This window comes from Ranitomeya imitator, chromosome 1 (assembly GCF_032444005.1).
Source record: "Ranitomeya imitator isolate aRanImi1 chromosome 1, aRanImi1.pri, whole genome shotgun sequence".
Lineage (NCBI taxonomy): Eukaryota > Metazoa > Chordata > Amphibia > Anura > Dendrobatidae > Ranitomeya > Ranitomeya imitator.
In genome coordinates this window covers 589407234-590560666 of record NC_091282.1, presented here as the reverse complement: position 1 = coordinate 590560666, position 1153433 = coordinate 589407234, and the positions used below count along the sequence as shown (strand labels likewise).

At 48.2% G+C, this 1153433-nt stretch overlaps 2 protein-coding genes across 4 annotated transcripts; one reads left to right on the top strand and one right to left on the bottom strand.

The window, feature by feature from the left end:
- Nucleotides 1-479937: 479937 nt before the first annotated feature.
- ZBTB7A (zinc finger and BTB domain containing 7A) lies at nucleotides 479938-1095024 on the bottom strand. Of its 3 annotated transcripts, none has more exons than XM_069767900.1 (3): nucleotides 1094933-1095024; nucleotides 1046362-1047488; nucleotides 479938-480340 (listed from the first exon to the last, which is right to left on the bottom strand). In XM_069767900.1, the coding sequence occupies exons 2-3, from the start codon at nucleotides 1047474-1047476 to the stop codon at nucleotides 479992-479994; spliced, it is 1464 nt and encodes a 487-aa protein (XP_069624001.1). In that variant the 5' UTR covers nucleotides 1047477-1047488; nucleotides 1094933-1095024; the 3' UTR covers nucleotides 479938-479991. The 3 variants fall into 3 exon arrangements, with proteins under 3 accessions (XP_069624001.1, XP_069623998.1, XP_069624004.1); XM_069767897.1 differs by lacking the exon at nucleotides 1094933-1095024 and adding an exon at nucleotides 1094387-1094646; XM_069767903.1 differs by lacking the exons at nucleotides 479938-480340; nucleotides 1094933-1095024 and adding exons at nucleotides 762801-763474; nucleotides 1094387-1094646.
- A 35-nt stretch (nucleotides 1095025-1095059) lies between these two features.
- On the top strand, nucleotides 1095060-1110142 carry LOC138680550 (uncharacterized). Its single transcript, XM_069767908.1, has 8 exons — nucleotides 1095060-1096342; nucleotides 1101115-1101173; nucleotides 1101245-1101319; nucleotides 1108284-1108358; nucleotides 1108490-1108576; nucleotides 1108646-1108856; nucleotides 1108944-1109100; nucleotides 1109216-1110142. The coding sequence occupies exons 3-8, from the start codon at nucleotides 1101275-1101277 to the stop codon at nucleotides 1109484-1109486; spliced, it is 846 nt and encodes a 281-aa protein (XP_069624009.1). The 5' UTR covers nucleotides 1095060-1096342; nucleotides 1101115-1101173; nucleotides 1101245-1101274; the 3' UTR covers nucleotides 1109487-1110142.
- Nucleotides 1110143-1153433: the final 43291 nt, after the last annotated feature.

Sequence of the window (1153433 nt, the reverse complement as noted above, 5' to 3'; positions counted from 1 at the left end):
ATTGTCCTCCACTGAGCACAACAATGCAGACCGTGTACCCATGTAACTTTTTTTAAACCAGCGTCGAGCCAACTTTGTGGTTTAAGGCCTACTTGTAGTGTCTGGCTGCGCCACTCAATACAGCTGTTCTCTTTACAAAAAATTACTTACAATTATCTGGTTTTCAGCCTATCGGAATTTTAAAACTGCAGTGGGCCTACTAGTTGGGTTGGGGCATTCTATCTGTGTCTGCTGCTCCTTGCTGTTCTCCTACAGTGAACAAAGCTGTGCCGCCGGTTTACTACTGTTGCCAATTTTTAACTGCATTTAGAGTACTTACTGATTTGGGCCTACTCTCTGTGTCAGCCTCTCATTTCAGTTGTCCTCCACTGAACAAAACAATGCCCCCTGGTTAGTCCTGTTACCAATTTTGAACTGCATTTAGCCCACTTTATTCTTTGGGCCCATATCTGTTTCCCCCTCATCCTGCCCATTGCCCAGCCAGTGATAGATGAGTCTGCTGGTACATTGACCCATAACACAACATTCCCCGTGCACGCTACACTGCAAGATTGTGACCCTGCTAAAAGTCAGGTCCCCCTTCCCGCATACCATACCACCTTACACGGGGACAAAGAGGAAGGTGCAGATGAAGGTGCAGGTTCCTTCATCAGGTGGGGGGAGGAATACTCGTTGGCGACGTCACTGGCACAGGGCCCCTCATAGTACGCAAAAGTGTTGCTGCCGGTGGGAGGCGCCCCCGCCGTGCAAACACACCGCTGTACTTTGAGGGGCCCTGTGCCAGTGCCAATGCCAACTAGTGGGCCCCCCCTGCTTGCTCAGGATCACAGCACTTGCAAAGTTGAAATACTTACCTCTCCCTGCTCCACTGCCGTGACGTGGTCCAGATTTACTGGGCCCACTAATTACTTGAACCAGCCCTACCCCCCACAACTTTAGCCAAATGACCCCCAATTTCCAATGCCTTACTATTATTATAAGCTAAGTTAAGATTGACAAGCTTCAGTAACAAGAATGGATGTTTTTGCCATTAAAATGGGCTCTGTACATGTTTTCCTGGCCTCCACTCACTGCCGACTATGCTCCCCCATTGACTTGCATTGGGTTTCGTGTTTCGGTCGACCCCCGACTTTTCACGATAATCGGCCGATTCCAGTCGACTCGACTTTTGAGATAGTCGGGTTTCGCGAAACCCGACTCGACTCTAAAAAAGTCAAGGTCGCTCAACTCTACCTCAAACAATTTAAAATCAGACAGCACATTACTTGTGTCATTTACTATGCCACATATGCCTGTCCTCGGATTTATATTGGCCTCACCTCTAGGGAACTTAGAGTTAGGGTACGCAAACACGTTCGGGACATTTTCACGGCCAGGACAGTGGTCGACTCCTCTGAGTTGAAGAGAATCCCGCGCCTCTTTAGGACATACCACAATTGTGACGCGGGGTCTCTTCGTGTCAGGGGAATCGAGAGTCTGCACCTGCGGGTTACGGTTGGCCACTACAAGATATTGTTGGTGCAACGAGAGGCGCACTGGATAGTGCGCCTTGATACCATGGTACCTAAAGGACTAAATGAAGCACTAAGTTTTGCCTCATTTTTATAACTTACATTAGTAGACCCTTTTCTGAGATTATAAACTTGTTCTATTGGTCTCCATCATCTTGCCCTCCTATGATCATATTTGAATCCACGTATTGTTTTTGTTTTTTTATGATATTGATTTTAGCTATGTATTTTTTGTTCATTTTCACAGCTTTTATTCATCCCCAGGCATGGGATAGATTGTATCTATTGTATTCATCTACATGTGCCCGTTATCATATCATGTGCCCGGTGATCGAACTTACCATTGGTGATCCTGAATTTAATCTTGACATGAATTGGAATATTCCAGCATATGGATCTCCTGTTACATTATATGCCGTTGTCATGATACTTATTGTGAACTAACAGCTGCTTGTGGATCACCATTAAGTTTTACTCTTTCCTATATATTGTGCCATTTGTTGTTATTACGCTGATATTGGGTTGGCTCATGTGGGACTTACTTTCAGATCCATGCGGCAGTGCGTGAGCGCGCTGTTGGTCCAGCGGCTCCTCCCCTGTCGCGGCGTCTTTACAGCCCTCCGTGCAAGTGTGTTTGTTTTTCCCACGCATGCGCGGTTGTGCCTGACGCCAGCGGCCGGTGTAGGACCTGCGGACCTCAATGCGCATGCGCCACATAAGCTGACATGGTTGGACGGTTCACAACATGTGAACGGCACTGATTGTAACCACCAATGAGATATAAAGGTCCTTGTCTGGTTTAAGTGTTATCCCTTTGAGAAAGCTATGAACTAAGAAGTGAAACGTGCGTTGGGCTCTGCTGCATTCATCTTTTTGGTGCCAATTACGCATTTCAAACAATAACATGTTCTTTCTCAAAGCTGCTCCATGTATGTGACAGCATAGTTAAATACTGACTGCACCGAATCATAATGAATTTACCTATCACATGACACATGCATTCATTCGTGCAATATAAAAACATGATAACAAAGAAAAAATAAAGAAAAAATGTGAAAACTGACACACAGATACACAAGAAGATACATAAATAATATACAGAAGTTGTATCTGAATAGTGGAACATAATTTCTTTACGAGCATTCAAGCCCGCAGGATAGCAAGTATTCAAGCAGAACATCCAATAGGCTTCACGCGTCATTAAGCGTCTTTTGAAGTCTCCTCCTCTGGCTGACAGCGTAAGTTTCTCAATGCCGATGACCCGTAAGAATGCCATACTCCTCTGATGACAGGTAACAAAGTGCTTAGATGCATGAGACATAGAACGATTACTATTAGTGGAGACAAGAATATCAGTAATATGCTCAGACATGCGGATTACAAGTAGTGAATCCTATATAGCGCAAATTGCATTTTATGCATGTGATCATATACACCACATTTTTACTATTACAGTTAATCAGCTGTTGTATCTTAAATTCTTGTCTATTGGCACTATCGTGAAAAGAATGTGCGATAATAGAATGGGCACAAGTTCTGCATCTAGAAGCACCGCAGCGGTAAATGTTTTAAATATTTCTAGTTGTAATCTTATAGTGGAGCAATTACAAGTTCTCTCCTTGGGACTTAAATATGCACCGTATCAATGTTTTGACTTATTTCACACATTATTGGACATAAACAGATTTATTCGTAATCTCGCTGTCAAAAGACATTTTTTTGAGCAAGAATCGGTAACAACTGAAGTGGGTTCTACTTCTCAGAATGAATATTATGATCTTACATTTAATGAACAATGTGCACTAAAAAGTGTAAATGATCTAAATATGCGTAGTGTATCTATTCATAAAGATGTAAATCAAGCAAAACATTTAAGCACAAAAAATCCATTGTTCTACCCTATCCAATCGAGAGTCGATTGAATGGATAGATTTCAAGCCGTTATTGAACGTGAATTGAGATCTCTAGATATATCTGTTCAACAAAAAACACGTAAAGGAAATCTGAATTTCAAACAGCGAAAAGCGCTTCAAGAAATTAGAAATATGGAAGAAATAACTATAAAAAAAGCGGATAAGGGTGGCTTAATTGTGGTTATGGACACATCTACATATAAAGATCAAATAAATTGCTTGTTAAATGATAGAGCCACATACAAAAAACTGCCTTCAGATCCTACAGTTTCCTTTAACCCCTTCCCGACCCATGACGCCACGTAGGCGTCATGAAAGTCGGTGCCATTCCGACCCATGACGCCTATGCGGCGTCATGGAAAGATCGCGTCCCTGCAGATCGGGTGAAAGGGTTAACTCCCATTTCACCCGATCTGCAGGGACAGGGGGAGTGGTAGTTTAGCCCAGGGGGGGTGGCTTCACCCCCTCGTGGCTACGATCGCTCTGATTGGCTGTTGAAAGTGAAACTGCCAATCAGAGCGATTTGTAATATTTCACCTATTATAACGGGTGAAATATTACAATCCAGCCATGGCCGATGCTGAAATATCATCGGCCATGGCTGGAAATACTAGTGTGCCCCCACCCCACCCCACCGATCGCCCCCCCAGCCCTCCGATCTGGCCGGTACACTGCTCCGGCTCCCCTCCGTCCAGTGCTCCGCTCCCCCCCGTGCTCTTGTCCGCTCCCCCATGCTCCAATCACCCCCCCGTGCTCCAATCACCCCCCTTGCTCTCCGATCCACCCCCCCGGTGCTCCGTTCCACCCCCCCGTGCTCCATTCCAGCCCCCCCGTGCTCCGTTCCACGCCCCCCGTGCTCCGTTCCACCCCTCCCGCACTCCGATTCCCCCCCCGTGCTCCGACTCCCCCCGTGGTCCCCCCCCCCACCCCATCATAGTTACCGATCCAGCCGGGGTCCCGTCCGTCTTCTCCCTGGGCGCCGCCATCTTCCAAAATGGCGGGCGCATGCGCAGTGCGCCCGCCGAATCTGCCGGCCGGCAGATTCGTTCCAAAGTGCATTTTGATCACTGAGATAGATTATATCTCAGTGATCAAAATAAAAAAAATAATAATTGACCCCCCCCCTTTGTCACCCCCATAGGTAGGGACAATAAAAAAATAAAGAAAATTTTTTTTTCCACTAATGTTAGAATAGGGTTAGGGTTAGGGCTAGGGTTAGGGGTAGGGTTAGGGCTAGGGGTAGGGGTAGGGGTAGGGTTAGGGGTAGGGTTAGGGTTAGGGTTAGGGCTAGGGGTAGGGTTAGGGTTAGGGCTAGGGTTAGGGTTTCGGTATGTGCACACGTATTCTGGTCCTCTGCGGATTTTTCCGCTGCGGATTTGATAAATCCGCAGTGCTAAACCGCTGCGGATTTATGGCGGATTTACCGCGGTTTTTCTGCGCATTTCACTGCGGTTTTACAACTGCGATTTTCTATTTGAGCAGTTGTAAAACCGCTGCGGAATCCGCACAAAGAAGTGACATGCTGCGGAATGTAAACCGCTGCGTTTCCGTGCAGTTTTTCCGCAGCATGGGCACAGCGATTTTTGTTTCCCGTAGGTTTACATTGAACTGTAAACTCATGGGAAGCTGCTGCGGATCCGCAGCGTTTTCCGCAGCGTGTGCACATACCTTTAGAATTAGGCTATGTGCACACGGTGCGGATTTGGCTGCGGATCCGCAGCAGTGTTCAATCAGGTTTACAGTACCATGTAAACATATGAAAAACCAAATCCGCTGTGCCCATGGTGCGGAAAATACCGCGTGGAAACGCTGCGTTGTATTTTCCGCAGCATGTCAATTCTTTGTGCGGATTCTGCAGCGTTTTACACCTGTTCCTCAATAGGAATCCGCAGGTGAAATCCGCACAAAAAACACTGGAAATCCGCGGAAAATCCGCAGGTAAAACGCAGTGCCTTTTACCCGCGGATTTTTCAAAAATGGTGCGAAAATATCTCACACGAATCCGCAACGTGGGCACATAGCCTTAGGGTTAGGGTTGGAATTAGGGTTGTGGTTATGGTTAGGGGTGTGTTGGGGTTAGGGTTGTGGTTAGGGGTGTGTTGCGGTTAGGGTTGTGTTTAGGGTTATGGCTACAGTTGGGATTAGCGCTAGGGGTGTGTTGGGGTTAGTGTTGGAGGTAGAATTGAGGGGTTACCACTGTTTAGGCACATCAGGGGTCTCCAAACGCAACATGGCGCCACCATTGATTCCAGCCAATCTCGTATTCAAAAAGTCAAATGGTGCTCCCTCACTTCCGAGCCCTGACGTGTGCCCAAACAGTGGTTTACCCCCACATATGGGGTACCAGCATACTCAGGACAAACTGCGCAACAATTACTGGGGTCCAATTTCTCCTGTTACCCTTGTGAATCAAAAAAAAATGCTTGCTAAAACATAATTTTTGAGGAAAGAAAAATGATTTTTTATTTTCACGGCTCTGCGTTGTAAACGTCTGTGAAGCACTTGGGGGTTCAAAGTGCTCACCACATATCTAGATAAGTTCCTTGGGGGGTCTAATTTCTAAAATGGGGTCACTTGTGGGGGTTTCTACTGTTTAGGCACACCAGGGGCTCTGCAAACGCAACGTGACACCCGCAGACCATTCCATCAAAGTCTGCATTTCAAAAGTCACTACTTCCCTTCTGAGCCCCGACGTGTGCCCAAACATTGGTTTACCCCCACTCATGGGGTATCAGCGTACTCAGGAGAAACTGGACAACAACTTTTGGGGTCCAATTTCTCCTGTAACCCTTGGGAAAATAAAAAATTCTGGGCTAAATAATTATTTTTGAGGAAAGAAAACGTATTTATTATTTTCACGGCTCTGCATTATAAACTTCTATGAAGCACTTGGGGGTTCAAAGTGCTCACCACACATCTAGATAAGTTCCTTTCGGGGTCTTGTTTCCAAAATGGGGTCACTTGTGGGGGGTTTCTACTGTTTAGGCACATCAGGGGCTCTGCAAACGCAACGTGACGCCCGCAGAGCATTCCATCAAAGTCTGCATTTCAAAACGTCACTACTTCAATTCCAAGCCCCGGCATGTGCCCAAACAGTAGTTTACCCCCACATATGGGGTATCACCGTACTCAGGAGAAACTGGACAACAAATATTGGGGTCAAATTTCTCCTGTTACCCTTGGGAAAATTAAAAAATTCTGGGCTAAATAATTATTTTTGAGGAAAGAAAACGTATTTATTATTTTCACGGCTCTGCATTATAAACTTCTATGAAGCGCTTGGGGGTTCAAAGTGCTCACCACACATCTAGATAAGTTCCTTTCGGGGTCTAGTTTCCAAAATGCGGTCACTTGTGGGGGGTTTCTACTGTTAAGCCACATCAGGGGCTCTGCAAACGCAACGTGACGCCCGCAGAGCATTCCATCAAAGTCTGCATTTCAAAACATCACTACTTCACTTCCGAGCCTCGGCGTGTGCCCAAACAGTGGTTTACCCCCACATATGGGGTATCAGCGTACTCAGAAGAAACTGGACAACAACTTTTGCAGTCCAATTTCTTCTGTAACCCTTGGGAAAATAAAAAATTCTGGGCTAAATAATTATTTTTGAGGAAAGAAAACATATTTATTATTTTCACGGCTCTGCATTATAAACTTCTATGAAGCACTTGGGGGTTCAAAGTGCTCACCACACATCTAGATAAGTTCCTTTGGGGGTCTAGTTTCCAAAATGGGGTCACTTGTGGGGGGTTTCTACTGTTAAGCCACATCAGGGGCTCTGCAAACGCAACGTGACGCCCACAGAGCATTCCATCAAAGTCTGCATTTCAAAACGTCACTACTTCACTTCCGAGCCCCGGCATGTGCCCAAACAGTGATTTACCCCCACATATGGGGTATCATCGTACTCAGGAGAAACTGGACAACAACTTTTGGGGTCAAATTTCTCCTGTTACCCTTGGGAAAATAAAAAATTGCAGGCTAAAAGATCATTTTTGAGAAAATAATTTTTTTTTTTTCATGGCTCTGCGTTATAAACTTCTGTGAAGCACTTGGGGGTTCAAAGTCCTCACCACACATCTAGATTAGTTCCTTTGGGGGTCTAGTTTCCAAAATGGTGTCATTTCTGGGGGATCTCCAATGTTTAGGCACACAGGGGCTCTCCAAACGTGACATGGTGTCCGCTAATGATTGGAGCTAATTTTCCATTTAAAAAGCCAAATGGCATGCAATACCTTCCGAGCCCTGCCGTGCGCCCAAACAGTGGTTTACCCCCACATATGGGGTATCTGCGTACTCAGGACAAACAGGACAACAATATTTGGGGTCCAATTTCTCCTATTATCCTTGGCAAAATAGGAAATTCCAGGCTAAAAAATCATTTTTGAGGAAAGAAAAATTATTTTTTATTTTCATGGCTCTGCGTTATAAACTTCTGTGAAGCACCTGGGGGTTTAAAGTTCTCAATATGCATCTAGATAAGTTCCTTGGGGGGTCTAGTTTCCAAAATGGGGTCACTTGTGGGGGAGCTCCAATGTTTAGGCACACAGGGGCTCTCCAAACGCGACATGGTGTCCGCTAACAATTGGAGCTAATTTTCCATTCAAAAAGTCAAATGGCGCGCCTTCCCTTCCGAGCCCTGCCGAGTGCCCAAACAGTGGTTTACCCCCACATATGAGGTATCGACGTACTCGGGAGAAATTGCCCAACAAATTTTATGATCCATTTTACCCTACTGCCCATGTGAAAATGAAAAAATTGAGGCGAAAAGAATTTTTTTGTGAAAAAAAAGTACTTTTTCATTTTTACAGATCAATTTGTGAAGCACCTGAGGGTTTAAAGTGCTCACTAGGCATCTAAATAAGTTCTCAAGGGCATCTAAATAAGTTTGGGGGGTCTAGTTTCCAAAATGGGGTCACTTGTGGGGGAGCGCCAATGTTTAGGCACACAGGAGCTCTCCAAACGCGACATGGTGTCCGCTAACGATGGAAATAATTTTTCATTCAAAAAGTCAAATGGCGCTCCTTCCCTTCCGAGCCTTACCATGTGCCCAAACAGTGGTTTACCCCCACATGTGAGGTATTGGTGTACTCAGGAGAAATTGCCCAACACATTTTAGGATCCATTTTATCCTGTTGCCCATGTGAAAATGAAAAAATTGAGGCTAAAAGAATTTTTTTGTGAAAAAAAAGTACTTTTTCATTTTTACGGATTAATTTGTGAAGCACCTGGGGGTTCAAAGTGCTCACTATGCATCTAGATAAGTTCCTTGGGGCGTCTAGTTTCCAAAATGGGGTCACTTGTGGGGGAGCTCCAATTTTTAGGCACACGGGGGCTCTCCAAACGTGACATGGTGTCCGCTAAAGAGTGGAGCCAATTTTTGATTCAAAAAGTCAAATGGCGCTCCTTCCCTTCCAAGCCCTGCCGTGCGCCCAAACAGTGGTTTACCCCCACATATGAGGTATCAGCGTACTCAGGACAAATTGGACAACAACTTTCGTGGTTAAGTTTCTCCTTTTACCATTGGGAAAATAAAAAAATTGTTGCTAAAAGATAATTTTTGTGACTAAAAAGTTAAATGTTCATTTTTTCCTTCCATGTTGCTTCTGCTGCTGTGAAGCACCTGAAGGGTTAATAAACTTCTTGAATGTGGTTTTGAGTACCTTGAGGGGTGCAGTTTTTAGAATGGTGTCACTTTTGGGTATTTTCAGCCATATAGACCCCTCAAACTGACTTCAAATGTGAGGTGGTCCCTAAAAAAAATGGTTTTGTAAATTTCGTTGTAAAAATGACAAATCGCTGGTCAAATTTTAACCCTTATAACTTCCTAACAAAAAAAAATTTTGTTTCCAAAATTGTGCTGATGTAAAGTAAACATGTGGGAAATGTTATTTATTAACTATTTTGTGTCACATATCTCTCTGGTTTAACAGAATAAAAATTCAAAATGTGAAAATTGCGAAATTTTCGCCAAATTTCCGTTTTTATCACAAATAAACGCAGAATTTATTGACCTAAATTTACCACTAACATGAAGCCCAATATGTCACGAAAAAACAATCTCAGAACCGCTAGGATCCGTTGAAGCGTTCCTGAGTTATTACCTCATAAAGGGACACTGGTCAGAATTGCAAAAAACGGCAAGGTCTTTAAGGTCAAAATAGGCTGGGTCATGAAGGGGTTAAAAATGAATTATTCCATTTGGTGGATGATGGTGTAGCATTGGGTATATTAACTAAAACGCAGATGGAATATCTGAAAATTAACCATCCTGTTATACCTACAATGTATGGTTTACCTAAAGTCCACAAAGAGATTTCACCTCCTCTGATGCGCCCTATTATATCTGGGATGGGTTCCCTTATGGAACATCTAAGTCAATGGGTAGACTCTTTGTTGCAGCCTTTAGTCATGAGAGTCCCAGGATTTCTTAGAGACTCTAAAGATGTATTGCATCAATTATCTAATACTATATGGAGGGATAATTTTCATTGGATAGGCTGTGATGTCATTTCTCTTTATACATGTATACCACAGAAGGTCATTATTCAAGCGCTGGAATTTCATCTGCACAATTATACTAGTGATCTGTGTAATTTTATTATGCAAGCTATATATTTTTTAATAGATTACAAGTGACTAGCACACTCCAAGAAATTGTGATGCAAAATAAAGGGGTTTATTACATACAAAGTCACAAACGTTTCGGTCAACTCTTGACCTTCATCAGTGTGCTAAGTACACCTGTATGCTTGAATGAGCCCCAATGAGGAGTACTATATATTGCATCAATTAGATAATTCTGGTGAGATTGAGCCAGATAGGGTTGCAGATAATGGTCCAGTAAATAGATAGGCAAAAAAGGAACCTTGCGGCTGTAAACCTAGACCGCCAATCAGCGCACAGGGGGAATGGGTCTCCGCGGAGACCCATTCCCCCTGTGCGCTGATTGGCGGTCTAGGTTTACAGCCGCAAGGTTCCTTTTTTGCCTATCTATTTACCGGACCATTATCTGCAACCCTGTTGTGAATTCTGTGGCAGAGCTCCCTCCTGTGGTCACAAGTGGTACTTCGGCTGATTCTCTCTGTGAGCTTCTGTTGGTGGAGGGAAGTGGTACTGCGGCTTCTGAGTTTCCTCCCTCAGGTGATCTGGTGAGGTCCTTAGGTGCTTCTCTACTTAACTCCACCTAATGCTTTGATCCTGGCTTCCTGTCAATGTTCCAGTGTTGGACTTGCTTTTCCCTGGATCATTCCTGTGGCCTGCTGCTCTGCATAGCTAAGTTCTTCTTTGCTATTTGTTTGCTATTTTTTCTGTCCAGCTTGTCTAATTTGTTGCTGGAAGCTCTGGGACGCAAAGGGTGTACCTCCGTGCCGTTAGTTCGGTACGGAGGGTCTTTTTGCCCCCTTTGCGTGGTTTTCTTTAGGGTTTTGTGTAGACCGCAAAGTTACCTTTTCTATCCTCTATCTGTTAAGAAAGTCGGGCCTCACTTTGCTGAATCTATTTCATCTCTACGTTTGTCTGTTCATCTTAACTCACAGTCATTATATGTGGGGGGCTGCCTTTTCCTTTGGGGTATTTCTCTGAGGCAAGGTAGGCTTATTTTCTATCTTCAGGCTAGTTAGTTTCTCAGGCTGTGCCGAGTTGCATAGGCAGAGTTAGGCACAATCCACGGCTGCCTCTAGTGTTGTTTGGAGAGGATTAGGGATTGCGGTCTGCAGAGTTCCCACGTCTCAGAGCTCGTTCTATGATTTTGGGTTATTGTCAGTTCACTGTATGTGCTCTGACCGCTATGTCCATTGTAGTACTGAATTGCCTTTCATAACACAACCCTATCTGGCTCAATCTCACCAGAATTATCTAATTGATGCAATATATAGTACTCCTTATTGGGGCTCATTCAAGCATACAGGTGTACTTAGCACACTGATGAAGGTCAAGAGTTGACCGAAACGTTTGTGACTTTGTATGTAATAAACCCCTTTATTTTGCATCACAATTTCTTGGAGTGTGCTAGTCACTTGTAATCTATACATCAAGGTTTGGGCACCTATTGACTGTGCACCTCCCTCCTCGGCTGTGCTTTGCATCTTCTATACCAATATATTTTTTAATGACTCACAACTATTTTTCTTTTGATCAACAGTTTTTTCTCCAATGCAAGGGAGTTTCCATAGGAGGTAAACACTCACCCTCCGTGGCCAATTTGGTGTTGTCCTATTGGGAGGAATTGATTCTGTATTCTGATGATAATCCGTTTTTGCTGGACATATTCTGGTATGGCAGATAGATCGACGATATGCTCCTTATTTGGAGTGGCGATGTGTCTGCAATACCAGTACTTTTGAGTTAATTTAACTCTAATTAATTCAATCTTCATTTCACATGTAGCACTGATTTTCATGTGATTTCTTTTTTGGACTTGACTCTGCGCGGTACTGTGGGTGATGTGATTACCACTTCCACATATTGTAAACCACTATCAGATAACAGCATTTTACACGCTTCCAGCAGTCTTCTGAGACACACCATCAAATCAATACCAGTAGGTGAATGAACTAGGATCACCAGAAACTGTAACGATGCTACTATTCTTTGGCAGGAAATTGATTCATGTTGTGAGAGATTGGGAAAGAGGGGTTATTCTAATTGGTCCCTTGATAGAGCAAAGAATATTGTTAAACAGAAAAAACGGTGTGATATGTTGATGCCAAGAGACAAAAACAATAATGGTAGTGAGAAAATAATTTGTTCTGTGAAATACAGTTCTCAATAGTATAAAGTCTCTTATTTAAAAAAATATTCCTATTTTATACGAAGATGAGATTTTATCTACTATTATATCTTCAGGATGTTAAGTGGTGGCAAAGAACGCCACGACCTTATCTGACAATCTTTCCCAAAGTTTTTTCAATTCTGGCAACACTTCTCGTACCTGGTTGCATCACACTGGTTTTTACCGCTGCGGTGCTTCTAGATGCAGAACTTGTGCTTTTTCTATTATCCCACATTCTTTTCACGATAGTGCCAATAGACAAGAATTTAAGATACAACAGCTGATTAACTGTAATAGTAAAAAATTAGTGTATATAATAATAATAATCTTTATTTTTATATAGCGCTAACATATTCCGCAGCGCTTACAGTTTGCACACATTATCATCGCTGTCCCAGATGGGGCTCACAATCTAAATTCCCTATCAGTATGTCTTTGGAATGTGGGAGGAAACCGGAGTGCCCGGAGGAAACCCACGCAAACACGGAGAGAACATACAAACTCTTTGCAGATGTTGTCCAAGGTGGGATTAGAACCCAGGACTCCAGCGCTGCAAGGCTGCTGTGCTAACCACTGCGCCACCGTGCTGCCCTGATCACATGCATAAAATGCAATTTGAGCTATATAGAATGCACTACTTGTATGCTTAAAATCTGCATTTCTGAGCATATTACTGATATTCTTACTAATAGTAATCGTTCTATGTCTCATGCATCTAAGCACTTTGTTACCTGTCATCAGAGGAGTACAGCATTCTTACGGGTCATCGGCATTGAGAAACTTACGCTATCAGCCAGAGGAGGAGACTTCAAAAGACGCTAAATGACGCGTGAAGCCTATTGGATGTTCTGCTTGAATACTTGCTATCCTGCGGGCTTGAATGCTCGTAAAGAAATTATGTTCCACTATTAAGATACAACTTCTGTATATTTTTTATGCATCTTCTTGTTTATCTGTGTGTCAGTTTTCACATTTTTTCTTTATATTTTCTTTATCATGTTTTTATTTTTCACGAATGAATTCATGTGTCATGGGATAGGTAAATTCATTACGATTGGGTGCAGTCAGTATTTAACTATGCTGTCATGTATATGGAGCAGCTTTGAGAAAGAACATGTTATTGTTCGAAACGCATAGCATGCTGCTGCTCACTTTTCTGTGACCCATGTCATTGGACTTTGTATTTTACTTTCAATAAATTTGGATATTTTTGGAAGCTGGATTTTTCCTTCTGTTTGCCCTATTGTTCCACGTGATGACTACACAGCATCCGGGCTTCCCCACAACACATGCCTAGCAGGTGAGCTGGTTTTTACCATTTTTTTTATGTATATGACCACAGATGCCACATGCCCCATAATGAGAGTCATGTATTTTACTCTTAATAAATTTGGATATTTTTGGAAGCTGGATTTTTCCTTCTGTTTGTCATATACATCACCTTGTTTTTGTCTTACCTTATGTGCTATATTTTTGCTATTTTGATACGTTGATAATAAAATATTCTATTTTAACCTAATTACTCAATTTCTTCTCCAATTTTCTATAGTACTAACAGTATTAGTCACTGACATATAAAAATCTAACTGTTCTGCAATGGTTTACTTTATGTAAACCATGTCTCCTATCCTGTCGGCTTCTGCAATGATCTTGCAGAAGCCGACAAATGAATTATCGGCTATTCTGCTATGTAGCTCTGACACCTGTCTGTGTGATTTTACTCTCTGCCAGCTTTTCAAAGGACACCGGTGCGTAAAAATTTGACAGCACTCGCATGGTGCGAGTGCTGTGCAATTTTTTTTCTCGCACCCATTCACTTACATTGATTAGTCTCATTCGAGAATCACAGCAATACGCAGCATGCTGCGATTTTTTTTCTCAGTCCGATTTTGGCTGAGAAAAAACTCGCAATTGAGATGTCACATATTGAATAACATTGGTTTTGAGTGCAATCCGATTTTTTTTATCGGATAGCACTCATCCGTTTTTCTCGCAAGTGAGTATGAGCCCCAACTATCCCACTTATTAAGCTGATATCATTACCTTTAGATAAGTGTTTGTTTTCACAAGAGCTGTGTAAGAGCATTCAGACAGCTCAAAACTACAGTCTTAAAGAGAGTCTGTCAGCACAAAATGACTCTTCAAACCAAGCACAGGCATTGGGTATCCTTCTTCTACCCTTCTGCCAAATAGTTCAGTGCACTTTCCTACCAACCTTGTTTTCATTTACCTCTAGCTTTCCATGTATCCTGTAAAGTCAAAGTTATCAATGAAGGATGAGAAGGGTGGAGATAGATTAAAAACAAGTTATATTTTAATGTACTTCGCCCTTCCCTATTAACACGGTAACCCAAAAATAAATTACAGATATTCTTAAACTTGAAATCCTATAATATTATTGTAACGGTGTCTAGCAATCTGGGGTACCTCTTTCAGTACCACCTCGTGTTTCCGGAGGTCCACTCTGCTTTGGCTGGAGTCTGAATGAAGGACGCTGGCTGGAATTCCTTGGTTACATGGGTGCATATAAAAGATCACTGCTTCTCCACGTATTTCCAGTCTGACAACACTTTACTCACAGGACACAGAATATATCACACAGATACAGAGGGCAGGCCAATAGAAAAGCGGCAGGCCAGACATACATTACAATAGCAGCAGGTGTCCGGAGCCTACCGATATTTACTGTGGGAATACAAAGGTGGAGAGAGGGGGGGGCAGACAAAATGGGAATATCTTGTCCCCTCTGCCCAGGGGCGCAGCCCATGGGCTGATGCATTAGGGACATGCATCTCACATGGAACCTATTATCTAATATATAAAGCTGAATGTGTGTATGTGTGTGTATGTGTGTATGTATGTCCGGGATTGGCATCTGCACCGTCGCAGCAACAGCCACAAAATTTTGCACAGTCACACGTCTGGACCCCGAGAGCGTCATAGGCTATGTTGTGAGGCGAAATTTTAACCCCGCGCGTTCCAATTCACCAAACAATTTTGCCCCTATTTACATAATGGGAAAAAAGTGAAAGGAAAAGTGTTGGAGGCGTTGAAGCTACAGCCACAAAATTTTCCACAGTCACACGTCTGGACCCCGAGAGCGTCATAAGCTATGTTGTGAGGCAAAATTTTAACCCCGCGCGTTCCAATTCACCAAACAATTTTGCCCCTATCTACATAATGGGGAAAAAAGTGAAAGGAAAAGTGTTGTAGGCGTCGAAGCTACAGCCACAAAATTTTGCACAGTCACATGTCTGGACCCCGAGAGCGTCATAGGCTATGTTGTGAGGCGAAATTTTAACCCCGCGCGTTCCAATTCACCAAACAATTTTGCCCCTATCTACATAATGGGGAAAAAAGTGAAAGGAAAAGTGTTGGAGGCGTCAAAACTACAGCCACCAAATCTTGCACAGTCACACGTCTGGAACCTGAGAGCGTCATAGGCTATGTTGTGAGGTGAAATTTTAACCCCGCGCTTTCCAATTCAAACTATTTTGCCCCTATCTACATAATGGGGAAAAAGTGAAAGGAAAAGTGTTGGAGGCGTCGCAGCTACAGCCACAAAATTTTGCACAGTCACATGTCTGGACCCTGAGAGCGTCATAGGCTATGTTGTGAGGTGAAATTTTAACCCCGTGCTTTCCAATTCACCAAACAATTTTGCCCCTATCTACATAATGGGAAAAAATGAAAGGAAAAGTGTAGGAGGCAAATTGACAGCTGCCAGATGTGAACAAGGGGGACGTAAAGAGTGAGAGCGATGGCGCCAAAGAGTATATACCGTACAGTTGCTAAGGTGGGGCCCCGACATGGGATGCTCACCACACACGGGGATATGAACACACACACAAAATGCGCCACACACTACCACGTGCTTGAACAGATATCACCCTCAGCACACATTTCACCACACATTCTCCAACCTCGCCACATAAAAGTCGAAACACAAAAGTCGCCGCTCAAAACTCGCCATGCGCAGAACTCGCCACAAGTGCAAAACTCACCTCATGGAAAACTCGCCACACGCAAAACTTGCACACGCGGAAAAATTGCCACATGCACAAAAGTTGCAACACATGCAAAATTTGCCTCACACAAAACTTGCACATACTCAAAAGGCACCACACAAAACTCGCCACGCGCAAAACTCGCCATGCGCAAAACTTGCTGCACACAAGTTGCTACACTAACCTGTCACATGCAACTCGACACACAAAAAGTTGCTACACGCATGTTGCCACACAAAACTCATCTCACAAAAGTCGCTACATGCATGTCGCCACACGCAACTCAACACACACGACTTGACAAACGAAACTCGCCCTAAAACACACACAAGTCTGGTATTATCCTTCAAAAATAAAAATCTGATTAATAAGCAGACAAACTACAACAAATGTACCATATAGGAAATACGGCAGCTGTCAGTCACATGACCTGTCTATTATGTGTATGTGTGAGCTAATATATACTGCCAGGGGGAGGGCTTCCTGTTGGCTGGGGATTTATCAGGCTGCCAATTTAGCTTACAAATACTGAGGTAAAAATACTGAGCAAATAACGTGTGAACGAGGTCTAATACAGGAGGAGATGACACACAGGTACAGTGGGGCAAAAAAGTATTTAGTCAGTCAGCAATAGTGCAAGTGCCACCACTTAAAAAGATGAGAGGCGTCTGTAATTTACATCATAGGTAGACCTCAACTATGGGAGACAAACTGAGAAAAAAAAATCCAGAAAATCACATTGTCTGTTTTTTTAACATTTTATTTGCATATTATGGTGGAAAATAAGTATTTGGTCAGAAACAAAATTTCATCTCAATACTTTGTAATATATCCTTTGTTGGCAATGACAGAGGTCAAACGTTTTCTGTAAGTCTTCACAAGGTTGCCACATACTGTTGTTGGTATGTTGGCCCATTCCTCCATGCAGATCTCCTCTAGAGCAGTGATGTTTTTGGCTTTTCGCTTGGCAACACGGACTTTCAACTCCCTCCAAAGGTTTTCTATAGGGTTGAGATCTGGAGACTGACTAGGCCACTCCAGGACCTTGAAATGCTTCTTACGAAGCCACTCCTTCGTTGCCCTGGCGGTGTGCTTTGGATCATTGTCATGTTGAAAGACCCAGCCACGTTTCATCTTCAATGCCCTTGCTGATGGAAGGAGGTTTGCACTCAAAATCTCACGATACACGGCCCCATTCATTCTTTCATGTACCCGGATCAGTCGTCCTGGCCCCTTTGCAGAGAAACAGCCCCAAAGCATGATGTTTCCACCACCATGCTTTACAGTAGGTATGGTGTTTGATGGATGCAACTCAGTATTCTTTTTCCTTCAAACACGACAAGTTGTGTTTCTACCAAACAGTTCCAGTTTGGTTTCATCAGACCATAGGACATTCTCCCAAAACTCCTCTGGATCATCCAAATGCTCTCTAGCAAACTTCAGATGGGCCCGGACATGTACTGGCTTAAGCAGTGGGACACGTCTGGCACTGCAGGATCTGAGTTCATGGTGGCGTAGTGTGTTACTTATGGTAGGCCTTGTTACATTGGTCCCAGCTCTCTGCAGTTCATTCACTAGGTGGTTCTGGGATTTTTGCTCACCGTTCTTGTGATCATTCTGACCCCACGGGGTGGGATTTTACGTGGAGCCCCAGATCGAGGGAGATTATCAGTGGTCTTGTATGTCTTCCATTTTCTAATTATTGCTCCCACTGTTGATTTCTTCACTCCAAGCTGGTTGGCTATTGCAGATTCAGTCTTCCCAGCCTGGTGCAGGGCTACAATTTTGTTTCTGGTGTCCTTTGACAGCTCTTTGGTCTTCACGATAGTGGAGTTTGGAGTCAGACTGTTTGAGGGTGTGCACAGGTGTCTTTTTATACTGATGACAAGTTTAAACAGGTGCCATTACTACAGGTAATGAGTGGAGATAAGAGGAGACTCTTAAAGAAGAAGTTACAGTTCTATGAGAGCCAGAAATCTTGATTGTTTGTTTCTGACCAAATACTTATTTTCCAATATAATATGCAAATAAAATGATAAAAAAACAGACAATGTGATTTTCTGGATTTTTTTTTCTCAGTTTGTCTCCCATAGTTGAGGTCTACCCATGATGTAAATTACAGACGCCTCTCATCTTTTTAAGTGGTGGAACTTGCACTATTGCTGACTGACTAAATACTTTTTTGCCCCACTGTATATACTATATACAGGGGAGATTACACACAGATATATACTATATACAGGAGAGATGACACACACAGGTATATACTATATACAGGAGAGATGACACACAGGTATATACTATATAGAGGAGGAGATGACATACAGGTACATATATATATACAGGAGGAGATGACATACAGGTATATACTATATCAGTGTTCCCCAACTCCAGTCCTCAAGGCCCACCAACAGATCATGTTTTCAGGTTTTCCTTTGTTTTGCACAGGTAATGCAATTATCACCTGGGTAATACTAAGGATATCCTGAAAACATGACCTGTTGGTGGGCCTTGAGGACTGGAGTTGGGGACCCCTGTACTATATACAGGAGGAGATGACATACAGGTATATGCTATATACAGTATATACTATATACAGGAGATGACATACAGATGTATACTATATATAAGGGAGATGACAAACATGTATATACTAAGGTGATGAGGTGAAAATGAGAGGTGTGAGGTGAAAATGAAAAGGTGTGAGTGCAAAATGAGAGGAGTGAGGAAAAATAGTGGAGTGATCAGAAAATGACAGATGTGAGGTTGAAATGACAAGTGTTAGGGGGGAATGAGAGGAGTGAGGGAGAAAATGAGAGATGTGAGGGGGAAAATGAAAGATGTGATTGGGAAAATGAGAGGCGTGATGGGAAAATAAGAGAAGTGAGGTGCTATAACTAACCACAGAAATTTACTATGCCCAGGCAACGCCGGGCTCTTCAGCTAGTACATACATATAACTGCACAACATATTCTGGGTGTTGAGTGGTTCCGTAACATGGCTCCCTTTTTCAGCGACGCGATCGGCATACACAGTCTGATCCTTAACGGATCGGTTTGGGGATGACCGAAGTTTATGGGGTTGGTACAAGTTCCGTTTGTTGACTTAGTCTATCGGCGTTACCGTTTTGTTTGCCGGGTCTGTCGTGGATGGTGAAGTCCAGAGGTTGTAGGGCTAAACTCCACCGAAGCAATCTGGTGTTGTCTCCGGAGACCCGATTAAGCCAGACAAGGGGATTATGGTCCATTAGGATGGAAAACTGTCATCCATACAAATATGGTTGCAACTTTTTGAGTGCCCATACTATGCCAGGCACTCCTCGATGGCCACATAGCTTACGTCACGGGGCAGTAGTTTTTGACTCAGGTAAGCTACCGGGTGTTCTTGGCCGTCCGGCACGACTTGGCTCAGTACTGCCCCCAATCCAAACATAGAAGCGTCTGTGTGAACAAGGAAATTTTTAGTTGGATCGGGTGCAGCCAATACAGGGGTATTGGTGAGGGCGTCCTTTAGTTGGCGGAATGCTTCCTCACACTCTGGTGTCCAGGTTACCTGGCGGGGTTGGTTCTTACGGGTCAGATCAGTGAGGGGCTTGGCTACGCTGCTGTAATTGGGAACGAATTTCCTGTAATAACTCGCTTTCCCTAGAAACGCCATGACCTGGGTTTTAGTGCGTGGGATGGGCTATTTGGCTATGGCCTCAATCTTGGCTGGTTCTGGTCGCTGTTTCCCACTTCCCACCCAATGTCCTAAATACTGAACCTCTGCTTTGCCAACGTGACACTTGTTTGAGTTCAGGGTGAACCGGTCTGGTGGATCCTGTCCAATACTGTCTCTAGGTGATTTGGATGCTCTTCCCATGTCTCACTGTAGATGGCGATGTCATCCAGGTAGGCACAAGCATAGTCCTGGAGACAATCCAGAAGCCGGTCAGCCAGCCTTTGGAATGTCGCCGGGGCATTCTTCATCCCGAATGGCATAACTCGAAACTGGAATAAGCCGAACGGGGTGACAAATGCCGACTTGGGAATACCGTCAGGACTAAGGGGAATCTGCCTTTAGCCTTTGCATAGATCGATGATGGTCAAATACTTTGCCCCCGCCAGCCGGTCTAACAACTCATCCACACGCGGCATGGGATATGCATCCGTCACTGTTTTCTCATTGAGCTTACGATAGTCTACACAAAACTGTGTAGTCCCATCCTTCTTGGGCACTAACACTACGGTGGATGCCCAGGGACAATATGACTCTTCAAACACAACATCTCTTGTATCTCTTGTCGCATCCCCTCTTGTACAGACTCAAGGACACGGAAGGGGTTTTATCGCAGGGGGGTCTGATCCTGGGTCTCAACCTTGTGTTGTGCCAGGTGAGTGTACCCTGGTCTCCCCGAAAACATCCTCTGTCGCTGCCTCAACAACTCCTCCGCCTGCTAACTCTCGCGGGGCCTACGTCTTCACCCAAGTGTACCTGGTCCCATGTTTTAGAGTCCTTCCTTTCCCCTAAGTCATCCGGCAAGGGAAGTCCGGCTAAATCCTCTGCTTCAGGTGCACAGATGGCCACTACCTCTTCAGGGCGCTCCCGGTAGGGCTTCAGCATATTCACTTGGAACATGCGGAAAACCCTGGGGTCTGTTATGGACCTGGTGGTTAGGAGCACCCGGCACGACCTGATAGTTAAACTCACACAGGACAAGCTCTGGGATGTGGGAGCTCTGCTGACTGCAAGCCCTAATCCTATCACAACAACTAGAAATAGCCGTGGAGCGTTCCTGACACTCCCTAGACGCCTCTTCACAGCCTAAGAACTAGCTAGCCCTAGAGATAGAAAATATAGCCTACCTTGCCTCAGAAAAATTCCCCAAAGGAAAAGGCAGCCCCACACATATATTGACTGTGAGTAAAGATGAAAGTCACAAACGCAGAAATGAAACAGGTATCAGCAAAGGGAGGCCAGACTTACTAAACAGACAGAGGATAGGAAAGGTATCTTTGCGGTCAGCACAAAAACTACAAAAGACCACGCAGAGAGTGCAAAAAGACCTCCGCACCGACTCACGGTGCGGAGGTGCCACTCTGCATCCCAGAGCTTCCAGCTAGCAAGACAAAATCATGAAAGCCAACTGGACAAGGAAACAATAAACAAATAATAACTATCAGGAACTTAGCTTCTGCTGGAGAAGACAGGTCACCAGAAAGATCCAAGAGCGAACTGAAGCAATGCAGGAACATTGACAGCTGGCATGGAGTAACGATCTGAGTGGAGTTAAATAGAGCAGCCAACCAAAGGATAAACCACGTCACCTGTGTAAGGAACCTCAGAAGCAGCAGCTTCACTCACAGCCACCAGTGGGAGTCCATGGACAGAACTCGCCGAAGTACCATTCATGACCACAGGAGGGAGTTCGACAACAGAATTCACAACAGGGGTCGTCACAATCGGTGACATTATAGGTTGTGTCGGCTATTTTCCCTACCACCTGGTAGGGCCCCTGCCATGCAGCTTCGAACTTGTTCTGCTTAGTGGGCTGTAACACCAGGACCTTCTGTCCTATTTCCAAGGTGCGCTCTCTGGCCCTCCGATAGTGCCATACGCGCTGGCGATGCTGGGTCGCCTGCATGCTCTCACGTACAGCCTGGGTCAGCTCCTGTAGGCGGTCCCGGAATTCCAACACATAGGGTACAATAGGTACCCCTTCTATGAGGCCTTCCTTTTCCCAGTGTTCTAGCACTAAGTCTAGGGGTCCCCTTACCCGTCTACCGTATACCAGCTCGAACGGGGAGAACCCCGTGGATTCTTGGGGCACCTCCCGATAGGCAAATAGGAGGTGTGGCAAGAATTTCTCCCAGTCCCTGTAGGTCCTGGTAAAAGTCCCAATGAGCTGTTTTAATTTCCCGTTAAAGCGTTCACGCAACCCATGGGTTTGCGGGTGGTACGGGGCGCTTCTAATGGATTTTAACCCACACAGCTTCCACAGTTGGTTGGTCACCTCTGCTGTAAACTGGGTACCCTGGTCCGAGATAATCTCCCGGGGAAATCTAACCCATGAAAACCTGGAGCAGGGCGGCCGCCACCGTCTCTCCTAGTATGCTAGGTAACGCAACCGCCTCTGGATACCGTGTGGCATAATCTACCACTGTCAATATATACCTTTTCCCTTATGGACTGGGTTTGGCTAACGGCCCTATCAGATCAACCGCTACTCGGCTAAATGGTTCCTCCACAATGGGGATGGGGCCTAATGTGGCTTTGCATCGATCCCCCCTCTTGCCATTGCGCTGGCAACTGTCACAGGTCTGGCAGTACTGACGAACATCATAGGTTACCCCTGGCCAAAAGAAGTTTTGTCTCAGACGATGCCTGGTGCGACTGACGCCGAAGTGCCCGGCCAAGGGTATGTCATGAGAGATTCGCCGTAACTTCTGCCTATACTTCTTGGGAACAACCAGCTGTCGTTTTATAGTGGGGCTCGTCCCTGTGTGATGATGCTCTGTGATGCAGTAGAGGAGTCCCTGCTTCCATACAAACTGTTCCCCTTCCAGTACCCCTCTCCCCTCCTGTGCCTTCCCACGATATCCCTCTAATGAAGGATCCTCAAGTAACTCCCTCTTAAATTCATCTGGAGTGGCCCAAGAAATGTGTCTGGCTATGGGAATATGTGTAGGGCTGGGATGTCTTACCTGGGCCTCCTCTGAGTGTGATTCCGCCTCCGCAGCTCGAGCTTGTCTCCGGGTGGTCACAGGATATGTCTCAGCCAGAGGGGCAACCGAGAATGCAGACAACATGGGCCCCAAGTCATTTCCCAGCAAGACGTCTGCAGGCAAGTCCTCCATCAAGCCGACCTCAACAAGGCCATCCCCGACTCCCCAGTTCAGGTGAATCTTGGCAGTGGGCAGTCGATGTATGGCTCCCCCTGCTACACAGATTGCCACTGTCTGGTCCGTCTTCTCTTGGTCCCGGACGAGATGAGGCTTCACAAGGGTCAAAGTTGCCCCGGAATCTCTGGGACATTGTCTTTGCAGGTGGCCCAGCTGACGGCAGGTGTGGCATCGCGCCCCATGGGGACTGTGGTAGGCCGGGTTTCTAGCTGGTCCCCCTGCAATCTTCGGTGGTTTAGGGCCATCCAGGTCCATGGGCGGGCCCCTAGTGACCATCTTTGATCCGGACAACTGCAGCCTCCTGGCATCATGATGTTCATCGGCCAGACGAGGGCTTCCTCAAGAGTCGTTGGCCGCCTGTCCCGAAGCCATCCCTGTGTCTTGGGGGTTAGTCCATTAAAGAATTGTTCTAACAAGAAGAGCTGGAGGACGTCCTCCTTAGTGGTTGCTTGGCTCCCTTGTACCCACAGTAGCAGTGACCGCCATAATTTACAGGCCCATTCAGCGTGGGTATCGGTTACGCATTTTATAAGTCCGCGGAACTTTTGGCGGTATGCCTCTGGTGTCAGAGCATACCGGGCCAAGATCACTTCTTTGATCCGCTCATAGTCCATACAGTCCTCATCAGGTACCGTGCGATAGGCGTCCACTGCCCGGCCTGTCAGCTTGCTGGCCAGAATCTGAACCCGTTCCTCTGCTGCTCAAAGTCCTGCAGAAAGCCATCAATGTTTTCCTCTGCCTCGCCCAACTGTCGGAAGGCATTATACTGGATCTTTTTGTGGCTTACTGTTGAAGGTACCTGGTCGAAGGCCAGAGCTCCCCCTACTCGCTGACTCTCCTCTCTCCGCTCTGCCATCTCCATCTTGGCCAGCTCCACTTTGGTCTGCTCTGCCATCTCCATCTTGGCTAGCTCTATCCTGGTCCACTCGGCCATCTTTTCCTTCAGATCAGTACGCACATCAGCCAGGCCACCATCAGGGCATTACAGCCCTTACTGGCGTGTGGGGCCGGGTGAGCAGAGAGGGGCCCCTCACTTCTGCTCACCTGGTACTAAGCCGGCGTGCTGGAATGCCGGGTATCAGCGCGGTTGCGCGCACTTATTCTCTGCTCCTTCCCTCTCTGCATAATGAGGACTGGAGCAGAGCGCTGGCAGTGCATGCGGCCGTGCAGAGAGTTGCCGGCTGCAGTGTAGCAGGGGCACACGGTCACACACACTGTGACACTAGTACTCTCCCCCGCACCTGCAGTCTGCAGCAGAAGCATCAGATCCCTCCCTTCTAGCAGCGTCACAGCTCTCACACTGTGAAGAGCCATGGAGGGGCGGGGCTAAATGTCAGGGGTGGAGCCAGAGACAAGCAGGGGGAAGAGGCAGACGGAAATATAAAAATCAGAGCGGGAGAGAGAAAAGATGTAAGAAGACAGAAAACACAACAGAGAGGCAAGACACAGGTGAGAAGTTTATATATATACAGTATCTACTATATAATTGTCTAAGGGTCACTTCCGTCTGTCTGTCCTTCTGTCTGTCCTTCTGTCTGTCACGGATATTCATTGGTCGCGGCTTGTCTGTCATGGAATCCAAGGCCCTGCGCGCCTGCTCGAGAAGGACCTGCCATAACGTTACGGTCATGTGATCGAACTACAAGTGGCCCTCGGAAGGTGGAAGTTGTTTTTTTTTAACCTGTGACATACGTGGATGGGCAATATACTGCATAGCTGCGCAATACTGCGTGGCTCTGTGCTGTATACTACGTCGCTGTGCAATATACTACGTGGCTCTGTGCTGTATACTACCTGACTGGGCAATATATTATAGCTGGGCAATATACTACGTGGCTGGGCAATATACTACGTGGCTCTGTGCTGTATACTACGTGGCTCTGTGCTGTATACTACGTCGCTGGGCAATATACTACGTGGCTCTTTGCTGTATACTACGTGACTGGGCAATATACTACGTAGCTGGGCAATATACTACATGACTGAGCAATATATTACGTGGCTGGGCAATATACTATGTGGCTGGGTAATATACTATGTGGCTCTGTGCTGTATACTGCATCACTGGGCAATATACTACGTGGCTGGGCAATATACTACGTGGCTGGGCAGTATACTACGTCGCTGTGCAATATACTACGTGGCACTGTGCTGTATACTACGTCACTGGGCAATATACTACGTCACTGGGCAATATACTATGTAACTAGGCAATATACTACATGACTTGGCAATATACTATGTGGCTGGGCAATATACTACGTGACTGGGCAATATACTACGTGGCTGGGCAATATACTACGTGGCTGGGCAATATACTACGTGACTGGGCAATATACTACTTGGCTGGGCAATATACTACATGTCAATAAATAGAAAACATGATTCGGGCATAAAAGCCCTAGCCAGCTCACCACTTCCAGCCGAAGGTGCACGGGACCTTGTCCGAACCCAATGTGTAGACTGAATGAAGAAAAAAACAACTGTGATAAAGATCTTATCAGATCGAAACGCGTTGCTGGACTATTGGCACACTAGTGCACCTTCACTGAATGAGGATTTAGCCGCTGTTTGCAATTTTAAATATGTCTTCAAATAAAGAATTCGTTTAAGGAGCTGGGACAACACCTTTTTTTTCTTCATTCAATATACTACGTGGCTGGGCAATATGCTACGTGACTGGGCAATATACTACGTGACTGGGCATGGCACCAGGAGATGGAACAGGATCCTTGATGCAAACAACTGGCTAAGACGATGGTGCAGACAACAAGGATTCGGATTCCTGGACCACGGTGTGAATTACTTGTATGATGGACTCCTCGCCAGAGACGGACTACACCTCAACAAACCTGGGAAACACACATTCGCCAGAAGACTCGCTACACTCATCAGGAGGGCGTTAAACTAGAAGAAGAGGGGACGGGAAGAAAAACATTAGACTTGAACAAAGAAGACCCAGGAAAACATACTCAGAAGGGAGGTAAGAACATTTCTAAAACAATCCACTGCGAGGAGATTGGAACAAAACAAAATCCTCTAAACTTCATGCTCGCAAATGCCAGAAGCCTGACAAACAAGATGGAAGAACTAGAAGCAGAAATATCTACAGGTAACTTTGACATAGTGGGAATAACCGAGACATGGTTAGATGAAAGCTATGACTGGGCAGTTAACTTACAGGGTTACAGTCTGTTTAGAAAGGATCGTAAAAATCGGAGAGGAGGAGGGGTTTGTCTCTATGTAAAGTCTTGTCTAAAGTCCACTTTAAGGGAGGATATTAGCGAAGGGAATGAGGATGTCGAGTCCATATGGGTCGAAATTCATGGAGGGAAAAATGGTAACAAAATTCTCATTGGGGTCTGTTACAAACCCCCAAATATAACAGAAACCATGGAAAGTCTACTTCTAAAGCAGATAGATGAAGCTGCAACCCATAATGAGGTCCTGGTTATGGGGGACTTTAACTACCCGGATATTAACTGGGAAACAGAATCCTGTGAAACCCATAAAGGCAACAGGTTTCTGCTAATAACCAAGAAAAATTATCTTTCACAATTGGTGCAGAATCCAACCAGAGGAGCAGTACTTTTAGACCTAATACTATCTAATAGACCTGACAGAATAACGAATCTGCAGGTGGTCGGGCATCTAGGAAATAGCGACCACAATATTGTACAGTTTCACCTGTCTTTCACTAGGGGGACTTGTCAGGGGGTCACAAAAACACTGAACTTTAGGAAGGCAAAGTTTGACCAGCTTAGAGATGCCCTAAATCTGGTAGACTGGGACAATATCCTCAGAAATAAGAATACAGATAATAAATGGGAAATGTTTAAGAACATCCTAAATAGGCAGTGTAAGCAGTTTATACCTTGTGGGAATAAAAGGACTAGAAATAGGAAAAACCCAATGTGGCTAAACAAAGAAGTAAGACAGGCACTTAACAGTAAAAAGAAAGCATTTGCACTACTAAAGCAGGATGGCACCATTGAAGCTCTAAAAAACTATAGAGAGAAAAATACTTTATCTAAAAAACTAATTAAAGCTGCCAAAAAGTAAACAGAGAAGCACATTGCTAAGGAGAGTAAAACTAATCCCAAACTGTTCTTCAACTATATCAATAGTAAAAGAATAAAAACTGAAAATGTAGGCCCCTTAAAAAATAGTGAGGAAAGAATGGTTGTAGATGACGAGGAAAAAGCTAACATATTAAACACCTTCTTCTCCACGGTATTCACGGTGGAAAATGAAATGCTAGGTAAAATCCCAAGAAACAATGAAAACCCTATATTAAGGGTCACCAATCTAACCCAAGAAGAGGTGCGAAACCGGCTAAATAAGATTAAAATAGATAAATCTCCGGGTCCGGATGGCATACACCCACGAGTACTAAGAGAACTAAGTAATATAATAGATAAACCATTATTTCTTATTTTTAGGGACTCTATAGCGACGGGGTCTGTTCCGCAGGACTGGCGCATAGCAAATGTGGTGCCAATATTAAAAAAGGGCTCTAAAAGTGAACCTGGAAATTATAGGCCAGTAAGTCTAACCTCTATTGTTGGTAAAATATTTGAAGGGTTTCTGAGGGATGTTATTCTGGATTATCTCAATGAAAATAACTGTTTAACTCCATATCAGCATGGGTTTATGAGAAATCGCTCCTGTCAAACCAATCTAATCAGTTTTTATGAAGAGGTAAGCTATAGGCTGCACCACGGTGAGTCATTGGACGTGGTATATCTCGATTTTTCCAAAGCGTTTGATACCGTGCCGCACAAGAGGTTGGTACACAAAATGAGAATGCTTGGTCTGGGGGAAAATGTGTGTAAATGGGTTAGTAACTGGCTTAGTGATAGAAAGCAGAGGGTGGTTATAAATGGTATAGTCTCTAACTGGGTCGCTGTGACCAGTGGGGTACCGCAGGGGTCAGTATTGGGACCTGTTCTCTTCAACATATTCATTAATGATCTGGTAGAAGGTTTACACAGTAAAATATCGATATTTGCAGATGATACAAAACTATGTAAAGCAGTTAATACAAGAGAAGATAGTATTCTGCTACAGATGGATCTGGATAAGTTGGAAACTTGGGCTGAAAGGTGGCAGATGAGGTTTAACAATGATAAATGTAAGGTTATACACATGGGAAGAAGGAATCAATATCACCATTACACACTGAATGGGAAACCACTGGGTAAATCTGACAGGGAGAAGGATTTGGGGATCCTAGTTAATGATCAACTTACCTGGAGCAGCCAGTGCCAGGCAGCAGCTGCCAAGGCAAACAGGATCATGGGGTGCATTAAAAGAGGTCTGGATACACATGATGAGAGCATTATACTGCCTCTGTACAAATCACTAGTTAGACCGCACATGGAGTACTGTGTCCAGTTTTGGGCACCGGTGCTCAGGAAGGATATAATGGAACTAGAGAGAGTACAAAGGAGGGCAACAAAATTAATAAAGGGGATGGGAGAACTACAATACCCAGATAGATTAGCGAAATTAGGATTATTTAGTCTAGAAAAAAGACGACTGAGGGGCGATCTAATAACCATGTATAAATATATAAGGGGACAATACAAATATCTCGCTGAGGATCTGTTTATACCAAGGAAGGTGACAGGCACAAGGGGGCATTCTTTGCGTCTGGAGGAGAGAAGGTTTTTCCACCAACATAGAAGAGGATTCTTTACTGTTAGGGCAGTGAGAATCTGGAATTGCTTGCCTGAGGAGGTGGTGATGGCGAACTCAGTCGAGGGGTTCAAGAGAGGCCTGGATGCAGAACAATATTGTATCATACAATTATTAGGTTCTGTAGAAGAACGTAGATCTGGGGATTTATTATGATGGAATTCTATAGGCTGAACTGGATGGACAAATGTCTTTTTTCGGCCTTACTAACTATGTTACTATGTTACTATGTTATTACGTGGCTGGGCAATATACTACGTGGCTGGGCAATATACTAAGTGGCTGGGCAAAATACTACGTGGCTGGGCAATATACTATGTGGACATGCATATTCTAGAATGCCCGATGCGTTAGAATCGGGCCACCATCTAGTCTATATATATAATTATATATAAATCAGGAGGACAAATGGAAGTTCATAAAAAAGTATAAACATAATTTTATTGACACAAAAATATCACATATAGACACGCACAGCCATCACATAATGACAGTGCAAACAAAGACACATAAAAGTGTAAGACACCAGAAATAGGTCTACTGCAGGCTAATAGTATGTATATCACCACATAAAGATAATATGGGAAGGGTACAGGCAAGAGAAAGTCCCCACAAACAAATCCCAATAATGGAAGGTCATAGAGTGCAACATAAGTATGATGTATGAATAACCGAGGGATCACACCCACAATACATGCCTGAAATCAGACATAATAGAGAGGGTGGAGGGGAAAAGGACTCACCGTACTGCAGATAGACAACTAATACACGCCCCTTGAGAAAGCGAGGCGAAACGCACGTCGGGGCGTGTATTAGCGGTCTATCTGCAGTACGGTGAGTCCTTTTCCCCTCCACCCTCTCTATTATGTCTGATTTCAGGCATGTATTGTGGGTGTGATCCCTCGGTTATTCATACATCATACTTATGTTGCACTCTATGACCTTCCATTATTGGGATTTGTTTGTGGGGACTTTCTCTTGCCTGTACCCTTCCCATATTATCTTTATGTGGTGATATACATACTATTAGCCTGCAGTAGACCTATTTCTGGTGTCTTACACTTTTATGTGTCTTTGTTTGCACTGTCATTATGTGATGGCTGTGCGTGTCTATATGTGATATTTTTGTGTCAATAAAATTATGTTTATACTTTTTTATGAACTTCCATTTGTCCTCCTGATTTATATTGATTGCTGTATGTAGGTAATTGTGATGGTTGTGACTAATGTCAGTCACTAAAATGAAGCTGGAAATTTTGATACTCTCTATATATAATTGCCTAAGGGTTTTTCCGTCTGTCTGTCTGTCTGTCTGTCTGTCCTGGAAATCCCGCGTTTCTGATTGGTCGAGGCGGCCAGGCCTCGACCAATCAGCGACGGGCACAGCATCGACGTAGAAATCCCGCGCCTCTGATTGGTCGAGGCCGCGACGATGATGTCATAAAGGACGTAGACATCCCGACAGGCCTCGACCAATCAGCGACGGGCACAGCAACGATGATGTCATAATGGTTGCCATGGCGACGATGTCATAAAGGTTGCCTCGACCAATCAGCGACGGGCACAGTCTGCCGCGAATTCTGGAATCATCATTGTCCATATATTACGGGGACATGCATATTCTAGAATACCCGATGCGTTAGGATCAGGCCACAATCTAGTCTATATATATAACTGCCTAAGGGTTTTTCCATCTGTCTGTCTATCTGTCTGTCTGTCTTTCTGTCTGTCTGTCTGTCCTGGAAATCCCGCGTCTCTGATTGGTCGAGGCCGCCAGGCCTCGACCAATCAGCGACCGACACAGCGACGATGATGTCATAAAGGATGTAGAAATCCCACGTTTCTGATTCTGCAACGGGTACAGTATCGACATAGATGTCATAATGGTTGCCATGGTGACGATGATGTCATAAAGGTTGCCTCGACCAATCAGCGACGGGCACAGTCTGCCGCGAATTCTGGAATCATCATTGTCCATATACTACGGGGACATGTATATTCTAGAATACCCGATGCGTTAGAATCGGGCCACCATCTAGTATATATATATATATAAATATATATATATACTAGATGGTGGCCCGATTCTAACGCATCGGGTATTCTAGAATATGCATGCATGGAGGAGGTGACATTATGGCATCTACGTCGATACTGTGCCCGTCGCTGAATCAGAAACGTGGGATTTCTACGTTCTTTATGACATCATCGTCGCTGTGCCCGTTGCTGATTGGTTGAGGCCTGGCGGCCTCGACCAATCAGAGACGCGGGATGTCTACGTCGATGCTGTGCCCGTCGCTGATTGGTCGAGGCCTGGCGGCCTCGACCAATCAGAGACGCGGGATTTCCAGGACAGACAGACAGCCAGACAGAAAGACAGACAGAAGGAAAAACCCTTAGACAATCTATAATATAACGCTGGGAGCGTCACTCTGTCCGAAGCCTTTATAGACTGCGCAAGCGCAAGCGCCGGCGCAGTCTGGCCCCCACAGAGTGACGCTCCCAGGAGATCGCGGGGTGCGTAAGCACTGAACGCATACCGCGATCTCCACCGGAGAGTCAGGGACCGCCAGGAGGGTAAGTATATTCACCTTTCCCCATTCCAGCGCTGCGTGCGGCTCCGTCTCACGGGTCCTCCGCTGTGACAGTTCAGAGGGCGCGATGAAGTGCTTAATGCACGCCGGCGCCGCCCTCTGACTTACCAGTCACAGGCAGAGGAGCCGGAGTGTGCCTTCAAGAAAATGGCGCCGGAAAGAGCGGACTGCGCAGGCGCCGATTCCTGCTGCTGGAATCGGCGCCTGCGCAGTCCGCGCTTTCCGGCGCCATTTTCTTGAAGACACACTGCCGGCACCATTTTCTTGAAGACACACCTGTGTGTCTTCAAGAAAATGGCGCCGGCAGTGTGTCTTCAAGAAAATGGCGCCGGAAAGCGCGGACTGCGCAGGCGCCGATTCCGGCAGCAGGACCAAGAAAATGGCGGCGGAAAGGAATCAGGTGGCGTAAATAACAGATTGCTGTAGCATGATGTGTCACAGCTTCATGCCACAGCAATTTGTTACTTACGCCATTCCTTTCCGCCCATTTTCTTCGTCCTCCTGCTGCTGGAATCGGCACCTGCGCAGTCCGCGCTTTCCGGCGCCATTTTCTTGAAGACACACCTGCAGTCGCTGGGGCTCTCACGGGTTCAGTGACACTGCTTGTACAAATAGTAGGCAGTTGCCCGAACTGGCAAGAAGTGGTGCTGCAATCTGGTTTCCTAGCTCGCAATTTTCAAATTAATGTGCATCTGAGGAGGCACATTCAGTTGCAATATATTGCGGTACAGAAAGCCACCGGATATCTGCACAGCAATAGTTACCAGCTGCCAGCCAATCACAGGCAAGCAGCTGACATCGGCGCACATGTCGCTGGAGTATAACGTCACTGTCATGCGTTGGCGCATCCGCACCTCAAATAAATAAGGGAGATGGCACCGCTGGGCTATGGCCATTTAAGGAGAATTTTTTTTACTTTCTTTTTGTACTGAAAGCCACAGGATGGGAGCTCATATGGGGGCAGGACGGGAGCTCATATGGGGGCAGAATGGGAGCTCATATGGAGGCAGGATGAGATCTCATATGCGGCAGATTGGGAGCTCATATGGGGCAGAATGGGAACTCATATGGGAGCTGGATGGTAGCTCACAGGGGCCAGGATGGGGCGCAGCCTATGGGCTGATGCATTAGGGACATGCATCTCACATGGAACCTATTATACATACATATAACTGCACAACATATTCTGGATACTGAGTGGTTCCGTAACATGTAACAATTATGTAATACAGTTGTGCTTAAAAGTTTACATACCCCTTCAGAATGTTTGCTTTATTGGCTTTTTTTCAGAGAATATGAATGATAATAACATCAAAACTTTTTCTCTACTCATGGTTAGTGGTGAAGCCATTTATTGTCAAACTACTGTGGTTTATTAGTAGTGATGGGCGAGCACTAAAATGCTCAGGTGCTCGTTGCTCTGGTCGAGAAAATTGGAATACTCGGGTACTCAGCCAGAACAACGAGACCCGAGTATTTTTACCGTGATCCCCCGGGGGTCCTTTTAAGGTCTAAAAACGTCTGAAAATGATGGAAACACTGCTCAAATGGCACAGGAACCTCATGGGGATTGCCCCTGGAAGCATTCATGACTCCTAGTTCACAGCTTTAATCATCTTTTTTCCGAGATTCATGCCATTTCTCCCGGTGCCCCAAAAAACACATTAAAATGAAACCAAGACGGGTTTTGCTTGGAAATATGTCAAGGTACATCCTTTGCAGGTTAATGACTTGCCTGTAAGGCCAAATATTTAACCCCAGACCGAAAATTTCCTCTCCCACTTAGGCTTAGTTTAGACGCAGCGTTTTTGAAGCGTTTTTCAACTTTAACATTGCTTTCAATGACTACAAATGCATTCACTGGGAAATGTAATTGCAACATTTAACAACCATAGCTCACCATGTGGTGTGTGACACATAAGCAGACCCATCTTGTTTCATTTACGAAGGAGGGACTCTTAAAATCACAGAGCCTATTTTTACTGGTGCATCAGGCAGCATTAATCTTCTTAAAGGGTCATTATGAAACAATGGGTCTCCTAAGGTGTTGTAGCCTATGCTGTGAGTGGATGGGCTGCCAAGAATTACACCACAATACCCCTGTCATAAGATGTCCAGGGGGGACTCCTGAAAAGTGTTGCATTGAATTCAAGGCCTGCCCTGCTACCAATTCATATGCACCCCAATAAGCCTATGAACCGCACAGTGGATGGGCCCATGAAAATCCACTTCACAATATGCATTTTGTACTCCCGTATTCCTTTGTTTTACACATTGGCGGCAAGGCCAGCCCTGCTGCATAGTCATATGCACCCCATTAGGCCTCGGAACCCACATACTGGATGGGCCCATGAATATCGACTTCGCAATATGCATTTTGTACTCCGTACTCATTTGTTTTACACATGGGCAGCAAAGACAGCCTTGCTGCATAGTCATATGCACCCCATTAGGCCTTGGAACCCACATACTGGATGGACCCATGAAAATCCACTTCACAATATGCATTTTGTACTCCGTACTCCTTTGTTTTACACATTGGCGGCAAGGCCAGCCCTGCTGCATAGTCATATGCACCCCATTAGGCCTCGGAACCCACATACTGGATGGGCCCACGAAAATCCACTCATATTTTCTAATGATATGATGGTTCCCTCTTTGCGCAATTATTTACAGGAGAATTTGGCAATTTTATTTGCCATGTTGTTAACACTAAGGTTCAGATACGGCTTTAAAAAAGGCTAATACTTGCAATACAATGCAATTTTATTGCTAAAAACAACATTCAAGGAATAGTATGATTGAATAGTGTGAGTGCGTACACTTTTGGATATGTCAGCCTACACAGGTTAATAAGTACTTATAAGGATTAAATAAATATAGTGATTATACGTATATCTGAAGATTCACTACATACAGTATACTTAGATCATCACCAAGAGGCTTTTAAACATCATTCGTCTAGAATATCAGAGAAGCAACACAAAGACAGAGAACCCCTGAGAGATTACCTACACTGCATGGGCATCCCCAATTATTCAGGTATCAGCACACTGTACATGTACAGGTACCCCAGTTTTACCATCTGTCTTAGTCATGTTTCTCTGGTCTTATATAGTAATTTACACTATGTAGTAACTCTAGTTTCACCCAGACCTTCAAGTGGCCACTTTTAAAGGTTGGATTAAACTGAGATATCATGGAGTCATTAGACGAGGGGACATAAACCCCTAGAAAATAAAGCCACAAGGATTTAGATCAAACCACCACCGGCATAGTTTCAGTAAACCTTAATGTTTTACAATGACAAACAGCAAACATATAGAGGCTTAGAACTGTTTTTTTAAGTGAATAAACAAACAGTTCTCAAGATTGTGTCACTATGAGCATTGTCTGTCACATCTGTATATTTTTAACAGGAAATGCAGCTATGTAATTGTCTGAATGCATTCGGTGGTATGGTATGAAGTCTTTGCCAACAAGGATGTGGTTTCATCAATGGGAGGTACCTTTTTTAAAAATAGACTTTTGCCATCGCAGGCCCCATGCCCAAACTTCACCGGCCTATATCAGTACAGAACACGTTTACCCTGATGATCTAGTGGCAGGTAAGGAGAAGACATTGCAGGAGACAGAGTTAAGGGAGAGCGCAGCCACACTTCCACTTCCTTCCATGTTTACATGACCCCAGGGCACCTGCCTTCACCTCCTATACAGAACCGCTCAGGTAAAATAATATTTATCCTATATCTTTCATGATTGTTTTATGAATTATTTTGGTAGTATGTATATTGGGATTTCCACCACCAGTTTATAAGTAGCTGTAAATAAAATAGCACTAGCTGGTTTATTACAGGGATACCCTCTATTATATATACTGCACTTAAAAGAAACCTTTTTCTTATTTGCTACCATGTATTCCATGTGAGAGATATCAGTTTTTATATGCCTGTTTCCTTTACATAGCCATATCCTGGCAGTCACACTTGTACTTTTGTAGGTTCTTTACATTCTGTATTGGAGGGGGGTTCTCTCTATATGCCACAGATATATTATACTGACTATTGTTGGCTGGCTTCTCTCTCCCGTTACCATTTGGAGGTCCCATTTTCATGTCTTTTTTATATTTTCGGTCCCACCCTGTTTTTAACATTTGTATTAATAAACATTGATCTTAAACTTTCAAATATTGTTCAGTTCACTTCTTATCCTCTCTTTGGTGTACCCCGCAGAGGATTATGGTTTCTATAGGAGACAGAGTTAAGTAGTAGGCCCAATGTAGTGGTCTGGGTCTCTGACACTTGTAATGCAGTGCATGAGCTGCCAAACAATTCCCCAATGGGAGGTAACTTTTTAAAAATCTACTAGTGTCATCCCAGGACCAAACTTCACCGGCCTATATCAGTGCAGAACACATTCTCCCTTGTGATCTAGTGGCAATGAACATCATGATGCCAGGAGGCTGCAGTTGTCCGGATCAAAGATGGTCACTAGGGGCCCGCCCATGGACCTGGAGGGCCCCAAACCACCGAAGATTGTAGGGGGACGAGCCAGAAACCCGGCCTACCACAGTCCCCCTGGGGCGCGATGCTACACCTGCCGTCAGCTGGGCCACCTGCAAAGACAATGTCCCAACCGGACTCAGCATACCCAGTGGCCAAAGGTAGGAATAGCTACCTTCAGCCGGGCTGCTGTACACTGCTACCAAGGCGAAGCTGACCCGGCATTTTGGGCTACGACTAACCAAAGGGTGGAAGAGATGGAGGAAGTGCTGCATGAAGTAGACATCGTGCAGGCAGCCTGGGCAGATAATCGACAACAGCATTGACAGGCCATGTGGGTTAATGGGAAATGTATGCAGGGACTAAGAGATTCCGGGGCAACTTTGACCTTTGTGAAGCCTCATCTTGTCCAGGACCAAGAGAAGACGGACCGGACAGTGGCAGTCCGTGTAGCAGGGGGAGCCATACATCGACTGCCCACTGCCAGGATTCACCTGAACTGGGGAGTCGGGGATGGCCTTGTTGAGGTCGACTTGATGGAGGATTTGCCTGCAGACGTCTTGCTGGGAAATGACTTGGGGCCCATGTTGTCTGCATTCTCGGTTGCCCCTTTGCCCATATACTGTGACCACCCGGAGACAAGCTCGAGCTGCGGAGGCGGAATCACACTCAGAGGAGGCCCAGGTAAGACATCCCAGCCCTACATGTATTCCCATAGCTAGACACATTTCTTTGGCCACCCCAGATGAATTTAAGAGGGAGTTACTTGAGGATCCTTCATTAGAGGGATAACGTGGGAAGGCACAGGAGGGGATAGGGGTACTGGAAGGGGAACAGTTTGTATGGAAGCGGGGACTCCTCTACCGGATCACAGAGCAGCACCACACAGGGACGAGCCCCAATATAAAACGACAGCTGGTAGTTCCCAAGAAGTATAGGCAGGAGTTACTGCGAATTTCTCATAACATAGCCTTGGCCGGGCACTTCGGCGTCAGTCGCACCAGGCATCGTCTGACACAAAACTTCTTTTGGCCAGGGGTAACCTATGATGTTCGTCAGTACTGCCAGACCTGTGACAGTTGCCAGCGCATTGGCAAGAGGGGGGATCGATGCAAGGCCAAATTACGCCCCTCCCCATTATGGAGGAACCATTTGGCCGAGTAGAGGTCGATCTGATAGGGTCGTTAGCCAAACCCAGTCCGTCAGGAAAAAGGTATATATTGACAGTGCTAGATTATGCCACACGGTATCCAGAGACGGTTGCGTTACCTAACATACTGGCAGAGACGGTGGCGGCTGCCCTGCTGCAGGTTTTCTCACGGGTTGGATTTCCCAGGGAGATTATCTCGGACCAGGGTACCCAGTTTACAGCAGAAGTGACCAACCAACTGTGGAAGCTGTGCGGCGTAAAGTCCATTAGAAGCGCCCTGTACCACCCACAAACCAATGGGTTGTGTGAACGCTTTAACGGGACATTTAAACAGCTCATTGGGACTTTTACCAGGACCTACAGGGACTGGGAGAAATTCTTGTCACAATTCCTGTTTGCCTATCGGGAGGTGCCCCAAGAATCCACGGGGTTCTCCCCGTTCGAGCTGGTATACGGGAGACGGGTAAGGGGACCCCTAGACTTAGTGCTAGAACACTGGGAAGGGGAGGGCCTCATAGAAGGGGATCCTATTGTACCCTATATGCTGGAATTCTGGGACCGCCTACAGGAGCTGACCCAGGCTGTACATGAGAACATGCAGGCGACCCAGTGGCACCAGCGCGTATGGTACAATCGGAGGGCCAGACAGTGCTCCTTGGAAATAGGACAGAAAGTCCTGGTGTTAGAGCCCACTAAGTAGAACAAGTTTCAAGCTGCATGGCAGGGGCCCTACCAGGTAGTGGGGAAAATAGCCGACACAACCTATAATGTCGCCGATTGTGACGACCCCAGGGTTATGCGCATGTTCCACGTGAATATGCCGAAGCCCTACCTGGAGCGCCCTGAAGAGGTAGTGGCCATCTGTGCACCTGAAGCAAAGGATTTAGCCGGACTTCCCTTGCCGGATGTCTTAGGGGAAAGGACTCAGTCTAAAACATGGGATCAGGTACAATTGGGTGAAGACCTAGGCCCCCGGGAGAGACAGCAGGCAGAGTTGTTGAGGCAGTGACAGAGGATGTTTTCGGGGAGACCAGGGTACACTTGCCTGGCACAACACAAGGTTGAGACCCAGGATCAGACCCCCCTGCGACAAAACCCCTTCTGCATCCCTGAGTCTGTATGAGAGGGAATGCGACAAGAGATACAAGAGATGTTGCGTTTAGGGGTCATTGAAGAGTCAGATAGTCCCTGGGCATCCACCGTAGTGTTAGTGCCCAAGAAGGATGGGACTACACGGTTTTGTGTAGACTATCGTAAGCTCAATAAGAAAACAGTGACGGATGTATATCCCATGCCGCGTGTGGATGAGTTGTTAGATCGGCTGGCATGGGCAAAGTATTTGACCACCATCAATCTCTGCAAAGGCTACTGGCAGATTCCCCTTAGTCCTGACGCAATTCCCAAGTCGGCATTTGTCACCCCGGTTGGCTTATTCCAGTTTCGAGTTATGCCATTCGGGATGAAGAATGCCCCGGCAACCTTCCAAAGGCTGGCTGACTGGCATCTGGATGGTCTCCAGGACTATGCTTCTGCTTACCTGGACGACATTGTCATCTACAGTGCGACATGGGAAGAACATCTAAATCACTTAGAGACAGTATTGGACAGGATCCACCAAGCAGGAATCACCCTGAACCCAAACAAGTGTCACGTGGGCAAAGCAGAGGTTCAGTATTTAGGGCATTGGGTGGGAAGTGGGGAACAGCGACCAAAACCAGCCAAGATTGAGGCCATAGCCAAATGGCCCATCCCACGCACTAAAACCCAGGTCATGGCGTTTTTAGGGACAGCGAGGTATTACAGGAAATTCGTTAACCAACCCTGCCAGGTAACCTGGACCCCAGAGTGTGAGGAAGCCTTCCGCCAACTAAAGGACGCCCTCACCAATACCCCTGTATTGGCCACACCCAATCCAACTAAACGTTTCGTTGTTCACACAGACGCTTCTATGTTTGGATTGGGGGCAGTACTGAGCCAAGTCAGGCCAGACAGCCAAGAACACCTGGTAGCTTACCTGAGTCGGAAACTACTGCCCGTGAAGTAAGCTATGCGGCCATTGAGAAGGAGTGCCTGGCGGTAGTATTGGCACTCAAAAAGTTGCAACCATATTTGTATGGACGACAGTGTTCCCTCCTAACGGACCATAATCCCCTAGTCTGGCTTAATCGAGTCTCCGGAGACAACGCCAGATTGCTGCGGTGGAGTTTAGCCCTACAACCTCTGGACTTCACCATCCACTACAGACCCGGCGAACAAAACGGTAGAGCCGATGGACTAAGTCGACAAACGGAACTTGTACCAACCCCATAAACTTCGGTCATCCCCAAACCGATCTGTTAAGGATCAGACTGTGTATGCCGATCGCATCGCTGAAAAGGGGAGCCGTGTTACGTGTTGCGGAACCACTCAGCATCCAGAATATGTTGTGCAGTTATATGTATGTATAATAGGTTCCATGTGAGATGCATGTCCCTAATGCATCAGCCCACAGGCTGCGCCCCTGGGCAGAGGGGACACGATATTCCCCTTTTGTCCGCCCCACCTTTGTAATTCCCACAGTAAATATCGGCAGGCTCCGGCCACCTGCGGCTATTGTAGTGTATGTCTGGCCTGCCGCTTTTCTATTGGCCTGCCCTCTGTATCTGTGTTATATATTCTGTGTCCTGTGGTTAAAGTGTTGTCAGACTGGAAATACGTGGAGAAGCAGTTATCTTATATATGCGCCCATGTAATCAAGGAATTCCAGCCAGCGTCCTTCATTCAGACTCCAGCCAACGCAGAGCGGACCTCCGAAAACACGGGGTGGTACTGAAAGAGGTACCCCAGATTGGTAGACCCCGTTACAAATGAGTTCTTTATAATTAAATAATTCAGCAGCTACTCTTCACACAGGGAGAATGGGGGAAGAATATGTAAACAACACAAAAAAAGATAACAGCAACAGGGTAATAGCAGAGGGTCAAATAGCAAGATAACTTATCAGTCTCTAGCTCCTGGATGGTGGAGGCTGGAAAATCCCACAATGGTTCTGTAGGTGGACGAGAGGTCCCTGATCCGGTCCTGGAGATAAGTGAAGCACTGTCTCTGCACGGCGGTGAAGTATTCGGTTCTTCCTGCACGTGATCTCCTGATCTTGGAACAGGGAGCTGCCGCGAGCAGGTTTGCAGCACCACTGGTGAAGTGCACAGTCCCGGAGAGCAGGCCGCAATCACACTCCTGTACTCAGCATGTACCGTTGGATCGGTACATCTGTGGTTGTCAGAGGCACAGTCCGGTAAGTACTCTCGGGGTCAGAGGGTGAAATGTAAATGTCCCTTTCAGGAACAAGGTCTTTCTGAGTGGGGAACGTAGTGGGATCACGCAGCCCTGTCAATTGAAGTTGGTCAGCAGAGAGGGAGTTAACCTTCTCTTGTCGCACACGCTGGGTACCCGCCAAAAGCCCTGATATCCTGCATTCAGTCCCTTTTATACCCGAACCGACCCTATCAGTCAGGTGCAAATGTCTGCTCCAATCAGGAAGTCTTTCCCTCGGCAACATTGGTGACAGCCCCAACAGTTCCGGCCCAGACACACAAGAGGGACCACTAGCCTGGTCCATCTTCCTACACCTGGCTAGGGGTCAGAGGCAACAGACTTTAATCTCGACTCTGAATAAAAAAGATGGGGGTGTGACCTCTAATCCTAAGGAGATAAACAAGATCGTGGGGGAATTCTACAGGGACCTTTATGGGGTAACACCGAGAGTTGGAGGGGGGTACAAGGAATGGTTAATGAGGGCTAAAATTCCTAGCTTTACTGATCAAGAGCTAGAATTTCTCAATGGCAAGATTGCAGTGGATGAGGTTAAATTAGCTATCAAAGGCCTCAGCAATGGAAAACCTCCGTGGCCAGATGGATTTGGGGGCAAACTTTATAAAGTCAAGAAAGATCAGATCTCACTGGCGCTAACAGACATGTTTAAAGTCTGGATGGGGGGAGGTGAAATTCCCAGTCATGCTAATATGGTGTATCTAAAACTACTGGGGACCCTTCCAGCTATCAACCAATTTCACTCATTAACCAGGATTGGAAGTTGATTTCCAAAATTTTGGTACATCGACTGGCAGTGGTTCCGCCCGAACAATTACGCAATATTAGAAAAGTTATGTTGATTATGGATGCGGTAAAATTTCAAAAGGAGAACCAAGAAGGACACCCGGTGTTCATTACATTGAATGCTGAGAAAGCATTTGATAATGTGAGTTGGTCATGGCTGGAAATAGTTCTAGATGGGAAGGGTATGAACGGCGGAATGCGTAGATATATCCAGACACTTTATGCGAACCCACAGGCATGAGTATACACACCTGGATTTCTGTCAGATGTATTTCCATTAAGAAAGGGCACACGTCAGGGCTGCCCATTGTTGCCTTTGCTTTTTAATATGGCCATTGAACCTCTGTTGAGTGGCCTTAACAGTGGAGAAAGGGAATGGAATGCTGCGATCTGCTTTGTTTGCTGATGACATAGTGTTATTTATGTTTGACCCATGCAAAGATCTAGCACGGACATTGAAGCTCATAGAGAAGATTGGAAAGTTTTCTGGCTTTAAACTTAACAAAAACAAATGTGAGCTGTTAATTTCGCGATAGCAAAATCCTCAGTCAATAATTTGGGCGTTTACTTGGGTTGCACAGCGGATTCGTTTTTTGCCTTGAATTATCATCCGCTGTTTTTGAAAATAGAAGCGAAATTGAGAAGTTGGCGAGGTCTGCCATTGTCGCTTTTGGCCAGAGGACACCTGATTAAAATGATGAGTTTTCAGAGATTGTTGTACCCTCTTCAAACGATTCCCCTGTTGCTTAAACGAGGAGATATATTGAGGTTGAACGGAGCGTTTACAAAGTTTCTTTGGGAAGGGAAAATGCCTAGGAAAGGTTTGAGCACTCTTTTGTCCTCTGTGGGGAGGGGAGGGATTGGGATTCCCAATATTAGGGGATATAATTTGGCTTGTTTGGCTAGACATGTGGTTGATTGGTTACGTGGAACGAGTCGTCATCCGGATGTAGACTTGGAGAATGAATTTTGTAAGCCTTGAGTACTACACTCCACCTTGTCCTGTCTTGGATCGACAGTGCGAAACTTGATATGTAGGGATACAATGGTATCCTGGAAGGCGTTATGGAAAAAATTGTGATTACCGTGGAAGGTATCCAAATATCTCAATCCCTGGACCCATGCAAACTTTCATTTAGGTAGGGAGAACAGATTATTTAAAGAATGGCGAGATAAGGGTGTACTGAGAATGAAAGATTTGATGCATGTTGATGAAAGGAGATGGATGACTGAAGTGGATGTGGCTGAGAAGTTTGCCCTTAGCAAAGGGAATGCAATATTCACAAATACATCACTTGGTTTTGCGTGATCTGCGGGATGTCTCTAAAGAATTGCTCAAAAACAAATTTGATACCCTGATGGAGTGTGATCTCCCCAGTTTGAATATATCAAGAATATATGGAGAAATGGTTAACTCCGACAGGGAAACAGACTTGTGCAAAAGCGTGGATAAAGCAGTTAGGAGACATAGACATTATGGACAAGATTATTCAGGGGTGGGGCATACTAAGAAAGAATATTACCAACGAAAATTGGGGTGACACCCAGTTCAGAATTATTCATAGGGCCATATATGATTTTAATATTCCAATGCAATCAGAGAGTTCAGGTGCTATTCAGAAATGTCCAAAATGCGGGCTAGAACGCATGGATATGTACCACGACTTGTGGGGGTGTAAAGTGATACAAAACTTCTGGATATCAGTTCGAGACTTTAGCAAAGGGATGTGGGGGGGGGGGGGAAGACTGGGATCTTAATCCGATTCTTTGGATTTTCCATTATGACTTGGAAGGGGAAAGTGGGAGGGAGAGGAAGTCGGTACTACATGATTTAGCAACTTTAGCAAAGAAGTGCATCCTGAGTAGTGATGAGCGAATAGCTTTGTGCTTGGGACTCCCCAAGCAGGCTCGGGTGATCTCCAAGAATTTTGTAGTGCTCAGACATTTAGTTTTGGTCTCAGCTGCATGATTTACGGCTGCTGGACAGCCTGAATACATGTGGGAATTCCCTAACAAACAGGCAGTCCTCACATGAATACTCGGAGATCACCCGAGCATGCTCTGGGAGACCCGAGCACAATGCTATTCGCTCATCACTAGTGTTGAGTGATACCTTCCGATATCCAGAAGTATCGGTATCGGATTGTATCGGCCGATATTCAAAATATATCGGATATCGCCGATACCGATACCTGATACCAATGCAAGTCAATGGGACAAAAATATCGAAATTAAAATAAATCTTTTCTTTCTTTGTAGGATAATTCAACATGAAGGAAAACAACTAAGAATAATGTAGGATGTATTGGGAGAGGTGGAGGAGACATTAAAGGCATAGAGGTTTAGGGCAATCAAATTGAATAACAGGAATTTTTTTTTTTAAGACGTTCAGAGTTACAAAGATATTGACTATGTTAAGATTTTTTTATATTTTGTCAGATATTTATGTTTCACTAATTCCATGCTCTTCACCTTCTTTTTTTACTTCTCCCACACTTTCTTCTTCATCATCCTCAGCAGCAGCATCTTTTTCATCAACTTCTCCTTCACCTTATTCATCTTTTTCTTCACCTTCTTCCTATTAATTTTTTTTTTACATTCTTCATATTTTTTTTAATCAACTATTATTCTTCTTCATATTCAACTTCTTCATCTTCTTCATATTCTTCTTCTTCATCATATTCTTATTTGTGGCCTTCCTGTAGTTGTTATCTATAAAAGTTTGAAGATTACACCTTCCGTTCTGCCTTTCACAAAAGATTTTTACATCAGGATTTGTCCGCGTTCAGTTTGGCCTGCAGCAGCAGTTTTTTTCCAGGGGCACCACAAGGAGGAACGGACTCACCCCCATAAACTGCTTAGTCTTCTTCTGCTTATAATTTTGATAATATCTTTTGCTCTGATTTTTAGTCTTATGCTTAATGTTCTTCTGCTTTTTGTTCTGCAGCTTCTTGTTCTTCTGCTTCTCAGTCTCCAGGGTCGTCGTCTCCAGGGTCGTCGTCTTCTTCGGGGTGGTCTTCAGGGTCGTCGTCTCCTGGGTCGTCGTCTCCTGGGTCGTCGTTTCCTGGGTTGTCGTCTCAGGGGTCGTCATCTTTGGGGTCATCGTCTTCGGGGTGGTGTTTAGGGTCGTCATCTTTAGGGTCTTGAACTTGGAAATGTAGCAGAAGGTACAAGAAGGCTGAGGAACTGCCGAGAACCAGCTGACGGTACTGGAATCCAGATGGCTAACCGAGGGAACAAGAGCCAATGGAACTACCGAGGACCAGCTGACGGTACTGGAACCCGGTTACTAAATAGGAGGTACCCGTGCCAGAAAGCACAACCAGGGATCACCAGACGTTGGTCGAACTCGGATACCCAGAAGGAGGCACCTAAGCCAAAGGCTCTGCCTGGAACCAGCTGATGGTACTGGAACCAGGATGGGGAGCAGAAGGTACAAGAGCAAAAGACACTGTCGAGAACCAGCTGATGGTACTGGAACCCGGATGGGTAGCCGAAGGTACAAGAGCCAATGGAACTACCGAGGACCAGCTGACGTTACTGGAACCCTGTTACTAAGCAGGAGGTACCCGTGTCAGAAAGCACTACCAAGGAACACCAGACGTTGGTGGAACTTAGATACCCAGAAGGAGGCACCTAAGCCAAAGGCTCTGCCTGGAACCAGCTGACGGTACTGGAACCAGGATGGGGAGCAGAAGGTACAAGAGCAAAAGACACTGCCGAGAAACAGCTGACGGTACTGGAACCTGGATGGGTAGCCGAAGGTACAAGAGCCAATGTAACTACCGAGGACCAGCTGATGGTACTGGAACCTGGTTACTAAGCAGGTGGTACCCGTGCCAGAAAGCACTACCAAGGACCACCAGACGTTGGTGGAACTCGGATACCCAGAAGGAGGCACCTAAGCCAAAGGCTTTGCCTGGAACCAGCTGACGGTACTGGAACTAGAGGGACCTATTCAAGCTTGTCTTCCTAAGAACCAGCTAATGGTGCTGGAACTCAGATAGGCAGCAGAAAGTCCGCATGAAAAAAAAATTGCAAGGCCGCGAGCCAGCCAGAGTTACCGAAAACCCACAGTCCTACAGGGGGAGCTTGTCCTATTGGCACTACGGAACCAGCCTTGATTGCCAGTTCCCGCAGCCCACATAGGAAGCACCTAAAGTGCAGGCACCAAAGAGTCGGCTAACCCGACCGCAACACAACAGGACAACGTATTGGAGGCAAAGTGACCTTGACACTACCCGGAAACAGCTGGCGTGCTGGAACCGGGCTGGACAGGATATCGGAAGGTATCGCTCAATACTAGTGATGAGCGAATAGCATTGTGCTCGGGTCTCCGAGAGCATGCTCGGATGATCTCTGAGTATACATGTGAAGACTGCCTGTTTTTTTGAATCTGTCCCGGAACCAGCATTGTTTTGTTATCCCTTGGGCATGCGCAGTTAGCGCTGCCCGTCTTCTGACATCATTTGGTGTCAGGCTGGCTGCACCTGTGCGGCCACCCTGCCCGAGATCCCGCCCCGCAGTGTCTTCTGATTTATTCATACTGCAGAGCTGGGATTCATGGGCATGCGCATTGCATATCTTCGCCTCTCACTCATCTCCTTCCGCCTTCTTCAGACTGTGCCGCGTCAGCTGATCCATAATCGCATGCCACGGCCGTGACTCGACACAGTCTGAAGAAGGCGGAAGGAGATGAGTGAGAGGCGAAGATATGCACTGTGCATGCTCATGAATCCCAGTCCCGCAGTGTGAATAAATCAGAAGACACTGTGAGGCGGGATCTCGGGCAACGTGGCCGCACAGGCGCAGTCAACCTGACACCAAATGATGTCAGAAGACGGGCAGCGCTAACTGCGCATGCCCAAGGTTTAACAAAACAGCTCAGGCTCCGGGGCAGATTCAAACAACGCTGAGGAGGCGGTGCCCAGCGCCAAGGGGGTATGAAGGACAGCTGTGCTGCATCTCATTATTAAGGAAGGTCCCACCTCCAGGACGGTTTCACGGTATGAGGGGACACATTTTATAAGTGTTAAGTTCAGCGTGTGCAAAGAGCATAACTAAAATAGCCACCTTTTAATTGTGCAGCATTACTGCTGCACAAGGTGACTCTTTCGGTTACAAACGCCTGGGGGGGACAGGTTCCCTTTCATTTCTGTAGTAGTGTGAGTGTGGAGGTAGCAGGAGCAATTGCCGGATACACAGCAGGGGATCAGCTGACTTTACTGAAACCCAATAACACGGCAGCAATTGTTGACTGTGCAGACGGCACTTCCGAGCAGCAACTGGTGGTGTTGGAGCCCAGGGATTACAGTTCAGGTGGTAGAAACATGAACACAACAGGAGACCTAGATACTGTTGCCAACCAATTATTTAATCTGGAAGAGGAGTGGCAAATTCATGCGAGACCTAGGCCTTGATCATTTTCAGAAAAGTAAGCCGGCCAACATTATCGGAGGGTCTGTTAGTACACCACCTGCGGCACTAAAGACACGTTCCGATAAAACACTAGCAGCAGGGCAAGCCAGCACCTCCAATGCATACTGGCTAAGCTCTGGCCATGTATCCAGCTTAGAGACCCAAAACTTGAAGGGGGAAGAGCCGTCTGGGAGTACACTGAGAGTGCAAGATATGTAGTCTGTCACCATCTGACGGAAACGTGGCCTTCTGCTGACTGGAGCCGTCTGTGATGGTGTAGACTTTTGTGGCGGGCACAAAAAGTTTGCCACAGTTGGGCCATACTGGTCTTGCTTCTGCTCCCTTTTTGTGCAGAGCTTCCACCACTGCCTCGACGCACTGAGCTGCTTTGTTAAGCTCTAGCAGCACTTCTCTCTATTGGACTGGAGAAGATGATGGATTGCACCAGTGTGTCTTGGTACTCCCGCATTTTACGCTCCCAGTTCAACGTTGTTCTGAGGCTTTTTAAGTTGTCCTGTAGCATGGATCTAGGAGGGTGTAAACCCAATAATCAGCTGTGTGGAGAATGTGGGCAATGCGGAGGTCATTTCTCAGGCACTGCAGCATGCTCTACATACTGACTACTGGAGCATTGTGTAACTCCCTCCTATGGACAGATGTCTTCCTCCTCCATTGACTCCTCCTCATCCTCCTCACAAAGTGTCCCCTGCCTAGGCAGGCCTTTGTGAGGAACCACGTCGCGCAGACTGTCCAGAAGCAGATGGCATTTCTGACTCCTCATCCTCCACCTCTTCCACCACCTCATCCCTTAGCGCTTGCAGTGTTTTTTCAAGCAGGCAGATAAGGGGGACAGTCATGCTGACTAGTGCATCATCTGCACTCGCCATCCGCGTGGAATCATCAAAGGCACGCAAAACCTGACAGATGTCATTCATAGTGGCCCACTCAGTGGTTGTCAAGTCTGAACGGCGCGCAGTGCGACTTCTTTGCTCCTGATATAAACTAAAAAAGAGAAAAAGTTGGACCTAACAAATGGGAGTACACTACAGAGCAAATATAAACAAAACACAGCTTTATTTGACAAGTATGCAAAAGACAGAATACACATTAAAAACATTTAAAACAGGGGAATAAAACATAACCCCATATTAACACAGGCCCAGAATAAGGCCAAAAACCGACACCTACCCAGACAAAGTACAATGCACATGCCTATAAGCTAACCATAACCTAAATACCAGCGTGATAATACAACATATGTACCCAGAAAAGTCCCATCTAATGAAGGCAAACAAAGGGACAAGAGGATATCCTGGGACAAAGACGCATGACCTACCAGGCTAATCTGCCATGATGGCCACATATGCAATGGTGAAGTCAGCACATCAAAGCAGCCGTGCCAGCGGTGAACACAACACACAAGAAACAAGATATAGAACCTGCATGTAGTCCAATACCCACCACAAATGCACTGACCGCCTAGAATAGATGAGCCCTGTAGAGGATGTACAAAGGACCCAATAATACCAGTCCAAGGCAGGACAAAAGGGCATGTGGACCTTGAGAGGGAGAAGGTGCGGGCAACAGGCACCCAACGCGTATCGCCACGCACTGGTGGCTTCGTCAGGGGTGATGTCTGCAGTCCCTGCCCTTTGCTTAAATATCATGTTATCAGCGACTTACTGAGGAGCAGCTGTGTGGCTGCTAAGAGCGCCGCATAGAGAGTGCATAACGGCGATTCTGCAAGCCGGGCCCGGCGTGTGTGCACTGCGCATGCGCCGGCGTCCTAGAGCGGAAGTGTATAATCCGCTCCTGATCACCATGGCAGCACGCGCACTGCGCTTACGCGCGCTATCTAGGGAAATAAGGCGAGCACCGAAGACATTGGAGAACGGAATTATCGGCGATTACCAAAACAAAGGCGCCCATTAAGAAATAATGACTTAAGGGGGAATATGCACCCTACGGACATAGATCGCCAGAAAAAGGCCAGGTGCAATCCTGGACGCCAGGGCAGCACACACACCATACTTGTGACAAAGGGAATAAAGCGAGCACCGATAAATAGAGGGAACAGTAAACCTAAGGCGCATATAAAGGCAGATAATGAGAGGTGATAGCTATAGAGGGCATATACACACTGTGGACAAAGGTTACCAGATAGAAATAGAAACCTGAAGAGCCTAACAAGCCCAATTGAATATGATAAATCCCCCAATGGGCATAAAAAGGACGGTGTCCCCTGGGCCAACCTACTAACTATACTCAATAAAAAAATTATATATATAAGGAAAAAATAAGAAAAAGTAAGAAAAAAATTTATATGAAAAAATATAAATGAAAAAATAATAAAAAAATAATAAATGGAGAAAAAATATATAAACATAAATATACAAATGAATATAAATGCTCTGAAGGCCTAATGAAAACACCCAGTATGTGCAAAATAAATATGCAAAATACGAAATAAACAATAAAGAGGACGGTAGAAAAGAAGAAAAATCTGAAAAAAAAAACCCAACAGTAAGCCAGGGCTCGCCAAAGTTCGCCAAAAGGAGAAATAACATAGCCAATACTTATACATCTTATTGTTTGTAAAAGCCAGTGAATAATAGATCTTCATTAATGCCCATGGGGATGACACAATTCAAATCGAAGATCCACTTCGATTCCCGCTTCAAAAGTTCAAGGGTAACATTTCCTCCCCGAATGTTCATATGTACTGCTTCAAGTCCTAGAACCTTCGTGCCAGCCCATTGTGCATCATGTTCGGCCAAGAAGTGCGCAGCCACAGATGTGAGGGTTTTCCCCTTTAGTTTATCCCTTTTTGCCGTGGTAATGGTGGAAAAGTGTTGCTGGATGCGTCTTCTTAGCTCCTGTGTGATGAACAATCCCAAACACCTAGATTACAGACTCACCAGAGACCAACACCACACAAGGAGTTATATTGCAATTATTACACAATTTAAAATTAACAATCAATATTTCATAAAAACACAAAAACACCATTTAGTCCATACCACAGGGCAGTATAAGAATGTTAAAATAATAGCATACCCAATATAATTTCACAAGGTCCCCACTAAAATAAATACATAGAAAAATCTATACTTCATAATTCCCTTAAAAAAATGTGACAAAATCTATAAAAAATATATACCAATGCTAATACAACTTGCATCAAAAAATGATAGTGAAAAAAGTATAAATAAATAGTCAGGGGGACCTGACGAAGGAAGTGTCCGAAACGCGCGTCGGGGTGCGTTACCACAGGGCACAAGCGACCCAAGGTATTTACCGCTAATAAGGTTATGATTCAGGTCCCCTTAGTGCACTCCTTGCACACTTGGTATCTTGGTGCATATCGGCAATCGTAGGTGCACTTGTGCCTCTTTATATTTGGTACTGCACTGGTGCATTCTCTGATTTTATATATAGCACTTAGCACTTACTTACTCCGTTCCTGGATTCATGTGTTGGCACATACTAGTATCCCCTTAAGTATTTGTTGCACTTAGCACTTTCATTTGCGTAGGATTGATTGTCCTATTGTTTAGCACTCAGCATTTTTTCAGCAACAGTTGCACTAATAAGCACCTGTAGGAACATTGGGTAGCTGCTTATATGGTTTTGGCACAAAGCACCTTATATATAGGTACTATTTATTTATACTTTTTTCACTATAATTTTTTGATGCAAGTTGTATTAGCATTGGTATATATTTTTTATAGATTTTGTCACATTTTTTTAAGGGAATTATGAAGTATAGATTTTTCTATGTATTTATTTTAGTGGGGACCTCGTGAAATTATATTGGGTATGCTATTATTTTAACATTCTTATATTGCCCTGTGGTATGGACTAAATGGTGTTTTTGTGTTTTTATGAAATATTGATTGTTAATTTTAAATTGTGTAATAAAGGCAGATATAATTGCAATATAACTCCTTGTGTGGTGTTGGTCTCTGGTGAGTCTGTAATCTAGGTGTTTGGGATTGTTCATTCCACGTGGTGATGGTAATCACAAAACTGCACAGAATACCTGGGACTGGTATATAAGCTGTATGGGATAAAATTAGATATATATAATATATATACAGTCACCATTTGGCATCTCTGTGTATTAATTCTTAGCTCCTGTGTGGTTTGGCCCACATAAATTTTTGGGCAAGGGCATACCAACACATAGACCAAATTCCGGGACCTGCAATTGAAATAGGCCTTGATGGGAGTCTGTGGAAACAAAGAGGGCACCATGATTCTTTTGTCACCGCTAGTATAGGGACAAATGCTGCAATTTCCACAAGGGGATTGCCCAACAATCTGCCACTTCTATGGAGTTTTGTAACCGGGCGCTGGAAGTGACTATGACTCAAGCAGTCCCTAAAGCTCCTAGCCCTCCGGGCTACTAAATTGGGTCGCGGGGCAATGTGGGGAAGCAATTTGGATTCACTTTGTAAAATACCCCAGTATTTTGATAAAATGCCCTGTAGATCTTGCCACTGGTTGTTGAACATAGTGATTATTCCCAACGGTTTATCATTAGTCTTAACTCTATTTTGTAAAAGGTCCCCTCTGTCAATATTGTTGGCAGCAGAGAAGGCGCGGGAGATAACCTGTTTGGGGTATCCCCTCTCCCGGAAACGTACAGTGAGATCGCGAGAGTGTGTGGTAAAATCCTGAAACTCACTACAGTTCCTCCTAACTCTATAAAATTGACCCTTAGGGATACCTGTTTTGAGATGCAGCGGGTGGAAGCTGTCAAAATGCAGCAGGCTGTTAGTAGCCGTAGGTTTTCGATACAAGGTCGTGAGAATTTTCCGTCCCTTCACCTGCAATCTCAAGTCCAAGAACTCTATATCCGTCTGGGAATACTGTGAGGTAAGGCGTATGTTCCAGGGATTGTTGTCTAATGTATCCACAAAATACTTACATTGTTCCAGGGGTGCCTGTCCAGATAAAAACAACATCATCAATAAATCAAAACCATTTGATGACATGATTAGAGAAGTGTTCCAGACAGAACACCCATGTGACCTCCCACCAACCCAAAAAAAGGTTGGCGTAAGAGGGGGCACAACGAGCCCCCATAGCAGTGCCCCTCACCTGCCTGTAAAATACGCGGTCAAAGATTATTATTATTATTATTATTATTTATTGTTATAACGCCATTTATTCCATGGCGCTTTACATGTGAGGTGGGGTATACATAATAAAAACAAGTACAATAATCTTAAACAATACAAGTCATAACTGGTACAGGAGGAGTGAGGACCCTGCAACAATCTACAAGGGATGGGTGAGGATACAGTAGGCGAGGATAGAGCTGGTCATGCAGCGGTTTGGTCGATCGGTGGTTGATAAAATAGTTCTGATTCAGAACAAATGACAATAGATCCAGGATGAACGAGTCATGTCCTCTGTCACCTGTAGAATTGGAATCCAAGAAGAAAGATACAGCACGTGTGCCCAAATTGTGTCCAATGCAAGTGTAAAGAGACTCCACGTCGAGGGTGACAAGCCACACCCCCGACGGAATCTCCTGATCTTGAAGTTGCAGGATGAGAGATGTAGAGTCCTTGACATAAGACTTGAGAGACACAACTAGAGGCTGAAGAAAAAAATCAATGTAAACACACGGTCGTTCAAGTAACCCCCTATCCCAGAGACTATAGGCCTACCCGGGGGTGCCCGTAGGGATTTGTGCACCTTCGGGAGCATATAAAAGGTGGGGGTCCTGGGATGGTGATTAGCTAGGAAGTCTCGTTTGCACTTGTTGATGATGTTACGTGTCAGTTTGCCCTGGAAGACAGATGTAGGATCTGAGGGCAGCACTTGATAGCACTCCACATTCCCCAGTTGGCGCATGGCTTCTTGTGTGTACAGGTCAACCGGCCAAATCACCAAGTTGCCTCCCTTATCCGCTTCATGTATTACAAAATCCCTGTTGGAACCCAATTTAGCCAGAATAGCCTGATCTTTCTGGCTGATATTTCTCCCCCTATTGGGGTCAAGCTTAAGATTATGTACCTCTCTGCAGACAGCGTTAAAGAAGCTCTGTACCGCCGGGCATAGCGTCAACGGGGGAGTAGCGTGTGATGGAAGTCTTCCGGTAAATTTTCTTCTGGGCTGGCACTCGTCACCCTCATCCAATAAATCCAAGAGATCCCTCAGGACTAATCTGTCAGCCAAAGGCAGCTCATCTAGAGTGGAAGGACGATGATAAAGCAATTTAAAAGTAAGCTGCCGGCAGAACAGATAGACATCTTTAATAAATGTAAATTTGTCAATCCCACTTGTAGGGCAAAAAGAGAGGCCTTTCTCTAGTAAGGTAGTCTCACGTTCTGACAGAATTGATAATCTGCAACTTACCAGCAGTTGGTAGTGGCTCTGATGTCAACGCCTCCTGTTCTGTTGCGTCTCCCGTTGATAACGGGGTGACCACACTTTGCGATTCCGAGTGCGCCTTTTCAGGGCTGTATCTCCTCCTGCGACCCCTCCTCCTACGCCTTTGGTGTTGCTCAGCTCGGAAGATAAAAAAACATCGCTGGAAGGTATATCGGATGAGGTGGCCGCATTGTTCTCAGCCTGAATCAGCCCATTTCCAGGCCTCCTGTTGCCTTTGTGTGTCCACTTAAAGGCTTGACCATTTTTAAAATCCATTTGATCTCTCCTGAATTTTTGTCTCTTTTTACTAGTGATTTCTTTTTCAAAGGCATCAAGAGTGGCCTTGAGCTGCCCCTGGAATGGTTCCACCAATGAATTGTGGTCAAAGCTATTTAATTTACCCTCACAAATCTGGAGTTTATCCTTCAGGGACCTCAAGACCCCCTGATCATGGTCAATCAACATGTCCAAAATGATAAAGAGCATTTGGACAGACCAGACTCCCAAGTTTTCTTAAATCCATCGTCCGCCTCCCAGGCTGGAAATATTTGTACCCTGAGACCCTTAGGGACAATGCCTACTCGCCTATACTCCTCTAGGGTCTTTAAATTCCACCAAGTTTTAGCATATGTTTTTTGCAAATTAGTGAGTTCCCTAGTCACCTGCTGAAAGCCATCGGTCACAGACCCGCTATCAAATGTGCCCCCCACTGTCCAAATGCTCGTTTATCATTTTGGACATGTTGATTGACCATGATCAGGGGGTCTTGAGGTCCCTGAAGGATAAACTCCAGATTTGTGAGGGTAAATTAAATAGCTTTGACCACAATTCATTGGTGGAACCCTCTCAGGGTCCACATGCCCTTTTGTCCTGCCTTGGACTGGTATTATTGGGTCCTTTGTACATCCTCTACAGGGCTCATCTATTCTAGGCGGTCAGTGCATTTGTGGTGGGTATTGGACTACATGCAGGTTCTATATCTTGTGTCTTGTGTGTTGAGTCCACCGCCGGCACGGCTGCTTTGATGTGCTGACTTCACCATTGCATATGTGGCCATCATGGCAGATTAGCCTGGTAGGTCATGCGTCTTTGTCCCAGGATATCCTCTTGTCCCTTTGTTTGCCTTCATTAGATGGGACTTTTCTGGGTACATATGTTGTGTTATCACGCTGGTATTTAGGTTATGGTTAGCTTATAGGCATGTGCATTGTACTTTGGCTGGGTAGGTGTGGGTTTTTGGCCTTATTCTGGGCCTGTGTTAATATGGGATTATGTTTTATTCCCCTGTTTTAAATGTTTTTAATGTGTATTCTGTCTTTTGCATACTTGTCAAATAAAGCTGTGTTTTGTTTATATTTGCTCTGTGGTGTACTCCCATTTGTTAGGGCCTACTTTTTCTCTTTTTTTTCGTTTATACTTGGTATCTGTTTAGGCCTAGGTTTGAGTCCCACTGACCATGGTGCCCCCATTTTCTTTTTGTTTGGTTCTTTGCTCCTGATGCAGCTGGTACTCCATTACTGCTGGCTGCTGCTCACACAACCACTCCAACATATGTAATATTGAATTCCACCTGGTGGGTAGGTCACATATGATGTGATGTTTCGGAAGGCGGAATTGGCGCTGCAGAGTTGCAATGTGCGATCTTGCCATGCTGGAACCAGATTATGGCCATTGTCACACACTACCATGCCTGGCTGGAGATTCGCTGGCACAAACCGCACGTTGTTCTCCAGCTTGATGGCATTCCAGAGCTCCTGCGCTGTGTGGCTTCGATTCACCAAAGAAATTAATTTCAATACGGCCTGTTGACATTTGGCCATGGCTGTGCTCATATCGGTTGTAACAGATAAGCATTCACGGGTCCATGTGGAGGTGGACTGTGACGGCTCCTGCAGCGATGATTCAGAGGAACTGGAGTATGAGGAGGAGTCAATGTGTACAGACTGGATTCCTGCAATCCTTGGAGTTGGCAGAACACGTACAGCACCACTCGCAAGATCTGTACCCGGCTCCACAAGATTTACCCAATGGGCAGTGAGGAGAGGTATCGTCCCTGTCCATGGTGACTGGTCAACGCATCAGTGGTGAGGTGGACCTTACTACTGATGGCGTTTAGTAGCGCATGTTTAATGTTTCCCTCCAAATGATTTTGCAGGGCAGGGACTGCTTGCCTGCTGAAATAAAAGCGGCTGGGCACGTTGTATTGTGGGACTGCCAATGCCATCAAGTTACGGAAGGTGTCAGTTTCCACCAGCCTGAATGACAGCATTTCAAGGGACAGTAGTTTTGCAATGCCAGCATTCAGAGCCTGTGCTCGTGGGTGGTTTGCCGAGAATGGCCACCTTTTCTCCTATGCCTGTGTTACCGATGGCTGTAAACTGGGCTGGGAGTGTGAGGATGACTGGGAACGTGGTGCTGTGGGTGGAATTACACTGGGTCTCTGGACAACAGTGTCAGAGGTTCTTCCATGGCGATCCTGTGAGGAAGTCGAACCAGCTGTGTGTGAGCTGGAAGAAGAGGCTCCAACACAAGCTGAAGAGGTGGTAGGTGCTGCTGTAGGTTGGCCTAGGTCTTCAGTGTGTTTTTGTAACTCCACCACGTGCTTGGTCTGCACATGTTTCCACCTATTTGTGGTATTGAGGTTGCTGTCACTTTTACCTCTATTGATTTTCTGATAACACAGCTTGCATTTGACAAATGTTGTCTGCAACTGTGTCAAAAAAGGACCAGGCACTGCAAGTCTTGGGAGCACCCGTATTGGCTTTTGGAAGAGGCATGTTCCTAATGGGTGCTGAAGTGGAGGCTACAGGCAACGCAGTCTTCACCCTCCCTGTCCTTCTTTGGGCCGTTCGGGGAATCTCTTCCTCAGGGCTTATCCCACCACCTTCATGTACCTCACGCCATGATGGGTCAAGGACCTCATCATCTACACTACCCTCTTCCAACAACTGCTTCTCCTGGGTAGTCTCGGCAGCACAGTACGCACCAGAAAGTGGCACCTGAGTCTCATAATCAGATGTGTACTGAGGTGTGCTGACTGGAGGCACTGGCCCACCCGCCTCTTCGGATTCAGAGAGACAAAATTGTTGGGCATCACTGCATACTGCCTCTTCTTCCATTTCTCGAATGCTGCTTGACTGGCCCCCTCTTTCTAAGCCAAGAGATTCAGAGAACAGAAGTAGAGATGGCTCCTGTCCTTGGCTCTCTGACTGCCTGGGCAATTTGGCAGGTGGTGAAGAGACAGATGGGTGCTCTTCAGTGCTCTGTGCCTGAGAGGATGTGGCACTAATTGAAGTCAATGCGTTAGCTGCCATCCATACGACAATGGTTTCAATTTGTTTGTCCCGCAGCAGCGGGGTACGGCGAGCACCTCCAAAGCTGCGCATGAAGGCCTGTTCCCTGCTAAAACTGGGGGATGATGAGTCACTGGTGCCCGCAGCAGGCACAGAATCCCCACGTCCTATCCCTGATCCACCTCCACGCCCATGCCCACGTGCCTTACTCACTGTTTTCTTCATCTTGGTAGACTGATAAAGATAGGCAGAAAAGTAATAAGGGCTTAGTGTGCTTATTCCTTAACAGCTGCTAACAGGTATAAGAAACACTAATTTTATAAAGTGTGGACTAGACTTTAATATGAGCTAATGTGGCCTACACAACTGTAAAGTGGAGTGTTTGGTGAACTTTATTAACTTTTTGTTTTTTTCACAGAACAGACTACACAGTGAGCTGCACTCACACAGAGACAGTGCAGACAGCCGTGAACGGCGCTGCAAGGCCAAAAAAAGCTCCTCTATGTACATCTATATAGTGTTTTTCCACAATCTAGGAGGATACGGATGGAAACCCACTAATAGGATAAATTTAAAAAAATGTGCAGAAGGCAGCACTAATTGAAAAAAGGACAATGGAATAGTATGAGGCAGTGACACACCCTGAGCTGACTATAACCGGCTGTGGCGGCAGAACAGACTACGGAGTGAGCTGCTCTCACACAGAGACCGTGCAGACAGCTGTGAACGGCGCTGCAAGGCCAAAAAGAGCTCCTCTATGTAATCCTATATAGTGTTTTTCCACAATCTAGCAGGATATGGATGGAAACCCACTAATAGGATAAATTTGAAAAAATGTGCAGCAGGCTAAAAGGACAATGGATTCAGCAGTATGAGGGAGTGACGCACCCTGAGCTGACTACAACCGGCTGTGGCGGCAGACAGACTACAGAGTGAGCTGCACTCAGGCTTGTTTCATATTTGCATTAGAATCCGCAGCGTTTAATCCGCATCCACAAGTACAGGAAAAAACGCATATAAACCCGTACAATCGCGGCGTTTTTTAGACGCATGCTTCAACGCATTTGAACACAGCGTTTGCACGCTTTTCTATGCGTTTTTTTCCTGCGTTTGCGTTTTTGGTGCACATGGTGACAAATTTTACAGGAGAAAAATATAGATGACCAGACACCGCCAATGTGACTACAGAGGGCGTGTATTATGGGATATCTTTATATAGACCCTTGAACAGCTGAAATCTTCAGATTTTGCTCCTGTATCCTGTGTCATGATGGATCTTTGCATGTAGAGCTTTTGTTTCAACCTGGATTTAAGCATCAAGCTGTTGCTTGCCTGTGCGTTTGCTTGGAAGCAAGACAGAAATCGCGAAAGATGGAAAAGGAGACATCGTAGGCATTTTTGGAGACACCCCATTATTGAACTATGTGAGAGACGTTGAGCCTATCACACGCTGTATGGCGAGCTTAATTCCAACCCGGACAAATTCCCGGAATATAAAAGGATGTCGCCAGACTCGTACTGGGATTTGCTTGCTCATGTCCAAGGAGCCATACGGAGACAGGACACCCAGCTCCGTAGAGCGATTCTACCAGAGGAGCGTCTGCTGGTTACATTAAGGTACGTAACAAATCTAAACCAAAAGCAGTGCTAATTTTCTGTTCTGACATGTATTTTTTTGGTATTTTCCTTTATGTGTTTAGCATAACAACACCATAAATAGAATTGATTGTAATTTTTTTTTTATTTTTATTTTCTTCCAGATTTCTGGCGACCAGAGAGAGTTTATCATCCCTCCACTTCCAATACCGGCTTGGAATATCCACCCTGTCCGGAATAGTTGCAGACACCTGCCGGGCTTTGTGGAATGTACTTCAGGATGAGTTTATACCTCTACCCACCTTGGACATGTGGATTGGAATTGCGGAAAAATTCTGGAGTGTGTGTGATTTCCCCATCTGTTTAGGAGCGGTGGATGGAAAGCACATCCGCATTATCAAACCAGCCAGAACAGGATCGGAGTACTTAAATTATAAAAAAATATTTTTCTGTTGTGCTCATGGCAATAGCCAATGCGGACTGTCGCTTCATTGCCGTGCGAGGATTTTTAATTACAGACTGACCAGGGCCAGAAGAACAGTAGAGTGTACCTTTGGTATTCTAGTCTCAAAATGCATTCTTGCATCAGCCATTAATCTAAAAATGGAAACAGTCGACGAGGCGGTCAAAGCCTTTGTGGTTCCGCACAATTACATAATGGCTAAGGAGTGGCCCAACATTGAACTGGATGAATCAGTTACACACCCACTGCCTGATTACCAGCATCACCCACTGCGGTCAACAGCTGAAGTTGGCCACATGCGGGACCAATTTGCTGCCTTTTTTGATTCGGATATTGGATGTGTGTCATGGCAGGACAATGTTGTGTAAATGTCCTGTTGTGATTATATCTGTACCAGTTATTTTCTTAACTGTTACTAATATTTCTCATTAATAAACTTTATTTTTTGGTGTCTTGACTGTGTCTCCTATGTATTTCCTCTACAAACCAAGGCTGTCCTCACACTAGCAATATTTGGTCTGTATTTAAGATCAGTATTTGTAATCGAAAACCAGGAGTGGATGATAAAGGCTGAGGTGCTAGATATGTTAATATTATAATTTTCCACTAATTGTTCCATTCCTTGTTTTGGCTTACAAATACTGATATAAAATACTGACCACATACTGCTAGTGTGACATCAACCATGTTGTTTTAGTGGTAAGGTTTTTGACGTCATTGCGTCCTGATTCTGTTCTGCAGTATTCATTGGACACAGACTGAAGAGATAATGGCTGTCATACAAAACAGATCTATACTCATCAAGTCAGGTGTCAGAAATAATAAATTCATGATGCACATATAACAGCCTCATGAATTCACTATTTCTGACACATGTCCAGGTAAGCATAGCTATGATGTGTATGACCGCCATTGTCCCTTCACTTTGTGTGAAATAGATTATGTACACAGAAGAGAAAATGGAGGTTATACAAGGCAGTTCTCTACTCACCAGGTCAGGTGTCCTAACTAGAGTTGAGCGACCTTGACCTTTTTAGAGTCGAGCCGGGTTTCGCGAAACCCGACTATCTCAAAAGTCGGGTCGAGTGAAATCGGCCGATTATGACGTAAAGTCGGGATCGACCGAAACACGAAACCCAATGCAAGTCAATGGGGCAGCATAGACGGCAGTGAGTGGGGGCCAGGAAAACACCTAGAGTGCCCATTTTAATGTCAAAACCATCCATTCTTCTTAATGAAGCTTGTCAAGCGTAATTTACCTTATAATAATTGGAAGGCATTTGAAATTGGGGGTCATTTGGCTAAAGTTGTGGTGGGTAGGGCTGGTTCAAGTAATTAGTGGGCCCAGGAAATCTGGACCATGTCACGGCAGTGGAGCAGGGAGAGGTAAGTATTTCAACTTTGCAAGTGCTGTGAACCTGAGCAAGCAAGGGGGGCCCACTCGTTGGCATTGGCACTGGCACAGGGCCCCTCAAAGTACAGCGGTGTGTTTGCACGGCGGGGGCGCCTCCCACCGGCAGCAACACTTTTGCGTACTATGAGAGGCCCTGTGCCAGTGATGTCGCCAACTAGTATTCCTCCCCCCACCTGATGAAGGAACCTGCACTTTCATCTGCACCTTCCTCTTTGTCCCCGTGTAAGGTGGTATGGTATGCGGGAAGAGCAACCTGACTTTCAGCAGGGTCACAATGTTGTTGTGTAGCGTGCACGGGGAATGTTGCGTTATGGGTCAATGTACCAGCAGACTCATCTATCACTGGCTGGGCAATGGGCAGGATGAGGAGGAAACACAGATATAGGCCCAAATAATAAAGTGGGCTAAATGCAGTTCAAAATTGGTAACACAGGAATAACCAGGGGGCATTGCAGTGGAGGACAACTGGAATGAGAGGCTGAGACAGAGAGTAGGCCCAAATCAGTAAGTAGTCGAAATGCAGTTCAAAATTGGCAACCGTAGTAAACAGGCGGCACAGCTTTGTTCAGTGGAGGAGAACAGCAAGGAGTGGCAGACACCGATAGTAGGCCCCAACCCAACTAGTAGGCCAAATGCAGTCTAACATTAACAACTACTTAACGAGCGCCTGAAAACGGAATTTCAGGACAGGAAACCAGGAGAACAGCAAGGAGCGGCAGACACTGTTAGTAGGCCCCAAACCAACTAGTACGCCAAATGCAGTTGTTCCATTTAACCACAATTTAACGAGAGCCTGAAGATAGAAGCTCAGGAAAGGCAACCTGGAGAACACCTTGGAGTGGAACACACCATCTCTCTCCACCCCATACCCATTTTGTAGGTCTAATGCTGTGTAGTTTTCTACAACTACTAAACGAGAGTCGGAAGACCGAAGCAATGGCAAGGCAACCTGGGGAACACCTTGGAGTGTAACACATCATCTCTCTCCACCCGATACCCATTTTGTAGGCCTAATGCAGTGTAGTTTTCTACAACTACTAAACGAGAGTCGGAAGATCGAAGCAATGGCGAGGAAACCTGGAGAACACCTTGGAGTGTAACACACCATCTCTCTCCACCCCATACCCATTTTGTAGGCCTAATGCTGTGTAGTTTTCTACAACTACTAAACGAGAGTCGGAAGACCGAAGCAATGGCAAGGCAACCTGGGGAACACCTTGGAGTGTAACACACCATCTCTCTCCACCCGATACCCATTTTGTAGGCCTAATGCAGTGTAGTTTTCTACAACTACTAAACGAGAGTCGGAAGACCGAAGCAATGGCAAGGCAACCTGGGGAACACCTTGGAGTGTAACACACCATCTCTCTCCACCCGATACCCATTTTGTAGGCCTAATGCAGTGTAGTTTTCTACAACTACTAAACGAGAGTCGGAAGATCGAAGCAATGGCGAGGAAACCTGGAGAACACCTTGGAGTGTAACACACCATCTCTCTCCACCCCATACCCATTTTGTAGGCCTAATGCTGTGTAGTTTTCTACAACTACTAAACGAGAGTCGGAAGACCGAAGCAATGGCAAGGCAACCTGGGGAACACCTTGGAGTGTAACACACCATCTCTCTCCACCCGATACCCATTTTGTAGGCCTAATGCAGTGTAGTTTTCTACAACTACTAAACGAGAGTCGGAAGATCGAAGCAATGGCGAGGAAACCTGGAGAACACCTTGGAGTGTAACACACCATCTCTCTCCACCCGATACCCATTTTGTAGGCCTAATGCAGTGTAGTTTTCTACAACTACTAAACGAGAGTCGGAAGATCGAAGCAATGGCGAGGAAACCTGGAGAACACCTTGGAGTGTAACACACCATCTCTCTCCACCCCATACCAATTTTGTAGGCCTAATGCTGTGTAGTTTTCTACAACTACTAAACGAGAGTCAGAAGACCGAAGCAATGGCAAGGCAACCTGGGGAACACCTTGGAGTGTAACACACCATCTCTCTCCACCTGATACCCATTTTGTAGGCCTAATGCAGTGTAGTTTTCTACAACTACTAAACGAGAGTCGGAAGACCGAAGCAATGGCAAGGCAACCTGGGGAACACCTTGGAGTGTAACACACCATCTCTCTCCACCCGATACCCATTTTGTAGGCCTAATGCAGTGTAGTTTTCTACAACTACTAAACGAGAGTCGGAAGATCGAAGCAATGGCGAGGAAACCTGGAGAACACCTTGGAGTGTAACACACCATCTCTCTCCACCCGATACCCATTTTGTAGGCCTAATGCAGTGTAGTTTTCTACAACTACTAAATGAGAGTCGGAAGATCGAAGCAATGGCGAGGAAACCTGGAGAACACCTTGGAGTGTAACACACCATCTCTCTCCACCCCATACCCATTTTGTAGGCCTAATGCTGTGTAGTTTTCTACAACTACTAAACGAGAGTCGGAAGACCGAAGCAATGGCAAGGCAACCTGGGGAACACCTTGGAGTGTAACACACCATCTCTCTCCACCCGATACCCATTTTGTAGGCCTAATGCAGTGTAGTTTTCTACAACTACTAAACGAGAGTCGGAAGACCGAAGCAATGGCAAGGCAACCTGGGGAACACCTTGGAGTGTAACACACCATCTCTCTCCACCCGATACCCATTTTGTAGGCCTAATGCAGTGTAGTTTTCTACAACTACTAAACGAGAGTCGGAAGACCGAAGCAATGGCAAGGCAACCTGGGGAAGACCTTGGAGTGTAACACACCATCTCTCTCCACCCGATACCCATTTTGTAGGCCTAATGCAGTGTAGTTTTCTACAACTACTAAACGAGAGTCGGAAGATCGACGCAATAGCGAGGAAACCTGGAGAACACCTTGGAGTGTAACACACCATCTCTCTCCACCCCATACCCATTTTGTAGGCCTAATGCAGCCTACTTTCCGACAACTACTAAACGAGAGCATGAAGATCGAAGCTCAGGAAAGGCAACCTGGGGAACACCTTGGAGTGTAACACACCCTCTCTCTACACCACGGAAGGGCTGATTCTTAGGAAGGAAGGCTGTCGGAAAGAAGCAGGGCGCGTCCGAGGGTGATTATATTCTTATTAGGTATATACTCACCCTCGGACGCGCCCTGCTTCTTTATTTGTAATGAATGTTTATTTGCAATGTGGTTTTGACTTACTCTATTTTTTTGGTAAATAATGATTTTATTATTTTCATTGTTTTGCATCTTCTTGGCAATAATATAAAGAAGACGCGACAGGACAACACTCGGTGGATGCCATATCTGTGTTTTAAATTGAAAAAAACTTTCAGTTAACTACTTGCAGGAGAAAGTTATTGTAGCTGGTGGCCATTTATAGTACTGTACCAGATTTTTGTTGTATGTGTTTGTTTTTAATGTTAAAATGTCTGCATTTGATATCTCTCCAGTATTTTCTTTTTTATAAGCAAAATACTTATTTTTATATTTTCTGATGTTGGTTCAAGGGGTACACGGGCAGCAGTAGACAGGTCAGTGGAGGCCTAGTGGAAGGAGGGACCGCAGACAGGCTTCGAAGCCCTAACATAATAAATTGGCCTGGCTGTAGGCAATTTACAATTGGTTCCAGGGGAACACGGGCGGCAGTAGACAGGTCAGTGGAGGCCTAGTGGAAGGAGGGACCGCAGACAGGCTTCGAAGCCCTAACATAATAAATTGGGCTGGCTGTAGGCAATTTAAAATTGGTTCCAGGGGAACCCGGGCAGCAGTAGACAGGTCAGTGGAGGCCTAGTGGAAGGAGGGACCGCAGACAGGCTTCGAAGCCCTAACATAATAAATTGGGCTGGCTGTAGGCAATTTAAAATTGGTTCCAGGGGAACCCGGGCAGCAGTAGACAGGTCAGTGGAGGCCTAGTGGAAGGAGGGACCGCAGACAGGCTTCGAAGCCCTAACATAATAAATTGGCCTGGCTGTAGGCAATTTACAATTGGTTCCAGGGGAACACGGGCGGCAGTAGACAGGTCAGTGGAGGCCTAGTGGAAGGAGGGACCGCAGACAGGCTTCGAAGCCCTAACATAATAAATTGGGCTGGCTGTAGGCAATTTAAAATTGGTTCCAGGGGAACCCGGGCAGCAGTAGACAGGTCAGTGGAGGCCTAGTGGAAGGAGTGACCGCAGACAGGCTTCGAAGGCCTAACATAAGAAAAATGTCAATACAATGGTATTGACAGTGCCAGGCATTGAAGGATGTCAGCGCATAGACTAAATATTGGTGGAGCTGTGAGAGAAAATTTTGCAAGTGGTAGAGCACTGTTTGACCTGGGGGGGGGACTGTCTTGTGGCCGGCGGTACAGGCCCAGGGCCCCTCATATTACAACGGTGTGTCTGACGTTGGGTGCGCACCACCACCGCCAGACACTTTATTGTACTATGAGGGACCTAGTGGCAGTGCCGTCGACCAAAAGCGGGCACACCCACCTCTTCAGACAAACAGTACTCTCACGGGTGCTGGCGCCAAGTGGCGATACCACGGCCCCGTGTGGGGACTTTGGCCATTTAGCGAGGTGTTAACATGTCGGATGCTGGACAATCAGGTGCTGCAAATTACGAGATTGGAAAAGTCGTTCAGAATAGTCCACAGGCAAGACCTTTACATAGGAAAGCTAGGTGTCAGCCGGGCAAGGTGGGGCAAAAGATTTCGAAATCCAGTTGTGGTTCATTTTAATGAAGGTTAGATCATCTACATTTTGGGTAGCCAGACGAGTCCTTTTTTCTGTTAGTATTGAACCTGCAGCACTGAATACTCTTTCTGATAGGACACTAGCTGCCGGGCAAGCAAGCTCCTGCAATGCATATTCTGCCAATTCTGGCCAGGTGTCTAATTTTGATGCCCAGTAATCAAATGGGAATGACGGTTGAGGGAGAACGTCGATAAGGGATGAAAAATAGTTAGTAACCATACTGGACAAATGTTGTCTCCTGTCACTTTGAATTGATGCTGCAGTACCTGTCCTGTCTGCGGTCATAGCAAAATCACTCCACAACCTGGTCAGAAAACCCCTCTGGCCAACGACACTTCTGATTTCTGCCCCTCTAACACCTCTGGTCTGCTGTCCCCTGCAGCTCGTGTTAGAACGATCACGGGCGCTGTGTGCAGGGAATGCCAGAAGCAAACGGTCAACAAGAGTTGATTGTTTGGTTGCTAATATTAGTTCCAAGTTCTCATGTGGCATTATATTTTGCAATTTGCCTTTATAGCGAGGATCAAGGAGGCAGGCCAACCAGTAATCGTCATCGTTCATCATTTTTGTTATGCGTGTGTCCCTTTTGAGGATACGTAAGGCATAATCCGCCATGTGGGCCAAAGTTCCAGTTCTCAAATCTGTGGTTGTGCTTGGTTGAGGGGCAGTTTCAGGCAAATCCACGTCACTTGTGTCCCTCCAAAAACCAGAACCCGGCCTTGCCGCGCCAACAATTTCCACTGGCCCCGGAAAAGCTTCCTCATTAAAAATATAATCATCCCCATCATCCTCCTCGTCCTCCTCCTCCTCTTCGCCCGCTACCTCGTCCTGTACACTGCCCTGGCCAGACAATGGCTGACTGTCATCAAGGCTTTCCTCTTCCTCAGCTGCAGACGCCTGATCCTTTATGTGCGTCAAACTTTGCATCAGCAGACGCATTAGGGGGATGCTCATGCTTATTATGGCGTTGTCTACACTAACCAGCCGTGTGCATTCCTCAAAACACTGAAGGACTTGATACATGTCTTGAATCTTCGACCACTGCACACCTGACAACTCCATGTCTGCCATCCTACTGCCTGCCCGTGTATGTGTATCCTCCCACAAAAACATAACAGCCCGCCTCTGTTCACACAGTCTCTGAAGCATGTGCAGTGTTGAGTTCCACCTTGTTGCAACGTCTATGATTAGGCGATGCTGGGGAAGGTTCAAAGAACGCTGATAGGTCTGCATACGGCTGGAGTGTACGGGCGAACGGCGGATATGTGAGCAAAGTCCACGCACTTTGAGGAGCAGGTCGGATAACCCCGGATAACTTTTCAGGAAGCACTGCACCACCAGGTTTAAGGTGTGAGCCAGGCAAGGAATGTGTTTCAGTTGGGAAATGGAGATGGCAGCCATGAAATTCCTTCCGTTATCACTCACTACCTTGCCTGCCTCAAGATCTACAGTGCCCAGCCACGACTGCGTTTCTTTCTGCAAGAACTCGGACAGAACTTCAGCGGTGTGTCTGTTGTCGCCCAAACACTTCATAGCCAATACAGCCTGCTGACGTTTGCCAGTAGCTGCCCCATAATGGGAGACCTGGTGTGCAACAGTGGCAGCTGCGGATGGAGTGGTTGTGCGATTGCGGTCTGTGGACGAGGTCTCGCTTCTGCAGGAGGACGAGGAGGAGGAGAAGGGGGTGCGAATGGCTACAGCCAACTGTTTCCTAGACCGTGGGCTAGGCAGAACTGTCCCAAACTTGCTGTCCCCTGTGGACCCTGCATCCACCACATTTACCCAGTGTGCCGTGATGGACACGTAACGTCCCTGGCCATGCCTACTGGTCCATGCATCTGTTGTCAGGTGCACTTTTGTGCTCACAGATTGCCTGAGTGCATGGACAATGCGCTCTTTAACATGCTGGTGGAGGGCTGGGATGGCTTTTCTGGAAAAAAAGTGTCGACTGGGTAGCTCGTAGCGTGGTACAGCGTAGTCCATCAGGGCTTTGAAAGCTTCGCTTTCAACTAACCGGTAGGGCATCATCTCTAACGAGATTAGTCTAGCTATGTGGGCGTTCAAACCCTGTGTACGCGGATGCGAGGCTAAGTACTTCCTTTTTCTAACCATAGTCTCATGTAGGGTGAGCTGGACTGGAGAGCTGGAGATCGTGGAACTAGCGGGGGTGCCGGTGGACATGGCAGACTGAGAGACGGTGGGAGATGGTATTGTTGCCGCCGGTGCCCTAGATGCAGTGTTTCCTACTACGAAACTGGTGATTCCCTGACCCTGACTTCTTTGGCCTGGCAAAGAAACCTGCACAGATACTGCAGGTGGTGCAGAAAATGGTGGCCCTACACTGCCGGAAGGGATGTTGCGTTGATGACTAGCTTCATTGGCCGAGGGTGCTACAACCTTAAGGGACGTTTGGTAGTTAGTCCAAGCTTGCAAATGCATGGTGGTTAAATGTCTATGCATGCAACTTGTATTGAGACTTTTCAGATTCTGCCCTCTGCTTAAGGTAGTTGAACATTTTTGACAGATGACTTTGCGCTGATCAATTGGATGTTGTTTAAAAAAATGCCAGACTGCACTCTTTCTAGCATCGGATACCTTTTCAGGCATTGCAGACTGAGCTTTAACCGGATGGCCAGGCTGTCCTCCAACAGGTTTTGACTTTGCCACGCGTTTTGGGCAAGATACGGGCCCGGCAGATGGAACCTGTTGCGATGTTGATGCCTGCTGCGGCCCCTCCTCCTCCGCTTCAGAACTGCTGCCGCCTGCACCCTGTTCCCCCAATGGCTGCCAATCGGGGTCAAGAACTGGGTCATCTATTACCTCTTCTTGTAGCTCGTGTGCAACTTCGTCTGTGTCACCTTGTCGGTCGGTGGTATAGCGTTCGTGATGGGGCAACATAGTCTCATCAGGGTCTGATTCTTGATCAGCACCCTGCGAGGGCAATGTTGTGGTCTGAGTCAAAGGACCAGCATAGTAGTCTGGCTGTGGCTGTGCATCAGTGCACTCCATGTCAGATTCAACTTGTAATGGGCATGGACTGTTAACTGCTTCACTTTCTAAGCCAGGGACGGTATGTGTAAAGAGCTCCATGGAGTAACCCGTTGTGTCGCCTGCTGCATTCTTCTCTGTTGTTGTTTTTGCTGAAGAGGACAAGGAAGCGACTTGTCCCTGACCGTGAACATCCACTAACGACGCGCTGCTTTTACTTTTACCAGTTTCACGAGAGGAGGCAAAAGAGCTAGAGGCTGAGTCAGCAAGATAAGCCAAAACTTGCTCTTGCTGCTCCGGCTTTAAAAGCGGTTTTCCTACTCCCAGAAAAGGGAGCGTTCGAGGCCTTGTGTAGCCAGACGACGAGCCTGGCTCCACAGCTCCAGACTTAGGTGCAATATTTTTTTTCCCACGACCACCTGATGCTCCACCACTACCACTACCCTCATTACCAGCTGACAATGAACGCCCCCGGCCACGACCTCTTCCACCAGACTTCCTCATTGTTTTAAAAACGTTACCAAACTAACGGTATTTGTTGCTGTCACACAACTTACACGGTGAGCTATAACTTCAGTATGATTTAGCTACCCCTTTACAGGTGGGTGAGACCACAACGAAAATCAGGCACAATGTTACACACTCTGTTGGTGGCAACAAATGAGAGAGATGCCACACACGCAGGACTGTCACTGAAGCGCAAATGTAAATATTAATCTCCCACTGATTTGTGTTGTTTTTTTTAAAAAGGAGACTTTAGAAAAAAAAAAAAATGATTTTTTAAGGAAGAATTTATAAACCAAATAAAATGAAATGATTTTTTCAGGGAGAATTTAGAAAACAAATAAAACATAAAATAGCCTTTCTAGGGCCCAGTGAGTGAGAGAGGATGCACACAGGAGTCAGGAGTGGCACACAAACCCAGAGGCCAATATTTATCTCCCACTGATTGATTTAGTGATTTTTTCAGGTAGATTTTGGAACCCAAATCAAGCAAAAAAATTAATAGGCTTTCTATGGCCCACAATTGGAGAGAGAGAGATGGCACACCCAGGAGTCAAGACTGGCACACAAGCAGAAAGGGCAATATTAATCTCCCACTGATTTGTTTTTTTTTTTTTTTTTTTTCAGGGAGACTTTAGAAAAAAAAAATACAAAAAAAATGATTTTTTTCAGGAATAATTTAGAAACCAAATAAAATAAAATGATTTTTTCAGGGAGAATTTAGAAAACAAATAAAACAAAAAATAGGCTTTCTAGGGCCCACTGAGTGAGAGAGGACGCACACAGGAGTCAGGAGTGGCACACAAGCCCAGAGGCCAATATTTATCTCCCACTGATTGATTTAGTGTTTTTTTCAGGTAGATTTTGGAACCCAAATCAAGCAAAAAAATTAATAGGCTTTCTATGGCCCACAATTGGAGAGAGAGAGATGGCACACCCAGGAGTCAAGACTGGCACACAAGCAGAAAGGGCAATATTAATCTCCCACTGATTTGTTTTTTTTTGTTTTTTCAGGGAGACTTTAGAAAAAAAAATACAAAAAAAATGATTTTTTTCAGGAATAATTTAGAAACCAAATAAAATAAAATGATTTTTTCAGGGAGAATTTAGAAAACAAATAAAACAAAAAATAGGCTTTCTAGGGCCCACTGAGTGAGAGAGGACACACACAGGAGTCAGGAGTGGCACACAAGCCCAGAGGCCAATATTTATCTCCCACTGATTGATTTATTGATTTTTTCAGGTAGAATTTAGAACCCAAATCAACCAAAAAAATAAATAGGCTTTCTATGGCCCACTATTTGTGAGAGAGATGGCACGCTCAGGACTGGCACACAAGCCCAGAGGCCAATATTAATCTCCCACTTTTTTTTTTTTTTCCAGGGAAAATTTATAAACCCAATAAAAAAAATAATAAATAGGCTTTCTATGGCCCACTATCTGAGAGAGAGAGAGATGGCACGCTTAGGACTGGCACACAAGCCCAAAGGCCAATATTAATCTCCCACTGATTGATTTATTGATTTTTTCAGGTAGAATTTAGAACCCAAATCAACCAAAAAAATAAATAGGCTTTCTATGGCCCACTATTTGTGAGAGAGATGGCACGCTCAGGACTGGCACACAAGCCCAGAGGCCAATATTAATCTCCCACTTTTTTTTTTTTTCCAGGGAAAATTTATAAACCCAATAAAAAAAATAATAAATAGGCTTTCTATGGCCCACTATCTGAGAGAGAGAGATGGCACGCTTAGGACTGGCACACAAGCCCAAAGGCCAATATTAATCTCCCACTGATTGATTTATTGATTTTTTCAGGTAGATTTTGGAACCCAAATCAAGCAAAAAAATAAATAGGCTTTCTATGGCCCACTGAGAGATGGCACACACAGGAGTAAGGAGTGGCACACAAGCCCTGAGGCCAATATTTTTCTCCCACTGATTGATGTAGTGATTTTTTCAGGTAGATTTTAGAACCCAAATCAAGCAAAAAAATAAATAGGCTTTCTATGGCCCACTGAGTGAGAGATGACACAGACAGGGATGGCACTCTAGCAGAAGTGCCAATCTTAATCTCCCACAAAAAAAAAAAAAAAAAAAGGAACTGTCCTTCAATTACTATCTCCCTGCAGTAATCTCAGCCAGGTATGGCAGGCAGCAATAAGGAGTGGACTGATGCACAAATTAAATAAAAAGTGTGGACAAACAAACAAGATAGCTGTGCAGAAAGGAAGGAACAAGAGGATTTGTGCTTTGAAAAAAGCAGTTGGTTTGCACAGCGGCGTACACACAGCAATGCAGCTATCAGGGAGCCTTCTAGGGCAGCCCAATGAGCTACAGCGCTGAGGGGAAAAAAAAAAAAAAAATGTAGCTTCCACTGTCCCTGCACACCGAAGGTGGTGTTGGGCAGTGGAAATCGCTACAGCACAAGCGGTTTGGTGGTTAATGGACCCTGCCTAACGCTATCCCTGCTTCTGACGAAGCGGCAGCAACCTCTCCCTAGGCTCAGATCAGCAGCAGTAACATGGCGGTCGGCGGGAACGCCCCTTTATAGCCCCTGTGACGCCGCGGACAGCAAGCCAATCACTGCAATGCCCTTCTCTAAGATGGTGGGGACCAGGACCTATGTCATCACGCTGCCCACACTCTGCGTTTACCTTCATTGGCTGAGAAATGGCGCTTTTCGCGTCATTGAAACGCGACTTTGGCGTGAAAGTCACGTACCGCATGGCCGACCCCGCACAGGGGTCGGATCGGGTTTCATGAAACCCGACTTTGTCAAAAGTCGGCGACTTTTGAAAATGTTCGACCCGTTTCGCTCAATCCTAGTCCTAACTAATGAGTTTTTGGACACTTGACCTGTTGAGTATAGTTCTGCATTGTATTGCCGCCATTTTATCTTCAGTCTGCAACACTAGTCACATACTAAGCAGAAAGAAGAGATTATGGAGATAATACTAGTATTAATTTTGTGGCCCACCTCATATCTGTATACTAAAGACACACAAAGCTGCAGTATTTTACTTGCTTACTACTGGAGCTATGTTGTGGCCACAAAATTAAGTGTTCGGCGCACGGTGTGTGTTGACGGCGGCGAAATACACAATTAAACCACACATAATTTGGGGCAAAAAACAATATTATTTATTTTGTCATACACAAACTTTTTATTTAACTGTGCCTGCTTGGGGTAGAGTGATGGAAATGGGGGGTGTGAAGCTGTGAGGCCTGGCTAAGTGTGGACGACTCTGGGGTGGCAGGAGAAGGGGCAATGAAACTTGTGGGGTCTGGTAGTTCGGGGATAGGGCTTGACACATGAGAGGCCTGAGACGCACTGGAAGGGTGAGACAAACCTGACATTACAGACACACTGGGAGGTGAGGGGGGAGGAATACTAATAGTCCGCTCTTTTTTATTTTTTCTCCCTTTCTGGGATCGCAGGGTTCTGGGAAGCCTCCTTGGGCTAATATGTCGTGGCATGGTCGTGGTTGATGACCTGTCAGGGTCCGGCTGCACTGTGCAAGAGTCCATAGTGCTCGTAGAGCGTGCAGCCATGCCAGAGTCCATAGTGATCGTAGAGAATGCAGCCATGCAAGAGTCTATAGTGCTCGTAGAGCGTGCAGCCATGCCAGAGCCCATAGTGCTCGTAGAGCGTGCAGCCATGCCAGAGTCCATAGTGCTCATAGAGTGTGCAGCCATGCCAGAGATGGACTCGTAGAGCGAAACACCATGCCAGAGTCCATAGCGCTTGTAGAACGGAAGGCCATGCCAGGGTCCTGCTGCATCGTGGTGGTGGCGGTACGGAAGGCCATGCCAGGGTCCTGCTGCATCGTGGTGGTGGCGGTATGGAAGGCCATGCCAGGGTTGTGCTGCATCGTGGTGTCAGTAGAGGAGGTCCAAGCAGGAGCAGCGGTTGTCATGGTGGTGGCGGTGGGCTGTCCTACAGCACTCGGCATGGTGGTGGTGCTGTACTGGTGTCCGGCAGTGCTAGGAATAGGGGTGGCCATGCAGTGGTATGCACAGAGTTCAGCATAGAGGTTAATCATGACAGTGAAGGCACAGGTGGATATGCCACCACTGTCTGCTGAAAATACCGACTCTGCTGCATTGCCTGCACGTAAGCAGCATTGCAGGCCTGCATGACACTAAGCTGGAGATCAGGAGTAAGGTGTTCTGACATGCCCTGCTCAATTTGGTTAAAAAAATGATGTGCTGGCCTCTGGAGGTCGGCTTTTACTTGGTCAAGGCTTTTGGTGACCTCCAGGATACATGTATTCATGTGGCTAAGGATAATATCCATTCGGTCACCCAAAGCCTTGAGTCCTTCGTGAAAAACCAAGCTCAAATGCAAAAACTCGGGCATGAAGGACCTGTCCGGTGCCCTCTGCCGCTGCCGGGAGGAGCCCCCCCAAAAAAGGGAAAAAAGGCAGAGGACTGGGAAAGGGGAACACCTGATGGACCAGCTTCTTGGTCTCCAGGAAGTGTGGCAGGCCCACTTGCTGCAGCGCTGTAGGATGGCTGGTACGGGTCCATGGCTGTCTGATGAAGGACCGCTCCAGAACCTGGCCAACAGTGCTGCTCCATGTGCTGTGAAAAAAGGAAAAAAAATTAATACCAAAAAGTAACCAGACGCCAAATCCTGTGGAATAGAAACATACATATTATTGCAATACAACACAACCAAATGCACAGGAGAAATAATTACGTTCTTTGGGCAAGGACCGGTCTTAAAAATGCCAGAATGCGATGGTATTTGTACTTTCGGATCCTTGCTCCTAAACCACTGGGAACACGGCTCTATTGACGCAGGTCCTTGTTGAAGCGGTCCTTCATCGAACGCCAACGTGTTTTGACTTTCTGCACTGTTGAAAAAACAAAAAATTATACTTACACAATGTACTTTTGGCCGTGCTCACACAGCTGTGTGTGATGAGAGAAACTCCAGAGAGTTTCTCTCATCACACAGAGTTGTGTGAGCATGGCCAAGGTCTCTGCTGCTTCACTGCATTGCAATACTTAGGCTACGTTCACATTTACGCCATGGGGCACAGCGTCGTCGATGCATACCATGCGTCCCTATCTTTAACATGGGGGTGCATGGACATGCGCCGGTATGCGTTGTATTGCGTTTTACGACGCATGCGTCATATTGTTGCACAGACAGCTACTTGTAGCATTTTCCCTACGCCGAAATTCCTGCTATGTGCGATCCTATGACAACGTATGCGTCGCAAAATGCTGCGTTGTGTATTTGTGTTGTTGGTTACGTTGCGTCGCGTTGCCGACGCTGCGCCCCACGACACAAATGTGAACGTAGCCTTACAAAATGCATTTCGGACCCGAGTAGGGGCATTGTCCCAGCAATCCCACATCGCTTTGGCCACCTCATTCCATAGGCGCCGGATCGTCATATTGTCCGAGTGCTGTGGAACCCAGGTGTCCCACAACGGGACTCTCTCCTGGACCAGGGAGATGAGGAGGTTATTTTCTATGAGGTCTTCATCCCGTTCTGGAACCTAAAAATTAAATAAAGACATTAATGTTGGATACATTAACCTAAGGAAAAGAAAGAAAACAGAGGATGAGAAATGGCATGAGTAAGGAAAGTCAAGCTACAAAAGGAGTCCAGAAGGGCGGTGTCATTGCGGGGGGGCGGCACCTGAGCAAGGTGTTTTTTTTTTGTTTTGTTTTTTATAACTCCCGGGTCAAAAACGCGACTGACGGCCCCGCCCCCAGCCTCCGAGTCCCCCCCACCTCCGAGTCCCCCCACCTCCAAGTCTCCGAGTCCCCCCGCCTCCGAGTCCCACCCACCCTCCTTGAAGACGATACTCACCTGCTCCAGCGATGCCTGGTCTCAGCGCCTGTAGCGCGTCCTGAGTGAGCGGTCATGTCGTACCGCTAATTAAGGTCATGAATATGCGCATATTCATTACCTTAATTAGCGGTACCACATGACCGCTCACTCAGGAAGAAGGCGCTGCGGCGGGACAGAGCCAGAGCCGGAGGGATGTCGGCGCGGCGTGTGGGACAGGCAGCTGACAGGTGAGTATGAGGGATGAGGGGCGGGGGGAGGATGGTAAGCCACCCGCACCATGCAAGATGGCCCGGGAGAAGGAGCGGGGGAGGGGGTGGAGAGATGAGCCATGCAGAGGGAGGGAGGGAGGGGGGGGGAATCATGAGCCATCAGCCACGCTAAGGGAGGGAGGGGGGGAATTATGAGCCATCAGCCACGCATAGGGAGGGAGGGGGGGAATTATGAGCCATGAGCCATTAGCCACGCATAGGGAGGGAGGGGGGGGGAATTATGAGCCATCAGCCACGCATAGGGAGGGAAGGGGGGGGAATTATGAGCCATCAGCCACGCATAGGGAGGGAGGGGGGGAATTATGAGCCATCAGCCACGCATAGGGTGGGAGGGGGGGGAATTATGAGCCATGGGCCATCAGCCACGCATAGGGAGGGAGGGGGGGGAATTATGAGCCATCAGCCATGCATAGGGAGGGAGGGGGGGAATTATGAGCCATCAGCCACGCATAGGGAGGGAGGGGGGAATTATGAGCCATCAGCCACGCAAAGGGAGGGAGGCAGGGGGGGGAATTATGAGCCATCAGCCACGCATAGGGAGGGAGGGGGGAATTATGAGCCATCAGCCACGCATAGGGAGGGGGGAATTATGAGCCATCAGCCACGCATAGGGAGGGAGGGGAGGGGAATTATGAGCCATCAGCCATGCATAGGGAGGGAGGGGGGGGGAATTATGAGCCATCAGAACGCATAGGGAGGGAGGGGGGGATTATGAGCCATCAGCCATGCATAGGGAGGGAGGGAGGGGGGAGGAATTATGAGCAATCAGCCACGCGGAGGGAGGGCGAGGGAATTATGAGCCATCAGCCACGCATAGGGAGGGAGGGGGGGGGAGTTATGAGCCATCAGCCACGCATAGGGAGGGAGGGGGGGAATTATGAGCCATCAGCCACGCATAGGGAGGGAGGGGGGGGGAATTATGAGCCATCAGCCACGCATAGGGAGGGGGGGGGATTATGAGCCATCAGCCATGCATAGGGAGGGAGGGGGGGAATTATGAGCCATCAGCCACACTTAGGGAGGGAGGGGGGGAATTATGAGCCATCAGCCACGCATAGGGAGGGAGGGGGGGAATTATGAGCCATCAGCCACGCATAGGGAGGGAGGGGGGGGGGAATTATGAGCCATCAGAACGCATAGGGAGGGGGGGAATTATGAGCCATCAGCCATGCATAGGGTAGGGGGGGAATTATGAGCCATCAGCCACGCAGAGGGAGGGGGGGGGAATTATGAGCCATCAGCCACGCATAGGGAGGGAGAGGGGGAATTATGAGCCATCAGCCATGCATAGGGTGGGAGGGGGGGGAATTATGAGCCATCAGCCATGCATACAGGGGGGGGATTATGAGCCATCAGCCATGCATACAGGGGGGGGATTATGAGCCATCAGCCATGCATACAGGGGGGGGGAATTATGAGCCATCAGCCATGCATACAGGGGGGGGGGAATTATGAGCCATGCATACAGGAGGAGGGGGGGGATATGAGCCATGGCCATTATACAATATGGAGCATCATGTGGGGCCATTATAAAGTATGGAGCATCATGTATGGCCATTATACAGTATGGAGCATCATGTGCGGTCATTATACAATATGGAGCATCATGTGGGGCCATTATACAGTATGGAGCATCATGCGCGGTCATTATACAATATGGAGCATCATGTGGGGCCATTATACAGTATGGAGCATCATGTATGGCCATTATACAGTATGGAGCATCATGTGCGGTCATTATGCAGTATTGAGAATCATGTGAGGTCATTATACAGTATTGAGCATCATGTGAGGTCATTATACAGTATTGAGCATCATGTGGGGCCATTATAAAGTATGGAGCATCATGTGCGGCCATTATACAGTATTGAGCATCATGTGTGGTCATTATACAGTATGGAGCATCATGTGCGGCCATTATACAGTATTGAGCATCATGTGAGGTCATTATACAGTATTGAGCATCATGTGGTGCCATTATACAGTATTGAGCATCATGTGTGGCCATTATACAGTATGGAGCATCATGTAGGGCCATTATACAGTATGTGGAGCACTGTGTGGCCATTATACAGTATGGAGCACTGCGTGGCCATATTTTTTTGGTTTTAATTATTGTATATGAAACAGTGAGATCAGCAGTGCTGAATGGGTGTGGTTGGGACTTGGATATGGGTGTGATTAGCTGTGAATGGGTGTGGTCAGAGGCGTGGCCTAAAATGTGCCGCGGTGCACTACGTGCGCCGCAACCTTTACACCTTTTTCCCTTCTTCAAAAGTTGGGAGGTATGGTACCGCATTTCCCAGATCACAGCAAGTACCGCAAATCACATAGGGAATGAATGAAACCAAACACGGTGTTGCCGTAAGTGATCCGTTAAGTGGCAGATGCAGAAAAAAACTGCCCGATCTGCTGCAAAAGGCGACTTTCACAACAGCGATTCTTGCCAAAGTCTATGCCGATAGTGTCATACTCACCAATGGGGGAGGCAGCTCTAAAAGTGCCTAGGGCAGCAGAAACTCGAAATACGGCCCTGCATCTGCGTCAGTCCTGTTAGAGGCATATCTGTCAGCCACTGTGTGCCACTGAAACTGTGTACTGTAATACAGTGGGCCTGATTTTCCCAGCACTCTCACACACCTATAAAGGGAGATTTAAATTCACAACAATTTTTCGTCCACCTTGTAACTGGTTTTACAATACCAAATAACGTTTGTAAGTTTGGTTACATATTTCCAAGAATGAGGAAGTCTGGTGGAAGAGGTCGTGGCCGTGGGCAGTCATTGCCAGCTGGTAATGATGGTAGTGATGGTGGAGCATCAAGCGGTCGTGGGAAAAGCAATATAGCACCTAAGTCTCGACTTGTTCAGCCACCGTCATCATCTGGCAACACAAGGCCTAGAACGCACCCTTTTATGGGAGTAGGAAAACCACTTTTAAAGCCGGAGCAGCAGGAACAAGTTTTGGCTTTCCTTGCTGACTCTGCCTCTAGCTCTTTTGCCTCCTCTTCGGAAACTGCAAAATGTAAAAGCAGTGTGTCCACAGTGGATGTTCCCGGTCAGGGACAAGTCGCTTCCTTGCGTTCTTCACCCAGAACAACAGAGAAGGATGCGTCAGGCGACACAACGGGTTACTCCATGGAGCTCTTTACACATACCGTTCCTGGGTTAGAAAGGGAAATTGTTAACAGGTCATGCCCATTACAAGATGAATCGGACATGGAGTGCACAGATGCACAGCCACAGCCAGATTCTTATGCTGTTCCTTTGACTCAGATCACAACATTGCCCTCAAAGTGTACTGATCCAGAATCTGACCCAGATGAGACTATGGAGCCCCGTCACGAACGCTATAGCACCGGCTTACACGGTGACACAGAGGAAGGTGCACAGGACATAGAAGAGGTGGTCATAGATGACCCAGTTGTTGACCCCGATTGGCAGCCATTGGGGAAACAGGGTGCAGCTGGCAGTAGCTCTGAAGAAGAGGAGGAGGAGCCGCAGCAGGCATCAACATCGCAACAGGTTCCATCTGGCAGGCCCGTATCTGGCCAAAAACGTGTGGCAAGGCCAAAGCAGTCAGGGAATCACCAGGTTCTTGGTAGGAAACACTGTATGTAGGGCAACAGCAAGAATACCATCACCAACCCTTTCTCAGTCTGTCATGTCCACCGGCACCCCCGCTAGTACCACCATATGCAGCTCTCCAGTCCAGCTCACCCTACAAGAGACTCTCGTTAGGAAAAGGAAGTACTCATCCTCTCATCCGCTTACACAGGGTTTGAACTCCCACATTGCTAGACTAATCTCGTTAGAGATGATGCCCTACCGGTTAGTTGAAAGCGATGCTTTCAAAGCCCTGATGGACTATGCTGTACCACGCTACGAGCTACCCAGTCGACACTTCTTTTCGAGAAAAGCCATCCCAGCCCTCCACCAGCATGTAAAAGACCGCATTGTCCATGCACTCAGGCAATTTGTGAGTAGAAAGGTGCACCTGACAACAGATGCATGGACCAGTAGGCATGGCCAGGGGCGTTACATGTCCATCACTGCACACTGGGTTAATGTGGTGGATGCCGGGTCCACAGGGGACAGCAATATTGGGACAGTTCTGCCTAGCCCATGGTCTAGGAAACAGTTGGCTGTAGGCGTTGGCCCCCCTCCTCCTCATCCTCCAGCAGAAGCGAGAGCTCGTCCACAGACAGCAGTCGCATGACCACTCCATTCGCAGCTGCCACTGTTGCACACGAGGTGTCCCATTATGGAACAGCTAGTGGCAAGCGTCAGCAGGCTGTATTGGCAATGAAGTGTTTGGGCAACAACAGACACACCGCGGAAGTTCTGTCCGAGTTCTTGCAGCAAGAAACTGTTAGGTCTCGAGTTCCCGCTTCTGCACAGGGGGAATCTCGAGCCATCTCCACTGCGGTCTCCCATTCTCATCCAGCCGCAGTGGAGTCTGCTCAGCAAGGACGTCGGTCCCAGCGTCTTGCTCAGTCTCACTCTGTACTGAGAGTTACTGCTGCTTCTTCAGCTTCTGCCATTAAAGCCAGTGCCATCGGGGACAGGGAGTTGCTAGCCATGAAGTTGGCTTTCTCGGAGTGGAGACATCTCTTGGAGGGAGCACGTTTTCCCTTCCAAGTCTTCACAGACCATAAATATTTGGTGTACCTGCAGACAGCCCAGCGGTTGAATTCTCGCCAGGCCAGATGGTCCTTATTCTTCTCCCGATTTCATTTCACCCTCCATTTTCTTTCTGGGGAGAAGAACATTCGGGCCGACGCTCTCTCTCGCTCCGTTGTGTCATCTGCGGAGGAGGAGCAGGAGCCTCGGCTTATTGTCCCCACCGAGAGCTTGAGAACTGTGGCCCCGGTTTCGCTAGAGTCTGTGCCCCCAGGCAAGACTTTTGTTCCATTCCTTTTGCGACCGGAGGTTCTCTCTTGGGCACACTCGTCCAGGGTGGGTGGACATTTTGGTACCAAAAGGACATCTGAGTTACTGGCGAGGACATACTGGTGGCCGCATATGGCTCGTGATGTCGCAGAGTATGTTCGGGCGTGTGTCTCTTGCGCCAAGAACCAGACTCCTCGGCAACGGCCAGCGGGTTTGCTTTATCCTCTGCCGGTGGCGGACAGGCCCTGGGAGATGGTCGGGATGGACTTTGTGGTGGGTCTACCCAAGTCTCGTAACTGCACCATTATCTGGGCGATCACTGACCATTTTTCCAAAATGGTGCACTTGGTGCCTCTTTCACGGCTACCTTCTGCACGGGCGTTGGCTGTCTTGTTCGTCAAGCATATCTTTCGCCTACACGGTATGCCAGACAAAATTGTTAGTGACCGGGGTCCCCAGTTTGTGTCTCGATTCTGGAGAGAGCTTTGTCGTCTACTCAGTATTGAGTTAAATCTCTCTTCGGCATATCATCCCGAGACAAATGGGTTGGTAGAGAGGGCCAACCAGACCTTGGTCACATATTTACGACATTTTGTTTCTGCCAGGCAGGATGACTGGGCATCCTTGCTACCGTGGGCAGAGTTTGCACTTAATGCCGTAGCTGACTCCACCGGTCAGACTCCATTCCTCCTAAATTACGGCCAGCATCCGCGTGTTCCTGTGCCCATGCCTGTGTCTTCTGCTGACTCCAGGGTGGCAGACTGGGCTGTGGAGGCACGGGACATTTGGGACCGCATGCAGGATGCCATTCGGGCCTCCAAGGAGAGAATGAGGTCCTCCGCCGATGTTCATCGGCGCCCCGCTCCGACCTTTGCTCCTGGCGACTTGGTGTAGCTCTCCGCCCGTAACATCAGGCTGCGAGTTGAGCCCACTAAGTTTGCTCCTCACTACTTGGGTCCCTTCAAGGTTCTCGAACGGGTTAATCCTGTGGTCTACCGTTTGGCTCTTCCTCCACGCTTGGGTATCACCGACACCTTTCATGTGTCCCTCTTGAAACCCGTATTCATGTCCCGGTTTTCCGAGTCATCTGCCGGGACATCGGGTTCGTCTACGGACGATTACACGGTGAACGCTATTTTGGGGTGCAAGGTGGTACGCGGCAAAAAGTTCTATCTGGTGGATTGGAAGGGTTATGACCCGGAGGACAGGTCATGGGAGCCTGCTGAAAACATTCGGGCCCCACAGCTCATTGCTGCCTTCGAGCGTAGCGAGGCCCAAGGAGGGGGGGGGGGGCATGTTAGGTCTCGAGTTCCCGCTTCTGCACAGGGGGAATCTCGAGCCATCTCCGCTGCGGTCTCCCATTCTCATCCAGCCGCAGTGGAGTCTGCTCAGCAAGGACGTCGGTCCCAGCGTCTTGCTCAGTCTCACTCTGTACTGAGAGTTACTGCTGCTTCTTCAGCTTCTGCCATTAAAGCCAGTGCTGGTCAGCAGCGAGCGGACTTCTCTGGGACTAAGTCCTTGTCTGCACAGACTGAGCATGCCCAGGGCAAGATCTCCCGTTGGAGATCGAGGGTCATGTGCTCAGGCTCTGCAGCACATTCCATTGGTCCTCTTGGCAGGTCTTGGAAGGGCAAAGTTTCTGTGGCCACTTCCTGTGCTGCAACTATATAAACTGCGCATGACCGCACGGCCATGCGCTAGTGTACAATTGTTAATGTGTGTATGTTGTGAGTGCAAGTCGTCCTTGGATACCCCTACCCTATTGAATGTCTGTTCGCGGAAGGAGTATGGTTGCTTTTTAGCGCCCGACTTAGCCTACAGCACTAATCACACATTACAGCGTCCAGTTGCTGTGACCGCCAGTACGGCGCCGTGCACTTCCTCTGTGCTTTCCTTACCCAAGCCTGGGTGGTTAGTGGCGTTCGTCAGTGCGGCACCGCATGCACTCTTGTGCCTTAAAATTGTTATTGAGTTTCCTTACACACCCAGTTGCGGTGTTGTGCCAGCAAGGGTCTAATCGGACTTCAATCCTAGTTGGGGTTGAGTTCGCTGACTACTTGCTCGCGCTCTATGTGCAGTACCGCGGTCCTGTGACGCAACAGGATCGCTTCTTTCACGCTGGGTGAAGTTTAACCCACGTGTGTATACTTATGAGTACCGCCATATAGTCCGTCATTACTTGGCAGCAGGTTCCATCTCTGCACGGTGGACCCCGGGCTGCGAACGCACCATACTCTATCTGTCTTATTATTTGGTGCGTTCCGCTAGCCCTAACATTACACTAGCGCCAGAGTCTGGCTAGTAATGACGGACAAACAGCAATCCTTGCGGTATATCCAGCAGCTGGAGGGTAGGTTGGCGGCTCTTGAGAGCGCAACCTCAGCTGTGGATGTTACCGCAGTTGCTGTACAGGCTGCTAGCGTGGCTGCAGCAACCCTGTCCTTTGCCACCCCTGCTCCGACATTTTCTCGCCTCCCGCTGCCAGAAAAATTTTCTGGTGATAGCAAATTTTGTAGGGGATTTGTGAGTCAGTGCTCTATTCACCTCGAGCTCCTGGCTGCACGTTTTCCCACAGAGCGGGCTAAGGTGGAATTTTTTGTGTCTCTCTTGTCGGACAGGGCGTTGGAATGGGCTACGCCGCTGTGGGAGCGTGGCAATCATGTGGTGCAGAGTGCTCCGCTGTTTCTGAGCACTCTGAAACAGGTCTTTTTAGGACCTCAAGTCACCCATGATACTGCGCTCCAACTGCTAGCATTAACTCAGGGTGAGTCCTTGGTCAGTCATTTTGCCGTCCAATTCTGCACTTTAGCTTCTGAGCTGGATTGGTCGGATAAAGCTCTTATCCCCATATTTTGGAGGGGCCTGGCTGACCACGTTAAGGACGCTCTGGCCACTAGGGAGATTCCTGCCACACTGGAGGAGTTAATAACTGTCTCCACTCGAATTGACCTCCGTTTTAACGAGCGGAGGTTAGAGCGAGCCCAGTGTAGGCAGAGGTTTCGGCTGGCTCCTACCTTCGCCAAACCTCTGGAATCTCCAGTTCTGGTTCCTGAGTCACATGAGGCCAGGGAAGTGTCACAAGCGGGATCTAAGTCCCGGACCGCAGGTGCACTCAAGGTCTGTCATGTATGCCAGCAGTCGGGACATCTAGCCATCAGATGTTCTCAGCGGTCGAGGAAACGTCAGCGTCTAGTGGTAGTAGGTGGAGGTGCACTAGACACGGCGATGTTTGCCTCTAAATTGTCCTTTAAGGGGACAATTACTATAGGCTCATTCTCCCACTCAGTAGAGCTCTGCGTGGATTCTGGGGCGGAGGGCAATTTTATGTCTTCTGCCTTCGCCCAACGTCACGCAATACCCCTGGTTATGCTAGCTCAACCAGTAACGGTACGAGTGGTGAATGGGTCGACACTGCCCTCACAGATAACACACCAGACCATCCCGTTTACTCTGTCCATGTCGCCATCTCATCAGGAGATTATATCTCTGCTCGTCATTCCTGAGGGAATTGATGAGGTCCTGTTGGGAATACCTTGGCTACGGTACCACTCTCCTCATATCGAGTGGTCCTCTGGTAGAATCCTGGGATGGAGCGAATCTTGTGGGGGTAGGTGTCAGAGGGAGTGCGTTCAGGTTGCTACTACTGAGGTACCCGCAGATCTTTCCCCAAGCAGTATTGGTCTTATGCAGACGTGTTCTCCAAAAAGGCGGCGGAGATCCTTCCGCCCCATCGCCCCTATGACTGTCCTATTGATCTCTTGCCTGGTGCTGAGCCTCCCCGGGGTCGAGTCTATCCGCTATCTCTCCCGGAGACGGAGGCAATGTCACAGTACATCCAGGAAAATCTGGCAAGAGGATTCATTAGGAAGTCAGTGTCACCTGCTGGGGCAGGGTTCTTCTTCGTGCAGAAGAAGAATGGGGAACTATGTCCATGCATAGACTACAGGGGTCTTAATGCCATCACCGTTAAAAATAAGTATCCTTTGCCCTTGATATCTGAGCTCTTCGTTAGGCTTCGGGGAGCAAGGGTATTTACTAAACTAGATCTGCGGGGTGCTTACAACCTGATTCACATCCATGAGGGGGACGAATGGAAGACGGCTTTTAACACCAGGGATGGGCACTATGAATATCTGGTGATGCCCTTCGGGCTCTGTAATGCCCTGGCCATTTTCCAAGACTTTGTGAACGATATCTTCCGGGATATGCTTTCCACCTCGGTCGTAGTCTATCTGGATGATATTCTCATCTACTCTCCAGATATTGACTCCCACCGGAGAGATGTTTGCAAAGTCTTCGACCTCCTATGGGCAAACTCCCTCTATGCCAAGTTGGAGAAGTGTATGTTTGAGCAGGAGTCCTTGCCTTTCCTAGGCTACATCATCTCTGCCCAGGGATTGGCTATGGATCCTGATAAACTACAGGCTGTGATGGACTGGCAGGAACCCCATTCTCTTAAAGCGGTGCAGCGCTTTATGGGGTTCATTAATTATTATCGCCAGTTCATTCCGCACTTCTCAACTTTGGTAGCTCCCTTGGTTGCCCTCACCAAGAAGGGGGCGAATCCCAAATTGTGGTCTGAGGAGGTCTCCAAGGCCTTTAACTCTATAAAGTCACACTTTGCTAGCGCTCCCATCCTACATCGCCCCGATGTTGATAAGCCATTTATCATGGAGGTGGATGCCTCTTCTGTTGGTGCTGGAGCAGTCCTCTTCCAAAAGGATGCTCAAGGTCGGAAGCATCCTTGCTTCTTTTTCTCCAAGACCTTTTCACCAGCAGAGAGGAATTATTCCATCGGGGACAGGGAGTTGCTAGCCATGAAGTTGGCTTTCTCGGAGTGGAGACATCTCTTGGAGGGAGCACGTTTTCCCTTCCAAGTCTTCACAGACCATAAAAATTTGGTGTACCTGCAGACAGCCCAGCGATTGAATTCTCGCCAGGCCAGATGGTCCTTATTCTTCTCCCGATTTCATTTCACCCTCCATTTTCTTTCTGGGGAGAAGAACATTCGGGCCGACGCTCTCTCTCGCTCCGTTGTGTCATCTGCGGAGGAGGAGGAGGAGCCTCGGCTTATTGTCCCCACCGAGAGCTTGAGAACTGTGGCCCCGGTTTCGCTAGAGTCTGTGCCCCCGGGCAAGACTTTTGTTCCATTCTTTTTGCGACCGGAGGTTCTCTCTTGGGCACACTCGTCCAGGGTGGGTGGACATTTTGGTACCAAAAGGACATCTGAGTTACTGGCGAGGACATACTGGTGGCCGCATATGGCTCGTGATGTCGCAGAGTATGTTCGGGCGTGTGTCTCTTGCGCCAAGAACAAGACTCCTCGGCATCGGCCAGCGGGTTTGCATTATCCTCTGCCGGTGGCGGACAGGCCCTGGGAGATGGTCGGGATGGACTTTGTGGTGGGCCTACCCAAGTCTCGTAACTGCACCATTATCTGGGCGATCACTGACCATTTTTCCAAAATGGTGCACTTGGTGCCTCTTTCACGGCTACCTTCTGCACGGGCGTTGGCTGTCTTGTTCGTCAAGCATATCTTTCGCCTACACGGTATGCCAGACAAAATTGTTAGTGACCGGGGTCCCCAGTTTGTGTCTCGATTCTGGAGAGAGCTTTGTCGTCTACTCAGTATTGAGTTAAATCTCTCTTCGGCATATCATCCCGAGACGAATGGGTTGGTAGAGAGGGCCAACCAGACCTTGGTCACATATTTACGACATTTTGTTTCTGCCAGGCAGGATGACTGGGCATCCTTGCTACCGTGGGCAGAGTTTGCACTTAACAATGCCGTAGCCGACTCCACCGGTCAGACTCCATTCCTCCTAAATTACGGCCAGCATCCGCGTGTTCCTGTGCCCATGCCTGTGTCTTCTGCTGACTCCAGGGTGGCAGACTGGGCTGTGGAGGCACGGGACATTTGGGACCGCACGCAGGATGCCATTCGGGCCTCCAAGGAGAGAATGAGGTCCTCCGCCAATGTTCATCGGCGCCCCGCTCCGACCTTTGCTCCTGGCGACTTGGTGTGGCTCTCCGCCCGTAACATCAGGCTGCGAGTTGAGTCCACTAAGTTTGCTCCTCGCTACTTGGGTCCCTTCAAGGTTCTCGAACGGGTTAATCCTGTGGTCTACCGTTTGGCTCTTCCTCCACGCTTGGGTATCACCGACACCTTTCATGTGTCCCTCTTGAAACCCGTATACATGTCCTGGTTTTCCGAGTCATCTGCCGGGACAACGGGTTCGTCTACGGATGATTACGAGGTGAACGCTATTTTGGGGTGCAAGGTGGTACGCGGCAAAAAGTTCTATCTGGTGGATTGGAAGGGTTATGGCCCGGAGGACAGGTCATGGGAGCCTGCTGAAAACATTCGGGCCCCACAGCTCATTGCTGCCTTCGAGCGTAGCGAGGCCCAAGGAGGGGGGGGCCCTAGGAGGGGGGGTAATGTTAGGTCTCGAGTTCCCACTTCTGCACAGGGGGAATCTCGAGCCATCTCCGCTGCGGTCTCCCATTCTCATCCAGCCGCAGTGGAGTCTGCTCAGCAAGGACGTCGGTCCCAGCGTCTTGCTCAGTCTCACTCTGTACTGAGAGTTACTGCTGCTTCTTCAGCTTCTGCCATTAAAGCCAGTGCTGGTCAGCAGCGAGCGGACTTCTCTGGGACTAAGTCCTTGTCTGCACACACTGAGCATGCCCAGGGCAAGATCTCCCGTTGGAGATCGAGGGTCATGTGCTCAGGCTCTGCAGCACATTCCATTGGTCCTCTTGGCAGGTCTTGGAAGGGCAAAGTTTCTGTGGCCACTTCCTGTACTGCAACTATATAAACTGCGCATGACCGCACGGCCATGCGCTAGTGTACAATTGTTAATGTGTGTATGTTGTGAGTGCAAGTCGTCCTTGGATACCCCTACCCTATTGAATGTCTGTTCGCGGAAGGAGTATGGTTGCTTTTTAGCGCCCGACTTAGCCTACAGCACTAATCACACATTACAGCGTCCAGTTGCTGTGACCGCCAGTACGGCGCCGTGCACTTCCTCTGTGCTTTCCTTACCCAAGCCTGGGTGGTTAGTGGCGTTCGTCAGTGCGGCACCGCATGCACTCTTGTGCCTTAAAATTGTTATTGAGTTTCCTTACACACCCAGTTGCGGTGTTGTGCCAGCAAGGGTCTAATCGGACTTCAATCCTAGTTGGGGTTGAGTTCGCTGACTACTTGCTCGCGCTCTATGTGCGGTACCGCGGTCCTGTGACGCAACAGGATCGCTTCTTTCACGCTGGGTGAAGTTTAACCCACGTGTGTATACTTATGAGTACCGCCATATAGTCCGTCATTACTTGGCAGCAGGTTCCATCTCTGCACGGTGGACCCCGGGCTGCGAATGCACCATACTCTATCTGTCTTATTATTTGGTGTGTTCCGCTAGCCCTAACAGAAACTCAGTCATGGCTGGGCAGTGTACATCTTGAGGCAGGCAAGGTAGTGAGTGATAACGGAAGGAATTTTATGGCTGCCATAGCCCTTTTACAACTGAAACACATTCCTTGCCTAGCTCACACCTTAAACCTGGTGGTGCAGTGCTTCCTGAAAAGTTATCCGGGGTTATCCGACCTGCTCCTGAAGGTGCGCAGACTTTGCTTGCACATCCTCCATTCGCCCGTACACTCCAGCCGTATGCAGAACCATCAGCGATCTTTGAACCTTCTCCAGCATCGCCTAATCATCGACGTTGCAACAAGGTGGAACTCCACACTGCACATGCTTCAGAGACTGTGCGAACAGAGGCGTGCTGTTATGTATTTGTGGGAGGATACACATACACGGGCAGGCAGTTGGATGGCAGACATGGAGTTGTCAGGTGTGCAGTGGTCGAAGCTACAAGACCTCTGTCAAGTCCTTCAGTGTTTTGAAGAATGCACACGGCTGGTTAGTGTAGACAACGCCATAATAAGCATGAGCATCCCCCTAATGCGTCTGCTGATGCAAAGTTTGACGCACCTAAAGGAGCAGGCGTCTGCAGCCGAGGACGAGGGAAGCCATGATGACAGTTAGCCATTGTCTGGTCAGGGAAGTCTACTGGACGAGGTGGCGGGTGAAGAGCAGGAGGATGATGGGGATGAGTATTTTTTGGCTGAGGAAGCTTCTCAGGGAGCAATAGAAAGTGGTGGCGTTGCAAGGCCAGGTTCAGGTTTTTTGAGGGAGGCAAGTGACATTGATTTGCCCGAAAGTGCTCCTCAACCCAGCACAAGCAGTGAATTGACAATTGGAACATTGGCCCACATGGCGGATTATGCCTTGCGTATCCTAAAAAGGGACCCCCGCATTATAAAAATGATGACCGATGACGATTACTGGTTGGCCTGCCTCCTAGATCCACGCTATAAGGGGAAACTGCAAAACATCATGCCACATGAGAACCTTTAACAAATATTGGCAACCAAACAAGTAACTCTTGTTGACCTTTTGATTCAGGCATTCCCAGCACACAGCGCCGGTGATGGTTCTCACACGAGCTGCAGGGGGCAACAGGGTTGACCAGGTTGTGGAGTGATTTTGCAATGACTGCAGACAGGACAGGTACTGCAGCATCAATTCAAAGTGACAGGAGACAACATTTGTCCAGTATGGTTACTAACTATTTTTCCTCCCTATCGATGTTCTCCTTCACCCGTCATTCCCATTTGATTACTGGGCATCCAAAATAGACACCTGGCCTGAATTGTCCGAATATGCATTGCAGGAGCTCGCTTGCCCAGCAGCTAGTGTGCTATCAGAAAGAGTATTCAGTGCTGCTGGTTCAATACTGACCGAAAAAAGGACTCGTCTGGCTACCCAAAATGTAGATGATCTAACCTTCATTAAAATGAACCACTCATGGATTTCTAATTATTTTGCCCCACCTTTCCCAGCTTACACCTAGCTTTCCTTTAAAATGGTCTTGCTTTTGGAATGGTCTTACTGAGTGTTCCAATTTCTCCATTTGCAGCTGCTGTATGTCCAGCATACGACATGTTTACACCTCCCTAAATGGGCTGACTTCCCCCACAGGGCAGTGGTCTCGCCACTTCGCGAAAGCACCCGTGAGAGTGCCTTTTTTTCTGAAGAGGTGGGTGTGCCCACTTTTGGTCGAAGGCACTGGCACCAGGTCCCTCATAGTACAATGAAGTGTCTCTGGCGGTGGTGTCGCGCACCCAACGTCAGACACACCGTTGTAACATGAGGGGCCTTGGGCCAGTACCGCTGGGCACGAGAGAGTGCCCCCACCCCCCAGCTCAAACTGTGCTCTACCACTTGCAAAATTATCTGTCACTGCTTCACCGCTGTTTAGTCTATGCGGTGAAATCCTTCAATGCCTGGCACTGACAATACCAATTTGTTGACATGTATGATGCTACTTAAAATATTCAGACGCCCTGTCCTACATTTAGACCAGTAAATACTTTGCGTCAAATAACAATGTCTGAAAGTCAGCAGAGGAGCCTACCCCTGTACCTAAGTATGCCACCCTTTTTTTTTGTTTTGTTTTTTTGCGAGACATTAACATCTATGTATTGTTTTGGAGTACTAACTGTGTCAGACACTCCTTCCAATAGTCCTCCACTGACCACACCAATGCTGCCTGTGTACCCCTGGATCCTATTTAAAAGTGCATAGAGCCACCTTTTTATGTTAGGCCTACTAAGTCTGTCTGCGGTCCCTCCTTCCAACAGTCCTCCTCTGACCACACCAATGCTGCCTGTGTACCCCTGGATCCTATTTAAAAGTGCATAGAGCCACCTTTTTTATGTTAGGCCTACTAAGTCTGTCTGCGGTCCCTCCTTCCAATTGTCCTCCACTGACCACACCAATGCTGACCGTGTACCCATGTAACCATTTTTAAACCTGCATCGAGCCAACTTTGTGGTGTAAGGCCTACTAGCAGTGTCTGGCTGCGCCACTCAATACAGATGTCCTTTTTAAAAAAAGGACCTGCAATTATCAGGTTTTCAGCCTATCAGAATTTTAAAACTGCAGTGGGGCTACTTGCTTGGTTGGGGCCTACTAACAGTGTCTGCCGCTCCTTGCTGTTCTCCTGGTTTCCAGTCCTGAACTTCCATTTTCAGGTTCTCGTTAAGTAGTTGTTAATATTACACTGCATTTGGCCTACTAGTTGGGTTGGGGCCTACGAACGGTGTCTGCCGCACCTTGCTGTTCTCCTCCACTGAACAAAGCAGTGCCACCTGTTTACTACTGTTACCAATTTTGAACTGCATTTAGACTACTTACTGATTTGGGCCTACTCACTGTGTCAGCCTCTCATTACAGTTGTCCTCCACTGAACAAAACAATGCCGCCTGTTTAGTCCTGTTAACAATTTTTAACTGCTTTTAGCCTACTTTTGTATTTGGGACTATATCTGTGTTTCCTCCTCATCCTGCCCATTGCCCAGCCAGTGCTAGATGACTCTGCTGGTACATTGACCCAGACCACTACATTCCCCTCGCACTCTACACAGCCTGAATCTGACCCTGCTGAAAGTCAGGTTCCCCTTCCCGCATACTATACCACCTTACACGGGGACAAAGAGGAAGGTGCAGATGAAAGTGCAGGTTCCTTCATCAGGTGGGGGGGGCATACTCGTTGGCGACGTCACTGGCACAGAGCCCCTCATAGTACGCAAAAGTGTCGCTGCCGGTGGGAGGCGCCCCCGCCGTGCAAACACACCGCCGTACTTTGAGGGGCCCTGTGCCAGTGCCAATGCGAACGAGTGGGCCCCCCTGCTTGCTCAGGATCACAGCACATGCAAAGTTGAAATACTTACCTCTCCTTGCTCCACTGCCGTGACGTGGTCCACGTTTCCTGGGCCCACTAAATACTTGAACCACCATACCCCCCACAACTTTAGCCAAATGACCCCCAATTTCCAATGCCTAACTATTATTATAAGGTAAATTAAGATTGACAAGCTTCAGTACCAAGAATGGATGTTTTTGCCATTAAAATGGGCGCTGTAGGTGTTTTTCTGGCCTCCACTCACTGCCGACTATGCTTCCCCATTGACTTGCATTGGGTTTCATGTTTCGGTCGATCCCCGACCCCAACTTTTCCCGATAATCGGCCGATTTCACTCGACTCGACTTTTGAGATAGTCGGGTTTCGCAAAACCCGACTCGACCCTAAAAAAGTTAAAGTCGCTCAACCCTAGTAATTACTATTGGGTATGAAAATTAAGCAAAATCAATAAAAATGATTTGTTAAAAAAAGGCCAAGAAAGCAAAAATTCTGTCAGGGTATGTAAACTTTTGAGCACAATTGTAAATTGTGTAGGTGAGCACATTCTGCATAAAGAGGTACTAGAAAGTTTATATGTTTATATGTTGGAATATTGCCTGTATGAGAACAAGAAATAAAATGGTCATTAATACATTATTGTTTGCATGTAAATGACAAGAAAAAAGTTACATATATTTGCCAATTCACTACTTTTTATTCACATTTATATTACATTATAGTATTATTTATTTCTGACTGTCTTTTTATCAGTTGTTTAGAAAATATGCCAATATGTCACCTAGTCCTCCTCCATCTTCCACCTGCATTGACTTATCACATCTCAAACCTTAAACTTATGTCCTAATTTCTTGCTAATTACTCATGAGGCTGTTAACAAGATCTTCAGCTTTAAGCCTGTAATTGCTCTTTAGTCGGATTTAGTTCAGACTGTTTTAGTGTTAATCTGAAGGCTTAATCGGTCGGAATTTGCTGAGCTTCAAAAAATAGTCTTAAGACAGGCTCCTCATCCCATGGAAAATCAGTGTCAAAGATGCATATGGCTTTTCATACAATGAGTCTTGCTTTTAGAAATGTGCTGTTCTAATATCGTTCTAGTATGATGGCTAAGAATTAACAGGAATGACTCTTGTGAAGGTTAGGACTAGTAATGATCGAGTACGAAAATGCTCAAGTGCTCTGTACTCAAATTGAGTAGGTCGGACTCTCATGCAGGCTCGATTGAAGTAATGAGTATAATGGAAGTCAATGGCAAACGCAAGCCTTTTTCAGCACACCCTAACAGGAGGGCGCGGGGCAGGAAATCGATTAAATAGATGGAAATGGTACTCAAATAGAATGGGAACAGCATGTGGAAGACATCTGGATGCATCTCTGACTCCCAGGTTGCGGCTGAGAACAATGTGGTCAGAGTATTATGCCACTTTTGCGGACTGGCAATAAAACATACCAAACTGAAGATAAAATGGATTTCACAAGAAAAAATGTTAGGAAACATTCTTTCCTTCATAATAACTTATATATAAGGCAAAGTAAAGAAGTGGAAAAAAAAACTGCCTCCTCCATCCCTTAGGCTATGTTCACAGGTAGCGTTTTTACACATTCTCGTTGCTTTCAATGGTGACAAATGCTGCAAAAACACTGAAATAATTGATTTGCTGCTTCTTTTAAAAAATCCACAGTTTTCTGAGGGGCGTGTCCTGGCCATGATGGAGGAAGGCTGCTAATCCCTGAGCTCCTGCTTCCCCGGCCGAATAAAGCCCTGCAACAGCCCAGAAACTGACTTTACCGGAGCCTATGCCTGCTAAACGGAAGTCTGCATGCCCCACCACCCCTTCTGGACCCCCTGTGGAGTTCCCTGGGAGTATATCTCGCTTTTTAAGAAGCTCTGGGAAGGGGCCTTGGAGCTGCACTGATCCTAAGATGGCTGATCCCTCCCCCAAGCCCTGCACACATGAGGCAAAAAAAAAACAGAGAGAGAAGGAGACACCACAGGCCTGCATGGAGGTTTCCAGAGTTTCTCACCAGACTGTTTACTCAGGAGAGGCCCCCCTGCAGGGGGTCTCAGATGAAGGTACTGGAGGGGAGAGTGAGGATAGTGGGGGCTCAGATCATGAGACTGTACAAACAGAGGGAGAAGCTGTGAAGTCCTGGACACAGAGAGCTGAGCTCTACCCCTCCCAAACTGAGTGGCCTGTGCTGCAGGAGATTCAGCTGCCTCCTAGCCTGTCACCTCGGCCACTTACACCTACAGAGGGGATGCTTCAACAACTCTCTATTCAGAAACCGGGCTGTGGAGCAGGTTATCTCCCCCCTCTACTAAACCACCCCACAGAAGCCACAGGGGGTGAGCGACGAGTGGAGCTGACCACCAGTGGAGGCCCCAGTGGTTCCCCTATTCTACCAAATATGCGGCCACAAGATAGCCCTGACCCAGACTTGTGGGAAGCATTTAAGGCCCGTATTAGCAACGTTCCAACTAAAGAGGAACTTGAGGGCTTTATCTCCAGGGTGGAGAACTCCTTTAACCCCTTTACCCCCAAGGGTGGTTTGCACGTTAATGACCAGGCCAATTTTTACAATTCTGACCACTGTCCCTTTATGAGGTTATAACTCCGAAACGCTTCAACGGATCCTGGTGATTCTGACATTGTTTTCTCGTGACATATTGTACTTCATGATAGTGGTAAAATTTCTTTGATAGTACCTGCGTTTATTTGTGAAAAAAACAGAAATTTGGCGAAAATTTTGAAAATTTCGCAATTTTCAAACTTTGAATTTTTATGCAATTAAATCACAGAGATATGTCACACAAAATACTTAAAAAGTAACATTTCCCACATGTCTCCTTTACATCAGCATAATTTTGGAACCAATTTTTTTTTTTGTTAGGGAGTTATAAGGGTTAAAAGTTGACCAGCAATTTCTCATTTTTACAACACCATTTTTTTTTAGGGACCACGTCTCATTTGAAGTCATTTTGAGGGGTCTATATGATAGAAAATGCCCAAGTGTGACACCATTCTAAAAACTGCACCCCTCAAGGTGCTCAAAACCACATTCAAGAAGTTTATTAACCCTTCAGATGTTTAATAGGAATTTTTGGAATGTTTAAATAAAAATGAACATTTAACTTTTTTACACAAAAAATTTACTTCAGCTCCAATTTGTTTTATTTTACCAAGGGTAACAGGAGAAATTAGACCCAAAAAGTTGTTGTCCAATTTGTCCTGAGTACGCTGATACCCCATATGTGGCAGTAAACCACTGTTTGGGCGCATGGGAGAGCTCGGAAGGGAAGGAGCGCAGTTTGACTTTTCAATGCAAAATTGACAGAAATTGAGATGGGACGCCATGTTGCGTTTGGAGAGCCACTGATGTGCCTAAACATTGAAACCCCCCACAAGTGACACCATTTTGGAAAGTAGACCCCCTAAGGAACTTATCTAGAGGTGTGGTGAGCACTTTGACCCACCAAGTGCTTCACAGAAGTTTATAATGCAGAACCGTAAAAATAAAAAATCATATTTTTTCACAAAAATTATATTTTTGCCCCCAATTTTTTATTTTTCCAAGGGTAAGAGAAGAAATTGGACCTCAAAAGTTGTTGTCCAATTTGTCCCGAGTATGCTGATACCCCATATGTGGCAGTAAACCACTGTTTGGGCGCATGGGAGAGCTCGGAAGGGAAGGAGCGCCGTTTGACTTTTCAATGCAAAATTGACAGGAATTGAGATGGGACGCCATGTTGCGTTTGGAGAGCCACTGATGTGCCTAAACATTGAAACCCCCCACAAGTGACACCATTTTGGAAAGTAGACCCCCTAAGGAACTTTTCTGGATGTGTGGTGAGCACTTTGACCCACCAAGGGCTTCACAGAAGTTTATAATGCAGAGCCATAAAAATAAAACAAAATTTTTTTCCCACAAAAATTATTTTTTAGCCCCCAGTTTTGTATTTTCCCTAGGGTAACAGGAGAAATTGGACCCCAAAAGTTGTTGTCCAATTTGTCCTGAGTACGCTGATACCCCATATGTGGGGGGGAACCACCGTTTGGGCGCATGGGAGGGTTCGGAAGGGAAGGAGCGCCATTTGGAATGCAGACTTAGATGGAATGGTCTGCAGGCGTCACATTGCGTTTGCAGAGCCCCTAATGTACCTAAACAGTAGAAACCCCCCACAAGTGACACCATTTTGGAAAGTAGACCCCCTAAGGAACTCATCTTGATGTGTTGTGAGAGCTTTGAACCCCCAAGTATTTCACTACAGTTTATAACGCAGAGCCATGCAAATAAAAAATATTTTTTTTTCCACAAAAATTATATTTTAGCCCCCAGTTTTGTATTTTTCCAAGGTTAGCAGGAGAAATTGGACCCTAAATGTTGTTGTCCAATTTGTCCTGAGTACGCTGATACCCGATATGTGGGGGGGAACCACCGTTTGGGCGCATGGGAGGGCTCGGAAGGGAAGGAGCATCATTTGGAATGCAGACTTAGATGGATTGGTCTGCAGGCGTCACATTGCGTTTGCAGAGCCCCTAATGTACCTAAACAGTAGAAACCCCCCACAAGTGACCCCATATTGGAAACTAGACCCCTAAATGAACTTATCTAGATGTGTTGTGAGAACTTTGAACCCCCAAGTGTTTCACTACAGTTTATAACGCAGAGCCGTGAAAATAAAAAATCTTTTTGTTTTCCCACAAAAATTATTTTTTAGCCCCCAGTTTTGTATTTTCCCAAGGGTAACAGGAGAAATTGGTCCACAAAAGTTGTTGTCCAATTTGTCCTGAGTACGCTGATACCCCATATGTTGGGGTAAACCCCTGTTTGGGCACACAGGAGAGCTCGGAAGGGAAGGAGCACTGTTTTACTTTTTCAACGCAGAATTGGCTGGAATTGAGATCGGACGCCATGTCGTGTTTGGAGAGCCCCTGATGTGCCGAAACAGTGGAAACCCCCCAATTATAACTGAAACCCTAATCTAAACACACCCCTAACCCTAATTCCAACGGTAACCCTAACCACACCTCTAACCCTGACACACCCCTAACCCTAATCCCAACCCTATTCCCAACTGTAAATGTAATCTAAACCCTAACCCTAACTTTAGCCCCAACCCTAACTGTAGCCCCAACCCTAACCCTAACCCTAGCCCTAACCCTAGCCCTAACCCTAGCCCTAACCCTAACCCTAACCCTAGCCCTAACCCTAGCCCTAGCCCTAGCCCTAACCCTAACCCTAGCCCTAACCCTAGCCCTAGCCCTAACCCTAGCCCTAGCCATAACCCTAGCCCTAACCCTAGCCCTAGCCCTAACCCTAGCCCTAACCCTAGCCCTAACCCTAGCCCTAGCCCTAACCCTAGCCCTAACCCTAGCCCTAATGGGAAAATGGAAATAAATACATTTTTTTTTATTTTTCCCTAACTAAGGGGGTGATGAAGGGGGGTTTGATTTACTTTTATAGCGAGTTTTTTAGCGGATTTTTATGATTGGCAGCCGTCACACACTGAAAGACCCTTTTTATTGCAAAAAATATTTTTTGCAATACCACATTTTGAGAGCTATAATTTTTCCATATTTTGGTCCACAGAGTCATGTGAGGTCTTGTTTTTTGCGGGACGAGTTGACGTTTTTATTGAAAATATTTTTGGGCACGTGACATTTTTTTATCGCTTTTTATTCCGATTTTTGTGAGGAAGAATGACCAAAAGCCAGCTATTCATGAATTTCTATTGGGGGAGGCGTTTATACCGTTCCGCGTTTGGTAAAATTGATAAATCAGTTTTATTCTTCGGGTCAGTACGATTACAGCGATACCTCATTTATATCATTTTTTTATGGTTTGGTGCTTTTATACGATAAAAACTATTTTACAGAAAAAATAATTATTTTTGCATCGCTTTATTCTCAGGACTATAACTTTTTTATTTTTTTGCTGATGATGCTGTATGGCGGCTCTTTTTTTGCGGGACAATATGACGCTTTCAGCGGTACCATGGTTATTTATATCTGTCCTTTTGATCGCGTGTTATTCCACTTTTTGTTCGGTGGTATGATAACAAAGCGTTGTTTTTTGCCTCGTTTTTTTTTTTTTTTTCTTACGGTGTTTACTGAAGGGGTTAACTAGTGGGACAGTTTTATAGGTCGGGTCGTTACGGACGCGGCGATACTAAATATGTGTACTTTTATTGTTTTTTTTTTTTTATTTAGATGAAGAAATGTATTTATGGGAATAATATATATTTTTTTTTTTTCATTATTTTGGAATATTTTTTTTAATTTTTTTTACACATTTGGAAAATTTTTTTTTAACTTTTTTACTTTGTCCCAGGGGGGGACATCACAGATCAGTGATCTGACAGTTTGCACAGCACTCTGTCAGATCACTGATCTGACATGCAGCGCTGCAGCCTTCACAGTGCCTGCTCTGAGCAGGCTCTGTGAAGCCACCTCCCTCCCTGCAGGACCCGGATCCGCGGCCATCTTGGATCCGGGGCTCGAGTAGGGAGGGAGGTGAGGAGACCCTCGCAGCAACGCGATCACATCGCGTTGCTGCGGGGGGCTCAGGGAAGCCCGCAGGGAGCCCCCTCCCTGCGCGGTGCTTCCCTGCACCGCTGACACATCGCGATCATCTTTGATCGCGGTGTGCCAGGGGTTAATGTGCCGGGGGCGGTCCGTGACTGCTCCTGGCACATAGTGCCGGATGTCAGCTGCGATAAGCAGCTGACACCCGGCCGCGATCTGCCGCGCTCCCCCCGTGAGCGCGGCCGATCGGCTATGACGTACTATCCCGTCCAGGGTCAGATAAGCCCAGGGCACCTCGACGGGATAGTACGTCTAAGGTCACAGAGGGGTTAAAGCTGAAACAATGGCCCTGAGAGGGGATGTCTCAGCTCTGACGGGCAGAGTCACACTTACTGACACTACTGTGGAAAATCTCTCCAGCAAGATCCTAGCCCTTGAGGATAAACTGTCAGCCCAGATGTCCACCTTTGAGAGCTTTCTAGACCATATGGAGGACTTGGAGAATCGGGAGAGAAGGCAAAATCTGAGAGCGAGGGGTCTACCGGAATCAGTCCAAGCCAGTGACCTAACTGCGACTCTTCAAGCTTTGTTCAATTCCGTTAGGAATACTGCCCCAGAGTTGGGTATTGAATTTGACAGAGCTCATAGGTCGCTGGGACCTCCCCCTGAGGATGGAGGTCTGCCTAGAGACGTGATTTGTCGTTTTCATAGGTACCAAGTGAAGGAAGAAATCCTCAACTGTTCCAGAAAGACCCAGGAGATCCGATTCCAAGATTACCAATTACAGTTCCTTTCGGATCTGTCACGGAGAACCCTCCAAAAGAGGAGAGCTCTGCGACCTCTACTTAACCTCCTTTGCCAGAGCTAGATCCCCTATTCTTGGGGATATCCGTTCCGCCTTCAGGTTCGGCGGGGAACCCAGATGGTTTCCTTATCTCACCCCAGGGAGCATCGTTCATTTCTCTTCTGAACCTCGAGGATCCGGGCCTAAAATTCCCTGACTGGCCTTATCTCGTTGGTCAGGATATGGGCCCTATGCCACAGCGCCGAAAGAGGGCGCGTCGCAACCGTGGAAGAGGCCGCACTAGATCTCGTGGTAGAGGACAGAACTGTAATGATGTATCGAAGACGGCTGATATGCAAGCGTCCAGTATATTTTTGGTTCAGTCGGTTGTGGACCCTTAGGTCTAGCTTTAGGCAGTAATGGCCGTGTTGATATATGCTTTGCTCTTTTCCCTTGATCATTTTCCCTTCCCTTTCCACTATTCCATTCTCTTCCTTCCCCCTTCATATTCTTCCCCCTCCCTCTCCTCTCCTTTGATTACCCCTTCCCCCCCCCCCTTTTTCTTCTCCCTTTCCCTCCCCCTCTGGTGGTTCGGTTGTACTGGGTAATTTTGTGTATTTTCTTTGTCTCAGGGAAGTTCGCCGGGGAACATAGTGTGTTATACAGATATATTGTTTATCGAATCCGTCGGTATACGATTTATTTTGTTATATATTGTTTTGACTTTCTTCCTTTCTTCAGTGGAAAGGACACGACCCGTTAAGGGGTTATACGGTTGGTCCAAACCGTGATATTCGTGAAATGACTATACCCCATATCTTAAGTAAGAGTTTTTAATTTTCAGCTCCCCCAGGGGTACAATTTACTGCTACATTCCTTTTTTCTTCTATATTTGCCTACTCTTTTTCTTTTCTTTTTCTTTTAATTTGCTGCATCTTGTTTTCTGCTCTCATCTCTCAGGTGGCAGGATAACCCCTTTTTGGGGCCTAACGGTTGGGTACTCGACGTTCTATTGAAAAATGGGTTCCTTAAAATTTGGTTCCCTAAATGTACGGGGATTCAATACTCCCCAAAAACGAAGTCATGTACTTTCAGATATGCACAATCTATGGGTTCAGATACTTTTTCTTCAAGAAACTCATTTTAGAACTGACCGGATACCAGTTGTCGGGGGTAGACTTTATGATAGGTGGTCCCATAGTTCCAACCCCGATTCGAGGACAAAAGGTGTCTCAATAGCCTTTTGTAAGAATTTAAATATCACATTGATAGACACGGTCATAGATGAAGGGGGACGCTATATTTTTATGAAAGTTAAAGTTGCTGAACGGATCCTGACCCTAGTTAACTGGTATCTCCCGAACCGGGAACAGCCTAAGGTCTGCAAGTCTCTATTGTTGAAACTGTCTTCATTTGCGGAGGGCCAGGTTGTGATAGGTGGAGATTTTAACTTTGTCTTTGATCCCAAACTAGATACCTCCTCTGGTCGGGGGGCGGTCCCATCGAGAAAGGTGAGAGCCCTACAAAAATTCTTACTTAAACTACATCTGATAGATGTCTGGAGAATCCTCAATCCTAGAGGTAAGGATTATACTTTCTATTCTACTCCACATAACTCCTACAGCAGAATTGACCTTTTTCTGGTCAGCAGGGGAGTCTTATCTTGGAGGCCTGATGCCAAAATTGGTAATATGGTTCAGTCGGATCATTGCCCTATTTTTCTATCCATGGAGATACCCGGGCTGGCTATGAAAAAATTCTCATGGAAATTGAATGGCAACCTTTTACGAGACACCACCTGTTTGAGTGATTTGAAATCTGAAATTGCAGCGTTTGCCTATACTCATGCGACAGATCCCACACCTCAGGCAATTAAATGGGAAGCATTGAAGTGCGTCATGAGAGGCACCTTAATCAAACATGGGGCTAGAATCAAAAAACTCCAGACTGAGGAAATAGACGCTTTGCTGTCACAAATTCAGACCCTGGAAAGCAGGCATAAGAATTCGAGGTCCTCTGAGACTTTGGTCGAGCTTACTACAAAAAGGCTTGAACTTAAAGGCCTGCTGGATAGACGGTTTATGGGTGACAAGGAAAGAACTAAAGGGTTTTTCTACAAAAGAGCTAATGTTTGTGGGCGCCCTCTAGCACGACTGCTTCATCCCAGATCGGGTCCCACCCTTATCTCATCACTCAAAAATGATAAGGGCCAACTGGTCCAAAGTAATGAGGAGATCCTAGAGGTCTTTCAAAAGTTCTATAAATCCCTATACAACATTAGGGGCAGGTTCGCTGATTTGGATCCCACCACGTTGAAAAATAAAATTAAATCTTATATGAATAGGATCAAGGTCCCGTCCCTTCTTGAGGCGGATTTGGCGGTCCTGGAAAAGGACGTAACCCCTGAGGAGCTGGCAGAAGCTGTTAAATCCACGTCCACCTCTAAATGTCCTGGGCCGGATGGGTTCACTCCCTTATTCTATAAATCCCTTCTATCTGACTTGCTTCCCCAAATGGTCCTCACCTTTAATGCGATTTCTGAGGAGAATAGTTTTACCCCCCAGTCCCTAGAGGCTCATATTTCTGTTCTGCCAAAGCCTAATAAAGATCCACTGCTGGCTGGGAGTTATAGGCCTATCTCCCTGATCAACGTCGATGTAAAATTATTTGCTAAGGTATTGGCTGACAGATTGTCGGGACTTCTCCCATCTATTATCGACCGTGATCAGGTGGGCTTTATAAAGGGCCGGGAGGCGCGGGACAGCATTATCAGGTCTCTTCTCCTTATTGAGAGGTCCAAGATGCAAAAGTCCCCTCTTTGTCTTCTGTCGATTGACGTGGAAAAGGCCTTTGATAGAGTCCATTGGGATTTTTTACGGGAGACCCTGACCCATATTGGCTTACAATCCAATTTCCTGGGGAAAATTATGTCATTATATTCAAAACCCTCAGCTCGTGTTAGAGTCAATGGATCTTTGTCCGATCGTTTTTATATCCAGAACGGTACTAGACAAGGCTGCCCGTTGTCGCCCCTTTTATATGTTTTAGTTATTGAGCATTTGGCTAAGGTTATCCGAGTTAATGACAGTATCTCAGGGATTCAGGTTGGAAACTCTAACCATAAAACGGCCCTATTTGCCGACGACATCCTCCTCTTCGTCTCTAACCCAGTCGTCTCTTTTCCAGTGCTTATGAAGGAGTTCGAATCCTTCGGGGATTTAAGTAACTTCAAGATTAATTACTCCAAAACTGAGGTCCTAAACATTTCTCTATCTTCTTCCGTGGTGGCTTCCTTGAAGGGGACCTTCCCCTTCAGATGGCAACAGGATCAGATTTCATATCTCGGGGTGAACCTCACCTCGGATCCTCTTCAATTATTTTCTTTGAACCATCAGGTCATTTTGAACAGGGTGGGATCCCTTCTGGAGTCTTACGGCCCATTGAGGCTGTCGTGGCTCGGTAGGATTCAGGTGGTTAAGATGGATATCCTGCCGAGATTTCTTTATATCTTTCAGGCGATTCCCATTTGGCCACATAAATCGTTTTTTATTAAAATACAGTCCTTGATTTCCCGTTTTATCTGGAAGGGGAAAACACCGAGCGTGAGTTACAAGGTTTTATCTAGGCCACGCCAGTTTGGTGGGGTTGGTCTACCCAACCTCCGAAACTATTAGAGGGCGACCATATTAGTTCGCCTCTTGGACTGGAAATATAAAATTAAATTAAAAAAATGGGTAGAGTTGGAACAAGAATGGTCCGATTTGCCTCTTTATTATCTTCAGTGGATCCCAAAGCAATATGCTCTTCAACGGGGGAGATTTTCCTTCCTAACCTCAGAGGCTATGAGGGCATGGCACTGCAGTGGTGTGAAGGGGTCCGCTCCTGCTGGGGCCAGCCTTCTTAGGCTACGTTCACATTAGCGTCATGCGACGCTGCGTCGCCGACGCAACGCACGACGGATCGGAAACGCACGCAAAAACGCACCTTTTTTGACGCAAGCGTCGTACGGATGCGTCGTAAAACGCAGCGTTTTTTGTGCGTTTTTGTTGCGTTTTTACAAAAAACGCAGCGTTTTACGATGCATGCGTTGTCAAACAATGATTATATCTTTACACACAATTTAGTGTCTAGACACTAGATAACACCACCAATGAATAGAAGAGGGTGGGTCTAGTGTCTAGACAATAGATAATGCCACCAATGGGTAGATGAGGGTGGGTATTAATGTAATAGTGGTATATATACCCCGACATAGATTATTTCCAACCATACAGCATCAAGATGGATCGTCCCATGGAGAGTATCTACCTCAATTTTGAGCTGGAATTAGCCCTTGCTATTGCTTATGCTATTGCCTGTCATGAACAGAGGAAAAGAGACAAACTACGGAGAAGGAGTCGTCGGCGTTTTTGGCTACACCCTATAGTGGAAGTCCGAGAGAGTCGTGGAGCCTACCATTGTCTGTTTGGTGAATTAAATGAGAACCAGGAGAAATACTTTGAATACACCAGGATGTCACAAAACAGCTTCCGATATCTGCTGCGTCTGGTGGAAGGAAGCATTTCCAGGCAGGACACGCAGCTCCGTAAATCGATTTCCCCCGAGGAACGTCTGCTGGTGACTCTACGGTACGTAATGCAATGTGAAGGATTTATATGTTCTTGCCATTTTTTAAAGTAACGTGTTTTGCTATTATGGGGTGGGGGATTGTAATTAAGAATGAAAAATTTTTTCAAATCAATTTAATTAATTACATTTATTTATTTTTCTTCTTGTCAGTTTCCTTGCTACCGGAGAGACATTGAGATCACTGCATTTCCAGTTTCGGATTGGAGTCTCCACACTGTCTGGTATTATTGCCGACACATGCCGCGCATTGTGGGACAACCTCCGGGAGGAATTTTTACCCATCCCTACAAGAGAAATATGGCAGGCCAACGCCCAAAAATTCGAACAAGTGTGTTCTTTCCCTAACTGTATTGGAGCCGTGGATGGGAAGCACATTAGGATTACCAAGCCTTCAAGAAGTGGATCTCTTTTTTTTAATTATAAAAAATACTTTTCCACCGTGCTCATGGCAACTGCAGGTTTCTCGCTGTGGACATTGGAGCGTTTGGCCGTGCAAATGATTCACGGACATTTAAGGAGTCAGACATTGGCCGAAGATTATACGAGAACAATTTTAATTTCCCCCAGCCACGACCTCTTCCCAACACCGAAGGCCCGGCCCTGCCATTTGTTGTGGTTGGGGATGAGGCTTTTCAAATGAGTGGCAACCTACTTAAACCGTACTCCAGTCGGGGGTTGGACCGCACCAAAAGTATTTTTAATTATAGACTGTCCAGGGCCAGAAGAACTGTGGAGTGCGCCTTTGGCATCCTGGTCTCGAAGTGGCGTATCTTAGGATCCGCTATAAATTTGAAAATTGAGACAGTGGATGAGGTGGTGAAGGCGTGTGTGGTTCTCCACAATTTTATTATTGATAAAGAGAGAGTCAACGTGGAACTCGATGAACCCATACAAAATCCATTGCCTGATTATCAAGATCATCCTCTGCGGACAACTGTGGAGATTGCTCATATGAGGGACCAATTTGCTGCATACTTTGTTTCAGATGTTGGCCGTGTTTCATGGCAAGATCAAATGGTTTAATTCTTCTTGTTATTATGATGTCATGTAAACACTGTGGAGTCCATGTCATTTAACCATCCTATGTAAGGTTATTGTTATAATGTCCCCTGATTGTCTAATGCGTTGTGTTTTGAAATAAAGTTCTTGTGCCTTTCCGTTTTCAAAAAACAAATCTCCCATACGTTTTTCCATAGTAATAGAATTGTAAAATCCAATTTTATTGAAAGTAATGTGTGTCCCACAAAATTTGTGTGTTCCATAGTTTTGACGTATAACATGATCGGCTCCCACCTTGTCAACCATTTTTAATCCTGCAGACTATTTGCATATGGAACCTGGCTTGACAAGGAGGGAGACGATCATGTTTGCAAAACTCTACAGAGTTAACACTATTGTACTCAGGATGCTAGAAATCGTCCAGAGTCAAATAGTGGCGACACTGTGAACATTGCTACCACCTCACCTGACCAATATTCTTAAGGTACATTAATAAAACTATTATCCAACGAGACCGACCAGTGATACGACCGGACCGTGATCGTTGTTTATTTGTCGCGTGGTTGCTGGAGAGCTGTCACACAGACAGCTCTCCAGCGACCAAAAAAGAGCAAGTCCCCGTGTTATGGCCGCACTCACGATGTTTACCATTGTAAATGTAATTTTAAAAAATACAAAAAACCCTTACATTCCGGTGTGTGACACGTCCATCGCCGTCAGCTTTCCGTACTGTGCCAGCCCTAAAGCACAGCACAGCGTTTATTATTAAGTCAACGGTGTGCTCTGCCTTACGGGCGGGAATCACAGTGTCAGTCAGTGCGGAAAGATGACGGCGAGGGACGTGGTTGACACCTTTTTATATTTGTGGGGTATTGTTCACTTTTTATTTGAGTGTTTAAAACACTGCGCTAGTAACCCAATATTCCCTTGTTTAAAACAAAGACATCGCTGGATCGGTGTCTAACTCGCCGATCCAACAATGACAGCGTGTGACCAGTTACCCCAAAAAATTCCAAATCATTCGCTGACACCAAAAATCTCACAGAAGGGGCCTAATCGTTTTACGATTTCAGAAAAGATAACGTTGGTTACACACAAAAACCAACTTTATCGATAATGAAATCGTTGTGTGATGGTACATTTTAAACTTGACATATTGAGCAATGCTGTTTGTGTTTGTAACATCTGATAGTACAATGAGCGACAGCCCTATAAAAAAATGAAAAAAAAAAATTGATAAAATATTGTCAGACATTGCACATCAGGTGTTACAAAGACAAGATTTGTGTATACGGTGCAAGGTGTGATTTGGTGCAAACTTTATTTGAGACAATAAAAACTAATTTTTTTTAAAAAAAATAACAATTTTATTTAGGGACACAAAAAAAAAAAAAAAAGGGAAATGTTAGGGGGTATCAACATCAGCGATTAAAGGGGATTGATATCCCCCACTTTTTGGGGGTGTTGAGGAGACCGAGGAGGAGGACGAGGGGGAGGAAGCAGCATAGTCTATGACACTAGACGGGATGCCGACATCAATCCAGCCAGTTGATGGTGGCGAGACTGCCAAAGCAGGAGGTGAGGGAGGAGGAGGGACGACCAGTGTCCTTGGCTGGCTACTCCGGCTCCGGGTAGACCCAGGCTGTGTAGGTGTACTCCTTGTAGACCCAGGCTGGGTACTGGGTGTACTCCGTGTAGACCCAGCCTGGGTACTTGGTGTGCTCCGGGTCGACCCAGGCTGTGTTCTGGTGGTAGCAGCCATAGCCAAGGTCGTAGTGCTTGTCGTCGTCGTCGTCTTCTTCTTCTTTTTTTTCCTCCTCTCTCCCTCTGGGTGTGGGTCGGCTTCCCGTCTGTGTGCCCTTGAAGGCCTGGCATGCTCTGAACTTTGGGGCTCTGTTCTGTGGTGGCGGTGGCGGTGGCCCTCGGCACGCGGAGCTCTGTGGTGGTGCTCTGCAGCAGGAGTCGGAGTCATGGCAGCCAGCGATGGTACTGCGGGCACATTTGTCGCTGACTGCATGACCCGAGCCTGCTGCAGAGCAGTGACATATGTATTGTTGCAGCCCTGCATGACCGAAATCTGGAGTTCCGGCGTAAGATGTTCAACCATGCCCTTGTGAATGGCACTAAAAAAATGTTTGGCCGGCCTCGAGAGATCCGTTTCGATGTTTTCAAGACGCTGTTCGATATTGGACATTTTATCGCACAGCGCCTTGAAACCATTCTGAAATACGGTGCTCAAATGTAAAAATTCGGGCATGACCGCCCTGTCCGAGGCCCGCTGACGCTGTCGGGAAGACCCGAAGGAAGGAGCAACAGAGGCCTCGGCCAGGGGAACATCTGATGGACCGGCTGCCGGTTCGCCAGATTGTGGTGGTGCAGACCTGCTCTCGCTGTGGGATGGCTGCGACAGTTCAGATGGCGCTTCACAAAGGACCGCTCCAGAGGGTCGGACAGCCTCGCGGGTGCTGCTGTGTGTTCTGTGAAAACATAAGGAAACCATTAGTATACTAAATATCACATTTCACATGCGTCATTAATTAACTTTACAGCCAGGTATCCATTGCCGCCATTAATTTTAACCTATTTTTAATATTGACACTGCATATGCACCATCAATATTAAAAAAAAATGCATTTATTTAATTACAAATAGTCACCCATGGTTGCGGTTTGTAACGCCAGACAATTATGCTTACGTTGGAACTGCCATGACGTCACGGTCATGTGACCGAGACGTCATCACAGGTCCTGCGAGCTGAGCAACCATGGGAACATAACCTGCCTTGCAGTTGAAGGTATGCCGTGTCTATTATATTTTAATTTTTTGTGTATAAAAAAACTGGGATACACCTGGATGGGCACTATACTACTCCACTATGAAATATTGCCTGGGCATGGCCAATCTACTATCTTTCTGTTTTCTGTATACTTATGATTTCAGGGAAATTACTAGTAAGTCAAGCTCTCCATTGTAGTAATCCCAGAAGGGAGCCGCTGTGTCAAGTGTGAGAAGACCAGAAATGAATAAAAAATTCGAGGTCAACGAGGCGTGAAAAGTAAAAACTAAATACTTTATTCACTTCAATCAGAAGCAGAGGATGAAACATCTGCACAATACAATAAAAACACTATCTACGCGTTTCAGGTCGGATGTTCCCTGTCACCTGAAACGCGTAGATAGTGTCTATTGTATTGTGCTGATGTTTCATCCTCTGCTTATTATTGAAGAGGATAAAAGTATGTATTTTTTACTTTTCACGCCTCGGTGAGCTTGCCTTTTTTTCTTCATTTCTATACTTTGTACTTGCCAAAATAACTGGCTGGGCAATAAGCTACGTGGCTGGAATATAGTAGGTGAATATGCATGTTGTAAAAACTAGGTGTGTGCATAGGTACTATACTTACTCTCTGCTTTCAAGGACCGGTCGCAAGAACTGCAATATACGGTTGTACTTGTACACCGAGGTCCTTGAAGCTGCAGCACCACTACGGGTCTGTCCCTCCTTTTTCAGGCCCCTCCTGAAGCGGTCCTTCATGGAGCGCCATCTGGTCCTCAATTGTTTAACTGTGTATAAATTAAAAAAATAAAAAATGTTTTAGAGAATATATTGAAAACGATTACGCAACCGTGTGCAATACCAATAGAAGACATCACAGACGGTTGTGTAATCCTGGCATGATGGGTCACAGCAGCATTTTGGAAATACTTACGGAAACTAGCTTTGGCCTTGGGGGAAGCGCTGTCGAAGCCATCCCACAGCGATTGTGCCACCTCTAACCACAGACGCCGCAATATGCCCTGGTCCGCGTGCCGGGGGTCACGGCTGTCCCACAACGGGCCCCGTGCTTCTATGGATGCCACCATCATGTCGATATCCAGTGGTTCATCCAGGGCCCGTTGTGAAACCTAGAATAAATGGAAAATATTAATGTTTGCAAGATACAAAAAAAAAAGTTGTCCCTACCTCCTCCACCGCCACCTACCACAAACACCACCACCCCCTCCCACCACCCCCCATACCCGCAAAAACAAAAAAATTACAAAAAAAAAATGAATAGGTTTGAAATAAAAACTTACTCTCCGTCCTGCAACCACAGCTTGGCCCCATGGTCTCTGCTCCTGCTCCCTCTGTTCCTCCTGGTTCTCCTCCTCACTTGAAGAAGCCTGCAAAATAGTTTACCAAAAAGTTGAGTGACCCATCTACAAATGACAGCGAATATAGTAAGCAATAGTAGATCATGTACTCACCGGACTCGTCAGCGGTGGGGTGTTGCTGGAATCGCTGGCCATAATGCAATTCTGATTCTGAAAAAAAGAACAAAATAACATTGATCCTATGCTCCTATGCACAATCCAGCAATATAAGAAAAAAAAAAACATTTTCATTTCAACCACAAAGAACATTGCACTCCAACTGAACTAACGCTGAGCAAACAACACTGCCACATTGATTTAAAGAAACAATGGCAGAGACAACCCAATGCCAAAGTAAACAAAAGCCTAAAGATAAGAAAACTAATCTACAACAGACCCTATGTAGTAATCCCAAAAGAGTTTTTTTTTAAAAAGTACAGTATGCACGGAGCAACCCAAAAAACACAATAGATTTTTGAAAGGTAAAAATTAACAACCCCCAAAAATTAAGGGCAGAAACATTAATAACACACCATACTTTACAATAAATCCAACAGGGACGGATACAATATAAAAGGCCATACAACGCCATACATCACAACCAGAAACATACAACAATGTCTTTACACAACCACAGTGCTGAACATAATACACAACTTGCAATATAAATTATTACATTTAATAACAGGGCGCAGAATCATTCTATACTACCATACTTTACAATAAAACCGACAGGGCCGGAGACTATTAAACGCCATCATATAACGCAAGAAAACATCACAACTGAATACAAAAAACACCACCAAACCAATAAATGGAAAAGAAAAATCTATCCTGGAAAGAACAATAATCAAGGCCGCAGACAATGAAACGCCATCCTATACAACGCCATACATCACAACCAGACTAAAAATACAACAATATCTATAAAAAACCACAGTGCAGAATATAATACACAACTTGCAAAAACAATTTTAAAAAACATGTAGAAAATGCACAGAATCATTCTATACTTACATCTCTGGACAGCAGATGAAAAGACAATCTTGTAGTGTGTCTAGTAGTGTCTAGTCTCATGTGTAGCCTGCAGCAGAAGTGACAAACAATCCAAACATTTTCTTTATATATGGGGGATGTTTTTATCACTGTTTGCACTGTCTAGACACTGTCTAGACACTTTTTTGTTTAATTTTATCTAACGACGCATACGTCGCACAACGCACGCACGACGCACACACGCGACGCAAGTGCGTTGTCAATAGGTTTCAATGGGAAATTGTAACGCATTGACAACGCACGAGCGACGCAAGTGCGACGCGTGCGTTTTTTGGACGCTACAAAAATGCAACATGTAGCGTCTCCGACGCCACCCAGGTAAAGTGAAATGACGCATGCGTCGTGCGTTTTACCGAAAACGCACGACAACGCAACGCATGCGTCCCCAATGATAAAGATAGGGGCGCATGACGACGCTAATGTGAACGTAGCCTAACGGAAAAGCCCTCAGATAAAAGAAAGTATCTGTTATTTGTTTTGTTGTCTCTTGCTTGTCTTTGTCTGTTTTGTATGTTGTTTGTTTAAGTGCTGTTAACAATTGTTTTTGTTTCATTATGAAGTACGATGATTTTCCATCATTTGTTTTGTCTGTATCTATAATAAGGGTTCCTGCCTGTCTGTTTGTAACGATGTCAATGTTTGTTGATACTGTAAATATTGTAATAGAAGTGGCTTGATTCTGCTCTGCTATACTGGTACTATGTATGTGTTATTACTTTTATTCTGCTTTTGGTTGGTTAATTATATTAGTTGAGTTTATTGGTGCCTTGTCAGTTGTTAATTGATAAGTATTACTGATAGAGCTGTGCTGAACTGTTCTGATTATACTGTGCTTCTGATATATTGCTGAATCTATATTGTGGGGTACGGAGCATGATGTATGGAGACTAAATGATGTGTGCTCAGTATATAAATAGCCTTCTCATTAAAAGCAGTGAGTAAGATAAAACTCTCCGCTTAGTTGCTACTTGAAAAAACTTACAGGATGGTCCCGGGTGGGAGTTTGTAGTGAGGTGGGAAAGAGCACCTGAAGACAATCTATGTGAACATAAATGCTCATTTTTGTATACAACCCCGTACTCAGATAGGAAATGAATTAGAGGATATAGTGAACCAAGTAAGAGATTCCACAAATAGATGTAATTTATGTTTTTGTCCATTGGCACTAGAGCATTTTGATAAAATGTGAGGAGCGAGAAAGTACAGAAGTACTGTGTGTATGGATGTGATTGAAAAATCAGACAAATGCTTCCCATGAGTGCACCACATGCTGTATAAAACCTGTCTATATTCAGTTCACCAGTTTAGGCGCAGAGAATACTCTTGTCATATAGTAACTCATCCTCAAGGATATTTGATCAGAAGCTGGGTAGATATATTGGACTCTAGATGGTATATGCCAACATGGAAAGATAATGTCACGGACGAATATTATCTTATTGAACCCGGAGTGGTTTCAGGAATAGACCTTGTATATTCAGAGTCTAGTGAGGACTCAGATCCAGATGTATGAGGAGTATACAGCGCTTGTGGTTGGAACTGCATTGTTCATAGTGATCTACTTTTTCAGGATAGTGTGCATCAGCATCAGGACAGAACAGAGGACTGCGGATCAGCTTATTGCTTTGGAAGCAGGATTGCTGGCTATCATAGTAGACCAGTGGGATCCAGCTTATACATAATAGGGCTGAAGATAGGGGTCGCTACCTTTGACAGCTGTTATGGGTGATAGATTAACCAGGTCAGGACAGATTACGGATCCGAGATATAAGATAAAGGACCTGGTGGGAAATAAAGCAGATAAGGATACCGCTAATAATCCTAGAAAAGGCAGGAATGCCAAGGAATGGATGTTTGGATGCTGAGAGATGGAAGCATTTAAGTAAGAAGCATGCCACATGGATTGATAAATATGACTATGGGATGCAATTTTCAATATGGATCAGAACCTCTGAATGTTATGGTCCGTTTTAAATACTGAGAATGAGGAACGTGATGAAGTTACAATGTGAGCAAATATGAGAGGCGATATTCAGCATTCCCCTGCAGGCACAGGCAGTCCCCCCTCTTACCAAGTCAGTGTCTTCGCAGCTCCCTCTGCCCCTATGACAGAGGGGATGAGATCAGCCCCCTTCCAGCAGCAGCCTAGTAAAGAGTGAGACTGCATGTTAAAAAAAAGGAAGGTTGATTCCAGCGTCAGTCGTTTCCTCTCCTCCTATGCATTCAACTACAAATCAATACCAGGGGCTACCAAAGGGATCCACGGATAGTTTCCCCACCCAAGTAAACAGTCCCTGACAGCAGCAGGAAGCCCTTACCTAAGGAAGTGAGGACAGGTTTCACTTACAGACTACCCCTACACCTCCTCCGGGTGGCAAAAAAGCAGAGTAGACAGCGAATGGAGGTGTGTAGGAGATGACCAGTCCAGTGAAGAGTTGGTGGGGCTACAGAAAGTAGTCCCCCACACCCCAGTGCATGCAGGCAATCAACAGGATAGGCAGAGGGATAAAAGAGCCATGGGATCCACTACCTGGATCTGTAATAAATGTAACAAGCCACAAGATAAAGGAAAAACCCAATATGACTTATGTGCTATGACTGAGAGGGGTGAAACTGTAATAGCCCTCTCTGTAATAACACAGACCACAAGCAAACCACAGGAGATTGGGGAGGAAAACGCAAAGATAGATACCACTGATTTGTATAAACCATGGAGCCGATCTGAGCAACTTGCCATGGCGAATAGATTCCCAGACCTGTATAAAAATCCCCTTGGGTTTTATAAAGCCATGAAGGGTACAGCTGATAGCTATGATGCTGCGTGGAATGATTTGGAACCATTATGCTGCATCTCTGATGGGGTGCCGCTAGCTGAGAAAATAAAAGCAGTTCAGGTGAATGCCATAAATACCATAATACAGGAGATACCAGCAGACAAGAAAACTAGGGATTCGGGACAGCAATTTCTAGCCAGGTTACTTGTGGTTGCCAAAAAACAGACAGAAGACTTAGCTTCAGGATTACCAGAAGTATTTTAGGGTTCAGAGGAGCCTATTGACAGATTTTGTGCTAGATGTACAGCAGTGTTCACAGATCATGATTATGACCTGAAGAATCTAGGGAAGCTAGGTTTCTTAGAAATATGTTCCTGACAGGATTAAGAGAAGAGTGAGGCCAGAATGTATCTATGCTACACTGAATCAGTCCCTTCCCATGTTTAGGAGAATAAAGGACCAGATTAACAGTAGAAAAGAAAAAGAAGCAGCAAAAGCCAACTCCTGTTATGGTGAATATAACTCCGGATGTATTTAATAATGCTGAGAAAACTGCGGTGCAGGGGACAGGTATATATCACATGGGAACAGATGGAGAGGAAGAAAAGGAAAGATGGGATTGTTCACAAAAATAGTGGTCCCCCACAGGATGGCTATCACTTTCACACAATTAAAATGCCTTATTGATACATGGGCGAGTCGTACTGATATAAGAAAATGGATATGCCACAACGATTCATGAAAGGGAAAACAGTCCGGGGTGTAGGGACAGATGGGGCAGTCCATCCCTTGCATGAACAGAACCCAAGAATGTGTGAATAGTATGGACCACAGACTTGTGTGCTCAATTGCTAGTCTCAGATAAATGTCCTAAGCTTAATAGGTGCTGATATCCTGAGTGCAATGAATGCAGTTATTAATTGTTTGGAAGAAAAGTATTACTGTTACAGGCACATTGTCTGGAGCAACCCTCTCCACTATGATGTTGCTAATTTAGCTAGATGATGAAAAACTGCAAATTGACAAAGATGAGGACATTCAGCAAATGATCGAGCAAACAGCTGCAGTATGGGTAAAGGATAAGAGAGATGTTGGTTTGTTAAGGATAACACAAGTATCCATCAAATTGAAGCCAGGTACTGTACCAGTATGTATTAGACAATATCCCCTGAGAAGAGAGACACCAGGTATGTCTAATCAAAATAGACTATTTGTTAATATTTTTGTACCATGAAGGATGTAAGGTTTCTAGAGATGAACATTAAAAAAGGAAAAAGTTGTTTGTTGTTTTCTTAGGTAGCTGCATTTCACCTCAGCTGAAACACATAACACCAGAAAGGGTAAAAGGCCATAAGCTAAGCAATTGTGCCTACTTCCATAAGTACACTGAGAACATTACTAGGGCTGATCAGCTACTCTGCATCACAAATCATGCACCCTCTATTTGATGTGTTGTTAATGTGATACAAGGGTCAGCCATACCAACTGACCACAGAAACAAAAGGGGGGTTCACAGACTTGAAGGAAGCCGTTCTCTCAGTCCCAGCACTAGGAATCCCAAGTTATGACCTCCCTTTCCCTTTCTACTGTCATAAATTCGGGGGGACATGTTATGGGTGTACTGTTAAATACTTGCCAATATGCAAGAGACACCAATCTCTAATGTAAATCTAGAGCTTTATGTAAATGGATCACGTTTTTTTTTCAAAGATATAGCACCTCATAGAGGTTGTGCAATAGTTGATCAACATGAGGTGGTAAAAAGTAAAGCTATACGTTCTAGGATGTCTGCTCGGGAAGCTGAATTGAAAGCACTCGCTGAAGCATGTATAATGGCAGAGCATTTACTGATAGTGCCACGCATTCGGCATTTTCCATGATTGTGGTCCCATGTGGAAGAGCAGAAAGTTTATTGGTTCTTCTGGTAAACCCTTTAAAAATGTAGACTTGGTGGCACAACTACAAGTTGCTATAGTCAAGGTGTAAGCTCACACTAAAGAACGCACTAGAGAAGCTGAAGGTAACAACCAAACTGACATTACAGCAAAAGCTGCTGCCTTGCTTCCTCTCCCTGCAGAGATATACACGATGCAGATGTCCAGAGCCTGCAACTACTCCAGAGCCTGCAAGGTTGGGCCTCTGCACTGGAAAAGAAGGTTGGCAAAGGCACTCATGTGCAAAGGAAGAAGATGGACTGAGGAGAGCGGACAGTAAGTACTGCCTTCCTACGGCACTGTTCCCCATGATGTACGCTCTCTCTCATGGACTGGCGCATCAGTCCAAAGACGCAATGGTAAGTCAGGTAAAAGCTAATTGGGTGACCCCAGAATTCCATTGTGCTTCTGCTATATTCGTATAGGGATGTGTAGTCTGTGTATGCCTGAATGTGGAAAAAAAGTGCACCGCCTGACCATTGTACCTGCTCTAGCTACCTCAAATTAATTTCATACAGCTTCTAAAGGTAGGCATCTATGAATATGTGTTGGTATGTATCGACTAGGTGATATTTTTGATAGTATAACTGATTATTTATTTGATGCTCTAGATCAGTGGTCCCCAACTCCAGGCCTCGAGGGCCGCCAACAGTGCAGGTTTTCAGGATTTCCTTAGTATTGCACAGGGGTTGGAGTCCAACCCCTGTGCAATACTAAGGAAATCCTGAAAACCTGCACTGTTGGCGGCCCTCGAGGCCTGGAGTTGGGGACCACTGCTCTAAATGTTAAATCAGCCTACATGAAACAGCTTATAGTTATTATTAATCATCATTCTATAGTACATAATTATCTCACAGCCTCTCAAGGAGGCTTCTGTCAGGTGGTAGGACCTGCCTGTTGCCGCTATATAGATCCTTCCGGACTAACGAGAGTTACTCCTGATATAGAATAACTTGAAATGATAAAGGGAAGGGGTGCGAAAAGCGAATTCACTGGATGATTTACCCTTCCCTGAATGGCTCTTACGGTTAAACCCCGTGAACCTGTTCAAAGGAATAGATGGATGGATATCGAATGTAATTCACGTCCTAATTCAAGCAGCTTTAATGAAACTAATAATTGCAGTGATGATAAAGTTATTTGTTATGCTTTTAAAGAAAATTCTCAGTTCTAATTGTAAATGTTTTACAGGTAACCGATACATATATGCTAGCCACCTTAGGGAGAGACCCAAGTTAGGCTAAATGTAGCGGGACGAAAGAGACCGAAAAGCCCTCTACTTAAAGGAAATACATAGTGAATGCTTTCCTGAAACGGAAAGTACTTGCAAGCAGCATAATACAAAGAATAGCAGGTTTACCCAGAATCCTTTGCAGTAGGCGGAGAGAAAGAGAGGATTTGCATAGCTCCGCCTACTGCAAAGGATTCTGGGTAAACCTGCTATTCTTTGTATTATGCTGCTTGCAAGTACTTTCCGTTTCAGGAAAGCATCCACTATGTATTACAGGTAAACGTAAAGCTAAAATCAATACTGACTTTGAAATAAAGCAAACCAAAGTGATGACTACCTCAGTAACTGCACTCCAACCTGAATGCATATTCTGAAACAAGCAAACTTCAGTAGACTTGGGGATTGTATTTCAGAAGACCAAAGGTCTGATAAAAGACAAAGAGCCCATAGAGAACTTACAAAGACTCATTGACAATATGGACTCTATGAATTATACTAACAGATAAAAATTATATTCTATTTTCTAACACATATTTTAATGTATTAATATAAATGTCTATATTTCTATGTCATAAAAATGTATCTATATCATCCCCTTATAATAATCCCTCGATAGAAATAGGGTTAGAAGGAACAGAAGGTCTGACCCACAAGTATGATTTGAATGGATACACAGCATGTCGGTATCCCATGATATACACTGGGTAAGCCATGTATTTTGTGAAGTAGGGTTATCTTGCAGACCTGAGTAACAGAAAGGGATCAGCTAGGGCAAGGTAGATCAGATGATAAAAAGAGGGGAATTGTTAAAGAAATGGATAATCTTCACTTTTACATAAAAGAAAAATCACAGAATTACAGTAAAGCAAGTATTGTGCAAGATGTTATAATCTGTCTCTCCTTGTGGACAATTTCCTGGACATTCCACATAGTAGTGGTCAGAATTTCTCAAAATCGCCGATTCTACGTCTGTTTTTGTCTTTATCCACCCAAAATCCAGAATGTTTAGCCAAAATCTCATAAAACGCAGACATGTGCAAAGCATCCCCCCCCCATTCTTCTCATGTAATCTATCTTGGATACCAGGATGTGTATGACAACTCATTGTATAATATATCTCCTTGCCAATTTATTATGTAACTCTATATTTCCTTCTGATCTTGGGGCTTTAAAAAGCCCAGCCCTAAAAATAAAGACCAGAGACTATTTGGACAGACAACGAGCGTGTGTCTCTCTGATTATTGCTTCATTGCGTAGGTACCTAAAAGACAAAACACCTGAGTAGGTTGGAAATCCCTTCTCTAAGGATGGTTTCACATGTCAGTGGCTCCGATACATGAGGTGACAGTTTCCTCACGTACCGGAGCCACTGACACACGTAGACACATTAAAATCAATGCATCTTTTCAGATGTCATTGATTTTTTGCGGACCGTGTCTCCGTGTGCCAAACACGGAGACATGTCAGTGTTCGTGGGAGCGCACGGATTGACCCATTGACTTTAATGGGTCCGTGTAAAACACGTACCGCACACGGACGTTGTCCGTGTGCAGTCCGTGTGCCGTGCAGGAGACAGCGCTCTAGTAAGCGCTGTCCCCCCCACATGGTGCTGAAGCCGCGATTCATATCTTCTGTGCAACAGCGTTTGCTGTAAAGAAGATATGAATAATCCATTTTTTGTGTTTTTTTTGTTTAAAATAAAGCTCCATGTCCCCCCCCCCCCCCGCTATTCTGAAAATACTCACCTGGCTCCCTCGTTGGCTGTCCCTGCTACCTGTCCTGGCATTATCTCCTGTATGCAGTCACGTGGGGCCGCCGATTACAGTCATGAATATGCGGCTCCACCTCCCATAGGGGTGGAGCCGCATATTCATTACTGTAAATGAGCGGCCCCATGTGACCGCATACAGGAGATGATGCGGCCAGGACAGGAAGTAGTGACAGCCAATGAGGGAGCTGGGTGAGTATTTTCAGGACAGCAGGGGGGGGGGGCGCACAGGGGGTGGGGACATGGAGCTTTATTTTAAACACGAAAAAACACTAAAAAAATGGATTATTCATATCTTCTTTACAGCAAACGCTGCTGCACAGAAGATATGAATCGTGGCTTCAGAACGATGCAGGGGGACAGCGCTAAACTTTAACACTGTCTCCTGCACGGTGCGTGTGGTACCCAGTGGGCACACGGGCGGCACACGTGTGCCACACTGATGTACCACAGAAACGCACCGGCACACGGACACAGATAATTCCGGTAGCGATTTTTCCGGTACCGGAATTATCTGGACGTGTGAGACTGGCCTAACAGAGGTTCAGAAGGTAGGAGGGTGCATTTGGATTTAAGAGCGCAGAATTTGGTGAATTTCTTTTGGCAGGTGAGGAGCCATTTCGCTTTTTCAGAGCCTTTGTACTACCAGTAATATGGAAGCCCCCTATATTTCCGTTAACAGATGACAGACCTGAGTGGGAATTTGCTTTTTCATGGATTGGCTTTTATTGGGAACATATTAAATAACATTTTGGATCACAGTTATCTGCGCTCTACGTTGATGACTTACTTTGGGGTTTCCATCGAAATCTATGAGTGACATGATTCAGATGAAACTCCCAAGGGATCTATTCACTACAATGAGGCAGCAGAGTTACTCTGGACACCGTCTGGCCTCTGTTCAGTGGTGTTCTTCTTTTCATAAGTGCACAAAACTGTGGCTGACTGCACTTTTATGCAATCCTAAAAAGATGGACATTGCCGGATAACTGGTGAGATGGCATCCACAGTGCCTCCATCTGCTTAATTATAGGGAATGTTCCGCCAGAGGTTCCATCTGAATCACGTATTTCTGAGATTTACACGGAAACCCTGATGCAAGGGCTCAGCGCAGAGCGCCGGATAAATGTGTACCGAGCCTTACTGCGAACTTTGTGAGGCAGAATTAAAAAATCAACAGCAGGTGAAGAACTTATTTAATTTATTTAGTTTAATTTATTTTTTATACCGTTCCTCGTGCGGTATAAGTGATTAGGCAACTTTATTCTTCAGGTCAGTGCGACTACAGCGATACCAGATGTAACGGGGTCTACCAATCTGGGGTACCTCTTTCAGTACCACCCATTGTTTCCGGAGGTCCACTCTGCTTTGGCTGGAGTCTGAATGAAGGATGCTGGCTGGAATTGCTTGGTTACATGGGCGCATATAAAAGATCACTGTTTCTCCATGTATTTCCAGTCTGACAACACTGTACTCACAGGACAGGCCAATAGAAAAGCGGCAGGCCAGACATACATTACAACAGCCGAAGGTGGCCGGAGCCTGACGATATTTTCTGTAGGAATTACAAAGGTGGGGGGGCGGACAAAAGTGGTTCCGCAACACGTAACATGGCTCCCCTTTTCAGCGACGCGATCGGCATACACAGTCTGATCCTTAACGGATCGGTTTGGGGATGACCGACGTTAATGGGGTTGGTACAAGTTCCGTTTGTTGACTTAGTCCATCGGCATTACCATTTTGTTTGCCGGTTCTGTAGTGGATGGTGAAGTCCAGAGGTTGTAGGGCTAAACTCCACCACAGCAATCTGGCGTTGTCTCCAGAGATCGGATTAAGCCAGACTAGGGGATTATGGTCCGCTAGGAGGGAAAAATGTTGTCCATACAAATATGGTTGCAACTTTTTGAGTGTCCATACTACCGCCAAGCTTTCCTTCTCGATGGCCGCATAGCTTACTTCACGGGGTTGTAGTTTCCGACTCAGGTAAGCTACCGGGTGTTCTTGGCCATCCGGCCTGACTTGGCTCAGTACTGCCCCCAATCCAAACATAGAAGCGTCTGTGTGAACAAGGAAACGTTTAGTTGGATTGGGTGCGGCCAATACAGGGGTATTGGTGAGGGCGTCCTTTAGTTGGCGGAAGGCTTCCTCACACTCTGGGGTCCAGGTTACCTGGCGAGGTGTTGTGAATTCAGCTTTTGGGCTCCCTCCGGTGGTTGTAGAGGGTAATGCAGTTGTGACTGGACTGCAGGATTGGACAGGTGTATCTACTAATTGCAAAACTGACTGGGGTATATAGTCTTGCTGGACTCTTTAGTCCCTGCCAGTTGTCCATTGTTTTTGAAGGATTCACTTCCCTGCTGGTCTCTTCAGTTTGCTGTGCTTTTCTACAAAGATAAGTCCTGGCTTTGTTTTTGCTGTCCACTGCTGTGGACCTTAAAGTTTTGTGCATATTCTTGTTTTTGTCTTGTTCAGCTTTGTCTGTGAAGGATTTTTTTGCAGCTAAGCTTTGTCTCTGGAGATGCAGATATACCCCCCATGTCTTTAGTCAGATGTGGGGATTTGTATTTTCTGTGGTGGATATTTACTAGTGTTTTATACTGACCGCATAGTACTCTGTTCTATTCTTTCTTTTTAGCTAGTATGGCCTCCTATGCTAAAATCTGATTTCATTTCTGCGTATGTTATTTCCCTCTCCTCTCACCGTCAATATTTGTGGGGGGCTATCTATCCTTTGGGGTTTTTCTCTGAGGCAAGATAGGTTTCTTGTTTCTGTCTTTAGGGGAAGTTAGATCTTAGGTTGTGTCGAGGGGTCTAGGGAGTGTCAGGTACCCCCCACGGCTACTTTTAGTTGTGCTGCTAGGTTCAGGGTTTGCAGTCAGTACAGGGACCACCTTCTCCAGAGTCCGTCTCATGCTGCTCCTAGGCCACCAGATCATAACAGTACAACTGGCCAACAATGAGTTAATTGCATCTCAGAAGAAGGGAGAGAAGCTTTTGAGCCATTTTTTTTTTCCTTAGCCTGTTCCTCCCTCTTTACCTCTGGGTGGCTGCGGAGCCTGGTAATAACATGAGTGTTCAGGAGTTAGTTTCTCGTGTGGATCAGCTTGCTGCTAGGGTACAGGGTATTTCAGAATATATTGTTCAGACTCCTGCCTTAGAACCTAAGATTCCTACTCCTGATTTATTCTTTGGTGACAGATCCAAATGTTTGAGTTTCAAAAGTAACTGTAGACTGTTTTTTTCATTAAGACCCCGGTCTTCTGGTGATCCTTTTCAGCAGGTTAAAATCATCATATCTCTGCTGTGTGGTGACCCACAGGATTGGGCATTTTCCCTGGAAACTGGCAATCCTGCTTTGCTTAATGTTGATTCGTTCTTTCAGGCACTGGGGTTGTTGTATGATGAGCCTAATTCTGTGGATCAGGCTGAGAAAATCTTGTTGGCCCTGTGTCAGGGTCAAGAAGTGGCAGAATCGTATTGCCAGAAATTTAGAAAATGGTCTGTACTGACTAAATGGAATGAGGATGCCTTGGCGGCAATTTTCAGAAAGGGTCTTTCTGAATCCGTTAAAAATGTTATGGTGGGGTTCCCCACGCCTACTGGTCTGAGTGATTCTGTGTGTCTGCCTTTCAGGAGCTTAAACGCCGATTTACTTCTGCCCCTGTGTTGCGTCAGCCAGATATTTCTCTTCCATTTCAGGTTGAGATTGACGTGTCTGAGATTGGGGCAGAGGCCGTTTTGTCTCAGAGGAATTCTGATGGTTCCTTGATGAAACCATGTGCCTTCTTTTCTCGGAAGTTTTCGCCTGCGGAACGCAATTATGATGTCAGCAATCGGGAGTTGTTGGCTATGAAGTGGGCATTTGAGGAGTGGCAACATTGGCTTGAGGGGGCCAAGCACCGTATTGTGGTCCTGACCGATCATAAGAATCTGATTTACCTCGAGTCTGCCAACGGCTGAATCCTAGACAGGCTCGATGGTCCCTGTTTTTCTCCCGTTTTGATTTTGTGGTCTCGTACATTCCTGGTACTAAGAATGTTAAGGCGGATGCCCTCTCTAGGAGTTTTTTTCCTGATTCCCCTGGGGTTCTTGAGCTGGTCGGCATTTTGAAGGAAGAGGTGATTCTTTCTGCCATCTCCCCTGATTTACGACGAGTTCTTCAGGAGTTTCAGGCTGATAAACCTGACCGCTGTCCTGTGGGGAAACTGTTTGATCCTGATAGATGGACTTGTAAAGTGATTTCTGAGGTTCATTGTTCTGTGTTGGCTGGCCATCCTGGGATTTTTGGTACCAGAGATTTGGTTGGTAGATCCTTTTGGTGGCCTTCTTTGTCGTGGGATGTGCGTTCTTTTGTGTAGTCCTGTGGGATTTGTGCGCGGGCTAAGCCTTGCTGTTCCCGCGCTAGTGGGTTGCTTTTGCCTTTACCGGTCCCCGAGAGGCCCTGGACACATATTTCTATGGATTTTATTTCCGATCTTCCGGTTTCCCAAAGAATGTCGGTTATCTGGGTTGTCTGTGACCGATTTTCTAAGATGGTTCATTTGGTGCCTTTGCCTAAATTACCTTCTTCTTCTGATTTGGTTCCGTTGTTTTTTCAGTATGTGGTACGTTTGCATGGTATTCCGGAGAATATTGTGTCCGACAGAGGTTCCCAGTTTGTCTCTAGGTTTTGGCGGGCCTTTTGTGCCAAGCTGGGCATTGATTTGTCTTTTTCTTCTGCATTTCATCCTCAGACAAATGGCCAGACTGAGCGAACTAATCAGACCTTGGAGACCTATTTGAGATGCTTTGTGTCTGCTGATCAGGATGATTGGGTGCCTTTTTTGCCATTGGCCGAGTTTGCCCTTAATAATCGGGCTAGTTCGGCTACTTTGGTTTCGCCTTTTTTTTGTAATTTTGTTTTTCATCGTTTTTCTTCTGGGCAGGTTGAGCCTTCTGACCTTCCTGGTGTGGATTCTGTGGTCGACAGGTTGCAGCAGATTTGGGCTCATGTGGTAGACAATTTGGTGTTGTCTCAGGAGGAGGCTCAACGCTTTGCTAACCGTCGTCGGTGTGTTGGTTCCCGGCTTTGGGTTGGGGATCTGGTTTGGTTATCTTCCCGTCATGTTCCTATGAACGTTTCTTCACCTAAGTTTAAGCCTCGATTTATTGATCCTTATAGGATTTCTGAGATTATTAATCCGGTGTCCTTTCGCCTGGCGCTTCCGGCCTCTTTTGCTATTCATAATGTCTTTCATAGATATTTGTTGCGGAAATATGTGGAGCCCGTTGTTCCCTCTGTTGATCCTCCGGCCCCTGTGTTGGTCGATGGGGAGTTGGAATATGTGGTTGAGAAGATTTTGGATTCTTGTTTTTCGAGGCGGAAGCTTCAGTACCTTGTCAAATGGAAGGGTTATGGCCAGGAGGATAATTCTTGGGTTTCTGCCTCTGGTGTCCATGCCACTGATTTGGTTCGTACCTTTCATCGGGCTCATCCTGATCGGCCTGGGGGCTCTGGTGAGGGTTCGGTGACCCCTCCTCAAGGGGGGGGTACTGTTGTGAATTCAGCTTAGTGTATCTACTAATTGCAAAACTGACTGGGATATATAGTCTTGCTGGACTCTTTAGTCCCTGCCAGTTGTCCATTGTTTTTGAAGGATTCACTTCCCTGCTGGTCTCTTCAGTTTGCTGTGCTTTTCTACAAAGATAAGTCCTGGCTTTGTTTTTGCTGTCCACTGCTGTGGACCTTAAAGTTTTGTGCATATTCTTGTTTTTGTCTTGTTCAGCTTTGTCTGTGAAGGATTTTTTTGCAGCTAAGCTTTGTCTCTGGAGATGCAGATATACCCCCCATGTCTTTAGTCAGATGTGGGGATTTGTATTTTCTGTGGTGGATATTTACTAGTGTTTTATACTGACCGCATAGTACTCTGTTCTATTCTTTCTTTTTAGCTAGTATGGCCTCCTATGCTAAAATCTGATTTCATTTCTGCGTATGTTATTTCCCTCTCCTCTCAACGTCAAAATTTGTGGGGGGCTATCTATCCTTTGGGGATTTTCTCTGAGGCAAGATAGGTTTCTTGTTTCTGTCTTTAGGGGAAGTTAGATCTTAGGCTGTGTCGAGGGGTCTAGGGAGTGTCAGGTACCCCACACGGCTACTTTTAGTTGTGCTGCTAGGTTCAGGGTTTGCGGTCAGTACAGGGACCACCTTCTCCAGAGTCCGTCTCATGCTGCTCCTAGGCCACCAGATCATAACAGCGGGGTTAGTTCTTACAGGTCAGATCAGTGAGGGGCTTGGCTACGCTGCTGTAATTGGGAACGAATTTCCTGTAATACCCTGCTGTCTCTAGAAACGCCATGACCTGGGTTTTAGTGCGTGGGGTGGGCCATTTGGCCATGGCCTCAATCTTGGCTGGTTCTGGTCGCTGTTTCCTACTTCCCACCCAATGCCCTAAATACTGAAGCTCTGCTTTGCCCACGTGACACTTGTTTGGGTTCAGGGTGATTCCGGCCTGGTGGATCCTGTCCAATACTGTCTCTAGGTGATTTAGATGCCATTCCCATGTCGCACTGTAGATGGCGATGTCGTCCAGGTAGGCACAAGCATAGTCCTGGAGATCATAAAGAAGCCGGTCAGCCAGCTTTTGGAAGGTCGCCGGGGCATTCTTCATCCCGAATGGCATAACTCGAAACTGGAATAAGCCGAACAAGGTGACAAATGCTGACTTGGGAATAGCATCAGGACTAAGGGGAATCTGCCAGTAGCCTTTGCATAGATCGATGGTGGTCAAATACTTTGCCCCCGCCAGCCGGTCTAACAACTCATCCACACGCGGCATGGGATATGCATCCGTCACTGTTTTTTCACTGAGCTTACGATAGTCTACACAAAACCGTGTAGTCCTATCCTTCTTGGGCACTAACACTACGGGGATGCCCAGGGACTATCTGACTCTTCAATGACCCCTAAACGCAACATCTCTTGTATCTCTTTTCGCATCCCCTCTCGTACAGAGATGCGGAAGGGGTTTTGTCGCAGGGGGGTCTGATCCTGCGTCTCAACCTTGTGTTGTGCCAGGCGAGGGTACCCTGGTCTCCCCGAAAACATCCTCTGTCGCTGCCTCAACAACTCCTCCGCCTGCTGTCTCTCCCGTGGGCCTAGGTCTTCACCCAAGTGTACCTGGTCCCATGTTTTGGACTAAATCCTTTCCCCTAAGACATCCGGCAAGGGAAGTCTGGCTAAATCCTCTGCTTCAGGTGCACAGATGGCCACTACCTCTTCAGGGCGCTCCCGGTAGGGCTTCAGCATATTCTCGTGGAACATGCGGATTACCCTGGGGTCGTCACAATCGGCGACATTATAGGTTGTGTCGGCTATTTTCCCCACTACCTGGTAGGGCCCCTGCCATGCAGCTTGGAACTTGTTCTGCCCAGTGGGCTCTAACACCAGGACCTTCTGTCCTATTTCCAAGGTGCGCTCTCTGGCCATCCAATCGTACCATACGCGCAAGCGCCACTGGGTCACCTGCCTGTTCTCACGATCAGCCTGGGTCAGCTCCTGTAGACGGTCCCGGAATTCCAGCACATAGGGTACAACAGGTACCCTTTCTATGAGGCCCTCAACTTCCCAGTGTTCTAGCACTAAGTCTAGGGGTCCCCTTACCCGTCTCCTATATACCAGCTCGAACGGGGAGAACCCTGTGGATTCTTGGGGCACCTCCCGATAGGCAAACAGGAGGTGTGGCAAGAATTTCTCCCAGTCCCTGTAGGTCCTGGTAAAAGTCCCAATGAGCTGTTTTAACGTCCCGTTAAAGCGTTCACACAACCCATTGGTTTGCGGCTTGTATGGGGCGCTTCTAATGGACTTTATGCCGCACAGCTTCCACAGTTGGTTGGTCACTTCTGCTGTAAACTGGGTACCCTGGTCTGAGATAATCTCCCAGGGAAATCCAACCCGTGAGAAAACCTGGAGCAGGGCGGCTGCCACCGTCTCTGCCAGTATGTTAGGTAATGCAACCGCCTCTGGATACAGTGTGGCATAATCTACCACTGTCAATATATACCTTTTCCCTGATGGACTGGGTTTGGCTAACGGCCTTGTCAGATCGACTGCTACTCGGCTAAATGGTTCCTCCACAATGGGGAGGGGGCGTAATTTGGCCTTACATCGATCCCCCCTCTTGCCAATGCGCTGGCAACTGTCACAGGTCTGGCAGTACTGATGAACATCATAGGTTACCCTAGAAGTTTTGTATCAGACGATGCCTGGTGTGACTGACGCCGAAGTGCCCGGCCAAGGGTATGTCATGAGAGATTGGCAGTAACTCCTGCCTATACTTCTAGGGAACTACCAGATGTTGTTTTATAGTGGGGTTCGTTCCTGTGTGGTGCTGCTCTGTGATCTGGTAGAGGAGTCCCTGCTTCCATACAAACTGTTCTCCTTCCAGTACCCCTCTCCCCTCCTGTGCCTTCCCACGATATCCCTCCAATCAAGGATCCTCAAGTAACTCCCACTTAAATTCATCTGGGGTGGCCCAAGAAATGTGTCTGGCTATGGGAATACGTGTAGGGTTGGGATGTCTTACCTGGGCCTCATCTGAGTGTGCTCGAGCTTGTCTCTGGGTGGTCACAGGATATGTCTCAGCCAGAGGGGCAACCGAGAATGCAGACAACATGGGCCCCAAGTCATTTCCCAGCAAGACGTCTGCAGGCATATCCTCCATCAAGCCGACCTCAACAAGGCCATCCCCGACTCCCCAGTTCAGGTGAATCCTGGCAGTGGGCAATCGATGTATAGCTCCCCCGGCTACACAGACTGCCACTGTCCTGTCTGTCTTCTCTTGGTCCCGGACCAGATGAGGCTTCACAAGGGTCAAAGGTGCCCCAGAATCTCTTAGTCCCTGCATACGTTTCCCATTAACCCACACGACCTGTCGATGCTGTTGTCGATTATCTGCCCGGGCTGCTTGCACGGGGTCTACTTCATGCAGCACTTCCTCCATCTCTTCCACCCCTTGGTTAGTCGCAGCCCCCAATGCTGGGTCAGCTTCGGCTTGGTAGCAATGTACAGCAGCCCAGCTGAAGGTAGCTGTTCCCGCCTGTGGCCACTGGGTATGCTGAGTCCTGTTGGGACATTGTCTTTGCAGGTGGCCCAGCTGACGGCAGGTGTGGAATCGTGCCCCAGGGGGACTGTGGTAGGCTGGGTTTCTAGCTGGTCCCCCTACAATCTTTGGTGGTTTATGGCCCTCCAGATCCATAGGCGGGCCCCTAGTGACCATCTTTGATCCGGACAACTGAGGCCTCCTGGCATCATGATGTTCATTGGCCAGACGAGCGGCTTCCTCAAGAGTCATTGGCCGTCTGTCCCGAAGCCATTCCTGTGTCTCGGGGGTTAGTCCATTAAAGAATCGTTCTAACAAGAAGAGCTGGAGGACGTCCTCCTTAGTGGTTGCTTGGCTCCCTTGTACCCACTGTAGCAGTGGCCGCCGTAAGGTACCGTGCGATAGGCGTCCGCTGCCCAGCCTGTCAGCTTGCTGGCCAGAATCTGAACCCGTTCCTCCGGCTTCACTTGATGAAGAGCACACTGCCGCTCAAAGTCCTGCAGAAAGCCATCAATGTCTTCCTCTGCCTCACCCAACTGTCGGAAGGCATTATACTGGATCTTTTTGTGGCTTACTGTTGAAGGTACCTGGTTGAAGGCCAGAGCTCCCCCTGCTCGCTGACTCTCCTCTCTCCGCACTGCCTTCTCCATCTTGGCCAGCTCCACTCTGGTCCGCTCTGCCATCTCCATCTTGGCTAGCTTATCCTGGTCCGCTTGGCCATCTTTTCCTTCAGATCAGTACACACATCAGCCATCACCTCTCGTATGATCTCTACTGCAGGGTTTGGGCCATAGAACGCCAGTCTGTTCTTTACCTCCCTCTGGAATTAAGTCTCCTCCACGTTCACATTGGGGGGCGCTGCACTGTCGTGTTCCATGATGGCTGCTATGAACTCCGCTTTTGTTTTGTTGCTGGCGATCAACCCTCGGGCTTCCACCAGATCTTTTAATGTAGTCCTCTTTAACTTCTGGTAGTTGTTTTCCATTCATTTCTTTCCTCCTGTAGAAGGGGTATCATATCCCGCTGTCTGCCACCAGTGTAACGGGGCCTACCAATCTGGGGTACCTCTTTCAGTACCACCCCGTGTTTCCGGAGGTCCACTCTGCTTTGGCTGGAATCTGAATGAAGGACGCTGGCTGGAATTGCTTGGTTACATGGGCACATATAAAAGATCACTGCTTCTCCACGTATTTGCAGTCTGACAACATTTTACTCACAGGACACGCAGGCCAATAGAAAAGCGGCAGGCCAGACATACATTACAATAGCCGAAGGTGGCCGGAGCCTGACGATATTTACTGTGGGAATTACAAAGATGGGGGGGGGGGGGGCGGACAAAAGGGGAATATTGTGTCCCCTCTGCCAAGGGGTGCAGCCTGTGGGATGATGCATTAGGGACATGCGTCTCACATGGAACCTATTATGCATACATATAACTGCACAACATATTCTGGGTGCTGAGTGGTTCCGTAACACGTAACACCAGATTTATATCGGGTTTTAATGTTTGGCAGCTGTCACACACTAGAAGACGCTTGTTACTGCAAAAAATAGTTTTTGAGAGCTATAATTTTTCCATATTTTGGCCGACAGAGTTATGTGATGGCTTATTTTTTGTGGGATGAGTTGATGTTTTTATTGGTACCATTTTCAGGCACATGACTTTTTTTTTTATCACTTTCTATTCCAATTTTTGGGCAGCAGAATGAACAAAAACCAGCAATTCATTATTTTTTGGGGGGGGTTATGCCATGCCATATGTGGTAAAATTGATAAGGCAGCTTTATTATTTGGGTCAGTACAATTACAGCGGTACCCCACTGTTGGATGTGATTTCCCATCCTGTATCCTGTCCTGAATATTTCCTATACAATCAATAACTCAAGTTTGGGAAAATGACAAAGATATTTAATGACAAGTAAAATAAGATAGTAGTAAGACAATTCAAATAATAAAATAACGATAAAACCTTTTCTTCAATGTCCTATAATTAGAGAAAATACCAATACAAATATCTACAAGTATACTTAGCAATGATTCTTCATGGCAATAATCAGAGAGAGAGATGGCCTTGATTCTTCCTCCATTTATACCAATATTTCACGTCCACACCCACATACAAGCCATGACTTCACCCTTGCTTCTGGTATCTTCTGTGGCAAATTTCCAATCATCTTCTGGTAATGTGAACATTGTTATTGGCTGCAGTAATCATCACCTACCTGCAGATGGCATCCTCGTACTTGGGAAGAAAGTTCTTGTGTAGGACAGTTCAACCCCATTTGGGATGGCTCCAAGATGTCCATTCAAAGAACAATGGTTTGTCACCCAAACTCCACAGGCATTGTATACCCATATACATATCCATAGGCCGAAGACAGGATGTCTATGTCAGGACCACTGGCTTAGGGAACCGTCACACTAAAGGCCCCTTCACATTAAGCGACGCTGCAGCGATACCGACAACGATCCGGATCGCTGCAGCGTCGCTGTTTGGTCGCTGGAGAGCTGTCACACAGACCGCTCTCCAGCGACGAACGATGCCGGTAACCAGGGTAAACATCGGGTAACTAAGCGCAGGGCCGCGCTTAGTAACCCGATGTTTACCCTGGTTACCATCCTAAAAGTAAAAAAAAAACCAACAGTACATACTTACCTACAGCCGTCTGTCCTCCAGCGCTGTGCTCTGCACTCCTCCTGTACTGTCTGTGAGCGTCGGTCAGCCGGAAAGCAGAGCGGTGACGTCACCGCTCTGCTTTCCGGCAACTTTGCTCACACAGCCAGTACTGGAGGAGAGCAGAGCACAGCGCTGGAGGACAGACGGCTGTAGGTAAGTATGTACTCTTTGTTTTTTTTTACTTTTAGGATAGTAACCAGGGTAAACATCGGGTTACTAAGCGCGGCCCTGCGCTTAGTTACCCGATGTTTACCCTGGTTACCAGTGAAGACATCGCTGGATCGGTGTCACACACGCCGATCCAGCGATGTCAGCAGGAGTCCAGCGACCAAATAAAGTTCTGGACTTTATTCAGCGACCAACGATCTCCCAGCAGGGGCCTGATCATTGGTCGCTGTCACACATAACGATTTTATTAACGATATCGTTGCTACGTCACAAAAAGCAACGATATCGTTAACAATATCGTTATGTGTGAAGGTACCTTAAGCGACGCTGCAGCGATACCGACAACGATGTCGATCGCTGCAGCGTCGCTGTGTGGTCGCTGGAGAGCTGTCACACAGACAGCTCTCCAGCGACCAACGATCCCGAAGTCCCCTGGTAACCAGGGTAAACATCGGGTCACTAAGCGCAGGGCCGCGCTTAGTAACCCGATGTTTACCCTGGTTACCAGCGTAAACGTAAAAAAAAAAACACTACATACTTACATTCCGGTGTCTGTCCTCCGGCGCTCTGCTTTCCTGCACTGTGAGCGCCGGCCAGCCGGAAAGCAAAGCGGGGACGTCACCGCTGTGCTTTCTGGCTGGCCGGCGCTCACAGCCAGTGCAGAGAAGCACAGCGCCGGGGGACAGACACCAGAATGTAAGTATGTAGTGTTTTTTTTTTTTACGTTTACGCTGGTAACCAGGATAAACATCGGGTTACTAAGTGCAGCCCTGCGCTTAATAACCCGATGTTTACCCTGGTTACCAGTGAAGACATCGCTGAATCGGCGTCACACACACTGATTCAGCGATGTCTGCGGGAGGTCCAGCGACGAAATAAAGTTCTGGACTTTTTTCGCCGACCAACGATGGCACAGCAGGATCCTGATCGCTGCTGCGTGTCAAACTGAACGATATCGCTAGCCAGGACGCTGCAACGTCACGGATCGCTAGCGATATCGTTCAGTGTGACGGTACCTTTATAATGGAAACCCACAGCAGTTGTGTACATATGTAAATGATAGGTCTCAAACAGGATAGAGGCTATTCATTCAAGATTTCCACAGTGTATACCTGTATCTTCTATTAAGGTACTGTCACACATAACAATATCGTTAACGATATCGTTGCTTTTTGTGACGTAGCAACGATATCGTTAAGGAAATCGTTATGTGTGACAGCGACCAACAATCAGGCCCCTGCTGGGAGATCGTTGGTCGCTGAGGAAAGTCCAGAACTTTATTTCGTTGCTGGATCTCCCGCTGACATCGCTGGATCGGCGTGTGTGACGCCGATCCAGCGATGTCTTCACTGGTAACCAGGGTAAATATCGGGTTACTAAGCCCAGGGCCGCGCTTAGTAACCCGATGTTTACCCTGGTTACCAGCGTAAACGTAAAAAAACAAACACTACATACTTACATTCCGTGTCTGTCCCCCGGCGCTGTGCTTCTCTGCACTGGCTGTGAGCGCCAGCCAGCCGGAAAGCACAGCGGTGACATCACCGCTCTGCTTTCCGGCTGACCGGCGCTGACAGTGCAGAGGAAAGCAGAGCGCCGGAGGACAGACACGGAAGGTAAGTATGTAGTGTTTGTTTTTTTTACGTTTACGCTGGTAACCAGGGTAAACATCGGGTTACTAAGCGCGGCCCTGCGCTTAGTAACCCGATGTTTACCCTGGTTACCTGGGGACTTCGGGATCGTTGGTCGCTGGAGAGCTGTCTGTGTGACAGCTCTCCAGCGACCAAACAGTGACGCTGCAGCGATCGACATCATTGTCGGTATCGCTGCAGCGTCGCTTAGTGTGACGGTACCCTTAGGCTTTAGGTCCAATATTCTTTTCTTATGTAGATGCACTTTTGCCTTATTACTAAAACAAAGAACATCACACAAAAGAACACAGGCCTGACCGTATAATAGGTTTACAGCCTTGTATCTGGTTTATCTCATCAACAGAGTCCCAGACATATTCAGCACTCATAAATTCAATATATTTCTATAGAACGCACATTGTCCATGTTGTCTTCCAACACCCACTTATATCTTTTTTAATGTTTTGGTGCTTTTACACAATAAAAACTATTTTACAGACAAAATAATTATTTTTGCATCCCTTTATTCTAAAAAATATAACTTTTTTACTTTTTCACTGATGGAGCTGTATTGTGGCTTGTTTTTTGCTGGATGAGATGTCATTTTCAGCGGTGCCATGTGTTAGGGGTCGAGTTCCCGCCTTTGCACAGGGGGAGTCTCGGGCCATCTCTGCTGCGGTCTCCCAATTTTCTCCTGCCGCAGTGGAGCCCGCTCAGCAGAGACGTCGGTCCCAGCGTCTCACTCAGTCTGACTCTGTGCAAAGGGTTACTGCTGCTTTTCCAGCTTCTGCCATTGAAGTCAGTGTTGGGCAGTGGCGAGCAGACGCTTTTGGGACTAAGTCCTGCTTTATCCCTTCTGAGCATGCCCAGGGTAAAATCTCTCAATGGAGATCGAGGGTCACATGCTTAGATACTGCAACAAGACCCATTGGTTCTCCAGGAAGGTCCTGAAGTTCCTCAGGCTCTGTGGCAGCCTCTCATTGGTCCTTCTAGGAAGGTTCTGTACTTGCTGCAGCTATATAAGGTTCGCATGGCCGCACGGCCATGCGCTAGTATCAAATCTAAGTTATGTGCTTTGCGCCAGTGTGGTTATGTGAGAATGTATTCAGGGACCCGGCTGAAATAAGCCCCTAGAATACCGGCACCTCCGGTGAAGAGATTGTATGAGTGTGTTCAGGGACCCGGCTGAAATAAGCCCCTAGAATACCGGCTCCTCCGGTGAGGAGATTGCATGTTGCATAACCACTGACTGCTATCAGCACAGCAGTAAGCTTGTGCTCCTGTGAGGCTAACAGGGCGCAGTGCTTTCCTTTGACGCCTACTCTGGGAAGTAACAGAGCTAGTCTATGCCGCCAAACAGTGCCACCATTCAATAGCAGCAGGTTCCTCCTGCACGGTGGACCCCGGGCTGCGAACGCACCAATTATATTAAATGTTTCTATTTACTCTGTGCGTTCCGCTAGCCCTAACACCATGTTTATTTATTTTCTTCTTTTTGATTGTGTTTTATTTCACTTTTTGCTGGGTGATATGATGATAAAGCATTGTCTTTTTGCCTTATTTTTTATTTTTTTATGGTGTTCATTAGAGTTGAGCGTCTTTAACTTTTTTAGGATCGAGTCGGGTTTCGCGAAACCCGACTTTCTCAAAAGTCAGGTCGGGTGAAATCGGCCGATTATTTCGAAAAGTCGGTGGCTGACCGAAACACGAAACCCAATGCAAGTCAATGGGGAATCAAAGTCGGCAGTGAGTGGAGGACAAAAAAAGACTTACAGTGCCAATTTTAATGCCAAAAACATCAAATTGTATTACTGAAGCTTGTCAATCTTAATTTACTTTATAATAATAGTTAGGCATTGAAAACAGTGGTTCATTTGGCTAAAGTTGTGGGGGGTAGGGCTGGCTCAAGATTTTCGTGGGTCCAGGAAACGCGGAATACGTCACGGCGGTGGAGCAGGGAGAGGTAAGTATTTCAACTTTGCAAGTGCTGCAATCCTGAGCAAGCGGGGGGGTCACACTCGGCACTTGGCACAGGGCAACTCATAGTATGGCGGTGTGTTTGACGGCGGGCGGTGCCTCCCACTGCCAGAGACACTTTTGCATACTATGAGGGGGCCCTGTGTCAGAGCCAACGAGTATGCCCCCCCACCTGATGAAGGAACCTGCACTTTCATCTGCACCTTCCTCTTTGTCCCCGTGTAAGGTGATATAGTATACGGGAAAGGGAACCTGACTTTCAGCAGGGTCAGATTCTGGCTGTGTAGAGTGCAAGGGGAACGTAGTGGTCTGGGTCAATGTACCAGCAGATTCATCTAGCAGTGGCTGGGCACAGATATAGGCCCAAAATGAAAAAGTAGGCTATAAGCAGTTCAAAATTGGTAACAGGACTAAACAGGCGGCATTGCTTTGTTCAGTGGAAAACAATTGTAACGAGTGGCGCAGGCACAGTTAGTAGGCCCAAAATAAAAAAGTAGGCTAAATGCAGTTCAAAATTGGTAACAGGAGAACACAGGCGGCATAGCTTTGTTCAGTGGAGGACAACTGTAATGAGAGGCTGACACAGTTACTAGGCCCAAATAAGTAAGTAGGCTAAATGCAGTTCAAAATTGGTAACAGGAGTACACAGGCGGCATAGCTTTGGTCAGCGGAGGACAACTGTAATGAGAGGATGACACAGTTACTAGGCCCAAATAAGTAAGTAGGCTAAATGCAGTTCAAAATTGGTAACAGGAGTACACAGGCGGCATAGCTTTGGTCAGTGGAGGACAACTGTAATAAGTGGCTCAGATGGACTTAGTAGGCCTAAAATAAAAAAGTAGGCTAAATGCAGTTCAAAATTGGTAACAGAAGTACACAGGCGGCATTGCTTTGTTCAGCGGAGGACAACTGTACGGAGAGGCTGACACAGTTACTAGGCCCAAATAAGTAAGTAGGCTAAATGCAGTTCAAAATTGGTAACAGGAGTACACAGGCGGCATATAGCTTTGGTCAGCGGAGGACAACTGTAATGAGAGGCTGACACAGTTACCAGGCCCAAATAAGTAAGTAGGCTAAATGCAGTTCAAAATTGGTAACAGGAGTACACAGGCGGCATAGCTTTGGTCAGCGGAGGACAACTGTAATGAGAGGCTGACACAGTTACTAGGCCCAAATAGGTAAGTAGGCTAAATGCAGTTCAAAATTGGTAACAGGAGTACACAGGCGGCATTGCTTTGGTCAGCGGAGGACAACTGTACTGAGAGGCTAACACAGTTACTAGGCCCAAATAAGTAAGTAGGCTAAATGCAGTTGTGACGGGGTTACCGCGACAGAGAGGTTCCAGAGAACCACAGCGCTCTGGGCCTCGTTCACGCACAGTGAACAGAAGCTCTTCACCTATATTCTGACCTGGCTGCTTTGTGCCAGCAGTGCAGGAGTTAAACTTATTGCTGAGTTGCTGAGAGCTGGGTCTCTCTCAGTTGAAGTGGATTTTGTAATCTGATCCTCTATATAGACCCAGTCCTGACTTCAGCTATTGTCAGTGATCCAGTTCTACTGCCTGGCTTGGAGGTTGAAGGAGCGTAGTGTTGGTGTTGGAGGTTTATTTACAGAGATTGGTGTCAGCGGTTTTGGTTGCATGTTTAACCTGTTTTCCTTCCTAGTTTATTCCTTCTCTTCCCTTCTCTGTGTTTCCTCTGTGGTTGTGTGAGCACTTGGTGAGTTTGAGACTTTTAGTTACCTTTTCTGTATACCCTGTTATTTTTTGTATTATTACACTGGTGCAGTCCACCTCCTTTGGGGGTTGAGGGGGCCACTGATAGGGCCTGCACAGGAGACAGGGATACGCTGGCGGCTCGGGCCTCCTAACCATCATAGGTACCCCCGAGATAAGGGAAAGCCAGGGCCCCATTAAAGTGGTAGGGACAGGTGCGGGTCCCAGAACGCCGTCCTGCCCCTTTAACGCCGCTTACGGCGTGACAGCAGTTAAAAATTGGTAACAGGAGTACACAGGTGGCATAGCTTTGGTCAGCGGAGGACAACTGTAATGAGAGGCTGACACAGTTACTAGGCCCAAATAAGTAGACTAAATGCAGTTCAAAATTGGTAACAGGAGTACACAGGTGGCATAGCTTTGGTCAGCGGAGGACAACTGTAATGAGAGGCTGACACAGTTACTAGGCCCAAATAAGTAAGTTGGCTAAATGCAGTTCAAAATTGGTAACAGGAGTACACAGGCGGCATAGCTTTGTTCAGTGGAGGACAACTGTAATGAAAGGCTGACACAGTTACTAGGCTCAAATAAGTAAGTAGGCTAAATGCAGTTCAAAATTGGTAACAGGAGTACACAGGCGGCATAGCTTTGGTCAGCGGAGGACAACTGTAATGAGAGGCTGACACAGTTACTAGGCCCAAATAATTAAGTAGGCTAAATGCAGTTCAAAATTGGTAACAGGAGTACACAGGCGGCATAGCTTTGGTCAGTGGAGGACTACTGTAATAAGTGGCTCAGACAGACTTAGTAGGCCTAAAATAAAGAAGTAGGCTAAATGCAGTTCAAAATTGGTAACCGGAGTACATTGCTTTATTCAGTGGAGGACAACTGTAATAAGTGGCTGAAACAGTTAGTAGGCCAAAATAATAAAGTGGGCTAAATGTTTGCCAAAAAATTGTTCATAAATAAACTGGTGGCATAGCTAGGTACAGGGGTGGGTTCCTCTGCTGAGTAGCAGACAGTGGTAGTTTCACGAAAAGTATTATCTGGTCTAAATGGAGGCCAGGGCCTCTGTATATTTTTACTATCATTTATCATTTCAACAAATTTGTATTGGCAGTGCCATTGAAGGACTTAACAGCACTGACTACCAGGTACGGACTGGGGCTGAAATTCAGCCCTGGCATTTGCAATCACACAGGCCCATGTTGTCCCGTTTCCAAGCAACAGATGGGGATGTATTAACAGTGTCGTGGATGGAGGAAAGCAAGATTTACTACAAGACCAATATTTCTAATGATACCCGTGGCCTGCTGGGGTAAGTGATGGAGTCAGCGACTTTGTGCTCCATCACAACTGTTAACAGTATGGGAGTCTTGAGAAAACTGATTCTGCTAACAACGCAGCAGACAAGGCAGCCCATGACCAGACAGGCCCTTCTGGCATTTGCCAGAATTGCCCAATGGCCAGTCCGGCCCTGCTGACTACACAGTGGTGGAGCAGGGAGAGGTAAGTTTTGTAAGTGGTAGAGCACTGTTCGAGCTGGGGGGGAACACTCTCTCATGGGTGGCAGTGCTGGCACAGGGCCCCTCATATTACGACGGTGTGTCTGACGTTGGTTGTGCACCACCTCCATCAGAGACACTTCATTGTACTATGAGGGACCCTGTGCCAGTGCTGTCGCCCAAGAGTGGGCACACCCACCTGTCCAGGCAAACGGCACTCGCACGGGTGCTTGCGCCAAGTGGTGACGACGACCCTGTGGGGGAGTCAGCCCATTTAGAGAGGTATAAAAATGGCCTATGGTGGACATTCAGCAGCTGCAAATGGACGAATTGGAGCAGTCAGTAAGAGGAGGCCAAAAGCAAGATATTTTTCAGGCAAGCTGTGTCAGCAGGGGAAGGTGGGGCAAAATAATTTGAAATCCATGGTTGGTTCATTTTAATGAAGGTTAGATCATCAACATTTCTGGTAGCCAGACGTGTCCTTTTTTCAGTCGGTATTGAACCAGCAGCACTGAAGAATCTTTCTAAGAGCACACTAGCAGCTGGGCAAGCGAGCTCCTGTAATGCATATTCTGCCAATTCAGGCCAGGTGTCTATTTTAGATGCCCTGTAATCAAAAGGGAATGACCTGTGAGGGAGAACATCGATAAAGGGAGGAAAAATAGTTTGAAACCATACTGGACAAATGCTGTCTCCTGTCACTTTGAATCGATGCAGCAGTACCTGTCGTGTCTGCGGTCATTGCAAAATCACTCCACAACCTTGTCATAAAACCCCTCTGTCCAACGCCACTTCGGATTTGTGCACCTCTAAGACCTCTGTCATGTTGCCCCCTACAGCTAGTGTGAGAACCATCACCGCCGCTGTGTGCTGGGAATGCCAAGGTTCTCATGTGGCATGATATTTTGTAATTTTCCTTTATATCGTGGATCCAGGAGGCAGGCCACCCAGTAATCGTCATCGGTCATCATTTTGTTAATGCTGGGGTCCCTTTTCAGGATACGCAAGGCATAATCCGCCATGTGGGCCAATGTTCCAGGAGTCAATTCACTGCTTGTGCTGGGTTGAGGAGCACTTTCTTGCAAATCAACATCACTTGTGGCCTGCAAAAACCCTGTACCTGACCTTGCAACACCACCAGTTTCTATTGCCCCCTGAGAAGCATCCTCCCATAAATAGTCATCCCCATCATCCTCCTCCTCCTCTTCTTCATCCGCCACCTCGACCAGGAGAGTTCCCTGAGCAGACAATGGCTGACTGTCATCAAGACTTCCCTCCTCCTCGGCTGCAGACGCCTGCTCCTTAATGTGCGTCAAACTTTGCATCAGCAGACGCATTTAATGGGATGCTCATGCTTATGATGGCTTCATCTGCACTTACCAGCCATGTGCATTCCTCAACACACTGAAGGACTTGACAGAGGTCTTGTAGCTTCTACCACTGCACACCAGACAACTCCATGTCTGCCATCCAACTGCCTGCCCGTGTATGTGTATCCTCCCACAAATAAATTACAGCACACCTCTGTTCACACAGCCTCTGAAGCATGTGCAGTGTTGAGTTCCACCTTGTTGCAACGTCGATTATTAGGTGGTGCTGGGGAAGATTCAGTGATCGCTGATGGTTCAGCATATGGCTGGAGTGTACGAGCGACCGGCAGATGTGCGAGCAAAGTCTTCACACCTTCAGGAGCAGGGCTGGTAACTCCGGATAATTTTTCTGGAAGCACTGCACCACCAGGTTCAAGGTGTGAGCCAGGCAAGGTATGTGTTTCAGTTCTGAAAGGGCTATGGCAGCCATAAAATTCCTTCCGTTATCACTGACTTCCTTGCCTGCCTCAAGATGTACACTGCCAAGCCATGATTGAGTTTCTTGCTGCAAGTACTCGGCCAGTACTTCCGCGGTGTGTCTGTTGTCACCCAAACACTTCATTTGTAGCACAGCCTGCTGACGCTTACCACTAGCTGTTCCATAATGGGACACCTCGTGTGCAACACTGGCAGCTGCAGATGGAGTGGTCGTGCGACTTCGCTCTGTGGACGAGCTTTCGCTTCTGGAGGAGGAGGAGGAGGGGTGGCGAACTGTTTCCTAGACCGTGGGCTAGGCAGAACTGTCCCACTATGGCTGTCCCCTGTGGACCCTGCATCCACCACATTAACCCAGTGTGCCGTGATGGACACGTAACGTCCCTGGCCATACCTACTGGTCCATGCATCTGTTGTGAGGTGCACCTTTCTACTGATTGATTGCCTCAGTGCATGGACAATGCGGTCTTTGACATGCTGGTGGAGGGCTGGGATGGCTTTTCTCACAAAGAAGTGTCGACTGGGTAGGTCATAGCATGGTAATGCGTAGGCCGTCAGGGCTTTGAAAGCTTCACTTTCAACCAACCGGTAGGGTATCATCTCTAACGAAATTAGTCTAGCAATGTGGGCGTTCAAACCCTGTGTACCTGGATGACAGAATGAGTACTTTCTTTTCCTAATGAGAGTCTCTTGTAGGATGAGCTGGACTGGAGAGCTGCATATGGTGGAACTAGCGGGGTGGTGGTGGACATGGCAGATTGAGAGAGGGTTGGCGATGGTATTCTTTTTGTAAATTCTTTATTTGTGAATAAACACAGGTACAAAAAACCAAAACACATAGTTTGATAAGTGCACCGGCAAACAGCATTTATATTACAGAAACCACGTGTGTTGTAGTATAAGAAACGAATAAGCATATTATAGAAGGGGAGGGGAAAACAGAGTGGTAGGTTGAGGATAGGGATATTGTACGATGGGGAGGGGAACGAGAAGACAAGGGGGGGAGGGTCAATGGGAAGGGTAAGGGAAATTCAACTAGTATAACACGAAATGGTACAATAGGTCTAGCATTAGCAAAAAAACAAGTGAATTGTATGAAAATACAACAAGCTACAACCAAGAACCTTATGGGCATACTAAGCAATACAAAGTGAGTTAAGTACTCCCACCTGCTCGCATCTCCTTCCAGGGTGCCCAAACCCTCATATATAGATCATGACTGTTCATTTCCCAACTAGATAATTCTTCGAGTCTCGAGATTTGGTCCCCCTTAGACAGCCATTCAGATATGGTTGGGGGGAAACATCTTTCCAGTGTAATGTGATTAAGTGTTTAGCGGCACTTAGTAGTAGAGGTAGAAGTCTATGTTTCTTGGGTCTGTAATTAGTAGATGGGCGGGAGAGTAGAACTTCAGAAGCCATCAAATTAGTCTTAATCAGTTTTAATTTTTTTAGAAACTCGTTAATCTCCCCCCAAAACTTTAACAATTTTGCACACTCCCAGAAAACATGAGTGTGGTGGCCCAGAGCACTATGACATCGCCAGCAGGAGCTATCGTCTAACAGGCCTAACTGAGTCAGTCTAGCAGGAGTTAAGTGCCACCTAGTCAAAATCTTGTAGGAGTTTTCTTGTAATAGTATGCAACGAGAGAATCCCCGTGCATTAGCTAGAATGTTAGAGGTTTGCGTCTCTGTAAAAATAACCCCCATCTCTATTTCCCAGGAGAGTAGAAATGCAGGTTTGGAATGGGTGTTGGTGGAGTTGAGTTGTAAGTAAACCCGAGAGACACTTTTCATTTCGGGATGTGGGATTTTGAACATTATGTCGAGCCATGACCATACAGAACCCTGGGGAAACTTCTTTTTGAAGTTAAGGAGCGTGCGTTTAATGTGTAGTGCTTGGAGGAAGTTTTTAGGTTGCGTTAGAGATTCAGGAGGCCAGATACCTCCGTGAAGGATTCTGTCTTTATAGAAGTTCCTTAAAGGCTCTCTGGGAAGTGAGGACCACAATCTATATGGGTCTCTATAACTCGGATCTAATAAAAACGGTATAGAGCATATTGGAGCAAACGATGAGTCACCTCATCTAATCTGAGATCGTTGGGAGGCTTAGCTAGTGACCATAGGTAGGGTATTCCGGTTGTCCCCAACAATGCTAAATCCACACTATCACAGCTGCCCTTCTCATAGCTATCTACTATCTTTAACCATCTGGAAATGTGTACTGCTCGGAAATACAGGGCCGGATCAGGGACTCTCAGACCACCCTCAACTGCAGAGCGGGAGAGAAATCTGTATGAAATTCTAGCTGGTTTCTGTTTCCAAATAAATTTGGATATCAAAGATTTTAGGTTTTTAAAAAAGGTTTGTGGAGCATTAATCGGAACCATGTTTAATGTGTATAGAATAACTGGCATAACATAAGTCTTAAAGATGTTGATGCGTCCCAACCAGGACAAAGTGGGCAAATTGTATGTTTTCAGCAGACCTTGCACCTTTTTGAATAAAGTGGGATAATTAGCTTGAAAGAAATGGCTAGGATCTCTCGTAATATATATACCTAAATGTTTTATTGAGTGCGTCGACCAAGAGAAGGGGCACTGAGAATATAATGTGGAGAGTCGCGAGTGGGGAAGGGAAATGTTTAAAGCAATCGATTTTGTGGTATTAATTTTAAAGTTAGATAAATGTCCGTATACCTGAAAAATGTCTAGGATTGCCGGGAAGGCCCGGGAAGGGTTAGTAATCAGAAAGAGCAAGTCATCAGCAAAGGCTAAAGTTTTCAACTCCAAAGGGCCAATCCTCAAGCCCTCGACTATTGTTTCCTGGCGTATTTTTTGGATTAGTGTTTCTATAACCAAAATAAATAGAGATGGGGACAACGGGCACCCCTGTCTCGTACCATTTTGAATATTGAAGCTATCTGACAGGGTGCCGTTAACCCGTACCTTAGCCGTGGGTTGCGAGTAGAGGGAGAGAACTGCGCCAACAAATTGTGTAGGGAAGCCAAACTTAAACAAAGCTTGTTCCATAAAGCACCAGCTCACCCTGTCAAACGCCTTCTCGGCATCTGTTGACAGGAGGACTAGTGGGATCCCTTTATTCTTTGCGAATGTAATGGACTGGATAATTTTAGCAGAATTATCTTTACCTTCCCTTCCCCTCACGAATCCCACTTGATCTGAATGGATCAATTTAGGTAAATAGGAGCTCAATCTAGTAGCTAAGATTTTTGCCCAAAGCTTGATGTCGGAGTTGAGAAGGGAAATGGGTCTATAGTTTGAACAGGTTGTAGGATCTTTACCTTCCTTAGGGATTACAGAAATAAAGGCCTCTAAGGATTGCCTAGGTAAGGGTTGACCCTCTAGGAGTGAATTAAACAAGGATACTAGATGTGTTAGAAGTTGCTTAATGAATTTTTTGTAATAACCAATGGGCAGTCCATCAGGGCCTGGGGCCCTCCCATTGGGAATTAACGTTAAAGTGTCCTGTATCTCGTTTGGGGAAATAGGTGCTAATAATCTCTGCTGACCTTCCTCGGCGATTTTAGGTAGCTTAAGGGGTGCGAGAAAATTGTTTATTTTGGTGAGAATTTCAGGTGGGTCCCCCAAATGTGGCGATGTGGGTAAATTATAAAGATTCTCGTAGAAAGGTCGAAACTCTTCTGCGATGTCGGAAGTCCTATATTTATGCAACTTATCAGATGATACTATGTGATTTATAAACCTCCGTTCACTGCGTTTTTTAAGTAATGAAGTCATTAATTTACTGCCTCTATTACCATGTAGATAACATTTATGTTGGCTCCTCATGTAGATTTTAGCAGACTGTATGTTAAGAAGGTTTTTTAAAGTACTTCTCAAGTCAAATAACTCGTTTTGTGTTACCTTGCTTTGGGATTTTTTATGAATCCTCTCAAGGGTATTAATTTGATGTAAAATAGATACTATATGTTTCGATCTTTCTTTTTTGACGAAGGCACCCAGGGCTATAAATTCGCCCCTCATAACGGCTTTATGTGTTTCCCATATGATGGCCGTTGAGGGACCTGAATTGGAATTCTCCTGGAAAAAGCAGTTAAGCGTGTCCACTAGTTTAGATGTCTGAATATCCGAATCTAACAAAGTCTCATTTAGGGACCAAGTCATTGTCCGTCTGGGCAGGGAGTCAATGCTCATTTCTAGAAAGATGGGGACACGGTCTGATAAGGTTATGTTGTCACTAGAGGTCGATTTAATAAATTGAAGGCTAGACATCTGGGTCAGAAGGTAATCAATTTTGTGGTAGGTGTTGTGGGGGGGGGGTGAGTAAAAGGTGTAGTCCCTATCTGCGGGGTGTAAAGTCCTCTAAGTATCAATTAGGTTTAATGATTGTAGGGAGAGGTGCAGTTTTCTGAGGACTTTCTGGGACAGATGGGTCTTCTGTTATGATCCGGTGACCTTGGAGCAGCATGAAAACTTTCACTGGAGTAAGTGGTAACTATACTGACCGCAAATCCTGATCTTAACACCGAAACTAGAAGTAGCCGTATGATGTACCTAACAACCTAGACACCTCGTCACAGCCGTAGGACTAAATACCCCTATAGATGGAAATAGGAAGACTATCTTGCCTCAGAGCAGGACCCCAAAGGATAGGCAGCCCCCCTCATATTGGCTGTGAGTAGGAGAGGAAAGACACACACAGGCAGAAAAACAGGATTTAGCACAAGAGGCCACTCTAGCTAAAATAGGAAAGGATAGGACAGAGTTCTGTGCGGTCAGTATTAAAACCCTTCCAAAAATATCCACAGCAGATTATACAAAAAACTAAAGACGTGGAACGTATATCTGCAACTCCAGAGACTAATACACTCAGAGCAGGAATACAATCAAAAAACAAGCACACAGCTTGTGTGCCATAGAAAAAGGTACAGACACTTATCTTTGCTGAATTGGCAGCTAAGCAGGAGAAGCCAGACAGAGATCCAACACTTCCCAAGAAACATAGACAACTGGCAAGGACTAATGAGTCCTGCAAACCTACAGTTAGGGCCAGAAATATTTGGACAGTGACACAATTTTCGCGAGTTGGGCTCTGCATGCCACCACATTGGATTTGATATGAAACCTCTACAACAGAATTCAAGTGCAGATTGTAACGTTTAATTTGAAGGGTTGAACAAAAATATCTGATAGAAAATGTAGGAATTGTACACATTTCTTTACAAACACTCCACATTTTAGGAGGTAAAAAGTAATTGGACAAATAAACATAACCCAAACAAAATATTTTTATTTTCAATATTTTGTTGCAAATCCTTTGGAGGCAATCACTGCCTTCAGTCTGGAACCCATGGACATCACCAAACGCTGGGTTTCCTCCTTCTTAATGCTTTGCCAGGCCTTTACAGCCGCAGCCTTCAGGTCTTGCTTGTTTGTGGGTCTTTCCGTCTTAAGTCTGGATTTGAGCAAGTGAAATGCATGCTCAATTGGGTTTAGATCTGGAGATTGACTTGGCCATTGCAGAATGTTCCACTTTTTGGCACTCATGAACTCCTGGGTAGCTTTGGCTGTATGCTTGGGGTCATTGTCCATCTGTACTATGAAGCGCCGTCCAATCAACTTTGCAGCATTTGGCTGAATCTGGGCTGAAAGTATATCCCGGTACACTTCAGAATTCATCCGGCTACTCTTGTCTGCTCTTATGTCATCAATAAACACAAGTGACCCAGTGCCATTGAAAGCCATGCATGCCCATGCCATCACGTTGCCTCCACCATGTTTTACAGAGGATGTGGTGTGCCTTGGATCATGTGCCGTTCCCTTTCTTCTCCAAACTTTTTTCTTCCCATCATTCTGGTACAGGTTGATCTTTGTCTCATCTGTCCATAGAATACTTTTCCAGAACTGAGCTGGCTTCTTGAGGTGTTTTTCTGCAAATTTAACTCTGGCCTGTCTATTTTTGGTATTGATGAATGGTTTGCATCTAGATGTGAACCCTTTGTATTTACTGTCATGGAGTCTTCTCTTTACTGTTGACTTAGAGACAGATACACCTACTTCACTGAGAGTGTTCTGGACTTCAGTTGATGTTGTGAACGGGTTCTTCTTCACCAAATTAAGTATGCGGCGATCATCCACCACTGTTGTCATCCGTGGACGCCCAGGCCTTTTTGAGTTCCCAAGCTCACCAGTCAATTCCTTTTTTCTCAGAATGTACCCAACTGTTGATTTTGCTACTCCAAGCATGTCTGCTATCTCTCTGATGGATTTTTTCTTTTTTTTCAGCCTCAGGATGTTCTGCTTCACCTCAATTGAGAGTTCCTTTGACCGCATGTTGTCTGCTCACAGCAACAGCTTCCAAATGCAAAACCACACACCTGGAATCCACCCCTGACCTTTTAACTACTTCATTGATTACAGGTTAATGAGGGAGACGCCTTCAGAGTTAATTGCAGCCCTTAGAGTCCATTGTCCAATTACTTTTGGTCCCTTGAAAAAGAGGACGCTATGCATTACAGAGCTATGATTCCTAAACCCTTTCTCCGATTTGGATGTGGAAACTATCATATTGCAGCTGGGAGTGTGCACTTTCAGCCCATATTATATATATAATTGTATTTCTGAACATGTTTTTGTAAACAGCTAAAATAACAAAACTTGTGTCACTGTCCAAATATTTCTGGCCCTAACTGTAAATACCCCAGTCAGAACTGCAATCAGCAGATACACCTGTCCAGGACTGCCGCCCAGGGACAACTGCATTACCACCTACAGCCACCGGAGGGAAGCCAAAAGCAGAATTCACAACAGTCTTCCCTGATGAAGTGTCTAAGAGTGGGTTAAGAGGGAGGTTGAAGTCGCCTCCCACCACCGTTACTCCTTCAACAATTTCAGAGTTTGTAAAGTTTTACATAGCCAGCCTACCTGATCACGGTTTGGGGCGTAGAGGTTGCAGAAAGTTACTTTGGTATTAGCAATAAGACCTGTGAGAATAATGAATCTACCTTCGGAATCTGACAGAGAGTCTTTTAGTGTAAAGGGTACGTTTTTGCTTATGATTATACTGACTCCTCTGGAAGAGGAAGTACCTGTGCTGTTAAACCAGTGAGGGAAGTAGGATCTGGACAAGTCTGGGACTCTGTTATGTTTAAAATATGTTTCTTGTAGGAAGGCGATGCTTGTCTTTTTAGAATGTAGAAATCTCAGGATTTGACTTCTCTTGTTAGGGGATCGTATGCCTTTAACATTGTATGAGGCCAAAACTATGTTGGCCGAGGAATTATACTTAGCCATAGCTGGATGGATGATGAAGCTCAGTAGACTCTTGATATAGGCGATACCTGTACCAAATCAGATAAAACAAGGGAACATACATAAACTTGGGGGAAGAAAGGGGAATACGTATATACAAACTGCCCATCTGCCGCAGAGGTAGGGGCCAGGGAGTCCTCCCATAGCAGATAGGGTGGGTGCAATCTCATGCACGAGCAGCGATCTGCCAATAAAAAGAATAATGCACTAACATCCAAAAACATTATAGAACTAATACAAAAGATAGCCACAACGGTAGAAGACAAAAGATGATGGTATTCTTGATGTTGGCCTACATACAGTGTTTCCTACCAAGAACCTTGTGATTCCCTGACTGCTTTGGCCTTGCGACGATACCTCCACATTTGCTGCTGGTGTTGTCCTAACCGGTGGGCTTACAGTGAGGGAAGCAATGCAGCGTTGCTGACTACCTTCATTCTGAGCACCAACTGTACGGGACGTTTGGTAGTTAGTCTCATTTGGTGCTTCATTCTGAGCACAAACTGTACGGGACGTTTGGTAGTTAGTCCAGGCTTCCAAGTGCATGCTGGTCAAATGTCTAAGCATGCACGTTGTATTTAAACTTTGGACATTCTTCCCTCTGCTAAAGGTTTTTGAGCATTTCTTACAGATAACTTTGCACTGATCATTCAGATCTTGGTTAAAAAATTTCCACACTGCACTCTTCCTACTATGGAATACCTTTTCAGGCATTGCACACTGCTACTTTAACCGGATGGCCACGCTGTCCTAAAACTGTTTTTGGTTTTGACAAACGTTTTTGGCCAGATACGGGCCTGCCAGATCAGAAGAGGCTGTCTTTTATGCTCATCTCTTCTCCCCACTTCCCCATTAGTCTAGGGCTACTGTGGCTGCAGACTCAGAACCCTACAATTAGCTGGGAGACCAAGGAGCTGCACTTTCCAGAGAAACAGATGGGCCCAGAAGTTTCAGCTTGTTCGGTTCCTAAGAGACCCACGTCAGTCTCTGAACTACCAGCCATATACCAGGAGTATGCGGATGTATGTGATAAGAAGAATGCGGATCAGCTTCCCCCTCACCGTCCGTACGACTGTCAAATTGAATTATTGCCCGGAGCAGGAATACCCTTTGGTAAGATCTATCCTCTGGCAGGGCCCGAACTTAAGGCTTTGAAAGACTATATTGACGAAAATCTAGCCAAGGGCTTCATACGCCACTCTTCATCTCCTGCAGCTGCACCCATCTTCTTTGAAAAAAGATGGATCTCTTAGACCCTGCATAGATTATCGGGAACTCAATAAGGTCACAATTAGAAACCGTTATCCATTGCCATTGATCTCTGAGTTATTGGAGAGAGTACGGCATGCCAAGATTTTTTTTAAACTGGAGCTCCGTGGGGCTTATAATTTGGTCTGTATTAGACCTGGGGATGAATGGAAGACTGCATTCAGGTCATGCTACGGACACTTTGAATATCTAGTTATGCCGTTCGGTCTGTGTAACGCCCCAGCCACTTTCCAACACTTGGTGAATGACATTTTCAGGGATCTCTTAGATACATTTGTGGTGATTTATCTGGATGATATTTTATTTTTTTCTAACTCCACAGAGGAACATCATGGACATGTGAGAATGGTCTTAGAACGTCTACGACAGAACCATCCTTACATTAAACTGGAGAAGTGTGAATTCCATCGGACCGAAATTCAATTTCTGGGGTATGTAATGTCTACACAGGGAATAAGTATGGATGAAAGCAAGACGCAAGCCATCAAGAATTGGCCAGTTCCCAGGAATGTGAAGGAAGTGCAGCGCTTCATTGGGTTTGCCAATTTTTCTGAGGTAGTGACACCTATCCCCAACTTACCCGGAAACAGTCTAGCTTCACTTGGACTCCTCAAGCCCAAGGAGCCTTTTCCAGTCTGAAGTAGGGTTGAGCGAAACGGATCGGACATTTTCATAAATCGCCGACATTTGGCAAAGTCGGGTTTCGTGAAACCTGACCCGATCCTACTGTGGGATCGGTCATGAGGTCAGCGATCTGCACGCCAAAGTCGCGTTTCGTATGACGCTTTAAGCACCATTTCTCAGGCAATGAAGGCGGACGCAGAGTGTGGGCAGCGTGATGACATAGGTCTCGGTCCTCACCATCTTAGAGAAGGGCATGGCAGTGATTGGCTTGCTTTCTGCGGCGTCACAGGGGCTATAAAGGGGCGTGCACGCCGACCGCCATCTTACTTCTGCCGATCTGAGCATAGGGAGAGGTTGCTGCAGCTTCGTCAGAAGCAGGGATATAGTTAGGCAGGGAATATTAACCCCCAAACCACTTGTGCTATAGCGATTTCCACTGTCGAACACCACCTTTTCTTTGCAGGGACAGTGGAGTTTTTTTTTTTGGTGCATCAGCTCTGTAGCTTTGGCTGCCTTATAAGGCTCCCTGATAGCTGCATTGCTGTGTGTACGCCGCTGTGCAAACCAACTGCTTTTTTCAAAGCAAAAATCCGGTTGCTTCTTTCTGCACAGTTCTCTTGTTCCTTTGTCCACACTCTTTTTGTGTGCAGCAGTCCTTTTTATTGCTGCCATAATTGTCCTTTGATCATTGTAGGAAGATTGAAATTCTACTACAGCCCTTGTATTTTTTGATATATCTTGCAGCCATGTTCTCCCTTGTACATTGTGCGTTGTCATACACTGGGCCTGTTTTTTCCTGCAGTCTCCCACAAAAAAAGGGAGCTTTAAATTGCCACTAAGTGGATTAACGTGAGTTCTGTTTGGAGTATATCTGCCACCCACGTTCTGCTTTGTACAGTGTGTGTAGTTTAACACAGAAGGTCCTGTTGTTACCTGCAGTCTCCCACAAAAACAAAAAAAAGGGTGCTTTAAATTGCCACTAAGTGGATTAACATGAGTTCTGTTTGGCGTATATCTGCCTCCCATGTTCTGCTTTTTACAGTGTGTAGTTTAACACAGAGGGCCTGTTGTTACCTGCAGTCTCCCACAAAAACAAAAAAGGGTGCTTTAAATTGCCACTAAGTGGATTAACGTGAGTTCTGTTTGGCGTATATCTGCCACCCACGTTCTGTTTTTTACAGTGTGTGTAGTTTAACACAGAGGGCCTGTTGCTACCTGCAGTCTACCACAAAAAAAAGGGAGCTTTAAATTGCCACTAAGTGGATTAACGTGAGTTCTGTTTGGTGTATATCTGCCACCCATGTTCTGCTTTGTACAGTGTGTGTAGTTTAACACAGAGGGCCTGTTGTTACCTGCAGTCTCCCACAAAAAAAGAGAGCTTTAAATTGCCACTAAGTGGATTAACGTGAGTTCTGTTTGGCGTATATCTGCCACCCACGTTCTGCTTTGTACAGTGTGTGTAGTTTAACACAGAGGGCCTGTTGTTACCTGCAGTCTCCCAAAAAAACAAAAAAAAGGTGCTTTAAATATTACCACTAAGTGGATTAACGTGAGTTCTGTTTGGCGTATATCTGCCACCCACGTTCTGCTTTTTACAGTGTGTGTAGTTTAACACAGAGGGCCTGTTGTTACCTGCAGTCTCCCACAAAAACAAAAAAAGGTGCTTTAAATTGCCACTAAGTGGATTAACGTGAGTTCTGTTTGGCGTATAATAATAATAATAATAATAATTTTTATTTATATAGCGCCAACATATTCCGCAGCGCTTTACAAATTATAGAGGGGACTTGTACAGACAATAGACATTACAGCATAACAGAAATCACAGTTCAAAATAGATACCAAGAGGAGTTAGGGCCCTGCTCGCAAGCTTACAAACTATGAGGAAAAGGGGAGACACGAGAGGTGGATGGTAACAATTGCTTTAGTTATTCGGACCAGCCATAGTGTAAGGCTCGGGTGTTCATGTAAAGCTGCATGAACCAGTTAACTGCCTAAGTATGTAGCAGTACAGACACAGAGGGCTATTAACTGCATAAAGTGAATGAGAACATGATGCGAGGAACCTGATTGTTTTTTTTTTTTTTTTTTAAATAGGCCACACAGGGATCGTTAGGTTAATGCATTGAGGCGGTAGGCCAGTCTGAACAAATGAGTTTTTAGGGTACGCTTAAAACTGTGGGGATTGGGGATTAATCGTATTAACCTAGGTAGTGCATTCCAAAGAATCGTATATCTGCCACCCACGTTCTGCTTTTTACAGTGTGTGTAGTTTAACACAGAGGGACTGTTGTTACCTGCAGTCTCCCACACAAACAAAAAAAGGGTGCTTTAAATTGCCACTAAGTGGAATAACGTGAGTTCTGTTTGGCGTATATCTGGGACCCACGTTCTGCTTTTTACAGTGTGTGTAGTTTAACACAGAGGGCCTGTTGTTACCTGCAGTCTACCACAAAAAAAGGGAGCTTTAAATTGCCACTAAGTGGATTAACGTGACTTCTGTTTGGCGTATATCTAGGACCCACGTTCTGCTTTTTACAGTGTGTGTAGTTTAACACAGAGGGCCTGTTGTTACCTGCAGTCTACCACAAAAAAGGGAGCTTTAAATTGCCACTAAGTGGATTAACGTGACTTCTGTTTGGCGTATATCTGCCACCCATGTTCTGCTTTTTACAGTGTGTGTAGTTTATCACAGAGGGCCTGTTGTTACCTGCAGTCTCCCACAAAAAGAAAAAAAAGGGTGCTGTAAATTGCCACTAAGTGGATTAACGTGAGTTCTGTTTGGCGTAAATCTGCCACCCACGTTCTGCTTTTTACAGTGTGTGTAGTTTAACACAGAGGACCTGTTTTTACCTACAGTCTACCAGAAAAACAAAAAAAAGGGAGCTTTAAATTGCCACTAAGTGGAATAACATGAGATCTGTTTGTCGTATATCTGCCACCCACATTCTGCTTTTAACAGTGTGTGTAGTTTAACACAGAGGACCTGTTGTTACCTACAGTCTACCACAAAAACAAAAAAAAGGAGCTTTAAATTGCCACTAAGTGGAATAACATGAGATCTGTTTGTCGTATATCTGCCACCCACATTCTGCTTTTAACAGTGTGTGTAGTTTAACACGGAGGGCCTGTTGTTACCTGCAGTCTACCACAAAATAAGGGAGCTTTAAACTGCCTCTCAGTGGATTAACGTGAGTTCTGTTTGGCGTATATCTGCCACCCACGTTCTGCTTTGTACAGTGTGTGTAGTTTAACACAGAGGGCCTGTTGTTACCTGCGGTCTCCCACAAAAACAAAAAAAGGGAGCTTTAAATTGCCACTTAGTGGATCTACGTGAATTCTGTTAGGCGTATATCTGTTAGCCACGCTCTGCCTTGTACATTGTGTTGTGTAATACACAGGGCCTGTTTGTTCCTGCTGTCTTCCCGCCAAAAAAAGGAAGATATAAATTCTCCAATAGTTAATATACACCTTCTACCTTGTTTAACAGTAGCATATAACGGTTGTTATTTTGGTAAATTTCAGCAAAAATGAGGAAGTCTGGTGGAAGAGGCCGTGGGCGGTCATTGCCAACTGGTAATGATGGTGGGGGTGGTAGTCGAGCATCTGGTGGTATTGGGAAAAGCAAGATAGCACCAAAAGCTAGAGGTGTAGAGGCAGCGTCATCGTCTGGCTACACAAGGCCTTGAAGGCTCCCTTATCTGGGAGTAGGAAAACGGCTTTTAAAGCCGGAGCAGCAGGAACAAGTTTTGGCTTTCCTTGCTGACTCAGCCTCCAGCTCTTTCACCTCCTCTTCAGAAGCTTCGAAATCTAAAACCAGCAAGTCGTCAGTGGATGCTCCATGTCCGGAAAAAGTTGCTTCCCTGTATCCTTCACCCAAAACAAAAGTGAAGGATGCGGCAGGCAACACTACACTTTACTCCATGGAGCTCCTTACGCATACCGTGCCTGGGTTAGAGAGGGAAATAGTAAAAAGCCCATTACAGGAAGAATCGGACATGGAGTGCACAGAAGCACAGCCACAGCTTGATTATTATGCTGTTCCATTGACTCAGATCACAACTTTGCCCTCGCAGTGTACTGAGCACAAATCTGACCCTGATGGGACTATGGTGCTCAGTCCCGAACACTATAGCACCTTACACGGTGACACAGAGGACAGTGCTCATGACATTGAAGAGGAGGTGATAGATGACCCAGTTGTTGACCCTGATTGGCAGCCATTGGGGAAGAGGGTGCCGCAGCCTGTAGCTCAGAAGCGGAGGAGGATGATCTGCAGCAGCCATCTACATCGCAAAAGTTGTCATCTGGCAGGCCCGCATCAGGCCCAAAACGTGTGTCAAAAACCACAACAGGTGTAGTACAGCGTTGCAATCCGGTGGCAGTAGCACGGCGTGCAAAGCCTGAAAAGTTATTCCATAGTAGGACGAGTGCAGTGTGGGAATTTTTTAACCAAGATCCGAATGATCAGTGCAAAGTTATATGTAAGAAATGCTCCAAGACCTTTAGCAGAGGGCAAAATGTTCTAAATTTAAATACAATGTGCATGCATAGACATCTAACCAGCAGGCACTTGGAAGCATGGACTAACTACCAAACGTCCCGTACCGTTGGTGCACCTGCTCCTATTGAAGCTAGTCAGCAACGCAACATTGCTTCCCTAACTGGAAGCCAACCGGTTATGACACCACCAGTAGCAAATGTGGAGGTATTGTCGCAAGGCCAAAACAGTCAGAGAATCGCAAGGTTCTTGGATGGAAACACTGTCGGTAGGCCCACATCAAGAATACCATCGCCAAGCCTCTCTAAATCTGCCATGTCCACCACCACCCCCGCAATTTCCACCATATTCAGTTCTCCAGTCCAGCTCAGCCTACAAGAGACTCTCGATAGGAAAAGAAAGTACTCTTCCTCTCATCCGCGTAACCCAGGGTTTGAACGGCTACATAGCTTGACTAATCTCGTTAGAGATGATGTCCTACCGTTTGGTTGAAAGCGAAGCTTTCAAAGCCCTGATGGCCTACGCAGTACCAGGCTATGACTTACCCAGTCGACACTTCTTTGCGAGAAAAGCCATCCCAGCACTACACCAACATGTCAAAGAACGCATTGTCCATGCACGCACTCAGGCAATCGGTCAGTAGAAAGGCGCACCTCATAACTGATGCATGGACCAGTAGGCATGGCAAGGGACGTTACGCGTCCATTACCGCACACTGGGTTAATGTGGTGGATGCAGGGTCCACAGGGGACAACAATACTGGCACAGTTCTGCCTAGCCCATGGTCTAGGAAACAGTTGGCTGTAGGCGTTTGCTCCTCCTCCTCCTCCAGAAGCGAAAGATCGTCCACAGAGCGCAGTTGCATGACCACTCCATCCGCAGCTGTCAGTGTTGCAACCGTGGTGTCCCATTATGGAACAGCTAGTGGGAAGCGGCAACAGGCTGTGTTGCAAATGAAGTGTTTGGGCGACAACAGACACACCGCGGAAGTGCTGGCCGAGTACTTGCAGCAAGAAACTGAGTCATGGCTGGGCAGTGTACATCTTGAGGCAGGCAAGGTAGTCAGTGATAACGGAAGGAATTTTATGGCTGCCATAGCTCTTTCAGTACTGAAACATATACCTTGCCTGGCTCACACATTGAACCTGGTGGTGCAGTGCTTCCTCAAGAATTACCCAGATTTACCAGCCCTGCTCCTGAAGGTGCGCAGACTTTGCTCCCACATCCGCCGGTCGCCCGTACACTCCAGCCGTATGCTTAACCATCAGCGATCGCTGAATCTTCCCCAGCACTGTCTAATAATGGACGTGGCAACAAGGTGGAACTCCACACTGCACATGCTTCAGAGGCTGTGCGAACAGAGGCGTGCTGTCATGTATTTGTGGGAGGATACACATACACGGGCAGGCAGTTGGATGGCAGACATGGAGTTGTCTGGTGTCCAGTGGTCGAAGCTCCAAGACTAGGGTTGAGCGACTTTTACTTTTATAGGATCGGGTCGGGTTTCACGAAACCCGACTTTCTCAAAAGTCGGGTCGAGTGAAATCGGCCGTTCCTATAGAAAAGTCGGGGTTGTGGTTGGCCGAAACACGAAACCCAATGCAGTGCATTGGGTTTCTAATGGTTCCCAGGGTCTGAAGGAGAGGAAACTCTCCTTCAGGCCCTGGGATCCATATTTAAGTGTAAAATAAAGAATTAAAATAAAAAATATTGCTATACTCACCCTCTGACGCGCCCTGGTACTAACCGGCAGCCTTCCTTCCTTTGAATCAGCGCGTGAAAGACCTTAGATGACATCGCGGCTTGTGATTGGTCGCGCGACCGCCCATGTGACCGCTCACGCGACCAATCACAAGCCACGACGTCACCGAAGGTCCTTCAAGTGCTGATTCAAAGGAAGGAAGGCTGCCGGTTAGTACCAGGGCGCGTCAGAGGGTGAGTATAGCAATATTTTTTATTTTTATTCTTTATTTTACACCTAAATATGGATTCCGATACTGATTTCCGATATTGCAAACATATCGGAACTCCTTATCGGAATTCCGATACCAGATTCAGAAGATCGCCGACCTCATGGCCGACCCCACACAGGGGTCGGGTGGGGTTTCATGAAACCCGACTTTGCCAAAAGTCGGCGACTTCTGAAAATGGCCGACCCGTTTCGCTCAACCCTATCCAAGACCTCTGTCAAGTCCTTCAGTGTTTTGAGGAATGCACACGGGTGGTCACTGCGGACGACGCCATCATAAGCATGAGCATCCCACTAATGCGTCTGCTGATGCAAAGTTTGACGCACATCAAGGAGCAGGCGTCTGCGGCCGAGGAGGAGGGAAGCCTTGATGACAGTCAGCCATTGTCTGCTCAGGGAACTTTCCTGGACGAGGTGGCGGGCGAAGAGGAGGAGGAGGATGATGGGGCAAAATATTCATGAGAGGAGGATGCTTCACATGGGGAAATAGAAACTGGTGGCATTGCAAGGTCATGTACAGGGTTTTTGCGGGCCACAAGTGATGTAGATTTTCAAGAAAGTGCTCCTCAACCCAGCACAAGCAGTGAATTGACACCTGTAACTTTGGCCCACATGGCAGAGTATGCCTTGCATATCCTAAAACGGGACCCCCGCATTATCAAAATGATGACCGATGACGATTACTGGTTAGCATGCCTCCTGGATCCACAATACAAAGGCAAATTACAAAGTATCATGCCACATGAGAACCTTGAGCAAATATTGGCTACCAAACAAGCAACACTTGTAGATCGTTTGGTTCTAGCATTCCCAGCACACAGCGGCGCTGATGGTTCTCACACGAGCTGTAGGGGGCAACATGGCAGAGGTGTTAGAGGTGCACAAAGCCGAAGTGGCGTTGGACAGAGGGGATTTATGACCAGGTTGTGGAGTGATTTCGCAATGACCGCAGACACGACAGGTACTGTTGCATCGATGCAAAGTGACAGGAGATAGTATTTGTCCAGGATGGTAACCAACTATTTTTCTGTCATTATCGATGTTCTCCCTCACAGGTCATTCCCCTTTGATTACTGGGCATCTAAACTAGACACCTGGCACAAATTGGCAGAATATGCATTGCAGGAGCTCGCTTGCCCAGCTGCTAGTGTGCTCTCAGAAAGAGTCTTCAGTGCTTCACTGCTGGTTCGATACTGACCAAAAAAAGGACACGTCTGGCTCCCCGAAATGTTGATGATCTAACCTTCATTAAAATGAACCAATCATGGATTTCAAATTATTTTGCCGCACCTTCACCTGCAGACACGTAGCTTGCCTGAAAAATTGCTTGTATTTGGCCTCCTCTTACTGACTGCTTCAATTCTGCCATTTGCAGGTGCTGAATGTCCACCATAGGCCATTTTTATACCTCCCTAAATGGGCTGACTCCCCAACAGGTCCGTGGTCACAAATTGGCGCAAGCACCCGTGCGAGTGCCATTTGGCTGGACAGGTGTGTGTTCCCGCTCTTGGGCGACGGCACTGGGACAGGGTGCCACATAGTACAATGAAGTGTCTCTGACGCTGGTGGTGCACAACCAACGTCAGACACACCGTCGTAATATGAGGGGCTCTGTGCCAGTACCGCTGCCCACGAGAGAGTGTTTACCCTCAGCTCGAACTGTGCTCTACCACTTGCAAAACTTACCTGCCCCACCACTGTGTAGTCTGTGCTGTTAAATCCTTAAATGGCACTGCCATTACAAGTTTGTTGCAATGATAGATGATAGTTAAATTATACAGGGGCCCTGGCCTCCATTTAGACCCCTTAACCGCATTTAGCCTACTTTTTTTATTTTAGGCCTCTGTCTGTCTGTCTGTCTGTCTGTCCGTGCCACACATTACAAACCTTCCCCGCTGAAACAAGCTAGGCCGCCGGGTTAGTCCCGGTAGCAGTTTAGAACCACATTTTGCCACCTTTTTTTATTTTACGCCTCTGTCTGCCTGTCTGTCCGTGCCACACATTACAACTGTCCTCCGCTTTTACAAAGCTATGCCGCCTGTGTACTAGTCAAACACATTTTGAACTGACATTAGCCTTTTTTTTATATTTTAGGCCTCTATCTGCCTGTCTGACCGTGCCACACATTACAACTGTCCTCCGCTTTACGAAGCTATGCCGCCTGTGTAGTACTCAAACAAATTTTGAACTGACATTAGCCTACTTTTTTTTTTTAGGCCTCTGTCTACCTGTCTGTCCATGCCACACATTACAACTGTCCTCCGCTTTACAAAGCTATGCCGCCTGTGTACTAGTCAAACACATTTTGAAGTGACACTAGCCTACTTTTCTTATTTTAGGCCTCGGTCTGCCTGTCTGACCGTGCCACACATTACAACTGTCCTCCGCTTTACGAAGCTATGCCGCCTGTGAAGTACTCAAACAAATTTTGAACTGACATTAGCCTATTTTTTTTATTTTAATCCTCTGTCTGCCTGTCTGTCCGTGCCACATATTACAACTGTCCTCCGCTTTACAAAGCTATGCCGCCTTTGTACTAGTCAAACACATTTTGAACTGACATTAGCCTACTTTTTTATTTTAGGCATCTGTCTGCCTGTCTGTCCGTGCCACATATTACAACTGTCCTCCGCTTTACAAAGCTATGCCGCCTGTGTACTAGTCAAACACATTTTGAACTGACATTAGCCTACTTTTTTATTTTAGGCCTCTGTCTGCCTGTCTGACCGTGCCACACATTACAACTGTCCTCCGCTTTACGAAGCTATGCCGCCTGTGTACTAGTCAAACACATTTTGAACTGACATTAGCCTACTTTTTTATTTTAGGCCTCTGTCTGCCTGTCTGTCCGTGCCATATAATATAACTGTCCTCCACTTTACAAAGCTATGCCGCCTGTGTACTAGTCAAACACATTTTGAACTGACATTAGCCTACTTTTTTTTATTTTAGGCCTCTGTCTGCCTGTCTGTCCGTGCCACACATTACAACTGTCCTCCGCTTTACGAAGCTATGCCGCCTGTGTAGTACTCAAACAAATTTTGAAGTGACATTAGTCTACTTTTTTATTCTACGCCTCGGTCTGCCTGTCTGTCCGTGCCACACATTACAACTGTCCTCCGCTTCATAAAGCTATGCCGCCTGTGTACTTGTCAAACACATTTTGAACTGACATTAGCCTACTTTTTTTATTTTAGGCCTCTGTCTGCCTGTCTGACCGTGCCACACATTACAACTGTCCTCCGCTTTACGAAGCTATGCCGCCTGTGTACTAGTCAAACACATTTTGAACTGACATTAGCCTACTTTTTTTATTTTAGGCCTCTGTCTGCCTGTCTGTCCGTGCCACATAATACAACTGTCCTCCGCTTTACAAAGCTATGCCGCCTGTGTACTAGTCAAACACATTTTGAACTGACATTAGCCTACTCTTTTTTATTTTAGGCCTCTGTCTCCCTGTCTGACCATGCCACACATTACAACTGTCCTCCGCTTTACAAAGCTATGCCGCCTGTGTACTGGTCAAACACATTTTGAACTGACATTAGCCTACTTTTTTTATTTTAGGCCTCTGTCTGCCTGTCTGTCCGTGCCACATATTACAACTGTCCTCCGCTTTACAAAGCTATGCCGCCTGTGTACTAGTCAAACACATTTTGAACTGACCTTAGCCTACTTTTTTTTATTTTAGGCCTCTGTCTGCCTGTCTGTCCGTGCCACACATTACAACTGTCCTCCGCTTTACAAAGCTATGCCGCCTGTGTACTGGTCAAACACATTTTGAACTGACATTAGACTACTTTTTTTTATTTTAGGCCTCTGTCTGCCTGTCTGTCCGTGCCACATATTACAACTGTCCTCCGCTTTACAAAGCTATGCCGCCTATGTACTAGTCAAACACATTTAGAACTGACATTAGCCTACTTTTTTTTATTTTAGGCCTCTGTCTGCCTGTCTGACCGTGCCACACACTACAACTGTCCTCCGCTTTACGAAGCTATGCCGCCTGTGTAGTACTCAAACAAATTTTGAAGTGACATTAGCCTACTGTTTTATTTTAGGCCTCGGTCTGCCTGTCTGTCCGTGCCACACATTACAACTGTCCTCCGCTTCACAAAGCTATGCCGCCAGTGTACTTGTCAAACACATTTTGAACTGACATTAGCCTACTTTTTATATTTTAGGCCTCTGTCTGCCTGTCTGTCCGTGCCACATAATACAACTGTCCTCCGCTTTACAAAGCTATGCCACCTGTGTACTAGTCAAACACATTTTGAACTGATATTAGCCTACTTTTTTTTATTTTAGGCCTCTGTCTGCCTGTCTGACCATGCCACACATTACAACTGTCCTCCGCTTTACAAAGCCATGCCGCCTGTGTAGTAATCAAACAAATTTTGAACTGACATTAGCCTACTTTTTTTTATTTTAGGCCTCTTTCTGCCTGTCTGTCCGTGCCACACATTACAACTGTCCTCCGCTTTACAAAGCTATGCCGCCTGTGTACTGGTCAAACACATTTTGAACTGACATTAGCCTACTTTTTTTATTTTAGGCCTCTGTCTGCCTGTCTGTCCGTGCCACATATTACAACTGTCCTCCGCTTTACAAAGCTATGCCGCCTGTGTACTAGTCAAACACATTTTGAACTGACCTTAGCCTACTTTTCTTTATTTTAGGCCTCTGTCTGCCTGTCTGTCCGTGCCACACATTACAACTGTCCTCCGCTTTACAAAGCTATGCCGCCTGTGTACTGGTCAAACACATTTTGAACTGACATTAGACTACTTTTTTTATTTTAGGCCTCTGTCTGCCTGTCTGTCCGTGCCACATATTACAACTGTCCTCCGCTTTACAAAGCTATGCCGCCTGTATACTAGTCAAACACATTTAGAACTGACATTAGCCTACTTTTTTTTATTTTAGGCCTCTGTCTGCCTGTCTGACCGTGCCACACATTACAACTGTCCTCCGCTTTACAAAGCTATGCCACCTGTGTACTAGTCAAACACATTTTGAACTGACATTAGCCTACTTTTTTTTATTTTAGGCCTCTGTCTGCCTGTCTGACCGTGCCACACATTACAACTATCCTCCGCTCTACAAAGCTATGCCGCCTGTGTAGTACTCAAACAAATTTTGAAGTGACATTAGCCTACTGTTTTATTTTATTCCTCGGTCTGCCTGTCTGTCCGTGCCACACATTACAACTGTCCTCCGCTTCACAAAGCTATGCCGCCTGTGTACTTGTCAAACACATTTTGAACTGACATTAGCCTACTTTTTTTATTTTAGGCCTCTGTCTGCCTGTCTGACCGTGCCACACATTACAACTCTCCTCCGCTTTACGAAGCTATGCCGCCTGTGTACTAGTCAAACACATTTTGAACTGACATTAACCTACTTTTTTTATTTTAGGCCTCTGTCTGCCTGTCTGTCCGTGCCACATAATACAACTGTCCTCCGCTTTACAAAGCTAAGCCGCCTGTGTACTAGTCAAACACATTTTGAACTGACATTAGCCTACTCTTTTTTATTTTAGGCCTCTGTCTGCCTGTCTGACCATGCCACACATTACAACTGTCCTCCGCTTTACAAATCTATGCCGACTGTGTAGTACTCAAACAAATTTTGAACTGACATTAGCCTACTTTTTTTATTTTAGGCCTCTTTCTGCCTGTCTGTCCGTGCCACACATTACAACTGTCCTCCGCTTTACAAAGCTATGCCGCCTGTGTACTGGTCAAACACATTTTGAACTGACATTAGCCTACTTTTTTTATTTTAGGCCTCTGTCTGCCTGTCTGTCCGTGCCACATATTACAACTGTCCTCCGCTTTACAAAGCTATGCCGCCTGTGTACTAGTCAAACACATTTTGAACTGACCTTAGCCTACTTTTTTTTATTTTAGGCCTCTGTCTGCCTGTCTGTCCGTGCCACACATTACAACTGTCCTCCGCTTTACAAAGCTATGCCGCCTGTGTACTGGTCAAACACATTTTGAACTGTAACAATGATCTGTCTGTTACTCCTCATTGCTGGTGACATATCCCCAAATCCCAGCCCTCCCCAATTCATTCCCACACTCGTTTCTAACCCCCTGCCACGATCCTCCGCACGTTTTCCCAACCACGACAACCTCATACCCATTCATCCAGCCCCCACTCCCCAGCTCCCCCTACTTGGAGCACTATGGAACGCACGCTCCATCTGCAACAAACTGACATTTATCCATGACCTCTTCATCACCAACAAACTCTCCTTCCTCGGCCTCACTGAAACCTGGCTCACCCCCTCTGACTCGGCCTCTCCAGCTGCGCTCTCCTATGGCGGATTCCACCTCTCTCACACCCCTCGCCCCAGCAACAAACGCGGTGGAGGAGTTGGCTTGCTCCTGTCCGACACCTGCTCCTTTACTCCAATCCCGCTACCACCCTCCGCTACTCTTCCCTCGTTTGAGGTGCACTCTGTCCGCATCTATTCCCCCTCCAACCTCCAGCTGGCTGTCATCTACCGCCCCCCAGAACTAGCCATCTCCACCTTTCTCAACCACTTCACCACCTGGCTACTTCATTTCCTCTCTGTTGACATCCCCACTATCATCATGGGTGATTTCAATGTCCCCATTGACACTTTCACCTCAGCTACCTCTAAACTTTTATCACTGACTGCCTCCTTTGGCCTCACTCAATGGTCCTCTGAGGCCACTCACAAAGATGGCCACACGCTGGACCTCATCTTCACCCGCCTCTGCTCCCTTACTAACCTCACTAACACACCCCAACCCCTGTCTGACCACAACCTACTGACATTCTCGTCCCTCTCCTCTCCTAGTGTGCAACCCCCACTCCACAAACTCACTCACCCTCGCAGAAATCTCAAACATCTCAACTTACAATCACTCTCTGAGTCCCTTCTCCCTCTCACAGACATAGCCTCCCTTCATGACACAGATGCTGCTGCCACTTTTTATAACACCACAATAACAACAACACTCGATTCGGCCGCCCCACTCATGCATAGTAAAACTCGTACAATTAACAGGCAGCCCTGGCTGACCAGCCTGACCAAAGAATTGAGACGGGCTTCCAGGATTGCTGAGCGGAGATGGAAGCGATCCCACTCTGCCGACCACTTCACTGCATACAAGCAGTCCCTCGCCAGCTTCAAGTCTGCGCTCACTGCCGCAAAACAAACTTACTTCTCATCCCTCATATCCTCCCTGTCCCACAACCCTAAACAGCTTTTCAACACTTTCAATTCTCTACTCCGTCCCCCCGCACCTCCTCCCTCCCCCCTCATTTCTGCTGATGACTTCGCCTCTTTCTTTAAACAGAAGATCGATACGATCAGAGAAAGCTTTGGCCCACAGCGCCCACTGCCCCTCTTAGCTGCTCAACCCTGCTCCTCCAAAACCAGCTTCTCCACCATGACAGAAGATCAGCTCTCCACCCTCCTGTCAAGATCACACCTCACCACCTGCACGCTTGACCCGCTCCCATCCCACCTCATCCCTAACCTTTCCACGGTCTTCATCCCAACCCTAACACACCTCTTCAACCTCTCACTCACAACAGGTGTCTTTCCCTCATCCTTCAAGCATGCCAAGATCACACCCATCCTCAAAAAGCCCTCCCTCGACCCATCCTCTGTGTCTAGCTATCGCCCAATATCTCTTCTCCCTTATGCCTCCAAATTGCTGGAGCAACACGTCCATCTTGAACTGTCCTCCCACTTCTCCTCCTGCTCCCTCTTTGATCGGTTACAATCAGGCTTCCGTTCCCATCACTCAACTGAAACTGCCCTAACTAAAGTCACCAATGACCTACTAACTGCCAGGAGCAAGCGACACTACTCTGTCCTCCTTCTCCTGGACTTGTCTTCTGCCTTTGACACTGTAGACCACTCCCTTTTGCTACAAATCCTCTCATCCCTTGGCATCACAGACTTGGCCCTTTCCTGGATCTCGTCATATCTGACAGACCGAACATTCAGTGTCTCCCTCCCCCACACCACCTCCTCACTTCGCCCCTTGTCAGTCGGTGTTCCTCAAGGCTCTGTTCTAGGACCCCTACTCTTCTCCATCTACACTTTCGGCCTGGGACAGCTCATAGAATCCCACGGTATGCAGTACCATCTCTACGCTGACGACACGCAGATCTACCTCTCCGGACCTGACCTCTCCTCCTTGCTTACCAAAATCCCGCACTGTCTGTCTGCCATTTCAGCCTTCTTTTCTGCTCGCTTTCTACAACTGAACATGGACAAAACAGAATTCATCATCTTTCCCCCATCTCACTCTACCCCTCCACCAGACCTATCCATCAATGTCAATGGCTGCTCACTATCCCCAGTCCCACACGCCCGGTGCCTCGGGGTGATCCTCGACTCTGCCCTCTCTTTCAAGCCACATATCCAAGCCCTTGCCTCCTCCTGTCGTCTCAAACTCAAAAATATTTCCTGGATCCGTGCTTTCCTTGACCGCAACACTGCAAAAACGCTAGTGCATGCCCTTATCATCTCCCGCCTCGACTACTGCAACCTCCTACTCTCTGGACTCCCCTCTAGCACTCTGGCACCACTCCAATCCATCCTACACTCTGCTGCCCGACTAATCCACCTGTCCCCCCGCTATTCCCCAGCCTCTCCCCTGTGTCAAGCCCTTCACTGGCTTCCTATCGCCCAGAGACTCCAGTTCAAAACCCTCACACTGACATACAAAGCCATCCACAACCTGTCTCCTCCATACATCTGTGACATGGTCTCCCGGTACCTACCTACACGCGACCTCCGATCCTCCCAAGACCTCCTTCTCTACTCCCCTCTCATCTCTTCTTCCCATAACCGCATCCAAGACTTCTCCCGTGCTTCCCCCATACTCTGGAACTCTCTACCCCAACACATCAGACTTGCGCCTACCATAGAAACCTTCAAAAAGAACCTGAAGACTCATCTCTTCCGACAAGCCTACAGCCTGCAGTGATCCTCAACCTACTGAACAGCCGCACAGCCAGCTCTTCCCTCTCCTAGTGTATCCTCACCCACCCCCTGCAGACTGTGAGCCCTCGCGGGCAGGGTCCTCCCTCCTTATGTACTCGTGTGCCTTGTTATCTGCTCATGTTTAATGTATTTGTCTATATTTGCCCCGTATTCACATGTAAAGCGCCATGGAATAAATGGCGCTATAAAAATGTATAATAATAAATAATAATAATAACTGACATTAGACTACTTTTTTTTATTTTAGGCCTCTGTCTGCCTGTCTGTCCGTGCCACATATTACAACTGTCCTCCGCTTTACAAAGCTATGCCGCCTGTGTACTGGTCAAACACATTTTGAACTGACATTAGACTACTTTTTTTTATTTTAGGCCTCTGTCTGCCTGTCTGTCCGTGCCACATATTACAACTGTCCTCTGCTTTACAAAGCTATGCCGCCTATGTACTAGTCAAACACATTTAGAACTGACATTAGCCTACTTTTTTTTATTTTAGGCCTCTTTCTGCCTGTCTGACCGTGCCACACACTACAACTGTCCTCCGCTTTACGAAGCTATGCCGCCTGTGTAGTACTCAAACAAATTTTGAAGTGACATTAGCCTACTGTTTTATTTTAGGCCTCGGTCTGCCTGTCTGTCCGTGCCACACATTACAACTGTCCTCCGCTTCACAAAGCTATGCCGCCAGTGCACTTGTCAAACACATTTTGAACTGACATTAGCCTACTTTTTATATTTTAGGCCTCTGTCTGCCTGTCTGTCCGTGCCACATAATACAACTGTCCTCCGCTTTACAAAGCTATGCCACCTGTGTAGTACTCAAACAAATTTTGAACTGACATTAGCCTACTTTTTTTATTTTAGGTCTCTTTCTGCCTGTCTGTCCGTGCCACACATTACAACTGTCCTCCGCTTTACAAAGCTATGCCGCCTGTGTACTGGTCAAACCCATTTTGAACTGACATTAGCCTACTTTTTTTATTTTAGGCCTCTGTCTGCCTGTCTGTCCGTGCCACATATTACAACTGTCCTCCGCTTTACAAAGCTATGCCGCCTGTGTACTAGTCAAACACATTTTGAACTGACCTTAGCCTACTTTTTTTTATTTTAGGCCTCTGTCTGCCTGTCTGTACGTGCCACACATTACAACTGTTCTCCGCTTTACAAAGCTATGCCGCCTGTGTACTGGTCAAACACATTTTGAACTGACATTAGACTACTTTTTTTATTTTAGGCCTCTGTCTGCCTGTCTGTCCGTGCCACATATTACAACTGTCCTCCGCTTTACAAAGCTATGCCGCCTGTGTACTAGTCAAACACATTTAGAACTGACATTAGACTACTTTTTTTTATTTTAGGCCTCGGTCTGCCTGTCTGACCGTGCCACACATTACAACTGTCCTCCGCTTTACGAAGCTATGCCGCCTGCGTAGTACTCAAACAAATTTTGAAGTGACATTACCCTATAGGTTTTATTTTAGGCCTCGGTCTGCCTGTCTGTCCGTGCCACATATTACAACTGTCCTCCGCTTCACAAAGCTATGCCGCCTGTGTACTTGTCAAACACATTTTGAACTGACATTAAACTCCTTTTTTTATTTTAGGCCTCTGTCTGCCTGTCTGACCGTGCCACACATTACAACTGTCCTCCGCTTTACGAAGCTATGCCACCTGTGTACTAGTCAAACACATTTTGAACTGACATTAGCCTACTTTTTTTATTTTAGGCCTCTGTCTGCCTGTCTGTCTGTGCCACATAATACAACTGTCCTCCGCTTTACAAAACTATGCCGTCTGTGTACTAGTCAAACACATTTTGAACTGACATTAGCCTACTTTTTATTTTAGGCCTCTGTCTGCCTGTCTGACCATGCCACACATTACAACTGTCCTCCGCTTTACAAAGCTATGCCGCCTGTGTAGCACTCAAACAAATTTTGAAATGACATTAGCCTACTTTTTTATTTTAGGCCTCGGTCTGCCTGTCTGTCCGTGCCACACATTACAACTGTCCTCCGCTTCACAAAGCTATGCCGCCTGTGTACTTGTCAAACACATTTTGAACTGACATTAGCCTACTTTTTTTATTTTAGGCCTCTGTCTGCCTGTCTGACCATGCCACACATTACAACTGTCCTCCGCTTTACGAAGCTATGCCGCCTGTGTACTAGTCAAACACATTTTGAACTGACATTAACCTACTTTTTTTATTTTAGGCCTCTGTCTGCCTGTCTGTCCGTGCCACATAATACAACTGTCCTACGCTTTACAAAGCTATGCCGCCTGTGTACTAGTCAAACACATTTTGAACTGACATTAGCCTACTTTTTTTATTTTAGGCCTCTGTCTGCCTGTCTGACCATGCCACACATTACAACTGTCATCCGCTTTACAAATCTATGCCGCCTGTGTAGTACTCAAACAAATTTTGAACTGACATTAGCCTACTTTTTTTATTTTAGGCCTCTTTCTGCCTGTCTGTCCGTGCCAAACATTGCAACTGTCCTCTGCTTTACAAAGCTATGCCGCCTGTGTACTGGTCAAACACATTTTGAACTGACATTAGCCTACTTTTTTATTTTAGGCCTCTGTCTGCCTGTCTGTCCGTGCCACATATTACAACTGTCCTCCGCTTTACAAAGCTATGCCGCCTGTGTACTAGTCAAACACATTTTGAACTGACCTTAGCCTACTTTTTTTTATTTTAGGCCTCTGTCTGCCTGTCTGTCCGTGCCACACATTACAACTGTCCTCCGCTTTACAAAGCTATGCCGCCTGTGTACTGGTCAAACACAATTTGAACTGACATTAGACTACTTTTTTTATTTTAGGCCTCTGTCTGCCTGTCTGTCCGTGCCACATATTACAACTGTCCTCCGCTTTACAAAGCTATGCCACCTGTGTACTAGTCAAACACATTTTGAACTGACATTAGCCTACTTTTTTTCATTTTAGGCCTCTGTCTCCTTGTCTGACCGTGCCACACATTACAACTATCCTCCGCTCTACAAAGCTATGCCGCCTGTGTAGTACTCAAACAAATTTTGAAGTGACATTAGCCTACTGTTTTATTTTATTCCTCGGTCTGCCTGTCTGTCCGTGCCACACATTACAACTGTCCTCCGCTTCACAAAGCTATGCCGCCTGTGTACTGGTCAAACACATTCTGAACTGACATTAGACTGCATTTTTATTTTAGGCCTCTGTCTGCCTGTCTGTCCGTGCCACATATTACAACTGTCCTCCGCTTTACAAAGCTATGCCGCCTGTGTACTAGTCAAACACATTTAGAACTGATATTAGCCTACTTTTTTTTATTTTAGGCCTCTGTCTGCCTGTCTGACCATGCCACACATTACAACTGTCCTCCGCTTTACAAAGCTATGCCGCCTGTGTAGTACTCAAACAAATTTTTAACTGACATTAGCCTACTTTTTTTTTAGGCCTCTGTATGCCTGTCTGACCGTGCCACACATTACAACTGTCCTCCGCTTTACAAAGCTATGCCGCCTGTGTAGTACTCAAACACATTTTGAACTGACATTAGCCTACTTTTTTTATTTTAGGCCTCTTTCTGCCTGTCTGTCCGTGCCACACATTACAACTGTCCTCTGCTTTACAAAGCTATGCCACCTGTGTACTGGTCAAACACATTTTGAACTGACATTAGCCTACTTTTTTTTATTTTAGGCCTCTTTCTGCCTGTCTGTCTGTGCCACATATTACAACTGTCCTCTGCTTTGCGAAGCTATGCCGCCTGTGTACTAGTCAAACACATTTTGAACTGACATTAGCCTACTTTTTTTATTTTAGGCCTCTGTCTGCCTGTCTGTCCGTGCCACATAATACAACTGTCCTCCGCTTTACAAAGCTATGCCGCCTGTGTACTAGTCAAACACATTTTGAACTGACATTAGCCTACTTTTTATTTTAGGCCTCTGTCTGCCTGTCTGACCATGCCACACATTACAACTGTCCTCCGCTTTACAAATCTATGCCGCCTGTGTAGTACTCAAACAAATTTTGAACTGACATTAGCCTACTTTTTTTATTTTAGGCCTCTTTCTGCCTGTCTGTCCGTGCCACACATTACAACTGTCCTCCGCTTTACAAAGCTATGCCGCCTGTGTACTGGTCAAACACATTTTGAACTGACATTAGCCTACTTTTTTTATTTTAGGCCTCTGTCTGCCTGTCTGTCCGTGCCACATATTACAACTGTCCTCCGCTTTACAAAGCTATGCCGCCTGTGTACTAGTCAAACACATTTTGAACTGACCTTAGCCTACTTTTTTTTATTTTAGGCCTCTGTCTGCCTGTCTCTCCGTGCCACACATTACAACTGTCCTCCGCTTTACAAAGCTATGCCGCCTGTGTACTGGTCAAACACATTTTGAACTGACATTAGACTACTTTTTTTATTTTAGGCCTCTGTCTGCCTGTCTGTCCGTGCCACATATTACAACTGTCTTCCGCTTTACAAAGCTATGCCGCCTGTGTACTAGTCAAACACATTTAGAACTGAGATTAGCCTACTTTTTTTTATTTTAGGCCTCTGTCTGCCTGTCTGCCCGTGCCACACATTACAACTGTCCTCCGCTTTACAAAGCTATGCCGCCTGTGTAGTACTCAAATAAATTTTGAAGTGACATAAGCCTACTCTTTTATTTTAGGCCTCGGTCTGCCTGTCTGTCCATTCCACACCATTACAACTGTCCTCTGCTTCACAAAGCTATGCCGCCTGTGTACTTGTCAAACACATTTTGAACTGACATTAGCCTACTTTTTTTATTTTAGGCCTCTGTCTGCCTGTCTGTCCGTGCCACACATTACAACTGTCCTCCGCTTTACAAAGCTATGCCGCCTGTGTACTAGTCAAACACATTTTGAACTGACATTAGCCTACTTTTTTTATTTTAGGCCTCTGTCTGCCTGTCTGACCATGCCATACATTACAACTGTCCTCCGCTTTACAAAGCTATGCCGCCTGTGTACTAGTCAAACACATTTTGAACTGACCTTAGCCTACTTTTTTTTATTTTAGGCCTCTGTCTGCCTGTCTCTCCGTGCCACACATTACAACTGTCCTCCGCTTTACAAAGCTATGCCGCCTGTGTACTGGTCAAACACATTTTGAACTGACATTAGACTACTTTTTTTATTTTAGGCCTCTGTCTGCCTGTCTGTCCGTGCCACATATTACAACTGTCTTCCGCTTTACAAAGCTATGCCGCCTGTGTACTAGTGAAACACATTTAGAACTGACATTAGCCTACTTTTTTTTATTTTAGGCCTCTGTCTGCCTGTCTGACCGTGCCACACATTACAACTGTCCTCCGCTTTACAAAGCTATGCCACCTGTGTAGTACTCAAATAAATTTTGAAGTGACATAAGCCTACTCTTCTATTTTAGGCCTCGGTCTGCCTGTCTGTCCATTCCACACCATTACAACTGTCCTCCGCTTCACAAAGCTATGCCACCTGTGTACTTGTCAAACACATTTTGAACTGACATTAGCCTACTTTTTTTATTTTAGGCCTCTTTCTGCCTGTCTGTCTGTGCCACATATTACAACTGTCCTCTGCTTTGCGAAGCTATGCCGCCTGTGTACTAGTCAAACACATTTTGAACTGACATTAGCCTACTTTTTTTATTTTAGGCCTCTGTCTGCCTGTCTGTCCGTGCCACATAATACAACTGTCCTCCGCTTTACAAAGCTATGCCGCCTGTGTACTAGTCAAACACATTTTGAACTGACATTAGCCTACTTTTTATTTTAGGCCTCTGTCTGCCTGTCTGACCATGCCACACATTACAACTGTCCTCCGCTTTACAAATCTATGCCGCCTGTGTAGTACTCAAACAAATTTTGAACTGACATTAGCCTACTTTTTTTATTTTAGGCCTCTTTCTGCCTGTCTGTCCGTGCCACACATTACAACTGTCCTCCGCTTTACAAAGCTATGCCGCCTGTGTACTGGTCAAACACATTTTGAACTGACATTAGCCTACTTTTTTTATTTTAGGCCTCTGTCTGCCTGTCTGTCCGTGCCACATATTACAACTGTCCTCCGCTTTACAAAGCTATGCCGCCTGTGTACTAGTCAAACACATTTTGAACTGACCTTAGCCTACTTTTTTTTATTTTAGGCCTCTGTCTGCCTGTCTCTCCGTGCCACACATTACAACTGTCCTCCGCTTTACAAAGCTATGCCGCCTGTGTACTGGTCAAACACATTTTGAACTGACATTAGACTACTTTTTTTATTTTAGGCCTCTTTCTGCCTGTCTGTCTGTGCCACATATTACAACTGTCCTCTGCTTTGCGAAGCTATGCCGCCTGTGTACTAGTCAAACACATTTTGAACTGACATTAGCCTACTTTTTTTATTTTAGGCCTCTGTCTGCCTGTCTGTCCGTGCCACATAATACAACTGTCCTCCGCTTTACAAAGCTATGCCGCCTGTGTACTAGTCAAACACATTTTGAACTGACATTAGCCTACTTTTTATTTTAGGCCTCTGTCTGCCTGTCTGACCATGCCACACATTACAACTGTCCTCCGCTTTACAAATCTATGCCGCCTGTGTAGTACTCAAACAAATTTTGAACTGACATTAGCCTACTTTTTTTATTTTAGGCCTCTTTCTGCCTGTCTGTCCGTGCCACACATTACAACTGTCCTCCGCTTTACAAAGCTATGCCGCCTGTGTACTGGTCAAACACATTTTGAACTGACATTAGCCTACTTTTTTTATTTTAGGCCTCTGTCTGCCTGTCTGTCCGTGCCACATATTACAACTGTCCTCCGCTTTACAAAGCTATGCCGCCTGTGTACTAGTCAAACACATTTTGAACTGACCTTAGCCTACTTTTTTTTATTTTAGGCCTCTGTCTGCCTGTCTCTCCGTGCCACACATTACAACTGTCCTCCGCTTTACAAAGCTATGCCGCCTGTGTACTGGTCAAACACATTTTGAACTGACATTAGACTACTTTTTTTATTTTAGGCCTCTGTCTGCCTGTCTGTCCGTGCCACATATTACAACTGTCTTCCGCTTTACAAAGCTATGCCGCCTGTGTACTAGTTAAACACATTTAGAACTGACATTAGCCTACTTTTTTTTATTTTAGGCCTCTGTCTGCCTGTCTGACCGTGCCACACATTACAACTGTCCTCCGCTTTACAAAGCTATGCCGCCTGTGTAGTACTCAAATAAATTTTGAAGTGACATAAGCCTACTCTTTTATTTTAGGCCTCGGTCTGCCTGTCTGTCCATTCCACACCATTACAACTGTCCTCTGCTTCACAAAGCTATGCCGCCTGTGTACTTGTCAAACACATTTTGAACTGACATTAGCCTACTTTTTTTATTTTAGGCCTCTGTCTGCCTGTCTGTCCGTGCCACACATTACAACTGTCCTCCGCTTTACAAAGCTATGCCGCCTGTGTACTAGTCAAACACATTTTGAACTGACATTAGCCTACTTTTTATATTTTAGGCCTCTGTCTGCCTGTCTGACCATGCCATACATTACAACTGTCCTCCGCTTTACAAAGCTATGCCGCCTGTGTACTAGTCAAACACATTTTGAACTGACCTTAGCCTACTTTTTTTTATTTTAGGCCTCTGTCTGCCTGTCTCTCCGTGCCACACATTACAACTGTCCTCCGCTTTACAAAGCTATGCCGCCTGTGTACTGGTCAAACACATTTTGAACTGACATTAGACTACTTTTTTTTATTTTAGGCCTCTGTCTGCCTGTCTGTCCGTGCCACATATTACAACTGTCTTCCGCTTTACAAAGCTATGCCGCCTGTGTACTAGTCAAACACATTTAGAACTGACATTAGCCTACTTTTTTTTATTTTAGGCCTCTGTCTGCCTGTCTGACCGTGCCACACATTACAACTGTCCTCCGCTTTACAAAGCTATGCCACCTGTGTAGTACTCAAATAAATTTTGAAGTGACATAAGCCTACTCTTTTATTTTAGGCCTCGGTCTGCCTGTCTGTCCATTCCACACCATTACAACTGTCCTCCGCTTCACAAAGCTATGCCGCCTGTGTACTTGTCAAACACATTTTGAACTGACATTAGCCTACTTTTTTTATTTTAGGCCTCTGTCTGCCTGTCTGTCCGTGCCACACATTACAACTGTCCTCCGCTTTACAAAGCTATGCCGCCTGTGTACTAGTCAAACACATTTTGAACTGACATTAGCCTACTTTTTTTATTTTAGGCCTCTGTCTGCCTGTCTGACCATGCCATACATTACAACTGTCCTCCGCTTTACAAAGCTATGCCGCCTGTGTACAAGTCAAACACATTTTGAACTGACATTAGCCAACTTTTTTTATTTTAGGCCTCTGTCTGCCTGTCTGACCGTGCCACACATTACAACTGTCCTCCGCTTTACGAAGCTATGCCGCCTGTGTAGTACTCAAACAAATTTTGAAGTGACATTAGCCTACTGTTTTATTTTAGGCCTCGGTCTGCCTGTCTGTCCGTGCCACACATTACAACTGTCCTCCGCTTCACAAAGCTATGCCGCCTGTGTACTAGTCAAACACATTTTGAACTGACATTAGCCTACTTTTTATTTTAGGCCTCTGTCTGCCTGTCTGACCATGCCACACATTACAACTGTCCTCCGCTTTACAAATCTATGCCGCCTGTGTAGTACTCAAACAAATTTTGAACTGACATTAGCCTACTTTTTTTATTTTAGGCCTCTTTCTGCCTGTCTGTCTGTGCCACACATTACAACTGTCCTCCGCTTTACAAAGCTATGCCGCCTGTGTACTGGTCAAACACATTTTGAACTGACATTAGCCTACTTTTTTTATTTTAGGCCTCTGTCTGCCTGTCTGTCCGTGCCACATATTACAACTGTCCTCCGCTTTACAAAGCTATGCCGCCTGTGTACTAGTCAAACACATTTTGAACTGACCTTAGCCTACTGTTTTTTATTTTAGGCCTCTGTCTGCCTGTCTCTCCGTGCCACACATTACAACTGTCCTCCGCTTTACAAAGCTATGCCGCCTGTGTACTGGTCAAACACATTTTGAACTGACATTAGACTACTTTTTTTATTTTAGGCCTCTGTCTGCCTGTCTGTCCGTGCCACATATTACAACTGTCTTCCGCTTTACAAAGCTATGCCGCCTGTGTACTAGTCAAACACATTTAGAACTGAGATTAGCCTACTTTTTTTTATTTTAGGCCTCTGTCTGCCTGTCTGACCGTGCCACACATTACAACTGTCCTCCGCTTTACAAAGCTATGCCGCCTGTGTAGTACTCAAATAAATTTTGAAGTGACATAAGCCTACTCTTTTATTTTAGGCCTCGGTCTGCCTGTCTGTCCTTTCCACACCATTACAACTGTCCTCTGCTTCACAAAGCTATGCCGCCTGTGTACTTGTCAAACACATTTTGAACTGACATTAGCCTACTTTTTTTATTTTAGGCCTCTGTCTGCCTGTCTGTCCGTGCCACACATTACAACTGTCCTCCGCTTTACAAAGCTATGCCGCCTGTGTACTAGTCAAACACATTTTGAACTGACATTAGCCTACTTTTTTATTTTAGGCCTCTGTCTGCCTGTCTGACCATGCCATACATTACAACTGTCCTCCGCTTTACAAAGCTATGCCGCCTGTGTACTAGTCAAACACATTTTGAACTGACCTTAGCCTACTTTTTTTTATTTTAGGCCTCTGTCTGCCTGTCTCTCCGTGCCACACATTACAACTGTCCTCCGCTTTACAAAGCTATGCCGCCTGTGTACTGGTCAAACACATTTTGAACTGACATTAGACTACTTTTTTTATTTTAGGCCTCTGTCTGCCTGTCTGTCCGTGCCACATATTACAACTGTCTTCCGCTTTACAAAGCTATGCCGCCTGTGTACTAGTCAAACACATTTAGAACTGACATTAGCCTACTTTTTTTTATTTTAGGCCTCTGTCTGCCTGTCTGACCGTGCCACACATTACAACTGTCCTCCGCTTTACAAAGCTATGCCACCTGTGTAGTACTCAAATAAATTTTGAAGTGACATAAGCCTACTCTTTTATTTTAGGCCTCGGTCTGCCTGTCTGTCCATTCCACACTATTACAACTGTCCTCCGCTTCACAAAGCTATGCCGCCTGTGTACTTGTCAAACACATTTTGAACTGACATTAGCCTACTTTTTTTATTTTAGGCCTCTTTCTGCCTGTCTGTCTGTGCCACATATTACAACTGTCCTCTGCTTTGCGAAGCTATGCCGCCTGTGTACTAGTCAAACACATTTTGAACTGACATTAGCCTACTTTTTTTATTTTAGGCCTCTGTCTGCCTGTCTGTCCGTGCCACATAATACAACTGTCCTCCGCTTTACAAAGCTATGCCGCCTGTGTACTAGTCAAACACATTTTGAACTGACATTAGCCTACTTTTTATTTTAGGCCTCTGTCTGCCTGTCTGACCATGCCACACATTACAACTGTCCTCCGCTTTACAAATCTATGCCGCCTGTGTAGTACTCAAACAAATTTTGAACTGACATTAGCCTACTTTTTTTATTTTAGGCCTCTTTCTGCCTGTCTGTCCGTGCCACACATTACAACTGTCCTCCGCTTTACAAAGCTATGCCGCCTGTGTACTGGTCAAACACATTTTGAACTGACATTAGCCTACTTTTTTTATTTTAGGCCTCTGTCTGCCTGTCTGTCCGTGCCACATATTACAACTGTCCTCCGCTTTACAAAGCTATGCCGCCTGTGTACTAGTCAAACACATTTTGAACTGACCTTAGCCTACTTTTTTTTATTTTAGGCCTCTGTCTGCCTGTCTCTCCGTGCCACACATTACAACTGTCCTCCGCTTTACAAAGCTATGCCGCCTGTGTACTGGTCAAACACATTTTGAACTGACATTAGACTACTTTTTTTATTTTAGGCCTCTGTCTGCCTGTCTGTCCGTGCCACATATTACAACTGTCTTCCGCTTTACAAAGCTATGCCGCCTGTGTACTAGTCAAACACATTTAGAACTGACATTAGCCTACTTTTTTTTATTTTAGGCCTCTGTCTGCCTGTCTGACCGTGCCACACATTACAACTGTCCTCCGCTTTACAAAGCTATGCCGCCTGTGTAGTACTCAAATAAATTTTGAAGTGACATAAGCCTACTCTTTTATTTTAGGCCTCGGTCTGCCTGTCTGTCCATTCCACACCATTACAACTGTCCTCTGCTTCACAAAGCTATGCCGCCTGTGTACTTGTCAAACACATTTTGAACTGACATTAGCCTACTTTTTTTATTTTAGGCCTCTGTCTGCCTGTCTGTCCGTGCCACACATTACAACTGTCCTCCGCTTTACAAAGCTATGCCGCCTGTGTACTAGTCAAACACATTTTGAACTGACATTAGCCTACTTTTTTTATTTTAGGCCTCTGTCTGCCTGTCTGACCATGCCATACATTACAACTGTCCTCCGCTTTACAAAGCTATGCCGCCTGTGTACTAGTCAAACACATTTTGAACTGACCTTAGCCTACTTTTTTTTATTTTAGGCCTCTGTCTGCCTGTCTCTCCGTGCCACACATTACAACTGTCCTCCGCTTTACAAAGCTATGCCGCCTGTGTACTGGTCAAACACATTTTGAACTGACATTAGACTACTTTTTTTATTTTAGGCCTCTGTCTGCCTGTCTGTCCGTGCCACATATTACAACTGTCTTCCGCTTTACAAAGCTATGCCGCCTGTGTACTAGTCAAACACATTTAGAACTGACATTAGCCTACTTTTTTTTATTTTAGGCCTCTGTCTGCCTGTCTGACCGTGCCACACATTACAACTGTCCTCCGCTTTACGAAGCTATGCCGCCTGTGTAGTACTCAAACAAATTTTCAAGTGACATTAGCCTACTCTTTTATTTTAGGCCTCGGTCTGCCTGTCTGTCCGTGCCACACATTACAACTGTCCTCCGCTTCACAAAGCTATGCCGCCTGTGTACTTGTCAAACACATTTTGAACTCACATTAGACTACTTTTTTTATTTTAGGCCTCTGTCTGCCTGTCTGTCCGTGCCACATTATACAACTGTCCTCCGCTTTACAAAGCTATGCCGCCTGTGTACTAGTCAAACACATTTTGAACTGACATTAGCCTACTTTTTTTATTTTAGGCCTCTGTCTGCCTGTCTGACCATGCCATACATTACAACTGTCCTCTGCTTTACAAAGCTATGCTGCCTGTGTACTAGTCAAACACATTTAGAACTGACATTAGCCTACTTTTTTTATTTTAGGCCTCTGTCTGCCTGTCTGACCGTGCCACACATTACAACTGTCCTCCGCTTTACAAAGCTATGCCGCCTGTGTAGTACTCAAACAAATTTTGAAGTGACATTAGCCTACTGTTTTATTTTAGGCCTCTGTCTGCCTGTCTGACAGTGCCACACATTACAACTGTCCTCCGCTTTACAAAGCTATGCTGCCTGTGTAGTACTCAAACAAATTTTTAATTGACATTAGCCTACTTTTTTTATTTTAGGCCTCTGTCTGCCTGTCTGTCCGTGCCACACATTACAACTGTCCTCCGCTTTATAAAGCTATGCCGCCTGTGTACTAGTCAAACACATTTTGAACTGACGTTAGCCTACTTTTTTTTATTTTATGCCTCTGTCTGTCTGTCTGACTGTGCCACATATTACAACTGTCCTCTGCTTTACAAAGCTATGCCGCCTGTGTACTAGTCAAACACATTTAGATCTGACAGTAGCCTACTTTTTTTTATGTTAGGCCTCTGTCTGCCTGTCTGACCGTGCCACGCGTAATGAGTAATAACTGTCCTCCGATTTACAAAGCTATGCCACCTGTGTACTGGTCAAACACATTTTGAACTGACATTAGCCTTCTTTTTTTATTTTAGGCCTCTGTCTGCCTGTCTGTCCGTGCCACATATTACAACTGTCCTCCGCTTTACAAAGCTATGCCGCCTGTGTACTAGTCAAACACATTTAGAACTGACATTAGCCTACTTTTTTTATTTTAGGCCTCTGTATGCCTGTCTGACCGTGCCACACATTACAACTGTCCTCCGCTTTACAAAGCTATGCCGCCTGTGTAGTACTCAAACAAATTTTTAATTGACATTAGCCTACTTTTTTTATTTTAGGCCTCTGTCTGCCTGTCTGTCCGTGCCACACATTACAACTGTCCTCCGCTTTACAAAGCTATGCCGCCTGTGTACTAGTCAAACACATTTTGAACTGACGTTAGTCTACTTTTTTTTATTTTATGCCTCTGTCTGCCTGTCTGACCGTGCCACACATTACAACTGTCCTCCGCTTTACAAAGCTATGCCGCCTGTGTACTCCACTTGCCTATTTTGAACTGCATTTTGCCTACTTACTTATTAAGGCCTACTAACTGTGTCTGTCTCCCATTACTGTTGTCCTCCATTGAACAAAGCTGAGCCTCAATTTTCATCCGGTGTCAGATATTTAACTGCATTTGGCCTACTTCTTTGGTTAAGCCTACAAATGGTGTGAGCCGCAGCTTGGTGTTCTCCACAGAATAAAGGTGATCTTAAATTTACAGGCTTTCAGCCTATATCAAATATTACACTGCATTTGGCCTACTTGTTTGGTTGGGCCTACTAGCGGTGTCTGCGGCTGCTTGGTGTTCTCCTCCACTTTACAAAGCTGAGCTTCAATCTTCAGGCTTTCGGCCTACATCACATATTACACTGAATTTGGGCTACTGGTTTGGTTGGGCGTACTAACGGTGTCTACCTCTGCTTGTTGTTCTCCTCCACTGAACAAAGCTGTGCCGCCTGTTTACTCCTTTTACCAATTTTGAACCTAATTTGGCCCACTTTATTACTTGGGCCTACTAACTGTTTCTGCTACTCATTACAGTTTTTCACCACTGAGCAAAGCTATGCCGCCTGTTTAGTCCTGTTACCAATTTTGAACTGCATTTAACCTACTTTATTCTTTGGGATTATATCTGTGTTTCCTCCTCCTGCCCATTGGCCAGCCAGTGCTACATGAGTCTGCTGGTACATTGACCCAGACCACTACTATCCCCTTGCACTCTACACAGCCAGAATCTGACCCTGCTGAAAGTCAGGTTCCCCTTCCCGCATACTATACCACCTTAGGCTTATTTCACATTTGCGTTTAAAAACGCAGCGTTTTAAACGCAAACCCATTAGGGGAAAAATGCGTTTAAATGCTGCGTATTTTAGATGCATACGTTTTTGCATGTTTTAAAACAAACGTGGTGTTTTGACGCATTTACATGCGTTTTTTCCTGCGTTTGCGTTTTTGAAACGCATGATGAGAAGTGTGTGACAGCTGCCAATCATCAAAATCAACTAGAAAACCCACTATAAACAGAAATAGCTAGGGTTAGGGTTAGGATCCCTAGTAACCCTAGGGAACCTAACCCTAACCCTAGGGATCCTAACCCTAACCCTAACCCTAGGGATCCTAACCCTAGCCCTAACCCTAACCCTAGGGATCCTAACCCTAACCCTAGGGATCCTAACCCTAGGAATCCTAACCCTAACCCTAATCCTAGGGATCCTAACCCTAACCCTAGGGATCCTAACCCTAACCCTAGGGATCCTAACCCTAACCATAACCCTAATCCTAGGGATCCTAACCCTAACCCTAGGGATCCTAACCCTAACCTTAGGGTTAGGGTTAGGATCCCTTAGGGATAGGGTTAGGGTTGGGGGGTGGCTTATCAGTGTGTATTCTTGTGTGTTTCTATTAAAACGCATGCAAACGCATGTGCTTAAAAACGCATGTGTTTACATAGACATCAATACGTTTTTTTGCCGCAAAGAAACGCATGCTTTTTTTTGCGGTAAAAAAACTCCGCTAGAAATTACTACATGTTGCATTTCTGCAACAAAACGCATGCATAGAAATTACGCATGCGTCGTCAAAATGTGTCAAAACGCATGCAAAAAAAGCATGCGTTTTTAATGTTAAGTATAGGGAAAAAAACGCATGCTTTTTTTGCGCTAAAACGCAGTGGCAAAAATGCAAATGTGAAACCAGCCTTACACGGGGACAAAGAGGAAGGTGCAGATGAAAGTGCAGGTTCCTTCATCAGGTGGGGGGGCATACTCGTTGGCGATGTCACTGGCACAGGGCCCCTCATAGTACGCAAAAGTGTCTGCCGGTGAGAGGTGCCCCCGCCGTCAAACACACTGCCATACTCTGAGGGGCCCTGTGCCAGTGCCAATGCGAACGAGTGGGCCCCCCCTGCTTGCTCGGGATCACAGCACTTGCAAAGTATCAATAATTACCTCTCCCTGCTCCACTGACGTGACGTAGTCTGCGTTTCCTGGGCCTACTAAAATCTTGAGCCAGCCCTACCCCCCACAACTTTAGCCAAATGACCCCCTGTTTTCAATGCCTAACTATTATTATAAAGTAAATTAAGATTGACAAGCTTAAGAAATAAGAATCGATGTTTTTGGCATAAAAATGGGCACTGTAGGTGTTTTCCTGTCCTCCACTCACTGCCGACTTTGATTCCCCATTGACTTGCATTGGGTTTCAGGTTTCGTTCGATCCACGACTTCGCAATAATCGGCCGATTTCACTCGACCCGACTTTTGAGAAAGTCGGGTTTCGCGAAACCCGAAACGATCCTAAAAAAGTAAAAGTCGCTCAACTCTAGTCTGAAGGATAAATTTACAACAGCACCTATCCTAGTGCATCCCAACCCTGAACTTGCCTTTATAATAGAGGTGGATGCCTCAGACTGTGCCATCGGAGCTATACTCTCCCAGAGAACAGGTGAGAAGAATGTCTTGTGCTTTCTTTTCTCAGCGGTTATCTGCGGCTGAGAGGAATTATGATGTAGGCAATAGAGAATTGCTAGCTATTATTGCCGCATTCAAGGAATGGAGACACCTTCTTCAGGGAGCTGCACAGCAAATAGTCGTCCTAACTGACCACCGCAACCTTGAATTTATAAGATCGGCTAAGTGCCAGACTCCTCGCCAGGCCCGTTGGAATCTTTTCTTAAGCCAATTTGATTTTGTAATCTCTTAGGCTACGTTCAGATTAGCGTTGCGCGCCGCTGCGTCGGCGACGCAACGCACGACGCACGAAAAAATGCGTGCAAAAACACTGTGTTTTGCGACGCGTGCGTAGTTTTTTGACGAAAATTGGACGCAAGAAAAATGCAACTTGTTGCGTTTTCTTGCGTCCGACGCTAGCGTCAAAAACGACGCACGTGTCGGAAAACGCAACAAGAAAAACGCATGCGTCCCCCATGTTAAACATAGGGGCGCATGACGCGTGCGTCGCCGCTGCGTTTCCCGACGCAGCGTTGGGAAACGCTAATCTGAACGTAGCCTTATAGACCAGGATTGCGCAATGGAAAGGCTGATGCACTCTCTAGGATCCATTCAATGGAGACCCGTCCATCTACTCCTCCTAAAGGTACCTTCACACTGAGCAACTTTTGAACAAGAACGATAGCGATCCGTGACGTTGCAGCGTCCTGGATAGCGATCTCATTGTGTTTGACACGCAGCAGCAATCAGGATCCTGCTGTGACATCGCTGGTCGGAGCTAGAAGGCCAGAACTTTATATCGTCGCTGGATCACCTGCTGTCATCGCTGGATCGGCGTGTGTGACGCCGATCCAGCGATGTGTTCACTTGTAACCAGGGTAAACATCGGGTTACTAAGCGCAGGGCGGCGCTTAGTAACCCGATATTTACCCTGGTTACCATTGTAAAAGTAAAAAAAAACAAACAGTACATACTCACATTCCGGTGTCTGTCACGTCCCCCGCCGTCAGCTTCCCGCACTGACTGTGAGCGCCGGCCATAAAGCACAGCGGTGACGTCACCGCTGTGCTGTGCTTTACGACCGGCAGTCAGTGCAGGAAGCTGACGGCGTGGACGTGACAGACACCGGAATGTCAGCATGTAGTCTTTTTTTTTTTACATTTACAATGGTAACCAGGGTAAACATCGGGTTACTAAGCGCGGCCCTGCGCTTAGTAACCCACATCGGGTTACCCTGGTTAGCCGGGGACTGCGGCATCGTTGGTCGCTGGAGAGCTGTCTGTGTGACAGCTCTCCAGCGACCACACAACGACTTACCAACGATCACGGCCAGGTCGTATCGCTGGTTGTGATCGTTGGAAAGTTGCTCTGTGTGAACGTACCTTAAGACTATTCTTCCTGATTCTAGATTCCTGGGAGTGATTCATAATCAAGACGTACTTAAGGACATCAAGAAAGCATACCATTTGGATTCTTTGCTGGCACAACCTACTAGAGACGTAAGCCTTGTTTATAAGAATGGTGTGTGGTTTAAGGGGCAATGCCTGTATATACCTGAAACGGTCAGATTGAGAGTATTGCAACTCATCCACGATTCTAAGATAGCTGGGCATAGAGGAGTTCTAAAGACACAAGAATTTCTTTCACGTTTCTTTTGGTGGCCCACTTACAGAAAGGACGTTCTAAATGATGTCACTTCATGTGAAGTTTGTGCGAGATGCAAGACACCATGTTCCTTTCCAGCGGGTCTATTGCAACCCCTATCCAGACCCGTGAGAGCGCGAAACGGCCGTCATCTCCACCTTGCTCACAGGAGCTCCTTGTTCACTCTCCCGGCCATGATGTTTTTATTAGCATTCAATAAAGTCAAGTCAAGCTTCAGATCGGTGAGTGCCCTCCTTCCTTTCTTATGCAATGCAACCGCTACCCACCCCTTCCCGTCCATGGGGATCCATTTCCATGGATTTCATTGTGGAGTTGCCAACCTCTCAACGGAAGAACGCCATTTTAGTGGTAGTGGATCGGTTAACAAAGGCGGCTCATTTTATTCCCTGTGTCGGCTTACCCACTGCTAAACAGACATCAGATTTAATGATTCAAAATGTGTTTTGCTTGCATGGAGTACCGGATGAGGTCATTTCTGATCGAGGGGTGCAATTCACTTCAAGGTTTTGGAAGAATTTTTGTGCTGCATTGGACATTAAAGTAAACCTTTCTTCTGCTTTTCATCCCCAGACTAACGGACAAACAGAACGGACTAATCAGACCCTGGAGCAGTATCTCTGCTGCTTTGTCTGCCACCTACAGGATGATTGGGTGGATTTACTTCCACCACTTTCCCATAGATACGCCCTTGCCAGCTGTGGCTAAAAGAATCACGTCTTTACAACAGAATATTGATCTTTTAAAGGAAAATCTGAAATTGGCTCAGGAAATGTATAAGAGAAAAAACATACCAAACAAGGTACACACAAGCGGCTGATACATACATGTATATTCATACTAACATGATAGAATAGTAAAAACAGCCTCTATATGGAAAATGTGTAGGACACACTAATGCTAACAAGCAAAACCACAGAACAAATAGCGTACAAGTCCTTCCTCAGGGGGCGCCCCCTGAGGAAGGACTTTTACCGAAACGCGCGTTGGGGTGGGTTGGAGCTGGTGTGGTCCCCTGTACTCTTGTGGTATGTACACTTCTACCATCTTTATTTGCATCTGCCTACGGGTATCATTGATTGTTATGACATAGAACTGTATGATTTTTTCTTCATACCCTGTGACAGTGTTGAACAATAATTTATGTGTGCCTGCCACAACATCCCATATGTTTTTGGGGTGTGTGTGATATTGTCATCTGGGGACCAGTATCCACCTCCTAGGTATCATGAGGTTTTGTTTACGTCCCCTACCTTGCTGTCTCTGTCCATTGTTTTATCGTTTTTTCTAATAAAGATATATATTTTCTATGATATTTTGGACTTGTACACTATTTGTTCTGTGGTTTTGCTTGTAAGGTATAAGAGAGCAGCAGATAAATTTCGTAAACCTGCACCAACTTTCAAGGTATGAGACTCTGTCTGGCTATCAACTAAAAATCTTAAATTGAGAATCCCATCATCCAAATTCGGACATAAGTACATTGGGCCCTAACAAGATCAGTAAGATTGTAAGTGCCGTTGCTTGTCGCCTTCAACTGCCCAGAACTATGAGAATTCACCCTGTCTTTCACGTTTCTCTGCTAAAGGCCGCAGTACCTAATAATTTTCCTGGACGTTCTTCTCCCTATCCTGATTGATGGTCAGGAGGAATTTGTGGTGGAGATGATTCTGGATTCCAGGTTGTATAGGAATCAGCTACAATACCTGATTAAATGGCAGGGCTACCCAGTTGAGGACAACTCATGGGAACCGGTTAATAACATTAATGCTCCTCGCTTACTCCGCCAGTACCATCAGAGGTACCCAGACAAACCTGATCTGACGTCATCCAGAGGCTGTCCCTAAGGGGGGAGTAATGTAAGGTTCTCAGTCTCTTTGCTATATCTGCTGTGATTTTCTGTTTTTGTAACCTAACTTTTCCGTCGGCCATTTAGCTTTATCCTGCTGCAGCTACTTTGCCCTGAGTCAGCATGGAGTTCCTAGCTTCTATGTTTCCGCCCTGTTCTCTGCCTCTTGCCTTTTTAAGCAGCCTCAGCTGTTCAATCAGTGCTTCTGAATCATGTCTGCTGTCAGCCTGTGTCCTGCTCAGGGAAGTCTTGGACTTAGTAATCCAGCCATCTCATACTGTGGATCTCTGGGACACTTGTGGACACTGGAACTCTGCTGCATGCTAAACAACATTTACCAGGGAAGTAACAGAGAGACTCTGAACCTGCTTTGTGCTTAATACTGAACTTAAGGTTTACTCTGGTCTGCTGTGTCGCCCGCCGTGTCTCCTGCCTCTGTGCCTGCAATTATGTAAAACCTGTTTTTCTGTGGCATACAGTTAGGGCCAGAAATATTTGGACAGTGACACAAGTTTTGTTATTTTAGCTGTTTACAAAAACATGTTCAGAAATACAATTATATATATAATATGGGCTGAAAGTGCACACTCCCAGCTGCAATATGATAGTTTCCACATCCAAATCGGAGAAAGGGTTTAGGAATCATAGCTCTGTAATGCATAGCGTCCTCTTTTTCAAGGGACCAAAAGTAATTGGACAATGGACTCTAAGGGCTGCAATTAACTCTGAAGGCGTCTCCCTCGTTAACCTGTAATCAATGAAGTAGTTAAAAGGTCAGGGGTGGATTCCAGGTGTGTGGTTTTGCATTTGGAAGCTGTTGCTGTGAGCAGACAACATGCGGTCAAAGGAACTCTCAATTGAGGTGAAGCAGAACATCCTGAGGCTGAAAAAAAAGAAAAAATCCATCAGAGAGATAGCAGACATGCTTGGAGTAGCAAAATCAACAGTTGGGTACATTCTGAGAAAAAAGGAATTGACTGGTGAGCTTGGGAACTCAAAAAGGCCTGGGCATCCACGGATGACAACAGTGGTGGATGATCGCCGCATACTTAATTTAGTGAAGAAGAACCCGTTCACAACATCAACTGAAGTCCAGAACACTCTCAGTGAAGTAGGTGTATCTGTCTCTAAGTCAACAGTAAAGAGAAGACTACATGACAGTAAATACAAAGGGTTCACATCTAGATGCAAACCATTCATCAATACCAAAAATAGACAGGCCAGAGTTAAATTTGCAGAAAAACACCTCAAGAAGCCAGCTCAGTTCTGGAAAAGTATTCTATGGACAGATGAGACAAAGATCAACCTGTACCAGAATGATGGGAAGAAAAAAGTTTGGAGAAGAAAGGGAACGGCACATGATCCAAGGCACACCACATCCTCTGTAAAACATGGTGGAGGTAACGTGATGGCATGGGCATGCATGGCTTTCAATGGCACTGGGTCACTTGTGTTTATTGATGACATAAGAGCAGACAAGAGTAGCCGGATGAATTCTGAAGTGTACCAGGATATACTTTCAGCCCAGATTCAGCCAAATGCTGCAAAGTTGATTGGACGGCGCTTCATAGTACAGATGGACAATGACCCCAAGCATACAGCCAAAGCTACCCAGGAGTTCATGAGTGCCAAAAAGTGGAACATTCTGCAATGGCCAAGTCAATCTCCAGATCTAAACCCAATTGAGCATGCATTTCACTTGCTCAAATCCAGACTTAAGACGGAAAGACCCACAAACAAGCAAGACCTGAAGGCTGCGGCTGTAAAGGCCTGGCAAAGCATTAAGAAGGAGGAAACCCAGCGTTTGGTGATGTCCATGGGTTCCAGACTTAAGGCAGTGATTGCCTCCAAAGGATTTGCAACAAAATATTGAAAATAAAAATATTTTGTTTGGGTTATGTTTATTTGTCCAATTACTTTTGACCTCCTGAAATGTGGAGTGTTTGTAAAGAAATGTGTACAATTCCTACATTTTCTATCAGATATTTTTGTTCAACCCTTCAAATTAAACGTTACAATCTGCACTTGAATTCTGTTGTAGAGGTTTCATTTCAAATCCAATGTGGTGGCATGCAGAGCCCAACTCGCGAAAATTGTGTCACTGTCCAAATATTTCTGGCCCTAACTGTACTTGTATGAAGTAATACATGCAAGTCCTAACTAAACCTGTGTCTCCTGTATCTTCCTCGCACCTAAGCACAAGACTCTAAATAGACTGTGTACAAAACATTACATCTGATTTATTCAAACTGCGGGGCTGGGATTCATGGGCATGCGCAGTGCATATCTTTGCCTGTTATTCATCTCCTTCTGCCTTTTTCAGACTGTGCGGCCTCACGGCCGTGGCATGTGATTAGGGATCAGCTGACGCCACACAGTATGAAGAAAGCGGAAGGAGATGAGAGAGAGGCGAACAGATGCACTGCGCAAGGCCATGAATTCCAGCTCTGCAGTGTGAATAAATCAGAAGACACTGCGGGGCGGGATCTCGGGCAGGGCGGCCGCACAGGCACAGTCAGCCTGACAGCAAATTATGTCAGAAGATGGGCAGCGCTAACTGCGCATGGCCAAGGGATAACATAACAGCGCAGACTCCGGGACAGATTCAAACAACGCTCAGGAGGCGGCGCATGGCGGCGAGGGGGTATGATTGACGGCTGTGCCGCAACCGATTTGGAAGGAAAGTCCGGCCTCCTTGACTTTCATGGTATGAGGGGCCATATTTTAGAAGTCTTAACTTCACCGTGTGCAAGGAGCATAATTAAAAGAGCCATGTTTTCCTTGTGCAGCGTTAGTGCTGCACAAGTTGGCTCTTTCAGTTGCAAATGCCTGAGGGGTTAAAGGTTCCCTTTCAACTTGCTCCAATTAGGCCTCAGCCTTCACACTCTGTTTCTCTTGTAATCCCTGGGCTCCAACACCGCCAGTTGCTACTCAGAAGTGTCTTTGGCACATGTACTCCCTCCTGCCCAGCCAGGTTCCAGCACGTCAGTTGTTTCCGGGTAGTGTCAAGGTCACTTTGCCTCCAATGCGTTGTCCTGTCGTGTTGCGGTTGGGTTAGCCGACTCTATGGTGCCTGCAGTTTAGGTGCTTCCTATGTGGGCTGCGGGAAGTGGCAATCAAGGCTGGCTCAGTAGTGCCAATAGGACAAGCTCCCCCTGTAGGACTGTGGGCTTTCTGTAACTAAGGCCGGCTCGCGGCCTAGCAATTTTTTCTTTTCCTGTGGACCTTCTGCTGCCTATCTGAGTTCCAGCACCATTAGCTGGTTCTTTGGAAGACAATCTTGAATAGGTCCCCCTGGTTCCAGTACCATCAGCTGGTTCCGGGCAGAGCTTTTGGCTTATGTGCCTCTTTCTGGGTATCCGAGTTCCACCAACGTCAGGCAGTCCTTGGTAGTGCTTTCTGGCACGGGTACCTCCTGCTTAGTAACCAGGTTCCAGTACCGTCAGCTGGTCCTCGGTAGTTCCATTGGCTCTTCTACCTTCTGGTAGCCATCTGGGTTCCAGTACCATCAGCTGGTTCTTGGCAGTGTCTTTGGCTCTTGTACCTTCTGCTCCCCATCCTGGTTCCAGTACCGTCAGCTGTTCCGGGCAGAGCCTTTGGCTTAGGTGCCTCCTTCTGGGTATCCGAGTTCCACCAACGTCAGGCGCTGCTTGGTAGTGCTTTCTGGCACGGGTACCTCCTGATTAGTAACCAGGTTCCAGTACCGTCAGCTGGTCCTCGGTTATTCCATTGGCTCTTGTACCTTCAGCAATGCATCCGGGTTCCAGTACAGTCAGCTGGTTCTCGGCAGTGTCTTTGGCACGGGTACTCCCTCCTGCCCAGCCTGGTTCCAGCACGCCAGCTGTTTCCGGATAGTGTTAAGATCACTTTGCCTCCAATGCGTTGTCCTGTCGTGTTGCGGTCGAGTTAGCTGACTCTATATTGCCTGCAGTTTAGGTGCTTCCTATGTGGGCTGCGGGAAGTGGCAATCTAGGCTGGTTCAGTAGTGCCAATAGGACAAGCTACCCCTGTAGGACTGTGGGTTTTCGGTAACTACGGCCGGCTCGCGGCCTAGCAATTTTTTCTTTTCCTGTGGACCTTCTGCTGCCTATCTGAGTTCCAGCACCATTAGCTGGTTCTTTGGAAGACAATATTGAATAGGTCCCTATCCTGGTTCCAGTACCGTCAGCTGGTTCTGGGCAGAGCCTTTGGCTTAGGTGCCTCCTTCTGGGTATCTGAGTTCCACCAATGTCAGGCGGTCTTTGGTAGTGCTTTCTGGCACAGGTACCCCCTGCTTAGTAACCGGGTTCCAGTACCATCAGCTGGTCCTCGGTTGTTCCATTGGCTCTTCTACCTTCGGATAGCCATCCGGGTTACAGTACCGTCAGCTGGTTTTCAGCAGTGTCTTTGTCTCTTGTACCTTCTGCTCCCCATCCTGATGCCAGTACCGTCAGCTGGTTCCGGGCAAAGCCTTTGGCTTAGGTGCCTCCTTCTGGGTACCCGAGTTCCACCAACGTCAGGCGATCCTTGGTAGTGCTTTCTGGCACGCGTACCTCCTGCTTAGTAACCGGGTTTCAGTACCGTCAGCTGGTCCTCAGTAGTTCCATTGGCTCTTGTACCTTTGGGTAACCATCCGGGTTCCAGTACCGTCAGCTGGTTCTCGGCAGTTCCTTAGCCTTCTTGTACCTTCTGCTACATTTCCAAGTTCAAGACCCTAAAGATGAGGACCCTGAAGACCGAGAAGCAGAACAAGAAGCTGCAGACCAAAAAGCAGAAGAACATTAAGCATAAAACTAAAAATCAGAGCAAAAGATATTATCTAAATTATAAGCAGAAGAAGACTAAGCAGTGTATGGGGGTGAGTCCGTTCCTCCTCGTGGTGCCCCTGCAAAAAACCTGCTGCTGCAGGCCAAACTGAACACGGACAAATCCTGTTGTAAATCTTTTGTGACAGGCAGAACGGAAGGTGTAATCTTCAAACTTTTATAGATAACAACTACAGGAATGCCTGTCACAAATAAGAATATGATGAAGAAGACGAATATGAAGAAGATGAAGAAGTAGAATATGAAGAAGAATAATAGTTGAATAAAAAGAATATGAAGACTGTAAAAAAAAGAATAATAGGGAGAAGGTGAAGAAGAAGGTGAATAAGGTGAAGGAGAAGTTGATGAAAAAGATGCTGCTGCTGAGGATGATTAAGAAGAAAGTGTGGGAGAAGTAAAAAAGAAGATGAAGAGCATGGAACTAGTGAAACATACTGTATTTTCTAGCGTATAAGACTACTTTTTAACCCCTGAAAATCTTCTCAAGAGTCGGGGGTCGTCTTATACGCCAGGTGTCGTCTTATAGGGCAGATGCGGAGTAATCTGCGGTCGCCGCATATTGTGGGGGAAGCGGTCCCAATGACGAGGTGAGGGGGCGCCTTCCCGGGAAGGTGTAAGTGAAGCAGAGGGAGAGAAGGAGATAATAGGATACAAGGGCGAGCCAGATGAGTGAAAGAGGAGTGTTTTTCTAGGCACAGCATCGCGCGCTCTATTTTTGCATACCCCTGGCATCCCAGGCGCTGACAGTTTGCTTCACTTACACCTTCCTGGTGAGGCGCTCCCTCACCTCGTCATCGGGACCACTCCCCCCCACTATATACGTCGAACGCAGATTGCTTTGCACCCACCCTATAAGACTACACCCGGCATATAAGACAACCCCCGACTTTTGAGAAGATTTTATATTTTAACTGGAAAAGTTGGGGGTCATCTTATACGCCCAGTTGTCTTAAACGCCGGAAAATACGGGTAAATATCTGAGAAAATATGAAAAATCTTAACATAGTCAATATCTTTGTAACTCCGATATTTTTGTCCCATTGACTTGCATTGATATCGGGTATTGGTATCGGCGATATCCGATATTTTTTGCATATCAGCCGATCCAATCCAATACCGATATTTCGGAAGGTATCGCTCAACACTAATCATGGCACCATCATGAGGGATACTGATCTATGATTTCATAGGAAACAACCTAGAGGTTTTCGGCTCCAGTTGGAAAGACACAGATCTGATCCAGTGACCATCTCTGAACCATGGATCTGTTTGGAGAAAGCCATGTTTGGGACCCGCTGGTCGCCTGGTTCCATGAAGATGGTCAGATAAGCCAAGTGTTGACTCTCGTGTCAACTGGCTTTTGACCTTGTACGGACTCTATGGACTGTTCTGTCATATTCCTACGCTTGTTGATATCTCTTCTCTGTGTGTGTATCACAGGTGGAATAGCGACCCTGGGAGCTCTGATATAACATCTACCATTATCCCGGCAAGACAACGGAAGAGTGACCCTGCCATGTGCACTATTTTGGGGTAATTGCTGAGATTGTTTTGTTTGCTATTGTGTGTTGTTGTTCAATAAAGTATTACCACACTTTTTACCTTAGCCCTGTGTTGTCTGTGTAGTGTATTGCCCACCAGGAAATAGAGCGGGCGTTCAGTGGTATGAGCCCTGGTCCATGCAGTCTTGCTAAAGACAGCCGGGCCAGCGGACGAGAGCACCCACTGACCCCGTTTCTCCACAAATGCTCCATAGAGACATTTGCCCCATACAATGCTGCACAAATGCTGATTATGGCCCCATAAGATGCTCCATAGACACATTTGCCCTGTATAATGCTCCATAAATGCTGATTATGGCCCCATAAGATGCTCCATAGACTATTATGCCCCATATGCTGTAGCTGCAATTAAAAAAAAAATATCACATACTCAGCCCCCCGGCACTTGCTATAGTCACCTTTCCGCATTCCACCGTTGGGTGCCATTGTGTCTTCCGCGTCCTTTGCACTGAAGTTCAGGCAGAGGGCAGCTCGCACACTAATGTCATCGTGCCCTCTGACCTGAGTGTCACTGCAGAGGACGTGGAAGACAGCGGCGCCGGCGGTGGAACGCGGACAGGTGAATATAGCGCAATGCCCTTGTTAAACTCACCTGCTCCTGGCGCGGTCCCTGCACGTCCCTGCTTCTCTAGGCGCCGGCAGCTTCTTCCTGTGAGTGGTCACATGGTACCGCTCATTACAGTAATGAATATGGACCCGACTCCACTCCCATAGGGGTGGAGCCGCATATTAATTACTGTAATGAGCGGTACCATGTGACTGCTTAATACAGGAAGAAGCTGCCGGCACCCGGAGAACCAGGGACGTGCAGGGACCGTGCCAGGAACAGGTATGATTAGACAGCTGCCACTCCCCCTCCCCTGCCAACCCCTGGGAATGATCGAGTATAAGCCAAGAGGGGCAATTTCAGCCTAAAAAAATGGGCTGAAATTCTTGGCTTATACTCGAGTATATACGGTAATTCTTTACAACAGGGCTTAGCCAAGCAAACAGCTATGCTTGACTTAGCTTAGTAAATTAGCATTTCTTCCATTTGGAACAGATTTCTCAGGTGAGCTTCTACCTTGCAAGGCAAGTCTCTTTCATAATTGGCTTTCAGAGATGACATGCGTCTTTTTGGTACATCTTATAAGAGGACATACTACTCTCCTGGGAGCAGAAAATCCCACGAGGTGGAAGGAAGGAATCCTTCCGCCTCAGAATGCTCTGCCCCAAGATATTAGGACCATCCACAATTTGCATAGTTTTAGGCGCTCCCTCAAAACACAATTGATCAGAGCGGCCAGTCATATTCCCTAATCAAAGTCATTTTATGTTTGTGTATGTGCGTAGCCCATTCACTATTTCCATCTATCCCTCACACCCTCAAAATAGCTGGACCATCATTGTAAATACCTGTAATTTACATACATGCTGTATAAATATATATATATATATATATATATATATATATATATTTATTTATATATACATATATATATATATATTTATATATACAATATATATATACTGTGAGGCAGTGACCGGTGTCATATGCGAGGGTCGCTATGTGTCCCCCAGGATGTGCTTGGAAGCATATTAGATCCGTTGGAGTGCCCTGTGCTCACAGCAGGTTGCCTGTGAGACACAGGGAAGAATAAAAGTAAGTGTGAACTGGGTCAAGTTATTTGTCCCAGAATTTATTCAGGAAAACCTGGTATGGGCTTTTATTTTGAAACGGACTGCAGGATGGTAGTGGGGCCGGTCCATTTCCTCCAGCCCAGATCTTATAGTGGCCCATGGCCATAGAATCTGGAGGATAGAAAAAAAAAACCCCAGCAAGAGAGTTTGGGTGTGTCAGTCTGGTCTGGGAGTCAGACCTAGGAGGAGGCTTGTGCAGAGCTCCTTCTGTGTGGAGAAACATGGGCCAGGCAGAGCCTGAAAAGCCAGACACCCCAGCGTACACGGGGGTGTAATACGCTCACGGCAGCGGACTATGGACTGTTGTTATTTTTTCCCGGCTGCATACCGAAGGACTTGTTTGCTTTCTTTTCCGGTTTGTGAGTATGCTGTGTAATAAACAAGACTTTGTTTGAACTTTATATGGGTCACTGCCTATTCACTGCACAGCAAGGACATCGCTACATCACATTTGGTGGAGAATGCGGGCAGTGTGAATTAAGGCATACCCCAACGCCATTTGCATGTCTGTTATTAAGCCTGCTACATTGCAACTCAGGCCTACAGACAAAATGGAGGAGATCCTGAGGCAGCTAGTCCTCACACAGCAACAAACTAATAATCTGTTGCTGCAGCAAATTACAGCCCTGCGAGAGGCACCTCCAGCACCGACCCCGGAACGTCGCGATGCCCGTGACAAGGTCCGCTCTGCTTTGAGGAAATTGAGTCCAGAAGATGACGTGGAAGCTTTCCTCACCGTCTATGAGCGCACGGCAGAACGGGAGAATCTGCCAGCAGCACAGTGGGCTGAAGCTGTGGCTCCGTTCTTGAGGGGTGATGCGCTAAAGGCCTACTTTGACCTCAGCCGGGAGGATGCCCAGGACTATTCCAAGTTAAAAGGTGAGATCCTTGCCCGACTGGGGGTTAATACTTATGTGAGAGCTCAACGGGTGTTTTCTTGGACTTTTGTGGAAGCCCAGCCTGCCCGGTCTCAGATTTTTGACTTATTGCAGCTTGTGAAATGGTGGCTCCAACCTGAGACTTTATCCACAAGTCAGATAGTGGAGAGGGTGGTGGTCGACCGACTGGTGAGGGCTCTGCCAGCGGCCATTCAGCGTTGGGTGGGTCAAGGGGACCCGGGTACCCTAGACCAGGTTGTAGGCCTGATAGAGCGATATAAGGCCACCCAGGACTTCATACGGGACACTGCTCCGCTTCGGCTGTCACGTAAGGCTCCGCCAGCTCAGGAGTCTGAGAAAAGTCCACGGCCCTCCACTGGGACAAGACCGGACCGAGTCCGTGCTGAGGGGTTGTCTCGGAAAGAGAGTGACCACAGACCTGTGTCCCCTAAACTGGCTCCAAGATTACCTCGTGCCACAGTCGTTACGTGTTGGCGGTGCCAAGAACCTGGACATGTGGTTGCTAATTGTCCCCTAACAACAGAACCCATGGACTGCGGGTATACCCGCCGCGTGTCTATGTATGCCCAGCCAGTCTGCATTGCCACTACAGACCCTGCCGGTACCGAACCTCAGCTGTGCAGAGTGCTCGTTAATGGGTACCAGACGGATGCTCTCTTGGACTCGGGGAGCTTGGTGACCCTGGTACACGGGTCCTTGGTTGCTGGGGACAGTCCTATTGGACGGAAAATGGGGGTAGTGTGCATACATGGGGACCTCCGAGAGTACCCGACTGCGGAGGTCACGTTCTCCACCCCATGTGGAGAGATAAAACATGTGGTGGGAGTGGTAAAAACTCTTCCGTATGGGACTGTGATGGGTAGAGACTTACCCTTGTTCTGGTCCCTCTGGGAGACCAGAGTTAACCCTCTCAGGGTAAAAAGCATTCCGGGTGCAGAACCCGAAGATCCCGAGTCAGGGATACCTGCCGTAGGGGTCGCCACGATAGGGACAGTGTGTAATCCCGATAGGTTTCCCCTAGAGGTATTGGCAGGGGAAGTGGAAGAGAATCCACCAATTCATGAGCTGGAGGTGTCACCTGGTAAGTTTGGGACTGCCCAGCTCCAGGATCCCACTCTGACCCGGGCAAGGGAAAGAGTAATCGAGGTAAATGGGGTGGCACAACAACCTGGTGCAGAAAAGGAGTTTCCCTGGATGGCGGTCATCCAGGAGTTACTGTTCAGGGTTGATAACATCCGGGATGAGGTGGTAGAACAACTGGTAGTGCCCCAACCCTATCGTCGGGCGGTGCTCGACATGGCTCACACTCACATGTTGGGGGGGCACTTGGGGGCCAAAAAGACGTTAGAGCGCATATTACAGAGGTTCTTTTGGCTTGGCGTCTACGCTGAGGTTACAAAGTACTGTGACATATGTCCTGAGTGTCAACTAACCTCACCCACCACGAACTACCGGAGTCCGTTAGTACCTCTGCCCATCATAGAAGTACCCTTTGAGCGGATAGCGATGGATCTGGTGGGACCAATAGTAAAATCCGCCCGGGGCCATCAGCACATATTAGTAGTCGTAGACTACGCCACCCGGTATCCAGAGGCGATACCGCTTCGGCACACTTCGGCTAAACTAATAGCCCGTGAACTGTTTGCCATGTTTTGTCGTCTTGGGCTTCCCAAGGAGATCCTTACAGATCAGGGAACCCCTTTTATGTCTAAAGTGACTAGGGAGCTATGTAAATTGCTCCAAATTAAACAGTTGCGTACGTCAGTGTACCATCCACAAACCGATGGGTTGGTCGAGAGGTTTAATAAGACCCTCAAGGCCATGCTCAAAAGGTGGTCGCCAAGGATGGGAAGGATTGGGATATGTTATTGCCATATTTAATGTTCGCCATACGCGAGGTACCGCAGGCGTCCACGGGGTTCTCCCCATTTGAGCTATTGTATGGCAGGCACCCGAGGGGGCTGCTGGATGTAGCCAAAGAGACATGGGAACAGGAGCCCACTCCACATAAGAGTGTTATCGAGTATGTGGCAAGTATGCAGGATCGGATTGCAGTCGTGCAACCCATCGTAAAGGAGCATCTGTTGGATGCCCAGGCCGCTCAGAGCCGTACCTATAATAAAAGGGACACGGTCAGGTCCTTTAAAGAAGGAGACCGGGTGTTGGTACTAGTGCCCACCCCAGAGAGTAAACTCATGGCCAAGTGGCAAGGGCCGTATGAGATACGGGGAAAGGTGGGGGAAGTGAATTACAAAGTGTACCAACCCGGGAAAAGAAAACCCGAGCAGTTGTACCATGTAAACCTGCTAAAGGCCTGGAAGGACCGAGAATGTTTGGTCACAGATGCAACTACGGTCATACAATCGGAAGTCCCTCTGGCCCTGGCCAAAGACACAGCCAGGTGTGAGGTAAAAGTCAATGATGCCCTCACAAAACAGCAGCGGCGGGAGGCTCGAGCTTTGGTACAGCAGAATATGGATGTATTCTCAGAGCTGCCGGGGCGAACCTCAGTGATTCAGCATGACATTGTCACTGAGCCCCGGGTAAAGGTGCGGATGAAACCGTACCGAGTGCCAGAAGCCCGAAGGCAAGCCATCGCGGCCGAGGTAAAGCAAATGCTTCAGTTGGGAGTCATTGAGGAGTTCCGAAGTGAGTGGGCTAGCCCCATTGTACTAATACCAAAACCTGATGGGTCATTACGCTTCTGTAATGACTTTAGGAAGTTAAATGAAGTATCAAAATTTGACCTGTATCCCATGCCACGGGTGGACGAGCTAATTGAGAGACTGGGGAAGGCCCAGTACTTCACCACACTGGATCTCACGAAAGGTTACTGGCAGGTTCCCTTAACAGAGTCAGCGAAGGAAAAGACCGCTTTTACAACCCCAGAGGGTCTCTTTCAATACGTTGTCTTACCTTTTGGGTTACATGGAGCTCCGGCCACATTCCAGAGGCTGATGGACATTGTGTTAGCGCCACATAGAGACTATGCGTCAGCCTATTTGGATGACATAGTCATCTTTATTACCGACTGGGATACCCATCTGTCCCAGGTACAAGCAGTGCTAGAGTCTCTTAGAGCCGCAGGGTTAACAGCAAACCCAAAGAAATGTGCGATAGGTCTCACGGAAGCCCGGTACTTGGGATACGTGATCGGCCGGGGGGTTATCAAACCTCAAGTGAACAAAATTGAGGCCATTCAAAACTGGCCCAAGCCCTTAAGTTCCAAACAAGTGAGGGCATTCCTTGGCATCATTGGGTATTACCGTCGGTTTATACCCAATTTTGCTGGTAAATCGGCTTCCCTAACGGACCTGTTAAAAGGGAAGAAAACGGTGATGGTCAAGTGGAATCCTAAAGCAGAGGAAGCGTTCCAGTCTCTGAAGTCGGCGTTGTGTGGACAGCCGGTTCTCATCAGCCCCGACTTCAAGAAAACCTTTATTGTGCAAACCGATGCCTCAGAGGTAGGTTTAGGAGCGGTGCTGTCGCAAGAGGTGAACGGGGATGAGCATCCAGTCACCTATTTAAGCAGGAAACTGACCCCGGCAGAGAAAAATTATAGCGTAGTGGAGAAGGAGTGCTTGGCGATCAAATGGGCCTTGGAGTCCCTACGCTACTATTTGCTCGGGCGTCAGTTTCGGTTGGTAACAGACCATCCACCCCTTGTCTGGATGAGAAATGCAAAGGAAAGGAATGCCCGAGTCACCAGATGGTTCTTGTCCCTACAAAATTTCAGCTTCTCTGTGGAACATCGGGCTGGGAAATCACAGGGAAATGCAGATGCCCTGTCACGGGCACCATGTATGCTGACAAATCTGAACAGAGGGGGGGGTATGTGAGGCAGTGACCGGTGTCATATGCGAGGGTCGCTATGTGTCCCCCAGGATGTGCTTGGAAGCATATTAGATCCGCTGGAGTGCCCTGTGCTCACAGCAGGTTGCCTGTGAGACACAGGGAAGAATAAAAGTAAGTGTGAACTGGGTCAAGTTATTTGTCCCAGAATTTATTCAGGAAAACCTGGTATGGGCTTTTATTTTGAAACGGACTGCAGGATGGTAGTGGGGCCGGTCCGTTTCCTCCAGCCCAGATCTTATAGTGGCCCATGGCCATAGAATCTGGAGGATAGAAAAAAAAAACCCCAGCAAGAGAGTTTGGGTGTGTCAGTCTGGTCTGGGAGTCAGACCTAGGAGGAGGCTTGTGCAGAGCTCCTTCCGTGTGGAGAAACACGGGCCAGGCAGAGCCTGAAAAGCCAGACACCCCAGCGTACACGGGGGTGTAATACGCTCACGGCAGCGGACTATGGACTGTTGTTATTTTTTCCCGGCTGCATACCGAAGGACTTGTTTGCTTTCTTTTCCGGTTTGTGAGTATGCTGTGTAATAAACAAGACTTTGTTTGAACTTTATATGGGTCACTGCCTATTCACTGCACAGCAAGGACATCGCTACATCACAATACATACAGTATATATATATATATAAATATATATATATATATATATATATACACACACACCATATATATATATATATATATATATATATATATATATATATACACCATATATATATAAATATATATATATACACACCATATATCTATCTATATATATATATATATATATATATATATATATATATGTATATATATACAGTTATATGAAAAAGTTTGGGCAGCCCCAATAATTTTAAGCTTAATGTTTTATAAAAATAGGTTTTTTTGCAGCAGCTATTTCAGTTTCATATATCTAATAACTGTTGGACACAGTAATGTTTCTGCCTTGAAATGAGGTTTATTGTACTAACAGAGAATGTGCAATCTGCACTCAAACAAAATTTGACAGGTGATTAAGTATGAGCACCTTTATCATTTTCTTGTTTTAAATACTCCTACCTACTTTTTACTAACTTACTAAAGCACTTTTTTTGGTTTTCTAACCTCATTGAGCTTTGAAATTCATAGCCAGGTGTATGCGATCATGAGAAAAGCTACTTAAAGTGGCCACTTGCAAGTTGTTCTCCTGTTTGAATCTCCTCTGAAGAGTGGCATCATGGGCTCCTCAAAACAATTGTCTAATGATCTGAAAACAAAGATTGTTCAACATAGTTGTTCAGGGGAAGGATACAAAAAGCTGTTTCAGAGATTTAACCTGTCAATTTCCACTGTGAGGAACATAGTAAGGAAATGGAAGAACACAGGTACAGTTCTTGTTAAGGCCAGAAGTGGCAGGCCAAGAAAAACATCAGAAAGGCAGAGAAGAAGAATGGTGAGAACAGTCAAGGACAATCCTCAGACCACCTCCAGAGAACTGCAGCATCAACTTGCTGCAGATGGTGTCACTGTGCATCGGTCAACTATACAACGCACTTTGCACAAGGAGAAGCTGTATGGGAGAGTGATGCGAAATAAGCCATTTCTGCAAGCACGCCACAAACAGAGTCAGCTGAGGTATGCAAAAGCACATTTGGAGAAGCCAATTTCTTTTTGGAAGAAGGTCCTGTGGACTGATGAAACCAAGATTGAGTTGTTTGGTCATACAAAAAGGCGTTATGCATGGCGGCCAAAAAACACAGCATTCCAAGAAAAACACTTGCTACCCACAGTAAAATTTGGTGGAGGTTCCATCTTGCTTTGGGGCTGTGTGGCCAATGCCGGCACCGGGAATCTTGTGAAAGTTGAGGGACGCATGGATTCCTCTCAGTATCAGCAGCTTCTTGACAATAATGTTCATGAATCAGTGGCAAAGTTGAAGTTACGCAGGGGATAGATCTTTCAGCAAGACAATGATCCAAAACACCGCTCCAAATCCACTCAGGCATTCATGCAGAGGAACAATTACACTGTTCTGGAATGGCCATCCCAATCCCCTGAATATCGTTGAACATCTGTGGGATCATTTGAAGAGGGCTGCCCATGCTCGGCGAACATCAAACTGAACTGGAATTGTTTTGTAAAGAGGAATGGTCAAAAATACCTTCATCCAGGATCCAGGAACTCATTAAAAGCTACAGGAAGCGACTAGAGGCTGTTATTTTTGCAAAAGGAGGATCTACTAAATATTAATGTCACTTTTCTGGTGGGGTGCCCATACTTATGCACCTGTCAAATTTTGTTTGAATGCAGATTGCACATTTTCTGTTAGTACAATAAACCTCATTTCAAGGCAGAAACATTACTGTGTTCAACAGTTATTAGATATATGATACTGAAATAGCTGTTGCAAAAAAAACAATTTTTATGAAACATTAAGCTTAAGATTAATAGGGCTGCCCAAACTTTTTCATATAACTGTATATATATATTCATATATACATATATATCTAATATATAATTGCCTAGAATACTACTTCCTGCAATTTGTGCCAACTTCCTGTCCGGAGCTAATGTCCGGAGCTAATGTCCGGAGCTAATGTCCGGAGATAAGTGACGTCAACAGTGTCCAGTGTCTGATTGGTTGCCGCCTGCTGCGAGCGACCAATCAGAAACGTGCCGTACTGTGACACACTCCGCCCGCCATTTTGGTGTGATTTTTGAATTTTTACCTCACAGCAAGTTTCTACTGCGTGGAGGCGGGCCCAGTGACGTTGCTCTTCAAGCTCCTGCCGAATTTCGTCAAAAAAATGATAATACCATTTACCAAAACTATATATATTTAGTTGTGAAGTGGTTCAGTGACATTTTCACACCAATTTTGAACCAGGGATTCAAGCTTGAGGAGGCTAATTTGCATATTCCAGGTGCCTTCTGGGAAAGGCGAAGAGTCTCCCTAAGCTAGAAGATCGTTGGGTACAGCCGGGACCAGCTGCTTGGAAAGAATCACCAAACCAGGGATTCAAGCTTGAATTTTTGCCTGTAGGACATTAATGCAAGAGAGCTTGGCTGAGTAGATTACACAAGAAGGAAAACACACAGCAAGTCAGCAGGATCTAGGAGCAACATGGCAGATGTGACAACCTACAAGGTGAGCTGCAGCATGTGCTACATGTTCACAGATCGACCAGAAGAAGAATTAAATTTCACCTGTCAGAAGTGTAGACTAGTGGCCCTTTTAGAAGAAAAGGTGCGGCGTCTGGAAGAAAGAATAGCAACTTTGAAACTCATCAAAGAGAATGAAGACTTTCTAGACAGAACAGAAGCATCTCTACTGGTCACAGAAGGTGAAAAAAGTGTCAGAGAACCTCCAAAAGCAGATGAGTGGAAGCATGTGACCAAAAGAAGCAAGAAGACCATGGAGAAATCACCAACCACACAACTGAAGAACCGATATCAAATCTTTGTAGAGGATGAAGATGGCACATCTAAGGATGAAGCAATACCAGCAAGCAAAAAAGAAAAGGGCACACAGCAACAAGTGACAGCAAAAAGTACAGCCAAGAAGCAACGAAGAGTGGTGGTGGTGGGAGACTCACTACTGAGAGGCACAGAAGCAGCCATCTGCAGACCGGACATAACTGCAAGAGAAGTATGCTGCCTTCCAGGTGCGATGATCAAGGATGTGACCGATAGGATACCAAAGCTCTTCAGCTCCAAAGACGTCCACCCATTTCTTCTGATACATGTTGGCACCAATGACACGGCAAGGAAGGACCTACCGACAATCTGCAAAGACTTTGAAGAGTTGGGGAAGAAAGTAAAGGAACTGGATGCACAGGTAGTTTTTTCTTCTATCCTTCCAGTAGACGGGCATGGCACCAGGAGATGGAACAGGATCCTTGATGCAAACAACTGGCTAAGACGATGGTGCAGACAACAAGGATTCGGATTCCTGGACCACGGTGTGAATTACTTGTACGATGGACTCCTCGCCAGAGACGGACTACACCTCAACAAACCTGGGAAACACACATTCGCCAGAAAACTCGCTACACTCATCAGGAGGGCGTTAAACTAGAAGAAAAACATTAGACTTGAACAAAGAAGATCCAGGAAAACATACTCAGAAGGGAGGTAAGAACATTTCTAAAACAATCCACAGCGAGGAGATTGGAACAAAACAAAATCCTCTAAACTGCATGCTCGCAAACGCCAGAAGCCTGACAAACAAGATGGAAGAACTAGAAGCAGAAATATCTACAGGTAACTTTGACATAGTGGGAATAACCGAGACATGGTTAGATGAAAGCTATGACTGGGCAGTTAACTTACAGGGTTACAGTCTGTTTAGAAAGGATCGTAAAAATCGGAGAGGAGGAGGGGTTTGTCTCTATGTAAAGTCTTGTCTAAAGTCCACTTTAAGGGAGGATATTAGCGAAGGAAATGAGGATGTCGAGTCCATATGGGTCGAAATTCATGGAGGGAAAAATGGTAACAAAATTCTCATTGGGGTCTGTTACAAACCCCCAAATATAACAGAAACCATGGAAAGTCTACTTCTAAAGCAGATAGATGAAGCTGCAAACCATAATGAGGTCCTGGTTATGGGGGACTTTAACTACCCGGATATTAACTGGGAAACAGAAACCTGTGAAACCCATAAAGGCAACAGGTTTCTGCTAATAACCAAGAAAAATTATCTTTCACAATTGGTGCAGAATCCAACCAGAGGAGCAGCACTTTTAGACCTAATACTATCTAATAGACCTGACAGAATAACAAATCTGCAGGTGGTCGGGCATCTAGGAAATAGCGACCACAATATTGTACAGTTTCACCTGTCTTTCACTAGGGGGACTTGTCAGGGAGTCACAAAAACACTGAACTTTAGGAAGGCAAAGTTTGACCAGCTTAGAGATGCCCTTAATCTGGTAGACTGGGACAATATCCTCAGAAATAAGAATACAGATAATAAATGGGAAATGTTTAAGAACATCCTAAATAGGCAGTGTAAGCGGTTTATACCTTGTGGGAATAAAAGGACTAGAAATAGGAAAAACCCAATGTGGCTAAACAAAGAAGTAAGACAGGCAATTAACAGTAAAAAGAAAGCATTTGCACTACTAAAGCAGGATGGCACCATTGAAGCTCTAAAAAACTATAGGGAGAAAAATACTTTATCTAAAAAACTAATTAAAGCTGCCAAAAAGGAAACAGAGAAGCACATTGCTAAGGAGAGTAAAACTAATCCCAAACTGTTCTTCAACTATATCAATAGTAAAAGAATAAAAACTGAAAATGTAGGCCCCTTAAAAAATAGTGAGGAAAGAATGGTTGTAGATGACGAGGAAAAAGCTAACATATTAAACACCTTCTTCTCCACGGTATTCACGGTGGAAAATGAAATGCTAGGTGAAATCCCAAGAAACAATGAAAACCCTATATTAAGAGTCACCAATCTAACCCAAGAAGAGGTGCAAAACCGGCTAAATAAGATTAAAATAGATAAATCTCCGGGTCCGGATGGCATACACCCACGAGTACTAAGAGAACTAAGTAATGTAATAGATAAACCATTATTTCTTATTTTTAGGGACTCTATAGCGACAGGGTCTGTTCCGCAGGATTGGCGCATAGCAAATGTGGTGCCAATATTCAAAAAGGGCTCTAAAAGTGAACCTGGAAATTATAGGCCAGTAAGTCTAACCTCTATTGTTGGTAAAATATTTGAAGGGTTTCTGAGGGATGTTATTCTGGATTATCTCAATGAGAATAACTGTTTAACTCCATATCAGCATGGGTTTATGAGAAATCGCTCCTGTCAAACCAATCTAATCAGTTTTTATGAAGAGGTAAGCTATAGGCTGGACCACGGTGAGTCATTGGACGTGGTATATCTCGATTTTTCCAAAGCGTTTGATACCGTGCCGCACAAGAGGTTGGTACACAAAATGAGAATGCTTGGTCTGGGGGAAATTGTGTGTAAATGAGTTAGTAAATGGCTTAGTGATAGAAAGCAGAGGGTGGTTATAAATGGTATAGTCTCTAACTGGGTCGCTGTGACCAGTGGGGTACCGCAGGGGTCAGTATTGGGACCTGTTCTCTTCAACATATTCATTAATGATCTGGTAGAAGGTTTACACAGTAAAATATCGATATTTGCAGATGATACAAAACTATGTAAAGCAGTTAATACAAGAGAAGATAGTATTCTGCTACAGATGGATCTGGATAAGTTGGAAACTTGGGCTGAAAGGTGGCAGATGAGGTTTAACAATGATAAATGTAAGGTTATACACATGGGAAGAAGGAATCAATGTCACCATTACACACTGAATGGGAAACCACTGGGTAAATCTGACAGGGAGAAGGACTTGGGGATCCTAGTTAATGATAAACTTACCTGGAGCAGCCAGTGCCAGGCAGCAGCTGCCAAGGCAAACAGGATCATGGGGTGCATTAAAAGAGGTCTGGATACACATGATGAGAGCATTATACTGCCTCTGTACAAATCCCTAGTTAGACCGCACATGGAGTACTGTGTCCAGTTTTGGGCACCGGTGCTCAGGAAGGATATAATGGAACTAGAGAGAGTACAAAGGAGGGCAACAAAATTAATAAAGGGGATGGGAGAACTACAATACCCAGATAGATTAGCGAAATTAGGATTATTTAGTCTAGAAAAAAGACGACTGAGGGGCGATCTAATAACCATGTATAAGTATATAAGGGGACAATACAAATATCTCGCTGAGGATCTGTTTATACCAAGGAAGGTGACGGGCACAAGGGGGCATTCTTTGCGTCTGGAGGAGAGAAGGTTTTTCCACCAACATAGAAGAGGATTCTTTACTGTTAGGGCAGTGAGAATCTGGAATTGCTTGCCTGAGGAGGTGGTGATGGCGAACTCAGTCGAGGGGTTCAAGAGAGGCCTGGATGTCTTCCTGGAGCAGAACAATATTGTATCATACAATTATGTTCTGTAGAAGGACGAAGATCTGGGGATTTATTATGATGGAATATAGGCTGAACTGGATGGACAAATGTCTTTTTTCGGCCTTACTAACTATGTTACTATGTTACTATGTTTTCTCCATATACTGCCTATTATTTTTGTTCTTTCTTACTATTATTTATTAATTGTATTATTCTTACATTTGAATAAATAAAGTATATATGGATTCTAGACTCCCGATTCTTTAGAATCGGGCTGCCATCTAGTACATATATATTTATATATCTATATACATATATACTGTATATACATATATATATATACATATACAGTATATACACATATATATATATACATATACAGTGGGGCAAAAAAGTATTTAGTCAGTCAGCAATAGTGCAAGTTCCACCACTTAAAAAGATGAGAGGCGTCTGTAATTTACATCATAGGTAGACCTCAACTATGGGAGACAAACTGAGAAAAAAAAATCCAGAAAATCACATTGTCTGTTTTTTTAACATTTTATTTGCATATTATGGTGGAAAATAAGTATTTGGTCAGAACCAAAATTTCATCTCAATACTTTGTAATATATCCTTTGTTGGCAATGACAGAGGTCAAACGTTTTCTGTAAGTCTTCACAAGGTTGGCACACACTGTTGTTGGTATGTTGGCCCATTCCTCCATGCAGATCTCCTCTAGAGCAGTGATGTTTTTGGCTTTTCGCTTGGCAACACGGACTTTCAACTCCCTCCAAAGGTTTTCTATAGGGTTGAGATCTGGAGACTGGCTAGGCCACTCCAGGACCTTGAAATGCTTCTTACGAAGCCACTCCTTTGTTGCCCTGGCGGTGTGCTTTGGATCATTGTCATGTTGAAAGACCCAGCCACGTTTCATCTTCAATGCCCTTGCTGATGGAAGGAGGTTTGCACTCAAAATCTCACGATACATGGCCCCATTCATTCTTTCATGTACCCGGATCAGTCGTCCTGGCCCCTTTGCAGAGAAACAGCCCCAAAGCATGATATTTCCACCACCATGCTTTACAGTAGGTATGGTGTTTGATGGATGCAACTCAGTATTCTTTTTCCTCCAAACACGACAAGTTGTGTTTCTACCAAACAGTTCCAGTTTGGTTTCATCAGACCATAGGACATTCTCCCAAAACTCCTCTGGATCATCCAAATGCTCTCTAGCAAACTTCAGACGGGCCCGGACATGTACTGGCTTAAGCAGTGGGACACGTCTGGCACTGCAGGATCTGAGTCCATGGTGGCGTAGTGTGTTACTTATGGTAGGCCTTGTTACATTGGTCCCAGCTCTCTGCAGTTCATTCACTAGGTCCCCCCGCGTGGTTCTGGGATTTTTGCTCACCGTTCTTGTGATCATTCTGACCCCACGGGGTGGGATTTTGCGTGGAGCCCCAGATCGAGGGAGATTATCAGTGGTCTTGTATGTCTTCCATTTTCTAATTATTGCTCCCACTGTTGATTTCTTCACTCCAAGCTGGTTGGCTATTGCAGATTCAGTCTTCCCAGCCTGGTGCAGGGCTACAATTTTGTTTCTGGTGTCCTTTGACAGCTCTTTGGTCTTCACCATAGTGGAGTTTGGAGTCAGACTGTTTGAGGGTGTGCACAGGTGTCTTTTTATACTGATAACAAGTTAAAACAGGTGCCATTACTACAGGTAATGAGTGGAGGAAAGAGGAGACTCTTAAAGAAGAAGTTACAGGTCTGTGAGAGCCAGAAATCTTGATTGTTTGTTTCTGACCAAATACTTATTTTCCACCATAATATGCAAAAAAAATGATAAAAAAACAGACAATGTGATTTTCTGGATTTTTTTTTCTCAGTTTGTCTCCCATAGTTGAGGTCTACCTATGATGTAAATTACAGACACCTCTCATCTTTTTAAGTGGTGGAACTTGCATTATTGCTGACTGACTAAATACTTTTTTTCCCCACTGTATATATATATACACATATATATATATCGTATATACTCGAGTATAAGCCGACCCCCCCCAATTTTGCCACAAAAAACTGGGAAAACTTAATGACTCGAGTATAAGCCTAGGGTGGGAAATGCAGCATCTACCAGTAAATGTCAAAAGTAAAAATAGATACCAATAAAAGTAAAATTAATTGAGACATCAGTAGGTTAAGTGTTTTTTAATATCCATATTGAATCAGGAGCCCCATATAATGCTCCATAAGGTTCATTATGGCTTCAGAAGATGCTCCATATTAAAATATGCCTCATATAATCCTGCATAAAGGTTAATAATGGCCCCATAAGATGCTCCATAGACATATGTGCCAAATATAATGCTGCGCAAATGCTGATTATGGCCCCATAAGATGCTCCATAAAGATATTTGCCCCATATAGTGCTGCACAAACATTATGGCCTCATACAGTGCTGCACAAATATTATGGCCTCATACAGTGCTGCACAAACGTTATGGCCCCTTATAGTGCTGCACAAACGTTATGGTCCCTTATAGTGCTGCACAAACATGGCCCCATACAGTGCTGCACAAACGTTATGGCCCCTTATAGTGCTGCAGAAACGTTATGGCCCCTTATAGTGCTGCACAAACATTATGGCCCCATATAGTGCTGTGCAAACATTATTGCCCCATATAGTGCTGCACAAACATTATGGCCCCATATAGTGCTGCACAAACGTTATGGCCCCTTATAGTGCTGCACAAACATTATGTCCCCATATAGTGCTGCACAAACATTATGGCCCCATATAATGCTGCACAAATGTTATGGCCCCATAGATGCTCCATACAGACACCTGACCCATTTGCTGTGATAAAAAAAATCACATACTCACCTCTGCGTCGCTCAGGCCCCGGCGCTTTCAATATTCACGTGCTGATCGTTCCAGCGTACCTCCATCTTCAGCACTGATGTTCAGGCTGAAGGCGCGCACTAAATACGTCACCGCGCCCTCTGACCTGAGCGCCACTACTGAAGATGGAGTGGCGCCAAAACGAGGAGCAGATGAGTATCACGCAGCGCAGCACACCCCATCCCCGTTATACTTACCTGCTCCTGGCGCTGTGCAGTCCCTGCTTCCCGGCACCGCAGCTTCTTCCTGTAGTGAGCGGTCACCGTTACTGCTCATTACAGTAATGAATATGCAGCTCCACCTCTACGGGTTACTGCTCCACCTCTATATTTTTCAGCCATGTAGTATATTGCCCAGTCACGTAGTATATTGTCAAGCCACGTAGTATATTGCCCAGCCACGTAGTATATTGCCCAGCCACGTACTATACTGCCCAGTCATGTACTATATTGCCCAACTACATAGTATATTGCTCAGCGACATAGTATATTGCCCTGCCACGTAGTATATTTATTGCCCAGTCACGTAGTATATTGCCCAGCCACGTAGTATATTGCTTAGTCATGTAGTATAGTGCCCAGTCACGTAGTATATTTCCCAGTCACGTAGTATATTGCCCAGCCACGTAATATATTGCCCAACCACGTAGTATACTGCCCAGCTACATAGTATATTGCCCAGTCACGTAGTATATTGCCCAGTCACGTAGTATATTGCCCAGCTACGTAGTTTATTGCCCAGTCACGTAGTTTATTGCCCAGTCACATAGTATTACGTGGCTCCTAGAACTTCCTTTTTTGCATTATTACCTCCTATACATAATTTGCAAAATGTGGGAACTGCCCTAAAAGTGACTTCTCCTCCAGGGACCAAGTGAGGGACCACACCCTGTGCATCCCTGCACACCGCCCTGTGAGCATCCCGTGCAGACTACACGCGGTACCGCATGCGATTATACCTAGCCCCCCTCCTGCTCATCACTAACCACAGGCAGTGAGTGCACAGAGGCCGCAGCGCAGCACTCACCCCCGGGGCCGGATAGTAGCCTCCTCCTGGAAATGCCATAGTTGCAGGCTGGAGAGAGAGATGAGGACTGGGTGCACTGCAGCTTCCAGTCCCAGGGTTGGTATGAGCGCAGGACCTGGGATGACGTCGCAGTCACATGACCGTGACGTCATGGAAGGACCTTTTGCATAGCATCCTTGCCACCGGAGCCTGCCGCTTGCACTGCCGAGGACAGGGTGCATGTCGGAGGGTGAGAATAACCTTTTTTTATTATTATTATTATTATTTGTAGCATTAGATCTTTTTACTATTAATGCTGCATACGTGGTAACGGAGTGAGTTACCCGTGACATAACGTGGTCTGTTACCACTGGCATTAACCCTGTTTGAGCAGTGACAGGAGGGGAGTATGGAGCGGGCACTGACTGCAGGGAGTATGGAGCAGGCACCGGGCACTGACTGCAGGGGAGTAGGGAGGGACTAATCAGACTGTGGCCATCGCTGATTGGTCGCGGCAGCCATGACAGGCAGCTAGTGAGACTAATCAGCGACTTGGATTTCCTTGACAGACAGAGGCCGTGACCAATGAATATCCGTGACAGAAAGAAAGACAGACAGACGGAAGTGACCCTTAGACAATTATATAGTAGATATAAATATATATATGTATATATACACATATATATATATATATATATATATATACACACTGTACATATATATATATACATATATACCATATATACTCGAGTATAAGCGGAGATTTTCATCCCATTTTTGGGGGCTGAAAGTCCCCCTCTCGGCTTATACTCGAGTCATACCCTGGGGTCGGCAGGGGAGGTGGAGCTGGGGCTGTCTAGTTTTACTTACCTACTCCCGGCGGCGCGGTCCCTGCTTCTTCCAGCGCTGCAGATTCTTCCTGTACTGAGTGGTCACATGGTACCGCTCATTAAAGTCATGAATATGCGGCTCCACCTCCCATAGAGGTAACTGTGACCGCTCAATACAGGAAGAAGATGCAGCGCCGGGAGAAGCAGGGACCGCACTGGGAGTAGGTAAGTTTACGGGGAGGGGAGCGCAGCGCTACGCGATATTTACCTGCTCCTCGCTCCGGTGCGGCTCCTCTGGCAGTGACGCTCAGGTCAGAGGGCACGGTGACGTAGTCAGTGCGCGCCCTCTGCTGAGCGTCAGTGCTGGAGATGGAGCCGCACAAGGAGCAGGTAAATATTGAAAGCGCCAGCGTCCTGAGCGAAGAGAGGTGAGTATGTTATATTTTTTTTATTGCAGTAGCATCAGCAGCAGCATTATATATGGCACAGCTTTATATGGAGCATCCATGGGGCAATAATCAACAGTGCAGAGCATTATATATGGCGCAACTTTATATGGAGCATCTATGGGGCCATAATGAACGGTGCAGAGCATTCTATATGGCACAGCTTTATATGGAGCATCCATGGGGCCATAATGAACGGTATGGAGCATTATATATGTGGCACAGCTTTATGTGGAGCATCTATGGGGCCATAATGAACGGTGCAGAGCATTATATATGGCACAGCTTTCTATGGAGCATCTATGGGGCCATAATGAACGATGCAGAGCATTATATGTGGCACAGCTTTATATGGAGCATCTATGGGGCCATAATGAACGGTGCAGAACATTCTATATGGCACAGCTTTATATGGAGCATCTATGGGGCCATAATGAACGGTGCAGAGCATTATATGTGGCACAGCTTTCTTTGGAGCATCTATGGGGCCATAATGAACGGTGCAAAGCATTATATGTGGCACAGCATCTATGGGGCAATAATGAACGGTATGGAGCATCTATTTTTATTTTTGAAATTCACCGGTAGCTGCTGCATTTCCTACCCTAGGCTTATACTCGAGTCAATAAGTTTTCCCAGTTTTTTGTGGCAAAATTAGGGGGGTCGGCTTATACTTGGGTCGGCTTATACTCGAGTATATATGGTACATACATATATATATATATATATATTTATATATATATATATATATTGTAGGGATTTCACTCACTCAGGTGCGACGGCTGACACTCAGGAGGCACGTTCCTTTAAAAGTTCACAGGGTTTATTACTTCATAAACCACATGGCAAAATAACAGCAAACAAATAGCCTTTAGCTCAGGAAAAGAAAACAAAGTGTCCAGTCCAACAGGCTCAGTCCTGGAGCCTGTACACACTCAGGAGGGTTTCACCTCCACACATCTCTGCTGTGTTAAGCATTAGCCTGTCTTATATAGAGCTAACCACACCCAGTAACCCATCACATGATTAGCCATGTGGTCTGACATCACCACAGGTCCTGAAATGCATATATATACATGGTTATATACAACAAAGAAATACTCCGGGCTACATTACAGCAACAAGGCACTTATGTGGCACATACTGTACCTCCCGTCGATTACACACCCTTTAGCCATGCTACAATATATATATGAAAACTACTTAAAAATGATGTTCCACATTATTAAGCAGGACATAGTTTTCAAGTAACATGGGAAAGAAAAAAGATCCCTACTCCCTAAAAGCATCAAATAGTGCAATGCCTTGGTCAAGGGATGAAAACATTAGATATTTCCCTAAAACTTAAGTGTTATCATTGTACTGTTAAGAGATTTGTGGCTGAATCTGAGCACAGACGTGTTCGTGCTGATAAAGGCATAACGAGGAAGGTTTCTGCCAGACAAATTCATGGGATTAAGAGAGCAGCTGCCAAAATACCATTACAAAGCAGCAAACAGTTATTTGAAGCTGCTGGTGCCTCTGGAGTCACTCGAACCTCAAGATGTAGGATCCTTCAAAGGCTTGCTGTGGTGCATAAACCTAATATTCAGCCACCCTTAAACTGTGCTCACAAGCAGAAATGGTTAAAGTGGGCCCAGACATACATGAACACTAATTTCCAAATAGTCTTGTTTACTGATGAGTGTCAAGCAACCCTGGATGGTCCAGATGGATGGAGTAGTGGATGGTTGGTGGATTGCCACCATGTCCCAACAAGGCTGCGACGTCAGCAAGGAGGTGGAGGAGTCACATTTTGGACCAGAATCACGGGGAAACAGCTGGTAGGACGCTTTAAAGGGCCTCTGTCACTCCCTCCAGCTGTTATAAACTAAAAGAGCCACCTTGTGCAGCAGTAATGCTGCATTCTAACAAGGTGGCTCTTTTAGTTTTTGGTGCATTTATTCCCAAAATAAAGCGTTTTATAACTTCTCCAAAATACCTGTCTTTAGACAGGGAGGCAGGTCTTAACCCCCCTGCTTGAAACACCACACTACCGTCACTCAAATCTTCAGAGGCGCCGGGCGCTGCCCCCTACGCGCTATTTTCCCATGAAATCCGGCACCTGCGCTGTGTAGTACTGGCTGGTGCAGGCGCAGTGTGCAAGACTAGATGTGACGTCAGACGGCCAGAGCTCACTGCACCTGTACCAGCCAGTACTAAACAGCGCAGGCGCAGGATTTCATGGGAAAACAGCGCGGAGGGGGCGGCGCCCGGCGCCCCTGAAGATTTGAGTGACGGCAGTGTAGCGTTTTAAGCAGGGGGGTTAATACCTGCCTCCCTGTCTAAAGACAGGTATTTTGGAGAATTTATAAAACGCTTTATTTTGGGAATAAATGCACCAAAAACTAAAAGAGCCACCTTGTTAGAATGCAGCATTACTGCTGCACAAGGTGGCTCTTTTAGTTTATAACAGCTGGAGGGGGTGACAGTGGCCCTTTAAGGTTCCTGAAGGTGTGAAAATGACTTCTGCAAAGTATTTAGAGTTTCTGACTGACAACTTTCTTCTATGGTCTAAAAAGCAGAAACATGCCTTAAGGAGCAAAATCATATTCATGCATGACAATGCACCATCTCATGCTGCAAAGAATACCTCTGAGTCATTGGCTGCTATGGGCATAAAAGGAGATAAACTCATGTTGTGGCCACCATCTTCACCTGACCTCAACAGTACAGAGAACCTTTGGAGTATCATCAAGCAAAAGATCTATGAGGGTGGGAGGCAGTTCACATCAAAACAGCGGCTCTTGGAGGCTATTCTGACTTCATGCAAAGAAATACAAGCAGAAACTCTCCAAAAACTCATAAGTTCAATGGATGCAAGAATTGTGAAGGTGATGTCAAAGAAGGGGTCCTATGTTAACATGTAACTTGGCCTGTTAGGAGTTAAATAGCTGTTTTGTTCAGTGAATGTGACCTCCTAATGCTGCAAATTCCACAAATGAGCATTTTCAGTTCTTTAAAACATATCAAATGTATAGAAATTATACTGTGTCTAATAATTTGGAACAGTGCAATTTGAGTTTTTATTTATTTTGGAGATTATACTGTTATTATTGGGAGGTTTCTTCAATAAAATTTGATATATAATCTAATGGGTGATGACTTTTATTAGACTAACTGTCATTTGCACCGACCATTTAGGAGAATCCGAGAAAAATATCATTTGCATAATGTTACGGAAGAATATGTTGTGCAGTTATATGTATGTATAATAGGTTCCATGTGAGATGCATGTCCCTAATGCATCAGCCCACAGGCTGCGCCCCTGGGCAGAGAGGGCAAGATATTCCCCTTTTGACCTTCCCCACCTTTGTAATTCCCACAGTAAATATCGGCAGGCTCCGGCCACCTGCGGTTATGGTAATGTACAGTATGTCTGGCCTGCCGCTTTTCGATTGGCCCACCCTCTGTATCTGTGTGATATATATTCTGTGTCCTGTGAGTAAAGTGTTGTCATACTGGAAATATGTGGAGACACAGTGATCTTTTATATGCGCTCATGTAATCAAGGAATTCCAGCCAGCGTCCTTCATTCCGACTCCAGCCAAAACAGAGTGGACCTCCTGAAACACGGGGTGGTACTGAAAGAGGTACCCCAGCTTGGTAGACCCTGTTACACTGGTGGCAGCAGTGGGATATGATACCCCTTCTACAGGAGGAAAGGAATGAATGGAAAACAACTACCAGAAGTTAAAGAGGACTACATTAACCCCTTAACCCCTTTCCGACCTTTGACGCCACGTAGGCGTCATGAAAGTCGGTGCCAATCCGACCCATGATCCCTATGTGGCGTCATGGAAAGATCGCGTCCCTGCAGATCGCGTGAAAGGGTTAACTCCAATTTCACCCGATCTGCAGGGACAGGGGGAGTGGTAGTTTAGCCCAGGGGGGTGGCTTCACCCCCCCGTGACTACGATCGCTCTGATTGGCTGTTGAAAGTGAAACTGCCAATCAGAGAAATTTGTAATATTTCACCTAAAAAACTGGTGAAATATTACAATCCAGCCATGGCCGATGCTGCAATATCATCGGCCATGGCTGGAAACACTGATGTGCCCCCCGACCCCACCGATCGCCCCCCCATTCCACCGATCTGTGGTCTGCTCCCCTCCATCCTGTGCTCCGCTCCCCCGTCCTCCTGCCCGCTCACCCCGTGCTCCTATGCCACCCCCCGTGCTCCGACGCCTCCCCGTGCCCCGATCTCCCCCCTAATACTTACCGAGGCTCCCTGTGTCCGTCCGTCTTCTTCATGGGCGCCGCCATCTTCCAAAATGGCGGGTGCATACGCAGTGCGCCCGCCGAATCTGCCAGCCGGCAGATTCTTTCCATGTACATTTTGATCACTGTGATAAAACCTATCACAGTGATCAAAATAAAAAAAAAGTAAATGAACCCCCCCCTTATCACCCCCATAGGTAGGGACAATAATAAAATAAAAAAAATATACATTTTTTTCCCACTACAGTTAGAACTAGGGTTAGGGTTAGGGTATACTCTGGTCCTCTGCGGATTTTTCTGCAGCGGTTTTTATAAATCCGCAGTGCAAAACCGCTGCAGATTTATCGCGGATTTACCGTGGTTTTTCTGCGGATTTCACTGCGGTTTTCTATTGGAGCAGTTGTAAAACCGCTGCGGAATCCGCAGAAAGAAGTGAAATGTGCAGAATGTAAACCGCTGCGTTTCCACACAGTTTTTTCCGCAGCATGTGCGCAACGTTTTTTGTAAACTCATGGGAAACTGCTGCGGACCCGCAGCGGCGGAAACACTGTGGATCCGCAGCGTTTTCTGCATCGTGTGCACATACCCTTAGAATTAGGCTATGTGCACACGGTGCGGATTTGGCTGCGGATCCGCAGCGGATTGGCCGCTGCAGATTCGTAGCAGTTTTCCATCAGCTTTACAGTTCCATGTAAACCTATGGAAAACCTAATCCGCTGTGCCCATGGTGCAGAAAATACCGCACGGGAACGCTGTGTTGTATTTTCCGCAGCATGTCAATTCTTTGTGCGGACTCCACAGCGTTTTACACCTGTTCCTCAATAGGAATCCGCAGGTAAAATCTGCACAAAAAACACTGGAAATCCAAGGTAAATCCGCAGTGCCTTTTACCTGCGGATTTTTCAAAAATGGTGCGGAAAAATCTCACACGAATCTGCAACGTGGGCACATAGCCTTAGGGTTGGAATTAGAGTTAGGGTTGGAATTTGGGCTAGGGTTGGAAATAGGGTTAAGATTAGGCTTGTGGTTGGGGTTATGGTTAGGGGTGTGTTGGGGTTAGGGTTTGGATTAGGGTTAGGGGTGTGTTGGGGTTAGGGTTGTGATTAGGGTTATGGCTAGAGTTGAGATTAGGGTTAGGGGTGTGTTGGGGTTAGGGTTGTGATTAGGGTTATGGCTACAGTTGGGATAAGGGTTAGGGGTGTGTTGGGGTTAGTGTTGGAGTTAGAATTGAGGGGTTTCCACTGTCTAGGCCCATCAGGGATCCCCAAACGCAACATGGCGCCAACATTGATTCCAGCCAATCTTGCGTTCAAAAAGTCAAATGGTGCTCCCTCCCTTCCAAGCCCCGACGTGCACCAAAACAGTGGTTTACCCTCACATATGGGGTAACAATTTCTCCTGTTACCCTTGTGAAAATAAAAAATTGCTTGCTAAAACATCATTTTTGAGGAAAGAAAAATGATTTTTTTATTTTCACGGCTCTGCGTTGTAAACTTCTGTGAAGCACTTGGGGGTTCAAAGTGCTCACCACATATCTAGATAAGTTCCTTGGGGGGTCTAGTTTCCATATTGGGGTCACTTGTGGGGGGGTTCTACTGTTTAGGCACATCAGGGGCTCTGCAAATGCAACATGACGCCCGCAGACCATTCCATCAAAGTCTGCATTTCAAAACGTCACTACTTCCCTTTCCGAGCCCGACGTGTGCCCAAACAGTGGTTTACCCCCACATATGGGGTACCAGCATACTCAGTGCAAACTGGGCAACAACTATTGGGGTCTAATTTCTCCTGATACCCTTGTGAAAATAAAAAATTGTTTGCTAAAACATCATTATGAGGAAAGAAAAATGATTTTTTTATTTTCACGGCTCTGCGTTTTAAACTTCTGTGAAGCACTTGGGCGTTCAAAGTGCTCACCACATATCTAGATAAGTTCCTTGGGGGTCTAGTTTTCAAAATGGGGTCACTTGTGGGGGGTTTCTACTGTTTAGGCACATCAGTGGCTCTGCAAACGTAACATAATGCCCGCTGACCATTCCATCAAAGTCTGCATTGCAAATTGTCACTACCCTTCTGAGCCCCGACGTGTGCCCAAACAGTGGTTCCCCCCCACATATAGGGTATCAGCGTACTCAGGACAAACTGGACAACAACTTTTGGGGTCCATTTTCTCCTGTTACTCTTGTGAAAATAATAATTTGCGGGCTAAAAAATAATTTTTGAGAAAAGAAAAATGATTTTTTATTTTCACGGCTCTGCGTTATAAACCTGTGTGAAGCACTTGGGGGTTTAAAGTGGTCACCGCACATCCAGGTTAGTTCCATGGGAGGTCTAGTTTCCAAAATGGGGTCACATGTGGGGGAGCTTAAATGTTTAGGCACACAGGGGCGACATGGTGTCCGCTAACGATTGGAGCTAATTTTTCATTCAAAAAGTCAAATGGCGCTCCTTCCCTTCCGAGCCCTGCCGTGTGCCCAAACAGTGGTTTACCCCCACATGTGAGGTATCAGTGTTCTCAGGAGAAATTGCCCAATAAATTTTAGGATCCATCTTATTCTGTTGCCAATGTGGAAATGAACATATTCAGGCTAAAATAATTTTTTTGTGAAAAAAAAGTACTTTTTCATTTTTACGGATCAATTTGTGAAGCACCTGGGGGTTCAAAGTGCTCACAATGCATCTAGATAAGTTCCTTGGGGGTCTAGTTTCCAAAATGGGGTCACAAATGTGGGAGCTCCAATGTTTAGGCACACAGGGGCTCTCCAAACGCGACATGGTGTCCGCTAACAATTGGAGCTAATTTTTCATTCAAAAGTCAAATGGCGCTCCTTCCCTTCCGAGCCTTGCCGTGTGCACAAACAGTGGTTTGTGATCACATATGAGGTATCGGTGTACTCAGGAGAAATTGACCAACACATTTTAGGATCCATTTTATCCTGTTGCCCATGTGGAAATGAACAAATTGAGGCTAAATAAATTATTTGTGAAAAAAAAGTACTTTTTCATTTTTACGGATCAATTTGTGAAGCACCTGGGGGTTCAAAGTGCTCACTATGCCTCTAGATACGTTCCTTGGGGGGTCTAGTTTCCAAAATGGGGTCACTTGTGGGGGAGCTCCAATGTTTAGGCACACAGGGGCTCTCCAAACGCGACATGGAGTCCGCTAAAGTTTGGAGCCAATTTTTCATTGAAAAAGTCAAATGGCGCTCCTTCCCTTCTGAGCCGTGTCATGCGCCCAAACAGTAGTTCCCCCCACATATGGGGTATCGGCGTACTTCGGACAAATTGTACAATATCTTTTGGGGTCCAGTTTCTCTTTTTACCCTTGAGAAAATAAAAAAAATTGTTGCTAAAAGATCATTTTTGTGACTAAAAAGTTAAATGTTCATTTTTTCCTTCCATGTTGCTTCTGCTGCTGTGAAGCACCTGAAGGGTTAATAAACTTCATGAATGTGGTTTTGAGCACCTTGAGGGGTGCAGTTTTTAGAATGGTGTCACTTTTGGGTATTTTCAGCCATATAGACCCCTCAAACTGACTTCAAATGTGAGGTGGTCCTTAAAAAAAATGGTTTTGTAAATTTTGTTGTAAAAATGAGAAATCGCTGGTCAAATTTTAACCCTTATAACTTCCTAGCAAAAAAAAATGTTGTTTCCAAAATTGCGCTGATGTAAAGTAGACATGTGGGTAAAGTTATTTATTAACTATTTTGTGACACATAACTCTCTCGTTTAACAGAATAAAAATTCAAAATTCAAAAATTGCGAAATTTTCAAAATTTTAACCAAATTTCCATTTTTTTCACAAATAAACGCAAAAATTATCGACCTAAATTTACCACGAACATGAAGCCCAATATGTCACGAAAAAACATTCTCAGAACCGCTAGAATTCGTTGAAGCGTTCCTGAGTTATTACCTCACAAAGGGACACTGGTCAGAATTGCAAAAAACGGCCAGGTCATTAAGGTCAAAATAGGCTGGGTCATGAAGGGGTTAATGACAGCCAATACGCCTTTTAACTGATCATACATATAAGAGATTAGCCTCCCCATACAGGTAACAATCCAGCATCTGTCGGTTGTGCACTATAGCTGACAACTTTCTGCATCAGCCACGATCGGTGTTTGCGCCGTCCAAATCTGTTTAACCCCTTAGATGCTGCTGTAAATAGTGACTACATCATTATATATGGTTAACAGAGTGTGGAGGCTTCCTCTTTATCCAAATTGGTGCCCTCAGATCATGATTGTGTGGTCCTGATGTTTGCCATGGCAATTCATGACCAAATAGCGGCCTTAGAGTCTGACGGCTGTAGTAATCTGTTCAGAAGTTAGAGGCATTTAGGTGGTAAAAATACAGATTATCATTTCTGTCATACCACTTTGCATTAATTCCTGTAAAGCACCTGAAGGGTTAATAAACTACCTGACAGCAGTTTTTGATATGTCAGGGGGTGCTGTTTTTAAAATGGTATCACGTTTGGGGGTTTCCCAATATATGAGACACCTAAAGTCACTTCAAACATCGATAAGTCCCTAAAAAAAATGAATTTAGTAAGTTTCCTTGAATGAAATGAAAAATGTTATTTATTAATGTTTTGCTGTGGTATGACTATCTGGATTAAATGGATAATCATTCAAATTTTGAAAATTGCAAATTTTTTAACATTTTCTAAAATTTTGGATATTTTTTATAAATAAACACAAAGCATATTGACCTAAATTTACCATTATCATAAAGTATAATATGTCACGAAAAAACAGTCTCAAAATCACTGGGATTTGTTGAAGCGTTGCAGAGTTATTACCACATAAAGTGACACTGGTCAGATTTCAAAAATTTGGCTCCATCATTAAGGGGTTAAAAGATCTGGTGGAAGCTCGAGGGTAGGGTTGAGCGAAACGGATCGGGCAATTTCCAAAATCGCCGACTTCAAAGTCAGGTTTCATGAAACCCGACCCGATCCCACTGTGGGATCGGCTATGAGGTCAGCGATCTGCGCACCCAAGTCGCGTTTCGTATGATGCTTTAAGCGCCATTTCTCAGCCAATGACGGAGGACGCACAGTGTCGGCAGCGTGATGACATAGGTCTCGGTCCCCACCATCTTAGAGAAGTGCATTACAGTGATTGGCTTGCTTTCTGAGCAAAGGGAGAGGTTGCTGCAGCTTCATCAGAAGAAGGGATATAGTTAGGGAGGGAAGATTAACCCCGAAACTGCTTGTGCTGTAGTGATTTCCACTGTCCAACACCACCTTTTCTTTGCAGGGACAGTGGAGTTTTTTTGGGGGGCGCATCAGCTCTGCAGCTTATTAGGCTGCCTTATAACGCTCCCTGATAGCTGCATTGCTGTTCGTACGCCGCTGTGCAAACCAACTGCTTTTTTAAAAGCAAAAATCCTGTTGCTCCTTTCTGCACAGTTCTCTTGTTTCTTTGTCCACACTCTTTTGTGTGCAGCAGTCCTTTTTATTGCTGCCATACTTGTCCTTTGATCATTGAAATTGATATTGTGTAGTGTAATACACAGGGCCTGTTTTTTTGCTGCATTCTCCCCCCCAAAAAAGGGAGATTTAATTTGCCCACAAGTTTCTATACGTCAGTTCTGTTTGTCGTATATCTGCCAGCCACGTTGTGCCACTTACATTGTGTAGTGTAATACACAGGGCCTGTTTTTCTGCTGCATTCTCCCCCCCAAAAAAGAGAGTTTTAAATTGCCAAAAAGTTTCTATACGTCAGTTCTGTTTGTCGTATATCTGCCAGCCACGTTCTGACACTTACATTGTGTAGTGTAATACACAGGGCCTGTTTTTTTGCTGCATTTTCCCCCCAAAAAAGGGAGTTTTAAATTGACAAAAAGTTTCTATACGTCAGTTCTGTTGGTCGTATATCTGCCAGCCACGTTCTGCCACTGACATTGTGTAGTGTAATACACTGGGCCTGTTTTTTGCTACATTCTCCCCCCAAAAAAAGGGAAATTTAAATTGCCCACAAGTTTCTATACGTCAGTTCTGTTTGTCGTATATCTGCCAGCCACATTGTGCCACTTACATTGTGTAGTGTAATAGACAGGGCCTGTTTTTTTGCTGCATTCTCCCCCCCAAAAAAGGGAGTTTTAAATTGCCAAAAAGTTTCTATACGTCAGTTCTCTTTGTTGTATATCTGCCAGCCACGTTGTGCCACTTACATTGTGTAGTGTAATACACAGGGCCTGTTTTTTTTGCTGCATTCTCCCCCCCAAAAAAGGGAGATTTAAATTGCCAAATAGTTTCCATACGTCAGTTCTGTTTGTCGTATATCTGCCAGCGACGTTGTGCCACTTACATTGTGTAGTGTAATACACAGGGCCTGTTTTTTGCTGCATTCTCCCCCCCCCCCAAAAGGGAGTTTTAAATTGCCAAAAATTTCTATACGTCAGTTCTGTTGGTCGTATATCTGCCAGCCACGTTCTGACACTTACATTGTGTAGTGTAATACACTGGGCCTGTTTTTTGCTACATTCTCCCCCCAAAAAAAGGGAAATTTAAATTGCCCACAAGTTTCTATACGTCAGTTCTGTTTGTCGTATATCTGCCAGCCACATTGTGCCACTTACATTGTGTAGTGTAATAGACAGGGCCTGTTTTTTTGCTGCATTCTCCCCCCCAAAAAAGGGAGTTTTAAATTGCCAAAAAGTTTCTATACGTCAGTTCTCTTTGTTGTATATCTGTCAGCCACGTTGTGCCACTTACATTGTGTAGTGTAATACACAGGGCCTGTTTTTTTTGCTGCATTCTCCCCCCCAAAAAAGGGAGATTTAAATTGCCAAATAGTTTCCATACGTCAGTTCTGTTTGTCGTATATCTGCCAGCGACGTTGTGCCACTTACATTGTGTAGTGTAATACACAGGGCCTGTTTTTTGCTGCATTCTCCCCCCCCCCCCAAAAGGGAGTTTTAAATTGCCAAAAATTTCTATACGTCAGTTCTGTTGGTCGTATATCTGCCAGCCACGTTCTGACACTTACATTGTGTAGTGTAATACACAGGGCCTGTTTTTTGCAGCATTCTCCCCCCCAAAAAAGGGAGATTTAAATTGCCCACAAGTTTCTATACATCAGTTCTGTTTGTCGTATATCTGCCAGCCACGTTCTGCCACTGACATTGTGTAGTGTACACAGGGCCTGTTTTTTGCAGCATTCTCCCCCCCAAAAAAGGGAGATTTAAATTGTCCACAAGTTTCTATACATCAGTTCTGTTTGTCGTATATCTGCCAGCCACGTTCTGCCACTGACATTGTGTAGTGTAATACACAGGGCCTGTTTTTTTGCGGCATTCTCACCCCCAAAAAAGGGAGTTTTAAATTGACAATAAGTTTCTATACATCAGTTCTGTTGGTCATATATGTGTCAGCCACGTTCTGCCACTTACATTGTGTAGTGTAATACACAGGGCCTGTTTTTCTGCTGCATTCTCCCCCCCCAAAAAAGGGAGTTTTAAATTGCCAAAAAGTTTTTATACGTCAGTTCTGTTTGTCGTATATCTGCCAGCCACGTTCTGACACTTAGATTGTGTAGTGTAATACAAAGGGCCTGTTTTTTTGCTGCATTTTCCCCCCAAAAAAGGGAGTTTTAAATTGCCAAAAAGTTTCTATACGTCAGTTCTGTTTGTCGTATATCTGCCAGCCACGTTGTGCCACTTACATTGTGTAGTGTAATACACATGGCCTGTTTTTTGCTGCATTCTCCCCCCCCCAAAAAAAAAAGGGAGTTTTAAATTGCCAAAAAGTTTCTATACGTCAGTTCTGTTTGTCGTATATATCTGCCAGCCACGTTCTGCCACTGACATTGTGTAGTGTAATACACAGGGCCTGATTTTTGCTACATTCTCCCCCCCCCCAAAAAAAGGGAGTTTTAAATTGCCAAAAAGTTTCTATACGTCAGTTCCGTTTGTCTTGTATCTGGCAGCCACGTTCAGCCACTGACATTGTGTAGTGTAATACTCTGGGCCTGTTTTTTGCTACATTCTCCCCCCCAAAAAAGGGAGTTTTAAATTGCCAAAAAGTTTCTATACGTCAGTTCTGTTTGTCGTATATCTGCCAGCCACGTTCTGCCACTGACATTGTGTAGTGTAATACACCGGGCCTGTTTTTTGCTACATTCTCCCCCCCCCCCCAAAAAAAAGGAGTTTTAACATTTTCTAAAATTTTGGATATTTTTTATAAATAAACACAAAGCATATTGACCTAAATTTACCATTATCATAAAGTATAATATGTCACGAAAAAACAGTCTCAAAATCACTGGGATTTGTTGAAGCGTTGCAGAGTTATTACCACATAAAGTGACACTGGTCAGATTTCAAAAATTTGGCTCCATCATTAAGGGGTTAAAAGATCTGGTGGAAGCTCGAGGGTAGGGTTGAGCGAAACGGATCGGGCAATTTCCAAAATCGCCGACTTCAAAGTCAGGTTTCATGAAACCCGACCCGATCCCACTGTGGGATCGGCTATGAGGTCAGCGATCTGCGCACCCAAGTCGCGTTTCGTATGATGCTTTAAGCGCCATTTCTCAGCCAATGACGGAGGACGCACAGTGTCGGCAGCGTGATGACATAGGTCTCGGTCCCCACCATCTTAGAGAAGTGCATTACAGTGATTGGCTTGCTTTCTGAGCAAAGGGAGAGGTTGCTGCAGCTTCATCAGAAGAAGGGATATAGTTAGGGAGGGAAGATTAACCCCGAAACTGCTTGTGCTGTAGTGATTTCCACTGTCCAACACCACCTTTTCTTTGCAGGGACAGTGGAGTTTTTTTGGGGGGCGCATCAGCTCTGCAGCTTATTAGGCTGCCTTATAACGCTCCCTGATAGCTGCATTGCTGTTCGTACGCCGCTGTGCAAACCAACTGCTTTTTTAAAAGCAAAAATCCTGTTGCTCCTTTCTGCACAGTTCTCTTGTTTCTTTGTCCACACTCTTTTGTGTGCAGCAGTCCTTTTTATTGCTGCCATACTTGTCCTTTGATCATTGAAATTGATATTGTGTAGTGTAATACACAGGGCCTGTTTTTTTGCTGCATTCTCCCCCCCAAAAAAGGGAGATTTAATTTGCCCACAAGTTTCTATACGTCAGTTCTGTTTGTCGTATATCTGCCAGCCACGTTGTGCCACTTACATTGTGTAGTGTAATACACAGGGCCTGTTTTTCTGCTGCATTCTCCCCCCCAAAAAAGAGAGTTTTAAATTGGCAAAAAGTTTCTATACGTCAGTTCTGTTTGTCGTATATCTGCCAGCCACGTTCTGACACTTACATTGTGTAGTGTAATACACAGGGCCTGTTTTTTTGCTGCATTTTCCCCCCAAAAAAGGGAGTTTTAAATTGACAAAAAGTTTCTATACGTCAGTTCTGTTGGTCGTATATCTGCCAGCCACGTTCTGCCACTGACATTGTGTAGTGTAATACACTGGGCCTGTTTTTTGCTACATTCTCCCCCCAAAAAAAGGGAAATTTAAATTGCCCACAAGTTTCTATACGTCAGTTCTGTTTGTCGTATATCTGCCAGCCACATTGTGCCACTTACATTGTGTAGTGTAATAGACAGGGCCTGTTTTTTTGCTGCATTCTCCCCCCCAAAAAAGGGAGTTTTAAATTGCCAAAAAGTTTCTATACGTCATTTCTCTTTGTTGTATATCTGTCAGCCACGTTGTGCCACTTACATTGTGTAGTGTAATACACAGGGCCTGTTTTTTTTGCTGCATTCTCCCCCCCAAAAAAGGGAGATTTAAATTGCCAAATAGTTTCCATACGTCAGTTCTGTTTGTCGTATATCTGCCAGCGACGTTGTGCCACTTACATTGTGTAGTGTAATACACAGGGCCTGTTTTTTGCTGCATTCTCCCCCCCCCCCCCCAAAAGGGAGTTTTAAATTGCCAAAAATTTCTATACGTCAGTTCTGTTGGTCGTATATCTGCCAGCCACGTTCTGACACTTACATTGTGTAGTGTAATACACAGGGCCTGTTTTTTGCAGCATTCTCCCCCCCAAAAAAGGGAGATTTAAATTGCCCACAAGTTTCTATACATCAGTTCTGTTTGTCGTATATCTGCCAGCCACGTTCTGCCACTGACATTGTGTAGTGTACACAGGGCCTGTTTTTTGCAGCATTCTCCCCCCCAAAAAAGGGAGATTTAAATTGTCCACAAGTTTCTATACATCAGTTCTGTTTGTCGTATATCTGCCAGCCACGTTCTGCCACTGACATTGTGTAGTGTAATACACAGGGCCTGTTTTTTTGCGGCATTCTCACCCCCAAAAAAGGGAGTTTTAAATTGACAATAAGTTTCTATACATCAGTTCTGTTGGTCATATATGTGTCAGCCACGTTCTGCCACTTACATTGTGTAGTGTAATACACAGGGCCTGTTTTTCTGCTGCATTCTCCCCCCCCCAAAAAAGGGAGTTTTAAATTGCCAAAAAGTTTTTATACGTCAGTTCTGTTTGTCGTATATCTGCCAGCCACGTTCTGACACTTACATTGTGTAGTGTAATACAAAGGGCCTGTTTTTTTGCTGCATTTTCCCCCCAAAAAAGGGAGTTTTAAATTGCCAAAAAGTTTCTATACGTCAGTTCTGTTTGTCGTATATCTGCCAGCCACGTTGTGCCACTTACATTGTGTAGTGTAATACACATGGCCTGTTTTTTGCTGCATTCTCCCCCCCCCAAAAAAAAGGGAGTTTTAAATTGCCAAAAAGTTTCTATACGTCAGTTCTGTTTGTCGTATATATCTGCCAGCCACGTTCTGCCACTGACATTGTGTAGTGTAATACACAGGGCCTGATTTTTGCTACATTCTCCCCCCCCCAAAAAAAGGGAGTTTTAAATTGCCAAAAAGTTTCTATACGTCAGTTCCGTTTGTCTTGTATCTGGCAGCCACGTTCAGCCACTGACATTGTGTAGTGTAATACTCTGGGCCTGTTTTTTGCTACATTCTCCCCCCCAAAAAAGGGAGTTTTAAATTGCCAAAAAGTTTCTATACGTCAGTTCTGTTTGTCGTATATCTGCCAAGCACGTTCTGCCACTGACATTGTGTAGTGTAATACACCGGGCCTGTTTTTTGCTACATTCTCCCCCCCCCCCAAAAAAGGAGTTTTAAATTGCCAAAAAGTTTCTATACGCCAGTTCTGTTGGTCGTATATCTGCCAGCCACGTTGTGCTCACAGCATGTGTATTGTTGCTTGAAAAGATGTACCGCTACAGAGAGACCAGCCCCCTAGTGTGCGTAGCAGCTGGAACGCCCATAGCAACGGCCACTACTACGCGCATGACCGGACATAAAGATGCAGATATATAGCGCTGATCGTTACTAAGTGACGGACAAGACTACAGGACATACCGGCCATAGTAACCATAAGGCAACCAATTCTAAAGCACACAATATTATATTAAATAGCATATCAGCTATGCTCTAGCAATTAGCGGCAGCAAATACTTCTTAGCCGCATGACCTTATATGGGTAGCCTGCCATCTTGATAGCAAAGCGCAGCCCATAGAGTGCCCTTCTTTATTTATTAGTCACTTATGGCACTAAAGTATATTGATAAGGACTAGACTTATCTCTGGCGATACCATTAATTCCTATATATATAATCGTGAGAGAAAGTTGATGCTCCCATAACAGTGGATAAATACTAATATTCATGGTAAATACCGTGTACCCTGTACTAAACAGAGTAGAAAGCAGGTGGCAAGACAAGTATGCAAATACACTAGTTCAGGTAGCCTACCATGAAGGAGCAGTGGCACATTAGAGGTGCTTAGATACATTTTTTTAGTCAGCCATTATAATAGGTGAAAACACGAAAGGGATACATAGCATAACAAGTAAATCATAAAAAGCATGTAAATGACTGGTTTTCATTCAATCCTAGTGGTGCTATACAGTTTATGCGATGAATCCATGCACATTCTTTCTGTAGTAGCAACCTATCAAAATCACCTCCTCTTGGATTGGGTGTGTAGACCTCCATGACACTGAATGTAATATCCTGTAGATTACCCTGATGTATCTCATTCATATGTTTGGCGATAGGTGTATCGCGTCCATGTTTAATATCGCCCACGTGCTCACCGACTCTCCTCCTAAATTCCCTCTTTGTTTTACCAACATAGTCCTTGGGGCACTGACAGGTAGCGACATAAATGACGCCCTTGGTTTTACAATTTGAAAAGTCACGAAGATAGTATTTCTTTCCAGTAGATGAGCTAGTAATAAACTTGCATGATTTCATGTATCTACAATTAACACAATTGCCGCATTTAAAGAACCCACAGATTTTTCTGTCAAGCCATGTGCCCTCAATCACAGGTCTCTTAAAGTGACTATGTACTAAGTTATCTTTTAGAGATAGGCCCTTTCTGTATGTTATTTGGGGCTTAGGTCCAATCATGTGAGTCAACTCCGGGTCAGCGGATAGAACATCCCAGTGTCTTTCAAGGATTTTAGTCACTCTTGTATGTTGGCAGTCATAGGTACCGATAATTCTGATAGTTTCCAGGTCAGTAGTCTGTTTTTTGGTCTGAGTTTGTAACAGAGCATTCCTATCCTGTACGAGGGCATGATTAAAGGCTGCCTCCACAACCCCTCTAGGGTACCCCTTTTCTCTAAAATGATTTTTCATATCCCCTGATTGGCCAATAAATGTATTGGTGTCCGAGCAATTCCTCCTCAGTCTTAAAAATTGACCCTTCGGAATACCACGTTTGAGAGCATGCGGATGATGGCTCTCCCATCTAAGTAGGCTATTACTGCTCGTGGGCTTCCGAAAGATCTGTGTTTTCAATGATCCATCAGTGTTCATCTGGATAGTAACATCCAAAAATGCCAGCGTTACTGGATTGATTTCACAGGTGAATTTCAGACCAATGGTGTTATCATTGAGTTGTTGAATGAATTCACCAAAGGCTTCCTGTGTCCCCTGCCATATAACGAAGACATCGTCTATAAATCTGTACCAGACCCCCACATGTTGATGCCACCACCTCACTTCGTCAGGAAAAACAATAGTTTCCTCCCACCAGCCCAGGAACAAATTCGCATACGATGGGGCACAGGGGCTCCCCATCGCTGTGCCCCTGAGCTGGTGGAAGTACTTCCTGTCAAACAAAAAATAATTTCTAGTGAGTGTGAAACGCAGGAGATCCAGCACAAAACGATTATGTGACGTACACTGAACTGCTCTCATCCTTAGAAAATGGCTCACTGCTGATATGCCCAGGTCATGTGGGATGTTACTATAGAGAGCCTCCACATCTATCGAGGCCAGGAAAGAGCCCTCGGCTACATGTATACCTTCCAGTTTAAGCAGTAAATCTGAGGTGTCTCTAATGTAGGACGGGAGGGCTAGTACAAATGGTCTCAGGATTTCATCTATGTACACACCAAGTTTTGTGTTAAGGAATCGGAACCAGATACTATTGGCCGTCCTTTTATTGGATTTAGCCCTTTATGTACCTTAGGTATTGTGTAAAAGGTGGCCGTAAGAGGATGAGCTGGTAGCAGGAATTCAAATTCGTTCTTAGAAATCAGATTGTTCACTTTAGCTGTTGTCAGCAGGTTCTCTAGTTCATTCTTAAATGTGAGAGATGGATCTTTAGGTATTATTTCATAAGTATCGGTATCTCTTAGTATAGTGTAACACATATGTACATAGTCCTCCACTGTCATAATCACTAAGTTACCTCCTTTATCGGAGGGCTTAATGATTAGATCATTGTTTTTCATAAGCCTAGACAGAGATTCCTGTTCACCTAGTGTCAAATTTGATCCATATGGCCCCGTGGGAATTTTACGTAAATCCCTCTCTACCAGTTTTAAAAAAATGTCAATACTGGTTACATCCCCTTGTGGTGGCATTTTCTTACTTTTATTTTTAAGTTTGGTGTAGGGTCCCAGGCCATTTTCCTGATTATTTTCTTCCAATAGGCCCCTCAAGGCCATATAGCCCTCTATGTCCTCATTTCCCAGACCTAATCTTTCACATTCAAGTCGATTATTGACTGCAAAGAATTTTTTCCATTTCAGTTTTCTGCAAAAAAGATTAATATCTTTCAGCCAACTGAAGCAATCATATTTATTTGTGGGTACAAAGTTAAGCCCCTTAAGGAGGAGACTGTAATCCTCTCTGGATAGGACATAGTTGGAGAGATTTATTATCTGACCCCTATTCAAACCTTGGGTCGTAGATAGTATCCTGTCCGGGCATTCCTCTCTAAAAAAGAAACCGATGAGGATGCCAACAATGAGGACGGATTGTTTCCATCTGGAGGGCCTCTCCTTTGTTGTTGTGATTGACCTCCCCTTTGGTGACCTCTGGAGTGATATTTTCCTCTGCCTCTCCATCCCTGTCTAAATCGTCTGTTTACCCTCGGGGTGAAATTACCTTGAGGGCGTTCTGTATCAGACGTCTCAATATCAGATGACGAGATGTCAGAGACACTATTACAGCTAAAATTGTATGCCTGATTATCACTGAACGCCTTCAGGTCTCTCTGGAACTGCAATTGCTTCCTGTCTTTCAAAAAAGATTGGTATTTCTCGACTGAAGTCTGTAAAAGGCCCTCCCTTCTGTTAAAATCCGGGTCAGCCTTATGTTTCAAGACACCCTCTATTGATTTATTTAACTGTTTGGAGGAGAGCTCGAATAATTTCTTTTCCTCCTCAAGGAGCAGACACATAAATCTAATTGATGACTCAATAGATTCCTTTAGCCACTTAGTCAATAGTTCAGGGGAAGCGGTTCTAGGAGAGGGATTCAAATTTATTCTCAGGCCTCTGGGTATCACTCTATTTTTTATATAATTTTCCAGGGCTTTTATCTCCCACCAGGATTTTATGTGTTCCTTATAATCACCATATAGGTCTCCAAATAGGGATTTAAGTGATCGTGTTAGAGAAAAGGGGTACCCTAGAGGGGTTGTGGAGGTAGCCTTTAATCATGCCCTCGTACAGGATAGGAATGCTCTGTTACAAACTCAGACCAAAAAACAGACTACTGACCTGGAAACTATCAGAATTATCGGTACCTATGACTGCCAACATACAAGAGTGACTAAAATCCTTGAAAGACACTGGGATGTTCTATCCGCTGACCCGGAGTTGACTCACATGATTGGACCTAAGCCCCAAATAACATACAGAAAGGGCCTATCTCTAAAAGATAACTTAGTACATAGTCACTTTAAGAGACCTGTGATTGAGGGCACATGGCTTGACAGAAAAATCTGTGGGTTCTTTAAATGCGGCAATTGTGTTAATTGTAGATACATGAAATCATGCAAGTTTACTATCTTCGTGACTTTTCAAATTGTAAAACCAAGGGCGTCATTTATGTCGCTACCTGTCAGTGCCCCAAGGACTATGTTGGTAAAACAAAGAGGGAATTTAGGAGGAGAGTCGGTGAGCACGTGGGCGATATTAAACATGGACGCGATACACCTATCGCCAAACATATGAATGAGATACATCAGGGTAATCTACAGGATATTACATTCAGTGTCATGGAGGTCTACACACCCAATCCAAGAGGAGGTGATTTTGATAGGTTGCTACTACAGAAAGAATGTGCATGGATTCATTACATAAACTGTATAGCACCACTAGGATTGAATGAAAACCAGTCATTTACATGCTTTTTATGATTTACTTGTTATGCTATGTATCCCTTTCGTGTTTTCACCTATTATAATGGCTGACTAAAAAAAAAATGTATCTAAGCACCTCTAATGTGCCACTGCTCCTTCATGGTAGGCTACCTGAACTAGTGTATTTGCATACTTGTCTTGCCACCTGCTTTCTACTCTGTTTAGTACAGGGTACACGGTATTTACCATGAATATTAGTATTTATCCACTGTTATGGGAGCATCAACTTTCTCTCACGATTATATATATAGGAATTAATGGTATCGCCAGAGATAAGTCTAGTCCTTATCAATATACTTTAGTGCCATAAGTGACTAATAAATAAAGAAGGGCACTCTATGGGCTGCGCTTTGCTATCAAGATGGCAGGCTACCCATATAAGGTCATGCGGCTAAGAAGTATTTGCTGCCGCTAATTGCTAGAGCATAGCTGATATGCTATTTAATATAATATTGTGTGCTTTAGAATTGGTTGCCTTATGGTTACTATGGCCGGTATGTCCTGTAGTCTTGTCCGTCACTTAGTAACGATCAGCGCTATATATCTGCATCTTTATGTCCGGTCATGCGCGTAGTAGTGGCCGTTGCTATGGGCGTTCCAGCTGCTACGCACACTAGGGGGCTGGTCTCTCTGTAGCGGCACATCTTTTCAAGCAACAATACACATGCTGTGAGCCGCATGCGCAGTTAAGCCTCTGGGTAGCGCTGACCACTTCCGGTCATGCGCATCTCTATAGGCGCGGAAATATGCGCTCCAGCTGGTACGCACGCCGGAGACAATGCGGCCAGAGCGGCGCACTAGAGGCAAAGGCATGTATGCCGAACGGACACACGGCACAGGTGATATGGGCCACAAAAACATGGCGGCTAGCACATCCATTCTCTATACCCTGTTATCTGCCCTGGCGTCACTATAGTCTGATATAGGAGACAATCCAGAGACAGGGGGAGTTATGTCTCTAGCGACTATTAGTATCTAGTATCTACCATACTTCAGTACCTATATAAGTGAGAGCTATTGGGTTATTCCATGATACATCCATACATCAAAGCCTCCTGATGATCCGTGAAGGTGAAACGCGTAGAGGCGCAAAATGACATCTTCAGAACGATGAGTATTGCTCGTAGCTCACTGCTCCTTTAGCATTGTTACCCATATACACTGAGATGCATGTAAAGAAGCTGCGGAGACACCATCACGTGTTTCTCGACGCAAGCAGTGAATAGCCAGGCCTTTCCCCGGGAAGGAACAACCACGGGAAGGGCAGCATCCTATGAAGGAAAGCCACCTATGCTAAGCATGGTATCCATCCACAGACAGCTGTTTCAGGGTTTTTGCCCCTCATCAGTGTGGCGTAGGAATCTGGCTATTAGGAGCAGTGCCTAGTAAAAAGGCTATAAAGGCACAGATGATTGGCCTCGGGGAGACCAAAACATCCAACACTGCGGAGACACCATCACGTGTTTCTCAACGCAGTGATTCCAGAACACTGCCCCCATCCCTTATGGGAAATATGCAGATGCATGTAAAGAAGCTGCGGAGACACCATCACGTGTTTCTCGACGCAAGCAGTGAATAGCCAGGCCTTTCCCCGGGAAGGAACAACCACGGGAAGCGCAGCATCCTATGAAGGAAAGCCACCTATGCCAAGCATGGTATCCATCCACAGACAGCTGTTTCAGGGTTTTTGCCCCTCATCAGTGTGGAGTAGGAATCTGGCTATTAGGAGCAGTGCCTAGTAAAAAGGCTATAAAGGCACAGATGATTGGCCTCGGGGAGACCAAAACATCCAACACTGCAGAGACACCATCACGTGTTTCTCAACGCAGTGATTCCAGAACACTGCCCCCATCCCTTATGGGAAATATGCAGATGCATGTAAAGAAGCTGCGGAGACACCATCACGTGTTTCTCGACGCAAGCAGTGAATAGCCAGGCCTTTCCCCGGGAAGGAACAACCACGGGAAGGGCAGCATCCTATGAAGGAAAGCCACCTATGCCAAGCATGGTATCCATCCACAGACAGCTGTTTCAGGGTTTTTGCCCCTCATCAGTGTGGAGTAGGAATCTGGCTATTAGGAGCAGTGCCTAGTAAAAAGGCTATAAAGGCACAGATGATTGGCCTCGGGGAGACCAAAACATCCAACACTGTGGAGACACCATCACGTGTTTCTCAACGCAGTGATTCCAGAACACTGCCCCCATCCCTTATGGGAAATATGCAGATGCATGTAAAGAAGCTGCGGAGACACCATCACGTGTTTCTCGACGCAAGCAGTGAATAGCCAGGCCTTTCCCCGGGAAGGAACAACCACGGGAAGGGCAGCATCCTATGAAGGAAAGCCACCTATGCCAAGCATGGTATCCCTCCACAGACAGCTGTTTCTTTTTTTTTTTTTTTTCCCTCAGATGGGAAAATCCACGGTCCAGAAATCCAAGACCAAAGAAAAATCCCAAACAGCTGCGTCAAATCCAAAACACAAAAGCTGTTCCCATCATCATCGGAAAATTTCAGTTTACTACAACATCAGAAAAAACAAGTCAAGACATATTTACAAGGTATCTCCACTTCTTCACCTTCCAAATCCCTTCGGCATCCACCTCCCCCCTTCTTCTTTTATCCCATAGAAAACACACATACATCTTCCCCAAAATCACTTTTAGACTATTCTTTACTACAATTTCCTTTCTCTTAAAAACATACACATTCCTCACATCCCATAATACTTCCTTTATACATGCAACTATTAACCACAACACTCTCTCCTTCACTCCATCACACATTCCCAAGCCAAACATGAACAACTCGAATGATAACAAGCTCACACCACACAATTCTTTACACAACGGTCCCATTCTTCCAATCACCTCCCTAGCATAATGACAATTCCAAAACACATGTATTACACTTTCCCTTCCACCACACCCACCTCTCGGACACATATCATTTCTCCCCAACCCACGATTCTTCTGAAATTCCCTAACTGGTAACACTCCATGCAAAGACTGCCACACAATCTCACTCTGCCTATTCGTCATACCGTCTAACCGCACTTTCTTCCATACTTTTTCTATATCATTCCCTCTTACCATGTTTATTCCACACTCTGTCTCTCTACATTCAATCATCCTATATACAGCCTTCTTATTACTCAACAACCTAACATCCACATCACATAACTCATACTTCACCAAAAATTTATAAACCCACACATACCATCTAGGCACGTCAAAAGCAACCGGATACCTCAGATCCCTCTCTCGCCACTTCAAACGAAATAAATACGCCCCAAACAAAAACCTACACAGACAAGAAAACTTGCCATCCATCCTAATCACCCTCAACACAAAAACCACAATATTTACACCAAAAAACACCTCAAGGTTTGGAAAACCCAACCCACCTTTTTCTAAACGTTTCACCAAAACCTCCCTCCTAGCCCGCTCCATTCTAGAATTCCACAAAAACACAAACAGAATCCTATTTAACCCCCTCATACACATATACCCCGGCGGAAAGACCACTGCAATATATAAGAAAATAGGCAAAATCACACTTTTAATAACTAAGATTTTTCCAAAAAACGAAAGACTTCTCATCTTCCAAAAACATAACTTCCGCTCAACCTTTCCTTTCGCATCATCCCAACTTTCTTTCCCATCCAAACTCTCTGAAAATTTCACCCCCAAAACCTTAATAGACCCAGTCACCTCATTCACTCCTACATCCTTACTTAAAACCCCTCCCCCAAAAACCTTACACTCACTCTTCTCCCAATTCACCTTAAATGCTGACGCACCACAAAAAATAGACGCTAATAACTTCACCCGCCTCACAGAATACTCTGAATCACACAACACACACACGTCATCCATATAAGCACTAACCTTCCATTCCCTCCCTCCACCTCCTGGCACTTGTACTCCTCTAATCACTTTATCTTTCCTCAACATACAAAGCAACGGTTCAATCGCACAAATAAAAACCACAGGAGACAAAGGACAACCTTGTCGCACACCTGAAAAAGCATTCACTCTTCTACCCACAGAACCATTCATCAAAACACAACTATAAATGTCTTTATATAAGCTCCTCACCCTCCAAACAAAATCAGGCGGAAACCCCATTCTCAATAATACCCGGAACAAAAAACTATGTGATAACCGATCATACGCCTTTTCAAAGTCCAAACTCAAAACAAATACACTCTTCTTCCGACTCATACAGTCCCACAAACAATCTCTCAACATACACACACACTCATGTATACGTCTCCCAGGCACTGCACAACACTGTTCATCCCCAATCACACTCTCTATCACATCACGCATCCTATTCGCCATTACTTTCGCATAGATCTTATAATCGCAATTCAACAACGTTATCGGTCTCCAATTTTTTAAACTCTTCAAATCTCCTTTTTTAGGTATTAACACAACCATCCCTGCACGCATACTCTCAGCCACCTCCATACTAGACCACATATACTTACACATATCCACAAAATCCTTACCAATCACATGCCACATCACCCTATAAAGCTCTATAGGAAGTCCATCCTCTCCTGGAGTCTTATTTAACGCCATGCTATTCATTACCTTCCATACCTCATCACCTGTCACCTCACCCATCACTCTCTCTCTCTCCATCTCACTCAATTTATTTTCTAATACACTTAGTACATCCTCCTCCAACGCCTCATCCCTCCACTTCACTGCATACAGCTCCTCATAAAACTTAGCCACATGTTCACACATATCCTCCCCACTTACCTCTCTTCCATCCTCTGCATTCAAAACACCCATACTATGCTTTTTCCCAAAAACCTTTTTAAAGAAAAACCTCGAACACCTTTCATCTTGCTCCATTCTATCAATTTTTGCCCTAAAAATAATGCTCTTCCCTTTCTCTTCCAAAAACTCTTTAATTTCTTTTTTAACCTTTTTTATCCCCTCCTCCACCTCCATTCCTCCTTCCCTCAATTTATACAATAAACATAAACGGGCATTCAACTTAACAAACTTTTCCCTCTTAATTGCCGCAAATTCATACCCCACACTTTTAAAAAACTTTTTTGTCTGCCTCTTAACCCAATCCCACCACTCACAAACATTCCCAAAACTTTCCTTACTTTTACACCACTGTTCATACTTTCTCACATACTCCTTCCTCACAGCTTCATTTTCCAACAATTTCACATTTAATTTCCACAAACCCTTTCCAAACACACCACTAACATTAATATCTAACTCGCACAACACACAAACATGGTCCGAAAAAACGACCCTATCCTGCTTATATCCAACAGGAATAATATTTTTAGAAATAAAACAATAATCCAACCTGGACTGTGCTCTTCCACTATCAGAAAAAAAGGTATCTAACAAAGGGTTAACCTTACACACGCTGCATATCACTCAAATCAAAGTCAGTAACTAACTCCAGCAAAACTTTTCCAGACACATCCACATTCACTCCCCCCACATCACAATTCATATCACCCACAATCACCACAGGCACTCTTCCTGGAACAAAAAGCTTCACTTTTTCAAATAATAACTTACGCTCATTTTTTTCTACTGGCGCATAAATATTGATAACACAAAACTTAGCATTTTTATATTCAAAATTTGCTAAGATACACCTCCCCACCTCCACCACCAAATAATTATTCAAAACAACCTCCTGCCCCTTAACTAAAATACCCACACCATCATTTCTATTATTTGCACTACCAGACCACACAGACGCACCATAAGACCACTCATCCCCTTTCACACCATCCACAATCCCACATTCTTGCAAACAAAAAATAGATGCACTCTGCATAGCTAAAAAATCCAAAATTGCTGCTCTCCTCCTCGCTTTCTTAAAAACTCTCACATTTTGAGAAACTATAGAAAAACCCATACTATAAAAACAAAAAAACAATGCAAAAATTACCACAAAACTACACACATTACACAAAAAACCATTGACAAAGGTCAAGACTCACAGAAAGGAGAGAAAAAAAAAAACAGATCCACTGAGCTTTCATTTTACCCAGTATCACCATTGTCCTCCTCTGCCATTTGGACTGAACAGCAAGTCTCTGAACCACTAACCCCTTCGTGCTCACTCCATTTTTTTTTAGCTGGCCCAATTTTCCTCTTAGGCATACTACTGCATGCCTCATCACTTTCCCCATCCTCCTCCCTCTGACACTTATTCGCACCCCTGTCCTGATCTGAAGAAAGCCCTCTAATATTCTGAGGATCTGAGGGGTGCACAGGGCTCTCAGCTTCAGAAATACGCACGTCTTCCTCCGTTGCATCCATTGCTTCCTCAAGAGAAAACATTTCAGGCACAGTAGAGTCATCATCTTCTTCCTCATCTTCTTCCTGATCTTCTTCCTTCTTCTTAAACCCCTTCTCTACTTTTTTGCCACCAACCAAAACTCCTTATCTTCCTTCTGTGCATCACTCATAGTACCACGGGGTGCTAGCACAATGTCATCTGGAGTCACAGAGCGTCTTTCCCTCTCCCTCTCCCTCCTTTCCTCTCTCTCCATTCTTTCAGTTTCCTTCCTGATAGTCGCCAACCTCCTCCTTCTCTCCTCCTCCTCTCTCCATTCACTCTCTGAGCGTCTAGGCGCCCTCCACGGACAATCCTTATACATGTGGTCACTACTACCACACACGTCACAGGTCTTAGCCATCGGTCAATCACCAGCCATATGCCCCTCCTTCTTGCAGTTTCGGCAACACTGCCCCTTCTGGCAGTCTGCCTGGACATGTCCAAAAGAGAAACATCTCCTGCAAAACAGAGGCTGCCCAGGGTACGTGAGGAAACCCCTATGCCCTGCCACAGAGAAGTTCGCCGGAGGGTGTCTGAACCCACCCACACTGCCAGGATCTCTTCTGAACCTTACACGATATTTGTATCGACAATTGAAGATTCCTAAACAGTTCACTTGCTTCTCTCCCTTTGAAACAAAGTCACAATACTGTGAGAAGAAGCTCTCCAACAATGCAGGTTCAGTAAAGGGGTTATAGACAGTGATAGTCACCTGCCTTTCCTGAAGACCAAACAGTGGTTCACATTTGACTCCCTTCAAACAGGGATCTCCGGCATGATTCCGGAACCACTCATAGACATTCAGGCAATAATGCTCCGACATAAAAGTAACATCGTAGTTACCTTGATTAGGGAACTCATTGATGCTATAGATGTTCTCCCGCTTTCCTCCAGCCTTTTCCTCAATAAGGTCACGTACAATAAAGACCACGCTGTTCCTTGCCCGGATAGATGGCTCCAACGTCACTCGGATGGTGTTCTTCACATAACTCATCTTCAAAGCTGTCGGTACAAACGACCACAGAAAAAAACAGAATTCTCTGCAAAAGGGTCTGGATTGCTCCAGAAAACCTCACTCCAGACAGCTGTTTCGGGGTATTTGCCCCTCATCAGTGTGGAGTAGGAATCTGGCTATTAGGAGAAGTGCCTAGTAAAAAGGGGAAAGGCCTGGCTATTCACTGCTTGCGTCGAGAAACACGTGATGGTGTCTCCGCAGCTTCTTTACATGCATCTGCATATTTCCCATAAGGGATGGGGGCAGTGTTCTGGAATCACTGCGTTGAGAAACACGTGATGGTGTCTCCGCAGTGTTGGATGTTTTGGTCTCCCCGAGGCCAATCATCTGTGCCTTTATAGCCTTTTTACTAGGCACTGCTCCTAATAGCCAGATTCCTACTCCACACTGATGAGGGGCAAAAACCCTGAAACAGCTGTCTGTGGATGGATACCATGCTTGGCATAGGTGGCTTTCCTTCATAGGATGCTGCCCTTCCTGTGGTTGTTCCTTCCCGGGGAAAGGCCTGGCTATTCACTGCTTGCGTCGAGAAACACGTGATGGTGTCTCCGCAGCTTCTTTACATGCATCTGCATATTTCCCATAAGGGATGGGGGCAGTGTTCTGGAATCACTGCGTTGAGAAACACGTGATGGTGTCTCCGCAGTGTTGGATGTTTTGGTCTCCCCGAGGCCAATCATCTGTGCCTTTATAGCCTTTTTACTAGGCACTGCTCCTAATAGCCAGATTCCTACTCCACACTGATGAGGGGCAAAAACCCTGAAACAGCTGTCTGTGGATGGATACCATGCTTGGCATAGGTGGCTTTCCTTCATAGGATGCTGCCCTTCCCGTGGTTGTTCCTTCCCGGGGAAAGGCCTGGCTATTCACTGCTTGCGTCGAGAAACACGTGATGGTGTCTCCGCAGCTTCTTTACATGCATCTGCATATTTCCCATAAGGGATGGGGGCAGTGTTCTGGAATCACTGCGTTGAGAAACACGTGATGGTGTCTCCGCAGTGTTGGATGTTTTGGTCTCCCCGAGGCCAATCATCTGTGCCTTTATAGCCTTTTTACTAGGCACTGCTCCTAATAGCCAGATTCCTACTCCACACTGATGAGGGGCAAAAACCCTGAAACAGCTGTCTGTGGATGGATACCATGCTTGGCATAGGTGGCTTTCCTTCATAGGATGCTGCCCTTCCCGTGGTTGTTCCTTCCCGGGGAAAGGCCTGGCTATTCACTGCTTGCGTCGAGAAACACGTGATGGTGTCTCCGCAGCTTCTTTACATGCATCTGCATATTTCCCATAAGGGATGGGGGCAGTGTTCTGGAATCACTGCGTTGAGAAACACGTGATGGTGTCTCCGCAGTGTTGGATGTTTTGGTCTCCCCGAGGCCAATCATCTGTGCCTTTATAGCCTTTTTACTAGGCACTGCTCCTAATAGTCAGATTCCTACTCCACACTGATGAGGGGCAAAAACCCTGAAACAGCTGTCTGTGGATGGATACCATGCTTGGCATAGGTGGCTTTCCTTCATAGGATGCTGCCCTTCCCGTGGTTGTTCCTTCCCGGGGAAAGGCCTGCCTATTCACTGCTTGCGTCGAGAAACACGTGATGGTGTCTCCGCAGCTTCTTTACATGCATCTGCATATTTCCCATAAGGGATGGGGGCAGTGTTCTGGAATCACTGCGTTGAGAAACACGTGATGGTGTCTCCGCAGTGTTGGATGTTTTGGTCTCCCCGAGGCCAATCATCTGTGCCTTTATAGCCTTTTTACTAGGCACTGCTCCTAATAGCCAGATTCCTACTCCACACTGATGAGGGGCAAAAACCCTGAAACAGCTGTCTGTGGATGGATACCATGCTTGGCATAGGTGGCTTTCCTTCATAAGATGCTGCCCTTCCCGTGGTTGTTCCTTCCCGGGGAAAGGCCTGGCTATTCACTGCTTGCGTCGAGAAACACGTGATGGTGTCTCCGCAGCTTCTTTACATGCATCTGCATATTTCCCATAAGGGATGGGGGCAGTGTTCTGGAATCACTGCGTTGAGAAACACGTGATGGTGTCTCCGCAGTGTTGGATGTTTTGGTCTCCCCGAGGCCAATCATCTGTGCCTTTATAGCCTTTTTACTAGGCACTGCTCCTAATAGCCAGATTCCTACTCCACACTGATGAGGGGCAAAAACCCTGAAACAGCTGTCTGTGGATGGATACCATGCTTGGCATAGGTGGCTTTCCTTCATAGGATGCTGCCCTTCCCGTGGTTGTTCCTTCCCGGGGAAAGGCCTGGCTATTCACTGCTTGCGTCGAGAAACACGTGATGGTGTCTCCGCAGCTTCTTTACATGCATCTGCATATTTCCCATAAGGGATGGGGGCAGTGTTCTGGAATCACTGCGTTGAGAAACACGTGATGGTGTCTCCGCAGTGTTGGATGTTTTGGTCTCCCCGAGGCCAATCATCTGTGCCTTTATAGCCTTTTTACTAGGCACTGCTCCTAATAGCCAGATTCCTACTCCACACTGATGAGGGGCAAAAACCCTGAAACAGCTGTCTGTGGATGGATACCATGCTTGGCATAGGTGGCTTTCCTTCATAGGATGCTGCCCTTCCCGTGGTTGTTCCTTCCCGGGGAAAGGCCTGGCTATTCACTGCTTGCGTCGAGAAACACGTGATGGTGTCTCCGCAGCTTCTTTACATGCATCTGCATATTTCCCATAAGGGATGGGGGCAGTGTTCTGGAATCACTGCGTTGAGAAACACGTGATGGTGTCTCCGCAGTGTTGGATGTTTTGGTCTCCCCAAGGCCAATCATCTGTGCCTTTATAGCTTTTTACTAGGCACTGCTCCTAATAGCCAGATTCCTACTCCACACTGATGAGGGGCAAAAACCCTGAAACAGCTGTCTGTGGATGGATACCATGCTTGGCATAGGTGGCTTTCCTTCATAGGATGCTGCCCTTCCCGTGGTTGTTCCTTCCCGGGGAAAGGCCTGGCTATTCACTGCTTGCGTCGAGAAACACGTGATGGTGTCTCCGCAGCTTCTTTACATGCATCTGCATATTTCCCATAAGGGATGGGGGCAGTGTTCTGGAATCACTGCGTTGAGAAACACGTGATGGTGTCTCCGCAGTGTTGGATGTTTTGGTCTCCCCGAGGCCAATCATCTGTGCCTTTATAGCCTTTTTACTAGGCACTGCTCCTAATAGTCAGATTCCTACTCCACACTGATGAGGGGCAAAAACCCTGAAACAGCTGTCTGTGGATGGATACCATGCTTGGCATAGGTGGCTTTCCTTCATAGGATGCTGCCCTTCCCGTGGTTGTTCCTTCCCGGGGAAAGGCCTGGCTATTCACTGCTTGCGTCGAGAAACACGTGATGGTGTCTCCGCAGCTTCTTTACATGCATCTGCATATTTCCCATAAGGGATGGGGGCAGTGTTCTGGAATCACTGCGTTGAGAAACACGTGATGGTGTCTCCGCAGTGTTGGATGTTTTGGTCTCCCCGAGGCCAATCATCTGTGCCTTTATAGCCTTTTTACTAGGCACTGCTCCTAATAGCCAGATTCCTACTCCACACTGATGAGGGGCAAAAACCCTGAAACAGCTGTCTGTGGATGGATACCATGCTTGGCATAGGTGGCTTTCCTTCATAGGATGCTGCCCTTCCCGTGGTTGTTCCTTCCCGGGGAAAGGCCTGGCTATTCACTGCTTGCGTCGAGAAACACGTGATGGTGTCTCCACAGCTTCTTTACATGCATCTGCATATTTCCCATAAGGGATGGGGGCAGTGTTCTGGAATCACTGCGTTGAGAAACACGTGATGGTGTCTCCGCAGTGTTGGATGTTTTGGTCTCCCCGAGGCCAATCATCTGTGCCTTTATAGCCTTTTTACTAGGCACTGCTCCTAATAGCCAGATTCCTACTCCACACTGATGAGGGGCAAAAACCCTGAAACAGCTGTCTGTGGATGGATACCATGCTTGGCATAGGTGGCTTTCCTTCATAGGATGCTGCCCTTCCCGTGGTTGTTCCTTCCCGGGGAAAGGCCTGGCTATTCACTGCTTGCGTCGAGAAACACGTGATGGTGTCTCCGCAGCTTCTTTACATGCATCTGCATATTTCCCATAAGGGATGGGGGCAGTGTTCTGGAATCACTGCGTTGAGAAACACGTGATGGTGTCTCCGCAGTGTTGGATGTTTTGGTCTCCCCGAGGCCAATCATCTGTGCCTTTATAGCCTTTTTACTAGGCACTGCTCCTAATAGCCAGATTCCTACTCCACACTGATGAGGGGCAAAAACCCTGAAACAGCTGTCTGTGGATGGATACCATGCTTGGCATAGGTGGCTTTCCTTCATAGGATGCTGCCCTTCCCGTGGTTGTTCCTTCCCGGGGAAAGGCCTGGCTATTCACTGCTTGCGTCGAGAAACACGTGATGGTGTCTCCGCAGCTTCTTTACATGCATCTGCATATTTCCCATAAGGGATGGGGGCAGTGTTCTGGAATCACTGCGTTGAGAAACACGTGATGGTGTCTCCGCAGTGTTGGATGTTTTGGTCTCCCCGAGGCCAATCATCTGTGCCTTTATAGCCTTTTTACTAGGCACTGCTCCTAATAGTCAGATTCCTATTCCACACTGATGAGGGGCAAAAACCCTGAAACAGCTGTCTGTGGATGGATACCATGCTTGGCATAGGTGGCTTTCCTTCATAGGATGCTGCCCTTCCCGTGGTTGTTCCTTCCCGGGGAAAGGCCTGGCTATTCACTGCTTGCGTCGAGAAACACGTGATGGTGTCTCCGCAGCTTCTTTACATGCATCTGCATATTTCCCATAAGGGATGGGGGCAGTGTTCTGGAATCACTGCGTTGAGAAACACGTGATGGTGTCTCCGCAGTGTTGGATGTTTTGGTCTCCCCGAGGCCAATCATCTGTGCCTTTATAGCCTTTTTACTAGGCACTGCTCCTAATAGCCAGATTCCTACTCCACACTGATGAGGGGCAAAAACCCTGAAACAGCTGTCTGTGGATGGATACCATGCTTGGCATAGGTGGATTTCCTTCATAAGATGCTGCCCTTCCCGTGGTTGTTCCTTCCCGGGGAAAGGCCTGGCTATTCACTGCTTGCGTCGAGAAACACGTGATGGTGTCTCCGCAGCTTCTTTACATGCATCTGCATATTTCCCATAAGGGATGGGGGCAGTGTTCTGGAATCACTGCGTTGAGAAACACGTGATGGTGTCTCCGCAGTGTTGGATGTTTTGGTCTCCCCGAGGCCAATCATCTGTGCCTTTATAGCCTTTTTACTAGGCACTGCTCCTAATAGCCAGATTCCTACTCCACACTGATGAGGGGCAAAAACCCTGAAACAGCTGTCTGTGGATGGATACCATGCTTGGCATAGGTGGCTTTCCTTCATAGGATGCTTCCCTTCCCGTGGTTGTTCCTACCCGGGGAAAGGCCTGGCTATTCACTGCTTGCGTCGAGAAACACGTGATGGTGTCTCCGCAGCTTCTTTACATGCATCTGCATATTTCCCATAAGGGATGGGGGCAGTGTTCTGGAATCACTGCGTTGAGAAACACGTGATGGTGTCTCCGCAGTGTTGGATGTTTTGGTCTCCCCGAGGCCAATCATCTGTGCCTTTATAGCCTTTTTACTAGGCACTGCTCCTAATAGCCAGATTCCTACTCCACACTGATGAGGGGCAAAAACCCTGAAACAGCTGTCTGTGGATGGATACCATGCTTGGCATAGGTGGCTTTCCTTCATAGGATGCTGCCCTTCCCGTGGTTGTTCCTTCCCGGGGAAAGGCCTGGCTATTCACTGCTTGCGTCGAGAAACACGTGATGGTGTCTCCGCAGCTTCTTTACATGCATCTGCATATTTCCCATAAGGGATGGGGGCAGTGTTCTGGAATCACTGCGTTGAGAAACACGTGATGGTGTCTCCGCAGTGTTGGATGTTTTGGTCTCCCCGAGGCCAATCATCTGTGCCTTTATAGCCTTTTTACTAGGCACTGCTCCTAATAGCCAGATTCCTACTCCACACTGATGAGGGGCAAAAACCCTGAAACAGCTGTCTGTGGATGGATACCATGCTTGGCATAGGTGGCTTTCCTTCATAGGATGCTGCCCTTCCCGTGGTTGTTCCTTCCCGGGGAAAGGCCTGGCTATTCACTGCTTGCGTCGAGAAACACGTGATGGTGTCTCCGCAGCTTCTTTACATGCATCTGCATATTTCCCATAAGGGATGGGGGCAGTGTTCTGGAATCACTGCGTTGAGAAACACGTGATGGTGTCTCCGCAGTGTTGGATGTTTTGGTCTCCCCGAGGCCAATCATCTGTGCCTTTATAGCCTTTTTACTAGGCACTGCTCCTAATAGTCAGATTCCTACTCCACACTGATGAGGGGCAAAAACCATGAAACAGCTGTCTGTGGATGGATACCATGCTTGGCATAGGTGGCTTTCCTTCATAGGATGCTGCCCTTCCCGTGGTTGTTCCTTCCCGGGGAAAGGCCTGGCTATTCACTGCTTGCGTCGAGAAACACGTGATGGTGTCTCCGCAGCTTCTTTACATGCATCTGCATATTTCCCATAAGGGATGGGGGCAGTGTTCTGGAATCACTGCGTTGAGAAACACGTGATGGTGTCTCCGCAGTGTTGGATGTTTTGGTCTCCCCGAGGCCAATCATCTGTGCCTTTATAGCCTTTTTACTAGGCACTGCTCCTAATAGCCAGATTCCTACTCCACACTGATGAGGGGCAAAAACCCTGAAACAGCTGTCTGTGGATGGATACCATGCTTGGCATAGGTGGCTTTCCTTCATAAGATGCTGCCCTTCCCGTGGTTGTTCCTTCCCGGGGAAAGGCCTGGCTATTCACTGCTTGCGTCGAGAAACACGTGATGGTGTCTCCGCAGCTTCTTTACATGCATCTGCATATTTCCCATAAGGGATGGGGGCAGTGTTCTGGAATCACTGCGTTGAGAAACACGTGATGGTGTCTCCGCAGTGTTGGATGTTTTGGTCTCCCCGAGGCCAATCATCTGTGCCTTTATAGCCTTTTTACTAGGCACTGCTCCTAATAGCCAGATTCCTACTCCACACTGATGAGGGGCAAAAACCCTGAAACAGCTGTCTGTGGATGGATACCATGCTTGGCATAGGTGGATTTCCTTCATAGGATGCTGCCCTTCCCGTGGTTGTTCCTTCCCGGGGAAAGGCCTGGCTATTCACTGCTTGCGTCGAGAAACACGTGATGGTGTCTCCGCAGCTTCTTTACATGCATCTGCATATTTCCCATAAGGGATGGGGGCAGTGTTCTGGAATCACTGCGTTGAGAAACACGTGATGGTGTCTCCGCAGTGTTGGATGTTTTGGTCTCCCCGAGGCCAATCATCTGTGCCTTTATAGCCTTTTTACTAGGCACTGCTCCTAATAGTCAGATTCCTACTCCACACTGATGAGGGGCAAAAACCCTGAAACAGCTGTCTGTGGATGGATACCATGCTTGGCATAGGTGGCTTTCCTTCATAGGATGCTGCCCTTCCCGTGGTTGTTCCTTCCCGGGGAAAGGCCTGGCTATTCACTGCTTGCGTCGAGAAACACGTGATGGTGTCTCCGCAGCTTCTTTACATGCATCTGCATATTTCCCATAAGGGATGGGGGCAGTGTTCTGGAATCACTGCGTTGAGAAACACGTGATGGTGTCTCCGCAGTGTTGGATGTTTTGGTCTCCCCGAGGCCAATCATCTGTGCCTTTATAGCCTTTTTACTAGGCACTGCTCCTAATAGCCAGATTCCTACTCCACACTGATGAGGGGCAAAAACCCTGAAACAGCTGTCTGTGGATGGATACCATGCTTGGCATAGGTGGCTTTCCTTCATAAGATGCTGCCCTTCCCGTGGTTGTTCCTTCCCGTGGAAAGGCCTGGCTATTCACTGCTTGCGTCGAGAAACACGTGATGGTGTCTCCGCAGCTTCTTTACATGCATTTGCATATTTCCCATAAGGGATGGGGGCAGTGTTCTGGAATCACTGCGTTGAGAAACACGTGATGGTGTCTCCGCAGTGTTGGATGTTTTGGTCTCCCCGAGGCCAATCATCTGTGCCTTTATAGCCTTTTTACTAGGCACTGCTCCTAATAGCCAGATTCCTACTCCACACTGATGAGGGGCAAAAACCCTGAAACAGCTGTCTGTGGATGGATACCATGCTTGGCATAGGTGGCTTTCCTTCATAGGATGCTGCCCTTCCCGTGGTTGTTCCTTCCCGGGGAAAGGCCTGGCTATTCACTGCTTGCGTCGAGAAACACGTGATGGTGTCTCCGCAGCTTCTTTACATGCATCTGCATATTTCCCATAAGGGATGGGGGCAGTGTTCTGGAATCACTGCGTTGAGAAACACGTGATGGTGTCTCCGCAGTGTTGGATGTTTTGGTCTCCCCGAGGCCAATCATCTGTGCCTTTATAGCTTTTTACTAGGCACTGCTCCTAATAGCCAGATTCCTACTCCACACTGATGAGGGGCAAAAACCCTGAAACAGCTGTCTGTGGATGGATACCATGCTTGGCATAGGTGGCTTTCCTTCATAGGATGCTGCCCTTCCCGTGGTTGTTCCTTCCCGGGGAAAGGCCTGGCTATTCACTGCTTGCGTCGAGAAACACGTGATGGTGTCTCCGCAGCTTCTTTACATGCATCTGCATATTTCCCATAAGGGATGGGGGCAGTGTTCTGGAATCACTGCGTTGAGAAACACGTGATGGTGTCTCCGCAGTGTTGGATGTTTTGGTCTCCCCGAGGCCAATCATCTGTGCCTTTATAGCCTTTTTACTAGGCACTGCTCCTAATAGTCAGATTCCTACTCCACACTGATGAGGGGCAAAAACCCTGAAACAGCTGTCTGTGGATGGATACCATGCTTGGCATAGGTGGCTTTCCTTCATAGGATGCTGCCCTTCCCGTGGTTGTTCCTTCCCGGGGAAAGGCCTGGCTATTCACTGCTTGCGTCGAGAAACACGTGATGGTGTCTCCGCAGCTTCTTTACATGCATCTGCATATTTCCCATAAGGGATGGGGGCAGTGTTCTGGAATCACTGCGTTGAGAAACACGTGATGGTGTCTCCGCAGTGTTGGATGTTTTGGTCTCCCCGAGGCCAATCATCTGTGCCTTTATAGCCTTTTTACTAGGCACTGCTCCTAATAGCCAGATTCCTACTCCACACTGATGAGGGGCAAAAACCCTGAAACAGCTGTCTGTGGATGGATACCATGCTTGGCATAGGTGGCTTTCCTTCATAGGATGCTGCCCTTCCCGTGGTTGTTCCTTCCCGGGGAAAGGCCTGGCTATTCACTGCTTGCGTCGAGAAACACGTGATGGTGTCTCCGCAGCTTCTTTACATGCATCTGCATATTTCCCATAAGGGATGGGGGCAGTGTTCTGGAATCACTGCGTTGAGAAACACGTGATGGTGTCTCCGCAGTGTTGGATGTTTTGGTCTCCCCGAGGCCAATCATCTGTGCCTTTATAGCCTTTTTACTAGGCACTGCTCCTAATAGTCAGATTCCTACTCCACACTGATGAGGGGCAAAAACCCTGAAACAGCTGTCTGTGGATGGATACCATGCTTGGCATAGGTGGCTTTCCTTCATAGGATGCTGCCCTTCCCGTGGTTGTTCCTTCCCGGGGAAAGGCCTGGCTATTCACTGCTTGCGTCGAGAAACACGTGATGGTGTCTCCGCAGCTTCTTTACATGCATCTGCATATTTCCCATAAGGGATGGGGGCAGTGTTCTGGAATCACTGCGTTGAGAAACACGTGATGGTGTCTCCGCAGTGTTGGATGTTTTGGTCTCCCCGAGGCCAATCATCTGTGCCTTTATAGCCTTTTTACTAGGCACTGCTCCTAATAGCCAGATTCCTACTCCACACTGATGAGGGGCAAAAACCCTGAAACAGCTGTCTGTGGATGGATACCATGCTTGGCATAGGTGGCTTTCCTTCATAGGATGCTGCGCTTCCCGTGGTTGTCCCTTCCCGGGGAAAGGCCTGGCTATTCACTGCTTGCGTCGAGAAACACGTGATGGTGTCTCCGCAGCTTCTTTACATGCATCTGCATATTTCCCATAAGGGATGGGGGCAGTGTTCTGGAATCACTGCGTTGAGAAACACGTGATGGTGTCTCCGCAGTGTTGGATGTTTTGGTCTCCCCGAGGCCAATCATCTGTGCCTTTATAGCCTTTTTACTAGGCACTGCTCCTAATAGCCAGATTCCTACTCCACACTGATGAGGGGCAAAAACCCTGAAACAGCTGTCTGTGGATGGATACCATGCTTGGCATAGGTGGCTTTCCTTCATAGGATGCTGCCCTTCCCGTGGTTGTTCCTTCCCGGGGAAAGGCCTGGCTATTCACTGCTTGCGTCGAGAAACACGTGATGGTGTCTCCGCAGCTTCTTTACATGCATCTGCATATTTCCCATAAGGGATGGGGGCAGTGTTCTGGAATCACTGCGTTGAGAAACACGTGATGGTGTCTCCGCAGTGTTGGATGTTTTGGTCTCCCCGAGGCCAATCATCTGTGCCTTTATAGCCTTTTTACTAGGCACTGCTCCTAATAGCCAGATTCCTACTCCACACTGATGAGGGGCAAAAACCCTGAAACAGCTGTCTGTGGATGGATACCATGCTTGGCATAGGTGGCTTTCCTTCATAGGATGCTGCCCTTCCCGTGGTTGTTCCTTCCCGGGGAAAGGCCTGGCTATTCACTGCTTGCGTCGAGAAACACGTGATGGTGTCTCCGCAGCTTCTTTACATGCATCTGCATATTTCCCATAAGGGATGGGGGCAGTGTTCTGGAATCACTGCGTTGAGAAACACGTGATGGTGTCTCCGCAGTGTTGGATGTTTTGGTCTCCCCGAGGCCAATCATCTGTGCCTTTATAGCTTTTTACTAGGCACTGCTCCTAATAGCCAGATTCCTACTCCACACTGATGAGGGGCAAAAACCCTGAAACAGCTGTCTGTGGATGGATACCATGCTTGGCATAGGTGGCTTTCCTTCATAGGATGCTGCCCTTCCCGTGGTTGTTCCTTCCCGGGGAAAGGCCTGGCTATTCACTGCTTGCGTCGAGAAACACGTGATGGTGTCTCCGCAGCTTCTTTACATGCATCTGCATATTTCCCATAAGGGATGGGGGCAGTGTTCTGGAATCACTGCGTTGAGAAACACGTGATGGTGTCTCCGCAGTGTTGGATGTTTTGGTCTCCCCGAGGCCAATCATCTGTGCCTTTATAGCCTTTTTACTAGGCACTGCTCCTAATAGTCAGATTCCTACTCCACACTGATGAGGGGCAAAAACCCTGAAACAGCTGTCTGTGGATGGATACCATGCTTGGCATAGGTGGCTTTCCTTCATAGGATGCTGCCCTTCCCGTGGTTGTTCCTTCCCGGGGAAAGGCCTGGCTATTCACTGCTTGCGTCGAGAAACACGTGATGGTGTCTCCGCAGCTTCTTTACATGCATCTGCATATTTCCCATAAGGGATGGGGGCAGTGTTCTGGAATCACTGCGTTGAGAAACACGTGATGGTGTCTCCGCAGTGTTGGATGTTTTGGTCTCCCCGAGGCCAATCATCTGTGCCTTTATAGCCTTTTTACTAGGCACTGCTCCTAATAGCCAGATTCCTACTCCACACTGATGAGGGGCAAAAACCCTGAAACAGCTGTCTGTGGATGGATACCATGCTTGGCATAGGTGGCTTTCCTTCATAGGATGCTGCCCTTCCCGTGGTTGTTCCTTCCCGGGGAAAGGCCTGGCTATTCACTGCTTGCGTCGAGAAACACGTGATGGTGTCTCCACAGCTTCTTTACATGCATCTGCATATTTCCCATAAGGGATGGGGGCAGTGTTCTGGAATCACTGCGTTGAGAAACACGTGATGGTGTCTCCGCAGTGTTGGATGTTTTGGTCTCCCCGAGGCCAATCATCTGTGCCTTTATAGCCTTTTTACTAGGCACTGCTCCTAATAGCCAGATTCCTACTCCACACTGATGAGGGGCAAAAACCCTGAAACAGCTGTCTGTGGATGGATACCATGCTTGGCATAGGTGGCTTTCCTTCATAGGATGCTGCCCTTCCCGTGGTTGTTCCTTCCCGGGGAAAGGCCTGGCTATTCACTGCTTGCGTCGAGAAACACGTGATGGTGTCTCCGCAGCTTCTTTACATGCATCTGCATATTTCCCATAAGGGATGGGGGCAGTGTTCTGGAATCACTGCGTTGAGAAACACGTGATGGTGTCTCCGCAGTGTTGGATGTTTTGGTCTCCCCGAGGCCAATCATCTGTGCCTTTATAGCCTTTTTACTAGGCACTGCTCCTAATAGCCAGATTCCTACTCCACACTGATGAGGGGCAAAAACCCTGAAACAGCTGTCTGTGGATGGATACCATGCTTGGCATAGGTGGCTTTCCTTCATAGGATGCTGCCCTTCCCGTGGTTGTTCCTTCCCGGGGAAAGGCCTGGCTATTCACTGCTTGCGTCGAGAAACACGTGATGGTGTCTCCGCAGCTTCTTTACATGCATCTGCATATTTCCCATAAGGGATGGGGGCAGTGTTCTGGAATCACTGCGTTGAGAAACACGTGATGGTGTCTCCGAGGCCAATCATCTGTGCCTTTATAGCCTTTTTACTAGGCACTGCTCCTAATAGCCAGATTCCTACTCCACACTGATGAGGGGCAAAAACCCTGAAACAGCTGTCTGTGGATGGATACCATGCTTGGCATAGGTGGCTTTCCTTCATAGGATGCTGCCCTTCCCGTGGTTGTTCCTTCCCGGGGAAAGGCCTGGCTATTCACTGCTTGCGTCGAGAAACACGTGATGGTGTCTCCGCAGCTTCTTTACATGCATCTGCATATTTCCCATAAGGGATGGGGGCAGTGTTCTGGAATCACTGCGTTGAGAAACACGTGATGGTGTCTCCGCAGTGTTGGATGTTTTGGTCTCCCCGAGGCCAATCATCTGTGCCTTTATAGCCTTTTTACTAGGCACTGCTCCTAATAGTCAGATTCCTATTCCACACTGATGAGGGGCAAAAACCCTGAAACAGCTGTCTGTGGATGGATACCATGCTTGGCATAGGTGGCTTTCCTTCATAGGATGCTGCCCTTCCCGTGGTTGTTCCTTCCCGGGGAAAGGCCTGGCTATTCACTGCTTGCGTCGAGAAACACGTGATGGTGTCTCCGCAGCTTCTTTACATGCATCTGCATATTTCCCATAAGGGATGGGGGCAGTGTTCTGGAATCACTGCGTTGAGAAACACGTGATGGTGTCTCCGCAGTGTTGGATGTTTTGGTCTCCCCGAGGCCAATCATCTGTGCCTTTATAGCCTTTTTACTAGGCACTGCTCCTAATAGCCAGATTCCTACTCCACACTGATGAGGGGCAAAAACCCTGAAACAGCTGTCTGTGGATGGATACCATGCTTGGCATAGGTGGCTTTCCTTCATAGGATGCTTCCCTTCCCGTGGTTGTTCCTACCCGGGGAAAGGCCTGGCTATTCACTGCTTGCGTCGAGAAACACGTGATGGTGTCTCCGCAGCTTCTTTACATGCATCTGCATATTTCCCATAAGGGATGGGGGCAGTGTTCTGGAATCACTGCGTTGAGAAACACGTGATGGTGTCTCCGCAGTGTTGGATGTTTTGGTCTCCCCGAGGCCAATCATCTGTGCCTTTATAGCCTTTTTACTAGGCACTGCTCCTAATAGCCAGATTCCTACTCCACACTGATGAGGGGCAAAAACCCTGAAACAGCTGTCTGTGGATGGATACCATGCTTGGCATAGGTGGCTTTCCTTCATAGGATGCTGCCCTTCCCGTGGTTGTTCCTTCCCGGGGAAAGGCCTGGCTATTCACTGCTTGCGTCGAGAAACACGTGATGGTGTCTCCGCAGCTTCTTTACATGCATCTGCATATTTCCCATAAGGGATGGGGGCAGTGTTCTGGAATCACTGCGTTGAGAAACACGTGATGGTGTCTCCGCAGTGTTGGATGTTTTGGTCTCCCCGAGGCCAATCATCTGTGCCTTTATAGCCTTTTTACTAGGCACTGCTCCTAATAGCCAGATTCCTACTCCACACTGATGAGGGGCAAAAACCCTGAAACAGCTGTCTGTGGATGGATACCATGCTTGGCATAGGTGGCTTTCCTTCATAGGATGCTGCCCTTCCCGTGGTTGTTCCTTCCCGGGGAAAGGCCTGGCTATTCACTGCTTGCGTCGAGAAACACGTGATGGTGTCTCCGCAGCTTCTTTACATGCATCTGCATATTTCCCATAAGGGATGGGGGCAGTGTTCTGGAATCACTGCGTTGAGAAACACGTGATGGTGTCTCCGCAGTGTTGGATGTTTTGGTCTCCCCGAGGCCAATCATCTGTGCCTTTATAGCCTTTTTACTAGGCACTGCTCCTAATAGTCAGATTCCTACTCCACACTGATGAGGGGCAAAAACCCTGAAACAGCTGTCTGTGGATGGATACCATGCTTGGCATAGGTGGCTTTCCTTCATAGGATGCTGCCCTTCCCGTGGTTGTTCCTTCCCGGGGAAAGGCCTGGCTATTCACTGCTTGCGTCGAGAAACACGTGATGGTGTCTCCGCAGCTTCTTTACATGCATCTGCATATTTCCCATAAGGGATGGGGGCAGTGTTCTGGAATCACTGCGTTGAGAAACACGTGATGGTGTCTCCGCAGTGTTGGATGTTTTGGTCTCCCCGAGGCCAATCATCTGTGCCTTTATAGCCTTTTTACTAGGCACTGCTCCTAATAGCCAGATTCCTACTCCACACTGATGAGGGGCAAAAACCCTGAAACAGCTGTCTGTGGATGGATACCATGCTTGGCATAGGTGGCTTTCCTTCATAAGATGCTGCCCTTCCCGTGGTTGTTCCTTCCCGTGGAAAGGCCTGGCTATTCACTGCTTGCGTCGAGAAACACGTGATGGTGTCTCCGCAGCTTCTTTACATGCATTTGCATATTTCCCATAAGGGATGGGGGCAGTGTTCTGGAATCACTGCGTTGAGAAACACGTGATGGTGTCTCCGCAGTGTTGGATGTTTTGGTCTCCCCGAGGCCAATCATCTGTGCCTTTATAGCCTTTTTACTAGGCACTGCTCCTAATAGCCAGATTCCTACTCCACACTGATGAGGGGCAAAAACCCTGAAACAGCTGTCTGTGGATGGATACCATGCTTGGCATAGGTGGCTTTCCTTCATAGGATGCTGCCCTTCCCGTGGTTGTTCCTTCCCGGGGAAAGGCCTGGCTATTCACTGCTTGCGTCGAGAAACACGTGATGGTGTCTCCGCAGCTTCTTTACATGCATCTGCATATTTCCCATAAGGGATGGGGGCAGTGTTCTGGAATCACTGCGTTGAGAAACACGTGATGGTGTCTCCGCAGTGTTGGATGTTTTGGTCTCCCCGAGGCCAATCATCTGTGCCTTTATAGCTTTTTACTAGGCACTGCTCCTAATAGCCAGATTCCTACTCCACACTGATGAGGGGCAAAAACCCTGAAACAGCTGTCTGTGGATGGATACCATGCTTGGCATAGGTGGCTTTCCTTCATAGGATGCTGCCCTTCCCGTGGTTGTTCCTTCCCGGGGAAAGGCCTGGCTATTCACTGCTTGCGTCGAGAAACACGTGATGGTGTCTCCGCAGCTTCTTTACATGCATCTGCATATTTCCCATAAGGGATGGGGGCAGTGTTCTGGAATCACTGCGTTGAGAAACACGTGATGGTGTCTCCGCAGTGTTGGATGTTTTGGTCTCCCCGAGGCCAATCATCTGTGCCTTTATAGCCTTTTTACTAGGCACTGCTCCTAATAGTCAGATTCCTACTCCACACTGATGAGGGGCAAAAACCCTGAAACAGCTGTCTGTGGATGGATACCATGCTTGGCATAGGTGGCTTTCCTTCATAGGATACTGCCCTTCCCGTGGTTGTTCCTTCCCGGGGAAAGGCCTGGCTATTCACTGCTTGCGTCGAGAAACACGTGATGGTGTCTCCGCAGCTTCTTTACATGCATCTGCATATTTCCCATAAGGGATGGGGGCAGTGTTCTGGAATCACTGCGTTGAGAAACACGTGATGGTGTCTCCGCAGTGTTGGATGTTTTGGTCTCCCCGAGGCCAATCATCTGTGCCTTTATAGCCTTTTTACTAGGCACTGCTCCTAATAGCCAGATTCCTACTCCACACTGATGAGGGGCAAAAACCCTGAAACAGCTGTCTGTGGATGGATACCATGCTTGGCATAGGTGGCTTTCCTTCATAGGATGCTGCCCTTCCCGTGGTTGTTCCTTCCCGGGGAAAGGCCTGGCTATTCACTGCTTGCGTCGAGAAACACGTGATGGTGTCTCCGCAGCTTCTTTACATGCATCTGCATATTTCCCATAAGGGATGGGGGCAGTGTTCTGGAATCACTGCGTTGAGAAACACGTGATGGTGTCTCCGCAGTGTTGGATGTTTTGGTCTCCCCGAGGCCAATCATCTGTGCCTTTATAGCCTTTTTACTAGGCACTGCTCCTAATAGTCAGATTCCTACTCCACACTGATGAGGGGCAAAAACCCTGAAACAGCTGTCTGTGGATGGATACCATGCTTGGCATAGGTGGCTTTCCTTCATAGGATGCTGCCCTTCCCGTGGTTGTTCCTTCCCGGGGAAAGGCCTGGCTATTCACTGCTTGCGTCGAGAAACACGTGATGGTGTCTCCGCAGCTTCTTTACATGCATCTGCATATTTCCCATAAGGGATGGGGGCAGTGTTCTGGAATCACTGCGTTGAGAAACACGTGATGGTGTCTCCGCAGTGTTGGATGTTTTGGTCTCCCCGAGGCCAATCATCTGTGCCTTTATAGCCTTTTTACTAGGCACTGCTCCTAATAGCCAGATTCCTACTCCACACTGATGAGGGGCAAAAACCCTGAAACAGCTGTCTGTGGATGGATACCATGCTTGGCATAGGTGGCTTTCCTTCATAGGATGCTGCGCTTCCCGTGGTTGTCCCTTCCCGGGGAAAGGCCTGGCTATTCACTGCTTGCGTCGAGAAACACGTGATGGTGTCTCCGCAGCTTCTTTACATGCATCTGCATATTTCCCATAAGGGATGGGGGCAGTGTTCTGGAATCACTGCGTTGAGAAACACGTGATGGTGTCTCCGCAGTGTTGGATGTTTTGGTCTCCCCGAGGCCAATCATCTGTGCCTTTATAGCCTTTTTACTAGGCACTGCTCCTAATAGCCAGATTCCTACTCCACACTGATGAGGGGCAAAAACCCTGAAACAGCTGTCTGTGGATGGATACCATGCTTGGCATAGGTGGCTTTCCTTCATAGGATGCTGCCCTTCCCGTGGTTGTTCCTTCCCGGGGAAAGGCCTGGCTATTCACTGCTTGCGTCGAGAAACACGTGATGGTGTCTCCGCAGCTTCTTTACATGCATCTGCATATTTCCCATAAGGGATGGGGGCAGTGTTCTGGAATCACTGCGTTGAGAAACACGTGATGGTGTCTCCGCAGTGTTGGATGTTTTGGTCTCCCCGAGGCCAATCATCTGTGCCTTTATAGCCTTTTTACTAGGCACTGCTCCTAATAGCCAGATTCCTACTCCACACTGATGAGGGGCAAAAACCCTGAAACAGCTGTCTGTGGATGGATACCATGCTTGGCATAGGTGGCTTTCCTTCATAGGATGCTGCGCTTCCCGTGGTTGTCCCTTCCCGGGGAAAGGCCTGGCTATTCACTGCTTGCGTCGAGAAACACGTGATGGTGTCTCCGCAGCTTCTTTACATGCATCTGCATATTTCCCATAAGGGATGGGGGCAGTGTTCTGGAATCACTGCGTTGAGAAACACGTGATGGTGTCTCCGCAGTGTTGGATGTTTTGGTCTCCCCGAGGCCAATCATCTGTGCCTTTATAGCCTTTTTACTAGGCACTGCTCCTAATAGCCAGATTCCTACTCCACACTGATGAGGGGCAAAAACCCTGAAACAGCTGTCTGTGGATGGATACCATGCTTGGCATAGGTGGCTTTCCTTCATAGGATGCTGCCCTTCCCGTGGTTGTTCCTTCCCGGGGAAAGGCCTGGCTATTCACTGCTTGCGTCGAGAAACACGTGATGGTGTCTCCGCAGCTTCTTTACATGCATCTGCATATTTCCCATAAGGGATGGGGGCAGTGTTCTGGAATCACTGCGTTGAGAAACACGTGATGGTGTCTCCGCAGTGTTGGATGTTTTGGTCTCCCCGAGGCCAATCATCTGTGCCTTTATAACATATACACTGAGAGACTTGTTTATGTTATAGCTAGTAAATGAGGTTATCTACATATAAATGAGGTTGTCTATATATAAGAGTGTTATACCTCTTGTTATCTGATCATGATAGCCTCTGAAAAAATAATGTGCATACTATGATGATCTATATTAGAGATGCACTATTTCATATCTGTTTCTTTATCATATGTATACATGGGTAGGTTGTCTATGCTACTGATTTTTTAGTCAGTGTATTTATCTACTTTCTGCCTGGCCAATTATCTGGGCACACTTTTATATATTTTTTGTGTGCTATTTGTTTCTCAGCTACCCATAGGGAAATCTAGGGATAGCCGTCGCGGAGTGGGGGTGCCATTTCCGCTGTACAGTAGGGTGCCAACCTCCACAGCTAGGCAGGTTTTGAACCTAGGGAGCAGTGTAGCTAGGATTTTTTGTTCACTTATTAGCACTTTATTTTGCACTGTCTTGCACTTTGTATGTCCGTGTCTCTCACCCTTTCAAAATACATACCATAATGTTTTTGCCTTATTTATCAACAAACAATTTTGGCTATTAACATTTATTTACTCTATTTCTTCCTGTTGTATATCTGTGAGCCCGGCTGTGGCACATATGCAGGGCGGCAATAGGAGATTTAGGGTGAGCCGTCGCTGAGTGGGGGCGCCAGTCTCGTTTATATATAGGGTGCCAACCTCCACTGATAGGTAGTAGGTATTTAGGGTCCCCGTTACAGGGCATATATAGAGAGCACGGTTGTTTGTCATGCTGTGTTTGTGGTTGTGTCTATGGTTTTAACCAATAAAAGTATTGCTTTATATAGTTATTTGAGGATTATAGGTTATTTGGTAGTACTTTGATTCTCTTTGACCTATAGGTAATATTGTATTTTGGTTTCCACTTACATTGTGTAGTGTAATACACAGGGCCTGTTTTTTGCTACATTCTCCCCCCCAAAAAAGGGAGTTTTAAATTGCCAAAAAGTTTCTATACGTCAGTTCTGTTTGTCGTATATCTGCCAGCCACGTTCTGCCACTGACATTGTGTAGTGTAATACACTGGGCCTGTTTTTTGCTACATTCTCCCCCCCCCCCAAAAAAGGAGTTTTAAATTGGCAAAAAGTTTCTATACGTCAGTTCTGTTTGTCGTATATCTGCCAGCCACGTTCTGACACTTACATTGTGTAGTGTAATACACAGGGCCTGTTTTTTTGCTGCATTTCCCCCCCAAAAAAGGGAGTTTTAAATTGACAAAAAGTTTCTATACGTCAGTTCTGTTGGTCGTATATCTGCCAGCCACGTTCTGCCACTGACATTGTGTAGTGTAATACACTGGGCCTGTTTTTTGCTACATTCTCCCCCCAAAAAAAGGGAAATTTAAATTGCCCACAAGTTTCTATACGTCAGTTCTGTTTGTCGTATATCTGCCAGCCACATTGTGCCACTTACATTGTGTAGTGTAATAGACAGGGCCTGTTTTTTTGCTGCATTCTCCCCCCCAAAAAAGGGAGTTTTAAATTGCCAAAAAGTTTCTATACGTCAGTTCTGTTTGTCGTATATCTGCCAGCCACGTTCTGCCACTTACATTGTGTAGTGTAATACACAGGGCCTGTTTTTTTGCGGCATTCTCACCCCCAAAAAAGGGAGATTTAAATTGCCAAATAGTTTCCATACGTCAGTTCTGTTTGTCGTATATCTGCCAGCGACGTTGTGCCACTTACATTGTGTAGTGTAATACACAGGGCCTGTTTTTTGCTGCATTCTCCCCCCCCCCTCCAAGAGGGAGTTTTAAATTGCCAAAAATTTCTATACGTCCGTTCTGTTGGTCGTATATCTGCCAGCCACGTTCTGACACTTACAGGGCCTGTTTTCTTGCCGCATTCTCCCCCCCGAAAAAGGGAGTTTTAAGTTGCCAAAAGGTTTCTATACGTCAGTTCTGTTGGTTGTATATCTGGTAGCCACGTTCTGCCACTTACATTGTGTAGTGTAATATACAGGGCCTGTTTTTTGCAGCATTCTCCCCCCCAAAAAAGGGAGATTTAAATTGTCCACAAGTTTCTATACATCAGTTCTGTTTGTCGTATATCTGCCAGCCACGTTCTGCCACTGACATTGTGTAGTGTAATACACCGGGCCTGTTTTTTGATACATGTTCCCCCCCCAAAAAAGGGAGTTTTAAATTGCCAAAAAGTTTCTATACGTCAGTTCTGTTTGTCTTGTATCTGGCAGCCACGTTCTGACACTTACATTGTGTAGTGTAATACAAAGGGCCTGTTTTTTTGCTGCATTTTCCCCCCAAAAAAGGGAGTTTTAAATTGCCAAAAAGTTTCTATACGTCACTTCTGTTTGTCGTATATCTGCCAGCCACGTTGTGCCACTTACATTGTGTAGTGTAATACACAGGGCCTGTTTTTTGCTACATTCTCCCCCCAAAAAAAAGGGAGATTTAAATTGCCCACAAGTTTCTATACGTCAGTTCTGTTTGTCGTATATCTGCCAGCCACATTGTGCCACTTACATTGTGTAGTGTAATAGACAGGGCCTGTTTTTTTGCTGCATTCTGCCCCCCAAAAAAGGGAGTTTTAAATTGACAATAAGTTTCTATACATCAGTTCTGTTGGTCATATATGTGTCAGCCACGTTCTGCCACTTACATTGTGTAGTGTAATACACAGGGCCTGTTTTTTGCTGCATTCTCACCCCCAAAAAAGGGAGATTTAAATTGCCAAATAGTTTCCATACGTCAGTTCTGTTTGTCGTATATCTGCCAGCCACGTTCTGCCACTTACATTGTGTAGTGTAATAAACAGGGCCTGTTTTTTGCTGCATTCTCCCCCCCAAAAAAAGGGAGTTTTAAATTGCCAAAAATTTCTATACGTCAGTTCTGTTGGTCGTATATCTGCCAGCCACGTTCTGACACTTACATTGTGTAGTGTAATACACAGAGCCTGTTTTTTGCTGCATTCTCCCCCCCAAAATAGGGAGTTTTAAGTTGCCAAAAGGATTCTATATGTCAGTTCTGTTGGTTGTAAATCTGGTAGCCACGTTCTGCCAATTACATTGTGTAGTTTAATACATAGGGCCTGTTTTTTGCAGCATTCTCCCCCCCAAAAAAGGGAGATTTAAATTGCCAAAAAGTTTCTATACGTCAGTTTTGTTTGTCGTATATCTGCCAGCCATGTTGTGCCACTTACATTGTGTGGTGTAATACACCGGGCCTGTTTTTTTGCTGCATTCTCCCCCCCAAAAAAGGGAGTTTTAAATTGCCAAAAAGTTTCTATACGTCAGTTCTGTTGGTGGTATATCTGCCAGCCACGTTCTGCCACTGACATTGTGTAGTGTAATACACAGGGCCTGTTTTTTTTGCTGCATTCTCCCCCCAAAAACAGGGAGTTTTAAATTGCCAAAGACTTTCTATATGTCAGTTCTGTTTGTCTTGTATCTGGCAGCCACGTTCTGCCACTGACATTGTGTAGTGTACTACACTGGGCCTGTTTTTTGCTACATTCTCCCCCCCAAAAAAGGGAGATTTAAATTGCCCACAAGTATCTATACATCAGTTCTGTTTGTCGTATATCTGCCAGCCACGTTCTGCCACTGACATTGTGTAGTGTAATACACTGGGCCTGTTTTTTGCTACATTCTCCCCCCCCAAAAAGGGAGATTTAAATTGCCCACAAGTATCTATACGTCAGTTCTGTTTGTCGTATATCTGCCAGCCACGTTCTGCCACTGACATTGTGTAGTGTAATACACAGGGCCTGTTTTTTTTGCTGCATTCTCCCCCCCAAAACAGGGAGTTTTAAATTGCCAAAGACTTTCTATATGTCAGTTCTGTTTGTCTTGTATCTGGCAGCCACGTTCTGCCACTGACATTGTGTAGTGTAATACACTGGGCCTGTTTTTTGCTACATTCTCCCCCCCAAAAAAAGGGAGATTTAAATTGCCCACAAGTATCTATACGTCAGTTCTGTTTGTCGTATATCTGCCAGCCACGTTCTGCCACTGACATTGTGTAGTGTAATACACTGGGCCTGTTTTTTTGCAGCATTCTCCCCCCCAAAAAAGGGAGATTTAAATTGCCCACAAGTTTCTATACATCAGTTCTGTTTGTCGTATATCTGCCAGCCACGTTCTGCCACTGACATTGTGTAGTGTAATACACTGGGCCTGTTTTTTTGCTGCATTCTCCCCCCAAAAAAAGGGAGATTTAAATTGCCCACAAGTTTCTGTACGTCAGTTCTGTTTGTCGTATATCTGGCAGCCACGTTTTGCCACTGACATTGTGTAGTGTAATACACCGGGCCTGTTTTTTGCTACATTCTCCCCCCCCAAAAAAAGGGAGTTTTAAATTGCCAAAAAGTTTCTATACGTCAGTTCTGTTTGTCTTGTATCTGGCAGCCACGTTCTGCCACTGACATTGTGTAGTGTAATACACTGGGCCTGTTTTTTGCTACATTCTCCCCCTCAAAAAATGGAGTTTTAAATTGGCAAAAAGTTTCTATACGTTAGCTCTGTTGGTCGTATATCTGCCAGCCACGTTCTGACACTTACATTGTGTAGTGTAATACAAAGGGCCTGTTTTTTTGCTGCATTTTCCCCCCAAAAAAGGGAGTTTTAAATTGCCAAATAGTTTCCATACGTGAGTTCTGTTTGTCGTATATCTGCCAGCCACGTTCTGCCACTTACATTGTGTAGTGTAATAAACAGGGCCTGTTTTTTGCTGCATTCTCCCCACCCCCAAAAAGGGAGTTTTAATTTGCCAAAAATTTCTATACGTCAGTTCTGTTGGTCGTATATCTGCCAGCCACGTTCTGACACTTACATTGTGTAGTGTAATACACAGAGCCTGTTTTTTGCTGCATTCTCCCCCCCAAAATAGGGAGTTTTAAGTTGCCAAAAGGATTCTCTATGTCAGTTCTGTTGGTTGTATATCTGGTAGCCACGTTCTGCCAATTACATTGTGTAGTTTAATACATAGGGCCTGTTTTTTGCAGCATTCTCCCCCCCCAAAAAAGGGAGATTTAAATTGCCAAAAAGTTTCTATACGTCAGTTTTGTTTGTCGTATATCTGCCAGCCACGTTGTGCCACTTACATTGTGTGGTGTAATACACCGGGCCTGTTTTTTTGCTGCATTCTCCCCCCCAAAAAAGGGAGATTTAAATTGCCCACAAGTTTCTGTACGTCAGTTCTGTTTGTCATATATCTGGTAGCCACGTTTTGCCACTGACATTGTGTAGTGTAATACACAGGGCCTGTTTTTTGCTGCAGTCTTCCCGCCAAAATAAGGGAGATATAAATTCTCCAAAAGTTAAAAAACACATTCTACCTTGTTTAACAGTACCATATAATGGTTGTTATTTTGGTAACATTTCCCCCAAAAATGAGGAAGTCTGGTGGAAGAGGCCGTGGGTGGTCGTTGCCAGCTGGTACTGATGGTGGTGGTGATAGTGGAGCATCTGGTGGTACTGGGAAAGCAAGATAGCACCAAAGGCTTGAGGTGTTGAGCCAACGTCATCGTCTGGCTACACAAGGCCTCGAAGACTCCCTTATCTTGGAGTTGGAAAACAGCTTTTAAAGCCGGAGCAGCAGGAACAAGTTTTGGCTTTCCTTGCTGACTCAGCCTCTAACTCTTTCGCCTCCTCTTCAGAAGGTTCGAAATCTAAATGCAGCGAGTCATCAGTGGCTGCTCCTGGTCCGGAAAAAGTTGCTTTCTTGTGTCCTTCACCCAAAACAAAAGTGAAGGATGTGGCAGGCAACACTACACTTTACTCCATGGAGCCCTTTACACATACCGTGCCTGGGTTAGAAAGGGAAATAGTTAAAAGCCCATTACGAGATGAATCGGACATGGAGTGCACAGATGCACAGCCACAGCTAGATTATTATGCTGTTCCATTGACTCAGATCACTACATTGCCCTCGCAGTGTACTGAGCCAGAATCTGACCATGATGAGACTATGGTGTCCAGTCCCGAACGCTATAGCACCTTACACGGTGACACAGAGGACGGTGCACATGACATTGAAGAGGAGGTGATAGATGACCCAATTGTTGACCCAGATTGGCAGCCATTGGGGGAAGAGGGTGCTGCTGCCAGTAGCTCAGAAGCGGAGGAGGATGATCTGCAGAGGGAAGAAGGTTCAAAATTTAAATACAATGTGCATACATAGACATTTAACCAGCAGGCACTTGGAAGCATGGACTAACTACCAAACGTCCCGTACCGTTAGTGCACCTGCTCATATTGAAGCTAGTCAGCAAAACAACATTGCTTCCCTCACTGGAAGCCCACCGGTTATGAAACCAGTAGCAAAAGTGGAGGTATTGTCGCAAGGTCAAAGCAGTCAGGGAATCACAAGGTTCTTGGTTGGAAACACTGTAGGTAGGCCCACATCAAGAATACCATCACCAAGCCTCTCTCAATCTGCCATGTACACCACCACCCCCCCTAGTGCCACCATATGCAGCTCTCCAGTCCAGCTCAGCCTACCAGAGACTCTCGATAGGAAAAGAAAGTACTCTTCCTCTCATCCGCGTACACAGGGTTTGAACGGCTACATTGCTCGACTAATCTCGTTAGAGATGACGCCCTACCGGTTGGTTGAAAGCAAAGCTTTCAAAGCCCTGATGGCCTACGCAGTACCATGCTATAACCTACCCAGTCGACACTTCTTTGCGAGAAAAGCCATCCCAGCACTCCACAAACATGTCATCGAAAGCATTGTTCATGCACTGAGGCAATCGGTCAGTAGAAAGGTGCACCTCACAACAGATGCATGGACCAGTAGGCATGGCCAAGGACCTTACGTGTCCATCACGGCACACTGGGTTAATGTGGTGGATGCAGGGTCTACAGGGGACAGCCATAGTGGCACAGTTCTGCCTAGCCCACGGTCTAGGACACAGTTGGCTGTAGGCATTCGCCCCCCTCCTCCTCCTTCTCCAGAAGCAAAAGCTCGTCCACAGAGCGCAGTCGCACGACCACTCCATCCGCTGCTGCCAGTCTTGCACCCGAGGTGTCCCATTATCGAACAGCTTGTGGTAAGCGTCAGCAGGCTGTGCTGCAAATGAAGTGTTTGGGCGACAACAGAAATACCGCGGAAGTACTGGCCGAGTACTTGCAGCAAGAAACTGAGTCATGGCTGGGCAGTGTACATCTTGAGACAGGCAAGGTAGTCAGTGATAACAGAAGGAATATTATGGCTGCCATAGCCCTTTCAGAACTGAAACACACACCTTGCCTGGCTCACACCTTGAACCTAGTGGTGCAGTGCTTCCTCAAAAATTACCCTGATTTACCAGCCCTGCTCCTGAAGGTGCGCAGACTTTTCTCGCACATCCGCCGGTCGCCGTACACTCCAGCCGTATGCTGAACCATCAGCGATCGCTGAATCTTCCCCAGCACCGCGTAATAATCGACGTTGCAACAAGGTGGAACTCCACACTGCACATGCTTCAGAGGCTGTGCGAACAGAGGTGTGCTGTCATGTATTTGTAGGAGGATACACATACACGGGCAGGCAGTTGAATGGCAGACATGGAGTTGTCTGGTGTGCAGTGGTCGAAGCTCCAAGACCTCTCTCAAGTCCTTCAGTGTTTTGAGGAATGCACATGGCTGGTCAGTGCAGACGACGCCATCATAGGCATGAGCATCCTACTAATGCGTCTGCTGATGCAAAGTTTGACGCACATCAAGGAGCAGGCGTCTGCGGCCGAGGAGGAGGGAAGCCTTGATGACAGTCAGCCATTGTCTGCTCAGGGAAGTCTCCGGGGCGAGGTGGCGGATGAAGAGGAGGATGATGGGGATGAATATTTATGGTAGGAGGATGCTTCTCAGTGGGCAATAGAAACTGGTGGCATTGCAAGGTCAGGTACAGGGTTTTTGCGGGCCACAAGTGATGTAGATTTTCAAGAAACTGCTCCTCAACCCAGCACAAGCAGTGAATTGACACCTATAACTTTGGCCCGCATGGCAGAGTATGCCTTGCGTATCCTAAAACGGACCCCGAATTATCAAAATGATGACCGATGACGATTACTGGTTGGCTTGCCTCCTGGATCCACGATACAAAGGAAAATTACAAAATATCATGCCACATGAGAACCTTGAGCAAATATTGGCTACCAAACAAGCAACTCTTGTAGACCGTTTGGTTCAGGCATTCCCAGCACACAACGGTGGTGATGGTTCACACACGAGCTGTAGGGGGCAACATGGCAGAGGTGTTAAGAGGTGCACAAAGCCGAAGTGGCATTGGACAGAGGGGATTTATGACCAGGTTGTGGAGTGATTTCGCAATGACCGCAGACACGACAGGTACTGCTGCATCGATTCAAAGTGACAGGAGACAGCATTTGTCCAGTATGGTTACCAACTATTTTTCCACCATTATCGATGTTCTCCCTCACAGGTCATTCCCCTTTGATTACTGGGCATCTAAACTAGACACCTGGCCCGAATTGGCAGAATATGCATTACAGGAGCTCGCTTGCCCAGCTGCTAGTGTGCTCTCAGAAAGAGTCTTCAGTGCTGCTGGTTCAATACTGACGGAAAAAAGGACACGTCTGGCTCCCCGAAATGTTGATGATCTAACCTTCATTAACATGAACCAATGGATTTCAAATTATTTTGCCTGTTGTGAATTCTGTTATCGAACTCCCTCCTGTGGTCATGAATGGTACTTCGGCGAGTTCTGTCCATGGACTCCCTCTGGTGGCTGTGAGTGGAGCTGCTGCTTCTGAGGTTCCTTCCACAGGTGACTTAGTTTATTCTTTGGCTGGCTGCTCTATTTAACTCCACTCAGATCGTTACTCCATGCCAGCTGTCAATGTTCTTGTACTGGTTCAGTTCGCTCTTGGATCTTTCTGGTGACCTGTCTACTCCAGCAGAAGCTAAGTCCCTGCTAGTTATTTATTTGTTCATTGTTTTCTTGTCCAGCTTGCTATCATGATTTTGCCTTGCTAGCTGGAAGCTCTGGGATGCAGAGTGGCACCTCTGCACCGTGAGTCGGTGCGGAGGTCTTTTTGCACACTCTGCGTGGTCTTTTTGTAGTTTTTTGTGCTGACCGCAAAGATACCTTTCCTATCCTCAGTCTGTTTAGTAAGTCTGGCCTCCTTTGCTGAAACCTGTTTCATTTCTGTGTTTGTGACTTTCATCTTAACTCACAGTCAATATATGTGGGGGGCTGCCTTTTTCTTTGGGGAATTTCTCTGAGGCAAGGTAGGCTTTATTTTCTATCTCTAGGGCTAGTTAGCTCTTAGGCTGTGAAGAGGCGTCTAGGCAGAGTTAGGTACGCTCCACAGCTATTTCTAGTGTGTGTGATAGGATTAGGGGTTGCGGTCAGCAGAGCTCCCACTTCCCAGAGCTTGTCCTTTGTTAGTTTAACCATCAGGTCGTTTCGGGTGCTCCTAACCACCAGGTCCATAACAGTACAGCTGGCCCAAAGTGTTAATGCATCTCAATAGAGGGATAAGAGAAGTTCTGAGACCATTTTTTTTTCTCTGCAGTGTGTTTTGTCTTTCTTTTCCCCTTAACCTCTGGGTGGTTCAGGACACAGGTGTAGCTATGGACATTCAAGGTCTGTCCTCTTGTGTGGATCATCTCACTGCAAGGGTACAAAACATTCAAGATTTTGTGGTTCAGAATCCTATGTTAGAGCCTAGAATTCCAATTCCTGATTTGTTTTCTGGGGATAGATCTAAGTTCCTGAATTTCAAAAATAATTGTAAACTGTTTCTTGTTTTGAAACCCCGCTCCTCTGGTGACCCCGTTCAACAAGTAAAAATCATTATTTCTTTGTTGCGTGGTGACCCTCAGGACTGGGCATTTTCCCTTGCGCCAGGAGATCCTGCATTGCGTGATGTAGATGCGTTTTTTCTGGCGCTTGGATTGCTTTATGATGAACCAAATTCAGTGGATCAGGCAGATAAAATCTTGCTGGCTTTGTGTCAGGGTCAGGATGAAGCAGAGATATATTGTCAGAAGTTTAGAAAGTGGTCTGTGCTTACTCAGTGGAATGAGTGTGCCCTGGTGGCAATTTTCAGAAAGGGTCTTTCTGAAGCCCTTAAGGATGTCATGGTGAGATTTCCCACGCCTGCTGGTCTGAATGAGTCTATGTCCTTGGCCATTCAGATCGATCGGCGCTTGCGTGAGCGCAAAGCTGTGCACCATTTGGTGGTATTCTCTGAGCATAGGCCTGAGCCTATGCAATGTGATAGGACTTTGACCAGAGCTGAACGGCAAGAACACAGACGTCGGAATGGGCTGTGTTTTTACTGTGGTGATTCCACTCATGCTATCTCCGATTGTCCTAAGCGCACTAAGCGGTTCGCTAGGTCTGCCACTATTGGTATGGTACAGTCTAAATTTCTTTTGTCCGTTACTCTGATTTGCTCTTTGTCGTCCTATTCTGTTATGGCATTTGTGGATTCAGGCGCTGCCCTGAATTTGATGGACTTGGAGTTTGCCAGGCACTGTGGTTTTTTCTTGGAGCCCTTGCAGTATCCTATTCCATTGAGAGGAATTGATGCTACGCCTTTGGCCAAGAAAAAGCCTCAGTACTGGACTCAATTGGGCATGTGCATGGCTCTTGCACATCAGGAGGATATTCGCTTTTTGGTGTTGCATAATCTGCATGATGTGGTCGTTTTGGGGTTGCCATGGCTACAGGTCCATAATCCAGTATTGGATTGGAAATCTATGTCTGTGTCCAGCTGGGGTTGTCAAGGGGTACATGGTGATGTTCCATTGCTGTCAATTTCGCCTTCCACTCCTTCTGAAGCCCCTGAGTTTTTGTCGGATTACCGGGATGTATTTGATGAGCCCAAATCCAGTGCCCTACCTCCTCATAGGGATTGCGATTGTGCTATTAATTTGATTCCTGGTAGTAAGTTTCCTAAGGGCCGACTGTTCAATTTATCTGTGCCAGAGCATGCCGCTATGCGGAGTTATATAAAGGAATCCTTGGAGAAAGGTCATATTCGCCCGTCGTCATCACCGTTGGGAGCAGGGTTCTTTTTTGTGGCCAAGAAGGATGGTTCTTTGAGATCTTGTATTGATTACCACCTTCTTAATAAGATCACAGTCAAATTTCAGTACCCTTTGCCGCTGCTGTCTGATTTGTTTGCTCGGATTAAGGGGGCTAGTTGGTTCACCAAGATAGATCTTCGAGGGGCGTATAATCTTGTGCGTATTAAACAGGGCGATGAATGGAAAACAGCATTTAATACGCTCGAGGGCCATTTTGAGTACCTGGTTATGCCATTCGGGCTTTCTAATGCTCCATCTGTGTTTCAGTCCTTTATGCATGACATCTTCCGAAAGTACCTGGATAGATTCATGATTGTATATTTGGATGATATTTTGGTCTTTTCGGATGATTGGGAGTCTCATGTGAAGCAGGTTAGAATGGTGTTCCAGGTCCTTCGTGCGAATTCCTTGTTTGTGAAGGGGTCAAAATGTCTCTTTGGAGTTCAGAAGGTTTCATTTTTGGGTTTCATTTTTTCCCCTTCTACTATCGAGATGGACCCTGTTAAAGTTCAGGCCATTTATGATTGGACTCAGCCGACATCTGTGAAGAGCCTGCAGAAGTTCCTGGGCTTTGCTAATTTTTACCGTCGCTTCATCGCTAATTTTTCTAGTGTTGCTAAACCGTTGACTGATTTGACCAAGAAAGGTGCTGAAGTGGTCAATTGGTCCTCTGCGGCTGTAGAGGCTTTTCAGGAGTTGAAGCGTCGTTTTTCTTCTGCTCCTGTGTTGTGCCAGCCAGATGTTTCGCTCCCGTTTCAGGTCGAGGTTGATGCTTCTGAGATTGGAGCAGGGGCTGTTTTGTCGCAATGAAGTTCTGATGGCTCGGTGATGAAACCATGTGCCTTCTTTTCTAGAAAGTTCTCGCCTGCTGAGCGCAATTATGATGTTGGCAATTGAGAGTTGTTGGCCATGAAGTGGGCATTCGAGGAGTGGCGACATTGGCTTGAAGGAGCCAAGCATCGCGTTGTGGTCTTGACGGATCACAAGAATTTGACTTATCTCGAGTCTGCCAAACGGTTGAATCCTAGACAGGCTCGATGGTCGCTGTTTTTTTCCCGTTTTAATTTTGTGGTTTCGTACCTTCCGGGCTCTAAGAATGTGAAGGCTGATGCCCTGTCAAGGAGTTTTGTGCCTGACTCTCCGGGTGTTCCTGAGCTGGCGGGTATTCTCAAAGAGGGGGTAATTTTGTCTGCCATCTCCCCTGATTTGCAGCGGGTGCTGCAGAAGTTTCAGGCTGATAGACCTGACCGTTGTCCAGCGGAGAAACTGTTTGTCCCTGATAGATGGACTAGTAGAGTTATCTCTGAGGTTCATTGTTCGGTGTTGGCTGGTCATCCTGGAATATTTGGTACCAGAGATTTGGTGGCTAGATCCTTTTGGTGGATTTCTTTGTCACGGGATGTGCGTTCTTTTGTGCAGTCCTGTGGGACTTGTGCTCGGGCTAAGCCCTGCTGTTCTCGTGCCAGTGGGTTGCTTTTGCCCTTGCCGGTCCCGAAGAGGCCCTGGATGCATATTTCCATGGATTTTATTTCAGATCTCCCTGTCTCTCAAAAGATGTCGGTCATTTGGGTGGTTTGTGATCGCTTCTCTAAGATGGTCCATTTGGTACCCTTGTCTAAATTGCCTTCCTCCTCTGATTTGGTGCCATTGTTTTTCCAGCATGTGGTTCGTTTGCATGGCATTCTGGAGAACATCGTCTCGGACAGAGGTTCCCAGTTTGTTTCGAGGTTTTGGCGGTCCTTTTGTGCTAAGATGGGCATTGATTTGTCTTTTTCTTCGGCTTTCCATCCTCAGACTAATGGCCAAACCGAACGAACTAATCAGACTTTGGAAACATATCTGAGATGCTTTGTTTCTGCTGATCAGGATCATTGGGTGTCCTTCTTGCCTTTGGCTGAGTTCGCCCTTAATAATCGGGCCAGCTCGGCTACTTTGGTTTCACCTTTTTTCTGTAATTCTGGTTTCCATCCTCGTTTCTCTTCAGGGCAGGTTGAGCCTTCGGACTGTCCTGGTGTGGATACTGTGATGGACAGGTTGCAGCAGATTTGGACTCATGTGGTGGACAATTTGACATTGTCCCAGGAGAAGGCTCAACGTTTCGCTAACCGCCGGCGCTGTGTTGGTCCCCGACTTCGTGTTGGGGATTTGGTTTGGTTGTCGTCTCGTTATGTTCCTATGAAGGTTTCCTCTCCTAAGTTTAAGCCTCGTTTCATTGGTCCGTATAAGATTTCTGAAGTTCTCAATCCTGTGTCATTTCGTTTGGCCCTTCCAGCTTCTTTTGCCATCCATAATGTGTTCCATAGGTCGTTATTGCGGAGATACGTGGCGCCTATGGTTCCCCCCGTTGATCCTCCTGCCCCGGTGTTGGTCGAGGGGGAGTTGGAGCATGTGGTGGAGAAGATTTTGGATTCTCGTATTTCGAGACGGAAACTCCAGTACCTGGTTAAGTGGAAGGGTTATGGTCAGGAAGATAATTCCTGGGTTTTTGCCTCTGATGTTCATGCTGCCGATCTAGTTCGTGCCTTTCATTTGGCTCGTCCTGATCGGCCTGGGGGCTCTGGTGAGGGTTCGTGACCCCTCCTCAAGGGGGGGGTACTGTTGTGAATTCTGTTATCGAACTCCCTCCTGTGGTCATGAATGGTACTTCGGCGAGTTCTGTCCATGGACTCCCTCTGGTGGCTGTGAGTGGAGCTGCTGCTTCTGAGGTTCCTTCCACAGGTGACTTAGTTTATTCTTTGGCTGGCTGCTCTATTTAACTCCACTCAGCTTGTTACTCCATGCCAGCTGTCAATGTTCTTGTACTGGTTCAGTTCGCTCTTGGATCTTTCTGGTGACCTGTCTACTCCAGCAGAAGCTAAGTCCCTGCTAGTTATTTATTTGTTCATTGTTTTCTTGTCCAGCTTGCTATCATGATTTTGCCTTGCTAGCTGGAAGCTCTGGGATGCAGAGTGGCACCTCCGCACCGTGAGTCGGTGCGGAGGTCTTTTTGCACACTCTGCGTGGTCTTTTTGTAGTTTTTTGTGCTGACCGCAAAGATACCTTTCCTATCCTCAGTCTGTTTAGTAAGTCTGGCCTCCTTTGCTGAAACCTGTTTCATTTCTGTGTTTGTGACTTTCATCTTAACTCACAGTCAATATATGTGGGGGGCTGCCTTTTTCTTTGGGGAATTTCTCTGAGGCAAGGTAGGCTTTATTTTCTATCTCTAGGGCTAGTTAGCTCTTAGGCTGTGAAGAGGCGTCTAGGCAGAGTTAGGTACGCTCCACGGCTATTTCTAGTGTGTGTGATAGGATTAGGGGATGCGGTCAGCAGAGCTCCCACTTCCCAGAGCTTGTCCTTTGTTAGTTTAACCATCAGGTCGTTTCGGGTGCTCCTAACCACCAGGTCCATAACATTTGCCCCACCTGCTGACACGTAGCTTGCCAGAAAAATTTCTTGTTTTTGGCCTCCTCTTACTGACTGCTCCCATTCCGCCATTTGCTGGTGCCGAATGTCCACCATAGGCCATTTGTATACCTCCCTAAATGGGCCGACTCCCCCCACAGGGCCGTGGTCACAACTTTGCGCAAGCACCCGTGCGAGTGCCGTTTGCCTGGACAGGTGGGTGTGCCCACTCTGGGGTGACGCCACTGGCACAGGGTCCCTCATAGTACAATTAAGGGTCTCTGACGGTGGTGGTGCACACCCAATGTCAGACACACTGTCGTAATATGAGGGGCCCTGTGCCAGTACCGCCGCCCACGAGAGAGTGTTCCCCCCCAGCTCGAACTGTGCTCTACCACTTGCAAAACTTACCACTCCCTGCCCCACCACTGTGTAGTCTGTGCTGTTAAATCCTTAAATGGCACTGCCATTATAAATTTGTTGCAATGATAGATGATAGTAAAAATATACAGGGGCCCTGGCCTCCATTTAGACCAGTTAATACTTTGTGCCAACTACCACTGTCTGCAACTCTGCAGAGGAGCCCACCCCTGTACCTCGCTATGCCACCAGTTTATTTATGAACAATTCCTTGGCAGACATTTAGCCCACTTTAGTATTTTGGCATACTAACTGTGTCAGCCACTTATAACAGTTGTCCTCCGCTGAACAAAGCTATGCCACCTGTGTACTCCTGTTACCAATTGTGAACTGCATGTAGCCTACTTACTTATTTGTGCCTAGTAACTGTGTCAGCCTCTCATAACAATTGTCCTCCCATGCTGAACCAAGGTAGGCCACCTGGTTATTCCTGCTAGCAGTTTTGAACTGCATGCAGCCACCTTTTTTTTTATCTTAGGCCTCTGTCTGTGTGTCTGTCTGCGCCACACATTACAACTGTCCCCCGCTGAAACAAGCTAGGCCGCCTAGTTAGTCCTGCTAGCAGTTTTGAACTGCATTTAGCAACCTTTTTCTATTTTAGGCCTCTGTCTGTCTGTCTGTCTGTTTGTGCCACACATTACAACTGTCCCCCGCTCAAACAAGCTAGGCCGCCTGGTTATATACAGGTCCATAATCCAGTATTGGATTGGAAATCTATGTCTGTGTCCAGCTGGGGTTGTCAAGGGGTACATGGTGATGTTCCATTTCTGTCAATTTCACCCTCCACTCCTTCTGAAGCCCCTGAGTTTTTGTCGGATTACCGGGATGTATTTGATGAGCCCAAATCCAGTGCCCTACCTCCTCATAGGGATTGCGATTGTGCTATTAATTTGATTCCTGGTAGTAAGTGTCCTAAGGGCCGACTGTTCAATTTATCTGTGCCAGAGCACGCCGCTATGCGGAGTTATATAAAGGAATCCTTGGAGAAAGGTCATATTCGCCCGTCGTCATCACCGTTGGGAGCAGGGTTCTTTTTTGTGGCCAAGAAGGATGGTTCTTTGAGATCTTGTATTGATTACCACCTTCTTAATAAGATCACAGTCAAATTTCAGTACCCTTTGCCGCTGCTGTCTGATTTGTTTGCTCGGATTAAGGGGGCTAGTTGGTTCACCAAGATAGATCTTCGAGGGGCGTATAATCTTGTGCGTATTAAACAGGGCGATGAATGGAAAACAGCATTTAATACGCTCGAGGGCCATTTTGAGTACCTGGTTATGCCATTCGGGCTTTCTAATGCTCCATCTGTGTTTCAGTCCTTTATGCATGACATCTTCCGAAAGTACCTGGATAGATTCATGATTGTATATTTGGATGATATTTTGGTCTTTTCGGATGATTGGGAGTCTCATGTGAAGCAGGTTAGAATGGTGTTCCAGGTCCTTCGCGCGAATTCCTTGTTTGTGAAGGGGTCAAAATGTCTCTTTGGAGTTCAGAAGGTTTCATTTTTGGGTTTCATTTTTTCCCCTTCTACTATCGAGATGGACCCTGTTAAAGTTCAGGCCATTTATGATTGGACTCAGCCGACATCTGTGAAGAGCCTGCAGAAGTTCCTGGGCTTTGCTAATTTTTACCGTCGCTTCATCGCTAATTTTTCTAGTGTTGCTAAACCGTTGACTGATTTGACCAAGAAAGGTGCTGAAGTGGTCAATTGGTCCTCTGCGGCTGTAGAGGCTTTTCAGGAGTTGAAGCATCGTTTTTCTTCTGCCCCTGTGTTGTGCCAGCCAGATGTTTCGCTCCCGTTTCAGGTCGAGGTTGATGCTTCTGAGATTGGAGCAGGGGCTGTTTTGTCGCAAAGAAGTTCTGATGGCTCGGTGATGAAACCATGTGCCTTCTTTTCTTGAAAGTTCTCGCCTGCTGAGCGCAATTATGATGTTGGCAATTGAGAGTTGTTGGCCATGAAGTGGGCATTCGAGGAGTGGCGACATTGGCTTGAAGGAGCCAAGCATCGCGTTGTGGTCTTGACGGATCACAAGAATTTGACTTATCTCGAGTCTGCCAAACGGTTGAATCCTAGACAGGCTCGATGGTCGCTGTTTTTTTCCCGTTTTAATTTTGTGGTTTCGTACCTTCCGGGCTCTAAGAATGTGAAGGCTGATGCCCTGTCAAGGAGTTTTGTGCCTGACTCTCCGGGTGTTCCTGAGCTGGCGGGTATTCTCAAAGAGGGGGTAATTTTGTCTGCCATCTCCCCTGATTTGCAGCGGGTGCTGCAGAAGTTTCAGGCTGATAGACCTGACCGTTGTCCAGCGGAGAAACTGTTTGTCCCTGATAGATGGACTAGTAGAGTTATCTCTGAGGTTCATTGTTCGGTGTTGGCTGGTCATCCTGGAATATTTGGTACCAGAGATTTGGTGGCTAGATCCTTTTGGTGGATTTCTTTGTCACGGGATGTGCGTTCTTTTGTGCAGTCCTGTGGGACTTGTGCTCGGGCTAAGCCCTGCTGTTCTCGTGCCAGTGGGTTGCTTTTGCCCTTGCCGGTCCCGAAGAGGCCCTGGATGCATATTTCCATGGATTTTATTTCAGATCTCCCTGTCTCTCAAAAGATGTCGGTCATTTGGGTGGTTTGTGATCGCTTCTCTAAGATGGTCCATTTGGTACCCTTGTCTAAATTGCCTTCCTCCTCTGATTTGGTGCCATTGTTTTTCCAGCATGTGGTTCGTTTGCATGGCATTCTGGAGAACATCGTCTCGGACAGAGGTTCCCAGTTTGTTTCGAGGTTTTGGCGGTCCTTTTGTGCTAAGATGGGCATTGATTTGTCTTTTTCTTCGGCTTTCCATCCTCAGACTAATGGCCAAACCGAACGAACTAATCAGACTTTGGAAACATATCTGAGATGCTTTGTTTCTGCTGATCAGGATGATTGGGTGTCCTTCTTGCCTTTGGCTGAGTTCGCCCTTAATAATCGGGCCAGCTGGGCTACTTTGGTTTCGCCTTTTTTCTGTAATTCTGGTTTCCATCCTCGTTTCTCTTCAGGGCAGGTTGAGCCTTCGGACTGTCCTGGTGTGGATACTGTGATGGACAGGTTGCAGCAGATTTGGACTCATGTGGTGGACAATTTGACATTGTCCCAGGAGAAGGCTCAACGTTTCGCTAACCGCCGGCGCTGTGTTGGTCCCCGACTTCGTGTTGGGGATTTGGTTTGGTTGTCGTCTCGTTATGTTCCTATGAAGGTTTCCTCTCCTAAGTTTAAGCCTCGTTTCATTGGTCCGTATAAGATTTCTGAAGTTCTCAATCCTGTGTCATTTCGTTTGGCCCTTCCAGCTTCTTTTGCCATCCATAATGTGTTCCATAGGTCGTTATTGCGGAGATACGTGGCGCCTATGGTTCCCCCCGTTGATCCTCCTGCCCCGGTGTTGGTCGAGGGGGAGTTGGAGCATGTGGTGGAGAAGATTTTGGATTCTCGTATTTCGAGACGGAAACTCCAGTACCTGGTCAAGTGGAAGGGTTATGGTCAGGAAGATAATTCCTGGGTTTTTGCCTCTGATGTTCATGCTGCCGATCTAGTTCGTGCCTTTCATTTGGCTCGTCCTGATCGGCCTGGGGGCTCTGGTGAGGGTTCGTGACCCCTCCTCAAGGGGGGGGGTACTGTTGTGAATTCTGTTATCGAACTCCCTCCTGTGGTCATGAATGGTACTTCGGCGAGTTCTGTCCATGGACTCCCTCTGGTGGCTGTGAGTGGAGCTGCTGCTTCTGAGGTTCCTTCCACAGGTGACTTAGTTTATTCTTTGGCTGGCTGCTCTATTTAACTCCACTCAGATTGTTACTCCATGCCAGCTGTCAATGTTCTTGTACTGGTTCAGTTCGCTCTTGGATCTTTCTGGTGACCTGTCTACTCCAGCAGAAGCTAAGTCCCTGCTAGTTATTTATTTGTTCATTGTTTTCTTGTCCAGCTTGCTATCATGATTTTGCCTTGCTAGCTGGAAGCTCTGGGATGCAGAGTGGCACCTCCGCACCGTGAGTCGGTGCGGAGGTCTTTTTGCACACTCTGCGTGGTCTTTTTGTAGTTTTTTGTGCTGACCGCAAAGATACCTTTCCTATCCTCAGTCTGTTTAGTAAGTCTGGCCTCCTTTGCTGAAACCTGTTTCATTTCTGTGTTTGTGACTTTCATCTTAACTCACAGTCAATATATGTGGGGGGCTGCCTTTTTCTTTGGGGAATTTCTCTGAGGCAAGGTAGGCTTTATTTTCTATCTCTAGGGCTAGTTAGCTCTTAGGCTGTGAAGAGGCGTCTAGGCAGAGTTAGGTACGCTCCACGGCTATTTCTAGTGTGTGTGATAGGATTAGGGGATGCGGTCAGCAGAGCTCCCACTTCCCAGAGCTTGTCCTTTGTTAGTTTAACCATCAGGTCGTTTCGGGTGCTCCTAACCACCAGGTCCATAACATTTGCCCCACCTGCTGACACGTAGCTTGCCAGAAAAATTTCTTGTTTTTGGCCTCCTCTTACTGACTGCTCCCATTCCGCCATTTGCTGGTGCCGAATGTCCACCATAGGCCATTTGTATACCTCCCTAAATGGGCCGACTCCCCCCACAGGGCCGTGGTCACAACTTTGCGCAAGCACCCGTGTGAGTGCCGTTTGCCTGGACAGGTGGGTGTGCCCACTCTGGGGTGACGCCACTGGCACAGGGTCCCTCATAGTACAATTAAGGGTCTCTGATGGTGGTGGTGCACACCCAATGTCAGACACACTGTCGTAATATGAGGGGCCCTGTGCCAGTACCGCCGCCCACGAGAGAGTGTCCCCCCCAGCTCGAACTGTGCTCTACCACTTGCAAAACTTACCTCTCCCTGCCCCACCACTGTGTAGTCTGTGCTGTTAAATCCTTAAATGGCACTGCCATTATAAATTTGTTGCAATGATAGATGATAGTAAAAATATACAGGGGCCTTGGCCTCCATTTAGACCAGTTAATACTTTGCGCCAACTACCACTGTCTGCAACTCTGCAGAGGAGCCCACCCCTGTACCTCGCTATGCCACCAGTTTATTTATGAACAATTCCTTGGCAGACATTTAGCCCACTTTAGTATTTTGGCCTACTAACTGTGTCAGCCACTTATAACAGTTGTCCTCCGCTGAACAAAGCTATGCCACCTGTGTACTCCTGTTACCAATTGTGAACTGCATGTAGCCTACTTACTTATTTGTGCCTAGTAACTGTGTCAGCCTCTCATAACAATTGTCCTCCCATGCTGAACCAAGGTAGGCCACCTGGTTATTCCTGCTAGCAGTTTTGAACTGCATGCAGCCACCTTTTTTTTTATCTTAGGCCTCTGTCTGTCTGTCTGTCTGCGCCACACATTACAACTGTCCCCCGCTGAAACAAGCTAGGCCGCCTAGTTAGTCCTGCTAGCAGTTTTGAACTGCATTTAGCAACCTTTTTCTATTTTAGGCCTCTGTCTGTCTGTCTGTTTGTGCCACACATTACAACTGTCCCCCGCTCAAACAAGCTAGGCCGCCTGGTTATTCCTGCTAGCAGTTTTGAACTGCATTTAGCCACCTTTTTTATGTTAGGCCTCTGTCTGTCTGTCTGTCTGTCTGCGCCACACATTACAACTGTCCCCCCTGAAACAAGCTAGGCCGCCTGGTTATTCCTGCTAGCAGTTTTGATCCTCATTTAGCCACCTTTTTTTATGTTAGGCCTCTGTCTGTCTGCGCCACGCATTTCAACTGCCCCCCGCTGAAACAAGCTAGGCCACCTGGTTAGTCCTGCTAGCAGTTTTGAACTGCATTTAGCCACCTTTTTTTATGTTAGGCCTTTGTCTGTCTGTCTGTCTGTCTGTCTGCGCCACACATTACAACTGTCCCCCGCTGAAACAAGCTAGGCCGCCTGGTTAGTCCTGCTAGCAGTTTTGAACTGCATTTAGCCACCTTTTTTATTTTAGGCCTCTGTCTGTCTGTCTGCGCCACACATTACAACTGTCCCCCCTGAAACAAGCCAGGCCACCTGGTTAGTCCTGCTAGCAGTTTTGAATTGCATTTAGCCACCTTTTTAATATTAGGCCTCTGTCTGTCTGTCTGCGCCACACATTACAAATGTCCCCCACTGAAACAAGCTAGGCACCTGGTTAGTCCTGCTAGCAGTTTTGAACTGCATTTAGCCACCTTTTTTTATGTTAGGCCTCTGTCTGTCTGTCTGTATGCGCCACACATTACAACTGTCCCCCGCTGAAACAAGCTAGGCCGCCTGGTTATTCCTGCTAGCAGTTTCGAACTGCATTTAGCCACCTTTTTTATTTTAGGCCTCTGCCTGCCTGTCTGTCTGTGCCACCCATTACAACTGTCATCCGCTGAACAAACCTATGCCACCTGTGTACTCCTCTTACCAATTTAGAACAGCATGTAGCCTACTTACTTATTTGGGCCTAGTAACTGTGTCAGACTCTCATAACAGTTGTCCTCCACCGCTGAACACAAAAAGAGCAATATATAATAGTTTGAATGTATCACATGATCCTAACAAAATCTTGAGAACATAGCATAAGCAGGAATTAAAACATAACTTTTAATGTATAACCAATAAAGGAATATATTAAATAAACTGTCACCCCCAAAAATGTGTCAATAAAAAAGTACTACTGGGTATACCCTGTCAGGGGACGTACCATACAAAAATTAGTACTTATTCAAGATTTTTGTGAAGACGCTGGCAGTGGTCCAGTGTCCTATCACTCAATCCAAGGTACCTGATTAAAGGGTGATAATGCCTATAGAAGAAGCATTTATCAAGTGCCAATACAGATAAACAGATAGCCTTGGTTGCATTAATATTAGCAATTATCACAAAGTAAAGGGAGGGGTAAGATCCACCAATATAGAAGAGGATTCTTTACTGTTAGGGCTGGAATTGCTTGCCTGAGGAGGTGGTGATGGCGAACCCAGTCGAGGGGTTCAAGAGAGGTCTGGATGTCTTCCTGGAGCAGAACAATATTGTAACATACAATTATTAGGTTCTGTAGAAGGACGTAAATCTGGGGATTTATTATGATGGAATATAGGCTGAACTGGATGGACAAATGTCTTTTTTCGGCCTTACTAACTATGTTACTATGTTACTATGTAATTGGAAAAGATATATACACAAATGTAATATTGGAACAATCTCACCAATTGCCGAGGATAGGTAAGGCCGGTTTCACACGTCAGTGGCTCCGGTACGTGAGGTGACAGTTTCCTCATGTACCGGAGACACTGACTCACGTAGACAAATTAAAATCAATGTGTCTATGCACATGTCAGCGTGTTTTCACGGATCGTGTGTCCATTTGGAAAACACGGAGACATGTCAGTGTTCGTGGGAGCGCACATATTACACGGACCCATTAAAGTCAATGGGTCCGTGTAAAACACATACCGCACACGGATGTTGCCCGTGTGCCGTTCAGGAGATAGCGCTACAGTAAGCGCTTTCCCCCCAGCGTGGTGCTGAAGCCGCTATTCATTTCTTCTCTCCAGCATCGTTCGCTGGATAGAAGATATGAATAATCTTTTTTTTTTGTTTGTTTGAAAAAAAGATCCCTGTCCCCAACCCCCTCCCACCCCCTGTGCACCTCCCCACTGTTAATAAAATACTTACCCAGCTCCCTCGCTGGTGCTGCTTCCTGTCCTCGCCGCAGCTTCTCCTGTATGAGTGGTCACGTGGTGCCGCCTATTACAGTGATGAATATGCGGCTCCACCTCCCATAGTGGAGGAAGTAGCGCCAGCGAGGGAGCCGGGTAAGTATTTTATTAACAGCGGGGGGGGGGGGGGGGGCGCACAGGGGGTGGGAGGGGGTTGGGGACAGGGATCTTTAAAAAAAAAAAAAAAAAGATTATTCATATCTTCTCTCCAGGGAACGATGCTGGAGAGAAGAAATGGATGGCGGCTTCAGCACCAGATGCAGGGGACAGCGCTTAACTCTAGCGCTGTCTCCTGCACGGTCCGTGTGGTCCTCAGTTGGCACACGGGCGGCACACGGCTGCCGCACGTGTGCCACACTGATGTTCAGCATAAGCACATGGACACACGGACACGGATAATTCCGGTACCGATTTTACCGATACCGGAATTATCTGGACGTGTAAGACTGGCCTAAGTTGGAGCCCCAATTCACTTGAGTGGAGAAATCCTTCAAGCCACAACATCAGGAGACAATTCCCTGTCAGTCCCTGGGGGGCTATCAATAAATCTCAATCCCCGAGCTCCTGCCCTTACAAGGACAGTCCACATCTACCGCTAAGGTATAACATGCCCTGCACTCTCCCAATTTCCAGGTCCCAATGCGTTTCTTTGCAAGCAGGATCATCAGGGGACTAGCTTGTATGGGAGATAAGGTGCTTCAGTGCTACAAATAGAGCTGCCACCCTCTATACTATACTGCAGAGAGTGGGAGGAACTGTTGGTTTCCAATTAAATAGTGTGCTACAAGGCAATAATGGCCTATCACCTGCCAAACCCAAATCATGTGACAGGTCTAATTAGCCAGACAATATGTGCGGCGCTTAAGATAGAAAAAAAACACGCCAAAGTCCTTCCTTCAAGAAAACAATCAAACACCATGCCCCATAGTATGCTCAAATTACCTGTCCGGTACCTTTTCACATGTTTAGAGACGCCATAAACCTACATGAATCCACGAGGCTAGTGACTTCCTGTAACAACAGGAAGTTAACGTTGCCATAGCAATGAGACGCAAGTAAAGACGATACCTTAAACAAGGAATCCACAGTTTCTGGAAAGCTTTGCCAGTGGACAATAGCTGCTGAAACATACCAGAGAAACACCGCAGACACCTTCTCTGTGCAGCTTTGCTTACTAAGATGCGCCACCAATACATAGTGGGAACCCGCAATCAACGACTTCCGGTAAGGGCCGGATGTTGGCGCTGCCATGGCGACAGTACGCCAGTCTAACCTAGAAAGGGGCGAAGTAACCGCTCATTCAGGCAGACTACACCAATGGGAAATAGCTGCCAAAGTGTAGCGGTAAGGAATAGTTATTGTTAAGATGTAGTTATTAGATCCCATCATGTTTCATAAGAGACGTCACAGTTAAAATATGCGGCCCTGAAAACACCAATCCCTGGTAATCACCGGATGTTGACGTTGCCACAACAACCGGGCGCCTCTAACACTGCGCATAAAATGAAATGTCAGCACATGGAATGGAGTATCAAGCGCGTAACTATAGCTCTACGCTAATGGGCGACAAAAATTGGATGATAACAAAGTGTCTAATGGGTTTGTATGGTTAAATTTTGCGTCATAAAAAATCACAAAGGAAACCCACATCCATGTAGATGGGTGCCATAATGTCACAGGATGGCGGTATACAGCAGAAGAGATGTCATTGATGCACGAGGGCATTCAGTGGACAAAACATGCCTATATATCTACGTTAGGAATATATCCTATGCGCTTAGTCGCACACAAGGATGACGGCATTCATCAATAACAGTTAGACTCATAAGCTAATGAAAGAGCCCCACTGATAGTTACAATTGCCCAATGTTATGGGGTAACTACTTGTAACTACTGCTCATACACACAAATAATAACTGTACCTGCAACAGCCCATAAAAAGCTGAGTCAAATTAAATGCACAGTGTTGTATGGGAATGCTCTGAGTCAAATTAAATGCACAGTGTCATATGGGAATGCTCTGAATAGAAGATGAGCACATAAGCATCTCTGCTCCAAAATTTGCTATAAAGGAAGTGCCCCACAAAAAATATATGATTGAGGCCATACGGATATCAGTTAACAATAATGCAAAAACCCAAAAAGGTGACCAAAGGGAAGGATTTGTGGAAAGGTACACTTTCATTTGTAAAACAGCACTTGGCTAGCAACAATAAGGTTCAATCAGAGGAATCAGATAAAACATCCATAGTTAATTTGGTCGTTAAGACCATGAGGTGAGACAGTGTTCAAATAAAATATCCACTTCGCCTCTTTCTGTAGCAACTGATCCCAGTTGCCCCCTCGCATAGGTGCAGAGACCTTTTCTATAGCCACAAAGCGCAGATTTTTAACTTGCCCATTATGCATATGGTTGATGTGTCGAGACACAGGTGTGTCCCTATTGTTTTTGCTACATTCTCCCCCCAAAAAAGGGAGATTTAAATTGCCCACAAGTTTCTATACGTCAGTTCTGTTTGTCGTATATCTGCCAGCCCCATTCTGCCACTGACATTGTGTAGTGTAATACACAGGGCCTGTTTTTTGCTGCATTCTTCCCCCCAAAAAAGGGAGATTTAAATTGTCCACAAGTTTCTATACGTCAGTTCTGTTTGTCGTATATCTGCCAGCCACGTTGTGCCACTTACAATGTGTAGTGTAATACACAGGGCCTGTTTTTTGCTGCAGTCTTCCCGCCAAAAAAAGGGAGATATAAATTCTCCAAAAGTTAAAAAACACATTCTACCTTGTTTAACAGTACCATATAACGGTTGTTATTTTGGTAACATTTCCCCCAAAAATGAGGAAGTCTGGTGGAAGAGGCCGTGGGTGGTCGTTGCCAGCTGGTACTGATGGTGGTGGTGGTAGTGGAGCATCTGGTGGTACTGGGAAAGCAGGATAGCACCAAAGGCTTGAGGTGTTGAGCCACCGTCATCGTCTGGCCTCGAAGGCTCCCTTATCTTGGAGTTGGAAAACAGCTTTTAAAGTCGGAGCAGCAGGAACGAGTTTTGGCTTTCCTTGCTGACTCAGCCTCTAGCTCTTTCGCCTCCTCTTCAGAAGGTTTGAAATCTAAATGCAGCGAGTCATCAGTGGCTGCTCCTGGTCCGGAAAAAGTTGCTTCCTTGTGTCCTTCACCCAAAACAAAAGTGAAGGATGCGGCAGGCTACACTACACTTTACTCCATGGAGCTCTTTACACATACCGTGCCTGGGTTAAGGTATCGTCACACTAAGCGACGCTGCAGCGATACCGACAACGATCCGGATCGCTGCAGCGTCGCTGTTTGGTCGCTGGAGAGCTGTCACACAGACCGCTCTCCAGCGACCAACGATCCCGAGGTCCCTGGGTAACCAGGGTAAACATCGGGTTACTAAGCGCAGGGCCGCGCTTAGTAACCCGATGTTTACCCTGGTTACCATCGTTAAAGTAAAAAAACAAACGCTTCATACTTACCTACCGCTGTCTGTCCCCGGCGCTGTGCTTCTCTGCACTGGCTGTGAGCGCCGGGCAGCTGGAAAGCAGAGCGGTGACGTCACCACTCTGCTTTCCGGCCGCTGTGCTCACAGCCAGTACAGAGAAGCACAGCGCCGGGAACAGACAGCGGTAGGTAGGTATGAAGCGTTTGTTTTTTTTACTTTAACGATGGTAACCAGGGTAAACATCGGGTTACTAAGCGCGGCCCTGCGCTTAGTAACCCGATGTTTACCCTGGTTACCAGCGAAGACATCGCTGAATCGGTGTCACACACGCCGATTCAGCGATGTCAGCGGGAGATCCAGCGACGAAACAAAGTTCTGGACTTTCTTCCCCGACCAGCGATATCACAGCAGGATCCTGATCGCTGCTGCCTGTCACACTGGACGATATCACTAGCCAGGACGCTGCAACGTCACGGATCGCTAGCGATATCGTCTAGTGTGACGGTACCTTTGGAAAGGGAAATAGTTAAAAGCCCATTACGAGATGAATCGGACATGGAGTGCACAGATGCACAGCCACAGCTAGATTATTATGCTGTTCCATTGATTGAGATCACTACATTGCCCTCGCAGTGTACTGAGCCAGAATCTGACCCTGATGAGACTATGGTGTCCAGTCCCGAACGCTATAGCACCCTACACGGTGACACAGAGGACAGTGCACATGACATTGAAGAGGAGGTGATAGATGACCCAATTGTTGACCCAGATTGGCAGCCATTGGGGGAAGAGGGTGCTGCTGCCAGTAGCTCAGAAGCGGAGGAGGATGATCTGCAGAGGGAAGAATGTTCAAAATTTAAATACAACGTGCATACATAGACATTTAACCAGCAGGCAATTGGAAGCATGGACTAACTACCAAACGTCCCGTACCGTTAGTGCACCTGCTCATATTGAAGCTAGTCAGCAAAACAACATTGCTTCCCTCACTGGAAGCCCACCGGTTATGACACCAGTAGCAAATGTGGAGATATTGTCGCAAGGTCAAAGCAGTCAGGGAATCACAAGGTTCTTGGTTGGAAACACTGTAGGTAGGCCCACATCAAGAATACCATCACCAAGCCTCTCTCAATCTGCCATGTCCACCACCACCCCCCCCCCTAGTTCCACCATATGCAGCTCTCCAGTCCAGCTCAGCCTACAAGAGACTCTCGATAGGAAAAGTACTCTTCCTCTCATCCGCGTACACAGGGTTTGATTGGCTACATTGCTCGACTAATCACGTTAGAGATGATGCCCTACCGGTTGGTTGAAAGCAAAGCTTTCAAAGCCCTGATGGCCTACGCAGTACCATGCTATAACCTACCCAGTCGACACTTCTTTGCGAGAAAAGCCATCCCAGCACTCCACCAACATGTCAAAAAAAGCATTGTTCATGCACTGAGGCAATCGGTCAGTAGAAAGGCGCACCTCACAACAGATGCATGGAACAGTAGGCATGGCCAAGGACGTTATGTGTCCATCACGGCACACTGGATTAATGTGGTGGATGCAGGGTCCACAGGGGACAGCCATAGTGGCACAGTTCTGCCTAGCCCACGGTCTAGGACACAGTTGGCTGTAGGCGTTCGCCCCCCTCCTCCTCCTCCTCTAGATGCGAAAGCTCTTCCACAGAGCGCAGTCGCACGACCACTCCATCCGCTGCTGCCAGTCTTGCACCCGAGGTGTCCCATTATCGAACAGCTTGTGGTAAGCGTCAGCAGGCTGTGCTGCAAATGAAGTGTTTGGGCAACAACAGACACACCGCCGAAGTACTGGCCGAGTACTTGCAGCAAACTGAGTCATGGCTGGGCAGTGTACATCTTGAGACAGGCAAGGTAGTCAGTGATAACAGAAGGAATATTATGGCTGCCATAGCCCTTTCAGAACTGAAACACATACCTTGCCTGGCTCACACCTTGAGCCTAGTGGTGCAGTGCTTCCTCAAAAATTACCCTGATTTACCAGCCCTGCTCCTGAAGGTGCGCAGACTTTGCTCGCACATCCGCCGGTTGCCGTACACTCCAGCCTTATGCTGAACCATCAGCGATCGCTAAATCTTCCCCAGCACCGCCTAATAATCGACGTTGCAACAAGGTGGAACTCCACACTGCACATGCTTCAGAGGCTGTGCGAACAGAGGTGTGCTGTCATGTATTTGTAGGAGGATACACATACACGGGCAGGCAGTTGAATGGCAGACATGTAGTTGTCTGGTGTGCAGTGGTCAAAGCTCCAAGACCTCTGTCAAGTCCTTCAGTGTTTTGAGGAATGCACACGGCTGGTCAGTGCAGACGACGCCATCATAAGCATGAGCATCCCACTAATGCGTCTGCTGATGCAAAGTTTGACGCACATCAAGGAGCAGGCGTCTGCGGCCGAGGAGGAGGGAAGCCTTGATGACAGTCAGCCATTGTCTGCTCAGGGAAGTCTCCGGGACGAGGTGGCAGATGAAGAGGAGGCTGATGGGGATGAATATTTATGGTAGGAGGATGCTTCTCAGGGGGCAATAGAAACTGGTGGCATTTCAAGGTCAGGTACAGGGTTTTTGCGGGCCACAAGTGATGTAGATTTTCAAGAAAGTGCTCCTCAACCCAGCACAAGCAGTGAATTGACACATAACTTTGGCCCACATGGCAGAGTATGCCTTGCGTATCCTAAAACGGGACCCCGAATTATCAAAATGATGACCGATGACGATTACTGGTTGGCCTGCCTCCTGGATCCACGATACAAAGGAAAATTACAAAATATCATGCCACATGAGAACCTTGAGCAAATATTGGCTACCAAACAAGCAACTCTTGTAGACCGTTTGGTTCAGGCATTCCCAGCACACAGCGGCGGTGATGGTTCACACACGAGCTGTAGGGGGCAACATGGCAGAGGTGTTAGAGGTGCACAAGGCCAAAGTGGCATTGGACAGAGGGGATTTATGACCAGGTTGTGGAGTGATTTCGCAATGACCGCAGACACGACAGGTACTGCTGCATCGATTCAAAGTGACAGGAGACAGCATTTGTCCAGTATGGTTACCAACTATTTTTCCACCATTATCGATGTTCTCCCTCACAGGTCATTCCCCTTTGATTACTGGGCATCTAAACTAGACACCTGGCCCGAATTGGCAGAATATGCATTACAGGAGCTCGCTTGCCCAGCTGCTAGTGTGCTCTCAGAAAGAGTCTTCAGTGCTGCTGGTTCAATACTGACGGAAAAAAGGACACGTCTGGCTCCCCGAAATGTTGATGATCTAACCTTCATTAACATGAACCAATCATGGATTTCAAATTATTTTGCCCCACCTGCTGACACGTAGCTTGCCAGAAAAATTTCTTGTTTTTGGCCTCCTCTTACTGACTGCTCCCATTCCGCCATTTGCTGGTGACGAATGTCCACCATAGGCCATTTGTAAACCTCCCTAAATGGGCCGACTCCCCCCCACAGGGCCGTGGTCACAACTTGGCGCAAGCACCCGTGCGAGTGCCGTTTGCCTGGACAGGTGGGTGTGCCCACTCTGGGGCGACGCCACTGGCACAGGGTCCCTCATAGTACAATTAAGGGTCTCTGACGGTGGTGGTGCACACCCAACGTCAGACACACCATCGTAATATGAGGGGCCCTGTGCCAGTACCGCCGTCCACGAGAGAGTGTTCCCCCCCAGCTCGAACTGTGCTCTACCACTTGCAAAACTTACCTCTCCCTGCCCCACCACTTTGTAGTCTGTGCTGTTAAATCCTTAAATGGCACTGCCATTACAAATTTGTTGCAATGATAGATGATAGTAAAAAATATACAGGGGCCTTGGCCTCCATTTAGACCATTTAATACTGTGCGCCAACTACCACTGTCTGCAACTCTGCAGAGGAGCCCACCCCTGTACCTCGCTATGCCACCAGTTTATTTATGAACAATTCCTTGGCAGACATTTAGCCCACTTTAGTATTTTGGCCTACTAACTGTGTCAGCCACTTATAACAGTTGTCCTCCGCTGAACAAAGCTATGCCACCTGTGTACTCCTGTTACCAATTGTGAACTGCATGTAGCCTACTTACTTATTTGTGCCTAGTAACTGTGTCAGCCTCTCATAACAGTTGTCCTCCCACGCTGAACCAAGGTAGGCCGCCTGGTTATTCCTGCTAGCAGTTTTGAACTGCATGCAGCCACCTTTTTTTATCTTAGGCCTCTGTCTGTCTGTCTCTCTGTCTGTCTGCGCCACACATTACAACTGTCCCCCGCTGAAACAAGCTAGGCCGCCTGGTTAGTCCTGCTAGCAGTTTTGAACTGCATTTAGCCACCTTTTTTTATTTTAGGCCTCTGTCTGTCTGTCTGTTTGTGCCACACATTACAACTGTCTCCCGCTGAAACAAGCTAGGCCGCCTGGTTATTCCTGCTAGCAGTTTTGAACTGCATTTAGCCACCTCTCTATATATAATTGTCTAAGGGTTTTTCCGTCTGTCTGTCTGTCTGTCCTGGAAATCCCGGCTCTCTGATTCGGCACAGCATCGACGTAGAAAACCGGCGTCTCTGATTGGTCGAGGCCGCCAGGCCTCGACCAATCAGCAACGGGCACAGCGACGATGATGTCATAAAGGACGTAGACATCCTGCGTCTCTGATTCGGGCACAGCGACGATGATGTCATAATGGTTGCCATGGCGACGATGATGTCATAAAGGTTGCCTCGACCAATCAGCGACGGGCACAGTCTGCCGCGAATTCTGGAATCATCATTGTCCATATATTACGGGGACATGCATATTCTAGAATACCCGATGCGTTAGAATCGGGCCACAGTCTAGTTTTTTATGTTAGGCCTCTGTCTGTCTGTCTGTCTGCCTGTCTGCGCCACACATTACAACTGTCCCCCCTGAACCAAGCTAGGCCGCCTGGTTAGTCCTGCTAGCAGTTTTGAACTGCATTTAGCCACCTTTTTTTATGTTAGGCCTCTGTCTGTCTGTCTGCGCCACACATTTCAACTGCCCCCCGCTGAAACAAGCTAGGCCACCTGGTTAGTCCTGCTAGCAGTTTTGAACTGCATTTAGCCACCTTTTTTATGTTAGGCCTCTGTCTGTCTGTCTGTCTGTCTGCGCCACACATTACAACTGTCCCTCGCTGAAACAAGCTAGGCCACCTGGTTAGTCCTGCTAGCAGTTTTGAACTGCATTTAGCCACCTTTTTTATTTTAGGCCTCTGTCTGTCTGTCTGCGCTACACATTTCAACTGCCCCCCGCTGAAACAAGCTAGGCCACCTGGTTAGTCCTGCTAGCAGTTTTGAACTGCATTTAGCCACCTTTTTTTATGTTAGGCCTCTGTCTGTCTGTCTGTCTGTCTGCGCCACACATTACAACTGTCCCTCGCTGAAACAAGCTAGGCCACCTGGTTATTCCTGCTAGCAGTTTCGAACTGCATTTAGCCACCTTTTTTTATTTTAGGCCTCTGTTTGTCTGTCTGTCTGTGCCACACATTACAACTGTCCTCCGCTGAACAAACCTATGCACTCCTGTGTACTCCTCTTACCAATTTAGAACAGCATGTAGCCTACTTACTTATTTGGGCCTAGTAACTGTGTCAGACTCTCATAACAGGTGTCCTCCACCGCTGAACACAAAAACATCAATATATAATAGTTTGAATGTATCACATGATCCTAACAAAATCTTGAGAACATAGCATAAGCAGGAATTAAAACATAACTTTTAATGTATAACCAATAAAGGAATATATTAAATAAACTGTCACCCCAAAAAATGTGTCAATAAAAAAGTACTACTGGGTATACCCTGTCAGGGGACGTACCATACAAAAATTAGTACTTATTCAAGATTTTTGTGAAGACGCTGGCAGTGGTCCAGTGTCCTATCACTCAATCCAAGGTACCTGTTTAAATGGTGATAATGCCTACAGAAGAAGCATTTATCAAGTGCCAATACAGATAAACAGATAGCCTTGGTTGCATTAATATTAGCAATTATCACAAAGTAAAGGGAGGGGTAAGATCAATTGGAAAAGATATATACACAAATGTAATATTGGAACAATCTCACCAATTGACGAGGATAGGTAAGGCCGGTTTCACACGTCAGTGGCTCCGGTACGTGAGGTGACAGTTTCCTCACGTACCGGAGACACTGACTCACGTAGACACATTAAAATCAATGTGTCTCTGCACATGTCAGCGTGTTTTCACGGATCGTGTGTCCGTTTGGAAAACACGGAGACATGTCAGTGTTCGTGGGAGCGCACGTATTACACGGACCCATTAAAGTCAATGGGTCCGTGTAAAACACGTACCGCACACCGATGTTGCCCGTGTGCCATTCAGGAGACAGCGCTACAGCGTGGTGCTGAAGCCGCTATTCATTTCTTCTCTCCAGCATCGTTCGCTGGAGAGAAGATATGAATAATCTTTTTTTTTGTTTGTTTTAAAAAAAGATCTCTGTCCCCAACCCCCTCCCACCCCCTGTGCAACCCCCCCCGCTGTTAATAAAATACTTACCCAGCTCCCTCGCTGGCGCTGCTTCTCCTGTATGAGCGGTCACGTGGTGCCGCCTATTACCGTGATGAATATGCGGCTCCACCTCCCATAGTGGAGGAAGCAGCGCCAGCGGGGAAGCCGGATAAGTATTTTATTAACAGCGGGGGGGGGGGGGGGTAGAGGGGGAGGCGCACAGGGGGTGGGAGGGGGTTGGAGACAGGGATCTTTAAGAAAAAAAAAAAGATTATTCATATCTTCTCTCCAGGGAACGATGCTGGAGAGAAGAAATGAATGGCGGCTTCAGCACCAGATGCAGGGGACAGCGCTTAACTCTAGCGCTGTCTCCTGCACGGTCCGTGTGGTCCTCAGTTGGCACACGGCTGCCGCACGTGTGCCACACTGATGTTCAGCGTAAGCACATGGACACACGGACACGGATAATTCCGGTACCGATTTTTCCGGTACCGGAATTATCTGGACGTGTGTGACTGGCCTAAGGTGGATCCCCAATTCACTTAAGTGGAGAAATCCTTCAAGCCACAACATCAGGAGACAATTCCCTGTCAGTCCCTGGGGGGCTTTCAATAAATCTCAATCCCCGAGCTCCTGCCCTTACAAGGACAGTACACATCTACCCCTAAGGTAGGGGTTTGGGTTCCTGCAGAACTGGGCCGACTTCTCAGTTGGCTACAGGCTCTACGCTAGGGACGGGCTGCACCTCAATGGGGAAGGTGCAGCTGTGTTGGGGGAGAAAATGGCTAGAAGGTTGGAGGAGTGTTTAAACTAGGAATTGAGGGGGGAGGGTATTCAATTTATAGGAGGGGAAGATAGTGCAGACAGAGACCTGGGCACAAATAAGGAAGTTGGGGGTGGCGGTGGCATGGGGGGTGGGGTTAGAACAGTTAATAATTTAAGAATGAATAGAGGTACAGAGAGGAACATCAAGTGCATGTATACTAATGCCAGAAGCCTCGCCAACAAAATGGACGAATTAGAACTAATGTTGTTGGAGCATAATTATGACATGGTGGGGATATCCGAAACGTGGCTGGATGAGAGCCATGACTGGGCTGTTAACTTGCAGGGCTATAGCCTGTTCAGAAATGACCGTACAGATAAGCGAGGGAGAGGGGTGTGTCTGTATGTAAAATCGTCCTTAAAACCCATCCTGCGTGATAATATAGGTGAATTTAATGAAAATGTAGAATCCCTGTGGGTGGAGATAAGGGGAGGGGGAAAAAATAATAAATTACTGATAGGGGTTTGTTATAAATTTCCAAAAATAATGGAAGCAATAGAGAATATCCTCGTAAAGCAAATAGATGAAGCTGCGACTCAAGGAGAAGTCATTATTATGGGGGACTTACTTCAACTACCCTGAAATAGATTGGGGAACAGAAACCTGCAGTTCCAGCAAAGGTAATCGGTTTTTGACAACTATGAGAGACAATTACCTTTCACAACTGGTTCAGGACCCAACAAGAAGGGGGGCACTGATAGACCTAATATTAACCAACAGGCCAGACCGCATAGCAAATGTAAGGGTTGGGGGTCACTTGGGAAATAGTGATCACAAAATAATAAGTTTTCATGTATCCTTTAATAAAATTTGTGGTAGAGGGCTTACAAGGACACTAAATTTTAGGAGGGCAAATTTCCAACGGATGAGAGATGATCTTGGTGCAATTAACTGGGACGATATCCTGAGACACAAAAATACACAAAGAAAATCGGAGACATTTATTAGCATCCTGGATAGGACCTGTGCACAGTATATACCGTATGGGAATAAACATACTAAACGTATGTGACAAAAAGAAAGCATTTAGAGAATTAAAGGAAGTAGGTAGTGAGGAGGCATTAAATAAATACAAAAAATAAAATAAATTCTGTAAAAAGCAAATCAAGGCAGCAAAGATTGAGACAGAGAGACTCATTGCCAGAGAGAGTAAAAATAATCCTAAAATATTCTTTAACTACATAAATAGTAAGAAACTAAAAAATGATAGTATTGGCCCCCTTAAAAATAGTCTGGGTGAAATGGTGGATGAGGATGAGGAAAAAGCCAATATGCTAAATGACTTTTTTTCATCAGTATTTACACAAGAAAATCCCATGGCAGGCAAAATGACTAGTGATAAAAATTCCCAATTAAATGTCACCGGCTTAACCCAGCAGGAAGTGCGGCGGCGTCTAAAAATCACTAAAATTGACAAATCTCCGGGCCCGGATGGGATACACCCTCGAGTACTGCAGAAATTAAGTACAGTTATTGATAGACCATTATTTTTAATCTTTAGAGACTCCATAATAACAGGGTCTGTAACCACAGGACTGGCGTATAGCAAATGTGGTGCCAATATTCAAAAAGGGGACAAAAACTGAACTCGGAAATTATCGGCCAGTAAGCTTAACCTCTACTGTGGGTAAAATCATGGAGGGCATTCTAAGGGACGCTATACTGGAGTATCTGAAGAGGAATAACCTCATGACCCAGTATCAGCACGGGTTTACTAGGGACCGTTCATGTCAGACTAATTTGATCAGTTTCTATGAAGAGGTAAGTTTCGGATTGGACCAAGGGAACCCAGTGGATGTAGTGTATATGGACTTTTCAAAAGCATTTGATACGGTGCCACACAAAAGGTTGATACATAACATGAGAATAATGGGGATAGGGGAAAATATGTGTAAGTGGGTTGAGAGCTGGCTCAGGGATAGGAAACAAAGGGTGGATATTAATGGAGCACACTCGGACTGGGACGCGGTTAGCAGTGGGGTACCACAGGGGTCAGTATTGGGCCCTCTTCTTTTTAACATATTTATTAATGACCTTGTAGGGGGTATTCAGAGTAGAATTTCAATATTTGCAGATGACACTAAACTCTGCAGGGTAATTAATACAGAGGAGGACAATTTTATATTACAGGATGATTTATGTAAACTAGAAGCTTGGGCTGATAAATGGCAAATGAGCTTTAATGGGGATAAATGTAAGGCTATGCACTTGGGTAGAAGTAATAAGATGTATAATTATGTATAATTATGTGCTTAATTCTAAAACTCTGGGCAAAACCGTCAATGAAATAGACCTGGGTGTATGGGTGGATGACAAACTCATATTCAGTGGCCAGTGTCAGGCAGCTGCTACAAAGGCAAATAAAATAATGGGATGCATTAAAAGAGGCATAGATGCTCATGAGGAGAACATAATTTTACCTCTATACAAGTCACTAGTTCGACCACACTTAGAATACTGTGCACAGTTCTGGTCTCCGGTGTATAAGAAAGACATAGCTGAACTGGAGCGGGTGCAGAGAAGAGCGATCAAGGTTATTAGAGGACTGGGGGGTCTGCAATACCAAGATAGGTTATTACACTTGGGGCTATTTAGTTTGGAAAAACGAAGACTAAGGGGTGATCTTATGTTAATGTATAAATATATAAGGGGACTGTACAAAGACCTTTCTGATGATCTTTTTAATCATAGACCTGAAACAGGGACAAGGGGGCATCCTCTGCGTTTGGAGGAAAAAAGGTTTAAGCATAATAACAGACGTGGATTCTTTACTGTAAGAGCAGTGAGACTATGGAACTCTCTGCCGTATGATGTTGTAATGAGTGATTCATTACTTAAATTTAAGAGGGGACTGGATACCTTTCTGGAAAAGTATAATGTTACAGGGTATATACACTAGATTCCTTGATAGGGCGTTGATCCAGGGAACTAGTCTGATTGCCGTATGTGGAGTCGGGAAGGAATTTTTTTCCCTAATGTGGAGCTTACTCTTTGCCACATGGTTTTTTTTTGCCTTCCTCTGGATCAACATGTTAGGGCATGTTAGGTTAGGCTATGGGTTGAACTAGATGGACTTATAGTCTTCCTTCGACCTTAATAATAACTATGTAACTATAACATGCCCTGCACTCTCCCTATTTCCAGGTCCCAATGCGTTTCTTTGCAAGCAGGATCATCAGGGGACTAGCTTGCATGGGAGATAAGGTGCTTCAGTGCTACAAATAGAGCTGCCACCCTCTATACTATACTGCAGAGAGTGGGAGGAACTGTTGGTTTCCAATTAAATAGTGTGCTACAAGGCAATAATGGCCTATCACCTGCCAAACCCAAATCATGTGACAGGTCTAATGAGCCAGACAATTTGTGCGGCGCTTAAGATAGAAAAAAAAACACGCCAAAGTCCTTCCTTCAAGAAAGCAATCAAACACCATGCCCCATAGTATGCTCAAATTACCTGTCCGGTACCTTTTCACATGTTTAGAGATGCCATAAACTTACGTGAATCCACGAGGCTAGTGACTTCCTGTAACAACAGGAAGTTAACGTTGCCATAGCAATGAGACGCAAGTAAAGACGATACCTTAAACAAGGAATCCACAGTCTCTGGAAAGCTTTGCCAGTGGACAATAGCTGCTGAAACATACCAGAGAAACACCGCAGACACCTTCTCTGTGCAGCTTTACTTACTAAGATGTGCCACCAATACATAGTGGGAACCCGCAATCAACGACTTCCGGTAAGGGCCAGATGTTGGCGCTGCCATGGCGACAGTACGCCAGTCTAACCTAGAAAGGGGCGAAGTAACCGCTCATTCAGGCAGACTACACCAATGGGAAATAGCTGCCAAAGTGTAGCGGTAAGGAATAGTTATTGTTAAGATGTAGTTATTAGATCCCATCATGTTTCATAAGAGACGTCACAGTTAAAATATGCGGCCGTGAAAACACCAATCCCCGGTAATCACCGGATGTTGACGTTGCCACAACAACCGGGCGCCTCTAACACTGCGCATAAAATGAAATGTCAGCACATGGAATGGAGTATCAAGCGCGTAACTATAGCTCTACGCTAATGGGCGACAAAAATTGGATGATACCAAAGTGTCTAATGGGTTTGTATGGTTAAATTTTGCGTCATAAAAAATCACAAAGGAAACCCACATCCATGTAGATGGGTGCCATAATGTCACAGGATGGCGGTATACAGCAGAAGAGATGTCATTGATGCATGAGGGCATTCAGTGGACAAAACATGCCTATATATCTACGTTAGGAATATATCCTATGCGCTAAGTCGCACACAAGGATGACGGCATTCATCAATAACAGTTAGACTTATAAGCTAATGAAAGAGCCCCACTGATAGTTACAATTGCCCAATGTTATGGGGTAACTACTTGTAACTACTGCTCATACACACAAATAATAACTGTACCTGCAACAGCCCATAAAAAACTGAGTCAAATTAAATGCACAGTGTTATATGGGAATGCTCTGAGTCAAATTAAATGCACAGTGTCATATGGGAATGCTCTGAATAGAAGATCAGCACATAAACATCTCTGCTCCAAAATTTGCTATAAAGGAAGTGCCCCACATAAAATATATGATTGAGGCCATACGGATATCAGTTAACAATAATGCAAAAACCCAAAAAGGTGACAAAAGGGAAGGATTTGTGGAAAGGTACACTTTCATGTGTAAAACAGCGCTTGGCTAGCAACAATAAGGTTCAATCAGAGGAATCAGATAAAACATCCATAGTTAATTTGGTCGTTAAGACCATGAGGTGAGACAGTGTTCAAATAAAATATCCACTTCGCCTCTTTCTGTAGCAACTGATCCCAGTTGCCCCCTCGCATAGGTGCAGAGACCTTTTCTATAGCCACAAAGCGCAGATTTTTAACTTGCCCATTATGCATATGTTTGATGTGTCGAGACACAGGTGTGTCCCTATTGTGTTCGACATCACCAACATGCTCGCCAATTCTTTTTTTAAATTCTCTGATGATCTTGCCAATGTATTCCATGCCGCAGGTACATGCGGCCCTATAAATGACCCACTTTGTGCTGCAGTTAATAAACTGCTTGATTTCATACCTCTTCCCTGTCACATTACTCACAAAGAATTTACTTGGATCTACAAACTGGCAAACCGTACAATGACCACATCTGTGGCACCCTGTAACATTACTTTTAAGCCACGTGCCCATTTGGGGAGTAGTGAAGTGGCTATGGACAATTCTATCTTATAGCAAGCGAGCTTTTCTGTAGGTGATGGTGGGAGCATCACCTATACGTTCTGCTATATCCGGATCCATTTGCACGACTGACCAGTGTCTCCTAAGGATGTCTCTGACACAAGTTGCACCATTATCATAGGTAGTGATGTAACGGGTAACAGTATCATCCTGTCTCCTGGGTACAGGATTCAACAATTCACTGCGGTCCCTACCCTTAGCTTCATGATACGCCTTACTGAGCACACTGCGGGGATAACCTCTAGCCAAAAACCTCTCTCTCAACTCCCGAGAATGTGTCTCGAAGGTATGGCTATCTGAGCAATTCCTCTGTACCCGAAGGTATTGCCCTTTCGGGATCCCCCTCTTAAGATAGGTATCGATAACTGAAGTAAAGTAGAGACCAATGTCATTGTGATTCAAAGAGTCCACAAAGACCGCAAACTCATCCTTAGTACCCCGCCAGACAATGAGAATGTCGTCTATATACCGTGTCCAAATTTCTAAGGCACGGTATATAGTTGAATCACTCTCCTCACAGTCTTCACCAGGAACCACTGTCTCCTCCCACCAGCTGATGAAGAGGTTCGTGTAGGCTGGGGCACAGGGACTGCCCATAGCAGTCCCCCTCAGCTGGTGGTAGGTCCTGCAGTTGAAGACAAAGTAGTTATGTGTCAGACAAAAATGGAGAAGCTTTAGTACAAAGCAATTATGTTGTTTAAATTGCTGTCCCCTTGTATTGAGAAAATAACGTACCGCTTCCATGCCCCTATCATGGGGAATGGAAGAATAAAGTGCCTCAACGTCAATGCTTGCGAGCAGTGATTCGGGGCTAATGGTCAGGCCTTCTAATCGTCGAAGGAGATCCGGAGTATCCTTTACAAAGGACTGCAGTGCTGAAACAAAGGGGGCCAAAATGCGGTCCAAATATATGCCTGCATTTTGACAGAGACTGCCTACCCCCGATACAATGGGCCTGCCCTTGAGGGGGTGCAGGCCCTTATGTATCTTGGGCAGGCTCTAAAACGTGGCAGTGACTGGACATTTCGGAAAGATGAAATCAAATTCAGTTTTGCTGATGACCCCTTCATTAAGGCCTTCCTACAAAATTGCCTCACGATATTCACTAGTAGGATTATGTGAGAGGATCTCATACGTCTCACGGTCTGCCAGGATGGATTCGCACATGCTTTGATATTGCTCTGTCCCAAGAACAATGATGTTGCCCCCCTTATCGGAAGGCTTGACAACTATATTGGTATCTTTCTCAAGCCATTTAATTGTCTTCATTTCTTGTCTCAAGCAATTAAAATTGCACTGTATGTGGCTATGAGATAACTCCCTTAGCTCAGACGTGACCAGATTTGAGAAGATATCAATAGCTGAAAGGTCACCTGTGTTTGGTGGCATCCTCGTGCTTTTGTCTCTCAACTGGGTGAAGGGGCCCAAGCCCACAGAGTTAGGCTCAATTTCGCCAATACTGTATAGCAGTCTCACGTCTGGTAACATATCAACTGGGATGCCTAGATCAGAGCATATGCGAAATTCCTGTTTATGGAAGAATTTATTCCATCTCAACTAACGTAAGAAGAGGTTAAGGTCTTTGACTGCTCTAAACAAATCAAAATCTGTACTAGGGACAAATGAAAGACCCTTGCGTAGGACTGACATTTCCAAATCATCAATATGTTTATCAGATAAATTAATGATCTGAATCAAAGACTCAGACTGAGTAGGGGTATGGTTACCAAATGAAGGAGAGTCTGATGGAGAAGAACTCATTGCTTCCTCACTTGAGGTTGTCGGTTTTGCAGGGAATAAACCTGATCTAAAAAAAGCCCACTTTGTGTACTCTCTGATCTGTCCGAGGAACCCCGTGCCCCACTGTTTTTGGTGACAGTTTATTTAATATATTCCTTTATTGGTTATACATTAAAAGTTATGTTTTCATTCCTGCTTATCCTCCACCACTGTACTCCTCTTACCAATTGTGAACTGAATATAGCCTTCTTTATTATTTTAGGTCTACTCTGTGTGTCAGAGCCACTAATTACACTTGTCCTCCTCCGCTGAACCACGCTTTGCCGCCTGTGTACTCCTCTTACAAATTTTGAACTGCAATTAGCCGCCTTTTTTTATTTTAGGCCTACTCTGTCTGTCTGAGCCACTTATTAGTTGTCCTCCGCTGAACAAAGCTATGCTGCCTGTGTACTCCACTTATCAATTTTGAACTGCATTTTGCCTACTTACTTATTTAGGCCTACTAACTGTGTCTGCCTTCCATTACAGTTGTCCTCCACTGAACAGAGCTGAGCCTCAATTTTCATCCAGTGTCAGATATTAAACTGCATTTGGCCTACTTCTTTGGTGGGCCCTACAAACGATGTGTGCTGCTGCTTGGTGTTCTCCACTGAATAAAGCTGAGCCTCAATTTTCATCCGGTGTCAGATATTAAACTGCATTTGGCCTACTTCTTTGGTTGGGCCTACAAATAGTGTGCCGCTGCTTGGTGTTCTCCACTGAATAAAGCTGAGCCTCAATTTTCATCCAGTGTCTGATATTACACTGCATTTGGCCTACTGGTTTGGTTACGCCTACTAGCGATGTCTGCCACTCCTTGCCTTTCTCCTCCACTGTGCAAAGCTGAGCTTCAATTTTCATCCTGGTTAGGATATTACACTGCATTTGGCCTACTGGTTTGGTTATGCCTACTAACGGTGTCTGCCACTCCTTGCCTTTCTCCTCCACTGTGCAAAGCTGAGCTTCAATTTTCATCCTGGTTAGAATATTACACTGCATTTGGCCTACTGGTTTGGTTATGCCTACTAACGGTGTCTGCCACTCCTTGCCTTTCTCCTCCACTGAACAAAGCTGAGCTTCAATTTTCATCCTGGTTAGGATATTACACTCCATTTGGCATACTGGTTTGGTTAGCCTACTAACGGTGTCTGCCGCTGCTTGTTGTTCTCCTTCAACTGTACAAAGCTGAGCTTCAATCTTCATCCTGGTTAGGATATTACACTGCATTTGGCCTACTGGTTTGGTTACGCCTACTAACAGTGTCTGCCGCTGCTTTTTGTTCTCCTTGTTCTCCTTCAACTGTGCAAACCTGAGCTTCAATTTTCATCCTGATTAGGATATTACACTGCATTTGGCCTACTGCTTTGGTTACGCCGACCAACGGTGTCTGCCGCTCCTTGGATTTCTCCTCCACTGAACAAAGCTGAGCTTCAATTTTCATCCTGTTTAGGATATTACACTGCATTTGACCTACTGGTTTGGTTACGCCTACTAACGTTGTCTGCCGCTCCTTGCATTTCTCCTCCACTGAACAAAGCTGAGCCTCAATTTTCATCCTGTTTCAAATGTTAAACTGCATTTGGCCTACTTGTTTGGCTGGGCCTACTAATGGTGTCTGCTGCTGCTTCTTGTTCTCCTCCACTGAACAAAGCAGTGCCACCTGTTTACTCCTGTTACCAATTTTGAACTGCATTTAGCCTACTTTTTTATTTTAGGCCTACTAACTGTGTCTGCCACTCATTACAGTTGTCCTCCACTGAAAAAAGCAATGCCGCCTGTTTAGTCCTGTTACCAATTTTGAACTGCATTTAGCCTACTTTATTATTTGGGCCTATATCGGTGTTTCCTCCTCAACCTGCCCATTGCCCAGCCACTGCTAGATGAGTCTGCTGGTACATTGACCCAGACCACTACATTCCCCTTGCACTCTACACAGCCAGAATCTGACCCTGCTGAAAGTCAGGTTCCCCTTTCCACATACTATATCACCTTACACGGGGACAAAGAGGAAGGTGCAGATGAAAGTGCAGGTTCCTTCATCAGGTGGGGGGGGCATACTCGTTGGCGACGTCACTGGCACAGGGCCCCTCATAGTACACAAAAGTGTCTCTGCCGGTGGGAGGCGCCCCGCCGTCAAACACACCGCCGTACTGGTGGCAAAATGTCCTGACTGCTGGCAAACATGACAAACCTGGAGTGCACGAGCGGTCCGGGACTTAGATCCCGCTCGTGACACTTCCAAGGCCTCATGTGACTCAGGAACCTGGACCGGAGATTCCAGAGGTTTGGCGAAGGTGGGAGCCAGCCGAAACCTCTGCCTACACTGGGCTCGCTCTAACCTCCGCTCATTAAAACGGAGGTCAATTCGAGTAGAGACAGTTATTAACTCCTCCAGTGTGGCAGGAATCTCCCTAGTGGCCAGAGCGTCCTTAATGTGATCAGCCAGGCCCCTCCAAAATATGGGGATAAGGGCTTTATCCGACCACTCCAGCTCAGAAGCTAAAGTACGGAAGCGGACGGAAAAATGGCTGACCAAGGACTCACCCTGAGTTAATGCCAGTAGTTGGAGCACTGTGTCATCGGTGACTTGAGGTCCTAAAAAGACCTTTTTCAGAGTGCTCAGGAACAGCGGAGCACTCTGCTTTACAAGATCACCACGCTCCCACAGCGGCATTACCCACTCCAACGCCCTGTCCGACAAGAGAGACACAATAAATCCCACCTTAGCCAGCTCTGTAGGAAAACATGCAGCCAGGAGCTCGAGGTGAATAGAGCACTGACTCACGAATCCCCTACAAGATTTGCTATCTCCAGAAAAATTTTCTGGCAGCGGGAGGCAAGATAATGTCGGAACAGGGGTGGCAGTGGACAAGGTTGCTGCAGCCACGCTAGCAGCCTGTACAGCAACTTCGGTAACATCTGCAGCTGAGGTTGAGCTCTCGAGAGCCGCCAACCTACCCTCCAGCTGCTGGATATACCGCAAAGATTGCTGTATGTCCACCATCTACTAGCCAGACCCTGGCTCTAGTATTCTGTTAGGGCTAGTGGTACGCACCGAGTAAATAGAGATGTTTTTATTGATATTGGTGCGTTCACAGCCCGGGGTCCACCGTGCAGGAGTACCTGCTGCTAGCAAACGGCGGTACTATATGGCGGTATAGACTAGCTCAGTTAATTCACAGAGTAGTCGTGAATGAGAAGCACTGTGCCCTATTAGACTCCACAGAGGCACAGGCTATCTGCCCAAACAGAGAGCAGTCAGTGGTCACACATGTACACAAAACTCCTCGCCGGAGGAGCCAGCATTCTAGGGGCTTATTTCAGCCGGGTCCCTGTATACATCCAAACACAAACTCCTCGCCGGAGGAGCCAGCATTCTAGGGGCTTATTTCAGCCGGGTCCCTGAATACATACAAACACAAACTCCTTGCCGGAGGTGCCAGCATTCTAGGGGCTTAAAGTACCGTTACACTAAATGACTTACCAACGATCACGACCAGCGATACGACCTTGCCATGATCGTTGGTAAGTCGTTGTGTGGTTGCTGGGGAGCTGTCACACAGACAGCTCTCTCCAGCAACCAACAATCAGGGGAACAACTTCGGCATCATTGAAACTGTCTTCAACGATGCCGAAGTCCCCCTGCAGCACCCAGGTAACCAGGGTAAACATCGGGTTACTAAGTGCAGGGCCGCGCTTAGTAACCCGATATTTATCCTGGTTACCATTTGTAATGGGGTCTACTGTGCTGTAGTACCTCTTTCAGCACCCCCCGTGTTTCAGGAGGTCCACTCTCTTTTATTGGATTCTGAATGAAGGACGCTGGCTGGAATTCCTTGATTACGTGAGAGCATATAAAAGCTGACTGCCACTCCACGTACTTCCAGTCTAAAAGAACCCACTTTATTCACAGTACACAGAATATATAACACAGATACACAGGACAGGCCAATAGGAAAACAGCAGGCCAGACATACATTACAATAGCCGCAGGGGGCCGGAGCCTGCCAATATTTACTGTGGGAATTACAAAGGTGGGGAAGGTCAGTAAGAGAATATCTTGTCCAGGGGCGCAGGCTGTGGACTGATGCATTTCACATGGAAACTATTATACATACAGTGGGGCAAAAAAGTATTTAGTCAGTCAGCAATAGTGCAAGTTCCACCACTTAAAAAGATGAGAGGCGTCTGTAATTTACATCATAGGTAGACCTCAACTATGGGAGACAAACTGAGAAAAAAAAATCCAGAAAATCACATTGTCTGTTTTTTTTAACATTTTATTTGCATATTATGGTGAAAAATAAGTATTTGGTCAGAAACAAAATTTCATCTCAATACTTTGTAATATATCCTTTGTTGGCAATGACAGAGGTCAAACGTTTTCTGTAAGTCTTCACAAGGTTGCCACACACTGTTGTTGGTATGTTGGCCCATTCCTCCATGCAGATCTCCTCTAGAGCAGTGATGTTTTTGGCTTTTCGCTTGGCAACACGGACTTTCAACTCCCTCCAAAGGTTTTCTATAGGGTTGAGATCTGGAGACTGGCTAGGCCACTCCAGGACCTTGAAATGCTTCTTACAAAGCCACTCCTTCGTTGCCCTGGCGGTGTGCTTTGGATCATTGTCATGTTGAAAGACCCAGCCACGTTTCATCTTCAATGCCCTTGCTGATGGAAGGAGGTTTGCACTCAAAATCTCACGATACATGGCCCCATTCATTCTTTCATGTACCCGGATCAGTCGTCCTGGCCCCTTTGCAGAGAAACTGCCCCAAAGCATGATGTTTCCACCACCATGCTTTACAGTAGGTATGATGTTTGATGGATGCAACTCAGTATTCTTTTTCCACCAAACACGACAAGTTGTGTTTCTACCAAACAGTTCCAGTTTGGTTTCATCAGACCATAGGACATTCTCACAAAACTCCTCTGGATCATCCAAATGCTCTCTAGCAAACTTCAGACGGGCCCGGACATGTACTGGCTTAAGCAGTGGGACACATCTGGCACTGCAGGATCTGAGTCCATGGTGGCGTAGTGTGTTACTTATGGTAGGCCTTGTTACATTGGTCCCAGCTCTCTGCAGTTCATTCACTAGGTCCCCCCGCGTGGTTCTGGGATTTTTGCTCACCGTTCTTGTGATCATTCTGACCCCACGGGGTGGGATTTTGGTGGAGCCCCAGATCGAGGGAGATTATCAGTGGTCTTGTATGTCTTCCATTTTCTAATTATTGCTCCCACTGTTGATTTCTTCACTCCAAGCTGGTTGGCTATTGCAGATTCAGTCTTCCCAGCCTGGTGCAGGGCTACAATTTTGTTTCTGGTGTCCTTTGACAGCTCTTTGGTCTTCACCATAGTGGAGTTTGGAGTCAGACTGTTTGAGGGTGTGCACAGGTGTCTTTTCATACTGATAACTAGTTTAAACAGGTGCCATTACTACAGGTAATGAGTGGAGGAAAGAGGAGACTCTTAAAGAAGAAGTTACAGGTCTGTGAGAGCCAGAAATCTTGATTGTTTGTTTCTGACCAAATACTTATTTTCCACCATAATATGCAAAAAAAATGATAAAAAAACAGACAATGTGATTTTCTGGATTTTTTTTTCTCAGTTTGTCTCCCATAGTTGAGGTCTACCTATGATGTAAATTACAGACGCCTCTCATCTTTTTAAGGGGTGGAACTTGCACTATTGCTGACTGACTAAATACTTTTTTGCCCCACTGTACATATACTGCATAACATATTCTTGGTGCTGGGGGTTCTGTAACACGGCTCCCCTTTTCAGCGACGCGATCGGCATACACAGTCTGATCCTTAATGGATCGGTTTGGGGATGACCGAAGTTTATAGGGTTGGTACAAGTTCCGTTTGTTGACTTAGTCCATCGGCATTACCGTTTTGTTTGCCGGGTCTGTAGTGGATGGTGAAGTCCAGAGGTTGTAGGGCTAAACTCCACCACAGTAATCTGGCGTTGTCTCAGGAGACCCGATTAAGCCAGACTAGGGGATTATGGTCCATTAGGAGGGAAAACTGTCGTCCATACAAATATGGTTGTAACTTTTTGAGTGCCCATACTATTGCCAGGCACTCTTTCTCGATGGCCGCGTAGCTCACTTCACGGGGCAGTATTTTCCGAGTCAGGTAAGCTACCGGGTGTTCTTGGCCGTCCGGCCCGACTTGGCTTAGTACTACCCCCAATCCAAACATAGAAGCGTCTGTGTGAACCAGGAAACGTTTAGTTGGATCAGGTGCGGCCAATACAGGGGTATTGGTGAGGGCGTCCTTTAGCTGGCGGAAGGCTTCCTTACACTCTGGGGTCCAGGCTACCTAGCGGGGTTGGTTCTTACGGGTCAGATCAGTGAGGGGCTTGGCCACGCTGCTGTAATTGGGAACGAATTTCCTGTAATACCCCGCTGTCCCTAGAAACGCCATGACCTGGGTTTTAGTGCATGGGGTGGGCCATTTGGCTATGGCCTCAATCTTGGCTGGTTCTGGTCTCTGTTTCCCACTTCCCACCCAATGCCCTAAATACTGAACCTCTGCTTTGCCCACGTGACACTTGTTTGGGTTCAGGGTGATTCCGGCCTGGTGGATCCTGTCTAATACTGTCTTTAGGTGGTTTAGATGCTCTTCCCATGTCGCGCTGTAGATGGCGATATCATCCAGGTAGGCACATGCATAGTCCTGGAGACCATCCAGAAGCCGGTGAGCAAGCCTCTGGAAGGTCGCCGGGGCAGTCTTCATCCCGAATGGCATAACTCAAAACTGGAATAAGCCAAACGGGGTGACAAATGCCGACTTGGGAATAGCATCAGGACTAAGGGGAATCTGCCAGTAGCCTTTGCATAGACCGATGGTGGTCAAATACTTTGCCCCCGCCAGCCGGTCTAACAACTCATCCACACGCGGCATGGGATACGCATCCGTCACTGTTTTCTCATTGAGCTTACGATAATCTACACAAAACTGTGTAGTCCCATCCTTCTTGGGCACTAACACTACGGGAGATGCCCAGGGACTATCTGACTCCTCAATGACCCCTAAGCGCAACATCTCTTGTATCTCTTGTCGCATCCCTTCTCGTACAGACTCAGGGACGCGGAAGGGGGGTTGTCGCAGGGGGGTCTGATCCTGGGTCTCAACCTTGTGTTGTGCCAGGTGAGCGTACCCGGGTTTCCCCGAAAACATCCTCTGTCACTGCCTCAACAACTCCTCTGCCTGCTGTCTCTCCCGGGGACCTAAGTCTTCACCCCAGTGTACCTGGTCTCATGTTTTAGACTGAGTCCTCTCCCCTAAGACATCAGGCAAGGGAAGTCCGGCTAAATCCTCTGCTTCAGGTGCACAGATGGCCACTACATCTTCAGGGCGCTCCCGATAGGGCTTCAGCATATTCACGTGGAACATGCGGATAACCCTGGGGCCGTCACAATCGGCGACATTATAGGTGGTGTCGGCTATTTTCCCCACTACCTGGTAGGGCCCCTGCCATGCAGCTTGGAACTTGTTCTGCCTAGTGGGCTCTAACACCAGGACCTTCTGCCCTATTTCCAAGGTGCACTCTCTGGCCCTTCGATTGTACCATACGCGCTGGCACCGCTGGGCCACCTGCATGTTCCCACGTACAGCCTGGGTCAGCTCCTGTAGGCGGTCCCAGAATTCCAGCACATAGGGTACAATAGGAACCCCTTCTATGATGCCCTCCCCTTCCCAGTGTTCTAGCACTAAGTCTAGGGGTCTCCTTACCCATCTCCCGTATACCAGTTCGAATGGGGATAACCCTGTGGATTCTTGGGGCACCTCTCGATAGGCAAACAGGAGGTGAGGCAAGAATTTCTCCCAGTCCCTGTAGGTCCTGGTAAAAGTCCCAATGAGTTGTTTTAACGTCCCGTTAAAGCGTTCACACAACCCATTGGTTTGCGGGTGGTACAGGGCGCTTCTAATGGACTTTTCGCCGCACAGCTTCCACAGTTGGTTGGTCACCTCTGCTGTAAACTGGGTACCATGGTCTGAGATAATCTCCCGGGGAAATCCAACCAGTGAGAAAACCTGGAGCAGGGCAGCCGCCACCGTCTCTGCCAGTATGTTAGGTAACGCAACCGCGTCTGGATACTGTGTGGCATAATCTACCACTGTCAATATATACCTTTTCCCTGAAGGACTGGGTTTAGCTAACGGCCCTATCAGATTGACCGCTACTCGGCTAAATGGTTCCTCCACAATGGGGAGGGGGCGTAATTTGGCCTTGCATCAATCTCCCCTCTTGCCAATGCGCTGGCAACTGTCACAGGTCTGGCAGCATTGACGAACATCATAGGTTACCCCCGGCCAAAAGAAGTTTTGTGTCAGACGATGCCTGGTGTGACTGACACCGAAATGCCCGGCCAAGGGTATACTTCTTGGGAACTACCAGCTGTCGTTTTATAGTGGTGCTCGTCCCTGTGTGGTGCTGCTCTGTGATCCGGTATGCCTCTGGTGTCAGCGCATACTGGGCCAAGATCACTTCTTTGATCCGCTCATAGTCCATACAGTCCTCATCAGGTACCGTGCGATAGGCGTCTGCTGCCCGGCCTGTCAGCTTGCTGGCCAGAATCTGAACCCGTTCCTCCGGCTTCACTTGATGAAGGGCACACTGCCGCTCAAAGTCCTGCAGAAAGCCATCAATTTCTTCCTCTGCCTCCCCCAACTGTCGGAAGGCATTATACTGGATCTTTTTGTGGCTTATTGTTGAAGGTACCTGGGCGGGGGTCAGAGCTCCCCTTGCTCGCTGACTCTCCTCTCTGCCATCTCCATCTTGGCCAGCTCCACTTTGGTCCGCTCTGCCATCTCCATCTTGGTTAGCTCTATCCTGGTCCGCTCGGCCATCTCTTCCTTCAGATCAGTACGCACATCAGCCATCACCTCTCGTATGATCTCTACTGCAGGGTTTGGGCCATAGAACGCCAGTCTGTTCTTTACCTCCCTCTGGAATTCAGTCTCCTCCACGTTCACATTGGGGGGCGCTGCAGTGTCGTGTTCCATGATGGCTGCTATCAAATCCGCTTTTGTTTTGTTGCTGGCGATTAACCTTCGGGCTTCCACCAGATCTTTTAGTGTAGTCCTCTTTAACTTCTGGTAGTTGTCTTCCATTCATTCCTTTCCTCCTGTAGAAGGGGTATCACATCCCGCTGTCTGCCACTAGTGTAACGGGGTCTACTGTGCTGTAGTACCTCTTTCAGCACCCCCCGTGTTTCAGGAGGTCCACTGTTATGATCCGGTGACCTTGGAGCGGCATGAAAACTTTCACTGGAGTAGGTGGTAACTGTACTGACCGCAAATCCTGATCTTAACATCGCAACTAGAAGTAGCCGTGGGGTGTACCTAACAAACCCTAGACACCTCATCACAGCCGGAGGACTAAATACCCCTAAAGATGGAAATAAGAATTCTACCTTGCCTCAGAGCAGAACCCCAAAGGATAGGCAGCCCCCCACAAATATTGGCTGTGAGTAGGAGAGGATAGACACACACAGGCAGAAAATAGGATTTAGCTCAAGAGGCCACTCTAGCTAAAATAGGAAAGGATAGGGCAGAGTACTGTGCGGTCTACATTAAAACCCTTCCAAAAATATCCACAGCAGATTATACAAAAATTCCACCATCTAACTAAAGACGTGGAACATATATCTGCAACTCCAGAGAATCCTACACTCAGAGCAGGAATACAATCAAAAAACAAGCACACAGCAAGTGTGCCATAGAAAAAGAAACAGACACTTATCTTTGCTGAATTGGCAGCTAAGCAGGAGATGCCAGACAGAGATCCAACACCTTCCAAGAAACATTGACAACTGGCAAGGACTAATGAGTCCTGCAAACCTAAATACCCCAGTCAGAATTGCAATCAGCAGATACACCTGTCCAGGACTGCAGCCCAGGGACAACTGCATTACCACCTACAACCACCGGAGGGAGCCCAAAAGCAGAACTCACAACAGTACCCCCCCTTGAGGAGCCCCCAGGCCGATCAGGATGAGCCAGATGAAAGGCACGAACCAAATCAGCGGCATGGACATCAGAGGCAAAAACCCAAGAATTATCCTCCTGGCCATAACCCTTCCATTTGACAAGGTACTGAAGCTTCCGCCTCAAAAAACGGGAATCCAAAATCTTCTCAACAACATATTCCAACTCCCCATCAACCAACACAGGGGCCGGAGGATCAACAGAGGGAACAACGGGCTCCACATATTTCCGCAATAAAGATCTATGGAAGACATTATGGATAGCAAAAGAGGCCGGAAGCGCCAGTCGAAAAGACACCGGATTAATAATCTCAGAAATCCAATAAGGACCAATAAACCGAGGCTTAAACTTAGGAGAAGAAACCTTCATAGGAACATGACGGGAAGACAACCAGACCAGATCCCCAACCCGAAGCCGGGAACCAACACACCGACGACGGTTAGCAAAACATTGAGCCTCCTCCTCAGACAACACCAAATTGTCCACCACATGAGCCCAAATCTGCTGCAACCTGTCAACCACAGAATCCACACCAGGACAGTCAGAAGGCTCAACCTGCCCAGAAGAAAAACGAGGATGAAAACCAAAATTACAAAAGAAAGGCGAAACCAAAGTAGCCAAACTAGCCCGATTATTAAGGGCAAACTCGGCCAATGGCAAGAAAGCCACCAAATCATCCTGATCAGCAGACACAAAGCATCTCAAATAAGTCTCCAAAGTCTGATTAGTTTGCTCGGTCTGACCATTTGTCTGAGGATGAATCGCAGAAGAAAAAGACAAATCAATGCCCAGCCTAGCACAAAAGGCCCGCCAAAACCTAGAAACAAACTGGGAACCTCTGTCGGACACAATATTCTCCGGAATACCATGCAAACGGACCACATGCTGAAAGAACAACGGAACCAAATCCGAAGAGGAAGGCAATTTAGGCAAAGGCACCAAATGAACCATCTTAGAGAACCGGTCACAAACAACCCAGATAACCGACATCCTCTGGGAAACCGGAAGATCAGAAATAAAATCCATAGAAATATGCGTCCAGGGCCTCTCAGGGACCGGCAATGGCAAAAGCAACCCACTAGCACGGGAACAACAAGGCTTGGCCAGCGCACAAGTCCCACAGGACTGCACAAAAGAACGCACATCACGCGACAAAGAAGGCCACCAAAAGGACCTACCAACCAAGTCTCTGGTACCAAAAATGCCAGGATGACCAGCCAACACGGAACAGTGAACCTCAGAAATCACTCTGCTAGTCCATCTGTCAGGAACAAACAGTTTCCCCACAGGACCCGCTGTCCTGTGGGGAAACTGTTTGTTCCTGACAGATGGACTAGCAGAGTGATTTCTGAGGTTCACTGTTCCGTGTTGGCTGGTCATCCTGGCATTTTTGGTACCAGAGACTTGGTTGGTAGGTCCTTTTGGTGGCCTTCTTTGTCGCGTGATGTGCGTTCTTTTGTGCAGTCCTGTGGGACTTGTGCGCTGGCCAAGCACTTGTGCGCTGGCCAGGTTTGTCAGCCTGAAATTCTTGAAGAACCCGTTGTAAATCAGGGGAAATGGCAGAAAGGACCACCCCTTCTTTCAGAATACCGACCGGTTCTAAGACCTTAGGAGAATCAGGCAAAAAACTCCTAGAGAGGGCATCAGCCTTAATGTTCTTAGAACCCGGAAGGTACAAGACCACGAAATCAAAACGGGAAAAAAACAAGGACCATCGAGCCTGTCTAGGATTCAGCCGTTTGGCAGACTCGAGGTAAATCAAATTCTTATGATCGGTCAAGACCACAATACGGTGCTTAGCTCCCTCAAGCCAATGTCGCCACTCCTCAAATGCCCACTTCATAGCCAACAACTCCCGATTGCCGACATCATAATTGTATTCAGCAGGCAAAAACTTACAGAAAAAGAATGCACACGGTTTCATTAAGGAACCAACAGGATCCCTCTGAGACAAAACGGCCCCTTCCCCAATCTCAGAAGCGTCAACCTCAACCTGAAATGGAAGAGAAACATCCGGTTGGCGCAACACCGGAGCAGAAGTAAATCGACGTTTAAGCTCCTGAAAGGCAGAGACAGCTGCAGAGGACCAATTCGCCACATCAGCACCTTTCTTCGTCGAATCGGTCAAGGGTTTAACCACGCTGGAAAAATTAGCAATGAAACGGCGATAAAAATTTGCAAAACCCAAAAATTTCTGAAGGCTCTTCAAGGATGTGGGCTGAATCCAATCATGAATGGCCTGAACCTTAACCGGATCCATCTCTATAGACGAGGGAGAAAAAATGAAGCCCAAAAAAGAAACCTTCTGCACCCCAAAGAGACACTTAGACCCTTTCACAAACAGGGCATTGTCACGAAGGATCTCAAATACCATCCTGACCTGTTCCACATGAGACTCCCAATCATCGGAAAAAATCAAAATATCGTCCAAATATACAATCAAGAACTTATCAATATAAGTCCAGAAGATATCATGCATGAAGGACTGAAAAACAGATGGAGCATTAGTGAGCCCGAATGGCATCACAAGGTATTCAAAATGGCCTTCAGGCGTGTTAAACGCAGTTTTCCATTCATCACCCTGCTTAATACGAACAAGATTATATGCCCCCGAAGGTCAATCTTAGTAAACCAACTAGCTCCCTTAATCCTAGCAAACAAATCGGTAAGCAAAGGTAGAGGGTATTGAAACTTGACCGTGATTTTATTCAAGAGGCGATAATCAATACAGGGTCTCAAGGAGCCATCTTTTTTAGCAACAAAAAAGAACCCCGCTCCCAATGGTGAAGAAGATGGCCGAATATGCCCTTTCTCCAAAAACTCCTTAATATAGCTCCGCATGGCGGTATGTTCAGGCACAGACAGGTTGAAAAGTCGACCCTTAGGAAACTTACAGCCTGGAATCAAGTCAATAGCACAATCGCAGTCCCTGTGCGGTGGAAAGAAACTGGACTTGGGCTCATCGAATACATCCTGAAAATCAGACAAAAACTCTGGAATTTCAGAAGAGGAAGAAGAGGAGTTTGACATCAAAGGAACATCATTATGAACCCCCTGACAACCCCAACTAATCACAGACATGGACTTCCAATCCAACACAGGATTATGTACCTGCAACCACGGAAAACCCAGCACAATAGCATCATGCAAATTATGCAACACCAGAAATCGACAATCTTCCTGATGGGCTAGCGCCATGCGCATGGCCACCTGTGTCCAGAACTGGGGCTTATTTTTAGCCAAGGGTGTAGCATCAATGCCCCTTAAAGGAATAGGGTTATGCAAAGGCTGCAAGGGAAAACCACAACGCCTGGCAAACTCAAAGTCCATTAAGTTCAAGGCGGTGCCTGAATCCACAAACGCCATGACAGAAAATGATGACAATGAGCAGATCAAGGACACAGATAACAGAAATTTAGGTTGCACAGTACTGATGGTAAATGAACTAGCGATCCTCTTTGTCCGCTTAGGGCAGACTGAAATGACATGAGAAGCATCGCCACAATAGTAACACAACCTATTCTGACGTCTGAATCCTTGTCGTTCCATTCTAGACAGAATCCTATCACACTGCATTGGCTCAGGAATCTGCTCTGAGGACAACGCCACAGCACGCACAGTTCTGCGCTCCCGCAGTTCTGCGCTTCCCAGACCGGAAGGTGTGGGAAACCCCACCATAACATCTTTAACGGATTCAGAAGACCCTTTCTGAAAATTGCCGCCAAAGCATCATTATTCCATTTAGTCAACACAGACCATTTTCTGAATTTCTGACAATACAATTCTGCCGCCTTTTGACCCTGGGGCAGGGCCAACAAGGTCTTCTCAGCTTGATCCACAGAATTAGGTTCATCAGATAATAATCCTAAAGCCTGAAAAAATTAGTCTACATTAAGCAAAGCCGGATTCCCAGATTTCAGGGAAAACGCCCAATCCTGCGGATCGCCACGCAACAGGGAGATGACGATTTTAACCTGCTGAATGGAATCACCGGAGGATCGAGGACTCAAAGCAAAAAACAGTTTACAGTTGTTTTTAAAACTCAAAAATTTGGACCTGTCACCAAAAAACAAATCAGGAGTAGGAATCTTCGGTTATAAAACAGGAGTTTGAACAATATAATCAGAAATACCCTGTACCCTAGCAGCAAGCTGGTCTACACGAGAAGCTAATTCCTGAACATCGATGCTAGCACGAGACTCCTCAGCCACCCAGAGATAAAGAGGGAAGAGAAGACAAAACAGACTGAAGAAAAAAATATGGCTCAACACCTTTCATCCCTTCTTCTGAGATGCATTTAACTCATTGTTGGCCAGTTGTACTGTTATGATCCGGTGACCTTGGAGCAGCATGATAACTTTCACTGGAGTAGGTGGTAACTGTACTGACTGCAAATCCTGATCTTAACACCGCAACTAGAAGTAACCGTGGGGTGTACCTAACAAACCCTAGACACCTCGTCACAGCCGGAGGACTAAATACTAGGGTTGAGCGAAACGGATCGTTCATTTTCATAAGTCGCCGACTTTTGGCAAAGTCGGGTTTCATGAAACCCGACCCGATCCCTGTGTGGGGTCGGCCATGCGGTACGCGACTTTCGCGCCAAAGTTGCGTTTCAATGACGCGAAAAGCGCTATTTCTCAGCCAATGAAGGTGGACGCAGAGTGTGGGCAGCGTGATGACATAGGTCTCAGTCCCCACCATCTTAGAGAAGGGCATTGCAGTGATTGGCTTGCTGTCTGCGGCGTCACAGGGGCTATAAAGGGGCATTCCCGCCGACCGCCATCTTACTGCTGCTGATCTGAGCATGGGCAGAGGTTGCTGCCGCTTCGTCAGAAGTAGGGATAGCGTTAGGCAGGGTATATTAACCCCGAAACAGCTTGTGCTGTGGCGATTTACACTGTCCAACACCACCTTTTGTTAGCAGGGACAGTGGAGGCTACATTTATTTTCCTCAGCGCTGTAGCTCATTGGGCTGCCCTAGAAGGCTCCCTGATAGCTGCATTGCTGTTTGTACACCGCTGTGCAAACCAACTGCTTTTTTCAAAGCACAAATCCTGTTGTTCTTTCCTTTCTGCACAGCTATCTAGTTTGTTTGTCCACACTTTTGATTTAATTTGTGCAGCAGTCCACTCCTTGTTATTGCTGCCTGCCATACATTGCTGAGATAACTTCAGGGAGATAGTAATTGTAGGACAGTCCCTTTTTTTTTTTTTCTCGTTACATCTCTTCAAGCCACTTTCTGCCACAGAAAATATACTCTAATACAGTGGCCCACATTTATTCACTAGTCTCCCTGAATAAAAAAAAAAAGGGTGCAGATTAAAATTGGCAAATCTGCATCAGTGGCAGTCCTGTGTGTGGCATCTGTGTCTCATTTTCTGGCACAGAAAACATACAGTCTAACAGTGGGCCTGATTTCTTGCCAATTCTCCCAGAAATAAAAAAAAAAAATAGTGGGAGATTAATATTGGCAGTTGTGCTTGAGTGCCAGTCGTGTGTGCCATCTCTCTCAAATTTTGGTGCACAGAAAGCCTAGTGTCTAATACTGTTTTTTTTTTTAATTCTCCCTGAAAAAAAAAAATAGTGGGAGATTAATATTGGCATTTGTGCTTGAGTGCCAGTCGTGTGTGCCATGTCTCTCAAATTGTGGGGCACAGAAAGCCTAGTGTCTATAATACTGTTTTTTTTTTTGTTTTTTAATTCTCCCTTAAAAAAAAAATAGTGGGAGATTAATATTGGCATTTGTGCTTGAGTGCCAGTCGTGTGTGCCATCTCTCTCAAATTTTGGGGCACAGAAAGCCTAGTGTCTATAATACTGTTTGTTTTTGTTTTTTTTTTAATTCTCCCTGAAAAAAGATAAATAGTGGGAGATTAATATTGGCATTTGTGCTTGAGTGCCAGTCGTGTGTGCCATCTCTCTCAAATTGTGGGGCACAGAAAGCCTAGTGTCTATAATACTGTTTTTTTTTTGTTTTTTAATTCTCCCTTAAAAAAAATAAATAGTGGGAGATTAATATTGGCATTTGTGCTTGAGTGCCAGTCGTGTGTGCCATCTCTCTCAAATTGTGGGGCACAGAAAGCCTAGTGTCTATAATACTGTTTTTTTGTTTTGTTTTTTAATTCTCCCTTAAAAAAAAATTATGGGAGATTAACCCCTTTCTGACCTCGGACGGGATAGTACGTCCGAGGTCAGATCCCCTGCTTTGATGCAGGGCTCCGCGGAGAGCCCGCATCAAAGCCGGGACATGTCAGCTGTTTTGAACAGCTGACATGTGCCCGTAATAGGCGCGGGAAGAATCGCGATCTGCCCGCACCTATTAACTAGTTAAATGCCGCTGTCAAACGCAGACAGCGGCATTTAACTATCGCTTCCGGCCGGGCGGCCGGAAATGACGTCATCGCCGACCCCCGTCACATGATCGGGGGTCGGATATGCGTCAGGATGGTAACCATAGAGGTCCTAGAGTCCTAGAGACCTCTATGGTTACTGATCACCGGTGGCTGTGAGCGCCACCCTGTGGTCGGCGCTCACAGCACACCTCCATTTCTGCTACATAGCAGCGATCAGCAGATCGCTGCTATGTAGCAGAGAATGATCGCGTTGTGCCTGCTTCTAGCCTCCCATGGAGGCTATTGAAGCATGGCAAAAGTAAAAAACAAAAAGTTTAAAAAAATGTGAAAAAAATAAAAAAAATATAAAAGTTTAAATCACCCCCCTTTCGCCCCAATCAAAATAAATCAATTAAAAAAAATCAAATCTGCACATATTTGGTATCACCGTGCTCAGAATCGCCCGATCTATCAACTAAAAAAAAGCATTAACCTGATCGCTAAACGGCGTAGCGAGAAAAAAATTTGAAACGCCAGAATTAAGTTTTTTTGGTTGCCGCGACATTGCATTAAAATGCAATAACGGGAGATCAAAAGAACGTATCTGCACGAAAATGCTATCATTAAAAACGTCATCTCGGCACGCAAAAAATAAGCCCTCAACCGACCCCAGATCACGAAAAATAGAGACGCTACGAGTATCGTAAAATGGCGCAATTTTTTTTTTTTTTTAGCACAGTTTGGATTTTTTTCACCACTTAGATAACAAATAACCTAGTCATGTTAGGTGTCTATGAACTCGTACTGACCTGGAGAATCATAATGGCAGGTCAGTTTTAGCATTTAGTGAACCTAGCAAAAAAGCCAAACAAAAAACAAGTGTGGGATTGCACTTTTTTTGCAATTTCACCACACTTGGAATTTTTTTCCCGTTTTCTAGTACACGACATGCTAAAACCAATGAGGTCGTTCAAAAGTACAACTCGTCCCGCAAAAAAATAAGCCCTCACATGGCCAAATTGATGGAAAAATAAAAAAGTTATGGCTCTGGGAAGGAGGGGAGTGAAAAATGAACACGGAAAAACGAAAAATCCCAAGGTCATGAAGGGGTTAATATTGGCATTTGTGCTTGAGTGCTAGTCGTGTGTGCCATCTCTCTCAAATTGTGGGGCACAGAAAGCCTAGTGTCTATAATACTGTTTTTTTTTGTTTTTTAATTCTCCCTTAAAAAAAAATAGTGGGAAATTAATATTGGCATTTGTGCTTGAGTGCCAGTCGTGTGTGCCATCTCTCTCAAATTGTGGGGCACAGAAAGCCTAGTGTCTATAATACTGTTTTTTTTTTGTTTGTTTTTTAATTCTCCCTTAAAAAAAATAGTGGGAGATTAATATTGGCATTTGTGCTTGAGTGCCAGTCGTGTGTGCCATCTCTCTCAAATTGTGGGGCACAGAAAGCCTAGTGTCTATAATACTGTTTTTTTTTGTTTGTTTTTTAATTCTCCCTTAAAAAAAAATAGTGGGAGATTAATATTGGCATTTGTGCTTGAGTGCCAGTCGTGTGTGCCATCTCTCTCAAATTTTGGGGCACAGAAAGCCTAGTGTCTAATACTGTTTTTTTTTGTTTGTTTTTTAATTCTCCCTGAAAAAAAATAAATAGTGGGAGATTAATATTGGCATTTGTGCTTGAGTGCCAGTCGTGTGTGCCATCTCTCTCAAATTGTGGGGCACAGAGAGCCTAGTGTCTATAATACTGTTTTTTATTTTTTAATTCTCCCTTAAAAAAAAAATAGTGGGAGATTAATATTGGCATTTGTGCTTGAGTGCCAGTCGTGTGTGCCATCTCTCTCAAATTTTGGGGCACAGAAAGCCTAGTGTCTAATACTGTTTTTTTTTTTTTTTTAATTCTCCCTGAAAAAAAATAAATAGTGGGAGATTAATATTGGCATTTGTGCTTGAGTGCCAGTCGTGTGTGCCATCTCTCTCAAATTGTGGGGCACAGAAAGCCTAGTGTCTATAATACTGTTTTTTTTTTTTTGTTTTTTTTTTAATTCTCCCTGAAAAAAAAAAAAAATTAGTGGGAGATTAATATTGGCATTTGTGCTTGAGTGACAGTCCTGTGTGTGTGGCATCTCTCTCATTTTGTGCCACAGAAAACCTAGTGTGTAACATTGTGCCTGATTTTCCTTGCAGTCTCACCCACCTATAAAGGGATATCTAAATCCTACAGAAGTTTGAGTTCACCTTGTAAGTTGTTTTACAGTAACAAATACCGTTACTTTGGTTACGTTTTTCAAACAATGAGGAAGTCTGGTGGAAGAGGTCGTTGCCGTGGGTGGTCATTGCCAGCTGGTAATGATGGTAGTGGTGGTGGAGCATCAGGTGGTCGTGGGAAAAGCAATATACGTAGCACCTAAAGGTACCATCACACATAACGATATCATTAACGATATCGTTGCTTTTTGTGACGTAGCAACGATATCGTTAAGGAAATCGTTATGTGTGACAGCGACCAACGATCAGGCCCCTGCTGGGAGATCGTTGGTCGCTGAGGAAAGTCCAGAACTTTATTTCGTCGCTGGACTTCCCGCTGACATCGCTGGATCGGCGTGTGTGACACCGATCCAGCAATGTCTTCACTGGTAACCAGGGTAAACATTGGGTTACTAAGCGCAGGGCCGCGCTTAGTAACCCGATGTTTACCATGGTTACCAGCGTAAATGTTAAAAAAACAAACACTACATACTTACCTTCATCTGTCTGTCCCCGGCGCTGTGCTTCTCTGCACTCCTCCTGCATCCTGTGTCAGCGCCAGCCAGCCAGAAAGCACAGCGGTGACGTCACCGCTCTGCTTTCCGGCTGACCGGCGCTGACAGTGCAGAGGAAAGCAGAGCGCCGGAGGACAGACAGCTGAAGTTAAGTATGTAGTGTTTGTTTTTTTAACGTTTACGCTGGTAACCAGGGTAAACATCGGGTTACTAAGCGCGGCACTGCGCTTAGTAACCCGATGTTTACCCTGGTTACCGGGGACCTCGGGATCGTTGGTCACTGGAGAGCTGTTTGTGTGACAGCTCTCCAGCGACCAAACAGCGACGCTGCAGCGATCGACATCGTTGTCGGTATCGCTGCAGCGTCGCTTAGTGTGACGGTACCTTTAGTCTCGAGTTGTGGAGCCAGGTTCGTCGTCTGGCTACATAAGGCCTCGAACGCTCCCTTTTCTGGGAGTAGGAAAACCGCTTTTAAAGCCGGAACAGCAAGAGCAAGTTTTGGCTTACCTTGCTGACTCAGCCTCTAGCTCTTTTGCCTCCTCTTCTGAAACTGGTAAATGTAAAAGCAGCGCGTCGTTAGTGGATGTTCACGGTCAGGGAGAAGTCGCTTCCTTGTCCTCTTCAGCAAAAAAAAACAACAGAGAAGGATGCGTCAGGCGACACAACGGGTTACTCCATGGAGCTCTTTACACATACCGTTCCTGGGTTAGAAAGTGAAACAGTTAACAGGCCATGCCCATTACAAGTTGAATCGGACATGGAGTGCACAGATGCACAGCCACAGCCAGATTACAATGCTGTTCCTTTGACTCAGACCACAACATTGCCCTTGCAGTGTACTGATCCAGAATCAGACCCAGATGAGACTATGGTGCCCCGTCACGAACGCTATACCACCGGCTTACACGGTGACACAGACGAAGTTGCACAGGAGATAGAAGAGGAGGTCATAGATGACCCAGTTGTTGACCCCGATTGGCAGCCATTGGGGGAACAGGGTGCAGGCGGCAGTAGTTCTGAAGCGGAGGAGGAGGGGCCGCAGCAGGCATCAACATCGCAACAGGTTCCATCTGCCGGGCCCGTATATGGCCCAAAACGCGTGGCAAAGCCAAAACCAGTTGGAGGACAGCGTGGCCATCCGGTTAAAGAAGCTCAGTCTGCAATGCCTGAAAAGGTATCCGATGGTAGAAAGAGTGCAGTCTGGCATTTTTTTTAAACAACATCCAAATGATCAGCGCAAAGTCATCTGTCAACTACCTTAAGCAGAGGTCAGAATCTGAAAAGTCTAAATACAAGTTGCATGCATAGACATTTAACCACCATGCATTTGCAAGCCTGGACTAACTACCAAACGTCCCTTAAGGTTGTAGCACCCTCGGCCAATGAAGCTAGTCAGCAACGCTACATCCCTTCCGTCACTGTAAGGCCACCATTTCCCGCACCACCTGCAGAATCTGTGCAGGTTTCGTTGCCAGGCCAAAGCAGTCAGGGTCAGGGAATCACCAGTTTCGTAGTAGGAAACACGGCATGTAGGGCACCGGCAAGAATACCGTCTCCAACCGTCTCTCAGTCTGCCATGTCCACCGGCACCCCCGCTAGTTCCACGATCTCCAGCTCTCCAGTCCAGCTCACCCTACATGAGATTTTCGTTAGAAAAAGGAAGTACTCATCCTCGCATCCGCGTACACAGGGTTTGAACGCCCACATTGCTAGACTAATCTCGTTAGAGATGATGCCCTACCGGTTAGTTGAAAGCGAAGCTTTCAAAGCCCTGATGGACTACGCTGTACGAGCTACCCAGTCGACACTTCTTTTCGAGAAAAGCCATCCCAGCCCTCCACCAGCATGTTAAAGAGCGCATCGTACATGCACTCAGACAATCAGTGAGTACAAAGGTGCACCTGACAACAGATGCATGGACCAGTAGGCATGGCCAGGGACACTGGGTGAATGTGGTGGATGCAGGGTCCACAGGGGACAGCAATATTGGGACAGTTCTGCCTAGCCCATGGTCTAGGAAACAGTTGGCTGTAGCCGTTCGCCCCCCCCTCCTCCTCCTCCTCGTCCTCCTGCAGAAGCGAGAGCTCATCCACAGACCGCAGTCTCACAACCACTCCATCCGCAGCTGCCACTGTTGCACACCAGGTGTCCCATTATGGGGCAGCTACTGGCAAGCTGTATTGGCAATGAAGTGTTTGGGCGACAACAGACACACCGCGGAAGTTCTGTCCGAGTTCTTGCAGAAAGAAACGCAGTCATGGCTGGGCACTGTAGATCTTGAGGCAGGCAAGGTAGTGAGTGATAACGGAAGGAATTTCATGGCTGCCATCGCCCTTTCCCAACTGAAACACATTTCTTGCCTGGCTCACACCTTAAATCTGGTGGTGCAGTGCTTCCTGAAAAGTTATCCGGGGTTATCCGACCTGCTCCTCAAAGTGCGCAGACTTTGCTCGCATATCCGCCGTTCGCCCACACACTCCAGCCGTATGCAGAACTATCAGCGGTCTTTGAACCTTCCCCAGCATCGCCTAATCATCGACGTTGCAACAAGGTGGAACTCAACACTGCACATGCTTCAGAGACTGTGTGAACAGAGGCGTGCTGTTATGTATTTGTGGGAGTATACACATACACGGGCAGGCAGTTGGATGGCAGATATGGAGTTGTTACGTGTGAAGTGGTCGAAGGTACAAGACATGTGTGAAGTCCTTCAGTGTTTTGAGGAATGCACACGGCTGGTTAGTGCAGACAACGCCATAATAAGCATGAGCATCCCCCTAATGCATCTGCTGATGCAAAGTTTGACGCACATAAAGGAGCAGGCGTCTGCAGCAGAGGAAGAGGAATGCCTTGATGACAGTCAGCCATTGTCTGGTCAGGGCAGTGTACAGGACGAGGTAGCGGGCGAACAGGAGGAGGAGGAGAACGAGGAGGATGATGGGGATGAGTATTTTTTTAATGAGGAAGCTTCTCCGGGGCCAATGGAAATTGGTGGCGTGGCAAGGCCGGGTTCTGTTTTTTTGAGGGACACAAGTGACGTAGATTTGCCTGTAACTGCCCCTCAACCCAGCACAACCGCAGATTTGACAACTGGAACTTTGGCCCACATGGCGGATTATGCCTTACGTATCCTCAAAAGGGACCCACGCATTATTAAAATGATGACCGATGACGATTACTGGTTGGCCTGCCTCCTTGATCCTCGCTATAAAGGCAAATTGCAAAATATTATGCCACATGAGAACCTGGAACAAATATTAGCAACCAAACAATCAACTCTTGTTGACCATTTGATTCAGGCATTCCCAGCACACAGCGCTGGTAATGGTTCTCACACGAGCTGCAGGGGGCAGCAGACCAGAGGTGTTAGAGGTGCACAAATCAGAAGTGGCGTTGGACAGAGGGGTTTTCTGACCAGGTTGTGGAGTGATTTTGCTATGACCGCAGACAGGACAGGTACTGCAGCATCAATTCAAAGTGACAGGAGACAACATTTGTTCAGTATGGTTACTAACTATTTTTCATCTCTTATCGATGTTCTCCCTCAACCATCATTCCCATTTGATTACTGGGCATCCAAATTAGACACCTGGCCAGAATTGGCAGAATATGCATTGCAGGAGCTTGCTTGCCCAGCAGCTAGTGTGCTATAAGAAAGAGTATTCAGTGCTGCTGGTTCAATATTAACTGAAAAAAGGACTCGTCTGGCTACCCAAAATGTTGATGATCTAACCTTCATTAAAATGAACCACTCCTGGATTTCGAATTATTTTGCCCCACCATTCCCGGCTGACACCTAGCTTTCCTATGAAAAGGTCTTGAATGTGGACTGGTCTGACTGAGTTTTCCAATCTCGTAATTTGCAGCAGCTGTTTGTCCCGCATACGACATGTTTACACCTCCCTAAATGGGCAAACTCCCCCCACGAGGCCGTGGTCTCGCCACTTGGCGCAAGCACCCGTGAGAGTGCCGTTTGTCTGAAGAGGTGGGTGTGCACGCTTTTGGTCGACAGCACTGCCACTGGGTCCCTCATAGTACAATAAAGTGTGTCTGGTGGTGGTGGCGCGCAACCAACGTCAGACACACCGTTGTAACATGAGGGGCCCTTGGCCTGTACCGCCGGCCACAAGACAGTTCCCCCCCCCCAGCTCAAACAGTGCTCTACGATTTGCAAAATTATCTCTCACAGCTCCACCAATGTTTAGTCTATGCGCTGACATCCTTCAATGCCTGGCACTGACAATACCAATGTGTTGACATGTATGATGCTACTTAAAATAGTCAGGTGCAGTGTCCTAAATTTACACCGGTAAATACTTAGCGCCAAATTACTAGGTCTGAAACTCAGCAGAGGAGCCCACCCCTGTACCTAAGTATGCCACCCTTTTGTTTTTTGGTTTTGTTGTATTGCGAGACATTAACATCTATTTATTTTTGGGAGTACTAACTGTCAGACACTCCTCACAATCGGCCTCCGCTGACAACACCAATGCTGCCTGTGTACCCCTGCAAGATAATTCCAAGTGCATAGAGCCTACTTTTGTTATGTTAGGCCTACTAAGTCTGTCTGCGGTCCATAATAGAAATTGTCCTTCACTGACCACACCACTGCTGCCCATGTACCCCTGGAACCTATTTTAAAGTGCCTATAGCCTACTTTTCTTATGTTAGGCCTACTAAGCCTGTCTGCGGTCCCTCCTTCCAATAGTCCTCTGTTGTGAATTCCGCTCTTGGGCTCCCTCCGGTGGTTGTAAGTGGCACTATTGTGAGTTCTGCTCTTGGGCTCCCTCTTGTGGTTTCAAGTGGTATGGCTGCTCCTTGGAGTTAGCTGTCAGCACCTGCCTCCACTGATCGTCTTTTCTGCTCGGCTATTTATGCCTGGCTCTTTCCTTCAGCCAGTGCCACTTGTAAATGGTTCCTGGTTGGATTCACATCTCTTTGGATTTCCCTGTTATCCTGACCAGTTCAGCAAAGCTAAGTTCTTGCTTGCTCTTTTCTGTTCACAGATTGTGGACTTATCCGTTCAGTGCTCTCTATGTTTGTCCAGCTTATCAGTATGAATTAATTCTGTCTTGCTGGAAGCTCTGGGAAGCAGATTTACCCTCCACACCTTTAGTCAGGTGTGGAGATTTTTTGTAAACTCTGCGTGGATTTTTGTAGTGTTTAATACTGACCGCACAGTATTCCATCCTGTCCTATCTATCAAGCTAGACTGGCCTCCTGTGCTCATCCTGGTTTCATTCTGTGTATGTCTTTTCCCTCTCCACTCACAGTCATTATTTGTGGGGGGCTAATCTATCTTTTGGGGATTTTCTCTGAGGCAAGATAGTTTTCCTGCTTCTATTTTTAGGGGTAGTTAGCTCTTAGGCTGTGACGAGGTGCCTAGGGAGAGTTAGGAGCATCCCACGGCTACTTCTAGTGTTGTGTTGAGCTTAGGGACTGCGGTCAGTACAGTTACCACTACCTTCAGAGCTCGTTCCATGTTGCTCCTAAACCACCGCATCATAACAGTACAAGTGGCCAAAAATGAATTAAATGAATCTCAAAAGAAGGAAAAGAAAGTTCTGAACCATTTTTTTTTCTGTGCTCTGGTTTGTCTCTTTTTTCCTCTTGAGATCTGGGTGGTTCAGAATATATGCTCTGGCATGGATGTTCAGGGTTTGTTTTCTCGTGTGGATCAACTTGCTGCAAGAGTACAGAGTATCCAAGATTATGTTGTCCTGACTCCGGCTTTATAGCCTAGAATTCCTACTCCTGATTTGTTTTTTGGGGACAGATCCAAGTTTTTGAACTTTAAAAATAACTGCAAATTGTTTTTTGCTTTGAAACCCCGTTCTTCTGGTGATCCCATTCAGCAAGTAAAAATCATCATATCCTTGCTGCGTGGTGACCCTCAAGACTGGGCTTTTTCTCTTGAAACAGGGGATCCGGCATTATTGAATGTAGATGCATTTTTTCAAGCACTTGGATTATTGTATGATGAAACGAATTCTGTGGATCATGCAGAAAAAACCCTGTTGGCCTTGTGTCAAGGTCAGGAAGCAGCAGAATTATACTGCCAGAAATCTAGAAAATGGTCTGTGCTCACTAAATGGAATGAGGAGGCTCTTGCTGCTATTTTCAGAAAAGGTCTTTCTGAAGCCCTTAAAGATGTTATGGTGGGCTTTCCTACGCCTGCCGGTTTGAGCAAATCTATGTCTCTAGCCAAATATTTAGAATTGAGAGTCCTCAGTGGTTGATACCTTTTAATGGCTAACTGAAAAGATGGTAACAAATTGCAAGCTTTCGAGACTACACAGGTCTCTTCATCAGGCAAAGACTAAAACAAATTCTGAAGAATCACATATTTATGCACAACATAGTATAGGGAAAAAAAAAAAAAGAGGGGAAAAAAAAACCATGGATAAGCCAGGTGACATGAAGCAGAATTACCATGGTAATTCTGCTTCATGTCACCTGGCTTATCCATGGGTTTTTTTCCCCTCTTTTTTTTTTTTTCCCTATACTATGTTGTGCATAAATATGTGATTCTTCAGAATTTGTTTTAGTCTTTGCCTGATGAAGAGACCTGTGTAGTCTCGAAAGCTTGCAATTTGTTACCATCTTTTCAGTTAGCCATTAAAAGGTATCAACCACTGAGGACTCTCAATTCTAAATATTTTTCTATCCACTGGCTAACACGGTACCAAGATATATTTCTTTCCTGTGTCTCTAGCCATTCAGATTGATCGGCGTCTGCGCGAGCGCAAAGCTGTGCACCATATGGCAGTGTCCTCTGAGCAAAGTCCTGAACCTATGCAATGTGATAGGATTTTGACTAGAACAGAACGGCAGGAATTCAGACGTCAGAATAGGCTGTGTTTTTACTGTGGTGATTCTGCTCATGTTATCTCTGATTGCCCTAAGCGTACTAAGAGAGTCGCTAGGTCTGTTACCATTAGTACTATACAGCCTAAATTTCTCTTATCTATGACCCTGATTTGCTCATTGTCGTCCTTATCTGTCATGGCATTTGTGGATTCAGGCGCTGCCCTGAACTTAATGGACTTAGAATTTGCCAGGCGCTGTGGTTTTTCCTTGCAGCCTTTGCAGAGCCCTAATCCTTTGAGGGGTATTGATGCTACACCCTTGGCCAAGGATAAACCTCAGTACTGGACACAGATGACTATGTACATGGCTCCAGCACATCAGGAAGATTGCCGTTTTCTGGTGTTGCATAACCTGCATGATGTTGTTGTACTGGGTTTTCCATGGTTACAGGAACATAATCCGGTGCTGGATTGGAAAACTATGTCTGTGACTAGTTGGGGTTGTCAAGGGGTACTGTTACGCTCACGCCCTGACTGGTGGGCGTGAGCTCGGGGGTTTTGTGGCCCCACTGTGCCACAAACCAGACTACCCTGGAAGGGGCGTGACTATGACAGCTGCCTGGGTTTTCACTGGAGCCTCTGATGGTGAGGACAGGCTTGTGCAGCAGGCAGCTGCCAGGTGCTACTCCAGGGTGGTGTCTGGCTGTGGCTGCTGATCCCACTTGGGAGACAGGAAGACCAGGATTGGTGCGGGCATTAGGCAGGACTGGCAGAAGAGCACGGCTGGAACACAGACGAGTAGGCTGGCACGGCTGAGACAGGGCTGGCAGAGACACAGCAGAGAACACAGGGCTGGCAGAGACACGGCAGGAAACAGGACTGGCTAGGACAGCAGGAACACAGGACTAGAAGGCAGGGCAGGAACGGCAGGACTGGCAGGAACACATGATTGGGAGGCACGGCAGAGAACACAGGACTGGTTGATGTGGTATATGAAGGAACAGGTAAGGGCCTGTTCACACTGGACGTGCAGGTACAGATTTGTAGTTTGGAACACAGGGCTGGCAAAGACACGGCAGAGAACACAGGGCTTGCTAGGACGGCAGGAGACAGAACTGACTTAGGACGGCAGGAGACAGGACGGGCTAGGACGGCAGGAAACACAGGACTAGCTGATGAAATATTAGAATCAGGCTGCACTCAGATGACACCCGAGTGCAGTCCAATTGTGAGTGAGATGAAGGAACAGGTAGGGATATATAGTTTGGAGGAACAGGTAGGGACCTGTTCACATAGGAGAGGAGTGAAAGACTGCAGATAGGAATGGAAAAGCAGCAAGCGGTAGCGTAGCGACAAAAGCTGAGCAGAGCCACAAAGAATGTGGAGAGAAGCTGCAGCAAGAGATACTGCAGAAGCTAAGCAAAGTGGAACCGCAAGGATTGCAGAGGGGAACTGCAGCAAGAGGTTTCTGCAGCAACGGGAGCGGAGCAGAGCAAGACGGAGCAGAACCGCAGAAGTGCGGAGCAGCGGCTAAGCCACCAAGATGCAGAGCAGGCAGAGCCGCAAGAGTGCGGAGTGCAAGCAGACCGAGAACACAAGGAAAGACACAGCAGGGAAGGAAGGCACACACAAGGAGACCGAGACAAGACTAAGTACAGACAAGGCAATGGAACAAGACACAAGGACAAAGACACAGGGACAAAGACACAGGGACCAGGATATTCTGCCTCCTGGAGGGCGGACAAAGATAAAGGCAAATGCACAGAGAAAAGCCTCCAGAGAGGGAGCAACACAGAGCTAGACCTGGCAAACTCAGAAGCAAAACACTAACTGAGCAAACACATTGCACAGGCCCAGACCACAGGGTGGAGCTGCACTATATACAGGAGGCCGCTCGGTAATTGGTCAGGAACTGATTGGACAGGTGCACCTGATTCCTATAAGAACCAGAGAGTTCAGGCGCCGGCCCCCTATACACATAGCCATGAGGCATGCACAGAGCAGAGGAACAGACTATGGAGCTGGCCAGAAACAGAAACCACATCATGACCTGGAGCAGTGGGTAAGATTGTGTGAGAGATGTGAGGCCATGCTGCGATGCCAGCAGAGTTGTTACAGTACCCCCCCCTTTACGGCCCCTCCTCTTCAAGCCCGCCAGAACAACCTGTAGAAGAAGGATAGGAGCACACATTGTCATAGCCATCACAACATTCCTTTCGTAGAATGAGGTATTTGAGACATTAGAGATCTCAGGATGCTCAGTCTCTTTGAGTCCAGTACGATCAGCTTCCCACACAGAAGACACAAGGGACAGGACTTCTTTCACCTGGTTAATTGAAAGCAGGGACTTGGAAGCTTGCGATTTGACCACAACATAATGTGATTCCTTGGGAACTGAAGACACGTTCACTGGATCCAACTTAAGCCCATCATTACAAGAAAATTGGACCTTCTCCTTTAGACCGGTGGGAAGCAGAGATGAGAATACTTCTGTCTTGGGATCTTCACCAAATAGCCAGATGGAAACTGGAGGCATACATACAGGAAACATCTTCAGCCTGGTACCCTGAAAAAACTGGACCTCCTCTTCTAGATTAGAGGATGAGTAAGTCTCTGTCTTAGTATCAAGTAGCCACTTGGAAGCAGAAGGCATACATTCAGGAAGCCCCATCAGCTTGTTACTCAGACAAAACTGGACCATCTCTTCCTCCGGACTGGTGAAGAACAGAGATGCAAGAGCTTCAGCTTCAACTTCTTCATCCACTTGCCACATGGAATCTGAAGGCATCTTTACAGGAAGCATCTTCTTCCCAAAGTTCAGGGAAAATTTTTTAAGTGACAGGGATGTTCCTGGGAACTGGTCACTGGAGGTGTGCGGAGAGGACGCCACTGCTTTCTTTACTTCAGTGAGGTCAGCACACCGTGACTCAATAGCCAGCAGATTAGGTGGCGAAGATATCACTGTAGATTGACCTAGCAGTTTAGGAACAAGAAACTTCTGGAGACTTGATAGTTCCAAACGCAGAACCACGCTGGGTCTTTGGACCGGAACGGGCAGCAGAGTATCCGGTTCAGAACGACCGACGGGCGGACTGGTCAACCAGTGGAAAACAAATCTCTCCGCATACAATGCTCCGATTTGGAGCTGTAGTTGTCCCTTCAACACTGGACTGTTCATAAGTAGGACTCGGCAATCACCAAACACCTTCACAGGATTCTGGAGCAGTGGAACAGGAATCACACTTAGACTCCGTCTGGTTAGCAGCTTTAACACATCTGCAGGACCGAAGCTCCCACAAGGCACTGGAACAGACTCAGACTTTAGCGGAAGGGAGTTATTCTCACCAAGGGCAGTCTCTCCTACTGGCCCGAGGTTTTGGAGCTTTAGATCCCCTGGACAGAGGTCTTCCAGGTGTTCCTCACAACAGCAGCAACATAGTAAGCCCTTCTTACGACTGGTCTTAGACTGATGCTTTGCCAGTCCACTCTTGACAGTCTTTTTGGGTTCTATTAGAGTAGCTGCTTTAACGGGTAGAGGAACTGGAGGATCACAGACGGTCATGGCTTGACGTGGAGGTTTCTTCACAGGTTTCGCCCGTCTGGAGCGCCTCTCGGATCTAGATGGGGAAGACTTCACAGGAGCAGCAGGCCGAGGCTTGTCAAAGACTTTACGGAAGGCCACCAGGAAGGCCCCAAGACTCATGACGATAGGATCCCCTGCTTCCCAGAGGGGACAAATCCATAATAAAGCATCTCCTGCTAGGTAGGACATGATGTAGGCCACCTTAATCCGGTCAGAGGGAAAACAAGCTGCATTCTGCAGGATGTAGCGCAAGCACTGTTCCACGAAGCTTTGGCATTCCTCTGGATTCCCATAGAACCTAGGTGGGTCTGCTGGGTTGTGCTCTTCCTCATAGGCCCGGAGTTGATCGTAGAGAGCGTTTGAAATTATGATTGGGCCTGAGGTCTCCTCAATTGGAACGACACAGGGCGGAACAAATTCTTCAGCTTGCTCATACCGGTAGACAGAAAGTTCATCATGCTCTGAGAGCGGTAGGACATGGGATACAGCGGAGGCCATGGCCTGTGCAAACTGTTACGCTCACGCCCTGACTGGTGGGCGTGAGCTCGGCGGTTTTGTGGCCCCACTGTGCCACAAACCAGACTACCCTGGAAGGGGCGTGACTATGACAGCTGCCTGGGTTTTCACTGGAGCCTCTGATGGTGAGGACAGGCTTGTGCAGCAGGCAGCTGCCAGGTGCTACTCCAGGGTGGTGTCTGGCTGTGGCTGCTGATCCCACTTGGGAGACAGGAAGACCAGGATTGGTGCGGGCATTAGGCAGGACTGGCAGAAGAGCACGGCTGGAACACAGATGAGTAGGCTGGCACGGCTGAGACAGGGCTGGCAGAGACACGGCAGAGAACACAGGGCTGGCAGAGACACGGCAGGAAACAGGACTGGCTAGGACAGCAGGAACACAGGACTAGAAGGCAGGGCAGGAACGGCAGGACTGGCAGGAACACAGGATTGGGAGGCACGGCAGAGAACACAGGACTGGTTGATGTGGTATATGAAGGAACAGGTAAGGGCCTGTTCACACTGGACGTGCAGGTACAGATTTGTAGTTTGGAACACAGGGCTGGCAGAGACACGGCAGAGAACACAGGGCTTGCTAGGATGGCAGGAGACAGAACTGACTTAGGACGGCAGGAGACAGGACGGGCTAGGACGGCAGGAAACACAGGACTAGCTGATGAAATATTAGAATCAGGCTGCACTCAGATGACACCCGAGTGCAGTCCAATTGTGAGTGAGATGAAGGAACAGGTAGGGATATATAGTTTGGAGGAACAGGTAGGGATATATAGTTTGGAGGAACAGGTAGGGACCTGTTCACATAGGAGAGGAGTGAAAGACTGCAGATAGGAATGGAAAAGCAGCAAGCGGTAGCGTAGCGACAAAAGCTGAGCAGAGCCACAAAGAATGTGGAGAGAAACTGCAGCAAGAGATACTGCAGAAGCTAAGCAAAATGGAACCGCAAGGATTGCAGAGGGGAACTGCAGCAAGAGGTTTCTGCAGCAACGGGAGCGGAGCAGAGCAAGACGGAGCAGAACCGCAGAAGTGCGGAGCAGCGGCTAAGCCACCAAGATGCAGAGCAGGCAGAGCCGCAAGAGTGCGGAGTGCAAGCAGACCGAGAACACAAGGAAAGACACAGCAGGGAAGGAAGGCACACACAAGGAGACCGAGACAAGACTAAGTACAGACAAGGCAATGGAACAAGACACAAGGACAAAGACACAGGGACAAAGACACAGGGACCAGGATATTCTGCCTCCTGGAGGGCGGACAAAGATAAAGGCAAATGCACAGAGAAAAGCCTCCAGAGAGGGAGCAACACAGAGCTAGACCTGGCAAACTCAGAAGCAAAACACTAACTGAGCAAACACATTGCACAGGCCCAGACCACAGGGTGGAGCTGCACTATATACAGGAGGCCGCTCGGTAATTGGTCAGGAACTGATTGGACAGGTGCACCTGATTCCTATAAGAACCAGAGAGTTCAGGCGCCGGCCCCCTATACACATAGCCATGAGGCATGCACAGAGCAGAGGAACAGACTATGGAGCTGGCCAGAAACAGAAACCACATCATGACCTGGAGCAGTGGGTAAGATTGTGTGAGAGATGTGAGGCCATGCTGCGATGCCAGCAGAGTTGTTACAGGTACATAGTGACGTTCCTTTGATGTCAATTTCCTCTTCCCCCTCTTCTGAGGTCCCTGAGTTTTTGTCGGATTTCCAGGATGTATTTGATGAGCCCAAGTCCAGTTCCCTTCCACCGCACCGGGACTGTGATTGTGCTATTAACTTGATTCCTGGTTGCAAGTTCCTTAAGGGCCGACTTTTCAATCTGTCTGTGCCAGAGCATGCCGCCATGCAGAGTTATGTTAAGGAGTCTTTGGAGAAGGGGCATATTCGGCCCTCTTCGTCACCATTGGGAGCGGGTTTCTTTTTTGTTGCTAAGAAGGATGGCTCCTTGAGACCCTGTATTGATGATCGCCTTCTTAATAAGATCACGGTCAAATTCCAATACCCCTTGCCTTTGCTTACTGATTTGTTTGCTCAGATAAAGGGGGCTAGTTTGTTTAATAAGATTGACCTCCGAGGGGCATATAATCTTGTTCGTATTAAACAGGGTGACGAATGGAAAACTGCATTTAATACGCCTGAAGGCCATTTTGAATACCTTGTGATGCCATTTGGGCTCTAATGCTCCATCTGTGTTCCAGTCTTTCATGCATGATATTTTCCGCAATTATCTTGATAAATTCATGGTCGTATATTTGGATGATATTTTGATTTTTTCCGATGATTGGGAGTCTCATGTGAAGCAGGTCAGGATGGTGTTCCAGATCCTTTGTGATAATGCTTTGTTTGTGAAGGGGTCTAAGTGCCTATTCGGAGTTCAGAAGGTCTCTTTTTTGGGTTTTATTTTTTCTCCCTCATCTATAGAAATGGATCCTGTTAAGGTCCAAGCTATTCATGACTGGATTCAACCCACATTGGTGAAGGGCCTTCAAAAATTTTTGGGCTTTGCTAATTTCTACTGCCGTTTCATTGCCAACTTTTCCAGTGTGGTTAAGCCCCTTACTGATTTGACGAAGAAAGGCGCTGATGTGACGAATTGGTCCTCTGCGGCTGTTGAGGCCTTTCAGGAGCTTAAACGCCGATTTACTTCTGCCCCTGTGTTGCGTCAGCCGGATGTTTCTCTTCCTTTTCAGGTTGAGGTCGACGCTTCTGAGATTGGGGCAGGGGCCGTTTTGTCTCAGAGGGAGTCTGATGGTTCTTTGATGAAACGGTGTGCTTTTTTTTCCAGAAAGTTTTCGCCTGCGGAACGCAATTATGATGTCGGCAATCGGGAGTTGTTGGCTATGAAGTGGGCGTTTGAGGAGTGGCGACATTGGCTTGAGGGAGCTAAGCACCGCGTTGTTGTCCTGACTGATCATAAGAATCTGATTTACCTCGAGTCGGCCAAGCGGCTGAATCCTAGACAGGCTGGATGGTCCCTGTTTTTCTCCCGTTTTGATTTTGTGGTCTCGTATCTTCCGGGATCTAAGAATGTTAAGGCTGATGCCCTCTGAGTTTTTCGCCTGATTCTCCTGGAGTCCTTGAGCCGGTTGGCATTCTTAAGGAAGGGGTGATTCTTTCTGCCATCTCCCCTGATTTGCGGCGGGTGCTTCAGGAATTTCAGGCTGATAGGCCTGACCGCTGTCCTGTGGGGAAGCTGTTTGTTCCTGATAGATGGACAAGTAAGGTGATTTCTGAGGTTCATTGTTCAGTGTTGGCTGGTCATCCTGGGATTTTTGGTACGAGAGATTTGGTTGCTAGGTCCTTTTGGTGGCCTTCCTTGTCGCGCGATGTCCGTGCTTTTGTGCAATCCTGTGGGACTTGCGCCCGAGCCAAGCCTTGCTGTTCCCGCGCTAGTGGGTTGCTTTTGCCTTTTCCGGTCCCTGAGAGGCCCTGGACGCATATTTACATGGATTTTATTTCGGATCTTCCTGTTTCCCAGAAGATGTCTGTTATCTGGGTTGTTTGTGACCGGTTCTCTAAAATGGTCCATCTGGTACCTTTGCCTAAGTTGCATTCCTCCTCAGATCTGGTTCCTTTGTTTTTTCAGCATGTGGTTCGTTTGCATGGCATTCCGGAGAATATTGTGTCTGACAGAGGTTCTCAGTTTGTCTCTAGATTTTGGCGGGCTTTTTGTGCTAGGATGGGCATTGATTTGTCTTTTTCTTCGGCGTTTCATCCTCAGACTAATGGCCAAACTGAGCGAACTAATCAGACCTTGGAGACCTATTTGAGATGCTTTGTGTCTGCTGATCAGGATGATTGGGTGTCTTTCTTGCCGTTGGCCGAGTTTGCCCTTAATAATCGGGCTAGTTCGGCTACTTTGGTTTCACCTTTCTTTTGTAATTTTGGTTTTCATCCTCGCTTTTCTTCTGGGCAGGTTGAGCCTTCTGATTGTCCTGGTGTTGATTCTGTGGTGGACAGGCTGCAGCAGATTTGGACTCATGTGGTGGACAATTTGACATTGTCTCAGGAAAGGGCTCAACGTTTTGCTAACCGCCGTCGGTGTGTTGGTCCCCGGCTTCGTGTGGGGGATTTGGTTTGATTATCTTCTCGTTATGTTCCTATGAAGGTTTCGTCCCCTAAGTTTAAGCCTCGGTTTATTGGACCTTATAAAATTTCTGAAATTATTAATCCGGTGTCGTTTCGTTTGGCTCTTCCAGCCTCTTTTGCCATTCATAATGTTTTCCATAGATCTTTGTTGCGGAGATATGTTGTGCCCGTTGTTCCCTCGGTTGACCCTCCTGCCCCGGTGTTGGTTGAGGGAGAGTTGGAATATGAGGTTGAGAAGATTTTGGATTCTCGTTTTTCGAGGCGGAGGCTTCAGTATCTTTTCAAGTGGAAGGGTTATGGCCAGGAGGATAATTCTTGGGTTGTTGCCTCCGATGTCCATGCCACCGATTTGGTTCGTGCTTTTCACTTGGCTCGTCCTGATCGGCCTGGGGGATCTGGTGAGGGTTTGGTGACCCCTCCTCAAGGGGGGGTACTGTTGTGAATTCCGCTCTTGGGCTCCCTCCGGTGGTTGTAAGTGGCACTTTTGTGAGTTCTGCTCTTGGGCTCCCTCTTGTGGTTTCAAGTGGTATGGCTGCTCCTTGGAGTTAGCTGTCAGCAGCTGCCTCCACTGATCGTCTTTTCTGCTCGGCTATTTATGCCTGGCTCTTTCCTTCATCAGTGCCACTTGTAAATGGTTCCTGGTTGGATTCACATCTCTTTGGATTTCCCTGTTATCCTGACCAGTTCAGCAAAGTTAAGTTCTTGCTTGCTCTTTTCTGTTCACAGATTGTGGACTTATCCGTTCAGTGCTCTCTATGTTTTTCCAGGTTATCAGTATGAATTAATTCTGTCTTGCTGGAAGCTCTGGGAAGCAGATTTACCCTCCACACCTCTAGTCAGGTGTGGAGATTTTTTGTAAACTCTGCGTGGATTTTTGTAGTGTTTAATACTGACCGCACAGTATTCCATCCTGTCCTATCTATCAAGCTAGACTGGCCTCCTGTGCTCATCCTAGTTTCATTCTGTGTATGTCTTTTCCCTCTCCACTCACAGTCATTATTTGTGGGGGGCTAATCTATCCTTTGGGGATTTTCTCTGAGGCAAGATAGTTTTCCTGCTTCTATCTTTAGGGGTAGTTAGCTCTTAGGCTGTGACGAGGTGCCTAAGGAGAGTTAGGAGCATCCCACGGCTACTTCTAGTGTTGTGTTGAGCTTAGGGACTGCGGCCAGTACAGTTACCACTTCCTTCAGAGCTCTTTCCATGTTGCTCCTAAACCACCGCATCATAACAGTCCTCCTCTGACCAGACCAATGCTGGCCGTGTACCCCTGGAACCTATTTTAAATTGCATAGAGCATCCTTTTTTAATTGTAGGCGTACTAAGTCTGTCTGCGGTCCATAATTGAAATTGTCCTCCACTGACCAGACCAATGCTGGCCGTGTACCCCTGGAACCTAGCTGAAAGTGCATAGAGCCTCCTTTTTTTCTTTATTTTATATTTATAAAGCCCAGATGAACTACGCTGTACCACGGTTCAAGCTACCCAGTCGACACTTCTTTTGCGAGAAAAGCCATCCCAGCCCTCCACCAGCATGAAAAAGTCTGCATTGTCCATGCACTCAGGCAATCTAAGAGTAGAAAGATGCACCTGACAACAGACGCATGGACCAGTAGGCATGTCCACGGAAGGTTACGTGTCCATTACGGCGCACTGGGTTAATGTGGTGGATGCATGGTCCACAGGGGACAGCCTACTAAGTCTGTCTGCAGTCCCTAATTCAAATTGTCTTCCGCTGACCACACCAATGCTGCCTGTGTACCCCTGTAACCTTTTTTAAACTGCATTGAGCCAAATTTTTTGTTTAAGGCCTACTACCTGTGTCTGTCTGCGCCACTCAATACAGCTGTCCTCCTCTGAAAAAAGCTGAGCGTCAATTGTCTGGTTTTCAGCCTATAGGAATTTGAAAACTGCATTGGGGCTACTACTTCGGTAGGGCCTACTAACGGTGTCTGCCGCTTCAAGGTGTTCTCCTGGTTGCCTTTCCTGAGCTTCAATCTTCAGGCTCGTCTTTAAATAGTTTTGTAATCGAACAACTGCAGTGGGGCTACTAGTTTGGTTGGGGCCTACTAAGATTGTCTGTCGCTCCAAGGTGTTCTCCTGGTTTACTTTCCTGAGCTTCAATCTTCAGGCTCGTCTTAAATAGTTTTTTAATCGAACAACTGCAGTGGGGCTACTAGTTTAGTTGGGGCCTACTAAGATTGTCTGTCGCTCCAAGGTGTTCTCCTGGTTTACTTTCCTGAGCTTCAATCTTCAGGCTCATCTTAAATAGTTTTTTAATCGAACAACTGCAGTGGGGCTACTAGTTTGGTTGGGGCCTACTAAGATTGTCTGTCGCTCCAAGGTGTTCTCCTGGTTTACTTTCCTGAGCTTCAATCTTCAGGCTCGTCTTAAATAGTGTTTTAATTGAACAACTGCAGTGGGGCTACTAGTTTGGTTGGGGCCTACTAAGATTGTCTGTCGCTCCAAGGTGTTCTCCTGGTTTACTTTCCTGAGCTTCAATCTTCAGGCTCGTCTTAAATAGTTTTTAAATCGAACAACTGCAGTGGGGCTACTAGTTTGGTTGGGGCCTACTAAGATTGTCTGCCGCTCCAAGGTGTTCTCCAGGTTGCCTCTGCATAGCTTCAATCTTCATGCTCTCGTTAAGTAGTTGTTGAAACAAAACTGCAATAGGCCTACAAGTTGGGTCTGGGTTGTAGAGACGGTGTCTGCCGCTCTAAGGTGTTCTCCAAGTTGCCTCTCCATAGCTTCAATCTTCATGCTCTCGTTAAGAAGTTGTTGAAACAACACTGCATTAGGCCTACAAGTTGGGTCTGGGTCTTAGACATGGTGTCTGCCGCTCCAAGGTGTTCTCCAGGTTGCCTCTCCATAGCTTCAATCTTCATGCTCTCGTTAAGTAGTTGTTGAAACAACACTGCATTAGGCCTACAAGTTGGGTCTGGGTTGTAGAGACGGTGTCTGCCGCTCCAAGGTGTTCTCCAGGTTGCCACATAATCGAAGCTGCATCGAGCCTATTTTGTTATTTTAGGTCTACTAAGTCTTTCTGCGGTCCCTCCTTCCAATTGTCCTCCACTGAGCACACCAATGCAGACCGTGTACCCATGTAACCTTTTTTAAACCTGCGTCGAGCCAACTTTGTGGTGTAAGGCCTACTTGTAGTGTCTGGCTGCGCCACTCAATACAACTGTCCTCTTAACAAAAAATGACCTGCAATTATCTGGTTTTCAGCCTATCGGAATTTTAAAACTGCAGTGGGCCTACTAGTTTGGTTGGGGCCTACTAACAGCGTCTGCCGCTCCAAGGTGTTCTCCTGGTTGCCTTTCCTGAGCTTCTATCTTCAGGCTCTTGTTAAATAGTTGTTAAATGGAACAACTGCATTTGGCCTACTAGTTGGGTTGGGGCCTACTAACATTTCTGCCGCTCCTTGCTGTTCTCCTGGTTTCCTGTCCTGAACTTCCATTTTCAGGCTCTCGTTAAGTTGTTGTTAATGTTAGACTGCATTTGGCCTACTAGTTGGGTTGGGGCCTACTATCGGTGTCTGCCGCTCCTTGCTGTTCTCCTCCACTGAACAAAGCTGTGCAGCCTGTTTACTACTGTTGCCAATTTTGAACTGCATTTACACTACTTACTGATTTGGGCCTACTCTCTGTGTCAGCCTCTCATTACAGTTGTCCTCCACTGAACAAAGCAATGCCCCCTGGTTAGTCCTGTTACCAATTTTGAACTGCATTTAGCCCACTTTATTCTTTGGGCCTATATCTGTGTTTCCTCCTCATCCTGCCCATTGCCCAGCCAGTGATAGATGAGTCTGCTGGTACATTGACCCATAACGCAACATTCCCCGTGCACGCTACACAGCAAGATTGTGACCCTGCTGAAAGTCAGGTTCCCCTTCCCGCACACCATACCACCTTACACGGGGACAAAGAGGAAGGTGCAGATGAAAGTGCAGGTTCCTTCATCAGGTGGGGGGGAGGAATACTCGTTGGCGGCGTCACTGGCACAGGGCCCCTCATAGTACGCAAAAGTGTTGCTGCCGGTGGGAGGCGCCCCCGCCGTGCAAACACACCGCCGTACTTTGAGGGGCCCTGTGCCAGTGCCAATGCCAACGAGTGGGTTCCCCCTGCTTGCTCAGGATCACAGCACTTGCAAAGTTTAAATACTTACCTCTCCCTGCTCCACTGCCGTGACGTGGTCCAGATTTCCTGGGCCCACTAAATACTTGAACCAGCCCTACCCCCCACAACTTTAACCAAATGACCCCCAATTTCCAATGCCTTACTATTATTATAAGGTAAATTTAGATTGACAAGCTTCAGTAACAAGAATGTATGTTTTTTGCCATTAAAATGGGCACTGTACATGTTTTCCTGGCCTCCACTCACTGCCGACTATGCTCCCCCATTGACTTGCATTGGGTTTCGTGTTTCGGTCGATCCCCGACTTTTCGTGATAATCGGCCGATTCCACTCGACTCGACTTTTGAGATAGTCGGGTTTCACGAAACCCGACTCGACCCTAAAAATCTAAAAGTCGCTCAACCCTACTAAATACCCCTAAAGATGGAAATAAGAATTCTACCTTGCCTCAGAGCAGAACCCCAAACGATAGGCAGCCCCCCACAAATATTGGCTGTGGGTAGGAGAGGAAAGACACACACAGGCAGAAAATAGGATTTAGCACAAGAGGCCACTCTAGCTAAAATAGGAAAGGATAGGACAGAGTACTGTGTGGTCAGTATTAAAACCCTTCCAAAAATATCCACAGCAGATTATACAAAAATTCCTCCATCTAACTAAAGACGTGGAACGTATATATGCAACTCCAGAGAATCCTACACTCAGAGCAGGAATACAATCAAAAAACAAGCACACAGCAAGTGTGCCATAGAAAAAGAAACAGACACTTATCTTTGCTGAATTGGCAGCTAAGCAGGAGAAGCCAGACAGAGGTCCAACACCTTCCAAGAAACATTGACAACTGGCAAGGACTAATGAGTCCTGCAAACCTAAATACCCCAGTCAGAATTGCAATCAGCAGATACACCTGTCCAGGACTGCAGCCCAGGGACAACTGCATTACCACCTACAACCACCGGGGGAGCCCAAAAGCAGAATTCACAACAGTCCACTCTCTTCTATTGGATTCTGAATGAAGCAAGCTGGCTGGAATTCCTTGATTACGTGGGAGCATATAAAAGCTGACTGCTACTCCACGTATTTCCAGTCTAAAAGAACCCACTTTATTCACAGTACACAGAATATATAACACAGATACACAGGGCAGGCCAATAGGAAAACAGCAGGCCAGACATACATTACAATAGCTGCAGGGGGCCGGAGCCTGCGAATATTTACTGTGGGAATTACAAAGGTGTGGCAGGTCAGAAAGAGAATATCTTGTCCAGGGGCGCAGCCTGTGGACTGATGCATTTCACATGGAAACTATTATACATACATATTATGCATAACATATTCTTGGTGCTGGGGGTTCTGTACCAAATCAGGGGAACGACTTCGGCATAGTTGAAACTGTCTTCAACGATGCCGAAGTCCCCCTGCAGCACCCGGGTAACCAGGGTAAACATCGGGTTACTAAGTGCAGGGCCGTGCTTAGTGACCCGATATTTATCCTGGTTACCATTGTAAAAGTAAAAAAAAAAAAACAGTACATACTCACATTCCGATGTCTGTCATGTCCCCCGCCATCAGCTTCCCGCACTGACTGTGTCAGCGCCGGCCGTAAAGCAGAGCACAGCGGTGACGTCACCGCTGTGCTCTGCTTTACGGCCGGCGCTGACAGTCAGTGCAGGAAAGCTGACGGCGGGGGACGTGACAGACATCGGAATGTGAGTATGTACTGTTTTTTTTTTTACTTTTACAATGGTAACCAGGGTAAATATCGGGTTACTTAGTGCGGCCCTGCGCTTAGTAACCCGATATTTACCCTGGTTACAAGCGATGACAGCGGGTGATCAACGACCAAAAAAAGGTACTGATCATTCCCCAACGACCAACGATCTCCCAGCAGGGGCCTGATCGTTGGTCGCTGTCACACATAGTAACATAGTAACATAGTTAGTAAGGCCAAAAAAAGACATTTGTCCATCCAACAAGATCGTTAGCGGGATCGTTGCTACGTCACAAAAAGCATGACGTTACAACAATATCGTTAACGAAATCGTTATGTGTGAAGGTACCTTTATTTCAGCCAGGTCCCTGAACACACTCTCATGTGACCACACTGGCGCAAAGCACATAACAATAGACAATACTAGGGCATGGCCATGCGGCCATGCAGGCCTTAAATAGGCTCAGCACGTTTAGGACCTTTCAAAGAAGGACCAATGGAGTTGCTGCAGTACCTGAGCATGTGACCCTAGATCTCCACTGAGAGATCTTGCCCTGGGCATGCTCAGAGTGCAAAGCAGAACTTAGTCCTAGCACCTACAAGGACCTTCCAAGAAGAACCAATGACCTTAGCTGCAGTATCTGATCATGTGACCCTCGATCTCCATTGAGAGATCTTACTCTGGGCATGCTCAGAACGTGAAAAGCAGGACTTAGACCCAGAAGCATCTGCTTGACGCTGCCCAGCACTGACTTCAATGGCAGAAGCAGGAAATGCAGCAGAAACTCTTAGCACAGAGTCAGACTGAGCGAGATGCTGGGATCGACGTCTCTGCTGAACAGGCTCCACTGCGGCAGGAGAAGAATAGGAGACCGCAGCGGAGATGGTCCGAGATTCCCCCTGTGCAGAGGCAGGAACTCGACCCCTAACACATTGTGTAGTGTAATACACTGGGCCTGAGTTTTGTTGCAGTCTTCTCCCCAAAAAATGGAGATTTAAATTGGCACTAAGTGGATCTACATCAGTTCTGTTAGTTTGTCGTATATCTTTCAGCCACGTTCTGCCACTTACATTGTGTAGTGTAATACACTGGGCCTGAGTTTTGTTGCAGTCTCCCCCCAAAAAAGGGAGATTTAAATTGGCACTAAGTGGATCTACGTCAGTTCTGTTAGTTTGTCGTACATCTTCCAACCACGTTGTGCCACTTACATTGTGTAGTGTAATACACTATGCCTGAGTTTTATTGCAGTCTCCCACCAAAAAAGGGGAGATTTAAATTGGCACTAAGTGGATCTACGTCAGTTCTGTTAGTTTGTCGTATATCTTCCATCCACGTTCTGCCACTTACATTGTGTAGTGTAATACACTGGGCCTGAGTTTTGTTGCAGTCTCCCCCCCAAAAAAGGGAGATTTAAATTGTCACTAAGTGGATCTACGTCAGTTCTGTTAGTTTGTCGTATAACTTCCAGCCACGTTCTGCCACTTACATTGTGTAGTGTAATACACTGGGCCTGAGTTTTGGTGCAGTATCCCCCCCAAAAAAGGGATATTTAAATTGGCACTAAGTGGATCTACGTCAGTTCCGTTAGTTTGTCTTATATCTTCCAGCCACGTTCTGCCACTTACATTGTGTAGTGTAATATACTGGGTTTGAGTTTTGTTGCAGTCTCCCCTCCAAAAATGGGAGATTTAAATTAGCACTAAGTGGATCTACGTCAGTTCTGTTAGTTTGTCTTATACAGTGGGGCAAAAAAGTATTTAGTCAGTCAGCAATAGTGCAAGTTCCACCACTTAAAAAGATGAGAGGCGTCTGTAATTTACATCATAGGTAGACCTCAACTATGGGAGACAAACTGAGAAAAAACAATCCAGAAAATCAAATTGTCTGTTTTTTTAACATTTTATTTGCATATTATGGTGGAAAATAAGTATTTGGTCAGAAACAAACAATCAAGATTTCTGGCTCTCTCAGACCTGTAACTTCTTCTTTAAGAGTCTCCTCTTTCCTCCACTCATTACCTGTAGTAATGGCACCTGTTTAAACTTGTTATCAGTATAAAAAGACACCTGTGCACACCCTCAAACAGTCTGACTCCAAACTCCACTATGGTGAAGACCAAAGAGCTGTCAAAGGACACCAGAAACAAAATTGTAGCCCTGCACCAGGCTGGGAAGACTGAATCTGCAATAGCCAACCAGCTTGGAGTGAAGAAATCAACAGTGGGAGCAATAATTAGAAAATGGAAGACATACAAGACCACTGATAATCTCCCTCGACCTGGGGCTCCACGCAAAATCCCACCCCGTGGGGTCAGAATGATCACAAGAACGGTGAGCAAAAATCCCAGAACCACGCGGGGGGACCTAGTGAAAGAACTGCAGAGAGCTGGGACCAATGTATCAAGGCCTACCATAAGTAACACACTACGCCACCATGGACTCAGATCCTGCAGTGCCAGACGTGTCCCACTGCTTAAGCCAGTACATGTCCGGGCCCGTCTGAAGTTTGCTAGAGAGCATTTGGATGATCCAGAGGAGTTTTGGGAGAATGTCCTATGGTCTGATGAAACCAAACTGGAACTGTTTGGTAGAAACACAACTTGTCGTGTTTGGAGGAAAAAGAATACTGAGTTGCATCCATCAAACACCATACCTACTGTAAAGCATGGTGGTGGAAACATCATGCTTTGGGGCTGTTTCTCTGCAAAGGGGCCAGGACGACTGATCCGGGTACATGAAAGAATGAATGGGGCCATGTATCGTGAGATTTTGAGTGCAAACCTCCTTCCATCAGCAAGGGCATTGAAGATGAAACGTGGCTGGGTCTTTCAACATGACAATGATCCAAAGCACACCGCCAGGGCAACAAAGGAGTGGCTTCGTAAGAAGCATTTCAAGGTCCTGGAGTGGCCTAGCCAGTCTCCAGATCTCAACCCTATAGAAAACCTTTGGAGGGAGTTGAAAGTCCGTGTTGCCAAGCGAAAAGCCAAAAACATCACTGCTCTAGAGGAGATCTGCCCCAACATACCAACAACAGTGTGTGGCAACCTTGTGAAGACTTATAGAAAACGTTTGACCTCTGTCATTGCCAACAAAGGATATATTACAAAGTATTGAGATGAAATTTTGTTTCTGACCAAATACTTATTTTCCACCATAATATGCAAATAAAATGTTAAAAAAACAGACAATGTGATTTTCTGGATTTTTTTTTCTCAGTTTGTCTCCCATAGTTGAGGTCTACCTATGATGTAAATTACAGACGCCTCTCATCTTTTTAAGTGGTGGAACTTGCACTATTGCTGACTGACTAAATACTTTTTTGCCCCACTGTATCTTCCAGCCACGTTCTGCCACTTACATTGTGTAGTGTAATACACTGGGCCTGAGTTTTGTTGCAGTCTCCGCCCCCACCCAAAAAAAGAGATTTAAATTGGCACTAAGTGAATCTACGTCAGTTCTGTTAGTTTGTCGTATATCTTCCAGCCATGTTCTGCCATTTACTTTGTGTAGTGTACTACACTGGGCCTGAGTTTTGTTGCAGTCTTCCCCCCAAAAAAGGGAGATTTAAATTGGCACTAAGTGGATCTACGTCAGTTCTATTAGTTTGTCGTATATCTTCCAGCCACGTTCTGCCACTTACATTGTGTAGTGTAATACACTGGGCCTGAGTTTTGTTGCAGTCTCCGCCCCCACCCAAAAAAAGAGATTTAAATTGGCACTAAGTGAATCTACGTCAGTTCTGTTAGTTTGTCGTATATCTTCCAGCCATGTTCTGCCATTTACTTTGTGTAGTGTACTACACTGGGCCTGAGTTTTGTTGCAGTCTTCCCCCCAAAAAAGGGAGATTTAAATTGGCACTAAGTGGATCTACGTCAGTTCTATTAGTTTGTCGTATATCTTCCAGCCACGTTCTGCCACTTACATTGTGTAGTGTAATACACTGGGCCTGAGTTTTGATGCAGTCTCCCCCTCCAAAAAAAGGGAGATTTAAATTGGCACTAAGTGGATCTATGAAAGTTCTGTTAGTTTGTCATATATCTTCCAGCCACGTTCTGCCACTTACATTGTGTAGTGTAATACACTGGGCCTGAGTTTTGTTGCAGTCTCCCCCCCCCCCAATAAGGGAGATTTAAATTGGCACTAAGTGGACCTACGTCGGTTCTGTTAGTTTGTCGTATATCTTCCAGCCACGTTCTGCCACTTACATTGTGTAGTGTAATACACTGGGCCTGAGTTTTGGTGCAGTCTCCCCCCCAAAAAAGGGAGATTTAAATTCTCAACAAGTTTATATACACCTTCTACCTTGTTTCACAGTAGCATATAATGGTTGGTATTTTAATTAGATTTTTCCAAAAATGAGGAAGTCTTGTGAAAGAGGCCGTGGGTGGTCGTTGCCAGCTGGTACTGATGGTGGTGGTGGTAGTGGAGCATCTGGTGGTAGGGGGAAAAGCAAAATAGCACCAAAGGCTCGAGGTGTTGAGCCAGCGTCATCGTCTGGCTACACAAGGCCTCGAAGGCTCCCTTATCTGAGAGTAGGAAAACAGCTTTTAAAGCCAGAGCAGCAGGAAAAAGTTTTGGCTTTCCTTGCTGACTCAGCCTCTAGCTCTTTCGCCTCCTCTTCAGAAAGTTCGAAATATAAAAGCAGCGATTCGTCAGTGGATGCTCCCGGTCAGGAAAAAGTCATTTCCTTGTGTCCTTTACCCAAACCAAAAGTGAAGGATGCGGCAGGCGACACTACAATTTACTCCATGGAGCTCTTTACACATACCGTGCCTGGGTTAGAGAGGGAAATTGTTAAAAGCTCATTACAAGATGAATCGGACATGGAGTGCACAGATGCACAGCCACAGCTAGATTATTAAGCTGTTCCATTGACTCAGATCACTACATTGCCATCGCAGTGTACTGAGCCAGAATCTGACCCTGATGAGACTATGGTGCCCTGTCCTGAACGCTATAGCACCTTACACGGTGACACAGAGGAAGGTGCACATGAAATTGAAGAGGAGGTGATAGATGACCCAGTTGTTGACCCAGATTGGCAGCCATTGGGGGAAGAGGGTGCCGCTGCCAGTAGCTCAGAAGCGGAGGAGGATGATCCGCATTAGCCATCTACATCGCAAACCCAACTTTGCCAAAAGTCGGCGATTTCTTAAATTGTCCGATCCGATTCGCTCAACCCTACCCTCGAGCTTCCCCCAGATCTTTTAACCCCTTAATGACAGAGCCAAATTTTTGAAATCTGACCAGTGTCACTTTATGTGGTAATAACTCTGCAACGCTTCAACAAATCCCAGTGATTTTGAGACTGTGTTTTCGTGACATATTATACTTTATGATAATGGTAAATTTAGGTTAATATGTTTTGTGTTTATTTATAAAAAATATCCAAAATTTGAGAAAATGTTAAAAAGTTAGCAATTTTCAAAATTTGAATGATTATCCCTTTAATCCAGATAGTCATACCACAGCAAAACATTAATAAATAACATTTTTCATTTTATTCAAGGAAATTTACTAAATTCATTTTTTTAGGAGCTTATCCATGTTTGAAGTGACTTTAGGTGTCTCATATATTGGGAAACCCCCAAACATGATACCATTTTAAAAACAGCACCCCCTGACATATCAAAAACTGCTGTCAGGTAGTTTATTAACCCTTCAGGTGCTTTACAGGAATTAATGCAAAGTGGTATGACAGAAATGAAAATCTGTATTTTTACCACCTAAATGCCTCTAACTTCTGAACAGATTACTACAGCCGTCAGACTCTAAGGCCGCTATTTGGTCATGAATTGCCATGGCAAACATCAGGACCACACAATCATGATCTGAGGGCACCAATCTGGATAAAGTCCCCACACTCTGTTAACCATATATAATGATGTAGTCACTATTTACAGCAGCATCTAAGGGGTTAAACAGATTTGGACGGCGCAAACACTGATCGTGGCTGATGCAGAAAGTTGTCAGCTATAGTGCACAACCGACAGATGCTGGATTGTTACCTGTATGGGGAGGCTAATCTCTTATATGTAAGGTCAGTTAAAAGGCGTATTGGATGTCATTAACCCCTTCATGACCCAGCCTATTTTGACCTTAATGACCTGGCCGTTTTTTGCAATTCTGACCAGTGTCCCTTTATGAGGAACGCTTCAACGAATCCTAGCGGTTCTGAGATTGTTTTTTCGTGACATATTGGGCTTCATGTTCGTGGTAAATTTAGGTCGATAATTTTTGCATTTATTTGTGAAAAAAATGGAATTTGGCTAAAATTTTGAAAATTTTGCAATTTTTGAATTTTGAATTTTTATTCTGTTAACCGAGAGAGTTATGTGACACAAAATAGTTAATAAATAACTTTACCCACATGTCTACTTTACATCAGCGCAATTTTGGAAACAACATTTTTTTTTGCTAGCAAGTTATAAGGGTTAAAAGTTGACCAGCGATTTCTCATTTTTACAACAAAATTTACAAAACCATTTTTTTTTAAGGACCATCTCACATTTGAAGTCAGTTTGAGGGGTCTATATGGCTGAAAATACCCAAAAGTGACACCATTATAAAAACTGCACCCCTCAAGGTGCTCAAAACCACATTCAAGAAGTTTATTAACCCTTCAGGTGCTTCAAAGCAGCAGAAGCAACATGGAAGGAAAAAATGAACATTTAAATTTTTAGTCACAAAAATGATCTTTTAGCAACAATTTTTTTTATTTTCCCAAGGGTAAAAAGAGAAACTGGACCCCAAAAGTTATTGTACAATTTGTCCTAAGTACGCCGATACCCCATATGTTGGGGGGGAACTACTGTTTGGGCGCACGACAGGGCTCGGAAGGGAAGGAGCGCCATTTGATTTTTTCAATGAAAAATTGGCTCCAATCTTTAGCGGACACCATGTCGCGTTTGGAGAGCCCCTGTGTGCCTAAACATTGGAGCTCCCCCACAAGTGACCCCATTTTGGAAACAAGACCCCCCAAGGAACTTATATAGATGCATAGTGAGCACTTTGAACCCCCAGGTGCTTCACAAATTGATCCGTAAAAATGAAAAAGTACTTTTTTTTCACAAAAAATTTCTTTTAGCCTCAATTTGTTCATTTCCACATGGGCAACAGGATAAAATGGATCCTAAAATGTGTTGGGCAATTTCTCCTGAGTACACTGATACCTCATATGTGGTCACAAACCACTGTTTGTGCACACGGCAAGGCTCGGAAGGGAAGGAGCGCCATTTGACTTTTTGAATGAAAAATTAGCTCCAATCGTTAGCGGACACCATGTCGCGTTTGGAGAGCCCCTGTGTGCCTAAACATTGGAGCTCCCCATGTGTGACCCCATTTTGGAAACTAGACCCCCCAAGGAACTTATCTAGATGCATTGTGAGCACTTTGAACCCCCAGGTGCTTCACAAATTAATCCGTCAAAATTAAAAAGTACTTTTTTTTCACAAAAAAATTCTTTTAGCCTCAATTTGTTCATTTCCACATGGGCAACAGGATAAGATGGATCCTAAAATTTATTGGGCAATTTCTCCTGAGTACACTGATACCTCACATGTGGGGGTAAACCACTGTTTGGGCACACGGCAGGGCTCGGAAGGGAAGGAGCGCCATTTGACTTTTTGAATGAAAAATTAGCTCCAATCGTTAGCGGACACCATGTTGCGTTTGGAGAGCCTTTATATGCCTAAACATTGGAGCTCCCCCATATGTGACCCCATTTTGGAAACTAGACCCCCCAAGGAACTTATCTAGATGCATTGTGAGCACTTTGAACCCCCAGGTGCTTCACAAATTAATCCGTCAAAATTAAAAAGTACTTTTTTTTCACAAAAAAATTCTTTTAGCCTCAATTTGTTCATTTCCACATGGGCAACAGGATAAGATGGATCCTAAAATTTATTGGGCAATTTCTCCTGAGTACACTGATACCTCACATGTGGGGGTAAACCACTGTTTGGGCACACGGCAGGGCTCGGAAGGGAAGGAGCGCCATTTGACTTTTTGAATGAAAAATTAGCTCCAATCTTTAGCGGACACCATGTCGCGTTTGGAGAGCCCCTGTGTGCCTAAACATTGGAGCTCCCCCACAGGTGACCCCATTTTGGAAACTAGACCCCCCAAGGAACTTATCTAGATGCATAGTGAGCACACTGAACCCCCAGGTAACATAGTAACATAGTAACATAGTTAGTAAGGCCGAAAAAAGACATTTGTCCATCCAGTTCAGCCTATATTCCATCATAATAAATCCCCAGATCTACGTCCTTCTACAGAACCTAATAATTGTATGATACAATATTGTTCTGCTCCAGGAAGACATCCAGGCCTCTCTTGCACCCCTCAACTGAGTTCGCCATCACCACCTCCTCAGGCAAGCAATTCCAGATTCTCACTGCCCTAACAGTAAAGAATCCTCTTCTATGTTGGTGGAAAAACCTTCTCTCCTCCAGACGCAAAGAATGCCCCCTTGTGCCCGTCACCTTCCTTGGTATAAACAGATCCTCAGCGAGATATTTGTATTGTCCCCTTATATACTTATACATGGTTATTAGATCGCCCCTCAGTCGTCTTTTTTCTAGACTAAATAATCCTAATTTCGCTAATCTATCTGGGTATTGTAGTTCTCCAATCTCCTTTATTAATTTTGTTGCCCTCCTTTGTACTCTCTCTAGTTCCATTATATCCTTCTTGAGCACCGGTGCCCAAAACTGGACATAGTACCCCATGTGCGGTCTTACTAGGGATTTGTACAGAGGCAGTATAATGCTCTCATCATGTGTATCCAGACCTCTTTTAATGCACCCCATGATCCTGTTTGCCTTGGCAGCTGCTGCCTGGCACTGGCTGCTCCAGGTAAGTTTATCATTAACTAGGATCCCCAAGTCCTTCTCCCTGTCAGATTTACCCAGTGGTTTCCCGTTCAGTGTGTAATGGTGATATTGATTCCTTCTTCCCATGTGTATCACCTTACATTTATCATTGTTAAACCTCATATGCCACCTTTCAGCCCAAGTTTCCAACTTATCCAGATCCATCTGTAGCAGAATACTATCTTCTCTTGTATTATCTGCTTTACATAGTTTTGTATCATCTGCAAATATCGATATTTTACTGTGTAAACCTTCTACCAGATCATTAATAAATATGTTGAAGAGAACAGGTCCCAATACCGACCCCTGCGGTAACCCACTGGTCACAGCGACCCAGTTAGAGACTATACCATTTATAACCACCCTCTGCTTTCTATCACTAAGCCAGTTACTAACCCATTTACACACATTTTCCCCCAGACCAAGCATTCTCATTTTGTGTACCAACCTCTTGTGCGGCACGGTATCAAACGCTTTGGAAAAATCGAGATATACCACGTCCAATGACTCACCGTGGTCCAGCCTATAGCTTACCTCTTCATAAAAACTGATTAGATTGGTTTGACAGGAGCGATTTCTCATAAACCCGTGCTGATATGGAGTTAAACAGTTATTCTCATTGAGATAATCCAGAATAACATCCCTCAGAAACCATTCAAATATTTTACCAAAAATAGAGGTTAGACTTACTGGCCTATAATTTCCAGGTTCACTTTTAGAGCCCTTTTTGAATATTGGCACCACATTTGCTATGCGCCAGTCCTGCGGAACAGACCCTGTCGCTATAGAGTCCCTAAAAATAAGAAATAATGGTTTATCTATTACATTACTTAGTTCTCTTAGTACTCGTGGGTGTATGTCATCCGGACCCGGAGATTTATCTATTTTAATCTTATTTAGCCGGTTTCGCACCTCTTTTTGGGTTAGATTGGTGACCCTTAATATAGGGTTTTCATTGTTTCTTGGGATTTCACCTAGCATTTCATTTTCCACCGTGAATACCGTGGAGAAGAAGGTGTTTAATATGTTAGCTTTTTCCTCGTCATCTACAACCATTCTTTCCTCACTATTTTTTAAGGGGCCTACATTTTCAGTTTTTATTCTTTTACTATTGATATAGTTGAAGAACAGTTTGGGATTAGTTTTACTCTCCTTAACAATGTGCTTCTCTGTTTCCTTTTTGGCAGCTTTAATTAGTTTTTTAGATAAAGTATTTTTCTCCCTATAGTTTTTTAGAGCTTCAATGGTGCCATCCTGCTTTAGTAGTGCAAATGCTTTCTTTTTACGGTTAATTGCCTGTCTTACTTCTTTGTTTAGCCACATTGGGTTTTTCCTATTTCTAACCTTTTATTCCCACAAGGTATAAACCGCTTACAGTGCCTATTTAGGATGTTCTTAAACATTTTCCATTTATTATCTGTATTCTTATTTCTGAGGATATTGTCCCAGTCTACCAGATTAAGGGCATCTCTAAGCTGGTCAAACTTTGCCTTCCTAAAGTTCAGTGTTTTTGTGACTCCCTGACAAGTCCCCCTAGTGAAAGACAGGTGAAACTGTACTATATTGTGGTCGCTATTTCCTAGATGCCCGACCACCTGCAGATTTGTTATTCTGTCAGGTCTATTAGATAGTATTAGGTCTAAAAGTGCTGCTCCTCTGGTTGGATTCTGCACCAATTGTGAAAGATAATTTTTCTTGGTTATTAGCAGAAACCTGTTGCCTTTATGGGTTTCACAGGTTTCTGTTTCCCAGTTAATATCCGGATAGTTAAAGTCCCCCATAACCAGGACCTCATTATGGGTTGCAGCTTCATCTATCTGCTTTAGAAGTAGACTTTCCATGGTTTCTGTTATATTTGGGGGTTTGTAACAGACCCCAATGAGGTGCTTCACAAATTGATCCGTAACAATGAAAAAGTACTTTTTTTTCACAAAAAATTTATTTTGGCCTCAATTTGCACATGGGAAACAGGATAAAATGGATCCTAAAATTTATTGGGCAATTTCTCCTGAGTACACTGATACCTCACATGTGGGGGTAAACCACTGTTTGGGCACACGGCCAGGCTTGGAAGAGAAGGAGAGCCATTTGACTTTTTGAATGAAAAATTAGCTCCAATCGTTAGCGGACACCATGTCGCGTTTGGAGAGCCCCTGTGTGCCTAAACATTTGAGCTCCCCACACGTGACCCCATTTTGGAAACTAGACCTCCCATGGAACTAACCTAGATGTGTGGTGACCACTTTAAACCCCCAAGTGCTTCACAGAAATTTATAACGCAGAGCCGTGAAAATAAAAAATCATTTTTCTTTCTTCAAAAATTATATTTTAGCCCGCAAATTTTTATTTTCACAAGAGTAACAGGAGAAATTGGACCCCAAAAGTTGTTGTCCAGTTTGTCCTGAGTACGCTGATACCCCATATGTGGGGGGAACCACTGTTTGGGCACACATCGGGGCTCAGAAGGGAAGTAGTGACGTTTTGGAATGCAGACTTTGATGGAATGGTCAGCGGGCATCATGTTACGTTTGCAGAGCCACTGATGTGCCTAAACAGTAGAAACCCCCCACAAGTGACCCCATTTTGAAAACTAGACCCGCCAAGGAACTTATCTAGATATGTGGTGAGCACTTTGAACCCCCAAGTGCTTCACAGAAGTTTACAACGCAGAGCCGAGAAAATAAAAAAATCATTTTTCTTTCCTCATAATGATGTTTTAGCAAGCAATTTTTTATTTTCACAAGGGTATCAGGAGAAATTGGACCCCAATCGTTGTTGCCCAGTTTGCACTGAGTATGCTGGTACCCCATATGTGGGGGTAAACCACTGTTTGGGCACACATCAGGGCTCGGAAGAGAAGTAGTGACGCTTTGAAATGCAGACTTTGATGTAATGGTCTTCGGGCGTCATGTTGCATTTGCAGAGCCCCTGATGTGCCTAAACAGTAGAAACCCCACACAAGTGACCCCAATATGGAAACTAGAATCCCCAAGGAACTTATCTAGATATGTGGTGAGAACTTTGAACCCCCAAGAGCTTCACAGAAGTTTACTTCACAGAGAACTACAATACCCAGATAGATTAGCGAAATTAGGATTATTTAGTCTAGAAAAAAGACGACTGAGGGGCGATCTAATAACCATGTATAAGTATATAAGGGGACAATACAAATATCTCGCTGAGGATCTGTTTATACCAAGGAAGGTGACGGGCACAAGGGGGCATTCTTTGCGTCTGGAGGAGAGAAGGTTTTTCCACCAACATAGAAGAGGATTCTTTACTGTTAGGGCAGTGAGAATCTGGAATTGCTTGCCTGAGGAGGTGGTGATGGCGAACTCAGTCGAGGGGTTCAAGAGAGGCCTGGATGTCTTCCTGGAGCAGAACAATATTGTATCATACAATTATTAGGTTCTGTAGAAGGACGTAGATCTGGGTATTTATTATGATGGAATATAGGCTGAACTGGATGGACAAATGTCTTTTTTCGGCCTTACTAACTATGTTACTATGTTACTATGTTACTATGTTACAACGCAGAGCCGTGAAAATAAAAAAAATCATTTTTCTTTCCTCAAAAATGATGTTTTAGCAAGCAATTTTTTATTTTCACAAGGGTAACAGGAGAAATTGGACCCCAATAATTGTTGCCCAGTTTTTTCTGAGTACACTGATACCCCATATGTGGGGGTAAACCACTGATTGGGCACATGTCGGGGCTCGGAAGGGAAGTAGTGGCGTTTTGAAATGCAGACTTTGATGGAATGGTCTGCGGGCGTCATGTTGCATTTGCAGAGCCCCTGATGTGCCTAAACAGTAAAACCCCCCACAATTGACCCTATTTTGGAAACTAGACCCCCAAAGGAACTTATCTAGATATGTGGTGAGCAATTTGAACCCCCAAGTGCTTCACAGAAATTTATGACGCACAGCCGTGAAAATAAAAAAATAATTTTTCTTTCCTCAAAAATTATGTTTTAGCAAGCAGTTTTTTTGTTTTCACAAGGGTAGCAGGAGAAATTGGACCCCAATAGTTGTTGCCCAGTTTGTCCAGAGTATGCTGGTACCCCATATGTGTGGGTAAACCACTGTTTTTGTGCACGTCGGGGCTCGGAAGGGAGGGAGCACCATTTGACTTTTTGAACGCAAGATTGGCTGGAATCAATGGTGGCGCCATGTTGCGTTTGGGGACCCCTGATGTGCCTAAACAGTGGAAACCCCTCAATTCTAACTCCAACACTAACCCCAACACACCCCTAACCCTTATCCCAACTGTAGCCATAACCCTAATCACAACCCTAACCCCAACACACCCCTAACCCTAATCCCAACCCTAACCATAATCCTAACCCTAATCCAAACCCTAACCCCAACACACCCCTAACCACAACTCTAACGCCAACACACCCCTAACCATAGCCCTAACCACAAGCCTAATCTTAACCCTATTTCCAACGCTAGCCCTAATTCCAACCCTAACTCTAATTCCAACCCTAAGGCTATGTGCCCACGTTGCGGATTTGTGTGAGATTTTTCCGCACTATTTTTGAAAAATACGCAGGTAAAAGGCACTGCGGATTTACTGTGGATTTCCAGTGTTTTTTGTGCAGATTTCACCTGCGGATTCCTATTGAGGAACAGGTGTAAAACGCTGCGGAATCCGCACAAAGAATTGACATGCTGCGGAACATACAACACAGCGTTCCTGTGCAGTATATTCCGCACCATGGGCACAGCGGATTTGGTTTTCCATAGGTTTACATGGAACTGTAAAGCTGATGGAAAATTGCTACGAATCCGCAGCGGCCAATCCGCTGGGAATCCGCAGCCAAATCCGCACCGTGTGCACATAGCCTAATTCTAAGGGTATGTGCACACGATGCTGAAAACGCTGCGGATCCATAGCGTTTCCGCCGCTGCGGGTCCGCAGCAGTTTCCCATGAGTTTACAAAAAACCCTGCGCACATGCTGCGGAAAAAACTGCGTGGAAACGCAGCGGTTTACATTCCGCACATTTCACTTCTTTCTGCGGATTCCGCAGCGGTTTTACAACTGCTCCAATAGAAAACCGCAGTGAAATCCGCAGAAAAACCGCGGTAAATCCGCAATAAATCTGCAGAGGTTTTGCACTGCGGATTTATAAAAACCGCTGCGGAAAAATCCGCAGAGAAGCAGAATATACCCTAACCCTAGTTCTAACTGTAGTGGGAAAAAAAAATATTTTCTTTATTTTACTATTGTCCCTACCTATGGGGGTGATAAAGGGGGGGGGGGGGTGTTATGAAGAGGTAATTCAGAACCACAATGGACCTTGAAGTTCAAAGCACACAAAGTGACCTGACAATTATCAAAAACATAGGACCAGCTCTGAGACGTGGGAACTCTGCTGACCGCAATCCCTAATCCTATCCAACCACACTAGAGGTAGCCGTGGAGCGCTCCTGACCAGACCTATGCGCCTCGAGCACAGCCTGAGAAACTAGCTAGCCCTAAGAAAGAAAAATAAGCTTAGCTTGCCTCAGAGAAATACCCCAAAGGAAAAGGCAGCCCCCCACATATAATGACTGTGAGTTGAGATGAAAATACAAACGCAGAGATGAAATAGATTTAACAAAGTGAGGCCCAACTTACTGAACAGACCGAAGATATGAAAGATTACTTTGCGGTCAACACAAAACCCTACAAACAACCACGCAGAGGGGGCAAAAAGACCCTCCGCACCGACTAACGGTACAGAGGTGCTCCCTCTGCGTCCCAGAGCTTCCAGCAAGCAAGAATAACCAATATAGCAAGCTGGACAGAAAAAATAGCAAACAAAAATAACACAAGCAAAACTTAGCTTATGCAGGAAGACAGGCCACAGGAACGATCCAGGAGAAAGCAAGACCAATACTAGAACATTGACTGGAGGCCAGGATCAAAGCACTAGGTGGAGTTAAATAGAGCAGCACCTAACGACTTAACCTCATCACCTGAGGAAGGAAACTCAGAAGCCGCAGTACCACTCTCATCAACCAAAGGAAGCTCATAAACAGAACCAGCCGAAGTACCACTCACGACCACAGGAGGGAGCTTGGCCACAGAATTCACAACAGTACCCCCCCTTGAGGAGGGGTCACCGAACCCTCACCAGAGCCCCCAGGCCGACCAGGATGAGCCACATGAAAGGCACGAACCAGATCGGCAGCATGGACATCAGAGGCAAAGACCCAGGAATTATCTTCCTGACCATAACCTTTCCACTTAACCAGATACTGGAGTTTCCGTCTCAAAACACGAGAATCCAAAATCTTCTCCACTATATACTCCAACTCCGCTTCAACCAAAACCGGAGCAGGAGGATCAATAGATGGAACCACAGGTGCCACGTATAATAATAATATAATAATAATTTTTATTTATATAGCGCCAACATATTCCGCAGTGCTTTACAAATTATAGAGGGGACTTGTACAGACAATAGACATTACAGCATAACAGAAATACAGTTCAAAACAGATACCAGGAGGAGTGAGGGCCCTGCTCGCAAGCTTACAAACTATGGGGAAAAGGGGAGACACGAGAGGTGGATGGTAACAATTGCTTTAGTTATTCGGACCAGCTATAGTGTAAGGCTCAGGTGTTCATGTAAAGCTGCATGAACCAGTTACCTGCCTAAGTATGTAGCAGTACAGACACAGAGGGCTAATACTGCATAAAGTGTATGAGAACATGATGCGAGGAACCTTTTTTTTTTTTTTATTATAAATAGGCCACACAGGGATCATTAGGTTAATGCATTGAGGCGGTAGGCCAGTCTGAACAAATGAGTTTTTAGGGCACGCTTAAAACTGTGGGGATTGGGGATTAATCGTATAAACCTAGGTAGTGCATTCCAAAGAATCGGCGCAGCACGTGTAAAGTCTTGGAGACGGGAGTGGGAGGTTCTGATTATTGAGGATGCTAACCTGAGGTCATTAGCGGAGCGGAGGGCACGGGTAGGGTGGTAGACTGATACCAGGGAGGAGATGTAGGGTGGTGCTGAGCCATGGAGTGCTTTGTGGATGAGGGTAGTAGTTTTGTACTGGATTCTGGAGTGGATGGGTAGCCAGTGTAATGACTGGCACAGGGTAGAGGCATCGGTGTAACGGTTGGTGAGGAATATGATCCTGGCTGCAGCATTCAGGACAGATTGGAGCGGGGAGAGTTTTGCAAGAGGGAGACCGATTAGTAGAGAGTTACAATAGTCCAGACGAGAATGAATAAGTGAAACAGTAAGAGTTTTTGCAGAGTCGAAAGTAAGAAAAGGGCGAATTCTAGAAATGTTTTTGAGATGCAGGTAAGAAGAGCGAGCCAGTGATCGGATGTAGGGGGTGAATGAAAGGTCAGAATCAAGGATGACCCCAAGGCAGCGGACATGTTGCTTTGGAGTAATGGTGGAACCGCACACGGAGATGGCAATGTCAGGCAAAGGTAGGTTAGTAGAGGGAGAGAACACGAGGAGTTCAGTTTTTGACAGGTTTAGTTTCAGATAGAGGGAGGACATGATGTTAGAGACAGCGGTAAGACAATCACTGGTGTTTTCTAAAAAGGTCGGTGTGATATCGGGAGCAGAAGTGTATAAGTGTATCTCCGCAACAATGACCTATGGAACACGTTATGGATGGAAAAAGAAGCTGGAAGAGTCAAACGAAAAGACACAGGATTAAGAACCTCAGAAATCCTATATGGACCAATGAAACGAGGCTTAAACTTAGGAGAGGAAACCTTCATAGGAATATAACGAGATGACAACCAAACCAAATCCCCAACACGAAGTCGGGGACCCACACAGCGCCTGCGGTTAGCGAAACGTTGAGCCTTCTCCTGTGACAAAGTCAAATTGTCCACTACATGAGTCCAAATCTGCTGCAACCTATCCACCACAGTATCCACACCAGGACAGTCCGAAGACTCAACCTGCCCTGAAGAGAAACGAGGGTGGAACCCAGAATTGCAGAAAAACGGCGAAACCAAAGTAGCCGAGCTGGCCCGATTATTAAGGGCGAACTCAGCCAAAGGCAAAAAGGACACCCAATCATCCTGATCAGCAGAAACAAAACATCTCAGATATGTTTCCAAGGTCTGATTGGTTCGTTCAGTCTGGCCATTTGTCTGAGGATGGAAAGCCGAGGAAAAAGACAAATCAATGCCCATCCTAGCACAAAAGGACCGCCAAAACCTCGAAACAAACTGGGAACCTCTGTCAGAAACGATGTTCTCTGGAATGCCATGTAAACGAACCACATGCTGGAAAAACAATGGCACCAAATCAGAGGAGGAAGGCAATTTAGACAAGGGCACCAAATGGACCATCTTAGAGAAGCGATCACAAACCACCCAAATGACCGACATCCTTTGAGTGACGGGGAGATCCGAAATAAAATCCATAGAGATATGTGTCCAAGGCCTCTTCGGGACCGGCAAGGGCAAAAGCAACCCACTGGCACGAGAACAGCAGGGCTTAGCCCGAGCACAAATCCCACAGGACTGCACGAAAGAACGCACATCCCGCGACAGAGACGGCCACCAAAAGGATCTAGCCACCAAATCTCTGGTACCAAAGATTCCAGGATGACCAGCCAACACCGAACAATGAACCTCAGAGATAACTTTATTCGTCCACCTATCAGGGACAAACAGTTTCTCCGCTGGGCAACGGTCAGGTCTATTAGCCTGAAATTTTTGCAGCACCCGCCGCAAATCAGGGGAGATGGCAGACAAAATTACCCCCTCTTTGAGAATACCCGCCGGCTCAGGCAAACCCGGAGAATCGGGCACAAAACTCCTAGACAGGGCATCCGCCTTCACATTTTTAGAGCCCGGAAGGTTCGAAACCACAAAGTCAAAACGGGAGAAAAACAGCGACCAACGAGCCTGTCTAGGATTCAACCGTTTGGCAGACTCGAGATAAGTCAAGTTCTTGTGATCAGTCAAGACCACCACGCGATGCTTAGCTCCTTCAAGCCAATGACGCCACTCCTCGAATGCCCACTTCATGGCTAGCAATTCTCGATTGCCAACATCATAATTTCGCTCAGCAGGCGAAAATTTCCTGGAAAAGAAGGCGCATGGTTTCATCACCGAGCAATCAGAACTTCTCTGCGACAAAACAGCCCCTGCTCCAATTTCAGAAGCATCAACCTCGACCTGGAACGGAAGCGAAACATCTGGTTGGCACAAGACAGGGGCAGAAGAAAAACGACGCTTCAACTCCTGAAAAGCTTCCACAGCAGCAGAAGACCAATTGACCACATCAGCACCCTTCTTGGTTAAATCAGTCAACGGTTTAGCAATACTAGAAAAATTATTGATGAAGCGACGATAAAAATTAGCAAAGCCCAGGAACTTCTGCAGACTCTTCAGAGATGTTGGCTGAGTCCAATCATAAATGGCCTGAACTTTAACAGGGTCCATCTCGATAGTAGAAGAAGAAAAAATGAACCCCAAAAATGAAACCTTCTGAACACCAAAGAGACACTTTGACCCCTTCACAAACAAAGAATTAGCACGCAGGACCTGGAACACCATTCTGACCTGCTTCACATGAGACTCCCAATCATCCGAGAAGACCAAAATATCATCCAAGTATACAATCAGGAATTTATCCAGGTACTCTCGGAAGATGTCATGCATAAAGGACTGAAACACTGATGGAGCATTAGAAAGCCCGAATGGCATAACCAGGTACTCAAAATGGCCTTCGGGCGTATTAAATGCTGTTTTCCATTCATCGCCCCGTTTAATACGCACAAGATTATATGCACCACGAAGATCTATCTTGGTGAACCAACTAGCCCCCTTAATCCGAGCAAACAAATCAGACAGCAGCGGCAAGGGGTACTGAAATTTGACCGTAATTTTATTTAGAAGGCGGTAATCAATACAAGGTCTCAGCGAACCATCCTTCTTGGCCACAAAAAAGAACCCCGCTCCCAATGGCGACAATGACGGGCGAATATGACCCTTCTCCAAAGACTCCTTCACGTAACTCCCCATAGCGGCGTGCTCAGGTACAGATAAATTAAACAGTCGACCCTTAGGAAACTTACTACCAGGAATCAAATCGATAGCACAATCACAATCCCTATGCGGAGGTAGGGCATTGGACTTGGGCTCATCGAATACAACCCGGTAATCAGACAAGAACTCTGGGACCTCAGAAGGGGTGGATGATGAGATAGACAGAAATGGAACATCACCATGTACCCCCTGACAACCCCAGCTGGACACAGACATTGATTTCCAATCTAATACTGGGTTTATGGACTTGTAGCCATGGCAACCCCAACACGACCACATCATGCAGATTATGCAACACCAGAAAGCGAATATCCTCCTGGTGCGCAGGAGCCATGCACATGGTCACCAGCTGACCAATCAGTCCAATACTGAGGCTTATCAGTCCAATACTGAGGCTTATTCTTGGCCAAAGGCGTAGCATCAATTCCTCTCAATGGAATAGGACACTGCAAGGGCTCCAAGACAAACCCACAGCGCCTAGCAAACTCCAAGTCCATCAAATTCAGGGCAGCGCCTGAATCCACAAATGCCATGACAGAATAGGAAGACAAAGAGCAGATCAAAGTAACGGACAAAAGAAACCGCTTAGCGAACCGCTTAGTGCGCTTAGGACAATCGGAGATAGCATGAGTGGAATCATCACAGTAGAAACACAGCCCATTCTGACGTCTGTGTTCTTGCCTTTCAGCTCTGGTCAAAGTCCTATCGCACTGCATAGGCTCAGGTTTATGCTCAGATAATACCGCCAAATGGTGCACAGATTTACGCTTACGCAAGCGTCGACCGATCTGAATGGCCACAGACATAGACTCATTCAGACCAGCAGGCATAGGAAATCCCACCATGACATCCTTAAGGGCTTCAGAGAGACCCTTTCTGAAAATAGCTGCCAGCGCACATTCATTCCATTGAGTGAGCACGGACCACTTTCTAAACTTCTGACAATAAATCTCTATCTCATCCTGACCCTGACACAGAGCCAGCAAATTTTTCTCTGCCTGATCCACTGAATTAGGTTCATCGTACAGCAATCCGAGCGCCAGAAAAAACGCATCAATATTACATAATGCAGGATCTCCTGGCGCAAGGGAAAATGCCCAGTCTTGAGGGTCGCCACGTAATAAAGAAATAATGATCTTAACTTGTTGAACTGGGTCACCAGAGGAGCGGGGTTTCAAAGCCAGAAATAGTTTACAATTATTTTTAAAATTCAAAAACTTAGCTCTATCTCCAGAAAATAACTCAGGAATAGGAATTTTAGGTTCTAACATAGGATTCTGAACCACCAAATCTTGAATATTCTGTACATTTATAGCGAGATTATCCATCAAAGAGAACAGACCCTGAATGTCCATGTCCACACCTGTATTCTGAACCACCCTGATGTAAAGGGGAAAAGAAAGACAGAACACAGTGCAAAGAAAAAAAAATGGTCTCAGAACTTCTCTTTTCCCTCTATTGAGAAGCATTAGTACTTTGGGCCTCCAGTACTGTTATGAACAGGTAATTCAGAACCACAATGGACCTTGAAGTTCAGAGCACACAAAGTGACCTGACAATTATCAAAAACATAGGACCAGCTCTGAGACGTGGGAACTCTGCTGACCGCAATCCCTAATCCTATCCAACCACACTAGAGGTAGCCGTGGAGCGCTTCTGACCAGACCTATGCGCCTCGAGCACAGCCTGAGAAACTAGCTAGCCCTAAGAAAGAAAAATAAGCCTTGCTTGCCTCAGAGAAATACCCCAAAGGAAAAGGCAGCCCCCCATAATGACTGTGAGTTGAGATGAAAATACAAACGCAGAGATGAAATAGATTTAGCAAAGTGAGGCCCAACTTACTGAACAGACCGAAGATAGGAAAGATTGCTTTGCGGTCAACACAAAACCCTACAAACAACCACGCAGAGGGGGCAAAAAGACCCTCCGCACCGACTAACGGTACGGAGGTGCTCCCTCTGCGTCCCAGAGCTTCCAGCAAGCAAGAAAAACCAATATAGCAAGCTGGACAGAAAAAATAGCAAACAAAAATAACACAAGCAAAACTTAGCTTATGCAGGAAGACAGGCCACAGGAACGATCCAGAAAGCAAGACCAATACTAGAACATTGACTGGAGACCAGGATCAAAGCACTAGGTGGAGTTAAATAGAGCAGCACCTAACGACTTAACCTCATCACCTGAGGAAGGAAACTCAGAAGCCGCAGTACCACTCTCATCCACCAAAGGAAGCTCATAGACAGAACCAGCCGAAGTACCACTCACGACCACAGGAGGGAGCTTGGCCACAGAATTCACAACAGGGGGGGTTAATTACTTTTTTTTTATTTTGATCACTGTGATAGGTTTTATCACAGTGATCAAAATGTACATTGACCGAATCTGCCGGCCGGCAGATTCGGCAAGCGCACTGCGCATGCGCCCATTTTGGGAGATGGCGGCGCCCATGAAGAAGACGGACGGACACCGTGAGCCTCGGTAAGTATTAGGGGGGGAGATCGGGGCACGGGGGGGCGTCGGAGCACGGGGGGGTGGCATAGGAGCACAGGGGGAGCGGGCAGGAGGACTGGGGGGGCGATCGGTGGGGTGGGGGGGGCACATCAGTGTTTCCAGCCATTGCCGATGATATTGCAATATCATCGGCCATGGCTGGACTGTAATATTTCACCAGTTTTTTAGGTGAAATATTACAAATCGCTCTGATTGGCAGTTTCACTTTCAACAGCCAATTAGAGCGATTGTAGCCACGGGGGGGGGGGTGAAGCCACCCGCCCTGGGCTAAACTACCACTCCCCTTGTCTCTGCAGATCGGGTGAAATTGGAGTTAACCCTTTCACCCGATCTGCAGTGACGCGATCTCTCCATGACGCCACATAGGCGTCATGGGTCGGATTGGCACCGACTTTCATGACGCCTACGTGGCGTCAAAGGTCGGGAAGGGGTTAAGGGGTTAATGTAGTCCTCTTTAACTTCTGATAGTTGTTTTCCATTCATTCCTTTCCTCCTGTAGAAGGGGTATCATATCCCACTGCTGCCACCAGTGTAACGGGGTCTACCAAGCTGGGGTACCTCTTTCAGTACCACCCCGTGTTTCAGGAGGTCCACTCTGTTTTGGCTGGAGTCGGAATGAAGGACGCTGGCTGGAATTCCTTGATTACATGAGCGCATATAAAAGATCACTGTGTCTCCACATATTTCCAGTATGACAACACTTTACTCACAGGACACAGAATATATATCACACAGATACAGAGGGTGGGCCAATTGAAAAGCGGCAGGCCAGACATACTGTACGTTACCATAGCCGCAGGTGGCCGGAGCCTGCCGATATTTACTGTGGGAATTACAAAGGTGGGGAAGGTCAAAAGGGGAATATCTTGTCCTCTCTGCCCAGGGGCGCAGCCTGTTGGCTGATGCATTAGGGACATGCATCTCACATGGAACCTATTATACATACAAATAACTGCACAACATATTCTTCCGTAACATTATGCAAATGATATTTTTCTCGGATTCTTCTAAATGGTCGGTGCAAATGACAGTCAGTCTAATAAAAGTCATCACCTGTTAGATTATAAATCAAATTTTATTGAAGAAACCTCCCAATGATAACAGTATAATCTCCAAAATAAATAAAAACTCAAAATGCACTGTTCCAAATTATTAGGCACAGTAGAATTTCTATACAGTTGGTATGTTTTAAAGAACTGAAAATGCTCATTTGTGGAATTTGCAGCATTAGGAGGTCACATTCACAAAACAGCTATTTAACTCCTAACAGGCCAAGTTACATGTTAACATAGGACCCCTTCTTTGATATCACCTTCACAATTCTTGCATCCATTGAACTTGTGAGTTTTTGGAGAGTTTCTGCTTGTATTTCTTTGCATGAAGTCAGAATAGCCTCCAAGAGCCGCTGTTTTGATGTGAACTGCCTCCCACCCTCATAGATCTTTTGCTTGATGATACTCCAAAGGTTCTCTGTACGGTTGAGGTCAGGTGAAGATGGTGGCCACACCATGAGTTTATCTCCTTTTATGCCCATAGCAGCCAATGACTCAGAGGTATTCTTTGCAGCATGAGATGGTGCATTGTCATGCATGAATATGATTTTGCTCCTTAACCCCTTCCCGACCTTTGACGCATACGCTGCGTCATGAAAGTCGGTGCCATTCCGACCCATGACGCAGCGTATGCGTCATGGAGGAATCGCGTTCCTGCAGGCCGGGTGAAAGGGTTAACTGTAATTTCACCCGATCTGCAGGGACAGGAGGAGTTGTACTTTAGCCCAGGGGGGGTGGCTTCACCCCCCCCATGGCTACGATCGCTCTGATTGGCTGTTGAAAGTGAAACTGCCAATCAGAGCGATTTGTAATATTTCACCTAAAAAACTGGTGAAATATTACAATCCAGTCATGGCCGATGCTGCAATATCATCGGCCATGGCTGGAAACACTAATGTGCCCCCACCCCACCCCACCGATCGCCCCCCCAGCCCTCCGATCTGTGGTCCGCTCCCCTCCGTCCTGTGCTCCGCTCCCCCGTCCTCCTGTCCGCATCCCAGTGCTCCAATCCCACCCCCCGTGCTCCAATCCCACCCCCCTGCACTCCCATCCACCCCCCCCGCACTGCGATCCACCCCCCGCACTCCGATCCACCCCCCCACACTCCGATCCACCCCCCCGTGTTACGATCCACACCCCCATGCTCCGATCCACCCCCCCGTGCTCTGACGCCCCCCCCCGTGCCCTGATCTCCCCCCCTTATACTTACCTAGCCTCCCGGGGTCCGTCCGTCTTCTTTCCTGGGCGCCGCCAACTTCCAAAATGGCGGGCGCATGCGCAGTGCGCCCGCCGAATCTGCCAGCCGGCAGATTCGTTCCAGAGTGAATTTTGATCACTGTGATAAAACCTCACAGTGATCAAAATGAAAAAAAACAGTAAATGACCCCCCTCTTCTTTGTCACCCCCATAGGTAGGGACAATAATAAAATAAAGAATTTTTTTTTTTCCCCCACTAAGGTTGGAGTTAGAACTAGGGTTAGGGATAGGGTTAGGGGTAGGGGTAGGGTTAGGGAAAGGGTTAGGGGTAGGGTTAGGGGTAGGGTTAAGGTTAGGGGTAGGGTTAGGGTTAGGGGTAGGGTTAGGGTTAGGGTTGGGGTTAGGGTTAGGGTTAGGAATGTGCACACGTATTCTGGTCCTCTGTGGATTTTTCCACAGCGGATTTCATAAATCCGCAGTGCTAAACCGCTGTGGATTTATCGCGGATTTACCGCGTTTTTTCTGTGCATTTCACTGCGGTTTTATAACTGCGATTTTCTATTGGAGCAGTTGTAAAACCGCTGCGGAATCCGCGGAAAGAAGTGACCTGCTGCGGAATGTAAACCCCTGCGTTTCCGTGCAGTTTTTCCGCAGCATGTGCACAGCGATTTTTGTTTCCCATAGGTTTACATTAAACTGTAAACTCATGGGAAACTGCTGCGGATCCGCAGCATTTTCCGCAGTGTGTGCACATACCTTTAGAATTAGGCTATGTGCACACAATGCAGATTTGGCTGCGGATCCGCAGCGGATTGGCCGCTGCGGATCCGCAGCAGAGTTCCATCAGGTTTACAGTACCATGTAAACATATGGAAAACCAAATCCGCTGTGTCCATGGTGCGGAAAATACCACGCGGAAACGCTGCGTTGTATTTTCCGCAGCATGTCAATTCTTTGTGCGGATTCCGCAGCGTTTTACACCTGTTCCTCAATAGGAATCCGCAGGTGAAATCCGCACAAAAAACACTGGCAATCCGCGGTAAATCCGCAGGTAAAATGCAGTGCCTTTTACCCGCGTATTTTTCAAAAATGGTGCTGAAAAATCTCACACGAATCCGCAACGTAGGCACATAGCCTTAGGGTTAGGGTTGGGTTGGAATTAGGGTTGTGGTTAGGGGTGTGTTGCGGTTAGGGTTGTGGTTAGGGGTGTGTTGGGGTTAGGGTTGTGATTAGGGTTATGGCTACAGTTGGGATAAGGGTTAGGGGTGTGTTGGAGTTAGAATTGAGGGGTTTCCACTGTTTAGGCACATCAGGGGGTCTCCAAACGCAACATGGCGCCACCATTGATTCCAGCCAATCTTGTATTCAAAAAGTCAAATGGTGCTCCCTCACTTCCGAGCCCCGACGTGCACCTAAACAGTGGTTTACCCCCACATATGGGGTACCAGCATACTCAGGACTAACTGCGCAACAATTATTGGGGTCCAATTTTTCCTGTTACCCTTGTGAAAATAAAAAATTGCTTGCTAAAACATCATTTTTGAGGAAAGAAAAATGATTTTTTATTTTCACGGCTCTGCGTTGTAAACGTCTGTGAAGCACTTGGGGGTTCAAAGTGCTCACCACATATCTAGATAAGTTCCTTGGGGGGTCTAGTTTACAAAATGGGGTCACTTGTGGGGGGTTTCTACTGTTTAGGCACACCAGGGGCTCTGCAAATGCAACGTGATGTCCGCAGACATCAAAGTCTGCATTTCAAAAGTCACTACTTCCCTTCTGAGCCCCGACGTGTGCCCAAACAGTGGTTTACCCCCACACATGGGGTATCAGCATACTCAGGAGAAACTGGACAACAACTTTTGGGGTCAAATTTCTCCTGTAACCCTTGGGAAAATAAAAAATTCTGGGCTAAAAAATTATTTTTGAGGAAAGAAAACGTATTTATTATTTTCACGGCTCTGCGTTATAAACTTCTGTGAAGCACTTGGGGGTTGAAAGTGCTCACCACATATCTAGATAAGTTCCTTTCGGGGTCTAGTTTCCAAAATTGGGTCACTTGTGGGGGGGTTTCTACTGTTCAGCCACATCAGGGGCTCTGCAAACGCAATGTGACGCCCGCAGAGCATTCCATCAAAGTCTGCATTTAAAAACGTCACTACTTCACTTCCGAGCCCCAGCATGTGCCCAAACAGTGGTTTACCACCACATATGGCATATCAGCGTACTCAGGAGAAACTGGACAACAACTTTTGGGGTCAAATTTCTCCTGTTACCCTTGGGAAAATAAAAAAATTGCGGGCTAAAAAATCATTTTTTGAGAAAATAAATTTTTTTTTTATTTTCATGGCTCTGCGTTATAAACTTCTGTGAAGCACTTGAGGGTTCAAAGTGCTCACCACATATCTAGATTAGTTCTTTTGGGGGTCTAGTTTCCAAAATGGGGTCATTTGTGGGGGATCTCCAATGTTTAGGCACACAGGGGCTCTCCAAACGCGACATGGTGTCCGCTAATGATTGGAACTAATTTTCCATTTAAAAAGCCAAATGGCGTGCCTTCCCTTCTGAGCCCTGCCGTGCACCCAAACAGTGGTTTACCCCCACATATGGGGTATCTGCGTACTCAGGACAAACTGGACAACAAAATTTGTGGTCCAATTTCTCCTATTACCGTTGGCAAAATAGGAAATTCCAGGCTAAAATATCATTTTTGAGGAAAGAAAAATTATTTTTTATGTTCATGGCTCTACGTTATAAACTGCCCAAACAGTGGTTTACCCCCACATATGAGGTATCGATGTACTCGGGAGAAATTGCCCAACAAATTTTAGGATCTATTTAATCCTATTGCCCATGTGAAAATGAAAAAATTGAGGCGAAAAGAAATTTTGTGAAAAAAAAGTACTTTTTCATTTTTACGGATCAATTTGTGAAGCACCTGAGGGTTTAAAGTGCTCACTAGGCATCTAGATAAGTTCATTGGGGGTCCAGTTTTCAAAATGGGGTCACTTGTGGGGGAGCTCCAATGTTTAGGCACACAGGGTCTCTCCAAACGCGACATGGTGTCCGCTAACGATGGAGATAATTTTTCATTCAAAAAGTCAAATGGCGCTCCTTCCCTCCCGAGCCTTACCATGTGCCCAAACAGTGGTTTACCCCCACATGTGAGGTATCGGTGTACTCAGGAGAAATTGCCCAACAAATTTTAGGATCTATTTAATCCTATTGCCCATGTGAAAATGAAAAAATTGAGGCTAAAATAATTTTTTTGTGAAAAAAAAGTACTTTTTTATTTTTACGGATCAATTTGTGAAGCACCTGCGGGATTAAAGTGCTCACTATGCATCTAGATAAGTTCCTTGGGCCGTCTAGTTTCCAAAATGGGGTCACTTGTGGGGGAGCTCCCATTTTTAGGCACACGGGGGCTCTCCAAATGTGACATGGTGTCCGCTAAAGAGTGCAGCCAATTTTTCATTCAAAAAGTCAAATGGCGCTCCTTCCCTTCCAAGCCCTGCCGTGCGCCCAAACAGTGGTTTACCCCCACATATGAGGTATCAGCGTACTCAGGACAAATTGGACAACAACTTTCGTGGTTCAGTTTCTCCTTTTACCATTGGAAAAATAAAAAAATTGTTGCTGAAAAATCATTTTTGTGACTAAAAAGTTAAATGTTCATTTTTTCCTTCAATGTTGCTTCTGCTGCTGTGAAGCACTTGAAGGGTTAATAAACTTCTGGAATGTGGTTTTGTGCACCGTGAGGGGTGCAGTTTTTAGAATGGTGTCACTTTTGGGTATTTTCAGCCATATAGACCCCTCAAACTGACTTCAAATGTGAGGTGGTCCCTAAAAAAAATGGTTTTGTAAATTTCGTTGTAAAAATGAGAAATCGCTGGTCAAATTTTAACCCTTATAACTTCCTAGCAAAAAAAAAATTTTGATTCCAAAATTGTGCTGATGTAAAGTAGACGTGTGGGAAATGTTATTTATTAACTATTTTGTGTCACATAACTCTCTGGTTTAACAGAATAAAAATTCAAAATGTGAAAATTGCAAAATTTTCAAAATTTTCGCCAAATTTCCGTTTTTATCACAAATAAACACAGAATTTATTGACCTAAATTTACCACTAACATGAAGCCCAATATGTCACGAGAAAACAATCTCAGAATCGCTAGGATCCGTTGAAGCGTTCCCGAGTTATTACCTCATAAAAGGACACTGGTCAGAATTGCAAAAAAATGGCAAGGTCTTTAAGGTCAAAATAGGCTGGGTCATGAAGGGGTTAAGGCATGTTTCTGCTTTTTAGACCATGGAAGAAAGTTGTCAGTCAGAAACTCTAAATACTTTGCAGAAGTCATTTTCACACCTTCAGGAACCTTAAAGGGCCACTGTCACCCCCTCCAGCTGTTATAAACTACAAGAGCCACCTTGTGCAGCAGTAATACTGCATTCTAACAAGGTGGCTCTTTTAGTTTTTGGTGCATTTATTCCCAAAATAAAGCGTTTTATAACTTCTCCAAAATACCTGTCTTTAGACAGGGAGGCAGGTCTTAACCCCCCTGCTTAAAACGCTACACTGCCGTCACTCAAATCTTTAGGGGAGCCGGGCGCCGCCCCCTCAATGCTGTTTTCCCATGAAATCCGGCGCCTGCGCTGTTTAGTACTGGCTGGTGCAGGCGCAGTGAGCTCTGGCCGTCTGATGTCACATCCAGTCTTGCACACTGCGCCTGCACCAGCCAGTACTACACAGCACAGGTGCCGGATTTAATGGAAAAACAGCGCGGAGGGGGCAGCGCCCAGCGCCTCTGAAGATTTGAGTGATGGTAGTGTGGCGTTTTAAGCAGGGGGGTTAAGACCTGCCTCCCTGTCTAAAGACAGGTATTTTGGAGAAGTTATAAAACGCTTTATTTTGGGAATAAATGCACCAAAAACTAAAAGTGCCACCTTGTTAGAATGCAGCATTACTGCTGCACAAGGTGGCTCTTTTAGTTTATAACGGCTGGAGGGGATGACAGAGGCCCTTTAAAGCATCCTACCAGCTGTTTCCCCGTGATTCTGGCCCAAAATGTGACTCCTCCACCTCCTTGCTGACGTCGCAGCCTTGTTGAGACATGGTGGCAATCCACCAACCATCCACTGCTCCATCCATCTGGACCATCCAGGGTTGCTTGACACTCATCAGTAAACAAGACTATTTGGAAATTAGTGTTCATAGATGTCTGGTTCCACTTTAACCATTTCTGCTTGTGAGCACTGTTTAAGGGTGGCTGAATATTAGGTTTATGCACCACAGCAAGCCTTTGAAGGATCCTACACCTTGAGGTTCGAGGGACTCCAGAGGCACCAGCAGCTTCAAATAACTGTTTGCTGCTTTGTAATGGTATTTTGGCAGCTGCTCTCTTAATCCCATGAATTTGTCTGGCAGAAACCTTCCTCATTATACCTTTATCAGCACGAACACATCTGTGCTCAGATTCAGCCACAAATCTCTTAACAGTACAATGATAACGCTTAAGTTTTAGGGAAATATCTAATGTTTTCATCCCTTGACCAGGGCATTGCACTTGATGCATTTGATGCTTTTAGGGAGTAGAGATCCTTTTTCTTTCCCATGTTACTTGAAAACTATGGCCTGCTTAATAATGTGGAACATCAATTTTAAGTAGTTTTTATATATATATATATATATATATATACCGTATATACTCGAGTATAAGCCGACCCGGGTTTAAGCCGACCCGCTAATTTTGCCACAAAAAACTGGGAAAACTTATTGACTCGAGTATAAGCCTAGGGTAGGAAATGCAGCAGCTACCGGTGAATTTCAAAAATAAAAATAGATGCTCCATACCGTTCATTATTGCCCCATAGATGCTCCATATAAAGCTGTGCCACATATAATGCTTTGCACCGTTCATTATGGCCCCATAGATGCTCCATATAAAGCTGTGCCATATAGAATGCTCTGCACCGTTCATTATGGTGCCATAGATGCTCCCTATAAAGCTGTGCAACATATAATGCTCTGCATCGTTCATTATGGCCCCATAGATGCTCCATAGAAAGCTATGCCATATATAATGCTCTGCACCGTTCATTATGGCCCCATAGATGCTCCAAAGAAAGCTGTGCCACATAAAATGCTCTGCACCGTTCATTATGGCCCCATAGATGCTCCATATAAAGCTGTGCCACATATAATGCTCTGCATCATTCATTATGGCCCCATAGATGCTCCATAGAAAGCTGTGCCATATATAATGCTCTGCACCTTTCATTATGGCCCCATAGATGCTCCACATAAAGCTGTGCCTCATATATAATGCTCCATACCGTTCATTATTGCCCCATAGATGCTCCATATAAAGCTGTGCCATATAGAATGCTCTGCACCGTTCATTATGGCCCCATAGATGCTCCATAGAAAGCTGTGCCATATATAATGCTCTGCACCATTGATTATTGCCCCATTGATGCTCCATATAAAGCTGTGCCATATATAATGCTGCTGCTGCAATAAAAAAAAATAACATACTCACCTCTCTTCGCTCAGGACGCTGGCGCTTTCAATATTTACCTGCTCCTCATGCGGCTCCATCTCCAGCACTGACGCTCAGCAGAGGGCGTGCACTGACTATGTCACCGCGCCCTCCGACCTGAGCATCACTGCCAGAGGATGCTGGAGACGGAGCCGCACCGGAGCGAGGAGCAGGTAAATATCGCGCAGCGCTGCGCTCCCCTCCCCGTATACTTACCTACTCCCGGCGCAGTCCCTGCTTCTCCTGGCGCTGCATCTTCTTCCTGTATTGAGCGGTCACAGTTACCGCTCATTGCAGTCATGAATATGCGGCTCCACCTCTATGGGAGGTGGAGCCGCATATTCATGTCTGTAATGAGCGGTACCATGTGACCACTCAGTACAGGAAGAATCTGCAGTGCTGGAAGAAGCAGGGACTGCAGGGAACGGGCCGCCGGGAGTAGGTAAGTATAACTAGACAATGTTACAAATAATAATAATAAAACGTTATTCTCACCCTCCGACGTGCTCCCTGTCCTCGGCAGTGCAAGTGGCAGGCTCCGGTGGCAAGGATGCTATGCAAGAAGGTCCTTCCATGACGTCACGGTCATGTGACTACGATGTCATCCCAGGTCCTGCGCTCATACCAACCCTGGGACTGGAAGCTGCAGTGCACCCAGTCCTCATCTCTCTCTCCAGCATGCATCTATGGCATTTCCAGGAGGAGGCTACTATCCGGCCCTGGGGGTGAGTGCTGCGCCGCGGCCTCTGTGCACTCACTGCCTGTGGTTAGTGATGAGCAGGAGGGGGGCTAGGTATAATCTCATGTGGTACCGCGTGTAGTCTGCACGGGGCGCTCACAGGGCGGTGTGCAGGGATGCACAGGGTGTGGTCGCTCACTTGGTCCCTGGAGGAAAAGTCACTTTTAGGGCAGTTCCCACATTTTGCAAATTATGTATAGGAGGTAATAATACAAAAAAGGAAGTTCTAGGAGCCACGTAATACTATGTGACTGGGCAATAAACTACGTGACTGGGCAATAAACTACAGAGCTGGGCAATATAGTACGTGATTGGGCAATATACTACGTGGCTGGGCAATATACTACGTGGCTGGGCAATATACTATGTGACTGAGCAATATACTACGAGACTGGGCACTATATTACGTGACTGGGCAATATACTTCGTGTCTGGGCAATATACTACGTGACTGGGCAATATACTACGTGGCTGGGCAATATACTATGTCGCTGGGTAATATACTATGGAGCTGGGCAATATAGTACATGACTGGGCAATATAGTACGTGACTGGGCAATATACTACGTGGCTGGGCAATATACTACGTGGCTTGGCAATATACTACGTGACTTGGCAATATACTACATGGCTGAGCAATATACTATGTGGCTGGGCAATATACTACGTCACTGGGCAATATACTACGTAGCTGGGCAATATAGCACATGACTGGGCAATATACTACGTGGACATGCATATTCTAGAATACCTGATGCGTTAGAATCGGGCTACCATCTAATGTGTGTATATATATATATTTATATAAATATATATATAAATATATATATATATATATATATATATATATATATATAAATATATATATATATATATATATATATATATATATATATATATATATTTAGGGACTCTATAGCGTCGGGGTCTGTTCCGCAGGACTGGCGCATAGCAAATGTGGTGCCAATATTCAAAAAGGGCTCTAAAAGTGAACCTGGAAATTATAGGCCAGTAAGTCTAACCTCTATTGTTGGTAAAATATTTGAAGGGTTTCTGAGGGATGTTATTCTGGATTATCTCAATGAGAATAACTGTTTAACTCCATATCAGCATGGGTTTATGAGAAATCGCTCCTGTCAAACCAATCTAATCAGTTTTTATGAAGAGGTAAGCTATAGGCTGGACAACGGTGAGTCATTGGACGTGGTATATCTCGATTTTTCCAAAGCGTTTGATACCGTGCCGCACAAGAGGTTGGTACACAAAATGAGAATGCTTGGTCTGGGGGAAAATGTGTGTAAATGGGTTAGTAACTGGCTTAGTGATAGAAAGCAGAGGGTGGTTATAAATGGTATAGTCTCTAACTGGGTTGCTGTGACCAGTGGGGTACCGCAGGGGTCGGTATTGGAACCTATTCTCTTCAACATATTCATTAATGATCTGGTAGAAGGTTTACACAGTAAAATATCGATATTTGCAGATGATACAAAACTATGTAAAGCAGTTAATACAAGAGAAGATAGTATTCTGCTACAGATGGATCTGGATAGGTTGGAAACTTGGGCTGAAAGGTGGCAGATGAGGTTTAACAATGATAAATGTAAGGTTATACACATGGGAAGAAGGAATCAATATCACCATTACACACTGAACGGGAAACCACTGGGTAAATCTGACAGGGAGAAGGACTTGGGGATCCTAGTTAATGATAAACTTACCTGGAGCAGCCAGTGCCAGGCAGCAGCTGCCAAGGCAAACAGGATCATGGGGTGCATTAAAAGAGGTCTGGATACACATGATGAGAGCATTATACTGCCTCTGTACAAATCCCTAGTTAGACCGCACATGGAGTACTGTGTCCAGTTTTGGGCACCGGTGCTCAGGAAGGATATAATGGAACTAGAGAGAGTACAAAGGAGGGCAACAAAATTAATAAAGGGGATGGGAGAACTACAATACCTAGATAGATTAGCGAAATTAGGATTATTTAGTCTAGAAAAAAGACAACTGAGGGGCGATCTAATAACCATGTATAAGTATATAAAGGGACAATACAAATATCTCGCTGAGGATTTGTTTATACCAAGGAAGGTGACGGGCACAAAGGGGCATTCTTTGCGTCTGGAGGAGAGAAGGTTTTTCCACCAACATAGAAGAGGATTCTTTACTGTTAGGGCAGTGAGAATCTGGAATTGCTTGCCTGAGGAGGTGGTGATGGCGAACTCAGTCGAGGGGTTCAAGAGAGGCCTGGATGTCTTCCTGGAGCAGAACAATATTGTATCATACAATTATTAGGTTCTGTAGAAGGACGTAAATCTGGGGATTTATTATGATGGAATATAGGCTGAACTGGATGGACAAATGTCTTTTTTCGGCCTTACTTACTATGTTACTATGTTACTATGTTACTATATAGATTCAAGATTCAAGATTCAAAGAAGCTTTATTGGCAGGACCAAATACGCATCAGTTTTGCCAAAGCAAGTGTATAAAGGCAATAGGGATAGGGACTGTGGGGATGTTGGGTAGGAGCTGTAGGGAAGGTGGATGGGGGCAGATCCATTGTGGGGATTATAGTCTATGGCATAGGGGAGGTGGATGGGGCAGATCCATTGTGGGGGTTATAGTCCATGGCATAGGGGAGGTGGATGGGGCAGATCCATTGTGGGGGCTATAGTCCATGGCATAGGGGAGGTGGATGGGGGCAGATCCAGGGTGGGGGCTATAGTCCATGGCATAGGGGAGGTGGATGGGGCAGATCCATTGCAGATCCATTGTGGGGGCTATAGTCCATGGCATCATAGTTCTCTTTCTCGCAGTCTATGACATTCGCTCACATACCGCGCTGCTATCTCCACTGCTCTCTCTTCTTCTCCCAGCAGGACATATGTTTTCTCTTCCTCCTTCATGGTGATGAAGTCCGGGAAGAGATGTGAGAGTCTCCTGAAGTGAGTGTCCCTCACTGCTGAGTATTTGGTGCAGTGTAGCAGGAAGTGGGTTTCGTCCTCTATGGCCTCCTGGTCACAGTGTTGGCACAGTCTTTCCTCCCTGGGCTTGTAGCTCTGCCTGTGTCGGCCACATTCGATGGCCAGACTGTGGGCACTGAGTCTATATCGGCTCAGGATCTGGCGGTCTCTGGGGTTCGGGAGTTTCTCCAGATATGGGGCCAGTCTGTAGTCTCTCTGTAGGCTCCGGTACATGATCAGTTTCTGTGAGCTGATGATATCATTCTTCCAGTCACTGACATACTTCTCCTGGCCTTCGTCTACCATCTTCCTGATTCCGGCTTTTGTCAGGTTGTTGTGATTGGTGTTCTGGTCCGGTTGGGTTTGGCTGGGCTGTTCCGAGGGTTCTGTTTTTTCTGCTTCACCTACATATATCAGGGCTTTATGGTGATGGGAGCTTGGATTGCTCCTATGCAGGTGAGCCCGGAATGACAGCACCCTCTTTAGAACTGTTAGGTGTAGAGGGAATCTGCCCAGCTCGGCCCGACAGGCACTGTTGGAGGTGCTCCGATGGACCTGGAGAAGGTGCTTGCAGAATTCCAGGTGGAATATTTCTGTTGGACTGGAATCCCACTTTGACCAGTCTGGGTAGGTGTGAGGACCCCAGACTTCGCTGCCATACAGGAGGATTGGGGCGATGATGGAGTCGAAGATTTTTAGCCAGACCCTCACTGGTGGCTTCAGATGGTAGAGTTTCCTTCGGATGGCATAGAAGGTTTTGCAGGCCTTGTCTTTCAGGGACTCTATGGCTTCTTTGAAGCTCCCTGACCGGTGAATCTCTAGGCCCAGGTAGGTATATTTGTCTGTTCCTGTGAGGTCGCAGTTGTTGAGGATAAATGATGGGTGTTGGTCTGATCTTCTCTTTCTCCTCTGGAACACCATGGTGTTGGTTTTCTTTAGGTTGACCGGTAGAGCCCAGGTGGAGCTGAATTTCTCTAGGATTTTCAGGTTGTCCTGGAGGCCTTTCTCGGTTGGTGACAGCAGCAGCAGGTCATCTGCATACAGCAGGAATTTCACCTGAGCGTTGTGGAGGGTGAGACCTGGTGCTGAGGAGGATTCCAGGGCGGTAGCCAGCTCGTTGATGTAAATGTTGAAGAGTGTTGGACTTAGGCTGCAGCCTTGTCTGACTCCGCGGCTCTGCTGGAAATAAGCCATTCTTTTGCCGTTCACACTCACGCTGCAGCGGTTCTCAGTGTAGGAGCTTTTGATGACATCGTAGGTCTTTCCTCCTATTCCACTCTCCAGCAGTTTCAGGAATAAGCCTGGGTGCCACACTGAATCAAAGGCCTTTTTAAAGTCCACAAAGCAGGCGTATATCTTCCCATTCTTTGTATTGTAGACGTGTCTCTGAATGAGGCTGTGCAGAGTATAGATGTGGTCAGTGGTGCGGTGGTTGGCATGAACCCTGCTTGGCTCTTGCTGAGGACGTTGTGCTCGGTGAGGAAGGTGAGGATCCTCTTGTTCAGGATACTGTTGAACAGTTTTCCCAGGTTGCTGCTGACACATATGCCTCTGTAGTTGGCTGGGTCATACCTGTCCCCACTCTTGTGGATGGGTGTGATGAGGCCTTGGTTCCAGGTACGAGGGAAGTAGCCGGCACTCAGTACAATATTGAAGAGTTTAACCATTGCAGCCTGTATTTCTGGTGGGCTGTACTTCAGCATTTCTGGTAGGATTCCATCCAGGCCACCGGCTTTTCTACATCTTATGGAGGAGAGTCTCTCGGTTACTTCCTGTAGTGTTATAGGTGTATCCACCAGGTTTTGGAAGTTTTTGATTTTTTCCTCCATTGATTTTAGTTTCGCCATTATGTTTTCCTGTTCTTGGCTTAGTCCTTCCATTGGAATGTCTTTATAGAGGTCTCTGAAGTATTGGAGCCAGAGGTTGCCATTTTGGATATGGTTGTTGTTTTTCTTGTCTTTGGTGCCCATGTGGTTCCATAGTTCCCAGAAGGAGTTGTCTTGGAGGGCGTCTTGGAGTGGATTAAGCTTGGTAGAGATGTAACTCTGCTTCTTCCTCCTGAGGATGGTTTTGTACTGCTTTTGTATGGAGTCATAGGCTTCCCTCAGACCCAGGTGGTTGGGGTCTCTGTGTTTCTTGTTGGAGGCTGTTTTCAGGGTCTTCCGTACAGCTTTACATTCTCTGTCAAACCAGCCATTGACCTGTGTTTCTTTTGGTCTCTTGTAGTAGACTTTTTTAAGGTCGGACAGTCTGGCCATTGCGTAGAATATATTGTTGAGGTCCTTTGCTGCTTGGCTCACTCCCTCTGGGTTTGGCATGTACTCGAGGTTGTAGAAGTGGTGGAGCATCCGCTGTATTTCAGGTCTGCTGGAAGCTTCTTTATATTTTAGTGCCGACATTTTGGACCATTTATAGGATGGAGGCCGGGTGAAGAGGCCGCTCTGCTGTGGCTTCTGAGTGGATGGTTTCTCTGTAGATTTCATGTACAGAAGAAGTTGGCTGTGGTCTGACAGGTGCGTTTGTGGGGTGACTATGAAGGCGCTGACATCTGCCAGGTTCAGGTCTGTAATGGCGTAATCAACTACACTCCTCCCTACATGGGAGCTTAGTTTATACCTTCCTAAGGAGTCACCCTTGCTTCGTCCATTAAGGATATGAAGTCCTAAACTTTTACATACGTTCAGGAGCTTTCTGCCACTTTTGTTGACTGTACTGTCATAGCTGTTTCTCTCAGTGTGTACAGGGTCTTGGCCGTCATTCTCTGCTCCAAGTATGTAGATGTTTCCATCCGTGGTCAGGAAGTCTCTCTCTATCCCTGTTCTTGCATTGAGGTCTCCAAAGATGAGAACTTTGCCCAGGGCCTGATAATGGGCGGCTTCTCTTTGTAAGATCTCGAAGCAGTCTGGATTGAAGTAGGGGGACTCTGGCGGTGGTATATAGGTGGCACAGAGGTGGACATCAGACTGACAGGTGAGGATGGAGCTGCTGATTCTGATCCATATGTGGCTGCCTCCTTTCTTCACCGGTTTGATGTACTGGTGGAGCTCCTCTTTATACCAGATCGCTACTCCTCCTGAGCCCCGGCCCTGTTTGATGTTTTTATTTTTCTGGGCATGGACCAAGAATTCCTTGTATCCAATAGGCACCAGGGATTCGTTTTCGGCTCTGGTCCATGTTTCCAGGAGGATCTGAATGTCTATATTTTTCATACTTTGTATAAAATTAGGGTCCTTTGTTTTAGATCCAAAGGTTGAGGCGTTGAGACCCTGAATATTCCAGCTGCTGATTGTAAGTGAAGACATTCTTCTGTGTGGTTTGTGTGTATATACCTTGTAATGAGTATGGCTGTGTGGGACAAACTGGATTTCTGACAGTTTTATAGAAGTGCTTGGTTCCATCCAGTCACATTATTATTCTGCCCAGCTCCTTGAGCAGGTTCTTTATCTCAACCCTATCTCTGCTCTGCATGTATCTGTGTGGGCTTGGTGGTCTCCTCCGTGGAGGTCTCCACCTCCGATGGTCTGACACTGGATGAAGAGCTTTGTTTCCAGCTTCAGGAGGTAGCCTTGGGGTTTTCTGCTTTATCGTTCTCGGGGGTCTTTCAGTGTGATTATGGCCCCTGTTGAATCCAGGCCCGGGGTCTCTGTTTAGCACGATGTCCTTCAGCTCTTTGGCCAGGAGGCTGACCCCTTGTTTGTTGAGGTGTTTATCATCGTGCAGGTGACTGGTGTTTATGGAGAAGTGTTGTGCCAGGGTCACGTTTGGCACAGTCTTGATCTTTTCAGTCAGTTCTGCATTGATGGCTTGGGTGGTTTGCCCGGCTATGTCCTTTCTTGGGAGCAGCGATGACAGAATGATTTTACTGTCCGGGAATTTTAGTTTTGCCATCTTTGCCAGGCTGATCAGTTGTTCTGCGATCTGCTGGTCTGGCAGATTGTTTGTACCCGTGTGTATAATAATGTGCTTTGGGTTGGTAAACCGTGGTCTACTGATGACCTCTGTCACCTGTTCAATACTTGCACAGCGGATTGTACGGACCTGTTTTCCTGGGAATAGCCGCTGTGTATTTAGGTACTTCCCATTTGAGTCCATTATTAGGACAATATCAGGACTTTGTGGTGTCTTGGGTGGGCTACGGTGCTGCTGACGGGGGTCTGTGGTGCTGGCTTTGCTGGTGACTGGTTCTCTTCTCTCTTCCATCTCTCTGGTTTCAGGATTTGAGTCCATTATTAGGACAATATCAGGACTTTGCGATGTCTTGGGTGGGCTACGATGCTGCTGATGGGGGTCTGTGGTGCTGGCTTTGCTGGTCGCTGGTTCTCTTCTCTCTTCCATCATATTGTTGGTTATTATTTTAATGTTGTTTGGTGTCTCTACATTCTGGTCAGTGGTGGCCATGTTGTCTGCTCTCTGGCTTGTTCCCATTGCCCCCTGCTGGTTCAGATGTCCAGGGCTATGGGCTTTTAATTCTGTAATCTCCTTTTGGAGTTGATCATTGTCTTTTTTCAGCTTCCCCATTTCCTGTAGTGCTGCCTTGTGTTGACATTTCATTTCACACATTTTGGCCCTTATTTTCTGTAGGGCCGTGTCATTTGTTGCTTGGTAATTTGCGTTGCTTTGTGAGTTTCTTTCACATTCTAATTTCAGTTGGACCAAGTCTTTTTCTAGTTGAGATAAGAAGTCTCTGATGTTATCAGGCGAGAGGTGTGAAGTGTCGGGAGTTGGGCGGCTCTGTCCGGGGATCACTATGTGAGCATTAGAGGTAGCTGCTGGGGCTTGTAGTCCTTTATAGGTTTGTGCCTGCTCTTTGATATCAGAAAAACAATTTTCAAATTGCTGCAGAATCTCCTCCATCCCCTGCACCATGACTGTGCCATTGTTGTATAGGATTATGGTGAGCACATTAGTGTCATCATCTGCTTGGCTGGTAATTTTAATCAGCTGGCCCTTATTAGCGTTGGATTTAGATACATGTTTATATCGTTTGCACAGCGCAATGTGCCAGGCTGAGAGTTGGTCTGTATAGAATAATACATTGGTTTTTCTTTTTGGTTCTTCCTTTGTGAAATCTGCATAAAGAGTTTCTGGATTTTCTCTAATATAGTCCTTCTTGGATTTATTGCCCCTCTGTGTTATCTCCAGATCTGGCCCCCAGCATTCCTGTGTCTCTGGCTCTGGGCTTTGTTCATTTACTTGTTCTAAATTTGTGTTTTCCATTTTGTAGTTATATGTTAATTATAATCCTTGTTTCTAAGGAGGTTAATTTGTAGCAAGTCTATAGGTTGCGTTGTAGTTAAAGAATTCTCCTACCTTCTATAGGTCCGGGTATCAGGATGTCAGATTCTTGTTTTGTCCTTTAAATCCTCCAATTCTTCCTTTTTCATAAAAAGTAAAGTCCAGTACAGTCCAGATCACTTTTATGTTCCACGGAGTTGAGTTTTTCCAGGTTTTGTCTTACAGTTGCCTCATTGCAAGGTATAAAGTGATGGAAATTCAGGAGCTCATGTTCAGTGCTTCTTACTCCTAGGAATGGTGGGCACACATATATATATGTGTGTGTATATACTGTATATGTATATATATGTATATATAAATATATATATATAAATGTATATATAAATATATATGTATATACAGTTAGGGCCAGAAATATTTGGACAGTGACACAAGTTTTGTTATTTTAGCTGTTTACAAAAACATGTTCAGAAATACAATTATATATATAATATGGGCTTAAAGTGCACACTCCCAGCTGCAATATGATAGTTTCCACATCCAAATCAGAGAAAGGGTTTAGGAATCATAGCTCTGTAATGCATAGCGTCCTCTTTTTCAAGGGACCAAAAGTAATTGGACAATGGACTCTAAGGGCTGCAATTAACTCTGAAGGCGTCTCCCTCGTTAACCTGTAATCAATGAAGTAGTTAAAAGGTCAGGGGTGGATTCCAGGTGTGTGGTTTTGCATTTGGAAGCTGTTGCTGTGAGCAGACAACATGCGGTCAAAGGAACTCTCAATTGAGGTGAAGCAGAACATCCTGAGGCTGAAAAAAAAGAAAAAATCCATCAGAGAGATAGCAGACATGCTTGGAGTAGCAAAATCAACAGTTGGGTACATTCTGAGAAAAAAGGAATTGACTGGTGAGCTTCGGAACTCAAAAAGGCCTGGGCGTCCACGGATGACAACAGTGGTGGATGATCGCCGCATATTTAATTTGGTGAAGAAGAACCCGTTCACAACATCAACTGAAGTCCAGAACACTCTCAGTGAAGTAGGTGTATCTGTCTCTAAGTCAACAGTAAAGAGAAGACTCCATGACAGTAAATACAAAGGGTTCACATCTAGATGCAAACCATTCATCAATACCAAAAATAGACAGGCCAGAGTTAAATTTGCAGAAAAACACCTCAAGAAGCCAGCTCAGTTCTGGAAAAGTATTCTATGGACAGATGAGACAAAGATCAACCTGTACCAGAATGATGGGAAGAAAAAAGTTTGGAGAAGAAAGGGAACGGCACATGATCCAAGGCACACCACATCCTCTGTAAAACATGGTGGAGGCAACGTGATGGCATGGGCATGCATGGCTTTCAATGGCACTGGGTCACTTGTGTTTATTGATGACATAAGAGCAGACAAGAGTAGCCGGATGAATTCTGAAGTGTACCGGGATATACTTTCAGCCCAGATTCAGCCAAATGCTGCAAAGTTGATTGGACGGCGCTTCATAGTACAGATGGACAATGACCCCAAGCATACAGCCAAAGCTACCCAGGAGTTCATGAGTGCCAAAAAGTGGAACATTCTGCAATGGCCAAGTCAATCTCCAGATCTAAACCCAATTGAGCATGCATTTCACTTGCTCAAATCCAGACTTAAGACGGAAAGACCCACAAACAAGCAAGACCTGAAGGCTGCGGCTGTAAAGGCCTGGCAAAGCATTAAGAAGGAGGAAACCCAGCGTTTGGTGATGTCCATGGATTCCAGACTTAAGGCAGTGATTGCCTCCAAAGGATTTGCAACAAAATATTGAAAATAAAAATATTTTGTTTGGGTTATGTTTATTTGTCCAATTACTTTTGACCTCCTAAAATGTGGAGTGTTTGTAAAGAAATGTGTACAATTCCTACATTTTCTATCAGATATTTTTGTTCAACCCTTCAAATTAACCCCTTTCTGACATCGGACGTACTATCCCGTCCATGTGGGGTGGGCCCCTATGACCATGGACGGGATAGTACGTCCAGCGCGATCGGCGGCGCTCACGGGGGGAGCGCCGCCGATCGCGGCCGGGTGTCAGCTGCCTATCGCAGCTGACATCCGGCACTATGTGCCAGGAGCGGTCACGGACCGCCCCCGACACATTAACCCCCGGCACACCGCGATCAAAGATGATCGCGATGTGCCGGCGGTACAGGGAAGCTTCCCGCAGGGAGGGGGCTCCCTGCGGGCTTCCCTGAGCCCCCCGCAGCAACGCGATGTGATCGCGTTGCTGCGAGGGTCTCACCTCCCTCCCTGCTCCCTCCAGCCCCGGATCCAAGATGGCCGCGGATCCGGGTCCTGCAGGGAGGGAGGTGGCTTCACAGAGCCTGCTAAGAGCAGGCACTGTGAAGGCTGCAGCACTGTAAGTCAGATCAGTGATCTGACAGAGTGCTGTGCAAACTGTCAGATCACTGATCTGTGATGTCCCCCCTGGGACAAAGTAAAAAAGTAAAAAAAATAAAAAAATTAAAATGTGTAAAAAAAAATAAAAAAAAATATTCCAAAATAATGAAAAAAAAAAAAATATTATTCCCATAAATACATTTCTTTATCTAAATAAAAAAAAAAAAATAAAAGTACACATATTTAGTATCGCCGCGTCCGTAACGGCCCGACCTATAAAACTGGCCCACTAGTTAACCCCTTCAGTAAACACCGTAAGAAAAAAAAAAAAAAACGAGGCAAAAAACAACGCTTTATTTTCATACCGCTGAACAAAAAGTGGAATAACACGCGATCAAAAAGACAGATATACATAACCATGGTACCGCTGAAAACGTCATCTTGTCCCGCAAAAAACGAGCCACCACATAGCATCATCAGCAAAAGAATAAAAAAGTTATAGTCCTGAGAAGAAAGCGATGCCAAAATAATTATTTTTTCTATAAAATAGTTTTTATCATATAAAAGCGCCAAGACATAAAAAAATGATATAAATGAGGTGTCGCTGTAATCGTACTGACCCGAAGAATAAAACTGCTTTATCAATTTTACCAAACGCGGAACGGTATAAACGCCTCCCCCAAAAGAAATTCATGAATAGCTGGTTTTTGGTCATTCTGCCTCACAAAAATCGGAATAAAAAGCGATCAAAAAATGTCACGTGCCCGAAAATGTTACCAATAAAAACGTCAACTCGTCCCGCAAAAAACAAGACCTCACATGACTCTGTGGACCAAAATATAGAAAAATTATAGCTCTCAAAATGTGGTAACGCAAAAAATATTTTTTGCAATAAAAAGCGTCTTTCAGTGTGTGACGGCTGCCAATCATAAAAATCCGCTAAAAAACCCGCTATAAAAGTAAATCAAACCCCCCTTCATCACCCCCTTAGTTAGGGAAAAATTAAAAAAATGTATTTATTTCCATTTTCCCATTAGGGCTAGGGTTAGAATTAGGGCTAGGGTTAGGGCTAGGGTTAGGGCTAGGGTTAGGGTTAGGGCTAGGGTTAGGGTTAGGGTTAGGGTTAGGGCTAGGGTTAGGGCTAGGGTTAGGGCTAGGGCTAGGGTTAGGGTTAGGGCTAGGGTTAGGGTTAGGGCTAGGGTTAGGGTTAGGGTTAGGGCTAGGGTTAGGGCTAGGGTTAGGGCTAGTGTTAGGGCTAGGGTTAGGGTTAGGGCTAGGGCTAGGGCTAGGGTTAGGGTTAGGGCTAGGGCTAGGGTTAGGGTTAGGGCTAGGGTTAGGGCTAGGGTTAGGGTTAGGGCTAGGGTTAGGGCTAGGGTTAGGGCTAGGGTTAGGATTAGGGCTAGGGTTAGGGTTAGGGTTAGGGCTAGGGCTAGGGTTAGGGCTAGGGTTAGGGCTAGGGTTAGGGCTAGGGTTAGGATTAGGGTTAGGGCTAGGGTTAGGGCTAGGGCTACAGTTTGGGTTGGGGCTAAAGTTACAGTTAGGGTTTAGATTACATTTACGGTTGGGAATTGGGTTGGGATTAGGGTTAGGGGTGTGTCTGGGTTAGAGGTGTGGTTAGGGTTACTGTTGGGATTAGGGTTAGGGATGTGTTTGGATTAGGGTTTCAGTTAGAATTGTGGGGTTTCCACTGTTTAGGGACATCAGGGGCTCTCCTAACGCGACATGGCGTCCGATCTCAATTCCAGCCAATTCTGCGTTGAAAAAGTAAAACAGTTCTTCTTCTTTTCCGAGCTCTCCCGTGTGCCCAAACAGGGGTTTACCCCAACATATGGGGTATCAGCGTACTCAGGACAAATAGGACAACAACTTTTGGGGTCCAATTTCTCCTGTTACCCTTGGGAAAATGCAAAACTCGGGACTAAAACATATTTTTTGTGGGAAAAAAAAAGATTTTTTATTTTCACGGCTCTGCGTTATAAACTGTAGTGAAACACTTGGGGGTTCAAAGTTCTCACAACACATCTAGATTAGTTCCCTGGGGGGTCTAGTTTCCAATATGGGGTCACTTGTGGGGGGTTTCTACTGTTTAGGTACATTAGGGGTTCTGCAAACGCAATGTGACGTCTGCAGACCATTCCATCTAAGTCTGCATTCCAAATGGCGCTCCTTCCCTTCCGAGCTCTGCCATGCACTCAAACGGTGGTTTCCCCCAACATACGGGGTATCAGCGTACTCAGGACAAATTGGACAACAACTTTTGGGGTCGAATTTCTCCTCTTACCCTCGGGAAAATACAAAACTGGGGGCTAAAAAATAATTTTGGGGGGAAAGATTTTTTTTTTTAATTTTCACGGCTCCGCGTTACAAACTGTAGTGAAACACTTGGGGGTTCAAAGCTATCACAACACATCTAGATGAGTTCCTTAGGGGGTCTAGTTTCCAAAATGGTGTCACTTGTGGGAGGTTTCTACTGTTTAGGTACATTAGGGGCTCTGCAAATGCAATGTGACACCTGCAGACCATTCCATCTAAGTCCTCATTCCAAATGGAGCTCCTTCCCTTCCGAGCCCTCCCATGCGCCCAAACAGTGGTTCCCCCCCACAATTGCGGTATCAGCGCACTCAGGACAAATTGGACAACAAATTGTGGGGTCGAATTTCTCCTGTTACCCTCGGGAAAATACAAAACTGGGGGCTAAAAAATAATTTTTGTGGGAAAAAATTTTTGTTTTATTTTTACGGCTCTCCATTATAAACTTCTGTGAAGCCCTTGGTGGGTCAAAGCGCTCAGCACACATCTAGATAAGTTCCTAAGGGGGTCTACTTTCCAAAATGGTGTCACTTGTGGGGGGTTTCTACTGTTTAGGTACATTAGGGGCTCTGCAAACGCAATGTGACACCTGCAGACCATTCCATCTAAGTCTGCATTCAAATGGCACTCCTTCCCTTCTGAGCCCTCCCATGTGCCCAAACAGTGGTTCCCCCCACATATGGTGTATCATCGCACTCAGGATAAATTGGGCAACAAATTTTGGGGTCCAATATCTCCTGTTACCCTCAGGAAAATACAAAACTGTGGGCTAAAAAAATAATTTTTGTGGGAAAAAAAATTTGTTTTATTTTTACGGCTCTGCATTATAAACTTCTGTGAAGCACTTGGTGGGTCAAAGTACTCACCACACCTCTAGATAAGTTCCTTAGGGGGTCTACTTTCCAAAATGGTGTCATTTGTGGGGGGTTTCAATGTTTAGGCACATCAGTGGCTCTTCAAACGCAACATGGCGTCCCATCTCAATTCCTGTCAAGTTTGCTTTGAAAAGTCAAACGGCGCTCCTTCCCTTCCGAGCTCTCCCATCCGCCCAAACAGTGGTTTACCCCCACATATGGGGTATCAGCGTACTCAGGACAAATTGTACAACAACTTTTGGGGTCCAATTTCTTCTCTTACCCTTGGGAAAATAAAAAATTGGGGGCAAAAAGATAATTTTTGTGAAAAAATATGATTTTTTATTTTTACGGTTCTACATTATAAACTTCTGTGAAGCACTTGGTGGGTCAAAGTGCTCACCACACCTCTAGATAAGTTCCTTAGGGGGTCTACTTTCCAAAATGGTGTCACTTGTGGGGGGTTTCAATGTTTAGGCACATCAGTGGCTCTTCAAACGCAACATGACGTCCCATCTCAATTCCTGTCAATTTTGCATTGAAAAGTCAAACGGCGCTCCTTCCCTTCCGAGCTCTCCCATCCGCCCAAACAGTGGTTTACCCCCACATATGGGCTATCAGCGTACTCAGGACAAATTGTACAACAACTTTTGCGGTCCAATTTCTTCTCTTACCCTTGGGAAAATAAAAAATTGGGGGCGAAAAGATAATTTTTGTGAAAAAATATGATTTTTTATTTTTACGGTTCTACATTATAAACTTCTGTGAAGCACTTGGTGGGTCAAAGTGCTCACCACACCTCTAGATAAGTTCCTTAGGGGGTCTACTTTCCAAAATGGTGTCACTTGTGGGGGGTTTCAATGTTTAGCCACATCAGGGGCTCTCCAAACGAAACATGGCGTCCCATCTCAATTCCAGTCAATTTTGCATTGAAAAGTCAAATGGCACTCCTTCGCTTCCGAGCTCTGCCATGCGCCCAAACAGTGGTTTACCCCCACATGTGGGGTATTGGCATACTCAGGACAAATTGTACAACAATGTTTGGGGTCCATTTTCTCCTGTTACCCTTGGTAAAATAAAACAAATTGGAGCTGAATTAAATTTTTTGTGAAAAAAAGTTAAATGTTCATTTTTATTTAAACATTCAAAAAATTCCTGTGAAGCACCAGAAGGGTTAATAAACTTCTTGAATATGGTTTTGAGCACCTTGAGGGGTGTAGTTTTTAGAATGGTGTCACACTTGGGTATTTTCTATCATATAGACCCCTCAAAATGACTTCAAATGAGATGTGGTCCCTAAAATAAAATGGTGTTGTAGAAATGAGAAATTGCTGGTCAACTTTTAACCCTTATAACTCCATAACAAAAAAAAATTTTGGTTCCAAAATTGTGCTGATGTAAAGTAGACATGTGGGAAATGTTACTTATTAAGTATTTTGTGTGACATATCTCTGTGATTTAATTGCATAAAAATTCAAAGTTGGAAAATTGCGAAATTTTCATAATTTTCGCCAAATTTCCGTTTTTTTCACAAATAAACGCAGGTACTATCAAAGAATTTTTACCATTGTCATGAAGTACAATATGTCTCGAGAAAACAATGTCAGAATCACCAGGATCCATTGAAGCGTTCCAGAGTTATAACCTCATAAAGGGACAGTGGTCAGAATTGTAAAAATTGGCCCGGTCATTAACGTGCAAACCACCCTTGGGGGTAAAGGGGTTAAACGTTACAATCTGCACTTGAATTCTGTTGTAGAGGTTTCATTTCAAATCCAATGTGGTGGCATGCAGAGCCCAACTCGCGAAAATTGTGTCACTGTCCAAATATTTCTGGCCCTAACTGTATATGTATATATGAATATATATATACAGTTATATGAAAAAGTTTGGGCACCCCTATTAATCTTAAGCTTCATGTTTCATAAAAATTGTTTTTTTTTTTGCAACAGCTATTTCAGTTTCATATATCTAATAACTGTTGGACACAGTAATGTTTCTGCCTTGAAATGAGGTTTATTGTACTAACAGAAAATGTGCAATCTGCATTCAAACAAAATTTGACAGGTGCATAAGTATGGGCACCCCACCAGAAAAGTGACATTAATATTTAGTAGATCCTCCTTTTGCAAAAAATAACAGCCTCTAGTCGCTTCCTGTAGCTTTTAATGAGTTCCTGGATCCTGGATGAAGGTATTTTTGACCATTCCTCTTTACAAAACAATGCCAGTTCAGTTTGATGTTCGCCGAGCATGGGCAGCCCTCTTCAAATGATCCCACAGATGTTCAATGATATTCAGGTCTGGGGATTGGGATGGCCATTCCAGAACAGTGTAATTGTTCCTCTGCATGAATGCCTGAGTGGATTTGGAGCGGTGTTTTGGATCATTGTCTTGCTGAAAGATCTATCCCCTGCGTAACTTCAACTTTGCCACTGATTCATGAACATTATTGTCAAGAAGCTGCTGATACTGAGAGGAATCCATGCGTCCCTCAACTTTCACAAGATTCCCAGTGCCGGCATTGGCCACACAGCCCCAAAGCATGAAGGAACCTCCACCAAATTTTACTGTGGGTAGCAAGTGTTTTTCTTGGAATGCTGTGTTTTTTAGCCGCCATGCATAACGCCTTTTTGTATGACAAAACAACTCAATCTTGGTTTCATCAGTCCACAGGACCTTCTTCCAAAAAGAAATTGGCTTCTCCAAATGTGCTTTTGCATACCTCAGCCGACTCTGTTTGTGGCATGCTTGCAGAAACGGCTTCTTTCGCATCACTCCCCCATACAGCTTCTCCTTGTGCAAAGTGCGTTGTATAGTTGACCGATGCACAGTGACACCATCTGCAGCAAGTTGATGCTGCAGCTCTCTGGAGGTGGTCTGAGGATTGTCCTTGACTGATCTCACCATTCTTCTCTGCCTTTCTGATGTTTTTCTTGGCCTGCCACTTCTGGCCTTAACAAGAACTGTACCTGTGTTCTTCCATTTCCTTACTATGTTCCTCACAGTGGAAATTGACAGGTTTAATCTCTGAGACAGTTTTTGTATCCTTCCCCTGAACAACTATGTTGAACAATCTTTGTTTTCAGATCATTAGACAGTTGTTTTGAGGAACCCATGATGCCACTCTTCAGAGGTATTCAAACAGGAGAACAACTTGCAAGTGGCCACTTTAAGTAGCTTTTCTCATGATCGCATACACCTGGCTATGAATTTCAAAGCTCAATGAGGTTAGAAAACCAAAAAAAGTGCTTTAATAAGTCAGTAAAAAGTAGGTAGGAGTATTTCAAACAAGAAAATGATAAGGGTGCTCATACTTAATCACCTGTCAAATTTTGTTTGAATGCAGATTGCACATTTTCTGATAGTACAATAAACCTCATTTCAAGGCAGAAACATTACTGTGTCCAACAGTTATTAGATATATGAAACTGAAATAGCTGTTGCAAAAAAAAACTATTTTTATAAAACATTAAGCTTAAAATTAATAGGGGTGCCCAAACTTTTTCATATAACTATATATATATATATATATATATATATATATTATGTATATATATTGTATTATCAAACCTATAATATAATGCACAACTCATGAAAATATAAAGAATATAATTTTATTAATCATACAAAATCACAAGACATATGATAAATAAAAGGGAAAAAACAAAATAAGTGGAAAAAAGGTACGGGGTAACACTAGGACCAAAGTAACATATATAGTATAATCAAAATGAAGACAAAGAATATCCACATAAATGAGAATAATAATTACAACACTGGTATCCACGGGATGTAAAATTAGCAATATAGTCTATAACAGAAATACCAACTATCATAGGTCATATAGATGACAGTAATGTCACAGGGTATACCATTCAAAAAAAAACTCGGTAATACCAGAATATTAGTGCATATGGACAGAATTATAAGTAAAAAACCATATACCCATCATAGGCTATGTGCCCACATTATTATAGCAGCAAAATGCAAATTATTTAGGTAGCAACATAGCATAGATATTGCACATTAAGTCCATCTGGCAATGAATAGAAAGCCCCCTGCACAGCAATAGTGGTACAGTGTAATCACTAATAGACTAACACAGTGTGCTCTCAATTTGTCTAAAGTCCGCAGCCCAGACAAAAAAGAAGATGTAAAAACAATGGAATACTCAACTGTCTAAGTGGTCCTGTGGTGGCCCGCACCCGCCCGACGCGCGTTTCGCCTGAGCTTTGACGAGGGAATGCTCCTTCCCTTCCGAGCTCTGCCATGCACTCAAACGGTGGTTTCCCCCAACATACGGGGTATCAGCGTACTCAGGACAAATTGGACAACAACTTTTGGGGTCGAATTTCTCCTCTTACCCTCGGGAAAATACAAAACTGGGGGCTAAAAAATAATTTTGGGGGGAAAGATTTTTTTTTTTAATTTTCACGGCTCTGCGTTACAAACTGTAGTGAAACACTTGGGGGTTCAAAGCTATCACAACACATCTAGATGAGTTCCTTAGGGGGTCTAGTTTCCAAAATGGTGTCACTTGTGGGAGGTTTCTACTGTTTAGGTACATTAGGGGCTCTGCAAATGCAATGTGACACCTGCAGACCATTCCATCTAAGTCCTCATTCCAAATGGAGCTCCTTCCCTTCCGAGCCCTCCCATGCGCCCAAACAGTGGTTCCCCCCCACAATTGCGGTATCAGCGCACTCAGGACAAATTGGACAACAAATTGTGGGGTCGAATTTCTCCTGTTACCCTCGGGAAAATACAAAACTGGGGGCTAAAAAATAATTTTTGTGGGAAAAAATTTTTGTTTTATTTTTACGGCTCTCCATTATAAACTTCTGTGAAGCCCTTGGTGGGTCAAAGCGCTCAGCACACATCTAGATAAGTTCCTAAGGGGGTCTACTTTCCAAAATGGTGTCACTTGTGGGGGGTTTCTACTGTTTAGGTACATTAGGGGCTCTGCAAACGCAATGTGACACCTGCAGACCATTCCATCTAAGTCTGCATTCAAATGGCACTCCTTCCCTTCTGAGCCCTCCCATGTGCCCAAACAGTGGTTCCCCCCACATATGGTGTATCATCGCACTCAGGATAAATTGGGCAACAAATTTTGGGGTCCAATTTCTCCTGTTACCCTCAGGAAAATACAAAACTGTGGGCTAAAAAAATAATTTTTGTGGGAAAAAAAATTTGTTTTATTTTTACGGCTCTGCATTATAAACTTCTGTGAAGTACTTGGGTCAAAGTACTCACCACACCTCTAGATAAGTTCCTTAGGGGGTCTACTTTCCAAAATGGTGTCACTTGTGGGGGGTTTCAATGTTTAGGCACATCAGTGGCTCTTCAAACGCAACATGACGTCCCATCTCAATTCCTGTCAATTTTGCATTGAAAAGTCAAACGGCGCTCCTTCCCTTCCGAGCTCTCCCATCCGCCCAAACAGTGGTTTACCCCCACATATGGGCTATCAGCGTACTCAGGACAAATTGTACAACAACTTTTGCGGTCCAATTTCTTCTCTTACCCTTGGGAAAATAAAAAATTGGGGGCGAAAAGATAATTTTTGTGAAAAAGTATGATTTTTTATTTTTACGGTTCTACATTATAAACTTCTGTGAAGCACTTGGTGGGTCAAAGTGCTCACCACACCTCTAGATAAGTTCCTTAGGGGGTCTACTTTCCAAAATGGTGTCACTTGTGGGGGGTTTCAATGTTTAGCCACATCAGGGGCTCTCCAAACGAAACATGGCGTCCCATCTCAATTCCAGTCAATTTTGCATTGAAAAGTCAAATGGCACTCCTTCGCTTCCGAGCTCTGCCATGCGCCCAAACAGTGGTTTACCCCCACATGTGGGGTATTGGCATACTCAGGACAAATTGTACAACAATGTTTGGGGTCCATTTTCTCCTGTTACCCTTGGTAAAATAAAACAAATTGGAGCTGAATTAAATTTTTTGTGAAAAAAAGTTAAATGTTCATTTTTATTTAAACATTCAAAAAATTCCTGTGAAGCACCAGAAGGGTTAATAAACTTCTTGAATATGGTTTTGAGCACCTTGAGGGGTGTAGTTTTTAGAATGGTGTCACACTTGGGTATTTTCTATCATATAGACCCCTCAAAATGACTTCAAATGAGATGTGGTCCCTAAAATAAAATGGTGTTGTAGAAATGAGAAATTGCTGGTCAACTTTTAACCCTTATAACTCCATAACAAAAAAAAATTTTGGTTCCAAAATTGTGCTGATGTAAAGTAGACATGTGGGAAATGTTACTTATTAAGTATTTTGTGTGACATATCTCTGTGATTTAATTGCATAAAAATTCAAAGTTGGAAAATTGCGAAATTTTCATAATTTTCGCCAAATTTCCGTTTTTTTCACAAATAAACGCAGGTACTATCAAAGAATTTTTACCATTGTCATGAAGTACAATATGTCTCGAGAAAACAATGTCAGAATCACCAGGATCCATTGAAGCGTTCCAGAGTTATAACCTCATAAAGGGACAGTGGTCAGAATTGTAAAAATTGGCCCGGTCATTAACGTGCAAACCACCCTTGGGGGTAAAGGGGTTAAACGTTACAATCTGCACTTGAATTCTGTTGTAGAGGTTTCATTTCAAATCCAATGTGGTGGCATGCAGAGCCCAACTCGCGAAAATTGTGTCACTGTCCAAATATTTCTGGCCCTAACTGAATATGTATATATGAATATATATATACAGTTATATGAAAAAGTTTGGGCACCCCTATTAATCTTAAGCTTCATGTTTCATAAAAATTGTTTTTTTTTTTGCAACAGCTATTTCAGTTTCATATATCTAATAACTGTTGGACACAGTAATGTTTCTGCCTTGAAATGAGGTTTATTGTACTAACAGAAAATGTGCAATCTGCATTCAAACAAAATTTGACAGGTGCATAAGTATGGGCACCCCACCAGAAAAGTGACATTAATATTTAGTAGATCCTCCTTTTGCAAAAAATAACAGCCTCTAGTCGCTTCCTGTAGCTTTTAATGAGTTCCTGGATCCTGGATGAAGGTATTTTTGACCATTCCTCTTTACAAAACAATGCCAGTTCAGTTTGATGTTCGCCGAGCATGGGCAGCCCTCTTCAAATGATCCCACAGATGTTCAATGATATTCAGGTCTGGGGATTGGGATGGCCATTCCAGAACAGTGTAATTGTTCCTCTGCATGAATGCCTGAGTGGATTTGGAGCGGTGTTTTGGATCATTGTCTTGCTGAAAGATCTATCCCCTGCGTAACTTCAACTTTGCCACTGATTCATGAACATTATTGTCAAGAAGCTGCTGATACTGAGAGGAATCCATGCGTCCCTCAACTTTCACAAGATTCCCAGTGCCGGCATTGGCCACACAGCCCCAAAGCATGAAGGAACCTCCACCAAATTTTACTGTGGGTAGCAAGTGTTTTTCTTGGAATGCTGTGTTTTTTGGCCGCCATGCATAACGCCTTTTTGTATGACCAAACAACTCAATCTTGGTTTCATCAGTCCACAGGACCTTCTTCCAAAAAGAAATTGGCTTCTCCAAATGTGCTTTTGCATACCCCAGCCGACTCTGTTTGTGGCATGCTTGCAGAAACGGCTTCTTTCGCATCACTCCCCCATACAGCTTCTCCTTGTGCAAAGTGCGTTGTATAGTTGACCGATGCACAGTGACACCATCTGCAGCAAGTTGATGCTGCAGCTCTCTGGAGGTGGTCTGAGGATTGTCCTTGACTGATCTCACCATTCTTCTTCTCTGCCTTTCTGATGTTTTTCTTGGCCTGCCACTTCTGGCCTTAACAAGAACTGTACCTGTGTTCTTCCATTTCCTTACTATATTCCTCACAGTGGAAATTGACAGGTTTAATCTCTGAGACAGTTTTTGTATCCTTCCCCTGAACAACTATGTTGAACAATCTTTGTTTTCAGATCATTAGACAGTTGTTTTGAGGAACCCATGATGCCACTCTTCAGAGGTATTCAAACAGGAGAACAACTTGCAAGTGGCCACTTTAAGTAGCTTTTCTCATGATCGCATACACCTGGCTATGAATTTCAAAGCTCAATGAGGTTAGAAAACCAAAAAAAGTGCTTTAATAAGTCAGTAAAAAGTAGGTAGGAGTATTTCAAACAAGAAAATGATAAGGGTGCTCATACTTAATCACCTGTCAAATTTTGTTTGAATGCAGATTGCACATTTTCTGATAGTACAATAAACCTCATTTCAAGGCAGAAACATTACTGTGTCCAACAGTTATTAGATATATGAAACTGAAATAGCTGTTGCAAAAAAAAACTATTTTTATAAAACATTAAGCTTAAAATTAATAGGGGTGCCCAAACTTTTTCATATAACTATATATATATATATATATATATATATATATATATATATATATATATATATATTATGTATATATATTGTATTTATAAATATATATGTATATATATATATATATATATTTATTTATACAGTATGTATGTAAATTACAGGTATTTACAATGATGGTCCAGCCATTTTGAGGGTGTGAGGGACAGATGGAAATAGTGAATGGGCTACACACATACACAAACATAAAATGACTTTGATTAGGGAATATGACAGGCCGCTCTGATCAATTGTGTTTTGAGGGAGTGCCTAAAACTATGCAAATTGTGGATGGTCCTAATATCTTGGGGCAGAGCATTCCGAGGCGGAAGGATTCCTTCCTTCCACCTCGTGGGATTTTCTGCTCCCAGGAGAGTAGTATGTCCTTTTATAAGATGTACCAAAAAGACGCATGTCATCTCTGAAAGCCAATTATGAAAGAGACTTGCCTTTAGCAGGCAAGGTAGAAGCTCACCTGAGAGATCTGTTCCAAATGGAAGAAATGCTAATTTACTAAGCTAATTCAAGCATAGCTGTTTGCTTGGCTAAGCCCTGTTGTAAAGAATTACCATATATACTCGAGTATAAGCCGAGAATTTCAGCCCATTTTTTTAGGCTGAAATTGCCCCTCTTGGCTTATACTCGATCATTCCCAGGGGTTGGCAGGGGAGGGGGAGTGGCAGCTGTCTAATCATACCTGTTCCTGGCACGGTCCCTGCACGTCCCTGGTTCTCCGGGCGCCGGCAGCTTCTTCCTGTATTAGGCGGTCACATGGTACCGCTCATTACAGTAATTAATATGCGGCTCCACCCCTATGGGAGTGAAGTTGGGTCCATATTCATTACTGTAATGAGCGGTACCATGTGACCACTCAATACAGGAAGAAGCTGCCGGCGCCTAGAGAACCAGGGACGTGCAGGGACCGCGCCAAGAGCAGGTGAGTTTAACAAAGGCATGGCGCTATATTCACCTGTCCGCGTTCCACCGCCGGCGCCGCTGTCTTCCACGTCCTCTGCAGTGACACTCAGGTCAGAGGGCATGATGACATTAGTGTGCGAGCTGCCCTCTGCCTGAACTTCAGTGCAAAGGACGCAGAAGACACAACGGCACCCAGCGGTGGAACGCGGAAAGGTGACTATAGCAAGTGCCGGGGGCCTGAGCGACGAGAGGCGAGTATGTGATATTTTTTTTTTAATTGCAGCTACAGCATATGGGGCATAATAGTCTATGGAGCATCTTATGGGGCCATAATCAGCATTTGTGGAGCATTATACAGGGCAAATGTGTCTATGGAGCATCTTATGGGGCCATAATCAGCATTTCTGCAGCATTGTATGGGGCAAATGTCTCTATGGAGCATCTGTGGAGAAACGGGGTCAGTGGGTGCTCTCGTCCGCTGGCCCGGCTGTCTTTAGCAAGACTGCATAGACCAGTGCTCATAGCACTGAACGCCCGCTCTATTTCCCGGTGGGCAATACACTATACGCAGACAAGACAGGGTTCTTACCTCAGAAGGGAGGTAAGAACATTTCTAAAACAATCCACAGCGAGGAGATTGGAACAAAACAAAATCCTCTAAACTGCATGCTCGCAAATGCCAGAAGCCTGACAAACAAGATGGAAGAACTAGAAGCAGAAATATCTACAGGTAACTTTGACATAGTGGGAATAACCGAGACATGGTTAGATGAAAGCTATGACTGGGCAGTTAACTTACAGGGTTACAGTCTGTTTAGAAAGGATCGTAAAAATCGGAGAGGAGGAGGGGTTTGTCTCTATGTAAAGTCTTGTCTAAAGTCCACTTTAAGGGAGGATATTAGCGAAGGGAATGAGGATGTCGAGTCCATATGGGTCGAAATTCATGGAGGGAAAAATGGTAACAAAATTCTCATTGGGGTCTGTTACAAACCCCCAAATATAACAGAAACCATGGAAAGTCTACTTCTAAAGCAGATAGATGAAGCTGCAACCCATAATGAGGTCCTGGTTATGGGGGACTTTAACTACCCGGATATTAACTGGGAAACAGAAACCTGTGAAACCCATAAAGGCAACAGGTTTCTGCTAATAACCAAGAAAAATTATCTTTCACAATTGGTGCAGAATCCAACCAGAGGAGCAGCACTTTTAGACCTAATACTATCTAATAGACCTGACAGAATAACAAATCTGCAGGTGGTCGGGCATCTAGGAAATAGCGACCACAATATTGTACATTTTCACCTGTCTTTCACTAGGGGGACTTGTCAGGGAGTCACAAAAACACTGAACTTTAGGAAGGCAAAGTTTGACCAGCTTAGAGATGCCCTTAATCTGGTAGACTGGGACAATATCCTCAGAAATAAGAATACAGATAATAAATGGAAAATGTTTAAGAACATCCTAAATAGGCACTGTAAGCAGTTTATACCTCGTGGGAATAAAAGGACTAGAAATAGGAAAAACCCAATGTGGCTAAACAAAGAAGTAAGACAGGCAATTAACAGTAAAAAGAAAGCATTTGCACTACTAAAGCAGGATGGCACCATTGAAGCTCTAAAAAACTATAGGGAGAAAAATACTTTATCTAAAAAACTAATTAAAGCTGCCAAAAAGGAAACAGAGAAGCACATTGCTAAGGAGAGTAAAACTAATCCCAAACTGTTCTTCAACTATATCAATAGTAAAAGAATAAAAACTGAAAATGTAGGCCCCTTAAAAAATAGTGAGGAAAGAATGGTTGTAGATGACGAGGAAAAAGCTAACATATTAAACACCTTCTTCTCCACGGTATTCACGGTGGAAAATGAAATGCTAGGTGAAATCCCAAGAAACAATGAAAACCCTATATTAAGGGTCACCAATCTAACCCAAGAAGAGGTGCGAAACCGGCTAAATAAGATCAAAATAGATAAATCTCCGGGTCCGGATGGCATACACCCACGAGTACTAAGAGAACTAAGTAATGTAATAGATAAACCATTATTTCTTATTTTTAGGGACTCTATAGCGACAGGGTCTGTTCCGCAGGACTGGCGCATAGCAAATGTGGTGCCAATATTCAAAAAGGGCTCTAAAAGTGAACCTGGAAATTATAGGCCAGTAAGTCTAACCTCTATTGTTGGTAAAATATTTGAAGGGTTTCTGAGGGATGTTATTCTGGATTATCTCAATGAGAATAACTGTTTAACTCCATATCAGCATGGGTTTATGAGAAATCGCTCCTGTCAAACCAATCTAATCAGTTTTTATGAAGAGGTAAGCTATAGGCTGGACCACGGTGAGTCATTGGACGTGGTATATCTCGATTTTTCCAAAGCGTTTGATACCGTGCCGCACAAGAGGTTGGTACACAAAATGAGAATGCTTGGTCTGGGGGAAAATGTGTGTAAATGGGTTAGTAACTGGCTTAGTGATAGAAAGCAGAGGGTGGTTATAAATGGTATAGTCTCTAACTGGGTCGCTGTGACCAGTGGGGTACCGCAGGGGTCTGTATTGGGACCTGTTCTCTTCAACATATTCATTAATGATCTGGTAGAAGGTTTACACAGTAAAATATCGATATTTGCAGATGATACAAAACTATGTAAAGCAGTTAATACAAGAGAAGATAGTACTCTGCTACAGATGGATCTGGATAAGTTGGAAACTTGGGCTGAAAGGTGGCAGATGAGGTTTAACAATGATAAATGTAAGGTTATACACATGGGAAGAAGGAATCAATATCACCATTACACATTGAACGGGAAACCACTGGGTAAATCTGACAGGGAGAAGGACTTGGGGATCCTAGTTAATGATAAACTTACCTGGAGCAGCCAGTGCCAGGCATCAGCTGCCAAGGCAAACAGGATCATGGGGTGCATTAAAAGAGGTCTGGATACACATGATGAGAGCATTATACTGCCTCTGTACAAATCCCTAGTTAGACCGCACATGGAGTACTGTGTCCATGTGTTTTGGGCACCGGTGCTCAGGAAGGATATAATGGAACTAGAGAGAGTACAAAGGAGGGCAACAAAATTAATAAAGGGGATGGGAGAACTACAATACCCAGATAGATTAGCGAAATTAGGATTATTTAGTCTAGAAAAAAGACGACTGAGGGGCGATCTAATAACCATGTATAAGTATATAAGGGGACAATACAAATATCTCGCTGAGGATCTGTTTATACCAAGGAAGGTGACGGGCACAAGGGGGCATTCTTTGCGTCTGGAGGAGAGGTTTTTCCACCAACATAGAAGAGGATTCTTTACTGTTAGGGCAGTGAGAATCTGGAATTGTTTGCCTGAGGAGGTGGTGATGGCGAACTCAGTTGAGGGGTTCAAGAGAGGCCTGGATGTCTTCCTGGAGCAGAACAATATTGTATCATACAATTAATAGGTTCTGTAGAAGGACGTAGATCTGGGGATTTATTATGATGGAGTATAGGCTGAACTGGATGGACAAATGTCTTTTTTCAGCCTCACTAACTATGTTACTATGTTACTATGTTACTAAGGTAATACTTTATTGAACAACAACACACAATAGCAAACAAAACATTCTCAGCAATTACCCCAAAATAGTGCACATGGCAGGGTCACTCTTTCGTTGTCTTGCCGGGATAATGGTAGATGTTATATCAGAGCTCCCAGGGTCGCTATTCCACCTGTGATATACACACAGAGAAGAGATATCAACAAGCGTAGGAAGATGACAGAACAGTCCATAGAGTCTGTACAAGGTCAAAAGCCAGTTGACATGATGTCAGAGCTCCCCAGGGTCGCTATTCCACCTGTGATACACACACAGAGAAGAGGTAATGACAAGCGTAGGGAGATGACCAAGAACTGTCCATAGAGTCCATACAAGGTCCAAAGTCAATTGACACGAGAGTCAACACTTGGCTTATCTGACCATCTTCATGGAACCAGACGGCCAGTGGGTTCCTAACCTGGCTTTCTCCAAACAGATCCATGGTTCAGAGATGGTCACTGGATCAGATCTGTGTCTTTCCAACTGGAGCCGAAAACCTCTAGGTTGTTTCCTATAAAATCATAGATCAGTATCCCTTGTGATGGTGCCGTGATTAGTGTTGAGCGATACCTTCCGATATTCGGAAATATTGGTATCGGATTGGATCGGCCGATATGCAAAAAATATCGGATATCGCCGATACCAATACCCGATACCAATGCAAGTCAATGGGACAAAAATATCGGAATTAAAATAAACCCTTTCTTTCCATGTAGGTTAATTCTACATGAAGGAAAACAACTAAGAACAATGTAGGATGTATTGGGGGAGGTGGAGGAGACATTAAAGGCATAGAGGTTTCGCCCAATCAAATGGAATAGCAGGAATTATTATTTTTATTTTTTTAAGACGTTCGGAGTTACAAAGATATTGACTATGTTAAGATTTTTCATATTTTCTCAGATATTTATGTTTCACTAGTTCCATGCTCTTCATCTTCTTTTTTACTTCTCCCCCACTTTCTTCTTCATCATCCTCAGCAGCAGCATCTTTTTCATCAACTTCTCCTTCACCTTATTCACCTTCTTCTTCTTCTTCACCTTCTTCCTATTATTACATTCTTCATATTCTTTTTATTCAACTATTCTTCTTCTTCATATTCTACTTCTTCATCTTCTTCATATTCTTCTTCTTCATCATGTTCTTATTTGTGACAGGCATTCCTGTAGTTGTTATCTATAAAAGTTTGAAGATTACACCTTCCGTTCTGCCTGTCACAAAAGATTTACAACAGGATTTGTCTGCGTTCAGTTTCGCCTGCAGCAGCAGGTTTTTTCCAGGGGCACCACGAGGAGGAACGGACTCACCCCCATACACTGCTTAGTCTTCTTCTGCTTATAATTTTGATAATATATTTTGCTCTGATTTTTAGTCTTATGCTTAATGTTCTTCTGCTTTTTGTTCTGCAGCTTCCTGTTCTGCTTCTCGGTCTTCAGGGTCGTCATCTTTAGGGTCTTGAACTTGGAAATGTAGCAGAAGGTACAAGAAGGCTAAGGAACTGCCAAGAACCAGCTGACGGTACTGGAACCCGGATGGCTACTCAAAGGTACAAGAGCCAATAGAACTACTGAGGACCAGCTGACGGTACTGGAACCCGGTTACTAAGCAGGAGGTACGCGTGCCAGAAAGCACTACCAAGGACCACCTGACGTTGGTGGAACTCGGATACCCAGAAGGAGGCGCGTAAGCCAAAGGCTTTGCCCGGAACCAGCTGACGGTACTGGAACCAGGATGGGGAGCAGAAGGTACAAGAGACAAAGACACTGCTGAGAACCAGCTGACGGTACTGGAACCCGGATGGCTACCCGAAGGTAGAAGAGCCAATGGAACTACCGAGGACTAGCTGATGGTACTTGAACCCGGTTACTAAGCAGGAGGTACCCATGCCAGAAAGCACTACCAAGGACCGCCTGACGTTGGTGGAACTCAGATACCCAGAAGGATGCACCTAAGCCAAAGGCTTTGCCCAGAACCAGCTGACGGTACTGGAACCAGGATGGGGACCTATTCAAGATTGTCTTCCAAAGAACCAGCTAATGGTGCTGGAACTCAGATAGGCAGCAGAAGGTCCAGAGGAAAAGAAAAAATTGCTAGGCCACGAGCCGGCCGTAGTTACCGAAAACCCTCAGTCCTACAGGGGAGCTTGTCATATTGGCACTACTGAACCAGCCTAGATTGCCACTTCCCGCAGCCCACATAGGAAGCACCTAAACTGCAGGCACCATAGAGTCAGCAAACTCGACCGCAACACGACAGGACAACGCATTGGAGGCAAAGTGATCTTGACACTATCCGGAAACAGCTGGCGTGCTGGAGCCAGGCTGGGCAGGAGGGAGTACCTGTGCCAAAGACACTGCCGAGAACCAGCTGACGGTACTAGAACCCGGATGCATTGCCGAAGGTACAAGAGCCAATGGAACAACCGAGGACCAGCTGACGGTACTGGACCCGGTTACTAAGCAGGAGGTACCCATGCCAGAAAGCACTACCAAGGACCGCCTGACGTTGGTGGAACTCGGATACCCAGAAGGAGGCACCTAAGCCAAAGGCTCTGCCCAGAACCAGCTGACGGTACTGGAACCAGGATGGGGAGCAGAAGGTACAAGAGCAAAACACACTGCCGAAAACCAGCTGACGGCTGGCGGCAAACTCGACCGCAACACGACAGGACAACGCATTGGAGGCAAAGTGATCTTGACACTATCCGGAAACAGCTGACATGCTGGAACCAGGCTGGGCAGGAGGGAGTACCCGTGCCAAAGACACTGCCCAGAACCAGCTGACGGTACTGGAACCAGGATGGGGAGCAGAAGGTACAAGAGCAAAACACACTGCCGAGAACCAGCTGACGGTACTGGAACCCGGATGGCTACCCGAAGGTAGAAGAGCCAATGGAACTACCGAGGACCAGCTGACGGTACTGGAACCTGGTTACTAAGCAGGAGGTACCCGTGCCAGAAAGCACTACCAAGGACCGCCTGACATTGGTGGAACTCAGATACCCAGAAGGAGGCACCTAAGCCAAAGGCTCTGCCCAGAACCAGCTGACGGTACTGGAACCAGGGGGACCTATTCAAGATTGTCTTCCAAAGAACCAGCTAATGGTGCTGGAACTCAGATAGGCAGCAGAAGGTCCACAGGAAAAGAAAAAATTGCTAGGCCACGAGCCGGCCTTAGTTACAGAAAACCCACAGTCCTACAGGGGGAGCTTGTCCTACAGGCACTACTGAACCAGCCTTGATTGCCACTTCCCGCAGCCCACATAGGAAGCACCTAAACTGCAGGCACCATAGAGTCGGCTAACCCAACCGCAACACGACAGGACAACGCATTGGAGGCAAAGTGACCTTGACACTACCCGGAAACAACTGGCATGCTGGAACCTGGCTGGGCAGGAGGGAGTACATGTGCCAAAGACACTTCTGAGCAGCAACTGGCGGTGTTGGAGCCCAGGGATTACAGGAGAAACAGAGTCTGAAGGCTGAGGCCTAATTGGAGCAAGTTTAAAGGGAACCTTTAACAACCCCAGGCATTTGCAACTGAAAGAACCAACTTGTGCAGCACTAACGCTGCACAAGGAAAACGTGGCTCTTTTAATTATGCTCCTTGCACTCGGTGAAGTTAAGACTTCTAAAATGTGGCCCCTCATACCATGAAAGTCAAGGAGGCGGGACTTTCCTTCCAAATCGGTTGCGGCACAGCCGTAATTCATACCCCCTCGCCACAATGCGCCGCCTCCTGAGCGTTGTTTGAATCTGTCCTGGAGTCTGCGCTGTTATGTTATCCCTTGGCCATGTGCAGTTAGCGCTGCCCATCTTCTGACATCATTTGCTGTTAGGCTGACTGCGCCTGTGCGGCCGCCCTGCCCGAGATCCCGCCCCGCAGTGTCTTCTGATTTATTCACACTGCAGGGCTGGGATTCATGGCCTTGCGCAGTGCATCTGTTCGCCTTTCTCTCATCTCCTTCCACCTTCTTCAGACGGTGTGGCGTCAGCTGATCCCTAATCACATGCCACGGCCGGGAGGCCGCACAGTCTGAAGGAGGAAGGAGATGAATAACAGGCGAAGATATGCACTGCACGAGGCCATGAATCCCAGCCCAGCAGTAGTAATAAATCAGAAAACACTGCAGGGCTGGGATTCATGGCCTTGCGCAGTGCATCTGTTTGCCTCTCTCTCATCTCCTTCCTCCTTCTTCAGACTCTGCAGCGTCAGCTGATCACTAATCACATGCCACGGCCGTGAGGCCACACAGTCTGAAAAAGGCGGAAGGAGATGAATAACAGGCAAAGATATGCACTGCGCATGCCCATGAATGCCCATGAAGTTCAGTATTAAGCACAAAGCAGGTTCAGAGTATCTCTGTTACTTCCCTGGTAAATGTTGTTTAGCATGCAGCAGAGTTCCAGTGTCCACAAGTGTCCCAGAGATCCACAGTAGGAGATGGCTGGATTACTAAGTCCAAGACTTCCCTGAGCAGGTCACAGGCTGACTGCAGACATGATTCAGAAGCACTGATTGAACAGCTGAGGCTGCTTAAAAAGGCAAGAGTCAGAGAAGAGGGCGGAAACATAGAAGCTAGGAACTCCATGCTGACTCAGGGCAAAGTAGCTGCAGCAGGATAAAGCTAAATGGCCGACGGAAAAGTTAGGTTACAAAAACAGAAAATCACAGCAGATATAGCAAAGAGACTGAGAACCTTACATTACTCCCCCCTTAGGGACAGCCTCTGGATGACGTCAGATCAGGTTTGTCTGGGTACCTCTGATGGAACTGGCGGAGTAAGCGAGGAGCATTAATGTTATTAACCGGTTCCCATGAGTTGTCCTCAACTGCGTAGCCCTGCCATTTAATCAGGTATTGTAGCTGATTCCTATATAACCTGGAATCCAGCATCATCTCCACCACAAATTCCTCCTGACCATCAATCAGGATAGGGAGAAGAACGTCCAGGAAAATTATTAGGTACTGCTGCCTTTAGCAGAAAAACGTAAAAGACAGGGTGAATTCTCATTGTTCTGGGCAGTTGAAGGCGACAAGCAACGGCACTTACAATCTTACTGATCTTGTAGGGCCCAATGTACTTATGTCCCAATTTGGATGATGGGATTCTCAATTTAAGATTTTTAGTTGATAGCCAGACAGAGTCTCCTACCTTGAAAGTTGGTGCAGGTTTACGAAATTTATCTGCTGCTCTCTTATACCTTTCCTGAGCCAATTTCAGATTTTTCTTTAAAAGATCAATATTCTGTTGTAAAGACGTGATTCTTTCAGCCACAGCTGGCAAGGGCATATCTATGGGAAAGTGGTGGAAGTAAATCCACCCAATCATCCTGTAGGTGGCAGACAAAGCAGCGGAGATACTGCTCCAGGGTCTGATTAGTCCGTTCTGTTTGTCCGTTAGTCTAGGGATGAAAAGCAGAAGAAAGGTTTACTTTAATGTCCAATGCAGCACAAAAATTCTGCCAAAACCTTGAAGTGAATTGCACCTCTCGATCAGAAATGACCTCATCCGGTACTCCATGCAAGCGAAACACATTTTGAATCATTAAATCTGATGTCTGTTTAGCAGTGGGTAAGCCGACAGAGGGAATAAAATGAGCCGCCTTTGTTAACCGATCCACTACCACTAAAATGGTGTTCTTCCGTTGAGAGGTTGGCAACTCCACAATGAAATCCATGGAAATGGATCTCCATGGACGGGAAGGGGTGGGTAGCGGTTGCATTGCATAAGAAAGGAAGGAGGGCAGTCACCGATCTGAAGCTTGACTTGACTTTATTGAATGCTCATAAAAACATCATGGCCAGGAGAGTGAACAAGGAGCTCCTGTGAGCAGTGTGGAGACGACGGCCGTTTCGCGCTCTCACGGGTCTGGATAGGGGTTGCAATAGACCCGTTGGAGAGGAACATGGTGTCTTGCATCTCGCACAAACTTCGCATGAAGTGACATAATTTAGAACGTCCTTTCTGTAAGTGGGCCACCAAAAGAAACGTGAAAGAAATTCTTGTGTCTTTAGAACTCCTCTATGCCCAGCTATCTTAGAATCGTGGATGAGTTGCAATACTCTCAATCTGACCATTTCAGGTATATACAGGCATTGCCCCTGAAACCACACACCATTCTTATAAACAAGGCTTACGTCTCTAGGAGGTTGTGCCAGCAAAGAATCCGAATGGTATGCTTTCTTGATGTCCTTAAGTACGTCTTGATTATGAATCACTCCCAGGAATCTAGAATCAGGAAGAATAGTCTTAAGGTACCTTCACACAGAGCAACTTTCCAACGATCACGACCAGCGATACGACCTGGCCGTGATCGTTGGTAAGTAGTTGTGTGGTCGCTGGAGAGCTGTCACACAGACAGGTCTCCAGCGACCAACGATGCCGAAGTCCCCAGGTAACCAGGGTAAACATTGGGTTACTAAGCGCAGGGCCGCACTTAGTAACCCAATGTTTACCCTGGTTACCATTGTAAATGTAAAAAAAAAAAAAACACTACATACTCACATTCCGGTGTCTGTCACGTCGTCGCCGTCAGCTTCCCGCACTGAGTGCGAGCCGTAAAGCACAGCACAGTGGTGACGTCACCGCTGTGCTTTATGGCCGGCGCTCACAGTCAGTGCGGGAAGCTGACGGCGGGGGACGTGACAGACACCGGAATGGTGAGTATGTACTGTTTGTTTTTTTTAACTTTTACAATGGTAACCAGGGTAAATATCGGGTTACTAAGCGAGGCCCTGCGCTTAGTAACCCAATGTTTACCCTGGTTACAAGTGAACACATCACTGCGATGACAGCAGGTGATCCAGCGACGAAAAAAAGTTCTGGCCTTCTAGCTCCGACCAGCGATGTCACAGCAGGATCCTGATCACTGCTGCGTGTTAAACACAACGAGATCGCTATCCAGGATGCTGCAACGTCACGGATCGCTATCGTTCTCGTTCAAAAGTTGCTCAGTGTGAAGGTACCTTTAGGAGGAATAGATGGACGGGTCTCCGTTGAATGGATCCTAGAGAGTGCATCAGCCTTTCCATTGCGCAATCCTGGCCTATAAGAGATTACAAAATCAAATTGGCTTAAGAAAAGATTCCAACGGGCCTGGCGAGGAGTCTGGCACTTAGCCGATCTTATAAATTCAAGGTTGCGGTGGTCAGTTAGGACGACTATTTGCTGTGTGGAGGTGTCTCCATTCCTTGAATGCGGCAATAATAGCTAGCAATTCTCTATTGCCTACATCATAGTTCCTCTCAGCGGCAGATAACCGCTGAGAAAAGAAAGCACAGGGATGCAAGACATTCTTCTCACCTGTTCTCTGGGAGAGTATAGCTCCAATGGCACAGTCTGAGGCATCCACCTCTATTATAAAGTTAAGTTCAGGGTTGGGATGCACTAGGATAGGTGCTGTGGTAAATTTATCCTTCAGACTAGAGTTGAGCGACTTTTACTTTTTTAGGATCGTTTCGGGTTTCGTGAAACCCGACTTTCTCAAAAGTTGGGTCGGGTGAAATCGGCCGATTATTGCGAAAAGTCGTGGATCGAACGAAACCTGAAACCCAATGCAAGTCAATGGGGAATCAAAGGCGCCAGTGAGTGGAGGACAGGAAAACCCCTACAGTGCCCATTTTTATGCCAAAAACATCAATTCTTATTTCTTAAGCTTGTCAATCTTAATTTACTTTATAATAATAGTTAGGCATTGAAAACAGGGGGTCATTTGGCTAAAGTTGTGGGGGGTAGGGCTGGCTCAAGATTTTAGTGGGCCCAGGAAACGCAGACTACGTCACGTCGGTGGAGCAGGGAGAGGTAAGTATTGATACTTTGCAAGTGCTGAGATCCCGAGCAAGCAGGGGGGGCCCACTCGTTCGCATTGGCACTGGCGCAGGGCCCCTCAGAGTATGGCGGTGTGTTTGACGGCGGGGCGCCTCCCACTGGCAGAGACAATTTTGCGTACTATGAGGGGCCCTGTGCCAGTGACGTTGCCAACGAGTATGCCCCCCCACCTGATGAAGGAACCTGCACTTTCATCTGCACCTTCCTCTTTGTCCCCATGTAAGGTGGTATAGTATGCGGGAAGGGGAACCTGACTTTCAGCAGGGTCAGATTCTGGCTGTGTAGAGTGCAAGGGGATTGTAGTGATCTGGGTCAATGTACCAGCAGACTCATGTAGCAGTGGCTGGCCAATGGGCAGGAGGAGGAGGAAACACAGATATAGTCCCAAAGAATAAAGTAGGCTAAATGCAGTTCAAAATTGGTAACAAGACTAAACAGGCGGCATAGCTTTGTTCAGTGGCGAAAAACTGTAATGAGTGGCAGAAACAGTTAGTAGGCCCAAGTAATAAAGTAGTCCAAATTAGGTTCAAAATTGGTAACAGGAGTAAACAGGCGGCACAGCTTTGTTCAGTGGAGGAGAACAACAAGCAGCGGCAGACACCGTTAGTACGCCCAACCAAACCAGTAGCCCAAATTCAGTGTAAAATGTGATGTAGGCCGAAAGCCTGAAGATTGAAGCTCAGCTTTGTAAAGTGGAGGAGAACACCAAGCAGCCGCAGACACCGCTAGTAGGCCCAACCAAACAAGTAGGCCAAATGCAGTGTAATATTTGATATAGGCTGAAAGCCTGTAAATTTAAGATCACCTTTATTCTGTGGAGAACACCAAGCTGCGGCTCACACCATTTGTAGGCCCAACCAAAGAAGTAGGCCAAATGCAGTTAAATATCTGACACCGGATGAAAATTGAGGCTCAGCTTTGTTCAGTGGAGGACAACAGTAATGGGAGGCAGACACAGTTAGTAGGCCTTAATAAGTAAGTGGGCAAAATGCAGTTCAAAATAGGTAAGTGGAGTACACAGGCGGCATAGCTTTGTAAAGCAGAGTACAGTTGTAATGTGTGGCACGGACAGACAGGCAGACAGAGGCCTAAAATAAAAAAAGTAGGCTAATGCCAGTTAAAAATTTGTTTGAGTACTACACAGGTGGCATAGCTTTGTAAAGTGGAGGACAGTTGTAATGTGTGGCACGGACAGACAGGCAGACAGAGGCCTAAAATAAAAAAAATAGGCTAATGTCAGTTCAAAATTTGTTTGAGTACTACACAGGCGGCATAGCTTCGTAAAGCAGAGGACAGTTGTAATGTGTGGCACGGTCAGACAGGCAGACAGAGGCCTAAAATAAAAAAAGTAGGCTAATGTCACTTCAAAATTTGTTTGAGTACTGCACAGGTGGCATAGCTTTGTAAAGCGGAGGACAGTTGTAATGTGTGGCACGGACAGACAGGCAGACCGAGGCCTAAAATAAAAAAATAGGCTAATGTCAGTTCAAAATTTGTTTGAGTACTACACAGGCTGCATAGCTTCGTAAAGCGGAGGACAGTTGTAATGTGTGGCACGGCCAGACAGGCAGACAGAGGCCTAAAATAAAAAAGTAGGCTAATGTCAGTTCAAAATGTGTTTGACTAGTACTCAGGCGGCATAGCTTTGTAAAGCGGAGGACAGTTGAAATGTGTGGCACGGACAGACAGGCAGACAGAGGCCTAAAATAAAAAAAGTAGGCTAAATGCGGTTCAAAACTGCAAGCAGAACTAACCCGGTGGCCTAGCTTGTTTCAGGGGGAGAGAGTTGTAATGTGTGGCGCAGACAGACAGACAGAGGCCGAAGATGAAAAAAGGTGGCAAAATGCGGATCTAAACTGCTACCAGGACTAGCCCGGCGGCCTAGCTTGTTTCGGGGGTGAGGGGGGGTTGTAATGTGTGGCAAGGACAGACAGACAGACAGACAGAGGCCTAAAATAAAAAAAGTAGGCTAAATGCCATTCAAAACTGCTACCAGGACTAACCCAGCGGCCTAGCTTGTTTCGGGGGGGGGGGGGGGTCTTAATGTGTGGTGCAGACAGACAGATAGACAGAGGCCTAAAATAAAAAAAGGTGGCAAAATGCGGTTATAAACTGCTACCAGGACTAACTCGGTGGCCTAGCTTGTTTCAGGGGGGGAAGGGGAGGAGTTGGAATGTGTGGCGCAGACAGACAGACAGACAGAGGCCTAAAATAAAAAAGGTGGCAAAATGCAGTTCACAATTGGTTACAGGATTACTCAGGTGGCATAGCTTTGTTCAGCGGAGGACAACTGTTATAAGTGGCTGACAGTTAGTAGGCCTAAATACATAGTTGGCTAAATGTCAGCCAATGAATTTGTCATAATAAATAAACTGGTGGCATTGCGAGGTACAGGGGTGGGCTCCTATGCAGAGTTGCAGACAGTGGTAGATGGCACAAAGCATTAAGCGGTCTAAATGGAGGCCAGGGCTCCTGTATAATTTTACTATCATCTATCATTGCAACAAACTTGTAATGGCAGTGCCATTTAAGGATTTACCAGCACAGACTTCACAGTGGTGGGGCAGGTAAGTTTTGCAAGTGGCAGAGCACAGTTCGAGCTGGGGGAGAACACTCTCTCGTGGCCGGCGGTACTGGCACAGGGCCCCTCATATTGCGATGGTGTTTCTGACGTTGGTTGTGCACCACCACCGTCAGAGACACTTCATTGCACTATGAGGAACCCTGTGCCAGTGCCGTCGCCCAAGAGCGGGAACACACACCTGTCCAGCCAAATGGCACTCGCATGGGTGCGTGCGCCAAGTTGTGACCACGGACCTGTGGGGGGAGTCAGCCCACATAGGGAGGTATAAAAAGGGCCTATGGTGGACATTCAGCACCTGCAAATGGCAGAATTGGAGCAGTTAGTAAGAGGAGGCCAAATACAAGCAATTTTTCAGGCAAGCTACGTGTCTGCAGGTGAAGGTGGGGCAAAATAATTTGAAATCCATGATTGGTTCATTTTAATGAAGGTTAGATCATCAACATTTCAGGGAGCCAGACGTGTCCTTTTTTCGGTCAGTATCGAACCAGCAGCACTGAAGACTCTTTCTGAGAGCACACTAGCAGCTGGGCAAGCGACCTCCTGTAATGAATATTCTGCCAATTCGTGCCAGCTGTCTAGTTTAGATGCCCAGTAATCAAAGAGGAATGACATGTGAGGGAGAACATCGATAATGGCGGAAAAATAGTTGGTTACCATCCTGGACAAATGCTGTCTCCTATCACTTTGCATCGATGCAGCAGTACCTGTCGTGTCTGCGGTCATTGCAAAATCACTCCACAACCTGGTCATAAATCCCCTCTGTTCAATGTCACATCGGCTTTGTGCACGTCTAACACCTCTACCATGTTGCCTACTACAGCTCATGTGAGAACCATCAGCGCCGCTGTGTGCTGGGAATGCCAGAACCAAACGGTCTACAAGAGTTGCTTGTTTGGTAGCCAATATTTGCTTAAGGTTCTCATGTGGCATGATACTTTGTAATTTGCCTTTTGTATCATGGATCCAGGAGGCATGCTAACCAGTAATCGTCATCGGTCATCATTTTGATAACGCGGGGGTCCCGTTTTAGGATACGCAAGGCATACTCTGCCATGTGGGCCAAAGTTTCAGGTGTCAATTCACTGCTTGTGCTGGGTTGAGGAGCTCATTCTTGAAAATCTACATCACTTGTGGCCCGCAAAAACCCTGTACCTGACCTTGCAATGCCACCAGTTTCTATTTCCCCCTGTGAAGCATCCTCCTCCCATGAATATTTTGCCCCATCATCCTCCTCCTCCTCTTCGCCCGCCACCTCGTCCAGGAAAATTCCCTGAGCAGACAATGGCTGACTGTCATCAAGGCTTCCCTCCTCCTCGGTCGCAGACTCCTGCTCCTTGATGTGCGTCAAACTTTGCATCAGCAGACGCATTAGTGTGATGCTCATGCTTATGATGGTGTCGTCCGCAGTGACCACCCATGTGCATTCCTCAAAACACTGAAGGACTTGACAGAGGTCTTGGAGCTTCGACCACTGCACACCATACAACTCCATGTCTGCCATCCAACTGCCTGCCCGTGTATGTGTTCGCACAGCCTCTGAAGCATGTGCAGTGTGGAGTTCCACCTTGTTGCCACTTCCATTATTAGGCGGTGCTGGGGAAGATTCAGCGATCACTGATGGTTAAGCAAACGGCTGGAATGTACGGGCGATCGGCGGATGTGGGAGCAAAGTCTGCGCACCTTCAGGAGCAGGGCTGGTAAATCTGGGTAATTCTTGAGGAAGCACTGCACCACCAGGTTCAATGTGTGAGCCAGGCAAGGTATGTGTTTCAGTACTGAAAGAGCTATGGCAGCCATAAAATTCCTTCCGTTATCACTGACTACCTTGCCTGCCACAAGATGTGCACTGCCCAGCCATGACTCAGTTTCTTGCTGCAAGTACTCGGCCAGTACTTCCGCGGTGTGTCTGTTGTCGCCCAAACACTTCATTTGCAGCACAGCCTGTTGCCGCTTCCCACTAGCTGTTCCATAATGAGACACCATGGGTGCAACACTGACAGCTGCGGATGGAGTGGTCGTGCGACTGCGCTCTGTGGACGATCTTTTGCTTCTGGAGGAGGAGGAGGAGCAAACGCCTACAGCCAACTGTTTCCTAGACTGTGGGCTAGGCAGAACTGTGCCAGTATTGTTGTCCCCTGTGGACCCGGCATCCACCACATTAACCCAGTGTGCGGTAATGGACGCGTAACATCCCTGGCCATGCCTACTGGTCCATACATCAGTTCTGAGGTGCGCCTTTCTACTGACCGATTGCCTGAGTGCATGGACAATGCGTTCTTTGAAATGTTGGTGTAGTGCTGGGATGGCTTTTCTCGCAAAGAAGTGTCGACTGGGTAAGTCATAGCGTGGTACTGCGTAGGCCATCAGGGCTTTGAAAGCTTTGCTTTCAACCAAACGGTAGGGCATCATCTCTAACGAGATTAGTCGAGATATGTAGCCGTTCAAACCCTGTGTACGCGGATGAGAGGAAGAGTACTTTCTTTTCCTATCGAGAGTCTCTTGTAGGCTGAGCTGGACTGGAGAACTGCATATGGTGGAACTTGCGGGGACATGGCAGATTTAGAGAGGCTTGGCGATGGTATTCTTGATGTGGGCCTACCGACAGTGTTTCCAACCAAGAACCTTGCGATTCCCTGACTGTTTTGGCCTTGCGACAATACCTCCACATTTGCTACTGGTGGTGTCATAACCGGTTGGCTTCCAGTTAGGGAAGCAATGTTGCGTTGCTGACTAGCTTCAATAGGAGCAGGTGCACCAACGGTACGGGACGTCTGGTAGTTAGTCCATGCTTCCAAGTGCCTGCTGGTTAGATGTCTACGCATGCACATTGTATTTAAATTTAGAACATTTTGCCCACTGCTAAAGGTCTTGGAGCATTTCTTACATATAACTTTGCACTGATCATTCGGATCTTGGTTAAAAAATTCCCACACTGCACTCGTGCTACTATGGAATACCTTTGCAGGCTTTGCACGCCGTGCTACTGCCACCAGATTGCAACGCTGTACTACACCTGTTGTGGATTTTGACACACGTTTTGGGCCTGATGCAGGCATGCCAGATGACAACTTTTGCGATGTAGATGGCTGCTGCAGATCATCCTCCTCCGCTTCTGAGCTACAGGCTGCGGCACCCTCTTCCCCAATGGCTGCCAATCAGGGTCAACAACTGGGTCATCTATCACCTCCTCTTCAATGTCATGGGCACTGTCCTCTGTGTCACCATGTAAGGTGCTATAGCGTTCGGGACTGAGCACCATATTCTCATCAGGGTCAGATTCGGGCTCAGTACACTGCGAGGGCAAAGTTGTGATCTGAGTCAATGGAACAGCATAATAATCAAGCTGTGGCTGTGCATCTGTGCACTCCATGTCCAATTCTTCCTGTAATGGGCTTTTTACTATTTCCCTCTCTAACCCAGGCACGGTATGTGTAAAGAGCTCCATGAAGTAAAGTGTAGTGTTGCCTGCCGCATCCTTCACTTTTGTTTTGGGTGAAGGACACAAGGAAGCAACTTTTTCCGGACATGGAGCATCCACTGACGACTCGCTGGTTTTAGATTTTGAAGCTTCTGAAGAGGAGGTGAAAGAGCTGGAGGCTGAGTCAGCAAGGAAAGCCAAAACTTGTTCCTGCTGCTCCGACTTTAAAAGCCGTTTTCCTACTCCCAGATAAGGGAGCCTTCGAGGCCTTTTGTAGCCAGACGATGACACTGCCTCTACACCTAGGGCCTTTGGTGCTATCTTGCTTTCCCCAGTACCACCAGATGCTCCACTACCACCCCCACCATCATTACCAGTTGGCAACGACCGCCCACGGCCTCTTCCACCAGACTTCCTCATTTTTGCTGAAATGTTACCAAAATAACAACCGTTATATGCTACTGTTAAACAAGGTAGAAGGTGTATATTACCTATTGGAGAATTTATATCTTCCTTTTTTTGGCGGGAAGACAGCAGGAACAAACACGCCCTGTGTATTACACAACATAATGTACAAGGCAGAACGTGGCTAGCAGATACACGCCAAACAGAACTCACGTAGATCCACTAAGTGGCAATTTAAAGCACCCTTTTTTTTGTTTTTGTGGGAGACTGCAAGTAACAACAGGTCCACTGGGTTAAACTACACACACTGTACAAAGCAGAACGTGGGTGGCAGATATACGCCAAACAGAACTCACGTTAATCCACTGAGTGGCAATTTAAAGCTCCCTTTTTTTGTGGTAGACTGCAGGTAACAACAGGCCCTCTGTGTTAAACTACACACACTGTAAAAAGCAGAACGTGGGTGGCAGATATACGCCAAACAGAACTCACGTTAATCCACCGAGTGGCAATTTAAAGTTCCCCCTTTTTTTTGTGGTAGACTGCAGGTAACAACAGGCCCTCTGTGTTAAACTACACACTCTGTAAAAAGCAGAATGTGGGTGGCAGATATACGCCAAACAGAACTCACGTTAATCCACTTAGTGGCAACTTAAAGCACCTTTTTTTTGTTTTTGTGGGAGACTGCAGGTAACAACAGGCCCTCTGTGTTAAACTACACACACTGTACAAAGCAGAACGTGGGTGGCAGATATACGCCAAACAGAACTCACGTTAATCCATTGAGTGGCAGTTTAAAGCTCCCTTTTTTTGTAGTAGACTGCAGGTAACAACAGGCCCTCTGTGTTAAACTACACAAACTGTTAAAAGCAGAACGTGGGTCGCAGATATACGCCAAACAGAACTCAAGTTATTCCACTTAGTGGCAATTTAAAGCTCCCTTTTTTTTGTTTTTGTGGTAGACTGCAGGTAACAACAGGCCCTCTGTGTTAAACTACGAGGGGCGATTCAAAAGTAATGATAATCGGTTATTTCTATTGCACACAGAAATTAAAATAAAATGTTTTCTTCTCTCTTAGGTACCCACTAGTCCAGGAAAAAAAAATTACTTAAATAGACCACGATTCCCGGGAGCTACATTCATTTGAATATGAACTGCCGAGGAGTGAACATCAAAATGGAAAAAAACGAGCTCCTAGCTGTCATCAAATACCTCTGCTTGAAAAAAATGACTACCAAAGACATTCACAGCGACTTGGTGGAAAGATTGGGGGACTCTTCTCCTCCATATTCCACAGTTGCACGCTGGGCCAAGGAATTTAAGCTGGGAAGAACATCGACGGAAAATGAACATCGTGAAGGATGCCCATCCACGTCCCTCAATGAAGAAAACGTGAAAAAAGTTGAAGAAGTTGTATTGGCAGATCGAAGAGTGACTATCAGGCATGTAGCTGAGGTCACAGGGATCTCATATGGCAGTATTCAAAGAATCCTTGCAAAAGAATTGCATATGAGAAAGGGCTCCGCGCGTTGGGTGCCAAAAATATTAACCGACGAACAAAAGAAGAAATGAGTTGACATTTCAATAGCAAATCTCGAAAAGTTCCAAGCAGACAAAGAAAATTTTTTGTCACGTTTTTGACCATGGACGAGACCTGGATCCACCACTTTGATCCCGAAACTAAACAACAATCGATGACATGGAAACGAACCGACGCCGAAGAAATTCAAAGTGTAAAGCTCAGCAGGGAAGGTTATGGCGTCCGTTTTTTGGGACGCTGAAGGAATTATTATGGTGGACTATTTGGAGAAGGGAGCCACTATTACGGGCTCCTACTACGCAGTACAAATAAGAAGATTGCGGGAGGCTATCAAGGAGAAAAGGCGCGGCAAACTGCGGTCTGGAGTGTTGTTTCACCAAGATAAAGCGCCGGCTCACAAAGCTGCTGTTGCCATGGCTACCAAGAAGCGGGCTTTGAACTGGTGGAACACCCCCCCTATTCACCAGATCTAGCCCCCAGTGACTTCTTTCTCTTTCCTCGGCTCAAGGAACACCTCCGGGGAAAGAAATTTGACGACAATAGCGACGTGATAACCGCTGTTGGGGATTTTTTTGAGGGTCAAGATCAAGAATTTTTTTCCAAGGGAATTCTAAGTTTAGAAAAGAGATGGACTAATGTATAGACTTGTTAGGAGACTATGTAGAAAAATAAATTTATTTTTTGACTATATTCATTGTGTTTAGTATTGATTATCATTACTTTTGGATCGCTCCTCGTACACACACTGTAAAAAGCAGAACGTGGGTGGCAGATATACGCCAAACAGAACTCACGTTAATCCACTTAGTGGCAATTTAAAGCTCCCTTTTTTGTGGTAGACTGCAGGTAACAACAGGCCCTCTGTGTTAAACTACACACACTGTTAAAAGCAGAACGTGGGTGGCAGATATACGTCAAACAGAACTCACGTTAATCCAATTAGTGGCAATTTAAAGCACCCTTTTTTGTTTTCGTGGGAGACTACAGGTAACAACAGGCCCTCTGTGTTGAACTACACACACTGTATAAAGCAGAACGTGGGTGGCAGATATACGCCAAACAGTACTCACGTTAATGCACTGAGTGGCAATTTAAAGCTCCCTTTTTTTGTGGGAGACTGCAGGTAACAACAGGCCCTCTGTGTTAAACTACACACACTGTACAAAGCAGAACGTGGGTGACAGATATACGCCAAACAGAACTCACGTTAATCCACTTAGTGGCAATTTAAAGCTCCCTTTTTTTTGTGGGAGACTGTAGGAAAAAACAGGCCCAGTGTATGACAACACACAATGTACAAGGTAGAACGTGGCTGCCAGATATATAAAAAAATACAAGGGCTGTAGTAGAATTTCAATCTCCCTACAATGATCAAAGGACAAGTATGGCAGCAATAAAAAGGACTGCTGCACACAAAAAGAGTGTGGACAAAGGAACAAGAGAACTGTGCAGAAAGAAGCAACAGGATTTTTGCTTTGAAAAAAGCAGTTGGTTTGCACAGTGGTGTACACACAGCAATGCAGCTATCAGGGAGCCTTATAAGGCAGCCTAAGCTACAGAGCTGATGCACCAAAAAAAAAAAACTCCACTGTCCCTGCAAAGAAAAGGTGGTGTTGGACAGTGGAAATCACTACAGCACAAGCGGTTTGGGGGTTAATATTCCCTGCCTAACTATATCCCTGCTTCTGACGAAGCTGCAGCAACCTCTCCCTATGCTCAGATCGGCAGAAGTAAGATGGCGGTCGGCGTGCACGCCCCTTTATAGCCCCTGTGACACCGCAGAAAGCAAGCCAATAACTGCCATGCCCTTCTCTAAGATGGTGGGGACCGAGACCTATGTCATCACGCTGCCCACACTCTGCGTCCACCTTCATTGCCTGAGAAATAGCGCTTAAAGCATCATATGAAACGCGACTTTGGCACGCAGATCACCGACCTCATGACCGATCCCACAGTAGGATCGGGTCAGGTTTCACGAAACCCGACTTTGCCAAAAGTCGTCGATTTATGAAAAAGTCCGATCCGTTTCGCTCAACCCTACTTCAGACTGGAAAATGCTCCTTGGGCTTGAGGAGTCCAAGTGAAGCTAGACTCTTTCCACGTAAGTTGTGTGATAGGTGTCACTACCTCAGAAAAATTTCTAATAAAACGCCTGTAGAAATTGGCAAACCCAATGAAGCGCTGCACTTCCTTCACATTCCCAGGAACTGGTCAATTCTTGATGGCTTTAGTCTTGCTTCCATCCATACTAATTCCCTGTGTAGACATTACATACCCCAGAAATTGAATTTCGGTCCGATGGAATTCACACTTCTCCAGTTTAATGTAAAGATGGTTCTGTCGTAGACGTTCTAAGACCATTCTCACATGTCCGTGATGTTCCTCTGTGGAGTTAGAAAAAAATAAAATATCATCCAGATAAATCACCACAAATGTATCTAAGAGATCCCTGAAAATGTCATTCACCAAGTGTTGGAAAGTGGCTGGGGCGTTACACAGACCGAACGGCATAACTAGATATTCAAAGTGTCCGTAGCATGACCTGAATGCAGTCTTCCATTCATCCCCAGGTCTAATACGGACCAAATTATAAGCCCCACGGAGATCCAGTTTAGAAAAAATCTTGGCATGCCGTACTCTCTCCAATAACTCAGAGATCAATGGCAATGGATAACGGTTTCTAATTGTGACCTTATTGAGTTCCCGATAATCTATGCAGGGTCTAAGAGATCCATCCTTTTTCTTCACAAAGAAGATGGGTGCACCTGCAGGAGATGCAGAGTGGCGTATGAAGCCCTTGGCTAGATTTTCGTCAATATAGTCTTTCAAAGCCTTAAGTTCGGGCCCTGCCAGAGGATAGATCTTACCAAAGGGTATTCCCGCTCCGGGCAATAATTCAATTGGACAGTCGTACGGACGGTGAGGGGGAAGCTGATCCGCTGATTCTTATCACATACATCCGCATACTCCTGGTATATGGCTGGTAGTTCAGAGACTGACGTGGGTCTCTTAGGAACCAACAAGCTGAAACTTCTGGGCCCATCTGTTTCTCTGGAAAGTGCAGCTCCTTGGTCTCCCAGTTAATTGTAGGGTTCTGAGTCTGCAGCCACGGTAGCCCTAGAATAATGGGGAAGTGGGGAGAAGAGATGAGCATAAAAGACAGCCTCTCCTGATGATTTTTACACATAAGGACATTCAGAGGCTCTGTTTCCTGATCCACTGGTCCAGAGCTTAGCAGGGAACCATCCACAGTCTCCATCTTTATTGGAGTAGCCTTCTTCACTGAACATATTCCATGTTTCTGAGCAAAGGAGATGTCCATAAAATTACCGCTTGCCCCTGAGTCAATCATAGCAGAGCTAGACACCCAGACCGAGCCTACTCAGAGTTTGATGGGAAGAAAACAATGAGAGTTGTTCTTCCTACAGCTCAGCTGGGACACTGCTGAGGAAACTTGAAAAACTGCTGCATTTACACAGTCATCAGAATCAGAAATAACAGAGTTTAAGTCCGAGAAATCAACATCTATCGCTGCAGATCTTTCTGGGGGTTCAGGTTCTGGTTCCTGTGTGATCTTGCTCAAAGGTTCCCTAGCTGGGGAGGAAGGTAGGAAATGGTTAATTCGATTACTTTCAGACCATCTCCCCTGTCTGCATTCAGTAAGATGGGCATCAATATGAATGCAGTAGTTAATAAAGTCTCCTGACGCAGTGGGAAGGTCAGCACGAGCAAGTTCTTCCTTAATCATGGGAGATAACCCTTTCCGGAAAATAGATTTTTTGGCAGAACTGTCCCAAGTGGTATCGAGGGCCCATCTCTTGAAATCCAGGGCACATTTGGCTACTAAGCGCTTACCCTGGCGCAAAGTCAACATGGCTGCTTTAGCTGTTGCACCTCGGTTAGGATCATCAAACACCTGCCCCATGGCTGAAATGAAAGCATCAAGATTATTCAAACATTCATCCTCAGTCTCAATCAAAGGGTTTGCCCACATTAGAGCTTTATTAGAGATGATTATAGTAAGCACTTTGGATCGTTTCGAGGTAAATTGTGAAGCATGTGCAGAGAAAAACAGTTTGCATTGGTTAATAAAACGAAAAGGAGGTAACTTGGGAATCCCAGAACCTGGGGGTAGGGATGCTGCCTGGACTCGTTTCTCCAGAGCCTCAATCCTGGCTCGTAAATCCTGAGTATTTTGTCCGAAAACTTGCAGATTGTGATTGTTAAGATCCTGTAGACTTGCAAAGCGGGTCTTTAAAGCCTGTATATCCGCAAGGATTGTATCGGTGACTTCAGACAATTCCTTTACGCGAGCCTCCATCTTCTCAGATCCTTTAAGGCAGAAGTGCTGGAAAAGGAAAAAGGCGCACAATAGGGTTTACCCATGGTAACACACCTAACTGGAAAGAAGGGAATGTGCTCACCTGAATGGGTTGTGAGAAGTCACAACCACTGTCATCACAGAATGTATAAATGAATATCTTCCTAGATCCTCTAAGGCAGAAATGCTGGAAGAGAAACAAGGGAGCACAATAGTGTTTACCTGTGGTAACACACCTGCCTGAAAAAGAAGGGAATGCTCTTACTTGAAATGGTTGTGAGAAGTCACAAACACTGTCATCACAGAAGGAATAAACGGATACACGGTCCACAGCAGACTCGGTGTCCAGCAGACACTAAAGCTGGCTTCTTAATCTTGTAATGTTTTGTACACAGTCTATTTAGAGTCTTGTGCTTGGGTGCGAGGAAGACACAGGAGACACAGGTTTAGTTAGGACTTGCTTGTATTACTTCATACAAGTATGCCACAGAGAAACAGGTTTTACATAATTGCAGGTACAGAGGCAGGAGACACGGTGGGCGACACAGCAGACCAGAGTAAACCTTAAGTTCAGTATTAAGCACAAAGCAGGTTCAGAGTCTCTCTGTTACTTCCCTGGTAAATGTTGTTTAGCGCGCAGCAGAGTTCCAGTGTCCACAAGTGTCCCAGAGATCCACAGTAGGAGATGGCTGGATTACTTAAGGTACCTTCACACATAACGATATTGTTAACGATATCGTTGCATTTTGTGACGTAGCAACGATATCGTTAATGAAATCGTTATGTGTGACAGCGACCAACGATCAGGCCCCTGCTGGGAGATCGTTGGTCGCTGAACAAAGTCCAGAACTTTATTTCGTCGCTGGATCTCCCGCGAACATCGCTGGATCGGCGTGTGTGACACCGATCCAGCGATGTCTTCACTGGTAACCAGGGTAAACATCGGGTAACTAAGCGCAGGGCCGCGCTTAGTAACCCGATGTTTACCCTGGTTACCATCCTAAAAGTAAAAAAACAAACACTACATACTTACCTACCGCTGTCTGTCCCCGGTGCTGTGCTCTGCACTCCTCCTGCACTGGCTGTGAGCGTCGGTCAGCCGGAAAGCAGAGCGGTGACGTCACCGCTCTGCTTTCCGGCCGCTGTGCTCACACAGACAGTACAGGAGGAGTGCAGAGAAGCAGAGCGCCGGGGACAGACAGCGGTAGGTAAGTATGTACTGTTTGTTTTTTTTTACTTTTAGGATGGTAACCAGGGTAAACATCGGGTTACTAAGCACGGCCCTGCGCTTAGTTACCCGATGTTTACCCTGGTTACCGGCATCGTTGGTCGCTGGAGAGCGGTCTGTGTGACAGCTCTCCAGCGACCAAACCGCGATGCTGCAGCGATCCGGATCGTTGTCGGTATCGCTGCAGCGTCGCTTAATGTGAAGGGGCCTTAAGTCCAAGACTTCCCTGAGCAGGTCACAGGCTGACTGCAGACATGATTCAGAAGCACTGATTGAACAGCTGAGGCTGCTTAAAAAGGCAAGAGGCAGAGAACAGGGCAGAAACATAGAAGCTAGGAACTCCATGCTGACTCAGGGCTAAGTAGCTGCAGCATGACTTTTGGATATGGGATGGACCCCACTCCTTCCTAAAACCACCATAACTACTGTAAACCTAGGTACTAAAATAAATACACAAAACACATTATTTTGGTTGTCAAAATGGCCACAGCTTTTATTCAAATCACAGGATTAAATAATCACAGTAGGAGTCAGGTGGAGTGTTAGTACATTAGGATTCACAAGTACTGCGATATACCCAGCTGTCTGACATACAGCACCAGGACAGACAGCCATAAAGGGGCGACACGCACTGGCTTGCCATTCAAGCAGAGCCAGTAAACTTTCAGGGCACCAATGACCCTATTATCCTCACTCCTGTGCTTAACCACTGTGCCCGCCCCTGATTGATGTTACCATTACAACGTCCTTGAGGCTGGCCACCAAAGCCGAGCCTGCTCACCACCATGAGGTTTTACATCCTCTATTAGTTAAAATGAGTCCACCTTAACTTGTCTGCAACTTCCATCTGACTCCTAAACTGCAAAGCCGTGACGGGTTATAAATTCCAAGTCTCATTAGACACCTTTTTTTTTTTAAAATAATTAAATCATTTTTGTAAACTTAAAAACTAGGAGTCCCTGCAAAAGCATTAATGGGACTAAACTTGGCAAACCCCCGACTCACAAAGAGTCATCCTACAGCGCTCAGGAGAGGAAAAAACCCCTGTGGAGGAAACCTCCAGGGAACCATGACTGAAGGATTGCCCTTCCCTTGGGCTTAGAAGGTTATCGCAAATAATAACTCTTTATAGCCAATATACAATTGAACCTGGTACAAGATATACAATGACAAATTCAAAAATACAATAAAGCATTTATCATTATACAAGCAATAATTAAAAAGTTTAAGGGCAGAGATTTTAAACAGGGCGGGAGGGCGGGTAATGTTTCCTTCTGTCCATCCTGTGAGAGAAAGAGGGAGAGCCAGAGTTGCCTCCCCTATATAAGCCCCACTCTCCTCACAGTAATACACCAGGCACAATCATCTAAACTTCTTCTTAAAGCAACAACTCTCTTGTTTAAAATCTACCCCGCAGTACAAACAAAAACTGCAGGAGTTCTCAGTCCACCCATCCCCAAGTCATGTCCACCTCCGTCTAGTCTCCAGTGGTTTCTTGACTTTTGGATATGGGATGGACCCACTCCTTCTTAAAACCACCATAACTACTGTAAACCTAGGTACTAAAATAAATAACCAAAACAAATTGTTTTGGTTGTCAAAATGGCCGCAGCTTTTATTCAAATCACATAATTTAATAATCACAGTAGGAGTCAGGTGGAGTGCTAGTACATTGGGATTCACAAGTACTGCAATATCCCCAGCTGTCTGACATACAGCACCAGGACAGACAGCCATAAAGGGGCGACACGCACTGGTTTGCCATTCAAGCAGAGCCAGTAAACTTTCAGGGCACCAATGACCCTATTATCCTCACTCCTGTGCTTAACCACTGTGCCCGCCCCTGATTGATGTTACCATTACAACGTCCTTGAAGCTGGCCACCAAAGCCGAGCCTGTTCACCACCATGAGGTTTTACATCCTCTATTAGTTAAAATGAGTTCACCTTAACTTGTCTGCAACTTCCACCTGACTCCTAAACCGCCACCAGCGAGACCATTTGACACCTTGAATGGACTCAACCCCCATCACCCATGCCTAATAAAGTCATCAACCAGTTCTGCCTGCTATGGAAAGACTGTGCATATAAGGAACAAAATTCCAGGATTACAACAGATTAATTTTAACAATGCAACACTACCAAATTATAATCGATAATATGGTAACTACAGCAAAATACCAGCCGCTAAACATCCTGCAATGTGGATCCTATAATGGGGAATGCAGAAACTAAACCATAAAGGTTTAGGTATAATGACATCTGTGATGCCTCAAAAACTATTATACCGCATGTATTGTAGCCAGCTCTAATAACTCACTAATTCACAGATTTCAGTTCAAGAAACCACCATTACATACAGTAGCTGGGCTGTGCAGTAACCAATTCTAAAACCCACTTACTATTACTACCCAAAAAGTGATGAGTGTATATAAAAAGAAAGATACTATAAACAAGGAGTAATTAAAAGCCATACACAATATAATATCGACATTATAACTGATCATTAAATAATTTAAATAATTTCTGTAATATTTGGACATAGTAAATGAATTAAGCCTATAGCAAAAAAGTCTACACAGGCATTATTAACCTTTCCACGCCATTGTTAATTGCTGTACAGGCACTTGATAACATATACCATTAACCCTCTCCAACTGGGACAAAGGCATTTGGAATAGGCACATCCCCCTTCGTGTTAATGCACTTGATTTCTTCACCATTTGCCGCTCCCACTGGCTCAAGGGCATCGGGATGCACTTTATTACTTTTCCCTTAATCACTCCCACTGACTCCAGGGCACCCATATTAGGTACATTGCTCTTCAGTTTAATGCCCCAGATTACTGCATTGTCCAGACAACAACCTTGAAAGAAATAGGAGTTGGTCAATATAAACAGTCAAAATCTGTGCCTCAGCATTCTCAAGTCACATGAAAAAAAGAGAGCGCCCTTGAAGCTACAGATTATATTGAAATGCATGCCTACCTTTTTTTTTTTTTTGACCTGTCCAGGTACTATTCAGGACCTCGTCCAACACCCCAGGCATATAACCTGTCCAGGTACTATTCAGGACCTCGTTCATCACCCCAGGCATATGACCTGTCCAGGTGCTATTCAGGACATCAGTCCAATATCCCAGGCATATGACCTGTCCAGGTGCTATTCAGGACCTCGTCCAACACCCCAGGTATATGACCTGTCCAGGTACTATTCAGGACCTCGTCCAACACCCCAGGCATATAACTTGTCCAGGTACTATTCGGCATGTAGAATATGACTGCCACGACCACAGGGACTTTACCCTAACAGGGACTTACAAATATATATAAGCAATAACCATGGTAGCACTAGTAAAGCTCAAGAATCTGTACCACTATTCACAACAGGACCTAAGCGGCCTATCATCAAATACATAGCAACAACGAAGACAAGATGATAAATGACCAAACAAAGTATCATCAAAAATATATAAACTTTATTAATATTAAAATCAAGCAAGTATATGGAACGTGACACACACGTTCCATATACTTGCTGGATTTTAATATTAATAAAGTTTATATATTTTTGATGATACTTTGTTTGGTCATTTATCATCTTGTCTTCGTTGTTCCTAACAGGGACTTTTAAGATATAAATGCTTCTGCAGACCAGGGGGCCATACCATGATGGTCACTCCTCCACACCAGGGGGCCATACCAAAGATGGTAACCCCTCCATACCAGGGGGTCATACTATGATGTACACCTCTCCATCCAGGGGCCACACCTGAGATGTTTACTCCTCCACTCAAGGGGTGATACTATGATGAACACCCCCCCTAAACAGAGGGTCCATACCTGAGATGGTTACCCCTACTGACCAAATTATAATTAGCTTCAAGGACCCACTAAAAAAGAAACAAGTGCTTTTTTTTTAATACACACCTTTATTAAAACAAACATACAATAACCCAACAAAGCATAAATAACCTTAGCGAGCTGGGAGGAGTCCTTGAAGCTCATAAGATCTGGAGATTACCAAGCATAAAGTGAACATAAAATGTACCAACAATTACTCCCAGCCGTTACCCCACTAGTTCGGGAGCACCATAACCACAGGGTTCCAATGTTCACTTGAACTTCCTGAGGATCCGACAAACCTTTGCTGAAACTCCCCTCCACATTTCACCAGATCCAGAACCATATTTAATACCAAAAGGAAGAATCCATATCCCAATGGATCCCCCAGACCAATTTGTAACCAACTTCAAGGACCCCCCCAACTGCCCGGCTCCAGGTAATCCATTCAGTCTGTGCTATCCACCATCTTAGGTAATATAAAATTAAGCACTCGGTGGATATACACCTTTCCTGCAAATATATGAAGGGGAAAATATAAGAATTAAAACAGCATACAATAAAACATCAAATCATAAAGAACATTAACATGCTGGGAGGATTCCTTGAAGCTCATAAGATCTGGTGATTACCAAACAAAAAGTGAACATAAAATGTACCAACAATTAGTCCCAACCGTTACCCCACTAGCTCGGGAGCACCACAACCATAGGGTTCCAATGTTCACTTGAACTTCCTGAGGATTCAAAAAACCCTTGCTGAAAATCCCCTCTACAATTCACCAGATCAAGAACCAAATTAAATTCCAAAAAGAGGAATCCATATCCCAATGGATTCCTCAGACCAATTTATAACCAACTTCAAGGACCCCCCCCCCCAACTGCACAAGATGTGGGATAAGTGAAGATGAAAACACCATGTGTGAAGAAACCAGATTGTATCTAAATTACCCAGACAGCTACGTTTTTGCATAAACAAAAGAACTGTTTTTTTTATCTGTATATTGGCTTGTGAATTTAAGTGTTTATGTCTGGTGGGTCAAAAAGATCTATCTAACATACTTTGTAAAGGTACCTTCACACATAACGATATTGTTAACGATATCGTTGCTATTTGTGACGTAGCAACGATATCGTTAATTAAATCGTTATGTGTGACAGCGACCAACGATCAGGCCCCTGCTGGGAGATCGTTGGTCGCTGAATAAAGTCCAGAACTTTATTTCGTCGCTGGACTCCTGCTGACATCGCTGGATCGGCGTGTGTGACACCGATCCAGCGATGTCTTCACTGGTAACCAGGGTAAACATCGGGTAACTAAGCGCAGGGCCGCGCTTAGTAACCCGATGTTTACCCTGGTTACCATGCTAAAAGTAAAAAAAACAAACACTACATACTTACCTACAGCTGTCTGTCCTCCAGCGCTGCGCTCTGCACTCCTCCTGTACTGTCTGTGAGCTGGAAAGCAGAGCGGTGACGTCACCGCTCTGCTTTCCGGCTCCCAGACAGTACAGGAGGAGAGCAGAGAAGCAGAGCGCAGCGCTGGAGGACAGACAGCGGTAGGTAAGTATGTACGGTTTGTTTTTTTTTACTTTTAGCATGGTAACCAGGGTAAACATCGGGTTACTAAGCGCGGCCCTGCGCTTAGTTACCCGATGTTTACCCTGGTTACCGACATCGTTGGTCGCTGGAGAGCGGTCTGTGTGACAGCTCTCCAGCGACCAAACAGCGACGCTGTAGCAATCCGGATCGTTGTCGGTATCGCTGCAGCGTCGCTTAATGTGAAGGGGCCTTAAGTCTGTAATAGTGACTGTACATTGAGTGGGTTAAGCTTTATTTATTGATGTGTGCTTATATGCTAATAGTGCTACTTAATCCCATCACCATTGTTTGCCATATCTTGATGTTGAACTAAAGGACACTGGGTAATTCTAAAAATAGCTTACAGGCCTTGGATATAAATTGACTCAGAGTTCATATCCTGGGAGACTGAAGTACACAGAGCTACCAGCAAGACATTCTGCAAACCACACTACAGACAGAAGAAAGGACTGCAGCCAATTCATCATGGCACCATCACGAGGGACACTGGTCTAGGATTCTATAGGATACAACCTAGGGGTTTTCGGCTCTGGTTGGAAGGACACAGATCTGATCCAGTGACCATCTCTGCACCATGGATATGTTTGGAGAAAGCCAGGGTTGGGACCCGCTGGTCGCCTGGTTCCATGGAGATGGTCCGATAAGACAGGTGGTGACTCTCGTGTCAACTGGCTCTGAACCTTGTATGGACTCTATGGACAGTTCTTGGTCATCTCCCTATGCTTGTCGTTGCCCCTTCTCTGTGCGTTCATCCACAGATGGAGTAGCGACCCTTGGAGCTCTGACATCATGTCATACTGGAAACACGTGGAGACGCAGTGATATTTTATATGCGCCCATGTACCCATACAATTCCCGGCATGTTGGGAATGCTCTGTTTGCTATTATGTGCTGTGGTTCAATAAAGTATTGCTGCCCTGTTTTACCTTAACCCTGTGTTGTCTGTGTAGTGTATTGCCCACTGGGAGATAGAGCGGGCGTTCAGTGGTATGAGCCGTGGTCCATGCAGTCTTGCTAAAGAGAGCCGGGCCAGCGGACGAGAGCACCCACTGACCCCGCTTCTCCGTAACACCATGTAAGTTTACAACCAAGGTATATTACAGGTTGATACTGGAAAATGTCCCATCATAAGGTCAGATACATTCGATGATGGGCAATGCTGTTATATGCTGTAACAATAAAGGAGAAGCCGCCTGCTCCTCTACAGCAGTTACAGGCAGGCTCTCTAATAACCAGCTGCACATACATAGTAAGAAAATAAATATGTAGGTTAGTATAAGCTGCCTGCAGCCATAAGTGTATGTGCGGAAAATGGCAAGGTCTGTGTCCCCAGTCAGTCATACTACCTACATACAATAGACAGGGCTGAAAACTGGGCCCATGATGTGTTCTCCAGAGCACGATGCAGCATCACACTAGGAGTACCCACTCGCTGCCCGCCATGTGCTGAGTTATTAATGTCCACTTACTGCCCGCCATGACTGCGTTAGTAGTGCCCACTTACTGCCTGCCATATGCTGCGTTATTAGTGCCCACTCACCACCCCGCCATGTGCTGAATTACTCCCCGAATAATTATTGACACCTGATAAAATATATATAGTAAGTAGTTCAGCGTGTGCAAGGAGAATAACTAAAAGAGCCACCTTGTCCAAATGCAGCATTAGTGCTGCACAAGGTGGCTCTTTCAGTTACTGACGCCTAGAGGGGGAACAGGTTCCCTTTAATTTCTGTAGTAGTGTCAGTGTGCAGGTAGCAGGACAAATTGCCGCATGCACAGCAGGGGATCAGCTGACGTTACTGAACCCCACTAACACAGGAGCTAGTGTTTTCCTCTGTGCAGACAGCACTTCCGAGCAGCAACTGGCGGTGTTGGAGCCCAGGGTAAATGCTCAAAGCATAGTGTAGGCCAAGGCCTAATTTGAGCAAGATTAATATCTGATGTTGTCTTAGTGTGGAGGGAGCAGGAGAACTTGCCGCACACACAGCAGGGGAACAGTTGGCGTTACTGAACCCCACTAACACAGGAGTGAGTGTTTTTCTCTGTGCGGACAGCACTTCCGGGCAGCAACTGGCGGTGTTGGAGCCCATGAACAGCAGGATGAGCAGATTTGAGTTATTGCCGCACACACAGCAGGGGAGCAGCTGGCGTTACTGAACCCCACTAACACAGGAGTGAGTGTTTTTCTCTGTGAGGACAGCACTTCCGGACAGCAACTGGCGGTGTTGGAGCCCAGGGTCAATGCTAAAAGCAGAGTGTAGGCCAAGGCCTTATTGGAGCAGGTTTAATATCTGATGTTGTCTTAGTGTGGAGGGAGCGGGGGAACTTGCCGCACACACAGCAGGGGAACAGCTGGCGTTACTGAACCCAACTAACACAGGAGTGAGTGTTTTTCTCTGTGCGGACAGCACTTCCAGGCAGCAACTGGCAGTGTTGAAGCCCAGGGACAGCAGGAGGATCAGATTTGAGTTATTGCCGCACACACAGCAGGGGAGCAGCTGGCATTACTGAACCCCACTAACACAGGAGCGAGTGTTTTTCTCTGTGCATACAGCACTTCCGAGCAACAACTGGCAGTGTTGGAGCCCAGGGACAGCAAGAGGAGCAGATTTAAGTTATTGCCGCACACACAGCAGGGGAGCAGCTGGCGTTACTGAACCCCACTAACACAGGAGCGAGGGTAATTTTCTGTGCGGGCAGCACTTCCGGGCAGCAACTGGCAGTGTTGGAGCCAAGGGACAGCAGGAGGAGCAGATTTAAGTTATTGCCACACACACAGCAGGGGAGCAGCTAGCATTACTGAACCCCACTAACACAGGAGCGAGTGTATTTCTCTGTGCAGGCAGCACTTCTGGGCAGCAACTGGCGGTGTTGGACCCCAGGGTCAATGCTAAAAGCAGAGTGTAGGCCGAGGCCTAATTGGAGCTTGTTTAATATCTGATGTAGTCTTAGTGAGGAGGGAACAGGAGAACTTGCCGCACTGACAGCAGGGGAGCAGCTGGCATTACTGAACCCCACTAACACAGGAGTGAGTGTTTTTCTCTGTGAGAACATCACTTCGAGGCAACAACTGGCAGTGTTGGAGCCCAGGGACAACAGAAGGAACAGACTTGAGTTATTGCCGCACACACAGTGGGGTTCAGTAACGCCAGCTGCTTCCCTGCTAACACAGGAGCGAGTGTTTTTCTCTGTGCGGACAGCATTTCTGGGCCACAACTGGCGGTGTTGGAGCCCAGGGACAGGGGGAGCAGACTTGAGTTATTGCCGCACACACAGCAGGGGAGCAGCTGGCGTTACTGAACCCCACTAACACAGGAACGAGCGTTTTTCTCTGTGCGGGTAGCACTTCCGGGCAGGAACTGGCGGTGTTGGAGCACAGGGTCAATGCTAAAAGCAGAGTGTAGGTGTCTTCTGATTTATTCCCTCTGCGGGGCAGGGATTCATGGGCATGCACAGTTCATATCTTCGCCTCTCACTCATCTCCATCCACCTTCTTCAGACTGTGCGGCCTCATGGCCGTGGCATGTGATTAGGGATCAGCTGACGCCGCACAGTCAGAAGAAGGCAAAGGGAGATGAGTGAGAGGCAAAGATATGCACTGCGCATGCCGAGGAATCACAGCCCAGCAGGGTGAAGAAATCAGTAGACACTGCGGGGCAGGATCTCGGGCAGAGCGGCCGCACAGGCGCAGTCAGCCTGACATCAAATGATGTCAGAAGACAGGCAGTGCTAACTGACAATGGCCAAGGCAGGTTCCCTTTAATTTCTGTAGTAGTGTGAGTGTGGAGGTAGCAGGAGCAATTGCTGGATACCCAGCAGGGGATCAGCTGACGTTACTGAAACCCAAGAACACTGGGTCATGTGTTGACTGTGCAGACGGCACTTCTGAGCAGCAGGGATTAGAGTTCAGGTGGTAGAAACATGAACACAACAGGAGACCTGGATACTGTTGCCAACCAAGTATTTAATCTGGAAGAGGAGAGGCAAATTCCTGTGAGATCCAGGCCTTGTTCATTTTCAGAAAAGTAAGCCGGTCAACGTTATCGGAGGATAGGCGCATGTGACGGTCTGTTAGTACACCACCTGCGGCACTAAAGACACGTTCCGATAATACACTAGCAGCAGGGCAAGCCAACACCTCCTATGAAGAAGATGATGGAATGCACCAGTGTGTCTTGGTACTCCCGCATTTTACACTCCCAGTTCAACGGTGTTATGAGGCTTTGTACGTTGTCCCGGTAGCGCGGATCTAGGAAGGTGTACACCCAATAATGAGCCGTGTTGAGAATGTGGGCGATGCAGCGATCGTTTCTCAGGCACTGCAGCATGAAATCAACCATGTGCTGCAGACTGCCAACTGGCCAAGAAATGCTGTCCCCCTGCTTGAGGCGTGATCTCTGCCTGCTCTGCATCACCCCCCTCGCTCTACATACTGACTACTGGAGCATTGTGTAACTCCCTCCTCTGGGCAGATGTCTTCCTCCTCCATTGACTCCTCCTCATCCTCCTCACACAGTGTCCCCTGCCTAGGCCTCTGTGAGGAACCACGTCGCGCAGACTGTCCAGAAGCAGATGGTATTTCTGACTCCTCATCCTCCACCTCTTCCACAACCTCATCCCTTATCTGCCTGCTTGAAAAAACACTGCAAGCGCTAAGGGGGACAGTCATCCTGACTGCATTCGCCATCCGCGTGGAATCATCGAATGCACACAAAACCTGGCAGATGTCCTTCATAGTTGCCCACTCAGTGGTTGTGAAGTCTGAACGGCGCGCAGTGCGACTCCTTTGCGCCTGATGCAGCTGGTACTCCATTACTGCTGCCTGCTGCTCACACAACCGCTCCAACATATGTAACGTTGAATTCCACCTGGTGGGTAGGTCACATATGATGCGATGTTCTGGAAGGCAGAGTTGCAGGGAGCGATCTTGCCGTGCTGGAACGCCGCAAGTGAGCGCACTCTAGGCAGACCTTGTGCAGCAGTGCATCAAGATCCGGATAGTCCCTCAAAAAACTCTGCACAACCAAGTTGAGCACATGTGCCAGACATGGGATGTGAGTGAGGTTGCCTAGGCCCAGAGCTGCCACCAGATTACTGCCATTGTCACACACTACCATGCCTGGCTGGAGATTCGCTGGCACAAACCACACGTCGCTCTCCTGCTTGATGGCATTCCAGAGCTCCTGCGCTGTGTGGCTTCGATTCCCCAAAGAAATTAATCTCAGTAAGGCCTGTTGATGTTTGGCCACGGCTGTGCTCATATCGGTCGTAACAGGTAAGCGTTCACGGGTCAAGGTGGAGGTAGACAGTGACGGCTCCTGCAGCGATGATTCAGAGGAACTGGAGTATGAGGAGGAGGCAATGTGTACAGACTGGATTCCTGCAATCCTTGGAGTTGGCAGAACATGTACAGCGCCACTCGCCAGATCTGTACCCAGCTCCACAACATTGACCCAATGGGCAGTGAGGGAAAGGTATCGTCCCTGTCTATGGTGACTGGACCACGCATCGGTGGTGAGGTGGACCTTGCAACTGATGGCGTTTAGTAGCGCATGTTTAATGTTTCCCTCCACATGCTTTTGCAGGGCAGGGACGGCTTGCCTGCTGAAATAAAAGTGGTTGGGCATGTTGTATTGTGGGACTGCCAATGCCATCAAATTACGGAAGCTGTCAGTCTCCACCAGCCTGAATGAGAGCATTTCAAGGGACAGTAGTTTTGCAATGCCAGCATTCAGAGCCTGTGCTCGGGGGTGGTTTGCCGAGAATGGCCGCCTTTTCTCCCATGCCTGTGCTACCGATGGCTGTAAACTGGGCTGGGAGTGTGAGGATGACTGAGAACGTGGTGCTGTGGGTGAATTACACTGGGTCTCTGGACAACAGTGTCAGAGGTTCTCCCATGGCGATCCTGAGGAAGCCGAACCAGCTGTGTGTGAGCAGGAGGAAGAGGCTACAACACGAGCTGAAGAGGTGGTAGGTGCTGCTGTTGGTTGGCCTAGGTCTTCAGTGTGTTTTTGTAACTCCACCAAGTGCTTAGTCCGCACATGTTTCCTCTGAAAGCCGGAGTGACTGCTCCAGTAAGGAGGGAAATAGGAGAGCAGGGCAGGCCAGACAGGTGCTGGTAGTGGGCTACTCAATTATTAGGGGAACAGATAGGGCAATCTGTCACAAAGACAGGGATTGTCGAACGGTGTGCTGCCTACCTGGCGCTCGAGTCTGACACATCGCTGATTGGGTAGACAGATTACTGGGAGGTCCTTTAAGATGATTTCAGGGAATTAGGCCGCAAGCTGAAAGCAAGGACCTCCAACGTGGTATTCTCCAAAATACTGCCTGTACCATGTGCCACGCCAGAGAGGCAACGGGAGATTAGGGAGGTTAATAAGTGGCTCAAGAATTGGTGTAGGAAGGAGGGGTTTGGGTTCCTGCAGAACTGGGCCGACTTCTCTGTTGGCTACAGGCTCTACGCTAGGGACGGGCTGCATCTCAATGGGGAAGGTGCAGCTGTGCTGGGGGAGAAAATGGCTAGAAGGTTGGAGGAGTCTTTAAACTAGGAATTGGGGGGAGGGTATAAATTTTATAGGAGGGGAAGATAGTGCAGATAGAGACCTGGGCACAAATAAGGAAGTTGGGGGTGGCGGTGGCATGGGGGTGGGGTTAGAACAGTGAATAATTTAAGAAAGAATAGTGGTACAGAGAGGAACATCAAGTGCATGTATACTAATGCCAGAAGCCTCGCCAACAAAATGGACGAATTAGAACTAATGTTGGAGCATAATTATGACATGGTGGCTGGATGAAACGTGGCTGGATGAGAGCCATGACTGGGCTGTTAACTTGCAGGGCTATAGCCTGTTCAGAAATGACCGTACACATAAGCGAGGGAGAGGGGTGTGTCTGTATGTAAAATTGTCCTTAAAACCCATCCTGCGTGATAATATAGGTGAATTTAATGAAAATGTAGAATCTCTGTGGGTGGAGATAAGGGGAGGGGGAAAAAATAATAAATTACTGATAGGTGTTTGTTATAAATCTCCATAAATAATGGAAGCAATGGAAAATATCCTCGTAAAGCATTTGAAGCTGCGAATCAAGGAGAAGTCATTATTATGGGGGACTTCAACTACCCTGAAATAAATTGGGGAACAGAAACCTGCAGTTCCAGCAAAGGTAATCGGTTTTTGACAACTATGAGAGACCTTTCACAACTGGTTCAGGACCCAACAAGAAGCGGGGCACTGCTAGACCTAATATTAACCAACAGGCCAGACAGCATAGCAAATGTAAGGGTTGGGGGTCACTTGGGAAATAACACAAAATAATAAGTTTTCATCTATCCTTTAAAAAGATGTGTAATAGAGGGGTTGCAAGGACACTAAACTTCAGGAGGGCAAATTTCCAGCGGATGAGAGAGGATCTTGGTGCAATTAACTGGGACGATGTCCTGAGACACAAAAATACACAAAGAAAATGGGAGACATTTATTAGCATCCTGGATAGGACCTGTGCACAGTATGTACCGTTTGGGAATAAACATACCAGAAATAGGAGGAAACCAATATGGCTAAATAGAGCTGTAAGGGGCACAATAAGTGACAAAAAGAAAGCATTTAGAGAATTAAAGGAAGTAGGTAGTGAGGAGGCATTAAATAAATACAAAAAATTAAATAAATTCTGTAAAAAGCAAATCAAGGCAGCAAAGATTGAGACAGAGAGACTCATTGCCAGAGAGAGTAAAAATAATCCCAAAATATTCTTTAACTACATAAATAGTAAGAAACTAAAAAATGATAGTGTTGGCCCCCTTAAAAATAGTCTGGGTGAAATGGTGGATGAGGATGAGAAAAAAGCCAATATGGTAAATGACTTTTTTTCATCAGTATTTACACAAGAAAATCCGATGGCAGACAAAATGACTAGTGATAAAAATTCCCAATTAAATGTCACCTGCTTAACCCAGCAGGAAGTGCGGCGGCGTCTAAAAATCACTAAAATTGACAAATCTCCGGACCCGGATGGGATACACCCTCGAGTACTGCAGGAATTAAGTACAGTCATTGATAGACCATTATTTATAATCTTTAAAGACTCCATAATAACAGGGTCTGTACCACAGGACTGGCGTATAGCAAATGTGGTGCCAATATTCAAAAAGGGGACAAAAACTGAACTCGGAAATTATAGGCCAGTAAGCTTAACCTCTACTGTGGGTAAAATCCTGGAGGGCATTCTAAGGGATGCTATACCGGAGTATCTGAAGAGGAATAACCTCATGACCCAGTATTAGCACGGGTTTACTAGGGACCGTTCATGTCAGACTAATTTGATCAGTTTCTATGAAGAGGTAAGTTCCGGATTGGACCAAGGGAACCCAGTGGATGTAGTGTATATGGACTTTTCAAAAGCTTTTGATACGGTGCCACACAAAAGGTTGATACATAAAATGAGAATAATGGGGATAGGGGAAAACATGTGCAAGTGGGTTGAGAGCTGGCTCAGGGATAGGAAACAAAGGGTGGTTATTAATGGAGCACACTCGGACTGGGTAGCAGTGGGGTACCACAGGGGTCAGTATTGGGCCCTCTTCTTTTTAACATATTTATTAATGACCTTGTAGTTGGCATTCAGAGTAGAATTTCAATATTTGCAGATGACACTAAACTCTGCAGGGTAATCAATACAGAGGAGGACAATTTTATATTACAGGATGATTTATGTAAACTAGAAGCTTGGGCTGATAAATGGCAAATGAGCTTTAATGGGGATAAATGTAATTTCATGCACTTGGGTAGAAGTAAAAAGATGTATAATTATGTGCTTAATTCTAAAACTCTGGGCAAAATCGTCAATGAAAAAGACCTGGGTGTATGGGTGGATGACAAACTCATATTCAGTGGCCAGTGTCAGGCAGCTGCTACAAAGGCAAATAAAATAATGGGATGCATTAAAAGAGGCATAGATGCTCATGAGGAGAACATAGTTTTACCTTTATACAAGTCACTAGTTCGACCACACTTAGAATACTGTGCACAGTTCTGGTCTCCGGTGTATAAGAAAGACATAGCTGAACTAGAGCGGGTGCAGAGAAGAGCGACCAAGGTTATTAGAGGACTGGGGGGTCTGCAATACCAATATAGGTTATTACACTTGGGGCTATTTAGTTTGGAAAAACGAAGACTTAAGGGTGATCTTATTTTAATGTATAAATATATGTGGGGACAGTACAAAGACCTTTCTGATGATCTTTTTAATCATAGACCTGAAACAGGGACAAGGGGGCATCCTCTGCGTTTGGAGGAAAAAGGTTTAAGCATAATAACAGACGCAGATTCTTTACTGTAAGAGCAGTGAGACTATGGAACTCTCTGCCGTATGATGTTGTAATGAGTGATTCATTACTTAAATTTAAGAGGGACTGGATACCTTTCTGGAAAAGTATAATGTTACAGGGTATATACACTAGATTCCTTGATAGGGCGTCTCCATCTGAATGGGTACCTGTGAAACCTCTTCTTAGACTAAAGCCACAGGTGTTTTAATTACAGCAGGTCCAATACCCCTCCACAGAGAGAGAGAATTTTAGTCTAAGAAGAGGTTTCACAGGTACCCATTCAGATGGAGACGTTTATTCTCAGCGAGGAAAGGCAAGTGTAGGACCTGGTATAAGAGAGATGCCGTAAAGTGGCTACCAGGTACACATAAAATTGGCCATTTTTATGCGCTAAACGCTCTCATTTTTCATATTTCTAGTGCGGTAATGCAGTTCAATTTTCGTGTTTCATGTTTGCATGTTTTAGCGCTGCAGTGTGCTGCCTTATTTACTTGACTATATACGAGTTGGCGACTCTAGGTTCAGCACCTGTTCACACTTAGTCTATGTTTGGATGTGATAATCAGCATTTGTGCAGAATTGTAAGGGGCAAATGTCTGTATGGAGCATCTTATGGGGCCATAATCAGCATTTGTGCAGCATTATATGGGGCAAATTTTAATATGGAGCATCTTATGGGGTCCACCAATTATCTTTCACAATTGGTGCAGAATGCAACCAGAGGAGCAGCACTTTTAGACCTAATACTATCTAATAGACCTGACAGAATAACAAATCTGCAGGTGGTCGGGCATCTAGGAAATAGCGACCACAATATTGTACAGTTTCACCTGTCTTTCACTAGGGGGACTTGTCAGGGAGTCACAAAAACACTGAACTTTAGGAAGGCAAAGTTTGGCCAGCTTAGAGATGCCCTTAATCTGGTAGACTGGGACAATATCCTCAGAAATAAGAATACAGATAATAAATGGGAAATGTTTAAGAACATCCTAAATAGGCAGTGTAAGCGGTTTATACCTTGTGGGAATAAAAGGACTAGAAATAGGAAAAACCCAATGTGGCTAAACAAAGAAGTAAGACAGGCAATTAACAGTAAAAAGAAAGCATTTGCACTACTAAAGCAGGATGGCACCATTGAAGCTCTAAAAAACTATAGGGAGAAAAATACTTTATCTAAAAAACTAATTAAAGCTGCCAAAAAGGAAACAGAGAAGCACATTGCTAAGGAGAGTAAAACTAATCCCAAACTGTTCTTCAACTATATCAATAGTAAAAGAATAAAAACTGAAAATGTAGGCCCCTTAAAAAATAGTGAGGAAAGAATGGTTGTAGATGACGAGGAAAAAGCTAACATATTAAACACCTTCTTCTCCACGGTATTCACGGTGGAAAATGAAATGCTAGGTGAAATCCCAAGAAACAATGAAAACCCTATATTACGGGTCACCAATCTAACCCAAGAAGAGGTGCGAAACCGGCTAAATAAGATTAAAATAGATAAATCTCCGGGTCCGGATGGCATACACCCACGAGTACTAAGAGAACTAAGTAATGTAATAGATAAACCATTATTTCTTATTTTTAGTGACTCTATAGCGACAGGGTCTGTTCCGCAGGACTGGCGCATAGCAAATGTGGTGCCAATATTCAAAAAGGGCTCTAAAAGTGAACCTGGAAATTATAGGCCAGTAAGTCTAACCTCTATTGTTGGTAAAATATTTGAAGGGTTTCTGAGGGATGTTATTCTGGATTATCTCAATGAGAATAACTGTTTAACTCCATATCAGCATGGGTTTATGAGAAATCACTCCTGTCAAACCAATCTAATCAGTTTTTATGAAGAGGTAAGCTATAGGCTGGACCACGGTGAGTCATTGGACGTGGTATATCTCGATTTTTCCAAAGCGTTTGATACCGTGCCGCACAAGAGGTTGGTACACAAAATGAGAATGCTTGGCCTGGGGGAAAATGTGTGTAAATGGGTTAGTAACTGGCTTAGTGATAGAAAGCAGAGGGTGGTTATAAATGGTATAGTCTCTAACTGGGTCGCTGTGACCAGTGGGGTACCGCAGGGGTCAGTATTGGGACCTGTTCTCTTCAACATATTCATTAATGATCTGGTAGAAGGTTTACACAGTAAAATATCGATATTTGCAGATGATACAAAACTATGTAAAGCAGTTAATACAAGAGAAGATAGTATTCTGCTACAGATGGATCTGGATAAGTTGGAAACTTGGGCTGAAAGGTGGCAGATGAGGTTTAACAATGATAAATGTAAGGTTATACACATGGGAAGAGGGAATCAATATCACCATTACACACTGAACGGGAAACCACTGGGTAAATCTGACAGGGAGAAGGACTTGGGGATCCTAGTTAATGATAAACTTACCTGGAGCAGCCAGTGCCAGGCAGCAGCTGCCAAGGCAAACAGGATCATGGGGTGCATTAAAAGAGGTCTGGATACACATGATGAGAGCATTATACTGCCTCTGTACAAATCCCTAGTTAGACCGAACATGGAGTACTGTGTCCAGTTTTGGGCACCGGTGCTCAGGAAGGATATAATGGAACTAGAGAGAGTACAAAGGAGGGCAACAAAATTAATAAAGGGGATGGGAGAACTACAATACCCAGATAGATTAGCGAAATTAGGATTATTTAGTCTAGAAAAAAGACGACTGAGGGGCGATCTAATAACCATGTATAAGTATATAAGGGGACAATACAAATATCTCGCTGAGGATCTGTTTATACCAAGGAAGGTGACGGGCACAAGGGGGCATTCTTTGCGTCTGGAGGAGAGAAGGTTTTTCCACCAACATAGAAGAGGATTCTTTACTGTTAGGGCAGTGAGAATCTGGAATTGCTTGCCTGAAGAGGTGGTGATGGCGAACTCAGTCGAGGGGTTCAAGAGAGGCCTGGATGTCTTCCTGGAGCAGAACAATATTGTATCATACAATTATTAGGTTCTGTAGAAGGACGTATATCTGGGTATTTATTATGATGGAATATAGGCTGAACTGGATGGACAAATGTCTTTTTTCGGCCTTACTAACTATGTTACTATGTTACTATGTATTATATGGGGCTCCTGATTAAATATGGATATTCAAAAACACTTTTAACCTACTGATGTCTTAATTAACTTTACTTTTATTGGTATCTATTTTTATTTTTGTCATTTACCGGTAGCTGCTGCATCTTCCACCCTAAGCTTATACTCGAGTCATTAAGTTTTCCCAGTTTTTTGTGGCAAAATTAGGGATCTCGGCTTATACTCGGGTCGGCTTATACTCGAGTATATACAGTAAGTAACAGAAGCTGGATCTGAGTTCACAAACATGAGGACTCTATAAGTTGAGGCCCAAGACAAAAATGTGAAGTGGTAGGCCGACGATGCAATGTGCGGCCACACGACAAGGCACCAGTCAGAAGGTCTGACCCAGAGGCCCACAGCCAGAGGTGAAAAAGACACTAAGCCCGACACACTAATGATACCCCATGATGCACAGGGCACCAAAGCAATATGTGCTATGATGCAATATGAAGCAATCTGAAGCATATAGGCACTATGAAGCACTATAATGCAATATGATGCACAAAGTACTATTAAGCAATATGATTCAAAACAATGCAATATGATGCATATAGGAACTATGAAGCATTATGATGCACAAAGTCACTATGAAGCACTATGATGCATATAGGAACTATGAAGAAATATGATGCAATATGATGCACAAAGTCACTGTGAAGCACTGATGCATATAGGAACTATGAAGCAATATGATGCATGAAGTTACTATGAAGCGCTATGATGCATATAGGAATAATGAAGCAATATGATGCTCAGAGTCACTATGCAGCGCTATGATGCATATAGGAATTAGGAAGCAATATGATGTAATATGATGCACAAAGGCACTATGAAGCGCATGATGCATATAGGAACTATGAAGCAATATGATGCACAAATGCAATATGAAACATTATGATGCATATAGGAACTATGAAGCAATATGATGCACGAAGTCACTATAAAGCGCTATGATGCATATAGGAACAATGAAGCAATATGATGCACAAAGGCACTATGAAGAGCTATGATGCATATAGGAGCTATGAAGCAATATGATGCAATATGATGCACAAAAGCAATATGAGCCTCTCACCTAGCCAAATCAGTTCTCATGCTTCGCACTGACGAGGGCCAACAGCCCGAAACACCGTGTCTGCGAATTGAGATATTGATTTGGCTTTTATCCTAAGTCATATTGCACGACTCGTTGAAGGGTTGATTGTGACTTGTAGGATCGCTACTTCCAACAGGTGGCGCTATAGAGTTTAAGTCCTCTTTGTCTCAGAAGAAGCAATTTGCATATTATATTTCCCAGAGGAGCATTGCATGGCGAATAAGCCTCCTTACCTTGACAAGCCAGAGATGGTATGTCACTCTCCATAAGGAGAAACGATACCCCTTAGACCCCAGTCCAGAGCCTCTCACCTAGGCAAATCAGTTCTCATGCTTCGCACTGACGAGGGCCAACAGCTCGAAACACCGTGTCTGCGAATTGAGATATTGATTTGGCTTTTATCCTAAGTCATATTGCACGACTCGTTGAAGGGTTGATTGTGACTTGTAGGATCGCTACTTCCAACAGGTGGCGCTATAGAGTTTAAGTCCTCATTTTCTCAGAAGAGGCAATTTGCATATAAAGAATAGTTAAACTCTTGTTTATTGAACCAAAAAATGGAAAACATGCTTCCAAAAATTCACTCTGAAGCCCAATCATAAGGCTCTGTGCAGACAGGACATACAACTAACTGAAGTCCAGTCATGAGATGTAGCCTACCATAGCCTAGAGGTCCAAGGCCTAGCTGCATATATGTGGAAACATACCTCTGCACATTGGTTCCAGGTACAGCTTTGGCACAAAGGCATGAGACTAGAGTCAGCCCAGAGGCCTAGGCCATCAATGCATCATCCCACCATGCATTCACCTGTGCTGGCTTCATACCTGCTAGAAGACGGGGAGCTGGTAACGTCGAAAGCCTACCGTGGAAGGAAGTGGCGTCCCATCAGGAATGCTGCATTACTGCCAATGATTTCCTCCCCTGTGCCCCTTCAGCATTCTACCATGGAACACATGCCGACCTTATGTCCCGGCGCCCCGCTCTGACGTCACAGGAAGTGCAACGGCCTTCTCCACCACGTGACTTCCGGAAGTAGCGGTGTTTTGCCAGTCGACGTCCGAGCTTAGAGCCCCCCATCAGGAGGAAGTGGCTCTAACCAGGACTTGTCTCTGAGGCTGAGAGAGTCCCCACTGGGGAGTTTTTACCCTGGGCTGCTTGGCAGGGGGAAGGATTTGACATGCCGCACGATCCCCCTGAGCCCATGAGGAACCTCTCAAAGAGGAGTCAGCCACGGTCCTTCTGACCAGGGGAAAGGAAGGACAAGACCCCCAATCCCTGAGTCCGTCTGGTACAGCAACTGATAGCTGAGGGACCTCTACCCAGTGAGGTGTCGGCCAATGACCACTTGACAGGGGGATGAGCAGGCTATCTTCGCTCTAGGAGCAACCTCTCTCATACAACCATCACTGTAGGGACAGGAAAAACACTGGAGGGTGGAGGTGGGAGGGGCCTTTTAACCTCTATGTGATCCTGTCCCACTATAGGTCAAGAAAGGACGACCTCCATGGTGCTGTCTGAAGGGACATAATGGAAAAGTGCATTTTCAGAAACAAGCGACATCCAAGACACTGGTATGCATTTAGCAGTTCTTCAACACCTTCAAAATATTCTGTAGATTTTTTTTCTGAAGACGTTTTAACAGATCCACTTGAAGCTTGTCTAAGATCTCAATTCCTTATCATTTAGAGTTCCTTCAAACACATCATCTTTCATAAGTTCTCTGATCTCTGAGGACCAACAAATACCCCTTCCTTTACTGGTTTTCCTTTATTTGCTGGTGAAATGCTGGAGAATTTCTGTGGAATGTACTGGAACCCTTGTGAATTTGTCTTTGCCATGGCTTTCACAAAGTTTTTAATCAATTCCAACTTTATATGTAGTAGAGGAAAAAAAGATTTTTGTTGGAGCAACAAAAGGATTATGCTGAACATTGTCTCTACCTGGAACATAGATGTTTCTCTGTCACCAAGCACGACAAACATAATGCTGTATTGTATTTCTACTGTCCCATAAACACAAGAAGCAACAATATTTTGTGAAACCTCCTTGCATTGACATTAGCAGACCAATAACATAGTATCATAGTAACATAGTAAGGCCAAAAAAAGACATTTGTCCATCCAGTTCAGCCTATATTCCATCATAATAAATCCCCAGATCTACGTCCTTCTACAGAACCTAATAATTGTATGATACAATATTGTTCTGCTCCAGGAAGACATCCAGGCCTCTCTTGAACCCCTCGACTGAGTTCGCCATCACCACCTCCTCAGGCAAGCAATTCCAGATTCTTACCGCCCTAACAGTAAAGAATCCTCTTCTATGTTGGTGGAAAAACCTTCTCTCCTCCAGACGCAAAGAATGCCCTCTTGTGCCCGTCACCTTCCTTGGTATAAACAGATCCTCAGCGAGATATTTGTATTGTCCCCTTATATACTTATACATGGTTATTAGATCGCCCCTCAGTCGTCTTTTTTCTAGACTAAATAATCCTAATTTCGCTAATCTATCTGGGTATTGTAGTTCTCCCATCCCCTTTATTAATTTTGTTGCCCTCCTTTGTACTCTCTCTAGTTCCATTATATCCTTCCTGAGCACCTTTGCCCAAAACTGGACACAGTACTCCATGTGCGGTCTAACTAGGGATTTGTACAGAGGCAGTATAATGCTCTCATCATGTGTATCCAGACCTCTCTTAATGCACCCCATGATCCTGTTTGCCTTGGCAGCTGCTGCCTGGCACTGGCTGCTCCAGGTAAGTTTATCATTAACTAGGATCCCCAAGTCCTTCTCCCTGTCAGATTTACCCAGTGGTTTCCCGTTCAGTGTGTAATGGTGATATTGATTCCTTCTTCCCATGTGTATAACCTTACATTTATCATTGTTAAACCTCATCTGCCACCTTTCAGCCCAAGTTTCCAACTTATCCAGATCCATCTGTAGCAGAATACTATCTTCTCTTGTATTAACTGCTTTACATAGTTTTGTATCATCTGCAAATACCAGATCATTAATGAATATGTTGAAGAGAACAGGTCCCAATACCGACCCCTGCGGTACCCCACTGGTCACAGCGACCCAGTTAGAGACTATACCATTTATAACCACCCTCTGCTTTCTATCACTAAGCCAGTTACTAACCCATTTACACACATTTTCCCCCAGACCAAGCATTCTCATTTTGTGTACCAACCTCTTGTGCGGCACGGTATCAAACGCTTTGGAAAAATCGAGATATACCACGTCCAATGACTCACCGTGGTCCAGCCTATAGCTTACCTCTTCATAAAAACTGATTAGATTGGTTTGACAGGAGCGATTTCTCATAAACCCATGCTGATATGGAGTTAAACAGTTATTCTCATTGAGATAATCCAGAATAACATCCTTCAGAAACCCTTCAAATATTTTACCAACAATAGAGGTTAGACTTACTGGCCTATAATTTCCAGGTTCACTTTTAGAGCCCTTTTTGAATATTGGCACCACATTTGCTATGCGCCACTCCTGCGGAACAGACCCCGTCGCTATAGAGTCACTAAAAATAAGAAATAATATTACATTACTTAGTTCTCTTAGTACTCGTGGGTGTATGCCATCCGGACCCGGAGATTTATCTATTTTAATCTTATTTAGCCGGTTTCGCACCCCTTCTTGGGTTAGATTTGTGACCCTTAATATAGGGTTTTCATTGTTTCTTGGGATTTCACCTAGCATTTCATTTTCCACCGTGAATACCGTGGAGAAGAAGGTGTTTAATATGTTAGCTTTTTCCTCGTCATCTACAACCATTCTTTCCTCACTATTTTTTAAGGGGCCTACATTTTCAGTTTTTATTCTTTTAGTATTGATATAGTTGAAGAACAGCTTGGGATTAGTTTTACTCTCCTTAGCAATGTGCTTCTCTGTTTCCTTTTTGGCAGCTTTAATTAGTTTTTTAGATAAAGTATTTTTCTCCCTATAGTTTTTTAGAGCTTCAATGGTGCCATCCTGCTTTAGTAGTGCAAATGCTTTCTTTTTACTGTTAATTGCCTGTCTTACTTTTTTGTTTAGCCACATTGGGTTTTTCCTATTTCTAGTCCTTTTATTCCGACAAGGTATAAACCGCTTACAGTGCCTATTTAGGATGTTCTTAAACATTTTCCATTTATTATCTGTATTCTTATTTCTGAGGATATTGTCCCAGTCTACCAGATTAAGGGCATCTCTAAGCTGGTCAAACTTTGCCTTCTTAAAGTTCAGTGTTTTTGTGACTCCCTGACAAGTCCCCCTAGTGAAAGACAGGTGAACCTGTACAATATTGTGGTCGCTATTTCCTAGATGCTTGACCACCTGCAGATTTGTTATTCTGTCAGGTCTATTAGATAGTATTAGGTCTAAAAGTGCTGCTCCTCTGGTTGGATTCTGCACCAATTGTGAAAGATAATTTTTCTTGGTTATTAGCAGAAACCTGTTGCCTTTATGGGTTTCACAGGTTTCTCTTTCCCAGTTAATATCCGGGTAGTTAAAGTCCCCCATAACCAGGACCTCATTATGGGTTGCAGCTTCATCTATCTGCTTTAGAAGTAGACTTTCCATGATTTCTGTTATATTTGGGGGTTTGTAACAGACCCCAATGAGAATTTTGTTACCATTTTTCCTTCCATGAATTTCGACCCATATGGACTCAACATCCTCATTCCCTTCGCTAATATCCTCCCTTAAAGTGGACTTTAGACAAGACTTTACATAGAGACAAACCCCTCCTCCTCTCCGATTTTTACGATCCTTTCTAAACAGACTGTAACCCTGTAAGCTAACTGCCCAGTCATAGCTTTCATCTAACCATGTCTCGGTTATTCCCACTATGTCAAAGTTACCTGTAGATATTTCTGCTTCTAGTTCTTCCATCTAATTTGTCAGGCTTCTGGCGTTTGCAAGCATGCAGTTTAGAGGATTTTGTTTTGTTCCAATCTCCTTGCTGTGGATTGTTTTAGAAATGTTCTTACCTCCCTTCTGAGTATGTTTTCCTGGTTCTTCTTTGTTCGAGTCTATTGTTTTTCTTCCCGTCCCCTCTTCTTCTAGTTTAACGCCCTCCTGATGAGTGTAGCGAGACTTCTGGTGAATGTGTGTTTCCCAGGTTTGTTGAGGTGTAGTCCGTCTCTGGCGAGGAGTCCATCGTACAAGTAATTCACACCGTGGTCCAGGAATCCGAATCCTTGTTGTCTGCACCATCGTCTTAGCCAGTTGTTCGCATCAAGGATCCTGTTCCATCTCCTGGTGCCATGCCCGTCTACTGGAAGGATAGAAGAAAAAACTACCTGTGCATCCAGTTCCTTTACTTTCTTCCCTAACTCTTCAAAGTCCTTGCAGATTGTCGGTAGGTCCTTCCTTGCCGTGTCATTGGTGCCAACATGTATCAGAAGAAATGGGTAGACGTCCTTGAAGGTGAAGAGCTTTGGTATCCTATCGGTCACATCCTTGATCATCGCACCTGGAAGGCAGCATACTTCTCTTGCGGTTATGTCCGGTCTGCAGATGGCTGCTTCTGTGCCTCTCAGTAGTGAGTCTCCCACCACCACCACTCTTCGTTGCTTCTTGGCTGTACTTTTTGTTGTCACTTGTTGCTGTGTGCCCTTTTCTTTTTTGCTTGCTGGTATTGCTTCATCCTTAGGTGTGCCATCTTCATCCTCTACAAAGATTTGATATCGGTTCTTCAGTTGTGTGGTTGGTGATTTCTCCATCGTCTTCTTGCTTCTTTTGGTCACATGCTTCCACTCATCTGCTTTTGGAGGTTCTCTGACACTTTTTTCACCTTCTGTGAACAGTAGAGATGCTTCTGTTCTGTCTAGGAAGTCTTCATTCTCTTTGATGAGTTTCAAAGTTGCTATTCTTTCTTCCAGACCCCGCACCTTTTCTTCTAAAAGGGCCACTAGTCTACACTTCTGACAGGTGAAATTGGATTCTTCTTCTGGTCGATCTGCGAACATGTAGCACATGCTGCAGCTGACCATGTAGGTTGTTACATCTGCCATGTTGCTCCTAGATCCTGCTGACTTGCTGTGTGTTTTCCTTCTTGTGTAATCTACTCAGCCAAGCTTTCTTGCAATAATGTCCTACAGGCAAAAATTATGGCGCGCGGTTTGGTGATGCTTTCCAAGCAGCTGGTCCCGGCTGTACCCAACGATCTTCTTGCTGAGGGAGACTTTTCGCTTTTCCCAGAAGGCACCTGGAATATGCAAATTATCCTCCTCAAGCTTAAATCCCCAATCACTTTCAAATATCCACATATATTCCATTGATGATGCTTATATTGTATAAAACTCAAAACAACTGACAGATTTTCATAACTTTCCTTTAGATGACATGAGTGAGCAATAGGGATTGATGGTTTCCTATTTCCATTGTGAAGCAACATTGCTTTCAGACTTCTTTGGGATGAGTCAATATTCGCCAATCTGCAAAAAATACTCTTGATTCAGTTCTTCAAAGAGGCCATTTATATTGTTACAGTACACCATTGGTCCATCAACTGTGAAAAATCGTGTTAAAGTGTTACTTCTGTTTCAGTAATAACACAATGACATCATTATGAAGAAGATTCTTCTGTTTCAACCTAGATGCAAGAAGTTCAGCTTTATCTTTTGACAATGAAAGGTCTCTGATGAGATCATTTAATTCATGTTGAGTAAAGCATTCTGGCTGCTCCATCAGGTACATACTGATCAGGCCAATCGCATCCGGGTGTCAGCTGATTCTTACAGCTGACACCCGGCACTAAGTACCAGGAGCTGTCACAGACCACTCCCGGGACGTTGTCCCCCATAATTCTATGATTGCAGCATTCCAGGAGCAGGCAGAGGGCTGACAGCCCCTCTGCCTTTGAATCAGAGACCCTGCGGCATGATGTGGGGTCCTGATCACTGATGTGGTAACAAGATGTCGTCATGACATCGGATTACCAGAGCTGAGAAACTTCCTGTCATGTGCAGTGCATGTCAGGAAGTCTCTCAGGTCAGTGTGCAGGGATTGCAGCGCTGACAGCTTCTATGGCATGCAGATGCTGCTTCATCTGAATGCTATAGAAGCGGTCAGCCTGCACAAAATGATTGTCCCATACAAATGTAAAAGATTGAATGAAGTAAAAAAAATTATATTGTAAAAATATTCTAAAAATAATAATAAAAATATTAATATTTTATTCTAGCACTAAATAAATATTTGAATTAAAAAAATGTAAATAATAAAAGTACACATATTTGGTATCCCTATGTCCGTAATGACCCGACCTATAAAACTGTCCCACTAGTTAACCACTTTAGTGAACCCCATAAAAAAAACAAGGCAAAAAACAATGCTTTATCATTATACTGCCGAACAAAAAGTGGAATTTCACGCGATCAAAAAGACGGACATCAATAAACATGGTACCGCTGAAAATGTCATCTTGTCCGGCAAAAAACAACCCTCATACAGCTCCATCCCATCGGCAGAAAAATAAATGCAGTGAAAATCCTCTCACAATGGCGGCTGTCCGCTGCCTTCCCTTCTATCTCCCTGTGGCAGAGCTCAGATTCCTGTAGAAGCCTGTCTCCTGGCAGAGTCTCACATACCAATCCTTGCTGCCATCACCATCCTTTTCTGGCTGACTCAAATCTTACAGCCTCGTAACTGTTAGCTCCTCCCCAGAACATGTGACTTTCCGAGAAGCAGTCATTGGTTGACTGCACTGTCAATACTCCTTCTTATAAAACTCACTAAAACCTTTACTGATGTTGTCCCTGTAAAAAAATTCATAATTAAGTAACAAGCAAAGAAATGGAAACTACATAGGATAAACCACATACATTGAAAATGCAGAAATAACATAACAGAAATACTTCTTTCTCAGAAACTTTATGTGATAGAGCAAAACTAAGCATATTTTTTGAATCATTATATCAAACTCCATAAAACAGATATATTACCTTTGCTGATGATTTTTTGTGTTGACCAGTGTAATGAAAATTGTTAAAATTTCAGAAACATACAGTCATGGCCAAAAGTATTGACACCCCTGCAATTCTGTCAGATAATACTCATTTTCTTCCTGAAAATGATTGCAAACACAAATTATTTGGTATTATTATCTTCATTTAAGTTGTCTTAAATGAAAAAACACAAAAAGAACTGTCCTAAAGCCAAATTGGATATAATTCCACACCAAACATAAAAAAGTGGGTGGACAAAAGTATTGGCACTGTTCGAAAAATCATGTGATGCTTCTCTAATTTGTGTAATTAACAGCACCTGTAACTTACCTGTGGCACCTAACAGGTGTTGGCAATAACTAAATCACACTTGCAGCCAGTTGACATGGATTAAAGTTGACTCAACCTCTGTCCTGTGTCCTTGTGTGTACCACATTGAGCATGGAGAAAAGACCAAAGAACTGTCTGAGGATTTGAGAAACCAAATTGTGAGGAAGCATGAGCAATCTCAAGGCTACAAGTCCATCTCCAAAGACCTGATTGTTCCTGTGTCTACTGTGCGCAGTGTCATCAAGAAGTTTAAAGCCCATGGCACTGTGGCTAACCTCCCTAGATGTGGACAGAAAAAAAAATTGACAAGAGATTTCAACGCAAGATTGTGCGGATGTTGGATAAAGAACCTCGACTAACATCCAAACGAGTTCAAGCTGCCCTGCAGTCCGAGGGTACAACAGTGTCAACCCGTACTATCCGTCGGCATCTGAATGAAAAGGGACTGTATGGTAGGAGACCCAGGAAGACCCCACTTCTTACCCCGAGACATAAAGCCAGGCTGGAGTTTGCCAAAACTTACCTGAAAAAGCCTAAAACGGTTTTGGAAGAATGTTCTCTGGTCAGATGAGACAAAAGTAGAGCTTTTTGGGCAAAAGCATCAACATAGAGTTCACAGGAGAAAAAAGAGGCATTCAAAGAAAAGAACACGGTCCCTACAGTCAAACATGGTGGAGGTTCCCTGATGTTTTGGGGTTGCTTTGCTGCCTCTGGCACTGGACTGCTTGACCGTGTGCATGGCATTATGAAGTCTGAAGACTACCAACAAATTTTGCAGCATAATGTAGGGCCCAGTGTGAAAAAGCTGGGTCTCCCTCAGAGGTCATGGGTCTTCCAGCAGGACAATGACCCAAAACACACTTCAAAAAGCACTAGAAAATGGTTTGAGAGAAAGCACTGGAGACTTCTAAGGTGGCTAGCAATGAGTCCAGACCTGAATCCCATAGATCACCTGTGGAGAGTTCTAAAAATGGCAGTTTGGAGAAGACACCCTTCAAATATCAGGGACCTGGAGCAGTTTGCCAAAGAAGAATGGTCTAAAATTCCATCAGAGCATTGTAAGAAACTCATTGATGGTTACTGGAAGCGGTTGGTCGCAGTTATTTTGGCTAAAGGTTGTGCAACCAATCATTAGGCTGAGGGTGCCAATACTTTTGTCTGGCCCATTTTTGGAGTTTTGTGTGAAATGATCAATGTTTTGCTTTTTGCTTCATTCTCTTTTGTGTTTTTTCATTTAAGACAAATTAAATGAAGATAATAATACCAAATAATTTGTGTTTGTTTGCAATAATTTTCAGGAAGAAAATGAGTATTATTTGACAGAATTGCAGGGGTGTCAATACTTTTGGCCATGACTGTGTATACTGTATGGTATAAAATTTTTAACAAGTGAAAGGGAAATGGATGACACTTTACTCATAAATGTCAGCATATTTCTCCAAAGGATAAAAGAAAACCTTAAATAAAACGTTAACCCCTTATGAACATCTGACAGGATAATATGTCCGATGTCAGTACCCCCAAATTGATGCGGGCTCCGGCAGTGAGCCCACATCAAAGCCGGGACATGTCAGCTGTTTTTCATGCCTGCAAAGGGTGCGGGTGAAATCGCAATCCATCCCACCTATTAGTTAAATGCCGCTGTCAAACTGACAGGGGTATTTAACGCGTGCTTCCGGCCATCGGAAATACACACATCGTTGACCCCGTCACATGATCGGGGGTCATCGGTTCATCGACATAACAACCATAGGTTTCCTAGAGGGCTCCATGGTTATTGATGCTGGATTGCTATTAGCGCCACCGTGTCGTCGGCGTTCATAGCCTTGCAGTAATTCTGCAACATATAGGCAATCTGAGCGGAGCCGATCAAGTTGTGGCAGGTTTAAGCCTCCCATGGAGGCTATTGAAGCCTGCCAAAAGTAAAATAGAAATGTTTTCAAAAATATTAAAAAAATTAAAAAAACATAAGTTCAAATCACCCCCCTTTTGCCCCATTCAAAATAAAACAATAAAAAAAAATCAAACCTACACATATTTGGTATCGCCGTGTTCAGAATCACCCGATCAATAAAGAAAAGGATTAACCTGATCGCTAAACGGCGTAGCGAGAAAAAAAATCAAAACACCAGAATTACTTTTCTTGGTCACTGCGGAATTGAATTAAAATGCAATAACGGGCGATCAAAAGAACACATCTGCACAAACATGTTAACATTAAAAACGACATCTTGGCACGCAAGAAATAAGCCCTCACCCGACCCCAGATCACGAAAAATGGAGATGATACGGGTCTCAGAAAATTGCACTATTTTTTTAGCTAACTTTGGAATTTTTTTTCACCACTTATATAAAAAAAGAACCTAGACATGTTTGGTGTCTATGAACTCGTAATGACCAGGAAAATCATAATGGCAGGTCAGTTTTAGCATTTAGTGAACCTAGCAAGGCTGGACATGGGCACGTTGTTCTTTGCAAAGGATGCATGAATCAAGCCACATACAAGGTTCTCCTGGAAAAAACAGTTGATTCCTTCTGCTCAGGCAATGTTCCCCAACTCTGAGGACTGGTTTTCCCAGCAGGACAATGCACAATGCCACACAGCTAGGTCAATCAAGGTGTGGATGAAAGACCACCACATCAACTCAGTGTCATGGGCAGCCCAATCTCCAGACCTGAACCCCATTGAAAACCTCTGGAATGTAATCAAGAGGATGATGGATAGTCACAAGCCATCAAACAAAGAAGAATTGCTTACATTTTTGTACCAGGAGTAGCATAAGGTCACACAAAAGCAGTATGAAAGATCAGTGGAAAGCATGCCAAGACGCATGAAAGCTGTGATTAAAAATCATGGTTATTCCACAAAATATTGAACTCTGAACTCTCCACGAGTTAAAACATTGTTATTTCTAAATGATTATGAACTTGTTTTTTGTTTTTTTTTTGCATTATTTGAGATCTGCAAGCAATGCTTTTTTTTGTTATTTTGACCATTTCTCATTTTCAGAAAATAAATACAAAATTTATTGCTTGGAATTTCGGAGACATGTTGTCAGTAATAACTTTATTGTTATATAGTTACATTCTGGGCACCTTGTGGCCAGTATATAGATTACATGGCTCTGTATGTACATGGATTATATTTATTAATTATGGGCACTGTCACTTTAATTGTTAAATGTGCATATCCATTTATATTTATGTCTATATGCCGCACTGATCACCTTATTAACATAGTAGCATTTCAGCACTTTGCTCTATATGTAGGGATTTCTTGCATAGCTTCGGCTTGCGTGTCATTGAGCGTTGGCGGGGAAGCGCCTTAGCCCATCACCCTGGACACGCCCCTGAAAGCAGGCGGCGAAACGCGCGTCGGGGTGAGGGGGCGCCACGAGCACGGGTCACAGCACGGACTCCTTTCAGGTATTAACCTCGTTAACTTTTTATTTACTGCACTGTCAGAATTATATGGATTACGTTGTTAGGTGTATCATGGCTGTGTCTGGTACTAATAATGGGTCAAGCCTTATGGTATATGAGTTGCACTGACTGAATTACATGTGCGTTTATTCAGGTGTACTAACAATAAGAGGTTATATTTATGATGAGGATCAATATACTCTTATATGTGTATATATTTTCCTGTACATATGAGCATGTTATGTGTCAGTATGCCCATTAGCCTATTATTTGGGTCTATTTCCATAGTGTTTTGTCTCATTATGTGTTACTGAGTGGTGTCCTGTTGTGAATTCAGCTTTTGGGCTCCCTCCGGTGGTTGTAGAGGGTAATGCAGTTGTGTCTAGATTGCAGGAGTGGACATGTGTATCTACTAATTGCAGGACGGACTGGGGCATATAGCTTTGCAGGATCCTTTAATCAGTGCCAGTTGTCCATTGTTCTTGAAGGATTCACTTTCCTGCTGGTCTCTCCAGTTTGCTGTGGTTTTCTACAAAGATAAGTCCTGGCTTTGTTTTTTCTGTCCACCTGCAGTGGACCTTATTGTTCTGTGCATTTTCATGTTTTTATCTTGTCCAGCTTGGTCTGTGAAGGATTTTTTTGCAGCCTAGCTATTTCTCTGAAGATGCAGATATACCCCCCATGTCTTTAGTCAGATGTGGTGATCCGTATTTTCTGCGGTGGATATTTTCTAGTGTTATTGTACTGACCACATAGTACACTGTTCTATTCTTTCTTTTTAGCTAGTATGGCCTCCTATGCTAAAATCTGATTTCATTTCTGCATATGTTATTTCCCTCTCCTCTCACAGTCAATATTTGTGGGGGCTATCTATCTTTTGGGGATTTTCTCTGAGGCAAGATAGGTTTCCTGTTTCTGTCTTTAGGGGTAGTTAGATCTTAGGCTGTGCTGAGGGGTCTAGGGAGAGTTAGGTACCCCCCACGGCTGCTTTTAGTTGCAGTGCTAAGTTCAGGGTTTGCGGTCAGTACAGGGACCTTCTCCAGAGTACGTCTCATGCTGCTCCAAGGCCACCAGATTATAACAGTACAACTGGCCAACAATGAGTTAATTGCATCTAAGAAGAAGTGTGGAAAGATTTTGAGCCATTTTTTTTTCCTTAGCCTATTTGGTCTTTTCCTCCCTCTTTACCTCTGGGTGGCTACGGAGTCTTGTATTAACATGAATATTCAGGAATTAGTTTCTCGGGTGGATCAGCTTGCTGCTAGGGTACAGGGTATTTCAGATTATATTGTTCAAACTCCTGCCTTAGAACCTAAGATTCCCACTCCTGATTTATTCTTTGGTGACAGATCCAAATTTTTGAGTTTCAAAAATAACTGTAAACTGTTTTTTGCATTAAGACCCCGGTCTTCTGGTGATCCTATTCAGCAGGTTAAAATCATCATATCTCTGCTGCGTGGTGACCCACAGGATTGGGCATTTTCCCTGGAAACTGGCAATCCTGCTTTGCTTGATGTTGATTCGTTCTTTCAGGCATTGGGGTTGTTGTATGATGAGCCTAATTCTGTGGATCAGGCTGAGAAAATTTTGTTAGCCGTGTGTCAAGGTCAAGAAGTGGCAGAATTGTATTGCCAGAAATTTAGAAAATGGTCTGTACTGACTAAATGGAATGAGGATGCCTTGGCGGCAATTTTCAGAAAGGGTCTTTCTGAATCCGTTAAAGATGTTATGGTGGGGTTCCCCACGCCTGCTGGTCTGAGTGATTCTATGTCTCTGGCCATTCAGATTGATCGGCGCTTGCGCGAGCGCAGAATTGTGCACACTGTGGCGTTGCCCTCCGAGCGGAGCCCTGAGCCTATGCAGTGTGACAGGATTTTGTCTAGAGCTGAACGTCAAACATTCCGGCGTCAGAATAGGTTGTGTTTTTACTGCGGCGATTCTGCTCATGTTATTTCTGATTGCCATAAGCGTACTAAGAGAATCGCTAGTTCTGTTGCCATCAGTACTATACAACCAAAATTTCTGTTATCTGTTACCTTGATCTGCTCATTATCATCATTTTCTGTCATGGCATTTGTGGATTCAGGCGCCGCTCTGAACTTAATGGACTTAGAATTTGCCAGACGTTGTGGTTTTCCCTTGCAGCCTTTGCAGAACCCTATTCCTTTGAGGGGCATTGATGCTACACCGTTGGCTAAAAATAAACCTCAGTTTTGGACACAGCTGACCATGCGCATGGCGCCAGCCCATCAGGAAGATTGTCGTTTTCTGGTGTTGCATAATTTGCATGATGATATTGTGCTGGGCTTTCCATGGTTACAGCTACATAATCCGGTGTTAGACTGGAAATCCATGTCTGTGACTAGTTGGGGTTGTCAGGGGGTTCATGATCAGGTTCCTGTAATGTCAATTTCCTCTTCCCCCTCTGCTGAAGTTCCTGAGTTTTTGTCAGACTTTCAGGATGTATTCGATGAGCCCAAGTCCAGTTCCCTGTTGTGAATTCTGTCGTCGGGCTCCCTCCTGTGGTCATGAATGGTACTTTGGCTGGTTCTGTCCATGGACTTCCTCTGGTGGGTGTTTCTGAGTTTCACAGGTGACGAGGTTAATTCGTTAGCTGCTGCTCTATTTAACTCCACTTAGATCTTTGCTCCATGCCACCTGTCAATGTTCCAGTATTGGTCTGTTCACTCCTGGATCGTTCTTGTGACCTGTCTTCCCATCAGAAGCTAAGTTCCAGCTTGTATTTCTTTGGTTTGCTATTTTTCTGTCCAGCTTGCTATTTAATTTGTTGTCTTGCTTGCTGGAAGCTCTGGGACGCAGAGGGAGCGCCTCCGCACCGTGAGTTGGTGCGGAGGGTCTTTTTGCACCCTCTGCTTGGTCTTTTTGTAGGTTTTTGTGCTGACCGCAAAGTAACCTTTCCTATCCTCGGTCTGTTCAGTAAGTCGGGCCTCACTTTGCTAATTCTATTTCATCTCTGTGTTTGTATTTTCATCTTTACTCACAGTCATTATATGTGGGGGGCTGCCTTTTCCTTTGGGGAATTTCTCTGAGGCAAGGTAGGCTTTATTTTTCTATCTTCAGGGCTAGCTAGTTTCTTAGGCTGTGCCGAGTTGCATAGGGAGCGTTAGGCGCAATCCACGGCTATTTCTAGTGTGTTTGATAGGTTTAGGGATTGCGGTCAGCAGAGTTCCCACGTCCCAGAGCTCGTCCTTATTATCAGTAACTATCAGGTCATTCCGTGTGCTCTTAACCACCAGGTCCATTATTGTCCTGACCACCAGGTCATAACAGTTCCCTTCCACCGCATAGGGACTGTGATTGTGCTATTGACTTGATTCCAGGTTGTAAGTTCCCTAAGGGTCGACTTTTCAACCTGTCTGTGCCTGAACATGCTGCCATGCGGAGCTATATTAAGGAGTCTTTGGAGAAAGGGCATATTCGGCCATCTTCTTCACCGTTGGGAGCGGGGTTCTTTTTTGTTGCCAAGAAGGATGGATCCTTGAGACCCTGTATTGATTATCGCCTTTTGAATAAGATCACGGTTAAATTTCAATATCCCTTGCCTTTGCTTACTGATTTGTTTGCTAGGATTAAGGGGTCTAGCTGGTTTACTAAGATTGACCTTCGAGGGGCATACAATCTTATTCGTATCAAGCAGGGTGACGAATGGAAAACTGCATTTAATACACCCGAAGGCCATTTTGAATACCTTGTGATGCCATTCGGACTCTCTAATGCCCCATCTGTGTTCCAATCCTTCATGCATGATATCTTTCGGAGTTATCTTGATAAATTCATGGTTGTATATTTGGATGATATTTTGATTTTTTCCAATTATTGGGAGTCTCATGTGAAACAGGTCAGGATGGTATTTCAGATCCTCAGTAATAATGCTTTGTTTGTGAAGGGGTCAAAGTGCCTCTTTGGAGTGCAGAAGGTTTCTTTTTTGGGTTTCATTTTTTCTCCCTCATCTATAGAAATGGATCCGGTTAAGGTTCGGGCCATTCATGATTGGATTCAGCCCACATCTGTGAAGAGCCTTTAGAAATTCTTGGGCTTTGCTAATTTTTATCGTCGTTTCATTGCCAACTTCTCCAGTGTGGTTAAACCTCTAACCGATTTGACCAAGAAAGGCGCTGATGTGACGAATTGGTCCTCTGCGGCTGTTTCTGCCTTTCAGGAGCTTAAACGCCGATTTACTTCTGCCCCTGTGTTGCGTCAGCCAGATGTTTCTCTTCCATTTCAGGTTGAGGTTGACGCGTCTGAGATTGGAGCAGGGGCCGTTTTGTCTCAGAGGAATTCTGATGGTTCCTTGATGAAACCGTGTGCCTTCTTTTCTCGGAAGTTTTCGCCTGCAGAACGCAATTATGATGTCGGCAATCGGGAGTTGTTGGCTATGAAGTGGGCATTTGAGGAGTGGCGACATTGGCTTGAGGGGGCCAAGCACCGTATTGTGGTCCTGACCGATCATAAGAATCTGATTTACCTCGAGCCTGCCAAACAGCTGAATCCTAGACAGGCTCGATGGTCCCTGTTTTTCTCGCATTTTGATTTTGTGGTCTCGTACATTCCTGGTACTAAGAATGTTAAGGCGGATGCCCTCTCTAGGAGTTTTTTTTCCTGATTCCCCTGGCGTTCTTGAGCCGGTCGGCATTTTGAAGGAAGGGGTGATTCTTTCTGCCATCTCCCCTGATTTGCGACGGGTTCTTCAGGAATTTCAGGCTGATAAGCCTGACCGCTGTCCTGTGGGGAAACTGTTTGTTCCTGATAGATGGACTACTAAAGTGATTTCTGAGGTTCATTGTTCTGTGTTGGCTGGCCATCCTGGGATTTTTGGTACCAGAGATTTGGTTAGTAGGTCCTTTTGGTGGCCTTCTTTGTCACGGGATGTGCGTTCTTTTGTGCAGTCCTGTGGGATTTGTGCGCGGGCTAAGCCTTGCTGTTCCCGCGCTAGTGGGTTGCTTTTGCCATTACCGGTCCCCGGGAGGCCCTGGACACATATTTCTATGGATTTTATTTCCGATCTTCCTGTTTCCCAAAGAATGTCGGTTATCTGGGTTGTCTGTGACCGATTTTCTAAGATGGTTCATTTGGTGCCTTTGCCTAAATTGCCTTCTTCTTCTGATTTGGTTCCATTGTTTTTTCAGCATGTGGTGCGTTTGCATGGTATTCCGGAGAATATTGTTTCCGACAGAGGTTCCCAGTTTGTTTCTAGGTTTTGGCGGGCCTTTTGTGCCAAGCTGGGCATTGATTTGTCTTTTTCTTCTGCATTTCATCCTCAGACAAATGGCCAGACTGAGCGAACTAATCAGACCTTGGAGACCTATTTGAGATGCTTTGTGTCTGCTGATCAGGATGATTGGGTGGCTTTTTTGCCATTGGCCGAGTTTGCCCTTAATAATCGGGCTAGTTCGGCTACTTTGGTTTCGCCTTTTTTTTGTAATTTTGGTTTTCATCCTCGTTTTTCTTCTGGGCAGGTTGAGCCTTCTGGTGTGGATTCTGTGCTCGACAGGTTGCAGCAGATTTGGGCTTATGTGGTGGACAATTTGGTGCTGTCTCAGGAGGAGGCTCAACGTTTTGCTAATCGTCGTCGGTGTGTTGGTTACCGGCTTCGGATTGGGGATCTGGTTTGGTTATCTTCCCGTCATGTTCCTATGAAGGTTTCTTCCCCTAAGTTTAAGCCTCGATTTATTGGTCCTTATAGGATTTCTGAGATTATTAATCCGGTGTCCTTTCGCCTGGCGCTTCCGGCCTCGTTTGCTATTCATAATGTCTTCCATAAATCTTTGTTGCGGAAATATGTGGAGCCCGTTGTTCCCTCTGTTGATCCTCCGGCCCCTGTATTGGTCGATGGGGAGTTGGAATATGTTGTTGAGAAGATTTTGGATTCTCGTTTTTCGAGGCGGAAGCTTCAGTACCTTGTCAAGTGGAAGGGTTATGGCCAGGAGGATAATTCTTGGGTTTCTGCCTCTGATGTCCATGCCACTGATTTGGTTTGTACCTTTCATCGGGCTCATCCTGATCGGCCTGGGGGCTCTGGTGAGGGTTCGGTGACCCCTCCTCAAGGGGGGGTACTGTTGTGAATTCAGTTTTTGGGCTCCCTCCGGTGGTTGTAGAGGGTAATGCAGTTGTGTCTGGATTGCAGGAGTGGACATGTGTATCTACTAATTGCAGGACAGACTGGGGTATATAGCTTTGCAGGATCCTTTAATCAGTGCCAGTTGTCCATTGTTCTTGAAGGATTCACTTCCCTGCTGGTCTCTCCAGTTTGCTGTGGTTTTCTACAAAGATAAGTCCTGGCTTTGTTTTTTCTGTCCACCTGCAGTGGACCTTATTGTTCTTTGCATTTTCATGTTTTTATCTTGTCCAGCTTGGTCTGTGAAGGATTTTTTTGCAGCCTAGCTATTTCTCTGAAGATGCAGATATACCCCCCATGTATTTAGTCAGATGTGATGATCCGTATTGTCTGCGGTGGATATTTTCTAGTGTTTTTGTACTGACCGCATAGTACACTGTTCTATTCTTTCTTTTTAGCTAGTATGGCCTCCTATGCTAAAATCTGATTTCATTTCTGCGTATGTTATTTCCCTCTCCTCTCACAGTCAATATTTGTGGGGGCTATCTATCCTTTGGGGATTTTCTCTGAGGCAAGATAGGTTTCCTGTTTCTGTCTTTAGGGGTAGTTAGATCTGTAGGTAGTTAGATCGCTGTGGCGAGGGGTCTAGGGAGAGTTAGGTACCCCCCACGGCTGCTTTTAGTTGCGCTGCTAGGTTTTTGGGTTTGCGGTGAGTACAGGGACCACCTTCTCCAGAGTACGTCTCATGCTGCTCCAAGGCCACCAGATCATAACAGTGTCCACTACGGCATCTTTTGCTTTTTTGATTGTTGAAATTGTTGGTTTTACTTTTTATAATAAATATTGTTTTTATTGCCTACACATTGCTTCCTTGTTTCCATATGTACTCATGTGGGAATTGGTAGTTTTTGTCATTTGGAGTGCCCTATAGGACGAATTTTGGTATTGTTTAGTGTTGCTGTTTTCAGAACAGATTGTCCTTAACATGGATTTCCGTGCCAAGGAACAGACTTGGCGGTGTAAAGCAGATGATATATTCAAGCAAGATGCCAATCACGTTTTGCAAGATGTCAATGCAACATGTAGAGAATTGAAATTAAAATATAAAAATGCCTTACATAAAAAAACAAAAATTTGGTGGAATCGAGCATCCTTAGAAAATTATCTCAATAAGAAAATTGTGCCTCGCGGCCTGAGGATCCAATTGTACCCAACTTTTGATTTGGATAGTGATGAACTGAGTACTAAGTGGATGGACGTGGCCTCTAATTGCTCCTTGGATTTTATTAAAATTCTTATCGAACATAACTCCATATCTTTAAAAAAATTGATGTTGATTTGGAAACCATTCTTAGGTCCTTGCAATCCAATATGAACAAGGAATCATTGGATGTATGGTTTGGGGACCTAAATAAGGAAATAGATAAATTGGGAGGAGGATGTAAGCCAAGGAATATTGAAGAAATTCTTGCGTGATAATAATGATTATGAATTAAAGAAAATTTGTTGGTGGCAACAGAAAAAGACAGAAGCACAGACTGAACAAATGACGAAGGGAAGATCTGATACATCAAGTATATCAGGGAGTGAGAGTGGTATGTCAACAAGCGATTCCAGTTACACCAGAGACTTCCATTTGAGAAGTGGGGCGAGACGCAAATACCATGACATATTTCACAAACCACAGCGACAAAGAAGATCGAAGGACTCCCTTAAGGTAATTAATTTATCTACGCATGTTTTAACATCATGGCAGACTAATTTGTTGGAGAAAGGTCTGACTTTTTCACCTTGTTCACGTCTAGTCCCCTTTAGTGCGGTAAAGGATTTGAATCTATTTGCTAGGAAAGTTGTTTTGAAGAAGTTACATACGAAAACAAGTGATATAAATACAGGCACATCCATGATATATACAGACAATGAGGTTTTGGAAGTTCTGGAGTCTTTGGCTAAGGAAAATGAACAACAGGAGGTGAGTACTTTTCCATCTAATTTACAATGTAAATCTAAAACTTTCCCCCCACTGAGCTTGTGCTCGGCGGTTGAAGCTTTCACCCGTCTGGTGACTAGAGATATTGAAGCTTTGGCCCAGACTCAAAAATATAGTGACAATCTAACCCAAGTTGAGCGAAAAGCACTGAAGGAAATGATGGAATGGGAAGACGTTATCTTTAAACCAGCCGACAAGGGTGGGAATCTGGTAATATGGCCCTTGGAAATGTATTAAAGACAAGCATACAAATTACTTAATGATGATACATGCTATAGGCAACTAACGTTCAATCCCACATCAGTATTCCAACAGGAATTGATTTCCATATTGGAGAGGGCATTCAGTGAGGGTCTTATTTAAAAAAAAAATTTAGACAGTATCCGGACTCTTCAACCCAAAGTGTCCACTTTATTCTTGATCCCTAAGATCCATAAAAATGCTTCGAATCCTCCCGGCGGACCTATCGTGGCCGGAAATGAAGGACTTTGTGAGATTATTTCAGGAGTTGTTGATTATTTTCTTAAGCCTATTGTCTCCACTCTCCCTTCCTATATTAGGGATACAAATCAAGCGTTACAACGTATTGATCAGCTGCAATTGGAAGAGCATCAAATATTGGTTACAGCGGATATAGAGGCCCTGTATACGTCTATCAGACACAGTGATGGCCTTGCAGCAACAGCATGGTATCTACGCTCCAGCAACATTGAGGGCTCTCTGGCAAATCTTACCCTAACATTACTGGAATTCATCCTAAAACATAACACCTTCATCTTCCATAAAATTTTTTATCTCCAATTGCAAGGTACAGCCATGGGGGCATCATGTGCCCCCTCCTACGCAAATTTGTTTTTGGGTGCGTAGGAGAGGGAAATTTTCATGGGTGATGGTATTGAGGATATTGGAAAAGTACACAATTGGATGAGATATATAGACGATGTGCTTTTTGTTTGGGAGGGTACAGATAAGGAGTTGGGGATTTTCATGGAGAAGCTTAATAGCAATGACATTAACGTTAAATTAACATTTAAATCTGGTAGGAACTTAGAATTCTTGGACATTTGGATAGAAGCAACTGAAAATGGTGTTGTCCGCACGGATATATTTAGAAAGCCAACAGCTACAAAATTCGTACTTACATGCTACTTCGGCCCATCCGGTGAGCACCATCCGTGGCATCCCCATAGGTCAATTTCTTCGGGCGAAGAGAATTTGTTCGGATGAAGTTGGCTTTGAGAAACAATGTGTGGATTTGAGTAGAAGATTCAAGGATCGAGGCTATAGCCAAAAAATGATCAAAAGGAGGTACAATAGAGCCACCGCCACCACAAGAAATGAATTGTTATATGGCAAGACCATGAAACCAGGTGATCAAGATAAACAGGTAAGTTTTATCTCTACTTTCAATGGACAATGGAATAACCTTAAAGAATCAATCTATAAACATTGGCAAGTTCTTCTAATGGATCCTGCTTTGAAACAAATATTACCGCCCCTCCCACAATGTGTAGCTCGCCGTGCACCTAACTTTAAAGATCTACTGGTACAGAGTCATTATGACCCTCAACAAAAAACTATAAGTAAACAACTTGCTCCAGGCTTTTTCCCTTGTGGCCTTTGCAAGGCATGTTTGAATTTGGATAAATCAAAGAAATTTATTAACAACGATGGTTTCCACACGTATGAGATTCGTAAACATCTCACTTGCTCCTCTAAGGGAGTAATTTACCATGCCACATGCCCTTGCGGGAAGATTTATGTGGGTACTAAAATCGGAGTAAGATAGCATGTTTTAGATATTGAAAAAGCGAGCACGGTTGAGAATGAAACCCTTTTAAAAACAATACCTCGACATTTTAAAAAACATCATGGATGTCAGTCACAAGGATTGCGGGTCAAGGCCATTGATCAGTGGGATTTGGGGATTAGAGGTGGAGATATTGGAAAAGCGCTGGCAAAATTGGAGTACCGATGGATTTATCGCTTAGGGACCCTCAGTCCGGCTGTACTTAATGAAAATATGGGTTTCTCTTCATTCTTCTAATTGGCATCTTTTTATGGGTTAGGATGAGGGGTGTTTTTATCATCTGTTTTTATTTGTTTCTAACATTTTTTCTTTTTGCTTTATTTAGAGATCACTGTTCCATTTGATGTTGTTACCTAACTGGACAACTTTCTCTTTCCATCTCCGTCATATCATTTTTGGTAGCCATGCCCCAAGGACTCTTTTGGATGTTTGTATGAGCAATATCAGGAGAAATTCCAAGAAGATCGTATTATTATTATTATTATTGTTTTTTGAGTGTGCATATGTTTATTATACCTTTGTATTATCTTTTATTAGGTCTACTTATTTTTGTTTTTTTCTGTATATATTACCATTTTTTGTATAATTGTGTTTGGCATATATATATATTTGTATTTGGATGTATTATAATTGTGTCTTAATGGTAGCATTTTTGTACACTATATGGATTATTATTATGGGTATTATGCTTAGATGCTGATATACAGCATTGCTTATTTTTAATCAGACTTTATTACATATTCATATTATGTCTATATATTTGCACAGGTCACTTTATTGTTATATAGTTACATTCTGAACCAGAAAAAAAGAGAAGAGCCACTCTAAGAAGAACCGCACACCACAATAAAGTATAAATGTACAAAATGTAAACTTTTATTGATGCAAAATATTAAAAACATCTAAAATATCCCCACAAAAAAAAACGAAGATCCTGCCAGACATATTTTCTAGACCTGAGACTGTATGGTAACAGCAAATATAATATAACTCCCAGCCAAATATAAAATATATAACCTAGCTTAATATGGTGACCAAATCACTAAACATATCACAGAGAGGAAACCAACATTATATATAGTGTGGTGAAAACAGCCTATATATCAAAACATAATATAATAACATACCCTCTATCTGAGAGAAAGCTACAACCTGTATGCCAGATGCAAAGAAGCGGACCAGGAGGCAAAAAGGGCCGATGTAAGGTCATGTGAAGTCCAGATGAAACAAGTGGTTAGATCACCTATTGGCGGCAATGACCGCAAAGGTCCCAGCACAGAAAGACCAATTGCCACTGGAGCTGGTCTATAGTATAACGCCTGGGCCAAACATGTGACCCAAAGGACAAACAGGCGGTCACCAGGGAGAATAGAGGTGGCGAGGATCAGCGTGGGGCGGAACCCTACGCGTGTCGCCGTTACAAGGACGGCTTCATCAGGGAATAGTGAACTAACAGCATGCAAGGAGTTTAAATACCTGCAGGCCTCGAACAAGTTAAGGGTTCTGGCAGAGGTGGTTCTCTGGAGAACAAACTTTTACAAACGGAGGCTCGATGGATTTTTTTGTTGCATTCGACCACTCCATGCGGTATAAACGAGGACCTCCTTTTTACTGGTTTCCTTGGTTAGGTCGCTATTTGATAACATTTTCCATATGTTCTCTTCTAGGATGCTTTCAAATTTACCCTGGTTCTACCTCAATTCCATCTGCTATATGAACTTCACACAGATTGGACAAAAAGCATGAACAGTTCCCAGATATTAGGATCTCATAGTACGATTTTGTACTTGACTGAAGATGCCCTATTAAGGAAACACTATACATGGATGTTCAATATATGGACAAATATCGGAACTCTTTACCATTGAAGACACATGTACAGGTCCTTCTCAAAAAATTAGCATATAGTGTTAAATTTCATTATTTACCATAATGTAATGATTACAATTTAAATTTCATATATTATAGATTCATTATCCACCAACTGAAATTTGTCAGGTCTTTTATTGTTTTAATACTGATGATTTTGGCATACAACTCCTGATAACCCAAAAAACCTGTCTCAATAAATTAGCATATCAAGAAAAGGTTCTCTAAACGACCTATTACCCTAATCTTCTGAATCAACTAATTAACTCTAAACACATGCAAAAGATACCTGAGGCTTTTATAAACTTCCTGCCTGGTTCATTACTCAAAACCCCCATCATGGGTAAGACGAGCGACCTGACAGATGTCAAGAAGGCCATCATTGACACCCTCAAGCAAGAGGGTAAGACCCAGAAAGAAATTTCTCAACAAATAGGCTGCTCCCAGAGTGCTGTATCAAGGCACCTCAATGGTAAGTCTGTTGGAAGGAAACAATGTGGCAGAAAACGCTGTACAACGAGAAGAGGAGACCGGACCCTGAGGAAGATTGTGGAGAAGGACCGATTCCAGACCTTGGGGAACCTGAGGAAGCAGTGGACTGAGTCTGGTGTGGAAACATCCAGAGCCACCGTGCACAGGCGTGTGCAGGAAATGGGCTACAGGTGCCGCATTCCCCAGGTAAAGCCACTTTTGAACCATAAACAGCGGCAGAGGCGCCTGACCTGCACTACAGAGAAGCAGCACTGGACTGTTGCTAAGTGGTCCCAAGTACTTTTTTCTGATGAAAGCAAATTTTGCATGTCATTCGGAAATCAAGGTGCCAGAGTCTGGAGGAAGACTGGGGAGAAGGAAATGCCAAAATGCCTGAAGTCCAGTGTCAAGTACCCACAGTCAGTGATGGTGTGGGGTGCCATGTCAGCTGCTGGTGTTGGTCCACTGTGTTTCATCAAGGGCAGGGTCAATGCAGCTAGCTATCAGGAGATTTTGGAGCACTTCATGCTTCCATCGGCTGAAATGCTTTATGGAGATGAAGATTTCATTTTTCAGCACGACCTGGCACCTGCTCACAGTGCCAAAACCACTGGTAAATGGTTTACTGTGCTCAATTGGCCTGCCAACTCTCCTGACCTGAACCCCATAGAGAATCTGTGGGATATTGTGAAGAGAAAGTTGAGAGACGCAAGACCCAACACTCTGGATGAGCTTAAGGCCGCTATTGAAGCATCCTGGGCCTCCATAACATCTCAGCAGTGTCACAGGCTGATTGCCTCCATGCCACGCCGCATTGAAGCAGTCATTTCTGCCAAAGGATTCCCGACCAAGTATTGAGTGCATAACTGAACATTATTATTTGATGGTTTTTTTGTTTGTTATTAAAAAACACTTTTATTTGATTGGATGGGTGAAATATGCTAATTTATTGAGACAGGTTTTTTGGGTTATCAGGAGTTGTATGCCAAAATCATCAGTATTAAAACAATAAAAGACCTGACAAATTTCAGTTGGTGGATAATGAATCTATAATATATGAAAGTTTAATTGTAATCATTACATTATGGTAAATAATGAAATTTAACACTATATGCTAATTTTTTGAGAAGGACCTGTATTATGAGCCTAGCTGTGGTCTTATTCCATCTCTTTGAGTGATCACCTTTTATGGCAGCACCTCCATGCGTATGTGCCTTTGCAACGTGGTGATCTTACAATAGGCCTATGGGTACATAACTCTTTGGATGTCCGTGCTTTGTCTATTCGCTACAGGCTACATATTAGGATATTTTTTTACCTTTGTATATATATATTTTTTTATACCTGTATGCCAGTGGATTCACATGGACCTATCAATTTATTGACCCTTCTTTTGCCTATTCCTTTTTTTGGGTGGCCGTAATACCTTATACTTATATGGTTTCTACACGTATCTTTGCAGGGTAGTCCTCTTGTGGACATCATTTTCTTTGGTCATTTGATGTGCCACTAGGTTACCGTACTTTTCCTTGTGGCTCCCTTTATACAAACGCTTAGATCTATTTTTCCATAGGTATGTGCTATTCTCCCAAACCATTATTCGGTCCAGGTTTCTGCATTTGTAGATTTCTCTTCCGTGCTAAGTAACATGTAATTCCGGTTTACTTTCCAATAAATTCTGCGTGTGATACTCATTTTTTCATAATTTTTGTTTCTATTTTGTTCTTATTTTTCTTTTTTAGGTTGCCATTTATGTGTACTCTTATCCTTATTTTATTATTTAGTGCACTTTTTTCTTGTTTTTTGTATTTATTTATTTTCCTTCATTTTTTATTGTCATCTTTATTATTTTTTTCATTTATTTATTTATTTATCTCTTATTATTTTTCTATATGGCCTGTATTTTATTATTATTTATTATTTTTCTGTCTTCATAACCTTACATTTTAACTTTTCAGGTGCATACATATGCGTATTTTCTTCTTATTACTCTGCTCCATATGGTCGGCATTTTGTATATGTTTTTCCGCTCCTTCTTTGTCCTTGCCAACTCTGGTATCTCTATTTGTGCTTATCTAGTAGCGCTGCACTATTCATTATGCGCGGCGCCGAATACTTTTCGGCGCTTGCGCACTATGTTTCTTTGGCAGGGACGCCTGCCTGTTCTCCGGCTTCTCTTCCTAACGTCGCTTCCGGTTCCGCCCTCCCGACTTGTTTGCGCGCTCACCCACGCTTACCTGCAGGTATTTAAACTTCTATTGCATGCTGTTAGTTCACTTTCCCCTGATGAAGCCGTCCTTGTAACGGTGACACGCGTAGGGTTACGCTGATCCTCGCCACCTCTATTCTCCCTGGTGACCGCCTGTTTGTCCTTTGGGTCACGTTTGGCCCAGGCGTTATACTATAGACCAGCTCCAGTGGCAATTGGTCTTTCTGTGCTGGGACCTTTGCGGTCATTGCCGCCAATAGGTGATCTAACCACTTGTTTCATCTGGACTTCACATGATCTTACATCGGCCCTTTTTGCCTCCTGGTCCGCTTCTTTCCATCTGGCATACAGGTTGTAGCTTTCTCTCAGATAGAGGGTATGTTATTATATTATGTTTTGATATATAGGCTGTTTTCACCACACTATATATAATGTTGGTTTCCTCTCTGTGATATGTTTATTGATTTGGTCACCATATTAAGCTAGGTTATATATTTTATATTTGGCTGGGAGTTATATTATATTTGCTGTTACCATACAGTCTCAGGTCTAGAAAATATGTCTGTGCTAGAGCAAGGAAATGTGCGATACATGAAATGGGAATAGCATAATGGCTTGTGAAATATATGAAAAAACACATGAGATTCTTAGCACAAGATTTGGCCAAAAGTTGTGAGCCCATCCACCAAACGTCAAGGTAATCTCAGAACGGATGGGTACCTGAGCTTACTGCCTAGTGAGCTGACTGCCTAGTGAGCTGACTGCATAGTAAATATAGAAAAACTGACTTAATTTTGAGTGCAGCCATTAATCTATTTGCTATATGACTTTTTTGGTTATGCACCAGTTCAGATTAGATTGCTGTTCAGTCAGTTTTTCTATATTTACTATGTACTATTTTTCTGACTTGTACGCCCCGCCCTTCACCATGCTGTGATTTTAATTACATCCAAACACAGTTGTTTCTGAGCTTCCTATAAAAGCAGGCTTTACCACGTTATTAGCCATAGGTAAGTGTTCACACTAGGCAGTCAGCTCAGGTACCCATCCGTTCTGAGATTACCTTGATGATTGGTGGATGGGCTCACAACTTTTGGCCAAATCTTGTGCTAAGAATCTCATGTGTTTTTTCATATATTTCACAAGCCATTATGCTATTCCCATTTCATGTATCGCACATTTCCTTGCTCTAGCACAGATTAATTTTGAGTGCAGCCATTAATCTATTTGCTATATGACTTTTTTGGTTATGCACCAGTTCAGATTAGATTGCTGTTCAGGATCTTCGGGTTTTTTTTGTGGGGATATTTTAGATGTTTTTAATATTTTGCATCAATAAAAGTTTACCTTTTGTACATTTATACTTTATTGTGGTGTGCGGTTCTTCTTAGAGTGGCTCTTCTCTTTTTTTCTGGTTCATGTTGTTTGCCACTTCTCCGCACCCCTTATACTCTTCGATTTACTATAGTGTTGTGCGTCGACATTTGCTCCTTGTATAGTTACATTCTGGGCACCTTGTGGCCAGTATATAGATTACATGGCTCTGTATGTACATGGATTATATTTATTAATTATGGGCACTGTCACTTTAATTGTTAAATGTGCATATCCATTTATATTTATGTCTATATGCCGCACTGATCACCTTATTAACATAGTAGCATTTCGGCACTTTGCTCTATATGTAGGGATTTCTTGATATGATATTCATGTCTATTGATTAGGAGCACTGTCATTTTTATATTAATGACAATAAACTTGCACCTTCTTATACGTAATTGCACCATCTCTTTATCTTTATTATACTTTTCACTTATGCGCACCTATACAGTAATATTCTTTAATCATGGGGAACAGGGTAATCAACTCTGTGCACGGCTTCTCTTGTCTCTATACCACTAGGCATGTGCGCACGCGCTGTCTCGCTGTTCTCCGTCGCTTCCCAATGATGCTCATACACTGACACGCATAGCTTCGGCTTGCGTGTCATTGAGCGTCGGCGGGGAAGCGCCTTAGTAGGAGGCGGGGAGATGCGCGATGTGCTGTATTTGCCAGTGGGTTTTTCATTGGGCAGTCTCTCTTATTTAAACTTCACCGCCCCTCACCCTGGACACGCCCCCAGAAGAAGCAGGCGGCAAAACGCGCGTCGGGATGAGGGGACGCCACGAGCACGGGTCACAGCACGGACTCCTTGTAGGTATTAGCCTGGTTACCTATTTACTGCACAGTCAGAATTATATGGATTACGTTGTTAGGTGTATCATGGCTGTGTCTGGTACTAATAATGGGTCAAGCCTTATGGTTTATGAGTTGCACTGACTGAATTACATGTGCGTTTATTCAGGTGTACTAACAATAAGAGGTTATATTTATGATGAGGATCAATATACTCTTATATGTGTATATATTTTCCTGTACATATGAGCATGTTATGTGTCAGTATGCCCATTAGCCTATTATTTGGGTGTATTTCCATAGTGTTTTGCTCATTATGTGTTACTGAGTGGTGTCCCCTACGGCATCTTTTGCTTTTTTGATTGTTGAAATTGTTGGTTTTACTATTTATAATAAATATTGTTTTTATTGCCTACACATGGGATCGCTTCCTTGTTTCCATATGTACTCATGTGGGAATTGGTAGGTTTTTTTTAGAACATTAAACCAGTAAAATACAAGACACACAATTTTTATTTATTTATAATATTTATTTATAATATTCACAGGAGAACATTATATTTTTGCATATAATTTACGGACAGTGCCAGGAAGGAGTACAGGAAGAGTTATCCTGGGTGCACTCAACCTGGAGTCCTGTGGAATGCATGAGGACAAAAGGTCATACACTGCAAACAATTAACCAGTGTTACATAAAAATGGATTTAATCTGGTTTAATAAGCTTTATCGTGTAATATTAGTAACATAGTAACATAGTAACAGAGTTAGTAAGGCCGAAGAAAGACATTTGTCCATCCAGTTCAGCCTATATTCCATCATAATAAATCCCCAGATCTACGTCCTTCTACAGAACCTAATAATTGTATGATACAATATTGTTCTGCTCCAGGAAGACATCCAGGCCTCTCTTGAACCCCTCCACTGAGTTCGCCATCACCACCTCCTCAGGCAAGCAATTCCAGATTCTCACTGCCCTAACAGTAAAGAATCCTCTTCTATGTTGGTGGAAAAACCTTCTCTCCTCCAGACGCAAAGAATGCCCCCTTGTGCCCGTCACCTTCCTTGGTATAAACAGATCCTCAGCGAGATATTTGTATTGTCCCCTTATATACTTATACATGGTTATTAGATCGCCCCTCAGTCGTCTTTTTTCTAGACTAAATAATCCTAATTTCGCTAATCTATCTGGGTATTGTAGTTCTCCCATCCCCTTTATTAATTTTGTTGCCCTCCTTTGTACTCTCTCTAGTTCCATTATATCCTTCCTGAGCACCGGTGCCCAAAACTGGACACAGTACTCCAATATTGAGAAGCATTTAAACATAGAAATAACAGAACCCTATATGTATTTATATTTATTTACTCCTGTGGAATGTGCAGTAAGAGAGTCAGGATTATGACTCAACATTTCTTGAATGACAACATTTAGTAAAGAAATTATTCAGTTATTTTGTTTTTTTAACAGCAATAATATTAAATGACCGGTTTGTGTTTCAAAAAGCCTGTCTGTTATAAAAATCTACATTTTCTTTATTGAAATTTATCAATGTTTCAAAGTCTTCTTAAAGGCTATGTGCTCATGTTCAGGATTTCTTGCAGAAATTTTCTGAGAGAAACCTGAAATTTTCTGCAAGATATCTGCATGCGTTTTTTGCGCGTTTTTACCACGCTTTTGGTGTGCTTTTTTTGCGGAATTTTCCGGACATTTCCCAATGCATTATATAGTGGGAAATCCGCAAAGTTAATGAACATGCTGCGTTTTTTACCGCGATGCGTTTTTTTTTTCACAAAAAAATGTGCACAAAAATTGCGGAATTCATTCTAAATGATGGGATGCATAATGTATGCTTTTTTTGTGGTTTTCTAGCGAAAAAACGCGAAAAATCAGCAACGTGTGCACACATCCTTAATCTGAACTATATATTTTAAAATAACCAGACTTAAATTTGCCAGTTCAAAAATTCTGGGATGACTGCAAATGACTATTGTAGTGGGAATGTATTAATTTTACTTTTCACCATTTCAAAGCTCATCAACCTGACCTTTGCCATGTGGGAAATATTTTGGCAATAAAATTCTGGATAACTGGGCTATTTATTTTATTAAAAAAGTGACTTCATAATATAAACACGTCAGAGGAGGGTCTCTAAAAGTGTATTAACACCTTCACGACATGTCCCGTACTAGTACGGTGCATGTCATGTCTCCTCCTTTTGATGTGGGCTCCGGCGGTGAGCCCACATCAAAGTCCCGACATGTCAGCTGTTTTGTACAGCTTATATGTGCACGTAATAGCGGCAGGTGGGATCGCGATCCACCTGCCGCTATTAACCAGTTAAATGCCGCTGTCAAACGCTGACAGCGGCATTTAACTACCGCTTCCGTCCGTGCGTCACATGATTGGGGGTCAGCGATGCGTCGGCATAGTAACCAGAGGTCTCATTGAGACCTATATGGTTACTGATGCCGGCTTGCTGTGAGCGCCACCCTGTGGTCGGGGCTCATAGCAAGCCTGCAATTCAGCTACATAGGAGCGATCTGATGATCGCTCCTATGTAGCTGAGCTGATCTAGTTGTGCCAGCTTCTAGCCTCTCATGGAGGCTATTCAAGCATGGCAAAGGTTAAAAAAAGTTTAAAAAAATATGAAAAAAAATAAAAAAATACATAAAAGTTTAAATCACCCCCCCTTTCGTCCCATGCAAAATAAAACAATAAAAAAATCAAACATACACATATTTGGTCTCTCCGCCTTCAGAATTGCCCGATCAATTAAAAAAAAGCATTAACCTGATACAAACAGCGTGGCGAGAAAAAAATTTGAAATGCCAGAATTACTTTTTTTGGTCGCCACGACATTGCATTAAAATGCAATAACGGGCGATCAAAAGCCCAAGCCCAGATCCCAAAAAATTGAGACGCTACGGGTATCGGAAAATGGGGCAATTTTTTTTTTTTTTAGCAAAGTTTTGAATTTTTTTTTTGCCACTTAGATAAAAAATAACCTAGACATGTTTGGTGTCTATGAACTCGTAATAACCTGGAGAATCATAATGGCAGGTCACTTTTAGCATATAGTGAACCTAGCAAAAAAGCCAAACAAAAAACAAGTGTGGGATTGCACTTTTTTTGCAATTTCACCACACTTGGAATTTTTTTTCCCGTTTTCTAGTACAAGACATGGTAAAACTAATGGTGTCGTTCAAAAGTACAACTTGTCCCGCAAAAAAATAGGCCCTCACATGACCATATTGACGGAAAAATAAAAATAGTTATGGCTCTGGGATGGAGGGGAGTGAAAAACAAAAACGCAAAAACGAAAAAGGGCTGCGTCTTGAAGGGGTTAAGAAATCCTCAAATCTGAGAACTTGGGGAAACATAAAAAATAAAGTATGTAATGTTATCTGCACTGCTATTAATATATTTAGACATAATGTATTAGACAAATTACTTGCAACTCATTTAGCCTGAGACACTGTTAATATATTTAATTCTCCAAGCTGAGACAATCATTAAAAGCACTCTAGATAGGTAGGATTATCCTAAAAATGCAGTACCTGTCATGAGAATCCAGCCATCAATCATTAGGTTTTCAGCAATACTTTTAATGATTGTGATATTCCACCCATCTCTAGTAAGTATATGCATTTTGTATGTTTTTTTTTTTTTTTAATTTTTTTTAAATCTGTATACAGTGGGCAACAGCACACCTAAATGATCATGCAGAGGACAAAGAGGGCAATTTTAGTGTAAGATACACATTGTAACTACATAATATTAATAAAAATCTGTATATTGAGTATAATTCTTTAAGTACCCTGATTAAATTATAATTATACATAACATGGAAAAGACCACTCAAATGCATTTCTCTTTTTTTGGACTTGAATAATTTACTACAAGTGCAATCCAGTTAAATCAAACATCTTTCCTTGCGCAGGCGTGTACTATAGAGGACAGAGAATGAACTTCAATCCAATATTGCAGCCAGCATGCAGCCAGTGGGTAAGGAAAGGGTGAATCAAACACCCGAAAACCCCGCCTCTATGGCTGAAGATTGTTCCCTCCAAATTCAGGTGACAGTGTCCCTTCAAGTTGAGTACTAGGTTTATTACCTCGAACCCAAACAGTAACATGGACTTCCTGGTAACACTGGGCTTCCAGTAGGTGTTCGATACGGATGCCGTACTTTACTGTTCGGGTTTTCCCACCTCTACTCATTACATAAGAATGATCTGGATTAATCAATATTTTAACAAAGAGGCCACTTTAAAAAATAAATAAACCAGACCTCAGATAAACTACACAATATCTTGTCTCATGGAAACGTGGCAGAAAAATCTGAGAATAGTTGTGGCGCACCGCAACTCTTAGGCCGCCGTCACACATGCGAGTTTTACGGACGTAAGAGCGCAGAATCTACATCCGTAAAACTCGCAAAAAATACGGCACAATTATTCTCTATGCCCCTGCTCCTATTTGCCGTATTTTACTGATCAGTATTATACGGCTTTCTACGGCCGTACAAAATCGCAGCATGCTGCGTTTGTCACCGTACTGCGCAAGAAATACGCCAATGAAAGTCTATGGAAGCGTGAAAAATACGGATTACACACGGACAAGCAGTGTGACTTGCGAGAAATACGCAGCGCTGTTAGAGAGAAAAGCCGGTAATTCAGTGCGGTGTACAGTAAAATCACACTGACAGCTTCCAGTCCAATAGATATAATAAATGTGTACACATAGAATAGGTATATATATATATATATGTCAGTGAGACACATATATGTATATATATTAATATTTATTCCAGCGCTATACAGCTTGAAAGCCGGTAATTCAATTACCGGCTTTTTCTTTCTCCTTCATAAAACCCGACATGATTTGAGACATGGTTTACATACAGTAAACCATGTCTTCTCTCCATTTTTTTTGCAGATTCCACACTACTAATGTCAGTAGTGTGTATCTGCAAAATTTGGCCGTTCTAGCTCTTAAAATAAAGGGTTAACTGGCGGAAAAAATTGGCGTGGGCTCCCGCGCAATTTTCTCCGCCAGAGTAGTAAAGCCAGTGACTGAGGGCAGATATTAATAGCCTGGAGAGGGTCCACGGTTATTGGCCCCCCCCTGGCTAAAAATATCTGCCCCCAGCCACCCCAGAACAGGCACATCTGGAAGATGCGCCTATTCTGGCACTTGGCCACTCTCTTCCCATTCCCGTGTAGCGGTGGGATATGGGGTAATGAAGGGTTAATGCCACCTTGCTATTGTAAGGTGACATTAAGCCTAATTAATAATGGAGAGGCGTCAATTATGACACCTATCCATTATTAATCCAATTGTAGTGAAGGGTTAAATAAAACACAAACACATTCTTTAAAATTATTTTAATGAAATAAAAACAATGGTTGTTGTAGTATTTTATTCAACGCCCAATCCAGTCACTGAAGACCCTCGTTCTGTGAGTAAAGAAACATAATAAACCAACAATATACTTACCCTCCGCAGATCTGTAACGTCCAACGATGTAAATCCTTCTGAAGGGGTTAAAACATTTTGCAGCAAGGAGCTGTGCTAATGCAGGCTGCTCCTCGCTGCAAAACCCCAGGGAATGAGGCTAAAAATAGATCAATGATCTATATTTAGCATCATTTGCGGTGAGGCGCCCTCTGCTGGCTGTTCATAGATCGTGGGAAATTACCTAGAAAGCCAGGGAGCCAGGGAGCTTTCTAGGTAATTTCCCACGATCTATGAACAGCCAGCAGAGGGCGCCTCACCGCAAATGATGCTAAATATAGATCATTGATCTATTTTTAGCCTCATTCCCTGGGGTTTTGCAGCGAGGAGCAGCCTGCATTAGCACAGCTCCTTGCTGCAAAATGTTTTAACCCCTTCAGAAGGATTTACATCGTTGGACGTTACAGATCTGCGGAGGGTAAGTATATTGTTGGTTTATTATGTTTCTTTACTCACAGAACGAGGGTCTTCAGTGACTGGATTGGGCGTTGAATAAAATACTACAACAACCATTGTTTTTATTTCATTAAAATAATTTTAAAGAATGTGTTTGTGTTTTATTTAACCCTTCACTACAATTGGATTAATAATGGATAGGTGTCATAATTGACGCCTCTCCATTATTAATTAGGCTTAATGTCACCTTACAATAGCAAGGTGGCATTAACCCTTCATTACCCCATATCCCACCGCTACACGGGAATGGGAAGAGAGTGGCCAAGTGCCAGAATAGGCGCATCTTCCAGATGTGCCTGTTCTGGGGTGGCTGGGGGCAGATATTTTTAGCCAGGGGGGGGCCAATAACCGTGGACCCTCTCCAGGCTATTAATATCTGCCCTCAGTCACTGGCTTTACTACTCTGGCGGAGAAAATTGCGCGGGAGCCCACGCCAATTTTTTCCGCCAGTTAACCCTTTATTTTAAGAGCTAGAACGGCCAAATTTTGCAGATGCACACTACTGACATTAGTAGTGTGGAATCTGCAAAAAAAATAGAGAGAAGACATGGTTTACTGTATGTAAACCATGTCTCAAATCATGTCGGGTTTTATGAAGGAGAAAGAAAAAGCCGGTAATTGAATTACCGGCTTTCAAGCTGTATAGCGCTGGAATAAGTATTAATATATATACATATATGTGTCTACTGACATATATATATATATATATATATTCTTTTCTTTTTGGGACACATGGATCACTTCTATAGCGGTATGTTGGTTTTGCAAGCCTGCGAGAAAACCACGCAGTACGGATGCCATACGGATTACATACGGAGGATGCCATGCGCAAAAAACGCTGACACAGCCTGCCTACGGAGGAGCAACGGACCATTTTTTTGGGGACTTTTCAGCGTATTACGGCCGTAATATACGGACCGTATTGTTTTACGCTGTGTGTGACGCCGGCCTTACAGTACACAGAGCATAGAATTCAGTTATTATAGAAAGGCATTGATTTAAAGTGTACACCTTTGTTGCTTGACAGTTGATTACATGTATTAAAGGGAAAGATCTAACTTTGGAGAGTCTTATTTAAGAAGATTAAGACCGGTTTCACATGTCCAACATTCATGTTCTTAGTGCGGACTGCATGGAACGGCTGTGGGTCTAATGATCTAAACTCAAAAGCCTCAAATATCCTTAAGAAGCTATTGAGTTTGGATCAAGAGACCCAACATTGGTCTGTATATTGAGGTCAATATTCGGACCTCAATATCAGACGTGTGGAAACAGCATAAGAAATAACTGATGTATCATACAGAAATCGGAAGAGCAAAGTACTTGTCTGACAAAATTTAAAAGTATTTTGCAGGCTCTTGAATTTTTAACAAATGCTAGAATTATATAAAGAAATGGAGTAAAAACTTTTTGGAATTCCAACTGATTTAATACTGCCACTTTCAGTGCCTCACAGTCATGATGTCTCAAAATGTATGTGTGACCACCGCAGCATATGGTTACAATGGTGACATCAGTGGTATCTGCTGCAGACAGTAATCAGCTGTAGTAGCAGTCACATGTCAAATATAATCGATGGATACCAAAACTGGTGAGATACCCATAAAGTTATATCACAGGAGCAGAGAACGATTGGTGAAATATTGCTCAGTATGGTTTTTCATACTATTTTAAGATTAAAGAAAAATAAAGGGGCTGTACAGTCCATATCAGCTTTGTCTACAAAGGCCTCTTTTTTTCCTGATACCAAAATGTTTCAAGTATGAAATCTTTGGGAGTAAAAGTATAAAAAGGTCTAAGTTACAGGAGAGTCTTATTTTACACCTCTTCTAAACAATGTACCCTTCTTATGACACCAGTGCTCTTTTGCAGATTTTGCTTTTTTCTGCACTGCCAGTTACACTATTCCTGCTCTGCCTCTATACACCCTTCATGGCCCCTGTATACTCTCTGCTTATCCATTTCAGTGACTTCCTTCTGCAAAAATACCCCAAACATTATCATAGGGAACATAAAGTTGTTAAAATGCTAGGCGGAAAGTGAATACAGAAAGTTTCAGTCAAAAGCTGAGAGTTCACTTTAAAAAGCGCATTGACCCGCTAGTTCATTGTCACAAGCCGTCTTTAAGGTAATACATGTACAAAGGCTTGTCCTTGTGGCAGTTTAGCTTTAAGTACTTACAAATTCTGCTTTAACATCTAATGTCTAGTCACTTTTGGTGACCCAGCAGACTAAAATTTTAGCTTCTTAAGCAACCCGATTGCAGTTGCATTTAGATGCAAGCTAACATATTACTATAGACTGCAGTTGTAATGTCATGCTACAAATCTATGCGTAGCCTGTGCGTTACAAGAGATTTGTCAACAGATTTCACAATACAAACGGCATCGATTATGAAGTCCATCTTCGACCTGGTGTACTTGTGTTTAAAATCAATGTCAGGATGGCCATAGCTCTAGCTGGACTAATAAAATATTCATTTCAATATGAAGAAAGAATACTTACAAAAAATGATGCAGCCATTCTGAGAGGGTTTTTCAAAGTAAGTTCACAAACCTCATCTGGTCTTAGAAACCTACTTAAAGTGTGCAGTTTGCTTAGCGAAATCTGGTGGCATAATCTGTGAGTGGAAAATTCAATATAAATAAAAGGAGTTTCTGTATCTTGAACTTATGTTGTAATTTATAGTTTATGGAGATGGTGGACTGTTGCAGAGTACAGTGCCTTACATTGTCCTCAAAGATATTGCATACACATGAAAAAGTTGAAAAAAAAGTACAAACATATTCCTGTCTAAAATTCAAGCTTCCTTTACAAGTGCAATCATCTTTGAGGGTTCAGGGGTTTACAACAGCCTAGTTAACACTATCCTCATTATCTCCCACAACATGACATTCACATCCCCCACAACATGTAAACATTAGATGGATTTTGTAAGGTGCTTCTTAGACTTTCAGCTCTAAATAGTAGTACCAAGTGCTTATTTCTACATTCTATTGCAGTCGTGTTCATATTCTCTCCTTGCATAGTATGTGCTGAGTGTTTAATACAAATTGTAGTGATGACAATAGAATTCCTCTAGAACAGGGGTGGGAATCTTTTTTTCTGCCAAGGACCATTTGGATATTTATACCATCCTACGGGGCGTACAAACTCCACCCACAAATTGCATCCTGACTCTGGTACTGCTTTCAGGACATAATATTCCATTGCATGCCGTTCAGTAGTGAACACTGTGTGTCTGTGCTATCAGGGCAAGAAGAAATTAATGAGCCAGTGGCTCCCTGCATTAGCATTGGACTCTTCGTACAGTGTATAGTTCATTCACCTGTGCGAAGGTGTTTTTCATACAAGCAATTTGGCAGCACTTACAATCAATGTATGACACTAGTTCTCAGGAAACAAGATGACAACGCTGTACTAAAAGAACCGCACAGAAGTTATAATGCTTGAACTCACTGCCTGAATGCTTCTGTGTTTCTACAATACTTCAAAACTAGCTTTTTATTTTTTGGTAATTTTAACAGAAAAACTGCACTGCAAATCCACAGTGAATATTAAGGAGAAAACAGCTTACACGTGGAGCTAGAACTATTTAGACTATGTGCCCACGTTGCGGATTAGCCTCAGGAATTTTTAGTGCGGATTCTGCATCTCTTGGCAGAAAACACAGGTGCAGATTTGACACTTTTTTGTGCGGATTTTGTGCAGATTTGCTGCGGATTTCTTGCATTTTTTACCCCTGCGGATTTCTATAATGGAATGGGTACAAAAAAGCTGCAGATCCACATAAAAGAAGTGACATGCTACTTCTTGTAATCCGCAGCGTTTCCGCATGGAATTTTCCGCACCATCAGCACAGCTTTTTTTTCTTGTTGATTTACATTGTACTGTAAATCACTTGCAGATCTGCAGCGCTTCTGCAAGGTAAAAAATGCTGGGGATCAGCAGGAAATCTGCAACGTGTGCACATACCCTTACAGAACCTAGGATTTTAGTAATTAGCGTTCATTGAACTGATGTAAAAGAATGGTAAGAAATGATGCAGTATGTTGAATTCTCAAAGAATGATGTGTGTTACGTAGGCGCGTCCATACGATTAGTGCATTGCATGAAACAGATGTTCAGTTCATAAGGAATATATGTACAGCGTCCAAGATTACCTACATTCACCACAGACAGTATCTATGATATTGTCTAAAGGAAAAATCATTTTTACTTTTCCAGAATGGATTCCACTAAACCGTGAAAAGTTTTGTTTCTTTATTAGCTGTAACAGAGAAAGGGCCAAGGTAGCTATCAAAATATGCCACCAGTCAGCCCTCTTTACAAATAGTATTGATGTCATGCTGTGTTAAGCACAGTGCTTAAAAATAATCCGTCAAGAGGTGTTTGCTGCCTCATCTGAGAGCAGCATGATGTAGGCAAAGAGAAGCTGAATGCAACGATGTACAGTGGCTTGCGAAAGTATTCACCTGGTGAAAGTTTGGGGGTTTTGCCATCTCACAAACTGGATTTTCACGTTTTTTTTAGGGTTTGCATCAGTTCATGTAAAGAACATGCCTACAACTTTGAACATTTGGTTTTATTTTTATTACCTTTTTATTTTGAAGCAAACAATAGGACAAAATAACTAAATACCGGTACTTCAGTATGCATAACTCAATATTTTGTAGAGCTTCCTTTGGGGGCAATTAGAGCTTTGGATACATCTCTATGAGCTTTCCACATCTTGTCACAGGGATTTTTGCCCATTCCTCAAGGTAAAACTGCTCCGGCTCCTTCAAGTTAGACAGTTTCCTCTGGTGAACAGCAATCTTCAAGTCTGACCACATATTCTCAATTGTATTTAGGTGTGGGCTTTGACTAGGCCACTCCAAAACATTTACACATTTCCCCTAAAACCAATTGAGTGTTGCTTTAGCAGTATGCTTTGGGTTATTGTCTTGTTGGAAGGTGAACCTCCATCCCAGTCTCAAATCACTAACAGACTGAAACAGGTTGCACTCTAGAATAATCCTACATTTCATACCATCCATCTTCCCCTTGATTCTGACCATTTCTCTGTCCCTGCTGCTGATAAACATCCTCACAGCAGGATTCTGCCACCATCATGTCTCACTGAGGGGATGGTGTTCTTGGGGTGATGAACTGTGTTGGCTTGGTGCCAGACATAGCGTTTACCATGGTGGTCAAAAAGTTCAATTTTGGTCTCATCATACTACAGCACCTTTCTCCATACATTTGGAGTGTTTCCCACATGTCTTTTGCACACTCTGCAAACTCAAAATGAGCTTTACAATTTTTGTAAGTAAAGGCTTCTTTCTGCCGACTCTTTCATAAAGGCCGCCTCCATGGAGTGTATGGCTTATTGTGGTCATATGAACAAATATTCCAGTCTCTGCTTGGGAACTCTGCAGCTCCTTCAGGGTTACCTTTCGGTGTCTGTGCTGCTTTTCTGATTAAGTAAATAACAAAAGACTGACTAAGATATCCAAGCTAGTGTGAATAGGTGCAAACTTAGGAGCAGCTACCTCCATACACAATGTACAAAAATGTTGCACTGTATCGTGCTAAAGCAAGTCAATGTGAAAACATATGGAATATGAATAGCTATACGGCTTCTGAAAACTAGAAAAAATGAGACGCTTTGCCATGCCTGCCCATCAACATCAACCATCTCTGATTAATGTCCGCCTTGCCAGGGCTGAGAGTATTAGTGGGCAGTCCTCTCTAGATACATTTGTTCTGGTAACATGTTCTTTCCATTTGATGATAACGGATTTGATGGTGATCCGGAGGATCATCAGAGATTTCAATATTATTTTTAAACTCAACCCTGACTTGTACTTCACAACAACGGTTTCCCTGACTTGTTTGGAGATCTCCTTGGTCTTCATGGTGTTTGGTTAATGGTGCCTTTTGCTTAATGGTGTTGCAGATTATGACAGATTATGTGACACCTAGATTGCGCAGAGGTGTACTTCCTTTCACTAAGCATGTGACTTATGAAGGTAATTACTTGCACCAGAGATTTTAAGGGCTTCATAGCGAAAGGGGTGAATAAATTTAAACATGCCAATTTTTATTTATTTATTTTATAAATAATATTTAAACACATTGCGATGTAACAAAATAGGTGAAAAGACAATGGGGTGAACACTTTCGCAAGCCACTGTATCACTTAGATTACTATGTGCATCAGTTCTGACACAATCAGTTTTTAGATTTAAAATGATGCAGAGCTGAGAAAACTGCCACACACCAGGCTCTGCGTGTATTAAGTCCATAGACTAGTCCGGCAATGTTAATCTCTAAAGGTACCGTCACATTTAGCGATGCTGCAGCGATCTAGACAACGATGTCGATCGCTGCAGCGTCGCTGTGTGGTCGCTGGAGAGCTGTCACACAGACAGCTCTCCAGCGACCAACTATGCGAAGTCCCCTGGTAACCAGGGTAAACATCGGGTTACTAAGTGCAGGGCCGCGCTTAGTAACCCGATGTTTACCCTGGTTACCAGTGCTAATGTAAAAAACAAACAAACACTACATACTTACATTCCGGTGTCTGTCCCCTGGTGCTGTGCTTTCCTGCACTGACTGTGAACGCTGGCCGTAAAGCACAGCGGTGACGTCACCGCTGTAATCTGCTTTACGGCTGGCCGGCGCTGACAGTGCAGGGAAGCAGAACGCCGAGGGACGCGACAGACACCGGAATGTAAGTATGTAGTGTTTGGGTTTTTTTACATTTATGTTGTGAATTCTGCTTTTGGGCTCCCTCCGGTGGTTGTAGATGGTAATGCAGTTGGGCCTGGACTGCAGGATTGGACAGGTGTATCTGCTAATTGCAAAGCTGACTGGGGTATTTAGCTTTGCAGGACTCATTAGTCCCTGCCAGTTGTCAATGTTCTATTGCCAGTAATGGTTCTCTGCCTGGCCTCTCCTGCCTGCTGCCATTTCAGCTAAAGATAAGTGTCTGATTCTTTATCTTAGGCTCACAGGCTGTGTGTCTATTTTTTCGTGCTGTTCATAGTTTCTATTTTGTTCCAGCTTTGACTGTCCTGTTGTTTTCTCAGTCTGGTTGGATTAGCTGGAGATGCAGATATACTCTCCACACCTTTAGTTAGGTGGTGGAGTTTTTGTATTTTTCTGCTGTGGATATTTTGTAGATTTTGTGCTGACGGCTCAGTATCCTGTACTATACTTCCCTATCTAGGCAGAAGTGGACTCCTTTGCTAAATCTGTTTTCCGCCTGCGTGTGTCTTTTCCTCTCCTACTCACCGTCATTATTTGTGGGGGGCTGCCTATACTTTGGGGGTCTACTCTGAGGCAGTCAGTTTTCCTATTTTCCATCTTTAGGGATAATTAGTCCTCCGGCTGTGTCAAGGTGTTTAAGTCTGGATAGGTACACCCCACGGCTACATCTAGTGTCTGTGATAAGTTCAGGATTAGCGGTCTGTATAGTTACCACTACTCCAGCGAAGGTTTTTTCATGTTGTTCCAAGGCCGCCTGATCATAACACATTTACACTGGTAACCAGGGTAAACATCGGGTTACTAAGCGCGGCCCTGCGCTTAGTTACCCGATGTTTACCCTGGTTACCAGTGAAGACATCGCTGAATCGGCGTCACACACGCCGATTCAGCGATGTCTGCGGGAGATCCAGCGACGAAATAAAGTTCTGGACTTTCTGCTCCGACCAACGATGTCACAGCAGGATCCAGATCGCTGCTGCGTGTCAAACACAACGATATCGCTATCCAGGACGCTGCAATGTCACGGATCGCTAGCGATATCGTTGTGAAGTTGGTCAATGTGAAGGTACTTTTAGTGGTAAAGGCTTCACAGTTAGTAAACAACACATCCCTGAATTCTCTGTTTCAAACTATCTCCTGTTGTCCTCAGATTAAACAGCAAAAATCTGCTGATAGATTCTCTTTAAAATGGGACCACAGATATCTTTACAATGGAACACCTTTAGAAATACTAGTACAATTTATATAATAATTTACGAACACATCTAAAAAGACATTTTTTTAAAAGTGGACATTCAAATTTGAGAATTCTTAAGGAAAAAAAAAATAAAAGCAAACCTGTCACCAGGTTTTGCCGATTTAAGATATGGCAACCACCTTTCAGGGCTTATCTACAGCATTCTATAATGCTGTAGATAAGCCCCTGATCCGTTTATTATACTAACCTGGAGGGGGATCCGGTCTGATAGATGTCGCAGGTTCGGGTGTGGCGCCTCCCATTTTCTTGTGATCACTGCTCTCCTGCTTGCTTCATGGCCCCCTGGCATCATGCTCCTGCGCAGGCAAACTTATCTGCCCTGTTGAGGGCAGACTACAGTACTGCAGTGCGTAGGCACCGGGAAAGGTCAGAGAGACCCAGCGCCTGCGCAATGCAGTACTTTAGGACAGATAAGTACGCCTGCACAGAAGCACGATGCCAGGGACCTGTGAAACAAGCAGGAGGGCGACATCGCAAAAAGATGGGAGGCGCGGGACTCAGACCTGTGAAACCCATCGGACCAGACCGCTCCACAGGCGAGTGTAATAAAACTTATTTTTCTTATCTTTCAGGTTGGATCGGGGCTTATCTACAGAATCCTGTAGATAAGCCATGAAATGGGGTGGCCATAACTCGTATCAGCCAAACCTGGTGACAGGTTCCCTTTAACCCCTTTCTGACATATCCCATACATTTGCATCAAATCCCAGCTCTATAACTTTGACTAGGGCTCAGGAACTGATGCAACTTTGCAGTCAGATGCTAGTAGTAATATTCAGCCATCATCTGCCTCTAACAGCCATGGGTGGAGAAGAGCTCCACCCATGGCTGTTATTCTGTTAGATGCTGCTGTCAATCTGGGATGGCTTGCTGTTCTAACTGTAGATCAGTGTGATCATGGGATACCGGTAGCTTGCCATGCCTGCTGAAGATCCTGTGCTTGTCATGATGCTACTCATGTGAAAGCCAGCCCGTGGCTGGTGTTCATAGGAGACCGTGATTTTCCTGCTAAGGGGACTAAAAAACAATATAATTGAAAGTTAAAAAAGTGTTTTTAAAAAATCTGAAAGCTTGAATTACCCCCCTTTTTTCTCCCATAAAAAACACACATAAGTGGTATAACTATGTTCTAAAAAATGAAAATCTATCAAAAAATACAATTTATCTGATTGGTAAACATCTTAATTAGAAAAAAAAAAGAAAAATACCAAAAAAAAAATCAGTTTTCCGGCCACCGCAACAGCGCACAAAATATGCAAGAATAGGAGATAAAAACATTGTATGTACTCCAAAATGACATCAATAAAAACTCTAGCTTAGGACACAAAAACAAGCTCCATCTACCAAAACCTGATTTTGGAAAATAAAGATACAAGCTAAAAATTTTTTCACAAATTTTCAAATTTTTGAAAACATGCCTGGTTATTTTTACCATATAGTGAATGGTGTAAATAAGAACCCCCCAAAAACAATTGCTGGATACAACTTTTTCGCTATTTTACAGCACTTGGATTTTTTCCTCCACTTTCCAGTACATTCCATGATAAAATTGATGGTGTCATTCTAAAGTACAACTCGTCCTGCAATAAAACAAGCTCCCCCATGCTGATAGCAAAGGAAAAGTAAAAAGTTATGGCTCTTGGAAAAAGGGGAGGAAAAAAATAAAGTTGCCAAAATTAAATATTGCCCAATTGGAAATTGAAGGGAATCTGTCAGCAGGATTTCACCCCCTAAAACTATATTTGCATGTAGCTCTTTCAAAAATAAGTTCAGTGATACATCTTTTTACATGGCCAGTCTGCTCCTGTTACTGAGAAATCTGCATATGAAGTGATATGCACTACCTAGGATAATACGATTAATCCCCAATCCCCACAGTTTTAAGCGTGCCCTAAAAACTCATTTGTTCAGACTGGCCTACCGCCTCAATGCATTAACCTAACGATCCCTGTGTGGCCTATATTAAAAAAAAAAAAAAAAAAATTAATTAACTGGTTCATGCAGCTTTACATGAACACCCAAGCCTTACACTATGGCTGGTCCGAATAACTATAGCAATTGTTACCATCCACCTCTCGTGTCTCCCCTTTTCCTCATAGTTTGTAAGCTTACGAGCAGGGCCCTCACTCCTCTTGGTATCTGTTTTGAACTGTATTTCTGTTATGCTGTAATGTCTATTGTATGTACAAGTCCCCTCTATAATTTGTAAAGCGCTGCGGAATATGTTGGCGCTATATAAATAAAAATTATTATTATTATTATTATTATTATTATATGCAAATGATCTGTAGAGCTGAAGCCTCTTTCAAACCAGCACTATGAACCACCCAGCGAAGTATCCTCCTACTTGACTGAAAGCCTTTATGCTGTGTGACATCAAGCAAAGGAGCTTTCAGTCAAGCAGGAGCAGGCAGCACTGGCCAGGAGATAGAGCTGGAGTAACAGAGGCTTCAGAGCTACAGCTCATTTGAACATCAATTCAAATGCTTATTTCTCAGTAATGGAGGAATGAAATGGCCATGTAAAGGTAATGCTGGCCTTGTCTTTGAAAAAGCGACATACTCATATAAACAATTTGCTGACAGATTAACCCCTCTGTGACCTTAGACGTACTATCCCGTCGAGGTGCCCTGGGCTTATCTGACCCTGGACGGGATAGTACGTCATAGCGATCGGCAGCGCTCACGGGGGGAGCGCCGCCGATCGCGGCCGGGTGTCAGCTGCTTATCGCAGCTGACATCCGGCACTATGTGCCAGGAGCGGTCACGGACCGCCCCCGGCACATTAACCCCCGACACACCGCGATCAAAGATGATCGCGATGTGCCGGCGGTACAGGGAAGCACCGCGCAGGGAGGGGGCTCCCTGCGTGCTTCCCTGAGCCCCCCGCAGCAACGCGATGTGATCGCGTTGCTGCGAGGGTCTTACCTCCTTCCTTCCCTGCTCCAGGCCTGGGTCCAAGATGGCCGCGGATCCGGGTCCTGCAGGGAGGGAGGTGGCTTCACAGAGCCTGCTCAGAGCAGGCACTGTGAAGCCTGCAGTGCTGCATGTCAGATCAGTGATCTGACAGAGTGCTGTGCAAACTGTCAGATAATTGATCTGTGATGTCCCCCCCTGGGACAAAGTAAAAAAGTAAAAAAAAAAATTTCCAAATGTGTAAAAAAAAAATGAAAAAAAAATATTCCTAAATAATGAAAAAATATACAGTGGGGCAAAAAAGTATTTAGTCAGTCAGCAATAGTGCAAGTTCCACCACTTAAAAAGATGAGAGGCGTCTGTAATTTACATCATAAGTAGACCTCAAAATAAAAAAGTTATAGTCCTCAGAATAAAGCGATGCAAAAATAATTATTTTTTCAGTAAAATAGTTTTTATCGTATAAAAGCGCCAAAACATAAAAAAATGATATAAATGAGGTGTCGCTGTAATCGTACTGACCCGAAGAATAAAACTCCTTTATCAATTTTACCAAATGCGGAATGGTATAAACACCTCCCCCAAAAGAAATTCATGAATAGCTGGTTTTTGGTCATTCTTCCTCACAAAAATCGGAATAAAAAGCGATCAAAAAATGTCACACGCCCGAAAATGTTACCAATAAAAACGTCAACTCGTCCCGCAAAAAACAAGACCTCACATGACTCTGTGGACCAAAATATGGAAAAAATTTAACTCTCAAAATGTGGTAACGCAAAAAATATTTTTTGCAATAAAAAGCGTCTTTCAGTGTGTGACGGCTGCCAATCATAAAAATCCGCTAAAAAACTCGCTATAAAAGTAAATCAAACTCCCCTTCATCACCCCCTTAGTTATGGAAAAATAAAAAAAATGTATTTATTTCCATTTTCCCATTAGGGCTAAGGTTAGGGCTAGGGTTAGGGTTAGGATTAGGGCTAGGGTTAGGGCTAGGGTTAGGATTAGGGCTAGGGTTAGGGCTAGGGTTACGGCTAGGGTTAGGATTAGGGCTAGGGTTAGGGCTAGGGTTAGGATTAGGGCTAGGGATAGGGTTAGGGCTAGGGTTAGGGCTAGGATTAGGGCTAGGGTTAGGGCTAGGGTTATGGTTAGGGCTAGGGTTAGGGCTAGGGTTAGGGTTGGGGCTACAGTTAGGGTTGGGGCTAAAGTTAGGGTTAGGGTTTAGATTACATTTACAGTTGGGAATAGGGCTAGGGTTAGGGCTAGGGTTAGGGCTAGGGTTAGGGTTGGGGCTACAGTTAGGGTTGGGGCTAAAGTTATGGTTAGGGTTTAGATTACATTTACAGTTGGGAATAGGGTTGGGATTAGGGTTATGGGTGTGTCAGGGTTAGAGGTGTGGTTAGGGTTACCGTTGGAATTAGGGTTAGGGGTGTGTTTGGATTAGGGTTTCAGTTATAATTGGGGGGATTCCACTATTTAAGCACATCAGGGGCTCTCCAAACATGACATGGCGTCCGATCTCAATTCCAGCCAATTCTGCGTTGAAAAAGTAAAACAGTGCTCCTTCCCTTCCGAGCTCTCCCGTGTGCCCAAACAGGGGTTTACCCCAACATATGCGGTATCAGCGTACTCAGGACAAATAGGACAACAACTTTTGTGGTCCAATTTCTCCTGTTACCCTTGGGAAAATACAAAACTGGGGGCTAAAAAATAATTTTTGTGGGAAAACAAAAAGATTTTTTATTTTCACGGCTCTGCGTTATAAACTGTAGTGAAACACTTGGGGGTTCAAAGTTCTCACAACACATCTAGATAAGTTCATTGAGGGGTCTAGTTTCCAATATGGGGTCACTTGTGGGGGGTTTCTACTGTTTAGGTACATTAGGGGCTCTGCAAACGCAATGTGACGCCTGCAGACCAATCCATCTAAGTCTGCATTCCAAATGATGCTCCTTCCCTTCCGAGCCCCCCCATGCACGCAAACGGTGGTTCCCCCCCACATATCGGGTATCAGCGTACTCAGGACAAATTGGACAACAACATTTAGGGTCCAATTTCTCCTGCTACCCTTGGAAAAATACAAAACTGGGGGCTAAAATATAATTTTTGTGGAAAAAAAAATATTTTTTATTTGCACGGCTCTGCGTTATAAACTGTAGTGAAATACATGGGGGTTCAAAGCTCTCACAACACATCTAGATGAGTTCCTTAGGGAGTCTACTTTCCAAAATGGTGTCACTTGTGGGGGGTTTCTACTGTTTAGGTACATTAGGGGCTCTGCAAACGCAATTTGACGCCTGCAACCATTCCATCTAAGTCTGCATTACAAATGGCGCTCCTTCCCTTCCGAGCCCTCCCATGTGCCCAAATGGTGGTTCCCCCGCCACATATGGGGTATCAGCGTACTCAGGACAAATTGCACAACAACTTTTGAGGTCCAATTTCTTCTCTTACCCTTGGAAATATAAAAAATTGGGGGCAAAAATATAATTTTTGTGAAAAAATATGATTTTTTTATTTTTACGGTTCTGCATTATAAACTTCTGTGAAGCACTTGGTGGGTCAAAGTGCTCACCACACCTCTAGATAAGTTCCTTAGGGGGTCTACTTTCCAAAATGGTGTCACTTGTGGGGGGTTTCAATGTTTAGGCACATCAGTGGCTCTCCAAATGCAACATGGCGTCCCATCTCAATTCCTGTCAATTTTGCATTGAAAAGTCAAACGGCGCTCCTTCCCTTCCGAGCTCTCCCATGCGCCCAAACAATGGTTTACTGTCACATATGGGGTATCAGCGTACTCAGGACAAATTGGACAACAACTTTTGGTGTCCATTTTCTCCTGTTACCCTTGGTAAAATAAAACGAATTGGAGCTGAAGTAAATTTTTTGTGAAAAAAAGTTAAATGTTCATTTTTATTTAAACATTCCAAAAATTCCTATTAAACACCTGAAGGGTTAATAAACTTCTTGAATGTGGTTTTGAGCACCTTGAGGGGTGCAGTTTTTAGAATGGTGTCACACTTGGGTATTTTCTATCATTTAGACCCCTCAAAATGACTTCAAATGAGATGTGGTCCCTAAAAAAGAAATGGTGTTGTAAAAATATGAAATTGCTGGTCAACTTTTAACCCTTATAACTCCCTAACGAAAAAAAAATTTGGTTCCAAAATTATGCTGATGTAAAGTAGACATGTGGGAAATGTTACTTATTAAGTATTTTGTGTGACATATCTCTGTGATTTAATTGCATAAAAATTCAAAGTTTGAAAATTGCGAAATTTTCAAAATTTTCACCAAATTTCCGTTTATTTCACAAATAAACGCAGGTACTATCAAATAAATTTTACAATATGTCACAAGAAAACAATGTCAGAATCACCAGGATCCGTTGAAGTGTTCCAGAGTTATAACCTCATAAAGGGACAGTGGTCAGAATTGTAAAAATTGGCCTGGTCATTGACGTGCAAACCACGATTGGGGGTAAAGGGGTTAAAGGGAACCTGTCACTCCCAAAATCGATGGTGAGGTAAGCCCACCGTCATCAGGGGCTTATCTACAGCATTCTGTAATGCTGTAGATAAGCCCCCGATGTTACCTGAAAGAGGAGAAAAAGAGGTTAGATTATACTCACCCAGGGGCGTTCCCGCTGCGGTCCGGGTCCGATGGGCATCGCGTTCCGGTCCGGCGCCTCCTATCTTCATACGATGACATCCTCTTCTTGTCTTCACACTGCGGCTCCAGCACAGGCGTACTTTGTCTGCCCTGTTGAGGGCAGAGCAAAGTATTGCAGTGCGCAGGCGCAGGGCCTCTCTGACCTTTCTCGGCACCTGCGCACTGCAGTACTTTGCTCTACCCTCAACAGGGCAGACAAAGTACGCCTGCGCCAGAGCCGCAGCGTGAAGACCAGAAGAGGACGTCATCTGATGAAGATGGGAGGCGCCAGACCCGGACAGCAGCGGGACCACCCCTGGGTGAGTATAATCTAACCTCTTTTTCTCTTTCAGGTAACATCGGGGGCTTATCTACGTACAGCATTACAGAATGCTGTAGATAAGCCCCTGATGCTGGTGGGCTTACCTCACCATCGATTTTGAGGGGGATAGGTTCCCTTTAACTTTAAAGATATGTAACATTTCTATGAGAGCCAAGTGACAACAAAATGCTCTCTTCTCCAAACTTAATTTATAGTTGAGAACCCACCGATTCCCCATGATCCCAAATTGCAAAAACAATTGGATAAGATGTTGCACAATGATATGCTTAGAATATTACAGTAGGAATACATCGTTTTAGGCAATATATTTCATTTTAATACTATTTTAGGAAGGGAGGAAAGGAAGGGTTTAACCAAGAAAATATACAATGTGGTCACCACTTGTATATAAGCAGATTACAACCTTAAAGGTGATATCCGGTCTCAGGAGAAAAGTGTACAGTTACTCCATGTGACTGCAGACTAATGAATTGTGACGATTCCCTTATATTCTCTTTTTTGAGTGGGTGATGACATGACTGCATGCATGCAAATCGTACACATGAAATCAAGCTCTCCCAGCTTCCCTCAATAGAACAGAATTGAGAGATGAGCAGGGCACAATAAGACAGGTGACCATAAATATGTAAGTTGCATACAGTCACTGGATTTTCCACCAGTACAAAGAATACAGGGGAATCGTGATCATGTGAGTATCTTCTGAGATCCACTTAAACCCTAAACGTCAATTTATGAAAAAGGTTTGCAACCTTGGGTACAAGCAATACCCACTATTCTGAATACCAGACATCTTTTTCTCTCACCTGCACAGAACTAATTATTAATAGGAGTTTCTAAACTGAAATTCAAAATTTATAATACTGACTTCGACTGTTTTTTTTTCATTTTGAATTAAATAATAAAATACCTTTTGTAGAAACTAATAGATCTACTATTCTATGTGGTCACCAGAGATTCATATATAGACACATTTTTAGGAGACCTATCCTCACAAGATTATTATAAAATAAATGTACACATCTGTGCACTAACTGTACAGTGACTATGTTCTGCGGTAGGCAGCAGAAATTCCAAGGTAAACAACAGATGTGAATGAAAAGAAAAAATAAATTAACCTATCTTTGTTAAAAATGTTTTTGGTTTCTGACCTCTTGGGTCTTTTGTAAGCTGACATTTCCTAAAAAAATAACATTACAGCTTCATAAGCTTGCACTAAATATGTGTCTTGTAAACTCAGATTTGCAGTATTTTTGGCTGAGTCTTAGATAGGCCTTTCTTTGATACAGGACGATTGTCGAATTGTGTACATCAAGCCTAAAGCTACTTTAGATAACAGTGTGATCTGGGTTTTAAGGGATATCCATAGATGCCTTTTGGCAATTGAGCTTTGATTATCCAATCGATATGTATTCACACACTTTATTTCACTGGAAGTAGTTGTTGTGTTCTAACAGTCTTTTTCTAATGTACTATTGGTAGCCTACTCTCTAATATATACAGTTAGAGCATCGTATGTATCTACACAATCAAAAGGGAAATAGTACGTACTGATTTCAGTAAAAAGTGCATGGTTACAAAGGCTTCTCGGCTTTAGTTACTACTATCAATAATAAATCAACAACTCAACTAGTGTACATTTTGTTTTGGAAAATTAACTCTAATGTGTACATGAAATTCAAATTTTCTTTCTATTTTATATAACACTCTAAATTCTGCCAGTATCGCTTATTTAGTTACATTGACAAACATTCTGGATAACTAAGCACACAGCTGCAGGAAACGTGGGCTGTAATGTGTATGACACTATTAACTACTTTGTCAGATTTCAGTGTAGCTGCTGTGTATAGCAAGTATCTGAATAGTGCAACCCACTCGGCTATTTAACAAGCCTTTTTGCTTTACTCATAGCCTTTCATTTTCATTCATTTTTCATTTCAAGCATTCTCCACCTCCCACAATCCCAGGAGAACACAGTTCCTCTCCCTGGTCCCCTGTGCTGAGCATACACTCTCAAGTCCCATCCTTCTCATGAGGATAGTGATAATAAGTAAACCACATATATATTTATATATATATATATATATATATATATATATATATATATATATATATATATATATATTTTTTTTTTTTTTTTTTTTTTTGATTTAGAGAAATTTCTAGTTTGTTTTTTTGGTTTTCTTTAAGAAGTGCTTCCAGCCCTCATAACTGGACACCCAGCCAGAATTTCTTTCAGACTATTGCCATTCTCTGGAGGTGGAGGAGGTGGCGCAATCACTTCTCGAACCCTGGGCTTACGTCCTCTGCGAGAGGGGATCCCATTGCAGCCATCCTTCTTTAGGTGTCTGTGAAGATGGTCAGAACGTACAAAGGTTTTGTGGCATGCTTGGCATTGGTAAGGACGCAGCCCTGTGTGTACTCGAGAGTGATTTTTCAGGTCGTAGTTATGAGCAAAAGTTGCACCGCACTGCTGGCAAAGATAAGGCTTCTCTCCTGTGTGCTTCCGGATGTGGACCTTTAGCTTGTCCTGCCTTTAGGAAAACAGAAAGTAATATAATTAGAAATGAATAAACTATAGAATATTCAAAAGTCCATGAACCACACAGTCTTATTAGTAAGAAGCAGAATTTGTAACGCCTCGAGGAAAGGACCTAATTTGGCCTAAATGACCAAATATCTTTTTTTATATTTTTAGTATTACATACAATATATATTTTATCAGACGCATGGGGTACATATAATTTTTTATCATTTTTAAAGCTTGTTTTAGTTTTATCTTGTCATTGAGCAATTACAGTTGAAACCAGAATTTTAAACACACTATATAAAAAAACACATCTGCATGATATGAAATCAGAATAAACCTTTCCCATTTTAGGTCAATTAGGATTACCAGAATGATTAATACTTGCCAAATACCAGAATAACGAGAGAGAGAGAGAGAGAGAACGTTTTAAGGTATATTTATTACTTACTGCAAAGTCAAAAGTTTACATACACTAAAGATTACACACCTGTGGTTTCAACTTTATGTCAAAATTTCTGTCCAACTCCCGAAAACATTATTCAGACTAAACCCAGCCATTCCGCTCACCAAATGGCTCCTCCTCCCGCAGTGGAGGCCTATGGCTGGTGTTCATAGGAGTCTATGTTTATCACCATATACTGCAATACTGTGTTGTTGCAGTATATAGTATAAGTGATCGAACAATTGCACAATCATCTTATTGCGGCTAAAAAATAAGGTACAGAAAGTTTTTAGAAAGAGAGAAAAAAAATGTTAAAATGTGATTCATTCACCATTTTCCCTGATAAAAAAAGATAAAATAAAGAAATGAAAACAAACATATTTGGTATTGACGTGTCCGTAAAAGACCAATGAAAATATAAAATTGACTCAATCAGTAAATGTCATAACAGTAAAGAAATGCTGGAATTGCGTTATTTCAGTAACAGAAACAATTTTAACCCCTTTCTGCCATTAGATGTACTATTCCGTCCATGTGGGGTGGGCCCTACTCCCAAGGACGGAATAGTACGTCATAGGCGATCGGCCGCGCTCACGGGGGGAGCGCGGCCGATCGCGGCCGTGTGTCAGCTGCTTATCGCAGCTGACATCCGGCACTATGTGCCAGGAGCGGTCACGGACCACCCCCGGCACACCGCGATCAAACATGATCGCGATGTGCCGGCGGTGCAGGGAAGCATCGCGCAGGGAGGGGGCTCCCTGCGTGCTTCCCTGAGACCCCCGCAGCAACGCGATGTGATCGCGTTGCTCCGGGGGTCTCCTACCTTCCTCCCTGCAGCAAGTCCCAGATCCAAGACGGCCATGGATCCGGGTCCTGTAGGGAGGGAGGTGCCTTACCAAGTGCCTGCTCAGAGCAAGCACTTGGTAACGCTGCAGCGCTCTTTGACAGATCGGTGATCTGTCAGAGTGCTGTGCAAACTGGCAGATCACCGATCTGTATTGTCCTTCCCTGGGACAAAGTAAAAAAGTTAAAACATTTTTTTACAAGTGTGTAAAAAAAAAAAAATAAAACCTAAATAATGAAAAAAATATATATATTATTCTCATAAATACATTTCTTTATCTAAATAAAAAAAACAAAACAATAAAAGTACACATATTTAGTATCGCCGTGTCCGTAACGACCCGACCTATAAAACTGTCCCACTAGTTAACCCCTTCAGTAAACACCGTAAGAAAAAAAAAAAACGAGGCAAAAAACAACGCTTTATTATCATACCGCCGAACCAAAAGTGGAAGAACACACAATCAAAAAGACAGATATAAATAACCATGGTACCGCTGAAAACGTCATCTTGTCCCGCAAAAAACGAGCCGCTATACAGCAACATCAGCAAAAAAATAAAAGTTATAGTCCTCAGAATAAAGTGATGCAAAAATAATTATTTTTTCAGTAAAATAGTTTTTATCGTATAAAAGCGCAAAAACATTAAAAAAATGATATAAATGAGGTGTCGCTGTAATCGTACTGACCCGAAGAATAAAACTGCTTTATCAATTTTACCAAATGCGGAATGGTATAAACACCTCCCCCAAAAGAAATTCATGAATAGCTGGTTTTTGGTCATTCTTCCTCACAAAAATCGGAATAAAAAGCGATCAAAAAATGTCACGTGCCCGAAAATGTTACCAATAAAAATGTCAACTCGTCCCGCAAAAAACAAGACCTCACATGACTCTGTGGATCAAAATATGGAAAAAATTTAACTCTCAAAATGTGGTAACGCAAAAAATATTTTTTGCAATAAAAAGCGTCTTTCAGTGTGTGACGGCTGCCAGTCATAAAAATCCGCTAAAAAACTCGCTATAAAAGTAAATCAAACTCCCTTTCATCACCCCCTTAGTTAGGGAAAAATAAAAAAATTAAAAAAATGTATTTATTTCCATTTTCCCATTAGGGTTAGGGCTAGGGTTAGGGTTAGGGCTAGGGTGAAGGCTACAGTTAGGGTTAAGGCTACAGTTAGGGTTGGGGCTAAAGTTAGGGTTAGGGTTTGGATTACATTTGCGGTTGGGAATAGGGTTGGGATTAGGGTTAGGGGTGTGTCTGGGTTAGAGGTGTGGTTAGGGTTACCGTTGGAATTAGGGTTAGGGGTGTGTTTGGATTAGGGTTTCAGTTATAATTGGGGGTTTCCACTATTTAAGCACATCAGGGGCTCTCCAAACGCGACATGGCGTCCGATCTCAATTCCAGCCAATTCTGCGTTGAAAAAGTAAAACAGTGCTTCTTCCCTTCCGAGCTCTCCCGTGTGCCCAAACAGGAGTTTACCCCAACATATGGGGTATCAGCGTACTCAGGACAAATTGGACAACAACTTTTGGGGTCCAATTTCTCCAGTTACCCTTGGAAAAATACAAAACTGGGGGCTAAAAAATATTTTTTGTGGGAAAAAAAAGTTTTTTTATTTTCACGGCTCTGCGTTATAAACTGTAGTGAAACACTTGGGGGCTCAAAGTTCTCACAACACGTCTAGATCAGTTCGTGGGGGGTCTAGTTTACAATATGGGGTCACTTGTGGGGGGTTTCTACTATTTAGGTACATTAGGGGCTCTGCAAACGCAATGTGACGCCTGCAGACCATTCCATCTAAGTCTGCATTCCAAATGGCGCTCCTTCCCTTCCGAGCCCTCCCATGCGCCCAAACGGTGGTTTCCCCCCACATATGGGGCATCAGCGCACTCAGGACAAATTGGACAACAACTTTTGTGGTCCAATTTCTCCTGTTAACCTCGAGAAAATACAAAACTGGGGGCTAAAAAATCATTTTGGGGGGAATTTTTTTTTTATTTTCAAGGCTCTGCGTTAGAAACTGTAGTGAAACACTTGGGGGCTCAAAGTTCTCACAACACATCTAGATAAGTTCCTTGGGGGGTCTAGTTTCCAATATGATATGGGGTCACTTGTGGGGGTTTCTACTGTTTAGGTACATTAGGGGCTCTGCAAACGCAATGTGATGCCTGCAGACCATTCCATCTAAGTCTGCATTCCAAATGGCGCTCCTTCCCTTCCGAGCCCTCCCAGGCGCCCAAACGGTGGTTCCCCCCCACATATGGGGTATCAGCGCACTCAGGTCAAACTGGGGGCTAAAAAATAATTTTTGTGGGAAAAAAATTTTGTTTTATTTTTACGGCTCTGCATTATAAACTTCTGTGAAGCTCTTGGTGGGTCAAAGTGCTCACTACACATCTAGATAAGTTCCTTAGGGGGTCTACTTTCCAAAATGGTGTCACTTGTGGGGGTTTCAATGTTTAGGCACATCAGTGGCTCTCCAAACGCAACATGGCGTCCCATCTCAATTCCTGTCAATTTTGCATTGAAAAGTCAAACGGCGCTCCTTCCCTTCCGAGCTCTCCCATGCGCCCAAACAGTGGTTTACCCCCACATATGGGGTATCAGCGTACTCAGGACAAATTGTACAACAACCTTTTGGTTCCAATTTCTTCTCTTACCATTGGGAAAATAAAAAATTGGGGGCGAAAAGATAATTTTTGTGAAAAAAAAATGATTTTTTATTTTTACCGTTCTGCATTATAAACTTCTGTGAAGCACTTGGTGGGTCAAAGTGCTCACCACACCTCTAGATAAGTTCCTTAGGGGGTCTACTTTCAAAAATGGTGTCATTTGTGGGGGGTTTCAATATTTAGGCACATCAGTGGCTCTTCAAACGCAACATGGCGTCCCTTCTCAATTCCAGTCAATTTTGCATTAAAAAGTCAAATGGCGCTCCTTCGTTTCCAAGCTCTGTCAGGCACCCAAACAGTGGTTTACCTCCACTTATGGGGTATCCGCGTACTCAGGAAAAATTGTACAACAAGGTTTGGGGTCCATTTTCTCCTGTAACCCTTGGTAAAATAAAACAAATTGGAGCTGAAGTAAATTTTTTGTGAAAAAAAGTTAAATGTTAATTTTTATTTAAACATTCCAAAAATTTCTGTGAAACACCTGAAGGGTTAATAAACTTCTTGAATGTGGTTTTGAGAACCTTGAGGGGTGCAGTTTTTAGAATGGTGTCACACTTGGTTATTTTCTATCATATAGACCCCTCAAAATGACTTCAAATGAGATGTGGTCCTTAAAATAAAATGGTGTTGTAAAAATGAGAAATTGCTGGTCAACTTTTAACCCTTATAACTCCCTAACAAAAAAAAATTTTGGTTCCAAAATTGTGCTGATGTAAAGTAGACATGTGGGAAATGTTACTTATTAAGTATTTTGTATGACATTTCTGTGATTTAATTGCATAAAAATTCAAAGTTGGAAAATTGTGAAATTTTCAAAATTTTCGCCATATTTCCATTTTTTTCACAAATAAACGCAGGTAATATCAAAGAAATTTTACCACTATGATGAAGTAAAATATGTAATGAGAAAACAATGTCAGAATCACCGGGATCCGTTGAAGCGTTCCAGAGTTATAACCTCATAAAGGGACAGTGGTCAGAATTGTAAAAATTGGCCCGGTCCATAACGTGCAAACCACCCTTGGGGGTAAAGGGGTTAAAAAAATGGAATTAGAAATTATCAAAACATCGCCTCTACCACAAAATGGCATCAATAAAAACATCACCACTTAAAAAACAAAGCAAACGAAGGTGTCCAGCTGTTTGAATATAAAACTTCATAAATTTATTAGTACAGCTTAAAAGGTTCCAGGTACATCTATAATATAACGCTGGGAGCGTCACTCTGTCCGAAGCCTCTATAGACTGCGCCGGCGCAAGCGCCGGCGCAGTCTGGGCCTCACAGAGCGACGCTCCCGGGAGATCGCGGTGTGCGTTCACACTGAACGCATACCGCGATCTCCACCGGAGAGTCAGGGACCGTGGACGCGCCAGGAGGGAGGGTAAGTATATTCACCTGTCCTCCGTTCCAGCGCTGCGTGCGGCTCCGTCTCCGGCTCCTCTGCTGTGACAGAGTCCAGTCACAGCAGAGTAGCCGGAGTGTGTGTTAAAGAAAATGGCGCCGGAAAGCGCGGACTGCGCAGGCGCCGATTCCTGCTGCCGGAATCGGCGCCTGCGCAGTCCGCGCTTTCCGGCGCCATTTTCTTGAAGACACACTCCGGCTCCACTGCAGGTGTGTCTTCAAGAAAATGGCGCCGATTCCTGCTGCCGGTATTTTTTTTTTTATATGGCAGCAGCATACGGGGGCATACAATACAATAGTGGCGCAGGATGGGAGCAGCACATGACAGAACGGGCGCAGGATGGCAGCAGCCCATGACAGAACGGGCGCAGGATGGCAGCAGCACATGACAGAACGGGCGCAGGATGGCAGCAGCGCATGACAGAACGGGCGCAGGATGGCAGCAGCGCATGACATAACGGGCGCAGGATGGCAACAGGATGGGAGCAGCACATGACAGAACGGGCGCAGGATGGCAGCAGCACATGACAGAACGGGCGAAGGATGGCAGCAGCGCATGACAGAACGGGCGCAGGATGGCAGCAGCGCATGACAACGGGCGCAGGATGGCAGCAGGATGGGAGCAGCACATGACAGAACGGGCGCAGGATGGCAGCAGCGCATGACAGAACAGGCGCAGGATGGCAGCAGGATGGGAGCAGCACATGACAGAACGGGCGCAGGATGGCAGCAGCGCATGACAGAACGGGGGCGCAGGATGGGAGCAGCACATGACAGAACGGGCGCAGGATGGCAGCAGCACATTACAGAACGGGCGCAGGATGGGAGCAGCACATGACAGAACGGGAGCAGGATGGCAGCAGCACATGATGGAGACCATATACCAATATAAATGCTCGCCACCCGGGCGTAGAACGGGTTCAATAGCTAGTTAAAAATATTGGAAACAGGAACACATGGGCTACTTGCACAGTGAACAAGTCTGTATGATCATGTTCACACACCACCAAGAAACCTGAAGACACAAAAGAGAATAGTAAAACCAAAAACACTCAGTTTGAAAAAATGTTCCTGTTTCCATAATTGTTCTCTTGTGTCTACAAGACTGGGGAGTTCCACCACTCCTCTTGGGCTATCTGCACAAAAGCTGTTCTACCCTGTATGCACACATGGATTTTTCCTCTCTGAACCCTGTTCACACAGGTTATATACAGATGATCAGGTTTTTAAATACATCAGATAGGGATTGCATACATTAGTTAGGACTGCTCTGATAAGGGTATACCGTGAAGATTGGTAGAGCAGCTTAGTATACATTTTTTGCAAAAAACGTATCAACCAAATACCCTGTTTTTTACATCTTTTACTAGCACTTGCGGATTACTGCAACATTTTTTCAAACTGAGTGTTTTTGGTTTTACTATTCTCTTTTGTGTCTTCAGGTTTCTTGGTGGTGTGTGAACATGATCATACAGACTTGTTCACTGTGCAAGTAGCCCATGTGTTCCTGTTTCCATAATTGTTCTCTTGTGTCTACAAGACTGGGGAGTTCCACCACTCCTCTTGGGCTATCTGCACAAAAGCTGTTCTACCCTGTATGCACACATGGATTTTTCCTCTCTGAACCCTGTTCACACAGGTTATATACAGATGATCAGGTTTTTAAATACATCAGATAGGGATTGCATACATTAGTTAGGACTGCTCTGATAAGGGTATACCGTGAAGATTGGTAGAGCAGCTTAGTATACATTTTTTGCAAAAAACGTATCAACCAAATGCCCTGTTTTTTACATCTTTTACTAGCACTTGCGGATTACTGCAACATTTTTTCAAACTGAGTGTTTTTGGTTTTACTATTCTCTTTTGTGTCTTCTAGTTAAAAATATTGTATCAAGGCGGCAGGGTGGCGCAGTGGCGCAGCCTTGCAGCGCTGGAGTCCTGGGATCAAGCCCCAGCCTGGACAACATCTGCAAAGAGTTTGTTTGTTCTCTCCGTGTTTGCGTGGGTTTCCTTCAGGTTCTCCAGTTTCCTCCCACATTCCAAAGACATATACTGATAGGGAATTTAGATTGTGAGCCCCATCGGGGACAGTGATGATAATGTGTGCAAACTGTAAAGCGCTGCGGAATATGTTAGCACTATATAAATATAAAGATTATTATTATTATTATTAAGGCAAAAGTGTTGTCTGCATCTCAAGCCAAGCAGAGGCTTTTACTTTATGTGCTGAGGATTTTTCAAGCCGACCTTTGAACTTTGTGCTTCTCAAAAAACAAACACTCCATTGAGGCAAAAATTAAAGTATTATGGGTTTTGGAGTTTGTTTGTTTTTTTTAGACAAGTTTACGTATTTCTTCATCACTTAAATGAAAGAAAAAAATACTATACAAGATTGGTATCACCGTAGTTGTAGTGACAAGGAGAAAAATATTGCTTGGTAAATTTACATCAAAATTCCCAGTCTTCTATGCTTATAATAATTGTATCGCTCTAAACCATACAATGAAGGAAATAGTCATACAAGGAAATGAAGCTATGATAGAGTTTGCATATTCCTTGTGCATTCCGGGAAGAGTGGTGTATTGTAGGAAGAGTGAAGAATAGTGTTGAGCGATACCTTCCGATATCGGAAAGTATCGGTATCGGATTGGATCGGCCGATATCGGCAAAATATCGGATCTCGCCGATACCGATACCCGATACCAATGCAAGTCAATGGGACGAAAATATCGGAATTAAAATAAACCCTTTCTTTCCTTGTAGGTTCATTCTACATGAAGGAAAACAACTAAGAATAATGTAGGATGTATTGGAGGAGGTGGTGGACACATTAAAGGCATAGAGGTTTAGCCCAATCAAATAGAATAGCAGGAATTTTATTTTTTTTTAAGACGTTCGGAGTTACAAAGATATTGACTATGTTAAGATTTTTTTTATTTTGTCAGATATTGATGTTTCACTACTTCCACGCCCTTCACCTTTTTTTTTAACTTCTCCCACACTTTCTTCTTCATCATCATCAGCAGCATCTTTGACATCAACTTCTTCTTCACCTTATTCATCTTCTTCTTCATCTTCTACCTATTATTTTTTTTGTTACATTCTTCATATTCTTTTTATTCAACTATTATTCTTCTTCATATTCTACTTCTTCATCATATTCTTATTTGTGACAGGCATTCCTGTAGTTGTTATCTATAAAGGTTTGAAGATTACACCTTCCGTTCTGCCTGTCACAAAAGAGTTACATTTGTCCGCGTTCAGTTTGGCCTGCAGCATCAGGCTTTATCCAGGGGCACCACGAGGAGGAACGGACTCACCCCCATACACTGCTTAGTCTTCTTCTGCTTATAATTTAGATAATATCTTTTGCTCTGATATTTAGTGTTATGCTTAATGTTATTCTGCTCTTTGTTCTGCAGCCTCTTGTTCTTCTGCTTCTCGGTCTTCCATGTCGTCGTCTCCAGGGTCGTCGTCTCCGGGGTCGTCGTCGTCGTCATCGGGGTGGTCTTCAGGGTCATCGTCTCCAGGGTTGTCGTCATCTCAGTGGTTGTCATCTCTGGTGTTGTCGTCATCTTAGGGGTGGTCTTCCGGGTCGTCGTCTTTAGGGTTTTGAACTTGGAAATGTAGCAGAAGGTACAAGAAGGCTGAGAAAATGCCGAGAACCAGCTGATGGAACTGGAACTCCGATGGCTACCCGAAGGTAGAAGAGCCAATGGAACAACCGAGGACCAGCTGACGTTACTGGAACCCGGTTACTAAGCAGGAGGTACCCGTGCCAGAAAGCACTACCAAGGACCACCTGAGGTTGGTGGAACTCGGATACCCAGAAGGAGGCACCTAAGCCAAAGGCTCTGCCCGGAACTAGCTGACGGTACTGGAACCAGGATGGGGAGCAGAAGGTACAAGAGCAAAAGACACTGCCGAGAACCAGCTGACGGTACTGGAACCCGGATGGGTAGCCGAAGGTCCAAGAGCCAATGGAACTACCGAGGACCAGATGACGTTACTGGAACCAGGTTACTAAACAGGAGGTACCCATGCCTGAAAGCACTACCAAGGACCACCTGACGTTGGTGGAACTCGGATACCCAGAAGGAGGCACCTAAGGCAAAGGCTCTGCCCGGAACCAGCTGACGGTACTGGAACCAGGATGGGGAGCAGAAGGTACAAGAGCAAAAGACACTGCCGAGAACCAGCTGATGGTACTGGAACCCGGATGGGGACCTATTCAAGATTATCTTCTTAGAGCCCCAACTAGCGGAGGCAGTTTTGTGTCTACGTGGCGTTTGCAGGACACGTTGCCGGCTACACAGTAGGGGAACAGCTAGCGTTGCTGAACCCCACTGACACATTGGCTGGTGTTTTTCTCTGTGCAGCCAGCACAGAGTGTCGCATTTTGCTGTACAGGAGTCTGCGCTGTTGTGTTATCCCTGACATCATTTGATGTCGGCCGGTGTGGTTCGCGATGCACATGAATCCCAGCCCCGTAGAGTCTTTTCATTTATTCACACTGCGGGGCTGGGATTCATAGCCTTGCGCAGTAAATATGTTCGCCTCTCACTCATGTCCTTACACCTGCTTCAGACTGTGCGGCGTCAGCTGATCCATTATCGCATGCCACGGCCATGAAGCCGCACAGTCTGAAGAAGGCAGAAGGAGATGAGTGACAGTCAAAGATATGCACTGCTCATGCCCATCAATCACACCCTCGCAGTCAAAATAAATAAGACACCGAGGGGCATTGTGTCGGGCAGAGCGGCCGCAGAGGCGCAGCCAGCCAACCAACGATGTCAGAAGAAGGGCAGCGCTACCAAGGGGGTTGCTGCGTGTCATTACAAAGGAAAGTCACACCTCAGGGACGGTTTAATGGTCTCGGGGAACACATTTTATACGTGTTGAGTTCGACGTGTGCAAGGAGAATAACTTAATGAGCCACCTTGTACAAATGCAGCATTACTGCTGTACAAGGTGGCTGTTATACATACAAATGCCTGGGGGGGGGACAGGTTCCTTTTAATTTCAGTTGTTGTGTCTGCGTGGCGTTTGCAGGACACGATGCCGGCTACACAGCAGGGGAATAGCTGGCGTTGCTGAACCCCACTGACACATTGGCTGGTGTTTCTCTCTGTGCAGCTAGCACTTCCAGGCACCAACTGGCGGTGTTAGAGCCCAGGATCAGCAGGAGGAGCAGAGGGAGCAGAGTGTAGGCCGAAGCCTGCACTGGAGGCAGCTTTAGGTCTATTGTGTCTGCGTGGCATTTGCAGGACACAATGCCGGGTACACAGCAGGGGAACAGCTGGCGTTGCTGAACCCCAGACACATTGGCGGGTGTTTTTCTCTGTGCAGCTAGCACTTCCGGGCACCAACTGGTGGTGTTAGAGCCCAGGGTCAGCAGGAGGAGCAGAGGGAGCAGAGTGTAGGCCGAAGCCTGCACTGGAGGCAGCTTTAGGTCTGTTGTGTCTGCGTGGCGTTTGCAGGACACGATGCCGGCTACACAGCAGGGGAACTGTTATGAAAGATAATTCAGAACCACAATGGACATAGAGGTCAGCGCACATACAGTGACCTGACAATAACCCAAAAAACGAGAACGAGCTCTGAAGCGTGGGAACTCTGTTGACCGCAATCCCTGATCCTAACAAACCACACTAGAGGCAATCGTGGATTGCGCCTAACGCTGCCTATGCAACTCGGCACGGCCTGAGAAACTAGCTAGCCTGAAGATAGAAAATAAGCCTACCTTGCCTCAGAGAAATACCCCAAAGGAAAAGGCAGCCCCCACATATAATGACTGTGAGTAAAGATGAAGAGACAAACGTAGAGATGAAATAGATTTAGCAAAGTGAGGCCCAACTTTCTGAACAGAGCGAGGATAGGAAAGGTAACTTTGCGGTCAACACAAAACCCTTCAAAAACCACGCAAAGGGGGCAAAAAGACCCTCCGTACCGAACTAACGGCACGGAGGTACACCCTCTGCGTCCCAGAGATACCAGCAAGCACAAAAAAACAAATTGACAAGCTGGACAGAAAAAAACAGCAAACAAATAGCAAAGAGGAACTTAGCTATGCAGAGCAGCAAGCCACAGGAACGATCCAGGAGGAAACAGGTCCAACACTAGAACATTGACTGGAGGCCAGGATCAAAGCACTGGGTGGAGTTAAATAGAGAAACACCTAACGACCTCACCACTTCACCTGAGGAAGGAAACTCAGAAGCCGCAGTACCACTTTCCTCCACCAACGGAAGCTCACAGAGAGAACCAGCCGAAGTACGACTTGTGACCACAGGAGGGAGCTCTGCCACAGAATTCACAACAGGGAACAGCTGGCGTTGCTGAACCCCACTGACACATTGGCGGGTGTTTTCCTCTGTGCAGCTAGCACTTCCGGGCACCAACTGGCGGTGTTAGAGCCCAGGGTCAGCAGGAGGAGCAGAGGGAGCAGAGTGTAGGCCGAAGCCTGCACTGGAGGCAGCTTTAGGTCTGTTGTGTCTGCGTGGCGTTTGCAGGACACGATGCCGGCTACACAGCAGGGGAACAGCTGGCGTTGCTGAACCCCACTGACACATTGGCGGGTGTTTTTCTCTGTGCAGCCAGCACTTCCGGGCACCAACTGGCGGTGTTAGAGCCCAGGGTCAGCAGGAGGAGCAGTATGTAGGCCGAAGCCTGCACTGGCGGCAGCTTTGTGTCTGCATGGCGTTTGCAGGACATGTTGCCGGCTACACAGCAGGGGAACAGCTGGCATTGCTGAACCCCACTGACACATTGGCGGGTGTTTTTCTCTGTGCAGCCAGCACTTCCGGGCACCAACTGGCGGTGTTAGAGTCTGCAGGAGGAGCAGAGTGTAGGCCGAAGCCTACTTTGAGCAAGTTGAAAGTTGAATGATAATGTGTGCAAACTGTAAAGCGCTGCGGAATATGTTAGCGCTATATAAAAATAAAGATTATTATTTATTAACCTTTAACCCCCCCCCCCAGGCGTTTGTTGCTGAAAGAACCAAATTGTGCATCACAAATGCTGCAAAAGGAAAAGGTGGCTTTTTTAATTATGTTCCTTGCAAACGCGGAACTAAACACTGTCCCCTGATACCGTGAAATCATCCCGGAGTTAGGACTTTCTTCATGGTGGGGCGCAGCACCGACGTTATTCCTACCCCCCTTGGCAGCGTGCGCCGCATCCTCAGCGTTGTTGGAATCTGTCACCGAGCCGGCGCTGTTATGCTCAACCTTGGTCATGCACAGTTAGCGCTGCCCGTCTTCTGACATCACTTGGTGTCAGGTGGGCTGTGCCTGTGCGGTCGCGCTGCCCGTGATCCCACCTCGCTGTGTCGTCTAATTTAATCCCACTGCGGGCCTGGGATCCATGGGCATGAGCAGTGCATATCCTCGCCTCACACTCCCCTCCTTCCGGCTTCTTTCAGACTGTGCGGCGTCACGGCCGTGGCATGCTATTAGGGATCAGCTGACGCCGCACATTTTGAAGAAGTCGGAAGGAGGGGAGTGTGAGGCGAGGATATGCACTGCGCATGCCCATGGATCCCAGGCCCGCAGTGGGATTACATTAGACGACACAGCGAGGTGGGATCATGGGCAGCGCGACCGCACAGGCCCAGTCCACCTAACACCAAATGATGTCAGAAGACGGGCAGTGCAAACAGCGCATGGCCAAGTTTGAACATAACAGCGCCGGCTCGGTGACAGATTCCAACAACGCTGAGGAAGCGGCGCACGCTGCCAAGGGGGTAGGAATAACGTCTGTGCTGTGCCCTACCACGAAGCAAAGTCCCACCTCCGGGACGGTTTTTCGGTATCAGTGGGCACATTTTATAAGTGTTAAGTTCTGTGTGTGCAAGGAGCTAAACTAAAAGAGCTACCTTTTCCTTGTGCAACATTACTGCTGCACAAGGTGGCTCTTTCAGTAACAAACGCCTAGGGGGGGGGGCAGGTTCCCTTTAATTTCAGTTGTTGTGTCAGCGTTGCGGTCGCAGGACACGTTGCCGGCTACACAGCTGGGGAGCAGCTGGTGTTACTGAACCCCAATAACAGAGGAGGGACTGTTGACTGTGCAGACAGCACTTCCGGGCAGCAACTAGCGGTGTTGAAGCCCAGGGACAGCAGGAGCAGGCTGGAGGTATTGCCGCAACACAGCAGGGGAGCAGCTGGCGTTGCTGAACCCCAATAACAGAGGAGCAACTGTTGACTGTGCAGACAGCACTTCCGGGCAGCAACTAGCGGAGTTGAAGCCCAGGGACAGCAGGAGGAGCAGGCTGGAGGTATTGCCGCAACACAGCAGGGGAGCAGCTGGCGTTACTGAACCCCAATAACAGAGGAGGGACTGTTGACTGTGCAGACAGCACTTCCGGGCAGCAACTAGCGGTGTTGAAGCCCAGGGACAGCAGGAGGAGCAGGCTGGATGTATTGCCGCAACACAGCAGGGGAGCAGCTGGCGTTGCTGAACCCCAATAACAGAGGTGCGACTGTTGACTGTGCAGACCGCACTTCCGGGCTGAAACTAGCGGTGTTGAAGCCCAGGGACAGCAGGAGGAGCAGGCTGGAGGTATTGCCGCAACACAGCAGGGGAGCAGCTGGCGTTACTGAACCCCAATAACAGAGGAGGGACTGTTGACTGTGCAGACAGCACTTCCGGGCAGCAACTAGCAGTGTTGAAGCCAAGGGACAGGAGGAGCAGACTGGAGGTATTGCCGCAACACAGCAGGGGAGCAACTGGCGTTACTGAACCCCAATAACAGAGGAGAGACTGTTGGCTGTGCAGACAGCACTTCCGGGCAGCAACTAGCAGTGTTGAAGCCCAGGGACAACAGGAGGAGCAGGCTGGAGGTATTGCCGCAACACAGCAGGGGAGCAACTGGCGTTACTGAACCCCAATAACAGAGGAGAGACTGTTAACTGTGCAGACAGCACTTCCGGGCAGCAACTAGCGGTGTTGAAGCCCAGGGGACAGCAGGAGGAGCAGAGGATTAGAGTGTAGGCCGAAGCCTGATTGGAGCAAGTTGAAAGGGAACCTTTAACCCCCCCCCCCCCAGGCGGTTGTAGCTGAAAGAGCCATCTTGTGCAGCACTGGATGCAAAAGGAAAAGGTGGCTCTTTTAATTATGCTCCTTGCAAACCCAGAACTAAACACTTATAAAATGTGTCCCCTGATACCGTGAGACCGTCCCGGAGGTGGGACTTTCCTTCGTAATGGGACGCAGCACAGCCGTCATTCCTACCCCCATGGTGCCGTGCACTGCCTCCTCACCGTTGTTTGAATCTGTCCCGGAGCCTGCGCTGTGATGTTGTCCCTTGGCCATGCACACTTAGCGCTGCCCTTCTTCTGACATCATTTAGGTGTCAGGCTGGCAGCGCCTGTGCGGCCATGCTGCCCGAGAACCCACCTCGCAGTGTCGTCAAATGTAATGCCACTGCGGGCCTGGGATCCATGGGCATGCGCAGTGCATATCCTCGCCTCTCACTCCCCTTCTTCTGGCTTCTTCAGACTGTGCAGCGTCACGGCCGTGGCATGCTATTAGGGATCAGCTGACGGCGCACAGTCTGAAGAAGGCGGAGGGAGATGAGTGAGAGCCTGAGGTGAAGATATGCACTGCGCATGCCCATGGATCCCAGGCACGCAGTGTGATTAAATCAGAAGACACTGTGAGGCGGGATCTCGGCCAGCGCGGCCACACAGGCGCAGCCAGCCTGACACCAAATTATGTCAGAAGACGGGCAGTGCTAAGCGTGCATGGCCAAGGGATAACATAACAGCGCAGGCTCCAGGACAGATTCAAACAACGGTGAGGAGGCGGCACACGGCACCAAGGGGGTAGGAATGACGGCTGTGCTGCGTCCCATTACGAAGGAAAGTCCCACCTCTGGGACGGTTTTACGGTATCAGTGGACACATTTTATAAGTGTTAAGTTCTGCGTGTGCAAGAAACTAAACTAAAAGAGCTACCTTTTCCTTGTGCAGCATTACTGCTGCACAAGGTGGCTCTTTCAGTAACTAACGCCAGGGGGGGACAGGTTCCCTTAAATTTCAGTTGTGTCAGCGTGGCGGTCGCAGGACACATTGCCGGCTACACAGCTGGGGATCAGCTGACGTTACTGAAACCCAATAACACTGAGTATGTTTTGACTGTGCAGACAGCACTTCTGAGCCTCAACTGGCGGTGTTGGAGCTCAGGAATAGCAGTTCAGGTGGTAGAAAGATGAACACAACAGGAGACCTGGATACTGTAGACACCCAATTATTTAATCAGGAAGAGGAGTGGCAAATTCCTGCGAGATCCAGGCCTGGTTCATTTTCAGAAAAGTAAGCCGGTCAACGTTATCGGAGGATAGTCGCATGCGACGGTCTGTTAGTACACCACCTGCGGCACTAAAGACGCTTTCCGATAATACACTAGCCGCAGGGCAAGCCAGCACCTCCAATGCATACTGGCTTAGCTCTGGCCATGTATCCAGCTTAGAGACCCAAAACTTGAAAGGGAAAGAGCCGTCTGGAAGTAAAGTAAGAGGGCAAGACATGTAGTCTGTCACCATCTGACGGAACCGTTGCCTCCTGCTGACTGGAGCCGCCGGTGATGGTGTAGACATTTGTGGCGGGCACACAAAACTGCCACAGTTGGGCCATACTGGTCTTGCCTTGGGCAGAGGCACTGCTTCTGCTCCCTCTTTGTGCAGAGCCTCCTCCACTGCCTCGACGCACTGAGCTGCTTTGTAAAGCACTAGCAGCACTGCTCTCAATTGGACTGGAGAAGATGATGGAATTCACCAGTGTGTCTTGGTACTCCCGCATTTTACGCTCCCGGTTCAACGGGGTGATGAGGCTTTGTACGTTGTCCCGGTAGCGAGGATCAAGGAGGGTGTACACCCAATAATCAGCCATGTTAAGAATGTGGGCGATGCGGCAGTTGTTTCTCAGGCACTGCAGCATGTAATCAACCATGTGCTGCAGACTGCCAACTGGCCAAGAAATGCTGTCCCCTGCTTGAGGCGTGATCTCTGCCCGCTCTTCATCACCCCACCCTCGCTGTACACACTGACTATTGGACAATTGTGTAACTCCCTTTTCTGGACGGATGTCTTCCTCCTCCATTGACTCCTCCTCATCCTCCTCCTCACAAAGTGTCCCCTGCCTACGCTTTTGTGAGGAACCACGTGGCGCTGACTGTCCAGAAGCTGATGGAAATGGTGACTCCTCATCCTCCACCTCTTCCACAACATCATCCCTTGGCGCAGCGGTTCTCAACCTGGGGGTCGCGACCCCGAGGGGGGTCGAACGACCAAAACACAGGGGTCGCCACCAGTGGCGTAGGAAGGGGGGTGCGGGGGGGGGGCGGTCCGCCCTGGGCGGCACAATGCGGGGGGTGGCCGGCGCTGCGGGAGAAGAAGAAAAAAAAAAAAAAAGGCCCTTTAAATCTTCGGGCGGCGCCGTCCGCCGCCACGACCAGGGCCAGCTCCCCCCACCCCCGGGCCCCGCCCCCACCCCCGCTCTAATACTCACCTCTCCTGGTTCCTGCGGCGCCGGCAGCTGCAGCGTCCTCTGACTCTGCGACGTCTCAGAGCAGAGGGCGTGATGACGTCACTACTGTGCGCGCCACTCTGCCTCTCTGTCCTGAGCGTCGCAGAGTCGGAGAGACGCTGACTGGCTGCACCGGACCTGCGCTAGGAACGGGAGAGGTGAGGATTTTACTTTTTTTTTTTTTTCTTTATTTCTGACTGTCTGGGGGCAATGCTGGACACACTGGGGCAATACTGGAGACCATGGGGCAGATTGCTGGACACACTGGGGCAATACAGGAGACCATGTGGCAGAATGCTGGACACACTGGGGCAATACTGGAGACCATGGGGCAGATTGCTGGACACACTGGGGCAATACAGGAGACTATGGGGCAGATTGCTGGACACACTGGGGCAATACTGGAGACCATGGGGCAGAATGCTGGACACACTGGGGCAATACAGGAGACCATGGGGCAGATTGCTGGACACACTGGGGCAATACAGGAGACTATGGGGTAGATTGCTGGACACACTGGGGCAATACTGGAGACCATGGGGCAGAATGCTGGACACACTGGGGCAATACTGGAGACCATGGGGCAGAATGCTGGACACACTGGGGCAATACTGGAGACCATGGGGCAGAATGCTGGACACACTGGGGCAATACTGGAGACCATGGGGCAGAATGCTGGACACATTCATCGACCTAATTAACAATGATGCAGCGAGAACAGATTTCTCTACAATGCCACTGACAAAATTCTGGATTAAGAGTTTACAGTTATATCCTATTCTGTCTGAGACTGTGCTGCGCCTTCTTCTTCCTTTTCCAACAACATATCTTTGCGAAATAGGGTTTTCCAGATTGCTGGTAATCAAGTCTAAATACCGAAGTAGACTTGTTGTGGAAAATGATCTTCGCTGTGCCCTTGCAAAGACTGCCCCAAGAATTTCTGAATTGGTAAGCAAGAAGCAACCACAACGATCTCACTGAATTTGGCAGCATACTGTTGCAAAATATTGCACTGTTGTTTACTGTTATATTTAAACCCATGGTATGCCATGGTGAAATGTTATTTATTGGAATTCGTAATAAATATTTCTCAACATATACCGTATATACTCGAGTATAAGCCGACCCGAGTATAAGCTGTGCCATATACAATGCTCTGCACCGTTGCCCCAGATAGATACTCCACATAAAGCTGTGCCATATATACAGTGCTCTGCACCGTTGCCCCATAGCTGTGCCATATAGTGCTCTGAACTGTTGCCCCATAGCTGTGCCATACAGTGCTCTGCACTGTTGCCCCATAGCTCTGCCATATAGTGCTCTGCACCATTGCCCCACAGCTGTGCCATATAGTGCTCTGCACCGTTGCCCCATAGCTCTGCCATATAGCGCTCTGCACCATTGCCCCATAGATGCTCCACATAAATCTGTGCTGCTGCTGCTGCAATAAAAAAATAAAAAAACACATACTCACCTCTCTTGCTTGCAGCTCCTCGGCGCCATCTTCCCGGCGTCTCTCTGCACTGACTGATCAGGCAGAGGGCGTCGCGCACACTATATGCGTCATCGCGCCCTCTGACCTGCACAGTCAGTGCGGAGAGACGCCGGGAAGATGGAGCGGCGCCCGGCGTGTGGAACGAGGGAAGGTAAATATGACATACTTACCTGCTCCCGGCGTCCCGCTCCTTTCCCCGGACAGCTGATCTTCGGTGCCGCAGCCTCCTTGAGTATATACGGTAATTGTTTTTGTGATTATTTATTACTAGATGGCAGCCCGATTCTAAAGAATCGGGAGTCTAGAATCCATATATACTTTATTTATTCAAATGTAAAAATAATACAATTAATAAATAATAGTAAGAAAGAACAAAAAATGGCTGCACTCACCAGCTCTTGACAATTCTTGTTATTTAAGGTACAGTTACACAGGATCCATGAACATGCTTATGAGGGGAGGGATGAAAGACATCAGACGACAACTTTGCGTGTTGTGGCAAATGCCACAACAACGGTTCTTTGCTTAAGAGCAATAATGTAAATAATAAATAATATGTATCAATAACTATGTATATTGGTATGTTCTATGACATTTTAAAATATTTCATTATTATGTGGAAAGGCTCTTAGTACCCATACTGGCGCATACTTGTGTGCCCATCAGGTATTTTCACAGTAATTTTACATCTGATGGGTTGGTATGAAACGTTTTTAATCATCTCTTGGGCTTAGCTAAGCCTTCATTTTAAATAATTCTAATAGGTACAACAGAAATAAAAGCCTTTTTGTGTACCCAAATTTTTTGTGTTTATTTTTACAGAAGTGTAAAATTTAAGAAATCAACGTTCATAGTACACCGATGGGCTAATATAAGCATGCCCATCAACCACATCACAGTAGCCTTTGAACTGATGGGTCCTAACTAACTGATTCCTATTTCTTAATACTCAGACCTCTTTCACATCTGCATGTTTCTGATATTTGCAGAAGTAATGTTAAAAACAATACAACTTCCACACTTGGCACCAAAGAACTGACCTACAACACACTTACAGCAAGTGCCATGCAATGTAGATGAAGCTTGGAGTTAACTTGCAGTAAATGCAGCAAACGCGGCTTCGGCAATTGCATTAAATGCAGCCACAACAAAAACACTGGTAAGTGGAGATTTTGTGGCGAAAACTGCAGAAACCACATGTGCCGCACCTGCTGCAAGTGAAGTACAAATTCCGTATACATTGCATGCAACTTACAGCAAGAGTGGCGTGGTGTCCAGGCGCTTGCATCTATCCTCTGTACTCTTGTTAGCACGCTGTTTACGCTTACGTGCAGCATCGGCGGCTTTTCGCTCTGCGTCATTGGTATACTTATTATGAGACCTGATGTTACGTGCGCCATCAGCAGCTTTGGACTCTGTCTCATTAGTATACTTAACAGTGTCCAGGCGCTTGCATCTCTCCTCTGTACTCTTGTTAGCACGCTGTTTGCGCTTACGTGCGGCATCGGCGGCTTTTCGCTCTGCATCATTACCATACTTTATATCAGACCTGATCTTACGTGCGCCATCAGCAGCTTTGGGCTCTGTGTCCTTAGTATCCTTACTATTAGAGCTCATGTTGGCTAAGCTAAACAGCTTTAAGCGTGGTGGTGGCAAACAACAGTTTAATAAGAGGCAGTGTCAGGTAGTAGGAAAATAGCCAGTTAATAATAGGCAATAGTTCTTTGCAGGAATGCAGATATTAATAAATAGGCAGTTTATATTGCAGAGAAATTGCTGGGCAATAATGGACAATGTCCTTATGTGGCAAATAATAGAGCAATATACCCAATGTGGCAAAGAAGAGGTTAATAAACGGCAGTCTCTCAGTATAACAGTCAGTGAATAATAGGCAGTATATGGAGAAAACACCAAACAAAAGTTCAAAATTGGTGTGAAAATGTCACTGAACCACTTCACAGCTAAATATATATAGTTTTGGTAAATGGTATTATCATTTTTTTGACGAAATTCGGCAGGAGCTTGAAGAGCAACGTCACTGGGCCCGCCTCCACGCAGTAGAAACTTGCTGTGAGGTAAAAATTCAAAAATCACACCAAAATTGGGGGCGGAGTGTGTCACAGTACGGCACGTTTCTGATTGGTCGCTCGCAGCAGGCGGCAACCAATCAGACACTGGACACTGTTGACGTCACTTATCTCCGGACATTAGCTCCGGACATTAGCTCCGGACATTAGCTCCAGACATTATCTCTGGACATTAGCTCCGACATTAGCTCCGGACAAAGCCACGGAAGTTGGCACAAATTGCAGGAAGTAGTATTCTAGGCAATTATATATTAGATGTTTGATTTGTAGCAATGAGAATACAATACATAATGCATATCAGATATTTACATTCCGAATCATAACTAATAAAATTACAGTTTTAAAGTAGCCACCAAAATTATTTTTTGGGTTGGGGGTCACCGCAACATGAGGAACTGTATTGCGGGGTCACGGCATTAGAAAGGTTGAGAACCACTGCGCTTGCAGTGTTTGTTGAAGCAGGCAGATAAGGGGGACAGTCATGCTGACTAGTGCATCATCTGCACTCGCCATCCGTGTGGAATAATCGAAGGGACGCAAAACCTGGCAGACGTCCTTCATAGTGGCTGTTATGGACCTGGTGGTTAAACTCACACAGGACAAGCTCTGGGAAGTGGGAACTCTGCTGACCGCAAACCCTAATCCTGTCACACAACTAGAAATAGCCGTGGAGCGTACCTAACACGACCTAGACACCTCTTCACAGCCTAAGAGCTAACTAGACCTAAAGATTGAAAATAAAGCCTACCTTGACTCAGAGAAATTCCCCAAAGGAAAAGGCAGCCCCCCACATATATTGACTGTGAGTTAAGATGAAAGTCACAAACACAGAGATGAAACAGGTTTCAGCAAAGGGAGGCCAGACTTACTAAACAGACTGAGGATAGAAAAGGTATCTTTGCGGTCAGCACAAAAAACTACAAAAAACCACGCAGAGTGTGCAAAAAGACCTCCGCACCGACTCACGGTGCGGAGGTGCCACTCTGCATCCCAGAGCTTCCAGCTAGCAAGACAAAATCATGATAGCCAACTGGACAAGGAAACAATGAACAAATAATTAGCTAGCAGGGACTTAGCTTCTGCTGGAGTAGACAGGTCACCAGAAAGATCCAAAAGCGAACTGAACCAGTACAAGAACATTGACAGCTGGCATGGAGTAACGATCTGAGTGGAGTTAAATAGAACAGCCAGCCAAAGAATAAACTACGCCACCTGTGGAAGGAACCTCAGCAGTAGCAGCTCCACTCACAGCCACCAGAGGGAGTCCATGGACAGAACTCGCTGAAGTACCATTCATGACCACAGGAGGGAGTTCGAAAACAGAATTCACAACAGTACCCCCCCCTTGAGGAGGGGTCACCAAACCCTCACCAGAGCCCCAGGCCGATCAGGACGAGCAAAATGAAAGGCACGAACTAGATCGGCAGCATGAACATCAGAGGCAAAAACCCAGGAATTATCTTCCTGACCATAACCCTTCCACTTGACCAGGTACTGGAGTTTCCGTCTCGAAATACGAGAATCCAAAATCTTCTCCACCACATACTCCAACTCCCCCAACACCGGGGCAGGAGGATCAACGGAGGGAACCATAGGCGCCACGTATCTCCGCAATAACGACCTATGGAACACATTATGGATGGCAAAAGAAGCTGGAAGTTCCAAACGAAATGACACAGGATTAAGAACTTCAGAAATCTTATATGGCCCAATGAAACGAGGCTTAAACTTAGGAGAGGAAACCTTCATAGGAACATGACGAAATGACAACCAAACCAAATCCCCAACACGAAGTCGGGGACCAACACAGCGCCGGCGGTTAGCGAAACGTTGAGCCTTCTCCTGGGACAATGTCAAATTGTCCACCACATGAGTCCAAATCTGCTGCAACCTGTCCACCACCGTATCCACACAAGGACAGTCCAAAGGCTCAACCTGCCCTGAAGAGAAACGAGGATGGAAACCAGAATTACAGAAAAAAGGCGAAACCAAAGTAGCCGAGCTGGCCCAATTATTAAGGGCGAAATCAGCCAAAGGCAAGAAGGACACCCAATCATCCTGATCAGCAGAAACAAAGCATCTCAGATATGTTTCCAAAGTCTGATTAGTTCGTTCGGTTTGGCCATTTGTCTGAGGATGGAAAGCCGAAGAAAAAGACAAATCAATGCCCATCTTAGCACAGAAGGACAGCCAAAACCTCGAAACAAACTGAGAACCTCTGTCCGAGACGATGTTCTCCGGAATGCCATGCAAAAGAACCACATGCTGGAAAAACAATGGCACCAAATCAGAGGAGAAAGGCAATTTAGACAAGGGTACCAAATGGACCATCTTAGAGAAGCGATCACAAACCACCCAAATGACCGACATCCTTTGAGAGACAGGGAGATCTGAAATAAAATCCATGGAAATATGCGTCCAGGGCCTCTTCGGGACCGGCAAGGGCAAAAGCAACCCACTGGCACGAGAACAGCAGGGCTTAGCCCGAGCACAAATCCCACAGGACTGCACAAAAGAACGCACATCCCGTGACAAAGAAGGCCACCAAAAGGATCTAGCCACCAAATCTCTGGTAGCAAAGATTCCAGGATGACCCGCCAACACCGAACAATGAACCTCAGAGATAACTCTACCAGTCCATCTATCAGGGACAAACAGTTTCTCCGCTGGACAACGGTCAGGTCTATCAGCCTGAAACTTCAGCAGAACGCGCCGCAAATCAGGGGAGATGGCAGACAAAATTACCCCCTCTTTGAGAATACCCGCCGGCTCAGGAACACCCGGAGAGTCAGGCACAAAACTCATTGACAGGGCATCAGCCTTCACATTCTTAGAGCCCGGAAGGTACGAAACCACAAAATCTAAACGGGAGAAAAATAGCGACCATCGAGCCTGTCTAGGATTCAACCGTTTGGCAGACTCGAGATAAGTCAAATTCTTGTGATCTGTCAAGACCACCACACGATGCTTGGCTCCTTCAAGCCAATGTCGCCACTCCTCGAATGCCCACTTCATGGCCAACAACTTTCGATTGCCAACATCATAATTGCACTCAGCAGCCAAGAATTTTCTAGAAAAGAAGGCACATGGTTTCATCACCGAGCCATCAGAACTTCTTTGCGACAAAACAGCCCCTGCTCCAATCTCAGAAGCATCAACCTCGACCTGAAACGGGAGCGAAACATCTGGCTGGCACAACACAGGGGCAGAAGAAAAATGACGCTTCAACTCCTGAAAAGCCTCTACAGCCACCGAGGACCAATTGACCACATCAGCAACTTTCTTGGTCAAATCAGTCAATGGTTTAACAACACTAGAAAAATTAGCGATGAAGCGGCGGTAAAAATTAGCAAAGCCCAGGAACTTCTGCAGGCTCTTCACAGATGTCGGCTGAGTCCAATCATAAATGGCCTGAACTTTAACAGGGTCCATCTCAATAGTAGAAGGGGAAAAAATGAAACCCAAAAATGAAACCTTCTGAACCCCAAAGAGACATTTCGACCCCTTCACAAACAAGGAATTCGCACGAAGGACCTGGAACACCATTCTGACCTGCTTCACATGAGACTCCCAATCATCCGAAAAGACCAAAATATCATCCAAATATACAATCATGAATCTATCCAGGAAAGAAATATATCTTGGTGAATCTATCCAGGTACTCTCGGAAGATGTCATGCATAAAGGACTGAAACACAGATGGAGCATTAGAAAGCCCGAATGGCATAACCAGGTACTCAAAATGGCCCTCGGGCATATTAAATGCTGTTTTCCATTCATCGCCCTGTTTACTTCGCACAAGATTATACGCCCCTCGAAGATCTATCTTGGTGAACCAACTAGCCCCCTTAATACGAGCAAACAAATCAGACAGCAGCGGCAAAGGGTACTGAAATTTGACTGTGATCTTATTAAGAAAGCGGTAATCAATACAAGGTCTCAAAGAGCCATCCTTCTTGGCCACAAAAAAGAACCCTGCTCCCAACGGTAATGCCGACGGGCGAATATGACCTTTCTCCAAGGATTCCTTTATATAACTCCGCATAGCGGCGTGCTCTGGCACAGATAAATTAAACAGTCGGCCCTTAGGAAACTTACTACCAGGAATCAAATTAATAGCACAATCACAATTCCTATGAGGAGGTAAGGCACCGGATTTGGGCTCTTCAAATACATCCCAGTAATCTGACAAAAACTCAGGGACTTCAGAAGGAGTTGGAGGCGAAATTGACAGCAATGGAACATCACCATGTATCCCCTGACAACCCCAGCCGGACACAGACATAGATTTCCAATCCAATACTGGATTATGGACCTGTAGCCATGGCAACCCCAAAACGACCAAATCATGCAGATTATGCAACACCAAAAAGCGAATAGCCTCCTGATGTGCAGGAGCCATGCACATGGTCAATTGAGTCCAGTATTGAGGCTTATTCTTGGCCAAAGGCGTAGCATCAATTCCTCTCAATGGAATAGGATACTGCAAGGGCTCCAAGAAAAAACCACAGCGCCTGGCAAACTCCAAGTCCATCAAATTCAGGGCAGTGCCCGAATCCACAAATGCCATAACAGAATAGGACGACAGAGAGCAAATCAGAGTAACGGACAAAAGAAATTTAGACTGTACCGTACCAATGGTGGCAGACCTAGCAAACCGCTTAGTGCGATTAGGACAATCGGAGATAGCATGAGTGGAATCACCACAGTAAAAACACAGCCCATTCCGACATCTGTGTTCTTGCCGTTCCGCTCTGGTCAAAGTCCTATCACATTGCATAGGCTCAGGCCTATGCTCAGAGAATACCGCCAAATGGTGCACAGCTTTGCGCTTACGCAAGCGCCGATCGATCTGAATGGCCAAGGACATAGACTCATTCAGACCAGCAGGCGTGGGAAATCCCACCATGACATCCTTAAGGGCTTCAGAAAGACACTTTCTGAAAATTGCCGCCAGGGCACACTCATTCCACTGAGTAAGCACAGACCACTTTCTAAACTTCTGACAGTACACCTCCGCTTCATCCTGACACTGACACAAAGCCAGCAAGATTTTCTCTGCCTGATCCACTGAATTTGGTTCATCATAAAGCAATCCAAGCGCCAGAAAAAACGCATTAACATCACGCAATGCAGGATCTCCTGGTGCAAGGGAAAATGCCCAGTCTTGAGGGTCACCACGCAACAAAGAAGTAATGATTTTTACTTGTTGAACGGGGTCACCAGAGGAGCGGGGTTTCAAAGCTAGAAACAGTTTACAATTATTTTTGAAATTCAGGAATTTAGATCTATCCCCAGAAAACAAATCAGGAACTGGAATTCTAGGCTCTAACATCGGATTCTGAACCACAAAATCTTGAATGTTTTGTACCCTTGCCGTGAGATGATCCACACAAGAAGACAGACCCTGAATGTCCATATCTACACCTGTGTTCTGAACCACCCAGAGGTTAAGGGGAAAAGAAAGACAAAAAACACTGCAGAGAAAAAAAAATGGTCTCAGAACTTCTCTTATCCCTCTATTGAGATGCATTAATACTTTGGGCCAGCTGTACTGTTATGGACCTGGTGGTTAAGAGCACCCGGAACGACCTGATGGTTAAACTCACACAGGACAAGCTCTGGGAAGTGGGAACTCTGCTGACTGCAACCCCTAATCCTGTCACACAACTAGAAATAGCTGTGGAGTGTACCTAACACGACCGAGACGCCTTTTCACAGCCTAAGAGCTAACTAGCCCTAAAGATTGAAAATAAAGCCTACCTTGACTCAGAGAAATTCCCCAAAGGAAAAGGCAGCCTCCCACATATATTGACTGTGAGATAAGATGAAAGTCACAAACACAGAGATGAAACAGGTTTCAGCAAAGGGAAGCCAGACTTACTAAACAGACTGAGGATAGAAAAGGTATCTTTGCGGTCAGCACAAAAAACTACAAAAAACCACGCAGAGTGTGCAAAAAGACCTCCGCACCGACTCACAGTGCGGAGGTGCCACTCTGCATCCCAGAGCTTCCAGCTAGCAAGACAAAATCATGATAGCCAACTGGACAAGGAAACAATGAACAAATAATTAGCTAGCAGGGACTTAGCTTCTGCTGGAGTAGAGAGGTCACCAGAAAGATCCAAGAGCGAACTGAACCAGTACAAGAACATTGACAGCTGGCATGGAGTAACGATCTGAGTGGAGTTAAATAGAACAGCCAGCCAAAGAATAAACTACGTCACCTGTGGAAGGAACCTCAGAAGCAGCAGCTCCACTCACAGCCACCAGAGGGAGTCCATGGACAGAACTCGCCGAAGTACCATTCATGACCACAGGAGGGAGTTCGAAAACAGAATTCACAACAAGTGGCCCACTCTGTGGTTGTGAAGTCTGAACGGCGCGGAGTGCGACTTCTTTGCGCCTGATGCAGCTGGTACTCCATTACTGCTTGCTGCTGCTCACACAACCGCTCCAACATATGTAACGTTGAATTCCACCTGGTAGGTGGGTCACATATGATGCAATGTTCCGGAAGGCGGAATCGGCGCTGTAGAGCTGCAATGCGCGATCTTTCCATGCTGGAACGCCGCAAGTGAGCACACTCTAGGCGGACATTGTGCAGCAGTGCATCAAGATCCGGATAGTCCCTCAAAAAACTCTGCATGACTAAGTTGAGCACATGTGCCAGACATGGGATGTGAGTGAGGTTGCCAAGGGCCAAAGCTGCCACCAGATTTCGGCCATTGTCACACACTACCATGCCTGGATGGAGATTCGCTGGCACAAACCACACATCGCTCTCCTGCTTGATGGCATTCCAGAGCTTCTGCGCTGTGTGGCTTCGATTCCCTAAAGAAATTAATTTCAAGACGGCCTGTTGACGTTTGGCCACGGCTGTGCTCATGTCGGTCATAACAGGTAAACGTTCACGGGTCCATGTGGAGGTGGACTGTGACGGCTCCTGCAGCGATGATTCTGAGGAACTTGTGTATGAGGAGGAGTCAATGCGTACAGACTGGATTCCTGCAATCTTTGGAGTGGGCAGGACACGTCCTGCGCCACTCGCACGATCTGTACCCAGCTCAACAACATTAACCCAATGGGCAGTGAGGGAAAGGTATCGCCCCTGTCCATGTTGACTAGTCCACGCATCGGTGGTGAGGTGGACCTTGCTACTGACGGCGTTCAGTAGCGTGAGTTTTATGTGTCCCTCCACATGCTTGTGCAGGGCAGAAACGGCTTGCCTGCTGAAATAAAAGCGGCTGGGCACATTGTACTGTGGGACTGCCAATGCTATCAAGTCACGGAAGCTGTCAGTCTCCACCAGCCTGAATGAGAGCATTTCAAGAGACAGTAATTTTGCAATGCCAGCATTCAGAGCCTGTGCTCGGGGGTGGTTTGCCGAGAATGGCCGCCTTTTCTCCCATGCCTGTACTACGATGGCTGTAGACTGGGCTGGGAGTGTGAGGATGACTGGGAACGTGGTGCTGCTGGTGGAATTACAGTGGGTCTCTGGACAACAGTGCCAGAGGTTCTTCCAAGGCGATCCTGGGAGGAAGCCCAACCAGCTGTGTGTGAGCTGGAGGAAGAGGCAACACGAGCTGAAGAGGTGGTAGCTGCCGCTGTTGGTTGGCCTAGGTCTTCAGTGTGTTTTTGTAACTCCACTGCGTGCCTGGTCCGCACGTTTCCATATATTTGAGGTATTGAGGTTGCTGACATTTCTCCCTCTTTTGATTTTCTGATGACACACCTTGCATTTGACAAAGTAAATGTCATCTGCAACTGTGTCAAAAAAGGACCAGGCACTGCAAGTCTTGGGAGCCCCCTTTTTGGCTTTTGGAAGAGACATGCTCCTAACGGGTGCCGAAGTGGAGGCTACAGGCTTCGCAGTCTTCCCCCTCCCTCTCCCTCTTTGGTTCGGGGAATCTCTTCCTCAGAGCTGCTCCCACCACCTTCCTGTACCTCACGCCACAATGGGTCAAGGACCTCATCATCTACACTACCCTCTGCCACCAACTGCTCCTCTTGGATAGTCTCGGCAGCACAGTACGCACCAGAAAGTGGCACCTGAATGTCATCATCTGATGCGTACTGCAGTGTGGTGACCAGAGGCACTGGCCCACCCGCCTCTTCAGAGTCAGAGAGACAAAGCTGTTGGGCATCACTGCACACTGCCTCTTCTTCCATTTCTCCAATGCTGCTTGGCTGGCCCCCTGTTTCCAAGCCAAGAGATTCAGAGAACAGAAGTAGAGACGGCTCCTGTCTTGGGCTCTCTGACTGCATGGGCAATTTGGCAGGTGGTGAAGAGACAGATGGGTGCTCTCCAGTGCTTTGTGCCTGAGAGGATGTGGCACTAATTGAATTCGATGCGTTAGCTGCCATCCATCCGACAATGGCTTCAATTTGATCTTCACGCAGCAGCGGTGTACGGCGCTCTCCTACAAAGCTGCGCATGAAGGACTGTTCCCTGCTGAAATTGGGTGATGAGTCACTGATGCCCGCAGCAGGCACAGAATCCCCACGTCCTCTCCCTGCTCCGCGCCCACATGCCTTACTCCCTGCCCTCTTCATCTTGGTTGACTGATAAAGATAAGCAGAAAAGTACTAAGGACTTAGTGTTCTTATTCCTGAACAGCTCCTAACAGGTATAAGAAACACTAATTTTCTAAAGTGTGGACTAAACTTTAATATGAGCTAATGTGGCCTACACAACTGTAAAGTGGTGTGTTTGGTGAACTTTATTATTTTTTTTTTGGGGGGGCAGATCTGACTACAGAGCGAGTTGCACTCACACGGAGACCGTGCAGACAGCCGTAAACGGCGCTGCAAGGCCCAAAAAATCTCCTCTATGTTATCCTATGTAGTGTTTTTCCACAGCTGGATACGGGTGGAAAGCCACTAATAGGAAATATTTGAAAAAATGTGCAGCAGGCTGCACTATTAGCAAAAAAAGGACAATGTATTTTACGGTATGAGGCAGTGACGCACCTTGAGCTGAATACAACCGGCTGTGGCTGCACACAGACTACAAGGCGAGCTGCACTCAACAGAGACCGTGCAGACAGCCGTAAACGGTGCTGCAAGGCCCAAAAAACCTCCTCTATGTTATCCTATGTAGTGTTTTTTTCCACAATTTAGCTGGATATGGGTGGAAAGCCACTAATAGGAAATATTTGAAAAAATGTGCAGCAGGCTGCACTATTAGCAAAAAAGGACAATGTATTTTACGGTATGAGGCAGTGACGCACCCTGAGCTGAATACAACCGGCTGTGGCTGCACACAGACTACAGGGCGAGCTGCACTCACACGGAGACCATGCAGACAGCCGTAAACGGCGCTGCAAGGCCCAAAAAAACCCCTCTATGTTATCCTTTGTAGTGTTTTTCCACAATTTAGCTGGATACGGGTGGAAAGCCACTAATAGGAAATATTTGAAAAAATGTGCAGCAGGCTGCACTATTAGCAAAAAAGGACAATGTATTTTACGGTATGAGGCAGTAACGCACCCTGAGCTGAATACAACCGGCTGTGGCTGCACACAGACTACAGGGCGAGCTGCACTCACACGGAGACCATGCAGACAGCCGTAAACGGCGCTGCAAGGCCCAAAAAAACCCCTCTATGTTATCCTTTGTAGTGTTTTTCCACAATTTAGCTGGATACGGGTGGAAAGCCACTAATAGGAAATATTTGAAAAAATGTGCAGCAGGCTGCACTATTAGCAAAAAAGGACAATGTATTTTACGGTATGAGGCAGTAACGCACCCTGAGCTGAATACAACTGGCTGTGGCTGCACACAGACTACAGGGCGAGCTGCACTCACAGGGAGACCGTGCTGACAGCCGTAAACGGCGCTGCAAGGCCCAAAAAAACCTCCTTTATGTTATCCTATGTAGTGTTTTTCCACAATTTAGCTGGATACGGGTGGAAAGCCACTAATAGGAAATATTTGAAAAAAATGTGCAGCAGGCTGCACTAATAGCAAAAAAGGACAATGGATAGAACAGTATGAGGCAGTGAACCACCCTGAGCTGAATACAACCAGCTGTGGCTGCACACAGACTACAGAGTGAGCTGCACTCACACACACACAAAGACCTTGCAGACCTCTGTGAAAACAGCGCTGCAAGGCAAAAGCAAGGTTCTCATGCAGCGGTTGCTAAATTAGCCTGGGAAAAGCACAATGAAGCAAATCGCTATCTCAACTGGCCCTCAGTCAGAACACAGCGTCCTGTCCCTAACTGAATTCACAGCAGAGTGAGCCCGAAATGGCGGCAGCGTTTTTTATAGTGCATCATGACATCATTTCAGCAGCCAATCACAGCCTTGCCAGTAGTTACATGCCCACCATGCTGAACAGGATGTGCCCACACTTGTAATCATTCCTCATTGGCTGAATTCGTGCAGTTTGAATTCTGGGAACTTCCGATTCTGGTTCCTGATATGCGGTAAATATCGGAACTCGGTATCGGAATTCCGATACCGCAAATATCGGCCGATACCCGATACTTGCGGTATCGGAATGCTCAACACTAGTGAAGAATCTTTAAGTCGACAACAGAAATTAATTTTGTTCAACATTGAGAAAAAGATTACCCACATGGTGTGCTGCAATGTGTGCTATATCGTTTACAGGCTTGTTAAACACTAATATCCTCTAATGATGTTAATGGCACTTATTTTATATAGAACCAATACAAAGAAACTCGAACCAAATATACAGTTGTGCTCAAAAGTTTACATACCCCAGCAGAATTTTTGCTTTCTTGGAATTTTTTCAGAGAACATGAATACTAACACCAAACCTTTTTCGCCACAATGGTTAGTGGTTGGGTGAAGACGTTTTTATTCGGACTCCCATGACAGCACCATGAAAGCGGGAATCCGCCCTTCAGGAACAGGAAACCTACAGATACAAAAAGAGCGGAACCTCTTCCACATATCAGTTGGTTTCCTGTTCCTATAGGGACTGGATCCTACAGAAGAACCTATGGATCCCAGGCCGGCCGACTCAGGTAGCGGGGGGTCTCCTACCTCGGCTGGTGCGGAGATCCTGGAGACATCACGGTAGTCCTGGCTCGGCAGTGGCGTTCGCAGCAGGGAGCGGATTGCAGTGGTCATCCGTCTCCAGGGACGCCAGCGCTAGGAAAGTATTTTCCCCCTTGTTCCTGCTCATGTGGTGTGTGGATGGTGCTCGAGCTGTGTGGGGGCCGGTAACACGATGGTTGGCACTGTTTGGGGTGCCGCTGGCTGGCTGCTTGTCCCGTGCTGCTCTCAGGGCCGACAGGAAGTGCTGGTGGGCTTCGGTGACATCTGGGGGTTGAATGCCACGCGCACAAGGGCCCCTCCAGCCTGTCGGCTACACCTGTGGTGGCAGACACCGAATCAAGGGGCAGCGCTTGGCGGATCTGTTGACCGGAGGAGGGGACTTAAGCGGGCTCCTGGTCCGCACCCTTGCTTCTGGCCTCAGTATTGAGTCACAATGGAAAGTGATCATGAGCAGCAGCCTCAGCTGCTGGAAGAGGTACGACAGAAGCCCAAAGGGAAGGAGCATGACAGAAGGAGTGATGAGTCCAGTTGCAAGAGCTCCTCCAGACAGGAATAGGGAGCACCGGCTAGGAGGATTTCCCCTCATACTCTGGTATCTTTTTTCCGCAGCCACTAGTAAGCACGGTGGCGCAGTGGTTAGCACTGCTGCCTTGCAGCGCTGGAGTCCTGGGTTCGAACCCCACCAAGGACAACATCTGCAAAGAGTTTGTATGTTCTCTCCGTGTTTGCGTGGGTTTCCTCCGGGTACTCCGGTTTCCTCCCACATTCCAAAGACATACTGATAGGGAATTTAGATTGTGAGCTCCATCGGGGACAGTGATGATAATGTGTGCAAACTGTAAAGCGCTGCGGAATATGTTAGCGCTATATAAAAATAAAGATTATTATTATTATCTATGTGAATGTTCACTCAGTGACACAGTCCCCCTCATATTTTTTATTTTAGGGGAAGAAGTGAATCGATAAATCTAAACACAAGGAATGCGCCCTCTGTGGAGTTTCCTTACCAGATTCATGGCCCCCAAAATTATGTGCCCCCGGTATCCAGCAGACGATGAGGTCTCAGGGAGGGAAGGGGTGGAGTGGCATTAGGTCTAGATATTGCCTTGCTGTCCTCCCTCAGGTAGCGGAAGAATCCCTTAATGTTTCAGCAAGCCTGAAAGAGATGGTCAGGGCGGAAGTAAGACAGTCCCTTTAAGTCCCTGTCTCAACCAGGAAGCTCAAAATTCAAGGCCTTTTTGGACTCTGATTCTTCGGCGGATGAGAATAGAGATGAAGGCTCCTCCGATTCGGCCCCCTCGTCCTCCTCGTCTGGGGAAGACTCTGCCCGCATCTATCTGCCCTTGGATCGGATAGATAAATTGGTTAAGACGGTCAGGGGAACGATAGGCATAGCGGAACCCAAACCGCAGCTATCCAGACAAGAGATCATGTTTAGTGGACTGGAGCAAAAGAAACGTAGATCCTTCCCATTAAACAAAAAGATCCAGGAGCTAATACTTCGAGAATGGAAAAAACCTGAAAAGAGGGGTCCCTTACCACCAGCTCTGAAACACAAATATCCCTTCGACGACCCGGCAGTCAACACTTGGGACAAGGCCCCAAAATTAGAAGCGGTGGTGGCCAAAGCATCAAAACAAGCCTCACTACCGTTTGAGGATATGGAGACTTTTAAAGATCCCCTTGACAGGAAGGCAGACACCTTCCTTAAGGGAACCTGGGAAATGGCGGCCAGTTCCCTAAATCCAGCGGTAGCATCAATTTGCACAGCCAGGTACATGATGGTCTGGCTGGACCAATTAGAATCCCAGTTAAAAAAGGGGGCTTCTAGAGACACTATTTTGAGTGCCCTACTGGTGATTTAAGAGGCCTCTGCCATCCTATCGGACGCTTCTGTTGACTCTGTCACGATGGCGGCTAGAGCGGCAGGACTTTCTCTAATGCGGCTTGTAGCGCCCTGTGGTTGAAATGCTGGTCAGGGGACATCCAGACGAGATCAAAGCTCTGCACTATCCCATGCAGAGGAGAGTATTTGTTTAATCCGGCCCTGGACGAGCTGCTATAAAAAGCCGGAGATGATAAAAAGAGATTCCCTAATTTATCATCCATGTCCAACCGTCGTCCCTTCAACAAAGAGATTTAGTCAGGGAAGGAAGCACGCATTATGACCCACTAGAGACTGTTTTAGATGGGAAGATAAACGTAGAAGAGGTACAGGATTAATGTTCCATGGTTCCTCAGGAGAGCGTAAAAAACCTGACCAATGACTAGCAATTCCGGTAGGAGGGATTGTCGGCCTTCTTTACAGCATGGTCAGAAATCACACATAGTGATTGGGTGCCGAGCATAATATCTGATGGACTCAGACTTGAGTTTAGTCACACTCCACGAGATAGTTTTAAACTAACTCTCTTGCGCTCTTCTTCCCTTGAACAGTCGGCATTAGAAGCAGAAGTGGCGACTTTGTGCATTAGATTCTGGAACTTCTACCATGATTTTTTTGGGATAGGTAGATTATACTCTCCTCTATTCCTTATCCAGAAAGCAGACAAATCATTTAGAACCATTATAAATCTTAGGTCCCTAAATGAATTTCTGGTCAAACATACCTTCAAGATGGAATCTATCAGTTCAACAATAAAGATGCTGTTTGAAAACTGTTTCATGGTAGTCGTGGATTTAAAAGTCGCATATTATCATGCACCCATCCATGCAGATTTCCAGCAATTCCTAAGGGTGGCGGTTTTAATGTGAGGAGGAGTTTGCAATTTTCAGTTTAGGGCGCGTCCCTTCGGTTTATCGGCCACCCCCAGGGTATTCACAAAAATAGTTGCTAAGATCATGCCGCATTTGCAGGAATCTAATATTCTTATTTTTCCCTATTTAGATGACTTTCTCATAGTGGGGAATTCAGCAGATCATTGCCTATCGCAATTAAGAACAGCTATGGTCAGACCAGAACACCTGGGCTGGATAATAAATTATGAAAAATCTTGGTTGGAGCCCCTAAAAATTCAGAGGTTTCTAGGTCTACTGTTAGATTCAGATGCCCAACAGTGTCGTCTTCCACATGATGTTATTACATGTTCAACAACAGGCGTTAAGAGAAATTAAAGGGACACTGTCACCTGAATTTGGAGGGAACAATCTTCAGCCATGGAGGCGGGGTTTTGGGGCTTTTGATTCACCCTTTCCTTACCCGCTGGCTGCATGCTGGCTGCAATATAGGATTGAAGTTCATTCTCTGTCCTTCATAGTACACGCCTGGGCAAGGCAAGATTGTCTTGTGCAGGCATGTACTACGGAGGACAGAGAATGAACTTCAATCCAATATTGCAGCCAGCATGCAGCCAGCGGGTAAGGAAAGGGTGAATCAAAAACCCCAAAACCCCGCCTCCATGGCTGAAGATTGTTCCCTCCAAATTCAGGTGACAGTGTCCCTTTAATAGACCCTCCATGACTCTGCAACAGGCTATGACCCTGTTAGGATCCCTGACATCGTGTATCCCAGCTGTCAAGTGGGCTCAGTTTAACACTAGATCCCTACAGAAGGATGTCTTAGTTAATGATAGGGCCTTGGGAGGGTCCTTGCATGGTCAGATAACATGGAGTCTGTTAACCCTTATGTCCCTTAGGTGGTGGCTAAACAAAGACAAATTATCTGCAGGTGTTCCTTGGGTAACACAACTCGCATAATAACCACAGATGCTAGCCCCTCGGGGTGGGGGGCCCACATGGGTGACATTGTGGTTCAGGGACAGTGGGACTCTCAGGCTACATCTTCATCCAAGCAGAAGGAGTTGATAGCGATTGAAATGTCGGTTAAGAAAATCCTCATATCTACAGGGTCACCACGTCAAGATCCTTTCAGACAACCAAGTGGCAGTGGTGTTGTGAATTCTGCTTTTGAGCTCCCTCTGGTGGTAGCAGATGGTAACGCAGTTGTTCCTGGGCTGCAGTCTTGGACAGGTGTATCTGCTAATTGCAGCTCTGACTGGGGTATTTAGGCTTGCAGGACTCATTAGTCCTTGCCAGTTGACAATGTTTTTTGGGACATGATGGATCTCTGTCTGGCTTCTCCTTTTTGGCTGCCATTTCAGCAAAGATAAGTGTCTGTTTCTTTTTCTGTGGCACACTGGCTGTGTGTTGTGAATTCTGTTATCGAACTCCCTCCTGTGGTCATGAATGGTACTTCGGTGAGTTCTGTCCATGGACTCCCTCTGGTGGCTGTGAGTGGAGCTGCTGCTTCTGAGGTTCCTTCCACAGGTGACGTAGCTTATTCTTTGGCTGGCTGCTCTATTTAACTCCACTCAGATCGTTACTCTATGCCAGCTGTCAATGTTCTTGTTAGTTTAACCATCAGGTCATTCCAGGTGCTCCTAACCACCAGGTCCATAACAGTACAGCTGGCCCAAAGTATTAATGCATCTCAATAGAGGGATAAGAGAAGTTCTGAGACCATTTTTTTTCTCTGCAGTGTGTTTTGTCTTTCTTTTCCTCTTAACCTCTGGGTGGTTCAGGACACAGGTGTAGATATGGACATTCAAGGTCTGTCCTCTTGTGTGGATCATCTCACTGCAAGGGTACAAAACATTCAAGATTTTGTTGTTCAGAATCCTATGTTAGAGCCTAGAATTTCAATTCCTGATTTGTTTTCTGGGGATAGATCTAGGTTCCTGAATTTCAAAAATAATTGTAAACTGTTTCTTGCTTTGAAACCCCGCTCCTTTGGTGACCCCGTTCAACAAGTAAAAATCATTATTTCTTTGCTGCGTGGTGACCCTCAAGACTGGGCATTTTCCCTTGCGCCAGGAGATCCTGCATTGCGTAATGTTGATGCGTTTTTTCTGGCGCTTGGATTGCTTTATGATGAACCAAATTCAGTGGATCAGGCAGAGAAAATCTTGCTGGCTTTGTGTCAGGGTCAGGATGAAGCAGAGGTGTACTGTCAGAAGTTTAGAAAGTGGTCTGTGCTTACTCAGTGGAATGAGTGTGCCCTGGTGGCAATTTTCAGAAAGGGTCTTTCTGAAACCCTTAAGGATGTCATGGTGGGATTTCCCACGCCTGCTGGTCTGAATAAGTCTATGTCCTTGGCCATTCAGATCGATCGGCGCTTGCGGGAGCGCAAAGCTGTGCACCATTTGGCGGTATTCTCTGAGCATAGGCCTGAGCCTATGCAATGTGATAGGACTTTGACCAGAGCTGAACGGCAAGAACACAGACGTCGGAATGGGCTGTGTTTTTACTGTGGTGATTCCACTCATGCTATCTCCGAGTGTCCTAAGCGCACTAAGCGGTTCGCTAGGTCTGCCACTATTGGTACGGTACAGTCTAAATTTCTTTTGTCCGTTACTCTGATTTGCTCTTTGTCGTCCTATTTTGTTAACCATGTGCATGGCTCCTGCACAACAGGAGGATATTCGCTTTTTGGTGTTGCATAATCTGCATGATGTGGTCATTTTGGGGTTGCCATGGCTACAGGTCCATAATCCAGTATTGGATTGGAAATCTGTTTGTGTCCAGCTGGGGTTGTCAAGGGGTACATGGTGATGTTCCATTGCTGTCAATTTCGTCTTCCACTCCTTCTGAAGTCCCTGAATTTTTGTCGGATTACTGGGATGTATTTGATGAGCCCAAATCCAGTGCCTTACCTCCTCATAGGGATTGCGATTGTGCTATTAATTTGATTCCTGGTAGTAAGTTTCCTAAGGGCCGACTGTTCAATTTATCTGTGCCAGAGCACGCTGCTTTTGCGGAGTTATATAAAGGAATCCTTGGAGAAAGGTCATATTCGCCCGTCGTCATCACCGTTGGGAGCAGGGGTTTTATTTGTGGCCAAGAAGGATGGTTCTTTGAGACCTTGTATTGATTACCGCCTTCTTAATAAGATCACAGTCAAATTTCAGTACCCTTTGCCGCTGCTGTCTGATTTGTTTGCTCGGATTAAGGGGGCTAGTTGGTTCACCAAGATAGATCTTCGAGGGGCGTATAATCTTGTGCGTATTAAACAGGGCGATGAATGGAAAATAGCATTTAATACGCCCGAGGGACATTTTGAGTACCTGGTTATGCCATTCGGGCTTTCTAATGCTCCATCTGTATTTCAGTCCTTTATGCATGACATCTTCCGAGAGTACCTGGATAGATTCATGATTGTATATTTGGATGATATTTTGGTCTTTTCGGATGATTGGGAGTCTCATGTAAAGCAGGTCAGAATGGTGTTCCAGGTCCTTCGTGCGAATTCCTTGTTTGTGAAGGGATCAAAGTGTCATTTTGGAGTTCAGAAGGTTTCATTTTTGGGTTTCATTTTTTCCCCTTCTACTATCGAGATGGACCCTGTTAAAGTTCAGGCCATTTATGATTGGACTCAGCCGACATCTGTGAAGAGCCTGCAGAAGTTCCTGGGCTTTGCTAATTTTTACCGTCGCTTCATCGCTAATTTTTCTAGTGTGGCTAAACCGTTGACTGATTTGACCAAGAAAGGTGCTGCTGTGGTCAATTGGTCCTCAGCGGCTGTAGAGGCTTTTCAGGAGTTGAAGCGTCGTTTTTCTTCTGCCCCTGTGTTGTGCCAGCCAGATGTTTCGCTCCCGTTTCAGGTCGAGGTTGATGCTTCTGAGATTGAAGCAGGGGCTGTTTTGTCGCAAAGAAGTTCTGATGGCTTGGTGATGAAACCATGTGCCTTCTTTTCTAGAAAGTTCTCGCCTGCTGAGCGCAATTATGATGTTGGCCATGAAGTGGGCATTCGAGGAGTGGCGACATTGGCTTGAAGGAGCCAAGCATCGCGTGGTGGTTTTGACGGATCACAAGAATTTGACTTATCTCGAGTCTGCCAAAACGGTTGAATCCTAGACAGGCTCGATGGTCGTTGTTTTTCTCCCGTTTTAATTTTGTGGTTTCGTACCTTCCGGGCTCTAAGAATGTGAAGGCTGATGCCCTGTCAAGGAGTTTTGTGCCTGACTCTCCGGGTGTTCCTGAGCCAGCGGGTATTCTCAAAGAGGGGGTAATTTTGTCTGCCATCTCCCCTGATTTGCGGCGGGTGCTGCAGAAGTTTCAGGCTGATAGACCTGACCGTTGTCCAGCGGAGAAACTGTTTGTCCCTGATAGATGGACTAGTAGAGTTATCTCTGAGGTTCATTGTTCGGTGTTGGCTGGTCATCCTGGAATCTTTGGTACCAGAGATTTGGTGGCTAGATCCTTTTGGTGGCCTTCTTTGTCACGGGATGTGCGTTCTTTTGTGCAGTCCTGTGGGATTTGTGCTCGGGCTAAGCCCTGCTGTTCTCGTGCCAGTGGGTTGCTTTTGCCCTTGCCGGTCCCGAAGAGGCCCTGGACGCATATTTCCATGGATTTTATTCCAGATCTCCCTGTCTCTCAAAGGATGTCGGTCATTTGGGTGGTTTGTGATTGCTTTTCTAAGATGGTCCATTTGGTACCCTTGTCTAAATTGCCTTCCTCCTCTGATTTGGTGCCATTGTTTTTCCAGCATGTGGTTCGTTTGCATGGCATTCCGGAGAACATCGTCTCGGACAGAGGTTCCCAGTTTGTTTCGAGGTTTTGGCGGTCCTTTTGTGCTAAGATGGGCATTGATTTGTCTTTTTCTTCGGCTTTCCATCCTCAGACAAATGACCAAACCGAACGAACTAATCAGACTTTGGAAACATATCTAGGATGCTTTGTTTCTGCTGATCAGGATGATTGGGTGTCCTTCTTGAATTTGGCTGAGTTCGCCCTTAATAATCGGGCCAGCTCGGCTACTTTGGTTTCGCCGTTTTTCTGTAATTCTGGTTTTCATCCTCGTTTCTCTTCAGGGCAGGTTGAGCCTTCGGACTGTCCTAGTGTGGATACTGTGGTGGACAGGTTGCAGCAGATTTGGACTCATGTGGTGGACAATTTGACATTGTCCCAGAAGAAGGCTCAACGTTTCGCTAACCGCCGGCGCTGTGTTGGTCCCCGACTTCGTGTTGGGGATTTGGTTTGGTTGTCGTCTCGTTATGTTCCTATGAAGGTTTCCTCTCCTAAGTTTAAGCCTCGTTTCATTGGTCCGTATAAGATTTCTGAAGTTCTTAATCCTGTGTCATTTCGTTTGGCCCTTCCAGCTTCTTTTGCCATCCATAATGTGTTCCATAGGTCGTTATTGCGGAGATACGTGGTGCCTATGGTTCCCTCCGTTGATCCTCCTACCCCGGTGTTGGTCGAGGGGGAGTTGGAGTATGTGGTGGAAAAGATTTTGGATTCTTGTATTTCGAGATGGAAACTCCAGTACCTGGTCAAGTGGAAGGGTTATGGTCAGGAAGATATTTCCTGAGTTTTTGCCTCTGATGTTCATGCTGCCGATCTAGTTCGTGCCTTTCATTTGGCTCGTCCTAATCGGCCTGGGGGCTCTGGTGAGGGTTCGGTGACCCCTCCTCAAGGGGGGTACTGTTGTGAATTCTGTTTTCGAACTCCCTCCTGTGGTCATGAATGGTACTTCGGCGAGTTCTGTCCATGGACTCCCTCTGGTGGCTGTGAGTGGAGCTGCTGCTTCTGAGGTTCCTTCCACAGGTGACGTAGCTTATTCTTTGGCTGGCTGCTCTATTTAACTCCACTCAGATCGTTACTCTATGCCAGCTGTCAATGTTCTTGTTAGTTTAACCATCAGGTTATTCCAGGTGCTCCTAACCACCAGGTCCATAACAGCTGTGTGCTTGTTTTTGATTGTATTCCTGCTCTGATTGTAGGATTCGTTGGAGTTGCAGATATACGCCCCTACGTCTTTAGTTAGATGGAGGAAGTTTTTGTATATGTGGATATTTTTGAAGGGTTTTAATACTGACCGCACAGAACTCTGTCCTATCCTGTCCTATTTTAGCTAGAGTGGCCTCCTGTGCTAAATCCTGTTTTTCTGCCTGTGTATGTTTTTTCCTCTCCGACTCACCGCCAATATTTGTGGGGGGCTGTCTATCCTTTGGGGTTCTGCTCTGAGGCAAGATAGTATTCCTGTTTCCATCTTTAGGGGTACTTAGTCCTCCGGCTGTGACAAGGTGTCTAGGATTGGTTAGGTACACTCCACGGCTACTTCTAGTTGCGGTGTTAAGATCAGGATTTGCGGTCAGTATAGTGACCACCTACTCCAGTGAAAGTTTTCATGCTGCTCCAAGGTCACCGGATCATAACACAGTGGCTTATGTAAATCACCAGGGTGGAACATGTTCCGAGGCTCTGATGCAAGTGGCAGATCGTCTATTCCAAACGCAGAGAGACATTTTCAATCTTTAACTGCATGTCATATCAGAGGGAAAGAAAATGTAAAGGCAGACTTTCTGAGCCGCAATACCCTAAGGCAAGGAGAATGGTCTCTAAACAGGGACATCTTCAATCAGATTATCCGCAAATGGGGTCAACTGGACGTGGACCTCTTTGCCACCAGAGAAAACAGAAAAGTGAAAAAAGTTTTGTTAACTGAACCCCAGGAAGAATCCTCTGGTAGTGGATGCCTTCTTGATAAAATGGGATTTTCCCTTGGCTTACGCTTTCCCATGATTGCCCCTGTTACTTCTAGTGGTGAGGAAAATCAGGGAAGATCGGGCAAGCGTCATATTAATTGCCCCATTCTGGCCCAGAAGGACCTGGTTCACTTGGCTCAGGACTAAGTCGGTAGGCAATCCCTGGGTGCTTCCAGAAATCCCGAACTTGATCTACCAGGGACCTATCAGCCATCCACAAGTGAAGGGATTCCATTTAATGGCATGGAGTTTGAGTGGTCATTGTTAAAAGACAGAGGCTTCTCCCCAAATTTAGAAGATACCCTTCTGAAGAGTAGGAAACAGATCACAACAAAAATCTACTCTAGAAACTGGAAGAAGTTCCTGGCCAATTCAGATTTTAACATTAAAGAAGGGGTGCCGATATGCCAGATCTTAGAATTTCTGCAGAAGGGGCTGAAGTTAAATCTTTCCACAAGTACACTAAAAGTACAGGTCTCAGCCCTGGGTGCCCTGTTTTCTTGTAACATTGTCAATAACGATTGGGTTGCGAGATTTATTAAGGTAGCGGGTAGAGTTAGACCCAAACACAAAAATAAAACTGTACAATGTGATCTTAACCTAGTCCTTTTGACTTTGACAAAATAACCCTTCAAACCCTTACAATCAGCTTCAATTAAGATATTGTCCTTTAAAACAGCTTTCCTGGTAGCAATAACATCGGCTCGTAGGATAGGAGACATCCAGACACATTCCAGACTTCCCCCTTATACAGAATTCTTACAGGATAGAGTAGTCCTCAAGCCGGATCCAACATATTTACCAAAAGTAGCATTCGATTTCCACAGGTCGCAGGAGATAGTTATACCATCATTTCTCCCTAATCCTTCAAAGGAAGAAATACTCCATACATTAGACATTAGAAGATGCCTTTTAGAATACATTAGACATTAGAAGATGCCTTTTATAGTATATCTCCATCACTGATGCTTGGAAGAAAGAAAATGCATTATATGTATCCTTCCAAGGTCCTAGGAAGCGGCTTAGAGTATCAAAATGCACACTAGCAAAGTGGATTAGGCAGGCTATCTCTCTGGCTTAAACAACAGGTGGGGGTATGGCTCCGCAGAATCTGAGGGCGCATTCCACCCGGGCCATTGCATCATCTTGGGCGGAGAGATCTGGAGTGTCAATTGACCAGATTTGTAAGGTGGCCACATGGTCATCCCCTTCCACCTTTTTCAAACACTATCGGTTGGACTTGGGGTTTTCCTCAGATCTCACCTTTGGGTTAAGAGTGCTGCAGGCTATAGTCCCTCCCTAAGGTAGCTCACATCTCTGTAAATCTCTCGTTGTCCTGTCATGGGAGTCCGAATAAAGCATTAAAGGGTGGATCCCCTCTCTCGTGGTGCTGTCATGGGCTTCCGAAAAACGCTTTTACTGGTAAGTAACGTAATGCTGTTGTCAAACTACTGTGTTTTCTCTTTTTAAATCATAATGACAACCCAAAACATCCAAATAACCCTGATAAAAAGTTTACATACCCCATTTCTTAATACTGTGTATTGCCCCCTCTAACAACGACAGCTTGAAATCTTTTGTGATACTTGTGGATGAGGTTCTTTATTTTCTCAGATGGTAAAGCTGCCCACTCTTCTTGGCAAAAAGCCTCCAGTTCCTGTAAATTCCTGGGCTGTCTAGCATGAACTGCGTGCTTGAGATCTCCCCAGAGTGGCTCAATGATATTGAGGTCAGAAGACTGAGATGGCCACTCCAGAACCTTCACTTTGTTCTGCTGTAGTCAATGACAGGTCGATGTGGCCTTGTGTTTTGGATCGTTGTCATGTTGGAATGGCCAAGTACGTCCCATGAGCAGCTTCTGAGCTGATGAGTGCAAATTTGCCTCCAGTATTTGCTGATAACATGCTGTATTCACCTTTCCTTCAACTGTGACAAAGTTTCCTGTGCCTCTGTAGATCACACATCCCCAAAACATCAGCGATCCACCTCCGTGCTGTACAGTAGGAATGGTGTTCCTTTCATCATAGGCCTTGTTGACCTCTCTCCAAATAAAACGTGTATGGTTGTGGCCAAAAAGATCAATTTTGGTCTCATCACTCAAAATTTCCTTGTTTCAGAAGTTTTAAGGCTTGTCTCTGTGCTGTTTTGTATATTGTAGGGGAGATACTTTATGGCAATGGCTTTCTTATGACTCAACAATGCAGCCCATTTTTCTTCAAGTGCCTCCTTATTGTGCTTCTTGAAACAGCCACACTGCTAGTTTTCAGACAGTCCAGTATTTCAGCTGATGTTATTTGTGGGTTTTCCATTGCATCCCGAACAATTTTCCTGGCAGTGGTGGATGACAATTTTGTTGATCTACCTGACCGTGGTTTTATTTTTACAGAGCCCCTGATTTTCCATGTGTTAATCAGTTTGAACGCTGCTGCCTGGCATTATCAATTCCTTGGATATCTTTTTGTTTCTCTTTCCTGTTTTATACAGTTCAACTACCTTTTCCCGTACATCCGTTGACAATTTTTTTGCTTTTCCCATGACTCACAATTCAGAAACGTCAGTGGCTGGATGAAAGATGTGATAGTCTGTCTGGATCCCAGAAACTCACTTAGCTGTTATGCACACACAAGCAGCCATTCAAACGTATTTGTGTCAACTTCTGTGCATGTTATCAGGCTAAAATCACCTGGGTATGTGAACTTTTGATCAGGGTCATTTGGATGTTTTGGGTTGTCATTATGATGTAAAAAGTGAAAACACAGTAGTGTGACAATAAACGGCTTCACCCAACCACTAATCATGAGTGGAGAAAAAGTTTTGGTGTCATCATTCACATTCTCTGAAAAAAGGCCAACAAAGCAAAAATTCTGCTGGGGTTTGTAACCTTTTGGCCACAATTGTACAAAGGATGGAGTGAAGAAGAGATCCATGACAAAAAAAATTATTGATATTAAATCACAAATGATTAAAACCCGTAACAGAATAAGCAAAATGTCATACAGGGGACGTTGATAGGTGAAAATGATTCAAAAAGGATAAAATACATTTGGTGGTAAAAATGGAGTATTTAAACAGTACTGTGACCTCCCATACTTCTTAATATCCTTATAATACGCCTGGCATAGTATGGTTTATAATTAATAATATAAGCGTTATATGCATAAAGGAGTAAATACTTTATATAAATCTTATTTTCAGGTATGTGGGTGATCCTCTGGATAATCAGAAATTACATAAAAAACGAAAAACAGGAGTAGAGGGGCATAGGTCTCATATGTTGACCCAAATATAATTATATCATATAAACCAGTAAATGTAAATTATTTAGTAGACACCTATACTGTGGTATGCAGACGTGTGAATTAAATATGGATCAATGTTCAACCCCCTATGTTTTTCATAATAACTGCCTGTCAGAAAGTTAGGATTACCCAGGAAATAGACAAGATAATATACACTGCTCAAAAAAATAAAGGGAACACTAAAATCCCACATCCTAGATATCATTGAATTAAATATTCCAGTTTCAAATCTTTATTCAATACATAGTGGAATGCATTGAGAAGAATAAAACATAAAAATGATCGATGTAAATCAAAATTAATATCCCATGGAGATCTGAATTTGGAATGATACTTAAAATCAAAGTGGAAAATCAAATTAAAGGCTGATCCAACTTCAGTGGCAATGCCTCAAGATAAGGAAATGATGCTCAGTAGTGTGTGTGGCCACTAAGTGCCTGTATGAACTCCCTACCTGGGCATGCTTCTGATGAGGCGGCGGATGGTCTCCTGTGGGATCTCCTCCCAGACCTAGACTAAAGCATCCGTCAACTCCTGGACAGTCTGTGGTGCAATGTGACGTTGGTGGATGGTGCGAGACATGATGTTCCAGATGTGTTCAATAGGGTTCAGGTCTGGGGAACGAGCGGGCCAGTCCATAGCTTCAATGCCTTCATCTGCAGGAACTGCTGACACACTCCAGCCACATGAGGTCTGGCATTGTCCTGCATTAGGAGAAACCCAGGTCCAACCGTATCAGCATATGGTCTCACAAGGGGTCTGAGGATCTCATCTCGGTACCTAATGGCAGTCAGGCTACCTCTGGCCCTCCAAAAAAATGCCACCCCACACCATTACTGACCCACTGCCAAACCGGTCATGCCGAAGGATGTTGCAGGCAGATCGCTCTCCACGGCATCTCCAGACTGTCACGTCTGTCACATGTGCTCAGTGTGAAGATGCTTTCATCTGTGAAGAGCACAGGGCGCCAGTGGTGAATTTGCCAATACTGGTGTTCTGTGACAAATGCCAAGCATCGTGCACGGTGTTGGGCTGTGAGCACAACCCCATCTGTGGACGTCAGGCACTCAGACCATCCTCATGGATTCGGTTTCTAAACGGTTGTGCAGACAGATGCACATTTGTGGCCTGCTGTAGGTCATTTTGCAGGGCTCTGGCAGTGCTCCTCCTGTTCCTCCTTGCACAAAGGCTGAGGTAGCAGTCCTGCTGCTGGGTTGTTGCCCTCCTATGGCCCCTTTCATGTCTCCTGGTGTTCAGGCCTGTATCCTGGTAGCGCCTCCAGCCTCTAGACACTACGCTGACAGACACATCAAACCTTCTTGCCACAGCTCACATTGATGTGCCATCCTGGATGAGCTGCACTACCTGAGCCACTTGTGTGGGTTGTAGAGTTCGTCTCATGCTACCACGAGTGTGAAAGCACAACCAACATTCAAAAGTGACCAAAACATCAGCCAGAAAGCATTGGTACTGAGATGTGGTCTGTGGTCCCCACCTGCAGAACCACTCCTTTATTGAGTGTGCCTTGATAATTGCCAATAATTTCCATATGTCGTCTATTTCATTTGCACAACAGCATGTGAAATTGATTGTCAAACAGTGTTGCTTCCTAACTACTTGGAGTTATATTCTGTTGTTTAAGTGTTCTCTTTATATTTTGAGCAGTATGTATATATATATATATATAAAAGAAAAGAGCGCAGTGGAGGTGGCAGCGCAGTATGTGAGCACGTGCCATAGACTGCGAGAAAGACAACCATGATATGCCATGGACTTCTTTAACCCCCACCCTGTACCCCATACATCGTTCCCACAGTCCACACCCATTATTCCCACAGTCCCTACTCCCTAATGTACACCTGCTTTGGAAAAACTGATGTTTATTTGGTCCTGCCAATAAAGCTTCTTTGAATTGAAAAAATAAATAAATATATATATATATATATACTAGATTGTGGCCCGATTCTAACGCATCGGGTATTCTAGAATATGCATGTCCCCGTAGTATATGGACAATGATGATTCCAGAATTCGCGGCAGACTGTGCCCGTCGCTGATTGGTTGAGGCAACCTTTATGACATCATCGTCGCCATGGCAACCATTATGACATCTACGTCGATACTGTGCCCGTCGCTGATTGGTTGAGGCCGCCAGGCTCTACGTCCTTTATGACATCATCGTCGCTGTGCCCATTGCTGATTGGTCGAGGCCTGGTGGCCTCGACCAATCAGACGCGGGATGTCTACGTCCTTTATGACAACATCGTCGCTGTGCCCATCGCTGATTGGTCGAGGCCTGGCGGCCTCGACCAATAAGAGACGCGAGATTTCTACGTCTATGCTGTGCTCGTCGCTGATTGGTCGAGGGCTGGCGGCTTCGACCAATCAGAGACGCGGGATTTCTACGTCGATGCTGTGCCCGTCGCTGATTGGTCGAGGGCTGGCGGCCTCGACCAATCAGAGACATGGGATTTCTAGGACAGACAGACAGACAGACAGACGGAAAAACCCTTAGACAATTATATATATAGATATATATATATACACAGTCATGGCCAAAAGTATTCACACTCCTGCAATTCTGTCAGATAATACTCAGTTTCTTCCTAAAAATGATTGCAATCACAAATTCTTTGGTATTATTATCTTCATTTAATTTGTCTTAAATGAAAAAGCACAAAAGAGAATGAAGCAAAAAATTGATCATTTCACACAAAACTCCAAAAATGGGCCAGACAAAAGTATTGGCACCCTCAGCCTAATACTTGGTTGCACAACCTTTAGCCAAAATAACTGCGACCAACCGCTTGCGGTAACCATCAATGAGTTTCTTACAATGCTCTGCTGGAATTTTAGACCATTCTTCTTTGGCAAACTGCTCCAGGTCCCTGATATTTGAAGGGTGCCTTCTCCAAACTGCCATTTTTAGATCTCTCCACAGGTGTTCTATGGGATTCAGGTCTGGACTCATTGCTGGCCACCTTAGAAGTCTCCAGTGCTTTCTCTCAAAACATTTTCTAGTGCTTTTTGAAGTGTGTTTTGGGTCATTGTCCTACTGGAAGACCCATGACTTTCTCACACTGGGACCTGCATTATGCTGAAACATTTGTTGGCAGTCTTCAGACTTCATAATGCCATGCACGCGGTCAAGCAGTCCAGTGCCAGAGGCAGCAAAGCAACCCCAAAACATCAGGGAACCTCTGCCATGTTTTGACTGTAGGGACCGTGTTGTTTTCTTTGAATGCCTCTTTTTTTCTCCTGTAATCTCTATGTTGATGCCTTTGCCCAAAAAGCTCTACTTTTGTCTCATCTGACCAGAGAACATTCCTCCAAAACGTTTTAGGCTTTTTTCAGGTAAGTTTTGGCAAACTCCAGCCTGGCTTTTTTATGTCTCGGGGTAAGAAGTGGGGTCTTCCTGGGTATCCTACCATACAGTCCCTTTTCATTCAGATGCCGAAGGATCGTACGGGTTGACACTGTTGTACCCTCGGACTGCAGGGCAGCTTAAACTTGTTTGGATGTTAGTTGAGGTTCTTTATCCAACATCCGCACAATCTTGCTTTGAAATCTCTTGTCAATTTTTCTTTTCCGTCCACATCTAGGGAGGTTAGCCACAGTGCCATGGGCTTTACACTTCTTGATGACACTGCGCACGGTAGACACAGGAACATTCAGGTCTTTGGAGATGGACTTGTAACCTTGAGATTGCTCATGCTTCCTCACAATTTGGTTTCTCAAGTCCTCAGACAGTTCTTTGGTCTTCTTTCTTTTCTCTATGCTCAATGTGGTACACACAAGGACACAGGACAGAGGTTGAGTCAACTTTAATCCATGTCAACTGGCTGCAAGTGTGATTTAGCTATTTTAAACAGTCCAGCCAAAAGCAAAAGAAAAATGTCACCGCACTGCTGCTATATGCCTGACCCTAAAATCTTCAACCCAGATAGTGTGAACTGCGTTAGATGCCTGCTGAGTAAGTTCCCTCTAATACCATTGGGGGTGCAGCTTCAAGAAAATCCATACAATCCATGTCATGCAGAAATAAAAGAAAAAAGAAGCGCACTTACCCTAGGTACGGTGGTCACAACTTTATTCGGACATATATTAAAACATCGGCAGGGAGGAAAGTGAACAGTGAACGGACTACGGCCGTTTCGTGCTATACAGCACTTCAACGGGTCCTTGATAGCAAAAGGAAGTGAGGGGCGTTCATTTATTTCCACAGGTTTAACTGCTCCTCCCCCTTCCTTTTACTACACCTCAGGTAATCAAATCACGTGTGTTCGAAACATAAGTGTGAATGGACAAAGATACAAAAATTAAAAACAAACATAATCAAACACTAAGCAAAAATCTGGAGATAATATTTAGATACATAATTAATAAAGAAGCTATCCTGAAAAAACTTTTACAAAAAGACGGACATGTCAATTCTCTCGTTCAAGCCTAATGGACCTAAAGCCCCTGCACAAAGTATCCACCTCCCTTCTCTTTGTAATAGGAGGCGGTTCCAATCACCTCCTTGTTGCGGCGAGACCACTCTTTCCAGTCCTGCAAAATGCAAGGTCCGCACATCGCTCTCATGGTAAGTCTTCACATGATTGATCAATTTCGGAACCCCTTTTCCTGTCCGAACTGAATTAAAATGTTCCCTGATCCTAATAAACAAAGGCCGAATAGTCTTGCTAATATAAAAGAAGCCACAAGGACAAAAAATAATGTAAATAATATATGTGGACCTACAAGTTATGAAATCACGTACCTCATGCTGAATAGGACCAATTCTAATACTATTGCCCGTGAGATGATACGTGCAGAAATGACATTGTCCGCACTTGAAATTGCCTTTTGGCGCATTCCCACCCAACCACGTCTCTCGTTTGGATGCAAATCTATTCCGTACCAGCAGGTCTCTCACGTTTTTGCTGCGACGACATGCGAACAAGGGTCCTCTATTTACCATTTCTTTTAAGTCACTGTCTTGTCCCAAAATCTGCCAGTTTTTTCTAACCGCGGACCTAATGGCCGAATCCATAGGCCCAAATTTGAAACAGAAAACGAATTTCTTTTCTCCTTTTTTGTTATTCCTACCCGAGGTATCGCTAAGGTTCATATTTGTAGCTCTACTGAGCGCTCTATCCAAAATAGGTTGCGGGTAACCCCGCTCCACAAACCTGCTATACATTTCATTAGATTGCTGCTTGAACCCTCCTATTTCACTATTGACTCTTTTTACCCGTAAAAACTGGCTGAAAGGCAAAGCCTGTTTTGTATAAAAGGGATGGGCACTATTGAAATGTAGTAGAGAATTGGACGAAGACGGTTTTCGATGGATCTCAGTGTGAATGGTACCCTCATTCACCTTCAATTGGACATCTAAAAATACCAATTCATCCCCTCCGAATTGGGAAGTGAACTTCATGTTCATGGTGTTGGACCCCCGAGGTGCTCCACAAATTTTGTGAACGCCACCTGGGGGCCGTCCCACACCAGGAATATGTCGTCCACATACCTTGCATAGAACTTAATATGCTGAAGAAAAGGATTTCTGGAAGAGTAAATATATTCCTCCTCAAATTTGGCCAGAAATAAATTGGCTAGGGTACATGCGACGGGGGTACCCATGGCGGTACCCTCCGTCTGTCTGTACCAAATACTGTCAAATTGAAATGCATTATGTTCCAATATGAATAATAAACCATCGCAAATAAAAGAAATAGTCTTAACATCAGTAGGTGTACTCTCCAAAATCTCCTTTATGGTATCTACACCTAATTTCTGGGGAATTCTGGTGTACAGGCTTTCAATGTCTATTGAAGCAAGACAGAAATTATCCTGCCATATGAACCCCTTCAAACTCCTTAAGAAATCCCCAGTGTCTTTAACAAAAGAAGGGACATCTAACAGGAGAGGACGTAGTAGCCAGTCTAGATAAGAGGACAACGGTTCAGTCAGAGACCCCACCCCCGATACAATCGGACGACCTGGAGGTTTTTCTAGGGACTTATGTATTCTAGGTATATGATACCAATGCGCCTTCCTCGGGTAGTCTGGCAGAAGTTTGGGAGCTTGTTTTTCTGACAGGACTTTTTTTTCACATGACGTCTCAGCAACGAACGAAGACCATTTTTAAAATTAGCAGTCGGATCCCCCTTTAACTTCACATAGGTGTTACTATCTGATAATTGTCTCAGAGCTTCATTTTTGTAATATTCACTAGACAGGAGGACAGTATTGCCTCCTTTGTCCGCGGCCCGCACTATGGTATCTGTCCACCCCTACACCCCTACCCCCACCCCTACACCCCTACTGTCCACCCCCTGTCCTGCCCGCACTTCCTCCGATGCCAAATTATTAGGGAATTTTTTGTATAGTATGGCCTCAATATCTTTTAAAACCTGGGCTTCAAAGATATCGATGACATTGCCGGGAGAGACCGGGGGCATATACGTGGATTTTACTCCTCCAATGAACGGTAAAACCGGGATATGTGTTCTGGTGTTTACAATGGGAACAGGATCAGTGAGACTGAGAAGCAAACATGCATCTTCCCGAATATCTCCTATTGGGTCTTCTGTGATCCTAAAACCCAGGGGGCCAACCTGACAAGGTATTTCACCAGGAAACACCTCAGGTGGAGTAGATTTTGACGTAGATGATTTATTAGTAGGCAGAAAAGATTTAAACAAATGCATCTTTCTCACTGCCTTGTACAAGTCAATCTTAAAGTCTACTATATTGAATTCTTCTGGTAAGCAATAATTTAGTCCTTTGGATAATACCGAGAGATGCGAATCCTTCAGGATATGATCTGTCAGATTAATGACTGTTGTAGAGCGATTTTCTGCTATATTGGTCTCCAGGTTACTTTTCTTTTTCGGAGATTTCTGTCCACCATTTCGCCTACCCCCACGGCGCGTCCAAAGGGGATGCAGTTTGTCCTGTAGCCTGAGGTAAATTTGATGGACCAGCTGCGCCACTCAGATCATCAGTGGCGCTGGAATCAGAGTCTGTAGTCAAATAATCTTTTTTGCTCTTTTTCCATGTAGATCCTTTTTGATTATATATCTTAGGTGTTTTTCGAAAGCTTCGTGATTGGCCACCTTTGTTCCATGTGAAGATTTTACCTGTATCGAAATCAGACTTGTCCCGAATGAATTTGTCACGTTTCCTTTGTTTAATTTCATTCTGCAAAATCACCAATTTTGTATCCAATCTTTTATCCATAACTGACCATTGTGAGTCAGATAATCTGGCTTTTAATTCATCTTTCGTTTTAATTAATTCTAATTTAGTTGCTTCATAATTGGTAACATTCTGTTTTAGTACGAGCTGCAACAAATCTTGTGAGCAATGTGAAAGGATATTCTCCCATTCTTTTACAAACGCCTCGTTATCCTTGAATTGAGCCATTTCCTTCATGACCCTAAGGCCACGCGGCACACGTCCGCAATCAACATAGGATTTTAACGAGTTGTTAGTCCAAAACAGATTTACTTCTCTTTACGCAACTGAAAATAATTTGTACTCCAGACTTTTTGTGCCAAGTGGAAAAATATCTTCGTGTAACTCACATTCCGAAAAATATGAATCCACATTTTCTCTCCCTGCCAAAAGTCCGTGTGACACGGGAACGGTATCAGATTCCATAGTGACAGAACACTGCAGGTTACTGATTCCTGCTAATGAGGGTACACTGATTAGGAGTCTTGCACAGCGTGCTCGTGACAAAAAAACAAATCTTTTAAACAGTCCAGCCAAAAGCAAAAGAAAAATGTCACCGCACTGCTGCTATATGCCTGACCCTAAAATCTTCAACCCAGATAGTGTGAACTGCGTTCGATGTCTGCTGAGTAAGTTGCCTCTAATACCATTGGGGGTGCAGCTTCAAGAAAATCCATACAATCCATGTCATGCAGAAACAAAAGAAAAAAGAAGCGCACTTACCCCAGGTACGGTGGTCACAACTTTATTCGGACATATATTAAAACATCGGCAGGGAGGAATGTGAACAGTGAACGGACTACGGCCGTTTCGTGCTGCACAGCACTTCAACGGGTCCTTGATAGCAAAAGGAAGTGAGGAGAACTGCTCCTCCCCCTTCCTTTTACTACACCTCAGGTAATCAAATCACCTGTGTTCGAAACATAAGTGTGAATGGACAAAGATACAAAAGTTAAAAACAAACATAATCAAACACTAAGCAAAAATCTGGAGACAATATTTAGATACATAATTAATAAAGAAGCTATCCTGAAAAAACTTTTACAAAAAGACGGACATGTCAATTCTCTCATTCAAGCCTAATGGACCTAAAGCCCCTGCACGAAGTATCCACCTCCCTTCTCTTTGTAATAGGAGGCGGTTCGAATCACCTCCCTGTTGCGGCGAGGCCACTCTTTCCAGTCCTGCAAATCGCAAGGTCCGCACATCGTTCTCATGGTAAGTCTTCACATGATTGATCAATTTCGGAACCCCTATTCCTGTCCGAACTGAATTAAAATGTTCCCTGATCCTAATAAACAAAGGCCGAATAATATCAAGTGCGGACAATGTAATTTCTGCACGTATCATCTCATGGGCAATAGTATTAGAATTGGTCCTATTCAGCATGAGGTACGTGATTTCATAACTTGTAGGTCCACATATATTGTTTACATTATTTTTTGTCCTTGTGGCTTCTTTTATATTGGCAAGACTATTCGGCCTTTGTTTATTAGGATCAGGGAACATTTTAATTCAGTTCGGACAGGAAAAGGGGTTCCGAAATTGATCAATCATGTGAATACTTACCATGAGAGCGATGTGCGGACCTTGCGATTTGCAGGACTGGAAAGAGTGGCCTCGCCGCAACAGGGAGGTGATTGGAACCACCTCCTATTACAAAGAGAAGGGAGGTGGATACTTCGTGCACGGGCTTTAGGTCCATTAGGCTTGAACGAGAGAATTGACATGTCCGTCTTTTTGTAAAAGTTTTTTCAGGATAGCTTCTTTATTAATTATGTATCTAAATATTGTCTCCAGATTTTTGCTTAGTGTTTGATTATGTTTGTTTTTAACTTTTGTATCTTTGTCCATTCACACTTATGTTTCGAAAACAGGTGATTTGATTACCTGAGGTGTAGTAAAAGGAAGGGGGAGGAGCAGTTAAACCTGTGGAAATAAATGAACACCCCTCACTTCCTTTTGCTATCAAGGACCCGTTGAAGTGCTGTATAGCACGAAACGGCCGTAGTCCGTTCACTGTTCACTTTCCTCCCTGCCGATGTTTTAATATATGTCCGAATAAAGTTGTGACCACCGTACCTGGGGTAAGTGCGCTTCTTTTTTCTTTTGTTTCTGCGTGATTTAGTTATTGCCAACACCTGTTAGGTGCCACAGGTAAGTTACAGGTGCTGTTAATTACACAAATTACAGAAGCATCACATGATTTTTCAAAGGGTGTCAATACATTTGTCCACCCCCTTTTTTATGTTTGGTGTGATATTATATCCAATTTGGCTTTAGGACAATTCTTTTTGTGTTGTTTTCATTTAAGACAAATTAAATGAAGATAATAATACCAAATAATTTGTGTTTGCAATCATTTTCAGGAAGAAACTGACTATTATCTGACAGAATTGCAGGGGTGTGAATACTTTTGGCCATGACTGTATATCTACATTCATACATACATGCACACATAATATAATATATATAATATAATAATACAGTATATATATATGAGTGTGTGCGTGTTTGTGTGTGTCTGAGTGTGTATATATATATATATATATATATATATAGTGGTGTGACTGGTGGTCGCGTGGTTAATTGGAGGTATGTGTCACAGGGATGGATGCTCCCTGTGATGCACCCGGAGTATTTTGTCTTTAGTTCATGTGAGCACTAAAGATGTCGTTTAGTGCACCTGGGTCCGGGTTGCGGGTAGCTATGAGAGATGGGAGGGTCTGGCTACCCATATACCTCACTTCTGAGTGGGGGCGCTAACTGTACCCTTTTTCCCTGCAGGAGGTTGAGGACCTGCAGTGATGTTATGATCATGTGATCAATGCATGTGATGTTACCTCACCTGCGGGTGAGGTTACAGGCTACCTAGAGGAGGTGTGTTTAGCTGCACATGGTAGTGAGTGTTTGGGAGTCTGCCAGTGTGAACAGACTTCCATGTGTCCCGGCTGGACACTACAGAGAGACATGTTTAGGCTGTAGAGCCTGCGTGCTGGACATAGCACAGCCTGTGTGCCCACAGACCTGAGAGAGCGAAGCTCTACTACTATGGATTTCTCTGTCTGATGTAAGACTCTTTACCGTTTGTTCATATTTCTATGGTTTATGGAGAGAATAAATCAAACAGACTGCTTTATGTGGAAAAACCATGCCTGAGTGCTTGAATCCCGTGCCAAGCGAGTGTCCCCCAAGACACGTAGTATGCGAAATGCTACAATTGGTGCTAGAACGCGGGCAAAACGATCCAAGGAGCACATATTGCAGTGCTGGCTGAGCCAGAGGAGTCGACGGTCTGACAACCATGTGGTATGCTGATCGGGATCAGTGAGAAACTGTTTTTGGATGGTCTGACAACCATGAGTAATACTGACCGGGGTCAGTGAGAACTACTGTTGTGGGATACCTCTGAGGAGAAGAGGGATCCGGCAACCTGTGAGGCCGACACCAACAGGTAACAGACAGGAGTCCGTGTTATTCTGATTGGGATCAGTGAGAAAATGTGTTTAGGCTGTAAAGCCGAGTGTGTAACGGACAGGAGTCCGTGTTATTTTGATCGGGATCAGTGAGAAACTATGTTTGGGCTGTAAAGCCAGGTGTGCAACAGACACGAGTCTATGCTATGCTGACCGGGGGTTAGTGAGAGTGTTTTTTTTCTATAAAGCTGAAAGTGTTACGGAATTTATTTATTTTTTCTCTGATTCAACTTGCTGTAGCTCGGTGAGGCCACAAAGATTGTGTCTGGCTGTAACTCGGCGGGGTTACGAAGCTGACAAGCATCTTGCCGTGGATCGGCGGGTCCACGAAGGTGACAAGCAGCTTGCTGTGGATCGGCGGGTCCACGAAGTTTGCTGTGGAGCTGTGCAGTGCAGTTGCAGCAAGAGGATCTGCAGCAGTCGGAGCTGCGGTGGCAGCAGCAGCGGCTTGTGATGGTCAGCAAGAGGGGCCAGTGGTTGTGACTGCAACAGGAGCTGTGGCAGTACCAGCAGGAGCTGGTGAGGTATTGTTAGAGGACAGTGTGAACCAGGTCCCACAAACTCTTAAAGAGCAACGGCCCAGAAAAGACCTAAGTGTACTGTGGTACTGTTGGGACTTGAGAGTATTGTGGGGAAGTCCACGGAGTGTACCCTAGAGTGGGGTGGTGTCCCTAAAGGGGGTGGAGTCCCAAAAACAGAGCGGTGACCCAAATAATTATGGTTGGCCAAAAAGGAGTCAGGCATCCCAAAAAAGGGGCGGCATCCAAAAAGGATGTAGTTGCCCAGAAGGGGGTGGTGGCCCTAAAGGAGAAAATAGCCCACAAGGGGGTGGTGGCCCAAAAAGGGGCAGAGTCCCAAAAGGGGATAGTTGCCAAAAAAGGGGTGGAGCCTTCAAAAGGGGCGGCACTGGTTAACTCAGTAGACATGTTTGGGGAACAGCAGTGTTTGTGTTTTGCATATTCCGAGTGCGGCATAGACTTCCCATTTGATGACAGGCCACAGGTGTGTACTGTTATGTTACACTGTGAAGGAGTATCTGGACTGCTGGACTCAAAGAGTCAGGTGACTGACAGGAACTCCTCTCGTCTTCTGTCTAACACGAGAAAAAGGTGAATGTTCGCTGCATCCATGGGGTCACTGTTGACTATACTGTAGACAGAGTGATCATTGATATGTCCAAAACTTGTTCTACCCCTATGAGAGGGGCCAGGACTTTGTGATCTTTGAAGACGTATGGGAAGTTGACGAAGTGTGGGGTTGCTAAGAGGAGGAGGTAGCACCACATAAGGTCAATAGTCCAGAGTTACGGGTGACCGGAAGAAAGTGTGGGTCTGACACCAGATTAAGTGGGGACTTGTTGTTCCAGGATGACAGGGTGAGAGGGGGTAACTCCTATTCAGACTTTGACTCAAATGCAAGGGGAAAAGAGTGCAGTAAGGGGGAGCCGAGTAAAAATGACACATCTTCATCTCGCCGTGGGGGCGGCGGAAAGATGGGGTAACGTGCAGATCACATTATTGTCCCTGATGAGGGGGTCACTTTATCTCTGACAAACTTGTGAATTCTGTTTTCGAACTCCCTCCTGTGGTCATGAATGGTACTTCGGCGAGTTCTGTCCATGGACTCCCTCTGGTGGCTGTGAGTAGAGCTGCTGCTTCTGAGGTTCCTTCCACAGGTGACGTAGTTTATTCTTTGGCTGGCTGTTCTATTTAACTCCACTCAGATCGTTACTCCATGCCAACTGTCAATGTTCTTGTACTGGTTCAGTTCGCTCTTGAATCTTTCTGGTGACCTGTCTACTCCAGCAGAAGCTAAGTCCCTGCTAGCTAATTATTTGTTCATTGTTTCCTTGTCCAGTTGGCTATCATGATTTTGTCTTGCTAGCTGGAATCTCTGGGATGCAGAGTGGCACCTCCGCACCGTGAGTCGGTACGGAGGTCTTTTTGCACACTCTGCATGGTTTTTTGTAGTTTTTTGTGCTGACCGCAAAGATACCTTTTCTATCCTCAGTCTGTTTAGTAAGTCTGGCCTCCCTTTGCTGTAACCTGTTTCATCTCTGTGTTTGTGTCTTTCATCTTAACTCAGAGTCAATATATGTGGGGGGCTGCCTTTTCCTTTGGGGAATTTCTCTGAGGCAAGGTAGGCTTTATTTTCTATCTTTAGGGCTAGTTAGCTCTTAGGCTGTGTAGAGGCGTCTAGGTCGTGTTAGGCACACTCCATGGCTATTTCTAGTTGTGTGACAGGATTAGGGGTTGCGGTCAGCAGAGTTCCCAATTCCCAGAGCTTGTCCTGTGTGAGTTTAACCATCAGGTCGTTCCGGGTGCTCTTAACCACCAGGTCCATAACAGTACAGGTGGCCCAAAGTATTAATGCATCTCAATAGAGGGATAAGAGAAGTTCTGAGACCATTTTTTTTTCTCTGCAGTGTTTTTTGTCTTTCTTTTCCCTTTAACCTCTGGGTGGTTCAGAACACAGGTGTAGATATGGACATTCAGGGTCTGTCCTCTTGTGTGGATCATCTCACGGCAAGGGTACAAAACATTCAAGATTTTGTGGTTCAGAATCCGATGTTAGAGCCTAGAATTCCAGTTCCTGATTTGTTTTCTGGGGATAGATCTAAATTCCTGAATTTCAAAAATAATTGTAAACTGTTTCTAGCTTTGAAACCCCGCTCCTCTGGTGACCCCGTTCAACAAGTAAAAATCATTATTTCTTTGTTGCGTGGTGACCCTCAAGACTGGGCATTTTCCCTTGCGCCAGGAGATCCTGCATTGCGTGATGTTAATGCGTTTTTTCTGGCGCTTGGACTGCTTTATGATGAACCAAATTCAGTGGATCAGGCAGAGAAAATCTTGCTGGCTTTGTGTCAGGGTCAGGATGAAGCAGAGGTGTACTGTCAGAAGTTTAGAAAGTGGTCTGTGCTTACTCAGTGGAATGAGTGTGCCCTGGTGGCAATTTTCAGAAAGGGTCTTTCTGAAGCCCTTAAGGATGTCATGGTGGGATTTCCCACGCCTGCTGGTCTGAATAAGTCTATGTCCTTGGCCATTCAGATCGATCGGCGCTTGCGTGAGCGCAAAGCTGTGCACCATTTGGCGGTATTCTCTGAGCATAGGCCTGAGCCTATGCAATGTGATAGGACTTTGACCAGAGCGGAACGGCAAGAACACAGACGTCGGAATGGGCTGTGTTTTTACTGTGGTGATTCCACTCATGCTATCTCCGATTGTCCTAAGCGCACTAAGCGGTTCGCTAGGTCTGCCACCATTGGTACGGTACAGTCTAAATTTCTTTTGTCCGTTACTCTGATTTGCTCTCTGTCGTCCTATTCTGTTATGGCATTTGTGGATTCAGGCGCTGCCCTGAATTTGATGGACTTGGAGTTTGCCAGGCGCTGTGGTTTTTTCTTGGAGCCCTTGCAGTATCCTATTCCATTGAGAGGAATTGATGCTACGCCTTTGGCCAAGAATAAGCCTCAATACTGGACTCAATTGACCATGTGCATGGCTCCTGCACATCAGGAGGATATTCGCTTTTTGGTGTTGCATAATCTGCATGATGTGGTCGTTTTGGGGTTGCCATGTCTACAGGTCCATAATCCAGTATTGGATTGGAAATCTATGTCTGTGTCCGGCTGGGGTTGTCAGGGGGTACATGGTGATGTTCCATTGCTGTCAATTCCGCCTTCTACTCCTTCTGAAGTCCCTGAGTTGTCAGATTACCAGGATGTATATGAAGAGCCCAAATCCGGTGCCTTACCTCCTCATAGGGATTGCGATTGTGCTATTAATTTGATTCCTGGTAGTAAGTTTCCTAAGGGCCGACTGTTTAATTTATCTGTGCCAGAGCACGCCGCTATGCGGAGTTATATAAAGGAATCCTTGGAGAAAGGTCATATTCGCCTGTCGTCATCACCGTTGGGAGCAGGGTTCTTTTTTGTGGCCAAGAAGGATGGCTCTTTGAGACCTTGTATTGATTACCGCCTTCTTAATAAGATCACAGTCAAATTTCAGTACCCTTTGCCGCTGCTGTCTGATTTGTTTGCTCGGATTAAGGGGGCTAGTTGGTTCACCAAGATAGATCTTCGAGGGGCGTATAATCTTGTGCGAATTAAACAGGGTGATGAATGGAAAACAGCATTTAATACGCCCGAGGGCCATTTTGAGTACCTGGTTATGCCATTCGGGCTTTCTAATGCTCCATCTGTGTTTCAGTCCTTTATGCATGACATCTTCCGAGAGTACCTGGATAGATTCATGATTGTATATTTGGATGATATTTTGGTCTTTTCGGATGATTGGGAGTCTCATGTGGAGCAGGTCAGAATGGTGTTCCAGGTCCTTCGTGCGAATTCCTTGTTTGTGAAGGGGTCGAAATGTCTCTTTGGGGTTCAGAAGGTTTCATTTTTGGGTTTCATTTTTTCCCCTTCTACTATCGAGATGGACCTTGTTAAAGTTCAGGCCATTTAGGATTGGACTCAGCCGACATCTGTGAAGAGCCTGCAGAAGTTCCTGGGCTTTGCTAATTTTTACCATCGCTTCATCGCTAATTTTTCTATTGTTGTTAAACCATTGACTGATTTGACCAAGAAAGGTGCTGATGTGGTCAATTGGTCCTCGGCGGCTGTAGAGGCTTTTCAGGAGTTGAAGCGTCATTTTTCTTCTGCCCCTGTGTTGTGCCAGCCAGATGTTTCGCTCCCGTTTCAGGTCGAGGTTGATGCTTCTGAGATTGGAGCAGGGGCTGTTTTGTCGCAAAGAAGTTCTGATGGCTCGGTGATGAAACCATGTGCCTTCTTTTCTAGAAAGTTCTCGCCTGCTGAGCGCAATTATGATGTTGGCAATCGAGAGTTGTTGGCCATGAAGTGGGCATTCGAGGAGTGGCAACATTGGCTTGAAGGAGCCAAGCATCGCGTGGTGGTCTTGACGGAGCACAAGAATTTGACTTATCTCGAATCTGCCAAACGGTTGAATCCTAGACAGGCTCGATGGTCGCTATTTTTCTCCCGTTTTGATTTTGTGGTTTCGTACCTTCCGGGCTCTAAGACTGTGAAGGCTGATGCCCTGTCAAGGAGTTTTGTGCCTGACTCTCCGGGTGTTCCTGAGCCGGCGGGTATTCTCAAAGAGGGGGTAATTTTGTCTGCCATGTCCCCTGATTTGCGGCACGTGCTGCAGAAGTTTCAGGCTGATAGACCTGACCATTGTCCAGCGGAGAAACTGTTTATCCCTGATAGATGGACTAGTAGAGTTATCTCTGAGGTTCATTGTTCAGTGTTGGCGGGTCATCCTGGAATCTTTGGTACCAGAGATTTGGTGGCTAGATCCTTTTGGTGGCCTTCTTTGTCACGGGATGTGCGTTCTTTTGTGCTGTCCTGTGGGATTTGTGCTCGGGCTAAGCCCTGCTGTTCTCGTGCCAGTGGGTTGCTTTTGCCCTTGCCGCTCCCGAAGAGGCCCTGGACGCATATTTCCATGGATTTTATTTCAGATCTCCCTGTTTCTCAAAGGATGTCAGTCATTTGGTTGGTTTGTGATCGCTTCTCTAAGATGGTCCATTTGGTACCCTTGTCTAAATTGCCCTCCTCCTCTGATTTGGTGCCATTGTTTTTCCAGCATGTGGTTCATTTGCATGGCATTCCGGAGAACATCGTCTCGGACAGAGGTTCTCAGTTTGTTTCGAGGTTTTGGCGGTCCTTTTGTGCGAAGATGGGCATTGATTTGTCTTTTTCTTCGGCTTTCCATCCTCAGACTAATGGCCAAACCGAATGAACTAATCAGACTTTGGAGACATATCTGAGATGCTTTGTTTCTGCTGATCAGGATGATTGGGTGTCCTTCTTGCCTTTGGCTGAGTTCGCCCTTAATAATCGGGCCAGCTCGGCTACTTTGGTTTCGCCTTTTTTCTGTAATTCTGGTTTCCATCCTCGCTTCTCTTCAGGGCAGGTTGAGCCTTCGGACTGTCCTGGTGTGGATACGGTGGTGGACAGGTTGCAGCAGAATTGGACTCATGTGGTGGACAATTTGACATTGTCCCAGGAGAAGGCTCAACGTTTCGCTAACCGCCGGCGCTGTGTTGGTCCCCGACTTCATGTTGGGGATTTGGTTTTGTTGTCATCTCGTCATGTTCCTATGAAGGTTTCCTCTCCTAAGTTTAAGCCTCGTTTCATTGGGCCATATAAGATTTCTGAAGTTCTTAATCCTGTGTCATTTCTTTTGGAACTTCCAGCTTCTTTTGCCATCCATAATGTGTTCCATAGGTCGTTATTGTGGAGATACGTGGCGCCTATGGTTCCCTCCGTTGATCCTCCTGCCCCGGTGTTGGTCGAGGGGGAGTTGGAGTATGTGGTGGAGAAGATTTTGGATTCTCGTATTTCGAGACGGAAACTCCAGTACCTTGTCAAGTGGAAGGGTTATGGTCAGGAAGAAAATTCCTGGGTTTTTGCCTCTGATGTTCATGCTGCCGATCTAGTTCGTGCCTTTCATTTGGCTCGTCCTGATCGGCCTGGGGGCTCTGGTGAGGGTTCGGTGACCCATCCTCAAGGGGGGGTACTGTTGTGAATTCTGTTTTCGAACTCCCTCCTGTGGTCATGAATGGTACTTCGGCGAGTTCTGTCCATGGACTCCCTCTGGTGGCTGTGAGTGGAGCTGCTGCTTCTGAGGTTCCTTCCACAGGTGACGTAGTTTATTCTTTGGCTGGCTGTTCTATTTAACTCCACTCAGATCGTTACTCCATGCCAGATGTCAATGTTTTTGTACTGGTTCAGTTCGCTCTTGGATCTTTCTGGTGATCTGTCTACTCCAGCAGAAGCTAAGTCCCTGCTAGCTAATTATTTGTTCATTGTTTCCTTGTCCAGTTGGCTATCATGATTTTGTCTTGCTAGCTGGAAGCTCTGGGATGCAGAGTGGCACCTCCGCACCGTGAGTCGGTACGGAGGTCTTTTTGCACACTCTGCGTGGTCTTTTGTAGTTTTTTGTGCTGACTGCATAGATACCTTTTCTATCCTCAGTCTGTTTAGTAAGTCTGGCCTCCCTTTGCTGAAACCTGTTTCATCTCTGTTTGTGTCTTTCATCTTAACTCACAGTCAATATATGTGGGGGGCTGCCTTTTCCTTTGGGGAATTTCTCTGAGGCAAGGGAGGCTTTATTTTCTATCTTTAGGGCTAGTTAGCTCTTAGGCTGTGTAGAGGCGTCTAGGTCGTGTTAGGTAAGCTCCACGGCTATTTCTAGTTGTGTGACAGGATTAGGGGTTGCGGTCAGCAGAGTTCCCACTTCCCAGAGCTTGTCCTGTGTGAGTTTAACCATCAGGTCGTTCCGGGTGCTCTTAACCACCAGGTCCATAACACAAACCCTACTGAAGTAGTTAGTGACAGGCTGTAGTAGACCTACATCTGCAATGCCCGGAAAGAGTGAAATGGCTCAGTATGATGAAGTACCTGATGCAGAAACAGGTGGAACTCTGAAGAGGCAGAGTGTGGGTGGGCAAGAGACCCCATCTGAAAATCTAATTAAAGAAGTGATGGTGCGACATGTGCTAGCCAAAAGAGAGCAGGACCATAACATAGAGCTGCGTAAAGAAACAGTCGAGCGAGAAAGGGTCCTGAGGCAAGCAATTGAGCACAGAGTGGGTGACCTGGAAAAGGAAGTCTCTGAGCTCAGAGGTCACCTATCAGCGTGTCAATACATGAACAAGGCCATTTTGAAAGATATGAAGGTGTTTAGAGAGGCCCAAGAGAAGAATCAGCAGGAGCATCTCCAGAGAGAGGATGAGCGTCACTACTTGGTAGAGGAGCAAGATAAAGTTCTCCAAGAGCTCAAGATAAAGGAGACTATTCAACAGCTCCAGAAATCCACAGATGACCGGGAAATCAAACTGCGCTCTCCCAATCTGATCGCTATGAAGGAGAGTGAGCTGGAGAGGCTGACCAAAGAAGGGGCCTCCACGGAGGAAGAAATCCAGCAAGGGAAGTGCCACGCAGATGGCCAAACAAAGGACATCGAGGTCTTGGAAAACTGCGCTGATGCTAAGGAGGAGGAGGTCCAACGATATGACCAAGAAGGTGAGACTTCGATTTTCAAGTGCATAATAGACGTACCCGAAGACATGCAAGAAGCGTGTGCCAGTGAGGAGGTGCATGAAGCGTTTAAAAAGGCGGTCGAAGCATGTAGGGTGCACTGGGCACCTGAGACTCATCAACTGGTCATACTGTCGACTAGGGAAGTCACAGTGAAGCGGGTGGCTGTCCTGAGAGAGATGCATCTACAATGCCTCCGCAAAAAACAAATGATCATGTTGAAGAATGAGGAAGCCGCTCAATGTCTGGAGCTATCGAGAGAAGCTCAAAGTCGGTTGGGTATTGTAGAAGATGTCGTGCAAGTGCCCAGAGGTCTGGTGAGGAAAGTCATCGGAAGATTTGGGAAGGTGATGCAAGAGATAGTGAAATAAGTACGGTGCTATGAGAGTGAGCATTCTGGTTGATGACGAAGCCCAGGTCGTGGGTGAAGATGGGATGGTTCCATTCCTTGTCGTCGGATCCATGGAGAGCCTTGGGAATATCCAAATGCTCCTGGGGTATCGTGTGGCATACCTGAAACAGATAGAGCAGCTAAGACGTGATAGGGAGCAGATCAATATAGAGCTGCAGAAATTGGCAAACAGATTGCCATCTCCTTCAACTCACAGTATAGAGAGACAAAGAGGTTCTCTAAAGATTGGAAGTCCTCAAGCTGAAGTTAACAGAGGATATACAGGTAAAGGGAAGAACTGCTCTCAGAAGAAAGACAATAGGAGAGATCACCAACAGAGGGAGAACCGAAGGTGGCCAGATGGAAGAGCTAGAAATAGTTACTCCTCAGTTAGCTCAGGGCTCAGTGACCTAAGTAGGAGATCCTGCAGCAGACAAAATGACAAGCGGTCATCTTTATCAAAGGATGTGATGGAAATGGTTAACGAATGCCGACGAAAGGGTTCAGTAACAGGCCTTGAATTAGACAGACGGTTTGACTGTCAAGGACGACTGAGAAGGGTCTCTGGTTGGTTTAGGACAAGTTTTCAAACCCACAGGTTTGAACAGAGGGGGGAATATGTGGTGTGACTGGTGGTTGCGTGGTTAATGGGAGGTATGTGTCACAGGGATGGATGCTCCCTGTGATGCAACCCAGAGTATTTTGTCTTTAGTGTATGTGAGCACTAAAGATGTCGTTTAGTGCACCTGGGTCCGGATTGCGGGTAGCTATGAAAGATGGGATGGTCTGGCTACCCATATACCTCACCTCTGAGTGGGGGCGCTAACTGTATCCTTTTTCCTTGCAGGAGGTTGAGGACCTGCAGTGATGTCATGATCATGTGATCAATGCATGTGATGTTACCTCACCTGTGGGTGTGGTTACAGGCTACCTAAAGGAGGTGTGTTTAGCTGCACATGGTAGTGAGTGTTTGGGAGTCTGCCAGTGTGGACAGACTTCCATGTGTCCCGGCTGGACACTACAGAGAGACCGTGTTTAGGCTGTAGAGCCTGCGTGCTGGACATAGCACAGCCTGTGTGCCCACAGACCTGAGAGAGCGGAGCTCTACTACTATGGATTTGTCTGTCTGATGTAAGACTCTTTACCGTTTGTTCATGTTTCTATGGTTTATGGAGAGAATAAACCAAACAGCCTGCTTTATGTGGAAAAACCATGCCTGAGTGCTTGAATCACGTGCCAAGCGAGTGTTCCCCAAGACACGTAGTATGCGAAATGCTACTATACGGTATATATATATATATATATATATTGTAGGGATTTCACTCACTCAGGTGCGACGGCTGACACTCAGGAGGCACGTTCCTTTAAAAAGTTCAAAAAGGTTTATTGCATCATAAACCATTTGGTAAAAATAACAGAAAACAAATAGCCTCTGGTTCAGGGAAGAAAACAAGTGTCCAGTCCTTCAGGCTCAGTCCTGGAGCCTTAACACACTCAGGAGGGTTCCGCCTCCACACATATCTGCTGTGTTAAACATTAGCCCTTTTTTTATAGGACTAACCACACCCAGGAACCCATCACATGATTAGACATTTGGTTATGACATCATTTGGCCATGCTTGAATTGCCTCCACTTTACTGATTTGGGGTTTTATTTCTCCACGACCCACTATATAGCCTAGGTACTTAGCTTCCTCCTTAGCCAAGGCACACTTCTTCGGGTTTATTGTAAACCCCGCCTCTCTTAGAGCATCAAACACCGCTTGGACGTTTTTCAGATGACTCTCCCAGTCCGGGCTAAAGATGACAATATCATCCAGGTATGCAGCAGCGTATGGTTTATGGGGTGCAAGGACTCTATCCATAGCCCTCTGGAAGGTCGCCGGAGCTCCCTGCAGGCCAAACGGCATCCGGACATACTGGAAAATGCTGTCTTCTTCTTGACTTCTTGTGCCATGGGAATCTGCCAATACCCCTTCATCAAATCCAAGGTGGTTATATACCTGGCATGCCCAAGCCTTTCGATGAGCTCATCAACGCGAGGCATGGGATACACGTCAAACTTGGAGACCTCATTCAACTTCCGATAATCGTTGCAAAACCTCCACTCCCCATCAGGTTTTGGAACCAGGACAATTGGGCTCGACCAACCGCTCTTGGATTCCTCAATGACTCCAAGCTTCAACATACGCTCCACCTCCTTGGAGATTACTTCTCGGCGAGCCTCAGGAATTCGGTAGGGTTTCACGTTCACCCGCACATGTGGCTCTGTCAGGACCTCGTGCTCTATGACCTTCATATATCCTGGTAACTCTGAAAACAGGTCCCTGTTCTTCTGGAGTAACTCCCAGCACTGCTGTTTCTGGGCCTTCGATAGCATCTCCGATATCGTAACCCCCCCAACCTCACCTTCTGGGTTGCTTAGCAAAGATGGAGCTACTGCCGGCTTTCTATCTTGCCATGGCTTGATGAGGTTGACATGGTAGACTTGAATTGGTTTCCGTCTTCCTGGTTGGTGAATTTTACAGTTTACCTCGCCAAGCTTCTCGACGACCTCATATGGCCCTTGCCATTTGGCCAAGAACTTGCTCTCCACCGTCGGAACTAACACAAGAACTCGGTCTCCCGGATTGAACTGCCTAACTCTTGCAGACCAGTTGTAGACCCTGGCCTGAGCTTCTTGTGCCTGGAGGAGGTGTTCTTTTACGATAGGCATCACCTTTGCAATCCTCTGCTGCATGAGGGCCACATGCTCAATGACGCTTCTGTGGGGCGTGACTTCGGCTTCCCAGGTTTCCTTGGCTATATCCAGGAGTCCTCGCGGATGTCGGCCATATAGAAGCTCAAACGGTGAGAACCCTGTGGAGGCCTGTGGAACTTCACGAATAAAAAACATAAGATATGGTAAGAGACAGTCCCAGTCTCTACCGTCTTTCTCTATAGCTTTTCTCAGCATGTTCTTCAGTGTCTTGTTAAATCTCTCAACAAGGCCATTTGACTGGGGATGGTACACCGAGGTCCTCAACTGGGAGATTTTCAGGACTTTGCATAACTCCCTCATCACCTTGCTCATGAAAGATGTCCCTTGGTCAGTCAGGATCTCCTTTGGCAGACCTGTCCGGGAAAACACATGGACCAACTCGCGGGCTATACTCTTCGAGGAAGAATTTCTCAGGGGAATTGCCTCAGGATAGCGTGTTCTGGGGATCACCCTGGGAAATCCAAGTCTGTATAGGCCTCAGGAGGGAATGGACAAACCGATCCATCATCACCCGTTCTACCATTTGAGCAGGTGTAGATGACTCTGGCTGCAGCCATTTCTGGACCAGGTGCAACAGATCAAACATTTGGGAACGAGGTCATTTGTCCCGGTGATAGGCCCAGCAGTGAATTCGCTGTGCCCTGACAGTCAGTGTCACCCCCAAACGTGCGAGAATCTCGGCTTTCATCTTGTGATACTCCTTGGCATCCTGCAAGGTCAAGCCATAGTACGCCTTCTGGGGTTCTCCCATCAGGTATGGCGCCAGTACCTCTGCCCACTGCTCGGGCAGAAGTTTTTCCCTCTCAGCGACCCTCTCAAACACCGTCAGGAAGGCCTCAACAACATCCCCGGGGGTCATTTTCTGCAATGCGCGTCTTACTGTCTTTCGGACGTGGGCATCATCAGCCAGACCTGGGGTTGGGGGCGCTCGTCTTGCCTTGGATGGCGGTTGCCAGAAGCTGCATCTGCTGCTGGCTCTGTTGCATCTGCTGCATCAACAGCCTGTTGGTCTCTTGCTGCCTTTGTTCCTGCTGTGACTGCATCTGGACCAATTGTTTCAGCAGGTCCTCCATTTTTCCCAGCAATGCTTGCTGGCTTCCAACAGACGCAGGACAAAAAATAGACTTACGTCTCCGCTAGGAACACTCCCGCTCGTCTACCACCAATTGTAGGGATTTCACTCACTCAGGTGCGACGGCTGATACTCAGGCACGTTCCTTTAAAAGTTCACAAAGGTTTATTGCATCATAAACCATTTGGTAAAAATAACAGAAAACAAATAGCCTCTGGCTCAGGGAAGAAAACAAGTGCCCAGTCCTTCAGGCTCAGTCCTGGAGCCTTAACACACTCAGGAGGGTTCCACCTCCACACATATCTGCTGTGTTAAACATTAGCCCTTCTTTTATAGGACTAACCACACCCAGGAACCCATCACATGATTAGACATGTGGTTATGACATCACCACAGGTCCTGCAACACACATAGAAGGGCAGGGTTATGTTACAGCGACAAGCCACCTATGTGACACATATGTCTCGTCAACTACACATCTGTTATGACCTGGTGGTCAGGACAATAATGGACCTGGTGGTTAAGAGCACACGGAATGACCTGATAGTTACTGATAATAAGGACGAGCTCTGGGACGTGGGAACTCTGCTGACCGCAATCCCTAAACCTATCAAACACACTAGAAATAGCCGTGGATTGCGCCTAACACTCCCTATGCAACTCGGCACAGCCTAAGAAACTAGCTAGCCCTGAAGATAGAAAAATAAAGCCTACCTTGCCTCAGAGAAATTCCCCAAAGGAAAAGGCAGCCCCCCACATATAATGACTGTGAGTAAAGATGAAAATACAAACACAGAGATGAAATAGATTTAGCAAAGTGAGGCCCGACTTACTGAACAGACCGAGGATAGGAAAGGTTACTTTGCGGTCAGCACAAAAACCTACAAAAAGACCACGCAGAGGGCGCAAAAAAACCCTCCGCACCGACTCACGGTGCGGAGGCGCTCCCTCTGCGTCCCAGAGCTTCCAGCAAGCAAGACAACAAATTAAATAGCAAGCTGGACAGAAAAATAGCAAACCAAAGAAATACAAGCTGGAACTTAGCTTCTGATGGGAAGACAGGTCACAAGAACGATCCAGGAGTGAACAGACCAATACTGGAACATTGACAGGTGGCATGGAGCAAAGATCTAAGTGGAGTTAAATAGAGCAGCAGCTAACGAATTAACCTCGTCACCTGTGAAACTCAGAAACACCCACCAGAGGAAGTCCATGGACAGAACCAGCCAAAGTACCATTCATGACCACAGGAGGGAGCCCGACAACAGAATTCACAACACACATCCTTTAGCCATGCTACAATATATATATATATATATATATATATGTGTCTATATATATATATATATATGTGTGTGTATTTATATACACATGCATATATATACACACGCACATATATATATATATATATATATATATGTGCGTGTGTATATATATGCATGTGTGTGTGTATATATATGTGTGTGTGTATATATGTGTGTTTGTATGTATATATATATATATATATATGTGTGTGTGTGTGTGTGTGTGTGTGTGTGTGTATATATGTGTGTTTGAATGTATATATATATATGTGTGTGTGTTTGTATATGTGTGTGTGTGTAGTGTACATATATGCGTGTGTGTATATACATGTGTGCGTGTGTGTATATATGTGTATGTGTGTATGTATATGTGTGTGTTTCTAGAATACCCGATGCGTTAGAATCGCTACGTGGCCGGGCAATATACTATGTGGCTGGGCAATATACTACTTGGCTGGGCAATATACGTGACTGGGCAATATACTTTGTGACTGGGCAATATAATACGTTGCTGGGCAATATACTACGTGACTGGGCAATATACTACGTGGACATGCATATTCTAGAATACCCGATGCGTTAGAATCGGGCCACCATCTAGTATATATATATATATATATATATATATATATATATATACACACACTAGCTGACGCTCGGCATGTTCACTGCTATCTAATTAACGCTGCTGGTGCTTAAAAAATAATGACAACATTCAATAGCGCTTACGCAGGTGGTAAATTAACTTAAAATGAAGTTAATAATAATAATCAATTAAAATCTGAATAATACTAATAATACATTTTATTCACAGTGTAAAATCAAAAACAAACTGGATTCAGTAAGATGTGCATTTTTTATTCATTCCAGCATCTAAACACATTTCATAACGAAACATAGATTAAGTTAAAATTTCTCTGTAAACACAATTAAATGTATAGTCATTTTCAAAGATCTTTTCTTGACTTCTACCAGGTACAATTTAATGTGTGGGGACAGAATTGTGTGTGGTAATGTGGTGGGGGGATTATGTGTGGTAATGTGGTGGGGGGGCGGGATTATGTGTGGTAATGTGGTGGGGGGCAGGATTGTGTGTGGTAATGGGTTGGGGGCGGGACTGTGTGTGGTGATGTGTTGGGGGGCGGGATTATGTGTGGTGATGTGTTGGGGGGCGGGATTATGTGTGGTGATGTGTTGGGGGCGGGATTATGTGTGATGTGTTGGGGGGCGGGATTATGTGTGGTGATGTGTTGGGGGCGGGATTGTTTGGTAATGGGGTGGGGGCGGGATTGTGTGCGGTAATGGGGTGGGGGGTGGGATTATGTGTGGTGATGTGTTGGGGGCGGGATTGTGTGTGATGTGGTGGGAGGCAGAGCTACTATGCAGGGGGCGGGATTAGCAAGTAATCACGATGCTATATATATATACACTAGCTATTGAACCCGTTCTACGCCCGGGTGGCTAGCATCTATATTGGTATATGGTCTCCATCCTGGTATGTGCTGCTCCATCCTGCGTCCCCATCCTGTCATGAGCTGCTCCATCCTGCGTCCCCATCCTGACATGTGCTGCACCCATCCTGCACCCCCATTCTAACATGTGCTGCTCCATCCTGCACCCCCATTCTGACATGTGCTGCACCCATCCTGCGCCCCCATCCTGCCATGTGTTGCACCCATCTTGCGCCCCCATTCTGTCATGTGTTGCACCCATCCTGCGCCCCCATTGTGGCATGTGCTGCTGCCATCCTGCGCCCCCATTGTGACATGTGCTGCTCCCATCCTGCGCCCCCATTCTGACATGTGCTGCTCCCATCCTGCGCCTCCATTCTGACATGTTCTGCACCCATCCTGTGCCTCCATTCTGTCATGTTCTGCTGCCATCCTGCGCCCGTTCTGTCATGTGCTGCTGCCATCCTGCGCCCGTTCTGTCATTTGCTGTTGCCATCCTGCGCCCGTTCTGTCATGTGCTGCTGCCATCCTGCGCCCGTTCTGTCATGTGCTGCTGCCATCCTGCGCCCGTTCTGTCATGTGCTGCTGCCATCCTGCGCCTGTTCTGTCATGTGCTGCTGCTATCCTGCGCCCGTTCTGTCATGTGCTGCTCCCATCCTGCGCCCCCATTCTGTCATGTGCTGCTCCCATCCTGCGCCACCATTGTATTATATGCCCCCCATAAGATGCTCCATTGTATATGCCCCGTATGCTGCTGCCATAAAAATAAAAAAATAAACATACCATACTCACCTATCGTCGCTGGGCGCCGAGTGCTGGGGGCCTGAGCAGGCGGGGACACTGGCGCGCTGTGGGGGTCAGGTGCCGGAGTCACCGCTAGCTCAGGCCCCCAGCACTTGCTATACTCACCTGTCTGTCCCATTCCACCGCTGCGCGCCGCCATCTTCCGGCTCCTCTGGCTGTGACTGTTCAGTCAGAGGGCGGCGCGCATTAAGAGCGTCATCGCGCCCTCTGAACTGGGAACGTCACAGCAGAGGACCCGGGAGACGGAGCCGCACGCAGCGCTGGAACGGCGGACAGGTGAATATACTCACCCTCCTGGCGGTCCCTGACTCTCCGGTGGAGATCGCGGTGTGCGTTCAGTGTTTACGCATACCGCGATCTCCTGGGAGCGTCACTCTGTGGGGGCCAGACTGCGCTGGCGCTTGCGCAGTCTATAAAGGCTTCGGACAGAGTGACGCTCCCAGCGTTATATTATAGATATATGTGTGTGTATATATATATACAGTGGGGCAAAAAAGTATTTAGTCAGTCAGCAATAGTGCAAGTTCCACCACTTAAAAAGATGAGAGGCGTCTGTAATTTACATCATAGGTAGACCTCAACTATGGGAGACAAACTGAGAAAAAAAAAATCCAGAAAATCACATTGTCTGTTTTTTAACATTTTATTTGCATATTATGGTGGAAAATAAGTATTTGGTCAGAAACAAAATTTCATCTCAATACTTTGTAATATATCCTTTGTTGGCAATGACAGAGCTCAAACGTTTTCTGTAAGTCTTCACAAGGTTGCCAAACACTGTTGTTGGTATATTGGCCCATTCCTCCATGCAGATCTCTTCTAGAGCAGTGATGTTTTTGGCTTTTCGCTTGGCAACACGGACTTTCAACTCCCTCCAAAGGTTTTCTATAGGGTTGAGATCTGGAGACTGGCTAGGCCACTCCAGGACCTTGAAATGCTTCTTACGAAGCCACTCCTTCGTTGCCCTGGCGGTGTGCTTTGGATCATTGTCATGTTGAAAGACCCAGCCACGTTTCATCTTCAATGCCCTTGCTGATGGAAGGAGGTTTGCACTCAAAATCTCACGATACATGGCCCCATTCATTCTTTCATGTACCCGGATCAGTCGTCCTGGCCCCTTTGCAGAGAAACAGCCCCAAAGCATGATGTTTCCACCACCATGCTTTACAGTAGGTATGGTGTTTGATGGATGCAACTCAGTATTCTTTTTCCTCCAAACGCGACAAGTTGTGTTTCTACCAAACAGTTCCAGTTTGGTTTCATCAGACCATAGGACATTCTCCCAAAACTCCTCTGGATCATTCAAATGCTCACTAGCAAACTTCAGACGGGCCCGGACATGTACTGGCTTAAGCAGTGGGACATGTCTGGCACTGCAGGATCTGAGTCCATGGTGGCGTAGTGTGTTACTTATGGTAGGCCTTGTTACATTGGTCCCAGCTCTCTGCAGTTCATTCACTAGGTCCCCCCGCGTGGTTCTGGGATTTTTGCTCACCGTTCTTGTGATCATTCTGACCCCACGGGGTGGGATTTTGCGTGGAGCCCCAGATCGAGGGAGATTATCAGTGGTCTTGTATGTCTTCCATTTTCTAATTATTGCTCCCACTGTTGATTTCTTCACTCCAAGCTGGTTGGCTATTGCAGATTCAGTCTTCCCAGCCTGGTGCAGGGCTACAATTTTTTTTCTGGTGTCCTTTGACAGCGCTTTGGTCTTCACCATAGTGGAGTTTGGAGTCAGACTGTTTGAGGGTGTGCACAGATGTCTTTTTATACTGATAACAAGTTTAAACAGGTGCCATTACTACAGGTAATGAGTGGAGGAAAGAGGAGACTCTTAAAGAAGAAGTTACAGGTCTGTGAGAGCCAGAAATCTTGATTGTTTGTTTCTGACCAAATACTTATTTTCCACCATAATATGCAAAAAAAATGATAAAAAAACAGACAATGTTATTTTCTGGATTTTTTTTTCTCAGTTTGTCTCCCATAGTTGAGGTCTACCTATGATGTAAATTACAGACGCCTCTCATCTTTTTAAGTGGTGGAACTTGCACTATTGCTGACTGACTAAATACTTTTTTGCCCCACTGTATATATATATATATATATATACTGTATGTATATATATATATATATATATATATATATATATATATATATATATATATATACTGTATGTATATATATATATACAGTACAGACCAAAAGTTTGGACACACCTTCTCATTTAAAGATTTTTCTGTATTTTCATGACTATGAAAATTGTACATTCACACTGAATGCGTCAAAACTATGAATTAACATATGTGGAATTATATACTTAACAAAAAAGTGTGAAACAACTGAAATTATGTCTTATATTCTAGGTTCTTCAAAGTAGCCACCTTTCGCTTTGGTGACTGCTTTGCACACTCTTGGCATTCTCTTGATGAGCTTCAAGAGTTAGTCACAGGGAATGGTCTTCCAACAATCTTGAGGGAGTTCCCAGAGATGATTAGCACTTGTTAGCCCTTTTGCCTTCACTCTGTGGTCCAGCTCACCACAAACCATCTCGATTGGGTTCAGGTCTGGTGACTGTGGAGGCCAGGTCATCTGGCATAGCACCCCATCACTCTCCTTCTTGGTCAAATAGCCCTTACACAGCCTGGAGGTGTGTTTGGGGTCATTGTCCTGTTGATGGTCCAACTAAACACAAACCGGATGGAATAGCATGCTGCTGCAAGATGCTGTGGTAGCCATGCTGGTTCAGTATGCCTTCAATTTTGAATAAATCCCCAACAGTGTCACCAGCAAAGCACCCCCACACCATCACACCTCCTCCTCCATGCTTCACGGTGGGAACCTGGCATGTAGAGTCCATCCGTTCACCTTTTCTGCTTCGCACAAAGACACGGTGGTTGGAACCAAAGATCTCAAATTTGGACTCATCAGACCAAAGCACAGATTTCCACTGGTCTAATGTCCATTCCTTGTGTTCTTTAGCCCAAACAAGTCTCTTCTGCTTGTTGCCTGTCCTTAGCAGTGGTTTCCTAGCAGTTATTTTACCATGAAGGCCTGCTGCACAAAGTCTCCTCTTAACAGTTGTTGTAGAGATGTGTCTGCTGCTAGAACTCTGTGTGGCACTGACTTGGTCTCTAATCTGAGCTGCTGTTAACCTGCGATATCTTAGGCTGGTGACTCGGTTAAATTATCCTCAGACGCAGAGGTGACTCTTGGTCTTCCTTTCCTGGGGTGGTCCTCATGTGATCCAGTTTTTTTTATAGCGCTTGATGGTTTTTGCCACTGCACTTGGGGACACTTTCAAAGTTTTCCCAATTTTTCGGACTGACTGACCTTCATTTCTTAAAGTAATGATGGCCACTCGTTTTTCTTTACTCAGCTGCTGTTTTTCTTGCCATAATACAAATTCTAACAGTCTATTCAGTAGGACTATCAGCTGTATATCCACCAAACTTCTGCACAACACAACTGATGGTCCCAACACCATTTATAAGGCAAGAAATCCCACTTATTAAACCTGACAGGGCACACCTGTGAAGTGAAAACTATTCCCGGTGACTACCTCTTGAAGCTCATCAAGAGAATGCCAAGAGCGTGCAAAGCAGTCATCAAAGCAAAACGTGGCTACTTTGAAGAACCTAGAATATAAAACATAATTTCAGTTGTTTCACACTTTTTTGTTAAGTATATAATTCCACATGTGTTAATTCATAGTTTTGATGCCTTCAGTGTGAATGTACAATTTTCATAGTCATGAAAATACAGAATAATCTTTAAATGAAAAGGTGTCCAAACTTTTGGTCTGTACTGTATATATATATATATACAGTGGGGCAAAAAAGTATTTAGTCAGTCAGCAATAGTGCAAGTTCCACCACTTAAAAAGATGAGAGGCGTCTGTAATTTACATCATAGGTAGACCTCAACTATGGGAGACAAACTGAGAAAAAAAAATCCAGAAAATAACATTGTCTGTTTTTTTATCATTTTTTTTGCATATTATGGTGGAAAATAAGTATTTGGTCAGAAACAAACAATCAAGATTTCTGGCTCTCACAGACCTGTAACTTCTTCTTTAAGAGTCTCCTCTTTCCTCCACTCATTACCTGTAGTAATGGCACCTGTTTAAACTTGTTATCAGTATAAAAAGACATCTGTGCACACCCTCAAACAGTCTGACTCCAAACTCCACTATGGTGAAGACCAAAGCGCTGTCAAAGGACACCAGAAAAAAAATTGTAGCCCTGCACCAGGCTGGGAAGACTGAATCTGCAATAGCCAACCAGCTTGGAGTGAAGAAATCAACAGTGGGAGCAATAATTAGAAAATGGAAGACATACAAGACCACTGATAATCTCCCTCGATCTGGGGCTCCACGCAAAATCCCACCCCGTGGGGTCAGAATGATCACAAGAACGGTGAGCAAAAATCCCAGAACCACGCGGGGGGACCTAGTGAATGAACTGCAGAGAGCTGGGACCAATGTAACAAGGCCTACCATAAGTAACACACTACGCCACCATGGACTCAGATCCTGCAGTGCCAGACATGTCCCACTGCTTAAGCCAGTACATGTCCGGGCCCGTCTGAAGTTTGCTAGTGAGCATTTGAATGATCCAGAGGAGTTTTGGGAGAATGTCCTATGGTCTGATGAAACCAAACTGGAACTGTTTGGTAGAAACACAACTTGTCGCGTTTGGAGGAAAAAGAATACTGAGTTGCATCCATCAAACACCATACCTACTGTAAAGCATGGTGGTGGAAACATCATGCTTTGGGGCTGTTTCTCTGCAAAGGGGCCAGGACGACTGATCCGGGTACATGAAAGAATGAATGGGGCCATGTATCGTGAGATTTTGAGTGCAAACCTCCTTCCATCAGCAAGGGCATTGAAGATGAAACGTGGCTGGGTCTTTCAACATGACAATGATCCAAAGCACACCGCCAGGGCAACGAAGGAGTGGCTTCGTAAGAAGCATTTCAAGGTCCTGGAGTGGCCTAGCCAGTCTCCAGATCTCAACCCTATAGAAAACCTTTGGAGGGAGTTGAAAGTCCGTGTTGCCAAGCGAAAAGCCAAAAACATCACTGCTCTAGAAGAGATCTGCATGGAGGAATGGGCCAACATACCAACAACAGTGTTTGGCAACCTTGTGAAGACTTACAGAAAACGTTTGAGCTCTGTCATTGCCAACAAAGGATATATTACAAAGTATTGAGATGAAATTTTGTTTCTGACCAAATACTTATTTTCCACCATAATATGCAAATAAAATGTTAAAAAACAGACAATGTGATTTTCTGGATTTTTTTTTCTCAGTTTGTCTCCCATAGTTGAGGTCTACCTATGATGTAAATTACAGACGCCTCTCATCTTTTTAAGTGGTGGAACTTGCACTATTGCTGACTGACTAAATACTTTTTTGCCCCACTGTATATATATATATATATATATATACATACACTTACTAGATGGTGGTCCGATTCTAACGCATCGTTTATTCTAGAATATGCATGTCTCGTAGTACATTGCCCAGCCAAGTAGTATATTGCCCAGCGACGTAGTATACAGCACAGGGCCACGTAGTATATTGCCCAGCCACGTACTAATTGCCCAGTCACGTAGTATATTGCCCAGCCACGCAGTATATGGCCCAGTCACGTAGTATATTGCCCAGTCACGTAGTATATTGCACAGCCCTCGTAGCATATTGCCCAGTCACGTAGTATATTGCCCAGCCACGTAGTATATTGCCCAGCGACGTAGTATACAGCACAGAGCATATTGCCCAGCCACGAAGTATATTGCCCAGTTACGTAGTATATTACCCAGTGACGTAGTATACAGCACAGAGCCACGTAGTATATTGCCCAGCCATGTATGTCACAGGTTAAAAAATAAAAAAATAAACATATACTCACCTTCCGATCCGAGGGCCCCTTGTAGTTCTGTCACCTGTGCGCGGTGCACGCGGCAGCTTCTGGTCCCAGGGTGTGATGACGTCGAGGTCACATGACCGTGACGTCATGGCAGGTCCTTCTCGCGTAGGCGCGCAGGACCTGTGATGATGTCGCGGTCACATGACCGTGACGTCATTGTAGGTTCTTGTCGCATATCATCCTTAGCACCGGAACCTGCCACCTTGCTGGAGCGGTCACCGGAGCGTCGCGAGGAGCAGGAAAGGCGCCGGAGGCTGAGTATATGATGATTTTTTATTTTTTTAAAATTATTTTTAACATTAGATCTTTTTACTATTGACGCTGCATAGGCAGCATCAATAGTAAAAACTTGGTCACATAGGATTAATAGCGGCGGTAACGGAGTGAGTTACCCGCGGCATAACGCGGTCCATTACCGCTGGCATTAACTCTGTGTGAGCGGTGACTGTGGGGAGCATGGAGCGGGGTGCCGGGCACTGACTGCAGGGGAGTGGGTGTTGTGAATTCTGCTTTTGGGTTCCCTCCAGTGGTTGTAGGTGGGAATGCAGTTGTCTCTGAGTCGCAGTCCTGGCCAGGTGTATCTGCTGATTGCAGTTCTGACTGGGATATTACATAGTTACATAGTTATTAAGGTTGAAGGAAGACTTTCAGTCCATCTAGTTCAACCTATAGCCTAACCTAACTTGCCCTAACATGTTGATCCAGAGGAAGGCAAAAAAAACCCATGTGGCAAAGAGTAAGCTCCACCTTGGGGAAAAAAAATTCCTTCCCAACTCCACATACGGCAATCAGACTAGTTCCCTGGATCAACGCCCTATCAAGGAATCTAGTGTATATACCCTGTAACATTATACTTTTCCAGAAATGTATCCAGTCCCCTCTTAAATTTAAGTAATGAATCACTCATTACAACATCATACGGCAGAGAGTTCCATAGTCTCACTGCTCTTACAGTAAAGAATCCGCGTCTGTTATTATGTTTAAACCTTTTTTCCTCCAAACGTAGAGGATGCCCCCTTGTCCCTGTTTCTGGTCTATGATTAAAAAGATCATCAGAAAGGTCTTTGTACTGTCCCCTCATATATTTATACATTAACATAAGATCACCCCTTAGTCTTCGTTTTTCCAAACTAAATAGCCCCAAGTGTAATAACCTATCTTGGTATTGCAGACCCCCCAGTCCTCTAATAACCTTGGTCGCTCTTCTCTGCACCCGCTCTAGTCCAGCTATGTCTTTCTTATACACCGGAGACCAGAACTGTGCACAGTATTCTAAGTGTGGTCGAACAAGTGACTTGTATAGAGGTAAAATTATGTTCTCCTCATGAGCATCTATGCCTCTTTTAATGCATCCCATTATTTTATTTGCCTTTGTAGCAGCTGCCTGACACTGGCCACTGAATAGGAGTTTGTCATCCACCCATACACCCAGGTCTTTTTCATTGATGGTTTTGCCCAGAGTTTTAGAATTAAGCACATAATTACCGTATTTTTCGGACTATAAGACGCACCGGACTATAAGGCGCACCCAGGTTTTAGAGGTGGAAAATAGGGAAAAAAAATATTTGAAGCTAAAAAATGTGGTAAAATATTTAATAACATAAATGACATACTATTATATGTGGTGTTATTATATATAATAGTATGTTATTATGTTGGAAGCTGCGGGACCAGTGTGGTGTCTGTAAAGTATTGTATGAAGATGCTGGAGGGTGAGTATAAGAATGGGGGCACAGGGCTTATATTTAAAGCACCACTCCAGCACAGCAAAATAACACTGGAGTGCTGCTTTAAAATCCCATGTGTGATGTAGCGATGTCCTTGCTGTGCAGTGAATAGGCAGTGACCCATATAAAGTTCAAATAAAGTCTTGTTTATTTCACAGCATACTTACAAACCGGAAAAGAAAACAAACAAGTCCTTCGGTATGCAGCCGGGAAAAATAACAACAGTCCACAGTCCGCTGCCGTGAGCGTATTACACCCCCGTGTACGCTGGGGTGTCTGGCTTTTCAGGCTCTGCCTGGCCCGTGTTTCTCCACACGGAAGGAGCTCTGCACAAGCCTCCTGCTAGGTCTGAATCCCAGACCAGACTGACACACCCAAACTCTCTTGCTGGGTTTTTTTTTCTATCCTCCAGATTCTATGGCCATGGGCCACTATAAGATCTGGGCTGGAGGAAACGGACCGGCCCCACTACCATCCTGCAGTCCGTTTCAAAATAAAAGCCCATACCAGGTTTTCCTGAATAAATTCTGGGACAAATAACTTGACCCAGTTCACACTTACTTTTATTCTTCCCTGTGTCTCACAGGCAACCTGCTGTGAGCACAGGGCACTCCAGCGGATCTAATATGCTTCTAAGCACATCCTGGGGGACACATAGCGACCCTCGCATATGACACTGGTCACTGCCTCACATACCCCCCCCTCTGATCAGACTTGTGGGGTTGAACATTTGTCAGCATACATGGTGCCCGTGACAGGGCATCTGCATTTCCCAGCCCGATGTTCCACAGAGAAGCTGAAATTTTGTAGGGACAAGAACCATCTGGTGACTCGGGCATTCCTTTCCTTTGCATTTCTCATCCAGACAAGGGGTGAATGGTCTGTTACCAACTGAAATTGACGCCCGAGCAAATAGTAGCGTAGGGACTCCAAGGCCCATTTGATCGCCAAGCACTCCTTCTCAACTACGCTATAATTTTTCTCTGCTGGGGTCAGTTTCCTGCTTAAATAGGTGACTGGATGCTCATCCCCATTCACCTCTTGCGACAGCACCGCTCCTAAGCCTACCTCTGAGGCATCGGTTTGCACAATAAAGGTTTTCTTGAAGTCGGGGCTGATGAGGACCGGCTGTCCACACAACGCCGACTTCAGAGACTGGAACGCTTCCTCTGCTTGAGGATTCCACTTGACCATCACCGTTTTCTTCCCTTTTAACAGGTCCGTTAGGGAAGCCGATTTACCAGCAAAATTGGGTATAAACCGACGGTAATACCCAATGATGCCAAGGAATGCCCTCACTTGTTTGGAACTTAAGGGCTTGGGCCAGTTTTGAATGGCCTCAATTTTGTTCACTTGAGGTTTGATAACCCCCCGGCCGATCACGTATCCCAAGTACCGGGCTTCCGTGAGACCTATCGCACATTTCTTTGGGTTTGCTGTTAACCCTGCGGCTCTAAGAGACTCTAGCACTGCTTGTACCTGGGACAGATGGGTATCCCAGTCGGTACTAAAGATGACTATGTCATCCAAATAGGCCGATGCGTAATCTCTATGTGGTGTTAACACAATGTCCATCAGCCTCTGGAATGTGGCCGGAGCCCCATGTAACCCAAAAGGTAAGACAATGTATTGAAAGAGACCCTCTGGGGTTATAAAAGCAGTCTTTTCCTTCGCTGACTCTGTTAAGGGAACCTGCCAGTAACCTTTCGTGAGATCCAGCGTGGTGAAGTACTGGGCCTTCCCCAGTCTCTCAATTAGCTCGTCCACCCGTGGCATGGGATACAGGTCAAATTTTGACACTTCATTTAACTTCATAAAGTCATTACAGAAGCGTAATGACCCATCAGGTTTTGGTATAAGTACAATGGGGCTAGCCCACTCACTTCGGGACTCCTCAATGACTCCCAACTGAAGCATTTGCTTTACCTCGGCCGCGATGGCTTGCCTTCAGGCTTCTGGCACTCGGTACGGTTTCATCCGCACCTTTACCCGGGGCTCAGTGACAATGTCATGCTGAATCACTAAGGTTCGCCCCGGCAGCTCTGAGAATACATCCATATTCTGCTGTACCAAAGCTCGAGCCTCCCGCCGCTGCTGTTTTGTGAGGGCATCATTGACTTTTACCTCACACCTGGCTGTGTCCTTGGCCAGGGCCAGAGGGACCTCCGATTGTATGACCGTAGTTGCATCTGTGACCAAACATTCTCGGTCCTTCCAGGCCTTTAGCAGGTTTACATGGTACAACTGCTCGGGTTTTCTTTTCCCGGGTTGGTACACTTTGTAATTCACTTCCCCCACCTTTCCCCGTATCTCATACGGCCCTTGCCACTTGGCCATGAGTTTACTCTCTGGGGTGGGCACTAGTACCAACACCCGGTCTCCTTCTTTAAAGGACCTGACCGTGGCCCTTTTATTATAGGTATGGCTCTGAGCGGCCTGGGCATCCAACAGATACTCCTTTACGATGGGTTGCACGACTGCAATCCGATCCTGCATACTTGCCACATACTCGATAACACTCTTATGTGGAGTGGGCTCCTGTTCCCATGTCTCTTTGGCTACATCCAGCAGCCCCCTCGGGTGCCTGCCATACAATAGCTCAAATGGGGAGAACCCCGTGGACGCCTGCGGTACCTCGCGTATGGCGAACATTAAATATGGCAATAACATATCCCAATCCTTCCCATCCTTGGCGACCACCTTTTTGAGCATGGCCTTGAGGGTCTTATTAAACCTCTCGACCAACCCATCGGTTTGTGGATGGTACACTGACGTACGCAACTGTTTAATTTGGAGCGATTTACATAGCTCCCTAGTCACTTTAGACATAAAAGGGGTTCCCTGATCTGTAAGGATCTCCTTGGGGAGCCCAAGACGACAAAACATGGCAAACAGTTCACGGGCTATTAGTTTAGCCGAAGTGTGCCGGAGCGGTATCGCCTCTGGATACCGGGTGGCGTAGTCTACGACTACTAATATGTGCTGATGGCCCCGGGCGGATTTTACTATTGGTCCCACCAGATCCATCGCTATCCGCTCAAAGGGTACTTCTATGATGGGCAGAGGTACTAACGGACTCCGGTAGTTTGTGGTGGGTGAGGTTAGTTGACACTCAGGACAAGTGTCACAGTACTTTGTAACCTCAGCGTAGACACCAGGCCAAAAGAACCTCTGTAATATGCGCTCTAACGTCTTTTTGGCCCCCAAGTGCCCCCCCAACATGTGAGTGTGAGCCATGTCGAGCACCGCCCGACGATAGGGTTGGGGCACTACCAGTTGTTCCACCACCTCATCCCGGATTTTATCAACCCTGTACAGTAACTCCTGGATGACCGCCATCCGGGGAAACTCCATTTCTGCACCAGGTTGTTGTGCCACCCCATTTACCTCGATTACTCTTTCCCTTGCCCGGGTCAGAGTGGGATCCTGGAGCTAGGCAGTCCCAAACTTACCAGGTGACACCTCCAGCTCATGAATTGGTGGATTCTCTTCCACTTCCCCTGCCAATACCTCTAGGGGAAACCTATCGGGATTACACACTGTCCCTATCGTGGCGACCCCTACGGCAGGTATCCCTGACTCGGGATCTTCGGGTTCTGCACCCGGAATGCTTTTTACCCTGAGAGGGTTAACTCTGGTCTCCCAGAGGGACCAGAACAACGGTAAGTCTCTACCCAGCACAGTCCCATACGGAAGAGTTTTTACCACTCCCACCACATGTTTTATCTCTCCACATGGGGTAGAGAACGTGACCTCCGCAGTCGGGTACTCTCGGAGGTCCCCATGTATGCACACTACCCCCACCTTTCGTCCAATAGGACTGTCCCCAGCAACCAAGGACCCGTGTACCAGGGTCACCAAGCTCCCCGAGTCCAAGAGAGCATCCGTTTGGTACCCGTTAACGAGCACTCTGCACAGCTGAGGTTCGGTACTGGCAGGGTCTGTAGTGGCAATGCAGACTGGCTGGGCATACATAGACACGCGGCGGGTATACCCGCAGTCCATGGGTTCTGTTGTTAGGGGACAATTAGCAACCACATGTCCAGGTTCTTGGCACCGCCAACACGTAATGACTGTGGCACGAGGTAACCTTGGAGCCAGTTTAGGGGACACAGGTCTGTGGTCACTCTCTTTCCGAGACAACCCCTCAGCACGGACTCGGTCCGGTCTTGTCCCAGTGGAGGGCCGTGGACTTTTCTCAGACTCCTGAGCTGGCGGAGCCTTACGTGACAGCCGAAGCGGAGCAGTGTCCCGTATAAAGTCCTGGGTGGCCTTATATCGCTCTACCAGGCCTACAACCTGGTCTAGGGTACCCGGGTCCCCTTGACCCACCCAACGCTGAATGGCCGCTGGCAGAGCCCTCACCTAAGTATTAACCCCCAGTCAGGCAAGGATCTCACCTTTTAACTTGGAATAGTCCTGGGCATCCTCCCGACTGAGGTCAAAGTAGGCCTTTAGCGCATCACCCCTCAAGAACGGAGCCACAACTTCAGCCCACTGTGCTGCTGGCAGATTCTCCCGTTCTGCCTTGCGCTCATAGACGGTGAGGAAAGCTTCCACGTCATCTTCCGGACTCAATTTCCTCAAAGCGGAGCGGACCTTGTCACGGGCATCGCGATGTTCCGGGGTCGGTGCTGGAGGTGCCTCTCGCAGGGCTGTAATTTGCTGCAGCAACAGATTATTAGTTTGTTGCTGTTGTTGCTGTGTGAGGACTAGCTGCCTCAGGATCTCCTCCATTTTGTCTGTAGGCCTGAATTGCAATGTAGCCGGCTTAATAACAGACATGCAAATGGCGTTGGGGTATGCCTCAATTCACACTGCTCCGCATTCTCCAACCAATTGTGATGTAGCGATGTCCTTGCTGTGCAGTGAATAGGCAGTGACCCATATAAAGTTCAAATAAAGTCTTGTTTATTTCACCGCATACTGACAAACCGGAAAAGAAAACAAACAAGTCCTTCGGTATGCAGCCGGGAAAAATAACAACAGTCCACAGTCCGCTGCCGTGAGCGTATTACACCCCCGTGTACGCTGGGGTGTCTGGCTTTTCAGGCTCTGCCTGGCCCGTGTTTCTCCACACGGAAGGAGCTCTGCACAAGCCTCCTGCTAGGTCTGAATCCCAGACCAGACTGACACATCCAAACTCTCTTGCTGGGTTTTTTTTTTCTATCCTCCAGATTCTATGGCCATGGGCCACTATAAGATCTGGGCTGGAGGAAACGGACCGGCCCCACTACCATCCTGCAGTCCGTTTCAAAATAAAAGCCCATACCAGGTTTTCCTGAATAAATTCTGGGACAAATAACTTGACCCAGTTCACACTTACTTTTATTCTTCCCTGGGCCTCACAGGCAACCTGCTGTGAGCACAGGGCACTCCAGCGGATCTAATATGCTTCTAAGCACATCCTGGGGGACACATAGCGACCCTCGCATATGACACCGGTCACTTCCTCACACATGGGAGAACTATAACTCCCAGCATGTCCTGCAGATCCTATGACATGCTGGGAGTTATAGTTCACCAAAGGAGTGGCAGAGTGCTTTATTGTGTTTTGTAAAGACTAACCTCTTAAATGTGGCAGCCAGCCACACTATGGTGAGGTTAAAGCTAGAGCATCCCATTACTGTACCCAGAGCAGTCCCTCGTTTCCTTTCCACAGCACAGGTTATGAGGAAGCTGCAGATTCTAGTGGAGACTGGAGAGCCTGAAGGACCTGTGATGATGTCAAGAAGAGGGAGGGCTCTGAGCTGCCATGTGATGCTCCAGCCCGACCACTCCTGACATCATCACAGGTCCTCCTGCACAGAACTCAGCGTCCAGCCCAGGCATGGCAGGCAGGTATGCAGCCATCTCCTCTCTCCCTTGGCCCCTGCTGCTGCCTCCTCTCCCCCGGACACACAGACCTGCCCAGCTGCTGCAGGAATCAGCGCTGGAGAAGCCATGTGTGTCCCTGCTTAAGCATTTGCTGCTCCCGGCTCACCGCTCAGCTGATAGGTGGGCGGGGAGCCGCTAATGAATATTCACTGCACTTAATCATCGGGAGCACATGGTTTCTCCAGCGCTGATTCTGGGCAGCGGGGACATCCTGAAGTGGGATAACAGTGCGATCCCACTCACTGCTGCCCCCCTCCCCACATGCTACATCCGTACCATAAGACGCACCCACACTTTCCTCCCAAATTTGGAGGAAAAAAAGTGCATCTTATGGTCGGAAAAATACGGTATACATCTTATTACTTCTACCCAAGTGCATGACCTTACATTTATCCCCATTAAAGCTCATTTGCCATTTACCAGCCCAAGCTTCTAGTTTACATAAATCATCCTGTAATATAAAATTGTCCTCCTCTGTATTGATTACCCTGCAGAGTTTAGTGTCATCTGCAAATATTGAAATTCTACTCTGAATGCCCCCTACAAGGTCATTAATAAATATGTTAAAAAGAAGAGGGCCCAATACTGACCCCTGTGGTACCCCACTGCTAACCGCGACCCAGTCCGAGTGTGCTCCATTTATAACCACCCTTTGTTTCCTATCCCTGAGCCAGCTCTCAACCCACTTACACATATTTTCCCCTATCCCCATTATTCTCATTTTATGTATCAACCTTTTTTGTGGCACCGTATCAAAAGCTTTTGAAAAGTCCATATACACTACATCTACTGGGTTCCTTTGGTCCAGTCCGGAACTTACCTCTTCATAGAAACTGATCAAATTAGTCTGACATGAACGGTCCCTAGTAAACCCGTGCTGATACTGGGTCATGAGGTTATTCCTCTTCAGACACTCCAGTATAGCATCCCTTAGAATGCCCTCCAGGATTTTACCCACAGTAGAGGCTAAGCTTACTGGTCTATAATTTCCGAGTTCAGTTTGTGTCCCCTTTTTGAATATTGGCACCACATTTGCTATACGCCAGTCCTGTGGTACAGACCCTGTTATTATGGAGTCTTTAAAGATTAAAAATAATGGTCTATCAATGACTGTACTTAATTCCTGCAGTACTCGAGGGTGTATCCCATCCGGGCCCCGAGATTTGTCAATTTTAGTGATTTTTAGACGCCGCCGCACTTCCTGCTGGGTTAAGCAGGTGACATTTAATGGGGAATTTTTATCACTAGTCATTTTGTCTGCCATGGGATTTTCTTGTGTAGATGCTGATGAAAAAAAGTCATTTAGCATATTGGCTCTTTCCTCATCCTCATCCACCATTTCACCCAGACTATTTTTAAGGGGGCCAACACTATCATTTTTTAGTTTCTTACTATTTATGTAGTTAAATAATATTTTGGGATTATTTTTACTCTCTCTGGCAATGACTCTTTCTGTCTCAATCTTTGCTGCCTAGATTTGCTTTTTACAGAATTTATTTAATTTTTTGTATTTATTTAATGCCTCCTCACTACCTACTTCCTTTAATTCTCTAAATGCTTTCTTTTTGTCACTTATTGCGCCCCTTACAGCTCTATTTAGCCATATTGGTTTCCTCCTATTCCTAGTATGTTTATTCCCATACGGTATATATTGTGCACAGGTCCTATCCAGGATGTTAATAAACGTCTCCCATTTTCTTTGTGTATTTTTGTGTCTCAGGATATCGTCCCATTTAATTGCACCAAGATCCTCTCTCATCCGTTGGAAATTTGCCCTCCTGAAGTTTAGTGTCCTTGTAACCCCTCTATTACACATCTTTTTAAAGGATACATGAAAACTTATTATTTTGTGATCACTATTTCCCAAGTAACCCCCAACCCTTATATTTGCTATGCGGTCTGGCCTGTTGGTTAATATTAGGTCTAGCAGTGCCCCCCTTCTTGTTGGGTCCTGAACCAGTTGTGAAAGGTAATTGTCTCTCATAGTTGTCAAAAACCGATTACCTTTGCTGGAACTGCAGGTTTCTGTTCCCCAATCTATTTCAGGGTAGTTGAAGTCCCCCATAATAATGACTTCTCCTTGAGTCGCAGCTTCATCTATTTGCTTTACGAGGATATTCTCCATTGCTTCCATTATTTTTGGAGATTTATAACAAACCACTATCAGTAATTTATTATTTTTTCCCCCTCCCCTTATCTCCACCCACAGGGATTCTACATTTTCATTAAATTCACCTATATTATCACGCCGGCTGGGTTTTAAGGACGATTTTACATATAGACACACCCCTCCCCCTCGCTTATCTGTACGGTCATTTCTGAACAGACTATAGCCCTGCAAGTTAACAGCCCAGTCATGGCTCTCATCCAGCCATGTCTCAGATATCCCCACCATGTCATAATTATGCTCCAACAACATCAGTTCTAATTCGTCCATTTTGTTGGCGAGGCTTCTGGCATTAGTATACATGCACTTGATGTTCCTCTCTGTACCTCTACTCTTTCTTAAATAATTAACTGTTCTAACCCCACCCCCCATGCCACCGCCACCCCCATCTTCCTTATTTGTGCCCAGGTCTCTGTCTGCACTATCTTCCCCTCCTATAAATTGAATACCCTCCCCCCAATCCCTAGTTTAAACAATCCTCCAACCTTCTAGCCATTTTCTCCCCCAGCACAGCTGCACCTTCCCCATTGAGGTGCAGTCCATCCCTAGCGTAGAGCCTGTAGCCAACTGAGAAGTCGGCCCAGTTCTGCAGGAACCCAAACCCCTCCTTCCTACACCAATTCTTGAGCCACTTATTAACCTCCCTAATCTCCCGTTGCCTCTCTGGCGTGGCACGTGGTACAGGCAGTATTTCGGAGAATACCACGTTGGAGGTCCTTGCTTTCAGCTTGCAGCCTAATTCCCTGAAATCATCTTTAAGGACCTTCCACCTACCTCTAACTTTGTCATTTGTGCCAATGTGCACCATGACCGCTGGGTCCTCACCAGCCCCTCCCAATAATCTGTCCACCCGATCAGCGATGTGTCGGACTCGAGCGCCAGGTAGGCAGCACACTGTTCGACAATCCCTGTCTTTGTGACAGATTGCCCTATCTGTTCCCCTAATAATTGAGTCCCCCACTACCAGCACCTGTCTGGCTTGCCCTGCTCTCCTATTTCCCTCCTTACTGGAGCAGTCACTCCCCCGGCTTTCAGAGGACATGCCTGGCTGCAGCAGTGCTACCCCTGTACTGGCACCCCCCTCATCTGTTAACTTAGCAAACTTATTGGGGTGTTCCAGACCAGGACTAGCCTCCCTGGCACTCTTCCCTCTACCCCGCTTCCTAACTGTCACCCAGCTTGCTACTTCACCTTCCTGCAGCTCCATCCTACCATCCCCCCTCATCTGTCCCATTGAGCGTCTGCTCCGTGAGCAGAAGACTCCTCTCCATATTGTCAATGGATCTCAGTGTTGCCAGCTGCACATTTAGAGTCAGAATCTGGGTTTCCAAATGCACAACGTGCTCACATCTCGCACAGCAGTATGCACCCTCGATCGGCTGCTCAAGGACTGCATACATGTGGCAAGACGTGCACTGGATGGCATTAACAATCGTGGAGCACATTTCCTAATGGGGATTGCACCAGACAGAAAAGTTAAATAATAAAAAAATAAATAAATAAATACAAAGTATTAATACAAAACAGACAGCAATTCAGTAATTCCTCCCTTCAAAACTCCCTGACTCCAAAGTCACTGAATCACAAGTCACACTTACCGCCGTCCACACTTACACTCAGCTCACACTCAGCTTGCTCACACTCGTTATGCTGAAGATTTATAGATTTTTTTTTCTAGTTCCCCTCAACAGCAATCCACCTTGCTGTTCAAATGCACTTCCAAAAAAGCTTTTTTTTTTTATTAGCTCCGTTCATGTGGTCTGTACGTCTGGCTACGGTCTATGTCTTCTGCTATATAGGAACCATATGACTCATAAATTACCGGTGCACATGTATATAGATAGATCTAGGTTTGTATAGGTATTGTTGCTATTTATTCTCCTTTGGCAGGATTCATTAGTCCTTTCCAGTTGTCAATGTTTCTTGTGAAGTGTTGGATCTATTTCTGGCTTCTCCTGCTTAGTTGCCAATTCAGCAAAGATAAGTGTCTGTTCCTTTTTCTGTGGCACACATGCAGTGTGCTTATATTCTGTGCTATTCATGTGTTTTCTCTTGTCCAGCTTAGACTGTGTCAGTGTTTTCCCAGTCTTGTTGGATTCTCTGGAGTTGCAGATATACGCTCCACATCTTTAGTTAGATGGTGGAGTTTTTGTATTTTCTGCTGTGGATATTTTTGGAAGGATTTTAATACTGACCGCTTAGTATCCTGTCTTCTCCTTTCCTATTTTAGCTAGTGTGGCCTCTTTTGCTAAATCCTGTTTCCTGCCTGCGTGTGTCTTTTCCTCTACTACTCACAGTCATTATTTGTGGGGAACTGCCTATTCTTTGGGGTTCTGCTCTGAGGCAAGGTAGAATTCCTATTTTCATCTATAGGGGTATTTAGTCCTCCGGCTGTGTCGAGGTATCTAGGTTTTGTTAGGCACACCCCACGGCTACTTCTAGTTGCAGTGTTAAGATCAGGGTTTGCGGTCAGTATAGTTACCACCTACTCCAGTGAAAGTTTTCATGCTGCTCCAAGGTCACCAGATCATAACAGCACAACTGGCCCATAATGAGTTAAATGCATCTCAGAAGAAGGGAAGAAAGGTCTTGAGCCATTTTTTTTCTTCAGTCTACTTTGTCTTCTCCTCCCTCTTTATCTCTGGTGGCTGAAGAGCCTTGTGCTAGCATGAATGTTCAGGAATTAGATTCTCGTGTAGACCAGCTTGCTGCTAGGGTGCAGGGTATTTCTGATTATATTGTTCAGACTCCTGTTTTAGAACCGAAGATTCCTACTCCTGATTTGTTTTTTGGTGACAGGTCCAGATTTTTGAGTTTTAAAAACAACTGTAAACTGTTTTTTGCTTTGAGACCTCGATCCTCCGGTGACTCCATTCAGCAGGTTAAAATCGTCATGTCCCTGCTGCGTGGCGACCCGCAGGATTGGGCATTTTCCCTGGAATCTGGGAATCCGGCTTTGCTTAATGTAGACTCCTTTTTTCAGGCTTTGGGATTATTATATGATGAACCTAATTCTGTGGATCAAGCTGAGAAGACCTTGTTGGCCCTGTCTCAGGGTCAAGAGGCGGCAGAATTGTATTGTCAGAAATTCAGAAAATGGTCTGTGTTGACTAAATGGAATAATGATGCTTTGGTGGCAATTTTCATAAAGGGTCTTTCTGAATCCGTTAAAGATGTTATGGTGGGGTTTCCCACACCTTCCGGTCTGAGTGATTCTATGTCTCTGGCCATTCAGATTGACCGACGCTTGCGGGAGCGCAGAACTGTGCGCGCTGTGGCGTTATCCTCAGAGCAAATTCCAGAGCCAATGCAGTGTGATAGGATTCTGTCTAGAACGGAACGACAAGGTTTCAGACGTCAGAATAGGTTGTGTTATTATTGTGGCGACGCTTCTCATGTCATTTCTGTCTGCCCTAAGCGGACAAAGAGGATCGCCAGTTCAATTTACCATCAGTACTGTACAACCTAAATTTTTGTTATCTGTATCCTTGATCTGCTCATTGTCATCATTTTCTCTCATGGCATTTGTGGATTCAGGTGCCGCCTTGAACTTAATGGACTTTGAGTTTGCCAAGCGTTGTGGTTTTCCCTTGCAGCCTTTGCAGAACCCTATTCCTTTAAGGGGCATTGATGCTACACCCTTGGCTAAAAATAAGCCCCAGTTTTGGACACAGGTGACCATGCGCATGGCTCCAGCCCATCAGGAAGATTGTCGATTTCTGGTGTTGCATAATTTGCATGATGCTATCGTGCTGGGTTTTCTGTGGTTGCAGGTACATAATCATGTGTTGGATTGGAAGTCCATGTCTGTGACAAGTTAGGGTAGTCAGGCGGTTCATAATGATGTTCCTTTGATGTCAATCTCCTCTTCTTCCTCTTCTGAAATTCCAGAGTTTTTGTCTGATTTTCAGGATGTATTCGATGAGCCCAAGTCCAGTTTCCTTCCACCGCACAGGGACTGCGATTGTGCTATTGACTTGATTCCAGGCTGTAAGTTTCCTAAGGGTCGACTTTTCAACCTGTCTGTGCCTGAACATACCGCCATGCGGGGCTATATTAAGGAGTCTTTGGAGAAAGGGCATATTCAACCATCTTCTTCACCGGTGGGAGCGGGGTTCTTTTTTGTTGCTAAAAAAGATGGTTCCTTGAGACCCTGTATTGATTATCGCCTCTTGAATAAGATCACGGTCAAGTTTCAATACCCTTTACCTTTGCTTTCCGATTTGTTTGCTAGGATTAAGGGAGCTAGTTGGTTTACGGAGATTGACCTTCGGGGGGCATATAATCTTGTTCGTATTAAGCAGAGTGATGAATGGAAAACTGCGTTTAACACGCCCGAAGGCCATTTTGAATACCTTGTGATGCCATTCGGACTCTCTAATGCTCCATCTGTTTTTCAGTCCTTCATGCATGATATCTTCCGGACTTATCTTGATAAATTCTTGATTGTATATTTGGATGATATTTTGATTTTTTCCGATGATTGGGAGTCTCATGTGCAACAGGTCAGGATGGTATTTCAGATCCTTCGTGACAATGCTTTGTTTGTGAAAGGGTCTAAGTGTCTCTATAGGGTGCAGAAGGTTTCTTTTTTGGGCTTTATTTTTTCTCCCTCGTCTATAGAGATGGATCCGGTTAAGGTTCAGGCCATTCGTGATTGGATTCAGCCCACATCCGTGAAGAGCCTTCAGAAATTTTGGGGTTTTACAAATTTTTATCGCCGTTTCATTGCTAATTTTTCCAGCGTGGTTAAACCCTTGACCGATTTGACGAAGAAAGGCGCTGATGTGGCGAATTGGTCCTCTGCGGCTGTCTCTGCCTTTCAGGAGCTTAAACGTCGATTTACTTCTGCTCCGGTGTTGCGCCAACCGGATGTTTCTCTTCCATTTCAGGTTGAGGTTGACGCTTCTGAGATTGGGGCAGGGGCCGTTTTGTCTCAGAGGGATCCTGTTGGTTCCTTAATGAAACCGTGTGCCTTCTTTTCCCGTAAGTTTTCGCCTGCTGAACGCAATTATGATGTCGGCAATCGGGAGTTGTTGGCTATGAAGTGGCCGTTTGAGGAGTGGCGACATTGGCTTGAGGGAGCTAAGCACCGTATTGTGGTATTGACTATCATAAGAATTTGATTTACCTCGAGTCTGCCAAACGGCTGAATCCTAGACAGGCTCGATGGTCCTTGTTTTTTTCCCGTTTTGATTTCGTGGTCTCGTACCTTCCGGGTTCTAAGAATATTAAGGCAGATGCCTTCTCTAGGAGTTTTTTGCCTGATTCTCCTGAGGTCTTAGAACCGGTAGGTATTCTGAAAGAAGGGGTGGTCCTTTCTACCATTTCCCCTGATTTACGACGGGTTCTTCAGGAATTTCAGGCTGACAAACCTGACCGCTGTTCTGTGGGGAAACTGTCTGTTCCTGACAGATGGACTAGTAGAGTGATTTCTGAGGTTCACTGCTCCGTGTTGGCTGGTCATCCTGGCATTTTTGGTACCAGAGACTTGGTTGGTAGGTCCTTTTGGTGGCCTTCTTTGTCGCGTGATGTTCATTCTTTTGTGCAGTCCTGTGGGACTTGTGCGCGGGCCAAGCCTTGTTGTTCCCGTGCTAGTGGGTTGCTTTTGCCATTGCCAGTCCCTGAGAGGCCCTGGACGCATATTTTGTTGGATTTTATTTCTGATCTTCCGGTCTCCCAGAAGATGTCTGTTATCTGGGTTGTTTGTGACCGGTTCTCTAAGATGGTTCATTTGGTTTGGTGCCTTTGCCTAAATTGCCTTCCTCTTCAGATTTGGTTCCGTTGTTTTTTCAGCATGTGGTTCGTTTGCATGGTATTCCGGAGAATATTGTGTCCGACAGAGGTTCCCAGTTTGTTTCTAGGTTTTTTCGGGCCTTTTGTGCTAGGCTGGGCATTGATTTGTCTTTTTCTTCTGCATTTCATCCTCAGACAAATGGCCAAACCGAGCGAACTAATCAGACTTTGGAGACTTATTTGAGATGCTTTGTGTCTGCTGATCAGGATGATTGGGTGACCTTCTTGCCATTGGCCGAGTTTGCCCTTAATAATTGGGCCAGTTCGGCTACTTTGGTTTTGCCTATCTTTTGTAATTTTGGTTTTCATCCTTGTTTTTCTTCTGGGTAGGTTGAGCCTTCTGACTGTCCTGGTGTGGATTCTGTGGTTGACAGGTTGCAGCAGATTTGGGCTCATGTGGTGGACAATTTGGTGTTGTCTCAGGAGGAGGCTCAACGTTTTGCAAACTGTCGTCGGTGTGTTGGTTCCCGGCTTCGGGTTGGGGATCTGGTCTGGTTGTCTTCCCGTCATGTTCCTATGAAGGTTTCTTCCCCTAAGTTTAAGCCTCGGTTTATTGGTCCTTATAAGATTTCTGAGATTATTAATCCGGTGTGTTTTCGTTTGGCGCTTCCGGCCTCTTTTGCTATCCATAATGTCTTCCATAGATCTTTATTGCGGAAATATGTGGTGCCCGTTGTTCCCTCTGTTGATCCTCCGGCCCCTGTGTTGGTTGATGGAGAGTTGGAGTATGTGGTTGAGAAGATTTTGGATTCTCGTTTTTCGAGGCAGAGGCTTCAGCACCTTGTCAAATGGAAGGGTTATGGCCAGAAGGATAATTCTTGGGTTTTTGTCCCTGATGTCCATGCTGCTGATTTGGTCCGTGCCTTTCATCTGGCTCATCCTGATCGTCCTGGGGGCCCTGGTGAGGGTTCGGTGACCCCTCCTCAAGGGGGGGGGTACTGTTGTGAATTCTGCTTTTGGGTTCCCTCCAGTGGTTGTACTTGGGAATGCAGTTGTCTCTGAGTCGCAGTCCTGGCCAGGTGTATCTGCTGATTGCAGTTCTGACTGGGATATTTAGGTGTGCAGGATTCATTAGTCCTTTCCAGTTGTCAATGTTTCTTGTGAAGTGTTGGATCTATTTTTGGCTTCTCCTGCTTAGCTGCCAATTCAGCAAAGATAAATGTCTGTTCCTTTTTCTGTGGCACACATGCAGTGTGCTTATATTCTGTGCTATTCATGTGTTTTCTCTTGTCCAGCTTAGACTGGGTCAGTGTTTTCCCAGTCTTGTTGGATTCTCTGGAGTTGCAGATATACGCTCCACATCTTTAGTTAGATGGTGGAGTTTTTGTATTTTCTGCTGTGGATATTTTTGGAAGGATTTTAATGCTGACCGCTTAGTATCCTGTCCTCTCCTTTCCTATTTTAGCTAGTGTGGCCTCTTTTGCTAAATCCTGTTTCCTGCCTGCGTGTGTCTTTTCCTCTACTACTCACAGCCATTATTTGTGGGGGGCTGCCTATTCTTTGGGGTTCTGCTCTGAGGCAAGATAGAATTCCTATTTCCATCTATAGGGGTATTTAGTCCTCCGGCTGTGTCGAGGTGTCTAGGTTTTGTTATGCACACCCCACGGCTACTTCTAGTTGTGGTGTTAAGATCAGAGTTTGCGGTCAGTATAGTTACCACCTACTCCAGTGAAAGTTTTCATGCTGCTCCAAGGTCACCAGATCATAACAAGTAGGGAAGGACTAATCCATCGCTGATTGGTCGCGGCAGCCATGACAGGCAGCTGGCAAGACCAATCAGCGATTTGGATTCCATGACAGACAGAGGCCGCGACCAATGAATATCTGTGACAGACAGACGGAAGTGACCCTTAGACAATTATATAGTAGATATATATATATATATATATATATATATCCACAACGTCACAAAGTCCTGATACCATCCTCATAATGGACTCAAATGGGAAATACCTAAATACACGGTGGCTATTCCCAGGAAAAAGGGTCAATAAAATCCGCTGTGCAACTATTGAACAGGTGACAGCGGTCATCAATAATCCACGGTTTACCAACCCAAGCCATCATCAACAAAACCATCATTATACACACCGGCACAAACAATCTGCCAGACCAGCACCAGCAGATCTCAGGACAATTGACCCAACTAGCAAGACGGCACAACTAAAATTCCCTGACAGCAAAATCATTCTGTCATCTCTGCTCCCAAGAAAGGATATATCCAGCCACACCATCCAGAACATCAACACGGACCTAACCGCAAGAATGAAATCTGTGCCAGGAGTGATTCTGGCACAACATCCCTCCATAAATCACCATCACCTCTATGACAGCAAACACCTGAATAAACTAGGGGTCATCCTTCTGGCCAAAGAGCTGAAGGATATTGTACTGAACAGGGACCCTAGGCCTGGATCCAACACCAACCACAATCTCGTGGAAAGACCCTCAACAATGAAAAGGCAGGAAACCACAACTATATCTAAGGAAGCTGGAAACAAACGCCCTCACCCAAAATCTGACCATCAGAGGAGAAGACCACCATGGAAGAGACCACCACCGAACTCACACAGAGACATACAAAACAGAGGCATCCAGAGCAGAGATATACAGAGCAGAGACATGGAGGAGATCAGGACTCTGCTCAACACATTGTGCAGGAAACTAATGACTGGATAGATCATCATTACTAAACCAGTCAGAGATCCGATGTGTCCTACACAGCCACACTCATTACAAAGTATACACACACAAGTGATATAAAAAAAATGACTTCACTTAAAATTAGCAGCTGGAACATCCAGTTTGGGTGTAAAACAAAATAACCCAGATTTTATACGAATACTGAAAAACATAGACATTCAGATTCTCCTAGAAACATGGACCAGGGCCGAAAATGAATCCCTGGTGCCCATCGGACACAGGGAAATCTGTGTCCCTGCCCTGAAAAATAAGAACATTAAACAATATTGATCTGGCATAAAGAAGAGCTCCACCAGTACATCAAACTGGTGAAAAGAGGAGACAGCCACATATGGTTTAGAATCAGGAGTTCCATCCTCACCTCTCAGTCTGATTTCTATGTCTGCGCCATCTATATACCACCACCAGAGTCATCCTACTTCAATCCAGAGAGCTTTGAGAACTTACAAGGAGAACCTGCCCATTTTTAGGCCCTGGGCAAAGTTCTCATGATCGGAGACCTCAAAGCAAGAACTGGAAGAGAAAAAGACTTTCTGACCACGGATGGAAACATCTACATTCTTGGAGCAGAGGCTGACAGCCATGACTCAATACACATGGAGAGAAACAGCTACGACAGTACAGTCAACAAAAATGGCAAAAAGATCCTGAACCTATGTAGAAGTTGAGTACTTCATATTCTTAATGGCCATACCAAGGGAGACTCCCTAGGAACATATACATTAGACTCCCATATGGGAAGGAGTGTAGTAGACTACGCCATTACAGATATGGACATTGAAAATATCAGCGGCTTCATAGTCGCCCTACAAACGCACCTATCAGATCACAGACAACTTCTTCTGTACATAACATCTACAGAGAAAGACGCCCTCCAAGACAACACCTTCTGGGAAGTATGGAACCACATGGGCACAAAAAACAAGAAAAACCACATCCATATCCAATGTGGCAATATCTGGCTTCAGTACTTCAGAGACCTCTACAAAGACATCCCGAAGGAAGAACTGAACCAAGAACACAAAAACATAACAGAAAAACTAAAAGCTATGGAGGAAAAAGTCAAACATTTCCAAAACCCACCGGATACACCAATCACACTTAAGGAAGTTACAGAGAGAATATCTTCCATAAGGTGTAGAAAAGCCAGTGGCCCAATGGAATCCCACCAGAAATGCTGAAATACAGCCCACCAGAAATACAGGCAGCAATGGTCAAACTGTTCAATATTGTGCTGAGTGCAGGCTACTTTCCTCGTACCTGGAATCAAGGCCTCATCTCGCCCATTCACAAGAGTCGGGACAGGTTCGACCCTACCAACTACAGAGGAATATGTGTCAGCAGCAACCTGGGGAAACTGTTCAATAGCATCCTGAACAAAAGGATCCTTAATTTTCTCACCAAGCATAGTGTCCTCAGCAAAAGCCAAGTGGGGTTCATGCCAAAACATCGCACTACCGACCACATCTACACCCTGCACAGCCTCATTCAGAGCCACATCCACAACACAAAGCACTGGAAGATGTACACTTGTTTTGTGGATTTCAGAAAGGCTTTTGACTCAGTGTGGCACCCAGGCCTGTTATTGAAACTGCTGGAGAGCAGAATAGGAGGAAAGACCTACGATGTCATGAAAAGCTCCTACACCGAGAACCGCTGCAGTGTGAGTGTGAATGGTAGAAGAACGGCTGATTTCCAGCAGAGCCGCGGAGTCAGACAGGGCTGCACCCTAAGCCCAACGCTCTTCAATATCTACATCAATGAGCTTTCCACCACTCTGGAATCTTCCAGGGCACCAGGTCTCACACTCCATGATGCCCAGGTGAAATTCTTGCTGTATGCAGATGACCTATTGCTGCTGTCACCAACTGAGAAAGGTCTCCAAGAAAACCTGAAAAACCTGGAGAAATTAAACTCCTTGTGGGCACTACCGATCAATGCAAATAAAACCAACATCATGGTGTTGCAGAAGAGAAAGCCAAGAACGAATCTTCCATTCATGCTAAACAACTGTGCTCTTACAGAAACGGACAAATATACCTACCTGGGCCTGGAAATTCACCAGTCAGGGAGCTTCAAACAAGCCATAGAGACCCTGAAGGACAAGGCCTGCAAAACCTTCTATGCCATCCGAAGGAAGCTCTACCATATGAAGCCACCAGTGAGGCTCTGCCTAAAAATTTTCGATGCCATAATCACCCCAATCCTCCCATACGGCAGTGAAGTCTGGGGCCCTCACACATACCCAGACTGGTCAAAGTGAGATTTCAGTCCAACAGAAATATTCCACCTGGAATTCTGTAAACACCTTCTCCAGGTCCATCGGATCACCACCAACAATGCCTGCCGAGCTGGGCAGATTCCCACTGTACCTAGCAGTCCTGAAGGGGTGCTGTCCTTCCAGGCTCACCTACAGAGTAGCAACCCAAGCTCCCATCACCATAAAGCCATGCTACATATAGGTGGTCCCCACAAACCAGGATCCCCGAAACAGCTCACCCAAACCCAACCTGTTCAGAAATGACCGTATAGATAAGCGAGGGGGAGGGGTGTGTCTGTATGTAAAATCGTCCTTAAAACCCATCCAGCGCGATAATATAGGTGAATTTAATGAAAATGTAGAATCCCTGTGGGTGGAGATAAGGGGAGGGGGAAAAAATAATAAATTACTGATAGGGGTTTGTTATAAATCTCCAAAAATAATGGAAGCAATGGAGAATATCCTCGTAAAGCAAATAGATGAAGCTGCGACTCAAGGAGAAGTCATTATTATGGGGGACTTCAACTACCCTGAAATAGATTGGGGAACAGAAACCTGCAGTTCCAGCAAAGGTAATCGGTTTTTGACAACTATGAGAGACAATTACCTTTCACAACTGGTTCAGGACCCAACAAGAAAGGGGGCACTGCTAGACCTAATATTAACCAACAGGCCAGACCGTATATCAAATATAAGGGTTGGGGGTCACTTGGGAAATAGCGATCACAAAATAATAAGTTTTCATGTATCCTTTAAAAAGATGTGTAGTAGAGGGGTTACAAGGACACTAAACTTCAGGAGGGCAAATTTCCAACGGATGAGAGAGGATCTTGGTGCAATTAACTGGGACGATATCCTGAGACACAAAAATACACAAAGAAAATGGGAGATGTTTATTAGCATCCTGGATAGGACCTGTGAACAGTATATACCGTATGGGAATAAACATACTAGAAATAGGAGGAAACCAATATGGCTAAATAGAGCTGTAAGGGGCGCAATAAGTGACAAAAAGAAAGCATTTAGAGAATTAAAGGAAGTAGGTAGTGAGGAGGCATTAAATAAATACAGAAAATTAAATAAATTCTGTAAAAAGCAAATCAAGGCAGCAAAGATTGAGACAGAGAGACTCATTGCCAGAGAGAGTAAAAATAATCCTAAAATATTCTTTAACTACATAAATAGTAAGAAACTAAAAAATGATAGTGTTGGCCCCCTTAAAAATAGTCTGGGTGAGATGGTGGATGAGGATGAGGAAAAAGCCAATATGCTAAATGACTTTTTTTCATCAGTATTTACACAAGAAAATCCCATGGCAGACAAAATGTCTAGTGATAAAAATTCCCAATTAAATGTCACCTGCTTAACCCAGCAGGAAGTGCGGCGGCGTCTAAAAATCACTAAAATTGACAAATCTCCGGGCCCGGATGGGATACACCCTCGAGTACTGCAGGAATTAAGTACAGTCATTGATAGACCATTATTTTTAATCTTTAAAGACTCCATAATAACAGGGTCTGTGCCACAGAGTTGGCGACTCTGGGTTCAGCACCTGTTCACACTCAGTCTATGTTTGGATGTGCAGATCAGGTTTTTTGAAATGTATTCTCTAGCCTTCTGATCGTGCACTCCCTGCCTCCTAGCTTCAGGTGTTTTAATTATAGTAGGTCCAATACCCCTCCATAGTGAGAGAGAATTTGAGTCCAAGGAGAGGTTTCACATGTACCCATTCAGATGGAGACGTTTATTCTCAGCGAGGTAGGTTTAGAGTAGGACCTCGTATAAGAGAGATGCCGTAAAGTGGCTACGAGGTACACATAAAATTGGCCATTTTTATGCGCTAAAAGCTCTCATTTTTCATATTTCTAGTGCAGTAATGCAGTTTAAATTTCGTGTTTTCAAGTTTCCATGTTTTGGCGCTGCAGTGTGCTGCCCTATTTATTTAACTATATACGAGTTGGCGACTCTGGGTTCAGCATCTGTTCACACTCAGTCTATGTTTGGATGTGCAGATCAGGTTTTTTGAAATGTATTCTCTAGCCTTCTGATCGTGCACTCCCTGCCTCCTAGCTTCAGGTGTTTTAATTATAGTAGGTCCAATACCCCTCCATAGTGAGAGAGAATTTGAGTCCAAGGAGAGGTTTCACATGTACCCATTCAGATGGAGACGTTTATTCTCAGCGAGGTAGGTTTAGAGTAGGACCTCGTATAAGAGAGATGCCGTAAAGTGGCTACGAGGTACACATAAAATTGGCCATTTTTATGCGCTAAAAGCTCTCATTTTTCATATTTCTAGTGCAGTAATGCAGTTTAAATTTCGTGTTTTCAAGTTTGCATGTTTTGGCGCTGCAGTGTGCTGCCCTATTTATTTAACTATATACGAGTTGGCGACTCTGGGTTCAGCACCTGTTCACACTCAGTCTATGTTTGGATGTGCAGATCAGGTTTTTTGAAATGTATTCTCTAGCCTTCTGATCGTGCACTCCCTGCCTCCTAGCTTCAGGTGTTTTAATTATAGTAGGTCCAATACCCCTCCATAGTGAGAGAGAATTTGAGTCCAAGGAGAGGTTTCACATGTACCCATTCAGATGGAGACGTTTATTCTCAGCGAGGTAGGTTTAGAGTAGGACCTCGTATAAGAGAGATGCCGTAAAGTGGCTACGAGGTACACATAAAATTGGCCATTTTTATGCGCTAAAAGCTCTCATTTTTCATATTTCTAGTGCAGTAATGCAGTTTAAATTTCGTGTTTTCAAGTTTGCATGTTTTGGCGCTGCAGTGTGCTGCCCTATTTATTTAACTATATACGAGTTGGCGACTCTGGGTTCAGCACCTGTTCACACTCAGTCTATGTTTGGATGTGCAGATCAGGTTTTTTGAAATGTATTCTCTAGCCTTCTGATCGTGCACTCCCTGCCTCCTAGCTTCAGGTGTTTTAATTATAGTAGGTCCAATACCCCTCCATAGTGAGAGAGAATTTGAGTCCAAGGAGAGGTTTCACATGTACCCATTCAGATGGAGACGTTAATTCTCAGCGAGGTAGGTTTAGAGTAGGACCTCGTATAAGAGAGATGCCGTAAAGTGGCTACGAGGTACACATAAAATTGGCCATTTTTATGCGCTAAAAGCTCTCATTTTTCATATTTCTAGTGCAGTAATGCAGTTTAAATTTCGTGTTTTCAAGTTTGCATGTTTTGGCGCTGCAGTGTGCTGCCCTATTTATTTAACTATATACGAGTTGGCGACTCTGGGTTCAGCACCTGTTCACACTCAGTCTATGTTTGGATGTGCAGATCAGGGTTTTTGAAATGTATTCTCTAGCCTTCTGATCGTGCACTCCCTGCCTCCTAGCTTCAGGTGTTTTAATTATAGTAGGTCCAATACCCCTCCATAGTGAGAGAGAATTTGAGTCCAAGGAGAGGTTTCACATGTACCCATTCAGATGGAGACGTTTATTCTCAGCGAGGTAGGTTTAGAGTAGGACCTCGTATAAGAGAGATGCCGTAAAGTGGCTACGAGGTACACATAAAATTGGCCATTTTTATGCGCTAAAAGCTCTCATTTTTCATATTTCTAGTGCAGTAATGCAGTTTAAATTTCGTGTTTTCAAGCTTGCATGTTTTAGCGCTGCAGTGTGCTGCCCTATTTATTTAACTATATACGAGTTGGCGACTCTGGGTTCAGCACCTGTTCACACTCAGTCTATGTTTGGATGTGCAGATCAGGTTTTTTGAAATGTATTCTCTAGCCTTCTGATCGTGCACTCCCTGCCTCCTAGCTTCAGGTGTTTTAATTATAGTAGGTCCAATACCCCTCCATAGTGAGAGAGAATTTGAGTCCAAGGAGAGGTTTCACATGTACCCATTCAGATGGAGACGTTTATTCTCAGCGAGGTAGGTTTAGAGTAGGACCTCGTATAAGAGAGATGCCGTAAAGTGGCTACGAGGTACACATAAAATTGGCCATTTTTATGCGCTAAAAGCTCTCATTTTTCATATTTCTAGTGCAGTAATGCAGTTTAAATTTCGTGTTTTCAAGTTTGCATGTTTTGGCGCTGCAGTGTGCTGCCCTATTTATTTAACTATATACGAGTTGGCGACTCTGGGTTCAGCACCTGTTCACACTCAGTCTATGTTTGGATGTGCAGATCAGGTTTTTTGAAATGTGCCACAGGACTGGCGTATAGCAAATGTGGTGCCAATATTCAAAAAGGGAACAAAAACTGAACTCGGAAATTATAGGCCAGTAAGCTTAACCTCTACTGTGGGTAAAATCCTGGAGGGCATTCTAAGGGACGCTATACTGGAGTATCTGAAGAGGAATAACCTCATGACCCAGTATCAGCACGGGTTTACTAGGGACCGTTCATGTCAGACTAATTTGATCAGTTTCTATGAAGAGGTAAGTTCCGGATTGGACCAAGGGAACCCAGTGGATGTAGTGTATATGGACTTTTCAAAAGCTTTTGATACGGTGCCACACAAAAGGTTGATACATAAAATGAGAATAATGGGGATAGGGGAAAATATGTGCAAGTGGGTTGAGAGCTGGCTCAGGGATAGGAAACAAAGGGTGGTTATTAATGGAGCACACTCGGACTGGGTAGCGGTTAGCAGTGGGGTACCACAGGGGTCAGTATTGGGCCCTCTTCTTTTTAACATATTTATTAATGACCTTGTAGGGGGCATTCAGAGTAGAATTTCAATATTTGCAGATGACACTAAACTCTGCAGGGTAATCAGTACAGAGGAGGACAATTTTATATTACAGGATGATTTATGTAAACTAGAAGCTTGGGCTGATAAATGGCAAATGAGCTTTAATGGGGATAAATGTAAGGTCATGCACTTGGGTAGAAGTAATAAGATGTATAATTATGTGCTTAATTCTAAATCTCTGGGCAAAACCGTCAATGAAAAAGACCTGGGTGTATGGGTGGATGACAAACTCATATTCAGGGGCCAGTGTCAGGCAGCTGCTACAAAGGCAAATAAAATAATGGGATGCATTAAAAGAGGCATAGATGCTCATGAGGAGAATATAATTTTACATCTATACAAGTCACTAGTTCGACCACACTTAGAATACTGTGCACAGTTCTGGTCTCCGGTGTTTAAGAAAGACATAGCTGAACTGGAGCGGGTGCAGAGAAGAGCGACCAAGGTTATTAGAGGACTGGGGGGTCTGCAATACCAAGATAGGTTATTACACTTGGGGCTATTTAGTTTGGAAAAACGAAGACTAAGGGGTGATCTTATTTTAATGTATAAATATATGAGGGGACAGTACAAAGACCTTTCTGATGATCTTTTTAATCATAGACCTGAAACAGGGACAAGGGGGCATCCTCTACGTTTGGAGGAAAAAAGGTTTAAGCATAATAACAGACGCGGATTCTTTACTGTAAGAGCAGTGAGACTATGGAACTCTCTGCCGTATGATGTTGTAATGAGTGATTCATTACTTAAATTTAAGAGGGGACTGGATACCTTTCTGGAAAAGTATAATGTTACAGGGTATATACACTAGATTCCTTGATAGGGCGTTGATCCAGGGAACTAGTCTGATTGCCGTATGTGGAGTCGGGAAGGAATTTTTTTCCCCAATGTGGAGCTTACTCTTTGCCACATGGTTTTTTTTTGCCTTCCTCTGGATCAACATGTTAGGGCATGTTAGGTTAGGCTATGGGTTGAACTAGATGGACATATAGTCTTCCTTCAACCTTAATAACTATGTAACTATGTAAACTGACCGAAACGTCAACCAAAACAACTTGACAAAAGCCACAATCAGGGAGAAGGTAGAGGAGGGGCAGGAGAGGTACGTCAATGTCTGGAGGAACGAGATCAACAGCTCACAGAAACTGTCCATGTACCAGAGTCTACAGAGAGACTACAGACTGGCTCCATATCTGGAGAAACTCTCGGACCCCAGAGATCGCCAGATCCTGATCTGCTATAGACTCAGTGCCCACAGTCTGGCCATCGAGGTCGGCCGGCACAGACAGAGCTTCAAGCCCAGGGAGGACAGACTGTGCGTACATTGTGACCTCGAGGCCCTGGAGAATGAGACCCACTTCCAGCTACAGTGCCCCAAATACTCAGCAGTGAGAGAAACTCACTTCAGGAGACTCTCCGATCTCTTCCCGGATTTCAGCACCATGAAGGAGGAAAAGAAAACATATATCCTGCTGGGGGAAGAAGAGAGCACAGTGGAGATAGCAGCGCAGTATGTGAGCGCGTGCCATAGACTGCGAGAAAGACAGTCATAATATGCCATGGACTTCCTTAGCCCCATCCATCGTTCCTACAGTCCCTACTCCCTGTTCCCTACTGAACACGTGCTTTGGCAAAACTGATGTTAGTTTGGTCCTGCCAATAAAGCTTCTATGAATTGAAATTGAATTATATATCTATAATATAAGGCTGGGAGCGTCACTCTGTCCGAAGCCTTTATAAACTGCGCAAGCGCAAGCGCCGGCACAGTCTGGACCCCACAGAGTGTCGCTCCCAGGAGATCGCGGTATGCATAAGCACTGAACGCACACTGCGATCTCCAACGGAGAAGCAGGGACGTGCCAGGAGGGTGAGCATAAGCCCCGTTCCAGCGCTGCGTGCCGCTCCATCTTCCGGGTCCTCTGCCTGTGACGCAGACGTTCAGTTCAGAGGGCGCGATGACGCGCTTAATGCGCGCCGCCCTCTGACTGAACAGTCACAGCCAGAGGACCCGGAAGAAGCGGCACGCAGCGCTGGAACGGGACAGGTGAATATAGCAAGTGTCGGGGGCCTGAGCTAGCGGCAACTCCGGCACCTGACCCCCACAGCGCGCCGGTGTCCCCGCCTGCTTAGGCCCCCCCAGCACTCGGCGCCCAGCGACGATAGGTGAGTATGTTTTTTTTTTAATATATCGCAGCAGCATACAGGGCATATAATACTATGGAGCATTTTATGGGGGCCATCAACATTTATGGAGCAGTATACGGGGCATACAATACAATGGAGCATCTTATGGGGGCCATCAACATTTATGGAGCAGTATACGGGGCATATACTATGGAGCATGTTATGGGGGCCATCAACCATAATGGAGCAGCATACGGGGCATATACTATGGAGCATCTTATGAGGGCCATCAACCATAATGGAGCAGTATACGGGGCATATACTATGGAGCATCTTATGGGGGCCATCAACCATAATGGAGCAACATACGGGCATATACTATGGAGCATCTTATGGGGGCCATCAACCATAATGGAGCAGCCTACGGGGCATATACTATGGAACATCTTATGGGGGCCATCAACCATCATGGAGCAGCATACGGGGCATATACTATGGAGCATCTTATGGGGGCCATCAACCATAATGGAGCAGCATACAGGGCATATACTATGGAGCATGTTATGGGGGCCATAAACCATAATGGAGCAGCGTATGAGGCATATACTATGGAGCATCTTATGGGGGTCATCAACCATAATGGAGCAGCATACGGGGCATATACTACGGAGCATCTTATGGGGGCCATCAAACATAATGGTGCAGCATACGGGGCATATACTATGGAGCATCTTATGGGGGCCATCAACCATAATGGAGCAGCATACGGGGCATATAGTAACGCGTCGAGGCGACTTATGACAGCGGGCTGATGGAGGGGCACGGCATCGGACGGTGAGTACCAATCGTGCAGACTTATTTAAGATCAATTGATTATGATAGGGGATTCTTGCTCATAGCATAGGCACTCGCCTAGGCACTACAGGTTACTGTCTATCGGGCAGATACCCACTGTGGGACTTATAAATTAGTCCAGGGGATGTACTGTTGCCTATGATCCACTGCACAGGTGCTCTTGGTGTGTAGCTATCAGTATGTATATATATATATATATATATATATATATATACAGTGGGGAAAAAAAGTATTTAGTCAGTCAGCAATAGTGCAAGTTCCACCACTTAAAAAGATGAGAGGCGTCTGTAATTTACATCATAGGTAGACCTCAACTATGGGAGACAAACTGAGAAAAAAAAATCCAGAAAATCACATTGTCTGTTATTTTATCATTTTATTTGCATATTATGGTGGAAAATAAGTATTTGGTCAGAAACAAACAATCAAGATTTCTGGCTCTCACAGACCTGTAACTTCTTCTTTAAGAGTCTCCTCTTTCCTCCACTCATTACCTGTAGTAATGGCACCTGTTTAAACTTGTTATCAGTATAAAAAGACACCTGTGCACACCCTCAAACAGTCTGACTCCAAACTCCACTATGGTGAAGACCAAAGAGCTGTCAAAGGACACCAGAAACAAAATTGTAGCCCTGCACCAGGCTGGGAAGACTGAATCTGCAATAGCCAACCAGCTTGGAGTGAAGAAATCAACAGTGGGAGCAATAATTAGAAAATGGAAGACATACAAGACCACTGATAATCTCCCTCGATCTGGGGCTCCACGCAAAATCCCACCCCGTGGGGTCAGAATGATCACAAGAACGGTGAGCAAAAATCCCAGAACCACGCGGGGGGACCTAGTGAATGAACTGCAGAGAGCTGGGACCAATGTAACAAGGCCTACCATAAGTAACACACTACGCCACCATGGACTCAGATCCTGCAGTGCCAGACGTGTCCCACTGCTTAAGCCAGTACATGTCCGGGCCCGTCTGAAGTTTGCTAGAGAGCATTTGGATGATCCATAGGAGTTTTGGGAGAATGTCCTATGGTCTGATGAAACCAAACTGGAACTGTTTGGTGGAAACACAACTTGTCGTGTTTGGAGGAAAAAGAATACTGAGTGGCATCCATCAAACACCATACCTACTGTAAAGCATGGTGGTGGAAACATCATGCTTTGGGGCTGTTTCTCTGCAAAGGGGCCAGGACGACTGATCCGGGTACATGAAAGAATGAATGGGGCCATGTATCGTGAGATTTTGAGTGCAAACCTCCTTCCATCAGCAAGGGCATTGAAGATGAAACGTGGCTGGGTCTTTCAACATGACAATGATCCAAAGCATACCGCCAGGGCAACGAAGGAGTGGCTTCGTAAGAAGCATTTCAAGGTCCTGGAGTGGCCTAGCCAGTCTCCAGATCTCAACCCTATAGAAAACCTTTGGAGGGAGTTGAAAGTCCGTGTTGCCAAGCGAAAAGCCAAAAACATCACTGCTCTAGAGGAGATCTGCATGGAGGAATGGGCCAACATACCATCAACAGTGTGTGGCAACCTTGTGAAGACTTACAGAAAATGTTTGACCTCTGTCATTGCCAACAAAGGATATATTACAAAGTATTGAGATGAAATTTGGTTTCTGACCAAATACTTATTTTCCACCATAATATGCAAATAAAATGTTAAAAAAACAGACAATGTGATTTTCTGGATTTTTTTTTCTCAGTTTGTCTCCCATAGTTGAGGTCTACCTATGATGTAAATTACAGACACCTCTCATCTTTTTAAGTGGTGGAACTTGCACTATTGCTGACTGACTAAATACTTTTTTGCCCCACTGTATATATATATATATACAGTATATATAAAAATGCCTGCTCTGAGATATAGTGACTAGGCGTTCCATCTACACATTTCATGCCCGTCAGCCTAATACATGTTCTCATTTGTTTTTATATTCACGGTGCTGGGGTCTAGGATTCCCTATACATAGGTGTGTCATCTGTTTAGTATATGAGGGGTACCCTTAGTCTATATATATTGTGTGGGTAGAGGGACCCATTGGCTACATCAGGGCTTTGTAGGGACCCCAGGGTAAGCCTTCGTTGAGCGGGGGCGCCACAACGTTCCCCCTAGGGCGCCAACCCCCGCTGATAGGCAGACACCAGTATAGGTATTATCTAGGGAATATTCCTTCCCCCTACACTAGTTTTTTCACAGTGTGTTTTGTTGTTTTTTATTTTTTCTGGTGCAGCCACAGGTTGGTGGCATTTTAGAGATTATATATTATTAAAATATTTTGGGCCTTTTATGATTTTTCTATTTAATGATCCAAAGCTAAACATATTGTACAAAAAAATATATATATGTATACACACACAGTTTTGGCCAAAAGTATTGACACCCCTGCAATTCTGTCAGATAATACTCAGTTTCTTCCTGAAAACGATTGCAAACACAAATTCTTTGTTATTATTATCTTCATTTAATGTGTTAAATGAAAAAACACAAAAAGAATTGTCCTAAAGCCAAATTGGATATAATTCCACACCAAAAATAAAACAGGGGGTGGACAAAAGTATTGGCACTGTTCGAAAAATCATGAGATGCTTCTCTAATTTGTGTAATTAACAGCACCTGTAGCTTACCTGTGGCACCTAACACGTGTTGGCAATAACTAAATCACACTTGCAGCCAGTTGACATGGATTAAAGTTGACTCAACCTCTGTCCTGTGTCCTTGTGTGTACCACATTGAGCATGAGGAAAAGAAAGAAGACCAAAGAACTGTCTGAGGACTTGAGAAACCAAATTGTGAGAAAGCATGAGCAATCTCAAGGCTACAAGTCCATCTCCGAAGACCTGAATGTTCCTGTGTCTACCGTGCGCAGTGTCATCAAGAAGTTTAAAGCCCATGGCACTGTGGCTAACCTCCCTAGATGTGGACAGAAAAGAAAAGTTGACAAGAGATTTCTACGCAAGATTGTGCAGATGTTGGATAAAGAACCTCAACTAACATCCAAACAAGTTCAAGCTGCCCTGCAGTCTGAGGGTACAACAGTATCAACCCGTACTATCCGTCGGCGTCTGAATGAAAAGGGACTGTATGGTAGGAGACCCAGGAAAACCCCACTTCTTACCCCGAGACATAAAAAAGCCAGGCTGGAGTTTGCCAAAACTTACCTGAAAAAGCCTAAAACGTTTTGGAAGAATGTTCTCTGGTCAGATGATACAAAAGTAGAGCTTTTTGGGCAAAGGCATCAACATAGAGTTTACAGGAGAAAAAAAGAGGCATTCAAAGAAAAGAACACGGTCCCTACAGTCAAACATGGTGGAGATTCTCTGATGTTTTGGGGTTGCTTTGCTGCCTCTGGCACTGGACTGCTTGACCGTGTGCATGGCATTATGAATTTTGAAGACTACCAACAAATTTTGCAGAATAATGTAGGGCCCAGTGTGAGAAAGCTGGGTCTCCCTCAGAGGTCATGGGTCTTCCAGCAGGACAATGACCTAAAACACACTTCAAAAAGCACCAGAAAATGGTTTGAGAGAAAGCACTGGAGACGTCTAAGGTGGCCAGCAATGAGACCAGACCTGAATCCCATAGAACACCTGTGGAGAGATCTAAAAATGGCAGTTTGGAGAAGGCACCCTTCAAATATCAGGGACCTGGAGCAGTTTGCCAAAGAATGGTCTAAAATTCCAGCAGAGCATTGTAAGAAACTCATTGATGGTTACCGGAAGTGGTTGGTCGCAGTTATTTTGGCTAAAGGTTGTGCAACCAAGTATTAGGCTGAGGGTGCCAATACTTTAGTCTGGCCCATTTTTGGAGTTGTGTGAAATGATCAATGTCTTGCTTTTTGCTTTATTCTCTTTTGTGTTTTTTCATTTAAGACAAAATAAATGAAGATAATAGTATCAAAGAATTTGTGATTGCAATCATTTTCAGGAAGAAACTGAGTATTACCTGACAGAATTGCAGGGGTGTCAATACTTTTGGCCACAACTGTATTTATATATATATATATACATATATATATATATATACAGTGGGGCAAAAAAGTATTTAGTCAGTCAGCAATAGTGCAAGTTCCACCACTTAAAAAGATGAGAGGCGTCTGTAATTTACATCATAGGTAGACCTCAACTATGGGAGACAAACTGAGAAAAAACAATCCAGAAAATCAAATTGTCTGTTTTTTTAACATTTTATTTGCATATTATGGTGGAAAATAAGTATTTGGTCAGAAACAAACAATCAAGATTTCTGGCTCTCTCAGACCTGTAACTTCTTCTTTAAGAGTCTCCTCTTTCCTCCACTCATTACCTGTAGTAATGGCACCTGTTTAAACTTGTTATCAGTATAAAAAGACACCTGTGCACACCCTCAAACAGTCTGACTCCAAACTCCACTATGGTGAAGACCAAAGAGCTGTCAAAGGACACCAGAAACAAAATTGTAGCCCTGCACCAGGCTGGGAAGACTGAATCTGCAATAGCCAACCAGCTTGGAGTGAAGAAATCAACAGTGGGAGCAATAATTAGAAAATGGAAGACATACAAGACCACTGATAATCTCCCTCGACCTGGGGCTCCACGCAAAATCCCACCCCGTGGGGTCAGAATGATCACAAGAACGGTGAGCAAAAATCCCAGAACCACGCGGGGGGACCTAGTGAAAGAACTGCAGAGAGCTGGGACCAATGTATCAAGGCCTACCATAAGTAACACACTACGCCACCATGGACTCAGATCCTGCAGTGCCAGACGTGTCCCACTGCTTAAGCCAGTACATGTCCGGGCCCGTCTGAAGTTTGCTAGAGAGCATTTGGATGATCCAGAGGAGTTTTGGGAGAATGTCCTATGGTCTGATGAAACCAAACTGGAACTGTTTGGTAGAAACACAACTTGTCGTGTTTGGAGGAAAAAGAATACTGAGTTGCATCCATCAAACACCATACCTACTGTAAAGCATGGTGGTGGAAACATCATGCTTTGGGGCTGTTTCTCTGCAAAGGGGCCAGGACGACTGATCCGGGTACATGAAAGAATGAATGGGGCCATGTATCGTGAGATTTTGAGTGCAAACCTCCTTCCATCAGCAAGGGCATTGAAGATGAAACGTGGCTGGGTCTTTCAACATGACAATGATCCAAAGCACACCGCCAGGGCAACAAAGGAGTGGCTTCGTAAGAAGCATTTCAAGGTCCTGGAGTGGCCTAGCCAGTCTCCAGATCTCAACCCTATAGAAAACCTTTGGAGGGAGTTGAAAGTCCGTGTTGCCAAGCGAAAAGCCAAAAACATCACTGCTCTAGAGGAGATCTGCCCCAACATACCAACAACAGTGTGTGGCAACCTTGTGAAGACTTATAGAAAACGTTTGACCTCTGTCATTGCCAACAAAGGATATATTACAAAGTATTGAGATGAAATTTTGTTTCTGACCAAATACTTATTTTCCACCATAATATGCAAATAAAATGTTAAAAAAACAGACAATGTGATTTTCTGGATTTTTTTTTCTCAGTTTGTCTCCCATAGTTGAGGTCTACCTATGATGTAAATTACAGACGCCTCTCATCTTTTTAAGTGGTGGAACTTGCACTATTGCTGACTGACTAAATACTTTTTTGCCCCACTGTATATATATATATATATATCTCCACTATATACCATATAATTGTCTAAGGGTCACTTCCGTCTGTCTGTCCTTCTGTCACGGTTATTCATTCACTGATTGGTATCGCCAGCTGCCTGTCATGGCTGCCGGGACCAATCAGCGACGGGCACACAGTCCGGAAGAGAATGGCCGCTCCTTACTCCCCGCAGTCAGTGCCTGTCGCCCGCATAGTCCCCATTGGTCACCGCTAACACAGGGTTAATGCCGGTGGTAACGGACGAATTATGCTGCGGGTAACACACTCAGTTACCGCCGCTATTAACCCTGTGTGTCCCCAACTTTATACTATTGATGCTGCCTATGCGGCATCAATAGTAAAAAATGTATTGTTAAAAATAATTAAAAAAAATAAACCTGCTATACTCATCCTCTGTAGTCCGCTGAGCCGCTCCCGCCGGCCGCCATCTTCCGCTGCAGTTTCCGGTGGCAAAGATGGTATGGCAGAAGGACCTGCCATGACGTCACGGTCATGTGACCGCGACATCATCCCAGGCCCTGCGCGACAAGAACCTGCCATGACGTCACGGTCATGTTACCGCGACGTCATCACAGGCCCTGCGCACCTGCGCTAGAAAGACCTGCCATGATGTCACGGTCATGTGACCGCGACGTCATCACAGGTCCTGCACCCATACCAACGCTGGGACCGGAAGCTGCCGTGCACTACAAGGGGCCTTCGGAAAGGTGAGTATATGTTTATTTTTCCACCTGTGACAAACCTGGCTGGGCAATATACTACGTAGCTGGGCAATATACTATGTGACTGGCCAATATACTACGTGGCTCTGTGCTGTATACTACTTCGCTGTGCAATATACTACGTGGCTCTGTGCTGTATACTACGTCACTTGGCAATATACTACGTCACTGGGCAATATACTACGTTACTGGCCAATATACTACGCGGCTCTGTGCTGCATACTACGTTGCTGTGCGATATACTACGTCACTGGGCAACATACTGCGTAACTGGGCAATATACTACGTGACAGGGCAATATACTACGTGACAGGGCAATATACTATGTCACTGGGCAATATACTACATGACTGGGCAATATACTACGTGGCTGGACAATATACTACGTAACTGGCCAATATACTACGTGGCTGCGCAATATACTACGTCACTAGGCAATATACTACGTGACTGGGCAACATACTACGTAACTGGCCAATATACTACGTGGCTGCGCAATATACTACGTCACTGGGCAATATACTACGTGACTGGGCAATATACTACGTGGCTGGACAATATACTACGTGGCTGGGCAATATACTACATGGCTGGGCAATATACTACGTGGCTGGGCAATATACTACGTGGCTGGGCAATATACCACGTCACTGGGCAATATACTATATCACTGGGCAATATACTACGTGTCTGGGCAATATACTACGTGGCTGGACAATATACTACATCACTGGGCAATATACTACGTCACTGGGCAATATACTACGTCGCTGGGCAATATACTACGTCGTTGGGTTACGACTGGGCAATATACTACGTGGCTGTGCAATATACTACGTGGCTAGGCAATATGCTATGTGACTGGGCAATATACTACGTGACTGGGCAATATACTACTATATATCTCTCTCTATATATATATATGAGGCATCTTGATTACTCGCTAATCCCGCCCCATGCATAGTAGCTCCGCCCCCCACATCACCACACACAATCCCGCCCCCCACCACATTACCACACAAAATCCCGCCCCTACCACATTACCACACACAATCCGCACCACATCACCACACATAATCCCCCCCACACCATTACCTCACATAATCCCGCCCCCCACCCAATTACCACACATAATCCCGCCCCCCACCCAATTACCACACATAATCCCGCCCCCACCACATCACCACACATAATCCCGCCCCCCACATTACCACACGAGGCTCCGTCCCCACACATTACCACATGAGGCTCCGTCCCCCCACATTACCTCACGAGGCTACGAGGCTCCGTCCCCACACATTACCACATGAGGCTCCGTCCCCACACAATACCACACGAGGCTTCGTCCCTCCACATTACCACACGAGGCTGCATCCCCACACATTACCACACAAGGCTCTGACCCCACACATTACCATACGAGGCTCCGTCCTCACACATTAACACACGAGGCTCTGTCCCTCCACATTACCACACGAGGCTTTATCCCCACACATTACCACATGAGGCTCCATCCTCACACATTACCTCACGAGGCTCCGTCCCCACACATTACCACATGAGGCTCCGTCCCCACACAATACCACACGAGGCTTCGTCCCTCCACATTACCACACGAGGCTGCATCCCCACACATTACCACACAAGGCTCTGACCCCACACATTACCATACGAGGCTCCGTCCTCACACATTAACACACGAGGCTCCGTCCCTCCACATTACCACACGAGGCTTTATCCCCACACATTACCACATGAGGCTCCATCCTCACACATTACCTCACGAGGCTCCGTCCCCACACATTACGACATGAGGCTCCGTCCCCACACAATACCACACGAGGCTTCGTCCCTCCACATTACCACACGAGGCTGCATCCCCACACATTACCACACAAGGCTCTGACCCCACACATTACCATACGAGGCTCCGTCCTCACACATTAACACACGAGGCTCCGTCCCTCCACATTACCACACGAGGCTTTATCCCCACACATTACCACATGAGGCTCCATCCTCACACATTACCACACAAGGCTGCGTCCCCGCACATTACCACACGAGGCTCCGTCCTCACACATTACCACAAGAGGCTGCGTCCCCACACATTACCACATGAGGCTCCATCCCCACACATTACACATGAGGCTCCGCCCCCCCATATTACCACACGCAGCACTTCCTTTCTATGTAATTCAACCACTTCAGCCAAGGAAAATGTACATTTAATTGCATCCGCATTCTTCCAAACAAAATGAGCCAAGAAGAGTCGTCAGGTCCATCTCACAGGCCACAGGAAAATCCGGACAATGATGCAGTAGCTGATCAACAACAACAATATCGACAAAATCGTAGGATTGGTTATCAATAACGAACGCCTGAGTAGATTGATAAGGACAGAGAGAGATATCACAAGGTTTATATCAACCGAGTGACAGAAAGAAGGGAAGCTGATACTGTATATATAACCAGCGTCAATGAAGAAGGAATTTGACACCTGTGGAAGTTGAAAACAACAATGCCCGTCGACGTAAACTGCCACCACCTTCGAGGTATGCAGCAAGAAATCCAGAGAATATACCCAGTGAACACCACGTGGGAAAGCGAGACGTTACGTGTAGTGATTGCGGTGCATCTCACTTTTGGAAAGAAAAATTACACAGTGCAAAGTTTGCGTCGTGCTGCGGAAGAGGTAATATACACTTATGTGAAGTAAATGAATATCCTCAGCAGTTTCAAGCATGGTTAACTGAACACACGAACAAGGCAACATTTTTTATTTTAAGTTAATTTACCACCTGCGTAGGCGCGATTGAATGTTGTCATTATTTACTTTAGTTTAAGCACCAGCAGCGTTAATTAGATAGCAATGAGCGTGCCGAGGGTTAGCTGGCTGGAAACAGCTACTATATATATGTACTAGATGGTGTCCCGATTCTAACGCATCGGGTATTCTAGAATATGCATGTCCACGTAGTATATTGCCCAGTCGCGTAGTATTTTGCCCAGCCACGTAGTATATTGCCCAGCCACGTAGTATATTGCCCAGTCACGAAGTATATTGCCCGGTCACGTAGTATATTGCCCAGCCAAGTAGTATATTGCCCAGCCACATAGTATATTGCCCAGCCACGTAGCGATTCTAACGCATCGGGAATTCAAAAATTTGCATGTCCACGTAGTATATTGCACAGTCCACGTAGTATATTGCCCAGCCACGTAGTATATTGCCCAGTCACGCAGTATATTGCCCAGCCACGTAGTATATTGCCCAGCCACGTAGTATATTGCCCAGCCATGTAGTATATTGCCCAGCCACGTAGTATATTGCCCAGCCACGTAGTATATTGCCCAGCCACGTAGCGATTCTAATGCATCGGTTATTCTAGAATATGCATGTTCACGTAGTATATTGCACAGTCCATGTATGTATATATTGCCCAGCCACGTAGTATATTGCCCAGCCAGGTAGTATATTGCCCAGCCACGTGGTATATTGCCCACTCACGTAGTATATTGCCCAGCCACGTAGTATATTGCCCAGCCACGTAGCGATTCTAATGCATCGGTTATTCTAGAATATGCATATTCACGTAGTATATTGCACAGTCCATGTATTGATATATTGCCCAGCCACGTAGTATATTGCCCAGCCACGTAGTATATTGCCCAGGCACGTGGTATATTGCACACTCACGCAGTATATTGCCCAGCCACGTAGTATATTGCCCAGTCACGTAGTATATTGCCCAGTCACGTAGTATATTGCCCAGCCATGTAGTATATTGCCCAGCCATGTAGTATATTGTCCAGTTACATAGTATATTGCCCAGTGACGTAGTATACAGCACAGAGCCACGTAGTATATTGCCCAGTGACGTAGTATACAGCACAGAGCCACGTAGTATATTGCACAGCAACATAGTATACAGCACAGAGCCACAAAGTATATTGCCCAGCCACGTAGTATATTGGCCAGTCACGTAATATATTGCCCAGCCACGTATGTCACAGGTGAAAAAATAAAAAATAAACATATACTCACCTTCCGAAGGAGCCCTTGTAGTCATGTCGCCTGTGTGCGGTGCGGTGCACTCGGCAGCTTCCGGTCCCAGGGTTGGTAGCGCAAGACCCGTGATGACGTCACGGTCACATGACCGTGACGTCACGGCAGGTCCTTGTCGCGCAGGACCTGTGATGAGGTTGCGGTCACATGACCGTGACGTCATGGCAGGTCCTTGTCGCATACCATCCTTGCGACCGCAAACTGCCGCATGCATGGAGCAGTTACCGGAGAGTCGCGAGGAGCGGCGGACGGTGAGTATATAATGATTTTTTTTTAATTATTATTTTTAACATTAGATCCTTTTACTATTGATGCTGCATAGGCAGCATCAATAGTAAAAACTTGGTCACACAACGTTAATAGCGGCGGTAACGGAGTGCGTTACCCACGGCATAACGCGGTCCGTTACCGCTGTGTGAGCGGTGACTGCGGGGAGTATGGAGCGGGCGCGGGTCACTGACTGCAGGGGAGTAGGGAGGGACTAATCGGACTGTGGCCATCGCTGATTGGTCGCGGCAGCCATGACAGGCAGCTTGAGAGACCAATAAGTGACTTGGATTCCATGACAGACAGAGGCCGCGACCCATGAATATCTGTGGCAGAAAGACAGACAGACAGAAAGACGGAAGTGACCCTTAGACAATTATATAGTAGATATGTGTGTATATATATATATATATATATATATATATATATATATATATACATATATATATATATATATTTTACTATATATGTGTATATATATATATATGTATATATATATATATATATCTGCTATATAATTGTCTAAGGGTCACTTCCGTCTTTCTGTCTGTCTGTCTTTCTGTCTGTCACAGATATTCATTGGTCGCGGCCTCTGTCACGGAAATCCAAGTCGCTGATTGGTCGCGGCAAAACAGTTCGGCGGAAAAATGGCCGCTCCTTAATCCCCGCAGTCAGTGCCCAGCACCCGCTCCATACTCCCCTTCAGTCACCGCTCACACAGGGTTAATGCCGGCGGTAACGGACCGCTTTATGCCGCAGGTAACGCACTCCTTTACCGCTGCTATTAACCCTGTGTGTCCCCAAATTTTTACTATTGATGCTGCCTATGCGGCATCAATAGTAAAAAGATCGAATGTTAAAAATAATTTAAAAAAAAACTGCTATTCTCACCCTCTGTCGTCCGACGATGCGTTCGCGCCTGCCGCCAGCTTCCGGTCCCAGAGATGCATTGCGAAATTACCCAGAAGACTTAGCGGTCTCGCGAGACCGCTAAGTCATCTGGGTAATTTCACAATGCATCCTGGGAACGGAAGATGGCGCCAGCCGCGCGCGTATCGCCGGAGCTTCGCTGGATCCTAGAGGGTGAGTATATAACTATTTTTTATTTCAATTACTTTTTTTTAACAGTGATATGGTGCCAACACTGCTAAATACTGCGTGGGCAGTGTTATATACTGCGTGGCTGCTATATACTACATGGTAACAAGCAGAAAAACACATGTAGCTATTGAGATACAACATACTTGAGGTAAATCTATAATATAACGCTGGGAGCGTCACTCTGTCCGAAGCCTTTTTAGACTGCGCAAGCGCAAGCGCCGGCGCAGTCTGGACCCCACAGAGTGACGCTCCCAGGAGATAGCGGTATGCGTAAACACTGAACGCACACTGCGATCTCCAAAGGAGAGGCAGGGACCGCCAGGAGGGTAAGTATATTCACCTGTCCCACGTTCCAGCGCTGCGTGCGGCTCCGTGTTCCGGGTCCTCTGCTGTGACGTTCACAGTTCAGAGGGCGCGATGACGCGCTTAATGCGCGCCGCCCTCTGACTGAACAGTCACAGCCAGAGGATCCGGAAGATGGCGGCACGTAGCGCTGGAACGGGACAAACAGGTGAGTATAGCAAGTGTCGGGGGCTTGAGCTGGCGGCGATACCGGCACCTGACCCCCACAGCGCGCCGGTGTCCCTGCCTGCTCAGGACCCCCAGCACTCGGCGCCCAGCTACGATAGGCGAGTATGGTATTTTTTTTTTATATATCGCAGCAGCATACGGGGCATATATTATGGAGCATCTTATAGGGGCCATCAACCATAATGGAGCAGTATACGGGGGCATATACTATGGAGCATCTTATGGGGGCCATCAACCATAATGGAGCAGTGTACGGGGCATATATTATGGAGCATCTTATGGGGGCCATCAACCATAATGGAGCAGTGTACGGGGGCATATACTATGGAGTATCTTATGGGGGCCATCAACCATAATGGAGCAGTGTACGGGGGCATAAACTATGGAGCATCTTATGGAGGCCATCAACCACAATGGAGCAGTGTACGGGGGCATATACTATGAAGCATCTTATGGGGCCATCAACCATAATGGAGCAGTGTACGGGGCATATACTATGGAGCATCTTATGGGGGCCATCAACCTTTATGGAGCAGTGTACGGGGGCATATACTATGGAGCATCTTATGGGGGCCATAAACCTTTATGGAGCAGCGTATGGGGCACATATATGGGAGCAGTAAATTACAGAACGGTGGCGCAGGATGGGAGCAGCACATGACAGAACTGGGGCGCAGGATGGGAGCAGCACATGACAGAACGGGGGTGCAGGATGGGAGCAGCACATGACAGAACGGGGGCGCAGGATGGCAGCAGCACATGACAGAACGGGGGCGCAGGATGGCAGCAGCACATGAGAGAACGGGGGTGCAGGATTGGAGAAGCACATGACAGAACGGGGGCGCAGGATGGCAGCAGCACATGACAGAACGGGGGCGCAGGATGGCAGCAGCACATGACAGAACGGGGGCGCAGGATGGAAGCAGCACATGACAGAACGGGGGTGCAGGTTGGCAGCAGCACATGACAGAACGGGGGGTCAGGATGGCAGCAGCACATGACAGAACGGGGGCGCAGGATGGGAGCAGCACATGACAGAATAGGGCAGCACATGACAGAATGGGGGTGCAGGATGGCAGCAGCACATGACAGAACGGGGGTGCAGGATGGGAGCAGCACATGACAGAACGGGGGCGCAGGATGGCAGCAGCACATGACAGAACGGGGGTGCAGGATGGAAGCAGCACATGACAGAACGGGGGCGCAGGATGGGAGCAGAACATGACAGATCGGGGGTGCAGAATGGAGCAGCACATGACAGAACGGGGGCGCAGGATGGGAGCAGCACATGATAGAATGGAGGCGCAGGATGGGTGCAGCACACGTCAGAATAGAGGCGCAGGATGGGTGTAGCACATGTCAGAATAGAGGCGCAGGATGGGTGTAGCACATGTCAGAATGGAGGCGCAGGATGGGTGCAGCACATGTCAGAATGGAGGCGCAGGATGGGTGCAGCACATGTCAGAATGGAGGCAGGATGGGAGCAGCACATGACAGAATGGTTGCGTAGGATGGAAGCAGAACATGACAGAATGGGGGTGCAGGATGGAGCAGCACATACCAGGATGGAGACCATATACCAATATAAATGCTCGCCACCCGGGCGTAGAACGGGTTCAATAGCTAGTATTGACTATAAACACATATCCCATAGCAAATATACTGGACTAATGAAGACCCACTGAAGCAAAAATGAGAAACATCACAGAAAAAATTCAGTGAACAAAGGTCCAAGGAGATTATATGATAAATTGCAACAAATATATTAATACAAAAGGTCAACTGACAAAGGACATTGCTAAAAGGTGACAGGCAATGCCACATACACATAGGCGGTGATAGACAGCATGGTACCCCTGAAATGGTAGATAAGTATAGACCTATAACTTCCCAAATAGTAATACATAGTATCAACACGAAAATCACATACCTACTGGTACACAGAAGGGGCGCATGCAATCTCCCGCCCTCCCCAACACGCGCTTCGGAAGTTCTCCTTCCTTCCTCAGGGGGCGTGTGGCAATGAGCACTGGTAAGCATTTATAAATCCCTAATCCGGAAATGTGCGCCGGCCAGTGAGCACTGCCCCGCCCACACACCAGTGCCGCCCTGAGCGCCAACGCAAGATCACATGGGGCCCCATATGATCAATTAATCAGACAGCGGGCAGAGTCAGTGGGTAAGGCAAGGTGCCGTCAAATGACCAACGTACTCCGGCGGCCATCTTGATCATGGGCAAACAGCCAGAAATGCATAAACACTAAATATATGCAAGCGAGAGTATATAAAGTAGGTTATTGATTATAGAAGACACAATACAAATGTACAAATATGGTAAATAAATAAGGCGAATACTATCACAATGCATAAATATAAGTATGGGCAACCAGACTTAAAACAAATACAGGGTAATATATATCAGCTAGTGGATAACTACAGTCACCAACCAATATAAAGGTTATACATATCAAATATTTTGATGCACAATTAAATGTATATCCATAAACATAAAAATAGGTGCCCTATACATAAATTCATACTGCATCAGGCAAGTGAAATTTACACCAATCTGGCCATATATATGTAAAACAAACATGACATCAATATTGCAAATCTCTTATACCCAACCCATGTATACAGGCCGCAGTTAACACTAAAAATACATAGACATATGATGTTATATAGATTCTATAACTTGAAGATCTTCCTCTTACCAACGTGTTCATCACATCCAGCAAAGTCAACGAGTATCACTAGAGTACAAATATAGAGAATACAATTAAAACACGAATAAAATAAATATATATGTGGAAAAGACCGCACAGATTGGTTCACATCACCCACGGGTCTCCAGAAAAGGGGCAAATGACAAAAGCTACCTTCACACTGAACAACTTTTCAACGAGAACGATCCATGACGGTGCAGCGTCCTGGATAGCGATCTCGTTGTGTTTGACACGCAGCAGCGATCAGGATCCCGCTGTGACATCGCTGGTCGTAGCTAGAAGTCCAGAACTTTATTTGGTCGTCAGGTCGGCGTGATTCTTCCTGTTTGACAGCAAAAACAACGATGCCTGCAATGTTTTTTCATGGAGCAACAACCAGCAAGAACGTAAGTACGTCACTGGATCGCTCCTGCATCGTTCTGCTGTTGCCGGTGTTTGACGTCTCCTAGCGACCTAAACAGCGACGCTGCAGCGATCGGCTCGTTGCCTATATCGCTGCAGCATCGCTTAATGTGATGGTACCTAAAGACTCATTTAGGCCACAGGGTTGAACCGTATTCAGAGTCCAAATCCACCTTGTCTCCAGCCTCGCTAAACGCCTAGATAACCCACCACCTCTGATATTAATCTTCAAAGCATCAATACCACGTATCCTTAGCAGAGTGCTGTCACAATTATGTAAATTTTTTAAATGCCGTGGTATCGTCTTGAGGGTGGAAGCATCCATGTGGCCTGCCGCCGCCTGAATACCCAATACGTGCTCCCTAGTGCGTACCTTCAGTTGGCGTGTTGTCAGTCCAACATAAATAAGGCCACATGGGCAGGTAGCATAATATATCACTTACCTAGTGGTGCATGTGATACGTTGGCGAATTTCAAAAGACCTTGTGCTATCAGAATTAGTAAAACTATTGCACCAATCAATATTGGGACAGGCGACACATTTTCCACACGGAACGCAACCACCTCTCATTCTAAAATTATCCAAAAAGGTGGGCACCAGCCATTCAGGGTGATGGCTGGAGACAAGGTGGTCCCTCAGGTTTTTAGCACGTCTAAAAGACATAGAGGGTTTAGGTGGAATACATTTCTTTAAAACAGGATCAACCCTAAGAATCGGCCACGCCTGCTCCAAAATGGAGTGAACAATGTCGGACTGGGAGCTGAAAGTCGTTACAAACCTCACTTTGTCATCCATCTTAGATTTTCTTTTGGACTCAGTGTTGTATAACAAATCATGTCTCGAGGCATGCCTTACTCGATGGTAAGCAGCTTTAACCATCCTACGACTATAGCCGCATGCTATAAAACGCTGCCTTAATTCATCTGCCCTGAGCTCAAAGTCATTACCAGAGGAACAGATCCGACGGAGACGAAGGAACTGTCCCACCGGCACTGAACGAATCATATGTCTGGGATGTCCAGACGAAGCATAGAATAAGGTATTAGTTGATGTCTCCTTCCTATCAGTTTGTAAAGCACCAGAACGATCCCGCCTGATAGTGACATCTAAAAAGTCCAGGAATTCATCACTATGACAGAAAGTTAGATGTATGTTAAGGTCATTCCTTTTCAAAGTACAGATTAGTTGCCCAAGATCGACGGGCGTGCCTTACCAGATGAAGAAGATGTCGTCAATATACCGTGTCCAAAATGGGAAACGGTCCATCAACCCCTGTTCATCAGACAAGAAGAGGTCCCTCTCCCAGAGCCCCAGGAAGAGGCCAGTGTAGGCAGGTGCAAAGGCCGCCCCCATGGCGGTCCCCTGGAGCTGTAGGTAGAAAGACCCCTTAAACACAAAAAAGTTGTGGGTGAGGGTGAACTCCAATAGTTCCAGCAGAAGGTCCCTCATACCCAAAGATAGCGAAGAGGTACCCAGAAAAAAACGTACAACTGAAATACCACCTGTATGTTTAATACTAGTATAGAGGGATTCAACATCCACTGAAACTAGAAGAGTATCACCCTTTAAACACAACCCATCGACCCTGCACAACAAATCCCCTGTGTCCTTGAGGAAGGAAATGAGGCCCGAGACACGAGGTTGAAGGTGGTAATCGATCCACTTTTTGACATGTTCAAGGAAGTTACCTCTGCCAGAAATAATTGGTCTGCCCGGTGGTGAGGAGATATTTTTATGTATTTTTGGAAGGAGATACAAGCGCCAATGCCAATTCTTTGGTGATAATGCCATCCTGGAGGGCCTGTTCCAAGATGTATTAATAAATATATTTGTTGCAATTTATCCTATAATCTCCTGGGACCTTTGATCACTGAATTTTTTCTGTGGTGTTTCTTACATACTACATGGGCAGTATGATATACTGCAGGGGCTGTGTGATATACTGCAGGGGCTGTGTGATATACTGCAGGGGCTGTGTGATATACTGCAGGGGGGGCTGTGTGATATACTGCGGGGGCTGTGTGATATACTGCGGGGGCTGTGTGATATACTGCGGGGGCTGTGTGATATACTGCGGGGCCTGTGTGATATACTGCGGGGGCTGTGCGATATACTGCGGGGGCAGTGTGATATACTGCGGGGGCTGTGTGATATACTGCGGGGGCTGTGTGATATACTGCGGGGGCTATGCGATATACTGCGGGGGCTGTGCTATATACTGCGTGGGCTGTGCTATATACTACATGGACAGTGTTATATACTGCGTGGGCTGTGTTATATACTGCGTGGGCTGTGCTATATACTGCGTGCCCTGTGTTATATACTGCATGGCCTGTGTTATATACTATGTCGCCTGTGTTATATACTGCGTGGCTGCTATATACTGTGTGGGCTGTGTTATATAGTACGTGGGCTGTGTTATATACTGTTTGGGCTGTGTTATATACTGCGTGGCCTGTATTAACGCATCGGGTATTCTAGAATATGTATGTATGTATATAGCAGCCACATAGTATATAGCACAGGCCATGTAGTATTTGCTATATACTTCATGGCTCCTATATACTATGTGGCCTGTGCTATTAACTGTGTGGCTGCTATATACATACATACATACATATTCTAGAATACCCGATGCATTAGAATCGGGCCACCATCTAGTATACATATATACATATATATATATATATATATATATATATATATATATAGGTCCTTCTCAAAAAATTAGCATATAGTGTTAAATTTCATTATTTACCATAATGTAATGATTACAATTAAACTTTCATATATTATAGATTCATTATCCACCAACTGAAATTTGTCAGGTCTTTTATTGTTTTAATACTGATGATTTTGGCATACAACTCCTGATAACCCAAAAAACCTGTCTCAATAAATTAGCATATTTCACCCATCCAATCAAATAAAAGTGTTTTTTAATAACAAACAAAAAAACCATCAAATAATAATGTTCAGTTATGCACTCAATACTTGGTCGGGAATCCTTTGGCAGAAATGACTGCTTCAATGCGGCGTGGCATGGAGGCAATCAGCCTGTGACACTGCTGAGATGTTATGGAGGCCCAGGATGCTTCAATAGCGGCCTTAAGCTCATCCAGAGTGTTGGGTCTTGCGTCTCTCAACTTTCTATTCACAATATCCCACAGATTCTCTATGGGGTTCAGGTCAGGAGAGTTGGCAGGCCAATTGAGCACAGTAATACCATGGTCAGTAAACCATTTACCAGTGGTTTTGGCACTGTGAGCAGGTGCCAGGTCGTGCTGAAAAATGAAATCTTCATCTCCATAAAGCATTTCAGCCGATGGAAGCATGAAGTGCTCCAAAATCTCCTGATAGCTAGCTGCATTGACCCTGCCCTTGATGAAACACAGTGGACCAACACCAGCAGCTGACATGGCACCCCACACCATCACTGACTGTGGGTACTTGACACTGGACTTCAGGCATTTTGGCATTTCCTTCTCCCCAGTCTTCCTCCAGACTCTGGCACCTTGATTTCCGAATGACATGCAAAATTTGCTTTCATCAGAAAAAAGTACTTGGGACCACATAGCAACAGTCCAGTGCTGTTTCTCTGTAGCCCAGGTCAGGCGCCTCTGCCGCTGTTTATGGTTCAAAAGTGGCTTTACCTGGGGAATGCGGCACCTGTAGCCCATTTCCTGCACACGCCTGTGCACGGTGGCTCTGGATGTTTCCACACCAGACTCAGTCCACTGCTTCCTCAGGTTCCCCAAGGTCTGGAATCGGTCCTTCTCCACAATCTTCCTCAGGGTCCGGTCTCCTCTTCTCGTTGTACAGCGTTTTCTACCACATTGTTTCCTTCCAACAGACTTACCATTGAGGTGCCTTGATACAGCACTCTGGGAACAGCCTATTTGTTGAGAAATTTCTTTCTGGGTCTTACCCTCTTGCTTGAGGGTGTCAATGATGGCCTTCTTGACATCTGTCAGGTCGCTAGTCTTACCCATGATGGGGGTTTTGAGTAATGAACCAGGCAGGGAGTTTATAAAAGCCTCAGGTATCTTTTGCATGTGTTTAGAGTTAATTAGTTGATTCAGAAGATTAGGGTAATAGGTCGTTTAGAGAACCTTTTCTTGATATGCTAATTTATTGAGACAGGTTTTTTGGGTTATCAGGAGTTGTATGCCAAAATCATCAGTATTAAAACAATAAAAGACCTGACAAATTTCAGTTGGTGGATAATGAATCTATAATATATGAAAGTTTAATTGTAATCATTACATTATGGTAAATAATGAAATTTAACACTATATGCTAATTTTTTGAGAAGGACCTGTATATATATACACTACACTAGCGAAAAAGGGAGCATAGACACTAAAATTTGTAAAAAAACATAATATCCATAATATACAAAATATCATACACAAAAAAAATAATTATACATACTGGAAAAAATACATAAAAAATTCCAACATGTGAAGGAGGAGGAAAACCAGCCAGTACACTAAGAGGTAAGGCACACATCCATAGTATAATCTGGGTAAGAATGAAAAACCTAACAAATGATACGTGCTCCTATGATGAGGAGACACCTCTTAAAGGACTAGCGTGCCATAGCATATAGTACGCCATAGTGTCCCAACATTACACATATCTTACAAGCAGAATGAGCTTACCCATGGTGGATCAGGATAAGTGTGTGGCCTTCCCACCACCCCTGACGTTTCGCTCTATCGCTTTCTCAAAGGGGGAGTGACACACATGTTGGAATTTTTTATGTATTTTTTCCAGTATGTATAATTATTTTTTTTGTGTATGATATTTCTTGAATTTGTATAATAATAAAATTGTTATATGTTTTTTTTACAAATTTTAGTGTCTATGCTCCCTTTTTCGCTAGTGTAGTATATATTCCATTGGGAGCGATGCTCTCGCATATTTATATCTAGATTGGGAGAGCTTTCTTTACCAAACATGCTCTCAGCCATTTATAGTACATGCTTATCGATTTGTATATGCAAATATATATATATATATATATATATATATATATATATATATACAGTGGGGCAAAAAAGTATTTAGTCAGTCAGCAATAGTGCAAGTTCTACCACTTAAAAAGATGAGAGGCGTCTGTAATTTACATCATAGGTAGACCTCAACTATGGGAGACAAACTGAGAAAAAAAATCCAGAAAATCACATTGTCTGTTTTTTTAACATTTTATTTGCATATTATAGTGGAAAATAAGTATTTGGTCAGAAACAAAATTTCATCTCAATACTTTGTAATATATCCTTTGTTGGCAATGACAGAGGTCACACGTTTTCTGTAAGTCTTCACAAGGTTGCCACACACTGTTGTTGGTATGTTGGCCCATTCCTCCATGCAGATCTCTGTTGTGAATTCTGTTGTCGAGCTCCCTCCTGTGGTCATGAATGGTACTTCGGCTGGTTCTGTCCATGGACTTCCTCTGGTGGCTGTGGGTGTTTCTGAGTTTCCTTCCACAGGTGACGAGGCTAATTCGTTAGTGGACTGCTCTATTTAACTCCACTTAGATCTTTGCCCCATGCCAGCTGTCAATGTTGTACTATTGGTCTAGTTCGCTCCTGGATCGTTCTGTTACCTGTTTACTCCAGCAGAAGCTAAGTTCCTCTTTGCTATTTTCCTGTTTGCTATTTTTTCTGTCCAGCTTGCTATTGTGAATATTGCCTTGCTTGCTGGAAGCTCTGGGACGCAGCGTGGCGCCTCCGCACCGTGAGTCGGTGCGGAAGGTTTTTTTTCCCTGCACACTCTGCGTGGTTTTTTGTAGGTTTTTTTCCTGACTGCAAAGTGACCTTTCCTATCCTCTGTCTGTTCAGTAAGTCGGGCCTCTCTTTGCTAAATCTATTTTATCTCTGTGTTTGTGATTTCATCTTAACTCACAGTCAATATATGTGGGGGGCTGCCTTTTCCTTTGGGGAATTTCTCTGAGGCAAGGCAGGCTTTATTTTCCTTTATTAGGGCTAGCTAGTTCTGAGGCTGTGACGAGTTGCATAGGGAGCGTTAGGAGCAATCCACGGCTATTTCTAGTGTGTGTGATAGGATTAGGGATTGCGGTCAGCAGAGTTTCCACTTCCCAGAGCTTGTCCTGTGTTTTTGTAGCTATCAGGTCTTTCCGGGTGCTCTTAATCATCAGGTCCATTATTGTCCTAACCACCTGGTCATAACAGTACAGCTGGCCCAAAGTATTAATGCATCTCAATAGAGGGATAAGAGAAGTTCTGAGACCATTTTTTTTTCTTTGCAACGTGTTTTGTCTCTCTTTTCCCCTTTATCTCTGGGTGGTTCAGGACACAGGTGTAGACATGGAAATTCAAGGTCTGTCCTCTTGGATGGATAATCTCACTACAAGGGTACAAAACATTCAAGATTTTGTGGTTCAGAATCCGATGTCAGAGCCTAGGATTCAAATTCCTGATTTGTTTTTTGGTGATAGATCTAAGTTCTTGAATTTCAAAAATAATTGTAAATTGTTTCTTGCCTTGAAACCTCACTCCTCAGGTGATCCTGTTCAACAAGTAAGGATCATTATTTCTTTGTTACGTGGTGACCCTCAAGACTGGGCATTTTCCCTTGCGCCAGGAGATCCGGCATTGCGTGATGTTGATGCGTTTTTCCTGGCGCTTGGATTGCTTTATGACGAACCTAATTCAGTGGATCAGGCAGAGAAAATCTTGCTGGCTCTGTGTCAGGGTCAGGATGAAGCGGAGATATATTGTCAGAAGTTTAGAAAGTGGTCTGTGCTCACTCAGTGGAATGAATGTGCCCTGGCAGGAATCTTCAGAAAGGGTCTCTCTGAAGCCCTTAAGGATGTCATGGTGGGATTTCCCATGCCTGCTGGTCTGAATGAGTCTATGTCTTTGGCCATTCAGATCGATCGACGCTTGCGTGAGCGTAAAGCTGTGCACCATTTGGCGGTATTATCTGAGCATGGGCCTGAGCCTATGCAATGTGATAGGACTTTGACCAGAGCGGAACGGCAAGAACACAGACGTCGGAATGGGCTGTGTTTTTACTGTGGTGATTCCACTCATGCTATCTCCGATTGTCCTAAGCGCAATAAGCGGTTCGCTAGGTCTGCCACCATTGGTACGGTACAGTCTAAATTTCTATTGTCCGTTACTCTGATTTACTCTTTGTCATCCTATTCTGTTATGGCACTTGTGGATTCAGGCGCTGCCCTGAATTTGATGGACTTGGAGTATGCTAGGCGCTGTAGGTTTTTCTTGGAGCCCTTGCAGTATCCTATTCCATTGAGAGGAATTGATGCTACGCCTTTGGCCAAGAATAAGCCTCAGTACTGGACCCAATTGACCATGTGCATGGCTCCTGCACATCAGGAGGATATCCGCTTTTTGGTGTTGCATAATCTGCATGATGTGGTCGTTTTGGGGTTACCATGGCTACAGGTTCATAATCCAGTATTGGACTGGAAATCTATGTCTGTGTCCAGCTGGGGTTGCCAGGGGGTACATGGTGATGTTCCATTTTTTCTATTTCGTCCTCCACTCCTTCTGAAGTTCCGGAGTTTTTGTCGGATTATCGGGATGTATTTGATGAGCCCAAAGCCAGTGCCCTACCTCCTCATAGAGATTGCGATTGTGCAATTAATTTGATTCCTGGTAGCAAGTTTCCTAAGGGCTGATTGTTCAATTTATCTGTGCCAGAACACGCCGCTATGCGAAGTTATATAAAGGAATCCATGGAGAAAGGCCATATTCGTCCGTCGTCATCACCGTTAGGAGCAGGGTTCTTTTTTGTGGCCAAGAAGGATGGTTCTTTGAGACCTTGTATTGATTACCGCCTTCTTAATAAAATTACAGTCAAATTTCAGTATCCTTTGCCGTTGCTGTCTGATTTGTTTGCTCGTATTAAAGGGGCTAGTTGGTTCACCAAGATAGATCTTCGAGGGGCGTACAATCTTGTACGTATTAAACAGGGCGATGAATGGAAAACAGCATTTAATACGCCTGAGGGCCATTTTGAGTACCTGGTTATGCCATTCGGGCTTTCCAATGCTCCATCAGTATTTCAGTCCTTTATGCATGACATCTTCCGAGAGTACCTGGATAAATTCCTGATTGTGTATTTGGATGATATTTTGGTCTTTTCGGATGATTGGGAGTCTCATGTGAAGCAGGTCAGAATGGTGTTCCAGGTCCTTCGTGCGAATTCCTTGTTTGTGAAGGGGTCAAAGTGTCTCTTTGAAGTTCAGAAGGTTTCATTTTTGGGGTTCATTTTTTCCCCTTCTACTATAGAGATGGACCCTGTTAAAGTCCAGGCCATTTACGATTGGACTCAGCCGACATCTGTGAAGAGCCTGCAAAAGTTCCTGGGCTTTGCTAATTTTTATCGTCGCTTCATAGCTAATTTTTCTAGTGTTGCTAAACCGTTGACTGATTTGACCAAGAAGGGTGCTGATGTGGTCAATTGGTCTTCTGCGGCTGTGGAAGCTTTTCAGGAATTGAAGCGTCGTTTTTCTTCTGCCCCTGTGTTGTGCCAGCCAGATGTTTCGCTCCCGATTCAGGTTGAGGTTGATGCTTCTGAGATTGGAGCAGGGGCTGTTTTGTCGCAAAGAAGTTCTGATGGCTCGGGAATGAAGCCATGTGCTTTCTTTTCTAGAAAGTTTTCGCCTGCTGAGCGCAATTATGATGTTGGTCATCGAGAGTTGTTGGCTATGAAGTGGGCATTCGAGGAGTGGCGTCATTGGCTTGAAGGAGCCAAGCATCGCGTGGTGGTCTTGACAGATCACAAGAATTTGACTTATCTTGAGTCTGCCAAACAGTTGAATCCGAGACAGGCTCGATGGTCGTTATTTTTCTCCCGTTTTGATTTTGTGGTTTCGTACCTTCCGTGGCTCTAAGAATGTGAAGGCTGATGCCCTGTCAAGGAGTTTTATGCCTGACTCTCCGGGTGTTCCTGAGCCGGCGGGTATTCTCAAAGAGGGGGTAATTTTGTCTGCCATCTCCCCTGATTTGCGGCAGGTGCTGAAAAAATTTCAGGCTGATAGACCTGACCGTTGCCCAACGGAGAAACTGTTTGTCCCTGATAAATGGACTAGTAGAGTTATCTCTGAGGTTCATTGTTCGGTGTTGGCTGGGCATCCTGGAATCTTTGGTACCAGAGATTTGGTGGCTAGATCCTTTTGGTGGCTGTCTTTGTCATGGGATGTGCATTCTTTTGTGCAGTCCTGTGAGACTTGTGCTCGGGCTAAGCCCTGCTGTTCTCGTGCCAGTGGGTTGCTTTTGCCCTTGGCGGTCCCGAAGAGGCCCTGGACGCATATTTCTATGGATTTTATTTCGGATCTCCCCGTCTCTCAAAAGATGTTGGTCATTTGGGTGGTTTGTGATCGTTTTTCTAAGATGGTCCATTTGGTACCCTTGTCTAAATTGCCTTCCTCCTCTGATTTGGTGCCATTGTTTTTCCAGCATGTGGTTCGTTTACATGGTATCCCGGAGAACATCGTTTCGGACAGAGGTTCCCAGTTTGTTTCGAGGTTTTGGCGATCCTTTTGTGCTAGGATGGGCAATGATTTGTCTTTTTCCTCGGCTTTCCATCCTCAGACAAATGGCCAAACCGAACGAACTAATCAGACTTTGGAAACATATCTGAGATGCTTTGTTTCTGCTGATCAGGATGATTGGATGTCCTTTTTGCCATTGGCTGAGTTCGCCCTTAATAATCGGGCCAGCTCGGCTACTTTGGTTTCGCCGTTTTTCTGCAATTCTGGTTTCCATCCTCGTTTCTCTTCAGGGCAGGTTGAGTCTTCGGACTGTCCTGGTGTAGATACTGTGGTGGATAGGTTGCAGCAGATGTGGACTCATGTGGTGGACAATTTGACATTGTCCAAGTAGAAGGCTCAACGTTTCGCTAACCGCCGGTGCTGTGTGGGTCCCCGACTCCGTGTTGGGGATTTGGTTTGGTTGTCGTCTCGTTATGTTCCTATGAAGGTTTCCTCTCCTAAGTTTAAGCCTCGTTTCATTGGTCCGTATAAGATTTCTGAGGTTATCAATCCTGTGTCATTTCGTTTGGCCCTTCCAGATTCTTTTGCCATCCATAATGTGTTCCATAGGTCGTTATTGCGGAGACACGTGGCGCCTGTGGTTCCATCCGTTGATCCTCCTGCCCCGGTGTTGGTTGAGGGGGAGTTGGAGTATGTGGTGAAGAAGATTTTGGATTCTCGTATTTCGAGACGGAAACTCCAGTACCTGGTCAAGTGGAAGGGTTATGGTCAGGAGGATAATTCCTGGGTTTTTTCCTCTGATGTTCATGCGGCCGATCTGGTTCGTGCCTTTCATTTGGCTCATCCTGGTTGGCCTGGGGGCTCTGGTGAGGGTTCGGTGACCCCTCCTCAAGGGGGGGTACTGTTGTGAATTCTGTTGTCGAGCTCCCTCCTGTGGTCATGAATGGTACTTCGGCTGGTTCTGTCCATGGACTTCCTCTGGTGGCTGTGGGTGTTTCTGAGTTTCCTTCCACAGGTGACGAGGCTAATTCGTTAGTGGACTGCTCTATTTAACTCCACTTAGATCTTTGCCCCATGCCAGCTGTCAATGTTGTACTATTGGTCTAGTTCGCTCCTGGATCGTTCTGTTACCTGTTTACTCCAGCAGAAGCTAAGTTCCTCTTTGCTATTTTCCTGTTTGCTATTTTTTCTGTCCAGCTTGCTATTGTGAATATTGCCTTGCTTGCTGGAAACTCTGGGACGCAGTGTGGCGCCTCCGCACCGTGAGTCGGTGCGGAAGGTTTTTTTTCCCTGCACACTCTGCGTGGCTTTTTGTAGGTTTTTGTGCTGACCGCAAAGCGACCTTTCCTATCCTCTGTCTGTTCAGTAAGTCGGGCCTCTCTTTGCTAAATCTATTTCATCTCTGTGTTTGTGATTTCATCTTAACTCACAGTCAATATATGTGGGGGGCTGCCTTTTCCTTTGGGGAATTTCTCTGAGGCAAGTTAGGCTTTATTTTCCTTTCTTAGAGCTAGCTAGTTCTGAGGCTGTGACGAGTTGCATAGGGAGCGTTAGGAGCAATCCACGGCTATTTCTAGTGTGTGTGATAGGATTAGGGATTGCGGTCAGCAGAGTTTCCACTTCCCAGAGCTTGTCCTGTGTTTTTGTAGCTATCAGGTCTTTCCGGGTGCTCTTAATCATCAGGTCCATTATTGTCCTAACCACCAGGTCATAACAGATCTCCTCTAGAGAAGTGATGTTTTTGGATTTTCGCTTAGCAACACGGACTTTCAACTCCCTCCAAAGGTTTTCTATAGGGTTGAGATCTGGAGACTGGTTAGGCCACTCCAGGACCTTGAAATGCTTCTTACGAAGCCACTCCTTCGTTGCCCTGGCGGTGTGCTTTGGATCATTGTCATGTTGAAAGACCCAGCCACGTTTCATCTTCAATGCCCTTGCTGATGGAAGGAGGTTTGCACTCAAAATCTCACTATACATGGCCCAATTCATTCTTTCATGTACCCGGATCAGTCGTCCTGGTCCCTTTGCAGAGAAACAGCCCCAAAGCATGATGTTTCCACCACCATGCTTTACAGTAGGTATGGTGTTTGATGGATGCAACTCAGTATTCTTTTTCCTCCAAACACGACAAGTTGTGTTTCTACCAAACAGTTCCAGTTTGGTTTCATCAGACCATAGGACATTCTCCCAAAACTCCTCTGGATCATCCAAATGCTCTCTAGCAAAATTCAGACGGGCCCGGACATGTACTGGCTTAAGCAGTGGGACACGTCTGGCACTGCAGCATCTGAGTCCATGGTGGCGTAGTGTGTTACTTATGGTAGGCCTTGTTACATTGGTCCCAGCTCTCTGCAGTTCATTCACTAGGTCCCCCCGCGTGGTTCTGGGATTTTTGCTCACCGTTCTTGTGATCATTCTGCCCCCACGGGGTGGGATTTTGCGTGGAGCCCCAGATCGAGGGAGATTATCAGTGGTCTTGTATGTCTTCCATTTTCTAATTATTGCTCCCACTGTTGATTTCTTCACTTCAAGCTGGTTGGCTATTGCAGATTCAGTCTTCCCAGCCTTGTGCAGGGCTACAATTTTCTTTCTGGTGTCCTTTGACAGCTCTTTGGTCTTCACCATAGTGGAGTTTGGAGTCAGACTGTTTGAGGGTGTGCACAGGTGTCTTTTTATACTGATAACAAGTTTAAACAGGTGCCATTACTACAGGTAAGGAGTGGAGGAAAGAGGAGACTCTTAAAGAAGAAGTTACAGGTCTGTGAGAGCCAGAAATCTTGATTGTTTGTTTCTGACCAAATACTTATTTTCCACCATAATATGCAAAAAAATGATAAAAAAACAGACAATGTGATTTTCTGGATTTTTTTTTCTCAGTTTGTCTCCCATAGTTGAGGTCTACCTATGATGGAAATTACAGACGCCTCTCATCTTTTAAGTGGTGGAACTTGCACTATTGCTGACTGACTAAATACTTTTTTGCCCCACTGTATATATATATATATACAGTGTGGCAAAAAAGTATTTAGTCAGTCAGCAATAGTGCAAGTTCCACCACTTAAAAGATGAGAGGCGTCTGTAATTTCCATCATAGGTAGACCTCAACTATGGGAGACAAACTGAGAAAAAAAAATCCAGAAAATCACATTGTCTGTTTTTTTATCATTTTTTTGCATATTATGGTGGAAAATAAGTATTTGGTCAGATTTCATCTCAATACTTTGTAATATATCCTTTGTTGGCAATGACAGAGGTCAAACGTTTTCTGTAAGTCTTCACAAGGTTGCCACACACTGTTGTTGGTATGTTGGCCCATTCCTCCATGCAGATCTCCTCTAGAGCAGTGATGTTTTTGGCTTTTCGCTTGGCAATACGGACTTTCAACTCCCTCCAAAGGTTTTCTATAGGGTTGAGATCTGGAGACTGGCTAGGCCACTCCAGGACCTTGAAATGCTTCTTACGAAGCCACTCCTTCGTTGCCCTGGCGGTGTGCTTTGGATCATTGTCATGTTGAAAGACCCAGCCACGTTTCATCTTCAATGCCCTTGCTGATGGAAGGAGGTTTGCACTCAAAATCTCACGATACATGGCCCCATTCATTCTTTCATGTACCCGGATCAGTCGTCCTGGCCCCTTTGCAGAGAAACAGCCCCAAAGCATGATGTTTCCACCACCATGCTTTACAGTAGGTATGGTGTTTGATGGATGCAACTCAGTATTCTTTTTCCTCCAAACACGACAAGTTGTGTTTCTACCAAACAGTTCCAGTTTGGTTTCATCAGACCATAGGACATTCTCCCAAAACTCCTCTGGATCATCCAAATGCTCTCTAGCAAACTTCAGACGGGCCCGGACATGTACTGGCTTAAGCAGTGGGACACGTCTGGCACTGCAGGATCTGAGTCCATGGTGGCGTAGTGTGTTACTTATGGTAGGCCTTGTTACATTGGTCCCAGCTCTCTGCAGTTCATTCACTAGGTCCCCCCGCGTGGTTCTGGGATTTTTGCTCACCGTTCTTGTGATCATTCTGACCCCACGGGGTGGGATTTTGCGTGGAGCCCCAGATCGAGGGAGATTATCAGTGGTCTTGTATGTCTTCCATTTTCTAATTATTGCTCCCACTGTTGATTTCTTCACTCCAAGCTGGTTGGCTATTGCAGATTCAGTCTTCCCAGCCTGGTGCAGGGCTACAATTTTGTTTCTGGTGTCCTTTGACAGCTCTTTGGTCTTCACCATAGTGGAGTTTGGAGTCAGACTGTTTGAGGGTGTGCACAGGTGTCTTTTTATACCGATAACAAGTTTAAGCAGGTGCCATTACTACAGGTAATGAGTGGAGGAAAGAGGAGACTCTTAAAGAAGAAGTTACAGGTCTGTGAGAGCCAGAAATCTTGATAGTTTGTTTCTGACCAAATACTTATTTTCCACCATAATATGCAAATAAAATGTTAAAAAAACAGACAATGTGATTTTCTGGATTTTTTTTTCTCAGTTTGTCTCCCATAGTTGAGGTCTACCTATGATGTAAATTACAGACGCCTCTCATCTTTTTAAGTGGTGGAACTTGCACTATTGCTGACTGACTAAATACTTTTTTGCCCCACTGTATATATGTGTGTGTGTGTGTATACACTGTGTTTCAAATTATTATGCAAATAATATTTCCTCATACTTTCTCTAAATTATCTATCTGAATTGCAGTTTTTGTTATTTTCCAGTCATCTACTATCTATATACATACGGTAATTGTCTAAGGGGTACTTCCGTCTGTCTGTCTGTCCTTCTGTAACGGTTATTGGTTCGCTGATTGCTCTCGGCAGCTGCCTGTCATGGCTTCCGCGACCAATCAGCGACATGCACAGTCCGGAAGAAAATGGCCGCTCCTTACTCCCCGCACTCACTGCCCGGCGCCCGCATACACCCCTCCAGTCTGCCCTCACACAGGGTTAATGGCAGCGGTAACGGACCACGGTGTAATGGAGTCCGTTTCCGCTGCTATTAACCCTGTGTGACCAAGTTTTTTACTATTGACGCAGCCTATGCAGCGCCAATAGTAAAAACATCGAATGTTAAAAATAATTTAAAAAATAAAAAATTATTATATACTCACCTACGCCGCCTTTCCCGCTCCTCGCGATGCAACCGGTACGTTCCGGTCGCACGGATGGTCTGGCAGATGGACCTGCCATGACGTCACGGTCATGTGACCGCGACGTCATCACAAGTCCTGTGCGCCTGCGCGAACAGGACCTGCCGTGACGTTACGGTCATGTGACCGCTACACGGTCCTGCACGACAAGGACCTTGCCGCTTGCAATGGAGCGGTCCCGGGAACGTGGCGAGGAGCGGCAAAGGCGGCGGAGGGTGAGTATAGCACGACTTCCAACGGGCCTTCGGAAGGTGAGTATATGTTTATTTTTTTTTTACGTGGCTCTGTGCTGGGCAATATACTACATGGTTGGGCAATATACTATGTGGCTGGACAATATACTCCGTAACGGAGCAATATACTATGTAACTGGGCAATATACTACGTAACTGGGCAATATTCTACATGGCTCTGCTATATACTATGTGGCTGAGCAATATACTACGTGACTGAGCAATATACCGTACTACGTGCCTCTGCTATATACAACGTGACTGGGCAATATATTACGTGGCTGGGCAATATACTACATGGCTGGGCAATATACTATGTGGCTGGGCAATATACTACGTGGCTGGGCAATATACTACGTGGCTGGGTAATATACTACGTGGCTGGCGAATATACTACGTGGACATGCATATTCTAGAATACCCGATGCGTTAGAATCGGGCCACCATCTAGTTCTAGTATAATTGCAATGTTTTGGAACAAACTGCCTATGAAAACAGTATCTTTTAAAAAAAATAAAACACTCAAAATGCATGTTTCAAATTATTATGCACAGCAGAGTTTTCAACCTTTTTTATTTAAGTTTGAACAAACAAATGGTCAATTGTGAAGTTATAAGCATTATCAGCTTATTACAAAATGAAATCAAACAGTTTTCAATGAAAACTTTATTCTAGGTGATGTTACATTTGCACATAGGACGCCTTGTTCGAAAGAAGCTTCTGAACTCTCTCGTCCATTGAATTTATCAGTTTTTGGATGGTTTCTGCTTCAATTGACTGTATCAGGGTTTGACCTGTACTGACCTGGGGACAATGTTCATGCACTGGCCATACCAGGACCAGGGGACAATGATCAAGCCACTCTGGGACAAGGGGATGAGGTTCAGGCACTGTCTTCTCCGGGACCATGGTATGAGGTTCAGGCAACAACCTGACCGGAAACATGGGACTTCGGATACAGGACTAGCCAGAACAGCACCAGGGGATAACGTTCAGGCTCTTGCTACATCGGGACCAGGGGACTTCAACTCACTAGCTGTACACCTTACTAATTATTCAATAGGTTGCTTGGCCACTCCCTAGAGTTGAGGGAGTCTTTTATACAAGATGCCTACCAGCTATTGGTTAGCAGCCAACCTGCAGGTGTACTATTTATGATAAATGCCTCTCAGCAATAATCTAAGGGCATTTACCAAAATTGCATGCCGCTGGAAGCTGCGGAGCACACACAACAGAAAGCAGGAAGTACCGTATATACTCAAGTATAAGCCGAGATTTTCAGCCCATTTTTGGGGGCTGAAAGTCCCCCTCTCGGCTTATACTCGAGTCATATACCGGGAGGTCGGCAGGTGAGGGGGAGCGGGGGCTGTGTAGTTATACTTACCTGCTGCGGCGCGGTCCCTGCAGTCCCTGGCTTCCCGGCGCTGCAGATTCTTCCTGTACTGAGTGGTCACATGGCACCGCTCATTACAGAAATGAATAGGCGGCTCCCCCTCCCATAGGGGTGGAGCCGCATATTCATTGCTGTAAATGCTGTGACCGCTCAATTACAGGAAGAAGCTGCAGCGCCGGGGAAGCCAGGGACTGCAGGGACCGCGCCAGGAGCAGTTAAGGGGAGCGCAGCGCTGCGCGATATTTACCTGCTCCTCGCTCCGGTGCTGCTCTGTCTGCAGCGCCCTCTAGCAGTGACGCTCGGGTTAGAGGGCGCGGTGACGTAGTCAGTGCGCGCCCTCTGCTGAGCGTCAGTGCTGGAGACGGAGCCGCACGAGGAGCAGGTGAATATTGAAAGTGCCGGCGTCCTGAGCAAGAGAGGTGAGTATGTGATTTTTTTTTTTTTTTTATTGCAGCACCAGCAGCATTCTATATGGCACAGCATTATATATGGAGCATCTATGGGGCCATAATCAACGGTGCAGAACATTATATATGGCACAGCTTTCTATGGAGCATCTATGGGGCCATAATCAACGGTGCAGAGCAATATATATGGGGCACAGCTTTATATGGAGCATCTATGGGGTCATAATCAACGGTGCAGAGCAATATATATGGGGCACAGCTTTATAAGGAGCATCTATGGGGCCATAATCAACGGTGCAGAGCAATATATATATGGCACAGCTTTCTATGGAGCATCTATGGGTCCATAATGAACGGTATAGAGCATTCTATATAGCACAGTTGTATATGGAGCATCTATGGGGCAATAATGAACGGTATGGAGCATCTATTTTTATTTTTGAAATTTACCAGTAGTTGCTGCATTTTCCACCCTAGGCTTATACTCGAGTTAATAAGTTTTCCCAGTTTTTTGTGGCAAAATTAGGGGGGTCGGCTTATACTCGGGTCGGCTTATACTCGAGTATATACGGTATAAGGAGACACCATGCAGGAGCGCCTGTAGCAGTGCTACACTATCCTTATTGAAAAACTGATCATGTATGGGATTGACAAAGGCAACGGTTAGTTGGATTCATAACTGGCTAAGTGATTGTACTCAAAGAGAGGTAATAAATGGTTGCTCATCCAATTGGAAAAGTGCCTCAAGTGGAGTACCACAAGGTTCTGTCCTGGTCCAAGTCTTGTTCAATATTGTTTTTTTATAAATGATCTAGATAAGAGAACTGAAGGTAAACTAATCAAATTTGCACACTATGCAAAGCTAGGAGGGATAGCTAAAGGTACCTTCACACTCAACGACGCTGCAGCGATATAGACAACAAGCAGATCGCTGGAGCGTCGCTGTTTAGGTCGCTGTAGAGATGTCAAACACAGCAGCTCCAGAACGATGTAGGAGCGATCCAGTGACGTAAGGGTTACTCACTTATTGTTCTCACAGGTCGTCACAGGTCGTTAGCTCCATGTAAATCATTGCAGGCATCGGTTGCTTTTGCTGTCAAACACGACGATACACGCTGATCTGACGACCAAATAAAGTTCTGGACTTCTAGCTCCGACCAGCAATATCATAGCAGGATCCAGATCGCTGGTGCGTGTCAAACACAACGAGATCACTATCCAGGACGCTGCAACGTCACTGATCGTTGTCGTTCTCGTTGTAAAGTTGCTGAGTGTGAAGGTACCTTAACACTAGAATAGACATATAAAGGATTTAGAAGGATCTAGATAAGCTTAAACAATAGGCTGCAACTAATAGAATGGCATTTAACAGAGAAATGCAAGATTCTACATTTGGGCAAGAAAAGCAAAAATTACATCTACAGAATGGGAGTAATAGAACTAGGCAACAGCAAGTGTGAAAAAGACTTTAGCATACTAATAGATCACAGACTGCACAACAGTCAACAGTGTAATGCAACAGCAAAAAAGGCAAACAGTTCTAGGATGTATTAGGAGAAGCCTAGGAGTCTAGATTACGTAAAGTAATTACCGTTCTCCTCCTAGACCTCATCTGGAATACTATGTACAGTTCTGGGCAACACATTTTTAAAAAAGACATTGAAAAACTGGAGAAAGTTCAGAGAAGAGTTACCAGGATGGTGAGCAAAGTATTTCCTACGAGGAACGGTGAAAGGATCTGGGAATGTTGCTGTGAAAAAGAAGGAGGAGACTTAATAGCGGTCTATAAATATCTGAAGGGATGTCACAGTATAGATGGATCATCCTTATTTTCATTTGCACATGGAAACAAGAGAAGAAATGGAATGAAACTGAAAGGGAGAAGATACAGATCAGATATTAGAAAAAACTTTTTGACATTGAGGGTAATCCATGAATGTAACAGGCTGACACAAGAGGTGTTAAGTTCTACTTCAATGGAAGTCTTCAAGGGCTGGACAGACCTCTGTCTGAGATAGTTTAGTAAATCTTGCATTGAGCAAGGGGTTGGACACAATGACTCTGGAGATCGTTTCCAACTATACCATTCCAACTTTAACATGATAAGGAGAACAACATTAACCTGCTCTGAAACTTCAATGTTACAGCCATTTTAAATCAAAACCATAGAATGTTTTAGGATCACTGAACCCTATTCGTTCACTAACCCTCAATAAATAAAACAATAGCAAAAAGGTAAAAATAATAATAATTAAATTTTAATAATTTATATACATTAAACCCTTTATGCCATCCGACGTACTATTCCGTCCATGTGATCTGGCCCCTAATTCCCATTGATGGAACAGTACGTCACATGCAATCAGCCGTGCTTCGGGGGAGCGCGGCCGAGTGTCAACTGATTATCACAGCTAACACCTGGTACTAAGTGCCAGGAGCCGTTACAGAATGCTCCCGGCACTTTAACCCCCCAGAACACTGCGATCAAACAAGATCACAGCATTACAGTGGCAAAGAGAAGCAATGCACAGGGAGGGGGCTCCCTTCGTGCTTCCCTGAGATGCTCAGAATGCGATGTGATCGTGCAGTTCGAGGGTCTCCTTCCTGCAGGCTCCCAGATCCAAGATGCCACGGGGTCCTTCCTGGTCCTGCACGGAGGTGGCTTTCTCAGTGCCTAAGAGCAGGCGCTGAGAAGCCTCCTACACTGCCTGTCAGATCGCTGAACGCATGGAAGGACCCGACCTATAAAACTGTCCCACAAAGTTAACCACTTCAGTGAACATCGTAAAATAATTAAGTAAATAACGAGGCAAAAAACAATGCTTTATCATCATAACGCCGAAAAAAAAATGGAATAATACGCGATCAAAAAGACAGATATAAATAAACACGGTGTCGCTGAAAACGTCATCTTGTTCTGCAAATAAGCCGCCATATAGCGTCATCAGCGAAAAAATTAAATAAGTTATAGCTTTTATTGTATAAAAGCACCAAAACATAAAAAAATTATATAAATGATGTATCGCTGTAATTGTACGGACCTAAAGAATAAAACTGCCTTATCAATTTTACCACACGTGGAACAGTATAAACACCCCACCCAAAATAAATTTATGAATTGCTGGTTTTTGCTCATTCTGCCTAACAAAAATCGGAATAAAAAGCGATTAAAAAATGTCATGTGCCCGAAAATGGTACCAATAAAAATGTCAACTCGTCCCGCAAAAAACAAGACCTCACATGATTCTGTGGGACAAAATATGGAAAAATTATAGCTCTCAAAATGTGGTGATTAGTGATAAGCGAGTGCAATCTTTCCTCGGGTTTTCCCGAGCACGCTCGGGTGACCTCCGAGTATTTATGACTGCTCGGTGATTTAGTTTTCATCACGGCAGCTGAATGATTTACAGCTACTAGCCCGCTTAATTACATGTGGAGAATCCCTACCAACCAGGCAACCCCCACATGTACTCAGCCTGGCTAGTAGCTGTAAATCATTCAGCTGCCATGATGAAAACTAAATCTCCGAGCAGTCATGAATACTCGTAGGTTGGAAAACCCGAGCAATGAATATACTCGCTCATCAATAGTGGTGATGTAAAAACTATTCTTTGCAATAAAAAGTGTCTTTTAGCGTGACAGCTGCCAAACACAAAAACCCGATATAAAAACCTGCTATAAATAGTAAATCAGACACGCCTTTATCACACCCTTAGCTACGGAAAAATGATAATAAAAAAAAAATGTGTTTATTTCCAGTTTCCCATTAGGATTAGGGTTGGGGCTAAAGTTAGGGTTACAGTTTACGCTAAAGTTGGGGTTAGGGTTGGGGCTAAAGTTAGGGTTGGGGCTAAAGATAGGGTTTGGATTAGGGTTAGGGGTGTGTTAGAGTTAGGTTTGTGTTAGGGTTATGGCTGGGATTAAGGTTAGGGGTGAGATGGGGATAGGGTTGGAGTTAGAATTGGGGGGCTTCCACTGTTTAGGCACATCAGGGGCTCTTCAAATGCGACATGGCGTCCAATCACAATTCCAGGCAATTCTGTGTTGAAAAAGTCAAACGGTGCTCCTTCCCTTCCGAGCTCTGCTGTGAGCCCAAAGAGTGATTTACCCCCCCCCCCCCCACATATAGGGTATCGGCGCACTCGGAACAAATTGGACTACAACTTTCAATTTCTCCGGTTGCCCTTGAGACAATATTACATTGGGGGCGAAAAGATCATTTTTGCGAAAAAAAATATGATTCCAGCCAATTTTAGTTTGAAAAAGCCAAACGGCACTCCTTCCTTTCCAAGATCTGCCATACGCCCAAACAGTGGTATCAGCGTACACAGCACAAACTGAAGAACAACTTTTGGGGTCCAATTTCTCATGTTACAAAAATTCCTGTGAAGCACCTGAAGAGTTAATAAACTCTTTGAATGTGGTTTTGAGCACCTTGAGGGGTGCAGTTTTTAGAATGGTGTCACTTTTGGGTATTTTCTATCATATAGACTCCTCAAAGTGACTTCAATTGTGATGTGGTCACTAAAAAAAAATGGTGTTGTAAAAATGAGAAATCGCTGGTCAACTTTTAACCCTTATAACTCCCTATCCCCCCAAAAAAATTTGGGTTCCAAAATTGTGCAGATGTAAAGTACACACGTGGGAAATATTACTTTTTAAAGTATTTTGTGTGACATATCTGTGTGATTTAAGGGCAAGAAAATTCAAAGTTGGAAAATTGCAAAATTTTCGCCAAATTTCCGCTATTTTTTCACAAATAAACGCAAGTCATATCAAAGAAATTTTACCACTGTCATGAAGTAAAATAGGTCACGAGAAATCATTGTCAGAATCACCAGGATCCGTTGAAGCATTCCTGAGTTATAACCTCATAAAGGGACTGTGGTCAGCATTGTAAAAATTGGCCCGGTCATTAACGTACAAACCACCCTCGGGGGTAAAGTGGTTAAAATAAATATATAATCTTAAAGAGATTGTCCGGTCCAAATCGATAAGCCTGCAGTCATTCTTTGATGTATGAGTTAGGCTGCCGTCACACTATAAACACACAAGGGCCTACCAGGAAATCAGACAGGCCACATGAATGTAAAGTTCAAAACATGATCAATTTTATTGGTATCAAAAGGATAAAAAATCTCAAACAGATATATACAGATCAATCATAATGTTAAAAAGTACCTCCGATCAAAAATTAGACAGGTCACATGTGAATATCTCCTTATCCCTAACAATGTGTACTTTCGGCCAACTACTAATTGGTGAGTTGCCGAAACATAACGTAGTGATAGTAGGAAAAATGTATGAGGAAATCTAAAGCAACCACAACCAGTGCACAGATGCTATGCGTGTATGTACCCGTTAAACACACCAAAGGGTCAGTGGAGTGGACATGGCTAAACATGTACTACCAAGGAAAATACCTAAACAGTGGTACCATGTGCCAAACAATAACTGCCACTAATCACACCCCTAAGTTAAGCGGATACAATATAGCTTGAAAAGAAACCTCAGAGCATAATTACCACAAGAGGAGCACACAGGACCTGCCAAATCCCCTACGCACGTTTCGATGGAATTCTTCTTCCGGGGCATACGCTCAATATAAAAGTGTATGGAGCGAGGCCACACCCACTAGAGGGGGTAACTCATACACACCTTCCAGCCCAGGCTCAGAAATCGTTGCATTCCAGCAGAGCACAGAGTGTGCGCTTGGTGCATTCATAAGTCTGCAGTCATACAGAGTGGCTGCAGACTTATTGATTTGGAGCGGACAACCTCATTAACCCCTTCCTGACATGCACCATACATATACTGCTCTGCGGGAGCTGCGTTCCCACAAATAGCAGTATATGTATAGTGCCTCGATCATGCAGCCTCACGCTGCAAACGGGGCAAACGGGTGCTGGTGTCAGCTCTGTGTGCGAGCTGACACTCCAGCAATGACCACGATCGCTGCTAGCATGTTTTACATGCTAACCATTTATTTCCTTAAAATGATGTGTCTACAGGTGCCACGTCACTCTGCGGGGTGGAATGGCTGAGGAACCCCTAACAGGAGCAAGCAATGGTGCTAAAGGAAATGGGGAGATGCATGGAAACCATGAGAAAGGTGATGCCATGAAATTGACCAGTGCCACCGAGGAAGGTAACTGGCCCATAAGTAGCACTGCCCCTGAAGTGTTGGGGGTGGATGGGGAGGTAGAGCCCATAGCAGTGCCGGCTGATGGGTCTGTAGAAATCCCCGGGGAGACAGCCTACGTAGCTGCTGTCACCCGCAGTCAGAGTGCCCGGAACACAGATAACTGTCTGCTTTCCGGACCCTCCTCAGTCATCATTGTGACTGAACCAGAGGTGGAACCAGAGCAGGTCCCAGAGGGTTCCCGTGGGGAAGGGACCCTGATGTCGCTTCTGGCTTCCCATAGCCAGGAATTTCAGGCCGCTCTGCACGCAGATGTGAGCCTAGAGAGTTTGAGACAACTCGCCGAGACGCCCACCTCCGTGACTGATAAGGAGAGGGTGTTCTGGGAAGGAGGAAGGTTATACCGGGAGACAGTACCCAGAGAATCGCAAAAGGAGTGGTTGAGGGAAAGACAGCTGGTCGTCCCGCAGCAATTCTGGGGTGAGTTGTTACGGATTGCCCATGAGATTCCACTAGCTGGACACTTGGGGATCAGCAAAACAAAGGCCCGGCTGTCTGAACACTTCTATTGGCCTAAGATGGGGACAGATGTGTCAAACTACTGCCGCTCCTGTGTCACCTGTCAAAGAGTGGGGAAGGTGGGGCCTGCTCTTAAGCCTCCCCTGATCCCTTTGCCAGTGATAGAGGAGCCTTTCCCCAGAGGATCACGGTGGACATTGTGGGCCCGCTGGCCGTCCCCAGCAGTTCTGGAAAGCAATACATCCTTACTGTGGTAGACTACGCTACCCGATACCCAGAGGCAGTAGCTCAGTAGTCAACTAGGGCAGATAAGGTGGCGGATGCCCTGTTGGCCATCTTTTCACGTGTAGGATTTCCCAGGGAGATGCTAACTGATCAAGGGACCCAATTCATGTCTCGCCTAATGCAGGCTCTGTGTAATAGAATGCAGGTGAAGCACCTGGTATCGAGTGCGTATCACCCACAGACCACTGGCTTGTGTGAACGCTTCAATGGTACCCTCAAACAGATGCTATGCATGCTGTTTGAGACCCAAGGGTGCGACTGGAAGCGGTACCTCCCACACCTGCTATTCGCTTACCGAGAGGTTCCGCAGGCCTCGACGGGGTTCTCCCCCTTCGAGCTCCTGTATGGCAGGCGAGTCCGGGGACCCCTTGGGTTGGTAAGAGAATCCTGGGAAGAGGAGCTGAACCCTTCTGAAGTGTCCATAGTGGAGTATGTCATGCGCTTCCGTGACAAGATGCAGACCTTGACGCAGTTGGTGCATGACAACATGACGCAGGCTCAGGCTGATCAGAAGCACTGGTACGACCAGAACGCCCGAGAGCGGACCTACCACGTGGGTCAAAAGGTGTGGGTGCTGGTCCCCGTGCCAAAGGATGAGCTTCAGGCAGCCTGGGAGGGCCCGTACGTCGTCCACCAACAGCTCAACCTGGTCACCTATGTGGTCACACGACCACGTTCGGGGTAGGCGAAAGGCATTTCACGTCAACATGATGAAGGCTCATCACGAACGTGAACCTTTCGTCCTACCGGTCTGCAGCCTGCCCGAAGACGGGAAGGAAGACACCCTCCTGGACATGCTGGCCCAAGCCAAGGCCGGTGGGTCCATCGAAGACGTGGAGGTAAGCGCCTCACTAACCAAACTCCAGTGGTCGCAGTTGCGGACCAAGCTGGAACCCTTCCAGGGAGTGTTCTCCAACCGACCTGGAAGGACTGAGTTAGCAGTCCATGACGTGGACACCGGGAATCATGCCCCACTACGGCGAACACCCTATCGAATCTCCGACGAGGTGCAGCAGGTTATGCGCCAGGAGATTGATGAGATGTTACAGCTAGGGGTGATTCGACGGTCAAAGAGTGCATGGCCCTCACCTGTAGTTCTCGTGCCCAAGAAGGACCGGACCACCCGGTTCTGCGTGGACTACAGGTGGCGCAACTCCATCACAGCCTCTGACGCGTACCCAATGCTGCGCATCGAGGAGCTGCTTGAGAGGTTAACTGGCGCAGATTACCTAACAATAATGGATCTGAGTCGAGGATACTGGCAGATTCCCGAGCCCCAAGGCGCAGGAGAAGTCCGCCTTTATCACACCCTTTGGACTGTATGAGTCCACGGTCATGCCCTTCGGCATGAAGAATGCCCCTGCCACTTTCCAGCGGATGGTCAACCTCCTGCTTCAGAGACTGGAGAAGTACGCCGTGGCGTACTTGGATGACACTGCCATCTTCAGTTCCTCCTGGGAGGAACACCTGCAGCATCTCGAGAAGGTGCTCAGGCGAATTCACCGAGCTGGACTGACTATCAAGCCGGGAAAGTGCCAGATGGGCATGAGTGAGGTCCACTACCTGGGGCACCGGGTAGGCGGAGGAACCCTAAAGCCAGAGCCTGAGAAAGGGGGAGCGATCGTGAACTGGGCCACATCGAGGACCAAGAAACAGGTTATGTCCTTCCTGGGCACTGCAGGGTACTATAGGCGCTTCGTACAGCACTATAGTAGCCTGGTAAACCTTTGACGGACCTCACCAGGAAGAAGCTACCCCACATCGTCAACTGGACCGACGGCTGTTAGGGGCCTTCCAGGCGTTAAAACAGCACTGTGCAATGCCCCTGTGTTGAAAGCAGTCGACAGCAGTCGACCGTTCTTGGTGCAGACCGACGCCAGCGAGTTTGGCCTTGGTGCTGTGCTCAGCCAGGTTGACTCAGAGGACTTAGAGCACCCCGTGTTATACCTGAGCCAGAAACTTTTGCCGAGGGAAGTGGCCTACTCCACCATTGAGAAGGAGTGCCTGGCCATAGTCTGGGCCCTGCAGCGCTTGCAGCCCTACTTGTACGGTCGTGCCTTCACTGTGGTGACTGAGCACAACGCTCTGCTCTGGCTAAACGCCATGTGTGGAACCAACGGCAGGTTTCTACGCTGGAGCCTTGCCCTTCAGCAGTTTGACTTCACCATTGAACACAAAACGGGCAGGGACCATGGCAATGCAGATGGACTGTCCCGCCAGGGTGAACCTACTGAGGTGCGCATGGAGGCATACCGAGGGGTTCTGCCTCCCTAGCGCAGACCAAAAGGGGGAGGTGTCACTATATTGTATGAAATGTGATATGATTTTGTAGCTTGCCTGTTAGACCCATGCTGCGGGCTGAACCCCCCCTTCTCTGTCTCCCTTTGCTTCTATATGTGTGTGAAGCTATTCGTCTCAATGCTCTGCCCTGCCCCCAAGCCCAGGAAGGTTTATTGCGCTTGTAGCGGCACAAATATCTCTCCAGCTAGAACTGGTCTGATATCCTTCTCAAAGACATGCGGTTCTTTGTTCGGTTATAGTAAGATATTGGGCTACCGATTTGGGCTAGAAAAATAAGTATATATTGCTAACCTCCATCGGCGGATCTATCAGCCACTGTAAGCCCGAGCCTCTAATTCCACCAGGTAAAAAAGTATGGATTTCTCTGAAACTGTATGTCCCAGCTAGCCCAAATTTGGTTTAATTAGAAAACCAATTTTAAAATAAGCTGAATGAGGGGTGTGCTGGGATTCTGGCATGTTCTGAAGCAGAGATACGAGCATTATAAAACTTTGTGTTAAATTTGGTATGTTTGATGAGATGGGAGGGTCCGAGGAAACCAACCCCTTTAGTGATGTCACGAGGCAGGGGTTTAAAAGTCTCTACCCTTAACCCAGCCTTCAGTTTGTAGTCTGAGTCTTACTGGAGGAGCTGTTCCTATCCAGACCTCCTGATGCACTGGGACATTTGGGGTTCCGCCTACCAGCATGGTTTTGCCTGAAATGAACTGAGAACATGTGAGTTTTACCTTTCTTATTTAATCCCTGTTATTTTTATAATTACCCTTGTACATATTTTCAGTCTCATATTGTAACATCTTGCCTTTTTTTCTAAACACTGCCTTCTTTCGGAGTAAAATATCTAAAATACTAGCTTTGTTCTTCCTGCTCTAAAACGTACCCTAAGTCTTCTGAGGGGAATTACGCTACTGTTTTGGGTTAGCTTCAGACCCGTTTAACCAAAGCTGGTGGCGGCATTGATAATTATTGTTCCTGCCTGAGTGGGAGCAGTTATATCGCCTCGCAGCGTACCCAATAGCCAGTAGATAGCAGGCAGCCTTTCTGGCGACTAATTACCCTAGGTGCAATACCTAATCTGACCTGAGGGTGAGGGGGGCGCCAGAGAGCTGCAAGTTTTCAAGCGGAACTGTAAAGCGGGATATACATAAATCCCTGCAGTTCGTGGTATATTGTAGAGCAATGGGATAACTAGAATAAGCCCCTGCTCTAAACCGATAGGTCAATAGCCTGGTGTGTTTTTTTCATCACATTGTAGCAGTGGAGGGATTACTAAGATAAGCCCCCCTGCACATGTGATAGCCGTCTGTTGGCCTAAAGTCACCCTGATCCGTGACGTAGGGGTGACTGTCACGGTGTGAACAGTGACACAAGCCCTGCCGTGTGTCCAAACAGTTGTTTTCCTACACATATGGGGCATCAGTATGCTGAGGAAAAATTCCAAAACCAATTTTATGGTCTATTTTCTCCGCTTACCCTTGCAAAAGGAAAAAAAAGAAAAAATTAGGTCTAAAGGGAATTTTTGAGAAAGAAAAGTATATATATATATATATATATATGTATATATATATATATACAGTATATATATATATATATATATATATATATATATATATATCAAACCATGCCCTCGGGGTGGGGGTATGTGAGCAGTCGGTCCCACCCATCTTTTTGACTGCACATAAAACCCGGCCCTGATACACCCTATTAACTCTCTCAGCATTATATGTGCTGGAACTTGTTTTGCCATTGCTAATATCACTGAAGCTACCAACCTTGGTGATACACAACAAAAATAACAGCAGTGTGCTCAAACATACGAGTTGATCACAAAATCTGTATACTAGTTTTTATCCCCATGCATTGGGAACATTGCACACTGTTTACTTATTCAAAACATGAAAAACCATGGAAAGTCTACTTCTAAAGCAGATAGATGAAGCTGCAACCCATAATGAGGTCCTGGTTATGGGGGACTTTAACTACCCGGATATTAACTGGGAAACAGAAACCTGTGAAACCCATAAAGGCAACAGGTTTCTGCTAATAACCAAGAAAAATTATCTTTCACAATTGGTGCAGAATCCAACCAGAGGAGCAGCACTTTTAGACCTAATACTATCTAATAGACCTGACAGAATAACAAATCTGCAGGTGGTCGGGCATCTAGGAAATAGCGACCACAATATTGTACAGTTTCACCTGTCTTTCACTAGGGGGACTTGTCAGGGAGTCACAAAAACACTGAACTTTAGGAAGGCAAAGTTTGACCAGCTTAGAGATGCCCTTAATCTGGTAGACTGGGACAATATCCTCAGAACTAATAATACAGATAATAAATGGGAAATGTTTAAGAACATCCTAAATAGGCAGTGTAAGCGGTTTATACCTTGTGGGAATAAAAGGACTAGAAATAGGAAAAACCCAATGTGGCTAAACAAAGAAGTAAGACAGGCAATTAACAGTAAAAAGAAAGCATTTGCACTACTAAAGCAGGATGGCACCATTGAAGCTCTAAAAAACTATAGGGAGAAAAATACTTTATCTAAAAAACTAATTAAAGCTGCCAAAAAGGAAACAGAGAAGCACATTGCTAAGGAGAGTAAAACTAATCCCAAACTGTTCTTCAACTATATCAATAGTAAAAGAATAAAAACTGAAAATGTAGGCCCCTTAAAAAATAGTGAGGAAAGAATGGTTGTAGATGACGAGGAAAAAGCTAACATATTAAACACCTTCTTCTCCACGGTATTCACGGTGGAAAATGAAATGCTTGGTGAAATCCCAAGAAACAATGAAAACCCTATATTAAGGGTCACCAATCTAACCCAAGAAGAGGTGCGAAACCGGCTAAATAAGATTAAAATAGATAAATCTCCGGGTCCGGATGGCATACACCCACGAGTACTAAGAGAACTAAGTAATGTAATAGATAAACCATTATTTCTTATTTTTAGGGACTCTATAGCGACAGGGTCTGTTCCGCAGGATTGGCGCATAGCAAATGTGGTGCCAATATTCAAAAAGGGCTCTAAAAGTGAACCTGGAAATTATAGGCCAGTAAGTCTAACCTCTATTGTTGGTAAAATATTTGAAGGGTTTCTGAGGGATGTTATTCTGGATTATCTCAATGAGAATAACTGTTTAACTCCATATCAGCATGGGTTTATGAGAAATCGCTCCTGTCAAACCAATCTAATCAGTTTTTATGAAGAGGTAAGCTATAGGCTGGACCACGGTGAGTCATTGGACGTGGTATATCTCGATTTTTCCAAAGCGTTTGATACCGTGCCGCACAAGAGGTTGGTACACAAAATGAGAATGCTTGGTCTGGGGGAAAATGTGTGTAAATGGGTTAGTAACTGGCTTAGTGATAGAAAGCAGAGGGTGGTTATAAATGGTATAGTCTCTAACTGGGTCGCTGTGACCAGTGGGGTACCGCAGGGGTCAGTATTGGGACCTGTTCTCTTCAACATATTCATTAATGATCTGGTAGAAGGTTTACACAGTAAAATATCGATATTTGCAGATGATACAAAACTATGTAAAGCAGTTAATACAAGAGAAGATAGTATTCTGCTACAGATGGATCTGGATAAGTTGGAAACTTGGGCTGAAAGGTGGCAGATGAGGTTTAACAATGATAAATGTAAGGTTATACACATGGGAAGAAGGAATCAATGTCACCATTACACACTGAATGGGAAACCACTGGGTAAATCTGACAGGGAGAAGGACTTGGGGATCCTAGTTAATGATAAACTTACCTGGAGCAGCCAGTGCCAGGCAGCAGCTGCCAAGGCAAACAGGATCATGGGGTGCATTAAAAGAGGTCTGGATACACATGATGAGAGCATTATACTGCCTCTGTACAAATCCCTAGTTAGACCGCACATGGAGTACTGTGTCCAGTTTTGGGCACCGGTGCTCAGGAAGGATATAATGGAACTAGAGAGAGTACAAAGGAGGGCAACAAAATTAATAAAGGGGATGGGAGAACTACAATACCCAGATAGATTAGCGAAATTAGGATTATTTAGTCTAGAAAAAAGACGACTGAGGGGCGATCTAATAACCATGTATAAGTATATAAGGGGACAATACAAATATCTCGCTGAGGATCTGTTTATACCAAGGAAGGTGACGGGCACAAGGGGGCATTCTTTGCGTCTGGAGGAGAGAAGGTTTTTCCACCAACATAGAAGAGGATTCTTTACTGTTAGGGCAGTGAGAATCTGGAATTGCTTGCCTGAGGAGGTGGTGATGGCGAACTCAGTCGAGGGGTTCAAGAGAGGCCTGGATGTCTTCCTGGAGCAGAACAATATTGTATCATACAATTAGGTTCTGTAGAAGGACGTAGATCTGGGGATTTATTATGATGGAATATAGGCTGAACTGGATGGACAAATGTCTTTTTTCGGCCTTACTAACTATGTTACTATGTTACTATGTTACTATGAAGAGAAATGTATATAATTTTTAACTACTTTACAGAAAATAACAAAAAATGAACATCGGGCTGTTAAAAAAAAATAGCAGTGTCTGCATTTGTCTTTATAAACTCACAAAATGTACTTTTTTCTGGATTTAGCATTCCTGTTATTAGCATTCCTGCATTAACCTAATATTTAGTTCTATACCCACAGTTTTTGAGAACTGCTTCACATCTATGTTGCATAGAGTCAACCAACTTCTGGCATCTGTCAGCTGTTATTCCAGCCCAGGATGTTTTGACTACATCCCATTTTTTTCAGTACTTGTTGGCTTTGCATCAGAAACTGCACTTTTAATGTTACTCCACAAGTGTTCTATCGGATTAAGGTCTGGGGAGTGGGTTGGCCACTCCATAACCTTAATTTTGTTGGACTGGAACCAAGATTTTGCCCATTTACTGATGTGTTTAGGGTCGTTGTCTTATTGAAACACCCATTTTAAAGTCGTATGCTCTTCAGCGTAAGGCAGCGTGAACTCTATGTATTTAACCCCTTAATGACCACCGATATGCCTTTTAACAGTGGTAGTCAAAGGGTACTGTGACAAAACACTCTGGGATCGCCTTTGCTGGGGTCAAAGGTCACGTGGTTTGTGCATTGAATCTGAGGCGTACAGCAGGTTTCTGAGCAGGCTGACCTCAGGTCAGATTTATTAACGTGAAAGCAACATGAACAAAACAAAACATAAAAATAAATCCTAGCCTGTCCGGCACTAACTAAACAAATATGTTGCTATCTCAACAACTGGGGGGGCTTCTCCCACCCAGCTAACATCACACAGATCTTGAGCACAGCTCTTCACTCATGTTTGTCTCACACAGGCAGGCAATCTGTGTGCCCCAGGCAGACACTGGAAACCCCCAGCTGGTCATCTTTTATTCCTGCAATCAGCACCCTGAAGATACTGAGTGGCCTAATTCACATAGGACAAACACCTGGGCGAGATATACCTGCCTCCAACTACCACACCAGCATGAGTCTTACATATCCCCCCCCCCCTTGCTCAGACCACTCCGGTCGAGCAAGAACACTTTTCCCATCTGCACCCCAGGTCGGTGCTCCACCGTAAAAGAGTAAGCCTGCAGGGCAAGGAACCACCGGGTTACCCGACTATTACGGTCTTTGTGGAGGTGCATCCACTTGAGAGGGGCATGGTCTGTGACCAGCCTAAACTTCCTACCGGCCAGGTAATACTTGAGGGAGTCGAGAGCCCATTTAATGGCTAGGCACTCTTTTTCAACCACCGCATACCTCTGCTCATGTACATTCAGATTCCGACTGAGATAGAGGACCGGGTGTTCGACTCCGTCCCTCACCTGGGAAAGTACAGCTCCGACACCAGTATCAGAGGCATCAGTTTGTACCACAAACTCGCTGCTGAAATCAGGAGTCACTAGTACGGGCTGAGAGCACAAAGCCCGTTTCAGGCTGTGGAAGGCCTCTTCAGCAGCTGAGGTCCATTTTACCATGACGGAACCCTTCCCCTTGGTAAGATCCGTCAAGGGAGTAGCCATGGCTGCAAAATTGGGTATGAACCGGCGATAATAGTCGGCAATCCCCAGGAAAGCCTGTACTTGTTTTTTGTTCACTGGTTGTGGCCAGCCCTGAATTGCCTGTATTTTGTCGATCGGGTTTAACCACTCCTCGGCCAATCACGTAGCCCAAGTATCGGGCTTCTTCAAGCCCGATGTGGCATTTCTTGGGGTTTGCCGTTAAACCTGCATCTCGCAGGTCATCAATCACCGCTTGTACCTTCTGGAGATGAGTTTCCCAGTCCATGCTGTAAATTACGATGATATCCAGGTAGGCAGAAGCGTACTGTCTGTGAGGCCTCAAGACTCGATCCATCAATCTCTGGAACGTTGCGGGAGCTCCGTGAAGTCCAAACGGCATATAGACATACTGGAACAGACCTTCCGGTGTAGCAAATGCCGTCTTCTCTCTGGCCGCCTCGGCCAGAGGAATCTGCCAGTACCCCTTTGTTAAATCCAGGGTCGTAATGTATCGGGCTTTACCAAGCCGGTCGATCAACTCATCGACCCGGGGCATAGGGTACGCATCAAATTTAGAAACTGCATTGAGTTTCCTAAATTCATTACAAAACCGGATGGAGCCATCCGGTTTAGGTATCAACACAATTGGACTGGACCAGGCGCTGTGCGACTCCTCAATGACTCCTAAGTCCAACATTGCCATCACTTCCCGGGAGACGGCTTCACAGCGGGCTTTCGGAATCCGGTAGGGCTTCACATGAACAGTGACGCCAGGCTCTGTGACAATCTCATGTTTCACCAACTTAGTCCGGCCAGGTTTTTCGGAGAAAAACTGTCGGTTCTGTAACAAAAATTGCTTAACCTCAGATTTTTGTCGTTCTGAGAGAGTCTCGGCAACCAGCACCTCTGGTACAGTAGGTGAACAAACCGGACGGGGCAGATCCGCCGTTAGGGCAGAGCGGTCTTTCCAGGATTTTATCAGATTCACATGATAAATCTGTTCCGGTTTCTCTTACCCGGCTGGTACACTTTATAGTTCACTTCACCAACTCTTTCTCGGACCTCAATTGGGCCCTGCCATTTCGCCAGGAATTTACTATCCACCGTTGGGATTAGGACCAACACCCTATCGCCGGGTGCAAATGTACGGACCTTAGCGCCTCTATCATAACTTTGTCTCTGGGCTCCCTGGGCCTGTAACATATGGTCCCTAACAATGGGCATGACAGCGCCAATACGATCCTGCATTTGTGTTACATGGTCGATCACCGTTTTAAAGGGAGTGACTTGACCTTCCCAGGTTTCTTTTGCGACGTCCAGCAGTCCCCGGGGACGACGGGCGTACAACAGTTCGAAAGGCGAAAACCCTGTGGAAGACTGAGGAACTTCCCTAATGGCAAACAGCAAATAGGGTAACAAGTAATCCCAGTTCTTCCCATCTTTGTCTATCGCCTTCCGGAGCATCTGTTTTAAGGTTTTGTTGAAGCGCTCAACCAGGCCATCTGTTTGAGGGTGATAGACAGATGTACGCAACGGGTCTATTTGTAAGAGCCTGCAGAGCTCCTTCATTACCCTCGACATAAAGGGAGTCCCCTGGTCGGTGAGTATCTGTTTTGGAATTCCCACCCGACTAAACACTTGTACCAATTCCTTGGCGATCATCTTGGTAGCTGTGTTACGCAAAGGGACGGCTTCTGGGTAACGAATGGCATAGTCCACGATGACGAGGATATGTTGGTGCCCACGTGCGGATCGGGGAAGGGGTACCAAAGGGCTACGGAACTGAGATTTAGGGGCCGCGATTTGGCACTCTGGACAGGACTCACAATAGTTACGCACATCATAATGTATTCCAGGCCCCACAAAACAATGCAATATCCTTTCTGTGGTTTTCTGTACCCCCAGATGTCCCCCCATTATATGTCCGTGGGCCAAATCCAGTACCTTCCGCCGATAAGGTTTGGGTACCACTAACCGTTGCACTGTGTCTTCCCCTTTTTTTTTCTACCTGGTAGAGCAAATAATTTTCAAGAACCATATATGGGTACGCTAGCCTAGTGTCAGATTCTACGGGTACCCCATCTATCATTTTTACATTTTTCCTAGCCGGAGTCAGGGTAGGATCTTTCATTTGCTCGCTGTGGAAGTCATCCACCTGGACTCCCAAATCTGGCAGGCAGGGTGCCGGATGGCTGTCTGCCTCCGCCTCTCGCTGAGGTTCCTCAGTTTCCTCTGTTTCCCCCGCCATGACGGGGTACTGAAGGTTACATTCACTAACCTCCCCAGCAACATCTTCCTGTGGGGTCTCCTCTAGGGACTCGGGACCTCCAGATGGCATGGGAGAAGATTCACGGGTACAGCTACCGTGAAGGAGCAACTGATTCTCCCACAACTGCCAGAAATAGGGAAAATCCCTGCCCAGGATTACATCCTGTAACAATGCGGGAACGAGTCCCACTTTGTGCTGCACTGACCCATAGGGAGTAGAAATCCATATGACCGCTGTTAAGTACGAGCGGGTGTCACCATGCACACACGTCACAGAAAACTTGTCAGACGGACCAGACGGAAGTGCCACCAGACTAGCTTTCACCAGAGTCACCACACTTCCAGAGTCTAGTAATGCCACAACATTTTTCCCATCAACAGATAATTCACACAGGTGTTTCACGGTATCAGTTTGACCCGCATTCACACTCACTAGCTGTGTAACCAAAGACATGCGTTTTCTAGAGTCTATAACGTCGCACTGCATGGGTTCAGTGGTAACAGGACAGTTCGCAGAAACATGACCCTTCTCATGGCAGCGGAAACACCTAACAGGTCCCCTACTGAGACCACCGTCCAATACTCTTGGTCTCGGAGTGCGAGCAGTCCCGGACTCCTCCCCCACAGTTTTAAGCGATTTTCCTTCACCCGTGGCCCCTGGAACAGTCTTACCGGTTCCACGAGGAGGAGGCACAGACCGGGGGTTGGCGGTGTCGTCGGGAAGTCCTTCTGCCACGGAATAACGCTCGACCAACTCCACAAGTTGATCCGCTGTCGTGGGATTTCCTTGGCTTACCCACCTTTTCAGGGCTGGGGGTAGTACTCTCAGGTACTTGTCCAGGACAACCCGCTGGATTATTTCGGGTATTGTCAGTACCTCGGGTTGCAGCCATTTCTTTGTTAAGTAGATCAGGTCGAACATCTGAGACTGCGCCGGTTTATCTTGCTGGTATGTCCACTGATGTACCCTCTGTGCCCGGACAGCCGTCGTCACACCCAGCCGGGCCAGGATCTCAGCTTTCAGTTTCTCAAAGTCCTGAGCGACCTCCGGGTCCAAATCATGGTAAGCTTTTTGGGCCTCGCCGGAGAGAAACGGGGCGATCAAATCGGCCCATCGTGCCTTCGGCCACTTCTCTCTCAACGCCGTCCGCTCAAACGTTGTCAGGTATGCCTCGACGTCATCTTCTGCAGTCAGCTTTTGCCAGTATCGACTCACATGGATCCTTCTGGACTCTGCTTCCGGGTCAGCGTCAGGCAAGCTCACCAGGCGCTGCGCCACCTGTTGGAGAAGTTGGCGGTCTGCAACCGTCATGTCCACTAACTCCTTCAGCTGTGCGGCCATCAAGCGATTAGCTTCGTGCTGTACGGCAGTGGCCTGCTGCTGTACGGCAGTGGACTGTACTAAGGCTTTCACCACGTCTTCCATGCTGTCGCTTGTGCCACAGTATGCCAGCATTCTCCACCACAATGTGACAAAACACTCTGGGATCGCCTTTGCTGGGGTCAAAGGTCACGTGGTTTGTGCATTGAATCTGAGGCGTACAGCAGGTTTCTGAGCAGGCTGACCTCAGGTCAGATTTATTAACGTGAAAGCAACATGAACAAAACAAAACATAAAAATAAATCCTAGCCTGTCCGGCACTAACTAAACAAATATGTTGCTATCTCAACAACTGGGGGGCTTCTCCCACCCAGCTAACATCACACAGATCTTGAGCACAGCTCTTCACTCACGTTTGTCTCACACAGGCAGGCAATCTGTGTGCCCCAGGCAGACACTGGAAACCCCCAGCTGGTCATCTTTTATTTCTGCAATCATTAACCCATTAGCACCCTGAAGATACTGAGTGGCCTAATTCACATAGGACAAACACCTGGGCGAGATATACCTGCCTCCAACTACCACACTAGCATGAGTCTTACAGTACTTAAACCACAGTGCCGTTAATTAATGGCACTGAGGAAAAAGTGTATAGTGCCCCCCCAAAAGTCAGAATTTTTCTAGGGTCTCTGGTGCTGGGGGTAGCCGATACCCCAGAGAACATGATTTTTAACAAACTGTTAGGGCTGGCGGAATGCACCGAGTAAATACAGAGATAGTATAGGTGCGTTCGCAGCCCGGGGCCCACCGTGCAGGAGTGCAACCTGCTGCTAGTAAATGGTGGCACTATATGGTGGTACTACGCCTGAATAGGCACGGGTACCATCACCCGGTCTGTATAAGAGCGAACTCTTGCTTCAGAGTCGCCGGGATTAAAGATAACGCTGTGCCCTTTAGCATTCACAGGGCGCAGCAAATGGATACTAGTGGGATCCCTGCAACTCACCCCCACTATGCTGGTGGTTGATCCCGCTCTGACCCTCGGTGGCTTTTGAGCCCGCGCCTGAGTCAGATGCTGGGATCAAACGTGAGTTCCCACCCTACACTGAGGGATTGTCAGGAGACGCTAAAGATAGCCACACAGAGTGCGTATAGTACCGCAGCGGTGGTCACTGCAGGATAGACGCAGTCTATTTTGTGCCTGGTGCTGGATGGCACTATCTGGCGCTAGACAGCTACAACACTCGCGAGCATTCAACAACTCTAGGGAAGGGAATGATTTGGAGCTTTCACCAGAACAGGCATACATCCACCCACACACACAAATATAGATTTATACTAGCGCATAGCCATGCGGCCATGCAAACCATTTATAGCTGTAGCACTCAAGGACCTTCCTAGTAGTCCAATAGGAGCTGCTACAGGACCTGAGTGTGTGACCCCGAACCTCCAATGGGAGGTCGTCCTGTGTGCATGCTCAGTATGGAAAAAGCAGGACTTGGTCCCTGAAACGCCTGATCACGGCTGATCAGTACTGGTTAAAAAGGCAGAGCCTGGAAAGGCAGCAGTAACTAAGCGCATTTTATCAGCTTGAGCCAGACGCTGGGACCGACGTCTCTGCTGAGCAGGCTCCACTGCGGCTGGAGAAGAATGGGAGACCACAGCAGACATGGTTCGAGATTCCCTCTGTGCAGCGGTGGGAACTTGACTACTAACACGAACCTGGGGTTGCGATCGCCGTTATTAATGGTATAACAGCGACCACAAATAAAAAATAGGCCGATTTCCCATTTAACCCCTTAGCGACCGCCGATACGCCTTTTAACGGCGGCCGCTAAGGGTACTTAAACCACAGCGCCGTTAATTAACGGCGCTGTGGAAAAAGTCCATAGCGCCCCCCAGAGGCCGATTTTCTCCGGGGTCTCGGCTGCCGAGGGTAGCCGAGACCCCAGAGAACATGATTCGGGGGGGTTTTAACCCACCCCGCATTTGCGATCGCCGGTAATTAACCGTTTACCGGCGATCGCAAAAAAAAAAAAAAAAGCGATCTCTTTTTAATTTCTCTGTCCTCCGATGTGATCGCACATCGGAGGACAGAGAAAAGGGGTCCCAGGAGGCCCCCCAATACTCACCTAGCTCCCCCGATGCTCCTCGTGTCTCCCGGTGGGCGCCGCCATCTTCAAAATGGCGGGCGCATGCGCAGTGCGCCCGCCGGCCGGCACCGGGAGAATCTTTGGGGTCTCGGCTGCCAGGGGTAGCCGAGACCCCAAAGAGCACGATCGGGGTCGGTATTACCGACCCCTGTTTTGCGATCGCCGGTAATTAACTGTTTACCGGCGACCGCAAAAAAAAAAAAAAGTAAAGTGTAATTCTCTGTCCTCTGATGTGATCGCACATCAGAGGACAGAGAAATAGGGGGATTCGGGGACCCTAGCATACTCACCTAGGTCCCTGGATCCTCTTGCTGCTCCTCCTGGCCGCCGGCAGCAGAACATGGCGGACGCATGCCCAGTGCGCCCGCCATCTGTCTCCATCTGCCGGCCGGCAGGAGAACAGCAGTTGGGGCTAAAATTAGGGGTAGGGTTAGGGGTAGGGTTAGGGGTAGGGTTAGGTTATGGGTAGGGTTAGGGTTAGGGGTAGGGTTAGGTTAGGGTTAGGGGTAGGGTTAGGTTAGGGTTAGGGGTAGGGTTAGGTTAGGGGTAGGGTTAGGGGTAGGGTTAGGGGTAGGGGTAGGGTTAGGGGTAGGGTTAGGTTAGGGGTAGGGTTAGGGGTAGGGTTAGGGGTAGGGTTAGGGGTAGGGTTAGGTTAGGGTTAGGTTAGGGGTAGGGTTAGGGGTAGGGTTAGGGGTAGGGTTAGGGTTAGGTTAGGGGTAGGGTTAGGGGTAGGGTTAGGTTAGGGGTAGGGTTAGGGGTAGGGTTAGGTTAGGGTTAGGGGTAGGGTTAGGGGTAGGGTTAGGGGTAGGGTTAGGCTAGGGTTAGGTTAGGGGTAGGGTTAGGGGTAGGGTTAGGTTAGGGGTAGGGTTAGGTTAGGGGTAGGGTTAGGTTAGGGGTAGGGGTAGGGTTAGGATTAGGTTAGGGGTAGGGTTAGGGGTAGGGTTAGGGGTAGGGTTAGGTTAGGGGTAGGGGTAGGGTTAGGTTAGGGGTAGGGCTAGGGTTGGGGCTAAATTTAGGGTTAGGGTTGGGGCTAAATTTAGGGTTAGGGTTGGGGCTAAACTTAGGGTTAGGCTTCTTTCACACTTACGTCGGTACGGGGCCGTCGCAATGCGTCGGCCCGACATACCGACGCACGTTGTGAAAATTGTGCACAACGTGGGCAGCAGCTGTAGTTTTTCAACACATCCGCTGCCCAATCTATGTCCTGGGGAGGAGGGGGCAGAGTTACGGCCACGCATGCGCGGTCAGAAATGGCGGATGCGACGTACAAAAAAACGTTTCATTGAACGTTTTTTTGTGCCGACGCTCCGCCAAAACACAACTGATCCAGTGCACGACGGACGCGACGTGTGGCCATCCGTCACGATCCGTCGGCAATACAAGTCTATGGGCAAAAAACGCATCCTGCGGGCACATTTGCAGGATCCGTTTCTTGTCCAAAACGACGGATTGCGACGGAATGCCAAACGACGCAAGTGTGAAAGTAGCCCTAGGGCTAGGGTTAGGGTTGGGGCTAAAGTTAGGGCTAGGGTTGGGGCTAAAGTTAGGGTTAGAGCTGGGATTAGGGTTAGGGTTTGGATTAGGGTTCGTATTAGGGTTAGGGTTGGCATTAGGGTTACGCTTGGGATTAGGGTTAGGTTTGGGATTAGGGTTAAGGTTAGGGTTGTGATTAGGGGTGTATTGGGATTTGGGTTAGGTTTGAGGTTAGGGTTGAGATTAGGATTAGGGGTGTGTTGGATTTAGGGTTTTGATTAGGGTTATGGTTAGGGTTGACATTAGGGTTGTTTTGGGGTAAGGGTTGTGATTATGGTTAGGGTTAGTGATTAGGATTATGGATGAGGTTGGGATTAGGGTTAGGGGTGTGTTGGGGTTAGGGTTGGAGCTAGAATTGGGGGGTTTCCACTGTTTAGGTACATCAGGGGGTCTCCAAACACGACAGCCAATTTTGCGCTCAAAAAGTCAAATGGTGCTCCCTCCCTTCTGAGCTCTGCCGTGCGCCCAAACAGTGGGTTACCCCCACATATGGGGCATCAGCGTACTCGGGATAAATTGGACAACAACTTCTGGGGTCCAATTTCTCTTGTTACCCTTGTGAAAATAAAAACTTGGGGGCTACAAAATCTTTTTTGTGAAAAAAAAATATTTTTTATTTTCACGACTCTGCATTCTAAACTTCTGTGAAGCACTTGGGCATTCAAAGTTCTCACCACACATCTAGATAAGTTCCTTGGGGGGCCTAGTTTCCAAAATGGGGTCACTTGTGGAGGGTTTCTACTGGTTAGGTACATCAGGGGCTCTGCAAACGCAACATAATACCCGCAGACCATTCTATCAAAGTCTGCATTCCAAAACGGCGCTCCTTCCTTCCGAGCTCTGCCGTGCGCCCAAACAGTGGTTTACCCCCACATATGGGGTACCAGCATACTCAGGACAAATTGTACAACAACTTTTGGGGTCCAGTTTCTCTTGTTACCCTTGTGAAAATAAAAATTTGGTGGCTAAAAAATCTTTTTTGTGGAAAAAAAAAATATTTTTTATTTTCACGGCTCTGCATTATAAACTTCTGTGATGCACTTGGGCATTCAAGGTTCTCACCACACATCTAGATAAGTTCCATGGGGGGTCTAGTTTCCAAAATGGGGTCACTTGTGGGGGATTTCTACTGTTTAGGCACATCAGGGGCTCTCCAAACGCGACATGGCGTCCGATCTCAATTCCAGCCAATTCTACATTGACAAAGTAAAACGGCACTCTTTCTCTTCCAAGCTCTGCGGTGCGCCCAAACAGTGGTTTACCCCCACATATTGGGTATCGACGTACTCAGGAGAAATTGCACAACAACTTTTGTGGTCTAATTTCTCCTGTTACCCTTGTGAAAATAAAAATTTGTGGGCAAAAAAATCATTTTTGTAGAAAAAATGCAATTTTTTTTTTCACGGCTCTACGTTATAAACTTCTGTGAAGCACATGGGGGTTCAAAGTGCTCACCACACATCTAGATAAGTTCCTTAAGGGGTCTAGTTTCCAAAATGGTGTCACTTGTGGGGGGTTTCCACTGTTTAGGCACATCAGGGGCTCTCCAAACGCGACATGGCGTCCAATCTCAATTCCAGCCAATTCTACATTGAAAAAGTAAAACGGCACTCCTTCTCTTCCAAGCTCTGCGGTGCGCCCTAACAGTTGTTTACCCCCACATATTGGGTATCAGCGTACTCAGGAGAAATTGCACAACAACTTTTGTGGTCTAATTTCTCCTGTTACCCTTGTGAAAATAAGAATTTGTGGGAAAAAAGATCATTTTTGTGTCAACAAAAGCGATTTTTTATTTTCACGGCTCTACGTTATAAACTTCTGTGAAGCACTTGGGGGTTCAAAGTGCTCACCACACATCTAGATAAGTTCCTTAAGGGGTCTAGTTTCCAAAATGGTGTCACTTGTGGGGAGTTTCCACTGTTTAGGTACATCAGGGGCTCTCTAAATGTGACATGGTGTCCGATCTCAATTCCAGCCAATTCTGCATTGAAAAAGTCAAACGGCGCTCCTTCACTTCTAAGTTCTGCGGTGCGCCCTGACAGTGGTTTACCCCCACATATGGGGTATTGGCGTATTCAGGAGAAATTGCATAACAAAATTTATGGTTACATTTCTGTTTTTACACTTGTGAAAATAAAAAAAATGGTTCTGAATTAAGATGTTTGCAAAAAAAAGTTAAATGTTCATTTTTTCCTTCCACATTGCTTCAGTTCCTGTAAAGCACGTAAAGGGTTAATTAACTTATTGAATGTGGTTTTAACCCCTTCCTGACCCATGACGCCATAGGCGTCATGAAAGTCGGTGCCAATCCGCCTTTGTGGCGTCATGGAAAGATCGCGTCCCTGCAGATCGGGTGAAAGGGTTAACTCCCATTTCACCCGATCTGCAGGGACAGGGGGAGTGGTAAGACAGCCCAGGGGGGGGGGGTGGCTTCACCCCCCTTGGCTACGATCTCTCTGATTGGCTGTTGAAAGTGAAACTGCCAATCAGAAATCCGCACAAAAAACACTGGAAATCCGCGGTAAATCCGCAGGTAAAACGCAGTGCCTTTTACCCGCGGATTTTTCAAAAATGATGCTGAAAAATCTCACACGAATCCGCAACGTGGGCACACAGCCTTAGGGTTAGGGTTGGAATTAGGGTTGTGGTTAGGGTTGTGGTTAGGGTTATGGCTACAGTTGGGATTAGGGTTAGGGGTGTGGGGGGGGGTTAGTGTTGGAGGTGGAATTGAGGGGTTTCCACTGTTTAGGCACATCAGGGGTCTCCAAACGCAACATGGCACCACCATTGATTCCAGCCAATCTTATATTCAAAAAGTCAAATGGTGCTCCCTCACTTCCGAGCCCCGACGTGTGCTCAAACAGTGGTTTACCCCCACATATGGGGTACCACCATACTCAGGACAAACTGCGCAACAATTACTGGGGTCCAATTTCTCCTGTTACCCTTGTGAAAATAAAAAAATGCTTGCTAAAACATCCTTTTTGAGGAAAGAAAAATGATTTTTTATTTTCACGGCTCTGCGTTGTAAACGTCTGTGAAGCACTTGGGGGTTCAAAGTGCTCACCACATATCTAGATAAGTTCCTTGGGGGGGTCTAGTTTCTCAAATGGGGTCACTTGTGGAGGGTTTCTACTGTTTAGGCACACCAGGGGCTCTGCAAACGCAACGTGACGCCCGCAGACCATTCCATCAAAGTCTGCATTTCAAAAGTCACTACTTTCCTTCTGAGCCCCGACGTGTGCCCAAACAGTGGTTTACTCCCACACATGGGTTATCAGCGTACTCAGGAGAAACTGGTCAACAACTTTTGGGGTCCAATTTCTCCTGTAACCCTTGGGAAAATAAAAAATTCTGGGCTAAATAATTATTTTTGAGGAAAGAAAACGTATTTATTATTTTCACGGCTCTGCATTATAAACTTCTGTGAAGCACTTGGGGGTTCAAAGTGCTCACCACACATCTAGATAAGTTCCTTTTGGGGTCTAGTTTCCAAAATGGGGTCACTTGTGGGGGGTTTCTACTGTTTAGCCACATCAGGGGCTCTGCAAACGCAACGTGACGCCCGCAGAGCATTCCATCAAAGTCTGCATTTCAAAACGTCACTACTTCACTTCCGAGCCCCGGCATGTGCCCAAACAGTAGTTTACCCCCACATATGGGGTATCACCGTACTCTGGAGATACTGGACAACAAATATTGGGGTCAAATTTCTCCTGTTACCCTTGGGAAAATTAAAAAATTCTGGGCTAAATATTTTTGAGGAAAGAAAACGTATTTATTATTTTCACGGCTCTGCGTTATAAACTTCTGTGAAGCACTTGGGGGTTCAAAGTGCTCACCACACATCTAGATAAGTTCCTTTCGGGGTCTAGTTTCCAAAATGGGGTCACTTATGGGGGGTTTCTACTGTTTAGCCACATCAGGGGCTCTGCAAACGCAACGTGACGCCCACAGAGCATTCCATCAAAGTCTGCATTTCAAAACGTCACTACTTCACTTCCGAGCCCCGACATGTGCCCAAACAGTGGTTTACCTCCACATATGGGGTATCAGCGTACTCAGGAGAAACTGGACAACAACTTTTGGGGTTAAATTTCTCCTGTTACCCTTGGGAAAATAAAAAATTGCAGGCTAAAAGATCATTTTTGAGAAAATAATTTTTTTTTTTATTTTCATGGCTCTGCGTTATAAACTTCTGTGAAGCACTTGGGGGTTCAAAGTCCTCACCACACATCTAGATTAGTTCCTTTGGGGGTCTAGTTTCCAAAATGGGGTCATTTGTGGGGGATCTCCAATGTTTAGGCACACAGGGGCTCTCCAAACGTGACATGGTGTCCGCTAATGATTGGCGCTAATTTTCCATTTTAAAAGCCAAATGGCGTGCCTTCCGTTCCGAGCCCTGCCGTGTGCACAAACAGTGGTTTACCTCCACATATGGGGTATCAGCATACTCAGGACAAACTGGACAATAACATTTCGGGTCCAATTTCTCCTATTACCCTTGGCAAAATAGGAAATTCCAGGCTAAAAAAATCATTTTTGAGGAAAGAACAATTATTTTTTATTTTCATGGCTCTGCGTTATAAACTTCTGTGAAGCACCTGGGGGTTTAAAGTGCTCAATATGCATCTAGATAAGTTCCTTGGGGGGTCTAGTTTCCAAAATGGGGTCACTTGTGGGGGAGCTCCAATGTTTAGGCACACAGGGGCTCTCCAAACGCGACATGGTGTCCGCTAACAATTGGAGCTAATTTTCCATTCAAAAAGTCAAATGGCGCGCCTTCCCTTCCGAGCCCTGCCTTGTGCCCAAACAGTGGTTTACCCCACATATGAGGTATCGGCATACTCGGGAGAAATTGCCCAACAAATTTTAGGATCCATTTTATCCTATTGCCCATGTGAAAATGAAAAAATTGAGGCGAAAAGAATTTTTTTGTAAAAAAAAAGTACTTTTTCATTTTTACAGATCAATTTGTGAAGCACCTGGGGGTTCAAAGTGCTCACTATGCATCTAGATAAGTTCCTTGGGGCGTCTAGTTTCCAAAATGGGGTCATTTGTGGGGGTGCTCCAATTTTTAGGCACACGGGGGCTCTCCAAACGTGACATGGTGTCCGCTAAAGAGTGGAGCCAATTTTTCATTCAAAAAGTCAAATGGCGCTCCTTCCCTTCCAAGCCCTGCCGTGCGCCCAAACAGTAGTTTACCCCCACATATGAGGTATCAGCGTACTCAGGACAAATTGGACAACAACTATCGTGGTTCAGTTTCTCCTTTTACCATTGGGAAAATAAAAAAATTGTTGCTAAAAGATAATTTTTGTGACTAAAAAGTTAAATGTTCATTTTTTCCTTCCATGTTGTTTCTGCTGCTGTGAAGCACCTGAAGGGTTAATAAACTTCTTGAATGTACTTTTGAGCACCTTGAGGGGTGCATTTTTTAGAATGGTGTCACTTTTGGGCATTTTCAGCCATATAGACCCCTCAAACTGACTTCAAATGTGAGGTGGTCCCTAAAAAAAATGGTTTTGTAAATTTCGTTGTAAAAATGAGAAATCGCTGGTCAAATTTTAACCCTTATAACTTCCTAGCAAAAAAAAATTTTGTTTCCAAAATTGTGCTGATGTAAAGTATACATGTGGGAAATGTTATTTATTAACTATTTTGTGTCACATAACTCTCTGGTTTAACAAATAAAAATTAAAAATGCGAAAATTGCGAAATTTTCAAAATTTTCGCCAAATTTCCGTTTTTATCACAAATAAACGCAGAATTTATTGACCTAAATTTACCACTAACATGAAGCCCAATATGTCACGAAAAAACAATCTCAGAACCGCTAGGATCCGTTGAAGCGTTCCTGAGTTATTACCTCATAAAGGGACACTGGTCAGAATTGCAAAAAACGGCCAGGTCATTAAGGTCAAAATAGGCTGGGTCATGAAGGGGTTAAGTACCTTGAGGCGTGCAGTTTTTAGAATGGCATCACTTTTGGGTATTTTCTTTCATGTACACCCCTCAAAGTGACCTCAAATGTGATGTGGTCCTTAAAAAAAATGGTTTTCTAAATTTGGTTGTAAAAATGAGAAATCGCTGGTCAACTTTTAACCCTTACAACTTCCCAGCAACAAAAAAAATTGTTTCCAAAATTGTGCTGATGTAAGGTAGACATTTGGGAATCGTTACTTATTAACTATTTGGTGTGACATATCTCTCTAATTTAAAGGCATAAAAATTAAAAGTTTGAAAATTGTGAAATTTTAAAAAGTTTCGCCATATTTCCGTTTTTTCATAAATAAACGCAAGTCATATTGAAGAAATTTTACTACTAACATGAAGTACAATATGTCATGAAAAAACATTTTCAGAATCAGCGGATTCTGCTAAAGCGTTCCGGAATTATAACCATTTAAAGTGACAGTGGTCAGAATTGTGAAAATTGCCCTGGTCATTAAGTACAAAATTGGCCTTGTGAGTAAGGCCTCTTTCACACTAGCGTCGGTATGGGTCTGTCGCTATGAAATTGTGTCACGACGTGGGCAGCGGATGCAGTTTTTCAACGCATCCGCTGCCCAGTCTAAAGTCTGGGGAGGAGGGGGCGGAGTTCCGGCCACGCATGCGCAGTCGGAAATGGCGGATCCGACGGACGAAAAACCGTTCACTTGAACGTTTTTCTGTGCCGACGGTCCGCAAAAACACGGCGGATCCAGTTTACGACGGATGCGAATTATGTCCATATGTCGCGATCCGTCGGCAATACAAGTCAATGGGCAAAAAACGCATCCTGCGAGCACATTTGCAGGATCAGTTTTTTTGCCCAAAACGACGGACTGCGACAGAGGTCCCACGACGCTAGTGTGAAAGAGGCCTAAGGGGTTAATATATGCAAACTGATCCATGATCCCTGGTCTAAATAGGCCCGGCACCATCTACTATATAATTGTCTAAGGGTCACTTCCATCTGTATGTATTTCTGTCTGTCTTTCTGTCTGTCACAGATATTCATTGGTCGCGGCCTCTGTCTGTCATGAAAATCCAAGTCGCTGATTGGTTGCGGCAAAACTGCCACGACCAATCAGCGACCGGCACAGTCCGGCAGCAATATGGCGGCTCCTTCCTCCCTGCAGTCAGTACCCGATCCGTACTCCCCTCCCGTCAGCCCTCACACAAGGGTTAATGGCAGCGTTAATGGACCGCTGTTATGTTTGCTAATGACAGGTGTTATGAAGGCAATCCAGAAACACAGTGTGCTTAGCGATCAGAGCGCACACAGTGATCTGACAAATACCCAAAAATACAAGAACGAGCTCTGAGACGTGGAAACTCTGTAGACTGCACACCTGATCCTATCCTAAACACAACTAAAAGCGGCTGTGGATTGCGCCTAACAACTACCTAGGCAACTCGGCACAGCCTAAGAAACTAGCTAGCCTGAAGATAGAAAAATAGGCCTGACTTGCCCCAGAGAAATTCCCCAAAGGAAAAGGCAGCCCCCCACATATAATGACTGTGAGTAAGATGAAAAGACAAAACGTAGGGATGAAATAGATTCAGCAAAGTGGGGCCCGATATTCTAGGACAGAGCGAGGACAGTAAAGCGAACTTTGCAGTCTACAAAAAACCCTAAAGCAAAACCACGCAAAGGGGGCAAAAAAAACCCACCGTGCCGAACTAACGGCACGGCGGTACACCCTTTGCGTCTCAGAGCTTCCAGCAAAACAAAAGACAAGCTGGACAGAAAAAAAAGCAACAAAAAAGCAAAAAGCACTTAGCTATACAGAGCAGCAGGTCACAGGAACAATCAGGAGAAGCTCAGATCCAACACTGAAACATAGACAAGGAGCAAGGATAGCAGCATCAGGCGGAGTTAAGTAATGAAGCAGTTAACGAGCTCACCAGAACACCTGAGGGAGGAAGCTCAGAAGCTGCAGTACCACTTGTGACCACAGGAGTGAATTCAGCCACAGAATTCACAACAGTACCCCCCCCTTGAGGAGGGGTCACCGAACCCTCACCAGAGCCCCCAGGCCGACCAGGATGAGCCGCATGAAAGGCACGAACAAGATCGGAAGCATGAACATCAGAGGCAAAAACCCAGGAATTATCTTCCTGAGCATAACCCTTCCATTTAACCAGATACTGGAGTTTCCGTCTAGAAACACGAGAATCCAAAATCTTTTCCACAATATACTCCAATTCCCCCTCCACCAAAACCGGGGCAGGAGGCTCAACAGATGGAACCATAGGTGCCACGTATCTCCGCAACAACGACCTATGGAATACATTATGTATGGAAAAGGAGTCTGGGAGGGTCAAACGAAAAGACACAGGATTGAGAACCTCAGAAATCCTATACGGACCAATAAAACGAGGTTTAAATTTAGGAGAGGAAACCTTCATAGGAATATGACGAGAAGATAACCAAACCAGATCCCCAACACGAAGTCGGGGACCCACACGGCGTCTGCGATTAGCGAAAAGTTGAGCTTTCTCCTGGGACAAGATCAAATTGTCCACTACCTGAGTCCAGATCTGCTGCAACCTATCCACCACAGAATCCACACCAGGACAGTCCGAAGACTCAACCTGTCCTGAAGAGAAACGAGGATGGAACCCAGAATTGCAAAAAAATTGAGAAACCAAGGTAGCCGAGCTGGCCCGATTATTAAGGGCGAACTCAGCCAACGGCAAAAAGGACACCCAATCATCCTGGTCTGCAGAAACAAAACATCTCAGATATGTTTCCAAGGTCTGATTGGTTCGTTCGGTCTGGCCATTAGTCTGAGGATGGAAAGCCGAGGAAAAGGATAGGTCAATGCCCATCCTACCACAAAAGGCTCGCCAAAACCTTGAAACAAACTGGGAACCTCTGTCAGAAACAATATTCTCAGGAATGCCATGCAACCGAACCACATGCTGAAAGAACAAAGGTACCAAATCAGAGGAGGAAGGCAATTTAGCCAAGGGCACCAGATGGACCATTTTAGAAAAGCGATCACAGACCACCCAAATGACTGACATCTTTTGAGAAACGGGAAGGTCAGAAATGAAATCCATCGAAATATGTGTCCAAGGCCTCTTTGGGACCGGCAAGGGCAAAAGCAACCCACTGGCACGAGAACAGCAGGGCTTAGCCCTAGCACAAATCCCACAGGACTGCACAAAAGTACGTACATCCCGTGACAGAGATGGCCACCAGAAGGATCTAGCCACTAACTCTCTGGCACCAAAGATTCCAGGATGACCAGCCAACACCGAACAATGAAGTTCAGAGATAAGTTTATTAGTCCACCTATCAGGGACGAACAGTTTCTCTGCTGGACAACGATCAGGTTTATTCGCCTGAAATTTTTGCAGCACCCGCCGCAAATCAGGGGAGATGGCAGACACAATGACTCCTTCCTTGAGGATACCCGCTGGCTCAGATAAACCCGGAGAGTCGGGCACAAAACTCCTAGACAGAGCATCCGCCTTCACATTTTTAGAGCCCGGAAGGTACGAAATCACAAAGTCGAAGCGGGCAAAAAAATAACGACCAACGGGCCTGTCTAGGATTCAAGCGCTTGGCAGACTCGAGATAAGTCAAGTTCTTATGATCAGTCAATACCACCACGCGATGCTTAGCTCCTTCAAGCCAATGACGCCACTCCTCGAATGCCCACTTCATGGCCAGCAACTCTCGATTGCCCACATCATAATTACGCTCAGCGGGCGAAAACTTCCTGGAAAAGAAAGCACATGGTTTCATCACTGAGCAATCAGAACCTCTCTGTGACAAAACCGCCCCTGCTCCAATCTCAGAAGCATCAACCTCGACCTGGAACGGAAGAGAAACATCTGGCTGACACAACACAGGGGCAGAACAAAAACGACACTTCAACTCCTGAAAAGCTTCCACAGCAGCAGAAGACCAATTAACCAAATCAGCACCCTTCTTGGTCAAATCGGTCAATGGTTTGGCAATGCTAGAAAAATTACAGATGAAGCGACGATAAAAGTTAGCAAAGCCCAGGAACTTTTGCAGACTTTTCAGAGATGTCGGCTGAATCCAATCCTGGATGGCTTGGACCTTAACTGGATCCATCTCGATAGTAGAAGGGGTAAAGATGAACCCCAAAAATGAAACTTTCTGCACACCGAAGAGACACTTTGATCCCTTCACAAACAAAGAGTTAGCACGCAGGACCTGAAAAACCATTCTGATCTGCTTCACATGAGACTCCCAATCATCTGAGAAGATCAAAATGTCATCCAAGTAAACAATCAGGAATTTATCCAGATACTCACGGAAGATGTCATGCATAAAAGACTGAAACACAGATGGAGCATTGGCAAGTCCGAACGGCATCACTAGATACTCAAAATGACCCTCGGGCGTATTGAATGCAGTTTTCCATTCATCTCCTTGCCTGATTCTCACCAGATTATACGCACCACGAAGATCTATCTTAGTGAACCAACTAGCCCCCTTAATCCGAGCAAACAAGTCAGATAACAATGGCAAGGGATACTGAAATTTAACAGTGATCTTATTAAGAAGGCGGTAATCAATACACGGTCTCAGCGAACCATCCTTCTTGGCTACAAAGAAGAACCCTGCTCCCAGTGGTGATGACGATGGGCGAATATGTCCCTTCTCCAGGGATTCCTTCACATAACTGCGCATAGCGGCGTGTTCGGGCACGGATAAATTAAATAATCGACCTTTAGGGAATTTACTACCAGGAATCAAATTGATAGCACAATCACAATCCCTATGCGGAGGTAGAGCATCGGACTTGGGCTCTTCAAATACATCCTGATAATCAGACAAGAACTCTGGGACCTCAGAAGGGGTGGATGACGAAATCGACAAAAATGGAACATCACCATGTACCCCCTGACAACCCCAGCTGGATACCGACATGGAATTCCAATCCAATACTGGATTATGGGTTTGTAGCCATGGCAACCCCAACACGACCACATCATGCAGATTATGCAACACCAGAAAGCGAATAACTTCCTGATGTGCAGGAGCCATGCACATGGTCAGCTGGGCCCAGTATTGAGGTTTATTCTTGGCCAAAGGTGTAGCATCAATTCCTCTCAATGGAATAGGACATCGCAAAGGCTCCAAGAAAAACCCACAACGTTTAGCATAATCCAAATCCATCAGATTCAGGGCAGCGCCCGAATCCACAAACGCCATGACAGAAAACGACGACAAAGAGCATATCAAGGTAATGGACAGAAGGAATTTGGACTGTACAGTACCAATGACGGCAGACCTAGCGGACTGCCTAGTGCGCTTAGGACAATCAGAAATAGCATGAGTGGAATCACCACAGTAGAAACACAGACCATTCAGACGTCTGTATTCCTGCCGTTCAACTCTAGTCATAGTCCTATCGCACTGCATAGGCTCAGGTTTAACCTCAGGCAGTACCGCCAAATGGTGCACAGATTTACGCTCGCGCAAGCGTCGACCGATCTGAATGGCCAAAGACAAAGACTCATTCAAACCAGCAGGCATAGGAAATCCCACCATGACATCCTTAAGAGCCTCAGAGAGACCCTTTCTGAACAAAGCTGCCAGCGCAGATTCATTCCACTGAGTGAGTACTGACCATTTCCTAAATTTCTGACAATATACTTCTATATCATCCTGACCCTGGCACAAAGCCAGCAAATTTTTCTCAGCCTGATCCACTGAATTAGGCTCATCGTACAGCAATCCGAGCGCCAGGAAAAACGCATCGACACTACTCAATGCAGGGTCTCCTGGCGCAAGAGAAAATGCCCAGTCTTGAGGGTCGCCGCGCAAAAAAGAAATAATAATCAAAACCTGTTGAATAGGATTACCAGAAGAATGAGGTTTCAAGGTCAGAAATAGCTTACAATTATTTTTGAAACTTAGAAACTTAGTTCTATCTCCAAAAAACAAATCAGGAATAGGAATTCTTGGTTCTAACATAGATTTCTGATCAATAGTATCTTGAATTTTTTGTACATTTATAACGAGATTATCCATTGAAGAGCACAGACCCTGAATATCCATGTCCACACCTGTGTCCAGAATCACCCAAATGTCTAGGGGGAAAAAAAAAGTGAACACAAAGCAGAAAAAAAAAAAAAAAAAATGATGTCAGAACTTTTTCTTTCCCTCTATTGAGAATCATTAGTTGGGCTCCTTGTACTGTTATGTTTGCTAATGACAGGTGTTATGAAGGCAATCCAGAAACACAGTGTGCTTAGCGATCAGAGCGCACACAGTGATCTGACAAATACCCAAAAATACAAGAACGAGCTCTGAGACGTGGAAACTCTGTAGACTGCACACCTGATCCTATCCTAAACACAACTAAAAGCGGCTGTGGATTGCGCCTAACAACTACCTAGGCAACTCGGCACAGCCTAAGAAACTAGCTAGCCTGAAGATAGAAAAATAGGCCTGACTTGCCCCAGAGAAATTCCCCAAAGGAAAAGGCAGCCCCCCACATATAATGACTGTGAGTAAGATGAAAAGACAAAACGTAGGGATGAAATAGATTCAGCAAAGTGGGGCCCGATATTCTAGGACAGAGCGAGGACAGTAAAGCGAACTTTGCAGTCTACAAAAAACCCTAAAGCAAAACCACGCAAAGGGGGCAAAAAAACCCCACCGTGCCGAACTAACGGCACGGCGGTACACCCTTTGCGTCTCAGAGCTTCCAGCAAAACAAAAGACAAGCTGGACAGAAAAAAAAGCAACAAAAAAGCAAAAAGCACTTAGCTATACAGAGCAGCAGGTCACAGGAACAATCAGGAGAAGCTCAGATCCAACACTGAAACATAGACAAGGAGCAAGGATAGCAGCATCAGGCGGAGTTAAGTAATGAAGCAGTTAACGAGCTCACCAGAACACCTGAGGGAGGAAGCTCAGAAGCTGCAGTACCACTTGTGACCACAGGAGTGAATTCAGCCACAGAATTCACAACAGACCGCGTTATGCCGCGGTGTAACGCACTCCATTAACGCTGCTATTAACCCTGTGTGACCAACTTTTTACTATTGATGCGGCCTAGGCAGCATCAATAGTAAAAAGATCTAATTTTAAAAATAATAAATAAAATAAAAAAACCGTTATATACTCACCGTCCGTTGGCCCCCGGATCATGAACAGGCCTATTCCGCTCCTAGCGACGCCCCGGTGACCGCTCAATGCATTGCGATCTTGCGAGATGATGAAGCATCGGTCTCACAAGACTGCTACTTCATCATCTCGCGAGACCACAATGCACTCTTGGGACCGGAGCGCGCGAGGAGGGTTGGTAACTGCTTCGCTTGGATCCGGGCGACAACGGAGGGTGAGTATAGAACTATTTTTTATTTTAATTCTTTTTTTTAACAGGGATATGATGCCCACATTGCTATATACTACATGGGCTGTGCAATATACTACGTGGGGTGGGCAATATACTACGTGGGCTGGGCAATATACTACGCGGGCTGGGCAATATACTACGCGGGCTGTGCAATGTACTACGCAGGCTGTGCAATATACTACGCGGGCTGTGCAATATACTACGTGGGCTGTGCAATATACTACGTGGGCTGTGCTATATACTACATGGGCTGTGCTATATACTCCGTGGGTTGTGCTATATACTCCGTGGCTGTGCTATATACTACGTGGCCAGCCGCAAACAATCAACGACAGGCGCAGTCCGGGATTTCAACCACGCTTCTATAATTGGTCACGGCCGGCCGAATCCTGTGTATTCAATGTATTATTCTAAAATCTTCATAAACAAACTACATACATATTCTTGAATACCCAATGAGTTAGAATCGGGCTACCATCTAGTAGTAAAAGAAACATGCACATATGAAGATGTTTGAACCCTTCACTGTCTTCAGAGTGTACTGTGGCTTGAATGCACAGTTAAGGGGTCATCAGACGAACTGTTTGGGGCCCTTGGACCCCAAAGAACAATTTTAAATAATTTTACTTTCATCCACAAAGTGTTTCTTCATTTCTCTTTAGTTCAGTTGAGTTCTTTGGCAAAATGTATCTGCTACAGTACATGTTTTTTTTTTTAGCACCTGCTGCCAAACAGTGGTGTCACGCCGTAAGCGACGTTAAAGGGGCAGGACGGCGTACTTGGACCCGCACCTGTCCCTACCACTTTAATGGGGCCTTGGCTTTCCCTTATCTCGGGGGTACCTATGATGGTTAGGAGGCCCGAGCCGCCAGGGTATCCCTGTCTCCTGTGCAGGCCCTAGAAGTGGCCACCTCTCCCCCCAGGGGGGAGGACTGCACCAATGTATAAACATAACAATAAACAGGGCATACAGACAAGGTAACTAAAAGTCTCAAACTCACCAAATGCTCACACAACCACAGAGGGTACACATAGAAGGGAAGAGAAGGAGAAAACTAGGAAGGAAAACAGGTTTAACAAGCAACCAAAACAGCAGACACCAATCTCTGTAATAAACCTCCAAATATCACTCTCTGTTACGAACGCTGCGCATACTTCCCCGGCTTCTACGAACGCTGCGCATACTTACCCGGCTTCTCCCATCCCTCGGCGCACTCGCGATCCTGTCCAGCGCCGCTCTGCTTCCTCCTTCGCCGGCTCACGGCGTCCGGTCTCTCTGCCGTCAGTGTCCCCATGCCCTAGGCTCCCCTGTATCAGTGTCTTCTCTCAGCCCAGTCTTTACTTTGTCTCAGCATCCTGCCAGTCCATGTTCCTGCTGTATCCTGCCAGTCCGTGTTCCTGTTGTATCCTGCCAGTCCGTGTTCCTGCTGTATCCTGCCAGTCCGTGTTCCTGCTGTATCCTGCCGGTCCGTGTTCCTGCTGTATCCTGCCAGTCCGTGTTCCTGCTGTATCCTGCCAGTCCGTGTTCCTGCTCTGTTCCGCCAGCCCGTATTCCTGCTGTGTCCTGCCTGTCCGTGTTCCTGCTGAGTCCTTCCGGTCCGTGTACCTGCTGAGTCCTGCCAGTCCGTGTTCCTGCTGTGTTCTGCCGTTCCGTGTTCCAGTCATTTTCAGTTAAGTCTTGTTTTCCTATTATTCCCTGCCATCCTTATAGCCTGTGGTTTCCTTCTTTATCTTGGGTCGCCCCTTTGGCTCTAGCTGTTGTGTCTCCATTCCCCCGAGGTCCTGCTCCTAACACTCCCTGTATAGGGGGTGATTCCATCTGGTCCGCTCGACCCCGGGGGCTCTAGAGTCACGACCCAGAGGGTCCACTCTCGGATTTCTGCCTGAGTACTTACAGTAAGCAAAGGCCATGGACCCCGCTGGGGCCTCTGCTGCGCAGAAAGAGCTACTCTTTTTGCGAGAGAATCAGTCCCGCATGATGTCTTTTATGAAAGCTATGGATTCTCGCTTGTCCACGCTCCAGTCCTCTGATCCTGGCAACGCCGCTCTACTCGTTGGCTTACAGCAAGAGTTAGCTCAGCAGCGTGACACCCAGGCACATATACTTAGTTATATGTCTTCTATTGACGATCGGCTGCTTTCCATCCAGACAGCCGCTTCTACGTCTGCTCCTGCGTCCCACCCTCCACCCCGCTTGGCTAAACCGCCTCGGTACAATGGGGATCCTAAGTCCTGCCGAGGATTTCTAAACCAATGCCGTCTTCACTTTGAGCTTCTGCCCCAGCATTACCCGACGGATCGGTCCAAAGTTGCGTTTTTGATTTCCCATCTGGAGGGTGACGCCTTGGCATGGGTTAATCCACTCTGGGAGCAAGACGATCCCCTAGTCTCCCGGTTGTCAGAATTTTTGGAGACTTTCCGTCTTGTCTTTGACGAACCTGGACGTCTGGCCTCTACAACTGAAGCTCTATTTTCTCTCCATCAGGGATCGTTATCCGTAGGCCAGTATGCTATTCAGTTCCGCACACTCTCCTCTGACTTGGGCTGGAACAATGAGGCGTTGGTGGGTGCTTTCTGGCGGGTTCTCTCTGGGCGCATAAAAGATGAGTTAGCCGGTCGGGACACCCCTACTGTTTTGGAGGAATTAATTTCCTTAGCTACCCGTATTGACCTTCGGTTCCAAGAACGCGCCCGCGAGCGGAGGTCTCTTCGTCCTTCTTCTGCCACCCGTAAGCCACTCAGTCCTCAGCCTAGAACCTCCTCTCAGGCGTCCGCACCGGAACCTATGCAAGTGGACCGTCTTAAGATGTCCGAACAACGTCGTAAAGAGAGGCGCACTCAGGGGTTATGTTTTTACTGCGGGAGTGCTGCTCATTTATTGCGCTCTTGCCCTGAACGTCCGGAAAACTCCTCCGCCTAGGTCAGGTAAGAGAGGCCTCCCTAGGTGTGTGTGATCCCTCTCAACCCCTTACTTTGTCCGTTCTTTTGCATATTGCGGGCAAAGGCATTTCTCTGGATGCGTATGTGGATTCGGGTGCAGCAGGGAATTTTATTAGGTTGGAGGAGGTTTTGAAATTCTCCGTTCCAGTCAAAACCTTAGAGGCTCCTGTGATTCTTGCATCTGTGGATGGTAAACCGTTACAGGAGACCATTACTCAAGTAACACTTGAGGTGGAACTTCAGGTTGGGGCTCTGCACAAGGAGAGAATTGCATTTTATGTTTTAGCGGGTCTGTCTCATCCTATGCTCTTAGGTCTTCCTTGGTTACGGAACCACAAGCCCATTTTAGATTGGCGCAATGGTAATATCTTGCGCTGGGGTGAGCTTTGTCGGGAACGTTGTCTGCTGCCGGTGCGTCCTGTGGGATCTTCCTCTAATTCCTCTCCTTCCTCTTCTTTTCCCGCCTTACCCTGTGTCTACAGCGCTTATTCTGATGTCTTCAACAAGAAGGAGGCTGAGGGTCTTCCGCCTCACCGGCTCTATGATTGTCCCATAGATCTCTTGCCTGGAACTAACCCGCCCAGGGGCAGGATCTATCCTCTCTCTCCTGCTGAGACTCAAGCTATGTCTGAGTACATTCAAGAAAATCTTGCTAAAGGATTCATTCGCAAGTCTTCTTCTCCGGCCGGAGCAGGTTTTTTTTTCGTGAAGAAGAAAGACGGTTCTCTCCGTCCCTGCATTGATTATCGAGGCCTAAACAACATCACGGTGAAGAACAAATATCCTCTGCCACTCATTCCGGAACTCTTCGACCGTCTTCGGGGTGCGCAAATTTTTACCAAATTAGATCTACGTGGCGCATATAATTTGGTTCGTATTCGTGCAGGCAATGAGTGGAAGACTGCCTTCAATACTCGTGACGGTCACTACGAGTACTTGGTTATGCCGTTTGGTCTCTGCAACGCCCCCGCGGTTTTCCAGGAATTCGTGAACGATGTATTTCGGGATCTTCTCTACTCCTCGGTCGTGGTTTACCTTGACGACATTCTCATCTTTTCTCTGGATCTCTCCACTCACAGGCGAGATGTCCGTCGTGTTCTGCAAAGGCTAAGAGAGAATCATCTGTTCGCTAAGATTGAGAAGTGCGTCTTTGAACAATCTTCTCTTCCCTTCCTTGGATATATTGTCTCAAGATCTGGCTTAGAGATGGATCCAGAGAAGGTTTCTGCTGTCCTGAATTGGCCTCGTCCTCTTGGAACAAAAGCAATCCAACGTTTTCTTGGCTTTGCCAACTACTATAGACAATTTATTCCTCATTTTTCTTCCATGACCAAGCCTATCTCTGTTCTAGTTCGCAAGGGAGTCAACTCCAGTCTTTGGACCCCTGAGGCTGAAGAGTCCTTTCTGTCTCTTAAACAAAGTTTCGCTACGGCCCCTGTGCTTCATCGTCCTGATGCTAATAGACCGTTTGTCCTTGAGGTCGACGCATCCTCTATTGGAGCTGGTGCTGTACTTTTGCAAAGATCCTCGTCCGGACGTTTGGTGACCTGTGGTTTTTTTTCTAAAACCTTTTCCGCTCCTGAGCGTAACTACTCTATTGGAGATAAAGAACTTTTGGCTATCAAGCTAGCCTTGGAAGAATGGCGTTATCTCCTTGAGGGGGCTCTTCATCCATTCACCATTTACACAGACCACAAGAATCTGGCCTATATTCAGTCTGCCCAAAGACTAAATCCACGACAAGCCAGATGGTCTTTATTCTTCGGACGATTTGAATTTGAACTTCATTTCCGACCCGGAAATAAGAATGTCAAAGCAGATGCTCTTTCAAGATCCTTTCAGCCTTTGGACATTGAGGATTCTCCGGCTCACATCATTGATCCTGCGAAGATCGTCACTCTTGCTCCTCTAAGAGTGATTTCAACTCCTCCTGGCAGGACTCTTGTGGCTAACCAAGACAAGGAGAGAGTTTTACGTTGGGGTCACTCCTCCAAAATTGCAGGACATGTAGGAGTCAAGAAGTCATTTTCTCTTATCTCTCGGCATTACTGGTGGCCATCTCTCCGACAAGACGTCACCAAATTCATTGCTTCTTGTCCTTCTTGTGCAAAAAATAAAGTCCCTAGGCAGCTTCCTTCCGGACTCCTGCATCCTCTGCCTGTGCCTTCCGTTCCTTGGAGTCATATAGCTATGGACTTCATCACTGATCTACCTTGTTCCTCGAATTGCTCTGTCATCTTGGTTGTTGTGGATCGGTTCTCTAAGATGGCTCACTTCATCGCATTGCCTGGTCTGCCTTCCGCTCCTGAGTTGGCAAAGATCTGTTTACACCAAGTCTTCCGTCTTCATGGTTTTCCACATCATATCGTCTCAGACCGTGGAGTACAATTTACCTCACGTTTTTGGAGAGCTCTCTGCAGTCTATTAAAGGTTAACTTGGACTTCTCTTCCGCCTATCACCCTCAGTCCAACGGACAAGTGGAGTGAGTTAATCAAGTCCTGACTACATATCTGCGACATTTCTCCAATGCACACCAAGATGACTGGGTCTCTCTTCTCCCCTGGGCCGAATTCTCATATAACAATCTTCCCAGCGAGTCTTCCTCCAAAACTCCCTTTTTTGTAGTCTATGGTCAACATCCGAACATTCCTCTTCCTGTTTCTCTTTCCTCAGGGGTACCGGCAGCGGATTTCTTGTCCCGGGAATTCTCTACGATTTGGAGTGAGACCAAAGTGGCTCTTGAGAGAGCTAGCCTTAATATGAAAAGGTTTGCTGACAAGAGGCGTTTGGATGCTCCGCCATATTCTCCGGGTGATAAAGTTTGGCTTTCCTCTCGCTATATCAAGCTTAAAATTCCCTCTTGCAAACTGGGTCCCCGCTATATTGGTCCTTTTCCTATCTTGAGTCGCATTAATGATGTTTCTTATAAGTTGAAGTTGCCTGCCTCTTTGCGCATTCCCAATGCCTTCCATGTGTCTCTTCTCAAGCCTGCAGTCTTTAATCGTTTTCACTCCGCTACCTCTTCCTCTCCTCAGCTCTGTACTTCTGATGGAATCTTTAATGTTAAAGACATTCTTGCCAAAAAGGTAGTTAGGGGTAAAACTTATTTTTTGATTGATTGGGAGGGATTTGGCCCTGAGGAGAGGTCCTGGGAGCCCTGAGAGAACATCAATGCTTCTCTTATCATGAAAAGATTCCTTTCTAGCCTTAAAAAGAGGGGGACTAAGGAGGGGGGTACTGTTACGAACGCTGCGCATACTTCCCCGGCTTCTACGAACGCTGCGCATACTTACCCGGCTTCTCCCATCCCTCGGCGCACTCGCGATCCTGTCCAGCGCCGCTCTGCTTCCTCCTTCGCCGGCTCACGGCGTCCGGTCTCTCTGCGCATGCGCGGTCGCGTCTCCTCCATCACAGAGCCTTCTGGGAGGTCGCGACCCGGTGGCTCCGCCCCAACATGGCGGCACCCATCGGGTATTTCTTCCCGGCGTCTCCCTAGGTAAGACGCCTTTGCTTTGTAGGTGCACTGTCTGCCGTCAGTGTCCCCATGCCCTAGGCTCCCCTGTATCAGTGTCTTCTCTCAGCCCAGTCTTTACTTTGTCTCAGCATCCTGCCAGTCCGTGTTCCTGCTGTATCCTGCCAGTCCGTGTTCCTGTTGTATCCTGCCAGTCCGTGTTCCTGCTGTATCCTGCCAGTCCGTGTTCCTGCTGTATCCTGCCGGTCCGTGTTCCTGCTGTATCCTGCCAGTCCGTGTTCCTGCTGTATCCTGCCAGTCCGTGTTCCTGCTGTGTTCCGCCAGCCCGTATTCCTGCTGTGTCCTGCCTGTCCGTGTTCCTGCTGAGTCCTTCCGGTCCGTGTACCTGCTGAGTCCTGCCAGTCCGTGTTCCTGCTGTGTTCTGCCGTTCCGTGTTCCAGTCATTTTCAGTTAAGTCTTGTTTTCCTATTATTCCCTGCCATCCTTATAGCCTGTGGTTTCCTTCTTTATCTTGGGTCGCCCCTTTGGCTCTAGCTGTTGTGTCTCCATTCCCCTGAGGTCCTGCTCCTAACACTCCCTGTATAGGGGGTGATTCCATCTGGTCCGCTCGACCCCGGGGGCTCTAGAGTCACGACCCAGAGGGTCCACTCTCGGATTTCTGCCCGAGTACTTACACTCTCCTTCAACCTCCAAGCCATGCAGCAGAACTGATCACTGACACTAGCTGTAGTCAAGGCTGGGTCTATATAGAGGAGGAGATTACAAAAATCCACTTCAGCTGAGAGATCCAGCTCACAGCAACTTAGCAAATAAGGTTAACTCCTACACTGCTGGCACAAAGCAGCCAGGTCAAAATACAGGAGAAGAGCTTCTGTTCACTGTGTGTGCACGAGGCCCAGAGCGCTGCGGTTCTCTGGAACCTCTCTGTCGCGGTAGCCCCGTGACAGTACCCCCCCTTCTACGAGGGACCTCCGGAACCTCAGGACCAGGTTTCTCAGGATGAGCTGTATGAAATGCCCGAACCAACCTAACCGCATGGACATCGGCAGCGGGTACCCACGTCCTCTCCTCAGGACCGTACCCTCTCCAATGTACCAGATATTGTAGGGACCGACGAACTAAACGAGAAGCCATAACCCTGGAAATCTGGAACTCGAGATTTCCATCAACAAGGACCGGAGATGGAGGTGAAGGGGACAGATTGGATGACGCCACAACCTTCTTGAGTAAGGAGCGATGAAAAACATTATAGATCTTAAAAGACTGAGGCAAAGCCAGCCGAAAAGCAACAGAATTCATGACGGCCACAATCCTATAAGGGCCAATGAACCTAGGGCCCAATTTCCACGAAGGAACTCTCAGCTTAATATTTTTCGAGGACAACCAAACCCAATCACCCACACACAGGTCCGGACCTTCCACACGTCTCCGATCAGCCGCATTCTTATATCTGGAACTCATCCTCTTTAATTTATCAAGAACCCCTTGCCGAACGGACGTGATGGACGAAGAAATCCTCTCCTCCTCAGGCACCCCTGAGGAATCCTTCCTATTTAAAGAACTGAATTGAGGATGAAAACTATATATGCCCCGAAAAACGGGGACTTACCAGTGGACTCATGAGTACGGTTGTTTATAGCAAACTCTGCCAACGGTAAGTATTTAACCCAGTCCTCCTGATTTTTTTAAATGAAACACCTGAGATAAGTTTCAAGATTTTGATTTACACGTTCTGTTTGACCATTAGATTGAGGATGAAAAGCTGAAGAAAATAACAAATGAATCCCCAACCGGCTGCAAAAAGCCCTCCAAAACTTAGAAATAAACTGCACCCCACGGTCTGATACAATATCTGAAGGAACACCATGCAATCTCACAACCTCCTTAGTCTATGGGAGGTGGAGCCGCATATTCATGACTGTAATGAGTGGTACCATGTGAACACTCAGTACAGGAAGAAGATGCAGCGCTGGAAGAAGTAGGGACTGCAGGGACCGCTCCGGGAGTAGGTAAGTATAATTAGACATCCCCCGCTCCCCCTCACCTGCCGACCCCTGGGTATGACTCGAGTATAAGCTGAGAGGGGGACTTTCAGCCCAAAAAAATGGGCTGAAAATCTCAGCTTATACTCGAGTATACACGGTAATAGTAATTAGTACAGCCTAGATTTAGAGGTAGTGTAGCCAGCAGGGTAACAGTGCTAGTGAAGACTGATCTTTTAGAGAAAAAAAAAATCGTACATAGTTTTATAGGTATTGAGGTAGCACGTTCGTGTATCCAGCTTCACAGTGCTAGCGACCACCGATCTTGTTTTAGAAAAAAAATAAAAAATTGTACAGCGTAGTTCTATTGGTAGTGTGTTAGTGTAGCTGGCGTCAGTGTATGGTGACGTCCGATCTTGTTTTAGAGAAAAAAAAAACATATAGAGTAGTTTTATAGGTAGGGAGGTAGCGTGTTTTTGTTTTTTTTTTGCACAAAACAAACGGCTATCGCCGGGTAATTTCTTGTGCACTAGGGGAGTGTACGTCACATTGTTGGTGAGGTTCGTTTTTCTTTTGCAAAAAAATAATTACCGTATTTTCTGGTGTATAAGACGACTGGACTTATAAGACGAACCCCAACTTTTCCATATAAAATATGGAATTTGGGATATACCCGCCGTATAAGACGGGGGTCATCTTATACGCCCAGTCATCTTATACGGCGTGTGCGGTGCGTATGGTTCCCAGGGTCTGGAGGAGAGGAGATTCTCCCTGACCCTGGGATCCATATTCTCCGTTCCTAAGAATGCATTGAGCGTAGGACCTGCGATGACGTCGCGGTAACGCGACCGCTCACATGACCACGATGTCATGGAAGGTCCTTCACTCACTGCATTCTTAGGAACGGAGGCAGACGCTTGCACTGCTGAGAGCCAGGGTCCGTCGGAGGGGTGAGTATATCTATATATTTTTTTTTTTATTCTTTATTTTTTACATTAATATGGATCCCAGGGCCTGAAGGAGAGTCTCCTCTCCTTCAGACCCTGGGAACCATCCAGGATCACTCCCTGCACCCGTACCCGGCGTATAAGACGACCCCCGACATTTGGGACGATTTTTAGGTGTTAAACAGTCGTCTTATACGCCGGAAAATACGGTAGTTGCGTAGAGTAAATTTTTAGTGAGTGCATTAGGGAAGCATACGTCACATTGTTGGTGACATTCGTTTTTGTTTTGTAAAAAAAAGAATTATTTGCGTCGGGTAAATTTATAGGGAGGGCATTAGTGTAGTGAACGTCTTTTTTTTTAAATTTTTTTATACAAACCTATTTTAATTCTGTATATACTCGAGTATAAGCCAACCCGAGTATAAGCCGACCCCCCTAATTTTGCCACAAAAAACTGGGAAAACTTAATGACTTGAGTGTAAGCCTAGGGTGGAAAATGCAGCAGCTACACTTAAATTTCAAAAGTAAAAATTGATACTGTCATGATCTGTACTTTTTTCCCTGTCCTGTATTTTGTATAATATGTCATGATGTGATGCGACTTCTCTTTCGTTGTACTTACTGTACATTTTGCAATGTCATGGGGTGTATGTAATTAACCTGTCTCCTTCCCCCAATACTTGCAGCCCTGAGCTATAATGTAATTAAGCTTTGTCCACACCACTAGGGACAGAATAGCCATTCTTCCTCACAGCAGGTGGCTAGTCAAATGCACATAATGAATAGACTAAGTGGAGCCAACCAGTCTAGAATCTTCTGCTGGACCCAACCATTGAATAGAAGGTGTGACCCCTACCCCCCCTTCATGGGCGGATCCCAGGAGCTCAGACAATCCATTCTTATTTTGAGATCAGATGTGAGTTGATCCTTGAAGGAGAAGGAGTGGGGATTCTTAGTTGAGGCAAGACCCCACGCCCATCTGGGACTGCGGAAGCGAACGGGGCGAGACTTGAGCTGAGGACATATCTCGTCGTTCGTGAGATTGTTTTGGGATCCCTTGGACTAATTGTGGACTATTGCTTTGTTACCTGGCACAAGGATTATCGGGAGGTGCCCCTGAACCTGCTCCATTGGACTAATTGTGGACTCTGTAGATCTACCTGCATGTGTTGTTCCAGCGTTCTTGATAATAAATCTGTTGAATCATCCCTCGGCCTGTTGTCCCTTCTTGCTCTGCCGTACACCCCGTCACAAACTGGTGGCAAGCAGTGGGACCAGAGCAGAAGGAATGGAGGACAAAGGCCCATCAACATCGGGAACCAGCACCACAGAGTACAAGAACTGGAGTTTGGGGAGCCTACAATCAAAGGCCCGGGAAGTAGGAGTCCGTTTTAAAGGACTCTCCAAGGAGCAGCTTATTGAGGCTTTGGAAGGAGTTCGCCTGCAAGATGACGCTGAGGAAGGATCCTCACAGCAAATTGAGGAAAGAAGGCAGCCGGAGGTAAATACCCAAAAAAGTCAGTGGGTTGTGTGGTACGAGGAGGAGTTGGCATTGCTGGGAGAAGAGGCCACCATAGACTATAAGATGGAGGCCATTCACAGAGCCGAGGAGAGGGAGAGGGAGGCCATTCACAGAGCCGAGGACAGAGCTCAGGAGATGGCATTGCTGGAGAGGCAGATCGCTTTGGAAGCAGCTAGAAGCTCCAGACAGACTCTAACCCCAGCACCCACCATGAGGGAACTCCCCAGAGTGTCCCGCAAAGACTTCAAGCCCTTTAATGAGGCTGCAGGCGACATTGAGGGCTTCTCCAGGACTTTGAGCATCAGTGTCGATTAATGGAAGTCCCGGTAAGGGACCGAGTCCGACATCTGGTGGGGCTCTTAGAGGGTGGAGCTGCCGCAGCCTATAGAGCTATGGACCCTCAGGGAAACTGTGAGTATGCGGAGATTAAACAGACTATTCTAGAACATTATGCTGTTACCCCAGACACTTACAGGACTCAGTTCCGTACTTTAGCCTGTGATGAGGAAGTGTCTTTCAAGATGTATGCCCACAGACTCAAACAAATATGTCATCGCTGGCTGGAGGCAGAGGAGGCCTTAACCTGGGAGACCTTCCTCCAGGTTATCCTAAAAGAGCAGTTTTACTTCAAGTGCCCTGCTGAGATCCGGGAATGGGTGCGTGAGAGGAGACCAGCCACTGTGGAGGAAGCTGCAGCTCTAGCTGATGAGGCTCTCACCATCAAGCCACAGTGGAGGGTTCTGTTGGAGGATGGAGAGAGGCCTACCAGCTCCACAACACCGGTGGCCCCCTGTTCTTCTGTCCCCATTGTTCCACGTTCCTCTAAGCCACCACCTCATGCTGATACCCGTGTAAATGTGCCTCCACTTGCTTCTACTGCGTTTTCTGGAATACGACGAGGGGAGGAAGTAGCAGAGCGCAGGTGTTATGGTTGTGGGCATCTGGGGCATCTGCAGGCCTCATGCTCAGCCAGCTTATGGAGAAGTCGTCCTCAAACCCCTACAGCACCTTCAGGTGGGAGCTGGCCTCCAGGTTCCCTTACCCCTCGCCCAAGAGGACGCCTTGGATGGAGTGAGACCCAGCAGAGATGCTATCGATGTGGACAGCCGGGGCATCTGCAAGCCTCCTGCCCAGCTGTTCAAATGAGGATTAATCCTGTACCCAGTCGTATTATTAATTATGTACAGCCAAGTGCCATGGAGGACGACGTGTCACCACTACGTGAGGACTGGCCTTGTGCCTCACCCACCCACGTTGCACCACTAGGAGTTTATGGTGTGCGACCCGCAGCTATGACGACTTCTGCTCATCGAGGTAAGCACTTGCAGGAGGTCGTGCTGGATGGACAGAGACTTATTGGATTTTGTGACTCAGGGGCTTGCCTCACACTGGCTGATCCCCGAGTGGTTCGGCCTGAGGCAATCCATCGAGGACCTGGGATTGTCATTGAACTGGCTGGTGGACAATGGAGGACTATTCCCACAGCCACTGTGGATCTGAACTTTGGTTTTGGGATCAGGCGATGTGTGGTTGGGGTGATGGGTGGTCTGCCTGCAGATGTTCTCCTGGGCAATGATGTGGGAGAGCTACGATGCCAATTCGTGGCTGCATGAAGCCACATGTAAGTTACGCTCTGCCTGTGTGTACTTAACCAGCGACCTGTAGAGGTTCCTAGTACGTACACAAATTGGGAGGGGAAGGGATTGTCATGATCTGTACTTTTTTCCCTGTCCTGTATTTTGTATAATATGTCATGATGTGATGCGACTTCTCTTTCGTTGTACTTACTGTACATTTTGCAATGTCATGGGGTGTATGTAATTAACCTGTCTCCTTCCCCCAATACTTGCAGCCCTGAGCTATAATGTAATTAAGCTTTGTCCACACCACTAGGGAAGGAATAGCCATTCTTCCTCACAGCAGGTGGCTAGTCAAATGCACATAATGAATAGACTAAGTGGCGCCAACCAGTCTAGAATCTTCTGCTGGACCCAACCATTGAATAGAAGGTGTGACCCCTACCCCCCTTCATGGGCGGATCCCAGGAGCTCAGACAATCCATTCTTATTTTGAGATCAGATGTGAGTTGATCCTTGAAGGAGAAGGAGTGGGGATTCTTAGTTGAGGCAAGACCCCACGCCCATCTGGGACTGCGGAAGCGAACGGGGCGAGACTTGAGCTGAGGACATATCTCGTCGTTCGTGAGATTGTTTTGGGATCCCTTGGACTATTTGTGGACTATTGCTTTGTTACCTGGCACAAGGATTATCGGGAGGTGCCCCTGAACCTGCTCCATTGGACTAATTGTGGACTCTGTAGATCTACCTGCATGTGTTGTTCCAGCGTTCTTGATAATAAATCTGTTGAATCATCCCTCGGCCTGTTGTCCCTTCTTGCTCTGCCGTACACCCCGTCACAGATACTAATAAAAGTAAAATTAACTGAGATTGGGACATCAGTAGGTTAAGTGTTTTTGAATATCCATATTGAATCAGGAGCCCCATATAATGCTCCACACAGTTCATGATGGGCCCCATAAAATGCTCCATGCATTTCATGATGGGCCCGATAAGAAGCTCCAAACAAATACGCCCCATATAATGCTCCATAAAGTTTATGATGGGCCCCATTAGATGCTCCATATTAAAATATGCCCCATATAATCCTGCACAAAGGTTAATAACGGCCCCATAAGATGCTCCATAGACACATTTGCCCCATTACAGTACTACATAAAGGTTAATAAGGGCCCCATAAGATGCTCCATAGACACATTTGCCCAATATAATGCTGCACAAATGTTGATTATGGCCCCATAAGATGCTCCATAGAGATATTTGCCCCATATAGTGCTGCACAAACGTTATGGCCCCATAAGATGCTCCATACAGACACTTGCCCCTTATAGTGCTGCAAAAACGTTATGGCCCCATAAGATGCTCCATACAGACACTTGCCCCTTATAGTGCTGCACAAACATTATGGCCCCATAAGATGCTCCATAAAGACACTTGCCCCATATAGTGCTGCACAAACGTTATGGCCCCATAAGATGATCCATACAGACACTTGCCCCATATAGTGCTGCACACACGTTATGGCCCCATAAGATGATCCATACAGATACTTGCCTGTTATGATCAGGTGGCCTTGGAGGAGCATGAAAACCTTCTCTGGAGTAGGTGGTAACTTATACTGACCGCAAACCCTGATCCTATCACCGCAACTAGAAGTAGCCGTGGGGTGTACCTAACAAAACCTAGACACCTCGACACAGCCTGAGGACTAAATACCCCTAAAGATGGAAATAGGAAAACTATCTTGCCTCAGAGTAGACCCCCAAAGGATAGGCAGCCCCCCACAAATATTGACTGTGAGTTGGAGAGGAAAAGACACACGCATGCAGAAAACAGGCTTAGCAAAGGAGGCCACTTCTAGCTAAATAGAAAAGGACAGGACAGAGTTCTGTGCGGTCAGTAAAAAAACCCTTCCAAAATATCCACAGCAGAAAATACAAAAACTCCACCATCTAACTAAAGACGTGGAGAGTATAACTGCAACTCCAGAGAATCCAACCAGACCGAGAAAAACAGCTGACACAGTCTAAGCTGGACAAATAGAAACAAAAGATCAGCACTGAAAATAAGCACACAGCAAGTGTGCTTCAGAAAAAGAAACAGACACTTATCTTTGCTGAACTGGCAGCTAAGCAGGTGAGGCCAGGAAGAGATCCAATACTTCCAAAGAAACATTGACAACTGGAAAGGACTAATGAATCCTGCACACTTAAATATCCCAGTCAGAGCAGCAATTAGCTGATACCAGTGCTGTGACTCAGAGACAACTGCATTCCCACCTACAACCACTGGAGGGAACCCAAGAGCAGAATTCACAACACTTGCCCCTTAAAGTGCTGCACAAACGTTATTGCCCCATAAGATGCTCCATACAGACACTTGCCCCATATGCTGTGGCTGCGATACGATCCAAAAAAAAAATAAAAATCACATACTCACCTCTCCGTTGCTCAGGTCCCCGGCACTTTGAATATTCACCTGCTCCTTGTTTCGGTGCCGCTCTGACTTCAGCGTCTTCTGCACTGACGCTCAGGCAGAGGGCGTGCACTAACCACATCACCGCACCCTCTGACCTGAGCGTCACTGCAGAAGATGCTGAAGACAAAGCAGCGCCCGGAACGAGAGGTGACTATTGTGCAGCGCTCCCCTCCCCATTATACTCACCTGCTCCTGGCGCGGTGCAGTCCTTGTTTCCCCGGCGCCGCAGCTTCTTCCTGTATTGAGCGGTCACCGTTACCGCTCATCACAGTAATGAATATGCGGCTCCACCCCTATGGGAGGTGGAGCCGCATATTCATTACTGTAACGAGCGGTACCATGTGACCGCTCAGTACAGGAAGAAGCTGCAGCGCCGGGGAAGAAGGGACCTGCAGGGCCCACGCCAGGAGCAGGTGAGTATAATTAGACAGCCCCTGCTCCCCCTCCCCTGCTGACCCCCAAGAGGGGGACTTTCAGCTAAAAAAAATGGGCTGAAAATCTTGGCTTATACTCGAGTATATACGGTACATCTGATTTTTCTTTTCATTTTTTCTTCTACATTGTATCTCTACTTTTTTCTGTTTTTTTTTTAATAATAAATACACAAGCCCCACACATTACACGTGTTAAAGCACCATTTACACACACATCCCTGGGGTTTGAAAAAAAAAAAGGCCTATTTGTCAAGAAGACGCTAGTCACAAGAGGAGGCATATGCCTTCCTTGCCTCCAAAACAGATTCACGCATTGAGGAAGATCCCACATTCCTCTATTCCTCTTCATCTAGTGAGGAAGGACCCCCATCAAGGTGCCCTAGGACTGAGGCAACTCTTAAAGCAATCGATCCCATATAGATTGTACTACCTGAAAATTAATCAGCCAGATTTCATCAGTAGCTCAGTAATCCAGTTTGACACCACTTGCCTTCACTGAAATTGACATCTTCAAATTATTTTTCAGTGAGGAAATAACAAATGTTATGGTGACCCAGACAAACCTGTATGCCCATAAAATTTTCACCGAAAATCCCACGTCATCATACACAAGATGGACCTCTTTAAATGCAGCAGAGATTATGAAATTTGGGGGAATTGTGCTGCACATGGGCATAATCCAAAAACCAGAGCTTCGGCAATACTGGAGTACTGATATACTCTATAGTACACCGGTATTCCACATGGCCATAACAAGGACACTATTTGAAGCAAATCAAAAAATTTTGCATTATAGTGATTTGCTGAGGCATACACACCCCAACAGGACATCGCTATTGATGAATCTCTGGGTCATTTCAAAGGGAGGCTAAAATTCTGAAAATTCATGCCAAGTAAGAGGACCAGGTATGAAATAAAACTATAAAAACTGTGCGAGAGTACCTCAGGGCACACCCACAGATTTATGGTCTATGATGGTAAGGTCAACCAGCTTAACCCCCCTGAATACGGTGACCTTCCCTCAGTTTCAGGAGGTAGTCATCAAGGCCCTAATGTTTGGCACTCAGGAAGATGAGGATCCCAGTATTTCTGAAACTGATAGTGCCAGTGTTGTCCCAGGTCAACTTTTCCCATGACAGGTTCCCCAACCAGCAAGCACAGGACAATCACAAAAACAGTGCAGAGTATGCTCCAAGAGGGGAATCCAAAAGGACACAACTTACCACTGTGAAACCTGCCCTGAGTAACCTGGCCTTTGCATTATGGATTGCTTCAAAGCAAACCACACGTCCACAAATAAAATTATTAATACAATTAGTTTAACCTGTTGACACAACACACTTTTAGAATTGATGTACCCCGTCCATCTTTCACATAATACCACATTATAAATTCAGACACCAGTAAAACCAAAAGCATTATAATTACTATAAAACTATGCCTCTAAAGCAATTCCTTCAGGGGGGTAGTTTCAAAAATGGGGTCACCTGTTGGGGATTTCCACTGTTTAGGCACATCAGGGGCTCTGCAAACCCAACATGACGCATGACCCAACATTCCATCAAAGTCAGCAATCCAAAACGTCACTCCTTCCATTCCAAGCCCCTCGGTGCACCCAAACAGTGGTTTTCCTCCACATAAGGGGTATCAACATACTCCGGAGAAATTGCACAACTTTTTCAGTCTGTTTTTTTCCTATCACACTTGTAAAAATAAAATATTGGGGCTAAAAGATCATTTTTGTGGAAAAAGTGTGTTTTTTTTAATTTCATGACTCTACGTTATAATTTTCTGTGAGGCACTTGCAGGTTCACAGTGCTCACCACATATCTAAATAAATTCCTAGGGAGGTCTAGAATCCAAAATGGGGTCACACTTGCCAGTCCTACTCTAACAGCAAAAACCACAAAAGGAGGAAGAGGATAATACCTCCAATATTCTAGAAAATACAACAGAAAAAAAGGCAAAGGTGCTTACCTGTCTAGGCCTTGAATCAATTGCACTATCATGGTGCAGTGGGCCCAAGTAAAGATGGCAACTACACAGGTGCAGTAATACCAATGAGACAGTCAGCCCAAAATCAGGGATAGGCAGTTTGGCACACCACTCACTTCAGGACAGGAAGGACATTCAGGGGGGTTAATCTGGTTGTCCTTACCCTCATAGACCCAAAATCTGTGGGAGTACACTGAGGTACTCTCGCACAGTACGCCAGCAGACCATTCCGTCAAAGTCTGCAATTCAAAAGTCACTCCTTCCATTCCGAGCCCTGCCGTGTGCCCAAACAGTTATTTTCCTCCACATATGGGGTATCGACGTGCTCAGGATAAATTGTGCAACAACTTTAGAGGACCATTTTCTCATGTTACCCTTGTGAAAATTTAAAAATCGTGGCTAAAAGATAATTTTTGTGGAACAATGTGCTTTTTTTATTTTCATGGCTCTAGTTATAAACTTCTGTGAAGCACCTGGGGGTTCAAAGAGTTCACCACACAGCTACTTACATCACAGCACATCAGGTGCTCTTCAAATGTGACATGGCGTCCACTCTCAATTCTAGCCAATTTTGTGTTCAAAAAGTCAAAAGGTGCTCTTTCCTATCCGAGTTCTGTCGTGTGCCCAAACAGTGTTTTTCCCCCACATATGGGGTATCGGCATAGTCAGGAGAAATTGTGCAACATCTTTTGTTGTCCATTTTCTCCTTATACCCTTGAAAAAATAAAAAATTGTTGCTGAAAGGTCATTTTTGTGAGGGGGGCGTGGCCTAGCGGCATGTGAGGAGGACGTGTGCCTGCAGAGCTCCCGCATGTCCTAGTAAATTACCGCTGCTAAATCCCCACAGCACAGCCAGTAATTATCTGTGGAGAGGCCCTGGGGACTGGTGGAGGTCGTCGGGCCGTCGTGGGAGCATTCCAGGCGTGCAAGATGCCGGGGAAAAAAGGTCAAAAGAGGATTACAGGAGAGATGGCCTCTGGTTCCCAAGATGGCGCCGCCGTTTCAGCACGTGCTCTGGCAGATGCAGAGACTGATAGTGCAGCCAGAAACAGAGAAGTAGCGGCTCGTCTGCAGCGATATGCCCGAGTGGAGGAATTGGAGAAGGAATCTCCCCAAGCAGCTGGAAAAGATCCGGACAGAGGAGGAGAAGGTACAGAGCGGGGGATGAGTGAAGAGGTGGAGGAGACTGAAAGTGCTGAAGGGCAAAGGAACCAGGAGGCTCTGGATAGCTGGGGAGAGCTGGTGGAACAAAATAAGCAGCTCACAGCGCTGAAGCTGCAGATTCCTGCTGAGCTCACTATAAAGGATGTGCTGGTGGCTGTTATGCAGTGTGGATCAGCCATTATCAATGTGCTCACTCAGTTGGGCTTTCTACAGGAATCAATGCAAAATGTAAAACATGATCTCCACACAGTTAAGGACAGAACTGGGCAATTGGAAAAAAGAGTTGGTGTTGTTGAAAATACAGTTTCTGCGTCTGCGCAGCACAATAAGGAGATCACGAAAGATATTGCTGCGATTTGGAACAAAACGGATGATTTGGAGAACAGGTCCAGGCGCAATAATGTTCACATTGTCGGTGTGCCAGAACGATGCGAGGGCAAAAATCCTACTACTTTTATTGAGGCCTGGATAAAGGAGAAAGTTGTACGGGACATTCTGACTCACTTGTACGAGGTGGAGCGCGCTCATAGGATCCCGTCCCATCCCCATCCCCCCGGCCATCCACCAAGGCCTATTTTGGCCAAAATACTTCACTACAGAGACAGAGACAACATTCTTCGGTTATCAAAAGATCACCCTGAACTAACTATTGATGATTCTAGAGTTTCATTTTATCCGGATTTCTCACAGACAGTGCAGAAAATGAGAGCAAAATTTGTTGATATCAAAAAACGGCTGAGGGCTCTTGGCCTGAAATACTCAATGATTTTCCTGGCTAAATTGCGGGTCGAGGCTGGGAATAAATCTCATTTTTTTTCTGGACGCTATGGAGGCAGCTGATTGGTTGGATCTGAATGAACAACATTTAAGAAGAGAGATGGAGGACTGCAGTGGGGAAAAGTGAACTATTAGACACTAAGTTGTCTCTGTGCTCAGATGGTTACCTTGTGCTGTGGGGTGTTTTCCTGTAAAATGTGGGGGGCGAGATGGGAACTAAAAAGCCCAGTGTTGGGGTTTTATCTATTCCAGAGGGGAGAATACGCTTCTTCTGAATCTAACACAATATAAAGTTATGTTGGGATGGGTTGTTAGGAGGGTGGGAGGGAATGGGGGTGGTGGTGTTAGGTCCTTTGATATTTGCACACATGTCAAAATAGGTTTGGCTAAGATTAACTGGATATTGTTGTGTTTGACTAAAACTATTAATTATGGGGGAGGTTAGGATTCTTAGTTGGAATGTTAGAGGGATGAAGTCCCCAGTAAAAAGACAGGCAATTTTTTCTTTTATTGCGGATCATAATCCAATGGTAATCTGTCTGCAGGACGCATCTTACCCGAGAGACACTTATTATTCTAGATAAGAGATGGATATTGGCGGGATATCACTCCACTTATTCCCAGTATTCCAGAGGTGTTAGTATACTAAATGGACGGGGTGCTCAGTTTTCATGTAATCAGGTGGTGGACGAGGAAGGGCGATTTGTTATTTTATGTTGTACCTTGTCTGCAGTTACAATGGTACGGTCTGTTACAATGCAGTTACGATGGTACAATCGTTATATATTCCTCCGCCATATAGTAGTAGGATCACATATCAAATCCTTACTATTTTGAGAGGTTTTCCAGGGGTCCCATATTTAGTGGTGGGTGATTTCAATAACATTTTAGATGCCCATTGGGATAGAGGTAATCACGCACCTATAAAACCGGAAGGTAATTGCACACCATTTGGGGCGCTCCTGCTAGAACTAGCTTTAACTGATCTGTGGAGATGCAGGATCCCAAGGTGTATAAGTATTCATGTTTTTCCCCTACCTTTACTTCCTTATCTCGTATCGATCTGGCCTTGGGGGATGGTCTCATGCTGGGGAAAATTAAAAATGTTGAATATTTGCCGAGGACAGTGTCGGACCATTCACCCCTGTCTATTGTGATCAAGGGGGATGATGTGGTGTCACGAGGTAGGCCTCTGTGGTGCTTAAATCCGTTTTGGTTGCAGTTAGTGGATAAGACTGATATGTTCACTTCTGAATTACAGGAATTCCTTCAGTTTAATGAGAACTCAGCCTCTAGTCTGGTGGTATGGGAGACTCTGAAGGCATACTTGCGTGGTATGTTTATTCGCGAGATTTCAAAGATTAAATCTAGTTCAAGACAAAAATCTAAACTTGTACTTCAGGAGTTGGAGAACGCAGAGCGGGTTTTCTCAATGCAGGTCACCCCTAATACACATAGGAGATTTAAGGATGCTCAGTCACGAGTGACGAAAATGACTCTAGAGGTAGCCGCGCAGAAACGTATGTTCCCATCGACCCAATTTTTGAAAGTTCAGAGAGTGTGGGGCACCTACTCTCGGTTATAACGTCAGCACAAAAAGGGTCCTCGTTCATACCTGGGCTTAGTGGTGGGGATGGGACACTTATCACGGATTCACTGGGAATTCTAAGGATTTTGAGGGCCTTTTACACTAACTTGTAATCCTCTCATTTTGGGGCTTCTACGGAAGAGCTTGCAGACTTTCTAGAAGCCGCCAGGCTCCCGCGACTTTCTGATGCGGATAGAGCTTTGTTAGATGAACCTTTGGGTTTAGATGAGCTCGAAGAGGCTCTGAACACTATATCTAATAACAAATCACCGGGAAGTGGATGGCATACCAGTGGAGGTCTATAAAAAATATAAGTCGGTTCTACTCCCAATATTGTTGACTACAGTTAACGATAGCCTCTGGCTTGGGGTCCTTCCGCCTTCTATGCGGAAAGCTATTATTACTGTCTTACCAAAAAAAGATAAGGATCCTACCCTCCTGGCCTTGTATAGACCAATTTCTCTTCTGACAGTAGATGTTAAGCTATTAGCAAAGCTATTAGCAAAGGTGTTGGCCATTCGTCTTTCAAAAGTCGTGGAATCTCTAATACACTCGGATCAGACGGGATTCATGCCTTGTAAGTCAACGGCCCTAAATGTTAGAAGACTATATCTCAATATGCAAGTGGGGGCGGACAATGTGGGGAGGAGGGCAGTTCTTTCCCTAAATGCCACTAAGGCATTTGACAGCGTGGAAAGGAAATACATGTTTGCTACGCTTCAGTGCATGGGTTTTGGTCATAGTAACATAGTAACATATAACATAGTTAGTAAGGCCGAAAAAAGACACTTGTCCATCCAGTTCAGCCTATGTTCCATCATAATAAAACCCCAGATCTACGTCCTTCTACAGAACCTAATAATTGTATGACACAATATTGTTCTGCTCCAGGAGGACATCCAGGCCTCTCTTGAACCCCTCGACTGAGTTCGCCATCACCACCTCCTCAGGCAAGCAATTCCAGATTCTCACTGCCTTAACAGTAAAGAATCCTCTTCTTTGTTGGTGGAAGAACCTTCTCTCCTCCAGACGCAAAGAATGCCCCCTTGTGCCCGTCACTTCCTTGGTATAAACAGATCCTCAGCGAAATATTTGTATTGTCCCCTAATATACTTATACATGGTTATTAGATCGCCCCTCAGTCGTCTTTCTTCTAGACTAAATAAACGTAATTTTGCTAATCTATCTGGGTATTGTAGTTCTCCCATCCCCTCTATTAATTTTGATGCCCTCCTTTGTACTCTCTTTAGTTCCATTATATCCTTCCTGAGCACCGGTGCCCAAAACTGGACACAGTACTCCATGTGCGGTCTAACTAGGGATTTGTACAGAGGCAGTATAATGCTCTCATCATGTGTATCCAGACCTCTTTTAATGCACCCCATGATCCTGTTTGCCTTGGCAGCTGCTGCCTGGCACTGGCTGCTCCAGGTAAGTTTATCATTAACTAGGATCCCCAAGTCCTTCTCCCTGTCAGATTTACCCAGTGGTTTCCCGTTCAGTGTGTAGTGGTGACATTGATTCCTTCTTCCCATGTGTATAACCTTACATTTATCATTGTTAAACCTCATCTGCCACCTTTCAGCCCAAGTTTCCAACTTATCCAGATCCATCTGTAGCAGAATACTATCTTCTCTTGTATTAACTGCTTTACATAGTTTTGTATCATCTGCAAATATTGATATTTTACTGTGTAAACCTTCTACCAGATCATTAATGAATATGTTGAAGAGAACAGGTCCCAATACCGACCCCTGCGGTACCCCACTGGTCACAGCGACCCAGTTAGAGACTATACCATTTATAACCACCCTCTGCTTTCTATCACTAAGCCAGTTACTAACCCATTTACACACATTTTCCCCCAGACCAAGCATTCTCATTTTGTGTACCAACCTCTTGTGTGGCACGGTATCAAACGCTTTGGAAAAATCGAGATATACCACGTCCAATGACTCACCGTGGTCCAGCCTATAGCTTACCTCTTCATAAAAACTGATTAGATTGGTTTGACAGGAGCGATTTCTCATAAACCCATGCTGATATGGAGTTAAACAGTTATTCTCATTGAGATAATCCAGAATAACATCCCTCAGAAACCCTTCAAATATTTTACCAACAATAGAGGTTAGACTTACTGGCCTATAATTTCCAGGTTCACTTTTAGAGCCATTTTTGAATATTGGCACCACATTTGCTATGCGCCAGTCCTGCGGAACAGACCCCATCGCAATAGAGTCCCTAAAAATAAGAAATAATGGTTTATCTATTACATTTCTTAGTTCTCTTAGTACTCGTGGGTGTATGCCATCCGGACCCGGAGATTTATCTATTTTAATCTTATTTAGCCGGTTTCGCACCTCTTCTTGGGTTAGATTGGTGACCCTTAATATAGGGTTTTCATTGTTTCTTGGGATTTCACCAAGCATTTTATTTTCCACCGTGAATACCGTGGAGAAGAAGGTGTTTAATATGTTAGCTTTTTCCTCGTCATCTACAACCATTCTTTCCTCACTATTTTTTAAGGGGCCTACATTTTCAGTTTTTATTCCTTTACTATTGATATAGTTGAAGAACAGTTTGGGATTAGTTTTACTCTCCTTAGCTATGTGCTTCTCTGTTTCCTTTTTGGCAGCTTTAATTAGTTTTTTAGATAAAGTATTTTTCTCCCTATAGTTTTTTAGAGCTTCAATGGTGCCATCCTGCTTTAGTAGTGCAAATGCTTTCTTTTTACTGTTAATCGCCTGTCTTACTTCTTTGTTTAGCCACATTGGGTTTTTCCTATTTCTAGTCCTTTTATTCCCACAAGGTATAAACCGCTTACAGTGCCTATTTAGGATGTTCTTAAACATTTTCCATTTATTATCTGTATTCTTATTTCTGAGGATATTGTCCCAGTCTACCAGATTAAGGGCATCTCTAAGCTGGTCAAACTTTGCGTTCCTAAAGTTCAGTGTTTTTGTGACTCCCTGACAAGTCCCCCTAGTGAAAGACAGGTGAAACTGTACTATATTGTGGTCACTATTTCCTAGATGCCCGACCACCTGCAAATTTGTTATTCTGTCAGGTCTATTAGATAGTATTAGGTCTAAAAGTGCTGCTCCTCTGGTTGGATTCTGCACCAATTGTGAAAGATAATTTTTACTTGGTTATTAGCAGAAACCTGTTGCCTTTATGGGTTTCACAGGTTTCTGTTTCCCAGTTAATATTCGGGTAGTTAAAGTCCCCCATAACCAGGACCTCATTATGGGTTGCAGCTTCATCTATCTGCTTTAGAAGTAGACTTTCCATGATTTCTGTTATATTTGGGGGTTTGTAACAGACCCCAATGAGAATATGGACTCGACATCCTCATTCTATTTGCTAATATCCTCCCTTAAAGTGGACTTTAGACAAGACTTTACATAGAGACAAACCCCTACTCCTCTCCGATTTTTACGATCCTTTCTAAACAGACTGTAACCCTGTAAGTTAACTGCCCAGTCATAGCTTTCATCTAACCATGTCTCGGTTATTCCCACTATGTCAAAGTTACCTGTAGATATTTCTGCTTCTAGTTCTTCCATCTTGTTTGTCAGGCTTCTGGCGTTTGCGAGCATGTAGTTAAGAGGATTTTGTTTTGTTCCATTCTACTCGCTGTGGATTGTTTTAGCAATGTTCTTACCTCCCTTCTGAGTATGTTTTCCTGGGTCTTCTTTGTTCGAGTCTAATGTTTTTCTTCCCGTTCCCTCTTCTTCTAGTTTAACGCCCTCCTGATGAGTGTAGCGAGTCTTCTGGCGAATGTGTGTTTCCCAAGTTTGTTGAGGTGTAGTCCATCTCTGACGAGGAGTCCATCGTACAAGTAATTCACACCGTGGTCCAGGAATCCGAATCCTTGTTGTCTGCACCATCGTCTTAGCCAGTTGTTCGCATCAAGGATCCTGTTCCATCTCCTGGTGCCATGCCGTCTACTGGAAGGATAGAAGAAAAAACTACCTGTGCATCCAGTTCCTTTACTTTCTTCCCCAACTCTTCAAAGTCCTTGCAGATTGTCGGTAGGTCCTTCCTTGCCATTGGTGCCAACATGTATCAGAAGAAATGGGTGGACGTCCTTGGAGCTGAAGAGCTTTGGTATCCTATCGGTCACATCCTTGATCATCGCACCTGGAAGCCAGCATACTTATCTTGCGGTTATGTCTGGTCTGCAGATGGCTGCTTCTGTGCCTCTCAGTAGTGAGTCTCCCACCACCACCACTCTTCGTTGCTTCTTGGCTGTACTTGTTGCTGTCACTTGTTGCTGTGTGCCCTTTTCTTTTTTGCTTGCTGGTATTGCTTCATCCTTAGGTGTGTCATCTTCATCCTCTACAAAGATTTGATATCGGTTCTTCAGTTGTGTGGTTGGTGATTTCTCCATGGTCTTCTTGCTTCTTTTGGTCACATGCTTCCACTCATCTGCTTTTGGAGGTTCTCTGACACTTTCTTCACCTTCTGTGACCAGTAGAGATGCTTCTGTTCTGTCTAGGAAGTCTTCATTCTCTTTGATGAGTTTCAAAGTTGCTATTCTTTCGTCCAGACCCCGCACCTTTTCTTCTAAAAGGGCCACTAGTCTACACTTCTGACAGGTGAAATTGGATTCATCTTCTGGTCGATCTGTGAACATGTAGCACATGCTGCAGCTCACCATGTAGGTTGTCACATCTGCCATGTTGCTCCTAGATCCTGCTGACTTGCTGTGTGTTTTCCTTCTTGTGTAATCTACTCAGCCAAGCTTTCTTGCAATAATGTCCTACAGGCAAAAGTTTGGTGATGCTTTCCAAGCAGCTGGTCCCGGCTGTACCCAACGATCTTCTTGCTGAGGGAGACTCTTCGCTTTTCCCAGAAGGCACCAGGAATATGCAAATTATCCTCCTCAAGCTTGAATCCCTGGTTTGGTGATGCTTTCCAAGCAGCTGGTCCCGGCTGTAACCAACGATCTTCTTGCTGAGGGAGACTCTTCGCTTTTCCCAGAAGGCACCTGGAATATGCAAATTATCCTCCTCAAGCTTGAATCCCTGGTTTGGTGATGCTTTCCAAGCAGCTGGTCCCGGCTGTACCCAACGATCTTCTTGCTGAGGGAGACTCTTCGCTTTTCCCAGAAGGCACCTGGAATATGAAAATTATCGTCCTCAAGCTTGAATCCCTGGTTTGGTGATGCTTTCCAAGCAGCTGGTCCCAGCTGTACCCAACGATCTTCTTGCTGAGGGAGACTCTTCGCTTTTCCCAGAAGGCACCTGGAATATGCAAATTATCCTCCTCAAGCTTGAATCCCTGGTTTGGTGTTGCTTTCCAAGCAGCTGGTCCCGGCTGTACCCAACGATCTTCTTGCTGAGGGAGACTCTTCGCTTTTCCCAGAAGGCACCTGGAATATGCAAATTATCCTCCTCAAGCTTGAATCCCTGATTTGGTGATGCTTTCCAAGCAGCTGGTCCCGGCTGTACCCAACGATCTTCTTGCTGAGGGAGACTCTTCGCTTTTCCCAGAAGGCAACTGGAATATGCAAATTATCCTCCTCAAGCTTGAATCCCTGGTTTGGTGATGCTTTCCAAGCAGCTGGTCCCGGCTGTACCCAACGATCTTCTTGCTGAGGGAGACTCTTCGCTTTTCCCAGAAGGCACCTGGAATATGCAAATTATCTTCCTCAAGCTTGAATCCCTGGTTTGGTGATGCTTTCCAAGCAGCTGGTCCCGGCTGTACCCAACGATCTTCTTGCTGAGGGAGACTCTTCGCTTTTCCCAGAAGGCACCTGGAATATGCAAATTATCCTCCTCAAGCTTGAATCCCTGGTTTGGTGATGCTTTCCAAGCAGCTGGTCCCGGCTGTACCCAACGATCTTCTTGCTGAGGGAGACTCTTCGCTTTTCCCAGAAGACACCTGGAATATGCAAATTATCCTCCTCAAGCTTGAATCCCTGGTTTGGTGATGCTTTCCAAGCAGCTGGTCCCGGCTGTACCCAACGATCTTCTTGCTGAGGGAGACTCTTCGCTTTTCCCAGAAGGCACCTGGAATATGCAAATTATCCTCCTCAAGCTTGAATCCCTGGTTTGGTGATGCTTTCCAAGCAGCTGGTCCCGGCTGTACCCAACGATCTTCTTGCTGAGGGAGACTCTTCGCTTTTCCCAGAAGGCACCTGGAATATGCAAATTATCCTCCTCAAGCTTGAATCCATAGTTTGGTGATGCTTTCCAAGCAGCTGGTCCTGGCTGTACCCAACGATCTTCTTGCTGAGGGAGACTCTTCGCTTTTCCCAGAAGACACCTGGAATATGCAAATTATCCTCCTCAAGCTTGAATCCCTGGTTTGGTGATGCTTTCCAAGCAGCTGGTCACGGCTGTACCCAACGATCTTCTTGCTGAGGGAGACTCTTCGCTTTTCCCAGAAGGCACCTGGAATATGCAAATTATCCTCCTCAAGCTTGAATCCCTGGTTTGGTGATGCTTTCCAAGCAGCTGGTCCCGGCTGTACCCAACGATCTTCTTGCTGAGGGAGAGTCTTCGCTTTTCCCAGAAGGCACCTGGAATATGCAAATTATCCTCCTCAAGCTTGAATCCCTGGTTTGGTGATGCTTTCCAAGCAGCTGGTCCTGGCTGTACCCAACGATCTTCTTGCTGAGGGAGACTCTTCGCTTTTCCCAGAAGACACCTGGAATATGCAAATTATCCTCCTCAAGCTTGAATCCCTGGTTTGGTGATGCTTTCCAAGCAGCTGGTCCCGGCTGTACCCAACGATCTTCTTGCTGAGGGAGACTCTTCGCTTTTTCCAGAAGGCACCTGGAATATGCAAATTATCCTCCTCAAGCTTGAATCCCTGGTTTGGTGATGCTTTCCAAGCAGCTGGTCCCGGCTGTACCCAACGATCTTCTTGCTGAGGGAGACTCTTCGCTTTTCCCAGAAGGCACCTGGAATATGCAAATTATCCTCCTCAAGCTTGAATCTCTAGTTTGGTGATGCTTTCCAAGCAGCTGGTCCCGGCTGTACCCAACGATCTTCTTGCTGAGAGAGACTCTTCACTTTTCCCAGAAGGCACCTGGAATATGCAAATTATCCTCCTCAAGCTTGAATCCCTGGTTTGGTCCGGGCTTTATTGGATGGATTAAGCTTTTGTACTCAGAACCGTCGGCAAGAATACGAGCGAATGGACTGTTATCTGAGCCCTTCAATCTGTATAGGGGTACGAGGCAGGGTTGCCCTCTGTCTCTGCTACTTTTCGCCCTGGCGGTGGAGCCTTTGGCTTCGAGGATAAGACTTAGCCCAGAAATTGAGGGGTTTAGTACGGGACATTAGAGGAGAAAGTGGCTCTCTACGCCGATGACAGTCTCCTGTTTTTGACTGACTCTGACAAATCGATCAAAGGAGTAACGTCACTTTTTGCTGCGTTTGGGACTATATCGGGTTTGGCCATAAATTGGGAAAAGTCTGCTATTTTACCATTAGACCCAACTGTGGTTAGAGCTCCACGGGTGCCAGTAGTGTCATGTTTTAAATACCTGGATATCAATGTATCAAACAACATATTAGATTATGAACGCTTAAATCTTTCCCCGCTTGTGGCTAGGATTAAACAGAAGATTAAGGTCTGGACTAAGTTACATTTGTCAATAGTTGGGAGAGTGAACCTGTTGAAAATGGTGATTATGCCTCAGCTTTTATATGTTCTTCATAACTCCCCAATTTGGCTTCCCCAAAATAGGTTCTTTAAAATTAATGCACTGTTTAGGGAACTTATATGGTTGAAAAAGGGTGCGAGAAGTAAGTTAGAGCACTTACAAAGGAGTAAAGAGGAGAGAGGGTTGGCATTGCCTAACCCTTGGCTATATATTTTATCTTCCCAGTGTCAACATCTGGCAAGTAGAATGGAGGACACATCTGTGGAAATAGGGGGAGGTTGAGTTATTCTTAAGTTTCTGGGGGGTCGGGGTCCCCTATTGTCTAAGTTAGAGACAAATAAATTTAAACCGTGGGTGTCTAAATTTCCGACGGTAATGCTTATGGTCAAAGTGTGGGGTAAAATTAAAAGTTTAAGAGGAATTACTGGGTTCACGAGGTATATCCCTAATATGGGATAACCCATATCTGCCGCAATTGAGGACACTGAAGGGGTTTTGCGCAATGGCGACGAGTGGGTATCTGGTGGCTCTCACAGCTGATAAATAGGGGTGTCTTTAAATCATTTGAGGACTTACAAAAGGAGTTCTCACTTCAGCATTCTATATTTTATCAGTATTTACAAGTAAGACACGCTTATATAATGCAGACTCATATACACCCTATGATACTACATCATGATACTGTTATTAATAGGCTCGGTTTACAGGCATCTACAAGGGGACTATTTTCATTCGTGTATGGGGAGCTCCTCTCGAGGGTGCTATTAGGTCACCGGATGACAGCATTAGCGAAATGGGATTAACAAGTGGGGGAGATTTCGGTAGATCAATGGGAGTCAATAATGCAAATGATCCCTAAGTTGTCCCTCAGTGAGCCTAACCGTCCGTCTCAACTATATATCCTTTATGGGGTTTATAGGACTCCTAAGTGGCTGTTTGATTTGGGTCTAAGGCCAAATTCAAAATGTCCCAAGTGTACGCTCGATAATGCAGATATCCTACATACTGTATGTTCTGGACGTGTCCCTGTATACAAATATTCTGGATTATGGTTCTCAACCTAATATATATGGCCACAGAGCAGGATATTCCCAGAGATCCTATTGTCTGTGTGCTTGGATATGTTAAGGAGGGGGGAGGAGATGATTATTCACAAATAGCTGTTGCCAGAATGCTTTTTACTGCTAGAAAATTAATAGCATATCAATGGATCTCAGATAAAGTTCCCACGAGGAAAGAATATGTAAATAAGCTAAACCTCATACAATGCAAAGAGGCCATTTATCTTAAACAGGGTAGACAAGAAGTGTTTGAGAAAATTTGGGCAGGATGACAATGTTCCGGGCTTACCGTCTGTAAGTTTATTCTTGTGATATCATGTTTATATCACACTGAAAGTGATTTAGTTGTACTCCATGATTGGTGCCTTCGGATATGTGCCTCAACTCTTGTCTTGACCTTTCCCGGCGCCTGTGCACTGAGGTACTTTGCTCTGCCCCAAACAGGGCAGACAAAGTATGCCTGCGCTGAAGCCACGGCAGGAAGACAAGAAGATGATGTCATCCGATGAAGATGGGAGGTGCTGGACCCGGACCGCGATGCCAATCAGACTGGACCTCCCCTGGGTGAGTATAATATAACCTTTATTTCTCATCTTTCAGGATACATCGGGGGCTTATCTACAGCATTACAGAATGCCATAAACCCCTGATGCTGGTGGCCTCTGCTTATAGGCCATTTTTGGGGTGACAGATTCCCTTTAATTTTGTCGAAAAAATGAAAACAAATCGCTGGTCAAGTTTTAACCCTTACAACTTCCTAACAAAAAAGTTATGATTCCAAAATTGTGCTGATGTAAAGTAGACATGTGGGAAATGTTATTTATCAACCATTTTGTGTGACATAGCTCTCTGATTTAAGGGCATAAAAATTCAAAGTTGAAAAATTGCAAAAATTTTCCAATGTTTTGCTAAATTTCCAATTTTTTCACAAACAAACGCAAGTCATATAGAAGAAATTTTGCCGGTATCAAAGTACATTATGTCACGAGAAAACCATCTTAGAATCACTGGGATCCGTTGAAGCGTCCCAGAGTTATGACCTCAAAGTAACAGTGGTCAGAATTGAAAAAAATGGCCTGGTAGAAAGGTGAAAACAAGCTTCGGGGTGAAGGGGTTAAGGGACGGAAAAGTACCAAAAATTAAGCATTTGTGGAAATGAGGTGGAAGAAAAAATATGGTAACTGTCTAGATGAAGCAAATATACAAGACAGACATTCATTGATTCCATTGAGATAAAGGGATTGTATCCTAAAGATTCACTCTGCCTCACGTTTTAGGATAATTTTATCGAGGTCCCCTCTGATTCTCAGTGAAAGTATAAGAAAAGTCAGCTCACCACATTGTAGGAATACAGAGGAGTAGTCCCGCGCAGATGGGCTGGAGCAAGGCAAAATCTTCAGCATTCAATATGAAAGAGATTGGAAATCCAGCGAGGCATATACGATACGATACACTTTATTGATCCCGGGGGAAATTACAGTATTAATATGTGTAAAATTCTGAAAAAACTTTATTAGCAAAAATGAGTAAAATTCAAAAACAGAGATGGAATCACCAGCGGCACACTGACCAACGCGTTTCGGCTTAAAGGGAACCTGTCACCCCGTTTTTTGAGATTGAGCTATAAATACTGTTAAATAGGGCCTGCGCTGTGTGTTCCTATAGTGTATGTAGTGTACCCCGATTCCCCATGTATGCTGAGAAATAACTTACCAAAGTCGCCGTTTTCGCCTGTCAATCAGGCTGGTCAGGTCGGGAGGGCGTGGTGACATCGCTGGTTCTTCCTCAGCTTTACGTTGGTGGCGTAGTGGTGAAGACACAGCGCGCGATCTGCGCTGTCATCCCTTTCGTCGGTGGGGGCGGCCATCTTCCTGGGGCCGCGCGTGCGCAGATCGAGTGCTCTGCTGCACGGGGCTTCAGGAAAATGGCCGCGGGATGCCGCGCGTGCGCATTAGAGATCGCGGCGGCCATTTTCCCAAAGCCGAGTTTGCATCTCGGCTTTGGGAAAATGGCCGCCGCGATCTCTAATGCGCACGCGCGGCATCCCGCGGCCATTTTCCTGAAGCCCCGTGCAGCAGAGCACTCGATCTGCGCACGCGCGGCCCCAGGAAGATGGCCGCCCCCACCGACGAAAGGGATGACAGCGCAGATCGCGCGCTGTGTCTTCACCACTACGCCACTACGCCACCAACGTAAAGCTGAGGAAGAACCAGCGATGTCACCACGCCCTCCCGACCTGACCAGCCTGATTGACAGGCGAAAACGGCGACTTTGGTAAGTTATTTCTCAGCATACATGGGGAATCGGGGTACACTACATACACTATAGGAACACACAGCGCAGGCCCTATTTAACAGTATTTATAGCTCAATCTCAAAAAACGGGGTGACAGGTTCCCTTTAAGAGCCATGTATGTTGTTGTTTATGTGATGAGCAACTGGAGCGTCCCGTTTATTCCTAACGTCACCCAGGTGCTCGCCTACCCGATCTCTTAGTTCTCTCCTAGTTTTATCAATGTAGTCCATGGAGCACGTACATGTGGCTTTATAGACAAACCCCATGGACCTACAGTTACCAAAGTCCCTGATAAAAAAGTCCTCCCATTTGCTGCACTGCAAAAGGTTTTATATTGAGACATCACGTCACATTTCGTGCAATTGCCACGTCTAAAAAAGCCACATGCCTTACTATCAAGCCAAGTACCGATCTGAGCTGGTCTCTGATAGAGGCTAGAAACCAATCTATCACCTACTTCTCCTGTATGTAATATTCGGTGTTGGGGATATGAAATCCTTAAGATTTGGGTCTAACACCAGAATACCCCAATGTTTTTTGAAAATTGGTAGACCTTTAAAGCTTGACTATCAAAGGTACTGATCATTCTGAATATATTTGTGTCTCCTTTAGATTTTTAATTATAGCTACTGAGTAAGGATCTATCTCGGTCAAGGCCATACTGAATCGTGGCTAGGATAGTCCCTCGCCCTGAACCTTCGATAAAGGTGTTTTGTCTGTTTTTTGAAAGTAACAGTATCAGGGCAGTTTCTCGATATGCGGAGAAACTGTTCCTTGGGTATCCCTTTTTAAGAGAAACCGGGTGGTGACTTTCCCGTTGAAACAGTCTGTTGTGGCCATATGCTTACGATAGTTGCATGTGCTGAATTATCGTCTTATTCCTTTACAAATTGGTCAGAGCTAGTGATTTGTTGATAGATTGGCAACCCCTTAGGGGTTAGCACTCGACACCTTGCATAGGTCCGTCTCAACATCCTTGAGTTTTTGTTTTTTAATTGGTAAATGGGCCACGACCCAAAACCCTCTGGCTTTCCCTCAATAGCCCAACCAAGGCCTGCTTGCTCACGACCTCATCCTTCAAAAGGCGATGCTGCCTACAGTGTTCCAAATCATTTTGTAGGAAGAAAAGGTTCCATTTCAGGTTATGCTCAAATAGATTCATGTCTTTCAACCAATTAAAACAACTGAAGGAATTAGTGGGTACAAAGTTAAGACCTTTTTGCAACACCACGTATTCCTCCCGAGAGGGCATAGGTTGTAAGATTAATAATTTGCCCGTGTTATTTCCAAAGTACTTTTAATTTGGAAATCAAATGCTCTGTTGCCCTTAAATTCACCTAGATCTCATGTAAACTGTGTGAGTTTTCATTATTTCTGTGTAGCCTGAAATTTTTCCACTGAAGTTTGCAAGATATTTTTGCGCCTAGTGAAGTCGGGACCCAATTTATATTTCTGTAATCGCTCTACAAGATGATCAAGTCTCTTAGTGGATTCCTCAAAAAGTTTGTTCTTCCATGAGCAGAATTTGCATAAAGCGAACTGAGGATTCAATAAACTCCATAGTCCACGCTGTTAATAGATGGGGGCTCGTAGTGTGGGATGACTATTGGATTATTATGCGAAGGTCTCTAGGCACAATTTTATTTTTTATATTATTCTCTAACCCCTTTATCCCCAACAGGTTTTGATATTCCCCTTGAAGCCTAGATAGAGATCTCTAACAGGGTTTCTAAAGATGGATTATCTGAAATCTCAAGGGGGGCTCCACTGGTTGAGAACTCTTAATTGGCGTCTTCCGCCCACAATTCGGTGTTTATAGGGCCTGACGGAAAACTTGCCATATTAAGAAAATCAAAGACTATGCGAAAAAAATGTCTTGAAGGCTAGGAAAAAACAATAAGTTATGAAACATATAATCCCTTAAAAACATATATATTTATTAATACCATGCAAAAATCACCAACCCAGTGTGAAAAACTGACCATAGATTATAGGATAATCATGCCTATCAATATAGCAATTAAATAAAAATGATCGCACAGACCAATAGAGGTTACAAAATAACCCTATAGGGTCCCTAGTTATATCCCTAACTGACCACTGCCTAACTGTGGAGGTTGGCGCCCTAAGGAGGATGATTTTTTTGGCGCCCCCCCACTTGGCGGCGGCTATCACTGTCTTCCCTTGATATGCACTATACTAGGAAAAGGGAGTTAGGAAAGATATATACAAATAGAATACATAGATAGCAGTATCACACATACAGTGGGTGCGGAAAGTTTTCAGACCCTTTTAATTTTTCAATGTTTTATTGCAGCCATTTGGTAAATTCAAAAATGTTTTTCACATTAATGTGCACTCTGCACCCCATCTTGACTGAAAAACAAAAACAGAAATGTAGAAATTTTTGCAAATTTAATAAAAAAAACCCTGAACTATCACATGGTCATAAGTATTCAGACCTTTTGCTCAGACACTCATATTTAAGTCACATGCTGTCCATTTCCTTGTGATCCTCCTTGAGATGGTTCTACTCCTTCATTGGAGTACAGCTGTGTTTAATTAAAGTGATAGGACTTGATTTCGGAAGGCACACACCTGTCTATATAAGACCTCAGAGCTCACAGTGCATGTCAGACCAAATGAGAATCATGAGGTCAAAGAAACTGGCCAAGGAGCTGAGACAGAATTGTGGCAAAGCACAGATCTAGCCAAGGTTACAACAGCATTTCTGCAGTACTCAAGGTTCCTAAGGCTGGTTTCACATTTGCGGTTGTGTCCACAGCGTTTTTTCCGCAATTATCCGCATGCGTCATGTATTTCTATATTTAACATTAGGCTTAAGAAAAGCTCTTTGGAGCTGAAATGTCGCCCAGACATGTGGGTAGATTAAATCCTGCATGTTTTTTGACACAAACAATGGAATGCTGCCTCTTTTTTTTAAATCTATGAATTGTGGACAATCATTGGACAGATTGTGCCTTGCTCCTGAAGATAAGTATAACACTATGCTGTTCCTCTTTCTTTCTATATATTTAACATTAGGGACGCATGTGTCTGCGATCGGTTTCGTTTTGCCGCATTTGACAACGCATGTGTTGTTTTGTCGTCTGCGGTTTGGCACGGTATACGCTACATGTAGTAATTTTAGAGGCGTCAATTTGCCGCCTAGAAACGCATGCATTTGTTAGCGGAAGGAATGCGGAAAAAAACGCATTGCTGTCTATGTGAACGCATGCGTTCGCAAGCACATGCATTTGCTTGCGTTTATGAATGCATGCGTTGCATCCCAGGAAACATGTCTAGACACTGATTAACCACCCCCCACATACAAACTGATAAAGGGAGGTAGTGGACATTTGCAGGTCACTACTCAGCAGACTGGGAATAAGAGCAGACAGACGCAGGAACCTGGGAGGAATCAACACTGAACAATGTGAGTATCAAAGCCAATGTCTTTATTTTCTATCTCTATATGTCCTAATTTCTGCCATTTCGTTCTTTCTGCATGCATCAGAATGTCATCTTCCTCTGAGGAGGAGCAACGGCCTGGGCCTGCACAAGCCAAACATGTCAGTGAAGTGAGTACTCACCTCCTCAGATTGGTAAGTATTCACTGTCACATCTACACATGACAATTTTTTTTTCATTTTTTTACAGCACTTCTTCCACTGCGGCAGAGGCTGAGCAGGAGCAACGGGTTCACAGTCGGGTGGCAAGGCGGCAGCGTGTACGTATACATGGCTGACTGTTTATTGTATCCTCACTTTACTATTCTTGAATGTTAATTTCTTTACTTTCCTCTTTCTTTACCTTTTTCTCCTGGACTCCTTTTTTTTCTAGACTTTCAATATTCATGCCATTTTTCTCCATCTGTTTTCTTTCTTTTCCTTATGTTAATATATCCAACATTAATGTCTATTTATTTTTTAGGTTCCAGAACGGTATGAGGACCTCATTGACAATGGCATCCTTATCTCCCTGGTCCATGAGCGAGTCCCGTTGTGGGACACCCGGGTTCCGCAGCACTCGGACATGACGATCCGGCGGCTATGGAATGAGTTGGACAAAGCGATGTGGGATGGCTGGGACAACGCCCAGACTCGGGTCCGAAATGCATTTTGTAAGTATTGCAATGCAGTGTGATGCAGCAGTGACCTTGGCCGTGATCACACAACTGTGTGTGATGAGAGAAACTCTCAGGAGTTTCTCTCATCACACACAGTTGTGTGATCACGGCCAAAAGTCCATTGTCTAACCATTCTTTTTTGTTTTTTGAATAGTGCTCAAAGTAAAAACACGTAGGCATTCGATGAAGGATCGCTTCAACAAGGACCTTCATCAAGAGAGCTGGGTTCCTAGTAGTTCTGGAGCAAGGATCCGAAAATATAAATACCAATGCATTCTGGCATTTTTATGACTAGTCCTTGCCCAGAGAACGTAAGTATTTTTTTGGTGTATTAGGTTGTGTCGCATTGCCATAATCTGTATCTTTCTATTCCACAGGAGTTGGCGTTTTGTAAATGTTTGGTATTAATTTTTTTTCCTTCTTGTTTCACAGCACATGGAGCAGCACTCTTGACCTTGGTTCTGGAGCGGTCCTTCATCAGACGGACCCATCCCAGCCATCCAGCAACACTGCAACAAGTGGGCCTGCCACACAAAATGGAGACCAGGAAGCTGGTCCATCAGATGTTCCCCTATCCCAGTCCTCTGCCCCTTTTTTGTGGGCTCTTCCCGGCAGCGGGCCTCGTACAGGTCACTCATGCCCAAATTTTTGCACTTGAGCTCGGTTTTTCACGATGGAATCAAGGCGATGGGAGACCGCCTGGATACTGCCATTAGCCATATGAATACATGTATCCAGGAGGTCATCAAAAGCCTTGACCAAGTAAAAGCCGACCTCCAGAGGCCAGCGCATCATTTTTTCAATAAAATTGAACAGGGCATGTCTGAACACCTTACTCCTGATCTTCAGCTTAGTGTCATGCAGGCCTGCAATGCTGCTTACGTGCAGGCTATGCAGCAGAGTCGGTATTTTCAGCAGACAGTGGCGGCATACCACCACCATGCCAAGTGCTGTTGGACAGCTCACCGCCACACCATGACAACTGCGGCTCCTGCTTGGACCTCCTCCACTGCCACCACCATGCAGCAGCAGCAGCCGGACCCTCGCATTGCCTTCCCCACCACCACAACCATGCAGCAGCAGTGGCACACAGACCCTGGCATGGCCTTCCCCACCACCACAACTATGCAGCGGCACACGGCCCCTGACAGGTCGCCCACCATGGCCAGGCTGCTAGAAATTAGCCCAACGAGGCTCCCTGTACCGCAGCGCCGATCCCAAAAAGGGAAAGGCAAAAAAAAAACAGAGGACTATTGCTGTCCCTCCCCCCTCACCTCCCAATGTGTCTGTAATGTCTGGTTTGTCTCACCCTTCCAGTGTGTCTCTGCCCTCTCACGCAACGAGCCCCATCCCTGAACTGCCAGACCTCAATAATGTAATTGCTCCTTCTCCTGCCACCCCTGCGTCGTCCACAGTGAGTCAAGCTTCACAGCTACATACCCCCAATTTCCAGCACTCTACCCCAAGCAAGTGCAGTTAATTTTTTTTTTTTGGTGTGAAAATAAATAATGTTTTTTGCCCCCCAAAATGTTTGGTTAATTGTGTATTTCGCCGGCAACACACACCGTGCGCCAAATAAAACACTGCACCGCACACTATTTTGTTGCCACCTCATAGCTCCAGTAGTTAGTAAGTACAACACTGCAGCTTTGTGTGTGTTTGGTAAAGAGATATGAGGCGGCCATAAAAATGTACACTTGTATTTTCTCCATAATCTCTTCCTTCTGCTTACTCTGTGACTAGAGTTGCAGACTGAAGAGAAAATGGCGGCAATACAAAGCAGAACTATACTCAACTGGTCATGTGTCCAAAAACTCATTAGTTAGGACACCTGACCTGGTGAGTAGAGAACTGCCTTGTATAACCTCCATTTTCTCTTCTGTGTACGTAATCTATTTCACACAAAGTGAAGGGACAATGGAGGTCATACAAGGCATATCTATACTCACCTGGACATGTGTCAGAATAGTGAATTCATGAGACTGTTATATGTGCATCATAAATTCATTATTTCTGACACCTGACTTTATGAGTATAGATCTGTTTTATATTAAACAGCCATCGTCTCTTCAGTTTGCGTCCAATAAATACTGGAGAACAGTATCAGGACGCAATGACGTCAACAACCTTACCACTAACAACCTAAGTGGTTTGTAGAGGAAATACATAGGAGACACAGTCAAGATATAAAAACACATAGTTTATTAACAACAAAAATTAGTAACATTTAAAACATAACTGGTACAGACCCAAACCCAACAGGACATTTTACAGAATATTGTTCTGCCATGCCACACGTCCAATATCAGAATAAAAAAAGGCAGCAAATTGGTTCCGCATGTGGCCAACTTTAGCAGTTGACCGCAGCGGGTGATGCTGGTAATCTGGCAATGGGTTTGCAACTGATTCATCCAGTTCAATGTTGGGTCGCTCCTTAGCCATTATGTAATTGTGGAGAACCACACACGCTTTGACCACATCATCGACTGTCTCCATTTTTAGATTAATGGCTGTTGCAAGAATGCGCCATTTTGAGACTAGAATCCCAAAGGTACACTCTACTGTTCTTCGGGCCCTGTTCAGTCTGTAGTTAAAGATCCTTTTAGTGTGATTCGAGTCCCGACTGGAATATGGCTTCAGTAGGTTTTCACACATCTGAAAGGCCTCATCCCCAACAATAACAAATGGCATCAGTGGGCCTTGAGTGTTGGGGAGAGGTCGTGGCCGTGGAAAATTAAAATTTTTGCCACACACGGCGGCCCATATCCGAGTTCTTGAAAGTCTGGGAATCGTTGCCACGGCCAAAAGCTCCAATGTCCACGGCGATGAAGCGACAGCCCGCATCTGCTATTGCCATAAGCATAACAGAAAAATATTTTTTGTAGTTGAAGTACTCCGATCCAGTTCTGGCGGGATTGATAATGCGTATGTGCTTTCCATCCACCGCTCCCAAACAGTTGGGGAAATCACACACACTCCAGAATTTTTCTGCAATTTCCATCTACATGTCCTCCGTGGGTATGGGTATAAATTCATCCCGGAGAACATTCCACAAAGCCCGGCAGGTGTCCAAAACACTTCCGGACAGGGTGGAAATTCCAAGCCTATACCGGAAGTGGAGGGATGATAAGCTCTCTCCGGTTGCCAGAAATCTGTAATAAAATAAATAAAAAATAAATTACAATCAATTCTATTTATGGTGTTATTCTGCTAAAGACATAAAGGAGAATACAAAGAATACATGGCAGACCAACAATAATTATGACTGGCATTTGTTTAGAACTATTACGTACCTTAATGTAACCAGGAGACGTTCCTCCGCTGGAATCGCTCTATGGAGCTGGGTGTCTTGTCTCTGGATGGCTCCTTGGACACGACCAAGCAAATCCTGAAGAGTCTTGCGACATCGAGTATATTCCCGGAATTTGTCCGGGTTGGCATTAAGCTCGCCATATAGCGTGTGATAGGCTCCACGGCTCTCCCGAAGTTCGATAATGGGGTGTCGCCAAAAATGCCAACGCCGTGTCCTTCTCTGTCTTTCTCTATTTCTTTGTGGTTCCCAAGCAAACGCACAGGCAAGAAACAGCTTGATGCTTAACCCCTTCCCGACCTGTGACGCCACGTAGGCGTCATGAAAGTCGGTGCCAATCCGACCTGTGACGCCTATTTGGCGTCATGGAGGGATTGCGTCCCTGCAGATTGGGTGAAAGGGTTAACTCCAATTTCACCCGATCTGCAGGGACATGGGGAGTGGTACTTCAGCCCAGTGGGGGGGCTTTGCCCCTCCCTCCCGTGGCTACGATTGCTCTGATTGGCTGTTTCACTTTCAACAGCCAATCAGAGCAATTTGGTTTTCCATAGGTTTACATGGTATTGTAAACCTGATGGAAACTGCTACGAATTTGCAGCGGCCAATCCGCTGCGGATCCGCAGCCAAATCCGCACTGTGTGCAAATACCCTAAACCTAACCCTAACCCTAGCCCTAACCCTAGTGGAAAAAGAAAAAAAAATATTTTCTTTATTTTATTATTGGCCCTGCCTATGGGGGTGATAAAGTGGGGGTCAATTACTATTTTTTTTTTTTTGATCACTGTGACAGGTTATATCACAGTGATCAAAATATACCTGGAACGAATCTGCCGGCCGGTAGATTCGGCGGGCGCACTGCGCATGCGCCCGCCATTTTGGAAGATGGCGGTGCCCAGAGAGAAGACGGACGGACACCGGGAGGCCCGGTAAGTATAAAGGGGGGAGATCGGAGCACGGGGGGGATCGGAGGACGGGGGGTGGCATCGGAGCACGGGGGGAGCGGGCAGGAGGACGGGGGAGCGGACAGGACGGCGGAGGGGAGCGGAGTACCGGACGGAGGACCAGGAAGGCGATCGGTGGCGGTGGGGGGGGGACACCAGTGTTTCCAGCTATGGCCGATATTATTGCAGCATCGGCCATGGCTGGATTGTAATATTTCACCAGTTTTTTTAGGTGAAATATTACAAATCGCTGATTGGCAGTTTCACTTTCAACAGCCATCAGAGCGATCGTAGCCACGGGGGGGTTAAGCCACCCCCCCTGGGCTAAAGTACCACTCCCCCTGTCCCTGCAGATCGGGTGAAATTGGAGTTAACCCTTTCACCCGATCTGCAGGGACGCGATCTTTCCATGATGCCACATAGGCGTCACAGGTCGGATTGGCACCGACTTTCATGACGCCTACGTGGCGTCAAAGGTCGGGAAGGGGTTAAGATTTGCCAAGGCAATTGCACGAGCCACAGATCATACCTAGACATACTGTTACATTAAAGCGAGTACAACAAGATGGAGTGGTCGAGTTGCAAGAAAGCAATGAAAGCACCACTAAAGACATGGTATGGGGCCTGTGTTATCGCAAATCCAAGAATTGTGATGGCCAGATCACAAATATGATCTTTCCTCAAATTGTAAACATTTCATCCAAACGTCTGAATTCTATCCACCTCTCAGTGCTACACAGGGGATTTTCCTTTTATCCAACCCGGTCTATGCATTACACTGTTAAAGTCGCAAACACTTTCTGAAGTCCGACGAGTTTACAAATGAACTAACAGGGCATACCTGTTTACTGGAAGCTATTCCGAGTGATAACAAGCAACTTGAAAGAATGCCAAGAGAGTCTAAAATTGTCAGAGTAAAATGAGGATAATTTATGAGGTTATAACTCTGAAACGCTTCAATGGATCCCAGTGATTCACTGTGACATATTGTACTTCATGATAGTGGTAACATTTCATCGATATGACTTCCGTTTATTTGTGGGAAAAAAAAAGGAAATATGGCAAAAACTTAGAAAATTTCGCAATTTTCAAACTTAATTTGTATGCCCTTAAATCAGAGTTATGTCATACAAAATAGTAAATACATTTCCCACATGTCTATTTGTCATCAGCACAATTTTTTAAACATACATTTTTTTTTAGGAAGTTATAAGGATTAAAAGTTGACCAGCAATTTCTCATTTTACAAAACATTTTTTTCTTTAACCCCTTCCCGACATGAGCCAAACTAGTACTACTCTGCGGGAACTGCGTTCCCGCAAACCGCAGTACTAGTATGGTGGCATGATCGCGTGGCCTCACAGTGAGTGCCGAGGCGATTGCGTGCGGGTGACAGCTGACACCCAGCAGCAATACCCACGATCAGTGCTAGCGCCGATCGTGGGCATTTAACCCCTCTGATGACGCTGTCAGTAGTGACAGCGACACAGAGAACAAGCAGGGACGGGGGCTCCCTGCGCTCTCCCGCTGAAACAACGCGATGCGATCGCATTGTTCCGGTGCTCACCTTAGATACCCCGGCTCCAAAATGGCTGCGGGGGTCCTTCACTGAGGTGGCTTGGCGGCGCCTGCCAAGAGCAAGCCTCTTACAGTGCCTGTCAGATCGCTGATCTGACACCGTGCTATGCAGTGTCAGATCAGCGATCTGACTTTATATAGTAACTAGCTGAAGAGCCCGGCGTTGCCTGGGCATAGTAAATATCTGTGGTTAGTTATAGCACGTCACTTCTCTTATTTTCCCATCACGCCTCTCATTTTCCCAATCACATCTTTAATTTTCCCCCTCACATCTCTCATTTTCTCCCTCACACCTCTCATTTTCTCCCTCACTCCTCTCATTCCCCCCTAACACGTCATTTCGACCTCACATCTGTCATTTTCCGATCACTACACTATTTTCCCTCACTCCTCTCATTTTGCACTCACACCTTTTCATTTTCACCTCACACCTCTCATTTTCACTTCAGTATATACATGTTTGTCATATCCCTTATATATAGTATACACCTGTATGTCATCTCCTGTATATAGTATATACCTGTATGTCATCTCCCCTGTATATAGTATATACCTGCTGTGTGTCATCTCCCCTGTATATAGTATATACCTGTATGTCATCTCCTCCTATATATAGTATATACTTGTATGTCATCTCCTCCTATATATAGTATATACCTGTATGTCATCTCCTTCTATATATAGTATATACCTGTATGTCATCTCCTCCTGTATATAGTATATACCTGTGTGTCATCTCCCCTGCATATAGTATATATCTGAGTGTCATCTCCTCCTGTATATAGTATATACCTGTATGTCATCTTCTATATATAGCATATACCTGTATGTCATCTCCTCCTGTATATAGTATATACCTGTAGGTAATCTGCTCCTGTATATAGTATATACCTGTGTGTCATCTCCTCCTGTATATAGTATATACCTGTATGTCATCTCCTCCTGTATATAGTATGTACCTGTATGTCATCTCCTCCTCTATATAGTATATACCTGTGTGTCATCTCTCCTGTATATAGTATATATCTGTGTGTCATCTCCTCCTGTATATAGTATATACCTGTGTGATCTCCTGTATTAGACCTCGTTAACACGTTATTTGCTCAGTATTTTTACCTCAGTATTTGTAAGATAAATTGGCAGCCTGATAAATCCCCAGCCAACAGGAAGCCCTCCTCCTGGCAGTATATATTAGCTCACACATACACATAATAGACAGGTCATGTGACTGACAGCTGCCGTATTTCCTATATGGTACATTTGTTGCTCTTGTAGTTTGTCTGCATATTAATCAGATTTTTATTTTTGAAGGCTAATACCAGACTTGTGTGTGTTTTAGGGCGAGTTTCGTTTGTAAAGTTGTGTGTGTTGAGTTGTGTGTGGCGACATGCATGTAGCGACTTTTGTGAGCTGAGTTTTGTGTGGCAACATGCGTGTAGCAACTTTTTGTGTGTCGAGTTGCATGTGACAGGTTAGTGTAGCAAGTTGTGTGCAGCAAGTTTTGCGCATGGCGAGTTTTACGCGTGGTGAGTTTTATATCTGGTGCCTTTTGAGTATGTGCAAGTTTTATGTGAGGCAACTTTTGCATGTGTTGCAAATTTTGTGCATGTGGCAATTTTTCCGCGTGTGCAAGTTTTGCGTGTGGTGAGTTTTCCATGAGGTGAGTTTTGCACTTGTGGCGAGTTTTGCGTGAGCCTAGTTTTTGCATGTGGCGAGTTTTGCGCGTGGCCAGTTTTGAGCGGCGACTTTTGTGTTTCGACTTTTATGTGGCGAGGTTGGTGTATGTGTGGTGAAATTTGTGCTGAGGGTGGTCTATGTGTTTAAGCACGTGGTAGTGTGTGGCGCATTTTGTGTGTGTGTTCATATCCCCGTGTGTGGTGAGTATCCCATGTCGGGGCCCCACCTTAGCAACTGATCGGTATATACTCTTTTGCGCCATCGCTCTCATTCTTTAAGTCCCCCTTGTTCACATCTGGCAGCTGTCAATTTGCCTCCAACACTTTTCCTTTCACTTTTCCCCATTATGTAGATAGGGGAAAAATAGTTTGGTGAATTGGAAAGCGCGGGGTTAAAATTTCACCTCACAACATAGCCTATGACGCTCTCAGGGTCCAGACGTGTGACTGTGCAAAATTTTGTTTCTGTAGCTGCGACGCCTCAAACACTTTTCCTTTCACTTTTTTCTCCATTATGTAGATAGGGGCAAAATTGTTTGGTGAATTGGAAAGCGCGGGGTTAAAATTTCACCTCACAACGTAGCCTATGACGCTCTCAGGGTCCAGACGTGTGACTGTGCAAAATTTTGTTTCTGTAGCTGCGACGCCTCCAACACCTTTCCTTTCACTTTTTTCCCCATTATGTAGATAGGGGCAAAATTGTTTGGTGAATTGGAAAGCGCGGGGTTAAAATTTCACCTCACAACGTAGCCTATGACGCTCTCATGGTCCAGACGTGTGACTGTGCAAAATTTTGTTTCTGTAGCTGCGACGCCTCCAACACTTTTCCTTTCACTTTTTTCCCCATTATGTAGATAGGGGCAAAAATTGTTTGGTGAATTGGAACGCGCGGGGTTAAAATTTCGCATCACAACATAGCCTATGACGCTCTCGGGGTCCAGACGTGTGACTGTGCAAAATTTTGTGGCTGTAGCTGCGACGGTGCAGATGCCAATCCCGGATATACACACATACACACACACACACACACACACACACACACATTCAGCTTTATATAGTAGATGTCCCAACCTGTGACAATGTAATAAAGTTAAAAAAAAATTGACTGTATAAAAAAAAATCCCCAATAAAAAAAAATATATATTTTCCAATAAATCCATTCATTTCTGTAAATAAAAAAAACAAAACAATAAAAATACACATATTTGGTATTGCCGCGTCCGTAACGACCCTCTCTATAAAACTATCTCACTAGTTAACCCCTTCAGTGAACACTGTAAAAAAAAATAATGAGGCAAAAAACAATGCTTTATCATCATACTGCCGAAAAAAAAGTGCAATAAAACGCGATCAAAAAGACGGATATAAATAAACATGGTACCGCTGAAAACGACATCTTGTCCCGCAAAAAACAAGCCACCATACAGCGCCATCAGCAGAAAAATAAAAAAGCTATAGCAATCAGAATAAAGCGATGCAAAAACAATTATTTTTTTAAATAAAATAAATTTTATTGTGTAAAAGTGCTAAAACATAAAAAAAAAAAAAGATATAAATGAGGTATCGCTGTAATCGCACTGACCCAAAGAATAAAACTGCTTTATCAATTTTACCACACACGAATCGGTATAAACGCCCCCCTAAAAGAAATTCAGAAATTGCTGGTTTTTGTTCATCCTGCCTAACAAACATCGGAATAAAAAGTGATCAAAAAATGTCATGTGCCCGAAAATGGTACCAACAAAAACTGTCAACTCGTCCAGCAAAAAATAAGACCTCAGATGACTCTGTGGACCAAAATATGAATAAATTATACCTCTCAAAATGTGCTGATGCAAAAACTATATTTTTGCAATAAAAAGGGTATTTTAGCGTGTGACAGATACCAAATAAAACTCCGCTAAAAAAACCCCGCTATAAATAGTAAATCAAACCCACTTTTTATCACTCCCTTAGTTAGGGAAAAATAATAAAATAAAAAAAATGTATTTATTTCCCATTAGGGTTGGGGGTAAAGTTAGGGTTGGGGCAAATTTTGTTGTAAAAATGAGAAATTGCTGGTCAAATTTTAACCAAAATTGTGCTAATGTAAAGCATACATGTGGGAAATGTTATTTATTAACTATATTGCGCGATATGACTCTAATTTAAGGGCATAAAAACTAAAAGTTTGAAAATTGCAAAATTTTTTAAATTTTCACCAAATTTCTGTTTTTTTCAAAAATAAACGCAAGTCATATCGCTGAAATTTTACTACTATCATAAAGTACAATATGTCACGAGAAAACAAACTCAATCACCAGGATCCGCCGAAGCGTTTCAGAGTTATAACCACATAAAGTGACAGTGGTCAGAATTGAAAAAAATGGCCTGGTCAGAAGTTGAAAACAGGCTTCAGGGTGAAAGGGTTAAAACCCAAGAACGCATACCAGGGGCCTCGCAGGCCTGCTAGGTTAATTGTTTTCTATTTTCTGCAAGATTAATTTAGTTAGAATTCTGAAACTCCAGGTAATCCTCAGGTATATAGTTGTTAGTAATTTCCAGTTGTTCATATATTTTTATGTTACAGGCATTTCGGTATGACAACTCTTTTTTGGGAATGCCCCATAATCACATACCTGGGGCCTTTTAGGCCTGTACTAGGTTTACATGTGATCCTCAGTCTTTACTGTTGCCGGGGAAGACTATGTCTTTATGACTCATTCTTTATTACTCTGCTGTTGCTGTGAAGAGTGTGGATTCTGCCTGACTACATGGTCATGTGATATTGGGAAGGAGGCTCCCTCAAAAAGTCATGCCTCTCCGACATCATCACAGGTCCTGAACACACAGGACCAGGAGGACAGACAACATTCTGTTCATTGTGTGCTACTTGCTGAAGAGACTTTGGAGGAAGGAGTCAGCTTTCTTGCTCCTGGAAAAAAACTTTCTGAGATAACAAAAATCCAGAGGCTTCTACTGTACCTAAAAGGAAGTGGTAATCTGCTGAAGGTGAGAGGAGGGGGGCTGCACTCTACCCTTAGCACACACACTAATAAAGAGTTGTTGTTTTTTTCATTTTAGTGTACTGACATCTAAGGTTACGGCAGCACAGTCTACATCCAGGGGTTTGACTGACCAAGAAATCGAAGCGATCATTTTTTATAGTGATGAAGATAGTGTACTTTCTTTGTCTGATGAAGAGTACATGCCACCAGCTAATGTCTCTACCTCATCATCCAGTGATTCTTCAGATGATGAAGAAGTAGTGGATCCAGCAGAGTGTATAAATAGAACATCCAAAACTGTTTTTTTGGAACAGTACTGCTGCGGTTCTTGGATGCATCCCATCACATAATATTGTAAGAGTTGCTGAAGGAACTGTAGGAATTCCACAATTCTTGTCTAAAAGAGATGTTTTCTGATATTGTAGATGAGATAGTTTTGTGTACTGACTCAGCAGTAAAATGCATTGCTTCAGGAAGAAAAAAAAACATGGAAAAATGTAACAAAAGAGGAACTGTATGCTTATATTCCCCAAACTCTTCTGGCAGGGTGTACAAAATCGTGCGATGTTCTAATCAGAGAATTATTTCTGAACCCTTTTTCAGATCCACACTACAAAGCTACAATGTCAGTCCACAGATTTGAGAATATTGGGAGAAGCCTTCGTTTTGATAAGAGAACTCGTCCTGTGAGGTTTGAAACAGATAAATTAGCCCCTATTAGCTACATCTGGAATCTTTTTTATCAAGAACTGTACAAAGCCTTACCATTTAAGTGACAATGTGACAGTGGATGAGCAACTTCTTGCCTTAAGGAGAGTGCAAATTCATTCAGTATATGTCCAGTAAACCAGCTAAGTATGGAATAAAAAATTTCTAGATGTGTGACTCTGCAAGCTATTATGGGATGAATGGTCTTATTTACTTTGGCAAAGAAGTTGATGCTCCAGTCCAGAAAGACCCATGTTCTGACATAGTAAAAACACTTGCTGTACCAATTTTCAATTCTGGAAAAAATATAACAATGGACAACTACTTTACTCATCTTGAACTGGACAAATTTTTTCTTCAGAAACAACTTACACTTGTTGGTACCATGAAGCCAAACAGCCGAGAAATTCCTCCAATGATGAAACACAATCCACAGCTAACACTTTATGAGAGTGTCTTTGGTGTCTGCAATCAAGCAACAATGGTGTCTTATAAAGCGAGGAAATAAAAATCTGTAATATTACAGAGTGCCATGAATCATGATGTAAGTATTGACACCAATGACAGGAAACAGAAACCATAAATCATCCTGCATTATAATAAAACTAAAGGAGGTGTGGAAAAGATGGACAAAATGATTGGAGAGTATTCGTGCAAGAGGCAGACAAAACGTTGGACTGTAGTCATTTTTTCTAATATGCTTGATGTGTCAGCCCTCAATACCTATAATGTTTATAGTGAAACTCATCCAGAATTCCATGCCAACAGGAAGGACAACAGACGACTATTCTTGACGGATCTTTGCTATGAACTTTTAATGCCTACCATGATGGAGTGAAGCAACATCGAAATGTTTGTCAAGGCAAACTACGGAAGCTATGATCCGATGTGGTATACATTTCCCGGAACATCCAGAGCCAAGAGAAAAAAAAAGAAAGTGAATAACAGAGCAGGAAAAATAAATTTACAAAAAATAAAAAAACAAATCACATTTTCCCACAAAAATGTTTTCTTGGACCAAAAGTTTTATTTTCACAAGTGTAATGAAAGAAAATGGACCCGAAAATTTATTGTGCAATTTCTCCTGTTGTGATAGGCAATTCAGTAACACAATGTACATAGCGATCAGAGCACATACAGTGATCTGACAATAACCCAAAATAATAGAACGAGCTCTGAGACGTGGGAACTCTGTAGACCGCAATTCCTGATCCTCTCCAAACACAACTAGAGGCAGCTGTGGATTGCACCTAACGCTCCCTATGCAACTCGGCACAGCCTGAGAAACTAACTAGCCTGAAGATAGAAAAATAAGCCTACCTTGCCTCAGAGAAATACCCCAAAGGAAAAGGCAGCCCCCCACATATAATGACTGTGAGTAAGATGAAAAGACAAACGTAGGGATGAAATAGATTCAGCAAAGTGAGGCCCGATATTCTAGACAGAACGAGGATAGGAAAGATAACTTTGCGGTCTACACAAAACCCTAAAGCAAACCACGCAAAGGGGGCAAAAAGACCCTCCGTACCGAACTAACGGTACGGAGGTACACCCCTTGCGTCCCAGAGCTTCCAGCAAAACAAACAGACAAGCTGGACAGAAAAAATAGCAACAGATAGCAAAGAAGCACTTAGCTATGCAGAGCAGCAGGCCACAGGAATGATCCAGAGATACACAAGTCCAACACTGGAACATTGACAGGAAGCATGGATCAAAGCATTAGGTGGAGTTAAGTAGAGAAGCAGCTAACGAGCTCACCAGATCACCTGAGGGAGGAAACTCAGAAGCTGCAGTACCACTTTCCTCCACAAACGGAAGCTCCCAGAGAGAATCAGCCGAAGTACCACTTGTGACCACAGGAGTGAACTCTGCCACAGAATTCACAACAGTACCCCCCCCCTTGAGGAGGGGTCACCGAACCCTCACCAGAGCCCCCAGGCCGACCAGGATGAGCCACATGAAAGGCACGAACAAGATCGGGAGCATGGGAGCATGGACATCAGAGGCAAAAACCCAGGAATTATCTTCCTGAGCATAACCCTTCCATTTAACCAGATACTGGAGTTTCCGTCTTGAAACACGAGAATCCAAAATCTTCTCCACAATATACTCCAACTCCTCCTCCACCAAAACCGGGGCAGGAGGGTCAACAGATGGAACCATAGGTGCCACGTATCTCCGCAACAATGACCTATGGAATACGTTATGTATGGAAAAAGAATCTGGGAGGGTCAGACGAAAAGACACAGGATTAAGAACCTCAGAAATCCTATACGGACCAATTAAACGAGGTTTAAACTTAGGAGAGGAAACCTTCATAGGAATATGACGAGAAGATAACCAAACCAGATCCCCAACACGAAGTCGGGGACCCACACGGCGTCTGCGATTAGCGAAAAGTTGAGCCTTCTCCTGGGACAAGGTCAAATTGTCCACTACCTGAGTCCATATCTGCTGCAACCTGTCCACCACAGTATCCACACCAGGACAGTCCGAAGACTCAACCTGTCCTGAAGAGAAACGAGGATGGAACCCAGAATTGCAGAAAAACGGCGAAACCAAGGTAGCTGAGCTGGCCCGATTATTAAGGGCGAACTCAGCCAAAGGCAAAAAGGACACCCAGTCATCCTGATCAGCAGAAACAAAGCATCTCAGATATGTTTCCAAGGTCTGATTGGTTCGTTCGGTCTGGCCATTAGTCTGAGGATGGAAAGCCGAGGAAAAAGACAAAACAATGCCCATCCTACCACAAAAGGCTCGCCAAAACCTCGAAACAAACTGGGAACCTCTGTCAGAAACAATATTCTCTGGAATGCCATGCAAACGAACCACATGCTGGAAGAACAAAGGCACCAAATCAGAGGAGGAAGGCAATTTAGACAAGGGTACCAGATGGACCATCTTAGAAAAGCGATCACAGACCACCCAAATGACTGACATCTTTTGAGAAACGGGAAGGTCAGAAATAAAATCCATAGAGATATATGTCCAAGGCCTCTTCGGGACCGGCAAGGGCAAAAGCAACCCACTGGCACGAGAACAGCAGGGCTTAGCCCGAGCACAAATCCCACAGGACTGCACAAAAGTACGCACATCCCGCGACAGAGACGGCCATCAAAAGGATCTAGCCACTAACTCTCTGGTACCAAAGATTCCAGGATGACCAGCCAACACCGAACAATGAAGTTCAGAGATAACTCTATTCGTCCACCTATCAGGGACAAACAGTTTCTCCGCTGGGCAACGATCAGGTTTATTAGCCTGAAATTTTTGCAGCACCCGCCGCAAATCAGGGGAGATGGCAGACACAATTACTCCTTCCTTGAGGATACCCGCCGGCTCAGATAAACCCGGAGAGTCGGGCACAAAACTCCTAGACAGAGCATCCGCCTTCACATTTTTAGAGCCCGGAAGGTACGAAATCACAAAGTCAAAACGGGCAAAAAACAACGACCAACGAGCTTGTCTAGGATTCAAGCGCTTGGCAGACTCGAGATAAGTCAAGTTCTTATGATCAGTCAATACCACCACGCGATGCTTAGCTCCTTCAAGCCAATGACGCCACTCCTCGAATGCCCACTTCATGGCCAGCAACTCTCGGTTGCCCACATCATAATTTCGCTCAGCAGGCAAAAACTTCCTGGAAAAGAAAGCGCATGGTTTCATCACTGAGCAACCAGGACCTCTCTGTGACAAAACAGCCCCTGCTCCAATCTCAGAAGCATCAACCTCGACCTGAAACGGAAGAGAAACATCTGGTTGACACAACACAGGGGCAGAAGAAAAATGACGCTTCAACTCTTGAAAAGCCTCCACAGCAGCAGAAGACCAATTGACCAAATCAGCACCCTTCTTGGTCAAATCGGTCAATGGTTTGGCAACACTAGAAAAATTGCAGATGAAGCGTCGATAAAAATTAGCAAAGCCTAGGAACTTTTGCAGACTTTTCAGAGATGTCGGCTGAGTCCAATCATGGATGGCTTGGACCTTAACCGGATCCATCTCGATAGTAGAAGGGGAAAAGATGAACCCCAAAAATGAAACCTTCTGCACACCAAAGAGACACTTTGATCCCTTCACAAAGAATTAGCACGCAGGACCTGAAACACCGTTCTGACCTGCTTCACATGAGACTCCCAATCATCCGAGAAGATCAAAATGTCATCCAAGTACACAATCAGGAATTTATCCAGGTACTCACGGAAGATGTCATGCATAAAGGATTGAAACACTGATGGAGCATTGGCAAGTCCGAACAGCATCACTAGATACTCAAAATGACCCTCGGGCGTATTAAATGCAGTTTTCCATTCATCGCCTTGCCTGATTCTCACCAGATTATACGCACCACGAAGATCTATCTTAGTGAACCAACTAGCCCCCTTAATCCGAGCAAACAAATCAGATAACAATGGCAAGGGGTACTGAAATTTAACAGTGATCTTATTACGAAGGCGATAATCTATACACGGTCTCAGCGAACCATCCTTCTTGGCTACAAAAAAGAATCCTGCTCCTAATGGCGACGATGACGGGCGAATATGCCCCTTCTCCAGGGATTCCTTCACATAACTGCGCATAGCGGTGTGCTCAGGCACGGATAAATTAAACAGTCAACCTTTTGGGAATTTACTACCAGGAATCAAATTGATAGCACAATCACAATCCCTATGCGGAGGTAGGGCATCGGACTTGGGCTCATCAAATACATCCCGGTAATCAGACAAGAACTCTGGAACCTCAGAAGGGGTTGATGACGAAATTGACAGAAATGGAACATCACCATGTACCCCCTGACAACCCCAGCTGGACACCAACATGGAATTCCAATCCAATACTGGATTATGGGCTTGTAGCCATGGCAACCCCAACACGACCACATCATGCAGATTATGCAACACCAGAAAGCGAATAACCTCCTGATGTGCAGGAGCCATGCACATGGTCAGCTGGGTCCAGTATTGAGGCTTATTCTTGGCCAAAGGTGTAGCATCAATTCCTCTCAATGGAATAGGACACTGCAAGGGCTCCAAGAAAAACCCACAACGTTTAGCATAATCCAAGTCCATCAAATTCAGGGCAGCGCCTGAATCCACAAACGCCATGACAGAATACGATGACAAGGAGCATATCAAGGTAACGGACAGAAGAAATTTTGACTGTACAGTACCAATGGCGGCAGACCTAGCGAACCGCTTAGTGCGCTTAGGACAATCAGAGATAGCATGAGTGGAATCACCACAGTAGAAACACAGCCCATTCAGACGTCTGTGTTCTTGCCGTTCAACTCTGGTCATAGTCCTATCGCACTGCATAGGCTCAGGTTTAATCTCAGGTAATACCGCCAAATGGTGCACAGATTTACGCTCACGCAAGCGTCAACCGATCTGAATGGCCAAAGACATAGACTCATTCAAACCAGCGGGCATAGGAAATCCCACCATGACATCCTTAATGGCTTCAGAGAGACCCTTTCTGAAAATGGCTGCAAGCGCAGATTCATTCCATTGAGTGAGCATGGACCATTTTCTAAATTTCTGGCAATATAGCTCTATCTCATCCTGAGCCTGACAAAGAGCCAGCAAATTCTTTTCTGCCTGATCTACTGAATTAGGCTCATCGTACAGCAATCCAAGCGCCAGGAATAACGCATCGATATTACTTAATGCAGGATCTCCTGACGCAAGAGAAAATGCCCAGTCCTGAGGGTCGCCACGCAAAAAAGAAATGACGATCCTAACCTGTTGCGCTGGGTCACCAGAGGAGCGAGGTTTCAAAGCCAGAAACAGTTTACAATTATTCTTGAAACTCAGAAATTTAGTTCTATCTCAAAAAAACAAATCTGGAATAGGAATTCTCGGTTCTAACAAAGAATTCTGAACCATAAAATCCTGAATATCTTGAACTCTTGCCGTGAGCTGATCTACACATGAAGACAGACCTTTAATGTCCATTGTAACACCTGTGTCCTGAACCACCCAAATGTCTAGGGGAAAAAAAGACAAATCACAGTGCAAAGGAAAAAAAATGGTCTCAGAACTTCTTTTTTCCCTTTATTGAGAATCATTAGTACTTTAGGCTTCCTGTACTGTTGTGATAGGCAATTCAGTAACACAATGTACATAGCGATCAGAGCACATACAGTGATCTGACAATAACCCAAAATAATAGAACGAGCTCTGAGACGTGGGAACTCTGTAGACCGCAATTCCTGATTCTCTCCAAACACAACTAGAGGCAGCTGTGGATTGCGCCTAACGCTCCCTATGCAACTCGGCACAGCCTGAGAAACTAACTAGCTTGAAGATAGAAAAATAAGCCTACCTTGCCTCAGAGAAATACCCCAAAGGAAAAGGCAGCCCCCCACATATAATGACTGTGAGTAAGATGAAAAGACAAACGTAGGGATGAAATAGATTCAGCAAAGTGAGGCCCGATATTCTAGACAGAACGAGGATAGGAAAGATAACTTTGCGGCCTACACAAAACCCTAAAGAAAACCACGCAAAGGGGGCAAAAAGACCCTCCGTACCGAACTAACGGCACGGAGGTACAGCCCTTGCATCCCAGAGCTTCCAGCAAAACAAACAGACAAGCTGGACAGAAAAAATAGCAACAGATAGCAAAGAAGCACTTAGCTATGCAGAGCAGCAGGCCACAGGAATGATCCAGAGATACACAAGTCCAACACTGGAACATTGACAGGAAGCATGGATCAAAGCATTAGGTGGAGTTAAGTAGAGAAGCAGCTAACGAGCTCACCAGATCACCTGAGGGAGGAAACTCAGAAGCTGCAGTACCACTTTCCTCCACAAACGGAAGCTCCCAGAGAGAATCAGCCGAAGTACCACTTGTGACCACAGGAGTGAACTCTGCCACAGAATTCACAACATTCTCCTAAGTATGCCGCTACCTCATATGTGGAGGGAAACTACTGTTTGAGAGCACAACAGGGCTCAGAAAGGAAGGACTGACGTTTTGGAAAGCAGATTTTGCTGGAATGGTTTGTGACTGTCATGTTGCCTTTGGAGTGCCCTTAATGTGCCTAAACAGTGGAATCCCCCCCAAGTGACCCCATATTGAAAACTAGATCCCTCAAGGAATTTATATAGGCATGTGGTGAGCACCTTGACCCACAGGTGCTTCACAGAATTTCACGTTGATTTGTGAAAATGAAAAAAAATACACACGTTTTAACCCCAAATTTCTCATTTTCATGATAGGAGAAAAAGGTCCCCAAAATGTGTTGTTCAATTTCTCCTGATATGCCGATACCCCATATGTGGTCGAAAATTACTTTTGAAGCACAATGCAAAGCTCAGAAAGGAAGAAGTGCCACAATGGAGTTCTGAATTTGCTGGACTAGTTTGAGGGTGCCATGTCACATTGGCAGAGCCCTGAGTTGCCAGAACATTAAGAACCAACATAACAGACCCCATTTTACAAACTACACCACTCAAGAAATTCATCTAGGAGTGCAGTGATCATATTGACACCACAGGTGGGTCACAAGAGTTTTATAACATTGGGCAGTGAAGAAAAAAATAATTTAATTTTTACCACAAAAATGTTGTTTTAGCCCCAGATTTTACATTTTCACACTAGATAAGGGAAATGGGTACGAATCTCACCAATATTTGTCCCACAATTTCTGCTGAATGTAGAAATACCGCATGTGTGGCTATAGAGTACTGCCATACTAGCCATTTGGACGTAGCACAATTTGCCACCTGGAGAGCAGATTTCCCTACAATAGTTTGTTGACTCCATATACAGAGCCCCTGTGGGATAGAAGAATCCCTCCTAAAGTGACCCCATTTTGGAAATCATACACCTCTGGGAATTTACCTACAGGTATAATGACGATTTTGACTCCGTGGGTGTTTTCCAGAAACAAGCAGTATTGGATGTTGCTGTGTGAAAATTGCAAACTGCCATTGTAGTGACCAGTATGTTGTAATGACCAGTACATTGTGACCAGCTCATGCTTCTGGACACATGCACATGTAAATTAGGCTGTCTCTCATCGCTACAGAAATGCCAAACATGTGGAGGCTAAGGCCGGCGTCACACTAGCGAGTTTTAAGGACATATGAGAGGCGCAGAAAATACGCATTGCACACGGACCAATGATTTTTTATGGGGCAGCTCCTATCTGCCGTATTTTACACATCCGTATTATACGGTCTTGTATGGACGTAGAAAATCGCAGCATGCTGCGTTTGTCAGCGTATTGCGCAAAAACTCCACCAATGAAAGTCAGTGGGGGCGAGAAAAATACAGATTACACACGGACCAGCAGTGTGACTTGCGAGAAATACGCAGCGGTGTTCTATAGAAAAGCTGGCAATTCAGCGCGGTGTACGAAAAGTATGGGATATTGTTGATTTTTTATTTTCACTTTGTTTCAGGTGACAAGGGTCTTCAATTGGATTGAGAGTATAATAAACTACTCCAACACCCTGTGTATTTATTTCAATAAAATACTTTTTTCATAATGTGTGTGTGTTTTATTAACCATTTACTACTATTGGATTAATAATGGATAGGTGTCCTATTGACACCTCTCCATTATTAACCTGGCTTAATGTCACCTTACAATAGCAAGGTGACATTAACCCTTTATTACCCCATATCCCACCGCTACAGGGGAGTGGGAAGAGAGAGGCTAAGTGCCAGAATAGGCGCATCTTCCAGATGTGCCTTTTCTGGGGTGGCTGGGGGCAGATGTTTTTAGCCACGGGGGTCCAATTACCATGGTCCCTCTCTAGGGTATTAATATCTGCCCTCAGTCACTGGCTTTCCCACTCTAGTGGAGAAAATTGCGTGGGAGCCCATGCCAATTGTTTCCGTGATTTAACCCTTTATTTTAATAGCTAGAGCCCCCAAATTTTACACACAGACACGACACTTGGAACATTATTAGTGAGGAATATGTACAAAAATAAGGGATATGAAATGGTTTACTGTATGTAAACCATGTCTCATATCCTGTCAGGTTTGGGAAGGAGATAGCAAAAGCCGGCAACTGAATTACCGGCTTTCAAGTTATCTAGCGCTGTATTACGGAGGTTTACATGCGCAAAATACGCTGACACACCCTGCCTACGGATAACATACGGATCACTATTTTGGGAATATTTCTGCGTATTACTTATGTAAAATAAGGACTGTATTTCCCTACGCTGAGTGTGACGCCGGCCTAACTGTGGTAAAGGCACACAATGGTGCTCAGAAAAGAGGTGGGAATTTGGATTTGGGAGCACAGACTGATTTGTTTGGGGTGGGGGGAAGTAAGGAGCTATTTTGCTTTTCCAAAGCTTTGTACTACCAGTATCATGGAAGCCCTTTATATTTCCGTTAACAGATGACAGACCTGAATGGGGAATTTCTTTATTTTGTCGATTGAGTTAAAGCTTTTATTGGGAACATTTTACATAACATATTGAATCACATTTATCGAGCGCATTACGTCATGATTTCCATTGAAATTTCCAAGTGACGTGATTCAGATTAAACCACCAAAGGAGCCAATCACTATGAGGCAGTGGAGTTACTCTGGACACCGTCTGGCCTCTGTTCATCGTTGTCATTTTCAGAAGTGCACAAAACAATGGCAGACCATGCTTTTATGCAGGTCTAAAAAGTCGGACACCGCCGAATCAAAGGCCAGACAACGTCCACAGTGCCTTGATCTGTCTCGTTATAGGAAGTCTTCAGCTAGGAGTTCCATCTGAATCACGTATTTGAGAGATTTACATGGAAACCCAGCTGTAAACATTCAGCAGAGCGCAGGATAAATGTGAGCCGAGCTCTACTGTGATCTTTGAGAGGCAAAATGAACAAATCAACAGAAAGTAGAGAATTGGTTTCATTTTTTCCACCTTTGCTTGTGCGGTATAACTGATTAGACACCTTTATTCTTTGGGTCAGTGCGATCACAGCGATACCAGATTTAAATTGTAATGCAACTGCAAGGCAGTTGCACGCAACTGCCACCAGGGGGAGCAGGTAAGGGGAAACGGGTAGCAGTCACCGTGTAGCACCACTGTGCAAAGCGTGGAGTGCCAATAGGAGGCGGCAGAGTAGTCAGACAGGCCGGTCAGCAACAAACAGCAAAACGAAGTACCAGAGGTCACAGCAACATGCATGGTCAGAGACAAGCCAGAAATCAATACCAGACAGGAGTGCGGGATCCAAAATGTGAGACAGAAGACGCAGCCGGGGGTACGAGCCAAAGCGAGACGGGAAACATAGTAACAGAGATGGAAAGCAGGAGGCAGGGTTCAGAATTCAAGTCAAGTCATACACTGAGGGAACCAAACACTCACTAAGTCAAGGAGTCAAGGATAAGGAACGAGTCAGGCACAAATATGGGTAGTCAGAGGCAGAAGGATCAATAGGGTATACGGGTCAGCTGCTCAAGCCAGAGACTGGAACTATCACTGACAAATGCTACCAGAAATGGCACCAATAAATAGCCACCCATGAACCAAAGAGGCAGGAAAGGTTAACCCCACCACTAGTATTCAGATTTTTGGGAGGTAGAATGAGCAAAAATCAGCAATTCAGGAATTGTTTTATGTTTTTTTTTTTAATGCCATTCCACGTGAAGTAAAAATTATAAGGCATCTTTATTCTTCGGGTGAGCACGATTATAGTGATACATTTATAGAATTTTTTATACTTTGGCGCTTTTACACAATAAGAAAACTTTTATAGAAAAAAAACATTTTACATACAGTGCCTTGCGAAAGCGTTCGGCCGCCTGGAACTTTTCAACCTTTTCCCACATATCATGCTTCAAACATAAAGATATCAAATGTTAATTTTTGGTGAAGAATCAACAACTAGTGGAACACAACTGTGAAGTTCAACAAAATTTATTGTTTATTTAAAATTTTTGTGGAAAGTCAAAAACTGAAAAGTGGGGCGTGCAATATTATTCGGCCCTTTTAATTTAATACTTTGTTGCGCCACCTTTTGATGCGATTACAGCTGCAAGTCGCTAGGTTATGTATCAGTTTTGTACATCGAGAGACTGAAATTCTTGCCCATTCTTCCTTGGCAAACAGCTCGAGCTCAGTGAGGTTTGATGGAGATCGTTTGTGAACAGCAGTTTATAGCTCTTTCCACAGATTCTTGATTGGATTGAGGTCTGGACTTTGACTTGGCCATTCTAACACCTGGATACCTTTATTTATGAACCATTCCACTGTAGAATTTGCTTTATGTTTGGGATCATTGTCTTGTTGGAAGACAAATCTCCGTCCCAGTCTCAGGTCTTTTGCAGACTCCAACAGGTTTTCTTCAAGAATGGTCCTGAATTTGGCTCCATCCATCTTCCCATCAATTTTAATCATCTTCCCTGTCCCTTGTAAAGAAAAGCAGGCCCAAACCATACTGCTGCCACCACGTTTGACAGTGGGGATGGTGTGTTCAGGGTTCTGAGCTGTGTTGCCTTTACGCCAGGGCTGTGGAGTCGCTAAGCCACAGTTGCCACATACATTAGTAAAGGGTGCACCAAAGCTGCATTCTCAAATAAATACTGTAGGGTGCAGTGCCTAGTCCAATATAAATATAGAAACAGAAAAAGAGAAAACAGAATGGACTATAAAACAGGCACGCACAACCATGGAAAATAGAAAAATAACAAAATGTTTATTGAACACCACAGCAAGACATATAAAAACAATTAAAATGTACCAATAGTGTACATAAACACCCTTATACAAGTACCCTACAAGTAAATATGCAGCCGATATAGAACATGATACACTAGGTCAGCATAATACGTGTCACATTATATAGATGGAATGATACCTCCTAGTTGAAAGGGATAACACATCCTAATATGCTTAAAGCGCACAAATAAAAAATCATAGGCGCAAGAAACCATAGGCTCTCTATTGAAAAAGCCAGAACAAAGAAAACCTGATGAAACAAATGTGCATACCAAGTCCACTCAATGATCTTAAGATAAAGTGCCCAGCAGATGACTAAGAAAAGAAGAACCTATAGTTGTACGGAGAGAGCAGTATAATGCCCAGCATACTCAACTGAAGCAGGGAGGAAAAAGCAGGCTGAAACCCAGACCTATATAGACTATGCAGAGTCTGGAAAAATGCCAATGCCTAAGTATGAATGGCATAAGGCAGAGTAGGTAGGGTGTATAAAAGAAGCCCCACGCGTATCGCCGCAGCGGCTTCGTCAGGGGAAGTGGGTGCTGTGGTCGATCACTCACATTTAAATAGAGGGCCCAATCAACCGGAGTATGTGCACAGCCGTGCTGTTCACAGGAAGGGAGGCAGAAACCGGAAGTTGCGCACTGGCAGGGAATGAAGAGAGGCAGGATGGGAAAAAGCAAGCGATCTCCATGGAGATAGGCGGCACATGCGCAGACGCAGCTCAAATAATGAGCCGCGCTGTACAGACGTCCAGAGGGGGGCGATAGAGAGCACGGACAGCAGCAACCCAGAGACGTGTAGGACATGTAGCGAAATGACATGCAGCCGAACTAACAGGCACAGATGGTGTGCGCGGACCTGTATAGAGGGAATGTGCATCATTAATGAAAAAGCATACATCTATTAATATAGCCCACATAACATACATATATATATATGCAGCCAAGAGATATAGAAAAATAAATAAATAAGCAGAACAAAATAGGAAAAAACGGCCCACATACAAATGTCAGATGGAAAAACCCTCCCCATTATAAACCACAGCCCATATGCCAAGGTAGGTGGCGAGAAGAATAGACAATATAATAGTCAATTGTCCAGGTCCTCCGATCCAGATAAAGCCCATAGCGAAGGTCCAACTGGTGTAGAGCCAAGGGTCCAGAAAAATGCAGATAAAATGCATACAAAAGGATCCCCATCCATCCAGCAGCCAACCATCCTCCACTAATACTCCATTGGATTCAACACGTGACACTTTTCATAGATGTCCAGTGATTATGTCCTGATTAATTTTCCGGAATCCTGATGTATTGTGGCCGTCCAGAGGTCCAAGCTCCCACCAGGTCATTTTTTCAGAAGAGCAGACATCCAAAACCCGACTTATAAGAACAAAAGTCGACGGATCCAATCCAATAACAGGGCTAGGGAAAGTGAAAAAATGAAAAGATAAAAAAATAAATAAATAATAATAATGATGATAATAATAATCATACCAAAAATGTAATGAAAAAGTAAAAAATACGGAAGGAAAAATCAACTCCCCAAAAACCCTGTAAAAAGAAGTTCCTCATTTAGTCCAGAGGGGGTTACTGACTGTAATTGGAAGATCCATCTGGATTCTATTTGTAAAAGCAATTTACGTCTGTCCCCACCTCTCTCGTTCGGGGTTAGCTTTTGTAAACCCACTACTCTGAGATTGGTTGAGGCACCCCTATGGTTAGCTAGAAAATGTTCAGCCACCGGGGTGAGAGTCTTGCCCTTCCTTAAGTCCGAGGCCGCTAGATGTATAGTTGAAACATGTTTCTGGACTCGTTTTCTGAGTTCTTGTGATGTCTGCCTGACATACACAAGCTTACAAGGGCAGATTAAGGCATATATTACATCCCTGGATTTGCAATTGATATTTAGATATATGCCCTATGTCTACTATAACGTGTGGGGTGGAGAAAAGTACTATGAGTAGGGACCATGTGAGGACAAACATTACAGTCCCCACAGGGAAATGAACCCCTACGAACAATACCCCTATTCAGTCTCACCGTCGGTCTTTTGAAGTGACTCTTGGTAAGGAGATCCCTCAAATTTGGCGCCCGTCTAGCTGTCATAAGGGGTCTGTTACTTGTTACCTCAACCGTTTGTGCATTTTGTGCATCCGTTCGCAAAATCTGCTAATGTTTTGATAGAATATCACTGACCTGTTTCCAGGTGTTGTTAAAATCAGTGATAAATCTAGTTTGTGTCTCCTGACACCGTCCTTTGGAGGAAAGAAGTGACTTCTGATCCTGACCCCTTGCCCTCTGGTAGGCCTTGGAGATGACACATCTCGGGTAACCCCTTTGGTGGAAACGATCCGAGAGATCAAAGGCCTGAATCGAAAAATCGTCATCACAGGTACAGTTACGTTTCACACGTAAGAACTGTCCCGTGGGTACACCCACCTTAGTATGCCAGGGATGGAAACTTGAGAAGTCCAGGAGTGCATTTGTTGCCATAGGCTTTCGAAATAAATTCGTCGCCAAGCGATTCTCATGAGGAAAAATCTTCAAGTCCAAAAAGGTGGTTTCACTGGCAGAAAGGGAGTAAGTAAGGAAGATGTTAAAGGGGTTGGAGTTCAGGTTATTGAAAAATTCCTCACATTCCTCTCTCCTACCCTTCCAAAGAATGACTATATCATCTATAAAGCGTAACCAGGCGTGTACGTGGGCAAAGAAAGAAGGTAAAGGATAAACAAATTTCTCTTCCCAACAGCCTAGAAAGATATTAGCGTAGGCTGGTGCGCATTTCGCGCCCATCGCCACGCCTGATCGCTGAAGGTAATATGTCCTATCAAAGAGGAAGAAGTTGTGATGAAGGACGAATGTCAGGAGGTCGAGCAGAAATGAATCATGCCCCCTATCCGAGGAGCTCTTCTTGTTCAAGAAATGAGCAACCGCTTCAATCCCTTCCTTGTGGCCAATGTTAGAATAAAGTGATTCTACATCACACGTGACTAATAGAAAATCACCAGGAAGTTCAATCTGGCCACAAACATCGATAAAGTGTGAAGAGTCACGAATAAATGGAGAGATGAGGCAATGGGTTGAAGGAAGAAGTCCAGGTACTCACCCGCTCTTTCACACATGCTGCCAACACTAGAGATGATAGGCCTACCAGGAGGCTGAATGCTGTCTTTGTGTATTTTCGGCAGCATGTAGAATGTTGCCGTGACAGGGTTTTCTATCCACAGATACCGCTTTTCTTGTATGGTGATGATGGCAAGCTGTAGGGCCCTGCAGAGCAATCGTTCAAATTTTGAGAGGAACAAAGAAGTGGGGTCAGAAGGAAGCTTTTGGTAATATTGAATATTACTAAGCTGTCGCTTAGCCTCAGTTTCATATAGCTGATAAGACCACAACACTACGTTGCCCCCTTTATCTGCTTCCTTGATTGTAAATTCTCTGTTGTTCTGTAAAGCAGTTAAGGCCCGTTTCTCCTCCATACTTAAGTTAGAAGGGCCACTTACCCGGACAGGCATAGCCTGGATATCACGCTTGACCACCTCGAAGAATATTTTGATAGCTGGTACCAGGGAAAAAGACGGTGTTTTGAGGGACTTGTTCCTGCCTGGAAATCTCCTTCTAGTAGAGCCCGACTCATTTTCTTCCAGTAACTCCAATAGATCTTGAAAAGTTCCTTCTGACCCCACTTCTTTGTTCCTCTCAAAATTTGTACGATTGCTCTGCAGGGCCCTACAGCTTGCCATCATCACCATACAAGAAAAGCGGTATCTGTGGATAGAAAACCCGGTCACGGCAACATTCTACATGCTGCCGAAAATACACAAAGACAGCATTCAGCCTCCTGGTAGGCCTATCGTCTCTAGTGTTGGCAGCATGTGTGAAAGAGCGGGTGAGTACTTGGACTTCTTCCTTCAACACATTGCCTCATCTCTCTCTTCATTTATTCGTGATTCTTCACACTTTATCGATGTTTGCGGCCAGATTGAACTTCCTGGTGATTTTCTATTAGTCACATGTGATGTAGAATCACTTTATTCTAACATTGGCCACAAGGAAGGGATTGAGGCGGTTGCTCATTTCTTGAACAAGAAGAGCTCCTCGGATAGGGGGCATGATTCATTTCTGCTCGACCTCCTGACATTCGTCCTTCATCACAACTTCTTCCTCTTTGATAGGACATATTACCTTCAGCGATCAGGCGTGGCGATGGGCGCGAAATGCACACCAGCCTAAGCTAATATCTTTCTAGGCTGGTGGGAAGAGAAATTTGTTTATCCTTTACCTTCTTTCATTGCCCACGTACACGCCTGGTTACGCTTTATAGATGATATATTCATTATTTGGAAGGGTACGAGAGAGGAATGTGAGGAATTTTTCAATAACCTGAACTCCAACCCCTTTAACATCTTCCTTACTTACTCCCTTTCTGCCAGTGAAACCACCTTTTTGGACTTGAAGATTTTTCCTCATGAGAGTCGCTTGACGACGAATTTATTTCGAAAGCCTACGGCAACAAATGCACTCCTGGACTTCTCAAGTTTCCATCCCTGGCATACTAAGGTGGGTGTACCCATGGGACAGTTCTTACATGTGAGACGTAACTGTACCCGTGACGACGATTTTTCGATTCAGGCCCGTGATCTCTCGGATCGTTTCCACCAGAGGGGTTACCCGACATGTGTCATCTCCAAGGCCTACCAGAGGGCAAGGGGTCAGGATCAGAAGTCACTTCTTTCCTCCAAAGGACGGTGTCAGGAGACACAAACTAGATTTATCACTGATTTTAACAACACCTGGAAACAGGTCAGTGATATTCTATCAAAACATTGGCAGATTTTGCGAACGGATGCACAAACGGTTGAGGTAACAAGTGACAGACCCCTTATGACAGCTAGACGGGCGCCAATTTGAGGGATCTCCTTACCAAGAGTCACTTCAAAAGACCAACGGTGAGACTGAATAGGGGTATTGTTCTTAGGGGTTCATTTCCCTGTGGGGACTGTAATGTTTGTCCTCAAATGGTCCCTACTCATAGTACTTTTCTCCACCCCACACGTTATATTAGACATCCCCTTAGGGCATATATCAATTGCAAATCCAGGGATGTAATATATGCCTTAATCTGCCCTTGTAAGCTTGTGTATGTCAGGCAGACATCACAAGAACTCAGAAAACGAGTCCAGAAACATGTTTCAACTATACATCTAGTGGCCTCGGACTTAAGGAAGGGCAAGACTCTCACCCTGGTGGCTGAACATTTTCTAGCTAACCATAGGGGTTCCTCAACCAACCTCAGAGTAGTGGGTTTACAAAAGCTAACCCCGAACGAGAGAGGTGGGGACAGACGTAAATTGCTTTTACAAATAGAATCCAGATGGATCTTCCAATTACAGTCAGTAACCCCCTCTGGACTAAATGAGGAACTTTTTTTACAGGGTTTTTGGGGAGTTGATTTTTCCTTCCGTATTTTTTACTTTTTCATTACATTTTTGGTATGATTATTATTATCATCATTATTATTTATTTATTTTTTTATTGTATCATTTTTTCACTTTCCCTAGCCCTGTTATTGGATTGGAACCGTCGACTTTTGTTCTTATAAGTCGGGTTTTGGATGTCTGCTCTTCTGAAAAAATGACCTGGTGGGAGCTTGGACCTCTGGACGGCCACAATACATCAGGATTCCGGAAAATTAATCAGGACATAATCACTGGACATCTATGAAAAGTGTCACGTGTTGAATCCAATGGAGTATTAGTGGAGGATAATCGGCTGCCGGATGGATGGGGATCCTTTTGTATGCATTTTATCTGCATTTTTCTGGACCCTTGGCTCTACACCATTTGGACCTTCACTATGGGGTTTATCTGGATCGGAGGACCTGGACAATTGACTATTATATTGTCTATTCTTCTCGCCACCTTCCTTGGCATATGGGCTGTGGTTTCTAATGGGGAGGGTTTTTCCATCTGACATTTGTATGTGGGCCGTTTTTTCCTATTTTGTTCTACTTATTTATTTATTTTTCTATATCTATTGGCTGCATATATATATGTATGTTATGTGGGCTATAATAATAGATGTATGCTTTTTCATTAATGATGCACATTCCCTCTATACAGGTCCGCGCACACCATCTGTGCCTGTTAGTTCGGCTGCATGTCATTTCGCTACATGTCCTACACGTCTCTGGGTTGCTGCTGTCCGTGCTCTCTATCGCCCCCCTCTGGATGTCTGTACAGCACGGCTCATTATTTGAGCCGCGTCTGCGCATGCGCCGCCTATCTCCATGGAGATCGCTTGCTTTTTCCCATCCTGCCTCTCTTCATTCCCTGCCAGTGCGCGACTTCCGGTTTCTGCCTCCCTTCCTATGAACGGCACGGCTGTGCACATACTCCGGTTGATTGGGCCCTCTATTTAAATGTGAGTGATCGACTACAGCACTGTTATGATAGGCAATTCAGTATCAAAATGGACATAGCGATCAGAGCACATACAGTGATCTGACAATAACCCAAAATAATAGAACGAGCTCTGAGACGTGGGAACTCTGTAGACCGCAATCCCTGATCCTAACAAACCACACTAGAGGCAGCCGTGGATTGCGCCTAACGCTACCTATGCAACTCGACACAGCCTGAGAAACTAACTAGCCTGAAGATAGAAAAATAAGCCTACCTTGCCTCAGAGAAATACCCCAAAGGAAAAGGCAGCCCCCCACATATAATGACTGTGAGTTAAGATGAAAAGACAAACGTAGAGATGAAATAGATTCAGCAAAGTGAGGCCCGACTTTCTTAACAGAGCGAAGATAGGAAAGATAACTTTGCGGTCCACACAAAACCCTAAAGAAAACCACGCAAAGGGGGCAAAAAGACCCTCCGTACCGAACTAACGGTACGGAGGTACACCCTTTGCGTCCCAGAGCTTCCAGCAAAACAAATAGCAAAGCTGGACAGAAAAAATAGCAAACAAATAGCAAAGGAGAACTTAGCTATGCAGAGCAGCAGGCCACAGGAATGATCCAGGAAAAAACAAGTCCAACACTGGAACATTGACAGGAAGCATGGATCAAAGCATTAGGTGGAGTTAAGTAGAGAAGCACCTAACGACCTCACCAGATCACCTGAGGGAGGAAACTCAGAAGCTGCAGTACCACTTTCCTCCACAAACGGAAGCTCCCAGAGAGAATCAGCCGAAGTACCACATGTGACCACAGGAGTGAACTCCGCCACAGAATTCACAACACAGCACCCACTTCCCCTGATGAAGCCGCTGCGGCGGCGATACGCGTGGGGCTTCTTTTATACACCCTACCTACTCTGCCTTATGCCGTCCATACTTAGGCATTGGCATTTTTCCTGACTCTTTATAGTCGATATAGGTCTGGGTTTCAGCCTGCTTTTTCCTCCCTGCTTCAGTTGAGTATGCTGGGCATTATGCTGCCCTCTCCTTACAACTGTAGGTTCTTCTTTTCCTAGTCATCTGCTGGGCACTTTATCTTAAGATCATTGAGTGGACTTGGTATGGACATTTGTTTCACCAGGTTTTCTTTGTTCTGGCTTTTTCAATAGAGAGCCTATGGTTTCTTGCGCCTATGATTTTTTATTTGTGCGCTTTAAGCATATTAGGATGTGTTATCCCTTTCAACTAGGAGGTATCATTCCATCTATATAATGTGACACGTATTATGCTGACCTAGTGTATCATGTTCTATATCGGCTGCATATTTACTTGTAGGGTACTTGTATAAGGGTGTTTATGTACACTATTGGTACATTTTAATTGTTTTTATGTGTCTTGCTGTGGTGTTCAATAAACATTTTGTTATTTTTCTATTTTCCATGGTTGTGCATGCCTGTTTTATAGTCCATTCTGTTTTCTCTTTTTCTGGTTAAGCCACAGTGGCGACTCTGACTCATGGATTTTATCAGGTTCCGACTCCGACTCTGGCTCCATCATAAATGGCCAATTCGTAACAATAAATTTACTGTTGTCAAATATTAACATCGTGCTTATTCAGTTTCTCACCATCATATAAGTAATCAGACCACTTAGAGCAAAAACTATATTTATTAGAATACAATTAGAATATAGCAAATAACTTTTCTATACTTTTCTAAACTTTTGTAAGTAAATATGCAATAAACACTGTTATGCAGTTAATAAGAAGAAATCTATAAATTTGTCCTCAGAAAAAGTATTGCCTCTGTGAGATCCTCCTTCATGGATGCCCTCAAATCTGATCCAATTATTTTGAGAGCAGAGAACAACCTCTCTACACTATCTTGGGTTGGTGGCAAAGCAGTTACCACTCGGGCAACATATCTGACAATGTCTGGATACAGAGGAATCGCTTGTTGCACTCTTATTTTTGATGAACGGTCAAATTTCTCAATTTCTTTTAGTGCACATGAAAAATTCACCTGAAATGTACTGGCTGTGTTCTTTAATGGGGATGACTCTTCTATGCGGGAACGCTTTGCACGGTCCTTGTGATCCAAATATTTTTCGAAATTAAATTCTTCATTAGTTGATGAGGGTGAAGATGTGGCAGGACGACCAAATTCTTCTTGTTCCTCCTGACTGTTCTGCAACCCTTTCATCCTTACTGCTATTTCAAACAGAGTTTCTTTTCCTTTAGTTAGCTGTTGATCAACCAGAAGAATCCGATGCATTGGGTCTACATAAACAGCTGCCAAAAGAATGTTATTTTGTAATAGTAGCTCCTCTCTCTGTTTCATTGATATAGCAATGCCACTTGCAATTAACCCTCCTCTTTGGGACAGGCAAAACATCAGGTTCTTCCACTCCTTTAATACCTGGAGTTAAGTCCTCTGCTTGTAATTTTTTAGTCACTGTAAATGGGTGCTCTAGCAATTTTTCCAGCTCAGTCACCTGATTCCACTGACTTTCATTTAGCGTCAGTTGAGGGTTAGCCATGTCTACAAGAAAGGTTTTCAGTTCAACCAAGCGCTGAATCATTAAGTAAGTACTGCCCCATCGTGTGGCTTGATCAATAATTGCCCCTTTTCCAGCACGTCTCTTCAAAATTGAGTCAACTTTAGGGGTTCTGGCAACAGTAGCCAATTTTCTCACCTTGCCAATCAGTGCAGCAGCATGTCCTTCTTGCAGACTGTCTCTTATAGCCAGCTGTAGCGTATGCACAACACAGCGCATGTGATGAATGAAAGAACGTATTGACACAGTTTCAACAAGATCATCTAAACTACCATGTTGCTGTTCATCTGAAGCAACTTCAGTTTGATCCTCAGTTACAATACTGTGTTCCTCTATTTCAAACATTTCTGTGTCTGTGGACCCAGAATGTTCTTCTAGCTGCTGGTCACCATCATTACTCTCATTCATTAGCTTAATAGTACTTATCATATTTGAAGCATTGTCAGTTACGACAGAAAGAACTTGCTCTTTTTTAAGTTCATAGTCTTGCAGAACCTTTTCCACCAAGACCTGGAGAAACTCACTGGTGTGATGAGCTTTGGTGTCTTTTACTGCCAATGTCTTGGTAAGCCTAGGTTCAGATTGCGTTAGGGCAATCCATTTAGCGCATAGCGCTAGCGGATTGCGCTAACGCAATGACTTTTTTGGGGTCGCGTTTAATGTCCCCGCTAGCGCAGATCCCCGATCTGCGAGAGCGGGTAACGGACCTCGGATGCGCCTCAGACGCTGCTTGCAGCGTCCGAGGTCCGTCACAAAAGAACGGCACATCACTAGCGCGTGCCGAAAATGGCATGCGCTAGCGATGCGCTACAAAAAGAAATTACATTGCTGTCAATGGGTGCGCTAACGGACCCGTTGCACGGCGTTAATGTCGCCATGCAACGCAGTCCGTTAGCATTAACCCATTAACGCAATCTGAACATAGCCTAACTTTTTCATTTTTGTCACAAACAAATCGGACATTGATGACAAAATAGTTCACTCTGTAACGTGTGCAGGCATTCATTTTAAGAAACAGAAAGCGTCCCTTGAGAGTTTTTTTAAGTTCTTCCTTTTGTTTAAAAGCTTCTTTGATTACTATTTTTCTAATACTCTTTCTCTCTCCAGAGAAACACCAAGCTTGCGGGCCATTTCCCCATTCAGACACATAAAAGCTGGTTGTGAAAATAATGACATAGGCACACTATCCTTTACAACAAGCTCTATGATCTGTTTTTTAAATGTATCTACTGTCATTGTCACAGTAATTTTGTCACTGACAAAATATCTTGCAACTGATGGCTGCAAAGTTCTCTGCTCCTTTGTTTGGCTGGAAGAGCTGGGCACTGGTTCATTGGTTTGGATGCAGTCTTTCTCATCCACTGCTTTCAGTACTTCTGGATGAAAGCGCTGTAAATGTCTCTTCAGATTAGAAGCTCTGGTAGGAGCATTTTTATCTTTGCCTGAATATGCACTGATCTTTGCTTCACAGCATTTGTTTTCGTCTGGATCATTTGTCATACACTGACAGACAAAATGTTTTCTATCGAGTGATAGTGAAATGTTCAAATACAGCTGATTTAATGTGACACTTCATTGACATTCTCAGGTTTTGAATTCTGCATTCACAATCCAAATGACAATTATTTTTCCTAAAACAATTGTACAAAATTATTGCCAGGTCGTACAACTGATATAGTGGTCAGTAATACGGTTATTCCTCATGTACGCACAGTTAACTGATGCAAAGTTTGTTGAAAGGATAATACTTCTTACAGTCTTCCTCTTCTGAGTAGCAGCTGTGAGATGCTTGGAAGACGCACACCAAACATCTAGTCTAGAGGAGGAGCTTTATTACTAAGAATTTGCAACACATTTTCACTTTCATACATTGTAAGTAGGGGGGTTGAGGCAGCATGAGGTTAACTAAGTATAAAATTAGATAAGGGCAGTGGAGAACAGTGACACACAAGAATTAAGAAATATCTCTATATCCAGCAGAACTGCTTATCACTGTTATTCATAGTTTGATAGAACATATATATTTGCTTAACATTTATAAAATTCATATGAAAGTTCAATTATGAAATATTAATACATTTTTTTTTAAAGCTGGAGTCGGTACATTTCTACCGACTCCAACCAAAACTAACTCAGACTCCACAGCCCTGCTTTACGCCAAACATATCATTTGGCATTGTTGCCAAAAAGTTTGATTTTGGTTTAATCTTACCAGAGCAACTTCTTCCACAAGTTTGGTGTGTTTGTCAGGTGGCTTGTTGCAAACTTTAAATGACACTTTTTTTGGATATCTTTGAGAAATGTCTTTCTTCTTGCCACTTTTTCATAAAGCACGTTATTAAACTGAGCTGAATCAAAAAAGTGTTGTCTCTTTTTTAGTTAAAAAATTACAACTTTATTAACATATACACCAACAAACAATACATAAATATTAAAATAGTGCCTTTAAACCGCAGAAATGCTATCATAATAATAGGTAAGCATAAGAACTACCCAAATCCAGGGAAAATTTCAGTCATAACAGTCTTCAAATAACACTAAAGTCATGTTAATTTAGGGCATAAAGAATATTAATATCCCAAATCAAGAACAGAATAAACTCATATGGCATGCTGAAACAAAACGCCTCAGTATGTATAAGTATCTGAATGTATATACGTGCCTCCCGTAATCCAAGGAAAAACGACCTAATGTCTGGATTTATTATGTTATTTTGTTAAAAGTACAAACTTAATGACTATTTAAGTGCTAGTGCCTATGAGTACTAAGTAACCTCTAATAAACAAAACAACATGTGCGAGTTACCAATAAGGGGTCCCTTAACCCCTTAAGCCCCGGGGGTGGTTTGCACGTTAATGACCGGGCCAGGTTATAACTCTGGAACGCTTCAACGGATCTTGGCGATTCTGACATTGTTTTCTCGTGACATATTGTACTTCATGATAGTGCTAGAATTTCTTTGATATTACCTGCGTTTATTTGTGAAAAAAATGGAAATTTGGAGAAAATTTAGAAAATTTCGCAATTTTCCAACTTTGAATTTTTATGCCCTTAAATCAGAGAGATATGTCACGCAAAAAACTTAATAATTAACATTTCCCACATGTCTACTTTAAATCAGCACAATTTTGGAAACACATTTTTTTTTGTTAGGGAGTTATAAGGGTTAAAAGTTGACCAGCAATTTCTCATTTTTACAACAAAATTTACAAAACCATTTTTTTTAGGGACCACCTCACATTTGAAGTCACATTTAGGGGTCTATATAGCAAAAAATACCCAAAAGTGACACCATTCTAAAAACTGCACCCCTCAAGCTGATAAAAACCACATTCAAGACGTTTATTAACCCTTCTGGTGCTTCATGAGAGCTAAAGCAATGTTGAAAGAAAAAATGAAAATTTAACTTTTTAGTCATGAAAACGATCTTTTAGCAACAATTTTTTTATTTTCCCAAAGGTAACAGGAGAAATTGGACTGCAAAAGTTGTTATCCAATTTGTCCTGAGTACGCTGATACCCCATATGTGGGGGGAACCACTGTTTGGGCGCATGGCAGGGCTCAGAAGGGAAGGAGCGCCATTTGACTTTTTCAAGCTAAAATTAGCTGGAATTGAGATCGGACTCCATGTCGCATTTGGTGAGCCCCTGATGTGCCTAAACAGTGGAAACCCCCCACAAGTGACCCCATTTTGGAAACTAGACCCCCTAAGGAACTTATCTAGATGTGTGGTGACAACTTTGAACCCCCAAGTGTTTCACTAAAGTTTATAACGCCTGGGCGTGAAAATAAAAAAACATATTTTTTCCACAAACATGATCGTTTAGTCCCCAATTTTTTATTTTCACAAGGGTAACTGAAGAAATTGGACCATAAAAGTTGTAGTCCAATTTGTCCTGAGTAAGACAATACCCCATATGTGGGGGGGAACCACTGTTTGGGCGCATGGCAGGGCTCAGAAGGGAAGGAGCGCCATAAGACTTTTTCAAGCTAAAATTAGCTGGAATTGAGATCGGACGCCACGTCGTGTTTGGTGAGCCCCTGATGTGCCTAAACAGTGGAAACCCCCCACAAGTGACCCCATTTTGGAAACTAGACCCCCTAAGGAACTTGTCTAGATATGTGGTGACAACTTTGAACCCCCAAGTGTTTCACTAAAGTTTATAACGCCTGGGCGTGAAAATAAAAAATCCTATTTTTTGCCCACAAAAATGATCTTTTAGTCCCCAATTTTTTAATTTCCCAAGGGTAACAGGAGAAATTGGACCACAAAAGTTGTCCAATTTGCCCTGAGTACGCTGGTACCCCACATGTGGGAAAAAACTGGGCACACATTGGGGCTCGAAAGGGAAGTACTGACGTTTTTGAATGCAGACTTTGATGGAATCGTCTGCGGGCGTCATGTTCCGTTTGCAGAGCCCCTGATGTGCCTAAACAGGAAAAAACCCACAAGTGACAACATTTTGGAAAGTAGACCCCCAGAGAACTTACGTAGATGTGCCAACTTTGGAATTATTCTATTTCCTGGAAAGTAAATTAGTAGTGCATGGAGGTGTGGTACAATTTAAAGCAATCCTTCATACCCAGGCCAGGTTTGTCGGGGCAGGTGTCGCATTGATAGATGGTGTCCCTTCGAATTCCTCTTTTGTAGCACACTCGGCACCTTTTTTGCGGCTTACCTTTTCTATCAGTTGGCGGGATCACCCCAGGAAAATGCTGGCCTGGTACGATACGTGCACCTTCAGTTCCAGAAGTACTGGGGCCCGCTCCTTCCCTCGTGCCAAACATCAGGGCTTTAACCACTACCTCCTGGAAATGAAGGTACGACGTATTGGTGTTGTGTGCACATCGTGACAGCAGGAAAGCGTTGAGCATTGCCATTTGTACGATGTGCACGGACAGCTTTTTGTACCACACCCTGGCCTTTCTCAAAGCACTGTACGGTTGGAGGAGTTGATCGGAGAGATCAACGCCCCCCATGTTTTTGTTGTACCCAAGTACACAGTCCGGTTTGAAGACATGTGCAGAGGTACCCCGAACAGTGCTGAGGGCGCTGCCATCACCGTGTATGGTGGTCAACAGAAGGACATCCCTTTTGTCATTGTACTTGACATCCAGCAGGTGGTCGCTACATTGGGCTTTGCTCTCACCTTTTCTGAGAATCTGCCCAAGTAGCATCTTTGGGAGGCCTCTCTGATTTTTGCGGACAGTACCACAGGCTGCAAAGAGAGATTTGTAGAGTGGGATGCTGGAATAAAAGTTATCGGTATAGAGGTGATAACCTTTATCCAGCAGAGGGTGCACCAAATCCCACACAATTTTCCCACTCACTCCCAGGATAGAAGGACACTCAGGCGGTTCAATCCTGCTGTCCTTCCCTTCATAGACTCTAAAGCTGTGGGTGTACCCTGAGGTACTCTCACACAGCTTGTAGAGTTTGATTCCGTACCTGGCCCTCTTGCTGGGCAGGTATTGACGGAATCCGAGCCGCCCCTTAAAATGAATTAAGGACTCATCCACGCAGATGTCCCTTTGAGGCACCTACACTTCTGCAAACTTTTTGTTGAAGTGTTCGATGACGGCCGAACTTTGAACAGACGGTCAAAGTTGGGGTCATCTCGTGCGGGACACCGTGCATTATCGTTGTAATGCAGGAACTTATGGATGGCCTCAAAACGCGTCCGGGTCATGACCATTCTGAATACTGGAGTGTTATATAAAATATCCACACTCCAATATTGCCGAAGTTCAGGCTTTTTCAGAATCCCCATATGGAGGACCAGGCCCCAAAACTGCATCATTTCAACTGCGTCTACAGGAGACCAGTTAGAATATGATGAACCCGAGTTTTGGTCCAAAAATTGCCGAGCATACAGATTAGTTTGCTCCACCATGAGGTTGACGAAAGCCTCAGAGAAAAAGACTTTGAAAAAGTCTAGTTCTGTGAGGCCGGTGGTGTTAAACTTGATTCCTGATTCTGCCACAAAATCAGGAATCAGTGGCTCGTAATTTTCGGGGGGCGTGGTCCATATGGGATCCGCAGTGGGGTGTGCTGGTTCGTCTTCAGCAATGGTGGGCGCTTCATCTTCATCAAAGATGGGCCTAGCCTCATCTTCTGTCCTGCGGCGTCTGCGTTGCGGTTCCGCAGGGCCGGAGGAGGAAGATGAGGAGTGGGAAGAGGATGAGGAAGAATCAGAAAAATAAAGGAAAGTGGGATCCTCTCCCTCGCTATCAGTGTCGGAGGCAAGGAAAGCATATGCCTCCTCCACTGAATAGCACTGTTGGGACGAACGGGACGAGCGGGACATTTTTTTTGTAAGTGTGGTGCTTGAGTGTACTTTATTGGTAACTATGTGTAAGTGTGGGGGGATAGTGCTTGGTGCAAACTACTCTGAAAAGAAAAAGCTAAAGGAAAAAAAAATACCTGTGAAAGAAAAGTATAAGACAGCAGGCCCTAGCTCTGATAAGTGAACCGCGTCACTTACCAAAGTTTGGCGGCTGCTGGGTGTGTGAACGGGGATGTGAAAAAAACCCCGCAGGCACGAGAGCTCTGATAAATGAACCGCGTCACTTATCAAAATTCAGTGGCTGCTGGGTGTGTGAACGGGGATGGGAAAAAAACCCCGCAGGCACGAGAGCTCTGATAAATGAACCGCGTCACTTATCAAAGTTCAGTGGCTGCTGGGTGTGTGAACGGGGATGTGAAAAAAAAACCCGCAGGCACGAGAGCTCTGATAAATGAACTGTGTCACTTACCAAAGTTCAGCGGCTGCTGAGTGCGTGCACAGGGATGTGAGAAAAAAAAAAAAAGGAAAGCACGGGTTACACGCGGCGTGGTGAGCGCACGGAGATGTGGGGGGGAAAAAAAGGAAAGCACGGGTTAGATGCGCGCGGGGTGAGCGCACGGAGATGTGGGAAAAAAAAGGAAAGCACGGGTTAGACGCGGCGGGGTGAGCGCACGGAGATGTGAGGGGAAAAAAAAGGAAAGCACGGGTTAGATGCGCGCGGGGTGAGCGCACGGAGATGTGGGAAAAAAAAAAAAAAGGAAAGCACGGGTTAGACGCGGCGGGGTGAGCGCACGGAGATGTGGGGAAAAAAAAAGGAAAGCACGGGCTAGATGCGCGCGGGGTGAGCGCACGGAGATGTGGGGGAAAAAAAAAAAAAGGAAAGCATGGGTTAGATGCGCGCGGGGTGAGCGCACGGAGATGTGGGGAAAAAAAAAAGGAAAGCACGGGTTAGACGCGGCGGGGTGAGTGCACGGAGATGTGGGAAAAAAAAAGGAAAGCACGGGTTAGACGCGGCGGGGTGAGCGCACGGAGATGTGGGGGAAAAAAAAAAAGGAAAGCACGGGTTAGATGCGCGCGGGGTGAGCGCACGGAGATGTGGGGAAAAAAAGAAAAGGAAGGCAAGGATCAGATGTGGAGGCTGGGTGAACGCACGGGGATGTGTTAAAAAAAATGGCAGGCACGAGAGCTTTGATAAGTGAACCGCGTCACTTATCAAAGTTCGCGCGGCTGCTGGGTGTGTGAACGGGGATGTGAAAAAAAACCCCCGCAGGCACGAGAGCTCTGATAAATGAACCGCGTCACTTATCAAAGTTCAGTGGCTGCTGGGTGTGTGAACGGGGATGTGAAAAAAAAAACCGCAGGCACGAGAGCTCTGATAAATGAACTGTGTCACTTACCAAAGTTCAGCAGCTGCTGGGTGCGTGCACAGGGATGTGAGAAAAAAAAAAAAAAGGAAAGCACGGGTTAGATGCGCGCGGGGTGAGCGCACGGAGATGTGGGAAAAAAAAAAGGAAAGCACGGGTTAGACGCGGCGGGGTGAGCGCACGGAGATGTGGGAAAAAAAAAAGGAAAGCACGGGTTAGACGCGGCGGGGTGAGCGCACGGAGTTGTGAGGGGGAAAAAAGGAAAGCACGGGTTAGATGCGCGCGGGGTGAGCGCACGGAGATGTGGGAAAAAAAAAAAAAGGAAAGCACGGGTTAGACGCGGTGGGGTGAGCGCACGGAGATGTGGGGGAAAAAAAAGGAAAGCACGGGTTAGACGCGGCGGGGTGAGCGCACGGAGATGTGGGGAAAAAAAAAAGGAAAGCACGGGTTAGATGCGCGCGGGGTGAGCGCACGGAGATGTGGGGGGAAAAAAAAGGAAAGCACGGGTTAGATGCGCGCGGGGTGAGCGCACGGAGATGTGGGGAAAAAAAGAAAAGGAAGGCAAGGATCAGATGTGGAGGCTGGGTGAGCGCACGGGATGTGTTAAAAAAAATGGCAGGCACGAGAGCTTTGATAAGTGAACCGCGTCACTTATCAAAGTTCGCGCGGCTGCTGGGTGTGCGCACAGGTGTGTGAAAAAAAAAGGAAAATGGCAGGCACAAGCTCTGATAAGTGAACTGCGTCACTTATCAAAGTTTGGCGGCTGCGGGATGGGTGTATGGAATTGGGCAAAGGGGGCTGCTGAAAAAAAAGCGAGCACGAGTGTTGATCGGTGAACTGCGTCACCAATCAACGCTCGGCTGCTGCTAAACGTGCGCACGGAGACGGAGCAAAGAGGGACGGAGGGGGTAAAAAAGAGGGGGAAGGGGGGAAGAGGGGGAAGGGTGGGATGGGTGGATGGGGGGGTGAAATGAGACCGGGTAGGGGCTGTTAGCACTTACCTTTTGTAGTCTCTCTTCTTTCTTTGGTTTTCTTTCTTCGGTTTTCTTTCTTCTTTCTTTCGCTTTTTTGTATTGCAGGGGATTGTGGTGTTACAGGCTTCTGTAGCACCACAAGGCCCAGCAAGACAGGATCTGGCTGTGTGACCGCTCAGCAGGAGTCCGTCAGCTAGAGTGAGGACCCCTGCAGAGCGGTCACACAGGTCACCTGCAGGTGACAGACAGGTCACAGAGCAGTCACACCGCTGCTGTGAGCTGTCATTGGTGGGATCGAATGATAACATCAATCCCACCAATCCCTGCAGGGCTTGGTGACCATGGCAACTGCCTAGGATCCCTCCGATCCTAGGCAGGTCACTGCCAGGTCACTAGCAGGGCACACAGCGGTCACAGCGGTCATCGACAATCGCGCCAATCAGCTCCTGCAGGCCCTGCACTAGTCACTAGCCTGTGATCGGTGCATTGCAGCACAGATCCAGGCCGCTACAGCAGGGGGCAGGGGGTATGGGAGCAGGGGACAGCCGGGCACGGGGCAGGGAAAAGCCGGGCACGGGGCAGGGAACAGCCGGGCACAGCGCGTGATTGGCGCGATCATCGTTCGCATCGATCGTGCCAATCAGCCTCTGCAGGCCCTGCTGGGCCTGCACTAGGCTCTGGCCTACGATCGGTGCTATTGCAGCACCGATCCAGGCCAGTACAGTAGGGCAGTAATACCGCCGCTGTGCCCTGCGATTGGCGCGATCGATACGATCGGCGATCGCGCCAATCCGGGGGGGTTTGCCGGTACATCGGTACTCGATCCTAGCCTGCGACCTCATTGTTTCAGCCGCTCCGATTGGCTGAAACAATGAGGAACGCTGTGATTGGCTGTTGAGAATTGAACAGCCAATCACAGCGATCCAGAGGCCTGGGGGGCGAAGCCATGCCCGGGGATGTCGGCGCCATCTTCCTCCAGGTAAGATGGCGCCGGAAATTTAATGCGATCATCGCGACTTAAGTCGCGATGTCGCATTAAACACTATGACGTACTATCCCGTCACTGGGAATTAAGTCCCAGGTCACCTCGACGGGATAGTACGTCATATGGGATTAAGGGGTTAAAGTATGGAAATACGAACTGGCATCAAAATAGGCAGGTATAGTGGTAAAAAATACACCGGCCTCTATTGGAGTTTATACAGGGACAAATGTAAGCCTACACCAAACCATCCGCTCAAAACAATAGAGCACAATGAATAAATATTTGTCTGTTTAATAACAATGACTGCATACAGGTATAGACCGGCATCAAAATATACAGGTCTGATGGCAAAAATGCACTAACCTAATCAGGAATCAATACAAAATAAATGTTAACCACAACAGACCATCGGACCAAAACAGTATGTCGCAATGAATAGAGCTATATATGACAACTTAGTTACCAGTGGTGATTGCGCAGCAATTCCACCCACCTTTTCAAAAGCTCATACAGGATAGGTGTTGGCCGAGAAAAAAAACACCATCAGATCAAAGCAGTATCACACAATGAATAGCGTTATAGCGTTATCAACACAGGTGGTTACACAGCAAAGTTGGCGAGTCTTCTAGACACAGATTACCGGGATAAGTGATGCTGCTTGTGTGTGGCCACAAGTGGCACGCTACACCTAGATAAAACCCCGATGCGCGTTTCGTGACAGCTTCCTCCTGGGGGGCGCCCAATAGTCATTAAGTTTGTACTTTTAACAAAATAATATAAATACAGACATTAGGTAATTTTTCCTTGGATTAAGGGAGGCACGTATATACATTCAGATACTTATACACACTGAGGCGTTTTGTTTCAGCATGCCATATGAGTTTATTAATTCTGTTCTTAATATTCTTTATGCCCTAAATTAACATGACTTTAGTGTTATTTGAAGACTGTTATGACTGAAATTTTCCCTGGATTTGTGTAGTTCTTATGCTTACCTATTATTATAGCATTTCTGCGGTTTAGAGGCACTATTTTAATATTTATGTATTGTTTGTTGGTGTATATGTTAATAAAGTTGTAATTTTTTAACTAAAAAAAAGAGAACACTTTTTTGATTCAGCGCAGTTTAATAACGTGGTCGTTGGTCAGTATGTTTTTGGATTTATCAAAGTGTTACTCATTCCTGGAGTAGGGAAATGGGGCTGGGTTATGTTTACTTTTCCATAAAGGCTAGATTTGTGCAGTGTACGACTGATTGTTGTCCTATGGACAGAATGTTCCACCTCAGCCATAGATCTCTGCAGTTCATCCAGAGTGATCATGGGCCTCTTGGCTGCATCACTGATCAGTCTTCTCCTTGTTTGAGATGAAAGTTTAGAGGGACGGCCGAGTCTTGGTAGATTTGCAGTGGTATGATACTCCTTCCATTTCAATATAATTGCTTGCACAGTGCTCCTTGGGATGTTTAAAGTTTTGGAAATAATTTTGCATCAAAATCCGGCATTAAACTTCTCCACAACAGTATCACAGACCTGCCTGTTGTGCTCCTTGGTCTTCATGATGCTCTCTGTGCTTCAAACAGAACCCTGAGACGATCACAGAGCAGGTGCATTTATACAGAGACTTGGTTACACACAGGTGGATTATATTTATCATCATTAGGCATTTAGGACAACATTGCATCATTTAGAGATCCTAAATGAACTTCTGGAGTGAGTTTGCTGCACTGAAAGTAAAGGGGCCAAATAATATTGCACGCCCCACTTTTCAGTTTTTGAATTTCCACAAAAATTTAAAATAACCAATACATTTTGTTCAACTTCACAAGTGTGTTCCACTTGTTGTTGATTCTTCATCAAAAATTTACATTTGGTATCTTTATGTTTGAAGCATGATATGTGGGAAAAGGTTGAAAAGTTCCAGGGAGCCGAATACTTTTGCAAGGCACTGTAGTTTCAATCCGAGAGCTACAACTTTTTTATTTTTCCACTGATAAAGCTGAATGGCAGATTGTTTTTTGCAGGACAAGATGACGTTTTCAGAGATACCATATTTATTTACATTTATCCTTTTGATCGCTTTTCTCCACTTTTTGTTTGGAGGTATGACAATAAGACATTGTATTTTGCCTAGTTTTTCATTATTTTTTTCACGGTGTTCACTAAGGCTACTTTCACACACAAGGATTTTGCTGTCAGGCTGAATTCGGCGAATTTTGAAAAAAAACGGAAGCAGCGAAAGTTGCATCGGATCCAGTATTTACTCATAGACTTGTATTAGCGCCAGACAGCCTCACGATGCCTCCGGTTTTTGCCAGATCTGGCAAAACTTGTTTTCCAGCTTCTGTAAAAACAGACTAACGTTTTTTGTCTGCAGTGAAAAACCGGACAGCGCCGAATCCGGCTCTTCCGGCTTTTTGCTAGAATGAAATCCTATGGGCGCTGTAAGATCCGGAAAATGACGGATCAGGCGCTGGTTCCATTTTTTTCTTTAACTGATCAAGCTCTGATACAATTGGCCAGCCCCCAGGGAAAGATATAAACAATGCCAGTTAGGCCTTCACTCATCCATTTACCAGCCAGCAATACAGAACACCTGCCTCAAGAGCTGAACCTGCCACCAGAGCCAGAGCTAAACCTGCCACCAGAGCCAGAGCTAAACCTGCCACCAGAGCCAGACAGCCAGCAACCGAGCCAGCCATCTACAGCCACAGCCAGCCATGTCTTCATCTGAGAGCCCTCCCCCTGCGTCATCAGCGCTGTGAGATAAATAAATGTTTTGAGGTTTTTTTTTGCGATGCTCACGTTTTTTAATTTTTGGCGATGTTGATTATATATACACGTATACATACATATATATATATAATATATAAAGCTGAATGTGTGTATGTGTGTGGGAATGCCCGGGATTGGCATCTGCACCGTCGCAGCTACAGCCACAAAATTTTGCACAGTCACATGTCTGGACCCCGAGAGCGTCATAGGCTATGTTGTGAGGCGAAATTTTAACCCCGCGCGTTCCAATTCCCCAAACAATTTTGCCCCTATCTACATAATGGGGAAAAAATGAAAGGAAAAGTGTTGGAGGCGTCGCAGCTACAGCCACAAAATTTTGCAGTCACACGTCTGGACCCTGAGAGCGTCATAGGCTATGTTGTGAGGTGAAATTTTAACTCCGCGCTTTCCAATTCACCAAACAATTTTGCCCATATCTACATAATGGGGAAAAAGTGAAAGGAAAAGTGTTGGAGGCAAATTGACAGCTGCCAGACATGACTAGGCTCACGCAAAACTCGCCACACGTGCAAAACTCACCTCATGGAAAACTCGCCACACGCAAAACTTGCACACGCGGAAAAATTGCTACATGCACAAAAGTTGCAACACATGCAAAAGTTGCCTCACTCAAAGCTTGCACATACTCAAAAAGCACCACACATAAAACTCGCCACGTGCAAAACTCGCCATGCGCAAAACTTGCTGCACACAACTTGCTACACTAACCTGTCACATGCAACTCGACACACAAAAAGTTGCTACACGCATGCCGCCACACAAAACTCATCTCACAAAAGTCGCTACATGCATGTCGCCACATGCAACTCAACACACACAACTTGACACATGAAACTCGTCCTAAAACACACAGGTCTGGTATTACCCTTCAAAAATAAAAATCTGATTAATAAGCAGACAAACTAAAAGAGCAACAAATGTACCATATAGGAAATACGGCAGCTGTCAGTCACATGACCTGTCTATTATGTGTATGTGTGAGCTAATATATACTGCCAGGGGGGAGGGCTTCCTGTTGGCTGGAGATTTATCAGGCTGCCAATTTAGTCCTATATACAGGAGAGATGACACACAGGTATATACTATATACAGGAGGAGATGACACACAGGTATATACTATATACAGGAGGAGATGACACAGGTATATACTATATACAGGAGGAGATGACACAAGTATATACTATATACAGGAGCAGATGACACAGGTATATACTATATACAGGAGATGACTTACAGGTGTATACTATATACAGGAGATGACTTACAGGTATATACTATATACAGGAGGAGATGACACCCTGGTATATACTATATACAGGGGAGATGACATACAGGTACATACAATATACAGGGGCGATGACACACAGGTATATACTATATACAGTGGAGATGACACACAGGTATATACTATATACACAGTGGAGATGACACAGGTATATACTATATACAGGAGGAGATGACTTACAGGTACATACTATATACAGGAGGAGATGACACACGTATATACTATATACAGGAGGAGATGACATACAGGTATATACTATATAAAAGAGATGACACAGGTATAGAGGAGGAGAGGACATACAGCAGGTATATACTATATACAGGGGAGATGACATACAGGTATATACTATATACAGGAGATGACATACAGGTATATACTATATATAGGAGGAGATGGCATACAGGTATATAGTATATACAGAAGAGATGACATACAGGTATATAATATATACAGGAGGAGATGACACATGGGTATATACAATATACAGGAGATGACATACAGCAGGTATATACTATTTACAGGGGAGATGGCATACAGGTATATACTATATACAAGAGAAGACATACAGGTGTATACTATATATATATATACTATACTATACATGACAAACATGTATATACTGAAGTGAAAATGAGGGGTGTGAGGTGAAAATGAAAAGGTGTGAGTGCAAAATGAGAGGAGTGAGGGAAAATAGTGGAGTGATCGGAAAATTACTGAGGTCGAAATGACAAGTGTTAGCGGGGAATGAGAGGAGTGAGGGGGAAAATAAGAGGAGTGAGGGGGAAAATGAGAGGTGTAAGGGAGAAAATGAGAGGTGTAAGGGAGAAAATGAGAGGCATGATGGGAAAATAAGAGACGTGAGGTGCTATAACTAACCACAGATATTTACTATGCCCAGGCAACGCCGGGCTCTTCAGCTAGTATATATATATACACACATATATATATATATATATATATACATACATACATATACACAGTGCCTACAAGTAGTATTCAACCCCCTGCAGATTTAGCAGGTTTACACATTTGGAATTAACTTGGCATTGTGACATTTGGACTGTAGATCAGCCTGGAAGTGTGAAATGCACTGCAGCAAAAAAGAATGTTATTTCTTGGTTTATTTTTTTTTTAAATTGTGAAAAGTCTTTTCAGAGGGTCATTTATTATTCAACCCCTCAACCCACCAGAATTCTGTTTGGTTCCCCTAAAGTATTAAGAAGTAGTTCAGGCACAAAGAACAATGAGCTTCACATATTTGGATTAATTATCTCTTTTTCCAGCCTTTTCTGACTATTTAAGACCCTCCCCAAACTTGTGAACAGCACTCATACATGGTCAACATGGGAAAGACAAAAGAGCATTCCAAGGCCATCAGAGACAAGATCGTGGAGGGTCACAAGGCTGGCAAGGGGTACAAACCCCTTTCCAAGGAGTTGGGCCTACCTGTCTCCACTGTTGGGAGCATCATCCGGAAGTGTAAGACTTATGGAACTACTGTTAGCCTTCCACGGCCAGGACAGCCTTTGAAAGTTTCCTCCTGTGCCGAGGCCAGGCTTGTCCGAAGAGTCAAGGCTAACCCAAGGACAACAAGGAAGGAGCTCCGGGAAGATCTCATGGCAGTGGGGACATTGGTTTCAGTCAATACCATAAGTAACGTACTCCACCGCAATGGTCTCTGTTCCAGACGAGCCCGTAAGGTACCTTTACTTTCAAAGCGTCATGTCAAGGCTCGTCTACAGTTTGCTCATGATCACTTGGATGACTCTGAGACTGACTGGTTCAAGGTTCTCTGGTCTGATGAGACCAAGATCGAGATCTTTGGTGCCAACCACACACGTGACGTTTGGAGACTGGATGGCACTGCATACGACTCCAAGAATACCATCCCTACAGTCAAGCATGGTGGTGGCAGCATCATGCTGTGGGGCTGTTTCTCAGCCAAGGGGCCTGGCCATCTGGTCCGCATCCATGGGAAGATGGATAGCACGGCCTACCTGGAGATTTTGGCCAAGAACCTCCGCTCCTCCATCAAGGATCTTAAGATGGGTAGTCATTTCATCTTCCAACAAGACAACGACCCAAAGCACACAGCCAAGAAAACCAAGGCCTGGTTCAAGAGGCAAAAAATCAAGGTGTTGCAGTGGCCTAGTCAGTCTCCTGACCTTAATCCAATTGAAAACTTGTGGAAGGAGCTCAAAATTAAAGTCCACATGAGACACCCAAAGAACCTAGATAACTTGGAGAAGATCTGCATGGAGGAGTGGGCCAAGATAACTCCAGAGACCTGTGCCGGCCTGATCAGGTCTTATAAAAGACGATTATTAGCTGTAATTGCAAACAAAGGTTATTCCACAAAATATTAAACCTAGGGGTTGAATAATAATTGACCCACACTTTTATGTTTAAAATTTATAAAAATTTAACTGAGCAACAAAACTTTTTGGTTTGTAAGATTTATGCATCTGTTAATAAATCCTGCTCTTGTTTGAAGTTTGAAGGCTCTAACTTATTTGCATGTTATTAAACCTGCTAAATCTGCAGGGGGTTGAATACTACTTGTAGGCATTGTATGTATATATATATATATATATATATATATATGTATATATGTATATATATATATATATATATATATATATATATATATATATATATACACATACAGTGGGGCAAAAAAGTATTTAGTCAGTCAGCAATAGTGCAAGTTAAAAAGATGAGAGGCGTCTGTAATTTACATCATAGGTAGACCTCAACTATGGGAGACAAACTGAGAAAAAAAATCCAGAAAATCACATTGTCTGTTTTTTTTATCATTTTATTTGCATATTATGGTGGAAAATAAGTATTTGGTCAGAAACAAAATTTCATCTCAATACTTTGTAATATATCCTTTTTTGGCAATGACAGAGGTCAAACGTTTTCTGTAAGTCTTCACAAGGTTGCCACACACTGTTGTTGGTATGTTGGCCCATTCCTCCATGCAGATCTCCTCTAGAGCAGTGATGTTTTTGGCTTTTCGCTTGGCAACACGGACTTTCAACTCCCTCCAAAGGTTTTCTATAGGGTTGAGATCTGGAGACTGGCTAGGCCACTCCAGGACCTTGAAATGCTTCTTACGAAGCCACTCCTTCGTTGCCCTGGCGGTATGCTTTGGATCATTGTCATGTTGAAAGACCCAGCCACGTTTCATCTTCAATGCCCTTGCTGATGGAAGGAAGTTTGCACTCAAAATCTCACGATACATGGCCCCATTCATTCTTTCATGTACCCGGATCAGTCGTCCTGGCCCCTTTGCAGAGAAACAGCCCCAAAGCATGATGTTTCCACCACCATGCTTTACAGTAGGTATGGTGTTTGATGGATGCAACTCAGTATTCTTTTTCCTCCAAACACGACAAGTTGTGTTTCTACCAAACAGTTACAGTTTGGTTTCATCAGACCATAGGACATTCTCCCAAAACTCCTCTGGATCATCCAAATGCTCTCTAGCAAACTTCAGACGGGCCTGGACATGTACTGGCTTAAGCAGTGGGACACGTCTGGCACTGCAGGATCTGAGTCCATGGTGGCGTAGTGTGTTACTTATGGTAGGCCTTGTTACATTGGTCCCAGCTCTCTGCAGTTCATTCACTAGGTCCCCCCGCGTGTTTCTGGGATTTTTGCTCACCGTTCTTGTGATCATTCTGACCCCACGGGGTGGGATTTTGCGTGGAGCCCCAGATCGAGGGAGATTATCAGTGGTCTTGTATGTCTTCCATTTTCTTATTATTGCTCCCACTGTTGATTTCTTCACTCCAAGCTGGTTGGCTATTGCAGATTCAGTCTTCCCAGCCTGGTGCAGGGCTACAATTTTGTTTCTGGTGTCCTTTGACAGCTCTTTGGTCTTCACCATAGTGGAGTTTGGAGTCAGACTGTTTGAGGATGTGCACAGGTGTCTTTTTATACCGATAACAAGTTTAAACAGGTGCCATTACTACAGGTAATGAGTGGAGGAAAGAGGAGACTCTTAAAGAAGAAGTTACAGGTCTGTGAGAGCCAGAAATCTTGATTGTTTGTTTCCGACCAAATACTTATTTTCCACCATAATATGCAAGTAAATTGTTAAAAAAAACAGACAATGTGATTTTCTGGATTTTTTTTTTCTCAGTTTGTCTCACATAGTTGAGGTCTACCTATGATGTAAATTACAGACACCTCTCATCTTTTTAAGTGGTGGAACTTGCACTATTGCTGACTGACTAAATACTTTTTTGCCCCACTGTATATATATATATACATACATACATACATACAGTGCAGACCAAAAGTTTGGACACACCTTCCCATTTAGAGACTTTTCTGTATTTTCATGACTATTCAGCCTCCAAATTGCTGGAGCAACACGTCCATCTTGAACTGTCCTCCCACTTCTCCTCCTGCTCCCTCTTTGATCGGTTACAATCAGGCTTCCGTTCCCATCACTCAACTGAAACTGCCCTAACTAAAGTCACCAATGACCTACTAACTGCCAGGAGCAAGCGACACTACTCTGTCCTCCTTCTCCTGGACCTGTCTTCTGCCTTTGACACTGTAGACCACTCCCTTTTGCTACAAATCCTCTCATCTCTTGGCATCACAGACTTGGCCCTTTCCTGAATCTCGTCATATCTGACAGACCGAACATTCAGTGTCTCCCTCCCCAACACCACCTCCTCACTTCGCCCCTTGTCAGTCGGTGTTCCTCAAGGCTCTGTTCTAGGACCCCTACTCTTCTCCATCTACACTTTCGGCCTGGGACAGCTCATAGAATCCCACGGTTTGCAGTACCATCTCTACGCTAATGACACGCAGATCTACCTCTCCGGACCTGACCTCTCCTCCTTGCTTACCAAAATCCCGCACTGTCTGTCTGCCATGCCATTTCAGCCTTCTTTTCTGCTCGCTTTCTACAACTGAACATGGACAAAACAGAATTCATCATCTTTCCCCCATCTCACTCTACCCCTCCACCAGACCTATCCATCAATGTCAATGGCTGCTCACTATCCCCAGTCCCACACGCCCGGTGCCTCGGGGTGATCCTCGACTCTGCCCTCTCTTTCAAGCCACATATTCAAGCCCTTGCCTCCTCCTGTCGTCTCAAACTCAAAAATATTTTCCGGATCCGTGCTTTCCTTGACCGCAACACTGCAAAAACGCTAGTGCATGCCCTTATCATCTCCCGCCTCGACTACTGCAACTTCCTACTCTCTGGACTCCCCTCTAGCACTCTGGCACCACTCCAATCCATCCTACACTCTGCTGCCCGACTAATCCACCTGTCCCCCCGCTATTCCCCAGCCTCTCCCCTGTGTCAAGCCTTTCACTGGCTTCCTATCGCCCAGAGACTACAGTTCAAAACCCTCACAGACATACAAAGCCATCCACAACCTGTCTCCTCCATACATCTGTGACATGGTCTCCCGGTACCTACCTACACGCAACCTCCGATCCTCTCAAGACGTCCTTCTCTACTCCCCTCTCATCTCTTCTTCCCATAACCGCATCCAAGACTTCTCCCGTGCTTCCCCCATACTCTGGAACTCTCTACCCCAACACATCAGACTCGCGCCTACCATAGAAACCTTCAAAAAGAACCTGAAGACTCATCTCTTCCGACAAGCCTACAGCCTGCAGTGATCCTCAACCTACTGATCAGCCGCACAGCCAGCTCTTCCCTCTCCTAGTGTATCCTCACCCACCTCCTGCAGACTGTGAAAATTGGACTTTCACACTGAAAGCATCAAAACTATGAATTAACACTTCTGGAATAATATACTTAACAAAAAAGTGTGAAACAACTGAAAATATGTCATATTCTAGGTTCTTCAAAGTAGCCACCATTTGCTTTGATGACTGCTTTGCACACTCTTGGCACTCTTGATGAGCTTCAAGAGGTAGTCATCGGGAATGGTTTTCACTTCACAGGTGTGCCCTGTCAGGTTTAATAAGTGGGATTTCTTGCCTTATAAATGACGTTGGAACCATCAGTTGTGTTGTGCAGAAGTCTGTTGGATACACAGCTGATAGTCCTACTGAACACACTGTTAGAATTTGTATTATGGCAAGAAAAAAGCAGCCAAGTAAAGAAAAATGAGTGGCCATCATTACTTAAAGAAATGAAGGTTAGTCAGTCTGAAAAATTGGGAAAACTTTGAAAGTGTCCCCAAGTGCAGTTGCAAAAACCATCAACCGCTACAAAGAAAGTGGCTCACATGAGGACCGCCCAAGGAAAGGAAGACCAAGAGTCACCTCTGCTTCTGAGGATAAGTTTATCCGAGTCGCCAGCCTCAGAAATCGCAGGTTAACAGCAGCTCAGATTAGAAACTAGGTCAATGCCACACAGAGTTCTAGCAGCAGACACATATCTACAACAACTGTTAAGAGGAGACTTTGCGCAGCAGGTCTTCATGGTAAAATAGCTGATAGGAGACCACTGCTAAGGACAGGCAACATGCAGAAAAGACTTGTTTGGGCTAAACAACACAAGGAATGGACATTAGACCAGTGGAAATCTGTGCTTTGGTCTGATGAGTCCAAATTTGAGATCTTTGGTTACAACTACCGTGCCTTTGTGCGACGCAAAAAAGGTGAACGGAAGGACTCTACATGCCTGGCTCCCACCGTGAAGCATGTAGGAGGAGGTGTGATGGTGTGGTGGTGCTTTGCTGGTGACACTGTTGGGGATTTATTCAAAATTTAAAGCATACTGAACCAGCATGGCTACCACAGCATCTTGAAGCGGCATGCCATTCCATCCGGTTTGCGTTTAGTTGGACCATCATTTATTTTTCAACAGGACAATGACCCCAAACATACCTACAGGCTGTGAAAGGGCTATTTGACCAAGAAGGAGAGTGATGGGGTGCTACAACAGATGACCTGGCCTCCACAGTCACCAGACCTTAACCCAATCGAGATGGTTTGGGGTGAGCTGGACCTTAGAGTGAAGGCAAAAGGGCCAACAAGTGCTAAGCATCTTTGGGAACTCCTTCAAGATTGTTGGAAGACCATTCCCAGTGACTACCTCTTGAAGCTCATCAAGAGAATGCCAAGAGTGTGCAAAGCAGTCAAAGCAAAAGGTGGCTTACTTTGAAGAACCTAGAATATAAGACATAATTATTATTATTATTCATTTTTTTAGCGCCATTTATTCCATGGCGCTTTACATGTGAATGGGGCAAATATAGACAAGTACAATAAACATGAGTAAAACAAGGCACACACAAGTACAGGAGGAGAGGGGACCCTGCCCGCGAATTTCAGTTGTTTCACACTTTTTTGTTAAGTATATAATTCCACATGTGTTAATTCATAGTTTTGATGCCTTCATTGTGAATGTACAATTTTTATAGTCATGAAAATACAGAAAAATCTTCAATTGAGAAGGTGTGTACAAACTTTTGGTCTGTACTGTGTATATTTTAATACATCATTTTTGTATAACAGGAAGCTGCAGAAGAGGTGCTTACAGATGGAGACGTAAGGGGTGGAGAGAAATTGGTAAGTTTACATACATCACAGTACACACAACAAAAACAGATTATTACAGACATCGCCGTACGCACAACACACGGCCTACATACAAGCACATAATTTTTTTCTATTAGTCTTCTGATTCTGCGGCTCAATCTAGAGGTCCTCAAAGCGCCTCCCAGGGTCATTGGCGTGAGCGTCAGGGCGGTCGCCATCAACTAAGTACCTTTTTTTTTCAAATTTAGGTTTTTGTTTTTAGTCTAATGTCTTTGTTTTTTGTCTTTTTTAACAGGCCTTACAGCGTGTTCCTGACTCGGATGGTGAGGAGGCCGGGCTAAACATAGACCTCCTCCTCAATTTAATTTGAGAGCGGGAGCCGCTGTGGAACATGGGGGACCACGCCGCCAAGCAGATATTGCTGTGACCCTTTGACTCTGGGAGGTAGTGTGCCATGGAGCTGTTTAAAACTGGCAGGACCTTGATGTTCGGGCCCAGAATCAAGCGCGTAAGTATTCACAGTTTAGTTATGTTGCTGGATGCAATGTGTTGCATACTTACCAATTTGTGCTTTCACTTTTCAGGCAAAAGAGTTGTCAAGCGATGGCAGTCAATCAGGGATCGCTTCAAGAAGGAGTTTAACAGGGAGATGCAGGCCCGAAGAGGATCAGGAGGACGCAAGAGCAAGTACAAGTATGCAAGGGCCTTGTTGTTCATCAGGTCAACGATGGTGAGCAGAAGGTGAATATTACCCACCCCATTTAATAAAAAATGTTTACATGTCTAACACTTTTTGGGGGTTTCAGCCAGGGCCATGCAATATCAATATATTAATCATATTTTTTCTCTTTATTCCACAGCACCGTCTGCAGCACTCAGGAGCCTGCAGTGTTGAACCCTTTTGGGGCGATTTCTCAGGAGTCTGACACCGAGGGTCACATCGACAGTCCCGTCCCATCTGCAACTTCCCAGCCTTCCCTCACATCTGATCCCTCAGTCCCATGAACCAGCACTGGAGCATCGTGGCCTACTGCGTTACATGAAGCTGCTGGTGAGGATATAGCTTTTCCTTTGCCACACCCCTCTGACACTGCTGCCTGTTAAATATCAATTATTAATTATTCTTATTCTCAATTCTGTAAATATAGCTCAGAGTAGAAGTTAACACTATATAGAGAGAACACGTGGTTTTGTATGATATATATATATATATATATATTCACCTATTTTATGTTTTGCTGCAATGTGGTTTTTCTGTGGACAATTAAATAAACCACTACATTTTTTATGAGAATATCATGACATTTTTTCTTTAAGAGTAACGCACCTGGTAAAGAGTCCTGATTAAATAAATGTGCGAAATAAGCATATTTAAACACTGCCACCTCTAGAACACTTGTGGGTTCTGGGCGGCAGCGCCAGAGGGGTCCGGAAAAGAGCTATACGCCCGAGTTCTTGCATCTGAATGCAGCCTTCCAGAACTGTCTCAAACTGTTGTCTGAGCAAATTACTGCAGGATTTAATTTGCTCAGCAACAGTATTCTTGAGTTGCACACACGCCTGGATAGGATGCATTCAGATGCAAGTAAATCGCTAAACCACTCCTTTTTCCAGGCAGTACTAGAGTGCATGGACAAGCTATCTCCTGATCAGCAGATGCATGTAATGCAATTGTGCCAGCTTGCTCTAGCGCATGTTAGCTCCCAAGCCCCTCCACCCACCATGGTACTTCCTCCTCCACCTGCCCCCCTTCCAGCCACTGTCCCTCCTCCCCCTCCTAGACAATACCAGCATCCTGCCCCTGCAAGCATTCTGCCCCATAACAGTTCCCAACCACATCATCCGTGCCTCCACTCCTGTTATGATCCGGTGACCTTGGAGCAACATGAAAACTTTCACTGGAGTAGGTGGTCACTATACTGACCGCAAATCCTGATCTTAACACCGTAACTAGAAGTAGCCGTTGAGTGTACCTAACCAATCCTAGACACATCGTCACAGCCGGAGGACTAAATACCCGTAAAGATGGAAATAGGAATACTATCTTGCCTCAGAGCAGAACCCCAAAGGATAGACAGCCCCGCACAAATATTGGCGGTGAGTCGGAGAGGAAAAAACATACACAGGCAGAAAAACAGGATTTAGCACAGGAGGCCACTCTAGCTAAAATAGGACAGGATAGGACAGAGTTCTGTGCGGTCAGTATTAAAACCCTTCAAAAATATCCACAGCAGAATATACAAAAACTTCCTCCATCTAACTAAAGACGTAGGAGCGTATATCTGCAACTCCAGCGAATCCTACATTCAGAGCAGGAATACAATCAAAAACAAGCACACAGCCTGTGTGCCACAGAAAAAGAAACAGACACTTATCTTTGCTGAAATGGCAGCCAAGTAGGAGAAGCCAGACAGAGGTCCATCATATCCCAAAAAACATTGACAACTGGCAAGGACTAATGAGTCCTGCAAGCCTAAATACCCCAGTCAGAACTGCAATTAGCAGATACACCTGTCCAAGACTGCAGCCCAGGAACAACTGCATTATCATCTACTACCACCAGAGGGAGCTCAAAAGCAGAATTCACAACACACTCCCTGCCCAACCTCTACTCCTTGCCAACTACCAGTCTCCTTCACAACCCTTCATGCCCCAAACACAACCCTCTTCTCTACCCACCACATCTTCTGCCTCCCAATCCCTCCATTCCACCCCTCAAACCTTCCAAATTCCCAACACTACTCTTGTTTTCATGTCCATCCATTCTTTCTCCACCCCTTCACCTGTTTTACCTACTGATCCGTCACCACCACCATCACATTCCTCTCTCCACACTCCCAATGTTGAAGTGTCCCAATCTGACAGCCCCTCCAGTATTATCTCCACCCCACACAAATTAATATTTTGTTTGTTAAAAATTTGTCAATAAAACCAGTTTTTTGGTTTAAAAATTTTGTCTTTCATTTATTAATTTATAAGGTTAAATACTTTGGGTAAAAAGGTACAATACTTTGGGTAAAGAAGGTCAAACACTGAGTAACAAGGTCCAAGACAAATTTTCCAAACTCTCTCATCCTGCAAGTCTACTCTTCCTTGAGATGAAATAAAGTATTCAGAAAATTTGTCCCTCATTCTGGAAACTGAAACAGAACTTCTATAAGTAATGTTGTGATAATCATGCAAGGTGGTTTCTTCAGAGTGGTCATCAATGGAAATCTGATCCTTGCATATAACAAAACTGCAGGACCATACAAGCTTTCACAACCTAGTCCATACTGTCAGTCTTCAGGATAATAGCGGTCAATAGAACTCGCCATTCTTTGTCCTCATGTGAGGTGGTAATTAAAAATTCTTTTAGTTGCCGTCAATCCACTACTGGATTATGGTTTCAGCAGATGTTCCGAGAGTTGGAAGGCTTCATCTCCAACACAAATGGCATTGGTGGCCCAGAGGTTTTAGGCAGCGGCCTTTGGGGTGGAAATCGGAAGGTGTTTCCATTGTGAATCAATGGAGCGGCCATAGGCCCCTATATCGACAACTATAAATTTGTATTCAGCATCAGCGATGGCCATGAGCACAATGGAGAAATATTTTTTATAGTTAAAATATTCCGATCGAGATCCAGCAGGTTTGACGATGCAGATGTTTCCCATCCACTGCACCAACACAATTGGGAAACTGACAGATTTCTTGAAACTTTTCCCCTATTTCCAGCCAACTCTCCGTTGGGGGATGTGGTATAAACTCGCCATGTAAAGAGTCCCACAATGCATAGCAGTTGTGCTTCACAATTCCAGAGATAGTGGAAATCTCAAGACTGAACTACAAGTGGAGTGACGAAAGGGGTTCTCCAGTTGCAAGGAATCTGTGGAGAAAAAAAAGGGAAAAAGGAGTACAAAATACCAGCAATAACAGTACAGTTATAAGTCAGTTTTAACAGTAGGAGATACAACAAAAATTATTATTAAAAACTACCAGCAACAACATTACAGTTATAAGTGTGCTTTAACACGGAGAGATACAATAAAAATCGCTTACCGAAGAGTCACCATCAGATGCTCCGCCGGTGAAATGGAGATGCGGCAATATGTGTCACTTCTGATGAGGTGTCCAAATTCGTTCCACCAATAAATCAAAGTTCTCCATTTGCATCCGCACATATGAGAAACATTTCTCAGGGTTTCCTTGTAGCTCCATGTATAGTGTAGAATACACCCCACGCGTCATTCTCTGTGCTGTGATGGGGTGGATCCACAAACGTCATAAGCGTAGACGCATGATGCGCCGTCTCTCCCGCTCCTTCTCCAGAACCATCACTTTCACACGATTCGCCTCAGCAGTAAAATCCACATTAATCTTCAGAATGTTTGCCATCACGCCTTCCATCTTCGCCACTTGCTCCTCTACAACCTGTCAAAGATGGGCTGTAGGAACACTGTGTGTATATATATATATATATATATATATATATATATATATATTTCCAGTAGCCAATCACGTTTGGGAGCCTCCCATGGGCATTTTTAAAAGCCGCATCCATCGTAAAACATAAGAAAACGGAAGAAATGGATGAAAAACTGATGAAACAGATCCGTTTTTTTGCGACGCCGGATTCGGCCTGATGCGTGAAAGTAGCCTAAAAGACACAGATACCAAATGTGTATGTTTTGTTATCAAAATATTGATTTATGGGTATAGTATAATTAATTATTTTGTGATATTTAAAGAAAAAAATTAAATTTTTTCTTACTTTTTACTTCGTCCTACTCTAGGCCTTTCACTTTTTGCAGTGTGCTCGAAGCACACTCACAGCTCACAGCTCAAAGCAGGAGCTTTGCTATGCTATACAAACTGTCAGAGCTTCTCTGACAGACAAACTTGCTAAATCATGCTCAGAGTATGATCTTGCATGTTTGGTAGCTCTGATGACGCAGATATCGTCATGATGACATCAGGTCACCATGGCAACGATCGGCTCCTTGCGATGACGTCACAGGGGGGCCAGAGGAAGCTCCCTCCCTATGCATGTCCGCTAAAGTGGGTTAAAGTGTCAGAATCGTTATGTGCACATCTCCTGGCACATCTCAGCTGTCATGATCAGCCTCTTCGTTTTTTTAAGTGTGACAGTAGCCAAAGAAAAAAAAAATGTACGCAAAAATCTGGTATTGCTGTAATCGCACTGACCCGAAGAATAAAGTCACCTAAAAACTGATACCGCAAGAGGAACGGAGTAAAAAAATAAATACAACCAATTCACATGCTGTTGATTTATTCTTTCAAAGAGGGTAGTAAGGCACGGCGCACATTTATCCTGCACTCTGCACTGAGCACTTGCATTGGCGCTTCCATGTAAATCTCGGAAATAAGTGATTAATACAGAACCTCCGGCATAAGATTCCTTATAATGAAGGATATGGAGGAACTGTGGTCACCAGAGTACATATGATCCAGTGGTGTCCATCTTTTTAGGATTGCATAAAAGTGCTGTTGGCCACAGTTTTGTGCACTTCTGAAAAGGACAACGCTGAAAAGACGTCAGAAAGTCTACAGTAACTCTGCTGCATCATTATAGCGAATGGATCCATCGGGGGTTTCATCTGTCATGTCACTCTTGAGACTTAGATGGAAACCCCAAAGTGCTCAGTGTAGAGCGCTGGATAAATGAGATCATAAACGTAAAAAAAAATAAAAAAAAAGCAAGTCCCCACTCAGATCCGTCATCTGTTAACAGAAATATAAGGGCTTCCACGTTACTGATAGCACAAAGGCTCTGGAAAAGCAAAATGGCTCCTTGCCCCCCAAAAGAAATTCAGCAAATTCTGCGCTCCCACATCCAAATGCCCCCCTCCCTTCTGAGCCAGTGTGCCTAAAAAACATATTGCGTCCACATGTTTGGCATTTATGAGGCGATGAGAGCCCGCCTAACTTACAGGTGCATGTCTCCAGAAGCATGGGCTGGGAAGTTTGCAACTGTCACTCAGCAACATCCACTGCTGCTTGTTTCTGTAAAACTCCCATGGAGTCAAAATAGTCACTACATCTGTAGATAAATTCCCAAAGGGTTATAGTTTCCAAAATGGGGTCACTTGATGGGGTATTCTGCTTTTCTAGCACTTAGAAGCTCTTTATATGGAATCTGCAAACTATTCTAGGAAAATCTGCGCTCCAGGAGGCAATTCGCACTCTGTTCCTACCGAGTCTCTCCGTATGGCTAAGCAGTACTGTACATTCACATATGGGGGATTTCTATACTCAGCAGATATTATGGAACAAATTTTGGTTCCAATTGTACCCATTTCACAGAATAAAAATGTAAAATTTAGGGCCAACACACGATCTTGGTGGTAAAAATGTAAATTATTTTTTCTTCAGTGCCCAATGGTATAATTCTGTGACACAACTATGGGGTCAATATGATCACTGAACACCTACATAAATTCATTGAGAGGTTTAGTTTTGAAAATGGGGTCACTTACGGGGCTCTTTTTGCTTTTCTGGCACCTCAGGGGCTCTGCAAGTGTAACATGCCATCCTCAAACCAGTGCAGCAAAATCTGCACTGTAATATGGCTTCTCTTCCCTTCTGAGCTTTGCACTGTGCCTCAAAAGTAGTTTCTGACCACATATGGGGTATCGGTGAACTAAGGAGAAATTGCACAACAACTTTGGGGGTCCATTTTCTCTTACTACCCTTGTGAAAATACAAAATTTTGAAGATTTGTGGGGAAAATGTGAGGGTTTTTTTTTTATTTTCAGGGCTTAACGTTATAAACTTCTGTGAAGCACCTGAGGGTTCAAAGTGCTCAATACACATCTAAGTAAGGCTACGTTCACATTAGCGTTGCGCGCCGCTGCGTCGGCAACGCAACGCACGACGCACAAAAAAACGCGCGCAAACGCACGCAAAAACGCTGCGTTTTGCGACGCGTGCGTCGTCTTTTGACGAAAATCGGACGCACGAAAAATGCAACTTGTTGCATTTTCTTGCGTCCGACGCTAGCGTCGGAAACGACGCACGTGTCGGAAAACGCAACAAAAAAAACGCACGCGTCCCCCATGTTAAACATAGGGGCGCGTCGCCGCTGCGTCGCCGACGCAACAGCGACGCACATTAGCGGAACGCTAATGTGAACGTAGCCTAAGTTCCCTGAGGAGTCTAGTTTCTAAAATGGTGTCACTTGTGGGGGATTTCCACTATTTAAGCACATCAGGGGCTCAATAAACATGACATCCCCTAATTATGCTAGCAAATTGTACATTCAAAGAGGAAAAGGACTAGAACTCTATTGTCACTTATTGGAAGTAACAATCCTAACAGTCAATGACGACCCTTTAACGAGCCTGCAAATGGAGATTCTGGTTTGGCTTTTATCCTAAGTCATGTGACAAGGCTCGTTAAAGAGTCGACATTGACATTGATTGCTACTTCCAATAGGTGGCACTAGAGTTCTAGTCCTCAGACCTCTCTTAAGAGACAATTTGCATAGGCCACTCAAAGATACTTTAAATGGGAGGTGGTCACAAAAAAAATGGTTTTGCAAATTTTGTCAACTTTTAATCCTTATAACTCCTTAACAAATATATATATATATATATATATATATATATATATATATATATATATATTATTTATTAACTATTTTGTGTGACATTAATTTTACCACTAAGTTAAGTAAATAAGGCAGCACACTGCAGCGCTAAAACATGTAAACTTGAAAACACGAAATTTGAACTGCATTACTGCACTAGAAATATGTAAAATGAGAGCTTTTAGTGCATAAAAATGGCCAATTTTATGTGTACCTGGTAGCCCCTTTACGGCATCTCTCTTATACCAGGTCCTAAACTTGCCTTACCTCGCTGAGAATAAACGTCTCCATCTGAATGGGTACATGTGAAACCTCTTCTTAGACTAAAATTCTCTCTCTCTGTGGAGGGGCATTGGACCTGCTGTAATTAAAACACCTGAAGCTAGGAGGCGGAGTGCACGATCAGAAGGCTAAAGAGCACATTTCAAAAACCTGACCGGCACATCCAAACATAGACTAAGTGTAAACAGGTGCTGAACCTAGAGTCGCCAACTCGTATACAGTTAAGTAAATAAGGCAGCACACTGCAGCGCTAAAACATGTAAACTTGAAAACACGAAATTTGAACTGCATTACTGCACTAGAAATATGAAAAATGAGAGCTTTTAGCGCATAAAAATGGCCAATTTTATGTGTACCTGGTAGCCCCTTTACGGCATCTTTCTTATACCAGGTCCTAAACTTGCCTTACATCGCTGAGAATAAACGTCTCTATCTGAATGGGTACATGTGAAACCTCTTCTTAGACTAAAATTCTCTCTCTCTGTGGAGGGGCATTGGACCTGCTGTAATTAAAACACCTGAAGCTAGGAGGCGGAGTGCACGATCAGAAGGCTAAAGAATACATTTCAAAAACCTGACCGGCACATCCAAACATAGACTAAGTGTGAACAGTGTTATGTTTGCTAATGACAGGTGTTATGAAGGCAATCCAGAAACACAGTGTGCTTAGCGATCGGAGCGCACACAGTGATCTGACAAATACCCAAAAATACAAGAACGAGCTCTGAGACGTGGAAACTCTGTAGACTGCACACCTGATCCTATCCTAAACACAACTAAAAGCGGCTGTGGATTGCGCCTAACAACTACCTAGGCAACTCGGCACAGCCTAAGAAACTAGCTAGCCTGAAGATAGAAAAATAGGCCTGACTTGCCCCAGAGAAATTCCCCAAAGGAAAAGGCAGCCCCCCACATATAATGACTGTGAGTAAGATGAAAAGACAAAACGTAGGGATGAAATAGATTCAGCAAAGTGGGGCCCGATATTCTAGGACAGAGCGAGGACAGTAAAGCGAACTTTGCAGTCTACAAAAAACCCTAAAGCAAAACCACGCAAAGGGGGCAAAAAAAAACCACCGTGCCGAACTAACGGCACGGCGGTACACCCTTTGCGTCTCAGAGCTTCCAGCAAAACAAAAGACAAGCTGGACAGAAAAAAAGCAACAAAAAAGCAAAAAGCACTTAGCTATACAGAGCAGCAGGTCACAGGAACAATCAGGAGAAGCTCAGATCCAACACTGAAACATTGACAAGGAGCAAGGATAGCAGCATCAGGCGGAGTTAAGTAATGAAGCAGTTAACGAGCTCACCAGAACACCTGAGGGAGGAAGCTCAGAAGCTGCAGTACCACTTGTGACCACAGGAGTGAATTCAGCCACAGAATTCACAACAGTACCCCCCCCTTGAGGAGGGGTCACCGAACCCTCACCAGAGCCCCCAGGCCGACCAGGATGAGCCGCATGAAAGGCACGAACAAGATCGGAAGCATGAACATCAGAGGCAAAAACCCAGGAATTATCTTCCTGAGCATAACCCTTCCATTTAACCAGATACTGGAGTTTCCGTCTAGAAACACGAGAATCCAAAATCTTCTCCACAATATACTCCAATTCCCCCTCCACCAAAACCGGGGCAGGAGGCTCAACAGATGGAACCATAGGTGCCACGTATCTCCGCAACAACGACCTATGGAATACATTATGTATGGAAAAGGAGTCTGGGAGGGTCAAACGAAAAGACACAGGATTGAGAACCTCAGAAATCCTATACGGACCAATAAAACGAGGTTTAAATTTAGGAGAGGAAACCTTCATAGGAATATGACGAGAAGATAACCAAACCAGATCCCCAACACGAAGTCGGGGACCCACACGGCGTCTGCGATTAGCGAAAAGTTGAGCTTTCTCCTGGGACAAGATCAAATTGTCCACTACCTGAGTCCAGATCTGCTGCAACCTATCCACCACAGAATCCACACCAGGACAGTCCGAAGACTCAACCTGTCCTGAAGAGAAACGAGGATGGAACCCAGAATTGCAAAAAAATTGAGAAACCAAGGTAGCCGAGCTGGCCCGATTATTAAGGGCGAACTCAGCCAACGGCAAAAAGGACACCCAATCATCCTGGTCTGCAGAAACAAAACATCTCAGATATGTTTCCAAGGTCTGATTGGTTCGTTCGGTCTGGCCATTAGTCTGAGGATGGAAAGCCGAGGAAAAGGATAGGTCAATGCCCATCCTACCACAAAAGGCTCGCCAAAACCTTGAAACAAACTGGGAACCTCTGTCAGAAACAATATTCTCAGGAATGCCATGCAACCGAACCACATGCTGAAAGAACAAAGGTACCAAATCAGAGGAGGAAGGCAATTTAGCCAAGGGCACCAGATGGACCATTTTAGAAAAGCGATCACAGACCACCCAAATGACTGACATCTTTTGAGAAACGGGAAGGTCAGAAATGAAATCCATCGAAATATGTGTCCAAGGCCTCTTTGGGACCGGCAAGGGCAAAAGCAACCCACTGGCACGAGAACAGCAGGGCTTAGCCCTAGCACAAATCCCACAGGACTGCACAAAAGTACGTACATCCTGTGACAGAGATGGCCACCAGAAGGATCTAGCCACTAACTCTCTGGTACCAAAGATTCCAGGATGACCAGCCAATACCGAACAATGAAGTTCAGAGATAAGTTTATTAGTCCACCTATCAGGGACGAACAGTTTCTCTGCTGGACAACGATCAGGTTTATTCGCCTGAAATTTTTGCAGCACCCGCTGCAAATCAGGGGAGATGGCAGACACAATGACTCCTTCCTTGAGGATACCCGCTGGCTCAGATAAACCCGGAGAGTCGGGCACAAAACTCCTAGACAGAGCATCCGCCTTCACATTTTTAGAGCCCGGAAGGTACGAAATCACAAAGTCGAAGCGGGCAAAAAATAACGACCAACGGGCCTGTCTAGGATTCAAGCGCTTGGCAGACTCGAGATAAGTCAAGTTCTTATGATCAGTCAATACCACCACGCGATGCTTAGCTCCTTCAAGCCAATGACGCCACTCCTCGAATGCCCACTTCATGGCCAGCAACTCTCGATTGCCCACATCATAATTACGCTCAGCGGGCGAAAACTTCCTGGAAAAGAAAGCACATGGTTTCATCACTGAGCAATCAGAACCTCTCTGTGACAAAACCGCCCCTGCTCCAATCTCAGAAGCATCAACCTCGACCTGGAACGGAAGAGAAACATCTGGCTGACACAACACAGGGGCAGAACAAAAACGACGCTTCAACTCCTGAAAAGCTTCCACAGCAGCAGAAGACCAATTAACCAAATCAGCACCCTTCTTGGTCAAATCGGTCAATGGTTTGGCAATGCTAGAAAAATTACAGATGAAGCGACGATAAAAATTAGCAAAGCCCAGGAACTTTTGCAGACTTTTCAGAGATGTCGGCTGAATCCAATCCTGGATGGCTTGGACCTTAACTGGATCCATCTCGATAGTAGAAGGGGTAAAGATGAACCCCAAAAATGAAACTTTCTGCACACCGAAGAGACACTTTGATCCCTTCACAAACAAAGAGTTAGCACGCAGGACCTGAAAAACCATTCTGACTTGCTTCACATGAGACTCCCAATCATCTGAGAAGATCAAAATGTCATCCAAGTAAACAATCAGGAATTTATCCAGATACTCACGGAAGATGTCATGCATAAAAGACTGAAACACAGATGGAGCATTGGCCAGTCCGAACGGCATCACTAGATACTCAAAATGACCCTCGGGCGTATTGAATGCAGTTTTCCATTCATCTCCTTGCCTGATTCTCACCAGATTATACGCACCACGAAGATCTATCTTAGTGAACCAACTAGCCCCCTTAATCCGAGCAAACAAGTCAGATAACAATGGCAAGGGATACTGAAATTTAACAGTGATCTTATTAAGAAGGCGGTAATCAATACACGGTCTCAGCGAACCATCCTTCTTGGCTACAAAGAAGAACCCTGCTCCCAGTGGTGAAGACGATGGGCGAATATGTCCCTTCTCCAGGGATTCCTTCACATAACTGCGCATAGCGGCGTGTTCGGGCACGGATAAATTAAATAATCGACCTTTAGGGAATTTACTACCAGGAATCAAATTGATAGCACAATCACAATCCCTATGCGGAGGTAGAGCATCGGACTTGGGCTCTTCAAATACATCCTGATAATCAGACAAGAACTCGGGGACCTCAGAAGGGGTGGATGACGAAATCGACAAAAATGGAACATCACCATGTACCCCCTGACAACCCCAGCTGGATACCGACATGGAATTCCAATCCAATACTGGATTATGGGTTTGTAGCCATGGCAACCCCAACACGACCACATCATGCAGATTATGCAACACCAGAAAGCGAATAACTTCCTGATGTGCAGGAGCCATGCACATGGTCAGCTGGGCCCAGTATTGAGGTTTATTCTTGGCCAAAGGTGTAGCATCAATTCCTCTCAATGGAATAGGACACCGCAAAGGCTCCAAGAAAAACCCACAACGTTTAGCATAATCCAAATCCATCAGATTCAGGGCAGCGCCCGAATCCACAAACGCCATGACAGAAAACGACGACAAAGAGCATATCAAGGTAATGGACAGAAGGAATTTGGACTGTACAGTACCAATGACGGCAGACCTAGCGGACCGCTTAGTGCGCTTAGGACAATCAGAAATAGCATGAGTGGAATCACCACAGTAGAAACACAGACCATTCAGACGTCTGTATTCCTGCCGTTCAACTCTAGTCATAGTCCTATCGCACTGCATAGGCTCAGGTTTAACCTCAGGCAGTACCGCCAAATGGTGCACAGATTTACGCTCGCGCAAGCGTCGACCGATCTGAATGGCCAAAGACAAAGACTCATTCAAACCAGCAGGCATAGGAAATCCCACCATGACATCCTTAAGAGCCTCAGAGAGACCCTTTCTGAACAAAGCTGCCAGCGCAGATTCATTCCACTGAGTGAGTACTGACCATTTCCTAAATTTCTGACAATATACTTCTATATCATCCTGACCCTGGCACAAAGCCAGCAAATTTTTCTCAGCCTGATCCACTGAATTAGGCTCATCGTACAGCAATCCGAGCGCCAGGAAAAACGCATCGACACTACTCAATGCAGGGTCTCCTGGCGCAAGAGAAAATGCCCAGTCTTGAGGGTCGCCGCGCAAAAAAGAAATAATAATCAAAACCTGTTGAATAGGATTACCAGAAGAATGAGGTTTCAAGGCCAGAAATAGCTTACAATTATTTTTGAAACTTAGAAACTTAGTTCTATCTCCAAAAAACAAATCAGGAATAGGAATTCTTGGTTCTAACATAGATTTCTGATCAATAGTATCTTGAATTTTTTGTACATTTATAACGAGATTATCCATTGAAGAGCACAGACCCTGAATATCCATGTCCACACCTGTGTCCAGAATCACCCAAATGTCTAGGGGGAAAAAAAAAAAGTGAACACAGAGCTGAGAAAAAAAAAAAAAAAAAAAATGATGTCAGAACTTTCTCTTTCCCTCTATTGAGAATCATTAGTGTTGGCTCCTTGTACTGTTATGTTTGCTAATGACAGGTGTTATGAAGGCAATCCAGAAACACAGTGTGCTTAGCGATCGGAGCGCACACAGTGATCTGACAAATACCCAAAAATACAAGATCGAGCTCTGAGACGTGGAAACTCTGTAGACTGCACACCTGATCCTATCCTAAACACAACTAAAAGCGGCTGTGGATTGCGCCTAACAACTACCTAGGCAACTCGGCACAGCCTAAGAAACTAGCTAGCCTGAAGATAGAAAAATAGGCCTGACTTGCCCCAGAGAAATTCCCCAAAGGAAAAGGCAGCCCCCCACATATAATGACTGTGAGTAAGATGAAAAGACAAACGTAGGGATGAAATAGATTCAGCAAAGTGGGGCCCGATATTCTAGGACAGAGCGAGGACAGTAAAGCGAACTTTGCAGTCTACAAAAAACCCTAAAGCAAAACCACGCAAAGGGGTCAAAAAAACCCCACCGTGCCGAACTAACGGCACGGCGGTACACCCTTTGCGTCTCAGAGCTTCCAGCAAAACAAAAGACAAGCTGGACAGAAAAAAAGCAACAAAAAAGCAAAAAGCACTTAGCTATACAGAGCAGCAGGTCTCAGGAATAATCAGGAGAAGCTCAGATCCAACACTGAAACATTGACAAGGAGCAAGGATAGCAGCATCAGGCGGAGTTAAGTAATGAAGCAGTTAACGAGCTCACCAGAACACCTGAGGGAGGAAGCTCAGAAGCTGCAGTACCACTTGTGACCACAGGAGTGAATTCAGCCACAGAATTCACAACAGAACAGGTGCTGAACCTAGAGTCGCCAACTCGTATACAGTTAAGTAAATAAGGAAGCACACTGCAGCGCTAAAACATGTAAACTTGAAAACACGAAATTTGAACTGCATTACTGCACTAGAAATATGAAAAATGAGAGCTTTTAGCGCATAAAAATGGCCAATTTTATGTGTACCTGGTAGCCCCTTTACGGCATCTCTCTTATACCAGGTCCTAAACTTGCTTAACCTAGCTGAGAATAAATGTCTCCATCTGAATGGGTACATGTGAAACCTCTTCTTAGACTAAAATTCTCTCTCTCTGTGGAGGGGCATTGGACCTGCTGTAATTAAAACACCAGAAGCTAGGAGGCGGAGTGCACGATCAGAAGGTAAAGAATACATTTCAAAAACCATTTTTATGCGCTAAAAGCTCTCATTTTTCATATTTCTAGTGCAGTAATGCAGTTCAAATTTCGTGTTTTCAAGTTTACATGTTTTAGCGCTGCAGTGTGCTGCCTTATTTACTTAAGGTTTTTGAAATGTATTCTTTAGCCTTCTGATCGTGCACTCCGCCTCCTAGCTTCAGGTGTTTTAATTACAGCAGGTCCAATGCCCCTCCACAGAGAGAGAGAATTTTAGTCTAAGAAGACGTTTCACATGTACCCATTCAGATGGAGACGTTTATTCTCAGCGAGGTAAGGCAAGTTTAGGACCTGATATAAGAGAGATGCCGTAAAGGGGCTACCAGGTACACATAAAATTGGCCATTTTTATGCACTAAAAGCTCTCATTTTTCATATTTCTAGTGCAGTAATGAAGTTCAAATTTCGTGTTTTCAAGTTTACATGTTTTAGCGCTGCAGTGTGCTGCCTTATTTACTTAACTGTATACGAGTTGGCGACTCTAGGTTCAGCACCTGTTCACATTTAGTCTATGTTTGGATGTGCCGGTCAGGTTTTTGAAATGTATTAATTTTACCACTATCATGAAATAAAATGTCATGAGAAAAGAACCTCAGAATCAGTGTGATCCATTGAAGCATTCCAGAATTATGACCTCGTAAAGTGACAGTGGTCAGAAATTTAAAAATTGCAATGCGATTTTAATATGACCTTACATACAGCAATTCTGTCATTTACACAGTTTTCAAAGGAAAAATGTCAAAACATACATTATATATAAAATAGATAGAATAAAAGCCAGCAATTCATGTGCGCATACAGTAAAATCACACTGACAGATTCGGATATATACATATAGAATACATAGATGTCAGTGAAACACATACAGTGGGGAAAAAAGGATTTAGTCAGTCAGCGATAGTGCAAGTTCCACCACTTAAAAAGATGAGAGGCGTCTGTAATTTACATCATAGGTAGACCTCAACTATGAGAGACAAACTGAGAAAAAAAAATCCAGAAAATCACATTGTCTGTTTTTTTTATCATTTTATTTGCATATTATGGTGGAAAATAAGTATTTGGTCAGAAACAGACCATCAAGATTTCTGGCTCTCACAGACCTGTAACTTCTTCTTTAAGAGTCTCCTCTTTCCTCCACTCATTACCTGTAGTAATGGCACCTGTTTAAACTTGTTATCAGTATAAAAAGACACCTGTGCACACCCTCAAACAGTCTGTCTCCAAACTCCACTATGGTGAAGACCAAAGAGCTGTCAAAGGACACCAGAAACAAAATTGTAGCCCTGCACCAGGCTGGGAAGACTGAATCTGCAATAGCCAACCAGCTTGGAGTGAAGAAATCAACAGTGGGAGCAATAATTAGAAAATGGAAGACATACAAGACCACTGATAATCTCCCTCGATCTGGGGCTCCATGCAAAATCCCACCCCGTGGGGTCAGAATGATCACAAGAACGGTGAGCAAAAATCCCAGAACCACGCGGGGGGACCTAGTGAATGAACTGCAGAGAGCTGGGACCAATGTAACAAGGCCTACCATAAGTAACACACTACGCCACCATGGACTCAGATCCTGCAGTGCCAGACGTGTCCCACTGCTTAAGCCAGTACATGTCCGGGCCCGTCTGAAGTTTGCTAGAGAGCATTTGGATGATCCAGAGGAGTTTTGGGAGAATGTCCTATGATCTGATGAAACCAATCTGGAACTGTTTGGTAGAAACACAACTTGTCGTGTTTGGAGGAAAAAGAATACTGAGTTGCATCCATCAAATACCATACCTACTGTAAAGCATGGTGGTGGAAACATCATGCTTTGGGGCTGTTTCTGTGCAAAGGGGCCAGGACGACTGATCCGGGTACATGAAAGTATGAATGGGGCCATGTATCGTGAGATTTTGAGTGCAAACCTCCTTCCATCAGCAAGGGCATTGAAGATAAAACATGGCTGGGTCTTTCAACATGACAATGATCCAAAGCACACCGCCAGGGCAACGAAGGAGTGGCTTCGTAAGAAGCATTTCAAGGTTCTGGAGTGGCCCAGCCAGTCTCCAGATCTCAACCCTATAGAAAACCTTTGGAGGGAGTTGAAAGTCCGTGTTGCCAAGCGAAAAGCCAAAAACATCACTGCTCTAGAGGAGATCTGCATGGAGGAATGGGCCAACATACCAACAACAGTGTGTGGCAACCTTGTGAAGACTTACAGAAAACGTTTGACCTCTGTCATTGCCAACAAAGGATATATTACAAAGTATTGAGATGAAATTTTGTTTCTGACTAAATACTTATTTTTCACCATAATATGCAAATAAAATGATAAAAAAAACAGACAATGTGATTTTCTGGATTTTTTTTTCTCAGTTTGTCTCCCATAGTTGAGGTCTACCTATGATGTAAATTACAGACGCCTCATCTTTTTAAGTGGTGGAACTTGCACTATTGCTGACTGACTAAATACTTTTTTGCCCCAATATATATATATACAGTGGGGCAAAAAAGTATTTAGTCAGTCAGCAATAGTGCAAGTTCCACCACTTAAAAAGATGAGAGGCGTCTGTAATTTACATCATAGGTAGACCTCAACTATGGGAGACAAACTGAGAAAAAAAAATCAAGAAAATCACATTGTCTGTTTTTTTAGCAATTTATTAGCATATTATGGTGGAAAATAAGTATTTGGTCAGAAACAAAATTTCATCTCAATACTTTGTAATATATCCTTCGTTGGCAATGACAGAGGTCAAACGTTTTCTGTAAGTCTTCACAAGGTTGCCACACACTGTTGTTGGTATGTTGGCCCATTCCTCCATGCAGATCTCCTCTAGAGCAGTGATGTTTTTGGCTTTTCGCTTGGCAACACGGACTTTCAACTCCCTCCAAAGGTTTTCTATAGGGTTGAGATCTGGAGACTGGCTAGGCCACTCCAGGACCTTGAAATGCTTCTTACGAAGCCACTCCTTCGTTGCCCTGGCGGTGGGCTTTGGATCATTGTCATGTTGAAAGACCCAGCCACATTTCATCTTCAATGCCCTTGCTGATTGAAGGAGGTTTGCACTCAAAATCTCACGATACATGGCCCCATTCATTCTTTCATGTACCTGGATCAGTCGTCCTGGCCCCTTTGCAGAGAAACAGCCCCAAAGCATGATGTTTCCACCACCATGCTTTACAGTAGGTATGGTGTTTGATGGATGCAACTCAGTATTCTTTTTCCTCCAAACACGACAAGTTGTGTTTCTACCAAACAGTTCCAGTTTGGTTTCATCAGACCATAGGACATTCTCCCAAAACTCCTCTGGATCATCCAAATGCTCTCTAGCAAACTTCAGACGGGCCCGGACATGTACTGGCTTAAGCAGTGGGACACGTCTGGCACTGCAGGATCTGAGTCCATGGTGGCGTAGTGTGTTACTTATGGTAGGCCTTGTTACATTGGTCCCAGCTCTCTGCAGTTCATTCACTAGGTCCCCCCGCGTGGTTCTGGGATTTTTGCTCACCGTTCTTGTGATCATTCTGACCCCACGGGGTAGGATTTTGCATGGAGCCCCAGATCGAGGGAGATTATCAGTGGTCTTGTATGTCTTCCATTTTCTAATTATTGCTCCCACTGTTGATTTCTTCACTCCAAGCTGGTTGGCTATTGCAGATTCAGTCTTCCCAGCCTGGTGCAGGGCTACAATTTTGTTTCTGGTGTTCTTTGACAGCTCTTTGGTCTTCACCATAGTGGAGTTTGGAGTCAGACTGTTTGAGGGTGTGCACAGGTGTCTTTTTATACTGATAACAAGTTTAAACAGGTGCCATTACTACAGGTAATGAGTGGAGGAAAGAGGAGACTCTTAAAGAAGAAGTTACAGGTCTGTGAGAGCCAGAAATCTTGATTGTTTGTTTCTGACCAAATACTTATTTTCCACCATAATATGCAAATAAATTGTTAAAAAAAACAGACAATGTGATTTTCTGGATTTTTTTTTTCTCAGTTTGTCTCCCATAGTTGAGGTCTACCTATGATGTAAATTACAGACGCCTCTCATCTTTTTAAGTGGTGGAACTTGCACTATTGCTGACTGACTAAATACTTTTTTGCCCCACTGTATCACTGGAGCTCAGCCACAGTGATCTTGGGGTTCTTCTTTACCTCTCTCGGCAAGGCACTTCTCCCATGATTGCTCAGTTTGGCTGGATAGCCAGGTCTAGGAAGGCTTCTGGTTGACCCAAACTTCTTCTATTTAAGGATCATGGATGCCACTGTGCTCTTAGGAACCTTGAGTACTGCAGAAATTCTATTGTAACCTTGGCCATATCTGTGCCTTGCCACAATTCTGTCTCTGAGCTCCTTGGCCAGTTCCTTTGACCTCCTGATTCTCATTTGGTCTGATAAGCACTGTGAGCTGTGATAGCTTGTATAGACAGGTGTGTGCCTTTCCAAGTCAAGTCCTACCACTTTAATTAAACCCAGCTGGCCTCTAATGAAGGAGTAGAGCCATCTTAAGGAGGATCACAAGGAAATTGTCAGCATGTGACTTTAATATGAGTGTCTGAGCAAAGGGTCTGAAAATTTATGACCATGTGATATTTCAGATTTTTTTTTATTCAATTTGCAAAAATGTCTACATTTGTGTTTTTCAGTCAAGATGGGGTGTAGAGTGTACATTAATGTGAAAAAAATGAACTTTTTTGAATTTACCAAATGGCTGCAATGAAACAGAGTGAAAAATTTACTGAGGTCTGAATACTATCCGGTACCCACTGAAAATATATCTACCTATTCCATTTGTATTTACTGTATGTAATCCATCTCTTCTATCCTGTCGCCTCCTACAGTAATTTTTCAGAAGGTAAATTAACCAAAGGTAATTAACCTATCCAATCATTCTTTTTCTAACATTGAATTGGACCTCCTGTCTAAAGGTTTGACATTCTCACCAAGCATAAGGTTTGATCGCTTTACAGCCGTGAAAGGCCTTCACATTTTTGCTAAATTACTGCATTCAAGAAATGGTTTCACAATGAAGACATAAGACACAACTTTCTGATGTCAGAGGAACAGGAGGTGCTACAGATTCTGGAGGAACTTTGTATGGAACATGAAATACCATCTCTAGGTAAAGTATAATTTTCCATCAGTCAAAACTCTAAAAAAAAATTACCTCCACTATCTTTGTGCTCTAATATTGAGATCTTTATTCAATTGGTAACCAAAGCCTTTGAAGAGATACCCAATAATGTTTATATGAAGAATATGACTGTCAGAACACATGGGCCTTAAACGTCTGAAAAAATTTGAAGTGTTTAAGCCAGCCGATAAAGGCAGCAATATTGTGGTATGGCCTTGTAGGATGAATAAAGCTGAAGCATACCGCCAATTAAAAGAACCATCAAGTATAAGAAACTTACGTTTAACCCCATGTCTTCATGCAGTGAAGATCCTGGGGAAGATCCTCTAAGCAGCGTTGGATAGTAATATCTTCACTCAATAGATACGTGACCTCCTGTGGATTAAAGATCTATCTGTCCCAACACTATATTTATTAACAAAAGTGCACAAAGACACTCAAAATCCTCAAGGTAGGCCCATTATATCTGGAATTGGGGGATTGCCGAGAACGATGGCAAATATATCGATTCTTTCCTCAAGCAGCTTGTCGAGAAGATTCCATCGTTTTTTGCGGGACACGTCTGATTTTTTACGTAGGATTGACTATACACATTGACGAGGACATGCTCCTTGTCACTTGAGATGTAGAGTCACTCTACACGAGTATTCGACATCAGCATGGGTTAAAGGCAACAGGATATTACCTCTATGATGAAATTTTCCCAGGGGGAGACGTAGTTTATTCTACAATTGTTGAACTTTCTCTTTACCCACAATTTTTTTTTTATATTTAATGGGTCCTTCTACCTACAGCTCCAGGGGACAGCCATGGGAGCGGCTTGTCCACCCTCCAACGCTAATCTGTTTCTGGGGCCGTGGGAGAGGGACCTTATCATGGGGCCCTTCTCCGATATCACACAATCAACAGAGCAAGAGAATAGTGAACAATTCCAAAAGCTTTATTTAGGCAAAAATACAAAAGATCCATATACGATCCACCAACTCAAAGGATAAAATAGTCCAGAACATGAATGCAGTTCAGTTACAGAATAAAAGTCCAACAATCCAGCACAGAGGATACAGTCCATATTCCCTTCTTTCTCTCTCTGACATGCTGTCTTCACATCATGGTTCCACACAGGATCTGAATTTCCCCCATTTCCTGTCCTCTCCTTATGTCCAGGAGTAGTCAGACAGGTTGGGGTGGTTTTCAGACCTCCCACACCTGACAAAGGTGCCTGGTGGATTAAGGCACTACAGGGGGTCATTGTTTCAACAAGCTAGTTCAATATGTCATTAGCATATTAGCAAACAGGTGTTTGCTGACCCTGTGGAGAGATAACAGTACAGGAATGTGGGGGCTGATATCAGATGGGAGATAACAGCAATTCATCAATTGGCAAATAACTCATCCTACAAGAGAACACCATGATAATCAGTAAAATATAAATATACACAAGATGATACCCACATAACGTATCCCACCATCACAGACCTACTCTCAATAGATCGGTACCCGTGGATGAATGGGGTCATTTTGTGGACCCAGAATATCGACAGTGTATTTATGATCTGGCGGGGGAAGGCGAGTTACACACCAACTAACCAACCTCATATTTTCAAGCATAAGTAATAAACCACTAAATAACTGGGGTTGTACACCATGTGGCATGTGAATTGCCTGCCCGAATATAGAGAAAGCAAAAGAATTCCTATCGTCTGATGGAAAGAAATAGGTCATTACACATTCTATTAATTGCTCCACACGGACAGCTGTTTATCATGCAACATGTCCCTGCTCCCTAATTTATGTAGGACTTATCATGAGTGCATTAAAAGTTAGGGCACGGGAACATGTGCGAGACATCCTGGCAGCTGCTAATGAGGAAGATATGGAGCCATAAAAGACGATCCCAAGGCATTTTCAACAGTACCATTCTTGTGACACATCATTAAAGGAATTGATCACATTCATTCTAACTTTCACGGAGGAAATCTTAGCCGCCTGCTGGCACAAAAGGAAGCCAGGTGGATATGGACCCTGTGCACCCTACAACCAGATGGATTAAATGAATCATTAAGTTTTGCTCTTTTTATCTGAACTCCGACCCCGTACATTGGTATGTTTGTTAATTTTGGCATCTTCTTTTATTGCATTTTAGCTTTTTGTCTTTCGGTGATTGTTTAGTCTTTTTTTATCGTATATTGGTTTTAATTTTTGATACTAATTTGTGATACTTCTTCACAGCTCCTGAGGGTAATTTTTGCTATACTGATTGAACATCACTTTTACCCTGATTTGAATGGAATCGTGTCTGCTTGATACATTCTGGAAATTTCGCCTACAAGGCTGCTGTCAGAGAAGCATGGTTGGAACCATGCCCTGCCCGATACATGGGAATTTTAGTATGGACTGCCACTTTTTTGTTGCATACTTGCTATGTGATCTTATTTGTCCACAGGAATATCCTGTGTGATACCACAAATGGACTTTCTTATACATGGACTTGTTTTTATATGGATCCTCCACTTTATACATGAACTTTCTTTTCTCAGATGGATTGAAGAATAACGCCGTGGTGGATTGACAAATCACTTTGAGAAATTAGAATTTCACTCCATATTAGTTTGTATAATATATGAAGACTTTTTGAGCCCTCTATATTGGGCATATGGTTGGTGGATACTTTTATTTTCAACCATGGTTCATTTGGAGTGTATATTGTATGTATATAACTGTGCATCCTTAGATATTAGTATTCACAATATATGCACCTAGTTATATTTGTACGGATGCTTCTATTGTCACTTGTGCACTTTATTATAATCATAATCATGTTATCTACATTTAACTACAAGTATCGGCAGTCCACTCTCCCACTTCCTGCGGTCACGTGACAAAATGCTAGGCATATTGTAATTAGCCACTCTATGGTTTTAACCCCTTCATGACCCAGCCTATTTTGACCTTAAAGACCTTGCCGTTTTTTGCAATTCTGACCAGTGTCCCTTTATGAGGTAATAACTCGGGAACGCTTCAACAGATCCTAGCGGTTCTGAGATTGTTTTTTCGTGACATATTGGGCTTCATGTTAGTGGTAAATTTAGGTCAATAAATTCTGTGTTTATTTGTGATAAAAACGGAAATTTGGCGAAAATTTTGAAAATTTCGCAATTTTCACATTTTGAATTTTTATTCTGTTAAACCAGAGTGTTATGTGACACAAAATAGTTAATAAATAACATTTCCCACACGTCTACTTTACATCAGCACAATTTTGGAAACAAAATTTTTTTTTGCTAGGAAGTTATAAGGGTTAAAATTTGACCAGCGATTTCTCATTTTTACAACGAAATTTACAAAACCATTTTTTTTAGGGACCACCTCACATTTGAAGTCAGTTTGAGGGGTCTATATGGCTGAAAATACCCAAAAGTGACACCATTCTAAAAACTGCACCCCTCAAGGTGCACAAAACCACATTCCAGAAGTTTATTAACCCTTCAGGTGCTTCACAGCAGCAGAAGCAACATGAAAGGAAAAAATGAACATTTAACTTTTTAGTCACAAAAATGATTTTTCAGCAACAATTTTTTTATTTTCCGAATGGTAAAAAGAGAAACTGAACCACGATAGTTGTTGTCTAATTTGTCCTGAGTACGCTGATACCTCATATGTGGGGGTAAACCACTGTTTGGGCGCACGGCAGGGCTTGGAAGGGAAGGAGCGCCATTTGACTTTTTGAATGAAAAATTGGCTCCACTCTTTAGCGGACACCATGTCACGTTTGAAGAGCCCCCGTGTGCCTAAAAATTGGAGCTCCCCCACAAGTGACCCCATTTTGGAAACTAGACGCCCCAAGGAACTTATCTAGATGCATAGTGAGCACTTTAAACCCCCAGGTGCTTCACAAATTGATCCGTAAAAATGAAAAAGTACTTTTTTTCACAAAAAAATTATTTTAGCCTCAATTTTTTCATTTTCACATGGACAACAGGATAAAATGGATTCTAAAATTTGTTTGACAATTTCTCCTGAGTACACCGATACCTCACATGTGGGGGTAAACCACTGTTTGGGCACATGGTAAGGCTCGGAAGGGAAGGCGCGCCTTTTGACTTTTTGAATGGAAAATTAGCTCCAATTGTTAGCGGACACCATGTCGCATTTGGAGCGCCCCTGTGTGCCTATGCAATGGAGCTCCCCCACAAGTGACCCCATTTTGGAAACTAGACCCCCCAAGGAACTTATCTAGATGCATACTGAGCACTTTAAACCCCCAAGTGCTTCACAGAAGTTTATAATACAGAGCCATGAAAATAAAAAATAATTTTTCTTTTCTCAAAAATGATTTTTTAGCCTGGAATTTCCTATTTTGCCAATGGTAATAGGAGAAATTGGACCACAAATGTTGTTGTCCAGTTTGTCCTGAGTACGCAGATACCCCATATGTGGGGGTAAACCACTGTTTGGGCGCACGGCAGGGCTCAGAAGGGAAGGCACGCCATTTGGCTTTTTAAATGGAAAATTAGCTCCAATCATTAGAGGACACCATGTTGCGTTTGGAGAGCCCCTGTGTGCCTAAACATTGGAGATCCCCCACAAATGACCCCATTTTGGAAACTAGACCCCCAAAGGAACTAATCTAGATGTGTGGTGAGCACTTTGAAGCCTCAAGTGCTTCACAGAAGTTTATAACGCAGAGCCATGAAAATAAAATAAAAAATTTCTTTTCTCAAAAATGATTTTTTAGCCCGCAATTTTTTATTTTCCCAAGGGTAACAGGAGAAATTTGACCCCAAAAGTTGTTGTCCAGTTTCACCTGAGTACGCTGATACCCCATATGTGGGGGTAAACCACTGTTTGGGCACATGCCAGGGCTCGGAAGTGAACTAGTGACGTTTTGAAATGTAGACTTTGATGGAATGCTCTGCGGGCGTCACGTTGCGTTTGCAGAGCCCCTGATGTGGCTAAACAGTAGAAACCCCCCACAAATGACCCCATTTTGGAAACTAGACCCCGAAAGGAACTTATCTAGATGTGAGGTGAGCACTTTGAACCCCCAAGTGCTTCACAGAAGTTCATAACACAGAGCAGTGAAAATAATAAATACGTTTTCTTTCCTCAAAAATAATTTTTTAGCCCAGAATTTTTTAATTTTCCCAAGGGTAACAGGAGAAATTTGACCCCAATATTTGTTGTCTAGTTTCTCCTGAGTACGGTGATACCCCATATGTGGGGGTAAACTACTATTTGGGCACTTGCCGGGGCTCGGAAGTGAAGAAGTGACGTTTTGAAATACAGACTTTGATGGAATGCTCTACGGGCGTCATGTTGCGTTTGCAGAGCCCCTGATGTGACTAAACAGTAGAAACCCCCCACAAGTCACCCCATTTCGGAAACTAGACCCCGAAATGAAATTATCTAGATATGTGGTGAGCACTTTCAACCCCCAAGTGCTTCACAGAAGTTTATAACGCAGAGCCGTGAAAATAATAAATACGTTTTCTTTCCTCAAAAATAATTTTTTAGCCCAGAATTTTTTATTTTCCCAAGGGTTACAGGGGAAATTGGACCACAAAAGTTGTTGTCCAGTTTCTCCTGAGTAAGCTGATACCCCTTGTGTGGGGGTAAACCACTGTTTGGGCACACGTCGGGGCTCAGAAGGGAAGAAGTGACTTTTGAAATGCAGACTTTGATGGAATGGTCTGCGGGCGTCACGTTGCGTTTGCAGAGCCCCTGGTGTGCCTAAACAGTAGAAACCCCCCACAAGTGACCCCATTTTGGAAACTAGACCCCCAAAGGAACTTATCTAGATATGTGGTGAGCACTTTGAACCCCCAAGTGCTTTACAGAAGCTTATAACGCAGAGCCGTGAAAATAATAAATACGTTTTCTTTCCTCAAAAATAATATTTTAGCCCAGAATTTTTTATTTTCCCAAGGGTTACAGGAGAAATTGGACCCCAAAAGTTGTTGTCCAGTTTCTCCTGAGTACGCCGATACCCCATGTGTGGGGGTAAACCACTGTTTGGGCGCACGTCGGGGCTCAGAAGGGAAGTAGTGACTTTTGAAATGCAGACTTTGATGGAATGGTCTGCGGACGTCACGTTGCGTTTGCAGAGCCCCTGGTGTGCCTAAACAGTAGAAACCCCCCACAAGTGACCCCATTTTGGAAACTAGACCCCCCAAGGAACTTATCTAGATATGTGCTGAGCACTTTGAACCCCCAAGTGCTTCACAGACGTTTACAACGCAGAGCCGTGAAAATAAAAAATCATTTTTCTTTCCTCAAAAATGATGTTTTAGCAAGCAATTTTTTATTTTCTCAAGGGTAACAGGAGAAATTGGACCCCAGTAATTGTTGCGCAGTTTGTCCTGAGTATGCTGGTACCCCATATGTGGGGGTAAACCACTGTTTGGGCACACGTCGGGACTCGGAAGTGAGGGAGCACCATTTGACTTTTTGAATACAAGATTGGCTGGAATCAATGGTGGCGCCATGTTGCGTTTGGAGACCCCCTGATGTGCCTAAACAGTGGAAACCCCTCAATTCTAACTCCAACACACCCCTAAACCTTATCCCAACTGTAGCCATAACCCTAATCACAACCCTAACCCCAACACACCCCTAACCACAACCCTAATTCCAACCCAACCCTAACCCTAAGGCTATGTGCCAACGTTGCGGATTCGTATGAGATTTTTCAGCACCATTTTTGAAAAATCCGCGGGTAAAAGGCACTGCGTTTTACCTGCGGATTTTCCGCGGATTTCCAGTGTTTTTTGTGCGGATTTCACCTGTGGATTCCTATTGAGGAACAAGTGTAAAACGCTGCGGAATCCGCACAAAGAATTGACATGCTGCGGAAAATACAACACAGCGTTTCCGCGCGGTATTTTCCGCACCATGGGCACAGCGGATTAGGTTTTCCATATGTTTACATGGTACTGTAAACCTGATGGAACACTGCTGCGAATCCGCAGCCAAATCCGCACCGTGTGCACATAGCCTAATTCTAAAGGTATGTGCACACGCTGCGGAAAACGCTGCGGATCCGCAGCAGTTTCCCATGAGTTTACAGTTCAATGTAAACCTATGGGAAACAAAAATCGCTGTACACATGCTGCGGAAAAACTGCACGGAAACGCAGCGGTTTACATTCCGCAGCATGTCGCTTCTTTCTGCGGATTCCGCAGTGGTTTTACAACTGCTCCAATAGAAAATCGCAGTTGTAAAACCGCAGTGAAATGCGCAGAAAAACCGCGGTAAATCCACAGCGGTTTAGCACTGCGGATTTATCAAATCCTCTGCGGAAAAATCCGCAGAGGACCAGAATACGTGTGCACATCCCGAACCCTAGCCCTACCCCTACCCCTAACCCTACCCCTAACCCTACCCCTACCCCTAACCCTACCCCTAACCCTACCCCTAACCCTAACCCTAGTTCTTACCCCAACCTTAGTGGAAAAAAAAAATATTTATTTTTTTATTGTCCCTACCTATGGGGGTGACAAAGGGGGGGGGTCATTTACTATTTTTTTATATTGATCACTGAGAAAGGTTATATCTCAGTGATCAAAATTCACTCTGGAACGAATCTGCCGGCCGGCAGATTCGGCGGGCGCACTGTTTTTTACTGTTAGGGCAGTGAGAATCTGGAATTGCTTGCCTGAGGAGGTGGTGATGGCGAACTCAGTCGAGGGGTTCAAGAGAGGCCTGGATGTCTTCCTGGAGCAGAACAATATTGTATCATACAATTAGGTTCTGTAGAAGGACGTAGATCTGGGGATTTATTATGATGGAATATAGGCTGAACTGGATGGACAAATGTCTTTTTTCGGCCTTACTAACTATGTTACTATGTTACTGCACATGCGCCCGCCATTTTGGAAGATGGCGGCGCCCGGGAAAGAAGACGGACACCGGCAGGCTCGGTAAGTATAAGGGGGGGGGAGATCAGGGCACGGGGGGGCGTCGGAGCACGGGGGGGAGGCGTCGGAGCACGGGGGGGGAGGCGTCAGAGCACGGGGGGGGCGTCGGAGCATGGATGAGGATCGGTGTGCGTGCGGGTGGATTGGAGCACGGGGTGGGGGATCGCTGTGCAGGGGGGTGGATCGGAGCACGGGGGGGATCGCTGTGCGGGGGGGGATCGGAGCACGGGGGGTTTCATTGGAGCACGGGGGGTGTGATTGGAGCATGGGGGGAGCGGACAGGAGGACGGGGGAGCGGAGCACTGGACGGAGGGGAGCGCTGCACAGATCGGGGGGCTGGGGGGGCGATCGGTGGGGTGGGGTGGATGCACATTAGTATTTCCAGCCATGGCCGATGATATTGCAGCATCGGCCATGGCTGGATTGTAATATTTCACCAGTTTTTTAGGTGAAATATTACAAATCGCTCTGATTGGCAGTTTCACTTTCAACAGCCAATCAGAGCGATCGTAGCCACGGGGAGGTGAAGCCACCCCCCCTGGGCTAAACTACCACTCCCCCTGTCCCTGCAGGCCGGGTGAAATGGGAGTTAACCCTTTCACCCGATCTGCAGGGACGCGATCTTTCTGTGACACAGCATATGCGTCACAGGTCGGATTGGCACCGACTTTCATGACGCATACGCTGTGTCACAGGTTGGGAAGGGGTTAAGGAGCAAGTTGATGCTATGATGTCACCACCCTGACGAAGGCACGCTGCCGAAAGGTGCGTAGGAGAAGTGGCACCATCACATGGTCTCTAGTAAGACATGTTACTTTAGTTGCTACATCAATGTAGGATATGATGGGTTCACTACCCAGGTCTCAGTGTTACACCCTATATATATTACAGGCACTCTAACTGTACTGATTCATTATTTTGAACTCTATAGGATTACATGGGTATTAAGACTTTTTGACATTGAATACTATTACTATAGTTTGCGCTTGCCTGCCATCTGGTGGAGCCACTTATTTTTCTTTGGCTCATCATCATGCACCACAGGCACTCTTAATGTAGTGTCTGTTGTGTTTTTAGTGTTTCTAATAAAGTATTGTATTTCTATTGTTCATTATATGCCTTTTTTTATATGTTTTCTCGCATAGAACAATTACCTAGACAGTCCTACCTGGATGCTATATTAGTGTTGTTTTTTTGAAACTATATTCTAGATTATTCATTAGCATCATCTTGCTAGGGATTCAAACTTCGCTGTTGGTTTCTCTGGCTTAGAGCAGGAAGCTAAGACTCTGCCTACAGACCTACCCCAGAGTACAGTTACATCATTAACTGAAAACTTCTAACACTGATTACACAAGAACCACAACGCATTTCTTCACTCCAGGTATAATTTTAATACTGCTAACCTCACAGTGCCAGGAGCTTTCTTAGCAAAATCCATCCTGCTTACAGGTTTGCTTTAATGAGACTTGTCACATGAGTTAGGATGAAAAGTCAAACCATTTGCAGACGTGTTTTGGGACATGTTCGCCTCATCGGTGCGAAGCAGAACATCTGATTTGGCTGAGGTGTCTGAAATGGTATCTATGCAATACTAAGGAAATTCTGAATACATGACCTGTTGATGGCTCTTGAGGACCGGAGTTGGGGACCACTGCCCTACTGGCTGCCCAAATAGTAGTATACAACCACATATGGAGTACTACTCATTGTGAGAATGAAAATTTTGAGGCTAATGGAACATTTTAGTTTAAAAAAAAAATGTAATTTTTCATTTTCACATCCAACTTAATAAGGTGTTAAAAGGTGTTATCCGATTATGCTCATGTACTAACCGAGTGTCATTGTCGTGCTCAAATATGTTTGAGTCCCTGCACCTACATGGGTTTATGAGAAATCGCTCCTGTCAAACCAATCTAATCAGTTTTTATGAAGAGGTAAGCTATAGACTGGACCACGGTGAGTCATTGGACGTGGTATATCTCGATTTTTCCAAAGCGTTTGATACCGTGCCGCACAAGAGGTTGGTACACAAAATGAGAATGCTTGGTCTGGGGGAAAATGTGTGTAAATGGGTTAGTAACTGGCTTAGTGATAGAAAGCAGAGGGTGGTTATAAATGGTATAGTCTCTAACTGGGTCGCTGTGACCAGTGGGGTACCGCAGGGGTCAGTATTGGGACCTGTTCTCTTCAACATATTCATTAATGATCTGGTAGAAGGTTTACACAGTAAAATATCGATATTTGCAGATGATACAAAACTATGTAAAGCAGTTAATACAAGAGAAGATAGTATTCTGCTACAGATGGATCTGGATAAGTTGGAAACTTGGGCTGAAAGGTGGCAGATGAGGTTTAACAATGATAAATGTAAGGTTATACACATGGGAAGAGGGAATCAATATCACTATTACACACTGAACGGGAAACCACTGGGTAAATCTGACAGGGAGAAGGACTTGGGGATCCTAGTTAATGATAAACTTACCTGGAGCAGCCAGTGCCAGGCAGCAGCTGCCAAGGCAAACAGGATCATGGGGTGCATTAAAAGAGGTCTGGATACACATGATGAGAGCATTATACTGCCTCTGTACAAATCCCTAGTTAGACCGCACATGGAGTACTGTGTCCAGTTTTGGGCACCGGTGCTCAGGAAGGATATAATGGAACTAGAGAGAGTACAAAGGAGGGCAACAAAATTAATAAAGGGGATGGGAGAACTACAATACCCAGATAGATTAGCGAAATTAGGATTATTTAGTCTAGAAAAAAGACGACTGAGGGGCGATCTAATAACCATGTATAAGTATATAAGGGGACAATACAAATATCTCGCTGAGGATCTGTTTATACCAAGGAAGGTGACGGGCACAAGGGGGCATTCTTTGCGTCTGGAGGAGAGAAGGTTTTTCCACCAACATAGAAGAGGATTCTTTACTGTTAGGGCAGTGAGAATCTGGAATTGCTTGCCTGAGGAGGTGGTGATGGCGAACTCAGTCGAGGGGTTCAAGAGAGGCCTGGATGTCTTCCTGGAGCAGAACAATATTGTATCATACAATTATTAGGTTCTGTAGAAGGACGTAGATCTGGGGATTTATTATGATGGAATATAGGCTGAACTGGATGGACAAATGTCTTTTTTCGGCCTTACTAACTATGTTACTATGTTACTATGTTACATGTCTTCCAGCTGTTCAACAGCTGCAACACATGCAGCGATCGCCTAACAAACAGGCAATCTCTGACATGTGTTGTGGCTGTTGATCAGCCACGAGACATGCACGTGACATGCAGCCGCGGAGAATCAAACATTTTTCAAAAACGCCAAAGACACTGTTAGCACACAAGAATGCTCGGATAACAACTTACCTGACCACATTCACTCAACACTAATCCTAATGTTATAAAAGTTCCTTGAAGAACTTGTGGGTTCAAAATGCTCACCAAGCCTATTAAGGCTAAGTTCACACTTTGAAGAGAAACACAAGATAAACCACAGGATCAAAATAGTAGAAACTCCAAAACATAACATAGCACAACCAGGGAAAACTCAAACATAAGAGACCCAAAGGAGTATATAACAAATATTTATTAATTACAAAATAACAAAGCAGAATAAACACTACCAAGCAGGTAAAAGACAGATACAGGTGGTCCGCATAAAATACAATAGCCCAGACCCTGACCATATACTGAGAAAAAAGGAGAAAAAAAGGAGAAAAAAATTTTTTTGCACTATACTGAAAAATTAATAACAAAAACAAGCAAAATTGGTATAACTGTGTAAATAACAAATGTAAACTCTAAAGTGCAAATGCTAGCTAAAGTGCTATAGTAATATAGGTGCTGCACTAATTAAGCCACCAAGGCCCCACTCAAAAACCTATGCTGGGAGCACACCAATCCTTAATAGTATGCAAAGTGCAAGGAGTGCCAGGATAGGGAGAAATGGGATAAAGTGCACGCTATCTATAAGGTCAGGGGATACCAGGAATTATGAAAGAGTACGTTCACACTTTGCAGATTCCACTGCGGATTTTTCCACAGCAGAATTCCAAAATCCGCAGTGAAAACCCGTCGCGGTTTTTACTGCTAGTTTATCGTTGTTTTTACTGCGGTTTCTTCTGCGGATTTTCATCTGCAGTTTCCTATTGGAGCAGGTGAAAATCCGCAGAAAAGAAGTGACATGCTGCGGAATGTAATCCGCTGCGTTTCCGCGCGTTTTTTTCCGCAGCATGTGCACAGCGTTTTTCGTTTCCCATAGGTTTACATTGTACTGTAAACTCATGGGAAACTGCTGCAGATCCGCAGCGGATTTGATCCGCAGCAAAATCCGCAAAGTGTGAACATAGCCTTAAAGAATTACTTTCCTGTTTAATATTTGGTTTTCAATTTTGACAAGGTTCCTCTGCCTGCCTCTACCTGTTTGATTTCTGCCCACTATCCTGGCACCATGAATTGGCACCTGCACCCTAGTTGCGCATCATCATTGTTAATAGGGATTACTCCCAGTGGAAAAATATATCCAATGCAAAGATTAAAACCACCTAATTCCTTAACGTATGTGCGCACATTGAGTATTTGCTTGCAGAAATTTCTGCATCTCTCGGTGACAAAAACACACCTTATTTTGCACAGCAATGAATGCTTTTTGTGCCAAGTAGATATTTGAAAAAAAATAAATAAATAACAAAATAATGTTTTGTGATGTCATTTCCTGGTTCAACCCCTTCTTTTTCATCCAGATGCAGTAGCATCAGAGTAATTGGATTAGGGATTGCCAGACACCCTCATTACTAAAACAGTAATTAAAGATGTAATCACTACACACACACTGTCACCAGTGTATGTAGTAGCTTTAACAGAATGAACCTAGATAGGCTGTAACCAAACAGCAACTGACAGAAATTAGCGTGCACCGTGATACCTGTTAATTTTTACAAGAAAAAGAAAAAAAAGTGTGGGCTCAGCTGACGGCTGATAATATTCTGGAAAGGAGCCAATAACCATAAAGGTTCCCAGGCTATTATCAGCTCACAGCTGTTTGCTTAGCCTTTACTGGTTAGTTTAGAGGGGGACTCCAGAAAGAAAATTAACTAGGGTCCCCCTAGAAAATTTAATCAAACGCAAGTCAGACAACTGTGGGTTGATACTAATAGCCCAGGAAAGGGCCATGGCTATTGGCCCACTCCCGAACTAAAAACATCAGCTCTCAGCTGACACAGAAGTGGCGCATCAATAAGATGTGCCAGAGCTGGCCCTTTGCCTCACTCTTCCCACCTGCCCAATGCATTGGCAAGTGGGGTGATAGTATTGGGAGCGGATATGAACCCCAGGTTAGTAATGGAAAGGTGTCTATAAGATGCCCCCATTACTAACCCACAGTAAATGTTTGCAATTTAAATACACCCAGAACAAAGCCCTTTATATGAAAAAAATGACAGACTCCTTTATTAAAACTAAATTTAACATACTCAAACGCCTAATCCCCAATACCCATGTCACCTGTAAAAAAAAACAAACAAACAAACAAACAACCATATACTCTCCTGTCTGCCTTAGTCCACGTAATCCAGAGTGTCCCATGACAATCTTACTTGTTTTACAAGTGAGATCTGTTGTGAATTCAGCTTTTGGGCTCCCTCCGGTGGTTGTAGAGGGTAATGCAGTTGTGCCTGGACTGTAGGAGTGGACAGGTGTATCTACTAATTGCAAAACTGACTGGGGTATATAGCTTTGCTGGAAACTTTAGTCAGTGCCAGTTGCCCATTGTTCTTGAAGGATTCACTTCCCTGCTGGTCTCTCCAGTTTGCTGTGTTTTTCTACAAAGATAAGTCCTGGCTTTGTTTTTGCTGTCCACCTGCAGTGGACCTTATAGTTCTGTGCATTTTCATGTTTTTGTCTTGTCCAGCTTGGTCTGTGAAGGATTTTTTGCAGCCTAGCTATTTCTCTGGAGATGCAGATATACCCCCCATGTCTTTAGTCAGATGTGGTGATCCATATTTTCTGCGGTGGATATTTTCTAGTGTTTTTATACTGACCGCATAGTACTCTGTTCTATCCTTTCTTTTTAGCTAGTATGGCCTCCTATGCTAAAATCTGATTTCATATCTGCGTATGTTATTTCCCTCTACTCTCACAGTCAATATTTGTGGGGGGCTATCTATCCTTTGGGGATTTTCTCTGAGGCAAGATATGTTTCCTGTTTCTGTCTTTAGGGGTAGTTAGATCTTTGGCTGTGCCGAGGGGTCTAGGGAGTGTTAGGTACCCCCACGGCTACTTTTAGTTGCGCTGCTAGGTTCAGGGTTTGCGGTCAGTACAGGGACCACCTTCTCCAGAGTACGTCTCATGCTGCTCCAAGACCACCAGATCATAACAGAGATCGCCGTGAGACACTCTGAATTAGGTGGACTATGCCAGACATGAGAGTATATGGTTGTTTATTATTTGAATGTTTACAGGAGACATGAGCATTGGGGATTGGATGTTAAGTTAAATATTTTTAGTTTAATTTTTTAATTTTTTTTATAGAAGACAAGGGCATCAGGGATTCGGTGTCAGGTGAGTAGAATGTTTTTTTTTATTTGGATATGTACTTAATATTGTAAATGTTTTATTTATATTTCAAGTTTGAGCAAAGGCACTGGTTGACAAGACTACTTCTCCCAACAGCGGCATCTGCTATCACAGTTATTAGTGACAGCAGACGTAGTCTAATAGGAATAGTAAACTCATCAGCAGACGCTGGTGACCTGCGGTAAGCTTTCTAACGTGGGTCAGTCACAGCTATGGGATCACGCTGATATCTGACAGTGGGACCCTGCAGCGCTCTGACCAACAATAACGATCTTACCGCAGTAACGTTACCGATGTTCAGAACCGCCGATGTTTCTCTAAGCTGTCACACAGATGACAGCATGGGAAACAAGAAAACAAAGATGTCCAGCTCCACCGAATCTGTGAAAAAAATTTCTTTATACACAAACTTTAATCTCAACGCGTTTCTGGAGACAAGCTCCCTTAGTCATGATCAAGCAAGCTTAGAGGTATTTGCCCCTCATCAGTGTGGAATAGGAAACTGGCTATTAGGAGCAGTGCCTAGTAAAAGGACTATAAACATAAGGATGAATGACCTCGGGGAGATCAAAACATCCAACACCACGGAGACACCATCACGTGTTTCTCAACGCAGTGATCCAGAATACTGCCCCCATCCCTTATGGGAAATATGCAAATGCATGTAGAAAAGCCGCGGCGACACCATCACGTGTTTCTCAACGCAAGCAATAAATAGCCAGGTCTTTCACCGGGAAGGAACAACCACGGGAAGGTCAGCATCCATAAAGGAAAACCACCTATGCCAAAACATGGTATCCATCCACATATGCTGCCCTTCTCGTGGTTGTTCCTTCCCAGTGAAAGACCTGGCTATTTATTGCTTGCGTTGAGAAACACGTGATGGTGTCTCTGCAGCTTTTCTACGTGCATTTGCATATTTCCCATAAGGGATGGGGGCAGTGTTCTGGATCACTACGTTGAGAAACACATGATGGTGTCTCCGCGGTGTTGGATGTTTTGATCTCCCCGAGGTCATTCATCCTTATGTTTACAAGCAAGCTTAATCTCCAGAAACACGTTGAGATCCACACCCATATGGTTTGTGCTGAAGTTTGTATCCTCTGTTAAAGTTTGAGAATAAAGAAACTTTTTTCACGGATTCGGTGGAGCTGGACATCTTTCTTCTTTTGGATTATATACGCTTGGACACAGTGGGTCCGTGCTCCTGAAGCCCAGCTAATGCATTATGGGTGAGCTGGTTTACAGATATTTTCAAAAAAGCATGGGAAACACCATAGGAAGTCAGTAAAAACACAAGCAAAAACCATAAAATCCGCAAACATTTTTATACCTGCGTTGAACTGACTCAATTGAAGTCAACTGGTGAAAAATGCTAAAAATTCACACAAAGAATTGACATGCTGCAGAATAAAATGCACTGCAAATACTCAAAGGAAAATTACTAACCATGTGCACAGCATTTCAGGATTCTCATTGAATTAGCTGGCATAAGGATTTCTTAGCGTTCTTGGCCCAATTTTGCGAAGAAAAAAAAAAGCAGCAAAAAATGCACCGTGTGCATACAGCCTTAGGCTCCACTGCCTGGTTTACCCTAAATCAGACCCAGTGGCACAAAGTCAAAACCCAAGTCAACTTACTGACCTTGAAGGACCATCTATGGACCTTGTTATGTTCACTTTATATTGAACAAACAGTAGCATATTTTTATGCTGTCCAGCGCAATGGATGAACCCGCACAGCCAAAACAGGCCACCCAAAACACGACGAATGCTTATATTGCTCCTGTTGGTTCTGTCCTGTAGCTTTTTCATAACATATCGTGCATTAGATAACTGCTATTTTTGTTTAGAGCAAGCACACATGTTCCAATCACTGAACTACCAATGGTTTACCAATGTATACTGTATTTGCTATACATATTTGCTATAATGGACATCTCCTGTCTGTATATAAAGTACAATGGCCACAATTTTCATTTAAAGCAGCAATTAAGGTTTGGCTCTGCAGAAATTACAGCCCAGGGCTGCTAATAAAATGGAGGAGATACTGACACAGTTGGTCCTCACCCATCTGCAGCTGCAGTTTCAGTGGCAACATCAGCAGCAGGACAAGTACCAACAGCACTAGCAGCTGTACCAGCAGCAAATGAACAACCTGATGCTGCATCAGATTGTGGAACTGCAAGAGACGTCCCATGCTGCGAACCCCAGATTGTCCTGAGGCCCAGAACAAAGATAGGTCAGCGCTGAGGAAGAGGAGTCCAGAGGAAGACATGGAAGCTTTCCTCACCGTGTTTGAGCGCACAGCTGAGCAGGAGAGTTTGCCAATTTCTCAGTGGACTGAAGTGGTGGCCCCGTTCCTGATGGGAGAAGCAAAGAAGGCTTACTTTGACCTCAGCAGAGAGGCGCCCAGAACTATGGGAAACTCAAGGTGAGATCCTTACTCGACTGGGGGGGTTAACACATGTACGGGCATACTAGGTCTCAGGAGAATAACTTATTGCAGTTTGGTAAAAAATGGCTCCAGCCTGAAACCTTGAGCCCAGCCCAGATGGTAGAGCAGGTAGCAGTCGACTGGTTGGTGCGAACTCTACCACCAGCTATATAGCGTTGGGTGGGACAAGGAGGACCTGGGCAACCTAGACCAGGTGGTTACACTGATTGAGTGTTATACAACCACCCAGGACTTCATACGGTACTCTGACTGTCCTGCCGCCCCCCTCTGCAAGCCTGGGAAAGTATCACGACAGTCTGCTGGGGAGTCAGAACCAAGCCCATACATTTCCCCTAAATGGGTCTATTGGACTAGCGGGTCAAAGAGTCAGGACATGTGGCTGCCATCTGCCCCATGATCCTGTGGGCTGAGGGTTTACTCGCCGGGTGTCAATGTAGGCTCAGACTATCTATACCGGACACCGAGGTCCAGCTGGAGAACCAAATCTGTTCCAGAGGCAAGCCATCTCAGAAGACGCAAAGAAGATGCTCCACTTAGGAGTCATTGAGGAGTCCAGGAATGAGTGGAATCAGTACAATGGAACTAGCCCAAAGCCGGACAGATCACCAAATGCCCCGGGTGGCTGAGCTGATTGAGACACTGGGACAGGCCCAGCACTTCACGATGCTCAATTCTACCAGGGGTGACCGACAGGTGTCTCTGACAGTCAGCCAAAGAAGAGACTGCCTTTGTGACCCCAGAGGGTCTCTATCACTATGTAGTCTTGCATTTTGGGTTACAGGGGGCCTCGGCCACATTTCAGAGGCTGATAGACATAGTGTTAGAGCCATCAGAAGTATGCATCTGGGCACTTAGAAGAGATCATTATCTATTGTAGCGACTGGCAAATCTACTTGCCCCAGGTGCAAGCGGTAGTTTGATGGCAAACCGCCAAAAAATGTGTGATAGGACTTGAGGAAGCCAGGTGTTTGGGGTACGTGATTGGTCGGGGTAATTATCGAACCCCAAATAAAACTGAAGCCAAAACTAACCACGACCTCTTACTACGCAACAGGTGAGAGAGTTCTTTGGCATCATTGGATATTATAGAAGGTCCGTACCTAACTTTGCTGAAAGATCGGCACTACAGATTGATCTCTTGAAGGTATGAAAAACTGGCATGGTCCGGTGGAATCTTCAGGCGGAGTCCACTTTCCAATCTATGAAGCCCGACAGCCCGACGAAAGCAGTTATGTATCCCACAAAATGAGCTCACGAGAGAGCGCACATGTTTTAAGGTATTTTTATTACATACATTTCATTAGTATTTGGTACCTTTGCCCTTAAACTGAAGGACTTGGGTCAAACGTTTGGGATATCCTTCCACGAGCTTCTCACAATAATTGGTCAGCATTTGGGCCCCATTCCTCCTGTGACTGATCCAGGTTTGTAGGTTGCCTTGCTCACACCAGCCTTTTTAGCTTTGCCCACACATTTTCAATAGGATTAAGATCAAGGCTTTGTAATGGCCACTCCAAAACATTGACATTGTTATCCTTAAGCCATTTCCTTACCATTTCGGCAGTATGCTTCAGGTCATTGTCCATTTGGGAGACTCATTTCCGCCCAAGCTTTAACTTCCTGGCTGATGTCTTGAGATGTTGCTACAGTATTGCCACATAATCTTTTCTCATGATGCCATCTATTTTGTGAAGTGTACCAGTCACTCCTGCAGCAAAACAACCCCAGAATATGATGCTACCACCCCTGTGTTTTTTTACGGTTGGGATGGTGTTCTTAGACTTCCAAGCTTTTCCATTTTTCCTCCAGACGTAACAATGGTCATTATGCCCAAAAAGCTCAATTTTAGTTTCATCAGACCACAGGACACGTCTCCAAAAATGAAGGTGTTTGTTCCTGTGTGCATTTGCAAACATTAATCTGGCTTTATGTTTCTTTTTGGAGTAATGGCTTCTTCCTCGCAGAATGGCCCTTCAGACCATGTTGATACAGTACTCGTTTCACATTTTACATTTCACATTTTCACATTTGCCAAAGTACAGATTATTTTTAATTCACTTCTTCGTATTCAGCTTAATAGAGGTCCATCAAAAGGAAAAAAAAAAAAAAACTTTTAAAAATGCTTATATTTCGCTTATCGCCCACCCCTCACCCTTCCCTCCCAGTTTCTCACCAACATTCGTTTGGTCCTTGCCACATCTTCTTATAACTTTTGCTCACACTAAAATCTCCAGGTCTTTGACGCTAGGCTGGGACTTCTGTCTCTGGTGAGGCATGGGACAGTTCTGCACATGGGCACCTTGAGGTTACGGCACACGTGGGGGCATCATGACCTTTCACACTCTTGCTGCGTTGATTTGAGCCAGACAGTGCCGATGAGGAGCAGAGAAGCAAGAAAGGTGAGCAGTAATGCTCGTAATTTATTTTTTATTTTTTACATATTATACTAAGAGGCCTATAGAGACCCCAGAGAATAAGTGTCATTAAATTCCCGAAAAACAACTTCTCTACTAATCTAACTTCCCAGGAAAATCCTTACGAACGGGCAGATTTGATTTTTCCTGATCCGCTCATCTCTATTATCCTTTAAAACAGCATGGCATAGTAGGGACAGACAAGAATTAGGCTATGTTCCCACGGTCAGTCATCGGCAACGCTGCTGGCTTTTGAACGCAGGTGATTCCGCATGTGTTCATTGAACCGTGTGGAATCACCGCGTCCAATACATTGGACAAGTGATATTTATCTTGTGGAGACTGAGAGTCACCGCAAGATAGACATGCTGCGGTCTGGAAAGAAGCGCCACATGTCCATCTCCATAGGGAAACCGCGGGTGCAGATGCACGTATAGTTGAGATGGGATTTCTTGAAATCCCATCCACTATGCTGCGATATCTGGCCGCTGCGGGTTGGACGCTGTGAATGTACGCAGCGTTCAACCCGCAGCGTTTACTGACCATGGGAACATACCCTTACAAATCAGCGACATAACTATACACAGCACCATGTCTTCTCTTGTCGGCTCCGCCCTCTTCCAGCATTGTCACTAGCAGATCACACAGCAGTTTAGAGGAGCATTTACTGTTAGCTGTGCACAGGGAAGAGCCGTGAGCCTGAAGAAGCACGTGTGTTTGTGGGTTAAGCAGTTTACAAATGTCACAATGGCAGTACTATACGGACGGCACTCCTTCACACTAAGCTGAGAGGCACAGTTATAGTTAGTGAGGAGTTGTAGTTAGAAAAACGAGTGATGGACCATTGAGATTAACCAACAATTGAGGAATGAGTGTTCATAGCAATGCTTATTTCTGACTACTGTCCAATCTAAATAAGCCGGCAATCTCTAGATGAACTAACAAATGAGCCCCATACCACACAAAGCGTGCAATGATTTTGAAGCAATTTTAAAAACCATTGTTATCGGCAGCACATCTTCCTGTGTAAACAGGTGATGTGCTGACGATAACATGATATTCTTCATGTACAGAATGATTGTTTTAACACTCATTCTGTGCACACAGAATGTTGTTCCAGTACCATCTCTATGCTGATGACACCCAATTATACACTTTGTCCCCTGACATCACCCCTACCCCAATTCAATATACCAAGGATTGTCTGTCTACTGTTTCTAACATCATGTCCTCCCTCTATCTAAAACTAAATCTCTCCAAAACGGAACTTCCTGTGTTTCTCCCTTCTACGAACCTCACTCTACTCATCATTGAAATTACCCTGGAGGGTTCAACCATAACGCCCAAGCAGCATGCCCGCTGTTTTGGGGTCATATTCGACACCGAACTTTCATTAACTCCATATATATCCGTTCACTCCCTTGCTCTTGTCACCTGCATCCAAAAAACATCTCCAGAATCCAACCTTTTCTCACCTTTGAGGGTATGTGCACACGTTTAGGATCTTATCATTTAGAATGCATTCCGCAATTTTTGTACACGATGCGTTTTTTCCACGAAAAAACGCATCACGGTTAAAAAAGCAGCATGTTCATTAATTTTGCGGATTTTTCGTGTTTTTCCCGCTATTTAATGCATTGGGAAAGCTCTGGAAGAAACGCACAAAAAACATGTAAAAAACGCTCAAAAACGCATGCGGTTCTCTGGCAGAAATGTCCGGTTTTGGTCAGGAAATTTCTGCAAGAAATCCTGAACGTGTGCACATACCCTTACTGTCGCTCGTCTGGACTACTGCAACTCTCTTCTGATCGGTCTCCCTCTTACCAAACTTTCTCCTCTCCAATTCATCTTTAATGCAGCAACCAGAGTCATATTTCTGTCCAGCCGCTTCACCGATGCCTTCATCTTGTGCCAGTCATTACACTGGCTACCCATTCGCTACAGGGTCCAGTATAAACTCATCACTCTCACCCACAAAGCTCTCCACAGTTCTGCACCGCCTTATATCTACATTCTCATCTCCGTCTATCGCCCTACACATACCCTCCATTCTACAAATGAACTAAGACTAAACATCCCTCGTAGTTCGAACTTCGCACCTCCGTCTACAAAATTTCGCTCATGCTGCGCCAGCTCTCTGGAATGCACTTCCCCAGACATTCAGACTGATACCTAGCACCGACCTATTCAAGCGGGCTTTGGAAACCCATCTCTTCAAACTAACCAACCAACTACTCAGAAACTATCTTTGCCCTGTTCCCTCCTTCCAAATATTATTCTGAATCTGCACCCTACTATTCATCTGTCTCCACACCCTCCATGCACATGATAACTGCACTTGATACTTGACTATTGCACTTAAACTTGGCTGATGACCAGATCATGCAGCATTATATGAAAATCCCTATTTATAATTGCCAGACCTGAAACAAGCACTTTTCACCTATTGTGTCCCCCCATTACCTTGTAGATTGTAAGCAGGGACCTCACTCCTAATGTCACTGTTTAAATTGTCTTAACTTGTATTGAATTTATTGTCTATACATGTTCCCTGCTAATTGTAAAGTGCTGCAGAATATGATGGCGGTATATAAGTAAAAATTATTATTATAGTGCTTTGTAAAAAGCACTTTATTATTATTCCACCGTAGTCAACTTATTATAGTGCTTTGGAACAAAGCACTGTATTGTTATTCCACCGTAGTCAACTTCTTCTTCTTCTTCTTCTTCTTCTTATTATAGTGCTTTGTAAAAAGCACTATATTGTTATTCCCCCGTAGACAACTTATTATAGTGCTTTGTAAAAAGCACTATATTGTTATTCCCCCGTAGACAACTTCTTATTCTTCTTATTATTATTAGGCTTTTTTCCGCAATTAATGCGGCCCGAACCGCTGCACGCACAGACTCCAGTGAGGTGTCATTTCGAAGCCAGCATCCACGAGAGGTGTGCTAAGTATTTTTCGTGTCGATCGGATTTGTAGTTTTGGCGCAATTAACGTTTGAAAATTGTTTTTCTCTCATTGGAATGCATTGCCAATGCATTTCAATAGGGAAATTTTGCCATAAGGTATAATGGCTGATTACTGAGGCAATTTAAAAAATAACTGCCAACTGCCACCTGGCTGATCAGCTCATTGATATGCGAAGTCAGACCCAGTTACTATGCCAACGCCTACGAACTCTACATGACCCCTCCAGGACACAGTTTTGCCAGATAATATTAGCTCTTAAAGTGACCCGCGCACCAAATTGGCACCTGAGGTGCGCAGCCCACCAAATCGGACCCGAGTGGCCCCGCCCACCAAATCGGACCCCGAGTGGCCCCGCCCGCCAAATCGGACCCAGAGTGACCCCGCCCACCAAATGTGACCCAGAGTGACCCCGCCCACCAAATGTGACCCAGAGTGACCCCGCCCACCAAATGTGACCCAGAGTGACCCCGCCCACCAAATGTGACCCAGAGTGACCCCGCCCACCAAATGTGACCCAGAGTGACCCCGCCCACCAAATGTGACCCAGAGTGACCCCGCCCACCAAATGTGACCCCGCCCACCAAATGTGACCCAGAGTGACCCCGCCCACCAAATGTGACCCAGAGTGATCTCGCCCACCAAATGTGACCTAGAGTGACCCCGCCCACCAAATGTGACCCAGAGTGACCCCGCCCACCAAATGTGACCCAGTGACCCCGCCCACCAAATGTGACCCAGAGTGACCCCGCCCACCAAATGTGACCCAGAGTGACCCCGCCCACCAAATGTGACCCAGAGTGACCCCGCCCACCAAATGTGACCCAGAGTGACCCCGCCCACCAAATGTGACCCAGAGTGACCCCGCCCACCAAATGTGACCCAGAGTGACCCCGCCCACCAAATGTGACCCAGAGTGACCCCGCCCACCAAATGTGACCCAGAGTGACCCCGCCCACCAAATGTGACCCAGAGTGACCCCGCCCACCAAATGTGACCGAGTGACCCCGCCCACCAAATGTGACCGATTGACCCCGCCCACCAAATGTGACCGAGTGACCCCGCCCACCAAATGTGACCCAGAGTGACCCCGCCCACCAAATGTGACCCCGCCCACCAAATGTGACCCCGCCCACCAAATGTGACCCAGAGTGACCCCGCCCACCAAATGTGACCCAGAGTGACCCCGCCCACCAAATGTGACCCAGAGTGACCCGCCCACCAAATGTGACCCAGTGACCCCGCCCACCAAATGTGACCCAGAGTGACCCCGCCCACCAAATGTGACCCAGAGTGACCCCGCCCACCAAATGTGACCCAGAGTGACCCCGCCCACCAAATGTGACCCAGAGTGACCCCGCTCACCAAATGTGACCCAGAGTGACCCCGCCCACCAAATGTGACCCAGAGTGACCCCGCCCACCAAAGGTGACCCAGAGTGACCCCGCCCACCAAAGGTGACCCAAAATGACCCCGCCCACCAAATGTGACCCAGAGTGACCCCGCCCACCAAATGTGACCCAGAGTGACCCCGCCCACCAAATGTGACCCCGCCCACCAAATGTGACCCCGAGTGGCCCCGCCCACCAAATCGGACCGCGAGTGGCCCCGCCCACCAAATCGGACCCAGAGGTGCCCCGCCCACCAAATCGGACCCAGAGTGACCCCGCCCACCAAATCGGACCCAGAGTGACCCCGCCCACCAAATCGGACCCAGAGTGACCCCGCCCACCAAATCGGACCCAGAGTGACCCCGCCCACCAAATGTGACTCAGAGTGACCCCGCCCACCAAATGTGACTCAGAGTGACCCCGCCCACCAAATGTGACCCAGAGTGACCCCGCCCACCAAATGTGACCCAGAGTGACCCCGCCCACCAAATGTGACCCAGAGTGACCCCGCCCACCAAATCAGACCCAGAGTGACCCCGCCCACCAAATGTGACCCCGCCCACCAAATGTGACCCCGAGTAGCCCCGCCCACCAAATCGGACCGCGAGTGGCCCCGCCCACCAAATCGGACCCAGAGGTGCCCCGCCCACCAAATCGGACCCAGAGTGACCCCGCCCACCAAATCGGACCCAGAGTGACCCCGCCCACCGAATCGGACCCAGAGTGACCCCGCCCACCAAATGTGACCCAGAGTGACCCCGCCCACCAAATGTGACCCAGAGTGACCCCGCCCACCAAATGTGACTCAGAGTGACCCCGCCCACCAAATGTGACCCAGAGTGACCCCGCCCACCAAATGTGACCCAGAGTGACCCCGCCCACCAAATGTGACCCAGAGTGACCCCGCCCACCAAATGTGACCCAGAGTGACCCCGCCCACCAAATGTGACCCAGAGTGACCCCGCCCACCAAATGTGACCCCGCCCACCAAATGTGACCCCGAGTGGCCCCGCCCACCAAATCGGACCGCGAGTGACCCCGCCCACCAAATGTGACGCAGAGTGACCCCGCCCACCAAATGTGACCCAGAGTGACCCCGCCCACCAAATGTGACCCAGAGTGACCCCGCCCACCAAATGTGACCCAGAGTGACCCCGCCCACCAAATGTGACCCAGAGTGACCCCGCCCACCAAATGTGACCCCACCCACCAAATGTGACCCCGCCAACCAAATGTGACCCCGAGTGACCCAGCCCACCAAATGTGACCCGAGTGACCCCACCCACCAAATGTGACCCAGAGTGACCCCGCCCACCAAATGTGACCCAGAGTGACCCCGCCCACCAAATGTGACCCAGAGTGACCCCGCCCACCAAATGTGACCCAGAGTGACCCCGCCCACCAAATGTGACCCAGAGTGACCCCGCCCACCAAATGTGACCCAGAGTGACCCCGCCCACCAAATGTGACCCAGAGTGACCCCGCCCACCAAATGTGACCCAGAGTGACCCCGCCCACCAAATGTGACCCAGAGTGACCCCGCCCACCAAATGTGACCCAGAGTGACCCCGCCCACCAAATGTGACCCAGAGTGACCCCGCCCACCAAATGTGACCCAGAGTGACCCCGCCCACCAAATGTGACCCAGAGTGACCCCGCCCACCAAATGTGACCCAGAGTGACCCCGCCCACCAAATGTGACCCAGAGTGACCCCGCCCACCAAATGTGACCCAGAGTGACCCCGCCCACCAAATGTGACCCAGAGTGACCCCGCCCACCAAATGTGACCGAGTGGCCCCGCCCACCAAATGTGACCCAGAGGTGCCCCGCCCACCAAATGTGACCCAGAGGTGCCCCGCCCACCAAATGTGACCCAGAGGTGCCCCGCCCACCAAATGTGACCCAGAGGTGCCCCGCCCACCAAATCTGACCCAGAGGTGCCCCGCCCACCAAATCTGACCCAGAGGTGCCCCGCCCACCAAATCTGACCCAGAGGTGCCCCGCCCACCAAATCTGACCCAGAGGTGCTCTGCCCACCAAATCTGACCCAGAGTGGCCCCGCCCACCAAATCGGACCCAGAGTGGTCCCGTCTACCAAATCGGACACAGAGTGGCCCCGCCCACCAAATCATCCCCTGAGGGGCCCCGCCCACCAAACCAGCGCCTGAAGGGCACCCAAGTGTGAAAGTCTTGCAGGGGCAGCCCGGGCACCATTACAAAGCACTATCTGTAGTTCCTTCAGGAAATACCCATCTAGTTATAGTGCTTTTGTAAAAAGCACTATATTGTTATTCCCCCGTAGACAACTTCTTATTCTTCTTATTCTTATTATTATTAGGCTTTTTTCCGCAATTAATGCGGCCCGAACCGCTGCACGCACAGACTCCAGTGAGGTGTCATTTCGAAGCCAGCGTCCATGAGAGGTGTGCTAAGTATTTTTCGTGTCGATCGGATGTGTAGTTTTGGCGCAATTAACGTTTGAAAATTGTTTTTCTCTCATTGGAATGCATTGCCAATGCATTTCAATAGGGAAATTTTGCCATAAGGTATAATGGCTGATTACTGAGGCAATTTAAAAAATAACTGCCAACTGCCACCTGGCTGATCAGCTCATTGATATGCGAAGCCAGACCCAGTTACTATGCCAACGCCTACGAACTCTACATGACCCCACCAGGACACAGTTTTGCCAGATAATATCAGCTCTTAAAGTGACCCGCACACCAAATCTGACCCTGAGGTGCCCAGTGCACCCCCGATCCCGTCTGTGAAAAGTAAGTGCACCCCCAGTCCCGTGTGTGAAAAGTAAGTGCACCCCCGTTCCTGGTGTGAAAAGTAAGTGCACCCCGATCCCGTTTGTGAAAAGTAAGTGCACCCCCAGTCCCGTGGGTGAAAATTAAGTGCACCCCAGTCCCGTGTGTGAAAAGTAAGTGCACCCCCGGTCCTGAGTGTGAAAAGTAAGCGCACCCCAGGTCCCGTAAGTGAAAAGTAAGTGCACCCTCGGTCCCGTGGGTGAAAAGTAAGTGCACCCCGGTCCCGTGTGTGAAAAGTAAGTGCATCCCCGGTCCCGGGTGTGAAAAGTAAGTGCACCCCCGGTCCCGTGGGTGAAAAGTAAGTGCACCCCCGGTCCCGTGGGTGAAAAGTAAGTGCACCCCCGGTCCCGTGGGTGAAAAGTAAGTGCACCCCCGGTCCCGTGTGTGAAAAGTAAGTGCACCCCCGGTCCTATGGGTGAAAAGTAAGTGCACCCCCGATCCCGTGGGTGAAAAGTAAGTGCACCCCCGATCCCGTGGGTGAAAAGTAAGTGCACCCCTGGTCCCGTGGGTGAAAAGTAAGTGCACCCAGGTCCCGTGTGTGAAAAAGTAAGTGCGCCCCCGCCCCCCAAATCGGACCCTGAGTGACCCCGCCCCCGAATCGGACCCCGAGTGACCCGGACCCCCGAATCGGACCCCGAGTGGCCCCGCCCCCCAAATTGGACCCAGAGTGACCCCGCCCACCAAATCTGACCCAGAGTAACCCCGCCCACCAAATCTGACCCAGAGTGGCCCCGCCCACCAAATCTGACCCAGAGTGGCCCCGCCCACCAAATCTGACCCAGAGTGGCCCCGCCCACCAAATCGGACCCAGAGTCACCCCGCCCACCAAATCGGACCCAGAGTGACCCCGCCCACCAAATCGGACCCAGAGAGACCCCGCCCACCAAATCGGACCCAGAGTGACCCCGCCCACCAAATCGGACCCAGAGTGACCCCGCCCACCAAATAGGACCCAGAGTGACCCCGCCCACCAAATAGGACCCAGAGTGACCCCGCCCACCAAATCGGACCCGGAGTGACCCCGCCCACCAAATCGGACCCGGAGTGACCCCGCCCACCAAATCGGACCCGGAGTGGCCCCGCCCACCAAATCGGACCCGGAGTGACCCCGCCCACCAAATCGGACCCGGAGTGGCCCCGCCCACCAAATCGGACCCGGAGTGGCCCCGCCCACCAAATCGGACCCGGAGTGACCGCCCACCAAATCGGACCCGGAGTGACCCCGCCCACCAAATCGGACCCAGAGTGACCCCGCCCACCAAATCGGACCCAGAGTGACCCCGCCCACCAAATCGGACCCAGAGTGACCCCGCCCACCAAATCGGACCCAGAGTGACCCCGCCCACCAAATCAGACCCAGAGTGACCCCGCCCACCAAATCGGACCCAGAGTGACCCCGTCCACCAAATCGGACCCAGAGTGACCCCGCCCACCAAATCGGACCCAGAGTGACCCCGCCCACCAAATCGGACCCAGAGTGACCCCGCCCACCAAATCGGACCCAGAGTGACCACGCCCACCAAATCGGACCATGAGGGGCCCCGCCCACCAAATCGGACCCTGAGGGGCACCGTCCACCAAATCAGACCCTGAGGGGCCCCGCCCACCAAATCGGACCCTGAGGGGCCCCGCCCACCAAATCGGACACTGAGGGGCCCCACCCACCAAATCAGCGCCTGAAGGGCACCCAAGTGTGAAAGTCTTGCAGGGGCAGCCCGGGCACCATTCCAAAGCACTATCTGTAGTTCCTTCAGGAAATACCCATCTAGTTCTTATTATAGTGCTTTGTAAAAAGCACTGTATTGTTATTCCACCGTAGACAACTTCTTATTATAGTGCTTTTGTAAAAAGCACTATATTGTTATTCCACCGTAGACAACTTCTTATTCTTCTTATTATTATTAGGCTTTTTTCCGCAATTAATGCGGCCCGAACCGCTGCACGCACAGACTCCAGTGAGGTGTCATTTCGAAGCCAGCGTCCACGAGAGGTGTGCTAAGTATTTTTCGTGTCGATCGGATTTGTAGTTTTGGCGCAATTAACGTTTGAAAATTGTTTTTCTCTCATTGGAATGCATTGCCAATGCATTCAATAGGGAAATTTTGCCATAAGGTATAATGGCTGATTACTGAGGCAATTTAAAAAATAACTGCCAACTGCCACCTGGCTGATCAGCTCATTGATATGCGAAGCCAGACCCAGTTACTATGACAACGCCTACGAACTCTACATGACCCCACCAGGACACAGTTTTGCCAGATAATATCAGCTCTTAAAGTGACCCGCACACCAAATCTGACCCTGAGGTGCCCAGTGCACCCCCGATCCCGTCTGTGAAAAGTAAGTGCACCCCCGGTCCCGTGTGTGAAAAGTAAGTGCACCCCCGTTCCTGGTGTGAAAAGTAAGTGCACCCCGGTCCCATGTGTGTGAAAAGTAAGTGCACCCCCGGTCCCTTGTGTGAAAAGTAAGTGCACCCCGGTCCCATGTGTGTGAAAAGTAAGTGCACCCCGATCCCGTTTGTGAAAAGTAAGTGCACCCCCAGTCCCGTGGGTGAAAATTAAGTGCACCCCAGTCCCGTGTGTGAAAAGTAAGTGCACCCCCGGTCCTGAGTGTGAAAAGTAAGCGCACCCCAGGTCCCGTGTGTGAAAAGTAAGTGCACCCCCGGTCCTGAGTGTGAAAAGTAAGTGCACCCCGGTCCCGTAAGTGAAAAGTAAGTGCACCCTCGGTCCCGTGGGTGAAAAGTAAGTGCACCCCGGTCCCGTGTGTGAAAAGTAAGTGCATCCCTGGTCCCGGGTGTGAAAAGTAAGTGCACCCCGGTCCCGTGTGTGAAAAGTAAGTGCATCCCTGGTCCCGGGTGTGAAAAGTAAGTGCACCCCCGGTCCCGTGGTTGAAAAGTAAGTGCACCCCCGGTCCCGTGTGTGAAAAATAAGGGCACCCTCGGTCCTGTGGGTGAAAAGTAAGTGCACCCCGATCCCGTGTGTGAAAAGTAAGTGCATCCCTGGTCCCGGGTGTGAAAAGTAAGTGCACCCCCGGTCCCGTGGGTGAAAAGTAAGTGCACCCCGGTCCGGTGTGTGAAAAATAAGTGCACCCCAGTCCCATGGGTGAAAAGTAAGTGCACCCCCTGTCCCGTGGGTGAAAAGTAAGTGCACCCCCCATGTGTGAAAAGTAAGTGCACTCCCGGTCCATGGGTGAAAAGTAAGTGCACCCCCGGTCCCGTGGGTGAAAAGTAAGTGCACCTCCGGTCCCGTGAGTGAAAAGTAAGTGCACCCCCGGTCCCGTGGGTGAAAAGTAATTGCACCCCCGGTCCCGTGGGTGAAAAGTAAGTGCACCCCCGGTCCCGTGGGTGAAAAGTAAGTGCACCCCCGTTCCCGTGAGTGAAAAGTAAGTGCACCCCCGTTCCCGTGTGTGAAAAGTAAGTGCACCCCCGATCCCGGGTGTGAAAAGTAAGTGCACCCCAGGTCCCGTGGGTGAAAAGTAAGTGCACCCCCAGTCCCATGGGTGAAAAGTAAGTGCACCCCCGCTCCAGTGGGTGAAAAGTATTGCACCCCGATCCCGTGTGTGAAAAGTAAGTGCACCCCCGGACTCGTGGGTGAAAAGTAAGTGCACCCCCGTACCATGGATGAAAAGTAAGTGCACCCCCGGTCCCGTGGGTGAAAAGTAGGTGCACCCCCGGTCCCGTGGGTGAAAAGTAAGTGCACCCCCGGTCCCGTGGGTGAAAAGTAAGTGCACCTCCGGTCCCGTGAGTGAAAAGTAAGTGCACCCCCGGTCCCGTGGGTGAAAAGTAAGTGCACCCCCGGTCCCGTGGGTGAAAAGTAAGTGCACCCCCGGTCCCGTGGGTGAAAAGTAAGTGCACCTCCGGTCCCGTGAGTGAAAAGTAAGTGCACCCCCGGTCCCGTGGGTGAAAAGTAATTGCACCCCCGGTCCCGTGGGTGAAAAGTAAGTGCACCCCCGGTCCCGTGGGTGAAAAGTAAGTGCACCCCCGTTCCCGTGAGTGAAAAGTAAGTGCACCACCGATCCCGGGTGTGAAAAGTAAGTGCACCCCAGGTCCCGTGGGTGAAAAGTAAGTGCACCCCCGATCCCGTGGGTGAAAAGTAAGTGCACCCCCGGTCCCGTGGGTGAAAAGTAAGTGCACCCCCGGTCCCGTGGGTGAAAAGTAAGTGCACCCCCGGTCCCGTGGGTGAAAAGTAAGTGCACCCCCGGTCCCGTGTGTGAAAAGTAAGTGCACCCCTGGTCCCGTGGGTGAAAAGTAAGTGCACCCCTGGTCCCGTGGGTGAAAAGTAAGTGCACCCAGGTCCCGTGTGTGAAAAAGTAAGTGCGCCCCGCCCCCCAAATCGGACCCTGAGTGACCCCGCCCCCGAATCGGACCCCGAGTGACCCGGACCCCCGAATCGGACCCAGAGTGGCCCCGCCCCCCAAATTGGACCCAGAGTGACCCCGCCCACCAAATCTGACCCAGAGAGACCCCGCCCACCAAATCGGACCCAGAGTGACCCCGCCCACCAAATCGGACCCAGAGTGACCCCGCCCACCAAATCGGACCCAGAGTGACCCCGCCCACCAAATCGGACCCAGAGTGACCCCGCCCACCAAATCGGACCCAGAGTGACCCCGCCCACCAAATCGGACCCAGAGTGACCCCGCCCACCAAATCGGACCCAGAGTGACCCCGCCCACCAAATCGGACCCAGAGTGACCCCGCCCACCAAATCGGACCCAGAGTGACCCCGCCCACCAAATCGGACCCAGAGTGACCCCGCCCCCCAAATCGGACCCTGAGGGGCCCCGCCCACCAAATCGGACCCTGAGGGGCTCCGTCCACCAAATCGGACCCTGAGGGGCCCCGTCCACCAAATCGGACCCTGAGGGGCCCCGCCCACCAAATCGGACCCTGAGTGACCTCGCCCACCAAATCTGACCCAGAGTGACCCCGCCCACCAAATCTGACCCAGAGTGACCCCACCCACCAAATCAGCCCAAGAGTGACCCCGCCCACCAAATCTGACCCAGAGTGACCCCACCCACCAAATCTGACCCAGAGTGACCCCACCCACCAAATCGGACCCTGAGGGGCCCCGCCCACCAAATCGGACACTGAGGGGCCCCACCCACCAAATCAGCGCCTGAGGGGCACCCAAGTGTGAAAGTCTTGCAGGGGCAGCCCGGGCACCATTCCAAAGCACTATCTGTAGTTCCTTCAGGAAATACCCATCTAGTTATAGTGCTTTGGAACAAAGCACTATATTGTTATTCCACCGTCGTCAACTTATTATAGTGCTTTTGTAAAAAGCACTATATTGTTATTCCCCCGTAGACAACTTATTATTATAGTGCTTTGGAACAAAGCACTATATTGTTATTCCACCGTCGTCAACTTATTATAGTGCTTTGTAAAAAGCACTATATTGTTATTCCACCGTCGTCAACTTATTATAGTGCTTTGGGACAAAGCACTATATTGTTATTCCACCGTAGTCAACTTATTCTTCTTATTATTATTCAGTCCGCAATTAATGCGGCCCGAACCGCTGCACGCACAGACTCCAGTGAGGTGTCATTTCGAAGCCAGCGTTCCTGGCAGGTGTGCTAAGTATTTTTCGTGTCGATCGGATTTGTAGTTTTGGCGCAATTGGCGTTTGAAAATTTCGTCTCAATGCATTTCAATGGGAAATTGTTCCAACAAACAGGGATAATGGCTGATTTCTGAGGCAATTTCAAAATAACTGCCAACTGCCACCTGGCTGATGAGCTCATTGCTATGTGCAGTCAGACCCAGTTACTATGCCAACGCCTACGAACTCTACATGACCCCACCAGCACACAGTTTTGCCAGATAATATCAGCTCTTAAAGTGACCCTGCCCACCAAATTATTACCTGAGGTGTCCAGCCCACCAAATCTGACCCAGTGTGACCCCGTCCACCAAATCAGACCCAGAGGGTAAGTGCACCCCCGCCCTGTATGTGCAAAAGTAAGTGCACCCCCGCCCCGTGTGTGCAAAAGTATGTGCACCCCCGGTCCCGTGGGTGAAAAGTAAGTGCATCGTCGGTCCTGTGGGTGAAAAGTAAGTGCACCCCCGGTCCCGTGGGTGAAAAGTAAGTGCACCCCCGCTGCCATATGTGAAAAGTAAGTGCACCCCCGATCCCGTGTGTGAAAAGTAAATGCACCCTCGGTCCCGTGGGTGAAAAGTAAGTGCACCCTCGGTCCCGTGGGTGAAAAGTAAGTGCACCCCCGGTCCCGTGTGTGAAAACTAAGTGCACCACCGGTCCCTTGGGTGAAAAGTAAGTGCACCCCCTATCCCGTGAGTGAAAAGTAAGTGCACTCTCAGTCCCGTGTGTGAAAAGTAAGCGCACCCCAGGTCCCATGGGTGAAAAGTAAGTGCACCCCCGGTCCCGTGTGTGAAAAGTAAGTGCACCCCTGTTCCCGTGGGTGAAAAGTAAGTGCAGCCCCGGTCCCGTGGGTGAAAAGTAAGTGCACCCCAGGTCCCGGGTGTGAAAAGTAAGTGCACCCCCGATCCCGTGGATGAAAAGTAAGTGCACCCTCGGTCCCTTGGGTGAAAAGTAAGTGCACCCCCTATCCCGTGAGTGAAAAGTAAGTGCACCCTCGCTGCCATATGTGAAAAGTAAGTGCACCCCCAATCCCGTGTGTGAAAAGTAAGGAAACCCCAGTCCCGTGTGTGAAAAGTAAGCGCACCCCAGGTCCCATGGGTGAAAAGTAAGCGCACCCCCGGTCCCGGGTGTGAAAAGTAAGTGCACCCCCGGTCCCATGGGTGAAAAGTAAGTGCACCCCCGGTCCCATGTGTGAAAAGTAAGTGCACCCCCGGTCCCGGGTGGGAAAAGTAAGTGCACCCCCGGTCCCGTGTGTGAAAAGTAAGTGCACCCCCAGTCCCGTGGGTGAAAAGTAAGCGCACCCCAGGTCCCGTGGGTGAAAAGTAAGTGCACCCCGGTCCCGTGGGTGAAAAGTAAGTGCACTCCCGCTGCTATATGTGAAAAGTAAGTGCACCCCCGATCCCGTGTGTGAAAAGTAAGTGCACCCCCGTTCCCGTGTGTGAAAAGTAAGTGCACCCCCTATCCCGTGGGTGAAAAGTAAGCGCACCCCAGGTCCCGTGGGTGAAAAGTAAGTGCACCCCGGTCCCGTGGGTGAAAAGTAAGTGCACTCCCGCTGCTATATGTGAAAAGTAAGTGCACCCCCGATCCAGTGTGTGAAAAGTAAGTGCACCCCCGTTCCCATGTGTGAAAAGTAAGTGCACCCCAGGTCCCGTGGGTGAAAAGTAAGTGCACCCCCGGTTCTGGGTGTGAAAAGTAAGTGCACCCCCGATGCCACCAAATCGGACCCTGACTGGCTCTGCCCCAAAAAAAATCGGACCCAGAGTGACCCCGCCCAAAAAAAATCGGACCCAGAGTGACCCCGCCCACCAAATCGGACCCAGAGTGACCCCGCCCACCAAATCGGACCCAGAGTGACCCCGCCCACCAAATCGGACCCAGAGTGACCCCGCCCACCAAATCGGACCCAGAGTGACCCCGCCCACCAAATCGGACCCAGAGTGACCCCGCCCACCAAATCGGACCCAGAGTGACCCCGCCCACCAAATCGGACCCAGAGTGACCCCGCCCACCAAATCGGACCCAGAGTGACCCCGCCCACCAAATCGGACCCAGAGTGACCCCGCCCACCAAATCGGACCCAGAGTGACCCCGCCCACCAAATCGGACCCAGAGTGACCCCGCCCACCAAATCGGACCCAGAGTGACCCCGCCCACCAAATCGGACCCAGAGTGACCCCGCCCACCAAATCGGACCCAGAGTGACCCCGCCCACTAAATCGGACCCAGAGTGACCCCGCCCACCAAATCGGACCCAGAGTGACCCCGCCCACCAAATCGGACCCAGAGTGACCCCGCCCACCAAATCGGAACCAGAGTGACCCCGCCCACCAAATCGGACCCAGAGTGACCCCGCCCACCAAATCGGACCCAGAGTGACCCCGCCCACCAAATCGGACCCAGAGTGACCCCCCCCACCAAATCGGACCCAGAGTGACCCCGCCCACCAAATCGGACCCAGAGTTACCCTGCCCACCAAATCGGACCATGAGGAACCCCGCCCAACAAATCGGACCCTGAGGGACCCCGCCCACCAAATCGGACCCTGAGTGACCCCGCCCACCAAATCGGACCCAGAGTGACCCCGCCCACCAAATCGGACCCAGAGTGACCCCGCCCACCAAATCGGACCCAGAGTGACCCCGTCCACCAAATCGGACCCAGAGTGACCCCGCCCACCAAATCGGACCCAGAGTGACCCCGCCCACCAAATCGGACCCAGAGTGACCCCGCCCACCAAATCGGACCCAGAGTGACCCCCCCCACCAAATCGGACCCAGAGTGACCCCGCCCACCAAATCGGACCCAGAGTTACCCTGCCCACCAAATCGGACCATGAGGAACCCCGCCCAACAAATCGGACCCTGAGGGGCCCCGACCACCAAATCGGACCCTGAGGTGCCCCGCCCACCAAATCGGACCCTGAGGGGCCCCGCCCACCAAATCAGCACCTGAAGGGCACCCAAGTGTGAAAGTCTTGCAGGGGTAGTTCCTTCAGGAAATACCCATCTAGTTATAGTGCTTTTGTAAAAAGCACTATATTGTTATTCCACCGTAGACAACTTCTTATTATTATTATTATTCAGTCCGCAATTAATGCGGCCCGAACCGCTGCACGCACAGACTCCAGTGAGGTGTCATTTCGAAGCTTGCGTTCCTGGCAGGTGTGCTAAGTATTTTTCGTGTCGATGGGATTTGTAGTTTTGGCGCAATTGGCGTTTGAAAATGTTGTCACAATGCATTTCAATGGGGAAATGGCTGATTTCTGAGGCAATTTCAAAATAACTGCCAACTGCCACCTGGCTGATCAGCTCATTGATATGCGAAGTCAGACCCAGTTACTATGCCGACGCCTACGAACTCTACATGACCCCACCAGGACACAGTTTTGCCAGATAATATCAGCTCTTAAAGTGACCCCGCCCACCAAATGTGACCCAGAGTGACCCCGCCCACCAAATGTGACCCAGAGTGACCCCGCCCACCAAATGTGACCCAGAGTGACCCCGCCCACCAAATGTGACCCAGAGTGACCCCGCCCACCAAATGTGACCCAGAGTGACCCCGCCCACCAAATGTGACCCAGAGTGACCCCGCCCACCAAATGTGACCCAGAGTGACCCCGCCCACCAAATGTGACCCAGAGTGACCCCGCCCACCAAATGTGACCCAGAGTGACCCCGCCCACCAAATGTGACCCAGAGTGACCCCGCCCACCAAATGTGACCCAGAGTGACCCCGCCCACCAAATGTGACCCAGAGTGACCCCGCCCACCAAATGTGACCCAGAGTGACCCCGCCCACCAAATGTGACCCAGAGTGACCCCGCCCACCAAATGTGACCCAGAGTGACCCCGCCCACCAAATCGGACCCAGAGTGACCCCGCCCACCAAATGTGACCCAGAGTGACCCCGCCCACCAAATGTGACCCAGAGTGACCCCGCCCACCAAATGTGACCCAGAGTGACCCCGCCCACCAAATGTGACCCAGAGTGACCCCGCCCACCAAATCTGACCCAGAGGTGCTCTGCCCACCAAATCTGACCCAGAGTGGCCCCGCCCACCAAATCTGACCCAGAGTGGCCCCGCCCACCAAATCTGACCCAGAGTGGCCCCGCCCACCAAATCTGACCCAGAGTGGCCCCGCCCACCAAATCGGACCCAGAGTGGTCCCGTCTACCAAATCGGACACAGAGTGGCCCCGCCCACCAAATCATCCCCTGAGGGGCCCCGCCCACCAAACCAGCGCCTGAGGGGCACCCAAGTGTGAAAGTCTTGCAGGGGCAGCCCGGGCACCATTACAAAGCACTATCTGTAGTTCCTTCAGGAAATACCCATCTAGTATTATTATTATAATCCGAACGTGGTTAACTTCTTATTATTAGGCTTTTTTCCGCAATTAATGCGGCCCGAACCGCTGCACGCACAGTCTCCAGTGAGGCGTCATTTCGAAGCCAGCGTCCACGAGAGGTGTGCTAAGTATTTTTCGTGTCGATCCGATTTGTAGTTTTTTTTAAATTGCATTTAAAAAAAAAAAAGTTTCCCATAGGAAATAATGGCGAACTTTCCATTACCCCCAACTTGACCTTCCAAAGATGGCAGCTATGGAAATGTATGGTGTCCATTTTAGGACATGATCATTTATCAAACTCAAACATCAGAATAAAGTTACTATGACACCCTCTCATCCCGTGTGTGAAAAGTAAGTGCACCCCCGATCCCTTGTGTGAAAAGTAAGTGCACCGAGTGGCCCCACCCACCAAATCAACCCCAAGTGGCCCTGCCCACCAAATCGTACGCCGAGTGGCCCCGCCCACCAAATCGGACCTCGAGTGACACCGCCCACCAAATCGGACCCAGAGTGACCCCGCCCACAAATTCGGACCCAGAGTAACCCCGCCCACCAAATCGGACCCAGAGTGACCCCGCCCACCAAATTGGACCCTGAGGTGCCCCACCCACCAAATCGGACCCAGAGTGGCTCCGCCCACCAAATCAGATTCAGTGACCCCGCCCACCAAATCGGACCCCGAGGGGCTCCGCCCGCCAAATTGGACCCCCAGGGGCCCTGTCCACCAAATCGGACCCGAGCGGCCCCGCATACCATATCGGCCCCCGAGCGGCCTTGACCACCAAATCAGACTCCGAGTGGCCCCGCCCCCCAAATCCTCAACCCTGAGGGGCTACAACTACCAAACCAGCACCTGAGGGGCACCCAAGTGTGAAAGTCTTGCAGGGGCAGCCCGGGCACCATTCCAAAGCACTATCTGTAGTTCCTTCAGGAAATACCCATCTAGTTCTTATTATTATTATAGTGCTTTTGTAAAAAGCACTATATTGTTATTCCCCCGTAGACAACTTCTTATTATAGTGCTTTTGTAAAAAGCACTATATTGTTATTCCCCCGTAGACAACTTATTATTATTATTATTATTATTATTCAGTCCGCGATTAATGCGGCCCGAACCGCTGCACGCACAGACTCCAGTGAGGTGTCATTTCGAAGCCAGCGTCCCCAAGAGGTGTGCTAAGTATTTTTCGTGTCGATCGGATTTGTAGCTTTGGCGCAATTTGCGTTTTTCCCCTGATTGGAATGCAATTTCTCAATGGGTAAATTTTCCCATAAGGTAAAATGGCTGTTTTCTGAGGCAATTTCAAACTAACTGCCAACTGCCACCTGGCTGATTAGCTCAGTGCTGTGTGCAGTCACACCCAGTTACTATGGCAACGCCTACGAACTCTACATGACCCCACCAGGACACAGTTTTGCCAGATAATATCAGCTCTTAAAGTGACCAACCCACCAAATTGTTAAATTGTTACCTGAGGTGTCCAGCCCACCAAATCGGAGGCCGAGGGGCCCCGACCACCAAATCGGAGGCCGAGGGGCCCCGACCACCAAATCGGACCCTGAGGGGCCCCGACCACCAAATCGGACCCTGAGGGGCCCCGACCACCAAATCGGACCCTGAGGGGCCCCGACCACCAAATCGGACCCTGAGGGGCCCCGACCACCAAATCGGACCCTGAGGGGCCCCGACCACCAAATCGGACCCTGAGGGGCCCCGACCACCAAATCGGACCCTGAGGGGCCCCGACCTCCAAAACGGACCCTGAGGGGCCCCGACCACCAAATCGGACCCTGAGGGGCCCCGACCACCAAATCGGACCCTGAGGGGCCCCGACCACCAAATCGGACCCTGAGGGGCCCCGACCACCAAATCGGACCCTGAGGGGCCCCGACCACCAAATCGGACCCTGAGGGGCCCCGACCACCAAATCGGACCCTGAGGGGCCCCGACCACCAAATCGGACCCTGAGGGGCCCCGACCTCCAAATCGGACCCTGAGGGGCCCCGACCTCCAAATCGGACCCTGAGGGGCCCCGACCACCAAATCGGACCCTGAGGGGCCCCGACCACCAAATCGGACCCTGAGGGGCCCCGACCACCAAATCGGACCCTGAGGGGCCCCGACCACCAAATCGGACCCTGAGGGGCCCCGACCACCAAATCGGACCCTGAGGGGCCCCGACCACCAAATCGGACCCTGAGGGGCCCCGACCACCAAATCGGACCCTGAGGGGCCCCGACCACCAAATCGGACCCTGAGGGGCCCCGACCACCAAATCGGACCCTGAGGGGCCCCGACCACCAAATCGGACCCTGAGGGGCCCCGACCACCAAATCGGACCCTGAGGGGCCCCGACCACCAAATCGGACCCTGAGGGGCCCCGACCACCAAATCGGACCCTGAGGGGCCCCGTCCACCAAATCGGACCCTGAGGGGCCCCGACCACCAAATCGGACCCTGAGGGGCCCCGACCACCAAATCGGACCCTGAGGGGCCCCGACCACCAAATCGGACCCTGAGGGGCCCCGACCACCAAATCGGACCCTGAGGGGCCCCGACCCCCAAATCGGACCCTGAGGGGCCCCGACCCCCAAATCGGACCCTGAGGGTCCCCGACCCCCAAATCGGACCCTGAGGGGCCCCGACCCCCAAATCGGACCCTGAGGGGCCCCGACCACCAAATCGGACCCAGAGGGGCCCCGCCCACCAAATCGGACCCAGAGTGGCCCCGCCCACCAAATCGGACCCAGAGTGGCCCCGCCCACCAAATCGGACCCAGAGTGGCCCCGCCCACCAAATCGGACCCAGAGTGGCCCCGCCCACCAAATCGGACCCAGAGTGGCCCCGCCCACCAAATCGGACCCAGAGTGGCCCCGCCCACCAAATCGGACCCAGAGTGGTCCCGCCCACCAAATCGGACCCAGAGTGGCCCCGCCCACCAAATCGGACCCAGAGTGGCCCCGCCCACCAAATCGGACCCAGAGTGGCCCCGCCCACCAAATCGGACCCAGAGTGGCCCCGCCCACCAAATCGGACCCAGAGTGGCCCCGCCCACCAAATCGGACCCAGAGTGGCCCCGCCCACCAAATCGGACCCAGAGTGGCCCCGCCCACAAAACCGGACCCTGAGGGGCTCCACCCACAAAACCAGCGCCTGAGGGACACCCAAGTGTGAGTCTTGCAGGGGCAGCCCGGGCACCATTCCAAAGCACTATCTGTAGTTCCTTCAGGAAATACCCATCTAGTTCTTCTTCTTATTCTTATTATTATTAGGCTTTTTTCCGCAATTAATGCGGCCCGAACCGCTGCACGCACAGACTCCAGTGAGGTGTCATTTCGAAGCCAGCGTCCATGAGAGGTGTGCTAAGTATTTTTCGTGTCGATCGGATGTGTAGTTTTGGCGCAATTAACGTTTGAAAATTGTTTTTCTCTCATTGGAATGCATTGCCAATGCATTTCAATAGGGAAATTTAGCCATAAGGTATAATGGCTGATTACTGAGGCAATTTAAAAAATAACTGCCAACTGCCACCTGGCTGATCAGCTCATTGATATGCGAAGCCAGACCCAGTTACTATGACAACGCCTACGAACTCTACATGACCCCACCAGGACACAGTTTTGCCAGATAATATCAGCTCTTAAAGTGACCTGCCCACCAAATCTGACCCTGAGGTGCCCAGTGCACCCCCGATCCCGTCTGTGAAAAGTAAGTGCACCCCCAGTCCCGTGTGTGAAAAGTAAGTGCACCCCCGTTCCTGGTGTGAAAAGTAAGTGCACCCCGGTCCCATGTGTGTGAAAAGTAAGTGCACCCCCGGTCCCTTGTGTGAAAAGTAAGTGCACCCCGATCCCGTTTGTGAAAAGTAAGTGCACCCCCAGTCCCGTGGGTGAAAATTAAGTGCACCCCAGTCCCGTGTGTGAAAAGTAAGTGCACCCCCGGTCCTGAGTGTGAAAAGTAAGCGCACCCCAGGTCCCGTAAGTGAAAAGTAAGTGCACCCTCGGTCCCGTGGGTGAAAAGTAAGTGCACCCCGGTCCCGTGTGTGAAAAGTAAGTGCATCCCTGGTCCCGGGTGTGAAAAGTAAGTGCACCCCCGGTCCCGTGGTTGAAAAGTAAGTGCACCCCCGGTCCCGTGTGTGAAAAATAAGGGCACCCTCGGTCCCGTGGGTGAAAAGTAAGTGCACCCCGATCCCGTGTGTGAAAAGTAAGTGCATCCCTGGTCCCGGGTGTGAAAAGTAAGTGCACCCCCGGTCCCGTGGGTGAAAAGTAAGTGCACCCCCGGTCCGGTGTGTGAAAAATAAGTGCACCCCAGTCCCATGGGTGAAAAGTAAGTGCACCCCCTGTCCCGTGGGTGAAAAGTAAGTGCACCCCCCCATGTGTGAAAAGTAAGTGCACTCCCGGTCCATGGGTGAAAAGTAAGTGCACCCCCGGTCCCGTGGGTGAAAAGTAAGTGCACCCCCGGTCCCGTGGGTGAAAAGTAAGTGCACCCCCGTTCCCGTGAGAGAAAAGTAAGTGCACCCCCGTTCCCGTGTGTGAAAAGTAAGTGCACCCCCGATCCCGGGTGTGAAAAGTAAGTGCACCCCAGGTCCCGTGGGTGAAAAGTAAGTGCACCCCCAGTCCCATGGGTGAAAAGTAAGTGCACCCCCGCTCCCGTGGGTGAAAAGTATTGCACCCCGATCCCGTGTGTGAAAAGTAAGTGCACCCCCGGACTCGTGGGTGAAAAGTAAGTGCACCCCCGTACCCGTGGGTGAAAAGTAAGTGCACCCCCGGTCCCGTGGGTGAAAAGTAAGTGCACCCCCGGTCCCGTTGGTGAAAAGTAAGTGCACCCCCGGTCCCGTGGGTGAAAAGTAAGTGCACACCCGGTCCCGTGGGTGAAAAGTAAGTGCACCCCCGGTCCCGTGGGTGAAAAGTAAGTGCACCCCCGGTCCTGTGGGTGAAAAGTAAGTGCACCCCCGGTCCCGTGGGTGAAAAGTAAGTGCACCCCCGGTCCCGTGGGTGAAAAGTAAGTGCACCCCCGGTCCTATGGGTGAAAAGTAAGTGCACCCCCGATCCCGTGGGTGAAAAGTAAGTGCACCCCCGGTCCCGTGGGTGAAAAGTAAGTGCACCCCCGGTCCTGTGGGTGAAAAGTAAGTGCACCCCCGGTCCCGTGGGTGAAAAGTAAGTGCACCCCCGGTCCCGTGGGTGAAAAGTAAGTGCACCCCCGGTCCTATGGGTGAAAAGTAAGTGCACCCCCGATCCCGTGGGTGAAAAGTAAGTGCACCCTGGTCCCGTGTGTGAAAAAGTAAGTGCGCCCCCGCCCCCCAAATCGGACCCTGAGTGACCCCGCCCCCGAATCGGACCCCGAGTGACCCGGACCCCCGAATCGGACCCCGAGTGGCCCCGCCCCCCAAATTGGACCCAGAGTGACCCCGCCCACCAAATCTGACCCAGAGTAACCCCGCCCACCAAATCTGACCCAGAGTGGCCCCGCCCACCAAATCTGACCCAGAGTGGCCCCGCCCACCAAAACTGACCCAGAGTGGCCCCGCCCACCAAATCTGACCCAGAGTGGCCCCGCCCACCAAATCGGACCCAGAGTGACCCCGCCCACCAAATCGGACCCAGAGTGACCCCGCCCACCAAATCGGACCCAGAGAGACCCCGCCCACCAAATCGGACCCAGAGTGACCCCGCCCACCAAATCGGACCCAGAGTGACCCCGCCCACCAAATAGGACCCAGAGTGACCCCGCCCACCAAATCGGACCCGGAGTGACCCCGCCCACCAAATCGGACCCGGAGTGACCCCGCCCACCAAATCAGACCCGGAGTGGCCCCGCCCACCAAATCGGACCCGGAGTGACCCCGCCCACCAAATCGGACCCGGAGTGGCCCCGCCCACCAAATCGGACCCGGAGTGGCCCCGCCCACCAAATCGGACCCGGAGTGACCGCCCACCAAATCGGACCCAGAGTGACCCCGCCCACCAAATCGGACCCAGAGTGACCCCGCCCACCAAATCGGACCCAGAGTGACCCCGCCCACCAAATCGGACCCAGAGTGACCCCGCCCACCAAATCAGACCCAGAGTGACCCCGCCCACCAAATCGGACCCAGAGTGACCCCGTCCACCAAATCGGACCCAGAGTGACCCCGCCCACCAAATCGGACCCAGAGTGACCCCGCCCACCAAATCGGACCCAGAGTGATCCCGCCCACCAAATCGGACCCAGAGTGACCACGCCCACCAAATCGGACCCTGAGGGGCCCCGCCCACCAAATCGGACCCTGAGGGGCACCGTCCACCAAATCGGACCCTGAGGGGCCCCGCCCACCAAATCGGACCCTGAGGGGCCCCGCCCACCAAATCGGACACTGAGGGGCCCCACCCACCAAATCAGCGCCTGAAGGGCACCCAAGTGTGAAAGTCTTGCAGGGGCAGCCCGGGCACCATTCCAAAGCACTATCTGTAGTTCCTTCAGGAAATACCCATCTAGTTCTTATTATTAGGCTTTTTTCCGCAATTAATGCGGCCCGAACCGCTGCACGCACAGACTCCAGTGAGGTGTCATTTCGAAGCCAGCGTCCATGAGAGGTGTGCTAAGTATTTTTCGTGTCGATCGGATTTGTAGTTTTGGCGCAATGTGCGATTGAAAATTGTTTTTCCCTCATTGGAAAGCATTGTCAATGCATTTCAATAGGGAAATTTTGCCATAAGCTATAATGGCTGATATCTGAGGCAATTTAAAAAATAACTGCCAACTGCCACCTGGCTGATCAGCTCATTGATATGCGAAGTCAGACCAAGTTACTATGCCAACGCGTACAAACTCTACATGACCCCACCAGGACACAGTTTTGCCAGATAATATCAGCTCTTAAAGTGACCTACCCACCAAATTGTTACCTGAGGTGTCAGCCCACCAAATCGGACCGAGTGACCCCGCCCACCAAATTGGACCCAGAGGGTAAGTGCACCCCCGCCCCGTGTGTGCAAAAGTAAGTGCACCCCTTGTGTATGCAAAACTAAGTTCACCCCCACCCCAAGTGTATAAAAGTAAGTGCACCCCCGCCCTGTGTGTGCAAAAGTAACTGCACCCCCGCCCCCGTGTGTGCAAAAGTAAGTGCACCCCCGCCCCCGTGTGTGAAAAGTAAGTGCGCCCCCGGCCCTGGATGTGCAAAAGTAAGTGCACCCCCGACCCCGTGTGTGAAAAGTAAGTGCGCCCCCGGCCCCGGATGTGCAAAAGTAAGTGCACCCCCGGTCCCAGTTGTGCAAAACTAAGTGCGCCCCCGCCCCCGTGTGTGCAAAAGTAAGTACGCCCCTGCCCCCGTGTGTGCAAAAGTAAGTGCACCCTGCCCCGTGTGTGAGAAGTAAGTGCGCCCCCGGCCCAGGATGTGCAAAAGTAAGTGCGCCCCCGGCCCCGGGTATGCAAAAGTAAGAGCGCCCCGGCCCCGGGTGTGCAAAAGTGTGCCCCGGGTGTGCAAAAGTAAGTGCGCCCCGGGTGTGCAAAAGTAAGTGTGCCCCGGGTGTGCAAAAGTAAGAGCGCCCCGACCCCATGTGTGCAAAATTAAGTGCGCCCCCGGCCCCGGATGTGCAAAAGTAAGTGCACCCCCGGTCCCAGTTGTGCAAAAGTAAGTGCGCCCCTGCCCCCGTGTGTGCAAAAGTAAGAGCGCCCCCGACCCCATGTGTGCAAAAGTAAGTGCGCCCCCGGCCCCGGGTGTGCAAAATTAAGTGCGCCCCCGGCCCCGGGTGTGAAAAGTAAGTGCACCCCCGGTCCCGGGTGTGAAAAGTAAGTGCACCCCCAATTCTGTGGGTGAAAAGTAAGTGCACCACCGCTCCCATGGGTGAAAAGGAAGTGCACCCTCGGTCCCGTGGGTGAAAAGTAAGTGCACCCCCGGTCCCGTGTGTGAAAAGTAAGTGCATCCCTGGTCCCGGGTGTGAAAAGTAAGTGCACCCCCGGTCCCGTGGTTGAAAAGTAAGTGCACCCCCGGTCCCGTGTGTGAAAAATAAGGGCACCCTCGGTCCCGTGGGTGAAAAGTAAGTGCACCCCGATCCCGTGTGTGAAAAGTAAGTGCACCCCCGTTCCCGTGAGTGAAAAGTAAGTGCACCCCCGTTCCCGTGTGTGAAAAGTAAGTGCACCCCTGGTCCCGGGTGTGAAAAGTAAGTGCACCCCCGGTCCCGTGGGTGAAAAGTAAGTGCACCCCCGGTCCGGTGTGTGAAAAATAAGTGCACCCCAGTCCCATGGGTGAAAAGTAAGTGCACCCCCTGTCCCGTGGGTGAAAAGTAAGTGCACCCCCCCATGTGTGAAAAGTAAGTGCACTCCCGGTCCATGGGTGAAAAGTAAGTGCACCCCCGGTCCCGTGGGTGAAAAGTAAGTGCACCTCCGGTCCCGTGAGTGAAAAGTAAGTGCACCCCTGGTCCCGTGGGTGAAAAGTAATTGCACCCCCGGTCCCGTGGGTGAAAAGTAAGTGCACCCCCGGTCCCGTGGGTGAAAAGTAAGTGCACCCCCGTTCCCGTGAGTGAAAAGTAAGTGCACCCCCGTTCCCGTGTGTGAAAAGTAAGTGCACCCCCGATCCCGGGTGTGAAAAGTAAGTGCACCCCAGGTCCCGTGGGTGAAAAGTAAGTGCACCCCCAGTCCCATTGGTGAAAAGTAAGTGCACCCCCGCTCCCGTGGGTGAAAAGTATTGCACCCCGATCCCGTGTGTGAAAAGTAAGTGCACCCCCGGACTCGTGGGTGAAAAGTAAGTGCACCCCCGTACCATGGGTGAAAAGTAAGTGCACCCCCGGTCCCGTGGGTGAAAAGTAAGTGCACCCCCGATCCCGTGGGTGAAAAGTAAGTGCACCCCTGGTCCCGTGGGTGAAAAGTAAGTGCACCCAGGTCCCGTGTGTGAAAAAGTAAGTGCGCCCCCGCCCCCCAAATCGGACCCTGAGTGACCCTGCCCCCGAATCGGACCCCGAGTGACCCGGACCCCCGAATCGGACCCCAAGTGGCCCCGCCCCCCAAATTGGACCCAGAGTGACCCCGCCCACCAAATCTGACCCAGAGTAACCCCGCCCACCAAATCTGACCCAGAGTGGCCCCGCCCACCAAATCTGACCCAGAGTGGCCCCGCCCACCAAATCTGACCCAGAGTGGCCCCGCCCACCAAATCTGACCCAGAGTGGCCCCGCCCACCACATCGGACCCAGAGTGACCCCGCCCACCAAATTGAACCCAGAGTGACCCCGCCCACCAAATCTGACCCAGAGTGGCCCCGCCCACCACATCGGACCCAGAGTAACCCCGCCCACCAAATCTGACCCAGAGTGGCCCCGCCCACCAAATCTGACCCAGAGTGGCCCCGCCCACCAAATCTGACCCAGAGTGGCAACGCCCACCAAATCTGACCCAGAGTGGCCCCGCCCACCACATCGGACCCCGAGTGACCCCGCCCACCAAATCGGACCCAGAGTGACCCCGCCCACCAAATCGGACCCAGAGTGACCCCGCCCACCAAATCGGACCCAGAGTGACCCCACCCACCAAATCAGCCCAAGAGTGACACCGCCCACCAAACCAGCGCCTGAGGGGCACCCAAGTGTGAAAGTCTTGCAGGGGCAGCCCGGGCACCATTCCAAAGCACTATCTGTAGTTCCTTCAGGAAATACCCATCTAGTTCTTATTATTATTCTTATTATTAGGCTTTTTTCCGCAATTAATGCGGCCCGAACCGCTGCACGCACAGACTCCAGTGAGGTGTCATTTCGAAGCCAGCGTCCATGAGAGGTGTGCTAAGTATTTTTCGTGTCGATCGGATTTGTAGTTTTGGCGCAATGTGCGATTGAAAATTGTTTTTCCCTCATTGGAAAGCATTGTCAATGCATTTCAATAGGGAAATTTTGCCATAAGCTATAATGGCTGATATCTGAGGCAATTTAAAAAATAACTGCCAACTGCCACCTGGCTGATCAGCTCATTGATATGCGAAGTCAGACCAAGTTACTATGCCAACGCGTACAAACTCTACATGACCTCACTAGGACACAGTTTTGCCAGATAATATCAGCTCTTAAAGTGACCTACCCACCAAATTGTTACCTGAGGTGTCAGCCCACCAAATCGGACCGAGTGACCCCGCCCACCAAATTGGACCCAGAGGGTAAGTGCACCCCCGCCCCGTGTGTGCAAAAGTAAGTGCACCCCTTGTGTATGCAAAACTAAGTTCACCCCCACCCCAAGTGTATAAAAGTAAGTGCACCCCCGCCCTGTGTGTGCAAAAGTAACTGCACCCCCGCCCCCGTGTGTGCAAAAGTAAGTGCACCCCCGCCCCCGTGTGTGAAAAGTAAGTGCGCCCCCGGCCCTGGATGTGCAAAAGTAAGTGCACCCCCGACCCCGTGTGTGAAAAGTAAGTGCGCCCCCGGCCACGGATGTGCAAAAGTAAGTGCACCCCCGGTCCCAGTTGTGCAAAAGTAAGTGCGCCCCCGCCCCCGTGTGTGCAAAAGTAAGTACGCCCCCGCCCCCGTGTGTGCAAAAGTAAGTGCACCCTGCCCCGTGTGTGAGAAGTAAGTGCGCCCCCGGCCCAGGATGTGCAAAAGTAAGTGCGCCCCCGGCCCCGGGTATGCAAAAGTAAGAGCGCCCCGGCCCCGGGTGTGCAAAATTAAGTGCGCCCCCGGCCCCGGATGTGCAAAAGTAAGTGCACCCCCGGTCCCAGGTGTGCAAAAGTAAGTGCGCCCCTGCCCCCGTGTGTGCAAAAGTAAGTACACCCCCGCCCCCGTGTGTGCAAAAGTAAGGGCACCCTGCCCCGTGTGTGAGAAGTAAGTGCGCCCCCAGCCCAGGATGTGCAAAAGTAAGTGCGCCCCCGGCCCCGGGTATGCAAAAGTAAGTGCGCCCCGGCCCCGGGTGTGCAAAAGTAAGTGTGCCCCGGGTGTGCAAAAGTAAGTGCGCCCCGGGTGTGCAAAAGTAAGTGGGCCCCGGCTGTGCAAAAGTAACTGCGCCCCGGGTGTGCAAAAGTAAGAGCGCCCCCGACCCCATGTGTGCAAAAGTAAGTGCGCCCTTGGCCCCGGGTGTGCAAAATTAAGTGCGCCCCCGGCCCCGGGTGTGAAAAGTAAGTGCACCCCCGGTCCCGGGTGTGAAAAGTAAGTGCACCCCCAATTCTGTGGGTGAAAAGTAAGTGCACCACCGCTCCCATGGGTGAAAAGGAAGTGCACCCTCGGTCCCGTGGGTGAAAAGTAAGTGCACCCCCGGTCCCGTGAGTTAAAAGTAAGTGCAACCCCGGTCCCGGGTATGCAAAAGTAAGAGGGTCCCGGGTATGCAAAAGTAAGAGCGCCCCGGCCCCGGGTGTGCAAAAGTGTGCCCCGGGTGTGCAAAAGTAAGTGCGCCCCGGGTGTGCAAAAGTAAGTGTGCCCCGGGTGTGCAAAAGTAAGAGCGCCCCGACCCCATGTGTGCAAAAGTAAGTGCGCCCCCAGCCCCGGGTGTGCAAAATTAAGTGCGCCCCCGGCCCCGGGTGTGCAAAAGTAAGTGCACCCCCGGTCCCAGGTGTGCAAAAGTAAGTGCGCCCCTGCCCCCGTGTGTGCAAAAGTAAGTACACCCCCGCCCCCGTGTGTGCAAAAGTAAGGGCACCCTGCCCCGTGTGTGAGAAGTAAGTGCGCCCCCAGCCCAGGATGTGCAAAAGTAAGTGCGCCCCCGGCCCCGGGTATGCAAAAGTAAGTGCGCCCCGGCCCCGGGTGTGCAAAAGTAAGTCTGCCCCGGGTGTGCAAAAGTAAGTGCGCCCCGGGTGTGCAAAAGTAAGTGCGCCCCGGGTGTGCAAAACTAAGTGCGCCCCGGGTGTGCAAAACTAAGTGGGCCCCGAGTGACCCCACCAGGACACAGTTTTGCCAGATAATATCAGCTCTTAAAGTGACCCGACCACCAAATCGGACCCTGAGGGGCACCGCCCACCAAATCGGACCCTGAGGGGCCCCGCCCACCAAATCGGCCCCTGAGGGGCCCCGCCCACCAAATCGGCCCCTGAGGGGCCCCGCCCACCAAATCGGACCCAGAGTGACCCCGCCCACCAAATCGGACCCAGAGTGACCCCGCCCACCAAATCGGACCCAAAGTGACCCCGCCCACCAAATCGGACCCAGAGTGACCCCGCCCAAAAAATCGGACCCAGAGTGACCCCGCCCACCAAATCGGACCCAGAGTGACCCCCGCCCACCAAATCGGACCCAGATTGACACCGCCCACCAAATCGGCCCCTGAGGGGCCCCAACCACCAAACGGGCACCTGAGGGGCACTCAAGTGTGAAAGCCTTGCAGGGGCAGCCCGGGCACCATTCCAAAGCACTATCTGTAGTTCCTTCAGGAAATACCCATCTAGTTATAGTGCTTTTGTAAAAAGCACTATATTGTTATTCCCCCGTAGACAACTTATTATTATAGTGCTTTGGGACAAAGCACTATATTGTTATTCCACCGTTGTCAACTTATTCTTCTTATTATTATTCAGTCCGCAATTAATGCGGCCCGAACCGCTGCACGCACAGACTCCAGTGAGGTGTCATTTCGAAGCCAGCGTTCCTGGCAGGTGTGCTAAGTATTTTTCGTGTCGATCGGATTTGTAGTTTTGGCGCAATTGGCGTTTGAAAATTTCGTCTCAATGCATTTCAATGGGAAATTGTTCCAACAATAAGGGATAATGGCTGATTTCTGAGGCAATTTCAAAATAACTGCCAACTGCCACCTGGCTGATGAGCTCATTGCTATGTGCAGTCAGACCCAGTTACTATGCCAACGCCTACGAACTCTACATGACCCCACCAGCACACAGTTTTGCCAGATAATATCAGCTCTTAAAGTGACCCCGCCCACCAAATTATTACCTGAGGTGTCCAGCCCACCAAATCTGACCCAGTGTGACCCCGTCCACCAAATCAGACCCAGAGGGTAAGTGCACCCCCGCCCTGTATGTGCAAAAGTAAGTGCACCCCCGCCCCGTGTGTGCAAAAGTATGTGCACCCCCGGTCCCGTGGGTGAAAAGTAAGTGCATCGTCGGTCCTGTGGGTGAAAAGTAAGTGCACCCCCGGTCCCGTGGGTGAAAAGTAAGTGCACCCCCGCTGCCATATGTAAAAAGTAAGTGCACCCCCGATCCCGTGTGTGAAAAGTAAATGCACCCTCGGTCCCGTGGGTGAAAAGTAAGTGCACCCTCGGTCCCGTGGGTGAAAAGTAAGTGCACCCCCGGTTCTGGGTGTGAAAAGTAAGTGCACCCCAGGTGTGCAAAATTAAGTGCACCCTCGGTCCCGTGGGTGAAAAGTAAGTGCACCCCCGGTCCCGGGTGGGAAAAGTAAGTGCACCCCCGGTCCCGGGTGTGAAAAGTAAGTGCACCCCCAGTCCCGTGGGTGAAAAGTAAGCGCACCCCAGGTCCCGTGGGTGAAAAGTAAGTGCACCCCGGTCCCGTGGGTGAAAAGTAAGTGCACTCCCGCTGCTATATGTGAAAAGTAAGTGCACCCCCGATCCCGTGTGTGAAAAGTAAGTGCACCCCCGTTCCCGTGTGTGAAAAGTAAGTGCACCCCCTATCCCGTGAGTGAAAACTAAGTGCACCCCCGGTCCCTTGGGTGAAAAGTAAGTGCACCCCCTATCCCGTGTGTGAAAAGTAAGTGCACTCTCAGTCCCGTGTGTGAAAAGTAAGCGCACCCCAGGTCCCATGGGTGAAAAGTAAGTGCACCCCCGGTCCCATATGTGAAAAATAAGTGCACCCCAGGTCCCGTGGGTGAAAAGTAAGTGCACCCCCGGTTCTGGGTGTGAAAAGTAAGTGCACCCCCGATCCCGTGGCTGAAAAGTAAGTGCACCCCCGGTCCCGTGGGTGAAAAGTAAGTGCACCCTCGGTCCTGTGGGTGAAAAGTAAGTGCACCCCCGGTCCCGTGGGTGAAAAGTAAGTGCACCCCCGGTCCTGTGGGTGAAAAGTAAGTGCACCCCCTATCCTGTGAGTGAAAAGTAAGTGCACCCCCGCTGCCATAAGTGAAAAGTAAGTGCACCCCCGATTCCGTGTGTGAAAAGTAAATGCACCCTCGGTCCCGTGGGTGAAAAGTAAGTGCACCCTCGGTCCAGTGGGTGAAAAGTAAGTGCACCCCCGGTCCCGTGTGTGAAAAGTAAGTGCACCCCCGGTCCCTTGGGTGAAAAGTAAGTGCACCCCCTATCCCGTGAGTGAAAAGTAAGTGCACCCCCGCTGCCATATGTGAAAAGTAAGTGCACCCCCGATCCCGTGTGTGAAAAGTAAATGCACCCTCGGTCCCGTGGGTGAAAAGTAAGTGCACCCCCGCTGCCATATGTGAAAAGTAAGTGCACCCCCGATCCCGTGTGTGAAAAGTAAGTGCACCCCCGCTGCCATATGTGAAAAGTAAGTGCACCCCCGATCCCGTGTGTGAAAAGTAAGTGCACTCTCGGTCCCTTGGGTGAAAAGTAAGTGCACCCCCTATCACGTGAGTGAAAAGTAAGTGCACCCCCGCTGCCATATGTGAAAAGTAAGTGCACCCCCGATTCCGTGTGTGAAAAGTAAGTGCACCCTCGGTCCTGTGGGTGAAAAGTAAGTGCACCCCCGGTCCCATGTGTGAAAAGTAAGTGCACCCCCGGTCCCTTGGGTGAAAAGTAAGTGCACCCCCTATCCCGTGAGTGAAAAGTAAGTGCACCCCCGGTCCCGGGTGTGAAAAGTAAGTGCACCCTCGGTCCATTGGGTGAAAAGTAAGTGCACCCCCTGTCCCGTGAGTGAAAAGTAAGTGCACCCCTGCTGCCATATGTGAAAAGTAAGTGCACCCCCGGTCCCGGGTGTGAAAAGTAAGTGCACCCCCGGTCCCGAGTGTGAAAAGTAAGCGCACCCCAGGTCACGTGGGTGAAAGGTAAGTGCTCCCCCGCCCCCAAATCGGACCCTGAGGGGCCCCGCCCACCAAATCGGACCCTGAGGGGCCCCGCCCACCAAATCGGACCCTGAGGGGCCCCGCCCACCAAATCGGACCCTGAGGGGCCCCGCCAACCAAATCGGCCCCTGAGGGGTCCCGCCCACCAAATCGGCCCCTGAGGGGCCCCGCCCACCAAATCGGCCCCTGAGGTGCCCCGCCCACCAAATCGGACCCTGAGGGGCCCCGCCCACCATATCGGACCCTGAGGGGCCCCGCCCACCAAATCGGACCCTGAGGGGCCCCGTCCACCAAAACGGACCCTGAGGGGCCCCGCCCACCAAATCGGCCCCTGAGGGGCCCCACCCACCAAATCGGCCCCTGAGGGGCCCCGCCCACCAAATCGGACCCTGAGGGGCCCCGTCCACCAAATCGGACCCTGAGGGACCCCACCCACCAAATCGGCCCCTAAGTGGCCCCGCCCACCAAATCGGCCCCTTAGGGGCCCCGCCCTCCAAATCGGCCCCTGAGGGGCCCCGCCAACCAAATCGGCCCCTGAGGGGCCCCGCGCACCAAATCAGCGCCTGAGGGGCACCGCCCACCAAATCGACCCCTGAGGGGCCCCGCCCACCAAATTGTCCCCTAAGGGGCCCCGCCCACCAAATCGGCTCCTGAGGGGCCCCGCCCACCAAATCGGCCCCTGAGGGGCCCCGCCCACCAAATCGGCCCCTGAGGGGCCCCGCCCACCAAATCGGACCCTGAGGGGCCCCGCCCACCAAATGTGACCCAGAGTGACCCCGCCCACCAAATGTGACCCAGAGTGACCCCGCCCACCAAATGTGACCCAGAGTGACCCCGCCCACCAAATGTGACCGAGTGACCCCGCCCACCAAATGTGACCCAGAGTGACCCCGCCCACCAAATGTGACCCAGAGTGACCCCGCCCACCAAATGTGACCCAGAGTGACCCCGCCCACCAAATGTGACCCAGAGTGACCCCGCCCACCAAATGTGACCCAGAGTGACCCCGCCCACCAAATGTGACCCAGAGTGACCCCGCCCACCAAATGTGACCCAGAGTGACCCCGCCCACCAAATGTGACCCAGAGTGACCCCGCCCACCAAATGTGACTGAGTGACCCCGCCCACCAAATGTGACCCAGAGTGACCCCGCCCACCAAATGTGACCCAGAGTGACCCCGCCCACCAAATGTGACCCAGAGTGACCCCGCCCACCAAATGTGACCCAGAGTGACCCCGCCCACCAAATGTGACCTAGAGTGACCCCGCCCACCAAATGTGACCTAGAGTGACCCCGCCCACCAAATGTGACCCAGAGTGACCCCGCCCACCAAATGTGACCCAGAGTGACCCCGCCCACCAAATGTGACCCAGAGTGTCCCCGCCCACCAAATGTGACCCAGAGTGACCCCGCCCACCAAATGTGACCCAGAGTGACCCCGCCCACCAAATGTGACCCAGAGTGACCCCGCCCACCAAATGTGACCCAGAGTAACCCAGCCCACCAAATCGGATCCAGAGTGACCCCGCCCACCAAATCGGACCCAGAGTGACCCCGCCCACCAAATCAGACCCAGAGTGACCCCGCCCACCAAATCGACCCAGAGTGGCCCCGCCCACCAAATCGGACCCAGAGTGGCCCCGCCCACCAAATCAGCACCTGAGGGGCACCCAAGTGTGAAAGTCTTGCAGGGGCAGCCCGGGCACCATTCCAAAGCACTATCTGTAGTTCCTTCAGGAAATACCCATCTAGTTATAGTGCTTTTGTAAAAAGCACTATATTGTTATTCCCCCGTAGACAACTTATTATAGTGCTTTTGTAAAAAGCACTATATTGTTATTCCCCCGTAGACAACTTATTATTATTATTATTATTATTATTCAGTCCGCGATTAATGCGGCCCGAACCGCTGCACGCACAGACTCCAGTGAGGTGTCATTTCGAAGCCAGCGTCCCCAAGAGGTGTGCTAAGTATTTTTCGTGTCGATCGGATTTGTAGCTTTGGCGCAATTTGCGTTTTTCCCCTGATTGGAATGCAATTTCTCAATGGGTAAATTTTCCCATAAGGTAAAATGGCTGTTTTCTGAGGCAATTTCAAACTAACTGCCAACTGCCACCTGGCTGATTAGCTCAGTGCTGTGTGCAGTCACACCCAGTTACTATGGCAACGCCTACGAACTCTACATGACCCCACCAGGACACAGTTTTGCCAGATAATATCAGCTCTTAAAGTGACCCGCCCACCAAATGTGACCCAGAGTGACCCCGCCCACCAAATGTGACCCAGAGTGACCCCGCCCACCAAATGTGACCCAGAGTGACCCCGCCCACCAAATGTGACCCAGAGTGACCCCGCCCACCAAATCGGACCCAGAGTGACCCCGCCCACCAAATGTGACCCTGGGGGGCCCCGTCCACCAAATCGGACCCTGAGGGGAACCGCCCACCAAATCGGACCCTGAGGGGCCCCGCCCACCAAATCGGACCCTGAGGGGCCCCGCCCACCAAATCGGACCCTGAGGTGCCCCGCCCACCAAATTGGACCCTGAGGTGCCCAGCCCACCAAATCGGATCCTGAGGGGCCCCGCCCACCAAATCGGACCCTGAGGGGCCCCGCCCACCAAATCGGACCCTGAGGGGCCCCGACCACCAAATCGGACCCTGAGGGGCCCCGCCCACCAAATCGGACCCTGAGGTGCCCCGCCCACCAAATCGGACCCTGAGGGGCCCCGTCCACCAAATCGGACCCAGAGTGACCCCGCCCACCAAATCGGACCCAGAGTGACCCCGCCCACCAAATCGACCCAGAGTGACCCCGCCCACCAAATCGGACCCAGAGTGGCCCCGCCCACCAAATCGGACCCAGAGTGGCCCCGCCCACCAAATCAGCACCTGAGGGGCACCCAAATGTGAAAGTCTTGCAGGGGCAGCCCGGGCACCATTCCAAAGCACTATCTGTAGTTCCTTCAGGAAATACCCATCTAGTTATTATTATTATAGTGCTTTTGTAAAAAGCACTATATTGTTATTCCCCCGTAGACAACTTATTCTTCTTCTTATTATTATTCAGTCCGCAATTAATGCGGCCCGAACCGCTGCACGCACAGACTCCAGTGAGGTGTCATTTCGAAGCCAGCGTTCCTGTGAGGTGTGCTAAGTATTTTTCGTGTCGATCGGATTTGTAGTTTTGGCGCAATTTGCGTTTGAAAATGTTGTCTCAATGCATTTCAATAGGGAAATCTTGCCATAAGCTTATAATGGCAGTTATTTGGAAATTGCCTCAGAAATCAGCCCAACTGCCACCTGGCTGATTAGCTCATTGATATGCGAAGTCAGACCCAGTTACTATGCCAACGCCTACGAACTCTACATGACCCCACCAGGACACAGTTTTGCCAGATAATATCAGCTCTTAAAGTGACCCGCACACCAAATCCGACCCAGAGTGACCCCGGCCACCAAATCGGACCCAGAGTGACCCCGCCCTCCAAATGTGACCCAGAGTGACCACGCCCACCAAATGTGACCCAGAGTGACCCCGCCCACCAAATCGGACCCAGAGTGACCCCGCCCACCAAATGTGACTCAGTGACCCCGCCCACCAAATGTGACTCAGTGACCCCGCCCACCAAATGTGACCCAGAGTGACCCCGCCCACCAAATGTGACCCAGAGTGACCCCGCCCATCAAATCGGACCCAGAGTGACCCCGCCCACCAAATCGGACCCAGACTGACCCCGCCCACCAAATGTGACCCAGACTGACCCCGCCCACCAAATGTGACCCAGAGTGACCCCGCCCACCAAATGTGACCCAGAGTGACCCCGCCCACCAAATGTGACCCAGAGTGACCCCGCCCACCAAATGTGACCCAGAGTGACCCCGCCCACCAAATGTGACCCAAAGTGACCCCGCCCACCAAATGTGACCCAGAGTGACCCCGCCCACCAAATGTGACCCAGAGTGACCCCGCCCACCAAATTTGACCCAGAGTGACCCCGCCCACCAAATGTGACCCAGAGTGACCCCGCCCACCAAATCGGACCCAGAGTGACCCCGCCCACCAAATGTGACCCAGAGTGACCCCGCCCACCAAATGTGACCCAGAGTGACCCCGCCCACCAAATGTGACCCAGAGTGACCCCGCCCACCAAATGTGACCCAGAGTGACCCCGCCCACCAAATCGGACCCAGAGTGACCCCGCCCACCAAATCGGACCCAGAGTGACTCCGCCCACCAAATGTGACCCAAAGTGACCCCGCCCACCAAATGTGACCCAGAGTGAGACCGCCCAACAAATGTGACCCAGAGGTGCCCCGCCCACCAAATCTGACCCAGAGGTGCCCTGCCCACCAAATCTGACCCAGAGGTGCTCTGCCCACCAAATCTGACCCAGAGTGGCCCCGCCCACCAAATCTGACCCAGAGTGGCCCCGCCCACCAAATCGGACCCAGAGTGGTCCCGTCTACCAAATCGGACACAGAGTGGCCCCGCCCACCAAATCATCCCCTGAGGGGCCCCGCCCACCAAACCAGCGCCTGAGGGGCACCCAAGTGTGAAAGTCTTGCAGGGGCAGCCCGGGCACCATTACAAAGCACTATCTGTAGTTCCTTCAGGAAATACCCATCTAGTTATTATTATTATTCAGTCCGCGATTAATGCGGCCCGAACCGCTGCACGCACAGACTCCAGTGAGGTGTCATTTCGAAGCCAGCGTCCCCAAGAGGTGTGCTAAGTATTTTTCGTGTCGATCGGATTTGTAGCTTTGGCGCAATTTGCGTTTTTCCCCTGATTGGAATGCAATTTCTCAATGGGTAAATTTTCCCATAAGGTAAAATGGCTGTTTTCTGAGGCAATTTCAAACTAACTGCCAACTGCCACCTGGCTGATTAGCTCAGTGCTGTGTGCAGTCACACCCAGTTACTATGGCAACGCCTACGAACTCTACATGACCCCACCAGGACACAGTTTTGCCAGATAATATCAGCTCTTAAAGTGACCAACCCACCAAATTGTTAAATTGTTACCTGAGGTGTCCAGCCCACCAAATCGGAGGCCGAGGGGCCCCGACCACCAAATCGGAGGCCGAGGGGCCCCGACCACCAAATCGGACCCTGAGGGGCCCCGACCACCAAATCGGACCCTGAGGGGCCCCGACCACCAAATCGGACCCTGAGGGGCCCCGACCACCAAATCGGACCCTGAGGGGCCCCGACCACCAAATCGGACCCTGAGGGGCCCCGACCACCAAATCGGACCCTGAGGGGCCCCGACCACCAAATCGGACCCTGAGGGGCCCCGACCACCAAATCGGACCCTGAGGGGCCCCGACCACCAAATCGGACCCTGAGGGGCCCCGACCACCAAATCGGACCCTGATGGGCCCCGACCACCAAATCGGACCCTGAGGGGCCCCGACCACCAAATCGGACCCTGAGGGGCCCCGACCACCAAATCGGACCCTGAGGGGCCCCGACCACCAAATCGGACCCTGAGGGGCCCCGACCACCAAATCGGACCCTGAGGGGCCCCGACCACCAAATCGGACCCTGAGGGGCCCCGACCTCCAAAACGGACCCTGAGGGGCCCCGACCACCAAATCGGACCCTGAGGGGCCCCGACCACCAAATCGGACCCTGAGGGGCCCCGACCACCAAATCGGACCCTGAGGGGCCCCGACCACCAAATCGGACCCTGAGGGGCCCCGACCACCAAATCGGACCCTGAGGGGCCCCGACCACCAAATCGGACCCTGAGGGGCCCCGACCACCAAATCGGACCCTGAGGGGCCCCGACCTCCAAATCGGACCCTGAGGGGCCCCGACCTCCAAATCGGACCCTGAGGGGCCCCGACCACCAAATCGGACCCTGAGGGGCCCCGACCACCAAATCGGACCCTGAGGGGCCCCGACCACCAAATCGGACCCTGAGGGGCCCCGACCACCAAATCGGACCCTGAGGGGCCCCGACCACCAAATCGGACCCTGAGGGGCCCCGACCACCAAATCGGACCCTGAGGGGCCCCGACCACCAAATCGGACCCTGAGGGGCCCCGACCACCAAATCGGACCCTGAGGGGCCCCGACCACCAAATCGGACCCTGAGGGGCCCCGACCACCAAATCGGACCCTGAGGGGCCCCGACCACCAAATCGGACCCTGAGGGGCCCCGACCACCAAATCGGACCCTGAGGGGCCCCGACCACCAAATCGGACCCTGAGGGGCCCCGTCCACCAAATCGGACCCTGAGGGGCCCCGACCACCAAATCGGACCCTGAGGGGCCCCGACCACCAAATCGGACCCTGAGGGGCCCCGACCACCAAATCGGACCCTGAGGGGCCCCGACCACCAAATCGGACCCTGAGGGGCCCCGACCCCCAAATCGGACCCTGAGGGGCCCCGACCCCCAAATCGGACCCTGAGGGTCCCCGACCCCCAAATCGGACCCTGAGGGGCCCCGACCCCCAAATCGGACCCTGAGGGGCCCCGACCACCAAATCGGACCCAGAGGGGCCCCGCCCACCAAATCGGACCCAGAGTGGCCCCGCCCACCAAATCGGACCCAGAGTGGCCCCGCCCACCAAATCGGACCCAGAGTGGCCCCGCCCACCAAATCGGACCCAGAGTGGCCCCGCCCACCAAATCGGACCCAGAGTGGCCCCGCCCACCAAATCGGACCCAGAGTGGCCCCGCCCACCAAATCGGACCCAGAGTGGTCCCGCCCACCAAATCGGACCCAGAGTGGCCCCGCCCACCAAATCGGACCCAGAGTGGCCCCGCCCACCAAATCGGACCCAGAGTGGCCCCGCCCACCAAATCGGACCCAGAGTGGCCCCGCCCACCAAATCGGACCCAGAGTGGCCCCGCCCACCAAATCGGACCCAGAGTGGCCCCGCCCACCAAATCGGACCCAGAGTGGCCCCGCCCACAAAACCGGACCCTGAGGGGCTCCACCCACAAAACCAGCGCCTGAGGGACACCCAAGTGTGAGTCTTGCAGGGGCAGCCCGGGCACCATTCCAAAGCACTATCTGTAGTTCCTTCAGGAAATACCCATCTAGTTCTTCTTATTATTATTAGGCTTTTTTCCGCAATTAATGCGGCCCGAACCGCTGCACGCACAGACTCCAGTGAGGTGTCATTTCGAAGCCAGCGTCCACGAGAGGTGTGCTAAGTATTTTTCGTGTCGATCGGATTTGTAGTTTTGGCGCAATTAACGTTTGAAAATTGTTTTTCTCTCATTGGAATGCATTGCCAATGCATTTCAATAGGGAAATTTTGCCATAAGGTATAATGGCTGATTACTGAGGCAATTTAAAAAATAACTGCCAACTGCCACCTGGCTGATCAGCTCATTGATATGCGAAGCCAGACCAAGTTACTATGACAACGCCTACGAACTCTACATGACCCCACCAGGACACAGTTTTGCCAGAAAATATTAGCTCTTAAAGTGACCCGCACACCAAATCTGACCCTGAGGTGCCCAGTGCACCCCCGATCCCGTCTGTGAAAAGTAAGTGCACCCCCGGTCCCGTGTGTGAAAAGTAAGTGCACCCCCGTTCCTGGTGTGAAAAGTAAGTGCACCCCGGTCCCATGTGTGTGAAAAGTAAGTGCACCCCCGGTCCCTTGTGTGAAAAGTAAGTGCACCCCGGTCCCATGTGTGTGAAAAGTAAGTGCACCCCTGGTCCCGTGGGTGAAAAGTAAGTGCACCCAGGTCCCGTGTGTGAAAAAGTAAGTGCGCCCCCGCCCCCCAAATCGGACCCTGAGTGACCCCGCCCCCGAATCGGACCCCGAGTGGCCCCGCCCCCCAAATTGGACCCAGAGTGACCCCGCCCACCAAATCTGACCCAGAGTAACCCCGCCCACCAAATCTGACCCAGAGTGGCCCCGCCCACCAAATCTGACCCAGAGTGGCCCCGCCCACCAAATCTGACCCAGAGTGGCCCCGCCCACCAAATCTGACCCAGAGTGGCCCCGCCCACCAAATCTGACCCAGAGTGACCCCGCCCACCAAAACGGACCCAGAGTGACCCCGCCCACCAAAACGGACCCAGAGTGACCCCGCCCACCAAAACGGACCCAGAGTGACCCCGCCCACCAAATCGGACCCAGAGTGACCCCGCCCACCAAATCGGACCCAGAGTGACCCCGCCCACCAAATCGGACCCAGAGTGACCCCGCCCAACAAATCGGACCCCGAGTGGCCCCGCCCCCCAAATCGGACCCGGAGTGACCCCGCCCACCAAATCGGACCCGGAGTGACCCCGCCCACCAAATCGGACCCGGAGTGACCCCGCCCACCAAATCGGACCCGGAGTGACCCCGCCCACCAAATCGGACCCGGAGTGACCCCGCCCACCAAATCGGACCCGGAGTGACCCCGCCCACCAAATCGGACCCGGAGTGACCCCGCCCACCAAATCGGACCCGGAGTGACCCCGCCCACCAAATCGGACCCAGAGTGACCCCGCCCACCAAATCGGACCCAGAGTGACCCCGCCCACCAAATCGGACCCAGAGTGACCCCGCCCACCAAATCGGACCCAGAGTGACCCCGCCCACCAAATCGGACCCAGAGTGACCCCGCCCACCAAATCGGACCCAGAGTGACCCCGCCCACCAAATCGGACCCAGAGTGACCCCGCCCACCAAATCGGACCCAGAGTGACCCCGCCCACCAAATCGGACCCAGAGTGACCCCGCCCACCAAATCGGACCCAGAGTGACCCCGCCCGCCAAATCGGACCCAGAGGGGCCCCGCCCGCCAAATCGGACCCTGAGGGGCCCCGCCCGCCAAATCGGACCCTGAGGGGCCCCGCCCGCCAAATCGGACCCTGAGGGGCCCCGCCCGCCAAATCGGACCCTGAGGGGCCCCGTCCGCCAAATCGGACCCTGAGTGACCTCGCCCGCCAAATCTGACCCAGAGTGACCCCGCCCACCAAATCTGACCCAGAGTGACCCCACCCACCAAATCAGACCCAGAGTGACACCGCCCACCAAACCAGCGCCTGAGGGGCACCCAAGTGTGAAAGTCTTGCAGGGGCAGCCCGGGCACATTCCAAAGCACTATCTGTAGTTCCTTCAGGAAATACCCATCTAGTATTATTATTGTAATCCGAACGTGGTAAACTTATTCAGTTTTTTTCTGCAATTAATGCGGCCCGAACCGCTGCACGCACAGACTCCAGTGAGGTGTCATTTCGAAGCCAGCGTCCACGAGAGGTGTGCTAAGTATTTTTCGTGTCGATCCGATTTGTAGTTTTTTAAAAAATTGCATTTTGTTAAAAAATTCCCATAGGAAATAATGGCGAACTGTACATTACCCAAAACTTGACCTTCCAAAGATGGCAACTATGCAAATATACGGTGTCCATTTTAGGACATGATCATTTATCAAAGTCAAACATCAGAATAAAGTGACTATGACACCCTCTCGTCCCGTGTGTGAAAAGTAAGTGCACCCCCGGTCCCGTGTGTGAAAAGTAAGTGCACCACCGGTCCCGTGGGTGAAAAGTAAGTGCACCCCCGGTCCCGAGTGTGAAAAGTAAGTGCACCCCTGGTCCCGTGGGGGAAAAGTAAGTGCATCCCCGGTCCCATGGGTGAAAAGTAAGTGCACCCCCAGTCCCGTGGGTGAAAAGTAAGCCATTACCCCCAACTTGACCATCCAAAGATGGCAGCTATGCAAATGTACGGTGTCCATTATAGGACATGATCATTTATCAAAGTCAAACATCAGAATAAAGTGACTATGACACCCTCTCGTCCCGTGTGTGAAAAGTGCACCACTGATCCCGTGTGTGAAAAGTAAGTGCACCCCCGGTCCCGTGGGTGAAAAGTAAGTGCACCCCAGGTCCCGTGGGTGAAAAGTAAGTGCACCCCCGGTCCCGGGTGTGAAAAGTAAGTGCACCCCCGGTCCCGGGAGTGAAAATTAAGTGCACCCCCGGTCCCGTGGGTGAAAAGTAAGTGCACCCCCGGTCCCGTGGGTGAAAAGTAAGTGCATCCCCGATGCCGTGGGTGAAAAGTAAGTGCACCCTCGGTCCCGGGGGTGAAAATTAAGTGCACCCTCGGTCCCGGGGGTGAAAAGTAAGTGCACCCCCGGTCCCGGTGGTGAAAAGTAAGTGCGACCCCAACCCCGACCCCGGGTGTGCAAAATTAAGTGCTCCCCGGCTGTGCAAAATTAAGTGCGCCTCGGGTTTGCAAAAGTAAGTGCACCCCCGTTCCCTTGTTTGAAAAGTAAGTGCACCCCCGGTCCCGTGTGTGAAAAGTAAGTGCACCCCCGTTCCCGGGTGTGAAAAGTAAGTGCACCCCCGGTCCCGGGAGTGAAAATTAAGTGCACCCCCGGTCCCGTGGGTGAAAAGTAAGTGCACCCCCGGTCCCGTGGGTGAAAAGTAAGTGCATCCCCGATGCCGTGGGTGAAAAGTAAGTGCACCCTCGGTCCCGGGGGTGAAAATTAAGTGCACCCTCGGTCCCGGGGGTGAAAAGTAAGTGCACCCCCGGTCCCGGTGGTGAAAAGTAAGTGCGACCCCAACCCCGACCCCGGGTGTGCAAAATTAAGTGCTCCCCGGCTGTGCAAAATTAAGTGCGCCTCGGGTTTGCAAAAGTAAGTGCACCCCCGTTCCCTTGTTTGAAAAGTAAGTGCACCCCCGGTCCCGTGTGTGAAAAGTAAGTGCACCCCCGTTCCCGTGGGTGAAAAGTAAGTGCACCCCCGATCCCGTGGGTGAAAAGTAAGTGCACCCCCGGTCCCGTAAATGAAAAGTAAGTGCACCGCTGGTCCCGTGGGTGAAAAGTAAGTGCACCCAGGTTCCGTGTGTGCAAAATTAAGTGAGCCCCCGCCCCAGAAATCAGACCCCGAGTGGCCCCGCCCACCAAATTGGACCCAGAGTGGCCCCGCCCACCAAATCGGACCCAGAGTGGCCCCGCCCACCAAATCGGACCCAGAGTGGCCCCGCCCACCAAATCTGACCAAGAGTGGCCCCGCCCACCAAATTTGACCCAGAGTAGCCCCGTCCACCAAATCGGACCCTGAGTGGCCACGCCCACCAATTTGGACCCCGAGTGGCCCCGCCCACCAAATCAGACCCCAAGTGGCCCCGCCCACCAAATCGGACCCCAAGTGGCCCCGCCCACCAAATCGGACCCCAGAGTGACCCCGCCCACCAAATCGGACCCCCGAGTGACCCCGCCCACCAAATCGGACCCCGAGTGACCCCGCCCACCAAATCGGACCCCGAGTGACCCCACCCACCAAATCGGACCCCGAGTGACCCCGCCCACCAAATCGGACCCCGAGTGACCCCGCCCACCAAATCGGACCCAGAGTGACCCCGCCCACCAAATCGGACCCAGAGTGACCCCGCCCACCAAATCTGACCCCGAGGTGCCCCGCCCACCAAATCGGACACATAGTGGCCCCGCCCCCAATCGGACCCAGAGTGGTCCCGCCCCCCAAATCGGACCCAGAGTGACCCCGCCCACCAATTCGGACCCCGAGTGGCCCCTCCACTAAATCGGACTCAGAGTGACCCCGCCCACCAATTCGGACCCAGAGTGACCCCGCCCACCAAATCGGACCCCGAGCGGCCCCAACCACCAAATCGGCCCCCGAGCGGCCCCGCCCACCAAATGGGACCCACAGTGGCCCCACCCATCAAATCAGCACCTGAGGGACCCCGCCCACCAAACCAGCGCCTGAGGGACACCCAAGTGTGAAAGCCTTGCAGGGGCAGCCCGGGCACCATTCCAAAGCACTATCTGTAGTTCCTTCAGGAAATACCCATCTAGTTATAGTGCTTTGGGACAAAGCACTATATTGTTATTCCACCGTAGTCAACTTATTCTTCTTATTATTATTCAGTCCGCAATTAATGCGGCCCGAACCGCTGCACGCACAGACTCCAGTGAGGTGTCATTTCGAAGCCAGCGTTCCTGGCAGGTGTGCTAAGTATTTTTCGTGTCGATCGGATTTGTAGTTTTGGCGCAATTGGCGTTTGAAAATTTAGTCTCAATGCATTTCAATGGGAAATTGTTCCAACAATAAGGGATAATGGCTGATTTCTGAGGCAATTTCAAAATAACTGCCAACTGCCACCTGGCTGATTAGCTCATTGCGATGTGCAGTCAGACCCAGTTACTATGCCAACGCCTACGAACTCTACATGACCCCACCAGGACACAGTTTTGCCAGATAATATCAGCTCTTAAAGTGACCCGCGCACCAAATTGGCACCTGAGGTGCGCAGCCCACCAAATCGGACCCGAGTGGCCCCGCCCACCAAATCGGACCCCGAGTGGCCCCGCCCGCCAAATCGGACCCAGAGTGACCCCGCCCACCAAATCGGACCCAGAGTGACCCCGCCCACCAAATGTGACCCAGAGTGACCCCGCCCACCAAATGTGACCCAGAGTGACCCCGCCCACCAAATGTGACCCAGAGTGACCCCGCCCACCAAATGTGACCCAGAGTGACCCCGCCCACCAAATGTGACCCAGAGTGACCCCGCCCACCAAATGTGACCCAGAGTGACCCCGCCCACCAAATGTGACCCAGAGTGACCCCGCCCACCAAATGTGACCCAGAGTGACCCCGCCCACCAAATGTGACCCAGAGTGACCCCGCCCACCAAATGTGACCCAGAGTGACCCCGCCCACCAAATGTGACCCAGAGTGACCCCGCCCACCAAATGTGACCCCGCCCACCAAATGTGACCCCGCCCACCAAATGTGACCCCGCCCACCAAATGTGACCCCGCCCACCAAATGTGACCCAGAGTGACCCCGCCCACCAAATGTGACCCAGAGTGATCTCGCCCACCAAATGTGACCCAGAGTGACCCCGCCCACCAAATGTGACCCAGAGTGACCCCGCCCACCAAATGTGACCCAGAGTGACCCCGCCCACCAAATGTGACCCAGAGTGACCCCGCCCACCAAATGTGACCCAGAGTGACCCCGCCCACCAAATGTGACCCAGAGTGACCCCGCCCACCAAATGTGACCCAGAGTGACCCCGCCCACCAAATGTGACCCAGAGTGACCCCGCCCACCAAATGTGACCCAGAGTGACCCCGCCCACCAAATGTGACCCAGAGTGACCCCGCCCACCAAATGTGACCCCGCATACCAAATGTGACCCAGAGTGACCCCGCCCACCAAATGTGACCCAGAGTGACCCCGCCCACCAAATGTGACCCCGCCCACCAAATGTGACCCAGAGTGACCCCGCCCACCAAATGTGACCCAGAGTGACCCCGCCCACCAAATGTGACCCAGAGTGACCCCGCCCACCAAATCGGACCTAGAGTGGCCCCGCCCACCAAATGTGACCCAGAGTGACCCCACCCACCAAATGTGACCCAGAGTGACCCCGCCCACCAAATGTGACCCAGAGTGACCCCGCCCACCAAATGTGACCCAGAGTGACCCCGCCCACCAAATGTGACCCAGAGTGACCCCGCCCACCAAATGTGACCCAGAGTGACCCCGCCCACCAAATGTGACCCAGAGTGACCCCGCCCACCAAATGTGACCCAGAGTGACCCCGCCCACCAAATGTGACCCAGAGTGACCCCGCCCACCAAATGTGACCCAGAGGTGCCCCGCCCACCAAATGTGACCCAGAGTGACTCCGCCCACCAAATGTGACCCAGAGTGACCCCGCCCACCAAATGTGACCCAGAGTGACCCCGCCCACCAAATGTGACCCAGAGCGACCCCGCCCACCAAATGTGACCCAGAGTGACCCCGCCCACCAAATGTGACCCAGAGTGACCCCGCCCACCAAATGTGACCCAGAGTGACCCCGCCCACCAAATGTGACCCAGAGTGACCCCGCCCACCAAATGTGACCCAGAGTGACCCCGCCCACCAAATGTGACCCAGAGTGACCCCGCCCACCAAATGTGACCCAGAGTGACCCCGCACACCAAAGGTGACCCAAAATGACCCCGCCCACCAAATGTGACCCAGAGTGACCCCGCCCACCAAATGTGACCCAGAGTGACCCCGCCCACCAAATGTGACCCCGCCCACCAACTGTGACCCCGCCCACCAAATGTGACCCCGAGTGGCCCCGCCCACTAAATCGGACCGCGAGTGGCCCCGCCCACCAAATCAGACCCAGAGGTGCCCCGCCCACCAAATCGGACCCAGAGTGACCCCACCCACCAAATCGGACCCAGAGTGACCCCGCCCACCAAATGTGACCCAGAGTGACCCCGCCCACCAAATGTGACCAAGAGTGACCCCGCCCACCAAATGTGACTCAGAGTGACCCCGCCCACCAAATGTGACCCAGAGTGACCCCGCCCACCAAATGTGACCCAGAGTGACCCCGCCCACCAAATGTGACCCAGAGTGACCCCGCCCACCAAATGTGACCCAGAGTGACCCCGCCCACCAAATGTGACCCAGAGTGACTCCGCCCACCAAATGTGACCCAGAGTGACCCCGCCCACCAAAGGTGACCCAGAGTGACCCCGCCCACCAAATGTGACCCAAAATGACCCCGCCCACCAAATGTGACCCCGCCCACCAAATGTGACCCCGCCCACCAAATGTGACCCCGAGTGGCCCCGCCCACTAAATCGGACCGCGAGTGGCCCCGCCCACCAAATCGGACCCAGAGGTGCCCCGCCCACCAAATCGGACCCAGAGTGACCCCGCCCACCAAATCGGACCCAGAGTGACCCCGCCCACCAAATCGGACCCAGAGTGACCCCGCCCACCAAATGTGACCCAGAGTGACCCCGCCCACCAAATGTGACTCAGAGTGACCCCGCCCACCAAATGTGACCCAGAGTGACCCCGCCCACCAAATGTGACCCAGAGTGACCCCGCCCACCAAAAGTGACCCAGAGTGACCCCGCCCACCAAATCGGACCCAGAGTGACCCCGCCCACCAAATGTGACCCAGAGTGACCCCGCCCACCAAATGTGACCCAGAGTGACCCCGCCCACCAAATGTGACCCAGAGTGACCCCGCCCACCAAATGTGACCCAGAGTGACCCCGCCCACCAAATGTGACCCAGAGTGACCCCGCCCACCAAATCGGACCCAGAGTGACTCCGCCCACCAAATCGGACCCAGAGTGACCCCGCCCACCAAATGTGACCCAGAGTGACCCCGCCCACCAAATGTGACTCAGAGTGACCCCGCCCACCAAATGTGACCCAGAGTGACCCCGCCCACCAAATGTGACCCAGAGTGACCCCGCCCACCAAAAGTGACCCAGAGTGACCCCGCCCACCAAATCGGACCCAGAGTGACCCCGCCCACCAAATGTGACCCAGAGTGACCCCGCCCACCAAATGTGACCCAGAGTGACCCCGCCCACCAAATGTGACCCAGAGTGACCCCGCCCACCAAATGTGACCCAGAGTGACCCCGCCCACCAAATGTGACCCCGCAAACCAAATGTGACCCAGAGTGACCCCGCCCACCAAATGTGACCCAGAGTGACCCCGCCCACCAAATGTGACCCCGCCCACCAAATGTGACCCAGAGTGACCCCGCCCACCAAATGTGACCCAGAGTGACCCCGCCCACCAAATGTGACCCAGAGTGACCCCGCCCACCAAATCGGACCTAGAGTGGCCCCGCCCACCAAATGTGACCCAGAGTGACCCCACCCACCAAATGTGACCCAGAGTGACCCCGCCCACCAAATGTGACCCAGAGTGACCCCGCCCACCAAATGTGACCCAGAGTGACCCCGCCCACCAAATGTGACCCAGAGTGACCCCGCCCACCAAATGTGACCCAGAGTGACCCCGCCCACCAAATGTGACCCAGAGTGACCCCGCCCACCAAATGTGACCCAGAGTGACCCCGCCCACCAAATGTGACCCAGAGGTGCCCCGCCCACCAAATGTGACCCAGAGGTGCCCCGCCCACCAAATGTGACCCAGAGTGACTCCGCCCACCAAATGTGACCCAGAGTGACCCCGCCCACCAAATGTGACCCAGAGTGACCCCGCCCACCAAATGTGACCCAGAGCGACCCCGCCCACCAAATGTGACCCAGAGTGACCCCGCCCACCAAATGTGACCCAGAGTGACCCCGCCCACCAAATGTGACCCAGAGTGACCCCGCCCACCAAATGTGACCCAGAGTGACCCCGCCCACCAAATGTGACCCAGAGTGACCCCGCCCACCAAATGTGACCCAGAGTGACCCCGCCCACCAAATGTGACCCAGAGTGACCCCGCCCACCAAATGTGACCCAGAGTGACCCCGCACACCAAAGGTGACCCAAAATGACCCCGCCCACCAAATGTGACCCAGAGTGACCCCGCCCACCAAATGTGACCCAGAGTGACCCCGCCCACCAAATGTGACCCAGAGTGACCCCGCCCACCAAATGTGACCCCGCCCACCAAATGTGACCCCGCCCACCAAATGTGACCCCGAGTGGCCCCGCCCACTAAATCGGACCGCGAGTGGCCCCGCCCACCAAATCAGACCCAGAGGTGCCCCGCCCACCAAATCGGACCCAGAGTGACCCCACCCACCAAATCGGACCCAGAGTGACCCCGCCCACCAAATGTGACCCAGAGTGACCCCGCCCACCAAATGTGACCAAGAGTGACCCCGCCCACCAAATGTGACTCAGAGTGACCCCGCCCACCAAATGTGACCCAGAGTGACCCCGCCCACCAAATGTGACCCAGAGTGACCCCGCCCACCAAATGTGACCCAGAGTGACCCCGCCCACCAAATGTGACCCAGAGTGACCCCGCCCACCAAATGTGACCCAGAGTGACTCCGCCCACCAAATGTGACCCAGAGTGACCCCGCCCACCAAAGGTGACCCAGAGTGACCCCGCCCACCAAATGTGACCCAAAATGACCCCGCCCACCAAATGTGACCCCGCCCACCAAATGTGACCCCGCCCACCAAATGTGACCCCGAGTGGCCCCGCCCACTAAATCGGACCGCGAGTGGCCCCGCCCACCAAATCGGACCCAGAGGTGCCCCGCCCACCAAATCGGACCCAGAGTGACCCCGCCCACCAAATCGGACCCAGAGTGACCCCGCCCACCAAATCGGACCCAGAGTGACCCCGCCCACCAAATGTGACCCAGAGTAACCCCGCCCACCAAATGTGACTCAGAGTGACCCCGCCCACCAAATGTGACCCAGAGTGACCCCGCCCACCAAATGTGACCCAGAGTGACCCCGCCCACCAAAAGTGACCCAGAGTGACCCCGCCCACCAAATCGGACCCAGAGTGACCCCGCCCACCAAATGTGACCCAGAGTGACCCCGCCCACCAAATGTGACCCAGAGTGACCCCGCCCACCAAATGTGACCCAGAGTGACCCCGCCCACCAAATGTGACCCAGAGTGACCCCGCCCACCAAATGTGACCCAGAGTGACCCCGCCCACCAAATCGGACCCAGAGTGACTCCGCCCACCAAATGTGACTCAGAGTGACCCCGCCCACCAAATGTGACCCAGAGTGACCCCGCCCACCAAATGTGACCCAGAGTGACCCCGCCCACCAAATGTGACCCAGAGTGACCCCGCCCACCAAATGTGACCCAGAGTGACCCCGCCCACCAAATGTGACCCAGAGGTGCCCCGCCCACCAAATGTGACCCAGAGGTGCCGCGCCCACCAAATCTGACCCAGAGGTGCCCCGCCCACCAAATCTGACCGAGGTGCCCTGCCCACCAAATCTGACCCAGAGGTGCTCTGCCCACCAAATCTGACCCAGAGTGGCCCTGCCCATCAAATCTGACCCAGAGTGGCCCCGCCCACCAAATCGGACCCAGAGTGGTCCCGTCTACCAAATCGGACACAGAGTGGCCCCGCCCACCAAATCATCCCCTGAGGGGCCCCGCCCACCAAACCAGCGCCTGAAAGGCACCCAAGTGTGAAAGTCTTGCAGGGGCAGCCCGGGCACCATTACAAAGCACTATCTGTAGTTCCTTCAGGAAATACCCATCTAGTTATAGTGCTTTTGTAAAAAGCACTATATTGTTATTCCCCCGTAGACAACTTATTATTATTATTATTATTATTATTCAGTCCGCGATTAATGCGGCCCAAACCGCTGCACGCACAGACTCCAGTGAGGTGTCATTTCGAAGCCAGCGTCCCCAAGAGGTGTGCTAAGTATTTTTCGTGTCGATCGGATTTGTAGCTTTGGCGCAATTTGCGTTTTTCCCCTGATTGGAATGCAATTTCTCAATGGGTAAATTTTCCCATAAGGTAAAATGGCTGTTTTCTGAGGCAATTTCAAACTAACTGCCAACTGCCACCTGGCTGATTAGCTCAGTGCTGTGTGCAGTCACACCCAGTTACTATGGCAACGCCTACGAACTCTACATGACCCCACCAGGACACAGTTTTGCCAGATAATATCAGCTCTTAAAGTGACCAACCCACCAAATTGTTAAATTGTTACCTGAGGTGTCCAGCCCACCAAATAGGAGGCAGAGGGGCCCCGACCACCAAATCGGAGGCCGAGGGGCCCCGACCACCAAATCGGACCCTGAGGGGCCCCGACCACCAAATCGGACCCTGAGGGGCCCCGACCACCAAATCGGACCCTGAGGGGCCCCGACCACCAAATCGGACCCTGAGGGGCCCCGACCACCAAATCGGACCCTGAGGGGCCCCGACCACCAAATCGGACCCTGAGGGGCCACGACCACCAAATCGGACCCTGAGGGGCCCCGACCACCAAATGTGACCCAGAGTGACCCCGCCCACCAAATGTGACCCAGAGTGACCCCGCCCACCAAATCGGACCCAGAGTGACCCCGCCCACCAAATCGGACCCAGAGTGACCCCGCCCGCCAAATCGGACCCAGAGTGACCCCGCCCGCCAAATCGGACCCAGAGTGACCCCGCCCGCCAAATCGGACCCAGAGTGACCCCGCCCGCCAAATCGGACCCAGAGTGACCCCGCCCGCCAAATCCGACCCAGAGTGACCCCGCCCACCAAATCGGACCCAGAGTGACCCCGCCCACCAAATGGGACCCAGAGTGACCCCGCCCACCAAATGGGACCCAGAGTGACCCCGCCCACCAAATGTGACCCAGAGTGACCCCGCCCACCAAATGTGACCCAGAGTGACCCCGCCCACCAAATGTGACCCAGAGTGACCCCGCCCACCAAATGTGACCCAGAGTGACCCCGCCCACCAAATCGGACCCAGAGTGACCCCGCCCACCAAATGGGACCCAGAGTGACCCCGCCCACCAAATGGGACCCAGAGTGACCCCGCCCACCAAATGTGACCCAGAGTGACCCCGCCCACCAAATGGGACCCAGAGTGACTCCGCCCACCAAATGTGTCTCAGAGTGACCCCGCCCACCAAATGTGACCCAGAGTGACCCCGCCCACCAAATGGGACCCAGAGTGACCCCGCCCACCAAATGTGACCCAGAGTGACCCCGCCCACCAAATGTGACCCAGAGTGACCCCGCCCACCAAATGTGACCCAGAGTGACCCCGCCCACCAAATGTGACCCAGAGTGACCCCGCCCACCAAATGTGACCCAGAGAGACCCCGCCCACCAAATGTGACCCAGAGAGACCCCGCCCACCAAATGTGACCCAGAGTGACCCCGCCCACCAAATGTGACCCAGAGTGACCCCGCCCACCAAATGTGACCCAGAGTGACCCCGCCCACCAAATGTGACCCAGAGTGACCCCGCCCACCAAATGTGACCCAGAGTGACCCCGCCCACCAAATGTGACCCAGAGTGACCCCGCCCACCAAATGTGACCCAGAGTGACCCCGCCCACCAAATGTGACCCAGAGTGACCCCGCCCACCAAATGTGACCCAGAGTGACCCCGCCCACCAAATGTGACCCAGAGTGACCCCGCCCACCAAATGTGACCCAGAGAGACCCCGCCCACCAAATGTGACCCAGAGTGACCCCGCCTACCAAATGTGACCCAGAGTGACCCCGCCCACCAAATGTGACCCAGAGTGACCCCTCCCACCAAATGTGACCCAGAGTGACCCCGCCCACCAAATGTGACCCAGAGTGACCCCGCCCACCAAATGTGACCCAGAGTGACCCCGCCCACCAAATGTGACCCAGAGTGACCCCGCCCACCAAATGTGACCCAGAGTGACCCCGCCCACCAAATGTGACCCAGAGTGACCCCGCCCACCAAATGTGACCCAGAGTGACCCCGCCCACCAAATGTGACCCAGAGTGACCCCGCCCACCAAATGTGACCCAGAGTGACCCCGCCCACCAAATGTGACCCAGAGTGACCCCGCCCACCAAATGTGACCCAGAGTGACCCAGCCCACCAAATGTGACCCAGAGTGACCCCGCTCACCAAATCGGACCCAGAGTGACCCCGCCTACCAAATCGGACCCAGAGTGACCCCGCCCACCAAATCGGACCCAGAGTGACCCCGCCCACCAAATCGGACCCTGAGGGGCCCCGCCCACCAAATCGGACCCAGAGTGACCACGCCCACCAAATCGACCCAGAGTGACCCCGCCCACCAGATCGGACCCTGAGGGGCCCCGCCCACCAAATCAGCACCTGAGGGGCACCCAAGTGTGAAAGTCTTGCAGGGGCAGCCTGGGCACCATTCCAAAGCACTATCTGTAGTTCCTTCAGGAAATACCCATCTAGTTATAGTGCTTTTGTAAAAAGCACTATATTGTTATTCCCCCGTAGACAACTTATTATTATTATTATTATTATTATTCAGTCCGCGATTAATGCGGCCCGAACCGCTGCACGCACAGACTCCAGTGAGGTGTCATTTCGAAGCCAGCGTCCCCAAGAGGTGTGCTAAGTATTTTTCGTGTCGATCGGATTTGTAGCTTTGGCGCAATTTGCGTTTTTCCCCTGATTGGAATGCAATTTCTCAATGGGTAAATTTTCCCATAAGGTAAAATGGCTGTTTTCTGAGGCAATTTCAAACTAACTGCCAACTGCCACCTGGCTGATTAGCTCAGTGCTGTGTGCAGTCACACCCAGTTACTATGGCAACGCCTACGAACTCTACATGACCCCACCAGGACACAGTTTTGCCAGATAATATCAGCTCTTAAAGTGACCAACCCACCAAATTGTTAAATTGTTACCTGCGGTGTCCAGCCCACCAAATCGGAGGCCGAGGGGCCCCGACCACCAAATCGGAGGCCGAGGGGCCCCGACCACCAAATCGGACCCTGAGGGGCCCCGACCACCAAATCGGACCCTGAGGGGCCCCGACCACCAAATCGGACCCTGAGGGGCCCCGACCACCAAATCGGACCCTGAGGGGCCCCGACCACCAAATCGGACCCTGAGGGGCCCCGACCACCAAATCGGACCCTGAGGGGCCCCGACCACCAAATCGGACCCTGAGGGGCCCCGACCACCAAATCGGACCCTGAGGGGCCCCGACCACCAAATCGGACCCTGATGGGCCCCGACCACCAAATCGGACCCTGAGGGGCCCCGACCACCAAATCGGACCCTGAGGGGCCCCGACCACCAAATCGGACCCTGAGGGGCCCCGACCACCAAATCGGACCCTGAGGGGCCCCGACCACCAAATCGGACCCTGAGGGGCCCCGACCACCAAATCGGACCCTGAGGGGCCCCGACCTCCAAAACGGACCCTGAGGGGCCCCGACCACCAAATCGGACCCTGAGGGGCCCCGACCACCAAATCGGACCCTGAGGGGCCCCGACCACCAAATCGGACCCTGAGGGGCCCCGACCACCAAATCGGACCCTGAGGGGCCCCGACCACCAAATCGGACCCTGAGGGGCCCCGACCACCAAATCGGACCCTGAGGGGCCCCGACCACCAAATCGGACCCTGAGGGGCCCCGACCACCAAATCGGACCCTGAGGGGCCCCGACCTCCAAATCGGACCCTGAGGGGCCCCGACCTCCAAATCGGACCCTGAGGGGCCCCGACCACCAAATCGGACCCTGAGGGGCCCCGACCACCAAATCGGACCCTGAGGGGCCCCGACCACCAAATCGGACCCTGAGGGGCCCCGACCACCAAATCGGACCCTGAGGGGCCCCGACCACCAAATCGGACCCTGAGGGGCCCCGACCACCAAATCGGACCCTGAGGGGCCCCGACCACCAAATCGGACCCTGAGGGGCCCCGACCACCAAATCGGACCCTGAGGGGCCCCGACCACCAAATCGGACCCTGAGGGGCCCCGACCACCAAATCGGACCCAGAGTGACCCCACCCACCAAAACGGACCCAGAGTGACCCCGCCCACCAAAACGGACCCAGAGTGACCCCGCCCACCAAATCGGACCCAGAGTGACCCCGCCCACCAAATCGGACCCAGAGTGACCCCGCCCACCAAATCGGACCCAGAGTGACCCCGCCCACCAAATCGGACCCAGAGTGACCCCGCCCACCAAATCGGACCCGGAGTGACCCCGCCCACCAAATCGGACCCGGAGTGACCCCGCCCACCAAATCGGACCCGGAGTGACCCCGCCCACCAAATCGGACCCAGAGTGACCCCGCCCACCAAATCGGACCCAGAGTGACCCCGCCCACCAAATCGGACCCAGAGTGACCCCGCCCACCAAATGTGACCCAGAGTGACCCCGCCCACCAAATGTGACCCAGAGTGACCCCGCCCACCAAATCAGACCCAGAGTGACCCCGCCCACCAAATGTGACCCAGAGTGACCCCGCCCACCAAATGTGACCCCGCCCACCAAATGTGACCCCGAGTGGCCCCGCCCACCAAATCGGACCGCGAGTGGCCCCGCCCACCAAATCGGACCCAGAGGTGCCCCGCCCACCAAATCGGACCCAGAGTGACCCCGCCCACCAAATCGGACCCAGAGTGACCCTGCCCACCAAATCGGACCCAGAGTGACCCCGCCCACCAAATCGGACCCAGAGTGACCCCGCCCACCAAATGTGACTCAGAGTGACCCCGCCCACCAAATGTGACCCAGAGTGACCCCGCCCACCAAATGTGACCCAGATTGACCCCGCCCACCAAATCAGACCCAGAGTGACCCCGCCCACCAAATGTGACCCAGAGTGACCCCGCCCACCAAATGTGACCCCGCCCACCAAATGTGACCCCCGAGTGGCCCCGCCCACCAAATCGGACCGCGAGTGGCCCCGCCCACCAAATCGGACCCAGAGGTGCCCCGCCCACCAAATGTGACCCAGAGTGACCCCGCCCACCAAATGTGACCCAGAGTGACCCCGCCCACCAAATGTGACCCAGAGTGACCCCGCCCACCAAATGTGACCCAGAGTGACCCCGCCCACCAAATGTGACCTAGAGTGACCCCGCCCACCAAATGTGACCCAGAGTGACCCCGCCCACCAAATGTGACCCAGAGTGACCCCGCCCACCAAATGTGACCCAGAGTGACCCCGCCCACCAAATGTGACCCAGAGTGACCCCGCCCACCAAATGTGACCCAGAGTGACCCCGCCCACCAAATGTGACCCAGAGTGACCCCGCCCACCAAATGTGACCGAGTGACCCCGCCCACCAAATGTGACCCAGAGGTGCCCCGCCCACCAAATGTGACCGAGTGACCCCGCCCACCAAATGTGACCCAGAGGTGCCCCGCCCACCAAATGTGACCCAGAGGTGCCCCGCCCACCAAATGTGACCCAGAGGTGCCCCGCCCACCAAATCTGACCCATAGGTGCCCCGCCCACCAAATCTGACCCAGAGGTGCCCCGCCCACCAAATCTGACCGAGGTGCCCCGCCCACCAAATCTGACCCAGAGGTGCTCTGCCCACCAAATCTGACCCAGAGTGGCCCCGCCCACCAAATCTGACCCAGAGTGGCCCCGCCCACCAAATCGGACCCAGAGTGGTCCCGTCTACCAAATCGGACACAGAGTGGCCCCGCCCACCAAATCATCCCCTGAGGGGCCCCGCCCACCAAACCAGCGCCTGAAGGGCACCCAAGTGTGAAAGTCTTGCAGGGGCAGCCCGGGCACCATTACAAAGCACTATCTGTAGTTCCTTCAGGAAATACCCATCTAGTTATTCTTATTATTAGGCTTTTTTCCGCAATTAATGCGGCCCGAACCGCTGCACGCACAGACTCCAGTGAGGTGTCATTTCGAAGCCAGCGTCCACGAGAGGTGTGCTAAGTATTTTTCGTGTCGATCCGATTTGTAGTTTTTTAAAAAATCGCATTTAAAAATTAAAAATTCCCATAGGAAATAATTGGAAACTTTCCATTACCCCCAACTTGACCTTCCAAAGATGGCAGCTATGCAAATGTACAGTGTCCATTTTAGGACATGATCATTTATCAAAGTCAAACATCAGAATAAAGTGACTGACACCCTCCCGTCCCGTGGGTCGGGACCCCCGGTCCCCCGCACCCCCGGTCCCCTGTGTGAAAAGTAAGTGCGCCCCCGGCCCCCAAATCATACCCCGAGTGACCCCGCCCACCAAATCGGACCCCAAGTGACCCCGCCCACCAAATCGGACCCAGTGTGACCCCGCCCACCAAATCTGACCCCGCCCACCAAATCTGACCCAGTGGCCCAGCCCACCAAATCTGACCCAGAGGTGCCCCGCCCACCAAATCTGACCCAGAGGTGCCCCGCCCATTAAATCTGACCCAGAGGTGCCCCGCCCACCAAATCTGACCCAGAGTTGCCCCGCCCACCAATTCTGACCCAGAGGTGCCCCGCCCACCAAATCTGACCCAGAGGTGCCCCGCCCACCAAATCTGACCCAGAGGTGCCCCGCCCACCAAATCTGACCCAGAGGTGCCCCGCCCACCAAATCTGACCCAGAGGTGCCCCGCCCACCAAATCTGACCCAGAGGTGCCCCGCCCACCAAATCTGACCCAGAGGTGCCCCGCCCACCAAATCTGACCCAGAGGTGCCCCGCCCACCAAATCTGACCCAGAGGTGCCCCGCCCACCAAATCTGACCCAGAGGTGCCCCGCCCACCAAATCTGACCCAGTGTGACCCCGCCCACCAAATCTGACCCAGAGTGGCCCAGCCCACCAAATCTGACCCAGAGGTGCCCCGCCCACCAAATCTGACCCAGAGGTGCCCCGCCCATTAAATCTGACCCAGAGGTGCCCCGCCCACCAAATCTGACCCAGAGTTGCCCCGCCCACCAAATCTGACCCAGAGTTGCCCCGCCCACCAATTCTGACCCAGAGGTGCCCCGCCCATCAAATCTGACCCAGAGGTGCCCCGCGCCCCAAATCTGACCCAGAGGGGCCCCGCCCACCAAATCGGACCCAGAGGGGCCCCGCCCACCAAATCTGACCCCCAGGGCCCCGCCCACCAAATCTCACTCCCAGGGGCCCCGCCCACCAAATCTGACCCAGAGGTGCCCCGCCCACCAAATCTGACCCAGAGGTGCCCCGCCCATCAAATCTGACCCAGAGGTGCCCCGCCCACCAAATCTGACCCAGAGGTGCCCCGCCCATCAAATCTGACCCAGAGGGGCCCCGCCCACCAAATCTGACCCAGAGGGGCCCCGCCCACCAAATCTGACCCAGAGGGGCCCCGCCCACCAAATCTGACCCCCAGGGGCCCCGCCCACCAAATCTCACTCCCAGGGGCCCCGCCCACCAAATCTGACCCAGAGGTGCCCCGCCCATCAAATCTGACCCAGAGGTGCCCCGCCCACCAAATCTGACCCAGAGGTGCCCCGCCCACCAAATCTGACCCAGAGGTGCCCCGCCCACCAAATCTGACCCAGAGGTGCCCCGCCCACCAAATCGGACCCAGAGGTGCCCCGCCCACCAAATCGGACCCAGAGGTGCCCCGCCCACCAAATCGGACCCAGAGGTGCCCCGCCCACCAAATCGGACCCAGAGGTGCCCCGCCCACCAAATCGGACCCAGAGGTGCCCCGCCCACCAAATCTGACCCAGAGGTGCCCCGCCCACCAAATCTGACCCAGAGGTGCCCCGCCCACCAAATCTGACCCAGAGGTGCCCCGCCCACCAAATCTGACCCAGAGGTGCCCCGCCCACCAAATCTGACCCAGAGGTGCCCCGCCCACCAAATCTGACCCAGAGGTGCCCCGCCCACCAAATCTGACCCAGAGGTGCCCCGCCCACCAAATCTGACCCAGAGGTGCCCCGCCCACCAAATCTGACCCAGAGGTGCCCCGCCCACCAAATCTGACCCAGAGGTGCCCCGCCCACCAAATCGGACCCAGAGGTGCCCCGCCCACCAAATCTGACCCAGAGGTGCCCCGCCCACCAAATCGGACCCAGATTGACACCGCCCACCAAATCGGCCCCTGAGGGGCCCCAACCACCAAACGGGCACCTGAGGGGCACTCAAGTGTGAAAGCCTTGCAGGGGCAGCCCGGGCACCATTCCAAAGCACTATCTGTAGTTCCTTCAGGAAATACCCATCTAGTATTAATATTGTAATCCGAACGTGGTTAACTTCATATTATTTTTAGGCTTTTTTCCGCAATTAATGCGGCCCGAACCGCTGCACGCACAGACTCCATTGAGGTGTCGTTTCGAAGCCAGCGTCCACGAGAGTTGTGCTAAGTATTTTTCATGTTGATCCGATTTGTAGTTTTTTTTAAAAAATCGCATTTAAAAAAAAAAATTCCCATAGGAAATAATGGTGAACTTTCCATTACCCCCAACTTGACCTTCCAAAGATGGCAGCTATGCAAATGTACAGTGTCCATTTTAGGACATGATCATTTATCAAAGTCAAACATCAGAATAAAAGTGACTATGACACCCTCCCGTCCCGTGGGTGAAAAGTAAGTGCACCCCCGGTCCCGTGGGTGAAAAGTAAGTGCGCCCCCGGCCCCCAAATCGTACCCCGAGTGACCCCGCCCACCAAATCTGACCCAGAGGTGCCCCGCCCACCAAATCTGACCCAGAGGTGCCCCGCCCATCAAATCTGACCCAGAGGTGCCCTGCCCCCCAAATCTGACCCAGAGGGGCCCCGCCTACCAAATCTGGCCCAGAGGGGCCCCGCCCACCAAATCTGACCCCCAGGGGCCCCGCCCACCAAATCGGACTCCCAGGAGCCCCACCCACCAAATCTGTCCCAGAGGTGCCCCACCCACCAAATCTGACCCAGAGGTGCCCCGCCCACCTAATCTGACCCAGAAGTGCCCCGTCCACCAAATCTGACCCAGAGGTGCCCCGCCCATCAAATCTGACCCAGAGGTGCCCCGCCCACCAAATCTGACCCAGAGGTGCCCCGCCAACCAAATCTGACCCAGAGGTGCCCCGCCCACCAAATCTGACCCAGAGGTGCCCCGCCCATCAAATCTGACCCAGAGGTGCCCTGCCCCCCAAATCTGACCCAGGCGTGCCCCGCCCACTAAATCTGACCCAGAGTGACCCCGCCCACCAAATGTGACCCAGAGTTACCCCGCCCACCAAATGTGACCCAGAGTGACCCCGCCCACCAAATGTGACCCAGAGTGACCCCGCCCACCAAATGTGACCCCGCCCACCAAATGTGACCCCGCCCACCAAATGTGACCCAGAGTGACCCCACCCACCAAATGTGACCCAGAGTGACCCCGCCCACCAAATGTGACCCAGAGTGATCTCGCCCACCAAATGTGACCCAGAGTGACCCCGCCCACCAAATGTGACCCAGAGTGACCCCGCCCACCAAATGTGACCCAGTGACCCCGCCCACCAAATGTGACCCCGCCCACCAAATGTGACCCAGAGTGACCCCGCCCACCAAATGTGACCCAGAGTGACCCCGCCCACCAAATGTGACCCAGAGTGACCCCGCCCACCAAATCGGACCCAGAGTGACCCCGCCCACCAAATGTGACCCAGAGTGACCCCGCCCACCAAATGTGACCCAGAGTGACCCCGCCCACCAAATGTGACCCAGAGTGACCCCGCCCACCAAATGTGACCCAGAGTGACCACGCCCACCAAATGTGACCCCGCCCACCAAATGTGACCCCGCCCACCAAATGTGACCCAGAGTGACCCCGCCCACCAAATGTGACCCAGAGTGACCCCGCCCACCAAATGTGACCCAGAGTGACCCCGCCCACCAAATGTGACCCAGAGTGACCCCGCCCACCAAATCAGACCCAGAGTGACCCCGCCCACCAAATGTGACCCAGAGTGATCCCGCCCACCAAATGTGACCCAGAGTGACCCCGCCCACCAAATGTGACCCAGAGTGACCAAGCCCACCAAATGTGACCCAGAGTGACCCCGCCCACCAAATGTGACCCAGAGTGACCACGCCCACCAAATGTGACCCCGCCCACCAAATGTGACCCCGCCCACCAAATGTGACCCCGAGTGACCCCGCCCACCAAATGTGACCCAGAGTGACCCCGCCCACCAAATGTGACCCAGATTGACCCCGCCCACTAAATGTGACCCAGAGTGACCCCGCCCACCAAATGTGACCCAGAGCGACCGCGCCCACCAAATCTGACCCAGAGTGACCCCGCCCACCAAATCTGACCCAGAGTGACCCCGCCCACCAAATCTGACCCAGAGTGACCCCGCCCACCAAATCTGACCCAGAGTGACCCCGCCCACCAAATCTGACCCAGAGGTGCCCCGCCCACCAAATCTGACCCAGAGGTGCCCTGCCCACCAAATCTGACCCAGAGGTGCCCCGCCCACCAAATCTGACCCAGAGGTGCCCCGCCCATAAAATCTGACCCAGAGGTGCCCCGCCCACTAAATCTGACCCAGAGGTGCTCCGCCCACCAAATCTGACCCAGAGGTGCCCCACCCACCAAATCTGACCGAGGTGCCCTGCCCACCAAATCTGACCCAGAGTGGCCCCGCCCACCAAATCGGACCCAGAGTGGTCCCGTCCACCAAATCGGACACAGAGTGGCCCCGCCCACCAAATCATCCCCTGAGGGGCCCCGCCCACCAAACCAGCGCCTGAGGGGCACCCAAGTGTGAAAGTCTTGCAGGGGCAGCCTGGGCACCATTCCAAAGCACTATCTGTAGTTCCTTCAGGAAATACCCATCTAGTTATAGTGCTTTTGTAAAAAGCACTATATTGTTATTCCACCGTAGTCAACTTATTCTTCTTATTATTATTATTCAGTCCGCAATTAATGCGGCCCGAACCGCTGCACGCACAGACTCCAGTGAGGTGTCATTTCGAAGCCAGCGTTCCTGGCAGGTGTGCTAAGTATTTTTCGTGTTGATCGGATTTGTAGTTTTGGCGCAATTTGCGTTTGAAAATGTTGTCTCAATGCATTTCAATAGGGAAATCTTGCCATAAGCTTATAATGGCAGTTATTTTGAAATTGCCTCAGAAATCAGCCCAACTGCCACCTGGCTGATTAGCTCATTGATATGCGAAGTCAGACCCAGTTACTATGCCAACGCCTATGAACTCTACATGACCCCTCTAGGACACAGGTTTGTCAGATAATATCAGCTCTTAAAGTGACCAGCGCACCAAATCGGACCCTGAGGTGCCAGCCCACCAAATTGTTACCTGAGGTGTCCAGCCCACCAAATAGGAGGCCGAGGGGCCCCAACCACCACATCGGAGGCCGAGGGGACCCAACCACCACATCGGAGGCCGAGGGGCCCCGACCTCCAAATCGGAGGCCGAGGGGCCCCGACCTCCAAATCGGACCCTGAGGGGCCCCGACCACCAAATCGGACCCTGAGGGGCCCCGACCACCAAATCGGACCCTGAGGTGCCCCGACCTCCAAATCGGACCCTGAGGGGCCCCGACCTCCAAATCGGACCCTGAGGGGCCCCGACCACCAAATCGGGCCCTGAGGGGCCCCGACCACCAAATCGGACCCTGAGGGGCCCCGACCACCAAATCGGACCCTGAGGGGCCCCGACCACCAAATCGGACCCTGAGGGGCCCCGACCACCAAATCGGACCCTGAGGGGCCCCGACCTCCAAATCGAACCCTGAGGGGCCCCGACCTCCAAATCGGACCCTGAGGGGCCCCGACCTCCAAATCGGACCCTGAGGGGCCCCGACCACCAAATCGGACCCTGAGGGGCCCCGACCACCAAATCGGACCCTGAGGGGCCCCGACCACCAAATCGGACCCTGAGGGGCCCCGACCACCAAATCGGACCATGAGGGGCCCCGACCTCCAAATCGGACCTTGAGGGGCCCCGACCTCCAAATCGGGCCCTGAGGGGCCCCGACCACCAAATCGGACCCTGAGGGGCCCCGACCACCAAATCGGACCCTGAGGGGCCCCGACCACCAAATCGGACCCTGAGGGGCCCGACCTCCAAATCGGACCCTGAGGGGCCCCGACCTCCAAATCGGACCCTGAGGGGCCCCGACCTCCAAATCGGACCCTGAGGGGCCCCGACCACCAAATCGGACCCTGAGGGGCCCCGACCACCAAATCGGACCCTGAGGGGCCCCGACCTCCAAATCGAACCCTGAGGGGCCCCGACCTCCAAATCGGACCCTGAGGGGCCCCGACCACCAAATCGGACCCTGAGGGGCCCCGACCACCAAATCGGACCCTGAGGGGCCCCGACCACCAAATCGGACCCTGAGGGGCCCCGACCACCAAATCGGACCATGAGGGGCCCCGACCTCCAAATCGGACCCTGAGGGGCCCCGACCTCCAAATCGGGCCCTGAGGGGCCCCGACCACCAAATCGGACCCTGAGGGGCCCCGACCACCAAATCGGACCCTGAGGGGCCCCGACCACCAAATCGGACCCTGAGGGGCCCCGACCTCCAAATCGGACCCTGAGGGGCCCCGACCTCCAAATCGGACCCTGAGGGGCCCCGACCTCCAAATCGGACCCTGAGGGGCCCCGACCACCAAATCGGACCCTGAGGGGCCCCGACCACCAAATCGGACCCTGAGGGGCCCCGACCACCAAATCGGACCCTGAGGGGCCCCGACCACCAAATCGGACCCTGAGGGGCCCCGACCACCAAATCGGACCCTGAGGGGCCCCGACCACCAAATCGGACCCTGAGGGGCCCCGACCACCAAATCGGACCCTGAGGGGCCCCGACCACCAAATCGGACCCTGAGGGGCACCGACCACCAAATCGGACCCTGAGGGGCCCCGACCTCCAAATCGGACCCTGAGGGGCCCCGACCTCCAAATCGGACCCTGAGGGGCCCCGACCACCAAATCGGACCCTGAGGGGCCCCGACCACCAAATCGGACCCTGAGGGGCCCCGACCACCAAATCGGACCCTGAGGGGCCCCGACCACCAAATCGGACCCTGAGGGGCCCCGACCACCAAATCGGACCCTGAGGGGCCCCGACCACCAAATCGGACCCTGAGGGGCCCCGACCACCAAATCGGACCCTGAGGGGCCCCGACCACCAAATCGGACCCTGAGGGGCCCCGACCACCAAATCGGACCCTGAGGGGCCCCGACCACCAAATCGGACCCTGAGGGGCCCCGACCACCAAATCGGCCCCTGAGTGGCCCCGCCCACCAAATCGGCCCCTTAGGGGCCCCGCCCTCCAAATCGGCCCCTGAGGGGCCCCGCCAACCAAATCGGCCCCTGAGGGGCCCCGCGCACCAAATCAGCGCCTGAGGGGCACCGCCCACCAAATCGACCCCTGAGGGGCCCCGCCCACCAAATTGTCCCCTAAGGGGCCCCGCCCACCAAATCGGCTCCTGAGGGGCCCCGCCCACCAAATCGGCCCCTGAGGGGCCCCGCCCACCAAATCGGACCCTGAGGGGCCCCGCCCACCAAATCGGACTCTGAGGGGCCCCGCCCACCAAATCAGCACCTGAAGGGCACCCAAGTGTGAAAGTCTTGCAGGGGCAGCCCGGGCACCATCCCAAAGCACTATCTGTAGTTCCTTCAGGAAATACCCATCTAGTTATAGTGCTTTTGTAAAAAGCACTATATTGTTATTCCACCGTAGTCAACTTATTCTTCTTATTATTATTATTCAGTCCGCAATTAATGCGGCCCGAACCGCTGCACGCACAGACTCCAGTGAGGTGTCATTTCGAAGCCAGCGTTCCTGGCAGGTGTGCTAAGTATTTTTCGTGTTGATCGGATTTGTAGTTTTGGCGCAATTTGCGTTTGAAAATGTTGTCTCAATGCATTTCAATAGGGAAATCTTGCCATAAGCTTATAATGGCAGTTATTTTGAAATTGCCTCAGAAATCAGCCCAACTGCCACCTGGCTGATTAGCTCATTGATATGCGAAGTCAGACCCAGTTACTATGCCAACGCCTATGAACTCTACATGACCCCTCTAGGACACAGGTTTGTCAGATAATATCAGCTCTTAAAGTGACCAGCGCACCAAATCGGACCCTGAGGTGCCAGCCCACCAAATTGTTACCTGAGGTGTCCAGCCCACCAAATAGGAGGCCGAGGGGCCCCAACCACCACATCGGAGGCCGAGGGGACCCAACCACCACATCGGAGGCCGAGGGGCCCCGACCTCCAAATCGGAGGCCGAGGGGCCCCGACCTCCAAATCGGACCCTGAGGGGCCCCGACCACCAAATCGGACCCTGAGGGGCCCCGACCACCAAATCGGACCCTGAGGTGCCCCGACCTCCAAATCGGACCCTGAGGGGCCCCGACCTCCAAATCGGACCCTGAGGGGCCCCGACCACCAAATCGGGCCCTGAGGGGCCCCGACCACCAAATCGGACCCTGAGGGGCCCCGACCACCAAATCGGACCCTGAGGGGCCCCGACCACCAAATCGGACCCTGAGGGGCCCCGACCACCAAATCGGACCCTGAGGGGCCCCGACCTCCAAATCGAACCCTGAGGGGCCCCGACCTCCAAATCGGACCCTGAGGGGCCCCGACCTCCAAATCGGACCCTGAGGGGCCCCGACCACCAAATCGGACCCTGAGGGGCCCCGACCACCAAATCGGACCCTGAGGGGCCCCGACCACCAAATCGGACCCTGAGGGGCCCCGACCACCAAATCGGACCATGAGGGGCCCCGACCTCCAAATCGGACCTTGAGGGGCCCCGACCTCCAAATCGGGCCCTGAGGGGCCCCGACCACCAAATCGGACCCTGAGGGGCCCCGACCACCAAATCGGACCCTGAGGGGCCCCGACCACCAAATCGGACCCTGAGGGGCCCGACCTCCAAATCGGACCCTGAGGGGCCCCGACCTCCAAATCGGACCCTGAGGGGCCCCGACCTCCAAATCGGACCCTGAGGGGCCCCGACCACCAAATCGGACCCTGAGGGGCCCCGACCACCAAATCGGACCCTGAGGGGCCCCGACCTCCAAATCGAACCCTGAGGGGCCCCGACCTCCAAATCGGACCCTGAGGGGCCCCGACCACCAAATCGGACCCTGAGGGGCCCCGACCACCAAATCGGACCCTGAGGGGCCCCGACCACCAAATCGGACCCTGAGGGGCCCCGACCACCAAATCGGACCATGAGGGGCCCCGACCTCCAAATCGGACCCTGAGGGGCCCCGACCTCCAAATCGGGCCCTGAGGGGCCCCGACCACCAAATCGGACCCTGAGGGGCCCCGACCACCAAATCGGACCATGAGGGGCCCCGACCACCAAATCGGACCCTGAGGGGCCCCGACCTCCAAATCGGACCCTGAGGGGCCCCGACCTCCAAATCGGACCCTGAGGGGCCCCGACCTCCAAATCGGACCCTGAGGGGCCCCGACCACCAAATCGGACCCTGAGGGGCCCCGACCACCAAATCGGACCCTGAGGGGCCCCGACCACCAAATCGGACCCTGAGGGGCCCCGACCACCAAATCGGACCCTGAGGGGCCCCGACCACCAAATCGGACCCTGAGGGGCCCCGACCACCAAATCGGACCCTGAGGGGCCCCGACCACCAAATCGGACCCTGAGGGGCCCCGACCACCAAATCGGACCCTGAGGGGCACCGACCACCAAATCGGACCCTGAGGGGCCCCGACCTCCAAATCGGACCCTGAGGGGCCCCGACCTCCAAATCGGACCCTGAGGGGCCCCGACCACCAAATCGGACCCTGAGGGGCCCCGACCACCAAATCGGACCCTGAGGGGCCCCGACCACCAAATCGGACCCTGAGGGGCCCCGACCACCAAATCGGACCCTGAGGGGCCCCGACCACCAAATCGGACCCTGAGGGGCCCCGACCACCAAATCGGACCCTGAGGGGCCCCGACCACCAAATCGGACCCTGAGGGGCCCCGACCACCAAATCGGACCCTGAGGGGCCCCGACCACCAAATCGGACCCTGAGGGGCCCCGACCACCAAATCGGACCCTGAGGGGCCCCGACCACCAAATCGGCCCCTGAGTGGCCCCGCCCACCAAATCGGCCCCTTAGGGGCCCCGCCCTCCAAATCGGCCCCTGAGGGGCCCCGCCAACCAAATCGGCCCCTGAGGGGCCCCGCGCACCAAATCAGCGCCTGAGGGGCACCGCCCACCAAATCGACCCCTGAGGGGCCCCGCCCACCAAATTGTCCCCTAAGGGGCCCCGCCCACCAAATCGGCTCCTGAGGGGCCCCGCCCACCAAATCGGCCCCTGAGGGGCCCCGCCCACCAAATCGGACCCTGAGGGGCCCCGCCCACCAAATCGGACTCTGAGGGGCCCCGCCCACCAAATCAGCACCTGAAGGGCACCCAAGTGTGAAAGTCTTGCAGGGGCAGCCCGGGCACCATCCCAAAGCACTATCTGTAGTTCCTTCAGGAAATACCCATCTAGTTATAGTGCTTTTGTAAAAAGCACTATATTGTTATTCCCCCGTAGACAACTTATTATTATTATTATTATTATTATTCAGTCCGCGATTAATGCGGCCCGAACCGCTGCACGCACAGACTCCAGTGAGGTGTCATTTCGAAGCCAGCGTTCCCAAGAGGTGTGCTAAGTATTTTTCGTGTCGATCGGATTTGTAGTTTTGGCGCAATTTGCGTTTTTCCCCTGTTTGGAATGCAATTTCTCTATGGGTAAATTTTCCTATAAGCTTATAATGGGCTGATTTCTGAGGCAATTTCAAACTAACTGCCAACTGCCACCTGGCTGATTAGCTCACTGCTATGTGCAGTCAGATGCAGTTACTATGACAACGCCTACGAACTCTACATGACCCCACCAGGACACAGTTTTGCCAGATAATATCAGCTCTTAAAGTGACCCGCACACCAAATCTGACCCTGAGGTGCCCAGTGCACCCCCGGTCCCGTGTGTGAAAAGTAAGTGCACCCCCGTTCCTGGTGTGAAAAGTAAGTGCACCCCGGTCCCATGTGTGTGAAAAGTAAGTGCACCCCCAGTCCCTTGTGTGAAAAGTAAGTGCACCCCGATCCCGTTTGTGAAAAGTAAGTGCACCCCCAGTCCCGTGGGTGAAAATTAAGTGCACCCCAGTCCCGTGTGTGAAAAGTAAGTGCACCCCCGGTCCTGAGTGTGAAAAGTAAGCGCACCCCAGGTCCCGTAAGTGAAAAGTAAGTGCACCCTCGGTCCCGTGGGTGAAAAGTAAGTGCATCCCTGGTCCCGGGTGTGAAAAGTAAGTGCACCCCCGGTCCCGTGGTTGAAAAGTAAGTGCACCCCCGGTCCCGTGGGTGAAAAGTAAGTGCACCCCCGGTCCCGTGAGTGAAAAGTAAGTGCACCCCTGGTCCCGTGTGTGAAAAGTAAGTGCACCCCCGTTCCTGGTGTGAAAAGTAAGTGCACCCCCGGTCCCTTGTGTGAAAAGTAAGTGCACCCCGGTCCCATGTGTGTGAAAAGTAAGTGCACCCCGATCCCGTTTGTGAAAAGTAAGTGCACCCCTGGTCCCGTGGGTGAAAAGTAAGTGCACCCAGGTCCCGTGTGTGAAAAAGTAAGTGTGCCCCCGCCCACCAAATCGGACCCAGAGTGACCCCGCCCACCAAAACGGACCCAGAGTGACCCCGCCCACCAAATCGGACCCAGAGTGACCCCGCCCACCAAATCGGACCCAGAGTGACCCCGCCCACCAAATCGGACCCAGAGTGACCCCGCCCACCAAATCGGACCCTGTGGGGCCCCGTCCACCAAATCGGACCCTGAGGGACCCCTTCTACCAAATCGGACCCTGAGGGACCCCGTCCACCAAATCGGACCCTGAGGGACCCCCCGTCCACCAAATCTGACCCAGAGTGACCCCGCCCACCAAATCAGACCCAGAGTGACCCCGCCCACCAAATCGGACCCAGAGTGACCCCGCCCACCAAATCGGACCCAGAGTGACCCCGCCCACCAAATCGGACCCAGAGTGACCCCGCCCACCAAATCGGACCCAGAGTGACCCCGCCCACCAAATCGGACCCTGTGGGGCCCCGTCCACCAAATCGGACCCTGAGGGACCCCTTCTACCAAATCGGACCCTGAGGGACCCCGTCCACCAAATTGGACCCTGAGGGACCCCGTCCACCAAATCGGACCCTGAGGGGCACCGTCCACCAAATCGGACCCTGAGGGGTCCCGCCCACCAAATTGGACCCTGAGGGGCCCCGCCCACCAAATCAGCACCTGAAGGGCACCCAAGTGTGAAAGTCTTGCAGGGGTAGCCCGGGCACCATTCCAAAGCACTATCTGTAGTTCCTTCAGGAAATACCCATCTAGTATTATTATTGTAATCCGAACGTGGTAAACTTATTCAGTTTTTTCCGCAATTAATGCGGCCCGAACCGCTGCACGCACAGACTCCAGTGAGGCGTCATTTCGAAGCCAGCGTCCACGAGAGGTGTGCTAAGTATTTTTCGTGTTGATCCGATTTGTAGTTTTTTAAAAAATTGCATTTAAAAAAAAAAATTTCCCATAGGAAATAATGGCGAACTTTCCATTACCCACAACTTGACATTCCAAACATGGCAGCTATGCAAATGTGCGGTGTCCATTTTAGAACATGATAATTTATCAAATCAAACATCAGAATAAAGTGACTATGACACTCTCTTATCCTGTGTGTGAAAAGTAAGTGCACCCCGATCCCGTGTGTGAAAAGTGCACCGAGTGGCCCCGCCCCCATTATCGGACCCCGAGTGGCCCTGCCCACCAAATTGGACCCCAAGTGACTCCGTCCCCCAAATGGGACCCCGAGTGACCCCGCCCCCAAATTGGATCCCGAGTGACCCCACCCCAAAAATCGGACCCCGAGTGACCCCGCCCCCAAACCTGACCACGAGTGACCCCGCCCACCAAATTGGACCCAGAGAGACCCCGCCCACCAAATCGGACCCAGAGTGACCCCGCCCACCAAATCTGACCCAGAGTGACCCCGCCCACCAAATCTGACCCAGAGTGACCCCGCCCACCAAATCTGACCCAGAGTGACCCCGCCCACCAAATCTGACCCAGAGTGACCCCGCCCACCAAATCTCACCCAGAGTGACCCCGCCCACCAAATCTGACCCAGAGGTGCCCCGCCCACCAAATCTGACCCAGAGGTGCCCCGCCCACCAAATCTGACCCAGAGGTGCCCCGCCTACCAAATCTGACCCAGAGGTGCCCCGCCCACCAAATCTGACCCAGAGGTGCCCCGCCCACCAAATCTGACCCAGAGGTGCCCCGCCCATAAAATCTGACCCAGAGGTTCCCCGCCCACTAAATCTAACCCAGAGGTTCCCCGCCCACCAAATCTGACCCAGAGGTGCCCCGCCCACCAAATCTGACCGAGGTGCCCTGCCCACCAAATCTGACCCAGAGGTGCTCTGCCCACCAAATCTGACCCAGAGTGGCCCCGCCCACCAAATCTGACCCAGAGTGGCCCCCCCACCAAATCGGACCCAGAGTGGTCCCGTCCACCAAATCGGACACAGAGTGGCCCCGCCCACCAAATCATCCCCTGAGGGGCCCCGCCCACCAAACCAGCGCCTGAGGGGCACCCAAGTGTGAAAGTCTTGCAGGGGCAGCCTGGGCACCATTACAAAGCACTATCTGTAGTTCCTTCAGGAAATACCCATCTAGTATTAATATTGTAATCCGAACGTGGTAAACTTATTCAGTTTTTTTCCGCAATTAATGCGGCCCGAACCGCTGCACGCACAGATTCCAGTGAGGCGTCATTTCGACGCCAGCGCCCACGAGAGGTGTGCTAAGTATTTTTCATGTCTATCCGATTTGTAGTTTTTTTTAAAAATCGCATTTAAAAAAAAATTTTCCCATAGGAAATAATGGCGAACTTTCCATTACCCACAACTTGACCTTCCAAAGATGGCAGCTATGCAAATGTACGGTGTCCATTTTAGGACATGATCATTTATCAAAGTCAAACATCAGAATAAAGTGACTGACACTCTCTCGTCCCGTGTGTGAAAAGTAAGTGCGCTCCCGGCCCCCAAATCGAACCCCGAGTGACCCCGCCCCACAAATCGGAACCCGAGTGACCCCGCCCCCAAATCAGACCCCGAGTGACCCCGGCCCCCAAATCGGACCCAGAGTGACTCCGTCCCCCAAATCGGACCCAGAGGGGCCCCGCCCACCAAGTTGGCCCCTGAGGGGCCCCGCCCACCAAATTGGCCCCTGAGGGGCCCCGCCCACCAAATTGAACACTGAGGGGCCCCGCCCACCAAATCGGACCCTGAGGGGCCCCGCCCACCAAATCGGACCCAGAGTGACCCCGCCCACCAAATCGGACCCAGAGTGACCCCGCCCACCAAATGTGACCCAGAGTGGCCCCGCCCACCAAATCGGACCCTGAGGGGCCCCGCCCACCAAATCGGACCCTGAGGGGCCCCGCCCACCAAATCGGACCCTGAGGGGCCCTGCCCACCAAATCAGTCCCTATGGTGCCCCGCCCACCAAATCGGACCAAGAGTGACCCCGCCCACCAAATCGGACCAAGAGTGACCCCGCCCACCAAATCGGACCCAGAGTGACCCCGCCCACCAAATCGGACCCAGAGTGACCCCGCCAACCAAATCGGACCCTGACCCCCAACTTGACCTTCCAAAGATGGCAGCTATGCAAATGTACAGTGTCCATTTTAGGACATGATCATTTATCAAAGTCAAACATCAGAATAAAGTGACTATGACACCCTCTCGTCCCGTGTGTGAAAAGTAAGTGCGCCCCCGGCCACCAAATCGGACCCCGAGTGACTACGCCCCACAAAATCGGACCCCGAGTGACTCCGTCCCCCAAATCGGACCCCGAGTGACCCCGCCCCCCAAATCGGACCCCGAGTGACCCCGCCCCCCAAACTGGACCTCGAGTGACCCCGCCCCCCAAACCGGACCTCGAGTGACCCCACCCACCAAATCGGACCCGAGTGACCCCGTCCACCAAATCGGACCCAGAGGTGCCCCGCCCACCAAATCTGACCCAGAGGTGCCCCGCCCACCAAATCTGACCCAGAGTTGCCCCGCCCATCAAATCTGACCCAGAGGTGCCCCGCCCACCAAATCTGACCCAGAGGTGCCCCGCCCACCAAATCTGACCCAGAGGTGCCCCGCCCACCAAATCGGACCCTGAGGGACCCCGCCAACCAAATCGGCCCCTGAGGGGCCCCGCCCACCAAATCGGCCCCTGAGGGGCCCCGCCCAGCAAATTGGACCCTGAGGGGCCCCGCCCACCAAATCGGCCCCTGAGGGGCCCCGCCCACCAAATCGGACCCTGAGGGGACCCGCCCACCAAATCAGACCCTGAGGGGCCCCGCACACCAAATCGGCCCCTGAGGGGCCCCGCCCACCAAATCGGACCCTGAGGTGCCCAGCCCACCAAATCGGACCCAGTTGTGCCCCGCCCACCAAATCGGACCCTGAGGTGCCCCGCCCACCAAATCGAACCCTGAGGGGCCCCACCCACCAAATCGGACCCTGAGGGGCCCCGCCCACCAAATCGGACCCTGAGGGGCCCTGCCCACCAAACCAGCACCTGAGGGGCACCCAAGTGTGAAATTCTTGCAGGGGCAGCCCGGGCACCATTCCAAAGCACTATCTGTAGTTCCTTCAGGAAATACCCATCTAGTTATTATTATTATAGTGCTTTGTAAAAAGCACTATATTGTTATTCCACCGTAGTCAACTTCTTATTATAGTGCTTTGTAAAAAGCACTATATTGTTATTCCACCGTAGTCAACTTCTTATTCTTCTTATTATTATTAGGCTTTTTTCCGCAATTAATGCGGCCCGAACCGCTGCACGCACAGACTCCAGTGAGGTGTCATTTCGAAGCCAGCGTCCATGAGAGGTGTGCTAAGTATTTTTCGTGTCGATCGGATTTGTAGTTTTGGCGCAATTAACGTTTGAAAATTGTTTTTCTCTCATTGGAATGCATTTCCAATGCATTTCAATAGGGAAATTTTGCCATAAGGTATAATGGCTGATTACTGAGGCAATTTAAAAAATAACTGCCAACTGCCACCTGGCTGATCAGCTCATTGATATGCGAAGCCAGATCCAGTTACTATGCCAACGCGTACGAACTCTACATGACCCCACCAGGACACAGTTTTGCCAGATAATATTAGCTCTTAAAGTGACCCGCACACCAAATCTGACCCTGAGGTGCCCAGTGCACCCCCGATCCCGTCTGTGAAAAGTAAGTGCACCCCCGGTCCCGTGTGTGAAAAGTAAGTGCACCCCCGTTCCTGGTGTGAAAAGTAAGTGCACCCCAGGTCCCTTGTGTGAAAAGTAAGTGCACCCCCGTTCCTGGTGTGAAAAGTAAGTGCACCCCGGTCCCATGTGTGTGAAAAGTAAGTGCACCCCCGGTCCCTTGTGTGAAAAGTAAGTGCACCCCGATCCCATGTGTGTGAAAAGTAAGTGCACCCCGGTCCCATGTGTGTGAAAAGTAAGTGCACCCCGATCCCATTTGTGAAAAGTAAGTGCACCCCAGTCCCGTGTGTGAAAAGTAAGCGCACCCCTGGTCCTGAGTGTGAAAAGTAAGCGCACCCCAGGTCCCGTAAGTGAAAAGTAAGTGCACCCCGATCCCGTGTGTGAAAAGTAAGTGCACCCCCGTTCCTGGTGTGAAAAGTAAGTGCACCCCCGGTCCCTTGTGTGAAAAGTAAGTGCACCCCCGTTCCTGGTGTGAAAAGTAAGTGCACCCCGGTCCCATGTGTGTGAAAAGTAAGTGCACCCCCGGTCCCTTGTGTGAAAAGTAAGTGCACCCCGGTCCCATGTGTGTGAAAAGTAAGTGCACCCCGATCCCGTGTGTGAAAAGTAAGTGCACCCCCGGTCCTGAGTGTGAAAAGTAAGCGCACCCCAGGTCCCGTAAGTGAAAAGTAAGTGCACCCTCGGTCCCGTGGGTGAAAAGTAAGTGCACCCTCGGTCCCGTGGGTAAAAAGTAAGTGCACCCAGGTCCCGTGTGTGAAAAAGTAAGTGCGCCCCCGCCCCCCGAATCGGACCCGGAGTGACCCCGCCCACCAAATCGGACCCTGAGGGGCCCCGCCCACCAAATCGGACCCTGAGGGGCCCCGCCCACCAAATCGGACCCTGAGGTGCCCCGCCCACCAAATCGGACCCTGAGGGGCCCCGTCCACCAAATCGGACCCTGAGGTGCCCCGCCCACCAAATGTGACCCAGAGTGACCCCGCCCACCAAATGTGACCCAGAGTGACCCCGCCCACCAAATGTGACCCAGAGTGACCCCGCCCACCAAATGTGACCCATAGTGACCCCGCCCACCAAATGTGACCCAGAGTGACCCCGCCCACCAAATCGGACCCAGAGTGACCCCCCCCACCAAATGTGACCCTGAGGGGCCCCGCCCACCAAATCGGACCCAGAGTGACCCCGCCAACCAAATCGGACCCAGAGTGACCCCGCCCACCAAATCGGACCCAGAGTGACCCCGCCCACCAAATGTGATCCAGAGTGACCCCGCCCACCAAATGTGACCCAGAGTGACCCCGCCCACCAAATGTGACCCAGAGTGACCCCGCCCACCAAATGTGACCCAGAGTGACCCCGCCCACCAAATGTGACCCAGAGTGACCCCGCCCACCAAATGTGACCCAGAGTGACCCCGCCCACCAAATGTGACCCAGAGTGACCCCGCCCACCAAATGTGACCCAGAGTGACCCCGCCCACCAAATGTGACCCAGAGTGACCCCGCCCACCAAATGTGACCCAGAGTGACCCCGCCCACCAAATATGACCCAGAGTGACCCCGCCCACCAAATGTGACCCAGAGTGACCCCGCCCACCAAATGTGACCCAGAGTGACCCCGCCCACCAAATCGGACCCAGAGTGACCCCGCCCACCAAATGTGACCCTGGGGGGCCCCGTCCACCAAATCGGACCCTGAGGGGAACCGCCCACCAAATCGGACCCTGAGGGGCCCCGCCCACCAAATCGGACCCTGAGGGGCCCCGCCCACCAAATCGGACCCTGAGGTGCCCCGCCCACCAAATTGGACCCTGAGGTGCCCAGCCCACCAAATCGGATCCTGAGGGGCCCCGCCCACCAAATCGGACCCTGAGGGGCCCCGCCCACCAAATCAGACCCTGAGGGGCCCCGCCCACCAAATCGGACCCTGAGGTGCCCCGCCCACCAAATCGGACCCTGAGGTGCCCCGCCCACCAAATCGGACCCTGAGGGGCCCCGTCCACCAAATCGGACCCTGAGGTGCCCCGCCCACCAAATGTGACCCAGAGTGACCCCGCCCACCAAATGTGACCCAGACTGACCCTGCCCACCAAATGTGACCCTGAGGGGCCCCGCCCACAAAATCGGACCCTGAGGGGCCCCGCCCACAAAATCGAACCCTGAGGTGCCCCGCCCACCAAATCGGACCCTGAGGGGCCCCACCCACCAAATCGGACCCTGAGGGGCCCAGCCCACCAAATCGGACCCTGAGGGGCCCCGCCCACCAAACCGAACCCTGAGGTGCCCCGCCCACCAAATCGGACCCTGTGGGGCCCCGCCCACCAAATCGGACCCTGAGGGGCCCCGCCCACCAAATCGGACCCTGAGGGGCCCCGCCCACCAAATCGGACCCTGAGGGGCCCAGCCCACCAAATCGGACCCTGAGGTGCCCCGCCCACCAAATGTGACCCAGAGTGACCCCGCCCACCAAATGTGACCCAGAGTGACCCTGCCCACCAAATGTGACCCAGAGTGACCCCGCCCACCAAGTCGGACCCGAGTGATCCCACCCACCAAATGTGACCCAGAGTGACCCCGCACACCATATGTGACACAGAGTGACCCAGCCCACCAAATGTGACCCAGAGTGACCCCGCCCACCAAATCGGACCCCGAGGTGCACCGCCCACCAAATCGGCACCTGAGGGGCCCCGCCCACCAAACCAGCGCCTGAGGATCACCCAAGTGTGAAAGTCTTGCAGGGGCAGCCCGGGCACCATTCCAAAGCACTATCTGTAGTTCCTTCAGGAAATACCCATCTAGTATTAATATTGTAATCCGAACGTGGTAAACTTATTCAGTTTTTTTCCGCAATTAATGCGGCCCGAACCGCTGCACGCACAGATTCCAGTGAGGCGTCATTTCGACGCCAGCGCCCACGAGAGGTGTGCTAAGTATTTTTCATGTCTATCCGATTTGTAGTTTTTTTTAAAAATCGCATTTAAAAAAAAATTTTCCCATAGGAAATAATGGCGAACTTTCCATTACCCACAACTTGACCTTCCAAAGATGGCAGCTATGCAAATGTACGGTGTCCATTTTAGGACATGATCATTTATCAAAGTCAAACATCAGAATAAAGTGACTGACACTCTCTCGTCCCGTGTGTGAAAAGTAAGTGCGCTCCCGGCCCCCAAATCGAACCCCGAGTGACCCCGCCCCACAAATCGGAACCCGAGTGACCCCGCCCCCAAATCAGACCCCGAGTGACCCCGGCCCCCAAATCGGACCCAGAGTGACTCCGTCCCCCAAATCGGACCCAGAGGGGCCCCGCCCACCAAGTTGGCCCCTGAGGGGCCCCGCCCACCAAATTGGCCCCTGAGGGGCCCCGCCCACCAAATTGAACACTGAGGGGCCCCGCCCACCAAATCGGACCCTGAGGGGCCCCGCCCACCAAATCGGACCCAGAGTGACCCCGCCCACCAAATCGGACCCAGAGTGACCCCGCCCACCAAATGTGACCCAGAGTGGCCCCGCCCACCAAATCGGACCCTGAGGGGCCCCGCCCACCAAATCGGACCCTGAGGGGCCCCGCCCACCAAATCGGACCCTGAGGGGCCCTGCCCACCAAATCAGTCCCTATGGTGCCCCGCCCACCAAATCGGACCAAGAGTGACCCCGCCCACCAAATCGGACCAAGAGTGACCCCGCCCACCAAATCGGACCCAGAGTGACCCCGCCCACCAAATCGGACCCAGAGTGACCCCGCCAACCAAATCGGACCCTGACCCCCAACTTGACCTTCCAAAGATGGCAGCTATGCAAATGTACAGTGTCCATTTTAGGACATGATCATTTATCAAAGTCAAACATCAGAATAAAGTGACTATGACACCCTCTCGTCCCGTGTGTGAAAAGTAAGTGCGCCCCCGGCCACCAAATCGGACCCCGAGTGACTACGCCCCACAAAATCGGACCCCGAGTGACTCCGTCCCCCAAATCGGACCCCGAGTGACCCCGCCCCCCAAATCGGACCCCGAGTGACCCCGCCCCCCAAACTGGACCTCGAGTGACCCCGCCCCCCAAACCGGACCTCGAGTGACCCCACCCACCAAATCGGACCCGAGTGACCCCGTCCACCAAATCGGACCCAGAGGTGCCCCGCCCACCAAATCTGACCCAGAGGTGCCCCGCCCACCAAATCTGACCCAGAGTTGCCCCGCCCATCAAATCTGACCCAGAGGTGCCCCGCCCACCAAATCTGACCCAGAGGTGCCCCGCCCACCAAATCTGACCCAGAGGTGCCCCGCCCACCAAATCGGACCCTGAGGGACCCCGCCAACCAAATCGGCCCCTGAGGGGCCCCGCCCACCAAATCGGCCCCTGAGGGGCCCCGCCCAGCAAATTGGACCCTGAGGGGCCCCGCCCACCAAATCGGCCCCTGAGGGGCCCCGCCCACCAAATCGGACCCTGAGGGGACCCGCCCACCAAATCAGACCCTGAGGGGCCCCGCACACCAAATCGGCCCCTGAGGGGCCCCGCCCACCAAATCGGACCCTGAGGTGCCCAGCCCACCAAATCGGACCCAGTTGTGCCCCGCCCACCAAATCGGACCCTGAGGTGCCCCGCCCACCAAATCGAACCCTGAGGGGCCCCACCCACCAAATCGGACCCTGAGGGGCCCCGCCCACCAAATCGGACCCTGAGGGGCCCTGCCCACCAAACCAGCACCTGAGGGGCACCCAAGTGTGAAATTCTTGCAGGGGCAGCCCGGGCACCATTCCAAAGCACTATCTGTAGTTCCTTCAGGAAATACCCATCTAGTTATTATTATTATAGTGCTTTGTAAAAAGCACTATATTGTTATTCCACCGTAGTCAACTTCTTATTATAGTGCTTTGTAAAAAGCACTATATTGTTATTCCACCGTAGTCAACTTCTTATTCTTCTTATTATTATTAGGCTTTTTTCCGCAATTAATGCGGCCCGAACCGCTGCACGCACAGACTCCAGTGAGGTGTCATTTCGAAGCCAGCGTCCATGAGAGGTGTGCTAAGTATTTTTCGTGTCGATCGGATTTGTAGTTTTGGCGCAATTAACGTTTGAAAATTGTTTTTCTCTCATTGGAATGCATTTCCAATGCATTTCAATAGGGAAATTTTGCCATAAGGTATAATGGCTGATTACTGAGGCAATTTAAAAAATAACTGCCAACTGCCACCTGGCTGATCAGCTCATTGATATGCGAAGCCAGATCCAGTTACTATGCCAACGCGTACGAACTCTACATGACCCCACCAGGACACAGTTTTGCCAGATAATATTAGCTCTTAAAGTGACCCGCACACCAAATCTGACCCTGAGGTGCCCAGTGCACCCCCGATCCCGTCTGTGAAAAGTAAGTGCACCCCCGGTCCCGTGTGTGAAAAGTAAGTGCACCCCCGTTCCTGGTGTGAAAAGTAAGTGCACCCCAGGTCCCTTGTGTGAAAAGTAAGTGCACCCCCGTTCCTGGTGTGAAAAGTAAGTGCACCCCGGTCCCATGTGTGTGAAAAGTAAGTGCACCCCCGGTCCCTTGTGTGAAAAGTAAGTGCACCCCGATCCCATGTGTGTGAAAAGTAAGTGCACCCCGGTCCCATGTGTGTGAAAAGTAAGTGCACCCCGATCCCATTTGTGAAAAGTAAGTGCACCCCAGTCCCGTGTGTGAAAAGTAAGCGCACCCCTGGTCCTGAGTGTGAAAAGTAAGCGCACCCCAGGTCCCGTAAGTGAAAAGTAAGTGCACCCCGATCCCGTGTGTGAAAAGTAAGTGCACCCCCGTTCCTGGTGTGAAAAGTAAGTGCACCCCCGGTCCCTTGTGTGAAAAGTAAGTGCACCCCCGTTCCTGGTGTGAAAAGTAAGTGCACCCCGGTCCCATGTGTGTGAAAAGTAAGTGCACCCCCGGTCCCTTGTGTGAAAAGTAAGTGCACCCCGGTCCCATGTGTGTGAAAAGTAAGTGCACCCCGATCCCGTGTGTGAAAAGTAAGTGCACCCCCGGTCCTGAGTGTGAAAAGTAAGCGCACCCCAGGTCCCGTAAGTGAAAAGTAAGTGCACCCTCGGTCCCGTGGGTGAAAAGTAAGTGCACCCTCGGTCCCGTGGGTAAAAAGTAAGTGCACCCAGGTCCCGTGTGTGAAAAAGTAAGTGCGCCCCCGCCCCCCGAATCGGACCCGGAGTGACCCCGCCCACCAAATCGGACCCTGAGGGGCCCCGCCCACCAAATCGGACCCTGAGGGGCCCCGCCCACCAAATCGGACCCTGAGGTGCCCCGCCCACCAAATCGGACCCTGAGGGGCCCCGTCCACCAAATCGGACCCTGAGGTGCCCCGCCCACCAAATGTGACCCAGAGTGACCCCGCCCACCAAATGTGACCCAGAGTGACCCCGCCCACCAAATGTGACCCAGAGTGACCCCGCCCACCAAATGTGACCCATAGTGACCCCGCCCACCAAATGTGACCCAGAGTGACCCCGCCCACCAAATCGGACCCAGAGTGACCCCCCCCACCAAATGTGACCCTGAGGGGCCCCGCCCACCAAATCGGACCCAGAGTGACCCCGCCAACCAAATCGGACCCAGAGTGACCCCGCCCACCAAATCGGACCCAGAGTGACCCCGCCCACCAAATGTGATCCAGAGTGACCCCGCCCACCAAATGTGACCCAGAGTGACCCCGCCCACCAAATGTGACCCAGAGTGACCCCGCCCACCAAATGTGACCCAGAGTGACCCCGCCCACCAAATGTGACCCAGAGTGACCCCGCCCACCAAATGTGACCCAGAGTGACCCCGCCCACCAAATGTGACCCAGAGTGACCCCGCCCACCAAATGTGACCCAGAGTGACCCCGCCCACCAAATGTGACCCAGAGTGACCCCGCCCACCAAATGTGACCCAGAGTGACCCCGCCCACCAAATATGACCCAGAGTGACCCCGCCCACCAAATGTGACCCAGAGTGACCCCGCCCACCAAATGTGACCCAGAGTGACCCCGCCCACCAAATCGGACCCAGAGTGACCCCGCCCACCAAATGTGACCCTGGGGGGCCCCGTCCACCAAATCGGACCCTGAGGGGAACCGCCCACCAAATCGGACCCTGAGGGGCCCCGCCCACCAAATCGGACCCTGAGGGGCCCCGCCCACCAAATCGGACCCTGAGGTGCCCCGCCCACCAAATTGGACCCTGAGGTGCCCAGCCCACCAAATCGGATCCTGAGGGGCCCCGCCCACCAAATCGGACCCTGAGGGGCCCCGCCCACCAAATCAGACCCTGAGGGGCCCCGCCCACCAAATCGGACCCTGAGGTGCCCCGCCCACCAAATCGGACCCTGAGGTGCCCCGCCCACCAAATCGGACCCTGAGGGGCCCCGTCCACCAAATCGGACCCTGAGGTGCCCCGCCCACCAAATGTGACCCAGAGTGACCCCGCCCACCAAATGTGACCCAGACTGACCCTGCCCACCAAATGTGACCCTGAGGGGCCCCGCCCACAAAATCGGACCCTGAGGGGCCCCGCCCACAAAATCGAACCCTGAGGTGCCCCGCCCACCAAATCGGACCCTGAGGGGCCCCACCCACCAAATCGGACCCTGAGGGGCCCAGCCCACCAAATCGGACCCTGAGGGGCCCCGCCCACCAAACCGAACCCTGAGGTGCCCCGCCCACCAAATCGGACCCTGTGGGGCCCCGCCCACCAAATCGGACCCTGAGGGGCCCCGCCCACCAAATCGGACCCTGAGGGGCCCCGCCCACCAAATCGGACCCTGAGGGGCCCAGCCCACCAAATCGGACCCTGAGGTGCCCCGCCCACCAAATGTGACCCAGAGTGACCCCGCCCACCAAATGTGACCCAGAGTGACCCTGCCCACCAAATGTGACCCAGAGTGACCCCGCCCACCAAGTCGGACCCGAGTGATCCCACCCACCAAATGTGACCCAGAGTGACCCCGCACACCATATGTGACACAGAGTGACCCAGCCCACCAAATGTGACCCAGAGTGACCCCGCCCACCAAATCGGACCCCGAGGTGCACCGCCCACCAAATCGGCACCTGAGGGGCCCCGCCCACCAAACCAGCGCCTGAGGATCACCCAAGTGTGAAAGTCTTGCAGGGGCAGCCCGGGCACCATTCCAAAGCACTATCTGTAGTTCCTTCAGGAAATACCCATCTAGTTATAGTGCTTTGTAAAAAGCACTGTATTGTTATTCCACCGTAGACAACTTCTTATTCTTCTTATTATTATTAGGCTTTTTTCCGCAATTAATGCGGCCCGAACCGCTACACGCACAGACTCCAGTGAGGTGTCATTTCGAAGCCAGCGTCCCCAAGAGGTGTGCTAAGTATTTTTCGTGTTGATCGGATTTGTAGTTTTGGCGCAATTAACGTTTGAAAATTGTTTTTCTCTCATTGGAATGCATTGCCAATGCATTTCAATAGGGAAATTTAGCCATAAGGTATAATGGCTGATTACTGAGGCAATTTAAAAAATAACTGCCAACTGCCACCTGGCTGATCAGCTCATTGATATGTGCAGTCACACCCAGTTACTATGACAACGCCTACGAACTCTACATGACCCCACCAGGACACAGTTTTGCCAGATAATATCAGCTCTTAAAGTGACCAACCCACCAAATTGTTACCTGAGGTGTCCAGCCCACCAAATAGGAGGCCGAGGGGCCCCGACCACCACATCGGAGGCCGAGGGGCCCCGACCTCCAAATCGGAGGCCGAGGGGCCCCGACCTCCATATCGGAGGCCGAGGGGCCCCGACCTCCAAATCGGAGGCCGAGGGGCCCCGACCTCCATATCGGAGGCCGAGGGGCCCCGACTTCCAAATCGGAGGCCGAGGGGCCCCGGCCTCCATATCGGAGGCCGAGGGGCCCCGACCTCCAAATCGAAGGCCGAGGGGCCCCGACCTCCATATCGGAGGCCGAGGGGCCCCGGCCTCCATATCGGAGGCCGAGGGGCCCCGACCTCCATATCGGAGGCCGAGGGGCCCCGACCTCCATATCGGAGGCCTAGGGGCCCCGACCTCCATATCGGAGGCCTAGGGGCCCCGGCCTCCATGTCGGAGGCCGAGGGGCCCCGGCCTCCAAATCGGAGGCCGAGGGGCCCCGGCCTCCAAATCGGAGGCCGAGGGGCCCCGGCCTCCAAATCGGAGGCCGAGGGGCCCCGACCTCCAAATCGGAGGCCGAGGGGCCCCGGCCTCCAAATCGGAGGCCGAGGGGCCCCGACCTCCAAATCGGAGGCCGAGGGGCCCCGGCCTCCAAATCGGAGGCCGAGGGGCCCCGGCCTCCAAATCGGAGGCCGAGGCGCCCCGGCCTCCAAATCGGAGGCCGAGGGGCCCCGGCTTCCAATTCGGAGGCCGAGGCCCCCCGGCCTCCAAATCGGAGGCCGAGGGGCCCCGGCCTCCAAATCGGAGGCCGAGGGGCCCCGGCCTTCAAATCGGAGGCCGAGGGGCCCCGGCCTCCAAATCGGAGGCCGAGGGGCCCCGACCTCCAAATCGGAGGCCGAGGGGCCCCGACCTCCAAATCGGAGGCCGAGGGGCCCCGGCCTCCAAATCAGAGGCCGAGGGGCCCCGGCCTCCAAATCGGAGGCCGAGGGGCCCCGGCCTCCAAATCGGAGGCCGAGGGGCCCCGGCCTCCAATTCGGAGGCCGAGGGGCCCCGGCCTCCAAATCGGAGGCCGAGGGGCCCCGGCCTCCAAATCGGAGGCCGAGGGGCCCCGGCCTCCAAATCGGAGGCCGAGGGGCCCCGGCCTCCAAATCGGAGGCCGAGGCGCCCCGGCCTCCAAATCGGAGGCCGAGGGGCCCCGGCCTCCAATTCAGAGGCCGAGGCCCCCCGGCCTCCAAATCGGAGGCCGAGGGGCCCCGGCCTCCAAATCGGAGGCCGAGGGGCCCCGGCCTCCAAATCGGAGGCCGAGGGGCCCCGGCCTCCAAATCGGAGGCCGAGGGGCCCCGGCCTCCAAATCGGAGGCCGAGGGGCCCCGGCCTCCAAATCGGAGGCCGAGGCGCCCCGGCCTCCAAATCGGAGGCCGAGGGGCCCCGACCTCCAAATCGGAGGCCGAGGGGCCCCGACCTGCAAATCGGAGGCCGAGGGGCCCCGGCCTCCAAATCGGAGGCCGAGGGGCCCCGGCCTCCAATTCGGAGGCCGAGGCCCCCCGGCCTCCAAATCGGAGGCCGAGGGGCCCAGGCCTCCAAATCGGAGGCCGAGGGGCCCCGGCCTCCAAATCGGAGGCCGAGGAGCCCCGGCCTCCAAATCGGAGGCCGAGGTGCCCCGGCCTCCAAATCGGAGGCCGAGGGGCGCCGGCCTCCAATTCGGAGGCCGAGGCCCCCCGGCCTCCAAATCGGAGGCCGAGGGGCCCCGGCCTCCAAATCGGAGGCCGAGGGGCCCCGGCCTCCAAATCGGAGGCCGAGGGGCCCCGGCCTCCAAATCGGAGGCCGAGGGGCCCCGGCCTCCAAATCGGAGGCCGAGGGGCCCCGGCCTCCAAATCGGAGGCCGAGAGGCCCCGGCCTCCAAATCGGACCCTGAGGGGCCCCGACCTCCAAATCGGACCCTGAGCGGCCCCGACCTCCAAATCGGACCCTGAGGGGCCCCGACCTCCAAATCGGACCCTGAGGGGCCCCGACCTCCAAATCGGACCCTGAGGGGACCCGACCACCAAATCGGACCCTGAGGTGCCCCGACCTCCAAATCGGACCCTGAGGGGCCCCGACCACCAAATCGGACCCTGAGGGGCCCCGACCTCCAAATCGGACCCTGAGGGGCCCCGACCACCAAATCGGACCCTGAGGGGCCCCGACCACCAAATCGGACCCTGAGGGGCCCCGACCACCAAATCGGACCCTGAGGGGCCCCGACCACCAAATCGGACCCTGAGGGGCCCCGACCACCAAATCGGACCCTGAGGGGCCCCGACCACCAAATCGGACCCTGAGGGGCCCCGACCACCAAATCGGACCCTGAGGGGCCCCGACCACCAAATCGGACCCTGAGGGGCCCCGACCACCAAATCGGACCCTGAGGGGCCCCGACCTCCAAATCGGACCCTGAGGGGCCCCGACCACCAAATCGGACCCTGAGGGGCCCCGACCACCAAATCGGACCCTGAGGGGCCCCGACCACCAAATCGGACCCTGAGGGGCCCCGACCACCAAATCGGACCCTGAGGGGCCCCGACCACCAAATCGGACCCTGAGGGGCCCCGACCACCAAATCGGACCCTGAGGGGCCCCGACCACCAAATCGGACCCTGAGGGGCCCCGACCTCCAAATCGGACCCTGAGGGGCCCCGACCACCAAATCGGACCCTGAGGGGCCCCGACCTCCAAATCAGACCCTGAGGGGCCCCGACCTCCAAATCGGACCCTGAGGGGCGCCGACCTCCAAATCGGACCCTGAGGGGCCCCGACAACCAAATCGGACCCTGAGGGGCCCCACTTACCAAATCCGCGCCTGAAGGGCACCCAAGTGTGAAAGTCTTGCAGGGACAGCACGGGCACCATTCCAAAGCACTATCTGTAGTTTCTTCAGGAAATACCCATCTAGTTATAGTGCTTTGTAAAAAGCACTATATTGTTATTCCCCCGTAGACAACTTATTATTATAGTGCTTTGTAAAAAGCACTGTATTGTTATTCCACCGTAGACAACTTCTTATTATAGTGCTTTTGTAAAAAGCACTATATTGTTATTCCCCCGTAGACAACTTCTTATTCTTCTTATTCTTATTATTATTAGGCTTTTTTCCGCAATTAATGCGGCCCGAACCGCTGCACGCACAGACTCCAGTGAGGTGTCATTTCGAAGCCAGCGTCCATGAGAGGTGTGCTAAGTATTTTTCGTGTCGATCGGATGTGTAGTTTTGGCGCAATTAACGTTTGAAAATTGTTTTTCTCTCATTGGAATGCATTGCCAATGCATTTCAATAGGGAAATTTTGCCATAAGGTATATAGGCTGATTACTGAGGCAATTTAAAAAATAACTGCCAACTGCCACCTGGCTGATCAGCTCATTGATATGCGAAGCCAGACCCAGTTACTATGCCAACGCCTACGAACTCTACATGACCCCACCAGGACACAGTTTTGCCAGATAATATCAGCTCTTAAAGTGACCCGCACACCAAATCTGACCCTGAGGTGCCCAGTGCACCCCCGATCCCGTCTGTGAAAAGTAAGTGCACCCCCAGTCCCGTGTGTGAAAAGTAAGTGCACCCCCGTTCCTGGTGTGAAAAGTAAGTGCACCCCGGTCCCATGTGTGTGAAAAGTAAGTGCACCCCCGGTCCCTTGTGTGAAAAGTAAGTGCACCCCGATCCCGTTTGTGAAAAGTAAGTGCACCCCCAGTCCCGTGGGTGAAAATTAAGTGCACCCCAGTCCCGTGTGTGAAAAGTAAGTGCACCCCCGGTCCTGAGTGTGAAAAGTAAGCGCACCCCAGGTCCCGTAAGTGAAAAGTAAGTGCACCCTCGGTCCCGTGGGTGAAAAGTAAGTGCACCCCGGTCCCGTGTGTGAAAAGTAAGTGCATCCCTGGTCCCGTGGTTGAAAAGTAAGTGCACCCCCGGTCCCGTGTGTGAAAAATAAGGGCACCCTCGGTCCCGTGGGTGAAAAGTAAGTGCACCCCGATCCCGTGTGTGAAAAGTAAGTGCATCCCTGGTCCCGGGTGTGAAAAGTAAGTGCACCCCCGGTCCCGTGGGTGAAAAGTAAGTGCACCCCCGGTCCGGTGTGTGAAAAATAAGTGCACCCCAGTCCCATGGGTGAAAAGTAAGTGCACCCCCTGTCCCGTGGTTGAAAAGTAAGTGCACCCCCCCATGTGTGAAAAGTAAGTGCACTCCCGGTCCATGGGTGAAAAGTAAGTGCACCCCCGGTCCCGTGGGTGAAAAGTAAGTGCACCTCCGGTCCCGTGAGTGAAAAGTAAGTGCACCCCTGGTCCCGTGGGTGAAAAGTAAGTGCACCCCCGGTCCCGTGGGTGAAAAGTAAGTGCACCCCCGTTCCCGTGAGAGAAAAGTAAGTGCACCCCCGTTCCCGTGTGTGAAAAGTAAGTGCACCCCCGATCCCGGGTGTGAAAAGTAAGTGCACCCCAGGTCCCGTGGGTGAAAAGTAAGTGCACCCCCAGTCCCGTGGGTGAAAAGTAAGTGCACCCCCGCTCCCGTGGGTGAAAAGTATTGCACCCCGATCCCGTGTGTGAAAAGTAAGTGCACCCCCAGACTCGTGGGTGAAAAGTAAGTGCACCCCCGTACCCGTGGGTGAAAAGTAAGTGCACCCCCGGTCCCGTGGGTGAAAAGTAAGTGCACCCCCGGTCCCGTGGGTGAAAAGTAAGTGCACCCCCGGTCCCGTGGGTGAAAAGTAAGTGCACACCCGGTCCCGTGGGTGAAAAGTAAGTGCACCCCCGGTCCCGTGGGTGAAAAGTAAGTGCACCCCCGGTCCCGTGGGTGAAAAGTAAGTGCACCCCCGGTCCCGTGTGTGAAAAGTAAGTGCACCCCCGGTCCTATGGGTGAAAAGTAAGTGCACCCCCAATCCCGTGTGTGAAAAGTAAGAGCACCCCGGCCCCGGGTGTGCAAAAGTAAGTGCGCCCCCAGCCCCCAATTCGGACCCAGAGCCAGAGTAACCCCGCCCACCAAATGTGACCCAGAGTGACCCCGCCCACCAAATGTGACCCAGAGTGACCCCGCCCACCAAATGTGACCCAGAGTGACCCCGCCCACCAAATGTGACCCAGAGTGTCCCCGCCCACCAAATGTGACCCAGAGTGACCCCGCCCACCAAATGTGACCCAGAGTGACCCCGCCCACCAAATGTGACCCAGAGTGACCCCGCCCACCAAATGTGACCCAGAGTGACCCCGCCCACCAAATGTGACCCAGAGTGACCCCGCCCACCAAATGGGACCCAGAGTGACTCCGCCCACCAAATGTGTCTCAGAGTGACCCCGCCCACCAAATGTGACCCAGAGTGACCCCGCCCACCAAATGTGACCCAGAGTGACCCCGCCCACCAAATGTGACCCAGAGTGACCCCGCCCACCAAATGTGACCCAGAGTGACCCCGCCCACCAAATGTGACCCAGAGTGACCCCGCCCACCAAATGTGACCCAGAGTGACCCCGCCCACCAAATGTGACCCAGAGAGACCCCGCCCACCAAATGTGACCCAGAGAGACCCCGCCCACCAAATGTGACCCAGAGTGACCCCGCCCACCAAATGTGACCCAGAGTGACCCCGCCCACCAAATGTGACCCAGAGTGACCCCGCCCACCAAATGTGACCCAGAGTGACCCCGCCCACCAAATGTGACCCAGAGTGACCCCGCCCACCAAATGTGACCCAGAGTGACCCCGCCCACCAAATGTGACCCAGAGTGACCCCGCCCACCAAATGTGACCCAGAGTGACCCCGCCCACCAAATGTGACCCAGAGTGACCCCGCCCACCAAATGTGACCCAGAGTGACCCCGCCCACCAAATGTGACCCAGAGAGACCCCGCCCACCAAATGTGACCCAGAGTGACCCCGCCCACCAAATGTGACCCAGAGTGACCCCGCCCACCAAATGTGACCCAGAGTGACCCCGCCCACCAAATGTGACCCAGAGTGACCCCGCCCACCAAATGTGACCCAGAGTGACCCCGCCCACCAAATGTGACCCAGAGTGACCCCGCCCACCAAATGTGACCCAGAGTGACCCCGCCCACCAAATGTGACCCAGAGTGACCCAGCCCACCAAATGTGACCCAGAGTGACCCCGCTCACCAAATCGGACCCAGAGTGACCCCGCCTACCAAATCGGACCCAGAGTGACCCCGCCCACCAAATCGGACCCAGAGTGACCCCGCCCACCAAATCGGACCCTGAGGGGCCCCGCCCACCAAATCGGACCCAGAGTGACCACGCCCACCAAATCGACCCAGAGTGACCCCGCCCACCAGATCGGACCCTGAGGGGCCCCGCCCACCAAATCAGCACCTGAGGGGCACCCAAGTGTGAAAGTCTTGCAGGGGCAGCCTGGGCACCATTCCAAAGCACTATCTGTAGTTCCTTCAGGAAATACCCATCTAGTATTATTATTGTAATCCGAACGTGGTAAACTTATTCAGCTTTTTCTGCAATTAATGCGGCCCGAACCGCTGCCCGCACAGACTCCAGTGAGGCGTCACTTCGAAGCCAGTGTCCACGAGAGGTGTGCTAAGTATTTTTCGTGTCGATCCGATTTGTAGTTTTTTTTTTAAATTGCATTTTAAAAAAATAATTTCCCATAGGAAACAATGGCGAACTTTCCATTATCCCCCAACTTGACCTTCCAAAGATGGCAGCTATGCAAATGTATGGTGTGCATTTCAGGACATGATCATTTATAAAAGTCAAACATCAGAATAAAGTGACTATGACACCCTCTCATCCCGTATGTGAAAAGTAAGTGCGCCCCCGATCGCGTGTGTGAAAAGTAAGTTCACCGAGTGGCCCCGCCCCCCCAAATCGGACCCAGAGTGGCCCCACCCACCAAATCGGTCCCTGAGGGGCCCTGCCCACCAAATCGGACCCTGAGGGGCCTTGCCCACCAAATCGGACCCTGAGGGGTCTTGCCCACCAAATCGGACCCTGAGGGGCCCCGCCCACCAAATCGGACCCGGAGGGGCCCCGCCCACCAAATCGGACCCTGAGGGGCCCCGCCCACCAAATCGGCCCCTGAGGGGCCTGCCCACCAAATCGGACCCTGAGGGGCCTCGCCCACCAAATCGGACCCTGAGGGGCCCTGCCAACTAAATCGGCCCCTGAACGGCCCCGCCCCAAATCGGACCCTGAGGGGCCCCGCCCACCAAATCGGACCCTGAGGTACCCCGCCCACCAAATCGGACCCTGAGGGGCCCCGCCCACCAAATTGGACCCTGAGGGGCCCGTCCACCAAATCGGACCCAGAGTGACCCCGCCCACCAAATCGGACCCAGAGTGACCCCGCCCACCAAATCGGACCCAGAGTGACCCCGCCCACCAAATCGGTCCCAGAGTGACCCCGCCCACCAAATCGGACCCAGAGTGACCCCGCCCACCAAATCGGACCCAGAGTGAACCCGCCCATTAAATCGGACCCAGAGTAACCCTGCCCACCAAATCGGACCCAGAGTGACCCCACCCACCAAATCAAACCCAGAGTGACCCCGCCCACCAAATCAGATCCAGTGACCCTGCCCACCAAATCGGACCCAGAGTGACCCCGCCCACCAAATCGGACCCTGAGGGGCCCCGCCCACCAAATCGGCCCCTGAGGGGCCCGCCCACCAAATCGGCCCCTGAGGGGCCCCGCCCACCAAGTCAGACCCAGAGTGACCCCGCCTACCAAATCGGACCTAGAGTGACCCCGCCCACCAAATCTGACCCAGAGTGACCCCGCCCACCAAATGTGACCCAGAGTGACCCCGCCCACCAAATATGACCCAGAGTGACCCCGCCCACCAAATGTGACCCAGAGTGACCCCGCCCACCAAATGTGACCCAGAGTGACCCCGCCCACCAAATGTGACCCAGAGTGACCCGCCCACCAAATCGGACCCAGAGTGACCCCGCCCACCAAATGTGACCCTGGGGGGAACCGCCCACCAAATCGGACCCTGAGGGGCCCCGCCCACCAAATCGGACCCTGAGGGGCCCCGCCCACCAAATCGGACCCTGAGGTGCCCCGCCCACCAAATTGGACCCTGAGGTGCCCAGCCCACCAAATCGGATCCTGATGGGCCCCGCCCACCAAATCGGACCCTGAGGGGCCCCGCCCACCAAATCGGACCCTGAGGGGCCCCGCCCACCAAATCGGACCCTGAGGTGCCCCGCCCACCAAATCGGACCCTGAGGTGCCCCGCCCACCAAATCGGACCCTGAGGGGCCCCGCCCACCAAATCGGCCCCTGAGGGGCCCGCCCACCAAATCGGCCCCTGAGGGGCCCCGCCCACCAAGTCAGACCCAGAGTGACCCCGCCTACCAAATCGGACCTAGAGTGACCCCGCCCACCAAATCTGACCCAGAGTGACCCCGCCCACCAAATGTGACCCAGAGTGACCCCGCCCACCAAATATGACCCAGAGTGACCCCGCCCACCAAATGTGACCCAGAGTGACCCCGCCCACCAAATGTGACCCAGAGTGACCCCGCCCACCAAATGTGACCCAGAGTGACCCGCCCACCAAATCGGACCCAGAGTGACCCCGCCCACCAAATGTGACCCTGGGGGGAACCGCCCACCAAATCGGACCCTGAGGGGCCCCGCCCACCAAATCGGACCCTGAGGGGCCCCGCCCACCAAATCGGACCCTGAGGTGCCCCGCCCACCAAATTGGACCCTGAGGTGCCCAGCCCACCAAATCGGATCCTGATGGGCCCCGCCCACCAAATCGGACCCTGAGGGGCCCCGCCCACCAAATCGGACCCTGAGGGGCCCCGCCCACCAAATCGGACCCTGAGGTGCCCCGCCCACCAAATCGGACCCTGAGGTGCCCCGCCCACCAAATCGGACCCTGAGGTGCCCCGCCCACCAAATCGGACCCTGAGGTGCCCCGCCCACCAAATCGGACCCTGAGGGGCCCCGTCCACCAAATCGGACCCTGAGGTGCCCCGCCCACCAAATGTGACCCAGAGTGACCCCACCCACCAAATGTGACCCAGACTGACCCCGCCCACCAAATGTGACCCTGAGGGGCCCCGCCCACAAAATCGGACCCTGAGGGGCCCCAACCACAAAATCGAACCCTGAGGTGCCCCGCCCACAAAATCGGACCCTGATGGGCCCCGCCCACCAAATCGGACCCTGAGGGGCCCCGCCCACCAAATCGGACCCTGAGGTGCCCCGCCCACCAAATCGGACCCTGAGGGGCCCCGTTCACCAAATCGGACCCTGAGGTGCCCCGCCCACCAAATGTGACCCAGAGTGACCCCGCCCACCAAATTGGACCCAGAGTGACCCCGCCCACCAAATTGGACCCAGAGTGACCCCGCCCACCAAATTGGACCCAGAGTGACCCCGCCCACCAAATCGGACCCTGAGGGGCCCCGCCCACCAAATCGGACCCTGAGGGGCCCCACCCACCAAATCGGACCCTGAGGGGCCCAGCCCACCAAATCGGACCCTGAGGGGCCCCGCCCACCAAATCGAACCCTGAGGTGCCCCGCCCACCAAATCGGACCCTGAGGGGCCCCGCCCACCAAATCGGACCCTGAGGGGCCCCGCCCACCAAATCGGACCCTGAGGGGCCCAGCCCACCAAATCGGACCCTGAGGTGCCCCGCCCACCAAATGTGACCCAGAGTGACCCCGCCCACCAAATGTGACCCAGAGTGACCCTGCCCACCAAATGTGACCCAGAGTGACCCCGCCCACCAAGTCGGACCCGAGTGATCCCACCCACCAAATGTGACCCAGAGTGACCCCGCACACCATATGTGACACAGAGTGACCCCGCCCACCAAATGTGACCCAGAGTGACCCCGCCCACCAAATTGGACCCCGAGGTGCACCGCCCACCAAATCGGCACCTGAGGGGCCCCGCCCACCAAACCAGCGCCTGAGGATCACCCAAGTGTGAAAGTCTTGCAGGGGCAGCCCGGGCACCATTCCAAAGCACTATCTGTAGTTCCTTCAGGAAATACCCATCTAGTTCTTATTATTATTCTTATTATTAGGCTTTTTTCCGCAATTAATGCGGCCCGAACCGCTGCACGCACAGACTCCAGTGAGGTGTCATTTCGAAGCCAGCGTCCATGAGAGGTGTGCTAAGTATTTTTCGTGTCGATCGGATTTGTAGTTTTGGCGCAATGTGCGATTGAAAATTGTTTTTCCCTCATTGGAAAGCATTGTCAATGCATTTCAATAGGGAAATTTTGCCATAAGCTATAATGGCTGATATCTGAGGCAATTTAAAAAATAACTGCCAACTGCCACCTGGCTGATCAGCTCATTGATATGCGAAGTCAGACCAAGTTACTATGCCAACGCGTACAAACTCTACATGACCCCACCAGGACACAGTTTTGCCAGATAATATCAGCTCTTAAAGTGACCTACCCACCAAATTGTTACCTGAGGTGTCAGCCCACCAAATCGGACCGAGTGACCCCGCCCACCAAATTGGACCCAGAGGGTAAGTGCACCCCCGCCCCGTGTGTGCAAAAGTAAGTGCACCCCTTGTGTATGCAAAACTAAGTTCACCCCCACCCCAAGTGTATAAAAGTAAGTGCACCCCCGCCCTGTGTGTGCAAAAGTAACTGCACCCCCGCCCCCGTGTGTGCAAAAGTAAGTGCACCCCCGCCCCCGTGTGTGAAAAGTAAGTGCGCCCCCGGCCCTGGATGTGCAAAAGTAAGTGCACCCCCGACCCCGTGTGTGAAAAGTAAGTGCGCCCCCGGCCCCGGATGTGCAAAAGTAAGTGCACCCCCGGTCCCAGTTGTGCAAAAGTAAGTGCGCCCCCGCCCCCGTGTGTGCAAAAGTAAGTACACCCCTGCCCCCGTGTGTGCAAAAGTAAGTGCACCCTGCCCCGTGTGTGAGAAGTAAGTGCGCCCCCGGCCCAGGATGTGCAAAAGTAAGTGCGCCCCCGGCCCCGGGTATGCAAAAGTAAGAGCGCCCCGGCCCCGGGTGTGCAAAAGTGTGCCCCGGGTGTGCAAAAGTAAGTGCGCCCCGGGTGTGCAAAAGTAAGTGTGCCCCGGGTATGCAAAAGTAAGAGCGCCCCGACCCCATGTGTGCAAAAGTAAGTGCGCCCCCGGCCCCGGGTGTGCAAAATTAAGTGCGCCCCCGGCCCCGGATGTGCAAAAGTAAGTGCACCCCCGGTCCCAGGTGTGCAAAAGTAAGTGCGCCCCTGCCCCCGTGTGTGCAAAAGTAAGTACACCCCCGCCCCCGTGTGTGCAAAAGTAAGGGCACCCTGCCCCGTGTGTGAGAAGTAAGTGCGCCCCCAGCCCAGGATGTGCAAAAGTAAGTGCGCCCCCGACCCCGGGTATGCAAAAGTAAGTGCGCCCCGGCCCCGGGTGTGCAAAAGTAAGTGGGCCCCGGCTGTGCAAAAGTAAGTGCGCCCCGGGTGTGCAAAAGTAAGAGCGCCCCCGACCCCATGTGTGCAAAAGTAAGTGCGCCCCCGGTATGCAAAAGTAAGAGCGCCCCGGCCCCGGGTGTGCAAAAGTGTGCCCCGGGTGTGCAAAAGTAAGTGGGCCCCGGCTGTGCAAAAGTAAGTGCGCCCCGGGTGTGCAAAAGTAAGAGCGCCCCGACCCCATGTGTGCAAAATTAAGTGCGCCCCCGGCCCCGGGTGTGAAAAGTAAGTGCACCCCCGGTCCCGGGTGTGAAAAGTAAGTGCACCCCCAATTCTGTGGGTGAAAAGTAAGTGCACCACCGCTCCCATGGGTGAAAAGGAAGTGCACCCTCGGTCCCGTGGGTGAAAAGTAAGTGCACCCCCGGTCCCGTGAGTTAAAAGTAAGTGCAACCCCGGTCCCGGGTATGCAAAAGTAAGAGCGCCCCGGCCCCGGGTGTGCAAAAGTGTGCCCCGGGTGTGCAAAAGTAAGTGCGCCCCGGGTGTGCAAAAGTAAGTGTGCCCCGGGTGTGCAAAAGTAAGAGCGCCCCGACCCCATGTGTGCAAAAGTAAGTGCGCCCCCGGCCCCGGGTGTGCAAAATTAAGTGCGCCCCCGGCCCCGGGTGTGCAAAAGTAAGTGCACCCCCGGTCCCAGGTGTGCAAAAGTAAGTGCGCCCCCGCCCCCGTGTGTGCAAAAGTAAGTACACCCCCGCCCCCGTGTGTGCAAAAGTAAGGGCACCCTGCCCCGTGTGTGAGAAGTAAGTGCGCCCCCAGCCCAGGATGTGCAAAAGTAAGTGCGCCCCAGGCCCCGGGTATGCAAAAGTAAGTGCGCCCCGGCCCCGGGTGTGCAAAAGTAAGTGTGCCCCGGGTGTGCAAAAGTAAGTGCGCCCCGGGTGTGCAAAAGTAAGTGCGCCCCGGGTGTGCAAAACTAAGTGCGCCCCGGGTGTGCAAAACTAAGTGGGCCCCGAGTGACCCCACCAGGACACAGTTTTGCCAGATAATATCAGCTCTTAAAGTGACCCGACCACCAAATCGGACCCTGAGGGGCACCGCCCACCAAATCGGACCCTGAGGGGCCCCGCCCACCAAATCGGCCCCTGAGGGGCCCCGCCCACCAAATCGGCCCCTGAGGGGCCCCGCCCACCAAATCGGACCCAGAGTGACCCCGCCCACCAAATCGGACCCAGAGTGACCCCGCCCACCAAATCGGACCCAGAGTGACCCCGCCCACCAAATTGGACCCAGAGTGACCCCGCCCACCAAATCGGACCCAGAGTGACCCCGCCCACCAAATGTGACCCAGAGTGACCCCGCCCACCAAATGTGACCCAGAGTGACCCCGCCCACCAAATGTGACCCAGATTGACCCCGCCCACCAAATGTGACCCAGAGTGACCCCGCTCACCAAATCTGACCGAGGTGCCCTGCCCACCAAATCTGACCCAGAGGTGCTCTGCCCACCAAATCTGACCCAGAGTGGCCCCGCCCACCAAATCTGACCCAGAGTGGCCCCGCCCACCAAATCTGACCCAGAGTGGCCCCGCCCACCAAATCTGACCCAGAGTGGCCCTGCCCACCAAATCGGACCCAGAGTGGTCCCGTCTACCAAATCGGACACAGAGTGGCCCCGCCCACCAAATCATCCCCTGAGGGGCCCCGCCCACCAAACCAGCGCCTGAGGGGCACCCAAGTGTGAAAGTCTTGCAGGGGCAGCCCGGGCACCATTACAAAGCACTATCTGTAGTTCCTTCAGGAAATACCCATCTAGTATTATTATTGTAATCCGAACGTGGTTAACTTCTTATTATTAGGCTTTTTTCCGCAATTAATGCGGCCCGAACCGCTGCACGCACAGTCTCCAGTGAGGCGTCATTTCGAAGCCAGCGTCCACGAGAGGTGTGCTAAGTATTTTTCGTGTCGATCCGATTTGTAGTTTTTTTTAAATTGCATTTAAAAAAAAAAAAGTTTCCCATAGGAAATAATGGCGAACTTTCCATTACCCCCAACTTGACCTTCCAAAGATGGCAGCTATGGAAATGTATGGTGTCCATTTTAGGACATGATCATTTATCAAACTCAAACATCAGAATAAAGTTACTATGACACCCTCTCATCCCGTGTGTGAAAAGTAAGTGCACCCCCGATCCCTTGTGTGAAAAGTAAGTGCACCGAGTGGCCCCACCCACCAAATCAACCCCAAGTGGCCCTGCCCACCAAATCGTACGCCGAGTGGCCCCGCCCACCAAATCGGACCTCGAGTGACACCGCCCACCAAATCGGACCCAGAGTGACCCCGCCCACAAATTCGGACCCAGAGTAACCCCACCCACCAAATCGGACCCAGAGTGACCCCGCCCACCAAATTGGACCCTGAGGTGCCCCACCCACCAAATCGGACCCAGAGTGGCTCCGCCCACCAAATCAGATTCAGTGACCCCGCCCACCAAATCGGACCCCGAGGGGCTCCGCCCGCCAAATTGGACCCCCAGGGGCCCTGTCCACCAAATCGGACCCGAGCGGCCCCGCATACCATATCGGCCCCCGAGCGGCCTTGACCACCAAATCGGACTCCGAGTGGCCCCGCCCCCCAAATCCTCAACCCTGAGGGGCTACAACTACCAAACCAGCACCTGAGGGGCACCCAAGTGTGAAAGTCTTGCAGGGGCAGCCCGGGCACCATTCCAAAGCACTATCTGTAGTTCCTTCAGGAAATACCCATCTAGTTATAGTGCTTTGTAAAAAGCACTGTATTGTTATTCCACCGTAGACAACTTCTTATTATAGTGCTTTGTAAAAAGCACTATATTGTTATTCCACCGTCGTCAACTTATTATAGTGCTTTGGAACAAAGCACTATATTGTTATTCCACCGTCGTCAACTTATTCTTATTATTATTCTTATTATTAGGCTTTTTTCCGCAATTAATGCGGCCCGAACCGCTGCACGCACAGACTCCAGTGAGGTGTCATTTCGAAGCCAGCGTCCATGAGAGGTGTGCTAAGTATTTTTCGTGTCGATCAGATTTGTAGTTTTGGCGCAATGTGCGATTGAAAATTGTTTTTCCCTCATTGGAAAGCATTGTCAATGCATTTCAATAGGGAAATTTTGCCATAAGGTATAATGGCTGATATCTGAGGCAATTTAAAAAATAACTGCCAACTGCCACCTGGCTGATCAGCTCATTGATATGCGAAGTCAGACCCAGTTACTATGCCAACGCGTACGAACTCTACATGACCCCACCAGGACACAGTTTTGCCAGATAATATCAGCTCTTAAAGTGACCTGCCCACCAAATTGTTACCTGGGGTGTCAGCCCACCAAATCGGACCGAGTGACCCCGCCCACCAAATTGGACCCAGAGGGTAAGTGCACCCCCGCCCCGTGTGTGCAAAAGTAAGTGCACCCCTGCCCCATGTGTGCAAAAGTAAGTGCACCCCTTGTGTATGCAAAACTAAGTTCACCCCCACCCCAAGTGTATAAAAGTAAGTGCACCCCCGCCCTGTGTGTGCAAAAGTAACTGCACCCCCGCCCCCGTGTGTGCAAAAGTAAGTGCACCCCCGACCCCGTGTGTGAAAAGTAAGTGCGCCCCCGGCCCTGGATGTGCAAAAGTAACTGCACCCCCGCCCCCGTGTGTGCAAAAGTAAGGGCACCCTGCCCCGTGTGTGAGAAGTAAGTGCGCCCCCAGCCCAGGATGTGCAAAAGTAAGTGCACCCCCGGCCCCGGGTATGCAAAAGTAAGTGCGCCCCAGCCCCGGGTGTGCAAAAGTAAGTGTGCCCCGGGTGTGCAAAAGTAAGTGCGCCCCGGGTGTGCAAAACTAAGTGCGCCCCGGGTGTGCAAAACTAAGTGGGCCCCGGCTGTGCAAAAGTAAGTGCGCCCTGGGTGTGCAAAAGTAAGAGCGCCCCCGACCCCATGTGTGCAAAAGTAAGTGCGCCCCCGGCCCCGGGTGTGCAAAATTAAGTGCGCCCCGGGTGTGAAAAGTAAGTGCACCCCCGGTCCCGGGTGTGAAAAGTAAGTGCACCCCCAATTCTGTGGGTGAAAAGTAAGTGCACCACCGCTCCCATGGGTGAAAAGGAAGTGCACCCTCGGTCCCGTGGGTGAAAAGTAAGTGCACCCCTGGTCCCGTGAGTTAAAAGTAAGTGCAACCCCGGTCCCGTGTGTGAAAAGTAAGTGCACCCCCGATCCCGTGTGTGAAAAGTAAGTGCACCCCCGATCCCGTGTGTGAAAAGTAAGAGCACCCCGGCCCCGGGTGTGCAAAAGTAAGTGCGCCCCCAGCCCCCAATTCGGACCCAGAGCCAGAGTAACCCCGCCCACCAAATCGGACCCAGAGTGACCCCGCCCACCAAATCGGACCCAGAGTGACCCCGCCCACCAAATGTGACCTAGAGTGACCCCGCCCACCAAATGTGACTCAGAGTGACCCCGCCCACCAAATGTGACCCAGAGTGACCCCGCCCACTAAATGTGACCCAGAGTGACCCCGCCCACCAAATGTGACCCAGAGTGACCCCGCCCACCAAATGTGACCCAGAGTGACCCCGACCACCAAATGTGACCCAGAGTGACTCCGCCCACCAAATGTGACCCAGAGTGACCCCGCCCACCAAATGTGACCCAGAGTGACCCCGCCCACCAAATGTGACCCAGAGTGACCCCGCCCACCAAATGTGACCCAGAGTGACCCCGCCCACCAAATGGGACCCAGAGTGACTCCGCCCACCAAATGTGTCTCAGAGTGACCCCGCCCACCAAATGTGACCCAGAGTGACCCCGCCCACCAAATGTGACCCAGAGTGACCCCGCCCACCAAATGTGACCCAGAGTGACCCCGCCCACCAAATGTGACCCAGTGACCCCGCCCACCAAATGTGACCCAGAGTGACCCCGCCCACCAAATGTGACCCAGAGAGACCCCGCCCACCAAATGTGACCCAGAGAGACCCCGCCCACCAAATGTGACCCAGAGTGACCCCGCCCACCAAATGTGACCCAGAGTGACCCCGCCCACCAAATGTGACCCAGAGTGACCCCGCCCACCAAATGTGACCCAGAGTGACCCCGCCCACCAAATGTGACCCAGAGTGACCCCGCCCACCAAATGTGACCCAGAGTGACCCCGCCCACCAAATGTGACCCAGAGTGACCCCGCCCACCAAATGTGACCCAGAGTGACCCCGCCCACCAAATGTGACCCAGAGTGACCCCGCCCACCAAATGTGACCCAGAGTGACCCCGCCCACCAAATGTGACCCAGAGTGACCCCGCCCACCAAATGTGACCCAGAGAGACCCCGCCCACCAAATGTGACCCAGAGTGACCCCGCCCACCAAATGTGACCCAGAGTGACCCCGCCCACCAAATGTGACCCAGAGTGACCCCTCCCACCAAATGTGACCCAGAGTGACCCCGCCCACCAAATGTGACCCAGAGTGACCCCGCCCACCAAATGTGACCCAGAGTGACCCCGCCCACCAAATGTGACCCAGAGTGACCCCGCCCACCAAATGTGACCCAGAGTGACCCCGCCCACCAAATGTGACCCAGAGTGACCCCGCCCACCAAATGTGACCCAGAGTGACCCCGCCCACCAAATGTGACCCAGAGTGACCCCGCCCACCAAATGTGACCCAGAGTGACCCCGCCCACCAAATGTGACCCAGAGTGACCCCGCCCACCAAATGTGACCCAGAGTGACCCCGCCCACCAAATGTGACCCAGAGTGACCCCGCCCACCAAATGTGACCCAGAGTGACCCCGCCCACCAAATGTGACCCAGAGTGACCCCGCCCACCAAACGTGACCCAGAGTGACCCCGCCCACCAAATGTGACCCAGAGTGACCCCGCCCACCAAATGTGACCCAGAGTGACCCCGCCCACCAAATGTGACCCAGAGTGACCCCGCCCACCAAATGTGACCCAGAGTGACCCAGCCCACCAAATGTGACCCAGAGTGACCCCGCTCACCAAATCGGACCCAGAGTGACCCCGCCTACCAAATCGGACCCAGAGTGACCCCGCCCACCAAATCGGACCCAGAGTGACCCCGCCCACCAAATCGGACCCTGAGGGGCCCCGCCCACCAAATCGGACCCAGAGTGACCACGCCCACCAAATCGACCCAGAGTGACCCCGCCCACCAGATCGGACCCTGAGGGGCCCCGCCCACCAAATCAGCACCTGAGGGGCACCCAAGTGTGAAAGTCTTGCAGGGGCAGCCTGGGCACCATTCCAAAGCACTATCTGTAGTTCCTTCAGGAAATACCCATCTAGTATTATTATTGTAATCCGAACGTGGTAAACTTATTCAGCTTTTTCTGCAATTAATGCGGCCCGAACCGCTGCCCGCACAGACTCCAGTGAGGCGTCACTTCGAAGCCAGTGTCCACGAGAGGTGTGCTAAGTATTTTTCGTGTCGATCCGATTTGTAGTTTTTTTTTTAAATTGCATTTTAAAAAAATAATTTCCCATAGGAAACAATGGCGAACTTTCCATTATCCCCCAACTTGACCTTCCAAAGATGGCAGCTATGCAAATGTATGGTGTGCATTTCAGGACATGATCATTTATAAAAGTCAAACATCAGAATAAAGTGACTATGACACCCTCTCATCCCGTATGTGAAAAGTAAGTGCGCCCCCGATCGCGTGTGTGAAAAGTAAGTTCACCGAGTGGCCCCGCCCCCCCAAATCGGACCCAGAGTGGCCCCACCCACCAAATCGGTCCCTGAGGGGTCTTGCCCACCAAATCGGACCCTGAGGGGTCTTGCCCACCAAATCGGACCCTGAGGGGCCCCGCCCACCAAATCGGACCCGGAGGGGCCCCGCCCACCAAATCGGACCCTGAGGGGCCCCGCCCACCAAATCGGCCCCTGAGGGGCCTGCCCACCAAATCGGCCCCTGAGGGGCCTCGCCCACCAAATCGGACCCTGAGGGGCCCTGCCAACTAAATCGGCCCCTGAACGGCCCCGCCCCAAATCGGACCCTGAGGGGCCCCGCCCACCAAATCGGACCCTGAGGTACCCCGCCCACCAAATCGGACCCTGAGGGGCCCCGCCCACCAAATCGGACCCTGAGGTACCCCGCCCACCAAATCGGACCCTGAGGGGCCCCGCCCACCAAATTGGACCCTGAGGGGCCCGTCCACCAAATCGGACCCAGAGTGACCCCGCCCACCAAATCGGACCCAGAGTGACCCCGCCCACCAAATCGGACCCAGAGTGACCCCGCCCACCAAATCGGTCCCAGAGTGACCCCGCCCACCAAATCGGACCCAGAGTGACCCCGCCCACCAAATCGGACCCAGAGTGAACCCGCCCATTAAATCGGACCCAGAGTAACCCTGCCCACCAAATCGGACCCAGAGTGACCCCACCCACCAAATCAAACCCAGAGTGACCCCGCCCACCAAATCAGATCCAGTGACCCTGCCCACCAAATCGGACCCAGAGTGACCCCGCCCACCAAATCGGACCCTGAGGGGCCCCGCCCACCAAATCGGCCCCTGAGGGGCCCGCCCACCAAATCGGCCCCTGAGGGGCCCCGCCCACCAAGTCAGACCCAGAGTGACCCCGCCTACCAAATCGGACCTAGAGTGACCCCGCCCACCAAATCTGACCCAGAGTGACCCCGCCCACCAAATGTGACCCAGAGTGACCCCGCCCACCAAATATGACCCAGAGTGACCCCGCCCACCAAATGTGACCCAGAGTGACCCCGCCCACCAAATGTGACCCAGAGTGACCCCGCCCACCAAATGTGACCCAGAGTGACCCGCCCACCAAATCGGACCCAGAGTGACCCCGCCCACCAAATGTGACCCTGGGGGGAACCGCCCACCAAATCGGACCCTGAGGGGCCCCGCCCACCAAATCGGACCCTGAGGTGCCCCGCCCACCAAATCGGACCCTGAGGTGCCCCGCCCACCAAATTGGACCCTGAGGTGCCCAGCCCACCAAATCGGATCCTGATGGGCCCCGCCCACCAAATCGGACCCTGAGGGGCCCCGCCCACCAAATCGGACCCTGAGGGGCCCCGCCCACCAAATCGGACCCTGAGGTGCCCCGCCCACCAAATCGGACCCTGAGGTGCCCCGCCCACCAAATCGGACCCTGAGGTGCCCCGCCCACCAAATCGGACCCTGAGGGGCCCCGTCCACCAAATCGGACCCTGAGGTGCCCCGCCCACCAAATGTGACCCAGAGTGACCCCGCCCACCAAATGTGACCCAGACTGACCCCGCCCACCAAATGTGACCCTGAGGGGCCCCGCCCACAAAATCGGACCCTGAGGGGCCCCAACCACAAAATCGAACCCTGAGGTGCCCCGCCCACAAAATCGGACCCTGATGGGCCCCGCCCACCAAATCGGACCCTGAGGGGCCCCGCCCACCAAATCGGACCCTGAGGTGCCCCGCCCACCAAATCGGACCCTGAGGGGCCCCGTTCACCAAATCGGACCCTGAGGTGCCCCGCCCACCAAATGTGACCCAGAGTGACCCCGCCCACCAAATTGGACCCAGAGTGACCCCGCCCACCAAATTGGACCCAGAGTGACCCCGCCCACCAAATTGGACCCAGAGTGACCCCGCCCACCAAATCGGACCCTGAGGGGCCCCGCCCACCAAATCGGACCCTGAGGGGCCCCACCCACCAAATCGGACCCTGAGGGGCCCAGCCCACCAAATCGGACCCTGAGGGGCCCCGCCCACCAAATCGAACCCTGAGGTGCCCCGCCCACCAAATCGGACCCTGAGGGGCCCCGCCCACCAAATCGGACCCTGAGGGGCCCCGCCCACCAAATCGGACCCTGAGGGGCCCAGCCCACCAAATCGGACCCTGAGGTGCCCCGCCCACCAAATGTGACCCAGAGTGACCCCGCCCACCAAATGTGACCCAGAGTGACCCTGCCCACCAAATGTGACCCAGAGTGACCCCGCCCACCAAGTCGGACCCGAGTGATCCCACCCACCAAATGTGACCCAGAGTGACCCCGCACACCATATGTGACACAGAGTGACCCCGCCCACCAAATGTGACCCAGAGTGACCCCGCCCACCAAATTGGACCCCGAGGTGCACCGCCCACCAAATCGGCACCTGAGGGGCCCCGCCCACCAAACCAGCGCCTGAGGATCACCCAAGTGTGAAAGTCTTGCAGGGGCAGCCCGGGCACCATTCCAAAGCACTATCTGTAGTTCCTTCAGGAAATACCCATCTAGTTCTTATTATTATTCTTATTATTAGGCTTTTTTCCGCAATTAATGCGGCCCGAACCGCTGCACGCACAGACTCCAGTGAGGTGTCATTTCGAAGCCAGCGTCCATGAGAGGTGTGCTAAGTATTTTTCGTGTCGATCGGATTTGTAGTTTTGGCGCAATGTGCGATTGAAAATTGTTTTTCCCTCATTGGAAAGCATTGTCAATGCATTTCAATAGGGAAATTTTGCCATAAGCTATAATGGCTGATATCTGAGGCAATTTAAAAAATAACTGCCAACTGCCACCTGGCTGATCAGCTCATTGATATGCGAAGTCAGACCAAGTTACTATGCCAACGCGTACAAACTCTACATGACCCCACCAGGACACAGTTTTGCCAGATAATATCAGCTCTTAAAGTGACCTACCCACCAAATTGTTACCTGAGGTGTCAGCCCACCAAATCGGACCGAGTGACCCCGCCCACCAAATTGGACCCAGAGGGTAAGTGCACCCCCGCCCCGTGTGTGCAAAAGTAAGTGCACCCCTTGTGTATGCAAAACTAAGTTCACCCCCACCCCAAGTGTATAAAAGTAAGTGCACCCCCGCCCTGTGTGTGCAAAAGTAACTGCACCCCCGCCCCCGTGTGTGCAAAAGTAAGTGCACCCCTGCCCCCGTGTGTGAAAAGTAAGTGCGCCCCCGGCCCTGGATGTGCAAAAGTAAGTGCACCCCCGACCCCGTGTGTGAAAAGTAAGTGCGCCCCCGGCCCCGGATGTGCAAAAGTAAGTGCACCCCCGGTCCCAGTTGTGCAAAAGTAAGTGCGCCCCCGCCCCCGTGTGTGCAAAAGTAAGTACACCCCTGCCCCCGTGTGTGCAAAAGTAAGTGCACCCTGCCCCGTGTGTGAGAAGTAAGTGCGCCCCCGGCCCAGGATGTGCAAAAGTAAGTGCGCCCCCGGCCCCGGGTATGCAAAAGTAAGAGCGCCCCGGCCCCGGGTGTGCAAAAGTGTGCCCCGGGTGTGCAAAAGTAAGTGCGCCCCGGGTGTGCAAAAGTAAGTGTGCCCCGGGTATGCAAAAGTAAGAGCGCCCCGACCCCATGTGTGCAAAAGTAAGTGCGCCCCCGGCCCCGGGTGTGCAAAATTAAGTGCGCCCCCGGCCCCGGATGTGCAAAAGTAAGTGCACCCCCGGTCCCAGGTGTGCAAAAGTAAGTGCGCCCCTGCCCCCGTGTGTGCAAAAGTAAGTACACCCCCGCCCCCGTGTGTGCAAAAGTAAGGGCACCCTGCCCCGTGTGTGAGAAGTAAGTGCGCCCCCAGCCCAGGATGTGCAAAAGTAAGTGCGCCCCCGACCCCGGGTATGCAAAAGTAAGTGCGCCCCGGCCCCGGGTGTGCAAAAGTAAGTGGGCCCCGGCTGTGCAAAAGTAAGTGCGCCCCGGGTGTGCAAAAGTAAGAGCGCCCCCGACCCCATGTGTGCAAAAGTAAGTGCGCCCCCGGCCCCGGGTATGCAAAAGTAAGAGCGCCCCGGCCCCGGGTGTGCAAAAGTGTGCCCCGGGTGTGCAAAAGTAAGTGGGCCCCGGCTGTGCAAAAGTAAGTGCGCCCCGGGTGTGCAAAAGTAAGAGCGCCCCGACCCCATGTGTGCAAAATTAAGTGCGCCCCCGGCCCCGGGTGTGAAAAGTAAGTGCACCCCCGGTCCCGGGTGTGAAAAGTAAGTGCACCCCCAATTCTGTGGGTGAAAAGTAAGTGCACCACCGCTCCCATGGGTGAAAAGGAAGTGCACCCTCGGTCCCGTGGGTGAAAAGTAAGTGCACCCCCGGTCCCGTGAGTTAAAAGTAAGTGCAACCCCGGTCCCGGGTATGCAAAAGTAAGAGCGCCCCGGCCCCGGGTGTGCAAAAGTGTGCCCCGGGTGTGCAAAAGTAAGTGCGCCCCGGGTGTGCAAAAGTAAGTGTGCCCCGGGTGTGCAAAAGTAAGAGCGCCCCGACCCCATGTGTGCAAAAGTAAGTGCGCCCCCGGCCCCGGGTGTGCAAAATTAAGTGCGCCCCCGGCCCCGGGTGTGCAAAAGTAAGTGCACCCCCGGTCCCAGGTGTGCAAAAGTAAGTGCGCCCCCGCCCCCGTGTGTGCAAAAGTAAGTACACCCCCGCCCCCGTGTGTGCAAAAGTAAGGGCACCCTGCCCCGTGTGTGAGAAGTAAGTGCGCCCCCAGCCCAGGATGTGCAAAAGTAAGTGCGCCCCAGGCCCCGGGTATGCAAAAGTAAGTGCGCCCCGGCCCCGGGTGTGCAAAAGTAAGTGTGCCCCGGGTGTGCAAAAGTAAGTGCGCCCCGGGTGTGCAAAAGTAAGTGCGCCCCGGGTGTGCAAAACTAAGTGCGCCCCGGGTGTGCAAAACTAAGTGGGCCCCGAGTGACCCCACCAGGACACAGTTTTGCCAGATAATATCAGCTCTTAAAGTGACCCGACCACCAAATCGGACCCTGAGGGGCACCGCCCACCAAATCGGACCCTGAGGGGCCCCGCCCACCAAATCGGCCCCTGAGGGGCCCCGCCCACCAAATCGGCCCCTGAGGGGCCCCGCCCACCAAATCGGACCCAGAGTGACCCCGCCCACCAAATCGGACCCAGAGTGACCCCGCCCACCAAATCGGACCCAGAGTGACCCCGCCCACCAAATTGGACCCAGAGTGACCCCGCCCACCAAATCGGACCCAGAGTGACCCCGCCCACCAAATGTGACCCAGAGTGACCCCGCCCACCAAATGTGACCCAGAGTGACCCCGCCCACCAAATGTGACCCAGATTGACCCCGCCCACCAAATGTGACCCAGAGTGACCCCGCCCACCAAATCTGACCGAGGTGCCCTGCCCACCAAATCTGACCCAGAGGTGCTCTGCCCACCAAATCTGACCCAGAGTGGCCCCGCCCACCAAATCTGACCCAGAGTGGCCCCGCCCACCAAATCTGACCCAGAGTGGCCCCGCCCACCAAATCTGACCCAGAGTGGCCCTGCCCACCAAATCGGACCCAGAGTGGTCCCGTCTACCAAATCGGACACAGAGTGGCCCCGCCCACCAAATCATCCCCTGAGGGGCCCCGCCCACCAAACCAGCGCCTGAGGGGCACCCAAGTGTGAAAGTCTTGCAGGGGCAGCCCGGGCACCATTACAAAGCACTATCTGTAGTTCCTTCAGGAAATACCCATCTAGTTATAGTGCTTTTGTAAAAAGCACTATATTGTTATTCCCCCGTAGACAACTTATTATTATTATTATTATTATTATTCAGTCCGCGATTAATGCGGCCCGAACCGCTGCACGCACAGACTCCAGTGAGGTGTCATTTCGAAGCCAGCGTCCCCAAGAGGTGTGCTAAGTATTTTTCGTGTCGATCGGATTTGTAGCTTTGGCGCAATTTGCGTTTTTCCCCTGATTGGAATGCAATTTCTCAATGGGTAAATTTTCCCATAAGGTAAAATGGCTGTTTTCTGAGGCAATTTCAAACTAACTGCCAACTGCCACCTGGCTGATTAGCTCAGTGCTGTGTGCAGTCACACCCAGTTACTATGGCAACGCCTACGAACTCTACATGACCCCACCAGGACACAGTTTTGCCAGATAATATCAGCTCTTAAAGTGACCAACCCACCAAATTGTTAAATTGTTACCTGAGGTGTCCAGCCCACCAAATCGGAGGCCGAGGGGCCCCGACCACCAAATCGGAGGCCGAGGGGCCCCGACCACCAAATCGGACCCTGAGGGGCCCCGACCACCAAATCGGAGGCCGAGGGGCCCCGACCACCAAATCGGACCCTGAGGGGCCCCGACCACCAAATCGGACCCTGAGGGGCCCCGACCACCAAATCGGACCCTGAGGGGCCCCGACCACCAAATCGGACCCTGAGGGGCCCCGACCACCAAATCGGACCCTGATGGGCCCCGTCCACCAAATCGGACCCTGAGGGGCCCCGACCACCAAATCGGACCCTGAGGGGCCCCGACCACCAAATCGGACCCTGAGGGGCCCCGACCACCAAATCGGACCCTGATGGGCCCCGACCACCAAATCGGACCCTGAGGGGCCCCGACCACCAAATCGGACCCTGAGGGGCCCCGACCACCAAATCGGACCCTGAGGGGCCCCGACCACCAAATCGGACCCTGAGGGGCCCCGACCACCAAATCGGACCCTGAGGTGCCCCGACCACCAAATCGGACCCTGAGGGGCCCCGACCACCAAATCGGACCCTGAGGGACCCCGACCACCAAATCGGACCCTGAGGGGCCCCGACCACCAAATCGGACCCTGAGGGGCCCCGACCACCAAATCGGACCCTGAGGGGCCCCGACCACCAAATCGGACCCTGAGGGGCCCCGACCTCCAAATCGGACCCTGAGGGGCCCCGACCACCAAATCGGACCCTGAGGGGCCCCGACCACCAAATCGGACCCTGAGGGGCCCCGACCACCAAATCGGACCCTGAGGGGCCCCGACCACCAAATCGGACCCTGAGGGGCCCCGACCACCAAATCGGACCCTGAGGGGCCCCGACCACCAAATCGGACCCTGAGGGGCCCCGACCACCAAATCGGACCCTGAGGGGCCCCGACCACCAAATCGGACCCTGAGGGGCCCCGACCACCAAATCGGACCCTGAGGGGCCCCGACCACCAAATCGGACCCTGAGGGGCCCCGACCACCAAATCGGACCCTGAGGGGCCCCGACCACCAAATCGGACCCTGAGGGGCCCCGACCTCCAAATCGGACCCTGAGGGGCCCCGACCACCAAATCGGACCCTGAGGGGCCCCGACCACCAAATCGGACCCTGAGGGGCCCCGACCACCAAATCGGACCCTGAGGGGCCCCGACCACCAAATCGGACCCTGAGGGGCCCCGATCACCAAATCGGACCCTGAGGGGCCCCGACCACCAAATCGGACCCTGAGGGGCCCCGACCACCAAATCGGACCCTGAGGGGCCCCGACCACCAAATCGGACCCTGAGGGGCCCCGACCACCAAATCGGACCCTGAGGGGCCCCGTCCACCAAATCGGACCCTGAGGGGCCCCGACCACCAAATCGGACCCTGAGGGGCCCCGACCACCAAATCGGACCCTGAGGGGCCCCGACCCCCAAATCGGACCCTGAGGGTCCCCGACCCACAAATCGGACCCTGAGGGTCCCCGACCCCCAAATCGGACCCTGAGGGGCCCCGACCCCCAAATCGGACCCTGAGGGGCCCCGACCACCAAATCGGACCCTGAGGGGCCCCGCCCACCAAATCGGACCCAGAGTGGCCCCGCCCACCAAATCGGACCCAGAGTGGCCCCGCCCACCAAATCGGACCCAGAGTGGCCCCGCCAACCAAATCGGACCCAGAGTGGCCCCGCCCACCAAATCGGACCCAGAGTGGCCCCGCCCACCAAATCGGACCCAGAGTGGCCCCGCCCACCAAATCGGACCCAGAGTGGCCCCGCCCACCAAATCGGACCCAGAGTGGCCCCGCCCACCAAATCGGACCCAGAGTGGCCCCGCCCACCAAATCGGACCCAGAGTGGCCCCGCCCACCAAATCGGACCCAGAGTGGCCCCGCCCACAAAACCGGACCCTGAGGGGCTCCACCCACAAAACCAGCGCCTGAGGGACACCCAAGTGTGAGTCTTGCAGGGGCAGCCCGGGCACCATTCCAAAGCACTATCTGTAGTTCCTTCAGGAAATACCCATCTAGTATTATTATTGTAATCCGAACGTGGTTAACTTCTTATTATTAGGCTTTTTTCCGCAATTAATGCGGCCCGAACCGCTGCACGCACAGTCTCCAGTGAGGCGTCATTTCGAAGCCAGCGTCCACGAGAGGTGTGCTAAGTATTTTTCGTGTCGATCCGATTTGTAGTTTTTTTTAAATTGCATTTAAAAAAAAAAAAGTTTCCCATAGGAAATAATGGCGAACTTTCCATTACCCCCAACTTGACCTTCCAAAGATGGCAGCTATGGAAATGTATGGTGTCCATTTTAGGACATGATCATTTATCAAACTCAAACATCAGAATAAAGTTACTATGACACCCTCTCATCCCGTGTGTGAAAAGTAAGTGCACCCCCGATCCCTTGTGTGAAAAGTAAGTGCACCGAGTGGCCCCACCCACCAAATCAACCCCAAGTGGCCCTGCCCACCAAATCGTACGCCGAGTGGCCCCGCCCACCAAATCGGACCTCGAGTGACACCGCCCACCAAATCGGACCCAGAGTGACCCCGCCCACAAATTCGGACCCAGAGTAACCCCGCCCACCAAATCGGACCCAGAGTGACCCCGCCCACCAAATTGGACCCTGAGGTGCCCCACCCACCAAATCGGACCCAGAGTGGCTCCGCCCACCAAATCAGATTCAGTGACCCCGCCCACCAAATCGGACCCCGAGGGGCTCCGCCCGCCAAATTGGACCCCCAGGGGCCCTGTCCACCAAATCGGACCCGAGCGGCCCCGCATACCATATCGGCCCCCGAGCGGCCTTGACCACCAAATCGGACTCCGAGTGGCCCCGCCCCCCAAATCCTCAACCCTGAGGGGCTACAACTACCAAACCAGCACCTGAGGGGCACCCAAGTGTGAAAGTCTTGCAGGGGCAGCCCGGGCACCATTCCAAAGCACTATCTGTAGTTCCTTCAGGAAATACCCATCTAGTTATAGTGCTTTGTAAAAAGCACTGTATTGTTATTCCACCGTAGACAACTTCTTATTATAGTGCTTTGTAAAAAGCACTATATTGTTATTCCACCGTCGTCAACTTATTATAGTGCTTTGGAACAAAGCACTATATTGTTATTCCACCGTCGTCAACTTATTCTTATTATTATTCTTATTATTAGGCTTTTTTCCGCAATTAATGCGGCCCGAACCGCTGCACGCACAGACTCCAGTGAGGTGTCATTTCGAAGCCAGCGTCCATGAGAGGTGTGCTAAGTATTTTTCGTGTCGATCAGATTTGTAGTTTTGGCGCAATGTGCGATTGAAAATTGTTTTTCCCTCATTGGAAAGCATTGTCAATGCATTTCAATAGGGAAATTTTGCCATAAGGTATAATGGCTGATATCTGAGGCAATTTAAAAAATAACTGCCAACTGCCACCTGGCTGATCAGCTCATTGATATGCGAAGTCAGACCCAGTTACTATGCCAACGCGTACGAACTCTACATGACCCCACCAGGACACAGTTTTGCCAGATAATATCAGCTCTTAAAGTGACCTGCCCACCAAATTGTTACCTGGGGTGTCAGCCCACCAAATCGGACCGAGTGACCCCGCCCACCAAATTGGACCCAGAGGGTAAGTGCACCCCCGCCCCGTGTGTGCAAAAGTAAGTGCACCCCTGCCCCATGTGTGCAAAAGTAAGTGCACCCCTTGTGTATGCAAAACTAAGTTCACCCCCACCCCAAGTGTATAAAAGTAAGTGCACCCCCGCCCTGTGTGTGCAAAAGTAACTGCACCCCCGCCCCCGTGTGTGCAAAAGTAAGTGCACCCCCGACCCCGTGTGTGAAAAGTAAGTGCGCCCCCGGCCCTGGATGTGCAAAAGTAAGTGCACCCCCGCCCCCGTGTGTGAAAAGTAAGTGCGCCCCCGGCCCCGCATGTGCAAAAGTAAGTGCACCCCCGGTCCCAGTTGTGCAAAAGTAAGTGCGCCCCCGCCCCCGTGTGTGCAAAAGTAAGTACGCCCCCGCCCCCGTGTGTGCAAAAGTAAGTGCACCCTGCCCCGTGTGTGAGAAGTAAGTGCGCCCCCGGCCCAGGATGTGCAAAAGTAAGTGCGCCCCCGGCCCCGGGTATGCAAAAGTAAGAGCGCCCCGGCCCCGGGTGTGCAAAAGTGTGCCCCGGGTGTGCAAAAGTAAGTGCGCCCCGGGTGTGCAAAAGTAAGTGTGCCCCGGGTGTGCAAAAGTAAGAGCGCCCCCGACCCCATGTGTGCAAAAGTAAGTGCGCCCCCGGCCCCGGGTGTGCAAAATTAAGTGCGCCCCCGGCCCCGGATGTGCAAAAGTAAGTGCACCCCCGGTCTCAGGTGTGCAAAAGTAAGTGCGCCCCCGCCCCCGTGTGTGCAAAAGTAAGTACACCCCCGCCCCCGTGTGTGCAAAAGTAAGGGCACCCTGCCCCGTGTGTGAGAAGTAAGTGCGCCCCCAGCCCAGGATGTGCAAAAGTAAGTGCACCCCCGGCCCCGGGTATGCAAAAGTAAGTGCGCCCCAGCCCCGGGTGTGCAAAAGTAAGTGTGCCCCGGGTGTGCAAAAGTAAGTGCGCCCCGGGTGTGCAAAAGTAAGTGCGCCCCGGGTGTGCAAAACTAAGTGCGCCCCGGGTGTGCAAAACTAAGTGGGCCCCGGCTGTGCAAAAGTAAGTGCGCCCCGGGTGTGCAAAAGTAAGAGCGCCCCCGACCCCATGTGTGCAAAAGTAAGTGCGCCCCCGGCCCCGGGTGTGCAAAATTAAGTGCGCCCCGGGTGTGAAAAGTAAGTGCACCCCCGGTCCCGGGTGTGAAAAGTAAGTGCACCCCCAATTCTGTGGGTGAAAAGTAAGTGCACCACCGCTCCCATGGGTGAAAAGGAAGTGCACCCTCGGTCCCGTGGGTGAAAAGTAAGTGCACCCCTGGTCCCGTGAGTTAAAAGTAAGTGCAACCCCGGTCCCGTGTGTGAAAAGTAAGTGCACCCCCGATCCCGTGTGTGAAAAGTAAGTGCACCCCCGATCCCGTGTGTGAAAAGTAAGAGCACCCCGGCCCCGGGTGTGCAAAAGTAAGTGCGCCCCCAGCCCCCAATTCGGACCCAGAGCCAGAGTAACCCCGCCCACCAAATCGGACCCAGAGTGACCCCGCCCACCAAATCGGACCCAGAGTGACCCCGCCCACCAAATGTGACCTAGAGTGACCCCGCCCACCAAATGTGACTCAGAGTGACCCCGCCCACCAAATGTGACCCAGAGTGACCCCGCCCACTAAATGTGACCCAGAGTGACCCCGCCCACCAAATGTGACCCAGAGTGACCCCGCCCACCAAATGTGACCCAGAGTGACCCCGACCACCAAATGTGACCCAGAGTGACTCCGCCCACCAAATGTGACCCAGAGTGACCCCGCCCACCAAATGTGACCCAGAGTGACCCCGCCCACCAAATGTGACCCAGAGTGACCCCGCCCACCAAATGTGACCCAGAGTGACCCCGCCCACCAAATGTGACCCAGAGTGACCCCGCCCACCAAATGTGACCCAGAGTGACCCCGCCCACCAAATGTGACCCAGAGTGACCCCGCCCACCAAATGTGACCCAGAGTGACCCCGCCCACCAAATGTGACCCAGAGTGACCCCGCCCACCAAATGTGACCCAGAGTGACCCCGCCCACCAAATGTGACCCAGAGTGACCCCGCCCACCAAATGTGACCCAGAGTGACCCAGCCCACCAAATGTGACCCAGAGTGACCCCGCTCACCAAATCGGACCCAGAGTGACCCCGCCTACCAAATCGGACCCAGAGTGACCCCGCCCACCAAATCGGACCCAGAGTGACCCCGCCCACCAAATCGGACCCTGAGGGGCCCCGCCCACCAAATCGGACCCAGAGTGACCACGCCCACCAAATCGACCCAGAGTGACCCCGCCCACCAGATCGGACCCTGAGGGGCCCCGCCCACCAAATCAGCACCTGAGGGGCACCCAAGTGTGAAAGTCTTGCAGGGGCAGCCTGGGCACCATTCCAAAGCACTATCTGTAGTTCCTTCAGGAAATACCCATCTAGTATTATTATTGTAATCCGAACGTGGTAAACTTATTCAGCTTTTTCTGCAATTAATGCGGCCCGAACCGCTGCCCGCACAGACTCCAGTGAGGCGTCACTTCGAAGCCAGTGTCCACGAGAGGTGTGCTAAGTATTTTTCGTGTCGATCCGATTTGTAGTTTTTTTTTTAAATTGCATTTTAAAAAAATAATTTCCCATAGGAAACAATGGCGAACTTTCCATTATCCCCCAACTTGACCTTCCAAAGATGGCAGCTATGCAAATGTATGGTGTGCATTTCAGGACATGATCATTTATAAAAGTCAAACATCAGAATAAAGTGACTATGACACCCTCTCATCCCGTATGTGAAAAGTAAGTGCGCCCCCGATCGCGTGTGTGAAAAGTAAGTTCACCGAGTGGCCCCGCCCCCCCAAATCGGACCCAGAGTGGCCCCACCCACCAAATCGGTCCCTGAGGGGCCCTGCCCACCAAATCGGACCCTGAGGGGCCTTGCCCACCAAATCGGACCCTGAGGGGTCTTGCCCACCAAATCGGACCCTGAGGGGCCCCGCCCACCAAATCGGACCTGGAGGGGCCCCGCCCACCAAATCGGACCCTGAGGGGCCCCGCCCACCAAATCGGCCCCTGAGGGGCCTGCCCACCAAATCGGCCCCTGAGGGGCCTCGCCCACCAAATCGGACCCTGAGGGGCCCTGCCAACTAAATCGGCCCCTGAACGGCCCCGCCCCAAATCGGACCCTGAGGGGCCCCGCCCACCAAATCGGACCCTGAGGTACCCCGCCCACCAAATCGGACCCTGAGGGGCCCCGCCCACCAAATTGGACCCTGAGGGGCCCGTCCACCAAATCGGACCCAGAGTGACCCCGCCCACCAAATCGGACCCAGAGTGACCCCGCCCACCAAATCGGACCCAGAGTGACCCCGCCCACCAAATCGGTCCCAGAGTGACCCCGCCCACCAAATCGGACCCAGAGTGACCCCGCCCACCAAATCGGACCCAGAGTGAACCCGCCCATTAAATCGGACCCAGAGTAACCCTGCCCACCAAATCGGACCCAGAGTGACCCCACCCACCAAATCAAACCCAGAGTGACCCCGCCCACCAAATCAGATCCAGTGACCCTGCCCACCAAATCGGACCCAGAGTGACCCCGCCCACCAAATCGGACCCTGAGGGGCCCCGCCCACCAAATCGGCCCCTGAGGGGCCCGCCCACCAAATCGGCCCCTGAGGGGCCCCGCCCACCAAGTCAGACCCAGAGTGACCCCGCCTACCAAATCGGACCTAGAGTGACCCCGCCCACCAAATCTGACCCAGAGTGACCCCGCCCACCAAATGTGACCCAGAGTGACCCCGCCCACCAAATATGACCCAGAGTGACCCCGCCCACCAAATGTGACCCAGAGTGACCCCGCCCACCAAATGTGACCCAGAGTGACCCCGCCCACCAAATGTGACCCAGAGTGACCCGCCCACCAAATCGGACCCAGAGTGACCCCGCCCACCAAATGTGACCCTGGGGGGAACCGCCCACCAAATCGGACCCTGAGGGGCCCCGCCCACCAAATCGGACCCTGAGGGGCCCCGCCCACCAAATCGGACCCTGAGGTGCCCCGCCCACCAAATTGGACCCTGAGGTGCCCAGCCCACCAAATCGGATCCTGATGGGCCCCGCCCACCAAATCGGACCCTGAGGGGCCCCGCCCACCAAATCGGACCCTGAGGGGCCCCGCCCACCAAATCGGACCCTGAGGTGCCCCGCCCACCAAATCGGACCCTGAGGTGCCCCGCCCACCAAATCGGACCCTGAGGTGCCCCGCCCACCAAATCGGACCCTGAGGGGCCCCGTCCACCAAATCGGACCCTGAGGTGCCCCGCCCACCAAATGTGACCCAGAGTGACCCCGCCCACCAAATGTGACCCAGACTGACCCCGCCCACCAAATGTGACCCTGAGGGGCCCCGCCCACAAAATCGGACCCTGAGGGGCCCCAACCACAAAATCGAACCCTGAGGTGCCCCGCCCACAAAATCGGACCCTGATGGGCCCCGCCCACCAAATCGGACCCTGAGGGGCCCCGCCCACCAAATCGGACCCTGAGGTGCCCCGCCCACCAAATCGGACCCTGAGGGGCCCCGTTCACCAAATCGGACCCTGAGGTGCCCCGCCCACCAAATGTGACCCAGAGTGACCCCGCCCACCAAATTGGACCCAGAGTGACCCCGCCCACCAAATTGGACCCAGAGTGACCCCGCCCACCAAATTGGACCCAGAGTGACCCCGCCCACCAAATCGGACCCTGAGGGGCCCCGCCCACCAAATCGGACCCTGAGGGGCCCCACCCACCAAATCGGACCCTGAGGGGCCCAGCCCACCAAATCGGACCCTGAGGGGCCCCGCCCACCAAATCGAACCCTGAGGTGCCCCGCCCACCAAATCGGACCCTGAGGGGCCCCGCCCACCAAATCGGACCCTGAGGGGCCCCGCCCACCAAATCGGACCCTGAGGGGCCCAGCCCACCAAATCGGACCCTGAGGTGCCCCGCCCACCAAATGTGACCCAGAGTGACCCCGCCCACCAAATGTGACCCAGAGTGACCCTGCCCACCAAATGTGACCCAGAGTGACCCCGCCCACCAAGTCGGACCCGAGTGATCCCACCCACCAAATGTGACCCAGAGTGACCCCGCACACCATATGTGACACAGAGTGACCCCGCCCACCAAATGTGACCCAGAGTGACCCCGCCCACCAAATTGGACCCCGAGGTGCACCGCCCACCAAATCGGCACCTGAGGGGCCCCGCCCACCAAACCAGCGCCTGAGGATCACCCAAGTGTGAAAGTCTTGCAGGGGCAGCCCGGGCACCATTCCAAAGCACTATCTGTAGTTCCTTCAGGAAATACCCATCTAGTTCTTATTATTATTCTTATTATTAGGCTTTTTTCCGCAATTAATGCGGCCCGAACCGCTGCACGCACAGACTCCAGTGAGGTGTCATTTCGAAGCCAGCGTCCATGAGAGGTGTGCTAAGTATTTTTCGTGTCGATCGGATTTGTAGTTTTGGCGCAATGTGCGATTGAAAATTGTTTTTCCCTCATTGGAAAGCATTGTCAATGCATTTCAATAGGGAAATTTTGCCATAAGCTATAATGGCTGATATCTGAGGCAATTTAAAAAATAACTGCCAACTGCCACCTGGCTGATCAGCTCATTGATATGCGAAGTCAGACCAAGTTACTATGCCAACGCGTACAAACTCTACATGACCCCACCAGGACACAGTTTTGCCAGATAATATCAGCTCTTAAAGTGACCTACCCACCAAATTGTTACCTGAGGTGTCAGCCCACCAAATCGGACCGAGTGACCCCGCCCACCAAATTGGACCCAGAGGGTAAGTGCACCCCCGCCCCGTGTGTGCAAAAGTAAGTGCACCCCTTGTGTATGCAAAACTAAGTTCACCCCCACCCCAAGTGTATAAAAGTAAGTGCACCCCCGCCCTGTGTGTGCAAAAGTAACTGCACCCCCGCCCCCGTGTGTGCAAAAGTAAGTGCACCCCCGCCCCCGTGTGTGAAAAGTAAGTGCGCCCCCGGCCCTGGATGTGCAAAAGTAAGTGCACCCCCGACCCCGTGTGTGAAAAGTAAGTGCGCCCCCGGCCCCGGATGTGCAAAAGTAAGTGCACCCCCGGTCCCAGTTGTGCAAAAGTAAGTGCGCCCCCGCCCCCGTGTGTGCAAAAGTAAGTACACCCCTGCCCCCGTGTGTGCAAAAGTAAGTGCACCCTGCCCCGTGTGTGAGAAGTAAGTGCGCCCCCGGCCCAGGATGTGCAAAAGTAAGTGCGCCCCCGGCCCCGGGTATGCAAAAGTAAGAGCGCCCCGGCCCCGGGTGTGCAAAAGTGTGCCCCGGGTGTGCAAAAGTAAGTGCGCCCCGGGTGTGCAAAAGTAAGTGTGCCCCGGGTATGCAAAAGTAAGAGCGCCCCGACCCCATGTGTGCAAAAGTAAGTGCGCCCCCGGCCCCGGGTGTGCAAAATTAAGTGCGCCCCCGGCCCCGGATGTGCAAAAGTAAGTGCACCCCCGGTCCCAGGTGTGCAAAAGTAAGTGCGCCCCTGCCCCCGTGTGTGCAAAAGTAAGTACACCCCCGCCCCCGTGTGTGCAAAAGTAAGGGCACCCTGCCCCGTGTGTGAGAAGTAAGTGCGCCCCCAGCCCAGGATGTGCAAAAGTAAGTGCGCCCCCGACCCCGGGTATGCAAAAGTAAGTGCGCCCCGGCCCCGGGTGTGCAAAAGTAAGTGGGCCCCGGCTGTGCAAAAGTAAGTGCGCCCCGGGTGTGCAAAAGTAAGAGCGCCCCCGACCCCATGTGTGCAAAAGTAAGTGCGCCCCCGGCCCCGGGTATGCAAAAGTAAGAGCGCCCCGGCCCCGGGTGTGCAAAAGTGTGCCCCGGGTGTGCAAAAGTAAGTGGGCCCCGGCTGTGCAAAAGTAAGTGCGCCCCGGGTGTGCAAAAGTAAGAGCGCCCCGACCCCATGTGTGCAAAATTAAGTGCGCCCCCGGCCCCGGGTGTGAAAAGTAAGTGCACCCCCGGTCCCGGGTGTGAAAAGTAAGTGCACCCCCAATTCTGTGGGTGAAAAGTAAGTGCACCACCGCTCCCATGGGTGAAAAGGAAGTGCACCCTCGGTCCCGTGGGTGAAAAGTAAGTGCACCCCCGGTCCCGTGAGTTAAAAGTAAGTGCAACCCCGGTCCCGGGTATGCAAAAGTAAGTGCGCCCCCAGCCCAGGATGTGCAAAAGTAAGTGCGCCCCAGGCCCCGGGTATGCAAAAGTAAGTGCGCCCCGGCCCCGGGTGTGCAAAAGTAAGTGTGCCCCGGGTGTGCAAAAGTAAGTGCGCCCCGGGTGTGCAAAAGTAAGTGCGCCCCGGGTGTGCAAAACTAAGTGCGCCCCGGGTGTGCAAAACTAAGTGGGCCCCGAGTGACCCCACCAGGACACAGTTTTGCCAGATAATATCAGCTCTTAAAGTGACCCGACCACCAAATCGGACCCTGAGGGGCACCGCCCACCAAATCGGACCCTGAGGGGCCCCGCCCACCAAATCGGCCCCTGAGGGGCCCCGCCCACCAAATCGGCCCCTGAGGGGCCCCGCCCACCAAATCGGACCCAGAGTGACCCCGCCCACCAAATCGGACCCAGAGTGACCCCGCCCACCAAATCGGACCCAGAGTGACCCCGCCCACCAAATTGGACCCAGAGTGACCCCGCCCACCAAATCGGACCCAGAGTGACCCCGCCCACCAAATCGGACCCAGAATGACCCCGCCCACCAAATCGGACCCAGAATGACCCCGCCCACCAAATCGGACCCAGAGTGACCCCGCCCACCAAATCGGACCCAGAGTGACCCCGCCCACCAAATCGGACCCAGAGTGACCCCGCCCACCAAATCGGACCCAGAGTGACCCCGCCCACCAAATCGGACCCAGAGTGACCCCGCCCACCAAATCGGACCCAGAGTCGCCCCGCCCACCAAATTGGCCCCCTGAGCGGCCCCGAACACCAAATCGGACCCAGAGTGACCCGGCCCACCAAATCGGACCCAGAGTGACCCCGCCCAAAAAATCGGACCCAGAGTGACCCCGCCCACCAAATCGGACCCAGAGTGACCCCCGCCCACCAAATCGGACCCAGATTGACACCGCCCACCAAATCGGCCCCTGAGGGGCCCCAACCACCAAACGGGCACCTGAGGGGCACTCAAGTGTGAAAGCCTTGCAGGGGCAGCCTGGGCACCGTTCCAAAGCACTATCTGTAGTTCCTTCAGGAAATACCCATCTAGTTCTTATTATAGTGCTTTTGTAAAAAGCACTATATTGTTATTCCACCGTCGTCAACTTATTCTTATTATTATTCTTATTATTAGGCTTTTTTCCGCAATTAATGCGGCCCGAACCGCTGCACGCACAGACTCCAGTGAGGTGTCATTTCGAAGCCAGCGTCCATGAGAGGTGTGCTAAGTATTTTTCGTGTCGATCGGATTTGTAGTTTTGGCGCAATGTGCGATTGAAAATTGTTTTTCCCTCATTGGAAAGCATTGTCAATGCATTTCAATAGGGAAATTTTGCCATAAGCTATAATGGCTGATGTCTGAGGCAATTTAAAAAATAACTGCCAACTGGTGGGGACACAGTTTTGCCAGATAATATCAGCTCTTAAAGTGACCTACCCACCAAATTGTTACCTGAGGTGTCAGCCCACCAAATCGGACCGAGTGACCCCGCCCACCAAATTGGACCCAGAGGGTAAGTGCACCCCCGCCCCGTGTGTGCAAAAGTAAGTGCACCCCTTGTGTATGCAAAACTAAGTTCACCCCCACCCCAAGTGTATAAAAGTAAGTGCACCCCCGCCCTGTGTGTGCAAAAGTAACTGCACCCCCGCCCCCGTGTGTGCAAAAGTAAGTGCACCCCCGCCCCCGTGTGTGAAAAGTAAGTGCGCCCCCGGCCCTGGATGTGCAAAAGTAAGTGCACCCCCGACCCCGTGTGTGAAAAGTAAGTGCGCCCCCGGCCCCGGATGTGCAAAAGTAAGTGCACCCCCGGTCCCAGTTGTGCAAAAGTAAGTGCGCCCCCGCCCCCGGATGTGCAAAAGTAAGTACGCCCCTGCCCCCGTGTGTGCAAAAGTAAGTGCACCCTGCCCCGTGTGTGAGAAGTAAGTGCGCCCCCGGCCCAGGATGTGCAAAAGTAAGTGCGCCCCCGGCCCCGGGTATGCAAAAGTAAGAGCGCCCCAGCCCCGGGTGTGCAAAGTGTGCCCCGGGTGTGCAAAAGTAAGTGCGCCCCGGGTGTGCAAAAGTAAGTGTGCCCCGGGTGTGCAAAAGTAAGAGCGCCCCGACCCCATGTGTGCAAAAGTAAGTGCGCCCCCGGCCCCGGGTGTGCAAAATTAAGTGCGCCCCCGGCCCCGGATGTGCAAAAGTAAGTGCACCCCCGGTCCCAGGTGTGCAAAAGTAAGTGCGCCCCTGCCCCCGTGTGTGCAAAAGTAAGTACACCCCCGCCCCCGTGTGTGCAAAAGTAAGGGCACCCTGCCCCGTGTGTGAGAAGTAAGTGCGCCCCCAGCCCAGGATGTGCAAAAGTAAGTGCGCCCCCGGCCCCGGGTATGCAAAAGTAAGTGCGCCCCGGCCCCGGGTGTGCAAAAGTAAGTGGGCCCCGGCTGTGCAAAAGTAAGTGCGCCCCGGGTGTGCAAAAGTAAGAGCGCCCCCGACCCCATGTGTGCAAAAGTAAGTGCGCCCCCGGCCCCGGGTGTGCAAAATTAAGTGCGCCCCCGGCCCCGGGTGTGAAAAGTAAGTGCACCCCCGGTCCCGGGTGTGAAAAGTAAGTGCACCCCCAATTCTGTGGGTGAAAAGTAAGTGCACCACCGCTCCCATGGGTGAAAAGGAAGTGCACCCTCGGTCCCGTGGGTGAAAAGTAAGTGCACCCCCGGTCCCGTGAGTTAAAAGTAAGTGCAACCCCGGTCCCGGGTATGCAAAAGTAAGAGCGCCCCGGCCCCGGGTGTGCAAAAGTGTGCCCCGGGTGTGCAAAAGTAAGTGCGCCCCGGGTGTGCAAAAGTAAGTGTGCCCCGGGTGTGCAAAAGTAAGAGCGCCCCGACCCCATGTGTGCAAAAGTAAGTGCGCCCCCGGCCCCGGGTGTGCAAAATTAAGTGCGCCCCCGGCCCCGGGTGTGCAAAAGTAAGTGCACCCCCGGTCCCAGGTGTGCAAAAGTAAGTGCACCCCCGATCCCATGTGTAAAAAGTCCCAGAGCCAGAGTAACCCCGCCCACCAAATCGGACCCAGAGTGACCCCGCCCACCAAATGTGACCCAGAGTGACCCCGCCCACCAAATGTGACCTAGAGTGACCCCGCCCACCAAATGTGACTCAGAGTGACCCCGCCCACCAAATGTGACCCAGAGTGACCCCGCCCACCAAATGTGACCCAGAGTGACCCCACCCACCAAATGTGACCCAGAGTGACCCCGCTCACCAAATCGGACCCAGAGTGACTCCGCCCACCAAATGTGTCTCAGAGTGACCCCGCCCACCAAATGTGACCCAGAGTGACCCCGCCCACCAAATGTGCCCCAGAGTGACCCCGCCCACCAAATGTGACCCAGAGTGACCCCGCCCACCAAATGTGACCCAGAGTGACCCCGCCCACCAAATGTGACCCAGAGTGACCCCGCCCACCAAATGTGACCCAGAGTGACCCCGCCCACCAAATGTGACCCAGAGTGACCCCGCCCACCAAATGTGACCCAGAGAGACCCCGCCCACCAAATGTGACCCAGAGTGACCCCGCCCACCAAATGTGACCCAGAGTGACCCCGCCCACCAAATGTGACCCAGAGTGACCCCGCCCACCAAATGTGACCCAGAGTGACCCCGCCCACCAAATGTGACCCAGAGTGACCCCGCCCACCAAATGTGACCCAGAGTGACCCCGCCCACCAAATGTGACCCAGAGTGACCCCGCCCACCAAATGTGACCCAGAGTGACCCCGCCCACCAAATGTGACCCAGAGTGACCCCGCCCACCAAATCGGACCCAGAGTGACCCCGCCCACCAAATCGGACCCAGAGTGACCACGCCCACCAAATGTGACCCAGAGTGACCCCGCCCACCAAATCGGACCCAGAGTGACCCCACCCACCAAATGTGACTCAGTGACCCGCCCACCAAATGTGACTCAGTGACCCCGCCCACCAAATCGGACCCAGAGTGACCCCGCCCACCAAATGTGACCCAGAGTGACCCCGCCCACCAAATGTGACCCAGAGTGACCCCGCCCACCAAATGTGACCCAGAGTGACCCCGCCCATCAAATCGGACCCAGAGTGACCCCGCCCACCAAATCGGACCCAGAGTGACCCCGCCCACCAAATGTGACCCAGAGTGACCCCGCCCACCAAATGTGACCCAGAGTGACCCCGCCCACCAAATGTGACCCAGAGTGACCCCGCCCACCAAATGTGACCCAGAGTGACCCCGCCCACCAAATGTGACCCAGAGTGACCCCGCCCACCAAATGTGACCCAGAGTGACCCCGCCCACCAAATGTGACCCAGAGTGACCCCGCCCACCAAATGTGACCCAGAGTGACCCCGCCCACCAAATGTGATCCAGAGTGACCCCGCCCATCAAATCGGACCCAGAGTGACCCCGCCCACCAAATGTGACCCAGAGTGACCCCGCCCACCAAATGTGACCCAGAGTGACCCCGCCCACCAAATGTGACCCAGAGTGACCCCGCCCACCAAATGTGACCCAGAGTGACCCCGCCCACCAAATGTGACCCAGAGTGACCCCGCCCACCAAATGTGACCCAGAGTGACCCCGCCCACCAAATGTGACCCAGAGTGACCCCGCCCACCAAATGTGACCCAGTGACCCCGCCCACCAAATGTGACCCAGAGTGACCCCGCCCACCAAATGTGACCCAGAGTGACCCCGCCCACCAAATGTGACCCAGAGTGACCCCGCCCACCAAATGTGACCCAGAGTGACCCCGCCCACCAAATGTGACCCAGAGTGACCCCGCCCACCAAATGTGACCCAGAGTGACCCCGCCCACCAAATGTGACCCAGAGTGACCCCGCCCACCAAATGTGACTCAGAGTGACCCCGCCCACCAAATGTGACCCAGAGTGACCCCGCCCACCAAATGTGACCCAGAGTGACCCCGCCCACCAAATGGGACCCAGAGTGACCCCGCCCACCAAATCGGACCCAGAGTGACCCCGCCCACCAAATGTGACCCAGAGTGACCCCGCCCACCAAATGTGACCCAAAGTGACCCCGCCCACCAAATGTGACCCAGAGGTGCCCCACCCACCAAATCTGACCGAGGTGCCCTGCCCACCAAATCTGACCCAGAGGTGCTCTGCCCACCAAATCTGACCCAGAGTGGCCCCGCCCACCAAATCTGACCCAGAGTGGCCCCGCCCACCAAATCGGACCCAGAGTGGTCCCGTTTACCAAATCGGACACAGAGTGGCCCCGCCCACCAAATCATCCCCTGAGGGGCCCCGCCCACCAAACCAGCGCCTGAGGGGCACCCAAGTGTGAATGTCTTGCAGGGGCAGCCCGGGCACCATTACAAAGCACTATCTGTAGTTCCTTCAGGAAATACCCATCTAGTTATTATTCTTATTCTTATTATTAGGCTTTTTTCCGCAATTAATGCGGCCCGAACCGCTGCACGCACAGACTCCAGTGAGGTGTCATTTCGAAGCCAGCGTCCATGAGAGGTGTGCTAAGTATTTTTCGTGTCGATCGGATTTGTAGTTTTGGCGCAATGTGCGATTGAAAATTGTTTTTCCCTCATTGGAAAGCATTGTCAATGCATTTCAATAGGGAAATTTTGCCATAAGCTATAATGGCTGATATCTGAGGCAATTTAAAAAATAACTGCCAACTGCCACCTGGCTGATCAGCTCATTGATATGCGAAGTCAGACCAAGTTACTATGCCAACGCGTACAAACTCTACATGACCCCACCAGGACACAGTTTTGCCAGATAATATCAGCTCTTAAAGTGACCTACCCACCAAATTGTTACCTGAGGTGTCAGCCCACCAAATCGGACCGAGTGACCCCGCCCACCAAATTGGACCCAGAGGGTAAGTGCACCCCCGCCCCGTGTGTGCAAAAGTAAGTGCACCCCTTGTGTATGCAAAACTAAGTTCACCCCCACCCCAAGTGTATAAAAGTAAGTGCACCCCCGCCCTGTGTGTGCAAAAGTAACTGCACCCCCGCCCCCGTGTGTGCAAAAGTAACTGCACCCCCGCCCCCGTGTGTGCAAAAGTAAGTGCACCCCCGCCCCCGTGTGTGAAAAGTAAGTGCGCCCCCGGCCCTGGATGTGCAAAAGTAAGTGCACCCCCGACCCCGTGTGTGAAAAGTAAGTGCGCCCCCGGCCCCGGATGTACAAAAGTAAGTGCACCCCCGGTCCCAGTTGTGCAAAAGTAAGTGCGCCCCCGCCCCCGTGTGTGCAAAAGTAAGTACGCCCCTGCCCCCGTGTGTGCAAAAGTAAGTGCACCCTGCCCCGTGTGTGAGAAGTAAGTGCGCCCCCGGCCCAGGATGTGCAAAAGTAAGTGCGCCCCCGGCCCCGGGTATGCAAAAGTAAGAGCGCCCCGGCCCTGGGTGTGCAAAAGTGTGCCCCGGGTGTGCAAAAGTAAGTGCGCCCCGGGTGTGCAAAAGTAAGTGTGCCCCGGGTGTGCAAAAGTAAGAGCGCCCCGACCCCATGTGTGCAAAAGTAAGTGCGCCCCCGGCCCCGGGTGTGCAAAATTAAGTGCGCCCCCGGCCCCGGGTGTGCAAAAGTAAGTGCACCCCCGGTCCCAGGTGTGCAAAAGTAAGTGCGCCCCCGCCCCCGTGTGTGCAAAAGTAAGTACACCCCCGCCCCGTGTGTGCAAAAGTAAGGGCACCCTGCCCCGTGTGTGAGAAGTAAGTGCGCCCCCAGCCCAGGATGTGCAAAAGTAAGTGCGCCCCCGGCCCCGGGTATGCAAAAGTAAGTGCGCCCCGGCCCCGGGTGTGCAAAAGTAAGTGTGCCCCGGGTGTGCAAAAGTAAGTGCGCCCCGGGTGTGCAAAAGTAAGTGCGCCCCGGGTGTGCAAAACTAAGTGCGCCCCGGGTGTGCAAAACTAAGTGGGCCCCGAGTGACCCCACCAGGACACAGTTTTGCCAGATAATATCAGCTCTTAAAGTGACCCGACCACCAAATCGGACCCTGAGGGGCACCGCCCACCAAATCGGACCCTGAGGGGCCCCGCCCACCAAATCGGCCCCTGAGGGGCCCCGCCCACCAAATCGGCCCCTGAGGGGCCCCGCCCACCAAATCGGACCCAGAGTGACCCCGCCCACCAAATCGGACCCAGAGTGACCCCGCCCACCAAATCGGACCCAAAGTGACCCCGCCCACCAAATCGGACCCAGAGTGACCCCGCCCACCAAATCGGACCCAGAGTGACCCCGCCCACCAAATCGGACCCAGAGTGACCCCGCCCACCAAATCGGACCCAGAATGACCCCGCCCACCAAATCGGACCCAGAGTGACCCCGCCCACCAAATCGGACCCAGAGTGACCCCGCCCACCAAATCGGACCCAGAGTGACCCCGCCCACCAAATCGGACCCAGAGTGACCCCGCCCACCAAATCGGACCCAGAGTCGCCCCGCCCACCAAATTGGCCCCCTGAGCGGCCCCGAACACCAAATCGGACCCAGAGTGACCCGGCCCACCAAATCGGACCCAGAGTGACCCCGCCCAAAAAATCGGACCCAGAGTGACCCCGCCCACCAAATCGGACCCAGAGTGACCCCCGCCCACCAAATCGGACCCAGATTGACACCGCCCACCAAATCGGCACCTGAGGGGCCCCAACCACCAAACGGGCACCTGAGGGGCACTCAAGTGTGAAAGTCTTGCAGGGGCAGCCCGGGCACCATTCCAAAGCACTATCTGTAGTTCCTTCAGGAAATACCCATCTAGTTCTTATTATTATTAGGCTTTTTTCCGCAATTAATGCGGCCCGAACCGCTACACGCACAGACTCCAGTGAGGTGTCATTTCGAAGCCAGCGTCCCCAAGAGGTGTGCTAAGTATTTTTCGTGTCGATCGGATTTGTAGTTTTGGCGCAATTAACGTTTGAAAATTGTTTTTCTCTCATTGGAATGCATTGCCAATGCATTTCAATAGGGAAATTTAGCCATAAGGTATAATGGCTGATTACTGAGGCAATTTAAAAAATAACTGCCAACTGCCACCTGGCTGATCAGCTCATTGATATGTGCAGTCACACCCAGTTACTATGACAACGCCTACGAACTCTACATGACCCCACCAGGACACAGTTTTGCCAGATAATATCAGCTCTTAAAGTGACCAACCCACCAAATTGTTACCTGAGGTGTCCAGCCCACCAAATAGGAGGCCGAGGGGCCCCGACCACCACATCGGAGGCCGAGGGGCCCCGACCTCCAAATCGGAGGCCGAGGGGCCCCGACCTCCATATCGGAGGCCGAGGGGCCCCGACCTCCAAATCGGAGGCCGAGGGGCCCCGACCTCCATATCGGAGGCCGAGGGGCCCCGACTTCCAAATCGGAGGCCGAGGGGCCCCGGCCTCCATATCGGAGGCCGAGGGGCCCCGACCTCCAAATCGAAGGCCGAGGGGCCCCGACCTCCATATCGGAGGCCGAGGGGCCCCGGCCTCCATATCGGAGGCCGAGGGGCCCCGACCTCCATATCGGAGGCCGAGGGGCCCCGGTCTCCATATCGGAGGCCGAGGGGCCCCGGCCTCCATATCGGAGGCCGAGGGGTCCCGACCTCCATATCGGAGGCCTAGGGGCCCCGATCTCCATATCGGAGGCCGAGGGGCCCCGGCCTCCATGTCGGAGGCCGAGGGGCCCCGGCCTCCAAATCGGAGGCCGAGGGGCCCCGGCCTCCAAATCGGAGGCCGAGGCGCCCCGGCCTCCAAATCGGAGGCCGAGGGGCCCCGGCCTCCAAATCGGAGGCCGAGGGGCCCCGGCCTCCAAATCGGAGGCCGAGGGGCCCCGGCCTCCAAATCGGAGGCCGAGGGGCCCCGACCTCCAAATCGGAGGCCGAGGGGCCCCGGCCTCCAAATCGGACCCTGAGGGGCCCCGACCACCAAATCGGACCCTGAGGGGCCCCGACCACCAAATCGGACCCTGAGGGGCCCCGACCACCAAATCGGACCCTGAGGGGCCCCGACCACCAAATCGGACCCTGAGGGGCCCCGACCACAAAATCGGACCCTGAGGGGCCCCGACCTCCAAATCGGACCCTGAGGGGCCCCGACCACCAAATCGGACCCTGAGGGGCCCCGACCACCAAATCGGACCCTGAGGGGCCCCGACCACCAAATCGGACCCTGAAGGGCCCCGACCTCCAAATCGGACCCTGAGGGGCCCCGACCACCAAATGTGACCCAGAGTGACCCCGCCCACCAAATGTGACCCCGCCCACCAAATGTGACCCAGAGGTGCCCCGCCCACCAAATGGGACCGCGAGTGGCCCCGCCCACCAAATCGGACCCAGAGGTGCCCCGCCCACCAAATCGGACCCAGAGTGACCCCGCCCACCAAATCGGACCCAGAGTGACCTCGCCCACCAAATCGGACCCAGAGTGACCCCGCCCACCAAATGTGACCCAGAGTGACCCCGCCCACCAAATGTGACTCAGAGTGACCCCGCCCACCAAATGTGACCCAGAGTGACCCCGCCCACCAAATGTGACCCAGAGTGACCCCGCCCACCAAATGTGACCCAGAGTGACCCCGCCCACCAAATGTGACCCAGAGTGACCCCGCCCACCAAATGTGACCCAGAGTGACCCCGCCCACCAAATGTGACCCAGAGTGACCCCGCCCACCAAATGTGACCCAGAGTGACCCCGCCCACCAAATGTGACCCAGAGTGACCCCGCCCACCAAATGTGACCCAGAGTGACCCCGCCCACCAAATGTGACCCAGAGTGACCCCGCCCACCAAATGTGACCCAGAGTGACCCCGCCCACCAAATGTGACCCAGAGTGACCCCGCCCACCAAATGTGACCCAGAGTGACCCCGCCCACCAAATGTGACCCAGAGTGACCCCGCCCACCAAATGTGACCCAGAGTGACCCCGCCCACCAAATGTGACCCAGAGTGACCCCGCCCACCAAATGTGACCCAGAGTGACCCCGCCCACCAAATGTGACCCAGAGGTGCCCCGCCCACCAAATCTGACCGAGGTGCCCCGCCCACCAAATGTGACCCAGAGGTGCTCTGCCCACCAAATCTGACCCAGAGTGGCCCCACCCACCAAATGTGACCCAGAGTGGCCCCGCCCACCAAATCGGACCCAGAGTGGTCCCGTCTACCAAATCGGACACAGAGTGGCCCCGCCCACCAAATCATCCCCTGAAGGGCCCCGCCCACCAAACCAGCGCCTGAAGGGCACCCAAGTGTGAAAGTCTTGCAGGGGCAGCCCGGGCACCATTACAAAGCACTATCTGTAGTTCCTTCAGGAAATACCCATCTAGTTATAGTGCTTTGGGACAAAGCACTATATTGTTATTCCACCGTAGTCAACTTATTCTTCTTCTTATTATTATTCAGTCCGCAATTAATGCGGCCCGAACCGCTGCACGCACAGACTCCAGTGAGGTGTCATTTCGAAGCCAGCGTTCCTGGCAGGTGTGCTAAGTATTTTTCGTGTCGATCGGATTTGTAGTTTTGGCGCAATTGGCGTTTGAAAATTTCGTCTCAATGCATTTCAATGGGAAATTGTTCCAACAATAAGGGATAATGGCTGATTTCTGAGGCAATTTCAAAATAACTGCCAACTGCCACCTGGCTGATGAGCTCATTGCTATGTGCAGTCAGACCCAGTTACTATGCCAACGCCTACGAACTCTACATGACCCCACCAGCACACAGTTTTGCCAGATAATATCAGCTCTTAAAGTGACCCCGCCCACCAAATTATTACCTGAGGTGTCCAGCCCACCAAATCTGACCCAGTGTGACCCCGTCCACCAAATCAGACCCAGAGGGTAAGTGCACCCCCGCCCTGTATGTGCAAAAGTAAGTGCACCCCCGCCCCGTGTGTGCAAAAGTATGTGCACCCCCGGTCCCGTGGGTGAAAAGTAAGTGCATCGTCGGTCCTGTGGGTGAAAAGTAAGTGCACCCCCGGTCCCGTGGGTGAAAAGTAAGTGCACCCCCACTGCCATATGTGAAAAGTAAGTGCACCCCCGATCCCGTGTGTGAAAAGTAAATGCACCCTCGGTCCCGTGGGTGAAAAGTAAGTGCACCCTCGGTCCCGTGGGTGAAAAGTGCACCCCCGGTCCCGTGTGTGAAAACTAAGTGCACCCCCGGTCCCTTGGGTGAAAAGTAAGTGCACCCCCTATCCCGTGAGTGAAAAGTAAGTGCACCCCCGATCCCGTGTGTGAAAAGTAAGTGCACTCTCAGTCCCGTGTGTGAAAAGTAAGCGCACCCCAGGTCCCATGGGTGAAAAGTAAGTGCACCCCCGATCCCGTGTGTGAAAAGTAAGTGCACCCCTGTTCCCGTGGGTGAAAAGTAAGTGCAGCCCCGGTCCCGTGGGTGAAAAGTAAGTGCACCCCAGGTCCCGGGTGTGAAAAGTAAGTGCACCCCCGATCCCGTGGATGAAAAGTAAGTGCACCCTCGGTCCCTTGGGTGAAAAGTAAGTGCACCCCCTATCCCGTGAGTGGAAAGTAAGTGCACCCTCGCTGCCATATGTGAAAAGTAAGTGCACCCCCAATCCCGTGTGTGAAAAGTAAGGAAACCCCAGTCCCGTGTGTGAAAAGTAAGCGCACCCCAGGTCCCATGGGTGAAAAGTAAGCGCACCCCCGGTCCCGGGTGTGAAAAGTAAGTGCACCCCCGGTCCCGTGGGTGAAAAGTAAGTGCACCCCCGGTCCCATGTGTGAAAAGTAAGTGCACCCCCGGTTCTGGGTGTGAAAAGTAAGTGCACCCCAGGTGTGCAAAATTAAGTGCACCCTCGGTCCCGGGTGGGAAAAGTAAGTGCACCCCCGGTCCCGGGTGGGAAAAGTAAGTGCACCCCCGGTCCCGGGTGGGAAAAGTAAGTGCACCCCCGGTCCCGTGTGTGAAAAGTAAGTGCACCCCCAGTCCCGTGGGTGAAAAGTAAGCGCACCCCAGGTCCCGTGGGTGAAAAGTAAGTGCACCCCGGTCCCGTGGGTGAAAAGTAAGTGCACTCCCGCTGCTATATGTGAAAAGTAAGTGCACCCCCGATCCCGTGTGTGAAAAGTAAGTGCACCCCCGGTCCCTTGGGTGAAAAGTAAGTGCACCCCCTATCCCGTGTGTGAAAAGTAAGTGCACTCTCAGTCCCGTGTGTGAAAAGTAAGCGCACCCCAGGTCCCATGGGTGAAAAGTAAGTGCACCCCCGGTCCCATGTGTGAAAAGTAAGTGCACCCCAGGTCCCGAGGGTGAAAAGTAAGTGCACCCCCGGTTCTGGGTGTGAAAAGTAAGTGCACCCCCGATCCCGTGGCTGAAAAGTAAGTGCAGCCCCGGTCCCGTGGGTGAAAAGTAAGTGCACCCTCGGTCCAGTGGGTGAAAAGTAAGTGCACCCCCGGTCCCGTGTGTGAAAAGTAAGTGCACCCCCGGTCCCTTGGGTGAAAAGTAAGTGCACCCCCTATCCCGTGAGTGAAAAGTAAGTGCACCCCCGCTGCCATATGTGAAAAGTAAGTGCACCCCCGATCCCGTGTGTGAAAAGTAAATGCACCCTCGGTCCCGTGGGTGAAAAGTAAGTGCACCCCCGCTGCCATATGTGAAAAGTAAGTGCACCCCCGATCCCGTGTGTGAAAAGTAAGTGCACCCCCGCTGCCATATGTGAAAAGTAAGTGCACCCCCGATTCCGTGTGTGAAAAGTAAGTGCACCCTCGGTCCCGTGGGTGAAAAGTAAGTGCAGCCTCGGTCCCGTGAGTGAAAAGTAAGTGCACCCCCGCTGCCATATGTGAAAAGTAAGTGCACCCCCGATCCCGTGTGTGAAAAGTAAGTGCACTCTCGGTCCCTTGGGTGAAAAGTAAGTGCACCCCCTATCCCGTGAGTGAAAAGTAAGTGCACCCCCACTGCCATATGTGAAAAGTAAGTGCACCCCCGATTCCGTGTGTGAAAAGTAAGTGCACCCTCGGTCCCGTGGGTGAAAAGTAAGTGCACCCTCGGTCCAGTGGGTGAAAACTAAGTGCACCCCCGGTCCCATGTGTGAAAAGTAAGTGCACCCCCGGTCCCTTGGGTGAAAAGTAAGTGCACCCCCTATCCCGTGAGTGAAAAGTAAGTGCACCCCCGGTCCCGGGTGTGAAAAGTAAGTGCACCCTCGGTCCATTGGGTGAAAAGTAAGTGCACCCCCTGTCCCGTGAGTGAAAAGTAAGTGCACCCCTGCTGCCATATGTGAAAAGTAAGTGCACCCCCGATCCCGTGTATGAAAAGTAAGTGCACCCCCGATTCCGTGTGTGAAAAGTAAGTGCACCCCCGGTCCCGGGTGGGAAAAGTAAGTGCACCCCCGTTCCCGTGTGTGAAAAGTAAGTGCACCCCCGGTCCCGGGTGGGAAAAGTAAGTGCACCCCCGGTCCCGGGTGTGAAAAGTAAGTGCACCCTCGGTCCATTGGGTGAAAAGTAAGTGCACCCCCTGTCCCGTGAGTGAAAAGTAAGTGCACCCCTGCTGCCATATGTGAAAAGTAAGTGCACCCCCGATCCCGTGTATGAAAAGTAAGTGCACCCCCGATCCCGTGTGTGAAAAGTAAGTGCACCCCCGGTCCCGGGTGGGAAAAGTAAGTGCACCCCCGTTCCCGTGTGTGAAAAGTAAGTGCACCCCGGTCCCGGGTGTGAAAAGTAAGTGCACCCCCGGTCCCGGGTGTGAAAAGTAAGTGCACCCCCGGTCCCGAGTGTGAAAAGTAAGCGCACCCCAGGTCACGTGGGTGAAAAGTAAGTGCTCCCCCGCCCCCCAAATCGGACCCTGAGGGGCCCCGCCCACCAAATCGGACCCTGAGGGGCCCCGCCCACCAAATCGGACCATGAGGGGCCCCGCCCACCAAATCGGACCCTGAGGGGCCCCGCCAACCAAATCGGCCCCTGAGGGGTCACGCCCACCAAATCGGCCCCTGAGGGGCCCCGCCCACCAAATCGGCCCCTGAGGTGCCCCGCCCACCAAATCGGACCCTGAGGGGCCCCGCCCACCATATCGGACCCTGAGGGGCCCCGCCCACCAAATCGGACCCTGAGGGGCCCCGTCCACCAAAACGGACCCTGAGGGGCCCCGCCCACCAAATCGGCCCCTGAGGGGCCCCACCCACCAAATCGGCCCCTGAGGGGCCCCGCCCACCAAGTCAGACCCTGAGGGGCCCCGCCCACTAAATCGGACCCTGAGGGGCCCCGTCCACCAAATCGGACCCTGAGGGACCCCACCCACCAAATCGGCCCCTAAGTGGCCCCGCCCACCAAATCGGCCCCTGAGGGGCCCCGCCAACCAAATCGGCCCCTGAGGGGCCCCGCGCACCAAATCAGCGCCTGAGGGGCACCGCCCACCAAATCGACCCCTGAGGGGCCCCGCCCACCAAATTGTCCCCTAAGGGGCCCCGCCCACCAAATCGGCTCCTGAGGGGCCCCGCCCACCAAATCGGCCCCTGAGGGGCCCCGCCCACCAAATCGGCCCCTGAGGGGCCCCGCCCACCAAATCGTCCCCTGAGGGGCCCCGCCCACCAAATCGGCCCCTGAGGGGCTCCACCCACCAAATCGGACCCTGAGGGGCCCCGCCCACCAAGTCGGACCCTGAGGGACCCGGCCAACCAAATCGGACCCTGAGGGGCCCCGCCCACCAAATCGGACCCTGAGGGGCCCCGCCCACCAAATCAGCACCTGAAGGGCACCCAAGTGTGAAAGTCTTGCAGGGGCAGCCCGGGCACCATCCCAAAGCACTATCTGTAGTTCCTTCAGGAAATACACATCTAGTTATAGTGCTTTGTAAAAAGCACTATATTGTTATTCCACCGTAGTCAACTTATTCTTCTTATTATTATTCAGTCCGCAATTAATGCGGCCCGAACCGCTGCACGCACAGACTCCAGTGAGGTGTCATTTCGAAGCCAGCGTTCCTGGCAGGTGTGCTAAGTATTTTTCGTGTCGATCGGATATGTAGTTTTGGCGCAATTGGCGTTTGAAAATTTTGTCTTAATGCATTTCAATGGGGAAATTGTTCCAATGGCTGATTTCTGAGGCAATTTCAAAATAACTGCCAACTGCCACCTGGTCCCGGGTGGGAAAAGTAAGTGCACCCCCGGTCCCGTGTGTGAAAAGTAAGTGCACCCCCAGTCCCGTGGGTGAAAAGTAAGCGCACCCCAGGTCCCGTGGGTGAAAAGTAAGTGCACCCCGGTCCCGTGGGTGAAAAGTAAGTGCACTCCCGCTGCTATATGTGAAAAGTAAGTGCACCCCCGATCCCGTGTGTGAAAAGTAAGTGCACCCCCGGTCCCTTGGGTGAAAAGTAAGTGCACCCCCTATCCCGTGTGTGAAAAGTAAGTGCACTCTCAGTCCCGTGTGTGAAAAGTAAGCGCACCCCAGGTCCCATGGGTGAAAAGTAAGTGCACCCCCGGTCCCATGTGTGAAAAGTAAGTGCACCCCAGGTCCCGAGGGTGAAAAGTAAGTGCACCCCCGGTTCTGGGTGTGAAAAGTAAGTGCACCCCCGATCCCGTGGCTGAAAAGTAAGTGCAGCCCCGGTCCCGTGGGTGAAAAGTAAGTGCACCCTCGGTCCAGTGGGTGAAAAGTAAGTGCACCCCCGGTCCCGTGTGTGAAAAGTAAGTGCACCCCCGGTCCCTTGGGTGAAAAGTAAGTGCACCCCCTATCCCGTGAGTGAAAAGTAAGTGCACCCCCGCTGCCATATGTGAAAAGTAAGTGCACCCCCGATCCCGTGTGTGAAAAGTAAATGCACCCTCGGTCCCGTGGGTGAAAAGTAAGTGCACCCCCGCTGCCATATGTGAAAAGTAAGTGCACCCCCGATCCCGTGTGTGAAAAGTAAGTGCACCCCCGCTGCCATATGTGAAAAGTAAGTGCACCCCCGATTCCGTGTGTGAAAAGTAAGTGCACCCTCGGTCCCGTGGGTGAAAAGTAAGTGCAGCCTCGGTCCCGTGAGTGAAAAGTAAGTGCACCCCCGCTGCCATATGTGAAAAGTAAGTGCACCCCCGATCCCGTGTGTGAAAAGTAAGTGCACTCTCGGTCCCTTGGGTGAAAAGTAAGTGCACCCCCTATCCCGTGAGTGAAAAGTAAGTGCACCCCCACTGCCATATGTGAAAAGTAAGTGCACCCCCGATTCCGTGTGTGAAAAGTAAGTGCACCCTCGGTCCCGTGGGTGAAAAGTAAGTGCACCCTCGGTCCAGTGGGTGAAAACTAAGTGCACCCCCGGTCCCATGTGTGAAAAGTAAGTGCACCCCCGGTCCCTTGGGTGAAAAGTAAGTGCACCCCCTATCCCGTGAGTGAAAAGTAAGTGCACCCCCGGTCCCGGGTGTGAAAAGTAAGTGCACCCTCGGTCCATTGGGTGAAAAGTAAGTGCACCCCCTGTCCCGTGAGTGAAAAGTAAGTGCACCCCTGCTGCCATATGTGAAAAGTAAGTGCACCCCCGATCCCGTGTATGAAAAGTAAGTGCACCCCCGATCCCGTGTGTGAAAAGTAAGTGCACCCCCGGTCCCGGGTGGGAAAAGTAAGTGCACCCCCGTTCCCGTGTGTGAAAAGTAAGTGCACCCCGGTCCCGGGTGTGAAAAGTAAGTGCACCCCCGGTCCCGGGTGTGAAAAGTAAGTGCACCCCCGGTCCCGAGTGTGAAAAGTAAGCGCACCCCAGGTCACGTGGGTGAAAAGTAAGTGCTCCCCCGCCCCCCAAATCGGACCCTGAGGGGCCCCGCCCACCAAATCGGACCCTGAGGGGCCCCGCCCACCAAATCGGACCATGAGGGGCCCCGCCCACCAAATCGGACCCTGAGGGGCCCCGCCAACCAAATCGGCCCCTGAGGGGTCACGCCCACCAAATCGGCCCCTGAGGGGCCCCGCCCACCAAATCGGCCCCTGAGGTGCCCCGCCCACCAAATCGGACCCTGAGGGGCCCCGCCCACCATATCGGACCCTGAGGGGCCCCGCCCACCAAATCGGACCCTGAGGGGCCCCGTCCACCAAAACGGACCCTGAGGGGCCCCGCCCACCAAATCGGCCCCTGAGGGGCCCCACCCACCAAATCGGCCCCTGAGGGGCCCCGCCCACCAAGTCAGACCCTGAGGGGCCCCGCCCACTAAATCGGACCCTGAGGGGCCCCGTCCACCAAATCGGACCCTGAGGGACCCCACCCACCAAATCGGCCCCTAAGTGGCCCCGCCCACCAAATCGGCCCCTGAGGGGCCCCGCCAACCAAATCGGCCCCTGAGGGGCCCCGCGCACCAAATCAGCGCCTGAGGGGCACCGCCCACCAAATCGACCCCTGAGGGGCCCCGCCCACCAAATTGTCCCCTAAGGGGCCCCGCCCACCAAATCGGCTCCTGAGGGGCCCCGCCCACCAAATCGGCCCCTGAGGGGCCCCGCCCACCAAATCGGCCCCTGAGGGGCCCCGCCCACCAAATCGTCCCCTGAGGGGCCCCGCCCACCAAATCGGCCCCTGAGGGGCTCCACCCACCAAATCGGACCCTGAGGGGCCCCGCCCACCAAGTCGGACCCTGAGGGACCCGGCCAACCAAATCGGACCCTGAGGGGCCCCGCCCACCAAATCGGACCCTGAGGGGCCCCGCCCACCAAATCAGCACCTGAAGGGCACCCAAGTGTGAAAGTCTTGCAGGGGCAGCCCGGGCACCATCCCAAAGCACTATCTGTAGTTCCTTCAGGAAATACACATCTAGTTATAGTGCTTTGTAAAAAGCACTATATTGTTATTCCACCGTAGTCAACTTATTCTTCTTATTATTATTCAGTCCGCAATTAATGCGGCCCGAACCGCTGCACGCACAGACTCCAGTGAGGTGTCATTTCGAAGCCAGCGTTCCTGGCAGGTGTGCTAAGTATTTTTCGTGTCGATCGGATATGTAGTTTTGGCGCAATTGGCGTTTGAAAATTTTGTCTTAATGCATTTCAATGGGGAAATTGTTCCAATGGCTGATTTCTGAGGCAATTTCAAAATAACTGCCAACTGCCACCTGGCTGATTAGCTCATTGCTATGTGCAGTCAGACCCAGTAACTATGCCAATGCCTACGAACTCTACATGACCCCACCAGGACACAGTTTTGCCAGATAATATCAGCTCTTAAAGTGACCCACACACCAAATCTGACCCTGAGGTGCCCAGCCCACCAAACCGGACCCAGAGTGACCCCGCCCACCAAACCGGACCCAGAGTGACCCCGCCCACCAAATAGGTCCCTGAGGGGCCCCGCCCACCAAATCTGTCCCTGAGGGGCCCCGCCCACCAAATCGGACCCTGAGGGGCCCCGCCCACCAAATCGGACCCTGAGGGGCCCCGCCCACCAAATCGGACCCTGAGGGGCCCCGCCCACCAAATCGGACCCCAAGTGACCCTGCCCACGAAATCGGACCCCGAGTGGCCCCGCCCACCAAATCGGACCCCAAGGTTCCCCGCCTCCCAAATCAGACCCGAGTGACCCCGCCCACAAAATCAGACCCAGATTGACCCCGCCCACCAAATCTGACCCAGATTGACCCCGCCCACCAAATTGGACCCAGTGTGACCCCGCCCACCAAATCGGACCCAGAGGGGAACCGCCCACCAAATCGGACCCCGAGGGGCCCCGCCCACCAAATCGGACCCCGCCCACCAAATCGGACCCCAAATCGGACCCCGAGATGCCCCGCCCCCCAAATCGGACCCAGAGTGACCCCGCCCACCAAATCGGACCTGAGTGACCCCGCCCACCAAATCGGACTCAGAGTGACCCCGCCCACAAAATCGGACCCAGAGTGACCCCGCCCACCAAATCGGACCCAGAGTGACCCCGCCCACCAAATCGGACCCAGAGTGACCCCGCCCACCAAATCGGACCCAAAGTGACCCCGCCCACCAAATCGGACCCAGAGTGACCTCGCCCACCAAATCGGACCCAGAGTGACCCAACCCACCAAATCGGACCCAGAGTGACCCCGCCCACCAAATCGGACCCAGAGTGACCCCGCCCACCAAATCGGACCCAGAGTGACACCGCCCACCAAATTGGACCCAAAGTGACCCCGCCCACCAAATCAGACCCTGAGGGGCCCCGCCCACCAAATCGGACCCTGAGGGGCCCCGCCCACCAAATCGGCCCCTGAGATGCCCCGCCCACCAAATCGGACCATGAGGGGCCCCGCCCACCAAATCGTACCCTGAGGTGCCCCGCCCACCAAATCGGACCCTGAGGGGCCCCGCCCACCAAATCGGACCCTGAGGGGCACCGCCCACCAAATCGGACCCAGAGTGACCCCGCCCCCCAAATCGGACCCTGAGGGGAACCGCCCACCAAATCGGCCCCTGAGATGCCCCGGCCACCAAATCGGACCCTGAGGGACCCCGCCCACCAAATCGGACCCTGAGGGGCCCCGCCCACCAAATCGGACCCTGAGGGGCCCCGCCCACCAAATCGGACCCTGAGGGGCCCCGCCCACCAAATCGGACCCTGAGGGGCCCCGCCCACCAAATCGGACCCAGAGTGACTCCGCCCACCAAATCGGACCCAGAGTGACCCCACCCACCAAATCGGCACCTGAGGTGCCCCGCCCACCAAATCGGTCCTGAAGGGCATCCACGTGTAAAACTCTTGCAGGGGCAGCCCGGGCACCATTCCAAAGCACTATCTGTAGTTCCTTCAGGAAATACCCATCTAGTATTATTATTGTAATCCGAACGTGGTAAACTTATTCAGCTTTTTCTGCAATTAATGCGGCCCGAACCGCTGCCCGCACAGACTCCAGTGAGGCGTCACTTCGAAGCCAGCGTCCACGAGAAGTGTGCTAAGTATTTTTCGTCTCGATTCGATTTGTAGTTTTTTTTTTTAATTGCATTTTAAAAAAATAATTTCCCATAGGAAACAATGGCGAACTTTCCATTACCCCCCAACTTGACCTTCCAAAGATGGCAGCTATGCAAATGTATGGTGTGCATTTCAGGACATGATCATTTATAAAAGTCAAACATCAGAATAAAGTGACTATGACACCCTCTCATCCCGTATGTTAAAAGTAAGTGCGCCCCCGATCGCGTGTGTGAAAAGTAAGTGCACCGAGTGGCCCCGCCCCCCCAAATCGGACCCAGAGTGGCCCCGCCCACCAAATCGGTCCCTGAGGGGCCCTGCCCACCAAATCGGACCCTGAGGGGCCTTGCCCACCAAATCGGACCCTGAGGGGTCTTGCCCACCAAATCGGACCCTGAGGGGCCCCGCCCACCAAATCGGACCCGGAGGGGCCCCGCCCACCAAATCGGACCCTGAGGGGCCCCGCCCACAAAACCGGACCCAGAGTGACCCCGCCCACCAAATCGGACCCTGAGGGGCCCTGCCCACCAAATCGGACCCAGAGTGACCCCGCCCACCAAATCGGACCCTGAGGGGCCCTGCCCACCAAATCGGCCCCTGAGGGGCCCGCCCACCAAATCGGCCCCTGAGGGGCCCCGCCCACCAAATCGGACCCTGAGGGGCCCCGCCCACCAAATCGGACCCTGAGGGGCCCTGCCAACTAAATCGGCCCCTGAGCGGCCCCGCCCACCAAATCGGACCCTGAGGGGCCCCGCCCACCAAATCGGACCCTGAGGTACCCCGCCCACCAAATCGGACCCTGAGGGGCCCCGCCCACCAAATCGGACCCTGAGGGGCCCCGCCCACCAAATTGGACCCTGAGGGGCCCGTCCACCAAATCGGACCCAGAGTGACCCCGCCCACCAAATCGGACCCAGAGTGACCCCGCCCACCAAATCGGACCCAGAGTGACCCCGCCCACCAAATCGGACCCAGAGTGACCCCGCCCACCAAATCGGACCCAGAGTGACCCCGCCCACCAAATCGGACCCAGAGTGACCCCGCCCACCAAATCGGACCCAGAGTGACACCGCCCACCAAATCGGACCCAGAGTGACCCCGCCCACCAAATCGGACCCAGAGTGACCCCGCCCACCAAAATCGGACCCAGAGTGACCCCGCCCACCAAATCGGACCCAGAGTGACCCCGCCCACCAAATCGGACCCAGAGTGACCCCGCCCACCAAATCGGACCCAGAGTGACACCGCCCACCAAATCGGACCCAGAGTGACCCCGCCCACCAAATCGGACCCAGAGTGACCCTTCCCACCAAATCGGACCCAGAGTGACCCCGCCCACCAAATCGGACCCAGAGTGACCCCGCCCACCAAATCGGACCCAGAGTAACCCCGCCCACCAAATCGGACCCAGAGTGACCCCGCCCACCAAATCAAACCCAGAGTGACCCCGCCCACCAAATCAGATCCAGAGTGACCCCGCCCACCAAATCGGACCCAGAGTGACCCCGCCCACCAAATCGGACCCTGAGGGGCCCCGCCCACCAAATCGGCCCCTGAGGGGCCCCGCCCACCAAGTCAGACCCAGAGTGACCCCGCCTACCAAATCGGACCTAGAGTGACCCCGCCCACCAAATCTGACCCAGAGTGACCCCAACCACCAAACCAGTGCCTGAGGGGCACCCAAGTGTGAAAGTCTTGCAGGGGCAGCCCGGGCACCATTCCAAAGCACTATCTGTAGTTCCTTCAGGAAATACCCATCTAGTTATAGTGCTTTTGTAAAAAGCACTATATTGTTATTCCCCCGTAGACAACTTATTATTATTATTATTATTATTCAGTCCGCGATTAATGCGGCCCGAACCGCTGCACGCACAGACTCCAGTGAGGTGTCATTTCGAAGCCAGCGTTCCCAAGAGGTGTGCTAAGTATTTTTCGTGTCGATCGGATTTGTAGTTTTGGCGCAATTTGCGTTTTTCCCCTGATTGGAATGCAATTTCTCTATGGGTAAATTTTCCTATAAGCTTATAATGGGCTGATTTCTGAGGCAATTTCAAACTAACTGCCAACTGCCACCTGGCTGATCAGCTCATTGCTATGTGCAGTCAGACCCAGTTACTATGACAACGCCTACGAACTCTACATGACCCCACCAGGACACAGTTTTGCCAGATAATATCAGCTCTTAAAGTGACCCGCACACCAAATCTGACCCTGAGGTGCCCAGTGCACCCCCGGTCCCGTGTGTGAAAAGTAAGTGCACCCCCGTTCCTGGTGTGAAAAGTAAGTGCACCCTGGTCCCATGTGTGTGAAAAGTAAGTGCACCCCGGGTCCCTTGTGTGAAAAGTAAGTGCACCCCGGTCCCATGTGTGTGAAAAGTAAGTGCACCCCGATCCCGTTTGTGAAAAGTAAGTGCACCCCCAGTCCCGTGGGTGAAAATTAAGTGCACCCCAGTCCCGTGTGTGAAAAGTAAGTGCACCCCCGGTCCTGAGTGTGAAAAGTAAGCGCACCCCAGGTCCCGTAAGTGAAAAGTAAGTGCACCCTCGGTCCCGTGGGTGAAAAGTAAGTGCACCCCGGTCCCGTGTGTGAAAAGTAAGTGCATCCCTGGTCCCGGGTGTGAAAAGTAAGTGCACCCCCGGTCCCGTGTGTGAAAAATAAGTGCACCCTCGGTCCCGTGGGTGAAAAGTAAGTGCACCCCATCCCGTGTGTGAAAAGTGCATCCCTGGTCCCGGGTGTGAAAAGTAAGTGCACCCCCGGTCCCGTGGGTGAAAAGTAAGTGCACCCCCGGTCCCGTGAGTTAAAAGTAAGTGCACCCCTGGTCCCGTGTGTGAAAAGTAAGTGCACCCCCGTTCCTGGTGTGAAAAGTAAGTGCACCCCCGTTCCCTTGTGTGAAAAGTAAGTGCACCCCGGTCCCATGTGTGTGAAAAGTAAGTGCACCCCGATCCCGTTTGTGAAAAGTAAGTGCACCCCCGGTCCCGTGGGTGAAAAGTAAGTGCACCCAGGTCCCGTGTGTGAAAAAGTAAGTGTGCCCCAGCCCCCCAAATCGGACCCTGAGTGACCCCGCCCCCAAATCGGACCCCGAGTGACCCGGACCCCCGAATCGGACCCCGAGTGGCCCCGCCCCCCAAATTGGACCCAGAGTGACCCCGCCCACCAAATCTGACCCAGAGTAACCCCGCCCACCAAATCTGACCCAGAGTGGCCCCGCCCACCAAATCTGACCCAGAGTGGCCCCGCCCACCAAATCTGACCCAGAGTGGCCCCGCCCACCAAATCTGACCCAGAGTGACCCCGCCCACCAAATCTGACCCAGAGTGACCCCGCCCACCAAATCTGACCCAGAGTGACCCCGCCCACCAAATCTGACCCAGAGTGACCCCGCCCACCAAATCGGACCCAGAGTGACCCCGCCCACCAAATCGGACCCAGAGTGACCCCGCCCACCAAATCGGACCCAGAGTGACCCCGCCCACCAAATCGGACCCAGAGTGACCCCGCCCACCAAATCGGACCCAAAGTGACCCCGCCCACCAAATCTGACCCAGAGTGACCCCGCCCACCAAATCTGGCCCCTGAGTGACCCCGCCCACCAAATCTGACCCCGAGTGACCCCGCCCACCAAATCTGACCCCGAGTGACCCCGCCCACCAAATCTGACCCAGAGTGACCCCGCCCACCAAATCTGACCCAGAGTGACCCCGCCCACCAAATCTGACCCAGAGTGGCCCCGCCCACCAAATCGGACCCAGAGTGGCCCCGCCCACCAAATCGGACCCAGAGTGGCCCCGCCCACCAAATCGGACCCAGAGTGGCCCCGCCCACCAAATCGGACCCAGAGTGGCCCCGCCCACCAAATCGGACCCAGAGTGGCCCCGCCCACCAAATCGGACCCAGAGTGGCCCCGCCCACCAAATCGGACCCAGAGTGGCCCCGCCCACCAAATCGGACCCTGAGGGGCACCCAAGTGTGAAAGTCTTGCAGGGGTAGCCCGGGCACCATTCCAAAGCACTATCTGTAGTTCCTTCAGGAAATACACATCTAGTTATAGTGCTTTTGTAAAAAGCACTATATTGTTATTCCACCGTAGTCAACTTATTCTTCTTCTTATTATTATTCAGTCCGCAATTAATGCGGCCCGAACCGCTGCACGCACAGACTCCAGTGAGGTGTCATTTCGAAGCCAGCGTCCCCAAGAGGTGTGCTAAGTATTTTTCGTGTCGATCGGATTTGTAGTTTTGGCGCAATTAACGTTTGAAAATTGTTTTTCTCTCATTGGAATGCATTGCCAATGCATTTCAATAGGGAAATTTAGCCATAAGGTATAATGGCTGATTACTGAGGCAATTTAAAAAATAACTGCCAACTGCCACCTGGCTGATCAGCTCATTGATATGTGCAGTCACACCCAGTTACTATGACAACGCCTACGAACTCTACATGACCCCACCAGGACACAGTTTTGCCAGATAATATCAGCTCTTAAAGTGACCAACCCACCAAATTGTTACCTGAGGTGTCCAGCCCACCAAATAGGAGGCCGAGGGGCCCCGACCACCAAATCGGACCCTGAGGGGCCCCGACCACCAAATCGGACCCTGAGGGGCCCCGACCACCAAATCGGACCCTGAGGGGCCCCGACCTCCAAATCGGACCCTGAGGGGCCCCGACCACCAAATCGGACCCTGAGGGGCCCCGACCACCAAATCGGACCCTGAGGGGCCCCGACCACCAAATCGGACCCTGAGGGGCCCCGACCTCCAAATCGGACCCTGAGGGGCCCCGACCACCAAATCGGACCCTGAGGGGCCCCGACCACCAAATGTGACCCAGAGTGACCCCGCCCACCAAATGTGACCCCGCCCACCAAATGTGACCCCGAGTGGCCCCGCCCACCAAATGGGACCGCGAGTGGCCCCGCCCACCAAATCGGACCCAGAGGTGCCCCGCCCACCAAATCGGACCCAGAGTGACCCCGCCCACCAAATCGGACCCAGAGTGACCCCGCCCACCAAATCGGACCCAGAGTGACCCCGCCCACCAAATGTGACCCAGAGTGACCCCGCCCACCAAATGTGACTCAGAGTGACCCCGCCCACCAAATGTGACCCAGAGTGACCCCGCCCACCAAATGTGACCCAGAGTGACCCCGCCCACCAAATGTGACCCAGAGTGACCCCGCCCACCAAATGTGACCCAGAGTGACCCCGCCCACCAAATGTGACCCAGAGTGACCCCGCCCACCAAATGTGACCCAGAGTGACCCCGCCCACCAAATGTGACCCAGAGTGACCCCGCCCACCAAATGTGACCCAGAGTGACCCCGCCCACCAAATGTGACCCAGAGTGACCCCGCCCACCAAATGTGACCCAGAGTGACCCCGCCCACCAAATGTGACCCAGAGTGACCCCGCCCACCAAATGTGACCCAGAGTGACCCCGCCCACCAAATGTGACCCAGAGTGACCCCGCCCACCAAATGTGACCCAGAGTGACCCCGCCCACCAAATGTGACCCAGAGTGACCCCGCCCACCAAATGTGACCCAGAGTGACCCCGCCCAACAAATGTGACCCAGAGTGACCCCGCCCAACAAATGTGACCCAGAGTGACCCCGCCCAACAAATGTGACCCAGAGTGACCCCGCCCACCAAATGTGACCCAGAGTGACCCCGCCCACCAAATGTGACCCAGAGTGACCCCGCCCACCAAATGTGACCCAGAGGTGCCCCGCCCACCAAATCTGACCCAGAGGTGCTCTGCCCACCAAATCTGACCCAGAGTGGCCCCGCCCACCAAATCTGACCCAGAGTGGCCCCGCCCACCAAATCGGACCCAGAGTGGTCCCGTCTACCAAATCGGACACAGAGTGGCCCCGCCCACCAAATCATCCCCTGAAGGGCCCCGTCCACCAAACCAGCGCCTGAAGGGCACCCAAGTGTGAAAGTCTTGCAGGGGCAGCCCGGGCACCATTACAAAGCACTATCTGTAGTTCCTTCAGGAAATACCCATCTAGTTATAGTGCTTTTGTAAAAAGCACTATATTGTTATTCCCCCGTAGACAACTTATTCTTCTTCTTATTATTATTCAGTCCGCAATTAATGCGGCCCGAACCGCTGCACGCACAGACTCCAGTGAGGTGTCATTTCGAAGCCAGCGTTCCTGTGAGGTGTGCTAAGTATTTTTCGTGTCGATCGGATTTGTAGTTTTGGCGCAATTTGCGTTTGAAAATGTTGTCTCAATGCATTTCAATAGGGAAATCTTGCCATAAGCTTATAATGGCAGTTATTTGGAAATTGCCTCAGAAATCAGCCCAACTGCCACCTGGCTGATTAGCTCATTGATATGCGAAGTCAGACCCAGTTACTATGCCAACGCCTACGAACTCTACATGACCCCACCAGGACACAGTTTTGCCAGATAATATCAGCTCTTAAAGTGACCCGCACACCAAATCCGACCCAGAGTGACCCCGGCCACCAAATCGGACCCAGAGTGACCCCGCCCTCCAAATGTGACCCAGAGAGACCCCGCCCATCAAATGTGACCCAGAGTGACCCCGCCCACCAAATGTGACCCAGAGTGACCCCGCCCACCAAATGTGACCCAGAGTGACCCCGCCCACCAAATGTGACCCAGAGTGACCCCGCCCACCAAATGTGACCCAGAGTGACCCCGCCCACCAAATGTGACGCAGAGTGACCCCGAACACCAAATGTGACCCAGAGTGACCCCGCCCACCAAATGTGACCCAGAGTGACCCCGCCCACCAAATGTGACCCAGAGTGACCCCGCCCACCAAATGTGACCCAGAGTGACCCCGCCCACCAAATCGGACCCAGAGTGACCACGCCCACCAAATGTGACCCAGAGTGACCCCGCCCACCAAATCGGACCCAGAGTGACCCCGCCCACCAAATGTGACTCAGTGACCCCGCCCACCAAATGTGACTCAGTGACCCCGCCCACCAAATGTCACCCAGAGTGACCCCGCCCACCAAATGTGACCCAGAGTGACCCCGCCCACCAAATGTGACCCAGAGTGACCCCGCCCACCAAATGTGACCCAGAGTGACCCCGCCCATCAAATCGGACCCAGAGTGACCCCGCCCACCAAATCGGACCCAGACTGACCCCGCCCACCAAATGTGACCCAGACTGACCCCGCCCACCAAATGTGACCCAGAGTGACCCCGCCCACCAAATGTGACCCAGAGTGACCCCGCCCACCAAATGTGACCCAGAGTGACCCCGCCCACCAAATGTGACCCAGAGTGACCCCGCCCACCAAATGTGACCCAGAGTGACCCCGCCCACCAAATGTGACCCAGAGTGACCCCGCCCACCAAATGTGACCCAGAGTGACCCCGCCCACCAAATGTGACCCAGAGTGACCCCGCCCACCAAATTTGACCCAGAGTGACCCCGCCCACCAAATGTGACCCAGAGTGACCCCGCCCACCAAATCGGACCCAGAGTGACCCCGCCCACCAAATGTGACCCAGAGTGACCCCGCCCACCAAATGTGACCCAGAGTGACCCCGCCCACCAAATGTGACCCAGAGTGACCCCGCCCACCAAATGTGACCCAGAGTGACCCCGCCCACCAAATCGGACCCAGAGTGACCCCGCCCACCAAATCGGACCCAGAGTGACTCCGCCCACCAAATGTGACCCAAAGTGACCCCGCCCACCAAATGTGACCCAGAGTGAGACCGCCCAACAAATGTGACCCAGAGGTGCCCCGCCCACCAAATCTGACCCAGAGGTGCCCTGCCCACCAAATCTGACCCAGAGGTGCTCTGCCCACCAAATCTGACCCAGAGTGGCCCCGCCCACCAAATCTGACCCAGAGTGGCCCCGCCCACCAAATCGGACCCAGAGTGGTCCCGTCTACCAAATCGGACACAGAGTGGCCCCGCCCACCAAATCATCCCCTGAGGGGCCCCGCCCACCAAACCAGCGCCTGAGGGGCACCCAAGTGTGAAAGTCTTGCAGGGGCAGCCCGGGCACCATTACAAAGCACTATCTGTAGTTCCTTCAGGAAATACCCATCTAGTTATAGTGCTTTGGGACAAAGCACTATATTGTTATTCCACCGTAGTCAACTTATTCTTCTTATTATTATTCAGTCCGCAATTAATGCGGCCCGAACCGCTGCACGCACAGACTCCAGTGAGGTGTCATTTCGAAGCCAGCGTTCCTGGCAGGTGTGCTAAGTATTTTTCGTGTCGATCGGATTTGTAGTTTTGGCGCAATTGGCGTTTGAAAATTTCGTCTCAATGCATTTCAATGGGAAATTGTTCCAACAATAAGGGATAATGGCTGATTTCTGAGGCAATTTCAAAATAACTGCCAACTGCCACCTGGCTGATGAGCTCATTGCTATGTGCAGTCAGACCCAGTTACTATGCCAACGCCTACGAACTCTACATGACCCCACCAGCACACAGTTTTGCCAGATAATATCAGCTCTTAAAGTGACCCCGCCCACCAAATTATTACCTGAGGTGTCCAGCCCACCAAATCTGACCCAGTGTGACCCCGTCCACCAAATCAGACCCAGAGGGTAAGTGCACCCCCGCCCTGTATGTGCAAAAGTAAGTGCACCCCCGCCCCGTGTGTGCAAAAGTATGTGCACCCCCGGTCCCGTGGGTGAAAAGTAAGTGCATCGTTGGTCCTGTGGGTGAAAAGTAAGTGCACCCCCGGTCCCGTGGGTGAAAAGTAAGTGCACCCCCGCTGCCATATGTAAAAAGTAAGTGCACCCCCGATCCCGTGTGTGAAAAGTAAATGCACCCTCGGTCCCGTGGGTGAAAAGTAAGTGCACCCTCGGTCCCGTGGGTGAAAAGTAAGTGCACCCCCGGTTCTGGGTGTGAAAAGTAAGTGCACCCCAGGTGTGCAAAATTAAGTGCACCCTCGGTCCCGTGGGTGAAAAGTAAGTGCACCCCCGGTCCCGGGTGGGAAAAGTAAGTGCACCCCCGGTCCCGGGTGTGAAAAGTAAGTGCACCCCCAGTCCCGTGGGTGAAAAGTAAGCGCACCCCAGGTCCCGTGGGTGAAAAGTAAGTGCACCCCGGTCCCGTGGGTGAAAAGTAAGTGCACTCCCGCTGCTATATGTGAAAAGTAAGTGCACCCCCGATCCCGTGTGTGAAAAGTAAGTGCACCCCCGTTCCCGTGTGTGAAAAGTAAGTGCACCCCCTATCCCGTGAGTGAAAACTAAGTGCACCCCCGGTCCCTTGGGTGAAAAGTAAGTGCACCCCCTATCCCGTGTGTGAAAAGTAAGTGCACTCTCAGTCCCGTGTGTGAAAAGTAAGCGCACCCCAGGTCCCATGGGTGAAAAGTAAGTGCACCCCCGGTCCCATGTGTGAAAAATAAGTGCACCCCAGGTCCCGTGGGTGAAAAGTAAGTGCACCCCCGGTTCTGGGTGTGAAAAGTAAGTGCACCCCCGATCCCGTGGCTGAAAAGTAAGTGCACCCCCGGTCCCGTGGGTGAAAAGTAAGTGCACCCTCGGTCCTGTGGGTGAAAAGTAAGTGCACCCCCGGTCCCGTGGGTGAAAAGTAAGTGCACCCCCGGTCCTGTGGGTGAAAAGTAAGTGCACCCCCTATCCTGTGAGTGAAAAGTAAGTGCACCCCCGCTGCCATATGTGAAAAGTAAGTGCACCCCCGATTCCGTGTGTGAAAAGTAAATGCACCCTCGGTCCCGTGGGTGAAAAGTAAGTGCACCCTCGGTCCAGTGGGTGAAAAGTAAGTGCACCCCCGGTCCCGTGTGTGAAAAGTAAGTGCACCCCCGGTCCCTTGGGTGAAAAGTAAGTGCACCCCCTATCCCGTGAGTGAAAAGTAAGTGCACCCCCGCTGCCATATGTGAAAAGTAAGTGCACCCCCGATCCCGTGTGTGAAAAGTAAATGCACCCTCGGTCCCGTGGGTGAAAAGTAAGTGCACCCCCGCTGCCATATGTGAAAAGTAAGTGCACCCCCGATCCCGTGTGTGAAAAGTAAGTGCACCCCCGCTGCCATATGTGAAAAGTAAGTGCACCCCCGATCCCGTGTGTGAAAAGTAAGTGCACTCTCGGTCCCTTGGGTGAAAAGTAAGTGCACCCCCTATCCCGTGAGTGAAAAGTAAGTGCACCCCCGCTGCCATATGTGAAAAGTAAGTGCACCCCCGATTCCGTGTGTGAAAAGTAAGTGCACCCTCGGTCCTGTGGGTGAAAAGTAAGTGCACCCCCGGTCCCATGTGTGAAAAGTAAGTGCACCCCCGGTCCCTTGGGTGAAAAGTAAGTGCACCCCCTATCCCGTGAGTGAAAAGTAAGTGCACCCCCGGTCCCGGGTGTGAAAAGTAAGTGCACCCTCGGTCCATTGGGTGAAAAGTAAGTGCACCCCCTGTCCCGTGAGTGAAAAGTAAGTGCACCCCTGCTGCCATATGTGAAAAGTAAGTGCACCCCCGATCCCGTGTGTGAAAAGTAAGTGCACCCCCGGTCCCGGGTGGGAAAAGTAAGTGCACCCCCGTTCCCGTGTGTGAAAAGTAAGTGCACCCCCGGTCCCGGGTGTGAAAAGTAAGTGCACCCCCGGTCCCGGGTGTGAAAAGTAAGTGCACCCCCGGTCCCGAGTGTGAAAAGTAAGCGCACCCCAGGTCACGTGGGTGAAAGGTAAGTGCTCCCCCGCCCCCCAAATCGGACCCTGAGGGGCCCCGCCCACCAAATGTGACCCAGAGTGACCCCGCCCACCAAATGTGACCCAGAGTGACCCCGCCCACCAAATGTGACCCAGAGTGACCCCGCCCACCAAATGTGACCCAGAGTGACCCCGCCCACCAAATGTGACCCAGAGTGACCCCGCCCACCAAATGTGACCCAGAGTGACCCCGCCCACCAAATGTGACCCAGAGTGACACCGCCCACCAAATGTGACTGAGTGACCCCGCCCACCAAATGTGACCCAGAGTGACCCCGCCCACCAAATGTGACCCAGAGTGACCCCGCCCACCAAATGGGACCCAGAGTGACCCCGCCCACCAAATGTGACCCAGAGTGACCCCGCCCACCAAATGTGACCCAGAGTGACCCCGCCCACCAAATGTGACCCAGAGTGACCCCGCCCACCAAATGTGACCCAGAGTGACCCCGCCCACCAAATGGGACCCAGAGTGACCCCGCCCACCAAATGGGACCCAGAGTGACCCCGCCCACCAAATGGGACCCAGAGTGACCCCGCCCACCAAATGGGACCCAGAGTGACCCCGCCCACCAAATGGGACCCAGAGTGACCCCGCCCACCAAATGGGACCCAGAGTGACCCCGCCCACCAAATGGGACCCAGAGTGACCCCGCCCACCAAATGGGACCCAGAGTGACCCCGCCCACCAAATGGGACCCAGAGTGACCCCGCCCACCAAATGGGACCCAGAGTGACCCCGCCCACCAAATGGGACCCAGAGTGACCCCGCTCACCAAATCGGACCCAGAGTGACCCCGCCCACCAGATCGGACCCTGAGGGACCCCGCCCACCAGATCGGACCCTGAGGGACCCCGCCCACCAAATCGGACCCAGAGTGACCCCGCCCACCAAATCGAACCCAGAGTGACCCCGCCCACCAAATCGACCCAGAGTGACCCCGCCCACCAAATCGGACCCAGAGTGGCCCCGCCCACCAAATCGGACCCAGAGTGGCCCGCCCACCAAATCAGCACCTGAGGGACACCCAAGTGTGAAAGTCTTGCAGGGGCAGCCCGGGCACCATTCCAAAGCACTATCTGTAGTTCCTTCAGGAAATACCCATCTAGTATTATTATTGTAATCCGAACGTGGTAAACTTATTCAGTTTTTATTAATGCGGCCCGAACCGCTGCACGCACAGACTCCAGTGAGGCGTCTTTTCGAAGCCAGCGTCCACGAGAGGTGTGCTAAGTATTTTTCGTGTTGATCCGATTTGTAGTTTTTTTAAAAATTGCATTTAAAAAAAGAAATTTCCCATAGGAAATAATGGCGAACTTTCCATTACCCACAACTTGACATTCCAAACATGGCAGCTATGCAAATGTGCGGTGTCCATTTTAGAACATGATACTTTATCAAATCAAACATCAGAATAAAGTGACTATGACACTCTCTTATCCTGTGTGTGAAAAGTAAGTGCACCCCGATCCCGTGTGTGAAAAGTGCACCGAGTGGCCCCGCCCCCCTTATCGGACCCCGAGTGGCCCTGCCCACCAAATCTGACCCAGAGTGACCCCGCCCACCAAATCTGACCCAGAGTGGCCTCGCCCACCAAATCTGACCCAGAGGTGCCCCGACCTCCAAATCGGACCCTGAGGGGCCCCGACCTCCAAATCGGACCCTGAGGGGCCCCGACCTCCAAATCGGACCCTGAGGGGCCCCGACCTCCAAATCGGACCCTGAGGGGCCCCGACCTCCAAATCGGACCCTGAGGGGCCCCGACCTCCAAATCGGACCCTGAGGGGCCCCGACCTCCAAATCGGACCCTGAGGGGCCCCGACCACCAAATCGGACCCTGAGGGTCCCCGACCTCCAAATCGGACCCTGAGGGGCCCCGACCACCAAATCGGACCCTGAGGGGCCCCGACCACCAAATCGGACCCTGAGGGGCCCCGACCTCCAAATCGGACCCTGAGGGGCCCCGACCACCAAATCGGACCCTGAGGGGCCCCGACCACCAAATCGGACCCTGAGGGGCCCCGACCACCAAATCGGACCCTGAGGGGCCCCGACCACCAAATCGGCCCCTGAGGGGCCCCGCCCACCAAATCGGACCCTGAGGGGCCCCGACCACCAAATCGGACCCTGAGGGGCCCCGACCTCCAAATCGGACCCTGAGGGGCCCCGACCACCAAATCGGACCCTGAGGGGCCCCGACCTCCAAATCAGACCCTGAGGGGCCCCGACCTCCAAATCGGACCCTGAGGGGCGCCGACCTCCAAATCGGACCCTGAGGGGCCCCGACAACCAAATCGGACCCTGAGGGGCCCCACTTACCAAATCCGCGCCTGAAGGGCACCCAAGTGTGAAAGTCTTGCAGGGACAGCACGGGCACCATTCCAAAGCACTATCTGTAGTTCCTTCAGGAAATACCCATCTAGTTATAGTGCTTTGGGACAAAGCACTATATTGTTATTCCACCGTAGTCAACTTATTCTTCTTATTATTATTCAGTCCGCAATTAATGCGGCCCGAACCGCTGCACGCACAGACTCCAGTGAGGTGTCATTTCGAAGCCAGCGTTCCTGGCAGGTGTGCTAAGTATTTTTCGTGTCGATCGGATTTGTAGTTTTGGCGCAATTGGCGTTTGAAAATTTCGTCTCAATGCATTTCAATGGGAAATTGTTCCAACAATAAGGGATAATGGCTGATTTCTGAGGCAATTTCAAAATAACTGCCAACTGCCACCTGGCTGATTAGCTCATTGCGATGTGCAGTCAGACCCAGTTACTATGCCAACGCCTACGAACTCTACATGACCCCACCAGGACACAGTTTTGCCAGATAATATCAGCTCTTAAAGTGACCCGCGCACCAAATTGGCACCTGAGGTGCGCAGCCCACCAAATCGGACCCGAGTGGCCCCGCCCACCAAATCGGACCCCGAGTGGCCCCGCCCGCCAAATCGGACCCAGAGTGACCCCGCCCACCAAATGTGACCCAGAGTGACCCCGCCCACCAAATGTGACCCAGAGTGACCCCGCCCACCAAATGTGACCCAGAGTGACCCCGCCCACCAAATGTGACCCAGAGTGACCCCGCCCACCAAATGTGACCCCGCCCACCAAATGTGACCCAGAGTGACCCCGCCCACCAAATGTGACCCAGAGTGACCCCGCCCACCAAATGTGACCCAGAGTGACCCCGCCCACCAAATGTGACTCAGAGTGACGCCGCCCACCAAATGTGACCCAGAGTGACCCCGCCCACCAAATGTGACCCAGAGTGACCTCGCCCACCAAATGTGACCCAGAGTGACCCCGCCCACCAAATGTGACCCAGAGTGACCCCGCCCACCAAATGTGACCCAGAGTGACCCCGCCCACCAAATGTGACCCAGAGTGACCCCGCCCACCAAATGTGACCCAGAGTGACCCCGCCCACCAAATGTGACCGAGTGACCCCGCCCACCAAATGTGACCGAGTGACCCCGCCCACCAAATGTGACCCAGAGTGACCCCGCCCACCAAATGTGACCCAGAGTGACCCCGCCCACCAAATGTGACCCAGAGTGACCCCGCCCACCAAATGTGACCCAGAGTGACCCCGCCCACCAAATGTGACCCAGAGTGACCCCGCCCACCAAATGTGACCCCGCCCACCAAATGTGACCCCGCCCACCAAATGTGACCCCGCCCACCAAATGTGACCCAGAGTGACCCCGCCCACCAAATGTGACCCAGAGTGACCCCGCCCACCAAATGTGACCCAGAGTGACCCCGCCCACCAAATGTGACCCAGAGTGAACCCGCCCACCAAATGTGACCCAGAGTGACCCCGCCCACCAAATGTGACCCAGAGTGACCCCGCCCACCAAATGTGACCCAGTGACCCCGCCCACCAAATGTGACCCAGAGTGACCCCGCCCACCAAATGTGACCCAGAGTGACCCCGCCCACCAAATGTGACCCAGAGTGACCCCGCCCACCAAATGTGACCCAGAGTGACCCCGCCCACCAAATGTGACCCAGAGTGACCCCGCCCACCAAATGTGACCCAGAGTGACCCCGCCCACCAAATGTGACCCAGAGTGACCCCGCCCACCAAATGTGACCCAGAGTGACCCCGCCCACCAAATGTGACCCCGCCCACCAAATGTGACCCAGAGTGACCCCGCCCACCAAATGTGACCCAGAGTGACCCTGCCCACCAAATGTGACCCCGAGTGACCCCGCCCACCAAATGTGACCCAGAGTGACCCCGCCCACCAAATGTGACCCAGAGTGACCCCGCCCACCAATTGTGACCCACAGTGACCCCGCCCACCAATTGTGACCCACAGTGACCCCGCCCACCAAATGTGACCCAGAGTGACCCCGCCCACCAAATGTGACCTAGAGTGACCCCGCCCACCAAATGTGACCCAGAGTGACCCCGCCCACCAAATGTGACCCAGAGTGACCCCGCCCACCAAATGTGACCCAGAGTGACCCCGCCCACCAAATGTGACCCAGAGTGACCCCGCCCACCAAATGTGACCCAGAGTGACCCCGCCCACCAAATGTGACCCAGAGTGACCCCGCCCACCAAATGTGACCCAGAGTGACCCCGCCCACCAAATGTGACCCAGAGTGACCCCGCCCACCAAATGTGACCCAGAGTGACCCCGCCTACCAAATCGGACCCAGAGTGACCCCGCCCACCAAATCGGGCCCAGAGTGACTCCGCCCACCAAATGTGACTCAGAGTGACCCCGCCCACCAAATGTGACCCAGAGTGACCCCGCCCACCAAATGTGACCCAGAGTGACCCCGCCCACCAAATGTGACCCAGAGTGACCCCGCCCACCAAATGTGACCCAGAGTGACCCCGCCGACCAAATGTGACCCAGAGTGGTCCCGTCTACCAAATCGGACACAGAGTGGCCCCGCCCACCAAATCATCCCCTGAGGGGCCCCGCCCACCAAACCAGCGCCTGAGGGGCACCCAAGTGTGAAAGTCTTGCAGGGGCAGCCCGGGCACCATTACAAAGCACTATCTGTAGTTCCTTCAGGAAATACCCATCTAGTTATAGTGCTTTTGTAAAAAGCACTATATTGTTATTCCACCGTAGACAACTTCTTATTCTTCTTCTTATTCTTATTATTATTAGGCTTTTTTCCGCAATTAATGCGGCCCGAACCGCTGCACGCACAGACTCCAGTGAGGTGTCATTTCGAAGCCAGCGTCCATGAGAGGTGTGCTAAGTATTTTTCGTGTCGATCAAATTTGTAGTTTTGGCGCAATGTGCGTTTAAAAATTGATTCCCCCTCATTGGAAAGCATTGCCGCTATGCATTTCAATAGAGAAATTTTGACATAAGGTATAATGGCTGATATCTGAGGCAATTTAAAAAATAACTGCCAACTGCCACCTGGCTGATCAGCTCATTGATATGCGAAGTCAGATCCAGTTACTATGACAACGCCTACGAACTCTACATGACCCCACCAGGACACAGTTTTGCCAGATAATATCAGCTCTTAAAGTGACCCGCACACCAAATTGGCACCTGAGGTGCGCAGCCCACCAAATCGGACTCGAGTGGCCCCGCCCACCAAATCGGACCCCGAGTGGCCCCGCCCACTAAATCGGACCCAGAGTGACCCCGCCCACCAAATCGGACCCAGAGTGACCCCGCCCACCAAATGGGACCCAGAGTGACCCCGCCCACCAAATGTGACCCAGAGTGACCCCGCCCACCAAATGTGACCCAGAGTGACCCCGCCCACCAAATGTGACCCAGAGTGACCCCGCCCACCAAATGTGACCCAGAGTGACCCCGCCCACCAAATGTGACCCAGAGTGACCCCGCCCACCAAATGTGACCCAGAGTGACCCCGCCCACCAAATGTGACCCAGAGTGACCCCGCCCACCAAATGTGACCCAGAGTGACCCCGCCCACCAAATGTGACCCAGAGTGACCCCGCCCACCAAATGTGACCGAGTGACCCCGCCCACCAAATGTGACCCAGAGTGACCCCGCCCACCAAATGTGACCCAGAGTGACCCCGCCCACCAAATGTGACCCAGAGTGACCCCGCCCACCAAATGTGACCCAGACTGACCCCGCCCACCAAATGTGACCCAGACTGACCCCGCCCACCAAATGTGACCCAGACTGACCCCGCCCACCAAATGTGACCCAGAGTGACCCCGGCCACCAAATCGTACCCAGAGTGACCCCGGCCACCAAATCGTACCCAGAGTGACCCCGGCCACCAAATCGTACCCAGAGTGACCCCGGCCACCAAATCGTACCCAGAGTGACCCCGCCCACCAAATGTGACCCAGAGTGCCCCCGCCCACCAAATGTGACCCAGAGTGACCCCGCCCACCAAATGTGACCCAGAGTGACCCCGCCCACCAAATGTGACCCAGAGTGACCCCGCCCACCAAATGTGACCCAGAGTGACCCCGCCCACCAAATGTGACCCAGAGTGACCCCGGCCACCAAATCGGACCCAGAGTGACCCCGGCCACCAAATCGTACCCAGAGTGACCCCGGCCACCAAATCGGACCCAGAGTGTTCCCGCCCTCCAAATGTGACCCAGAGAGACCCCGCCCACCAAATGTGACCCAGAGTGACCTCGCCCACCAAATGTGACCCAGAGTGACCTCGCCCACCAAATGTGACCCAGAGTGACCCCGCCCACCAAATGTGACCCAGAGTGACCCCGCCCACCAAATGTGACCCAGAGTGACCCCGCCCACCAAATGTGACCCAGAGTGACCCCGCCCACCAAATGTGACCCAGAGTGACCCCGCCCACCAAATGTGACCCAGAGTGACCCCGCCCACCAAATGTGACCCAGAGTGACCCCGCCCACCAAATGTGACCCAGAGTGACCCCGCCCACCAAATGTGACCCAGAGTGACCCCGCCCACCAAATGTGACCCAGAGTGACCCCGCCCACCAAATGTGACCCAGAGTGACCCCGCCCACCAAATGTGACCCAGAGTGACCCCGCCCACCAAATGTGACCCAGAGTGACCCCGCCCACCAAATGTGACCCAGAGTGACCCCGCCCACCAAATGTGACCCAGAGTGACCCCGCCCACCAAATGTGACCCAGAGTGACCCCGCCCACCAAATGTGACCCAGAGTGACCCCGCCCACCAAATGTGACCCAGAGTGACCCCGCCCACCAAATCGGACCCTGAGGGGCCCCGCCCACCAAATCGGACCCTGAGGGGCCCCGACAACCAAATCGGACCCTGAGGGGCCCCACTTACCAAATCCGCGCCTGAAGGGCACCCAAGTGTGAAAGTCTTGCAGGGACAGCACGGGCACCATTCCAAAGCACTATCTGTAGTTCCTTCAGGAAATACCCATCTAGTTATAGTGCTTTTGTAAAAAGCACTATATTGTTATTCCCCCGTAGACAACTTATTATTATTATTATAGTGCTTTTGTAAAAAGCACTATATTGTTATTCCCCCGTAGACAACTTATTATTATTATTATTATTATTATTCAGTCCGCGATTAATGCGGCCCGAACCGCTGCACGCACAGACTCCAGTGAGGTGTCATTTCGAAGCCAGCGTCCCCAAGAGGTGTGCTAAGTATTTTTCGTGTCGATCGGATTTGTAGCTTTGGCGCAATTTGCGTTTTTCCCCTGATTGGAATGCAATTTCTCAATGGGTAAATTTTCCCATAAGGTAAAATGGCTGTTTTCTGAGGCAATTTCAAACTAACTGCCAACTGCCACCTGGCTGATTAGCTCAGTGCTGTGTGCAGTCACACCCAGTTACTATGGCAACGCCTACGAACTCTACATGACCCCACCAGGACACAGTTTTGCCAGATAATATCAGCTCTTAAAGTGACCAACCCACCAAATTGTTAAATTGTTACCTGAGGTGTCCAGCCCACCAAATCGGAGGCCGAGGGGCCCCGACCACCAAATCGGAGGCCGAGGGGCCCCGACCACCAAATCGGACCCTGAGGGGCCCCGACCACCAAATCGGACCCTGAGGGGCCCCGACCACCAAATCGGACCCTGAGGGGCCCCGACCACCAAATCGGACCCTGAGGGGCCCCGACCACCAAATCGGACCCTGAGGGGCCCCGACCACCAAATCGGACCCTGAGGGGCCCCGACCACCAAATCGGACCCTGAGGGGCCCCGACCACCAAATCGGACCCTGAGGGGCCCCGACCACCAAATCGGACCCTGATGGGCCCCGACCACCAAATCGGACCCTGAGGGGCCCCGACCACCAAATCGGACCCTGAGGGGCCCCGACCACCAAATCGGACCCTGAGGGGCCCCGACCACCAAATCGGACCCTGAGGGGCCCCGACCACCAAATCGGACCCTGAGGGGCCCCGACCACCAAATCGGACCCTGAGGGGCCCCGACCTCCAAAACGGACCCTGAGGGGCCCCGACCACCAAATCGGACCCTGAGGGGCCCCGACCACCAAATCGGACCCTGAGGGGCCCCGACCACCAAATCGGACCCTGAGGGGCCCCGACCACCAAATCGGACCCTGAGGGGCCCCGACCACCAAATCGGACCCTGAGGGGCCCCGACCACCAAATCGGACCCTGAGGGGCCCCGACCACCAAATCGGACCCTGAGGGGCCCCGACCACCAAATTGGACCCTGAGGGGCCCCGACCTCCAAATCGGACCCTGAGGGGCCCCGACCTCCAAATCGGACCCTGAGGGGCCCCGACCACCAAATCGGACCCTGAGGGGCCCCGACCACCAAATCGGACCCTGAGGGGCCCCGACCACCAAATCGGACCCTGAGGGGCCCCGACCACCAAATCGGACCCTGAGGGGCCCCGACCACCAAATCGGACCCTGAGGGGCCCCGACCACCAAATCGGACCCTGAGGGGCCCCGACCACCAAATCGGACCCTGAGGGGCCCCGACCACCAAATCGGACCCTGAGGGGCCCCGACCACCAAATCGGACCCTGAGGGGCCCCGACCACCAAATCGGACCCTGAGGGGCCCCGACCACCAAATCGGACCCTGAGGGGCCCCGACCACCAAATCGGACCCTGAGGGGCCCCGTCCACCAAATCGGACCCTGAGGGGCCCCGACCACCAAATCGGACCCTGAGGGGCCCCGACCACCAAATCGGACCCTGAGGGGCCCCGACCACCAAATCGGACCCTGAGGGGCCCCGACCACCAAATCGGACCCTGAGGGGCCCCGACCCCCAAATCGGACCCTGAGGGGCCCCGACCCCCAAATCGGACCCTGAGGGTCCCCGACCCCCAAATCGGACCCTGAGGGGCCCCGACCCCCAAATCGGACCCTGAGGGGCCCCGACCCCCAAATCGGACCCAGAGGGGCCCCGCCCACCAAATCGGACCCAGAGTGGCCCCGCCCACCAAATCGGACCCAGAGTGGCCCCGCCCACCAAATCGGACCCAGAGTGGCCCCGCCCACCAAATCGGACCCAGAGTGGCCCCGCCCACCAAATCGGACCCAGAGTGGCCCCGCCCACCAAATCGGACCCAGAGTGGCCCCGCCCACAAAACCGGACCCTGAGGGGCTCCACCCACAAAACCAGCGCCTGAGGGACACCCAAGTGTGAGTCTTGCAGGGGCAGCCCGGGCACCATTCCAAAGCACTATCTGTAGTTCCTTCAGGAAATACCCATCTAGTTATTATTATTATTCAGTCCGCGATTAATGCGGCCCGAACCGCTGCACGCACAGACTCCAGTGAGGTGTCATTTCGAAGCCAGCGTCCCCAAGAGGTGTGCTAAGTATTTTTCGTGTCGATCGGATTTGTAGCTTTGGCGCAATTTGCGTTTTTCCCCTGATTGGAATGCAATTTCTCAATGGGTAAATTTTCCCATAAGGTAAAATGGCTGTTTTCTGAGGCAATTTCAAACTAACTGCCAACTGCCACCTGGCTGATTAGCTCAGTGCTGTGTGCAGTCACACCCAGTTACTATGGCAACGCCTACGAACTCTACATGACCCCACCAGGACACAGTTTTGCCAGATAATATCAGCTCTTAAAGTGACCAACCCACCAAATTGTTAAATTGTTACCTGAGGTGTCCAGCCCACCAAATCGGAGGCCGAGGGGCCCCGACCACCAAATCGGAGGCCGAGGGGCCCCGACCACCAAATCGGACCCTGAGGGGCCCCGACCACCAAATCGGAGGCCGAGGGGCCCCGACCACCAAATCGGACCCTGAGGGGCCCCGACCACCAAATCGGACCCTGAGGGGCCCCGACCACCAAATCGGACCCTGAGGGGCCCCGACCACCAAATCGGACCCTGAGGGGCCCCGACCACCAAATCGGACCCTGATGGGCCCCGACCACCAAATCGGACCCTGAGGGGCCCCGACCACCAAATCGGACCCTGAGGGGCCCCGACCACCAAATCGGACCCTGAGGGGCCCCGACCACCAAATCGGACCCTGATGGGCCCCGACCACCAAATCGGACCCTGAGGGGCCCCGACCACCAAATCGGACCCTGAGGGGCCCCGACCACCAAATCGGACCCTGAGGGGCCCCGACCACCAAATCGGACCCTGAGGGGCCCCGACCACCAAATCGGACCCTGAGGTGCCCCGACCACCAAATCGGACCCTGAGGGGCCCCGACCACCAAATCGGACCCTGAGGGACCCCGACCACCAAATCGGACCCTGAGGGGCCCCGACCACCAAATCGGACCCTGAGGGGCCCCGACCACCAAATCGGACCCTGAGGGGCCCCGACCACCAAATCGGACCCTGAGGGGCCCCGACCTCCAAATCGGACCCTGAGGGGCCCCGACCACCAAATCGGACCCTGAGGGGCCCCGACCACCAAATCGGACCCTGAGGGGCCCCGACCACCAAATCGGACCCTGAGGGGCCCCGACCACCAAATCGGACCCTGAGGGGCCCCGACCACCAAATCGGACCCTGAGGGGCCCCGACCACCAAATCGGACCCTGAGGGGCCCCGACCACCAAATCGGACCCTGAGGGGCCCCGACCACCAAATCGGACCCTGAGGGGCCCCGACCACCAAATCGGACCCTGAGGGGCCCCGACCACCAAATCGGACCCTGAGGGGCCCCGACCACCAAATCGGACCCTGAGGGGCCCCGACCACCAAATCGGACCCTGAGGGGCCCCGACCTCCAAATCGGACCCTGAGGGGCCCCGACCACCAAATCGGACCCTGAGGGGCCCCGACCACCAAATCGGACCCTGAGGGGCCCCGACCACCAAATCGGACCCTGAGGGGCCCCGACCACCAAATCGGACCCTGAGGGGCCCCGATCACCAAATCGGACCCTGAGGGGCCCCGACCACCAAATCGGACCCTGAGGGGCCCCGACCACCAAATCGGACCCTGAGGGGCCCCGACCACCAAATCGGACCCTGAGGGGCCCCGACCACCAAATCGGACCCTGAGGGGCCCCGTCCACCAAATCGGACCCTGAGGGGCCCCGACCACCAAATCGGACCCTGAGGGGCCCCGACCACCAAATCGGACCCTGAGGGGCCCCGACCCCCAAATCGGACCCTGAGGGTCCCCGACCCCCAAATCGGACCCTGAGGGTCCCCGACCCCCAAATCGGACCCTGAGGGGCCCCGACCCCCAAATCGGACCCTGAGGGGCCCCGACCACCAAATCGGACCCTGAGGGGCCCCGCCCACCAAATCGGACCCAGAGTGGCCCCGCCCACCAAATCGGACCCAGAGTGGCCCCGCCCACCAAATCGGACCCAGAGTGGCCCCGCCAACCAAATCGGACCCAGAGTGGCCCCGCCCACCAAATCGGACCCAGAGTGGCCCCGCCCACCAAATCGGACCCAGAGTGGCCCCGCCCACCAAATCGGACCCAGAGTGGCCCCGCCCACCAAATCGGACCCAGAGTGGCCCCGCCCACCAAATCGGACCCAGAGTGGCCCCGCCCACCAAATCGGACCCAGAGTGGCCCCGCCCACCAAATCGGACCCAGAGTGGCCCCGCCCACAAAACCGGACCCTGAGGGGCTCCACCCACAAAACCAGCGCCTGAGGGACACCCAAGTGTGAGTCTTGCAGGGGCAGCCCGGGCACCATTCCAAAGCACTATCTGTAGTTCCTTCAGGAAATACCCATCTAGTTATAGTGCTTTTGTAAAAAGCACTATATTGTTATTCCCCCGTAGACAACTTATTATTATTATTATTATTATTATTCAGTCCGCGATTAATGCGGCCCGAACCGCTGCACGCACAGACTCCAGTGAGGTGTCATTTCGAAGCCAGCGTCCCCAAGAGGTGTGCTAAGTATTTTTCGTGTCGATCGGATTTGTAGCTTTGGCGCAATTTGCGTTTTTCCCCTGATTGGAATGCAATTTCTCAATGGGTAAATTTTCCCATAAGGTAAAATGGCTGTTTTCTGAGGCAATTTCAAACTAACTGCCAACTGCCACCTGGCTGATTAGCTCAGTGCTGTGTGCAGTCACACCCAGTTACTATGGCAACGCCTACGAACTCTACATGACCCCACCAGGACACAGTTTTGCCAGATAATATCAGCTCTTAAAGTGACCAACCCACCAAATTGTTAAATTGTTACCTGAGGTGTCCAGCCCACCAAATCGGAGGCCGAGGGGCCCCGACCACCAAATCGGAGGCCGAGGGGCCCCGACCACCAAATCGGACCCTGAGGGGCCCCGACCACCAAATCGGACCCTGAGGGGCCCCGACCACCAAATCGGACCCTGAGGGGCCCCGACCACCAAATCGGACCCTGAGGGGCCCCGACCACCAAATCGGACCCTGAGGGGCCCCGACCACCAAATCGGACCCTGAGGGGCCCCGACCACCAAATCGGACCCTGAGGGGCCCCGACCACCAAATCGGACCCTGAGGGGCCCCGACCACCAAATCGGACCCTGATGGGCCCCGACCACCAAATCGGACCCTGAGGGGCCCCGACCACCAAATCGGACCCTGAGGGGCCCCGACCACCAAATCGGACCCTGAGGGGCCCCGACCACCAAATCGGACCCTGAGGGGCCCCGACCACCAAATCGGACCCTGAGGGGCCCCGACCACCAAATCGGACCCTGAGGGGCCCCGACCTCCAAAACGGACCCTGAGGGGCCCCGACCACCAAATCGGACCCTGAGGGGCCCCGACCACCAAATCGGACCCTGAGGGGCCCCGACCACCAAATCGGACCCTGAGGGGCCCCGACCACCAAATCGGACCCTGAGGGGCCCCGACCACCAAATCGGACCCTGAGGGGCCCCGACCACCAAATCGGACCCTGAGGGGCCCCGACCACCAAATCGGACCCTGAGGGGCCCCGACCACCAAATTGGACCCTGAGGGGCCCCGACCTCCAAATCGGACCCTGAGGGGCCCCGACCTCCAAATCGGACCCTGAGGGGCCCCGACCACCAAATCGGACCCTGAGGGGCCCCGACCACCAAATCGGACCCTGAGGGGCCCCGACCACCAAATCGGACCCTGAGGGGCCCCGACCACCAAATCGGACCCTGAGGGGCCCCGACCACCAAATCGGACCCTGAGGGGCCCCGACCACCAAATCGGACCCTGAGGGGCCCCGACCACCAAATCGGACCCTGAGGGGCCCCGACCACCAAATCGGACCCTGAGGGGCCCCGACCACCAAATCGGACCCTGAGGGGCCCCGACCACCAAATCGGACCCTGAGGGGCCCCGACCACCAAATCGGACCCTGAGGGGCCCCGACCACCAAATCGGACCCTGAGGGGCCCCGTCCACCAAATCGGACCCTGAGGGGCCCCGACCACCAAATCGGACCCTGAGGGGCCCCGACCACCAAATCGGACCCTGAGGGGCCCCGACCACCAAATCGGACCCTGAGGGGCCCCGACCACCAAATCGGACCCTGAGGGGCCCCGACCCCCAAATCGGACCCTGAGGGGCCCCGACCCCCAAATCGGACCCTGAGGGTCCCCGACCCCCAAATCGGACCCTGAGGGGCCCCGACCCCCAAATCGGACCCTGAGGGGCCCCGACCCCCAAATCGGACCCAGAGGGGCCCCGCCCACCAAATCGGACCCAGAGTGGCCCCGCCCACCAAATCGGACCCAGAGTGGCCCCGCCCACCAAATCGGACCCAGAGTGGCCCCGCCCACCAAATCGGACCCAGAGTGGCCCCGCCCACCAAATCGGACCCAGAGTGGCCCCGCCCACCAAATCGGACCCAGAGTGGCCCCGCCCACAAAACCGGACCCTGAGGGGCTCCACCCACAAAACCAGCGCCTGAGGGACACCCAAGTGTGAGTCTTGCAGGGGCAGCCCGGGCACCATTCCAAAGCACTATCTGTAGTTCCTTCAGGAAATACCCATCTAGTTATAGTGCTTTTGTAAAAAGCACTATATTGTTATTCCCCCGTAGACAACTTATTCTTCTTCTTATTATTATTCAGTCCGCAATTAATGCGGCCCGAACCGCTGCACGCACAGACTCCAGTGAGGTGTCATTTCGAAGCCAGCGTTCCTGTGAGGTGTGCTAAGTATTTTTCGTGTCGATCGGATTTGTAGTTTTGGCGCAATTTGCGTTTGAAAATGTTGTCTCAATGCATTTCAATAGGGAAATCTTGCCATAAGCTTATAATGGCAGTTATTTGGAAATTGCCTCAGAAATCAGCCCAACTGCCACCTGGCTGATTAGCTCATTGATATGCGAAGTCAGACCCAGTTACTATGCCAACGCCTACGAACTCTACATGACCCCACCAGGACACAGTTTTGCCAGATAATATCAGCTCTTAAAGTGACCCGCACACCAAATCCGACCCAGAGTGACCCCGGCCACCAAATCGGACCCAGAGTGACCCCGCCCTCCAAATGTGACCCAGAGAGACCCCGCCCATCAAATGTGACCCAGAGTGACCCCGCCCACCAAATGTGACCCAGAGTGACCCCGCCCACCAAATGTGACCCAGAGTGACCCCGCCCACCAAATGTGACCCAGAGTGACCCCGCCCACCAAATGTGACCCAGAGTGACCCCGCCCACCAAATGTGACCCAGAGTGACCCCGCCCACCAAATGTGACCCAGAGTGACCCCGCCCACCAAATGTGACCCAGAGTGACCCCGCCCATCAAATCGGACCCAGACTGACCCCGCCCACCAAATGTGACCCAGACTGACCCCGCCCACCAAATGTGACCCAGACTGACCCCGCCCACCAAATGTGACCCAGAGTGACCCCGCCCACCAAATGTGACCCAGAGTGACCCCGCCCACCAAATGTGACCCAGTGACCCCGCCCACCAAATGTGACCCAGAGTGACCCCGCCCACCAAATGTGACCCAGAGTGACCCCGCCCACCAAATGTGACCCAGAGTGACCCCGCCCACCAAATGTGACCCAGAGTGACCCCGCCCACCAAATGTGACCCAGAGTGACCCCGCCCACCAAATTTGACCCAGAGTGACCCCGCCCACCAAATGTGACCCACAGTGACCCCGCCCACCAAATCGGACCCAGAGTGACCCCGCCCACCAAATGTGACCCAGAGTGACCCCGCCCACCAAATGTGACCCAGAGTGACCCCGCCCACCAAATGTGACCCAGAGTGACCCCGCCCACCAAATGTGACCCAGAGTGACCCCGCCCACCAAATCGGACCCAGAGTGACCCCGCCCACCAAATCGGACCCAGAGTGACTCCGCCCACCAAATGTGACCCAAAGTGACCCCGCCCACCAAATGTGACCCAGAGTGAGACCGCCCAACAAATGTGACCCAGAGGTGCCCCGCCCACCAAATCTGACCCAGAGGTGCCCTGCCCACCAAATCTGACCCAGAGGTGCTCTGCCCACCAAATCTGACCCAGAGTGGCCCCGCCCACCAAATCTGACCCAGAGTGGCCCCGCCCACCAAATCGGACCCAGAGTGGTCCCGTCTACCAAATCGGACACAGAGTGGCCCCGCCCACCAAATCATCCCCTGAGGGGCCCCGCCCACCAAACCAGCGCCTGAGGGGCACCCAAGTGTGAAAGTCTTGCAGGGGCAGCCCGGGCACCATTACAAAGCACTATCTGTAGTTCCTTCAGGAAATACCCATCTAGTTATAGTGCTTTTGTAAAAAGCACTATATTGTTATTCCCCCGTAGACAACTTATTATTATTATTATTATTATTATTCAGTCCGCGATTAATGCGGCCCGAACCGCTGCACGCACAGACTCCAGTGAGGTGTCATTTCGAAGCCAGCGTCCCCAAGAGGTGTGCTAAGTATTTTTCGTGTCGATCGGATTTGTAGCTTTGGCGCAATTTGCGTTTTTCCCCTGATTGGAATGCAATTTCTCAATGGGTAAATTTTCCCATAAGGTAAAATGGCTGTTTTCTGAGGCAATTTCAAACTAACTGCCAACTGCCACCTGGCTGATTAGCTCAGTGCTGTGTGCAGTCACACCCAGTTACTATGGCAACGCCTACGAACTCTACATGACCCCACCAGGACACAGTTTTGCCAGATAATATCAGCTCTTAAAGTGACCAACCCACCAAATTGTTAAATTGTTACCTGAGGTGTCCAGCCCACCAAATCGGAGGCCGAGGGGCCCCGACCACCAAATCGGAGGCCGAGGGGCCCCGACCACCAAATCGGACCCTGAGGGGCCCCGACCACCAAATCGGAGGCCGAGGGGCCCCGACCACCAAATCGGACCCTGAGGGGCCCCGACCACCAAATCGGACCCTGAGGGGCCCCGACCACCAAATCGGACCCTGAGGGGCCCCGACCACCAAATCGGACCCTGAGGGGCCCCGACCACCAAATCGGACCCTGATGGGCCCCGACCACCAAATCGGACCCTGAGGGGCCCCGACCACCAAATCGGACCCTGAGGGGCCCCGACCACCAAATCGGACCCTGAGGGGCCCCGACCACCAAATCGGACCCTGATGGGCCCCGACCACCAAATCGGACCCTGAGGGGCCCCGACCACCAAATCGGACCCTGAGGGGCCCCGACCACCAAATCGGACCCTGAGGGGCCCCGACCACCAAATCGGACCCTGAGGGGCCCCGACCACCAAATCGGACCCTGAGGGGCCCCGACCACCAAATCGGACCCTGAGGGGCCCCGACCACCAAATCGGACCCTGAGGGGCCCCGACCTCCAAAACGGACCCTGAGGGGCCCCGACCACCAAATCGGACCCTGAGGGGCCCCGACCACCAAATCGGACCCTGAGGGGCCCCGACCACCAAATCGGACCCTGAGGGGCCCCGACCACCAAATCGGACCCTGAGGGGCCCCGACCACCAAATCGGACCCTGAGGGGCCCCGACCACCAAATCGGACCCTGAGGGGCCCCGACCACCAAATCGGACCCTGAGGGGCCCCGACCTCCAAATCGGACCCTGAGGGGCCCCGACCACCAAATCGGACCCTGAGGGGCCCCGACCACCAAATCGGACCCTGAGGGGCCCCGACCACCAAATCGGACCCTGAGGGGCCCCGACCACCAAATCGGACCCTGAGGGGCCCCGATCACCAAATCGGACCCTGAGGGGCCCCGACCACCAAATCGGACCCTGAGGGGCCCCGACCACCAAATCGGACCCTGAGGGGCCCGACCACCAAATCGGACCCTGAGGGGCCCCGACCACCAAATCGGACCCTGAGGGGCCCCGTCCACCAAATCGGACCCTGAGGGGCCCCGACCACCAAATCGGACCCTGAGGGGCCCCGACCACCAAATCGGACCCTGAGGGGCCCCGACCCCCAAATCGGACCCTGAGGGTCCCCGACCCCCAAATCGGACCCTGAGGGTCCCCGACCCCCAAATCGGACCCTGAGGGGCCCCGACCCCCAAATCGGACCCTGAGGGGCCCCGACCACCAAATCGGACCCTGAGGGGCCCCGCCCACCAAATCGGACCCAGAGTGGCCCCGCCCACCAAATCGGACCCAGAGTGGCCCCGCCCACCAAATCGGACCCAGAGTGGCCCCGCCCACCAAATCGGACCCAGAGTGGCCCCGCCCACCAAATCGGACCCAGAGTGGCCCCGCCCACCAAATCGGACCCAGTGTGGCCCCGCCCACCAAATCGGACCCAGAGTGGCCCCGCCCACCAAATCGGACCCAGAGTGGCCCCGCCCACCAAATCGGACCCAGAGTGGCCCCGCCCACCAAATCGGACCCAGAGTGGCCCCGCCCACCAAATCGGACCCAGAGTGGCCCCGCCCACAAAACCGGACCCTGAGGGGCTCCACCCACAAAACCAGCGCCTGAGGGACACCCAAGTGTGAGTCTTGCAGGGGCAGCCCGGGCACCATTCCAAAGCACTATCTGTAGTTCCTTCAGGAAATACCCATCTAGTATTATTATTGTAATCCGAACGTGATAATATTATTCAGTTTTTTTCCGCAATTAATACGGCCCGAACCGCTGCACACACAGACTCAAGTGAGGCGTCATTTCGAAGCCAGCGTCCACGAGAGGTGTGCTAAGTATTTTTCGTGTCGATCCGATTTGTAGTTTTTATAAAAAAATTGCATTTAAAAAAAAACAATTCCCATAGGAAATAATGGCGAACTGTACATTACCCAAAACTTGACCTTCCAAAGATGGCAGCTATGCAAATGTACGGTGTCCATTTTAGGACATGATCATTTATCAAAGTAAAACAGAATAAAGTGACTATGACACCCTCTCTTCCCGTGTGTGAAAAGTAAGTGCACCCCCGAAACCGTGGGTGAAAAGTAAGTGCACCCCAATCCCGTAGGTGAAAAGTAAGTGCACCCCAATCCCGTGGGTGAAAAGTAAGTGCACCGAGTGGCCACGCCCCCCAAATCTGACCCCGAGTGGCCCCGCCCACCAAATTGGACCCAGAGTGATCCCACCCACCAAATCGGACCCAGAGTGACCCCGCCCACCAAATTGGACCCTGAGTGACCCCGCACATCAAATCGGACCCTGAGTGACCCCGCCCACCAAATCGGACCCTGAGTGACCCCGCCCATCAAATCGGACCCAGAGTGACCCCGCCCACCAAATCGGACCCAGAGTGACCCCGCCCACCAAATCAGACCCAGAGTGACCCCGCCCACCAAATCAGACCCAGTGACCCCGCCCACCAAATCGGACCCTGAGTGACCCCGTCCACCAAATCGGACCCAGAGTGACCCCCTCCCACCAAATCGGACCGAGTGACCCCGCCCACCAAATCGGACCCTGAGGGGCTCCACCCACCAAACCAGCGCCTGAGGGACACCCAAGTGTGAAAGTCTTGCAGGGGCAGCCCGGGCACCATTCCAAAGCACTATCTGTAGTTCCTTCAGGAAATACCCATCTAGTATTATTATTGTAATCCGAACGTGGCAAACTTATTCAGTTTTTTTCCGCAATTAATGCGGCCCCATCCGCTGCACGCACAGACTCCAGTGAGGTGTCATTTCGAAGCCAGCGTTCCTGAGAGGTGTGCTAAGTATTTTTCGTGTCGATCGGATTTGTAGTTTTGGCGCAATTGACGTTTAAAAATTTTGTCTCAATGCATTTCAATGCGGAAATTGTTCCAATAGGGTATAATGGCCACCTAGCTGATCAGCTCATTGATATGCGAAGTCAGACCCAGTTACTATGCCAACGCCTACGAACTCTACATGACCCCACCAGGACACAGTTTTGCCAGATAATATCAGCTCTTAAAGTGACCCGACCACCAAATCGGACCCTGAGGGGCCCCGCCCACCAAATCGGACGCTGAGGGGCCCCGCCCACCAAATCGGACCTTGAGGGGCCCCGCCCACCAAATCGGACGCTAATGGTCCCCGCCCACCAAATCGGACCCTGAGGGGCCCCGCCCACCAAATCGGACGTTAATGGTCCCCGCCCACCAAATCGGCCCCTGAGGGGCCCCGCCCACCAAATCGGCCCCTGAGGGGCCCTACCCACCAAATCTGACCGAGGTGCCCTGCCCACCAAATCTGACCCAGAGGTGCTCTGCCCACCAAATCTGACCCAGAGTGGCCCCGCCCACCAAATCTGACCCAGAGTGGCCCCGCCCACCAAATCGGACCCAGAGTGGTCCCGTCTACCAAATCGGACACAGAGTGGCCCCGCCCACCAAATCATCCCCTGAGGGTCCCCGCCCACCAAACCAGCGCCTGAAGGGCACCCAAGTGTGAAAGTCTTGCAGGGGCAGCCCGGGCACCATTACAAAGCACTATCTGTAGTTCCTTCAGGAAATACCCATCTAGTATTAAAATTGTAATCCGATCTTATTATTATTAGGCTTTTTTCTGCAATTAATGCGGCCCAAAGCGCTGCACGCACAGACTCCAGTGAGGCGTCATTTCGAAGCCAGCGCCCACGGGAGGTGTGCTAAGTATTTTTCGTGTCGATCCGATTTGTAGTTTTTTTTAAGAATCGCATTTAAAAAAAAAAATTTCCCATAGGAAATAATGGCGAACTTTCCATTACCCCCAACTTGACCTTCCAAAGATGGCAGCTATGCAAATGTCCATTTTAGGACATGATTATTTATCAAAGTCAAACATCAGAATAAAGTGACTATGACACCCTCTCGTCCCGTGGGTGAAAAATAAGTGCGCCCCCGGCCCCCAAATCGGACCCCGAGTAACCCCGCCCCCCAAACCGGACCCCGAGTGACCCCGCCCACCAAAAACCGGACCCCGAGTGACCGCGCCCCCCAAACCAGACCCCGAGTGACCCCACCCCCAAACCGGACCCGAGTGACCACGCCCCCCAAATCGGACCCAGAGTGACTCCGCCCACCAAGTCGGACCCAGAGTGACTCCGCCCACCAAATCGGACCCCGAGTGACCCCGCCCACCAAATGGGCCCCGCCCACCAAATGGGCCCCAGAGTGGCCCCGCCCACCAAATGGGCCCAGGAGTGGCCCCGCCCACCAAATGGGCCCCAGAGTGGCCCCGACCACCAAATCGGCCCCCGAGCGGCCCCGACCACCAAATGTGACCCAGAGTGACCCCGCCCACCAAATGTGACCCAGAGTGACCCCGCCCACCAAATGTGACCCAGAGTGACCCCGCCCACCAAATGTGACCCAGAGTGACTCCGCCCACCAAATGTGACCCAGAGTGACCCCACCCACCAAATGTGACCCCGCCCACCAAATGTGACCCCGCCCACCAAATGTGACCCAGAGTGACCCCGCCCACCAAATGTGACCCAGAGTGACCCCGCTCACCAAATCGGACCCAGAGTGACCCCGCCCACCAAATGTGACCCAGAGTGACCCCGCCCACCAAATGTGACCCAGAGTGACCCCGCCCACCAAATGTGACCCAGAGTGACCCCGCCCACCAAATGTGACCCCGCCCACCAAATGTGACCCCGCCCACCAAATGTGACCCCGCCCACCAAATGTGACCCAGAGTGACCCCGCCCACCAAATGTGACCCAGAGTGACCCCGCCCACCAAATGTGACCCAGAGTGACCCCGCCCACCAAATGTGACCCAGAGTGACCCCGCCCACCAAATGTGACCCAGAGTGACCCCGCCCACCAAATGTGACCCAGAGTGACCCCGCCCACCAAATGTGACCCAGAGTGACCCCGCCCACCAAATGTGACCCAGAGTGACCCCGCCCACCAAATGTGACCCAGAGTGACCCCGCCCACCAAATGTGACCCCGCCCACCAAATGTGACCCAGAGTGACCCCGCCTACCAAATGTGACCCAGAGTGACCCCGCCCACCAAATGTGACCCAGAGTGACCCCGCCCACCAAATGTGACCCAGAGTGACCCCGCCCACCAAATGTGACCCAGAGTGACCCCGCCCACCAAATGTGACCCAGAGTGACCCCGCCCACCAAATGTGACCCAGAGTGACTCCGCCCACCAAATGTGACCCAGAGTGACCCCGCCCACCAAATGTGACCCCGCCCACCAAATGTGACCCCGCCCACCAAATGTGACCCAGAGTGACCCCGCCCACCAAATGTGACCCAGAGTGACCCCGCCCACCAAATGTGACCCAGAGTGACCCCGCTCACCAAATCGGACCCAGAGTGACCCCGCCCACCAAATGTGACCCAGAGTGACCCCGCCCACCAAATGTGACCCAGAGTGACCCCGCCCACCAAATGTGACCCAGAGTGACCCCGCCCACCAAATGTGACCCAGAGTGACCCCGCCCACCAAATGTGACCCCGCCCACCAAATGTGACCCCGCCCACCAAATGTGACCCAGAGTGACCCCGCCCACCAAATGTGACCCAGAGTGACCCCGCCCACCTAATGTGACCCAGAGTGACCCCGCCCACCAAATGTGACCCAGAGTGACCCCGCCCACCAAATGTGACCCAGAGTGACCCCGCCCACCAAATGTGACCCAGAGTGACCCCGCCCACCAAATGTGACCCAGAGTGACCCCGCCCACCAAATGTGACCCAGAGTGACCCCGCCCACCAAATCGGACCCAGAGTGGCCCCGTCCACCAAATCGGACCCAGAGGGGCCCCGTCCACCAAATCGGACCCTGAGGGGCCCTGTCCACCAAATCGGACCCTGAGGGGCCCCGCCCACCAAATCGGACCCTGAGGGGCCCCGCTCACCAAATCGGACCCTGAGGGGCCCCGCCCACCAAATCGGACCCTGAGGGGCCCCGCCCACCAAATCGGACCCTGAGGGGCCCCGCCCACCAAATCAGCACCTGAAGGGCACCCAAGTGTGAAAGTCTTGCAGGGGTAGCCCGGGCACCATTCCAAAGCACTATCTGTAGTTCCTTCAGGAAATACACATCTAGTATTATTATTGTAATCCGAACGTGGTAAACTTATTCAGTTTTTTTCCGCAATTAATGCGGCCCGAACCGCTGCACGCACAGACTCCAGTGAGGCGTCATTTCGAAGCCATCGTCCAAGAGAGGTGTGCTAAGTATTTTTCGTGTCGATCCGATTTGTAGTTTTTTTTAAAAATTGCATTTAAAAAAAAAAAATTCCCATAGGAAATAATGGCGAATTTCCATTACCCCCAACTTGACCTTCCAAAGATGGCAGCTATGCAAATGTATGGTGTCCATTTTAGGACATGATCATTTATCAAAGTCAAACATCAGAATAAAGTGACTATGACACCCTCTCATCCCATGTGTGAAAAGTAAGTGCACCCCCGATCCCGTGTGTGAAAAGTAAGTGCACCGATTGGCCCCGCCCCCCAAATCAGACCCCGAGTGGCCCGGCCCACCAAATCGGACCTTGAGTGGCCCCGCCCACCAAATCGGAGCCCGAGTGGCCTGGCCCAAAAAATCGGACCCAGATTGACCCCGCCCACCAAATCGGACCCAGAGTGGCTCCGCCCACCAAATCGGACCCAGAGTGACCCCCCCACCAAATCAGACCCAGAGTGACCCCGCCCACCAAATCGGACCCCTAGGGGCCCCGCCCACCAAATCGGACCCCGAGGGGCCCCGTCGCCTAATCGGATCCCCAGGGGCCCCGCCCACCAAATCGGACCCCCAGGGGCCCCGCCCACCAAATTGGACACAGAGTGACCCCGCCCACCAAATCGGACCCAGAGTGACCCCGCCCACCAAATCGGACCCAGAGTGACCCCGCCCACCAAATCGGACCCAGAGGTTCCATGCCCACCAAATCGGACCCAGAGGTGCCCCGCCCACCAAATCGGACCCAGAGGTGCCTCGCCCACCAAATCGGACCCAGAGTGGCCCCGCCCACCAAATCGGACCCAGAGGTGCCATGCCCACCAAATCGGACCCAGTGGTGCCCCGCCCACCAAATCGGACCCAGAGATGCCCCGCCCACCAAATCGGTCCGAGAGGTGCCCCGCCCACCAAATGTGACCCAGAGTGACCCCGCCCACCAAATGTGACCCAGAGTGACCCCGCCCACCAAATGTGACCCAGAGTGACCCCGCCCACCAAATGTGACCCAGAGTGACCCCGCCCACCAAATGTGACCCAGAGTGACCCCGCCCACCAAATGTGACCCAGAGTGACCCCGCCCACCAAATGTGACCCAGAGTGACCCCGCCCACCAAATGTGACCCAGAGTGAGCCCCGCCCACCAAATGTGACCCAGAGTGACCCCGCCCACCAAATGTGACCCAGAGTGACCCCGCCCACCAAATGTGACCCAGAGTGACCCCGCCCACCAAATGTGACCCAGAGTGACCCCGCCCACCAAATGTGACCGAGTGACCCCGCCCACCAAATGTGACCGAGTGACCCCGCCCACCAAATGTGACCCAGAGTGACCCCGCCCGCCAAATGTGACCCAGAGTGACCCCGCCCGCCAAATGTGACCCAGAGTGACCCCGCCCACCAAATGTGACCCAGAGTGACCCCGCCCACCAAATGTGACCCAGAGTGACCCCGCCCACCAAATGTGACCCAGAGTGACCCCGCCCACCAAATGTGACCCAGAGTGACCCCGCCCACCAAATGTGACCCAGAGTGACCCCGCCCACCAAATGTGACCCAGAGTGACCCCGCCTACCAAATCGGACCCAGAGTGACCCCGCCCACCAAATCGGACCCAGAGTGACCCCGCCCACCAAATGCGACCGAGTGACCCCGCCCACCAAATGTGACCCAGAGTGACCCCGCCCACCAAATGTGACCCAGAGTGACCCCGCCCACCAAATGTGACCCAGAGTGACCCCGCCCACCAAATGTGACCCAGAGTGACCCCGCCCACCAAATGTGACCCAGAGTGACCCCGCCCACCAAATGTGACCCAGAGTGACCCCGCCCACCAAATCGGACCCAGAGTGACCCCGCCCACCAAATCGGACCCAGAGTGACCCCGCCCACCAAATGTGACCCAGAGTGACCCCGCCCACCAAATGTGACCCAGAGTGACCCCGCCCACCAAATCGGACCCAGAGTGACCCCGCCCACCAAATGTGACCCAGAGTGACCCCGCCCACCAAATGTGACTCAGAGTGACCCCGCCCACCAAATGTGACCCAGAGTGACCCCGCCCACCAAATGTGACCCAGAGTGACCCCGCCCACCAAATGTGACCCAGAGTGACCCCGCCCACCAAATGTGACCCAGAGTGACCCCGCCCACCAAATCGGACCCAGAGTGACCCCGCCCACCAAATGTGACCCAGAGTGACCCCGCCCACCAAATGTGACCCAGAGTGACCCCGCCCACCAAATGTGACCCAGAGTGACCCCGCCCACCAAATGTGACCCAGAGTGACCCCGCCCACCAAATGTGACCCAGAGTGACCCCGCCCACCAAATGTGACTCAGAGTGACCCCGCCCACCAAATGTGACCCAGAGTGACCCCGCCCACCAAATGTGACCCAGAGTGAACCCGCCCACCAAATGTGACCGAGTGACCCCGCCCACCAAATGTGACCCAGAGTGACCCCGCCCACCAAATGTGACCCAGAGTGACCCCGCCCACCAAATGTGCCCCCGAGCGGCCCCGACCACCAAATCAGACCCAGAGTGCCCCACGCACCAAATCGTCCCCTGAGGGCCCCCCCACCAAATTAGCGCCTGAGGGGAACCCAAGTGTGAAAGTCTTGCAGGGGCAGCCCGGGCACCATTCCAAAGCACTATCTGTAGTTCCTTCAGGAAATACCCATCTAGTTATAGTGCTTTGGGACAAAGCACTATATTGTTATTCCACCGTAGTCAACTTATTCTTCTTATTATTATTCAGTCCGCAATTAATGCGGCCCGAACCGCTGCACGCACAGACTCCAGTGAGGTGTCATTTCGAAGCCAGCGTTCCTGGCAGGTGTGCTAAGTATTTTTCGTGTCGATCGGATTTGTAGTTTTGGCGCAATTGGCGTTTGAAAATTTCGTCTCAATGCATTTCAATGGGAAATTGTTCCAACAATAAGGGATAATGGCTGATTTCTGAGGCAATTTCAAAATAACTGCCAACTGCCACCTGGCTGATTAGCTCATTGCGATGTGCAGTCAGACCCAGTTACTATGCCAACGCCTACGAACTCTACATGACCCCACCAGGACACAGTTTTGCCAGATAATATCAGCTCTTAAAGTGACCCGCGCACCAAATTGGCACCTGAGGTGCGCAGCCCACCAAATCGGACCCGAGTGGCCCCGCCCACCAAATTGGACCCCGAGTGGCCCCGCCCGCCAAATCGGACCCAGAGTGACCCCGCCCACCAAATCGGACCCAGAGTGACCCCGCCCACCAAATGTGACCCAGAGTGACCCCGCCCACCAAATGTGACCCAGAGTGACCCCGCCCACCAAATGTGACCCAGAGTGACCCCGCCCACCAAATGTGACCCAGAGTGACTCCGCCCACCAAATGTGACCCAGAGTGACCCCGCCCACCAAATGTGACCCAGAGTGACCCCGCCCACCAAATGTGACCCAGAGTGACCCCGCCCACCAAATGTGACCCAGAGTGACCCCGCCCACCAAATGTGACCCAGAGTGACCCCGCCCACCAAATGTGACCCAGAGTGACCCCGCCCACCAAATGTGACCCAGAGTGACCCCGCCCACCAAATGTGACCCAGAGTGACCCCGCCCACCAAATGTGACCCAGAGTGACCCCGCCCACCAAATGTGACCCAGCGTGACCCCGCCCACCAAATGTGACCCAGAGTGACCCCGCCCACCAAATGTGACCCAGAGTGACCCCGCCCACCAAATGTGACCCCGCCCACCAAATGTGACCCCGCCCACCAAATGTGACCCAGAGTGACCCCGCCCACCAAATCGGACCCAGAGTGACCCCGCCCACCAAATGTGACCCAGAGTGACCCCGCCCACCAAATGTGACCCCGCCCACCATATGTGACCCAGAGTGACCCCGCCCACCAAATGTGACCCAGAGTGACCCCGCCCACCAAATGTGACCCAGAGTGATCTCGCCCACCAAATGTGACCCAGAGTGACCCCGCCCACCAAATGTGACCCAGAGTGACCCCGCCCACCAAATGTGACCCAGTGACCCCACCCACCAAATGTGACCCCCGAGTGACCCCGCCCACCAAATGTGACCCAGTGACCCCACCCACCAAATGTGACCCCCGAGTGGCCCCGCCCACCAAATCGGACCGCGAGTGGCCCCGCCCACCAAATCGGACCCAGAGGTGCCCCACCCACCAAATCGGACCCAGAGTGACCCCGCCCACCAAATGTGACCCAGAGTGACCCCGCCCACCAAATGTGACCCAGAGTGACCCCGCCCACCAAATGTGACCCAGAGTGACCCCGCCCACCAAATGTGACCCAGAGTGACCCCGCCCACCAAATGTGACCCAGAGTGACCCCGCCCACCAAATGTGACCCAGAGTGACCCCGCCCACCAAATGTGACCCAGAGTGACCCCGCCCACCAAATGTAACCGAGTGACCCCGCCCACCAAATGTGACCCAGAGTGACCCCGCCCACCAAATGTGACCCAGAGTGACCCCGCCCACCAAATGTGACCCAGAGTGACCCCGCCCACCAAATGTGACCCAGAGTGACCCCGCCCACCAAATGTGACCCAGAGTGACCCCGCCCACCAAATGTGACCCAGAGTGACCCCGCCCACCAAATGTGACCGAGTGACCCCGCCCACCAAATGTGACCGAGTGACCCCGCCCACCAAATGTGACCCAGAGTGACCCCGCCCACCAAATGTGACCCCGCCCACCAAATGTGACCCCGCCCACCAAATGTGACCCCGCCCACCAAATGTGACCCCGCCCACCAAATGTGACCCAGAGTGACCCCGCCCACCAAATGTGACCCAGAGTGACCCCGCCCACCAAATGTGACCCAGAGTGACCCCGCCCACCAAATGTGACCCAGAGTGACCCCGCCCACCAAATGTGACCCAGAGTGACCCCGCCCACCAAATGTGACCCAGAGTGACCCCGCCCACCAAATGTGACCCAGAGTGACCCCGCCCACCAAATGTGACCCAGAGTGACCCCGCCCACCAAATGTGACCCAGAGTGACCCCGCTCACCAAATGTGACCCAGAGTGACCCCGCTCACCAAATGTGACCCAGAGTGACCCCGCCCACCAAATGTGACCCAGAGTGACCCCGCCCACCAAAGGTGACCCAAAATGACCCCGCCCACCAAATGTGACCCAGAGTGACCCCGCCCACCAAATGTGACACAGAGTGACCCCGCCCACCAAATGTGACCCCGCCCACCAAATGTGACCCCCGAGTGGCCCCGCCCACCAAATCGGACCGCGAGTGGCCCCGCCCACCAAATCGGACCCAGAGGTGCCCCACCCACCAAATCGGACCCAGAGTGACCCCGCCCACCAAATGTGACCCAGAGTGACCCCGCCCACCAAATGTGACCCAGAGTGACCCCGCCCACCAAATGTGACCCAGAGTGACCCCGCCCACCAAATGTGACCCAGAGTGACCCCGCCCACCAAATGTGACCCCGCCCACCAAATGTGACCCCGAGTGGCCCCGCCCACCAAATCGGACCGCGAGTGGCCCCGCCCACCAAATCGGACCCAGAGTGACCCCGCCCACCAAATCGGACCCAGAGTGGCCCCGCCCACCAAATCGGACCCAGAGTGACCCCGCCCACCAAATGTGACCCAGAGTGACCCCACCCACCAAATGTGACCCAGAGTGACCCCGCCCACCAAATGTGACCCAGAGTGACCCCGCCCACCAAATGTGACCCAGAGTGACCCCGCCCACCAAATTTGACCCAGAGTGACCCCGCTCACCAAATGTGACCCAGAGTCACCCCGCTCACCAAATGTGACCCAGAGTGACCCCGCCCACCAAATGTGACCCAGAGTGACCCCGCCCACCAAAGGTGACCCAAAATGACCCCGCCCACCAAATGTGACCCAGAGTGACCCCGCCCACCAAATGTGACACAGAGTGACCCCGCCCACCAAATGTGACCCCGCCCACCAAATGTGACCCCGAGTGGCCCCGCCCACCAAATCGGACCGCGAGTGGCCCCGCCCACCAAATCGGACCCAGAGGTGCCCCACCCACCAAATCGGACCCAGAGTGACCCCGCCCACCAAATCGGACCCAGAGTGACCCCGCCCACCAAATGTGACCCAGAGTGACCCCGCCCACCAAATGTGACCCAGAGTGACCCCGCCCACCAAATGTGACCCAGAGTGACCCCGCCCACCAAATGTGACCCAGAGTGACCCCGCCCACCAAATGTGACCCCGCCCACCAAATGTGACCCCGAGTGGCCCCGCCCACCAAATCGGACCGCGAGTGGCCCCGCCCACCAAATCGGACCCAGAGTGACCCCGCCCACCAAATCGGACCCAGAGTGACCCCGCCCACCAAATGTGACCCAGAGTGACCCCGCCCACCAAATGTGACCCAGAGTGACCCCGCCCACCAAATGTGACCCAGAGTGACCCCGCCCACCAAATGTGACCCAGAGTGACCCCGCCCACCAAATGTGACCCAGAGTGACCCCGCCCACCAAATGTGACCCAGAGTGACCCCGCCCACCAAATGTGACCCCGCCCAACAAATGTGACCCCGCCCACCAAATATGACCCCGCCCACCAAATGTGACCCCGCCCACCAAATGTGACCCCGCCCACCAAATGTGACCCAGAGTGACCCCGCCCACCAAATGTGACCCAGAGTGACCCCACCCACCAAATGTGACCCAGAGTGACCCCGCCCACCAAATGTGACCCAGAGTGACCCCGCCCACCAAATGTGACCCAGAGTGACCCCGCCCACCAAATGTGACCCAGAGTGACCCCGCCCACCAAATGTGACCCAGAGTGACCCCGCCCACCAAATGTGACCCAGAGTGACCCCGCCCACCAAATGTGACCCAGAGTGACCCCGCCCACCAAATGTGACCCAGAGTGACCCCGCCCACCAAATGTGACCCAGAGTGACCCCGCCCACCAAATGTGACCCAGAGTGACCCCGCCCACCAAATGTGACCCAGAGTGACCCCGCCCACCAAATGTGACCCAGAGTGACCCCGCCCACCAAATGTGACCCAGAGTGACCCCGCCCACCAAATGTGACCCAGAGTGACCCCGCCCACCAAATGTGACCCAGAGTGACCCCGCCCACCAAATGTGACCCAGAGTGACCCCGCCCACCAAATGTGACCCAGAGTGACACCGCCCACCAAATGTGACCCAGAGGTGCCCCGCCCACCAAATGTGACCCAGAGTGACCCCGCCCACCAAATGTGACCCAGAGGTGCCCCGCCCACCAAATGTGACCCAGAGGTGCCCCGCCCACCAAATGTGACCCAGAGGTGCCCCGCCCACCAAATCTGACCCAGAGGTGCCCCGCCCACCAAATCTGACCCAGAGGTGCCCCGCCCACCAAATCTGACCCAGAGGTGCACTGCCCACCAAATCTGACCCAGAGTGGCCCCGCCCACCAAATCGGACCCAGAGTGGTCCCGTCTACCAAATCGGACACAGAGTGGCCCCGCCCACCAAATCATCCCCTGAGGGGCCCCGCCCACCAAACCAGCACCTGAAGGGCACCCAAGTGTGAAAGTCTTGCAGGGGCAGCCCGGGCACCATTCCAAAGCACTATCTGTAGTTCCTTCAGGAAATACCCATCTAGTATTAATATTGTAATCCGAACGTGGTTAACTTCTTATTATTTTTAGGCTTTTTTCCGCAATTAATGCGGCCCGAACCGCTGCACGCACAGACTCCATTGAGGTGTCGTTTCGAAGCCAGCGTCCACGAGAGGTGTGCTAAGTATTTTTCATGTTGATCCGATTTGTAGTTTTTTTTTAAAATCGCATTTAAAAAAAAAAAATTCCCATAGGAAATAATGGCGAACTTTCCATTACCCCCAACTTGACCTTCCAAAGATGGCAGCTATGCAAATGTACGGTGTCCATTTTAGGACATGATCATTTATCAAAGTCAAACATCAGAATAAAGTGACTATGACACCCTCCTGTCCCGTGGGTGAAAAGTAAGTGCGCCCCCGGCCCCCAAATCGTACCCCGAGTGACCCCGCCCACCAAATCGGACCCCAAGTGACCCCGCCCACCAAATCGGACCCAGTGTGACCCCGCCCACCAAATCGGACCCAGAGTGGCCCCGCCCACCAAATCTGACCCAGAGTGGCCCCGCCCACCAAATCTGACCCAGAGGTGCCCCGCCCATTAAATCTGACCCAGAGGTGCCCCGCCCACCAAATCTGACCCAGAGTGGCCCCGCCCACCAAATCTGACCCAGAGGGGCCCCGCCCACCAAATCTGACCCCCAGGGGCCCCGCCCACCAAATCGGACTCCAAGGGGCCCCACCCACCAAATCTGTCCCAGAGGTGCCCCGCCCACCAAATCTGACCCAGAGGTGCCCCGCCCACCAAATCTGAACCAGAGGTGCCCCGCCCACCAAATCTGACCCAGAGGTGCCCCGCCCATCAAATCTGACCCAGAGGTGCCCCGCCCACCAAATCTGACCCAGAGGTGCCCCGCCCACCAAATCTGACCCAGAGGTGCCCCGCCCATCAAATCTGACCCAGAGGTGCCCCGCCCACCAAATCTGACCCAGAGGTGCCCCGCCCACCAAATCTGACCCAGAGGTGCCCCGCCCACCAAATCTGACCCAGGCGTGCCCCGTCCACTAAATCTGACCCAGAGGTGCCCCGCCCATCAAATCTGACCCAGAGGTGCCCCGCCCATCAAATCTGACCCAGAGGTGCCCCGCCCATCAAATCTGACCCAGAGGTGCCCCGCCCATCAAATCTGACCCAGAGGTGCCCCGCCCATCAAATCTGACCCAGAGGTGCCCCGCTCACCAAATCTGACCCAGAGGTGCCCCGCCAACCAAATCTGACCCAGAGGTGCCCCGCCCACCAAATCTGACCCAGAGGGGCCCCGCCAACCAAATCTGACCCAGAGGTGCCCCGCCCATCAAATCTGACCCAGAGGCGCCCCGCCCATCAAATCTGACCCAGACGTGCCCAGCCTACCAAATCTGACCCAGAGGTGCCCCGCCCAGTAAATCTGACCCAGAGGTGCCCCGCCCACCAAATCTGACCCAGAGGTGCCCCGCCCACCAAATCTGACCCAGAGGTGCCCCGCCAACCAAATCTGACCCAGAGGTGCCCCACCCACCAAATCTGACCCAGAGGTGCCCCGCCCATCAAATCTGACCCAGAGGCGCCCCGCCCATCAAATCTGACCCAGAGGTGCCCAGCCTACCAAATCTGACCCAGAGGTGCCCCGCCCAGTAAATCTGACCCACAGGTTCCCCGCCCACCAAATCTGACCCAGATTTGCCCCACCCACCAAATCTGACCCAGAGGTGCCCTGCCCACCAAATCTGACCCAGAGGTGCCAGCCAACCAAATCTGACCCAGAGGGGCCCCTCCCACCAAATCGGACCCCCAGGGGCCCCACCCACCAAATCAGACCCCCAGGGGCCCTGCCCACCAAATCGGACCCCCAGGGGCCCCGCCCACCAAATCGGACCCCCAGGGGCCCCGCCCACTAAATCCTCAACCCTGAGGGGCTACAACTACCAAACCAGCGCCTGAGGGGCACCCAAGTGTGAAAGTCTTCCAGGGGCAGCCCGGGCACCATTCCAAAGCACTATCTGTAGTTCCTTCAGGAAATACCCATCTAGTATTAACTTTGCAATCTTTAGTTATAATTATTAGGCTTTTTTCCGCAATTAATGCGGCCCGAACCGCTGCACGCACAGACTCCAGTGAGGCGTCGTTTCGAAGCCAGCGCCCATGAGAGGTGTGCTAAGTATTTTTCGTGTCGATCCGATTTGTAGTTTTTTTTTTTAAATCGCATTTTTTTAAAAAAATTTCCCATAGGAAATAATTGCGAACTTTCCATTACCCCCAACTTGACCTTCCAAAGATGGCAGCTATGCAAATGTACGGTGTCCATTTTAGGACATGATCATTTATCAAAGTCAAACATCAGAATAAAGTGACTATGACACCCTCTCATCCCGTGTGTGAAAAGTAAGTGCACCCCCGGTCCCGTGGGTGAAAAGTAAGTGCACCCCTGGTCCCATGTGTAAAATGTAAGTGCACCCCCGGCCCCCAAATCGGACCCCGAGAGACCCCGCCCCACAAATCGGACCCCGAGTGACCCCGCCCCCCAAATCAGACCCTGAGTGAATCCGTCCCCCAAATTGGACCCTGAGTGACCCCACTCCCCAAATCGGACCCCAAGTGACCCCACCCCCCAAATCGGACCCCGAGTGACCCCACCCCCCAAATCAGACCCCGAGTGGCCCCGCCCACCAAATCGGACCCAGAGTGGCTCCGCCCACCAAATCAAACCCAGAGTGGCCCCGCCCACCAAATCGGACCCAGAGTGGCCCCGCCCACCAAATCTGACCCAGAGGGGCCCCGCCCACCAAATCGGACCCAGAGGGGCCCCGCCCACCAACTAGGACCCAGAGCGACCCCGCCCACCAAAGCGGACCCAGAGCGGCCCCGCCCACCAAATTGGCCCCTGAGGGGCCCCGCCCACCAAATTGGCCCCTGAGGGGCCCCGTCCACCAAATCAAACCCTGAGCGGCCCCGCCCACCAAATCAGACCCAGAGGTGCTCCCCCCACCAAATTGGACCCTGAGGTGCCCCGCCCACCATTCAGATCCAGAGTGATCCCGCCCACAAAATTGGCCCCTGAGGGGCCCTGCCCACCAAATTGGCCTCTGAGGGGCCCGTCCACCAAACCAGCACCTGAGGGGCACCCAAGTGTGAAAGTCTTGCAGGGGCAGCCCGGGCACCATTCCAAAGCACTATCTGTAGTTCCTTCAGGAAATACCCATCTAGTTCTTATTATTATTAGGCTTTTTTCCGCAATTAATGCGGCCCGAACCGCTACACGCACAGACTCCAGTGAGGTGTCATTTCGAAGCCAGCGTCCCCAAGAGGTGTGCTAAGTATTTTTCGTGTCGATCGGATTTGTAGTTTTGGCGCAATTAACGTTTGAACATTGTTTTTCTCTCATTGGAATGCATTGCCAATGCATTTCAATAGGGAAATTTAGCCATAAGGTATAATGGCTGATTACTGAGGCAATTTAAAAAATAACTGCCAACTGCCACCTGGCTGATCAGCTCATTGATATGTGCAGTCACACCCAGTTACTATGACAACGCCTACGAACTCTACATGACCCCACCAGGACACAGTTTTGCCAGATAATATCAGCTCTTAAAGTGACCAACCCACCAAATTGTTACCTGAGGTGTCCAGCCCACCAAATAGGAGGCCGAGGGGCCCCGACCACCACATCGGAGGCCGAGGGGCCCCGACCTCCAAATCGGAGGCCGAGGGGCCCCGACCTCCAAATCGGAGGCCGAGGGGCCCCGACCTCCATATCGGAGGCCGAGGGGCCCCGACTTCCAAATCGGAGGCCGAGGGGCCCCGGCCTCCATATCGGAGGCCGAGGGGCCCCGACCTCCAAATCGAAGGCCGAGGGGCCCCGACCTCCATATCGGAGGCCGAGGGGCCCCGGCCTCCATATCGGAGGCCGAGGGGCCCCGACCTCCATATCGGAGGCCGAGGGGCCCCGGTCTCCATATCGGAGGCCGAGGGGCCCCGGTCTCCATATCGGAGGCCGAGGGGCCCCGGCCTCCATATCGGAGGCCGAGGGGCCCCGACCTCCATATCGGAGGCCTAGGGGCCCCGATCTCCATATCGGAGGCCGAGGGGCCCCGGCCTCCATGTCGGAGGCCGAGGGGCCCCGGCCTCCAACTCGGAGGCCGAGGGGCCCCGGCCTCCAAATCGGAGGCCGAGGGGCCCTGGCCTCCAAATCGGAGGCCGAGGGGCCCCGGCCTCCAAATCGGAGGCCATGGGACCCCGGCCTCCAAATCGGACCCTGAGGGGCCCCGACCTCCAAATCGGACCCTGAGGGGCCCCGACCACCAAAGTGGACCCTGAGGGGCCCCGACCTCCAAATCGGACCCTGAGGGGCCCCGACCACCAAATCGGACCCTGAGGGGCCCCGACCTCCAAATCGGACCCTGAGGGGCCCCGACCACCAAATCGGACCCTGAGGGGCCCCGACCTCCAAATCAGACCCTGAGGGGCCCCGACCTCCAAATCGGACCCTGAGGGGCGCCGACCTCCAAATCGGACCCTGAGGGGCCCCGACAACCAAATCGGACCCTGAGGGGCCCCACTTACCAAATCCGCGCCTGAAGGGCACCCAAGTGTGAAAGTCTTGCAGGGACAGCACGGGCACCATTCCAAAGCACTATCTGTAGTTCCTTCAGGAAATACCCATCTAGTTATAGTGCTTTGTAAAAAGCACTATATTGTTATTCCACTGTAGACAACTTCTTATTCTTATTATAGTGCTTTTGTAAAAAGCACTATATTGTTATTCCCCCGTAGACAACTTATTATTATTATTATAGTGCTTTGGGACAAAGCACTATATTGTTATTCCACCGTAGTTAACTTATTCTTCTTCTTATTATTATTCAGTCCGCAATTAATGCGGCCCGAACCGCTGCACGCACAGACTCCAGTGAGGTGTCATTTCAAAGCCAGCGTTCCTGGCAGGTGTGCTAAGTATTTTTCGTGTCGATCGGATTTGTAGTTTTGGCGCAATTGGCGTTTGAAAATTTCGTCTCAATGCATTTCAATGGGAAATTGTTCCAACAATAAGGGATAATGGCTGATTTCTGAGGCAATTTCAAAATAACTGCCAACTGCCACCTGGCTGATTAGCTCATTGATATGTGCAGTCAGACCCAGTTACTATGCCAACGCCTACGAACTCTACATGACCCCACCAGGACACAGTTTTGCCAGATAATATCAGCTCTTAAAGTGACCCGCGCACCAAATTGGCACCTGAGGTGCGCAGCCCACCAAATCGGACCCGAGTGGCCCCGCCCACCAAATCGGACCCCGAGTGGCCCCGCCCGCCAAATCGGACCCAGAGTGACCCCGCCCACCAAATGTGACCCAGAGTGACCCCGCCCACCAAATGTGACCCAGAGTGACCCCGCCCACCAAATGTGACCCAGAGTGACCCCGCCCACCAAATGTGACCCAGAGTGACCCCGCCCACCAAATGTGACCCAGAGTGACCCCGCCCACCAAATGTGACCCAGAGTGACCCCGCCCACCAAATGTGACCCAGAGTGACCCCGCCCACCAAATGTGACCCAGAGTGACCCCGCCCACCAAATGTGACCCAGAGTGACCCCGCCCACCAAATGTGACCCAGAGTGACCCCGCCCACCAAATGTGACCCAGAGTGACCCCGCCCACCAAATGTGACCCAGAGTGACCCCGCCCACCAAATGTGACCCAGAGTGACCCCGCCCACCAAATGTGACCCAGAGTGACCCCGCCCACCAAATGTGACCCAGAGTGACCCCGCCCACCAAATGTGACCCAGAGTGACCCCGCCCACCAAATGTGACCCAGAGTGACCCCGCCCACCAAATGTGACCCAGAGTGACCCCGCCCACCAAATGTGACCCCGCCCACCAAATGTGACCCCGCCCACCAAATGTGACCCAGAGTGACCCCGCCCACCAAATGTGACCCAGAGTGACCTCGCCCACCAAATGTGACCCAGAGTGACCCCGCCCACCAAATGTGACCCAGAGTGACCCCGCCCACCAAATGTGACCCAGAGTGACCCCGCCCACCAAATGTGACCCAGAGTGACCCCGCCCACCAAATGTGACCCCGCCCACCAAATGTGACCCAGAGTGACCCCGCCCACCAAATGTGACCCAGAGTGACCCCGCCCACCAAATGTGACCCCGCCCACCAAATGTGACCCAGAGTGACCCCGCCCACCAAATGTGACCCCGCCCACCAAATGTGACCCAGAGTGACCCCGCCCACCAAATGTGACCCCGCCCACCAAATGTGACCCCGCCCACCAAATGTGACCCAGAGTGACCCCGCCCACCAAATGTGACCCAGAGTGACCCCGCCCACCAAATGTGACCCAGAGTGACCCCGCCCACCAAATGTGACCCAGAGTGACCCCGCCCACCAAATGTGACCCAGAGTGACCCCGCCCACCAAATGTGACCCAGAGTGACCCCGCCCACCAAATGTGACCCAGAGTGACCCCGCCCACCAAATCGGACCCAGAGTGACCCCGCCCACCAAATGTGACCCAGAGTGACCCCGCCCACCAAATGTGACCCAGAGTGACCCCGCCCACCAAATGTGACCCAGAGTGACCCCGCCCACCAAATCGGACCCAGAGTGACTCCGCCCACCAAATGTGACTCAGAGTGACCCCGCCCACCAAATGTGACCCAGAGTGACCCCGCCCACCAAATGTGACCCAGAGTGACCCCGCCCACCAAATGTGACCCAGAGTGACCCCGCCCACCAAATGTGACCCAGAGTGACCCCGCTCACCAAATGTGACCCAGAGTGACCCCGCCCACCAAATGTGACCCAGAGTGACCCCGCCCACCAAATGTGACCCAGTGACCCCGCCCACCAAATGTGACCCAGAGTGACCCCGCCCACCAAAGGTGACCCAGAGTGACCCCGCCCACCAAATGTGACCCAAAATAACCCCGCCCACCAAATGTGACCCCGCCCACCAAATGTGACCCCGCCCACCAAATGTGACCCCGAGTGGCCCCGCCCACTAAATCGAACCGCGAGTGGCCCCGCCCACCAAATCGGACCCAGAGGTGCCCCGCCCACCAAATCGGACCCAGAGTGACCCCGCCCACCAAATCGGACCCAGAGTGACCCCGCCCACCAAATCGGACCCAGAGTGACCCCGCCCACCAAATGTGACCCAGAGTGACCCCGCCCACCAAATGTAACTCAGAGTGACCCCGCCCACCAAATGTGACCCAGAGTGACCCCGCCCACCAAATGTGACCCAGAGTGACCCCGCCCACCAAATGTGACCCAGAGTGACCCCGCCCACCAAATGTGACCCAGAGTGACCCCGCCCACCAAATGTGACCCAGAGTGACCCCGCCCACCAAATGTGACCCAGAGTGACCCCGCCCACCAAATGTGACCCAGAGTGACCCCGCCCACCAAATGTGACCCAGAGTGACCCCGCCCACCAAATGTGACCCAGAGTGACCCCGCCCACCAAATGTGACCCAGAGTGACCCCGCCCACCAAATGTGACCCAGAGTGACCCCGCCCACCAAATGTGACCCAGAGTGACCCCGCCCACCAAATGTGACCCAGAGTGACCCCGCCCACCAAATGTGACCCAGAGTGACCCCGCCCACCAAATGTGACCCAGAGTGACCCCGCCCACCAAATGTGACCCAGAGTGACCCCGCCCACCAAATGTGACCCAGAGTGACCCCGCCCACCAAATGTGACCCAGAGTGACCCCGCCCACCAAATGTGACCCAGAGTGACCCCGCCCACCAAATGTGACCCAGAGTGACCCCGCCCACCAAATGTGACCCAGAGTGACCCCGCCCACCAAATCAGACCCAGAGTGACCCCGCCCACCAAATCGACCCAGAGTGACCCCGCCCACCAAATCGGACCCAGAGTGACCCCGCCCACCAAATCGGACCCAGAGTGACCCCGCCCACCAAATGTGACCCAGAGTGTCCCCGCCCACCAAATGTGACCCAGAGTGACCCCGCCCACCAAATGTGACCCAGAGTGACCCCGCCCACCAAATGTGACCCAGAGTGACCCCGCCCACCAAATGTGACCCAGAGTGACCCCGCCCACCAAATGTGACCCAGAGTGACCCAGCCCACCAAATCGGATCCAGAGTGACCCCGCCCACCAAATCGGACCCAGAGTGACCCCGCCCACCAAATCAGACCCAGAGTGACCCCGCCCACCAAATCGACCCAGAGTGGCCCCGCCCACCAAATCGGACCCAGAGTGGCCCCGCCCACCAAATCAGCACCTGAGGGGCACCCAAGTGTGAAAGTCTTGCAGGGGCAGCCCGGGCACCATTCCAAAGCACTATCTGTAGTTCCTTCAGGAAATACCCATCTAGTTATTATTATTATTCAGTCCGCGATTAATGCGGCCCAAACCGCTGCACGCACAGACTCCAGTGAGGTGTCATTTCGAAGCCAGCGTCCCCAAGAGGTGTGCTAAGTATTTTTCGTGTCGATCGGATTTGTAGCTTTGGCGCAATTTGCGTTTTTCCCCTGATTGGAATGCAATTTCTCAATGGGTAAATTTTCCCATAAGGTAAAATGGCTGTTTTCTGAGGCAATTTCAAACTAACTGCCAACTGCCACCTGGCTGATTAGCTCAGTGCTGTGTGCAGTCACACCCAGTTACTATGGCAACGCCTACGAACTCTACATGACCCCACCAGGACACAGTTTTGCCAGATAATATCAGCTCTTAAAGTGACCAACCCACCAAATTGTTAAATTGTTACCTGAGGTGTCCAGCCCACCAAATAGGAGGCAGAGGGGCCCCGACCACCAAATCGGAGGCCGAGGGGCCCCGACCACCAAATCGGACCCTGAGGGGCCCCGACCACCAAATCGGACCCTGAGGGGCCCCGACCACCAAATCGGACCCTGAGGGGCCCCGACCACCAAATCGGACCCTGAGGGGCCCCGACCACCAAATCGGACCCTGAGGGGCCCCGACCACCAAATCGGACCCTGAGGGGCCACGACCACCAAATCGGACCCTGAGGGGCCCCGACCACCAAATGTGACCCAGAGTGACCCCGCCCACCAAATGTGACCCAGAGTGACCCCGCCCACCAAATCGGACCCAGAGTGACCCCGCCCACCAAATCGGACCCAGAGTGACCCCGCCCGCCAAATCGGACCCATAGTGACCCCGCCCGCCAAATCGGACCCAGAGTGACCCCGCCCGCCAAATCGGACCCAGAGTGACCCCGCCCGCCAAATCGGACCCAGAGTGACCCCGCCCGCCAAATCCGACCCAGAGTGACCCCGCCCACCAAATCGGACCCAGAGTGACCCCGCCCACCAAATGGGACCCAGAGTGACCCCGCCCACCAAATGGGACCCAGAGTGACCCCGCCCACCAAATGGGACCCAGAGTGACCCCGCCCACCAAATGGGACCCAGAGTGACCCCGCCCACCAAATGTGACCCAGAGTGACCCCGCCCACCAAATGTGACCCAGAGTGACCCCGCCCACCAAATCGGACCCAGAGTGACCCCGCCCACCAAATCGGACCCAGAGTGACCCCGCCCACCAAATCGGACCCAGAGTGACCCCGCCCACCAAATCGGACCCAGAGTGACCCCGCCCACCAAATCCGACCCAGAGTGACCCCGCCCACCAAATGGGACCCAGAGTGACCCCGCCCACCAAATGGGACCCAGAGTGACCCCGCCCACCAAATGGGACCCAGAGTGACCCCGCCCACCAAATGGGACCCAGAGTGACCCCGCCCACCAAATGGGACCCAGAGTGACCCCGCCCACCAAATGTGACCCAGAGTGACCCCGCCCACCAAATGTGACCCAGAGTGACCCCGCCCACCAAATGTGACCCAGAGTGACCCCGCCCACCAAATGTGACCCAGAGTGACCCCGCCCACCAAATGTGACCCAGAGTGACCCCGCCCACCAAATGTGACCCAGAGTGACCCCGCCCACCAAATGTGACCCAGAGTGACCCCGCCCACCAAATGTGACCCCGCCCACCAAATGTGACCCAGAGTGATCCCGCCCACCAAATGTGACCCAGAGTGACCCCGCCCACCAAATGTGACCCAGAGTGACCCCGCCCACCAAATGTGACCCAGAGTGACCCCGCCAACCAAATGTGACCCAGAGTGACCCCGCCCACCAAATGTGACCCAGAGTGACCCCGCCCACCAAATGTGACCCAGAGTGACCCCGCCCACCAAATGTGACCCAGAGTGACCCCGCCCACCAAATGTGACCCAGAGTGTCCCCGCCCACCAAAGGTGACCCAGAGTGACCCCGCCCACCAAATGTGACCCAAAGTGACCCCGCCCACCAAATGTGACCCAGAGTGACCCCGCCCACCAAATGTGACCCAGAGTGACCCCGCCCACCAAATGTGACCTCGCCCACCAAATGTGACCCCGAGTGGCCCCGCCCACCAAATCGGACCGCGAGTGGCCCCGCCCACCAAATCGGACCCAGAGGTGCCCCGCCCACCAAATCGGACCCAGAGTGACCCCGCCCACCAAATCGGACCCAGAGTGACCCCGCCCACCAAATCGGACCCAGAGTGACCCCGCCCACCAAATCTGACCCCCAGGGCCCCGCCCACCAAATCTCACTCCCAGGGGCCCCACCCACCAAATCTGACCCAGAGGTGCCCCGCCCACCAAATCTGACCCAGAGGTGCCCCGCCCATCAAATCTGACCCAGAGGGGCCCCGCCCACCAAATCTGACCCAGAGGGGCCCCGCCCACCAAATCTGACCCAGAGGGGCCCCGCCCACCAAATCTGCCCCCCAGGGGCCCCGCCCACCAAATCTCACTCCCAGGGGCCCCACCCACCAAATCTGACCCAGAGGTGCCCCGCCCATCAAATCTGACCCAGAGGTGCCCCGCCCACCAAATCTGACCCAGAGGTGCCCCGCCAACCAAATCTGACCCAGAGGTGCCCCGCCCACCAAATCTGACCCAGAGGTGCCCCGCCCACCAAATCTGACCCAGAGGTGCCCCGCCCACCAAATCTGACCCAGAGGTGCCCCGCCCACCAAATCTGACCCAGAGGTGCCCCGCCCACCAAATCTGACCCAGAGGTGCCCCGCCCCCCAAATCTGACCCAGAGGGGCCCCGCCCACCAAATCTGACCCAGAGGTGCCCCGCCCACCAAATCGGACCCAGAGGTGCCCCGCCCACCAAATCAGACCCAGAGGTGCCCCGCCCACTAAATCTGACCCAGAGGTGCCCCGCCCATCAAATCTGACCCAGAGGTGCCCCGCCCATCAAATCTGACCCAGAGGTGCCCCGCTCACCAAATCTGACCCAGAGGTGCCCCGCCAACCAAATCTGACCCAGAGAGGCCCCGCCCACCAAATCTGACCCAGAGGTGCCCCGCCAACCAAATCTGACCCAGAGGTGCCCTGCCCACCAAATCTGACCCAGAGGCGCCCCGCCCATCAAATCTGACCCAGAGGCGCCCCGCCCATCAAATCTGACCCAGAGGCGCCCCGCCCATCAAATCTGACCCAGAGGTGCCCAGCCTACCAAATCTGACCCAGAGGTGCCCCGCCCAGTAAATCTGACCCACAGGTTCCCCGCCCACCAAATCTGACCCAGAGGTGCCCCGCCCACCAAATCTTACCCAGAGGTGCCCTGCCAACCAAATCTGACCCAGAGGTGCCCCGCCCACCAAATCGGACCCCCAGGGGCCCCGCCGACCAAATCGGACCCCCAGGGGCCCTGCCCACCAAATCGAACCCCCAGGGGCCCCGCCCACTAAATCCTCAACCCTGAGGGGCTACAACTACCAAACCAGCGCCTGAGGGGCACCCAAGTGTGAAAGTCTTCCAGGGGCAGCCCGGGCACCATTCCAAAGCACTATCTGTAGTTCCTTCAGGAAATACCCATCTAGTTATAGTGCTTTTGTAAAAAGCACTATATTGTTATTCCCCCGTAGACAACTTATTATTATTATTATTATTATTATTCAGTCCGCGATTAATGCGGCCCGAACCGCTGCACGCACAGACTCCAGTGAGGTGTCATTTCGAAGCCAGCGTTCCCAAGAGGTGTGCTAAGTATTTTTCGTGTCGATCGGATTTGTAGTTTTGGCGCAATTTGCGTTTTTCCCCTGATTGGAATGCAATTTCTCTATGGGTAAATTTTCCTATAAGCTTATAATGGCTGATTTCTGAGGCAATTTCAAACTAACTGCCAACTGCCACCTGGCTGATTAGCTCACTGCTATGTGCAGTCAGACCCAGTTACTATGACAACGCCTACGAACTCTACATGACCCCACCAGGACACAGTTTTGCCAGATAATATCAGCTCTTAAAGTGACCCGCACACCAAATCTGACCCTGAGGTGCCCAGTGCACCCCCGGTCCCGTGTGTGAAAAGTAAGTGCACCCCCGTTCCTGGTGTGAAAAGTAAGTGCACCCCGGTCCCATGTGTGTGAAAAGTAAGTGCACCCCCGGTCCCTTGTGTGAAAAGTAAGTGCACCCCGGTCCCATGTGTGTGAAAAGTAAGTGCACCCCGATCCCGTTTGTGAAAAGTAAGTGCACCCCCAGTCCCGTGGGTGAAAATTAAGTGCACCCCAGTCCCGTGTGTGAAAAGTAAGTGCACCCCCGGTCCTGAGTGTGAAAAGTAAGCGCACCCCAGGTCCCGTAAGTGAAAAGTAAGTGCACCCTCGGTCCCGTGTGTGAAAAGTAAGTGCACCCCCGGTCCCGTGTGTGAAAAATAAGTGCACCCCGATCCCGTGTGTGAAAAGTAAGTGCATCCCTGGTCCCGGGTGTGAAAAGTAAGTGCACCCCTGGTCCCGGGTGTGAAAAGTAAGTGCACCCCCGGTCCCGTGGTTGAAAAGTAAGTGCACCCCTGGTCCCATGGGTGAAAAGTAAGTGCACCCCGGTCCCATGTGTGTGAAAAGTAAGTGCACCCCGATCCCGTTTGTGAAAAGTAAGTGCACCCCCGGTCCCGTGGGTGAAAAGTAAGTGCACCCCGGTCCCGTGTGTGAAAAGTAAGTGCATCCCAGGTCCCGGGTGTGAAAAGTAAGTGCACCCCCGGTCCCGTGGTTGAAAAGTAAGTGCACCCCCGGTCCCGTGTGTGAAAAATAAGTGCACCCTCGGTCCCGTGGGTGAAAAGTAAGTGCACCCCGGTCCCGTGTGTGAAAAGTAAGTGCACCCCTGGTCCCGTGGGTGAAAAGTAAGTGCACCCAAGTCCCGTGTGTGAAAAAGTAAGTGTGCCCCCGCCCCCCAAATCGGACCCTGAGTGACCCCGCCCCCGAATCGGACCCCGAGTGACCCGGACCCCCGAATCGGACCCCGAGTGGCCCCGCCCCCCAAATTGGACCCAGAGTGACCCCGCCCACCAAATCTGACCCAGAGTGACCCCGCCCACCAAATCTGACCCAGAGTAACCCCGCCCACCAAATCTGACCCAGAGTGGCCCCGCCCACCAAATCTGACCCAGAGTGGCCCCGCCCACCAAATGTGACCCAGAGTGGCCCCGCCCACCAAATCTGACCCAGAGTGACCCCGCCCACCAAATCTGACCCAGAGTGACCCCGCCCACCAAATGTGACCCAGAGTGACCCCGCCCACCAAATGTGACCCAGAGTGACCCCGCCCACCAAATGTGACCCAGAGTGACCCCGCCCACCAAATGTGACTCAGAGTGACCCCGCCCACCAAATGTGACCCAGAGTGACCCCGCCCACCAAATGTGACCCAGAGTGACCCCGCCCACCAAATGTGACCCAGAGTGACCCCGCCCACCAAATGTGACCCAGAGTGACCCCGCCCACCAAATGTGACCCAGAGTGACCCCGCCCACCAAATGTGACCCAGAGTGACCCCGCCCACCAATTGTGACCCAGAGTGACCCCGCCCACCAAATGTGACCCAGAGTGACCCCGCCCACCAAATGTGACCCAGAGTGACCCCGCCCACCAAATGTGACCCAGAGTGACCCCGCCCACCAAATGTGACCCAGAGTGACCCCGCCCACCAAATGTGACCCAGAGTGACCCCGCCCACCAAATGTGACCCAGAGTGACCCCGCCCACCAAATGTGACCCAGAGTGACCCCGCCCACCAAATGTGACCCAGAGTGACCCCGCCCACCAAATGTGACCCAGAGTGACCCCGCCCACCAAATGTGACCCAGAGTGACCCCGCTCACCAAATGTGACCCAGAGTGACCCCGCCCACCAAATGTGACCCAGAGTGACCCCGCCCACCAAATGTGACCCAGAGTGACCCCGCCCACCAAATGTGACCCAGAGTGACCCCGCCCACCAAATGTGACCCAGAGTGACCCCGCCCACCAAATCGGACCCAGAGTGACTCCGCCCACCAAATGTGACTCAGTGACCCCGCCCACCAAATGTGACCCAGAGTGACCCCGCCCACCAAATGTGACCCAGAGTGACCCCGCCCACCAAATGTGACCCAGAGTGACCCCGCCCACCAAATGTGACCCAGAGTGACCCCGCCCACCAAATGTGACCCAGAGTGACCCCGCCCACCAAATGTGACCCAGAGGTGCCTCGCCCACCAAATCTGACCCAGAGGTGCCCCGCCCACCAAATCTGACCCAGAGGTGCCCTGCCCACCAAATCTGACCGACGTGCCCTGCCCACCAAATCTGACCCAGAGGTGCTCTGCCCACCAAATCTGACCCAGAGTGGCCCCGCCCACCAAATCTGACCCAGAGTGGCCCCGCCCACCAAATCGGACCCAGAGTGGTCCCGTCTACCAAATCGGACACAGAGTGGCCCCGCCCACCAAATCATCCCCTGAGGGGCCCCGCCCACCAAACCAGCGCCTGAAGGGCACCCAAGTGTGAAAGTCTTGCAGGGGCAGCCCGGGCACCATTACAAAGCACTATCTGTAGTTCCTTCAGGAAATACCCATCTAGTATTAATATTGTAATCCGATCGTGGGAAACTTATTCAGTTTTTTTCCGCAATTAATGCGGCTCGAACCGCTGCACGCACAGACTCCAGTGAGGCATCATTTCGAAGCCAGCGCCCACGAGAGGTGTGCTAAGTATTTTTCATGTCTATCCGATTTGTAGTTTTTTTTTAAAAATCGCATTTAAAAAAAAAAATTTCCCATAGGAAATAATGGCGAACTTTCCATTATCCCCCAACTTGACCTTCCAAAGATGGCAGCTATGCAAATGTACGGTGTCCATTTTAGGACATGATCATTTATCAAAGTCAAACATCAGAATAAAGTGACTATGACACCCTCCCGTGTGTGAAAAGTAAGTGCGCCCCCGGCCCCCAAACGGACCCCAAGTGACCCCGCCCCACAAATCGGAACCTGAGTGACCTCGCCCCCAAATCAGACCCGAGTGACCCCGCCCCCCAAATCGGACCCCGAGTGACTCCGTCCCCCAAATCGGACCCAGAGGGGCCCCGCCCACCAAATCGGCCCCTGAGGGGCCCCGCCCACCAAATTGGCCCCTGAGGGGCCCCGCCCACCAAATCGGACCCTGAGGGGCCCCGCCCACCAAATCGGACCCAGAGTGACCCCACCCACCAAATGTGACCCAGAGTGGCCCCGCCCACCAAATCGGACCCTGAGGTGCCCCGCCCACCAAATCTGACCCTGAGGTGCCCCGCCCACCTAATCTGACCCAGAGGTGCCCCGCCCACCTAATCTGACCCAGAGGTGCCCCGCCCACCTAATCTGACCCAGAGGTGCCCCGCCCACCAAATCTGACCCACAGGTGCCCCGCCCACCAAATGTGACCCAGAGTGACCCCGCCCACCAAATGTGACCCAGAGTGACCCCGCCCACCAAATGTGACCCAGAGTGACCCCGCCCACCAAATGTGACCCAGAGTGACCCCGCCCACCAAATGTGACCCAGAGTGACCCCGCCCACCAAATGTGACCCAGAGTGACCCCGCCCACCAAATGTGACCCAAAATGACCCCGCCCACCAAATGTGACCCAGAGTGACCCCGCCCACCAAATGTGACCCAGAGTGACCCCGCCCACCAAATGTGACCCCGCCCACCAAATGTGACCCCGAGTGGCCCCGCCCACCAAATCGGACCGCGAGTGGCCCCGCCCACCAAATCGGACCCAGAGGTGCCCCGCCCACCAAATCGGACCCAGAGTGACCCCGCCCACCAAATGTGACCCCGAGTGGCCCCGCCCACCAAATCGGACCGCGAGTGGCCCCGCCCACCAAATCGGACCCAGAGGTGCCCCGCCCACCAAATCGGACCCAGAGTGACCCCGCCCACCAAATCGGACCCAGAGTGACCCCGCCCACCAAATCGGACCCAGAGTGACCCCGCCCACCAAATGTGACCCAGAGTGACCCCGCCCACCAAATGTGACTCAGAGTGACCCCGCCCACCAAATGTGACCCAGAGTGACCCCGCCCACCAAATGTGACCCAGATTGACCCCGCCCATCAAATCAGACCCAGAGTGACCCCGCCCACCATATGTGACCCAGAGTGACCCCGCCCACCAAATGTGACCCCGCCCACCAAATGTGACCCCAAGTGGCCCCGCCCACCAAATCGGACCGCGAGTGGCCCCGCCCACCAAATCGGACCCAGAGGTGCCCCGCCCACCAAATGTGACCCAGAGTGACCCCGCCCACCAAATGTGACCCAGAGTGACCCCGCCCACCAAATGTGACCCAGAGTGACCCCGCCCACCAAATGTGACCCAGAGTGACCCCGCCCACCAAATGTGACCCAGAGTGACCCCGCCCACCAAATGTGACCCAGAGTGACCCCGCCCACCAAATGTGACCCAGAGTGACCCCGTCCACCAAATGTGACCCAGAGTGACCCCGTCCACCAAATGTGATCCAGAGTGACCCCGCCCACCAAATGTGACCCAGAGTGACCCCGCCCACCAAATGTGACCCAGAGTGACCCCGCCCACCAAATGTGACCCAGAGTGACCCCGCCCACCAAATGTGACCCAGAGTGACCCCGCCCACCAAATGTGACCCAGAGTGACCCCGCCCACCAAATGTGACCCAGAGTGACCCCGCCCACCAAATGTGACCCAGAGTGACCCCGCCCACCAAATCGGACCCAGAGTGACCCCGCCCACCAAATCGGACCCAGAGTGACTCCGCCCACCAAATGTGACCCAGAGTGACCCCGCCCACCAAATGTGACCCAGAGTGACCCCGCCCACCAAATGTGACCCAGAGTGACCCCGCCCACCAAATCAGACCCAGATTGGCCCCGCCCACCAAATCAGACCCAGAGTGGCCCCGCCCACCAAATTGGCATCTGAGGTTCCCCGCCCACCAAATTGGCACCTGAGGTTCCCCGACCACCAAATCGATCCTGAGGTGCATCCAAGTGTAAAACTCTTGCAGGGGCAGCCCGGGCACCATTCCAAAGCACTATCTGTAGTTCCTTCAGGAAATACCCATCTAGTATTAATATTGTAATCCGAACGTGGTAAACTTATTCAGTTTTTTTCCGCAATTAATGCGGCCCAAACCGCTGCACGCACAGAATCCAGTGAGGCGTCATTTCGAAGCCAGCGTCCACGAGAGGTGTGCTAAGTATTTTTCATGTCGATCCGATTTGTAGTTTTTTTTAAAAATCGCATTTTTTAAAAAAAAATTTCCCATAGAAAATAATGGCGAACTTTCCATTACCCCCAACTTGACCTTCCAAAGATGGCAGCTATGCAAATGTACAGTGTCCATTTTAGGACATGACCATTTATCAAAATAAAACATCAGAATAAAGTGACTATGACACCCTCTCGTCCCGTGTATGAAAAGTAAGTGCACCCCTGGTCCCGTGTGTGAAAACTAAGTGCGCCTCCGGCCCCCAAATCGGACCCCGAGTGACCCCGCCCCACAAATCGGAACCCAAGTGACCCCGCCCCCAAATCGGACCCCGAGTGACCCCGCCCCCAAATCGGACCCCGAGTGACCCCGCCCCCCAAATCGGACCCCGAGTGACCCCGCCCACCAAATCGGACCCAGAGTGACCCCGCCCACCAAATCTGACGCAGAAGTGCCCCGCCCACCAAATCTGATGCAGAGGTGCCCCGCCCACCAAATCTGACGCAGAGGTGCCCCGCCCACCAAATCTGACCCAGAGGTGCCCCGCCCACCAAATCTGACCCAGAGTGACCCCGCCCACCAAATCTGACCCAGAGGTGCCCCGCCCACCAAATCTGACCCAGAGTTACCCCACCCACCAAATCGGACCCAGTGACCCCGCCCACCAAATCGGACCCAGTGTGACCCCGCCCACCAAATCGGACCCAGAGTGACCCCGCCCACCAAATCGGACCCAGAGTGACCCCGCCCACCAAATCGGACCCAGAGTGACCCCTCCCACCAAATCGGACCCAGTGACCCCGCCCACCAAATCGGACCCAGAGTGACACCGCCCACAAATTCGGACCCAGAGTGACCCCGCCCACCAAATCGGACCCAGAGTGACCCCGCCCACCAAATTGGACCCAGAGTGACCCCGCCCACCAAATCGGACCCAGAGTGACCCCGCCCACCAAATCGGACCCAGAGTGACCCCGCCCACCAAATCAAACCCAGAGTGACCCCGCCCACCAAATCGGACCCAGAGTGACCCCGCCCACCAAATCGGACCCAGAGTGACCCCGCCCACCAAATTGGACCCAGAGTGACCCCGCCCACCAAATAGGACCCAGAGTGACCCAGCCCACCAAATCAGACCCAGAGTGACCCCGCCCACCAAATCGGACCCAGAGTGACCCCGGCCACCAAATCTATCCCTTACTGGCTCCGCCCACCAAATCGGACCCAGAGTGACCCCGCCCACCAAATCTATCCCTGACTGGCTCCACCCACCAAATAGGACCCAGAGTGACCCCGCCCACCAAATCAGACCCAGAGTGACCCCGCCCACCAAATCGGACCCAGAGTGACCCCACCCACCAAATCGGACCCAGAGGGACCCCGCCCACCAAATCAGACCCAGAGGGACCCCGCCCACCAAATCGGACCCAGAGGGACCCACCCACCAAATCAGACCCTGAGCGACCCTGCCCACCAAACCGGCCCCTGAGGGGCCCCGCCCACTAAGCCAGCGCCTGAGGAGCACCCAAATGTGAAAGTCTTGCAGGGGCAGCCCGGGCACCATTCCAAAGCACTATCTGTAGTTCCTTCAGGAAATACCCATCTAGTTATAGTGCTTTGGGACAAAGCACTATATTGTTATTCCACCGTAGTCAACTTATTCTTCTTCTTATTATTATTCAGTCCGCAATTAATGCGGCCCGAACCGCTGCACGCACAGACTCCAGTGAGGTGTCATTTCGAAGCCAGCGTTCCTGGCAGGTGTGCTAAGTATTTTTCGTGTCGATCGGATTTGTAGTTTTGGCGCAATTGGCGTTTGAAAATTTCGTCTCAATGCATTTCAATGGGAAATTGTTCCAACAATAAGGGATAATGGCTGATTTCTGAGGCAATTTCAAAATAACTGCCAACTGCCACCTGGCTGATGAGCTCATTGCTATGTGCAGTCAGACCCAGTTACTATGCCAACGCCTACGAACTCTACATGACCCCACCAGCACACAATTTTGCCAGATAATATCAGCTCTTAAAGTGACCCCGCCCACCAAATTATTACCTGAGGTGTCCAGCCCACCAAATCTGACCCAGTGTGACCCCGTCCACCAAATCAGACCCAGAGGGTAAGTGCACCCCCGCCCTGTATGTGCAAAAGTAAGTGCACCCCCGCCCCGTGTGTGCAAAAGTATGTGCACCCCCGGTACCGTGGGTGAAAAGTAAGTGCATCGTCGGTCCTGTGGGTGAAAAGTAAGTGCACCCCCGGTCCCGTGGGTGAAAAGTAAGTGCACCCCCACTGCCATATGTGAAAAGTAAGTGCACCCCCGATCCAGTGTGTGAAAAGTAAATGCACCCTCGGTCCCGTGGGTGAAAAGTAAGTGCACCCTCGGTCCCGTGGGTGAAAAGTAAGTGCACCCCCGGTCCCGTGTGTGAAAACTAAGTGCACCCCCGGTCCCTTGGGTGAAAAGTAAGTGCACCCCCTATCCCGTGAGTGAAAAGTAAGTGCACCCCCGATCCCGTGTGTGAAAAGTAAGTGCACTCTCAGTCCCGTGTGTGAAAAGTAAGCGCACCCCAGGTCCCATGGGTGAAAAGTAAGTGCACCCCCGATCCCGTGTGTGAAAAGTAAGTGCACCCCTGTTCCCGTGGGTGAAAAGTAAGTGCAGCCCCGGTCCCGTGGGTGAAAAGTAAGTGCACCCCAGGTCCCGGGTGTGAAAAGTAAGTGCACCCCCGATCCCGTGGATGAAAAGTAAGTGCACCCTCGGTCCCTTGGGTGAAAAGTAAGTGCACCCCCTATCCCGTGAGTGGAAAGTAAGTGCACCCTCGCTGCCATATGTGAAAAGTAAGTGCACCCCCAATCCCGTGTGTGAAAAGTAAGGAAACCCCAGTCCCGTGTGTGAAAAGTAAGCGCACCCCAGGTCCCATGGGTGAAAAGTAAGCGCACCCCCGGTCCCGGGTGTGAAAAGTAAGTGCACCCCCGGTCCCGTGGGTGAAAAGTAAGTGCACCCCCGGTCCCATGTGTGAAAAGTAAGTGCACCCCCGGTTCTGGGTGTGAAAAGTAAGTGCACCCCAGGTGTGCAAAATTAAGTGCACCCTCGGTCCCGTGGGTGAAAAGTAAGTGCACCCCCGGTCCCGGGTGGGAAAAGTAAGTGCACCCCCGGTCCCGGGTGGGAAAAGTAAGTGCACCCCCGGTCCCGTGTGTGAAAAGTAAGTGCACCCCCAGTCCCGTGGGTGAAAAGTAAGCGCACCCCAGGTCCCGTGGGTGAAAAGTAAGTGCACCCCGGTCCCGTGGGTGAAAAGTAAGTGCACTCCCGCTGCTATATGTGAAAAGTAAGTGCACCCCCGATCCCGTGTGTGAAAAGTAAGTGCACCCCCGTTCCCGTGTGTGAAAAGTAAGTGCACCCCCTATCCCGTGAGTGAAAACTAAGTGCACCCCCGGTCCCTTGGGTGAAAAGTAAGTGCACCCCCTATCCCGTGTGTGAAAAGTAAGTGCACTCTCAGTCCCGTGTGTGAAAAGTAAGCGCACCCCAGGTCCCATGGGTGAAAAGTAAGTGCACCCCCGGTCCCATGTGTGAAAAGTAAGTGCACCCCAGGTCCCGAGGGTGAAAAGTAAGTGCACCCCCGGTTCTGGGTGTGAAAAGTAAGTGCACCCCCGATCCCGTGGCTGAAAAGTAAGTGCAGCCCCGGTCCCGTGGGTGAAAAGTAAGTGCACCCTCGGTCCTGTGGGTGAAAACTAAGTGCACCCCCGGTCCCGTGGGTGAAAAGTAAGTGCACCCCCGGTCCTGTGGGTGAAAAGTAAGTGCACCCCCTATCCCGTGAGTGAAAAGTAAGTGCACCCCCGCTGCCATATGTGAAAAGTAAGTGCACCCCCGATTCCGTGTGTGAAAAGTAAATGCACCCTCGGTCCCGTGGGTGAAAAGTAAGTGCACCCTCGGTCCAGTGGGTGAAAAGTAAGTGCACCCCCGGTCCCGTGTGTGAAAAGTAAGTGCACCCCCGGTCCCTTGGGTGAAAAGTAAGTGCACCCCCTATCCCGTGAGTGAAAAGTAAGTGCACCCCCGCTGCCATATGTGAAAAGTAAGTGCACCCCCGATCCCGTGTGTGAAAAGTAAATGCACCCTCGGTCCCGTGGGTGAAAAGTAAGTGCACCCCCGCTGCCATATGTGAAAAGTAAGTGCACCCCCGATCCCGTGTGTGAAAAGTAAGTGCACCCCCGCTGCCATATGTGAAAAGTAAGTGCACCCCCGATTCCGTGTGTGAAAAGTAAGTGCACCCTCGGTCCCGTGGGTGAAAAGTAAGTGCAGCCTCGGTCCCGTGAGTGAAAAGTAAGTGCACCCCCGCTGCCATATGTGAAAAGTAAGTGCACCCCCGATCCCGTGTGTGAAAAGTAAGTGCACTCTCGGTCCCTTGGGTGAAAAGTAAGTGCACCCCCTATCCCGTGAGTGAAAAGTAAGTGCACCCCCACTGCCATATGTGAAAAGTAAGTGCACCCCCGATTCCGTGTGTGAAAAGTAAGTGCACCCTCGGTCCCGTGGGTGAAAAGTAAGTGCACCCTCGGTCCAGTGGGTGAAAACTAAGTGCACCCCCGGTCCCATGTGTGAAAAGTAAGTGCACCCCCGGTCCCTTGGGTGAAAAGTAAGTGCACCCCCTATCCCGTGAGTGAAAAGTAAGTGCACCCCCGGTCCCGGGTGTGAAAAGTAAGTGCACCCTCGGTCCATTGGGTGAAAAGTAAGTGCACCCCCTGTCCCGTGAGTGAAAAGTAAGTGCACCCCTGCTGCCATATGTGAAAAGTAAGTGCACCCCCGATCCCGTGTATGAAAAGTAAGTGCACCCCCGATTCCGTGTGTGAAAAGTAAGTGCACCCCCGTTCCCGTGTGTGAAAAGTAAGTGCACCCCCGGTCCCGGGTGTGAAAAGTAAGTGCACCCCCGGTCCCGGGTGTGAAAAGTAAGTGCACCCTCGGTCCATTGGGTGAAAAGTAAGGGCACCCCCTGTCCCGTGAGTGAAAAGTAAGTGCACCCCTGCTGCCATATGTGAAAAGTAAGTGCACCCCCGATCCCGTGTATGAAAAGTAAGTGCACCCCCGATCCCGTGTGTGAAAAGTAAGTGCACCCCCGGTCCCGGGTGGGAAAAGTAAGTGCACCCCCGTTCCCGTGTGTGAAAAGTAAGTGCACCCCGGTCCCGGGTGTGAAAAGTAAGTGCACCCCCGGTCCCGGGTGTGAAAAGTAAGTGCACCCCCGGTCCCGAGTGTGAAAAGTAAGCGCACCCCAGGTCACGTGGGTGAAAAGTAAGTGCTCCCCCGCCCCCCAAATCGGACCCTGAGGGGCCCCGCCCACCAAATCGGACCCTGAGGGGCCCCGCCCACCAAATCGGACCATGAGGGGCCCCGCCCACCAAATCGGACCCTGAGGGGCCCCGCCAACCAAATCGGCCCCTGAGGGGTCACGCCCACCAAATCGGCCCCTGAGGGGCCCCGCCCACCAAATCGGCCCCTGAGGTGCCCCGCCCACCAAATCGGACCCTGAGGGGCCCCGCCCACCATATCGGACCCTGAGGGGCCCCGCCCACCAAATCGGACCCTGAGGGGCCCCGTCCACCAAAACGGACCCTGAGTGGCCCCGCCCACCAAATCGGCCCCTGAGGGGCCCCACCCACCAAATCGGCCCCTGAGGGGCCCCGCCCACCAAGTCAGACCCTGAGGGGCCCCGCCCACTAAATCGGACCCTGAGGGGCCCCGTCCACCAAATCGGACCCTGAGGGACCCCACCCACCAAATCGGCCCCTAAGTGGCCCCGCCCACCAAATCGGCCCCTTAGGGGCCCCGCCCTCCAAATCGGCCCCTGAGGGGCCCCGCCAACCAAATCGGCCCCTGAGGGGCCCCGCGCACCAAATCAGTGCCTGAGGGGCACCGCCCACCAAATCGACCCCTGAGGGGCCCCGCCCACCAAATTGTCCCCTAAGGGGCCCCGCCCACCAAATCGGCTCCTGAGGGGCCCCGCCCACCAAATCGGCCCCTGAGGGGCCCCGCCCACCAAATCGGCCCCTGAGGGGCCCCGCCCACCAAATCGGCCCCTGAGGGGCCCCGCCCACCAAATCGGCCCCTGAGGGGCTCCACCCACCAAATCGGACCCTGAGGGGCCCCGCCCACCAAGTCGGACCCTGAGGGACCCGGCCAACCAAATCGGACCCTGAGGGGCCCCGCCCACCAAATCGGACCCTGAGGGGCCCCGCCCACCAAATCAGCACCTGAAGGGCACCCAAGTGTGAAAGTCTTGCAGGGGCAGCCCGGGCACCATCCCAAAGCACTATCTGTAGTTCCTTCAGGAAATACACATCTAGTATTATTATTGTAATCCGAACGTGGTAAACTTATTCAGTTTTTTTCCGCAATTAATGCGGCCTGAACCGCTGCACGCACAGACTCCAGTGAGGCGTCATTTCGAAGCCAGCGTCCACGAGAGGTGTGCTAAGTATTTTTCGTGTTGATTCGATTTGTAGTTTTTTTAAAAATTGCATTTAAAAAAAAAAAATTCCCATAGGAAATAATGGCGAACTTTCCATTACCCACAACTTAACCTTCCAAAGATGGCAGCTATGCAAATGTACGGTGTCCATTTTAGGACATGATCATTTATCAAAGTCAAACATCGGAATAAAGTGACTATGACACCCTCTCGTCCCGTGTGTGAAAAGTAAGTGTACCCCCGGTCCCGTGTGTGAAAAGTGCCCCCCCCCCGACCCCCAAATCGGACCCCGAGTGACCCCGCCCCACAAATCGGACTCCGAGTGACCGCGCCCACCAAATTGGACCCAGAGTAATCCCGCCCACCAAATCGGTCCCAGATTGACCCCGCCCACCAAATCGGACCCTGAGCGACCCCGCCCACCAAATCGGACCCCGAGTGACCCCGCCCACCAAATCGGGCCCAGATTGACCCCGCCCACCAAATCGGACCCAGAGTGACTCCACCCACCAAATGTGACTCAGAGTGACCCCGCCCACCAAATGTGACCCAGAGTGACCCCGCCCACCAAATGTGACCCAGAGTGACCCCGCCCACCAAATGTGACCCAGAGTGACCCCGCCCACCAATTGTGACCCAGAGTGACCCCACCCACCAAATGTGACCCAGAGTGACCCCGCCCACCAAATGTGACCCAGAGTGACCCCATCCACCAAATGTGACCCAGAGTGACCCCGCCCACCAAATGTGACCCAGAGTGACCCCGCCCACCAAATGTGACCCAGAGTGACCCCGCCCACCAAATGTGACCCAGAGTGACCCCGCACACAAAATGTGACCCAGAGTGACCCCGCCCACCAAATGTGACCCAGAGTGACCCCGCCCACCAAATGTGACCCAGAGTGACCCCGCCCACCAAATGTGACCCAGAGTGACCCCGCCCACCAAATGTGACCCAGAGTGACCCCGCCCACCAAATCGGACCCAGAGTGACCCCGCCCACCAAATCGGACCCAGAGTGACTCCACCCACCAAATGTGACTCAGAGTGACCCCGCCCACCAAATGTGACCCAGAGTGACCCCGCCCACCAAATGTGACCCAGAGTGACCCCGCCCACCAAATGTGACCCAGAGTGACCCCGCCCACCAATTGTGACCCAGAGTGACCCCACCCACCAAATGTGACCCAGAGTGACCCCGCCCACCAAATGTGACCCAGAGTGACCCCGCCCACCAAAGGTGACCCAGAGTGACCCCGCCCACCAAATGTGACCCAGAGTGACCCCGCTCACCAAATGTGACCCAGAGTGACCCCGCCCACCAAATGTGACCCAGAGTGACCCCGCCCACCAAAGGTGACCCAGAGTGACCCCGCCCACCAAAGGTGACCCAGAGTGACCCCACCCACCAAATGTGACCCAGAGTGACCCCGCCCACCAAATGTGACCCAGAGTGACCCCGCCCACCAAATGTGACCCAGAGTGACCCCGCCCACCAAAGGTGACCCAGAGTGACCCCGCCCACCAAATGTGACCCAGAGTGACCCCGCCCACCAAATGTGACCCCGCCCAACAAATGTGACCCCGCCCACCAAATCGGACCGCGAGTGGCCCCGCCCACCAAATCGGACCCAGAGGTGCCCCGCCCACCAAATCGGACCCAGAGTGACCCCACCCACCAAATGTGACCCAGAGTGACCCCGCCCACCAAATGTGACCCAGAGTGACCCCGCCCACCAAATGTGACCCAGAGTGACCCCGCCCACCAAATCGGACCCAGAGTGACTCCACCCACCAAATGTGACTCAGAGTGACCCCGCCCACCAAATGTGACCCAGAGTGACCCCGCCCACCAAAGGTGACCCAGAGTGACCCCGCCCACCAAAGGTGACCCAGAGTGACCCCACCCACCAAATGTGACCCAGAGTGACCCCGCCCACCAAATGTGACCCAGAGTGACCCCGCCCACCAAATGTGACCCAGAGTGACCCCGCCCACCAAAGGTGACCCAGAGTGACCCCGCCCACCAAATGTGACCCAGAGTGACCCCGCCCACCAAATGTGACCCCGCCCAACAAATGTGACCCCGCCCACCAAATCGGACCGCGAGTGGCCCCGCCCACCAAATCCGACCCAGAGGTGCCCCGCCCACCAAATCGGACCCAGAGTGACCCCGCCCACCAAATCGGACCCAGAGTGACCCCGCCCACCAAATCTGACCCAGAGTGACCCCGCCCACCAAATGTGACCCAGAGTGACCCCGCCCACCAAATGTGACTCAGAGTGACCCCGCCCACCAAATGTGACCCAGAGTGACCCCGCCCACCAAATGTGACCCAGAGTGACCCCGCCCACCAAAACGGACCCAGAGTGACCCCCGCCCACCAAATCGGACCCAGAGTGACTCCGCCCACCCAATGTGACTCAGAGTGACCCCGCCCACCAAATGTGACCCAGAGTGACCCCGCCCACCAAATGTGACCCAGAGTGACCCCGCCCACCAAATGTGACCCAGAGTGACCCCGCCCACCAAATGTGACCCAGAGTGACCCCGCCCACCAAATGTGACCTAGAGTGACCCCGCCCACCAAATTTGACCCAGAGTGACCCCGCCCACCAAATGTGACCCAGAGTGACCCCGCCCACCAAATGTGACCCAGAGTGACCCCGCCCACCAAATGTGACCCAGAGTGACCCCGCCCACCAAATGTGACCCAGAGTGACCCCGCTCACCAAATGTGACCCAGAGTGACCCCGCCCACCAAAGGTGACCCAGATTGACCCCACCCACCAAATGTGACCCAGAGTGACCCCGCCCACCAAATGTGACCCAGAGTGACCCCGCCCACCAAAGGTGACCCAGAGTGACCCCGCCCACCAAATGTGACCCAGAGTGACCCCGCCCACCAAATGTGACCCAGAGTGACCCCGCCCACCAAATGTGACCCCGCCCACCAAATGTGACCCCGCCCACCAAATCGGACCGCGAGTGGCCCCGCCCACCAAATCGGACCCAGAGGTGCCCCGCCCACCAAATCGGACCCAGAGTGACCCCGCCCACCAAATCGGACCCAGAGTGACCCCGCCCACCAAATCGGACCCAGAGTGACCCCGCCCACCAAATGTGACCCAGAGTGACCCCGCCCACAAAATGTGACCCAGAGTGACCCCGCCCACCAAATGTGACCCAGAGTGACCCCGCCCACCAAATGTGACCCAGAGTGACCCCGCCCACAAAATGTGACCCAGAGTGACCCCGCCCACCAAATGTGACCCAGAGTGACCCCGCCCACCAAATGTGACCCAGAGTGACCCCGCCCACCAAATCTGACCCAGAGTGACCCCGCCCACCAAATGTGACCCAGAGTGACCCCGCCCACCAAATCGGACCCAGAGTGACCCCGCCCACCAAATCGGACCCAGAGTGACTCCACCCACCAAATGTGACTCAGAGTGACCCCGCCCACCAAATGTGACCCAGAGTGACCCCGCCCACCAAATGTGACCCAGAGTGACCCCGCCCACCAATTGTGACCCAGAGTGACCCCACCCACCAAATGTGACCCAGAGTGACCCCGCCCACCAAATGTGACCCAGAGTGACCCCGCCCACCAAATGTGACCCAGAGTGACCCCGCCCACCAAATGTGACCCAGAGTGACCCCGCCCACCAAATGTGACCCAGAGTGACCCCGCCCACCAAATGTGACCCAGAGTGACCCCGCCCACAAAATGTGACCCAGAGTGACCCCGCCCACCAAATGTGACCCAGAGTGACCCCGCCCACCAAATGTGACCCAGAGTGACCCCGCCCACCAAATGTGACCCAGAGTGACCCCGCCCACCAAATGTGACCCAGAGTGACCCCGCCCACCAAATCGGACCCAGAGTGACCCCGCCCACCAAATCGGACCCAGAGTGACTCCACCCACCAAATGTGACTCAGAGTGACCCCGCCCACCAAATGTGACCCAGAGTGACCCCACCCACCAAATGTGACCCAGAGTGACCCCGCCCACCAAATGTGACCCAGAGTGACCCCGCCCACCAATTGTGACCCAGAGTGACCCCACCCACCAAATGTGACCCAGAGTGACCCCGCCCACCAAATGTGACCCAGAGTGACCCCGCCCACCAAAGGTGACCCAGAGTGACCCCGCCCACCAAATGTGACCCAGAGTGACCCCGCTCACCAAATGTGACCCAGAGTGACCCCGCCCACCAAATGTGACCCAGAGTGACCCCGCCCACCAAAGGTGACCCAGAGTGACCCCGCCCACCAAAGGTGACCCAGAGTGACCCCACCCACCAAATGTGACCCAGAGTGACCCCGCCCACCAAATGTGACCCAGAGTGACCCCGCCCACCAAATGTGACCCAGAGTGACCCCGCCCACCAAAGGTGACCCAGAGTGACCCCGCCCACCAAAGGTGACCCAGAGTGACCCCGCCCACCAAATGTGACCCAGAGTGACCCCGCCCACCAAAGGTGACCCAGAGTGACCCCGCCCACCAAAGGTGACCCAGAGTGACCCCACCCACCAAATGTGACCCAGAGTGACCCCGCCCACCAAATGTGACCCAGAGTGACCCCGCCCACCAAATGTGACCCAGAGTGACCCCGCCCACCAAATGTGACCCAGAGTGACCCCGCCCACCAAATGTGACCCAGAGTGACCCCGCCCACCAAATCGGACCCAGAGTGACCCCGCCCACCAAATCGGACCCAGAGTGACTCCACCCACCAAATGTGACTCAGAGTGACCCCGCCCACCAAATGTGACCCAGAGTGACCCCGCCCACCAAATGTGACCCAGAGTGACCCCGCCCACCAAATGTGACCCAGAGTGACCCCGCCCACCAATTGTGACCCAGAGTGACCCCACCCACCAAATGTGACCCAGAGTGACCCCGCCCACCAAATGTGACCCAGAGTGACCCCGCCCACCAAAGGTGACCCAGAGTGACCCCGCCCACCAAATGTGACCCAGAGTGACCCCGCTCACCAAATGTGACCCAGAGTGACCCCGCCCACCAAATGTGACCCAGAGTGACCCCGCCCACCAAAGGTGACCCAGAGTGACCCCGCCCACCAAAGGTGACCCAGAGTGACCCCACCCACCAAATGTGACCCAGAGTGACCCCGCCCACCAAATGTGACCCAGAGTGACCCCGCCCACCAAATGTGACCCAGAGTGACCCCGCCCACCAAAGGTGACCCAGAGTGACCCCGCCCACCAAAGGTGACCCAGAGTGACCCCGCCCACCAAATGTGACCCAGAGTGACCCCGCCCACCAAATGTGACCCCGCCCAACAAATGTGACCCCGCCCACCAAATCGGACCGCGAGTGGCCCCGCCCACCAAATCGGACCCAGAGGTGCCCCGCCCACCAAATCGGACCCAGAGTGACCCCGCCCACCAAATCGGACCCAGAGTGACCCCGCCCACCAAATCTGACCCAGAGTGACCCCGCCCACCAAATGTGACCCAGAGTGACCCCGCCCACCAAATGTGACTCAGAGTGACCCCGCCCACCAAATGTGACCCAGAGTGACCCCGCCCACCAAAACGGACCCAGAGTGACCCCCGCCCACCAAATCGGACCCAGAGTGACTCCGCCCACCCAATGTGACTCAGAGTGACCCCGCCCACCAAATGTGACCCAGAGTGACCCCGCCCACCAAATGTGACCCAGAGTGACCCCGCCCACCAAATGTGACCCAGAGTGACCCCGCCCACCAAATGTGACCCAGAGTGACCCCGCCCACCAAATGTGACCTAGAGTGACCCCGCCCACCAAATTTGACCCAGAGTGACCCCGCCCACCAAATGTGACCCAGAGTGACCCCGCCCACCAAATGTGACCCAGAGTGACCCCGCCCACCAAATGTGACCCAGAGTGACCCCGCCCACCAAATGTGACCCAGAGTGACCCCGCTCACCAAATGTGACCCAGAGTGACCCCGCCCACCAAAGGTGACCCAGATTGACCCCACCCACCAAATGTGACCCAGAGTGACCCCGCCCACCAAATGTGACCCAGAGTGACCCCGCCCACCAAAGGTGACCCAGAGTGACCCCGCCCACCAAATGTGACCCAGAGTGACCCCGCCCACCAAATGTGACCCAGAGTGACCCCGCCCACCAAATGTGACCCCGCCCACCAAATGTGACCCCGCCCACCAAATCGGACCGCGAGTGGCCCCGCCCACCAAATCGGACCCAGAGGTGCCCCGCCCACCAAATCGGACCCAGAGTGACCCCGCCCACCAAATGTGACCCAGAGTGACCCCGCCCACAAAATGTGACCCAGAGTGACCCCGCCCACCAAATGTGACCCAGAGTGACCCCGCCCACCAAATGTGACCCAGAGTGACCCCGCCCACAAAATGTGACCCAGAGTGACCCCGCCCACCAAATGTGACCCAGAGTGACCCCGCCCACCAAATGTGACCCAGAGTGACCCCGCCCACCAAATCTGACCCAGAGTGACCCCGCCCACCAAATGTGACCCAGAGTGACCCCGCCCACCAAATCGGACCCAGAGTGACCCCGCCCACCAAATCGGACCCAGAGTGACTCCACCCACCAAATGTGACTCAGAGTGACCCCGCCCACCAAATGTGACCCAGAGTGACCCCGCCCACCAAATGTGACCCAGAGTGACCCCGCCCACCAATTGTGACCCAGAGTGACCCCACCCACCAAATGTGACCCAGAGTGACCCCGCCCACCAAATGTGACCCAGAGTAACCCCGCCCACCAAATGTGACCCAGAGTGACCCCGCCCACCAAATGTGACCCAGAGTGACCCCGCCCACCAAATGTGACCCAGAGTGACCCCGCCCACCAAATGTGACCCAGAGTGACCCCGCCCACAAAATGTGACCCAGAGTGACCCCGCCCACCAAATGTGACCCAGAGTGACCCCGCCCACCAAATGTGACCCAGAGTGACCCCGCCCACCAAATGTGACCCAGAGTGACCCCGCCCACCAAATGTGACCCAGAGTGACCCCGCCCACCAAATCGGACCCAGAGTGACCCCGCCCACCAAATCGGACCCAGAGTGACTCCACCCACCAAATGTGACTCAGAGTGACCCCGCCCACCAAATGTGACCCAGAGTGACCCCACCCACCAAATGTGACCCAGAGTGACCCCGCCCACCAAATGTGACCCAGAGTGACCCCGCCCACCAATTGTGACCCAGAGTGACCCCACCCACCAAATGTGACCCAGAGTGACCCCGCCCACCAAATGTGACCCAGAGTGACCCCGCCCACCAAAGGTGACCCAGAGTGACCCCGCCCACCAAATGTGACCCAGAGTGACCCCGCTCACCAAATGTGACCCAGAGTGACCCCGCCCACCAAATGTGACCCAGAGTGACCCCGCCCACCAAAGGTGACCCAGAGTGACCCCGCCCACCAAAGGTGACCCAGAGTGACCCCACCCACCAAATGTGACCCAGAGTGACCCCGCCCACCAAATGTGACCCAGAGTGACCCCGCCCACCAAATGTGACCCAGAGTGACCCCGCCCACCAAAGGTGACCCAGAGTGACCCCGCCCACCAAAGGTGACCCAGAGTGACCCCGCCCACCAAATGTGACCCAGAGTGACCCCGCCCACCAAAGGTGACCCAGAGTGACCCCGCCCACCAAAGGTGACCCAGAGTGACCCCACCCACCAAATGTGACCCAGAGTGACCCCGCCCACCAAATGTGACCCAGAGTGACCCCGCCCACCAAATGTGACCCAGAGTGACCCCGCCCACCAAATGTGACCCAGAGTGACCCCGCCCACCAAATGTGACCCAGAGTGACCCCGCCCACCAAATGTGACCCAGAGTGACCCCGCCCACCAAATCGGACCCAGAGTGACCCCGCCCACCAAATCGGACCCAGAGTGACTCCACCCACCAAATGTGACTCAGAGTGACCCCGCCCACCAAATGTGACCCAGAGTGACCCCGCCCACCAAATGTGACCCAGAGTGACCCCGCCCACCAAATGTGACCCAGAGTGACCCCGCCCACCAATTGTGACCCAGAGTGACCCCACCCACCAAATGTGACCCAGAGTGACCCCGCCCACCAAATGTGACCCAGAGTGACCCCGCCCACCAAAGGTGACCCAGAGTGACCCCGCCCACCAAATGTGACCCAGAGTGACCCCGCTCACCAAATGTGACCCAGAGTGACCCCGCCCACCAAATGTGACCCAGAGTGACCCCGCCCACCAAAGGTGACCCAGAGTGACCCCGCCCACCAAAGGTGACCCAGAGTGACCCCACCCACCAAATGTGACCCAGAGTGACCCCGCCCACCAAATGTGACCCAGAGTGACCCCGCCCACCAAATGTGACCCAGAGTGACCCCGCCCACCAAAGGTGACCCAGAGTGACCCCGCCCACCAAAGGTGACCCAGAGTGACCCCGCCCACCAAATGTGACCCAGAGTGACCCCGCCCACCAAATGTGACCCCGCCCAACAAATGTGACCCCGCCCACCAAATCGGACCGCGAGTGGCCCCGCCCACCAAATCGGACCCAGAGGTGCCCCGCCCACCAAATCGGACCCAGAGTGACCCCGCCCACCAAATCGGACCCAGAGTGACCCCGCCCACCAAATCTGACCCAGAGTGACCCCGCCCACCAAATGTGACCCAGAGTGACCCCGCCCACCAAATGTGACTCAGAGTGACCCCGCCCACCAAATGTGACCCAGAGTGACCCCGCCCACCAAAACGGACCCAGAGTGACCCCCGCCCACCAAATCGGACCCAGAGTGACTCCGCCCACCCAATGTGACTCAGAGTGACCCCGCCCACCAAATGTGACCCAGAGTGACCCCGCCCACCAAATGTGACCCAGAGTGACCCCGCCCACCAAATGTGACCCAGAGTGACCCCGCCCACCAAATGTGACCCAGAGTGACCCCGCCCACCAAATGTGACCTAGAGTGACCCCGCCCACCAAATTTGACCCAGAGTGACCCCGCCCACCAAATGTGACCCAGAGTGACCCCGCCCACCAAATGTGACCCAGAGTGACCCCGCCCACCAAATGTGACCCAGAGTGACCCCGCCCACCAAATGTGACCCAGAGTGACCCCGCTCACCAAATGTGACCCAGAGTGACCCCGCCCACCAAAGGTGACCCAGATTGACCCCACCCACCAAATGTGACCCAGAGTGACCCCGCCCACCAAATGTGACCCAGAGTGACCCCGCCCACCAAAGGTGACCCAGAGTGACCCCGCCCACCAAATGTGACCCAGAGTGACCCCGCCCACCAAATGTGACCCAGAGTGACCCCGCCCACCAAATGTGACCCCGCCCACCAAATGTGACCCCGCCCACCAAATCGGACCGCGAGTGGCCCCGCCCACCAAATCGGACCCAGAGGTGCCCCGCCCACCAAATCGGACCCAGAGTGACCCCGCCCACCAAATCGGACCCAGAGTGACCCCGCCCACCAAATGTGACCCAGAGTGACCCCGCCCACCAAATGTGACCCAGAGTGACCCCGCCCACAAAATGTGACCCAGAGTGACCCCGCCCACCAAATGTGACCCAGAGTGACCCCGCCCACCAAATGTGACCCAGAGTGACCCCGCCCACAAAATGTGACCCAGAGTGACCCCGCCCACCAAATGTGACCCAGAGTGACCCCGCCCACCAAATGTGACCCAGAGTGACCCCGCCCACCAAATCTGACCCAGAGTGACCCCGCCCACCAAATGTGACCCAGAGTGACCCCGCCCACCAAATCGGACCCAGAGTGACCCCGCCCACCAAATCGGACCCAGAGTGACTCCACCCACCAAATGTGACTCAGAGTGACCCCGCCCACCAAATGTGACCCAGAGTGACCCCGCCCACCAAATGTGACCCAGAGTGACCCCGCCCACCAATTGTGACCCAGAGTGACCCCACCCACCAAATGTGACCCAGAGTGACCCCGCCCACCAAATGTGACCCAGAGTGACCCCGCCCACCAAATGTGACCCAGAGTGACCCCGCCCACCAAATGTGACCCAGAGTGACCCCGCCCACCAAATGTGACCCAGAGTGACCCCGCCCACCAAATGTGACCCAGAGTGACCCCGCCCACAAAATGTGACCCAGAGTGACCCCGCCCACCAAATGTGACCCAGAGTGACCCCGCCCACCAAATGTGACCCAGAGTGACCCCGCCCACCAAATGTGACCCAGAGTGACCCCGCCCACCAAATGTGACCCAGAGTGACCCCGCCCACCAAATCGGACCCAGAGTGACCCCGCCCACCAAATCGGACCCAGAGTGACTCCACCCACCAAATGTGACTCAGAGTGACCCCGCCCACCAAATGTGACCCAGAGTGACCCCACCCACCAAATGTGACCCAGAGTGACCCCGCCCACCAAATGTGACCCAGAGTGACCCCGCCCACCAATTGTGACCCAGAGTGACCCCACCCACCAAATGTGACCCAGAGTGACCCCGCCCACCAAATGTGACCCAGAGTGACCCCGCCCACCAAAGGTGACCCAGAGTGACCCCGCCCACCAAATGTGACCCAGAGTGACCCCGCTCACCAAATGTGACCCAGAGTGACCCCGCCCACCAAATGTGACCCAGAGTGACCCCGCCCACCAAAGGTGACCCAGAGTGACCCCGCCCACCAAAGGTGACCCAGAGTGACCCCACCCACCAAATGTGACCCAGAGTGACCCCGCCCACCAAATGTGACCCAGAGTGACCCCGCCCACCAAATGTGACCCAGAGTGACCCCGCCCACCAAAGGTGACCCAGAGTGACCCCGCCCACCAAAGGTGACCCAGAGTGACCCCGCCCACCAAATGTGACCCAGAGTGACCCCGCCCACCAAATGTGACCCCGCCCACCAAATGTGACCCCGCCCACCAAATCGGACCGCGAGTGGCCCCGCCCACCAAATCGGACCCAGAGGTGCCCCGCCCACCAAATCGGACCCAGAGTGACCCCGCCCACCAAATCGGACCCAGAGTGACCCCGCCCACCAAATCTGACCCAGAGTGACCCCGCCCACCAAATGTGACCCAGAGTGACCCCGCCCACCAAATGTGACTCAGAGTGACCCCGCCCACCAAATGTGACCCAGAGTGACCCCGCCCACCAAATCGGACCCAGAGTGACCCCCGCCCACCAAATCGGACCCAGAGTGACTCCGCCCACCCAATGTGACTCAGAGTGACCCCGCCCACCAAATGTGACCCAGAGTGACCCCGCCCACCAAATGTGACCCAGAGTGACCCCGCCCACCAAATGTGACCCAGAGTGACCCCGCCCACCAAATGTGACCCAGAGTGACCCCGCCCACCAAATGTGACCTAGAGTGACCCCACCCACCAAATGTGACCCAGAGTGACCCCGCCCACCAAATGTGACCCAGAGTGACTCCACCCACCAAATGTGACTCAGAGTGACCCCGCCCACCAAATGTGACCCAGAGTGACCCCGCCCACCAAATGTGACCCAGAGTGACCCCGCCCACCAAATGTGACCCAGAGTGACCCCGCCCACCAATTGTGACCCAGAGTGACCCCACCCACCAAATGTGACCCAGAGTGACCCCGCCCACCAAATGTGACCCAGAGTGACCCCGCCCACCAAAGGTGACCCAGAGTGACCCCGCCCACCAAATGTGACCCAGAGTGACCCCGCTCACCAAATGTGACCCAGAGTGACCCCGCCCACCAAATGTGACCCAGAGTGACCCCGCCCACCAAAGGTGACCCAGAGTGACCCCGCCCACCAAAGGTGACCCAGAGTGACCCCACCCACCAAATGTGACCCAGAGTGACCCCGCCCACCAAATGTGACCCAGAGTGACCCCGCCCACCAAATGTGACCCAGAGTGACCCCGCCCACCAAAGGTGACCCAGAGTGACCCCGCCCACCAAAGGTGACCCAGAGTGACCCCGCCCACCAAATGTGACCCAGAGTGACCCCGCCCACCAAATGTGACCCCGCCCAACAAATGTGACCCCGCCCACCAAATCGGACCGCGAGTGGCCCCGCCCACCAAATCGGACCCAGAGGTGCCCCGCCCACCAAATCGGACCCAGAGTGACCCCGCCCACCAAATCGGACCCAGAGTGACCCCGCCCACCAAATCTGACCCAGAGTGACCCCGCCCACCAAATGTGACCCAGAGTGACCCCGCCCACCAAATGTGACTCAGAGTGACCCCGCCCACCAAATGTGACCCAGAGTGACCCCGCCCACCAAAACGGACCCAGAGTGACCCCCGCCCACCAAATCGGACCCAGAGTGACTCCGCCCACCCAATGTGACTCAGAGTGACCCCGCCCACCAAATGTGACCCAGAGTGACCCCGCCCACCAAATGTGACCCAGAGTGACCCCGCCCACCAAATGTGACCCAGAGTGACCCCGCCCACCAAATGTGACCCAGAGTGACCCCGCCCACCAAATGTGACCTAGAGTGACCCCGCCCACCAAATCGGACCCAGAGTGACCCCGCCCACCAAATCGGACCCAGAGTGACCCCGCCCACCAAATGTGACCCAGAGTGACCCCGCCCACCAAATGTGACCCAGAGTGACCCCGCCCACAAAATGTGACCCAGAGTGACCCCGCCCACCAAATGTGACCCAGAGTGACCCCGCCCACCAAATGTGACCCAGAGTGACCCCGCCCACAAAATGTGACCCAGAGTGACCCCGCCCACCAAATGTGACCCAGAGTGACCCCGCCCACCAAATGTGACCCAGAGTGACCCCGCCCACCAAATCTGACCCAGAGTGACCCCGCCCACCAAATGTGACCCAGAGTGACCCCGCCCACCAAATCGGACCCAGAGTGACCCCGCCCACCAAATCGGACCCAGAGTGACTCCACCCACCAAATGTGACTCAGAGTGACCCCGCCCACCAAATGTGACCCAGAGTGACCCCGCCCACCAAATGTGACCCAGAGTGACCCCGCCCACCAATTGTGACCCAGAGTGACCCCACCCACCAAATGTGACCCAGAGTGACCCCGCCCACCAAATGTGACCCAGAGTGACCCCGCCCACCAAATGTGACCCAGAGTGACCCCGCCCACCAAATGTGACCCAGAGTGACCCCGCCCACCAAATGTGACCCAGAGTGACCCCGCCCACCAAATGTGACCCAGAGTGACCCCGCCCACAAAATGTGACCCAGAGTGACCCCGCCCACCAAATGTGACCCAGAGTGACCCCGCCCACCAAATGTGACCCAGAGTGACCCCGCCCACCAAATGTGACCCAGAGTGACCCCGCCCACCAAATGTGACCCAGAGTGACCCCGCCCACCAAATCGGACCCAGAGTGACCCCGCCCACCAAATCGGACCCAGAGTGACTCCACCCACCAAATGTGACTCAGAGTGACCCCGCCCACCAAATGTGACCCAGAGTGACCCCACCCACCAAATGTGACCCAGAGTGACCCCGCCCACCAAATGTGACCCAGAGTGACCCCGCCCACCAATTGTGACCCAGAGTGACCCCACCCACCAAATGTGACCCAGAGTGACCCCGCCCACCAAATGTGACCCAGAGTGACCCCGCCCACCAAAGGTGACCCAGAGTGACCCCGCCCACCAAATGTGACCCAGAGTGACCCCGCTCACCAAATGTGACCCAGAGTGACCCCGCCCACCAAATGTGACCCAGAGTGACCCCGCCCACCAAAGGTGACCCAGAGTGACCCCGCCCACCAAAGGTGACCCAGAGTGACCCCACCCACCAAATGTGACCCAGAGTGACCCCGCCCACCAAATGTGACCCAGAGTGACCCCGCCCACCAAATGTGACCCAGAGTGACCCCGCCCACCAAAGGTGACCCAGAGTGACCCCGCCCACCAAAGGTGACCCAGAGTGACCCCGCCCACCAAATGTGACCCAGAGTGACCCCGCCCACCAAATGTGACCCCGCCCACCAAATGTGACCCCGCCCACCAAATCGGACCGCGAGTGGCCCCGCCCACCAAATCGGACCCAGAGGTGCCCCGCCCACCAAATCGGACCCAGAGTGACCCCGCCCACCAAATCGGACCCAGAGTGACCCCGCCCACCAAATCTGACCCAGAGTGACCCCGCCCACCAAATGTGACCCAGAGTGACCCCGCCCACCAAATGTGACTCAGAGTGACCCCGCCCACCAAATGTGACCCAGAGTGACCCCGCCCACCAAATCGGACCCAGAGTGACCCCCGCCCACCAAATCGGACCCAGAGTGACTCCGCCCACCCAATGTGACTCAGAGTGACCCCGCCCACCAAATGTGACCCAGAGTGACCCCGCCCACCAAATGTGACCCAGAGTGACCCCGCCCACCAAATGTGACCCAGAGTGACCCCGCCCACCAAATGTGACCCAGAGTGACCCCGCCCACCAAATGTGACCTAGAGTGACCCCACCCACCAAATGTGACCCAGAGTGACCCCGCCCACCAAATGTGACCCAGAGTGACTCCACCCACCAAATGTGACTCAGAGTGACCCCGCCCACCAAATGTGACCCAGAGTGACCCCGCCCACCAAATGTGACCCAGAGTGACCCCGCCCACCAAATGTGACCCAGAGTGACCCCGCCCACCAATTGTGACCCAGAGTGACCCCACCCACCAAATGTGACCCAGAGTGACCCCGCCCACCAAATGTGACCCAGAGTGACCCCGCCCACCAAAGGTGACCCAGAGTGACCCCGCCCACCAAATGTGACCCAGAGTGACCCCGCTCACCAAATGTGACCCAGAGTGACCCCGCCCACCAAATGTGACCCAGAGTGACCCCGCCCACCAAAGGTGACCCAGAGTGACCCCGCCCACCAAAGGTGACCCAGAGTGACCCCACCCACCAAATGTGACCCAGAGTGACCCCGCCCACCAAATGTGACCCAGAGTGACCCCGCCCACCAAATGTGACCCAGAGTGACCCCGCCCACCAAAGGTGACCCAGAGTGACCCCGCCCACCAAAGGTGACCCAGAGTGACCCCGCCCACCAAATGTGACCCAGAGTGACCCCGCCCACCAAATGTGACCCCGCCCAACAAATGTGACCCCGCCCACCAAATCGGACCGCGAGTGGCCCCGCCCACCAAATCGGACCCAGAGGTGCCCCGCCCACCAAATCGGACCCAGAGTGACCCCGCCCACCAAATCGGACCCAGAGTGACCCCGCCCACCAAATCTGACCCAGAGTGACCCCGCCCACCAAATGTGACCCAGAGTGACCCCGCCCACCAAATGTGACTCAGAGTGACCCCGCCCACCAAATGTGACCCAGAGTGACCCCGCCCACCAAAACGGACCCAGAGTGACCCCCGCCCACCAAATCGGACCCAGAGTGACTCCGCCCACCCAATGTGACTCAGAGTGACCCCGCCCACCAAATGTGACCCAGAGTGACCCCGCCCACCAAATGTGACCCAGAGTGACCCCGCCCACCAAATGTGACCCAGAGTGACCCCGCCCACCAAATGTGACCCAGAGTGACCCCGCCCACCAAATGTGACCTAGAGTGACCCCGCCCACCAAATTTGACCCAGAGTGACCCCGCCCACCAAATGTGACCCAGAGTGACCCCGCCCACCAAATGTGACCCAGAGTGACCCCGCCCACCAAATGTGACCCAGAGTGACCCCGCCCACCAAATGTGACCCAGAGTGACCCCGCTCACCAAATGTGACCCAGAGTGACCCCGCCCACCAAAGGTGACCCAGATTGACCCCGCCCACCAAATGTGACCCAGAGTGACCCCGCCCACCAAATGTGACCCAGAGTGACCCCGCCCACCAAAGGTGACCCAGAGTGACCCCGCCCACCAAATGTGACCCAGAGTGACCCCGCCCACCAAATGTGACCCAGAGTGACCCCGCCCACCAAATGTGACCCCGCCCACCAAATGTGACCCCGCCCACCAAATCGGACCGCGAGTGGCCCCGCCCACCAAATCGGACCCAGAGGTGCCCCGCCCACCAAATCGGACCCAGAGTGACCCCGCCCACCAAATCGGACCCAGAGTGACCCCGCCCACCAAATCGGACCCAGAGTGACCCCGCCCACCAAATGTGACCCAGAGTGACCCCGCCCACAAAATGTGACCCAGAGTGACCCCGCCCACCAAATGTGACCCAGAGTGACCCCGCCCACCAAATGTGACCCAGAGTGACCCCGCCCACAAAATGTGACCCAGAGTGACCCCGCCCACCAAATGTGACCCAGAGTGACCCCGCCCACCAAATGTGACCCAGAGTGACCCCGCCCACCAAATCTGACCCAGAGTGACCCCGCCCACCAAATGTGACCCAGAGTGACCCCGCCCACCAAATCGGACCCAGAGTGACCCCGCCCACCAAATCGGACCCAGAGTGACTCCACCCACCAAATGTGACTCAGAGTGACCCCGCCCACCAAATGTGACCCAGAGTGACCCCGCCCACCAAATGTGACCCAGAGTGACCCCGCCCACCAATTGTGACCCAGAGTGACCCCACCCACCAAATGTGACCCAGAGTGACCCCGCCCACCAAATGTGACCCAGAGTGACCCCGCCCACCAAATGTGACCCAGAGTGACCCCGCCCACCAAATGTGACCCAGAGTGACCCCGCCCACCAAATGTGACCCAGAGTGACCCCGCCCACCAAATGTGACCCAGAGTGACCCCGCCCACCAAATGTGACCCAGAGTGACCCCGCCCACCAAATCGGACCCAGAGTGACCCCGCCCACCAAATCGGACCCAGAGTGACTCCACCCACCAAATCGGACCCAGAGTGACCCCGCCCACCAAATCGGACCCAGAGTGACTCCACCCACCAAATGTGACCCAGAGTGACCCCGCCCACCAAATGTGACCTAGAGTGACCCCACCCACCAAATGTGACCCAGAGTGACCCCACCCACCAAATGTGACCCAGAGTGACCCCGCCCACCAAATGTGACCCAGAGTGACCCCGCCCACCAAATGTGACCCAGAGTGACCCCGCCCACCAAAGGTGACCCAGAGTGACCCCGCCCACCAAAGGTGACCCAGAGTGACCCCGCCCACCAAATGTGACCCAGAGTGACCCCGCCCACCAAATGTGACCCCGCCCAACAAATGTGACCCCGCCCACCAAATCGGACCGCGAGTGGCCCCGCCCACCAAATCGGACCCAGAGGTGCCCCGCCCACCAAATCGGACCCAGAGTGACCCCGCCCACCAAATCGGACCCAGAGTGACCCCGCCCACCAAATCTGACCCAGAGTGACCCCGCCCACCAAATGTGACCCAGAGTGACCCCGCCCACCAAATGTGACTCAGAGTGACCCCGCCCACCAAATGTGACCCAGAGTGACCCCGCCCACCAAAACGGACCCAGAGTGACCCCCGCCCACCAAATCGGACCCAGAGTGACTCCGCCCACCCAATGTGACTCAGAGTGACCCCGCCCACCAAATGTGACCCAGAGTGACCCCGCCCACCAAATGTGACCCAGAGTGACCCCGCCCACCAAATGTGACCCAGAGTGACCCCGCCCACCAAATGTGACCCAGAGTGACCCCGCCCACCAAATGTGACCTAGAGTGACCCCGCCCACCAAATTTGACCCAGAGTGACCCCGCCCACCAAATGTGACCCAGAGTGACCCCGCCCACCAAATGTGACCCAGAGTGACCCCGCCCACCAAATGTGACCCAGAGTGACCCCGCCCACCAAATGTGACCCAGAGTGACCCCGCTCACCAAATGTGACCCAGAGTGACCCCGCCCACCAAAGGTGACCCAGATTGACCCCGCCCACCAAATGTGACCCAGAGTGACCCCGCCCACCAAATGTGACCCAGAGTGACCCCGCCCACCAAAGGTGACCCAGAGTGACCCCGCCCACCAAATGTGACCCAGAGTGACCCCGCCCACCAAATGTGACCCAGAGTGACCCCGCCCACCAAATGTGACCCCGCCCACCAAATGTGACCCCGCCCACCAAATCGGACCGCGAGTGGCCCCGCCCACCAAATCGGACCCAGAGGTGCCCCGCCCACCAAATCGGACCCAGAGTGACCCCGCCCACCAAATCGGACCCAGAGTGACCCCGCCCACCAAATCGGACCCAGAGTGACCCCGCCCACCAAATGTGACCCAGAGTGACCCCGCCCACAAAATGTGACCCAGAGTGACCCCGCCCACCAAATGTGACCCAGAGTGACCCCGCCCACCAAATGTGACCCAGAGTGACCCCGCCCACAAAATGTGACCCAGAGTGACCCCGCCCACCAAATGTGACCCAGAGTGACCCCGCCCACCAAATGTGACCCAGAGTGACCCCGCCCACCAAATCTGACCCAGAGTGACCCCGCCCACCAAATGTGACCCAGAGTGACCCCGCCCACCAAATCGGACCCAGAGTGACCCCGCCCACCAAATCGGACCCAGAGTGACTCCACCCACCAAATGTGACTCAGAGTGACCCCGCCCACCAAATGTGACCCAGAGTGACCCCGCCCACCAAATGTGACCCAGAGTGACCCCGCCCACCAATTGTGACCCAGAGTGACCCCACCCACCAAATGTGACCCAGAGTGACCCCGCCCACCAAATGTGACCCAGAGTGACCCCGCCCACCAAATGTGACCCAGAGTGACCCCGCCCACCAAATGTGACCCAGAGTGACCCCGCCCACCAAATGTGACCCAGAGTGACCCCGCCCACCAAATGTGACCCAGAGTGACCCCGCCCACCAAATGTGACCCAGAGTGACCCCGCCCACCAAATCGGACCCAGAGTGACCCCGCCCACCAAATCGGACCCAGAGTGACTCCACCCACCAAATCGGACCCAGAGTGACCCCGCCCACCAAATCGGACCCAGAGTGACTCCACCCACCAAATGTGACCCAGAGTGACCCCGCCCACCAAATGTGACCCAGAGTGACCCCGCCCACCAAATGTGACCCAGAGTGACCCCGCCCACCAAATGTGACCCAGAGTGACCCCGCCCACCAAATCTGACCCAGAGTGACCCCGCCCACCAAATGTGACCCAGAGTGACCCCGCCCACCAAATCGGACCCAGAGTGACCCCGCCCACCAAATCGGACCCAGAGTGACTCCACCCACCAAATGTGACTCAGAGTGACCCCGCCCACCAAATGTGACCCAGAGTGACCCCGCCCACCAAATGTGACCCAGAGTGACCCCGCCCACCAATTGTGACCCAGAGTGACCCCACCCACCAAATGTGACCCAGAGTGACCCCGCCCACCAAATGTGACCCAGAGTGACCCCGCCCACAAAATGTGACCCAGAGTGACCCCGCCCACCAAATGTGACCCAGAGTGACCCCGCCCACCAAATGTGACCCAGAGTGACCCCGCCCACCAAATGTGACCCAGAGTGACCCCGCCCACCAAATGTGACCCAGAGTGACCCCGCCCACCAAATCGGACCCAGAGTGACCCCGCCCACCAAATCGGACCCAGAGTGACTCCACCCACCAAATGTGACTCAGAGTGACCCCGCCCACCAAATGTGACCCAGAGTGACCCCACCCACCAAATGTGACCCAGAGTGACCCCGCCCACCAAATGTGACCCAGAGTGACCCCGCCCACCAATTGTGACCCAGAGTGACCCCACCCACCAAATGTGACCCAGAGTGACCCCGCCCACCAAATGTGACCCAGAGTGACCCCGCCCACCAAAGGTGACCCAGAGTGACCCCGCCCACCAAATGTGACCCAGAGTGACCCCGCTCACCAAATGTGACCCAGAGTGACCCCGCCCACCAAATGTGACCCAGAGTGACCCCGCCCACCAAAGGTGACCCAGAGTGACCCCGCCCACCAAAGGTGACCCAGAGTGACCCCACCCACCAAATGTGACCCAGAGTGACCCCGCCCACCAAATGTGACCCAGAGTGACCCCGCCCACCAAATGTGACCCAGAGTGACCCCGCCCACCAAAGGTGACCCAGAGTGACCCCGCCCACCAAAGGTGACCCAGAGTGACCCCGCCCACCAAATGTGACCCAGAGTGACCCCGCCCACCAAAGGTGACCCAGAGTGACCCCGCCCACCAAAGGTGACCCAGAGTGACCCCACCCACCAAATGTGACCCAGAGTGACCCCGCCCACCAAATGTGACCCAGAGTGACCCCGCCCACCAAATGTGACCCAGAGTGACCCCGCCCACCAAATGTGACCCAGAGTGACCCCGCCCACCAAATGTGACCCAGAGTGACCCCGCCCACCAAATGTGACCCAGAGTGACCCCGCCCACCAAATCGGACCCAGAGTGACCCCGCCCACCAAATCGGACCCAGAGTGACTCCACCCACCAAATGTGACTCAGAGTGACCCCGCCCACCAAATGTGACCCAGAGTGACCCCGCCCACCAAATGTGACCCAGAGTGACCCCGCCCACCAAATGTGACCCAGAGTGACCCCGCCCACCAATTGTGACCCAGAGTGACCCCACCCACCAAATGTGACCCAGAGTGACCCCGCCCACCAAATGTGACCCAGAGTGACCCCGCCCACCAAAGGTGACCCAGAGTGACCCCGCCCACCAAAGGTGACCCAGAGTGACCCCGCTCACCAAATGTGACCCAGAGTGACCCCGCCCACCAAATGTGACCCAGAGTGACCCCGCCCACCAAAGGTGACCCAGAGTGACCCCGCCCACCAAAGGTGACCCAGAGTGACCCCACCCACCAAATGTGACCCAGAGTGACCCCGCCCACCAAATGTGACCCAGAGTGACCCCGCCCACCAAATGTGACCCAGAGTGACCCCGCCCACCAAAGGTGACCCAGAGTGACCCCGCCCACCAAAGGTGACCCAGAGTGACCCCGCCCACCAAATGTGACCCAGAGTGACCCCGCCCACCAAATGTGACCCCGCCCAACAAATGTGACCCCGCCCACCAAATCGGACCGCGAGTGGCCCCGCCCACCAAATCGGACCCAGAGGTGCCCCGCCCACCAAATCGGACCCAGAGTGACCCCGCCCACCAAATCGGACCCAGAGTGACCCCGCCCACCAAATCTGACCCAGAGTGACCCCGCCCACCAAATGTGACCCAGAGTGACCCCGCCCACCAAATGTGACTCAGAGTGACCCCGCCCACCAAATGTGACCCAGAGTGACCCCGCCCACCAAAACGGACCCAGAGTGACCCCCGCCCACCAAATCGGACCCAGAGTGACTCCGCCCACCCAATGTGACTCAGAGTGACCCCGCCCACCAAATGTGACCCAGAGTGACCCCGCCCACCAAATGTGACCCAGAGTGACCCCGCCCACCAAATGTGACCCAGAGTGACCCCGCCCACCAAATGTGACCCAGAGTGACCCCGCCCACCAAATGTGACCTAGAGTGACCCCGCCCACCAAATTTGACCCAGAGTGACCCCGCCCACCAAATGTGACCCAGAGTGACCCCGCCCACCAAATGTGACCCAGAGTGACCCCGCCCACCAAATGTGACCCAGAGTGACCCCGCCCACCAAATGTGACCCAGAGTGACCCCGCTCACCAAATGTGACCCAGAGTGACCCCGCCCACCAAAGGTGACCCAGATTGACCCCACCCACCAAATGTGACCCAGAGTGACCCCGCCCACCAAATGTGACCCAGAGTGACCCCGCCCACCAAAGGTGACCCAGAGTGACCCCGCCCACCAAATGTGACCCAGAGTGACCCCGCCCACCAAATGTGACCCAGAGTGACCCCGCCCACCAAATGTGACCCCGCCCACCAAATGTGACCCCGCCCACCAAATCGGACCGCGAGTGGCCCCGCCCACCAAATCGGACCCAGAGGTGCCCCGCCCACCAAATCGGACCCAGAGTGACCCCGCCCACCAAATCGGACCCAGAGTGACCCCGCCCACCAAATCGGACCCAGAGTGACCCCGCCCACCAAATGTGACCCAGAGTGACCCCGCCCACAAAATGTGACCCAGAGTGACCCCGCCCACCAAATGTGACCCAGAGTGACCCCGCCCACCAAATGTGACCCAGAGTGACCCCGCCCACAAAATGTGACCCAGAGTGACCCCGCCCACCAAATGTGACCCAGAGTGACCCCGCCCACCAAATGTGACCCAGAGTGACCCCGCCCACCAAATCTGACCCAGAGTGACCCCGCCCACCAAATGTGACCCAGAGTGACCCCGCCCACCAAATCGGACCCAGAGTGACCCCGCCCACCAAATCGGACCCAGAGTGACTCCACCCACCAAATGTGACTCAGAGTGACCCCGCCCACCAAATGTGACCCAGAGTGACCCCGCCCACCAAATGTGACCCAGAGTGACCCCGCCCACCAATTGTGACCCAGAGTGACCCCACCCACCAAATGTGACCCAGAGTGACCCCGCCCACCAAATGTGACCCAGAGTGACCCCGCCCACCAAATGTGACCCAGAGTGACCCCGCCCACCAAATGTGACCCAGAGTGACCCCGCCCACCAAATGTGACCCAGAGTGACCCCGCCCACCAAATGTGACCCAGAGTGACCCCGCCCACAAAATGTGACCCAGAGTGACCCCGCCCACCAAATGTGACCCAGAGTGACCCCGCCCACCAAATGTGACCCAGAGTGACCCCGCCCACCAAATGTGACCCAGAGTGACCCCGCCCACCAAATGTGACCCAGAGTGACCCCGCCCACCAAATCGGACCCAGAGTGACCCCGCCCACCAAATCGGACCCAGAGTGACTCCACCCACCAAATGTGACTCAGAGTGACCCCGCCCACCAAATGTGACCCAGAGTGACCCCACCCACCAAATGTGACCCAGAGTGACCCCGCCCACCAAATGTGACCCAGAGTGACCCCGCCCACCAATTGTGACCCAGAGTGACCCCACCCACCAAATGTGACCCAGAGTGACCCCGCCCACCAAATGTGACCCAGAGTGACCCCGCCCACCAAAGGTGACCCAGAGTGACCCCGCCCACCAAATGTGACCCAGAGTGACCCCGCTCACCAAATGTGACCCAGAGTGACCCCGCCCACCAAATGTGACCCAGAGTGACCCCGCCCACCAAAGGTGACCCAGAGTGACCCCGCCCACCAAAGGTGACCCAGAGTGACCCCACCCACCAAATGTGACCCAGAGTGACCCCGCCCACCAAATGTGACCCAGAGTGACCCCGCCCACCAAATGTGACCCAGAGTGACCCCGCCCACCAAAGGTGACCCAGAGTGACCCCGCCCACCAAAGGTGACCCAGAGTGACCCCGCCCACCAAATGTGACCCAGAGTGACCCCGCCCACCAAAGGTGACCCAGAGTGACCCCGCCCACCAAAGGTGACCCAGAGTGACCCCACCCACCAAATGTGACCCAGAGTGACCCCGCCCACCAAATGTGACCCAGAGTGACCCCGCCCACCAAATGTGACCCAGAGTGACCCCGCCCACCAAATGTGACCCAGAGTGACCCCGCCCACCAAATGTGACCCAGAGTGACCCCGCCCACCAAATGTGACCCAGAGTGACCCCGCCCACCAAATCGGACCCAGAGTGACCCCGCCCACCAAATCGGACCCAGAGTGACTCCACCCACCAAATGTGACTCAGAGTGACCCCGCCCACCAAATGTGACCCAGAGTGACCCCGCCCACCAAATGTGACCCAGAGTGACCCCGCCCACCAAATGTGACCCAGAGTGACCCCGCCCACCAATTGTGACCCAGAGTGACCCCACCCACCAAATGTGACCCAGAGTGACCCCGCCCACCAAATGTGACCCAGAGTGACCCCGCCCACCAAAGGTGACCCAGAGTGACCCCGCCCACCAAATGTGACCCAGAGTGACCCCGCTCACCAAATGTGACCCAGAGTGACCCCGCCCACCAAATGTGACCCAGAGTGACCCCGCCCACCAAAGGTGACCCAGAGTGACCCCGCCCACCAAAGGTGACCCAGAGTGACCCCACCCACCAAATGTGACCCAGAGTGACCCCGCCCACCAAATGTGACCCAGAGTGACCCCGCCCACCAAATGTGACCCAGAGTGACCCCGCCCACCAAAGGTGACCCAGAGTGACCCCGCCCACCAAAGGTGACCCAGAGTGACCCCGCCCACCAAATGTGACCCAGAGTGACCCCGCCCACCAAATGTGACCCCGCCCAACAAATGTGACCCCGCCCACCAAATCGGACCGCGAGTGGCCCCGCCCACCAAATCGGACCCAGAGGTGCCCCGCCCACCAAATCGGACCCAGAGTGACCCCGCCCACCAAATCGGACCCAGAGTGACCCCGCCCACCAAATCTGACCCAGAGTGACCCCGCCCACCAAATCTGACCCAGAGTGACCCCGCCCACCAAATGTGACCCAGAGTGACCCCGCCCACCAAATGTGACTCAGAGTGACCCCGCCCACCAAATGTGACCCAGAGTGACCCCGCCCACCAAAACGGACCCAGAGTGACCCCCGCCCACCAAATCGGACCCAGAGTGACTCCGCCCACCCAATGTGACTCAGAGTGACCCCGCCCACCAAATGTGACCCAGAGTGACCCCGCCCACCAAATGTGACCCAGAGTGACCCCGCCCACCAAATGTGACCCAGAGTGACCCCGCCCACCAAATGTGACCCAGAGTGACCCCGCCCACCAAATGTGACCTAGAGTGACCCCGCCCACCAAATTTGACCCAGAGTGACCCCGCCCACCAAATGTGACCCAGAGTGACCCCGCCCACCAAATGTGACCCAGAGTGACCCCGCCCACCAAATGTGACCCAGAGTGACCCCGCCCACCAAATGTGACCCAGAGTGACCCCGCTCACCAAATGTGACCCAGAGTGACCCCGCCCACCAAAGGTGACCCAGATTGACCCCACCCACCAAATGTGACCCAGAGTGACCCCGCCCACCAAATGTGACCCAGAGTGACCCCGCCCACCAAAGGTGACCCAGAGTGACCCCGCCCACCAAATGTGACCCAGAGTGACCCCGCCCACCAAATGTGACCCAGAGTGACCCCGCCCACCAAATGTGACCCCGCCCACCAAATGTGACCCCGCCCACCAAATCGGACCGCGAGTGGCCCCGCCCACCAAATCGGACCCAGAGGTGCCCCGCCCACCAAATCGGACCCAGAGTGACCCCGCCCACCAAATCGGACCCAGAGTGACCCCGCCCACCAAATCGGACCCAGAGTGACCCCGCCCACCAAATGTGACCCAGAGTGACCCCGCCCACAAAATGTGACCCAGAGTGACCCCGCCCACCAAATGTGACCCAGAGTGACCCCGCCCACCAAATGTGACCCAGAGTGACCCCGCCCACAAAATGTGACCCAGAGTGACCCCGCCCACCAAATGTGACCCAGAGTGACCCCGCCCACCAAATGTGACCCAGAGTGACCCCGCCCACCAAATCTGACCCAGAGTGACCCCGCCCACCAAATGTGACCCAGAGTGACCCCGCCCACCAAATCGGACCCAGAGTGACCCCGCCCACCAAATCGGACCCAGAGTGACTCCACCCACCAAATGTGACTCAGAGTGACCCCGCCCACCAAATGTGACCCAGAGTGACCCCGCTCACCAAATGTGACCCAGAGTGACCCCGCCCACCAAATGTGACCCAGAGTGACCCCGCCCACCAAAGGTGACCCAGAGTGACCCCGCCCACCAAAGGTGACCCAGAGTGACCCCACCCACCAAATGTGACCCAGAGTGACCCCGCCCACCAAATGTGACCCAGAGTGACCCCGCCCACCAAATGTGACCCAGAGTGACCCCGCCCACCAAAGGTGACCCAGAGTGACCCCGCCCACCAAAGGTGACCCAGAGTGACCCCGCCCACCAAATGTGACCCAGAGTGACCCCGCCCACCAAATGTGACCCCGCCCAACAAATGTGACCCCGCCCACCAAATCGGACCGCGAGTGGCCCCGCCCACCAAATCGGACCCAGAGGTGCCCCGCCCACCAAATCGGACCCAGAGTGACCCCGCCCACCAAATCGGACCCAGAGTGACCCCGCCCACCAAATCTGACCCAGAGTGACCCCGCCCACCAAATGTGACCCAGAGTGACCCCGCCCACCAAATGTGACTCAGAGTGACCCCGCCCACCAAATGTGACCCAGAGTGACCCCGCCCACCAAAACGGACCCAGAGTGACCCCCGCCCACCAAATCGGACCCAGAGTGACTCCGCCCACCCAATGTGACTCAGAGTGACCCCGCCCACCAAATGTGACCCAGAGTGACCCCGCCCACCAAATGTGACCCAGAGTGACCCCGCCCACCAAATGTGACCCAGAGTGACCCCGCCCACCAAATGTGACCCAGAGTGACCCCGCCCACCAAATGTGACCTAGAGTGACCCCGCCCACCAAATTTGACCCAGAGTGACCCCGCCCACCAAATGTGACCCAGAGTGACCCCGCCCACCAAATGTGACCCAGAGTGACCCCGCCCACCAAATGTGACCCAGAGTGACCCCGCCCACCAAATGTGACCCAGAGTGACCCCGCTCACCAAATGTGACCCAGAGTGACCCCGCCCACCAAAGGTGACCCAGATTGACCCCACCCACCAAATGTGACCCAGAGTGACCCCGCCCACCAAATGTGACCCAGAGTGACCCCGCCCACCAAAGGTGACCCAGAGTGACCCCGCCCACCAAATGTGACCCAGAGTGACCCCGCCCACCAAATGTGACCCAGAGTGACCCCGCCCACCAAATGTGACCCCGCCCACCAAATGTGACCCCGCCCACCAAATCGGACCGCGAGTGGCCCCGCCCACCAAATCGGACCCAGAGGTGCCCCGCCCACCAAATCGGACCCAGAGTGACCCCGCCCACCAAATCGGACCCAGAGTGACCCCGCCCACCAAATCGGACCCAGAGTGACCCCGCCCACCAAATGTGACCCAGAGTGACCCCGCCCACAAAATGTGACCCAGAGTGACCCCGCCCACCAAATGTGACCCAGAGTGACCCCGCCCACCAAATGTGACCCAGAGTGACCCCGCCCACAAAATGTGACCCAGAGTGACCCCGCCCACCAAATGTGACCCAGAGTGACCCCGCCCACCAAATGTGACCCAGAGTGACCCCGCCCACCAAATCTGACCCAGAGTGACCCCGCCCACCAAATGTGACCCAGAGTGACCCCGCCCACCAAATCGGACCCAGAGTGACCCCGCCCACCAAATCGGACCCAGAGTGACTCCACCCACCAAATGTGACTCAGAGTGACCCCGCCCACCAAATGTGACCCAGAGTGACCCCGCCCACCAAATGTGACCCAGAGTGACCCCGCCCACCAATTGTGACCCAGAGTGACCCCACCCACCAAATGTGACCCAGAGTGACCCCGCCCACCAAATGTGACCCAGAGTGACCCCGCCCACCAAATGTGACCCAGAGTGACCCCGCCCACCAAATGTGACCCAGAGTGACCCCGCCCACCAAATGTGACCCAGAGTGACCCCGCCCACCAAATGTGACCCAGAGTGACCCCGCCCACAAAATGTGACCCAGAGTGACCCCGCCCACCAAATGTGACCCAGAGTGACCCCGCCCACCAAATGTGACCCAGAGTGACCCCGCCCACCAAATGTGACCCAGAGTGACCCCGCCCACCAAATGTGACCCAGAGTGACCCCGCCCACCAAATCGGACCCAGAGTGACCCCGCCCACCAAATCGGACCCAGAGTGACTCCACCCACCAAATGTGACTCAGAGTGACCCCGCCCACCAAATGTGACCCAGAGTGACCCCACCCACCAAATGTGACCCAGAGTGACCCCGCCCACCAAATGTGACCCAGAGTGACCCCGCCCACCAATTGTGACCCAGAGTGACCCCACCCACCAAATGTGACCCAGAGTGACCCCGCCCACCAAATGTGACCCAGAGTGACCCCGCCCACCAAAGGTGACCCAGAGTGACCCCGCCCACCAAATGTGACCCAGAGTGACCCCGCTCACCAAATGTGACCCAGAGTGACCCCGCCCACCAAATGTGACCCAGAGTGACCCCGCCCACCAAAGGTGACCCAGAGTGACCCCGCCCACCAAAGGTGACCCAGAGTGACCCCACCCACCAAATGTGACCCAGAGTGACCCCGCCCACCAAATGTGACCCAGAGTGACCCCGCCCACCAAATGTGACCCAGAGTGACCCCGCCCACCAAAGGTGACCCAGAGTGACCCCGCCCACCAAAGGTGACCCAGAGTGACCCCGCCCACCAAATGTGACCCAGAGTGACCCCGCCCACCAAATGTGACCCCGCCCACCAAATGTGACCCCGCCCACCAAATCGGACCGCGAGTGGCCCCGCCCACCAAATCGGACCCAGAGGTGCCCCGCCCACCAAATCGGACCCAGAGTGACCCCGCCCACCAAATCGGACCCAGAGTGACCCCGCCCACCAAATCTGACCCAGAGTGACCCCGCCCACCAAATGTGACCCAGAGTGACCCCGCCCACCAAATGTGACTCAGAGTGACCCCGCCCACCAAATGTGACCCAGAGTGACCCCGCCCACCAAATCGGACCCAGAGTGACCCCCGCCCACCAAATCGGACCCAGAGTGACTCCGCCCACCCAATGTGACTCAGAGTGACCCCGCCCACCAAATGTGACCCAGAGTGACCCCGCCCACCAAATGTGACCCAGAGTGACCCCGCCCACCAAATGTGACCCAGAGTGACCCCGCCCACCAAATGTGACCCAGAGTGACCCCGCCCACCAAATGTGACCTAGAGTGACCCCACCCACCAAATGTGACCCAGAGTGACCCCGCCCACCAAATGTGACCCAGAGTGACTCCACCCACCAAATGTGACTCAGAGTGACCCCGCCCACCAAATGTGACCCAGAGTGACCCCGCCCACCAAATGTGACCCAGAGTGACCCCGCCCACCAAATGTGACCCAGAGTGACCCCGCCCACCAATTGTGACCCAGAGTGACCCCACCCACCAAATGTGACCCAGAGTGACCCCGCCCACCAAATGTGACCCAGAGTGACCCCGCCCACCAAAGGTGACCCAGAGTGACCCCGCCCACCAAATGTGACCCAGAGTGACCCCGCTCACCAAATGTGACCCAGAGTGACCCCGCCCACCAAATGTGACCCAGAGTGACCCCGCCCACCAAAGGTGACCCAGAGTGACCCCGCCCACCAAAGGTGACCCAGAGTGACCCCACCCACCAAATGTGACCCAGAGTGACCCCGCCCACCAAATGTGACCCAGAGTGACCCCGCCCACCAAATGTGACCCAGAGTGACCCCGCCCACCAAAGGTGACCCAGAGTGACCCCGCCCACCAAAGGTGACCCAGAGTGACCCCGCCCACCAAATGTGACCCAGAGTGACCCCGCCCACCAAATGTGACCCCGCCCAACAAATGTGACCCCGCCCACCAAATCGGACCGCGAGTGGCCCCGCCCACCAAATCGGACCCAGAGGTGCCCCGCCCACCAAATCGGACCCAGAGTGACCCCGCCCACCAAATCGGACCCAGAGTGACCCCGCCCACCAAATCTGACCCAGAGTGACCCCGCCCACCAAATGTGACCCAGAGTGACCCCGCCCACCAAATGTGACTCAGAGTGACCCCGCCCACCAAATGTGACCCAGAGTGACCCCGCCCACCAAAACGGACCCAGAGTGAGCCCCGCCCACCAAATCGGACCCAGAGTGACTCCGCCCACCCAATGTGACTCAGAGTGACCCCGCCCACCAAATGTGACCCAGAGTGACCCCGCCCACCAAATGTGACCCAGAGTGACCCCGCCCACCAAATGTGACCCAGAGTGACCCCGCCCACCAAATGTGACCCAGAGTGACCCCGCCCACCAAATGTGACCTAGAGTGACCCCGCCCACCAAATTTGACCCAGAGTGACCCCGCCCACCAAATGTGACCCAGAGTGACCCCGCCCACCAAATGTGACCCAGAGTGACCCCGCCCACCAAATGTGACCCAGAGTGACCCCGCCCACCAAATGTGACCCAGAGTGACCCCGCTCACCAAATGTGACCCAGAGTGACCCCGCCCACCAAAGGTGACCCAGATTGACCCCGCCCACCAAATGTGACCCAGAGTGACCCCGCCCACCAAATGTGACCCAGAGTGACCCCGCCCACCAAAGGTGACCCAGAGTGACCCCGCCCACCAAATGTGACCCAGAGTGACCCCGCCCACCAAATGTGACCCAGAGTGACCCCGCCCACCAAATGTGACCCCGCCCACCAAATGTGACCCCGCCCACCAAATCGGACCGCGAGTGGCCCCGCCCACCAAATCGGACCCAGAGGTGCCCCGCCCACCAAATCGGACCCAGAGTGACCCCGCCCACCAAATCGGACCCAGAGTGACCCCGCCCACCAAATCGGACCCAGAGTGACCCCGCCCACCAAATGTGACCCAGAGTGACCCCGCCCACAAAATGTGACCCAGAGTGACCCCGCCCACCAAATGTGACCCAGAGTGACCCCGCCCACCAAATGTGACCCAGAGTGACCCCGCCCACAAAATGTGACCCAGAGTGACCCCGCCCACCAAATGTGACCCAGAGTGACCCCGCCCACCAAATGTGACCCAGAGTGACCCCGCCCACCAAATCTGACCCAGAGTGACCCCGCCCACCAAATGTGACCCAGAGTGACCCCGCCCACCAAATCGGACCCAGAGTGACCCCGCCCACCAAATCGGACCCAGAGTGACTCCACCCACCAAATGTGACTCAGAGTGACCCCGCCCACCAAATGTGACCCAGAGTGACCCCGCCCACCAAATGTGACCCAGAGTGACCCCGCCCACCAATTGTGACCCAGAGTGACCCCACCCACCAAATGTGACCCAGAGTGACCCCGCCCACCAAATGTGACCCAGAGTGACCCCGCCCACCAAATGTGACCCAGAGTGACCCCGCCCACCAAATGTGACCCAGAGTGACCCCGCCCACCAAATGTGACCCAGAGTGACCCCGCCCACCAAATGTGACCCAGAGTGACCCCGCCCACAAAATGTGACCCAGAGTGACCCCGCCCACCAAATGTGACCCAGAGTGACCCCGCCCACCAAATGTGACCCAGAGTGACCCCGCCCACCAAATGTGACCCAGAGTGACCCCGCCCACCAAATGTGACCCAGAGTGACCCCGCCCACCAAATCGGACCCAGAGTGACCCCGCCCACCAAATCGGACCCAGAGTGACTCCACCCACCAAATGTGACTCAGAGTGACCCCGCCCACCAAATGTGACCCAGAGTGACCCCACCCACCAAATGTGACCCAGAGTGACCCCGCCCACCAAATGTGACCCAGAGTGACCCCGCCCACCAATTGTGACCCAGAGTGACCCCACCCACCAAATGTGACCCAGAGTGACCCCGCCCACCAAATGTGACCCAGAGTGACCCCGCCCACCAAAGGTGACCCAGAGTGACCCCGCCCACCAAATGTGACCCAGAGTGACCCCGCTCACCAAATGTGACCCAGAGTGACCCCGCCCACCAAATGTGACCCAGAGTGACCCCGCCCACCAAAGGTGACCCAGAGTGACCCCGCCCACCAAAGGTGACCCAGAGTGACCCCACCCACCAAATGTGACCCAGAGTGACCCCGCCCACCAAATGTGACCCAGAGTGACCCCGCCCACCAAATGTGACCCAGAGTGACCCCGCCCACCAAAGGTGACCCAGAGTGACCCCGCCCACCAAAGGTGACCCAGAGTGACCCCGCCCACCAAATGTGACCCAGAGTGACCCCGCCCACCAAATGTGACCCCGCCCACCAAATCGGACCGCGAGTGGCCCCGCCCACCAAATCGGACCCAGAGGTGCCCCGCCCACCAAATCGGACCCAGAGTGACCCCGCCCACCAAATCGGACCCAGAGTGACCCCGCCCACCAAATCTGACCCAGAGTGACCCCGCCCACCAAATGTGACCCAGAGTGACCCCGCCCACCAAATGTGACTCAGAGTGACCCCGCCCACCAAATGTGACCCAGAGTGACCCCGCCCACCAAATCGGACCCAGAGTGACCCCCGCCCACCAAATCGGACCCAGAGTGACTCCGCCCACCCAATGTGACTCAGAGTGACCCCGCCCACCAAATGTGACCCAGAGTGACCCCGCCCACCAAATGTGACCCAGAGTGACCCCGCCCACCAAATGTGACCCAGAGTGACCCCGCCCACCAAATGTGACCCAGAGTGACCCCGCCCACCAAATGTGACCTAGAGTGACCCCGCCCACCAAATGTGACCCAGAGTGACCCCGCCCACCAAATGTGACCCAGAGTGACCCCGCCCACCAAATGTGACCCAGAGTGACCCCGCCCACCAAATGTGACCCAGAGTGACCCCGCCCACCAAATGTGACCCAGAGTGACCCCGCTCACCAAATGTGACCCAGAGTGACCCCGCCCACCAAAGGTGACCCAGAGTGACCCCGCCCACCAAATGTGACCCAGAGTGACCCCGCCCACCAAATGTGACCCAGAGTGACCCCGCCCACCAAAGGTGACCCAGAGTGACCCCGCCCACCAAATGTGACCCAGAGTGACCCCGCCCACCAAATGTGACCCAGAGTGACCCCGCCCACCAAATGTGACCCCGCCCACCAAATGTGACCCCGCCCACCAAATCGGACCGCGAGTGGCCCCGCCCACCAAATCGGACCCAGAGGTGCCCCGCCCACCAAATCAGACCCAGAGTGACCCCGCCCACCAAATCGGACCCAGAGTGACCCCGCCCACCAAATCGGACCCAGAGTGACCCCGCCCACCAAATGTGACCCAGAGTGACCCCGCCCACAAAATGTGACCCAGAGTGACCCCGCCCACCAAATGTGACCCAGAGTGACCCCGCCCACCAAATGTGACCCAGAGTGACCCCGCCCACAAAATGTGACCCAGAGTGACCCCGCCCACCAAATGTGACCCAGAGTGACCCCGCCCACCAAATCTGACCCAGAGTGACCCCGCCCACCAAATCTGACCCAGAGTGACCCCGCCCACCAAATCAGACCCAGAGTGACCCCGCCCACCAAATCGGACCCAGAGTGACTCCACCCACCAAATGTGACTCAGAGTGACCCCGCCCACCAAATGTGACCCAGAGTGACCCCGCCCACCAAATGTGACCCAGAGTGACCCCGCCCACCAAATGTGACCCAGAGTGACCCCGCCCACCAATTGTGACCCAGAGTGACCCCACCCACCAAATGTGACCCAGAGTGACCCCGCCCACCAAATGTGACCCAGAGTGACCCCGCCCACCAAATGTGACCCAGAGTGACCCCGCCCACCAAATGTGACCCAGAGTGACCCCGCCCACCAAATGTGACCCAGAGTGACCCCGCCCACCAAATGTGACCCAGAGTGACCCCGCCCACAAAATGTGACCCAGAGTGACCCTGCCCACCAAATGTGACCCAGAGTGACCCCGCCCACCAAATGTGACCCAGAGTGACCCCGCCCACCAAATGTGACCCAGAGTGACCCCGCCCACCAAATGTGACCCAGAGTGACCCCGCCCACCAAATCGGACCCAGAGTGACCCCGCCCACCAAATCGGACCCAGAGTGACTCCACCCACCAAATGTGACTCAGAGTGACCCCGCCCACCAAATGTGACCCAGAGTGACCCCGCCCACCAAATGTGACCCAGAGTGACCCCGCCCACCAAATGTGACCCAGAGTGACCCCGCCCACCAATTGTGACCCAGAGTGACCCCGCCCACCAAATGTGACCCAGAGTGACCCCGCCCACCAAATGTGACCCAGAGTGACCCCGCCCACCTAATGTGACCCAGAGTGACCCCGCCCACCAAATGTGACCCAGAGTGACCCCGCCCACCAAATGTGACCCAGAGTGACCCCGCCCACCAAATGTGACCCAGAGTGACCCCGCCCATAAAATGTGACCCAGAGTGACCCCGCCCACCAAATGTGACCCAGAGTGACCCCGCCCACCAAATGTGACCCAGAGTGACCCCGCCCACCAAATGTGACCCAGAGTGACCCCGCCCACCAAATGTGACCCAGAGTGACCCCGCCCACCAAATCGGACCCAGAGTGACCCCGCCCACCAAATCGGACCCAGAGTGACTCCACCCACCAAATGTGACTCAGAGTGACCCCGCCCACCAAATGTGACCCAGAGTGACCCCGCCCACCAAATGTGACCCAGAGTGACCCCGCCCACCAAATGTGACCCAGAGTGACCCCGCCCACCAAATGTGACCCAGAGGTGCCCCACCCACCAAATCTGACCCAGAGGTGCCCCGCCCACCAAATCTGACCCAGAGGTGCCCCACCCACCAAATCTGACCGAGGTGCCCCGCCCACCAAATCTGACCCAGAGGTGCCCCGCCCACCAAATCTGACCCAGAGGTGCTCTGCCCACCAAATCTGACCCAGAGTGGCCCCGCCCACCAAATCATCCCCTGAGGGGCCCCGCCCACCAAACCAGCGCCTGAGGGGCACCCAAGTGTGAAAGTCTTGCAGGGGCAGCCCGGGCACCATTACAAAGCACTATCTGTAGTTCCTTCAGGAAATACCCATCTAGTATTATTTTTGTAATCCGAATGTGGTAAACTTATTCAGTTTTTTTCCGCAATTAATACGGACCGAACCGCTGCACGCACAGACTCCAGTGAGGCGTCATTTCGAAGCCAGCGTCCACGAGAGGTGTGCTAAGTATTTTTCGTGTCGATACGATTTGCAGTTTTTTAAAAAATTGCATTTAAAAAAAAAAAAATTCCCATAGGAAATAATGGCGAACTGTACATTACCCAAAACTTGACCTTCCAAAGATGGCAGATATGCAAATGTACGGTGTTAGGACATGATCATTTATCAAAGTTAAACATTAGAATAAAGTGACTATGACACCCTCTCATCCCGTGTGTGAAAAGTAAGTGCACCCCCGATCCCGTGGGTGAAATGTAAGTGCACCCCAATCCCGTGGGTGAAAAGTAAGCCCCCCAAATCTGACCCCGAGAGGCCCCGCCCACCAAATCGGACCCTGAGTGGCCTTGCCTACCATATCGGACCCCGAGTGGCCCCGCCCACCAAATCAGACCCAGAGTGACTCCGCCCACCAAATCGGACCCAGAGTGAACCCGCCCACCAAATCGGACACAGAGTGACCCCGCCCACCAAATCAGACCCTGAGGGGCCCCGCCCACCAAATGTGACCCAGAGTGACCCCGCCCACCAAATGTGACCCAGAGTGACCCCGCCCACCAAATGTGACCCAGAGTGACCCCGCCCACCAAATGTGACCCAGAGTGACCCCGCCCACCAAATGTGACCCCCGCCCACCAAATGTGACCCAGAGTGACCCCGCCCACCAAATGTGACCCAGAGTGACCCCGCCCACCAAATGTGACCCAGAGTGACCCCGCCCACCAAATGTGACCCAGAGTGACCCCGCCCACCAAATCGGACCCAGAGTGACCCCGCCCACCAAATGTGACCCAGAGTGACCCCGCCCACCAAATGTGACCCAGAGTGACCCCGCCCACCAAATGTGACCCAGAGTGACCCCGCCCACCAAATGTGACCCAGAGTGACCCCGCCCACCAAATGTGACCCAGAGTGACCCCGCCCACCAAATGTGACCCAGAGTGACCCCGCCCACCAAATGTGACCCAGAGTGACCCCGCCCACCAAATGTGACCCAGAGTGACCCCGCCCACCAAATGTGACCCAGAGTGACCCCGCCCACCAAATGTGACCCAGAGTGACCCCGCCCACCAAATGTGACCCTCAGTTACCCCGCCCACCAAATGTGACCCAGAGTGACCCCGCCCACCAAATGTGACCCAGAGTGACCCCGCCCACCAAATCGGACCCAGAGTGACCCCGCCCACCAAATGTGACCCAGAGTGACCCCGCCCACCAAATGTGACCCAGAGTGACCCCGCCCACCAAATGTGACCCAGAGTGACCCCGCCCACCAAATGTGACCCAGAGTGACCCCGCCCACCAAATGTGACCCAGAGTGACCCCGCCCACCAAATGTGACCCAGAGTGACCCCGCCCACCAAATGTGACCCAGAGTGACCCCGCCCACCAAATGTGACCCAGAGTGACCCCGCCCACCAAATGTGACCCAGAGTGACCCCGCCCACCAAATGTGACCCAGAGTGACCCCGCCCACCAAATGTGACCCAGAGTGACCCCGCCCACCAAATGTGACCCAGAGTGACCCCGCCCACCAAATGTGACCCAGAGTGACCCCGCCCACCAAATGTGACCCCGCCCACCAAATGTGACCCCGCCCACCAAATGTGACCCAGAGTGACCCCGCCCACCAAATGTGACCCCGCCCACCAAATGTGACCCAGAGTGACCCCGCCCACCAAATGTGACCCCGCCCACCAAATGTGACCCAGAGTGACCCCGCCCACCAAATGTGACCCAGAGTGACCCCGCCCACCAAATGTGACCCAGAGTGACCCCGCCCACCAAATGTGACCCAGAGTGACCCCGCCCACCAAATGTGACCCAGAGTGACCCCGCCCACCAAATGTGACCCAGAGTGACCCCGCCCACCAAATGTGACCCAGAGTGACCCCGCCCACCAAATCGGACCCAGAGTGACCCCGCCCACCAAATCGGACCCAGAGTGACCCCGCCCACCAAATCGGACCCAGAGTGACCCCGCCCACCAAATCGGACCCAGAGTGACCCCGCCCACTAAATCGGACCCAGAGTGACCCCGCCCACCAAATCGGACCCTGAGGGGCCCCGTCCACCAAATCGGACCCTGAGGGGCCCCGCCCACCAAATCGGACCCTGAGGGGCCCCGCTCACCAAATCGGACCCTGAGGGGCCCCGCCCACCAAATCGGACCCTGAGGGGCCCCGCCCACCAAATCGGACCCTGAGGGGCCCCGCCCACCAAATCAGCACCTGAAGGGCACCCAAGTGTGAAAGTCTTGCAGGGGTAGCCCGGGCACCATTCCAAAGCACTATCTGTAGTTCCTTCAGGAAATACACATCTAGTTCTTATTATTATTCAGTCCGCAATTAATGCGGCCCGAACCGCTGCACGCACAGACTCCAGTGAGGTGTCATTTCGAAGCCAACGTCCCCAAGAGGTGTGCTAAGTATTTTTCGTGTCGATCCGATTTGTAGTTTTGGCGCAATTGGCGTTTGAAAATTTTGTCTCAATGCATTTCAATGGGGAAATTTTGACATAAGCTTATAATGGCAGTTATTTTGAAATTGCCTCAGAAATCAGCCCAACTGCCACCTGGCTGATTTGCTCATTGATATGCGAAGTCAGACCCTGTTACTATGCCAACGCCTACGAACTCTACATGACCCCACCAGGACACAGTTTTGCCAGATAATATCAGCTCTTAAAGTGACCAACCCACCAAATTGTTACCTGAGGTGTCCAGCCCACCAAATCGGAGGCCGAGTGGCCCCGCCCACCAAATCAGACCCCGAGTGGCCCCGCCCACCAAATTGGAGGCCGAGGGGCCCCGCCCACCAAATCGGAGGCCGAGAGGCCCCGCCCACCAAATCGGAGGCCGAGGGTCCCCGCCCACCAAATCAGAGGTCGAGGGTCCCCGCCCACCAAATCGGAGGCCGAGGGTCCCCGCCCACCAAGTCGGAGGCCGAGGGTCCCCGTTCAGCAAATCGGAGGCCGAGGGGCCCCGACCCCCAAATCGGAGGCCGAGGGGCCCCGACCCCAAATCGGAGGCCGAGGGGCCCCGACCACCAAATCGGACCCAGAGGTGCCCCGCCCACCAAATCGGACTCAGAGTGACCCCGCCCACCAAATCAGACCCAGAGTGACCCCGCCCACCAAATGTGACCCAGAGTGACCCCGCCCACCAAATGTGACCCAGAGTGACCCCGCCCACCAAATGTGACCCAGAGTGACCCCGCCCACCAAATGAGACCCAGAGTGACCCCGCCCACCAAATGTGACCCAGAGTGACCCCGCCCACCAAATGTGACCCAGAGTGACCCCGCCCACCAAATGTGACCCAGAGTGACCCCGCCCACCAAATGTGACCCAGAGTGACCCCGCCCACCAAATGTGACCCAGAGTGACCCCGCCCACCAAATGTGACCCAGAGTGACCCCGCCCACCAAATGTGACCCAGAGTGACCCCGCCCACCAAATGTGACCCAGAGTGACCCCGCCCACCAAATGTGACCCAGAGTGGCCCCGCCCACCAAATGTGACCCAGAGTGACCCCGCCCACCAAATCGGACCCAGAGTGACCCTGCCCACCAAATGTGACTCAGAAAGACCCCGCCCACCAAATGTGACCCAGAGTGACCCCGCCCACCAAATGTGACCCAGAGTGATCCCGCCCACCAAATGTGACCCAGAGTGACCCCGCCCACCAAATGTGACCCAGAGTGACCCCGCCCACCAAATGTGACCCAGAGGTGCCCCGCCCACCAAATCTGACCCAGAGGTGCCCCACCCACCAAATCTGACCGAGGTGCCCTGCCCACCAAATCTGACCCAGAGGTGCTCTGCCCACCAAATCTGACCCAGAGTGGCCCCGCCCACCAAATCTGACCCAGAGTGGCCCCGCCCACCAAATCGGACCCAGAGTGGTCCCGTCTACCAAATCGGACACAGAGTGGCCCCGCCCACCAAATCATCCCCTGAGGGGCCCCGCCCACCAAACCAGCGCCTGAAGGGCACCCAAGTGTGAAAGTCTTGCAGGGGCAGCCCGGGCACCATTACAAAGCACTATCTGTAGTTCCTTCAGGAAATACCCATCTAGTTATTATTATTCAGTCCGCAATTAATGCGGCCCGAACCGCTGCACTCACAAACTCCAGTGAGGTGTCATTTCGAAGCCAGCATTCCTGGGAGGTGTGCTAAGTATTTTTCGTGTCGATCGGATTTGTAGTTTTGGCGCAATTTGCGTTAGAAAAGTTGGTCTCAATGCATTTCAATAGGGAAATCTTGCCATAAGCTTATAATGGCAGTTATTTTGAAATTGCCTCAGAAATCAGCCCAACTGCCACCTGGCTGATTAGCTCATTGCTATGTGCAGTCAGACCCAGTTACTATGCCGACGCCTACGAACTCTACATGACCCCACTAGGACACAGGTTTGCCAGATAATATCAGCTCTTAAAGTGACCCGCCCACCAAATCGGACCCTGAGGGGCCCCGCCCACCAAATCGGACCCTGAGGGGCCCCGACCACCAAATCGGACCCCGAGTGACCCCGCCCACCTAATCGAACCCAGAGTGGCCCCACCCACCAAATTGGACCCAGAGTTGCCCCGCCCACCAAATCGGACCCAGAGTGGCCCCGTCCACCAAATCGGACCCAGAGTGGCCGCGCCCACCAAATCGGACCCAGAGTGGCCCCGCCCACCAAATCGGACCCAGAGTGGCCCCGCTCACCAAATCGGACCCCCAGGGGCTCCGCCCGCATATCGGACCCCGAGGGGCCCCACCCACAAATCGGACCCCGAGGGGCCCCGTCCGACAAATCAGACCCCCAGGAGCCCCGCCCACCAAATCGGACCCCCAGGGGCCATGCCCACCAAATCGGACCCCACCCACCACATCGGACCCCGAGTGGCCCCGCCCACCAAATTGGACCCGAGTGGCCCCGCCCACCAAGTCGGACCCAGAGTGGCCCCGCCCACCAAATCGGTTTCTGTGGTGCCCCGCCCACCAAATCGGACCCAAATAGGCCCCTGAGGGGCCCCGCCCACCAAACCAGCGCCTGAAGGGCACCCAAGTGTGAAAGTCTTGCAGAGGCAGCCCGGGTACCATTCCGAAGCACTATCTGTAGTTCCTTCAGGAAATACCCATCTTGTTTATTCTTCTTCTCCGTGTTTTCCGCAATTAATGCGGCCCGAACCGCTTGGCGCAGAGGCCCCGTTCAGGTGGCGTTTCGAAGCCCTCGGTGGGGACAGGTGTACTATGTATTTTTGGAGTCGATCCGATTTGTAGTTAAAAATATATATATTGCATTTAAAAAAAAAATTCCCATAGGAATTAATGGCGGCCTTTCCATGACCCCCAACTGACATGAATTGAAGCCACAGCTCAGGTGCACTGACCTTACAAAGATGGCAGCTATGCAAATGTATGGTGTCCATTTTAGGACATGATCATTTATCAAAGTCAAACATCAGAAACACCCGACTGACACCCGACTCTGACACCCGACTCTGACACCCGACTACATTTTTTCTTATGAAAACCGTCTAGCGGTCTAGCGTCTTGAACCATCTAGCGTTGCAATCGTCAGCAGTATCATTCAGTGTGAAGGGACCTTAAGGACTTACTAGTCCATTAAATGTACAATTTTATAGAGTAAATAGGGACCACTGCACTGCTATAAGAAATGTATGTGACAAGGTTCCCTGATTTTTATAACAAATGTTAGTGGCCTGATTAATGAAAATTGCCTCAGGGTAAAACCATTTTGGTTGTCCATAGCAGCCAGAGGTCAGCTTTCATATTTGAAAATGTTGAGGTAAAATTAAAGCTGACCTCTGATTGGTTGTCGGGGCAACTAGAGCGGTCTGTTAGGCAGTTTCACTGTGTGAGGCCTGTTCTTCCTAATCTGCTAGTCACCTTCTAATCTAACTTTACTTTCTTACAGTCAACACCAGATACACTGCTGTAAAGCTGGCAGTGCTGTTCAAGCACCATGTATTTCCTTCAGAAAATGCCCATATAGTTCTTCTCAGCGCTTTCCGCAATTAATGCGGCCCGAACTGCTCGGAGCAGAGACCCCGTTCAGGCGGCGTTTCGAAGCCCTCGGTGTGTATATATACATACACACTAATATATATATATATATATATATATATATATATATATATATATATATATATATATATATATATATATATATATATATATATATATATATAACAAAAGGAAAAAAGGAACAACACAGGAACACAGGAATACTTATCTTCGGGTGCAGAGCCCCCAGACAATCAGTCCATCGATCATCCAAGTTTTCATATTGTTTCAAAAATGAGGCAGCACTCCATTATTCAGTATAAAAACGTGCAGGGTTTAATTTACCCACATGTTCTGGCAACGTTTCAGCTCACACTGAGCCTTTCTCAAGCCAAGGCTTGAGAAAGGCTCAGTGTGAGCTGAAACGTTGCCAGAACATGTGGGTAAATTAAACCCTGCACGTTTTTATACTGAATAATGGAGTGCTGCCTCATTTTTGAAAAAAAAAAAAAATTATATATATATATATATATATATATATATCTCAGAGGCAAAGTGATTACTCGCTAATCCCGCCCCCACCACATCACCACACACAATCCTGCCCCCCACCACATCACCACACACAATCCCGCCCCCCACCACCACACACAATCCCGCCCCCCACCACATCACCACGCATAATCCCGCCCCCCACCACATCACCACGCATAATCCCGCCCCCCACATTACCAGATATTCCCGCCACCCCACCACCACGCATAATCCCGCCACCCCACCCCATCAGCACGCATAATCCCGCCCCCACCCCATCACCATGCATAATCCCGCCCCCCACCACATCACCACACATAATCCCGCCCCCAACACATCACCAAGCATAATCCCGCCCCACCACATTACCACAGATAATCCCGCCTCCCCACCATTTACCACATAATCCCGCACCCACCATATTACCACAGATAATACCGCCCCCGACCACATTACCACACAATCCCATGCCCCCACACATTACCACAGATAATCCCGCCTCCACCACACATAATCCTGCCCCCCACATCACTTGCTAATCCCGCCCCCTGCAGTAGCTCCACCCCCACAACCACACAATACCACCCCCACCACATCACCACATAATCCCACCCTTCAACAAATCACCACACATAATTCTGCCCCCCCACCCCATCACACACAATTCCACCCCCACTCCATTACCACAGATAATCCCGCCCCCCACATCACCATACAATCCCGCCCCCACCACATTTCCAAACATAATCCCGTCCCACCAAATCACCACACAAAATCCCCCCATCACATTACCACACATAATCCCGCCTTCCACCACATTACCACACACATTCCCCCCCACCACATTACCACACATAATCCCCCCACCACATTACCACACATAATCCCCCCACAACATTACCACACAATCCTGTCCCCACACATTAAATTGTACCTGGTAGAAGTCAAGGAAAGATCTTTGAAAATTACTATACATTTAATTGTGATTACAGAGAAATTTTAATTTATGTTTCGTTATGAAATTTGTTTAGATGCTGGAATGAATAAAATCCGCACATCTTACTGAATCCAGTTTGTTTTTTATTTTACACTGTGAATAAAATGTATTATTATTCAGATTTTTAATGATTATTATTGTTATTAACTTCATTTTAGGTTAATTTACCACCTGCGTAAGCGCTATTGAATGTTGTCATTATTTACTTTAGTTTAATCACCAGCAGCGTTAATTAGATAGCAATGAGCGTGCCGAGCGTTAGCTGGCTGGAAACATCTAGTGTGTATATCTATATATATATAATTGCCTAAGGGTTTTTCCGTCTGTCTGTCTGTCTGTCCTGGAAATCCCGGCTCTCTGATTGGTCGAGGCCGCCAGGCCTCGACCAATCAGAGACCGGCACAGCATCGACGTAGAAATCCCGCGTCTCTGATTGGTCGAGGCCGCCAGGCCTCGACCAATCAGCAACGGGCACAGCGACGATGATGTCATAAAGGACGTAGACATCTCACGTTTCTGATTCAGCGACGGGCACAGTATCGACGTAGATGTCATAATGGTTGCCATGGCGACGATGATGTCATAAAGGTTGCCTCGACCAATCAGCGACGGGCACAGTCTGCCGCGAATTCTGGAATCATCATTGTCCATATACTACGGGGACATGCATATTCTAGAATACCCGATGCGTTAGAATCGGGCCACAATCTAGTATATATATAATTGTCTAAGGGTTTTTCCGTCTGTCTGTCTGTCTGTCCTGGAAATCCCGGCTCTCTGATTGGTCGAGGCCGCCAGGCCTCGACCAATCAGAGACCGGCACAGCATCGACGTAGAAATCCCGCGTCTCTGATTGGTCGAGGCCGCCAGGCCTCGACCAATCAGCAACGGGCACAGCGACGATGATGTCATAAAGGACGTAGACATATCACGTTTCTGATTCAGCGACGGGCACAGTATCGACGTAGATGTCATAATGGTTGCCATGGCGACGATGATGTCATAAAGGTTGCCTCGACCAATCAGCGACGGGCACAGTGTGCCGCGAATTCTGGAATCATCATTGTCCATATACTACGGGGACATGCATATTCTAGAATACCCGATGCGTTAGAATCGGGCCACAATCTAGTATATATATATATATATATATATATATATATATATATATATATATATATATATATATATATATATATACACACACACACACACAGTCATGGCCAAAAGTATTGACACCCCTGCAATTCTGTCATAATACTCATTATCTTCCTGAAAATGATGATGGCAAACAAATTCTTTGGTAATATCATCTTCACTTAATTGGGCTTAAATGAAAAAACACAAAAAGAATTGACCTAAAGCCAAATTGGAAATAATTCCACACCAAACATTAAAAAGGGGGTGGACAAAAGTATTGGCACTGTTCGGAAAATCATGTGATGCTTCTCTAATTTGTGTAATTAACAGCACCTGTAACTTACCTGTGGCACCTAACAGGTGTTGGCAATAACTAAATCACACTTGCAGCCAGTTGACATGGATTAAAGATGACTCAACCTCTGTCCTGTGTCCTTGTGTGTACCACATTGAGCATTGAGAAAAGAAAGAAGACCAAAGAACTGTCTGAGGACATGAGAAACCAAATTGTGAGGAAGCATGAGCAATCTCAAGGCTACAAGTCCATCTCCAAAGACCTGAATGTTCCTGTGTCTACCGTGCGCAGCGTCATCAAGAAGTTTAAAGCCCATGGCACTGTGGCTAACCTCCCTAGATGTGGACGGAAAAGAAAAATTGACAAGAGATTTCAACGCAAGATTGTGCGGATGTTGGATAAAGAACCTCGACTAACATCCAAACGAGTTCAAGCTGCCCTGCAGTCCGAGTGTACAACAGTGTCAACCTGTATTATCCGTCGGCATCTGAATGAAAAGGGACTGTATGGTAGGAGACCCAGGAAGACCCCACTTCTTACCCAGAGACATAAAAAAGCCAGGCTGGAGTTTGCCAAAACTTACCTGAAAAAGCCTAAGGGTATGTGCACACGATGCAGATTTAGTGCAGAACTGCAGCAGATTTTTCTGCAGCAGAAACGCTGCAGAACTGCACTGTGATTTACAGTACAATGTAAATCAATGTGAAAAAAAAAAGCTGTGCACATGGTGCAGAAAAATCTGCGCAGAAACGCTGCAGATTTCAAAGAAGTGCATGTCACTTCTTTTGTGCAGTTCTGCAGCGTTTCTGCACGCTTCCATAATAGAAATCCATTGGTAAAAAACGCATAAAAAACGCATCAAAAACGCACAAAAAAATGCACAAAAAACGCACAAAAAACGCACCTGCGGATTCTGCCAGGAGATGCAGATTTAGTGCAGATTTTATGCAGAAAATTCTGCACCAAATCTGCATCGTGTGCACACAGCCTAAAACGTTTTGGAAGAATCTTATCTGGTCAGAAGAGAAAAAAGTAGAGCTTTCTGGGCAAAGGCATCAACATAGAGTTTACAGGAGAAAAAAAATAAAATAAGAGGCATTCAAAGAAAAGAACACAGTCCCTACAGTCAAACATGGCAGAGGTTCCCTGATGTTTTGGGGTTGCTTTGCTGCCTCTGGCACTGGACTGCTTGACCGTGTGCATGGCATTATGAAGTCTGAAAACTACCAACAAATTCTGCAGCATAATGTAGAGCCCAGTGTGAGAAAGCTGGGTCTCCCTCAGAGGTCATGGGTCTTCCAGCAGGACAATGATCCAAAACACACTTCAAAAAGCACTGGAAAATGGTTTGAGAGAAAGCACTGGAGACTTCTAAGGTGGCCAGCAATGAGACCAGACCTGAATCCCATAGAACACCTGTGGAGAGATCTAAAAATGGCAGTTTGGAGAAGGCACCCTTCAAATATCAGGGACCTGGAGCAGTTTGCCAAAGAAGAATGGTCTAAAATTCCAGCAGAGCATTGTAAGAAACTCATTGATGGTTACCGGAAGCTGTTGGTCGCAGATATTTTGGCTAAAGGTTGTGCAACCAATTATTAGGCTGAGGGTGCCAATACTTTTGTCTGGCCCATTTTTGGAGTTTTGTGTGAAATGATCAATGTTTTGCTTCATTCTCTTTTGTGTTTTTTAATTTTAGACAAATTAAATGAGGATAATAATACCAAATAATTTGTGTTTGCAATCATTTTCAGGAAGAAAATGAGTATTACGCCCGGGTGGCGAGCATTTAGATTGGTATATGGTCTCCATCCTGGCATGTGCTGCTCCCATCTTGCTCCCCCATCCTGTCATGTGCTGTTCCATCCTGCGGCCCCATCCTGTCATGTGCTGCTCCATCCTGCACCCCCATCCTGTCATGTGCTGCTCCACCCTGCGCCCCCATTCTGTCATGTGCTGTTCCCATCCTGCATCCCCATTTTGTCATGTGGTGCTCCCATCCTGTGCAACCATTCTATCATGTTCTGCTCCCATCCTGTGCCCCCATTCTGTTGTAATGTGCTGCACCCATTCTGCCTGTTCCTGTTTCCATTCTGCCATATGTTGCTCCCATCTTTCTCTCTCCAGCTGTGCTGAGTGCGGCTGTGCTGCCTGAGTGCGGCTATACTGAGCGCAGCTGTACTGCATGAGTGTGGCTGTACTGCGTGAGTGCGGGCGAGTGTGGCTGTACTGCGTGAGTGCGGGCGAGTGTGGCTGTACTGCGTGAGTGTGGCTGTACTTACTGCCTGAGTGTGGCGCTGGCTATAATTGATACAGCACCCCTGCAGACAGCACAGTGAGGGCTGACTCCGCCCACCGCATCACTGGTCACATGCTGGTGACATCATCGAAGGTCCTGGAGCTCCGCTGGGCTCTACATCTACCATGACCGGAGCTGCAGAGCACGGAGCCCCCATGGCCAGTATATTGGGGGGGGGGGGGAATAAGTAAGTTCGGCTGCGTCATTCTTGGCCAGACTGCGCAGGCGCGGTGCGTCGCGCTTGTGCAGTCTATAAAGGCTCCGGACAGAGTGACGCTCCCACCGTTATATTATAAAATAATTATATATAATATATATATATATATATATATATATATATATATATATATATATATATATATATATATATATATATATATATATATATATATATATATATATATATATATATATATATACACACACAAAAAAAATTTCCCATAGGAATTTCCATGACCCCCAACTGTCATGTATTGAAGCCACAGCGCAAATGCACTTACCTTACAAAGATGGCAGCTATGCAAATGTACGGTGTCCATTTTAGGACATGATCATTTATCAAAGTCAAACATCAGAATAATGTGACTGACTCCCACTTGGCCGAATGTGCCAAAGTGGCTACCAAGTGGCCAAAGTGGCTACAGAGGTGCCAAATGTGCCAAAGTGGCTACCAAGAGGCCAAAGTGGCTACCGAGGTGCCGAATGTGCCAAAGTGGCTACCAAGGTGCCAAATGTGCTAAAATGGCTACAAAGTGGCTATACACAACATTCATATTCTAACTTTACTTTCTTACAGTCGACACCTGATACACTGCTGTAAATCTGGCAGCGCTGTTCAAGCACCATGTATTTCCTTCAGGAAATGCCCATCTAGTTATTATTATTGTTCAGCCTGTCAAAAGAAGCCATTAACCACCAACTGGCTTGTATGTAGCTGATCATTTAACAGCCTGTCTAAAGGTACCTTCACACTCACCAACTTTCCAACGAGAACGACAGCGATCCGTGACGTTGCAGCGTCCTGGATAGCGATCTCGTTGTGTTTGACATGCAGTAGCGATCAGGATCCTGCTGTGACATCGCTGGTAGTAGCTGAAAGTCCGGAACTTTATTGGGTCATCAGGTCGGCGTGATTCGTCATGTTTGACAGCAAAAGCAACGATGCCTGCAATGTTTTTACATGGAGCTAACAACCAGCGAGAACGATAAGTACGTCACTGGATCGCTCCTGCATCGTTCTGCTGTTGCCGTGTTTGACGTCTCCTAGCGACCTAAACAGCGACGCTGCAGCGATCGGCTCGTTGTCTATATCGCTGCAGCGTCGCTTAATGTGACGGTACCTTAAAGCAACTATTGTAAATTAGCCAGAAAGAATGCGAAGAAATTAAGGTTAGACTTAGGGTACCGTTACACTTAACGATTTATCAACGATCACGACCAGCAATACGACCTGGCCGTGATCGTTGGTACGTAGCTGTGTGGTCGCTGTAGAGCTGTCACACAGAAAGCTCTCCAGCGACCAACGATGCCGAAGTCCCTGGGTAACCAGAGTAAACATCGGGTTACTAAGCGCAGGGCCGCGCTTAGTAACCCGATGTTTACCCTGATTACCATTGTAAAAGTAAAAAAAAAAAAAACACTACATACTTACATTTCTGTCACGTCCCCCAGCGTCAGCTTCCCTGCACTGTGTAAGCGCCGGCCGGAATGCAGAGCGGTGACGTCACCTGTGCTCTGCTTTATGGCGCTGACACTGGGGGACGCAGGGAAGCTGACGCTGGGGGACGTGACAGGAATGTAAGTATGTAGTGTTTTTTTTTTTTACTTTTACAATGGTAACCAGGGTAAACATCGGATTACTAAGCGCGGCCCTGCGCTTAGTAACCCGATGTTTACCCTGGTTACAAGTGAACACATCGCTGGATCGGCGTCACACACGCCGATCCAGCGATGTCAGCGGGTGATCCAGCGACAAAATAAAGTTCTGGACTTTCAGCAACGACCAGCGATGTCACAGCAGGATCCTGATCGCTGCTGCGTGTCAAACACAACGATATCGCTATCCAGGACGCTGCAACGTCACGGATCGCTATCATTATCGCTCTAAAGTCGCTAAATGTGACGGTACCTTTAATCTTTGTCAAGATTCAGAAGCTTCTACTATGCTGGTTAGGACAAGAGACAAGAAATGTTAATCTCTGTGCATTTATCAGCTTAGTTTGGAGATAAGCAAGTCTCCAAAATATCTAGGACTGCTTCTACAGAAAACTGCAAACAGAAAAAGGGAGTGTGGTTTTCACAAATAAACCCAAAGACTGTATATGATTATCTACTGTATATGTGGCACAGCAAAAAAAAATTAAAAATTAACTCTTTACCTTAAAGGCACCGATACACTAAACGACTTACCAACGATCACGACCAGCGATACGACCTGGCCGTGATCATTGGTAAGTCGTTGTGTGGTCGCTGGGGAGCTGTCACACAGACAGCTCTCTCCAGCAACCAACGATCAGGGGAACGACTTCAGCATCGTTGAAACTGTCTTCAACGATGCCGAAGTCCCCGGGTAACCAGGGTAAACATCGGGTTACTAAGCGCAGGGCCGCGCTTAGCAACCCGATATTTACCCTGGTTATTATTGTAAAAGTTAAAAAAAAACAAAAAACACTACATACTTACATTCCGATGTCTGTCACGTCCCCCGCCGTCAGCTTTCCGCACTGACTCAGCGGCGGCCGTAAAGCAGAGCACAGCGGTGACGTCACCGCTGTGCTCTGCGTGCTTTACGGCCGGCGCTGACAGTCAGTGCAGGGAAGCTGACGGCGGGGGACGTGACAGACATCGGAATGTAAGTATGTAGTGTTTTTTTTTTTACTTTTACAATGGTAACCAGGGTAAATATCGGGTTACTAAGCGCGGCCCTGTGCTTAGTAACCCGATGTTTACCCTGGTTACAAGTGAACACATCGCTGGATCAACGTCACACACGCTGATCCAGCGATGACACCGGGTGATCAGCGACCAAAAAAAGGTCCTGATCATTCCCCCACGACCAACGATCTCCCAGCAGGGGCCTGATCGTTGGTCGCTGTCACACATAACGAGATCGTTAGCGGTATCGTTGCTACATCACAAAAAGCGTGACGTTGCAACGATATCGTTAACGAAATCATTATGTGTGAAGGTACCTTAATCCCTTTACCCCCAAGGGTGGTTTGCATGTTAATGACTAAGGCAATTTTTACAATTCTGACCACTGTCCCTGCATGAGGAGGTAACTCTGGAACGCTTCCATGGATCCCGGCGATTCTGAGGACATTTTCTCGTGAAATAAAGTACGTCATGATAGTGGTAAAAAATTCTTAGATAGGACTTGCGTTTATTTGTGAAAAAAATGGAAATTTGCCGAAAATCTTGAAAATTCACACCCCCCAGAAGAAGCTGGTTGCGAAACGTGTGTTGGGGTGAGGAGGGATGCTGTGGTCAGTGTGAGGCAACCATTCCCTTGATTTCTGCTTCTGGTAATATGTATTATTTTCTGCTATATTACTGCATACTTAGGTAGCTTCTATTGAGCCAGATAGCATGGATATGTATGTTTGCCCACTTTCTCATGCCTTATCATTTGGGATACACCTGTCTGACACGGGTCATTAATACTGTATTACGCTATAATCCAGCGTCTCCCCCTTAGTTAGGGCCCTCTTGTATGTTATTGTTCTATATATTTATGAATTTTTTATATCATTCTATTAACCCCTTTCTTACATCTGACGTACTATCCCGTTGAGGTGGTATGGGCCCGTATGACCACCGACGGGATAGTACGTCATCACCGATCAGCCACGCTCACGGAGAGAGCGCGGCCGATCAAGGTCGGGTGTCCGCTGACATCCAGCACTATGTGCCAGGAGCGGTCATGGACCGCTCTGGACATATTAACCCCCAGGAAAACTGCGATGAAACATGATCGCAGCGTTCTGGCGGCATAGGGAAGCATCGCAAAAGGAGGGGGCTCGTACTAACGCGAAAAATAAAACTTATTTAGCAATTTTACCAAACGTGGAACGGTATAAACAAAAGAAATTCGTGAATTGTTGGTTTTTGGTCATTCTGCCTCACAAAAATCAGAATAAAAAGCGATTAAAAAAAAAAAAAAAAAGTCACGTACCCAAAAATTGTACCAATAAAAATGTCAACTCGTCCCGCAAAAAACAAGACCTCAACATGACTCTGGACCAAAATATGGAAAAATGATAGCTCTCAAAATGTGGAGACGCAAACAATTTTTTGCAATATAAAGCGTCTTTTAGTGTGCGACAGCTGCCAATCATAAAAATCCGCTACAAAACCTGCTATAAATACTGTATATACTCGAGTATAAGCCAAGATTTTCAGCCCAAATTTTTGGGCTGAAAGTGCCCCTCTCGGCTTATACTCGAGTCACGGTAGCGGTGGGGTCGGCGGGTGAGGGGGTGAGGGCGCTGAGGCATACTTACCTAGTCCCAGCGATCCTCGCGCTGTCCCTGCCTTCCTCCCCGTCTTCTGTGCTGCAGCTTCTTCCCCTCTTCAGCGGTCACGTGGGACCGCTCATTACAGAAATGAATAAGCGGCTCCACCTCCCATAGGGGTGGAGCCGCCTATTCATTTCTCTAATCAGCGGTGCCGGTGACCGCTGACAGGAAGAGGCTGAAGCACAGAAGACGGGGAGGAAGGCAGGGACAGCGCGAGGATCGCTGGGACTAGGTGAGTATGTTATATTTACCTGTCCACGTTCCAGCCGCCGGGCGTCGCTCCATCTTGCCGGCGCCTCCATCTTCCCGGCGTCTGCGCTCTGACTGTTCAGGTCAGAGGGCGCAATGACGCATATAGTGTGCGCGGCGCCCTCTGCCAGATCAGTAAGAGCGGGGAGACGCCGGAACGAGACGCTGGGAGTTGCAATCAAGAGAGGTGAGTATGTGTTTTTTTTTTTTTATTGCAGCAGCAGCGGCCATGGCACAGATTTATGTGCAGCATCTATGGGGCACAATGAACGCTGCAGAGCACTATATGGGGCATCTGTGCAGCATCTATGGGGCACAATGAACGCTGCAGAGCAATATATGGGGCATCTGTGCAGCATCTATGAGGCACAATGAACGCTGCAGAGCAATATATGGGGCATCTGTGCAGCATCTATGGGGCAATATGAACGGTGCAGAGCACTATGGGGCATCTGTGCAGCATATTATGGGGCAATATGAACGGTGCAGAGCACTATGGGGCATTTGTGCAGCATCTATGGGGCAATATGAACGGTGAAGAGCAATATATGGGGCATCTGTGCAGCATCTATGGGGCACAATGAACGCTGCAGAGCACTATATGGGGCATCTGTGCAGCATCTATGGGGCAATATGAACGGTGCAGAGCACTATGGGGCATCTGTGCAGCATCTATGGGGCACAATGAACGCTGCAGAGCACTATATGGGGCATCTGTGCAGCATCTATGGGGCAATATGAACGGTGCAGAGCACTGTATGGGGCACAGATATTGGGCAAAAATGAACGGTGCAGAGCATATATGGGGCACAGATATGGGGCAATATGAATGGTGCAGAGCACTATATGGCACAGCTATGGGGAAATAATGATCTATTTTTATTTTTGAAATTCACCGGTAAATGCTGCATTTCCACCCTAGGCTTATACTCGAGTCAATAAGTTTTCCCAGTTTTTTGTGGCAACATTAGGGGGGTCGGCTTATACTCGGGTCGGCTTATACTCGAGTATATACGGTAGTAAATCATACCCACATTCATCACCCCTTAGTTAGGGAAATAATTAAAAAAATGTTTTTATTTCCATTTTCCCATTAGGGTTAGGGTTGGTGCTAAAGTTAGGGATGGGATTTGGATTACATTTACGGTTGGGATTAGGGTTAGGGGTGTGTCAGGGTTAGGGGTGTGGTTAGGGTTATGGTTGGGATTAGGGTTAGGGGTGTGTCGGGGTTAGGGGTATGGTTGGGATTAGGGGTGTGGTTAGGGTTGGGATTAGGGTTTCAGTTAGAATTGGGGGTTTCCACTGTTTAGGCACATTAGGGGCTCTCTAAACGCGACATGGCGTCCCATCTCAATTCCAGTCAATTTTGTATTGAAAAGTTAAACGGCGCTCCTTCCATTCCGAGCTCTGCCATGCGCCCAAACAGTGGTTTACCCCCACATATGGGGTATCAGCGTACTCAGGAGAAATTGGACCCCAAAAGTTGCTGTGCAATTTGTCCTGTTACCCTTGGTAAAATAAAACAAATTTGAGCTGAAGTAAATTTTTTGTGAAGAAAAGTTAAAATGTTCATTTTTTTTTTTTTTAAACATTCCAAAAATTCCTGTGAAACACCTGAAGGGTTAATAAACGTCTTGAATATGGTTTTGAGTACCTTGAGGGGTGCAGTTTTTAGAATAGTGTCACTCTATTTTCTATCATATAGACCCCTCAAAGTGACTTCAAATATGATGTGGTCCCAAAAAATAAAAAAGTGTTGTAAAAATGAGAAATTGCTGATCAACTTTTAACTCTTATAACTCCAACAAAAAAAAATTGGTTCCAAAATTATGCTAATGTAAAGTAGACATGTGGGAAATGTTACTTATTAAGTATTTTGTGTGACACACAGTACAGACCACAAGTTTGGACACCTTCTCATTTAAAGATTTTTCTGTATTTTCCTGACTATGAAAAATGTAAATTCACACTGAAGGCATCATAACTATGAATTAACACTTCTGGAATTATATACTTAACAAAAAAGTGTGAAACAACTGAAATTATGTCTTATATTCTAGGTTCTTCAAAGTAGCCACCATTTGCTTTGACGACTGCTTTTGCACACTCTTGGCATTCTCTTGATGAGCTTCAAGAGGTAGTTACCGGAAATGGTTTTCACTTCACAGGTGTGCCCTGTCAGGTTTAATAAGTGGAATTTCTTGCCTTATAAATGGGGTTGGGGCCATCAATTGTGTTGAGCAGAAGTCTGTTGGATACACAGCTGAAAGTCCTACTGAATAGACTGTTAAAATTTGTATTATGGCAAGAAAAAAGCAGCCAAGTAAAGAAAAACGAGTGGCCATCATTACTTTAAGAAATGAAGGTCAGTCAGTCCGAAAAATTGGGAAAACCTTGAAAGTGTCCCCAAGTGCAGTTGCAAAAACCATCAACTGCTACAAAGAAACTGTCTCACATGAGGACCGCCCCAGGAAAGAAGACCAAGAGTCACCAGCCTCAGAAATCGCAGGTTAACAGCAGCTCAGATTAGAGATCAGGTAAATGCCAGAGTTCTAGCAGCAGACACATCTCTACAACAACTGTTAAGAGGAGACTTTCTGAAGCAGGCCTTCATGGTAAAATAGCTGCTAGGAAACCACTGCTAAGGAAAGGCAACAAGCAGAAGAGACTTGATTGGGCTAAAGAACACAAGCAATGGACATTAGACCAGTGGAAATCTGTGCTTTGGTCTGATGAGTCCAAATTTGAGATCTTTGGTTCCAACCACTGTGTCTTTGTGCGACACAGAAAAGGTGAACGGATGGACTCTACATGCCTGGTTCCCACTGTGAAGCATGGAGGAGGAGGTGTGATGGTGTGGGGGTGCTTTGCTGGTGACGCTGTTGGGGATTTATTCAAAATTGAAGGCATACTGAACCAGCATAGCTACCACAGCATTTTGCTATTCCATCCGGTTTGCGTTTAGTTGGACCATCATTTATTTTTCAACAGGACAATGACCCCAAACACACCTCCAGGCTGTGTAAGGGCTATCTCCACAGTCACGAGACCTGAACCCAATCGAGATAGTTTGGGATGAGCTGGACCGCAGAGTGAAGGTAAAAGAGCCAACAAGTGCTAAGCATCTCTGGAAACTCCTTCAAGATTGTTGGAAGACCATTTCCGGTGACTACCTTTTGAAGCTCATCAAGAGAATGCCAGGAGTGTGCAAAGCAGTCATCAAAGAAAAAGGTGGCTACTTTGAAGAACCTAGAATATAAGACATAACAAAAAAAGTGTGAAACAACTGAAATTAAGTATATAATTCCACATGTGTTAATTCATAGTTTTGATACCTACCGTGTGAATTTACAATTTTCATAGTCAGGAAAATACAGAAAAATCTTTAAATGAGAAGGTGTGTCCAAACTTTTGGTCTGTGCTGTATCTCTGTGATTTAAAGGGACTCTGTCACCTGAATTTGGCGGGACTGGTTTTGGGTCATATGGGCGGAGTTTTCGGGTGTTTGATTCACCCTTTCCTTACCCGCTGGCTGCATGCTGGCTGCAATATTGGATTGAAGTTCATTCTCTGTCCTCCATAGTACACGCCTGCGCAAAGCAATCTTGCCTTGTGCAGGCGTGTACTATGGAGGACAGAGAATGAACTTCAATCCAATATTGCAGCCAGCATGCAGCCAGCGGGTAAGGAAAGGGTGAATCAAACACCCGAAAACTCCGCCCATATGACCCAAAACCAGTCCCGCCAAATTCAGGTGACAGGTTCCCTTTAAGGGCATAAAAATTCAAAGTTGGAAAATTGCGAAACTTTCAAAATTTTCACCAAATTTCCGTTTTTTTTCACAAATAAACGCAGGAAATATCAAAGAAATTTTACCACTATCATGAAGTACAATATGTCACGAGAAAACAATGTCAGAATCATCAGGATCCGCTGAAGCGTTCCAGAGTTATAACCTCAAAGTGACAGTGGTCAGAATTGTAAAAATTGGCCCTGTCATTAAAAGTGCAAACCACCCTTGGCGGTAAAGGGGTTAATAAAGTACTGGATATTTCAACTATACTCTGGACAATTTTTTTGCAAGTCCAAATATGTTGACTATGTGATGTGAAGTGCCAGTCAATAATTGTTTGGACATTTGAGTTAAACTTTTCCCACATGTCTACTTTACATCAGATCAACTTTGGAACCAAAATTTTTTTTTTTTGTTACGCAGTTATAAGGGTTAAATGTAAAACAACTGTTTTTTTTCCTTTTAGGGACCACATCACATTTGAAGTCACTGAGGGATCTATAGGATAGAAAAAAACCAAAAGTGACATCATTCTAAACACTGCACCCTTCAAGGTGCTCAAAAACACATTTAAAAAGTTTATTAACCTTTCCGATGCTTCACGGGAATTTTTGGAATGCTTAAAAAAAAAAAAAAAATTAACATTTAACCCCTTTACCCTCAAGGGTGGTTTGCACGTTATGGACCGGGCCAATTTTTACAATTCTGACCACTGTCCCTTTATGAGGTTATAACTCTGGAACGCTTCAACGGATCCCAGTGATTCTGACATTGTTTTCTCGTGACATATTGTACTTCATGATAGTGGTAACATTTCTTTGATATTACCTGCGTTTATTTGTGGAAAAAAAAACGGAAATTTGGCGATAATTTTGAAAATTTCGCAATTTTCCAACTTTGAATTTTTATGCAATTAAATCACAGAGATATGTCACACAAAATACTTAATAAGTAACATTTCCCACATGTCTACTTTACATCAGCACAATGTTGGAACCAAAATTTTTTTTTGTTAGGGAGTTATAAGGGTTAAAAGTTGACCAGCAATTTCTCATTTTTGCAACACCATTTTATTTTAGGGACCACATCTCATTCAAGAAGTTTATTAACCCTTCAGGTGTTTCACAGGAATTTTTGGAATGTTTAAATAGAAATTAACATTTAACTTTTTTTCACAAAAAATTTACTTCAGCTCCAATTTGTTTTATTTTACCAAGGGTAACAGGAGAAAATGGATGCCAAACGTTGTTGTACAATTTGTCCTGAGTACGCCAATACCACATATGTGGGGGTAAACCACTGTTTGGGCGCATGGGAGAGCTCAGAAGCGAAGGAGCGCCATTTGACTTTTCAATGCAAAATTGACTGGAATTGAGTTGGGACGCCATGTTGCGTTTGGAGAGCCACTGATGTGCCTAAACATTGAAACCCCCCACAAGTGACATCATTTTGGAAAGTAGACCCCCTAAGGAACTTATTTAGATGTGTGGTGAGCGCTTTGACCCACCAAGGGCTTCACAAAAGTTTATAATGCAGAGCCGTAAAAATAAAACAAACAAACATTTTTTCCCACATAAATTATTTTTTAGCCCCCAGTTTTGTATTTTCCCGAGGGTAACAGGAGAAATTGGACCCCAAAAGTTGTGGTCCAATTTGTCCTGAGTGCGCTGATACCCCATATGTGGTGGGGAACCACCGTTTGGACGCATGGGAGGGCTCGGAAGGGAAGGAGCGCTATTTGGAATGCAGACTTAGATGGAATGGTCTGCAGGCGTCACATTGCGTTTGCAGAGCCCCTAATGTACCTAAACAGTAGAAACTCCCCACAAGTGACCCCATATTGGAAACTAGACCCTCCAGGGAACTCATCTAGATGTGTTGGGAAAACTTTGAGCCCCCAAGTGTTTCACTACAGTTTATAACGCAGAGCCGTGAAAATAAAAAATCTTTTTTTTTCCCACAAAAATTATTTTTTAGCCCCCAGTTTTGTATTTTCCCAAGGGTAACAGGAGAAATTGGACCCCAAAAGTTGTTGTCCAATTTGTCATGAGTACGCTGATACCCCACATGTTGGGGTAAACCCCTGTTTCGGCACACAGAAGAGCTCAGAAGGGAAGGAGCACAGTTTTACTTTTTCAACGCAGAATTGGCTGGAATTGAGATCGGACGCCATGTCGCGTTTGGAGAGCCCCTGATGTGCCTAAACAATGGAAACCCCCCAATTATAACTGAAACCCTAATCCAAAAACACCCCTAACCCTAATCCCAACAGTAACCCTAACCACACCCCTAACCCTAATTCCAACGGTAACCCTAACCACACCTCTAACCCAGACACACCCCTAACCCTAATCCCAACCCTATTCCCAACCGTAAATGTAATCCAAACCCTAACCCTAACTTTAGCCCCAACCCTAACTGTAGGCCTTAACCCTAGCCCTAACGGGAAAATGGAAATAAATACATTTTTTTATTTTTTTTATTTTTCCCTAAGGGGGTGATGAAGGGGGGGTCTGATTTACTTTTATAGCGGGTTTTTTAGTGGATTTTTATGATTGGCAGCCGTCACACACTGAATGACGCTTTTTATTGCAAAAAATATTTTTTGCGTTACCACATTTTGAGAGCTATAATTTTTCCATATTTGAGTCCACAGAGTCATGTGAGGTCTTGTTTTTTGCGGGACGAGTTTACGTTTTTATTGGTAACATTTTCGGGCATGTGACTTTTTTGATCGCTTTTTATTCCGATTTTTGTGAGGCAGAATTACCAAAAACCAGCTATTCATGAATTTCTATTGGGCGAGGCGTTTATACCGTTCCGCGTTTGGTAAAATTGATAAAGCAGTTTTATTCTTCGGGTGAGTACGATTACAGCGATACCTCATTTATATCATTTTTTAATGTTTTGGCGCTTTTATACGATAAAAACTATTTTATAGAAAAAATAATTATTTTTGCATTGCTTTATTCTGAGGACTATAACTTTTTTATTTTTTTGCTGATGATGCTGTATGGTGGCTCGTTTTTTGCGGGACAAGATGACGCTTCCAGCGGTACCATGGTTATTTATATCCGTCTTTTTGATCGCGTGTTATTCCACTTTTTGTTCAGCGGTATGATAATAAAGCTTTGTTTTTTGCCTCGGTTTTTTTTTTTTTTTCTTACGGTGTTTACTGAAGGGGTTAACAAGTGGGCCATTTTTATAGGTGGGGTTGTTACGGACGCGGCGATACTAAATATGTGTACTTTTATTGTTTTTTTTTTTTATTTAGATAAAGAAATGTATTTATGGGAATAATAATATATATATTTTTTTATTATTATTTAGGATTTTTAAAAACATTTTTTTTTTTTTTTTTTTTTACACATTTGGAAATTTTTTTTTTAACTTTTTTACTTTGTCCCAGGGGGGGACATTACAGATCGGTGATCTGACAGTTTGCACAGCACTCTGTCAGATCACCGATCTGCCTTAGTGCTGCAGGCTTACCAAGCGCCTGCTCTGAGCAGGCACTTGGTAAGCCACCTCCCTCCCTGCAGGACCCGGATGCCGCGGCCATATTGGATCCGGGCCTGGAGTAGGGAGGGAGGTAGGGAGACCCTTGCAGCAACGCGATCACATCGCGTTGCTGCGGGGGTCTCAGGGAAGCCCGCAGGGAGCCCCCTCCCTGCGCGACGCTTCCCTGCACCGCCGGCACACCGCAATCATGTTTGATCGCGGTGTGCCAGGGGTTAATGTGCCGGGGGCACATAGGCAGCTGACACCCGGCCGCGATCAGCCGCGCTCCCCCCGTGAGCGCGGCCGATCGCCCTGGACGTACTATTCCGTCCTTGGGAATTAGGGCCCACCCCACATGGACGGAATAGTACGTCCATTGTCAGAAAGGGTTTAAAGGGGTTGTCCACTACTTTCAATTAACCCCTCAATGTATCCCTCCGGGGCCCCTAATGAATTTTACAAATACCTTCTGTTGCCGATTTAGCCTGTGAGCGACGCTATGCCAGCTGCTGAGTCTGGGTTACTTGACCCCCAGACTGCAGCCGCCGCTATTATCCACCAATGTCACGTCAATTTCCTGACTCTGGAAACTGACGTGACACCATCAGCAGGCGTGACCCAGCCTCCACAGACAGCGGTCACTCATCAAGAGTAACTGGGCTGTGGGCGATGCTGGAGTCTGCGTGTGGGTCTGTCCGGGGATGTGCGTGGCTGTCGGGGGCAGTGCGAGCCAAGTCCCATCGGGCTATGCCTGCTACACTGTCAGCGAGTGACACATTAGCCAATGATGGGACAGTAGTAGTCCCATCATCCGGCTCATGTGTTAAATGTAAAAAAAAACAAAAAAACATTCAGAACATATAAAACAGAGTACATACTTACTAATCACCCAATTCCCCGAAGCCCTTGTCTCCTTTAATACAAATAACATAATAAACCAACCTATACTTACTTGCTGGCTGTTTTTATTTAACTCTTTCACTACTGTAGGATTAGTAATGGATAGGTGTCTTGACGCCTCTCCATTACTAACCGGGCTTAATGTCACCTTACAATACAATGGTGACATTAACCCCTTATTACTCCATATCCCACCGCTACATGGTAGTGGTAAGAAAGGGGCTACGTGCCAGAATTGGAGCATTTTAGAGATTCGCCATTTCTGGGGCGCTGCGGGCTGGTATTTGTAGCCGGGGGGATAGAGGGGGGGTTGCAAATATCCATGCCCCATCCTAGGCTATGAATATCAGCCCGCAGCTGTCTGCGTACCCTTTCTGGCTGTAAAATATATGGGTACCTGACGTCTTTTTTTGGGATCCCCCTATTTTAAATAGCCAGTAAAGGCTATACAGACAGCTGCGGGCTGATATTCATAGCCTGGGAAGGGGCCATGGGTATTACCCCCCTCCTCAGGCTGCAAATATTGGCCAGATAGAAAAAAGCAAATAATGTAGTACAACTACCAATCATATAGACTGATTCCACCAAACGATATATTTACAGCAACAGTGGAAATTAAAACATAACTTTTAACCCCTTCCCGACCTTTGACGCACCGTATGCGTCATGAAAACCTGTGCCAATCCGACCTGTGACGCAGCATATGCGTCATGGTCGGATCGCGCTCCTGCAGGCCGGGTGAAAGGGTTAACTGTAATTTCACCCAGCCTGCAGGGACAGGGGGAGTTGTACTTGAGCCCAGGGGGGTGGCTTCGCCCCCCCGTGGCTACGATCGCTCTGATTGGCTGTTGAAAGTGACGTTTCACTTTCATTTAGAGCAATAGTAATATTTCACCAATGAAAATTGGTGAAATATTTGAATCCAGCCATGGCCGATGCTGCAATAGCATCAGCCATGGCCGATGCTGCAATAGCATCAGCCATGGCTGGAGATCATGATCTGACCCCCGCCACGGATCTGCTTCCCTCCATCCTGACATTGCTGTCCTCCGCTTCCCTCCATCCTCCTGTCGGCTCCCCCCGCAGTCCGATCTCCATCCCCCACCCCCACCCGCTGTCCGATCCCCTCCCCTCATACTTACCGACCTTTTGTGTCCCTCCCGGTGTCCGTCCGTCTGTTCCATGGGCGCGGCCATCTTCCAAAATGGCGGGCGCATGCGTAGTGCGCCTGCCGAATCTGCCGGCCGGCAGATTCGTTACAGGTACATTTTTATCACTGTGATAGAACCTATCACAGCGATCAAAATAAAAAAAAATAATAAATAAACCCCCCCTTTATCACCCCAATAGGTAGGGACAATAATAAAAGAAAAAAAAAATTTTTTTTTGCCCCACTAGGGTTAGGGTTACGGCTAGAATTAGGGTTAGAACTAGGGTTAGGGTTAGAATTAGGCTATGTGCACACGGTGCGGATTTGGCGGGGATCCGCAGCGGATTGGCTGCTGCGGATTCATAGCAGTTCTCCATCTGGTTTACAGTTCCATGTAAACCAATGGAAAACCAAATCCGCTGTGCCCATGGTGCGGAAAATACAGCGCGGAAACGCTGTGTTGTATTATCCGCAGCATGTCAATTCTTTGTGCGGATTCCACAGCGTTTTACACCTGTTCCTCAATAGGAATCCGCAGGTGAAATCCGCACAAAAAACAATGGAAATCCATGGTAAATCCGCAGGTAAAACGCAGTGCCATTTACATGCGGATTTTTCAAAAATGGTGCGGAAATATCTTACACAAATCCGCAACGTGGGCACATAGCCTTAGGGTTGGAATTAGAGTTAGGGTTGGAATTAGGGCTAGGGATGGAAATAGGGTTAAGATTAGGCTGTGGTTAGGGTTATGGTTAGGGGTGTGTTGGGGTTAGGGTTGTGGTTAGGGTTATGGCTAGAGTTGGGATTAAGGTTAGGGGTGTGTCGGGGTTAGTGTTGGAGTTAGAATTGAGGGGTTTCCACTGTTTAGGCACATCAGGGGTCTCCAAACGCAACATGGCGCCACCACTGATTCCAGTCAATCTTGCATTCAAAAAGTCAAATGGTGCTCCCTCCCTTTTGATCCCCGACGTGCGCCCAAACAGTGGTTTACCCCCACATATGGGGTACCAGCATACTCAGGACAAACTGGGCAACAATTCTTGTGGTCGAATTTCTCCTGTTACCCTTGTGAAAATAAAAAAATTGCTTGCTAAAACATAAGTTTTGGAGGAAAGAAAAATGATTTTTTATTTTCACGGCTCTGCGTTGTAAACTTCTGTGAAGCACTTGAGGGTTCAAAGTGCTCATCACATATCTAGATAAGTTCCTTGGGGGTCTAGTTTCCAAAATGGGGTCACTTGTTTCTACTGTTTAGGCACATCAGGGGCTCTGCAAACGCAACGTGACGCCCGCAGACTATTCCATCAAAGTCTGCATTTCAAAAGTCACTACTTCCCTTCCAAGCCCCGACGTGCGCCCAAACAGTGGTTTACCCCCACATATGGGGTATCAGTGTACTCAGGACAAACTGGGCAACAATAATTGGGGTCCAATTTCTCCTATTACCCTTGTGAAAATAAAAAGTTGCTTGCTAAAACATCATTTTTGAGGAAAGAAAAATGATTTTTAATTTTCACGGCTCTGCGTTGTAAACTTCTGTGAAGCACTTGGGGGTTCAAAGTGCTCACAACATAACTAGATAAGTTCCTTGGGGGGTCTAGTTTCCAAAATGGGGTCACATATGGGGGAGCTCCAATGTTTAGGCACACAGGTGCTCTCCAAACTCGACATGGTGTCCGCTAATGATTGGAGCTAATTTTTTATTCAAAAAGTCAAATGGCGCTCCTTCCCTTCCGAGCCCTGCCGTGTGCCCAAACAGTGGTTTACCCCCACATGTGAGGTATCAGTGTACTCAGGGGAAATTGCCCAATAAATTTTAGGATCCATTTTATCCTGTTGCCCATGTGGAAATGAACAAATTGAGGCTAAAAGATTCATTTTTACGGATCAATTTGTGAAGCACCTGGGGGTTCAAAGTGCTCACTATGCATCTAGATAAGCTCCTTGGGGGATCTAGTTTCCAAAATGGGGTCACTTGTGGGGGAGCGCTAATGTTTAGGCACACAGGGGCTCTCCAAACGCGACATGGTGTCCGCTAAACATTGGAGCCAATTTTTCACTCAAAAAGTCAAATAGCGCTCCCTCCCTTCCGAGCCATGTCGTGCGCCCAAACAGTGGTTCCCCCCCACATATGGGGTATCAGCATACTCAGGACAAATCGTACAATAACTTTTGGTGTCCAGTTTCTTTTTACCCTTGGGAAAATAAAAAAATTGTTGCTAAAAGATCATTTTTGTGACTAAAAAGTTAAATGTTCATTTTATCCTTCCATGTTGCTTCTGCTGCTGTGAAGCACCTGAAGGGTTAATAAACTTCTTGAATGTGGTTTTGAGTACCTTGAGGGGTGCAGTTTTTAGAATGGTGTCACTTTTGGGTATTTTCAGCCATATAGACCCCTCAAACTGACTTCAAATGTGAGGTGGTCCCTAAAAAAATGGTTTTGAAAATTTCGTTGTAAAAATGAGAAATCGCTGGTCAAATTTTAACCCTTATAACTTCCTAGCAAAAAAAAAATTTGTTTCCAAAATTGTGCTGATGTAAAGTAGACATGTGGGTAATGTTATTTATTAACTATTTTGTGTCACATAACTCTCGTTTAACAGAATAAAAATAAAAAATTTGAAAATTGCGAAAATTTTCAAAATTTTAGCCAAATTTCCATTTTTTTCCACAAATAAACGCAAAAATTATCGACCTAAATTTACCACTAACATGAAGCCCAATATGTCACGAAAAAACAATCTCAGAACCGCTAGGATTCGTTGAAGCGTTCCCGAGTTATTACCTCATAAAGGGACACTGGTCAGAATTGCAAAAAATGGCCAGGTCATTAAGGTCAAAATAGGCTGGGTCATGAAGGTTAATAAATATTTAAAAGATACCAAAAGTGTCACCCGAAGTGGATTAAAAAAAGGGGGGAGGGTTATAAATGTCTGTAGGACAAAGACAATATAACAAAAAAAAAAAACCTTTAGATTAAGGAAAGATATCTCTTGCAGTGGCTCTAGAGAAGTCTATATACATCAGCGTATAATGTCTAAGGCAGTTACTACACACATCAAGTCTATAAATGGCAAAACGCCAATACTCATATCAATGGTTGCATAATTATAAACAGTTACCACTAATAGGAATCAGACGCAGCAGAGCCGTCACTCCGGGCAGGCGCTGGGGACGCTAATGAAGCAAGAGGCGGCGGCGCCCGGCGCGCACAGGCCCGGAGTGACGGCTGTGCTGCGTCTGATTAAGGGGGAAAGACCCGCCCTCGGGATGATTTCACGGTATGAGGGGCACATTTAAAAGCGTTTATTTCAGTGTGTGCCCGGAGCATAACTAAAAGAGCCACCTTGTCAGAATGCAGCATTAGTGCTGCACAAGATGGCTCTTTTAGTTACAAACGCCTGAAAGGGGGGGGGGTGACAGGTTCCCTTTAAATAGCTCAATAAAAGCTATATTTTATTCAATAAGACTCATCCTACATCTGGGATCACATTAATTTTTTGCTGTCCTTGAAACAAAATGCGTTTTCATAGATTGCTGTGGAATCTGTAAATCTTGCTTCATTCCTAACACCAGCAGGACCAACATCTGACCACTATGTATTGTCTGCCATATTTTACAATCGCTTTCTTTTATAAAACCAGATAAAGATATTAAAAAAAAATAAAAAAATTTGCATCCGATAACTTTACATGAAGAATCCTAATGTAACAGAAAGAGTACGTTACCAAGGAATCAAAAAAAAAAAAAATCTTATTGCTTCATGTTAAGTGCATGCCATTATTACCTGGTGAATCGGACCTTGCAGATAATGCACTCATATGGTTTCTCTCCAGTGTGAGTGCGAATGTGCCGAGGCAGCTTTCCCGCTCCCTGAATCACTTTCTCACAAATTGGACATTTTTGAAAGGCTTTAGACCTCATTTTCTTCTCCACTTTTTGACTCCAACTTGGATAGCCACCGGTCTCTTCTTCACCATCCTCTTCCTCCTCTTTGTCATGAGGACCACTACGGAAGTATTTCAAGTAATAGTCCATAATTCCCTCCTCACTTTCATCATCTGGACCTACACCCTCCCTCTGAGATGTACTCATCATGTCCTGCAACAGAGCACCTGCTGTTAGGCTGTCCATTTCATTTAAACATGGCCCCCCAACCAGACAACTAAAATGTGGTACGCCTTCTGAATCTGGAGGTTCAGGTCCCTCATCACGATTATTATCCTCAAGCATTAGCCTGTAATGTCCATTCTGGGAAGGGACATATATTTGGTCCTGATCCTTTTCATGCCATTCATCCAAAAGCTGCCCTTCTGATCCATTCTTTTGTGGTGATTGGCAATATCCCTCCTCCAATGTAGAGGATGGCTCTGTTTCTTGTCCAAATGGACAAGTGCTGCTCCAAGGACTTCCATCCTGCCCCTTACTTTGAAAATACTCCAAATATTCTTGTGCTCGTGCCAAGTTTTGTGGGTCACCTGAATGTGCAGATTCTTTCTGTTCTAAAAAAGGGCCATTTAAGAGGTCAGCACACACATTCTGAACTGTGCTAATGTCCAGCAATCGTGAGGCATCCAGAATCTCACTCACATTCCCTGCGCTCAAAGTTAAGGTAGCAGTATAAGCAAAGTCAAGAAGAGCAGAGAGGGATTCAGCAGTTACAAAGTCCAGCTGATAAACGGTTAGTCTTTCAGCCGCTGGACCTGAGGTAAATAGCTGATGAAAATAGAGGCTGCAGGCTGCAAGGACTGAACGATGTGCAGGGAAATCTCTGCCTTGGCAAAGAAGAAGCACATCACATAATTCCCCTCGTTGACGCTGGCCATTGAGAGCACACAGAACATCACTACCATGGTCTGGGAAGGGAATTCCAATTGGGCCATCAACAGCAGAAGATGCCATACTGTTTCAACCCTGTAATTAAATGACAAGGGAAAATGTACTTTGTTAAAAATATGAAAAAAATATATATATATATATATCTTGAACTAATAGGTAAAAGAGAGTTTAAAGAGAATAAGAGAAGAAAAACAAACAAAAAAAAAAAAACAAGCACTTCACCAGTTTAAACTCCTCCTGCTCTACTGGTCCCCGCAGGTCTCTGATTCCTTTCCTGCAGCTGACCAGGTCATACCAGTATGATTGCTGTAGCCAATCGGTGATTAATCGCTATGGCCATGTGAGTAAATGGCACACTAGGAAATCAGCTGCAGATAAGAAAACAGTGAGGCTATGTGCACACGTTCAGGTTTTTTCGCGTTTTTGCGCGGTAAAAACGCTATAAAAACTAATTCAAAACGCATACATTATGCATCCTATCATTTAAAATGCATTCTGCATGTTTTGTGCACATGATGCGTTTTTTTCCGTGAAAAAAACGCATCGCAGTAAAAAAAAAAAACAGCATGTTCATTAGTTTTGCGGATTTTCTGCGTTTTTCCCGCTATTCTATGCATTTGGGGAAAAAACGCATAAAAAACGCACCAAAAACGCATGAGAAATACGCATTCGGATTTCTGGCAGAAATGTCCGGTTTTTGTCAGGAAAATTTCTGCAAGAAATCCTCACGTGTGCACATACCCTGAAAGAGCAACAGATTGTTGTGCTGAAGCAGGGGATTAAACTGATAAGTAATGTCTGTTACTTTATATTAAAGCATTCACTGATAGTGTTGAGCATTCCGATACCGCAAGTATCGGGTATCGGCCGATACTTGCGGTATCGGAATTCCGATACCGAATTCCGATACTTCCCGCGTATCGGATACCGGAATCGGAAGTTCCCAGAATTCAAACTGAACGCAGCAGCCAATGAGGAATGAATGGAAGTGTGGGCACATCCTGTTTAGCATGGTGGGCATGTAAGTACTGGCAAGGCTGTGATTGGCTGCTGAAATGATGTCACTCTGCACTATAAAAAACGCTGTCGCCATTTTGCACTCACTCTGCTGTGATTTCAGTTAGGGACAGGACGCTGTGTTCTAACTGAGGGCCAGTTGAGATAGCTAATTGCTTTATTTTGCTTTTCCAAGGCTAATTTAGCAAACGCTGTGTTCACTGTTCAGTTCGCCTTGCTCTTGCCTTGCAGCGCTGTTTTAACAGCGTTCTGCAAGGTCTCAGTGTGTGTGAGTGTGTGCAGCTCACTCTGTAGTCTGTGTGCAGCCATATACCAGGTTGTATTCAGCTCAGGGGGGGTTCACACTGCCTCACACAGTTCTATCCATTGTCCTTTTTTGCTCATAGTGCAGCCTGCTGCACATTTTTTCTAAAATTTCCTATTAGTGTCTTTCCACCCGTCTCCAGCCAAATAGTGGAAAAACACTAGATAGGATAACCTAGAGGGGGGTTTTTGGGCTTTGCAGCGCCGTTTACGGCTGTCTGCACGGTCTCAGTGTGAGCGCAGCTCGCCCTGTAGTCTGTGTGCAGCCACAGCCGGTTGTATTCAGCTCAGGGTTTGTCACTGCCTCATACCGTTAAATAACTTTTAATTTTTTTTCAACTAGTGCAGCCTGTTGAAAATTTTGTAAACAATTTCCTATTAGTGTCTTTCCACCCGTCTCCAGCCAAATAGTGGAAAAACACTAGATAGGATAACCTAGAGGAGGGTTTTTGGGCCTTGCAGCGCCGTTTACGGCTGTCTGCACGGTCTCCGTGTGATTTAAACTCGCTCTGTAGCCCGATCTGCACAAAAAAAAAAGTAAAGTTCACCAAACACCACTTAACACTTGTGTAGGCCACATTTTATCAATAATAAAGTCTAGTCCACACTTTACAACATTAGTATTTCTTACACCTGTTAGGAGGAGCATTTTCAGGAATAAGCACACTAAGGCCTTAGTACTTTTCTGCTTATCTTTATCTGTCAACCAAGATGAAGAGGGCAGGGAGTAAGGGTCGTGGGCGTGGGCGTGGAGCAGGGAGAGGAGCAGGGAGAGGACGTGGTGATTCTGTGCCTGCTGCTGGCACCGGTGACTCATCATCACCCAGTTTCAGCAGGGAACAGTCCTTCATGCGCAGCTTTGTCGGAGAGCGCCGTGCACCGCTGCTGCGTGAAGATCAAATTGAAGCCGTTGTCGGATGGATGGCAGCTAACGCATCGACTTCAATTAGTGCCACATCCTCTCAGGCACAGACCACTGGAGAGCAGCCATTGTCTCTTCACCACCTGCCAAATTGGCCAGGCAGTCAGAGAGCCCAGGACAGGAGCAGTCTCTACTTTTGTTCTCTGAATCTCTTGGCTTGGAAACAGGGGGCCAGCCAAGCAGCATTGGAGAAATGGAAGAAGAGGCAGTGTGCAGTGATGCCCAACAGCTTTGTCTCTCTGACTCTGAAGAGGCGGGTGGGTCAGTGCCTGCGGTGACCACAGCGCAGTACGCATCTGATGATGAAACTCAGGTGCCGCTTTCTGGTGCGTACTGTGCTGCCGAGACTACCCAGGAGGAGCAGTTGGTGGCAGAGGGTAGTGGAGATGATGAGGTCCTTGACCCATCGTGGCGTGAGGAACAGGAAGGTGGTGGGAGCAGCTCAGAGGAAGAGATTCCCCTAACGGGCCAAAGAGGGAGAGGGAGGGGGAAGACTGCGGAGCCTGTAGCCTCCACTTTGGCACCAGTTAGGAGCCTGTCTCTTTCAAAAGCCAAAAAGGGCGCTCCCAAGACTTGCAGTGCCTGGTCCTTTTTTGACACAGTTGCAGATGACATTTGTTTTGTCAAATGCAAGCTGTGTCATCAGAAAGTAAAAAGAGGTAAAAGTGTCAGCAACCTCAATACCACAAATATGTGGAAACATGTGCGGACCAGGCACGCGGTGGAGTTCCAAAAACACACTGAAGAGCTAGGCCAACCAACAGCGGCAGCTACCACCTCTTCAGCTCGTGTTGCTTCTTCCTCCAGCTCACGCACAGCTGGTTCGGCTTCCTCCTTGGATTGCCATGGAAGAACCTCTGGCACTGTTGTCCAGAGACCTAGTGTAATTCCACCCTCAGCACCACATTCCCAGTCATACTCACACTCCCAGCCTAGTCTACAGCCATCGGTAGTACAGGCATGGGAGAAAAGGCGGGCATTCTCGGCAAACCACCCCCGAGCACAGGCTCTGAATGCAGGCATTGCCAAACTTCTGTCGCTGGAAATGCTCTCATTCAGGCTGGTGGAGACTGACAGCTTCTGTGACTTAATGGCATTGGCAGTCCCACAGTACAAGGTGCCCAGCCGCTTTTACTTCAGCAGGCAAGCTGTCCCTGCCCTGCACAAGCATGTGGAGGGACAAATAAAACACGCGCTACTGAACGCCGTCAGTAGCAAGGTCCACCTCACCACCGATGCGTGGACCAGTCAACATGGACAGGGGCGATACCTTTCCGTCACTGCCCATTGGGTTAATGTTGTTGAGCCGGGTACAGACCGTGCGAGTGGCGCAGGACGTGTCCTGCCCACTCCAAGGATAGCAGGAATCCAGTCTGTACGCATTGACTCCTCCTCTTACACCAGTTCCTCAGATTCATCGCTGCAGGATCCGTCACAGTCCACCTCCACATGGACCCGTGAACGTTTACCTATGACCGACATGAGCACAGCCGTGGCCAAACGTCAGCAGGCCGTCTTGAAACTAGTTTCTTTGGGGAATCGAAGCCACACAGTGCAGGAGCTCTGGAATGCCCAAAAGCAGGAGAGCGATGTGTGGTTTGTGCCAGCGAATCTCCAGCCAGGCATGGTAGTGTGTGACAATGGCCGAAATCTAGTGGCAGCTTTAGGCCTTGGCAACCTCACTCACATCCCATGTCTGGCACATGTGCTCAATTTGGTTGTGCAGAGTTTTCTGAGGGACTATCCGGATCTTGATGCACTTCTGCACAAGGCCCGCCTAGAGTGTGCTCACTTGCGGCGTTCCAGCTTGGCAAGATCCCGCATTGCTGCTCTGCAGCGTCGGTTTCGCCTTCCTGAACATCGCATCATATGTGACCTACCTACCAGGTGGAATTCCACGTTACATATGTTGGAGCGGTTGTGTGAGCAGCAGCAAGCAGTAATGGAGTACCAGCTGCATCAGGCGCAAAAAAGTCGCAGTCAGCGCCGCTCAGACTTCACAACCACAGAGTGGGCTACTATGAAGGACGTCTGCCAGGTTTTGCGTCCTTTTGATTATTCCACGCAGATGATGCACTAGTCAGCATGACTGTCCCCCTTATCTGCTTGCTTCAAGAAACCCTGCAAGGGATAAGGGATGATGTGGAAGAGGTGGAGGATGAGGAGTCACCTTTTCCATCAGGTTCTGGACAGTCAACGCCACGTGGTTCCTCACAAAGGGGTCGGCAGGGGACCCTTTGTGAGGAGGATGAGGAGGAGTCAATGGACGAGGAAGAGCTACGTCCAGAGGAGGGAGTTCCACCATTGTCCAGTGGTCAGTGTTTACAGCGAGGGTGGGGTGATGAAGAGCGGGCAGAGATCATGTCTCAAGCAGGGGACAGCGTTTCTGGGCCAGTTGGCAGTCTGCAGCACATGGTTGAGTTCATGTTGCAGTGCCTGAGAGACGACCGCCGCATCGACCACATTCTCAACGTGCCTGATTATTGGGTGTACGCCCTCCTCGATCCTCGCTACCGTGACAATGTCCAAAACCTCATCCCGGCGTTGACACGGGAGCGTAAAATGCGGGAGTACCACGACACACTGGTGAATTCCATCATCTTCTCCAGTCCAACTGAGAGGAGTGCTGCTAGTGCTTTACAAAGCAGCTCAGTGCGTCGAGGCAGTGGAGGAGGAGGCTCTGCACAAAGAGGGAGCAGAAGCAGTGCCTCTGCCCAAGGCAAGCCAAGTATGGCACAACTGTGGAAAACTTTTGTGTGCCCGCCCCAAATGTCTACACCATCACCGGCGGCTCCAGTCAGCAGGAGGCAACGGTTCCGTCAGATGGTGACAGACTACATGGCTTGCCCTCTTAGTGTACTCTCAGACGGTTCTTCCCCGTTCAAGTTTTGGGTCTCTAAGCTGGATACATGGCCAGAGCTAAGCCAGTATGCATTGGAGGTGCTGGCTTGCCCTGCGGCTAGTGTCTTATCGGAACGTGTCTTTAGTGCCGCAGGTGGTGTACTAACAGACCGTCGCATGCGACTATCCTCCGATAACGTTAACCGGCTTACTTTCCTGAAAATGAACCAGGCCTGGATCTCGCAGGAATTTGCCACTCCTCTGCCTGATTAAGTAATTGGGTGTCATCCAGGTCTCCTGATGTGTTCATCTTTCTACCACCTGAACTGCTATTCCTGGGCTCCAACACCGCCAGTTGCGGCTCAGAAGTGCAGGCTGCACAGTCTAAACATATGACCCAGTGTTATTGGGTTTCAGTAACGTCAGCTGATCCCCAGCTGTGTAGCCGGCAATGTGTCCTGCGACCGCCACGCTGGCACAACAACCTAAATGTAAGGGAACCTGTCCCCCCCCCCTCGGCGTTTGTTACTGAAAGAGCCATCTTGTGCAGCAGTAATGTTGCACAAGGAAAAGGTAGCTCTTTTATTTTAGCTCCTTGCACACGCAGAACTTAACACTTATAAAATGTGTTCACTGATACCGTTATACCGTCCCGGAGCTGGGACTTTCCTTCATAATGTGATGCAGCACAGCCGTCATTCCTACCCCCTTGGTGCCATGCGCTGCCTCCTCAGCGTTGTTTTAAGCTGTCACGGAGCCTACGCTGTTCTGTTATCCCTTGGCCATGGCCAGTTTGCGCTGCCTGTCTTCTGACATAATTTGGTGTCAGGATGGCTGCACCTGTGCGCCCGCGCTGCCCGAGAACCCGCCTCGCAGTGTCTTCTGATTGAATCACACTGCGAGCCTGGGATCCATGGGCATGCGCAGTGCATATCTTCACCTCGGGCTCTCGCCCATCTCCCTCCACCTTCTTTAGACTGTGCGCCGTCAGCTGATCCCTAATAGCATGCCACGGCCGTGACGCCGCACAGTCTGAAGAAGAGGGAAGGAGGGGAGTGAGAGTCGAGGATATGCACTGTGCATGTCCATGGATCCAAGGCCCGCAGTGGGATTACAATAGACGACACTGCGAGGTGAGATCTGGAGCAGCGTGGACGCACAGGCACTGACAGCCTGACACCAAATTATGTCAGAAGACAGGCAGCGCAAATTGGGCATGGCCAAGGGATAACAGAACAGCGCAGGCTCCGTGACAGCTTAAAACAACGCTGAGGAGGCAGCGCACGGCACCAAGGGGATAGGAATGACAGCTGTGCTGCGTCCCATTACGAAGGAAATTCCCACCTCCGGGACGGTTTTACGGTATAAGGGGACACATTTTTAGTGTTTACTTCTGTGTTTGCAAGGAGCATAATTAAAAGAGCAACCTTTTCCTTTTGCATCCTTAGTGCTGCACAAGATGGCTCTTTCAGCTACAAACGTCTTGGGGGGGGGGGGTTAAAGGTTCCCTTTCAACTTGCTCCAATCAGGCTTCGGCCTACACTCTGTTCCTCTGCTCCTCCTGCTGTCCCTGGGCTCTAACACCGCCAGTTGGTGCCTGGAAGTGCTGTCTGCACAGTCAACAGTCGCTCCTCTGTTATTGGGGTTCAGTAACGTCAGCTGATCCCCAGCTGTGTGTGCAGCAATACCTCCAATCTGCTCCTCCTTCTGTCCCTGGGCTCTAACACCGCCAGTTGGTGCCTGGAAGTGCTGTCTGCACAGTCAACAGTCGCTCCTCTGTTATTGGGGTTCAGTAACGTCAGCTGATCCCCAGCTGTGTGTGCGGCAATACCTCCAATCTGCTCCTCCTGCTGTCACTGGGCTCTAACACCGCCAGTTGGTGCCTGGAAGTGCTGTCTGCACAGTCAACAGTCGCTCCTCTGTTATTGGGGTTCAGTAACGTCAGCTGATCCCCAGCTGTGTGTGCGGCAATACCTCCAATCTGCTCCTCCTGCTGTCCCTGGGCTCTAACACCGCCAGTTGGTGCCTGGAAGTGCTGTCTGCACAGTCAATAGTCGCTCCTCTGTTATTGGGGTTCAGTAACGTCAGCTGATCCCCAGCTGTGTGTGCGGCAATACCTCCAATCTGCTCCTCCTGCTGTCCCTGGGCTCTAACACCGCCAGTTGGTGCCTGGAAGTGCTGTCTGCACAGTCAACAGTCGCTCCTCTGTTATTGGGGTTCAGTAACGTCAGCTGATCCCCAGCTGTTTGTGCGGCAATACCTCCAATCTGCTCCTCCTGCTGTCCTTGGGCTCTAACACCGCCAGTTGGTGCCTGGAAGTGATGTCTGCACAGTCAACAGTCGCTCCTCTGTTATTGCGGTTCAGTAACGTCAGCTGATCCCCAGCTGTGTATCCGGCAACGTGTCATGCGACCGCCACGCTGGCACAACTAAAATGTAAGGGGACCCGTCCCCCCCCCCCCCTAGGCGTTTGTTACTGAAAGAGCCACCTTGTGCAGCACTAATACTGCACAAGGAAAAGGTCGCTCTTGAAATTATGCTCCTTGCAAACGCTGAACTACACACTCATGTAATGTGTCCCCTCACACCGTCCAACCGTCCCGGAGGTGGGACTTTCCTTTGTAATGTGACGCAGCACAGCCGTCATTGCTACCCCCTTGGCACCGTGCGCTGCCTCCTTAGCGTTGTTTGATTCCGTCATGGACCCTGCGCTGTTATGTTATCCCTTGGCCATGCACAGTTTGCTCTGCCCGTCCTCTGACATCATTTGTTGTCATCCTGGCTGCGCCTGTGCGTCCACGCTGCCCGAAATCCCACCTCGCAGTGTCGTCTAATGTGATCCCACAGTGGACCTGGTATCCATGGCCATGCGCAGTGCATATACTAGCCTCTCACTCCCCTTCTTCACGCTTCTTCAGATTAGGCGGCGTCAGCTGATCCCTAATAGCATGCCACGGCCGTGACGCCGCACAGTCTGAAGAAGCAGGAAGGAGGTGAGTGAGAGGCGATGATATGCACTGCGCATGCCCATGGATCCCTGGCCCGCAGTGGGATTACATTAGATGACACTGCGAGGTTGGATCTCGGGCAGCTTGGACGCACAGGCACTGCCAGCCTGACACCTAAATGATGTCAGAAGACGGGCACCGCTAACTGTGCATGGCCAAGGGATAACATTACAGCGCGGGCTCCGTGACAGAACCAAACAACGTTGAGGAGGTGGCGCACGGCACCAAGGGGGTTGGAATGACGGCTGTGCTGTGTCACATTACAAAGGAAAGTCCCACTTCCGGGACGGTTGGACGGTGTGAGGGGACACATTATATGAGTGTGTACTTCAGCGTTTGCAAGGAGCATAATTTTAGGAGCCACCATTTTCCATGTGCAGTATTACTGCTGTACAAGATGGCTCTTTCAGCAACAATGCCTGGGGGGGGGGGGTTAAAGGTTCCCTTTCAACTTGCTCCACTGCAGGCTTCGGCCTACACTCTGCTCCTCTTTGATTCCCTGGGTTTCAACACTGTCAGTTGCCACCCGGAAGTGTTGTCTACACAGAAAAAACACTAGCTGATGTGTCAGTGGGGTTCAGCACCGCCAGCTGTTCCCCTGCTGTGTAGTCGGCAACGTGTCCAGCACAAGCCACGCTGGCACAACCAACCAAAAGCTGCCACCAGTGCAGGCTTCGGCCTACACTCTGCTCCTCTCCTCCTGCTGCCCCTGGGCTCAAACACCGCTAGTTTTTGCCCGGAAGTGCTAGCTGCACAGAGAAAATCATCAGCCAACGTGTTAGTGGGGTTCAGCACCGCCAGCTGTTTCCCTGCTGTGTAGCCGGCAATGTGACCTGCAAACGCCACGCAGGCACATGAACTGAAATTAAAGGGACCCTGCCACCCACCCCAAGGTGTTTCTATGTATAACAGCTACCTTGTACAGCAGTAATGCTGCATTTGTACAAGGTGGCTGACTTTTTCTCCTTGCCAACGTGGAACTCAACACATACAAAATGTGTCTCATTGAGACCATTCCACTGTCCCTGAGGTGTGACTTTCCTTTCTAATGGTACGCAGCACCACCCTTGGTAGCGCTGCCCGTCTTCTGACATCATTGGTTGGCTGCCTGTGCCTGTGCGTCCGCCCTGCCCGACACAACCCCCCTCATTGTCTCATATATTTTGGCTGCGAGGGTGTTATTGATGGGCATGTGCAGTGCATATGTTCACCTGTCTTCACTCATCTCCTTCCGCCTTCTTCAGACTGTGCGGCCTCATGGCCGTGGCAGGCGATAAGGAATCAGCTGAGGCCGCCCAGTCTGAAGCAGGTGTAAGGACATGTGTGAGCGGCGAACATATTTACTGCACAAGGCCACGAATCCCAGCCATGCAGTGTGACTTTATGAAAAGGCACTGTGGGTCTGGGATTTATGGCCATCGTTAACCGCACCGGCCAACATGAAATGAGGTCATAAGACGGGCTGCACTAACAGGGTATTGCCAAGGGATAACACAAGAGCGCAGAGTACTGTACTGCAAATAACAACGCTCATGAATCTGCGCCCAGCACCTAGGTGTAAATTTTGACACCTGTGCTGCGTCTCCTTAAAAAGACAAGTCACGCCTCCACTACTGTTTGACAGTATAATGGGCTAAATAGTGTACGTGTTTTATTCAGCGTGTGCAAGGAGAAAAATTAATAGAGCAACCTTTTACTTGTGCAGCATTAATGCTGCACAAGGTGTGGCTCTTGTACCTTGCAACACCTGAGGGGGGGTTAAAGGTTACCATTGAAATTGGTTCAAGTAGGCTTCGGCCTACACTCTGCTCCTCTCCTCCTCCCGCTGCCCCTGGGCTCTAACACCGCTAGTTTTTGCCCAGAAGTGCTAGCTGCACAGAGAACAACACCAGCCAATGTGTTAGTGGGGTTCAGCACCGCCAGCTGTTCCCCTGCTGTGTAGCTGGCATCGTGTCCAGCACAAGCCACGCTGGCACAACTGACCAAAAGCTGCCACCAGTGGAGGCTTCGGCCTACACTCTGCTCCTCTCCTCCTCCTGCTGACCCTGGGCTCAAACACCGCTAGTTTTTGCCCAGAAGTGCTAGCTGCACAGAGAAAAACACCAGCCAATGTGTTAGTGGGGTTCAGCACCGCCAGCTGTTCCCCTGCTGTGTAGCCGGCAACGTGACCTGCAAACGCCACGCAGGCACATGAACTGAAATTGAAGGAAGCCTGCCCCCCACCCCCAGGTGTTTCTATGTATAACAGCCACCTTGTACAGCAGTACTGCTGCATTTGTACAAGGTGGCTGACTTTTTCTACTTGCCCACGTTGAACTCAACACGGAGAAAATGTGTCTCATTGAGACCATTCCACTGTCCCTGACTTGTGACTTTCCTTTCTAATGATACGCAGCACCACCCTTGGTAGCGCTTCCCGTCTTTTGACATCATTGGTTAGCTGGCTGCGCCCTGCTCGAAACAACGCCCCTCGGTTTCTTATTTATTTTGTCAGCGAGGGTGTGGTTTATGGGCACGAGCAGTGCATATGTTCGCCTGTCGTCACTCATCTCCTTCCGCCTTCTTCAGACTGTGCAGCCTCATGGCCGCAGCATGCGAGAAGGGATCAGCAGAGGCCGCCCAGTCTGAAGCAGGTGTAAGGACGTGTGTGAGCGGCGAAAATATTTACTGCTCAAGGCCACGAATCCCAGCACCACAGTGTGACTTTATGAAAAGGCACTGTGGGTATGGGATTTATGGCCATCGTTAACCGCACCGGCCAACATGAAATGAGGTCATAAGACAGGCAGCGCTAACAGGGCATTGCCGAGGGATAACACAAGAGCGCAGACTCCTGTAGAGCAAATAACAACGCTCAGGAAGCTGCGCCAAGCACCAAGGCGTTATTTGGGACACCTGTGCTGCGTCTCCTTAAAAAGACAAGTCACGCCTCCACTACAGTTTGACTGCAGAATGGGCTAAATTGTGTACGTCTTTCATTCAGCATGTGCAAGTAGACAAATTAATAGAGCAACCTTTGACTTGTGCAGCATTAATGCTGCACAAGGTGTGGCTCCTGTACTTTGTAACACCTGAGGGGGGGGTTAAAGGTTTCCTTTGAAATTGGTTCAACTAGGCTTCGGCCTACACTCTGCTCCTCTTCTCCTCCTGCTGACCCTGGGCTCTAACACCGCAAGTTTTTGCCCGGAAGTGCTAGCTGCACAGAGAAAAACACCCGCCATTGTGTCAGTGGGGTTCAGCAACGCCAGCTGTTCCCCCACTGTGTAGCCTGGCAAAGTGTCCTGCAAACGCAACGCAGACACAAAGCTGCCTCCAGTGCAGGCTTCGGCCTACACTCTGCTGCCCCTGCTTACCCTTTGCTCCAACACCGCTAGTTGGGGCTCTAGGAAGACAATCTTTAATAGGCAACACATCCGGGTTCCAGCACCGCCAGCTGGTTCTCACCAGTGTTTTTGTCACGGGTACTCCCTCGTGTCCAGCCTGGTTCCAGCACCGTCAGCTGTTTCCGGGGACTGTCAAACTCACTGAGACGCCTATGCGTTGCCCCGTCGTGTTGCGGTCGAGTTAGCCAACTCCAGGGTGCCTCCAGTTTAGGAGCTTCCTATGTGGGCTGCGTGAATTGGTAGTCAAGGCTGATTCTGTAGTGCCAGTAGGCCAAGCTCCCCCTGTAGGACTGTTGGGGTTCGGTAACTGCGGCTGCCTCGCGGCCTAGCTGTTCTCTCCTCTCCTGTGGACCTTGTGGTCCACCACCTGGTTCCAGCACCGTCAGCTGGTTCCGGGCCGAGCCTTTGGCTTAGGTGCCTCCTCCTGGGTATCCGAGTTCCGCCAACGTCAGGCGGTCCTTGGTAGTGCTTTTAAGCGCGGGCACCTACAGCTTAGTAACCGGGTTCCAGCACCGTCAGCTGGTCCTCGGTCGTGCCATTGGCTCTAGCACACTGGGGCAACGCATCCGGGTTCCAGCACCGCCAGCTGGTTCTCGGTAGTGTTTTTGTCACGGATACTCCCTCGTGCCCAGCCTGGTTCCAGCACCGTCAGCTGTTTCCGGGGACTGTCAAACTCACTGAGACACCTATGCTTGCCCCGTCGTGTTGCGGTCGAGTTAGCCAACTCCAGGGTGCCTCCAATTTTGGAGCTTCCTATGTGGGCTGCGTGAATTGGTAGTCAAGGCTGGTTCTGTAGTGCCAGTAGGCCAAGCTCCCCCTGTAGGACTGTTGGGGTTCGGTAACTGCGGCTGCCTCGCGGCCTAGCTGTTCTCTCCTCTCCTGTGGACCTTGTGGTCCACCACCTGGTTCCAGCACCGTCAGCTGGTTCCGGGCCGAGCCTTTGGCTTAGGTGCCTCCTCCTGGGTATCCGAGTTCCGCCAACGTCAGGCGGTCCTTGGTAGTGCTTTTAAGCGTGGGCACCTACAGCTTAGTAACCGGGTTCCAGCACCGTCAGCTGGTCCTCGGTCGTGCCATTGGCTCTAGCACACTGGGGCAACGCATCCGGGTTCCAGCACCGCCAGCTGGTTCTCGGCAGTGTTTTTGTCACGGCTACTCCTGTTATGAAAGGTAATTCAGTACCACAATGAACATAGAGGTCAGCGCACATACAGTGACCTGGTAATAACCCAAAAAACAAGAACGAGCTCTGAGACGTGGGAACTCTGTTGACCGCAATCCCTAATCCTCTCCAAACCACACTAAAGGCAGCCGTGGATTGCGCCTAACGCTCCCTATGCAACTCGGCACGGCCTGAGAAACTAGCTAGCCTGAAGATAGAAAATAAGCCTACCTTGCCTCAGAGAAATACCCCAAAGGAAAAGGCAGCCCCCACATATAATGACTGAGTTAAGATGAAAAGACAAACGTAGAGATGAAATAGATTTAGCAAAGTGAGGCCCAACTTTCTGAACAGAGCGAGGATAGGAAAGGTAACTTTGCGGTCAACACAAAACCCTACAAAAACCACGCAAAGGGGGCAAAAAGACCCTCCGTACCGAACTAACGGCACGGAGGTACACCCTCTGCGTCCCAGAGCTTCCAGCAAGCAGTAAAAACAAATTGACAAGCTGGACAGAAAAAAAAACAGCAAACAAATAGCAAAGAGGAACTTAGCTATGCAGAGCAGCAGGCCACAGGAACGATCCAGGAGGAAACAGGTCCAATACTAGAACATTGACTGGAGGCCAGGATCAAAGCACTAGGTGGAGTTAAATAGAGCAGCACCTAACGACTTCACCACATCACCTGAGGAAGGAAACTCAGAAGCCGCAGTACCACTTTCCTCCACCAACGGAAGCTCACAGAGAGAACCAGCCGAAGTACCACTTGTGAACACAGGAGGGAGCTCTGCCACAGAATTCACAACACACTCCCTCGTGCCCAGCCTGGTTCCAGCACCGTCAGCTGTTTCCGGGGACTGTCAAACTCACTGAGACGCCCATGCTTGCCCCGTCGTGTTGCGGTCGAGTTAGCCAACTCCAGGGTGCCTCCAGTTTTGGAGCTTCCTATGTGGGCTGCATGAATTGGTAGTCAAGGCTGGTTCTGTAGTGCCAGTAGGCCAAGCTCCCCCTGTAGGACTGTTGGGGTTCGGTAACTGCGGCTGCCTCGCGGCCTAGCTGTTCTCTCCTCTCCTGTGGACCTTGTGGTCCACCACCTGGTTCCAGCACCGTCAGCTGGTTCCGGGCCGAGCCTTTGGCTTAGGTGCCTCCTCCTGGGTATCCGAGTTCCGCCAACGTCAGGCGGTCCTTGGTAGTGCTTTTAAGCGCGGGCACCTACAGCTTAGTAACCGGGTTCCAGCACCGTCAGCTGGTCCTCAGTCGTGCCATTGGCTCTAGCACACTGGGGCAACGCATCCGGGTTCCAGCACTGCCAGCTAGTTCTCGGCAGTGTTTTTGTCACGGGTACTCCCTCGTGCCCAGCCTGGTTCCAGCACCGTCAGCTGTTTCCGGGGACTGTCAAACTCACTGAGACGCCTATGCTTGCCCCGTCGTGTTGCGGTCGGGTTAGCCAACTCCAGGGTGCCTCCAGTTTAGGAGCTTCCTATGTGGGCTGCGTGAATTGGTAGTCAAGGCTGGTTCTGTAGTGCCAGTAGGCCAAGCTCCCCCTGTAGGACTGTTGGGGTTCGGTAACTGCGGCTGCCTCGCGGCCTAGCTGTTCTCTCCTCTCCTGTGGACCTTCTGGTCCACATCCTGGTTCCAGCACCGTCAGCTGGTTCTCGGCAGTGTCTTTTGCTCTTGTACCTTCTGCTCCCCATCCTGGTTCCAGTACCGTCAGCTGGTTCCGGGCAGAGCCTTTGGCTTAGGTGCCTCCTTCTGGGTATCCAAGTTCCACCAACGTCAGGTGGTCCTTGGTAGTGCTTTTTAGCACGGGTACCTCATGCTTAGTAACCGGGTTCCAGTAACGTCAGCTGGTCCTCGGTAGTTCCATTGGCTCTTGGACCTTCGGCTACCCATCCGGGTTCCAGTACCGTCAGCTGGTTCTCGGCAGTGTCTTTTGCTCTTGTACCTTCTGCTCCCCATCCTGGTTCCAGTAACGTCAGCTGATTCCGGGCAGAGCCTTTGGCTTAGGTGCCTCCTTCTGGGTATCCGAGTTCCGCCAACGTCAGGCGGTCCTTGGTAGTGCTTTTTAGCACAGGTACCTCCTGCTTAGTAACCGGGTTCCAGTAACGTCAGCTGGTCCTCGGTAGTTCCATAGGCTCTTGAACCTTCGGGTAGCCATCCGAGTTCCAGTTCCATCAGCTGGTTCTTGGCATTTTCTCAGCCTTCTTGTACCTTCTGCTACATTTCCAAGTTGAAGACCCTAAAGTCGACGACCCGGAAGACCACCCCGATGACGACGACGACGGCGGAGACGACGACGGCGGAGACGACGACGGCGTAGACGACGACCCTGGAGACGACGACATGGAAGACCGAGAAGCAGAAGAACAAGAGGCTGCAGAACAAAGAGCAGAAGAACATTAAGCATAACACTTAATATCAGAGCAAAAGATATTATCTAAATTATATGCAGAAGAAGACTAAGCAGTGTATGGGGGTGAGTCCGTTCCTCCTCGTGGTGCCCCTGGATAAAGCCTGATGCTGCAGGCCAAACTGAACGCGGACAAATGTAACTTTTGTGACTGGCAGAACGGAAGGTGTAATCTTCAAACTTTTATAGATAACAACTACGGGAATGCCTGTCACAAATGAGAATATGATGAAGAAGTAGAATAGGAAGAATAATAATAGTTGAAGAAAATGAATATGTAGAATAGGAAGAATAATAATAGTTGAATAAAATGAATATGAAGAATGTAATAAAAAAAAAATAGGTAGAAGATGAAGAAGAAGATGAATAAGGTGAAGAAAGTCTATGTCAAAGATGCTGATGATGATGAAGATGAAAGTGTGGGAAAAGTAAAAAAAAAATAAGGGGAAGGGCGTGGAATAGTGAAACATCAATATCTGACAAAATAAAAAAAAAAATTACATAGTCAATATCTTTGTCACTACGAACGTCTTTAAAAAAAAAAAAAAAAAAAGGCTATTCTATTTGAATGCGCTAAACCTCTATGACTTTAATGTCTCCGCCACCTCCCCAAATACATCCTGCATTATTCTTTGTTGTTTTCCTTCATGTAGAATGAACCTACAAGGAAAGAAAGGGTTTATTTTAATTCCGATATTTTGGTCCCATTGACTTGCATTGGGATCGGGTATCGGTATCGGCGATATCCGATATTTTTTGAATATCGGCCGATCCAATCCGATACTTTCTGATATCGGAAGGTATCGCTCAACACTATTCACTGACCATTAAGTTGGTAATGAAAGTGTATATACGGTAGCATGTAAAAGATCGGGCATTCCTGGTCAAAATAACTTTTCAACTTGCTTAAAGGTACCTTCACACATAATGATTTCCTTAACGATATCGTTGCAACGTCACGTTTTTTTGTGACGTAGCAACGATCCCGTTAACGATCTTGTTATGTTTGACAGCGACCAACGATCAGGCCCCTGCTGGGAGATCGTTGGTCGTGGGGAATAATCAGGACCTTTTTTTGGTCGCTGATCACCCGCTGTCATCGCTGGATCAGCGTGTGTGACGCCGATCCAGCGATGTGTTCACTTGTAACCAGGGTAAACATTGGGTTACTAAGCGCAGGGCCGCGCTTAGTAACCCGATATTTACCCTGGTTACCATTGTAAAAGTTAAAAAAAAAAAAAAAAAAAACACTACATACTTACATTCTGATGTCTGTCATGTCGCCCGGCGTCAGCTTTCCTGCACTGACTGTGAACGCCGGCCGGAAAGCAGAGCACAGTGGTGATGTCACCGCTGTGCTCTGCGTGCTTTACGGCCGGCACTGACACAGTCAGTGCAGGGAAGCTGACGCCAGGGGACGTGACACATCAGAATGTAAGTATGTAGAGTTTTTTTTTTTTTTTAAACTTTTACAATGGTAACCAGGGTAAATATTGTGTTACTAAGCACGGCCCTGCACTTAGTAACCCGATGTTTACCCTGGTTACCCGGGGACTTCGGCATCGTTGAAGACGGATCGTTGGTCGCTGGAGAGAGCTGTCTGTGGGACAGCTCCCCAGCAACCACACAACGACTTACCAATGATCACGGCCAGGTCGTATCGCTGGTCATGATCGTTGGTAAGTCGTTTAGTGTAACGGTGCCTTTAGGCTGTGTGCACACGATGCGGATTTAGTGCGGATCTGTGACTGTGATTTACAGTACAATGTAAACCAATGGGTAAAAAAAAAAAAAAAAAAGTTGTGCAGATGGTGTGGAAAAAATCAGTGCGGAATTGCTGCGGATTTAAAAGAAGTGCATGTCACTTCTTTTGTGCGGATCTGCAGCGTTTCTGCACCCTTCCATGATAGAAATCTGCAGTGGCAAAAACTGTAGAAAATCCACACAAAATCTGCGGCAAATATGCAGCTGCGGATTCTGCCAGGAAATGCAGATTCTGTGCAGAAAATTCTGCACCACATTTCCTACGTGTGCACATAGCCTAACTGTTCACAATAAAAGTAAAGTCACATTTCCTTTATACTTTTTTCCAACTTTGGCCAAGGTTTCAGACCTTCATTAGCCTGTTAGGGTTATGATTTGTTGACCACCATCGTTAGGAAAGGACAGGTGACGCAAATTTCACAGCTTTGTAAAATACATAGCCTCCTCTAACCTTGTGCCAAATAACAGCAACAATGGGTTCTTCTAAAACAGCTACCTAGAATTCTGCAAATGGAGGATGCCAACAAGCCAGGAGAAGGCTACAAGAAGATAAGAGTTTTCAAGTTGCCCTTTCCTCAGTTTGAAATGTAATTAAGAAATGGCAGTGAACAGGAACAGTAGAGGTCAAGATAAGTTCAGTAAAACTAAGCAAAATTTCAATGAGAGCTGCTCATAGGAGCAGACTCCAGACTCTGGAGTTCAGAGACACATGCACAAATATGACATTCATGGATGAATCATCAGGAGAAAATCTCTCCTGCATTCTCACCATAAAATCCAGTGTCAAAAGTATGCAAAAGATCATCTAAACAAGACTGATACATTTTGGAAACAAGTCCTTTGAACCAACGAGGTTAAAAAAGAACTCTTTGGCCCCAATAATCAAAAGGTATGTGTGGAAGAGGGAAAAAAAAGGGGGGCACAGAATTTCAGGAAAAGAATATCTGGCCAACCATTAAGCATGGGTGTGGATCAGTCATGCTTTGGGGTTGTGTTTCAGCCAATGGCATAGGTAACATTTCACGGTTAGAGGGAAGAATGGATTCAATGAAATTTCAACAAAAATCTTGATGCAAACATAACACCATGCGTAAAAAAGCTGAATTTGAGAAGAAGATGGCGTCTATAAATGGATAAGTCAAAATCCACAATAGTCGACCTGAAAAGGTTCAAGCTGTAGGTTAAACAATGGCCTCAGTTCCCTGATCTGAACAGCACTGAAAATCCGTGGCTAGACCGCAAAATAACAGTGTATGCAAGGTGACCCAAGAATTTCACAGAACTGGAATAATTTTCTAAGGAAGAAGGATGAAAATTCATCAAACAAGAATTGAAAGACTCTTGGCTGGCTATAAAAAGTGTTTACCCGCTGTGATACTTGTTCTGCCCATTCTAGCGAAGGTCAGGTTTCGTATCTAGCTTTAAAAAGGTTTAATACCATAGTTTTGGTTTTGCTGTGTTATAGCACCACCTAGTGGTGGTTAAATTTATTACCTGTGTTTTTCAGTAACTATTAGAGTGTTGCATTCTGGGATTCACCAAGGTATCATGGGAAGGGAAAACTCCATTTTCTCTCTGTGTATTTCCCTGGACACACGTGTTAATCTGCTGTGTTGAACTACCTCACTTACTTGCCATTCCGGTTAAGATTATCCGGTAAGACCATTATCCCTGTTCTTGCTATGTAATGTTGTACAGAGTATGATTAACTGTATAGCAGCTAGTACACAGGAAATGTGATTTTTGGTTACCTGCTGTATGTAGTTATTATAGAAGTTGCATCATCCTGTATGCTTTCCCTGTTAGTTGCAGTCATGTTATTATTTGCCCAATACTTATACAAATCATTTGTATTCTTATAGTTTTACCGCGCTCATGTTTACCAATAAACAAGTTAGACTACAGAGAACAGTCTGCTTATTTGGGAGACAGAAGTGGTTTATGCCGTATGTCGGATCACACACACACCGTATCAACGTGTATGAAGACAGAACAGTAAAACGGATTCTTGACGCCAGCTTGGCCAGTAAAACACATTCTAGATACCAGCGGAGGCCAGTAAAATGCAGGCTAGATACCAGCAAGCAGTAAAACAGAAGCTAAATACCAGCGGAGGCTAGCAAAACCAGGCTAGACGCCAGCAATAACAAGACCACTTACATAGCCGCTTGTACCTCACCGCACAGCCTGCAGATACCGCAGCGGCCGCAATTTTGCCCGCCAAGCGCTACACGTCTCAGTCTACGCTGAAGTCATTCCTACCCGCTCTGAGACGTCCTACAGCCTGCAAACGGACACACGATGTCTGCAAGTCGAGCATCCTCAGTCAGGACGAGGTCTCAAACAAGCCGCTCTAGCAAGTCTTCCTCGAAAAGGTCTGTCACCCTCGCCCGAGCAGAAGCTGAGGTGGCGAAGGTAAGATCCTCCTTCGCTGCACAAGAGATGCAGTTAAAGTTAAGACAAGCAGAGCAAGAAGCAGAAAGAGCCCGCCTGCAAGCAGAGCAAGAAGCAGAAAGAGCCCGCCTGCAAGCAGATAGAGAAGCAGAAAGAGCCTGCCAAGAAGCAGAAAGAGCCCGCCTGCAAGCCGAGCAAGAAGCAGAAAGAGCCCGCCTGCAAGCCGATAGAGACGCAGGTACAGCACACCTGCGAGCGACCTTAGAAAGGCTTTCCGCCGAAAAAGAAGCAGCAGCCGCAATAGCCAAAGCTGAGTTCTTAGAAGCCGTGGAGTTTCCCGAATCTGAGCGTGACAGCGACGTACGTGGACCAGACCTTGATCGTCAGGACCCTGCTCGACGCGTCTCAGAATATGTCCACCAACATCCCGGAATTGAAGACAACTCTGATCCGTTACACCAACCAGCCTATACAGATTACCAGAGATCCTTCACCCAAACACTGTACTGGAAGCAGGAAGGTATACTGCGAAACGACGTCGACCACCACTATCGTCTTACAGAACAGAAGGTACGGCCTCCTCCCAGACTGACAGGGACACCCTTCGCTTCAGAACGGTTTTATACAGACTTTCCTAAGCCAGAAGCTCCTACCAGGTATGAGGATGCACCACACACACTGCATGACAACAGCACACCAGCTCATGTTGACACTGACTCAGCCACTATGAACTTTGCAAGGTTCTTTTCCCGCCGGGAGCTGGTGACCAAGGGACTTTTAAAGTTCACCGATCGAGCTGAAAGCTACAGAGCTTGGCGAGCCTCCTTCCAGAACGCCATCAGAGACTTGCATCTTTCCAGTAGTGAAGAGTTAGATCTGCTGGTTAAGTGGCTTGGGAATGAGTCAGCTGAACACGCCAAAAGAATCAGGAACATTAACATAAAGTACCCACACACAGGACTTCGCATGGTGTGGGAGAAACTAGAAGAATGTTATGGGTCAATAGAAGCTATAGAAAATGCTGTGTATAAAAGAATTGATGATTTCCCCAAGATAGCAAATAAGGGTTATCAAAAGCTCAGGGAACTGAGCGACTTGTTAATGGAGGTACATGCTGCTCAGGCAGGTGACCTACCAGGGTTGGCATTCCTGGACACTGCCAGAGGTGTCAACCCGATTGTCCAAAAGCTCCCTTACAATTTACAAGAAAAGTGGGTCAGTCACGGGTCCCGTTACAAACAGGCTCATAAGGTGCCATTTCCTCCTTTCAGGGTGTTTGTAGACTTTGTTGCTCAGCAGGCTAAAGTTAGAAATGACCCCAGTTTCGATTTCACTATGTCATGTACCACTGCCTCCGGTGTAAAACCCAGTAAAACACCAGTGGCAGTACACAAAACTAATGTTACCTCCACAGGTTATCCTTACAGGGCAAGTAAGTCCTCTCCAGAGGAGGACAAACCTCAGGATCTCAGCAAACACTGCCCCCTACACAAGAAACCTCATCCTCTACTAAAATGTAGAGCCTTCAGGGAGAAGCCTCTAGAAGACCGTAAGAGCTTCCTAAAGGAAAACAAGATATGCTTCAGATGCTGCGCGACTACCTCACACTTCGCCAAGAACTGTGAAACCAGTGTGAAATGCGCAGAATGCAGTAGTGCGGAGCACAACACGGCTCTACACCCTGGACCACCCTCAGGGGTATCGTCGCGAGTAGAAGAGTCTGCCGAAAAACAGATGGACACTGACATTGACACCCCAGTGGTCACTTCTCAGTGTACAGAGATCTGCAAGGAACTTGTAGCAGGAAGATCCTGCTCGAAGATCTGTCTTGTCAGAGTATTCCCAGCGAGCCAACGGGATAAGGCAATCAAGGTATATGCAATCTTGGACGATCAGAGTAACAGGTCTCTAGCTAAGTCCTTTTTCTTCAACACCTTCAACATTGCTGGTCCCGGCTCTCCGTACTCCTTGAAGACATGTGCAGGTACTGTCGAGACGGCGGGGAGAAAAGCGACCGGATTCAAAGTAGAGTCTATGGACGTTCAAACCTGCTTATCCTTGCCATCGATACTGGAGTGCAATCAAATTCCCGACAACAGGTCGGAGATACCTACACCAGAGGTAGCAGCTCATCATACCCACTTGAGACGTATAGCTCGCCTGATACCGGAGCTTGACCAAGGAGCCCCTATCGTCTTACTCCTCGGAAGAGACATTCTACGGGTCCACAAGGCTAGAGGACAGATCAACGGCCCACAAAATGCCCCATATGCTCAGAGACTTGACCTAGGATGGGTCATTGTGGGAGACGTCTGTTTGGGTGGAGCACACAGGCCGACATCAGTCAACAGCATGCTCACCAATACCCTCGAGAATGGACGCCCGTCTCTCTTCCAGCCATGCGAGAGCAGTTTCCTGATTAAAGAATTGCCACACAACACCCCTCCATCTTGTCCGTTAGCTGATCCCTCCTGTGAAGACCATGCATGCGACGGTGAGCAAGATCATATAGGGTGCACAGTTTTCCACAGGACAAGAGAAGACAACCAGGTAGCAACATCCATAGAGGACAGACTGTTCTTGGACATCATGGAGCGGGAGATAGTAAGAGATGAATCAAAGAGTTGGGTCACACTTTTACCATTCAAACCACAGAGGCAACGCTTACCCAACAACAGAGAACTTGTGTACAGTCGATTTGTTTCCCTTACACTCAAACTGCAGAAGTCACCAGAGACAAAAGAACACTTCTTTACCTTCATGGAGAGAATATTCCAGAGTGGCCACGCGGAAATTGCACCTGTACTTCAAGATTCCGAGGAATGTTGGTACTTACCTATTTTCGGCGTGTATCATCCGAAGAAACCTGGTCAGATAAGAGTGGTATTTGACTCAAGTGCCAGATACGAAGGTGTTTCTTTAAACAACGTCTTTCTATCTTGTCCAGACCTCAACAACAGACTTCTGGGAGTACTTCTTCGTTTCCGCAAAGATGCAGTAGCATTTATGGCCGACATACAACAGATGTTTCACTGCTTCCTTGTTAAAGAAGAACACAGAAACTACTTGAGGTTTTTCTGGTACCGCGATAATGACCCCTACAAGGACATCGTGGAATATCGTATGAAGGTACACATCTTCGGGAACAGCCCTTCCCCTGCTGTCGCTATCTATGGGTTTAGACATTCAGCCAGAGAGGGTGAAGCAAAGTAAGGATCGGATGTAAGATCTTTTGTGGAAAAGGATTTCTACGTAGATGACTGCCTGAAATCCACAACCACAGATGAGTCGGCAGTCAGTCTCCTGAAAAGGGCGCAAGAAATGCTCGCTTCATCCAATTTGAGGTTGCACAAAATTGCTTCCAACAGCCAAAAACTAATGGCAGCCTTTCCCTCTCAAGATTACTCAACCGATTTAAAAGACTTGGATTTAAGCACGGACTCCCTCCCTATGCAGCGGAGCCTGGGTTTACTTTGGGATTTGAAAAGGGATGCATTCACCTTCCAGATCAGCGAAGAAGAGAAACCTTTCACGCGTAGAGGCGTCCTGTCCGTTGTGAACAGCTTGTACGATCCTCTGGGATTTGTAACTCCTGTAACTATCCAAGGTAAAATGATGTTGAGAGACTTCACCCAAGAGACGTCCGATTGGGATGATCCGCTTCCCAGTGAGAAAAGAGACTTGTGGGTAAGATGGAAGAACTCGTTAGAAGCCCTGTCAAGTCTCTACGTTGCACGACCATATGCTTCTGTGCCATCAACAGAAATCAAGATGCAAAGGCTTTGTATCTTCTGCGATGCCTCAACCAAAGCAATTGCAGCAGTGGCGTATTTGAAAACTATTGACATCAACGAACAATGCCACGTGAGGCTTGTTATGAGCCGGACAAAACTGGCCCCGCTCCGTGAACATACAGTACCCAGACTGGAACTCTGTGCAGCTGTGTTAGCAGTAGAGTTAGCTGAGCTTATCTCAACAGAAATGGACCTGGAGGTCAAAGAAATCGAGTTCTACACTGACAGCAAGGTAGTGTTGGGGTACATTTGCAATGAAACTCGTCGTTTCTATGTCTACGTCAGCAATCGGGTGCTAAGGATCAGGAGATCCACCGACCCTAAACAGTGGCATTATGTGTCCACAAACCACAACCCTGCGGACCAAGCAACCAGATCCATTGAAGCAAGACACCTTAAGGACACAACCTGGTTTACTGGCCCAACATTCTTATACCGTTCGACGCCATACACGGACGAGTCAAACATCTTTGAGCTGGTAGATCCGGAGGCAGATGAAGAAATCCGCCCTCAGGTATCCGTCCTACGTACGGTGACTAAAGACAATCACCTCAAATCCCACCGTTTCAATAGGTTCCCAACTTGGAACTCGCTTGTTCGTGCCCTCGCTTGTTTAATTCATGCGGCTCGATCCTACAAGTCAACGTCACCCGCCATCCAGGAACCTTGCAAAGGTTGGCACCACTGCAAGCTTGCCTTTACCGTTCCAAACATGGAAAATGCCAAGAACGTTATAATTCGTACCATACAACGTGAATGTTACGCCAAAGAAATAGATAACCTCAATAAAAACCAACCTGTGTCTTGAAGAAGCTTGATCCAATCATCGACCAAGATGGGCTGTTAAGAATTGGAGGTCGTCTTCAAGAAGCTGAAGTGGAATTCGGGGAGAAACACCCTATAATAATTCCTGGACATCATCATGTCACGACCCTGCTTGTGCAACACCACCACGTCTTGGTGAAACATCAGGGCCGACTGTTTACCGAAGGAAATCTACGAACTGCTGGACTATGGATAGTTGGAGCAAAGCTGTGCGTGAGTAAACTCATTTACAACTGCGTGATTTGTCGCAAACTCCGTGGCGGGACTCAAAAGCCAAAGATGGCCAATCTCCCACCAGACTTAGTACAGAACCTCCTTTTACCAACGTCGGACTGGACGTATTCGGGCCATGGTCTGTGGTTGCACGGCACACTAGAAGAGCCCAAGCCAACGCCAAACGCTGGGCGGTTATGTTCACCTGTATGTCCATCAGAGCAGTCCACATCGAAGTAATTGAGTCCATGGACACTTCAGGGTTTATAAATGCACTCCGACGTTTCATCGCCATCAGAGGGCCCGTGAAGCACATACGCTCCGATAGAGGTACCAACTTTGTAGGAGCAGTGAAAGAACTTCAAATTCCTTCCAACCTAGACACCACCAGTGTGGAAAGGTACTTGAATGAGCAGGGATGCACCTGGACTTTCAATCTTCCACACTCTTCTCACATGGGAGGCGCTTGGGAGAGGATGATAGGAATGGCACGCAGAATCCTTGACTCCATCTTCTTGCAAGCAGGTAGCGCAAGACTCACACATGAAAGTTTGACCACATTCCTGGCAGAAGTTTTGGCCATTATTAATGCTAGACCATTGACTTCACTTTCTAGTGACTCTGAGGATCCGACCATTCTCACTCCTGCCATGTTACTTACTCAGAAAGCCAGCGTTCTCAGCGCTCCACCTGGAGAATTTAGCAACAAGGACCTCTACAGACGACAATGGAGACAAGTCCAAAGTCTCTCCAATACCTTCTGGGACAGATGGAGGAAGCAGTACCTCTCTACCTTACAACCCAGGAAGAAGTGTCAGACCGACAAACCAAACATCAAAACCGGTGATGTCGTTCTCATGAAAGACAGCCAGTCTCACCGTAATGAGTGGCCACTAGGCCTCATCACTAAGATACTCCCAAGCAAAGATGGGAAGGTGCGTAAGGTCGAGGTCAAAGTAGGCAAGTCCGGGGAGAGTAAACTATTCCTCAGACCAGTTGCGGAACTTGTCTTACTGTTTTCGCCAAAAGAACCTGTGGGTGGCATCGGTTGATGCCAAGCGGGGAGTGTTCTGCCCATTCTAGCGAAGGTCAGGTTTCGTATCTAGCTTTAAAAAGGTTTAATACCATAGTTTTGGTTTTGCTGTGTTATAGCACCACCCAGTGGTGGTTAAATTTATTACCTGTGTTTTTCAGTAACTATTAGAGTGTTGCATTCTGGGATTCACCAAGGTATCATGGGAAGGGAAAACTCCATTTTCTCTCTGTGTATTTCCCTGGACACACGTGTTAATCTGCTGTGTTGAACTACCTCACTTACTTGCCATTCCAGTTAAGATTATCCGGTAAGACCATTATCCCTGTTCTTGCTATGTAATGTTATACAGAGTATGATTAACTGTATAGCAGCTAGTACACAGGAAATGTGATTTTTGGTTACCTGCTGTATGTAGTTATTATAGAAGTTGCATCATCCTGTATGCTTTCCCTGTTAGTTGCAGTCATGTTATTATTTGCCCAATACTTATACAAATCATTTGTATTCTTATAGTTTTACCGCGCTCATGTTTACCAATAAACAAGTTAGACTACAGAGAACAGTCTGCTTATTTGGGAGACAGAAGTGGTTTATGCCGTATGTCGGATCACACACACCGTATCAACGTGTATGAAGACAGAACAATACTCACAAAAGGGGGTGCCACTATGTATTAACCATGGAGGGTGCCCAAACTTATGCATTGACCCATTTTCATAAAAAAAAAAAAAAAATGTAAAAGATGTAATTTTTCTCTCCTTTAAAATACAAAGGAAATGTGTCATCCGTAACTTTCGGCCTTTTAGAGATCATCTTCAACTTAACGGTTCCCAATAAGGCTATGTGCCCACGTTGCAGAATGTATGCAGAATTTTCCTGATCAAAACTGGACTCCCTGCGCAGGAAATCTGCATGCGATTTCTAGCGTTTTTTTTCCAGAGCGTCCCAATACAATAATATAGCGTCAAAATCGCCGAAATTCCGCAAAATTAATGAACATGCTGCATTTTTTTTCACGGAAAAAAATGCAGCATGGGCACAACAATGCGGAATTCCATTAAAAATAAGGGAATGCACTTTGTAAGCGTTTTTTAAGTCTTTCCTCTGCGGAAAAAAATGCAACGCAGTCACACAGCCTAAGGGTATGTGTCCACCTTCAGGATGGCCGGCGGTATCGTCGGAGCGGCTTTGCCGCTCTGTGCTAAGCCCCGCCCCCTTCTGGGACGCGATGATGCCGGATGGGTTCATAGCACACATCCGGGATCATCGCACCCATCGCATAGGGTCCTGTGCTATATCTTGCGGTGCCGCAGCGTCGCCGCAAGATATACAGACATGCTGCGATCTGAAAAGACGTGCAGCATGTCCGGAGTCGCAGGGCCGCCGCGTGCGTGTTACCACGCATAGTGGAGACGGGATTTCAATAAATCCCCTCCACTATGCTCTAACATCTGGACGCTGCGTGTTTGATGCTGCGTCTCTATGCAGCGTCAATCACGCAGCGTTTACTGCACATGGACACATAACCTAAAGCCGGCATCACACTTGTGAGTTTTACGGACGTAAGAGCGCAGAAACTACGTCCGTAAAACTCGCAAAACATACGGCACAATTATTCTCTATGCTCCTATCTGCCGTATTAAACTGATTAGTATTATACGGCTTTCTACGGCCGTAGAAAATCGCAGCATGCTGCGTTTGTCACCGTATTGCGCAAATAAAACATCAATGAAAGTCTATGGAAGCCCCAAAAATACGGATTACACACGGACCAGCAGTGTGACTTGCGAGGAATACGCAGCGCTGTTAGAGAGAAAAGCCGGCAATTCAGCGCGGTGTACAGTAAAATCACACTGACAGCTTACAGTAGAATAGGTAGAATAAATGTGTACACATAGAATAGGTATATATATATATATATATATATATAACACATATGTATATATATATATTATTATTTCATCCAGCGCGCTATAGCAGAAAGCCGGTAATTCAATTACCGGCTTTTGCCTTCTCCTTCCTAAACCCGACATGATATGAGACCTGGTTTACATACAGTAAACCATCTCATATCCCCATTTTTTTTTTGCATATTCCACACTACTAATGTTAGTGGTGTGTCTATGCAAAATTTGGCCGTTCTAGCTAGTAAATTAAAGGGTTAAATGGCGGGAAAAATTGGCGTGGGCTCCCGCGCAATTTTCTCCGCCAGAGTAGTAAAGCCAGTGACTGAGGGCAGATATTAATAGCCTGGAGAGGGTCCATGGTTATTCCCCCCCGGCTAAAAACACCTGCCCCCAGCCACCCCAGAAAAGGCACATCTGGAAGATGCGCCTATTCTGGCACTTGGCCACTCTCTTCCCACTCCCGTGTAGCGGTGGGATATGGGGTAATGAAGGGTTAATGCCACCTTGCTATTATAAGGTGACATTAAGCCAAATTAATAATGGAGAGGCGTCAATTATGACACCTATCCATTATTAATCCAATACTAGTAAAGGGTTAAAAAAAAAAAAAACACACACACATTATTAAAAATTAATTTAATGAAAAAAACACAAAGGTTGTTGTATTAATTTATTCTACTCTCAATCCACTCACTGAAGACCCTCGATCTGAAAATACATACCTTCCGAGGATCTGTCACGTCCAACGATGTAAATCCATCTGAAGGGGTTAAAATATTTTGCAGCCATGAGCTCCGCTAATGCAGCTGCTCATGTCTGCAAAACCCCGGAGAATGTAGGTAAAGTAGGTCATTGACCTATATTTACCTGCATTTGCGGTGAGGCGCCCTCTGCTGGCTGTTCCTAGATCGTGGGAACTTTCCTAGAAAGCTCCCAGGCTTGAGATCATAAGAGGGCGCCCTCTGCTGGTTGTCCTCATATGGACTCGAAAAGTTGACCAGCAATTTCTTATTTCTACAACACCATTTTTTTTTTTTTTAGGGACCACATCTCATTTGAAGTCATTTTGAGGGGTCTATATGATAGAAAATACCCAAGTGTGACACCATTCTAAAAACTACACCCCTCAAGGTGCTCAAAACCATATTCAAGAAGTTTATTAACCCTTCTGGTGCTTCACAGGAATTTTTTGAATGTTTAAATAAAAATGAACATTTAACTTTTTTTCACAAAAAATTTAATTCAGCTCCAACTTGTTTTATTTTACCAAGGGTAACAGGAGAAAATGGACCCCAAACATTGTTGTACAATTTGTCCTGAGTACGCCAATACCCCACATGTGGGGGTAAACCACTGTTTGGGCGCATGGCAGAGCTCGGAAGCGAAGGAGCGCCATTTGACTTTTCGATGCAAAATTGACTGGAATTGAGATGGGACGCCATGTTTCGTTTGGAGAGCTCCTGATGTGCCTAAACATTGAAACCCCCCACAAGTGACAACATTTTGGAAAGTAGACCCCCTAAGGAACTTATCTAGAGGTGTGGTGAGCACTTTGACGCACCAAGTGCTTCACAGAAGTTTATAATGTAGAACCGTAAAAATAAAAAATCATATTTTTTCACAAAAATTAATTTTCGCCCCCAATTTTTTATTTTCCCAAGGGTAAGAGAAGAAATTGGACCCCAAAAGTTGTTGTACAATTTGTCCTGAGTACGCTGATGGCCCATATGTGGGGGTAAACCACTGTTTGGGCGGATGGGAGAGCTCGGAAGGGAAGGAGCGCCGTTTGACTTTTCAATGCAAAATTGACAGGAATTGAGATGGGACGTCATGTTGCGTTTGAAGAGCCACTGATGTGCCTAAACATTGAAACCCCCCACAAGTGACACCATTTTGGAAAGTAGACCCCCTTAGGAACTTATCTAGATGTGTGCTGAGCGCCTTCACCCACCAAGGGCTTCACAGAAGTTTATAATGGAGAGCTGTAAAAATAAAACAAAAATTTTTTCCCACAAAAATTATTTTTTAGCCCCCAGTTTTGTATTTTCCCGAGGGTAACAGGAGAAATTGGACCCCACAATTTGTTGTCCAATTTGTCCTGAGTGCCCTGATACCCCATATGTGGGGGGGAACCACTGTTTGGGCGCATGGGAGGGCTCGGAAGGGAAGGAGCTCAATTTGGAATGAGGACTTAGATGGATTGGTCTGCAGGTGTCACATTGCGTTTGCAGAGCCCCTAATGTACCTAAACAGTAGAAACCCCCACAAGTGACACCATTTTGGAATATAGACCCCCTAAGGAACTCATCTAGATGTGTTGTGATAGCTTTAAACCCCCAAGTGTTTCACTACAGTTTGTAACGCAGAGCCGGGAAAATAAAAAATCTTTTTTTTTCCCACAAAAATTATTTTTTAGCCCCCAGTTTTGTATTTTCCCAAGGGTAACAGGAGAAATTGGACCCCAAAAGTTGTTATTCTATTTGTCCGGAGTACGCCGATACCCCATATGTTGGGGTAAACCCGTTTGGGCACACGGGAGAGCTCGGAAGGGAAGAAGCACTGTTTTACTTTTTCAACGCAGAATTGGCTGGAATTGAGATCAGACGCCATGTCGCGATTGGAGAGCCCCTGATGTGCCTAAACAGTGGAAACCCCCCAATTATAACTGAAACCCTAATCCAAACACACCCCTAACCCTAATCCCAACAGTAACCCTAACCACACCTCTAACCCCAACCCTATTCCCAACTGTAAATGTAATCTAAACCCTAACTGTAACTTTAGCCCCAACCCGAACCCTAACTTTAGCCCCAACCCAAACTGTAGCCCTAACCCTAGCCCTAACCCTAACCCTAGCCCCAACCCGAACCCTAACTTTAGCCACAACCCAAACTGTAGCCCTAACCCTAGCCCTAACCCTAGCCCTAACCATAACCCTAGCCCTAACCCTAGCCCTAACCCTAGTCCTAATGAGAAAATGGAAATAAATACATTTTTTTAATTTTTCCCTAACTAAGGGGGTGATGAAGGGGGGTTTGATTTACTTTTATAGCGGGTTATTTAGCGGATTTTTATGATTGGCAGCCGTCACACACTGAAAGACGCTTTTTATTGCAAAAAATATTTTTTGCGTTACCACATTTTGAGAGCTATAATTTTTCCATATTTTGGTCAACAGAGTCATGTGAGGTTTTGTTTTTTGCGGGACGAGTTGACGTTTTTATTGGTAACATTTTCGGGCACGTGACATTTTTTGATCGCTTTTTATTCAGATTTTTGTGAGGCAGAATGACCAAAAACCAGCTATTCATGAATTTCTTTTGAGGAAGGCGTTTATACCGTTCCGCGTTTGGTAAAATTGATAAATCAATTTTATTCTTCGGGTCAGTACGATTACAGCGACACCTCATTTATATCATTTTTTTATGTTTTGGCGCTTTTATACGATAAAAACTATTTTATAGAAAAAATAATTATTTTTGCATTGCTTTATTCTCAGGACTATAACTTTTTTATTTTTTTGCTGATGATGCTGCGGCTCGTTTTTTGTGGGACAAGATGACGTTTTCAGCGGTACCATGGTTATTTATATCTGTCTTTTTCATCGCGTGTTATTCCACTTTTTGTTCGGCGGTATGATAATAAAGCGTTGTTTTTTGCCTCGTTTTTTTTTTTCTTACGGTGTTTACTGAAGGGGTTAACTAGTGGGCCTGTTTTATAGGTCGGGCCGTTACGGAGGCGGCGATACTAAATGTGTGTACTTTTATTGTTTTGTTTTTTTTATTTAGATAAAGAAATGTATTTATGGGAATAATATTTTTTTTTTTCATTATTTTGGAATATTTTTTTTTATTTATTTTTTTACACATTTGAAAAAAATTTTTTTTACATTTTTACTTTGTCCCAGGGGGGGACGGAACATCACAGATCGGTGATCTGACAGTTTGCACAGCACTCTGTCAGATCACCGATCTGAGAGCAGTGCAGGCTGCTTCACAGTGCCTGCTCTGAGCAGGCTCTGTGAAGCCACCTCCCTCCCTGCAGGAACCGGATCCGCGGCCATCTTGGATCCGGGCCTGGAGCAGGGAGGGAGGGAGGTAAGACCCTCGCAGCAACGCGATCACATCGCGTTGCTGTGGGGGGCTCAGGGAAGCACGCAGGGAGCCCCCTCTGTTGTGAATTCTGTGGCAGAGTTCACTCCTGTGGTCACAAGTGGTACTTCGGCTGATTCTCTCTGGGAGCTTCCGTTTGTGGAGGAAAGTGGTACTGCAGCTTCTGAGTTTCCTCCCTCAGGTGATCTGGTGAGGTCGTTAGCTGCTTCTCTACTTAACTCCACCTAATGCTTTGATCCATGCTTCCTGTCAATGTTCCAGTGTTGGACTTGGGTTTCTCTGGATCATTCCTGTGGCCTGCTGCTCTGCATAGCTAAGTGCTTCTTTGCTATTTGTTGCTATTTTTTCTGTCCAGCTGTCTATTTGTTTTGCTGGAAGCTCTGGGACGCAGAGGGTGTACCTCCGTGCCGTTAGTTCGGTGCGGAGGGTCTTTTTTGCCCCCTTTGCGTGGTTTTCTTTAGGGTTTTGTGTAGACCACAAAGTTATCTTTCCTATCCTCGTTCTGTCTAGAATATCGGGCCTCACTTTGCTGAATCTATTTCATCCCTACGTTTGTCTTTTCATCTTGCTCACAGTCATATGTGGGGGGCTGCCTTTTCCTTTGGGGTATTTCTCTGAGGCAAGGTAGGCTTATTTTTCTATCTTCAGGCTAGTTAGTTTCTCAGGCTGTGCCGAGTTGCATAGGTAGCGTTAGGCGCAATCCACGGCTGCCTCTAGTTGTGTTTGGAGAGGATCAGGAATTGCGGTCTACAGAGTTCCCACGTCTCAGAGCTCGTTCTATTATTTTGGGTTATTGTCAGATCACTGTATGTGCTCTGATCGCTATGTACATTGTGTTACTGAATTGCCTATCATGACAGTACAGGAAGCCTAAGTACTAATGATTCTCAATAGAGGGAAAAAAGAAGTTCTGAGACCATTTTTTTTCCTTTGCACTGTGATTTGTCTTTTTTTTCCCATAGATATTTGGGTGGTTCAGGACACAGGTGTTACAATGGACATTAAAGGTCTGTCTTCATGTGTAGATCAGCTCACGGAAAGAGTTCAAGATATTCAAAATTTTGTGGTTCAGAATTCTTTGTTAGAACCGAGAATTCCTATTCCAGATTTGTTTTTTGGAGATAGAACTAAATTTCTGAGTTTCAAGAATAATTGTAAACTGTTTCTGGCTTTGAAACCTCGCTCCTCTGGTGACCCGGCGCAACAGGTTAGGATCGTCATTTCTTTTTTGCGTGGCGACCCTCAGGACTGGGCATTTTCTCTTGCGTCAGGAGATCCTGCATTAAGTAATATCGATGCGTTTTTCCTGGCGCTTGGATTGCTGTACGATGAGCCTAATTCAGTGGATCAGGCAGAAAAAAATTTGCTGGCTCTTTGTCAGGCTCAGGATGAGATAGAGCTATATTGCCAGAAATTTAGAAAATGGTCCGTGCTCACTCAATGGAATGAATCTGCGCTTGCAGCCATTTTCAGAAAGGGTCTCTCTGAAGCCATTAAGGATGTCATGCTGGGATTTCCTATGAATCGGTCGACGCTTGCGTGAGCGTAAATCTGTGCACCATTTGGCGGTATTACCTGAGATTAAACCTGAGCCTATGCAGTGCGATAGGACTATGACCAGAGTTGAACGGCAAGAACACAGACGTCTGAATGGGCTGTGTTTCTACTGTGGTGATTCCACTCATGCTATCTCTGATTGTCCTAAGCGCACTAAGCGGTTCGCTAGGTCTGCCGCCATTGGTACTGTACAGTCAAAATTTCTTCTGTCCGTTACCTTGATATGCTCCTTGTCGTCGTATTCTGTCATGGCGTTTGTGGATTCAGGCGCTGCCCTGAATTTGATGGACTTGGATTATGCTAAACGTTGTGGGTTTTTCTTGGAGCCCTTGCAGTGTCCTATTCCATTGAGAGGAATTGATGATACACCTTTGGCCAAGAATAAGCCACAATACTGGACCCAGCTAACCATGTGCATGGCTCCTGCACATCAGGAGGTTATTCGCTTTCTGGTGTTGCATAATCTGCATGATGTGGTCGTGTTGGGGTTGCCATGGCTACAAGCCCATAATCCAGTATTGGATTGGAATTCCATGTTGGTGTCCAGCTGGGGTTGTCAGGGGGTACATGGTGATGTTCCATTTCTGTCAATTTCGTCATCCACCCCTTCTGAGGTTCCAGAGTTCTTGTCTGATTACCGGGATGTATTTGATGAGCCCAAGTCCGATGCCCTACCTCCGCATAGGGATTGTGATTGTGCTATCAATTTGATTCCTGGTAGTAAATTTCCAAAAGGTCGACTGTTTAATTTATCCATGCCTGAGCATACCGCTATGCGCAGTTATGTGAAGGAATCCCTGGAGAAGGGGCATATTCGCCCGTCATCGTCGCCATTAGGAGCAGGGTTCTTTTTTGTAGCCAAGAAGGATGGTTCGCTGAGACCGTGTATAGATTACCGCCTTCTTAATAAGATCACTGTTAAATTTCAGTACCCCTTGCCATTGTTATATGATTTGTTTGCTCGGATTAAGGGGGCTAGTTGGTTCACTAAGATAGATCTTCGTGGTGCATATAATCTGGTGAGAATCAGGCAAGGCGATGAATGGAAAACTGCATTTAATACGCCCGAGGGTCATTTTGAGTATCTAGTGATGCCGTTCGGACTTGCCAATGCTCCATCAGTGTTTCAATCCTTTATGCATGACATCTTCCGTGAGTACCTGGATAAATTCCTGATTGTGTACTTGGATGACATTTTGATCTTCTCGGATGATTGGGAGTCTCATGTGAAGCAGGTCAGAACAGTTTTTCAGGTCCTGCGTGCTAATTCTTTGTTTGTGAAGGGATCAAAGTGTCTCTTTGGTGTGCAGAAGGTTTCATTTTTGGGGTTCATCTTTTCCCCTTCTACTATCGAGATGGATCCGGTTAAGGTCCAAGCCATCCATGATTGGACTCAGCCGACATCTCTGAAAAGTCTGCAAAAGTTCCTGGGCTTTGCTAATTTTTATCGTCGCTTCATCTGCAATTTTTCTAGTGTTGCCAAACCATTGACCGATTTGACCAAGAAGGGTGCTGATTTGGTCAATTGGTCTTCTGCTGCTGTGGAAGCTTTTCAAGAGTTGAAGCGTCGTTTTTCTTCTGCCCCTGTGTTGTGTCAACCAGATGTTTCTCTTCCGTTCCAGGTCGAGGTTGATGCTTCTGAGATTGGAGCAGGGGCTGTTTTGTCACAGAGAGGTTCTGGTTGCTCAGTGATGAAACCAAGCGCTTTCTTTTCCAGGAAGTTTTCGCCTGCTGAGCGAAATTATGATGTGGGCAACCGAGAGTTGCTGGCCATGAAGTGGGCATTCGAGGAGTGGCATCATTGGCTTGAAGGAGCTAAGCATCGCGTGGTGGTATTGACTGATCATAAGAACTTGACTTATCTCGAGTCTGCCAAGCGCTTGAATCCTAGACAGGCCCGTTGGTCGTTATTTTTTGCCCGTTTTGACTTTGTGATTTCGTACCTTCCGGGCTCTAAAAATGTGAAGGCGGATGCTCTGTCTAGGAGTTTTGTGCCCGACTCTCCGGGTTTATCTGAGCCGGCGGGTATCCTCAAGGAAGGAGTAATTGTGTCTGCCATCTCCCCTGATTTGCGGCGGGTGCTGCAAAAATTTCAGGCTAATAAACCTGATCGTTGCCCAGCGGAGAAACTGTTTGTCCCTGATAGGTGGACGAATAGAGTTATCTCTGAACTTCATTGTTCGGTGTTGGCTGGTCATCCTGGAATCTTTGGTACCAGAGAGTTAGTGGCTAGATCCTTTTGGTGGCCGTCTCTGTCGCGGGATGTGCGTACTTTTGTGCAGTCCTGTGGGATTTGTGCTCGGGCTAAGCCCTGCTGTTCTCGTGCCAGTGGGTTGCTTTTGCCCTTGCCGGTCCCGAAGAGGCCTTGGACACATATCTCTATGGATTTTATTTCTGACCTTCCCGTTTCTCAAAAGATGTCAGTCATTTGGGTGGTCTGTGATCGCTTTTCTAAGATGGTCCATCTGGTACCCTTGTCTAAATTGCCTTCCTCCTCTGATTTGGTGCCTTTGTTCTTCCAGCATGTGGTTCGTTTGCATGGCATTCCAGAGAATATTGTTTCTGACAGAGGTTCCCAGTTTGTTTCGAGGTTTTGGCGAGCCTTTTGTGGTAGGATGGGCATTGATTTGTCTTTTTCCTCGGCTTTCCATCCACAGACTAATGGCCAGACCGAACGAACCAATCAGACCTTGGAAACATATCTGAGATGTTTGTTTCTGCTGATCAGGATGACTGGGTGTCCTTTTTGCCTTTGGCTGAGTTCGCCCTTAATAATCGGGCCAGCTCGGCTACCTTGGTTTCGCCGTTTTTCTGCAATTCTGGGTTCCATCCTCGTTTCTCTTCAGGACAGGTTGAGTCTTCGGACTGTCCTGGTGTGGATACTGTGGTGGACAGGTTGCAGCAGATTTGGACTCAGGTAGTGGACAATTTGACCTTGTCCCAGGAGAAGGCTCAACTTTTCGCTAATCGCAGACGCCGTGTGGGTCCCCGACTTCGTGTTGGGGATCTGGTTTGGTTATCTTCTCGTCATATTCCTATGAAGGTTTCCTCTCCTAAGTTTAAACCTCGTTTTATTGGTCCGTATAGGATTTCTGAGGTTCTTAATCCTGTGTCTTTTCGTCTGACCCTCCCAGATTCTTTTTCCATACATAACGTATTCCATAGGTCATTGTTGCGGAGATACGTGGCACCTATGGTTCCATCTGTTGAGCCTCCTGCCCCAGTTTTGGTGGAGGGGGAATTGGAGTATATTGTGGAGAAGATTTTGGATTCTCGTGTTTCAAGACGGAAACTCCAGTATCTGGTTAAATGGAAGGGTTATGCTCAGGAAGATAATTCCTGGGTTTTTGCCTCTGATGTCCATGCTCCCGATCTTGTTCGTGCCTTTCATGTGGCTCATCCTGGTCGGCCTGGGGGCTCTGGTGAGGGTTTGGTGACCCCTCCTCAAGGTGGGGGTACTGTTGTGAATTCTGTGGCAGAGTTCACTCCTGTGGTCACAAGTGGTACTTCGGCTGATTCTCTCTGGGAGCTTCCGTTTGTGGAGGAAAGTGGTACTGCAGCTTCTGAGTTTCCTCCCTCAGGTGATCTGGTGAGGTCGTTAGCTGCTTCTCTACTTAACTCCACCTAATGCTTTGATCCATGCTTCCTGTCAATGTTCCAGTGTTGGACTTGGGTTTCTCTGGATCATTCCTGTGGCCTGCTGCTCTGCATAGCTAAGTGCTTCTTTGCTATTTGTTGCTATTTTTTCTGTCCAGCTGTCTATTTGTTTTGCTGGAAGCTCTGGGACGCAGAGGGTGTACCTCCGTGCCGTTAGTTCGGTGCGGAGGGTCTTTTTGCCCCCTTTGCGTGGTTTTCTTTAGGGTTTTGTGTAGACCGCAAAGTTATCTTTCCTATCCTCGTTCTGTCTAGAATATCGGGCCTCACTTTGCTGAATCTATTTCATCCCTACGTTTGTCTTTTCATCTTGCTCACAGTCATTATATGTGGGGGGCTGCCTTTTCCTTTGGGGTATTTCTCTGAGGCAAGGTAGGCTTATTTTTCTATCTTCAGGCTAGTTAGTTTCTCAGGCTGTGCCGAGTTGCATAGGTAGCGTTAGGCGCAATCCACGGCTGCCTCTAGTTGTGTTTGGAGAGTATCAGGAATTGCGGTCTACAGAGTTCCCACGTCTCAGAGCTCGTTCTATTATTTTGGGTTATTGTCAGATCACTGTATGTGCTCTGATCGCTATGTACATTGTGTTACTGAATTGCCTATCATAACACCCCTCCCTGCGCGGTGCTTCCATGCACCACCGGCACATCGCGATCATCTTTGATCGCGGTGTGCCGGGGGTTAATGTGCCGGGGGCGGTCCGTGACCGCTCCTGGCACATAGTGCCAGATGTCAGCTGCGATAGTCATAATTGACGCCTCTCCATTATTAATTTGGCTTAATGTCACCTTACAATAGCAAGGTGGCATTAACCCTTCATTACCCCATATCCCACCGCTACACGGGAATGGGAAGAGAGTGGCCAAGTGCCAGAATAGGCGCATCTTCCAGATGTGCCTTTTCTGGGGTGGCTGGGGGCAGGTGTTTTTAGCCAGGGGGGGGCCAATAACCATGGACCCTCTCCAGGCTATTAATATCTGCCCTCAGTCACTGGCTTTACTACTCTGGCGGAGAAAATTGCGCGGGAGCCCACGCCAATTTTTCCCGCCATTTAACCCTTTAATTTACTAGCTAGAACGGCCAAATTTTGCATAGACACACTACTAACATTAGATAAGCATATCGGAACCCAAAATATAAAAGGACCATATTTATGGGGAATACTCTTCATAGAACCATATAGAAAACATACGAAAAAGACAAGAGTCTAAATTCCCAAATATGACTGGAACATATGTAAATAATCACTGATGCCATGTGGTTCGTTTTTTGAAAAAGTATAAATACAATTTTATTCATATAACATCATAACAAAACAACACAGGCCATGACTTCGTGCAAGGATAAAAACAAAATCACTGGACAAGTATGACAGAGATGACGCATGCTAGTGGTGACCGATTATCCATATAACTCAGGCTATGTTAAGTGGTACCAGAAAATGAACTCACTGACAGAAGTGGAAAGCCCGAGTAACCACATAAAAAATGGACAAGCAAACCATAAAATGCCCCCTCCCACAGGATGTACTATAATAGCAAAAATAGCATAAGTGTAGCATAACTAAGTATGGACACCCATGGGGGAAAGGAAAAAAAAAAAAAAAGGGCTAAAGTACTATGCATATGTGGCCAAAGTATTGTTTACCCATAGGATAATGCCAGTCACCACAAGTTACCCCAACGCGCGTTTCGCTGCTTCTTCTTCAGGGGGCAGTGTGGAAATGTGCATAATCTGGACCTTAAATACCCCTCCAAGCACTCAGGACCAGGTGCAACGCATATCAGGAAGTTGCCAGTGACTGTGTTACTGGAGCGCATGTGGGCGTGGCCGCCCACTTCCCCAGCATCACACTCGGCGTCAGGATGCAAAGCAGTATGGGAATGAAGTGTTCCCATAGCAACAGTACAAGCATTGCTCACAGAGACGCCTTGTGCGACGAGGGGCGGCCGCCGCGCACATGCGCAGTCCACACCGGAACCGGCAAGTCCGCCATATTATTGAAGGGCACAGACCATGCCACATAGCCGCCCATAAAACACAGCGCCTATTAGGACGGAATGTAAAGGCGGTCGCCACACACAGGTATAGCCCATGAACAAAACCTAGCAACAGCACCATTTAACTAAAGGGAAAGATCTCACTAAGCCACTAATGGCAAATTAACATGCAAATGCTGTAATAACAAATTAGCAACATAGTACATTCAATTAAATACAGCAAAAAACAGTTAAACACATAATGCATTATGCAACAGTTTTTAAAAGGTGACATGACATGAACAAACAAATATGGCGATGATGTCATAGATGCGTGACTGGTCCGTAAAATGCTGAGTATAGATAGGGAACAGGATTTTTCCAAGGTCCAAAAAACTTCGTCCAAGATATCACACTAAATAAAAAAAGTGAAAAAACACAAACACACACATAAGACAATAGTAATAAAAACAACGGCTCCAGATAAAAGCACGACATGAGACCACCGCAAAAGGCAAACAGGATCCCCCACAGACGCACCGGATTATAGAAAAGGGGAGAAACTAATATTTTCATTAAGCCCAGCAGGGGCAATAGTATCTAACATAACGATCCAGCGACACTCAAGCTGCGCCAGCCTGCGTTTAAGATCCCCTCCTCTGATGCCACAATGTAGGCGGTCAATTCCACGGACTTTCAATAGATCCGGGTTGCAGGCATGGCACAGCCTGAAATGCCGAGGGATCGTTTTAAGGGAAGCCACGTCGATAGAGGATTGTGCTGCTCTGATGTCCCTCACATGCTCTCTTGTGCGAATACGCAATGCCCTAGAGGTGAGGCCCACATACACCAAGCCACAAGGGCATGTGGCATAGTATATGACATAGTCACTACTGCAGGATATATAGTCCCTAATTTTAAATGTTCTTTTGCCATCAGATGATGTAAAATCGGTGGCCCTTACAATGTTCCGACATGCCACGCATGAACCACACGGGTAACACCCCAGCCGCGGTGTACCCGTGAAAAAGGAGGGAACAGGCGGGGTTGCCACATAGTGGCTTTTAACCAAAAGGTCCCTCAAGTTGCTACTCCGTTTAGCTGTCATTAACGGTCTCTCGGGGAGTAGATCACCAATCACCGGTTCAGTCTTTAAGATCGGCCAATGTTTATTTAGGATACCGCGAATGGCATCCCATCTATTGTTATACGTAGTTATGAACCTAATCTGTTCAGAACCATTCTTAGCCCTCCCGGAGCCCGTCAGCAGCCGGCCACGGACAGACGTCTTAGCCCGTGAATATCCCTTTTTGATGCACCTGTTGCTATATCCACGTGAATGGAACCGGTCCCTAAGGTCCAGCGCCTGCGCCTCAAAGCGATCTGGGGTGGAACATAACCGCTTGATTCGCAGGAACTGCCCTATCGGAACCGCCCGTACCGTGGATGGGGTGTGGGCTGATGAAGCGTGTAAGAGTGAATTTACTGAGGTCTTCTTCCTAAACACATCCGTTTGCACCATGCAGTCATCGTCAACACAAATCTGGATGTCCAAAAAAATCAATATTACGGTCATGGTGTTGGAACGTTAATTTGATGTTGTACTCATTACTATTAAGAAAAGAAAAAAAAATGTTGACAGGTCCAAAACCGACCCTTGCCAAATAATCAATAAATCATCAATATAGCGGTACCACCCAACCCTGTATACATGTATAGCGCATCAACATGGGGTGAGGGCTGTGGAATTCTTCCTGAACACTAGTAATTTGGATGTTATGTTGCAGTCTTTAATTCTTGAGCTTTTGAGGTTTGTACTCACTCACAATTTTTTTACGTTTAAAGACCGGTTTTATTTACAGCAACGCGGTACCGCAATGGGCGCGGTGTGTGCGCCATCCTACGCTAACCTCTTTCTTGGCTTTTGGGAGAGGGAGGTTTTCGGGGATGGCGCATGCGCCGCCTCCCAAGTGGTTGGGTGGTACCGCTATATTGATGATTAATTGATTATTTGACAAGGGTCGGTTTTGGACCTGTCAACATTTTTTTCTTTTCTTAATAGTAATGAGTACAACATCAAATTAACGTTCCAACACCATGACCGTATTATTGATTTTTTGGACATCCAGATTTGTGTTGACGATGACTGCACGGTGCAAACGGATGTGTTTAGGAAGAAGACCTCAGTAAATTCACTCTTACACGCTTCATCAGCCCACACCCCATCCACGGTACGGGCGGTTCCGATAGGGCAGTTCCTGCGAATCAGGCAGTTATGTTCCACCCCAGATCGCTTTGAGGCGCAGGCGCTGGACCTTAGGGACCGGTTCCGTTCACGTGGATATAGCAACAGGTGCATCAAAAAGGGATATTGACGGGCTAAGACGTCTGTCCGTGGCCGGCTGCTGACGGGCTCCGGGAGGGCTAAGAATGGTTCTGAACAGATTAGGTTCATAACTACGTATAACAATAGATGGGATGCCATTCGCGGTATCCTAAATAAACATTGGCCGATCTTAAAGACTGAACCGGTGATTGGTGATCTACTCCCCGAGAGACCGTTAATGACAGCTAGACGGAGTAGCAACTTGAGGGACCTTTTGGTTAAAAGACACTATGTGGCAACCCCGCCTGTTCCCTCCTTTTTCACGGGTACACCGCGGCTGGGGTGTTACCCGTGTGGTTCATGCGTGGCATGTCGGAACATTGTAAGGGCCACCGATTTTACATCATCTGATGGCAAAAGAACGTTTAAAATTAGGGACTATATATCCTGCAGTAGTGACTATGTCATATACTATGCCACATGCCCTTGTGGCTTGGTGTATGTGGGCCTCACCTCTAGGGCATTGCGTATTCGCACAAGAGAGCATGTGAGGGACATCAGAGCAGCACAATCCTCTATCGACGTGGCTTCCCTTAAAACGATCCCTCGGCATTTCAGGCTGTGCCATGCCTGCAACCCGGATCTATTGAAAGTCCGTGGAATTGATCGCCTACATTGTGGCATCAGAGGAGGGGATCTTAAACGCAGGCTGGCGCAGCTTGAGTGTCGCTGGATCGTTATGTTAGATACTATTGCCCCTGCTGGGCTTAATGAAAATATTAGTTTCTCCCCTTTTCTATAATCCGGTGCGTCTGTGGGGGATCCTGTTTGCCTTTTGCGGTGGTCTCATGTCGTGCTTTTATCTGGAGCCGTTGTTTTTATTACTATTGTCTTATGTGTGTGTGTTTGTGTTTTTTCACTTTTTTTATTTAGTGTGATATCTTGGACGAAGTTTTTTGGACCTTGGAAAAATCCTGTTCCCTATCTATACTCAGCATTTTACGGACCAGTCACGCATCTATGACATCATCGCCATATTTGTTTGTTCATGTCATGTCACCTTTTAAAAACTGTTGCATAATGCATTATGTGTTTAACTGTTTTTTGCTGTATTTAATTGAATGTACTATGTTGCTAATTTGCTATTACAGCATTTGCATGTTAATTTGCCATTAGTGGCTTAGTGGGCTCTTTCCCTTTAGTTAAATGGTGCTGTTGCTAGGTTTTGTTCATGGGCTATACCTGTGTGTGGCGACCGCCTTTACATTCTGTCCTAATAGTATTGGGACCTGTTCTCTTCAACATATTCATTAATGATCTGGTAGAAGGTTTACACAGTAAAATATCGATATTTGCAGATGATACAAAACTATGTAAAGCAGTTAATACAAGAGAAGATAGTATTCTGCTACAGATGGATCTGGATAAGTTGGAAACTTGGGCTGAAAGGTGGCAGATGAGGTTTAACAATGATAAATGTAAGGTTATACACATGGGAAGAAGGAATCAATGTCACCATTACACACTGAATGGGAAACCACTGGGTAAATCTGACAGGGAGAAGGACTTGGGGATCCTAGTTAATGATAAACTTACCTGGAGCAGCCAGTGCCAGGCAGCAGCTGCCAAGGCAAACAGGATCATGGGGTGCATTAAAAGAGGTCTGGATACACATGATGAGAGCATTATACTGCCTCTGTACAAATCCCTAGTTAGACCGCACATGGAGTACTGTGTCCAGTTTTGGTCACCGGTGCTCAGGAAGGATATAATGGAACTAGAGAGAGTACAAAGGAGGGCAACAAAATTAATAAAGGGGATGGGAGAACTACAATACCCAGATAGATTAGCGAAATTAGGATTATTTAGTCTAGAAAAAAGACGACTGAGGGGCGATCTAATAACCATGTATAAGTATATAAGGGGACAATACAAATATCTTGCTGAGGATCTGTTTATACCAAGGAAGGTGACGGGCACAAGGGGGCATTCTTTGCGTCTGGAGGAGAGAAGGTTTTTCCACCAACATAGAAGAGGATTCTTTACTGTTAGGGCAGTGAGAATCTGGAATTGCTTGCCTGAGGAGGTGGTGATGGCGAACTCAGTCGAGGGGTTCAAGAGAGGCCTGGATGTCTTCCTGGAGCAGAACAATATTGTATCATACAATTAGGTTCTGTAGAAGGACGTAGATCTGGGGATTTATTATGATGGAATATAGGCTGAACTGGATGGACAAATGTCTTTTTTCGGCCTTACTAACTATGTTACTATGTTACTATGTAATAGGCGCTGTGTTTTATGGGCGGCTATGTGGCATGGTCTGTGCCCTTCAATAATATGGCGGACTTGCCGGTTCCGGTGTGGACTGCGGATGTGCGCGGAGGCCGCCCCCGCCCCTCGTCGCACAAGGCGTCTCTGTGAGCAATGCTTGTACTGTTGCTATGGGAACACTTCATTCCCATACTGCTTTGCATCCTGACGCCGAGTGTGATGCTGGGGAAGTGGGCGGCCACGCCCACATGCGCTCCAGTAACACAGTCACTGGCAACTTCCTGATATGTGTTGCACCTGGTCCTGAGAAAAAAACGGAGAAAGAAGACTACCGAAAAGCCCGCACACTACACCAAATAATATAAGAAATTTTATTGGGTACTCCAAAAACAGCAAAAAACACATATAAAACATAAGTAAAAACAGCACAAGAGCACCCCACTCATGGACCCCCTACAAATACATGATTAATTACAAAATAAATGCAAAATAACAGAAAATATGGATATAAATATATAATAGTTATCAAAAACATGTAGACAAATGCAAATGCATATGAAATGGCAGATATATACAACCTCCTAAAAATGACCATATAACAGAGCAGAGACACAGCCACAAATAATTTAGTGGCTAACATATATCCTACTCAGACCAATATAAACCTATAATGGGAAATTGGTTATGCTCTGAAATATACCCAAGGGGCAAGCCACCATAGCCCATAGAAGGCCAGTAACCAGGCCGGCACAGATAGAAAAATGTATAACACGGCCCTAGTCCCGTGTGCACCCAAAGTAGCACAACGCCAGTATACAGGCCATGGTAACGGTAAGGCTCGCAGGCCAACAAAGGAGGGAAATACCAACCAGGAGGGGGTCCCAGATGAAAATGGGAGCGGGGCGCGACCCAACGCGTATCGCCGTAACCCGTACGGCTTCGTCAGGGGAAGATGGTCCTGAGTGCTTGGAGGGGTATTTAAGGTCCAGATTATGCACATTTCCACACTGCCCCCTGAAGAAGAAGCAGCGAAACGCGCGTTGGGGTAACTTGTGGTGACTGGCATTATCCTATGGGTAAGCAATACTTTGGCCACATATGCATAGTACTTTAGCCCTTTTTTTTTTTTTTTTCCTTTCCCCCCATGGGTGTCCATACTTAGTTATGCTACACTTATGCTATTTTTGCTAATATAGTACATCCTGTGGGAGGGGGCATTTTATGGTTTGCTTGCCCATTTTTTTATGTGGTTACTCGGGCTTTCCACTTCTGTCAGTGAGTTCATTTTCTGGTACCACTTAACATAGCCTGAGTTATATGGATAATCGGTCACCACTAGCATGCGTCATCTCTGTCATACTTGTCCAGTGATTTTGTTTTTATCCTTGCACGAAGTCATGGCCTGTGTTGTTTTGTTATGATGTTATATGAATAAAATTGTATTTATACTTTTTCAAAAAACGAACCACATGGCATCAGTGATTATTTATATATGTTCCAGTCATATTTGGGAATTTAGACTCTTGTCTTTTTCGTATGTTTTCTACACTACTAACATTAGTAGTGTGGAATATGCAAGAAAAATGGGGATATGAGATGGTTTACTGTATGTAAACCATGTCTCATATTATGTCGGATTTAGGAAGGAGATTTCTGCTATATCGCGCTGGATGAAATATTAATATATATACATATATGTGTCTACTGATTATATATATATATATATATATATATATATATATATATATATATATATATATATATATATATATATATATATATATATATATATATATATATATATATATATACACAGTACATGTTTTTTGTTTGTTTTTTGTTGTTGTTTTTTTACACATGGATCCCTTGTGTAGCCGTATGTCGGTTTTGCAAGCCTGCGATAAAAACACGCAGTACGGATGACATACGGATTACATACGGAGGATGCCATGCGCAATAAACGGTGAAACACCCTGCCTATGGAGGAGCTACGGACCACTATTTTCGGGACTTTTCAGCGTATTACGGCCGTAATATACGGACCGTATTTTCATACGCTGCGTGTGACGCCGGCCTAAGAGTAATTTTGACCAGCGGTGCACAAACTTACATGCCACTGTAGCTTTTAAAGGGAACCAGTCACCCCGTTTTTTCAATGAGATAAAAATAGCGTTTAATAGGGCCTGAGCTGTGCTTTACAATAGTGCCCCTTTATTGTCCCTTGATTCCCCACCTTTGCTGCCAAAATACCCTAGTAAACTCGCCGTTTTCTGCTGTCAATCACCTTGGTACGGTCTGATGGGCTGTGCCTAATCGCTGTCTCTCCCCCGCTCCTCGGCTTGTCAGACGTAACTCGATCTGTGAATAACACAGATCGCGCTCATGTTTTGTGTTTGCGCAGTGCATTTGCCGCTACCGCATGTGCAGTATGTATTGCTCAACTGTGGGCAAAGCATACAATACATCATTGCGCATGCGCCGGTTTTTTACTGTAACCTCTGTGCTCCTGAAGTCTCAGTATGCAAATTTGCATATCGAGACTTCCGGGGCACAGAGGTTACAGTGAAAAACCCGTGCATGTGCAATGATGTGTTGTATGCTTTGCCCACAGTTGGGCAAAGCATACTGCGCAGGCGCGAGATGACACTTTAATGCGCAGGTGCTAAATACAACGCTGGGAAGAAGATTCTCAGTGAAAAGCCGGACGTGGGGAGAATCGGAGATTAGGCACAGCCCATCGGACCGGACCAAGGTGATTGACAGCCGAAAACGGCGAGTTTACTAAGGTATTTTGGCAGCAAAGGTGGGGAATCAAGGGATAATAAAGGCACTAATGTAAGGCAGAGCTCAGGCCCTATTGAACGCTATTTTTATGTCATATTGAAAAAACGGGGTGACAGGTTCCCTTTAATGGGAATCTGTCAGCAGGGTTTTTGCTACGCAATCTGAGTGCACCATGATGAAAGGGCAGAGTGCGTGATTACAGGGATGTGTCAGTTACTTGGTTATGTGTTTCAACACACTGAGTAGCAGTTTTCCAACAATGTACACAGAATGCTGTGAATCAGTGGTGGGGACAGTTATAAACCCTCAACATTCAGAAAACGGGTAGATTTGCAGCAGATAAAACAGATTTATCAAAATGACAACATGTAGACCATTAAGTGTCACATCACTGGAGTCAGGGTCTCTGTCAATATGTCATGCTGCTCTCACATACATTGCATAGCAATAATCTGGTGAGAAATTCCTTTTAAATAAATAAGATACTTTGTAGTAATTAGCTTTAATCATGTTTGGAAGCATCCTCATTATTATCCACACTAGCTAGCTAGACATTTAACTAATGATAATTCGCACGTCTGTTTTTGTGGATGCAAAAAAATGGATGGCTTCAGTGCTACATCCACTTTTAAAGCAGCCTCAAGCTTGGCATGGGTGATCCACAAAAAATGGATGAGAATGGGACAATGGAAACACTTGAACCTGATGTTTGTCAACATAAGAACTGGATCACAGGAGTGTGAATGTGCCCATAGGGTTCTTTCACACTGGCTGATTGACTGTCCTTAATGCTGACTTGATGATAAAGCAGTGATCAGGTTTGTCAATCATTTGGGAGGCTGCAAAAGGATACAATGAATTCTACAATAACGCATTATCTTCAACCAGCCTTGTGGTCATTTATACTGCCCCCAAGAGTCAGCTGTTCCCCTTGTACTGTACCAGGCCTCTGGATGCCCCCGATACACTGCAGCAAGCAGGATACTCACCCTGACACCAGCTGCCCCACCCTGTAACTGGCACAGGGCGCAATGTGCCCATGAGGCCTCTCCTACTGGCGCAGGGTTAGCTTGGTATAACCTTTCCAAGCCCAGGCCTTTGTGCCATTTGATCATCTCATAATAGCAGATGATTACTGAAGCCAAGCAGGACCTGTGCCCCTACTGGGCCAGTCCTGGCCTGCCCAGCAGCCTACATGGCTGGACACAGGGGCTTCCAGCTCTCCAGCTGTACGGTGAGGGGCTGACAGGACCCCTACTCCGGCATGGAGACGCCTTAAAAAGCTCCGTCTGCTTACACGGGATATGTATACGTACCAAACCAACGCAAACAAGCGTGTCATAGCGCGAGCCCTGTGTCTGCTTATGCTTAGCTGAAGGCCGCCATCTGCGCTGACAACTGCCTAGAAAGTGATTGAAGGCAAGCAACCGAGCAGTAGTAGCGAGGGAAGGGTTAATAAGCCGCACAAGAAACAGGAGCCTGCTCTCATAGCCCCGCCCCTCGTGCGTTCCTATTGGACGAGGTACAGGGTTGTCATCGGCCCCGCTTATCAAGTATAGCATTAGCTTTGCTTGTCATTTGCACTGCACCTTGGGATATGCAGTCCAGAAGGGACCTGTCATATGCACGCAGCGCTGCAACAGTGCGGGGACTAAAAGTCCCAGATACTCCGTAGCTGTCACTAGTGCCCGGCCCGTAGTGGCGTATGTCTGCTATCACATAACTGGGCAGCGACCGGTACTAACAGCTCACGCTTGTGCGATCGGGTCATGTCGCCTTCAGCTGTGCAGGCGGGAGGATGATGCTTTGGCCACAGCTTCTAGCTGGCACCACCTAGGTTGTGGGCGTGCGCAGCTGCCTACCTGCTGCTGGGGAGGTAGATCTGAGTGTCCAGGCGTTGTGCATAGAGTAGGCCCCTGCGCAGCCGCTCTGCTACTCTCTTCCTGATTGCTGTGAGGTCGCGCTGGGTTACTCCCTTCTCCACTACACTTCCGTCGTGCCACGATGGATCCTGCGGCACACGTCGTTGGCTAGAATGGAAGCCTATGGACGCAGGATCCGTTGTGGCACGTTTTACCGATGCAGACAAAAAATGTTACATTGAACGTTTTTTCCAGACGACGTGTCGCCAAATTCCGACGGATCCAGTGCACGACGGACGAAACGTGTGGCCATACATTGCGATCCGTTGCTAATTCAAGTCTATGGGGTAAAAAAACGCATCCTGTTGACAAATTTGCAGGATGCGTTTTTTTTCACAAAACGCATTGTGACGGCCGGCAGACAACGGAAGTGTAGTGGAGAAGGGAGTAACCCAGCGCGACCTCACAGCAATCAGGAAGAGAGTACCAGCGCTGAAATACGTCTTTTTACACTGAGCATGCTCAGAATCAGGATTTTGTAGCCAATTCACCAGACAGGCCCAAGCCTGAGGCCATCCAGCCAGAAGCCATCCAGTCAGCATCCAGCCAGAAGCCGCCATCCAGCCAGAAGCCATCCAGTCAGCGTCCAGCCAGAAGCCATCCAGCCAGCGTCCAGCCAGAAGCCAGCATCCAGCCAGAAGCCATCCAGTCAGCGTCCAGCCAGAAGCCATCCAGTCAGCGTCCAGCCAGAAGCCAGCATCCAGCCTGAGGCCATCCAGCCAGAAGCCATCCAGTCAGCGTCCAGCCAGAAGCCATCCAGCCAGCGTCCAGCCAGAAGCCAACATCCAGCCTGAGGCCATCCAGCCAGAAGCCATCCAGTCAGCGTCCAGCCAGAAGCCATCCAGTCAGCGTCCAGCCAGAAGCCAGCATCCAGCCTGAGGCCATCCAGCCAGAAGCCATCCAGTCAGCGTCCAGCCAGAAGCCATCCAGCCAGCGTCCAGCCAGAAGCCAGCATCCAGCCTGAGGCCATCCAGCCAGAAGCCATCCAGTCAGCGTCCAGCCAGAAGCCATCCAGTCAGCGTCCAGCCAGAAGCCGTCCAGTCAGCGTCCAGCCAGAAGCCATCCATTCAGCGTCCAGCCAGAAGCCGTCCAGTTAGCGTCCAGCCAGAAGCCGTCCAGTCAGCGTCCAGCCAGAAGCCAGCCAGCGTCCAGCCAGAAGCCGTCCAGTTAGCGTCCAGCCAGAAGCTGTCCAGTCAGCGTCCAGCCAGAAGCTGTCCAGTCAGCGTCCAGCCAGAAGCCGTCCAGTCAGCGTCCAGCCAGAAGTTGTCCAGTCAGCGTCCAGCCAGAAGCAGTCCAGTCAGCGTCCAGCCAGAAGCCAGTCAGCGTCCAGCCAGAGGCCTGCCAGCCAGTGTGAGTCCTGCTATTTTTGCGTGCGTCTGTATGTGCGTACGTGTGTCTGTGTGTGCATCTGTGTGTTTGTGTGTGCTTTCGTGCATGTGTGTGCATCTGTGTGTGTTTGCGTGTGCCTGTGTGCTTTCGTGCGTGTGCATGCATTGTGCGTGCATTTGTGCGCTTCTGTGCGTGTGCATGCATTGTGCGTGCGCCTGTGTGCTTTTGTGCGTGTGCATGTGTGCTTGCGTCTGGGTGCGTGCGCGTGCATGTTTTTTTTACTGTGATGTATTTAACAAGTAGTGTTGTGTGTGCAGCATGTGGTTTCAGTGTGTGTGTAATGGTGGTGTGAGCGTGTGTCTTGCATGTGTGTTTGTTTTTTTATTTAATTTTTTTTATTTTATTGTTGAAAACATTTACAGTTAATTTACTTGTATTTAAAATAAAGAGCATTGTAGCTCCTATTGTGATGGTAAAAAAATTAAAATAAAAAAAAAAAATATTAAAAATTTTTAATTCAAAATGTCCGTAGTATCATTTCATAAAGGTTAATTTTGAAGTGTGGTGTATGTACAAATGTACACACATTAGTAATTAATAAAACACACTAGTGATACCAAGGTACCTTGTAGGGTATAATTAATTAAAACAGACTATATGAATATAGAGAGATACCCAGAAATCACCAAGTGTGTCAATAATGTAGTGTAGCACTACAGAGGACTAGAGGGATCGTGCTCATAACATAGTAAGGCCATAAACAATCACAACAGAGAATATAAGTACCGTAGTTACTCGAGTATAAGCCGACCCCCCTAATTTTGCCACAAAAAACTGGGAAAACTTATTGACTCGAGTATAAGCCTAGGGAGGAAAATGCAGCAGCTACCGGTGAATTTAAAAAATAAAAATAGATGCTCCATACCATTCATTATTGCCCCATAGATGCTCCATATAAAGCTGTGCCCCATATAATGCTCCATATTGTTCATTATTGCCCCATAGATGTGCCATATAAAGCTGTGCCACATATAATGCTCTGCACCGTTCTTTATGGCCCAATATAAAGCTGTGCCATATATAATTCTCTGCACCGTTCATTATGGCTCCATAGAAAGCTGTGCCATATATAATTCTCTGCACCGTTCATTATGGCCCCATAGATGCTCCATATAAAGCTGTGCCATATATAATGCTCTGCACCGTTCATTATGGCCCAATATAAAGCTGTGCCATATATAATTCTCTGCACCGTTCATTATGGCCCCATAGATGCTCCTTATAAAGCTGTGCCATATAGAATGCTCTGCACCGTTCATTATGGCCCCATAGATGCTCTATATAAAGCTGTGCCATATAGAATGCTCTGCACCGTTCATTATGGCCCCATAGATGCTCCATAGAAAGCTGTGTCCCATATATATTGCTCTGCACCGTTCTTTATGGCCCCATAGATGCTCCATATAAAGCTGTGCCATATATAATGCTCTGCATCATTCATTATGGCCCCATAGAAAGCTGTGCCCCATATATAATGCTCTGCACCGTTCATTATGGCCCCATAGATACTCCATAGAAAGCTGTGTCCCATATATAATGCTCTGCACCGTTCATTATGGCCCCATAGATACTCCATATAAAGCTGTGCCATATATAATGCTCTGCATTGTTCATTATGGCCCCATAGATGCTCCATAGAAAGCTGTGCCCCATATAGAATGCTCTGCACTGTTCATTATGGCCCCATAGATGCTCCATAGAAAGCTGTGCCCCATATAGAATGCTCTACACCGTTCATTATGGCCCCATAGATGCTCCATATAAAGTTGTGCCATATAGAATGCTCTGCACCGTTGATTATTGCCCCATAGATGCTCCATATAAAGCTGTGCCATATATAATGCTGCTGCTGCAATAAAAAAAATAACACACTCACCTCTCTTCGCTCAGGACGCCGGCGCTTTCAATATTTACCGCCTCCTCGTGCGGCTCCGTCTCCTGCACTTACGCTCAGCAGAGGGCGCGCACTGACTAAGTCACCGCGCCCTCTGACCTAAGCGTCACTGCCAGAGGACGCTGGAGACGGAGCCGCACCGGAACGAGGAGCGGTAAATATCGCGCAGCACTCGCCTCCCCGTATACTTACCTGCTCCTGGCGCGGTCCACTGCAGTCCCTGCTTCTTCCAGCGCTGCATCTTCCTGTATTGAGCGGTCACAGTTACCGATCATTACAGTAATGAATATGCGGCTCCACCTCTATGGGAGGTGGAGCCGCATATTCATTACTTTAATGAGCGGTACCATGTGACCTCAGTACAGGAAGAAGATGCAGCGCTGAAAGAAGCAGGGACTGCAGGGACCGCGCCGGGAGTAGGTAAGTATAATTACACAGCCCCCGCTCCCCCTCCCCTGCTGGGCTGAAAATCTCGGCTTATACTCGAGTATATACGGTATATAATTATTTATTTATTTATTAAGTAATGGTTATCAGATCATAAAATTACAATAATTAAAAACAAGAATAATTTAATATATATGTATATAATATACTAGTGCCCATATCTATATGGCTGCCATCATAAGCATTTTTTTATATATATACGTAAAGACTTTTTATATACAGTACCTACAAGTAGTATTCAACCCCCTGCAGATTTAGCAGGTTTAATAAGATGCAAAAAAGTTAGAGCCTTCAAACTTCAAACAAGAGCAGGATTTATTAACAGATGCATAAATCTTAAACATAAAAGTGTGGGTCAATTATTATTCAACCCCTAGGTTTAATATTTTGTGCAATAACCTCTGTTTGCAATTACAGCTAATAATCGTCTTTTATAAGACCTGATCAGGCCGGCACAGGTCTCTGGAATTATCTTGGCCCACTCCTCCATGCAGATCTTCTCCAAGTTATCTAGGTTCTTTGGGTGTCTCATGTGGACTTTAATCTTGAGCTCCTTCCACAAGTTTTCAATTGGGTTAAGGTCAGGAGACTAGGCCACTGCAACACCTTGATTTTTTGCCTCTTGAACCAGGCCTTGATTTTCTTGGCTGTGTGCTTTGGGTCATTGTCTTGTTGGAAGATGAAATGACGACCCATCTTAAGATCCTTGATGGAGGTTCTTGGCCAAAATCTCCAGGTAGGCCGTGCTATCCATCTTCCCATGGATGCGGACCAGATGGCCAGGCCCCTTGGCTGAGAAACAGCCCCACAGCATGATGCTGCCACCACCATGCTTGACTGTAGGGATGGTATTCTTGGGGTCGTATGCAGTGCCATCCAGTCTCCAAACGTCACGTGTGTGGTTGGCACCAAAGATCTTGGTCTCATCAGACCAGAGAACCTTGAACCAGTCAGTCTCAGAGTCCTCCAAGTGATCATGAGCAAACTGTAGACGAGCCTTGACATGACGCTTTGAAAGTAAAGGTACCTTACGGGCCCGTCTGGAACGGAGACCATTGCAGTAGAGTATGTTACTTATGGTAATGACTGAAACCAATGTCCCCACTGCCATGAGATCTCCCCGGAGCTCCTTTTTTGTTGTCCTTGGGTTAGCCTTGACTCTTCGGACAAGCCTGGCCTCGGCATGGGAGGAAACTTTCAAAGGCTGTCCAAGCCGTGGAAGGCTAACAGTAGTTCCATAAGCCTTCCACTTCCGGATGATGCTCCCAACAGTGGAGACAGGTAGGCCCAACTCCTTAAAATGGGTTTTGTACCCCTTGCCAGCCTTGTGACCCTCCACGATCTTGTCTCTGATGGCCTTGGAATGCTCTTTTGTCTTTCCCATGTTGACCATGTATGAGTGCTGTTCACAAGTTTGGGGAGGGTCTTAAATAGTCAGAAAAGGCTGGAAAAAGAGATAATTAATCCAAATATGTGAAGCTCATTGTTCTTTGTGCCTGAACTACTTCTTAATACTTTAGGGGAACCAAACAGAATTCTGGTGGGTTGAGGGGTTCAATAATAAATGACCCTCTGAAAAGACTTTTCACAATGTAAAAAAAAAGAAATAACATTCTTTTTTGCTGCAGTGCATTTCACACTTCCAGGCTGATCTACAGTCCAAATGTCACAATGCCAAGTTAATTCCAAATGTGTAAACCTAAATCTGCAGGGGGTTGAATACTACTTGTAGGCACTGTATCTAAAAAACATTTCTCTGATAAACTACAATGGGTGTTTTTTAGATATATAAAAAGTCTTTACGGGTATATATATGATGGCAGCCATATAGATATGGGCACTAGTATATACATATATATTAAATTTTTTTGGTTTTTAATTATTGTAATTTTATGACCTGATAACCGTTACTTAATAAATAAATAATTATATACTAATATTCTCTGTCGTGATTGTTTTTGGCCTTACTATGTTATGAGCACGATCCCTCAAATATACACACATGCAATACAGAGTTGGTTGAGGATTTAATTTTTAATCTAAAAGGTTAATGAAATTTTTTAAGAGGTTTATTTTATTTTTAGTAATTTTTTAAAGGGATCTTTTCAATACATTTTCAACTGGTGTTTAGCCATTTCAATTTTACATGAGGGTTTTTTTGTTTTGTTTTTTTGGGTGGGGGAAATGGTTTTACAGCTTGCGCATATTATTGAACTAGGTTATCCAGCTCAGACTGGTTTTCCTTGGGTCTATTTTTTGGGGTTGTTTCACTAAACTTTGTTTGCCTGCTTGAACATTGCTCTGATCATTTGAGCAGGGTGATTTTTAAATCTTTTACATTAGCTAGTTTGGGGGGTTTGTGGGTCTAAGTATACATTCTTTATACTTACAGATCCATCAGGTACCACCAGGACAGCAGGGACCACCGTGCCAGTCAGACAGTTTCCTGATGTAAGTATTAAAAACCACAAAGCTTGTAATTTAATTTGTATAGTAGCTTACAAGTGTCTTTATACTTGCAGATACACCAGAGACCACAGAGTCAGCAGAAAATGTCTTCTTCTAGGAGCCCTCCTCCACAGCGTCTGCGTAGTGAGGTAATTGACAATTTTTTTATTTTCCTATCGCCACGACAGCACCCCTACGAGAGAGGGGATCCGCCCACCATCCGGACAGGAACCTACAGGTTAAAAAAGGGGCGGTCCTCCTTGCCCTCCAGAGAGAACGACAGAATCTGGGGCACCGGAAGCAGCGTCGGGGGTGTACTGCTTGTAGAACCCCCTCGTCTGGTCGGAGCGGAGATGCGTTCCCAGGGGTCGGGGAATGCCGCCCTGGGTCACAGGCTCGTGAAGCGCGACACTTCTGAAGAGGATGTCGGCGCTTGTGACCCGGAAGTGCTTAGTCTACTTCCGGGGTAGGCCGGGAGAAGGCGCACGGCAAATACAAAAAGCAGAGCCGCTGGAGGGTGAATGTGTGCGGCAACATGTCCTCAATTGGGGACGCCGAACACTTGCAGCTGACAGAGCAGCAAAGGAAGAGCAGCAGTCAGTCAAGCAGCAGTGACATGGTACGCGGGCAGCAGGAGTCTGGCAACCCGACGTCATGTGGCACCTCACCTCCTCAGAGACCGGTACTCCATTTTCTTCAGCTGGGGTGAGTGTTGAATTCCAGCCCAGTAGCTGATTGTGCTGTTTTGTGCTATGCTTTGTTATAGGGTAAAAAGGTTACAAAGTCAAAGCATAAACAGTGTGCTTTGTGCAAGGAACCATTGCCGGACAGTTATATAAAGAAACTGTGTCAGGCTTGTATCTGCCGTACTTTGGAAGAAGAAGCCCTTCTACAGTTGTGGCCAAAAGTATTGACTCCCCTGCAATTCTGTCAGATAATACTCAGTTTCTTCCTGAAAATGATTGCAATCACAAATTCTTTGGTATTATTATCTTCATTTAATTTGTCTTAAATGAAAAAACACAAAAGAGAATGAAGCAAAAAGCAAAACATTGATCATTTCACACAAAACTCCCAAAATGGGCTAGACAAAAGTATTGGCACCCTCAGCCTAATACTTGCTTGCACAACCTTTAGCCAAAATAACTGCGACCAACCTCTTCCGGTAACCATCAATGAGTTTCTTACAATGCTCTGCTGGAATTTTAGACCATTCTTCTTTGGCAAAATGCTTCAGGTCCCTGATATTTGAAGGGTGCCTTCTCCAGACTGCCATTTTTAGATCTCTCCACAGGTGTTCTATTGGATTCAGGTCTGGACTCATTGCTGGCCACCTCAGACGTCTCCAGTGCTTTCTCTCAAACCATTTTCTAGTGCTTTTTGAAGTGTGTTTTGGGTCATTGTCCTGCTGGAAGACCCATAACCTCTGAGGGAGACCCAGCTTTCTCACACTGGGCCCTACATTATGCTGCAAAATTTGTTGGTAGTCTTCAGACTTCATGAAGCCATGCACACGGTCAAGCAGTCCAGTGCCTGAGGCAGCAAAGCAACCCCAAAACATCAGGGAATCTCCGCCATGTTTGATTGTAGGGACCGTGTTCTTTTCTTTGAATGCCTCTTTTTTTCTCCTGTAAACTCTATGTTGATGCCTTTGCCCAAAAAGCTCTACTTTTGTATCATCTGACCAGAGAACATTCTTCCAAAACGTTTTAGGCTTTTTCAGGTAAGTTTTGGCAAACTCCAGCCTGGCTTTTTTATGTCTGAGGGTAAGAAGTGGGGTCTTCCTGGGTCTCCTACCATACAGTCCCTTTTCAATCAGACGCCGATGGATAGTACGGGTTGACACTGTTGTACCCTCGGACTGCAGGGCAGCTTGAACTTGTTTGGTTGTTAGTCGAGGTTCTTTATCCAACATCCGCACAATCTTGCGTTGAAATCTCTTGTCAATTTTTCTCTTCCGTCCACATCTAGGGAGGTTAGCCACAGTGCCATGGGCTTTAAACTTCTTGATGACACTGCACATGGTAGACACAGGAACATTCAGGTCTTTGGAGATGGACTTGTAGCCTTGAGATTGCTCATGCTTCCTCACAATTTGGTTTCCAAAGTCCTCAGACAGTTCTTTGGTCTTCTTTCTTTTCTCCATGCTCAATGTGGTACACACAAGGACACAGGACAGAGGTTGAGTCAACTTTAATCCATGTCAACTGGCTGCAAGTGTGCCAATACTTTTGTCGACCCCCTTTTTTATGTTTGGTGTGGAATTATATCCTATTTGGCTTAAGGACAAATATTTTTGTGTTTTTTCATTTAAGACAAATTAAATGAAGATAATAATAACAAAAAATTTGTGTTTGCAATCATTTTCAGGAAGAAGCTGAGTATTATCTGACAGAATTGCAGGGGTGTCAATGCTTTTAGCTACAACTGTACGTACATCAAATTTGAGGGAAGTTATTAGGGAAGAAATAAGATGTTCCCTTAAATCAAGACGGCATGAAAAAAGCAGGATGGATATGATGTCTGATTCAAGCCTTTCCTTACAGCAAGGCGAATGTTCAGAGAGCTCCTCGCCATCCTCCTGATGGAGGAGGGAATGCCTTGTTTTTCTATGGAGAATATGGAAACCCTAGTCAAAGCAGATCGAGCAACTAAGGGTGTCGCAGAAAATAAAGAAGCAAAATCTACCCAGGAGATTATGTTTGCGGGGCTGTGCCAGAGGAATCGTAAAACTTTCCCGGTGGTGGACACGATTAAGGATCTGGTCAGACGTGAGTGGGATATGCAGGATAAAGGGTTCTTACCATCTGCTGCAAAAAGAAGATACCCCTTTGATGATGACCTCTTATCTCAGTGGATAAAGATCCCTAAAGTGGACGCGGCAGTGGCCTCTACCTCAAAATCAGCTTCGCTACCACCAGAGGATGTGGGACTCCTTAAGGATCCATCAGACAGAAAGGCGGACATGTTCCTGAAGAAAGTGTGGGAATCATCTTCGGGAGCCTTTAAACCCGCGATCGCTGGTACCTGTACTGCCAGATCTGTTATGGTCTGGGTGAGTCAGCTAGAAGAACAACTTAAGGCGAAGGTTCCTAGAGAAAAGTTGTTGGATTCCCTGACCCAGATCAGAGGGAGTAGCTTATTTAGCGGATGCTTCAATAGACTCTTTGAAACCAGCGGCAAGATCAGCTGGTGTTTCAAATGCAGCCTGGCGGGCACTTTGGCTTAAGACCTGGAAAGGGGATGCTGAGGTTAGAGCCAAGTTGTGCACCATTCCATGTAGGGGAGAGTACCTATTTGGCTCGGTACTGGATGATATCCCTGCGAAGGCAGAGGATAGGAAGAAGGGATTTCCTAAAGTGTTTAATCCCACCTTTAGGAATGCCTTAAGAAAACGCGGACCTTTCAGAAGATTTCAATCAGACCAGCAAGGATACAGTCGTGATTTGGAACCAGCGGAACAAAAGAAAAAAGGTGGATACTATGGAAACCCCTCATCTTCTTCAAGACGCAGACGCAATTATAGATAGATCAAGTCTACCAATGGGGGGTAGATTGAAATTCTTCCTCAATAAATGGACTGAAATAACTTCTAGTGCCTGGATATTGGGGGTAGTTGCGTCGGGAGTGAGGTTGGAATTTTTGAAGATTCCCCCAGATCATTTTGTATTGACTTCTTCGCTTGCTTCTCTAGCACAACAACAAGCCCTAAAAATAGAGATTCAACAGTTACTTAAGAAGCGGGTTATTGAAAAAGTTCCAAAACACCAGGAGAAGACAGGATTTTATTCTCCGCTATTTTTTATTTCTAAACCTGACGGGCCCTTTAGGACTATCATAAATTTGCGTAAATTAAATAGATTTCTTCAATATCGCGCTTTTAAGATGGAAACAATTAAATCAACAACTAAACTTTTGGTTACTAGGTGCTACATGTCGGTACTAGATCTAAAAGATGCATAGTATCATCTGCCAGTTCACAAAGCTCACCAACAGTTCCTCAGGATGGCAGTGTGGGTAAACCATCAGGTTAGGCATTTTCAATTTCAAGCAATGCCTTTTGGCCTGTCAATGGCACCTAGGATATTTACTAAAATTATTTCAGAAGTAATGGCCCATGTTAAGGAAAAGGACACCCTTGTGATACCCTATTTAGACGATTTTTTGATGGTTGGAAATTTGATTTGTCAGTGTAAGGCCCGTGTAAATGCCATGATATCGTCCCTACAGGAACTCGGTTGGACAATCAACGTAGAAAAATCAAGACTAGAACCTGCCAGGTGTCAGATTTGTCTAGGGATTCTTCTAAGTTCAGAAGATCAGTCATCTTTTCTACCCGAGGACAAAAAGCAGAAGATTGTTCGCAAAGTCACGGCTGTAAGAAAGGAGCCGAATTTAAAATTGAGAGATGCAATGTCCCTACTAGGGTCACTGACAGCATGTATACCAGCTGTGAGGTGGGCTCAAGCTCATACTCGTATGCTACAGTTTGAGATCCTCCAGGCAGAAAAAGAGCTTCAAGGTTTCCTAGATGGGAAACTCAGATTATCACCAGCCACCCTTCATGATCTAAAATGGTGGCTCAGCTTGCGTCATCTGTCAAGGGGAGTTCAGTGGAGTATCATACCAGACAGGATAGTTACAACCGATGCCAGTCCATTTGGTTGGAGAGCCCACTTGGGGGAGATTCTGACCCAAGGGCGGTGGTCGGGTCTAGAATCCCAAAGCTGGTCAAATTTAAAAGAACTCTCAGCAGTCAAACATGCTCTCCTTCACTTGCTACCATCCCTGAAGGATTCGCATGTAAGAGTACAGACCGACAATATGACGGTAGTAGCCTACCTCAATCATCAAGGAGGGACAAGATCGCAATCCCTGATGTCTACTACAGCAGAGATACGGTCCTTGGCCGAGAGTCACTTTCCTTCCCTGTTGGCAATTCACATAAAAGGAGACCTCAATATAGAGGCGGACTATCTCAGTCGTCATTCCCTTTGGCAGGGAGAATGGTCTCTAGACAAACGGATATTCAAACAGATAGTCAGGCTCTGGGGATTACCCGTAATAGATCTGTTTGCCACTAAAGAAAACAGGAAGGTCAGGGAGTTTGCATCTCTCCAGGTAGCAGACCAACCGTGCGTAGTAGATTCCCTTCGGGTCCGTTGGGACTTTCCGCTAGCGTATGCATTTCCCCCAATGTGCTTGATCCCGATAGTTCTCAGGAAGATCAGGGAGGAGAGAGCGAGAATAATTCTAATTGCCCCCTTTTGGCTCAGGAGGCCTTGGTTCTCTCTCCTCAGAGCAATGTCAGTGACCAATCCTTGGGTGTTGCCAGTTGTCCGGGGCTCCTTTCTCAAGGTCCATTTCATCATCCCAATTTAAAGACTCTTCATTTGATGGCATGGAACTGGAAAGGGAGCTTCTCAGGGAAAGAGGTTTTTCCAAAGCTTTGATATCCACCTTGTTAAAAAGCTGGAAGGAGGTCACTACAAGGATCTATTCTAGAATTTGGAAGAAATTCCTTACGTTCCATCAACAACCCCTAACAGACAAAGTTCAAATTCCGGCCATTTTGGAATTCTTACAGAAGGGCTGGGAATTGGGTTTGGCAGTTAACACGCTGAAAGTCCACATTTCAGCCTTAGGGGCCTTATATAACAGTGACGTAGCTGGGAATAGATGGGTTGCTAGATTTTTTAAAGCATGTCATAGTTACTACTAAGGTTGAAGGAAGACTTTAAGTCCATCTAGTTCAACCCATAGCCTAACCTAACATACCCTAACATGTTGATCCAGAGGAAGGCAAAAAAAACCATGTGGCAAATAGTAAGATCCACTTTGTGGAAAAAATTCCTTCCCGACTCCACATACGGCAATCAGACTAGTTCCATGGATCAACGCCCTATCAAGGAATCTAGTATAAGCGTCAGCGTTGTAACACGGTTCATATTGCAAGATTGCCCCCTTGGGATCTAAATTTAGTGCTAGAAGCATTAACTGAACCTCCTTTCGAACTGTTGGAGTCTATTCCAATAAAAAGTTTGACCCTAAAGACAGCTCTACTGTTAGCATTAACATCTGCCAGGAGGGTTAGTGATATCCAAGCGTTATCAGTTGATCCTCCCTATCTAGTAATCGTCCAGGACAAAATTGTCTTAAAACCAGATCCCGCATACTTGCAAAAGGTAGCATCTAGATTTCATAGAAGCCAGGAGATATACCTACCATCCTTTTATGAGAATCCAGAGTCAGAACAGGAGCAAAAATGTCTTACTCTAGATGTTAAGAGAGCAGTATTAGAGTATTTGAATAGGACACAAAGCTGGAGACAGAGTAGGGCTTTGTTTGTTTCTTTTCAGAATCAAAGGAAAGGTTCAAGTGTCACGAAGAGTTCTATCGCTAGATGGATTAGGGATGAGATATGTCTTGCTTATTCTGCCAAAGGGGAGACACCACCAGAGGGCATCAAGGCGCACTCCACTCGGGCTATGGTGCCATCTTGAGCGGAGAAGGCATATTTCCCCATTGATATGATATGTAAGGCGGCAACTTGGTCATCACCTTCCACCTTTTATAAGCACTATCGCCTTGATCTATCTGCTAATTCCAGCTTACACTTTGGCCGTTCAGTACTTAGTGCTGTGGTCCCTCCCAGTTAAATAGTCTTTGAAAGTCTCTCGTAGGGGTGCTTTCGTGGCGATAGGAAAACCAGTTTTTACTTACCGGTAATAGGATTTTACAGAGTCCACGACAGCACCCGTACATGCCCCCCCATTGTATTTAATTACTTATTCTTGCACTCTATTGGAAGGTGTGCCTTTAGAGATCACTCTATAGAGGTGATGGTATTAGTTTTGTTTAAGGTGTTTTTATCATGTACTGATTCAATGGCGGTATCCCTTGATACTCTGGAACACAAACTGGAGGGTGAGGGGGACCGCCCCTTTTTTAACTTGTAGGTTCCTGTCCAGATGTTGGGCAGATCCCCTCTCTCGTAGGGGTGCTGTCGTGGACTATGTAAAATCCTATTACCGGTAAGTAAAAAAACTTTTTTTTTGGTGTTCTTGTTAAAATTTCCGTTAAACACTATATGCATTAATTATGTTTTCACAGGAAACTGAAGCAGCCGAGGGCCTCTCAGAAGGAGACTGGATGGGAGGAGAAACGCTAGGAGCAGGCGCACAGAGTGTAAGTTGTGTCGAAACTGTTGCTTCACACATCACAGTGCACCCAACACATACAAAACAGATCATCATACATCACAGTACACATACAACATATGCCTACATCCAACATAATTCATGTTGCTTTTTTTTTAGTCTGCTGCGCATTCTGGCCAACACCATGAAGGTCCTCCCAGCCGCTCCCAGAGTCTGCGTCGTAGTCGCCGCAGCGGTCAGCCAGCAGTAAGTTTTTTCTTTTTTCTCTTGGTAGTTTTGTGTTTCAGTGTACTAGTTTTTTTGCTCTTTTCACAGTATTCACAGTGTGTTCCCGACTCAGATGTTGGGGAAATGGGACTAGATGTGGACCGCCTCATCGAGGCGGTCCGCGAGCGGGAGCCGCTGTGGAACATGGCTGACCGCAGCCATGCCGATCAGTTTGTAACACGTCAGCTCTGGGAGCAAATATGCGTGAACATTGTGGCCAACTGGGAGGACCTTTATCCAAGGCAGCATACTCGAGAACGTAAGTAGTCACATTTCAGTAATTTCTGTAGCAGGACGGAATGTGTTGTAATTAACCCATTTTTTTATTTCATTCTTCTCTTTACAGTTGAAAGGGTTATGAAGCGGTGGCAGTCACTCAAGGATCTCTTCAAAAGGGAGTTTAACAAGGAGATGCAAGCCCCGAGTGCATTGAGAGGACGCAGGCCACAGTACAAATATAGCTGTGCCCTGTCATTCCTCCGGGAAACAATGTTGAGAAGAAGGTAAATATTCAACAGCCCTTTTAATAATTCACCATGATTACCTGTCTAACTTTTTTTTTGTTTCAGGCATGGCTTTTTCCTATCAATATATTATTTTTTTTCTATTATTTCACAGCACCTTCTGTAGCACTCGGGAGCCTGCTTCTACCTTGGACCCCTCTGGAGCGATCCCACAGGAGTCCGCCACCATGGGCCACGTCGGTAGACCCCACCCCTCTGACCCCTCGTCTGGCCCTTCCCTCACTTCCGGTACCTCTGCCCCATCCACATCAACATCCGCCAGTGCTGGAGCATCATCGCAGACTTCGTTACTTGAAGCTGCTGGTGACGAGTTAGCATCCCTTTACCCCACTCCTCTGATCCCGCCACCTCTAGAACACCATTAGGTTCGGGTCAGCAAGTGACTGTTGGGTTCAGCATGGTGAATAAAAGCATCAGTGAACTCAGCAGTCGCTTGAATAGGCTGCATTTGGATGCAAGGGAATCTCGAAATAACCTTTTTTTTCAATCAATGCTCAGGAGCATGGAAAAGCTGACTCTTGACCAGCAGATGCAAGGCTGCCATGCTGCTCTAGTGCAGGCCATCACCCAAGCCCTTCCAACTCCCACACCTCCCCACACAGCCACTGTCTCTCCTAACAACCCTTTCCAAACCACTTGTCGTTTCCCAACCCAGGCCCAATTCCCAGCCCAGGCCCAATTCCCAACATCCTCCCCACTGTTTCCTTCCCTGTCAAATTTTCCTTCCCCGTTTAGTTTTACACCTACCCCAACACCACCCCCTGTCCAACCTGACCTCCCTGCTCAGCCTCATGTTTTTTCCCCCCTTCCACTACAGATCAACCCCAAACCAGTAGGCTTTCCCCCACTATCGACGTGGTCCAACCTTCCAGCCTCTCCGTTAGTATCTCTACCCCACAATTTACTGATCTGTAAACTTATGTTTGGCAATTTTGTGTATTAAAACTTTTTAAAACCCTTAAAGAAATGTTTTTTTAACAAAATGGGTTTAACACACAAAAAAAAAATATATATATATATATTTTACCCCAAAAAGGTTAAAAAAAAGTTTTATAATATGTAAAATAAAATTTGTTTTTGTTTAAAAACTACTTTATTGTTAAGTGTCTTCATTTAAGTATGGTAAGAAAAAAAAAAAGGTACAAAAACATAACACACGTTGACAAGGTATAAAACATGTTTGGTTTATTATAAAACAGACCAAACTTTAGGGAACTAAGTAAAACTTGGTGTCAAGAAATTCGTAACATATTGACATAGACATCAAAGAAACATCTCAAACAGGTGACATGAAATAATTAGCGAAGTTGTCCCTCATTCTGGAAACCGCAACTGCGGTACGAACAGAGTTGCTTTGATAGTCACACAAGGTTGTCTGACTGTAACAATATATAGGTACTAAGGAATCTGATAGCGTGGGATAAAACCAGTCTGAGAGCAAAGCTGCAGTAAAAGATGTATTTAAACAAAACAGAAAAGCAAACAAAACTAACACAAATATTCCTGCAATTGAAACGAGGTGCTCAGCACAATATGGTAATCACAGCACAGTGAATAGCGGGACGCGACCGCTTATATGAACCAGTCCAGCAAAGATGTGACGAAGGGGCAAACAAGAGACTTGACAAGGAAGTCCAGTAGATTATTAGTGGAAATGCACACAGTACTTAAACTTGAGGATCCAGCAGAAGTGAAGTAGAAATGCACACAGTACTTAACGAGGAAATCCAGCAAAACTTGATCCCACGTGCACACAGCACTTGTTTGTGGAAGTTCAATAATAAGCAGGTGGTGCATTGAGCATGAAGTCCTGGTGGAAGAGGATGAAGGGAAAAAGAGGGAGAACGCTATCTAAAGGTACCGTCACACTGAGCGACGCTGCAGCGATACCGACAACGATGTCGATCGCTGCAGCGTCGCTGTTTGGTCGCTGGAGAGCTGTCACACAGACAGCTCTCCAGCGACCAACGATCCCCGGTAACCAGGGTAAACATCGGGTTACTAAGCACAGGGCCGCGCTTAGTAACCCAATGTTTACTATGGTTACCAGCGTAAACGTTAAAAAAACAAACACTACATACTTACCTTCAGCTGTCTGTCCTCCGGCGCTCTGCTTTCCTCTGCACTGTCAGCGTCGGTGAGCCGGAAAGGAGAGCGGTAACGTTACCGCTCTGCTTTCCAGCTGGCCGGCGCTGACACAGGATGCAGGAGAAGTGTAGAGAAAAGCACAGCCTCCTAGACAGACAGCAGAAGGTAAGTATGTAGTGTTTGTTTTTTTAACATTTACGCTGGTAACCAGGGTAAACATCGGGTTACTAAGCGCGGCCCTGCGCTTAGTAATCCGATGTTTACCCTGGTTACCAGTGAAGACATCGCTGGATCAGCGTCACACACGCCGATCCAGCAACGAAATAAAGTTCTGGACTTTCCTCAGCGACCAACAATCTCCCAGCAGGGGCCTGATCGTTGGTCGCTGTCACACATAACGATTTCCTTAACGATATCGTTGCTACATCACAAAAAGCAACGATATCGTTAACGATATCGTTATGTGTGACAGTACCTTAAGTGTAGTAGATGAGTAACACTCTCTTGGTGAGATAAGCAACACTGGAATCTTGCTCACCTGGTGTAGTTGTGCAAAGAGGCACAACACTGGGAAAGGCTTAGCAAACAAGGGAAATCCTTCCAAAGGTGTGCTGCCAATCGCAGCAGTTACAGAAGTGAGACGCAGCTCAAAGAGACGAGGCAGCTGAAGCAGGGAGTTCCCCAGACCACAGGCAGAAGGCTCAGGAGCCAGCAGCACATAATACTGAAGACAGAATACCACATGACTCAGACTTAAATAATCAAGACTGACAGGAAGTTCCATGACAGGGTGAGATCCAAGACTCCATCTTGGATCAGGGCGAACAGGAACAAGGGAAGTCCGGAATCCTTACACTGACAGTCCTCTTCATCAATGGAAACTGGCTCCTGGGATATCACATAATTATGCAGCACCACACAGGCCTTGACAACCTCATCCACAGTCTCTGTAGTTTTATGGCGGTTAGCAGCACTCGCCACTTTGCTGTTAAAATGCTAAACGTGCACTCCACCACTCGTCTGGCTCTAGTTAAACAGTAGTTAAACACTCATTTGGTTCTGGTCAATCCACTGCTTGAATAAGGTTTCATTAGGTGTGGTGACAGCTGGAATGCCTCATCACCAACACAGACAAATGGCATAGGGGGCCAGATGTTCCCGGGAGTGGTCTTGGTGGTGGCAAATCATAGATGTCTCCATATAGACAACGACCCATAGGAGATCTGTGAGTCGTTTGAGCGGCCACAGGCTCCAATGTCCACAGCAATAAACTTACAATTGGCATCCGCTATGGCCATAAATACTATCGAAAAGTACTTTTTATAATTATAGTACTCGGAGCCAGATCCTGCAGGTTTTGTAATCCGGATATGCTTGCCATCTACGGCATCCAAGCAATTAGGGAAATGGCACAGTTTTTCAAAATTTTCTGCACTCTGCAGCCAGATGTCCATAGTCGGATTCGGAATAAAGTCCTGGTGCAAAGTATCCCATAGTACGCGGCATGTCACTTTATTAACAATTCCAGAAATTGTGGAGATTCCCAGATGAAACTGATAATGCAGTGATGTTAGTGATTCTTTGGTAGCAAGGAATATGAAAAAATACACTATATTTTAAGGCAACTTTCACACATATAATAATATCTTTGATTTTTTAATTTTTTTTTTTTTAAACGAACGGCACTGCAGAAGTTTTTTTTCTGCTTTATTGCACATTTAAGCCAGCATTTTTACATCTGTGCATTCCTATTATGGAGCAGGTGTTAAACACTGTGGAATGGGCCTAAACAATAAAATAATTGACATGCTGCAGAAAATGCAGTGCAGTTTTCAGCACAGTATTTTCTGCACCATGTTCACTGCTGATGTGGTTTTCCATAGGTTATGTGCACATGGTATTAACTATGAACAATAATAAAAAAAATACATAAAAAAGGCTTACCGCAGTGTTACCATTAGCCGCTCTGCCGGGGAGATGGAAAAACTCAAATATGTGTCCTTCCCTCGGATTACATCCCCAACAAGTTCCAACAAAACATCGAAGTGTTCCTGACTCATTCGCACATAATTAAATAATTTATCCGGGTTCTGCCGCAACTCCATGTAGAGTGTTGAATACACGCCCCGGGTCATTCGCTGTGCGTTTATGGGATGTATCCAGAGGCGGCGACGTCACTGTCGAAGAATCCTCTCTCTTGCTGCTGCCTCCTTCTCCCGAACTATTATATCCAGCCGATTGGTCTCAAAAATAACATCAACATATGGTCGCAATCTTCACTAGAACTCCTTCCATCTCTGCCACTTTCTCTAAACCCTGTCAAAGATGGGTTGTAAAAACAATATATAGGTTTCCCTTATTTTCCAGTAGCCAATCACTTTTGGGAGACTCCCATTTTTTGGCATGGCAAACGGATCCGTCAAAAATACGGATGAAACGAATGGTAAAAACGGACATGATGGATGCAACGGATCCAGTTTTTCGATGGAACCGTCTAGCGGATGCGTCGAAATACTGTATGCGTTGTATCCACTTTTCATTATTTTTGACACATCCGTCGATACATCGCGCCGACGCATTATGACGGACGCCTGCTGACGGAAGAGTGAAAGAAGCCTTAGTGACAGAGTCCCTTTATGAGGTTATACCTCTGGAACGCTACCCAGTGATTCCAGTGATTCTGAGAACGTTTTCTCCTGTAGCAAGAGCACAATAAGAGGATTCGGAGATCCTCCAAAAATTAGAAAAAACAGCAAAACGAGGCAGAGATGCTTACCTGCCTAGGCCTCTAAACAAATGCACTATTAGGGTGCGGTGGACCCATGTGGTTAAGATGGACACTGTACAGGTGCAGCATAACCGATGAGGCAGCCGCTCTCAACCTATCAAACTAATGGAGCGGGTGGCTGCTTGGCACATTGCTGCACATAGAAGACTTGTATGTGGCGCTGTTCACACAATGGAGATGCACAGCATCCAGGCAAGCCTAGTAGTGACACCCTTCTATTAGATCAGGCAGGCCTGCCCAGCGCAAACCAAATGCACCCCATGTGAACAGACACCACAGTTTACAAGACAAAAATGGGCCCAACTGCACCCCGAAAAAAAGTGCAAAAAACAAAAAAAAAATGTTTTTGTGAGGTATTAGTTTATATTTTGGCCAAAATACGCAAGCTCGTAACCCGCGTCAAGGGTCCCCACGCTTACGAGTCCTAATTCCAAATAGCAAGAGCACAAGAAAAGGATATGGAGATCCTCCAAAAATTAGAAAAAACAGCAAAATGAGGCAGAGATGCTTACCTGCCTAGGCCTCTAAACAAATGCACTATCAGGATGCGGTGGACCCATGTGGTTAAGATGGAGACTACACAGGTGCAGCATAACCGATGAGGCAGCCACTCTCAACCTACCAAACAAATGGAGGGGGTGGCTGCTTGGTACATTGCTGCACATAAAAGACTTGCATGTGGCGCTGTTCACACAATGGAGATGCACAGTATCCAGGAAAGCCTAGTAGTGACACCCTTCTATTAGATCAGGCGGGCCTGCCCAGCGCTAACCAAACTTTTGTTAGAACGATGACAGGTTAAAATTTTTGGTGGTTTCTTGTTCAGTCCATAGGCCTACAGCATGTGGCAAACAGGTGTGCATCCGGCTCTTTTAGTATAGGAGATACCTGAAAACATATCACACTTTTCCCCATAGTGCTTTTACCAATGCATAAAATGCATGGAGAAGTCATTTCAAACGAATCGTCCTCAATTTTGTTAGAACGATGACAGGTTAACATTTTTGGTGGTTTCTTGTTCAGTCCATAGGCCTACAGCATGTGGCAACCGGTGAGCATCCGGCTCTATTAGTACAGGAGATACCTGAAAACATATCACACTTTTACCCATAGTGCTTTTACCAATGCATAAAATGCATGGAGAAGTCATTTCGAATGAATCGTCCTCAATTTTGTAAGAATGATGACGGGTTAAAATTTTTGGTGGTTTCTTGTTCAGTCCATAGGCCTACAGCATGTGGCAAACCGGTGAGCATGCGGCTCTATTAGTATAGGAGATACCTGAAAACATATCACACTTTTCCTCATAGTGCTTTTACCAATGCATAAAATGCATGGAGAAGTCATTTCGAACGAATCGTCCTCAATTTTGTTAGAATGATTACGGGTTAAAATTTTTGGTGGTTTCTTGTTCAGTTCATAGGCCTACAGCATGTGGCAAACCGGTGAGCATGCGGCTCTATTAGTATAGGAGATACCTGAAAACATATCACACTTTTCCCCATATTGCTTTTACCAATGCATAAAATGCATGGAGAAGTCATTTCGAACGAATCGTCCTCAATTTTGTTAGAACGATGACGGGTTAAAATTTTTGGTGGTTTCTTGTTCAGTCCATAGGCCTACAGCATGTGGCAAACCGGTGAGCATGCGGCTCTATTAGTATAGGAGATACCTGAAAACATATCACACTTTTCCTCATAGTGCTTTTACCAATGCATAAAATGCATGTTAAAGTCATTTCGAACGAATCGTCCTCAATTTTGTTAGAACGATGATGGGTTAAAATTTTTGGTGGAATCTTGTTCAGTCCATAGGCCTACAGCATGTGGCAAACTGGTGAGCATGTGGCTCTATTAGTATAGGAGATACCTGAAAACATATCACACTTTTCCCCATAGTGCTTTTACCAATGCATAAAATGCATGGAGAAGTCATTTCGAACAGATCGTCCTCAATTTTGTTAGAACGATGATGGGTTAAAATTTTTGGTGGTTTATTATTCAGTCCATAGGCTTACAGCATGTGGCAAACCGGTGAGCATGAGGCTCTATTAGTATAGGAGATACCTGAAAACATATCACACTTTTCCCCATAGTGCTTTTACCAATGCATAAAATGCATGGAGAAGTCATTTCGAACGAATCGTCCTCAATTTTGTAAAAACGATGACGGGTTAAAATTTTTGGTGGTTTCTTGTTCAGTCCATAGGCCTACAGCATGTGGCAAACCGGTGAGCATGCGGCTCTATTAGTATAGGAGATACCTGAAAACATATCACTTTGCCCCATAGTGCTTTTACCAATGCATAAAATGTATGTTGAAGTCATTTTGAACGAATCGTCCTCAATTTTGTTAGAACGATGACGGGTTAAAATTTTTGGTGGTTTCTTGTTCAGTCAATAGGCTTACAGCATGTGGCAAACCGGTGAGCATGCGGCTCTATTAGTATAGGAGATACCTGAAAACATATCACACTTTTCATCATAGTGCTTTTACCAATGCATAAAATGCATGGAGAAGTCATTTCGAATGAATCGTCCTCAGTGTTGTGAGAACGATGACGGGTTAAAATTTGTGGTGGTTTCTTGTTCAGTCCATAGGCCTACAGCATGTGGCAATCCGGTGAGCATGCGGCTCTATTAGTATAGGAGATACCTGAAAACATATCACACTTTTCATCATAGTGCTTTTACCAATGCATAAAATGCATGGAGAAGTCATTTCGAATGAATCGTCCTCAGTGTTGTGAGAACGATGACGGGTTAAAATTTTTGGTGGTTTCTTGTTCAGTCCATAGGCCTAGAGCATGTGGCAAACCGGTGAGCATGCGGCTCTATTAGTATAGGAGATACCTGAAAACTTCACACTTTTTATCATAGTGCTTTTACCAATGCATAAAATGCATGGAGAAGTCATTTCGAATGAATCGTCCTCAGTGTTGTGAGAACGATGACGGGTTAAAATTTTTGGTGGTTTCTTTTTCAGTCCATAGGCCTACAGCATGTGGCAAACCGGTGAGTAAGGGGCTCTATTAGTATAGGAGATACCTGAAAACATATCACACTTTTCCCCATAATGCTTTTACCAATGCATAAAATGCATGGAGAAGTCATTTCGAACGATTCGTCCTCAATTTTGTTAGAATGATTACGGGTTAAAATTTTTGGTGGTTTCTTGTTCAGTTCATAGGCCTACAGCATGTGGCAAACCGGTGAGCATGCGGCTCTATTAGTATAGGAGATACCTGAAAACATATCACACTTTTCCTCATAGTGCTTTTACCAATGCATAAAATGCATGGAGAAGTCATTTCGAACGAATCGTCCTCAATTTTGTTAGAACGATGACGGGTTAAAATTTTTGGTGGTTTCTTGTTCAGTCCATAGGCCTACAGCATGTGGCAAACCAGTGAGTAAAGGGCTCTATTAGTATAGGAGATACCTGAAAACATATCACACTTTTCCCCATAATGCTTTAACAAATGCATAAAATGCATGGAGAAGTCATTTCGAACGAATCGTCCTCAATTTTGTTAGAATGATTACGGGTTAAAATTTTTGGTGGTTTCTTGTTCAGTCCATAGGCTTACAGCTTGTGGCAAACCGGTGAGTAAGGGGCTCTATTAGTATAGGAGATACCTGAAAACATATCACACTTTTACCCATAGTGCTTTTACCAATGCATAAAATGCATGGAGAAGTCATTTCAAACGAATCGTCCTCAATTTTGTTAGAACGATGACAGGTTAACATTTTTGGTGGTTTCTTGTTCAGTCCATAGGCCTACAGCATGTGGCAACCGGTGAGCATCCGGCTCTATTAGTACAGGAGATACCTGAAAACATATCACACTTTTACCCATAGTGCTTTTACCAATGCATAAAATGCATGGAGAAGTCATTTCGAATGAATCGTCCTCAATTTTGTAAGAATGATGACGGGTTAAAATTTTTGGTGGTTTCTTGTTCAGTCCATAGGCCTACAGCATGTGGCAAACCGGTGAGCATGCGGCTCTATTAGTATAGGAGATACCTGAAAACATATCACACTTTTCCTCATAGTGCTTTTACCAATGCATAAAATGCATGGAGAAGTCATTTCGAACGAATCGTCCTCAATTTTGTTAGAACGATGACGGGCTAAAATTTTTGGTGGTTTCTTGTTCAGTCCATAGGCCAACAGCATGTGGCAAACCGGTGAGTAAGGGGCTCTATTAGTATAGGAGATACCTGAAAACATATCACACTTTTCCCCATAATGCTTTTACCAATGCATAAAATGCATGGAGAAGTCATTTCGAACGAATCGTCCTCAATTTTGTTAGAATGATTACGGGTTAAAATTTTTGGTGGTTTCTTGTTCAGTTCATAGGCCTACAGCATGTGGCAAACCGGTGAGCATGCGGCTCTATTAGTATAGGAGATACCTGAAAACATATCACACTTTTCCCCATATTGCTTTTACCAATGCATAAAATGCATGGAGAAGTCATTTCGAACGAATCGTCCTCAATTTTGTTAGAACGATGACGGGTTAAAATTTTTGGTGGTTTCTTGTTCAGTTCATAGGCCTACAGCATGTGGCAAACCGGTGAGCATGCGGCTCTATTAGTATAGGAGATACCTGAAAACATATCACACTTTTCCCCATAGTGCTTTTACCAATGCATAAAATGCATGTTAAAGTCATTTCGAACGAATCGTCCTCAATTTTGTTAGAACGATGATGGGTTAAAATTTTTGGTGGATTCTTGTTCAGTCCATAGGCCTACAGCATGTGGCAAACTGGTGAGCATGTGGCTCTATTAGTATAGGAGATACCTGAAAACATATCACACTTTTCCCCATAGTGCTTTTACCAATGCATAAAATGCATGGAGAAGTCATTTCGAACAGATCGTCCTCAATTTTGTTAGAACGATGATGGGTTAAAATATTTGGTGGTTTATTATTCAGTCCATAGGCCTACAGCATGTGGCAAACCGGTGAGCATGAGGCTCTATTAGTATAGGAGATACCTGAAAACATATCACACTTTTCCCCATAGTGCTTTTACCAATGCATAAAATGCATGGAGAAGTCATTTCGAACGAATCGTCCTCAATTTTGTAAAAACGATGACGGGTTAAATTTTTTGGTGGTTTCTTGTTCAGTCCATAGGCCTACAGCATGTGGCAAACCGGTGAGCATGCGGCTCTATTAGTATAGGAGATACCTGAAAACATATCACTTTTCCCCATAGTGCTTTTACCAATGCATAAAATGTATGTTGAAGTCATTTTGAACGAATCGTCCTCAATTTTGTTAGAACGATGACGGGTTAAAATTTTTGGTGGTTTCTTGTTCAGTCAATAGGCTTACAGCATGTGGCAAACCGGTGAGCATGCGGCTCTATTAGTATAGGAGATACCTGAAAACATATCACACTTTTCATCATAGTGCTTTTACCAATGCATAAAATGCATGGAGAAGTCATTTCGAATGAATCGTCCTCAGTGTTGTGAGAACGATGACGGGTTAAAATTTGTGGTGGTTTCTTGTTCAGTCCATAGGCCTACAGCATGTGGCAATCCGGTGAGCATGCGGCTCTATTAGTATAGGAGATACCTGAAAACATATCACACTTTTCATCATAGTGCTTTTACCAATGCATAAAATGCATGGAGAAGTCATTTCGAATGAATCGTCCTCAATTTTGTTAGAACGATGATGGGTTAAAATTTTTGGTGGATTCTTGTTCAGTCCATAGGCCTACAGCATGTGGCAAACTGGTGAGCATGTGGCTCTATTAGTATAGGAGATACCTGAAAACATATCACACTTTTCCCCATAGTGCTTTTACCAATGCATAAAATGCATGGAGAAGTCATTTCGAACAGATCGTCCTCAATTTTGTTAGAACGATGATGGGTTAAAATTTTTGGTGGTTTATTATTCAGTCCATAGGCCTACAGCATGTGGCAAACCGGTGAGCATGAGGCTCTATTAGTATAGGAGATACCTGAAAACATATCACACTTTTCCCCATAGTGCTTTTACCAATGCATAAAATGCATGGAGAAGTCATTTCGAACGAATCGTCCTCAATTTTGTAAAAATGACGGGTTAAAATTTTTGGTGGTTTCTTGTTCAGTCCATAGGCCTACAGCATGTGGCAAACCGGTGAGCATGCGGCTCTATTAGTATAGGAGATACCTGAAAACATATCACTTTGCCCCATAGTGCTTTTACCAATGCATAAAATGTATGTTGAAGTCATTTTGAACGAATCGTCCTCAATTTTGTTAGAACGATGACGGGTTAAAATTTTTGGTGGTTTCTTGTTCAGTCAATAGGCTTACAGCATGTGGCAAACCGGTGAGCATGCGGCTCTATTAGTATAGGAGATACCTGAAAACATATCACATTTTTCATCATAGTGCTTTTACCAATGCATAAAATGCATGGAGAAGTCATTTCGAATGAATCGTCCTCAGTGTTGTGAGAACGATGACGGGTTAAAATTTGTGGTGGTTTCTTGTTCAGTCCATAGGCCTACAGCATGTGGCAATCCGGTGAGCATGCGGCTCTATTAGTATAGGAGATACCTGAAAACATATCACACTTTTCATCATAGTGCTTTTACCAATGCATAAAATGCATGGAGAAGTCATTTCGAATGAATCGTCCTCAGTGTTGTGAGAACGATGACGGGTTAAAATTTTTGGTGGTTTCTTGTTCAGTCCATAGGCCTAGAGCATGTGGCAAACCGGTGAGCATGCGGCTCTATTAGTATAGGAGATACCTGAAAACTTCACACTTTTTATCATAGTGCTTTTACCAATGCATAAAATGCATGGAGAAGTCATTTCGAATGAATCGTCCTCAGTGTTGTGAGAACGATGACGGGTTAAAATTTTTGGTGGTTTCTTTTTCAGTCCATAGGCCTACAGCATGTGGCAAACCGGTGAGTAAGGGGCTCTATTAGTATACGAGATACCTGAAAACATATCACACTTTTCCCCATAATGCTTTTACCAATGCATAAAATGCATGGAGAAGTCATTTCGAACGATTCGTCCTCAATTTTGTTAGAATGATTACGGGATAAAATTTTTGGTGGTTTCTTGTTCAGTTCATAGGCCTACAGCATGTGGCAAACCGGTGAGCATGCGGCTCTTTTAGTATAGGAGATACCTGAAAACATATCACACTTTTCCTCATAGTGCTTTTACCAATGCATAAAATGCATGGAGAAGTCATTTCGAACGAATCGTCCTCAATTTTGTTAGAACGATGACGGGTTAAAATTTTTGGTGGTTTCTTGTTCAGTCCATACGCCTACAGCATGTGGCAAACCGGTGAGTAAAGGGCTCTATTAGTATAGGAGATACCTGAAAACATATCACACTTTTCCCCATAATGCTTTAACAAATGCATAAAATGCATGGAGAAGTCATTTCGAACGAATCGTCCTCAATTTTGTTAGAATGATTACGGGTTAAAATTTTTGGTGGTTTCTTGTTCAGTCCATAGGCTTACAGCTTGTGGCAAACCGGTGAGTAAGGGGCTCTATTAGTATAGGAGATACCTGAAAACATATCACACTTTTACCCATAGTGCTTTTACCAATGCATAAAATGCATGGAGAAGTCATTTCAAACGAATCGTCCTCAATTTTGTTAGAACGATGACAGGTTAACATTTTTGGTGGTTCCTTGTTCAGTCCATAGGCCTACAGCATGTGGCAACCGGTGAGCATCCGGCTCTATTAGTACAGGAGATACCTGAAAACATATCACACTTTTACCCATAGTGCTTTTACCAATGCATAAAATGCATGGAGAAGTCATTTCGAATGAATCGTCCTCAATTTTGTAAGAATGATGACGGGTTAAAATTTTTGGTGGTTTCTTGTTCAGTCCATAGGCCTACAGCATGTGGCAAACCGGTGAGCATGCGGCTCTATTAGTATAGGAGATACCTGAAAACATATCACACTTTTCCTCATAGTGCTTTTACCAATGCATAAAATGCATGGAGAAGTCATTACGAACGAATCGTCCTCAATTTTGTTAGAACGATGACGGGCTAAAATTTTTGGTGGTTTCTTGTTCAGTCCATAGGCCAACAGCATGTGGCAAACCGGTGAGTAAGGGGCTCTATTAGTATAGGAGATACCTGAAAACATATCACACTTTTCCCCATAATGCTTTTACCAATGCATAAAATGCATGGAGAAGTCATTTCGAACGAATCGTTCTCAATTTTGTTAGAATGATTACGGGTTAAAATTTTTGGTGGTTTCTTGTTCAGTTCATAGGCCTACAGCATGTGGCAAACCGGTGAGCATGCGGCTCTATTAGTATAGGAGATACCTGAAAACATATCACACTTTTCCCCATATTGCTTTTACCAATGCATAAAATGCATGGAGAAGTCATTTCGAATGAATCGTCCTCAATTTTGTTAGAACGATGACGGGTTAAAATTTTTGGTGGTTTCTTGTTCAGTCCATAGGCCTACAGCATGTGGCAAACCGGTGAGCATGCGGCTCTATTAGTATAGGAGATACCTGAAAACATATCACACTTTTCCCCATAGTGCTTTTACCAATGCATAAAATGCATGGAGAAGTCATTTCGAACGAATCGTCCTCAATTTTGTTAGAACGATGATGGGTTAAAATTTTTGGTGGATTCTTGTTCAGTCCATAGGCCTACAGCATGTGGCAAACTGGTGAGCATGTGGCTCTATTAGTATAGGAGATACCTGAAAACATATCACACTTTTCCCCATAGTGCTTTTACCAATGCATAAAATGCATGGAGAAGTCATTTCGAACAGATCGTCCTCAATTTTGTTAGAACGATGATGGGTTAAAATTTTTGGTGGTTTATTATTCAGTCCATAGGCCTACAGCATGTGGCAAACCGGTGAGCATGAGGCTCTATTAGTATAGGAGATACCTGAAAACATATCACACTTTTCCCCATAGTGCTTTTACCAATGCATAAAATGCATGGAGAAGTCATTTCGAACGAATCGTCCTCAATTTTGTAAAAACGATGATGGGTTAAAATTTTTGGTGGTTTCTTGTTCAGTCCATAGGCCTACAGCATGTGGCAAACCGGTGAGCATGCGGCTCTATTAGTATAGGAGATACCTGAAAACATATCACTTTGCCCCATAGTGCTTTTACCAATGCATAAAATGTATGTTGAAGTCATTTTGAACGAATCGTCCTCAATTTTGTTAGAACGATGACGGGTTAAAATTTTTGGTGGTTTCTTGTTCAGTCAATAGGCTTACAGCATGTGGCAAACCGGTGAGCATGCGGCTCTATTAGTATAGGAGATACCTGAAAACATATCACACTTTTCATCATAGTGCTTTTACCAATGCATAAAATGCATGGAGAAGTCATTTCGAATGAATCGTCCTCAGTGTTGTGAGAACGATGACGGGTTAAAATTTGTGGTGGTTTCTTGTTCAGTCCATAGGCCTACAGCATGTGGCAATCCGGTGAGCATGCGGCTCTATTAGTATAGGAGATACCTGAAAACATATCACACTTTTCATCATAGTGCTTTTACCAATGCATAAAATGCATGGAGAAGTCATTTCGAATGAATCGTCCTCAGTGTTGTGAGAATGATGACGGGTTAAAATTTTTGGTGGTTTCTTGTTCAGTCCATAGGCCTAGAGCATGTGGCAAACCGGTGAGCATGCGGCTCTATTAGTATAGGAGATACCTGAAAACTTCACACTTTTTATCATAGTGCTTTTACCAATGCATAAAATGCATGGAGAAGTCATTTCGAATGAATCGTCCTCAGTGTTGTGAGAACGATGACGGGTTAAAATTTTTGGTGGTTTCTTTTTCAGTCCATAGGCCTACAGCATGTGGCAAACCGGTGAGTAAGGGGCTCTATTAGTATAGGAGATACCTGAAAACATATCACACTTTTCCCCATAATGCTTTAACAAATGCATAAAATGCATGGAGAAGTCATTTCGAACGAATCGTCCTCAATTTTGTTAGAATGATTACGGGTTAAAATTTTTGGTGGTTTCTTGTTCAGTCCATAGGCTTACAGCTTGTGGCAAACCGGTGAGTAAGGGGCTCTATTAGTATAGGAGATACCTGAAAACATATCACACTTTTACCCATAGTGCTTTTACCAATGCATAAAAAGCATGGAGAAGTCATTTCGAACCAATCGTCCTCAATTTTGTTAGAACGATGACAGGTTAAAATTTTTGGTGGTTTCTTGTTCAGTCCATAGGCCTACAGCATGTTGCAAACCGGTGAGCATGCAGCTCTATTAGTATAGGAGATACCTGAAAACATCACACTTTTCCCCATAGTGCTTTTACCAATGCATAAAATGCATGGAGAAGTCATTTCGAACGAATCGTTCTCAATTTTGTGAGAAAGATGACGGGTTAAAATTTTTGGTGGTTTCTTGTTCAGTCCATAGGCCTACAGCATGTGGCAAACCGGTGAGCATGCGGCTCTATTAGTATAGGAGATACCTGAAAACATATCACACTTTTCCCCATAGTGCTTTTACCGATGCATACAATGCATGGAGAAGTCATTTCGAACCAATCGTCCTCAATTTTGTTAGAACGATGACGGGCTAAAATTTTTGGTGGTTTCTTGTTCAGTCAATAGGCTTACAGCATGTGGTAAACCGGTGAGCATGCGGCTCTATTAGTATAGGAGATACCTGAAAACATATCACTTTGCCCCATAGTGCTTTTACCAATGCATAAAATGTATGTTGAAGTCATTTTGAACGAATCGTCCTCAATTTTGTTAGAACGATGACGGGTTAAAATTTTTGGTGGTTTCTTGTTCAGTCAATAGGCTTACAGCATGTGGCAAACCGGTGAGCATGCGGCTCTATTAGTATAGGAGATACCTGAAAACATATCACACTTTTCATCATAGTGCTTTTACCAATGCATAAAATGCATGGAGAAGTCATTTCGAATGAATCGTCCTCAGTGTTGTGAGAACGATGACGGGTTAAAATTTGTGGTGGTTTCTTGTTCAGTCCATAAGCCTACAGCATGTGGCAATCCGGTGAGCATGCGGCTCTATTAGTATAGGAGATACCTGAAAACATATCACACTTTTCATCATAGTGCTTTTACCAATGCATAAAATGCATGGAGAAGTCATTTCGAATGAATCGTCCTCAGTGTTGTGAGAACGATGACGGGTTAAAATTTTTGGTGGTTTCTTGTTCAGTCCATAGGCCTAGAGCATGTGGCAAACCGGTGAGCATGCGGCTCTATTAGTATAGGAGATACCTGAAAACTTCACACTTTTTATCATAGTGCTTTTACCAATGCATAAAATGCATGGAGAAGTCATTTCGAATGAATCGTCCTCAGTGTTGTGAGAACGATGACGGGTTAAAATTTTTGGTGGTTTCTTTTTCAGTCCATAGGCCTACAGCATGTGGCAAACCGGTGAGTAAGGGGCTCTATTAGTATAGGAGATACCTGAAAACATATCACACTTTTCCCCATAATGCTTTTACCAATGCATAAAATGCATGGAGAAGTCATTTCGAATGATTCGTCCTCAATTTTGTTAGAATGATTACGGGTTAAAATTTTTGGTGGTTTCTTGTTCAGTTCATAGGCCTACAGCATGTGGCAAACCGGTGAGCATGCGGCTCTATTAGTATAGGAGATACCTGAAAACATATCACACTTTTCCTCATAGTGCTTTTACCAATGCATAAAATGCATGGAGAAGTCATTTCGAACGAATCATCCTCAATTTTGTTAGAACGATGACGGGTTAAAATTTTTGGTGGTTTCTTGTTCAGTCCATAGGCCTACAGCATGTGGCAAACCGGTGAGTAAGGGGCTCTATTAGTATAGGAGATACCTGAAAACATATCACACTTTTCCCCATAATGCTTTAACAAATGCATAAAATGCATGGAGAAGTCATTTCGAACGAATCGTCCTCAATTTTGTTAGAATGATTACGGGTTAAAATTTTTGGTGGTTTCTTGTTCAGTCCATAGGCTTACAGCTTGTGGCAAACCGGTGAGTAAGGGGCTCTATTAGTATAGGAGATACCTGAAAACATATCACACTTTTACCCATAGTGCTTTTACCAATGCATAAAAAGCATGGAGAAGTCATTTCGAACCAATCGTCCTGAGGACAATATCCTCAGAAATAAGAATACAGATAATAAATGGGAAATGTTTAAGAACATCCTAAATAGGCAGTGTAAGCGGTTTATACCTTGTGGGAATAAAAGGACTAGAAATAGGAAAAACCCAATGTGGCTAAACAAAGAAGTAAGACAGGCAATTAACAGTAAAAAGAAAGCATTTGCACTACTAAAGCAGGATGGCACCATTGAAGCTCTAAAAAACTATAGGGAGAAAAATACTTTATCTAAAAAACTAATTAAAGCAGCCAAAAAGGAAACAGAGAAGCACATTGCTAAGGAGAGTAAAACTAATCCCAAACTGTTCTTCAACTATATCAATAGTAAAAGAATAAAAACTGAAAATGTAGGCCCCTTAAAAAATAGTGAGGAAAGAATGGTTGTAGATGACGAGGAAAAAGCTAACATATTAAACACCTTCTTCTCCACGGTATTCACGGTGGAAAATGAAATGCTAGGTGAAATCCCAAGAAACAATGAAAACCCTATATTAAGGGTCACCAATCTAACCCAAGAAGAGGTGCGAAATTGGCTAAATAAGATTAAAATAGATAAATCTCCGGGTCCGGATGGCATACACCCACGAGTACTAAGAGAACTAAGTAATGTAATAGATAAACCATTATTTCTTATTTTTAGTGACTCTATAGCGACAGGGTCTGTTCCGCAGGACTGGCGCATAGCAAATGTGGTGCCAATATTCAAAAAGGGCTCTAAAAGTGAACCTGGAAATTATAGGCCATTAAGTCTAACCTCTATTGTTGGTAAAATATTTGAAGGGTTTCTGAGGGATGTTATTCTGGATTATCTCAATGAGAATAACTGTTTAACTCCATATCAGCATGGGTTTATGAGAAATCGCTCCTGTCAAACCAATCTAATCAGTTTTTATGAAGAGGTAAGCTATAGGCTGGACCACGGTGAGTCATTGGACGTGGTATATCTCGATTTTTCCAAAGCGTTTGATACCGTGCCGCACAAGAGGTTGGTACACAAAATGAGAATGCTTGGTCTGGGGGAAAATGTGTGTAAATGGGTTAGTAACTGGCTAAGTGATAGAAAGCAGAGGGTGGTTATAAATGGTATAGCCTCTAACTGGGTCGCTGTGACCAGTGGGGTACCGCAGGGGTCAGTATTGGGACCTGTTCTCTTCAACATATTCATTAATGATCTGGTAGAAGGTTTACACAGTAAAATATCGATATTTGCAGATGATACAAAACTATGTAAAGCAGTTAATACAAGAGAAGATAGTATTCTGCTACAGATGGATCTGGATAAGTTGGAAACTTGGGCTGAAAGGTGGCAGATGAGGTTTAACAATGATAAATGTAAGGTTATACACATGGGAAGAGGGAATCAATATCACCATTACACACTGAACGGGAAACCACTGGGTAAATCTGACAGGGAGAAGGACTTGGGGATCCTAGTTAATGATAAACTTACCTGGAGCAGCCAGTGCCAGGCAGCAGCTGCCAAGGCAAACAGGATCATGGGGTGCATTAAAAGAGGTCTGGATACACATGATGAGAGCATTATACTGCCTCTGTACAAATCCCTAGTTAGACCGCACATGGAGTACTGTGTCCAGTTTTGGGCACCGGTGCTCAGGAAGGATATAATGGAACTAGAGAGAGTACAAAGGAGGGCAACAAAATTAATAAAGGGGATGGGAGAACTACAATACCCAGATAGATTAGCGAAATTAGGATTATTTAGTCTAGAAAAAAGACGACTGAGGGGCGATCTAATAACCATGTATAAGTATATAAGGGGACAATACAAATATCTCGCTGAGGATCTGTTTATACCAAGGAAGGTGACGGGCACAAGGGGGCATTCTTTGCGTCTGGAGGAGAGAAGGTTTTTCCACCAACATAGAAGAGGATTCTTTACTGTTAGGGCAGTGAGAATCTGGAATTGCTTGCCTGAGGAGGTGGTGATGGCAAACTCAGTCGAGGGGTTCAAGAGAGGCCTGGATGTCTTCCTGGAGCAGAACAATATTGTATCATACAATTATTAGGTTCTGTAGAAGGACGTAGATCTGGGTATTTATTATGATGGAATATAGGCTGAACTGGATGGACAAATGTCTTTTTTCGGCCTTACTAACTATGTTACTATGTTACTATGCCCTCAATTTTGTTAGAACGATGACAGGTTAAAATTTTTGGTGGTTTCTTGTTCAGTCCATAGGCCTACAGCATGTTGCAAACCGGTGAGCATGCAGCTCTATTAGTATAGGAGATACCTGAAAACATCACACTTTTCCCCATAGTGCTTTTACCAATGCATAAAATGCATGGAGAAGTCATTTCGAACGAATCGTTCTCAATTTTGTGAGAAAGATGACGGGTTAAAATTTTTGGTGGTTTCTTGTTCAGTCCATAGGCCTACAGCATGTGGTAAACCGGTGAGCATGCGGCTCTATTAGTATAGGCGATACCTGAAAACATATCACACTTTTCCCCATAGTGCTTTTACCGATGCATAAAATGCATGGAGAAGTCATTTCGAACCAATCGTCCTCAATTTTGTTAGAACGATGATGGGTTAAAATTTTTGGTGATTTCTTGTTCAGTCCATAGGCCTACAGCATGTGGCAAATCGGTGAGCATGCGGCTCTATTAGTATAGGAGATACTTGAAAACATCACACTTTTCCCCATAGTGCTTTTACCAATGCATAAAATGCATGGAGAAGTCATTTCGAACGAATCGTCCTCAATTTTGTAAGAATGATGACGGGTTAAAATTTTTGGTGGTTTCTTGTTCAGTCCATAGGCCTACAGCATGTGGCAAACCGGTGAGTAAGGGGCTCTATTAGTATAGGAGATACCTAAAAACATATCACACTTTTCCCCATAATGCTTTAACCAATGCATAAAATGCATGGGGAAGTCATTTCGAACGAATCGTCCTCAATTTTGTTAGAACGATGATGGGTTAAAATTTTTGGTGGTTTATTGTTCAGTCCATAGGCCTACAGCATGTGGCAAACCGGTGGGCATGAGGCTCTATTAGTATAGGAGATACCTGAAAACATATCACACTTTGCCCATAGTGCTTTTACCAATGCATAAAATGTATGTTGAAGTCATTTCGAACGAATCGTCCTTAATTTTGTTAGAACGATGACGGGTTAAAATTTTTGGTGGTTTCTTCTTCAGTCCATAGGCCTACAGCATGTGGCAAACTGGTGAGTAAGGGGCTCTATTAGTATAGGAGATACCTGAAAACATATCACACTTTTCCCCATAATGCTTTAACAAATGCATAATATGCATGGAGAAGTCATTTCGAACGAATCGTCCTCAATTTTGTTAGAATGATTACGGGTTAAAATTTTTGGTGGTTTCTTGTTCAGTCCATAGGCTTACAGCTTGTGGCAAACCGGTGAGTAAGGGGCTCTATTAGTATAGGAGATACCTGAAAACATATCACACTTTTACCCATAGTGCTTTTACCAATGCATAAAAAGCATGGAGAAGTCATTTCGAACCAATCGTCCTCAATTTTGTTAGAACGATGACAGGTTAAAATTTTTGGTGGTTTCTTGTTCAGTTCATAGGCCTACAGCATGTTGCAAACCGGTGAGCATGCAGCTCTATTAGTATAGGAGATACCTGAAAACGTCACACTTTTCCCCATAGTGCTTTTACCAATGCATAAAATGCATGGAGAAGTCATTTCGAACGAATCGTCCTCAATTTTGTGAGAAAGATGACGGGTTAAAATTTTTGGTGGTTTCTTGTTCAGTCCATAGGCCTACAGCATGTGGCAAACCGGTGAGCATGCGGCTCTATTAGTATAGGAGATACCTGAAAACATATCACACTTTTCCCCATAGTGCTTTCACCAATGCATAAAATGCATGGAGAAGTCATTTCGAACCAATCGTCCTCAATTTTGTTAGAACGATGACGGGTTAAAATTTTTGGTGGTTTCTTGTTCAGTCCATAGGCCTACAGCATGTGGTAAATCGGTGAGCATGCGGCTCTATTAGTATAGGAGATACCTGAAAATATCACACTTTTCCCCATAGTGCTTTTACCAATGCATGAAATGCATGGAGAAGTCATTTCGAACGAATCGTCCTCAATTTTGTAAGAATGATGACGGGTTAAAATTTTTGGTGGTTTCTTGTTCAGTCCATAGGCCTACAGCATGTGGCAAACCGGTGAGCATGCGGCTCTATTAGTATAGGAGATACCTGAAAACATATCACACTTTTCCTCATAGTGCTTTTACCAATGCATAAAATGCATGGAGAAGTCATTTCGAACGAATCGTCCTCAATTTTGTTAGAACGATGACGGGTTAAAATTTTTGGTGGTTTCTTGTTCAGTCCATAGGCCTACAGCATGTGGCAAACGGGTGAGTAAGGGGCTCTATTAGTATAGGAGATACCTAAATACATATCACACTTTTCCACATAATGCTTTAACCAATGCATAAAATGCATGGAGAAGTCATTTCGAACGAATCGTCCTCAATTTTGTTAGAACGATGACGGGTTAATATTTTTGGTGGTTTATTGTTCAGTCCATAGGCCTACAGCATGTGGCAAACCGGTGTGCATGCGGCTCTATTAGTATAGGAGATACCTGAAAACATATCACACTTTTCATCATAGTGCTTTTACCAATGCATAAAATGCATGGAGAAGTCATTTCGAATGAAGCGTCCTCAGTGTTGTGAGAGCGATGACGGGTTAAAATTTTTGGTGGTTTCTTGTTAAGTCCATAGGCCTACAGCATGTGGCAAACCGGTGAGCATGCGGCTCTATTAGTATAGGAGATACCTGAAAACATATCACACTTTTCATCATAGTGCTTTTATTAATGCATAAAATGCATGGAGAAGTCATTTTGAATGAATCGTCCTCAGTGTTGTGAGAACGATGATGGGTTAAAATTTTTGGTGGTTTCTTGTTCAGTCCATAGGCCTACAGCATGTGGCAAACCGGTGAGCATGCGGTTCTATTAGTGTAGGAGATACCTGAAAACATATCACACTTTTCATCATAGTGCTTTTACCAATGCATAAAATGCATGGAGAAGTCATTTCAAATGAATCGTCCTCCGTGTTGTGAGAACGATGACGGGTTAAACATTTTTGTGGTTTCTTGTTCAGTCCATAGGCCTACAGCATGTGGCAAACCGGTGAGCATGCAGCTCTATTAGTATAGGAGATACCTGAAAACATATCACACTTTTCATCATAGTGCTTTCACCAATGCATAAAATGCATGGAGAAGTCATTTCGAACGAATCGTCCTCAATTTTGTTAAAAAGAAGACGGGTTAAAATTTTTTGTGGTTTCTTGTTCAGTCCATAGGCCTACAGCATGTGGCAAACCGGTGAGCATGCGGCTCTATTAGTATAGGAGATACCTGAAAACTTATCACACTTTTCCCCATAGTGCTTTTACCAATGCATAAAATGCATGGAGAAGTCATTTCGAACAAATCGTCCTCAATTTTGTTAGGACGATGACGGGTTAAAATTTTTGGTGGTTTCTTCTTCAGTCCATAGGCCTAGAGCATGTGGCAAACCGGTGAGCATGCGGCTCTATTAGTATAGGAGATACCTGAAAACATATCACACTTTTCCCCATAGTGCTTTTACAATTGCATAAAATGCATGGAGAAGTCATTTCGAACGAATCGTCCTCAATTTTGTTAGAACGATGACGGGTTAAAATTTTTGGTGGTTTCTTGTTCAGTCCATAGGCCTATAGCATGAGGCAAACCGGTGAGCATGCGGCTTTATTAGTATAGAAGATACCTGAAATTATATCACACTTTTCCCCATAGTGCTTTTACCAATGCATAAAATACATAATGAAGTCATTTCGAACGAAACTTCCTCAATTTTGCTAGAACGATGACAAGTTAAAATTTTTGGTGGTTTCTTGTTCAGTCCATAGGCCTACAGCATGTGGCAAACCGGTGAGCATGCGGCTCTATTAGTATAGGAGATACCTGAAAACATATCACACTTTTCCCCATAGTGCTTTTACCAATGCATAAAATGCATGGAGAAGTCATTTCGAACGAATCGTCCTCAATTTTGTGAGAACGATGACGAGTTAAAATTTTTCATGGTTTCTTGTTCAGTCCATAGGCCTACAGCATGTGGCAAACCGGTGAGCATGTGGCTCTATTAGTATAGGAGATACCTGAAAACATATCACACTTTTCCCCATAGTGCTTTTACCAATGCATAAAATGGATGGAGAAGTCATTTTGAACGAATCGTCCTCAATTTTGTTGGAACGATGACGGGTTAAAATTTTTGGTGGTTTCTTGTTCAGTCCATAGGCCTATAGCATGTGGCAAACCGGTGAGCATGCGGCTCTATTAGTATAGGAGATACCTGAAAACATATCACTTTGCCCCATAGTGCTTTTACCAATGCATAAAATGTATGTTGAAGTCATTTCGAACGAATCGTCTTCAATTTTGTTAGAACGATGATGGGTTTCAATTTTTGGTGGTTTCTTGTTCAGTCAATAGGCTTACAGCATGTGGCAAACCTGTGAGCATGCGGCTCTATTAGTATAGGAGATACCTGAAAACATATCACACTTTTCATCATAGTGCTTTTACCAATGCATAAAATGCATGGGGAAGTCATTTCGAATGAATCGTCCTCAGTGTTGTGAGAACGATGACGGGTTAAAATTTGTTGTGGTTTCTTGTTCAGTCCATACGCCAACAGCATGTGGCAATCCGGTGAGCATGCGGCTCTATTAGTAAAGGAGATACCTGAAAACATATCACACTTTTCATCATAGTGCTTTTACCAATGCATAAAATGCATGGAGAAGTCATTTCGAATGAATCGTCCTCAGTGTTGTGAGAACGATGATAGGTTAAAATTTTTGGTGGTTTCTTTTTCAGTCCATAGGCCTACAGCATGTGGCAAACCGGAGAGCATGCGGCTCTATTAGTGTAGGAGGTACCTGAAAACATATCACACTTTTCATCATAGTGCTTTTACCAATGCATAAAATGCATGGAGAAGTCATTTTGAATGAATCGTCCTCAGTGTTGTGAGAACGATGACGGGTTAAAATTTTTGGTGGTTTCTTGTTCAGTCCAAAGGCCTACAGCATGTGGCAAACCGGTGAGCATGCGTCTCTATTAGTATAGGAAATACCTGAAAACACATCACACTTTTCATCATAGTGCTTTTACCAATGCATAAAATGCATGGAGAAGTCATTTCGAATGAATCGTCCTCAGTGTTGTGAGAACGATGACGGGTTAAAATTTCTGGTGGTTTCTTGTTCAGTCCATAGGCCTACAGCATGTGGCAAACTGGTGTGCATGCGGCTCTATTAGTATAGGAGATACCTGAAAACATATCACACTTTTCATCATAGTGCTTTTACCAATGCATAAAATGCATGGAGAAGTCATTTCGAATGAATCGTCCTCAGTGTTGTGAGAGCGATGACGGATTAAAATTTTTGGTGGTTTCTTGTTCAGTCCATAGGCCTACAGCATGTGGCAAACCGGTGAGCATGCGGCTCTATTAGTATAGGAGATACCTGAAAACATATCACACTTTTCATCATAGTGCTTTTATTAATGCATAAAATGCATGGAGAAGTAATTTTGAATGAATCGTCCTCAGTGTTGTGAGAACGATGATGGGTTAAAATTTTTGGTGGTTTCTTGTTCAGTCCATAGGACTACAGCATGTGGCAAACCGGTGAGCATGCGGTTCTATTAGTGTAGGAGATACCTGAAAACATATCACACTTTTCATCATAGTGCTTTTACCAATGCATAAAATGCATGGAGAAGTCATTTCGAATGAATCGTCCTCAATTTTGTTAGAACGATGATGGGTTAAAATTTTTTGTGGTTTCTTGTTCAGTCCATAGGCCTACAGCATGTGGCAAACCGGTGAGCATGCGGCTCTATTAGTATAGGAGATACCTGAAAACATATCACACTTTTCCCCATAGTGCTTTTACCAATAAATAAAATGCATGGAGAAGTCATTTCGAACGAATCGTCCTCAATTTTGTTAGAACGATGATGGGTTAAAATTTTTGGTGGTTTCTTGTTCAGTCCATAGGCCTACAGCATGTGGCAAACCGGTGAGCATGCGGCTTTATTAGTATAGGAGATACCTGAAAACATATCACACTTTTCCCCATAGTGCTTTTACCAATGCATAAAATGCATAATGAAGTCATTTCGAACGAAACTTCCTCAATTTTGCTAGAACGATGACAAGTTAAAATTGTTGGTGGTTTCTTGTTCAGTCCATAGGCCTACAGCATGTGGCAAACCGGTGAGCATGCGGCTCTATTAGTATAGGAGATACCTGAAAACATATCACACTTTTCCCCATAGTGCTTTTACCAATGCATAAAATGCATGGAGAAGTCATTTCGAACGAATCTTCCTCAATTTTGATAGAATCACGGGTTAAAATTTTTGGTGGTTTCTTGTTCAGTCCATAGGCCTACAGCCTGTGGCAAACCGGTGAGCATGCGGATCTATTAGTATAGGAGATACCTGAAAACATATCACACTTTTCCCCATAGTGCTTTTACGAATGCATAAAATGCATGGAGAAGTCATTTTGAACGAATCGTCCTCAATTTTGTTAGAACGATGACGGGTTAAAATTTTTGGTGGTTTCTTGTTCAGTCCATAGGCCTATAGCATGTGGCAAACCGGTGAGCATGCGGCTCTATTAGTATAGGAGATACCTGAAAACATATCACACTTTTCCCCATAGTGCTTTTACCAATGCATAAAATGCATGGAGCAGTCATTTCGAACGAATCGTCCTCAATTTTGTTAGAACGATGACGGGTTAAAATTTTTGGTGGTTTCTTGTTCAGTCCATAGGCCTACAGCATGTGGCAAACCGGTGAGCATGCGGCTCTATTAGTATAGGAGATACCTGAAAACATATCACACTTTTCCCCATAGTGCTTTTACCAATGCATAAAATGCATGTTGAAGTCATTTCGAACGAATCGTCCTCAATTTTGTTAGAACGATGATGGGTTAAAATTTTTGGTGGATTCTTGTCCAGTCCATAGGCCTACAGCATGTGGCAAACGGGTGAGCATGCAGCTCTATTAGTATAGGAGATACCTGAAAACATATCACACTTTTCCCCATAGTGCTTTTACCAATGCATAAAATGAATGGAGAAGTCATTTCGAATGAATCGTCCTCAATTTTGTGAGAACGATGACGGGTTAAAATTTTTGGTGGTTTCTTGTTCAGTCCATAGGCCTACAGCATGTGGCAAACCGGTGAGCATGCGGCTCTGTTAGTATAGGCGATGCCTGAAAACATATCACACTTTTCCCCATAGTGCTTTTACCAATGCATAAAATGCACGGAGAAGTCATTTCTAACGAATCGTCCTCAATTTTGTTAGAACGATGACGGGTTACAGTTTTTGGCGGTTTCTTGTTCAGTCCATAGGTCTACAGCATGTGTTAAACCGGTGAGTAAGGGGCTCTATTAGTATAGGAGATACCTGAAAACATATCACACTTTTCCCCATAATCCTTTTACCAATGCATAAAATGCATGGAGAAGTCATTTCGAACGAATCGTCCTCAATTTTGTTAGAATGATTACGGGTTAAAATTTTTGGTGGTTTCTTGTTCAGTCCATAGGCCTACAGCATGTGGCAAACCGGTGAGCATGCGGCTCTATTAGTATAGGAGATACCTGAAAACATATCACACTTTTCCCCATAGTGCTTTAACCAATGCATAAAATGCATGGAGAAGTCATTTCGAACGAATCGTCCTCAATTTTGTGAGAACGATGACGGGTTAAAATTTTTGGTGGTTTCTTGTTCAGTCCATAGGCCTACAGCATGTGGCAAACCGGTGAGCATGCGGCTCTGTTAGTATAGGAGATACCTGAAAACATATCACTCTTTTCATCATAGGGCTTTTACCAATGCTTAAAATACATGGAGAAGTCATTTTTAATGAATCGTCCTCAGTGTTGTGAGAACGATGACGGGTTAAAATTTTTGGTGGTTTCTTGTTCAGTCCATAGGATTACAGCATGTGGCAAACCGGTGAGCATGCGGCTCTATTAGTATAGGAGATACCTGAAAACACATCACACTTTTCATCATAGTGCTTTTACGAATGCATAAAATGCATGGAGAAGTCATTTCGAATGAATCGTCCTCAGTGTTGTGAAAACGATGACGGGTTAAAATTTTTGGTGGTTTCTTGTTCAGTCCATAGGCCTACAGCATGTGGCAAACCGGTGTGCATGCGGCTCTATTAGTATAGGAGATACCTGAAAACATCACACTTTTCATCATAGTGCTTTTACCAATGCATAAAATGCATGGAGAAGTCATTTCGAATGAATCGTCCTCAGTGTTGTGAGAGCTATGACGGGTTAAAATTTTTGGTGGTTTCTTGTTAAGTCCATAGGCCTACAGCATGTGGCAAACCGATGAGCATGCGGCTCTATTAGTATAGGAGATACCTGAAAACATATCACACTTTTCATCATAGTGCTTTTATTAATGCATAAAATGCATGGAGAAGTCATTTTGAATGAATCGTCCTCAGTGTTGTGAGAACGATGATGGGTTAAAATTTTTGGTGGTTTCTTGTTCAGTCCATAGGCCTACAGCATGTGGCAAACCGGTGAGCATGCGGTTCTATTAGTGTAGGAGATACCTGAAAACATATCACACTTTTCATCATAGTGCTTTTACCAATGCATAAAATGCATGGAGAAGTCATTTCAAATGAATCGTCCTCCGTGTTGTGAGAACGATGACGGGTTAAACATTTTTGTGGTTTCTTGTTCAGTCCATAGGCCTACAGCTTGTGGCAAACCGGTGAGCATGCAGCTCTATTAGTATAGGAAATACCTGAAAACATATCACACTTTTCATCATAGTGCTTTCACCAATGCATAAAATGCATGGAGAAGTCATTTCAAACGAATCGTCCTCAATTTTGTTAGAAAGAAGACGGGTTAAAAAATTTTTGTGGTTTCTTGTTCAGTCCATAGGCCTACAGCATGTGGCAAACCGGTGAGCATGCGGCTCTATTAGTATAGTAGATACCTGAAAACTTATCACACTTTTCCCCATAGTGCTTTTACCAATGCATAAAATGCATGGAGAAGTCATTTCGAACAAATCGTCCTCAATTTTGTTAGGACGATGACGGGTTAAAATTTTTGGTGGTTTCTTCTTCAGTCCATAGGCCTACAGCATGTGGCAAACCGGTGAGCATGCGGCTCTATTAGTATAGGAGATACCTGAAAACATATCACACTTTTCCCCATAGTGCTTTTACCATTGCCTAAAATGCATGGAGATGTCATTTCGAACGAATCGTCCTCAATTTTGTTAGAACGATGACGGGTTAAAATTTTTGGTGGTTTCTTGTTCAGTCCATAGGCCTACAGCATGTGGCAAACCGGTGTGCATGCGGCTCTATTAGTATAGGAGATACCTGAAAACATATCACACTTTTCATCATAGTGCTTTTACCAATGCATAAAATGCATGGAGAAGTCATTTCGAATGAATCGTCCTCAGTGTTGTGAGAGCTATGACGGGTTAAAATTTTTGGTGGTTTCTTGTTAAGTCCATAGGCCTACAGCATGTGGCAAACCGATGAGCATGCGGCTCTATTAGTATAGGAGATACCTGAAAACATATCACACTTTTCATCATAGTGCTTTTATTAATGCATAAAATGCATGGAGAAGTCATTTTGAATGAATCGTCCTCAGTGTTGTGAGAACGATGATGGGTTAAAATTTTTGGTGGTTTCTTGTTCAGTCCATAGGCCTACAGCATGTGGCAAACCGGTGAGCATGCGGTTCTATTAGTGTAGGAGATACCTGAAAACATATCACACTTTTCATCATAGTGCTTTTACCAATGCATAAAATGCATGGAGAAGTCATTTCAAATGAATCGTCCTCCGTGTTGTGAGAACGATGACGGGTTAAACATTTTTGTGGTTTCTTGTTCAGTCCATAGGCCTACAGCTTGTGGCAAACCGGTGAGCATGCAGCTCTATTAGTATAGGAAATACCTGAAAACATATCACACTTTTCATCATAGTGCTTTCACCAATGCATAAAATGCATGGAGAAGTCATTTCAAACGAATCGTCCTCAATTTTGTTAGAAAGAAGACGGGTTAAAAAATTTTTGTGGTTTCTTGTTCAGTCCATAGGCCTACAGCATGTGGCAAACCGGTGAGCATGCGGCTCTATTAGTATAGTAGATACCTGAAAACTTATCACACTTTTCCCCATAGTGCTTTTACCAATGCATAAAATGCATGGAGAAGTCATTTCGAACAAATCGTCCTCAATTTTGTTAGGACGATGACGGGTTAAAATTTTTGGTGGTTTCTTCTTCAGTCCATAGGCCTACAGCATGTGGCAAACCGGTGAGCATGCGGCTCTATTAGTATAGGAGATACCTGAAAACATATCACACTTTTCCCCATAGTGCTTTTACCATTGCCTAAAATGCATGGAGAAGTCATTTCGAACGAATCGTCCTCAATTTTGTTAGAACGATGACGGGTTAAAATTTTTGGTGGTTTCTTGTTCAGTCCATAGGCCTATAGCATGTGGCAAACCGGTGAGCATGCGGCTTTATTAGTATAGAAGATACCTGAAATTATATCACACTTTTCCCCATAGTGCTTTTACCAATGCATAAAATACATAATGAAGTCATTTCGAACGAAACTTCCTCAATTTTGCTAGAACGATGACAAGTTAAAATTTTTGGTGGTTTCTTGTTCAGTCCATAGGCCTACAGCATGTGGCAAACCGGTGAGCATGCGGCTCTATTAGTATAGGAGATACCTGAAAACATATCACACTTTTCCCCATAGTGCTTTTACCAATGCATAAAATGCATGGAGAAGTCATTTCGAACGAATCGTCCTCAATTTTGTGAGAACGATGACGAGTTAAAATTTTTCATGGTTTCTTGTTCAGTCCATAGGCCTACAGCATGTGGCAAACCGGTGAGCATGTGGCTCTATTAGTATAGGAGATACCTGAAAACATATCACACTTTTCCCCATAGTGCTTTTACCAATGCATAAAATGCATGGAGAAGTCATTTCGAACGAATCGTCCTCAATTTTGTGAGAACGATGACGGGTTAATATTTTTGGTGGTTTCTTGTTCAGTCCATAGGCCTACAGCATGTGGCAAACTGGTGAGCATGCGTCTTTATTAGTATAGGAGATACCTGAAAACATATCACACTTTTCCCCATAGTGCTTTTACCAATGCATAAAATGCATGGAGAAGTCATTTCAAACGAATCTTCCTCAATTTTGATAGAATGATGACGGGTTAAAATTTTTGGTGGTTTCTTGTTCAGTCCATAGGCCTACAGCCTGTGGCAAACCGGTGAGCATGCGGCTCTATTAGTATAGGAGATACCTGAAAACATATCACACTTTTCCCCATAGTGGTTTTACGAATGCATAAAATGCATGGAGAAGTCATTTTGAACGAATCGTCCTCAATTTTGTTGGAACGATGACGGGTTAAAATTTTTGGTGGTTTCTTGTTCAGTCCATAGGCCTATAGCATGTGGCAAACCGGTGAGCATGCGGCTCTATTAGTATAGGAGATACCTGAAAACATATCACTTTGCCCCATAGTGCTTTTACCAATGCATAAAATGTATGTTGAAGTCATTTGGAACGAATCGTCTTCAATTTTGTTAGAACGATGATGGGTTACAATTTTTGGTGGTTTCTTGTTCAGTCAATAGGCTTACAGCATGTGGCAAACCGGTGAGCATGCGGCTCTATTAGTATAGGAGATACCTGAAAACATATCACACTTTTCATCATAGTGCTTTTACCAATGCATAAAATGCATGGGGAAGTCATTTCGAATGAATCGTCCTCAGTGTTGTGAGAACGATGACGGGTTAAAATTTGTTGTGGTTTCTTGTTCAGTCCATACGCCTACAGCATGTGGCAATCCGGTGAGCATGCGGCTCTATTAGTATAGGAGATACCTGAAAACATATCACACTTTTCATCATAGTGCTTTTACCAATGCATAAAATGCATGGAGAAGTCATTTCGAATGAATCGTCCTCAGTGTTGTGAGAACGATGACAGGTTACAATTTTTGGTGGTTTCTTTTTCAGTCCATAGGCCTACAGCATGTGGCAAACCGGAGAGCATGCGGCTCTATTAGTGTAGGAGGTACCTGAAAACATATCACACTTTTCATCATAGTGCTTTTACCAATGCATAAAATGCATGGAGAAGTCATTTTGAATGAATCGTCCTCAGTGTTGTGAGAACGATGACGGGTTAAAATTTTTGGTGGTTTCTTGTTCAGTCCAAAGGCCTACAGCATGTGGCAAACCGGTGAGCATGCGGCTCTATTAGTATAGGAAATACCTGAAAACACATCACACTTTTCATCATAGTGCTTTTACCAATGCATAAAATGCATGGAGAAGTCATTTCGAATGAATCGTCCTCAGTGTTGTGAGAACGATGACGGGTTAAAATTTTTGGTGGTTTCTTGTTCAGTCCATAGGCCTACAGCATGTGGCAAACCGGTGTGCATGCGGCTCTATTAGTATAGGAGATACCTGAAAACATATCACACTTTTCATCATAGTGCTTTTACCAATGCATAAAATGCATGGAGAAGTCATTTCGAATGAATCGTCCTCAGTGTTGTGAGAGCGATGACGGATTAAAATTTTTGGTGGTTTCTTGTTCAGTCCATAGGCCTACAGCATGTGGCAAACCGGTGAGCATGCGGCTCTATTAGTATAGGAGATACCTGAAAACATATCACACTTTTCATCATAGTGCTTTTATTAATGCATAAAATGCATGGAGAAGTAATTTTGAATGAATCGTCCTCAGTGTTGTGAGAACGATGATGGGTTAAAATTTTTGGTGGTTTCTTGTTCAGTCCATAGGCCTACAGCATGTGGCAAACCGGTGAGCATGCGGTTCTATTAGTGTAGGAGATACCTGAAAACATATCACACTTTTCATCATAGTGCTTTCACCAATGCATAAAATGCATGGAGAAGTCATTTCGAATGAATCGTCCTCAATTTTGTTAGAACGATGATGGGTTAAAATTTTTTGTGGTTTCTTGTTCAGTCCATAGGTCTACAGCATGTGGCAAACCGGTGAGCATGCGGCTCTATTAGTATAGGAGATACCTGAAAACATATCACACTTTTCCCCATAGTGCTTTTACCAATAAATAAAATGCATGGAGAAGTCATTTCGAACGAATCGTCCTCAATTTTGTTAGAACGATGATGGGTTAAAATTTTTGGTGGTTTCTTGTTCAGTCCATAGGCCTACAGCATGTGGCAAACCGGTGAGCATGCGGCTTTATTAGTATAGGAGATACCTGAAAACATATCACACTTTTCCCCATAGTGCTTTTACCAATGCATAAAATGCATAATGAAGTCATTTCGAACAAAACTTCCTCAATTTTGCTAGAACGATGACAAGTTAAAATTTTTGGTGGTTTCTTGTTCAGTCCATAGGCCTACAGCATGTGGCAAACCGGTGAGCATGCGGCTCTATTAGTATAGGAGATGCCTGAAAACATATCACACTTTTCCCCATAGTGCTTTTACCAATGCATAAAATGCATGGAGAAGTCATTTCGAACGAATCTTCCTCAATTTTGATAGAATCACGGGTTAAAATTTTTGGTGGTTTCTTGTTCAGTCCATAGGCCTACAGCCTGTGGCAAACCGGTGAGCATGCGGATCTATTAGTATAGGAGATACCTGAAAACATATCACACTTTTCCCCATAGTGCTTTTATGAATGCATAAAATGCATGGAGAAGTCATTTTGAACGAATCGTCCTCAATTTTGTTAGAACGATGACGGGTTAAAATTTTTGGTGGTTTCTTGTTCAGTCCATAGGCCTATAGCATGTGGCAAACCGGTGAGCATGCGGCTCTATTAGTATAGGAGATACCTGAAAACATATCACACTTTTCCCCATAGTGCTTTTACCAATGCATAAAATGCATGGAGCAGTCATTTCGAACGAATCGTCCTCAATTTTGTTAGAACGATGACGGGTTAAAATTTTTGGTGGTTTCTTGTTCAGTCCATAGGCCTACAGCATGTGGCAAACCGGTGAGCATGCGGCTCTATTAGTATAGGAGATACCTGAAAACATATCACACTTTTCCCCATAGTACTTTTACCAATGCATAAAATGCATGTTGAAGTCATTTCGAACGAATCGTCCTCAATTTTGTTAGAACGATGATGGGTTAAAATTTTTGGTGGATTCTTGTTCAGTCCATAGGCCTACAGCATGTGGCAAACGGGTGAGCATGCAGCTCTATTAGTATAGGAGATACCTGAAAACATATCACACTTTTCCCCATAGTGCTTTTACCAATGCATAAAATGAATGGAGAAGTCATTTCGAATGAATCGTCCTCAATTTTGTGAGAACGATGACGGGTTAAAATTTTTGGTGGTTTCTTGTTCAGTCCATAGGCCTACAGCATGTGGCAAACCGGTGAGCATGCGGCTCTGTTAGTATAGGCGATGCCTGAAAACATATCACACTTTTCCCCATAGTGCTTTTACCAATGCATAAAATGCACGGAGAAGTCATTTCTAACGAATCGTCCTCAATTTTGTTAGAACGATGACGGGTTACAGTTTTTGGCGGTTTCTTGTTCAGTCCATAGGTCTACAGCATGTGTTAAGCCGGTGAGTAAGGGGCTCTATTAGTATAGGAGATACCTGAAAACATATCACACTTTTCCCCATAATCCTTTTACCAATGCATAAAATGCATGGAGAAGTCATTTCGAACGAATCGTCCTCAATTTTGTTAGAATGATTACGGGTTAAAATTTTTGGTGGTTTCTTGTTCAGTTCATAGGCCTACAGCATGTGGCAAACCGGTGAGCATGCGGCTCTATTAGTATAGGAGATACCTGAAAACATATCACACTTTTCCCCATAGTGCTTTTACCAATGCATAAAATGCATGTTGAAGTCATTTCCAACGAATCGTCCTCAATTTTGTTAGAACGATGATGGGTTAAAATTTTTGGTGGATTCTTGTTCAGTCCATAGGCCTACAGCATGTGGCAAACCGGTGAGCATGCGGCTCTATTAGTATAGGAGATACCTGAAAACATATCACACTTTTCCCCATAGTGCTTTTACCAATGCATAAAATGCATGGAGAAGTCATTTTTCAAACGAATCGTCCTCAATTTTGTGAGAACGATGACGGGTTAAAATTTTTGGTGGTTTCTTGTTCAGTCCATAGGCCTACAGCATGTGGCAAACCGGTGAGCATGCGGCTCTGTTAGTATAGGAGATACCTGAAAACATATCACACTTTTCCCCATAGTGCTTTTACCAATGCATAAAATGCATGGAGAAGTCATTTCGAACGAATCGTCCTCAATTTTGTTAGAACGATGACGGGTTAAAATTTTTGGTGGTTTCTTGTTCAGTCCATAGGTCTACAGCATGTGTCAAACCGGTGAGTAAGGGGCTCTATTAGTATAGGAGATACCTGAAAACATATCACACTTTTCCCAATAATTCTTTTACCAATGCATAAAATGCATGGAGAAGTCATTTCGAACGAATCGTCCTCAATTTTGTTAGAATGATTACGGGTTAAAATTTTTGGTGGTTTCTTGTTCAGTTCATAGGCCTACAGCATGTGGCAAACCGGTGAGCATGCTGCTCTATTAGTATAGGAGATACCTGAAAACATATCACACTTTTCCCCATAGTGCTTTTACCAATGCATAAAATACATGTTGAAGTCATTTTGAACGAATCGTCCTCAATTTTGTTAGAACGATGATGGGTTAAAATTTTTGGTGGATTCTTGTTCAGTCCATAGGCCTACAGCATGTGGCAAACTGGTGAGCATGTGGCTCTATTAGTATAGGAGATACCTGAAAACATATCACACTTTTCCCCATAGTGCTTTTACCAATGCATAAAATGCATGGAGAAGTCATTTCAAACAGATCGTCCTCAATTTTGTTAGAACGATGACGGTTTAAAATTTTTGGTGGTTTATTGTTCAGTCCATAGGCCTACAGCATGTGGCAAACCGGTGAGCATGCGGCTCTATTAATATAGGAGATACCTGAAAACATATCTCACTTTGCCCCATAGTGCTTTTACCAATGCATAAAATGCATGGAGAAGTCATTTCAAACGAATCATCCTCAATTTTGTGAGAACGATGACGGGTTGACATTTTTGGTGGTTTCTTGTTCAGTCCATAGGCCTACAGCATGTGGCAAACCGGTGAGCATGCAGCTCTATTAGTATAGTAGATACCTGAAAACAAATCACTTTGCCCCATAGTGCTTTTACCAATGCATAAAATGCATGGAGAAGTCATTTCAAACGAATCATCCTCAATTTTGTGAGAACGATGACGGGTTGACATTTTTGGTGGTTTCTTGTTCAGTCCATAGGCCTACAGCATGTGGCAAACCGGTGAGCATGCGGCTCTATTAGTATAGGAGATACCTGAAAACACATCACACTTTTCATCATAGTGCTTTTACCAATGCATAAAATGCATGGAGAAGTCATTTCGAATGAATCGTCCTCAGTGTGAGAACGATGACGGGTTAAAATTTTTGGTGGTTTCTTGTTCAGTCCATAGGCATACAGCATGTGGCAAACTGGTGAGCATGCGGCTCTATTAGTATAGGAGATACCCGAAACCATATCACACTTTTCCCCATTGTGCTTTTACCAATGCATAAAATGCATGGAGAAGTCATTTCGAACGAATCGTCCTCAATTTTGTTAGAACGATGATGGGTTAAAATTTTTGGTGGATTCTTGTTCAGTCCATAGGCCTACAGCATGTGGCAAACTGGTGAGCATGTGGCTCTATTAGTATAGGAGATACCTGAAAACATATCACACTTTTCCCCATAGTGCTTTTACCAATGCATAAAATGCATGGAGAAGTCATTTCAAACAGATCGTCCTCAATTTTGTTAGAACGATGACGGTTTAAAATTTTTGGTGGTTTATTGTTCAGTCCATAGGCCTACAGCATGTGGCAAACCGGTGAGCATGCGGCTCTATTAATATAGGAGATACCTGAAAACATATCACACTTTTCCCCATAGTGCTTTTACCAATGCATAAAATGCATGGAGAAGTCATTTCAAACGAATCATCCTCAATTTTGTGAGAACGATGACGGGTTGACATTTTTGGTGGTTTCTTGTTCAGTCCATAGGCCTACAGCATGTGGCAAACCGGTGAGCATGCAGCTCTATTAGTATAGTAGATACCTGAAAACAAATCACTTTGCCCCATAGTGCTTTTACCAATGCATAAAATGTATGTTGAAGTCATTTCGAACGAATCGTCCTCAATTTTGTTAGAACGATGACGGGTGAAAATTTTTGGTGGTTTCTTGTTCAGTCCAAAAGCCTACAGCATGTGGCAAACCGGTGAGCATGCAGCTCGATTAGTATAGGAGATACCTGAAAACTTCGCACTTTTTATCATAGTGCTTTTACCAATGCATAAAATGCATGAGAAGTCATTTCGAATGAATCGTCCTCAGTGTTGTGAGAACGATGACGGGTTAAAATTTTTGGTGGTTTCTTGTTCAGTCCATAGGCCTACAGCATGTGGCAAACCGGTGAGCATGCGGCTCTATTAGTGTAGGAGATACCTGAAAACATATCACACTTTTCATCATAGTGCTTTTACCAATGCATAAAATGCATGGAGAAGTCATTTCGAATGAATCGTCCTCAGTGTTGTGAGAATGATGACGGGTTAAAATTTTTGGTGGTTTCTTGTTCAGTCCATAGGCCTACAGCATGTGGCAAACCGGTGAGCATGCGGCTCTATTAGTATAGGAGATACCTGAAAACACATCACACTTTTCATCATAGTGCTTTTACCAATGCATAAAATGCATGGAGAAGTCATTTCGAATGAATCGTCCTCAGTGTGAGAACGATGACGGGTTAAAATTTTTGGTGGTTTCTTGTTCAGTCCATAGGCCTACAGCATGTGGCAAACCGGTGAGCATGCGGTTCTATTAGTATAGGAGATACCCGAAAACATATCACACTTTTCATCATACTGCTTTTACCAATGCATAAAATGCATGGAGAAGTAATTTCGAACGAATCGTCCTCAATTTTGTTAGAACGATGACGGGTTAAAATTTTTTGTGGTTTCTTGTTCAGTCCATAGGCCTACAGAATGTGGCAAACCGGTGAGCATGCGGCTCTATTAGTATAGGAGATACCTGAAAACTTATCACACTTTTCCCCATTGTGCTTTTACCAGTGCATAAAATGCATGGAGAAGTCATTTCGAACGAATCGTCCTCAATTTTGTTAGGACGATGACGGGTTAAAATTTTTGGTGGTTTCTTGTTCAGTCCATAGGCCTACAGCATGTGGCAAACCGGTGAGCATGCGGCTCTATTAGTATAGGAGATACCTGAAAACATATCACACTTTTCCCCATAGTGCTTTTACCAATGCATAAAATGCATGGAGAAGTCATTTCGAACGAATCGTCCTCAATTTTGTGAAAACGATGACGGGTTAAAATTTTTGGTGGTTTCTTGTTCAGTCCATAGGCCTACAGCATGTGGCAAACCGGTGAGCATGCGGCTCTGTTAGTATAGGAGATACCTGAAAACATATCACACTTTTCCCCATAGTGCTTTTACCAATGCATAAAATGCATGGAGAAGTCATTTCGAACGAATCGTCCTCAATTTTGTTAGAACGATGACGGGTTAAAATTTTGGGTGGTTTCTTGTTCAGTCCATAGGTCTACAGCATGTGTCAAACCGGTGAGTAAGGGGCTCTATTAGTATAGGAGATACCTGAAAACATATCACACTTTTCCCAATAATTCTTTTACCAATCCATAAAATGCATGGAGAAGTCATTTCGAACATATCATCCTCAATTTTGTTAGAATGATTACGGGTTAAAATTTTTGGTGGTTTCTTGTTCAGTTCATAGGCCTACAGCATGTGGCAAACCGGTGAGCATGCTGCTCTATTAGTATAGGAGATACCTGAAAACATATCACACTTTTCCCCATAGTGCTTTTACCAATGCATAAAATACATGTTGAAGTCATTTTGAATGAATCGTCCTCAATTTTGTTAGAACGATGATGGGTTAAAATTTTTGGTGGATTCTTGTTCAGTCCATAGGCCTACAGCATGTGGCAAACTGGTGAGCATGTGGCTCTATTAGTATAGGAGATACCTGAAAACATATCACACTTTTCCCCATAGTGCTTTTACCAATGCATAAAATGCATGGAGAAGTCATTTCGAACAGATCGTCCTCAATTTTGTTAGAACGATGACGGTTTAAAATTTTTGGTGGTTTATTGTTCAGTCCATAGGCCTACAGCATGTGGCAAACCGGTGAGCATGCGGCTCTATTAGTATAGGAGATACCTGAAAACATATCACACTTTTCCCCATAGTGCTTTTACCAATGCATAAAATGCATGGAGAAGTCATTTCAAACGAATCATCCTCAATTTTGTGAGAACGATGACGGGTTAACATTTTTGGTGGTTTCTTGTTCAGTCCATAGGCCTACAGCATGTGGCAAACCGGTGAGCATGCAGCTCTATTAGTATAGTAGATACCTGAAAACAAATCACTTTGCCCCATAGTGCTTTTACCAATGCATAAAATGTATGTTGAAGTCATTTCGAACGAATCGTCCTCAATTTTGTTAGAACGATGATGGGTGAAAATTTTTGGTGGTTTCTTGTTCAGTCCAAAAGCCTACAGCATGTGGCAAACCGATGAGCATGCAGCTCAATTAGTATAGGAGATACCTGAAAACATCACACTTTTTATCATAGTGCTTTTACCAATGCATAAAATGCATGGAGAAGTCATTTCGAATGAATCGTCCTCAGTGTTGTGAGAACGATGACGGGTTAAAATTTTTTGGTGGTTTCTTGTTCAGTCCATAGGCCTACAGCATGTGGCAAACCGGTGAGCATGCGGCTCTATTAGTGTAGGAGATACCTGAAAACATATCACACTTTTCATCATAGTGCTTTTACCAATGCATAAAATGCATGGAGAAGTCATTTCGAATGAATCGTCCTCAGTGTTGTGAGAATGATGACGGGTTAAAATTTTTGGTGGTTTCTTGTTCAGTCCATAGGCCTACAGCATGTGGCAAACCGGTGAGCATGCGCCTCTATTAGTATAGGAGATACCTGAAAACACATCACACTTTTCATCATAGTGCTTTTACCAATGCATAAAATGCATGGAGAAGTCATTTCGAATGAATCGTCCTCAGTGTGAGAACGATGACGGGTTAAAATTTTTGGTGGTTTCTTGTTCAGTCCATAGGCCTACAGCATGTGGCAAACCGGTGAGCATGCGGTTCTATTAGTATAGGAGATACCCGAAAACATATCACACTTTTCATCATACTGCTTTTACCAATGCATAAAATGCATGGAGAAGTAATTTCGAACGAATCGTCCTCAATTTTGTTAGAACGATGACGGGTTAAAATTTTTTGTGGTTTCTTGTTCAGTCCATAGGCCTACAGAATGTGGCAAACCGGTGAGCATGCGGCTCTATTAGTATAGGAGATACCTGAAAACTTATCACACTTTTCCCCATTGTGCTTTTACCAGTGCATAAAATGCATGGAGAAGTCATTTCGAACGAATCGTCCTCAATTTTGTTCGGACGATGACGGGTTAAAATTTTTGGTGGTTTCTTGTTCAGTCCATAGGCCTACAGCATGTGGCAAACCGGTGAGCATGCGGCTCTATTAGTATAGGAGATACCTGAAAACATATCACACTTTTCCCCATAGTGCTTTTACCAATGCATAAAATGCATGGAGAAGTCATTTCGAACGAATCGTCCTCAATTTTGTGAGAACGATGACGGGTTAAAATTTTTGGTGGTTTCTTGTTCAGTCCATAGGCCTACAGCATGTGGCAAACCGGTGAGCATGCGGCTCTGTTAGTATAGGAGATACCTGAAAACATATCACACTTTTCCCCATAGTGCTTTTACCAATGCATAAAATGCATGGAGAAGTCATTTCGAACGAATCGTCCTCAATTTTGTTAGAACGATGACGGGTTAAAATTTTTGGTGGTTTCTTGTTCAGTCCATAGGTCTACAGCATGTGTCAAACCGGTGAGTAAGGGGCTCTATTAGTATAGGAGATACCTGAAAACATATCACACTTTTCCCAATAATTCTTTTACCAATGCATAAAATGCATGGAGAAGTCATTTCGAACGAATCGTCCTCAATTTTGTTAGAATGATTACGGGTTAAAATTTTTGGTGGTTTCTTGTTCAGTTCATAGGCCTACAGCATGTGGCAAACCGGTGAGCATGCTGCTCTATTAGTATAGGAGATACCTGAAAACATATCACACTTTTCCCCATAGTGCTTTTACCAATGCATAAAATACATGTTGAAGTCATTTTGAACGAATCGTCCTCAATTTTGTTAGAACGATGATGGGTTAAAATTTTTGGTGGATTCTTGTTCAGTCCATAGGCCTACAGCATGTGGCAAACTGGTGAGCATGTGGCTCTATTAGTATAGGAGATACCTGAAAACATATCACACTTTTCCCCATAGTGCTTTTACCAATGCATAAAATGCATGGAGAAGTCATTTCGAACAGATCGTCCTCAATTTTGTTAGAACGATGACGGTTTAAAATTTTTGGTGGTTTATTGTTCAGTCCATAGGCCTACAGCATGTGGCAAACCGGTGAGCATGCGGCTCTATTAGTATAGGAGATACCTGAAAACATATCACACTTTTCCCCATAGTGCTTTTACCAATGCATAAAATGCATGGAGAAGTCATTTCAAATGAATCATCCTCAATTTTGTGAGAACGATGACGGGTTAACATTTTTGGTGGTTTCTTGTTCAGTCCATAGGCCTACAGCATGTGGCAAACCGGTGAGCATGCAGCTCTATTAGCATAGCAGATACCTGAAAACAAATCACTTTGCCCCATAGTGCTTTTACCAATGCATAAAATGTATGTTGAAGTCATTTCGAACGAATCGTCCTCAATTTTGTTAGAACGATGACGGGTGAAAATTTTTGGTGGTTTCTTGTTCAGTCCAAAAGCCTACAGCATGTGGCAAACCGGTGAGCATGCAGCTCGATTAGTATAGGAGATACCTGAAAACATCACACTTTTTATCATAGTGCTTTTACCAATGCATAAAATGCATGGAGAAGTCATATCGAATGAATCGTCCTCAGTGTTGTGAGAACGATGACGGGTTAAAATTTTTTGGTGGTTTCTTGTTCAGTCCATAGGCCTACAGCATGTGGCAAACCGGTGAGCATGCGGCTCTATTAGTGTAGGAGATACCTGAAAACATATCACACTTTTCATCATAGTGCTTTTACCAATGCATAAAATGCATGGAGAAGTCATTTCGAATGAATCGTCCTCAGTGTTGTGAGAATGATGACGGGTTAAAATTTTTGGTGGTTTCTTGTTCAGTCCATAGGCCTACAGCATGTGGCAAACCGGTGAGCATGCGGCTCTATTAGTATAGGAGATACCTGAAAACACATCACACTTTTCATCATAGTGCTTTTACCAATGCATAAAATGCATGGAGAAGTCATTTCGAATGAATCGTCCTCAGTGTGAGAACGATGACGGGTTAAAATTTTTGGTGGTTTCTTGTTCAGTCCATAGGCCTACAGCATGTGGCAAACCGGTGAGCATGCGGTTCTATTAGTATAGGAGATACCCGAAAACATATCACACTTTTCATCATACTGCTTTTACCAATGCATAAAATGCATGGAGAAGTAATTTCGAACGAATCGTCCTCAATTTTGTTAGAACGATGACGGGTTAAAATTTTTTGTGGTTTCTTGTTCGGTCCATAGGCCTACAGAATGTAGCAAACCGGTGAGCATGCGGCTCTATTAGTATAGGAGATACCTGAAAACTTATCACACTTTTCCCCATTGTGCTTTTACCAGTGCATAAAATGCATGGAGAAGTCATTTCGAACGAATCGTCCTCAATTTTGTTAGGACGATGACGGGTTAAAATTTTTGGTGGTTTCTTGTTCAGTCCATAGGCCTACAGCATGTGGCAAACCGGTGAGCATGCGGCTCTATTAGTATAGGAGATACCTGAAAACATATCACACTTTTCCCCATAGTGCTTTTACCAATGCATAAAATGCATGGAGAAGACATTTCGAACGAATCGTCCTTAATTTTGTTAGAACGATGACGGGTTAAAATTTTTGGTGGTTTCTTGTTCAGTCCATAGGCCTACAGCATGTGGCAAACCGGTGAGCATGCGGCTCTATTAGTATAGGAGATACCTGAAAACATATCACTTTGCCCCATAGTGCTTTTACCAATGCATAAAATGTATGTTAAAGTCATTTCGAACGAATCGTCCTCAATTTTGTTAGAACGATGACAGGTGAAAATTTTTGGTGGTTTCTTGTTCAGTCAATAGGCCTACAGCATGTGGCAAACCGGTGAGCATGCGTCTCTATTAGTATAGGAGATACCTGAAAACATATCACACTTTTCATCATAGTGCTTTTGCCAATGCATAAAATGCATGGAGAAGTCATTTCGAATGAATCGTCCTCAGTGTTGTGAGAACGATGACGTGTTAAAATTTGTGGTGGTTTCTTGTTCAGTCCATAGGCCTACAGCATGTGGCAATCCGGTGAGCATGCGGCTCTATTAGTATAGGAGATACCTGAAAACATATCACACTTTTCATCATAGTGCTTTTACCAATGCATAAAATGCATGGAGAAGACATTTCGAATGAATCGTCGTCAGTGTTGTGAGAACGATGACGGGTTAAAATTTTTGGTGGTTTCTTGTTCAGTCCATAGGCCTACAGCATGTGGCAAACCGGTGAGCATGCGGCTCTATTAGTATTGGAGATACCTGAAAACACATCACACTTTTCATCATAGTGCTTTTACCAATGCATAAAATGCATGGAGAAGTCATTTCGAACGAATCGTCCTCAATTTTGTGAGAACGATGACGGGTTAAAATTTTTGGTGGTTTCTTGTTCAGTCCATAGGCCTACAGCATGTGGCAAACCGGTGAGCATGCGGCTCTGTTAGTATAGGAGATACCTGAAAACATATCACACTTTTCCCCATAGTGCTTTTACCAATGCATAAAATGCATGGAGAAGTCATTTCGAACGAATCGTCCTCAATTTTGTTAGAATGATTACGGGTTAAAATTTTTGGTGGTTTCTTGTTCAGTTCATAGGCCTACAGCATGTGGCAAACCGGTGAGCATGCGGCTCTATTAGTATAGGAGATACCTGAAAACATATCACACTTTTCCCCATAGTGCTTTTACCACTGCATAAAATGCATGTTGAAGTCATTTTGAACGAATCGTCCTCAATTTTGTAAAAACGATTATGGGTTAAAATTTTTGGTGGATTCTTGTTCAGTCCATAGGCCTACAGCATGTGGCAAACTGGTGAGCATGTGGCTCTATTAGTATAGGAGATACCTGAAAACATATCACACTTTTCCCCATAGTGCTTTTACCAATGCATAAAATGCATGGAGAAGTCATTTCGAACAGATCGTCCTCAATTTTGTTAGAACGATGACGGTTTAAAATTTTTGGTGGTTTATTGTTCAGTCCATAGGCCTACAGCATGTGGCAAAGCGGTGAGCATGCGGCTCTATTAGTATAGGAGATACCTGAAAACATATCACACATTTCCCCATAGTGCTTTTACCAATGCATAAAATGCATGGAGAAGTCATTTCGAACGAATCATCCTCAATTTTGTGAGAACGATGACGGGTTAAAATTTTTGGTGGTTTCTTGTTCAATGCATAGGCCTACAGCATGTGGCAAACCGGTGAGCATGCGGCTCTATTAGTATAGGAGATACCTGAAAACATATCACTTTGCCCCATAGTGCTTTTACCAATGCATAAAATGTATGTTGAAGTCATTTCGAACGAATCGTCCTCAATTTTGTTAGAACGATGACAGGTGAAAATTTTTGGTGGTTTCTTGTTCAGTCAATAGGCCTACAGCATGTGGCAAACCGGTGAGCATGCGGCTCTATTAGTATAGGAGATACGTGAAAACATATCACACT

Bases quoted from the DNA above. Each gene is read 5' to 3' on its own strand.
- LOC138680550 (XM_069767908.1), top strand. From the start codon at position 1,101,275: ATGTCTTCTTCTAGGAGCCCTCCTCCACAGCGTCTGCGTAGTGAG. The intron at 1,101,320-1,108,283 runs GTAATTGACAAT...ATGTTTTCACAG, and splicing joins CACAGCGTCTGCGTAGTGAG to GAAACTGAAGCAGCCGAGGG. The intron at 1,108,577-1,108,645 runs GTAAGTTTTTTC...CTCTTTTCACAG, and splicing joins GCCGCAGCGGTCAGCCAGCA to TATTCACAGTGTGTTCCCGA.
- ZBTB7A (XM_069767900.1), bottom strand. From the start codon at position 1,047,476: ATGGCATCTTCTGCTGTTGATGGCCCAATTGGAATTCCCTTCCCAGAC. The intron at 480,341-1,046,361 runs GTAATAATGGCA...GTTTTCCTAAAG, and splicing joins TGCAAGGTCCGATTCACCAG to GCAGGACAAGCTAAAGGTCC.